The following is a 1,153,433-nucleotide window of genomic DNA, read 5'->3' on the forward strand; positions in this document are numbered from 1 at the left end:
CCATTCCTCCTGAAAACATCCCATTAGCGGGAGGGGATGCTTGGAGGAGAATCAATTTCAACTACTATCCTATGCTTCCATCCTCTCCCCTTACATGCCAACAACAGAAGAGACTTCAGAGATGGAGCATACAGGATGGGCCTAAGAAATATATGCTTGTTCAAGCATGCATGTTTTTCTTTTTACTACAGCTCACTACTAGCCTGTGACAGACAACTGAAAGCCTTTTGCCATTAAGTGTGGCATTCCTTTCAGACCAAAGGGTTCTTGACTAATGAAGGGGGGGGTGCGGCAGAAAGAAAGCAAAACACTGGATTTTATCTAGAGGAAAAAAAACTACATGAGTCTTCAAAGCTATTTAACTTTGCCCCTGCTGAACACACTGCTGGTGGCAGAGTATTAGGCTACTGGTCTCTTCTTCCTTCTTGCTTCCACAGTTGAACATGAAGCTTGAAACAATCTCTGAAACTTTTAATATTTGTTTCCACAACAGTCAGGTTGGTGGTAACACATCACAGCCTTTCCCGCTACGTGCAAATGAAATAAAAGGTAGAAAAGGCCCCACTGGGGGAGGGGGAAATTCCTTAGCAGAAGTGTTTGTGCACCAGGTCCAAGAATTTACTCCAGGAAAACTTGGGCAAAACTAGCATGCAGGGACAACACGATAGCTTTACAGATGCCAAGCTTAACCACCTGAAACTGGAAAAGAAAAATTCTTCACTCCAGGTCATAAGAGTAAATATACATCAACAGATCCTGGACCACACATATCCTAGACCAGTACTGGTAGGAGGACGTTTTCAACTTTCCAGGCCTGCACCTGAGTGGAAGAACCATAGAAAAATCTCAGCTGAAATTAAAAGAAAGCAAAAGAACATAAATCACTATTGCATCCAAGACAATTCTGTTTTGTTTCTTTCAAAATACTGCACAAATACTTTGTATCATTGTACACAGTAGCAGTATTGCTTAGAAATATTGCTGCATCTGGGAATATGAATTCCTCCACTGAAAAACAACAGTAGTTTGTACAGTGGAGTAACAACAATGGAAGAACTGAAACATACTCTGAACTTGAAGGTCTCTGCTTCGAAGAAATGAAACAAAGCTACATAGCTGTGCTTTATTTATTACTTACTGCAGAAGGAAATGCATGCCCTCATTTATCTACTTCCTCACTTCTTGAACCAGCTAGACCCCTAGTCCTTGGACAGTAGTTTCACTGATAGCAGAAATCCCTTTGGTGCCTCCTACAGCTATAGGAAAACAAGAATACTCAGTAATTATTACCTATTGTTCACATTGCAAGGTCGATTCTCTCTATCGCCTAGAAAATAGCAATTTTTTTTTTCTTCTAAATACACTGGAATTTATGTTTCACACAGTTATATCCCTCCTTCTCTCCATCAGGGAATTAGAAAGATTTTCAATTCAAGATGTCCTTCATCTAGAAAGGGATGCTATGGTTCCTTCCTGGACTGTGAGTCTGACAGCAAAACTAGACCCTCACGCCCTCCGAGAAAAAAAACAAGCGTCAAGTTATTTGATTTTAACGCAGAGGACAATCATCTTTACATGCAATGCTGATGCACGGGCCTCTCAATGTACTTGCCAATTTTCCAGCATTCTGTGGTATCCTACTCTTTCTACACATTACTCAAGTAAAATATACACCCTGCTAACTGCTCTGTCACATGCAAGCAACTCGGTAGAAAATGTTCCTTAAATATCAGTAGTTTTATCCTTCAACCCCCTCCTGTCTTTCCTCTTACGATAAGCAATTTTATTTTGTGTCAATTTAGAATATAAACATTGTGCTGAACACCTCAACAGCAGATCCAGTCCTACAAATCTATTCCATTTCAGACAGTATATGGTTACTCCAGACAATCCAAAAGGCCTTGTATCTTTTATTTTGCATTAGAAATTTCTTATATTCATCTGCATGGCTGAAATCTACCAAACTAAATCTAAAATATTGCCCCACCCTGATACAAACTTGGTTTTAGGAAACAAAGTAAGTTTTATTTTAAAGTGAAAAGAAGCATACGAATACCATAGTATAATGTGTAAAAACAGTCATTGTCAAGAAATCTGGAAAGGGAATAGGCAGCTATTGGGTTGTTGCAAAAAGAAATCAGATTCTTTGGAATATATAATAATGGCTATAAATTTAAATAGTTCTAGAACATTTTCTCATTACTCAACAATAAAAAGCCCAAATATGTCAGATATCTTGAGGTGAACACTTGTTATTTACTCTACATCTAAAGCAAATACATGGAATACTTTAAATGTTATTTCTAAAGCATCTTCAGCTTATAATCACAAAGTGTCTGCACTTTGGCAATTCTCCAGAGAAACATCTTCTATTGACTCTAAAGAAAGGAATTTAAAAGGCCACCAAAATGTTAGACTTCTCACCAAATATAAATATAACCTCATTTAATTAGGGAAACAGTTTAAGATCTGCGCCTTGGAAGCAGAGAAGCACAGTTAATAAAATGCCAGAAAAAAAAAGTAACATTATAAAACATTTAACTCAAAATCAGAATAGTTCTTTAATAATCGCAAATGAACTTTTTACAATATCGATTTTCTAACTTTCTGGGCACACTTCCTGGTAAACACTTGAGTATCCTCTGTGAGTTACAAAGAGTAAGTTTTCTGTGTTATACAGATAAAAAAACCTGGACATTCTTAACAACTTGGCATCACATCTTCTTTTAAAAAACAGATCACACAATAATTTAGACAGCATTTATAGCATTATAAAATCGGACTCCCCCTCTTTAATTACTCACAAGAGCAGTCATTTAGAATACAACAGCCTTAGGAATACAAATAATGAGGATGTAAAACTATCTGTGCAAAACTGCATTATTTTTACTGTCTAAAATTTCAGGGAAGTAACACCGCCAAAAGCAGAGAGAGGATAACAAAGACAAACAGTCATGAAAGCAATGCTACCTTAGATTTTCAAACAGGAATTACATTATGAAGTAAGTATTTGGTAAAGAAAAAAAAAAATCTGATGGCACCTTGAACAACAATGACGAGTGTCCTGGAAATTGCAGTTGAACAAGAATTGATACACGTTCATGTTAAAGTCTCTTTCAGGAGTAGCAATTGATTTGGGGGTATCAACTCTAGCATTTCTTTCCATGCAAAAATCTATCTTTCCAACATCTTTGCTTTGCGGGCTACTAATGCATTTAAGAATGAGCAGTCTTTTGAGGAGTGTGCTTTCTTCCATGCATCTGAAATCTTTAAAACAGCTGGATCATTGATTCCCTGGATTTCCCTACTCCAATCCATTTAACTGCAGGAGAGAAAAGCAAACTTTTATTGTAAGTAATACAAAGCAAGAGCGGATTGTATCTTAAGATGCGCACTTATCTTCTTAAGCACTTAAGATCTTAAGTACCACAGTCTGAATAAAAACACAGCATATACTATTTGCACATTAAGAAATTATAATGATGTCTGTTGTTCTCAAAGTAAGAACACACTGGTAACTTAGAAAAGCAGGTACAGTCTTGAAGCTGCCATAATAAATGAATTGCTTTTCCAGATAAAAAGACAGATAGAAACTGTTAAAAAAGTAAAGATTTGCATCATCTCCTAATTCCCAGCTTTGGTTGGAACCACAGGATCATCTTTATTAGGGAGCATTAGAGAAATTTATTAGTTTAGGAACTCTTACTGTCACATAAAATTAATCACGTTAATTAATAACTAGTAGTCCCACTGACTTCATAAAGTAGCAAAACTGAACTCCTTTGATAACCAATCTGAAAGACACTTAAGCAAGTTATAAAACAACCAAAAAAATCTCATTTGAACAAGAACTATAGTATAAGCCAAAGAAAGAAGCATATTAAAGCTTCTGAAAATTTTCAGTTCAACAACAAAATAGATGGATAAAAAGAAGTAAAACCATCATCACAAGTGTCACCAGGTACATCACAATTATGACAGCTACAAACTAGTTTTCAGTATTTTGCATGTTCATTAATACAAATACCAGACAGGTTTCATGGAGCAGGAATAAACCAAACCAGCAAGAAAATCTGTTTTACTTACCAGGAACACCCAACTCCATTTCTATAAAGCGAACATAATTTTGTGCATTTACAGGCAGCTCGTCAAACGCCCTTGCATTTGATATGTCCGTATCCCATCCTGGGAGTGTCTCATACTGAACCTCTACTTTATTTAAGACCTCCTGGTTGGCTGAGAAGCAAACAGAAACAAAAATGTTATGTCCCTGCATATTATATATTCTCTATTATGAAACACATAACTATAACGCTTTTTATTCTTTTCTTACACAAAGAGGTTTGCTCATAAGATAATACAGGCATTGAAGGTGTCATTTTTTTGTTAATATAAGCATAGGGGAAAAAATCCAATAATTATCAGGACTTAGACTTTAGGAATTCCAGTGCTCAGTCACATGCATTTATTTTGCTTAAACCACAATCTTTTCAGTTCAGAAAACAACTTTTTGGGGAAAATAATTCCCAAAAATGTTGATTTTTTTTCTGAACAAATACCAAGATCCAGCTCCCCCTTCATGAGGGAATTGTGAATGCAAAATTAAGCACCAGTTTGTAAGGCAGTTAAAACACATTTTAAAATGGCATAGGAGTGTACTTTTACTAAACATAGTCATAGGATGTAGTTTATACTTAACAGAATTCTGATGCCCACAGACCCTTTGCCCCAAAACTCTACAATGGATTTGTCAACCAGTGTGGAGTCCCACAGGATGTATGAACATAACTGTTCCAACTGCTTCTCAGAAGAGAAACAATAAGCACATTCCATTTTGTCCTTCGTTTGCTACAATGTTGTCCATTAACTCTGAACCCTGTGATGATTTCAAGTACTGAAAAAGATGCTAAGCATATTGTTCTAGAATTCAATCACTCCAGTAATTATCTGAACATTAGTCTTGGAATGACGCAGGAAAGCAAAAAAAAAAAAAAAAGCCTTAAGCCTGAAAATGGTCAAAATACATTGATTAAAAAAATGGGAGGTGGCACACATTCATTCTTGCCTTCCTAAAAAAGACAGGGGCCTGCCAGAGGCACTGTAATTAATATTACGTAGGCTCTCTGTCTTACATCAAGTTGCTCTTGCAAAGACATCTAGTCAGCCTAGGAGAAGGTTTTAAGTGCAAGAGGCACAGTAGAGGTGCAAATACGAAGCCATAACTAATCCCCTCCAGCATGTGCATTAGCCAACAAACTCAGACTCAGCATGCTGAACAATTTGTCCTGGTGCAGGCAGTAGTTCAACAGCAGCAATGTTGTAAGGACAGCCCTTACGAACCACACATTTTGAGTAAGACAGAAAGAAACTCTGCTCTACTGTCCTCAAAACAGTGAGGAAATGCACCATTTTTGGACTGAGGTGTTCACAGGTTAAAGGTAAATGATCCTGACTCAATACTTGTGGTAATCCAGACAGACAGACAGGCACATTAAGTATGCTGGGCTGGGGAGGCCAAGGGTAAGCACTTTCTTAACTGCCAGCAGTAACAACTGAGGTGTTGTCTGCTGTCCAGGGGATCTGTAAAACAGAACAGATATACTCAAAGTGCAAAACCACAAACTAATCTCCAGGCAGTGCAGATGGTCGCTAACCTCTCTTTCTGAAAAGGGAAAGTGACTGAACGCTTTATCTGGCACGTCCACAGGCATTTTTACTTTGAAGCCTCTCTGATGAGGTTAGAGGAAGAAAGCTGAAAGCAACTGGAATTGAATGGTCTCATTTTGATTACCATCTTCCATTAATCTATATTATCTCAATTCCTTACTTCCCCATAAGAGAGAAGAAAAAGAAGGGATATATTTCTTGATGTTTCAAATGATTCTTTAATTTTCTTCCAGCAGGTGTGATAAAAGATGTGTGGTAAATATAAGTCATAAACTTAGCTCAATGCAGTAACAGTAACAGATGTAGTCACCATCTAGATTTCTCTCAGCTCTTCACTAAGCGGATTTGTCTTTTAGGGTTTCTAGAATATTCCTTAACAGCTTAATTAGATAACAGACAGACCAAATATAATTATATAATTTGGAAAGTGATGTTACTTCCAACTCAGAAATAATAGCTTGAGTTTGGGACCTGGCACTACTGTAAGAGAAAGATCCTCCAGCAATTTCCAGAAACTGAACATGAAAACAGTCATATAGATCAAACAAAGGTGCATCTAGAATAGTGTCTCAGCTCTTTGATCTACAGCAGGAAGCCCACGGAAAAAGCACAAGGAAAAAAAAAGCAAGCAAGAAGCTTCTCCAAAATAATCTCCCAATTTCCTAAGGATCTGTGTTTTCAAAATTTCCTGAGCTAGAGGTTGTGTGTCTCTCTGCTGAGATCAACTGATGTCTGAACTTGGATAGGAGGCCTTAGCAAAACTAGACCACAGCTTTCACGTTCCTTTTTAACTGATCAGCTCAGAGCTACCAGAGAGTTCTCTCTTCCATGAACTCCTATGACTGGCCAGCTCCACAGCAAAAGACTACAACCTCAATAATACCAACTGAGGTCAGCTGTAAATTTATAAGACATTTAAAGTTCTTTTTCAAGAAGCCATTATGAAATGCCCACAGAAAGTTAAGCTAAAAAAAACCCCTGAGTGAGACTCGTATGATTCTCTGATCCAGGTGGAAAGAGGAACAATATATGAAATATGGCATGCTTTTCCTGAGATGGTGGGTACTGTGTGTGCTTCTAATTTAGAGACAGTCATTTCACAAGAAGGGTAAATCACGAACATCTCCAAGAGAGTAGGAGGGTAGGAAGGGGAGAGAGAAAGAAATAGTATGCCAGTGAGATTCCCAGACTAGATCTCTTCTAAATTAAATTCAAATGTCAGTGGCAAGTTTGAAAAAAAAAAAAAAAGGAAAAAAAAAAGAAAAAAAAAGCACACAGCATGCAGAGATGCAGACATCAGAAACAGTCTAATGGTCTGCAAATCAAAGTGGGAAGAAAGTTACCTTTTGTTTTTTGTGCCAGGGGCAGGGGTAACCTGCAGCATATGTGCTGAAAATGCTGCCAAATGTTGAGGAGTATAGCAAAAAGAGGTGTGGAACACAGAGGCAGTGTGAGAGACAGCATCTTCCAGCTTACCAGAAGTTCAGCTCAAACTCCTTCCTGACACTTTAAGGAAGACAGCATGTCAACAGCTTCTACTAAATTTCTACCAGAATTCTTAATTGTTCATAGAGTAAAGAAAAACACAGTTATAGGTAGATGAGCCACATTATGCTGCTAAGACCAAAAGGTCAGCTACCTGTTACCTGGGCACATACAAAGGGGGTGAAGTCTGTCTCCTCAGGAGGTGTATGTAACCAGATTCTGGTTCTGAGACACACAATGAATAAAAAAAAAAGTACTGGACAACATGGCCACATGCTTATGCCATCTTTAATGATGGACTGCCAGAGAAGGTCCTTCTGGCTTGAGCACAAGACAGGCCAAATAGCCTCAGGTTAGATGACAGGGTTACAGGAAAAGCATCTACTGAGTAGTTCTCAATTCAAATACACTATCTCCATTATGTTCAAAGGCCATTTAAAGCATATACAAATGTCCTTAATGTTTTGATATGGGTATCAATTGGGATTATCTGAGTCTTAAAAAGGGAAAAGCATTCCCTGGTTTAGTGCAAGATGAGTACTAATTTCCTGAATAAAAGTGCATGACATGTCTTTCAGCATGCATTCAGACTAACTGGCACTTTTGTTTGAAGATACTGAAAGGCAAATCAGAGAATTCCCACAAGCACATGGAGAAACAAAAGATTTTTTTTTTAATTCCTTATGAATTCCTCTACCAGGTATGTGCTATTTTCAAGGACTACTGGTAGATCATCACTTACTCCTTTATAAGTATTTACATCTTTGTACTTCATAAATCCTGCTGTGAGTTGTGTATCCAATTACTACCGTTGATCTCACCCGCAAAAAGTTCTCTGTTGATGATATCATGTGAAAAACTGTAACCTGTGACCAACCTCTACCCAAGTTACCAATCAGAATGAAAATGGGCATCTACACACACATTAGAAAAATAAAAAAGCCCTGTCTTTCGTACTGTCTAATGTTCTTCCTTTTTTCTGGAGTATCTCTACTACTGCAAACTGAACAAGATGCATTATCTATAAAAACACTGGTTTGTGGTAGCTGAATATTTTAACATGCAGGTACACTGATGAAGTAAAAAAGACCACTAAGATGACCACTGTCCCCCTCAGGAGCTACAGTTTCTATCATGCTAAGATGATATACTTTGGTCATGCATTAGAAGACAGACTTGCTTTCACCTAAACTAATTGTTCATTTCCTCCTTTTCCTTCTCCACCCCTTTTCCCTCTTTTCCAATTCATAGGTGTAAAGGGGTTTTGGTTGCTCTGTGAACCATTTAAGGAAGTGAATTGTTATAAAAGTAACACACAGAGAGAAAAATGTGGTTTTTCAACAACACCATGTCTCTCATGTGGTTCACAACATGCTTAAATGAGACCTGGTCTGCTAAAAATGGTGATCAATACAGTAGTGGGAACAAGATAACTGGGTTTAAGAGTATGAATCAAGCTTCTAATTTAGCTTGAAGGTGATTCGGGCTGTATAAAAGAAAAGGGATAAAGCAGTAACAACATTTCTGTTTTAGAAGCTTTGTATAGCACTTTGCATCTTTCTAGCAGACAAACGACAGTATTTGGTACAGGCGTTTTCAGGGTGCGGGTACAGGTGTGGTAACAGATGTCCCTGCCACATCTGGGAAGACACTAATGGCTAGATATTCAAGTAACACATTACTGTCCTAAGTTTTACAAGTAAAATGCATTTAAAGTATCAGATTATATTTCACCAAAATCTAAAATTGTTAAACAAGAAATCTTACCAGGAAAATGAGGTATGATTTCACCATCTAGTTTGTATGCAACGCCAACTTTGATTTCTGGAAATACATCCAAGATATCCAATTTGGTAAGTGCCAATCTACAAAGAAACATTACTCTGGTTAAACAAGTTCAACAACTCGTGAATCTTATCACACTGTAAACGACAACAACAAAAAAATCAAATATAACACTGATTTCTGCAAATTGCAATTAATCTCAGGTGGCACTAATCTACTATCTGGTCTGACTTCAAAAAAATCCCCAAAAAACAACAACCACCCAAACAAAACAATAAAACAAAAAGCCTTAAACATCCTTTTTGTTGCATCCTTAGATCTAGTACTACAAGAAAATGGTAAAAATCAAAAAACAGGTATTCTCTAGTTGAAGTGATTGGTCTATAGCTTAAAGTGTTATAATTCTAATGATAATATATAATTTATATTTTTAATGAGCATGTTGCCAATATACTTTATGACCATCCATTTGAGACTGTTTCACTTCATGCCTGTTGCTGTCTGTTCCTGTCCTCTGCCAAATATTCCTGTCCTAGAGCGAAGGCAGCAAAATAATCAAACATTGGCTCTGCAAATACCTGGCTGCATCTTATTTTAAATTAACAATCAACAAATCAATACTAACAGTCTGAATGTTACTAATCAGCATATGTACAATTTACAGTAATCTGCAGCATTTCATGATTTTATGTCAGTTTGCCAGCAAAGCTGTCAAAAATACTCACGCAGTAAATCCATTAATCATGTAGGCGTATCGGAGTGAGACGAGGTCCAGCCAGCCACATCTTCTCTTTCTACCAGTGGTAACACCGAACTCTTTACCTCTCAGTTGCAGCAATTCTCCAATTTCCTAACAAAGAGTAAGACTATCACATAAGTGTGTTGGTTTTTTTGCTTTGCAACACATCATGCAGGTGATTACTTAACAACATTTTATAATATATAGTAAATTACCTTAAGAAATTTTCACAGTGCTGTCTGTTGGGATGAAAACAGAAATACAGAACGCTCTTCCTAATTCAAGAGAATGCCTTTTACACAAACTTCTCAAATTTGTTCCTGCTCTAGCTTTCTATTCCATAGAAAGGTTTAAGAAACTTACAACCATATTTGGCAGCCCTGTAAGCTCAGTATAGAATCAGAAGATTGAGACATCCAAACACAGTCATCTACTTGCATTTAACCATTAATTCTGATTTAACATAAGAGAGACAAGACAAGTTATTTCATCCAGTCACAGGTCACATCTAGGGCTATAATACTCACATTATCTTGTTCTGTAGGAAAGGCACCAATTCCAACTCTTGTTGTATATGCTTTCACAACTCCATACACTTCCCCAACATTCTGTGGTGGCATGCCCAGACCAGTACACACACCTCCAACTGTGCAGTTTGATGAAGTCACAAAAGGATATGTGCCTATTAAAAAATAAACTCAATGGTTTTAGAAACTTATTAAAACTTGGGTTTAAAGTGTTGGGGTTTTTTTAAAGATCTAACCTGGTGATAAATAGTACTTGCATTGCACTTACCTAGGTTTTACAACACTAAAAACCAGAACACACAAGAAATGTATTTTGCAGTCAAGAACACATTCAACGAGCTCTTAGATTTGTATGTACAGTGTCCACTTCTACTGACAAAGGTAGAAATCTTACCACTTACTTCAACTGGTACAGAGGGGAAAGTTGACTACATAACAATTCTGAATGATCATACAAGTAAAAAATTGGAGTAAGACACCAGAAAACCATGCCTTGCTATCTTATATAAGATATACTCACCAAAAGAACAAGGCAAAAATTTAAGTGGAGACTTAAGAAAATAGTATTAAAAGGTTAGAGAATACAGGTTTGCCATTTTTAATATTGGGCAAAAAAATAAAATACAATCTCTACATACTGGTCAGCACACTATAAGGATAAGAAATTGCAATAAAATGCAGAATTCTGGCAAGAACAACTTTGCTTCCATAATCAAATGAAAAAAAATCATTTAAAACAGAAGACTCCTGGAAGGTAGTCTAGTTAATTAGTGGTAAAAGTTTGTTTCTAGTTAAATAGTCATCCCTCATTTAAAATGCAGCCTGGACTGCAAAGATAAGAGTTAAACATCTCAAAATCCTTAGGTTTATACCTTTTCTCTTTTTTTTTTTTTTAAACTCATGGAAAATGAAACAGAGCATGACACTCCTTAGCTGAATTGTGAACAAATACTTCAGTCTCATAATAACTGCACATAATCAAGAAACTTCTACCTCAAGCATCAGACTTTTTTTTTTGTCTTTTGATGCGAGTCAGAGATGGGTAAGAGGGGAACAACCAAGATAAAAGGAACTGAAAGCAACAGAGTTCTTTCAGCACTACAGACAACTTTAAAAAGTCAAAATCCTTCAGAGGCCGGTTCAGTGACATTTTGCAGATTAGCTTCAGGTATCTCTACCTTCTTTTGCTTAACTCAAATTGCTCAAGAGGAAAACCCAGGCTTACAGGGGATATGTAACAGCAGTCTGCAAGCATTAGTCTTTATCCTTCTTAGAACACAAAGTAGTTGAGGTTTTCTTTACTGACAGGTAAATATAGCAAGTAGAGGTCAAAAACAGAGTCAATGAGACAATTCTTACTCACTTTTACCTCCCAGCCTAATATATTTACATTGGTTTATCCTCACTCAGTGTTTAAAACAGGAGACCACATATCCCCAGACCTGCATCCCCATCCCCAGACAAATGCACACGTGACCTTCATTACGGGCTCCAGGAAAGTGTGATGGACTGCAAGGCTGGGCATTTACCAACTTCACTGACAACAGACACACATTCATAAAACTCACTTCAGGATTAAGACTTTTATGCAACCAGGTACAGAAAAAGCCTCACTCAGAATGCTTAATGATCAAACTTGGCATTGTCAAACCTTTTGACTACGGCTCGTCTACTGCAAACCCAAGTGTCCAATCTACTGATGGTGTCTACCTAAGGAGAGCAGATATTCTGTGTGTGGGTCTCATGGCACAGGCACAGAAAAAAAAAAAATCTAAGTGACCCAAGCAACTCTGTATATATCACAGACATACCTGATGAGTTTCAGATTATTTGCATCTCCTATTTATATGAAATCCAAAATCCTCACCACTTACAAAAAACAACCGTCTAGAGTTTTCTGTAAATACCTCAGTTTTGCATCAAAGATTTCCCTGTGACAAGCATATTTGAAGAATTCTTTCCTCTTTGTTTTTTTTACTTGTTAAAAAAGGATGTGTCCTTCTAATATGCAGATAATAATCAGAAAACTTGGGGCGCTTACACTTCGAGTGACTAGTCTAAGACATATCTTTTCCTCTTAAAGGAAGAGGCTTTCAAATTCAGTATGTTCGAAAATGCCCAGTGTCAGAACTCCTGTCAGCTGAAAGCAGAGTGCACATCAGCTTTATATTTGACAGTTCTCCTTACAGGCTTCAATTTCAGGCTTTAGCATCTTTCTAACAATAAAAATTATACAGTTACAAGGCTAGTGAGACTGGAAAAATGTGACAAAATGCAGGAGGTCAATCATAGAAGCTATGAGATATATATATATACATATATATACACACACACACACAGGTATAATAAATTGCCTGTTCTTACAATATAATGACAACCAAACAAAATCATGTCATAAAAAATAGGAAGCTGCTTCTGTCTAGAAGCTTCTAATTTTATTAGCAAAATCACAGTGTTTTCAGAAAAACTGCACCATTTTTAATATCAAATTGATTGGGATAACCTTTTCACTCTTGCCTCATTAGCAGTTATCGACACCTTTCCTGACATTGTGAAACAGTGGAGAACCAAGTGTTATATAAAGACTTTAAAAAAAGGCAAGCTGATTTTCCAAAAGTCAAGAAGTACTGTGCTTATACACTTTGCCTCTTAAAAGTTCTCCATGGCTATTCTCAAGTGTTTTCCATAGATGTATACAGTTGTGAGTTATTACAGACACTGAAGTAATAGGTACACTCTAAGAAAAGCCACCTGATATTTACTGTTATTCAAATAATTACTTTTGGGAGAGTCTAAAGCTTTTTGAAATATTTTAATTAACACACCCACTCATCCATCCCTTATTATTTGCTAGTCATACAGAGCACTGTTCTTCCAAAATACAAAACACTTCTGCCATAAAAGCAGCTAAGCACGGGAGAGTTTATATTTAGTGTTTTTCTTTCACAACATAAGTAAGTGTATAGCAACATGTGTCTCAGAAAGGTCATACCTACCAAAATCTATGTCCAGCAGTGCTGCATTTGCACCTTCTACTAAGATCTTCTTTGGTGGTCCATGTAAAGCCTCATACATGAAATAAACACCATCCCTTACCATTGGTTTTACTTTTTCCATGTAGCCCTGAATAATACAAAAGACTATTGTATAGTATAATTTCATTATGATAAAGACAGCTAGAGTAGAATTGCTATTGTTCCCTCATAACAATGCTCATATTCCTTCTGAAAAGGAAAAGCAAACAAAGAAATCTAAATATGACATCATATGTGAACAAGGGAAGGAAGAACATGAGACTCAGATTTACACAACGGACATGTATGCCCTTCATAGGAGGAAAAAAAGAAAAAAGGGGTGGAAAGAGGAGCAGAGAAATAAAATCCAAACTTCTGGAATACTTAAGAAATATTCAAGCATGACTATAATCACTATACTTTACTGTGTTTGGTATTTCATTTCCGAGTGTTCAGAACTCTCCCCAAAAACCAGGGAATTTCACTTCTGGTCGTCTGAAGCCAACAAATGCACACAATTGTAAATTGTAATTCGTAAGTAAAAGAAAAAAGTTACATATTGGAATTAAGGGTCAAATGCTTGAATGCCACTGAGTAGCTGGATGCAATGCAGTAATTTTCAGATTATCACTTGGTACACAGTCTTTTTCCCCATTAGAACACGTGGAAGTTCTCATTCCAACAATTTACTTCACATGAAATATAACACTTTGTCTTTCAGAACTGAATGAGGTGTATTAGCATAACACAAGTAATTTTCCTCAAGCTACAAATACATGTTGTGTTTCCACCCTAACAATGAGTTTTAGATATTCTGTAATCCTAACGTGTATTAAGTAAACTATAAAGGATTACGAAGTACTCAACTAACAGGTTTCTAGGTCTACATATTGATAAAAATACTGCGACTCAACATGTGCAACAGGCATTATTTAAGTAAGAAAAACAGAAGTGCTAAGAACTCCCATATATTCTACTCTAGAGCTGTAGAAATGAGTTTAGTGCCAACTAAGGGTACAAGAAGGATGATTTCTTCAGCCTGATTTTCTGAAAAAATTAAACGCGTAATAACTCCCTGTTCCACACATACCTCAATGTTTTAAATAGTGTGTCACATTTGGTTGAAGTTTTCTAAAGGTAAAAAAAAAATCTCATGTAGTTAAGTTTCTATAAAAATTATTAACAAAAAGGCTGAGTGTAAGGGTAAGACACTTCACAGTTTTTTCAAATAAGAACTTGGATGAGTGCAAAAAGAAGTTAACAGTAGTGAGAAATCTCTCAACTGTCCCAATTGCAGGGAAAACACCAAATCAGAAACTGTAATTAACCACAAGACTAGTTTGCTGATAATCATGCCTCATTAGTTTTGCTGCTATCAACTTACATTTTTTATGTTGCTAGACATAGGTTGTTTTTCTTTTCTTAAGGTTTGTTACTTATAATAACAATTTACTTCAGTTCTTAAGTTTCTGACACAAGGAATTAATATTCTGCTTTACAATGAAACATACTTTCCCAACTACAATCCTGGGTTTTTTAATCCCAGACAGTATGTTTGAGCCAGGGGAATTAAGTAAAAAATGGTTCTCCGTATGCAAGCTTTTTTCCTAAAATTTACAATATTTCTCTTGAAACCAAGTATTGAAATGTTGCATAAAGTGGGGTTAAAAGTGTCCTTAAGGATAGCAGACTCTTCAAAATGGATACATAACGATTTTCCATGATATGTATTCTGTTTTAACTCCTCACACAACCGCAACCATCAGTCACCAAGGGATTTACATATCAGTAGCTGCACACAGTGATCACATAACTCAAGAAACAGAAGCAGGCTTACCTTGAGCTTTTCCAATTCCCCTTCAATATCTATCTTTAAGGTAGGATATATTGCTTTGTACTGATTGGCTAACACTTTGAACCTGGAAGGCAAAAATGCTGCATTTAAGTTTTTGTTTGTTTGTTTTCTGCCTTAACCCCCCACAACCTTAGGTTTTACTGGTTACATATCTGCAATAATTTGGTAATTTAACAATTTTAAATAATAAATTATGCCAATAATTGACTATATTATTTAATAAAATTATAAAGTTATTTTTATATTTTAAAATAATTTTAATTTAAAAATAAAATTAGGAGGAACCAGATGTAATTGCTTACACAGGGTACTACCCAGAAACTGAAAACTAGGCTTACAACTGTGTATTAAAATACAGAAGTTACCTCTCAGAAAATTCATCAAAATCAGAAACAAGATCACACATCCTGAGTCCACTTCGAGCTGCCTTTGAAGAATATACTGGACCAATTCCTTTTTTGGTAGTTCCCAAACTTGCAAAAGATAATAACAGGAGTTATTCTTGATATAAAACTAAGGTTTTTCCTGAAAGGCAATACATCCTTAGCATTAAATAAAATACTGTTAATTGTGAGCATTTAACCTTGTTTTAAGCAATTAAAACAAGATAATTCCATCCAGTATGCGATCTAGTTTCAGAATATCACTGTTTATACATGCAAATATGTTAATCTTACACATGCTTCTGGTTTTAAACCAATATCTTTTCATACTTCAGTGAATTCTTAAATATTTATTTGTACAAGATTCCCAACTTTTATACTTAAAGAACCAAATGCAAAGAAAACATCCTTCAGTACTAAGAACTGAAACTAATTAAACACCTTCTAAAACATTGTCCTGAAGACCTAAAGAAGTTCTCCATAAAGCAACAGCAAAACTAGTATGGATTTCAAGTCTGTATATAAGAAACATTTCACTTAATTCTAAATACATGAGTTGGAGCCAAGAAAACAGAAAGCACTGCCAAGCATCCAAGAGTGGCAATGATACTCTAAATGCTGTATATGTTAAGGGTTTAGGAATGGATTTTCCACTGTAGTTGATTCTGAAAACCTGAATTCCTTCTCCTCCTTACCTGCCCACTCTGCCTGAAAACCCTTTTTCAGGTTAAGTCAGTGATATCATAATATATAACTTGCTTGCACTGACTTTACTGTGAGAGAAGTACAACTAGTTCAGAAAGTGTATTCTGCCAGAGTCTTGCTAGACAGCTATCAAAATGGAGCCAACCTGCACTTGTCACAGGCAGATTATCAAATATCTTCCCCATCACTCTCAATAGATTAAGGAACTTAATAAGAAGTGCAATGGCTGCAGCACTTTCAGAAATCTGCTGTATATTGCTAAGCTTGGTTTTACACTGAGTTTTAACTATTTTGGTTTGTTTTTTCTGACCAGACACACAGCCTTATTTTCTTCCATTATAAATTCTGCATACACAGAGTAGCCCATATTTCTTCCAACTGCCTTGAAGGTACCATGCCTCAGTTCAAGAGGGTCTCCATTTCAAGTAGGAGGCACAGGTCACATCTAGATTTTATGTTAAAAAGTATCAATTGATATGTGAGTGAACAGAAATACAGCTCATTATTCATTTTAGTTAGGTCCTTAGTAGTTTGTATTACATTCAACACAATAATTTTGTAAAAAATACCCGTAATTCTTCCAACTAGACTCAAAACCAAGTATTCTCAGGGAGTGATGTTTACCTCCAGCCCAAAAAACCAGACATTCTAATCAACTTTGCATCACACAGTATCATTTAACCAGACCAGGATATTGTGGATTAAATAACTAACTCTAGCCTCTACCCCGAGTCATACCCCCCACAGAGAATCTTTTTAAGGAGGAGTAGTTTCCATTTATTTTGTTTCATTAAGACATATCAATTAATAAAAACGTTAAGCTGTCAGAAGACTGTATTTACAGAAGTCATAAGAATTGTATGAGCAGAAGATACTGTATTATATTACCTTTTCTATAACCTTTCTGCAAGGAAAACTACATGAGCCTTACTTGTGAATGGTTTTGAGTTACATCTGAACAGGTAAAAGCATTCAGTTAAAATAAAAAAATAAACTTACCTCTCACAATGTTCAAAGTGTTAGACACAAAAGAATTTAAACACCAGATATGCTATGTAGTCAAATCCACATTAAGACATAACAGCAGGCTATTTCAATTCCTCACCCCCAACAAACAGGAGACAATCTTTTGATAATCCATGATAGCCTGTTCTTAGCCAGCCTGCAGTACTACTCTCTCCACTACAGTCACATAGACAGCCTTAAAATTTAGGAGGAAATAGAGAGTAGTTTTAACAAGTTTGAAAACTGTATGATTGTTGCAGAAGAGCTTCACAGAAAGAAGAAATACAGAATTTTTAAGAGTGACTTGAGTTTTTTAGCTTTGAATGCAGCTTTTTTTCCCTGGGTTTCTTTAAAGAAAAACCTAATTGGGCTTTCCCTGACAATCAATAACACTAACCAACAAAGTAGTGCCTTCTCTCAAGTAGCTCATTGACTGACAATATTTTTAATTGCAAAAATTATCATACAGCAATTTTGGCTTTCACTCCATCAATATTCAAGAATAGCTGATACAGACATACTGACTCATTAAAAAAAGTATATTCTTCCATATACATATATATGTGTGTGTGTGTTCTTCCTGTTTGCTTTTTAATTCCTAAAATAACAGGTAAGGAGACAGCTGGCACAGCAAAGTGAAGTGTGAAAATGACCCAGTGTAAAAATAACTGACAATTATCACTCAATAGCAGCCTGTGTGAAGTAAGATACACTCAAACCAGACACTCTCTTAAAGGTTATCGTTGTAGAAAATAACTTTTACAGGTAAGGATGTTGGAACTACTTTTCATTCACACAATATCTCTTTTTGCAAGTTTGTCTAAGTTCACGGGTATCTGAGAAGTTTAGAGTGCTACCATTACTTTCCAGCTGTAGACAGGTCACTGTTAATTCTGCCAGCTTTTTCCCCAACACCAAGAACTTGTGAGCTACTTAGAAAGCACAAGTTAAAAACATAGCAGATAGTTTCTGAAAGCTTCGAAAGCTTCAGAGAGTCAGCAGCAGCCTGTAGTAGACAATGTGAACACTTACTTGCACTTCTAACAATAAAGCATTGTGAGATACTAAATTAGTTATACGAGAGACCTTTCAGTTATTTGGAGATGACAGAAGTGTCCTTGAATCTTCATAACAAGAAATATATTTTTACAGAAACTAATACCTCCAGTAAACAAAACATTTGGAAGCGGGAACTCTTTTTATAAAGCAAATTAAGAATTAGGAAATTTTTCATAAGACAAAATATCAAGATAAAACTCTTTAATTAAGAATATAATCTTTCACTAGCCCCTGGAAGACAAAAGTGTAAGAAATGATCCCTGCATTTTCCACACTGAAGAGTTATATGGATAATTAATATTTTTTTAACTCAAACAATAACGGATATTCAATGCATTAAGTCATGTTTGCACAAAGTCATCCCACATTTGACAAAATAAAACTACCTACTTCTTTCCTGCTTGTTCCTGCCTCTGTTGTTCTTGGATGCCATCAGCAGCTTGGTGGAAATCAAACACTAAGAAAATAAGTAAGGTGAAAATTTGTGTGAAACAAATTACTATATCATTATTGATTTCTTTAAATCAGCTCTAGTCTATTTTTTTATCAATGTGGAAAAATAATATACACAATGAAGAGAGGCAAATAAAATGAGAAGAGTTTTTTTCTCCTCTTTTACAAGTTACATTTTTTCACAGGGAAGAGTTCTAAGGTTTTTCAGATACTTTCTTTAAAGTGTTTATTTTGTAGAATACTTGCAGACTTGCAGACTGAGCAGACACATCCCACAGAATAACTAAGCCATTTCTGCTTTGTAGTAGCCCAAAAAATTATATGGATTAAAAAAAACATGCAGTAGAAAACAATCCTGGAAACAGATTGCAGTAAAAAAAGGTCATACTGCTGAAATTTAGGTGGGAACTTAAAGTGAACATTCTCACTTATTCTAAAGACTTCTTAAACCATTTTATTTTTATGTTTTAGACAACATCAATTAAAACACATCTGGAAATAACAAAAGCTCCCACCAACATCTGTTATGATAACAGAGGTCATCTTCATAAGGCACGATTTTTTTTAATGCATTACATTGTTATTAATTACAAAGATTATGAAAAGTATCTCTTGCATCAAGTCTTTGTCTACCATAAAAGCCAAAAAAACCCCAATCAAAATCCCAAATCTTACAAAGACTCATGTCAAATACAAATATCTGTGCACAGTAGACAGACGAACAGAAGACAGCTTAGTTGTCTTAAGTGCTATCCCTCCTGAAAGTTAAAAACTAATGTACACATTACACAGGAAAGACTGAAAACTTACAAGAAACAGATTCATTTAATAAGTACTCTAGTCTCTCTGCAAGTGTGGTTTTCCTGTTTGCCTTATTAATTTGCTTTTGTGTTTATTTCCACACATTCCCGTATTGTGAAGGATTATGTTATGCCCAGCAGCTTGAACCTATCTTTGGTTGATCCTTTGTTATAAACTAATTATTCACAGATCAACAACAGCCCTTTTAGAGAAGACTTTTTTATCATGACAACAGATCTTCAGATTGCCATCAAAACTTTCCAAACAGAGGCATTCTGAAAGTTCATTTCTGTTAAGAGGCTGAATGATTATGAGTGACAGTCAGTTACTAATCCTTTTTACTCACAATTTGTTTAGTGATAAAAACTTCCCCATATTGCCATTGTAATATAATCACCACAGAAAAAAGTTTTTCTAATAATCAAGCAAGTTCCAAGTAATTCATCTACAGTGATTCTACTATCAGAAAAGATATTGGTAACTTAGATACAGTTACTAACTATTCCAAACTTATTAGTTACTGCAAAGTAAAAACATTAACTGTGAAATAACATGTTCACTCACTAAGCTACTCCAGCGTTGTTTAAGAAAACAACACAAAAAAACCCCCAAAGAAAGCAAAACCAAAAGCAAAACCTTTTTTCGGTGTTATAAGCTTTTATCTCATACAGTCCTCAACAGTTTGCATCTTCAGAAAACGACTACCAGAGCAGCAATAATGTTATAATATCCAAAGAACTAATTTAAAGGATAAACCCACATAATAAAGATGTGTTAGGAGTGGTACAGGAAGAGTCTCTGAAGCTCTGCATTAGTGGACTGGACTCTAAACACTCTTTTACTCCAGGCTCTGAACTGCAGTGCTGTCTGGAGCATAGCCTGGAATCAGTGCTCGGTTGATGAGCTCCCTGTGAGGAAGGCAGTCATTCTCTCCATCCCTACAGAGCCCTTACCATAAAATCTCTTTTCAGAAGCATGTGGCAATTTCCTTGGTAGGGAGACCACTAGTTTGAAACCTGGTCATGTGGTTTCCCAATAAAAAAAAGTTGCTGTAAGCAACACTGTATTTGCACCAAAAGGGTAAATGAATCCTTCAGTCAATTCACTTCTGAATGTTTTTTGACTGCTCTATGCTTCTAATCTTTGACTTACAAAGTGAACCTGCTTTCCTGACTAGGTGATGCTTATGGGATAGGATTAAAGAGTCACTAGAATATATAACTGGGAGGGTCCTGAGTGAGGAACAGTTTTTTCTAGGACCTTCAATAAACCAAAGCAGCCCACAGAGACTTAATCCAAAGAAAAGTGCAGAACTGTGTAAAGAGATGTTTAAAAATGGTCACACTTTTACTGCCACAGAAAGTTCAGAGAAACCAGAGATAATTAAAAAAAAAAAAAAAAAAAATCAACAGAAAACCAAACCCCAAACAGGAACTTACCAATATGAGCCCTGTCAGAAATTATTAGTCTTTTCTCCCAGCCTTCTAGCCCTTAAAAGACAAAATTAAATAGTTCAAATTATGTTTCGTATAGCGTTTTTGTCTTCTGATGTATAAAGTGTAAATGCTTTTCATGTTTAGTCTTCAGTCAATCTATTTAAAGACTGAGCAATCACATTGCAGAGTGAAAAAAAAAAGTAATTTCAGTAATTAAAACTTGGCATCAACCTATAAAGCTGAGAAAATCAGGCTTATTCTGAAGAAGAATTCAAGCTATTCTACTAATTCATCAATTCTAGCAAACAATTAGTAGCTTTTTTGATTTTGAATAATCTAGACCACTGCTTTACCTCACTTATAGTAGACTGCTGCCAAGCATAGCAATAGACATAACACAAAGTATCCAAAAACTGAGTTCTGAATCAAGAAGTGATTACCACAGCACTTGTTTACATTAACAAGGTCAAAGTGTACACTAATATTGTAAGAGATAAAACAACTATGAACAGATTAACACACTTAAAGAAGTTGTTTCACTTCTTAAATTCACTTTTTTAAGCAAAGAAAAATGTCTGAAGATAATTTGTATTTAGAATATATTCTGAAACTGTACAGAGACTTCTTTTATCTGTCTTCCCATGAAGGCCATGAAACTTCTAGCAAGACTCCTGTCAGTATGCAGCAGTTAAAGGGAGTTATGGAAAAATACATTGTATATAACCTCAACAGAGGCATCCTCCGTCTAAATTTTTTGAAGAATGCCCCACAAACTATTTTAAAGGTAGTATCTTAAAATTTTCTCACCTTTTCCTTTCTTTAAGTTTTTCTCAGCTTCTTCAAAGAGTCCTGGCAAATGAATTACAACGCCATTTCCTGAAGAAAACCATTACATTACATTAATTTCATGCATTGTTGAGGATGGGAAAAAATATTTCAAACAGCTCAAAGACACTTCATGTTTTGTGTGCAGAGTGTTTTTACTTAAGTTTTTAAACTTTCAAGATAACACAATTTTTTTTCTTAGGAATTTGTCTAGAAGACAGATTTACTCCTTTCTACAGGCATTGAATTTTTTTAATAAACTCAACTAAACTTTCAATTTAAAGGAGAATAGTAACAAAATCGTGGGACAGATAGTCTGAAATGCAACTTCCTCTTCCTCTTATCTAAAATTAACTTCCTGCTTTATACTTCACTGTAACAACTCTATTGTTTTTTAAAAGCTTAGCACATTTCTATGATCATCATAAACACTAGCATCCCCTCAAGCTGTGTTCCTTCTGCAACAGAAACGAGATATTCTGTATATAGATTTGGAGTTGGTAACAGACTAGCAAAAATAACAGAGGAAAAAGATCTGTCGAAAGCAAGCTCACCTTCCTACAGCCATCACATTGCTCAGAAAAAGACTACTGGGTCATACAATTAACTGGCATCACTGAGTGCCTAAGGAGGAGCATTCCCACATGGCAAAACTGAACCATCTTAAGATCATGGCAAGCTCAGTAGATTGAAAGCTACCAGTATAACATCTAGGTAAAAAAGGGACCTGCCCTTCAAAACTATTTGCGTATCACCTAATTTCACAAAGATAAAAGCATTCTAAGCATCAAAATACAAATTATTTTAAGACTTCTTCACTATAACCTTCATGGTGCAGTCCTAATCAATGGGAATACTTTATTATAATACTCCAATTATTTTGCCCTTGCCATTTTTGTGAACCCATAAGCTCTTTCACTGGAATCCTAAGTTGTTTTTTTTTCCCCAAAAAAAGACTTTAAACACATCCTTTTTTACTGTTTTCAAGCAATAATCTCCTTAAGAAACATAACACAGTAACACATCAAAAAAGAACAGAAGTACTATCTGCCTCAGCCCTCAAAACTAGAAACAGTTAACATCCCAAACTCCCCTTCATCAGCAGGAATCTATTTCCATGCCCATTGACTCAGTTTCTATAGAAGTACTAGGAAGGGCAAGTTGATCCCAAACTATCCCATTAGCAAGTCACAATATAACAGCTGAAAAGAGGCAATTAACCACCAAATCCCATCAAGTACAGAGTTAGGGATGACTGAGAGTATACAGTCACTACACCTGGACTGTTTGTGAATTGAATAACTTGTGACAGAGACTCTGGAGCTGCTGTTTAGCAAACTGTCAGTACTGTCAATGACCCCTTGCTCTTGGCACACGTACCAAGCTGAGAGGCAAGACTACAATCTCAAAGCAATGAGGTGGAGGAAGAAGGGACAGGAAGAGCATGGCAACAGAGTCCTGATTTGGACAAGTACACTGTGTAAGGGACAGGAGTTCTGGATATCAAAAAAGCAAGATGAAAGTGTTGTGAGGTCATAGCCTTTAGTGACCCAGAGATCCACCTTCTTAGTGAAACAGCACTCAAGCACATATACAGTTATAATGCTGTGTACACATTTTATATTTATATTCATTTTTAGAAGGAAATTGTATGAGCCATATAGCATTATTAAGGTTGGTCATACAAGCAATCCAAAGGAAAAAAAAAAAACACATGTAGGATTGGAAACAAGATTCCAAGACAAGGAGGGGGGTAAGTAGTTTTGTAGGGACAACAGACTGAACAGTCTAAATCCCCTTTCATGAAGAAAACAGATCATAGATCCTGACATCACCTAGTACTGCCACTGCCCTAAAGTTCTAATGTACTCTCCTGAGAGGACTTCTTGGTAAGAACTCTACAGTGGGGAAGTCTTTTGGAGTCAACATTCATTTCACAATTCAGTGGAAAAAAGAGGAAAGATCTATGTTTCAAAAAGTACCAGTAGGTCCTTAGCAGGCCTAAAGATTTAAACAGAGAGGAGGTAATGGGAGAATAAAATAAATAATTGGTAGAGAAAATAAGAGGGAATGGGAGAATGAAGATATCCTGGGCAGCTAGCTGTTTGTATCAATAGATAAGAACAAAGACAAACTATCTAAGACAATACAGGAAGCTTCTGTAATCCAAACTTCACAAATGAGTTAGGGCAGCATTAGGATGATAGCAGAACAGTTCAAGCCTATGAAAAACTGAAGAAAAAAAATCCTTAACCTCTATGTCCTCAAATACATTATTTTAATGTCCGAAGACTGTAACTACAGTACTCTATCTTTTAGAGATGTCCACTTACCAATGAATGCAGTGACTCTTGGATTGATGATCCCACTTGGCAGAAGGTGAAAGTCATACTCCACAGCATCCACAACAACAGTATGCCCTGCATTATTGCCTCCCTGAGTGGGAGGGAGAGAGGGGAGAAAAAAAAGTGTTAATAGTTTTTGACACTAAAGGCAAATGAACATAGTATAAAGATGGAATAAACTTGTTCCAGCTCTAATTCTACATTTTCATTTCTGTTACTGATAAAAGATCTTTCAGAGATTTCCTTTTCCCAGGAAGTCAGTCAAACTTTTCCTGTCAAACCGGACAATTTCAACATCAGTATTATCTGCCATATAGACTTTGCACGGTGTTTTGGTTCATCAAAGGTACAAAAGCTTGGAATAAGATTAAAATGTTTCTAAAAATTATTGGACAGAAGTATGAATATTCTAGAACATGCAGCCATTTCTGAAAGCCATCATCAGTTTCATTAGCTTTCTGTTACAGTTACGGAAAGTGTTGAAAGTGGAACTGCAACCTTAGCAAAGTGAAAAAAACAAATCCCCAACTAAACTCTATAAAACCATCCAGTTATTGGGAAAGGTAAGTGTAGTTGTTTGGCAACATCCAGGCTTCTTGTTCTGAATTTTGGCTTCAGTCTTTTGAGTGCTTTTGTATGAACAGTAACCAGCAAAGTTAACTGGTTCATTCTATGCCTACTGTGTGATGAGAGAGGTTCTGTAACAGTACAAGTAATTTTTACCTTAAGTGTTTTGTTTATGTAGAGAATCTAGAAGCAACTATGACTTTGTGGTTTTGTAAGTTACCAGAAACCATTTACATCAAACTAACACTTAACATTTCTAGCTCTTTTCATTACCACAGAGAAAGTATTAAGAGATTTGTTGAAGTGTGAAATATGTCTAAAATACCAAAAGCTTGTGACCAAGTCTTAAAGAGGGTCAAGAAAGGCTTATGAAACTAAAAAGATTACAAAACAATTACCAAATATCCCCAGATCTTGTTTATTGTACTTTTGAAAATAAGCTTATACTCTCTTGTGACCCTGTCATTTGTGCAAGTTAAGGTTACATACAAAATGATTCTGTCTGTCATAACCACAGGAACATCCTTTACAGGCACCTTGCACCAGAAATAAACAAACTGCTTCAAAGAGAAACGTGAAAGGAAAGACTTTTAAACTAAGCTGCCTTTCAGCACAAGACAAACTGAAGAAAAGTATTATATGATAAGAAGACAAATTATATGAAGTATTAATCCATGGAGCTATAAATCTGAAATATTCCAGAATATTGTCTCACATAAGATCTTTTCTAAGCAATGAACTCAACAGCTACTCACTACTTCTACAATGTTTACAAAGCACGAATCCAATACATAAAGCCGTATCTGACAATACAAATAGAGAATAGTTGTAGATAACAAACATTTGTGCCAGTACATAAACACACATGTCATAGGTTTTTTCCATGTAGTGAACATTACCTGGAAGCAGCTATAAAGATTTTTGGATGCAGATTTTCACTGCAAGTGATCTGACTCAAGCAGAGAATGACAAAATTTTTGATTCACAACATGTGAAACATATTGAATGCAAACAAAAACCAGGCCTTTCAAGTTTATTCTTTTAAGAAAATAATAAATGTTCCGGAATAATCCTTCTCCTCTTGCTTCTATTTTTTCTACTCAGTGGTAGCTCTAAGAGAGATTATTTCACCATCTACCACTCTACAAATATATCTTTCATTTTAAAGGATGTTAGCTAGCTACATTAGCAGGTAGATCATTTACAACTATTTCTGAAATGCAGTACTGATACTCCTCAGCTACTACAAGTTACTCCAAAACTAGATATTATTCTGAGAACTATAAGTCATATAGCAGTTTTTCTAAATAACAAGAGACACTGGTTTTCTACTCGGTGTTTGAGAATCTAAGCAAAACCTTTCCTGGCGAAGAACAGTTATGCACTAAAGTAGCATTTATAGTTAAGTACATCTGCTGAACATGGTAGTTACCTTCTTCCACATCAGATTCCTTCAAATTATTCCTTTCTGTTAGATCCACTGTTATTATCAGTCTAGTTAATATCAGTTTGACATGAACACCGAAGTACTTTAGATGAAAATTCAATAGATAGGTCTAAGTACAACACTGAACTACTGAGGGACTAGTAATTTACAAATGGGAAGACAAGTCCAAAGTCTCCCACTGCAGCATAAATAAACTGGACTAACCCATAAGCAATACTAAGATTAGTAAATTAATTTGAAATTCTCTACAAGCTGGATGGGTTAATGTTTTGCTTCTCAATCTAAAAAAAAAAAAAAATGGCTCTCTAGTGTCATGAATGTCAAATAAAGAAAAGTGGTCATTGTAGAGATTAGATCATGATCAACAATAAATTCTTAGTATCAAAGCTTGCCAAGCTACTGGTGCCATTCAGACGTGGTAACTTAAAGTTCAGCAGTCACATGTGCTTGAATAAGGTGTACAGCATGCAGCCTCTGACTGCTAATCACAAGAACACAGCTCCTGATTTTTGGTGCTGTCAAGATTTCTTCTTTGCACTGCAGAGTGATGCAAACGTGTGTTGGTTCCATGCTCACTGAAAAATACCCCACTGTTAACAGAATAAAAATGGCATTTTACCTTTTAAACCTTGAGCTACTCACACAACAGCATTCATGATTCATCTAGAAGTAAGGTAGTTGTATTTACTTCTGCATGTTTACTGTGAGCATTCTACTTTAAGAGATTTTGCTAGAGACTAATGTAGAAAATGTGTGATGAATCACCTTCTGAACACACTCTTAGGCCATACTAATACCTTAAGGTTTCCAAAAGCTTATTTTCAGAGTAGACTCAAATTTGAATCTCAGAATTTAGTTGTTTATAATATTATGATGCCAACAACAGGAAAAGATTCAATCCCAAAAGTGCTATTGATAGCAGCTGTCTGGTAGAATATTAAGTCACTCCACGCCCTTTGGATGTCACTGTCAAAATGTGCCATTTTGAAAAATATTTTTAATTTTAAATGCTACTTTAGGAGACCATTAAAATAACAGCATGTCGTGAACTCAATTTTCAAAATTCTTCTGCTGATTTACAAGTAAGCTCTACCCTAACCACAGAAGTGCAAGCATATGAATTGTAATATATTAAAATAATGGTTCACACTGCACACTTTACAGTACACTTGCAGTGAAATGTACACATGTTGTGTGCTCAGACATTGCTCAACATGGGTTTGGTAAACAATTCTAATAACAGAAATCTGAACTCAGAGTTCTACTGGTGGTCAGGTGAAGGGGAGGGTTGTTGTTAGGTTAGGAGGTTTGACTTAGTTTTGGGTTGTTTTTTCACTCCTCCAGAAACTGATGTTAATGCAGGCAACTATTGCCTCTGAGGATAACTCCAGCTGTAAACTGATGAAGTTGCTCCTGGCTTCTTTGCTTTCCATCTGGATTCCTCAGTTCTTCTCCCTCAAACTAAACCAAATGGGACCAGTTAGGTCATTCAAACTAACTTTGATTCAACTGTTTAAACATTATTAATGGAGAACTAACTGTGGAATTTATTTTCACTATTAGTTAAACAAAGTTCATGCTCAAATGATCTTCAATACCTTGCATAAAGCTTTTGCCAGAGGAAAATTAAGACATACAAGTCGTTTCTTGAGGCTGGCAATACTCTTCAGTTAACTAAATAAAAAGATCAGTTTACCACATCTCAGTAACCTTATAGGTACCAAAGCAACAGAAGTTCTCTCCCATAAATGGGAGAGAAAAAAAACGAAACACCTGTGTGCAAACACAAACAGAGAGGAAAAGTGTGCAGCAAGACCAAAAGATGCTGTAGTTCAGTCTGTAATATACTACATACATGTAGCAGTGGCTCCTTCTGCCTTTCGCCCTGCACAACAAGACTTCCTTCAGCTGAGCCAACACCTGTGCCATGGCCAAGATACTCACTCATGAGGGCAAGGCAACTCTGGATTCAGCTTCAAATAGATGGATTGCACGAAAGGATAGAGGGGAAATGATGACTTCTTATCTCTAAGAGGTATAAAAAGGCCCCAGTAGCACTCTGAACAAAGAGCTTCTTTACTAGGATGCTTTCTTCCCATTCTGCAGAATGGAAGCAGAATTCAGAATGCAGGCTGTGAAGGACATCAGGCAGCCTAGACTTTGCCAGAGGAACAGAAATAATATTGTGCAGGTATAGAAAAACCGGAAAAATTAATTAAGAAGTAAAGGTAATCAATACAATGAAACAGTATGATATAGTCAGCAATGTCTAACAGACTCAAGACTTTGCTTGCATGGTACTGCAATGCAATATTTTATTCCAAAATTATGCAAAAGAAACTTTCTGAAGGACAGCAAAGACACAAATACCTAATAAAAAACACAAGCAGAGAAGCCTTTTTGAGGAAAAAAAAACCCAACAACAAAAAATCCCACAAAAAACCTAACAAAACAGTTCAGAACAGGCCATATAGGTAGGACCAGAAGAGAGCTTTCAAGATCAAAACACAGACCCACTGAACCTGCTTCATAAATTTTTATGTTCTCTCCCTCTGCTTCCATGGTTTCCACGCTCAGATAGCTGTTATAAGAGTGGTCTAACCCCACTGACCTAACACATGAAGGAAAAAAAAAACTACCAAAACAAAGCAACCACATGCACACAAAAGACCCACTCGTGTCTTTATGTGCTTCCCAAAAAGATGCTTGTGAAAATTTTCCTTTTTCACTGCTGCATCTCACAGGATGTTACAATACCAGATACAGCATTGTAAACTCTCAGATCACCTGACAGAAAAGGAGAATCAAGATTTTGGACCTAAGTAAGACTGTCTCAAGTCTCTTAAGAACCTTTTTCTTCTCCACAAAACCTCCTGCCTCTGTCAGTTTAAACACTTATTAGGAAAAACATGTATAATTAAAAAAAAATAAATTCAGAATACTCTAAACAATAATCACTGAAATTCTGATTTCCAACCAACCAACAACTGTGCATATTATTTTCCTAAATACAGAATTACCAAAGAGAAGATAAATCGTTGTGTTCATTTCTAATCATAACCCTGTGCACATCATTCAAGTTCAGTTACACGCAGCAGAATCCCTACACACTGCAAGCTTCTCATTTCAATAGGCACAATCTAGAACATCCCAACATTTTGTTATTTTAAATCTTTTCATTCTGGAATTCATGCCAGAAGGTATTTGCTAGTTACCTAAACATTTTCTTACCACAGCATCATCCCAGAACATACCAAGGACACAAAATCAAAGAAACACAGGAGAAAAGCAGATGCTTATTGCCCCAGAGGCTTTATCACCTAATATTCAAATTGTGTGAAGTGACAGTATATTGTTGGAAAGTATTAGAAAAAAATATTAGAAAAAAAATCAGTTTTTAATATTACACCAGTGACTAGGAACTTAATGAAGTTAATGTGCATAATGCTTAACTTTTGCTTATTTAACAATGAAATATCTCTCTAGATTAGGTTATTACTAGGCTATTTAGGTAAGAATATAAACAGACTTCTCCCTTTAAGTTCTAATACAGCTCACTCAGAAGAGAGTGACTTTTTAAAAAAAAAAAAAAGCCAAACCATTTCTCTTTAGGTTTTCCTTACATTAGAAAATAGCCTCCAGACTTGAGCTCATTTCATCACAGAAAAAATTAGTATGTAGGAAAAGAACAAAGAACAGAACACAAAACCGATTCTCCATCTAGCAACAAAGCAGCAACCCAAAACAAGGACCACTAAGAACTCCTATCTAGACACTAACACAGCCACTACTTGTGAAGTCCCAAGTACACTTTGCTTCAATACAGCACCATTTATTTGTGCATCTCTATCAAGGTACAGAACTGTAGTTTAAGCACACTTTGAGGTTTTCAAAACTGGATTTTCTGCTTCAGCAACCTTCTTAGCACTAAAAAGTTAAAAGCATTGTTTGTGTGACCCTTCTCCTTTTATTCTGTTATTTTTTTCCTTGTATTTTTCAGCATAGTATTTGGAACAGTTCTCTTTCCTTTCCCAAAGGATTTTTTGGTGACCAAAGAATCTGCACTTTCAGCAGCCCACAGATGTACCAAATTACAATGTTAAATTGTGTCTCTGAATTTCTACAACTGTTCAACTGCCAGGAGTATGAACCTTTTAATAGAAAGTAATATAAATACAAGCTGTCCTTCCTTAACTTTTGACTTTACCTTGGAGTCAATACCTAGGACCACTGCTGTTGCTCAAGACTTTGAAACACACCAAAGATAGGGTAGTTGGTCTCATCGTTGGACCCAGTCTCCAGTTTTTCAAGATTCCCAATTGCAGCCTACACTGCTGCCAGCAATGCTGAAGGAAGAACTGCCACCAGGTGACACTGAACACTTGTGCTGGTAACACGGAAAACACGATCTTGCTCAAAGTGAAAGGAAAACCAAACACCTATTTTTTTCCCCACAACATTATCAGTTCAAACAATTCATGGAATTAGGAAGTTGGGCATCTTAGAAATAGCTGCTCTAATCATAGTCTTCATGCAAAAAGAAACAAACCAAAACAGAATAGGAAAAAACACCTCAGCCATGAAAGCTTCCTAGTACTATTTAAAGAGTTGCTGGTTTGGTTGGGGGGGGGGGGCTGTTTGTTTTTTAAAGCTTCTGCACATATCCAGCTGAGAAGGGTGCCAGTTGGATTGGAAAGAAAATATTTCTTTCCATTTATCTGAGGACACAGCATGAAAGTCACCATGAATAACAAGTATGAAACTATGCCATGTGTCCCAACATGACATGAACACGTTGGAGCAAGTCCGGAGTAGGGCCATGAAGATGATCGGTTTTGTGGACACAGCTTGAGAGAGCAGTGCTTGTTCAGCGTGGAGAAGAGAATGCTTTGGGGTGACCTTACTGAAGCCTCCCACTACCTGCAGAAGACCTACAAGAGAGCAGGAGAGGGACTTCTGACAAGACCACATAGCAATAGGACAAGAGGGAATGGCTTTACACTGAAAGGGGGTAGGTTTAGATTAGATATTAGGAAGAAACTCCTTACTGTGAGGGTGGTGAGGCACTGGAACAGGTTGCCCAGAGAACTGGTGGATGCCCCACCCCTGGAAGTGTCTTAAGACCAGGCTGGGGCTCTGAGCAACCTAGTCTAGTGGAAGTTGTCCCTGACAACGGCAGGGGAATTGGAACTAGATAGTCTTTAAGGTCCCTTCCAACTCAAACCATTCTATGTTTCTATGATTTCAGTATATGGGTTTAGTTTAGGGACTTCTTAGTTTGATGCTCTGATGGATGAACAACTAAAAATCCTATTAAGAGACAGTAGCTTTTTTTCTTCTTACATAATCCTGACACTATTGAATTATAGTATTATTTTAGAGTCTTTCAAGTAGAGTATTGAAAGTAAGATCAGGTGCATGAGCTTTACCCAGTCTATAGTATTTTAAGCAAAACCTGTTGTAGGATAGCCAAATACATAAGCTTTTTTAAAAGGCATTATTCCAGCTTTACTGGTACAGTATGCTTAAATGGCTTTCTCGAAAAAGCATATGATCCCTAACCAGTAGCTGGTAATCTTGAAATATCTAAGCTATTCAACATGTAGAAAAGCTAAGTATACAGGACATATGACAGAAAGGTGCACACTAAGAGACAAATCATCACACTAGTACTGTTAGAGTGACAGCAATCCTTGTAACAAAACCCCATATTTACCTGATTTTCTAGAAGCCTAATTCCATAAAACATTCCCTATGAAACACTACTTTTGAAATGTTTTACAGTGGTAAGTTGCTCAGAGATACTATTTTTTTAAGGAAAAAAAAAAAAAAGGTTTTTTCCTTCAGCTTGCTAACGAATATTAAGTAGCCTAAAAATCCTTCTCAGTGTAAGCACCACACCCAAGAATCTCCACATTCAATTTAGATAGGTTGATCAGTACTACACACAAGATACTATTCTAAAACATACCTATCCCGGCAAATGTGAACAGAATCAGTGACACATGCACAGAGGGGTTATTAGATAGCAAAGGCAGCTGCAAGTATTGCTCATCTGGGGGCTGTTTGATAAACATTCTTTGGAAACACCCTTTTTGCAATAGTTTTGAGTGCCTGAAAATACTAATTTGGAAGGGGAAAAAGTCAGCTAGCTATCTGCTGGCTGACATTGGACTAGACACAAGCTTGAAATATCAATAAATCAAACAATCCCACTAGCCAAAAACCACTATCAAAGTGCTGGAAGGCAACACTTGCCACAAACACCATGCTTGTGCACCTGACACAAATCCATGGTCCAGATGATACTACTGGTAAACTTACAGAAGACTAATAAATAATATCAAAGAGGACACATTTAAAACACACTGATTGAACAGTGTTTCTAATAGGACATCTATGGTAATTTTAAGGTCAATCATGTCAGCACTTCCCCCATCTATGCAAAATTACTTACTGCCTCTTGCCTTCTATAGCTTTTAACTATCATAACAGTCACCTAAAGTGTTTTGGATAAAGAACAGAATAGAGCTAGCAACAATATTCATGCAAATACCTGACTACAGTTTTATGATTTTTTTTTTCCTTAGAGCTCTGAACAGCGAAACAATATTTAAAAGTGTAACTCTTAGAAAGGTATATTTTGGACCCAGACTGGTAAACTCTAATCCTTAAAGTTGTTCATACACTCAAGTCTTCTCCCTTTGAACCTTCCCACAGCACAAGAGCTCTTTAGTTTGTTATATTCCGTCCATGCACAACAGCTTTCAAATCACATATAAAGCATGGAGAAGGAGCATTGATAATAATATTTAACAGCAATTTTTCTTCTGGAATTGCATTGCTGTACTAGTGAGAAGCCCCTAGGGAACATTCATGTATTGAGCTGATTCACTAGATAGTAAGAAGTAATCTTTTTTTTCCTGGAGTTATGGCAGAGTTTTGATAAGTTAATGAAGTAATTTGGCAAAACAGTAATGACTTATGCTGGTCTTCAGAAAGTTGTATTGATGGCTACTTCATCAGCCTTTTTGCAACATGACCTCTAATGACAGGATTAAAGAGAGATGCTCTTTTTAAACAAAAAGATTATTTTCTTGCTGAATTTAAATAGCACAATAAAGTTTATCAGCTAAGACTTCAAGTTTACAGTGTGTAACCAGCACTACCAAAACTGAGCTAACGGAACTGGGTGTTACAAACTCTGATTTATTCTATATACCTGCTAACTTAGAAGCTTATCTAAAGCTAAGTGAAGCCAACAATTGAGGAAACATGGAATCTCCAAAGACTCTGAAAATGATACAAAGCCCTGCTCAAGTGCTTACACAGGGACATCCTGAACCAGAACCTTTTTCCTCTGGTAAGTTTGATCAAAGAAGTTCCTTGCTCCTAGGTTTGCAGCCCATCTCACTGGTTTGCCTGAAAAGTATATAAAGGACTTGACCAATCAAGGGATAAGGATCTGCAGTTCTTCCATTTTCCTGGCACATGGGACTCTTCCAGAAAAAATGTGCATATTTAATATACCCATTTTTCACTTAATTTCAAATTCATTCTAACTTAAAACTTTGGGTTTTTTCCTTTCTCTTTTAGAAGAAAAATGCCAACAGTCTAATAGGAAACATGAATGTACCAACTCAGATTTTCAGCAAAACCAAAAAGGAAAGCAGAGTTGCTTGTTCTTAAAATGAAAGCAAAAATACAACTCCTCATTATAAGAAAGAAAAAAAAGACATCCCTTGCTTTTTAAAACCTTTGTGTAGAGCACAAAGAGCAAGAATAAATGTGTGCCACGTGTGCTAGCCCAGGAAGCGTACACTTCAGTGTGACGCACATGCATATACGTAAGTAGAACGTGTAAGTAAGAAATCACTGCACGTGAAACTAAGATGGAGGAACAACAGTGCATCTTTCTCCATTTTAGATCTATGTAAGTTGACTTATGTTTTTTATTTTCAGAGCATGTCTCCATTAGTCAAGGGCAGACTAGACGTTAGTGTAACAACTAGAATGGTTAAATTAATTTTAGACACATCAAGACAGCAGTTCAAACCCCGCTGCCTCACCTACAGCCAGCAGTACTCCTGTAACCACTAAGACTGGTTTGCATTACTGCAACTTTACCTGGCAGTGGACGTGCACAGGGAAAAAAACATCTGAGGAAAGCAGACTGGAATTACAATTAACAGCATATTGTGAATGGCTTTCTATACTGGTACTAAATACGAAAGTATTTAAAGCAGCTCTGAAATACTGACATGTGCATGTAAGAGAACCATCTACCCAAAAAGTCTATGATGACAATCACTGCCTTTTCTTATGACATGATCATGCCAAGTTGTCTATCTCAAAAATACGATGCCTCAGGGAAGAGCAAAGAAGTCTTTCAAGTTATTTCCTCTAGAATAAAAATTAGTTGTCTACTTTAAAGAGATGTTATCTCATGCAACGTTTAGGAAGAAGCCATACACTCCTTTCAACTCTCCCCATCAGATGTGTGTGTGCATAATTTTTTCTACAGTTTACTTTTATTGCTACCACATTCCAGCATTCATTTTTAGCTCAGGGCAACCACTGTTGTTTCTGAGCTAGCTGTCCAAGTGACTGCCAAGTTGGACAAGAAGCAAGTCGATGCTGCTTTGGCATCATACGGTTGTAAACATTTTCTTTTAACTCTTAGATGAAAAGTCAAAAATACTTAGAGAAAGCTGGATACTACCATTACTTACAAGAAACACACAAAAGGCTGCTTCTTGTCACAATCAGATTCTGTGAATGCTGAGCACATCTTTAAAAAGCTCATCAGTCTAGGGAAGAGACACATCTGAACCCATGTGACACACCCCAACTAGGCATAGCTTTGCAATTTCTAGGCTATTTGCTCTCATTTCAATACATAGTGTCAAAAACCTATTTTGAACTTGACTGCAAACAATCCCCCTTTCAAAAATGCATAATTAAAAAGAACTAAAAAAATCAAGGTTTTGATAACCAATTCATTCTCTCACATCCCAGATCTTGTGATTAATTTCTTTCTCCCTCCTCCAACCCCAATTAATTAACAGCTAACGAACTCTGCTCTGAATAAAATATTCCTGAGTTTCAGTACGAAAAACATCCAGCAGCTAGCCATTTTCTCGTTTAACAGATCCATTCATGTTTGCAAGACCTAAACCTAGTTCAAGGAGCCATTATATCACAGACTTTATGAAGGTGTCTGAAGCTTTGGCTAGACGTCAGAAATTTTTCAGCATGTAGTACAGGTATTGCTGAATCAGAACAAGATCAAGGGTATAGTCTGAGGCAGCATATGACAGAATAAACACATTATTTTACACATTCACCTGTGGTCTAACAAATAAAACATTAACTTTACTGAAGTCTATTAATCTCAAGAAACTCCATCCATTTTTCTGTAGTGACAGAATTAGCTCTGATGAACTGCTATTGAAAGACAATATTCATAAAGACTCTTTAGAGCTAGTTTTGACTTCGTTTTATCTCACTTGCAAAACTTTATATTGTTGTAATGCCTGCATATGTTAGGTAGGCAACAGGAGTCATTATTCAAGTCCAGAATTGACCAATTTATCCCAAAGAGATAGAAGAGATCAAGTGAGGCAGGCAGATCAGGAACAAGAAAAATGTTCAAAGCACAGATACGTCCAGCGCTACATTGCTTCAGTGCACAAACCCCCACCACTGTTTGCTACAGTCATAAGAATATTCAAGAAAGGACAACAAAACCAAAAAGTTACTTTGGGAATAGTTACAGAGAACACCTTCCAAATGTGTGAGGTAGTACAGTAGAAATAGAAAAAGTATTTGAAATCTTAATTAATAAGCTGCTACAGAGTACTGCATCTTAACCAACCAAACACGCACATTAAGCTTCTGTAGTTACAGTAAGATTGAAAGAGCAATAAGAAATCAATAGATCAAGGTGTAATTTGCTCTTCAGTGCTCTTAAGGCTGCCTTTGTTTATGGCACAAACTTTATGAACTGTAAAATCAGATTTCAACTGTTATTCTCTTTAAAATAATGCAGACTTTGTGTGATTGTTTACAATAACAAGAGATCACCTGTCAGTGATGCTCTAAAGCAGATTTGTAAAGCATATGACTCACTGATGGAGTAGGCCAAAGAACTCATTTTAGTGACCTCTCTTTCCTCACCAGAGCACATCACTGGCACACTGCCAACCACTACAAGGTCCAAAAGTGCACCCAGCACTGAAAAAAAGAAAGCTCTAGCTAACATCACATACTGAATGCCTGAGCAGCTAAGAAAAAGCACTAATAGCTATAGCTATTGATTCTGCTATTCCTAATTCTGCATGGCTTGCATAGGCTTTAGACTAAAACATTTTTTAAAATGAGAATATTTAGAAAAACAGTGGGCTTGGTGAATGGAAGATAAAAAAATTCCAGTTCAAAATAAAAAGTGGCCATATACAGATTAGTAATATGGAGGTATCAGGCAGCATTGGTGTGAGGACTTCAGTCAGCAGTTGTCAGCTGGTCATTGGTAACTGCTTAACCCCAAGGATCTGCACACTGAAGACTTCTCTAGATCGTGCACTGCAGTTGCCACATATCAAGTGATCAGCAGTGGCACTGCTAAACACACTGTTGTTGGGGCAGGAGGAAGAGGAAAAGGGAGTACAAAGACTTCACACACTGCAATTCCCACGCATTAGCAGTACAGGAGTAGGAATTGTGTGACCATACAGCAGGCAGACCACACTGAAACTAGATGAGAAGATTTGGTAAGAAGCTGCAAATCTGTTCAGAAGTAGCAACAAGATGCACAACAGAACTGAAGAAGCAGAACAATGGGATTCTTTAGCACAGGGAACATGGCATAGAAATGATGTCTGGACGCTTAGAAATCTTACCTCTGTGAATTACATTCTCTGAATAAATCAGCTCCCTCCAACAGTTAGAATAGGAAGTGAGCAAAAATTTGCCGGTGAAATGAGTGAATGAGAACAGATTCACGCAGTGCAGACATTACATATTTTGCTGTATGGCACACACTGGTAGATTGGTTGGAGGGGTGGTGTTAATGCAAGAGACACATAGCGTATTTTGGTACTGTATTTGATAAAATTATTATCTAAAATAATTTGCCTGCATTAATTTGCCACTTCCATCATTCCCACAAATGAATAAAACTTGGTAATTAATTTCCCAATTTGGTTGCATTCTGCAACGGTAGGAAGTCCCTTAAACAGAACAAGAAGCTTTTTCCTTTAACTCTCCATTACCTGGGGAACTGACAAAAATACAATGCATACTTTTCAAAACTGCCATGTTTGATGATAGCAAGGCTAGCTGCTTACTAAGAGGAAACAATGTCAACCAAAACACATAAACCCACAATTTCTCTGGCAACTATCTGTGAATCTCAAACCAGTTCTCGTTCTACTTTATTGTCTAGACTACAATTTATGTGATAGCAGGTAAATAGACTTTGTTCTTTAAGCCACTGAAAACAAGATGTAAGTTTAAGGGCAAACGTTTCACCAATGCATTTGTTTTATCAACAGCATCATTTTACCAGATACCTCCTAGAGGTAAATCAAGACCAGTTCAACTTTTACAGTAGAAGAACAAGTACGTGTTATGTGGACATGTTTGTTTAAACTGCATCTGAACCCTTGGTGCTAGCAACATTTTCACAAAACTATCACAATTGCCAGTTTTAGCAACAACATGTGGCCCCTTGGATGTATTTTAATTTTAGCTTAGCCTCTTCAAACAACTGGATTTGAAAACATAACGCTAATTCTGATAAATACAAAGCTGTCTCCTGAAAAGAAAATACCATTCTCTTGCTCTGAGCACAAGACTCCTTTCCACAAACTCTAAATCAAAGATAAAATACTTGGGAGGGTAGTGTTTAAAAGAAGTAAGTAGTCATATTGCAACTTATTTCCCGACACACTCATTCAGCTAATTGTGCCTAAGTAAGTACTTGGTTCCAAATGTCACAGCTGGCCAATCAAACAAGTCACTGGAATCATCAGCACACCTGCTACATAGGAGACAAGAAGGCACGGCCATAGATTTGAGAGTACAACTTCTTGGAATGCCTTTATAGGCATTGTAAAATTAAGCAATAAGTTGCTTCTCATTTCTGGGGCAGGACATTTTTTATGCTAGGGTTGACAAGGGTCAACCCTAGAGTGTTTCACTGCAAGTATAACCCAAGTTTCTAAGACATCTTAGACCTGCTACAACAACTTCCCTAGTCCTCCAACAGATGTACTAATAAATTTTCCACAAGAACACGCTGGAAATATTTGATGTCATCCACAGGCATTCTAGCAACTCTGGTGTGATGAACAGAAAGGACCATCGTGGAATACGTAAGAGTATAGTGTTGAAATAAGGATCAGAAGCTCCAGTTACGGAAAGCTGATATTAGCAGGGGCCAGACCAAGTGTGTTGTGACTTTTCTTCCTGGACTTGTACCACTACAAAAAGCACAAGGGTCACACTCTAATTTACCAGCAGTAACAAAAGCATCACAAATATGCTCACATACATAACAAGATTATGTAATAATATTAAATTATTTAATAATTTAATAATACATTTACTTAATAGCTCAGTACCACTGAAAGAAAATATTCCTATTTTCCCCTCTCATTCTGAGAAATTGTTCTTTGTGCTTACCCTGTCCTGGGCTCTCCTATTCACCAAGGCCCTCTAAGCCAATGAAGTTCAGTTTTATTTTCTAAAACTGCAGCAAGTAAATCCAACAGAAAATAGTTTCCTGCCACTCCGATGAGTTTAATCAACTTACAGAACTGTTCAAGTGCCAGAGTCAGGGCATGGGAGGAGACTTGGGGAGCACAGCCATCAACAGGAAAGGGAAGAAAGGAGGAAGAAAAACTCCTTACTTCATCAGAAGCAACAAGCTGTTAGAAATGGCAGATCTGGCCAGGAAATTCAAGACTGAGATAACACCATAATTTTTCCCTTTTCTTGATCCTTTACCGAGTGGATTCAAAACAACCAACAAATACTTTAAGACATGTGCACACAGAAATTCATGGTTTGCCTCTCTGTCTCTCCTCTAAAACTTCCTAGCATTAAACATACACACTCACCTGGGTGCCCTTCAAGTTTCAAGAACAAAGTCGTAAAGGACAAACTGAGTCACTATGTTCTATGACCCACAAAGCCAGGCAGTCACGCCACAGCACCAAATCAGATTATTTTAAAAAACCATGATCTAAGGGGGGAAAAAAATTTCATTTGTGAAAACATTATTTAAAAATATGTTTGTTTACTTCAAAATTAAATTCTGTGAAGTTCAAGGTATTGATTTGTCAGCTTTGCAAGGACTTGTTTTTGAAAACGCCAGTTTATGTGCAGTTCTCATTGGATAACACAAACCTTCAGCGCCTGCACTCTCCGGGGAAGGGTATGCTCTTCCAAAATATGTTTATTTAAGACCAAATTTAAATTGTGCATTCAACAAAAGCACATACATAACAATACTTACAAGAAGCCTGCACATTTTGTAGGCATTTTTTGCTACTATATCTCTTAACTTTAAGAAAACACCGTGCATGGCTTTAGCTCATTGTGCTGTACTCTACAGCACTACTGAACTAGAGATGTTAAGAAAAACATCTCCTCGGATCTGTGTTGTTTTAACGTAGGCATTTAAGAGTACTGTGCTCACAGGCTAGACTCGTCTGGTTGTTTGTGTTTTTCTCTTTTGCTGGAATAAGGCCTCTACACAGAGAAAAAAAATTATAAATAAATAAACAAAGAGCTAAACATAAGATTCCATTGACATAACAATCCTGAAAGCAAGGGCAGGCGAGTCCTCTAGCAGCTCGTTTTAGCCGAAGAGCCCGAGTTGTGGCGGACTACAGGGATCCCCCCACGTGCATCCTGCAACTGGCGCTCGGCTCCGCGCAGCTCCCGGCGCTGCGGCCCGGGAGGGTTCCCGCCGACACAGCCGGGAAGGGGATCCTGGCCCCGCGGCGATGCTGCGGGAGCAGCCGAGTGCGGCCCCATCCCGGCGCCCCCCCCCAACACGAAGGGTGGGAAGCCTGAGGGGGAGGGAGGACCCGATCCCGGGTGCGTTCCTCCTGCCAGGGGCCAGCTCTGGGCGACGAGGAGGGCGCCTTCCTCCTCCTCCTCCTCCCCCGGCGCCGGGACAAAGAAGGCGCGGGAGGGCTGCGGGGCAGCGGAGCCTTTCCCGGTGAGAGCCCCACAGCCCCCGCCGACTCCGGCCCCGCGCCTCCCCGGTCGCTGGGGGGAGAACCGTGGCGGGCACAAGCGCCCGGCGGGGCCGCCCGCCTCAAGGTGACATCCGCGGCCTCCTCCGAGCCCCCGGCCGCCTCCTCCTCCTCCTCACCTGGCACCTGCAGACGATGTCGGCGTCCTGCGCCAGTAGATCCACCACCTTGCCCTTGCCCTCGTCGCCCCACTGTGCGCCCAGCACGACGGTGACCCTGTTGCCGGGGCGGCGGGCGGCGCACTCGCCGTTGGGGATGGCGGGGCCGCCGTGCTCCGCCATGGCTCGCGCTGCCCGCTCCGGCGCCGCTCCAGGCACATGCGGCAGCGCGCGGCGGCTCCGCTCCCCCCGCCTCCGCCTCCTCCTTCCCCTCCCCGCCGGGCGGGCGGGCGGTGCCGCCGCTCCCGCGTCCAGGTGGTGCCGCCGCCTACTGGCCTGGCCTGCCCCGCTGCTCCCCGCCAGCCCGACCACTGCCCTCAGCCGGAGCTCCCCTCGCACTCCCGTAAAAAAACAGAGCCGCCGCCGCTGCCCCCGGACGCCGTTTTTCTCCTGCCACTCCCTCCGCGCCTCGCGGCCGCGACTACACTACCCAGCGTGCCGCGCGGCCTCCTCCGCGGGGAGGCCCGCAGGGAGGCGAGCGCAGTGCACGCTGGGGCGCGTAGTCCCCTTTCTGCCACCTGCGGCAGGACAGCGCCCCGGCGGCTGCCCCAGGCGGCCCCGCGGCGGCAGAGGCTGAGCCGGGCGGGAGGGAGGGGTCTGGGGCGGCCATGCCAGGGCGGCCGGGACGGGTTAGAGGCGGCGCCCAGCAGGGGTGGAAGGAGGGGGTCAGGGGCGCAGATGTTGTGCATATTCCCCAGAGGTGGCTCTCGTTACCCCTCGGGTTTCAGCTGCCGCCGGACCTGCGGCCCCTGTCGCGGGTGTCAGCCCTGCGTGTGTGTGTGCGCAGCGTGTCAGAGCATCGCCCGCCTGGTTAGTGTTGCTGGATTAATGATCACAGGAGTGTAAATTACAGTTTGGGGAGCCAGGGGGTGAATGTAAAAGGCCATTTTCTCCAGAGACACCGGAACATGGCCCCAAGCCTATTCATGAGAGCATAGCAGAGAAAAGCTTTCATCATGTGCACTTAGAAGTGGAACTGACGTCTCAGTGGCTGTTTTCATTCTTTCCTGCTTCACAGAACCAACAACCCTGGGGGAAGATTTTTTTTTCCTTGGTAAAGTAGCTATTAAAAAGACATAAAAATCTGAATGATGTAATTATTGCTAAGACAGTTATTCAAAGACCTGAGTCACTGAACAGTCACAGTCTGCAGCTGTCTGGCGGGCTGTAGTGCTTGATTTTAGTTGCTTCTTTGCTCCTTCAGATTTACTCCAACCAAGAAGTTGGCGATCTATAAAAGACGCTGGAGAAAAGTTTAACTGTGTCTTGTAAAGCTAGGGAGACATATAACAGATAATTAAAGTTGTCAGCATTTCTTAAACAATTGAAAATGTCTAAATCCTGAATGTCAGTGCAAAGAGATGCTACGACCAAGTAGTCAGTTCAGAACAAAGATGTTGAACAATTGCAAATGATGGGAGGCAATTGTGTGTATACACTTCAAAGAGCGTAGTTCCTTAAAGGTACCTTAATAGTCCATATTTTGTCTGCTTATCCTAAAAAAAAAATACATAGACATGGTTTCTGTATCACTGCACAGAGCTTGTGGGAGTCACTAAAAGCCACAAGGAGCTGCTGAAATCAGTTTCTCCAGTCTTGTTGACACAATGGCAAACTTTGTTTTACTACACTCACTTCTGAGGCCATGGGTCATCTCACCACTCCCCAAACAATGGTCAAGATTAATGTTTCAGGATATGATTTTCCAGTATAGCTGAATCATATTAACACCTCACCGTTGCCAATACAAATATTCCCTTGGATCTCAAAATAAATTTGAGCCTCTCTTAGTGTCCTAGTAATGTGGTATTAATGTAATGCCACTTTCCAAAGAGTCTCAGGCACAGGAATCCATTGTTCTGCTATTTTTTAGTGTAGAAGAGCTCTAAGATTATGTCTTGATATAGTTTCTTGATAGGAAGGAAAGCTATAAATACTTCACTTGCAGAAAACCTGTAAGTGTTAATCTTAATGAAGATCAAGTTAATCAATACTGACTGGTACTGTCAAGTTCAGAATTTTTCTTTAATATATGGCATTATGTGCGTCCATCATCCACCCTCTTTTCCTTGCAAACTAAATGGAGGCTTTCATTCTAATATTAAAAGATACTAAATACTCTTTACTGACACAACTCACTAACTGTATTTATAATATAGTTCTAAAACATGGTAACTCTTGACCAAAGTATGAACACAACTGGTGTCTAATGCCCCTTACCAAAAACAGGCATTGCACTTGTGGTTCATTCACTATAGGCAAGAAAACCATCAAGAGCATGCAGTGGTACTGTACTGGGTTTTCCCTCTAACATGCATGGACTATATTAACTTTTTTTGCTACTTGGGCAAGCTGAATCTGCTCTGTGAGAGGTCAGGTGGGTATTTAGAGGTGGCACAAAATAGCAAGAGTTTATATTCAATGAATGAAGGAATGTGAGTGCCTCTTCTGGCATTAGCAAGATGGTATATAGGATTGACTTTGTAAAACTGAACCCATGGCAGAAGCGTTCACTGATAAAGTTTAGGTTGTATTGTCTTTGGGATTCTTCAATGCTATTGACTGGGTATGAAAACTAGAGAGTTACATTTATCACAGATTCACTCTAATTTGGGTACATTCAGGCTTTTCATGTGACTGCATTTCCCGCATCCCAGTAAATTACAAAAGACTCAGGAAATTTTTATAAATGCTGAACAGAAGCAGTATGAGACATGCATTTCATTCAGATGTGTCAAAGATACATGTAGAATTGTTACATCTATATGTTTTCGATTATACTGACAAAGTATCCCACATATTCTGATTGTGCATTTAAAAATTATGTACAAAGTAGTTTAGAGGAGAATTTGGGTAAGATCTCCAGTAAATCAAAAGTAAGCATGAACAAAGAGAAAATGCTGTAACAAGCAAGAAGGCCAGCTGGACTATTGGCTGATGGGTCGTAGTGGGCTATTTCTTTCTCCTTAATAGTACTTCTTAATTGTGTTGAAGGACTACTGAATGATGTTAATACTTTTTTGATACAGTTTCTCCTACTGTAAGCAATTTCTGAGTTTCAGGGAAAGTATAGATTGAAGAAATAACTGTTGGCAGTGAAAATGTCAGGGCACGTGGTCTATGGTAGGAGTTTTCTGTTAAAATTGGTTCTGCCTGTGACAGTGATGTATTACACAGATATTTTACACTGAGGTCTTATCTGCACTAGAACAGTGGTTGCAGAAAAGTAGTCTGTGGGCCACGGTTAGCTAATCTGCATATGTCCTAGAGAACTGTGTTAAACAATAAAATTTTGAAGTTTTTCACTAATCTCATTAAAATATTCAATAAAATATCAGTTTTACTTCCTGATTATTTACAGCATCTTTAGAGCGTTTTCCTCATTTAATTTGATGTTAAGATGTAGAGTGACACAAAAAATATTAGGTATTGATAGTCAAAAGAAGTCTAAGGATCACTGTGCCAGACACGGTTGGCATCTGTAGAACTTCAAACTCTCCAGAATGCTGTCAGCTTAGCTTAGGAGGAAGAGAAATCATTATGCAGTTAGGACATACATAATTTTATTTGGACAGTATGCTAATGTAATTGAACCCTGCTTGTTGCTTGTTATTATTGTTTTTAAATTCATTTTTCCAGTTAAAATTTCCCTTAATTATTTTTGTTACCTTTTTATTATTGTTAATATTTTTTATCATTATAAAAATAAGATTAAGAACATTATAAAGTAATGGTTTTATATGTTGTCACAAATTATTTGGACACACTAGCAAGTATATTCAACCTTTTGGTTAGGTGTATCTAGAATATGAAAGAACTTCATTTATTGAAAGGGAATTTCCTGATGTATGTACTGCACAAGATAATTGCTGTCTTTACAGAGCAGAAATGAAATGGAGATTTCTGTATGTATGATACTGCAATTTAAATATATATGTTAAATAGCTTATAATATGTTAAATATTAAAATGGACAGATATGTTACAAGTTAGCTTTTATTACAGTGTTCCCCCCTGATTTTCATTGCTTTTTGTGATTTGAGCAGCAACTTATCCTTCAGGACAGGTGTAAATAAGTTCCCTGTTCCTTGATGTTACATGTTAAGTGTGTACAAAGACACCATGTTCTGTCTCTCTCTTAGTCTCTAACAGCATCAGCCACTGAAGTTTAATAGAATGGATATGTGATAGTTATTGGGTGATTTTTTTCAGGACTTTTTAGATTTATGAATTTCTCAGAATATCTCTCTCAATCAGAGAGAATGAAGCACTATGTAAGAGAAACAAACAAACAAAAAAATCCCTAATGAAGTTATAAATCCTTTTTGTTGTTTTTATTCACTAAAACAGGATGTCAAACATCACACAATATTTAACAAAGAAAGATCTTGAATTCACCTTTTTCCTAGATGTGTTTTTTGGTCAGAATAGGTCCTTTATCTAGGTCATTGCAAAAGTGTCAGCTCAAGGCAGGGGAGCACAGTAGCCCCAGTTTACACAGTCTTAATCTGTTTGAAAACAGCACCCTGAGTTCAGAACTTCTTGAAAGTGCAACTGGGGCTGTGGGTGAGAGCTACTGCATCAACAAAAATTCTATTTGGTTGTTAAATACAGATTAGAATAAAGACTTTTATCTCTGTTAACCTGTAACCCATATACCTAAGCTCTGATAAAGCCTTAATTTCTTTTGCTACTAGGTTTTGGGACATTGTAGTATGAGACTAAACTGGTGAATGGGGTGAAGTGTGACCTTAAAGGTGGGTGATCGAGATGTGTCAGCTTTCAGAATGACCCATACCACATTCTTAGAGAGCTCAGGGGCTGGGAAATGCGCCTTACCAGTTGTCTGTCGTAAAGAGACTTGTTTATATACCTGTTGAGAGAGTCATCTTGTAGGTCTCCAGACTGTCACTGATATTGTACAGTAGTTAGGTTGTCTCACATATATGTAAAAAAAACTTGAGCCAAAAGCTGAGTGAATATTTTACATGCTTTTAGGCTCAAGTTTCTTTCACATTCTTCTTTCTTTTTCCTTTTTTTCCTTTTTTTTTTTTTTAATTTGGTCCAGTGTGCTTGTAAATAATGCTATAATCATTCAATCTTAGAGGTGTAGATTATCTGTCACTGAAATGCTGAACTGTAGATCTATGCTCTGTTTAATAAAAATGTGAGTTTTTTCTCAGAGGACTCCAAAGTCCTAAATTTTCAAGATTTAATCTAAATACATTCTCAGAGGCCCTTATCTCATGTTAACTAGAGTTAAACATTTGTGGTTTGTGTGGTGTTTATTTTTTTAAATTTTAGTTCACCAAAACTAACACTGAACTGTTCATTTGCTGGGCATTAGAGAGCAAAACCACAGGTAAAGTCTAAGGTAAGCTGTGTAAATACATTGTGAGAAAACTAATTGTGTTATTTTCATTGTGTACTCATGACAGTTTGGATGCAGATGTCTCTGATAGCATCCATTGCCTGTAATGAAATGGAGCTCCAGAATTAAATATGCCATTTACAAAATTAACTCATCTTTATTGCTGAAGGTTGTGAAGGAAAACTGCCAAGTAAGAACAGTTTAACTGGGGTAGAGGTGGTTTATTGAATCAATGAATCTGAGATTTCTGATAGCCTCAGGTTTTTTATTGCAATATTACGTATTTTGTACTTATCCCTTTAACATCCAGCTACTGTTTGCTCCACAGTCCTATCTGCATCCCATACTTTCTCTGGGGACAAAAGGCCACTATTTATCATGTATAGCTGCAAAATCCCTCAGCTGTCTTACAGGAGTTTTTGTAATGACCACTGAGTGGTTTCATACCTCTTTCTGTATTTTCTAGTATGATTAAAGCTTAAAAACAGTATGGGACACTGTTAACAGATTTTAATCTTACATTAAATGAGAGGTAAGAAACCACTAAGCAGACATTGTTGCTATTAAGTAACAGTGAATGTAAGAATGTGAGAAACTTCTCTTAATTTCATGTTTTCTCTTACCAGATGTGATTGCTGAAACTTATTTCATGAACATCAAAACTAATTGTTGCCTATTTGTTTGTGTTCTCTAACTCTCTCAGTTTCCAAGCATGCTCTTGTGTTTGTAAATAGTCTCACTGAACACAGTGAGAATTGGATTATTCATAAATCAAAGGTCTTTCTACAAGTAATAAAGCATCATATAGACGTGTGTATTGATACAGGTAAAACATAAACCAACAGCACCGGGAAGAACAGTGTATCAAAGCAAAACCTACTTTCAATCAGCTTCACAAATGGGTAAGGTTTTTTTCATTGTAAATACTTTTTTTGGAAATATATAATACTAACAGAGATAATACTTAATGATCTATGTGATTAATTAAAAATCTGACCGTTTGGAATTTAGGATTTTTAGATAATGTTGGATATTGTATATCTATATACGAGTCAAATTGAGAACTCCTTTGTTTGCATATTGAATTAAAATCTATAGAAGGTAAAAAGAGGAGCTTTCTGTACTCTGGTAGAGGTCTAAAAATGAATGTGAATTCAGATGTAGCACTGAACAAAACCACAGCTCGCCATTGCCCAGGGTAAATCAGTGTTTCAAGAAAGAATTGCAGAAGGCAGCTCATGAGCAGTAGATTACAGAGAACAGACAAACTTGGGAGTCAGAGTAAAGTTGCAGCTAAAAAACCTCTGCTCAAACAAACAGGAATTAAAAATAATTGAACAGAGGGTGCCACTTGTGTGGAGGGTGAAAGAATGTTCTTGAAGTGTGCTAGATAGGACAAGAAAAAATGAGTAGTGAAGTGTAAGAGCACGTATTTTAGCACAGCAAGACCTGACAGGAACCCTGGTGGTTGTCAGTCTAGGAAGCCCTACCAGACTTATGATCACCTTATACTCAGAAGCACAAGGAAGAAGGAAAGAAAAAGTCTGATAGTTGCAAGACTACTGAAAAAAGTTCTACAGATTTTCTGAATAAATCCAGTAGTTTTTAGGTGAAAACAGTAACTTGTATTCTGCTCCTGTTATCCATGGACTCTGACAGTATTTGGCTTGCTTTATTCATTGTGGACGAAAACATTTATAATGCTAGTCAGGAGTATTTTTAATGGCATGCTTTTGCTTATGAAATATGTATACAAAGTCCTCTTTCTCTAAACATAATAGAAGTAAATAGCAGTAGCTGTATTTTTCGTGGGTTTTGAGTCCCTCTTATAACTCCTGTGAATACAAAGCATCATGTGCTTGTTCTCAAAGCCATGTAACTGTTCAGTTTATTTGTATAGTAGGCTAGTAAGCTCCTTACTTTTTTCTGTCAACCCCATGGTAACTTTCTTGCATGTCTTCTGTTTGATTAGTGTTAATATTGCCTGAGAATGTCTTCCTACATTTACCAGATATTACTGCAGAAAGGAGCACTTAATTGCCTTCTTAAATTTTGTTTTGCTGGAAGGAATGCACCAACTACAGTTACCAAACTTAAACAAAACATGATTGACAAGAAGGCCTTGATTGACAAGAAGACAGCCTTAATAGCAGCAATCTCTCTCATCCTAGAACTATAGATCAAACTTTTTTTCTTCTAATTCAGTCACAGTAGTTAAAATTACTTGTGTCTTTTTTTGAAAACTGCAGATTTAGTTTTGTAGTAATATGGATTTTTTCCAGCAAATTTGAAGACAATCTGTAGTTACAGAATCACAGAATCACAGAATAGTTAGAGTTGGAAGAGACCTCTGGAGATCATCCAGTCCAGTCGCCCTGCCAAGGCAGGGTCACCTAGAGTAGGTTACACAGGAATCCAGGTGGGTTTTGAGTGTTTCCAAAGATGGAGATTCCACAACCTCCCTGGGCAGCCTGTTCCAGTGCTTTGCCACCCTCACTGTAAAGACATTATTCCTTGTTTTGAGGTAAAATTTCTTGTGTTTTAGTTTATGGCCATTGCTTCTTGTCCTGTCACTGAGCACCACTGAAAAGAGTCTGGCAGCATCCTCTTAGCACCTGCCTTTGAGATATTTTTACGTAGCGATGAGGTTTCCTCTCAGTCTGCTCTTCTCTAGACTAAATAGGAGCAGCTCCCACAGTCTCTCCTCACAAGAGAGATGCTCCAGACCTCTAATCATCTTTGTGGCCCTCCAGTGGACCCTCTCCATTTAGTCCTTGTCTTTCTTGTACTGAGGAGCCCAGAACTGGACCCAGTACTTCAGATCTGGCCTCACTAGGGCCGAGTAGAGGGGCAGGATCACCTCCCTCAACCTGCTGGTCACACTCCTCCCGATGCACCCCAGGATACCATTGGCCCTCCTGGCTGCAAGGGCACACTGCTGGCTCATGGTCAACTTGTCATACACCAGGACTCCAAGGTTCTTCTCCATAGAGCTGCTCCCTAGTAGGTCAGCCCCCATCCTGTACTGGTACTTGAGGTTATTCCCCCCCCAGCTGCAGGACCCTGCACTTGCCTTGTTGAACCTCATGAGGTTTCTCTCTGCCCAACTCTCCAGCCTGTCACAGTCCCGCTGAATGGCAGCACAGCCTGCAGGTGTATCAGTGACTACCCCAAGTTTCATATCATCAGCAAACTGGCTGAGGGTGCAGGTCATTGATAAACAAGGGTTTCAGAGTTTATAAGACTATAAGAGTTATAAGACACTTATAAGTGTTTATCAAACTGGAGCCAGTATTGATCCCTGGGGAATGCCACTGACTACAGGCCTCTATCTGGATTCTACTCCACTGACCATGACCCTCTGAACTGTGCCACAGCTCTTTAACATTTTACTTGAGTGGTGATTAAAACACACTTGGTATTCTAACTCTGATCACTGTCTACAGCTTCTTTTTTCTGCTTTAACTGATGGATGAATTCTTGACCTCCTTGCAAGGCAGTGGATGTTTTAGTGTTGACTTCATCAGACTTAACATTTCATCCAGGATGTTTAATGTGGTTTGATTTCATGCAAACCTAATTCTACTGTATTTCTCACGTCCAAGATACAAGTCTCCCTGCCTTTCCCTCACCCGTGGACGTTGCCCACTCCAGCTGCAGCAAGATTGCAGAAGACTTGGAGGCCCTAATTTTAACACAAGAAGCACTTTGCTCTCTGTCATGTCCTTACAGACCGGGATGTGTCTCCTTTATTGGAGAAGGGAGTCTTCTCAAAAAAGGGCACAACACAGAGTCTCCATTGTGCACTCTGATACAACAGATGTACTTCCTTGCAAGCTGATCTTTTTAATCTGATAACTTTAAAGAAGCAGTCACGCTTTCTTTAAGTAGTACATATTTTTGGTCAGAGAGAAATTATAAAAGAAGCCTATGATAGATGCTTAGAGTATGTTTTAAAATGAGAAACATCAGCAAATATGGACCTCTCTTTAAATATTAAAATATTTATGCAGTGGAACAACCAAAGCCAGTATGTTAAAAACATTGTTTTAGACAGTGTATACATATCTCATACAAGCAGATTGATTTAAATTGTGTCAAATACTTTTATTCAATAGGAAGCTTTTTAATGATAATTTAAAGTCATACATAATTTAGTATTTTTCTAGAACAGATCCACTCTCCATCAGTGAAAGCAAGGTAAATTTAAATCTGAATGTGTTCTTTGGCCTTATATCTTAATTTAGCTCCTCCATTTTTTTTATTTTTATGGAAAACAATTTTGACACAAACTCAGGCTGATTATGGGAGACTTTGGCAGACAAACCTATTATTAATTTCTTTGAATTTCTGTACTTGTTTGAAATTTTTAAAATGTGTGTGGCATACAATGATTTTGATTAAACATTCCATTGGTACAGTAAACTAATATCATTTTGCTTATAAAATTCCTTATTTTATAGCATCTGCCAAATTTAATATAAAGAGATGATAACATACATTCTTTCCTACCTCACCCCCTCTTTGAGAGAGTGTGATCGTGTGGGGAAATATGAAAGCTTTAAATAATTTTAAAAAGTGCCCTTGCTAACAAACTGAATTCATAAGTAGTTTGCAGTCTGCTAAAAATGATTGAACTTCACAGCTGTGGAGGCAAGCCTTATATTTTCCCTGTGCAAGTTCTTCTACTCAGCCACCTCTGAGCAAGCAGCTGTATGATTACTCAGCTTGCCCTATTCTAAGGATGGATTGCAAGTCTTGGCATTTTGATTTGAGTAGATGAATAGGAAACTGCAGGGTGCAAACTGTAGGATGTAAACTTGCAGCGTGTCAGCTGTTTTATGATAATTGCCTCTGTGCACATCCTTACACTGCTATACTTTGTGGTAAATGTGGTGAGTCTATCTCACTGAATGTTTGTTCGTCTTGCACGTACCCTGAGATGGAAATATCAGGTATTTGTCTTCCTGACTGAAACAGCAGTATGTCAGCGATGTGCCAGTCATGAAAGCATACATGATGCATGCTGAAATAACAGCTTTGTAACATTTCCTTGACAAAAAATTCAACAGTGACTAACCTCTCCTCCCCTGCTGCAGTAGAACAATCTGTATATAGCTGCATGGCCCACAAGAATGGAGAAAGACTGAGGAAGGACTTCTGAGAGAAGTGTGATATCATCAGAGGATAAAAAATTCTTCTGCATAAATTCTTACTCTTTCCCCCTTTATTTCTGAGACAGAAGGTTCTGCTTCCCTCAGAGAATCACAGAATCTCAGAATGGGTCAGGCTGGAAGGGACCACAGGAGGCCATATGGTTCCAACCTCCCTGTTCAAGCAGGGTCATCCTAGAGCACATGGCACAGGATTGTGTCCAGAAGGTATCTCTAGTCAGGGAGACTCCACAACCTCTCTGGACAATCTGTTGCAGTGCACAGTCACCTGCACAGTAAAAAAGTTCTTCCTCATGTTCAGGTGGAACTTCCCATGCATCAGTTTCTGCCCATTGCTTCTTGTCCTATTGCTTGGCACCACTGAGCAGAGCCTGGCTCCATCCTCTTGGCACCCTCCCACCAGAGACTTACAGACACTGAGGTTCCCCCTCAGTCATCTCTTCTCAAGGCTGAACAGGCCCAGCTTCCTCAGCCTTTCCTCATAAGAGACATAATCCAGTCCCTTAATCATCTTTGTTACCCTCTGCTGGACCCACTCCAGGAGCTCCATGGCTCTCTTGTACTGGGAAGCACAGAACTGGACACAGGACTCCAGGTGCAGCCTTACGAGGGCTGAGTAGAGGGGCAGGATCACCTCCCTCAACCTGCTGGTAATGCTCTTCCTAATGCACCCCAGGATAACATTGGCCTTGTTGGCCACCAGGGCACACTGCTGGCTCAGGGACAGCTTGTTGTCCACCAGGATCCTCAGGTCCTTCTCTGCAGAGCTGCTTTCCATCAGGTCAGCACCCAGCTTGTACTGGTGCACGGGGTTATTCTTCCTCAGGTGCAGGACCCTGCACTTGCCTTTGTTGAATTTCAGAAGGTTCCTCTCTGCCCATCTTTCCAACCTGTCAGGGTCCTTCTGGAGGGCTGCACAGAACTCTGGAGTATCAGCCACTGCTACCAGCTCTGTCAGCAAATTCACAGAGGAGACACTTTGTCTCTTCATCCAAGACACTGATGAATAAGGTATACAATACTGGGCCCAGTACTGAACCTTGGGAGACAACACTAGTGACAGACCTCCAACTAGACCCTTTGCCACTGATTTTGATCCTCTGGGATCTGCCATTCAGCCAGTTCTCAATCCACCTCACTGTCCACTCATTCAGTCCACACTTCCTGAGTTTGCCCATGAGGATGTTGTGAGAGACTGTGTTTAAAGCCTTGATGAAGCTGAGGTAGACAATATCCTCTTCTTTCCCCTCATCCATTGAGGTAGTTGTTTCATTGTAGAAGGTAATAAGGTTGGTCAAGCATGATTTACCTTTAGTGAATCCATGCTGACTACTCCCGGTCACCTTCTTGTCATCCCTATGGATAGAAGTTGTGTCTAGAATGGGGTGCTCCATCACCTTTCCAGGGATGAGGTGACTGAGTCAGTTGTTGTTGCCTGTTCAAATCAAAAAGAAATAAAGAGTACAAGAGTAGCTTGCAGCACTTGCATTACCTAATTCAATATTGTTACACTATCTTATGTGTACACTATCTTGTCACAAGGGGAAATACTATCACAGTGATAAATTAGTATTTCTTTAAAAACTATCAATTTGTGTCTCTTTTTTACTTGTTAGAAGTTAATTTTGTGGCTATATGATCCTGAAAGTGCAGATGCTTCCAAACTGATCACACTGCAATTATTCCATCACAAGTATGTTGAAATGATGCCACTTAAGAAATAAATGCATGTCTCGTGAAAATTTACCAGTTGAAAGTGAAAATGTCTTATTGAAATATACTGCCTGTGTACATCTTTACTTATTTTTCTTTTACTGTGTTAGGAAAAATAAATTTGCAGGGGTTTCTTTTCTGTTAATACTGCAATAATAACACAGGTATAATGAGTGAGATGAAGCCTATTATCTATTTCATAGGGATAGAATAATTAGTAAGTTTTAGTGATTCAGTATGACAGTCAAACAGAAGTCTCTCCTCAGATTTACTCATGCACCTGCATGGCAAACTGTTGGAAAAACGTTTAAGCAAAAGCATTGTGGAAGTCATGATATGTGATAAACAGGGATGTCAATTTGATTGTTTAATTAAGACCTAAAATGTGACAACCTGTTGTACAAACTGATCTATAGAGATTGATCTCTGGACTGAATGAAGAGATTATCCCCCATGGATTAGTTGTAGGGATTAATATATACAATAAATTTTGTTAGGAATGGGTTTCTGACCTAAACAGTTGGCAGAAAGTAACTAGTCTTTGGCACAGTCTCTGTCACAAGGTATGCATTCATGCCGCAACAATTTATTTTAATTTTTTCTTTATTCTTAAGCTACCATAATTTTATATTTTTGAGGAGTTTTTTGGGGGTTTTTTAAACCTTTGTTACTATCTAAAAAAAAATATTAATAGTATTCTGAAGTCTTTTTTGTTGCCTTTACTAGATGTTAGGAAAGTGCTTTTGTTTTCTGTCTGCTGCTGTGTAAAGAATGCAGTGAAAACTGAACTTGGCTGTGAGTGTTGGGTATTCTGAAATTATTAGATTGAGTAAATATGATTTCAATGGTATGTCATTGTTTGAAAATTTATTTTATAATATCAAAGCTGATTCCAACTTAAGAATTTAAAAAAAGAAATGTAATATACTGCCTTAAGATAGCTGGACAAAAATATAATTAATAATAACCTTTATTTTACTATATTAAGAGTTCTGAGATACTCTGCAGGCTGTTTTGGAACTTGAGACAGGAACCTGTTGTTCATACCTATTTGACAAAACAAAAAGTACAATACTCATGAGCTATTTTTCCTTTTCTTTGAAGACAGGTTCAAGACAGCAGATGACAAGCTGTCATCTACACGTTTAGCTGCCCTTTCACCACAGTACTTAAACTAAAGTTGGCCTTTCTGTCAGTCCTAAAAAAATTCATTGCATGTAATTGCTCCACTTCCTTTATATAGAAGCTCATGGAGTAGAAAGCAAGATAAAAGATCACCACATTTTTTTACTGTAATGAATGGTCTTTAAATCTTAATTGACAAGTTCTAGGTATCAGCTGAATGTTCAATATATCCTCCCATTCAGGTGTGCCATTCCTAGTGTTCAGGACCAGTGTGAAATCTTATGTCAAACACCTCATCCTCATTTAGAAAAACATCTTAGATATCCACTTTTCTTCACCCCTCCCTAGACTTCTAAGTGAGAGTTGCACAGTTTCAATTTAAGTGCTGATATTTCAGGCACAATTTCAAAAAAGAAGTAAGGTATATCAGGCAGAACATCATTCAGGTTCATTTAAACTGATCCCAGTGTCTCTGCTAGCTTGTTTTGTATAAAGTTCAGGTATTTGTGCAAAGTATCACATCTTAAACAATTTCTTTCGTCTATTGCTGAAGGCTTCAGTATTTTCTGTGAATCCACAGTTAATTATACCCTTGATGAGCAGTAGAAGGGCAATGGCAGTAGTAATATGGTTCTAAATATATGTGATAAAATAATACCCAAAGTTTTAATCCTTTAAATGCTCGCTTATATTACAATCATGTTTTGACTGGGAGTTTGCATATTCTCTATAGGACATAGGATAGCAAGGAAGGGGTTGGTAGGTGAGGGAAAAACAAAAGGGATCTTGGAGTCTTCTCATACTACAGCATCCACCATGAGGTGATGTTCACAGGAGCTTTTTTCTTAAGAGCAGCAAAGGATTCTAAAGGATGAATGAGTTTCTTTTCACAAGCAACTATGGTTAATAAATACTAGAACTAATATAAGAACTCTTATACTGTTAGTTGCTCTACTTTTATCACTGCTTACGGTATTTTAGTGCAATGACTTCCTTTCCAAGAGTATGTACTATTCACCATATTTTGCAGCATGCCATGAAAACACAACAGGTCAGCAGTGACAAAAACTCAGTTTTTATTTGATTGTGATTTTATGAGAAAATAGAACAAACCAATAACCAACAGGGAAGTGAACATACCAGGAGTTATGTGTAGCAAAGGTATTTGTTACAAATTATGCTATCTGTAGGTCTCCAGTGAAGCTAATCCAAATCCATCAGAGTTAATTTTTGTCATAGGGTAGTGACAGTGACTCTGGTTTTACATTTTACAAGGGGTTCTCAACTGCAGATGTTTCCTGCAGCATATTCGCCATCTGACCCTTACCCATTTTATATAGTCTCTTAATGCCAATTATAAAAACTTCACTACTATTTTGTGACTTCACCTTCTTTTTATTAAAGAGTTTAGCCTCAGCATGTAATTAGTACTATGTATTATACTGCAAGAAATGGGTATGGCTTTTAATGGAGTAAATAGTGCTGTCTATGCAGGTTTGGTTTCCTCTCCATCGGCCACTATCTATTGTACCTTTCTATTTTATCACTAGATGGCAACATAGCAACGCTCCATATCGGAAGTTACTATAACCAGAGATGGGCTTTTTCTATCCCATTTTTCACAGCAGAGCTTAAATAATTCACCCCACCCCTTGAAATGGGAACATATGCATTCTGGCAATTTCAGTAAATTGCTTCTTAACGGTGTGAGTTCTAGTATTACTCGCTAACTGATGCTCTTTTAGACAACTGAAGTGCAGAATAATCAAGTAAAGAGAAAATAAAATTGCTTTATTTACAAAGTCTTTTTTTTCTACCAAATGAGGAAGAGAGTCCATTGATTCATCTAAATCACCTCACATATGCTTGATTGTTTTGTGGAAACACCTTTAGGCTCACATCTACAATAGCAGAATTTGCATAATTTTTGACTTTTCAAATATTTCATTTATTAAGATAAGTCTGGAAGTTAATATATCTGTTAATAGAAACGGCAGAAGTGAGTTTGGGGTGAAACAACTTGTATCCAATAATCATATGCAAGCAACACCTTACCATCCCCTCTTGAGAGCACTGAGCCCATAGACTAATTCAAATTCTAGTCAGACTGGACAGGATGATTATCACTAGAAAAGGTATGAAGACTGAAATTTCAAGCTCGATTTCTCTGGAAATATATTTTCCAGTGAAATGAGAGAAAAAGAAACAAAACCAATCAACTGAGCTACCAGCTTATTTTGCTTTTGGAACCTTAAACAGACTAAACAGTTTTGCTTCAATCCATTAAAACAGAGTAGGGCTGACGGAAACTTAAAAATCAAACAATTCAGCTCAGTATTAAGTTTTCTAGTTTTGGCCTCTGCAGTAAACGTGATGCAGGATAGAACCTAGTCCTACTCTGACAAACTTTTTTGAGTTTTGAGTTCTCTGAGAAAGCTGAGTTTCAGAGAAGACTTAAGAAGCTGGAGAGCCTCTCACTGTTTACCAAGGCAGCAACATCCAAGAACAAGATACCTTTTTCTGTGTCGTGTTCTCCCTTTCTATCCTGAGCCAAAGCTTAATCTAATTTTTGTTACTGGTATAAAGTGGTTTGCTTAATATAGCCTCATGCAGCTGTAACTGAGAATAAAATTAGATCTTGGTGTGCTAACTGGGGCCCTGACCCAGAGGAGCAGTTAATCATACACTTATGTTTTACAACAGCACGTTTGGTTATAAAATTTTGGAACTTCCTATACATATGATAGATTCAAAACTTAGACAGATATAAAAGTACCCCCAGATGCTTTGACCCAAGGGCTAAATAACAATGTAACTGCTGTGACCTAAGAAAAAATGGAATCATATTTTTAATAAATGGTACTTTTTATAAGTCATAAGCTAATAGTTTTTTTTAACTTGGAGTAGAACACAAGCTTCCTGAAAGTGAAATAACTGGAATACAATCAAGATACTGGTGTTCATCTGTCTATCCAGTGCAGGTAGGCCATCTGTAGTTCTCATTAGACACTTAAGATGTGGACGGTCTTCATTGAATATCTGGATAAACCTATTTTAGATCTACTTTTCATTGATGTAATGCTGGTTTGGGAATTAAAAATGACCAGACAGCAACAAGTTTATTTAAAGAACATTTTGACATAAGGTCATCGTGCTGTCTGTTGTTCTCACTGCATGAGCTCATGCAGCCATATGAAATCATTTTTAGGATCACAGCTTAAATTTGTAAATGCATTTCAGTGAAGCACTCCTAATTACATTAGCTGCAAATGTATCCCAAACCATCTTGATTTCTTAATGTACATCCTTGATATAAACTTTAAGAGAAGTTACTATTCACCTAATCATTGTGTCATTTTTTTAACAGAGTGGAAAAAAAGTATTTGGTAGCATGGACATCTTCTTGGATATTTTGAAACATTTAATAAAATAGGAGATACAGCAAACTTAGTGAAGTTCTTCAATTTTCCACGCTGCTTCTTTATCTATAGAGGCTGCTATCTATGACTCAGTCCCATCTGAATTTATGTTGCTGCTGATCTGCAGAGGCTGCAGCTCCTCTAGATTTTTTTCTGGCTGTTTATAATGAAGACAGACAATTTTGGGGCTTAAGAAATTTTTACTTACCCGTTCCTTGCAGATCTGTTTTGGGTATGACATGCATAAATACAGAATTATCATCTGGGCTGCTGTGGGACGATGTGAGCATTTTCTACACTTACAAAAACAACACAGCTAATGGATATTTTCAAGTATTTAGATCAAAACCTTCTCCACCAGAAATGTTTCATGGGATCACTATTCATCAGATTAAGTATATAATATTTTAAGTACTTATTATTTTTTTCTTAAGTGATAAAGTAATAGAAATTTCAGGTAGGAGATCACTGAAGCTACCTTTTTATAAATGACAGCAGCAGAATAACACTCATTTCATTGGTGTGTTAAGACTGAAAATTATTACTTTTAGATGAACAGATACCATGAAGAGAGTTAGCAAACTAGAGTTATGTATTCTTCAGATATTGTAAACTTGCATTTGTATCAGTATGATTCTAATAAGAAAATTATGGTTTTCAGGGTCAGCAGTTGTTACAGGAAGATAATTTTTTTTCTCAAATTCCATTGTACTAGAAATTTAATGGCATGATAGCTTTGATTTTTCTCAAGTGGAGGTGACTAAAATGGAATGACAACTTTTCCAGTACATCAAAGAGAGATTATTTTGCAACTTTCTTTAAGGCACACATTTTCAGATTAGAATCACAGCATCATATTGAAAATACCTGGAATTCCCAAGTAGAACACAACTGTTATTAAGGAAAGTCCTTTTGTTCATTATTCCAGCTTCAGAAAACCCCATAAAGTCTTTTCCCAAAGTAGTTGCTCCACTTTAGTTGACTGTTAAAGGAGAATTCAACAGGTGCCATTCACTCAACAGAATGTCTTTTTGGCTGCTTGAGTCACCTGGTAACTGTACAAAAGACCAATCTGAGTCCATCCCTGTGAAGTTCAGAGTTCAGTGGAGCAGTTCTGAACATTACCACAGCCATGTCCTACAAAATTGTTCATGAAACTTGAGAGATCTTACTCTATGGTTTTGAGCTGCTGTTCTATTAAAAAATCCTTCAGACAGCACAGGATCATATGGAAGAAAACTCTCAGACAAAACCAGCCAGTTCCAAAGGCCACACTAAATGCCCATTATGACAAGGCTTGCAAGATGAAGCTATCAGGCTCACTGGACACTCAGTTTTACCTACTGATGCATCTTATGTGACACAGAGGATCGATCCTAACAAGGTAGCCTGGTGATGGCTTGAGAGACAAGCTTATCCTTGCACATACAGCAGCAGCTGAGGCACTACATACAAAGGGCAAGAAGTATGGCAGAACCACCAGCCCAACCATTGCACGGTGCAGGCAGCCAGGCCGAGGGTATTGGCAAGAAAATTTTCAAAAAGGACTCAATAAATATTTCTGCTGAGAATAACCTCTAGATACCATAGAAATGCATACTGACAGTGCCATGAGAGGAGGTCAAGTACTGACGCCATTTTCTTCTTAGTCCTTTTTAAACAGAAGTCAGCTTGAAGGCTCACAAAAGACTACCTGAGTACCAGTTCCATACTGATTCAGTAAGGAGAAGCATGAGAAGGAAACCAATTAACCAATCTTCCAGTGCTCTTTGTTGAGAGAGTTTCTGCCACATGGCCACTGCAGCTTCCCTAGCCTGACTAGAGCTGACCCACAGAAGTCTTGTGTTACTACCCCTGGCATAGGCAAGAGAATTCTCTGTCCAAATGGAAAGACAGCCTGAGCCTTTGACCTTTTTTCTTGATCGACTGTGAGATGTTTAAAAATAGAAGTGCACTTTAATATACTGTAGCTATAAACAGATCTGCATGACTCAAAATCAGGTCCAGCAACGTAGCCTACACAAGATAATGATTGAGCTCAAATGCAAAACCAAAATGTACAGTAGATGGAAGCAGGGCAAGCTACCAAGGACATGCAGGGACAGAATTGGGAAAATCTAAGCTTGGCTAGAATTTAAACGAGCAAGGAATATGAAGGAATAACAAAAAGTGCTTTTGTAGGTGCATCAATAGCATAAAGAAGAAAATGGAAAAGGTGAGCCCACTGCTAGGTCAGGCTGGAGATCTACTGACTAAGGATAAAGAGAAGGCTGGAGTAGCTACTGCCTTCCTCCTTCCATCAGTCTCTATTGACAAATGCTGTTTGCAGTCTTTCCAGGTCTCCATTCACATTAGTAAATTTAGTGGGAGAGTTACTACACATAGTATCAATGGATCTAAGTAGGGACTCCTTAGATAAGCTGGACATGCACAGTTCACAGGATCAGACTGGATACCTTTATGAATGCTGAAAGATTTGACAGTTGTCATCGCAAAGCCACTCTTTGTTGTCTCTGAATAGTAGTGACAATCAGGGGAAAAAGGCAAACATCTCAGCCATCTGAAGAAGGAGAGAAGGAAGACAAGGGAGAACTATGGGCCAATTAGCCTAACCTCAGTTCTTAGGAGCATTATTGATCAAATCATCTTGGAAGGCATTTCCAGTCACAGAAAGAAGGAGAAAGTGATTGTAAACAGTCAGCACCATTTTACCAGGAACAAATCATGCTTGACAAACCTGCTCACTTTCAGCAAGAGGATGACTGACTTGGACAAGGGTGTAACACAGACGTCATTTACCTCAGCAAAGCATTTGGTATAGAGTGAATAAGTGGTGCACAAGATTGGCGGAAAACTGGTTGACCACATTTTGATCACTTCAGCTGGCAGAGGTGGTCTGATAAGTTTCACATCTCCATCAGTGGGATGAAATGCACCCTCAGCAAAGTCATGAATAATACAAAATTGGAGGCAGCGGCTGACAACCTGGAGATACCTCCTCATAACTTTGGAACTAGTCAGTGTATTTTTACCACCCCTTTCAGATTATACTAGATTAAGAGAGCCACAGCTAGTTTTCAGAAGGGAATAGGCCATAACAAGTACCAAATACAGGGCCTGGAAAATGCATATACCTCTGTGCCAGAAACACAGTCAATGAAAATAAATACACCATTACTGGATTTGAGTAGGGTTTGAGCCATGTGGTTAGGGACAGGAAGATAAAAGTTAAATGGGGCTCTACTCAACCATTAATCAAAATAATATTATTGATAATAATGATGATGGATTGTCACTATTAATTTCTGCTACATTTTCTATTTTGCTCGCTCAGTCATTGGCTTCACCAGAGATGTCCCTCCAAGAAAAGATGATCTGATAGAAACCTTCAACAGGGTTTTGGAGTATTCAAGGAAAGATATAGAAAACATCTGATTCCTGTGAAAAATTGATACTTGAAACTGTTGCGCCCAGAGTAAAAGTTGGAGCAGTATTGCCTCAGGATGCTGACTGACAGAAGGGCAGTCTTCAGTACCTGAGTCACAAAACTTCACTGCTCTGACATTCGTTCAGAGTTGGGTTAAGAGCTTCCCTCTGTCAGAACAGCCTGTTCTACAGTAGGAGTTACACTTGCTGCTCAAAACTTTCCTAAACTAGAGATTTGAGCTTATGGTGATTTGGTTTGCTCATTCACCTCTGTATAAATGTGGTCGCCTCAACCAGCGTGGAAAAAAAAAAAAATCAAGGCACTAAAGGTTGCTTTTCTTCCATGTGAAAGAGTCTTGAACTCGTTCAAAATTTCAACCATATCTGAATTTCATTAGCATTAGGAAATTTGTGCTGTTTCCTAAACTCCCTGTAGGCTGAGATGAACAGCAGACAGATCTTAATCTGAGCAGGACCAAATTATTTAGACTGTTAATGGCAGTTGCTCTGTTTGTCCTAAAATAAGTTTAATAAAGCTCCATAAGTAAATAAATGTCTGGGGTTCTCATAATTACTGTATTTTATATTCACAAGTTTATGAAAATTTTCTTAAAATATTATAAAAGCTGTGGAAATCTGGCACGAAGAATACATGAGCATTTAAAATAATTTGTTACTGATTTATTTTTCATGATTCATATTCCATCTATTTCTGTACAGTTTGTACCAAGACAGAAATCAGGGTAAAAAATCAGAAATCAACTTTGAAATTTCACCTTCAGTGGAAACAGTCTGTTCCTACTGAACATTAAGTCGGTCTTCCCTTAAGAGAGGATGGTCCCATGGGCTGTTGCATAGATGAGAGCCCTCCAGTTCCTTCTGTAGCATTTGTGCATCTTTGTTCCACCTTAGCTGCACCTATGCCAAGTGCAAGAGGCATACAGGAGCTGCAGAGCAACATCTGTGTGGGGTGCCTTAGGTTTCTCTAACTTCTCTTTTATGGCTGAAAATTGGTGCTCCTCTAATCATGACTATTTCTACACCTTTGAAAACTAAACAGACAATGACATTTTCCATAAAGACAAGAAACCAGACAGCTCTTTGAGCATATTTCTCCCATAGAAGGATAGGAAAATGTCATGGCATAAAGTAAATGTAGCACAGATTGGTAGACAATGATTTTGGTTTGTGGTGTTCTCTGAGGAGAAGATTTTCTGTGTTCCCATTAAGGGCTCAGGCAGCTTGTCATTCAGTTTTACAATGCAGAAGTCCCTGGGTTCACCACATTATACTTTTGCGGTGACAGCGCCCATGACTGATCTCTGCCCCTTTACCAAACTGCCACTGATGTTTGTGAGCATCTTGGAGTATTGCCATACCATACTTCCTCACTCTCCAAACTACTCAGATATGTGCAAACTGCTAAAACACAAACCACGTACAGCGTAACTTTCTGCTGTATTCACTCACGCTTAACATTACTTCTGACACATAGCTAATCACAGTCTTTTTGCTCAAAAGAAGGATTTTCCTGGTTTTTGCAGATAACTGCATGAAAAGATAAACTGCATCACCGAGGAAGTCAGAGCTGTAATATTGTGTTACTCCGCTATGTATTAAGTCTAGTATTTAAATGCAAATATTCAATTTTTAAGTCAAATAAATGACACTTTGGGGGTTTATTCTTCACCTTTCATAGAACATGAATTTTCTCTCTCCTGGCTAGAAGTTATGTATTCCTCTCCTTCTGCTTCACAGTGCCTCTAGTAGACAGAAATCAGGAGAGAAAGAAGACCAAGTGATTCACTACAAGTCATTCCAACACTCTGTATTTCTGTCTTGCAGCTAATGAATACTCTTAGTTGAAAATGGAGTCCCTGCCTTCTCAGATTTAAGATACAATCATATTTTCCTCAGTATTCCCTGACATGAAAGCAGCTTTTTCCCACAAAACTTTTTGGTTTAATAACTACCAGTTTGTTTCCTAGCTTTCAGCCAAAGGAGCAAAGAACACGACCCAAAGGAGTTATAGACCTGTCCACATGTTTACGGTTTTACCAGCAAAGTAAGGCATTACTGCCAGGTCCTCACATGGCTAAGGTGAACCTCAGTTTCACACACCAGTCTCTCAGGTGCCTGAATTACATATTCTGACAATCAGTAGCCAAACCTGTGGGAAGTTTTTGCAACAATATTAATTTCGTCTAACCAAAGATCACTCCCCAAAGCAGGAATTGCTTTTTCTAACTGCCTACATCAGCTATGCTGTAGTACCCGAAGGACAAGCTGTTCTGCACACAAAATGGAGCTCAGCAGCTAAGCGAAATCTTAGCTAAGAAAGAGGGGATAAACATCTAAAACTCTACAGCCAGAAATGACAGTGAAAGCCAGGATACCCCCTGGGGTGGTACATCCTCCTTCCTGCAGCACCTTCATCTCAAGGGCGCAACCACAGCGTTCTGGGAACAGCACCTTTTTTAAAGTGCTACAAAGCGGCAGTAGTAGTCTTTATAAAACTGAATCTGCTGGGAGAGAGAAGGCATCTTTTCTCCTGCTTTTACCAAATGGATTTTTGTTTTGCCGTTGCTTGAAAAGGTTATAGGTTGAGGTTGCCTTACCACCAGGTTGTAAGGCAAGGTTACTCTCGAAAGTGTCTGCAGCCTTAGGAGCGGCCACGCATTCACCAGCACCAACATGCGGATTATCCGCCCATCCACACGGTTCAAACGTTCCTGCTGCCGAGCCAGTTAAAATTCTCGTTCTTCCCTGAACTCAAACGTAAAATGGCGGTGCCGGGGGACGCTCCGCACGCGGCCACAACACGGACTGGGAACGGAGCCATCCTGCCGCTAGAACTACAAGCCTTAACCGCGCGTGTGGCATTTGCGGCACGGGCCGGGCCGGCCGGGCACAGTCCCGCGGCCGTGAGGCGGTGCCGGGGCGGGCTCGGCTGCCATGCAGGGCGGATCGCGTTGCCGCTGGGACCCTGCTGCCACCCCGAACACCTCCCAGGACGGAGACGGGACAAATGGGGGTTCCCACAACCCTGGCTGGGCTCCCGCGGCGCGGGGCGGGGCGGGCCGTGGCGGCGCCGGGCACGCCGGGACCGCATTCCCGCGCTGCGCGCCGGGAGCTGTAGGCGCCGCCGTCCCGCTCCGCGCGGGCGCTGGGGGCGGGCTGGAGCGGCTCCATCTTGCGCCCATTGGCGGGGCTGTCCGGCCGTCCCGCGGCCCCGGCGCCGCCGCCAGCGCCAGGCAGGGCGCGACCTGCCGCCCGCGCCTCTGCTTCCCTCCCTTCCTTCCCTCCTCCCCTCCCGCCGCCGGCACCGCCATCGCCACCGGGGTGGGGCCCGCGCCCGCTGCCCCCCGGCCCCCGCCGCCGGCCGCGGGCTGAGCGCGTCTCCCGGGGGCGCGGCCCGGTCCCTCCGCGGCGGCGGCTCCATGGTGCCCGCCGCCCGCCCCCGCCCCGCAGCAACAGGCAGGACGAGAAGGAAGCGGCCCCCGGGGGTCCGCACGGCCCCGCCGCCGGCCTGAGCGCCGCCGCCGCAGCGGGAGCTCCGAGCGGGCGGGGGGCGCCCGCGGGCCGCCGGCGATGGCGAACCAGCTGGTGATCCTGAACGTCTACGACATGGTGAGCCAGGGCTCGGCACGGCCCGGGGCCGACGGGACGGGCGGGGGTCCCGGCCGCATCCCGGGAGGGCGGCGGCGGGGAGAGCCCTGTCCTGTCCTATTCTGTCTTGTCCTGTCCTGCGGGGGGCAGGGGCGGCCGGGAAACTTTTCCTGCCCTTCCCCTGCCTGTCCCCGCGGGAGCGGGCTCTGTGGGCGGCGGAGCGGGAGAAATAACGAATCCGGGAAGGGGGGTCGCGGGCGGTGATTTGGGAGGTCTGTCGATTTCTACAGATCTTTCGTGACCTGCGACCAAAGTTTGCCGGGATGGGTCTTCCAGTGGCAGGTGGATCCGCTCCCTGTCGCAGGGGAAACTTCTCCTGCCCCTGCCATGAGCGTCCCCGAGCTGTGCCGCTCCCCCTGCTATTGCCCCAAAGCTCAGCAGCGGGGACGCCCTGCCTTTCTGCTCACGAAAACCATAAAAGTGTCTAATTTTCCAGCAGGATAGTAGTTGGGGATAACCACTGTCTCTGTAGGGATAAGAGCTTTTTAGTGCAGTGTCAGTAAGGTGACTTTTTTCTGGATCAGAATTTTTGGACGGTTTTGGTATGGCTGCGATTTGGTAGAAATAAAGGAGTCGTTCCAGCTTGATTTGCAGCCCTATGAGCTCACCTTCCCTCCCTCCTGGGTAATCTTTCTGTGACATCTACAGCAACTCTTGTATTGTCTTATGTTCAGCTGGAAGCTGCTCAAATGCCATGGTAACAAATGAGGTGTAAGTACCTGCATGGAACAGGAGGTGCGGATAAATAATATTAAGAAAATATTATCCCTTAATGCGTTTCAGCTGCTGGAAATTAGAACGAGTGGCATTAGTTCTCTGACCAAGTTTTGAGTCTACTGATAGAGGGACGGTAAGATCAACAACTAGCTTCAGGTGACAGTGTTTGTGTTACTTAGCTTGTTTTGGATAGGCTTTCCTACCACCATTTTAAAGTGAACCTTTGGTGTTTTGAAAGGGTGAAGGTATATAGTGTAGGGTCAGTGACTGCTGGAAGTAAGAAAATACAGCTTATTAGCTTGAGAGCAGTCATGTTCAAATGCTAAAATGTTTGATAGCAATCAATAGGCAGCTATCTGGCCTGAAATCAAATCTATTTATGATATTATAGGAACTAGCCTGATCCTCATCATCATTATTTCACCCCAGTACTTCTCATAAAAATCAACATCCCTCTCAAAGGAGTTTTTTGGGCTTTTTTTTTTTGTCCACTCCTGTGTTTGAGTTCTGTGAATATAACCTGTTACTTCGACTTTGGTTTGCCTTCTTTGTAGAGAATAAGGGGAAACTGGAGACAGGATCAGTCTGCTCAGTGTGATTTTTCTGAGGAGGCGGGGGAGAAAGAGGTCTTTGCTCACCTGGTTGAGCTCATATGTGGTGCTGATATTAGGAAGAAGTCACTGTGTGCCTTACACTAAACTTGAGGAGGGAAGGATGCTCTGTCACATGCATATATATGACTTCTCTTGATTACAGTGCAAAAATACACATTGTAGAATCTCTTTTACCATGGAAAGAGATGGTTTTACATATATTAACTATAAATATTTGTGCAGAGAAAGAAGTAGGACTTCAGTTTCGGGACTCTTACGTAAGGAGTGTCTTTAAAGTCAAGGCTTGACGCACTTCTGACTCACCAAGATGGAGACCTAGTGTTCCTGCAAAGACTTGCTTAGCTGTGCAAAGTGTCAACTGGGCCCAGTTCACAGGCAGGCTGTGAAAACTTTACAGAATGGATTGTCTCCTGTATAAATGCCTGCCTGGAATAGGGTCATGCCCTCTGTGAGAAACTCCATTCTCACTATAATGGTAGCATTGGTGGGGTGTGACTTCAGCATGCTGTTTCTTTTTTTCTTGTGATAGTCTACTCTTTCATTCACATGGTTCTCCTTCATCTCTTACTCCTCAGATTTCTTTGCTGCAACCCATATCCTGCTTTCTTTTTCCTCCAGAGTTGAATTGCTGTGATCAGTTTTACTCCAGCCAACGTAGGAAGGCTGGCAGTTGACACAAAGGGAAGGGACGTAAAAAAGCAACGGGAAAGGTGTGCTCATGAAAACTAGTGTCATACTTTTCCTTAGGATGTGTTGGGGACTGATCGTTCTCCGATTGCGATTGCTGAAGCTCTGCCTCCATTGAGAAGTTACATAGCCTCTAAAGCTATGTAACTGGAGGGAACTTATTCTCCAGAAAAGCAACCAAGTACATTTATTTGCAAATGTTTGATTGCATGTAGGGGGTGACTTTTTTTGCATTTGTCCACAGTTTTAGTATTGGTTAAAGTTGTACATCAGCACAAATTATACATAGTATAAGCTGAGGCCATAAAGGAAGGTGTTCCTATTTCCTGCTTCAGTCCTGTTTGTTGTTTTATAGCAATGTCTACATTACTTGACCATTAGAGAAACAGATTTCCTTTAAACGGGTAAGAAAAACCCAGGTTCCTGTGACGTCTGAAAGATACCGTCAGTGTACGTCCTGCCTCAAACTCTTTTTTAAAATGATGTCTCAGTCCATTTTGAACTTGTTTGAAGCAGGAATTTAAACCAAAGCCTCACGTTCATGTGCATAGCAGTCGTTACTGCATGTACACAGCCTGCTGAAATCAATGGTACTCCGTTATTTGGGGGCACTGAGAGGGGGTGGAAGAAGGGAAGTGTCTTCTCTAAAGGCTATTTTGAAGTTCTGCTTGTTCATCAAATCCTACCAACTGTGTACTTAAGACATCAGCAGGTTTGCTTATTTGCTCCTGACATTCTGTGTCACTTGGAAGTGGATTTGGGCGTTTTCTGTAGTTTAGGTTTGGGATTGTTTTTTTTTTTGTTTCTCTTTTGGAACAAGAGACCACTGTTACTCACCTGGTTGACAGAATCAGCACTACTGTAATAATTGTAAAGCCGTATGAACAGCTTTATTTTAACCTGAATACTAACTGTAGCTTCATTTCCCAAGCAGCTGCTTAGGTATGCAGGGTGTACTAGGTGACCTTGCTACTGCTGGATCTCCTTACATCACTGAGTCGGTTGGTTTTGGAGCATATACCCTTCCAATGTCCTTATCACTTGAAAAAACAAAAATCTTTGATAAAAACAAAGAGGGGAGAGAGTTGAGTGTATTGTACAAGAAAGTGGACTTTCAAGTACTGGTGTGTATTGTACAAGAAAGTGGACTTTCAAGTACTGGTGATTTTGGAGGGAGAAAAGCTTAAGGCCACATTTACATCGTGCAGTTCATACCTTTGAAAATCTTTTATGATCATTAAAAGATTAGGGTGAAGACTTTGATATATTGTGTTTTGAGAATTGGAGTACTTTATAGTTTCATTTTAACTAACTTCTGTTTTTAGGAGTCTAGGTTTTTTGTGCCCAAAGAAGTATCCTGTTTTTTCCCCTTATCAAATAAGGTGATAACAAGCTAAAGTATTAACATAAGTGAAAGCTCTGAAGAAAGTACTGTAGATACTTTTGAAGCACCGGGATTAGTGTTTTGCTTTCATTGCAGTGACGTGACTTTATTGTGCACATAGAAAAACACTTCTCTAAGATTTTCACTATGATAGTCACATTAAACCTGAAATCCTGTTTTACAAGACTGACATATTGCAAAATATTGAGGATATGGAATTGAAGCATTCTACTATGGCAAAATTCATATCAAGACCAAAGGGAATACAGTTTGTGTAATGGAAGCAAGGATATAGCATTTGGGATGAGTTTGGGATTACAAAATTTATGGCATGTTACCGAACCAGTGATTTATATAGATGTCATTTGATTTACAGTCTTTATTTTGTGAGTTATGTATAATCTTTTCAGCTGTAGCCAAATTCAGCACACTTTGTTGCATTTGTCCTGCGTTTCTTCAGTGAGATAAGGCATTGTGTTCTATGAGAAAATGTGACCAACCTTCCAATAGCTCATCCAGATTAAGTAATAATTAGATATAATTACTGTTCCTAAGGGGAAAGTAATTCTGCCTCATTGAAATTCTTTTATCTTCAATTAACCTACTCCGTTCTTACTGGAAACACAAAGCAAAGTGCCAGCTTACTTCAGGCTCTTCTTCCAAAGCTCTGCTAACTTTTGTTTCATCTGCCACCAGTGCTCAGTTTTTGTAGTCTAGCGAGCCCTATGTATTGAGGTGGCACCAGTAAGGGGGAGTGTGTACTTGAATAGCACGTGCTGAATACCTTGTTGGAGCAGCTTTCCTTCCTGTTCATCTGCTTCTGTGCAGATCCAAGAGAAGGGTTGGTGACTCACTTTTCTGTCCTCTCTCTATACTTTGTGTCAGGTTTCATGGGTTGTGGGCGGGCAGAAGCATGAATAATTTTTTTCCTCATTTTTTCTGTCTGGTAACCAACTAGACTTTATTCTTCTACTGCTTGTGGGGTATCTTGTCTAACTTTTGTTCCATTTTCAGAGAGCAGCCATAACCTTGCTTGTCATTAGCAGATCCAATAGGTACGTGATGTGTAGGTTGTTTGGAATTCAAAGGCCAAATTCAAAGTGTCCAGGAGAGGAAAAGACCTAAAGTACCAGGACTCTGTCTAGCTCAGTTCTAGATTAAGTTCATTTGGATGCACCTCATTAGGCAAACATACTTTCTTCCAGTGCTGACAAACTGTATGCTGACTGTGCCTACGGTTCTAACTATAAATATAAACCTAAGACTATTTTGGAATGGTCAGCTGGTAAACTGTGGGATAGGAATGGCTTCAGAGCTGAAACAGGTTTATGTTGCAGTAGCTTTTCTGTTTTCCAGGGGATTTTGATTTCACCTCATGACCAGAATCCATTGTTTTATGGTCACAAACCCATGAAGCTGGATGAGTAGTCTTAGCATCATGCTCCTTTCTTCTCCTCTTTGTTTTCTCTCTGTTCTATGTCTTTCTATGCAGAGTAAATCAACTCCATATATTTCTAGATGTAGCTTGTTCATACGAGACTAGCTCTTTGCTCTTTCCTGGGGAGTGGAAGGAAAGAACTGCTAAGCCCTTTAAATAGACTAAGGTGATGATTTAGTGTAGTCATCCATACCCCACTAGCTAACATAGCAATGCATTGACAAAGGCAGAGATTAAAGCAAAGGGTAAAGTTTAGTATTAAGCAAAATTTATCCACAGATCACAATGAGCTTTAAATAAATATATGGCACAAAACCTGTCTTCTGTTAATTCATGTTGACAAAATTTCTCACAAACTGGCCTGTCTATTTGTAACTATTGGCATGACATTCTCTTTTTGCCATTGAACTTTTCTTACTTTTCATGAATAGCTTGTCAATCCAAGGTTTAGTGTATCATTTTTATTGGAAGACAACAAGCTTTCAGAAATGCATGTTATACGCCATAATGTTTGCAATGGCACTGTAAATTACGCAGTAACTCCAGCTAGCACTTCCTAAAAAAATGTGACATCTGCAACCTTTTACATCTTTATCATCAGTTGTACTGTTTTAACAGTGACTTTGCATCAGAAAACACTGATTGTGTCAACAGGTTGTGCGGAGAAGATAGCTTCGTTTTTCTGTTTGCTAAACCAGTATTAATTTACCGGCGGTAACACCTCATCCCATATCTGCCTGCCAGTTGATGTTTTGAAGTCTGCTCTGCAAAAGTTCGCAGCGATGCTCTCTGAGGAAAAAAAATCCTGTTACTGGAGTAATTGACAAAATAATACTTTTCTTGTATTTTCCAGAGGTTTTTCTTTCTAGTCAACTTCAGTTTTAAGGGCACAACTGAGGCTTTTTTTTTTCCTTTTAAGGCTTTGTTTGACCTTTTAATTATGTGTCACTTGAAAATTTTTAATGGTTGGAGACTGATATTTTGAGGGTGGTGATGTAGACAAGGAAAGAGCAATTTTGAGATTTTCGTTTTCCAGAACTCTTGCATCTTTAAGGACTTGAGGGTAGTAGCTTCTGATAGACACTGGTTGCTGGTGCAGCTTTTGTAAAAAGAAAAGACAAAGCACTAAGGGAAATTTCTCTTCTTTCCTATTTTTTCCCTTTTTTAACAAATTATCACTTCCTGGACTCCTTTTGAAATGCATCTATTTTCTGTTGGCGACAATACAAGTGATATATTGGAAACAGGTGTTAGACCTATGCAAAAGACTTAAACCTGATACGGGAGACCCATGCATCAGCAGCCTGGAGAGAGCTTTGTCTCTTGTATGGTGACCACTGTTTAAGTATTCAAAGACAAGATATAATAAGGTCATTTCAGTCCATCTTACAGATCTCTGGGTATGTCTCGTGCTCGTCTGCTCATAAGCAAGTGTGATCATTGCTATAAGTGACAGTCAACGTGTGTATATTACAGCCTTACACTGTGATGTTATTTTTTAAAAAATGTGCTCCTTCAAGATTACTGTAATTGAGTCTAGAATGTGTTCCACCTAATGGAAAACTTTACAGCCTACAACTTGTTGACAAATAGAAAGTTGATCTGGATTTCTTCCGGGTACAGACTCCTTGCTTGACAGACATTGGCAGCACGAAAACACTGGCATAGACCTAATGGAATTAATTCACTGTGTACAGTTGGGGAATTTTAATGATATGTTCTGTTCTCATAAAATGAGTTGTGCAGTTTCATTTTGTGGTAGGGTTTAATGCTTTTCATGTGGGGGACAAATACATGTCAGTCTGCTATGAGAAGACAAATCTGTATTGCAAACTAACTAGAGTTGTTCTTGTTTTCTTCTTTCCTTTTAGTATTGGATGAATGAATATACTTCTTCCCTTGGAATTGGAGTTTTTCATTCAGGTATAGAGGTCTATGGCCGAGGTATGTTCAAAAAAAGCACAACTTACTCTTTGTTTCGGGAATTCTGTTATTTAAAACCATTTTTCAGGTAGTGAGGGAAGTCTGGCTCCTGAAACCCATTTATCTCGTTTTCTCATCTATTCTGCCTCTGGAAAAAATCTTGGACAGGAATAATCTGGTAGCCATCATGCATTCTTTTGTATAAAGCTATGCAGCTATGAAAAAGTGTGCAATTTATTCAGCCAGGCATAGAAATCTTTACTTTAGGTTTGAAAACACTTGTTGCAAAAACAAATGTACACTTTATGTAAGCATGGTTGAATCGTATTCTGCCAGCACTTAGTGCAAGGAGTTAATTTTTAGGTACAGAAGCGAGAGGCACCCAAGAGTGCCTGATGCTCAGGAAAAAGTCTATTCCTTATTGGTTGGTTGGTCTGCTTTAAGGAGACTGTTTCTTTAAAAGACATCTCGTTCATGCTGTTCATAAAAGATACCCTAGCGATAATACAGAAATACATTTCAATTTTGCTAAATAGGTTGTACTGTGGGACTGCAGCTTCTTGCTCTGTTCAGGCCACTTAGAATCTGCACTGCTGCCAGAAGGTGTTTCTGAGGAAGCTGTAGCACAGGCTCAGGTCTGAGGTGTTTCTGCACAGCAGTATAATGATGCTCAGAGGTGATGGTGTTGCTGAAAGTAGTCCATTTAAAGAAGAAAAATCTACTTCAGTTCTTTTTTTGGGAGGTGAGGGGAAGCAGCAAAAGGCATGGCATGCACTCCAAAGACCACACTGCTCAAAGTTATCCTAAACTATGTTTCAACTACTATAATGGTCACATTGTAACCGGGTTTGCAAGTGTTACCAGAGCAACAAATTGACAATATTATGATTATTGTAAAAACTGGTTTTTTTATTTGTTTTAATCTGAACCAGAAAGACCTGACTCTTAATAGTGCTGTGCCTGAAACCCAGTTTTTGAGCTGTGCCAAATACATGTGCCTCCCTTCCTGTTGGGATTATAACAGCTTTCTCATATAGCAGGTCATGCCCCTGCTAGAACAATGACTTGCATTTTTCAAAGTACATCAAACTTTTTATTCATTAACGTGTTGTAAAAAAGATTATCCCCAAAACTGAGTGCTAGACTTGCATGATGTGTTACGAGTTTTGAGGAAAGGAAGCGTGAAGTCATGCTTAAAGCCTTTTATTGCAGTCTGGGCACGGCATGCTGTGTTATCTGACAGACACAGATGGAAGCTACAGTATACCATGATATTGTCATGTACTGTGAGTGCTTGTGCCAGCAGACACTATGTGCAGGCTTCAGATGCGTGCACTGGTTTACTTTCTTGTTATAGTAAAAAAACTCGTGACAGTTGAACCTTTGCAAATCAAGACATTTAAGAACCTCTTATGCCACTACTTGCTGCCACACCTAGAGCTGTGTAGTGCACACTGAATAGAAGTGCCATCAGACCTTTGAGGATACTGTACTTTGAATCCCCAATTTAGACATATCAAAGTGGACCTTTAAAGACAAGCATGTATAAAGAACATTGATAGGATTTACAATTTAACTTGTAAATCCTCACTTATACAATGAAAATTATATACTTACTGTAAAGTTATTCAAATTTAAATCCATACACTGTAGGAAATTTCCTGTCAGTTTTTACTCAGGCTGACTAGTAACCTAACAAAACTATTCATTTCCAGCTCCTTTCATTTGTAATAATAAGATGTCTGGTTCCTAGCTTTAGATCCACATGAAGTTGTCTTTGGTCAGTGAGCCCTGCTGTTCTTTGCTGTCATCATATGCTGGTTTTGTTAAATCTGAACTTTCTCTTTTAGAATTTGCCTACGGTGGTCATCCATACCCTTTTTCTGGAATATTTGAAATTTCACCGGGAAATGCTTCTGAGCTAGGAGAAACATTTAAATTTAAGTAAGAAAGATACCTATTTTCTTGTTTTCTGAGAAGGCATATGAAAAAGACAATTTGTTGGATTTATTTTTGAGGATAGAGGAATTGTACAAGGATTTCTGACTTTCTGAGAAATTCATGTGTTTACTTAGAAATGAAAGATGGACAGAGGTAATGAGATAGGGAAGTGTCTACAGCAAAGAACATTTTTTTTTTAGCATACCATTAAATTTCTTAAATGCATACAAATTTTGTGGACTTATGGCTAACTTATTATTCATGCAGCATATACAATGCAGTAACTTTTTCAAGGTGGATAATAGACAAGTAAACATAATCTCTCATGATAAAGATGAAAGTGGTGCTGTAAAATCGAATAGAAAGAATTGATGTTGTTCTAGGAGCACCGAAAGATCTCACCACCCACAACAGGGTGACTTTTGAGCAGTGTATGAACAGTAATCCACCTGTATCATGGGAGCCTGATCACTTACTCTCTGTTTCTCTTCTAGAGAGGCTGTGGTTCTAGGCAGTACTGACTTTATGGAAGATGACATAGAAAAAATAGTAGAAGAGCTTGGAAAAGAATTCAAAGGAAATGCTTATCATCTAATGCACAAAAACTGCAATCACTTTTCTTCAGCTTTATCTGAGGTAAACAAACATGAAGATCTAGAAAGGACCTTCCCAGGTGGCTACAGAGTGTCATCTTCCTTTGGAATGTTTGGTCTAATTTCCAACTTCTTATCTCTGATACCTTGGGCAAATGTCACCATTTTTCAGATCGAATTTGTGCTTATGTCCAAAGTACAAGATTTTGCTGTCAAAAATGCTAAATATTGTTCTCATACATAGCTTGTATTCAAGCAGGGGTGCGTTCCTAAATGAGAGACCTAGTAAATGAACTAACAGGATTTCAAAATCATTTCAGTTGCTTCAGAGATTGCTACTGAGGATAGTATTTTGGTCAGTATTTCCCCACAGAAACATCACACTGAAAATAATTTTTAAAGTTATGAGCTACTGTTTAAGAATAACACATTCACAGAAGTTACAAAGACAGTGTTAATCTTCTGCTTGAGAGGCTTTTGTCAAGGTATTGCTCTGCCAGCATCTGTGTCCTGGTCATGTAGATACTTGAGTCATGTGAAGTATCTGACTGAGGAGTCAAATGGGCTTTTTTTTCCCTTTGCAATGTGATCAGTTTGCCAATATGATTGAATGCCTGATCATTCACACGTGTATCAGCACAAGGGAAGGGGTCAGGAGCAAGTATCCTAGGACAAAGAGGTGAATGGAAATTTGATTTTTATTGATAGTTGGCAATCTGTGCTTGCCAGAATTTATGATGTTTCACTGAAACACTCCCAAACAAGAATGGCTATTTTTTCTGTAGTGAGCTTTCACAGATTTTAATTTTTTTTTTCCCAAATAGTTAATGCACTCTTACTGTATAGCCTGTGTTTTGTGTAGACTGATCTTCCAGTGGTACTGGAAAATTTTATTGAGATGATGATTCATGTGCAGTGACAAGTAAGTAGGGTGAGACACTAACAAAGCTGCAGTTGGTGTGAAATCTGGCCTATATGGACAGGGTTTTGCTATACTCTTCAGCTGCATGGTCATATTGTCTCTGTTTTAGTGTTTGTCCTATTTAGTGTTCTATTTAGTGTTCAAATTGACTATGGAAGTGGGTCTAATTACAAGGTAAATGCTGCTCAGTCACAGCAGAGTAATGCTCCCATTCTCCAAATTTGCACTGGAGTAAGTAATACCAGAAGTGAACGTGGAGGCAGTTAACTAAAATGGCTCACTCCTTGAATAGTGACAACGGAATTATTTAATGACTGATGTGCAGTACAAATAAGTATTTAATGCTGCATTATATATTTTTGAGGAGTTGAAACCAGCTATGCAGTGTATATCCTCTCTTGTTCCAGTGAACCTAAGTGTGTGTGCTTGTTTTGTAAGATAGTGACATCTCATGAAAGTCATCAGAGGCCATCCCACTAAATAGCCTCAGCTGTATGTGTAACTCCACACAGCTACAGTATTTTTGGTCATTTTATTTCAGGGTGCTTTTTTGTAATAGTGAAGTTTCTCCTGCAATTTCTGTTTCTGAGGAATTAGCAGTGAATGGAATACATACCTTAACTAATTTCTGTCCCTTTTGTAGAAGTTATGCAAGAAGAGTGAGGTGGTTAGGCTTTCCAGGACTTCTAAGAAAAGCACAGAACCATGTGTCCAAATTTCACAGTGGAAAATAAGTCTGCTTTTACTGATGGAGAAAACTTGTCTTAGTGCAGCTAACTTGGGTGCTTCTTGAGCGGCATTTGTGATAAGTAAACTGTAAGGCTACTGCAGGTTTTGTTTTTTATTTACCACGCTGCAGTTTTGTTACTGCTGAATCCAGAAAACAAATTAATCCTTTCTTTTTCCTTCCCCCATAGATTCTCTGTGGAAAAGAGATTCCACGATGGGTGAATCGCCTTGCCTACTTCAGCTCTTGTATACCCTTTCTCCAGAGCTGCCTGCCGAAGGAGTGGCTAACTCCTGCAGCTCTCCAGTCTAGTGTTAGCCAGGAGCTACATGATGAGCTGGAGGAAGCTGAGGATGCAGCAGCATCAGCTTCCTTGGCAAGCTCAGCATCTGGGTCTAGAACTGGACGCCACACCAAATTATAAGTCCTCCTCCAAAGTAACAAATGGTTTGAAATACTTCAGTTTAATCTCTCCAGCAACTGACTTCCTGACAGAACATGAGAGCTGACTCTAGAACATTGTTTTTATATGCAAAAAAAAAAAAAAAGCTCTCAACAACCCATGTTTCAGCTCAGGATTATTTATGTAGTGAGAAGAATTGCTGGGAGAAAAGGGAAGGATTTTGTGTGAAGCCACCCTTTTCATTTTCACCTGATGTTTGGTAGACCTGGATTAACTTAACATCTTGTATAAAGCGAAACTTAAAATTATTTGTTTACAGTATTGTGTACTGCTGTTTACAAGTCCTGTAAGGACTCCTGCCACCATGGAAGAAGAAAGAATTTGAGTTTGATTTAACTGTTGGTGTAACTCAAAACAGTGGTATGATGCCCTGGATGAACTCTCCCCTTTGTTTTCAAGATTTAAGGCAGGTGAACGTTAAATTGAGAAATGCCAGAAACTGCTGAATACTATATATGTGAACAGGGTATTGTGCACTTAAAGTGGCTGATGTAAGCAGGTAGTTTCCAGGATGTAGGGAGACTGGTTCCGTCTAAGATCTGTTCCTAGAAGTATGACCTCTACATTAATGAAACTGTGGATTTTTGCACATATGAAGGGAAATTTCTATTTCATTACAATGCACATCGATCCTTCTTTTCTAACTCAGCCATGTAGTTTACATCTGATCTCCCATCTTTATTTACAGTTTACTTCAATCAGGATTTAGACGTGTGAAAATCATCTGTTAGAAGCATGAAAAATTTTTTGCTGTTTGCTTTACTTGATTTCAAACTTGTATCTACAAGTTAGTACTTGTATTCCTTTTTTGTTTGTTTCATATAGTTTGGAATCATGTAAAACAAGCCATTTGTGTTTGGGGAATGGCCTTGCTTCCTGCTGCTGATTTTGCTTCATTTGAGTTTGTAAACATTCATGTCCTTTTTATTTTTTTTTTTTAGCTATGAAGTGCTGCCCAGTTGTGCATATCTGCACAAATGATAGAGAAATCCTAATTTATTTTCCCACTGTCTCTATCTGTGGCATTAACTTTTTTTGTCAGATGTAATGAAGAAAAACCTGAAAACTGCTTATGCACCTGCGTGTTTACACAGCAGAACCCACTAATCTGCACACATAATTATATCTGAAGGTAAGAGATATTATTTTCTAAAACACAGAAGTATGTTTGCTGGTAGATTATAATTAGAGCTAAATTATAATTAGTGATCAGAATATATAATGGAATGCCTTATTCTTGTTCACTTACCAAGAGAATTAATGGTTCTTCCAATCATTAGTGTAAATTAGTGAGGTTCTATTGTGCGCAAAAGGCTACAGTAGCACAAACATGAGGGAGGTGAGCTTGTGTATTTTCTAAGAGTTGCTGCCTTAAACAAAAAACATACCATCCCTAAACTGATCAGCTCACAAAGAAGTGTGCATGACTAGAAATATAAATTATTCTTACAAGCTTTATTTTCAGTCTGTTGCTGGGTTTAGTTTTTCCACTAAGTGAAATACTGACTCTACAGTTTCTGCTGTTTAAAAGGAAAAAAAAGTCCTCTAGGGAGGCAGGAATGCTTCATGTTACAAATGCTCCTAGCCATGGGAAGTTGGTGCCATTGAACCCTACAGGAAGGTGCAATAGGCTGTATCCTAATAAGAATTCTTATGGTGGCTTACTGTGACTCGTGTTAGAAACAAGTTTCTCTGCTGGCAGCTGAGTTGAATCCTTTGTCAGACAGACTTTGTTTTCACTTATCTTCTGTGATGCCATGTAGGTACAGAGAGAGAAACGCTCAGTTCTGGGGGGGCCGGGGAATCACATGAGACTCTTTGTGGAAAGAGTGAGGTAATAGTAGGAGTCTCCTTAACTGTATTTTGGTACGTATTTTAATAATCTCTTCTACCACATGGGAAAATGCATAAGACTGATGAGTCTGCCACTGACTTCGTTCTCTGATCTCCAGAAGCTGGACATACTTACCCTCCCTGTTGAGTGCTTTTCACTTGGATCTCTGAATTTGAGTTCTCCTTTCCTTTTTTTCCCCTGTAGTGAAAATGAATATGGTGGTCTCCAGTCAACTCTCAAGCATTACAGAACTGAATCTCGCACTACACACAGCTAAGACAACAGGCTGCTGACAGGTTATTTTGTCTCTGCTGTGCAGCTGTGGTAGTAATGTGACTAAGTCTCTTGGCCAAGGCAGGTCCTTTATTTCAGCTCAGGGTTGAGGCCACTGATCTAGCAATGTACTGTAGCTTTTCCTAGGCTTTAGGAAAAATAAATAGAATGAATTTTCATTGCTACCTTTTATGTACCAAAATCAGCTTTCTAGGCTTCTGATACATCCAGAGTGCTAGGTCACAAATCTCTACACTTTCATTAACACACACAATTACAGCATGTACAATGCAAGAAAGTGACAGATCACAGCACAGTTTTTATTTAGAAGTAAAACTAAGACTATTTTTTATAAAGCAGACTGGAAAGTTTGTAACAAAAACATTCATTTTATTGGTAGCTGTACAGGCGAAAATACTGTCTCATGCTCCATAATGAGTTTTGTGTTTTGTTTCAAAACCATCCATTTGTAAATCCTGTGAGGAAACTGACACCTGAACCCTGAAGGCTGTTGGGTATTGTATGGAAGCGAGCGGTACTGGAACTCCAGTCATGTGCTGTCAGCTCAGCTTCTGCTGGATGCCTCCAAAAAGTCGCCCTGCCAGTGGTTACTCTGATTTGTTAGCAATAGAGCAAGTTACCTTTCACCAGCATTACTGCCAAGCAGGGATTACTTTAGTCTACTAATGACCACACTGTGCTAGGACTAGAACACTCCAAAATGCTGTGAGAAAGCTGGACACCTGTGGAATCTTTTCCATCAAAACGGGTAGAAAAATCACCACTTCAGGGTTCTGCTCTGTTTACTTTCTCATTCTTGTTTAGTTTCCTGTGAGATAGTACTTTTGATACTTATTACATTGTTTAACTCGGTCATTTTATTTAAATGCCATTTTCTGTTCAGCAAGCCAAAAAAATCCAATGTACTGTTAGTGTGCACCAATAACTCCAGAGTGGCTTGGTAAAAAAAGCATAGTTGCATTACTTCTAAAACTGACAATGCAATTCTGATCACTATTGATAGATGATAATTTTCACTGTTGGAAGTTGCTTACAAGCTGAATATTCACTGATGCATTTTTTGTAAACTTGTATTCAAGTTTACTGTACTACATAGTATTTGTATAAAGTTCGAAGAATTTTGACTTTTGTTACCTGTACATGGCAACAATTTGTCTAGCATCTTAAACTTAAATCCATCAGTTTATTAAAAATACTTTTATAAAAAAAAAAGACAGTTGGCTGTGTGTGTTACTCCCTTTGTACCTACCTGTTTTGGCAGTGCCACCCAGGCTAATCTTTGGTTTAGAAAGATGGTTTTGAAGGACAGTAAAACTATCCAGGGGTTTCCTATAGTTAAGCTGTAGGCTGTTATGCTGACATGAGCATCAGGTGCTGTGGTTTGGTTTGTCTGAGGCGTTATTAAGAGCCACTAGTTTCCATTAGACTAGATTCAAAATGTGTTTAGATTTGGTGTACTAACTACATCTGTTGGGGTATCCAGACACCCCACTGTCCTTGGGATACGTTGCAGGTACTATATGCCACATTCTACAGCTTTGCTTGAAAGCCCGGCTCTGTGGTCTGGATTTGCAGTGGACTGAGGAGCCACAAGGTATGTGGGGTCTGTAATGTCTGTGCCCTGCCAGTTCCTCTGAGCAGAGCAGAAGTACCCAGAGTTCAGGGAAGTACCAATGGCAACACCAGCCTCAGCCACAGCTGCCTGTGCTGTGCCTGCTCCTGTGGCAGCAGCACCACTGGTGCACAGCCCAGTGCTGACCCAGACTGGAGAAACTCCCCTGGCTTTGAATTAAAAAGCTGCCAAGCTATTTCCTGGGCAGGGCCGCTCAGCAGTTGGGTTGCAGCCTGACAGAACCTGTGGGGTGGTGGCACCTCTGTTTAAAGCTGTGGTTGCTCTGGGCAGCAGAGCTGGCTTGCTCCTTGCAGCCACACTGGCTGTGTGGTGCTGTGGAGCAGCTGCACGGAGAGCTAACTGGCACAGCCTGTTCCTCAAACTTTCCCAAGCTCTGGCACAGTGTTTGCCAACACCCAGAGGTGTTGGCATTGGAATTTGCAAAGGGCAGGTGAGTGCATGTGTTTTAACAGGAGAGAGACTTCTCTGCCCATTGAAGGCATTGATAAATGGGAGTGCTCTCCAAGCTGGTGCTGCTCCTACCTCTCTTGCCCCACAGCTGAGTGTAGTGGGTTGACCCTGGCTGGATACCAGGTACCCACTAAAGCCACTCTCTCACTCTCCCTCTGCAACTGGACAGAGGAGAGAGAAAAAAAAACAGCTAAGAATTCATGAGTTGAGATAAGAGCTGGGAGAGGTCAGTGACTGATTACCTTCATGGGCAAAACAGACTCAAAGTGGGGATAGTACTTAAATTTATTACTAAGAAGATAAGAGCCAAAGAGTGAGAAATAAAACAATCTTAAAAACACCTTCCCCCCACCCTTCGTTCCATGTTCTCCCTCCTCTCCCCAGCAGTGCAGGAGGATGAGGAATGGGGGTTGCAGTCAGTTGTTTCTGCCGCTGCTCAGAGAGACGAGTCCTTCCCCTGCTCCCTTGGGATCCCTCCCACGGAAACAGTCCTTGATGCACCTCTCCAGCGTGAGTCCATCCCTCAGGCAGTAGTTCTTCCCAAACTGCTGTCCCGTGGGTCGCTTCTCCATGGGGTGCAGTCCTTCATGAATGAGCTGTACCGACGTGGGTCCTCTACAGGGGCCACATTTATCACGCAGGAAAAACCTGCTCCAGTGTGAGCTTCCCTCTCCACGGGCTGCAGGTTTCTGGCAGAACCCTTCTCCATCTTGGGCCTCTCACAGGGTCACAGCATCCTTTGGGCATCCAGCTGCTCCAGCCAGGGCTTCTCCATGGGCTTCAGGTGGGTCTCTGCACCCTGATAGTCCTCCATGGGCTGCAGGGGCACAGCTGCTCCACCATGGGCTGCACCACGGGCTGCAGGGCCTCAGCTCCAGCACCTGGAGATCCTCCTTCCCCTCCTTCTGCACTGACCTTGGTGTCTACACTGTTGTTCACGTGTTCTCACTCCACTCTTCCCTGGCTGGAATTCTTCCCGCACCACAACCTTCTGTTCTTAAATATGCTATCACAGAGGCGTTACTATTACTCCTGATTGGCTTGGCCTTGGCCAGCGGCAGGAAGTCCATCCTGGAGCCAGCTGGCATTGGCTCCACGGGACAGGGCAAGCTTCTAGCAGCTTCTAACAGAAGCCACCCCAGTAAGCCCCCCTGCCAGCAAAACCCAGCCACAGAAACCCACTACACTGGGAAAGGGATGTGTTTTGCTGTGGTTTGCGTGCTGAGCCTGGCATCGCTGTGTGCATGGCTAATGAAGATTGGCTAGAGCATGACCTGTTGGAGAAGCTGTCCAGACACAGGTGTGTTCCCTTTTCTGACTGCTAAAAGGGACCCTAATCACTAACAAAGATGCAAGGGAGTTTGAGGAACTTGTAACCTATTGAAAGGAAACTTGGCAAGAGTTCATCAAATAAAACTAATCTGACTTCCAGATAAACTCATTTCTGGCATCCAATGGCCAAGAGTGCCTATCCACTTCTAGGAAGGTGATCAATATACAAAAATACATACTGCATTATCATAACTCTAACTGTTTGTTAATTGGTGAGTGGCTGAATTTAACTGAGCTGCTCTTGAAGAAAACAAAAATGTTTCAAATGAAAATTTTATTTTCTAAAAGTTTCTTCAGGTGTGCAGAAGTACATGACAGATTTGTCATTGGAACAGCTTCTCAACAGGCAAAGGTGTTTTTTGTGGCTAAGACACCTTAGTTTTATCACACCCCCAAAATAAATATATTCTTCCACAGTACTTCATATAGTGCAATGAAAATGGCTAGTGGACAGTTCCTGACTCGCTCTGATACCCTGTGGTTTGATCTAAATCAGATCATAAAAAAACCCTTCAAACTTGTCAATGTAACAACTTGTCAGGGAGGCCATGGCAGTTCTTTGGAAAAGCAGCTGTGCTCCGCTGGCAACTCCTATTCCTGTTGGGCTAGAGTAGGAATCCTGTATTTCTCCCATGATCTGGTCTAGTAAAGTCAGGGTGCAGCAAACTAAAAATAGGATCTGACCATAAAGGAATGCTAGATCTTGCACTAGTGTGGTTTTAGCTTGCTTTGGGGATGACAGGGCTGCATCTATCTCCATGTCTCCTTAGAAAGGGACATGGCTCACACCAGAGTGGCTCTCCATCCCTGTCCATCTCTGAGCAGCAGCCTGGGACAAGTAGTACTAAGGTAACACTGCTCCTTTTGCAGGTGGAAGATGGGTGGCCAGCAGTCCTCATAGTCTTTGCAAAGTGGTGTCTTGATGCTGGAATCCCAAAAGCAGAAAGTTTGCTGCACTTGCTGGTTACCTGGTGTGCTGCTTCTAGCCTGTGTGGTTGTGTGAAAGGAGTCTCCTGAATGAGGCAAAGGTGAAGGAGAGGGACTTCATGCATGCCCCGCAGGAGCTGTTCATGGGTTTCAACTCATGATTTCCTTTTAAGGAGCCTTTCTTAACTCTTTATCCCCTTTCACCTTTACACAGCCTGAAACAAGGCGCCCAAATACTGGAATTCAAGAAGCCAGGACTGTTGCTGAACTGTTCCTACTAGGGGCTCACCATAGCTTGAGTGGAGGGGTAGGAAGGGGTTCAAGCCATCTCAGATGAGAAAAGCCTTTCCTGCATCCATGATGCCAGCCTTGTCTTCTGCCTCAGGTGACTGGGGCAGTAGCAGGGTGGGGTTAAAATGCACCTTTTGTGGAGTTCCGGTGTGGTCCCAGCGGTGTGGTCCCGGCGTGGCTGATGGTCAATATGGGCCCTCCTTTGCAGTGAGGTAAGTGACGTGAGTCAGACACCCCCTGGCCAAACAGGGCACAGACAGGTTTTTATCAGGCTCCAGTGAAACGTGTCCAGACTCCCGCAGCAGGAAGAGGTGGGGGCAGAGGAGACCCACTGTTCCCAGTGGGTGCCTGAGTGACATGGTGAATGCGGTTTCAGCTGGCTCCCTCATGTTTCCCAGGTCTGAATGGTCAATACTGTTAGCTCAAGCAGAGCCAGGGCTTTCCTCATAGAATAAGAATAAAGCCCCATTAAACCCACCTAATGACAACACAAATCATGTTGAACAGAAAATGTCTTGTGTTCCTTACTCGGGCTTTGGAGGTTTGTGGGGTTTGTTCTGGTTTTCCCACTCCTAATTTGCCTGTGGGAAACGCTGCCTTCCCCCAGCCTTCCCAGTGCCAGCACACAATAGCTACTTGTTTTTTGCCTGGAAGGAATTGCTGAGCCTTTAAATAGCTGGAATTGAGTTTATTTTAATTTTGTACTTCGGCTCATTCATTACTCAGTTCTAGCATCCTAAAAGTGAAGATTTCCAGAAGAACTGGAATTTGCCTCCTTTTTTTCTTTACCTCAAAAAGATGCTCTGCATCTTAAATTCCCTGCACCAGCCCTATGTTAGTCTCTCTAACTAATCCTGCAGCAAAGTGTCAGCTTCCAACAAATTAATTCACATGCCATTAAGCAAACATCAACAGAGTAGTGAGGACCAGCAAGAGCTGATGGCAGTGTAGCTGGCTCAAATACAACTGTAAAGGTCAATTGTTTTTTATGTCAGAGAGACTTGGAAAGTTTAGTAAAAGCACTGAACAAGAAATGATGATAGTAAGCGTGACTGGCTGAGTGGAGGCTGCTTGGGCTGGCTCTTCCCTCCAGCACTTTGGAGCCGAGGGCAGAGGAACACCTCAGGGAGTGCCCAGCTTTTGAGGATGCTCTCATCTCTGCAATTGCTTTCTATAAGCTGCTTTGCCCTTCTAGGAGCCTTGTGGCTTCTGTGCATTTTAAAAGGTTTAAAGGAAGGACAGGCTCTCTGGCCTAAAGTGCTGCCTCTGCTCCACAACTCCCTGCACAAACGCTCCCCCAGTGAAATGCCACACCAAGACATGCACCCAGGGATGCCACACTCGCCCCATGCTTTTGGAGAGTATGGATGAGCATGGAGTGGGAACCTGCAATGCAACCTTCAGAGAGAAAGGGAGCCTCTAGCACCTCTCCAGGTTGCATTGAGCTTCAAAGATGTAATCATTAGTGCTAATATTGCTGAGATTGTCTTCAAATTAGGGGGGGGAAAAAGGCTTTTATATTGGCATGTCATTATTTATCGATAATAAACTAATACTGCATAATTAAACTAAGTACAAATGGGAATTCATTCAGAGCTAGACTATGCATCTTCCCAGTCCTGGCCTGTAACATGACCTATATGTATAGTACATCTGGAGCAATTAGCTCCTGACAGTCATCTTTTTCTCCCTCACTCTGTCCACAGACATTGAACTTCCGAAATGGTCTCTGAGGATCTGCTTTTTTTAGGGTTACTCAGGTAACCCTACTGGTCATAAACTTCCCTGACTGTGTCACGAGCAAATCTATACTACTTCCTCCATATCTTCTGGAGAGGTTTACTGAGAATGTCTTGAAGCAGAAGCAACTCCCCCCCCAGAAATGGGCTCTTGTTTAATGTCCACCAGAGGCAGCCTTTGCAGTGTATCCCTGGTAGTCTGGAAAAGCTCGCTCCCTCCTCACAGGCTCCGAGGTGATTTTCTGGCCCAATACAACAGTTGTCTTTAAGCCATGTCTGCAAACAGGAGGAAAGTGCTGCAGTAAGTTACTTTTCAGCTGATCACCTTCAAATATTTTAATATTTCAGTTTTATAGGAAAGAACCCCCACCCTAAAAGTGCACCTTTGGTGACTGCTGCCTTGACTTTGAGAAGCTGGTCTGTGAAAAACATTAGAAACTCCATATCCATTGGTAGCTGGTGAGGCCAAAGTACTCTATTAACAGTTCTTGTAGTTTTTCAACTGTGGAAGCCTGTTCTGTTGACATCATTCTTCCATGATGACCTCAGAACAAGGAAACCTTTGCCCTCCTGTCTGAGAAGCCCACATAAGCTCTCTTGGTGCTCCTTTCCCAATGGCAACAGCAACTTGCTTTTGGGACAAGAGCCACAGGACACATTGTCTGCAAGGTTGCTGCTATTGGGGTGCTGCAGGGGACACAGAGCATGCCCTGCAAAGGGAACCAGGCCAGTGCCACACAGCACTGAGCCACTCAGATGGGCAGGATGGGCTCCCAGAGACACAGCAAAGGATTTCAAGGGCTCCATCTTGGTTCCCCCCTCCCCATGGCATCACTTTACTCACTTCAGAAGCTGCCTCGACACAATTGTTCTAGTTTTAAGTGACTTTTCAGGCCAAAGGCAAAAGCTGCTTTTAAAATTAAAACATTTTTAAGTAATATACTCCATGCTGGTGCCTGCAGTGTTTGAAGAAACAAAACAACCAAAAGCTGCAGCTGAGCCTGGGTCAGACAAGTTCCCTCTCTCTGCCCAAACACACAGACAAAACTGGTAGTTATTGAAGAGTGTGACATGGGTTTGCAGCTCCTTAAGGAACACCACAGGTAAGGGAACCTTCACCTGGAAAGTAGATATTTCTGGTAGTAGTTAGGAAGAATTCCAAGAATATTTGTAAATTAGGTGTCATGCATATAAGGCTGATATTCAAAAATATACATCTTTTACAAGTTAACCTATAGGAATATTCTAGAAGCAGTGGAATAAATAGGTCAACAAAATATGTTGAGTAATGGGTAAGAGGTCCAAAAAGGAAGGGGCACATGCACGTTCAAAGCTAACCATGAGTCCTTCCATCACTGCTTGGGCCTGGGAATGATACAGAGGTGCGAGAGTGTGTGAAGACATCTACAGACCTTTCCTCCCTCTGCCCTCCTCCCCTGGTTACAGGACAAGCTGCCCTGAGAGGCAGGATGAGGTGGGATGAGGAGGAGGGGCAGCAGCCCATCTGCATTCAGGCTGCTGCTGGTGCAACAAGCTGAAGCCTTTGCACCAGGTCTTGTACACCTCATGGCAATGAGCAATGGATGTGCCCGTGCAAGTGGAGGGAAGCCCGGCCGCAGGGGCCAGGGAAGGACAATCAGGTCAGCTGTCTTCTTTACTGTACACGCTGCCAGTCGTTTCTTGGTTTCCATGGAAACCAGCTGCTGCAGAAATGATGTTATGGAAATTACTTCTGAGATTTAAAGCTCACAGATTTGCTTTGCTGTAATGAGTACAGAGGGACTTGCCCTGCACGTGGTGTAAAAGCGGTTTCAGAGGAGTTGCAGGTACCCCCGAGACAACCTGCTGGCAGCGAATGCACCTTCTGCCCCGTGTCACTGAGAGCCCATGCAGCCCCAAATCCTAGGCAGCAGAGAAGGGGAGGAGGAGGAGGAGGTGGAGAAGGAAAAAACAGAAACTTCCAGATCCCACTAGCTCCCTACTGTTGGGTACAGCTCATGCCAGCACAAGAGGCAGCACTATTGCCATCTCTGAAGGCTGAAATCTATTGTTTGCCCTGCAAAGGCCAAGCCAGCAGATGCAGCACGTGGCAAGATGTCCAAGAGGCTGCAAGGAGACTGTGCTTCAGCACCTTCAGTGGAAACAGTAAAGGCAGCAATAGTGGCTTAGAGACAAGTGCAGCCACTGTGAGGCTGCCCATCCCTCTTACCCAGATACTGAGCAGGGAACACTTTATTCAGTGTTTGCTTTCATATTTGACATGGCCACTGAATGGTCAAAAATCAGTCTTGTATGAAGACAAAGTTTGGATAGGCCAACTTATGTAAGTTGCTCTCAGAAATTACATGTATTATTGAATAAACCAAGGTCATGCCTCGCTGAGAAGCTCTGTAGCAACAAAGCGAGCCAGTCTTTGATGGAATAATTGGCAGAAAAACACGCAGAATTTAAAAAGCTTAACTCTCCCTCCATATTATTAATTACTCAATGAAGTTTCATTTGGAACGAGTCCATGAAAATATAAAGAGGCATTTAACCTAACAAGAGAAACACCACAGCCCAAGTTAGGCAGCGTGGCAGAGGCCTGGAGTTGATGCTCAGGACTGGTGGTGTGAAGACAAGCTGTGCTCTCCACCATAACAGCAACTTGCATCTCCTGTGGAAGGCAGAAGAATAGACACCCTGTGCCTGCTCAACGTAAGGCAGTGCTTGCACAGGTAATACCTTCAGTGGGAGGACAGCCTTCCTAGTGGATACTAATCAGGCAAATCACAGAAAACAGCTGGAAACAGGTGACAACAGAGTGGAATTCATTTCAAGCATGAATTTTGATGTTTCTAGGAGCTGACCCAACATTTTACAAAAATGTTGTCAATAATACAGAAATGCTGAAGGCAGTGAAATCAGACATCAAATATTTTTGTTCAAGTCCTGCAACTGACAGCTGATCATAGCACTAACCAACAAGTGTTTGTTGTTGAAAAGTCTCCATGTTCCTTGGTGCAGGGAGAGCCACATGATCCTGGTACCTTACTGTGAATATTTTTCTGCATCTCTGCTGCAAAATCCACTCAAAATGGCAATGCCAGGTTACCCATGACTCCATTTCTGGAGAGACTCCCTCAGAGAGGCTCTACAAAATCTGAGGATGTAAAATTAGAAATCCTGGGAGCAATGTGCACTCTGTTGGGGAGTGTTCCACCTTCTTATGCAGTGTTAATACTGGGGAGTATTAACACTAAGTACTGTAGCCATGTAACCGAAGACATAAAGAACTTCACAGTAAGACTAATAAGCAATCAGATGCCTCTTAATTTTGAAGCAGAACTTGATGGTCTGTAGTCCATCAAAGGAGGAACAAGCCAAGCCCCTCAGAAGACAGGTATGGTATTTTATGGAAGAAACGTGTAGCTCACAAATGCTGGTAACTGCAGCATTTGAAGATACACAGCATGAACAGGCACTACAGACTTGATTTTACATGTAAGCTTAGCCTACCAATAAAGTGTTTAAAATAGCATAAAGGTCACTCCATAGAAGAGGACAGCAAAAGAATAATGCATTATACTTTTTATATATATGAAAGAAAGTGATTAAATGTAGAGAGGGGAGCTGTGCTTGCATTCTTCGGACTCAAGCTGCTGGACAGTCAGGGCACTGTTCAGTTGCCTACACGCTGGCATTGGGTCCCTCTTGGTTTAGTACATAAGGTACTTTTCCAGCTGATTTAAATCTGTTATGGGACTAACAAAGCACATATACATGAAAGGAACCTGTTTGGCACAGACAGGATTTGCAGGCTTGAGCTCTCCGTCATGTAGCCTTTCCCAGATTTCCTTCTCAGCCTTCCTCCCAGCTCATGTCAGAAGAGGCTCAGATGTTCTTTGGAGCCTCGCCAGGGAGAGTAGAGGGTGATGTGAGGGAATCAGCTTTCCAGCCTACTACCTTTCTTCCTGGATGAGCAATTTGTGTCAAAGTGCTCCACCTCCTCTGATCACTACTCACCCACGTGGGCACATTCCCTGGCGGAACAGATCAGTCGTTTTCCTGATGAGCTTGCAAAGTGCATGGCTTCGTGATCCAGCTGGTCCAGCCATGGCTTAGCACTTATAAGCTTCTAGGAAAAGCATAGTGCCAGGCTGTTGTCTAAATGGTTAGGATCAGAACAGAGTCATGAGGTAGATCCCATAGGTCCCATAAAGGTTTGTATCAGTTTGGCCTGGCTCTCCTGCCAAGTCCAAGCTGTCTCCTCCCCCCTCCCGCTCTCCTCAAGCGAGGAAAAAAAAAAAACAACGAACCACAGGGAAGAAAAACTGAAAGAAGTTCGAACTAAACGGGATTATATCAAATATATATATATATATAACATATATTTACAGTTACATATACAATTTGAATATATTATACACAACAGGGAGCTCCCGAGGGGGGAAAAAGGGAAAAGGGAGGGGGAAAACAGGGCTAAAAAGAAACCTAAAAACAAATACCTCCCAAATACACCTGTTAATAGAGAGCTAATGAATAAATATAAAAACAAATTAAATACTTCCCTGAGCGGGACAGCAGAGCTGTGCAAGGCAGCAGCCAACTCCCCCCATGCCTCCTGGAGAGACTGGAGGTAACAGCAGGTCGGAGCAGGCAGGCTTTGGCCTGTACAAGCAAAACCATCTGCGAGAGGGACCTGTCGTCTTCAGCCACTGGAAGAGAGAAGAGAGCGAACTCTCTTATCTGCGCCTTTTTATATATTGTGTTACGGAAAGGAATGATATGGAATACTTCCTTAGATTCCTAACCCCGTTGCTAAGGAAGGCCTAAAAATCCAAGAAACCAACCCACTACAAGGTTTTAGACAGCAACCAGAGAGGCCAGGTTTTGTATCAAACCAAGGATGTAAGGAGGAAACTTGGTCAGAAGGTAAGGCGATGTTGAAAAGTCAAGGCAGTAGCCTAGACTGAAAACTAGAGGGACTCAAGGAAACTGCAGAGGAAAGCCTTGTATCTATCTGCCTTCTAAGGGCCCACTGAGTAAAGGATAGATGTGTTTTCGGAATCCCTTTTATTCTGTCTTACAATGTAGTTTAGAGAGTTGTGTTGTCAGACTTAACTGTTTTTCTAGTCTAATAAAACAGCCTTGAACAGGATGTGAAGAAAAGTGGAGAACAGCAGCGCACGGTCAGCCCAGCTCAGCACACTCATCCAGAGTCATCCCAGCAGAGACAGCAACCCTGCCAGCTTCAGGGTACCAATCTATACATCCCTCTTTGCTCTCAAAGCCTTTAGTTGCCACTGAGATAGTCAAACCCTCAGATCAGGAAATGAATGCTCATGTCTCACTCCCAGATTGTTCAGCCGGTCTTTCTTGCCTCTGTTCAGCCAAACACATGAACTTTCAAACCAATTTTCAGACTAGAATTTGCCTGACCCACAGTTGTGATTGGAGTGGAGACTCTTGAGTTTCAAAACTATGGTTCCCATAGCAGCATGGGAAGTATGGGAAAATCACACATCAGCCTTGTAAAGAGCAACTTGTGCAACTTGTTAACTGAGAATTTGACAAATATAATATTTCACACTAATAACTGAACTCTCTCCCAAATCAATATTCTCTCACAACACCAAAGCACTCTTTCAGCTCACTGATACTGTTGTGCAGCCACTGTCCTATAGAAGTGAGAATTGAGTATCCTCAGCAATGGAAGAAGAAACCAGGGCTGGCAGATACACACCCAGAACTGCTGCAGCAAGTTAAGCAAATGACACAGATGAAGTCTGTATATCCTGATGAGTGATAAAACAATACAGGCATTTTGGTTTTTTAAAACCGACTCATGCATTCAGTTTCTCTGTCTAAGGGCAATATGTATATGAGAACTTCACTTCCAGGAACAAGGAGAATTTTCCCCTGGTCAGTAACTGCTGGCAAGGAGCCTGGGGAATTTCGAATGTGGTTGTAAAATAGTTTCTGAAGCAGGAAGAGTCTTTGAAAAAGGTAGTAAAACTGAGTATTTCTGAACTATCAACTAAGCCTGGACTAAGTGTGCTATCTTCTAACCATGGAAGATCGATGACAAGATCTGTAAGACGGGCTTGGCACAGCTGGCATAGAGTGGGAATGGTACAGCAGTACCAAGAAGTCTTTGTGGTGTTTGGACACTTTCACTGACCCGCTTCTGTAACTATACATCTGATCTTTGCCTAGAGCTGCACACTTTACTAGTATTTGTATTCTTTGGGGGACCTGGAAGGGGGCAGAGAACATGGCCCAAGGGTTGCTGATGGCCTCTCCTGACCCTGGATGAATAGATATCCAGAACTCTCCCAGGGTGAAAATACCTGCATACCTTGGTGCTTTTTCCTGCAGAAGGCAAAGTCTGTGGGACAAAAGGTCTATCAGGATCCTATGGGGAGGGAGCATGGGGCATGTGTGGTCATGAAGCTGTCAGTGCAAGGATAGGTAATCTCTCCTGAGAGCTGAAATGGGGCAGAGGCAGAAAGCTATTGATCATGGAGGAGCAGGAGGAAGTTTCCTTGCTGAGAAGATTCCTTCAAACTTTCCAGGGCAGGAGCCATCAGCTCCACCTCCAGCCTCTCTAACCTTTATAAATTTCCCCATCTGTGGCTGTTGCTTGCAGCACTTTTATTAAGTTTCCCTCCAACCTGTTTTTTCACAAAAGTTATACTAACAACCTCAATAAATCTGAAGTTATCAGTAAGCTTTAAGATTTTATGAGGTTATTGTTTTGGTAAAATATCAGGGAATGTGTGTTAAATGGATTCTAGAAACTTTCCAGAAATTGAGCTGGTTTAATTATGAGAAAATTAGGTTTAACCAACACTTACATAAATTTGCAGATTCCGGACAACTTTTATCTGATGGGCCTTTACAAATTAGCTACAATCAATCCATATGCCATTCTTTGTAACTACAGACTAAAATTGTCTAGGAATGTGAAATTAAGTGAAAAAGCAGCACATTTGTGGATCATGTAAAATATTAGCACTTTTCTCAACTGCAGTCTGCACGATTTTGTTAATTACCTGTCTTAGCTCTGTATCTGAAATCACAGTCACTTTAAAGTACAGTGACAGATTCTTAGCATTGTTCTTAGCAGACACACCCCTAGTAACTAAGGAGCTGATGGTTACTGAGGTTTAAATAAAATCAAAGTGCTTTAATTCTATTCCTCTGAGTGCATAGCAGCTTTACATTTTTTGAAGAAAAACCTAATAAGTGAAATGGTGAAGGTTTGGGGACCATTCCATGATTTGACTTAAAAATAACAGTGTAATGCCTGAGGTTCTTCTTAGGGATTGGTCTTTCGCCATGACTTGTCTGAGCAAATAATTATGCCAGTTATAGATAAGATTTTGAAGAAACCTCTAATATGTTCCAAATCTGAGGCTTGCCTGTAGTCAGGTTGGGGGGAAAAAAAGCAAAAATCCAGAAGTCTGAACAGCATTAGTCTTTTAGTACTCATTACAAGCATTTGAAAAAGATGGGGGATTTAAGAAAAACTGCTGTCTCACAATGATCATATTGAGTCATGAGTTTGAAATACCCACATAGGAGGCAAAAAAATGTAAAAAGGAAACCATAAACTACAGGAATGTACTTCTTGTTCCCAAGCACAAGAATGAAGAGGGAATTGGATGGAACCAACGCTATTATTCAGAATTACACTATTGTAAGCCCAAGTTAGTGCTCTGAAGGACCATTCATCACAATAAGCACTCCTTTCCTTTTCTCACCTGAGAATTGTCCCCTCTCTGAAGCACCGGATTTTGTGACGCTTGTTGTTGAAAATTCTCGACAACACAGACTTCCCCAGGACTGGAAGAATAACTCACCAGCCACCTCTGACCAATGTTAGGCTATTTTAGCTTTAGCAGACCAGAAAACCCAATCTATCAGACATCTATTATATCCAGCTATCTAAGAATTTTAAACAGTTTATAAGTGAGGCAATTAAGCATGTGTTTAGCTTCTGCACTTGTTCCTGCAGAGGTACTGAGAAGGCGCAAGTCAGACATGCTGAGAAAATAGAACTACCAGCATGGGAAAGTGTATGGGAAAATAAAACCATTAGCATAAAGAAAGAAACCCTTCTGCACAGTTCAGTGGCCACTGAACAGATCCCCATGCTCAGGAGGTCTGAAACTCAATTTAGGGAGCCGCTAGCTGTCTCACTGGCCAGGACAATAGCAGCAGGCTGTGCACTAGGGAGACTTCTGAAGGTTTCCCAAGCAGCACCACTGGGCACATGGAGGGGGACATCAACAGTTCAGTGCAGAGGGTGCACACAAATCCTCCTGGTCTACTCAGGAACAATTCCCCCAGCAACCCAAAAAGCTCCAGTTGTCCTACTATTTTCCAAAACATCAGAACTCAGCTTCTGCACTATACATACCCTCCCTCCCACCAAATTCTGCTTGGCTGTCTTGCATCAGGTGCTCTGTAGAGTTAATGCATAGATGTGATTTTAGCCCAGCACTCAATTCTTTAGGCAGGAAACGAGGATCCTCCAAAATCAAAATATGACAGAAGGTTGTAGCCCTTGGTAGCCAGTCACCAACAGACTGACTCAACCTTCAGGCCAGGTCACAGTGAGGCATCAGGAAAAGAGTGAAAAATACTGGATCCAAAACAATAAGCAACGAGATATGAGGTATTTTTAATCTCTGTTTCTTCTCAAAAAGCAGCAGAAACCACACCAGGTACAGAAATATTTATATGCTAAACTAACACTCTCAGTGTGCAAGACATGAAGTCATTCCTGTCATGAACGAGAAAAACCTTGAATTCTTGCCAGGGAATCTGGACACCACAGCGGGACTTTAGGTGCCTGCAAATCTGGAACAACTGTTTGGAAATAATACATTGTGTTTGACTTTGAACTCTCAAATCTCAGCCTTGCAGACTGCCTGTTTCTTATGAGATCCTTCTGAAGCCATGAGCAAATTATTTTCCTTTACCCCTTGCCAAAGGTGCGCTATTTTGTGTAGGAGATCCTGCCCTAGCAGACTGAAACCAGCCTTTGTAGCACAATGAAACAACATAGCCTGACTTCTCTGAATATTTCCATGTATTTTGGACAGTGGCTGTCTCAGGACTACACTATAACTTCCAGTGCAACAAAACACCTTGCATCTGGCAGGGTACTAGCGGACAGTCTGTTGCCAGACCATGTGAGGTGGGAATAAGTCAGTGAAATCCACTTTAAACCTGATTACAAAATTAAAATCAAACCTACAAACTCTCTACCCTCCCCCACTTTCCAAAGAGAAAAAAAAAAAGAGGAAAAAAAAATTGAAAAAAACCCCTAACAAGATATAATGAGATCTACCTGATACATCATAATTTTTTCAAATTGATACAAGGCATGGCTTCTGAACATCCTCTCCAGCTGTTTGGTTTGAGTGCCTACTTTGACATGCTCTGCTCCTTGAATGTGACTCCTCTCTCCCTCTGTGCTGCTAATTATACACCTTCTTGGACAGCATGTTGCATACAAAACATTACCAAAGTGGCTCCTGGCACACCATTTCTTTCCTCTCTTACCCTTCAGTTCAGTGATATCATTGTATTATGTCACTGTCTGTGTTACAAATGAACCAGTTGTCCAGACATTAAAGCAATGAGAAGGTTTTTTCCCTTCACTGGGCTTTAGCCTAATCTTGGCAAAAATGCAAGAACTGCAGCCAGTAACACAAAAAAGTTAATTTATCTAGTGTTGGATATATAGAGAAAAGTGTAATGATAGGAGAAGCACACCTTCTGATTTCTCCTCAGAACATCCCTGCAGCCTCCAGTGACTTGTGCCAAGGGAATTCTTATGTCTGAGAGGGTGCCTGAGCATTTAATATATTTTTTCACTATGAATTTTCTAATTTTGTTGTGCTATTTAAACACCTTATTTCTAAATAAATTTCTTAGTGGTGCAACCCTCTCAAGTTTGTTATGAATTCTCAGAAACCATGTCCCAGAAGAAACAATTATCATACAAATATCTTGTTAACTCTAGTCTCCAGTTTTCCCTCGGGAGTTAATAAAGATTAAGCCTGACACATTCATATGACAGACATGGAACATGAGGTGCAGAGTTCATAATAAATCCCCTCCACACTGTTCATGATAGAAACCTCAGGACAGCTACTGTATTTTGAAAAATTAAGATGTGAAATGGAAGAGGAAGTTTAAAAGAAAAATTAGATGAACATGTTAGGAACGAAATAGGCCTAAGGAAAATAGCTCTGAGGCAAAAAGGGAGTCCCTTCCACTCCTGTTTCTATGACCCTATGGTTACTAGGTCATTATTCAAATTTGTTTCAGAAATAGTATAAATCTCCTAATGTCTTCAGTTTCAAAAGAAAAGTTCCATATCTTACAAAGTTGCAACTTAAAAAAAGGACCAAAAATGGCAGAAATAAATAGTACCATCATCTGCTTGAAGTAGATTATAGTGAAATACAAGAAAACTTAAGTGTCCATCAGTATTTGCACTAATACATTCAAGACATGCCTTACAGACAAAGTAATTTACATTATATGAAAAAAAGGGTTATCTAAGAAAAACTCTGTTCTATTTTTAGTCAGAATCATTCTTAAGTCCAATTGATACTAATAAGTCAGGAAATTTTAAATGTAGCTCTACATCTAACTGCATAACTCAATTATAACTCCCACGTTTTATATAAGTCTTCTTTTGTAATATAAATCCCTCTTCCTTTTTGAATCAAGTGCCTAAATAACATAGACAGATTAAGAGATCTGGCAGAAAAAAAATAAAGCTATTAGGAGCCTGCCCTTGTTTCCTTAGCTTTCAGAGGAATACACTGAATTAAAATCTCTTATGTGTTGCAGATGAAAAGATTATCTGTACAAGCAGTTAGGAATAAGTTAGGCAAAGTCAACCTACAGAAATGATTAGCAAAGCCAACCCAGAATAAAACTGCCATGCAGTTGAAATGTAATTTGCATTAACATTAATGCTTGGGGAAAAAAAAGTAATTTTTTTTATTCAGTTGCATGAGTGTGGTTGATGACTGCCTTGGCAACAGCAGCCTGCTCACACTCCTTGTGCCCGCCCTGTCCCCACAAGGGTGGTTACTCTGACCCAACCTAGGGTACAGTATCTCTGCAGCCATCATAATAACCATTTACCCCCACAAAACCACCACAGAAACACAGAATCATAGAGTACCTTGGGTTGGAAGGGAATTCTAAAGATCATCTAATCCACTCCCCCACAATAAGCAGGGTCATCTTCAACTAGATCAGGCTGCTCAGAGCCCCACCCAATCTGATGCTGAATGTTTCTAGGAATGGGGCATTTACCAACTCTCTGAGCAACCTAGTAAATGTATTTCTTAGGACAGGCTGTCACAGCTTTTGCATGTGCTTGCTTTTCCACAAGGCTACATAAACAGCTTATGGTATAGGAATAACTTACATGACCAAGAGGTGCTAAAGGTAGGAAATTCCACATTTGTGTGATGGCTTCCTCCTCCTTGGGAGTGTAGCCCAAAATTGTTTCAGAAGTGACAAGATACATACCTACTAGTATGTAGATTCAGACACCTCGATAAAGTTCTCTGTGTGATGAAGGAAATAAGCACTGGCGAAGTCAGTGAGCCAGGTTTCTGTCAGCTGCTTCATGTCCTGTACACCGTGGTCTCTTTCGTGCTGCTGGACTGACAAGTGTTTTGCCTGGCCCAACCTTTAAACACAGGCATGAAGGGTGACAGAACAAAGACTACAGTCAAAGACCCATCCATACCATTCCCAAGCTGTCAATTTCAGGATGGACAGGCATACCGCTAAGGATGCTACACTTTATTGATCACTGCAAATAAAAATAAGAACTGCATGAATATAGGAAAAGTTCAAACTGCTGAGAGCAAGTGGCAATCAGCACCCTATGATTGATAGAAATAAGCATGTATAGGCAGGTTTTGCCAAGGGTATCCAGCTCCAAGAGGAGAAAGAAGAATATTTTTATATATCTATTGTGTCTTTTAGGTTCAGAAATCCAAGGCGACAATTCCAAATTTGCATATACAAGATGCCCAGCTTCCAGAAACAGCACAGGTCCCTGTTAGTGGAGGAAGCCATGCAGGGCTCTTGCTCAACCACTGTCCCTGTAGGCACACTGGCAGGTACAATGCTGGGCTATGCCTTTGCTGGACCAGGTGTACCGAAGTCTTAAGCCAAGGCTGGTGCAGCCCTTGCAGCAAGTCATGTTGGCAAGGCAGCAGCCATATCCAGCAGCTCTCACATTCCCTGTGCTATCATCCTCTAAATGCAACATGCCCCCACAGCCTCATCCTGCTTTATCAACTTACAGACTAAAACCTGCATTTCAGCTAGCTAGAACTATCTATCCGCACTTTTATTTGAATCCAGGATGTGAAAAGAACATCCTGCTTCCAGAGCCTCCAGTGGACATCAGGGTAAAAGCAGCAGAAGTATGAGGCCCGCACTTCAAGACCCCTGCCCTCTTCATGTGCCAGAGGACACCACCCCCTGCCCTCTGCACACGCAGACATCTCAGGCCCCTAGGGACACAAGGGAATGATGGCTGCACGCTTCAGGCTATCCCAAAATGTCCTATCAGTGGTCCCTCTGCTCTTAAGCTAAGGAGGCTCCAGCTCCAGCATCTTCACTGACCCCAAGCACTGACAAGCAGCCCTCTGTGTACTTCTAACTCCACAAAGGGTAATAGTTATTAATTTTAGAGCGGCTTCTGAATCAGGTGAAGCAGAACTGTGAGGTGCAGCAGTAAAGCAGAGTAATGACTGAATACCAAAAAGAGAGGGAGAAAATTGAATATGTTTATTGGCAATGGATATTTTAGTGTAATTTGTGTGATTTGAATGCTTGGAAAAGGGATACATAATATACAGGGAAAGTCACACACTTCCTAGCTTATTCTTGACTATCAGTCAGAAGATGCTCTATTTGTGTTCTCTGCTCTCCAGCACCTTAATGCTAAAACCGATTTCCTCTTTCAAAGAAAAAAAACATCCTTCCAGCCTTTTCCTTCAAAATATGAACTGCTGCAGGCCAGGCCACCTCATCAGCAGTAAAAGCAGTGTCTGTTTCTCACCACTGTGGCCTTGTTAATATCAGACATACTAACACGTTCTTACGATTCTTTGTTATATTCCTCAGTGTTTGTCACTGCTTAATTTTTAAACCAACTAAGATAAAACCAGACAGTACACACTTTTCCAATGAGAGATTATGCCAATAATTTGTTTTTCACATATTACAGCAAATGTCCTGTGTTTGCAGCACTACATACATAATATACATTAGCTTTAAACAGGCCAAGCTACTCACAATTCAAGTGACTCCTACTGATCTTTTTAAAATGGATAGTAAATATATTGAATCAGTGTGTTTCGTGAATTCAGAGCACTGCCTGCAAGATCTACAAAGATGACAAAACAGTGCTAGATTGGGACTGTTGGGAAGGATTGAGACTTGTTTCTAATCTATCTGGGATTTAAAATAGCTCATGTAAATGTACAGTAGCACTTTTCAGCTACTGATACATGAAAATTGATTATGTGTGAAAGTACATTGTTTCCAAAATCCTGCAAACATGTAAGTAATGAGATAAAATTCAAATTGACATAAATTTCAGTGTGTGAAAAAGACTGTTTTATTTAGCATAGGATTAAAAAAACCCCAAATACATAATAATATTTAACAAGGTCTGAAGACATCTCATGCCTCCCAGGTCAAGACACACTATTTTTTAAATCAAAGAGCAATATTACACATCTCTCATCCTTGTGATACTTCATCGCTAAGATGGAAAAGATCTTAAATTGAACCTACCCTGTAATTCACTTCTTGGCAGGTAGAGACTTGTTTTCTTGCGGCAAAATGTATTTTTACAGTATCTTGCAGAACTGTAACTCTGTCCTAAGTCACTTGTTTCTATTTACCTCTTCACATCCTTACCGCAGATACAATTACATACCTACTAGGTAATTTCCACCATGTTCAAGTGATTTAACGCAGGTTTCACCCCTTCCGAACCCCCTGGGGCTTCGCTTGAAGTAGATGTACATGGCCTCACAGGAGGCCATTTTCCACAGCACTTCTCTTCAAACAATTCTTCCTCCACTTCCCGCTTCCCGCTGCCACCGAGGTACTTTTCTCCCAGCAGCACAAGCCATCGTCCCTTTCCAGCACTCTGAGTTGCGGAGACGGACAATCAACTCTCCCCCATCTGCCTTTGGGGGGTGTATCCCCGCATCCTTCAGGCTACCTACACCCCGTGAGGGATCCCATCACCTCCTTCTCCCACTAGGTGCTACCCACTGAGCGTGTTTACATCCCTCACCCCCTTGACTTCTCTTTTGGCTTTTAACAACGCGGCTCAGCCGGACTCCGGCAGGGCCTCTCTTCCAGCATTCATGGTACACCCGAGCACAGTCTCCCGTAGCCCCGGGTGCCCGCCGGCAGCCAAGAATCGGGAGCCAGGATCCAGACGCTGCCCACAGTCTACGCTCTCCCGCGCCCCACGGAGGCGCGCGCCTGGAGCGGGAGGGAGTGGGAAGGGAAGGGGAGGAGAGGGGCGGGATGAGCCCGGCGCTCCGCCTCCCGCCCGCGTGCCCGCGCGCGCGCGCGCCCCGCTCCGTGACCCATTTCGCCGAACAAAGGATTTTCGCTGGAATCTCTCTCGGCGCCGGGACCTAAAATGGCGCCGGCGCGGCCGCCCCCGCCCCTTCCGCGGGCGCCATAGAGACGGGGCGGGCGGAGCGGCCGCTCCTCGGCGCCGCTCTCCACGCGGGCGCGGCCCCGGCTCGCTGGTGCGGGCGGGAAGGCGCTGCCGCGTCATGGCGGGCGAGGGCGACTCTGAGCCGAGGAAGGTAATGGAGAGGGGGGGCGGAGAGGGGCGAGAAGGAGGAGGAGGAGGAGGAGAATGAGGAAGAGCTACGCGGGCACCCGTGTCTCCGCGGAAGTCCCGCGCTGGGGACATGGGAGGTTGTGGCAGAGGAGCCGCGACCCTCACACCCGCTGTTTTATCTCCGGAGGAAATAATTAGAGAACAATACACGGAAAACCGCGGCAGAACTGAGGCTCTGTAGGGCCGAGTGGGTGGGGCGAGGGGTTGTGTGTGTTTGTTTTCCCCCGGACCCCCCCGTGGGAGTTTCTCTCTGTGGGCGAAACGCCGTCGTGACACTGGAACCTCCTTAACGCCGGTGATTACGGTGGTTAGAGGCATAACAAACGATTTCCAGTTCGGCAACAGGTGAAATGCTATTTTAAAAGAGTGCATCATGCTGCACGGATGTAGCAGGGATACCTCCTTGGCCAACAACAGCAGAATATTCAGTGACTTCTTCCATGTGAGAGTACTTGAAATTGCTGCTTGGGAGATTCGACCAGCATAGACCACATCCTTTCTGCCTGGCGTGTACATAGGGATTATGTGGAAACAGCTGATAGTTTTCCATAGGGAACGTGGATAAAACTAACGATGGGGATTTCCATACTTCCTTACAAATCTAGCTGTTGTCAGATGCTTGTCATCCCTATTACCAGTTTTGTGATGACTTGTCTCAGAGATATCAGCCCTCCACGAACAGTTGATTGTAGTTCTCCATCTTTAAAATCCACTTTGACCAAGTAGAATACCTTTAAAAAAATAAACCAGTCATCTTTGATGAATTTAGATACAGTTGCACACATGGCACTTAATGCTCTAAGGATTTAAACACAACAGAACGAAGATGTATTCTTGCACTATCACTGACAAAAGAATGATAGCAGAAAGATGTGCTGATGTTACTGTGGTGCAGCCACCTTGACCCTGATTCATATCATCTTGAGGCTTCTTTTTTGTATGCAGTTTCTCACTCCTGCTTGTGGTGCCAGCCTGCATTTGCAAGGATGTTTGTCAGGTGGGAAATAGGAATTACATGCAGAAGCCAGAGTAGGCGTCTCTGAAATGAAAATCATACTTTTCAGTTCGCAGTTGACTTTGTGAATGCCACATGTAATTGCCATTTGAGTGAAATAAAAGGTCAGTTTATAGATAGGAGGCAGCATATGTAGTTGATTTTTTTTTTACCAGTAGGTTAATTAAGAAAATTACTTGTTATGTATAGAAGAATTTCTGTGCCCTGCCCCTGGCTGTACATACAGTTAGGTTAAAGTTTACTGGTTTATAAACGTTTTCATTCACTGTTCAGTACAAGGTTCTCTATTATATGCTCATTCTCTAGTAATTTCACTTTTTTTTAAAGCACATTTACCTTTTCATATACTAAAATTACATGGCATAACTAACTGTGTACTTGATTGTAACCTTATTTGTGTGTTGTGATGTAACAAAAATCCTGCATTCTTAAGGGTTTTCTCTCTTCCTTTTTTGGGGAATGTAAAGGGGGAAAATTAAGTAGTTATTTTATAATATTCAGTAAAAAGGATGGATCAACGGGTTTGTAGAAAATTATGTTGCGTAAGTTAGTAGTTCTTCCAAAACCATTCCTGATACAGCTGTGCTTGTTCACTTTTCCTCAGCTATAACTGTGCAAGCAGTAAATCCTCAACTGTATTTGGAAATACAGTCTATTTGGCTGCGAAAATAACAAGTCAGTTTTAGAATGGAGTTGGCATCATAGACTTCTACAAAAGTGATTTTTTTAAGTTTATGGTGTGTTTTTTTGTTGTGTCTTACAGTCCTTTAAACTCTTGGGATTTCTTGATGTTCAAAGTGTCCCATGTGCACGAGAATCTGTGCTCTATGGCTCCCTGGGGTCTTTAGTTGTGGGTCTTGGACATTTTTTAGCAACTAGTAAGTACTTATTCCTTCTGGTTATGTATTTATTTGCAAGAGAAAAAATTCCTATTTGCTGTTAAGTGTTATTACTAATGGGAAGTGATCCAAGGCTTTTTTTCCTCTAACTTTTTGGAGGATTTTTGTTGGTCTTTTTTAGGTAGAGTTAGAAGATCTTGTGACTTTGCAGTTGGTGGCTTTATTTCCACGATGTTAGGATACTGGTATGTAAAATGCTTCTTCAATTTTAACAGACATGTGTTGGCTGAACTGTCCTACATGATCCCCGTGTTTGTTTTCAGAAACAGTATTTCACACTGCTTTTGAAACTCCATTAAAAAACTTGCCTAGCAAAGCATCCTCTTCCTTCTCCCCAAGATATTTCTCTTTTTTAAAGGGAAACAGTTCAATGTGAGTGAATTTTTATGTTCATATATTTTTTAAAAACTTGCTATTACTTCTTGAATCCTAAGAGCTCAAGCCACCCAGTTATTTCCATTTTTCCTAATTCTTTCTTTTTTTCCTTTGCATACCCCATTCTTCTGTCCTAATTCCAAAGGCAGCATGCTGAATTTTACTAGCATTTTTATATGTGACTGCAACGTTTCAACTGGCTGAATAAGTCTGATTTGATACCGTGACTCATATAAGGCAGGGAATCATGTTTTCTTTTCATCCCCCTCCCTCTAGGTTTTACTGCAGGTACAATTTGGCTCAACAAAGGATCCGGCAAAGAATGCTTAAAGAAGGAATGAAAAACAGAATGTTATTTGAAGGCAGTTATCTTGATCCAGAAAAAAAACAAACTGGCAATGAAAGAAGCGATTCATAGGCTGCTGTGGAGGAGTTGTGGTCTAACACAGCTTTGGGAGAAGGTGATATAAAGATGTCAGTCTGCCTTGTAAACATGTGAGGTGTCTAAAGCTGCCAAATCATGGTTTTCCTGGCAAATCTGAGCAAGAAATTCATAGTGAATCTTTTAAGTCTGTACAAACCTTGCTTTGTTTCATGTATGTATGTATGTGTGTGACTGTGCACATAGTTAGGAATGACTTCCTGTGAAACATCTGGGAACTGATGTGTTCTGTTACTGAGAGGATTAAGGGCAGTGATTTGGGACTGCTTTTAACTTCCATTGTAAACAGAGTGGTTCATTTTAGCAAAGTTGTAATTACATCTCATTTAAATACAGGAAAATATTTTCATCAGCTGTTCAGTAAGTGTATCTTCAGTGCTACTGTTAACAGTGCTGTTAGTAAAACACAAGTATTTAAACAGTAGATGAAGGCTTTGCTTGTGCAAGATGGGTGAGATCAGCAGCCTTTGTAAGATTTCAGCTGCAGGATAACCAGATAACTTACATACACTGTGAAGTTGAAGGATTTCCATGTTTGTTCTGTCTGTATGAAACTAAGAATAAAATCTGAATAAAATTCAGAAGCAATCTAAATTATGTAAATAAGTAATTTTTTTACTTGAGTAAAAGTCTTGCTATTTAAGACAATCCCTACAGTTGTGGAATAATAATTTACATTATTTGTAAGTACCAGTGGTCAATAGTTTGTTCTTGTGGTTTTTTTTAAAGGCGTGTTCTGCTTAACTATTTCATTGTACATTTTATGGTTAAAAGGAATATGACTATAATTTCAAGGAAACCATCTTATTTGGAAATACAGTTTAGGTCTAATTGAATATTGTTAAAAAGATGAGTGATGACATCATGTTCCTTGCTTGCTTCTGTCTGCAGGATTGACACGCTGTATTTATTTTTTCATAAAATGATTTATAGCCTATGATGCTGTAAGAATTTTTTGGTCTAAAGGCATTCACTGAGCAAAAATAGTCCTTTCCCCCCATTCTGCACTTAATCTGAGAGAGTTTGTGATCTGTTGCTGACTCAGGTTGGTGGGGAAAGGTTTGAGACTCCAGATGTAAACAGCAGTATTGCTCTACTTATTTATTTGGAAAATATATGTGAGAGCACTAAGCAAACATGCTATTTACACTGAAAAAATTAAACTTTTACCCTCTGTGGATTGGCCTCATAGAAGAAGAAAACAAACCTGTATAAACTAATTCTTTGTTTCCCCCCTCTATTCCTCTTGTTTCTTCTGGAGGAAAAAATAAAGATACGTTTTATTGAGGACATTAATTCCAGTATTTTATATAAAAAGTGTTCAGAAGACTTCAGTTAGTGCAATGAAACACTTCCTGTCCTCACTGCAAAATCCGAACTCAGAAGTGAATTGGTAGCTAATTCAGGAAAGTGTTTCCCCTGGGTCTGTGCTGGGCAGGGGGCCAAAGGGGAGGGAGGCTCCTTCCCTTTGGAATGGGAGGTGTTGCTTCATAAAGCCCTTAGAGCAGCAGTGGGAAACTGAGCGAGCCATGAAGCAGGTCTTAGCAAGCTCCTGTTTTAATACATGGTTGAGTTCTCTCCTATCTGACATGAGAAAAGAAAGTGCAACCTAAGCAGGGGGTCTTTTGGCTGTGAGGTCATAGTTCAGCTTAGAGGAGTTTAGGCAACAAAAGCACCGGGATGAAAATTTGCTCTTTGGCAAAGAGCACTAGTAGAGAAAGAAGAGAATGGTGTTCTGTGCTGATGGGAGAGGAGGGAGCATGTGCATCATGGCATCCTTCAAAACACACAAGTACTGTGACTGATTAGGAGAAAAGAGAAGCATTATGATACTGTGTAAATCAAAAAATCTGGGGAAAACTGCAGCATTAAATCCTCTCTGGTGTTAATTGGTGTTGGTTTAAGTTACTGCATTTAAGGATATTAGCTCAATAGCAGCTTAACTACAGTATTAGCAATTCTGGCCAGTAACTGTGAAACGCTAGATGTCTTTGCACTGTGTAGATAACCAGTGTAATACTTCTGCTTCACTGTGCAGAATGTAAAATGAGCCTGCCAGATGTTGACAGAAAAATGGGGAAAGAGGCAATATGCAGAGGCAGCCTGGCCAACACGTTTGAGCTTCAGTATGTACTAAAACTTGAGGTGGAATTGAGCTAATTAAAAGTTGGGGCCTTTGCTGAATAGGAGAGGGTGGAGATATAAGGCAAGGAAGCTGTGAGCAGGACTCGGTGTGAAAGGAGGGGCCTGCAACAGCAGAGGGAAGAATGCTTATGGCTAAACACGCAGGGGAAAATGTCTCACAATAATTTCTGAAAGTGCTGGCTAGGCTGCTTCCCTGCCAGCTGTGGAAAGTGAATTGAAAGTGACTGATGGGTTACCACATTGAAAAGGTGAGGGATTGGATGAAACAAAAAAATCTCAAAGCTATTAGTTGTCATAAATTAGGATACATGGATAAGAAAATAAAAATTACAGCAACTTTATAGAAGTAATTTTAACATTTGAAAACAATTACATAACTGGTTTTTTAAAATTAGTGAGCTGTATCGCTGCTCATCCCTTAGTGCTAATTTCTGAACTCTGAGTTATTGGTGGAAATATATACTAAGCCTCTGTATTTTATTTTCAGACTTGATCTCTTAAGTGTTGCTGCTAATGACGTGATAGTTTTTGCTTTTTGGATGTTCAAAATATTCCTTAAGTTAAAACTTACCAGACAGTTACTAGAAAGGAAGAGAAATAGTGATTTTGAAGATGCTTGGTTTTCAGCCCTCTGAATGAGCCATAAGAAGGGAGAGAATGAAGTACAGCAACTTGAAACTGTAGAGCTGTTAAAATCCTGTTCCTTTTACTGACAGTTATGTCAGTCAGTCACTGCACAGTGACTGACAAGCACACTTAGTGTTTATCCCTGAAGTTAGTAAAATCCTTAAAGCAGCCTACAACACCAGCAAAATAAAGAAATGCGTTTATGGCCCCCATAGCTCCTCCACACCTTGTCTCTTCCCGTTCCTTGCAGTGGTGATACTCTTGGGAAAAGGTGTGTGCCAGCCTCCTCCGGCAGGAGCGCACACTCGGGACGCTTGCGCAAGGGCACCGTGTGTCCTCCAGGTCCTTCAGGAAGGAAAGTCCCTGTTGAGGCAACAGGGTGAAACGTGGCAATCCAAGGTTAACTGCCAACCCCACTGCCAGAGATGCACATGAGCAGATTGACTCTGCTCTTCAGTGCCTCTCACTGAAGCAAAGGTCTTGCCATCGACAGCTGCAACAGGCTCAAAACTCAGGAACTCTTTTGGAGGTGACAGCAGAGGCAATTACAGCTTGTTACATTCCAAACTCATAATTTACGTCTTTACTCAGGCAGTGATTTTGGGGAGGCATTGGCCCTCACTGCATTTTGCAGGCTTCCAGGCTATTCTGTGTGTGTCACACAGACCCAAGTCCTTGGGTGCTGCAAAGGAAAGGTCATCTCCTGTCACTGAGTCTGGCTTTTGGTAGGTTTTTTTTTTTAAGGCCTGGAGGAAGCACGTTTGTTGTTTCTGGTGTAAGCAACCCAGGTAACAATGAAGTACTGTGTGAATGCAGTTGTAATGAGCTCCCAAGCAAAAGATTTTCTCCAACTTAGTAGACTAATTCCCATACTTCTCTAATTCCTGTCCAGGCATTTAGATCAAGAGCTAAGTGGTTACCAGTGAAAGTTTTTGCTGTGTTCCATTTAAAGTTTGAAACAAATACGTTGTTCTTGCCTTGAAAAAGTGATCAAACCAAAAGCTTTACAGTATATTCAGATATCAGGAAGATGATCCTTTGATGGTTTTTTTTCCTAATTGAAGTACCAAGAATTTATTAAGTATCAGAAATGGAGCTGAGTTTTAATTAAGGGGACTCAAGGCCTTGGAATATATATCCTTCTTACACTTAAAATGAAAATATTACACTATAAGCAAGTATGGCTGCTAAACCTTCAAATGGAGGCGGGGCAGCAGGCTGATGGGGGGTAGAACTTTGGATGAGACAATTTGAGGGATACTCAGACCTTTGTTTATAGCTAACAGCACCCTGCCTAAGACTGTTCATAGGCTCCCACTTTTTCACACACTCTTTGTTTCTTCTCTGCTTAGGTTCATAGTTTGCCTGAGAGCCATCCAGCAGTGGGTCTGCCTGTTCCTGCAGGAATAGGTCATGGCATCCTTATGTCTGCTTGTTTTAAAGATTAAGAGCGGTTTGTTCTGAGCCTATTTTAATCCTTCCAGCTTCTGTCATCTATCATGAGCAAGGCTGCGTCAGAATCTTCAACTTTCCTGAACATGCCAGGAGCCCACTGGCAGTACCTAAAATGTACTGTGGGAGCGAACAATTACCACTGCAGGGATCCTTTTCTTTAGGCTGGCCACATCTCCAAAAATATCCAGCCTGTATATTGTGCTGATCTGTTTAACAGAACCGAAGGTTCCCCCTCTTCCTGCTCTGGAGAGAAGGAAACACATGCTTTGCTTGTTGTTTAAACTTGTTTATTTTGTCAAATGCTCTAAAATAGAGCAGGAGGTGCGCTCTTGGCCAATGTGAGTTTTCTCCCTGGAAAACAGATCCTCATCTCTTGCTGATGGCAAATGGCTTGTGATTAACTCTGGTGGTCACGGTGTGCATTTATCCATGACACACCTTGGCCTTCAGTCCTGCATATACATATGTGACAGGTCTTTGGAGTTCACTTATAAGCTTTACGACTCTGGCTTATATTCTGGCTTTCTGTCATCCAGGTCAAGGGTTTTTACCACCTTTACCTTTGCCAGGTGGCAAAAAACAGTGAGAAAAATCTTCTTCCACCACCTCATCACTGTGACACTGCACAGATGCTGTGGAAACAGGATGAGAGATCCACTCGGCCCATCTACCTGTTGCTCCTTGATCTGAACAAATTCACAGTCCGGGTGCCCACAATCCCCGCCAACAGAGCATTTAGGGTATGTTACTCATGTGATTAAAGGGAAGCTAACATCTCCTTCCCTGTCAGAAAACATTCAGGCTCTGGCTGAGATAGTAGGAATATTGCTGAAGATGAAAAGAAAATAACAGGTTTATTACTGGGCAGATACATTACCACAAATGGCTGTTGCAGGAATCCTTCACAGAGCAAGTACAGAGGAAGAAAGCCAGCCAACAGCCTGTTCCTCGAAATAGAGGGGATAGTACCCTGTTCAGGTCCCCCAAAGAAATCCGGAACTACCAGTGATTGTTACATGCTGGGCTTATAGTGCTTTCATCCAAGATATAAAGCTCTTGAGGGTTGCCCTGAGGCAGCACTGAGGAGGCCATGACAGAACTTGTTTGACTCGGTTTCTTAGCTCTGATAGTAGTATCCCAGTGCCATCTTCTTCAGTAACTGCCTACTAAGACTCCCAAATGAATGAAAAAAGCAAAAGCTCAGCCTTTTCTTCCTACACCTCACAAAGTCCCCTTGAACCACTAGAGGGGGTAGAAGGCTTCCTACCCCCACTAACAAGCACAATGGTACTCCCCTTCCCAAAAGCCAGTCACCATTTATTTCTACTCACCATTTTCTGTATCACCATTCATCCTTCTGCTAGGGACACCATGTCTCAGTCTGTACATCTCTTGTCACCCACACCTGCACTCTCAAGATCTTCTAAGAGATGTACATCAAGAGCATCTAAATGGGTCACAGAGTGGCCACCTACCAGATGGTCAGGAAGCCGCTCCCTCAGAGCAATGTTCTGTTCCAGCAGAGCGAAGGATGATATGACAGTGAACTGTCATAAATTTGGAGGAGTTCAGTTACTGATACATCAGCAACACTGTCCATCTACTGGTGGCCTCCAGAGGGATTCACACCAATTGGAACACTGAAGACACAGCCACCATTCAAGGAGGAGCCCATCCACTCTCTGCCTTCCTCCATCAGCCCTTCAGTTGCTTTCAGCAGTGTAATTTTCATTGGTTTGCTCTGGAACTAGAGGATACTTGTACTTGCTAGATAATACACCTTTCAAGGCAGTAAGCACCTATAAAGGCAAGATCACTCCTGAAAACTTCTCTTCATTGTCTGTACTAGGATCTGCTGAAAGAAACGGTTGGAGCATCTCGTTTCCCTTCCACGGGTGTTTCCATGAAGGAAAAAATAAAAAAGGACTGGCTGGCTAGCTGCCAGGCTGTGGAGGCACATAAATATCCCATGGCTGTGCCAACGCAGCTGCTGAAGCAGCAGCAGCAGCCCCCTCCCGTGAATGTCCAGGAGCCACTGGGGAGATGTTGATCTTCAGGAAGTGTCTCCCAGCCTCCACCACTGCCAAACAGACTGTGGAGTTTTCTCAGTGCTGAGCAGGGCTGGGCTCAGCATGCAGCCCTTCCGACTGGAACACTGGATCACAATGATTCCTTCCACCTCCTCCTTTCCTTTGGAGGAAGCAGCTCCTATCGCAGCCACATACGGGAACCAGCCAGTCATCTTGAGGGTCGGCAGCCGGTGTGGCACTTGGGGGCCCCTGCTCCACACAGGAGATACTTTTTGGAAAAAAAAGGGGCAGGCACATTCATGCAAAAGGTATGATTGAAGGAATGTCCTAGGCCTGGAATCCAAATGTGGTTTTTGATATTTAAGTGTTGTGTTCACTGATGCATAAGTACTGAAATTGTTCTTATTGCACTATTTTGGCTGCTTTCTCCGAGGTCTCCCAAAGTAAATGGGGAGAATACATGACACATTTAATTTGCACAAGTAATTTAAAACTAATGTTTCTTTTTGGTTGCTTGACTTACTGTTTATCTATTTAATAAGTTAGATTTTAAATATTGCTGTTATTATTATTGTTATAGTTATTTTTACATAGTAGCTGCTTGCATAATAGAGTGTCCACTAGATGCTGGGAAGCAGCAAGCTGAATAGCCACCCTGCTGAAAAGGATAGGACTTAGAGTGGATGCCAAGTTGAACGTGGGCCAGGGGAGTGTTCTCTCTGCAAATAAGTCAAGCTGCAGTCTGGGCTCCATCAGGAAGTACGTGGCCAACAAATCAAGGGACGTGCTTATCTGCCGGCATGTGACACTGAGAAGGCAATGTATCCAATATTGCTGTCCAGCTTTGGGCCTCTCACCTAACAAGGATGCTGAAAAACTATAGAGGCTACAGTGATGGGCTCCTGAGGTATGTCCAGGGAGCTCAACTGCCTACCCTCCGGAAAAACAGTGGAAGGAGTTGGATGTAGTCCGAGGAGGAGGCGGCTGTGAGGTGACCTAGTAACAGCCTAATATTATCTGCAGGACTTACAAAGATGGAGCCAAATGCCTCCTGATAGCTGCAGGTGACGTGGCAGGGGCAGCGGCCACAAACTCCAGCCTGGGAGCTCGAGGCCAGGCAGCAGGACAAACTGCTTTACTCCAAGGGCAGTGCACTGGGCTGCCCAGAGAGGTCATGCAGTTTCCACCCTTGCAGGTTTTCAAGCTTCATCTAGACAAAGCCATAGCTGACCTGAGCATAAGTGCCAGTCCTGCTGCAAGCAGGAGGATGGACTGCATGTCCAGAAACAAAATTTCTACAATGCTACAACCTACAGAGAGACAGAAAAAAACCCCAAAGCAGAAAGAACCCAGTTTGGTATAGAGGGCAACCTTGACTGAGACAGTAACATCCTGTTTTGCTTGTTCCCTTCGATGCAATGCTCCCAGGCTGGGCTGGAGGCCCCCAGGTGCTCCAACAGCAGCAGGGAGGATGCAGTGGAGAAGACATAGTATGCACAATGTGGGGGTGCCAGGCTTTGGGGTACATAGCTCTGCTGCTTGCAACCTGCACATGATGCTGCAGGTGGACGTGCCTCTGCTAGCTCAACTTTTCTGAACGTTGTTTCTCAGCATGATGTGAGCAAACCCCAAGTGTTATTTGTTTCAGAAAAAATTATTGCAGTAAATCCCTCCTTCTAGGCTTACTCATTTCTTCTCCCTCATCTCTTACTACTTTCTTACCACAAAGACAGAAGTTATTTTATAATACAAGGTTTATCTTACCTGCTTGCTCAACAGCCCCAAAGAGCTGAAAGTTCAGCAGAGCCCGAATATAGCTCTAGCTGTGTCTGAGTAGGTTACATGGAAACTACGAAGAGAGAATCAGACCTTTCATGCATCTCCCACCTTGTAAACAATCAGTGGTACTTTAGGCATGCATTTACACCCAGGGAGATCTTCAGTAGTATTCTGAGCCTTTTTATTTTGCAGCTGTCTTGGGCATCAGCACCACTTCAGAACTTGTGGTCTGTTAAGTGCCAGCACAGACCTCCCTAATCTAAGGCAGACAAGTATTTGTTAAAACCTGGGGGAAAACCTCCAGAGCACAGAGTGGCAGAGGAGTTAACATAGGCTAATGTGACATAAATGAAGGCCACACTCAGACCAGAGAACACATACTTGCATTTATATGCCACAGCAGTCACCAGAGGTGTCCTACTAAGCAGCCATCTGATCCTAGCAAAGGGGGAATTAACACTGAGAAAAACAAGTACCCTTTCAATCCTTGCATGCTAACCAGGCAGAAGATCCTCGCATCATTAGTGTAAGTTGGATCTGCCCTGCACTACCAAGTTGTAAAAATTTTTCGAGCATGAAAAAATTTGAGGGAAAAATTGGCTGAGTTGTCTTACCCATAGTTTTGACTTCAGTGACTTCTGGGACCAAAATTACTCTGCAGATCAAAGATTGTCAACCAAACCAGAAGAGGGAACAGAAAACTGTCTAAAGTAACACTTGTATATCAAGTCACCCGCACAAGTAATTGTAGTTCTAGGTTTTTTACACTTGCCTTTGTTTTTCTGCTTTTGATGTTGACAATGTATTAAGTATTTAGCATCTTTTTGAAGCCACAGTTGAGTTTTTTTAAGCTACAACATAGCAACCGATTCATCGCTGAATCTTCCTGCCACTCCCAGCACTGGCAGAAAGACAAACTAAGGCAAGAGTTGCATCCAGATTAATTGCTGGCCTAGTCCTGATTTCAGCCAGTTCCCTGTGAGGGCTGGCTCTGGAGAGGCCTGCTGCACTGGGGGAGATGGCTCATGCCTTGCAAAGGAGAAAAGCTGCACAAAACTAACCACTAATCTGCCACTGATAAGTATAGGTGTCCTCCTCCCCTCCACCTGCACGGGGCAGGGGGCTTTGCCTAGGATGAGAACTGTGCACGACTGAGAGGTGCTACTTTAAGTTCACCACCGTCAGTTTGTTAACACCTGACTTACAAAGCTGCTCCTGAGTTTCTGCTTTCCCCTCAGCAGCTTTTTCTGACATCCTGGAGCTTTCCTTGTCCTCCACAGCACTTTGGGCCGAACCATCTCCAGCAGTACTTGCTCCTCCCTTGGTAGTTCACAAATACAGTATATGCACACTTCTTCGCTTGGGAGAGCCCAGCCCCCGGCAGTTAAACATCTGCAGGAGTCTCAAAGTACTTCACCTCTCTCTCTAACTCAGTTTGATTTCTTGGGGTTTAGTCTGAGGTTGCCCTTTTAGAAAGCACTGGCCTAGCTTTTCAAAAGGTCATGAACAAGGAAACTTCATCACCTATTCCTAATTAAAAACATCACTCTAGTGTTGCAAGAAATTTAGAAAAATACCCAAACTAGTGGTTTACACCATAAATATTTTTTTTAAATGCAAGTGGCTTGGACTGTACATGGCATTGCCAGAACACTGGTTCATTCTGCTATCTGAAAAATTGGGCACAATGTCTAAAAATGTCTTCACTGATTAAGAGTTATCCTGCAGTAGGCACAGAAAGGAACTTGTGTACAGGCACCACTTACACTGAGCTCCTACACACGTGGCAGCACTGCCAAGTACTCCCTGTGAAGCACAGGAAGCAGTGCAGCACTGGAAGGGCCAGCTCACGACAGCAGAGCCGGGGTTTGGGGGTAGAGATCGCGTATGGCACCCCAGAACCAAAGCCTGGCCTGGGTGTCCCACAGCTAAGAGTGCATTTATAAAGTCCTTTGACCCAGGACAGAGCTCCTTGCCAAGACTGTTGCATGTCAGGGAAGCACCTCCCTGTACACAGTGCGTATCCTAGCGACTGTTACTAGCAGAGGCAGAAACATAACTGGAGTTTATGTTTTGTTGTTAAATGGGCGCTTCCTCCCAGGATACCCAGCACAGACCCGCCTTCAGTCTGCAGCCAGACGTGCGTGGCCCCCTCACGGGATGCAGGGCAGCTACAACCTGTTCTAGGATGAGAGATGTCGGCAGATTCAGCAGGCAGGGCTGCAGTGAGAGAACCACCAGCAGCAGTGCTCCTGCTGCCAGGAGCTGCACAGGCATCCTAAGCCATGCTTCTACTGCCAGAGCCAGGCCCAAGGTTCTCCAGGTTTGTACTCCATTAGGAAAAAAACCATCTCGGTTAGAAAAAAGCAAACCCAGTTTGCCCTCCAATATGAAAAACACCCAAAAACACAAACCCCAAACCCAGCTGTATGTCAGTGTCTGCGCAGCTGCTGCCAGCAGCACAGCTGCTGTAATCCAGGTACTTTTCTGCATGTAAACAAGCCCTTCTAAGCTGCAAGAAATCACTCGATATGACAGATGGCTCATCCCTCTTGTTTTGGCAACGTTTGGCTGTGCCTTCCTCACCTTTCTGTAGCCATCAGCCAAGTTTGATATTGTCCTTTTTAAATGCAAACCACAATTTTTTAAATATTTCTGATTTTTTAGGTAATGGCTTTTCTGTAAAAGCAATTTTCACATGGCAAAACAAATCCCTTTGCTATGAATAATCACAGCTATACTGATGAAGTCTCTCTGGGCAGACCCAGGCTGAACACACAGCCTCACACAAGTGCTGGTCTCCACTCTACTATGACAAACCACGAGCAGGACGTGCTTGGGACTTTTCTGTGTGCCCTCTCTGAACTACACATGCCCCAGTGGTGCATGTCCTAAAGCTTTTCTGAATTCTGTTCCTGAGAAGATGAGCAGTACAGCCAGTGCTGAAGTTACCAAAACAGCTTCTGTCATACAGGAGCATTTTTAACGGAAACAAGAAAGTCCTCTTTTGAGACACTTCATGTGTGGCAAAGACTTGAACACAAAACATCCCAGACTTTTGAATTGAAATACAAGCTTTACAACCACATAGTAAGTGTAGGCTCTTATATTTAAGACTATATCATTTTATAGAGTACCAAAATAAGCAAAGGATCAGCACTCCATACAAAGTGTTAGTTCTCATGAAGAGGGTAGAAGGGAGATGGACTTTAATTACACTAAACTTTTTTTTTTCAAGTCTAAAGAAAATTCCATTTCAGCAGAACAGATTTGGGTTTCAACTCCCCAAATTTCTAGTTCATTAAATAGCGTTTCTTTAAAGACAATTTACATTTTTTTCATTCGAAGTAAAGGGATGATTTAAAGCAATATTAACAAGGAGGTGGTGCTGTTAATGTTTAATGTCAATATGCATCTGCTATAAAGGCTAGAAGAGCAACACAACTTTATCTTTACTTCTGAAGACTACTAGAAATTGACTAACATTTGAGAGAAGTTTGCAGCACGCTACACAGACTCCAGCTCTAGGCTGCTGCCAGGGAGCCTCTGCTAGGCTGTACGCTGCCACGAGGACTCGGCCAGCACAGCCCAACGCCCCAGTGCCGGCAGTGACACGTGTTCTCACACGTGCATGCTGAGTCCCACTGACAACGGTGACATCTCTCCCCTGTCTCATGGCATTAAAACACAAGTCAGCAGCTAACATTGCCACTACAATTTTACAGAAGCGTAAAGCTGAACATAATAGCAATTAAAACAAATTGAAGCTCTCTGTTAAACTTCATGACAAGCCTCTTTCCCATCCTACTCCCTGTCCAGTCCCTTCCCTAATGTCTATTTTACAATAAAGAGGTTAAGTGGATTTACATGATGCAAGCCAACTCAAAGACTTTTGCCCTATACATATAACCATGTTAAACTGTGAAATTATACATGTGATAGATCTCTAACAGAGCGACTACCAGTTTAGATTTTAAAGAAACACAAGTATTTGAGCATGTACACAGCAATGAGTTTTAAAACTGTCCAACATCGTCACTTTCATACATTCTCTTCCTCTTTATAGCCTTAAAGGGATTTTAGACCTTGATGGTGACAATCCCAAACAAGAGTAAAATGAATTTATTTTATTGCAAACAAACGTCTAGAGTTAAACTTCTCCACCCACCTTCTTTAAAGAGAAAAGGAATCAGCAGGCTAAGGAGATACACCCATTTGAAAATTGACATGATTAAAAATTAAGATATAAAATGGGTGACTCACAGTTTCATTAGCTTACAAAATGGTGGAGTAACTACTACAAGCACACTAGGTATACAGTATTTTGTGGGGAAAGTTATACAGACACACAGCTAACTTCATATAGATCCCATTAGACAACTGGATTTACAACAAGTTTTGTTTAATAAGAAATGGGCAAAGCCAGCTTCTTTTCAGAATCAAAATGCAGAACAAATGGAAAAGAAATTATGGTGTTGTACCTTCACAAGTTTGAGCCTCCACAAATAAAGCAACCGAGTTTTACAACTTTAAGAGCTTCTACATACACTCCACCTTCACTATTTAGCCCCAGGTTTCTGCTTTGCCCCCAACATCCTGAAGAGTTCCAAGTGTTACAAAAAAGTCCTAGTTATTGCCAGAAACTTTTACCTCCCCCTCCTCCCCTCCCAACCCAAAAGCTTCATAGAGAAGATGGAGTGTAATATGGAGCTTTACATAATCTCATGGTATTTGAGGGCTACTGAGAAGCCTCTGTACGAATCTGGTTGCTAACACTGCTATCGTATTGTGACATGACTCACGACTGTTTCTTAGAAATTGGGGGATGGGGAAAAAGGAGAAAATTCTTTAATAAAAAGACACCAGGTACAAAGCAACGTTTTACTTTTGTTGTGGTAAAAAAAAAGTCACATTTTACAGATAAAATGCAGAACCCTGAAATACTGACACATTCTCTTATCGTGCACAATGCTGAGGTTCTCTTACGAATCACTTTAAAACTGCAATTAAAAATGTACAAAAAAAGAAAAGAAAAAAATCAACCCACAAAGCTTCTAAAAAAGGAACCCGCAGGCACTTCCTCTTGTGGAATGTTTAAAAAGTTAGCCTACTAAAGAAAACAGTCGACTTCTTGTGAAGGTTTTGGAGAAATATGTATCAGTTCATTTATTTGGGTATTCAATAATATCCTTGGTGATAATGCTGACTCCATGGCTTCTGACCCCAGAATTGCTGCAATAAAGAATAAATAGTTAGTTTTAATCTGCAATTGCAAAATGGTTACATTTCTTACAGAAAAAAAAAGTAATTAACAAACATCTAGTTCCTCTGGAACTTGAGAAGAATAAAATCCTCTCCAATAGCAGCAAGTTTCTGAACAACTGAAGGCAGTTATGAGCTCACCTCACAGCAGTAATGTGATGCCAAACACTACATACCATTAAGGCTGTTAAGCCACAGCTGATATTTGATATATCAAGACCATCAAGCCAGATTAAGTTTTGCACAGGAAACTATTTATAGTGATATTACCTAGCATTAGAAAATTTTAATATCCAGTTTTGATTACACATCTAATTATTTCAGTCAGCATTTTGAAATATTCAAGTTAAAAAAATCAGTAAAAAGATAAAGTTGGGACTACTTACACCCTGCTGCCACTGGTTGTAGCCCTGAGATTGGTTTTTGTAGCCACGATTATTTCCCCTTCCTCTGAAGTTCTGCAAGAGGACAACAGCTTTTAACAACATCTATATGTGTTTTTCAGAAGTGTACTAATACCAATCTTTATTACCACCAAACCACCACACACCATATTGAAGCTTTCAAATTCAAGCTGTCAGTCTGGTGTTAAAACAAAACAAAGGAAACTACACAAAACACAAAACCCTCCCTGAAAAACACTAGAATATCAAAAGCCTCCTCTCTAAGCAACTCCTTTTTAACGAGGGGCGAGAACACCAGAATTAATAAGCCAGCTCAAACTGTCGTTGCCAGTGGTCTGGAAAGCTGGCTAATCCAGTTTTGCCTCACCCTATTTTCAGCTGCTAAACTGCACCAGGACAACTAAAAATACAAGAGCTTGTCTATTTTCAGTTAGGAAAGGCTGTAGTTGCTACAAGGGTATGTTATCTGATCAGACAAAAGGATATGGGTCACACAACTGAAAATAGAAGAGCTAACCCACAGAACTTCAAATAGAAGTTATGGTACAACAAAGGGACATTGATACCAGTAGATAAAATATTTCATTTCTCCTGTTTGTCAGTATTATGCAAACTTGAACCATGTTTACTGGCTTGGGCTCCATCTGCTGGCTTTTCAGTAATCCAATTTTTTTTTCGTGAATTCCACTGATACTCCACCAGGTAAGACCTAGGCTAGCACCTTTACCAGTTGCGTTTGATACCAGACACCAAGACAAAGACTGTGCAGAGTCATTTCCATAAAGTTCTCTAAATATTTGATAAAGATACACCTTGACCCTAAAGCCGAACAACAGTGACTACTATTGTCAGGAGAGAAGGGGGACACCTGACAAACAAAAAATCTTAAACACAAGCCTTCACATACATGCCCTAGAAATCTTCGTTTTTAACAAGACAGAGGTACAGCCTTAACATGGAACCCCCACATCCACAGCAGCACTTCTTACACAGCATTCAGAGCCCTGTGCACATGCACTAAACCGGAAAAGCCTTGCAGTGTGGCAGTGGTGTACCACTACAACCTAGTGTGCAGCTGTTCACAGCCACCAAACCTTTCAACCAACCTCATCCAAAGTATTGTAGTTCACCCAGTCAATCCCCCCTCCCCACCCAAGCATCACCTGGTTGTAGTTCCCCCTGTTGGGCATTCCACCTCTGTTATAGTTTCCTCTGTTTGAGTAGCCACCTCTGCTTGGAAAGACAGGGCCGCGAGGATATGGGTAACCAATCGCACCGCTGCTGCCACCGCCACCACCGCCACCTCCACCACCTCGCTGAGGCATGTTGCCTCCCCTTCTGTTGTATCCACCACGATTGCCAGGGACTGCAGGGAGAGAGTTACTTCAGGTCTTACATATTTCCTACTTGAAAATCAACAGCGCAATCCAGGATTTTGACAATTTTCTCATTTAAGCTGGACAATTAACTCTGCACTAAAACGTTAAAACTTGCTGAAATTGAAAGCAAGATTCCCACTAAATAATAACTGCAATGCAAGTACTACACCCTTTTTTCCCTCAGTAGCAGCAACCTCCAGAATTCACAGCCTTATTTTTAGGCTCACCTCCTCCTCTGAAGTTGCCCCGCATGTTGAATCCTCCACGTCCTCTCTGACCCCTATTAAATTGATTTTTATTGCTCTTCTTGTTCTTCTTTGAGCCAGTGTTCTGTTTCTTTTCTGGCGGAAGAGCTTTCTTACTTTCTTCTTTATACTGTTCCAAAAGCTTCTGAGCTTCTTCTTTTTGCAACTCTACATAGATTATTTCATCAAAACATTCTGCTACCTCTGGCAGTGTGAAGTTCCCTATAATTGCAAAAACACTGAGTATTCAGCATCTACATTCAGCTACAATCAAAGCTGCAATTTAATCACCTTTCTCCCATTCTTCCTCCCACCCCCTGCATTCCCTCAAGCATAGGGACAAAATTACATAATTTGAGCATTTAGGAAATATAACAGTGACAAAAGAAATAAACAGGTCTTCATGGAGTTACCAGTACTGTTCCAAACCTCAAAAACATTCTGCCTGTATCTTTTTTTTACTTTTATAAGCCTCCACTCAGAATACCAGTTTCTGCCAAATATATCACTCATATAGGGCACTTTATGCCAAGACAGCTTTGTGCATCTGCATGAAGCGTATCAGCATAACTGAGTAGTGTTAAGGACTGCAGCAGAGGGAACACAATATAGTGTTATCCTACCAAGTTACAATAGTCTTCCAGTTTTGTTTAAGTACAACTGTTTAAGATAAAGTGATTTTTTTTTTAGACTTCACGTTTACTTAATCCTTTAAACAGATAGTCAGCATCCTAAAACACAGTATAGGATTATGTTCCATGCCTTTCATTTTGAGAACTGCATGCTCTGGAAGATCTTTTCCCTCCACCTCTGCCTTCTTTTGTGTTCTTTGCTTGTAGTCTTCATCTTTTGGGCAAACAACAACTGCTTTGCGCTGGAAGCCTGCAAACAGGCACATTTTTCTCCTCTGCGCAGCTGCAGACACATTTGTCTGAAAAAAATGCAGTAACTTACTACACGTAGCTGTCATTGTAAGAGTTAAGGAAGTCAACTTATGGTGTATAGACTTCACCTCTACAAGAGCTTGCAATGAAGTTTACAAATAACTGGACATAAAGATGCTGCACAATGCAAAGTTACGAACTCATATCCACGTGTTAAAACGCTATTCCTCCCACATCCCATAAATCCAGAGAAGTTCAGACAAGCATTTGTAGTAATATCTCAACTTTGTGTCCCCTGAGTAGTAAGTAAGTGAAAGTGCTATTACAATGTAACTTTAATCCCAGTTAATTACTACATTACAGCCTATAACAGATTCCTTAACCGTTTTTCACTGAAGTTTCTACCTGATCCAAAATGAAATTCCGCTTCTTACGGGCTGCAATCTCAATGAACTTCCCAAGACACTGTGGAGCTCTCTGCAACAGTGTGTTAAGTTTCCCAGTGTCTGCCATCTGACGCTTAAAACCTGCAACCTATGGAGAGATTTTCCAGAGTTAAAGTAGTTGTGATACACGTGGCTGACATTTTCTTTGCTAAATATTCTCCACTTCAATTCATGGATTGTTCAATTGAAGGCAATAGCTGCAAACTCGTAACTGAAATTCTCAAGCCTCCATAAGACACAGAGCTTTACAAACAAAGACTCTAGGTGAATCAATACAGTTCAGTTCAAGGTATACTCATCACAATACTAATTCCAGCTAAACATTCTATTCTGAAAACAGTAACACAGAGAAACAGAAATATGTTAAAGAGTCAACAACAGCTGACTGTTTTTTATATACTACCACAAAAAGCTTTAGAATTCTGCTGTGCCACATACAAATGAGCAGCTCAGCAAGGTAAAAAGACTTTTAACAGTCACTAGCTAACACGTAGCCAGTTTCTTTGATACAAAAGAATCCCACAGCAGCCAGACACCTTGGATTTACACCAAGTTTTTAATATATTAAGAAATCAAACGTCGTATTTTCACTTACCATCATTTTGTCCATAATAGTATTTGTCCCAAGAATGTTGTACTTCCCGGGATTTGCTGCTGCATGTTTGGTAACCCACGTAGTCTTGCCAGCCCCAGGCAAACCAATCATCATCACCACCTATGACGACAAGTTCTATACTTGAGATACTAGTTCAAAGATTTTCTTTAGTATGTAACTTAGCCCAGAAAGCCTAATGAATACTGAGAGGGAATGTAGGAGTGTCAGGGGGTGGTGGTGGTAGTGAACAGTCATGGGATACCAAGTATTAAAGTTCCCAAACAACATCAGAGTGTGGTGTAATAGCCTGCTTAAGTCTACCACTGCCATCCATCTATCTCAACAACTCTGAGATTATCAAGAAGAAACTTACCTCACAATCTTTCTTTTGCTCAGGTCCCTTTGGTCCTCGGACCCTATCCTCCAGGGGGACCTTCTGGATGAAGGTATACTCTTCAGGAACAGGAAAGTAAGGTTCCTCCTTCTGACCAAAGTTAAACTCAACTGCACAGTTATGGCAGAGAACATGTGGAAAGAGTGGTCGTCCATCAAGAACTTCCTTGCTTATTTTGAATGCAACACCAAGCTCTTGTCCATTCTTGGAATATGAGAGTTCCACTTCATCACCATCAAAATTCTGTTTTTCAGACAAAACATCACGTTAGATAAAAGTACCTCACTCTATGAAATTATATTAGTCACTTCACTATACTCGCTATATTCATTTAACTCCTGTAACACTGCTATATCATAAACGAACTAAAACAAATTTTCTCTTACAATGAGTTACTGCCAATGATCATCTTGTTTAAGATCTGATTTTTCTGTTAAAGGCTTTAAAGACATTTGTTTATGAATACGTAATCACGTTGGCAGCAGCCACTGTTGATAATAGCTGCTGCTTCTAGCATCTCCCTATGTTAAACAACTTGTCTTGCTCCCATGATTTTAAGTATTTGCTTTACTGCTTATCACATCAAAGAAGTCTAAAAATATTCTCTTTTGAGGAAAAACATCCTTGAATAAGTGAAAACTTACAGCAAAACATCCAATCACATCATTTTCATCAAACTTCTCACCAAAGTCTTCAGTCTCACAATTGCAAGTCTTTATTCCTTTTAGAGAATACCCATAAGAAAATTCTTCTTCACCTGAAGAAATGATTTAAACTAATTAAAAACAGGCATTCCCACCTAACCTTTTAGAAATAAATCACTTTACAGCTACTTATGTAAGCTGCCGTTCAGAATATTTTTATTAATGCCAAAACAAGCTATGACCTTAAACAGTTACACAAGCTCACTTTTCTATTCAAGAATACTCTCACTTGAGATGGAACGGCAGCCTTTCCTCACCCCAGTTTTAAGAGCCTTATGCTGCTGGTTCCAGATTCATCCTGACAATAAAGCTGAACTGCCAGATAAAGACATGAGCAAGTATTTTTAAAATCTGAAGACCTCACATTATGCACTGGTATACCTACTGTAACATAGTCAGAAAGGCTTTCTGACTGAATTTAGTCTCCAGTAGCACTTACCCCTCCCATTTTAAAGGGAGTTTAGCAGACAGTCAGCCTATGCCACAGCTGAGGAGGAAGCTGCAAGGAACAAGCTAACAGGAAGTGTCAAACATAAGCACTCAGGTGGAACTTAAGTACTTAACTAGAAAGCTGTTGCTGATGTCAGAACATACCAACTCATACACATTTCCCACAAAGATGTGTTTCAGCAACAAGTATGAGCTGTCAGTGTTATTATGACCATTTGCCATACATCTAATGAAGTTGTACTTTTTTTTTTTCCAACTATTTTCAGAAATTAGGATTTCCCCCCCAAGCCAAAAGAATGATAATGGAGTTATCCATTAATTTTTTTTCACTGGTTAAATCTTACACTATGTCCCATCCTTGAGGAAAAAAGAGAAGGGGGAGAGAGAAGGGCTGCCCCTGTTCCCTCTTATGACACCACACAAAAAGGAGAAATCTTTATCTTGTTAGGTATTTGATAATGTTCTCCACAAGCCATACTTGACCACTGGAAGAACTAGCTCTGAAATTATGAACTCCTTACAAGCCTGAATACTTAATGGCTTAATTTGAGTCATTTACAGGACATGGTGTGAGAAAGTTTATTACTAGGACCAAATAAAGACTTTTCAGAACACATAGATTACAAGCACTAAGCTTGTCCCACCTGCTTCAGAAAAAGATGATTTAAAACTTCAGCCATATTCAGCATACACAATTCAAAAGCAATCAAACATTTAATTCTTACCAAGCAACATTCCGCTTGTGTTCAGTGACCAGCCAACTCGCACTTCATGTATGTCAATATCTTTTGTATACAGGTGTTTAACAGGAATCTTTTCTGTAACCTATTTTTAAATTATTCAGCAAAAGGTAAGCGATATTTATTAGACACTAACAAGATGGAAGCACAAAAGGTAGTATTTGGAACCTTTACACATTGGTTGAATCTTTGCTAAGTAATCACCTTCTGCAAAAATAAAACATTCTGAAACCACAAGCCAACGACTAAATAGTTTTATCTCCTGACCTAGCAATGAAGACTGAAGATACCATATATCTTGATCACTTTGTCAAAGTAGTCCCCCTCAGTGGCCAAAAGCCTTAAGTCCTTTTGACACTGTATTAGTATTACAAACAAGATGTATACATATTTAAAAAAAACAAAAGAGCTGCCATAAAATTTGGATTAACAGTAAATTACTTTGCTAAGAAAATATGCAATGGATAAAAAAAAATTGCTTTATATAGACTGAGGCAAATATTACACTCATCCCTTTTCACTGTAAGCAGACTTCCTGGGCAAACTGCCAACTTCCAAACAACATAACCAGATTTAAACAAAAAAACCCCAACATACAAAAACCCCCCAACAAACCACCTAAAAGCACTGGAATCTGTAGGCAACCAGCTATTTCTTAATTGCATTTACTAACTTCACCAAATTCAAGTGAAAAATCCATCAGTATCCTACCAGCTTCTGCAATTTTTTAAGTCAGGTCAAACTGATTTGAAAGTGAACAGGGCAACAGTGACATTAATTTCACTTTAGTGGCCTCCCAAAGTTAAAGAAAAGAAATCACTCCATGCAACAGCAAGAACGGGATCACTACCCAGTTCTCATGGAAAAAGTTACATGTCAAAGCACTAGAGGAAGAGAACAGAGTAAGAGAACACAGGCACATCATGCAAAGAAGCCTTTAACATGGTTTTAAGTAAAAAAAATAAAAAAAATTCAAGCTTTGTGCTCTTGTTACTCTTCCATCCACAAGTTGGAGAAATCAATTTATTACAAGGCTGATTGCTCTTTGCTGTTCTTAGCCTTCAGGAGAACTTTTGTTCTCAAAATTTAACTACCTGCTAAATACTCACATTCAATGCATCAAGTCAGAGTTAATCATGTTGAAAGGGACCTCTGGAGGTCATCCAGCCCAAGTCTCTACCTAGAGCAGGTCAAACTCAAAGAGAAGTGGAAACAGAAAGGACTGCTGGGATAATTTATATCCCTTTTTTAAAAAGAAATCAAGCTCTCTGTACTCTTCAAAAAGTCCAAGCAAACTTCTGACTAGAGAGTATAAAAGTTCTACAAGTGTTGATGCATGAGCTCCCAAATAGAATTCTTGGTTAAAAAATGAGAGCAAACATCTCATTCAGACAAAATGAAGGGTTTTGTGGTTTTTTTGGGGGGCTTTGTTTGGGGTTTTTTTGTTGTTAAATGGAAGTTCTTATTAAAGAGGAAACAGTTTTGCAAACTGAGCCATCTTTTATCAAGAACATTTCACAGGCACATAAGACAAGGCCTTCTGAGGCCTTGTTCACATGATGTAGCTTTAACTTAGTCCAAAAAATGTGACAAGTATAAACAATATTTTATTTAAGCATGCAAAACAGTCTCCTGTAAGCATCAGTAACTCACCTTCATCTCAAAGCAGACTTTGCCTTTAGAAACTCCATAGGAAGCTCTCCCTCCAGCCCAAAGGAAAGCAAAGCTTTCCATGGTCAGAGAGGAAGCACTAAACCGGTCTCTTGAGATTTTAAAATGCAGGTCACAGTTATCTGTTAACATAAAAATCATTCTGTTTACTCTGATTACAAAATAACGTACAGGTGTCCAATTGTATGCATTAAAGGTGATGTCAGCTTTCAAAGGTGATATTCAAGACAAACTGCCAGCAAGTACTCATTGGCTTTCAGAAAAGCAACTCACAACTGAACATATGCCTAGACAGAGGCACAGGCTGAAGCTCAGCATAAAGTCTTAAAAAAACTAGCTAACAAGAGCAATTTTTCAAGGTGTTATCTTCACTTTTGTCACCCATTTCCCCTCTATTTTTTCCATCTGTTTAAAAGCCCCTGAATTTCACCTTATCTACCCACTTGAGTCTTCTTTGTTGGTTACCTATTTCTGCCAGTACAGAGCAATCTGCATCATGCTCTTGGCAGTATGTGCTGTTGTACTGTTTTTGAAGTATTCTTAATGCTCACCCTCAAAATTAAGGGCTGCTAAGAAGTAAACATGAACGTTTGAGTACTGAAAATAGTCTCTGGTTAATACAATAAACTAGCGAGTCCCATTAGATTAAGCCAATTAAAACACAAGTGTTTAATTCAAACACTCTCTGTGCTTAGCCTGAGAACCTACTTCAGACCAAAAACAAGACCTACACTATGAATTCACCTAAGAGCTTAAATGGAACCTTGGTTTTACAGGCATCTTCAGAGCTGAACACCATCAAATTGCTAATTAATCTTTTAATAGGTTTCAGAATGACAATGCCAAATGGTAAGATGGGGTGCAGCATAGAGCACTTTAATTCCCCAGAACAAGGAATCCATAGATGAAGCTCCAAACCTATTCGATAGTTACAAGAAAGAAGCTAAAGGAGCAAACAGTGAGTTCTGCTCTAGTGTAAAACCTGCACGCTGCCTGAGCACACCAAATGCAGTCTGCCCTGTATTACTGGCAACTGTCAGGCACAAGATTTTTGCATACAACCATCCCCAACTGCAACAGTGTTTTCCAAGTGTTTTCTCATTAGTACTTTTAACTTTTATTTGTTGTGTGAAAACCAGATAAAATCACACAGAAGAAACCCACCTTTGCATGTTACTTATAGAACAGGAAATGACAACAGAATTTAAAATTACAGCTTCCTTTTAAGACACGGGAAATAAAAGGTACTTAAGAGTGGCTAAACCTCTTATATGTCTGGATCACTATGGTGCAGAAAAGAGAATACCTATTCAGTCTTTAGGCTATGTTTGAATCTTATCTCTAAACAGTCTCTTAACACTTTAAATCATGAAGTTTGTCCAGTAAGAAAACTTTTCACTAGGAATTATTATTATTATAGAAATAGTAATAATTAACAGCAGCCATTTACTCAGTCATTGGGAAAATCCAAAGCTCCCACAGAGGTGGCTACTCACCAGGTTAGCAGCTAGAAACTTGAGATTTAGTTACCAAAATGTCAAGGATGGCATATTGAGCAGTTTATGTGGCTGTAAACTAATACTGCCTTCCATTTCAAAGCACTTGTTGTGGGAAAAAAACCATCTGGAACTACTAACAAATATGCTAGATAATGCCAGAAGTTAAGCTTTTCTTCCATGGCACTTTAAGAATCCAACAAGTTCAAGCACTACTTATTCCAGTTTTCTAATATTGCACTAAGTTCTTATACTTACCCTCAAGAATACAAAGGTCAACTTTGCTCTTACGGTACATCCCAGTAATAGTAATGTTTATAATCTGTCTCAAAAAACCCATTTGCAGGTACTTGTCAAAGTCTACGCTCTGCCAACGAATTCCCTCTGTCTTCCCACTTACACAAATCACCACCCAACCCCATAAACTCCCAGGCTGCATAAATGGGTCACCTTTCAGGAGGCCTTACCAGATTTTGTTCAATTTCTCAGAAGATGTGAAAGAACACTCCACTGCTCGGTACACATATAGCGCAAGTTATGCGGGAAGCTCACTTCACCAACCATACTACTGTAATCACTTACACTACTGACTCTCTAAGCTTTCTGAAGCAGCAGTGCTGGACAACTATTTTCTCAAGCTGTTTTCAGGGTGTTCTATGTTCACTCTACATTTGGCCACTCAAGCTTCCATACTGTGTAAGAGTTTTGGTTAAGATTTCTTCACAAAATTCTGTCACCATAGACTTTGTAGGAAAACAAGCTTACTGCTGCTAATATACTTGCATATCCTTCTGATCTCTGTATATTGAAAACGGGTAGAAACACAATTTCTTTTATTTTTTAGTTACCTGGTAATGAAAGTCAACAAAGGTATTCTGCCTGCATTTCAGAAAGTGTGGCATTAAGATTAAAAATATAACACCACATCTTTCCAGAGCAAAGGAAAGCATGTTTACTCACAAGTATCAAGACAAACCACTGTGTCATCAAAATGTTCATCTTCTTCTTCAACAGGTGGTTGAGGGGACTTGGCCCTGATAAAACAAAGACCAAACAAAAGATAATAAAGCTACATATATTTTCACAATGTTAAAATAGACACTCCTGTACTTTACTCCTCCTCATTCACAAAATGCTACCCAGCATCAAGTCTGTTTACCTGCTATACTTATTTTCCTCAATGTATTCAAAATATCCTCGGCCATGGTCCTCACGTGGTCTTTTCACTCCCCTCTTCTTCTCACCAGGTTTTTGTTCCATTTTACCATCTCCTGTAACAAAATGAATGATTAATTTTAATTGTTTTAAGTTTTAATATAATTAGGAATAAAATCTCTCTGAGGGCTATAAGCTTGTAAATTGCAAGAACTTACAGTCTGAGAAAAACAATAATATCCTAAAAAGAAGTTTTGCTCTTTTTTTTAAAGATAGAACCCCATATCTCGAATTTTCTCGGGAGACTCAGAACTTGTCGTGAGTCAGAAGTGATTTAGCAGACGGAAGCTGCCACTACACCACGCAGCAGCCGGTGCGGCCGTCGGTGTTAAGATCCCCACGGAAAAGCCAGAAAAATAAAATGAAAAAAAATAAAAGGACCAAAAAAAACCTGGACCCGCTGCGACGCCGCACCCCCATCCTCCTCCCCGCGGGGACAGCGGGACATTCCCGGCCGCTCGCAAGGGCACGGCGCGATCCGCACGACTGCGCCTCCTCCCGGCGGGCCGCGGGCGGGAGCCCCAGGGCAGGAATTCCTCCTCCTCCTCCCGCCTCCATTGTACCGCCGGGCCTTCCCAGCGCCATCCCGTGCGCCCAGCCCGGAAGTGACGTCACGCGCGCCGCGCGCCCCTCGGCGCACAATGCACAGCGCGCCCCAGCGGCCCCTCCGCCGCCCCTCCCCCCGCGGCCCCTCCCCCCGCCCGGCCCCCCCCGCCGGGGCCGCACGAGGCGCGGGGCCTCCAACGTCCTCCCGCGCGCGCCCCGGAAGCCGCCCCCCCCTCACACCCCCCTGCGGGCAGCCCCCGCCATGGCGGGCGGGGGATGGGATTAATGGCCCCCCCTCGTCCCCACCGCGCTCACTCACCCCCGGCGCCCTGAGCCCCAGGGCGGCCGCTGCCGCCTTCCGCTTTCTTCTGCTGCTGCTGCTGTTGCTTAGCGGGGCCCGCCGGGCCGGAGGCGGCGGCCGCAGCGGGCCCCGAGGCGCCCCCGGCGCTCTTGCCCGGGGCCTCCTTGGCGGCGGCGGCGCCGCGCGGCGGGAGGAGCGGTGGGGGCTGCTGCGGCTGCTGGGACTGCGGCGGCTGCTGGTCGCCGTGCCCGTTGGCGTCTCCGGCCACGGCCTCCTCCTCGTCGGCCAGCTCGTCCTCCCCCTCCTGGAATCCCTGGTCGTCGCCGTTCTCATCCTCCTCCTCCTCCTCTTCCTCCTCGTCGCCGCCCGCCTCCTCCTCCATGGGACCGCCCCCGGCCCCCGCTCGCTCGCCGTTCTCTTCGCCCAGCTCCATGGCGTCGCCATCAGCGGCCTCCAGCCCTTCCTCGTCGTCGTCCTCCATGGCGGAGGCCGCGGCCTGGCCAGGGCCTCCCCCCTGGCGGAGCTGCGCGGCGCCCCCGCCGCTCTCGGCCGCCTCCCCCTCCACGCTGCCGTTGCCGGGCTCGGCCGCGCCGCTGGCGGGGCCGCCCCCGCCGGCCTCCTCCTGGTCAAGCGCGGCCTGGAGCCGCTCCATGAGCTCGGCCTTGAGGCCCTTGTCGGAGAGGCGCCGCTTTTTCAGCTCCTCCTTCAGCTCCGACACCTTCAGCTTCTTCACGTTCACGGGCGAGCAGCTCATGGCGGCGGCGCTGGCGGCTCGGTCCCTGGGCGGCGCGCGGGCGGCGGCGGTCAGGGACGGGCGGGCGACTCTGGCTGTGCCTGCGGTGTATGGGTGCCCCGGCGGGCGGTGGGAGCGGGCGGGAGGCGCGGGGGGCCTGTGCGGCTGCGGCGGCTGCGGGAGCTGCGGAGCGGGACCCGCCTGGCGCCAAATCCTTTCACCGCGAGCTCGCGAGGGAGACGCGCCTCGCGGGGCCGCGCACGCACCGCCGCCGCGCGCGCGCCGCCCCGCCCCGCCCCCGCGCACGTAGGCCCTCCCGCGCTACCGTAACCACCCTGTTACCGTAAATGCCCGGCCGAGCGCAGCGGGGCCCGCCGCCCTTCTGGCGTATTCCTGCCCGGCAGCGGATTCACTGACACACAGCTCCGGCACACTGACCCCGCTCGGGGCTGGGAGCCATCCCCGCGCCAGCTCCCGCTCGCTGACATGAGGCCACGGCCCGACCGAAATGCCCCCGCGTTCGAGCCGCAGCCTCGCAGCGCTCTGCCCTGCTTCCCCTCGGTCCCCGGCGCCCCTCTCGGGCCTAGTCCCGCACGGTTTATTGCGTAAAGGCTTCGAAGAGGGGCACTGCCGCCCGAAATAGTTCCCCTGGCACAGCCCTGCTAACGCGGTTATGTAAGGGCAGGAGCGGAGCGAGCAATCCGCGTCCCCGCGGCACCGGGAGGAAGCAGGCGCAGGGCTGATCCTAAAGCAGAGCCCTGCGATAACAAAGGTTCTCGAGTGCCTCAACTGGGGCTCGGCACAGAGCCCACCCACCTACCAAACCGCTCAGCTTTCCCTCCTGTCCCCCACCCCTCTCTGCACAGTATTAACTGGGGGCTCTCCCCAGCTACCCAAGCTGTACAGCGGTTGAATTTCGGATTTTCCCAATTCGGTCAGAACTAACAAGAACGAACAGCGGAGAGAATTTTGCATGAACACGGAGGCAGAACTGATCTACGACTCAGTTTCCTTAGGGAGCAGGAATAAAAAACCAATTTTCCCTTGCAGGAAAAGGAAAGCAAGTCAAACCATCGGTATGAGGCTCAACAGAAGGGAAGGTGTGTTTGGCACGAAGTTGCCTTGTGTTGGTGCAGATGGCGTGGCCTCCTGAATTAGAACAAATTACTTTTACCTGCCCCGAGAGGAAGGGAGGAGAAACAAGGAAGTCACCCTGTTATAACTGCACAAGGAAAGGGCTCTATCAAGCACACACAGGCACACACTGCTCTGTCCCCCGTCAGGCTACGTCTATTGGGAGGAAACACGACTCAGTCAGCAAGGTTAGCTCAAGCCAGCACTACGGAACAGCTTGTTGGAACAGAGACAGGACAAGATGCAATATGTACAGATAAGAAAAAGGTTGCCAGAACCTTTCCCTTACTATAAATGCAAGTTAGTAGATTTTATCTCAGTCCAGTAGGTCAGAGTCATCTCAACAGGGAAAGAAGAAAAGGGTAAGAGTGCATCAGTGCAAGGGAGAGGTCAGCGTGTGAGGAAACTGCTCTACTATAAACCATTACCTTTGTTCATTTCTTCATGAAAGAACTCTCTTAGCTAGTCTGCTGAGGAATTCTTGATATATACTCTTCTGCCAAGGTGGCAACAAAAGTAAACAGAGATCACCTAGTTAATATTGCAAGGTTACTGACTAAAACTTACAGATAGCTCTGTATTAATTTAGATGTCATCTGCCTATTATATCTGAACCTCAGATGGAGCCCTACATTTGGACCTCGATCTGGCATAGGCCTCTTCACATGTTCAGCCATGTTTCTGGGAGAGCTTAATCGGCCTGTCTGCAAACTTTACAGACTGATAGACTGTTTTAGGCCAGCTTTGGATCCCTAAGCCTTGCCTTTAATTAGCACATCTGCACACATTCACAGCACCTGTGTATAAGAAAATGCCTAATTCAGAATCACTCCAGAGCTGCAGTCCTAACATATAATCCCATTTCTAAACAATGTCATGTCTCCCTACTTTAGTAACATGCTCATACTGCTTTATACTCCTGTTACCATGGAGAAACAAAACAGCTAACAGCTTTGAGGCACATGGAGAGATTTCTTATCCTAAAGCATTCAAGCCTGTTTATAAAGGCACAAGTATATAAAGTAAAAATCATATTCCTCCCCCTGCCCCCCAGAAATTTAGCACTACTAACGTTTTTTTTTTAAGTTACTACAGCTATCTATTTATTAAACCACTTAGAAGGCTAAACATATTATTTTTAAAGGAGATAAATTCATACCATCATAGTACAGCTAATGCTTATTATCTAACCACACACTTAATTAACTACCAAACAAGTGTAACAGAACTGTGTTTTCAGACTACAGTTAAGTTACCTGTTATTACAGAAGTGAGAAATTTCAGTTGATTTTCAGATGTCAGGTGATTCAACTGTAAGTAATAAATTGTAAATAAATAGTTGCAAATAATCATAAAGCTAATAAAATACACATATAACTGAAATAGATGTGTAACCTTAATGACTGCCTCTCAGTATAAAAAAAATTATGTTTAAGTTAAATACATATTTCTTATATAACTGTGCCTGGGAAAAAATTCTAAGATACTCCCCTGTCCTCTTTGAATCCTGTGTTTCAGGAGTCCGCCTTTTCCTTATTCATACTTTGAAGGGGATAAATGAGTTAGAGGGATATGCTCTGCTAATTGCTCTACCCTGTCTTAATTCAGATAGTAAGTAGATGCTTCAACTCTGCTTTTCATAGACCATGCAGATAAATAGATGCCAGCCATGTCAAAAATGAGTGTTTGGTAATGAGAACTCCTGAAACGAGAAAGTTCTAGAAGAAAGCAAAGCTGCTACTTGTATGATGATAGCCACATGAAAAACAAAACATCATTGCTGATAACCACAAGTACTCCTCCATTAAAATTGTCTTTTCTTTCGTCTCAAAATATATTAAAAAAATCTTCCCTTTCATTTTCATTAGAAGTGACATCTCCCCATATCTAACAGATGCAATCCTATGCACTTTTTACCATCAGATAACATTTTCTTCCTAACTGTCTTGCTTTCTAACCTAAACTGTTCTTCTCTCCAAACCAGTCTCCCCTCTCAAATGTAATTTGGGATCCTCCCTCTGGGACTTGACTCTTCAACAGATCCCTTGCTCTGGTTTCCTTCACTTCTTTAGACTTTAATTAGTTGATCTCCTCATCTTTAATGTTCTTCCCATTATGCACCCTTAGCCCTTCCAAATCTCTCTCTTCCTCCAGTTTGCCAAGAGCAGTCACAAAGGGGTAACAAAAAGAAGAGCAGGCTTTCAGGAGGGGACTGAACGGTCTCAAGAGTCCATCCCACCGGGGTTTTGAACCTTTTCATACACTGTCATTGTTGCAGGAGAACCCAGGCATTTATCTTTCCTTGTTCCATTCTCTTACAGCCTTGTCTGTCCCTTTGTGGCTCTTCTCATGCTTTACCTATGTCTAACCATCACTGAACCATGTTCTTGGTCTCTTCTGCCTGTCCTTAACCCATCTACCCTCAATTAATATTGCCTTCAGAGTTCCACATTCAACATACCATTACTTTAAAAGAGAATGTCATTCTTGCAATCCTCTGCTGCCTTTTATGATAGCAAGCAGCATGTGGAGCAAGTCTTTTTCTTTCTCCCTTTTCATCTCTCCTTGCCAAATCTTCATTAATCATTATTAGAGCCAGTCAGAAATTTTCAGACATTTTTAAAGTGCTAATTTGTCACAAGTGAGGTTGCATGACAAAGGGTCAGTTCTGATAATTTCTTAGCCCAAATAACCCTTGTATCTATATATCTCCATCGGCAGGCTCTATCTGTAGAGCATATCTTTAGGCTCTATCTGCCAGGAGGTTGGGAGTTTGTTTTGGAGAAATACCACTACCCTTGCCCTGTGCTCCTCTTTCCCTGACGAGCACTGTTGCTCACTATCAGAGTCAGGATGCTGAACTAGACTGACCTTGCCTTGTACTATCTATAATCTCTCCATGATATTTTAATATCAAAGGAGTTCAATTAATCTCAGAAATTAGGTGGTCATATCTCACAATAAGGCCTATTATTTGCAGAGGAACTAGATCAGTTAGGTCCTGAGCACGCTTTCAGACCTAAAGGTAGTTAGTGCCTGATTACAAGGAGATCTAACAGTGTTCAAGGGACTGAAATTCAGCTTTCTGGCACTGGTTTGGTTAGCCATTTCTCCTCAGTAGCATCTTTCTCTTACTACACTTTCTGCCATATACCTTTTGGGCCTCCATGTGTGCTGTCAGTCTAGAGTCAGTACACAAGTCCTTTTAAAGATCCTGATGCTATTTTGTTTTTCCTTTGCTGGATGCAGTATTTGAACAATCCCACCAAGCAAAAGTACTGTAAAGCTGCACTGGGACATCACAAATCAGCCACAACCCATGTTTGTCACTGTTTAAAGGGCAAGCACTCACTAACCCCATAGCAACAAGAATCCCTCTTTCCCCATTTTCAAGAAGTAACATTTCTTACTTAAAAAAAAAACCCAAACAACAAAAAACACCAAAACCCAAGCCCATGAGTTTCTGAGAAACAGTTTCTCAATTCAGAGCATTCTAAGACTTACAGCTTCTAAGTCTGGCCTTGGAAAAAAAGGCTGCATTCTCCAACATAAAAGCCAGGATTCATTTGGCTTTATTCAGAACCCTACAAAAGTTTACTGACTACACAAGTCTTGAGTGTTACATATGAACTAGTTAATAAGAAGATATTCAGCTCCACAAATCAGACATCTGCAGTTCCTTTAGATTTTTTTTTGTAACTTGCCACATATACACATTCACTAGAGTGGAGCTGTGAACTCTGGAAATTTAGACAGACTAAACTCCTCTGCACAGCAGTCAGTCTGTGAAAGAGGAGGTAGCATTGTAAATCAGCTTCCAAAAAATACAGTTTTCTTGTGAGAAGACAATGTGAAACAAGCATTTCAAGAGAGTATCAATTAATCTCTCTAAGGGACTATTAAAACAATCATAAGTAGGTTTTAAGTTTGACTGTCAGCTCCAGTGTACCTTTCTGCTCATATATGAAGACACATATGATCAGTATATGTAACTAAATCAAAACAATCATGGAAGACAGATGCAAAAAGTGTAGGCGACAGGACAATTCACAACAGGCAGCCAATAGACCAGCTCTTGCCTAATGCAAATTTTCTGTTCAATCTGACTTGAAAAAAAACAATGCCCACTAATGTCCAGATTACTATCTTTTTGGGTACCGCCTCTTCTGGTACTCTACACCCTCTGTAGTACACACAGTACACACCTATCATAATTTTACTCTTTAAACCTCTTCAATACAATTTTCTCCTTCCCCTCTTGAGATGTTTTTGGTCAAAGAGGAGAAGTAGCCACACACTTTTTGTTGCACCAGAGCACTGCCAGCTCTTAGGCCATTTCATCTGTCCCCCCAGTTCACAAAGAATGGCTTCTACAGATTGTGAAGGCTGTGCTAAACAAAATCCCATAAGCACCCTAGAACTTATAAGAATATTGTATGCTAACAAAAGGTACCACTGTGGTCCAATTGCATACCTTAAGTCTATGATGGGCAAAACTGAGTAAGCAAACTATTTTTCAATATTCATTAATCCATGAATTGTTCGCTTATTTGTTTTGAAGTTCTACAGCATCAAGAGACATGCAGAGAGAAGCAGTACCTCAAACTTCTCCCCAGCACTACTTTCTATATAGGAAACATGTCCAGCACATTAGGAAAAAAAAACAAGGGGAAAAAAAGCTAGGTGCCATGTAGCTTTCCCTGTTCAGGCACTGCTCTGGCAATCCTACAAGGTGGCTGTTAGAAAATCCTGAGGTCTGCTAAGCAGATTCCAAAGCACCAAAAAATAACTTGGAAAGTACAAAACTGCCTTTCCCCACAGTCTTGGTCTTTGGAAGCAGTATCCCGAAGTCCAGCTACTTTTCTGTTAAGCCCCAGAAGAAGTCAGCTCAGAGAAGAAAATGAAAACCCCTCCACACAGTGAGTGAGAGAAGGAAATGGAGCCTTTTTCTTTCTGCCCACTCACCTCCCATCACACATGCACGGGCTCAGGAAAATACACAAAAATTAACTATGCACCAGGGAACAGCAGCTCAAGCATTAGCAACACTTAAAGACTGTACATGATATCATCTTTAAATCAAGAAATATAGACAAGCAGGATAAAGAAAGATCAGAAGTTTGGTCAGTTGATTCTTTTTAGGAAACTGCATTTTATCCAATTGAGTTAACCTCATTGTAGAATGCACCCTGGAAAGAAAGTAATTTTGTCATAGACTGCTCTTTAATCCACTCTGATGGAGCAAATTTGCTCAGCCTTTCTTTTTTTTTTTTCAAACTGAGAAGAACCATCATCATTTCATATGACAGACTTACAGACAACAGAAACTCTTTTGGCAACCCAGTAGAGTAACTGCTAGCAAACAACTACAGGTAATTTCCTAGAAAAGCATCAAAAAACTCAGTCAGTCCCCTGCAAACTCTCTAAGAACAATTATTTGACAATAAGAATCAGACAAAAAGCATCATCACCTAACCTTGCTGTCCAGCATCCATAGGCTAAGGATAGTCCCGGGAGTACACCCTGGCCAGAAGGCAGGCAGCCTTTCCAGCACGTACTATAAACCACAACCAGGTATCCCATAAGGTCACGCTCCTTTAAAGGAACAGCGCCAGCAAAATCATGGGGAGGAAAAGGGTCAAAAGTTTTCTAGAACCTTTCTGCTAATCCAAGAGTTAACAAGCTCCTAAAGTATCCAACTGAAATTTTCTGATAGGAACATAAAGCAACCTATCCTTTTAAATAACATCAAGCCATCATGTTTTGTGTAGCATCCTGAATTATCTGTATTTGCAATACAGGTCTCTCAATTCTGCAGTGTTTCCTACGTCCCAGGACCCATGTGACTCTACTGAGTTCATTACAGGGTCAGGGCCTCAATGAGATTCTGGATTTTATGAATTCTTTTTCATACAAAAGAAAACAGAACTGCCTGGCAGTTTCTCTGTGAGACAAGGCATCTGCACTTGTTTCTCCTACTCTGCACACCAGCAAAGTAAGAGGTCCTCAACAGCAAAACTTAAGAAAGTTAGAAGCAAGGTGAGCACAGCATGCCAGTCTTAACAGGGAACTGTTTTAAAAATACTGTTATACTAGACAGGATAGTGTTTATTACATAAAATAAGAGCTGGTTGCTGTTTTGCAACAGTGAGCTTGTCTATCATTGAAGAACTTATAACCAAAAGTATTATTAAAAAGGACTGAAAACAGGCATGCACTTCAAGCACAAATCTAACACCTTCAAAATAGAGAAGAATCAAATTGTCCACAATATCTATAAAGTTTTTTTTAATCACCACTATGTTCCACATGGGAAAGTCTCAGATGCTTTAGTTATGGATAGCACCGTGAAATCATAATATACTTACCAAAAAAAAGGCAATTTAGAGTAAAAGAAACAAAAACAAAACCTGACAAAACACTTGAAAAATAAGCAATTACATGAGAAAATAGTGTTATAACTGTTCAGCTTTAAAGGAAATTAATGCAGAGCATTCAGATGGCAAATCTTTAAATGAATGCTTAAAACCAGTTTTTTTCCTTTATCCTCTATTTCTTCTCTGAAGCTGGTCTCATCACAAAAGCCAACATGTTTTTTTCAGTAGATAGCACGTATGCTCCCTCCAGCTTCTAGATATTAGCACTTTTATTCCTGATTTCCAAGTGACAATATAAGTGATTAATTCTGTGCAATTATTTGTGATCACAAAGTTGACAGAAAAAAGGGCTCTTACAGTCTAGATTTGTCTGTGAAATCTTGTGCTTAATATAAAACCAACTCTTATCTGCTGCAATCCACCAGGCTACTGAAGGATGTGGGGAGGATGGAAAAAAGAATTTGATGATGGCTCTCTTAAAAGCAGATCTTCCCAACCATTGGATTGCTGCTAATGGCACTGCCCCCTTCAAAACCAACCACACCTTATGCAGATGAAATGCCAGGCCTGGAGCTTTGAGTGATCTGTGAATTTATGGAGCTCATCCCCACCCCTGCCTCCTTTTTAATTCTGATATTACTGAAGATTGTCTCTACTGAGAAAAAGAGATGGGTATTTACTTCTTTCAAAGTCTCAAATCAGAGATTCTCATCTATGTTTCTCATTTCTCAAATCTATGGGGAAGCCAATAGCTTTAGGCTGATAACTTTATGCATTCATATTTTATGGCAATGAATATAGGTTGGAAAGTGATAAAAACAGAGCTCTGAAAATCAGCTTCTTGCTTCTACTACTGAATCAACGTAATCCCACAAAGACAAAACACTCTTTTATTCCTTTCTGTGTCATATTTACTGAAGAGGTCTTCAGTCTTCAGTTAATTTGGAAGACTGGACTTCTGAAAATATACTCAAAAAATTGGCTGCTAGAGGTGTTTAGGAGAACAAGAGGTTCTCAGACTTGTCAAATTTTAGATCAGAAGAATCATGTGTATCTCCATGGTTACCAGATCAGTTTGTGAGCATCCTGGCAGATTTCTGGTAGCCATTTTGGAAGGTTTCATGGATACATTGCTTAGTGAAAAGACTACTGTAGCCATGCAGGCTTGCTGGGGAGACCAAGGGAGGTTGGACCAGACGACCCCATCTGTGGTCTCTTCCAACCTTAACTGTTCTGTGATCCTGCAAAGGCTGTATATATTTGACCATCAGTTAGAAAGGAGAACATGTTGCTGCACCACCTTGTTATCTGACCTTGTTAAACTTGCTGGTGTCAGGGCTAGAGATCAACAAAGTGGTCAGTTTAGTGTCTTGTGATCTGGCAATCATGGGTCTGTCTACATGTCTGTGTAGCCTGAACTTCTGGCACGCAAATATTTCACTCTGGGAGCAGGAAAAGTGGTGGTGGTGCCACTGAAGGGAAGGCTTTGTTGTGGGTGGGAATAGAAGATTTAGACAAAGTTATTAAAAAGCAAGGCCTTGCCGGTGAGTCTTGAGGTACAGAAAGGACTCCCTTGCTTTCTAAATTCCTTCTCAGAGAAGGGTTTAGGTGTGGTTAAACCCAATCTTAGCCTTGGACTGTGTTAACGGTTTAAATTTAAAGGAATTATAGAGGTCTGATTGAACCACTTTTGTCCTGCTGGTTTTAATGATTGGCAAAAGGAAAATATTTATATAAAATGAATAATTTATTTTATATAAATGATCAGACAAAAGATCTTAATCAGAATTATTTACTACACAATATAAACACTAAAAATCTACTAGTAGAGTATAATATAGCATAAAGTAGTATAGTGCACTGTAACAAAGCAATTATTGAAGCAGTTATATTAAAGCTGGCAAAAAGAAAGAATTATTAAGTAGAGAGCTGATGTAACTCACCCATACCAACGCTTGTGGGAAGATCTTCTCTAAACCTTGAGGAGTATCCTTGGTGGGCATTCCCAACCCAAGGAAGGAATCTCCACACACACACTCCAAGAAGGGTTATGTCAGAAGAACCTGGCTGCAGGAGAGGGGACTGGACTTCTATAGTATAAAGTGATTGACTGCTAGTCACACCTTTACAGGCCAGCTGTCAGCTTATATGGATGCTAGCTGGCAGTGGAAGGTAAGGTCACCAAGAGACAACAGTAGTGCCTCAAATCATCGCAGCAACATTTTGTCTTCAGGCTTCCAGAACTTGCGGTTTAGTTAAAAACTATTCTCCTTCTTGGACTCTGTCTGGTTGAGTTAATGTGAACTGACAGTAACCATAGCTCTCTAGGTGACAAAGATGCAATGCCAATAAATACTCTTGTATAGTGAAAGTATATATAAACCAGATAAAAAAGTGTGTTCTGTTTTAATTATATACTTCAATAAACAATTAGAGGAAAATAACTATCTCACACCATGATATCACTTTTAGGTTTATTTTCATAGCCATCCTGTTCCTGAGGGTAAATCCTGGTGCCAATGACATAGAACTGAGAAGAAGTTGCCTATCTAGGATTTACAGATCCTCAATTTCAGGTGGACTATTAAACTTATATTTCCACTTTCTTAAATTCAATTAGCAGGTAAAACTTATGCATATATTAGGTATTAGTCCATTTTCACTGTCCTGCATAATCTTAGCCATAGCTCTTTCCTATGCTGCTAAGCTTTATTTGTTGGAATAATCTTACACACTGATGTGCGTATGATCGATGTGTCTAACCGGCAACTGCTCAGCAACCATACGTTAGGCAGTTGTCACTCCCCATCTTATTCTGTGCAAGTATTTAAGTGGCTATTCAGAAAATGAGAATTCGTTTCATGGAGAAAAAGCCCATTAGTACTTTGTTGCCTATTTGTATTTCCTGGGTTATTTTTCATGTTGTTTGTTGTTTCCCTGGTGTGGTTCATTGCATAGTTTCATAAATTCATAAGTGATACAGCTCTGAATGTCCATACTGAAGACAATTTAAATGGCTTTATCGAGATATTTAAGTGCCTCTTCTTGTTAAGTCTCCTTTATTTGCATCTATCTACAGTATCGATTAGAATCAGTTTAGTATGCTGCAGTTTTCCCTGCTCCTTAGGGCTCTGCATGTGATAACTGCTTGTCTTTCTGTCCCATAAGGCTAATGTCCTTATCATGTTTTCCTTTGAAAACACTCACCTATACGTTGCAGGTACCAACTAGCCATTTCACTCCAATAGTCCAAATGATGTAACATAATAAAGCTAAATCTATTTGAAAGTGGTGACCACTGCACTCTGTTGAAGGGATGCAATTTCTGTTTCAGAGCTGAAAAAGGGATTATATGTCCAAAACCACTGGTGGTTGGTTTGTTTGTCTGTTTGTTTGTTTTTATCCCTCCAGCTAGTCTAATAAATGATTAAGTTTCTTCTTCCAAGCCCTGCTTTTGCTTCCTCAGTGGGCCTCTGTGAGAATGGAGCATGACTGGAAGACAGTTCAAGAAGGCAGCCATATGAGTTGGGAGAAGGGGAGCCAGTGATGGAACAAAAGCCCCTTCTTGGAGGATTGTGCCAAAAGTCTCAGGCTGCTCCTTGGTGGCAATTCTGTGTTTCCTCAGCCCCTGTGGATCGTTCTTTCACTGCCTCTTCTGCTACACTAGCCCAGCTCACAACCTGGTAACCACAACCACAAAGAAAGAGTATTTTTTAGCTGAATCAGCTTCCTACTCAGATCCTTTCATGGCCATGCCTTGGGGCATGGCAGAGAAGGTGATACAAGAGGAGGTGATGCCTCTGCTTGCCCTGGCACAGTGCCTCTGAAAACTCGACCAATCTGAAGTATTTGTTAGTTTGCTCTTAGTTTGAGTTACTGTGTCTAAATAGTGCAGTAGACCCTTCCTATTTCTAGATTTATGCCATATCTAAATAGTTGCAGTGGCAAAATTTACAAGAGGAGGAGCAGTTTTGATAGCTTATTTTTTCAGTTCCCAAGAATGAAGAATACAGCAAAATGTCAACTCTTCCTGGTAAAATTGGCTGAACTTCAGCTTTTGACAGTGTAACAGTCTATTGTGGTATGAATATTTTACATTCATAGCCAACATGCAGTCTCTGAGAACAGATTTGATATTCATTAATACAGCTATGTATCTTCTGGCCACAGTGCATCAAAGTCCCCTATCCCTCACAAGGGAAGCAAATAGGAGCTCAATTTCTTTCTTATTCTGAAGGTAGAAAAAATATTTCTGAAATGCGTCTTAGTTCTCTTCCTTTTTTCCCCTCTTAAAATAACAAAATATATTTTTATTTCAAAGCAACTTTCATTTTACAATAGTAAGTCTATATAGGAAAGTCTACAAAACATACCTTGTATAGTATCTCTAGTTAGATCAGAGATAACTTTTTTAAAATATGGAAATCAATTTAATAACTGCAAAGTTAAAACTTATATTTCAGTAAAAAATAAAATTCGTGAACCTGGAAAAACAAGCTAGCCATGCAATTAGCCCTTTAAATAAAAAAAACACTGAGATGAATGAGAATTGAGGTGATACTTATGCTATAAAACTAGTCTTCATCCTGTGCCACTTGTGTCAATGGAGATGAATAAATTGTGAATCAAATTAAAATCAGTCCCCCAGCCCTTAACCTTATTCCCACTGAAATTCTGAAGTTAACATGAGCAGGTAGTGGGGTAAGACTTGTAAAGTAAAATTCTGAACACATTAATGGGACTTGTTATGGAATATGGTTTTCTCCCTTACTGTCCTACCGTAGATTTAAAAGGGTAGTGCTACATCAGTTCTCCAAACATTATCTTCACAAGCAGATGGTGTAGAATTTTTTTTAATAAATGAAAATTTGCATTCTGAAGAAAGCAGAATAATCAGAGATGGTTAAATTGATGGACTCTCTATAGCCAGGTTCTTTTTGGTTTTGATTATTACTAACTTAGTGAGTACAGCAACATCTCTATGCCCAAATAATCTTGACAGATGATGTAAAAGAAAGTAATTTTACTTATAAGCCAGAAGGATTTTCCTGAGTATTAAAAAGTACCGTGTCATGCCTCATGTAAAGTGGTTAAGTGCCATACATGATCATTCAGATGTATAACCTCAGTTCCTTTTCTCATCCTGTGTCATGGCTGACAGCTCTGTAAAATTTGCTTTGGGCCAACTTACCCACGCTATGGCCTTTATACCCTTAAATTTCGTGTTATAACATAACAAACAACAAAGTAGGAGCTTTTTTTTAAAGGTTAGCTTCACAATATTGGTAACATAAATGTAATTCCAGCAGTCAATCACTTTATACTATAGAAATCCAGTCCCCTCTCCTGCAGTCAGGTTCTTCTGACATAACCCTTCTTGGGGTGTGTGTGTGGAGATTCCTCCCTTGGGCTGAGGATGCCCCCTGAGGATACTCCTCGAGGTTGAGAGAAAGTGATCTCCCTACAAGCATTGGTATGGGTGAGTTACATCAACTCTCTACTTAATAATTCTTTCTTTTTGCTAGCTTTAATATAACTGCTTCAATAATTGCTTTGTTACAGTGCACTATACTACTTTATGCTATATTATACTCTACTAGTAGATTTTTAGTGTTTATATTGTGTAGTAAATAATTCTGATTAAGGTCTTTTGCCTGTTCAACTGTTTGTTAATTTGTCATAATAAATTCATTTATATAAATATTTTCCTTTTGCCAGTCATTAAAACCTGCAGGACAAAAGTGGTTCAATCAGACCTCTATAATTTCTTTAAATTTAAACCCTTAACACAGTCTGAGGCTGAGATAGGATTCAGCCTCACCTAGACTCCTCTCTCAGAAGGAGTTTAGAAAGCAAGGGGAGTCCTTTCTGTACCTTGAGACTCATCGGCAAGGCTTTGCTTTTTAATAACTTTGTCTAAGCCTTCCACTCCCCCCCATGGCACTATTCAATTACAATTGTCTAATTATCAGTCTGAAATCTTTGATTTTGTGTTTTCCTCATGTATCTCTATTTTTACACAGCTTCTAGATAACCACCTTATTAGAGGACCTTGCTTAAATATAAAACAATTATCAAATAATCTTTTGCTTTTTTAAGAATACCAAGATGAGCCTTTTGGGACATGTCAAATGTTCATCTCTTTGAGAATCCTTTCTTCTAGTGATGCCTAAAGAAGGTGCTCAGTGGAGAATCAGGCAAATGAGTATCTTCAATACTCTGTCTCTCAGCCTCCTTCAAATGGTTTGTGATTCAAGGATTTCCCAAGCTAGGGACATTTTAGAGTATTTCCATGTGTTCAGTACCACTCGGGTTTTTCTTCTTTTCTTCCTAAGTCCTTCAGCCATTTGAGAGTATGTTATTTGGGATTTTCTTTGGCATGGTATTGAAGCATGCAAAGAACTTTTTCAAAAGAAACAGAGAAGGCAAGAATGGAGTTTTCATTGATGTTGCCAACATCATTGCTTTTGTCTCTTGAAAGAGGGATTCCACTGACCTTGTCTCGGTACTCCAAAAGTCCCTCATTCCTGAATGTCAGGCTACTGGCTGATGCCTTCCAGGCTCCAGAGGAACACAGGCATCCTGGATATAGAATCCAAGGTCTTCATTTGAGGAAGCAGGCTTTCTTTACCAGTACGGGGCCCGTGAACTTGGCTCGGTGCTCAGTGGTGAGCCCCTGCTGCCTGTAGAGCATGGGGAGAAGTACTCATGGCAACCCATGTTGCTAGGCAGATGGATGATTGTGTTTTGTTCCTGCTACCGTGTTCTCAGGGATCCTGGCTTCACTTCTAGATATAATTAATGGTAATAAAGTCTGAAGGTTAAAATATATGGATCCCTAGGGCCATTTTTGTGCCTGGGTGGGATGGGGAACAGTATCCTGACACTTACATATAAAAGAGAGAGCTTTTTTCTGCTGCAGCTCTTTAGGCGTAGTCCCAGAGGCCAAGCACTGCCAGCAACTCCTTGACATTGAAGAATATTGCTGCAGTAAAAAATGCTTTTTTTTTCCTAGTAACTCATTTTTAATGTATGTTCAGTCACTTTTCCTCAAGTGTAGCTTTGTTGAAGCTGGACAGGAGGAGCAAAAGACCCAAAAGATCCATAGCTGTACATGATAGATATTTACCAGGACAGTTCCAAAGCAATCCCATGGACTGAGAAGGGTTTGAGACGTTGCTATTATAAGCAGACTTCAAACCTGATTTTTCCCCTTTCTTTCTTCTGTGTTTTACTTATGGACTTAGCCAATCACTGAGCCTTCTACCTGTAAAAGAATATCTCACCCTTCTTGCCTTCCTCTCTATTTCTCCCTCTCTTCTAATTGCATGGTCCAACTTCCTGGATGTGCTGATTGAGATGCTTGTCAAACTCTTTTCTGAATTTCTTAATATGGCAGAACACTATTCACTTTTTGATGGATTGTTTTTTTAGTACTTTAGTGACTCATATCTGCTCTCAGTGAGTGGCAGAACCAGCACAAGGTAGAAGGAGGTTGTGCAGCCAGCAATAGGGAAGGAAGAACAAGACTTGGATCTTCCCCTTTCAGCATTGGTGAATTCCATATGTGTCAGGGAATCATATGCTGACATTTTATTTAAGAAATCAGATTTTTTGCTTCTAGGTTTCTGACCTATAGAAAAAGTAAAGGAACTCCCTTGCCAATTTATGTGCTTTTTGCTATTCTGTAGGTGAGAACAGGAAAACTTATTTTTTACAAAGAACCCAAAGTTTTGGCAGATAAGGTTAATATAAACATACCAGCAGCCCAGAGGAGGTCAGTGGTAGAGCAGATAATGGTGGGCATGCCTATATGTCTGTCTCTACCCACTCTGTTAGGCTTCTCTTCATCTGGTCCAAACATAGGATAAAAGCCTACTGTTACAAAGAGAACAAGTCAGAGGAGAAGCTGTCTTCCCTCCCACACATCAAGGAATGAGGTAGCTGCTCTCAGTGTAATTTACCTAAATTCTGTAGGGAAAGATACAGCATAGGCAAGGAATAATGGAGTCTTTTTCTCATTTTTGTCTGGTTGATGTGTATCATTTGGGCGAACAGATGTTTAGATAATACTCTGTTTTGAAGAGTCTGTTTCTGAGTGACACAAATCAGCTGCTAATCCCAGAGAAAGAGTGGAATGAAGGTGCCAAATGCACTTGGGCCATTCATGTCACATTGGTTAGAAAGGGTACTGTGACATGGAAATGCCTGCTGAGTGGTACAGCTATACCCGTTTAGCTGCGGAGGAGTTACAGGTAGAGTCCTGTCACAGAATTACAGTTATACACCTGCTTTCTCTGAGAAGAGCAAATGAATATGCTTCTTTGTGCCTTCAGTTACATGGTCCCCAAGGACCCAGAGAGGGAGTCCTACAGTGAAGGTCTTCAGCAAGTGTTTGGTGCAAAGATGTGTCCAAATGCTGCAGCCCTGAAGCCATGGGGGGACACTGTTTTATAGGATGTTACTACACCTCCTTGAACTGCTTTGTCTTTTACGTCACTTCTCCCATTTTAGAGCTGGGTTTTATTGCTGAATAACATTTCTGAACATATGCATGGAAAATATGCAAAATGTGTGATAGGACCCTGATAGCTCACAGGAATGTATGTGATTAAATTAGGTTCAAAAGTAAGGGTACCTTATGTCTATCAGACTTCAGTGGATCCAGGCTTTGTATCAGTAATGCTGGATCCTTCCATATTTTCCCTGAGATATTTTCTGACATTTTTTAAATGAAAAGTTACAATTTTAAAAGGGTATGTTCTCTTCAGAGAAGCTCTGTAAAGATCTTGCATGCAGCAGCTGATATTTCAAGCTGTTGAATTAGTAGTTCTGGGTTTCCTTTTGTACTTGTCTGTGCCAAAATGTGATTAGTTGTTTCAGCCCACTCATACCCTTGGTTTGAGATATCTGTGCATTAAGTTAGAAGGGAAACAGCCATGTGGTTCAGGTCCAATATTTGATCTGCATTATAATTGTTAACACTTTTTTGCTACATAGATTTTTTCAAGACCTGTTGCCAGGAAATTTTAAAGCAGTGAGTTCTTGTTTTGAAGTGCTTTCTCATTCCATATTTTGTTCTACTCCTGAAGACAGCTGAGATATCAGAGCCCTGTGTGTCAGGAATTGGGAGAAGAAGGAGAAACAGGTGCTGACACTTGGCTGCAAGCTACTGGAAGCAAAAGGAAACTCCACGCTGGAGCACACAATGCAAAGGAAGCACTTTGATTTACAGTAATTGTCCTGAGTGGAATCTCAACAACACAGACAGGACAGCTCAAAATACTGTTAGCTGAAATTAATATGAGCTCTGAGTCACTGAAGATTCTTCACCTAACTTAACAAGTACAAACATTCAGGATTTGAGCAATACCTTTATACACTCAGAACGACACTCTCCCCAAGGAGCTATAGTAGCAGCTCATGAGGGCTGGAGTTGGCTGCTGCAACGGGACACAGATGTTGTGGTGTAAATGATGTGTCATCTCTGTAGCGTATTTCACCATTTTCCCTTTCTTCATCAGCTTTTGCCCACTGCTTTCATTACCATCTCTCTTGGAGGAAACAAAGGAATAGCGAGGAAAGCCAAGTGCAAGCCCTGGTGAAATTGCTGGGAAGATATTATAGGTGGATGCCTGAGTGGAGTTCCTGCCTTTTCATGTCACATTTGCAGTGACTCACTTCAATTCAAAGGCTACTAAACACACAATAATCTCAATAAATTTGCACAATAAGCAATATTTGTATGTATTTTAAAGCTGAAAGCTGTTTATATTCTGGGCATAGATTTATCATGAAAACCTGAATAACTAGAACAGAATTTTTTAAAGCTTTGTTTAGGGATATGTAGTAAACACTTGAATCAGTGTAGCATTTGTAGAAGAGCTGTAAGTGTGCTGTGATTAATTAGGTGATCTGGAAAATTACATAAGAAATGTAACACTGGGTACAATATTCAAGAACATGAAATTCCGCATTTGGGGTAGGAGAGGGAAGAGATAAGAAAACTCCATCCTTGCCAAAACAATGTATTTCACACTTTACTTCAGTTTCAAACATGTGATTGATCCACCACCACATGCCTACAACCAGGAAAGAAAAAAGTTTTCTGTGTGGAGGGTTGAGGGAATAAGAAATGGGACCCCTGTGAGACTGAAAGACAAGAGTCTTTCATTCTGCTGCCACTGCATCCTCTAAATTTCGCTGCCATGCTGTTCTCACAAAAATTTCTGTTACCAATTTGAGAGGAAACAAATCTGTGCTCCTCCTGTAGTCAAACATAATTTGAAATATTTAGTTACTTTAATAAACTGCTCAAGTCAGTAGATAACCTTTCTGAGAGATCAGCTTTGTTAGAGAGCATAATCAGCTGTTTTCCCAACAGAGTAAAGATGTATTCTCTTGGGTATCTATTATACCATCTTTATTCAGAGCCACATTCAATAAAAATGCAAAAAAAAAGTGGCTGAAAGGCAAATAACAAATGCTAAAATGTTTTAAAAAAGGGATGTTTTTTAAAGCAGAGAAGACCTCTCTAAGTTCAATGTGTTTTTTGAAATTTCAGGCTTCCATGAATACGGGGAACATTGTAACTGAGAGGTGGAAATGAATGTGTGAGGAGCAGTCGTCCACACGGGCTTTGCAAAAATTTAATATCTGACAAACAAGCACCTGCTGTGGTGAGGACGAGGTTTTAGTCCTAGGAATTTCATAAATGTTTCTTTTCTAGGAATATATGATTTTATCTTGCCAAAATATTAATATTTATATTTTTTTCTATTTTCACAGTTGTTTTTGAGTCAGAAGAACCAGGCATCGCAACCCTGTCTGCTAAAACACACAGCTAAATTTAAACTACACAGTTTTATTTAATATCACTAAGACAGAATATTTTAGCTGTTTCGGTGCGATGGTATTTAGAATAAAATGTTCTTTCACTTTCTAAAGCTGAGATACACGGAAATCTCTGCAATTGCTGGGAAAACTCTTTAAGAGGAATGTAGTCCTCTGAAGTGTCAGATTTAAGCGGCAGGTTTAACTTGATTCCTGCCTGGAAGGGCAGTGGGGTGCACTGGGGGTCAGACATGAGGTTTGGGCACGTTCTCCATCTCTTTAGCACAGCGGGGAGCGACGCCCTACACCCCGCTGCTGTGTGCAGGAGAGGGCCCGCCCGGGCCCGGCCAGGCCCGCGTCGCTATGGCGACAGCGCCGGCGGCTGCCATGGCGGAGAAGGAGAGCGCCGAGGGTAAGGCTGGGCCGGGGCCTGGCCGGGCCGGGCCAACCCAGGGCCTCCCGCCCGGCAGAGTGTGCAGGCGGGCAGCGCGGGGGACGGGCCGCCGCCGGGCCGTACCGAGAGAGGCCTGCCCGCCTAGGGCCTCCGGCGGCGGGATAGGCGGCGGCTGAGGGGTCAGCCCTGCCCGGGGCTGGTGCAAGGGTGGCACAGGGACACGCACTGAGCGACACAGGCACAGATACACACACACACACGCACACATAGATATAGGAGTGTGTATATTGAAGTCTTCAGCATCTTCACGAGGGGAAGCAGAGGGGCAAGCACTGGTCTCTTCATTCTCGCGACCAGTGACAGGACTCGAGGATACGGCTGAAGCTGTGCCAGGGGAGGCTGAGGTTAGGTATGAGGAAAAGGTGCTTCACCCAGAGGGTGATTGGGCACTGGAACAGGCTCCCCAGGGAAGTGGTCGCAGCACCAAGCCCGACAGAGTTCAAGAAGCATTTGGACAGTGCTCTCATTCACACGGTGAGATTCTTGGGGTGCCCTGCGCAGGGCCAGGAGTTGGACTCAATGATCCTGATGGGTCCCTCCCAACTCAGCATATTCTGTGATTCTGTGGTTCTGTGATTCTATATATGTATATATATATGTGTGTGTATGTATATATATATTTGCATATATCTGTGTGCATGTATGCACACATGTACATGTATATGAAAGCACGCACACGTGCATATTTACACACACACAGAGAAATACACCTCCTGCCCCCTGTCCCATTCAGTGTGGTCACAGCAGTGCCTCCTCCTCAGGGCAAGGAGCTGCTCCCCAACACTCCTTGCCACAGGGGATACCACCAGCTGCCCATGGCCAGTGTCATCTGTGGCCAATGCCACCCGCGGGCAGTGGCCACCGGCACTGGTAGCCTTATGGTTGTGTTGCTGCCACTCAACTGAGCGGCTGAACCCACTGCTGGAGTCACTTGGTCGTCTTCTTTTGCAGTCATTTCTGGATGCATCAGACTCTCTCTGCCAGAAAAAAAGTAATCTGTGCTGCTGATAGCACTGTGGCTTATTTTTAGAGGCAAGCATGTTCTACTTTAGGGAGTGTTGCCAGAAATTATATTTTATAGGCTAAAGGTAATTCCTTCTTCAAGGATATTCAAGTACCATTTCAAGGAAAACGTATTTTCTGCAAAGCTCACAATGTTGTGACTTCTGAAATCCATCCCTTCTGTAAGTAAACTTGGTGTGTTGCAGTAGTTTGCAAATTCTGAGCATTGTATTTGAAATAATTTAAACAATGGATTATTTCATATTATTTAGGAAACAAATAATATATTCCACAGGGAAGTCCAATATAAATAGTTGCTGTGGATAGTGCTAGATGAGTAGTTTGATTTTGGTAGAAGTATTTCTAGCTGCACTTTGACACATAGATGCCTTGCAGACATTAAAAAATAAGGCTGATGTAGCTTCATTGAAGACTGTTCTAAAAGTGGTTGTTTTTAATATTGGTTGTCCTTTTTGTTTAGTCTTGTGAAAGCATATGTTTTGCATCTTTCGAGTGTTGCAACTGAAGCTGAGGTGCAGTGCTGGCAGAGGTGAATAGAGATGTAGGATAGCAGCCTAGAAGTCTGCTGGACCGTCTGAGAAGACAGAATGTGGTGTTCTGGCAGGATAACAGTAGTATTGAGAAGTTCTAGCTCCATATGTTTTGGGCACCCATATGTGTAATACTGAGATTTTGCACCATTTTGGTAATCCACAGCCAGAAACTCTTGGAGAAGAAAGGTCATGGGTTTTTGACTGCTCAAATAATGAATTTAAATGCCTTTTTTTGTAGCTTCAAAGTGAGAATACTTTGTAAGAAGTTTAATTATTGTATTACTAAAGACAGATCTCTTGGGTTTTTTTGCACTTCATGTTTTTTTAGATCCTGTAAAACACTATTCCCGGAGGAGTATCAGATGTCATCTTCTAGAGGAAAATTGTACTGTCATCCTAAATGTCCTTAATCCGTAAACTCCATCCCTGGCCCTGCCAGTGGTTCATGGAAAGTGACATTTAGTTTCTTTTCCATAGAATGAAGAAAATAACTTGTATCACAAGGAAAAGTCACTCGTGAGAATCACAACAGTGTCTGCTGTTAGGCAAACCAGTTGTTTATTGCCCTATAAAGGTGCCTCATTATTCTAAAGACAGGTGAGGTAAGCTAAAAGTCTCATAGCAGAAGCAATCCCCTAAGAGTAAGTCACTTACACCATTTCAGACTTGCTATTAGCCTTCTTGCGGAGAGCAGTTAGGGGGTTAATTAGGATTCCCCAACTCTGGATTCACACGTTGATTATGCTTTCTTCTGACAAGTATTCCACATCTGTGCAAACTGCAGCTTTTACTTTATTATGCTTCAAACTAATAACATTAGTTGCACTGTCAAATAAGTAGTCCTTAGAGTATTCCTCTTGGTTCTTTGTAGAACTGCAGTTCCACCAGCTTTCATGGAAGGGTTTCCCTTAGGTCCTATTATCTTCCAAGTTCTGTTTTCTTCAAAGTCGAAATGCCTACTTAAATGTTTTACAGATGTACGTGATGTACACAAGGAAATATGGTGAAAGGCCAAATCCTTCTACCTATTGAACATGTTATTCACATGAGTATTACCCTCTAACTTAAGCAAATGTTGTGAATAAAATCTTGTATGTGTGTTAAGTGTTAATGGGATCATACTATCTGTAGCTATGTGTTTTATGTATGAATTTATATCCCTACATTTGTGCTTTCAACTATATTTAATGTTTTTTTCCATACTCATCATCCTAGACTATTTGCTTAATCTTTTATTTCTGTACATTTGTCCCTATCTTCCCTTCTATCATTCTGTTCCTTTCCCCTTTTCTGCTACTTAATTCAGTCTGTCTGTTCTTCCATTTACTCTCAGATACTGTCTTTGTAATTTGACACAACATGTCAGATTTTCTAAGTTTTAATACCTTTGATCTCAATACTGATGTTACCAGAACCTGAAAGCAAAATGCCAGACTGGTAGTGCCTCAGGTAGAACTAGACAGAAGACATGTTTTTTTCCATATGGGAATTAAGAAAGTACATAAAAGAGAGAATACTCAGTGTTCCTGTATCATTATGGAAATGTTATGTAATTGATTGGTATTAGAGTTTTTGGTAAGACCATATTCTTTGTGCCAGATAGTGCATATTTAAAATGCAACTAAAAAGTCATGAATTTTAATCCAAAAGGGAGTATATTAAATAATCTGAGTTCCTGTTTCATCCACTTATGCCCATATGAAACCAAATAACTAGTTCTGGATAACAGATGTCCTTCAGAAAGTTACTCTATTTGGATGTGAAGACTTATGGAGAATAACCTTCTGCAATGATGGTTTTCTCTGGTAAATGATTAGTAGTTGTTCTGGGTAGTTTGAGTTACAGATGCCACATGTAATTGGGCCTCACAAAACCTCTTCCTACCACGTATGAAGACACACAGTCAAGTGGATGTTATAAGGGGAAATGGGAAAGAGTTTTCACCCCAATTTTATTATGTAAATACAGTAACAGTGTGTTCAGTCATACCTATATGTCTGCTCTTTACCTGCCTAGGTTGGCTGCCTGGCATGCTGATGAAATCAGGATTTTAGTGGAGATAACAATTGGTAAGAGCTAGCTACATATCCCATTCAACTTTCTTGCAAAGAAGCAGAGTTGCCACTACATCACCTGCCATGCTGAATCTTCTGGAATTAACATCTAAACCTTCCCTTTCCATGTCACCTGGCTCTGCCTGCCTTTTGATATGATAGAGATACTGAAAATGTGCTTTCACTGCTTGTTCTGTTTTAATAAAGTTTCAAGTCAAAACTCAGAGAGCCTAGGAGCTGCCATGAGCACTGTAGGCAGTCGTAACCATTAATTCTGCTTGGAGCACACTTAATTAACATGAGAGTTTCAAATCTGACACAGAAAAGCACTTAAGCCTTGTAAGGCTTTGGGGAATCCTGCTGAATGGGATAACATGATGCACATGACACTTAAGCACATGAGTACATTTAAGGGTCTTGCTATATTGAGGATTTTAAAATATGTTTTTGAGAGTTTCACAAATGAGCATCAGCATTTGAAAGGTACAAAAGCTATAAATTAAACACGATAAACCTTCAGGCTAGAGGAGTCTATCAGACAGATTATCTCAATTTAAAAAGTGACAGTGTTTCATTTATGGGAAAATATACAAAATTAGTATGAGATGTTAAAAATAAGTGGCTTTCATAGTGCTCAAGCAAGCAATATTTCAGCTCTGGAAGAAAATCTGAATATATGAGATCACTTAGGAAATCAGTGTGCAGTTTTATCACAGTGGAATTTACAGATGAACACTATGAATATTTTTATATTCTCTTGTTGACATTGCTGTAGGAAATTACATGAGAATAAAAGTTTATAGCCTTTATTAGACTGTAATGCAGTTTAAGATGCACCCTGGCATCAATCTGATTTACGTTTTAATATTTATACTTATTTGAGAGTGAAACAAAAAATAAATTTTGTCCATCTCATATGGACAAACACAGGTTGTAGATCTGATCCTCTTGGCTATACTCCCCCAGCAAAAATTGATCTCAAATGAATGTAGAACAGGTAATTGCAGATTGACATGTTTCTTGTTTCCATGGTGCATAAGACGACAGAAGTTTTTCAGTTTGGCTCTACTTCTAGATGATTTATTGAATAAAAATTGGCTGGTGTGCAGGCAAAGGCTTTAAAATTTTTTGTCTTTTAAACAGTACCAACCAGAAGATACACAGGGCTGACATGGAGCTTGAGAACCCCCACAAATTAGCTTTCCAACAATAGTTAACATGTTATTAAGAATTTCCATGTCTACATACTAATTACTCTGAGATCTGAGGGGTTTGGAGGTTTTTTTGCAATTTAGGAGTACCTGTATTTTGTGTGAACAGATACTGCTTCGTTGCTATTGGCAATAAAATGTGTTGGGCTGGAGGTCGTGGAAGGGAAATGGTCTTTTGAGTAACAAGAGATCTGGCATGAACCTGTTGTCAGGCCTGGTGTTTAGCCCCTAGGTGGGAGGTGGCCATGCAGACAGCAGTGCTGGTCACACCAGTGCTCTGTCCTGGCCAAATCCTGCCATGGGGTTCAGCTGCTGCAACTGTTTCTGCCTTGAGATTATGGCTGAGGTGGGGGGCAGAAGCTGAGAATATCTCCTACACATCCTGTGAGGTGTCCTGAGAGAAGAAGGGGTGTGGCAGCAACATCCCAGCCCAGCCAGCGTGGAGGTGGGCCTTGTACTAAATGTGGCAGTGACATGGGGAAGGGAATGGGACAGTCGGTGGAGGGGGTCAGGGTGTGCAGAGGTGGCCAGAGAAGCAGAGCTCACAGGTACCTGGTGCGAGGGTAAAAGCTAGTGGCACGATGAAGGGCTAGAGTTCCCAAACCTACCTCTGACCCCCACTGCTTTTGAGGTTGGATTAGGTGCTACCTGATGGGTCTCAGAAGATATTTTTATAAATGGTCTTCAATTGTAAATGTCCATCTTTAAGAAAGTACAGACTACCAAATTTTTGAAAATGACAGCCTGCCTCAAATGATTACAGAAATGTTGTTAATTCATTGTTAAATGTATATGTCTTATATTTGTCAGTTGAAATGCTGTTCAAATTCAGAATATTGCTCTTAGGAAAACAAAAAGAAAATTGGAGGTTCATAGTCATTCACAGTATGTAAAGAAAGTGATTTAGGACTGTAAATGATACTTTCAAGACAGCTCCTTAAAAAGGAGCAGCTGCAGCAAACCCCTGTAATCCTTGCCACTTGTTTCACTCTAACAGTCTTCCTTTGCGTGGTCAACGACAGAGCAGTGCAGATAGAATTGCAACCAGTTTGGAAACTATTTTTCTAACCCATTTAACACCAAACTGAAGGCAAATTGAAGGGTTTGTGACATATTACATAATAACAGCATGTATTAAAAGTCATACTTAAAATTCTCGTTCTCCTGTTATGTTGTAGATTCAAAAGAAGAAAGTTTACAAACTGTTGTATTCTAGCAGCGGTACTGTGGTACTGCAGATAAACTTCATAATAGCTTATGTTTAAAATACATTAGTTCTCAGAGCACTAGTATCCAGTTGATTCTGGTCCCTGGCTGCAGACCACTTGAGCAGTCCATGTGCAGAGGCATATTCAATTCAGTTCAGTAGGCATATTCAGTTTACGAGATGTTTGCTGCTGCCACGTGCAATCAGGTGTCCCTTGTCAGTGACAAGTGACAGGGTGCCCTGTTGGGGCTGTCCCATGTCCTTGGCAGAGTGAGCTGCTGTTGAGGGGCCACAGCAGCATGTGCATTGATGCATTTTGGTGGAGCGTGGGGTGGTGCATAGGTGTAGTAGGCTGTGGGTGTCGGAGTTGTCCTTTGTGAATCTCCCATCTGCTTCTGGGGCCAGCACTGTGGAGAGTCCAGGCGAAATGGAGACAAATGCCTTCTGCGACCACACAGCACGGCAGCAGGGGTTGTGTTCTGCCAGTGTTACAGCCTATGTAAGCTTTTCATTTTCAGCAGCAGCTGGAGATATAGCGAGACTTGGCATCACCAGGAGAGCTACATATCCTTGCAGGGCAGTTTGCTGGTGGTGATGAAAGAGAATATAAGTATGGGCTAGACATAGCTCTTTCATTATATCTCAGGTGTGGCTGAGAAGAAAGAAAGATATAGAACAAATTGCAACAGTGTAGATGACTGTTTTTGCCAGCTCTGAGCTGCCACAGGGGTGCTGGCTGATGCCACTGCCAGAGTTGGGATTTCAGGGATGTACAAGACATCCCTGATGGAGATTTATTTAGAGTTTTTCTCTACCTTATGAAAAGGGACACTGCATTGACTTTAAAAAAGGTATCATAATTATTTTCTGCAGGCTAAAAAACATCAAGTGCTGGCATTTCTTTAACTTCTCTGAAGGAAGGATAACATCCTGATTTTCCTCAAGAGAGGTATAAGATATTTAAATGTATATTACCTGTGAATCACAGGCATACAGGAAGCAATCCAGATCTGTGCATAAATCTGACTTCTTGCTTTCTTTTCTTTGGATGACTGGAGGCACGTCTCCACATCATCTGATCAGAAGAGAAGACCTTTGTATCAAAAGGAAAGGATTTCCCCCCTCATTCTGTAAGTTAGCGTAGACCATGTTGTTTCACTGCCCTCAGTGTCAGTTGCATGTGATGGCAAATATTTGGCAACTTGTCTCTGGTCACCAGCTAGCAGAAGGAGAGCTTTGTTGTTAGAGCTGGACCTGTGCAAATGATTAGGTGAGGGATATTAGTCAGACCTTGCTGCTTTGGCTAATGAAGCTCCAGGTTTTGTGAAGTCTATCTCAGTCACCAGTGGAGTAGCTGCAAAATGATGATGTGCTTGTCTGACTGAAATTCAGGTCATAATTGAGACCAGTTAGGTTCAATTTGGATTCTTCCTGAGAGTCCTTATTGCATGCTGCTTCCAAAATAATAATCTACAACAGTTGTGAGGCCTGTGGAACTAAAGCAGCATGAGCTATGGCCAGCTACTTGGGAAGACAGGTAGGGCCAAATCCCGAGAGCTGCAGTTGGACATTTCCTGCTATGCCCCAATTATTGCTCTAAAAATGTTACAGCTACTCCTGACATAAAATGTTTGACATCTTATCAAATGATAATGTGCACTGTTGTGATCCAGGACTCAATGGCTTTCTCTGTCCTGTAATACTATTGTAACTTTCCTATCCCAGGGTCTTAAGGCCCGTCTCATCCAACACTTCCCTCCAAGAAATGCAAAAAGGAAAAATGGATTTCAGGGAAAAAAAATACATTTCAACACTTGACCAAATATGAGAGACAGAAAAGAAGAAATTGGCTCTTCTTCAAAGATTCTACAACAACAAATGCAGAAAGTGTGGGCTAACAGACTCCTGTGAATGCTGGGAAGAGAGAAACCCCCATGGTCAGCATAGATGCTGTTGTATTTTGAAAGATGCTCAGGAGGACTGGCAAGTGTTTCTGCTGGAAGTAGCAATGACTCCATATTCTTTCAAGCTCTAAAAGATTATCCCTACTTTTTATCTGAGGTTTGAGCATATGCAGGGCAAACCCCATATGCATTCCTTGTGTTTCCCGGTGTTATGTATTCTCCAGAGGGTATAGGCAATGAGATGTATGTTACTGTTCACTGCATAACCCTGCACTATTTAAAATGGGGGTGGGGTGACAGTGTGTCAAGGCACAAGGAGTAAGGTGCTTAAGAAGATCAGGTCAGGGCATTAGCTCTCACTATTGAGTGTTTCAGAGCTCAGAAAGACTTTGTACTCATGGTGATAAAAATCTGTAAGCTGCAGCTATAGGGAAAGGTGCCAGCCTGAGCTATGAAGTCACACTGCAGCATCAAGGTGCTTGTCACTGGGCACTGGCCCCCAACGGCCAAGGGACCGTGGGAGATGACAGGAGGAGCTCAGGGCTGTGACAAGGTGGAGCAGCAGCAGAGCAATAGTAAGTTGGAGCAGGAGGAGGGCTGGGTGCCAGGTATTTGCTTGCACACTTCCCTGCTACTTAAAGGTAGTAATTGTAGTAATCTTCCTGCCCAGCCATCCTGGCTGGTCAAAACGGAGAGCAGAAAACGTACTTGTGCTGTTGCCTATGTGGAAATCCAACTTGCTTTGCTATTTTCTGATGGAAGATTTTCTACCTATTACCACCAATGAAGTAGTGGATGATGACCTCCACTGGACTGTTTTCCTTACAGATGTAAAAGGAATGCTGTAGCATGGCTTACAAATTACTCACTAGAAAACGTGTCAGAATTTTAAATGGAATTAGCCAAATTACAGTTTTCTTTTTTTATTTTTTTTCCCCCTGGATGTGCTGCTAGGTCCAGAACACTTAATCAGCAGGTGTATCTAGTGTTGTAGCCAAGTCCTGGCCAAGTCTGCAGACTTTCAAGACCTTCCACTTCCCATCTCAGCAAGCTACTGATATGGGCTACTGCCTGGACTTGAGGCAGCTCAGGAATCCCTGCCAGAGTCTTACCAACCAGCCAGCTACTGCACCTCCATTTCTCCTCTTTGGTGGATGCAGACCAAATCCAAAAGTGATAAGTCATTCTGTGAAGTGAAAGTAGGAAGGACTCCTTCCATACCATCCCTCAAAAAAAAAAAAAAAAAGAAAAAGAAAAAAAAAAAAGAAAAATTGAAAAATTGATCACTCATCAAACTGCAGTGCTTCAGATTTGAGAAAATTTAAGTCTTATCTGAGTACAACCAGGCAGTATTCCTTGATCATTTCCTAGGATTACAGGCTTTTCTGCTGATGCTTATGAAGACTGATGTTTCAGTATCTATAGATATATATGCAGATATAGCATATCTCCACAGATTGTGTACCATAAAAGCATCAGAGCATATTTCGTTGAGCTTCTTCTAGGATGCATGAAGTGCTATCACTGACATGGATTGATACGCACCTGTGTTGCATCATTCAGACAAGCTGCCTACAAAGGAATGATTTTTCCCTAACAAACCATGTGATTGTAGTGTTTTGCCTCAGTATGTCCCAGAACTGTGTAGACTGAGCTTGCCCTCACCAACAAGGTCCTCAGGAACAATTTAAGCAGGAGGAAGGAAGGAATTTCTTGCCTCTGGGGTAGGGGAGAGACTAATCACACACATCACACGAAAAGATCTGGAGATTATGATGACAAAAGCATGAAGCTGAGAAAGAAGGTTCAGCAGAGCGAATGGGTGCTATCTCAGAGGGAACAGCAAAGTGAGCAGAGCTGAGGTGGTGTCGGTTGCCCTTGCCTTCGTGCATTTCTGTGTAAAAGGGATCCATGAGATAACAGGAAGGGCAGATTCGTATTCCCTACCACGTTCTCAGCATGTGCTGCTGGCTTTTTTTTTTTTTTCAGTGGCACCAGACTTGCAGTCTGTCTTTCATATCTCTTCCTCAGGAGCAAACACTCCACATGCCCAGCCCTGAAGAGCATTTAGTGGAATTTTAGGGACCTTAAGAAACACTGTATCCCATTAGCAGGATTCTTGCTGGTTCCCAATCCCACTCAGCAACTCCTAACATTTAACATTGCCTTCACTTGCAAGTTCTGCTTGGCTATAAATAGTTTCAGTAAGTTTAGAGAAAGTTTGGTTTGTGTTTTGGGTGTAGGAGGTCCTTATGCCTTTTATTTCTTTGATAAATTGCAACCTTCCATTCTGGGGACTTCCTGGAAGAATTGGGTGGAACCAGAGAGATTAATGCTTCAGTTTCAGGAGCCTGGGCACAGGGAGGCTGTCAGGGTTGTAGTATAGGAACTGATGCAGGAAAAAACGGTTTATTGGTCCCCTCCAACATATGGACAATTTTGTGTTGCAGCAAGCGTCTGTTAAGGAATTTGTGGAGGTAGCAAGGCTATTCCTTGTAATTTGCCCTTCTCCATTCCCATAGGCAAATGCCTTATCTGCAGCAAGCCCAGGCAGTGGTTGTAGTTCCACTATTGGTTCATGCTGACATACTTTGCCATCTGCATCCCCTGGCTTTGAGAAATACAGTGCAAGCTTAGGACAGAGCAAGCAAACAGCAGCTCTTAATATAGCAGCTCTTCAAGCTGTTATATCATAATGACTCGAGGCAGACAGGTATGACTTACCAGGTGAGGTTACTGAGTGATCTCTCTATACTGGTGTGGGGGCTGTCTGCCCAGCACAGACCAGGACAAATAATGGCATCTTACAGGAGCAACCAGAAGTGACAGCATTAAAATGGGCTTGATGACCTACAGGAATGTGTACCATGAGGGAAAGAAATGTTTTTCCATTGATGAAGAACTGTGTTTGATCCAGAAGGGAGGTCAGCAGTCAAGACTGCCCATGACTCCAGCACTTTTTGTGAGAGATGAATGGGACAAGAACTTTGTGAATGGTGGATAGTCCCTTTCAAATCAATGACACTTTAATATGAACTGTGTTTTGAGGTAGTGTGAACTACCTTTGGAAATAGAGGGTGGGGGAAGACATTAACTATTTATGCCTTCTTTTCCAGCTTGACATGACATCCTCCATGGTCTATTTTGTTCTGTGTTACAGCAATTAGAAGCTTGACTGCTTATCAAGGCAGCAATAGTTTCTATACTTTGTTTCTTGACAGTTGAAATAGTTTGCTAATTGCCGCATCAGTTTTGTTAGTTTTTGTTCCCATATGTATTGAGACATCTGCATCTGTGGCAGATTAGAATGCCATGGCATTTTAAATTACACCTACTGAACAGTCAAAACCTGGGATAATATTAAGGATATCTTGTTTCATTAGGTGAAGTTACTGGCAAACTGTAACTTCAGTAGTTACTGCCAACTGACCACCACAAACTAGCTATATTTTGCAAACTGGTATATTATTGCATTTTTCAACTTTGAGGTTAAAATGCACAGTTGCTATATTATATTTTATAAGTCTTTAATGAATTTGTCAACTTCTAATGGAACTAAACAAGATATTTCCATTGTGGTTGATCTGAATACTTCTTACTTTTTAATGCTCTCAAATTCTATAAAATAGTATCATTTTCACAACCAAAACTGGAATCAAGATAGTGCTTAATTTTTTATGTCACTTTATTATATATTTTGCCCATGTTACAACTGTCTTTTGTAAAGAAGATAAAAAGGAAAAATTGTATTTAATATTTTTGTGTCAGAATTTGAAGTAGCTTTTGCAATTAACTTTTCCACAGCCATCATGAAACTGACAGCCTGTGTTTTATTATCAGACATCAAATTAATTACCTGATTTTTCTGAACTCTATTTGCTGCTGGTGATTTTGTTCTCATGGTTATTCACATTAGGTGCCATGGGGCTGTGCAAAGATTGTTCTGATTGCTCCACTCTGAAAGCTCCATTCTATGTATCTATTTTTAAATATAGTCCCTTTATTTTTATTCTCTATTAGTTTCCCATGAGGCAGTTACTGTGATGGAAACACCCAGGTAACTTTTCAGCTCTCACATGTACTGCCATTAGGAAAAGAGGTATAACAGTAGGGTGAGGTTATGCTTTTAGTCCAAGGTTGCTCACATACATGATGATGATGAGTGTAGGGTTTTGGTTTTGTTGATTCACAGTGATGATGGGGTTTGCTTGCTTATCTAGATACTACATAGAATCATAGAATCATAGAATCATAGAATCATAGAATCAGCCGGGTTGGAAGGGACCTCCGAGATCATCAAGTCCAACCCTTGATCCAACACTGCCTTGGTTACTACACCATGGCACTAAGTGCCACATCCAGTCTTATCTTAAAAACCTCCAGGGACAGAGAATCCACCACCTCCTTGGGCAGCCCATCCCAGTGTTTGATTACTCTCTCCGTAAAAAATTTCTTCCTAATATCCAACCTAAGTTTCCTCTGGCACAGCTTAAGACCATGCCCTCTTCTACTGCTGGTTGCCTGGGAGAAGAGACTGACTCCTACCTGGCTACAACCTCCTTTCAGGGAATTGTAGAGAGTGATGAGGTCTCCCCTGAGCCTCTTCTCCAGGCTAAACAACCCCAGCTCCCTCAGCCTCTCCTCACAGGACTTGTGCTCGAGTCCCTTCACCAGCCTTGTTGCTCTTCTCTGGACCTGCTCCAGCACCTCAATATCCTTCCTGAACTGAGGGGCCCAGAACTGGATGCAGTACTCAAGGTGTGGCCTCACCAGCACTGAGTACAGGGGAAGAATCACTTCCCTGGAGCTGTTGGCCACACTGTTCCTGATACAGGCCAGGATGCCATTGGCCTTCTTGGCCACCTGGGCACACTGCTGGCTCATGTTCAGCTTCTTGTCAAGCCAAACTCTCAGGTCTGTACATGGTGTATGTTGTGACAAATATAAGCAATAGGGACCAATGACATGGCCAGTTCTCAACAATTCTGAAAAACATGAACAAAAAAGCTTTTGCTGTTCTTGAGATTTCTTTCATTTTTGTCTCTTTGAAAATGCATGCAAGTGACCTCTACATAAACCAGTTAAGCTTTTTTATTCTTCTACACCAACAGACTAAAATTCAGATTGCCTGAGTATTATTATATTAACATGGGATGCTTCTTATCTAGGAGAGAAAGCATTATCCCTCTCCTGCAGGCCATAGCTTACATCCCCAAACTGGAGTAGGTACTACTGTCAGTGAAGACTGGTCATTTCTTGGGAACTGATGTTTACCAAATTTCATGAAGCTACATGTTTTATCTCTTCATTCAATCTGAGTGGCTAAACTCAGGTGACACATTTCCCATTGGTGCCATCAATACTTGCATCAATTTGTTTTCTTTGTGTTCCAGTTCAGGAATAGGTTTATCCCTTCTTTGGATGACTTAAGCTGCTTTATAAGTGTCTTGTTTTTCTTCAAAATATTCTTGATTTGTCTTTCTAGAATGCAGACTCTTCAATGATCACATATCTTAAATTATTTCATTATGTATCACAAGACACAGAGAAACAACATTGCATATTCTGCAAGCTTACAGCTTAATCATATTGTTAATTTCTTTTCTGATACCCAATACATTAATATCATACATGCTATAGGAGGTACAGAATAACAAAGGAAAAATATTTGTCTTACCTCAAAATTTTTAGAGCATGTGCTGGTTCAGCACATTATACTGACTGTACATTAAACTTCCTCTGGAACTAAAAAGTTCATTAGAAAAAAGTCTAATGCATGCGTTTTCCTCTACAGAGCAGAAAGATCTTGCCAATAAGTCAGATTCAAATGGTTTTCTCCATGTTCCTTTGCCTCAGTAATTTCCTTAAAATAGAATTAGTTAAATGCTGTAAGGTTTTCTTCTCTGAGGTGCAGCAAGCTTTCTGAATTATTTTTAAGTCAGTCAAGCTCCCCACATTTAACATGAATGCAATGCAAGTGTTTGTGGCAGAAAAATTTAGGGAGTTGTATACTTTGCTTTGGATCTAGGAAAGAGAACAGTGGCATGAGAACACCTTACGCTGATACCATCACCAAGAATTCATTATGACACAATATTGGCTTTCCCTTTTTGTTCTGGAAACACAACACCTTGATAAAACTGATGAGTTTGTCTGAAAGTATTTGAGATTTCACCTGTACAGGTGGTGCTGAGTATCGTGACAGCTCTTTAATATCTTGACCTAGGTAATAGTCCAGTTAGAACTTGCTTAAAATTCTGGTTAGATCTTGTAAGAGCTAATTAATAACCTCAGAGTTTGAATTGTGAAATCTCTTACTGTTTTTTTTTTCTGCAAACATCAAAGACAAATCTCTTTTAGTTTTTAGTTCATCTCTTTTATCCTAAAAAGGGTGGCCATAGGGGCCTTACAGAAGAATGTTAGAGCAGTGTGGGGAGAGTGGTTAAAAAGAGCAGAAAGAGAAGGTTTGCTGAAGTTGAGTGCAGATTGCAGGAGGCTTTAAGACTCAGATTTTTTTGTATGGCTGACTGCATAGAAACATCCCCTTTTGTGTCCATTGTCTTCTTAAAAATGTTCCCTTTACATCATGGCACTCTTTGTATTTCACTCCCAATTCAGCTGACAGGACCAAGGTCACTGGCCACTTTTTTTTTGTTGAAATAATGGTTAGTGGAAAAGAGAAGAAGTGTTACTGTAGTATATAGTATATAGTTTTGTATACATAGTATATATAGTATATAGTTTTGTACTTTGTGCTGATAAGCCCCAGTTAGTGGATGGGAGATCTACAAAAGAGCTGTTGCTAACAACACTTTAAGTAAACTAGAACAACAACATGCAAATGACTCTAAACTACCTGCCACTGAGTTGGAGTTGCCTGGTTGTGTCTCTTATCCTTTCAGACTGACTGGTTCCACAAGTCAGCCCCATGTGAGAAAGGGTTCCTGTCAGCAGAGACCTCAGGGGTTTCCTCACACCTCCTTGTAATCATAATATAATACTATGAAGAGAGGATGGAGTAATTAGTGAGGTGTCCACATACACAGAGGAGTTTAAATATAAAATTGACTATATTCATTAAGATATGCTTAGATTAATGTTTATAAAGACTACATGTGTCAGGTGTGTGAGCAGTAACACTAAGTAATAAAATCAAGTCTGCTGGTGCTTCTACAAATCAACCCTTAATTTTACTCTTTACATAGCACGAAAGAGTTCCAGTAAATGGTTAATAGGTTCATCAGGCGGCACAGGGACTAAATGTTTTCCTGTGAGCAGCAGACAGATGCTGCTCCCCAGCATGTTAAGTGGTTGTTTAACGTTGGGCTACCTGTTCTTATGATAAGTCTTTTTTTCTGCACATAATTTCTCTTCAGTAAAAGGAAAGGTTAGCTTTTTGAACCATCAGAGCAACTGGCCCAGAAAAGCAAAGACAGCAAGCTCATACAGTTAAATGAATGGTAGAATCTAGCAAATTGCATCAACTAGAAATCCCCTTTTAAAATCCTCATTACTCAAGAGTCTGGCAGAGCCACATCCAGTTAATGGCTTCTGTTCCCTACAAAGACTTAAGTGTAGTCTTTGAGGAAGAAATGTCACAACGGAGGTAGGTGTGCTGCTTAAGGGCTGGCTGCAAGTGGGCCTCAGAGTGCTGGGCAATAGTGTGCACAAGCTGAAGAGGAGCAATTCAATCTGAAAGAACGACAAGAATTGATTTGGGAGTCCCAGATCCCTGTCATTCTTACTTAACTGACAGTGTCTAGAGCTTTATCTAGTTCACACTAAACAAACGGAAAATAGCAAAGGATAGTACAGGAAAGAAAACTGATAGTGAATACACTTTCAGTTAATGTGTCTGAGGAATAGATTTTAAGACATTTTGTCTTCTTTTTGCATAGGTGGTAGGAAGATACGTTAGAATGAGGCAACAATGACAAATATCTGAAGCATTTCAGCAGCACAGAATTGGAAATAATATATCATCCCTACAGGACTCATTTGAGGAAAGTATTTGTAGGTATTAGAATCCTTTGTAGCATGGTATGTTTCAATATTTATTTATTTAAACAATTAGAAGTAGTCCAATAATTTTATCTTTGATATGTGTATTGTTTTTCTTGTTAGTAGAATAGGTGAATGAAGTCTTTTATTCAATCAAGGTGTAGGTATTTCTGTCCTGAAAAACAGATAAAACATTGTTCCACAGGGCAACATGTAACTTTCATTGATCTACCCATGGTGGAGAGTCTCTTTGTATAGAAAAATTTCAGTACATTAAAGCATCACATCTGCTGAGTTAACTGCATATCTGATTTCTTGTGCCCTTCTTGAAGGTATAATTTTAAAACTTTATCTTTTTCTTATCCTAAAACTGGAATCCATCTTCTTCTCCCTCCCAAAGGGAGGTTTAGAGTGAATCAGAAGTCTTCAGATAACTAGCTTTGCCATCCTGAACTATTCTGAACATATTTGCCTTTCATTCCTAGAGGGAAGATGAGAGATTTAGGCAGTAGCTTATTAGGTGTTTACTCATCTCACCAAGAGTTTTTGAGAGGAATACAGTATACTATGTTTTCTTCCATGGATATGGCTCTTGAATCAACAACTTTCTCTGAGTTCTTGGAAGAAATATAGATTATCTGGTACCTAGATTAAATCATCAAGTTCATTTCATTTCAGGACCTTTGTTTGTCAGGCCTCTTGAAACAGGTAAGATTAATGTACCCTGTTTTCCTGAAAAAAGCTTGAAAAGGCTGGATGCTTACATGGTTCCAGTACTTAAAATCTTTCCCTGCCTTCCCTTGCCTAATTTTTATTTCTACAGAAGGCTTACACATCAAGACCAGAATATACAGCTATAAATTTTCCTCCAGCATTTCTCTGTTGCAAATCGTAGTATACAGCTGAAGGGCCTGATCTCAAGAACTAAACTCCAAGGCTAGATCTGAGACTCTTTGAAGTCACTGGAAAAAAACCTTAAAATTTAGTAGTTTGATAGTCTTTAGGGACTTCTCTACAAGGAATCAGGTCCACTTGGATTGAACTGTGGGGTTTTTTTAAAGAATTCAGTTTGCATTCTTACTGGCACTTAGGCACAGAAAACATAGGCATTACTGTCAAGCTGTGAAAAGAATACAGTTTGTCCTGCATCAGGGACTGGACAGGGCTCTTCCTCAGTGAGCTCCAGTCTCCAATCCATTGTACAAGCCTATGCTTCCATCAGGGCAATAAAGTCCAGGGGACGAATACAGGATATATTCATACCTCTCTTCTCTTTATGTATTCTCTGGGGAGTTCAGTGCCAAACACAGATGGAAAGCAGCAGGCAGCTGTAGCTTTATAAGGGGATGCACCTCTCTTCTACATGAAGAAGAGGTTCCTTATAGCTGGTTCAATCCACTGCTGTACTGAACTGTTTGCAGCCTGTGATGGGCTGACCTTGGCAAGCTGCCAGACACCCACCCAGCCTCTCTCTGCTTTCCTCAACAGCACAGAGGAAGAAAATATGATGAAAAAGCTCATGGGTCAAGATAAAGAGAGGGAGATCACAAAGCCAATGTCTCATTCAACTATGGTCAGTTCTGATACCCTTTGCCAGCAGAAAGATATTTCTATCATGAGGGCAAGAAATCAAATGAAAAAATTGATTGCACACTACAGCCCCAAGGATTCCCTACTATTGGGATTGTAGAAAACTAGGTATGAATTTTTTATGCCTGTAGAAAAAAGGTCCAGTGGCTTAATGTTGGTCAGAGCTGCTCAACAGACCTTAACACCACATCAGCTAAAGAAGAAAATAAATTGTCTACTAGAGGAGCGCTGTGTTTTACTTATTATGTTGAAGATACAGAAGAGAAGTATGAAAATGAGAAAACAAGTGTCCCTCATACCAGTCTAATTCTGGCTGTCACACAGATTTTCCTTGTGGCATTACTGTGGAGGCTGGGGGGCTAGCTCAAAAAATGCTGCCTCATGAGCTGGTTTGCCAGTTGGAGTTTGGGGGTGTATTTAGCCAGGAACCAAAAGTTCAGCTCCATGTGACTTTGCTTCCCATATTCTCTCACTTGGAGTCAAATATTCATAAATGGCTAACCAGTTCACTCCTTATATACCCCGGTTTTCTTGCCAAGGAGTTTTTCTTTTGAGATAGACCCTTTCCTCTCTTTACATTATTTCTTCAGAATTTATTTCCTGGTACTTTGCCCCAAAAATGCAATTTCTGGCTTATACAAGATATATCTTGCTAACTTGTGGTTCTTCTTCCCCTGTTCCTTGAGATTGAAATATGAAAAGGAAATGCAGCAAATTACTCCTTCCCCTTTGCTGAGATTGTCTTCTTTTCCAAACTGTTACAATAAATTATTTACCATGAGCCATATTCACTGTGCACGTATCTTAGCCATCTCTTTATCCCTGGTTCTCAGCTTTTCATGCATTATGACTAACTCAGTGGACATAAGAGCACTTATGTTTCCCTGGATGCAGGAACCTGGATGAAGTGACTCAGCCCTGTCTCAGGGCAAGCCTGGGCCCATGTTTGCCTTTCTCCTTCCACTGACACCATGGCATCCAGGAGGGGCTCAGGCTTGTGGTCCAGAGGGAGCTGTGGCACACTCTGGGCAGGGTCCACACCTAGGCAGCCTTCTGATCATGCAGTTCAGGTACACCATTTTCACCAGACTTGATATGGCTGCAGAGCCACAGCAAGGCCATATTACTAATACAAAATGAGAGATTCTGCATTTACAGTGGTTTTTTTTTTTCAGAATAACTTCTGCTTTCCTGTCTGCCCCTTTATCAGTTTTGGTGCTTCTGCTGTTGCAAGTCTCAAATTGGAAATAAATCAGTTGCAACAGCACAGTGAATCTTTCTTTTTCTTATATTTCTCTTTGCAGATGGCAGAGTAGCTGAAATTGAGAAAAGGATTAGAGAAGCTTTTGAGGTGTTTGACCGGGAAAGCAATAAAACTGTGGATGCCAGGTTTGTAAATATATTCACAAAGAAATATTGCAGGATCAAATATAGAGATAAATAACTCCCTAAGCCGGCATCTGCTTTACCAGAAAATGTCATTGAAATAGTCCTTTTGGCCCTGTTTGGTCAAGTATGTCTGTGGTGGGTTGACCTTGGCTGGACACCAGGTGCCCACCAAAGCCACTCCATCACTCCTCTCCTCAGTGGGACACGGGATAGAAAATATAACAAATGGCTTGTGGGTCAAGATAAGGGCAGGGATCACTCACCAATTACTGTCACAGGAAAAACAGACTCGACTTGAGGAAATCAATTTCATTTATTACCAATCAAATCAGAATAGGAATAACGAGAAGTAAAACCAAATCTTAAAAGCAGCTTTCCACCCACCTCTTTACTTCCTGGGCTTAACTTTATTCCTGATTTTCTACCTCCCCTCCGCAGTGGTGCAGGGAGACAGGGAATGGGGGTCAGTTCATCACATGTTGTAACTGCCAGTCCTTCCTTCTCAGGGGGAGGACCCCTCACGCTCTTCACCTGCTTCAGCAGTGGGGTTTCTCCCACAGGAGACAGTCCTCCATGAACTTCTTCAATGTGAGTCCTTCCCACGAAGTGCAATTCTTCATGAACTGCTCTGGCATGGGTCCCTTTCCATGGATTGCAGTCCTTTGGGAACAGGCTGCTCCAGCGTGGGTTCGTCTTCTCCACGGGGTCACAGGTCCTGCCTCCCTAAACCAGCATCTGCTTTTCCAGAAAATGTAATTGGCCCTTTTGTAATCAGTCCTTTTGGCCGTGATTGGATAAGTTTGTCTTTGCTGGTTTAATAGATATTTTTTGTATTGTTCACTGGTTGAAATTGGCTTGAGAGAGGAATGCTGAGACTGGTGGTGCAATGGGGCAAGAGGAAGCTGCAGCTAGGCAAGATGTCTGAGGCCACAATTAGTGCTAGTAAGTAAATCCCCGCTCTGATAGCTCATTTGGCACTACAGGACCTGGATCCTTATGAAACTCCTCACTTTTAGGGTATTTCAGCACATCAAGGGGTGTCCCTGCCAGTGTGTGTGTCAGAGTTACCTGCACTCAGTAGGTGTCTTCAGTGGAAATGCATCCTTCCTCTGGGGTAATGTGGGAGGTGGATGTTGCTTTGGCAGGGAGGTGGTTTTAGGAGACTTGGGAGAAACTTGCCTATAATTTATTTATGAATAATAATAATGATAACAACAACAACAGTAATATAAAAATTAACATAAAGATGATCATACTTGATTGCACTAAAAGTCTATTTAGCCCAGTACCCTCAGTTGAACTATCAGTAGTTTCCTAGGGGAAGAATGTAAGGAATTGAACAAATATGCAGTATTTCTTGTTGGTTTTGTACATCTGGTGCATTATGATTTGAGTGGCCTCTGGTTTATTTTTTTCTATCCTATGATAAATAGCAAACATTTGTTCTCTGTTAATTTTCTCGTTAATGATTTCATACCTGGCCGTCACATTTGTCCTCCATCACAGTAATTTAAGGCTGAAGGGTCCAGATGTGTTCAGTCTCTTAGGAGATGCTATTCCATAGCTCTGGCCATTCTTTTTTTGTGCTTCTTCATGTTCAGCTTTCTCCTTTTTGAAATGGAATGACCAGAACTGAGGAAGTAGAGTGCACAGGTGGGAGTCTGGAAGGAGAACTGCATGCACTATACCTTTAGCATGCACCATTATGGAAAAACATACAAAATATATGTCTGAGCAAGGGGGGTAGAAGTTCAGTGGAAGATAAAAACATGGACTGCTAGACTGATCAAGGCATAACTGGCTACAAGATACAGAGCTAAAGGATGTCAAATTTAAAAATTCCTCAATAATCTTAATTCTGATATTTTTTAAAGTTTGAATATTTGGCAATGCTACTTAAACTTCATTTTAATATAAGCATTCCTAGACATAACTATGGCATTTATTATAAAATACATAAATTACATGTTTATGTCTCACAGAGCAGGTTGCTATAAGCTGTTGTCATAAAAGCTTACTGGAGTAATTTTTCATATTTCCAATTACTACATTTAAAAGAATATCACCAGAGCTTTTAATTATAAACCAGTTATTGAGCATAAACACTACAAAGGAGTGTGAAAACTGGTGAAATTGTTGTCATTAAACGTTCTTCATGAAGCCAAATTGGAAAATATCTTTAAATGTTTCAAACATCTTTTCTACATTCTAGAGCATAGATGAGAGACATGCAAAATATTTATGTGATGGTTTTAGGAATGCATGCTTACTAGTGCCTCTAAATTTAAGAAATTGCCAGTACTTCATAGAAGTAATGATTTTTCTGCTATACTAGATAGGGGGAATTTCAGGATATATCTCTACACTCAGTATAATTGCTGTTCCCTTGTCCATAGAGCTCTTTAGGGAAGAATGATCTTACATCTCTTGGCCCATGCCCAGGGAGGTACTTGATCCCAGAAGTGGAATTGCTCCAGTGCCCCTCAGATGCCCTGCTCCTGGCTGGGCCCTGGCTGCCTGGCCCCTATGCAGAACCCCCACCACTACCATCCCCAGCCCTGGGGAGCCCCTAGCCCTCACTGCATCAGCACATACTCATTGCTTATTTGTTTGCCATTTACATCTGCAGTCTTGGCTAAATAGTTGTAAAATTTTCTACATTCCTCACTCTATTATATCATGGATATACAGCTTGATAAAATGTTACAACAATGAAATGATACAAATAGACTTTTAAAAAATGTGTTCGTTCAGACAGGAGACATCCAAAAGTCTGTTTAACATAGTAAATGCACAATTTCACGTTAATTTTTATCATAGTACAGTTACAGACAATGAACAACAGTTTATTGTCTAATTATTCCTAGGTTCATATTGCAGGGCTGTATCGCAATAATGGGATTATTAATAACTGATTATCTTGTATCAGAAGGTGGCAGCACAGCACAATTCTTAACCACTGTTGTAGATATATGAATTTTATTGCCTGAAATATCAGATACCCATGAAGAACACGGAAAATTACACTGGCTTGACAGGCTAACATTGGCATTGCATGACTCCTGATGCAAATTCAAATTAGTAAGAAATTAAGAATGAGGAATATAATATTGTTTCATGCTGCTTACAACATACTGTTGGTCAAGGACTTTTATGATTTTGCAAATCTTGCCATTGAAAGTGTTATATGTAGGGCAAATATAATGACCCAAAATTTTATTGTTTCTGTGTTATAAAACTTGTATGATCATGAATTTGATTTTAGATGTTGTTTTTGTGTTCTAGAAACTAAACAGGAGGAATCGCAGCTTTTGAACTGAGAGGAAGTGGCTGGGAGCAAAATACAGTTTCCTGTCAGGGTTCTTTAAACTCTGTATTATTACCAAATGGAACCTGACTTTTTTCACCACAGTCACTTTAGACAACATCCTCATGTTGGCAGGCATGCAGACTGCCAGATACAGCACCAGGAATGCCAGATTTTGCAGGCTCTTCTAGGGCCTGGCTTACCTTAGTCACATCACAGTTTTGCTGGCTGTGAATGAGGTGAGGCGGGAGGGTGATGGCAGCTTTACCATCTCTGGCATCTGTGAGAGTAGAAATAGTGTGGGACAGGAATGAGGCAGGATTTGTGTTGGGTGTTCCTCTAGGGGAGGCGGGGAATACTTAGAAATATCTTTTAGGTGGAAAAGGTGAGGGAGTGCAGGAGTGAGAACAACAGATGCAGTATATACATACTAGAAATAGGATGGATGGACAAGGATTATGCCTAAATGACTGACCCCCCTGACACCAAAGGCCATTTGCATCCACAGAGGCAGAGTTTCACCGAGTCATTTGAGTAGATGGTCTCATTTCATAACAACTGGATGTGTGGGATTGGGTTTTGTTTTGTAACTAGTTTTGTCCAGCCTTTTCCTCTCTTCTGTCTATTGTAGTGCTTCTCACATGTTTTCAATCAGAATGGGAACTCCTTGGGTCCTGTCTGAGGAGGTCAAAGACTTGGTGTGCCACATTCAGGGCCTTACTGTTGTAAGATTTTACAAAGGTCACTGCTCCTTGTATCTACCATTTTTATTAGGCAATCTGATTTTTCCACCTAATGGATTAGGATTAGGATTCACCACTGGTCAAGATGAAGAAACCACAGAGGTTTGGATTATGGGAACCACCAGGACTGTGAATAGATATTCAAATGTACTTAAATTTCTGTGTTGTTGAATTGGAATGTAAATCACAAGCAATAGTGATGCTTCTGTTATTCTGTTTTTAATCGTACTGTGAATCTCACTAAAGCTTTTTTACAGCTTTACAGTACTTTTGTTTCTAATCTGTGATGTTTTTCATCTTAAATTATTTTGAGGCATTGCCAGTTTGTTCAGAATTTTTTTAGAGCCTCAGAACAGCTGCACCAGGTTCAGCAGTAGATGCAAGCTATGAATATATTTGCAGCATAAACAGAGTGGGGATAAGCCACTTTGTTGTTCTGTTTGACTGTTTCAGAGCACAGTAGGGACATAGCAGGGCTGTCTCCTTCCTGACTTTTTGTAATTGTTCTTTAATGCAGTTAGAATTTGTATCTTTATAGCATTTAATGTACACATGTATTTTATTTGTTACCTTTCATCTCAGCGTGTTTCCAAGTGATTTGTTAACTATATAAATGTAGACTTTACTGAAATAAAGCTTAACAATTAGAGAACAGTAGTTGAAAATTAACTTTCACACAGTACACTGCAACACAGTGGTAAAGAATTTTTTGGGAAAGTCACAAGAACAATTGCACTCTTTCAAAGAGCTCCAGAGTATTTAATGTCTGTAAAAATAGACATTGGTTACTGAAACATCATCTTGAAATTCCACATGCATATTCTTGTGCATACTTTTGGGCTTGTACGTGCATATTCCTACATGCAAACTCTTAACTGGATTCTCCACAGACACTCTTGTATTGCAGACTTATTGACAAAGATGTTCTTTCTTTCAGAGATATTGGTTGCATTGTCAGGTCACTGGGTTGCTTCCCAAGTGAGGCAGAACTACGTGAACTGCTTGCAAAGGTAAATGGTTAGATCTTTTGTATTTTTTTCAGTCTTAAACTTGCACAAGTTTGGTCCTTCTGCCTTGCTGAGTGGGAAACTCAAGTTCTTTTCCCAGATGTTGGAAGTGTCATGGAAGTGTTTCAATCAGACAGGCAATCTCTCAGGTTGCCCTGAAGCAAACCTTTAGGTTGATGAAGTAACAATGCTGATGGGTTAAAATGAGTAGTCTTTGACTCTCTATTACCCCAGAGGATCACTGTGACACTGTGCTAAGGTGAAGGAGCATTTATAGAAAATGGACAAAAATTGGTTTTGACTGATGAAAAAGAATGTCCTAAACCTCGGTCAGATTAGGATCTCTAAACACTAACCATCTCACTCTTCAGGACATGCAGTGGACACACGGTGCATGATTAGGTAATAAAAATTAGTTCTTGAGAAGATGTTAAATTACAAAAATACACAGAGGGAAGGTGGGCCATTTTTTTTCACTGGGTTACTGCTGTCTTATAGCCAGACCTTTCTACTTTCTGTCCTTCATGAGGTGTCTCCCAGTCTTGAGATTTCTCAGTTATACGTAAGTAACCTTGATTACTTAAGCCTGTAAATCAGGCTTCAGGACATAAAACTCCACAAGACCTAGTGGTCCTCCCATTCTCTCACTGATATGCAGTGGTAAGGAAATTCAATGACATTTCTCCACAATCTTTTCCTATACTAATTTTTGTCTCCTTACCGCATGCTTGTAATAGAAAGGATGATGTGCTGGTGCATTGGCAGGGTATGGCTAATAGATGGGATGAAAAAGTGGGAAAAAGTCTCCACATTCTTTTTGTAAATGGGCTGCCTTAAGGAGTGGATGATGCTGGAGCTGAGAGGTGGGGTAAGGATTTTTCTCCTTTTCATGTGTAGCTCAGTATACTGAGAATTGATCTCTCTTACTGTTTTCTTCCTGCAGCAACAAAAATTTGGATGGTTGCAGTAGTAGTCTCTCCTCTGTAGGCTTGTCTGGTCTCCTGTAGATCAGAATTTAGTGTGACAAATCTTGTGCTAAGTCTTGTGAAAATGACACAGCTGCTTCAGATGAGGAAGTGCAAAGAACCATCAGAGGAGAAAGCTCTTTTAACATGATACTGCAATCTGTCTGCTCTGGATCTGTACTCTCAGTACCAGATAGTCCCAGCTTCCACTGACAAACAAGGCAAAGTGGAAATTATTGTGCTTAATGTAGATATTTTTAGTGTCCCACAGTAACTTTTCTTTACAGCAAATGAACAGTACAACTGACTCAAGATATAGAATTGTGAAAAGGAAGGGGATACTTTGACAACCCACTTCAATTTCAGGAGAATCAGGAGAGTTTAAGGCCTTCCAAAGAGATTGGACATTGGTTTTTTACCCATTTTGAACAGTACTGAAATTTGAGATAAGTAATACATAACAAGGTACAAAGCAATGCACCCACAAGGCAGATGATTCTTGAGATATAACACTGTAACCTGTATGCAAATGTTGATTATAAGGATATTAAAGTACAAATACTGCAAAAATAAAGAGTATATTCAAGAGTAATGGTTAACCTTAAAGAACACTGAACTGGAAATCAAATAGCAAAGAACAGTGCCTCTAAGTGAAATCTTGGCATAGGTTTAGTACTAGAAGAACACTGTCTTCTTGTAGAATCCTTCATATATTATGATAATCACAAATACCTCTTAGTTTATATAAGATACCATTATAATTGACTATGGTAATACCATTTCATCTTAATCTAGATAAAGTAAAAATTGTGTCTGTTAGCTGGTTTGTAACTAAGCTATTTCCCCAGTATTGTTGCCCATTGTAAATGGTGATTTGTTGCTCTTTCTCACTACTTGTGCCTCTCAGTCATCTGATCTTCCTATTAGCCTTATTGTAGTTAAACAAGTGTATGCTGCCATCAGATTATTCATATCTGTAAAATCATCGTTCATATAATTATCTCTACAAATTATCATTACTGTCTCCTATATTGCCTTATACTCAGTGTTATACTTAACATCATATCCTTAGGCCTACTTACAATTTTAAGATTAAATGATAAGCCTAGAGATGGTAAAAGCTAATCTAAGGATCATTTCAATGTCTGGAGTTCAGTACACTGCTCTGCCTGTTTCTTTGTGACTCAAGTCCCCCAGTGTTGTGTGGACAGAAATAGTATGGGTGTGAGAGTAGAGATACAAAACATAATGGGTGCTACAATACAATTGTTATGGGAGCTATGGATGAGCCCAAAGGAAAGAAACAGAGCAAAACTCACAGTGAACATGCAAATACTGTTATTGTGAAAAAAGGAGAAATTACAGAAAAAAGGAAAACAATAATGAGGAATGAGGTGTAGAACAGGAGTGAGCATGAGAAAGAGTAAGAGGATACATATACTTGCAAATCCCAATACTTAATAATTTAGGCAAAGTTAATATATTCAATTTATCCACTTATAAATCCATTGTTAGAAATAGGATTAATTTTAACTGTTCAGGATGTTTCTGGGCCTGTAGAGCCTCCGAAAGGGAAGCTGTTTCTTTCATCCTCAGAGGAAAGTGAGGTTGCTGATCACCTCCCAGGACTAGGTTTTGCTAGGTATTTTTTACATCTTTTCAATCAAGCAAGCAGTAATACACATGATTCTGTAATGGTAAAAGGTACCATTTGATATAGCACGAACAGCTTCATTTCCTCGCTAAAGATCCCTTCACTAGGCTCACCAAACAGAAGAGAAAATGTGTTTTTACAAGCCAATTTCCACTCTAAAGCAAGAGGTGATGGCTGTCTTCTCTTAGTGCCCAAGCCCCTTCAAAAACACTGTAGAAGAGCATTCAGCAGCAGTTGCAGCTCTCCATTTAAGCAAATGGATATATCAGGAACCACCCCAGCTCTGATCTAGCTCCCTGGAGGAAGATTCCATACTGTTTCCTGGCTCAGTTAGAAGATTTCAAATCAGTGCCTATTTGAGCTTTCCTTCGATCCGAGCTGTGTCTCGGAGAGCCTAGCAAGGTGTTGGCTGCTGCCATGTGAGACCTCAAGGCATGCATCCAGTTTCAACACAGACAGGAACAGGCTAGCTCCATTAACAGGGCTCCTTGTGAGGGAAAAACTTGAAATTTCCAGGAAAGGGATGCACCCTGATGACAGGGAGCGGTTTTTACCATGTTTCTTATCTCTTGTGGAAGTATAGGAATGCAGTGAGAATGCTGCTAGAAGTCCCTGATGTTTTGGGATTAATCTGTTAATTTGTTTGAGAGGCAAAAGGAAGATTTTCTGTGTATAGCATTTTATGGGCTGCCTTATGACTCTTTTGGACTGCCCTGACTCAGTCTGCCTGGCTCTCTGGTCCTGATGACTCTCTTTGGCTATGAAATATGTAGAGGCAACAAATTCCATCCTTGAGGTGTACTAGACTGGGGCTATGTCCAAGCTAGCCCATTAAATATGACCAGAAACATCCTTGGGTGTTGAAGTCAGCTGGCACAGAGTAGCTTGTGTCTACCCCGGTAAATCTTTTATGCAGAGTGGCTGCACAAAGTATCCTTCCGGGGAAAAGCCCTTAAGGTCCCAGCCAGGATCTGCTGAGGGGAATATTGGGAGGCACAGGCCAAAGTCATGCCAGGGAATGTACTCATGGTTTGCTGTAATGGGTGGTCACATTACACTGCTTGGGAATGTTCCAGATCCTGATAGACTTTACTGGTATGAATTCAGTCTGAACGTTTAAACCTCTGCTGAGTTATTGTGGAAGATAAGATCAGTTACACGGTGTCTGGTTACTTTGCAAGAATGGTTTTGAAGCACAAGAGGGCAATCTTGAGTTGTTGGAAGTGTCTATAATAGCGGGCCTGTGTTTTCCCTGGGATATTATTTCTTCCTCGAATTTCCTTCTGTTTGATCACAAGCATTTCACTCAGATGTTATGGTGCCCTGTGATATTAAAGACTTGATATAAATATTCAAAGTCTAACTCTGTAGTTTTAATGCAAGGACTACCCCAGTTATCTGTTTTTCTGTATCAGTTTGCTAATGAGCCATATACACGGCGATACTTAAGTTTTGTTTTTAGTTAGTAGAAGAAGAAGCAGATGAAGAAGCAACCAGATTCATTCATATGGAAAAATTTCTTCCAGTGATGACAAAAGTACTACTTGACAGAAGGTAATGGAAAGTGAATTTTATGTATCTGTACTTTATTCCATATTGACAGGGTTGATTCTGAATAAATATATCTGCAGAAATTTTATATAACTGGAAGAAGTACAGATTTTATTTGTCATTTAAGATCAGTTTACATTAGCTAGATATTGTTTCAAAATTACTTTGTCTACATAAAATTGTGTTTTACTGATGATATAAATAATACCAGTTTATAATCATGAACTGTGATAACATGTAGCTTTTGTGTTTTCAATGGGAATCAGAATTAACTTGCTATTCAACATGTTTTGTGTATCTCTAAAATGTTTCATATGCAAATTAAGGTCATAACTATTACTTTCTCTGAACATATGGGTCACAGTTACTGAGAAGCACAGTCTGTTACAGTGTATTTTAAATAAGTTGTGTAAACCAGCTTCATATTCATGTCTCAAAGTGACAGCCAGGTACAGCTGAATGTATACAACTAGCACTCTAAAAGACTGCTGATCTAAAAGTCTCAAACAAAACCACTGTTCATTATACTAAGGTGCATGGAAGTCTTTGCATGTACACAGGAACTTGTGCTATTTTGACATTTACACTAAAGCAAGATTACTTACAGCAAGATTAATTTCCTTTTAATGATGGTAGTCAAGGCTTCTGAAAAACTCTGTCTTGTCCAATACCGAGAAGTTATTTTGCACACAGAGAGCCTTTGGTAGGAGGGTGTTCTAGACATGAAATATCTGCGGCTTCACACTGATGTTCAGCCTTTCACACAGTGATGCCTTGCTGCTCTGGGCTCTCTTCTCCTCCACAACCTCTCCACAAAAACATACACACACACAAAAAAACACAAAACCCTACATGCTTTCCCCAGGCTAGTTCAGGCTTGTCAAGACCCACTTTATCTTTTGGGGCACTCTGTCCATGGTTCACTTATCCAAGGGTACATGAGATTTGGATCATAAAAAACAAGACTACTACTTAGAACATTTGATTTTTAGATAGTAAAAGACTGAGGTGGGTCTGGGCAAAGCAATCAAGCACTTAGAATCTCCCTGGATTCAGCTCCTTCTATTTAGTATTCTGGGGGGTTGGTGAGAGTCTGTTGGGATACGGAAGCTCTCCTTTGCTACACAGAGCTTCTTTTCCATCTCTGAAATCAAGCACGCATATGCATGCACGCATGTGCCCAGTTCTCCCATCTCTCTGAAATTGTTAGTGACAGACCTTTTCTTTTAAAGCTACCAGCCTCCTTTGCTCATCATCAGCTCATTAGACTGCCCAAGTCCCACAGGTGATCTGTTGCCTAGCTACCAGTGTAACTGGACAAAACTTTGTTTTCTTGGTTTGGCCATCTTCTGTGCAGTGCATTGGCTGTGTGAGTGATTCAGCTGTTACTGACTCCTGCTAACCCACTCAGCCAGCCCAGACATGCAGAAGCCATTCATCTGGCTCCTCAGCACAAGGGAAGTTAAACAGTAGTACAACAAAAGACAAAAGAGTTAAATACATGGACAGTTCCAAAAAGTCAGGCTCCAATTAAATGTTTGATAGAAAAACTTAATAAGTTGTCATAGAAAGGAAGTTTTCCTTTTCCTCATGTTTTGTTCTTTCAGAACACTGGCAAACAGTAACTTAACTTTTCTGATTCAATGGTTTCAGCTACTGGCCTATTCGAGAAGATGTTCTTCTACATGCATTTGAGGTCTGTAACTAAATATTCAAGTACCTAATTGTTTGGAAGAAGTTGCTGCTTCTTGATACAATATGGTTAAAACAACAAGTTTTATTCTTTTTCTTTAAAGGCTTTGGATGAGAATAAATGTGGATATATTACTAAAGAGGACCTGGTCAAATATTTGACTGAAGAAGGTAACATGACTTCTGTAATATCAGTATTTAAGTAAAAAGCATTACAATTATATATGGCACCTTGAGGTCCTTAGTCTGTGTGCCAAAATCTGCGGTTTTTGTCTTCAAACAATACTGTTAATGTGATGAGTGGCTGCAGACTAGGACATTTCACTGGTGAATAATGCAGGGAAAAACATTTATCTGCCTGCTTACAGACATTATAAGATAGATATGACGATGATGATTAATTCAGTCATACCTGGATATGTTATGATTCTGTGCACATCTCTGTGCTTACTAAGGATGCGACTCTTTTTCTGTCCTTCTGTAAAATTGTAGCTTAGATTTCCAGATGTTTCAGGTAGTTTCAGTGCTCATTCATTCCTCCATTATCTTGATCTTAATTCTAGAGCCGTACACAAACCAAGAGATTCAAGGGCAAGATTTAAGTTGTACATCCTGTAATCCTCAATATCCCTTGAAGAGCCTGCTTTTCTTGCATGGCTGACTCATGCATGCCTGCCTCAAGTACAAAACCTCAGATGGTAACCTAGTTCTCAGAGAGGGATGATGTGGGCCACAAGCTCCTACAAGAGAAAAATCAGAAGTCTTTCATGATGTAAATACAAGTGCAAGGATAGCCAAATGACAGATAATAATAATATACACATTAGAAAAATTCCTTCTGACAAAAATGGTTGTTTCAAAATCCCTGTGGCAGAGAGGAACAGGGTGTTCTGGAGCCTGTGAACTAGAAGATCAGAAGATCCAGATCCTTTGCCTCCTTTTCCTTAGACTGGCTCACTTGGTGTGCAGGACTTACACTGGCAAAAGTGAAGGAATCAGATCCTTAGTTTTCCTCCTTTTCTTCTCTGTGTGAGAACCAAAAGGAGATTCTTTCAAGGGAAAAGCAGTATAATTTGCCAATCCTGGAAAGAATACTTACCAAAACAAAGTGTTATTCTCTGCTGTCTTTCAGGTGAGCCCTTTACTGAGGAAGAAATGGAGGAAATGCTCTCCATTGCTCTAGATCCAGAAACAGATACTCTTCACTACAGAGACTACCTTTCAAAGTTGGTAGTAGATGAAACTAAGATCTTCCCCTTTCATGTTTGAGATGCCTTTTGGTAGCAAGAGTGAGCTTGGCACATAGTTGAAATATGTATTTTAAAGTATAACAAATCTCAGCTTGTGACTTGCTGCTTAGAATTAAAATAAAATCTGTGAAGTTATATTTCCTTGGGTTCTTTGTGTATATATATATATATATATATATATATATATATATATATGTATGTATAAAAAATATATTCACACCTGGAAAAAGAGCTCTTGACAGAAATACTGTGTAAGGTCTGGAAAAGAAATCATGGAATTTGGTTGGAAAATAACAGGACAAATAATGTTAATGGAGTCAAGAAATTACTTTACAATTGCTTTTGAAAAACTAACGGAAAATGAGACCCCTGGAAGCAGGTAACAAGTGGGTGAGTATCTTAAGATGACTAATACTAGTAAGATAAAGCTTTTATATTTAAATGTAATCCTTGTTTGTGTTTAGCTAGTCAGGCACCAGGTAGGGTACACCTTTTGAAATAATATAATAGATCAAATAAGCTGTCTATTTCTTGTGGTTTTCAAATATTTTTGTTTTGTTTACCATAAGCAATTGAACTGGACCAGTTAGTTCCATTTTATATTACTAACCTACTGACATATGCTTCCATATTTTTTCCTTCCATTTTAAACACACAGGTAAGACTCCAACCATTGCCATAGTCAAGTTTACAGACAAAGTAATCCTTGAGAACGCTTCTGTTACTATAGGCAATAAACAGTTCCCCTTTCATAACCAGTTTGAAAGTCAGTAATTTCAAGTTTTCAGAACTTAGGATCACAGGACGGGAATTTGATTTTCATAAACTGATGAAGCACTATTTTTTGAAAGATGTTACTGTAGAATAGGTGTCTCAGCTTTCCTTGCTAGCAGACCACAACAGACCTCACAGCTCTTCTCATTTCTAGTTTAATAATTTTCTTGGCTGTTACTGTACTGCTCATCCTTAACTTGAGTTCAAGTTCCTTCCCCTCGAGTTCTTGCCTTGTACATCATCTTCTAACAAGTGGCCAGCAGTCGCCCTCAATTGATGAGGTCTCAGTTTGTAGAAGATTCGGTGGTCTGGTCCTCAAGGGCACCATCTTGCACTTTGTACTCCACACCTTCCACCCCATTTGTTTTTCTGCTCTTTGTCAAGTTTGCTTTCCTCATGTACTGTGTCCTACCACCCCTCTGTCTTAACTGCATATCCCAGCTCTGTGTCATCCACAGACCCACAGCTGATGAAATCTGGGGAAGACTGACACACAGAGGCACTGAGTGCCTTACCCCTGTCATGCCCTTCTAGTGGCAGAGCTGAGAACAGAGACAGGACTCCTCCTCATGTCAGGAGGACATGCTTTACCTGTTTGTTTCCCTTGAGCTGGAAGCTCAGACAAGTTGTTTTCATGTACAGCTGCAAGGGAGCTGCTGTGCTTCACAAAGAAGAGAATGATCTAAATGTGGTGATGGAAGCAGTCTGAAACAGACCATTTTTTAATTCAGTTTTTGCTTCTCTAACCCAAGTTGTCTTTCACTGATATTTTCTTAAACAGCAGGGCAACGAAGAGTTAATGCAGGTAGACAACATTTGCCTAGTTCTAAGCTGGGTTTCCATCTGGGAAACACTGTTGCACTGGTCCAAAGACTCTGCAATGCACTCTGATTAACACATTTACTGTGTTTCACTTCATTGTCAGAAAGAATGAGAAACAAAGGCAGTCATTGGGTGTTATACTGGTTGAAGATACAAGTTTTTGAAGATTAAAGCAAGAGCAATGAAGACCCGTTAAGAAAAACATTTATTAGGCTTATTCAGGCTCTCTTAGAAAGCTGAAATTATTTTCCCTAGATGAATTCTTTTTCCATTTGATATACAGTGTGTTATACTGGATTTCTGACCCAGCTGGTGGGAGTACAAGTTTCATTCGTATTCTGCAGTCTTTGAGTCCTTGTCAGCCTCATCTGTGATGTCAAGCAGGAAGATGCTAATTTTGGGATGTCATCTCCTAGCTCCCAGTGCTCCACAGAGACCACAATTCGTTTCTAGTGGTGCTGCCCCAGAGGCCACCTCAGCTGATGCTGTGTCAAATCAGGATGTCCATCTATAACACAGTTACAATTCATAGTGCAGATAGGTTCTTAACATACATCCTTTTATGATATATATTTTTTTTAACCTACAGTCCTCAAATGCAAGGGAAGAGGGTAATCTGGCAAATGATTGTGTCTGAATTTATCATCTAACATCTCCTCCAGCCTCGTCTTCTTATATCTGTCCTCAAGAAAGATATGTGCAAACATGACAGACAAAAGCAAGTTGCAGTCTTCCCTTTGTGCATAAGCAAGCAAATTCCATTGCCTAGAGAGTTTCCAAACTGGAGGTGAAAGAATTGTCAAGAATCAATCTCAGACTCTAGGATCCTAAAAGCTGAGAGCTCCCTGCCAGCTAGGATCACACAGCAGTGATCTGACCAGCTCATGAAGGGGCTGCCCCACAGGGCACCCCAGAGGCAGCTGCGCAGTGGCCACACATGACTATCCCCTTGCCTGTGTCTTTCATGACTTGCCAGCCCATGCTGTGCCCACCCATTTCCCCATGGTGGTGGTAGGCTGCATAAGGGGACTCTTCAAAACTCCCTGGGGTGGGTTCTCTGAGTGCCCTGCATCTCTGTGCTCACTGGGGATGAGCAGGGACCCATACGCTAGGGGAAAGTAGAGGAGACTTAGGGAACCATTTTGCTGTAGCTAAAACCCCTCTTCGTTTCCATATTTGAAGGGAAAAATATGTTACTTTGTCCTCTTCTTTGAGGTGGACAAATTGAACTGCTGAGTGGTCTTGAGCTATCTCTTGCTACATGCCTCTCCTTGCTGGCTGTTTTGCCTCTTCCCTCAAGATCAGGAACAAAGATAAGGAATTGGATCACAAGGAGAAGTCTAGGGAGGAACCAGCCTAGCACCTGGATTAAATCCACACAGGGAAGTAGAGCCAAGGCTTTGAAGAAACTGGGGAAGTCAGAGGGTTTTTGACCTTGTCGAAGGAGGGAGAGGGAAGGGAACTCATTATCCAGATGTAAAAAAGAAAACAAAAGCAAAAGAAGAAATCAAAGAAGCAAACACTGGAAACCATCTACAAGTACAACTGAATCAGCAGACTGTTTACATCACTGCTGTGAGTTGTAGGCTGGACAAGACTTGTTTAAAACTTCAAGTAGGTTCAGCTGTATCAGGGCTGGTATATAGTGGATAGTGGAGACCTTCTCCTCCATCTTACTGATACGGAGGAGAAATTCATCCAGCTGCTAAACTTGTACTTGGGAGTCCCATTGCTTGTATTCCAGGTAATACATTGCTTTTTATGTTTCCTTCATCAGCTTTGAAGTTGCTTCTTCAAAACAGTTGTCTGTCTGCTAGTGACAGTCCCATATATATGCACACCTGAAGACTTCAGTATTTTACCACTGCATTGTGTACCAACATGGTATTTACAGTTCTTTTAGACTCTCCACTGACTGTGGGCACAAGCAGAAGTTGCAGGACTTCCACCACCAAAACGCTAAAGGGCCAGCATGAGACCTGGGGCTCCAAGAAAAAAGTGGGCTGTTCACCTGTGCATCTCCACTCATGTTATCACAGAGGTAAGAGCCTCTAAAATGTTCAGGCTCTTACCTCTATTCAGGGAAAAAGAATTTGCTATATTTTTTTCCTTCTTTCTGTTGTTTCAGTCTGTCTTTTCTCCTGGTTCTCTTATACGTTGTTTCATTAATCCAGTTGCATGATAGCCTGTGAGGACTGAAAATGCAGGAGAGTTTTGCTCTGCTCCACACTGCTGATGCCCGGCTGCTTGCTCTGACAGCTGCCCATATCCCATGCCTGGATCTAGACTTGTTGCCACTGAAATCAGCACTGGCAAAACACTCATCACAGGTAAGGGGGAGAAGTGGCTGGGGATGTTGGAGTTGAGCCAAGGCTGTGATAGGCATGGGAAGGTATGATTTTTTAAGTCCTGTAATACACTGTTATCATTGTGTGAAAGGAGTAGTGTAGTCTTGACAATAAGGCACGAGGTTGGCAGGTTCATTCTAGACTTTGTGAGAGGTATTGGTAAGTCACATAGTCTCTCCCTAGCTGAACTTTCCATCTAAAAAGTCAGTGTAATTATAAGGAATGGGAGACAGGGAGTATCTGTCTTGCCTACCTGGACTGTCGACTTTTTGTATTGCTAATTCTGATGTTTGCACAGTGTCTGGTACTATGATGTTCTGATCGAAATCAGTACCTACAGACCTCCCTGTCACATAATTAATAAAGGTCTCAGCCTTCAAGTCTTTTGTTCCAGACTGTACATTCAGCTCACAACTTCTAAACAGGTCAGTCTACTGCAAGTATGTTTGTTTTTCACTGAACACTGCTCTATTTCATAGAGTCTCATGGCATGATAGGTTTGACTGTAAAACTAACTACTGAAACATCTGGTCTTATTATTGGAGATTTTTTGGGCAGGTCAGTACTAGGCATGGGGACTATGGTGATTTAAAAGCTCAATAAAGATGTAGGTTGAAACAAAGCAGATTCTCCCGTTCAACCTATTTTGAATCCCTGGGGCTACTATTAGGCTTAGTGTAGTTCTGAAAGCCAAGAAAGTGTTACTCATTATGCTCAAAAGATTGATCACAGTATTTATGTCCTGAGGCTCAAATCCTGAAGTCCTTATTCAGACAGAACTCCCATTGACTTCAAAGGGAGTTCTGTCTGCAGAAGAGCTTCAGAAATAGTGATGCACTGGCTCACAAGGCACTGTAAAAACCTGTTAGTGTTTTTAATGAAGCCTCATCTGTGGAGGATCTAACAGAGATATGCAACCAGCAAGCAACTTGTGTCATTGAAATGCCCAAAACTGTAAAACTGTGGCCACAAGGAGTTAATTGTTTTCTATAGCAACGCAAACAAGAGTCAGTGAGAGTCAGCAGTCAGAACTTCTACATATTGTTCAGAGCACAAAAAGTAAAATCTAGGGATGCTACTGCATGGAAATGTAAAGTCAACTCTTCCTGCTGTTACCCTGGAAGCACTGCAGCCTTAAAAACACACACATGTTGCATCTGTGATTTCATATACTATACCTGTTCCTTTTATCCTGGACTCTGTTTCTTTTAGAAGCCTTTTAGAAGAGGCTTCCCTGCTGCAAATACCTGCCTAAATGATAGCTTGAAAGAAAACAGTTTGAAATAAGATATTTCATGTAGAGGAAAGCCTTTGAATATTTGCTGTCAACAGCAGTCTCTTTCCTGCCAAGACAACAGCTTCCCCCAGTGCAGAATGGGTCCTAAGATGGCCTTATGTTGCCAGCCATGTCTTCCCCTAGACACCACTCTAGTGATGAAAATAACCAGATTGGAGTTCTAAGGTTTTCTACAGGTGTGATTTTGGAGCTGATAATGCAAGAATTTGAAGCTCTCTGAGATCTTCCGTATTTGCAAGTGATCCGAGTTTTCTGCATTACAATAAATTTTACAGTAATGGAATGTTAAGGATGTATTATGGTCCAGATGGAAAGTAGCAAAGACTGAAATTTAGCTTCATTTTAATCCATAATAACGCAGCCAAGAAAAACTCAGTAGTGCAACTTTAAGGACAACTTCCTTGGAACACCTTTTTGCATGGTAAAGTTGTACTCAATATTGCAGAGATAAAACTAAAAAAAAAACCCTACTGTAGCCACTTTTGGTCTGCAGTCGTTGCCTTCAGAAGCAATGCCATTCTTCAGAGCTCCCCAAATACAGAGGGGCATGGAAATTCAGCTCAAATTTAATGGAAAACTGAGAATCTGTCTCTAGTTCTTTGGGTATTGTCAAGGTTGTAGAGATAGTTTGTTATGCTAAATATGATGTTCTACCATCTTTGAGATCAGTAGGGGAGAACTTTCTGTAGGAATTTGTATGACCAGGAGTGGGAAGAAGACCACTCTAAATACAGGGCCCTTGACTGATTCCAACAAAGAAAAAAGGAAAGAAAGAAGGAAAGAAGAAAAGAAGGCAAGAAAAAAGGCAAGAGGGAAGGAAAGAAGGAAAGAGGGAAAGAAAGAAAAGAAGAGCGAGAGAGAGAAAGAGAGGAAGGAAGAGAGACAGAGAAAGAGAAAGAAAGAGAGAGAAAGAAAGAGAAAAAGAAAGAGAAAGAAAGATAAAGAGAGAAAGAAAGAAAAAGAGAGAGAAAGAAAGAAAGAAAGATAGAAAAAAGAGAGCAAAAGAAAAAGAAAGAAAGAAAGAAAGAAAAAAAAATAAGAGCTCCACCAGAGCCACAGTTTGTTGACTTTCAAATGTTGTAAGACATGCCTATTTGCTTAGGATAGCTATTATTCAGTTTACAGAGGCTGGCCTGAGCCTGAGGTTCAGCTGTGTTAATGCAGTTTGAAAACAAAACATTGCTAGTCTCCTCTGGCACCTCCTCATTGGGAGGCACAATGCAGTTCTGCTCTCTTTCACCTTTTATTACAGTAGCCCTCTGAAGCTCAAATCAGGAAGAGTGTGTGCTCTAAAAAAACCCCCAACTATCTAATCTAAGAACATCTATCATGAGAAGCAGGGGACACACAGCAAAAAACCAGTTACATACTCTTTTTATAGCTATTTAATTACAGTGTTTTACAGTTTATATAAATAAGCTGTGAGTTTCCTCTGCTGTTCTTTTGCCAAGACAGGTTTCTTTTTGATGTCATGCCAGAGTACATATCCTGAAAGCATCTATAGAAATGCACTGGAAACAGAGGTAAAAGAAAGAAAGAATGTAAGCATTAGTTTTACAGGAATGTGAAAAAAGAGGTTCTTCCTCTTATTTCCTATTAGCATGTGCAGTTGGGTTTTCAGGAAGGTGTTCTCACAAAAATCTTGTGGCTCCCGTGGGTAGAACTGAGTGGCCATGAAGAAAGGCAGTACGTGGAAATGTGTCCTTTGGATTTTCTCATATAAAGGGCTGAAACTTCTTTTTCCATCTTTAAAACCATAAAGGGATGCAATGTCTTTTGGCAATATGAAATGTGCTTGTTGGTGACATCTCTGCTTTCCTCTTCAGAAATGTACCACCTCTTCAGCATAATATAGTGGATTAGTTGGAGCAGGGTATCTTTCCCCATAACTTAGTCTTTAAAACAGCTAAATGAACAGCAGAGACAGTAACAGACACTGCAAAGTTTAAAAAATAAAAAAGGTAAGAGATAAATCTCTTCATATGGATTTTTCTAATTGCCAAGGGTGTGTGTTCTATCTGGCAGAGATGATTTAGCAATACCCACCAAGAGGATGAGTTCAAGTGTCAGAAAGGAGTAATGATAACTCTTCTTTTGGATAGGTTGTCAGAATTTTAACAAGCACCATCAACTTTCTCTGTAGCATTCTTATTTCCAGAATCTGGCCACTTGGCGTTGGGGGGAAAGGACAATTTAAATATTCTGAGAATAGTCTATACCCACAGATATTAGTGCCTAATTGTGGAAGAACACAGTTTCTATGTAAGCCATGCTAGCTGGCCTTCAATAGCCAGAAACTGTTGCTCCAATGGGAGGCAATGTCAGCTGGAAACATACAGCTATAAAATGAAGAGAAAGTCTGTTCTTCTGTTTCCTCGGTTTAACACAGAAGTTGAACATCATTGCTCACTCCCTGCCTGTTCTCACTGGAGAAGCAAAGGCTTTACAGTGATACAGTCACAAGGGGAAATGCTGAACAATAAACTGCAGACATTTGGGACAAACATAGAATTACAAAAGATTACCTCCAAGTAGAGATGTTGAACCCATACGCCTTTTACATGCAATGTTCATACCAAGATAGCTAATGTCAATTGTGCTATTATATGCTTACAAAAAGGTGAGCTCAGGAAACACATTTGAATTCACAGAAAAAATACACAAATCAAGATGGAAAGTAAAGTCCCATTCAGTGACCAGGGCTTGCCAAACTCAGTTCCTACAAAATGGGAAGAACCAAAAACTGCATTCAAAGACTGAGAGACACAGTGAAACAGTGGCTGACTGGGCTAATATGACAACTTCAGGAGATAAATAACCATGGAAACCTCAGTAAAATGAATGCATCTTCAATGAAATTAAGCAGAGAGAGGAAGAAGTGGTAACTGGAGAATCCTTCAGAGGCAAAAATACATGTATTTCCTTCCCCAGAGGTGCTTGTGATACAAACAGGTTTTATTTTTAAACAATGTATGTTCTCACTGGCATTTATGAGAAACTATTTGGTGCAAAGACTTCGTAATTTCTCTTTTATAGAGTTGCCACATTTCTGCATGTATGAAGGCCTTGATTTTAAAAGCTCTTGGACAAACTCATACTCAGTTTTCGTTTAAACAAGAAATAAGAAATAATCTGCCTTCCTCACTTCTGTCAATAGCTTCAAAAATAATAAACCCCATCGAAAAGTAAGTAGCTCTGGAAGACTACAGCATGCCTTTGTAATTCATATTTAATGTGTGCTATACTGTCCCTTGTTGGAAGCCAGCTTCTGATTGGTGCTATTCAAATATGATTTTTATTTCTATACTCAGTGGACCTCATATATTCATTTCTATACTCTATATACCTCATAGACTCAGTTTGGTCTATGAGGTACACTGTTAGAAACTGCATGTAAATAATGGTGGGGAAAAGACCAGCTCTCTGCATCAGCTAATGAATATGGCTCAGGGAGTAAGAGAAGAAACAATGCATTCACTACTGCTAAAATTTAACTATGTAACTTACCTTTCGGCAATAAAAATTCATAACAAGGACAATAAAAATGGCAACAGAGGAACATTTTCCCCCTTTCTCTATTGTTGTTTGTCTAGCACTCATGTGCACTGAGCCAAGACCAGCAAGTTCACTTTCCTTTTGTTATGCTCTGAACCAGATATAAACTGTAAGGTAAAACTCTTGCACTAAACTTCTGCTCTGTTGATGAAATCTTTAAGCCTTACAATATTTGTTTAAGAACAACAGATAAAATTCTGTTTGCAGGGCATTTTTCAGGTAGTGGGTGGACTAAATAAATTTGTTCAGAAATGACTGCCTTCAGTCCCTGCTGATCAATGAGCGTTCCTCTGAACAGCAACATTTACAAACCATCACTGTTCCCCATCTGGGGAGAAAGCCTTGCTCTGTCCCTTTATTGTCCCATGTCAAAGAAATTACATTAATGACAAGCTAAGTTGCAGAAAGTCACAATTGTCTCACTTAGGATTGTAAAAATAGAATAAACTCTCCACATTCATTCCCGCGTTACTACCAATAACATCATTAATCTACTACACCAATCCATAAGGGGATGGCTTTACTGTCTATTAAGTGTCCATCTCACAGAGATGGTACAGTTTGTCATTATCCTTGCCCCTCATACTGAGGGTATTTACCTCATACCTTGGCACAGATATGCCTCTGGAGATGCCAGGGAGGGGTCTCAAAATTCCCATCTCCCAGCTCTTCATCAGAGGGGCTCACAATTTACTTGATTATATATAGTCAGCAAAATCTGTATCTTCTGTGTTCCCATCATAGACTCTATTTTCATATAAATCTGAAGTCAACTGGTTATGTCCCCATATAGGGTCACTGTATGTTGAGAAGAAATCTGTCTCTTTGAAAAGTGTGTATAACTGGGCTACAAGTACTGTGTCTGATTTGTACAATTAAGTTCTTTCTGGCCCATTGATACCTGTACAGTTAAATGCATAATTAGGCTGTTCTGAAGGGACCTGTATACAATGTAGTAGAGGAAAAGTACCTACACAATTTTAGTTGTTGTATGTCTAATCAACATCAATGTGCACAAGTGCAAATTACAGGAACCATAAAACCATAAGGTGTTTAGCTTGGAGCCCAATCTAATGTGTTGTTGTAAAGTCTGTGCCTTGGAGTTTACTGGAGGCAAACCAGGGGAACACAGTTAACCTATCCAATTTCATGGTATTGTGTAGATCTCTCACTGTTCTAGAAACTGCAACTCTTAGTATTTCCTTTGAGTTCTCTGTGCCTATTTTGATTCTTGGAACGTGTCAGACATATGCTGCTGGGGAACAAATAGTGCCAAACTGCTTTCTCATCTTCTCCTACCTGTCCTCACACCATTGCATCCAAAACCCATAATTATTTCCTACACTGAAAGTTCAGGGAGCAAGCTGAGCTGCCTTCAGCAGTACTTAGCTGGGTCAAAAGTTCATATGGAAGAGCATACTTTGATTGCCACCTTCCTCCTCCTGGAGAGAATGCCTCATTCTGCAGTGTTTTGGTGGTGTCAATCAGCATACTTTGGATGCCTGCTACTTACGGAAATCTGTAGATTGGCCATGCGCTGCTACATGCACAGATTAGAAATTGTTTCCATTTTTGCAGAACAGTCCTTCAACTACTCATTAATTTGGGCTCCATGTTCCGCTTTCTTCCATGGTCTGTATTTGCCAATCTGGTCCATGGGTCAAAGGAAGTTATTTCTTTGTTAGCAGAGTTTGTTAAGATGGATTCTTCCCCTTACTGACATCTTCAAGACCCTGAAGAGAAGTTGAGACTGAGAAGGTAGCCTGGAACCTTTCTTGGAACAGATGTGATGTCAGAGTGCACCAGCAAACAAGTCTCATTAAGATGCCTCATCCTGGCACCAACTACTTGGCAGGTATCATGAATAAGAGAATGCAGGCCTGGTTAAAATTTAAAGAACTTCTTAACCTGGTTGAAGAAGGCATGCAGAAGAATTTTAGGATTAGTCTTGTGCTTCATGAAAAAAAAGTCTTTGCGGTTGTGATGTATGCAGGCTATCCTCATTTATCAAGACAAGAACTATAAGGTTCCTGCATTTTAAGGATTGCTATTATCAGTATTCCATGTGGCTAAATCTTGAAGAGCAATCATGAATATACAGGATGTTGAGTTTAGTTAGAAAACTAAATTCATTTATGTAATCCACTAAAACCCACCTCCTTGGCCTGCTTGGTCAAAGGAATGATTGACCATTATTCAAGACTGGTTTTACAGGACCATTGCTGGTAATGCTTATGAGACATATAAAATAAATATCTATAGATAAGTATCTATAATGATTTCTTGCTTCACTTCCTAAAGTTTTGGTATCTCCTTAGTAAGTCTGAATGCAACTCTAGTGACTAATTAACACCAGTTTTGTTTCACTAGTATGCTGTAAACAAAAAGAGCAACAAGCGTCCAGGCAGGCAGGCAGCCTTTAAACAGTTCAGCTTAGGAGGAGACACGGTTATTTTTCTTTCAACACAGAAAATGGTAAACACATACCTACTCAACCTTTGCCAGACTCCTGAATGTTATCAGGACCTTCACCTGAAGAAGCATACAAGATTGTAGCCTTCATTTTATTGCTATTTACATGGCAATTAGTAATCCTAAAGTCACCACATGGCCCAGGCTGCCCATTCTTTTCCAGATGGACTTGAATTATATGTAGCAATTTTTTTCTGCCTAGTTTCTCAGAGACTCATGCAACAAAGATTCTTCAACTCATGTGGACCCCCCATTTACTAGTTAGAATCTGAGCAGCTTCCTAAAACACTTCCTTAAAAGGTTCTAACCTTCCTTTTGAAGTCTATGAAAAATTGTGTCCAGTCAAGCATGTGAAAGAACATGAAGAACTGGACAAACCTGACATATACAGGAAAAAAGGTAAGTCAATTCATCTATACTTGCTAGACAAATATATTTGCATTCCCAATAGTTCTGAGAACCACCTTCATGAGACATCAAGGTGAGATCAGGGTGACTGTCTTGACAGGAGAACCCACGCAGGTTCTCCAAATGCTGTGTGGCATCTAATAGGAGAGTTTCAACTTTAGACATTTTTGACAATACTCTTACTGGTCCCTCTGGAGCTTTCTCCATACTTTTTAGCAACAAAAATGTTTTCTCTGTGATAAATTCTCAGCTTGAAGCCAAATAAGATGAAAATTCTTTGAATGATACAACCTTACACATATTTCTCCCTAGAGAGTGATCCTTGCATCAGCTGTCATCCCTACCCTGAGGCAGAGTGCAGCTTTTTTGAGGAAAAAAAGTCGGAACCACTGAACTTCTTTTTCTGTTTTAAGCAGGCCTAACATGCTACAGGAACACTCAGTTTTTCTTAAGATCTTCCACTCAACGGTACTGGTTCATTTATTTATTTGTGTGCAAACAACCCTAAAAGAACACACCTCCCAGGTTTGCAGTGTCTCCTCCAACTAGCAAAGCATCATCCTCACACAGACTAAAGTGTAAATAACATGGCAGCAACAACACCAGCCTCCCACTGCCAACAAGAACACAGATCAATACAAAATCACCAGATCCTTTGGGATCCAAAAGGCACCCTGTCCTCAGGTTGCCTCCCCAGCCCCACTTTGTTCCCATTAGCGGACAACAACAGCTGCTCCAAGCAGTGTGGAAGGGCTCCTGTACACATTCACAAATACAGGGATTTGCCATCTCCAGGGCACAGATTCCAGCTATTTTGCACCAAAACTTTGTTTCAGTTTGCAGTCTCATTAAAGAAGTAACTGTGTGAACATACTGGCACTCAAGGCTTCTCAGTAAAATTATTAACTTATTATTGATTTAATTAATAATTAAAATTATTAACAAGTGCCCTCACCTAACAATGTTTATCCCAGAATATTAGTCCATACTTTCAGATGGGACCAGCCTCAGCTGTCACTGCAGCCCACCTCATTTTTCTAATACCTGACTGCTGCCCAAAACTCCTTGACCACAGAATGGCAGTGTCACTCATGTACAGCACCAGACACTTTCCAGGCTCTCACCCTGTCTGTACTAGGAGATTTGGACCAAATCTATTACTCTAAATTGATATTGTTGCATTACTGCAGATCAGGCATCATGTAATAGATACAGTGGTGAGGCTAGCACTGGTTAATATGCTTAATAAGGCTAATTTCATGGGTGAACATATCTTCAATATGGACAAGACTAAACAACCAAATTAAAATGTAGGTGATCATAAATACTTTAAAGCCTTATCTATGCATACAGGGACATCCTGATGGGTCTGAAGAGAGGGAAACCTCTGGGAAAGAGGCAGTGGGGAGCAGTGCCATCAGACTAAGAGTGCTAACCTTCTCTTCCAGAGCACAGTTGTTTATAAAGTATTCATCTTTCTTCAGTGCAGTTATGGTTGTGTGCTGGTTTTGCCTGGGGTAGAGTTAATTTTCTTCATAGTAGCTGGTATGGGACTATATTTTTGTTTGTGATGAAAATATTGTTGATGACAATGTTTTAGTTACTGCTGACCTGTGCTTACACAGAACCAAGGCCTTTTCTGCTTTTCACACCACCCCACCAGTGGGTGGGCTGGGGGTGCACAAGAATTTGGGAGGGGTCACAACCAGGACAGCTGACCCCAACTGACCTAAGGGGTGTCCCATACCATATCTGTCACATTCAGCATAAAAGGTGGGGGAAGGTTACCAAGGGCCCCACTGCTCAGGGACTGGCTGGGCATCAGTTAGTTGGTGGTGAGCAATTGTTTTCATTTGCATCACTTGTCTTCCCTTTTTTTTTTTCTTTTTTTCCCTTTTCATTACAAATTTGTATTATCACCATATTTTATTTTATCTCAATTATTAAACTGTTCTTATCTCAACCCATGAGTTTTCTCACTTTTACTTTTCCAATTCTCCTCCCCATGCTGCTGGGGATGGAGTGAGCAAGTGGCCTTGCAATGCTTGGTTGTCGGATGGGGTTAAACCACGGCGGGCTGTTAGGTTAAGCTGGCTTTTTCAAATGGATGCATCTTTGTGTCTGAACACTGCTGCCAGCTTAAAGCTGGCACTCTCCAGTTCAACTTGCACCTGCTCGCACGGGTGGAAGCTAAATGGGTGTAACTAATAAAAGGGGCTTTAAATTCATATAAATAACCATCCAGGTCATGCTGATTTCATCAAGGCAATTCAACTTTATTTAAAACTGGTAAAACTTCCACAAGCAGACAAGCCCTGTCTACAGATTAGACCTACTTCTGCTGGATTTGGTGACATGCAGTAATGCATTCCACACTGCCAAAGCTTTCCGGCAGGAAGAAATGCCCATCAGTTTCTGCCAGTCCACCTCTGAAGCTGTGTTTGTGTTGATAGCTTCCAAGGCATGGGATTGTTTTCTCTCTGTCATGGTGTTTAACAGAATAGTTATGGATCAGAAAAGAGCTACATCATTAAGGCAGCGGGTGGGGATATGCTGCTGAGCACAGCTGCCCCTTGCTTGTGTTGCTTCCAGGGACAGAGCACAGCTTGAGGGGACAGACAGAGACTTTCCTAGAGCTGTGAGTATGCATGCCCTGAAAGTGGGTAGCAATACTTTACCCCAGCCTGCCTGGGCCTACAGACAGGCTTCCGGAGTCAGTTCGCCACACTGACATCTGTGCTCAGAGACAAGACCGCTCATTTGTTTAAACCTGAAAGAAGTTCCTGTGCAAACCATGCTCACCTGAAGCACTGGCTTCATGGTGTCCCTCTGAGGAACAGGTATGCCTTACTCATCCCCTGCTCTCCAGAGCTGTGCTACCAGATCTGAACATCCCTTGATGGGCAAACACAGAAACTGAACTCATTTGGGTCTAGTCATGAATCCTCCTGGACTTCCCCACTTGGTTATTCATGCAGTCAGAGCAGGAGAGCATGAATAGGCTAGAGAAATACTCTTTGCAGTGGACAGGGAAGGGCAAAAAGAGCAGCTCTGTACCTTTCTAAGCCACTGATTTGCATCCATAGGAGATGCGAGGTCTAGCCATGGCTCTGCCTCCCCAGCTGCCAGTGAGCAGATGAAGAGAGGGATACAGGAACCAAACTGTGTCTCTCAAGGCAATGTGAAACTAGGGGCAGGTAACAAAGAGGTTTGAGGGAAATGGTAGGCAGATAAGCCAGTCATCAGCTCTCTGGAGTTGCTTCATAAAGAATACAATCAGTGTGGAATGATGTACAGCAAAGAATTTTTTGGAAATCTGCATGCTCCAAAGTTCACTTTTAACCCTAACTTGGTGATAAAAGAAATGTATGAAATGTTTGAAAAGGAGTTGAAAAAGGGTTACAGATGAAGCAGATGCTCACAGACCTGGGGTGCCTACTGTTATAAAAATCTCAGGAACACACTGCGGTGAGACCTCTGACGTAGTACATACGTTATCATGAATGTAATTCTTTGTTGCTTGAGCAATGAGTTGAATTAGCTCACCTCAGATGAGCTGAGGGGCAGAAAAGAAATGCCTGCTGCCTTCTATATCATGTTTTGTTGAAGGCATTTACACACTCAAGGCTATGATAAACTATTGCCTATGATGCCAGATCTGTTGTTACTCCTGCAGAAAGAAAGGATGCAGCATAAAAATGTGATGATATAAATGCTTCACTGTTTGTTTCTCAGGGCTGCCTGTTCACTTTGCTGCGTTGTCTCCACTTAGCTCCTTCCACACCATCTGCACTGCTCGCCTGTGTCCCTGGCTCCTAGGGTGAAGCAGGCACACACACTGGCTTTGTGCTTGCTATCCTTCAGCAGCCACTTCTCCTGTTTTCTAGCTTTGGCACATGCTGCCCTATGTTTCTCCTGTTAATGCTGTTATTTGCTAATACCATTAATACCATCTTCTCCCCTTTTCTATCCAAAGATGATTACTGAGAATAATTCCTTTGGAAGACAAGATTTTCCTCTGCCCCTGATGTAGTTAGGAGGTTCTTTGAAGAACATTTAAAGGAAAGCCTTTGCCCTCTATTATCTCCAGCCATGTCTTTGTGCTCAGGTAAAAGTGCTAGCAGTATTCCAGAGCCAAGCCTTGGCAGTTCAGGAGGCCCACAGGGGCAAGCAAAGTTTCTAGACAAGAAGCAGCCTGTATCTTTCCCCACTAGAGCCTGTGACTGGCTGTTGGTACTCCAATAGTTTCTTGCTCTGTTGCTGTTCCATGTAATATCTGCACTGCTAGGGCTTGGTGCTTTGGGATTCACAGGTATTCCCCCCTTTGTTCATTTTTCAGGCTTGTCTTTAGTTCTGGAGTTGCAATAAATGCTCATTGTGCCTGAGAAACAGAAAATGAGATTCTGTCAAATTTCAGTATTTGAATTTATGAACTTAACCAAAATTGGCTGCAGACTTGTCATTGCAATGAATCCTGCTGCATAAAATGCCTGCAGACTTCTTCATGCAACCCTGCTGTGTGAGCATATGTATGTGCGTGACACCGCATCCTTTAGTACTTATGAAAAACATACCAATATTGTATAAATAAGTAGACATTGATTTTTGCTAAGAACATAAAGATTTATGGAAGTAGGCAGTGCTGTGTGGCAGAAACTACGACAGCAGTTTCTAGAAAAATCTATAAAATATTTTACGTTTGAGATATAGAAAAAAATGCCATTAAAAATTAATCCAAATAGACAGGTCCCTTTGTGGAAAATAGATTGTTTCTGGTAGTGGGAAAGGGTAAGTTTTAAAGGCAACTGGTTTACAACAAATGAAACCTTTTCTCCAAATTTGAACACAAATGGCTTCCTTTTAGATTTTGGAGATTTTCAAGGAGGATCTCAGTGGAGCAAGAAGAGTACAGGCTAAACAGCTGCACAATGGCCCTGAGGCAAAAAAATATAAAGTAAGCAAATAGAGAGATGTATCCCTGTCAGGCACACAGTAAAACTGTGCTGTTGTTTCAAGGTGGAAAAATTACATTCAAAGTTGACTGATTCAAGTCTGCTGGTAACAGCAATAAGTAGAAGCTGTAATAAGGACCATGTAGAGGGTTCCCTGTCCATGATACACCATCCAGACCTAGGGATTGTAGCAGTGACTGAGAAGTACATGTATTCCAGTGTCAGTCCACTTTTACACTGACACACAAGGTAAATCTTGGGACTGATTTAGAAATTGTGCTACAGCAAACACCTCAGCAGCCAGCTCATACAGAGGAAATGCCCAGCCTTAATTCTCCATGACATCATGGTTAACAACAGTCAAGAGTAAGTAGAAAAACACAGTCCAGAAGCATAGTATATCCCAGATACTCTGGAAGGAACATAATCTACAATACCAGAAATACAAATGCAGTCCATATAGCTGATTTCCTTCTATACTGCATGTATTCATAAACTCTGCAGAATACTTGGGCTGTGGCTATGTGTGTTTCTACTCATGTGTGGGCTATACAAAAGGATAAGGGACTTAATATGCTTGATGAGCTAAAGCTTTTTGCTGAAAAGGTCCTATACTTTGGGCAAGGGGAAGAGAACAAGAACTGGAATGGTTTTAGAGAAGAAACATATCAAATGGGGGAAGTTCTGGTGATTTTGTTTGCAGCTCTTAATGATTAGCTGCTTCTATCTTTACAATTAATTCTTTGTCAGTATTACCAGGAATGCCTTCAATTTCCTCCCTGTCCCCCAACGGACTCCAGCTCATTAATATGCAGCTCTAAGCAAGTATTGAAGCTGTCGTGCATTTCAAATCTCCCCAAGGAAGCTTTTTAAAATTGTAAGTAAGACCTGATACCGAGACTTATTAGCACCAAACCTGGAAAAAAAGCTTCTGTGCAGGCAGCAATGACTCTTCAAGTTACAGTTGCTGTCACCTTTTTTTATCCTGAAATTTATTATAAATGTGAATACCTCAAAGGATTTCTTTGATGCAGCCAACATTTCCAACTCTCAGAAACTGCTGTTTGTGGATAGAACTGGGCTTGTGCCAGCATCTCAGATTTGAGTGCTGAAGCTGAACTTCTAGGTCAGATTTAATTGCACCCACACTGAGAAATACTCAGAAGGAATCCAATGAAGGCAGCAGAGGGATAGTACGCCATGTCAAATGCACTGCGGTGGGATGGAGAAACTGGAAGTTTGTATACTTGCTAAAAGGCAGGTCATAACTCTCCACAGATGTGTCAGATTTAGATCAAGATCAAAGTCCAGCCACAATGTTTTGAGACCAGCTTTCGCTCAAAGCTCTGATACTTAAGCTTGCATCCAAGGTTTGGATCTTGTCCACTTACTTATGTCTGAACAGCTCCATTTTTTCAGCTCTGTCTTGAATTAAGAAGAACAATCAGTCTAACTTCTAAACTGCTAGCATAAATGATTTGCCAGGACTAAGGTGAAGGCAGACTCCCATGACTACAGTTACAGTAACAGAAGGAACGTGTAAACTTGAAACTGAGAGGTAGCTGTGGAGCTGCCTGCCATTGGCATGTTGGTGATTCTGCTAACTAATCATCTTTCATTAGTGACACATGGAGCGTGAGGTTTTGGTAAGAGGAAACTAAACCAACTTCCACATAAGGGAGCCTAAAGAGAGGGAGAAGGCCATTCGTCAACACTTCTCAGAGAGAAAGGTGTTATTCCAGAGAAAGGGTTCTTAGCAGAGCTTTTTGGTAGAGTGATACTGTAGTATCCCAAACATTGTCCAGCACAAAATAACTAGAAAGATTTTAGCAGCAAAATACCTCAAACTGGAATTTGGAATGTTCCTCAGCTTCCGAAAGTGTTCACAACTCAATAAAGCCTTTCTTGAATGACCCAAAATATCAGTAAATACTGACACCTGTCAGGAGGGAGAGCTGATCCAACAGAGCTATTGCCAATAAAGCTGCAAAACTGCAAGCTGTGAGAGATGCTCTTCTAATGCACCTTCTTAACAGTTCCCCCAAACCTGAGACATGAGGAAATGCAGGTTTGCTACTGAAACTCTTCAGGCTCAAACGACAATTTCATCATGTCCTGAGGTCCCAATTTCCTGATTAGAGGTGTTCTTCATCCTCACCAGTCCTGACCCTACTTCTCCACTTCCAACCAAACTTAGCCATTAGCTAAGGGCTGAGAAAGCCACCCTCCTCTAGAACCTGCTCTGTGTATAGGATCCACTCCTTGCCTGGTGGGCTACTCCATCTGCTCCAGCAGCCCTTCAGCCACGCTGCTGGCAGGCACCCAGGCTGCCGCTGCCTCCCGAAGGCCTGGGTGTGAACCCATCTCCTTCGGGATGCTTGCTGCAGCCCTCACTCAGCCGGGCGGCCCTACATCTCCTAGATGGAGTTCCGCCTCGGAAAAGGCACGCTCTGACCGCCCTTCGCAGCCGTGCCGAGGGAGCCCCGGCCCGGCGGACACCGCCCTGAAGGAGGGTCCCGGTGCCGCCCCCTCCCCGCCCGCTTCCTCCCGGCCGCCGGCAGAGGGCGCGCGCCGCCTGCCAACGCCGCGGGGCCGCGCCCCGCCCCGCCCCGCCCCGCCCCGCCCGGCTGCGGGGGCTCCGGGGGCCGGCGGGCGGCAGCGGTCCGGACCGGCATCCTGCCGCCGGAGCCGGGAAGGAGCGCAGCCGCTCAGCCCGCCTCGGCTTCCGCGGGGCGGTGCCCGCCCTCCGCGCTCCCCCAGCCCGGCAGCCGGGGGCCGCAGAGCCGCCGTGCGCCCCTGCCCCGCCAGCCCGCGGTCAGCGCTGCCGCACCGGGGTCCGCCCGCTGCCCCCACCCCCGGGTCTGTGCGGAGAGCGGAGGCCGGGGTGCCGGCCGACAGAGCCCCCCGGTCCCGCCCGGACCCAGCGCGCGGGTTGGAAGGGTCAGCCCACTCCTGCCCGCAGGATTGCCCGCGGGCACGGCGCTGCGCGCGGGGCGACGGTCCCTGGCAGCACACGTGGTTAGGCAGGCATAGCTGGCAGCTTGGGAATTGAAGGTCTGCCGAAAAACAAAGGAAATCTGCCAGCTCGCCACCAGAACTGCCGAGCCCAGAGAAGGAGCAGTTCCACGCTGCAGTGCGAGCGGCCCCCCGTCAGCGCCGTGGGGCCAGGGACGCTGTACAGCTCTGCACTGCTGCGGGCTCGAACGGCGTTTCCCTGCCTTACCTTGTCATCCCTATCACGTCTGCCTACAGAACAAACCACGGGATCTCTGCATGCGGATTTATGTGAAACCTATTCACATGCAACAGCAGCTGGGGTGCACCTCCTTTTGTTTGCCCGTTTGTTCAGCTTTTTGGGGTCACCTACGTAAACGCACAAGGCACTACCGATGTAGCCTGGCTATCTTGGATGGCATCACTTTTGTCAGCTTTAGATTAAAGCTTTCCTAACCGGATCAGGAATGGCTGTTCCACTCTTAGGGTGATAACACAGTGAAGTTAAAACACAGCAGAGCATCTTACACATCTTTACTATTGTCAGAGTATCTGTGAAGACAGACAAGGACTGGGAGATTCCTTGCTCAGTGATGCTGGTTTTGTTTCCTCACAGCTGTTATGGCCCAGGTACACTAGGGATGCAGGAAGGACGCATTTATATGGAAGTAACAATAGGAGGTTGGAAAGGTGGATGCAAGTCCCCTGAGTGTTCTGCCCTCTCATCTGCATCAACCTATCCGTGTTATGACCCTATCAAGGGATCTGGCATTTAGCTCTTTATTGCCTCCATTTCTGAGAAGATGAGCAACTTCTTTTGAGAAGGAAGATTTATTAGAGATGATTTTACTATCTACAGGATTTGAAATAAAAAAGGATATGTAACTAGATACACATGACCATCAAATAGAAATCATAATTAGAAGAGAAAGATTAATAGGGACACAAGTCTGTAGAATTTCATTGTTAAGAGATCAATTTATTATGCCCTTGACTGCAAGTTAAATTAATGACATTTAAAATTACAACAAGGAAAAGAAATGCCAGTGACTGTCATAAATACAGCTTGCTTTTCTTTCCTAGTTATTTAGGGAGGATTGGGAACACTTGTGAATAAAGCCTGAATAGAGGCAACTAACCAATAACTGCGGTGAAAGCAACAAGGTTTTCCCCCCGCACCCGCCCGCCTTTGCAAGAACGGGGGGAAATCACAGATGTCAATCAAGAAATACTGCAAAATAAAATGGACCCTCCCGTCAGCCGAGGCACCGCGCAGAGCAGCGGTGAGGCTCTGGCAGTCTGCTCACAGCCGCTAGCCCTGCAGCTCCGCCGCTGACCGGGGAGCGCACGGGGCTCCGCAGCCCGGGTCTTCCCTTCCCTCCCTTGCAAAACTGTCAGGCACAAATGGGCAGGAGGATATTGGTTGCAAGGGACGCAGAGGCTCCTCCCAGAGACTGGATCCCGATATTTTCGGAGGATTTCTTTTAACTCACTTACAAACCTGGGTGAAGGGAACAAGTTGCCGATATAGTGGAGGCGGAGAGAGCGGCTCCTACTCCTTCTTTCGCCTTCCTAGTGCTACCTTAGATGCTTCGCCTCACTTGCGGATAAGAGCTTGGCTGCCTGCCGGGGGATAGTTCCTGCTCTGGATGTTGCTGTTTCTGTGAAAACAAGGGTTGTAAGGGAATGAGAAGGAAGACAATGAAGAAAAACCGACCTAGAGAAAACCCCAGACCCAAGCGTTTTCCTGAGAACTGACGGGTGTTTTGGGGCTGAGTGATTCCGTCGGAGGCGGAGGAGGGAGCAAGCCTGCCCGCTCCGCGGGGGACTTCCCAGGACCGGCTATTCCCTTCGGATGCGGAGTGGGAAACCTGTAGGAAATTCTCCCGCCTCCCTACGAAGCCACCATGAATTCAGTGGCTGGAAATAAGGAGAGGATTGCGGTCACGGCTCGGAGCAGAAAATACGGGGTAAGTTGTCGGCGGAGGGGCGGCTCGGAGCGGTGGCCGCCGCCGTGCTGGGGCTCCCGCGCCTGTCGCCCGCTGGCTGCCAGCCATCGCCCTCTGGCCCCGCGCAAGTTCCGCGGTGCGGGGCGGCAGAGGCTCCGGGCGGGGGAGGCGCGGGGATCGCCGCAGGCACGGAGCGTCCGAGCGAAACTTGGCGGCGCCGCTGGGCCTCCCTGCCTGACCCGCTGCTCCTTCTCCCGCTCCAGGTGACCGACCCCTGCTCCCCCACCAAGCCCGCCGCTCCCTTCTCCCCCGAGAGCTGGTACCGGAAGGCGTATGAGGAGTCCCGGGCGGGCAGTCGCCCGGCGCCGGAGGGAGCCGGCTCTGCCCTGGGCTCCTCCGGCACCCCGTCCCCAGGCTCCGGCACATCCTCGCCGGGCTCCTTCACCGGCTCGCCGGGACCCGCCTCGCCCGGCATCGGCACCAGCTCCCCCGGCTCGCTGGGCGGCTCGCCGGGCTTCGGCACCGGCTCGCCGGGCTCCGGCAGCGGCGGCGGCTCCTCGCCGGGCTCGGACCGCGGCGTCTGGTGCGAGCACTGCAACGCCCGCCTGGCGGAGCTGAAGAGGCAGGCGCTGAAGCTCCTCATCCCCGGGCCCGTCAGCAGCAAGGTGAGCGCGGGGCCGAGGGGAGCGGGGCATCCCTGTGCCCGGAGCAGCCTCCAGCAGCCGCTGGGGCTGTCGGCCATCTGGGCTCCCCTCTAACGGTGTCACCGCTGAGCGCTTTGGGTTTATTTGTGTTCTCCCCTTCTTGGTCTTGTTCCCTTTTCCCTTCCCTTCCTACTGCTTCGTGTGGAGCAGGGTGCCTCTGTCTCCGGAGGGCTGCCAGGCTTCCGGGGGCATCTGTGATAGTCCCTGCAGCTCGTTTCTTGCTTCCCTCTTTCATTGCACTGGTAGTGGTTCTGTGTTATTTCCTGCTTGTTTTTTTTCCTAGCTGGGGGATAAGGGAGTCATTGGCCCCTTCCCTTTCTGCTATCTTTGATCCCTACAGGATGGATTTACAAAATACCCTGAGACTCGGCAGCCAACTTAGTGGTGAGGTGTGTATGTATGGTCTGGTGCCAGTGGTCTCTACTTCCATTGAGGGAGAGACCCTCCTGTAGCTCTGGGTTCAGATGAGGCAGTGAAATGCTATGTGAGCCCAAAGGTCACCCAGGGAGGCTGTGGCAGACCATGGCATTGAACCCAGCTCTCCCAGGTGTCCTTAAAAGAAGGATAACTTGCTGATGCTTCTCTGTTATAGAGAAGTGCTGAATTTTTATTTTTTTTTTTATTCTTGAGAGGACTTGAACATACTTGAAGTTGGTGGACACTGAGCACTGGGTTTAATAATCCTGTGTCTAAAGACGATGTAAGCATTTCTGATATTTGGCACCAGGTTTTAAGAACTGGCTGATCCTGAATAGAGCTGGAAGTCTGCTTTCTGCCTCTGTTGGGGAATTTGGTACCTCCAAAGGCATACCCTGAAATTCCCAGGGGGTTTTTTGGCACTGTTTTTTGGTTTCCCTGTTCGTTACATAGAAAGATTAAGGCTAACAGCCCTAAACGAGTGACCAGCAGCCCTTGGCTGACCTCATGCTACCAAAATAGTAAGCACCGGGTTCCTCCATAGCAACCCTGTGAGTGTTGCATTGTGAATGGGTCTACAGCTGCTGGAATGTAGTACAATACAATTTTGTTTGCCCTGTTGGGTCCAGGTACTATCAAATGATAATATTTACTCTTCCACTTCAAAGAGTTTTCATTAGTGGTTATAATAAAGAGGTATCGTGGAAAAGAGCCGACTGCTGAGAAAGGATCCCTGGTGTTGCTGTTGTGTTGTACTCTCCATTATTTATTTATGTGCTTTTGAGAGGGAGTTGGTGCTCTCGTGAACAAAAGACTCAAGGACTGGTTACCTTGTCTCAAGAGCTGACTTCACTGGATTATTCATGAAAAGGGAAAGGTAGAACCACCAAAATGAATAGTAAATTTAACCATTAATACGTGGTTGATCAACTGTAAAGTGTCCCTGTACCGAAACCTTCACAAATTTCAGGCTGTGTGATTTGGCAGTGATTACCAGCTGTGAACGTGGGTGGGAAATTACTGATACCCATATGGGAGCCGCCAGAATAACAGAGATTAGGGGTGGAGGGGAGGATAAAACTAACATAAAGTCACAGTGTTTAAATAGAAATTTTGTGGTCATGCAAGGGTTTGCACGGTGTTCCCTTATTGCAGTAGTGGTTGACATAGCCTTCCTGAGATGTTACCCTTGTATTACTATTGTTATTTGTTCTGTTGTTCACTAAGTTTAGCTGATGCTGTTGTACAGGCTAGTCTTCATTTGTATGAGTAGTAAGCCTTACTTATCTATTTTAGCCACCCTAACCTATTTTTTTTTTTTATTCTTACACCTCCTTTCCAGACCTTCCAGTTCTATAGGAAGGTTGCTTTCCAACTATTGCTATTCAACCTGTGCACTTAGAGGCAAGGAAGGAGGCACAAGTAAGGTGGTCTTTGTGGGCTGTGGTGACCCTCTGCCCTATTTGCTATGCTCAGTTGTACTTGCAGGCTCAGTTCTGTTGAGATACTCCAGCCTTTTGCATGCAGTTCTTTTCTGTCCATGGGTGCTACTGGCTCTGACTGTTTGCTGAAGTATCCCTTTCTCTAATCCTTTCTGGCTTATTTGTGACTCCTCAGAACCTTCTTGCCTTGTGATTTTTTTGCCTTCAGCAGGTGCTGCCCAGCAGAGTGAAGTTTTGGCCTAGGTGGTGTGAGATACAAACATCATGGCTAGTGCCATTGATTTCTTTGGACCAGCTGCGTTGGTCTTGCAAGTTTGTTTTTGCTGGTATCATTGGGTAGCTTTTTCAGTGTCTGCTTTGGGGAAAGTAAGGCACTGGTGTGGGCTTGGCCAGTTCAACCAGGGCCTGTGAGCTGCCTTTGCAGGTGTGTGCCACAGTAACACAGTTGCCCTCTGAGGGCAAGATGTAGAGGGTCTCTCAAGAATGTGAAAATCTGTCTGTGTCTGGGGAGAACTTGAGTTTGGTTTGGGTTGAGGCAGGAGTCTACTACACTGTGTTTAGTGGAGCTGGCATTTTTTTAGGGTCCTGTGAGGTGTGCTCTTGATTGCTGCTATGGAAATAGGTTTTTTTGTGTGTGGAATGGATCCTGCCACTTAGTTAAGAGGAATAAGGAGCGGATCAGATTCCTAATTCTGGGTATTCCTTCAGAACTTGCAAAGTGTCTTACAACTCAAGACTGCAGTGCCTATGGGACACAACTAATTGGCAATATGCCTTTATTAGAACAATTAAGTGAAGCATTTAAAATGTATCTGCCATCATCTAGTCACCCAGATCTGACTTACGTGTTTTGTTTTGTTGCTGTTGAAGACAGCCTAGAAATATTATTAGCTGTATCAATACATTCTGTGGCACCTGTTCCGCATTTATACTGTATTTAGAAATACATATGATCTGGGGTATTGTGTATTGCAGAACAAGCAGAATATGAGAGTTTATTTTTTTATGTTTTAACATATATCTAGTAGCAGACATTGAAACCTACAGTAACTATCCAAATGTGAACCTACATTGATGTTTTCTATGTATGCAATCACATAAAGGTTTGTGTGTATCTGTAAACTGCAATAGTATACTTAATTGATTCATACACAGACCAGGCTTTATGCATGAAGTTATGTACTGAAGCTTTTCATTTGACTGAAAAAAAGCCACACTTAACCTAGAGCAAACTGCTTCTGACTAGCTGATTGTTAATGCTGAGGTGTTGAGCTTCCAGTTTTAAATAGAAACATTCTCTACTAATATGTCAACAGGATGAACACTTGGGTGTGTTTTTTTTTTTTTTCTGGTGAGGCACAAAGGTGAAGAATATATAATTATGGTTGTGCTAACTTATTTTAACCATTTAAAATGCCAGGTTCCCTCCCAATAGCAAAATGAAAAGTGCTAAAAGCTTATTGTTTCTTTTTCCTCCTCTTGTGACACAGATGTGACTTACTGATGTTCAGCAATTATGTGCATATAAGGGGTTATGTTTTATGAGAATTAAACCTTATTCTAGCCCCCATGTGAAGCAGGCCTATGGGAAATAACTAGCACAGGTGGTTGGTATAGTTGTACGCTGAGGGTGTATTGGAGCATATTGGTTGCTGGTGGGGTTTATGTTACATTTGCATGATGAGAAAGATTGTCTCAAAAATTACTAATACATTTTTTTTTAACTTAACGTTTTTCTTAGGCTATATTTTTCAGAAGGGCACCAGACAAAATTCTAGCATAGGAGTTTATGGCATCATATTCCCTATTTATCAGAATTTGTGTGAAATGTGTTTACCTTGAATTCAGTCCTGTGATATCACCTGTCTTCAATGAACACTAACCTCACAGGCATCTAACAATTGAGGAGTTACTATATTGATGTGTATCCAATTATATTGTGTATAAATAATCAATGGAATGCTAATAAGAATACTCTTCAGCTGATGGTTATACATTTGTTAGTACAGGATTCCAAAAACGCTGGATAGAGCATATAAACAAAGGTAATTTGAATGTGTAGATATGAATAGCTGCTTAGGTGTGTTGTGATTGTGTTTGTAAGTAAGGGTACCATTTTAAATGGTAAAGATGGATAGCACTGATGTTGTTGGGTGGCTTATATTGTGGGCTATCCCATAGCTAAAAAGTCTGTGCTTCTGAATATAAGAATTGGGTAAATTCTGAGCACAGTGTGTCTGTGACGAAGGAAGGAAAGGACTTGCACTCAGTGTAAAGTTTTGGGTTTTTTTCACCAATTTACTGACACTGTCTCATTTTTTTGCTTGCATATTGTTGAATTACCTCTTCTTTCAGGAGTGCTCAATGGTCAAAGACTTGACTAATAATTATTAATAATGAAGAAAGCCCCAAAGCTGATCTAATGAAAAATAGGTTCCTGTTAGCTTGTAGCTACTTCAAAAACATTCCCAGTAGAGACAGGACAGTAATGAACCCTTCCTCAAAGCTTAGTGAGTGGCAGAATAATGGAATTTCATTTCTGTCCAGACCTTTAATTTGTGAACAAGCACGGCCCGTCTGTATGGTGACTTAATTCATTGTGCAAAAAATCTCAGGCACCTAATCATTTCATCCCAACTCATTGTAATGCAGATAGGATTATTGCATTAGAAATGTGATTTTAAATGGCCTGAGGCAGTAATTTGTCAGCATTTGGAAGGATTAACTCCATTAAAGTTTAGGCAACAACAACCATTCTTTTGTGTTGCATCACAGGTCACAATACCAAACATTTAGCATAACTCATCTGTGAATCTTCTTACAATTGTATGCTTCCTGGCAAATTGGGAAGCCATGAGCTACTGCACTTGTGCTGGAATTACAGCTGCTTGCAGAGCTCCAGAGGAGACAAACGGATATGCCTTCACCTCTCATGAATTAATGTAAACCCTTTTCTAGGAGCAGCTGGAAGTCTTGCTGCTGCAGTCCCCAGTGTCAACATGTGAAATAGTTATATAATTTCTTTCAAGCTTGCAAATGTCTTGGAGGTCATAGTGAAGATACTGTATATTAAAGACTGCTCTTTAGAAAGCTGTCAAAACTGTTAGCTCTGCAGCTTTCTCTGTGGGATGAAAAACGCTTGCCATTACTAAGTGCCCTGGAAATTAGAAACCGGCCTATGATCACAGATTATATTTAGTGAAGTGAAACTATAGTATTTCCTGTCAGAAAAGAAAATACTTTTAGACCATAGACGCAAGTGTTGAAGGTGGAGAGGGAAGTATTGATGTTTTAACTGAAGTAAATCTCTAGGGAGCAGATTTCTTTTTTTCGCGAAGACTTGTCTGTGCATCTGAAAATATTGTGTTCAGAAATAGAGTCAGTGCTGAGTCTGTAACTGGCCTCTTCATGCCAGGCTGTTATTAAACAACAATGCGTCTTCAAGGTGCTTTATGCATGAAATCTGCACAGATCTCAAAAATACCCTTGTATCTTTAGAGAGTCTTGTATTTCCTTAGAAGTAAATGTAGCATCCGTAAATATATTGTATAATAAGCACAGGATTTTGGCATGTAGTTTTGGAAGGGGAGAAGGAAGAAAGGTAGTCCATCTGAGTTACCCAGACAGTGTTTGAAAAAGTGTCAAACATTACCAGTGTGGGCCATCGGCATGTAATGGGAGTCATGCCTGCCTCAGCAGATTATTAGAACATTGCAGTGCTGTGTATGTAGGGCTGAAAGACATAGCAGTTTTGCCACATCAGCAGCACATAGCCTTTGACATCATATAATTGGGGTGTTTCCAAGCACTGAACTTGCAGTCCGCCACCACAATAAACTTGACTGTCATGCTCTGCATAATGATGTAGTAGGAACTGTAGCATTCTGTCACATGGGGTCTGCACGTCAAAAAAGTGAGAGATGTTCTAAGTTAAATTGCTAGCTTAGATCTTAAAATGTCATGCTGTAGCTTGAGAGGAATAGATGTTATTAAAATGGAGAAACACAAGCATATGTCTTCCCCTCCTGCCACTGAATAAATAATTCCTAGCCCACAGTATATGTTGTTGAAGCTGCAATTCAAGAACTATCCCTGATTGGAGAAAATTAGATTATATGTTTACTTTGAACTAAGCAAGCTGTAGCTTGTAACAACACCCTGATAAACAAAGTAGTATCCTAGGAGCAGAGAGCTCTAGAAGTGTCTTTTACAGTGTGTCCCATTGTACCAAATTTTGGTTGCAGTGTGACACTGATGGAAGTCACAATGAAAGTATTACTCTTCTAGAAAGCACTGGTAAAGTAATAACCTCAAGCAATTTGCTGCAGTCCCACACAGAAACACTGCTTTGCTCTGGAAGCTTCAGCTTGTATGTTTGAAAGACACAGTAATGTTTCATCCAACACTTTCCCTTAACACAGAGTGATCATTGGAGCTAGGTTGTTTTAGATGATCATACCATTGCTGCACCCTTATTTGTAGGTTTATAGAACTCAAATCCCAGTGGCTTCTGTTGTTCATCTTTATTTTCAGTTGCTTTCTATGCAACCTTCCTGCATTAAACCAGGTTTAAAATGCCTCCAAACATGTACTGAGCATTCTGAAGCTGTTAAGAGCTGTGTTTGTCTCTAGTTTTGAAACCTGAAATATATAATCAGATTTGGTACAGATCAGAGTCTGTACAGTTGTAAAATTTTGTAGTATCTACAGCCTGAATATGCATTTGCTTATGCTTCTTTTTCCTCCACTCTCCTCTTACATAATTTTACAGCACAGCTTGGTAATGTTTTGCTGGGATTGTGTTTGCGGCTTCTTCAAGTAAAATCAGACCTACACGAGACACTTAATAGAGGAAAGTTGATAGGACCATTCTGAGCTTGACATGAAGGCTGTTCAAAAGATCCTGCACAAAATATCAAATATTGAAAATTCTTTCCTTTGTATAACACGAACTATTGCTTGTTACTTATAAAAATAGTGAAGTAGTGTGAAGGGGGAGGGAGAGAAGTAGTCTGGATATGAACCTTGTCAGTCTATTGACTTACATGAAATTGACCTTAGTGAGGGCATTTTGGACTTGAGTGAAATCAGTAGGATTTCATTTAGGCCACAGCTCTTGTGTATCATGTACCTCCAACCAGGGAATACTTGCATGCATTCAAAGCAGCAGACATGCTGCTCAGGCTGAACCAGGGCTAAGATAGCCTGGCTCCCTCTGGCCTTCCCATGTGCCTTTTCTTTCTCTTCTCCGCATAAAGGTCATAAGTTAGCATCACTGCAGGTCTCCTGTGGGAATACGTGGTGGTTGCTCCCTGCTTTAGTTCTTATAAAAATGATAGATAGTTCAAACACCTTCAATAGCAGTGCTTTCTAAACTCAGATCCTTTTGATCAGGATTATTACAACAGCAGATGCGAGGAGCCAGTGATTTCTGAGAAAGGTACTGATGTGAGCAGTGCAATGCATCCAACTGTAGCTTCTGCTAGGGATTACTTTTTAATTACTTTGCAAAATAGAAAGTAAAGGAAAATATGGTACCAGCTGTACAAAAGAATCAGTCTTAAGGAATTGATGTGTTCAATTTCAGCTCAGATTTATTGTTATGGTATCAGAATTCAATTTATTTTAATTGAAATAATACAGTGTAGTAAGGCTGTTAAAAGCTACTTACCATTCCAGCACTGGTGTACTTCTTAAAAATTATTTTAATCCTTAACTGTGTTTATTTTTATTGTCTGTTATGATTTAACCCCAGCCAGCAACCAAGCACAACACAGCCCCTCACTCACTCCCCCACCTGCAAGATCAGGGACGCAATTGCAAGGGTAAAAGCTAGAAAACTCATGGGCTGAAATAAAGATAGTTTAAAAGCAAGAGCTGTGCACACAAGCAAAGCAAAACAAGGAATTAATTCACTGCTTCCTGTGGACAGGCAGGTGTTCAGCCATCTCCAGGAGAGCAGGGCCCCATCATATGCAAAGGTTACTTGGGAAGACAGATGCCATTGCTCCAGACATCTCCTCCTTTCCCCCGCTTTATGGACTGAACATGATGTCATAGGGTATGGATATCCCTTTGGTCAGTTTAGGTCACCTGTCCCAGCCGTGTCTTCTCCCTGCCTGCTCACCATTGTGGCAGTATGAGAAAGGGCCTTGGCTCTCTGTAAGCCCTGCTCAGCAATGACAAAAACATCTCTGTATTATCAACCCTGTGTTCAGTGCAAATCCAAAACATAGTCCCATGGTAGTCATTGGGAAGAAAATTAATGCTACCCCAGCCAAAATCAACCCATTGTCACTAAGACCTTCTGTTCAATCAGTATTATTAAATCACATAGTATATGTTGATCTTGAATTTCTTATGTAATTTGAAACATTTTGTGTTTTCTGGGAGGAAAAAAAAGTATTTCAGTCTGATGAAACTTTCAGACTGGTTTCCTCTTCTCACCTTTCTTCTGAAACTGTATTTGGTAGCAATCTTTGGGTTAAAAGAGTTAAATTGCCAAGGAAGATTGCTCAAGTGATCTGAGGAAACTGGTGGGATATTAAACTGACCTTTGTTTACAATTCATGATGAAAACAAAAGACTTTGCTCAGAAGGAACTGGATGCTTCTGGAGTCACGTAAGTAAAGCATTTGCTGATATAAGATTTTTGCATATTTAAAGTTGTCATGCCTTCCTATTAAACAAATAAGGGCTGAGTCCGCTCGCTTTGTTGCCCTACAAGTAGGAGAACTTAACATATAGGCCCTATGGTGTCTGTTTTATTAGTGCCTAGTCAATGATCTTATTCAATGGATTTGTCCATTTGGGAAAAGTGGGTCAAATGCCTTTGAAAAATTATTTTATTCCAGTAAAAAAGTACTGCAAGCTGAATTGAATGTGGATCTGGAAAACACTTTAAATTTCTTGCTGGTGCAATGTGTTGAAGGAACTGTATACTGAAGGTAGGATGTCTTTATCTAGTGCAATATGACTTATGTAAAGCATCCATCCAGCTCTAGTGTCTGTAGGAAAATCTTAGACTGGGAATACAGTCTGTTTAAGTGTTCTGGCTTCCAAATTACCTTCAAGTGCAACTTGCTTTATATGTCCTTATTTCTTACACATGTATTTTGATCTGTGGATTTTCTATGATCTATTAATAGCAAACCTCTACTCTAACTTATATTTCCCCATGCCCCCTAAGTCATAAATACTTTGATGTGATCATTTATTTGCACCTGAATATTCACAACAGCTTCTCTATTCCATGGCCTTGCACTGGAACAAAATTCTACTCATGTGAATGTTTGGGGAAAAGTAAATGAAAGGAGACTTTGACATCCACCACAGTAAATATTTTCTTTTTCTGAAGAAAAAGTGAAATTTCGCAGTGGTTTGGGGGTTTCAACTTTGTTCAGAACTATCTGAACAGAATCTGCCTCAGCAGTGCAAATGATTTTCCCCAAGTTGTGCATGCTTCATTCCCTCCCTCCCTACCACCCTCAAAATTGACTGAAGATAAATCAAGACTCAAGATGCAACTCCTCAATTTCTGTGGACCTCTGTGACATTCTGTTGGGAATTGCCCATTCGTTTTACTGCAGGTGTACTTGAAGATATGAAAGAGATTCCTGCAGTGCTGAAGATGATGGTTGCTCTGAAGCCCTTTGTTAAAAGTGGGGCAGAACTTGGCCTTTACGTATTTCTCTTCTGGCTCCTCTGAGACTCACCTGGGCAAACTCCTGTCTTATCAAAGCTAAACTCAGACTTGGTTATGCTAAAGTTATTCAGGAAAGGGGACTTCTGCCTGCTAACTGATTGTCTGAATGATTGCATGCTACTATTTAATTTGGACAGTTTTATTTTTCTGTGCCTCTTGGCTAAATAAACCTCTGACCTGTTGAGTGCCAAATGCTGAAAGAATTGCCCATTTACTCCATCCACCTGATGGACTCCAGCAGAAAGCCTAGTGGGCAATAAGGCAATCTTGGCCTTCAGCAGGCACTGAACATTGAGAATAGAAGTCATTACTCTTCATTTCTCTATTAGTTTCACTGTTCATTTAATAGAGCCAGGCAAAGAAAACATTAATATCCTATTCAGCAGCCAAATGCACCAAAGTGGGAGTTGTGACTTGTGTGTTTTCCTCTTTTCTAATGGTATCATTAAAATTTAACAAGTCCTTTAAATCATGTTAGTATTCCCAGGGTTACTATGCTGAAATTGGTGGCAGCATTCCCACAGGAAGAGTAAACAGTGGCTGAGGCTGTGTGGCTGGCATTTGTTGCTCAGAGGGAGGTGTTGGGTCTGGACAAGCCCTGGCACCAGAAAGGAGAAATCAAGTCTTTGGCGACAGGGGGCATTTACAGTACACGGACATATTCTTTGCTATTTACCTCTCCCTTTTCACTCTCTCCTTGCTTTTCTCTCCCCATTAGCACTACAGCTGTCATTTCAGCTCATACCCCTTAGATGTCTAATGGAAATTCTTGACAATAAGCCTGCATACATGTGAACTTAGCAGGAAGGCACACAAGTGTGCTAGTCAGTGTGAGTGTCAGATTTAAGAGATTGTTAGACCAGAGATGGCTTTTACTGGAGGTCAAGAAGGCTAACAAAGTGGGAGATGCAATTAAAATGGTATTTGTTAGAAAGGAATAGCTAGCTGTCTGGGCAGACTGAACGTGGGGAAATGATGGGTAGCTGGAAGGACATTAATGATGGCTTTGTAAGCAGTTCTGCAGCATGGGTGGTAAGCCTAAATCCAGAGCTGTTCTCTTAGTATGCCTAATAAGACTTCCTTTTTTTTTCCTGTGTGTCAAGTTCATTTTTGAATAATGGATTTGACAAAAGTTCTGTGGATTTTGGTTTAGGTTTAGAGGTGAGTGAAAGATTGGTTTAGATTTAGAGGTGGGTGAGGTAAGAGAAGAAACTAGCTTTTGGAAGCATTCTCAACACCTTGAAAACAAGGCTTTGCAGGACTTTGCAGAATTGGTTTTTGTGAAGTCATTGATTCAGTGCTCTTGCAAAGAGGCTGTTTGGTGAGAACTATGAGATGGGGCAGGCAACTCATTAAAATGCTTTCTTATTTTAAATGAATATTTGGGATCTGATTCTTTTAAACTCTTGACAAGAGCTCCTATATTAAATAGTAATAATAATAATAATAAAATCTTCTCAAAATTACTTTTGCCACAGCAATCATCTTTAATTGTTAGAGGTATTTGATCACATCTTTCCTTTATAATTTTTTTTTGACTGGTGGGCAGTTGGGTATTTGGCTTCAACATCATGGTTAACAACTTCCAAAGTTGCAAGGAGCAGAGTGGGCACTTACAGCAGGTTGGCCAATACATTTTGGTGTCCTAAAAGACATAAGCAGCTGTGTGTATAGAAAAGGCCCATTACAAGGAGAAATGTGGGGCTTTGAGAGGAAGAAGACATGCTATGGAGACAGAAATGCAGTGGGGAATGAAGTGTGCCTTGGTTCATCCAGGCAGCAAAGCTACAGTGCTTTCATGGGAAAGGTGGCACACTGGGGAAGCAGGGAGAAATGGGTGATAAACCTGGGTTCTGTAAAAGCCTGAACTCAATTTAAAGTTTTGAAGAACTGATTCATATGAAGGTTGTGTTTTGTTTTGTTTTTCTTTAAAAAGGCTATCCCTGTAATTTTTCATCTCTCAATCTTTGTCTCTCTTAAAACAGAAACCAGCAAGCAGCTAGAAGTGTAGAAAGCAGTTAAACTGAAGTTGTCCTTGGTTTAAGGCACTTCAGTATTTTTCATTCTGAAATTTATATTTTTGTCCAAAGACTAAGGTACTGGTACATCCTCTGATGTAAAGGTGTAACAAAGTTTTCTTTCTTACATCTAATTAATTTGTTTCTCTTTTTACCAGTCATGAAGACATATATGTTCCATGCTGTCCATTTGAGATTTGGTATAAAATAGGGATTCAACCCACTGCACTAGCAATTTTACCTAGCACGGCAAATAAATGACATATGTTTTAGTGCATCAGCAATAGTTATGAATTCAGTCTGGCTTTTCCTTTCTCTGTTCTTGTCTCTGAAGGAAAAAAATGTTTGATTTCCAGATTAATTTGAATTCTTATAGTGTTAAGCTTACTAATTCTGTAGTATTATTATACTAGACATTTTAAGGCCACACTATTAAGTAGCGGTACTTCTTTCAAATACTTTAAAAGCCGAATAGAAAAGACTTAAGGTGTGAGAGAAAAGCTAAAGGTGGGGGGATATACATGAGGGCTGAATGCACAGGCACTGATGGCTCTAAATGAAGCACTTTACAGACTGAAGTGCTTTAAATTGCCATCCTTCTTTGTCAGTCCTAGTTACTTAGTTCTTCCTAGCCTGCTCTACCACTGTCTTGCCTGTTTAATATTCCACTTCAGTATAACAAGAGATGAAACATCCAAGATGCCTGTATCCTCCAGGAGTCAGCACTACTGATGTATTTGTGTTAGCTGTTTATAAGCAACGTGCCAAACAGAGCTATAAAGAGGAGAGGGAGCAGGGGAAGGGAAACTGTTGCGACTTCTCTTAATTTGCTGGTTTTTTTATCAACAAAGGAAATAAATTCCTTCGCTTTCCTACTCCAAATGCGCATGCTCTGGATAATACAAATTGTTTCAATAATCACGCACTGCTAAGGCCTAGATAAGGGCCTATATTTCTGTGCCTGAAATATCAAGGACCAATGTGTGCTATGTGGAAAGCTGGTGTGGAATCATGCTGCTGAGGAAGCTGTGTGTAGTAATGTGCATGGGTGACACTGATGAATGGCTCCTCTAAGCAGGCATCTGCAGCAAATCGTCAGATTGAGACTTCCCAGCATACCCTAGACCTCGACATGAATGAAATCTCTGTTGCACCATTATTTACTCACCTCCACATGAAATGAGAGGATAGGATTCATTGCTTTAGTGCAGCTTTTATATGGTTTTACTCTCTTTATGTATGCATGTGTGTATATATTTCTTTTCTCTCACTTTCTGCAGCAATGGCCGCAGAACTCCCAGTGTTTTCTCACTGAATAGACAAATAACATTTTGAAAGAGGATAAAATGGTTTTCAGGGTAAAGAATGGGTGTTTTATTTCTAGAAACCTAAAATGAACGTTCTGTGTATTCTAGTTTTTTGGCTAGACACATGTATAATTAAAGGTAGGTAAGCATGGTTTGCTTTTCGTTGTTTTATTTTGTTGTGGCTGTTCTAGTAGAGGTTGTGGTGACTGGGAAAGAAAAGGGAAAAGTCTTAGATTATTTTCCTTTTTGAAGAATCATGATTATGGTCTTCAAAAGGTAATGAGATAGTCTGCAAATCTATTTTGCATTGAAGTAGAGCCTCATCTTTTTCTTGTTACCACTGGACATTAGTGATGCATGAAAAGAATCGGACTTGCTCCTTGCCTTCCTTCAACATGTTGTTTGGCTTTTTATTTTTTCCTTCTTTGAGGTGATTTTCTAGACTAACTTGTCATTGAAACTGAAACTCTGGTTATTTAGGCTTTGATGGAAAGGTCTCTTGAGATCAGGGTAGAATTTCTGGCCAGTCTAGAAAAAAAGAACAATTTTTTGTAGTTAGTATATGCTCCCAGTACATAAAGATCCTGATGAGTTCCCCACTCTTCTTAATTCCAGCCAATATGTCAAACCTGAACTCTGAACCTGAAACTTGGGCTCTGAACTGCTGTGAGTTTATCTACAAGGATATAAAATGGTAACCTCTGATAGAACAGCAGAAAGGGAACACAAGTGTCAGGGCAGAAGGACTTATCATGCACACAAAATTTAACTACTGCATTACACTAACAACCACCTTACCTGAAGTTTGCCTTTATTGGCATTGTGAATGTATCTGACAGGGAGGTGAGGATCTATGTCTTGTCCTACCACCATGCTGTGGTGTTGATGGATGTCTGTGGCTGCCTGCTCCACCCCTGTGCTGCAGCTCTCTTAAATTGTTGCTTCATTATCAGAGCCCTTAGCTTCTTGCTATTTTAGCCTTTGCCCTCAGACTATTTCTGTGTGTCTTGCTGGCTTTTAGTAAAAATGTTTAATATTTGCAGGTGATGTGGAATGGGACTTTCCACACAGAAGTTTCCACAAGAAAAAACCTTTTTTAATCACTTGGTGGAAGAGGACAGATGGTCTTAGAGTAGAGAAGTGGTTTCTAACACGAAGATGCTCATGGAAGTCACAGGGCTTCACACAGCTGCAAATATTCACACCAGTGTGCCCATTCCTGGAGTACATGCATAGATCTCATCTCAGTAAAATATTTGCTTTTTCTATCTTTACAGCTGAGGAGAAGAGATACAGAGTAACTTGGTGAATTAATTAGTTGCGTAGAACAGAGGTCAGGGTTCTTACATGCTTGTGCTCTTGACTAGAGGGCTTTTCCCTTTCTTGCTAATGTTGACCATCCTATTCTGCAGCAGCTCTTGTATGCTGGCTCAGTGTTGGCTCTTCTGACTCTGTACAGAGAGGAAGAAGGGAGGCGCAGTTTGCATTTCAAAGCTGTCGGCCTTAGAGGGATTGGAATATGGCAGTTGAATATGTAGTAACTAATTATCCAGTTATGACAAAAAGTCTTTCGGAAAGACCTTGACTTCTGATTCTCTGATTGGTACCAGGAGCTGGCCGTTAGTTTAACAAAAAAAAAAATTGCGAATGGGTTTGGTGTGGGGTTTTTTGTGGTTTTTCAAGAATGTGTTTATTAATTCTCTTTCTTTTTCTTCCTACCTTGGACAGTTCATATCTATGAATAATTTAATTGTCCTTGGCTGTCTGCTGTTGTGAATGGCACGCTGTTAGGCATTCTGAATTCATGTAGCATTTGTTAATGTTTGTTTTGTATTCTGTCTGCTTCTCTGCCTTTCCAGAGATCAAATGGATGATGCAAAGCTTGACAACATATAAATGCTATTAAACTGGATCTGAAAGAACAGAAAAGGAGGCCTTTGTCATTTCATTAGTTAGAACATTAATTGGAATAGATTGTTCAGTGTTTTTCTTGCCAGTTGAGAAGCAAATGTTTATGTGAAAGCATTTTTCTACTTTTTGAAAAGTTTGTTTTGAGAATATGTCTTGAATTTACAAGTAACTATTTGTACTGGCTTACATATCTCAAATATGTTCCCTATGTTTTCTTGCCCTAGACATTCTTTTATACTGTATTATTCACAAGTTTTAAACTGCAGAAATTCTAGTTTTGAGGTTTTAATTCTTTTTGCATTGAGGATTGTATTGCTTTAACTGCTTTTGTCATGATGCTTGTTAAGCAAAAAAAAAGAGCAAAGATCTGTAAATTTTTTCTGTTTGCATTTTTTCTGATCCAAACATAAGCATCTTTATTAGTATTTATTAGATCTTGTCAGTAACTCTTATAAGCTTCAGGTTGAGACTTTGAGGACAGTAGGCAGAAATCACATTCCAAGCTACTTTGTTGTCTACAGTTTTGCCAGGTGAATGGGAAACCAGGTTAATGCTTTATTGCAATTATAGAAAGTGATCTCGTCCTTTTTGGAGAAAGCTTCATCTTTCAGAAAAAAACATGCTAAAAAGAAGAAATAATAACATTTTCTCTCATGGGTAATTCACTTAATGACTGCTTTCCTGCTGTCTATGTTAATAGTAACTTTTTAACATAACATTGAAATTTTTCATCATCCACAATTAAAGAGTGTTTGAATGTATGTTGCTGCTCTAACAGCCTCTGCTTTTGTAACTATTTTGCCCAAGGTCCTCAGAGTTCCTCAAAGCTCTATCTTCATATATTTCCTATGGTGCCTACCAGAGTGAGACTACATGTTGCTGGGCTTCATAAAAATATTGCATAGCCCTATAGGCAGCAGAGGGTCTTCTAAAGTGCTTCTGATGCTGGGTGCATCTAATGTAGAGGGATAACTTCCTATAAAGTTCACCCCACTGCTGCTGGACAGCTGGTAAGCAGGTATGCGATTGTTTTGCTTGTTCTTTAGAGTCCAGTCCTATAGCTCTTGTTAATGGCTGTCAGCCAAGTGGCTGTGTGCTGTGGGGCTGGGTGTCAGTGCTGCAGTGTCTCCTGAGGCAGGCGTGTTTGAAAACACCATTCTCAGTGTGGGCAGCGCTGGGTGTGCTGCCTCTTTGTCTGTGGAATGTCTTGTTAGGCTGCCTTTAATTTGAACCATCTGTGGCAACCTGCACGCTCTGTTATAATACTGTTTTTATGTCAGACCTCCAGTGGCATGCTGTGAGAGTGCTGGAGACCAGCATGGGAATTAAGGTAGAAAATCCACGGGAAACATATTGCAGTGCATGTACAATTAACTGGAAAATAATTGTGTTCATTGTGAACTGTACATCCTGCACTAGACTCCATCTTTGTTTTTATTCTGTCAACTGGAGTGACTCTAATGAAATTACAGGGTGTAAAACAAGGATGAAACGTATATGTAATTGTTCCAGTGCTTGTTAAAGGCCTCCCTTCTGTTGGGTGACGCAGTATTGGACTTTGCCCTTCCCTTTATCATTGTGTGTTGAAGGACCCTTTAAGGTAGTCTGAGGCTTGTTAGAGCACCCAAAACATGGAGTTGCTAATTGGCTACAGCCCTGTCCTTTCTTTATGTACTGCTGTTTCTCTTCCTGTAGCTAGCAAACATACTGTACGCCTATTCCCTTTAAAAAACTTCTATGCTGTTTTAACCTCTCTACCCCATTTTCTGCTCTGTTTTGATAATTTTCTTTTCCCTAACTAATGACTCACCTGGACAGGATTGCTGCTGGCTCTGTGATTATAGCAATTAACTCTAACCCTAAGGAAATGTCTTGCTGTGTTTCCTGGCAGCCAGGATCTATGGGAGCTGGTAAAACAGAATGGATCAGACTTCATTTTTCTTTCATTTTAATCTTGCTACTGATTTACAAGGAAAGCAACTTACTGTGAAGGATCTTGTCAACCTTTGGGCTGGCTAAGTTATTCAAAAATTTGTTGACTTGATTCTTTCAGAGTTGCTGTGATTTCCTCACAACTTCTAGCAACTGCAATGGCTTTGGTTGTTCTGTAAACAGGGCTTCTTAAGCCTGACTTAAAGGTATTGAGAACTGCAACTGGAAACACTGTCATAACAATTTTTTCTTCTGCATGTAAGACTTGATTTTATAGTGGTGTTTAGCCAAGCCTTAGTGTTGTCTTTCACTTGATGGTATAGAATAATGAAAATCCAGTTTCAAGTGAAGTTAGGACATTGGGAATACATTATTGTCTTTAGCAAGCTTGCTCACACATTAATAACTAAAACCAGATGTGTGAGCAAGAGTTTTGAATATTGGACAAAATGGGAGCCAGCAGTGTTTATATAGGTGTCTAAAAGCAGGCCTAACTCTGGGTACCAGGTGTTATCAAAGAACACCTCTCAATTCACATCAGAGGTAATAATGTGAACAAACCATCTGAACTGGGGCAACACGGCACAATTAAATCTTTATAGGGCTAACCTCAGCCTGCTGAATTGGTTGCACGAGGGGAAACATAGATCTGCTTACAAACAAACGTAGAGCTAATAAACCTGCAATTTGTTTTTGTACCCCCATTGCCCCTTTTAATCATTCTTTTGCCAAATGTCAGCACAGATGGAAAATCCAAACCAAGCTCACAGAGCCAATTCTATGGAATTGTAAAGGTGTGTAGTACACCAGTGCAGTTCCCCTAGGCTGGAGAGCTGCCAAGCTTGACAGCAGATGTTTTAGGGTTGAAAGAGACTTCTGAAAGTTACTTAGTCCAGCCTCCACTTCAAAGCAGGGTGGACATCAGTGTTAAATCAGCTTGTTCTGGGGCTCATGCAGTGAAATGATGAGCATCTCTAAGGCCAGAGATTGCACAACCTCTTGGGCCCCTGTTGCCCTTGCTTCTGCTGTCCTGTCCTCTCAAGTGCACGTTCTTGCCCTATCTCATGCCAGCAATTACTTATCTGATCTTTTGGTGAACTTGTTAGGGAACTAACCTGGCAAAATCAACCCCTTCCCCAAACCCCTCGTACTAGCAAAAAAGAAGCTTAATGCATTAAAAGTTACACAGTAAACCAGAACTTGTTTCACTCATGTTCTTCTTCGGTCTGGAGGTATTTGTGTTTTCTAGAGCCAAATCTACACCCAGCTGAGTGATTAAGACAGGAACTGCTTAACTGACATCAGTATATTTGTAAACACTATGATTCTACATACAGCCACAGGCAAGTGATTTTTTTTCTTTTCCCCCACAATACATGACTGTGCAATGAAAAAAATGTGCTTGTAACTAGAGGGGAACAATCCAGCCTTTTCATATACTGCAGTCTTAGTTATTACACATCTGTTAGCATTTCTCAGGGTATTTTGTTGGGTTACTTTTTTTTTTTAGGTGACATAAAGGTGATCAGAAGTGCCAATTTAAATGACAATGCTTACCCTTAGAAATCAGTGTGAAGGCAGTGAATTTTCTATGGTAATGCAAGTAGATAGACAAGTGCAGTATTGACAGAAACAGTCTAAATATAGTGTTTCATGCTCTACTTATGTGTGGCCATGGGTGACCACTTGCAGTGACAAATAGTGGATTATATATCACCTAATCGAAGAAAGTGTATAAGAAGGGAAAAAGTGCTTGAAATCCGTAAATACATCTCACAGACACATCGATGTTCCCCCATACTGAAAAGATGTGATTTAACTCTGCTGAGACAGAGGTGTTTGTGCAGGGCTCTACTGGTGTCAGTCCAATGCAGAAGGCTTCTTTTCTGCAGCTGTACAATATGAAGACCTTTACCTTGAGCTGCTAAGTGGCAAAACAGTCTGCTGCAGGTGTCTCTGCCTTTGGGAGGGAGTGTGACAACAAGTGCATGGGGCTTGTCTAGGTTCTGTGTTTCTGATCACCACAGGCAACGAGCCGTTAAACTTCTCTGGGACGTGTACCTTAGGTCTTCAGGGCTTCAGCCTTTGTGCTGTTGATTCACTTTCTCTTCATTCAGCTGTGGTGAAAAAAGAGAACTAAATGCAAATCCCCTGGCTATGACTGCAGATCATATTTTGGGATTTAATACAAATAAAGGGCTGCTTCTACCTGTTAGAAGTATTTCAACAAGTTCAAGGAGTCCTAGTAGTAAACATTGATCTATTTCACTTGCATCATCCACTACCTTTTTGTGAACATTTCTGTCCCATATACCCAGTAACTCTGCCTCAGCGTTTTTTGGAATTACAGCTATTTTGAAAAGCTTACAAACATTCTTAGTAAAAAGAAAACCATACCTTGAATGGTCAAATTTTAAAGAGGTAGTGGGACTAACCTCAGACCTGGGTGCCAGACACCAAGTGTATTTATATTTATCCTTTTGAATTCAGGTGATTCTGAGGTTGATCTGCGCTTGTCCATTTCAAGGTGCAAATCCAGAGTCTCAATTATTGCAGCTGTCTCATGGGCCAAAAGAATAACTACAGATGGCAAGGTAGAAATGAGCTCTGACAATGGCTTTCTGTCTCTGAATGGAGATGGGTATGCCTGCAGTGGTGGGAGCACTGATGTGGTAGAGGAATAAGGATTCCAGATAACCATTTTCTAGCTGGGCAAATCCTCTAGAGGCTGGTCGCCTGGGTTTGCTGGCAGAAATGACTAATGTTGTTTTGATTCCACAAGTGGCTTCACTGTGGAAGCTTGGTGAGCACTTGTGATGGGAAAAGAAAAGGCCAGGGAAGAGCGGGGGGAAAATCCACTCTGGTTTTTTTTTTTTTCATTGCAGTCAGTTTCTAACGTCTTTTGAGCTGCCTACTTGTACCAATGAGAATCATACTTCATAGGAACCTTTCCGTGTTCAGACAGTTTAATTATTCAAAATGCACGAAGACTTTTTAAAATATCTGGACAGAGTTCTAGTAGTAAATACATTAGTTCAGTTTTGAAAATGCACTCAAGTAATTCACAACTATTAATGAATTATCCTCCAGCCTTCCACCTGCCTGAGGGATATATGACTAGAGATCAAAGGCATGGAGGAGTGAAATGACTTGTCACAGCCACAGGGAGCCTGACAGTGTGATTCCCAGGACCTGTGTTTTAATGACAAAAAGCAAATGTGTCACCATGAATAGCTACTAAACTTCTATGTGGAAGCTGAAAATCTCTTACAGCAGCATAGACAAATCATATGGCCTTGAACAAGCTGTGTTATCTACAAATTATTTTTACCTTTGTTTCTTTGCCCTAGCTCCTTTGTCTCTCTACTAAGACTGTAAATTCTAATTGGGAAAAGCCTCTGTCTTTGTACAGTACATGGCATAAGGGATCTTGGTGTTTTTTTAGGTTTTTTTAGCTGTTGCCTCTAAGACCTATCAAAATACAACACATAAAAAAATAAATGTAGAAAGAGATTTTCTGTGTTATATTCTTTCACGCTTTACTTTCTTTGATGTATTTCTTTGCATTGCTACTTTAGCACTGTGGCTGTCCATAGTGCTCTAGATTGCCATAAATCTTTATATTCTACATACCTGCATACGCAATTACTTTCTCCTGTCTAGTTGCTGCTGTTACACAAATTAAATGCTCAAACAGCAGTCTCTTTCACCCTCTCTCATTTACCTTCCTCTTATTTTGAATCGCGGAAGAACCAGGTAGATTTAGTTCTGCTACTCCTGCTCCTGTTTTTCTTTTTTTTAATACACTCCATATAAATACACTGACAAATTTAAATTAGCTGCAACAGTAACTTACTGTTGAACCAGAAACTGACTCCATCTTACTGTATCCTGTAAAAAAAAAAGTGATAGTATCACAAACACATCCTCTCTCTAAAAGCTCTGTAGTTTTCAGCAGCCTGGTTGCCTGTGTAATGCTTACTGACACTCAGAATTTTGTCTTCTAATTGTAGCAGGGGAAAATACCACCTCTGTCAGAGTCAGTGGTGGGTCAGTGGAGAACAAAGGCAGCAATCAATCCAAGGCCTAATTAAAGGCAGTGGTGCCAGGAAATGATAGGGAATTCAACAGCCTGATGCTCAAACTTCCCTAATTGGACTAGTGTTCTTTATAACTGCCCTGTGCCCCACTCCATATTGCCCCAGCTATGATAGCAGTATCTCACTCTGTGTTTAGTGTTTTGCTCTGGAGTTCGAGGCAGAGATGGACAGAGGATCAATTAGCAGGGATTGTTGTAGGTTTATACTCTTTCACTTCACTGTTTTTGGTAAAAGCTTGGTTTCTCAATGATGGTTATAGACCAGTCAATACTCTATCACAATTGATAAACATAAAAAGAGATGGTGTAGCTAAGAGAGGAACACAATGAGGCTGCTACTGTTCTCATATTCTTTAAATGAGAGAGCAAATAAGGGAAATGGTACTTTTGGATCGAGAAGATGACTTTGGTTCATTAGCTATTTCATTTGAAGTGTCATGTTTTCTACTTCATGAGATTAAAAGAAACTCTCTCTGAAGAACTTCAGGTCAAAAGTAGAGCATAAAAGCCAATATTTGTGACCAAGAAACAAAAATGTTTTCTGCATCCTGTAAATATATGATAAAGTGCAGCAGTTGCTGCAGGAATCTGAGGAAAAATCTTAAAAATCATTTATGAGTTCTCCATAAGTGTAAATACAATAAATATATGTTCACATAAGCTGTGCAATATGTTCTAGTTAAATAATGTTTAGCTAAAATTCTGTCAATCCTGCAGAGCACCTTAAGTATAAAAAAGATGTCCCAATGGAATCTTCAGTAGCTTTGCAGAGAAATATGTTTTGAGCATCAGACTAGTTTGTACTGCAGAAATTCCTTCTCCCACACTTGATATTTTCCTGTCTATTGGAGGTTTCTGTACAGTAGTGAGAAATAGTTAATTCTTTCTTTCATGCTGAGAAAAAACTGCTTGGGAATGAAGCGGAATTAGTGTCTGGAAAAAATGTGAAGATCTAGCTCTTTTTTCCCCTGGACATGAATATCTACAAATAGGGACAGGGAGAAGATTGTAGGTAATAAATTGCAGCATGACAAACAGTTGATATATAGTTGATACCACCATGCAGGATTTGATTCTGAATTTTTGCAATTGTATCACTCTTGTGATTTTTTCCTCAGCGATATAATAAGATGTCATAGCACAAGCTAGTCAACTCTAAGTAATTTCGTGGGCTTCAACAGAATGTTGCCCATGTAACATCTACTAACATATTTTTGAAGGGCTGGGCTGCAGGCTAGGCTGTGGTGTTAGTGTGTTCCTGGTAGCAGGGTGGTGGGACAGAAGCCTTCCCAGTGCCAGCTCCCTGTCAGTATCGGTGAAACATGTGCCCATTCAGTTTGCTTAGTAATGTGAATGCCATGTGTAGTGGAGACAAAGATGTTTCCATGTAAAGATAACTTAAAATATTTTTGTTTTCTTTTCAAAGAAATTGCAGGAGTTATAACCACACCTGCCTAGTTACTCACCGGCTTAGTTAAGTGAGTTACCCTATGACTCTTATTCCCAGGTATTTTTCAACTGGGAGTTGGATGTCACTGAGTAAAGGTATTCACTGTGAAGTGGAAAGACCATCATAAAACAGTATTTAAAATATAGAGAAATGCAAGCTACACTATTTGTGTTAATAATGATCATCCCAGACCTGTGTAAATGTTTCAAGAAGAATTTAATTTTGTACATAGGTGAAACAGATCTGAGGGAACTAGATGGTCTCTGACACGAATGAAGCCAGGTCTCTAACCTTTTTGCCATGTCTGCCACACCTGACTGCAGGATAAGCTCTAGATGAAATTGTACTGAAGGAAGCACTGAGTAACCCTTTTCTCCGTTGTTGACCCTTTCTAAACAGTTTTAAATTATGCAAATCTTAATGCAACAGAGCAATTTTTTTTCTATACCAACAAATTTGAGCAGAGTTGTTCTCTGGTACCTAATCACAGTAATGAAACGTAATCCAGGTTTGGACTTCAAACCATTTGAAGAATTACCAATAAACACAGCTAATGAGTGGGCTTCCTGTGTATATATTAGAAACAGTGTTTCTTTGTATGTTACTTTAAAAACTTGGAAATGTCTCCGTTGCCTCTTATAAGAGGTGTGGAAAACTCTTCACAGACTTGCCTGTCTCCTAAGCTGCCCCTACTCCTGCAAATTATGTACCTTGCAGGGAAGTATTATTAATTCCAGTGTATTGGCCTGTGGCACAGTCCAAATCTGTTTATAATCTTTCAGCACTCTGATATTGCCTACACTTCTAACAAGAAGGATCACAGGCATGCAGAGGGGGAGAGATGGCCTCACATTTCAGTGTGATAAGTACATAAAAAAAAAGAACAGCAACTGCTCTCTGTTAAATATCTGCTGTTTAACTCTGTCTAGTGGCATAGGAGTTTTATAATTTTTCACAAATAAAAACCCAATTGAATAACCATATCTACACAGCCAGTTCCCAAGACATGGAATGCAGCCTTTTTTTGATCTGCGTGGTATTCTCATGGACTAAGTTCTTGTTCAGATCATGAACCTCCTCTCAAAAAAAAATAAGAAAAAAAATCAGGGGGAGGGGAAGGCAACACCAAACCATAATGAAATAATAATATTGTATCCCTGGCTGTCAAAGACTAGTACCATTACTTATCTTCTTAGATTGATGAGTTTATTACTGTGGTTTTTTGGTGCTCTGATAGGTTGTCATGTACTGGGACTTAATAGCTGCATATTATATGTGAGTGTTTCTATATTTTGTGTATTATATATGATATTTAACTACAGATTTAGCTGAGTAGCAAATTTCTTTGAGAAGAAAGACCAGCCAAAATCAGAACTCCTTCTAGTTGGCAGGTCAATAATACAGCTCTGCTTCTACCTGGCCAGATAAGTTTTCCCTGCCTCATTCTGATTTTCTGTTGTGCAGTGTGTAGTAGATGGATTTGAATCAAAGTTTGGCTGATGTACGGTATAGAATGTCTGTTTAAATTCTCCAAAACTTGGTGCAGGGAATAATGCTGACTACAGTAAAACAGGATGAGTAGTTTTTTGGATAGGCTTTAGAGGATTTGTCAACCTCAAATGGAGAGTTTCCTCTGGCTTTTGAGCTGATGGAGCACTTCAGTCACAGCTGAGTTTCTCCAATACAGTAGTTCAAAGGCATCCATACTACAATTAATCCATGTTATTACTTGCAAACCTTACATGTGAATTAAATCAGAAAGCCTTCTGATGGAGTCATGGTTTTTCATCATCGATTTGCATCTGAGTCATGCACAATATTTGATACCTGCTACTGTTCTGTGGAATTAGGAAGACTTACTTTTGCAAAGAGTCCATACTGCTTTTTGTGGTTGCAAAGTCACCAGTTGCACTTCAAAATGCACTTTGACTGTTCACATAAAAGGTTTGGGTTGTAATTGAGTTTTTTGTGGGCTAGTGGCTATTCATCCCCATTTTGACTCTGAGTGGAAGTGGGCAAGTGAAAAGTTTTCAGTAGCAGAATTTGTCAGCTGAAGTGCAGAACAGGACCAAGGCCTTTGCATGCCAGCACTTGACCTCATGCTGGACTTAGATGCTTGGAATGACATTCACAGAGGGCTATTAACTTATGCCTACCTTCTTCTGAATTCTTCTTTTTGAATTGGCATCACTGACAAAATTGGTATCTTCTTTCTTGTGTGTGTTCAGATTTCCACTGCAATGCCTCCTAACCCATAGCCATTACTGAGCTTTTAAGCTCATCTCATTACAATAATGTTTCTCCTTTCAGTTGTGTTTGCCATTAAAAATGAGTATTTGCTGACACCTACACAACATTCAAAGCTGAGGTTCACTGGTGTGAGCTATGAACACTTGCTGTCTATCAGACACAGCAGGGCATTAATTAAAGGGAAATGACAGACTCCTTAACAATGTTGTTATACTTTGAAGGCCAAGCTTAATGTTATCTGATGTCTTACATGAGATTATTGTGTTCATAATAGGGCAGGTTAGGAGAATAAAAAATACAGCTCATTGAAATTGTTTACGGAAGTTTGTACACAATGTCATGTTCTTTCTTGCTTCATTAGTACTGGTTGAGTTGTCTCCTGCTTTGTTTTACCTTTTCATGCCTCTGGGGCAGACTCCATCATATTGGCTGTTGTATTTCATTATTTGCTTCTCATGTTAAATACTATCTGTGGAAAACAGCGTCCTATTATGGTGTGCACTGTGTACACAAAAGAAAAAACTGCTCTCTGCTCTTAAATGATAGCAACAACACTTAAACTAACCAGAATGTCTGAGGGTGTTGCTCTGAGTATTTATTCTCTTGCTTGTGACATGGGAGTACTGATTAGTGATGTTACTCTAGTAGTTATTCACCCAGATAGTTTTCTGGATTATAATACTAACACTTCTAAATGCTCTGTAGCCCCAGAAATGGGGTTACCAAGCCTAGAATATGGGATCTCCCTATGTTTCTGGAGTGTGCAAGAGGACCTGTAGAAGGATTTTAAGACTGAGGCAATGAGATGGAAATGAAAGTTTTACAGACCTGCATATAACTTTTTGCACATTCCACTGCCTGACTTTCACTGCCTGAAATCCCACAAGCAAAGGACCTGTTACATAAGGGAAACTTTAGCTGTTTTATGTTTTCTGCAGAAATCTTCAGGTGAAATTTGTTGCAAAACTTTTATATTCTGTGGTTAAACTGTATTATCACTCTAACTTATCACCACAATTGTAATAGCATAAATGGATTTGATGATTAAGTTACCATGAATAATTTGACATGGTAATAAAAAAATTATTCTAAGCTGTGAACTGTAAACACAGCTGTTTATTCTGGTTTTATTGTAGAAACAAATGAGGGATAAAATGCTGTTATATTGATATAAACCTCCCCCAAGTCTCTGAACTTTCAACTGGTAAGGCATTGGAGAAAAAGAAAACGTTTCTTCAAACATATTTACTCCTTTTTCTTTTCCTCTAGGCAGCTGTTTTCATTACCACAGGGAGGTTCTACTCTGCAAGGGTTATTTACTACCTGGATCATTACAGTGCTGTAACTTTTAGGATGTTTCTACCTAGAGGCAAGAGGAGGTAACTTTGCTAAATGGCCTATAATTCTAGTTCTTGCATCTTTCACCCTACCCTATATTTAATGCTCTCCTCTGTAGACACAGGTGGGGAGAAGCTTTTGGCCTGAGAAACCAAAAGTCATGAAATGCTCTCACAGGTTGTTACTTTGCTTTCAGATTAGCTAACACTGTCAACACAATCAAACCCTTGTGTTTGTGTGATGGCAGCATTTTTCTGACGGTTGTTTTTCAGTAGTCAGTGTGTGTGGCTATAGCTCTGATCCTACAAGCAATTGAACTGGCAGAGTAATTCTGTGCCCATGTGTCTGGAAAGGTTGGTAATGGTTCCTGGATGTAGGCAAGTGGTTTTTGTGCTGTAAGTGCAATGGCCAACTTGACATGCCAGTAAGCACTTTTATCTTGCCTTCCTCCTTCCCTCCTCTGGTGCCCAGAGCTTACACAGCATGGTGTGCTTCTCCTGTAGCATTCCACAGTTTTTGCTAGTTTTGCTGGCTGTGAGCTAACTGTAATGTATCGGCTTCCCCATTAAGCACTGTGAGGCTAATCTATGTCCACATATGTGTCAATTTGATACCCTGTGTTCTGGCATCTCTCTTGTCATTTGGTACGTCAATAAGGTATCTGATGTGTGTGTTACTCCTATGATGCTGATGCACAGCCCCCTCTCCTGCTTCTCGCTTTTGTGTGGACCAGTGCATGGCATTTCAGCTGAATTCTGTAGTCTATGGTCGTAGGAGCATGACTCTTCAGTCTTTTAAAATCCGTGGTAGGATGACTGTGTGTGGAAATCCTTGAGCTGTGAATCAGAATGCTTGGTCTAGACTCAGGCACAGCTTGGTTCTTAATTCTCTGTGGGCTAGAGCAAGATGAGTGCAAAAGGGTGGAAATGGTTATTTCATATTTTGTTTAACACAGCTTGGTCCTAGGGAAAATGTGTAATGTGCAAGGCAGCAGAGAGCACAGGGTGCTCTCAACTTTAATCCGTTCTGTCATCAGTGGCATCATGTAATCACATTAGATTTTAATATTCAGACTTGCTGGATTTACTATTATTTTCTTTCAAATGCCTATAAAATCAAGCCTTTTTTTTGGCTTGAAATCAGTGCTGTTCTGAGCTTAACACCTAGTCTGCTGTTTGAGTAGGGTCTGCAGAAATTCTTAAGGCTTCAAAGTAAGTTTTGCTCGAAGGAGGATATCAGTATTTAGTCCGAGGGATATAGCTGTAAAAGAAATACTTTGTAGGAAAGGACACGGATGGGTTGCCTTTGCCCATGCTGTTTGAAAGACTATTTTGCATGCAATACTTTATCTGTGCTGAAAAGAGCATTAAGTGCTTTACCGACTTTATTGTGTGGGTAGTAGTAGAGAGGAATTAAAAAACGGATGGAAGTGAGTTTTGACTTGACTTGCTGGGAATCACTAATCAGGTGTTGAGTGAGGGACTAAATATTAACACCTTTCAGGACACTAAGCACCTATAAACTCTGTAGTAAATTCCTGTAAGGGTACTTGGCATGGAGAAAGCAGAGGCAATTTGTTAGAAGGGTAGGCATGTATTTGAAAAGAGTTGGTTGATTTGAGAGGTAAGTCCTAATTGGGTGCAATGATGAGCTAAATTTCTGATTCAAATGCAGCTGTATGTGAGTAATAATACCGAACAAATGCTGTTTTCTGAATGTTTGAAAGGAGTAGGTTATCAAATTGCATATGTATCACACTTCCAATCTAGCAAGCCCCTCAGTGGTGGGCTGATCCTAGCTTGACGGTAAGCCCCTAATGACAGACTTGCTTCTGCCTCCAGCAGGATGGTGATGAGGGCAAAAGCAAGAGGAAAACCCTTGTGGGTTGAGATAGAGTTTAGGAAGAAAAAAAAAAGGATCGCCCTGCCCCTCACCTTCACAAAGGTGAAAAACAAGTGATGTAAAAACAGTCACTTGCCACCACCAGACCACTGCTCAGCTACTTTAGGAAACCTTCTTCCCCTGGTTTTGCTGCTGAACATGATGTTATCTGCTCTGGAACATCCTTTTGGTTAGTTGGGGTCAGCTGTCCCGTGGCTGTGTCCCTTCCCAACCTCTTGTCCACTCTCAGCCTGCACACTGGGATGGCAGAGTGAGAAACAGAGAATGCCTTTGGACTGCACAGCAATAGTGGAAATGTTGGGGTGTTATCAACACTGTTGTGGTCAGCCATCTAAAACACATATAGGCTGCTGTGAAGAAAATTATCTCCACCCCAGCTAAATCCAGTACACCCTCCCAGCTGACAGGTTGAAGACTGGATTTCAGAACACAGTAACATGATGGTTTAGCCAAAGCCTATGTTGAGAAGGACTTCGACAGTCAAGATTGCTAGCGTGTCCACAGCAATGTGCTGTTAAAAACTCAAGTCTCCCTTTTTTTGAATGACTGGTTTTGTTTGTTTTTATTTAAGTTACTGAAAACAAAGAGGAAATTATACGAAATGCCTAAACAGATGTAGGAGATGGAGAGGAAAGGATGCAAAGCTTTATATGTTGTAGGAATAGTTTGTTGGGCTTTTTGTGGTTGTAATGTGGTTTTCTTTTTTTTTTTTTTTTGGTAAAGTTTTTTATTTGAGGCTGCTTGTAGGTACAGATTATGGATACCCAATTTATACAGAAAGTAAAGGTAGAAAGCATATATCCCGTCACTATTATCTCCCCTTTCAAATACTAGTTTGTGACTTACCCTTTACTTTTTCCTTCAAGTCTTGTAATTCAAGTAGCTCCCATCACATTTCTAACCCTGCTGTTGAATGACAACTGAAGAAGTTGCTACAGACGGGTATCTTGATCTGTCCACCTGCTCAGGTAGCACTGCTTGTTAAAAAAATAAGGCATGTGAACATCGATATTTGGAGGCACAGTTTTATTTTTATCGCCAAAGCTATGTGAACAAGTAGAAGTAAAAAAACAAGGCCAAATTCCATACTCAGTTAACTTACTTATTCCAAGCTGCTGAAAGCATCTATTTTGAGTGAAGTTCTAGATCCACTTTCACTCCAGTCCTAAGTTTGAAAAATATCTGAATAACAAAATTATAATTGTCATTCTTCCTCATGACAGAAAACTAGCTGCAATTACACAGAAAATACTGACTGTGCCTGTGGGCTTTTTTTGGCATGCAAAATAAACCTAAACTGTGGCCTGCCTTTAAAAACATCAAGTGCTGTTACTGGAGAGCCTATATTCTTTAGAATGAGCAAGAGGGCGTAGGAAAGGAAGAAAAGGGTCAGATTGCCTACAGCAAGTCTTGTCTTTAGGTAGTGATGGACTGGCAGGTTGTCAAAACACAGATGGATGCTTCTGTAATGTATGAACAACATGGCATCAGAATGAATGAGCAGTGTTCTGCTTTTCCAGCCTCCTTCCACTGTCGAGTTATTAGCTGCATTGCATAATTTGTGTATGTGAAACATTTTATAAAGTCAGTATGGTGCTTGTCAAACTACCTGTCATTATCCTCCTTGTAAGGCAGTTCCTCTGTCTGCTCCTGCTTTGGTCTGTTCCCTTCCCTTAGGGAGGTACAGCACAGCTGACTTGGATTTCAGTTTCAGTGGCTTCCTAAAATTGTCCCTTCTGAAAGGTATTGTTTGACTTTTAGTGGGGGTTTTGTTTGTAGACAAATCTATTGGTAAACTAAGACTTAGGCACCTTCAGACCAGGAGAGAAAGTTGGTCACATTTTCTTTACTTGAATGACTCTATTAACTTCATTGAGTTGAGTGCTGACAGGAGAGATGAATCCCTCCCTCGATTTTGTACATCCCTTTTAATTTTGTTGTTTATTTCTCTATCTTTGATTTTCTCAGTTCTCTTACAAAAGTGCTGTACATTTTTGCTTGAAATATATATATTTCATGCTTTGGGTAGTCTTACTAAGAAATCCTATTGATTTTTTTTTTTTAAGTGTTTAAACTCATGCTTACAAAGACTTGTAAGAACAAAGCAGTTCATCACTGTTACAATTTATAAGACCAGATTTTTATCTCAGGAGATTAACAAGTGGCAGTTGAGGAAAACTCCCCACATCCTTTCATGTGTCAGAATGTATATATGTGGAGTGAATGGATGGCAAAGGCTGGGAAGTTTCACTGCTGAAGAGAGAGTTAGATGCAGAAGATAAGTTTTCAGGTAATGTTTGCTGAGTGTTCTAGGATTTCACTTACAGTTGTATTGTAAAAAATAAAAGATACAGCAATACACACAAACAGAGTGTAGGAAAAACTCAAGTCCCAAACAAATGTTCACCGAATTTTCCTAATTACCTCCATCTTTCTACTCTGACAGGTTTTAGGGAGTTAAAAATGTCACAAGCAGCAGAGAATAGCCCCTGTCAGTAATGTGGGCAAGCCACCATGTGTGCCATGTATATGCAGGAGATGGTGAAGTACCCAGCTGTTCTCATTTGAGTTTGTGCTTATTTCTGTTGTGGCTATTTCTGCCTAAAGTAGGCATAGCTCCCTACAAAAAAAAAAAAAAGGTTGCAGGTGTGCTTTAGCTGAGGAGATTCTGACATTGCAGTGTGTTAAAATCACAGAAATAGTTGGGCTGTCACCAACCCTATGCCTGTAAGACAGATGTGTGCCAGCAACAGGCAAGGAGGAGGTAGGATGTGAAGGTGTGTGAGGTCAGAGGGAGGGATAGGCTATGGGAATCTTCAGGGAGGATGAAGGAACTGATGGAATAGTGATGTAGGTTGTCTGGAAATGTGAACCATAGAGCCAGGTTATGTGTGGGGGGAAAAAACATTGGATTTGGATGCAGGTTATGGGAGAGGAGACAGAGGGCATCCAGGTGCTATGTTTTCAGCTGTAGGTTCTGTGTGGTGGTCCCTGCCCAGGTTACTGTGTGCCAGACTGAGCTCTGGCTCTGTTTGCTGTAGGTAAACATAGAGAAGCACTGTTTGTTGCACAGCCTCCATGGTAATCAAGGAAAAGTGGTATTTGATCTTGTTGGGTCACTAGGTGTGCTGGGCTGTAGGAGGGTTTGTTGCTTGTGTCCCTCTAAACATGCCAGACTGTGCAGCTGGGGCTACCCGTGCTGCTGCAGAACCAGTGTTTTACTTGCCTGCTGTAGAGCAGGTTGTCAAGTTAGTTCACAAATGGGTGTGAAGTGCTATGTATTATGAACCAAACCAGAAGATTAATCTTGAGAGTAAAACCTAATTGCAATAAACATCTTAAGTGAAAACAAAGCCTGGAACTTGCTTTTCCAGACCAGCTAAAATCAGTTTATGAAAGTAACCCGTTATTCTGTTTGTAAGTGCTGCCCTTGGTCTTTCAAGAATATTTACTGGTCTACTCTAGCAGCAAGGTAATCTCTGAACTAGTATGTGACATTTCTGTGTTGGTGTGGTACAGCTTCAGATCTCTCCTATAGAGGGAATGGTTTTCTTGGCAATCTGGGATACGATTCTGTGTTGAAGCATGCAGGGAGAGACTGTTTTTGGCCAGTGATAAAATGACAATGATTACACATAATTGCTGAAAACAATTTTGAATTTTATTAATGAGATACTCCAAACAACATCTTGTAGACTATTGTCTCAGTTAACAGCCAATTCCTAAGAGTTAAGTGTTGTGTAATTTATATTTATTTCCCCTATTGATATTGAAATGACACTTGCTGTCCATAATTACCCATCCTCCAGATACAAGTTATTGCTTTTCAGTTGCTATTTCCCTTAAAAGAAGTGGAAATAAACACACAATTTAGAGTTGTATTGATTAGTTTCATCCAGGGTATAAGTAGAGTTTTTATCGTGCATCTGTTCCTCTACATTTTGGGAAGGCTAGCTGCAGGCACCAAGAATAATTCTAATAAAAATTTAAGTGCTAAGGCTATTCACAGGGCAGTGTTTTTTTTAAATGGCAGGAAATAGTGGTGGGAATCTTTCTGGTCCTAGTTCTGCAAGGATTTCTATTTTGTGCTATCATTAAGACTATTTAAAGAAAAATAAATAAAGCATGAGCAGCAAAGAAAATGAAGGGAACAATGTTAGCAGAGAGAAAAATTTTAAGTTGTCATGTCAATTTATGGTGTGGTTTGGCTCTCTGCTGGGAGGGATAAGCAAGTAGGAGTGACAGGTACAGTGAGGTGGTTGTTGGAATCTGATAATTTGTATATGAAGTAAAGTGAAGAACCTGTAACTCCCAAAAATCTGTTGAGGAATAAAAGATTTTGTTGTATGTCCTACATATAAGGAACAATTTCTTCCCAAACTTTGATGTTACTCTTAACTTTTAGGGTGAGCAGCGGGATAACTGCTGCTGATGCTTCACATGTGCCGAGATTTTGGATAGTAGGGCTCATTGGCACTCCCCACCCCTCTTTTTCTTCTCTTCTATCTTCCTTGCAGTGAAGTTATGGATGTACTGTTCTCAACGTAGCTTAGTCTTAATTAGTATGAGAAAGTTCCTTGGTGATACTGAAATAAGCTCAGCTGAGTGTATACTCCTATGAGCTAGTCCTGCTTTGGGAAGAAAGTTGGGTCTGAGGCTTCTTGAGATCCCGTTCAGTCTGAGGGGTTCTGTGATCCTATTCTGTGATTTGTGCATGTTTTACCCCCCTGTTCTAGCCATACTGAATCCAGTGTAAGGAACGGGATTTACTGCCAGGTTATATGTAATGCTTACCTTCTCTAGTAGCAAGTTTATTTTAGGTTGAAGTTGTAGTAGTCATCTGGGATCAAAACATTAGGAAAAGCAGTTCTTCTCCAACAGAACAATAGAGAAGGCTTTTATGTGCATCATTTCTTCCCATAAATATTTTCAAATATTACAGGTTTGAGGAAATATAGTCTATTGCAGGAAAACGGAAGGAAGGTGAACTATTCCACTCTTTTTTGGTTTGTTCATCAATGCTCTTTGTTTCAGGATAGAGAGGACATGGAGGTAAACTTAGTGCTTTGGGTTAACTCTCTTCCCACTTGTGACAGGTTTAATAGAAATGCATATGATTGATTTCTAGTTTGGTTTGGTCTCCCTTCCATCAGTTGCTGATATACCTGGGGAGGTATTACTGCTAGTTTCCTGCAGGTGGTGTTAAGTGTTGTAGAATGTTTTATCTGACTGCAGGGGACGAGGAAGAGGAATTTCAATTAAGCAAATTAATTTTTCTTTTATGAAATCCTAATGCTGACAGATACCTATCCAGTGCTAGAGGGACTCCATCCACTGACTTGATATTACCCTCTACAGGAAAAGAGCATGCAGGAAACTTCAGATGGATCAGTCTCAATTGCTGAGCCTTCTTCAGATCTTTGTGTATCTTGGTAACTAAAGTTGTGTATACTTCTACAAAAAACATAGAAGTCTAAAGGCTATCAGAGGGAATAGTATATGGAATAATCCAATTACTTGCTCAATCAAATTCAAAGATATTTTTTCAGAGGGTATGCTGTAATCTTCTCATTCCCTGACCTCTGTGGGAACCGATATCTTAGTTGCTGTGGAATTCACAAGATGGGTAATAAAGGCTGAGGAAAAAGAACCGAAGACGCTCTTTCTCACTTTCTTCAATGATGTACAAATGGGATGTGTCACTGTGCACTTCTGGTGAACAGCACAGTCTGGTAGACAGTTGAATTTCTTGCTTATATGATGAATTACAGGAATGTTTCCACAGATGCTACCTGATGCAATTAAGAATGGAAGGTACATGTCTCTCTCCCCTTTCTTTTCACTCTTCATTTGCTGCTGCTAGCTTTGCTTTTGTGCTGACTTGCTCAGGAGGAGCAGAAATATGGGATTCAGAAATGTGTTACTCAAAATAAAAGCATTCAGTGTAATTGTTACATCTTTGAAGCTGATGATAAAAGACTGGTTTTGACTTTTTTTACTTGTGAATGTATGAATAAATTTGTTGATGAATTTTTCATTAGAGAAGTCTCCCAGCAGTGAGTCTAACAACTCTTACCTTCTCCTTGAAACAGGACCTCAAGAGTACACCTTGAATGAAAAAAAAAAAGTCATTCTTGTAGGGGGCTGAACTGGTGGAAAGAATGGAGTGAAGCACAAAAAGCTTGTAAGAGATTAGTTAATCAAACTCTGAACTTATTAATTTAACCATAGTTTCCTTCAGGTTTTTCAGAAAGCTGAAGTAACCGTTAAAATGAAGGATTTCTTTCAACTTTGCAGGTAGCAACACTGGAAATACTTCAGTTGGTTCGGTCAGTTTTGGAGAAACAGTGCTATTAAACAGGCTTGTAATAAAACAGGCCTGCAAAGAGTAATCATTGGGTAAGAAATTATAGTCTCTTTCAAGCACAGGGAATATCTAATTAATCCCTGAAGCTATGGGTGGGCTAGAACACACCTGCTGTGATGTCTGGAAGATGACACCTTAGGTGTAAATAGGCAGGGAGCAGGGATATTAATCCTTTATTATAAAAAAAATTAAAACAAAATAAAACAAAAAATTCAGAGAAAAAAGACCCCAAACAAAATACAAACCATAGTATTTATTTTTATCCAAGTTCACTGTAGAATTTTCATTCATGTTTCTTCTGTAAGGGTCTGTCTGTATCAGTTTTTGAGGAGCGAAACAGTCCCAAATGCTAACAATCACAGCATAAATATCTGTCTATCAAGCAGGCCTTGGATTATTTTTATTATAGGCATTAAAGACTGCACATAGCAAGCATGCAGTTATTGTACTTGCAGGGGAAAATGGTAGTCTTATGCACGAGGCACCTCTCTGATGCACTTACCTTAGTGTGAAGCGTGAGTTGGACCCTTCCAATTTGGAGTAGTTTTGACTCCTAGAGATATGTATGGTTGCCTTGACCCCCCCCCTTTTTTTTTGCCCCCCCCAAGTCTCTATTAAAAGCATCCTCAGGAGGTCTGCAGGGCTTGTGCCACATAGGAGCTAACTGATGTGTAAAACATGAGTCTATGCATTTCCACAGAAAATCTTAGTTTTTCTGTTTCAAACAATAACTTTTAGTCGTACACTATAATGTCTTCTTGCCAAAGTTGAAAAGTATTGCACTATTAAAAATAGAAACATCTTATTTGCAAGATAATTTCAGCTGTGTTTATGCTTGGATGTGAACGTGAGGTGACTCAGAAATATGGAGGAATTAAGTTCCTTTTGGGAAGGTATGTACTACTTGTTCTGTGGTGCACACATTACTTTTTTCTGTGTCTCTTTGTGTAGTGTTTAAAACAGTTCCTTGGGTGTTTGGATTTGCAAATTAAGCCAGTCTCAGGGGTAGTATGAATTTGAAGTGAAGTAGGAAGGTGAATAAAGGAGTTATATTCAGGGGAATATATTCTCCTTAATCTTTGTACTGTCTCACACATACACTTCTGACAAACAAGATTTTCCCCCACGTAATCCTGATGTACTGTTTTGTTTGGGAGAAAAATTGATGACCTGCTTACAAGTATTAGTGTCCTGATATTTCTTTTAATTTTGAAATAGTTTCATGGTCTACAAAATTTAAAAGGTTGGCACTGAGTAGGAGGTACAGCATCTGAAAACAAAAATCCAGCCCTGGATAGAGGCCTCACCAACATCTACCATTTCAAGAGTGGACTGGACCCAAGAACTGAAAAAGTTGCAGCATAAGTGCTAAGACACCACCCGTGGCCTGCAGATACTGTACTGGAGCAGTGTAAAAGGGTTTAATTTCCAAAAGCTTTAGTTACACTTTTTTTTTTTTTTTTTTTTTTACTATATGGTCAATATTTTTTCCTTAGTTTATAAACTGTTGAGGATTCGTCTATGGTTTTCTTCAGTCTGCAGGTTCAGTGAAGGATTGGGATTACTATCATGAAGTAATGTGTCCCTTTCCTAAAATCTTGAATTGCAGGTTTTCAGGAGACTAAATCTGTAGAGAAATTGATAGTTTGTAGATTGCTTCTCGCTTTACTTATTGACACAGCATTACCTAGTTTTCTTGTAGCTATGAAGTTACGTGCAGAGTACGTTTTCCTCCCTTGTTCCTCTGATTTGCTGCTCCAAGGAGGATATGGGACCTTGAAAAAGGGATTTGATTACATGAGTGGAGGAGAATCTGACCTTCAGATGTTTCACCCTCCACAACTGAGGGAGGGGAGATAACAGTTTAAGCATCTCCTTGAGGGAAGAGAGATGTGCAAATCTTGCTTAGGGAGGCAAAACTCTTGTGCTCAATTACTGTTTTATTTGAACGAAGCTTGATGGTTTTGTCCCTGCTGTTTCATTCAGGAACAGTAACTGATGTGGCAGACAGAGTAATAAGAAAGAAATCCTTACAAAAGCTTTCCAGAAGCTGACATTTCATTCTGGGACTTTTTTGTCTGGTAGCAGCTGGTTTGCCAGCTTGCAATCTTGAGATCCGGGTGTCGCAGCAACTTTCTTCTTTCCAAAACCCATCCTTTTATTCTACCTCATCTCCTCTAGCAGGTGATGTGTTTCTTTATGTACAGGGGTGCTTAAGGTTGCTGCTAATGGCTGAGGAGTGAGACATTTCTGGGGTGCTAGCTGTTGTCTAGACATACATGATGCTTGGAATGAAACTTTGTGGCCTCAACTTTAAGTGGTCTTTAATCTCTGTGAGGCAATCCTCTTTGTCTCAGGTCACTATTGTTTATGTGAAAATAAGCACATGAAATATGGTTTTGCAGGCATACTCTTATGTGCCCTTCAGAGCTGTTTTGATGCCAGTTTCAATCACTTCATGATAGTTAACGTCTAAGTGTCTCTGGAGACTTGAAACCGTCGTGGTTTCAAAAGTGTAATGGAACTCTTTATGTCTGAGTATTTCTGTTCTGCCTGATAGCAGCTCTCTCAACATGTGTTTGGGCCTAGGCTGTTAATTTAGTTGTCAATACAAGGATCAGCTATTATTAAATTTACTCAAACTTATAATCAAGCTTTTATAATAAACCATGACTCAGAACTTAGGTTATTGTTTCCATTGCCTGGCAGAGTGATTTCCAAACTTCTCAGGCATCAGCTTGAAGAACAGCATCAAATCAGCAGAATAAGAGTGCTAGGAAGTGTTAGACTCTTTCTTCTTGAAATACCGCAAGACTACTACTCAAACACTTATAACTCTTCTTGAATCTGAGGCCTTTCTTTTTCCATTTACTGGATCAGTCACTTTTAGTTGAAGAAAAAATGAAATGTCTTTATTTAGAAACAGAGAAATGATGTTGCATGTTAGCCCTGGCCTTTAAGGTGCCTGTAATGCTTCTCTTGGACTGATAAGTTCCACAAAATCTGCAAGTGAGGACAGTCTTTTGTAAAATCACTGTTAAAAATATCATGAAGTATCAAGACTGTGAGTAAACCTTCTAGTGCCTTGCTTCACACTTTCCTAGCTTGATAGTGAATGACCAAGAATGATTGATCAAAAAAAATTTTTTTCAGCCAGCTGTGTGCTTCTGTAGCTGTAATTGGATATAAACCATACTTCCATAATCCAGGAATGAAATATGTGGTATAACTCAATTATATTCAGGTAGTTAAGTGGTACATCTACTCCTTCTCTGCCCTAATTTAAGTCACATATTGACTTGATGGTATTTGCTTTCTATTGACTGTTGTTATTCCCTACATGATCCTAGGTTAAGTTTTCTTCTTTCACTTCAGCATTGTTAAGGGTATCAAAGCTATATGGACCATGCTGTCTCATCTCTTCCTTTCTACAGCAAGTAATTTGGTTTGTCCTTTCAGGATTTTCTCTATTCTGTATGAATTCTTAGAAACTAGTTTGTACTTTAAGTGTTCTTGGTACATCTCATTAAACCATGCCAGCATAAATATATGCTCTGTACCTATATTAATTTATCTTCTATTTTTTTCCTATTTTACTATCCTAGTTCCTAATTTTTATTAAATATAATGTGAAGCCTAAGGTTAAAGTAATTGTCTGTGCTGTGCCATTGGGTATTTCTTCACATTCTCTATTGGTTAACAGAAGACTTTCCTACAGTAATGGATTTGTCTATTCTGCATCCTTTCACTTCTAACTATTAATCAAACATCTTTATTGTAATTTTTTTATTTCCCTTGGTAGGTGCGACTTACTATCAGCCTGTGCATTAGCCTTTCTGACTTTTGCATCTCTCTGCTTGTACTCTTTTTATTCACCCTTAACAATGCATCTTTGTTTGCGTTTTTGTACCACTCCTTCTTTGACTACTAAGATCCTGAAAGAGTTCTTGATGAAACCCTGTTATATATCTTGACTTTCATCCCCAGAAGAACATTTTGCTATTGAGTTTTTTAATGCTACTCTCCTATAGAAAAGAGCAGCTTTTCATTTTTCCCCTCTGAGTTGCTTCCTATGGGATCACAAACTCCCTCACCTCTTCCCCCCCCGTCCCTATTCATACTCATTGTTGCAGAATCACTTCAATCTAAAATGCCTTTTATGCTTAGTCTGGCAACTAGAGGCATTTGTGGCAAAGGGGGTTACAAATGTGATCACTAATTTTGATATAATTGACAAACTAGGGTGACTAGAGGCTGAAGGAAACTTGAGCCCAGAAGGGTTTATGTTACTCAAAATCAGATTAAGTATCTAGAAGGGGACAAATTCTCATGCATCAGGGGAGAAATGAACCCCTAAATGAATTGGTGTAGAAGAGATAGATGGACCATTACTATGATCAGATACAGCTATTCCTGTACTTTGCTGATAATGTGAGGGGTGACAGATTGGTGTATGGTCTGTCAGAAAGAGGGGAGAAAACAATTTCTTCTTCCACTGTCTGTCAACATATGTGTATTTTGGGGATAAGGATTAAATAATCATAATACACATCAGCATTGCTACTGGCCGTGATAGGAAATTATTTAGGTATGTGAGCTGTGTATGGGACCAGATACCAGTATCTCTAATGGTGGTGTCCATGGAGAGGAATTTCTTTCAAGGCTAGTGGAATTATTTTAAATCTACCCTTGTAAGAATTCATTTGCTTAGAAACAAAATACATACAGCTGTATCTAGAAAATACGTGTGAGGACAGGTAACTGAAGATGCAGTAATTTTCCTGTTGCAGTTGTTCTGTGTTTGCCAGCAGGATTGGCTTCATGCTTATTGTCCGCTCTATGATATTTGTGTCACAGATGCTTGTAGGCACATGGCTACTTTAGCACAGAGTTGAGCGTCCTCAGTTGTTCCCATGTCTGTGTTTGACAAGCACATGGCAAATAAGGATGGCAGCTTCAGCTATAATGTTGCTCTGAAGTTCATGATTTTATCAAACCTTTTTCTGCTGAAAAAAGTACCAACTGTCCTTCAGCTGCTTATTGGTTTGTGTTTTTGATTTTTTTTAAACTGTTTAAATCATGTCCCCAAATAACTTTTTTCTGTGTGTGTGGGAGGGGTGGGGCTTTTTGTCTTTTTTTCTTTGCTTTTTTGAAATCTGTCACTTGGTGTAAAGTACATCTCAAACTTTGAAAACTAGGAAATCACTTTCCACAGAAACACTTTTTTGGTTTTGTTTGGGGATTTCTGTTTGATTTCTTTATCAAAGAAAAATGATTTTCCCATGTTAAGCACATTGCTGCGGATGAAGGGGTGTTATGGGTGTTAAGCATGGTCTACTGTGAGGAAGACAGACCACCCATTTTCAAAACATTCCAGAGAACAAAAGATGTTCATACTGACAGATGATGTGTTCTCTCATTGTAACATCAAACTATTAAGTAAAACTGTCCCTCAAGGCAAAACATTTCATTTATTATCCTTTGAATGAGTATCGCGTTTATTAAGACGTCTAAGTGGCTGAATCCAGATTGTACTGCAGGCAAGGAAAATTGATTTATCACAGTGCTTTCTTATTGGATGTTTTATATTTAGTGTAAGTGCCTTTAGTTTTAGACTAAGGAGGATATTTTGAAATACCAAGTCCTGCTCCAGAATAAGCAATTTATTGTTTTTAAACTCTTTCACTCTAGAAGTTGTGGTGTTGCCTGATGAGACAATCTGGCAGTGGATGCTTGCAGGAGTGAGCAAGGCACATAAGCAGCATGTGCACACCTGTCTTCATTGGAGCTCTTATATTGAGTAAGGAAAAAACTTGGCATTCTTATGCAGACGCTGGATCGTCTTTTGGGGAATGAAAATAGATGTGGTCATGCTGAACTCTGCTTATATAATCTCAGTAGGGGTCATCTAGTCGACGTGGACTGTAATTTCAAGACCTGACGTTAGCTTTCATGTCTGGAACTGTTTACCCGAGTCGTCAGAAGAGATGAAGGGGGGAAAGGGTAAACTGAAGAAGGCAAAGAAAGAAATTCTGTAAGGCATGGAAGTGTTTGAGAAATTATGTGCTTGCGAGTTACTGTGAAGGTGGGAGGCAAAAATGTTCTCAGTGTTTGCATTTACATCTATACATGGGATCTTGATCTGGCAGAAGGGACTAAAGCTCAGGGGCACACAAGAGTTAGTGGTAACAGTTAAGAATCAAAAGAAAGTAAAATCCCAGCACCAGATGGTCTAACCTTGTGCAGTGCTACTCAGTCATCTTGTGGGGACACATGGTGCTGATTAAGCTTAAAACTGCAAATAATGATATAAATTAGCTGGCTAGTTGTAGACTGTTTATGATTCCTAGCTTAGCAAGATTTTGTTACCTCATCTGAAAAACATCAACTCAGACAATCACGTCTAAAGCTTTCAGGAAAGGGTTTAAGGAAAGCCAGTGGTAACATTGCTAACGATTTCTTTCCCCATTCCCAGATGCTTCCAATCTTCCCCATTTTCTCTTTCCCTTAAGAGAGGAGAGTTACTGTCACATATACTGTAGCTCTTAGCATGCTGGAACTGCTCATGGGTTTTCATTCTGTCTGTGGACTTGGTCTCTGTTCTTTACACTCTTTGAGTTTGTTTTGGGCATGGCTTTGTGACTGAACTATGCCACTGAGACTGAGTAGTAAAACCTTTTCTGACAGGGTGTGAAGCTGAGAAAGCCACAGTGATGCTTAGCCTCGTTTCCTCCGTCTGTGAAAAGCTGAAGAAAAGGTGGAATGAAGTATTACTTGTCTTGTTTCACAAGGATTGCAAGCTACCCAAGGAAGGGGTGATCTTTAGCTGAGTGTTTGAACAGTATGTAGCACACCCGCCTCCTACTTTAGCTGATTTCTCTAAACCATGGTACAACTGATGATGATAGTTTGTATCCCTTGGTTCTAGAATAGCAACAGGGATTAGCTATGAAGGGATGAGATTCAGAAATTCCGTTTTTCTGATGACTAACAGAGCCACCTCAAATATTGTTGTAAGATCTTTATAAAACTTGAACCCAAGTTGACACTATAGCTGTCCTGCATGCTATATGTTGGAATCCATTAATTCTGACTTGTATGTGCTGGGTATCTTGCTGTGTAATCCTCCTAGACACCTGAGCAAACAGAGATAAAGCCTGAATCATCTGACTGACCAGGAATATGTCCACAGCAATTGTGTGGAAATCAGGAACACACTGGTTAGAGAATGCTAGTAGGCTACAGCTTTGCTTCCCATTCAAGATGTTTCTCTGTAGCACATGTGTATTTTATCTTTCTCATTTGTACCTTTTAGGAGGGAGGGAAAGGGAGAGAGCAATAATCTGCAGAGCCTTCCAATCCAATTTATTTTTTCCTCCTCCCATTTTAAAAGTCTTGTTTCCCCACTAGATGCAGACACAGCCTTGTGGTCTAACTACAAAATAGATTGTAGTCAATTCTGCCATCTGCTGATGATCTCTTCTGGCTGCTTGCCAGCATGCTTATGATGTGTGGCTAAATCCAAATCAGTTGAGGACATTAGTAGGATTTGGCTTGTGCTATAGGAAAAACAGAGGCAAAATGTGTCCTGGCGTTTGATAAAACAATTATCTTTTGTGCTACTAGAATTATTCTTCATATTCTAAATCAGCATTCACAGGCAAGAACTATATATGTTTCTGTTACAGTTTTATTAACTATGTTGTATTAATCTCTTAATTACTACTGATTGCAAAAAGTAGAAACTAGCCAGTATTTTGAATTTGAATGTCCTTGATTGCTGCGGAATATAGGCAGTAAGAGGGGAATTTCACTTCTAAGGGAGTTGAATTTTGCCTGTGTTGGTATTGGGGCATACCACACTTGCTTCTGTTGTAGTTTGGGCACAGCTAAGATTTCAACGATGTATTATTTGTCTGCTGACGATTTGTCGAGGGGACCTTCCAGAAATAGGGGATCTCACAGTGTTTGTGGTTTCGTGGGAAAAATGAAGGAACAGAGTGGAACTGTATCCAGCTGTTGATTTTTATCTGCATTCCTGGTACTTGTCTTGCCCTGGGTCTCTAGTGATTTTTTTGAGTGTCTCAACATCAAAAGCTGCCTCTTGGGCCAATCTCTTCCTAACCATCAAACCACAAAGGCAACAAAATTGAAAGCAAACCTACCATGAGCCTGCAGCACATAACTTACAGAACATGTTGTGAAGTTACAACACTGAAACAATCTCTGAAGATACGCCTCCTTTATTTATTTTTATATTAATTTTTCCTATAAATTAAACTGTTACTGTGGCTGCAGCAGTCAGGATGTAAATGCTCTAGACAGGCTGGTCACTAGAGGAGAGGGAAGTGACTCTGATATATTGCACATCAGGCTGCATTTTAAGTGTTTTGTATCTTCCTCAAGAAGACACAGTTAGTTGTTTAGAGCAGAAATTCTAGCTGGGCCATGTTTCTGGTATAACGTTGCTTATATGATACTTCTAATGCTATATTTTAACTCATTTTTAGTGGCTGAATATGTGTAGAATATAGAGTTAGCAAAGGAATGATTTTAAAACACACTTATGCTGGCAAGGGTATGAAAACGATTTCAAATAAGCTGGAAGTATGGTGATATTTTAATAAACTGTGCCCAAAGAACATGCTTGTTGAGGAATTTATCCATGAGATCTGCTTAGAAAGTGATACCTTTTAGTCCTGAATTTCCATGTCTTGTCTGTCTTACTGCCATGTTATTCTTTAAAGTATTGCTGATATCTGCAGGTAACACCTGTCTCGGGACAGTTGTAGCTTAGAGATACTTCTCAGTGCTTTTCTTGTCTTTTTTTACACACTGCTGTTTCACAGCAGAGGCACCTGGAAACTCAACAACACACTTGTAAGATTTTCTTTCCTCTGGATTCCTCTACAAGTTGTACTGTGGCTTGGCCTTACTTTCTACTGGGCATGCCTTAGGTAAAGCTACCAAAAATAAGTGTAAAAGCAGAAAGGAGCCTATAGGAAGATCTGAGTAAGCATCAGATAATGACAAAATAATTGGATGTTTTAGCCTCCAATCCTGGAAGTACTTAAGTGTCTGCTTTATTTTATGCACCATGACTAACTGTATGAAAAGCAGTGGGACTGCAGAGACTCTAGTGCTGTGCAAGGGACAGATGTTACATAGTTTCAATCTGCAGTATGACTTTGATCTGTTACATGGCATTTAGTCTGCAAAAAGGCTCTCCACCTTCTTGCATCACATTATGCTGATACCTTTGTGTTTTAACTGAAATTCAGAAAGCACCTGGTAGTTGAGGAAGTACAAAGAGGGAGAGCATTTTTCACCCACTTTCCAAATACCTTTTGTGCTTATTGCTTTTCAGTTCTGGATACTCCCCCTCTTCCTGCTCCTTGACTGGAGAAGCAGAAAGTTACCCATTTATTAACAACATTTCACATTCTCAGTCAAAAAGACCAGCTGTAAGTTGGGGTGAGGAAGGGAGGGGAGAGAGTGAGTGGGTATGAACTGAAGAGGTTCTTGGACTCTACAGTAATTCAAGTTCTGGCTTGGATTACTGCCAGCCACTGAGAGTACTGCCAGTGCCATGGGAGGAGGAAAGGGATAGGTATAGGGATTTATTTAGCAGTTAATTCAAGTGGTTTGTAAGCTTCTGAATGGTGAGCAATCAGCCCAGTAGGGGAGCTCTTCTACTGTGTCTTGTGTTGTGTGCTTGCTATTAAGTGTTTATAACAGAATGAAAGCATGTTGTGTTAAAACACTGGGTACTTAACAAGCAGCATGCCTCTTGGCTAACCTAACAGACATCCTGTGTTTGGTTGGAGAAGTATAAGAGGTCAGCATGGCCTTTTTTAAATAACGTTCTTTAAATTCTTGTTGACCTCCATCCTCTTATGAAATAACTGAAAAGTCAAACTCAAAAATTCAGCAGCTTTTCTTAAAACTTTAAGTGGTTCACTGACAAAGACAAGAGGGCATCAGTGTCTCCTTACCATGCCTGAACGCCAACCAGTATGCATATGTTCTTACTTGAACAAGTGTCTAAATGGAATAGATGACATAGACAAAGTGATCGAGTGCACCCTCAGCAAATTTGCAGATGACACCAAACGGAGTGGTGTGGTTGACATACCTGAAGAATGGGATGCCATCCAGAGGGAGCTGAACAAGCTCAAGAAGTGGAGCCATGGGAATTTCATGTGGTTTAACAAGAGCAAGTGGAAGGTGCTGCACCTGGGTCACAGCAGCCCCTGGTATCAATAGAGGCTGAGGGATGAACAGATTGAGAGCTGCCCTGCTGAGAGGGACTTGGGGGTGCTGGTGGATGAGAGGATGGGCATGAGCCGGCAATGTGCACTGGCAGCCCAGAAAGCCAGTTGTGTCCTGGATTGCATCCAAAGCAGTGTGGGCAACAGGTCAAGGGAGGTGATTCTCGCCCTCTACTCTGCTCTTGTGAGACCCCACGTGGAGTGCTGCATCCAGCTCTGGGGTCCTCAGCACAGGAAGGATATCAGCCTGTTGGAGTGAGTCCAGAGGATGGCCAACAAGTTGATTGGAGGAATGAGGCACCTCTGTGATGAGGAAAGGCTGAGAGGATTGTGATTGTTCAGCCTGGAAAAGAGAAGGCTTAGGAGTCACCAAATTACAGCCTTCTAGTACCTGAAGAGAGCCTACAAGAAAGATAGAGAGTCTATTTACAAGGGCGTGTAGTGACAGAATAAGGGGTAATGAATTTAAACTGAAAGAGTGTAGGTTAAATTAGTAGGAAAAAATTCTTCACTGTGAGGGCAGTGAAGCACTGGAACAGGTTGCTGAGAGAAGTAGTGAATGCTCCATCCTTGAAAGTATTCAAGGCCAGGTTGGATGGGACTCCAAGCAATCTAGTCTAGTGGAAGCTGTTCCTGTCCATGACAGGGGGCTTGGAACTAGATAATCTTTAAGGTCCCTTCCAACCCAAACCATTCTATGATTGTATGACTTTTTAAAGTGGTCTTTAAATAACTAGGATTTCTACCTTTTATTTATTTCTGTTTTCAAGTTCAAACTTTTAAGTTTGCCCTATTCTCTTCTGTGTCTGTACTCTTCGTTTGTGTCAGGAGTATTAAGCTTATGATTTGTCTTATCAAAGCCAAGCTTAGAAATGCATGATCTGGGATGGCAAGAGGATGTATTAGCTGAGGGTAATAAATCTTAGCTGAAGGTGCTTTATCTAAAATTTTAGTTGTATGGTTGTGTTAAATGAATGTAAATAAAATACTTGTAAAGTAGTCTGACATAAAACATGACAGATGTCTATGGCTGTCAGGATGGGTGGTGGCAAGATGTCTTTGGGATACAGGAGACTTGCAATGTGCTCTATGAAGTATTTTTGTGTCAGAGTGAGTGCATGAGGTGCTATGTAATCATATATCCCCAAAGGTGGTTGATATATAAGTCTGGAAAGACAGTAACAGGAAGACTTCTCTAACTAGGAACTTAAAAAGTACAGCACTAGATGTGATTAAAGAGGTGAAAAATAGCATTTTTGCTGATTTATTTGTTTTGTCCAGCTACATCTTGTGAACTCCTTCCTGCTACAAGCAAGCTGTACAAAGGAAAAAACAGTGGTCGACCCATCATGAATCTCCTGTGCTCAGATGGGGAGTTTGAAAATATTTTTCTAGGCTTTCCTTCAGTTGGCTGTAGGCACAAAGCAATTCTTTAGCTCTAATACTGGTGTTTAACGACTGTGGAGAGGAAAGGGGCAGAGTTCCTGGGAAAAAGGAACTCCTCTGTTTCTGCAGAGGAGTTGACCCAGTGCAAGCTGGTCTTACTGCTGTGCAGCTGCCAGGACTTGTGTGTGTTGTGAGGGAGGAAAGAGAGGCTGGTGTCTCCTGACTCAAGATGGCAGATTTCCCTTCTGCTGTGGGATCTGGCTGGCAAGTCCTGAAAAAGTGCAAGTTCCTGCCCACAGGGGCACCCTCTGTTCTGAGACCAGAATCTCTGTTACCTGGTGCATGTAAGAATTAATCGCATTTGTCCCAAATCTTTGGAAAGCACTACTCCTGCTTCAGTGAATATTGTGTGAAATCTGCTTTGGTTTATATCAAATATATAAGGGAATGGCTTTCTCTTGCAGTCCTTTATTTTGTTCCCCATGCAGCAAATGTTGTGTTTCTACTAAATGCTAACTGCTGATAATAGACAGGTACCAAGCCTTCCACTGGTGCCTGTGCAATGTGAAGGTGTGTTCAAGGTTGCCCTACCAAAGCAACAACCATATAGTGAAATACTTACCTCCTTCCAGCTGTGTTTTTTTTTTTAAATATCTATTTTTGCCTTCAGAATGTTTCCATCCTATTGAATTGAATGTTTTATAGAATTTTAAAAGAGGAAAAAAAAAGTCTGTTTCAATACAGCTTTCCAAACAGTAGGTACCAAGCCCACTCCACCTTCTTTTATCTGTAGTATTCAAATACCTTCTGCAAGTCATTGGTACCACTCATGTCTTTGCACTCTTTAACCTCTGGAGAGGTTATTATTAAAAGTCTTTTCAGTAAACACAGCAGCAGCTGTGAAAGTATGTTTTCCTTACAGGTAAATGAATATTTACCTGCAAGAACGTCACTCCAGCATTTTGGAGCCAGAAGAGTCCTGAGTGCTAATAGCAAGACTTGTGAAATATGCAGCCAATCTCTGAAATAATTCCAGATCAAGGCTGAACATATTGAATACAACCGTGTTTGTGCTGGAGCTGGATCAAAGCTCTCTTTTCTTCTGTTTTAAATAGCTGAAGAATAAACAGGTTAGTGACCAGAGATTAACATTCATTTTAGTAATTTCAGGTCTGCTTGATTAGGAGTGGGCTTCTTTCCAGGCTTCACCTGTTTCATGTTAGGCTACCAAACTCCATGCTGTGCAGGTTCGGCAACTTAGTTTTCAGAAGCAAGAGACAGTGTTCAGCAAATAAAATTCTGTAGATTTACTGGCAGGAAAATATGCTTTAAAACAAGCCAATATACTTAAAAATTTAAAGCTTATCTTTTGCTGTACTGAAGAACTGGCTCCTTCTTTTTATTTCTTGGTTCTTTGCTGATCCAAGATATTTTACTACTTAGTGATTTACTTTCTTTAACAGCCTTTACTAGGAAACTTTCCTGACAGTGTTTTTTAGAAATAGAAATAAATGAGAAATTACTTTCAACTCATTTACTATTTACATGCTGAGGAACTTGAATAGGTGGTAATAAAAGCCTTGCATGGTCTGTATTGACTGGCATGTTATGCTGTGTGGCTTTTCCTGTATTATTCCTCCTGCTACAGAACAAATGGTAATGGCATACACTGGGGTCCAGAAAACAGTGCAAAATGTTTTCTTGTATGAGTGGAGGCTTCCACATAGGACACTGCTAGCAGAAGGTATTCCTGTGTTTTTTATCTATCTTATCTGAGGTATTTGTTCAGAGCAGTTGTGCAGTGCAGCCTCCCACTGCTGAGGCTCAGGATGAACCTGTTGGTAGAACGGATGCTTTGAAAGTTTTGTAGTGCCTATAACTCACCTATCACACACACACACACACACACAGAGAACATTCTGGGTTGGTGTGGATAATGCCGAACAGAGTCAGGATCAAAACTGGGACTAGGAGCTGGGGTAGTGTATGAAACCTGCATTGGTCCTCGAGGTAAAGCTTTGTGCATCGAGTTTCGTTTGCCTGTTAGTAAGGAATGGAAATAGGACATGTGGTAGTTCAAACTGCACACAGTGCCTCCTTTGTAAAGTTCCTTCTATGTTAAATATTGGATATTGGATTTATCTGGACTTTTTATTACCTAAATCTTTCTGGCATTGGCTGCCCTTTCAGAGTGATTGCTCTCCTAATCAAATCCCAGGACCACTATAGTATCAATTCACGTATCTGGTGGGGGGTTTTTTCTTTTCTTTTTTTTTTTTTCCCCTGTTTTTTCCCCCCTTCAGCTTTTCATTTCTTAGAGAAAAAAAAACAACTGTGTCAAGCAACAAATTAAAGCAAACCACAGTTGGGTTTGACCCTTGAAGCAAACCTGGCATGCCTTCTACCTTTGATAAACCCACATGTTCTGCAGAAGTCTAGGTTATAGATTTATTTTTTTATCAGTAAGATCTAGTGTGGTATTGGAACCTCTTGGTGCTAAATATAGATCTCAATGATCAGTTGGTTATTGATTATATAGAAAAAGATTTAGCTCCTCCTGTGTTAGGAACATTGGTATTGACTACTGAGCAGAACTATTGTTCTGATGTGATGATTTTATTTAAAAAAAAAACCAAACCAGCACAAAACCAGTCTTTATCCTTAAGTCATCCTCTGTTACTAGATACAGCACTATGGCACATCAGGAGAACTAGTTAGTATTCCAATGACTTACCTGTTGGCATTTGAAAAAGTAAACCACTCTGCAACAGTTACTGTATGCCTAGATTTCCTTTTTCTAAAGTTAATGAGATAGTTTGGCTTTCATTATTAGATATAGGAAAAAGTCATAATTGAAGTGATAAAGTGATGGGTTTTAATGGATTTTCCTTTACTGCTGTGGTTCTATATAGGTTCTGAGAAAAAAGAAGAGGAATACTATAAGTCAACTGTAAGTACCAGGTTGTAATTTGGTGGTAAATGCCAGTGATGGATCTTTTTCCTTACACATACTCTATACGTGAAAAAAATCCTGAAGATAAGCTTAACTTCCTGAAGGGAAGTGTAGGGATCTGAGAGCTGATTTACAGGGCAGCCATAAAATACTTGAGTTTGTTGGGTTTAAGTATACTCACAGTTTTTCAGAGATATCTGTGAGGTGGTGGCAATGCCTTATATGGAAAAGATCTAGCTAATTAAGAATGTGACTCATGGCAATCCACAAGATATTCATATTTGTTTAGGAGAGTTGCTGTTTGTAACGTCTCAAAGAAGAGATCACAAGAAGAAAGTAAAAAAAAATATGTCAAAGGTCAGGTTTTGTCTGAGTTGTACCTGTGAGTTTTAGGTATATTTTTTTACATCGGAGAGCACACTGAAGGCTGTATTGTTTATAGACAATACAAATACTCAGTTGTATGGAACTATCTGTTTGATAATTAGGTACAGTTTTGTTCTTGTCAGTACCTACTGTTCTCAACATAATGGCTGAGATATGAGAAACAAGATAATAAAAAGTTGATTTAATGTCAGTTATTTGAAACTACACTCTATTTTCTTCCATAAAGTTCAAGAGTTCAGAGCATTTTTGAGAAAAGTGTGATACAAGCAGGAGATGTTGTAAAGAAATGCGTTAAGAAATATTAAACCTTAAAAAAGTTGCTAAACTGGTGGTTTCAGAGTCTCTTTTGCAGTTTTCTGATGGTAGCTGGAAACATTTATCAAGATTTGATTTCTGTCATTGCTGCTTTAGTGGCTCAAAGTCCTTGAACTACTTACTGTTTGTGTTTTCTTTTCCTAAACAGGACATCCATAAATGACCATTTATTGCACGTTCCCTGGCTTGTGCTTTTCCAGGTTGCTTTGACTTCTGTTTCCAAGCTCTGAATCCCTGTTTTGTGTGTACCAGGCAAGTTTTATTTTGCCCTTTTGAGTCTTAACCTTTCATTCAGTATTAATGTGGGCAGCTTGACTGGGCCTCCAAACTGATTTTTGGAAGTAAAGTTCCATTGGAAATACATTGAGCTGATTAGAATGTGTCTGAACTCCTCTGCTTGGGATAGCAAACCTGAGAGAGTCAAAATAATTCTTGGCAGAAGAAGCCTGTAGATGTGCTCTGAGTGCATGATAGGAAAATTGCTTAAACCTCAGTAACGCATTCTACTGAATTGCTGTTATAATGGCTTTGGTAGATTTAACCTTGAAATTTTGTGTCTGAGAATGTAAGGCTAATTTGTAGGATTGAGAGAGACTTCAATGACCCCTATCTTAACTCAGCTGTCAAAAAGACAAATTAACCCCTTTCCAAAATCTTTCTTATCATTCATCACTTCTGATATGGTCTGAGAGCTCAGCTACTCACTTTCAGTTGCCCACAAAAACGCTGCTTGTGTATGATAAGGCGGCATTTGTTAAATCATTTTGGGAAATGAAAGCTTAGAGAGGTAAGCTAATTTTGGTAATCTCTTGGTTAGTTTTCTTCCCTTATTCCCAAAATTACAAGTCACCTACAATACATGGTTTACTGAAAAAGTTACAGTAGTTTTTAGCATGAATGAAATATATGTCAAATTAAGTTAAATTTACTCTTTGGATATTGCAAGCCTATACCTATTCCTTCAGAACCCAAGTCTAGTAATAGATCCAGGAGTAGAAATAACTTGTAAAGTTCCATAGCTAGTTGAATGTCCAGCATTGGTCACTGCAGGCTCTCGTAGGTTAGTTATTTGTGTCTGAAGTGGGGAAAAATAATTCCATTGTATGTAACTTTTCCTACTTCCTCTGTTTCTCCTGTATTGGGAAAGAACTGCATTCAAGAACGGTTCTTATTTTGGGGCTGAGTACTGCTTAGATTTCTCATGGAGCAGAAGTGGGTGGAGGTGGTTTGTTTTGTTGCTTTGGTATTTTTGTGGTTTTCAATTGTTGACATTTTTTAGTAGTGCAAAAATTTACATTGTCAGATTAATTTCTAACAGAGTATTAGATTTTAATTCAGATCTCCCTGTTACTATGCACCGCTTCTTAGTCTTCGTACATTTTAATAGTGTATGTGAAGGTATATTTCTGTTTCCTTGCTTCTCTGGTAAGGAGGCAAGCTGGGAGTTTTTTTGTTCTTTACTGTAGTCTTTGACTGATTCTGAGCTAACAAACAGGGAAGCTGGAAGAAGCAAAGTTGATGTGGAGAGTTTTATCACATCAAAACCAGTGTAAGAAGAAAACAAAGTCTTGGAAACTTGCATCTGAGTATATTTGCTTCTAAGCTGAGCAGTAAGAGTATGGTTTGAGCAAATTACTTGCTATGATCATGCATTGCTCTTTTGATGCATTGGAACAGAAGCTCGGAAAGACAGTTTGGAAGAAAAGTGAGGTTTACAAAGCTTAAAAAGAAAGATGTCAGGAAAAATGATTCTAAGAGCAGTTCAAAGAAAAAAGCAAAACTCAAAGAATGAAATATTACTGAATTATAATGCTGTAATTTTTAGCTTTTTCCACAGACTATATTTCAGTCTCCATGTATAAATGTTAGTGCAGCAGTCTTAATATTATTTATGCAGACAGCTTTTCAGTCACCCAAGTTGATTTCATTATCATGGGATAACATTCTCGGTTCATTCCACTCACTCCCAAATATTCCTTTTTAAAGTTCCACTTAGCCTTACAGGTAAACTTCAGTGTTTCATATCTGTTGCATGCTTCAGACTGTACTGATTTCTTTGGATCTGCTTGCAGAGATGGCTGCTTAGGAGCTGCTGTAGGTAAATCCAGAGCATTTGATGTTTCGGGCTTCTGACTTCAGCCTTCCTCTGATGTACTTACTGGGATATGGATACGCAGTTTTGAAATCAATAAGAATTCTATGTGTTGTTTAAAAAACCAGAAAGTGAGAATTCCTGCTCTTAAGTTTGAGAACATTTCAGAAAAAACCCTGAGCTGCTCTATTTTAGGGGTTGTGGTTTGTTCTGAGAGATTATTGACGCAGTAAAGATGCAAACCCACTGTGTTAAAAGATTGACAGGAGAAAATGGACAATCTACAGAACTTGTATGGGACAGAACTTCTTCCCTAGGTGTGTTATTGAAGGTCACAGGTTGTTGTTCAAGCACAGTGTCCTATCTTGTAACATGAATGAGAGAATAAATAACATCAAGAGCTGCTGAACTGGTGACTTATTTCCTTCTCCATAGTTCCAAGTAGTTGCTTTTGGGTTTGTTTTTATTTTTCATTGTTTCCCTTCTTTAATATTTGAATACATGAGCTTGTTCTGTTTACTAACTCTTGAATCTGGAAAATATCTGATGTCATGGAGGCCCCAACTTGTTGCTGACAAAAGTTTAAGAATAAAGGAGAAATATTCTGGGCTGTTATTGATGGAGACTTATCTCAGGAAATTGTTACTGGAAGAAATTTTAAAGTAGACAAAATCTTTCCACGGCTTGATGTCATGATGACAAGTACAAAAGTCACCAAGCCTTCAAGAATAAAAAGACTGACATAATGAATACCAACATCCATAATATGGCACTTTAATTTAAAAAAATATCATTAAAATGTTGGTGCTTCTCAGTGTGAGGAGGAGGGGTGGGGGGTAGCGTTTAGATTTTCTGGATGTTTGGTACATTGTCTCTAAAATAGCTCTTACCACGTTCTGGTAGTGTCATGTTGACCCCACACAAACTCCAACAAATGCCATTCTCCCCTGCAGCCACCCTGCTGCTCTCCCAGAGCTTGCTGAGATTTTGGGAAGGATAAGTAGCCATTGGTGGTTCCTTTTCTGGCAAATGACAGGGCTGAAGGGAATCATCTTCAGACAGTCTTCTCTGTCCTTTTTTCCCTGACCTGCTCTGCTGGGCAGAAAAGAATACTCTCTCCTTCTGCAAAAAGGGAAAAATGCACTTCCCAAAACCTTGATAAACAGTGGAGTTCTACTGGATCAAGTGTCTCTATCGACTTAATGTTTTTAATGTACTGTATTTTGGAGTGTTTCTTTGAGGGAAGAGTTAATGTATTTGAATAAATAAAACAGCTTTAAAAATCATAGGACAACTTTGCCAAAGAAGTGTAACAGCAGCTGGAAACACTGATGTGCTTTGCAGTTACATCAGAGACTGTTCCTGGTCAGTGGCTTGCTCTGGTTCCATAATTAGGAGGCTATTAACTGATCGGATAGTACCTTTTAAGGATTATCTGTCTCTGATGTATCTTTCATTAAAAAACCCAAACCAAAACAATCTCCAAACAAAAAAACCTCCACACCCACAAGTAATACCTTTTCTGTTTCCCAAAGAAACAACTGTGTTCTATAACTGAACCATTTTAATTTGACTGCTACTGTAAAAAATACTTTTTCTGCTTTTTTTTCTCTCCACTTCCCTAGCTGATAAGCAATGTAATGAATGTAGCCAAGACAGTTTGACCGGGTTTCCCTGAGCAGTGAGATGATTTGTTACTAAGTAGGTGGGCTAGAGAGTCAGAAAGCTACTACAGGAATGGGCAAGGACCTGAAGAATACCAAAGCAAATCTATGCTTATTAACCTCAGGTGAGAGAAAGAGAAGTCAGTTTCTGAAGGTTCCCTTTTAGGCTCTAGGTTTGGTTTTGCCTCTTACTCGCTGGAGGTGATGGTTAACCAAACCTTAAAAGGATAGAAGTCATAAGATCTAGTAGAGAAACGGTGTTTGTATGAGTGTGGACACTTTGTTCTGTCTTGCCTGGGAACTAGTGGAAGTCTCTGCATGCTCTCCTCTATTGGACCATCTCCTGTATTGCCCCATGGTTTCTTTAGTGCCTGAATAAACCTGGTGCTTTAGAGTGTCTCAAGACAATTGGGCATCAGTAGTCTGTTCAGTGATTCCAGCCCACAGAGATAATTTAAAGGAACAAGAGAAATCAAAATGACCACATTTCCCTTGGCATATAAATTCTGAACCTGAATTTCTCATCAACTCATAAGCATTGATGTGCGTACATGTAGGGTACTCCGTGTGTGTCTTTCTGTATATGTGGGTTTACAAAATTATCAAATGGATAAGAACAAGAATAATATATGTATTTGTAGTCTGAGCAGAATTATACACAAATGGAAGATCTGGGGATTTTTTTCCCCATTTGTTTGTCATTAATGGGTGTTTTCAAGAAAATACTGTGTTCTAGTGAAAACCTAAGAGTTGTTTTTTCATGTGCATTCACATAATCCACTCAAGCTATTCCCTATTCACCTCATCCAACTCTGTTCCCTCCTTCCATTTAGGAAATTCAGTGTTCTCTGAAGCCCAGATAGGGGATATCAATCATGTTCAATATTAGGTTACTTGCAGAAGAGAGTCATTACCTTTAATGTGTAATAACTGTGCCATGAAGATAATACAATAAAATCTTAGAAATGTAATTTAGAAGGGCTTCCTGCTCAAGCTAAAAAAAAAAATATGTTATAATCTCATCCTTAGGGTCACAGAAAATCTTGTTTATTTTATTCCTTCTACTTTGTTTGTGCCTTTTGGGGCTTCTTGCAGAGTAATGCATCATCTGCCTGGGATGGTTCTCAGTGTGGGTCTGCTGCATTCAGCTATTTCTATAGAAACACCCAAGGTGTTTTAGTGTAGCTGCTGTGCTAAGGGCTGTGCAGCACAGAGAGCAACTGTTGTGTTGGATTGTGATCATAATGATCGTGCTAAAAATCTCACAATTTCATGGATTACAGAGAATGGGACTACACTGTAATTTTGACATAGGTATGAATGGTGCCCAAACAGAGACACTGGAAACTTGGAAAAATAAGCAAGTTTTTTGTGGTCAAATGTGCCCCCCGGGAAACAAATGGCTGCTTTTTTGGAGTGACTTCAGCGGGAGCAAGGGCCAGGATGTGGAGCTGCTGTTACTGCTTTTGTACCTTTTACTTTGGCTTTGTTCTCCAGTACTGACACATTAGTGTGCCTGGCTGTCCCTCTGAAAAGGAGCAAAATAGTGTCAGCTTTAGAAAATAGAAGAGTAACGAGGAGATAAATAGCAAGAGAACTTCTCTATCTTGGGAAGAGCAATGTAACCTAGTTATTAAGTTATTAAACAACCAGTCTTTTGTGAGAGATTCCCAGCTCTGACTGGATTTCTTAAAACCCATTCAATGCAGTGGTTCAAAGTTTTTTTATTACTAATTTTTTTTAACCCAGCAGTGGCAATGGCAGATCCAAACTCTGGTTTTGGACTTTGTGTTTTTCCACTTCTAGAGATGATGTGGCTGGTAGATGTCCTTGACTGAGGGGGTCATTACTTTTTTTTTCCCCTCAGCATCTTGAATTAAAATTCTGACTCAGCTGCCAGAATTCTTCTCCCTTCATTTACTTTATTGGAAAATATTTACCTTGTCAAATTTTTTCAAAATGTTCATTTTAGTTTTATTTCACATTTTTTCTCTCTTTTGGGTACCTTCCCACGAGGCTATATGTTGTTCTACTTACTATAATCCAAATTTCAGCAACTAACAGTTTCTGCTAATTTGATAAATTCAGTTTTCCATGTTGGAGTTTTCAATAGGGAGAGTGCTTCCATGAACTATTCTCTCTAGAATAAAGATGATGGTCTACAGTTAGCACATGTGTCTTTGCTGTCATATATTTTGTTGTTAAACTCTTAAGGGGGTTCTTATTATTTTCTGTTGGAATATGCTTCCTCCTGCTGTTGTCTCTAGTTGTACATATCTTGGAGAGCAAAGCAGCCTTATTAGGTAAAGATGACCTTCTCTGGATTTACTCCTTTGTTCCCTTTAGGTGCATGCCTATAGGTAAGCAAGCAACCATGCAAAGTAATAAAATCAGTCCCTTTGGATCTGAAATTATAACTAAGCAGCTGATGGAGTTTACAGTACTGGTTCTCTGTATTACTAGCAGAGGTATTGATCAATATTTGGGAGGGAAATCTAAACAAGAACCAGAGTATTACAGGAAAAACTTCACTGAGGATTTTACTCCAAAAGAGTACAGATAAACAAGCTTCTTACCCACTCCTACATGAAAGTTTTAGTCAGGTTGTGCGGTACCAAGGGGCCTCAAGTTGGTCCCAATGGGAAGAAGTGGACTATTAGTAAAGCTTCTAACAGTGTTTTTTTGCCACTTCAACTCACTTAATATTTAACTCTGAAATGTGATGTTTCAGTAGGCAATATTAGGATTTATGCTTCTTTAACAGTCCTACGTCAGTACAGTTGTACAAGTTTGTAGTTTCATTGGATAATTCTTTATATAAATAGTTTGAAGGAAAACTGAATGAACTCAAATTTTCTCTCTGTGGGAGATGTCTCTTTTCCCCAAAGTTCTGAAAAAATAGCTATCAATGAAAAATAGAGGCAGCTGAATATACAGAAAACTGTATCTTCTTTCTTAATTGTATTTCTTCCCACATGTACAGCCAAACCTCAAAATGAACCTGCCTTAACTATTCTCATACACTATTGCATTGATGTTGTGTTGTCTCTGGACACTGAAATAATCCAGTAAATGTGCTCTCTGCTTAAGTGAAACTTTAATTTGAAAATCATATCCATAGCAGTTCTCAGAAATCCTATCTGAAATTACTAAGCATGATTGCTCATGCTGGAAGTGCTTTAAAGAATCAGTCCAGTCAGATACCAGAAGCTATTTCAAGTGGCTTTTCTAGCCAATCTTTGTTACACAGCATGGCTCAGAATTAAAGTCCCTGTACATCAAATACAGTCAACACACTGATTATTCTGTAGAGTAGGAATCTTGAAAAAGCACTATGGAATAAATTCTAAAAGAGAATCATGGTTGATATACCCTAGAAAAATGCGAAGTAGATTTGTCAAATTATATCTGTTGTGAATTAGTGTCTTGGCTTGAATTAATAAGAGAAAATTATCTGGAGACGATTTTCTGGATGAAACTTGTTGAGGCAATGTCATTTAATCTATTAAATATCTTTTTCCTAATACTGCACCTGTTGCTAGTCAGCACTAGTTAGATGTTTCTTATTTTTCTACCCTTAAAACTTTCTCCGAGACTCCAAGAATCAAACTTTGTTTCTCCCTGTAATAAGATAAATGTTGCATAAATAAAATAAATGCTACCTATGTATATGCTTGTGGTAGGCCATAAGATTTTGCTTAACTGGAAACTGCATCTGAGTAAGAACACTAGTCTTTGGAAAGATGTTGGCATGTGATGAGTCCTGACCCAGTACTGGCGGAATGCATGTGTGGATGGACAAATCAAGATAACTGTATTTTGCTGTAAATTAAACAGGGTTATGACTAAACCTGCATTTCCTTAAAAGTTCTAAAGAATTTTGTCTCAAATGCTTGGTTATATTTGTTGCTTTTACTTTTCATGAAACCAAGGCACCGTAGCCTTAGTTATAAATCATTTCAGTTTGTCCTGGGCTTTGTTGGTGTGCCAGTTGGAGAAGAAGATGCTGTTCAGTGTATCCTGCAGCTGTTTGGACTAGAATTGATTTGAAAGATAAAAATCTTAAAATTTGTCAACCAGCTGAAGTAGCTCATCTTTTTCAGGTTAAGTCTCTACTGAGCTGGTTACAGATCCTGGTGATTGGGTGGCTGGTACTCAGGTCCCCCGCATTCCTGTTTGCTTCTGTGTGAAGCAAAAAGCCTTCAGTGAAGCTTCAAGTTGGTTGGAGGTGGTGTGAAAAAGTTTAACCTAAGAGTAAATCATACAGTCAACTATGCAACTTTCTGCATCCTGATTTCTGGCTCATAGTATCTTTTTGTGGAAGTATTCTATAAGCTGTGAGTTCACCAAGAAGATTGAACATAATCACATATAGCAAATGAATATTAGCACTGCAATTTAGGAGTAATATCTCTCACTTCAGTACTCCTCTTTTTGAGAGTTCTGTAGTGAGAAAAACTGTTGGAATAACCTTGAATTGTAGTGGAAACTGGGGATCTTTGCTCTACTGACACCCATTTTAGCTCTGACTATAATTACAGCTAGGAAAGAAGGTAGAGGTAATCAGTTTAGATCTTAAACCATTCATAAACAGAATGAGATTAACTGTGCTTTGTTAAAGAATGCCAGTCTAGAGATTTGCCACTTTATGTGTTGTTGGAGAATTTCCCCACTTTAATTTGATTATTAGTTTTTTGTGTTTTCCGTTTTTAAAATTGAAAAACTTGTTACAAATATTATTTTTATGGCAAATAACTTTGCTTAAAGGGATATGTCTCTTGTCTTCTTCAAGTTGCTGCCTTTCACTATAAGACTGCATAGTAGTGGATAGTGTCCCTTTTCTTAAGTTTATTTTTTGTGGGATTTTCCTTGCTGTGTATAAACCCACAGAACAAAACCAAGACTCGTTTAAAACTAGATAGCCCTTGTCTTCGTGTATGTGTGTCTGTGAGGTTTTGTGGTTTTCTCTGAAATGGAAACTGGACTTAGAGTGTATGCTCTACTTCTGTAACTTGGCAGCAAGGTGTCATGCAGGAGACCCTGTGAAACTGGGAAATAATTTTTTTCTCTGAAGGGAGAGGAGAGGAGATCTAGGGCTCCAACTCTTGTGTTCTTCAAATAGCAGTCTGCTTTTGTTTTGCTTTGAGAAAATGATTCTGTGGTCTATTTACTGTGACCAGAATCTCAAGCAAGGACAGATGGAGAACTGGTAAAACCATCCATGTGGGGCTCCCAAATACAGTTTATTTGGGTTTGTGATTAAAAAAGAAAGGCATTAAAATCCTGAAATTGCACTTACTTAAAAGGATAGCTTTTACTTTAAACTCTTAATGGAACTGCAATGACTTGAGGAAAGCTAATTTATTTCCATAGTTTAACCTTGTCTCTGTACCTTATAGTTTCTTTTAATTTTGGATTTTGTTGTGATAGTTTTGCACAATGCTAGTTTAAAATCTGCACTGGGGATAATGGAAATAGAGGCATCAGGAGTGTCAGGAGATGTGGGCACAACATAACTCAGCATTTCTTTGGCTACCTTAGCTTGAGCTGGTTGCCTGATTTTTATGTTGTTAGGTATCTGTGACTAGACTTCTGTCAAATACATGTACACACACAAAGTAGTTCTGCTAAGCTAAGTTTATTATTTTTATGCAAGTCTATTTAATGTATTAGTTCATTGCCTTAAGATCACAGGAGATGTTAAACATATGGTGCATGCTTAGTAGACAGGGTAGTGTTAACAAATTCTTCTTTTGTGTTTGCTAGGTTTAAATTGACACTGGTTTCTGAGCTGTGGCTCACAGCATATTTGTTAGTGGTTAGAGGGGAGCAGTAGTGTTCTGTGGCACTGACTGTCTCCATCTGCCATTCACATTAAGAGAAAACCACACTCATGATGCCCTTGCCTAGTGTCATTCTGTGGTTCCTATAATTTCTGGACTGTCACATAATTATGGCTTGGAGAGATGTAGACTTTGTGGTAGGGACTGCGCCTTCTAGTTCCTTCTGGTAAACCATGCACTGAAAGTGGTTTGGAAGCCTTGAATTGTTGCATTTTATGTTTCTTAAAAAAAAAGTTATAAAAAAAAATCCTGTGAGTTTCATCACAAGATTTATTTGAGCCGTTAACTGCTGTGATGAAGGTGATCCCTGAAGTCTTCAGCACAAGCTTGGTAACAGATGACTTTGTCAGAGTGGTATATTGAATCTGTTACAAGCAAATGATATACGACTTGGTCAGATCATGTTTGTCTTGGATTTCTGTTCTCTTGTACTGGAAATTCTGCTGCACAACCCTTCACCTGATTATTAAATAAGGACAGATACTCCAGAAGTATGTGCCACACATCCACTACGGTTCAACAAACATTAAAGACTTAATCTTTTCTAATTTGAATCTAAATTTTCATTTAAGTGTATTGACAAAGGAGTTCTTAAATGGGAGACAGAAAAAGACTTGCCACGTAGATGCTGCTTTTCATAAACCCTGTGGTCCCTTTGAGCTGATTGATCTATTTCTTCCAAAGAACAGGACGTGGACTGGTCCTATGCTCCTTGCTCTCTGTTTCTCAGTGGTGGCTGTCTTGTATTGGGCTTGGAGTGGCACTGCTTTGGCCCTTAGTTGTGTATAAAATATGACAAAACAAGAAAGAAATACTAATTTTGTATACATCTTGGAAAAGTATTGTTTTCTTTGTCTGGCTAGTCCAGGGGAAAACAACAGGATAGTTTTTGTGAGCCAGGCAAATTGGGTTTTTTCTTTGAATTTGTAACAGAAATACTTGAACAAAACCAATTAAAGTATCTGACCTGCTTATGGATCCATTATGTTTTTTTAGTACATGATGAAGTAAAGCTTGGAGAAAACAGATGGAAAGTATCATGAGAACTGGAATGAATTAGCTTTTGGTAGAAACCAAAATGTGATTTGACCTAGTAGCCTTTCTTTTCTATTATTTTAACTCTCACTATTGCATTCAGGGAACAAAATGGGTCTTCCTGTGGGTTATTCATCACCTGTAATTTTCCATAACTGTTTCTCAAAGTCTCCTGGAGTAACTGTATTTGTTTCACATATCAAAGGAAGTGAGAACAAATCCTGTTATGGTGTTCTTTTCCATCAAGTTAGCTGAGTTTTTTCATTTTAGAATAAACTTACTGAGGGGGATGGGCAAAAAGTTAAATATCCCATCAGCAATTTTTTGCATCTTAAATATTCAAAATAAAATTACATCTTGCAAAGATGAAGTAAGAGGTACCTTAGAGAAGATGAACTATGAAAATATCCCACAAGTATTATGTGTGGGATGTTTCATGTGAGTGTTAGCATTAGCGGGCTCAGGCAAAGAACCTTGTCTGTGTAATAGTGTGTAGGCCCTCACTCTGGTCCTTAACCCGTCCATTATAGAAGGAATTCTATTGTTTCTGTAGCCAATGGAGGGCAAACTGGTCATGCACAACCCTTCTGGCTCTGGACTACCTGGAGACTGCTGATTTCCTTCCCCCCTTCCCTATACAGTCAGAAATATGAAGCGGTGTTTTTCTTTTTTTTTTTTTTTTTTTTTTAGCAAACTTTTTGTGGGACAGTGCCACTGTCAGAGCAAACTTGCTATGGGAAGTGTTTGCACAACCTCCATGGGCAAAATGTTTTCCTGGAGTCTGAGGTGCAACATCATCTGAGAAAATAAGAAGAGATCCCAGAAAATAAAATGTGTTGTCAGGGTATTTGGATAAGTGGGTTCGCTCACTTTGCCTGAGCGAGGCAGGGTGCCCATCACAGGACTTAGGAGAAAGGTTGCCCTTTTAGAGCCCTTTTGTATGAGGAGATAAAACTCTGTGGGCAAGTGAGCAACTGAATGTGTTGCTTGGTGGTTTGAAGTATTCTCCATAAGAGTATGCTGGTAGGAAACAGCCTATGCCTTACACAAACATCCAGACTGGTGGGTGGGGACACAGAAGATAGAAGCAAAACACTGTACTTCATAGGCATGCATAAAAAAAAAAAAAGAAAATATTCTGGTTATTCAAACTCTGCAGAGATATTCTCATTCCATCTGATTAGCAGTTGCACAAAGGCATTCTCTACACTAGCGGGCCAGATTTTGGCATCTGAAACTTTGTAGTTTTGGCAATGGCGTTTGCTGTGGAACCTGCTGCTCTGTAACTTGGGTTGCAAACTCTGCTTTCCTGCATTGTCCTCCAAGTGTATGTCTTGTGTGGAAAAGTGTTGGATAGGCTTTTTTGCTGGGTGCCTTACAGATGCTAATTGCAGAATCTCTCAGCAGGAAGTTGTGAAAGAAGAGGTTTTCTGCTGTGTTGCATCAGCAGACAAGTAAGGTTAGAATTTCACCATTGACTGAACTCTTTGGTCATTGGTAGCAATGTGAATTTTATCACTATCTTGGATTTGCTGTGTCCTCTTGGAAGTCCCATTCTTGAGACGATTTGGCTCTGGTCACTCTTGTACTGTTCTTGTGGTTTTGAGAGAAGTCAAAGGGCTGGAACATGTAAAGCAGATATAGAGGCATAATTTTAAAGGAACTATTGCTGCATACTGAGATGTATGCAGAATGGTGGTGGTGGGGATGAAATCACAGTTTAACTCTGGGAGTCTTGTTGGCTTTTCCCAATGATTTGACAGCTGCCTGTTGTCCAAAAACTGGGGCAAGACCGTTTGCCTCTGGAAGTCAAGGCATGTCCACAGGTGGCTGGGCTGCATTCTACATGTGGTAGAGAACAGACTCTGTGAACTCTCTCTGGGTGCTGCTTGCAAAATACCTATTTACCTCAAAGTTGATGGTAATTCACCTCTGTTTCTAAAAGTGAAAGTCTTTTGCCACTCTAGGTTTATGAGAAGAAACCTCAGAGACTGGCTTTCAGTTAAATCAAAATACCCCCCTATTTTACAGCTAATCTTTCTGTTTCAGTGTCATGTTTTTGGACCCATTTTTTCTCCCACTTGACAGACAATCAGTAGCTGCCAGATGCTAATAAAATTGTAAGGGATGGAGATGCCGAAATTGCATCCCTTTGGTACAACTAGTGTATTCCAGGGGCAGCCATAAATGCAATCTATGAGAAGCAGGGAGCTATTTCACTCTAGCACAGATGGTTTAGTGTAGCTGGAAGAGAGGGGGGGGAGAGGATAAACCCCACCTGAGGGCTGACAGGGGAACTGTGGGCATTGCAGCCCTGCATTTGAGATACAGGATAGACAACATCAGAGAGATGTGACCTGCCACAAATAATGCACCAAGGTGGGATTTACAACTCTGTATTTTTCTGCCTGGATGTATGATGCTCAATGTAAACAGAAGCTTACTGAACTGCAGAAGACAATGTGTTGCTTGGCTGTGCTGTGTGCTTAGATTTAATAGAAAAACATAAAAATTCCAACCGTCCAAAAACCACCACCACTAAGAAACTCCTCTTTTAGTCCATTTGCTGGGAATAAGAGCCAGGCGTGAAAGCTGCTTGGCACCAAGGATTGAAGGGTTTTAGTCCCTATCCAACCTGTACATTTTGAGGTTTCTTTAATGTTGTCTGTACTCTGTAAGATAATCACTATGCTAACTTTGTTAAAATAGAAACAAAACAAAAAGGAAAATTGACACAATGACTCCTTTTAACAGGATCACAAGAAGCAAGAACACTTCGTTTCTGGCTCTGAAAGCACTCTTTTTAGCCTGCTTCTCTGCTCACTCACAGAGGACAAACTAAAGAACATCTACCAGGCTCTGAGCACCCTTCCCAGGTCTAATTCCTGAAACCTGTGGAAGTATCCTTCTGAGGCAGAGCCTGATTGTTCTGCAGAAGTTGCTTCCAAAGTCAGATGCTAAGTCTCCACTGCTGCTGGCGAAACAACTTAGAAACAAATAAGCTTTTACTACTGAATGATAGAGACCAGGCTGATGGGTTTCCTTTCCTATCCCTATGTCCGTACCCCATTTCCCCAAAATATTTGCTGTTGTTATCACTACACTGAGCTGGAATTTGTGAACAATTTGGGTGGCTTTCAGCCCACTGTGATAACTATTGCTGAAGCTAAGAGGAATGACTTGAGAAGAGGTGCAATAATTGGAGAGACTGGTATTTTTCCAGTGGGAACTATTTTTCTACTTCTTTCTTTTGCCCTCTTTGATACTTTCCTCTTATTTTTGTCACCTAGAGACCTATATCTTTAAAGCCACATGAACAGCCACTAAACTCCAGTAGCAACAGCTATGTTTTATTTAAGCTGCATCCTAAGCCTGTAAATCTCATAAAACAGACATGTTATATTACCTTTGTGTACTGCTGGATGCTGCATTTCAGCTGGAGGTAACTGTGAAGAAAGCAGGGCAGTGGACCAACTTTTGGGTAAGTGAACCAACCATGTGGATTAGGTTGCCAACAAGGTGGACACGTTGGCTGGTTGAAAGAGTCTGTTTTTATTATTTAATTTTAACTTCTGTTTTTTAAGTGTCTGGGGCAGTGTATCAAGTACTAAAGTAGCAGAGCAACTGTTATGGCCAAACTCAACTAACTTGCCAAGCTAAGAGTCGGAGGGTTCATTTGTTCAGCCGTGGAAGTGTTTTGCTTCCTGATCTCCATCCTCTTGGGTTTTTCTGGTAGCTGAACTCTGCTGCTGAGGAGCTCAGGGCTGCAGGTATCCTGGTGCTCAATAGCAGAGGGAAGCTCTGAAAAGAAGCGTGGGGGATGTGTGAGACTTTGGGCTGCTGAGCTGGCAGTAAAACTTTCCCTTTGGAAAGTGATGCAGGTTGCTTCTTTCTGACTTGTAGTACCTCTTCTTTACCCTTCTCAGCACCATTTAGGTTGCCCTGGTGCAACATTTTGAAGAAACGGGGGAGATAAAAATTTTAACTTCCTACCTTTTCTGATCATGCTATCTGTCCATAAAGAGCTGAAGACGAGTGGAATCTTGATTTTTGATGTTATGTGTCACTCTTCTGCTCCTTAATGCTGTTGTTCCTCCTCTGGTGTGGCAAAGATGATAGGCTTAGGTCATATGTGTCTCAAAGTACACTGCTTGTATGCCTTCAGGTAAATATGCCATTGCATATAGATAATTTCAGTTTTAATTCCTTTTCATCAGGTGTTTAGTGGTGGTCCAATATTCAGTAGCGTACGTGTTTGTTTTCTCCCCAGTACGTAGGATTCCCATGTTATTTCCCACCTGAGCATCAGCTAGACCTTCTCTGTTTCTAAAATCAGATAAGTAGCTGTACTTTGTCCAGCTGTAGGCAGCAGTGGGTTGTAGGCTGTATAGAAAGATGCTTTTTAAATACTGTTTTTCCCTTTTCTAAATGTATTCCACTGTGAAGTGGAATTATTGAAGAACTGCATATAGTCTGAGAAATTACACCTGAACTGTAGAAATAAAATGTGTAAGAGATGTAGGGCAAACTTTAGGAGTACAGTAGGCCACATGTTGAGTATGTGTCCAATTCTGGGTCCCTCACTACAAGAAGGACATTTGAGATACTGGAACGTGTCCAGAGAAGAGAAACAGAGCTGATGAAGGGTCTGGAGCACAAGTCTTATGAGGAGTGGCTGAGGGAGCTGGGGGTGTTTAACCTGGAGAAAAGAAAGCTTGGGAGAAATCTTATCACTCTTTACAATTACCTGAAATGAGGGAGTGGTCTCTCCTAGCAAGAGATGACAAGGCGAGAGGAAATGGCCTCAAATTGTGCCAGTGGAGGTCTAGGTAGGATATTAGAAAAAATTTATTGATGGAAAAGTTTGTCAAGTATTGGAACAGGCTGCCCAGGGAAGTAGTTGAGTTACCATCCCTGAAGGTATTTAAAAGACATGTAGATGTGGCACTTGGCATGGCTTAGTGGTAGACTTGGCAGCCGTGGGTTAACAGTTGAACTCCACAAATGATCTTAAAAATCTTTTCTAACCTAAATGATTCTATGATTCTTAACTCTCCTCTAATCTGTATCAGCACTGTAGCTATCAGAAACATGTTTGGTGAGGGCAAGTAGGTGATTAGTGAATTTCAGATCAGAATTCTAGTCTTCCTTTCTTTTTTTTATAAGTGCATGCTGAAGTCTCAATGATTGTAAGGGCCTGTCCTGTGAATGATGCTAAAGCTGAAGCAGTTTCATTGTACTGAATAACCACGATAAATTGTTAATCCTCTGCTCTTGAGAACAGGAGTGAGAGAGAGATCCATTCAGGAAGATATATTGCTTTCAAGGATAAACCCAAAGAAAATCAATCCACAACCAGCAGAAAAGGCCACTTCCATGTTGGTTGGAACTGTGTATTGCAGAAGTTTTAACCGCTCTGGTCTAGAAATTGCTGTAAATTTTCAATTTTACAGTGATTTTTTTTTTTTTTTTTAATACACTGGTGCTGTTTGCTTTGCCGGTTTTGATTATTGTGAGGGTTTTTGTTCTATGGAAAGGTTTGTGTGTGGGTTTTGTTTGCGTTATTTTTCTTCTTTTATGCTCCTATGTATCTTCTATATTGTTTGGTATTGTGCTTTCACATCTCAGGGAACCATTAAATTTCATACATCAGATTTGCTGTGAGACTATTGTTCATTTCAGAATTCAGAAATTTACATCTAATTTTAACATATTTACTGTTTTTGCAGTATTTCTTTCCTTTTAGTAAATTAAATGGCTTTAATGTTAATGAACAGCAAATTAAGAAAGGACAAAGAACAGAAACACTCAGTTTCCTGGTTGTTCAGTATTAACAGAATAATCTTGAAGGCATTCTCCTTGCTTAGCTGAAAACAATTGATGACTTTTTATAGGATTTGGAATATAAGGATTTGGTTCCTGACTCTGCACAGACTCTCAGTTTAATCTCTGTTCTCTGAATGTTTCTTGACTGTAAATACACCTGCCACAGCAGTGGCAGATTCATCTTCTCATGAGAGAGACAGTATTCCTTTTCCTGTGCCTGTCATTACTTGGACCAGAGGGGCAGGAATGCCTGACTGTTTTATTTACCAATATTTTACCAAAGGGAAGTCCAACGTTGATATTCAACTTGTGGGCTAATGAAAAAAAATTACAAGGATGGAGTTTTTCTGCCATCTCAGGGGTGCTGCAATGCTGCTGTTGGTTATTTCAAACACTTTAAGGGATGTATTTTTTTGAATAGTCATCAGGTCATTTACAAACTGGGTGAATGAACCAAGCCATAAACCATACTGTTAGCTTTTGTTCTTTTGAGTAGTTGGTGGAGTTATTATTTAGTGCATAAACTGATCTAATGGGTGAGAGCTAACAGGTAGAAATCACATTTCTGTGGTACTTAAGCTAAAAGTAAGTTGCCTGTTTGTGATTTATGTTTGACAGTACTGTATGATTCTTCAGAATGCACACAGATGCTGTGTGTGATGATCTTGAGAGCCCCTTTATCTTGATGATGTTTTCCAAAGTGAAAAAATGGTCTGACAATCGTGAGGTAAGAGTTTAAACTGAAACAAACTGACACAGTCTGTAGACTTTATCTTGTGCTAGACTGATTCATTAAGTTCAAATCATACTCCTTTTAAAACTGCCTGTGGAAGAAAGAGGTGTAGTATTTCTTATATACTGTGTTGTTTTGTTAAGTTTTCTCCTGTGAAATAAAGTAATTTTTTTTTCCTTTTCCTTATATTACTTTTGACCTTTCCTCTGCAGAGGTGCCATATGGAGTCATATGGAATCCCCACACTTCTGACAGAATATAAGCAGGGCTGGTCAAAGCAAAGTCTTTGGGCTTTCGTCTCCTTGTGTTTAAGGAAACACAAACAGTGTGCTCGTGCTAGAAGAAATCAGTCCCAGGTATTTGTCCTTTAGTAGCACTAATTAAATCATATCTCCAAAGTAGCTGGACTTGTCATTCAGGGGTCTCTAAATGAGAGATCCTGACCTTAACACAGATTCCAGGTCAGAAGACTAATGCTTGCTCTGCTGAACTTTTTATGTGATGGATGAGCCTTTTCTTGGTCAATAAAGTTTCACCTTGCTGACTGTTTTGATTTTCTTTTCCATTTGCTTCAACTTCTTGCATCAATTCCATTTGCACTGACTTATTGTTTTCCCCTCACCATCTTAAGTTTCTGGTCTTATATTAACAGCTTGCTTCGTGAGATACTATAAATCTTATACTGCTTAGAGAAAATAGGGGATCTCATCAGTTCATTAGGGGAGTCTTGATAGGGAGAAAAAAATAATGTACTCCCTCCAGTCACATAAGTGCTAGTTGATCTGCCACATGGGCAGGATCTGGCTTTTGAATGGGGTATAATAGCTTCTAGTGTAGTATGGTCTCCCTCTGTTTCTTTGGTCATTTGGCAGACAAAGTGATGATCTGTATGGCAATATACAGAAGAAGGACTTGCCGTGTACCCTTGCTAGTCTGTGGGTTTGTGAGACACTTTATGGAGGTCAAAGCAGAGAACAAATTTTTTTTTCTTAATTATGAGTGCTAGTCCAGTAGACTGTTAGCTAGTCTGTACTGCATGGAACATAGTGTGGAAGGCATAAATTTGTATCTTTAGCTTTTATGTATACCTTAAAGATTTAAGTTAGGCTTTAAAGATAAAATGGATATGCCTGAAGAAGTGTGCGATGCACAAAGCCTTCAGTTTGACATATTTCTACTATTGCAGAAGCGTTTCTTCTACTGCTGAAGCATAAGAGCACCTTGGCAATGCAATCTTTCCTCCCCACTTAGCAATGACTTGCAGTGAAATACAGTGTCAAACTTGAAGTGCTCGGTGAGTGGGCTTAGCATAACTAAATTGTTAATTAAAATTCTGGAACAGAAACTGAAGATCCAAGGCTATTCAGAGTGAAACTACAAAACCTGCTTATTTCTGATTGAAATATAGCCCTCATGCACCCAGCTTCAGGATGAGTATTAGTAAAATTCATTGCAAATCTCCCTGTAGCCTGTTTCGCGTACAAAGTAATTTCTTTGATTTGGTTTTCTCTGGTGAGTGTATTGTGATTTGTGTGGTCGACGTCTGTTGGTCTAAACACCTGGTATGTCAAAAGAAGCATTCGTTCTCTATTTCATGTGCTTCTCCATCTGGGGAGAAGATGAAAACTAACAGTTTAATTTTAGAGCTGAAAGATGATTGCATGCTGCTGTGGTGAGTGTAGTAGAATTTAGGCAGAGCAAAATGTCCAAATATCCACTTTCATAATGTCTGCTCACTAGTGTTTGTGTTTTATTTAAATCAACATCCTTCATTTCTTAATGTTTCTGCACCATACCTAAAAGATAAGTTATCTGTTGAATCTTTCTTATGTGCACAGCTAAATGGGCAGGATGTTGGTTAGAAGCTCTGTTAAAAAAATTAAAATCTTGAGCAGCAGCTCTTTTAAAGTTACTTAACTTTTCAAACTATGCCTCAATCAAGAGGTCGATATTCATGAGCTGTGTAGAAGAAGTGGATGCTGAGGAAACAAATAAGTATCTGGATGGTAGTAATTTGCTCAGATATTTGACCAAAGATTCCTTATGTAAGGAGAACCTGGTAAAAGATAGGAAATTTGCTTTTCTGTTTGTTCCTTTTAAAAAGGGAAAAAAAAATGCTCCAAGGAGCAAATTTTTCCTAATTTAAACTTCTCTAATTTTAAATGAGAATACTATTTTCTCCATTTTGCAGAGAAAATGGAAAATGAGTTTATTCTCAACATGCAGTGATCTTCTAGCATTTCCCTCAAGGTAGCTGTTGTGTGCTACGTTTGCTGATAATCATTTGAAGTTTCATATACGAAGACATTCTGTGTTTTATGGAAAGGTTTTTTTAATTCACAGAAGGCTGGAAAGAAAGTAAAGTCGTTCAATGTCTATGCAGTACGTATAGAAGTGTGGAGGAGTAAAGAAAAGCTTTGGGACTCTATGAGGGGGAAAAATTGAAAGATGCAGTCCTGAAATTTGGTACTAATGGAATTAGAGTGATCAAGACCAGCCCCTGAGTGTTTTAAAGGATATAGAGCACTTTAAAGAGCTAAAGATCTGCTCTTGTTTTCTGACTGCAGTGAAAGTTGTTTTTCGTTCAAGGCAAAAAATTGGATACCTTCTTGCTCTTGGAAGATTTAGTTTCTTTTGGTTAGTATTTTACAGTAAAAAACCCTAATGTGTTTCAAATTAGGGTAATTTGAGGTTTTGGATAGCAGCTCTCCAATAAACATAATCAAGAAAAGATGTTCCATGGAGTGAGTTGTATAATATCTGGATTTGTTACTGTGTTTTTCTTCCCTGTCTTCCTCACCCAACCAATGCCAGAATAGTTTACATTTATTTTTAGCTTTATAGGGTTTCTATTTTATTTTTTCTGGTCACTTAGATATTGCAGTAGTATCTTGACTTCTGAAAAGTTTCTGGTAGCTGGAAACCCTGGGGAGCTCTGAGGGGCAGGAGAGTGTTGGGGGGGGTGGCAGTGAAGGGGGGGGGTGGTGGTTCAGCATGCACAGCTATTTGTCTGCATGGTGCCTCTGTGATCTCCAAGAGCAGAACTGAGAGGGTAGTATACCAAATATCTTCTGAACACTGCATTTTGTACTTGTATCAAGGCCCAGTGGTTCAAGTCAGGGAGTTCCACAGCTGGAAACGTGGTGCTGCGGGTCTGTGGCGTGGGTACCCAGACACCATGTTTGTTGGCCAAGCTTTATTACAGCTCAGTGACCCCATTCCCCCCATGAGATTTTTCTGCATGTAGGACTGCTGTGATACCACCTAAAATTATTATCTTGGCTGTTTCTTATACTATTTACTTCTGTTTTCAGACTTGTTTTAATATGGAATGAGCAGACCTTTGTGGAAGACAAAGGGACAAAATTTCTGTAAGTCCCTGCATGTTATGAGCCATTATGGCTGAAATATGTCCCTCCTTGTGGAAGTGCTTTACAGCCTTGTTTGGCTACATGAGGAATCACCAGGTTGCAGACTACTGATTTTACCCTAAAAAATGTTTTCTGTTTTAGACAGTGACTTAGGCAACCTGTTTCATGGATTTATCTCATGAGCCATGTACTAAAACTGTAAATGAAACGTGACACAGGAATTACTTTATGGAAATGAGACCTAAAGGCATTTTAATACATTTAATTAAGAATAGACTTAAGGCAGTGTCCCAAATCTGTCAGCAGGACGATAGTTGCTTCCCACCCAGGTAGAGTATGCACCACAGGGCTGTGCTGCACCAGTTTGCCCATTTTCTCCTGCTTTGGAGTGTGCCACAATGTATTTGACAGTAGACTTGATCATATGTGTTCTGAGCCCAGTTTGTACATACAATAGGTGATTTCTGCTGTGTCACCATAAAGGAAGCCTAAGGATTTCCTCATCTGAGGAAGTAAGGGAGAGTGACTTTCAATAGTGGTAGTTGCTGCAGTGAGTAGACATGGTGAATAAACATAATGAGCATGTATAAAGATGGGGAATCTTTAGCAATCATGTCCCAAATGGTGATTTGAACTCTGCATGGGTTTTGCCCCTTGCTTAATTTGCTATAATTGGCTTAATTTGCTAACTGCTCTGCCAGGTACCACAGCCCACACAGATCTGGATTGCTCCAAAAGTCATGAGGAAAAGTGTCAGGAGCTTCTCATCTGAACATCAGGAAACCCTTTCACCATGCAGGTGCCTGAGCACTGGCTCAGGTTGCGCAGAGAGGTTGTGGAGGTACCTTGGAGCTACTTGAAAGCTGTCTAGACCTGGTTCTGGGCAGCCTGTTCTAAATGGTCCTACTTGAGCAGGAAGGTTGTATGAGATCACCTCCAGAGATCCCTTTCAGCCTCACCTGTGATTCTATTGCTTTGATTCTCTCACTCAAGATTCTACAAGTACTCTTGGATGAGCCAGAACTGGGAACTCAGGCAAGGAGAATATAGATACGCATGGTTCTGCATTTTCTGTTTGGGGCTAATGTTGTCAAGGAGGAGTCAGAAGTATTTATTCATTGCACTGCAAATTCCTTCCTTGAAGTTAAAAACACTTCTAAATGTGATTGAGAGGAATAACTTGTGCTGTCTTCAAGACTCTGAGATGCATTTTTGTATTGTCTTTGCTGATTTTGTATATTATTAAATAGCAAGGGAGATTTTCTGTGTAGATTTTTTCAAAACATAGACAGGAGGAAACTAGCATAACAGAGTTCAGGATAGAGAGATTTTGGCGCTTATTTATGTGTAAGAGGACTGGGAGCACCTTATGCATCTGATATGTCTGATATAGCCAAGAATAAATGTGAAAGCAATTGCATACAAAGCCTGACTGGGAACAGGGGCAGGAGATTGAGTGGGAAATGAGAGGTTTACATCTGTTGTGGAGGATGGTATAGAATGTTCTAACTATGCAGGTATAACTCTCCCTAGAAATAAAATGAACTTAAAAAGTAGTAGGGTATTCAATGCTTATTTAAAAAAAAAGCCATAAAAAGGTCTGAATGTATATATGCGTGTCAGATTTCATTAGTTATATTTGCGCTGGATACCAAGTGATGGCTCTGTAATCCTTCCCTTTCCACGTCCCTTAAGTTTTACATAATAAATTAGAACATCCACATCTACAGATGTGGATGCCAGAAAAGGTCTCTGGTGGAATTTTGTGAGCATGCCAGAAAACATTTTGTGGATGGTAACATGGGAGAGTAAGTTAAATTACAATACTAAATGCAGGGTTTAGTTGAGAACACGAAAAGCATTTAAAATTAGGGGAGGGAGGGGGAGTTGAACTTCCCAGTAACTTCAGACTGCCAATCCCTTTGGTAATCAGTGGAGTCCTCAGTGGGGACTCTGTAAGTGTTAATAAAACAAAAAGATCCCAGTGTTCTAGTATCAGTTCTGGAAAACCTTACATACAGTTTGTGTAGTATTGATGATAAAATAATTTCAGACAGAAACTGTGAGCTGGAGCCACGGTTCTCATTATTAATATCAAACTGTACAAATGGTTGCAAAAATAGCTAAAATGCTTGTAATTAAAAATGTCAGTTTGATTGTGCAATGCAACTACGTTTCCATCTGCAAAATTGGAGTACGGGTAACAAAAAATCCCCTCCACTTTAAGCATACTAAGTGGAGCCACTGTGTGCTTCCAAAGTGATCTGTTGGCATGTAGGAATCAGGGCCTTACATACAGCTCCCAGTTTGCAAATGCAGTTTGTTTTTCCTATGGAACACACCTAGTATTCCTGCTAGCTTGATTAGCATTCTAGGATTTTTCTGCCTGTGTTACTCTGCTCATCGGAAAAAGTAAATACAAAGTAAGAGGGGATTATTGTAGGGCAATCTCTATCCTTTGCCCAGGTCCTGAGTAGAAGGGCTGACAATGGACGATTTGTTCCATTTTTGTGGTATATTGATCACTTAGTGATTGCTCCTTTCTGTTTTTTGTTTCTCTCTTCCCTGTGCCCCCGCCCTCCATCTCCCCCCAGAAGTAAAGCCTGTATAATTTTTGTGAAGAATTGCTCTTCTGACTGAACATGTGGAATATCTAAAGCCAGGCCTCAGGTGTAGTGGTCTAGTGGCAATGAATTTCAAGAAGTCATATAAGGTGGCAATTTCAGATTTGGAATCTGGTCTTGGATGTATTACACCAGGTCAGTTGAACTGGGTCTTTGGCTGTATTGATGCCCCATGACAATTGATCCTTTCCCATGCACAGTCAGTCATATTCAAAGGTGCATGACAAGCACCAAGTACATGATACTTCCGTGCCAAAAAGGGCACTTGTCCTTCTGATAGGTGGTGCTGCTGCCCTAAGCAGCCTTAGCATAAAACAGCCCATACATGATGGTGTCCAACAAGGCCTGGAGAAACTCGGGTTCCCTGCTCAAGTTAAGATGGGTTTCTACCGGACAAGGGGATTAAGGCCACAACATTAAGGAATGTAGAGGAGGGAATTCTCTCACCAGCTCCCAGCTCTGCAGGCTATCCTCACCTTTACTGTTGCAGCCTTTGTAGTTGGTTTGCTCCTTAGGAGCTGCCACACTTCAGTTGCATGGAGAAGGAGAGGTGATGGCAGCACTGACTTCACCTGACCCAGCACTCTTCCACGTCTGCCCTGGTGAGCTGGATTTCGGGACCACAAGTAACATGATGACATGTTTTCAGCTGCTCAGCAACTCACCTTCTGCATGAAGAATAGACAGTTGTCTTACTTGGCCATGTGTGAAGGTAGACAGTGCAGATTGTTAGGAGATGGAGGGTTTAAACCCCAGAAGGCTGCTCTGCCAAGTGGTGTGGGGTAAGGGGGTGCAACCATGCTGCTGCATGGAGAGAATGGTGCAATTGGGGAGGATCTAATAAGTGAATCCTGGTAGAACAGCTTTGGGGGTGTAGAACCTCAAGATACAACCCTATGTTTGGCAGATTTTCTTTGAGAGGTTACGTTGTTCACTGCCAGGTGTCACTTGCTCAAGTGTCCCTGTTGCTCCTCGTGGCTTATCTAAGGGTTGCAGTCACTGAGGTCCAGGATGCAGATACCGCTGTGGGAGCTGCCAGCAAAGGACAAGAACAATGCTTGATATTGCTGTACTTTGTGAACCTAGCCTAAACTCACAGTGGCACCGTTAATCACTGCTGACCTGCTCAGACTGCTTCAGCTCTCCAACTCTCACTCCATCTCCATCTCTCTGCAACTCTTCTGCTACACCACTAGAAACAGCAAGATTTGGTGCTAATTCCAGGACATTATACTCCTTAGCCCCTGCTCCATCTACTTCAGAGAAAAAAAGAGCAATCTCTGATGGGAACTGTCCAGGTCTGCCTGGATCAGAAATAGTAAAGATGTGTATGAGAGATAAATAGAGAATAATAATAAATTTAAATAAATGAGACCCAGGCTCTGGAAATGAAAGTAGGGAAAATAAGGTGATGCAATGGTAGGCGAGCTTTCTATCTCACAGCTGTTTTCTTTCGTTATATGTAGCTTTCAGCTATTCAGAGAAAAATAAATCTAAGCCAGTAAAATAACAACTCCTTTTTTTCCCCCCATTACTTACACTGTTTTCCTTGAAACATCTTTACAGGGTGATGTTGACACTATTCTTTTTGTTTGTTTGTTTAGGGATTTTTTTTTAATTTAAAATCTAAATCCAGATGTTCTCTTGTCTCTCAATAAATAACAGAATTTAGATTTATTTTTTTTCAGTCTGCATGAATTATGCAGGTAAGTAGATTTCATAATGTGTTTACTTAATCATTGGTTGCTGAAATTCTTAAAAGGTGTTTTAAGAGCCACTGGATTACTCTACTGATCGAAAATAAATTTTTTTGAGAAGGAATTTCTACATTTTCTTAAATTTAATTTGATTTCTGGATCTATAGACCTGAATCAGTAGTGGAGAACCTGGAGTTTGAGTTTAGAGGGTTACTCTGTAGATTAATTGCAGGAGGTGTCCTTGGGTAGAGGGGAGAGGGTGAGTAGCCTTACTCAGTGTATTTCAAGAGCAGTGTCATAGTGGCAATGACTGTCTCTATAACTATTAGCTTCATTCTTTCAGATGAGATTCCTGTATTCCTGTTGATTATGGTGTGACTGGGTGCACCAGGAGTCCTGTATTAGTCTGAAGTCACGATCAGTGTCTTGTGTTTTTAATTTTTACAAAGGTTGGAAATCCATTCTCCTTCCCACTGGTTAGAAAGCTTTTCATCTGACACTGTAGCTTGAGGTACATTGTATTTTGGTTTAAGGACAGCTAATGTTACCAACCCCTACTGGAAGTTTTTCTCCCTCTTCCTTTTTTTTTTTTTTGGTATGTGTGTATGTGGCTCACTTGGGGACTATTTGGAAAAAGATTTGTAATCTTAGCCTTCATCAGACCACACAAGTCAGGAGGCTGATCCCCTCTTGGGCTTGTCAGCAGTCAGCTTAATCAGGAGAGAACATGAGCTGTGGTTAGAGTGGGGGAGGTATGTTTTTAGCCCACACTTGTAGATCAGTGTCATGGGGGGCCAGCAATACTGTGCTGTTTGGCAGTGAGGGCTCATTATGTGCTGTCCCCTGTGGTCCCACAGCAAGGGCTTGAGGCTTCTGTTCACAGTGAATGGATGTGGGGAGGGGAGTGCTTGGCCTCCTCTAGCTCTGAATGCCTTCATTGAGACCTTGGTGAGAACTCTTTCCAGCTGAGCCCTGTTGCATCCTTCACCATTTGAATTGTTTGAGACCTTGTGAGGGTGTGGAGGATGGGATATAGGCTGTGGAGGCTGTGAGAACCTGAGGTTGCACAGTGTGAGTAATTTTGAATAAACCCAGTAGTTCTGAACTGAAACAACATCTACTTTTTGAGTTTGGGATACTCTTTTTTTAATAGGTGACAACAACAAGAGGTTATTTGCTGTACTCCAAAGTTCCCACAGTGTCACAAATCTGACCATAAAGACACGTATAGAAATAGAGCATTTACCAGCCTGTAGAAGTGCAGTGGTAAATGTTAGACCATGTTGCTTGCTCCTGGCTGCAAGTATTCAGAAGCAGCAGTGTTCTCAGGGGGCTGACCAAGGCCCATGGAATCACATTGTACTCTATACCAACTTCATTTGGCTTCAGGTCCATGAAGGTTTCTTCTATACCCACATCATCAGATTCCTGGCAGCCAAGTAGCCCGTCACGCTGCTGGACCCCAGCCAGTACTTTCCCTCAGAGCAGCCTTGCATCATGCAGCTGTGTCAGCTTGAGTCAGTGCTGGTGTAGTAGGTGCCTTCTGGATCACCTAGCGTGGAAGCAGCCCAAAGCAGGTTCTGCAAAAGCCATAGTGAGTGGAGTTGGAGCTCTCCTCGTGTAAAGCCACACTCAGCAGCCCAACAGCTTCCATCCTGACCATGGCTTCCTATCTTCCCCACACATCTTCCTGCACTCACCAGTCCCTCAAACCCAGACTCTGTCATCTACCCTTGGCACAAAATACCAAACCCTATGCAATCACTGCCTCAGCAGATGCAGGCAGAGTCTGCTGAATTGGAGCTGAAACATATGCTGAAGTATACACTTTAGCTTATAGTTCGTGTAGAAAGTCACACACTGACACAGTGTAATGAAATTTAGCAGGTAGGTGTGCAGCGGACTTGAGAGAAAAAGGCCGTGTCATAACACACGTTCTACCATGTGTGTTGGCATAGTTAAACAGTTCAACTACCCCAGGGCTGGAGTAAAGAGCTTTGCCTGGCAAAAAGGTGTCCTGTGCACAGCAGTTTATCCTTGTGATGCATGTGAGAGAGTTGTGACAGAGTAATTCAGTTCCCACTGAAAGTTGTCAGATTCCTGTTACTTTCATTAGTTTCTTCAGGATTTTGTTTTTTTTCTTTCCCTTTGCATACTGCAAATATTCATGCTGTGCTAACCAAACATAAGCTGATCTTGCCACTGAAGTGGAAATCTGCAAACAACTTTGCTCATGAAATTATTCCCAACTGAAAAGCTGAGGTGTGCTCCTGCCTCTTGCCCTTTATTCCAGGTGGAATAAATGTTCTTTCATGGCTGCTCTAATGCGTTTAGATTTGGCTGCACAGCAGTTGGGGGCACTCAGCACCCTCTAAGTCAGATTTTTACTTTTCTGGTGCATTTTTGTTTGTTTTCATATGTCTGTAATATTTTTCTGCAAGCATAACAATGGTATCAATATATCTAGACTATTGTACATGAGAAATATGTATAATGTAATGAGATCAGAAGTGATAGAATTTTAGAGGGAGCAGTGTACTTACATATATAAATTTCACTTCCAAAGAAAAGCCTTTCATATGTTATGTCTCAATTTAGGTGTTCCAGGGATCACAGGCAATGAGTATAAGTGATTCCATGTGCACAAAAGAAACTAAGCAAAACCATAATTAGACAATTTGATAATTAGATCATTAACAAGCTCTTAATATAACTGTGTTAATGGAAACAGCTATAAATACAAAACTATATCTGGTTACTGTTTGGTATTTTGTCAAAGCTTCAAAGCTGAGGAGCTTTGACAAGCAAACATAACTCATGCTGAGATAATGTAAAACTGTTAGAAAAAATGTCAATGGGTTGTGCTGGGATTTTCCTTAGTTCACAGTATTAATAAAAACAAACCCATGTGCTAATAAAAATCAATGAATAATGTCTTGCACACCTGAAGTGGTAAGTATGGTATCAATTAACCTGAAGCTGGGATTAGTGCACAGAGTGAGGTGGGGTGTGACAGCTGAGGGGCAGGAGAAGGGTCAAAGGGTATCTGCTGGGTTTGGGAGTTGTGCACCTGATAAGCCTGGTGAGCCTGAGGCTGGAATCCAAAAGCCTGTGCAAACCAGAAAGGAGCGTGGGCATTGTATTGCTGTCAGGAAAAAATAGGATGGTGGGGCTTTTCCCTCTCTGAGGTAAAAAGGGGGTTTCCAAGAGGCTGAGTCACTGAAATGTAGTTTGATCTTGGACACCATTGGAGTTTGCAGAATCCTGATGCAGAAGCAAGCACAGCAGCCCTTGTGTGGGTGAGTGAGAAGGAGGTGATAAATGATAACAGGCCAAATGTTACTGAGAGACAACGATTTAACAGATCGAAGTGAGACTGTGAGAGCCTGTATGGCTACACAGCAGGGGATGTTAGCTGCCTGTGGAGCAAGTGACTGTCAGCACCTGGTATGTGGCTACTATTTAAAGCAGCAGCTTGCTGCAGGCCTGGTATGTGTCAAGGAGGGTATTTCAGACAGGTGCTGTCAAACTTCAGAGTTGCTTACAGGATACACTTATGCAACTTTTTTCCATACAGAACAGCATAAAGTCTTTTAGCAAAGCAGGGTGGCATACAAATTATTAATAGGAATGTTGTGACCTTCCTTTTAGGTCAGCAATTGAGTATCTTTGCTGACTGCATTAGGAGACCTTCAAATTACTTGTATCAGAAATTAGGGGAAAAAAAAATTCTTTCATAGATCTTTGCCTTCATTTCTCCTCTTTCCCTCCTTCATCCCCTTCCAGTCTCATCATCAGCTTCAAGTAGATATTTCGTCTTCTTCCTCTACAGCCTCTAAAGGGTTGTGCACTTATCTAGGACTTCTCAATAGTCTTGACTAACCCTCCAGCTTTCTCAATGCCCATTTGCTTGATCCTGGGTGCATTCCCTAAAGAAGGCATGTAACAGCTCTGTGGGCATTGAGGTGTATGTTTACTTCAGTCGAGAAAAAAGCTTACAGAAATCCCCAGTCAATACTAGTGTGAGATGTGACTGCCACTGAGTGGTAAGAGCAGGTTTGTATGCAACTTGGAATGCTCTGCATGTACAAGGATTTGAGAATTAGTGCAGAGAGGAGACTCATTTCTGTTTCCAAATTACATGTTTGCAACAAGTTATTTATCTAATGAAAAATGGAAACATAAAGAAGAGACAAATACATTTCAGTTTTTCACGTGCCTCTGACTGTGGATGTGCATGGGAGGGATTTCATTATTGCTGGGAAGTGACTATTGTCTTTGTGATCTACTTTCCCAGTGGTTAGGAACAATATGAATTCTCCTGTTTCCTACATGGCACACAGAAAAGCTCCATCTGATTTGAAGAATTTTATTTGCTAAGATTGAGATTACTTGGGTTGCCTGGTGTTTTCACATTCAAGGACATGAAAGAAGGTCAATTTAAAGTGTGAATTTCAGATGGCCCTGACAAACTTCAGCTCTTCAGGTTTTAACTGACCATAATTAGTTCTGTACTAAGGTTTGCAACGTTCTAATTCTGGTCAATCTCTGACCTTCCCAACTCCTCTCCAGTCAAGCTGAGAACCATGGAAATCTGATATGTCAGAAAAGAAACTGGAGAAGAGAGCTTGAAAGACTGTTGCTTGAGGAGAGGATATCTAAGATGAATGAAAGGTAGCTTTGCTGCACCACGTTGGAACATTAGTGTGAAGTGGAGAAAATGTTAGAATTGTGTCCAAAAGTCAAGTGATTCAAAACAAACAGAAGAACACAGTAACCCAAAATTAAAACGAAGATTGGACATGCAAAGGCAAAGCTCTTTACCCTTTGCAAAAGCCACCAATAACCTGTATCATTCTATTGACTTTTTTTTTTTTTCCCCTCTAAAACAGTGATCTTGAATGGAATTTAAAGATACTAATGCTTCTTAGAGTGGAGAGAAAAGCATAAGAGTGAGCCTTCCAAAATGGTTTAACAAAGTAGGATACAGAAGTAAGCTGCAGTGATCAAAAGTTTCTGGTTCTACGATGCATGTCAATTGTAGACATGTTGAAGCTGAACAAATTTGACAAAAAAATGTAACATATTCAGTAGTTCTTTTGAGAATGTTAAGTTATGAAATAAAATCCACGATAATCTTTCTAATGATTGTTTACCTAAAATAAAAGATTCTCATGTTTGAAAAGCAGTTACAAGAGGTTTCAGTTTGCTACAAACCTCTTTTTAAATCAGGGGAACAGTAAGTATATAGGTGTCACAAATACTATCCTGACCTTTGCATCTGTGATGTTTAGTTACTGTACTTCAAGTATGACACTTTTTGAGAAATCACTGGTTGCTGTGTCAATAGTAGCTCTGTGCTGGCATTTGTCAAAGAACTGTAATGCTCTTCTCTCAGGAAAAGCAAGCTAAGCTTTGAAAATGTGGAGGTGTGTCAGAACAAGAATTGCTACTGTAGCCCGGTTGCTCAAAGAGGAGGTTCAAGTGATCTGTCGATTTAGTGTTTATCAAAGCTTGGAATAATGGGAAGGTTTGAAAGGATCAAAGAAAAAATAATATTATTGCAGTATTTTAATGTGACTGGCCCACATAATCATAGGTCTGTCATTCTTATCCCAGATGGGTTTGAAAGGATGGGGAACAGGGTATCAACTGTACAGAACAGTGTCTTTGTGAATGGTAATCAGCAGGATTTTATGAAAAAAGGGTATCATATTTGCCACTATGGCGAGGAGTGAGAGTAACATTTGGTTGATAAAGCAAACAGTTTGCAAGCTCACGAAAGCATCTAATCCTAACTTAGTAGCTAAGTCAAATTTATATCTGGACCCCAGCTGAGTGAAGAGGCAGCAATAGCCACCAACTTCAGTGAGGTGACTGGAAACTTGACCAAAAATGCATCTGTAGTACATCTGGGTTCCATGCATGACACAAAACTGCTTATAGCAGGGAATGATACAGGGACGTACCAGGGGGTCAAGGGGAACAGTCAGTTGAACACAAGCTCATAGTGTGCTCTGGTGGCTGAGAAAGCAAATGCAATCCTTCCACATCCTGGCAGGAAAGTAGAAAGCAAGGAAGAGAGAATAGAGCTGCTGCGTTTTCCAGCATAAGGGGTGAGGTTTCTGCAATTCTAAGTTGTATCCATTCTTTGTTCTCAAAGGGATGCTGACAAATGCTGCCCTTTCAGCAACAGCTGAGTTTGTCTGCCACATAGCTGTAGAAGAAGCTTCCCTCCAGGAGACCCTGTGCGTGCTGTGGCCAGAGATTTAATCTGGGCTGCAGGGCTCTAGACAACTGCATAGCAGAACTCATTGGCCAAGACTTGGATTTGCACTACTGAGTGTGTATTTAGATTTTCCTGCTGCTATTTCATCTCTTCTTCCCAACCCAATTAAAAATCTGGCTGCTGTCTAGCTATTGAATGCTAACACAAACACCTGTGTGCCAGATGTATATAGCTGTAAGTCCGTCAGTGCTGATCCATCATCAGAGCCATGAGCCATAAGCCAATTCATGGAGCAATTGGAAAACACTGCTTATTTTTTTCCCACCTTTTTCTATTCTTCCTCCCTATTTTTAATCCTCCTATTTTCTCAGGGTTTTCTCTCTTCTGCTTCCTGCTGCTGCAAGTTTGCTCAGACTTTCTGTCTCTTTCAGATAAGAAAACAGCCTAAACCACAGAAATACATTTTTTTGGCCACAGAGTGGCTGGTTTATACTGACAAGTGTTAAATTATAAAAGTCCAAATGTCAGTTGTACATGCCAGCTCAAGAAGAACGCCTTGAAATACTAATGTTGTGAGTGCTACCCTGGGCAGGATTAAGACTTGATTTTTGAATTCCCCCTCTTTCTGAAAAGAACTAGTCCCCCGGATGTGTTTTGGAGATACCAACTGTAGGACAGGGTGCATTTTTGAAAGCGAAGACTCAAGTCAGCAGTAGAAAGTTCAAGTTTGAGGGACAAGAATAGTAATAGTTAAAGAGGTGGGATATAATAATACTGCAGAGATTTTACTGATAAGACTGTCTTTTTACATGGGCTTGCTGGAAACAAGCTAATATAAAAAGCCTTTCTTATTCTACTATGCTTTCCTCGTGATCTCTGTTTCTCCTTTCACCGAAGTTCCCTACTTACAGCTCTTCAGTTTAGGATTGCCTCCTCTCTACTGTCCCCAGTGTGCAGTGACAGTGATTATGGGGGGATGTTCCTGCTGGGGAAAGAGAGAGTTTTAGAAGGACAAGAGGGGAAATATGTTCTTTTCTAGCAGAGGAGATAAGATAGTTTTATTTGCTCAGCTGGGAGTGATAACGGATGGCTTATGTGAAGAAGACATTTTGGGTGTGAGGGATGACTTCTGTGGCAAGGAGGGTAAAGCAGTGTGATTTTGCCCAGAGAAGATGCCAGTTGCTATATACAGAGCAATAGAGCAAGGGAGGCCAGTTTGCTGCCCCCTTGGTCTTGCTTATGTGCAACTTCGGCTTTTACTTACCGAAACACTGCTTGTGCTAGCAGAGATCCTGCCAACTTGGATAATTCAGAGGATTCAGTGTTTCAATCTCCAAGGATTACTTACCAAAGCTAACTGATTTTTATCCAAGGGTTCCTGGCTCAGTTTGATGGTACAGTACTACTAATTTACAGTCACTGTGTGTATCCTGTCATGCTTTCTTTAAGGCTTCCCTCCTACTAAAGTTTCTTAAGTTGTTCTACTCCTTGCCTGTGGAGAGGGAGAATCTGGAAAACATACTTCTTCCTGGGAAGAACTGTGATTGATGCTTTCCCCTTTTCTCCTCACCTTGTGTGATGGATTATATACCAGCAATCATTACTGCCTGGACCATCTCAGAAACAAGAGAACTCCATGAGTCTTTTGTGAGCATCTTCAAGTGGAAGCTGACCTCTGTGATTTAGTTAATATTGACTCTTTGTTTTTCTGTAAAGAGCGGTGAGTAATATTTGTGTTGAAGAACACAATTTGTTCAAAAACATCTTGAGATCCATTGTATATTTGAGTTTTCTCTGAGGTAATGGCGTAGGGTTACAATGTATAACTTGCATAAGCTGTTGTTGGCCAAATCAAATGCAGTTGTGTATGCAATTTTAGAGAGTATGTCCTTTATTAGTTTCTGCCTGCTGTATGCTTGCAAAAGAGTAGAATGTGTACGAGGTGTTTGTATACAAATCTATGATCAACTAGTATCCATGAGACATGTAAAAGTGCAAATTGTTCATCTTATTTCTTGCCTGTTTCTCTGTCCAGCAGTTGAGCTCATCCTGCTTCCGTCGTGTCTCCTTGTGAGCTTTGTGTAAATGTATGTGTGAAACAGGTGGTGCTTCATGCTGGAAGTGGTTGTTTGCTTTCTCTCCTGAGGAAGATGTGCTCTAAGCTTTGTCATCTGCTTTCTTAGCAGTGGAGTTAACACATCATGAGAACTATATAGCAAGGCACAGTTTTATGAACGGAGATGAAAGAGAGGAGGATGCTTCTGCAGTCCCTTTCATGATCATACAGTAATGCTGTTCCTCCTCCCCCATGAAATTAGGACTACATTTACTCTGGTAGAGCTGTCTGTGTAAGAAACATTTCACTGTTTCTTAACTAGTGCCTGTTTGCTGGGTACAGGAATTCCTTAGCCTACCTTGCGTCTCTAAAATGCAATATTTTGTTCCCTCTTCTGTATTTCCCATGTGGGTTTTTAGTTCAGTAACAAAGATAAGGAATTAGTTACTATCTGGTTACAGTGGAGAAGATGAGGAACTAAACATATCTGGAATTGGTGTTTACTTGACCTTGAAAACTCAAAGCTAAGGTGAAAAGCCTTCTTGCAGTATAGATCAGCGCACACTCTGTTTAGTTCACTGCTTGCCTTGTGCATTTATGCCATGGTCTGTGCTATGTCTGATCTCCTGAAGCTTTCAGACCTCTTACATGCCTTCATTTGTTTATTGTAGGAATAGGAGTTTACAGTAATGATGTTTATACTAAAGATGGGTAAACCATTACAGCAAGAAGAGAAACCATCGTGAACCTTTGCCCTGAACTCAAACCAAACTCTTTTGTGATTTTTAAAGTTCTGTTTCAGTTTTCAGTGTCACTGTACTTTGTTCCATCAGGACTAGAAATGAGTGCCAAAACATAAATGCTATTTCCAGTGTCAACCTCAGATTTCACAAGCAAATCTGTTCTTTTGCCAGGGAGTGCGGAGTTTCTTAGACCTCACAAGTTTTGGTAGTGAATATAACCTTTTTCAACTTCTGCTGCTCAGTGCAGCTAGCTCAAATTACTTATCCAGTGAGGCTTGCCTGTCGCTATTTTGTATGGGACAAGATACTGTTTATTGAACTATTAAGCATTCCCAGGGGAATGTGTGCAGATGATTGCTTGCAGCTGAAATACTAAAACAGAAAGTGTGGTGTAGCTGCATTTCCCTGCTATTCCAACAAGGATGTAGGGACTGTCCGGCTTTGGCCTCCTCCCTGCTAAATGTGTTGTAGATGTGTCGTCAGCCACTTCTGTGAAATTATAGTGGATCTGCCCAGTGCAGAATATGAAAGTAAACTCTCTAGGCTCTATCGGTTTTGTTTTGAGAACAAAATGTGACTAATGTGCTTCTGGAACCTGTGTTCCTCCAAATTTATTTGCTGTCCTGTAGGCTTTTCTGTTTCATATCCCAGACTTGGATCTAGGTAGAACTGTCTGTCTAGTAGAGTCTGTGATATATTAGTAGGGCCAATCTTCGGAGCAACCAATTCAGGTTTTGCCTGTTTCTCCTTTCTGCTCCTGAGGAGGAACAGTCTTTCATCTTCCCTTCCTCCCTCTCTCTCTCTGTTTATTGTTGTATCAGAGAATGATCTGCTGTTTGTTTTAACACTGAGATGAAGCTGAATTCACTGCTGTCCAGTACTCTGTAAAGTTGGTGCGCTACTTGAATATTTATATCATGCTGACATTTGCTTATGTTAAAGAAGGCATTATTTCCTTGGAATATTTATCATAGTATCCTGGAATTTCCATGTTGAACTGCTGCTGGATCTCAATGTTGTGTATAATTACCTGTGTCTAAGCCCAGTTGCCTTAGGAAGTTAACTTTCAAAGAACAACAGCTACCTTTGTGACACTTGCTAGCTGAAGGAAGAGCTGGCAAGGATTTTTCCCGGACTGATGTGGAGCAGCCTGGAAAGAAGACACACACCCCACTTCAGCTATATAGGTAGCTTTGTCTAGCTCATTATGGGAAAAGTAGAGAGTCATTTCCCTGCACACCTGGCATCACAGAGTGAGTGCCTATATCCAGTGTGATCTGTTGACCTAGTTATGGTCTCGGATGGAAAATATGATTTGACATCTTTTGCATCCTGTTTTTTCCCCCTGATTTCCATCAGTCCCTTTCCCAAAGGTTAAGGGGGAAGGGTTGTTACAGAATCCAGTTCCTGCCTTCCTGACACACTTTGAAGCTCTGACCCCCTTTGTGCATAGAATAGAAATGACCAGCTTGAGGCTTGATCAGATCTCAGCCTCCTGTTGTTTCCCATCAGCTTATATGACTCTCCTGGGCTTCTGGGGCTGGAACTACTCTTTTGCTGCTGTGCATAAAGAGGCACCGTGATTTATGAATCAATTAATCACTGCATGCTGAGGAGCTGTTCACGGTAGTTAAACAGTGAAAATAAAATGCTCAAGTATATTATAAAGATGGATCATAATGAATATGACCCTCTACCAATGAATTCTCTCCCTCCCTATATTATACCCCCTACCCACTTTTCCAGCACAGCCACACTTATCAAGACATGAAATTTGTCTATCTTGATGGCACAGGGTTCATCAAATTACTTAATTACTTGATAAGGGTGCTGCCTATTTGTGGGATTTTTTTTCCCCTCACACACACATGCATCCTTTCAGTCTGATTTCAGTTTGCTGCTAAAGCTATTAGAGCCACAAAGATGGAGAGAATAAAAAAGATTCTGATACTACTGATTAAACTTCTTGAGTAGTCATAAGAAAATCCACCAATAAGTCTCCAAAAATTAAGGAGGGGCAGGTGAAGTCTACCCTGCTTGGTCTGTAAAACCACAGAAATGTGGTGTGAAAATTCCAAGAAATATTTCTGTCAAATCACTGTCACCTTTTTGCTCTGTGTACCACACACATCATTGCTGTGAGTTTCTGAAACTGCCTGATACTGTAAGAAGTAGGCGAGTTTGGTGCTAAGTCTCCGTTAAGACTGCTGTTTGGCTTCAGAACTTACTGAAGCACTTTGCAGTTTGGACCAGCATTCAGATCAGGGCGGCATATTGCTCAGTGGGGAGCACCACTGGTGTTCAAATACCTACCTGTGAGATAAGGCTATGAGGCAAAAGGCTTTAAACTTGATTATGTGATTTTGCACCAAAACTATGCTTTTGGAGGAGAAAATTAGTTCTTAACAGATTATTAACTCTATACATGTTGTATTTTATAAATAAAATTATTACTTTATTATACGTTATCAGCAGATACCCAAAATAGTGGTAGAACATTTCAGTAACAGAAAGGTGATTTGTTTTCATTTGGATTTTTTTAGGGTTTTTTTGGGGTGGATGGGATTTGGCTGAAAAGTGCATTCTTGGTAAATGACTTTATCAACTATCCATCTGTTTTGAATTCTGAAAAGGATTTTGGGAGAGTGATAATACTTCTGTTTTTTCATTTTGTTTCTTTACAGCAGTCTTTGAAGTGTGACATTTTTGTTACAGAGTATTTCCTGGGTTTTCTGAGTACCAAAAGCTGGCATCGATGAGCAGATGGACTTATGAACCTTGCTACAAGTCCACTGGCTACAGTGGAGTTGCTCTTAATCTCACCTATGTAACTAAGAGTAGATTTCATTCAAGCCAGAAACTAGGTGCAGTGGTGTGAAGCAAGTTAATTCCATTTCTCTGCTATGCATTGAAACTTGCAGTGGAATTACAATATTTGCTACTTATCAGTAAAAGTAAAAGAATTTTTTTCTTTCCAACACAATCCAGTTTCTCAGATTTGTTCAGCTCTGCTGCTGGCATATGTTGACTGTATCTAATGGCCTTTGTTTGCATTCTAAGCTTATCTCATAAACTGGCTTTTGAAATACAGTAATAGTGTTTCACTGTGATGACCATGGTTAAACATTTCTCTTCTGTCCTCTCCTTACCCTTCTCTGTTTGATTTTTAGGACCTGGGTTTCTCTTCAGTGATTCATGAGAAGCTTCAAGTTCCCAATACCATTCGTAAGGCATGGAACGAGAAGGACAACAGATGTGATGTTTGTGCCACACACCTGAACCAATTGAAGCAAGAGGCCATTCAGATGGTGCTGACCTTGGAGCAAGCTGCCAACTCAGAACATTACGATGCCTCACCAGGCTCTCCCCCACCTCTCTCCAATATCCCCACGTTAGTGAGTCCCCGGCACATGGGCAGCCTGCAGCCCAGGGACTGGGCGTACATGCCTTCTCCTTATGCTACATCTAACTATACAGGCTTTGTTGCCAACAAACACAGTGGAAAACCCAACAGTTTAGGAATCGGCAACGGGGTGGAGAAAAAAAATGGCTCTCCTGGACACCAAGCTAAGGTCAGCTTTCAAATGGCCACCAGCCCCAGCAATGGTAATGTTCTCAACTCTGTGGCCATCCAGGCCCATCAGTACCTTGACGGCACTTGGTCTTTGTCAAGAACGAATGGAGTCACTCTATATCCCTACCAAGTAAGTATTTTCAAATAACAGAACATGTTTGTTTTCCTCCCATTAAAGCTTGCATGGGCATACTAACACGGCTTGCTCCTGTAGGGTAGAAGTGGAGCCATTTGAATAGGGAGCACCAGAACAAGGAGTGATATAAACTTCTGTTTCCCTAATAGGGGATTGAGTTGGAGGAGGCACAGATCAAAAGCAGAGCTAATTAAAACACCTTTTATAAATTCAACTGTTATTAAGAGCAAGCTGTTGTTTTTAGTAGCAGATAACTAATCATACATTATATGCAGTTGTTTGCTCATACAGTTACTTTCTCTCAGAATACTTGGTTGGAGCAACAGCTGGGAGCCAATCACACTTGTTTACTCGCAAGTGGAAGGTGGCACTAATGCACCAGTGACTTCTGAGTTGGAATTCAGGAAGGATCCAGAAGGTCTTTTATGTCATCATATGTGTATCTTGATCCTTTGACTACATATAGCAGGCACTAACTTCAACATGTTCTAGGTTGCCTGCATTCTTGATGCTAGTATGCTGGTGGCCTTCTGCAGGTTCATCTGATTCTTGGTGTTTTGATTTTTATCAATTCTCATGGATTCAGGATGTCCAGTAACCTTCAGATCTTAGAAATTCTGGGAGATTTTCAAGTACTTCTCAGCACGGTCTTTTCCTTCTCTTTGACCTGCTGTTTTCTGGTACACCACATCCATAAATACCTGTAGAATCCATCCATGGCACAGAAGAAGCTTTTGTACGACAGGAGGTGGGCTTTCTGATGCGCTGAACTGTAGCTGGTGGGATTTTCAGAGTGCTCAAGCACTTGCAGACTGGGACATAAGCCTGTTCTTCCCGTGTTCTCACAGCCATCTCTGTTGGCTTCCTTAGGCCTGTAAATAACTTTGAAAGTTGGTCTTTCTATTAAGTTATGAACATAGTGCAAGATAGATCCCTAAATTAATATTTAACTTTTGTTAGTATAAGTAATTGATATTACAGCCAGAAAAATGTGAAGTTATTCATAAGCATTAAGATATTGTCATGCACCAAGGCAAACTAGGTAAAACCAGAAGTTATTTTATCTACAGGTATTTTATCTGGAAAATATGTGACTTTATGGTTTTGTGATTTATACTCTAGTGAACCTAAATCACATTTGAGTAGGTCAGTATGTGGTCATATTTTTGATCTAAGAAAAAAAAATCTGATCTAAGTTTGAACTAAGAAAAAAAAACCTAAACAAAGAATGTACATTAACAAATCTGAATAACTATTGTTTGTATTAGGAAAATTAATTCAATTTTATTGCATTCACAATCTCTTACGTTGATCTGTGAAAATGTGGGTTTTGTTTACTTTTTTATAATTTTTGCATTTCTAGATGATTCATTTTGACTTAAAAGTATTCACTAAGGAGAATCTAATATTCAAAATTGTCCAGACTGATTCTATTTATTAACTGGCTCCAGTTAAATTAAGGACTCTTCCCTACCCTTCCCTTTCAATAAACATGAAATAAAAAATATTGCCTGCCCTTCAGACCCCCCCTGCCAAAAAAATCCAAAAAAACCTGACACAAAACCCAAACTAACCCCTCAGAAAACAGCAAAACAAACAAACAAAAAAAATCTGACAAACCCAAACAAACCTAGCAGTGCTGGTCTTTGATAGAAGGTGTTTATTGTTTCATTGTTTTCTTCAAGATTCTAGTTTCAAATGTTTAAATTCTCACTATATTCAAATTGTACTTTTAATTCTCCAGTTCAGAAATAATAATGATGGCTTTCATCTTTAAACACACTAAAAAGAATTTAGTGTTTGTTTATGTAGTGTCTGTATTCTGTAGCAGACCGGGAATCAGTCAAGCAAGAAGAAATGCTTTTAAATGTAATTTACTTGTAGTTTCAAATATTGGGAAGATGCAAGCTTTGCTTTTTTTCTGCTTTTGTGTGCAGAAACCAATTTTACTTGCTACACATTTTAGATTTCTGTCCCACATAATTATATTTTTGTTATGCACTTACAGTTACAAAACTCTGCTGGGGAAGAGCACTAGGAAGTTGAATCTGTTATCTCATCTTAATTAGAACCCTTCTTGATTTGAAGGTGAATTAAAAAAGTGTTGCTAGCTACTTACTTGTGAATGTCTATATATTAATTAAGTTTTCTTGCTTTCCCTTAAGAATAGTGATTAGAAAAACCTCACAGTGCATTAGCTAAGAGGAACAGAAGATAATTTCTTGGGATAAAAAGCCTTGCGCTTCACACAAAGAAGTGTAGTACGCTTCTACATCATAATCTTGTTAAATAGTTGTTCAGGGAGAAGTCAGTCTCATGGCTCTAGACTTAATGGCACCTGTGGTAGACACCTCCCATTGTAAATTAGCTTTTGTTAGACAGTTTAGATAACTTGAAAGAAATGGTTGAGTACCTTGAAAACTGACTGTGATTTCTTCCTTAAAGTATCATCAAGAAGAGAAAATGCTAGTTTGAAAGTGATGTTCTTTTGCTCAGAATTGACTCACTGCAATTTTAGGCACCAAAAGTATTCCTAAAATTGTGAGTTGTATGATGTTATTCCTTTCCTAGCATCTTCCTTCCAGACTGCCTAAAATTAGAACCTTGTTATGGGGAATTAATTACAATTTCTGTTTCAGTTCTAGTAGAAAAACAATGTAAAAAAAATAAAGAGATTATTGTGATATTCTAAGGCTCAGTTGCTACAGTAGTGTAAGACAAGTCTTAAATAACATGCCACTATTCAATTAATTTTGCAGAAAGAGCACTCGTTCCCAGGGTAAGTAAAACAAATGTGAATTTATATATTATCAGATTTAGTAATGTATTATATGTTTAAAATCAGAAAAGTAGAAGTAGCGCTGTATTTAACTGGAGATGCATGCCGGATGTAAAAGAAAATTTCTAATAATTTCATGGATGCATAATTTGAACTAGTCAATGGATTCTCCTAAGAACTTTGGAGAAGTTGCTACTAACAATTTTAGGCAAAACTGATCCTGCCTGGAGATGAGGAGATGATGTAGATGACCTCATCAATCCCCACTGTCCCTGTTTTATGTGATTCCATATTTAGTCACCCCTTGAAACACAAACAAAAATCTGGTTCTAAAGATCCGTGATGTCTCCTAGGCCTGACAAAAAGGGGGCTGAATCAAATTTCGCTGATAAGTGGTCCTTTGAAAAAAACAGGGAATCAGCTGCAGGGAAATGGAATTATTGATCCTTGAACAAAGAGGCCTGTTAAAGCCCTTCTATGAATACTGGAATTCTGAAGTGTTAACCTGGTCAGGGTAAAACTGACACCTTGCTGTTTAATACATGGAAAAAAAATACTAGCCAACATTCATTAGAATTCGATTGAGAGTCTGAAAACTGTGCTCTTTCAGTGCTTGTTGGCAGGTAGCATTTGTATACCCTGTAGATCAGACTGTGCTTTAACACTTGTAAAGGCCTCTGTTGATCTCCCTATCATTCAGAGGGATTTCAGTCCTTCCTTGCTCTGGGAAAACTAATTTAGATTGGTGAGGTTTTACCTGAGAAGGGCTGCAATTATTTGTGCAGCTGCTGATGTGAATTACAGGATACCATAGTGTTAAGTACACTTCTGTTCCTTACCAATTACTACATAACACTTCTAAAGAAAAAGAAACCTTTGGGCATGGGGTTCTAATATAGGAGCCAAAAGTCCAAATTCCTTAATGAAATGATTGCTTCTTGTAATTTTTATAGAGAATGTGATATTAAATTGAATGCATAACATTTTCATTACTTTATAATCCCAAGCTGATAAAGTAGCTAAAACAAAAACACCACATTGGAGAACAAGATTTGAGTCCTCGGGAGTTCAGACTGATTTAGGGTTTGCTTTCAAAGGGAAAGGACTTGAAAATAGTGTCTAGATTAAGCTGGTTACACTCTTTCTGGAGTCAAAGCAATCCAGTATTTTACTAAAATATTAAATTAACTGCATGGTTGTCGTGTGTTGGTGTGAGCTGTAGAACGTAAAATGGTGGGCACATTTCCTTGGTATTCTAGTTGCCCTCCTGGATCTGCATAAGAATCTTTTCATGACTTTATGTAGATAATTTCAAAAGGCAAACCAAAGGAAATTTAGCACAGCGTGTGTGGTAGATTTGAGTGACAGGAAGGTAAGAGTAAGCCTGAGAACTGGAGAAGGTCAACTGTTTCAGGAACAATTTAGGCCATAAAAGAGAACGATGGGTAACAGAAAATGTAGCAGCTGATGTGGGTGAGCACTTCCTACTCCTGACCTTGAGGATGTGAAGTTTGATTTTGGTAAGGAAAAAGGTAGCGTATGTAAGGATTTGAGTAGGGGCATTGTGAACATAACGATATTCATGGAAAAAGTGTTCCTTTCTCCCTTGCAGTTAAAAAGACTATTGACTAAAAGTTTGGAAAATGAGATCTTAAACTACTGAGAGCCTCTTGGCCTGGGGCATAATGATCTCAAGCCTATTCAGAATTATCAAAGGCTTTGTTTGTGTACAATTGATGAAAGCCTACAGAAAGTATGTGTTTTCTGTTTTCTCTTCATGTATAACGTGTGTTTAGAAGAACACTGTTCTGTGAGAAAGTACCAGCTTGTTCTGGAGCTTTACTGTGATGAATGATTTGTTTGGAGTTTACTTAGGTCATGACTGTCTCATAACACATCAGTTCATTCAGGCACAGGCTTTTGAAAAGAAACTGGTAATGATTAGAGTTGGACACAAGATGGAGAATTCAGATACAGAGCCAATGCCTGTGTGGGGGGTATTCCCATCCAGGATTTTGATTCCAAGCTTTTTTTCCAAGTCTTTGCTATCTAATTTATTTCTCTTCCATTTGCTGCTGCTTCTGTTGCTTCTTCAAGTGTTCAGCAGGATAAAGATAAAATGTTAATGATTGCTACATTGGTGCCAGGGTAGTTTAAGTGCCTTCTAAAGCATATAATGCAAGGTAGAGAAATGAAGTTACTTGCTCCATCTGCAGACTAACAGTGTCTTCTCTTAGTTATTCCATGCTTCCTAAAGCTGGACTGTTTTACCAAGGCATCTTAGAAACAAAGGATTTGTATGTTGACCTTTCTAGTACCATGTTTTTATGCAACCACACTCGATACACTGAGATACCTAATGCTGGAAGTATTTTGCCTTTGTGCAGTTAGGTTTTGGTTCAGAATTTTTTGAACGGCTCATGTTTCAATAGCAGTTCAGTTGCTGTATGTATGAGAACCACTTCTGAGTGTGGTGACTACCTGAACATAGTCAAAAACTTTTTGTTCCTGTTACTGTGAGCTAATGAATGATGATGCTGAGCAAATGTGTGCAAATTCTTGCACTGTTTTTTGTTTTTTTTTTTTGTTTTGTTTTTTTTTTTTTTTTTTATTCTGTGACCTGGACTCTTAACAACAAAGTGACTCCATAGTGAGACTATACACTGAAAGTGCAGGAATTTTATTTTCAAAGATTGTTTAACTGGACCAAGAAGCAGAATGTCAAACAAGTTCATTGGCACTGAAATTATATCCTTGCTTAATTATCTCTGTTGCCCTCTTCCCCCATGCATTAGTTGTTATCTCTGAAGTAGCTCCCCTCTGACTAAAAGCCTTTCTCAACCAAATCACTAATAATTAGATATGACCCTACCAAAGTCAGTGTATGTCATCAGCTGACATTTTGCCATGATTGTTTGATCATTCAATTTGTATATTACAGGAGTTAGCTATTTGTATTTCATTCCTCCTGTCCACCCCCTCAACTAACAGCCTGGTTGTATACTGATTTTCTAATATCATAAAGAGGGGAAACTGAAGTCTATGTGAACTGCAGGAGAGGTTTTTTTTGTTTTGTTTTGTTTTTTTTTTTTTGCATTGCATGGGTGTGATTTGATCCCTTACGGCATTTTTATGCATGGCTTAATGACCTTAGCATCATTACTTTTCCCCTTCATGATACTGGGGTGACTAAGGGAAGAAAGAGGTAAAGGGTATCCCATGGGCTGAAAAGAGCTAAATAGGCTTATCCTGTGAGTATGAAAACCCCATGACTCAATTGTGATGTGAGGAAGAAATCTGGACTATTATAGGAGTGAGTTAATCCTGTAAATTAGCAAAAGCCAGAAGATCACAATTAGTGAGGATTTGGAGTCTTGGTTTCCTTCCCTGCTCTGTAGCTTAAGGATTTTGTCCACATGTGAGACTAGTTTCTTTTCTGAAATAATAGCTGTGCTGATTGCTTGCATCATTGAACAAAAATATAAATTGAGAGGAGAAGTGATGTTTTAACAGTCAGAAAAATGATGTAGAGATGGAATGGAGCGAGGGGGAAGACAAACTGATACACTGACACAAATTTGTACTTTTGTTTCCTATGATATAAACAAGGTGGAAGAGTAACTAGAGATAAAAATAGTCAGCTCCTGCTTTCACAGATCAAGAACATAGAGAGCTAAGACAGCCAATTTAGAAGTAAGAGGAAATATGCTGTTTATGCAATGTACAGTTTTTTGGGACTTATTGCTGTAGAGATAGTACTGAGGCCAAGAGCTTAGAAAAATTCATAAAGGGATTATGTGTTTATGTGGTCAATAAAAAAGTCCCTTCTTTCTGATATTAGCATAAAAATAGTAGGAGATAAATTTCTATATAGCATAAGGCAGTTGGTACCTTATATACTACAGAGAAGGCTTCTTTAAGTACATGCAATATATAGCTAAGGACTAGAATTTCTGAAACTGCCCCTGAAGCTTTCTGGCACAGGTGTTACTGGGTTCACTGGGAGGAGGATACTCAGTACTTAGAGACTCTTTGTCCCTGTGTTCTGAAAGTGGGTGACTGGTGCTATGTTTTGGATGGAAGCCTGTGATAAATAAATTGGCAAAAAGTGCTTTTCTAACAGTTTCTACAACATTTCTGGAGTTCAACGTAAGTGGGGTATGTTTCAGAATTTTTTTTTTGTTGTTGTTGTTATTATTTCTTACTTAAGCGTTGAAAAAAAGATTCTAAAAAATCTCTTGGATTGAATCACTCATATGAGTAACATGCTGGTCTTTAATTCTGCATAAATATACAGTCCTTGTGGCTGATACTCCTCCTGTGTCTTACTACTGTTCAACATCTGTTGCAAGAAGAGAGGAAAAAGAAATGTACTAAACCAAGGGTAACTCATTCTAGCTGAGATGGGAAGGAGGGGATGACAAAAGAATTAGCAAGAAATTTTTTAGGAGTTTCTCTTTAAATTCCTAAGGGATACCACTCAAAGAACACACAAATCAGTGTACTGTCTCATTGACTAAGACATTTGTTTCTCACATTGTTTTGCATAAATGGGATATAGAACTAAGATTAGATTTAGAGATATCATCATACTTTTTTGATTTTTGTGTAATTCTGTTCTAACCTTTGATTTCTGCTTAGAAAAAATTCAAGCCTTTAAAAATGAAGAACTGTGTTACTATGCAAAAAATAAATTTATAAACTCTTTGCTTTGATACTATGTTGCACTTATAGGAAGTAAGGAATAAATTGCTAGAGACTCATCTCACTCTGAAATGTGATTCCACACAGCTATCATGTGGAACTATTGTTTTCTTTTCTCTAAAGTGCTCCTGAAATGGTGTCAGAAAGGGACCATCAACTTGTCTGTTGGGACTGCTCTCTTTAATTCAGTGGATTTGAGTTAAAGTGGTTGGTTCTTCCCTTATATTCCGGAGCATTGTGCACTTGAGAGGTGGGTGTTGTCAGATAGAATACATTTGGGGCCAGACATTCTTCTGTCTCACTCTGGGATAATTGCTTTGCAGTTGACACGGCTACACTGGTATAGTACAGATAAGAATGAGATCAATGTCAGCCCTATAAGATCTGATCATCCAGAGTGTGAGAATAGTTGTGGTGATTGGAGTAAATGTAGTGTCTTGCTTTCATAGTGGGCTTCACTCCCTTTTGGTTGGTGAAAGGGGAAGCTTTCTTTTACTATAATCTTATGGTCTGACCTGACACTGAAGAGTCTTTTGGAACTGCTCTTCTTGACAAATGAAAGCAGAAACCTGATTGTCCAGCATCTTTTGAACTTTGAACGGGCCTAGATGTGTCTTATGAAGAATAAGGAAGGATTACATCTCTACAGGGGTGAGAAAAAACCCCTCTCAGCTAAAAACATCTTTTAGATCTGAAAACTGCTCTGAGAAGAAATGAAATTGCATTTCACCTTTCACTCCCACCTAATCTCTCAAGTTGAATTCAGAACTGCTCCAAGGGTTGAAGGGAAAGGAACAGTAGTGAGCTTTCATCTTCCATGGGGTTTGTTGGTGGTCATGATGGTTAGTGTTGCTAGCAAATCTCAGCAGAAATATCTGTAGCTCTTCCTTGTATGACAACACTAGAGTCACCATCACTTATGTCGTTAAGGTGTCTGAGGACTTGGGTTCTGTACACCAGGAAAGCCTCAGGTCTCTCTGGTAGATGTGAACATCAGGTGACTAAGCTGCAACCAGTGCAAGGTTATAGTTGTATGGATGGGTGTGCAAGTGAAGTGTTTCTATTGTGACAGCTCTTTGAATCAAGCTTTACTCCAAAGTGATACTTTTAAAACTGTATATGTGTTAATTAAATATCTGGCTAAATTTATGTACAGGCATTTGGCTAATGGGAAAGACAGAAAAGAATTGAAGGTTGGAACTATGCTTGATGAAATCACTTCTGTTTCCCTAACTTCACTGTAGCTGCATGCTTGGTGTCACTGGATAATCATAAAGCACACTTGCATTGTGAATCCTGAAATTTTACACCTTTTACTACTCTATATATTACTTTCCAAGAAAGTCAAGACTATTAGTATAAGCAGAGTTTAGGCCTAGTTTTGAAAAAAAATTCTACTTTAAAGCATGTAGAGTGATACATTATTTCCTGTAAGAGAAAGAGAGTTGATAGGTAGGGTTTGTTATTGCTTTCTTTCCTGACAGGTTTTAGGCTGCTGGAGCTAGGCAGTGTTGCTGGATTTAAACAAAAATCATAAGCACAATCATCTCTGTGTTTTATTCTTGTGTATTTTCTCAGTTACTGCAGTGCAACTTAGAAGATGGAAAATTAATTCAAGCGCTATTAGAGAAATTGTACAGAACATATCAGAAGAATATATAGTAATGAGATACTATCAGTGCTTAATTGATCAGACTCTATGATCCCTTAAGATTTTGTATGAAGTTTTTTACCAGTGTGCAGGAGGTAAAAATAGATAACGTGATCCTCAGCTGTACATACAGATATATTATGGCAGTGATCAGAGACAGGACTGACAGGGAAAATGCACTCAGAAAGCTTTGTCTGCATGTGGATCAGCTTCTGCGAAAGTCATTGTGGAAAGTCTTGCAATGTTAGGTAGGTTTAACTGAGGCTTAGTGTGCAAGCTTGTGGAGATTTCTGATTTTTTTTGCTTTGAAGTAATGTAAACAAAAAATATCATCATTTGTCCTGGACAGCAAATAATATAACCAGATACTGTTCAAATGATTTAGGAGAACACCACAGTGAAGGATTTCTGGCCACCAGGCTTCCCTGATAAATTATAAGAGCATCAGAGAGTGTCCTAAAGCTTATCTATTTTACTTTACTTTTAGATGTAAGTGCTAAATGAGGGATCAAGTTGTGTTCATGTAGCTAAGTGGTTTAGAGGGAAAAATCTCATTCTCATGTTACTGACTTTTCATTATTTTCTGTCCTTAGTCAGTCATCAGAAGGGTTTTTGCCTCTGTAATCCTAAATGATGGGATATGCTATTGTCAGCTAGGATTTAGTAGTGATGCTTATGATCTCCTAACTGTTGTCTTGCAGTTGAGAACCTTTGTAAAGATCCATTTAAACATTGCCAGAGCTCAACTTCCAAGATTTATATATAAGTATTTATATAAAAGTACATGAAATGCAGACACTTGGCCTGGGTTAGATGAAGATTTCTGGAAAGAGGCTTGAGACAGGGGTTATGTATGTGTAGGTTATATAGATTATGAGATTTGTCCAAGGTAGGTGATGTGGGTTTCTCTGCTTCCTTTTCCATTCACTGCTCAATTACTGTAATCACATATTATGAATATTTGCTACTTCTCCCTGCCACCTCAATTCTTTGTCTCTGAAGCAGGGACAGTCACCAGTGGTGCAAGGGACCATTACTTCTGTATCCTCTAGACATTTTATGATTCAATGAATATGAATAATAAAGTACCTTATTCATCCTATGTTCTCCAGTAAAGGTGATTTCAAGTGTGCCAGTGGAGGATTATTATGGCTTGTTTTCCTTTTGAGTATGAGAGTGGGAGGGCACCTATTAATTATAAAAACTTAATAGAAATGCTGGAAAACAGCTGTTTGCTCCTCAGTATCCCATTCTATCTGCTGGAAAATTTGACATAATTCATGATAAAAAAAATCTTTATTGATGGTACTGCTGCTAGTATTCTTGTGCCCAATTTGAATAAACTGAGTAGAAATTTTCTCTTTATAATTTTTTGGAGAATCTGTAGTAGATGATACCACAGAAAGCCAAAGGATCTATCAGTAGCCAAACTGTACTAGAGCAAGAGAATGGTTTGTGCTTAGGTGATTAGAGAATTTGCTTCCAAGACTTTTCAAATGTTGCATGGGCATGAAGTGGAGAAAAATGAAATTACCAGGAAAGATATAATATAAATTCAGCTGAACTGTATAATATTTTGCAGACTTTAAAGTCCATTTCTGTAAAATGATCAAAAATGCTTGCAGGGAGGAAACAAATTTTATTGTGCTGCTTTTTACATGTTAAGAACTAGATGTACCGGAAAGTGGAAGGATATGCCTGAGATGGCTGCTATGCAGTTTGTAGAGTTGAGAAAATAACCTTTTTTTTCTATTACACTCAGAATAAAAGGGCCATCTTGTCATTTCATATGTCGCGGTTAGATTATTCTGTGCCTGCCTGAAAGAATCAACATCAGAGTGAATTATGAAACAGAGAAATTTTAGGGGTCCAGAACAATTTGGAAAAATGTTAGTAACAGAAGGGACTGACTAAAAATATCTTGCTGGTTGATAGTTTTTTATCTTCAAATACAGTTTGAGCTGGAATTTTTATCAGCTGCACAGAGTTCGTACACTTTGCCTTTTACAACAAGCTGCTACTGTGCTTTCTGAGAAGAAAAGAAACTTGCAAATAAGGACTTTACTTTAAAGGGATTCACTTGAAAGCATGCCCTTGGGAAAGAAAAAGACTGTAGAAGTTTCAAATTGACCTCTGAAGTTTTTAGGTTTTAGCATCTTTGAAACATATTCTTTCAAAAAGCTCCTGAGTCCAGGATATGTATTTCTTGTTGTTTATTCTGTCTTAATTTCTTCCTTAATAAATGTAGTTCCAGCAAATATTAAAATCCTGTCATTCTCCTACAATGCTCTGTTTTCAGCAAGGGAACCTTATATAATGCTTTTCTGCTGGAAAATTGAGCTTTTTTAACAATAATTTTTTTTTTCTGTTTTGTAATTATCTGTTCCTGTTGGATAAGACTGAACCCTGTGTGAATGAAACCCACTGTGTCTAGGGGACACTCTGTAGGGATGGATGTTTTGGAGTTCCAGTCCTCTGGGTTGGTTGCAGACCTAATCTGCACCTGTTATACATGGCTCCTGTTCCTGTGGCCATTGTGAGCACAGTTACTTAGAGGTGGAAAGTATTCGGAGAATTATCCCAGAATTTTTTTGTTTGATGCATAAATAATAGGGAGAATTTAATGGTTTAATGCATATATATATTAATTCCACTTCTGATTTTTTGGGGCATCCTTGGTTTGTTTCTTTATTTGTGCATGCATGTATTTATGAATATACATGCACAAATAGATCTTCCACCTAGTTTCCTCAAAGAAGGAATCCTCTGCTGCCTTTCCAAAAGAAATTGCTGGTAGAATTCGGAGTAGGTTCTGATCTGAAATCAAGTTCACTCCACTGGTGATAGAGCATCATCATGCTTTTTCCTTTTAGTGACTGCATGCCATTTTGAAAGTGAGTACACAGGGTGAGAGTGTTTCAGCCCCTCTTTAGAATACACAGTAAGCATCAGTTCTATAAATGTTTCCGGCTTAGTTCTTTATTACCCTGCATGTGGAATAGTGCTCTACATTTTTTTTGAGCTAGTTCATGCCCATCTTGTATTCCTTTTGTCCTACTGTTCAAGATGACTTAGTAAATGCCTATAAAATACCTTGTGAAGGGACCTTTTTCTTCAGTTATATGGATTAAAGCACTGTACTTCCACTGACCTGTAGACATTGATCCTTCTTTTGACATGTCCCCATGGAGCAGCATGTCAGTCCATGACGCTCTATTAAAAAATAATAGAATAAAGAGTTCCTTTCAAAAACTGATTTAAAAGTAACTTCTGAAACTTTTACATTGCAAACCCATTAAACAAGTTGGAGGGAAAAGATTCAAAACATTTCATGTGCAAATAAAAATTCTCTGAAGATAACAATGAGATATTTATTACAGTTCAGAATGGTTTAGTAGAGTTCGGGCATCATTTCAGATGATGCACTGTTTTGTTGTTGTTATACTTGGGCTTCATTAAATGCAATTAATTAAATCTATTGTAGATCTGTTTTATTCCCAAGCGTCCAGTTAATGTAATCTTACTGTTTGCTTATTAAAAATATCAACCAATTGGTCTTCCACTTATTTTAATCACTGTTCATTTTTAAACCTTGGTGAAATGCATTTTGTCTGTTTAATTTATTGAGCAAACTCCTTGGGGCAGTGACTTTTTGTGTCCTGTGTAGAAGAAACTTTATATTCTTTGTCCCTGTGTTTAACTCAAAAAAAGATAAAAGAAAAAGAAGAAAAATAAGTAAAGCAATGCCATTTGAAGTTTATTTAGGCTGACTTAAATCATCATCATGGCTAGGCTTCACGAATGAAGATTTGGGAAGGCTGACTTAAATGAGAAAGAAATAAATGTATCTATAAGACTTGAACTGCCAAACAGTAATAAAAATTAGCAAACATTGGTAGTAAAAATTGGGAAATAATAAGCCTACAAGGATACAAAAATTAAGAAAATTAGGAGCATCTTAGACAATTCACAAAGTATGAGCCTACTGGAGATTAATGTAGTACATAGACAGGCAGTAATTTATAACAAACACTGGAAGAACATTCTGTGTATGTACTGTGAATAAGTTTTGCTGTGAAAGTATGCACAAAGTGTAACTACGAGTAAAGAGTAAATAATTGACTATATTTACTGTGTGCACTGCATTCCATAGTTGAATGCATTAGGTAGTAAGATGCATAAGACTTTGCATATGACTGTCTTGTATTTGTCTTTGCCCTTTTCCTAGACAGGAAATCATACAAGATCATTAAAGCTGTATGGAGTCTACCCTTGGTTTGGTCTGAGTTCTGTTTTAGTGGAAAATAATCCCTGATGAATCAGGTTATAATATGTCCACTCAAAATTCTCATGATAGGCTATACTGACAAAATTTGAAAGAATATCATCTCTCAAGGGGAATGATTGTTAGTGCTGCAGGTTATGGATGTTCAGTTGTCTCCTCTCCTGCCTTTTCAGAAAGAGCTGTAGTGCACAGTCAGACTAAAGCCTGTGCCCCTTCCTCTCTCTAATTAATTTTCCAGAGCTGTGCAATTTTGGGAATACCCATGTCTGTAGTTTATATCTTCTAAATGGATCACTGATTTTTTTTTTAATGCCCTCCAAGAAAAGTAAAGGAGTTCTATCTCAGCATTGTCTAAAAAGATGCATCTAAAGTCACTGGTGAGAAGAAAATATTGTTCTTCATCTGACCTTATTTAGCTGGTCAATGGAGATGGGGATTGGTATTAATTACTCAGTCTGCAAGTGAATGAGCATGAAATTCCAGCTGAGAATGGACAGTTAGTATGTTTAAAGTTCTCAGTGTACAAGGGCCCTAAGAGGGAATGTGGGAATGTCATCTTTGTACTGTAAAGCTGTCACAGTGAAGACAGATTATGATGGTTCCTGCAAACCAAAATGTAAATTGCATATAATGGGGAAAGATCACTGTGTGCACTTGAATTAAATGCTAGGTCAGCTTCAGATAAGTGTTAAGTTAGATCCTGGAAAACTGTGCTCAGCTTGGGTCCCTTCAAGGCTTGCAAATCAAACAAGGCCAGCTGCAACAAATAATTTGGATGGACAACATGATAGAAGTTGTAGCAAATGGGAGGAGACAAAAACATAATTTGCTTGGAAAATAGAATTAGTCTAGGAGTATATGTAAAAAGCTGAGGCAGTTTGGTGCGGTGTATGAAAGATCCATCCCATTCAGCAGAGTACCCTAGCAAGAATGTGGCCTGGTGGTCACAGTTTGATCCTTTGTGCCACAGAAAGGGAACTACAACAGAGAGAGGCCCATTTAGTGACAATTTTCAATATGCACCAGCAGTGGTTACTTTGTTTAGTTGAGGATGTGCTCCTCCTCTTTTTTGCTTTCATTAGCTGAGAGGGCTGTAAATCTAGAGTAAACAGAAGACAGTGTAGCATAACTGAGCACCTTGTTGGCCTATGGAATTCACCCCAGGAAGTGGCCTCCAAGTCAAATTCTTATAGCTGAGTGATTTTTATGACTGTTAATAACAACTGTAGCTATGCCAATTAAGGCTATAGGGCAACCAAATGTATGACTGAAGGCATTCACCTTAAGGGCAGGAAGGAACTGTTTCTGTCCAGCTCTGCCCTCATTTGAAGGCTCTACTGGCACCTCTTGAATTCTTTTCATGTATTCCTGTGAAAAATTATGATTCCTGCTATGGTTTTAAAATTATTTTTATTATTAACATGAAAGTAAGACGTGCTCATGTATTGTGACAGGGCTTAGAAAGACCAACCTTGTTAACTTTATAGTTAACAAGTGTCCCTCCTTATGATGTGTAACTTCTACAAGGGACTATTTATGTAGGGACAGAAAAGGGGAAGGCAGCTACACAAAGCTAAAGGGCAATGCAGTTTAGCATGACTTACATTGTGAGGTGGTGGCTCAGGTTTGTGGAATTCACTGCAAAGGTGGAAGTCTTCAGCATGAAACTTGAGGCTAGATGTTGGTTCTCTGCGGGAAGAGAAGAACATGATATTGCTATGCTTTTTGACTTGAGATGTTGGTTGTTGTCAAGGTCTTGAAAAGTATTTGCATTGAAAAGCAACTTCTGAAGAGTGTTGACTTCTGAAGAATATCAACATCTGCTTGTAGGGATGAAATAAGAGGGATTCCTAGGAAATGCAAGGCTCACAGTACTGAGGCTTTTCTAGCTGGAATTCAGCCCCCTGAAAGTGCCTTTCTTGCAACACCACTCTGTTGGTATTTCTCATGTTTCCACATCTGCACGTCTTCAGTGCATTTTTGGACCAAGTAATAGCCAATCCCTTGCATTTACATTTAGCCCCACTAAGCCCATTTGAACGTACTGTGGTTGAACTTCTGAGCAGCTCTGCGTTCAAGCTTGCATAATGGCTCCTGTTCTGGCTATCCTACCCTAATCTGTGTCTTAGGACTCAGACACATGATCAGCGTGATAACTTCTTAGGAAGCTTACTAATACACAGTAACTGTGAATGCATGTTCATACTTTATAGCAAATTCAAGACAGTTTGACTTGGTTTCTTTGACTTAGCTCTAGAAAAGTTATTTTAAGATAAAACCGTGTGTTTGCTATAGGCAAAGCGTGTGCATGGGGACAGCTGTTATGACTTAGCCCAGGAACTTATTCCAGTACCTGAGCCCTCCTAACCTCACAGAATGTCAGTTAGTTAGGATTAGGAGAGAAAACTGACTCTTAGGCAGCACTACAGATGATGGTTTAACCTGAATGCAACTTGAGTGATTTTAATTTCATTGTAAGCATTTAGGCTGATAACTTCATTTTAAGAATTAAATTTCATGCAGAGGACTGAATACTTTGCAGTTCTAAATGCTTCCTGGGGAATCAAGCCCAAACAGAGGAAACAGAAAGAATGCTTTCTTTTTCAGAAATGAGGTTAATTGCTCTTTTTAAGATAAGAGATTTTACCTGAATGTGGGTAATATGTGGGAAGATGTGTTTTAGCATTGGTAAAACTGAACTGAAATGGAAGGGAACAATGCACCAACTTGATGATTAGACGCTAAGATCTGAACACAGTATTTTCTTTTTTTAAAGCTTTCTTTGCGGGCTGCAGTGAAATTTAAATGTATTTTCAGAAGAGCTGAGGGTACTTGGAGACTTTCACCTGTCTTGAGAAATGCAAATTTTACAAAGCATTCAGATGTACATCTTAAGTTTTATTCCACTAAGGATGGATTAGGATTTACAAGACTCTCCTTAGAGTCCTTTCATACACTGCATTGTTAATATTTCAGTGAGGCAGCAAAAGAGAAAACTGTGTAACAATATTATTCGTATCAGAAGTTGGCTTGTATTTAGTCAGTTTTTAAAACAGTACATCTATGGGAAGATGATTTAGGAAAACATATGGAAAAGGATATTACAGAAAAAATCTTCAAGCTTAGAATATTTGATGAATTGAGAAAGATTTCTCAGTCTCTCTCATATTTCCCAAGCTTCTATATTGCTACTTCCAAAATATGTCTGGCTTCTAAATGACTCTTCTCTGCAAGAAACTCTTTTGTATTTGTTCAAAAGTTCATGTCTCATGCTAGGTTCAAGTCCTCTGGTCTCTCCCTTTATAAAGGTACGCTACTGATAGTCTTATGATCTAACAGACAGAGAAAACAATTTGTACTGTTGTGGTATCTGCCTTCACTAATTAAACCTGTGGCAGCAGTTTATAGAAAAGCTGATATTCATAATTTCTTTCTGACGAGGAAGTCACTGGAGTGGTAATAGTTTCCAAATAGATTCGAGGCATTTTCTAGACTCCTGGGGATCAAACCCATGCACCTTTCCATGGGTAGTTTGGTAAGACACCCATCAGATATGTACTGATTTATCCCCCCAAAAGGTCTGATCTTGAGGTGATTATGTGTGTGGACTGAATTTGCACTATGCCACATTCTTATGCAGTAATCATTGCAGGAATCTCTTAGACTGTCAGATTTTTTTTCATACTGGAAATGAAGTAGTTCTCCTCATATATTCATGGTAGAATTTGACCATATGTGTTTTAAATAAAGGCTAATGATCTGGTTCGTACATTTATGTGTGGAGAAACTAATTGTATTTTTTATTCCTTACTCTCTTGCTAGCTACAGAAAGAAGTTCCTTTCTGGGTCAATAATGCCATTTAAGTTAAGCCCACATGCTGACACACTCTGGTAGCTTCTAGAGCTGTTCTTGTCAACTGACAAGGGAAAGGTCAGTGGCTCACAGATTTTTGTTTGTGATAGGGAAACATCTATAGTAAGATTTGAACTTCTTGTGATGTCTTGACATTGCTGGCAGTTAGTAACTGATCAGAGAAATGAAAGTTTGTTTTCATAACAAATGCGTTACTCCTGCACACAGTGAACCAGAGAGACTTGTGCCTCAGCTTTAAAAGTGCAGTCACTTCATGTAGCTGCTACCCCATGTGTACATGTGTACAGACAGCAGTCAGACATACTCCTCTTTTGTAGTCTGCACACACTCTTCATTGTTGCACTAGTTATTTTAGCACAATTAGCCTGGCTGCTGAGGACTCAAAAGGTAGCTGATGCAACAAGGGATTACAGTATAAATGCTGCATCTGGATGTATGAAATCAACTTGAACTGAGTTACACAAAAGAAAGGCCTTTTCTCTTGTAAAATGTTACTAATCTGATAGCAAACAAGTCATAGTAGAAAAAGATCCAATTAATTTCCAGCTGCACAGCTTTATAATGCAGCAAGACAATTAAGAGAATTAACTACTTCATAAAAACAGATTTAAAAAAATCTGAAAGCTAGAGGCAGCCTCAGCTTTCCCACAGATTGCCATGTTATTGTCATCTTCTTGACAAGAAAGGAAGCAGTTTTATTGTGTTGCTGCACAGTGTCTTTTTTCATTGTTAAAATACTTAGAGACACAAAATTGAGAACAGGACCTCTCTTTGCTAGCTGATGTTCCTCCTTTTCATTTGCAAAGTTAGTGTGGGAATATGCCAACTGGGAAACCTTACATTGCTATTCTGTCATCAGAGGCTTCGCTGGTGGAGCTTTGTGAATGAGAGATGTATGTGGGCCTAGCTGATGGTGCTTTATTGCTCTGCTCACAAGGGATGGCTCACAGCCTTGCAGAGATCTGCCTGTGGGCATTCTGCTTTTCTGAGGGACCTCTGGGGTGAGGAGAGTGAGCAGATTTGCACGCCAGGATTACTATCCAGCCTGTAGCTTCCTTGGAGAGGAATAGGAAAGGCTGGCATAATTCTAAGGGAACATCAGAGGTATTCAGAATGGTAGTTCTGACATCTATTGCAGTTTTGGAATAAGATGGAGGCCTTCCTTACCTTTCAGAAAATAGTTTGACAGTTAGGTAGTAGCCAATAGATAAAATTTGCAAGCTGTGTCACTCAGACTAAAGGACCACTGCAGACTAGAATTTTCAACTTCTCTACAAGGGTTGAGTTAACTTGAGGTTAGATATTTGCTGTTTTGAATGCTTCAGATCATGAAATTTCCCCTCCTCTAATATTTTTTCCTTCTGTTTACTTTTCTGCTTAATAAATATATAAAAACAAAATGAGGAAGCAAGACGGCGGCTTGATCGATACGATTTCAGATTCTATACTGATTCCTTTTGGTGTAGGTACAGGATGGGTCAATGAGGGGAGAGCAGTGGGTGTCATCTACCTTGACTTTACAAGGCTTTTGACACTATTTCGCATAACATCCTCATTGGTAAGCTCAGGAAACGTGGGTTAGATGAATGGAAAGTGAGGTGAATCGAGAACTGAATGGCAGAGCTCACAGGGTCATGAGTAGAATCCAGTTGGAGGTCTGTAGTAAGTGGTGTTGCCCAGGGACCAATACTGGGTCCAGTCTTATTTAACTTGTTTATCAGTGACCTGGATGAAGGATAGAATGCACCCTCAGCCAGTTTGCTGATGATAAGAAACTGGGGGAAGTGGCTGATACACCTGGAGGCTGTGCTGCCATTCAGTGGGACCTTGATAGGCAGGAGAGTTGGGCAGAGAGAAACCTGATGAGGTTCAACAAGGGCAAGTGCAGGGTCCTGCAGCTGGGGGGGGAATAACCTCAAGTACCAGTACAGGATGGGGGCTGAACCACTGGAGAGCAGCTCTGCTGAGAATGACCTCAGAGTCTTGATGGATGACAAGTTGACCATGAGCCAGCAGTGTGCCCTTGCAGCCAGGAGAGCCAATGGTATCGTGGGGTGCATCAGGAGGAGTGTGGTCAGCAGGTTGAGGGAGGTGATCTTGCCCCTCTATTTGGCCCTAGTGAGGCCACATCGGGAGTACTAGGTTCAGTTCTCCTCAGTACAAGAAAGACAAGGATCTACTGGAGAGGGTCCAATGGAGGGCCACAAAGATGATTAGGGGTCTGGAGCATCTCTCTTGTGAGGAGAGACTGTGAGAGCTGCTCCTGTTTAGTCTAGAGAAGACTGAGAGGGGATCTCATTGATGCATATAAATATCTCAAAGGCAGGTGCTAAGAGGACAGTGCCAGACCCTTTTTGGTGGTGCCCAGTGACAGGATGAGGAAAAATAGCTATAAACTAAAACATAAAGAAATTTTACCTCAAAACAAGGAAGAACTTATTTAAATTGAGGGTGGCAGAGCACTGGAACAGGCTGCCCAGGGAGGTCGTGGAGTCTTCCCCTCTGGAGACATTCAAAACCCACCTGAATATGTTCCTGTGTCCTGATGACCCTGCTTTGGTAGGGGCATTGGACTGGATGATCTCCAGAGGTCCCTTCCACCCCTAACAGTTCTGTGATTCTGTGATATTAACTACTTCTCTGGACTACTTAATTCAGAAGGGCACTGCCAAATTGAGAAAACTGAATTCATTGTAAAGCCAGATCAAAATGAGTCTGTATGTGTCATGTCTCAGTGGTGGAGATTTCTTGGGATTGAGCATCAACTAGTATTTACCAAGTTATGGTCTGTGTGGGAATTAGCTAATCAAGCGAATTGTCACAGGCTTATTAGAGCAGATTTCCTGTTTTATAACAAATTTCATTGTTGCTAATGCAATTCTTATTTGATACCGTTTCTGAGGGGAGTGTGCTCAAGACGTAACTTGCAGATTTTTTGGGCATTACTGTTTCACTGTATCGTTTTGCTTTTGCTTGTTTTGCTTTGCTTTTCATTTCAAAAGCTAGGGCAAGAAGGTGCACAGAGTGAATGAGTGAAAGTGCTCTTCCTCATGAGGAAGTTGTAGACTGTGATGAGGTGTCCCCTCAGTCTCCTCTTCTCCAGGCTGAACAGTGACTTCAGCCACTCCTCGTATGGTGTCCCCTCAAGGCCCTTCACCATCTTCGTTGCCCTCCTTTGGACATCCTCTAATAGCTTGATATCTTTCCCATATTTTGGTGCCCAAAACTGCACACAATATTCAAGGTGAGGTCACCCCAGTGCAGAGCAGAGTGGGACAATCCCCTTCCTTGGCCAACTGGTGATGCTTTGCCTGATGCCCCCCAGGACAGGTTTGGCCCTCCTGGCTGCCAGGGCACTGCTGGCTCATATTCAACTTGCCATTGACCAGGATCCACAGGTCCCTTTCCACGGCACTGCTTTCCAGCATCTCATTCTCCAGTCTGGACATACATCCAGGGTTGCCCCATCCCAGGTGCAGAATCTGGCACTTCCCCATGTTGAACTTCACACGATTGGTGGTTGCTTCTCTCTTTGCAGGGCCTCTCTGACTTCAGGGGAGTCAACAGCTCCTCCCAGTCTAGTATCCCAAGCAAATGTACTTATTATTCCTTTGAGTCCTGCATCCAAGTTGTTTATGAAGATGTTAAAGAGAACTGGCTCTAAAATGGAGCCCTGTGGAACCTCACTAGTGACAGGTCACCGACCTGATGTTACCCCATTAATTATTACCCTTTGTGTCTGACCCAAGAGCCAAGTGCTCACCCATCACATGATGTGTTTATCCAGCTGTGCTGGACACTTTGTCCAGGTGGATCCTGTGAGAGACAGTATCAAAATCTTTACTGAAATCCAAAAAGATTACATCAACTGGCTTCCTTTGATCAGCCAGGTGGGTTACCTTGTCAAAAAGGAAATTCAATTTGACAAGAAGGACTTTCCCCTCACGGAGCCACACTGGCTGTGATTGATGACTGTTGTCCTTCAGGTGTTTTTCAATAACTCCCAGTATAATCTTCTTTGTGATTTTACCAGGCAGTGAAGTGAGACTGTCAGGCTTGTAGTTACCAGGGTCACTCCTCTTATCCTTCTTGAAAATTGGGACAGTGTTTACCAGTTTCCAGTCAATCAGGACCTCTCCAGATTTCCAAGACTTATTTCAAAAGATCATTGTGAGAGGTCTCATGATGACATCATCCAGCTCTTTGAATAGTACTCTTGGATGAATCCTGTCAGACCCCATACACTTATAGGAATCCAGCTGGAAAAAAAAAATCTCTTTTGTATGGCAGAACTCTTAGAAGTAAGAATTGGAAGAAAATGTCTTACAGCAGAGAACTCCACCATTATTTGGTCGTCCAATTAGCCTCTAAGCAGTTGATCTTAAGACATTGTCATTTGTGGCAAAGTATTTCATTTAATGGGCTTTTGAGTGTAATATGGAACTAAATATATCATAGCAGTTTTGATGGAGGATATATCCATGTGTGTGAAAATTTGGATTTCATCTGTGCTGAGGAGTGCACTTGATCTGTGTAACAACAACAACAACAACAACAATTATCTGTTTTCTAGAGGGATATGGGAGGGAGCTGCAACAGTCAAAGGTCATCCTTCTTTTGGACAGCAGAAAGCTGAAGGTTGCAATTAAGCTCTACGTGCTGTCATGGTAACTAAGTTATGTTTCAATAGAAGTAGTTTATGGTAAATACATTTTGACTCTTTCTTGTTAAATACAAAGCACGATCAGCATTTTTGCCATGCCAGTGATTCTGCCTTTGAAAAACCTCACTCTAAGATACATTGTTTTGTGTTTAGACACAATCTGTGCTGTTACAGCAGCCTGTTCTGCTAGAAATATTTCAGACTTTGTGTGTAAATTTGCTTGAAGTAGGAGCAGAGTATGCCTGAAGATCATCTGTAGAGCTTCAGTATTCACAATGAATAGCAAGTTGCCTTCGCTAAGCAGCATTCAGTATGTCTACCTTCAAGGAGTCTGAACACAGCAGACTTTATGCATGGCCTTTTTCAACCTCTTGCTCGTAGAACACATTCTTTTGACAAGGAAAGGACTATCAGAATCTTATGTCTTGCTCTGGTTCACACAGTCTGTATCAGCAGTGGCAGTGATCTCTAGCTATAGAGAAGCTTAGTATTTTACTATGAGAGAAAAAGGTCATAGTCAAATGGCAAGATGTTGTGTAAGTTACAGGAACTTGCTACTGTTTCAAAATTATTTTCCCTAAAGGTGGATTTTGTCCTGAATAATTCCTTAAATGTTTCCTCTGTTGTAGTGAGTGATTTTTGAGAGATGAAGAGTATGTCCTTGGTATTCCGTGGTGTATTGAAAAATGACTGACTTAGTAAATAACCACCACTTTCAAGTTGCTCTGATTGAATGGTGTAATTGTTCCCTTTTGCCCTGTGAAGGATGCGTTAATAATTTGATAGTTGTGTGGGCAGCACAATATTCCTCTTTTCCTCTACCTCTTCATCCTTAAAATCCCACTTCAGTTTACTGGTAGTTCAGTAGACCCTCTACCGGATTTACCACAAAGTATTTGAAGCTGTATTTAACAATTATATTTGAAATTGACCATATATTATTTTTGTTTCCTTTTTTCATATGTTAACCTCTCCCAACAACATGCGAAAATGATGAAAATGAAATACAGTAAATATCAAATTATCCACTGTTCTCTTTTTAGTTTTTAGTACTGAGTACAGTGACTCCCAGCTGGTACCTTGTCCTTTGAATGCTACCAAACATAAATTTATGCTGTACTTTTTTTATTACTGCACAGAGATTGATGCAGAACTTCCATGTTAGGCAGAAGTGATGAACAATATTACCAAGGGAGCTCAGAGAAAATAGCCAAATTGTAGAAAGAGAACCTACTTCTTATTGATAAGTTCCCTTGTTGAGGGATGTGTTCTCCAGGTGAGGTAGAACTCCAGTATTTCCTTCATTAACCTCCCTTCTGAAGAGACTCAAGAAGTATTATCTCCTGCTCTGTTTGTTTTCTGATGCTGCTTTCTATAGGCAACTTACTGTAATTCCACTGACAGTTTTAGCAGCTGGGAAGCTGGTAGCTTACTGAAGACTTCAGATTTTTGTCTCATTCTACAATCCACTGCACTGTCACATCAGATAGCGAACACTTAAACACTAAAGTAAGTGGAAGAATTCTTTCAGTTTTCAAAATTAATTTGTAAATTAGATACTTGCCTCAACCTTTAAGAATTAGTAGGTAAAGCCCAGGAAAAACAGCATTGCTTAGTTCTCAGGAAAGTTTTCTATGTCAGAAGAAAGACACGTGAATGATGTATTGTAAATTGCATCTCCCAGTGCTAGTTTCATCACTCCCATAGACCAGAAACCAGGCTTCTTGAGCCAAACAGGAAGAATAAATTTATCTTGTTATGACCGAGAGTAAACTGAAGAGCCAAAAGGAGTTGGACAGAAGGTAAAAAATTAATATCTTAGAACAACCAGAATACTTGATTGTGTGTAATGGAAAACTTGGTATTAAGCTGTTAAGCTTGTGTAATAAACAGGTTTATAAGAATTTATGATTTTTTTGTGTGCTAAAGCTTTGAGACATCTATCTTTTAGTGCTTCCCTCGACTCATCTTTAAAAGGAGAGTCTTTAAGAAGAGCCTTTTTCTTGTTTAATGTAGACCTGCTGTCTAAAATAACCCAGGAAGTAATTACATCAGTATTTATTGGGCAGAAAATTCAGTGCTGCTCTGAATAAAGAGTGGATTGCCAAAGAAACCATTCAGGAGTGTTTGTGCATTTATGAAAGAGAGCTTTCTACCTTCACTTTCTTCTTCCTGTTGAGCTTCTCTCCTGAGGTTAGGAACTCTGGACTCTGAGAATTGCTTTGTAGTGAATTTGAATTTTTGAATTTAGCTTTGACATGGATATCTTTCACACATTTCTGTGCATTCAGTTCATTCATCAGTTACTAATGTTAACTAGATTTTGGGGATGTTCCTGAATGCTTCACTACCTCCAGAGCAATGGATGTTTCATATCTTTCATAAATGCTAACTTCCATTTGTACAGTAATTTCGGTTGGAAGTCCTCAGTTAGGAGCTTTAGAAACCACTAATGAGCTGGGCTGTAAAACACCCTTATGTAAATATAATTAACCTCATACTGCCTGATGGCAAGTCTTATACACAGAGAGACTCTGTAACTGGAATAGGAAGAGAATCTAGCCTGGCTGACACCTGTAGTTTAACTGCAGAGCCATCTTTTTCCTATGAATTAGGGAATTTAAATCATGATTTATCTCTAGCTCTTGCTGTATACTGTCAGCAACCAGTGAAAGAGGAAGTTAATGGATGCCTTGCATTTATGAGACAGGAGAAAAAAAATGAAACCTTGGGAGGGATATCTGTCTTGTCCCACATACACTTAGAAGGTTTTTATTGAGGCATGAAAGGTTGTGTTGTTTCATTCTTTGTCTTTTTGTTCCTTATCCAGGCACTGATGTGCTGCCAACAATTCTATGAAGGAATTTCTCCTATGTCCTATTAAGTGATCTTAAAGCTCTTGTATATGCTATGAGGGTACTCACAAAAGAGAAGGGAAAGAGAATTTAAGAATCAAGTCTTTTCCCCCTTAAAGACTGAAACAGCATCTAATAAGAGAGATGGTGACACTAAAGAGGCAGATTTACTTGAATTGTGCTTGCCAGACACACATTAGTGTGGAAAAAGAGAAAGGTAAAAAAGAAAAAGTTAGTTTGTTAATGCTCAAAGTGTAATTTTCAACTATGTTTTTGGCAGTGGGACAGGGAAAACCAAATTCTCTAATAACTTTGGAAATGTCTGTTATGTGAGTGTTTTTCCCTAAATACTTTATATATTTTGGGCGATTTACTTGAGTTTGTATAGTGATGTCAGAAGAGAAAGGGATAATTTGTTACTGTGACTGGAGGACAGAATAAATGAGATGGTAATATTACCTCCAAAGACCACTTTTCAGTTTGGTTTAACAATTTGAATGATTTCTACTCTCTCCAATCTATGAGGGAAAAGAAAGTAAATGCAAAATAACTGACTTAAAACCAGGAGTCTCTGGATATATGAATTGTCTGGATTTCTTTCTGCCCCCCTGCCTTGTGAATATGTATTGAAATCTGGGGATAAATGAGGATTTATTAGTCAAATATTGTGGGCACACATCTAGTGAGGTACTCAGCCCATGGATTGACACACTTGTACGAATTTGTGCAGTATGAACAATACTCTGAAAAATCCTGGATGCCAACATGGTTCACAGCACCATCTTTACCTTTCATCACCACTGGCTGCATGACCAAAAGGATATAAGGAAAAGATAGCAAAAAAAGAGTGACTTGAACTCGTTCAGACAAAACCTGTTGTTCTGTTAGAGGCTATGGGTGTTGCAGTATCACAAGGTGCTTCTGTGGGCTTTTACCTTTGTAGCACCAAGTGGTTGCAGACTTCCCAGATGAGGAATTAGAGAGTGTTTGTAATTCAAGAAAATATTTCAGCTTTCATTTCTCCTGGAGACATTTCACTGTTGAAAAAATCCCACAATGGCAAAAAGTAATAAAGTACTAAAACTGGAGATATTCCTACATTAGGAAATCCTGGACTGTGGCTTAAGCCAGATTTTATTTTATCTTGATTTTTCTACATCTTAGGTAAAACAAAGTATGTTCCCATTTCAGTATCCCTGTAATACACTGTTGACTATGAAGTGTTGCTGCTGAGGAAAAGAGTAAATCAAAGGAGCTCAAGGACAGACAGTATGTACATTTAGAGTTTAGTTCTGAGTGACTTCATGCTGAGAAACAGATTTTTTTTTTTGGCCAGGAAGTGTGCCAGCATCTGTAAAGAAACCAGACAGTGGTGCTGGACCTCAGGATCAAGAAGGTGTTTAACTAGTCCAACATGCTGCATTATGAGTGTCCATCCAGGGCACCTCTAGGAGGGCTCTCAGGAATGCTGCTTTTCACAGATGGTACATCAATGTCAATGTCAACAAGTAGCTTCCTGTGTTCTGCAACAAAGCAAGTGGTGTGAATGAACATGAAGGAGAGCTGCTGCTTGTCCAGCAGGCTCTGGTGGTCAGTACATGCAGATGTTTCACAGCTTGCAATTTGAGCAGCTGACCATCCCCTGTAGAACTTGGACTGTTGTGTTGGACACAACAAAGTAGCAAGAGTACTGAAAAGCCTACATTTATATAGAAACAACCCCATTCAGCATCTGCTCATAATACATGCAATTACTAAAATAAGTATTATTTGTCTCTTTTCTCTCAGACCTATGGATAGTGTGACACTTCACAAATACAGAATTTGTAAATGTGTTTGATCATTTCCAGCTTCTCCTTCAGTTCCTTTGCATTTTGCTGTAAGAAAATGTGACCTAAATAACAGGCTTTATAAGATCCTCATCCCTATTTATTAAAAAAGCATTAACATTCCATTGGCTGACTAATATTCACTTCTCTCTGAGTGCATAGGTAGGGAACAGTGTTTTATATTTATATCTTTGTAAAACAATCTCATATTTCTTTGGGAAGTGATTATTTTGGAGTGCTTGTGTATAAGAACTAGTTATTCAATAAATTCAGGAACCAAGCATCTAAACAGATTCTGAGGAAGCTAGAGAGTAATACTTTACAGGAATGTGCACAATCAGTTTGAGGCATTTTATTGCTCTGTGCTGGTCACATTAGTAGGACTTGTGGATGTGGACATGGATCACCTCAAAGTCTCTATAATCACAGAAACCATGTAGCCAACATGACATAGGCTGTTATGCCCATGTCACGTTAATTGTTTTCTGGTTGTTCCAAATACCAAGATACACTTTCCTGTTTTGCAGTTGGCTCAAATGCCTCTCAAGCTTCACCGTCTTAAAACTTCAGGGGATCTACTGACACCAATAGAAATGTACTGCACCGCCTGTGGAAATTCATATTTGGAGCTGTACCTTTATTTGGCAGAATATGGAGAGGTTATGATTGCAGTTGACATAAGTCAACTCATCAATTTCTTAACTGCTGTTCAGTTGCCATGGGAGTAGCACTTCCTAGTGACACTGTCAACAATGGTAATTAATTAATGATAATCCATTCTGATTTCAGATATATGAATCAGATGAACTAAGATGAGGTTAGGTTTATATGTATACTCTGCTCTGAAGAGTGGGCTTTTAAAATCTGTCTGTTTAGCAGTTGATGAATTTGGTTTCAGGATAATTTGAGCGGACAGGGCAGAATCTTGTACTAGTTCATTGCAAATATAAATAGCTGAGTTAACCAAAATTATGCAATATTTAAGGAATAATTGCTTAGTGAAATCAAGTGTGTTGGATGCCCCAAGTGGACATACATAGGGTAGCAGAACACTGAAGAACTGTCTGCCTGCACACTGGAAATGTGGAGGTATCCTGGCAGACAACCTGAATTCCTGCATTCTAACAGTAGTATGAGATGATTTAAGTCCAGAATTTCATCTGTAGCCTTCCGAGGGCACTGCTTATTCAGAGTAGTGAATCCTGAATCCTGTAAATTAGAAGGACTCACCATGAGATTAACATGATGGGGACACTTGCAGCAATTTTACTGGTTCCTCATGAAAATAGAGTGGCTAGTTCAGTATTCCTGCTCTTGAAGTATTACAGTCAATTGGTGTAAAAGTATGCAATTAAGGATAAACACTTGGATTATCTTCTTAGCCATCGTAGAATGGATAGCAATTCTCTATGAGAGAAACAGAGGTCATGTGACAGTTGGTCTAAAAAATGTTGCCATATCATGTCTTTTTCTGCTTCCAAATACAAATCAGTTCTTCAACTTTGCTTTTAATAACTGAAATGTTTAACAGCTGAAATAAAGCAAGTCTGAGCATAAAAAGAACTACAGGATTATTTCAAGTACTTTTCTTAACATTCCTCACAAAGATGTTCTGTTGTTATTGTGGTTTAAGTAGAGGCATGAAAACTGAAATTGAACTGGTTAGAGACTGCCTCTTACAAACTTTTTGCAGGGAGAAGGAAGTTATGCCTTGGATGATTGCTAGTGATAATTTGAAAGGGCTCTTTTAAGGCACATGTAGCAATTTTGTGACACACGTTGGTGAACAAAAACTATTTGTCATTGAAACGAGGGAAGGAAGAAAAAGAATTTTTTAGGAATTGCATGAAGTACAGTAGATGACATTACTTCATTGTAAATTTATCCAGAAGAAGTCAGGAAACTGAAATCAAAGTTTTGAGGAGGTGCTTTGGTAGAGCTGATCCAACTTTCTCTGAAGTCAAAGGATCTTTCAATTGATCTGAGGAGAGCTGGGTCAGGTCAGTTTGCACTCTGGTTCTTTTTCAAACAATGAAAAGCTGAGATGAGGCTTCCTAACAGGGGAAAAAAATGTTAAATGGGCCATCAAAAGAATGAAATCATGAGGTGTTTAAAATCTTTCAGTAAAGCCAATGAAAGTGAGTAGTAATGGTCCCAATTTTCCAGAGAGATGATAAATTGTCTAAGATCCCATGGGACTTCTTCCTATGCTGTGTATTGGGTTTGCTGAAGAAAGGTCAACAAAAATGCTTAATACGCCAATGCTGTGTTATTTTACAAAGACCTGAAGTAAAATATAAATATCTTGCACATAGCAAAGCTGTCTCTCTTGTACCATAAGGTAAAACCAGGCAAGGATTATGGTTTACTCTTTCTTTTCTGTATGAATGGAAAACCACAGACACTATTGACATTTATTGATGGGATAAATTTATCCTATTAGTTTTAATGCAGACAAGGTTAGAGCTGAGCTAAGGTACTGTAGATTAGCATGAAAGAAGCAATAAGCTTGTTCACAGGGCAGCAAAGAGATAGTGAATGAAATGCCTCTCTTACTCCATCTGCAGTCTGGAGGTACTTCTGGATTAGGAGGGGTCAGCTAGTGAGCTTTAGCTGATGACACTTCTGTTTTTTTCTGTTTTCAGATATCTCAGCTTATGACAGAGACTAGTCGAGAGGGCCTGACTGAAGCAGCATTGAACCGCTACAATGCAGATAAACCCTCCCTGTACAGCTTCCCTGCTTCCCAGAGCACGTATGTTGCCAGTGAAGTATCCACAGGCACCTCAGTGGCAGCATCATTTTTTGCCAGGTAAGAGAGATTTCTCAGACTTTCCTTCTCTGGAAACATAACTTCTTTCAAAGGAGGTGACTCTGTAGTGAAGAAGTGGGATTGACAGAGTACAGCATGCATGTCAAAAACATGGCTACAAATACGGACCTATCACAGACTTTCAGGAATTACCACAAAAATATTGTTCAGTATTTTCAACTGTATGCATTTATCTGTAAAATGGGGGTAATACTTCTACCCTCTTCTGTAAAACATCTCTTCATGCTTGATTTGGGGTAAAATGGGACTGTGCTCCCCAAATAATATTTTAGCGACATTTTTAGGGTGGTGTATCCCTAAATGAGAAGAGCCCATCCAAGTAATTTTCTGAGATAGGCAATTAATTGTAGAGCTAACTGGATGTGGGTAGTTCTATTTGGTAGCAATCTTCAGATTTCTTTGTTGAATTTTACTTCCATATTGGGAAATTATCAAGATTTCCACTTTCAGGCTGAAAAATTAAGGTTTCTGATTTCAGCTCCTGTCCCTGTCATGTCATTAAATTGACCTGAGGGTCTAAATTCAGCCTTAGAACGCCCTTTCTGTAGAATATTCAGAAAATGTTAAAAAAAATATTGAGGTAAAATTTCATTAAAAAATCTTACAGCTATCTTTATTAATTTGTTAGTAAAAATGTTTTGTTAAACTGGCATAGCAGCTAGTAAGTGAAATATCAATTATCACCAATGGAAATATTTTTTTGTGCGGAAATACACTCTTTGCAGAACATAATCTCGTTAGCCCAGTTGAATCCTTATGTAACAAAAGACGTTGAAATAATCCTTGTCTTTTAATGCTTTTTATTAATTAACAGATTGACTTGGGAAGAGTTGTGAAAGTAGTGAAATATCAAGAGAATAAGCTGTTATTATAGCACTTCCAAACCAATCCAGTGAGAGATCTTGATTTCAAAACATGGAGTGAACTTTGAGTGAATGCCTCAAGCATTTTCAGATTAGTTTTCTTCCTTTGAGAGCCAAATTATTAGTAATTCCATATGATTCTATTTTATTTTAAAGGTAAATGGAAAATTTATAAAGTTGTTGGACTCCATAAATCTGGAAAGAATATCTGCGTCTCCTAGTTTTCCTCACCAACATGAGGGCAACATATGTTCGATCAGTGTCTCACAGCAAGGGAGTCATGTAAAAGGATTAAGAGTAGAATTTTAGAAGATCCAGTTGTTTGGGGCAGCTCTGCCATTTTTTTCTTTGCAGATGTGGTGCTGCAATAGCACGTGAATGATGAGAGGGGTTTGCTGCCCTTTTCTGTTTAACTGCAGGCAATTTAAATTAAAATTGCTGAATGTACACACATGGTAATATCTAACTGGTGTGCAGATTGGGATTAGCACATATTTTAGCATGAATTGATTTATGAAGATGGCTTAACTCATTTGTTCTTCATTGTTTCACTGTTTATGCTGAGGGAATTCATTTACTTTTAGTATACTCTGCTGAAATGTAGGAAACTAATTAAATTTACTCAAAATCCCTGGTGTAAATCACATCATTTTAAGTAGAACTCTGTTAGCTTCTAGCTGATGATGTGAATTCTTGGGTATGCTTGGCCCTGCAGAGATCTCATGTTTAGGTTGTTTGTTCTTAAACTCTACTTAGCAAGACAAAACCACCTGGTTTAATTTGGGGTATTGCACAATTAGTGTAATATTACTTGTATAAGTCAGTTTTGTCCTGGACTTCAAGTTACATCATCTGCTGGCAATTTAAGCAAATTCAAGTCAGTTGTTCACTACTTGACCTTTTAACAAGAAAATCCACAATTTGTTTTCAAAATGTGAATAATTATTTTTTGTTTTGCATCTTATGTGTCTGTTTACATTTTTTTAAAGTTGGGGTAAGAAGCATAAGAACCCACATGTATGTGTATTATAAAACATAAGGTAGAAGGCAGTGGTTGTCTAGCTCACTAAGATGCTGCCCTGTTTACAATGTGAAACAGTCCTTTGTACCAGGCCTATGAATTCCAAACTTTTGCTTTTTCTGATGGTTAGTGGCACATGGAGTAGTGACTAACCAACCATGTCTGTTTTTTTTTGAGTTTGTGTCACATACAATGTTTACACAGTCAGTAAGTGAGAAATTATTACAAAGCCAGAGAAATTTGCTAACGTGAAGCTGAAGTTCAAAGTAGAAGAGTGGAACATATTCTTCTGAAATTTGAATAGTATCCCACAGTATTTCACTCTAAGTTCCCTAACAAGCAAAGCAAACCTCAGATGAGGCTCACATAAAAGTCATCCATCATGAGGAAAAAACCCAATTAACTAAAATACCCTGGTACAGAGGAAATGTCAAGGCATCCATGGGAAATTTTGGTTGTAATTACTTGAGAAACATCAGGCGTGGCATACTGGGAGCTTATAATTTTTCTGTTCTCAGGCATTACTAGTCCAACAGTGATAGTCACTTGATTGGCCTACAGCTGGCATTGAGCCATGAAGAAGCATCCTGAGGCCATAGTTTTTATAAAAAATAGGAGACTTATCAGGTATCTCAATAATTGACTGTTATATTTCATGATCTATAGCTGACAGATTTCCAAACCAGCTAAAAGGGCTGCAACTCTTGTGAATTGTCATTTGTTGGGATATTGCTGCAAGGGAACTTATGACACATCAGGATTCCTGGGGAACAGCATGTGAATGTTTTAAAGGAACAAACACTGAAAACTGTCCAAAGTGCTCAGCTGGTAGGCTTATGAATATTATATGATACAGGTATGAATAATGAATTTCTAATGATGATTCTGACACAGAAACTGAATCCAATTAGTTGTGCTTTTCATAACAAGCACCAAATTTGCCTTTCTCTTCAGGGCTATCACTCATTTTTGTCTCAGATATGCTTCAATCATGCTGATTTAGCATCAACTTGCTTCTTAGTGGTACACATTTGTGATGAGAATAATTCACGTAGTGAATGTGAAATAACGTTAAGATTCTTTACAGAAAAAGAATCATTTATAGAGCATTTTCAAATTTTTTTGCATGAATTAACTTTTGCCTCCAGTTTGGGTCTTTGTCACAAGGAGCACTGTATCTTTGGGCCATTACAGTCTAAGGTGTTCTAGCCTCTTGCCTTATGTCCTTCAAGCATGATGTAGGAGTGTGCCACCCCCAATCAGGAGATCAGTATATGCTGGTGCTAATGCTGCCAAAGAGCTGAGGGAGGGACCTTCTATTGCTTCTCTCCCTGTTAGACAAGTTAGACTCTGTGAAGCTCTAACAGGCCAAGGGACATAGCACTGAATCTTATTCCTATCTAGGCTGGTTTCTACATAAAGAAAACTTCTGGGACTCTAACTTCAGCTTTGGCCTGACTACTCTGTAAACAAACCTGCTCTTCTGAATAAAACTCTCTTGTGACTGGGCTGTAGAGTTTCAATAGTCTCTCAAAGGGTGATAGCATGATGCAGGAACTAGAAGTCAGAGCTGGACCAGAGCCTTTCAGTTGTCCTTTGCAATGCCTAAGAGTTTTTGAGATCTTGGTATTGTTCCTTGTTTGCCCCATCACAGCAATCTTGTTTTCTTGGAGAGGAGGAACTTTTATTGCATCAGGACAAGTGAGAAACATAAAGCCCATTTCACTTGGAGTGTAAAAGAAAGGTAATTTTTTGAGAAGGAGATATTTTTGAAGGTTAGTCTTGAAAGTTGTTTCCTGTTGCTAGTCAGGAAGTGTAACAGTATATTTTGAACAAAAACCTTCCTCAATCTGAAATCAGATATGGTCGTATTTGGATTAATTGAGCCTAATGGGAATATAGATAATCTTGAAAGTAGCCTGAAAAATCTGTTCTAGGGATCATTTTCCATGTCTTTATGCAGCTAAACACTGAGCAGGGCCACACAATGCTACTGTTGTAGATGTAGCAAGGCATGTTTTTCAGAGAAAATGCAGAGATTTCCAGATTTTTTAAAAACTTCTTATTTTAAGACAAAATAGGAATAGAGAAACTTAGTGTCATGTGCAGCTACTCAGCATGGGATAAGCGCTACTTACAGTTACCTGCATTCTTGGAAAAACTGTAGGTGACCCTTTCCACGCTCATTCCCCATGCCTGTGTGGTTTGGCAGCTGGAGAAGGAGGAGTTGAGGCAGTGCCTTATTGCCAAGGGGTACTGTGGATGTGTTCAAAATGCTGCTGAATGTTCCATAGATTTCCCTTTCCCTCCTGAGAATTCTTTTTGAATATTTTTTAAAATTCTCATGCATCTTACATGAGTTACAAAGCTTGCATGAGGATGGTATTTGTGGGGCCTCATTTTAAAGCTGCTGTGCTGTTTTGATGACTTAACTCTCCAGAGACTCTGGAATCTCATCTCTCCCTGTTTTTTGCATATATGTGGTAAACTTCTGTTCATCACACAACTTGTGTTGTTTGCTGGTTTTCCTTACAGGTGCTATATCATGTGACTTGTGTTGAAATTTAAAGTAAGGAGCTAGTCTGTACAATCTTTCTGTGTGTGTTTGTTTTAAAACCCTAAGGAATCCAGGAACACCAGGGCTTTAATTCGTTAAAGGCTGTGTATTGTTTTAAATCAGCCATTCCATTTTAACGTCCTGGCTTCAGTTTTTCAGAGGTCCAGGGGAAGTTCACAAAACTGAACCTTTCCTGGCATTGCAACAGAGGATTTGTCAGAACATATGCAGGAACAACAGGTAAGAAACAGAGGCAGCAGCTAGTAGAGAAAGAAGTGGGTTGGAGAGGATATCCTTGTACCACAGAGTCCAGCTTTGGCTTGGGAAGCTCCACAGGAGAAACATTTGACTTGTGTCAGTACTCTGGCTGTAGCTATTGGTGTAGCTGAAGCGTGACACCAGCAGATGTGAGAGCCAGGTCAGGAATCTGCTGTTAATATTCCTATAAGTGGTGCAGGTGCACAGCAGGCTGTGCAGGTACACCCAGGGCATTGGTGCTGCTGAGGCCTGAGAGACCTCTCAGGAAAGAGCCTGTGAACACTGTCACAGAGTGAAAGCTGCTTGTCTGTGCCTTTCTGAAGAGAGTTCTGTTAAGTTTTGACTGTTTTTGTCTCAAGAGCAAATGACTTGACTGACAGTGTTTCTTCATGCTGGAGAGTGGTGGACCCAACTGCTCTTTCAAGCCATGCACTAGTTCCCTAGTTTGGGCACTGCTTGGGAAGTTCTTGATGTTAAATAGTCATCACCTCAACATTCTTAAGAGAAAATTATTTTCTGACACTTAGGTGAAAACAATTTGGTTTCTTGCTGTCTAACCTATGCAGAATCTAACAGGATTTTCTTTCATTAGGTGAACAAACTAAATTTAAAAGTTAAATTGTGGTCACTCCTTTGGACATTTTGAAGAGCTACATATTAATAACTGTAATCCGAATTTCTACTCTTTTCCCTCATCCTCATGATATACTGAATAAGAAATACATAAAAAGAATGTTAAGATAAAAGATCCACAGACTGTCTTTCCATAGGAGCACTGGCAGAAAGTTTTAAAATGTCTGCAAATCATTTTCACAAGTATTTCTACCTTCAAAGCCGGTCTTGGTCTGACTAGTGGAGGAAATTTTAATTACAATGATCTCAGTCATCCTGAAAGACCGTGAAAGGTCTTTTTGGAGTTTGAGTACAGAACTCCAGTGGCTGACTTGTAACAACCCTAACTAACAGGCTGTTTCTACTTTCTGTTATTGGTGTTATTTCACATATATAAATTAAATGCTAATCAAAAGGGACTTGTGACTCTCCTTAAGTAAAAGGAGGCTGGCAGTTGGGGCATAAAGAATACTCTTGTTCTATGGTTCAGTGTAAACAAAATGAAAATATTGTGGTGAGAAAGACTATGAGAGTTACATGTAAGAATAGCCAGTGTGTAGTAGTGGAGGCAATGATCTGATTACGACTTAAGTGCCACATTTGGAAGAGGGAAAGCAGAGGTATTTGAATGATCTCTAATTTTGCATGGTAGCTCTATCTTGGATCCCAAGCAATTTCCAGTGATCGTTTTTTTTTCCAGAGCTGACATATTCCCCATGACACTTTTGTTTGAATCAGTTCATGTCATTTGATTACAGAAAAAAAAAGTTTAACAAGCTTCCAGACTAGGTCCGTTTCTAACACAAATTGTCTAAGGTACATATCTGAAACCATGGTGTTTGAATCTTTGCATACTTGCATATGGCCATTATCTAAACAAAAGCTGATGAAAATATACACACTCTTGGGACCTAGGTTGGAAATCTAGTTGTGATATGTTTAAGTTGGCACTGGAGTGTAAACAAAAATAATTTGAACCTTCATGCCAACTAGATCCACTATATGTTGGCTGCAGATTATTAGCTTTCATTCACAGCTTAAAATACAGATAATGGACCTTGATTTTTAAACACGTTTTTGTGAGTGATCCGTGGAGCTATAAAAAGAAATACACTAAAGCTACCCTAGATTACCATAGAATACTATACTTGCAGGGGTGTGCCATCTGCTTAGCCTCAAAACATGTTCCTAGTATCAAAGTAATCCACTTAAGGTAAACAACCCTGTACATTTGAAGTTAACAAATATAGTTTTCCAGTCTAAGCATGATTTAAAAATATAATTATTTAGAAGAAACTAAAAGAAAAATTACCATCCAGAACAATTTATTTAGCATTGAACAGAGAAATTAAAATTCCAGTCCGTGAAAGGTATGTTACTTTGATGTTTTGTCTTTATTGAAATATGCTACACCTGCTGCTGTGCACTGCACAAGGTGAGTGTTTTCTGACCTGCACTTGCCCCACATATGGTATGTTTTGTATTGATGGAAATGGCAATCACTAAATTATGTTGTTATTGAAATGGTCATCAAGATTTGCAGTTTCTTGTGTAACTGACCTTTCACAGTTTGGAGAAAACTTGCCCTTTTCCTCCCTTTGTCTTTGGAAAGTTTTGAGATATGTTGTTTCTCTGTGATGCAATGAATATCTGGTTCTGTAAAGCAAAGGACATATACCGCGAAATTTTTTCTGCTAAGAGATTATCTTAAAATGCATGTCTTGTCTCCTAAGTGAAATTCATTATATTATTTCTTTCTAATATGTGTTGCTTGGAAACTAGAATCCCAGAGTTTTTCTCATTCCTGTAGGAATCTGTGGTGTTTAGTTATAACTTTTTGTCTGAATAAATGTGTGAGTATTTTCCACCATTTTAATTTTTACTTTCTTATGTACACAAATTTTAACTTGTGTTTGGAATTAATTTTCTCTATTAATTTTTATATGATGAGTTGTATTCAATTTTTAAATTAAAAAAATTAATCTGGGAATACATTTGTATGTGTTCTTCCCTCCTTTTTTCCTGTCTGCTTATTTTCTCAAGTACAATTCATGAAAACGCATGATAACTGAGGACCTGTTTACCTTGTAAACAAACACTGACCAGCTCTCTGAGATCCTAGAGTCAATAGCTGATTGAATTACAGTGAAAAGGGGCAGTGATGCAAACACCTACTTAATCTAGTTCATGCAATGTAAAAGCTTTGTAGAAGCTCTTAAGTGTTATGTAGCCTCTATCAAGGCGGAAAGAGGTAACCAAGACACTTCCTATCTTCAGTAGTTAGCAATGGCCTTTGTCCAGTGTTTCTGAGATGTTACCTTAGCTTAAAATTTGCCCTCTCTATTTGTACCCCATTGATTGCTGCTATTACAGTTAAGAAACTTTAGACCTGTAAATAACTGTGCTGGCCCCATTCTTGCTGCGACTCTCGAGTCTTAGGTGCTGTGTACCAATAAATGCTTCACATTGCAGGATAGAGTATAGGATGATGATGATATGGAACTGAAGCTCTGATTATTTTAATGGTTTGCTAAGGAAGGAGGGAATTTTTCATGGATTTGTATTCCTAATTCTCCTAGGTGATTTCAAGCATTCAGTAGAAAAGTAGCTAGATGTATGGAAGCTGAACTCTTGCTGCTCTCCATACACTATGCTAAAATAGAGGTAACTTTTTTTCTACTTCTTGTCACATCCTGCTGATTTCAATAGATTACAAAGGGGGAGGCTAATTAAGCATAGGTTTTTCCTTTAATTTCTAACAGGTTTTCTGGAGTGCCAGAATACTTGCTATGTGAACATCCACTCCCTGCATTGGTTTAAGAAAACTTAAAAGGAACTGAGGCTATTTCCTTCCCTCAGCACTGCCTTTCCCTGAAACCTGACATATACATTGAGAAAAATTGCTAGCAGCATATGCAGTAATCCCTCAGCACCTGTTACCAAAGATTCCTGGTGTTCAATCTTGCTTTTTACTCTTAGGGCAGTGGAAATAAAAATGGTCAGCATTAATCTTCTGACTTCTAGTATAGTTGTGACTGCCAACTGTAATATAGGCAACCTCATGTTGATTTACTATTTTGCATATTTCTTGCTTCCCTTAAACCTTGACATGAGAGTTCTGATTTATAGTGTCTCTATCTTGACTTGTGGAGAGAGAAAGATGAATTGATGTAGTTGCACTGTCTAGAGCAGAAAATTATATGCACTACCAGTTGTTTTTTCCCTCTGTTTTTAAAAACATCAAACTAACCTTGACTCAAAGAGATCATAAATCCATAGTAACAAGATTTTTCCTAAACACCTGGAAGTTCAGAGTGGTAAACTTTTATTCTGATTACTGCTTTCCTGTTACAAATACTGTTACAATGCTGCCCCAGCAGTCTTGAAATTCCACCTCTGCTTTACCTTGTCTGTAACCCTCTCCATCGCCTGCTCGGTCAGTGTTTTCTTAACCTTGAGAGCAATCTGTTCAACTGCTGAATAACTGGCTTTTCCTTACAATTACCAAGGAATACAGGCCATTTTAGTATTTTCCTTGCTCATCGACTAAAAACTCCAAAAAGAAAATATGCTGAAATGTTAAAGTATTTGTTTATTGCCAAATAATTTAATATTAGGTAGATGACTGCCAGTTGGGCTTGTATACATTCATGCCTGTGATGTGCTTATAAAATTTAGGACCACAGTGCGCCCATATACATGACTAAGTGGATCATACCAAATAGAGATTTAGAATCTCTTTACTCAGCTGTAAATTGAACATGATGCCCATCTTACAGCTGTTATCCATTGGCATATTTCAGTCAAACTTTTGGTCTCTTCTGAGTTACTCAAGTTCGGGAATACATGAATGCATTGCACGCAGCAGAGGGACTCCAGAGCTTTCTATCACACATCTTGATTTGACAGTACTAGTTGCCTTTCAGGAAACAGACCTGTTAAAGGATAAACCAAGAAATGAAAGGATAAAGGATAAACCAAGAACATTCATAAATAATTACAGGAACATTGCGAATAATGGAGACAATTTTCCCCGTGAATACATTTCTTGAGATTTTGTGAGTTTGGGGTGTAGCTTTAAAGATTTTCCTATGATTGGGGAATTCTAGAGACTTTTTCCTCAAGTGTATTTTCTGTTGTTTAATAAAGAATTTTCAGCAATTTCTTCAATCTAAGCATTGTCAGGGTCTGCCCCTTCTATGCAGCTGTCTATTTTCAGGAGATGAACAAACACTTAATTTCTTTAATGTCTCTGTTCTTCTGGTCAAAATTGGGCAATGGATTCAAATCTCCTTTTAGGGTATAGTCAGAGATTCAGGTAGATTGTATATCAGTTCATTTTTTTTAATAACCAGGCCAAAAGTCTATGGTTGATAATTAATGATCTTTGGTTTTATTATTCTAACAGTCATGAGAGGAAGGAACCAAGCTAGTTACTCTATTGTGAAAATTACAGCAATAATCTCTTTGAATCTAAGAAAGAATGCTGAATAAGTGAAAACTGGAAATCTAGGCAAAGACAGAAAATGAAACATTAGCGGAAATTATAGTTGTTTCTTTTCTGAATACCTCTTTGTATGCAAATGAAGGGAAAAATCAGAGAGCCTTTCATTAGAAAGGAAAAAGTATGCAGAGATAAATTGGACAGCATTGTGTCTCCTGTTCAAGCCATCTGTAAGCAAGCCAAGTTCCTAACCTGTCCAGGATGAGCATATCAACACTGTATGAATGTTCAAAGTTGCCTATTTCTGCTTTTGTTTTTTATTATGGAGAAACAAATTAATGTGAGTCTAAGCTTTGTCATTGCAATAGCTATTCCTTTTCCATCTTATATCATGTTTGTCCTTAACTACAGCAGCATCAACCTTTTAAGACAGAACTACTTTAATGAGTTATGTTATGTCGTGGAAATATCAGACTAGTTGTGCAAGGTGAAAGACATTTGAGTTATGTCCAACAATTTATTTCTGAAATGTGCAAGACAGCACTGTTCAGAGATTCCCAAGGGCCTCATGACCTCCTGTTCAGGTCTTTTAATTAGCCTTAGACTTTCTGTTTGAAACTTTCTTATTCTAATTTATTTTGATTGTCTCCATAGGATACTACACAACAGGGTTTATGCTCCAAAACTGGCATTTCTGCCAGCCTCAACTATTATCTGTCATGAGAGAGATGCAAACCACTATAAGAAAAAAGAAAAAAAAAGAAGGATAAATTTTTTGATCTTTGAGTTATAAAGGTCTTTAAATTTTATATATTGTGTTGGCTTATTTTTGCCTTTTCCCTCTCTGCCTATTTCAAGGTCAGAAGTGGACTTGCATAATGAAAGCTGAGAAAAGTATTCCTATGATTCCACAAGTTGAAGAGAAACATTTTGTATTACAGAAGTCATGAAATAATGTTGAGAGCTGATAGGAATAAGATATGGATGTACCTTCTCCATCAATCTATGTATGAGAATGGGACTACAAGGGGGGAAAACAAAATAAAACTCTGAAAAAGAAATAGAAATATTTCACTAAGTCATGAAATTCTGGGGAAACCAGTAAAGTAATATACCATCATTTAAGGAATATTACCTTTACTACCTGTTTAAAGGTTTAGTGGAACAATCCAGGTCCCCATAAAAAATACTAGATGCTACATTGATCCAGGGCAAACAGGAAAATTTGTATGATGAGATATAATAAAAAAAAAATTAAAATATTGCCAGTGACTTTAGGATTATGGAAAACATGTGTTGGTCATACTGACTTGAAAGGTTAGTCCTGAGATGATTAGATATCTAGTTAATAAAGTACAACTGATACAATACAGTCTGTGTGTATTTCACTGAGCTATTTGGGTTAACACACTGTGAATTCTTGATTAATACAATTGCAGCAATGTGAAAAAAAATGCGAATGAATTAAATAGACTAAATTAGATGAAATTCTGTTTTGTGTTAAGTGATGCTGTTCCTCTTGGGGTTCTGTAGAGACACAGAATGCCATAGAACACTAACTGGAAAAATACTGTTAAACCTTTCAGGTGATGTTGGGAAGGTTGCTGGTAAGAGATTGCTTAGTCATTTTTACCAGCAACAGGTGTTACATCAGTGTCAAATGTAATGTCATGAGACCAATAGCAAAGAATGTAGACCACGCTTACAGAATAGGGACCAATGGACTAAGAAGGGCTTATTGGAAAAGATCTGTGTGTCATGATTAATTAGTTCCGTATGAGCTCACAGTGGGACACTTTTGCCAGGAGGGCTAATGCAGCTCTTGAATATCTGTAAGAATGAGAACATATGAAGAGAATCTGGGAAGTTACTTTATTTCTACATTGGGAATAGATATGGCCACTGCTATACTACTCTGTATAATTCTGATGTCCACAGTCAAGAAAGATGTTGAAAAAATGGGGAAGCCTCTGAGAAGAGGCACTAAGATGATTAAAAGTTTGGAAACCATGCCTTCCAACAGCTTGACTTTAGTTTATCAAACAGATTTAGAGAGAGATGCGTTGACAGTGTGCAGGGAACCTCTGCAGGGAACAGAAACGTGATACTAGAGGACTTCAGACTAGCAGACGAAAGCATGTCAGGATGTAATGGCAGGAAGTTGAATTTAGACAGACTCTGAATCGTAATGAAATGTGCATGTTTTGGAAAGGGCAGTGACCTGCTGAAATGAACAAGACTAGAAAGAGTTGTCTTTTAGAGTCTGTTTTTTAAATTAGAATTGATATTTGAAAAAAAAAGGCTGAAGTTAATCACACTTTGGGGGACTTTAAGAGATTTAACGTAGGAAAGATCCGTTGCTTTTGCTATATGGGAAGCCACATTAGAGAGTCACAATAGCCTTAACAATCTGGTAAGACATACTCATTTGTGTGTGAAGGTGCAACAACAAGGAAAACTATTTCTTCTGCTCTTTTATACAGCAATGCTGTAACAAAGCTTGAGAAAAAATTGCCATTAAAGAAAGAAGTAAATAATTATTTTTCTGAATTTATTTAGGAGTGATTAAAAATTAAGTATTCTAATTGGGGGGGGGTGTTGTAGATGAACTTCAGAGGGTTTTGCTTGCCTGTTTCTGTTAAAAACCATCATTATCTGTCATTTTCATTTTTGCCTTTTTATGCAACAAAATGCGAACACTTTTATTTTTTTCATAGTTTCTTTGGGCACACATCTGTTGTAGTGGTGCATTGTTTTCCTGTTCTTTTGAAATTCCATCCATTGCTTGTCGGTTACAAAAGGTACATCAATGTATATATCATTAGGGAAAAAGGAAAAAAAAAGAAGCCTTCCTAAAGTCATAAATGCTTTCCTTGTCCTTTGCTCTTGAGTTGAGGATGTCAGTCAGCAAAAGTGATGGATGTTTCACTCCTGACACAAGTAGATGAGTAAAAATCATGAAGAGTGGGAAAAGAACATCATAATATTTTGACAAATAAACGAAGAGTAGAATTTAGCAGCAAAAGCTGAAATAAAAACATATTGTATCTGGAGGCAAACACTTTGGGGCAAATGTCTATGCTTGAAAATTATTGAACTGATTAAACCAACGGAAAAAAAAAATCAAACAAAAAGCCCCTACCAAAAAAAATCCCAGCTGTTCCACTTGATGGCTCATAAAATCTGAATAAAATCCTTCAAGGGCTTTTTTTATAGGAAGATACTATTTTTTGTATGCATAGTTATGGTAGCATCTGGTTCCCATCTCTGGGAATTCAGAGAATCCACAGGCACCGACACGCTGTCTGCTGCAGAGAAGCTCTACAACACAGATAAGCGCTTCAGACAAGTGCGCAGTATGTAATGTAATGTAATTGTCTGCAAGCTGGAAAGATGTCGGGGTCTGCTGGAAAGAGGCAAAATCTGAGTCAGTAAATTTTGATTAACATAAGCAAAAGGAGCAGCCCTTGCATCAAATTTCCTTTGTTCACCTGTGAAGAGTGGACTGATTAGCTAACAACACCTGAGTCAATAAGATTAATCAATCAGAGAAGGTAAGCAAGGAATGCCTAAGGCAAAAGGAATCAGGGAGTTTCCACAGAAGCTGTATGCTTTACAGAGTGATCAAACAATGGGATCAGTAAACTAATTGTCCACAAATATGAGCAGGAAATATGAAGAGCCTTTTATGAATAATCACATTTACTTTATTACGAATGACAAAGGAAAGCTGAATCTGTCTCAGTTGTTTCTGGCTCATCACATTTGTCCTTCTAATGCTTTATCCTCTCTATAAACAGGATCTGTGTGTAAGCAGTAGTCACACAACTATGTGAAATTATCTTACCTCATGGTAAGAGTTTGTTACACATTGTTGACATCTGGTATCATAGAAAGCAAAATCTTCAGGATGCCTTCAATGTGGGCACAGACACAGCACTGATTTTTTGGATTTTTTGGTTTATATTGTGCTTGGCATATTGTTTTTGCTTAATGGGTAGTAGGAATGAGAAAATAGAACATATAAAGATTTTGCTTCTCTTATGGCTGGTGATTGACTGAACCTCAAGAGGAGTCTAACCAATATGACTTAGAGTACAACTCTGTGCTTGAATGAAGCTTGCCTTCATTCCAGGACACAGCTTATGTCTATTTATACACAGAAGAGGTAATAGCAGATATCCTTTGTGCCTCAGGGAACCACCCTTGTACTGTGTGAATATGCCTGACTTGTGTACTAACTGAGAGGTTAGGGTACTTCTCCAGGAAACTGGAGAACTGGGTTCTAGGCGTCCCTGAACCTGAAAAGAGTAAAAGACGACAGCTCATGCAATCTAAAAGAACGTCTTTAAATGATACGCAAAGATGGAGTAGGTGCTTTTTCTTGTCTCTGACAATAATGTCATCTGAGGATGCTTTGCTGCAGAGGGAGGAGTGTGGGATCCACAGGGCCACCGGCAGTGAGTGAGAAGGAACAAGCTCTTGCTTAGATGGGCAGGTGCTGTAGCTGCCATTCTTTTCCTCCAGCAGCCACATCTAAATGAAAAGGGAGTTGCCAGCTATTATGTGTGACTTTGTGACTACATCCAGGAAGAAATTTGGGACTGTGACTTGCTTTTCTACACAGATGCCTAATTCTGTGCTACAAAAGTGCTGTGGTCTAGGAAGGAGACATTGTTTCAGAAATGTCTGTCTTCAGTGCTTCCTATGGGTCGATTTATATGTTTGTAGCATGCGAAGCTGGGGCGATGTTAAGCCAAGCACCTCAATCTTCCTATATTCTGTGTCTAGAAATTAGGTACCTAACTGAGGCTTTAACTCTCCCATTAATAGAGTTGCTAAGAAATTGCCATGCATAAGGATGGCTTGGATCTAGGCTGAAGTTTACACCCAGATCTGAAGGGTATCTACAGGTTCAAAGTTTCAGATTTAACTTGCATTAAAGATGACAAGAACATTGTGAATATGAAACAATATATTCCTAAAGTAAAAAAATTCAAAATTTTGAAGAGGCCAGCTTTACAAGAGCAGTGAGATGGGAATAATTCAGAAGCCTAGGTCCTATTTTCTAGAACTATTGATGTGCTTATGAGTCCAGTGACGACCACTGGAATCTAGATTCTTGCACATCTAGGTTACTTGCGAAATTACACCTGTGAAGCAATTACAGCTTTTTCAGTACTTCCAGGAGGCAGATCTTACAGCTGTGTTCTGATTCAGATTTATCTCTGGTTCTACCATAAAGTACTATTCTCGAATTTTGGAAATTTTGTTTATATTTAATTCCTAACAAATAGTACACTTAAACCCCAAACACATTATACATTATGTTAGCTCCAAGGGACAATATCCTAAATGAAAACAGATCCTTTTCTTTTTCTTCATGCCAGTTCTTTGTTTAGCAGTATGGCAATTGCACATACATATTCCAGATGTTCATGGAAACAAAATTCCTCTTTAATTTACAGCAGAAACTGGTTTTATCCCTTGCTGGCTTTGTATTTGTCAAACACACAAATGTTTAAAACCTTATACTCAAATACTTACCGTAGTATTTTTCATACTTCTTAATAGCTAAGCTAATGTTTGTAAAATCACAGAATAATTAAGATTGGGGAAACACCTGGGGGGCTTTTAGTCCAATTCCCTGTTCAGAACAGGTCCAGTTACATCAGGTTGCTCAGGGCTGCGTTTCACAGAGTTTTGAATATTACTGGATAGACCTTTTACAGCTTCTAAGGGCAGATTCCAGTGGCTGGCCATGCTCATGGTGGAAAAAAAATGCTCTTTATGTATAATTTGATTTCCCCATGTTGCAGTTTGTGTCCTTTGCCTCCCCTTCTGTCCTTTTACACCTCCAAGAAGGAGTCCAGCCCTATATTCTCTAAACCCTCTCATCAGTTGTAGATAGCATGAAGAGCTCCCCTTCACCTACTCAGGATTGAGTAAATCCTGTTGTTATGGCATCTCCTCCCACATTACATGCTCCAGCCCCTGACCATGCTTGGTGTTCATCTCAGTGGACAAAAGGATCATTGTCTTATTGGAGGGAAGATCACGGAGATGAGCCTTCAGTGAGGTACTGTTCTAGAAATATAAACTGCTTATATGGGAGCTCTGGGTATTGTGCAGTTTATTTTTTTGTTGGGATTGGTCTTGGAGATCATGCTCAAAATATGAACTTTGAGATTTGGGTTTTAATTTCTGACCCCGACTGTATTTTCCATTGCTTTTACCGGAGTAATACATAGTCAGGAGAGGCTGAGCTGCTTAAATATTTGGAAAGATGTGTGATTTCAGATGTAGTAACTCCTACAGATAGTGTTTTCTTTGCTCTTCTAGTAGTGAGTATGGGCAATACTGTGGAACACCCATGGCAGATCATTCATATTTGCTTTGCAAAGTTCTTGGCTGGAAGTCAAACAGCCCTGACAGCTGAGCCTCTGTTTCACATACTCAGGAAGTATTAAATATTGATGTTTCTTGGAAAAAGCCATCATCACAGATTGAGCCAATTTGGCCACCACATGACTGTGTAGGCCGCAAAAGAATTTTTACCTGGAGAGCTTTTCTGTGCAGACTGCTGCTGTGGGCTATGGGCGATGAGGGCTTAGCCAACGCCATGGTGTCGTCAGGTGCTGCAGGGCTGGGGGCTCCCCATAAGGGTGACAGGACAGGACAGCCAGGGCCTGTCCTACCATCCAGCCAGGAGCAGCCCAGGGGCACCGGAGCAGCCCTGGGCATTGGGCTCCTCCCTGGGTACAGGCTGAGGCCAGGCAGCGATGTGGACCCGTGGGAAGGCTTGGCTCAGTGGGACCCATGGTAGGCCTGGGGTGTGGGGAGCTGGAGCCCACACCTGCAGTGGGTGTGAAGCTGGAAAGGACTGCAAAACACCAGTGCAAGCTGTGAAAGTGTTTCTTCTGTGTCAGCTGGTTCATTTGGGCCACCGCACTAGGGGAGCTAAAGTTTAACAAAGCCTAGGATTAGGATTAGAAGGTGTAAACCCAGAGCTGCATCTGTCATGGGGCTGCGAAGGGGCTGCAAAATCACGGAGCAGACTGCACAAAGATTTCTCCCCCAGTGATTTGCAGAGAAATTTGGCTGAGGATCACATTGATACAGATGATGGGAGGAACTGCTGCAAAACTTGCCATACTGTAAGCATCTACCACGTTCTCAGAGCACATCCCAATCTTGTGTTTGTAGCCCAGGAGAAACACACCAGGAAATAGACCTGTCTGAACTGCAATTTTTTTGCTGTGGTGCTCAGTTTATTCAGTACTCTTTATTTTTTACACGAGAATGAGCATATTCTCAAACCTTTTTTACTTCCTCTCTGGAGAGGGAGTAAAATATGAATACAGAAGTGACATTGATTTCCATGAACCCTTTTGCATTGGCAATGAACTAACACTGCTTTGGTTTTCTTATTGCGTCAGCTGCTACTGAAAGGGGGAATAGAGAAGAGTCAGAAAATTCAGCCCAGGCACAATTCATTTTGCATACAAGCCACAGAAAAACAGAAGCAAGTGCTAATTATGTTTTTTTGAGCTCTAATTGTTTAGTGTCTGTTTGCAAACAGCAAATTCCCTCCACACCAACGTAGTTGAACACACAAAGATGATACTGGGGCATTCATATACATACTTGTCTATAAATTGTCTTCAGGCTTTCCTCCTTAGTATGGGTATCAGAGTAGGAGTTTGTTTAGCTTGCTTGGTGAGTCTTTCTTGACTAGTTGGATCTGCTGAATTTTAGCCCACGTTTTCTGCTGTGGCAAGCACAGGAAAGAAGAGCTTTAAAAATCCTCGTGAGCAATTAGAGGATGTGGTATTTTGTGTTACCTTATATAAGTTAGATCTTGGGGATTCAAGGGCAAAAGAATGCTTGGGTCTCTGACTCCTTCCTTTGTGTTTTAATAGGCAGAGAATTATTTTTTCCCTTGGTGTTTCTGCACCGCTTTCAATACATTGACTTGAAGTTCATAGTGCTTGTAGTGATATGGCCAACAGCATTTCATTAGAGCCCAATACAGATGTCTAACAGTTTGACCTGCAGCTTCTACAGTGAAGTTCTTTGCTGTATTTTTCAGACTTCTCTACTAGTTTGAAAACACACTATTGCTCATGGAGATTCAGTTATGCACTCTGCAAAACAGAGCAGCATATTGAAATTAATAAAGATTAATTAATAAAGAATTAAAAGAAGGCAATATAATTAATGCCAATCAACATGAACCTGTGGAAAATAGCTCTTGTCAAAATGACTTGTAATCTCATCAAAAAGAAATATCAAGTAGAGTTGATTAAATGTAATTGCATTGATGTGAAATTTGGTAGTTGATGACTCTTAAGTCTACCGGGTGTGTAAAGACAGGCAATGGCTAGGAAATAAAGAAATGCTTGGAGTTGAAATAAGATCTTTACTCTGACGGTAGTTAAGCATTGCAGATTGAAGGCTGGTAAAAGCTTATTAATTATGATTTCTGTAAATGTGCATTGCAGATCTGTGGCCTGTTATATAAGAGAGCATCCATGGTGACCATGATACTCTTTTCTGGGTATATAAACCAAGAGATCTCAAAACGGGAAGGTGCTGAATTGTAGGCTGGGGAGAGTCAGAGGATGTTGAACACATCTTGCAGCAGCAGCAAGGAGGTTGTGAGTTAGAGATGGGGCCAGGAGAAAGACCTGAGCTGAGAAGCTATGCACTTTGAGGACCAGTGAAGCAGCTTATGTGCTTTTCAGTGAATAGTCTTTTTTGTTAAAATTTATGAAATTTGTAGTTTGTAAAATTGTTTCTCAAAATGTCTCTTGGTTGCATGAATTCTCAGTTTTAAAATTATGGCTCTCTCTTCCACCTACTGTCACGATGCACAGCACTTGATATTTGACCATCTGACTTTTTTATTTTTTCTTTTTGAGTTAAGTTATTTGTGTAGAAAGTTTCTGCTGAATATGAACAAGGGACATACCAGTTGCACTAAAAAATAGGAAAAATCATACAGCTAAATATTTGGTCGCTACCACTTCTTATTTACATTATATAGTACCTTCTACTACTAATGCACCATTTAAGACTGTGGAAAGACATTGGTCAAGGTATGACATGGTGTTCAAGATTCATCACCTTGAGAACAGCTACAAGAAGTTTTTTGCCTTATAGGATAAACTTGAGTGAAATTGGGCCTTGGGAGAACCATGAAGGTTCCTTTAGGACATAATTCCTTCCTTTTTATGCCCTGAATCTAAGTCAGATTTAGAAGCTTGTAATTTCCTTCTGACTGGCTTCCAATATCATGTTTTAGTATCATTTAATCATTTCAATTCTACCAACTAACACAAAGGTAAAAAATAACCATTGAAATAATCCCTTTCTTCCACCTTCTTACCTAGTTCTTGCATACCTGGTGTTGTGCAAAAGGGTCAGTTCTGATGATTTTTTTTTTAATTAAAAAAGTCTTCTCAACAGAAGCAGTGTCCTGTACTGAATCCTGTCTTTGCATCAGTGTGAAGCCAGTTAGAAGACCTGCCAAGAACAAAGCCAGCATAGTTGGTCTGTACAAATTGCAGACTTAGTGCGGCAAGAGGAATCTGAAACACAAACTGTAACATTTAAAAATACATACTGATAAGCTTGCTGTGTTGTTTTGCTCTGTGTGATTGCCTTTTACTGAAAGGTTCTGAGGAAAAGGAGTCAGCCAGGTGAGCTCTTGGCTATGCACTCAGTCTTTTGGCAAGCTCAGCACCTCAGTGCCACACCACTCAGGATGGTGGGTGCTTGTGCTTTTTTTCCCCTACTGTGAAAATAAGTGTGGCTTTTACTTGTCTGTGATATGAACAACCACATTCAAAAGTTCAGAGAGAACAAATATATTTGCCTGTCAATTTGTCAGTTTTTGAACCTAGAAATAATTCAAAGCCTTTCTTTGTTTCTGTTTTTTAACAAATCTGACAGACTGAAGCACCTCAGAAGCATCAAGCCTATCTTTAGCAAGACTTATGCTCCTCTCATGTTTCCTCATATTGTCTTCCTCTCATCCATGCTTGCATTACCCAGTTATCACATATTATTTTTGCCAGCACATGGATAGGTATTGGAGAGAGATCCAGTTCCCACTGAAACCAATATACGTCTTTAATATGAAGAATCAAGTTCTTTTCAAGGTGTTAGATAACTGTTGGGTGATAATTTATCACTTTTAAAGTAACATCAACAGATATTGTACTGCTTAGGATAAGGTAACCTTAGCTCAGGGCTTCATCTTCTTTCTGGAATAAGTCTTTCTTTACTTGTGGAGAAAGAAGGCTTTAACTCACAGAGACTTTGTAAAAGAACACTGTGTGGGGCTATAGCTGATAATTAACTGGATGCCAAACAAGATAGTTTAGTAATACAATAAGAAGAACTCAGGCTAATTAACTCCATATTCCTATTAAAATCGAATTTATTTTCTGTCTCTCTTTTTCTTTTTGGCATTTGGATTATAAATTGTACACAATGTCATGTGTACACGTGGCCACTGGACAGTCATCTGAGTGCAGCCTGCTCTGAATAAATGATACTGAACAGCATTAGGCAAGCCTTTTTCCTTTATAGAGATAATTTTTAATTTAATTTTTGTTTGAAATAAAAACAAGGAAAGAAACTAATTAAAATTATTAAGAGGTATTTCAGTTGGCATAATCTGTCAGTATAAAAGAGAGAAAATCTATCTCACCATTTGTCCTCAAAACCTTTGCATTATGATCTTGATTGACAACTGGAGGGAAGGAGTTGCCTGATCAGTAATATCAAATCAACACTTTTATTCTCAAAGTGGTTCTGAATAGTATTAGTGGAGCCTCTTTCTCAGTTAAATATATGTTAACTAATGTTTTCTTAATGCATGGTTTTCATCATGTATATTTAATACTGTTCATACAATTCTCTTAACTGTTGTTCTGCTCCTCCTAAGTGTCCCTGAACCAGTGGCTGTGGTAGCACTCACTTTCTATACTTTAGGTTACTTCCAACACTGCCTACTAGGGCTAGATGCTAATGAGCATCGTTTGCTGGTTCATTTGTGCAAGGTCATTCTTAATTTCCTTGTGGTTTTAGTGTAACCTCAGCATTGAAGAATCTCAGCACTAACATCCCTAGAGTGTTTTTTTTTGTCTGGGAGGAAAAAAATGGAATGTGTACATATTTAAATATAAATAGTACTTTGATTAGCATTTAGCTGATGTGTCATCTTGTCAACTTGCTATTTATTTATTCCTCTTTTAATTGTTGAAATATGACATTTTACCAGTTCATGGCTCTTCACTACATCTCTGGGTCCTCCCTGTATACATTTTAGTTCTACAGATAAGTATTTAGAAATGCCATGGATTTATTGCTGTCTGTCTGCCTGTGGGCTAGTGTACGGTAAATGGAGTACTATTAGCATATGATTATATAGTTCTGCCCTTTTTGTTAATGCATTAATTGTGCTCACCTATACCAGGGCTCCCTTTGGCGCTGAAAAAGTGAGTCAGAAAGGACACAGTTTTCTTTCAGCTTCAGCGTTTTAGATTGGCAATGGAAGAACAATAATCTTGTGAATTTGAAAGCAGAGTTAATTTGCTCAGGGTAATTAGAGGACAGTGAAGAAGGAACCTCATGCTGCCTCTTTTAGCAACATTTCAGAGTGGAAACAGCTAGAAGGTTCAGGGTTTACCACTATGAATGATATGCAAAGAAATTAGTTGGTGCTTGAAACCCCTGGCTAACTTGTCTGTTCATTGCACAGGATATTTATTTAGAGGTTATTTACTGGGCTGTCTTCTCCGACCATTTCAGTGCCAGCTCAGAAATCACTTATGTAACCATTTCTCAAAGAGAATAAGAAACCACTTTTGGAAATTCAGTTCCTAAACAGTATTTCAAGTAGTTGGGTGAGACTTGCTGAGTCTTCTAGTTCTGTCAGGGTCATGAAACTAATTAATAACTCTGTTGCAAGTGACATATCAACTGGAGAAAATGGCACTGAGAAGCTGCTTACAGGTTAAATATTTCTTGTCCTTAAACATCATGACAAACGTGCAGTAACATAAAGTAATCAGGCTCAGTTATCAGAACTGTGTGAGAAATAGAAATGGGATTTCTGGAGTAAAGAGAAAGGCAGCTGAAGGGTAATATTTAAACCTGTTTTTATTGCATCTGAAGAAAAAGCTGCAATTATACCTTAAAAAGCCAAAAATTTTCAATTTATTTAACAGCAGAAACTGTTTCATGCTTCTTTTCATGTCCCATGGTGGTGTGTATGTTGTGTGCATTCACTGTAGTGTTTAGTCTGGGACGTTTGATCTTTAAAGCTGAAAAGACTATGTACAAGACAGTGAAAGTCTTGTGAAGACTTTGTGAAGTCACTTTACAGAAAAATGGCTAATTCCCTTGACAAAGAAATGGACATGTTTCAGTGTATATATAATGTCTATTTGAACCCCCCCCCCCAAAAAAAAAACTGTGAAAAACATGTCATATTTGTAAGGATGAGAAGTGTCTGGAATGGAATGTCTGAAGTAGCGATTCGAGTTTTCAAAGAATAGGCATAAAATGGAAAAAGAAGTCCAACATACAGCTATTTTGTGCTGTTTTCTATCCATAGATGGTGATGGAATACTTCCACAATGTGCCACTGTTGGCACACCACCCCATTTCAACCTCTATTGAAATAATCAAAAGAAGCATTTGATTCCTTGTCAAGTGATGGTTTGGAAAGAATCTTCTCTATGTCCAGAGCGTGTCCAAAGATTAGTTTTAAATGCCTACAGAAAACACACAAATTTATGAAGGGTGAATCTATAAATAATAAAAACTGTGGTTTTTTTACTTTTAAAGATGGGAGGCAATTGCAGAATAGTGAGTTGTAAGTACAAAGTCCTGTGTTTTTTTCTCTTTGTCATGGCTGCTGTTTTAGCACTGAGCTGTGTTAGCAGAAAACTATTGGCTGGGTTTAGTTAGGTCTGCTGGTGAGCAGTATTTGAACAAGCACCAAAACCAGTGCTAGAGAAGAGGAGAAACTACAAAGCTGATGTCAAGGGAAGAATAATGCTTAAAATCTGCAGTGAGAGGTGCTGGGAGCAGTTGTCTGTCATGAAATGCCCAGTGTTGAATGGCTTATAAGCGTGATGACAAACATGGCACCATCTGCCTATGGCCAGGTGGGTCACTACGGATTAACTCTGCTAGGGAGGCTCCTTGGATAGAGGGCTAGCTACTGCTGCCTGTCATAGAAATTTCTTGGTTGTGTTGGCCATCAGGGAAGCATTTTCTCTCTGAGAGCATAGGTTGACTATGATCCAAAAGTACCCATTAAGGACAAGTATACTGTTAATTCACTAAAAGATAAATAGCAAGAAAAGAGATAAAACAGCAAAAGGTCTCTGTGTTCTTTCTGAGACCTCCTTTCCTTGTAAATCTTTTAAAGTTAGCAGCTTATCCTCCTACTCATAGGACACAGTCTGTTGCACTGTTCACATGATGATGTTAGGATCTTGCTTAGGTACCTGCTGCCATTTGTCTCTAGCTTTCTCTATAGATTGAAGTCTTTCATGCATTGGTCTCCACTGCATCATACATTCTGGATTTTCTGAGGAAAGGAACCTGCATCTGAGGAGACTGGCATTTCTTCAGTAGGTAGCTCCTCTTTTCTCTTGCTTTACTAAAGAGCCTGATGTTCTTTCTGATGGCATCTTATATTTGGTGGGTTTTTTCCTGCTTCTGGCACCTTACAGCTTCCCCTGATTTAATTCTGTAGGGTCAGATTAGTTGCTGGCTTGATCTACCTCCAGTATAAAACTGACATGCAAAAAATGACTAGTGATCTGTTCTCTGCAGGACAGCTATGGAGTAATAGTGTACTCTGTACAAAACAGAGAGTGACTTTAAAGACTGAGCAGAGGGCTCTTGATAGCTGAAGTCTGAACTCTTTTATCACTCTACTTTTGGATGCTTTAACCAGATAACCCAACTAATTTTAATATAGTTCTTTTAAAAAAATGAAATATGCTTTTGCTACCTCTCAATGACAGCTGTCAGGTTCCCAAGGCAATTCGACAGTGACAATAAATCATTCTATCAGCCTGCTGCAAGGTGGTGCCATTAGATCTGTGTTACTGGAATTGTACACGAGCTAAAGTACTTGAATTTCTATGTGAGCTCATGTTTTTAGTTTCTATTGAACAGATGAGACCAGGGCTATGTACATACTGTCTCTATGCATGTCTTATCTTGTGACTCTTAACAGTTTTGCACTGGAGTATCTGCGTTCCTAGTGTTCCCATTTTCTGCATAGCATAAGCATGTATCAGAGGTAGAGGAATAAAAGCCAATTGCTTTTATTATATTTTTTTAGTGACTCAGACTCTGCATGACTCAGGCACTACATATTTCATATACCTCAGGCTACTAAGGCATGGACTTTAATTGAAGCACTTGTTGGAGTTTGTAGTTGGGCTTTAAAATGTTGAGCATGTTACTTCAGTGATTTCTGGGCCAGGATCTTTCAATAGGAAAGGTGTTTCTTTCAGGGAGGAGCACCAAGTGAAAAAGTACGCCAAGCAATGGCTTCACAAATTGATAAATTTGATTTAAAGCACTCAGAACCAGATGAAAAACAGCAGGTAAATGGTGCAAATCAGTGAAATGACATCAAGCCATTCTGCCATTTCATGTTTGTCTAAGGCTACTTGAAGGGCTAATTTGCCTTTATAGGCCATTTTAACTAGATTGAGTATAATCTGTCCTCCCAGCATTCACAGAAATGCCAGCATGAACTCTCTAGACAGTGATTTAGGTAGGTCAAGAGAAATATAATTTGTACTTTTATCCCAGTTAGAGAAAATTTTGCTGCTGAGTAAATGGGGAATATGCAAACATTGTAGAACCATGACTTTAGTCTTTAAAAATTAGAGAAAGAAGAAAATATGGAGGCTCAATGATGAAATACATTGTAGAAAAAAATAATTTGAGGAGCTGACTCAAACTTTTGCCTTTTTCACCCATTCCCAGTTGGGACTGCATGCTGTCCTGCTGATACACAACCACACAAGAAGCTGGATATGTAGCAAAGCCCAGGCTAATACATCTGCTGGGCTTATTAACATGGGCTCTGCAGTGGCACCACAGGAGGCAGCAGGAGGGATGCAGGTGTAAAAAGATGCTGATGAATCAACAACATGACTCCTGTGGAATGAGGAAACATCTGTGAAGCTTTTCTGGAAAAAAAAAGTGAGAAAACCAATACAGTCATGGATATTTGCTGACATTATGAACTTTCACACACCGTTTTGTTTTTTCTTTGGTGTGGGTCATGGTCTGCTGCTATCACAGTGGGTGCTTAACAAGTCCTAGTAAAAGAGAACTGTGTTTGTGGAAGCTGCTGTGCAGATTTGGTAGGATGTTAGGATGGAGAAGCAGAACAACCAGTATTCTGAGACATAGCAATAGACAAAAACAAAGTGAAGATAAATATATTTTTTCTTTTTGATGTGGTGTGAATCTTTGTACTGGGGAGCTCAGCTGTTAAATGCCTTTCATTTTAATTCCAGGATGTCTACTTTTGACCACGATGGCTTCAGAACAATGTCTATAATATGCTGTAAGACACAGTGTCTGCAAAGGCCATGCTAAGAAATCGGTAATCCTCTCTGAATTGCAGTCCTACAGTGTTACTGGTTAGCACACCACTCTTGCTTTACTTTTTTTTCCTTTGTAGTATATGCTTCAGTGGATTTTGAAAAAGTGCTGCAAAAGCTCTGAAGATGGATAACGCAATTCCTTTTTCACAACACCACAAGCCTGCATTATGAATGCAAGAGGCAATGAAGTATTCCAGCAGGAAACATGTTTAGTGGATAAATGGACAAGAGGTCTGTTCAAATGTATTTCTAAGAGTTGTCCAGAAGAAGGAGGATCATAATGCCATAGTACTGAGACTGTTATTGCCATAATTACCCTACAGGTCCCTCTACTTCTGGTTGTTCACAGTGTCTATTTCACTCAGCAGCCTCATAATAGGCCACATTAGTTCTGAATAAGACTATGAGAAAGTGCCTGTACTACCACATAGATTTTATGGTACTCAGCCTTTTATGTTCATCAGAGGCAGCTTGTGTGGGCTAGGCCAGAACCTCACGGAGGGGTTACTGAAGGTTGGGTTGGCGGTTTCAAACACCAGAACCAAAACTACCAGACGCTAATTTTTGCTATTATTAGGCTATAGTAATTTTATTCACAGTTTATTTAAAACAGAACTTAAAGACTACAGTTTGATTTCCGGAGACTAAAATGAGAATGCTTGATCATTTTGTCAAATTACATGAACATGTCTATTATTAATATACATGGAACAGAGATGTAGACATAGAAAAATATACTTGCACACTAACTGAATTATTCCCTTCTGAGTTCTTTTTGGTGAGAAATTAAAGGAGATATAATGAAGTCTTGGAGTAGAAATCAAAGAAATGTCACCCTGTATGATTGGGTGTAATGGTACCAAGGGAGCCTGAAAGTATTGTCTCAATTTATCATTTCCAGGACAAGCACCTTGCATTTGAAAGCAGGAAAGCCTTCAGAAACATTCTTTCAATAGCTCCGTTTCTGCATTTATAATTCTCATAGTATGTTTGAATTCTTGGCTTTTAAAACAGCCTTTTGGTTGCATTGACTCTCTTCTGGTCAAACATACTTTTCCAGCTAGAAAAGGAAACTAAAAATTTCCTTCCCTGTTCTCCTCCACTCTCCACCAAATAAAAACCACTGACCAAAAATGTTCATTCTTCCTTAAGAGTTTTGTCTGATTGAGACCTATAGAATAAGGATCAGCATGAATGCCTCTGGATTACTGCCTACTCAGTATTTTTTATGCTAATATACCTCATAGCTCATGTCCTCCTTTTCATTGGTGATTTTCCATCCATAACATTTTTAAATTCTTCATTCATTTATTTTATACTTCATCATTTCCTATCAGCTACTAAGGTGCAAAAAGTGAGCTTTTAATCACAATCACAAGATTGGCTTTTCCCTCTGCTTCTCTCCTGCCTTCGCTTGCACTGCTCTGTATAAAAACCCACCAAAATATGAAGCTAAAATGAGTTATTTTTCTAGAACACTTTCCAGTGCTCTTGTGCACATTCTCCTCTTGCATTGCTTCTAGGAAGAGCTGGGGTATTTATTTCATTGATTAAAAAGTCCTGTAGAATTTGGTGGAGGGCTATATCCTATTCATAGCCCTCTTAAAGCAGCTCATGGGATTTATTAGGGTAATGCCTATCTGCTATAGAATTCAGTCAGCTACATAAATATTTTTTTGAACTCTCCTATGACCCATATGATGTTTAGAGTAATTTCTATGGAGTTTGTTTAATTTCTTTCAAACTTTATTGGTTTCATCCTTATTATACTTGATGGGAATTTCCCATGAGAAGAGGATAAAAAACCCAATGAAGTATGAGTTGAAAAAAATACCCTCTAGTTGTATACATTCTTTGTAGAAGAGATGTGGAACTGTGTCCTTAATTGGTAACATAATAAATTGATGTATGTGCCTGCGTTCTCTTAGGCTTATACTGTATTTGGGGAAAAAATGCGAAATTACAAATGTTTTTCAAAATATGAAAAGTTTACTAAAGGATTGAGTGAAAACTTAAAGAATAAAAAAATCCTTAATGTAACACTGAGGTGCCTGCACTATTTTTCTCTACTTTCTGGGCTTCAGATTTGCATCATGATATTAAATATACCATAGTATAGATAATATGTACTTTGTAAGATAAAACTTTATATCACAGTAAGTGAAAGGCAAGATACTGATACAGATTGTAGCACTGTATGATCAGTATCAATTACTGTTTCCTACACTTTTCAATATAAATGTAAATATAGAGAGTACCTGTTCTAAAAGCAGTGAATTTTGTTGTCTGTTGCACTTTCCTCTGAAATTCTGAAAGTACAGCAGCAGTGTCCTATCCAGTTTGAAACTATCATTAACTTTTTAAATTTAGTCAGAGCTTTGAATTGTGGATGGAAGCACAAAGGACAGATTTATCATATGGCCCACCATCCCTAAATACAAATACATTTTGTCTCCTGTACTAGTAGTTTATATTTCACCTTTGTTGTACATTCAAGTAATATATAACCAAGCTATGGCTCTGGAGCTGGAAGTGCAGTATTTTCTGTTAAAATTTTTCACATATATTTATGCATTCCAGACAGGGGTACCTGTGATGCAATAGTGCTTTTCATTGATTTAGGATATGATAATATTTTAGATACCACTAATATAAAAGCATAGTTTCTTCAGCTCTCCTTTCTTTTTAAGAGACCTAATCTAAGGGTGTTGTTACTTACCTTACATCTTGGCCACTGTGCAAAGCCATCCATTAGACTGTGCTCATGAGCTGAAGTAGAGGTTAGTATGCACATAATGACCGGTTTGAACTGTAAGCGAGCACAGCTTTCCCATATCAGGTTTAGAATTTCCAAGGCAAACCCCAGCACCAAAGACTCCTTAGAGATGTCAGGGTATTTAATGGTTTTTGATACCTTATAGGGACATATCTAGTAGAGGAAAACACATAAACTTCACCTGTCTATCTGTGCTTTCTCTTTATGTCGAGACTGCAAAAAACCCAATTCTTATACAACACATAGGTAGTGTTTTCATGTAATTTACACTCCCTTCATGTTATAAGGTTACACTTCGTGGCCAGATAATTTGGGAGGGAAATGAGGAAATTTACAGAACACTTAACATCATAAAACTTTACCAAATCTACAGGTTTAGAAAAACCTGATTAAGATTTCAGAACACAGCAGATACTGATGCAGTAAAAACGCAGAAGACAATTTTGTATACATCCTGTATGGAACAGCCAAGCACAGAAAGATCAGCAGATCAATTCACATACCTTTTCAAATGGAGAAGGTGGCTTTTGAACAAAGAGAAATGCAGTGATTTCAAGCCTGCCAGTATTTTAACATGGGTCAAATGGGTGACTAAAATGAAAATACGTCTGTATCTTTGGTCGTTGAAGTTCTTTTTGCCTCTTTTCACAGGATTTTGTTTCTGCCACCTACATCTTACCCTCAGTACTGTGGTGCCACTGAGAATGTGTGTCATATTGCACTACTTGCATTTTCAACCTCATTATTCTTGTGTAATTGGAGAAGCCAGAAATTGAATTGGAAACCTTAAGGACCTCTAAAGTGAAAAGCCAGAGATGTTCAGGTTAACACTATCAGCTTTGTATGCTTAATTAGAAGTTCAGTAGCAGATTGTCTTTTACTTTAGCAGTGTTGAAACCACTAGAAATGAAACTATGATGAAGAGGAGCATGTGGCAAACAGTCTGTGAACCATAACTAAGGCCTGTTTATCTGGGGCAACCACTGGAGAGAATGAGAAAAGAGAATTGCTATTGCTGGTGTTATACTTCATGAATGAATTTAAGTTGGTACTTCTGTGGAGCTGTTGAAATGAGCTTGTAAGGGAGAAGGAAATAGTTTTCAAGACATTATGCTTTTCAGTTACTGACATTTCCTTTTTCCTTAAATCAAAGTATTTAAAGATGGGACAGAAACAACAGAAGTCCAGTGCAGAGCCAGTGCCCAGATACATAAACTGGGATCAAGGTGAATCATGTTTCATGACTGTGGATGGGATTGAGTGATTTTCCTCACTGTGGGGATGCTCTGTCTCTTTGGAGCCCTTGTTTTAAAAACCAACTCCCCAGACCACCCAGTACCACATTTGTAGCTAGCAGCTAGTGAGCTTCACCTTACCTGTTCAGATATGTTCTTATTCCTTTAGAACAAAAACAAATCCCAAAGCCCCAAAACCAACCAAGCAAAAAACCGACAAACCCCAAACCATCCTGGATGTTAATTGTGAGAATGAAGGAGTACAGTCTGTTGGGGCTTGGCGTGATGAACCCTTCCCAAGCCTTGGTGAGCTACTCATCCCACTGTTCATGCAGAGGCTTGCAGGCAGGCTGGCTCTGTTAGCTCTGATAACCACAGCATTTGCATTTTCACCCTCAACTGCCGATTTACTCCAGTGCTTTTACATCAGATAAAGTATTTAAATAATGATAACTGACAGGTGAGGAGCAATGACTAAGAAGGCTGTAATGGCTTGTGTAGGAAGATTTTAAGATGTTTAAGGAAAGCAGATTTTAGTTAAAATCATTAACAAGTAGATCCATGGAGGGTGTACTGCCAGGTATTTTCATCATGTTTTTTTAGTGTAATTTCTGTCTATGGTAGATCTCTAGTGTATATTAGCAAGAGCAGGAAATTCCTATTTTCCTTTAGCACAGACTGTTATATATTGAAGCAATTCTGAACAACAGGAAAAGGTTTTTCAAAATAGTGATTGGCAAGAGTTGGGTATGTGATTTGGAATTAAATTCTGTTCCTAGTGCTAACATTGCTACTAGCTTAATGGGACCATTTCAATATAGAAATATATAGAGATAATAAGATGTTTCTTCTTCTGAGTACAGCAGTGCAGGTGGACGAAAGTCTTGTGGCAATGTTCTGTAAGTAGATATTGTGTAATTGTGTTAGACAATGTGATAAGCAATGCCTGATTTATTCTTATTGCTGCTTATTTTTAAAAAATTGGCCTTTCACCCAAGTAAAGTGAATTGACCTTGGAGCTTCAGAGATCTAAACTTATTATTTTTTTCCCCTTGTTTAAATCCATTAGATTTAAACAAGAAACTTACTGGATTCATGAAATCCTTCTCTGTATGCCTCTGTTCCAAGAGAAAACTTTCCCTACAAATGTAGCAAGAATATTAGCTGAAACCTGTTGACTTACAGAGAGATTTGCTTGTTCTCTTTGCTTGTACCAATGTGAAGAAGTCTGAGAAGACAACAACATAGCAAGCAGTCAAAAGTCTGTATCCAAAGATTTATCATGTCTTGCTGGTGCCTGGGTAGCAACGATGCCCGTTCCCTTTTGCAGGCACCTGTGGCTTGATGTAGCGTCTCCCCTCACGTGACTAAACGTGTTTCTATCCCAAGATCAGCCTGTACATTTCACCAATCATTTTACAATGCTGACCTGTGCCTTGTTCATACAATGGATATACATCAGGCCATGCGACAGAGAGAGGCAGCAGAGCCCTTGTGGGGAAGAGAGTGGACAGGAGTTGTCTGATGATGCTAAAACAATTTGTCTTTACTAGAGCCCACTCCCTGCCCCTGGCTGAAGGCCCTGTGAGAAAACAAGGGCAGCAGGAAATCATCTGTAGGTGGATGAAATGTCTTGACAGCTTGGTCCTTTCCTGCAGTTTGTAGGTGTGGTGTGTGCTCTTACTCTAGAGGTTGTTCCTTACTTAGGCTTTTTGAACTTTCTGGATTGGTGGCAATGGTGTGATGGTGACAGTGCTGATGATGCCAATGAGAGAAAGATCATTTTCTTCCTGAACTCTTAATACTATGAAAGGTAAATTCAACAGAAGTAATGTGAATGCATCCGATCTACTACCTGTTAACATATTGAATGTCTTGAGCGTGTTGGCAGTGCTTTTGGTATTATTGACAGCAGCTTCATTATTACCAACTGACTTGATTTTCTTTTAGAACTCCTAGAAAAATATCTAGGAGTACCTTGTGGCTTATGTCATCCTCAAACTTCCATCACAGTAGAGACAGGCTGCTGCCCAGTTCTGGGATAATGCTGAATTAGAAAGGCTAAGTTGTTACATTTTGAATCATCTGTGAGCTCATGAAGGTACAAAAACACGCTCTAGCATGATAGAGTGGGTATTTGCTTCATGCTTTATAAGCGCGTGGAGTGGATGCCAAAGATGTTAGCTTTGTTGGCACGCCTCTTCCTTTTTTTTTTTTTTAATTATTAATTTTTTTTTGTTTCTGTATAATATGCACACAGCTGGGATTACTAGCCATTTTCCTTAGTCTTAGCTGTGAAAGCAAGCTCCTTAATGAAACTTGAAATTAAATTCTTCCCTTTCCATTGGCAAGTTTTTAAATTTTTCCATTTAATTAAAAAAGATCCCACATGCGAAGAGGGTAACGTTCTCCACACAAATGTGTTCAATCTGTTTTGTTGTGGACCATATGTAGATGACTCAACATTTTTTTGAATGTAATTTCTTGTTAAAATTATGAGATTTTTATCATATGAAATACCTTAGGCAAATATTTAAGCATGTTTTAATGCATGTATGGTGTGTTTTCTGTTTCATGCCCAGTAAAACTGGATTTACAGTCATCTTATGTATTCCAGCATATACTATTTGTGCTTGTTGGTAATGTCATCTTTGGTTTTCATGCATATTAATTAACTACCTGGGAACATATGTATCACATCAATGTTCCAAGTATCTGTGCAGAGTTAAAGAATGAAGCTCAGTGCTGTCAGTCTTAGAAGACTGGAAAAGACTTCTGCATTGAATAATTTTTTTCCCCTAACGTATTTAAACAATATATAGTATCTTAACAGACGTGGGCTCATAGCAATACTTGCTGAGTGAGTTTCCGTGGCCTATGTTATGCAGGAGGTCAGACAGGATTGTAGGATGATACTTTTGACTTTAATACAAAAAAATAGCTTCTTCAGAAACTTACTCAAGTCTTTTATTTTTCAGAATTTCATAAATTAGGGTTGTATTATTGCATCCCACTGTTTTCATAAAAGCTTTAAAAAGGCAGATTCAAACACAGACTGTGCTTTGAAAGGAGTTATTTGTGTGCTTTTTATACATTTGGCAGTTGCCATGGTTAGTTAGTGTCAGCACAACACAGCTTACAATATAATGAGCTATTTTTGAGAAAATTAATTAGCTGAAGAGCATGAGTTAGTGCATATGAGCTTGTGCACATGCATGCACACAAGCATATGCCAGCACATAGCCATTTACACTGGTACATGCTCCTGACCCAAACATCCAGTTGAACTGGCCTGTTACTTCATGCATACATGTTTTGGAAGGAATAATATTGCTTACTGTATTTGGAAACTATCTTACAGTAAGAGAGAGGTATTATGTAGCTCATGAATGCTTTTACCAGCATTTGATGTAATTCTGTGTTATAGTTGATTCCCCATTACACAAGATAAGAGGGGAACTGAAACACCCTGAAAAACCCAGATAATGCAGTACTAAGGGGAGATAGCTGAGTGACCATTACTCACAGCCAACTCCTCCACAATTTGGACAGCTTTGTGCGGGAGTTACTAAGCCAGTACTGACTTCTGTGGAGCAGGTAGAAGGCCAGGGTTATTGCTCCGCCAGAGTATCCATCTGTGCTGCTCTTCATAGCAGCTAAGATTGTTTCCAAAAACTTAGAGATCTAGGAAGTATTGCCTGAGTGGCTCATGTGGAGGCATGTCAACTTGAGTCTGGCTTGTGAGCTCCAGGTGTCCTTCTGTGACTGATTCCAGCAGCAGCTGATGTATTGTGCTTCAAGGGCACTTGTGGTTGGTGTCATGAGTTTAGTGAAGCTTCAGGGCTTCTAGCTTAAGTGGGTCTGGGATGGCAGGGCAGAAAGTTCCTGTGAGAGTCTCTGTATCAGTGCTACTGTTGATCTGTGATGGTTAAATTGTCCTGAAATATTGAAAGATTGGCTGAATTTACAGAGTGGTTATTAGGCACTAGAAAGTTTGGATTTAAAAAGCCCATTTTATTACTTCAGCTAAAGGAATTAGTCTATTAATGGTGTATAAGAGTTAGGTTTTGATACTTTTTGAATTCAGCTACTGAAAGGAGGGATGTGATCTTGTGCATTAAAGCAAGCATAGTACATAAAAGATTCCACAATGGCCTTTTTGTAGCATGCCTTTATTTCCAGAGCAGCTGTGAACAGGACTTGTCTGAAAAGCAATGCATGTAAATGTTTTTGATGAAAATGTAAAACATTTTATTACTGTCTAAAATTTAGATTAGATTTTATATTTTCTATTAAGTTTTTTTTAAGAAGTAGTAACCCTTGCTATCTCTTCTGTAAATAAAGAAAAAAAAAACAACAAGAAATGAAGCCTATAAAAAGAAAAATTTGCAAAAAAACCCCTGATACTGGACACTAGCTGGAACTTTACCTCATCAGAATAGTGATTTCTTCCTTAATCTTTTATGTGGTTTAAGTTCTATACCTGGACTAGGTATTATTGATGGTGAAAGCTGTGTTTGCCTTCCATGAAGGAAAAATTTCTAGTAGAAAATCCCAACCACTTATATTTCCTTAAAATAAAATTTTGAGTTATATATTTTCCACAAACATTGTTTGTGACCAACCATGCTTACAAAAGACATTGGAAAAATAATTGGTCCTTCCAGGAAGAATTTCTCTGGCATTCCCTGACTGCAAGGAAAGCTGGTGGCATTGTAACAAATAGTGCAGGGAAGGGGTAAAGAGCCCTATTTTTAGTCTCTCTCAAGCCCTTCAGAGGCGTGTAGATGTTATGTCCTTGATACTTTAGATATTCCCAACACACACAGGCTGGGAACATGCCCTCAGTGAGTGCTGAAGATCCTAGCAGAATTGTTCCAAAGCTATAAATTGATCTGAAATGAAATTACAGATAATTTCTCCATATGCATGTTATGGATCATTCCACTGTATTGGTTAATTGTGGTCTAGCGATGTAATTGGAATTCTGGAAATATAAATTAGTGTCATCCTCAAAAAGGACCAGAGCTAAGTGATAAATTAGTGTCATCCTCAGAAAGGACCAGAGCTAAGTGACATGTTTTATTGGTTATTCCATTTAGATGTAATGTAATTTCAGATGCTTGTAAGATTATAACATTGAGGCCTAATATGATAGATTCTGTAAGTGTGTAGACTGGGTGCTTGATAAAAATTAATATTGAGGTAGGTCTTTCTTATTATTATTTTGGTCTGAGGCAGGAAAGATCCTATCAGACTGATGTCTCAATATTCTCCAAAATTCTGGTGTTACTACTTCACCAATCATTTAAACAAATCAAATAGTATTTTAAAATTTAAAAAATTAGGAGTAATATAAGGATTTAAATAAATGTTGTGGGTTTTTCTGCTCTTTCTTTTCTTACCATGGCTTGTAGTCTGTGAGCTCTCAGTGTCCACTGGAATAAACCCCCATGTAGTTAACATAAGTAACAGAATTTGTCAATACTGCTTTAGATTCCAAATCCAGTTAATGAAATGGATAATTATTTAATGAAAGATATATATAAGAAAAGTGAACAAGTAAATAATGATGTACATTCCTCCAATTAGTTTCCTTAGTACCCTTCCTATAGTACATGTGTTTGTTCTGTTGATCAAGCACAATATGAGAAGAGGAATAATTGGAAACTAGAGAAAAGGGGACCTGGGAGCACTGCAAAGGTGACTGGGAGAGCCAAGGGTGGGGAAATGAGTTCAGTATTTTCTTTGAGTGGTTTCTGTCAAACTGAGTTCTGCTTAGTGACCTGCTGTACTCCTGACAGCTCCAAGGATTCTGCTCATTCTCATCCTAAATTGGTTTCTGCAGTTACAAATCCAAGAGGAAAAGTAAAGCTACTAATTGAATGTAAAGGCTTTCTGACTTGGCTCACAGCTTACTCCAGGGCTGCTGTGTGTCTACTTGCAGGCCATAAGTAAGAATGAGCTTTGTGTTTATAACAGTGCATTTGGCTTGGTTGAGACTGCCCATTTAGGAAAAAAAAATTAAAAATTTACTGTTGTGATATATTTGAAAAATTAAATGGTATGTAACCCATCAAGGCAACACTGAGTTTTTACCATGGTAGGTTATACTACAGTCTAAACTCACTATGCATGCTTCATAGGCACACTGTCAATGGAAAAGATGCAGAACTGTTTTTGATCTTAAGAGTAGCAACTATTTTCTTCTTCTAAGATTTATGTCCTGAAGCTTTGAACAGTGCAGGTAGTGTTTCCAAAGGTAAAACAGTTGGCTTGAAAGAACAAGATAGCACTTCAGAAGTGTGAAAAAGAAAAAAAAACACAAGAAAAGACATTAGTGATGAAATCACCCTCATTTCCCACAGCCTACTATTTCCTTATGGACCTTGTGACTGTAACATGGACAGGCATGGGCCCAAGCAGTGACAAGTCTGGGTTTAAGAACTTAAAGCTCCAGATTGTAGGGGTATACAAGCGCGTCTTAAGCAATTTTTAAAAAAACTCACCACTTCCATATTTACTGCCAGCCTCTTTTTACCTCTTGTAAATCTGAAGTTGAGGGTTGTGTTTTCTTTTTGTGTCTTTACAGTCTGTGGGGTACACAATAGGGCAACAGAAAAGCGTTAGTAGTTGCAACCAAACCTTTAGCTATGATGAGAAAGGTCATGTGTCTGGGCTCTTTGCTTCCAGCAAGAGGTGCATGAACCAGGAAAAGGACATAAGAGAGAAGGAGCATATCTAAAAAATAAAATCTCCAAGGATACACTGAAAGAAATAGAGCTATTTAAGAAGAAGACTGAGAAATCATTTAATAATGGTCTAAAAAAGTAGTAGAGAATATCTCCTCCATAGTTGTGGTGAATGGGACAAATTACAGTAAGGATATTTCAGATAGGATATTTGAAAAACTTCCTGTATTGTAAGGATAATGGAGCACTTTGGTAGATGACCTAGGAAAACTGTGGAGTTGCCATCAAAGGATATCTTTAAGAGCAGAATGGGCAAGCATCTGTCAAAAGTGGTACAGTCAGCTGTGGTAGGAAAACTTGGATCTGTCAGTACATAGAAGATTATACTTTTTGAGGCAGGCTTTCCAAATACAAAACCAAATAAATAGGTTCTATCTGGCGACACTGTTATTCATGGAAAGAAGTGACCAGAATACAAAGATATAACTGAGGGAAACTTGTGCTTATTGCAGATTTAATTTGACTTTGAGTGGTTTTACACTGTGGCTGTCTACAAAGAATGATCTTGATAATGCAGATAATTGCAAGTGGAATTTTCCTCAATTTTTTGGCAAATCTTTTCATTCACTGTGAGTGGATTTTGCTGCTGAAAGGTTTTTCCATGTGCAAAGCGCATTCATGATGAAAGATTTCTGTGGGAAGGAATTTCTGCAGAGGGTTGCTCTGGTTGTCTGTTGTGGGAAAGCTCTGTGCAGAAAAGTGTTTTCTGACTGTGGATGCAATATGCATTATAACTTCAGCAGATAAATTGTTCTGGATCAGGCAGATAATGGCAGCTCCAGTGGACTGCAGGGTACTCAATGATGAATTGCATTTTGACACATTTTCAGTGCTCCTTCATGATTTCTTTTACAGTCAGTTGCCTCTATTTGCCTCTGCTGTGATTTATCATTCACATCCCAGCACTTCTTACCCTTATTCTCTTCATGTATTCTGGTTGCCTCCTTGCCTTTTGTATGTCCCCAGTGTAGTAGGCTCCGTGTCACATAGCATATCAGGTGCTATGATGTCTCCTTCTCCCTACATTTCCTCTGAATACTCCTTGATTCCTATGTTAGCATGTGCAGTCCGAGCCCCAACAGGACTGGACCAGACTGTTGAAAAACGTGTTCTCTATAGCTAGTTCTGATGTTTTGAAGTTACAGTGCTCACTAGAAAGTTCATTGGTTAGTTGTCAGTGGCCCAGGAATAGAAGTACTAACTAGGATAAAAATCAGGGATTATGTATATTCCCGTTCCTAGTGGGTGTGCTTATGAATAAATATTTGGTTGTCTAATCATGGAAACTAAATATTTTGCTTCTTGAGACGTGGGCATTCATTTGATTAAGGAGCCAATATGAAAGAAAAAATTCATTTTGAATCAGAAAATGAGAACAGATTTTTTGAAAACATGTTTTGGAAAAGTGATTACAAAGGGCAGCAGATACTTAGAGCTGCTTCTAAATTTGAAGATGTGAAGAAAACCTGCATGTGCAACTCAGAACAGAAGTGATAGCCTTGTGATTTTCTGCAAGTCTCTGGAGGATGCCATATCAGTTGTATGTTGTACTATTTAACCTACTTGTATGTGTTGTGGTTTAACCCCAGCCAGCAACCAGGCCCTATGCAGCTGCTTGCTCACTCCCCCACCAGTGGGATCAGGGAGAGAATGGCAAGGGTAAAAGCCAGAAAACTTATGGATTGAGATAAAGACAGTATAATAGGAAAAGCAAAAACTGTGTGCACAAGCAAAACAAAGCAAGGAATTAATTCACTGCTTCCCATGGGCAGGCAGGTGTTCAGCCATCTCCCAGAGAGCAGCGCCCCATCACGTATAACAGTTACTCAGGAAGACAAACACCATCACTCCAAATGTCTCCCGCTTTCTTCTTCTCCCCGCTCTGCCCCCTCTTTCATATACTGAGCATGATGTCATATGGTATGGAATATCCCTTTGGTCAGTTTGGGTCTCCTTGCTGTGTCTCCTCCCAACCTCTCATGCACTCCCAGCCTCCTCACCAGCATGGCAGTACAAAAAGCAGAAGGGGCCTTGGCTCTGTGTAAGCCCTGCTCAGTAATAACAAAAACATTTCTATATTATCAACCAGATGTTCAGCACAAAGCCAAGACATAGTGCCATACTAGCCACTCTGAAGAAAATTAACTCTACCCCAGCCAAAACCGGCACAGTACTTTAATGAAGGATATTCTTACTAAGCCAGCTGCTGAAATCCTTAATTTATGGGGAAGCTGAACTCCTACAGGCATCAGCTTAGAGTAGAGACCAAACAGACTCTCAATGTCTTTTAGAGGAGTTTATCTCTCTCTACACACTGTATAGAGGCTAGAGATACTATTTGGACAGCTAAATCAGATTCATGTGGTTCAGCATTATGTGTACACCTAATTGTTTTGTATGCGCTTCTCCTCACTGGAGGTGACATAAATGTGAATTTATGTGCAGACGTGTGGAGACAAAAGGAGGTTACTGATTCAGCAGTTGGCTGTCTAATTATTCGTTGCTGCTGTCAGAACTACCTTTCTAAAAGGAACCTAACTGTGACTTTTGCTCTTGGGCTTCTTTCTGGGATAGAGCATATTTGTGCTGCCTGAGGGGTGCCCCAAGGCCCTCCTCTAGTTATATATAATATATATATATATGTATATAAGAGCACTTTTATCCTTTTAAGCTCAGACAGTTTAGTGAATTGTGTAGGACTGGTGAATTTACTAATAGACCAACCAACATAGAAGCTAGAGTCAATATAGTCATGCAGTGTATCTTCTGTTTTAAATGAAAGGCATTCCCAAATGAAAATTATATCCATTTTAATGAAAAAGTCTCAAATAATGTTTTCCACAGACTGTAGTTATAGCTACCTCTAAACAGTGTCTCCACTGATTGCTACTACATTACTCATTGTAAGATTGCTTTCTTTTCCTACAGTCTTTTCAGAATGTAAATGAATTTAGGTTATTATAATCATTTGCCTCAGATCCTGCCAATTAAAAAAGAAGAAAGATGGAATAGAAGTATTGTTTTGCAAGTGACAATTAGATATCTTGCACTGCCTTAGGTTGCATTTCTGTTTGTTTTCCTTCCTAATTTCCTTTGAATACAGTTCCGTGTTTTTCTTTCTTTTCACCTCTTTTATCTTCTGTTGGGATTGTCAGCAGAAAATTTTCATCTTATTATTCATGGCTCATGTTCATGCTATGGAATGTCTTTCTCACCACAAAGCCCTTTGATAGGTTCCCCATGGTATTTCTGGTTGACATCTTCCTAGTCCTGGAGTTTTCGTATTCACATCCTGGTCATATTATTGAGCAGAATGTATAAAACAGCCTCTTTCACTAAAAGGTCTTCAACATCCCTACGTGTTAGTTTTTAAGTGGCTTGACTGGTGAACATGAAATGCTGCTGCCCACACCCTCATGCAATATGGAATGTTGTAGGTCTGCTATGGACTACGGTTTAGAACAATACGTCTGAGGAGCCAGACAGTGGTCACACTGTTACAGCACTGTCCTGACTTATTAGATATTGCTGTGGTCATGCCTTCCAAATCAGAGCTATGCTCATATGAAGCAAAAACCACTTCAGCTAATGAAGCAAAGGATGCATCATTGCAGTAGGCAGAGCCAAAGTGGCATCAAATGGTTAAAGGGTTTCTGCAGAACAGGGTGTGTGCTGGTACGTCATCAAGTGGCAGTGAGTTGGTGTGATGTTGCAGAACAGAAATAACTTCTAGATCAAGTTCACATTTGTTTAGTTCACTATCTTCTTTATAATGAGCAACCTGTAGCTTCTGAGGAAATGCAAGAAATTGTGTGGGGGCCAGGCATGAACACATCTTATGACTTCTAGTACAGCACTGAGTGGTTCATTTGATCTGGATTCTTGAGTAAGTAGCAATCCATTCATCATCAGTTTGACCAAGTGTTGTACAGCTTTTTCCTGGCCAACAACAGTGGCTGCACACTGTTGGTTTTTCCCTAACAGACAAGGGTAGGGGAAGAAATACCCTGCAGAAATGAAGGAAATATTGTGAGTTCAAGTCCTCAGCTAGGTTGGAATGGCATTTCATCAGCAGTCTGGATTTAGTACCAAGGTTTGACATTATAGTACCTCAACTACAGAGGACATATTAAACTGTGAACAGCATTAAACTGCCTTTCTCCTTCCTGTTTATTCAGGTTTAACCTTCTTTATTTAGTATTCTTGTTCACAGTAGATTTTTAGCAAAAAAATTGACCAAAATTTTGATACAAATGGTGATTAAAAAACTGTTAACTTCAGACAGAACAAAATCTTAATTTTGGAAAAACATATTTTTTTTCAAACAACAACAGAGCCCTTTTTCAAAAGGACTTCTACATCTTAGCCAACTGCAATAGAACAACTGCTTTTATATATTACAGTTTGCCACATCATACTTATAGACAACTCCAGTTTAATTGGATAAAAATTTTGCAGTCATGGAAGGTAGGATCAAAAAAAGCCATAGGAGATTTTTTTACAGACAGAGACTAGTACATGAAGGTAAAATGTGGCATGGATCTGAAGGTAAATCAGAGGTTAGTGTGCATAGGCATAGGATAATGTCACTGATGTTTGGACTTCATAACATAAATGGCCAGAACAGTCAGGTTTCTACTAGAGAAAGAATATTGTGCCAGCAGAAGAGAATATGTGGTTGATCTTTTGAGACACTATTTAAATAGTGATGAGAACATTAAGAATGTCATTGGAAAACTAAGTTCTTCACTGATATAGTCAAGGCTCCTCTGAGCTTTATAATGTTTCTGGCATACTCTGAAGTTGCAGCACCTGGTAAAGGATATGTTGACCTGTCAGTTAAATTCGGATCTAGTAAATTTATCTTTAGGTAGAGCTTAATCATTTCATCCTAGTCAGAGACTGTTATTTTAGTAGCTATGGACATCTGTGCACAAGATATAGCTCCCATACTCTTAGCCAAAGTTGCTCTGAAAGAGTGGAAGTTGTTTTTCTGATAAATGTTTTCCATTAACCACCAGGGCTGCTCAGCAGATGAGTATTTATGTCACCATCTCTCTTCTTGTCATGCCTTGCGATTTACCTTCTCTTGCTGTTTATGTTGCAGAGTCTCTGAGTATCATTTATGTAGGTGTGGGCTAAGGCTGTGGGAGAAGTGGGGCAGGATGCTCCTTTGCTTTCACACAAAGGCAAAGGAGAGAAGTCAGTTCACATTCTGTGCTCCCTCTTTACTTCTCCGAGGCTACAAAACATCCCAATCCTCAAGGGTGGAGAAAGGGATAAGAATTTTGTTCTTTACTCACTCTCTCAACATATACTGTAGCCACTGAGAAGGATTGATTCTGTGGGAGATAAGATGTACCCTATAAATATGTACTGTACCTGTTCCCCAGTCCTTGCCTCTATACCCATCTTTCAAGTCAGTGTGACTCAGTCATCTACTTAGCATTTAAGGACTTTTAGTGGTGTAAACCAGCAGTGAATCTGTATTGTTTTGGTGAGGCAGTGCTTCACTGAATACATAAAATCAGGTTTTCTCTTAAATACTGGCTCATTATTAAGAGCATTAGTTGCAGCAGGGCACTGCTCATATTTTTTAAAAGTCAAGGTTTTTTTTACAGCCAAAATGTACAGAAAGCGCCCATGGTGACAGAATCATTGAAATTCTAAAAATAAAGCAGGGTAGTTGTGCAACATAATTATACCGACCTTGTTCTTGGAACTGAACTATGCAGCACTGAAAATACCATACTTGGACACAAAATTGATTCCTAAATATCAGTCTGTGAATTCTCAAGTATATTGGCTTGAGCACAATATGGTGTTAATAGTATTTAAGCCAGATTTTAGGTATTTAGATGCTTAACATTCAGTAGCTTTAGATACTATTGAAACTATGTAGAAACCATTCAAAACTGGGCCCTTTTATTACTGCAAAATGAACATTGTACTAAACCTTGAAAGAGAGAGCAATAAATTAAAAAAAACCCAAACTAATAGAAGCTAACACAGTTTGAGGTGCAGGTGAAAGCCAACTCAATTCTATTTGTGGGCTTTGCTCCAGCTGGGCTAGTTGTGTGGGTGAGGGAAGCCAGATTTGGCATTGGGAAGCAATAACACTGAAGAAGACATAGGGATGAAGAGATGCAGCATGCAAGAGCTAAACTACAGTCTGTATTTCCAGGAACACTGGGATGAGGACAGAAGAGTTCCTCTTTACAGTGTCATGATGCAGAAGCATGGGCTACAATGTTGTGAGAGAGACTGAGAAACCAGGGATTTCAGAGAAAGGGATTACGAGTAATTAATGATCCTAATATAAAGGACTAAATGTGTATAGTTTGGCTAAGTGGTGACTAATGTAGCCCGAGGGATAGAACAGCCCACAAATTTTTGAGGGATGAAACTCCCCCAAAGAGAGAGAGAAGAAGAATTATTTAGCATAAAGGATGAATTGCAGCTATAAGTAAATGGAGAAAACAAGACAAAGAAAAACTTAATCTCAATATTGGGAACAATTTCTTGAATGAGAGTTCAGTTATTACCCCCTGGAATAATCATCCCAAAGAAGTGTGGGAGCCTGACTTTTCCCTGTATTAAACACTTGGCTGGAAAAATACCACACACACAACTGGAGCAAACTTAATCTTAGTGTGTGAGAATGGAGAAGGTCTAAAGGTCCACTACCCTTATGCTGTCTAAGGCAACAACATGTACATGGACCTGCTCTTCTTTCCTGATGTTTGGGAGCTTTTTCTCGGATAAATCAGTTCAAATTTCAAACTATACTGGTAGATGTACCTCTGTAGATGCAGCTGCCCTGGGCTGCCCTTGTGCCATGGGAGGCCAGGCCCTGGCTGTCTGGGGAGCAGCTGTGCGGGAGAAGACCCGGGGTCCTGCTGGGCACTGAGCCTGCAGTGTGTCCAGCAGTGAGGGACAGCATCGGTGTCCTGGGCTGTACTGGCAGGAGCAGAGCTATGGATCAAGGGAAATGATTATCCCTCTCAACTGAGCACTTGTTATACTCTGTTTAGGCACCATGTCCAGCTGGGGGGGCGTCTCCAGTGCAAGAGAGACAAACAAGTTGAAGGGAGTTAATCAGAGCCACCAAGGCCCTGGTTTGAGCAGGAGGATGTACTAGAGACCACCCATCCAACCTGAATTGTCCTATGCAGTATCAGTCTTGTCTTGCTATAGACAGTGATGCATACCAGATAACCTTTAGAAGTTTTTATAAAAACAGTTTGTTTCAGTTTATTCCACAGAAAGTATGAGATTATGTCCAAGTTTAGCAAAAAAATGAAGGACATTTTTGCTTTGAACAGAACTTGTTCTGTTGGGCTGCACTGCTACACGTTTTTTACCTGGAAAAAAAGGGAGCCTCAGAGAAATTGTAAACAGCAGCGAATCCTTGAGACAGTTCTGCCTGTCTAAGCCATAGTTGTATGTGAGGAGTGTGTCACTTCCCCCTTGTCCCTTAGTGACATATTCCTGACACTGCTTTCAGTCGCATCCCCTTCGTGCTGGTGCTGCCTGTGGCAATGCCTTTCTTTGGAGTGGACTGCAGTGTGCTTGCTGTGCCATACTGTGTGCAGTGTGGTACTACTGGGAGCTTATGTAAATGCCATCACTGGAGGTTCTTCCAGCCATAGGGAGATGGTGCAGCGTTTGTCAGTGTCTGCTGATAGGGAGGGCATGCTTTGCTTGCTCTGACATTCTGCTTCTTGTGCAAACATTAATACCTAAGCCATCTGAGTTTATAATGCTTTAACATCTGAATTTTATGCAGGTGTAAACAATTAATGAGTTTGCAAGGTAATGAAAAATCAGGCCTTAGGTCCTTAGAAGCAGGCTCCATTGTTATTTGAATAAGGAGACATGGAACAGTGATTCTAAAATCTCAGGAGAGTTTTTGCAAACATGCTTAAATCAAACTGCAGTTAGAGAAATGAAATTGAAAGCTATGTTATGGCAGTGGCTGGGAGAAAGATCAAAGAAAGGACCATGGTGGCACAGAAAAAGAGAGAGGGGACAAAGGGAATCACTCCGCATTATGCTTCTGGCTACCCCTCGATTTCATGTAACAGTTTACTGACCTCTCTTCCCCTTTCTTCTGCTTGTTATGCCACCATAACTATTTGTGGGTCAGTGTTGTAAACTGGATCACTGGTAGGCTAAAAATACATCCCTTCAGGGGTGTGCTTGCTCTCCTGACATGATAAACCATGACCAGCAGGGCAGCAGAGGTAAATGCAGTTCATCTTTGCTGTTACATGTGAGCCTTGGCCTTTGCACTGAAGTAATTGGATGTGCCCTTTCCATCAGCTGTTCCAATAGCCAAGGTTTGCATATATACAAGAGATATGCGCTACTGCTCTTTATGTTTATGTGTACTTTGCAATGTAAACTATATTTAGCTCATTGCATTACAGAGGTAAAAATTACATTCTGTGCATGTGTTAAACAGTGTTAAAGACTTAACCTGTTCAGCCTTCTGCAAGGGAATTCTTGAGTTACACGTTAAATAGAGTCCCAGCAGGTGTTTGCATCTCTCTTTGCCTCTCCCAGTTACACACATGCTGTGTGTTTTGCTCTTTCACAGCCACTCTTAAACACTGAATAACATGGAAGAGAGAAACTGAGACAGCTTCTTTCAGAAAGCTGCAGGGAGAAGTTTGTAACAGGCTATTCAAAACCTCCTACAAATGAGAAATGTTTTGCTGGAGCAGGTACTGTGTGGGGTAGGAAGTTAGCATGACATTCAGTCAAGATACCTTCTCAGATGAAATCTGTTAGGTGGTGGTAGTGTTTGCCCAGGGAATCGTGACTCTTCCATTCCTTCTGTTTTTGTAGCATCTCTGTGGATTTGGGGATCATTATGGCCTTCTGTCTTCACCTCCATGCTGTTGCACTTCTGTGAGGGAAGCTACAGCTCTAACCAGGAAAATCTGAACAAAATGTTTTATTATCAGACACAAAGTTTCTTGCATTTGATTTTCTGGCCATAATGTAGTAATGATAATGATGAAATGGCAGGCAATATAAATAATGTGATTATAGTTATTTGGATGGGGAACTGGAGGAGTTTTATTACCTTCTTTGCTTCTTTCATAAGTTTCAATATGCCCATTTAAAAAGTATAACCAAAACAATATGTTTCCTTGGTTTATACATTAGTCACTATGAAAAGTTCCTAGCAATGAGATATACAGATTTTTTTCATGAAGGGAAAGCTTAATATTACATGTGAAAAACGTGCCTAAATGGGTCTTTCTCTTTTTGAGTCAGCCTACCAAGAACTAAATGGATAAAACCCAGTAAACATTACACTAACCTTTAGTAATATTCAGTTATTGTAATTTGTATATTTATTTCTATTTTTATTAGCTGACCTAAATTTCATCCTTTCATCTTTTTTCTCCCATTTTAGCAGTCGTTTGTGGATTAAGAGGCTTTTAGTTTTGTATCAAATTGGGATAAAGAGTGGGACAAATTTCAAGCTTTCCGTGAACCAGCTGTTGTGAAATCATACAGAAGTATTTGGAACAAGGCTAGCTTAGATTTCCTGAAAATTTGCCCCATATGTGTTATGCACAGTTGCATGTTAGTGCCTAAATTGTTTCTTTTCTTGAGGTTTGCAAAGTTTCCCTGTGGCATTGCTTTTCTGGATAATAAACCTGCACAGCCTTAGGAGAAGCAAACAGTGGCTGTTTGGGGTAAAGCTCCACAAACCTATGTAGTGTCCACACAATTCCTTCTTTAAGTCTTATCAGGTTAGTGACTAAAGCTGTATGAACCATCGTCTTTTTGTTTGGCATCAGAAATGAAACCAACAAAATTCTGGTTTGAGTTAGACAGAACATTCTTTTCAATCTGATCCACACAATTTTATTTCTCTTTCCATGTATGCTAAAGTTTAAAAAAAATATGCGTGTGGTTTTAAGGCTCTGAAGTGTTTCACTGGTGTTCTTAAAATTCTAGTACATCTTTTCATCCTAAACACTGTTTATGACCAAAGCTACTAGCCAAATTCTAACCCATAAACTAGAAACTAAGAAACTGAGGACTGCATCCTACCCTCTGTTACATGTCTGTGCTCGTAGAGAGGAAAGGTAGAGGAGGTGTGTTAGCTCTCTGCACCAGCAGCTCTGGGCACTACTGTAGCACTCACAGGTTAAGCTGGGGTAGTGATTAATGAGCCAGCTGGTCCACCACAACCTTGAGGGACACTTGTAGTGCTGCAGCTAGATCGTACATAGATAGCTGATGCTTCACTCATTAGCTCTTGGACAGAAAAGTGCTTCTTTGCCTTCCTGAAAGTGTATACTCCTGCCCTGAAGAATTTAAGCCAGTGTGAGGCAAGTATCTACTTGCCACCTGTAGATACCACACACTGGCTTTCAACCTCAACTCTGAGCTTACCATTTGCAAAGATAGACCTCTTTTCCCCATAGCTTTGGAATGATTTAGATATTATGCAGGCTTAATCTCTATGGCACTTTCTTCCTCTAATTCAACCTGCAAGGATTTATATAACCAAAATTATTACAGACTAATTAAAACTAACAGTCTTCAAATGGTCTCACATACTTCTTTATACTTCCTTTGCTTATGGCAATGTGACAGACGGTGTTCAAGCATCCAAAATAACTGTGCTTGCTTCCTGTTATATAAGATGACTCCTTAAAATAGACTGCTTAGAGATTTTTTGAGCTGATGGGTTTTTTTTTTACTTCCCTCCCAGCCAGCTTCCCAATATCACAGCACCGTCCTCATATAAGCCAATGTGACTGCCCTTCTGCTTCTGCTATAATCTTATTTAGCCTTGGAAAAGAACATAAAAATAAGCTTTGTTTTTGCCATTCCATGTCTTTCTGTGACATCAGAGAGAGAAGGGGAGATGGTATGGTCACATACTTTATATTTATACTCCTTTAATTACCAAATGTCTTGCTCTTGAAGTTCTCATGATAGTGAGTTTATCTGCAGCAAAGGCAGCCAGCCTCTCGGCTTATGAGCCAGTTTTACTCACAGCCAGGTGTTCAATTCAATTGTGCTTGAAAAAATTCTGCATCTTGCTTGGTAAATAATGATTGTGTAATCATGTCTTGCACTCCTAACACACACAGTGGTAACTCCAGTTTGGCAGGCTACCCCACCAGCTAACTTTTCTAGGAGCCTCCTAGAAAAGGAGGCTCGTATTGACGAGCTCCATGCATGAGCTGGTTGTCTTGTGTTCTAACTTTAGGGCTTTTTGTAATTTCCTTCTTCAAGAGAATGAGTATTTTTTGCTTCTTTTTTTTTTTTTTTTTTTTTCAGCAGCAATACAGGGCATACTTCATGGTATTGGATCAGGTCCACAGACAGGAATTGCTTTCATAATTTGAAAAATGCTTGTTCCTGAAATTTGTCCAGCCCCTTAAAGGTCCCGTTAGTCTCAGTGAGAGTTAAAAGCGTGCAGCACACACTGTAGGAGGTGGTTGGGTCCTTGCAAAATTGAACTTGCAGAGCAAATTTATCATGCATTCAGAAACAAGTGACCCAAGATTGGCCTCCGTGAGCTTCAAAGCATGATCATATCTCTGAAAGTCATTGAAACTGCCCCTTACATTATTGATTTGAATTTAATGTGATAAGAGTGTGTCCCCTTGAAGTGTTAGATGTGTGAAATACAACCATTCAAAAAGGCCCCGCAGATACACTGTTTCTCCTGGTGCAAAATACTGTCTAATTCTGTCACATAGTCCACGGGTCTTCTTTCCAGATCTTCATTTTCAGAGGTAGGTATCTAGAAAAGAAAGTAAACCCAAAGGGGAGTATAAGCACATTCTAGCCAGGGGAACAGAATGGCAAATGAAAGTCTAACTCGGTGCAGCAGGGAGGAGCTAATCATAGAGCAAGGACTGTAACATTACTCCCAAATGGGCATCAGCCTGTTGGTGATGAGCTGAATGCATTTCATCCTCCTGCTGTGTTTTCAATATTACCTGTTTGAATGAATTGTTGTGGCAGTAATCAAATAAAGTGAAAACATGGCACATATGTAAAGTAGCAACAAGAGCACATAATAAAATGAAAGAAAAAAAGGAGTCAGTGATACTGATGACTGAAAAGGAGAGATCTGTAGCCACTTGCTTTGTCTGGCATGGACTTGTGCTGTCCCAGCTCAGGTGTGAAGCAGTGTGGTGGTGTTGGCCCAAGCTAACAAGGCCCAGAATTGGTTCGCTGTTCTGTGCTCCACAGTGCTTCTCTTCTTTGGTTTGTGCATGCAGGACTGGTGTGGGTGTTGGTCTGTACAGGGGAAAGTGAACTTTCTGTGCTGCATGTGTGTGTTCATATATACACAAAGCACACACATATATAGAATATATATATATAAAGCAACAATTTTTGTTATGAATCATATTTCTTTTTGCCAACATAATTGTATCAGTATCATCACTCTTGAGTAACTGCAATTTTATCATTAATATTCCCATATTCCTTGTGCTGCTTAGGAATAAACTGGCCAGAATAAATACTTTCACACTAAGAAGGCTATTTGCTATAACCATGCTCCTGTAATTACAGTGGGATAGCTTCTGTTTAGACAAGGGCAAAAAAATCTGTATTCATATAGCATAAGTTAAGGCTCGTCTGTCTGTATCAGCTTCACAGTGCTTCTGCACTGTGGGCACAGTGTATACCTATTGCTTTCCTGCTGAAGCACCATATCAGGGAGAAGAATAACATTCATATTTAGAAATTTACTGTTTCTTGTGGTGTAAAAAGGTTGTGTTATCAGCTACTTGAAGCTAAAATACTTTACCCCTCTCTTGTCCCCCAATATTTGTAGTCTTCCGAGTTGTAACATTCAGTCTTGAATGACTACTTGAGTGGAGCTGCTTCAGTGATGCAAGTTTATGGTGATGTTGCAAGTGTACAAAACAGAAGATATACTAAAAATAACCTCAGTTCTGAGAGTGTGAAAGGCCGTGTGGCTGTGTACAAAGCTGTACAGAGCCCCACTCTTTATTGGAGTCTAATGGGTTCTGTTAAAGCCAAAGGACTGGTTTTACACTCTGTGGCTCAGTGAGAGGGTGCAGCGTGGGTTTTTTGGTTGTGAGAAATGAAAGTGCCATGATATGCTGATATCTTCTAAAAGCCTTTTAGAGAGGACTGATTGCAACCTACCTTTGCTGGGTAGGATTGCTGGTAGGATTGTTCACAGAACAATCTGGGTGGGAGGATGAGGGGAGGACCTGCTTGAGGTTCCTCAGAGAGTACTGCACAGGTTTGTTTTAAGCCCAGAAGGCCTAAACTGATAAAGTTAGACAGCTTAAATAAGTCCCAAATGGATAAATACCCTGCAGATAGAATGAAGTTTTCATTTTGTTCTGAAGTTTCAACAGGAATATGTTTTACTCCAAAGGAATGGAGAGTTCTTTAATAAAAGGAGGCAACCCCAGACATGACAGATCAGTTGGTCAGCTTAATTTTAACTACATTACCCACTCAATAAAGTTTCCATCCTCTCTAGTTTAAATCAGATAAAAGCATTTCAAGTGAGAGCAGAGTCTCATGATGTTGGAAACTGAATGCAAAGTTTTGTTTCCTACCGGTTTATGGTTATTTAAAATATAAATATTACCAATATACTGAATGTGTCAGGATGATCAAATTTCCAGGATGGAAAATAGGGGCTTCTCTTGCTGCAAACACAGAGTGAGGGACCATTTGGACTGCTTGTGCCTTGGTGCAGGCAGCTGTAGTAGGGCAGAAGAAACAAATTAATCTCTCTGTTATCTTCTTCTCTGGAAAGTTAAGTATACTCAAATTTTTCTGTATGCAGAATGTGCTCTCTTCTTCTCCTGTCCTCTGTCTGGTATAAAAGAAATATAGTAAAAAAATACAATTTTTGTCCTATTATTGGCCACGGGGGCTGGGGGTGGCAAAGGATGAGCAAAGAGCAGCTGTTTGTTACACAGAAGAGAGATGGTAAGATCTGACTACAGGCTGTCCTACATCTTACTTCCCATGTTTATAAACTTTTTCTGTATAGCAAGTAGGAGAACAGGATGAAATCTATTGTAGAACCATATAAATGCACTTTGGCAATTGTAGGAATTTCTGAGGTAGGTGTGCAGAGAAAGAAGTACTGGAAATGGTTTCCAAGTTCAAAAGAAAACTGTCAATAATCCTAACGTGACTTTCTGGTTTCCTGACAATGGGATATTTATCATAAAGTAGGCAGATGAACCAATTTTCCAGGCCTTCTCATCAAAGAAAATACTTCATAGAGCAGTGATTGTGCTGTGATGGAGGCAAGGCAGTGACTTGATCTGTTTCAGGGAGTTGCTTTACTAAACAAGAGGTCTCTTGGAAGAATAATTCTGTTCCTGTTTTTTTTTTAAATATTCTGAGTTGTTGGTAGAGGTGATGTTTAGCCTACTGTTTACTTTGGTGATGAGGACCAGGATCTTTAGAAGAACACATTGTACCAAGATGTTTTAACATGGGAGATGTGCCTTTTGATAGGGTTGCACCAAGCAGTAGGTGCTGTGGGTCAGGAACCTATGGGTCACTGCAGAGGGAAGAACCAGAAGCCCCCCGCACAGAGAGAGCTGATTCAGCTTTCAGTAGGCCAGCTGTCCAGGAAGCAAAGCTTTAGATGCAGACAACTCTGGGAAAGCTTCAGGTATTCACTGAGCATGATTTGTCTTATGAAAAACAAGAAACAGAAAGTTTATCATGCTCCTAACCATTGACTATAGAGAATAGTGGAGAAAGACAATAGGATGACAAGAGGAGAGCTCAGTTATGGCTGAATCTGCCTACTTGGGAAATGAGCTTTCATTCTGACTGCACCAAGTGAAACATTCATACCTAGCTCTCATTAGAGCAAACAACAATATTTTGGCTGCAGATGATAAAAAATATATCACAGAAAAACCTGTATCCAAAAAGAAATAGGAGGATTATAAGAGGGAGCAATTATAAGAGGGAAAAGATTTTTCTGGGTAATATTGCTCCTTGTATTTGTAATACCTACCATGGACCCATGAGATTCAGAGACTTCAGTCCCTTTGGTGTTCTGACAAGACTCTTTCTAATTCCTCTGATATCCCTTCCCACTGCACCCCTCAGTCTCAGCTGTATTTTATCAGTATTGAACATGAGTTACTGGCACTTTTTTCAGGTGGAACAGATGTGTGAATACGGGTGCTATCAACAAACCACAAAAGAGATTGAGATCCAAGTAAAATCAAACAGCAAATACATTTTCCTCTTTTCTTTATATAAGACAGGATGTGTTTAAAAAACCATTTTTGCATAAAATTTTGAGCCACTTTAAATAACTTATTTTTCCACCTTTAGAGGTGGGATAGTAAAGGAAAATACCTGTAGAGGTATTTTTAGGAATTTACTTTCTCTAAGAAACAAAAATACATGTCAAATACTTGTTCAGTATAGCAGTATACCCAACTGTCTGAGAAGTGCCCTCGAACTGAAAATTAATTGGCTTTCACTGAAATTTGTACAGGTAATTAGCAAAAAGCTGCTGATTAAATTCTTTACATTTCTTATAAATTCTGCTTGTTGGTGCCTGTGCCACACATCCGTACAGTTCGGTTTTTTTCTAGCAATAGCTTACTACTCTGTGTGGTGTATTTAATTTCATGGGGTTTTTTTTCGTTTCACTTTACTGGAAATAGAAAAAAGAGAACAAAAGGTTTGTTTTAAAAATATCAGTAATTGCCAACACTAATAGTGTTTTCCAGTTTTATAATTTTTCATATTAATTCATTTTGCAGTATGATTGAAGTAGGTTAAATATTAAGGTCAGCTCCCAAAGGAGGTGGGGTCTGAGCCAGCAGAATGCTGAGCATTCCTGCAAGAGGCTGGGTGCATGGGACTTTCCCTGCAAATGGTAGGATTTGAGGACATTTAGTATTGAGTAGAATTACTTCCATCTGCTATCAGTAGATAGAGATAGAAGGTCTTATCACAAAACATTGAAGGGGACTTGGGTGAAATTTGTGTCAAATTTGTTTCTCAGCAAGATACATGGATTTCATTCAGAAATTAGCTGATTAGCTAATGTCCTCCCAGAAAGGCAACAATAATCAAGAAATTTTTTAATGTGTTTTGGTTAGAGCCTTGCAAAAAGAAGCAACCATTAACTTTTTCAGTATGAAATTGTAGTTTGACAGTTCTCCAATTATATTTAAATTAATATTCTCAAAATTAAAGCTTTAATTTTGGATTTCATGAATTTCTGAGACTGATGCCAAGTGAGTTTATTGAAAAATTTCAGAGAAAATACATTTTGATAGAAAAAATAAAGCATAATATTTTATTGCTTTCAGAATTGCAGCAATATTTCTTTCATAGCATCATTGGATCAACAAGGGTTGAAGTGACCTCAGAATGTTTCTAATCCAATTTCCTGCTCAAAGCAGGTTCAACTCTGAAGTCAGACACATTGTTCACACCCTTATCCATTTGGGTCTTAAACTTTCCCAAGCACAAAAAAAGCACCATGTTGTTTGGCTGCCCTCAGGATAAAAAAACCTTTCCTTTTACCCTGTCCAGACTTCTCTCATTTCAACATATGTCCTTTAGCTCTTTTTCTCCTTCCATACCCTGGTACAGAGTGTAACTCCATCATCTTGGTACCCTCCTTTTAGGTACCGGAATGGGGATGCCGAGTTAGACATCTCCAAAAGCATCATAACTATTTGTGTTAATTTGCTGGGATGATCTAGATTAAATTATCATTTCCCACTATTTGTGAAATTCTTTGTGCTTCAGCCTATTTCCATGAAGGTGGGATCATAAAATTTCTTTCTTTTGTTTTGTCTACTTTGCTTATTAGCTGTTAGGACTGGACTGATTTTAGGATGTGTGCAGTCTGTTATGAGAAGAACCTCATTCTTGGACTGTGTCGTATTATACGTAGTAATGGCTATAGTCTCCAGTAGTTGAAAACAACTTGTCTCAAAGAATTATCACTATCTCGTGGTGGTGACTTAAATAAGTACAAGACAAGACTAACAGGAACTCTTAGAGGAAATAGTTTTTACTACGACAGGAGATTGCTTGTCAGAGCTGGGCTGAAGTGCATTGAATTTCAGTGCATCTGCGTTGTCAGAATAGTTTACCATTTGTACACTGGTGTTATTTTAAATGTGCTGACCTCAAAAATATTGATGAGGCAAAATCCCCTGTAAAACATACCTGCCTTTTAACCTTTTTATGGTTCTGCCAACTGGAAAGTTAAACAATGACAAAATGGACTGTGAATCTGTGTGCTGGCTGCTTTTCCTCCTGGTGTTATGAGAGGTTTTTGCTGAATGGGACAGAGATGAAGCAAAATAGCTTTCTGCACAGTATGTGGTCAGGCTTTAGCATCCAAGGTAATAGAATAACCGTAATCATATAAGCTCCATAAAACTTGCAGCTAAAGAATTTTCTTTATGTGATTTTAAGGACTGTTATTAAATGGCCAGTGGTTTGTGGCCCTCTCATTGCAAAGCTTCTGTTAGTCATGTTTTTGAGCTATCATGAACACTCATGAAAAGAGTCAGCTAGGGACTGACTAATAGTCCTGTCCCACAGTTTGGCATTTGCTACGTTATCTCAGACATAGGGAAAATCTGCCAGCTATTCCTGGTGGAACTTTTATGAGAAGGCAGTGTAACTGTACATCTAAAGCCCTAATATTTTACAGCTAGCACTTGAAGACTGACAGATCTGCATATGTTTCTTGTTTTACACAATAACAGTACAAATATAAAACAGTGCCCATCTCCTTTCTTATTACTTAGTGGCAATGCCAGTGTCTTGCTATATAAATCTTTATTATATATAGGCAATACTTCTTAACATCCAAAGCTTGAGCTGGATGGAGCCTATTTCTGACCTTTCCTTGGAAGATACTAGAACCCTTGCCCTCAACTCTGCGAACCTGAAATTAAGGCTACTCTGGTTTGTGGTTGTCGTGCTCTTGCCTATGCAGTTTTCACACATGGACTTGAAAATGCATTGTCAAGTAACCATGGCAGTAATTGGTAAGTTCTTACATTTGAATTCATTTGAGTTATAGTAAATATAGCTGGTTTTCTTCCCCTATTAAGCTAGTGCTAAACATCTGATTTTATTTTACCCAAGTATAACGGTTCAACTTGCTTCATGTATTAAGCATGCAGTGACACATGTCCAATTGATCCTCAGAGCTTTCCAAGAACAGGATAATGTAATGAGAACTGTGATCTGTCTGACTACTGTTTTTTATAAAAGCATATTTCATAAAACCATTTTTAGAGAGAAAAATAAGGTAGGTTAGTAATAAAAAACAACCTTTACCCATTCTTAAAAAAATTGACTAATAGTTTCTCTTCTGTTTTTGAATGCTGAACATTTTTTTTAGAGTTGGTTTCTTCTACTGGTCTCCAAAATCACTCTTTTTTTCTCTAAAGGTGCAGACTGATTATGTGTGTCTGCAACCAATAACGCAGAAGGAGAGGTGAATCTGGTCATTTTTACAGTGTGTGTGGTGACCTGAGTCAGTAATGCCTGAAATTTAGAAACCATACTAAGAGGAGAAGATACTGATGTGACAAAAGAAAGGAAAGAAATCAGGAATGACCTTTCTCTAGCTAAATGTATCAAGGTATTAAGTCAAGAAGTAGTTTTCTTGATGGGTATTATTGAAGGACAAGGGTATGATCTTGTAAAAATTCCAAATGTGATGGTTCATTTGAGTGGTTACTTTTTTTGCCAACATTACCTTGATGCATGAGTGCTAATTAATGATCCCGTTGCCAAAGGCAGAAGGGCATCTGTCACTGAATCAGGATTTTCCAGGAACTTTTAGGTTAGATAAGAAGATCTTCACTGGAATACAGTGATTCCTGATGTAGAGAATCTTGTGAATCAAACAATAATGACACGAGAAGGGGTTTGTTTCATATCTTGTAATACCCTTCTCTAAAACTGGGAGTTTCACTCAAGTAACAGCTGTGTAGAATATGAGTCCTCTGTCCTACAATGTGTACGTACATAGAATTTTGAGCTTTTGATTAAACTGTTGGTCTTCAAACATATTAATTACCTTTGTTTTGGTGCAGTCTAGGACCGACTCTGTTGCTAGTGAATTTACACAAATTTCAAGTTTATGTAAGAGCGTGTCTGAGCTCTTAATTTTACTACGTTTGCCTGTGTGCAGCAAGCCTCAGTTTTTGTAAGACCTGTCCTGAATAAAGTCTGAAACCCTATTTTGACTGTTTTAGAATCAAATAAATTGAAAATAATGGGTTTCTGGACAGTTACAGTACAGTTGCTGGGGAGATCGCAGTCACTAAGGCACTGTGGCCAAAATATCCTTACTACCACCCAAGACGTGAAGGATTACAGCCTGGGACAGCTTTATTGTTGCTATGAAATTGGATGCACGCATAAAAATAAAGAGAACAATAAGGGGCAAGTGTTTACTGGGCATTAGAGAGATGTTTATTATACCTTCTACAGCATAAGCAGAAAGCTCAAATTATCTCCAGATTTTAAAGGCATTGTAAAATAATTAAACACAAATACTAAGAATCTTACTGGAAGTACAAATCTAGGAAGTGTTCCTCTGAGGGTTCTTATTTCATTCTTCACATATCTTGCTAGGCTGCAACACCACAGCCCTGGGTTTGGCCACACAGAGAATTAAAGTGGAGTAAAGTTGCCTTGATTCTTGTTTATAGCTTGTAACTTCCTGTTGCAAGGCAGGGAATGAGGACTGAGAAGTGACATGGCAAGCCAGCTGCAGGGTTTGTTGCTCTGTCTTTTTGCTTTCACTCTGGATGAGAAAAACTGTTCCATGTAGAGGTATAAGGAGAAGCTCTTGGAGGTTGTTCTTGCTCTACCATGGAGCATGCTTCCCAGATGGTAGCCCTGGTTTGCAGCAGACGGTGGAGAGGCAACCTGGCCCCTTTCAGCAGAGCGTGGCTGTTAGCCTGTTGGTTAAACAACCTGTAAAGCACCTCTCTTCTCTTTGCTTTAGAAGATGCAAAGAAAGGCACGGTGCAAAGGAAGCCATGGCTCCTCGCCAGTTCATTGCCCTCCAAAGAGAAATATGAGATTTGTATGAAACCACATTTTGTACCACATGCCTCAGATTTTAAGGCTGGGAAAGCGCTTGCCATAGTAATTCAGGTATATTAGCCATGTCAAATAAGTATGATTTAGAGCACTCTTGGCACAAGCCCATTCAGGAGGTTAAAGTGGTAGTGGCCAAGCCAAAATAAGTGAAGAAAAAAGAAAAAAAAAAAAAAAGAAGAAAGGGAGGGAAAGGAAGTGTGCAACCAGGGCCATGGCAGGTGTGGGGTTTCCCCTTTTGGTAGTAGTACTCAGGTCAACTTGGTTGTAATGTCACGTTAGTAAGCCTGCATCACCTATACAGGTGACTGGGAGAAAAAAAGAATAATTTTTTGTGATGATTTAGAGAAGGTAAATTAGATCCCTATAATCAGAAAATGTGAACATCCCATTAAGTGCCCTGTGTCTAGTTTTTATAGGCAGCATGTAGCTGACGTAATTCAGTAGTGAAAGATCATAGAGAAGGCATTGTTGAATGACCCTGTGTAACTAAAAATCAAGACTAGCTTTTCTCCCAGAAAACAAGTCTGCATAGTTGTAAATTTGCTGTATCCTATTGTTTTTTACCTTCCAGCTACATGAGGACCTATATATGATATGATATTATATCATGACTCATTTTATAGAAACATAATTACCCAAAGCAGAAAATACACTGTGAAACCATTTGCAAACCTTTGAGTTGGAAATAATCAAAACTAATTACAATCTTCCAGTATACCTTTGTTTGACATTCTGTCACTTAAATAAAATACTATGCAGACTACGTTTTACTTTGTAGCTGACAGCCAAGAGTTTCTACTTTTTCTGCAGGAAGAATTATGTCTGGGGTTTAAAAAAACCCAAACAAACGAGAACATAAGTAGGGTTTTCAATTTGAGTGTGAGGCTGGGTAATGGTATCTTCCACTTTTAGGTGGCCAACTTGAGACCATAGGATATGAGCATTTCATGCTGGGTATCTAACACTTCTGACCATAAATATCGGTGTATTTTATAACTGGTGATATAGCTGCACAAATATGCTTAAAGAGTTTGCTCAGAAGACTCCTTTCCAAACTAAACCTGCATCTATTTTCCAACCTAGCATTAAGATACAGCAGGCAAGGCAGTTTTGGATAAGTAAAGGTCATGTTTTAGTTGTTAGGGAATATCATTAACCTCCTTCAGGCTTGTCAAACCAGAACATCCTCTGGTAAGCCATTCCTTGCACAGATACAGTTCATTCCTTACTCTTTGAATGGTGTTCCCAGCCAAGAGTATTTGTGTTACAAAATAAAATGTATACCTCCAAATAAAAAAGAAAAATAGATTTTTAGTTTTAATTAAATTGTAAATATTTACATTACATTTAGCTAATCCTTGGCTGTTCAACCTCCATATCTTGAGAACCATTTTCTCTGTGGAAAATATGATATGAAAATGAGCATATTTCAGTTTCTATTTTGACACAGAAACTAATATGCTAGCTCAATGGCTCCTGTGATCTGGAATTTTGTTTCCAATGTTAATAAGTACTGAATGCCTTGTAGTGGAGTATGAATATCCAGTAAGGAATAATTATACAGAAATGCACACCCAAGGAAATCTTTTCAGATGTCAGTGATGAAGGAGCAAGTCAGTCAGTGTTACTTATGAATGATGATCTTTGCTGACACAACTGTGAATAATATTTTAAGTATTCACTTAATGTTTCACCTCCCTCTGAATCTAATGAACCTAGTGGCCTTAGTGACCTCTACTTTGACAGTGGGTCCTGAAGTTTTAACTTTGCCTTGGATGATGTGTTGCTGAAAAAATATTGTTTTTTATGAAGCTAAAGAGATGTCCCTTGAATTTTATTAGCATTAATTTAGAAATCATGAATTTTCCAACTGTTCCTTCCACGGAGTTTCCTTATACATATTATACTATAAGAAATTACCCAATGAGTTCTCTAAGCGAGGTATTTACAGAGCTTTCCGTAATGGTTTTTATTTTGTCTTAAGAGTTTCATCAACTTCATTCTTATATTTCTTATAAGTAGTATGAATAACTTAGCAGAGTTATTTCCATCAAGCCTAGAAATGCCTTTGTTCTGTGTTAAAAATTATTTAATCCATTTGTGCTCATTTGTCTCTCTACTAGACAAGTTTCCAAAGAGCATACTTTGTCCCCTTACATCTCAGAATGACCTCTAAGCTGGTTTACTTCCATTTCTTCAGTGAATCCCATGGAGGACCTTCAGCTTTCATAAAGTTCCTATCAATCATGAGTTGGTTTCCAGTGTAGGGGACTTAGCTCTACAATCAGTGTATTTGAAAATCCCAGCCTGGTCGTGAATTTTTAAGGGAAAAAATATATCAACATTTCTGCATAGGTGGGAGGCAAAAAGTATTCTTACTGCCCAAAGATATACCTTATTAGACTTCTATTTTAAAAAACAAAAAGCAGAGAATGTCCTTTCAAAGAATGATCTCGGTCTTTGCTATGGATTAGGTGGATTTTCAAAGCAGTTCCCCTTTGCTGCCAGCAATCTATTAGTTTTATTTGGATTGAACTTTAATCTGCTTTCTAATGTCCCTCCTGCAATTTCAGCTCTTGATCTTGTGATTATTTCATCTGCCAGAAGTCTTGTAAGCTTTCAAAAAGTCTCCAGATGCTTGTTTACATCCAGAAAAAATAGTCCAAAATATCTGAAGGTGTTAATCCAAAGTATATTAGCTAAACTGGATTAAACTTGCATTATTTTGGAAGGTAATTCAGTGAAATGACATTAAAGACAGTTCTGTTGTGAATGAATGTGTCCACACAGTGATCTAATACAGTTTAAATTGCGCACTTCAAAAATTTAATTTGGATCAAGTTCCTTGTGTGTCTCTGGGGACACAATCCCTACCACAGCCATGCCGCATACACAGTGGGGAAGTGGTTTATGATGCACTGGAGCCCACTGCACACCCCTGCATAGTTCATGGCTGATATCACTGGGCTCAAGTGGGAGCTGATATGTCTTTGAGTATGATCAGCTTATTGTCTGTACATAAAGCCATGCTGCCATCGTCGCCATTACCATTATGCAATAGTGTGCAGAGTCTTGAGTGGAAATCAGAGTCCTATTATACTAGATACTAAATGAGAAAAAAAAATAGTTGGCTCCTGTACAAAGAGCAGAGCCTAAACAGCTGCTGGCTGAGCTGGGCAGGCTGTGAGCTGCAGCAGCATCAGGTCTCCCAAGTCCAGCCTGGTGCTTTGCCTGAGATATCTAGTGATGCAGAGAGTCTGCATGGGAGAGCCAGGCCTCTGACTCCCTGAAAAAGTAAAATATGAGAATTTCTAACCTCCTGTACTGGATCACAGAGCCAAATCAGCATCAGCTGGTATGACCAGCTGTGTTCAGAGCAATGCTAGCCACCCAAGCTGAATTATTTTGCTCATGCAAATGTGCTCATAAGGAAGCCACACTCTATGTATTTGTGTCATGTTGCAGCCTACATCTGGTTAAAATATCCTTCTCTTCCCAGCTAAGTGCTCTGGGAATTACTTGATGCTTATTGCCTTTTTGATCCCCTTCAAAATTCAGTCAAGTCTGATAGGACTTGTAATGATTTTCTAGCCTGCCATGCATTGATTTTTCTCTCCTTGGGGAAAAACAGAAAACCCCATGAAGTTCTGGGAAATAGTTTATTGTTTTTCATATATTTTACCAATTGCAGGCCAAAAATATAATGAAAATTCAGGTTGTTCCACCTGAATGCAGTCTGAAAGGTTGTAACTGTCAAACTAGAATATAGTTCCAAGATCTTGAAAAGGCCAGGTACCTTCAACAACATTTTTTCTTTAAGAAAATGCCAGCTATGGGCTTGGTTGGGTCAAAAAGTGGTTTGTATTACATTGTCAGCTTTGTAAAAGGAACAGCAAAGTCTGGAGAAGCATTTTGTAGCAAGAGGAATAATAGCTCTGTCAGTCAATTCAGAAAACAGCTTTTAGGAAATGTATTTTTACCCAAAGTGAGTCAGTGAGACCAGATGGATGACCACAGTAAGTGGAGCCACTGCCTATATTTAAAACTGGACTAATGAGCTTGACCACAAGGGTAAATTTTTCAGTATGTTTGGCCGACATTTATGTTTTCAATTGTTGCACATAGTAGAAGATTTTCCTTGAAATAATTTTATAGTGAAACTAAGGCACACAGAAGGTCTTGACTTAACATGGATAACTTCATGGAAGTGTTAGTCATGGACAGTGTGGAAGCTGAAATCATTGAATTCTCTCAAACCATTGAAATGTTGCTAGGAACAGGAAAAATTTTTTTGACCAACATATTTTGATTATGTTTTCTTTGAAAAAAATGCAGAAGCTTAAAAGAGAGGGCTAGATTATGAGCATCAGTCTAGGGCAGAGTGAAGGGGAAGGACAAGGAGGTGGTACAGAAACTTCTGAGTTCTAATTCTGTGTCAGGTGAATTAAAATCTCCTAGTGTTTTCCTTTTATTAGAAACTAATCTGTCTGAAACTGCTTTTAACTTGCCATAGGGTAAAAAAACATATACTAGTGGTGCACGCAGTATGCATGTGACCAGCTGACATATGGTAATTTCATGCCCAGCAGTAATTTGTTCATGTGCTTGAGACACATGATACAAACACAAGTTACTTCCATACTGAAATATGTGTTTGTATATATATATACACACATATATATATATATAAAATTCAATCTTTTTCCCTAACTCCTTGGGATAAAATGATGCAATTACTTTTGTAAGTTCAGAGTTGGATAGTATATACTGATACCAGTGTAAGGGAACTAAGGCTTCTTAAAACTTAGGAGGATTTAGAATTATTGGTCTTGACTGTCACACTTCAGCAAAGTGAGGAGAGCTACTGTCAGTAGAGACTACTTTTTATACCTATCTTAAGTCCCAATTTGTCTGCTAAAGCAAACAACCTGAAATTGTTGTATCCATCTCTCCACTGAGATGGTGCTCCCATTGACCTGCTCTGTTTAAAGTGGTCATTTTACAAAAAGGAAGCCACGGGACAGCATGATTTGTTTTAACATTATCCATGGGCAGTGCAGAATGCACAAGTGTTGGACCAAAGAAGCTGCAACAAAGAGTGAATGTTGAATTATCTATCAAAATAAAACATTTTTAAAACAAAAGTACTGAATGTTTCTGTTCCAGAAAAGCTTAGTTTTTAAATCAAAGTCTATACAAACTTCAGTGTTCTTATTTAAGAATAACCTACTATTAAAAACAGTCTTCACTGTTTTCCCTGCTTAGTGGTTAATGCAGCTGGAGTTTGTATGATTGTCTCCATCTCATCGCAAACAGCAATATTTTCATTGGTTATCATTTGTTCAGTTTTTAGACTAGCTTATGTTTTAAGAGGTGATAAAAATTTCAAACAGCTAGTGCAAGGCTTCTTACACCTTAGCAAATGCAGTGAGTATTTATTACTAATTAACTTAGCAGTGGCTGCTTGCATCCAAACACTGCACAAGTATTAATCTTCTAATCAGAGACTTATGAATGAGACACAATTCTGTGTGAACCATTTGGTGACCAAACTTAATTTTAAAACAGAAATTGCCAGATTGCTCATTGATTTAATTGGAGGGTTTTGAGCCTTCTTGCAAGCTGAATTGTTTCAACAGATAAGATATTGATAGAGGCCCAATTATGATGCTATTTAATGCAGATTGTAAATTTGGAGCAACTTTGTGAACTCAATGACTTTAAACTATTAATAATGAATGAGGAATGAGAATTATAAAACTGTTGGGATTGATGAGGTCAAAATTGAGAGCCTACACAAACAGTAACCTGAAAAATACCTTTATTCATTCTTGTTGATGAGTTTGAGGATGCTTTACCTTACTCTTGTGTTTCCCGCAGAGCTGCTCAGAAATTGAACCTGTCTTCCAAAAAGAAGAAGCACAGACCTTCTGCATCATCTGTTCCTGAATCTCCTCTCTTCTCTACCTGCTTCAGCAGTATTCTTCAGACTTCCCCACCACCTGCACCACCATGTTTGTTGAGGGCAGTCAGCAAAGTGAAAGACACCCCTGGTTTGGGCAAGGTAAGCCTTGCAAATACCACTAAAACACTTGTTTTCTTTGGGAGATTTTATCCTTGTTCAAAACATTAAGAGAATTGGAAGACTGTGTCCTTTCTCAGTTGGATTTACTGTGGTTGGTTCCTGAACGCGTATACAAAGGCCTAATAACCTGAGTCACTTAGTGCAAATGAATTTCTAATGAAGTTGACTTGAACAGAGACAGAGCTAATTGTGTAACAGTAATATACTTCAAGACTCAGCTACATTAATGTACCTGCACTGAGACCACAGTGGGGAGGTAATATCCATTCTGCCAGGGTTTCAGGAGCATTTGGTCTCCATGACTGTGTTTAAACTGCATCACAGTTGCTTGCTGTCGCATGTTTTGTGTTCCTGATCCCCTTGCTTTCCAGACTGGTGTCTTGGCTGGACACACTGTAATTTGCTTCTGGCTCATGTTTCTTGGCTTTCTTCCAGTATATATACCTGAACAAAACCTATGCTGATAATGATAAATTGCTTCTTTTTCTTCCTGTCATGTTATTTTCTCCCTTTCTGCATAATCATTCCCTCTTAAAATGCTGTTTAGGTGCACACTTATGCTGAGGCGATGGAGGAGGTAGCTATTTAGTTTGCTGTTGCTTTGCAGTTTGTCAGAGTGGACCTTCCTTTTTCCCTGTCATAATTGAAGAGCGTGGCATATTACATCTGGGAATGCATGCAGACAGTTGCTGAGGACAACAGTTTGTTTTAATCAAGGTAGTTTCTTATGCAAGCATCTGTGTGCGTGACTTTTCCATATTCATTGAATACTAAGCAGTGACAATGAATTTGGTGAAAGTTTTTGTTTAGAGGAGAAATTGTAATGTATGACCTAGGAGTGCTGAGGATGGGCTCCAGAATTTTCACTGCTGATTTTGGATACCCCCTTTCTTATATTGTGCAGTTCCAGGGTTTTCTTTCAAAGAACAATGGTATTGCTTTCATGGCTGCTGTAATGCCTGTTTGAAAAGAGATTCCCTCCACATGGGGCTCCCTTTGTTTCCTCTGGCCTGGTAGGTGGGAAGAAACGCAGAAATCTATCGTGATCTTATAAAAGTTTAATAGTGATGCATACTCTGACTAGCAGGGGGAGGAGGAGTAAACTTGAACCTGTTCATTGTTGTAAGAAGTTGCTATAGAATAGATTTAAAATGGAAGCCATCCTTTCAGGAGTCTCACTTTTCTGTGCCTAAGACAGGTTACATCTGAATAAAAAGTTCATTGAGGAATAATGAAGGGTGTGTGCTTGAAAACAAACTTTTCTGGACTATCAGTCCGGAAGACCACAGAGACACAAACATAGCTCTGTCTGAATATTCCAAGCTTGATCTGAGCCATTCTTGTTCCTCTCATCCCTGGTTTCCACTGGAGAGGGCTTGGAAAATAGTTTTGCAGTATGCCCAAACAGACCCGTGATTTGCTTCTTCATCAAGATCATGTACCAGAACAGGCTCCAGGCTTTCCAGCTGTGTGAGTAAAACTGAAGTTTTGCAGCCCAGATCATGAAGGTGATATTTCTTTTCACTTTAGACTTGTCATCCTGAAGCTATCAGGCTACATGATACATAGCTAAGAGGTTTTAACATACTACTTCTTCAAAATAGTAACCCCAATAAGGTTATTTCATATAGTCAAAATAGACAAAATTAATTTTTTTCCATATTTTCTTTAGCAAAAATATGTTTAACCTGCAGTTCTTGGAAACCAGTTTCATTTTTCATCTCTTTGGTTTCTTATAGAAGTCACCCTATAATTGCAACCTGAAGCTTTTACACTTTCATCGAAGTTTCCCATCAGTTTACCTCTGTAGCACAGTTTTCATTTTAATATGTCAGAAATAGGTGCGAGGCACAATAAGTAAAAAACTACAGGATAACAATATAATTTATCTGTCAGACTGGGAGAACTTCAGATGAGGTAATGGAATTTCCAGCTTATTTGCTTTTAATTTTCATTGTTATTTATACATATTCTGTTCAGTTTGGTTGGGATGTGTTTTCATAGGAGTGTGCTAAAAAACTGTTACTTTTCTCAACATTTTGTCTCTCTTCTGTAAGGGTATAAATTTACAGAACATGGACCCATGTGTAGGTAGTGGGTTCAGGGAAACTAAATATTATTTTCAATCACTTACAGTTTTTTCTTGGTTTGTATTTAAATAGCATTTTACCAGCAATCTCAATTTGATAAAACTCTGTTTCACTTTGGATTTAAGTGGGCTGGGCAATTTCTAATATGACCGTTTGTTACTGGAAAGTCTGGTTCACCAGAACTGAAACGATAGCCTTTGCCAAGGATTCTGGATTTCTGAGACTCCAGGGGCAGCTGTGCATAGGCTGCCTGGAAGGCAGGCTCACTGCTACAGGACTGTGAGCCCTCGCACAGACTCTGTGTATCACTGGCTTGGTGTCAGCCTGAGAGCTGTCTGTGTGCCAGGGCAGGTGGGTATCTGAGACGTGAAGATAGGAAGTTGGATACTTCAAAGCTTGGTGTTTGAGGTTAAATTTCATTTCACAGTTTTCTAAAATGAACTTGCAAGATAACAGCTGCTATTTTCATTTGTACTAGAAATTTCAAAGATTCTACTTCTCATTGCAAATTAAGGACAATGATTTATTTAAAATTATAGAATTGCTCATCTGTTATATGTAGGCAGAAAATTTTTTTAGTTAAAATAGGAAGATCTGCTTGTCAGCAATATATTTAAAAGTTAATTTGCAGCTCAGTACACATATGTATGGGTACAACTAAAGAGTCTAAACTGACAAAGAGAATTAGAGATTATATATTCAGGTTGCATGCTTCACACCTTTTCTTACAAAATGCCTTGCAAATCAAAACTGTACCAACCTGGACTTTAGAAGAAGTATTATTTGAAATCTAAAGTTCAGCTTCACAGAAACAGGAAGATGATATTAATAATGAAATGGTGGGACTGCGCAATCAGCATTTTACTTTGATGTTAGATAAACCACTGAGCCTAGCAGAACATACAGCAGTGTCAAAGGGAAATAAAGTATTAGAGGATAAGATTCTTTGTTGCACTTATTTCCAGATGATGATGTTAAATAAAAGGGTGTGACCACGCTGCAAATGTATTAACAGCGGTGCTTGTCTGGGTCATAATGTATGCATGTGCTTTAGGTTTGCATTTGCTGGCAGAGGAGTATGATCTTGAGTAGTAGTGTGGTATCCCCACACCTGCTTCTTGAGAGCAGAGATTGCCCTTTGGGCTGAGTGACAGTCCTGCTCCATATACTGCCACAGCTTCCTTGTCACTTCTGCTCTCTCTGCTGTCTTTGAGTCATCATATTCTGAGTGGCAGATTGCTTTTACTGGGTTTACAGAGAGTGCTACTCTTATGGATGGTTGTACATGATGTTTCCCCAAGTCCCATAGTTTTCCTGAAGACACTCCTTAAGTCTGTTTATTCTTCCTGACAATAAGCCAAAAACAGAGAAAAAAGGCTTTCTGTGCATAAAGAACGAATTATTTCATGCCTGCATGAAATGGCCGTGTAGGGCCATTCTAGTAAGGTTTGCTCCCCAGTCTACTTCCCTCCTCCCTCCTTTGTCTAAACCAATACTTTTGATGAAAATGGGAAATGTTCTTTCTGTGAAAGATGATGTTTTGCTGATTTCCACACGAAAAAAGGCTGAAATGAAAAATTTTCTGCCAGCCTTAATAAATAGGTTGTTTTCAGGTGGCACAGAGTTTAGGATGAATGGATGTGGTTTCTGTGCTTTCTTTAATTTATTATTTTTCTGTGTAGTCTTATAAACCTCTGTCACTGAGAGGTATTTGCTATGTTTGGGCAGAGATTAGTTTACTTTTCCTTACTTATAATTTTTTTACTGTGAATTTTATTAGTTAGTACTTGTTAATCTCAAAATAAAATAACAATTCTTGGGCGTTAAAATAATCCCTTTGCAAAAGGTTTATACCAGGGAGAAGCAAGTCAGCACTGAACTTTCTTCGACTAGTCTTTTCAACCTATTAATAAAAGTGACTGTAATTTTTGATTCTATTTACTTTTTATTTTTCTGTAGCAGCAGGACTCCTGTTTGCAGACCCTAACTCTGTTTCACTAAATTACGTGTAAATTCAGATTTAAAAAAAATCCTGTTTCTGTCTATAGCACTTATGATTTCGCTGTAGGGAGGAAGACCAGACAGGCAGAGAGACAGGACAAGAAGAAACAATTAGGTATTATCGGTTATCTTGATAGTGGTGTCCTCAACCCATCAGGAGTCTAATATTAGATACCCCTTGTCAAGCTGCTGTATGTGCTGTAGAAGAGGAGATTATTAAAATCTTTGAAGGGGGAGTAATAGGTTATGCTGCAGATGCTTCTGAGAAGCCCTTTCCAAGTGTGTAAGACAGGGTAGGAAGCAGCACAGAGAGGGGTTTTTGAGAGTCTAGTGAGTGAGTGAGCGATGCGTGAGCTGGTCTTCTGGCATCAAGCGCAGGGCTGAGCATGGAGTCTGGCTGGGAGGGGCCATGAATGGGAACCAAGCCGTGACCAAATGCCAAGAGTGGCAATAAGAGGTTAGTAGAAGATTGGCAGCGTCATAGAAACTCCTGAGTCAATGCACCTTTCTCCCAAGGACTTGTGTCATGTAAAGGTTCAGTGCATGGCTGAAAAATCTAATCTCCCATTTCAGCACAATATGTGATTGAAATAAGCCCGAAATCTACTATTCAGTTTGTGTTATTCTGCAGCTTAGCTTTTCTTCACATTGGTTTGCATAAAAATCTATATGGAAGCATCAGAAAGATTTTTGTCTACCTTGAGAGTACCATACCAGCACAGGATTTCCAGAGCACTCAGTTTTGTCATTCCTTTTTGTGAATGTCACTGGGAGCTGGTACCTACTTCCCCAAGCCCAGTGAAGGTTCCACCTGTAATTGCTAGCTGGTGACTATATTGTTTGGTGAGGGAGAACACATTTGTGTGGGAAGAAGTGTGATACTTCCCATATCTTTGCAAGCAGGAGGTCCACAAAGGCAGAATACCACTGATGACTAAAGAGCAGTCTTATACCTTTGGCCTTAAAAGGCAGTGGTAGTATCATTGTTAAAATTCAAAAGGTGGCCTTATATGGTACTTTGTACATTGATCATATAATATGTTACTATCCTTTTGATTCAAGTGGCTATTCAAGATGCAATGTTTATGCAAATTTTTTCCAGATAGAGGTTATGAAGGGAATAGATAATAGAATCATTTAGGTTGGAGAAGGCCTTTGAGATCACTGAGTCCAACTATTAACCTAACATTGCCAAGTCCACCACTAAATTGTGTATTACAAACAGGACAATTCAGTTCTTTTACAAGGAAATACAACAAAAGGGAATTTTCCTTCTAACCTCACCAGGCCCTTTTAGCTAGGACTTCAATGTCTCATTCCTTCCTTGGTTTAAGGGCATTTCTTTGTCTTAAAGTAAAAATGTTTGTTCAGATTTTTCTTCTCCCTGTTGCTTTTTCTGTCCCTTGTGCTGTTTATTGTTTATATGTACCCTTGCCAAAAGTAACAGTGAAGAAAGCTCTAATGGCCAAGCAGTTCAGTTTCTGAATAGATTCACAACTGTCTTTTGACTGGGACAAAATTGTATACCAATACTTTGGGTTCACAAACTGCTAGTATTTCAGCTGTCCACTGCCTTAAAATAGTTTTTGTTGACTTTTCACTAAGTAGGGAAACAGTTGTTGCACTGGCCTTGACATGTTTTAATCCAAGCTGTAAAACAGCACAGTACATGCGTTAATAATGAGTATTATATTGACTATGACCTGTATGAATCATGATGTGAATAGTCTTTGTCAAAAGATGTTTTCAACGGCTATGGCAACTCTTTGTTTCAGTGCAGCAGGAAACAGAGACATTCTTTAAATTATGTAATTTGCAAAGTTGATTTGAAGGGAAGAAAATTGATGCACATCTTGATGAAGTCCCTAAGGTACAGGAAACCTCCTTTTCTACTACCAGAGTTTGCATTTTGAGCTGCTTATTGATGGATGTTAGGATTTTTTTTTTTTTTTTCAACATTATGGTGTGTGTTTAGGAGGCATCTATGAAAACCTGTGTTATGGTCAGCAAAAATACAAACGGAACTTGAAAACTATGTTGTTATTTTACTTCACTGCCATCCACCTTCATGGTTTTTCAGAGAGAATCGGAAGAGGTTCTCTTTCCTTTGTAAAGCAGAGATTCTCTCTCCTTCATCCTTCAGGTGTATAGGGGGAAAAGTTAACAGTTAGATGATAAATGTGATTTAAAACCCTTTATCACAGAAAACGGTTTCTGGCTGCTTTTTTTCCCCAAAGTTACCATGGCTACTGAAAGATAGTCAGATGATCCCTCAAGGCATTTAAAGGAGATATATGTGTTCGTCTTTGTTGTCAACATGATTGTTGTACAAATTAGTTAGTTCCACTTGGAATGAAATCCAGATGGCCTTTTGCCCTCCAGACAGAGTTGCTCAGAACTGAGATTTTTCTCACGAAATGTACTGTTTGGATCTGGTGGAGGATTTTGTGCTCGTTGCCTAGATTCCAGCTTGATGAGATTTTCTGGGAGGAGTTTTAATACCTCAAGCTGCTTTAAGTAAAATATGAAATTAATAGAAGCTAGAAGAATTGCTGTAAACAATAATCTCTTACCTTCGACAGTCATATTTTCTATGAACACTTAGTTTTCCTTTTGCTAAAGTAAAGTTTATTCTGGATGTGCAAGTAGCAACCCAGGCATGCCAGGACCCTGTTGGATTGTATTTTTGTTGACTGTGAAGTAAGGCGTATTTTAAAGACATCTCAATGCAGTCATGTTTCCATGATTTAGAGAATAGCCATAACTGCTGTTCCTTCTCTATGAAGTCCAGAAGCTGCTACTTCGTGGGAGTTAGGAGCACAAATCAACAAAACTACTAAAGGAAAACCTGTCCCATTGCCTAAACTTTATACCACGTAAGAGAGAATTCCCGTGTGCAGAAGCAGGGCTGCTTTTCTGCCATATAATCTAGCCAGCCCCTTTAGGAGGGGGAGATTAGGTCTTGCCCCTACCTATTAATGAACAATTTAAGGGATGTGGGTCCATTTTGACCCAGCTGTAAGCTTTAAAAGCTTAGAAAGTGGCTCCACAGTTCCTGTCCTGACAAGCTGTCTTTCCTGATAATGGGATTCCTAAAGTGAGTTGGCAAGAAGCTGACCCCAGAGAGGGGAATTCACAGCACGTGGATGCTAGTGTAGTGGCTTCCTGGAGCATTGCAGATGCAGGCAAGTAAATGAAGGTTGACACCAAGGAATAGGCTCACATCTGAAATGGGAAATTTAAAGAATACTGCTTCTTTCCGTACATCTGACTCCACAAAGCAGAACAGTTTTTCTGTATGGCATTAGGAGTACTCCACTGATGTAGGCACCATGTGAGCAAACATGATACTGAGGTATCTTTCTCTTCTGTTAATTCCTTTGCCTCTACTGATTTTCCAAAATAAAAACATCTTTCAAACTAGTAGACATCATCCTCTTCACCAGAGGGGGGAGGGCGGTGTGAAAACAGCAGCATAGAAAGTGAGATTTTCTAGCGAGTAACATACAATCCTTAATTGAAACACTTGGCTTTGGAAAAAAACATCTCTTTCCGTATGTCATAGACAAAAACTTGCATCCTAATCTGAGTACCAGCTCCTGGTAATAGCAAATATAGACAAGAGACTAGTGTTCATTAAATTCCTTTTTTGCCTCAAAGAATACCAAAAATGATGTTTTTCCCTTTAGTGGCATCTTCCCATGTGTATTCAGCATTGTACTGATGAGCTTGTGAGCACAAGAGGTGGCTAGAGATTTCCAGGTGTAATTGAACTGGACAGAAAAAATATGAAAAAGGCTGTACCTTGACTCACGTTGGTAGCACTTTTTATTTCTGTGTTCAAAGAATCAATATTTTCTCTGTTTCTTTTATAGTACATTTCACCCAGGAAAAGACCTGCAAAGTCTAGTTTTGTACTGTTTACCCTAGTCTGTTTTGATGATTTTTTCTGTAAACATTAATGATCAAAAGAAAATTAGCTTGCTCAAATCACTTCAGGCTGGTGGTACTAGGGTTTGTACGTTCCTAAGTGACTTTACTTATCTGGTACCCTCTGCATTGTCATATGATTTTATGCCTAGCAATCTGTAAGTTTTATGCTAGTTGACTTTTACTGATTCAAGTCATTTAGTGGAATGAATGACCATAATTTGTAGGCATCTAGTTAGCTATGGGCCCATACAGGTCAATTAATTTGATTATTTTCATGTTGATAGGCTAATGAAGCTGCAGAAATCTTTACTCTTGCTCACCTAGTAAGTACACTTTAAACATGTTCTCATGTTGTTGAAATAGTATGACAGTGCAGTGGCCACATATTTTAGAGTCTCTTAAACATTGTATGAAAATAACTAGATTTTTCTAGAATATAAAAACATTGGTTTTAACACTGATCTCCTCCAAGTTTTTCTGAGCTATTATATTTTTATTTACTTTGTTTTCCAGTTTAGGTTGTACTGCTGGTTGATATTTTGATAGTTCTAGTTTTAATCACTTCCATTTCCTTTTTAAATCTTTCAGGAGTATTTACTGAAATGACCCTTTCTTCCCTGCCCTCTCCCCCATACGTCTCACCCCATTAATTTTTAAATTCATGAAGAAGAGGTTAATATGAATCAGGAAAATCAAGGTGAAAGAAACTGAAAATTTCTTTCAGTTTTTCTTCAGTATTTCTCAGACAATGCTGAAGAAGGAATTTAAATGCTGGATAGTTTGCTAAACGTGGGAGCATGGTAAGATTTCTGAGATCTTAAGCAAGTACCAGGCACTGTACTTGGAGCACTCAGCTGTAGACATTATTACAGTTTTTTTCTTTAAAGCTTCCTAAAGCTTTTCTCCTCCCAGCCTTTTTCTTTTGTGTTTCACTTCTCTCAGCACGTGTCGAAGAGCAGTGGTGCAGGCGGGATGGTGACACTGCGGGAGGCTCCACTATAGCACTGCTGTAACATCATGGGCTAATGATTTGTCTGAGCCTCTTGGTTCAACCTCAAGGTTATCATGCCTTTTTTTATCCTGAAGGTCTGGGCTTTACCTCATTTCTCTGGTGCAACATCGACTTAAATAGATAACTAGCTCCACTGAGGAAGAGGCAAAGTGGACTGTATTTTAATACTGAGAAAACCATTAGAATATATCTCCTCTTATTCGGTCTCCCCCTTTTTTGCCTTTTCCTTTAGGATTCACACCCATTTTTGGAAATATCTATTTACATTTATACATTTTTTGTGCTTTTATGAGAAGCATGTATCTCCATGTTTGGAGTCATTATCTCCTTGTGCTTCTCTTCACTCTTTAGTGCCACTATTATTGCCACCTTAGGACACGATTCATGTTGATAGCTTAGGTGACCTGATCACTGTCCTTCTGATCTAGGCTGGTCATATGTATTCCTCTCATGGAGGAATGGAGACAAGTGTTACATATATTATAATGGGCTGACTTGCCTACCAGATGTTCCTTTATTTCTCGGTTGATTACAGAGGCAGCTGCCTTAGAATGAGATATCTGTGTTTTGACTGGCTCAAATAAGGTGAAAAACAGCTACCGTGAGATACAGTAACAAGGTGCTTGCAGAAAGTTCTGGGTGCATTCATCTCCTCCAGGTGGAAGTCTACATCCTCTGCTTTCCAGTCTATGAAACATAGAGGTTCACTATGCAGCACCTGGGTCTGGTTGCAGACCTGCATGCAAATGAGCAGGTTGCATAAGGCAGCCAGACCTTCATGGAAAAGGACCAAGCAGGCTTTTTCGCATTTGGTCTTGGGCAAACCAAAGGAAAGTTGAACTGATCTTTATTGAGTCAAGGACCAGAGATGTTCAGCTGTACTTCTGTTGGGATGGATCTATAAAGATGGTCATAATGTGCACACCTCTTAGATTAGAGCCTCTGTGACCTGTGAGTTGCTTCCAGTAGGACTCCTTCCCAGAAGTGTAGGCAGTGTGACTTGGGCTTTCTTTACTGGATCTGGATTCCTGATACCCAAATGCCATTTCCTTTTCCAAATGTAAGTAGACTTTTTTCTCTATATTGTTGATAACGTGATTAGCACTTAAATTATCTTTCATCAGATAGTGAGATATGAAATGTCAGATATGAAAAGTAATACTTCAATGTTCCTATTTTAATTTATGAAAGAATCTTTCTAGGTAGTAAAGGTAAAACCAAAGTTTGATGAAATCATTGACCTGTTTGATATTAAAAATCAGGAGATATTTCAATACATTTTTAAGTCTTGCGACTCTTAAAGTCTTTTGTAGCACTCAGAAGCGAGAAACAGAGTGGGTGCACCTGTGAAAGGTGGATGGAAATGTGTATGTGTAATTCTCACTTTAGTTCGTGTGTACATTTGCATCTAGAAACATATAGGTGCATATATATATATATATATATTCATCTCCCCTTCCCCCCTAGCACAGGGGAAATATATAGGAAAAAGCTATACATGGAGTTTCTGAGCAAGTTATCTGAAAAAAAAATGTAAGGGTAACAGGCTGTAGACTTGCTTTTATTTGTAAACTAGCAGTTCGTTTTTGTTTTTTTTTTTTTTTTGAGAAATCAACATTCCCTGAAGACGTTGCCATTAAACTTATAGATTTTAATCCAGAGTAATATAATTTTTCTTGTTTAGCCCAATCCTACTATGCAATGTATTATCTTTTTCCCTCCTGTGTGGTGGTTGAAAATGCTTATACAAATAGCAGCATTTTACATTAAATTCTCTAGGTACATTTGAGGCTCTGTTGCATTTCTGTAGATCACAACTGCTTTCATCCCTGTTAATTAATGCTGGATTTTTCCACAGATCTGTTCAATATACAATGTTTGTACTGAAGGGAGACATGTAGAAAAAGATGTGGTGTGTATTAAAATGCCAGGAGGAAAGCTGTACAATAACCTTTACAGCATCACATACCCCACTACAAAAAAATAGATGTTCAAAACCTTAAAAACTCTTGATCCTTTCTTCCCTGCCCCCTCTTCCCACAGAAAATATGACATATGTATTTCAAACTGTATGCTGTGAGCATAATTATCTTTGCTTTAATGTCTTGCCCCCTTCTTTCCACCTTTCAGTACTGATGGAGTTTTATCCAAATGCAAATCTTGATCTGCAATAGGAATCTCTTCTTGACTAGCTTGTCTGTAGCCCCCAAGCCCAGTTTCTGGAAGTAGTGTGGCTAGAAAAGCTACACCACCCCCAATAAAGTATCTTAAGCTAGAAAAGCTACCCACCCCTAACAAAATACCTTAAACACTGCTTTTTTGTCAACTGAGAGGAGCAGTTCTAAGGTATGTGCTGGCACGAGCTCTGACAGAGGCACTGGGGACGTTTCTCGCCTGGCCACACACAAGGAGAAGGCATGCACCCTGACTCATAACAGTGTGTGCAGATGTGATAAGCACAAGGAGGCCCAGGCTGCTTTTGGGAAATGGAATACCGACACAGAGGAGGAAACAGGATTCCCCCAGGGCCTCGTACACTGTGAGCAGTGGAAACCATGAATCTCTGCAGATGGGAGGGAGTTATTCATCATAAAGACTATTATGCCGTGCAAGGCATTGCTGAAACAGAACACCACCAAGCTATTTCCTATCTTATCAGGGTGTATTAATAATGCAGTAGTAATAATAGAAGTACAAATTAAAAATAACTGGATGGGCAGATAAGCAGAGTTCTTGAGATTAAGGATATTGGGAATTGCTTCAAACAGTTAATTGCAGAGCAGCACATAGAGGGAAATTTGCCTTTATTATTTTCTTATTCTTCATCTTATCTCTGCCAGCATTATTTCTAGGGCTTTCACATAGACACTAGTAGGCAGAATATTTCCTCAAGAATTCAGACTGTTCTTTTTTATCTCCAAAGAAATTAAGTATCTTTTGCTAATCCATCTAATTCAGTAGGGACTAATAATGCCGAATAAAAAGAGTGTTCTGATTATTAGCCTTCCTGTACATAAATCTCTTATAATTTTCTCCTTCCATTTGCATCCCACAATACAAAGGCAGACAAGACATTACAAGTGTCAAATATTCAGGCTTCAGGACAAATTGATGCAGACAATTCCCTAGAGGTTTGTAAGCTCCTTCTGATTGCAGTTGCATGAAATCTCCAGAGTCCCTGAACCTCTTAAGGTGTAATAGCTGACTTGGGCAAAGAGAAATGTGAGTATGCGGTTCTCTGACACTGGATGGCTGTGTTCCCCCCAAGTCCTTTCTTTCACTACCTATGTCTGTCAGTCACTGACCTGGCAGGGTTTTACCTGATTTGGGGGCCTCTGCAGTGTTCCTTTCCACAGAATTAAAATAAAACTTCAGAACTAGTCTTTGGTCCCCTGCTGGGTACCAAAACATGCCTTAAATACGGCATTAAACTGCTGTCACTTTGATTTCAAGTTGTATTTGCTAAGCAATTTTCAGGACACTCAAATTCTGTTCTCAATGAAACAGATACTGAAGCAATGCACAGTCATTTCACACAACTCCGTCCAAGCAACACTGGCCCACTGAGAGATAAAGCTATCAAGGGAAGACCATTTGATTGAACATCCAATACACTAATGGAGCAGAAGCTTAGCAAAGAACTGCAGCACAACTATTACTCCACTGTTTTTCTGGAAAGCAACATAATTTGTGAGACTAGCAATATTAGAGCTTGGTGTCAAAGATGGTAAATCATGTCGTCTTGCTTTTAACATGGTTTTAGTAGTCCCAAAAGCTTCTCCATGTAATACTGCTATTACTGAAGAACTTAATCTACTGTACAGAATAGTTCCTCGCAATTGGTTGCCACAGGAATATCCTACATGACTTGTCAGATTAAAAGCTTAAATATTGATTTTTTCAGTAACAGGAGAAAAAGAAAGCCCTTTGGAAGGGATGGCATGAGTCAAAACTCAGGCTGGGGTGGAAGGAGGTGGAGGGTGTCAAAGACAAAAGGGTGTATTATTTGCACACTGATCCTGAACTTCCTTTGCGTGCCATTAGAGTGGTAAGTGCTCAGCACAGTTTGATGGTTAACTTCTGAAACAGAGTGGTGAACTGCTGATTGGTGCACCAATTCATTCAGGTTGTACCTTCACTAAGGTAAATGGTGTAGATTAGAGCATCAAGGATGAACATAACAGCAGGTAAATTCACCAGCTTCATGCTGATGAAAAAGTGAAAGTGAGTAAGCTACACTGGCCAAGTGAGAAGTGGACAAACCCCATTTACTTGTGCTTACACTTGACAAAAGCACTGTGTGGAACATTTTAGTCTTGTGAACTAGATGACTGAAACACTCTGAGCATGTGAATTCATATGGGTGGTGAAACTATCAGGGTTCATAGGCATTTTTACACAATCTGCCCAAAATCTGTGTCCATGATACTCATTAATTATGATAACTACTGTCATGCTATTAAGCCTATCAATCCAAGTCCAGATTCTCTTCCTTTTGTTTCCTCCTCAGAAATTATTCACAAATGCTTTCCATCTACCTATCCATGTCTCTGACGTGCATCTTCTTGTCCCTAACTCCCACTGATGTCTCTTGTTTGTCTCAGTTTTGCTGTTGCACCTCCATTAGCTGGGATGATCTTCTCACCATTTCTGCACCCTCGAGTGCAGGCCTCTGTACTGAACCTGTGATCATTCTACCTGTCTGATCATTCCAGTCTGAGCACTGCATTTTAAATGTTTACATTTCTTCTCATTCAGGAAGGCTTTTCTTTTTTCCTCCTATGTGACTTACATATGCATCAGTAAATGGTTTGCTTTTTTAATTGCATGTAAAGGGAGACAAAGGGGTTACAGAAAATTAAAATATAAAAATTGGAAATGCTTTTTTTTCATATGTCTGGTCTCCATTCACTAAATTCTCAGGCAATATTCTCAAAACAATGGTTTATGAGACAATCCTTGTTTTAAGGTGTCTCAGGGCTGGACTCTGGAGACTTGGTCAGGGGACTAAGTGGATCTGCAAAGAGTACCACAGAGGCAGGCTATTAACATTTTCTTGCAGATTTCCCAGTTACCGTCTAGACAGAAAATATTCAAGATGGGTGCATGCCCTGCACTTATTTCCATCCCCCCCACACCCTGCCTGCCTCCCCTTGCTCTTTCGAAGAAGCTTTGTAAAATCTGAAAACACCTTTGAGGCTCTAAGAGTTTTCATAGGAAGCCTTTTTCATCTCAGTGTGTTTTTAGTTGTTTTCTGGGGTTTATTGTGTGTTACACAATGATTTATATCAATCTTTTTCTTCTATAGGGTAGTCCTAGAGCATACGAAACCATAGAGAGGATATGTTCTAGCTAGCAAGGGAGTCTAAGGTATCAGGCTCTGGACAGCAGTCAGCTTTCCTTTCTCAGCAAGTTACACTTTACCTCTCTCGGTGACCCTTCCACTTCAGTTTAACTTGTGCCCCCACTAGTCTAATTCTTTGTTTTCCCTTTATTTTTGAGATTCTTTTACTACTGTAAGATACAAGGCTATTCACCAAAATCTCTTGCCTCCTTGGAAATCTTTTAAAATTACACTACTGCATGGTATCCCCAGTATAAAATTACACTAACGCAGGTATCCCCAGAAATGCCAAGGCAGTGAAAAGAATTCAAAAAAAGTTTATTTAGAAGGCCAGAACACAAAAACCTAACAGTGCGGTTTGCGCACTGGACCTCAGGGAGCAAAAGGCAAGTTCCTGCCCCCTCAAGGCCCTTTTTATCCTCTGTTTCTCCCCCACCTTCCCAAGGCTTTGGTGTATGTCTGTTAGGGCTGTCTCTCTCTTCTCATATACCAGAGAGCAAGGCTGAGAACTTCTCTTACTCTGCAGGGAAAGAAAGCATTGAAACTGCCTTTGATAAAGAAATACCATTTAGGCAGAAAGCCTTCACAGTGAAAATTCTTCCGGAATAGTATCTATTCCTACATTACTGAAGTAGACATGTCCATTACTTAGTCCAAGATCAAATGACCTGATAAGATGGATAAAGCAAAGCTGTAGTAACATGGTCTCTCTCTCCCTTGCTCATGACACCTTAATCCTACGGCACTGCTGCCCATCCAAACCCCTTGATCATCTCCTTGCAAAAGTATTAGTGTCTTCCTCCTAACTGGCAGAGGCAAATGCACACAGCCTCACATTGCAACGTGCTTACTTGTTTTGAAGTAAAATATTCAAGCCCAAATTTGTAATGGTTGTTCAAAGTCCAGCTGATAAGAAACTCAAACTGTGAACAGTTAAAGGCTGGTAATTGATTTTGATACTTTCTCGAGACTTGACCTTTCATACTTCATAGAACTATGTTTTAGCAAATTGTGGAAATACAACAAATGACTAAGATCTGTTTCAGAAGCTGAATTGAGTATTTGTCATGTAAATGTTATCTGAAGTGAATTTCTTTGAAACTAGATATCAAAACAGATTTCTGAATGAAAGGCAAAAGGATGTAAGGCTCTGTAAGACTGACTGCTTTCTGGAACAGTATGAACCAAATTCAGCTATGACTCTCACAAGCAGAGTACAAATACTGAATTAGAGTTGTTTCCTGAACACTGCATTTCTGCTGTTGAAATTTTAAGAATGGAAATATAAATTGCACCTTGCTTTTGGCTGGCCACGCAAGCCTTGGGAGATGTTTGCAGATCTGCTGCCCTTGTGCCCGCCCAGTAACACCACACATGAGAGCAACACATGCAGTGATTGGAGTATAAGGATTATTTAGGACAGCAGTCACTGCACAGTGTGCAGAAGTCCCTCTGACAACTGCCCTTTACTGTGTGGAGATGTGCAGGAATTCTGTTCTTTCCATTCTCAGAGGGATGTTATGATGGAGAAATCGAATTTTCAAAGAGACAGTGAGAGCCTGTTTAATTTTAGTGTTTTTTATTACATCCCAAAATAGAAGCCAAATGGAGAGATACTTTCTTAAAAGGAGAGTTTTAGGACCTGATATTTTTAAAATCCAGACAGCTAGAGATTCAGAGCAGTGGAGGGAAGGCTGTTGGTGGTCTCTCAGTGAATAGACAAATAGATCAGGAAAACCAGTATGAGCTAGCAGCCTTAACTGAGAGCCCAAGATTAAACAGGCACACACCCCAAACAATTCTCTTGCCCCTTGAAATGGCCCTAGTCAAATATAGCTAAGGTATGTGAATAGGTAAACTGATCTGGATACAGCTTATGTAGTACCTGGTCTGTTTAGAGAAAAGAATTGTCAACATGGTAATTTCCTAGTTTTTAAGTCACTTCATGTAAAAAAAAAAAAAAAAACCAAAAATAAATCATGATTTATGTATGTTGGGCAGGCTGTCCCAGCAATCATACCTTCGGTTCACATCCCAGCCTGTGCATGCAGAGTCAAGCAAAACCACCTCTGTCATGTAGCTATGCCTTTTAATTTGTACAAACCAAATAGCTGCCACAGACCACATCACATCCAAGAGTACGCAGGAGCTGGTGGAAAGATGAGGAGGATTGGAGACTGGCAAGAAAAGATTTGTATTAAACGAGATTTAGTTTGCATTTTATACTATTCAGTTGAGCTTGAAAGTAAAGGCTGTTGCAGCCTCATAGTATAAAAATGCTTTTGCTTGTGCTTTTTCCCCCCCATTAAGAAGACAATTTTTCTGTGTTTTACTGATCTTAGAGATAAGACAGATAAGGAAAAAAGTGAATCTTCCTGTCAATTCAGACTGAAAAAAAAAATCCCTGTGTTACTCCTACCTCCATCTAGACATGCCTTTGTCATCATGGTTCAGATCTGGTCTCTTTGAAAAATTTTTTTTGAGCAGATGTTAAAAATGTCACAAAAGAATGAAGGAAGAAAAGTAAGAATGAACTCGAAATTCTTGGGCCTTGCCTGACTGAGAACTTGGCCTTCGCAGAAAAGTATACAATGTGGTAGATAAATCAGTATAGCAGATGAAGCTATAATTTTTATGTTGTTTTGTAAATTTCTGTATTTTGTCAGTTATACTCATCTGACCCTTATACTTGTGGTTCTGTAAGGATGTTACTTGTAATTCATGGGTTTTCTTGCCTTTGAATTACCAGTACAAGCAGATGAGAAGATACTAAAAAACCTAGGAATGTAGTGCAATTTTGTATAAATCAGATACAGAATGCAGTTCAGAGATTAAAGCAGTGTATTCTGATTATGAAGAGTTCCTTTGAAATAATTCTTCCTTTTCTTTGACCGTGTGAGTTTTTTTCATCTGTAGTTAATACAGCAGATGATGACGTGCAGAGTGAAGATAGACCAAATGAAGGAGGCTGACAAGGGCAGTATCAAAAGTGTAAATGGAGGTGCACAAGAACCAGTGTGCTGTGCTCATCTTCTTTCTTTTGTTGGTGTTTTCAGCTACACCATATCACAAATGCTCAATTTTTTGAGGGTTTGATTTTCTTTTTTTTTGGTCATAGAGAGGTTACAAGGATGCTTCTGATGTATTTACATTGATTCTGCTTTAAGCCTCTGAATATTGTTCTCACAGGACATTCATTGCTATATGCTTCTGACAGACAAAGAGAAATAATTTCCAACTGAGAAATTAGGTGCTTCTAAGGACTAACCTTTTAGAACAGTGTCTGCAGTCAGAAAGACTAATCGTCCAAGTGATAGACATGCATGGTTGACTTTCCTCTTTATGCAGCTGTGATTGAGACACGATGAGCATGCTGCTGGCCTTTGCAATAGATAATTTTGTTAGAACAATGTCCTTTGGGAAAGGCTTTTATACAGCAAGGATGACAAGTGTGGCAAATTGCTTACAAACCCTAGACCTAGAGGCTTTTCTTTCTGAAAACTGCCAGCCCACAGTACAGCAGTGCTACAAAGCTGTAATTTGATAGCTGTTTATTCTCCTGTAAAAAAATTTCACTTTCTTCCTAAACTTTTTGCTTATTTTCTCAGAACACTTGTTTTCACAGGTCCAATAGGTTTGGAAAGTCTAGAGTACACAAAAACAAAACAGGACCAAGTACAGATTGCTTGTTCTTATACCCATAACAAGAGAAGTCATCACCTCCTGATGAAGTGAAATAGGTCACTATCTTCTTTCCATTCAATTTATGATATAGAAATTTTGTCTGTGACAACTGCAGCCTCGTGTCCTATAGTTTTTTTTCCTTTTTATCTTTTCTATTTCTGTTGTTAAGCAACAGCAGTGGCCAAAAATATTCTATCCCATTGCATTTCTTACATACTTTATAGTAGCTGCACCACAAGTGTGTATTTTGAGATGTGCTGGTTTTCTCGTCTGTGTATCTTCTGATGTATTTCACGGTGACAAGGGATCTTGTTTTAATTGCTTACAGTCTCATAAGCAGAAATGGTCTCTGCAGTGAAATGAAGAGGCAGGGCATCATTACCACAATGGGTGACAGATCCGATAGGATTTACAATTTAATTTTAGATCGTTAATGACTGTGATATTTAACTTTTCCAGCCTGCCCTTTTGCTAACTGTGTCTAGTCTTCTGGACTGCAATGCCACTCTTACAGAGCCCCTGACTACAGGTTGCCTCTCATTGCCTGATGTCTTTGTTTCCAAAATATGATCCATTCATGTTGTTTTCCTTATTGTTACTTTTTCATCCTCCCACATTTGTCTCAGGGCTGTCTTCTGTATTATCTCCTTATTTTTTGAACCTGTCTTATCCTTTTGCAGCAGTCAGTGTCTTTACTCCCATCCAGCTTCTCCCAGCTGTTCTGCTGACCTTATTCTCTTATAAAAGTGGAGGAAGATACCTGAAACACAGCTGGAGACAAGATTGAGAAGATCAGGGCAGAGTTCTGTGACATCAGCTCTGCTGATGGATACTTATTTACATCTGCAAAAGATCTAGTCCCTAAAATCTTAGGAACTTGCACCTGATATATCATGTCTTATTTTCTTTATAGATAGAAGAAGTAGAACTTAGTTTAACTCTAGTTATGTGAAGAGGCATACAAAAGAACTGTAATTTGTCCACATGCCAATACTTCAATATCGAATATCTGTGTTAGCTGATACTTGAGATATTGCGTACTAGAAACAGCATTTCAACAGAATTACCAGAGACAGAAGGTTCACGTTCTCTTCCCTCCTGCTCACCTAATGTTGCTGCTCGCTGTGTGGGCCAGGATGGGGCTACCAGCTCCCCCTTACCCTCCCTTCTTGACCTTTCTCTGCTGCCTTCTAATGTGAGGATCTACTACTATTTCTCCCATAATGCTTTTTATTTCTGTTGATGCCATGAGCTTTATTGTACCTTTAGGAAGTATTTGTATGTTATGAATTATATTTCACTCCCATACTGGTTTCTCTTTTCATTAACAAGCTTTACAAAAATCTCTGCATTGGGCAGTTACTTATAATTTGATCCTTTTGTTTTCTTCACAGAGAGGATAAGGTAAATGATGGATTGCATTAATAAAAAAATGTGTATTGCTACATGTAAACTGGTCCCTTATGGTATAATATACCACTCTTCAGTCTGTATCAACAATATGTTGAACAAGGCATTCATTTAGAAAAGGAGAAAAATATCACCTAGCCTGAAAGTTCAAGTCCAAAGTGAGGGTTAGTGAAACATACAATCACTTCTTTGTCTAAACAGTGTACCAAGAAGAAAAGGACCAGAAAAGACCCATCTGGAATGTGGAAACTTTGGGACTGTAAATGAAGAACCCCATTTTCACTTTAACAAAGAGTGAGGTTAGAGGTGTGCTTGTTATTTATTAATATGTTCACCCAGAAAACAACTCAAAAGCTGAATAGTCTGATCTGGTTTATGCAGATCATGTGGGACATGACAGAATTCTCATGCTTTCCCACTGAACAAAACTGTAGTTGTTGTATCAGGATGCACACTAGTAATCCTAGAGAATAATCCAATCAAATTCTGGCCTCTCTTAGCCCACCCCTCCACCAAGAGAACTGTTGTCATGTGGAATTAAAGTACTCCTGAAATGACTTACCGTGGCTGTTACATCATGTTCCTATTTGCAGCTCTCTGGAGGTTATCAGTACAGTTAATTAGTGTCATGGATATTCTAGAAGTTAACATCTCAAATCGAAGTATATTTATAATACTGGTTTAGAAGTCAGAGTTAGAAGTGTATAGATGTTAAAAAAGAAAACCCTCACCATTCAGCCAAAAAATTAACACTGGATTTTCTGTCATTAAACTGACATTTACTGCTGTAAATAATAGTGACTGCTAAAATCTTTTGGCTTCCCCAGTGTACAAATCAACAAAACATGGATTAACTGGTTTCCTCTGATGTGGTTTACATTAATCCCATATCCTCTGATAACAGGAGAAGGCCTTTAATTAGAACATTTTGGTTTCTCTTCTGTGTGTGCTGTGGCTTCTTAGAAAACATTCTTTAGCTTTATGGAGTTCAAAGTCAAGTAATTTAAAAATCTACTACCTGAATGATACCTGGGGACATCTGTGCGGGGTTTTTGCTGGGACCCTGGGGCTGGATGCTTGTGCCTTGGATGAGAATTAGCTTGAACATTACCAGAAACAAGATAGACAGATTACTCCTTCCCTTTCCTCAAACTGGAAAGTCTGCAGATGAGTGGTACTGTGTGCCGTATTCTCAGTCCTCCATTTTCTTCATTTCACACAGGAATGATGTGAGGGATAACAGGGGCTCTAGACAATACCTGACCTTCCTTTGCACTATCTTTTGTTCTTGGTTACAAGAACTGCAGGGTTGCTCTTGTGTGCTCTCAGTGGCCCTGCCAGCAGCCGTTGCTTTTACTTGAGAGTTTTTGGAGTGGGGCACGCTCCTGCAGCATTTCCTTTGCTCATGGCATGCCTTTGACACAGTGATCCCATCTGTGTCTGTTCAGTGGGAATACAGATTTCCCAGGTATGCTGCTCTACCTTGGGAGTCCCTTACATTCTGAGTACTATGTGAATATTGAATTCAGCAGCTCAATGAGTTTGTTGTGCTGCTGTGGAGAAATACAGAAACCAAATTGCTCTATGAGGCTGACAGGCAGACAGACCGGCAGCAGTCATCTGAGTTGAATGGTTTCATTTTCATGTTTTAACAAAAACCAAGATGAAAGTTATTAAGGGCAACAGTAGAAGAAGCCAGGTTCTTTGGCAGTCTCTGCACTTTCACCTTTCCCTAGATGTCATTATGGTCTTTAAACAGCTACCAATTGACTCACTGGTAATGTCACCTTTGCTCTCTTCTGCCCCTTTTGGTCTTCACATTTATGACAAAATTATTAGGGGTTGGAGGGAAAGAGGTGGGGAGAGAAAGAAGTGGCTGAACAAGAGATGCAATAGTGAGTTACTTTATTAGAATGCAGGCAGTCTGGTGGCTGAATAGCTTAACTGAAATTTTTGTGTAACAAAGCAGAAAACTTCCTATCAACATGAATGCTTGAAATACCTCTCAGTTCTTGCTACGGATGGGGAGATATTTAGCTTAGAAGTCTTATTAGCTTCTTAGCTTCTTAGGAGATATTTAGCTTATTAGTCTTTAGAACTAACATATTCTCAATAACCTTAGAAGATAACTCTTACACAGCTTGTGTTTGGGGTTTTTTTAGGATTTTCAGTGTGTGTGATTAGCTGAACCCTTCAGAGGTTGGTGTTCCCAGAAAACCAGGTTTCCTCCTATTTAGCCATTCTATAGACTTTCCTCACTTTGTGGGACTCACCAGTTGGTCAGGGAGTACCTCAGCATGGTTGCAAGGCCAGAGACATGTCAAACAGTTTTAATGGGGTTTAAGATTTAAGGAAGGTTGTCGAGTCTTCCGTGATGAATATAAGATGGACTACAGCTGAACCTCATCTCAAGCTCCCCTAAGACCAAGGCTGCATCTCCCAGTTTTGGAGCCTGGTGATGTGTCCTTCTCACTTTCTGACATGCTGACTGATAATGCTAACTAGCTGTGCCTGGTATGTTGGGCCAAGGAGTAGGAGAGGTGCATCTGGAGCAGTACATGTTTCACAGACCAGCTTTGGGGTTCTTCCACCATGCGAGTGGATGCGCAGCTGTCCCATGAACACGACAAGCTGTTATGTGACTCGACACATGGAGTTGCATCTGCTGGAAAAGGAAAATGATGAATCTAATCAGACATCTGGTTTTGACTCCCTCAACAGACGTTTTACACCCTCAAGAAGTGTATCATACTCATGTGGGTTTTCTCTTGACTACCTAAGCATACACTTAGAGTCTTTCACCACATACACCAGTCTTCTACATCATTGTGAAATTGGCTTTACTGCAGAACAGTAATGACTTGAGCAGCTGGGAATCAGAGAAAGGAGGAAGAATGAGAAAAGGAAGTTATATCTCTGTTTTAATGAACACAGACATTTTTAAAGACTTTTCCGGGCAGAGAAATATTTATCTGATACACAGTAATTTGGCAGTGTAAACAATTATCTCAGATGAACTCATGCTAAAAAATGACTTCTCCATTTTTTACTTTTTTCTTTTTAAATTACATTTGGAACATTTTGAGAAGACTGTGTATAAATACAAAGTATTGAAACTCACAGCTTGGGAGAGAGAACATTGATTTTATCATTTGTGTAAACACATACATGCACAGACAGAAGCCAAGTCACTAAAATAGTCTGTAACAAATGGATCTGATCCAGAAAAGTCTATGTAATTAGATTAGCCTTTGGCCTGGCAAACACTTCATAAAGTTCCGTTAATACAATGTGAGAGAGCTAGTAAAATAAAGAGGAATTTATCATGGGCTGAAATGGGAAAAAAACCCTATTCTTTTATAATTTCACAGCAATGAATCCACTGGATAAATATATTTATTGGTTGGTCACAATAAGGGTTTTAGACTAGGAATGCTCAATCAACAGTCTCCGTATTTTTTGGAGCAGTATTTTAAAAATTTTTACAGCTCTCAGATTAAACAGATTTCCCTTCCATCATGCACTGAAAAATTGATCTTTAGTGGCAGTTGTTGTTGTTGTTTTTATCTTTCCCATCAGTTTGTTCATTGTTTTTTAGTTATCTTCTTTTCTAAATGAGACTAGAAAAGCAGATGACATATTAGGAACAGGTTATGGACCAGGTCCCAATGACCTCAGGAAAACAGAGTCGGAGCTATGGCATAACACGTGTGAGACAGGAGAAGCTTTGGCAGAGCACAACAAGGCTCCACCTCTTCCTATTCCTCTAAAGGGAACAGGAATTTTATCACTGGCTTCAGTGGCAGCCTAATTGGGTCTCTGAAGACTTTTGAAAAATCCTCCTTGATATTACTGTTCCCTGTGGAGTCAATAGAAAAGTATGTATCTTCTGTCAGTGCAAAAGATGGCTCCACATGGAACTTTTTTCCCCTACAAATTATATATTATAGCACTTCTTTTGTCACCATGTGGCTGAAGAAAGTGCAGCCTTGTCCATGAAATACAGCATGAGTTTGTTACGAATGCATGGTAGGTTAATGCAATGGTCTATCTCTAGACATCTGGATTCACATCCTTGCTCAGACCTTGTGTAAAAACAAGTCCATAGTCCCAGAAGACTCCTTAGCACACCTCATTCACAGTACTCCTACATTGTCTTGGCAGGTGTCCATCTCTATCTAGAAAAGGCTTAGGACTGGAATAGCAGTAGAGCTTTTCCAGGTGAGAAATGAAGAGTGGTGACAGAGAACTGCTAGAAAATTGCTCAGGCTCTGCCTATGGTGGATGAATGGAAATACCACCAATACCATGCAGCATTCTTGGTGCTTGTTTGGACATTTCCACAGTGTCATTTGTTTCTGGCAGATAGAGTTCAGCACCTTTATGCCTTCCCTGTTGTGGTGGGTTGACCTTGTCCAGTTGCAGAGGGGAGTGATAAAGTGGTTTTGGTGGGTACCTGGCATCCAGTCTAGGTTAGACCACCACATCTGTGTGACAGAATGATATTGTAAGGAAGGTGAGATCCTGCAAGTCCTGTGGCTACTTAACACTTACTCTTTCAGTAATTTAGGGAGTAATTTTGAAATTTGAGGATACATTGAGTAATGCATTACTTAAAAAAAAATATCCATAGAATTTATCAGGAAAGAGTCATATATAGCCTTATTAAGTGTTGGATTTGTCGATTGTCAGATGCCGAGGTCAGAGAGACTACCTTTTCTCCTTAAGATATTTGAGTTTCTGGCAAAGTAATAATAGTAAGGCATAGAGAATTGAATTGTACATGAATGTATAATAGCATGAAGGAATCCTATTCTTGAGGGCATTGAGCACAGGTGGAGCTGCAAGGACATCAAGTAGATCCATACAGACTCATGTACATGCCTATCCGTAATTGGCAAAGATTAGGTCAGTGGCCTATACAGTCCAGTGTCCTGCTACCTCTATCAAAACCATTGCCTGGTGATTTAAAGGATGTCTTCAACTAAGCTGTAAACTGTGAAGCAGCATGTGCTGGGAAAAGGAGAGGAAGGATTCTTTCCTAATGCTTGTGGACAATTAGGTGATGCGATGGGAGGAGGTTTGATTACTTGAAGCATTCACTTGGGACCATAACTGCCATAACAGAATAAATTCTGTTAAGATCATGCCATCATCCAGACACTAAAAAAAAAAAATAATAATAATAAAAAAAAATCCAGTTACACTGCTTATCTTAATAGCTTTATACAGTAGTGAATACTGCATATTGGAGGGAAAAGCTTGGTTCCTAGAGTTACTTACACTGCTTGAGGATTCAAAGTGACCTTTTTGTTTTAGTGTTTCTTGTGGATGGTAGAACTAGAAAAGCCAGCTTCATGTTCCTGTTCTTCACAAACATTTGCCTTAGTAAAGTCCCTGGTATTTCAACAGCAAAGTTCCCGATGTATGGAGGGTAGCTGAACCTCAACATAGGGATGATGTCATAGTTGGGGGAATTATATTACTGGCTGTATTGAGGGAGAAAATGTTCTAAGTCTTTGACCACATGTAGACTTTCTTCATCCTATTCACTGAGGGCATCAGCAGGGTTAATGTAGTCATCCACATCAAACTGTGTGAGAGATATTCAGTCCTTGGGGCAATGATGGTCTCCAACCAGTGCTTCTCTTTCTCTTCTGAGGACGATGGTGGTGGAGAAGACTTGAAGGCTAAGTCCAGCCCCTGATCCCCAGCCCCAGATATACTCCCCTTTCCAGAGAGTTTGACCATTGTTCTTAATAGTTTACTCTGTTGTGAGACCCTCACTTTACAGGGTTACTCTATGATCCTCCTTTCTTACTTTTCATTCCTTCCAGTGAAACCTTTCCAGCCTGAAAAGATTTCATTAATCTTCAAGAGGTCAATTGACTTAAAGAAGTCAAGCTACTATGATTAGCTAATCTCTCTAAAAGATCATGTGTGGATAAACTCAGTGGACCAGGATTTCAACTTGTATGTTTTGGATTGGCTGTGCACAAATACTGACAAATATTTTTTAAAAAATAAATATCTACTCATGATTTTTCTTCAGACAATTTCTGTATACTTCTCCTCTACATTTTTATTCTTGTGCAGAAACTATTTGAAAAAGGTTAATTATAAAGATTTCTACATGCTTTTCTAGGTTTATATGTGAAAAGAGTTCTTACTTTTTCTTTGGAAAAATGTAGATTCAGAATAGTATGCCATGTATGACTACAGACACTTGAAGGTTTTCTTCACAAAAATGTGTTGAATTTTAAGCTGGATTTTGGGGTGTTCTTTTTGGTGTTTTTTTTTTTTTTTAGAACTTGTTCTGTTTCATGTTAAGATAATGAATTTTTCTTTCTTTTTTTTTTTAATTGGAAATGTGGTGTGTGAGTATAGTCTTTGCCCTGACTGTACATCTCTAGAGGGAGTAATGAAGTGTAGATTAACTCTGCAAAATATATGTTACACTAGTTCAAAAAGATAATAAAATTCTGTGATTGAAAGTCTTTACAGATATCAATTTGATCAATCTTACTTTTTTATGGAGTTTTATGGAGTCTAATGTAAGGATTTAAAAAATAATTTGTTGTTGTTGTTGTTCTACTGGCACTTTCTTAACTCTTTCAGCACTCAAGTGTTTAATATGTGCCCAGTTAGTAGGTCTCGTTCTACTAAAGTAATAACTTAGTTATTTTATGTCATTTTTTGTATTAGTACCTGTATTTCAGGATAGCTGCTCTCTGTCAGGTTATGCTAGTTTTCAATATTCACCTTACTGGATTATTTAAAAACTGATGATCGAAAGCTGAACTAGCTGTTGAGCTAAAAAGGAGCTAAATTTTTTTTCAATCAGATTTTGTTGAGTTGGTTTGCTTGGTTTGTTTTTTTTTTCCCTAAAAAACAAATTTGTGGTGCCAGCACTCCATAGGTATTGGAGTATTTTTATTTCATAATTATTTTTGTTTATGTAATGCATCATATAAGCTACATTTGCAGAGTATTTTTAAAGTCAGAGAAGAAAACACTTTTTTCTTACCAGCATGGACTTTTTAAAGGAATCTAAAATTATTTCTGTATTTCTCAGAAAATTTTAGTCTTACATATGTTAAACTATCAAAGTTTCTATCCTGGCAAAATAGAAATTCTGAGTGTTGGGTCTTTAAAGATGTAATTGAAAGTTGCCAAGTTAAAATGTAATTGATTTCCCGTAACCAAAAGAGCTTCAATTTTATATGTTGCAACAAGACACAAATTTACAATTTACGTATGTGTGAGAGTCCTGTTACCCAGGGGAAAAAAAAAGGCATTTTGCAAAATATGCTGCCTGATCTGAGTTTGGAATTTTAACTTCAGGAAATAAAAGATATGTTGTAAAGGTTCAGCAAGACAGGCTTTGAGTGAATCCTTTCCTTTTGAGGGAGAGGGGACTATGTTTTAATGCCCTTTAAAAGCCAGAACTGAGTGGCTTGGTCCAGCTGTATCTGTATGATCTATAGGGGCTGAGCTCCATAATCCTAACCCTTTGCCTACGGTGTCTATGGTTTCTTGTATGATCTGAGGTTTGTTTCAGTCTTCAGAAGTAATTAAAGGTCATTAAAATATACCCAGATAAGAAGTTTTGGGTTCAAGTGTCTTTTTTGAGGCTCATGTTAATATAGCAGTCTAGATGTAATCTGTTGGTTATTGGAAGTTCCTGTGTTAGGGCTATAGAAAATATTAGTCTCCTGAGCCAGCAAATAAACCACCTCTTTCTAATGGAAATCACCGGAGAGCCATGGTAGCTGATTCATAAAGCAGATCCCATGTAACATAATCAGGCATTGGTGTACTTTGTCAACGGTAACAACTTTTCTGCCAGGTGAGCTAGTAGGAGGAACTCTGAGATACTCTTATCTGGAAGTCATGGCTGATTAATGGCATTTTCTTCCTCATGCCTTTGTCCAGCTGGTTACTTGCAATATTTCAAAATACATTTTAGAGGATGTTGCAGTCTGTGGATGTTCATGCAGTTAGAGACATAGTAAATTAGGCTTACTGTGCATGTCAGTGAGCTATACAGAAAAGATTTGAACCATAGACCACAATAGTTTGGAAAGAGTTATTGTAATCTGTCAAGTCAATAATTCACATTTTAGAAAAGCCCACAGTATAAATTTACAGTTAGGATTCATTTTATAACCTATCAGGCCATTAATCAGGGCTTTGTAAGGTCTTCTAATGCAGTTTTATATAATCTGTATGTTTATATTTTGACATGATGAATCGTAACAGCTTAATTAAAATAATATTAAGAGGTTTACTGAATCCTACAGTATCCGAGGACATCCTTAGATAGTGACTCCATTGAAAATGTGCCTTGTTCTGTCTTACTCAGAGAACAGGGTATGTCCTGAAGCACCTTCAAAGAGACCACATTTCTTGGAACATCTATAAAGATGGGTAGAAATTAATGATAGAATGAATTTCCTTTACATTACATTCATTACATTACCTTTTTTACATTTTCTTTTCATATGCAATGTTCACCTTACCAAAACTAGTATGGAATATTTACTCATGTGCATTCATATGCAGTCAGAGAAGATGTGCAGCATTTAATTGAAATACAGGAAGAGCAGTGGTATAGACAAAGTTGTATGCGAACCATGACATATTAGCATTTATTAGGTTTTATCTTATGCAATAATCTGAATCAAAATCCAGATGTAAATATACCTAAAGTTGAGATACGCCCTGTCTAAAGATCTATAGCCCAATTTTTTATTTGTATAGCAAAAATACTATGTAAGAATGAAAGATACTTTACTATTAAAGAGGTAAGCACAGAGGTGCATGGTTTGCAGCACTCACAGATGAATGTTGCTAGGAGGGCAGTCCTTAAAAAAAAAAAGAAGGACTAAGGTACAGCTATAATAATGGACAAGTGATGAAGGCAGCTTTAGATGTGCAATTAAAAACCTGCATTGTTCATTTTTCACTGTAACAGTTGTCATAATGCCTATACCTGAAGCTTCCCAACTGGTCAAATTTGTGCTCCATTCTATCTAAATGTGGTACAGTCATACCAGAGACTGTTTGGAAGGTTTTATGTACTTAAAGAGGTGAGGGAAAACCAAGTTGATCCAAGTTAGGGCTTTGGCTCCACTAGTGAAAGTCTGAATATTGTTGTGGTTGGCATGACGGATTTGGATTCTGGCCCCAACTCTGACCACACTGGCTTTCTGCACTTCTCACAATTCATACTGATGTATATGACCAGTCTGCACTCGAGCAGTCTCACTTATTTCAAGACATACCTTTCTCAGGTTTAGTGGTGTAAAACCATCCTTCACCAGACAGACAGGCGGTAGATCTGTCTCTTTCCCTACCCCACAGTGCTGATTTAGGATCACGTTTAGATTTGAAGTTTGAATATTTCACCAAGGTTCTTTCTGTGCTGCACATTAAAAATTACTCTGTAAGTGTAATTTTTTGTGGTATCTTCTTCCTTTTATCATTCTGATATATTTTACCTTGCTTATTTGTTCTGCCTATGCTTTAATCTACTGCGGGAAGATGCTTCTTAAAAAAAATACTCCTCACCCTCTGTTTTTCTCCTTCATTAATCTCTCTATTTTGTGATGAGTGATAAAACCTTGGAAGGCATCAAAGAATGTTTCTTTTCTGATACTAAGCTTGAGTAGTGACAACCATGGAGGATAAATTGTCTTAAAATGAAAGATCTGTTTGTTGCTCAAGAGAGGGCTAGTTGCTTCAATCATTTGGGAAACCTGTGCAAGGATTGCTACTTTCATAGCCGTTGTCTGGCATGCAGTTCCATCAGTGACAAATAGCAGTGTCACCATGGAAATTGTCATAGTAGGTGGAAAAGCACTGTTTAGAGAAACAGGTTAATTGGTGTAATTGCTAGGATATCTCCATAGTATCAAGAGACATGCAGGTTCTCTGCAGGAATTGTTACCCACCAAAGCCACCTAGGTGACCAAAGTGGAAATCCTCAGATTTTAGAGGAGATGAAGCAGCCAGCTCTGTCACCCACCTGTGAGAGAGAGGTGTGGGTATAAAACTGTGGCCTGCTCAACCTCATCAAGGTTCTTCACTTGTTCTTATTTATCACTCCTGCCTGCAGTAGAAAAGAGAAATCAAATGGTCAGTGTAGTTCAGTCTAGCTAGACGTGAAGCCTTCTTAAGCAGATCCTAACTGATCAAGAGCCTGGTCTTTAGCAAGTAAGCTTACATGGCTGATGCAGTCCCCATCCTGGTGCATTCCAGGTACAATGGAAGGAACCTTGCTTGAGTGTATAGAGTCCAGGATAAGATTATTCTTAGCTGTTTAAATAACATGCCTTGAAAACTGATCACACTGGACTCAGAATTTGACAACTTTGGCAGTTAAAATTAAGGGGTTTAAGCCATGTGGGACTAAAGCAAGCTTCATTAAACCTCTGTTTTCATCACCTTGCTCATATTTGTCAGTGATCATTATAACCCTTAACGATTGCTACTCTGTATATCACTGGATGAAAATTAGCTGGAACTGGAGTTGCCTTGTGCTTGTTAGACCAGTTAGCTTTCCCAAACAGTCAAAACTACTTGCTCCTTTGATACATGCTTCATCTAGATACGAGGAAGAGGTAAAGTGCTCACCATTGTCTTGGTTCGTAATGTTTGTCTGATTACCTTGCTAATCCGAGGTTTTGAAACGCAAATACAAATGCATTTTTGCATTTGTACTAAGCAGCTCAGCCTGTCTAGAGTTACAGTGAGGATTGTTTTATAGGTGCGCCTGGAAACCAAGATAAAATAATCTTGTATAACTAGTAGCTTAGGGACAAAGTACTATTATGGCAAAGTTTTACTTTAACAAAGCTCGGGTAATGGCCATTGCATTCCTACTTAATAAGTCCTTATTTTGTGTTTTGGTCATCGAAAAATATAATTATACTCAATACAAAAAACATATTTTCAGGACTCAAAAAAGTGTGTTTTTATAATTCTTGTGGACAGCAGCTGGAGGCTATCAGCCTGAACCCTTGATAAATGATTTTGACATTTTCTGCAGACACTCCTCATGAAAAAAAGCTTTTTATTTATTCTCAAATGTTGAATTCTGCATTATTGATCAGGTGCCATTCATTAAAGGCTGCTACTTGCTAGAAGAATTACACAGTCCCTAAATTACACACAGCATAATGAATTATTCTGTTGACAAACAGCAGCATTAAAGGAATCTTAAGGTTGCATGGTTAACTCCTAAGAAGTCAGGAAATGGCAGTTGAGGTGGAAGATGATGGGAATTTTGCCTGAATTAGATTGCAGGATTACAACTGAGGGCAGGTACAAAGATTACTAACAAGCACTGGATATTTGTTCTAGGGCAAGTGGTTGGTTATCCCGTCTATTCACAAATACTGCTGTTGTTTATTGCAATCTTTAACAAATCATTAGTGGTAGGGGTCACTAGGCAGATGGCACTTTGTTGACTGCTACTCATTGCTATAGAGTAGCATTCATCAAGGAAGAGTGTCACAATGTTATGCTGTATACTAAAGCTGAGGGTAAAAGAAGTTTGTGTCATGAGACAAGTTCCACTTGTCAAAGTACTATTTGCATTTAGTTCCCATCTGGGCTACTGTTTAGTTTTCTTTCTGTCTTTTTTGTTTGTCTGTCTCTCTGATTTGCTTCTGTTATTTAGCTAGTTATGTTTAGTACAAAAAAACCACAGGAAAGCATTACATCTGGTATCTTGGTTTTGTGATCAGTCAGGCCAGGAGCAGTGCTAAGCATACCATACCATCCTCCTTGCCTACATACCTGGATTTCTTCCCATGGGAGCACAGGATGCAGTGGAGTTGAGCTGTACTGTACCTGCAGTGAGATGTGTGCCCAGGAGCCAGTATTGCAGAGTAATACTCAGACATCATTTGCACCAACAGTGTAGACTTAACTAATATGTCTGGGTTTTTCCAAGTAGGTAAGAGCATCCTTGTGCCACCAGAGGCTGTGTTTGCTGATCCCCAGCTTCTAGGGACAAATTTCCTCAGACATATGACTTCCTTGAATTTGATTTCCTTCAGGGGTAAGAGTCAGGCTCTAGTGTCTTCTAGAGGCTATTGAAAATCCCGGCACAATGTTCGCTACTTGTCAGAAAACAATTGAATGTTAGGACTGGGGAAGGCATTAAAAAAACCCAAAATCTGAGCAGCACGAGCAATCAGAGCCTCGACAACAGGTTTTGGAAGAGCTCGGAGAGGCAACTTCATGTCCATATGTACCCAGGGGAGACCTTTGTGCAACACTTCTCACTCCACCTCCAAAAGGAGTGACACCATCCCACAAATGGAACTGTGAATATGCCCAAGCCAAATAATGTCCTGAATGGGCTGTAGATTTGATTTAGACTACAAGTTGACTCATTGGAGCCTGTGGCTTTCTCCTGTCTCAGTAAGATGTAAGTGTTATGTGAGCCATACAGCTATCAGCAAAGCACAGTTTGGGAAGGAGCTGGGGGATGGCAGTGCAGTTCACCACAGTGGGAGGCTCACAGGGCAGACTGTTGGATCACTGTTGGAGATGGAATATTATGGAGTTAGGTGAAGCTTCAGATGCATCTTGTATGATCTTGTGTTCTATTCTCGTTCCAGGCACAATAAATAATTCCATTTGTTTCAGGGGAATGCAGAATCAAGTCCAACAGAAAAATCTGTTGCATGGATTTCTGTTAAAGCTCAAAAAAAAAAAGCATTTTTAGTTAGAGATAATATATAGCATTACAAATGGATCTCATTAATTATGACTGGCTGCTTGGGCTCTGAAATTATTGTGCCTCCCTGTACCACTCCCAAAGATAAAAGCATGAAAGTAGTATTAAATAGGATACAACATGAAAGAAAAAGTAAATTTAATATCAATTTTATGCCCTTGTAAACATTGCAGCCCACAGTTATGGGATAAGGAAAGGGAGAACGAGAGTTCAAGTAGTCTGGTAAAGTTTAGGTAAAACATGCTTTTCCTGGATCTTTGGTGATTGATTTACTCTTAGGCTTTATTTCTGCAGTGGAAAAATGAGAATCATTGTAAGTATGTGTCTTGATTCCATCAGAAGATTTTGCAAAGCTCTGAGGGATCTTCAGGTAAAAGGTCTATATAAATATAGACTGTATCATTGCTTGGATCCAGCTTTTATCATTTCCTCCTTTTTCAAATTTCATTTGGTTTGTGGTTGTTCCTAACTAAGGTCAAATCCTCATGCTGTATACTTGCAGGTAATTAAGAAATTCTTGCTGAATTCAATGATATTATAATGTATTACATTTCTCATTAAAGTATCTAGCTCTAATCCTTGAAGTTTCTGCTGATTGTTTCATGCAACATATGGTACTGGAGGCTGCTTATACTCCACTTGTGGAGACTGGATTTCTCCTCTGAATACCTAAGCACTTGTTAGTTATCTCACCTATATTGCCTAATATAATAATTGTACCTCCTTCCATTTATATAGACTCTCTTTCCCAGTGGGACCCTTTGCTTTCTTTGGGATATTTTTTCCTCACCACGAAGTCTCAAATCTTTTCCTAGTCAGAACTATCCTTTTATTTACCGTCTGTCATTAGCAACTGCCACTCCAAAGTTTTACATCTTTTTTCACACTTATCTACATTAAACTGCAATTTTTCACTTCTGGCTTTGCTTAAATAATGTAAATGCTTCTTGTCTGATTGTATTGCTACTTGTTATTTATGGTGCTATGGCATACAATTTTATGTGCAGACTGGGGAATCTTCTTTTGTATGCAGTCACAGAGATCATCTTTATAAATAATGGAAAAGCTTACAATTGTGATTATACATCTCTTTGCAATACCTGTATATCCTTTGTTTCTCTAGCATGAAAAGACATCTATCTCAAAGACACACGTAAGGAAAATTTTGTTTTTTATTTGCATTCTTTCAATACAAATTCTTGTTTCCTTAGATAAAAAACTGATAGCCTTGTTCGTCTGGGAATTCCTCTTCTCCAGAGAACATATGATGTGAAGCCCTCAGTGCCACACTTTCTTTAATTAGCGATGAGATGACCTGCTGCTTATACTTAACAAGCTGCATCCTCTACACCTCTATCACAGCCTCACAAAAAGGGAAACTGGGGCTCTTAGAAATAATATAGCAGACATAATTATCAAGGCATGTGCTCGAGATATTGCTATACTGATACTGCTTCTGCATTCTATCAACACCAGTCCTTGTGGCAGATGAGGCAGTACAGTCATGGTTTGCTGGAAGAGCAGGTTTCTAAGAGGAAACTTTAACAGGCAAAGAGAAGTTCTCGTCAGTCTTTCTGCACAGCGGGAGGATATGAGCATGGCCTATGAGAAATAGGCAAGTGACTCAGCATTGCTGTCTACCTCCTTCCTGGGGCTCTGCTGGCAGCCTTGTGTAGGCAGCAAGAATGACAGCAGCCTTGTCATCAATCATGAGAGCATGGAAGTTCCTTTAGGGAGGCTCGTCTCCCAGGTGCCACAAATGGGTTTGATGGATTTGGCTGATCTGTCTGTAGGATCTGTAGATATCAAGCTGGGTCTAAATAGAATGGAGCAACATATGACACATTACATGCTTGGGATGCCACTACTGCACAACCTTAGTTTCTTGTGTTTAACATAAAGAATGGAAAAAGTGGCTAAGCCATGCAGTGGTCTGTGACTGGGACCATTCTGTGATTTAACCCTGGCAGGCAGTTTAGCCCCACACTGCCTCTTGCTCACTCCCTTCCACTGGGATGTGCAAGAGAAAGGGTAAAAGTGAAAACTTGTGGGTTGAGATAAAGACAGTTTACTAGAAAGAGCAAAAGCTGCATGAACAAGCAAAGCAAAATAAGGAATTCATCCATTACTTCCTGTGGGCATGCAGGTACTCAACCATCTCCAGGAGAGCAGGGCTTCATCACATATAATGGAAAGACAAGCACCATATCTCTGAATGTGTCCCTCTTTCTCCTTCTTTCCCCAGATTTTTATGCTGAACATGATGCTATATGGTGTGGAATATCCCCTTGGCCAGAGCTGTCCTGGCTGTCTCCCCTCCCCAGTTCTTGTGTACCCTCAGCCTGCTTGTTTGCAGGGTGGTACAAGAAGCAGTAAAGGCCTTGATTCTGTGTAAGCACTGCTCAGCAATAACTAAAATATCCCTGTGTCATCAACACTATTTTAATTGCAGATCCAAAACACAGCCCCATACCAGCTACTGTGAAGCTACTATGAAACCCAGTACAGACTCAAACATAAATTAAACAGGAACAGGAAATGTTCCTGTGCGCTGGCACTTAATCATCGTACTCCTGAATTGTTAACAAGGACCCTGGCATGGTGTTGGGCTACTAGACTCCCCCAAACAATTCTAGGCATGGTTTTTAAATTAGCATGGGCAAGGGACCATCTTGGCAGACCATTGGATATGGCCACACCATAGCAGAGGATGAAATTACAGGGAAGGATGCCATTTCTCCATTTTGTGCCAGGAATCAGTTCTTTCCTTGTTTAATTTACTAGATAGATATTTTATTTTTTAGACCCTTTTGAAAAATCATATTAAATAGAAAAAAAGGAAGAGGGGAAACTGTCTACTTTAAACAGTCACTGAAGTGAAGCAAAATATGTGTTTGATTTTGAAAGGTAAAGAGATGTGGCACCAAGGAAAAGATGAGATCTTGAAATTCCTAGTGGTCAACTGTACTTATACTAAGCACAGAAAAATACATTCTTATTAGAGTGGGAGAAGCAAGGCAAATCTTTGCAGTAGTGCAAAGGCTGGAGACTTAAGTAAGCATCTGCTGACTATACCAGTAGGCTCATGCTTACGTATCTGCAGATCCACTACAGGGAAGACAAAATTTGCCAGCTGATCCCATGTTGTTCATGCTGGGATTGTTGGAGGCTGTTTTGGTTTGTTGAGTTCTTATGAAAATCCTCCTCTCGGTGATGTTTAAATATATTTTCTCTCTCTCTAAAAAAAAAAAAAGTGCTGGAATTTTATCCCAGCACATGGGCTGAGTCAGGCTGTGTTGACCCCATCATAGCTGCTGCAGGTACGCTTTGTTGATCCATGTGCAGGTATGTGGAGAGTGTCAGAAGCTGGGAAAAATCCTTCTCCTGTTTGAGGGAACACACAGACTGCCCAGTTATGCAGTTCTGAAATGCAGACTTCCCTCAAAGAGGTCATAAGGAAGCAAAAGGAAAACCAAGAACCCACAGTCTGCATGGGGGGAGCCTTAGGGAAAGATTGTTTCCATGACAGCATGATCCTCATGTCTTGTCTTTTTTTTTTTTTCCGGTTTGGGTTTATTTTTTATGTGGTTTGGTTTTTTTTATTATTATTTTTTTATTTTTAATCTTTTTTAAGGGTAGAGGAAGGTTGCAGTGGTCTGTGTTAATTTAGAATCTAGTAAATGCTGAGGTAGCAACGCGACAACTGAATGGCTGGGCTGATGTATGTGCTGGTTTCAGACTGTTGGTGCTCAGCATTGTCTTTTGACTGTAACAAACCATACTGACAAAACTCACAGCTACTGCTGACATGAACAATACAGGAGGTCACTGAGCCATGCCCTGTGACCTTGAGTATATTTCACACAAGATTTTATTGAATTCATTATTAAAGTTGCATCATCCAACTGGAAAAGGGTACAATCATGATAAGTGCAAGTTTTTAGAATAACATGATTGGTGTTTGGGTACAGTACACTGCCACTACTTCCCATTATTGCTACAAGTGCAAATTACTTTAACTGCTGTACAGGATGGGGTTGATGAGCCGGTAAAGTTTTAGCAACTACACAAGATAGAAACAGAGAGACAGTCATAAAAAAAAAGAGGAAACCTGCACACTCAGGTTGCTATTGCTTTTTCAATTGTTCTCACTGCTTTTCCAAAGCATTAGTAGCAGTAACAGCCATTTCCACGAAGAGCAAGAGTGATCACACCTATGTATTTTCTAAATTTGTGCTAAAGCTGAAACCCAGGCCAGTTACCTTTGTGAAAATAGAAAGAGAGGACAATAAGACCTATTTTCACATGCTTCCTGAGCAGCTTCCTGAACTGGCATAATTTACCCGAGTTCATTTGTTGTTTTCTTTTTTTCAAATGTGACCAGATTTCCATTAAAGCAACATCTACTCATCTAATCCCGTATTTGTCGCATTCTGGGTCAGTCTGTTTAGCTTGACCTCCTAGATTTCACGTTTGCATGATCAGTTAATTGTCTCAAGATCTGTAAGAAAAATCCTTTAAAATACTTAACAGATGGTTTCCATATTCTCTGGAAACCATAGAAAGGTTTGAAGCTTTGCATCCATCATGCAAAAGCGTGAATGTGCATAAGCGTATGGGACGTTACAGCTTTTTTTGTGCTGTAGTACTTTGTGGCTGGCTACAGCAAAAATGCATGCCTGCCACCATTATTTACAACTGTAACAGTGAGAAATTACAAAACCTACTCTTCATTAACCTCCAATAAGGCTGTTCCTGCAGCCAGTGATTGCCATTACATTGATGGAGTGCTGATACAGCTCAATAGCCCTGGCTGGCCTGTCTCGACTGCGACTGCACTGCCGCTCCTGCCTCCCACCACTACCCAGCACACATCCCGCAGAAGCTGCTCAAATGATTGATGAGAAAAGCAGCTCATAAAGGCAAGCACAATGCCTGAAGCAACAGCTGTCTAGCCCTGTCCCTGCAGTAATTAGATAAATGAACCCCAAATGAAATCTTACAGGCAAGAGTAGAAGGAAGTGATAATATCCCCAGTGTTATCTCTGATTGCTTGTGTTGCCTCATTCCAGTCTCTGTTTGTAGCTATTTGTGTGTGATACAGATTTGACACAGCTTACCTCTCCCACCTTCCCTGCTCATTTTGCTGTCTGTCCTCCAGACAGACCCCTGTGGGCACAGGAGACATGGCAGTATCAGTGGCTGGACTCTGCTTTCTTTTTTTTTCCTACGGCACCAGTTCTACTTTGCAGAGTGTGCTGAACCTTTGTCCTTCTCCACAGAGTATGAACATAACAAAAGGTCTGTGACAGGTCACAAATTGAGTTCATCTGGGGAAAATCCTACAATTAGCAAATTCCTTGTTCAAGGAATAGTGGATGTGTATATAGGGATACATTAGGGAAAAAAAGGAGAAAGCAAAGGAGCATAGTTCAGGCAACTGAAGTTGTCATAGAGTTACTTAAAAGGTCTATGCTTATTTTTACAGTACAGTAGCAGAGTGATAATACAGCAATTCCCCTAAATCTTCCCTTGGTTCTTCTGAATGGTACCCATGAAGGATCCCTTCAGTGCCAATAATTGCCATTTAGAGAGAAACTTATGAAAAAAATACTGATTTTTATATATGTTCAGAAAATGTATATGTTTTTTAAAAATGGTGTATATAATTTAAATACACACACATATGTGTAAAATAAACACATAGACAAAAATACATAAAATTCTCAGTTGTGGAAACCTAGATAGTATAGCTCTGATTCCACTTTTATTTGTGGCATTGCACACCAGGAGTAATATTGTGGAATTCGATGACTGTAGAACTCATGCAAGAACAAACCATGTCTTTGAAGGCAGATGAAGTAAATGGGGGTTGGATTAAATAGTTGTCCAATGAAATCCTGTAAACTCATAAGAGAAAACACATTAAAAATGTTAAAATGCATGAGCTGAATTAAGAAATGAAGCTATATCCTAGAAAAGGCACAATAATGATGCAGAGCAAGTGACCTTTTATTTTCTCCCTCCGCTCCTAAGGTGGGTAATTCTTGTTGAGTTCAGCCAGATTTGCATGGCTGACCAAATCAGACCAAAATTAGGCCCAGGTTGCTTTTTTTACCAAGAGCCCATGTCTGAAGAGATTGCTTTTGTGTTTCTGCATAGTAACAGTCAGAGGTACATCTAAGGCTGGGCACTGCCAAGACCTGGTCACTGGAATTCAAATAAGAATTTCTGGCAGACTGAGTGGTCCCATTAATTGCAAGTGGTATCTCTTAGACGCTTCAATTACACAAGATTAGTGGGAAACTGTAACATTGGACTAAAGGAGTAATAACACATAGGAGGTACAGCAGAAAACCTGCTTTCTTCTTTTTAAGGAGAAGTTCAATTTACAGTTTATTTAAATATAAATTGCAAGCATAAAGTATTAGAATTCTTAAACTTCACTCTTCAGTTAGTTTCAAATTAACCATACTGTATTTCTGCCCTCCCCAGAGCAGCACTGTGATCTGCTGTCTGTTCCTTAAATTGAGCTGAAGCCTTTTAAGTCCATTAAGTTCCTTTGCAATCCCCACAGCTGACTGAGTTACATTTGCCTAACCTCATGCTGCCTCCCCTGTGGTGTGGATTTTCAGGGTCCAGCACAGACTCTGAGCCTCCACCCCTTAACTCCGGCTATAAATTGCAATGAAGGACTGTGAAATGGCAGACTGTGAAATGGGAGGCCTTGGTCTCCCATTGTTTCTACTGCTGTGTCTTAGTTGATTTACTCTTGTCATAACTACAGTTGGGAAGTGCCTTGCTTGAATCCTTGGGTTTAGTTTACAAGCATTATTATGTTTTATAATGGAGTGTCTACCTAATGGCTACTGCCAGTCCTTTGAGGCCAGACAAGGACTGTATGAATATATCAGTGTGCCTTGCAGTGGAGTAAACTGTGACTCTGCCCATTTTACAGATGGATAGTGTGAAGTAGAGATTGAACCACCAGCTCACAATCATGCTGCATCTGAGGCACAGCTGTTAGAAGAGGTCCTACCTCCCCAGTCTCAACCTGATTCCCAGACCAGAAGCCTACCTGTCTTGTCAGAAGTTATGTCTGGCTCAGATATTTTAAAATATGTTTTGGTCTGCCTATTTTAGTGTGCCATAATTGCATATGCAATTCTGAATCCCAATATGTATTTCTCAGGACTGAAGTTTGCCTGTTATCTTGCCTGCCTATTGGGTTTTTGTTACAGTCACAGCTCCCATGCCATATAGGCAACATACATTTTGCACAGATGGGATCTAGTTGTCTTCTCAATTAATGTGATGTAAATCAGGAGAAATTTGAAAGAATTGCACTGGTGTGAAACTGGCCTGGAATAATACTGTAAGTATCTACAAATTACCAGATGAGTTCAAATAATCTGTTGTTACTACGTGTGTTCAATGTCCATCACACTCATGTGCTTAACTTTATTTTTGCTAGAGACTGTCACACAGATTTGTGTGTGTGTGTCTGCTGCTGAATTTGGTCCAGGAAGAGAATTTTTTTTTCTTTCAGCAAAAAGAGTAACTATGTGATTCTATGACTACGTGAACCATAAGGTCTCAAAACAAAAATTCCCAATGCACAGGACATTGAAAAGTTCATGGCAATAGAAGTATTTTTCTTGAGAAATGTTTATATTTACCAGATTTGAGGAGCCAAATGGTCAGAGAATGTGTGCTGTTAGACAGCTCCTGGGACTTCAGAGTTGAGGTCTTTTTTTTATAGTGGTTCATTCAGTTTATCTGATGCTAGTAAATTTTTAGGATTTCAGTTAAATTGGTCTTTTATTCCAGGGAAAGAGGAAACAATTGGAAGCTGCTGGAAATTAGGGGGATTTGCAGTATTACTTCGGTAAGAAGCGGCAGGTATTAATCTGACTTTGTGTGAAAAGGTTTAAATCTGGACTCAAGCTAGTGATATTATACCATAACATAATGGGTATAGCTGTAGTTAAAACTGAATGCCCATATAGTTTGAGGCCAGAAAGAACTCCTAGACTGCCTGTATATGAAGGCTTGCTAAATTTTACACACTGTGTATTCTCCAAACCCCCAAAAAGCTTAACAAAGTTAGCTCTCTTTGCACATGGCGATCAAGGATTAGAAGTACATGGATTCACAGCAGCTAAAATTACACATAAACTTAAAGGGAAAGAATTTTCTTAAGCAGAGCAAGTATTTTATTTAACATAGTTGAAGAATAACATTTATGTTTTTTTCCAGCAGATCAGTCTAATGCTCTTGATATTGGTATCTGTTTAAAAATGTGGGACACAGTAGAAAAAAGCCAAAGGCACACAAAGTTGAAAACAGGAAAACAGCCCAAGACTGATACTGTCCTTTGTTTTCTTGATGCTCTAGGATTTACAGCTGTACTCCCTCCCTTTCCTGCTAACTTGAGCAGTGCCTCCCTTCTGAGCTTCCGAGAGACCTAGGGCTGAAATAAACATTCAGACCTCGCCCATTTCATGTGGAATGACCAGGGTTGTTGGCTGACACTCACATGTCAAACGTGGGTGGGTTTGATGCAAGTGATGCATGATTAAGGAGCATTAAGATAAAATTCTGTCTAGTTGCTATGAAAGTCAGTCTGCTCTAGGACAGAGCTGGCAGAGAGAGAGCGGTGATGTTTGCCCTGTAAGGTTTGGGAGCTTATGTGTCTGCAGGTGGTGAATTTGTGGGGAGAACTAAAGCCAGACTGATTGTCCTGTTTTCCTTACATCTAAATTGCTTACAAACTGGGCTAAGGATGCGGCATAACCTCATTAAATCTATGAAGATTTATTTTTGTCATTTTGTCATAACATTTTATTATGTAGCTATTTAATGAATTGTGAACTAAGATGTTTTAACAAATCTTTAACACCTTTTACATCCACTCCCTTGACAATAATTTCAAAATCTGACCATTAAAACTGGAGTCTTTTCACAACTCTTTGATGATGACACTTAGAACTGAGCACTTCATCTTTGCTTTTGAATTAAAATTGTAAAGGTAATTGTAAATTACAGATCTTTTAGGTGCTTTTATTGATCAGAGTTTTTGTAGAAACTGCAGCAGTTCTGATAGCTTAGCAGTCTAGATTACCTTTCAGCTTTCTTAATTGGGCCACTAGGGTATGGTTAATTTTCAATTTATATTGAGAGTAAGACAAGGTGATGTAATACCTCATCGTTGTACTTGAGTAACACTGACGCTAAAACACCATGATATACATCATCATTCTAAATACACAAGTAGATGGAGATGAGTTCTGGCTTTATTTACTCTGTATTTTAGGACAAATTCTGCCTCATAATTCCTGTGCGTTCACTAACTTCCACTGAGACACTAGCTAAAACAAGCAAGTATGAATTGGTTGAGTGTAATTGGAAAATTTGTTCAATATACCAGTCTGGAGCAGACAACAGACTAATGAAATTTGCTCATCTATTTGTGTGTTTGCTGACAGGTCAAAGTCATGGTACGCATTTCTTCCACACTTGCCAGAGATACATCTGAATCGAGCTCTTTCTTAAAAGTTGACCCTCGTAAGAAGCAAATCACACTCTATGACCCGCTGGCCTGCGGAGGTCAGAATGCTTTCCAGAAAAGGGGAAACCAGGTTCCACCCAAGATGTTTGCTTTTGATGCAGTTTTCCCCCAAGATGCATCACAGGTAGGCAATGTATGATCCGAATAGTTATCGAAATAGTAGTGTGCACCAGAGCCAAATTCATTTCTGCTGCAGCAGTAGTACCTTCAGGGCTGCATTTGGTATGCCATCATTATCAATAATGAAATCAGTTTATTAAATTTTAACTCTATAATTGTGTGTTTTCTTTATTCTTTACTGTAAATAATTTGTCCTAAAGTTGTACATGCAATAAATGTGCTAAATGGTGCCTCGTAGGAAAATCCTCAATATCAACAAGCATATTATAAAATCTTATTATTTGGTATATACAGAGATCTGGTCAGAGCTGCAGTTCTCTAATACAGTCCTCTATTTGTTAAGGGGTCAAGGGTTATTTTTACGGTGTTCTATTGTATAGTTTACAATAAGAAGCTGGGGATTTTAATCTACAAATGTTTATTCATGTGTATATATGCAGATTTCTTCTTTTTATTAGACTTCCTTGGTTTGATGAACTATGTTACCCAAATGTCATGAGGACAGCAGAAAAGTAAAGTAGCATTGTAAAGTATAATTACAAAACCACCCTGTAAGGCTATTTCTGTACTAATAAACTAAACAGAACTGGGACACAGGACCAACTTAAGTACTGTCATATAACTGTCATTAGGCCAGTCCCTCACCTGATTCTGGTCCCAGCAGCTAGCACCTCCCAGACTAATGCCTGGATGCAGTTCAAGGGGCTGGCCTGTGAACAGTCCCTTACTTGTCCCATTTTATTTTATATTGTAGAAATAGTTTAGAAATGGCCATGAACTAGGTGAATTTATGTGATTTATTATCAAATGGGAAGTGCTTCCCATCAAGGCCTAAACTGTGAATTCTGATTTAGTTTCATCCACTATTGATAGGCAGTTGCTGCAGAACCACTGTAAACCATTCAGCCTTCTTGAACCTTAAATACAGGAATGCCTAGGGTAAATTTCAGTGTTGTACTTCTTAAAATACTGTTACAGTCTTCAGAATGGAGTCTACTGCTGCAAAACGCTGAGAAGACTCATAGTAATGTAGTCACCCAGCTAGTACCAAAGAGGCTGTTTGTTCCCCTGATATTCTTTACCAACATGCTAGTGTAATTGAACTCAATCCATAATTTGGTAAATAATAGATCCTGTAAAAATTCCTTAGCATTGGATTGATTTTTAATCAAAACTGTATTTTAAAATCCCCTTAATAGGCAGTTCTAACAGGCCAACCACATCCCCTTACAATAAGTGCATTTTTTTAACTCCACAAAAGATGTTGATGGTTCAGTGAATGAAACTTACTTGACAGAGAACAAAAGTCCTGCTTCATGTGCTTACACAAGTCATGTCATTCCCATCAACAGCACAGGTCACACGAACGAGACAAGCAGGATTAGACTTTTTGATACTTCAGCATGCTAACATGAGCACAGATGACATTACTACCATTTTCCAGTGAAAATAGTTATTTTCCTTATTATTGTTAATGCTTTTCTTTTCTTTTTCTTTTTCTTTTTTTTTCTTTTTTTCTTTTTTAAATACCTATGACAGGCTGAAGTATGTGCTGGGACTGTGGCTGAGGTGATCCAGTCTGTGGTCAATGGGGCAGATGGCTGCGTGTTCTGCTTTGGTCATGCCAAGCTTGGTTGGTATTGTTAAATTTCCCTACTCAAGCGGCAAAATGAATATTTTAACCCAAGATTGCTAGTATATTATATCAGGGAAAAGCAACTTTCACTTGTCTGTGTATATTAATTGTATTTGAAAGTAGTACACTGTGCATGATCTGTACTACACCTTCACCTCTTGCTTACACATCTTTGAATATTGTATAAATATTGGACAATTGTTAATGAATGATCCAACAGTGATTTACAGTTTTACAAATGTGCTTGGTGTTGGAGATGGTGTGCCAAAATACCACTTTTATCAAGCTGTGTAAAGGCTGTTAGTATTCACTTAAATACTTGATGTTTGTGATGACACTATTCAAGTGTTGTGACTGGACACTCAAATAGTTTGATTTATATTCTATTCCCTAATTAAACAGTTCACTCATTACTAACCTGTTCCTGCAGTGTCTCCAACAAGGCTTATTCTAATGGTTAACTGAACGTTACCAGTGGATCAAAACTAGCACTTTGCAAACACTTCAATAGAATTTCAGGTATTCATGAAAGGAAAATAAAAAGGAGAATTGTCATCATTAACACACTATTCTTTTGAAAGAATTGGATTTCAAGAGTAATCATATGTTTTGCTCATGCCTACCTAGTTGTATTTTGAAAGTACTGTCTCTTGAATGAAGAGGGTTTTATTGTCTGCATGCAATGATCTCCATTCTTTACTGTCTCAAAGAAACAGAGTCATATGTATATAACTTAAAAGGATAATTCAGTTTTTCAGGTGGTAAAGAAGATCAAGCTGTATCAGGTCACAATTATACCAAATTATAGGCAACAAAAACTGGAGACTACTGAATGTTGCAATGCTACCAGCTCTGGTACAATGAATGTAGGAGGTCACTACACCACAAGGCCGCTCTGAACAAGGCAGGAGCAAGAGTAGGATGAGCTCTTAGGTATTTAACCCCCTTTGACTTGCCAAACACAAGATAACAAGTGAGATGGAAAAGGAAACCACCAGATAACAGTGTTTCACAAGTTCTTTGGGGAGGTATTCTAGCTAGGGCTTTGCTGGAGTACGAGTTGAGTCTCTGCAGTTGCATTGTTAACTGCACCACCACCATTCCACAAACTATTGATAGACCAGACCTTGACACAGACGTGCATTCCACATAGATTCGACGTGAGAAATGAAACAAGGTGAAGAAGCCAGGAGTACTTGCCTGAAAGGATGTACACCTTTATCATTTGGCTTATAAATTTAGGAACTTTAGAAAACTTATCTAAAAGCATTATATGTAGTGACACCTAAAGCAGTATAAGATCGTACTCTATGTCTGTTCTTAAATAACAAAGACAAGCCAAAGCTATAGCTGCAGAGTCAAATAATACCAAATGAGGGGGTGGTATAATAATACCAAATGAGATGAAATATTTTTTATTGTGGACCCACTTCTGCACCAAATGATCACATATACCTGTTGTGCTGGGGTTTTTTTCCTTTTCTGTATAAAGTTACATCTGTGTGATTCTGGGACTAAGTTTATGTCAATCCCAACCCCAGCATATGAAATGTAATATAGTGCTTTGAAGTAAAATGGTATTGAAAGAATACTACTCTTACAGTATCTAAAGTAGGGATTTTTAGAGACCATGGCACTCCTGCTCTACTCAATTCTCTCCACAATTCACCCACACTTATCAGAGGCTGCAGTGTTGCAGGGTAGGGTCCTGCAGCACCTTGCCTGGAGAATGGGACACGTCAGGGGAATGCACGAGGTAATGATTTTTGAAAGCAGCTCAAGATTTCATCTGCATTCTCCATGTACTAATTTGTCTGCCTGCCTATCTTTTCCCTTTACCGGCTGTGCTTGTTGTAGTGAAGTTGTTTTCAGGAGGTTGCGCAGGATAATCTCTCTTGGCAGAAGGCTGTGAAGGTTCTGGGAATAATGTTTTATTTTCTGCATCCCCCTATTCCTGACAGGGAAGTCATACACCATGATTGGGAAGGATGATTCCATGCAAAACCTTGGCATAATTCCTTGTGCCATCTCATGGCTCTTCAAGTTGATTAATGAACGGAAAGAGAAGACAGGAGCCCGCTTCTCAGTCCGAATTTCTGCAGTGGAAGTGTGGGGGAAAGAAGAAAATCTGAGAGACCTGTTGTCAGAAGTGGCTACAGGCAGCCTGCAAGATGGTCAGTCCCCAGGTGTCTACCTTTGTGAAGACCCCATTTGTGGCATGCAGGTGAATCCAAAGTCCGTTTTACATTGAAACAAGCAACATGACTTTTTTTTTCTTTAGCTATTGAAGTGGTTCAAATTCAAGAACTACCCAGAGCATTAAGTTTATAGACTTGAAAGTGTTTACTTTAAAACATGCAAGAACTTTATGACCTGCAGCTGCAGGGCCATCTGCTTTCCTGGCCTAAATATTTGTACCTCTGGTATAACTGATATTGAGCAGGGGCTTGTGTTTGCAATAAAATTTGAAAACATTCAGTGCAAACAAAAATTCACCTCATTCTTTAAAAAAAAAAAGTGTGATCTCTCTTTTGTAAAACAACAAGCTAAAATATTTACAGTACTGCACAAATAGCTGTAGGCCATTAATATGGCTGTTTATTTCTTTATAAATTATATTATTTATAGCATTTGCATTAGCAATGTTGCAGGAAACATTAATCACTACTTATTAATTGCTGCCAAGAAGTAAATTCCTGAGCTGGGCAAGTCAAGAATAACTTAAACTCTTCTCAGGTTCAGAGGTTTAGCAGGAATGAGTAACTGGCTCATGTATTTCTGGATAACCCTGAGAAATTCTCAGCAGCCCTATCTTTTCACCCCACTTACTTTGAGGGAAAAAAAGGTCTATTCTTTCATTTTGCTGTCTGTGAGGGCATAAATATGCTTTCTGTATGAGTAGATGAAGAGGGAGCAAACAAGTATGATAGAGCTTGAATATGTTCTTTCAACCTGAAAGGCAAAGGCTGATTCCATCGAGAACCTGCAGAGCCCTACCTATCTAAGGATGGGGAGGGGAGGGAGGACGGAACAGACCCACAGGGTCATCTACACTATATCCAGCTCCAAGCATCTAGAGATCATTATTGAATCTACACAAGTCACAAACTGTGAGATTTTAAAAAACAAGTAAAAAATTTTGTGTCTTATCTCTCTGTGGTTTAAGCTTTTTAGGCATACTTAGGTCTTATTTTTCATTGTTTTCCATTCTACCTAAGGACTACAAAGTTGCATCTTGATTTTGAATAACAGTTAGGGTTCTCTTTTTCCCTTAACTCCTGACTTTAGTGTTTTATGAAATACTTACACTATCTCAAGAGATCTCACCCTCTGGTATCCACTAATGGGTGCAGTCTAGTGAATATGAGATGAGAGACTTGAGTCTTCACAGTTCCCATTGGGGTGGTAGATGGGTCAGTTAAGATCTGAATTAGCATATGTACATTACTTGTGTTACATAACTGTGTGACATCTACCATCTCCTTAGAGCTTAATTCTTTACCAAGGTATTTAGCACAATAGCAGTAACAATAAATATCCCATTATTGTGGCTTATTTTCATATAGATACAGACAGAACAGCTATATACAAAATGAATTATTTTAGATCAGTGAAGAAGAAGTATCTCCATGAGACATCTATGTATCTCTGCAGTGTAAAATATTGAGTTAAATTGCGAGGGAAAGAAGCCTTTTTATGTGTTCTTAAAAGACATAGCGACATTCTGGAGTCATACGTCCTACACCTGAATTCTCAAAATCCTCGAATGAAGGCAGGTTATTATATTATAGCCATACAGATATGCAGAATCAGCAGTGTACATAGCAAATGAATGATCACTATATGTCATACTGTCTGTCACTGGACCTTTCCAAGTATGCACATTGTTGCTTACATTAGTGAGATCAGCCCACAGACTGACCTGCCTTCTGCTTGCCTTGTTAACTCCTTCCTGCCCCCCTCCCTCTTTCTTGAGAGTGCTTAGCCTTCAGCTGTGTCACCCCATCCCACACACAGCCTCAGCTTTATCCCTCCTCGGGCTGATTAATGGTCACAAAGAGAAGACAGAAGTACTGCCTTTAGGAGAATTTTACTTCTAGCTATGTTATATAGCAGGGGAACAAACCCCAAGAAAGGGGGTTCCTTGCTGTTTTTACACCAGACAAAACAAACTCATCCTATGGGCTGTGGGCCAGTTCTGCGTACTGCCGAAACTAGTGCTATCAGATTGCGCAGTCACGTGTCCCTTCACAGACAAACTAATCTTAGGTGACATGAAACATGCATGCATTCCTAATGTTATGGGAGGGTTAATAATATCTGCCCTCCTAAGCTGTCTGTCACTTTGGGGAGTTAAGAGCAGGCTGGTGACTGGGACTGAGGTCCAGCAAATGTGAATGTATGTACATTACCTTCCTTGTTCCATTTAATGGATTGCCCTGGCTTATTAGCAAGTGCATAAGCTTTTGGCAAGAAGGGGTAAGGAAAGGGCTTCTCTTCTGTGCTGCTCCCCGTATGCCACAAGACTAAGCACAATTTTCAGTCCTATTATTTCCCAGATTTACCTGGGACCATATATCTGTGGACTGCTCCGTTCTAACACATTCTGAAGGGTAATGTAGCCCTGCCACTACCACTCTCCACCAACTATTGAGTTTTGGATTGACATGTCTTCCACAATTTTTTTTTCCTACTTCTAGCCATCAGGGCTCCTGGAGGGCACGTTATTGCCACTGCCAATGTCAGTAGAGTCTCTTTGCTTTGGCACTTCCTCCTTTTTGGTCCCAGCAGAAAGCAGCATATCCACAGTATGTGTTGACTGGTGTAAGTTGTCTGGTGGTGTTGACTTGTGTGGGAGTTTCTAAATGATTTCTCCCTTGTGTTAACTGCAGCTTCAGAATCAGAGTGAGCTCCGTGCCCCTACGGCAGAGAAGGCTGCCTTCTTCCTGGATGCTGCCATTGCCTCACGCCGGAGCAGCCAGCGGGACTGTGATGAGGAGGATCACCGCAACTCCCACATGCTCTTCACTCTGCACATCTACCAGTATCGCATGGAGAAGAGCGGCAAAGGCGGAAGTGAGCTGTCCTCTTGCTACTTTCTCTCTCCTCCAGGCCTCTCTGGAAACTGGCTTTACATGGGCCTTTAAGCAATGTTCTTTAGTGGTGAAAATCAGCAGAGTTTTTCATTTAGCATTGGGTGGGGCCATTCATACCAGCAGACCATTCATGTGCCAGATGAAGACCCACCAAAGGCCATTGAAGGCCACTGGGAATTATTGCCATCACTTGTCAGTTTAATTGCTGTTGTGGAGATACTGACAATTCTCAGCACTGTGTGGGCCTCTCCATCCGAAAAAAAGAAGGTGCTTCTCAAATTGTCTTTTATTATTATCTTTACAGATAGTGTTGAGGTAATGGATTAAAATATTGTGGTGATGAGAATTCCTTGCCACCTTTATGTTAGCTGTTCCTCTTTAGCACCTGAATAGGGCAGTCTGTGTGGAAGTTCATGTTGACAATCCAGAAACTGGGAAGCTGATGTTGGCAATCCATAAACTATACCTTTTCTTGGAAGTACATGTTTTTTTAGTTGCTGGCCAAACTATGTGTGCACAGAAGACTCTTGTTCTTTGTAAAGGCTCCAGACTTTTCAGGTAGACTTGCTCCCTCTCTTTGTTATAGATGCTTTTACTGGCTTGTGTATTTACTTCCATCTCCCACTTGTCCATGAGGAAAAGATACTTTCGTGTCTACTTATATATTGCTATAATTTTCGAGGCTTTCATTTGGCTCACACCATTTATATTTTTTTATTATACTTGTCTTCTGTTTCAAGACTCCCAAATTGTTTATGACTACAGATATACAGAGAGTGGTTTTTTTTAGTGAGTTCCAATGAGAAAAGATTTGTACAGTATGAGGCACCCCTGCTGAAAAAGAAAACTTTAATGTTAAAATTCTTTTTTCAAATAATGTTTTTTTACAGGAAAAAAAAGTTTGTTCAAAAGACACCAGAGACATCTGCTTCTTTAAATTTGTGGGCTTAAGCAAGTCTGCAGAAACAGCATATGTGTCAGCTCCTGGCTCTGCATAGGTTATCTGTAATAAGGAATAGATTGCAAGCTATGATATGTAGTGGGTGATCACCACTACAGTATTAATATCTAATGTTTGAATGAAGAAAATTTACATTGACTGTACTTATAAGAGAGAAAAACAGAAAGTTGCTCTAAATGGAAATATGGCTTGCATGTGTTTAAGTAATAACCCCTGTGGAATTGGCAGGCAGAAATCTCAGTTAACTAAAGGTATATTAATTAACCACCCTACAGTGGAAAGGAAGACTGTGAATACTCAAACAGATTGGTTTATAGAAATAAAATGGCTGATTTTGAGGAAATAATTATTGCAATTATTTAATACTTAATGCTTTTTACTGCATACAAGTACATGTGCATGCAGTCCTTTGCTACTATTTTCAAATGCCATTAGTAAAAGGGAAAATACTATTTTCCTGTGGCTATAATTTCAAAAAAAGAAGACATGATCCTCCTGTTGGATTAGAATATTGTATGCTTTGCCCACTGCCTCTAGTTATATCTTTGTCTAGTGGCCATACCTCCTCCTGTCTTCAAGTTCCCATATCTGAGTGGCCTTACAAGCCAGGCAGGGTCAGATCTGGCTGATAATTGAATGAGGAGGGAATTCCAGCTGCTCAGAAAGGGCGCCTAGTGATTATCACTGTCTCCTGCTGTAATGAAGGACTTCTCAGAAAAAAACCATGAAGATAGTAGAGATATATAGATTCCAGTAACAGGATTAAAAAAGGATAGGAAGAAAGAAAAGAAAAGAAAAAAAACCCCAAAAAACCAAAAACCCTCAGCTTCTGAAGGATAAGAGATTAAAGGGCTGACTAACATGTGATTTTGGTAAAAAATTACTGTTAGAATAAGGTATTGGTACTGTACTTACCTCCTTGTTAGATTCATTACTAGGGATGTCTTGAAGCAGGCCTAGCACCATTGAAATAAATGACATTGTGGCAGAACTGGCACAGTCATTTTTCAGCTGTCAGCTCTGCAGTCTCTATGGCCATCGACAAAATCAAGTGTTACAATGTTTCACTTCTTTTCTCTATAGTTGTCAGGCACATTAGTGGAGAACTTGCCTAACAAATAACTTCATTTTCAAGCAAGTGGATCTACAATCTTAAAAATGTTACTTCAGCATGTAAATTAAATTAAAAGATCTAGTAATTTATCTTATTCTGCATTTCCTCAACCTGTGTAATAGGAATATATGTGGAAACAATATGACTGAGCTTTTGAAAGTTAGTGATTTTGTTCATTTTCTTTTGTTTCCCTGATATCTGGTAATCTTAGCAACAGAAATACTCATTTTGTATGATTCAGTAATGTCACCTGCAGTCATTTTCAGTAGCAACAAAATGCGTTTCTTTGTTTTCCTAACGAAATGATTGGGAGATACGCAAAAAAGGTAATTTCAGTCTTATGAGGGTAACAATCTTAGAGGACTCAAGGACTCTTAAGATTTTTAAGGACTCTTAAAGGGGAGACAAAAGTCCTCCATGAGAAGTTTAGAGGTGCAGATGCCTGACTGGTTCCCCAAGGAAGCCTAACTTTGTATGGCAAATGCAGGAGCCTGTAGTGTGTGTGGATACTACTTCCTTGTGAGAGAATACATAGAAGTCCAGTGTGTGAAGAAGGTGTTGCCAAACACCTGATGTAGCTGAAGAACTGACAGGACTTAAAAGCAGCAGAAGTCATTGTATTTTAACATTTATTGACAGAGATACTGGATACACTTTTGGAATGTTATTCTCAAATACCATAGCATAAATCACTTTCACAGAAAGAGTATTCTGTGTTCTTTTGTCTTCTCTCTTCTTTCTTTCTTTTTTCCCTCTGCTTACTTTATTTTCATATCTTCTCTTTTTCTCTTAATTCATTTTTTTCTTTTATAATAAAAATCTACTTGTAGTTTTATTGTTATTAATTTTTAACTAGCCATCAACTATAACTGAAACAGAATTATAAAATTATACATAACACATTTTAGAGAAACTCTTCCTTTTTTTAATAGAAAGCTTTGTGTCATGCAAGACACCAGGTAAATAGGACTAAGCAATGAGCCCTGCGTCTTGCAGTGCTAGCAAAATGAAATCTCTTTTTTCAGTGTAGGTTAATATGTTTTATGTTATAGTTAATAGTTATATATAGCTTTAGTAGCTGTATGTTTTCTATATTTATATACATTTTCATAGTACACTTTCTGAATCTGAAAAATTATATGGTTGTGAATCACCTTTTTGTCAATATGTAGAAGTTTTACAAATGTCTTCGTCACTTTTTTATGTAATCCTTCTACCTCTTACAGCACCAATGTGTCTGCCATGCAGCTACTGAATGCAGTGCCATCGAAAAAGGATGTTTGTGATTGATAAGGCATTTATAAAGCAATAAATACATCCATAAAATCCTTTTCTAAGGTTCCCATCATGTAGTTGCTCCCATTGCCATCTTTGCTTGTGAAAGATGTCCCTGCTCAGTGCTAATACTTCTTTTTACCAAATGTGTAACTTGAGATGCTGTGTCAAAATGCCTGTGACTTTGTTTGCATAAACTCAGATGTAAAGTATTTTCACTGTTGTTTAAGGGAGGTTTGTGCCCTTGAATACTGCTCTTACCTTTTGAGTTAAGATCCTAAAAATATAACTGCCTTTTCCTACATATTGTTTCTAAACTAACTCCTGAGAATAGGCTTTGCAAAAAACTCAGCTAGGAAATTGTCTTGTGAGAGTAGAGAGCTCGAAGCACTTCTGTAAAGTCTGCTTAGTCTTCTTTCTGGATTCATAAGGAACCACAGGTTTTTAAAGAGAGCAAATGTCTATTAATCTTGATGTTTCAATGGTAGCATCTTCTTACTCTAAAGGCAGTGTGTTGATACAGAATAAACAAAAAAAACCCCAAAAAGTTCTAGTGCCAGTCTTACAGAAACTGTTTTCAGAACAGAGGATCTACTTCACAATCACTCCAGCATGGCAAACTTTTTCTTAGCTGAAAGGATAACATAAAAGTATGTAGACTTAAAGCAAAGTTGAACATCCCACAGATACTACAGGTTGTTCTTAAGATACAGGATTCAGGATGGGAAAAATAAGAGAAGGATCCTTGCTCACTAAGCAGCAGTTCCCAGCCTGCAGTATTCCAGACAGAGGAACAGTAGTGACAGAGACAGAAACAGAGCCAACTCAGGTACAGGCTAATAAAGCTATATTTAAAAAAACACAGTCACGTTGGTGGCTCTCACAGTGTTAAACCTGGAGGAGAGGGTGAGTACTGAAAGCCTTGGCATTTTTTACACAAGTCTGGAGTAGACAGCAACGTACAGCAATAAAGACTGACAGTGAATTAACAGGACTCCTCCAGTTTGTGTCTGCTAACATGACTTAGGGAAGGTTTCTGTGTTGTTTCCTCTTCACAAGTCTTGGTGAGTTTTCTGCCTGCATGGGAAGCTGCTCTTGGAGACATCACTAACTCTTTGCTTTCTTTGTTTATGGCAGTGTCTGGAGGTCGCAGCCGTTTGCACCTTATTGACCTGGGCAGCTGCGTGAAAGTACTCAGCAAAAACCGTGAGGGAAGCTCTGGCCTCTGTCTCTCCTTGCCAGCGCTGGGCAATGTCATCCTTGCCCTTGTCAATGGAAGCAAACACATCCCATACAAGTAAGTGGTATTCCGGGTTGCACCTAATTGGAGGATGCTTGAAAGCAATTTGCCTGTCTGGGCCTGAGGTAGATTTGGGTAAGAAGGAAAACAGCCTGCTGGGGTCAATGCAGCTCTCTTGAGCTACAGCAAAACCTGCCTAAGCTTCAGTGACACCTGATCTAACCTGACATCTGTATTTAACAAACAGGTTTCATAAGAAGAAGCCTGCTGAAATAAGACTCAGGTGTCTGGAAGATCCTAAGGCTTGAAGTTCAGCACATTATGGTTTTGTTTTCTGGGACTGTTCAAAGGTTTTTTCAATGTTTGAAAGCATGTGAGAGCATTTCATGTTTCTTCCAAGGAGAGAAGCATTGCTGCTGTGATACAGAACTATAGAGAAAATTATTTTGCTGTTCATTGTGTGGAATTTACATTCCTGAAAATATATGTCACAATGAGTATGCATGTTGGTCATGAGATTCCTTCTGTGACCCAAGGTTACTTTGCATTTTTTTATATGGTTTGAATCTCAGTGTCAGCCATTCACCTGCAAAAAAGAAGTAGGCCCTATTTGTCACACTAGACAAGTGGCCTTTGCTACTGCAGGCAACTTCTGGGGAATGAGAAGAATTGCTTGCCTCATAGGTATGCTTTGTACTCATTTCTCTTCATCGTTGCTTCACCCCATTTGTCATGTGTGCAGGTCTGAGAGGAAGCTTGGATTCATTACCCAAGCCAGGTACTCACACGGCTTTCCTATTGAGAATTTCTGATTTTGTGGATGGTATTGCTTTTCTCTAGCCTAGAGCTCAAGGAATAGCAACTAGCATCGTGGGAATGGCTTACAGTAGCAACTTGTAATCAAACTGCCAATGAATGTCACCATTCATGAGGAACATGTATATGATATCGGGAGTTAGGAATGACAGGATGACATGGAAAATGAAACAAGTAATTCACAGAGCAATATTTCAGTCCACAGATTTTACCCTTTTTATAATTTTAAAGGCTACAAACATGGTTATTTTCTCATGTTCATTTAAGATTGCTTCTCTGGTTTTGTCTTCATTTTGGAAAATAAAAATGCATTGAGGTTGGTTATAATTTTATTTCTCTTCTAACATTTATTTTCAAAAATTATTTAGAAGTCTGGACTTAAAACGTGCTTTCTGGAAATATTCCCATTCCTAGAGCTCAGTAAGACTGAAATTCAGTTGAGGGCCAATGAAATTTCTTTGTATAAACATTCATTAAATGTTTTGTGAATCATACACCTAGTCATAGTGTAAAAATAGCTTGAATTTTGCACTTCACAAAGTGTAACTCAAATTATACTTATCAAAAATCTGTTTTCCTTCCTGTTGAACTTCATGGATGGAAGGGAAGGTCAACTATAGGAATAGGAAAAAGGATGTTAATGATGCTCCCTAGGCTAGAACTAAACATACAAGGAGTAGTTACCAAATACAATTGTCTTTCTGGGAATGATTGACTAGGAGAAAAGCATTACCAAACATTCTTCTACTTGCTACATGTCCAATGTTTCACACAGTCAGAGGTGCCAGCACAGTTTCTCATCCATGTCTGTACTGCTGAAGCTCTCTTCATGCCACAATCTCCTCTTGAATTCACTCCTTTAAAAACAGGTATTATAGAGTATAGAGCAGTGGTCAGTCATCTGTAAATCAGAGGCAATGTCTTGTTTCTATGGAGGACTTTTAAAATGTAATCTGAAAAAAAAATACTGACCAAATAGGATCAAATTTTGTCTTCTTGTTGAGTAGAATACAGAAAGCACTTTTCCCCATATGCTATCTATTCATGAGCCATGGAAATAGAAGTTTTGGTGGCTGGGTGAGCATAAACAGTTTTTGCTCAGTAATCTGGCAGAACAGGTGTGTGCTGCTCCTTGGTGGCAATGAGAGGAAGGGGGATGCGGGTGTGTGTGCTGCATTGTAGAAGAGTAGAAGAGTCTCAGTATCCCATAGACAGACATGACGTGTTCAGTGGCATCTCTTGTTTAGAGCAACGACTAACCTATCTAGCTGAGATAATTTCTCTTTCTCTAGGGGTGTTTGCTTTCATTGTTAAGGATAAAATAAAATTTTTGTTCACTGCCTTTGTTGAGTGGGACCAAATGAAAACAATGGAAGTGTTTTCTTACATGACAGCTCTGCACAATGTGTGTGGTCTCAGCAAATTTCCATAGACCAGTAGACAAAATGCATCTTTTCTTTATCTGAGCTAATTAACAGCCATTAAGAGTTTTATGGCAGCCTCTCAGTAGGCACTGCATTGCTTCCTGAGAGCCCGGAAACTCACAATTCATAGATTTTCTCTTACTGCAGAAATTTGGTTCTCTAAACTCTAAGAGGCTGCAGGCTCTTAAACTCCCTTCAGTGCTGTATCCAGCTCTATCTCCGCAGGTAGTACTTGTAGTTGTAGGGAAAAGCTTGTTCGGATTCATATCTGTTATAAGCAGATGCTACTGCATTGCCTTCAGTGGTCTGTGTATTTGTGCCAGGGATGAATTTGCCTCTCTGCCTGCAGTCTCTATGCATGCTGTTGTTCAGCACGTTGCTTTTCTTTTATTGTTACCCATAAAGCTAAGCCTTGGAAGACATTAAGTTGGAATCTTTCTCTCTTGGGAACACCCCCACACCACCACCCCATTTTTGGGAATAGTAACACATACTGACACCAGCTTTAGCAGGAACTTGTCTACTGAAGTTGTAAGAAAGTAATACAGAAATTCTCAGACATCAAACAATATGGTTTGATGTGGTTTGGGATCTTGTCCTGCATTCATGTTAAATTCCACATGGGTCTGAAGAATGTGCAAGAATCCCTATAATGGGCAAATACTTGCAGCTAAGGAACAAGGACCGGACCATGATTTCTGGGAGTTTGTATCTTCCATATATGTACTTATAATCTCTTTCTAATGTCTCAGTGGGTTATCTCTTTGCCAGTATTATGTCCAGTCCTATTTTGAACCTTAGTAAGCACATAATTCTGTCATGGTATGAACCAATATGTTCTTCCAGCTCAGCATGTTATTTAAAAATAGAATTTTTAATTTGACTTAAATACATTGCCATTTTATGTCACCAGTTTCTTTTGCTCTTGAGTTATGAACAAATCCTTCAGAAGACTGGGCAAGAATTATTTTCCCCATAGGAATGTCAAATATCTTCATAAAAATTGGAAAGGGGCAATTGCAAGCCCAAGGAGGAGCAAGGGAGTAAACTCCTGCCCTGACCAAGTATGATAGGGTTTAGATCTGCTACAGAAGGGTTTTGCTGAGCTACAATATTTGTTAGTGCCATTTTATGTTTTTAAGAGAATTTGAGTTTTGCATTAGCACTGCATTATCTGCCTCTGATTTCCAAGATGAATGTGTTTTAAACCCTCAAATGAACATCCATTTGCACAAACTCCAGATACTGTTTTCTATAGCTCACAATTCAAAAATTACTCGAGTTGCTAGGCAACATGGGTGGTGATAATTCATGGTAATGCTGTTTTGAAAATAGTCATTTTTATACATTTTAATGACTGTGAGAATGTAAGAAAACTCTATGGGAAAGCGAAAAGCTGTATGAATTTCTCTTTCAGAAATTGTTGCTTGTTTTATTTAATAGGCTTCTCTCTTACTGTGCTCTCCCAATGTGCTAGTGTTTCCAGAGGCATCCTATGTTTTGAATTACATGCTTCTCCAAGGAGGAAGTCTTGTCTGTAGCATAAATGGGTGTGAGTTAAAAGCATGAATTTTATACTTGGCACTTCTGCTTCTCTGTCGTACGGTTGCGGTTCCTCCCAGATCTTACATACTGGTATTGTTTTTTTAATCCTATCTGCATAAAATAAAATGATATTGAGTGATGCAAGGTTGCACAGGAGGCTTCATGGCAAAGCCATATTTTAAGATCTGATATGGTGCTTAAACCATAGGCTAATCCATTTTTTCTTTCTGCATGACCTTTGGAAAATAATTTAGTTAGGTATTTACTTATTTATTCCCATTTATAAAACTGAATTAGAAAACATTCAAGTAGGACTTTTTAAAGGGCATTCAGAGTTGGCAAAAAGCATTATGTAATTTTGAACTGTTGCTAGGACTGTGTTATCTTATTTTCCCCCCTTTTTTAGAGTTAATGACTCGCATAAATGGCCCTAATGGGATACAAAATCTGGTGTTTTTTTGGTCAAGGGTAGAATATTATTGCTTTTAAGTAAAGAGAAAAGGAAAAATGTTGGATTATAGCATTGTGGTATACTAGCCTAAAGAATGAGCTGTATATCAGATATTTTTTTTAAATTGTTAGTTAATTATTGGAATAAAAATGAAAATGAGAATTGGAAGGATTCAGTAATTCAGATTCTTAGTTAAATGGGTGTATCTGCAGTTGTTTCATCTTTGTAAAAAGCTGTGTGTGAAAATTGGGATCCTAGGCATTTTTGATTATGTGTAGTGCCTTTTCATTTGTAGCCTGAGTTATATTATTTTTCTCAAAAGAAATATTAGTGGAAACTTTTCAGGAAGAGATAAGAAAAGCTAAAACCCAGTTGACAATTCAGTTCCTGTACAATAACTAGTACTAGTACTGGAGATTTTATCCTTATTTATGAGCTTGTAGTAAGTCCTAGTTTTGTGGAATTCACACAACAATGTCTGCTTACTAGGCCTAAGAATTTAATGGCACACTTGAACTATATGGCCAGTGAGCAATCTATTTAATGGTTACTTCAGCATATAAACCCAAAATAAATTTTGCTCCTCTTCAATGAGAACGTGATACCAAGACCACAGAAAGTCCAAGAAAAAAATCTGGTGTGCCCTTTGGAATCTCCAATATTTCTGTGTTAATTTAGTATTGAATATATTAGAAGTAGATGAAGAACTGTTTTCCTGTTTTACTTGTGGGAACGTGAGAGCAAAAGAAGGGGGAAAAGAAAGAACAAAAGTGAGGACATGAGAGACAGCTGAAACAGAATCACAGGGCTGGGAAATAGGCTGAAATTAATGGAAGAACTCTGAAAGACACTGAAGTTTTGTGCAAAGGAGACAACAATCCACAGAGAAGAACTGAGAAGTAAACAAGCAAGAAGAAATGAGCCTATTTAAAAAAGAGGAATAAGCCTGAGAAACATCCCTGAATGATCCGGTTGTAGGAGAGCGGTCAATAGATATTTTGTTGAATGTGAAACAGTTCCTAATTAGCTATCAAAACCACGAGCTGCTCAAGGACAAAAAAAAATTCCGTGAAGTTGACAGCCAGGTCATATGAATAAGAGCCTTGGCTAACAGACACCGAAGCCACTGGAGCAATGCCATCTTACACCAGCTGAGGCCCTGGCCTTAGGTGCGTGCTCTTTGACACTGGGCAGAGGGTTTTGGCGATATGTAAGTGCAATGCAGTTGCCTGCAAGAGCACTGAAACACTGTCAGCATGGACATAATGAGCACTTGGAGCATCTGGCAATAACTTCCACCTTTGGGGTTTTTCTGTATTCTGACAATTTTACTAGATTGAATTTCTGACAATTTCCTCCTTTATTTCAGGGAACTATGTAAAATAGATGGAATAAGGGATGCACAGTCCGTAAATGTAGGAAAACTTCTTGTGTTTTATTAGGGTAATTTAATCTGCAACTCAGGAGCACGACAATAACAGATTTATATGCCCCAGCAATCACTGTTGTAGAGTTCATCAACAATGCACTTTATTGTAGAATAGTTTTTAGAGCTGATAGTGCAGATTTGAGCTTTATCTGCACACATCTTACAGTATTATGTTTAATCATCAAGTTAATGAGAGACAGTATAAAAAATCCTCAAGGAAAGCTTCAGTGGAGCTGCCATTCCCCAGCTTTGTTTTTTCAAATGAGTCCTGCTAGCCTGGCAGGACTATTTAATGTGATAATAATTGGAGCAGAGGTGTTTGTTTGTATGTGTAGTGGGTGTGAGTATGTTGCATGCACTGAGCCTGAACACCTGTTACACCAGGTTTACAACAGACCTCAGCTGACAGACTCCATTCTGCTCAAGTATTCAAGTGAGAAGAATCAGGCCTCACAAACTAGCTCTTTTAATGCTCTTTGAACATCTCAACAAATTACTACTTTACAGATACTGTAACAAGCAAGTAATGATGGACTGCAAAATGAAATGAGAAGGGAAGTGCTTGTGGTTTATAGTCAGACTTAATAGCAATTACTAATTGCATTTAAATAGCCATTCCTATGAGCAGCAGATAACTGCATCATGGAAGGACACTACTTTGGTCCCGGGCCAGCACAGACGTGACTGGTAATGAACAAGCAATCCAAGAGCGTGCAGTTATTCCTGAAATATAGCTTGAATGGAACCCAAATAGGTCATTGTGGTGCTTTCATTTTTCACAAATTAAGCTGTACTTAATTCATTAAAATGTCATTTTGAACCTACAGTCAGGCTATCCAGCAGTTTATTCTCACCTGTTCTACCACTGGTTCAGGCTCAATTGAACATTAATACATTTTCTCTTGTGGAAATGTGGTGATAATTCATTTCATGTATAATTGAACAATTTTTAAATAGTCATATCCTTGGAATAACTAGCTCTTGTACAAGGCAGCAAATTATCAAAAAGCATGTAATAATTTTTATTAGACTCACTTCACATTTTTGGTTATCTCCAGTTTCATGAACAGTTGCATATGGATATGATGTGTGAAATTAACTTTCATTTTCCTACTGATCCTTCTTTCCTTGCACAAAACCAGTGTGACTCAGGGCAAAAGATATCCCACTGCAACTGAAATAGCTTTTCTTTGTATAGTGCAAGTATGTAGCCCCTTGTTTGGAGTTGGGCATCTCATCACTAAGAAAAGGTTGCAGACTGCAGAGAATTTAAAAGAGAAGCAAGAGGAATTATGAATGGTCTGAGATGAGAGAGTTACTCACCTGGAAGAACACTGCAATGTTAAAAAAAAGCTTCATAGCTTGCAGGAAAAAGGAGACCTCTGAGAGGGGAGATGACAACTACTCTGTAGTACTTCAAACATGTGAATACACACAGGAGGAAGGAATTGTTTCTGATGAGAAAGGTGGCAGAATGATTTCTTATCCTTAAGTAATGAGGTGGAGGAATATAAAATTTAAAGCATGCCAATAGGGATTCCTGTTAGTCAGTGGAATAACTACTGAAGAGCTGAAGTGAGCACTTCCTTGGTAGAATGATTTAAAAGCAAAATAAATGTATAACTAACAAATATTAATGAGCAATCACATAATAAACTGCTTAAGATGAGTTAGGGACTAGGCTTATGCAATTTCAGTTCAGAGTTCTGGATCCAAATCTTTGTCAATTTTCAATAGCTGTACTTCCATTTTGATTATTTGTCTATATCCTTGATTGTAAAGTGTTTGCACATGGCTGGCAGATACACAAATAAGCAATAAAATATGTTCTAGAGTGTCTACTAGAATCAGCTCTGCTTTTAGGAGCCTGAAAACCAGCAGTTGTATGGATTATTACACTTGTATGACATCAAAGAAATCCAGAAAGTCTCAGAAATATCTTTCTCAAGATGCCGCTAGGTTGTCCAGTCCATTCCTGTGACAGATGATTTAACTCTGTTAACCACTTTTTTTTCCTTCATAATTTAGTTACACATTTTTTTGAGGTCTCTTTCTCTTTGAATTGCAAAACCAAGTTCTGCCAGTGCTTGATCCAAAACTCAATGTAAATCAATGGAAATCTTTTTATTGGGATTTGGCTTAAACCCACAGATTAGAAAACATGCTTATATCTAATTAGATGAGATAATCCTCAAATCCTTGCTAAGGGATATTTCATGTTCAGTGTTTGATGATTAACAGCTTATTTGTTGAAAGAGGCAGTATGTGGTTATGTGTTACCTACTGTTGAATTTGTTTGGGATTGCAAGGGATGTAATTGATGGAATGGGAAGACTGCAAAAGTAAAGCATCTATTGTTTGGTTGCAGATGGGTTTGTGACCATGAATTTGGAGCTCAAAAAATTTATACAGAAACTTGCCACTGAAATGGAGATTTGTGACTACTGAAGTGGCACAACCAGGACTATTGGATTTTCCTCTTCACTGTATATAAATAGTATTTGTGAGCTTAACTTAAAAATAAACAAAGCCTTTGTTTACATTTTCTGGGCAAATAGTTGAACAGTTTTTCTTCAAACTCTTTTCTTGGACTCTTTTTGGCATCACCGCCTCGATGGAGGGACAGGCCCCAGAAGCTTTTAAGAGAATTCTGTGGTTGCAAGTGGAGTATATTTCAGCCAGTTTGCTTCAAGAGTATTTGAATAGCATTACAACTGCAAGATATTTTTTTCCATACAAACTTTTATTGAAGTTCTTATTTTCATAGCATGTTTGAGAGTAAAGCAATGAAGATAATCCTCTTGTGCTCTTCAGATACCAAATTCTGCTGGATGATCAAAGTTTTCTGGCCGGTGGTTGCCTCCAGGTTTATACACAATGAACAGATGTGAAGGGGATTTTTTAAAATATGCATTGACTTTTTAGAGTTAAGCAGGCTAGTTAGAACTATCTTCTGAAATATGAAAATTACTTCTCTCTCCTGCTGCAGGATGAACTTGTTAGATTATTTTAATTTTTAAAATGTTGTTTGTTTATAAATGCCATCCAGGTGACACGCTTTCTAGCAATATCTGACAAGACTCAGTAAAATGAATGTCCGACAACAGGTTTAACTGTTTTAGCTGTATTTTCTTTCAGCTATGTTTTGTCTTATCATCCCATTAGAAAAACTGTTCTACCTGCCATATTTAAAATTATTTTCCAATGAGTTATTTTTGAGAGATGGTGGGAGTTACTAGATTGTTTCTCTCCCTACTCCTTAGTTCATGCTCTTGGTCATAAATAAAGCTTCACTCACTTTGAAAGTCAGTGACAAAGTGTACATCCATACTGTTGGAAATATCAGCCCTTCTGGTTCCTTCTGGTACAGCTGGTTCCAGATAGCAGAGAGCTGAGTAGCAGAATGATGGTGGTGGCTGTTTTGGGTAGAAACTATGGAGATACAGTCTTCAATCCCTATAAATAGAACAAAAATGTTGGGAGTGGTAATAGACATGAAGGGATTTTGGAGTTTGGAAAAGGACACATTACACTCTGCAGGAGTAGGTACTCTCACTGAAGTCCTTCTCCTGCTGGCCTTGCTGTAGGCAACTTGGACAGCCTGTAGCTTTCCCTGGTGTCCTGCCTGCGTTCAGTGGGAGTGCCAGGGGGCAGAGGTCTCACATGGCTTCCATGTTGTGTGTGCCAGTCCCTTCGGGCAGCTCAGACTGCACCAGGCACCTGCACTGCTCAGCTCTGAGACAGATGGAAAACAAAGGAGGGGAGCCACTTACAAGGTGAGCTGTTAAAAGCACATCATCCTCTCTGTGCAAGTGGGACCTGAAACTCCTTGGAGCAGTCTTTTGAGGAATGAACACAATTTTCATGTCTGCCTCCAGCTTTAAACAGATTAGCAGAATCTTTTGTACTCCTAGACTGTGTTTCCTCTCTTGCAAACAACAGTTTTCACAGGCTCTATGTGAAGTGTTTTGAAGTTACATGCCTATGCAGGAGGACAGGAATTAGATGCAGCATCCAGATCTGCTACCCAGTTGGTGTGTATGCATAACAAAAAAAATATTTTCAAAGGTTAGAAACTTCAAAAAACTTCACTTTTTCCAAGAGGGAGTGAGTATTCTTGGAGTTCTGTGTTCTCAGTCAGGTCATGCCAACATGCACCTCCTGAATTCTGATCATCTCTCTCATGCGTGGACATTTACTGGGGTGATGGAGGACAGTTCTTTGGATGTCAAAGGGAATTGAGAGTAACAGCTGTAGTTGCAATAAATTACAGGGACATATAAACTGCTGGGGAGAGGCTGATGACAGATGAAGGCTGAATAAGATTTGACTCTCAAAATACATATCTGTGAAAGAGAACAAGTTGGCACCCTACCACACTGTGCTCCAGTGAGATTTGTGAAATGCTCCTGTTTTTTCTGTTAATGTTGAGGCTACTTACTGTGGAATGTGTTTTATAGAAAAAGTGAGGGTGTGCTTTGGTAACCTTTAGGATCTTTTCATCATACAGAATACAAAATAAGCCTATTAAGCTGGTAACAGATTTTCTTTTCTCTTGTTAGGTGACTGCTGCCATTTTGGACAGCTGTGTGCTGTGCATTGGCATTATAATCAGTTTTTATCGGCTTTTATTGGTTTCGAGCTGCTCTTGGTTGAAGTCTGTCGTGACTGAAACCAGGGCACAGTCCTTTGTGGGCTCCTTTGCCCAGAATCCTTTGTGTGTGTGTGTTCATAAACATGAAGTAGGTCACACAACTAGTAAAGTTCTTTGTGTCTGTTTGCAGCTGCCATGTCTGTTCTCCTCATCTCAGTGAAGGGAGCCTCATGGTGATGAGGGTGTTGTTTGCAGGAAGACTCTGGCTGCTGTGAATCTGAATGTACATGCTCCCAGGGACTGTCACCTGTCTTCCCAGCAGGGTCAGGAATAGTCCAGGCAGGGACATATTGCTTCTGCGGCACTGTAGCAGAACTCATTTGGTCTCTGATGGTATCACAATCACATCTGTTAGGTGTACTCTAAAAATTGAAATGGATTTTTTCATACTCCCAAGAAAATTCATAGTTTCTCCGAACACACTACTATATCACACCATGCAAAAGATACTATAACCCTTAAAAAAAAAATTTAATTCGGTTGGCCAGGTTCCATCCATCAATGGTGCTTCTCTGTGAAGCAATAACTGATCCTTTTAAGGAATCTGAGCATCACGCTAATAGCTGTTCCGATACCTAATCAGAGAGCAAACTCTGCTGTTCCCAAAGGTATCCCTCTCATAGAAGAAGAGAAAAAATAAGATAACTGAAGAGAGTAACAACAAAATACCAGATCTTTTCAACAGGGAACATCTAGTTTTGGGCTATGAATAAAGCATGTCGCAGGCTGTGTATGAAATTATAGTGAGTTAATGTTCAACTCTAACAGAAGTAGCCTGGGTATGTGAGAGTTGTTTTGACTAGCAATTACACATCTATTTTATGCAATAAACAGCTATGTTATCTCTCTGTGGAAACTAACCTTAAGTTTAGAACTCAAATAACTTTCTTAATAATTTTGTGTTTGTATTCATGTAGATATAAAACCAATAACTGTAGAGCTCAAATCAGTCCAGCAGTTTAATTACCTAGGTAACCTCATCTCCTTGGATGGTAAGATTGATGGAGAGATAGACAACAGGTTAGCAAAGGCATATAGTGCCTTCAGAAAGCTTCATAAAAGAGTCTGGCGAAATAAACACCTGAAAAAAAGTACAAAGATCAGTGTTTACAGAGCCATAGTGCTGTCTACTCTCTTGTATGGTTCTGAATCGTGGGTCATCTACTGCCATCACCTGTGTCTCCTAGAACGCTTCCATCAACGCTGTCTCCGCACAATCCTAAACATCCACTTGTTCTAGAACAAGCAGCAGTCACAAGTATTGAGGCCATGTTACTGAGAACACAGCTGCGCTGGGCAGGGCATGTCTCAAGGATGAAGGGCCACTGCCTCCCTAAGATCTCGCTTATGGTGAACTTGCCACCGGCTGCGGCACAAGAGGAGCCCCAAAGAGAAGATGCAAGGACTCCCTGAAACAACATCTCAGCCTTGGCCATATTGATCAACATAACTGGTCTACTCTGGCCTCCAATCAGGAGGTCTGGAGACACACCATCTATAACGCTGCTGATGCCTTTGAGAAAGCACGCAGGATCACTCTTGAGGAGAAAAGACAACGCAGAAAGAATCGTGCTTTCCAGAATATACCTCCTCTAAGGAGTCCTTCTGCTGTGTCTTTTGCTACTGGACTTGTCTATCTCGTATTGGCCTTTTTAGCCACCAACGCACTTGCAACAAATGTAGGTAGAGCCCTTCCCAAATCTTCGTTCGTGAAGCCTGGCCATGATGCTGCTGCTTTATGATATGTATTACCAGTGTGTTGGTTCACCTTACTTCATCTCTCAGAAATATAAAATACCCAATATTTCCTACTAATATCCAATCTGTAATTCATGTTACCTAATGAATTCTGTATTCTTCTCTGTGTATTAACCATTAACTGGGTCACTAACTGGAGCTTCACATAAGTTCGTTTTTAAGACTGCATAATTTGAAAGTAAAATTCCCTTGTGCCAGAAGCCAGCTAGTAAATTTTACCAATGATTATTCTCAGAAATACAAAGGGACTTATCTAACAAGGAGTTAAGTATTCTATGATGACATTGTAAGTTATATGCTGCCCATATGATCTTTCACTGCATTTTTCAATGCATGAATGTGGGAGTAAATTATCCTTGATTAAACTCATAATATGCAGTAGAACTATATGTACAGTCCTTTTTCTTTCTGCCTCCTTTCTTATAGGGAATGAACATCTCCCAACCCTGTGGTCTGATTATGTTCATATTGAAACATTTCTGGCACTTAAATCTGAAAAATTGCATATTTATTGAGAGAAAATTCTTTTGGTAGATCTAAAAATCTGGGCAGAGCAACAGATCTTCACTTCTCTTGCTGTGCAGGTTCTGAGAAGGGGAGTCGTGAGGGGTTCTTTCTCCTTTCACCCACAATAGGAAGAAAAATTCTCTACTGCCATGTTTAGGAAAAAAAGGTCCAGCTTCTGGCATATCAAAGGCTTATTGTTTTGAGGTCAGGGCTAGATCAGTGTTAAAAACTTGCTCAGCATACTGTGTTCTGCCATTATCCAAGTTTTGAATTGTACAAGTGTAGATCAGCAATGGATATGTTTGAGTGGTTGTTTTACAGATATAATTTTCTTAAGGCATTAGTGTGAATTTTGATCATGTCTGTTTTCGACTGATTCAGAGCTGGAATCTGTAAACATAGGGCATAATATTTTTACTGTTGCCTGAATATCACAGTCTTCAGAAAAGAAACTCCATCACAGTCAGAATACAGGAAATGAGATAGCCCCTAAATGTGGCCTTGTTCTGTTTTTCAAATTTTTTTGTCGTTGCTCTCCATCTGTTTATATTAATTATTAAATATGGAATTTTTATATCTCATGATGCCCTTAATTTACACAAGCTCAACAGAATGTGGATCAGATACATTTTCCTATCTGATCCTAGCTGCATCTTTCCATCTTTAATCTTTTCACTCACTAACAAGTGGTAACATTATGAAACATAGGGTTCTTTTCCTTCTATATCTCCAATGTATCTAAGAAGTAACTTTGATTTATCATATAATTCTAGAAAATAACTATGAAGCACTTATTGTCACTGCTGCTGTATCTTTAGTTTCTCAAATACTTTCATAATCTCAAGCAGGTGAGGGAGAAGGTGGCAAGCGTAACTGCAAGCCACATTTCTGATTCGGGGAAATTCCAGGCCCAGCCCCTCATATTGAATATTCTGGAGGCTTAGCCAGCAGCAGGCACCCCAGGATGCTTGTTGGGCCACTTTGCTGCCTAACATCTCCACAGAACACAGCACACAATGCTATGATGCCATCTCTGACATGTCCCCTCTACTAGCAGTGGTCACATCCTTGGCAATCCCCCCATGGTATCATTATAGAAAACCCACAGGAAATAGTGTCTTGACTGCTGTCTCAGTGACTGTACTCGTAAACATCCTTTGATACTAAATATGATGCTCTTCTACATGGTGGAGAAGGTCTAGAGGTGTGTGAACGTTTCATCCTTTTCTGTTTTCTTTCATATTTGCCAAGTCTGAAATTGAATGATATGTTCTGCTGTGCTAATTGATTAAGTGGCATCTATCATAACATAAAGAGATCAAACAGAATTGTTTTTTCTCCCGTGTTACCATTTAGAGCTCTCGATTCTTCGCGGATCATTAGCGTATAATTTTCAGATGAGCTAGCCAGTAGGTCCCTAAATAAAAATTAGTAGAAAAGATTAGCTAGGAAAGCTAGACTGGTAATGAGCTGTTGCACTATACTAATATGATGCGTTTATAGTTCTTATTTAGCCTTAATCAGTGATAAGGGCAAGTTGTCAGCATTTGATAGCTAACTGGTATTTCTTGGAATTACATTGCAACAAAACCACTGAAATGAAAATAAAGCTTTTCTTGATATATGACAAGTTAAGGGTTAACTATAAATCCTTGGGTCAAATATACCTCTTAGCTACACTATATGCAAATCAACTGCACTGAGGGAAGGTTCATTGGTCGTCAAAACTTCTTTGGTCCCTTTTGGTTAATTATAATTTTTTTAAACTGGTACAGGACTGGCTTTGTAAACAGAACCAGGCCTTTAAGCCATATGCTATGTATTAAATACATCATGTGACATGCAAAAAACCCATAAACCTGACCTACTGAAAAATATTAACAATGCAATGACAACTTGAACTCTTATAGCAGTCCATTTCTTAATGATTTTGTTTACTCTGTGTTCATTTGGGAACTGTTGTCCTCCCACTGAATTAATTGGATGAAAAATAATAACATGGATCTGAAAAATTATAAGGCAGGAATAATCTAAACCACGGGATATGAAAGACTTGAAAGCCTGGCTAACTTGACATCTGTGAGCTGAAATTTTTGTCATTGCACAGCTATAATTAGGTGACTCTAATCACTCTCATAATTGCTAATACGGGAAACGTCCTGTCTGTCCTCAGTATCTGGTGGTGGGAAGGACTGCTATGCACAATGTTGTGCTTCCAAACTGTAAAGCCAGACAAACTGTGCAAGCAGAATTTTCTCTGACATGCATGCTCCAAGAGAATTTTAGCTATCTCTTAAGAGGCTAAAGTATACGTGATCATTCAATCTCACTGCTAGTCATCCAAATACATTTTTAATTGGCCATTTAATTGGCCATTTCCAATCAGATTTAACACAGGGACAGGCCTTTAGGTATCTGAGGTCTGTGCAAGACTCTTGAGACTGAGAGAGAGATGAGGCAGAAGCAGGCTGGGCCATGAAGGTGTGAAACCAGCTGTTACCTGTGCCACTGGTGCTGGCTTGCCAAACAGCTGAGCTGAATGTTAGCCAGCCAGCATGCAGAGGCCAAGAAGCAGAGAGGAAGGAGCTGCATCTGAAGGAGATGAGTTAGGTGGGATGTAGCGAGGGAGATTGTCATAGGAACTATGCAGAAGAGGAGACAGCCAAAGTATAGAAAATGGAGTAACACAGCACACAAAACTAGTCTTCATTACTCCCTCTATTCAAAGAACAACTTGTTAATTTTTCCAGATCCTCACCATTTGAAATGCAATTACATGAATGTATTTTCCTACTGAATGAAATTCATGCAGTCAACAAACCTCTCTCATGATTTGCTCATCAGTGTGTATGGAAGAGGAGGAGGAAGAATAGAGAAAAGAAAGAATTTTAAGTGAGTTCACTGCTAGATCATCTGAATTAAGACATCAATTTTTGCTAGTGAAATAGCTGCAAAAGTTAACATTAGGATGTTAAGAAAGTCCTGCTGCAATAATAATTCAGTATTAGCATTCAGATGTGAGAGGAACAAATCCTGAAGGCCTGAGTTAAAACTTACTTAAGAGTAAATTGAGACAACAAGTATTGCGAACTACCATCAGACCTTTGAGATGCAGTCATCATCACTCTGTATAAGAAGAAAGGAATTAAATCAGATTGCTCAAATTACTGTGGTATTACTCTGCTCTCCATTGCTGGCAAAATCCTGGCAAGAATTCTCTTGAACAGACTAATACCTGCTATAGCAGAAGGAATTCTACCTGAAAGTAGAATTGGCGGTTTCAGAGCCAACAGGAGCACCACAGACATGGTATTCGTTCTCAGACAACTGCAGGAGAAGTGTAGGGGACAGAACAAAGGTCTCTATGTAACCTTTGTCGACCTCACCAAGGCTTTCGATACTGTGAGCAGAAAAGGTCTATGGCAGATTTTGGAATGTTTAGGTTGTCCCCCTAAGTGCCTTCTCAGATGAGAACTTTGAAATATCTTCACTGTTCCCAAAACTGGGAAATCTGGAACAGCTGTCTGTGCAGTTAAATTCAACCCTCCTTTCAAAATGGGCATACATTTGGATACAACCCTCTGGATACAGCCCTCACCCTCTCTTCTATGCAGAAGTGGTACCTAATGTCTAGGTAAAAGAAACGTAATTTAATCTGTCTAGATCTAAGTAAATACCTGAATTGGTGACCCCTGAGAATTTTTTAAGCTGAGAAGACAAGGGTTCGTAAGATGCATCAGATAGTGAAGACTGAAGAGACACTAGCTAACATTGAAGTGGAAGCTATCAGACTAGAGTGAAGGCCATTGGGAAAGTTCTTCAAGGACCAATTTTGGGAGAGATTTTATTTTACTTGACGTTATTATCAGCAGCCTTGGCACACAAAGGAGGAGCATGCTAATCATAGCCACTGGTTACACAAAGCTGAGAGCCATCATCTGTAAAAAGGCATATGAGAACATCAGATGAGAGCAGCTGTGAGGGCTACAGTAATACAAAGGGCACTAATGCAAGGGAGTTCCCTGATGGACTGCTAACGATTTCTGATGCAATCTGGGAGCTCATCAGCTAGAAAGTGGATGGGGGTGTGTGCTGATTTAGGCACATTGGTTATGATCACAGGTGTCCATAACTGAACTAACGGTGACAAGGTAATGAAATCTGAGGAGGCATTAGGAATGACAGCAGAAAAATAGTAAGAGTTATGCAAGAGGCTAGCAATTCATCTCTTGGGTACAGCTCTAGTATATTCATCTCATATAGATGAAGGATGAATTCAGACAAACAAGAACAAGAAAGTCTGACAAGGGGAGCTTTTCACATGAAAGAACATGAAATTAATTTGGCTTGCATATCCAAATAAAGTTAAGGAAAAGAGAGCACGTTTCTGTATATGTGGAGGAGCATTCCCATTCCCATTGCAAGAGCAATGGAAACCAAAGAACATGGGCAGATAGGGAAGTAGCTGGCTTCCAGCATGCCACTCTGAAATGGAAGTGTGTGTGGGCAGTGCTAGGTTTTAAGGATGGGTTTTCTAAATGCTTAAGGAGGATTATATGATTCTCTGTACTGGATAGGGGCAGGAGCTAATAATTCAGTTTCTTCTGGCCCCAGGCATCACCCCTGCTTTGGTGATAGCCCAAGGGGATTAGGCTCACAGGACCAAGCAATGCATTTCTCTTTCCTCTTTCTCCCTCTGTGGTGGTTGTCTATGCTCTGTCTTTACGAGAATGATTGTCTTTGCTCTTGGCCTCTTGACAAGGGTTAATTGGATGCTGAGGGACTCTTTGCTCTGTCCCTAGGGGAACACAGCAGGCATGCGGAGGGGATGCAGGAAGGAGGCTGCAGAGTCAGACTGTAAATCTCTGTAATGTAAGAACGTAAGAATGACTGTACTGATTCAAGTCAAATGTCCTTATAATATCCTGTCTCTGTCTAAATTCAACAGCAGATGCCAAGGATGAAGTGTAAGACTGGAGCAAATACTTCATCAAAAAATATTCAAGCTTCAACTATTTTCAGCTGTGGGAATTCACTGGCTTTGTAAACAGAAGTAGGACCTTCCAGGCACATTGTAAATGATTCCAGTTTGAGGCTTTCTGAAGACTGTTGGGTTGAAGGTTGAAAGGAGCTTTTTGTGAAAGACTGGCTCAGCTTATCTTTGAAATTTTATGTTAGTGCTTCTTGAATTTTGAACAGCTAACTTTAATAGATATCTTTTTATAATTTAAAACTAAATACATACAAACATTAGTATTGGATATTGTTTTCTGTCACTCACAACTCTGTTCTGACTAACAATCTTGTGGAGAGGCAGCTGTTAACATGGAAAAACTCAAATTTATAGTTGTTTTTCTGAGCGCAATAGATACAATATTGAATGTTCTGGTTACCTCAGGTAAAACTGCAAGCTATGTAACAATTGCTAAATGGCAAATTTAAGAGTTCCTTTTCTTTTCTGCCAAAGGCTAGAAGACGATCTCTGAAGTGTTAAGAGATAAAGAGCCTATTGAAAAGCTTGTCTACTCAATGGTATTATAGTGGGCAAAATAAATATAAGAATCCATTTAAAGGGGGAGTGAAACTTCATATAACATGAAAAATGAATGTGTCTCATTAATATTTTAAATTGCTGCATGGGTGAAGAGAAATATATTTGATACAGCTCCTCTTGGTTTAAATAGCAAATATATACATTAAAATATTTATACATCAATTTTACCACTTTTACTTACAATACGTAGTACTTACCTGAGTCTGGGGTCCCTCAGGTTTTATTTAGGCTCATGTGTGTATGAAGTATGGCAGAGCATGAGAGATGTTAAAGAATCATACATTTACTTTCCTTATGCCTGTATTTATAGATGACAGAATTCCCACTGTCCTACACCAGCTGCTAGATTTGGACCTGTTCTGCCAAAACTGTCGTCATAAACCTGCCTGTGGTTCTGCAGTTTAATTTCAATGCCATGTATTTGACTTGAGAAGAGATTGGTTTAGTCTTTGTCTCATGTATCCTGTCACTAAATCTGTAAAAGCCCAGTTCAGATTCTGAAGCATATGGGAGCCTTTCTGGAGATTTCAGTGACTGCTGGGTTTGGAGCACAGTGCCAATAAAATCTCAGTTCTGGGGCTTGTTTTTGGACATCACTAAACCCAGGCACAGGTAGAGAATTTTCATCTGTGATCTTTAATTGCCGTGCAAGTCACCATCATCACTGCTGCTGCTCAGACTGTCCCATCACATCTCCAAATCAGCCAGTAGTGTGAGCAGCTCAGCCCATCTGTGGATGAAAGTTTTGTCTGTCTGACAGCCATTCATTTTTATGTCAAAGGACTTCTTGGTCTCTCTCCAGTTCCTAACAAGGTCAGCCCACCCATATTGATTACTGGCAGTACAAATATAGATGCCAAGGACTTGCAGGCCAGAGAGCATTCTGTTCATTAGATTCTGCAAACATCATTGCAGGTATCTAAGAAACTTATTTTGATCCTTTATATATTGAGTGGTAAAGTAAGTTCTTGAAGCGCAACCAGCTTTTTAGTCCCTTTTGTTTTTTAAAGAAACAGGTGTAGTGGAGAAACTCAGCTTTCTTACTCTTCTTGAAAGAGAAAGAATGTGTAAAGTTAAACAGCAAAGTCCATACTTAGCCCGTTACTTACCCACATTTTTGAAAAGACAGTCATGCATGTTGCCTAGGGTCTGTGTATATTACCTGTACATGCCAGTATAGTATTCCTTAATATAAGTCACGGGTTTTTAATTTATAGATGATTTGGAGCTGAGCAACTGAGGCCAATGTGTCCCCAGCTGTTAAATGGGGACATCACACATAAACAAATCCTCCATTTTGGAACTCGCTTCATCTGCTTAATTCCAATCCTAGGTTAGCAGATTGCTGGGCTGCTACAAAGTCCGTCTTCCTTGCCGAAGGATTGCTTCTTTTATCAGGTTTTATCGGTTTCATGCTTTGTGAAACAGACTTGGGAGTTGTATATGAAAAGGAACTTTAAAAGATATTAAACTGATTACCAGAGAGAGAAGCATGACTTGGGGCTTCCGCCTGTATATTTTGCTTTAATGCTGATAGTTTAATATTTTCACTGCTTTACTTTCGGTTTTGACAGCTTATAGTCAGGACCCACTTTCATGTAAGTGCATATTTTTTGGTCTGTTGATCTAAATGAGCAGTTCTAGGAGCATCAGCATCCCGAAAATAATGTTTGTCACAACTTACCTCTCAGTTTGACATCCAAAAGGGTATAAAAATTGGCCAAAAGTTTTCCTACTTTTTAGATTTTCTCTCATCTGTCTGATTTCTCTGGTGTGTTCAAGAGTGGAGTTTAAAGAGTTTCAGTCTGGTTTCTGTGGAAGCACAAATAAGATTTCTCTCCATCCACCGAGCCATCAATTCTCACAGTGTTTACAGAGACTTACTAACTTTGAGCTTTTTATATTATTTTCTCAAAGTTTCTTCACATTGACCAACATTCTAGAAGTTTATTGCTGGAGGTGATAAGGCAAGCTTGTGTGCAGGTACACAGGCAGTGTGAACTCTTAAACCTATTCTTTGGGAATTTATCTAGTGAGTGGCATAGAGGAATTAGAAATTTTCATATCATTACTGACAGCAAAAATCTGCTTTCTTCTTTCTTTTTTTTCCTTTCCACGCAGGAGCGTGCGTGCTTTCACTGCCCTCTGCTACAATGCTGAAGGGTATAGGAGGTTGGCATGTAAAATCTTACTTATCAAAATGTGAATTATTTCACTGAGTGACCTTCCCAGTTTCCTGGAAATGTCATCTGTTTACACTAGTAGCAGTGCCAACTGGAGTGGTTTCTAAAACTGAACAGCAGTCAATTTATTTTCAGGTACCACTCCATTTGGGATTGCAATTAGAATAACTAGAGCTGCTCTCCAGCACAGGAAACTGGGAAGGTCATGCTGCCAAATTGTTGGCATCTTGATGAAGGAGTGTAAACTACTGCTGTTGCTACTGCAGATCAAATGAGCCTAACCAGAATGAAGTAATTATGAAATCCTCCCAAAAGATCATGAATATTCATGGATCAATTACAAACATTTGAAGTTAATTTTCGTTTGAGGAAATAACCCTGGTATTCCACTCTTGGTACATATGAATCATAACACTCCTTGCAGGCAAAGGGCAAAGCTGTTTCTTGCTGCTCGGGCTCATGGGTGCCACTGTGTGCACAGCAGTGGCTGCCTCTGGCTGGGCAGAGGGTAACACATGACTCATGCCAGTCTGGTAGGTAGATGCTTATCTGCACTGAAAGGGGAGTTGAAGTTACTGCTGCCCTGCCCTCTTGGCAGGGGCTGTCACCCATGGGGGCTCTTCAGCACGTGTGAACCCCAACGATGAGACTGGCAGCAGCTCAGCTGCAGGGAGCTGAGGCCTTTTGAAAAACAAGCCCTTTGCTTGGCCTCTTGAATGCAGAGTCGAGAGCCTTGCTTTAATCTCCCCACTGCTTGGCCCCATTAAGGCAGTGGGAGCTGGGGGCATCAGTGCTGGAAGGAAAGATGTTGAGCAAGGGGAGTGGGACCTTCTCTTCATCATAATGGAGTGGTGGTGGAAATGCCCTCACTGTGTGTCTGCTCTGCTCCTGCCAATTTTAGCCACTAGAAGGGCTAGTATGAAAGTGGTTTCCATAACGTGTCCTCGGGGACATGTCAGGGAGTGTTTCCTCATGCTTTTTCTTGCCATGTGCCTTATAGGCACAGGCACTGTCCAACTACATCCCAACCCTACCCTTCCCAGCACTCCTGCTGCACTGCCAGGGAGCAGGCAGCCCAGAGGAGAGGCAAGCAAGCTCCCAAGCTGCTCCAGTTGCTATTCCATAGCAGATATACTGTTGTCTTCTCATATAAACAAACCAAACCAGACAGATAGGCTGAGGCAAACCTGTGGTTACCGTAATGCTTTCAAATAAGGGGAACAAAGGGAGGCATGGGAGAGAGGGCTTTTTCCTTCCTTTTAGGAGTGTACCTTGGTAGAAGTTAGCACATGCAGAGTTCTTAAATTATTTAAGGTCTGGATCATTATAGGTTTTAACTGTATGATTTTTTTCTCCTATAAATCGTAGTTTACCTATTGCTCACATTTTCTTAACAAGTGGCATTGACAGTTTTGGGGGATCTGGCTTTAGCTCCAAATAGAGTTGCTGAGCCTAATTATCTCCCTGGATTAATTGAGCTTTGGTTTTTCAACTAGAATTTATTAGGAGCTGGCACTCTAATGAGGCAGACCAGTAGGATCCTTTTCTTTTTTATTATCTTTGAACTTTGTTTGCATGTTTTTAATGGTTGCTTGTGAATGGCATTTGGTTCTGTGCTGGGAGTTGGAGTACAGAGGAGAGAGGGATCAATTTTTTCATTTTCAGTGTAGACTTCTCTCTGAAACCATCACTGGTCTCCAGTAGAGCTGCCCTCCCAACCACCTCCCCCCTCCCACTGCACAACTTGCTCTTGCAAGTGCTGCGCTGCATGACTTTAAACTGCATTTTGATCTCTTAGCTCTCATTTGAGTAATACATTGACCTGTAGACAAGGGTTTATGTCTTCAGTTTGGTATTGCTAAAATGCAAAATGCAAGTGAACCAAACCACATAAATTCACGAAGCTCGGGAAAAGACTGCAAGGAACTTTTTTCTCATTGAGTTATTGAGTTATTTAAATGAAGGCCAAGTGGCTTCAGCTCCATTGCTGGCACAAGGCAGAAATGAGAAGATGGAGGAGACATCTTTCTCTGTGCATCTTCAGGGCTAGTGTAGTGGTGTGCAGCTCACAGCTGGGCTAGCAGTGTCAGAAACCATGCACTCTTTGGTATGTAAAGGTAAAAGTGAAGTTGTTGTGTGATAGCAGTAGCTTTATTGTGAGAGTTCTACTATGGATAAATCTGAATTGCTGAGATGAGGTAGCAAAAGGACCTTCAAGAAGTAGGGTACTTTTACGTCATCTTTGAATAACAGGGCGCTCCTTGTCTGTTTTGTGGCCTGTTTAAGTTTCATCAGCTTTGGATCAAATTTTGTACAAAAGTTACAGCTCTTGAATGAGCCCCTTTCTTGGTGAGGGGGAGAAGAGGCCAGACTTGGGAGAAGAGGCCAACCCCCACCTGGCTACAAGCTCCTTTCAGGTGGTTTTAGAGAGCAATAAGGTCTCCCTTGAGCCTCATTTTCTCCAGGCTAAACAACCCCAGCTCCCTCAGCTGCTCCTCATAAGACTTGTGCTCCAGACCCTTCACCAACTCCATTCCTCTCTGGACATGCTCCAGCACCTCAATGTCCTTCTTGTAGTGAGGGGCCCAAAAACTGAGCTGATTTGAGTTACAACCTCACCAGTGGGACTCTGTCCTTCTCTCATTGATTTTATTTTCTCTCTTTGGCGAAAAGAAACAAAAAGATGCTATTTTGTGCATCTGCCATATGCTTATGTGTTGAACATGTCAAAACCACAAGGATTGTTCTCAATATGAAATTTCCTCTTAAAAGACAACAATTGTAGGGGGAATCCCCCTACATTAGATATGCATTTTGTGATAGTAAAATTTAAATATAAAACCCATACTTGGCTGCAGCAATATCTTTCTCCTGCTCTTGACCTCTTGACTGCTGCAGTATCACATCCCTTCCAGATGTGGTTGTGATTTTCCCAGTACATGAACCTAAGCACAGTATCCCCTCAGCATAGTCCTTTTAGCTGGCTCTCCCTTCCCCTGTGCAGTGAGCACAATGTTCTGGGTTGTACTAGTGTACTTAATACAAGATAACTAACTGCATTTGCAGTGGAAATTTCCGCTTTGCTTTATTTTCCCTTTAAGGCTAGCGAGCTTCCACCTGGAACAAGTTTATTATCTCCCCAATGCCTTCTTTCACCAGGTGAAGGATTCCCCAAGTTAAAGGTTCAACATGTTACTCATCTTTCTTCAACTGCCTTGCTTTGTTCTGCTAACACAGCCAGGCTTACATGGCTGAACCACCAAGGGCTTTATGACTCCACCTAGCCTCATTTTGCCTGTGCCTACATACATTGCTCCCATTTCCTCTCTCCCTCTATCAAAATTATTAACAGAAAGGAAAGACATAACTAAGCAAACTATACTGGGTCGTTGTGAACTCAGCTGCTACACACCTGTAACATCTGCTGTTGGGTTTGTTCCTTTTGAGCTATAAACTCTCCTCTGTAGAGATTATTCCCATGCAATAAGAGCCAAAACCAAATATAGTCTTTATGTGATTCCCTTGTCATGTAAGCATTTATTACTGTGAGTAAAGCAGTGCATCAGCTCAAAGGAGCAGACTTCACGATCAAAAATAACTGCCATAGTTACTGAGATTTTTCCTTTGACATACCTCTATAAATAATTAGATTACAAGACACCTGAGGGCATACATCATCTGATGCTGTAACAATAACACCTTGAGCAAGCTGACAACTCTCTCCTTTTGGCCAAGTGCCTAGGAAGACACTAAGGTATATGATTAATAGAGAGCACAAACACAGCCTTGCACTTCCTAAAGCTTAACTATACTATTGTATTGTCTCTCTTGTGGAATGTTATTATTCCTATTCCTAATGGTGCTGCTGTAGTTGTTGAATAGCCAAAATCCTCAGAGCAGCAAAGTGAGAGGAAAGGGAAGACAAAAAAAATGTTAAGGTGGTCTTGGGAAAGACCAAAACAAAGCATATAATACAATTGGCTAAATAATTCCACAGAAAAATCATTATTCTAACATTTCAGCTGGATATTCCTCTCCAGTATTGCCTTCTTTTTATGGAACAATTCTGTGTTTGCGTCTCCCATACAGAATGAAATGCTGGGCAATGAAAACTCCTGTGAATTTCCTGAGCGTAATATTTATTCTTACTGCTTCATTTTCTATTCATGAATTCTATTTTGCAGCCCTAAACAAAAGCAATTACCATTTGCCTCTTTTCTGTGTAGCTTACTTTGAACACATTGCTTGCACGGATTCTTGTCAAGCTGGAGGACCTGGCAGAGGAAAATCCAGGAAGGCACTGCCCATATTACACCCCCTCACCCTGGCCTACACCTCAACTGGGCACTGTGATTCATGCAGCCATGTCAAATTATGGCAGAGTTATGGGATTCCTCTGCTGTGTATCAGTGAGCAATTAGGGGGACTTCAGAGGGTAGAGGGACCTTGGAGGTCAGGCGACGACAGTGAAGGATGTTAGTGGGAGGAAGAGGGGAAGAAAGAGGAGATTGATCCTGGAAGAGTGTCTAGCAGTGGTGCTGGAGAGTGGCAAAGTCTGGTGCAGCTGATTAGACCACTGCAGGATGAAACTGAGCTCTGCCAGGCTGTTTAGGGGAGGAATTAGGGGTGAGTGTCATGATGTGGGAGTAAGAACAAGCAAGAAGATTAGATGAAGAAACCCCCGGATAGACACTGATAGAAGAGAATAGGATTGTTTGACGAGAGAAGAGCATGTCAAAAAGGGCATGAACACGTTAGAGCACAGCTTTCCTACAGCACTGCAAAGGATTGTGATACTCCTGAGTCTCACTGCTTTTCTATAGGCAGCAAATACTAGCAAAACCCCATGGTAAATTGTGAGTCATGTTCTCCTTCTTTACTGCTTGTCCAAACAAAAGGTGGCAGCCTGCGGCTGCTGCTGCCACCATCTAGTTCAGCAACTGAGGCTATTTAACATATAGGAATGTTCCAGGCTTGCTGGAGTCTCATTGAAGTGTAACCACAAATTCACATGAAATTACATAAAATACAAATAATACGAGCATTTGGATTTTGAAATCAATTGCTACAGGGGCAGGAAATGTCAAAATTAATGGGCTATACATTGTGTTGTCTGTTCAGGATTCCCCCCAAGTATCATCTTTTTCAAGGCAGATAAACGACTTGCTTTACACATGAATTGAGACTATACAGCAATGTGGTCATTGTGAATAAAACCTTCCCTGATTTGTAACAGAAACTGGAAGGCGTATGGAGACTGGGATTTGAGGACTGTGGAAGTGAAGGAAGGTCTTCTGAAGGGAACCGGTACTACGTTCAGAACTAACTCTGCCAATGTGTTCCTAAAATTTTTAGATGGGCTACTAATTGTATGTTCCTGTTTTATTTGAGTACCCAGACTGAGAACCATCTGACACATTTTATGTTCAAGAGAAGTCAAAGTTAGCTGAACGTGAAAGACTATGCAATGATCAGTATTCTGAAAGATTGGTGCTTTACACCAAACACTTGTACTTAATGCTTCAGGTATGATCAGAGGATTATGTACCTCGCCTCAGAGGCATTAATCGGATACTGCATTGATGAACTCCACAGGGAAAAGAAAAAATAATAAAGAGCCTTTGAAGAAATCAGTTGTTCGGGGTTCTGAGATGAGTATGTTTAGTCATAACAGTAGATAATGGACAAGTCTGTCCAGTGCAAGGCAAGGATTAAATGAAGGACTAAATAATTTATAGTTCAGTGAACACTGTTTTTCCTGTGCAGGGATTGAGGTAGGGGTCTAGTGTAAAAATAGTATCTAGTCATGAAATTAAGGATTTTGACTTAACAGCACTGTAAGTCCTTCAGCAGCTTTTGTAATATGAGAGGGTGGAAATAACAGAGGAGAAAAAGGAACAGAATGGAGAAGCAAGAAACCCTCAAATGGAGGGCTGTTACTCCATGGAATTAACTGAAGATTTCTACCTGGCAATCTTCTGTGCCACACCTGCAGACGTACTTCATAGAGACATCTAAGTTTAGTTGCCTGCCCACAGAGGTCCTGCTTCTGGACTTTCCTAGAGTTAAAACTTTGCATACTTTCTCTTGGAGTTTTACCTGTGTGGCATGTATGAATAATATTTAGTAGCATTTTCCTGTAGCCATGATTATCTAAGGAGCTAGGCAAGAAAAGGTGTAAGAGTAATGTATTTTATTAGACCAAGTGATGTAATAAGAAAAAAATAAGGTGACTTTTAAATACTGAAAAAACTGCAGAATTGACTTACCAATATACAGTTATTGAAGTCTGAAGTGTGGTATCCTGACCACATCTTCATTTTTCTCTGTGTATTACATCCTCATATTCATGATAGGTTATGGTGAATTTCCTAAACTATAAAAACATTAGTTGATGGGATAGAAATTTATTTAAAATGAAGACAGGTATATTAAATGGTGTCATCGTGCTGCTCTGGCATATAATTTTTATTGCTTTTGGAGCAGAATAGAAATAGACCATTGGCATTCCTGAAGTTTCGTCTGCTATAAAAACATTGTTGCATTTCACTATGCTGCTGTGGGAAATCTGGGATGTTCTACTAGCCAGCCTCTGCTTAGTACAATGAGCAACATGCACGCAGGAGCAGCAGACCTTCTGTGAGCTTCTTCGAAATTTCTGTGTCACTTAGTTTACAGAGCCAGAGGATCAACAAAGGTCTTGCTTCTCAAAGCACTTCCAGTGCAGAAGTGCAGACCTCTTTGTAAAACTTCTGCTTTCACAGGAAATTTTGCATTTGCAAATACCAGCTCATGAATCACCTAATGAAACAATTCACAGCCTTCCATTTTTTTCAGGCAGAAATGCTATGTCAGCTCTCAGAAGAACAAAGCATCTACTTTGTGTCTCACACTGTCTGTTAAGCAAATTTCAGTGAGACATCCAAAATATTTTAACAATATTTTAATTGAAGAGGATAGAGTGAGTTCAAAATTAAGCCACACGTTTTTGTGTTTTATATTCTCTTTTATTTTCTTTCATTCCTTCCAAAGTTAGTAGGTGGTATTGTGAGAGACCAGTGAACCTTGAACAGCTGAACTTGTCTTATAACAATGTCCAGAACTGACAAAAATCTGTTTCATAATTTTCTTCGCCTTTATTTTATTTTATTTTATTTTTAAGTGTACAGTAGTGACACGAGGCTAATTATTTTTTCTTGGTGCAGAGTGAAGCTGATAGTCAAGATGCTGGCTGCTGAATGAACAAACTCTGAAATTAGAAATCAGTGTTGGCTGAGCTTTTTACTGCTAGGTCTCATGCTTTAATCATTGACAAATCTGCCCTTTAGTTCCCAACTGATATATGTCAGAGGATCATTTGAATTATATAATAGGTATTTCCTCTGCATTGTCATTCTTCTTGCAAGTGTGTGTTTCAGTACAGGCAGATGGCACAGATTATTTTATATTCCTAATGCATATACTTAATGCAAACTGAGCCACACCTCAGTTTGCTGATGCTGGCTGCATGGGCTATATGTTCTCAGGAGACCAACATGTTTAGAATGTATTCTTTTGCCCTTTCCTCTGTCATCTCGTGTTTTGCTATGATAGAAGCATTGGCAAATGAAAGGCTTGTTATTGATTTCTGTGCAGATGTTAATAATTTCCGCGTTACTCTGCATTGGAGTGGCAGCAACTGATGTACAAAATTTGACATCTTAATTATTCCATGATGGAAAGGAGGGACACTAACCTGAGATACAGCAGCTTATTAACTCTGGATCTGTGGATTTAAAGCAGCCTTAGGTCACAAGTGAAATGAGTGAGGCTGTCTCAGTGTAGTCTGTATGGATATTTGTTTGCTTCTCAAAGACACCTGATGCCTTCACTGTGTCTGGAGCAGATGGAAGCAGAAATCCCAAAACGAAAAAATGTTTTACTTCCAGTATTGCTAGCCAAGCTGAAATTGTAAGTACTAGAAATCTCAGGAGATGCACGATTTATGAGCTCTCCAGAGTTATTGCTAGATGCATCAAAATATGCAACCCAAATGCTGCTGTTTATTAATCAAAAAGAGAGGTCGTAGAGTTTTGGTATTTGTCCATCAGTCCCAATCGGGTAGGCATAGGTTCAGTTCCCAGCAGTTGCAGCTTTATGAAGAGTTCCTGTGAGTTGGAAATGTCAAGTGAATGACCAAGGGCACACATGCACCACAGATGATTAGCAGATATTGAACAGTGAGCCCCAAAAGTCTGATCCGCAGCCACTGAAGGTGTTGCTGTCATTGCAACAGTGAAAGCAATTTCTTTACCAATAGATAAATATCAAACTGTCGCTGTCTTTGTTTTCAGCTGTACGTAACTATCACCCACAACTTTTAGCATAGGAGAGGCTGTCTTCAAGAGGATACCATTTCCCAAGTAACCATCCAGTTGACCTGTACATCATGTAGATAAATGTCTCTTTAAAAATTGTATATTTTGCATTTCTGACTACAGGATTAGATGACCACCACAGAATTATTTTATATGCATCATCATGCTGTTAAAATTCATATTCTCAGTCCAGTCACAGACAGCCCCACAATAAGGCATCAGCATTTCAAAAGCTATCCGATGCTGAACAATAGAGTAAGTGGCAAGAAGAGAAAATTTGATTTCCGCCTCAGTGGAAGAAAAGATCTAATATGAAAGAACAATTGTGTGAAGTCTGAAGACTTGATTGTTTTGTATTTCACCAGCAGCATCCAAAATTGACTTCAGTGATTTAACTACTATTAACCTTGAGTTATCCAGTGCCCTGGAAGGCAAGAAAAAATTTGTGTTCTCTAATCTAATCCACTACCCTCTTTGTCCTCCAGAGCTGGGCCAGGGTTTGCCTGCGCACTCTGCACTTCCAAAGGGCAGCAGTTTGATGTGTGCTGCTTTAGCTTCTTAACGGTCTCCAGTGCTGGTCTGCATCTCTGTTTTGGCAGTGGTAACAGTGCTGGTAGGACTGAGACCAGAAAAAGACAGAAGGCAGGAACTGGGACAAGAAGTTTGAATTGTAGTCCAGCGTCTTTCAGCATGTTCAGCTGCAAAAGCAGCATAGCCTAAACCTGAGGAAGGCAACTAATTAGGATTCCATTAAAAAGAGGAGAAAATATCTTACCAAGACACAAGTTGCATCATGGTGGCCGAAATGAAACCTTGCTCGCTAATGTAGCTTTAATTCATTTTATTTTACAGAGACAGCAAGCTCACCATGTTGCTTCGAGAGTCCTTGGGGAATATGAACTGCCGCACCACAATGATAGCTCACATTTCAGCTACTGCAGGGAACTATGCTGAGACACTGTCCACCATCCAGATTGCATCACGGGTCCTAAGGATGAAGAAAAAGAAAACTAAGGTAAGACAATGTATAACTCCCTTGTGATGGTGGAGGAGGGAGGAAAAAGGATCCTGAAGGTTCCTTAATAGGGTAGAGCAAAATGTAAAAAATCAGTAATCAATTCCAAAGTGTATGGGTTGTATATACCCTGTCCTAGGCAAGTGTCACAGAGCACATATCAGAGACTAGGGCGGGTAAATGCATCAGTTTCAAAGACAGAGGAGTGAGTTCAGACATATCTGCTGTAGCAGGTTTGTAAGCTGCCCTCATTTAATGATATAACTGTCAGAGAGCATTTATTTTCCATTATGCTCTTAGTGCTAATGAAATAATAAGGAACAAAACTGCTGCAGAGTTAAAGGAAATTGAGATTAATTAAGTATCAGATTCTCTATGCTTCTCAGAGAGAGCAGTAGCAAAATAAATGCAAAACAGTGTGTCCATTGGCAGCATTGGTGCCTTTTTTATTCCTACTGCTTCTAAATAAGGGTGGTGGATTTTCCAAGAAACAAGTGAGAATGGGCTGTACCTGTTTTCATGTTTTAGAGTCCCGGTTCCTTCTATGAAGCTTATGGTGTGAATTGAGCAGAACAAGTGAATGTTATGTGTTTCACTTAAATTGACTGCCCAGAGATTGACAAAAGATTTTTTTGTCAATTGACCGAAGAGAGGCAAGTGAAGAAATTTGGTCCACACATCGTCACAGCGCTGTGTCTCCAGAGACCTCTGAGTGCATGTTATCCAATCCCATACACTATAAGTAGGACCAAAGAGGGTCATATGTAATGAGTTTTCTTGATCCTCTACACACACACACACACACACACACAAAATCAGCAAAGGTTTTGCCAAATATCTGATTTCTTTGGACAGGCTCAACTAAGGGAGGGGTCCTAATTAATTTTTTTAGCACTTTTTTTTGGAAGTCTCATGATTTTGAGTGGGACTCAAAGTTGAAGTATTGGGTTCTCCATTGCGTGTTTGCTGTAGGACTGTGGATAAGCAGCTTTAAAGCTCTGTGCCTTAGTTTAGAGATCCCAGTTTAGATGTGACTGTGACCTTCTTGTGTATGCAGTTTGTGCAAGGAGCAGTTTACAATGCTGAAATATCACAGACTCTCTTTCATATTGCAGTACACATCGAGTTCTTCTGGAGGAGAAAGCTCTTGTGAGGAGGGCAGGATGCGGAGGCCAACCCAGCTGAGACCTTTCCATTCTAGAAACACTGTTGACCCAGACTTTCCTATTTTGCATTTATCAAGTGATCCTGATTATTCATCCAGCAGTGAGCAGTCATGTGATACGGTGATTTATGTTGGTCCCAATGGCACTGCCCTTTCTGATAAGGAACTGACAGATAATGAGGGTCCCCCTGACTTTGTTCCCATAGTTCCTGCTCTGCAAAAAACCAAAAATGAAGGCAGGTTGGAGGAAATTAGTGAGTCAGGGCCCAGCACATCTGAAAGAGACTGCCTGAAGTGCAACACCTTTGCAGAGCTCCAGGAGAGGCTGGATTGCATAGATGGCAGTGAAGAGACTGACAAATTTCCCTTTGAAGAGATGCCTGCTCAATTTAGCTCAGACCAGATGTCTAAGTGCTCTGTCTCAAGCCAGCTGGCAGAACTTAGCCACTTACCAGAGTCAGATAAGGAAGATACGATGCCAGAATGTCAGCATCCTGATAGAGAAGCCAAGGAAAATATAAATGCAACGCCCAGCAAAACTAAGAGAAATCACTCCCCTGTTCCTTCTGGAGCTCTTACTAATCTTTCAACTCCTTCTTCTCCCAGGAGTGTAACAGGCAGCTCTAGTAAAGAGCTTAGCTCTTGTCAATTAGCACACAGCACCAGCTTACAGAGCAGCAGAGAAGGGCTCAACACCTGTGGATTTGTGGAAGGCAAGCCTCGGCCAATGGGTTCACCCCGACTTGGCATTGCAAGCCTCTCAAAGACATCTGAGTATAAGCCACCAACTTCTCCTTCCCAGAGGTGCAAGGTCTATACACAGAAAGGAGTCCTGCCCAGCTCCACTCCCCCACCAGCTCCCCTGAGTAAGGATGCTGGGATGACATCTAGTGAATCTTTATTACAACCAGAAATTCGGACCCCACCTGTAGGCATGAGCCCTCAGATTATGAAGAAGTCGGTGTCCTCCAGCAATGGAGATTTTGAAGAGACTGTTCTCAATGAAGATCAGCAGCAAAGCATTTCTCCAGAATCCAAGAAGGAGATTCTGAGCACCACCATGGTGACCGTTCAGCAACCTTTGGAGCTGAATGGAGAGGACGAGCTGGTGTTCACTCTTGTAGAAGAGCTAACCATTAGTGGGGTCCTTGACAATGGGCGCCCAACCAGTATCATCAGTTTTAACAGTGACTGCTCAGTGCAGGCTTTGGCCTCTGGGTCTAGACCAGTCAGTATTATCAGCAGCATATCTGAAGATCTTGAATGTTACTCCAGTGCAGCTCCTGTGTCTGAAGTCAGCATCACACAGTTCCTTCCACTTCCAAAGTTGAGTCTAGATGACAAATCCCAAGATGATGGCAGCAGGCGCTCATCCATCAGCTCATGGTTGAGTGAAATGAGCACAGGGAGTGATGGTGAACAGTCGTGCCATAGCTTCATAGCCCAGGCATGCTATGGGCATGGGGAAGCTATGGCAGAACCCCCTGTCTCTGAGTTTGCAAGCACCATACAAAGTGCCAGCATGATTTGTGTAAGTGATAAACAGAAGTCAGTGGCTGACAACATGCTTATACTGTCGGAAATGGGGGAGGAAGCTTTCGGCAAAGTGCCACCCATCAAAGGCTGTAAAATATCAGCTCTAGGAAAAACTACTGTCACAATCAAAAACACCACAAGCCTTAGCAGCTGTGAAGGCTACATCCCAATGAAGACAAACATTACTGTGTACCCATGTATTGCTGTTAATCCCTTCAAAGCACAAGACACTGATGATGCTGTACCGGCAGTAACTGTAGACACAAAGGTTACTCATCCCCATGACAGGAAAGAATCTAGTGCTAAGAAGGATATCAAATTTGAAGACCCTTGGCTGAAGAGAGAAGAAGATGTTAAAAAGGACAGCTCTGAGAGCAGTGATGGGCCAAGGCCTGACACGGCTGTGGTTTCAGCCAAGCCCGAGCACAGCACAAAGCAGTCCTCAGTGGACAGGTTTAGCACCAGCAGTGGGGATGCTTCTATTTCACCAGGATCTGACAGTCTAAAAAGGATTGTGGATGGGTGTGAGGTGGCAGCATCTAGCTCTGCAACCCAAAGTCCTGTTCATTCCAGTGATGGCTTGAAGAATTTTAGCCTCCCTCGAGGCCTCCCGAAGGCAAGCAAGGTGGAGGAGTCTGACAGTCATCTCCATCCTACGGCCACTGACAGCAGTGGAGTCAGTTCTCCTGCCCTTCTCCTGTTTTCTAAGGCTAGTCTTGACAAGAAAATGGTATCTCCCAAACACTGCATCCTCACTCGTCCCAAAGGGACCCCTCCTCTGCCACCAGTGAGAAAGTCAAGCTTGGATCAGAAGAACAGAGCCAGCCCCCAGCACAGTGCAGCCAGCAGCACCACGAGCAGTCCCTCCAGCCAGCCTGTGTCCTTCCTGGCCAGCTTCCCTGAGGAGCTGAATCCCAAACAAAAGGGCCCTGGCATTGATAGCAGTGTCAACAACAGCAGCAGCAAGCTCTTCAGTGCCAAACTGGAGCAGCTTGCCAGCAGGACCAACTCCCTTGGGAGGTCCACAGGAAGCCACTACGAGTGTTTGTCACTGGAAAGAGCAGAAAGCCTGTCATCTGTGAGCTCCAAGATGAGCCCTGGCAGAGACACCACAATGCCCAGGGCTGGAAGGAGCCTCAGCCGCAGTGCCATGTCCTCACCCACCAACTCGGGCCTCTCCCAGTCAGCAGGTGCCTCCCCAAAAGCCAGCCAGTCAAAGATCTCTGCAGTCAGCAAGCTCCTGCTGGCAAGTCCCAAGGCCCGCAGCCTGTCTGCCTCTGCCACCAAAACACTCAGCTTCTCCACCAAATCTCTGCCTCAGTCCGTAGGGCAGAGCTCCAGTTTGCCCCCAAGTGGGAAGAACATGTCCTGGTCAATGCAGTCCCTCAGCAGAAGCCGGGGCTCCAGCCTTGCTTCCAAATTGCCTCTTCGGGCTGTCAATGGGCGGATTTCAGAGCTGCTCCAAGGGAGTGCCAGTGCCAGAGGCTTACAGCTGCAGGGAAGCTCAGAGGCAGATGAGCGTGGGGGCCTTCCCGGAGATGAGAAGCCAGCTGTTCACATGCTGCCTTCACCTTACAGCAAGATCACCCCTCCTCGGAAACCTCACCGCTGCAGCAGTGGCCATGGGAGCGACAATAGCAGTGTCCTGAGTGGGGAGCTGCCCCCTGCCATGGGGAAAACAGCCCTCTTCTACCACAGCGGGGGGAGCAGTGGCTATGAGAGCATGATGAGGGACAGCGAGGCGACAGGGAGTGCCTCATCAGCTCAAGACTCCATGAGCGAGAACAGTAGCTCTGCGAGCGGCAGGTGCCGAAGTCTCAAAAATCCAAAGAAACGATCAAATGCAGGTAAGCTTGTGGTGGTGTGAAAGAGGGATGCAGATCAAAGCAGGTAACTAGTAATATGGTGGGTAGGCTAGCTCTAAAGGTAAGCTAGTTAAATACCATTCTTAGCTGAGAAGAGAGGACAGGGTAAGTTTCCTAGGCTCTGCCTTGCTTCAGTTTGGAACATGCACAAATCCTTTGTGGTTTCATTGCCTTGGCAGTGGAGTCTCTCCCACACCTGTTTCACTTAGGTTTACTTCAGATGAACAAAAATTGGTTAGTAATGCCAATGGCAGCCACATTCAAGTATTTATTTATACAAATATACTTGTGATTTGATTCCCGAAAGATGCCTTTGTTAGGCCATGAAATGTAATTGTTACTCTTAAACACTTTGGACACAGACTTCCTTCTTATTATGCACATTTCACCAGCCCAAGACCAGAGTCTTGCCAAATAGCTATATCTGTTGTGAGCCCAGTTTTTTTCCTTGTGTGCTCTGGATACCCAAAGGTGCAAGATGCCCTACATCTGAAACTGCTGAATTCTTTCTTCCTGCATAGAAGATGGAACGAATTGTACCCATGTGCCTTGAAAGATGTTATCTTGTGTCTGAAATTCTTGCTTTTTAAGTTTTGACTTGAGACTCCTTTTCCCACTAATTTATTGATAAAAAATAACAGATTATATTAAGAACAATTTATAGGAACTACTGCACTGAAGGATTTGCAACTGAAACCTTTTTAGTGATCATGATACAAATCAGAAAGACTTCACCTTTGTTCAGATATAATCCTTGGTAGCTTTCACACTACATCAGGACATTTTTATTAGATGACAAGAACCTCCTGTGTAATACCAAGAGTCTGTGCAGTTGCAACTTGTACATATTCCCACCAGAACGAGTTTCATAAAGTTGCAGAACAGGGATGGGGAGCATTCATGAGCTGGTCAGCTCGCCTTTTTCCTGGACGCTGTTTTCCCAACCTGTAGTGCAAGTCCTGCCTAACCTACTTTTGAAAAAAATGCACATTGACATTGGAACTGGTGTACACAGGTATGTGGAGTATCAGTGACTAATCCTACAGTAGCTCTGGCTGTCCAAAATTTTTTTTCTTGTAGTTTTCCTAAGTCACCAGCCATTCCACTTGCTACAATACTCACCTCATTTGCAGTGAACAAACTGAGTAATGCATAACTCTCTCTTTCTTTATGCTCTTGACTATGGTGGCAGGAAGAACACATTCAACACAGATGTGAATGCTATAGATACCGCTATTAAAACAATATCCATAAATGCATGGCTGATTGTACCTGTTCAGAGTATGCATCTGAAAGTGATCACTCTACATACTGCAAACCCAGTTGAAGTGATTAAATAATCTTTCTGAAGTTAATTTTGCATCCTGTGAAAAAATATCTTTCCTATCCCTTCAGTTTAAGTGGTAATAATTTGATTTTCCTCTTTCTGAGGAGCTCTTCCTCTAAAAGCTCCTTTCAAATATAAACTTGCAAGAAAAATAGGGATGATTTGTGTGTTGTGGAAAAGGAAAACAAAGCTGTCCACAGTGATGGAATTTGTGTGTGCATGCTGACAACTGGATTGTGCCTTGTGGAGAAGTTGCCCATGTAACATAGACTTTTTCCACAGGTCATTTAGATGCAAAAATTTATCAAGTTCTGTGAAAACAGGCAGCTGTGCAGATGAAGGAACAGATTAGACACTAGAGAACAATGTCTCCCACCCCCCCACTCTTTCCCTAGGGGAGATATTTTATAAAAATACTCTGAGAAAAGCTTTAGGCAGAGCCTCTGATTTCTTTAGACTCAAGAGTTCCTCCCAAAAGTAAATCAGTAGAAGACCAGGATTTGTTTACTCTGATGCTCATAAAACTAGTTTCATTTCACTTCTCTCTGCTTTGATAGCACATTGGAGGCTGGACAAGGCTGGAGATATGAGTGGGAAAAGCATTACCTCTGTGTTGTAATGACAGACGAGCTTCAGATGTGTTTGTTGTATTTTATACCAGGGCTGTATTTTGGCTCACAACTTTGGCTTTTGATAACCCCTGTGCAGGACTGAACATTGTGTTTGTGGCCAAAAGAAGGGAGTTTTGGAGGAGAGGACTATTTGAGACTCAGGTTTCAGGTTGTTCTTGTAGCAGTCAGGAGGACACACCAGGTGAGAAGAGACTTTTCCAACCTTGAGCCTACGTGGCAGAACATTGACACTGGTTTGTCACACAGTACAGACATGCAAAGTTAGCAAGTGAAGGGGCAAGCAAGAACCTTTCCTTAGAAGGAACCATGAGGAGTCCTAGCTTTGCTACTTTTCTACTGCTGTGTAACATCTAACCTGTCTTTTTCACCAAGCACAGCTTTTTTTTTTTGTTGGCCAAGAGCTTCATCTCTTTATTCTAATTTCTGGTGTGGGTTTGTTCCTCTTTCCTTTGTCCTCAATGTTGCAGTTATCTGGACCTGAATGGGGGTGGAGGGCTTTCAGTGGAGAGCCTGTGTCCTTGGAAGTTGCCTGCCCCAGTGGACTTGGCATAGCCTAGAGCATCAACCTCCCTCAAAGTAATTTACAAAGCTTCTCTCTTAATTCAGCTTGTCATCTGATGTGGAGAGATTTTGAGTGTATCATCTGTGGAACTTTACTTTTGCATGTGATTGCCTATATCAGCAAGTAATTCCTGTATTGTTTGGAATGACCTGTATTTGTGCATAAGTACAAGGGGTTTCATAGAAACTAAAGAAAAAAAAAATTATCACCATCCCTATCTAGTAGCAAACCACTGCCCAGAAATTAATCAAGTTTCACTTTCTTTTAGCCCAGATCCAGTTTGCATTTGGTCCTGCAGCAGTGAAATCATAATTCTGTTTTGATGTGTTTGATAATAGTATAATTTTTCACATGTCAGCCGATTTATGATGGCATAAACCCAGGATTATTACTTCAATGCAGGAGAACATGAAGGAGGAGGTGAGATATAAGGGAGAATAGAGCTGTTCACAAATGTATTTTTATTGCATAATAAAGAATTGTGAAGTTTTGCAATCTTTCATCCTCTGTAATATCTCCGTTCTTATAAGCATGAATGGTCTCTCCTAAGGAAAAATTTTTAATGAAAAAGATAGCATACAAAGATTCTGAGCTCTTAAAAGACAGATATTATTTTAATACAAAATGTCAAGAGCACTGGACCTTTCCTGATTTGCGGCCACAGATCCACTGTGCTGTAATGGATATGGCACTATAGATATGCTCATTTCAGGTCAGGCAACCTTGTCCACTTTATTTATGATTATTATTAACAGAAATGCTAGCTGTCAGACACGATCAACATGAATCAGCCCAAGGCCCCTGTAAAAGGAGCTCTAAAGAGTCTTTAAGAGAATCACCAGCAGACCTCACAATTACTTTTGAAGTTCTGACACATTGGAGAGACATCATTTTTTCTTGAGATTAAGATCTTGTCTTTCAGTGCTCTTAAATGCATGATTTGTATGTGTAGGTGCTTCTGCCCTGAATGTCATACATGAAGCATCAGACCTATATTGACAGTTTTGAAGGATACAGCTAATTCATATCCTTCACTGTTAGCCTTAGGTTAAATTTTGTGCTCTACCTGAGTACCTGTACAGTTCACAGACAGCCCAGTACAAAACTGTGTATGTACAAAATTAGAAGAAAATAGAAAAAATATATTTGCCTCTTGAATTCTGGTGCCCATTGAAAAATCATGGGTTTACATCATGAAGCACATAAGCCTTTCCCCTGAAGCTAACCTATCCATTTAATCAACATTCCCATCTTTGTATCATCTAATATTGGTTCTATAACATCATGTCAACATATATTGGCCCAAAGTGAGTGTTTATGGCAGAAACAGAGCTATTTAGCCCTGATCTACAGTTGTATATTTCAAAGCTTTGTACAGCTGCTCTTTAATCCACCCTGCAGTCCAAGACCTCATTTTACAGATGGAGAAAAGAAGGTGGAGAATTTTACTGCCTTGCCCAGTGCCCTCAACCAAGGCAGAGCCAGATCCAGGGTTAAATTACAAGCACCCATGACTCCTAACCTCAACTACAACTGACTTTGCCATACATCTTCCCCTCCCATTGCTGAGCAGTGGAGAGGAGAGTTTAATTTATTTTCTTTTTATGGCAGGCCCTTCCTCCCTCTTTGCCCACAATCATATGCACAACTATGTTTTCTTTGATTTTTTTGCTCACTCCATTACCCTTTCCCTGTAAGAAACAACTGGCATCTCAGCCATATCTCTGTTTGTGACTCCAGTCTCCTGTCTCTTGGGTAGACAGGGCTGTCTTGAGCAGGGCACTGAAGTGTGGGGACATAGTTTATACCATTATCAGTATTATTTTTTATTTCCTCGGGAATTCTAATTTCAATGTCCCTGTGCTACTCCATGTAAAGGCAATAATAAGAGTACTTTTATAATACATATTCCTGTATGTGATCAGGAAATGCATTCTGGTTGAACTCCATTTTGCAAAAGCCATATTTGTCTCCTGGGGATGCAACAGATATGAGAGGGAGGCAGGCAGGCGGGGTGGCAGATTAGGACTTGCAAGATCTATGTTGTATTCTCTGGTGTGCTGCTGGTTCACTGTATCACCTTGGGCAACTTGTGTAATTTTTGTGTTCTCTGGTTACCAGCTCATAAAAGTAGGTAATGGTGGAACAAAAAAAGTGACAGCAGGGTCTTTAGATCAAAAGTGTTATCTACCTACTTTTTGCTCTTCTGATTTGATTTTTAGCATCTTTTCCTGAGCTTAGTTTTGATGTATGGGGGCATTACTTTAAGATAACTCTCAATGCAAACATGACTGGATGATTTCAGAGATGCAGCTTTGGTGTTAGCTCCATGTCTTGCCCACTGTGAGCTAACAGCAAAGCAAGAGCCCAGGCTCTAATGAGGTTTACCCAGTAAAGGCAGGTCCTGTTTGCATTCTCATGTAATGTGCATAAATGCCTTGTTTCTACCTTTTGCCACCCTCTCCTACAGATGTTATTTACAGGTTCTGGTCCCTTACAGTGTTTCAGTGCTGTCTATAATGAAACCTTCCCTGGGAACAGCAGAACAGGAGGGTCTCTGAGATGATTATCATAAATAGGCATTTTCATGAAGACACACAGATCTTTCTGAGGCTGTTTTCTTTCCTGTTCCCTTTGGGAATAGGGTTGGGTGCCTAAGAGAGTCTCCATCTTATGTACATCGAGTTAGACCTGTGGGCTGCAATCTGTCACTGCTTGCAGTACTCTGCTGAGGTGGGATGGACATGTGCTAAGGAGTGTGTCTCCTTTGATTTCTCCAGTTGAGGCTTTTTGGAGCTGAGTCTGAGCCAGGAGCTTTACTGGTGGCGGGGCTTGTGCCAACAAGGTGAAACAATCTGTGACCTGAGCAGGCTTGGGGAAGCAGGAAGTGTGCAACAATCATAACATGTCGGTGGGACCACTGCCTTTCAGTTGGCATGCACAGACCCGCTCATGGGAGCAAAGACACAGACTTTGAGAGGAAGATGTGAGAAGGAAGGAGAGAGTCTGAAGACATGAGACTTTGGGCATAAAGTCCTTCCCTGTAAAGCATTTTCAAGTTGGATCAGTCAGAGCCAGTTCATCCTTTTCCTGAATGTTAAGTATCAGTGAACACCAGAAGGGAAGAACCTAAGAGAGGCCATTGAAAATCAGGCCAAGTAGAAACACAACTGGGAAAAATTAAGGTTTTCAGATGCTGACTTCTTGAAGTTTAAACCTGTGCCCTGAGTTGGAACCTGTCTGACTATAGACAATTAAAGATTCCTGCTGCAGCATTTGATGGCATTCACAGTAAAGTTTGATGACTCCTTGAGGCTCTTTCTCAGTACTAACTTTTAACACCAAAGTAGAGCAAATCGCTACATGATTTTAAACACTTTAATAAAAAGACTGAATGTTAAGACATGACAATAATTATCTAAAATTAGAGATCTTTTCTCTCTTACTAGTGTACTCTAGCTTTCACTGGTGGGATGGTTTTAAAGACGGAGATTTAGAGGTTCCTGGAAAGCCCTGAAAATTCTATACTTGAATATATCCACGCTCTGGAAGCACTTAGCCCTGTCTATGAAAGAAGCAGAAAAAGCCAGAGGCTGAATCCACAGACTGTAAATTATGAAAGTCCGTCTCCAACCAACATTGCAAAGCATCACATTTTGAAACATGGCCAAAATGATAATGATAAAACAAAACACCAACAAAGAGAGTCTGAGCTTTTCTTGTTGAATCCAAGTGAAAAGGAATTTGGTTCATGTTTAGACTGCCTAAGGCACAGTGTGGGGAGCTGAAAATTGCCCTTTGTATCAGAAAGCTGTAGGGCATTTCCAGCATTTCTATTTTAACTTGCTTACAAGTGGTAGTAGCTAATTGATATCCTGCATTATACCTTTACTGTGACAAAGGATGTTTAGAATTATATGGGAAAATGCTGTTTGCATGTGAGTGACCACTTTATGCATATGACTTGCTGGCTGGACAACCCTGGGGGGAGCAAAGGGAGGGGAAGTGCGGGCTTCAGCTCCAATTTTTTTTTTGTTCATTAAAACAACAGCATTGATTTTCCCAGGTCAAAGCCAGGCCATTTCATGCAGCAAATCTGTGTTGAAAGGGATCAGAGTAATCATTTTTTACACGCTTGACTACTGCATGCCAGCACTGAGCTTTCAGCCACATGAACATAGGAATGATTTAATAGAGGAAGTGGCAGCAGGCTATTGTGCACGGTGAAGGCTCCATGTAACATGCATGACTGAGTCGCACACCATTAGGCTGGGTGTAAATAAAACCTGCTCCTGACACTGCCACAGAATTAGCTCACTGGAATGCCTCCACCACTGTCCTGTTGGGAGCAAATGCTCTGGCTTTAGAGCCCCTTCCCCCTCCAGCCTCTGCCTTTGCTGCCCAAGTGACTATTGGTGCAGCTATTTAGTGCAATACTGTAGTAAGAATAAGCAGCTTCTTAAATAATACCACAATGCTGACAAATATCTGTAAAACCAAAATCCAGTCTGAAGGGAGATAAATGTTTAGAGGAGACTCTGGTTGTTTTTTTGCTAGGAATTGTGGGTGATGTGAATCTTCCGTGGAGCATCTCCCAGATTACTTGTCAACCTGCCACGTTGCAGGAGGACTGCTTCCTGATCTGGTTTCAGCAGTGCTCATTCACCAGCTCTAAACTGCCCTGAAAAAATTAGGAGTTTGCTGTACATCAGCATGTTCCTTATACCAGTACAGAAGCAGCATATCTAGTATAGGTATGGATGGAATATTACAAAAAAGGGTTGCTTTACTCCTGTATACAGGCAGCGGCGATTTCTTGCCTCAGGTGTCCTTGTATTTCTTATGAATTCACAACAGTGGGATTGCATAAAAGTCAATACAGAATATGTCCTGAATTATTTTACAATGAGGTGGGCATAGAAAATTTTCTTCTGAACAGTGTATCCTGTCAGTATTTCCTATTCCATGTGCACCTATTGGGTGCAACATGGTCCTTCCTATGAAATCTGTGTAATCTGAGTTGTCGGGATGAGTGAATGCTATTTAGATTTTCTGGAAATACACACCTGGATTCTTTGATCTTTGGAGTACTAACCTCAAGATGGGGACTGGGGACTCTAAATACTTATGGTGAAGTCCCCACATCCTTCAGAGGGACCTTCCACTGGAAAACATTGGCAATGTCTTCAGTAATCAGGAGGAGACCTTGCAAACTGTGTGAAAATCTGAGGAGTGAATGTGCTGGCTATGTGCTCTGCACTAGGCAAAGTGCACTATAAAATAAATTAGGAGAATGGAGGTCAAAGGATTGGGAGGAGTTGGTTCAGTTATGGACAATTGCCCATAAGGGCAGATCTCATTAGGAAATGAGAATGAGAGACAAAGTCAGCATCATGTTTTCAACTCAAACAAAACAGGAGTCCTGTTGTCAGACAGTGAGGAGCAACAGGAGGAACAGGACAGATAATCTTTGCTGGTAAACAAACAATTTGATACTAGAATTGACATTGATGCTATTGCTATTGGTGGCACAATATTTCTTGGAAATTAAGCTACACAAGGAATGGTGGGAGCTTAGGGGTACTTCTCTGGTTAGCCAGGACTGGTTTTAGTAATTGCCTTGGACTGTCTAGTGAGAAAAAAACAAAATGCTGAAGAGCAAGTTCTGTACAGAAAGGCAGTTTTACATCCCATAACATTAAGTGCTGCGGGGAATAGCTTTGGCTGCACATCCTGCCTTTGAGCACACACTATAAACTTCTGAAACGGTGTTATATCAAGTTACAGTTTCATTTTCTGTTTGAAACAATTTGAAATTTCTAGGACAGCCATTGTTTTGAATCCCATTCAGATGTATCCTGCTTTGAAGGATATGCATCACACTGCTTTTCATTAAAATTTTGCATTTGCAGTTTTTACCTTTACCTGTTTTACAGAGAAGTTGCTCGGTGTGGAGTGTGTGCTTGGAAAGCAATCTAAGGGAAACACTTTAAAATATACAGTACTTAAGCAAAACCAGACTTTTTAAAGCTTCTGCCCTTATCAACACATACTTTTTTCAGCACACATCCTTATGCATGTTGGCAATTTTGCTGAGGTCAGTGTGTCTTCTTATCCTTACAGTTACCCTTGGTCTGTATTTCTCATACTTTAAGGTTTCTCTGAGCTCATCTTTTCTGAAGCATGTTCCTTAAGTGCCACTCTTCAGTCAGATCTGCTTTCACACCACACACCTCCACTGCTCTGCTAGTCTCTGTACCTTAAATGTAACCTGGCCAAACCTTAACCTATAGCTCAAGGTAGAGCAACAGATCTATTGCAAAAGCAAATCTTGTATCCTGCACATTTTGAGGGCTATTTCATAGCATGGTTATTCACGCTCCAGATAGGCTCAGAAGTGTGGATAAATTCAAACTAAGTGAAAAACATATCCTTCAAGACATTTAGCAAATTACATGTTGCTTTACATGCTGCATGGTCATAAATGAACATGTGGTTATTCTGCCCTTGGTTCATCTTACTGGATTTATTTAAGATTGATTTTTGGTATAAATTTCTTTTTTGAATGGAGAAATTAATCCCATTTACATGGCAGGAGGGTCAGCCAGTTTGCTGAGGGGCAGAGGTGGGGCAGAGGTGGGGCAGAGGTGGGAGGGACATACTGAGAGCTGCTCCTGTTGAGCTCCCTGTCTGTCCAGGGAGCAGTGTGATATAATTTCTACAAAGCATTTTATTCATTATACAGTCAAAATTGATGAGATTGTAGTTCCATCAAGTGCTCCCAATAAATCTGGAACTTCAAATGGGTATTTTCTATATAAAGGGAAAACTGTATTAATTTTAACAATTTAATTGTTGTGTCTGTGTGTTGTTACGGATGAACAAGCTGTCAGCTGCTTTGTGACACTCATCCTGAAGCTCTGCTTTGGCTGTATCTCCTTACTGATCCCAATTAAGGTAACATCAGAAAAAAAACAGAGGCTAAATGGAGATGTCAGTGGCAGGAGTCTCTTGTCAAAAGACACTGTTATTTTCTGTACCTGGGCTAATAAAAAGCCTATTAATTAGTGCATGTTTAGAACAAACTGGATATGGTTTTGCCTTACTGGAAAGATGAAGATCTTTCATTTAATTTCCCCTCAAAGCACTCTAAACCTCAGATAAATCATCCTGAGTCAGCATTCAAGGCTCAGATAAAAAGACATCTCTCTTTCTCTTTCCTCTCTGCATCTCACACAGTTGGAGACCTGTGTCCCAAAGGAGTCCCTGGGCAGACAGTGGGGAGTTGGGTAGCCTGTGGTGGCTCTGCCCTGTTGCATTGCCTCAGTGCACCAAGAGCCAGCAGCTGTTTTGTTGTAATAACCCATGGGCAATCCAGGCATGAGCTCTGACCAGAAAAATATAATGAGTTAATGTCTCCTGCCATACTGTAGTCCTCTCTGCCTCTCCACCAAGGGATAAACAAGTGCTGTTAAACAAGGCCTCAGATTGGAACCCTCCTTCTAGACCCCAGGCTTCTGTTTCTCATTGAGTCAAACATATATGGATGAGAATTAAATGCGAAAATATTTACCATCATCCCTGTACTTCATACCCCAGTGACATCTGTTTTGCTTTGCTCCAAGTAGGAGCATGATGCTGTTGTCATGGCAAGGTGCATTGGAGCCATCCACCTGCATTCCCAGAGAGTCTCAGACCTGGGCTTTGTCTCTGGGCAGAGATGTAGTTTTTCCAGTGGGGTGGTTTGAAAGTGCCTCATTGCACAAGCAGGTGATGTTAACAGCCACAGTGAGGAAAAGGGGAAGAAAATCAAACATCACAGAAAAAGGCACTACCTTAGTCATAATTCAGCCATGCGTGGAAAGCTGGGCAGAAGGAATTTCCAGTCTGCTCAACTGCTTCTTGGAAATGCTAGAGCTAGTCTGTAGGCATGTCAAGAGAGGAGTGTGACCACCAATGTGGAACAGAAAATAAAAAGAATTAACAGCACTCAGTGCATTAAACAGGAGGTCAGATCTGATGCTTGTAGATATTGCCGAGTCTAAAAGTTGAGAAACAGCAAAGAGATTGCTTTTACACGCAGACAAAATTTGAAAGACTGCTCCTGTGGGACACCAAAACCCTAAAAAATATTTTAAAATGTATTTAATGCCTAAATTCATTTTGCTCTTGAGTGACAGTAGGACTATACTCAGTGCCCTTCCCATCTAAGCAAGCGGAAGGTTTGTTTCCCAGGAGGGCCTGAGCCTGTTGCAGGATCTGTTCCTGCATGTAACGAAATTTAATAGTCTCACTTCCCTTCAAGTATGCAGCTGCTCCCACCATTTGGTTACCTTTCTCTAGCATTGCTGACAAGAGTCACCCTTAGCGTTACAGTTTGTTGACGTCTTCCCAAACTATATTTCTCTCATTGTTTTCAGTTTTTATCTGTGGTAATGGGTCAGGTCCTGCTTTTTCTTTTATCAAGATCTGACTCTTCTCTTGATCAGGCAGTTTAATCTAGAGATTAACTGAAATGTATTCAAGGTAAGTGAATACTGACATTGTCTTCCAGTGACTGGTACTACAGATCTAAAATAACTCCTACTTGCTAGTATTTGTAAGGCTTCATTTGTTCTGGCATGAACTTTTTTGCTGGGCTGCAGTTTGAGTAGTAAATACAACTATTATAGGTGTCACAGGATGGGCAGTCCAGATCTCAGGCTGTTTGTTATAAAACAGCCTTGTAGAGCTCCCTGACTACACAGAGCTCTCTGTCCATCAGCTTTGGCTGTGCTCTTCTTTTCTTGCATCCAATTATCTCAGATGAATTCAACTAAAAGCTCTGTAGACTACGCTTTACAGATAGCAAGATAGACCATTCTCATCTATTTTAGAGCTAACATTTACGGGTTAATTACGGGTCTTCAACTGCTGGTTTCTAGCACAGACTGCTGCACTCAGAAATCATGGGACAAGATGTGATAGTTCACAAAAGCAGCAGAGAAACAGACTACAATGAATGAAACTCGACAATGGTTTGTTACTGGCAAATTTGAAAACTAGGTAATCAATAGATATTTGGAGGTTTTTGTTTTGGGTGGGTTTTGTTTGGTGTTCTTCTTTTTTTTTTTTTTGCTTTCATTGAAGCACCAAGTTGACAGACATGTTGAAACTATTTGCATTCAAGTCTCAATAAATATAATGTGGGATATTCCTATAAACGGTTTTATCTTGTTTTTTAAATAAAATCTGCATAATTATTCTGCATCTCTTCCCTGCTAGCATCACTTTTATTCTTGCAGCCAAGAGAGTCAGTTAATAGTTTCATTCAAACTTGCTGGCTCCAGCTTTTGTTTTTGGCTTCTCCCATCCCTTCTATTCCTGCTGCCTCCTAGGGGAGACGTTGCAGGAATTGTCAGCTGCAAATTTTTTTTTTTTTTTTTTTTTGCAAACCCATCCATTGCTCTGATTGTGCTAAACCAAGCAAGGAAATGCAACCAGTTGTTTTTCTTTTTTGTGTGTCTGTTTGTGCTTTCTTCCAACGAACCTCATGTTCAGCTTTCTTACCCCTGCCGTTAGGCCAGTGACGTACATTTTCTTCCTTGCTTTACCTTAGGCCCTGACTTGGCAACTCACATGGCAGATGCCTTTTTCAGCGCTCCCATCCACTGCACTGGTATTATAAAGCAGGATGGGCGTGCACGAGCACTAGTATTGAAGCAGGCACAGTGACTAACCTACCTGCCAGCCTGTTCTTGCTTCTGTCTGGCCCATCATCAGTGCCACAGAAAGTGTGTAAATGGGAAATGTTTTGGAAGAATATTCTACTGAATGGAGACAAGGCTAATGTGAGTCTGGTGGCAACCACCAAGCTTGGATGTACTTACTACAAGCATTTTTGTCCTCTCTACTGGCTTTGCTGCTTTAGTCAGCCTACAGTGTTATTATGCAAAGAACAAGATGGTGATGTTCTGGCACTCAACTCCAGGATAGTGAAAGAGCTTGGGTATCACAGTGCTTTTCGTGCTGTGATTAAAAAAAAACCTAAACCCACACCTCTCCTGGAGGTGGTCTTTGCAGAGGCTGGCTAATGCTTGTCCTTCAACTGTAAGAGTCAGTACCAGTAAAGAGACAGGAAAACAAAGCTGTTCCAGCCTGCTGCTTTGATCCTTCATTGGCACACCTGTACACACCGAGACCTAAGCAAAGGGGAGCAGACACAGGCTCTGTAAACTTTAGGGTACTTATGCCCTCTGAATATCAAATCCTGGAGTCAGACACCAAAGAATACATGAGGATCTGACTCATGGGGAGTGGGTACAGCACATTGCAGCTACAGCTCCCATGGCTTCCCTGGGTTTTCTGTCCATTTTCTTCTGTGTGCAAAAAGGTCAAATATATATAATTTGTAGATTTCTCTGCAGATGGGGCAGAAAGGAGAGGCAGTAACTCTGCTAACATGCTATGGCACTTTCTGCATTTGCAGGTTCACAGAGACGGAGGCTTATTCCGGCTTTATCACTGGATACCACTTCCCCAGCAAGGAAGCCTGCCAACAGCCCCGGGGTCCGCTGGGTGGATGGGCCACTGCGAAGTGGGCAGAGGGGCCTGGGGGAGCCCTTTGAGATCAAAGTCTATGAGATAGATGATGTGGAGAGGCTCCAGCGACGGCGAGGTGGGGACAGCAAGGTGAGTGCAATCTGTGTGATCTCCTGGAGTGTGTAAATTGTAAGGGTCAGCTCTTGATATGGAAGATTGGAAGGAGTATCTGAAGTTGAGTATTTTAGAGTAACTATGGATACAGGCTTTATTATTATTTTAAGGCACTTTTCCTTCCTACCTCTTATCACCTGTTTAGGCAGTTCGTGATGTTGTTCTCAGACATGGTTTTGTTTGGAGAAACTTTCTGTGGTGGGTTTTCCACTGCACTTCACCCACACAGCAGATTTGTTAATAGAGAAAAAAGTGGAATAGTGTTGAGACCTTCACACAGGCCTGAAGGAGGATAGTTGTATTACTGGAATTGCTTCCAGACTGGCAAGGGTAGCACAGCCCTCACTGTGGAGTCACTTGCTGCATGTCTTGATGGTTGCCACCTCTCAGAAGTCACATGAGGCCAGGCTTCTTGTCCACAGACAGCACTGCACCCTGTGCTGTCACTGTGCTCCATATCTTTACAGAAAATATATCATCTTTATTAATGATTGTGGATTACTAGAGCTTTTCATAACACACTGCCTTTGTTTAAGGATATTTTAAATTTGATATTGCTACCAGTTTTCTATTTTAAAATATGACTACTGCATTTCTTATGTGCCAAGCACAAGGGTGTATTTAGGCTTTTAATAAAGCAAGCAATGAATTTTCTTCTCCCAAAAGCTTAGGATTTTTTAGCCAAACTCTGGTGACAAAAAGCAGAAATGTTTTACCGCAGTTAATCTAATTTCAAGATGCTGCCTGTTATTAATTATTATGGTTTATTATTAACTACCATTGCAAAGTCTCCAAAGCTCACTGATGGAAAACATCAAAACCAAACAAAAGCAATAAAAATAAAAAAGATAATGGATTTCATGCAGTGATTCATATGCTTCCAGAATAAATGGCTCATTGTCAGTATTATTGATTGGAAGATCATTTCACTGAATGGATCTGAATATTTCTTCTCCTCTTCATCTATTCCTTCCTTGCTTCTTTTTCCTGTTTGGCAGGAGGTGATATGTTTTAATGCCAAGCTGAAAATCCTGGAGCATCGCCAGCAGAGAATTGCTGAGGTCAAGGCCAAGTACGAATGGTTAATGAGAGAACTGGAGGTGACAAAACAGTACCTGATGCTGGATCCTAATAAATGGCTTAGTGAATGTAAGGGCATCCTTTTATTGCCTGGACTCATAGGTTTCCTTTGGTTTATATAATGGGGGATGGGTGGAGGAGAGCAGAAATGTGTGGTAAGAGAGTGAGATGTGAGCTACTATGTTTGTGAACTAAAATGAACCAACATATAACCTGAGAGCAAGTTTTAGGCTGATTGTATTTCTAGAACTAGTTCCTATAATTCTTGTTAAATGTTTACAGGAGAACTGAACAATCCTTTTTGCCTGAGAGCTGAATGTTGAAATGGTACAGCATTCTAGTGGTGGATATTGCCATTGGTAGATTAACATTCACGCGTTTCAGTCCACAGCTCCTGAAAATGAGATTTTTTTTTTGGCCTCAGATCACTCAAACGTATAAGCAATATTATAAATCTGCTCTTCTACCACAAAATAACACTGTGAAGCAAACTTGTCCCTTGGCACCAGTGGGCTTACATGAAAAATGAATTTGGCCCATTTTTTATAACTATATATGTAAAGTTCAGAGAGCTTAAAGATCATTCACATTCAAATGAAGAAGGGCCTCAGCACCTCAAAGGAAAAAACATAAAGAGTGCTGCGGTAGTTATACAACAGTTTTTAGTATGAGCAAGCAGACAAGTTCATATCAAAAAGTTCTAGAAAAAAAGCCACAATATGCAATTTATCTAGGATAATGGCATGTAGCTAAAGGAGGCTGGCTGGTGTGTTCTCTTACAGCATCCTAACTCTTCCTTTGACAGTTGCCTTAAGTTGACCCTAGATTGGTACATCCTTCAAAACAGCCACAGTATAGGTTTCAGGAACACTATTAAGGAAGAAAAGTAAAAAAAGACAACTTTAAAGAGAGCAAAGAATTTACTATACAGTGCTGTTCACTTAGAGTGTGATGCCTTTGCTTCTGATTCCAGGGTGGTAAATGCAGAAAGCCTCAAGGATTGCAAAGACCTCAGGGACTAGATAAGATGAGAAGTGCTGGCCCAGACAATATATCTCACACTTGGCTTCCATGGAAGCTGCTGTTGGCTGGTCTCTGGCAGCATATGGGCACCTAAGTTGGAGTTTTTGATGTGTATGCCTTCCCTTGCCATGCTTGAGTGTTCTAGTGAGAATCATATGGAACAGAGAAAGGTGGGAGGAACAAAGAGGCTAGGGATTGGTTTCTAGTTCCGAGTTCTGAATTCAACAAAGGAGTTGTTCTCCCAGGACAGAGGATCTATTTAAAGCTGCTTCTGGTCAGGAGAATGTGTGAGAAAGTCAGTACATGCTTAGCACTCAATATTTGCTTAAGGGTGATGGAGTGTGGCAAAAGCCATCTGCAGCTCTGGTGAGGATGGCAGAGCATATTGCTCAAGAAAGCATCCCATGCAGCTTAGAAGTATTTTTCACAATGGGCAAGACACTGTGCCATTTTAATAGCCATTAAGCAGAAAAGGCGACCTTTAACGACAGTGGCAAGCCAGAGGTAATAATGTTGTATATTGATGGGTCTGAAGACTTGAATGAGTTCTGACTATCCCAACAACAATCACTGTTGTTGTTTTTTTTACTTTTCCTATCTGTGTGGTTTTTTCTCCCACAGTTGATCTGGAGCAGGTATTTGAGCTGGATTCTCTGGAATACCTGGAGGCCCTGGAATGTGTGACTGAGCGTTTGGAAAACCGTGTCAACTTCTGCAAGGCCCATCTTATGATGATCACCTGTTTTGACATCACCTCTAGACGCCGATAAAGTATGAACCTCAAGAGAATTTCAATGTGCATCTCTGCCATCCTCCTTTTCCCTTCCAAGTAGCATCCCAAAGACAAAAGAATGAGGATGAAGGTTGGAGTCAAGTCTCAACTGTGTGTATGAGAGATTTGCTATACTATACAGAGGTCTAGTATTAGAAAAAACGGGACAAGCATGAAAAATGGAGATATAAGGTTGTTGATTCTCTTAGCCTAAAAGAGCACTTTGAGGAACCTTTAAGGATATGTCTGTAAATAAGAACTGCTGGCAGAAGACCCTTCTTTCCCTGCATTAGCGGAGGAAGGAGAAAAGGTGGTTGTAGGACTTCCACTGAGAGGTTCATTAAAAGAAAACCTATCCAGAAAAACTGTTTAAGTGCCTTGCAAATCTTTATTATCCAAACATTTATGTTCATACTTTATTGTGTACAGATGGTGCTAGTCAAGAAAAGAAAAAGGAAAAAAAACAAATACACTTTTGAAATGTATTTACAGCTTGTTTTTCTCTTGGTGTTTTCTCCTATTTCAGACTTGCTGTTTCTAGGTAACTTGTGTTTGTAGAGATATTTCCTAATCAGTACAACATATGAATAAATGTTAACTGTCTTTTCTTGTTACTAGAGTAAGGCCACTCAAAGAGAAATTCAACTTTCCCAGATGACACAAAAGTATTTCTAGCAGAGAGTAAGATTTGCTTATATGTCTTCTGTACTCTCTTATATGCTGGAGAATTTTCCCAGCCTGTAGGTTTTGCAATGTACGAGAGAGGAGAAGTGACATTACTGTGAAGTAAATATCTTTTCGGTTTGATCCAACTCCCCCAACTTGTTTTCTTTTTCATATTTTTTTTGCTTTGTACTGGCTGGAGTTATGAATGAGAAGGTACTTTTATCCTAACCCCTTTTTCTGGTGCTAATAACTTGCTGAAAAATTATCCTTTAGGCTAAATATTCCAACAGTTATCAGTCCAAAAATGAGTGATTATTCTGTGATTTCTTTCTTCAGGCTCTGACTGATAAAATTTACCTTCACCTCTTTATGACATATACCACTGCAAAACGTGTTTTGGCAGCTTTGGATCCCTGGCCCAGTGTGTCCATAGTCACAGACATACCTGAGAAGTGCAGGCTCTACTTAGCTTGGTATATCTGGAAATAAAGTAAATGAGTAGATATAGCACTTCAAGTATGTTGGCTATGGCATCTGCTTCACTAATCCTCCAGTATGTGAAGCCATGGCAAAATTCACATTGACGTCGAAAGGACAGGGGCCTGTGCCTCAATGCACATCCAGATGTTTTACTAGTTTGCCTCTTTATCTACAAAAAAAGTATGTGGGAATTAAAATCCTTTGTGTTTTATAAACAAATGTGCAAAATCTGCATTTTAATTACATATGAGCATGAAGAATTATTTTGTTGAATTAGGTTTCTTATTCCTCTGTATTGAAATAAGCCTATACACAGAAATTCCTCTTTCACATACACTTGTGCTACACTCCTGTTGCTTATGAGGAAATAAGATCCTCATTTAATGTATACTCAAAATGCATTTACTGCTGTACTTATGTGCAACTTTTCTTTTACCTGCAACATCATATTAATGCTATCTTACAATATCCCAAGCAGCAAGTTCCAGTGGAAAAATAATACTGATAGATTTTCTAGTGGTTAGGTAGAAAAAAAAAGCTTTTTTAAAAAATAGAAATAACATTTTTATAGTTTTATTTTTATTTAGTAATAACAAATCTTATTAATTCTATTACCGCTGTCACTGGATTTTGTAGAAGATTCTTCTTACAATCTATAAAATTACTTGGAGGGGAAAAAAGGTCCTACATGTAACTCAGTTTCTACTCTGTTCCCCACCAATTTCTTATCATGAAACTTTTATTCCAAGTAAGAATTAAAGACATATCCCCTTCTCTCTCAAAGGAAAAAACCACCACCACCACCAAAAACTCAAAACCAAACCAAACCAAACAAAAAAAAAAAACAGCTGCAGAGAGCCAAGGAAATCGCCCCTACACACAGTCTGGGACTTATGCAGGAGTGGTGATGTTTCTATAAATCGAGTGGACACATTTCAGAGGTATTGTAAAATATCGATTGCATGTAATATTCCTCCTCATCATTAACTCAATTATTCATTGACTCTAGATTTGGTACTTCTGTAGATTGGGACGCATAGAAAGCAGCATGTCTACCTAGCCATTACTTAAAACAGTAAGAGCATATGTTCGCTCTGCTTACCATGATGGACCAAAATTGATTCCTGAAACCAAACGGATTATGCCAAGGATGAATTTTGCTTACTGAAAATTATGTACTAATTAGCAGAATCATAGTACTTACAAATATTTTATTTCTGAGGACCTGATTAAAGTGACCATTAACACTCCCATTATATACTAGTATTCATATCCTAAAATCCATACTCATCTTCTCTTTCTTGACTTTCTGTCATTGCAATTCAGAATTTGCCACTATGTTTTTAAGAATTGTGATGGCTTAATGGAAAAAGAGGAATGAAAAATTTGTGGAGATTTGAACACTATAAAATGTTTTCTTCTCAAAAATAGCTTTTTACTTCAGTATTTCTATTATTATATTTCAAATATCTGCAAAAGAGGTAATTAAAAGCATCAAGACCTTATTATGCAATGGATCTTAGTCTGCAGTAGTCAGCATTTTACAGAAGACCCATACACTTCTGCAAGTCATCCAGGAAGTCCCATTATTTAAGGAATTGCCAGCATAATGCTGTTTTTATGTTGATTTTTTAAAAGGCATCATGTTGCCTAAAATACACAAGGAACAACATTAATGTAATGCTTAATCATTTGCACATTCAGAAATCAATCTTATTTCCCTGGGACAGCTTTAGTAGCAAACAGCAGTGTTAATGTAATTAGGTTTGAAGGTTAATTCTTTGTTTGCATGTGTGACAGGAGATCACAGCTCTTCATTGTCGAGTTGTGTGACAGCTGCAGAACAGCACTACTGCTCCGTATCCCCACCACTGTTCTCCAGCACGGGCAGCTGTGGGGCAGCTTGAGGCTTATTCTGGGAACTGCTCATCTTTGCATATGTGAGCCTTATTCATACAAGGGACAGAAGTTGATTTATAGCCACAAATTCAAGTGTAGCCTTAGACTGGAGACTTTGGCTGCAATCTGGATTCAGACATCCTTCTGGTCTGTGTGAGCTCTTGCAGCAGGCAGAAAGCCATGGGTCACACCCCTGCTGGCTCCAGGTGCTGGGTCACTTTGTGTCCTAGAGGATATGGGAGAGCCCTAATTCCTGGTATGTTTGTCATAGTGACACAAGTCTTTTCTCTAGGCATGCATGCCTTGTATTTGCCTCAAACTGATTCCTTGTCAATTCATTCAGATCTAAGCAATCCGAAGTATTACTTTATAGAGAGACAAGGGAGCAAACCAGTACTTGGGCTCTCCCTTCTTAGGTCTTTACTGGGCCTCTTCTCATCTCACCTGCGCTAGTAAAACTGAAGCACAGTTGTGTTGAGTCAGGAGAGTTACAGCAGTGTAACCTTCCCATAGCGAGGAAAAGGAAAATTCATCCACCTGCCTTTTTTTTTTTTTTGGTATTTACTGTGCTGTTATATTGTAGCAAAATATTCTCCTCTTACATATTTGATATCCCCTCATTTTGCATAAGGGCCACACACAGAGCTATTGCTGAACATCTGCTGACTTTGATTCAGTCTTGAGTACCCACTGCCATAAAACATAACTTCTGAAACATGCAGGTACATAAACCAGTAAGTGGTAACAAGCAATGGCATGATCCTCTGGCATGAAGCAAGCTAAGTGAGAGTTGCAGATAATGTACAGAAAAGGATGAAAGATATAGAGGCTGAAAACTGGGAGTGATGCTGGAAATAATGCTCAGCAAGTCTCATGCTTGCTCACAGGATAGGCTCAGTCCACCTTGAAGTATGGGGACTATTATCTGTGGCATGGAATTCAAATGTGATGACAGCTGAAGAATACAGATTCTTTTACAAACATTACCTTTTATAAATGTTTGTGATTTTGTTGCATCTTTCTTATGAACTAAAAATAATTGTAAAAACAAAGGGTATATACATACAGAGAAGTATATATGCAAGCAGTCTGAGACAGTCCCCACACACATTATTGTGGGGAGGTGGCATAGGTGTTCACAAATGGTAACACCACCACTCCCCCTTCCTCCTCCAAGGAGTGCCTACAAAACCTTTCTCCTTGCATTCACCGGGAAGAAGGTGACTCACGCAACACTACAGAGAAAACTTATGCTTGAAACACTTTTAAGGCCTGCTTTAAAAAGTCCTTTCTTCCCCACCTTCTTCAATCTACAAAGCCAATTGCTGCAGCTCCCATCTAGAGGCCTGTAATAGTATTCCAAATGAACTACTCTGTATTTCAGGGTGTCATGAATTTAAGGCAAGATATTTTACAATCTCAGCTGTTAAATACAATAAATTCTGCATATGTGTGAAGAATACAGCATAGTTACATCAAGTGAGAACCTGGACTCTTGGTGGTCTATGAGATCAAGCTTTCTGTCTAGTCCTAATAGCTTTAAAATTATAACTTGAAGCTTCTTCACTGCAGAAGGAAATTCCATTCTTATAAAACAGAGGCTGAATGACCCTCTGATGCCAGTTCATATGATGGGAGGGATGGTTGCACAGCATCAGGGATACACCAGCTCGCTGCAGAGATCAAAGCATTGGTGTTGTTAAACACTGATAGGAGTGGATGATGACCATATGGAGAGGCACTTTTTCTCAATTCCACGGATGGGTGGCATACCTTGCTTAATCCTGATGTCCTCATGGTCTTTGATTTGTTACTCCACAGGCTTTTGCATTGGCAACACACAGCAGTTTCTGAAGATACAAGGCTGGACATTGCTAGCTATCATAAGATTTGAAACAGGTTTCCAAATAACTATAGCAAACAAAACTGTGAATGATTTGTCAGTGCAAAGTTAATAATCTCTCTCTGTCTCTCACATTTATTGTGTGCTCATCCCAGGGTTATCAGAGTTTCCATACCTGCTCTTGGAAATAATAAACCATTTTATTATTGTCTTTATCTTTCTCCTTCTCAAGCAACCTTTCAAAAAAAAAAAAAAAAGAAAATAAGAAAAAAAGAAAAAAAAGAAAAATCTGTTTTCCCTGAAAACATAGCACTCTTTTACTAACCCGGTTGAAGTCAATATGGATTTTGCCACCAACTTCATAAATAGCAGTCTCATGCTCACTTATGCAACATTTTGAAGCTCACAAAGGGCATGACGATTCTGCAAAGAATGGAGGTACTGAAAGTGAAATAGTAGCATTCAGCCATAATATTTCAAACTACCTTCAAATGCTCCTGGACAGGAAATAAAACACAACCCAAACCATTTTACTTTGAGTGGTCCTACTTAAGTATTGAGCGAACTTTATAATAATGGTAATAAATTGGTGCTTGAGGCAGTTTCAGCTATATTACATATTCTCTATATAATATAGATATGGATGTATTCACCCTCTATATTGTATATGTATGTGTGTGAGTATTTACATGTAGCACACATACATATATGTTTTATGTATGCATAGATACTAACTTTTCTACGTTTTACTTCTTTCCCTCCCATAGCTGAAACTGCTGGTTACTAACATCCACATCATATTCTATGTATGAAGGATATAATTTATTTGTAAACTCAGGATGTTCTTGTTTTATAGAGTTGCTTGTATTTTATAATTTATTTACACATGATGGTTGGAAATGCTTATCTAAGTGCTATGCATTGCAGTGTATGTTTGCTAAATCCATTTCACTCTGTCTGTGGCTATGTTCTTTCTCATTTTAACAGTGGTATAAAATAGGGCTAAGGAGGAGAGAAACTGATAGATATAGAACTTATGCTGGTCCCACCAGTGGGCAATTCCAGAAGAGGCTGTATCAGTGGTAGATATATATATTTTATCAACTAAATTTTATGGGGAAAAAAAAGAAAGAACAGCATGAGGATAAGTTGAAAATGTGGAAAGTCACAGCCATTTTCAAGTTGGTCAACAAATGCATTGAGCCTTTTGCCATTAAAATTGTAAAGTTTATTGTTTGCTGGCTAAAAAATATCCTTTTTGTGGTATCTGAGGTGTGAAACATTGTCAAAAATATGATGTCTGGAAAAAAAAAATCAAACTATAGTGGCATTAAATGTTTACTTTTATCTTACCAATATATCTGCTTCCTCCTCCTGACTATTTCACTTTGAATGAGAAACTTTCATGACATTTCCTACCATGAAGTGGCAGATAAGAAGGTGCTTTTTACCCACAGGAGGACATGCAATTATAATAGTGAGAGTAAGCAAGATTAAACCTGAAAATAAAATGACCAAAGGGGTTCTACCAAGCAAGTACTACTGAGAAGAAAATTTGCCAGAAAACAGTCAGGAATTGCAGGGTTCAATAGCAATGACAGAAATATTACAAGCATCAGAGCACCATTAACTTCTTCCCTGCTGCTGTCCAGAAACAGTCAGAAAACATAGTCATAGGCCTGAATTAATCAGGCTTTTACATAAGCTGGTTATGCATATGTGCCTCCCCACATCAGCAGGGATTGGTCTGTCTGTGTCTGTGAGCAGCGGAAAAATCTGAGACCAAACAAATTACGTGTTCTTAGGCATTCCTCCTAATCTCTAGGAATTGTGTCAGATTTCCCTTGGCCACCATGCAGGTACGTAACACAACACAGGAGTTATAAAGAGTCTTGTGTCAAGACATGCTTCTTTCTCAGCGAGGCAATAGTGGCAGGTCCAGCTGACTCCTGAGCTGCTGCTAAGGTGTCTACAATATCTTCTTGCCTTCAGCTCACATTTTGTGTCATTCCCTGTTGATCATTAAGAGGGTGCCTCACTTAGAGGACTTAGATGTAAATATGCTCTCTCTCTATGGGCAAATATCACATGCCCACTATCACTTGGGTAAGCCCAGATAAGGACAGTGGTCTCTTCGGATTGGAAGGAAACAGCAAACCTTACTTCTCATAGGGAAGGGGGGGGGAAAGGAAATAATTTAAAATCTCTTTTAAGACACATCGTGTGCTGGCAGATGATTCCCTCATATCCCCTACTTTAGGAGGGGCATATTAGGGTGCTATGCATCTAAATGTTTGTTTAACAGTTTGGTAAGAATTTAGTATAGTCCTTCTATCTTATTCTACAGCTCAGTGGCAGAGCTAGCAGTCACAGAGGAGAGATGCAGTCATTTATGGTGACCAGCTCTTACGAACGAAAAGTATTGAGGTGGCTACAGAGGCAAAGGCTGATGGTGGGGAGGAGAGAATCTTGTCCTCCCCCCTCCACAGCAAGCCCTATGACTGCAGTACTACCTTAGCTGTTGCCCCTGGGCCAGTGAATTTGCATGTTGTGCCACTCCACAGTAGCTGTAAATGAAGATAAACAGTCATTTCTTTTGTCTGTGGGCTCTTCAGAATAGCTCTGTTTTGCTCTAAAGAGCTAAAAGGCTTATTGCCTACTTTTGAGGTAATTTATCTTCATTGCTGTTATCATGCAGCCACATCAGTAGTAAGAAACCCAAAGTGCCTTACAGTGACAAAACCAGAAAAATGGGTTAGTGCAAGTCCTAGCCTGTGTCTAAGACAGAACTGATGGTGAGGCACTCTAGATGAGCTGGAAACAAAATCAATTCACTCATGATCTGATCTTGAGCCTTACAGGCCTCACTTAAGGTTTGGGGCAAGACAGCAAGGAAAGGTTTCACTCATGGAGGGAGATCGGGGGCTCACACATATCAAAAGGCTGGTGTCCTTATGAGGCCTGCTTGAAATTGTTGGTGCCTCTTGTAAACCAATGCCCTATCCACGACCAAGTCTTGTCTTTGAAACCATAAACTTGCTGGACTAAAAATCAGGGGAGGGTTTAGCATGGAAATCTGACAGGCTTCCTTATGGGGTCTTGAATAAGCTCCCCAACTACTGGAAAACCAGGAGAAGAGGAAGTTCTCGCTAAAGGATGTTCCTCTCCCACATCCATCTGCAAAACAGGGTCCCAGGACCTCACCCTCACTTTGGCTGGTAGAAGTAGCTGCCTGGAAGCTGCTGAGGAGGGATGAGGGTAAGAAAATTCAGTTCCCAGTCGCTGAGGTGAACACAAAGTTAATGTTTAGTTCCTCTAGAAAAGGCCATCTGTGGATTTTACATTTTATGATATGTTAGCAGTCTTGACAGTTGCCAATCTGGCAGTTTTGGAGTCTGGCATCTGCTATTTAACCACTGAGCAATGCTTTGCTGGCTGTGACTACATGAATGCTCTACAATGCTCAAAGACCACTTTCATAATCTCCAAAAACAAGTAGGTAGCCTGGAGGTCCTGTCTACTCCCAAGAACAATTCTGGCAAATGCTGACCTCGGAGAAGCTTCAAGACAGCCAAAACGGGTCCCTCCCCAATGCATGCTTGTCTCGGGAGAAAACCTGCATTCATTTTCATATTCATTTATGTGTGTCTCTTCTGTGGACACTTATAGCATAGGTTTGGCACCCATGTTTTGCGTCAGATTGCAGCTCATGCCAACCAACTGGCAGCCAAACCTATTGAGCAGTGTGTGTCTGGCACATATCCATATTTCCATTTCTATCTTCTAGAGACTGAAGTGCCGCCAGACGCATCGGTACTGTGTGTGGGACTCGGGGCTTGCTGCAGAGAGAAAGTCTCACACCTCCAGCGCTGGGGGACCTTTGTCACTCACTTTAAAAGGAGCAGGGTCTGTCCCTTTCTCATTCCTGCTCATCTTCATTCTCTGAATGACAGGAAACCAGGGAGATGGGAGAAAACCTTGACATTTTCCTATATTTAGTTTTTCAATACATGAATTGCTCACTGTAGCTACAATAAGGAAGAGGTGGGGGAGCACAAAAGCCACCCCACTCACTGGGCTGTGCTCTGCAGACTACTCCATAGTGGTGCTGTTGGATGCTCTGTGCCATTTCAGCACTGCCCCTCAGAATCTGCCCCTTGGAGCTTGCTTGAAACAAGAGCTCACGGTGGTGCAAAGGAGTAGCAGTGCTCCTACCCACCTTATCTTTCAGGGCCTGTCCATGCTGAGTGGCCCAGCTCGCTCCCATCTCTGTGCTTTAGTTGGATGCCCAGGGACACAACTGTGAAAAGAGTCATGGCAGCTGCCTGATTTTATTTAAGAGTAAGCTGCCTGCTGCTAAAGCGGGTTTGATGGAAACCTCACGATACCCAACAAGCGGCACTGAGGGAGTCAAGCAAGACACAGTAACTGTAACCGCATTTTCTCCTAGATTCCAAGGATAATGGAAGGCATGGCAATTACCTAATAATGGGAAAGACAACAGCTGGCTCCTGGCTCCTTGCTAGTGACTCTTGCAGCCCTGGGGCTGGTGTAGCTCTGAGTTTCCAGAGGCTCAAAGAATATTTCTGAAGGTTATATGTGAAGCCATTAAGATGTTGTGAAATCCACAGAAAAGTTTCTGGACAGCCTCTAAGCCTTGGCATTGCAGAGTTTGCATCCACTGGACTCTTTTTTCTGCTGTCAAGGCTGAAACAATGGGAGCTCCCATTCAAGTCTGCTTGACAATCAGCATTGCAGTGGCATGAAGGGGTCTGCAGAGGAGGTCAGTCACAGGAACAAACACTATCAGCATACTAAATAAGCCTGTAGCCTAGCAAGAGGGCTTTGCACCTGAAATCTGTCATGGGGATTGCAGTTATTGTGAGGGTACCGGGGCACTGAAATGCTTCCACAGTGAAAAAATTGTTCTGAAACTGGTGTCTCCACCCAGTAAAATCATCTAGTCACCAATGACTTGTTCTATGAAAAACTTATTTATTGATCCTCTAAACAATGCCTGGCTTGCTTTTATGTCCTGTTAGTAGCTTGCTTTCCCAATTTTTCCATATATTTGCAACATATAATGGCCCAAGAGACGTTTCCCAGTTCTTTTTGGCAGATTAGTGAAGCCATCAAAGTCAAGGCATGTGAGCCTCCCTAGGAGCTCATTGCAAAGCTATCTGTAGTTTCTTATTAAGGTGCTTTTAAGGTTGAGCTGGCCCTTTTCACCACTGTACATCACACAGGCACTAGGACAGTGATGTTGCTTATACACAGCCCCCAAGACACATCCAGTACAATGTGGTTACAGACTTCTCCTCCAGCCTTAACTGAGAACAGTGCTGCTGGAGCATGGACAAGGCAGCACTATGTGACAGAGATGGAGGACTGAGAGAAGATAAAAGGAATGGCAGAACCCACTCAGGTTCATGGAGACAGGAGGCCATTCACAGATGTGTCAGCAATTTAAGAACAGAGTGATACCAGGTGAATTGCAGAGAAGATGATCATAATGATGCATCGCTTGCCCCTACAAAGGCACAGGACATACAATGTCACCACATGGCCAGAGGCCTGGGGCAGAGACACAATTTAATTTTGAGATTCATTTCGGGATTCATTTCTTTGACTCACTGAAAGTAGAAAACCCACTGAGGCTAGGGGAAAAAAAACAACAACCCAAACCCCTAGAACCTAATAGTTATGTCAAAGCTGGCTATGAAGATTTAGGATGTTACTTCTCCTCAAACAGGAACTTTAAGTAAAGGACCCTTATACTAAGCCATTTTGACCTCTTCATAAGCTCTCCCCATAAAGTGTGGAGGCTATTATACTACCTTATCTTGCTAGGATTGTAAACCTTTGAGCTCTAAATTCTATGACCCTAGAAATTCTTCCCAAGGAAATACAGAGTAGATTTATTTTTTTTTTAAGCATACAGTGAGGTAACTTTTAATTAAACCCAAAATAATCAATGTATTTCAGATGGGTAAGGAATCCTACACCTGATCACATCCTGGAAGCTTTGGTTGGCTGCAGGACCATGCTGGCTGATCAGGAGCTGGCCCACTGGCTGCGAGAAAGTTCATATGGGGCCTGAGGTATACAGCAGGGCTGGGTAAAGGCTGGCACAGGGACACTGGTGCAAAACGTGGTTTCCTCTGCCTGGGACAGTCTGCTGGCCTGAGGCAATGCGGGATTTCCATAATTTTCATCTGGCAGGCTGTGTAAGCTTTTTCATGGGAGTTGCATATGGTAGAGGGCATTCCAGCCTAATGATAACAAGATTCTCTTTTCTTGGCTGCCTTTTGTAGACCTCCTCCATGGGCTTGCCCAGGTGGCAAAGCCCTGCTCCACAAACTGGTGGTGACAGCTGAGCCTGAACCACTGCATCCTCCCTTGCAGGGCTGCGGGGAAAGGCAGGTGGTGCCAGAACATGCCTGGCTTAGCCAATATCAGAGAGCAGAAGGCACAAAATAGCTGCCATGATCCAAAGCCAGCATAGGAGATGGAGACTTGTCCTGCTTAACTGTTGCTCTCTGACACTTGCCAAGAGAGAAGCGGCAAGCTAAACATTTCCATGCCAATTCAGAAATTATTATTTTGTGTTTTGGTTTTTTTTTCATAGAGCTTTTTGCTCTCTGTTCTCTCCCTCCTCCCCCCTCAACAGGAGTTGGACACTTGATATCTTTTTCAAGGGTAAAACCTCCACAGTTTTAAGAGCAATGGCCCCTGACGAGAGAGTGCATCACTCTCTCAGAGCAGGAAATAATGTAGGCAGTGAGAAAAGTGCTGGTTTCTCTGTGGTGCAGAGCAGGGAAAAGGGAAGCTCCCGAAGGCTTGCTGCAGTGAGAGGTGAACAGCCTCAAAAAACACCCCAAGGCACATTTGTCCTATACAGAGGAAAAATGCAATACGCTCTGGAGTTGGCTTTGGCACATTGCTGCATTCCCCACATATAAAGGAAAGGTGTTGCTGAAGGCATCACATCAGGTGGGAATAAAATCTTTGCCTTTGCCTCCCTCAGCTCATCATTTGGCTCTGGTCTGAACTGGGATACCTGCCCATCTAAGTGACTGCCTGACAGGTCTTGGTCAAGAGGCAAGAGGTCCAGGTTAAAGCCCATTTGGGCCACAGGCTAGATTTGAACAAGTCTGAAGGGCTTCAGAGCTCTAAACCCATGTCAATTCTGCAGCTCTGCAAACACCAACCAAGCAAACCAGCCTTTTTCCAACTCACAAGCAGGACAAGTTCCTTCCTTGCTCCCATCACCCAATAACTATCACCATATGATTTAGCAGCAGATTTCAAAAGGCTCTTTCACACTTCAGGAGATGTTGGTCTATTTATTAGCTTCTCCTCTACCTTGGAAGGACACGTATTGCCAAGGCTTTAGATTTTAATGGTAAAACAGACAGTTTTATGGCATGGGTGTCACATTACATAGACTACAGAAAGTGCTTTGGGGCTCCAGTGAAATGAATTTGGACGATGCCCATCTGAAGGATTTTTATCCATTTTCCCATTTGCCAGACATAAACAAGGCAGTATCCTTGCCTGGTGGCTGGTGAGCTGCCTCATCCCAGACTTGAGATCATTATTCCTCTGGTCTTTGCAGAAAACACAAATTATATAACAGTCCCCACAGAAAACATGTGGTAATAGGGGGGAAAAAAAGTCTTTATATAGCCTCATTATTCTGACTTTTAAAAGTATCATTATTTACTGGTTTGTTCAACCACAGATGTTCAGAAATTAACATTCCCAATTCATTCGTATTCCTGATAGCATGTTAGAGAACATCACTCCCCAGTACTGGCATTCTAATTGCAATCCTATGTAGACTATAATCTGGGTACAAACATTAATGACATTAAAAAGAATAGAAATCCAGCCATTGCCAGTACCTCATTGAAGATATTCTCCATGGAGCTTGACATGACTTTCAAGGAGACTGAAGTACAACAAGGGCCCTTGCATCCAAACGGGGGAGCGCAAGGAGCAGAGGCAAACCCCCAGCAGTGACTGCTCTGTTTCTTGCAGTCCCCATCATCTTTGCAACTCCAGTTCCCAGACCACCAGCTGTCCCTCAGATATATGGCTACTGCTATAGGTATGGAGTGTGGAGAGCAATTGCTCCCTGCACTGGTGTGGTGCCTGAAACTCTCTCCCAAGATCACAACAGCTTTTCCATTCTTCACTGTGGGCTCCTGCAGTGTGCTGCTGCTGGTGGGAGGGCTGGCAGCCCCATGGCTTTACAATGCATCACTTTGAGTGTTCCCAGCTCAGCAAGGGACAGCTCAAGGAGGATCAGGCCAGACCTCTCCTTTACCCGTTTCATCACAGGATGCTCAGCACCACACCCAGCATCCAGTGCAATAGGAAGACAACACAAAAAATGCTTCATTAAAAGGAGCTTCATTAAAAATAAACAGGCAAGAACAGCACAGAGCAGAGCACAAGGCTTGGGGGAGGGGAAGAGTTGAGCTCTGCTAATTTTCTCATCAGACGCCCTCCTCTATTACCGTCTCACAGCTCCTGCTCTGAAAGTCAAGTGGAATTGTCAAGAGGAATCACCTGTGATTTAAAGAGCAGTTTTCCTCCAAGAGGTATGTAAAATTGCCACCTTCCTATTTGGAGCCTCTGGGGACTGGGAATCAGAGCTGCTGAATTGGAGGGGCGGAGGAAGAAAGCACCAAACTTTACTCTTGTCAGCACTCAGCTGAAACGGAGATGGGGGAGCAGGCTCCTTAGCTCCAGGTAAGGGGATCAGCAAATGCTGCCTGCCTCAGCCCAAGAGATGGAGGGGAACTTTAAGCATGGAAGAGTCTGCATGATTATTCTCTTCCTGCTGTCCTGGGGGCAAGGAAATCAGAAGAAGAGGTTGTACTCTGTCTTAATTTTGGTATCTTTGGAGTTAAAATGGACTCAGGCAGGATGCTTCAGACCTGTCTTCTTGCCATAAGCCCCATCAGAATTTGGTTAACAAGGAGCCGGAGCATCTGAGGCTGCTGAAAAGCTTGTGTGTATGTGCATTTCTGTGTGTGCCTGTCTCTATGGCTATATAGAGATATATTTAAAAGAAGGTTAATTGGTCTCCTGGGAACTATAAAAAACCTGTTAGGTTCCTCTGTGTTAACAGTGACTGTATGAAGCCTAATTACTAAGCCTGAGTTATTCTTTTTTACTTTGGAGGGGGGAAGGAATCTCTAAGGTCCTTATTAAAACCTACAAAAAGTCTAAAGAATGATGGAATTAGAATTGATTTGTCCATGTTGATCACAAGTGCAGAGTAAATAAAAACATTGAACTTTCCCCATGAAATTCTAATAAGGGTCATATAGGCCTGGCTTATACATCACTATTGTGGGGATAAACAACCACTGTGCTGAATAGTAAGAATTGAAGACCAAAGGATTTCACATGAGGTGCACTTCTTATGCTTAGGACAGGGAAAATGCACGCTTGGATGTTCTTGTAGGGAACATTTTAAAAAACAGCCATACCAAATGTATTTTCAGGTTGATTAAATTTGTAAAATCAGAAATGAAAGAGAAAAGGACTTTTTTTGGGAAAAATGTACATTGATAGGAAAAAGAAAATAGTAATCTAAAAAAGAAGAAAAAAGAAAAGGAAAAGAGGAACTTTAACATGGCTTTGGTCTGAAATGCACAAGAGCACTTGCTTTGGATTTTTTGACTGTTCTCCAGACTTTGTTGAAGCTCTGTGAATGGAAACCAAAGCTTTTCTATGTGGAGAAGGTACAGTGTAGGCACTCTCCTCCTCTCCCCTCCCCTCCTTTCCTCTTCCTCTTCCTCTTCCTCTTCCTCTTCCTCTTCCTCTTCCTCTTCCTCTTCCTCTTCCTCTTCCTCTTCCTCTTCCTCTTCCTCTTCCTCTCCTCCCTTTTCCTTTTCCTTTTCCTTTTCCTTTTCCTTTTCCTTTTCCTTTTCCTTTTCCTTTTCCTTTTCCTTTTCCTTTTCCTTTTCCTTTTCCTTTTCCTTTTTTCAACAGTGAGAAAGTATTTCCCAAGGATCCACAACGACAAGACCCAAGTGTGGACATCTAACCCTGTCTGATTTGCCCAAGGTCAGGCACAGTTTCTGGTGCAGTAGAGAAGCCAAGCCAGAACTCTATGTCTGTAACTTTAAGACCTTTCTTCTTCTCCTCGACTTATGGGAGATTTAATTCTGATTCAGGAAAAAAATCCTCATAATTGGCACAACCTCTGTGAAAAATAGAACTCTGTTCATTAGGAGCTTTGCAGTGGCCAGGGACTATTTGGAATATACTGTATGGAAAACAGCCTCTGTATTTCATAAATGTGCTACGTAAAAAAATAACAAGCCTAAGAAAAGCTCTCTTAAAAAAACTAACCTTCAGAGAATTGGGTTACAGTGAGAAGAAGAAAAAGATCTGAGTAGTGGACAAGTTTTGTTGGCATAAACCCATGCACAATAGATTTCACACACAGGTTGATAGATTCAAAGAAGTCAAAGCTCTAAAAAATTGGTTTACGGCATTGTCTTGCTTTCTACCACTGCTTCTATGCATGCAAGCTCTGTTTGCCAAGAGCCTGGAGAGTTTTTACTTCTGACATCAGGTCAGCACCCCTCAAGGGGCAGGGATACAGAGAATTATGCCATGCTCAAAGAAATAGCACAGTTTAGTGAAGTTTTTTGTTTGGTTTTTTTTATGAGACAAATATTCTCTTCGACTGTAATCAGTTATTCTTAGCAAAACTGTATAATCCCCCATGGTTTTTTTCCTGTGTCCTGGTACTGCTTTTTGTCTAAACACATACTGCTCCCTCTAAGCCCAATCTAACATTGTTTTTACTGGACTAATTTAAGGGATAGTGACAAAACAAAAGTAACTCAAAATGTATTCCTAAAACTTGAGGTGAACCCAAATTACCATTGCTTTCCAAAAGGCATTGAAAAAGCCTCCAACCTGTGGGAAGCAAGCAGCAAGACTGCCAGCATTACAGATAATGTTGCAGTCTGGCTCTTTCTGACTTTAGCATCTCTATCTTACCAAAGTAATACCATTACCTGAAAAATTTGACAGATATTATTCGCGAAAACCAAAACATGATGTCTGTGCAAAGATAAGATTACTTGATTTGAAATGAGTGCTTATCTAATGTTCCCCCCTCACTGGCACACTTGCTTGCTACTGCACTTTCAAACAATTTATATAGGTAAATCTCTATACAGTCACAGGCCAGCATTCTGTGCAGAAAATAGGCTGGAGTGGGCCCACCAGGAGACAAAATCTGCCCACAACAAGCTCCCTTGCAGCACTGTCAGCCCTGCTGGTGGTATTAGTGCATGGGACTCTCCAAGGGAAACTGCTCAATAAATGATTGAAACCAACCAGAAAACATGACTCTTGCCTTGACCAAGCTGAAAGAAGTGTAAGATTGGCATCAACAGTAATGAATATAAAGCGTGGTTTATGCCCCCACACTAGGGAGCTTTCGCAGAGCAGCCCAGAGAAGGCCAGGCAGGGCAGGCAATGCAGTGGTGCTCTTGAGCCACAAACCAACCTGGTGCTGATTTGTTTCTTTGCATTGCTCAGTGGGCTGTGGATGAATTTACAACAGCCCTGCACTCACGGCAGCCCACTTGCTGTTGTTACACTCTACAGCCGACATAGCATGTTCCTTCTCTGTTTCCTGTTTCACCAGCTGTTGGAAGTGTTTAATTCATACCTTTTATCTAAGCGTTTTCTTAGACCTTAGGGAAGACCACTGCTGGAGAGAAAATCCCAGTGTAGGTAGGCGCTTCAACTTGATGTAAGGTGGCTGTTCTCATCTGACATCAGGTAACTCTGCCTCTCCCCTAGCACCCACCTTTCCCTGCTATTGTGCTTGGAGCGTTGAGGTGTCCTTGTACCAGAAGCCCCAGGAAACAGCGCTCCAGTTCATAGGCACAGATGTGTCTGCACACATGAGAGCTTGTGGGCCGTCTCCCAGTACATGCTGCATAAACTAATGCATCATCTTACCTTATATTCTGAAGTCCTTTCCATTTGCAAATCTTAGTACTAGATATGTAATCACAACATAAGCACCATCTTTATGAAAAAAATCACATAAATTCTAATATGCATGTGCCCCTTTAAAAACAGAAAATAGCTCTTGAAGACTGAGTCCCCCTCACATTTTCTAGTTGTCCATCAGTGATGCCAGTAATTTGTCAGAAATCCCAATAAATGCAAAGGTCTGACCTTTTCCCCCAGACAATTTCCTTTTCCTAATAGCAGGAAGACCCAACCAAGCAGTGAATTTCTGTGAGGATTACTGCACTTCTTGGGTGGCTGATATGACTTGGCCTCTGGCACCAAGTCATGCTACGTACTCCAGAAATGTACTGCATTTCGTAGGTTATTGCTTGCATATTACTGCCGGGCAAGTGAACGCTCCATACACTGGAACAAATTCAAATGCCTTGAAAGGAGATATCTTCCTCAGCATTGTGCTGTGGCTGTAAATTACGCCCAGAGTGTTCATTTTCTTTTTAAATGTGTTCTCATCGTGTAATAATTAATGGTGTCAAGTTACCGGTGTGAAAAAAGCCTGACTTCACAACAACGATGAATTAATGAAGTAACAGTCATGGCTGGAGTAGCAGCAATAAATTGTTAGAGACGAGCAACACACCTGAAGCAATACTTTCCAAGTCCTTAAATTATTTAGGTTTCAATGTTCCTCATAAATATTTGGCTTTTGTTAATATTTGTTTCTGTGTTAAAAATGGAAGACAAGAGCTGCGGCAAGAAAAACTTTCTTGCTGATAGCATGGAGAAATGGGGTGCCTGTGCTTTCCAAGACATCCTTCTCTTCCCTGTGGATGACAGCTTTCATCTAGAAGTCTCTGGGCTTCACTATTTGGGGTAGTGACATTCAAACCCCACAGATTCAGAAAGGTCTAGGAGTCATACCACTGAGCTCATAGGCTCCAATCTCTCTGTTTTTAAAAGTCATATGAAATAAAAAGCCTTTGAAGGAGGCATAACGAGGAGAAAGCAGAGTAAGCAATTTCCACAGATACACTTTTGATAAAATTTTTTATTCAATCCATTTTAATATTAAATATAACATATGAAATGCAAAAAGAAGAGGGACAGAGCCCTGAAGATACATTGGGAGGGATGAAAATCTCATTTAGAACATTGGGAAACTTATTTGATGTCAAAGCACACTGAATCAGGCTTCTGGAAACCATATCTAAGGTCAAGGCAAAGGGAAAAAGTATATTCTCTGCAATTATAATGTGTCTGACATGAGATTCTTAATTGCTGGCATAAACTGATATAAAAATTGACTGCTGATATCAATGTAACTGATGAAGACTCTGTATGCATTTCCCAATACTTACTATCAATTAAATTAGGTGTTGTAAATTGATAATAAGGTATTGTCAATTAGATTGATGATAGGAGCAAAAAATCCTCTGAAAATTACAGGAATTCATCCAAACATCAACTCAATTCAAATTATACAGCAAAACTAATAAATCTTAAACTTTTTTGTACAGCAAATAGGTCTTAGGGAAAAGACACTAACACCATCAAGAAGCTTTGCAATGAAATAAAAATAATGTGATTTTCTTTCTCCTTGAATCTTTTGTTTTCCAGACTAGAGATTATTTTCACTGTATTCTCACCATAGCCTCACACTCTTCCTTTATCTCCATCAGGGTTTTCATCAGGCTGTGATCCGTGCCGTGGGTCACCTTCATAATATTATAGGCCTTGAGGAAAGAACAGAAAGGGACATGTTAGTCGTTGTGCAGACCATGCAAAGGGGTTGGACCCTGCAGCAGGGTGGTCATGTGAGTACTGGACCTCAAGTGGTTGGCAACTTGGAGCTTGAATGCACAGCATAGACAAAATAGGAGTGAAGCATCCCAAAGTGTATGATGATTTGTCCCTGACAAAGGAGGAGGCACTGACACATTATTATTAGGTGTTAAAACCCACAAATACATTGCATAGATGAATGTTTGGAATAACAGAGGAAGATACTTTTGCACTGAGGCATGAAGGCCACTTAAAGATTGGTCAAGTGTAGCACCCAAGGTTTCAATACACTATTTAAAAGATGACAGTGATGTTCAGGACGTTAGTAGCCACAAAGTCCTATAAATAGAAATGGACTAATGCTTAACCAATGGAATAAAGTGCTTTAACTCTATCAGGAGGAACTATACATAGCATCAAACAAATCAGTACGTTACTAGTTTCAGTGTAAAAAGGCATACAGAGTAATGGGTCTTTGCTGCTATTCCCAGAGATTAGTTTCTCTGTGTGTTTGTCATCTTCTATTACTGGGCCAATTTACACTTGCTCATATTGCCTGTAGTTTTGCTGATTCCCTGCCACAGATATGACTGAAATGCTCTTTGCCCAGCTCATGTTGAGATCATCACTTTTCATATGACATTTCTGCTTCTTCCTTCTATTAAATTCCTCCTGCAAGGAGGGAAATACCAGATGGAAATTGATTCAGCACTTCTGAAGATAGAACAAGGGAGCTAGGAGTGTACCGGCAAGAGAAAAGACATCACAGATTTTTCGTCATCCCAAACTGAAAAATTGCCAAAAACTGAATGCAGCCTGTGTTTCAAAGGGTTCCTTGTCCAGTCAGCTGATGAAATTCAGCTAAATCAGCTTTGCGTTGCAGATGGAATATCTTTTTGGAAACAAATTTAAGGAAGGGGCTTCATTTAAATTGGAAAGATAAAAATAAATATATTCTTTGGTGGGAGAAATGAAAGCCTATTTCTAAATTCTAGAGACTGGCAAGCATATGGCAATTCTAGCACAGTTTATTTTTGCTTCAAATTAGCTAATTCTTAAAATTCTTAAAAGAAGAGGGAGGCAGCAAAAGATTGAAAGAACAAGTTGAAATAGCAGTCAAAACAAATCAAAGTAAGGAGCTCTAAAAAGAGTCAAATATATACTGAGCTACCAGAGTGCCATACTACTAAATGATAAAGTACTCAGTTAAGCACAACAATGAAACACGTTCATCACTATCAGAAACGCATAAGAAATGTGAATGAAACCAGAAATCCTCATTTTTTCGTACTTTTACGTTAATTGAAATTCAAAGCTGGTCCTGTTTTTCAAAAATGTTTGCAAGTAAGTTATAATTATACTTCCTGGGAAAAAAAATGAAAAAAGTTGTACAAGAGCTTTTTTTTTAATAAATAATTGAAAAAGTAGTCTGAAAAGCAAGAAGAAGAGTCAGTCCTTCCAAGGATGGAGAAAGACGAATACTTGCATGGCATAGGGAATTGTCTCTGGTGCAGAGCAGAAATGCTTCAGAAGGGATCCTGTGTATGTTGCCGTACAGTAACATGGAGCTGTGGCCAGGATAATTAGGAAGGGGCAGGACAACGCTTGATCAAAGTAGCCAGGGAAATTGGCCATGGATCCTGACACACTTGGTGCACAGTGCTTGCATGCTCCGTCCCAGAAAGGTGACGGATTTTTTGTGAATGGTGTATGCAAAGAGCTGTGCACCTGGACATATCCGAGTGACAGGGTAGCTGACCTTGATCTTCAGTCCCCCTACAGGAAAGAGGTCAGGCTTACAGTGAGGGACTTGGACCCTGACACCCTGATGCCCAGCCAGAGATGTCCATAGGGATATGCCTCTATTAAAAGGCAAAAATCCTTAATATCAACCCTAATTTTCAGGTAATGCTACCCTTGCTGGCTTATCTCTTGCCTCCAGCATTTCCTTTCCGTTTCTTTTCTTTCCTCAGTATGGCAGAAAAAAACACTCAGTCTTTATCCTTTTGTTTCCTTGGAGAAAATCATTCTCATGCAATGTACTGTCTCACACGCTGCAGTACGAGTCAGAACCAGCTGCATCAAAGTTAGAACAGCAATGATTTGTGAAATCCCTAAATTCAGCTGGTATTAGACTATGCAGTTGTTTTTGCAGAGGTCAGTGCAAAACTGGGGATAATTTCAGCTCCAATGCAAGGAGTTGTTTTACTGGATAGAAGCAGGAACATGTGGGCTCTTTGACCACTCCCCTGTCCTCACAGCTAGCCAGCGGAGTCAAGGCTGAGCAGATTCATGTGGTCTGTGTGGTCTTCCTCTCAGCTAAAAGAGCAAATCTAATTATGAAAAACTACAGTAATTGCAAGACGGCAACACAGGCCACAGTGTCATCAGGCACATACTGTCTCCCTGAAGAATATAAAACTCATTAGATTAGAGGTATGGCTGTTGCTCCATGAATGCAAATGAGATGCAGTGCAGGCATTTGTGCCTGATTTGCATGGGGATGGGACAGCATGCCCATTGCCATGGCTGTGGAGAACCGTGAGCAGATGCAGGATGGCACAGCTCTGTCACAAGGAAAGCAGAAAGCAAATGGCCACATGCCAGAATGGCAGGAAATGTAGCCTAGTGTTTCACAGAGGGTATCTGAGGTTTTCCAACTTGACTGAAGGGGACAAGTTGCTAAAACAGGCATAGGAATACCAAAAACTATCACAGTTACTATCAATAACAGCTTGTTATTGCTATATATTGCTATATATTGCTATATATTGATATATTCAGCCTTTGAAGTAAACACCTAGAGAAAGGGTATTTCTTCAGTGTTGCTGTGAAATCTGGGAAGGATTTTACCCCAGTTCATGAGCTTTTTGCCTCTACAACAGGGATTACCATAAGAAAAGAAATGATATTGTGCCTATTGCAGGCACTCACAAGACAAGACAGCCATGCCCATCTGCTCATGGTGGGAGAAAAGTACTCCTCAGACCCTGCCAGCCAAGTGCAGGGTCTGCAGGGGAAACTGGATGGTCAGTGTCCTACACATGTGTATCCTCCTGCCTGCCCCCATCCCCAGCTGGCATCGCTCAGCAGATGGGCACCACAGCCCTGCGCAGGAAGGCAGACACCACCACCACAGCCCACGGGATGGAGCAGCAGCCAAGACATCGTGCTGCAGCATCCATTGTCCTGCTTTGAGGAGACACTAACCAATGAAGTCATCTTCTTGAATCCGAGCCTTCCCCTCTGCATCCTGCCTGTCACTCCTAGCCAAGTCCAGTTCAATCCAGGCCATGGGCAACCCAATAAGTTTGCTTATAGTGCTGTGAAGGTAACAAATGACACCAAACAAATAGTTATGATAATAAGTGCACCTTAGGGCAAATTTGTACACTTGTTAGGGGCTCCCATGAGCTCCAGAGATGCAGCTGCATTCTGAGCTCCTGCGGGAGTGCTGCTTCCCCATCAAGAAGATTTTATCTTGACAAGACAGGTTGTGGCAACTTTTGTTATTGGAGTTTTACAGTCATATCAGGCTCTTTAAATTACGTTTTTCAGGCTGGGCTCCAACTCTGGTCCCTTTCTGACAAAAGTTTTCCTAATCTATAATTCCATTTGTCCTCCCACCATTATATCTTTCATATATGTATGTATACAAATTTAAAAAACAATATGTTGGTTGTACAATAAACCAAGGGCTACCTTCAGGTTTTATTCTAGTGGAGTATTGCCTCTCTGCAACACTTCTGTTACCAAACTCTGGCAAATTAGATTTAGATTCTGCAGAATCTAATATACAGTTAGGGGTGGGTTTCTTTCTAATGGGCAACATAATGCTCTCCACATTATTTAAGCCTTCTTTGGGGATGCAGGGTAGAGAGCTAAACCCAAAGGGAACTAAGAGCAAGGTGATTATGACAGTAATTAATTTTTGGGTGGCACAGAGAGCAGCAGTAAGGGCTAGGCTGGAGAGCTGTGTGTTAAGATCCACTGGTCTTAAACTGTGCATCTGCAGCAGAGAGGTTGTCAATCCCCAGCAGCTCTGAGGCTGTGCCTGATTAAACAGGATTTATATGAGATGAATTTCACTCAGATTGACTCAATTCCTCTGCACCTTCCACATCCTTCTCCTTAATGTTACACTGAAATTAGTCGGACGAGGGTTCCAACAGGGTGCTGCTATTCAGTGTCAGAGTGTATTAAGAAGAGTAATGAAGCAGAGAAGGTAATCGAGTTTCTGCTCTGAGCATGTGGCATGCTCTGTTGACACATCTAATCACAAAGGGCCAAACTGTGTTCTCATCTAACTCTAGGACATTATCTAAGTTACATTAGGAATCACATCCTTTACTCACAACAAACTGGGAATTATATCTTCCTCTAATTTGTTCCAGTGTAGACAGCAAGGAAGGGAATCAGCTGCAGAGCTCATCCAAAGAAGTGTTCTGTTCTATGTTTACAAGTTACATGGAGAAACATGGTGACAAGAAGCTTTTCCTCCTCTCAGCTGTGCTCCCAGAGAGTGGCATTTCAGTCTCTCCTTGTCTCACACATGTGGGTGAAAAGGGGGAGGCTGAATAGGGAATAGGTGAAACCACAATAGGATTCATCACCTCAGTTGCAAAGCACTTACTGTGTCCTTGTGGACCACTAACAGCTTGGAGACCACAGAGGTGCACTGAGGTATGGCACAGAATGGCAAGCAGGACCTTAATCTCCCTTTGCAGAGAAAGAGGAGATCGCAGCTTGAAAAAAGATTTCTTTGTTAGGCATTGCTCAGTATTCAAAGCATCATACAGTAGCAATCTGGCCTGCAATGGGCAACTTTTTAACTAAAAAATGTATGAACATAAAAACATTCTTCCCTAAAAACATATTAATCCCCATCACAATGTCCACCTTCACTGAAAAGCAGCATTCAGATGTCTGGGAATTTACTCCATTTTAATTTAATGCAGTATCATATCAGAAATGCAGTTAGAAAAATGTTGATATATTATGGCAGTATGAATGCAAACAGAAGCTCCTCTGACTGGGGTCTCATTCCACCACTAAAAAGGAAAGTCAGAATGTTTGGAAACTAAATATTATGGCGGAAAGAGCAAAGCAGATTACTTGGCATATGACAGATATATGACATACTTCTGAATAATGCATGGAAAATAGAATTGGTTACTCTTCCATCTGCTTTATAATGATCAGAATTGGCCACAATTTAAGTATTTATACCAAGACTTAACAAGAGTGGCATCATAATAAATACTAATTTATTACTTCAACATGTGAAAATTATCAGTTATTCAGTTTGCATCATTAATCAAATGTTAAAACCAAAGAGAGATGGGGGTTGAAAAAAAAGTAAGTACAAAATACTAAGTTACCTAGAGAGTCATGATTGATATTAACTTTATAGGGGATCCGGGCAGGAGTAAAAAAGCACCTCTCCCCCATCCCCCATGCAGACACCCATTCCCTTTTTTCGAAGCGGTTGCCCTCTTTGCCACAAGACTAGCTCTTCATATAGTATAGACATTAATCACAGGGAACATAGAGCCAGATTCTGCACTTCTTTCTGACACTGGTGCCAGTCCTGGGGCCTGCTCCTGCCCAGCAGGTACAGGCAAGTATCTGGGCCAGGTGGCTTTCTGCAGCACCTGGCAAAGGCAGTGAGGAGCTGTGTCAGGCATTGGAGGTGGGCTGAGAGAGCTGAGATGGTGAACCAAATGGAGCACGTACTGTCTCCAGGCCAAACAGACCACAAGACAATCAATAACACAAGAGAAGAAGCGTAAGACCTCTTTGAGGGAAACAGGAGGCAGCACATCTTACAGAAGGGGAAAAGCACTCCAGCAGTGATTGAAAGCTTGAGATGGGAAGCAAGTAAGAGCCTACATCCTGAGGACATGTTGCACATGGAAGGGGATTATTCAATATATTTACAATGATACTAACATCAATATAACAGCAGGACAAAAAGAAGCCTGAGGTACATGGAAATTAATATAAAAGTCAGCTCAAGTCCAAGAGGGATGGCTTAAAGCTGAAGTGTAACTAACAAAGCACCAGCTGCAAAACTAGATCAAAGGTGATGAATGATATAAGAAATAGGAAGGATCAAGAAGCATGCCTGTTGATTTGAGTGTGGCTCACAATAAAATACATGCTCTAAAGACAAAGTTCTCCAACCTGAAATCACAGACCCTGATTGTGAATAAGTAGGGAAGAAACTGCAGCTCTGCACTTGTTCTTGTACTTTCAGTGCTCCCAGATTCAATTTGCCATGGAAAGAAGGAACATATGAGGTAGTGAGATAATTTCATTTCTTCAGATCTAATAGTAATTTTTCATCCAGGCACTTTTGAGCTATCAAACTGTAATTAGCAGTGACTGATACTGGAGGATATCAATGCCTGAAACGCTGAGCAGCAGTGACCCATCATCACACTCAGCTGCAGCCCGGGGAAACACCACTGATGAAAGCAGCAGTGAGGAGTATCTAAAAGCATGAGGTACAGCCAGAGCGGAAGGGGGGGGTCACATGGCATTTTCAGGGGAAGCAATGGAGGAGAGCAGAGAAAAAACAATTCACAATACTGACCTGTTTCAAGGTCTCCAGTGCCTGAGGAAACATGTCTTGACTGTACTGCAGTTTGCCCACTCGCAGCAGCTGGACAGCCCTCAGAGGATGGAAACCAGGATAGTACAGTCTATAGAGAAAAAGAAGGAAAATGTGTCACTGTCAGCTTTCACCTTCACAGTCACTGCCTCTGCTAAGAACTATTAGGGTGGGACTGTAAAGTCACCATGAATGTTAATAAGGTACAAAGAGGAAATTAGCTGCAATACTGCAAAGCATGAAATACTGAAGGGAATTAGAAAATTATTACTCTCCATCCCAGAGGAATGACTTTAACATTATCCTGTTAGAAAGCGACGGGAGTAGGATTATTGAATTCGCTACTGTTGGATAATACAATAGCATTTACTGTACTTAGTGCTGCAAACAGAGGTTCTTCACAATCTCTGGTCTCTGGAGAGGCATAATTTTAAGAGGAAGCTTCATCTGGGAACCCAGTCCTGGATCCTCCAAGATGAAGGAGTGGTACTGCAGGGAAAGCAGGTATACAACAGTGACACCACTGTTTCTGAGGCTTTGCTTGCTGCTCTCTGTTGCAGAAAGTACTGGTTCTGCACATTCAAGGAAACGTCTCAGACTTGGCTTGTCCATGTAGACAAGGTATCTGCTAGTGTGAGAATACACTCCCATTCTTGCTTGATTAATTTCAGAGAAGCAGAAGTTCTGCTAAAAAAAAAACAAACCAAACCAAAACAGAACAATGCTCTTTTTTTTCCAGGTAGTAGAAAAAAAAAGGAGATGGAGAGCAATATCATCATTAATTCCTCTCAAGATGTTCTTGAAATGTCCATGCTTTCATGGTGGCTGCTCCACATTTTCAAATTCCACTGGTCTTTGGCATATCACACCTGGATCTCACCCCAGCCCTGTGTCCTGGATGTGGAGAGCATGGCATCTTGGGCCAGCAACTTGAAGATTGCAGAAAGCCCTGGATGTAACTTGCCTGGAACTAGTCATCAGGAAACATGAGGTGAAGGGACACACTTGGAAGTTAAGTCACCTGCAAAAGACTTTATATCTTTTTTGACTAACTATCACAGAATTGTTAGGGTTGGAAGGGACCTCTGGAGGTCAACTAGTCCAAGCCCTCTGCCAAGGCAGGCTCATCTACAGCAGGTTACACAGAAATGCATGCAGGTGGGTTTTGTATGTCTCCAAAGAGGAAGAGACTCCAGAAGCTCCCTGGGCAGCCTGTTCCAGTACTCTGCCACCCTCAATGTAAGGAAGTTCTTCCTAACGTAAGGAAGTTCTTCATCATGTTGAGGTGGAACTTCTTGTATTTTATTTTATGGCTATTGCTCCTTGTCCTGTTGCTGGGCACCACCTAAAAGAGTCTGGGACCATCCTCTTGGCCTTTGAGATATTTATAAGTGTTGATGAGATCAGGCTTCTCTTCTCTAGACTAAACAGGAGCAGCTCCCACAGTCTCTCCTCAAGAGAGAGATGCTCCAGACCCCTAATCATCTTTGTGGCCCTCCATTGGACCCTCTCCAATAGATCCTTGTCTTTCTTGTACTGAGGAGAACTGGATACAGTACTCCAGATGTGGCCTCAGTAGGGCCAAGTAGAGGGGCAGGATCACCTCCCTCAACCTGCTGGTCACACTCCTCCCGATGCACCCCAGGATACCATTGGCCCTCCTGGCTGCAAGGGCACACTGCTGGCTCATAGTCAACTTGTCATACACCAGGATTCCAAAGTCCTTCTCCATAGAGCTGCTCTCCACTAGATCAGCCCCCAGTCTCTACTGGTACTTGAGGTTATTCCTGCCCCCCCCGCCCCCCCGCTGCAGGACCCTACACTTGCCCTTGTTGAATCTCATCAGGTTTCTCTCTGCCCAACTCTCCAACCTGTCACAGTTCCACTGAATGGTAGCACAGCCTGCAGGTGTATCAGTGACTACCCCGAGTTTCATAGCATCAGCAAACTGGCTGAGGGTGCATTCCATCCTTCATCCATGTTGCTGATAAACAAGTTGAATAAGACTGGACCCAGTATTGATCCCTGGGGAACACCACTGACTACAGACTATGCAAATGAAAGAATAAAAGCCTTGAGCATGACTCACCAAAGACAAACATCCTACTTGATCAAAGAGCATTTTATTTCCACAAGTACACCAGCAGTGTGCTTGAGGAGTATCTAAAATATACAAAGTGTGTCACAATTTCAGGAGGAATAGTCAATAAGCTTTCTGAAATATACTTTGTGAAGAATATTTTTTGGTTTGTTTGCACCAAGCCGATGATCATCAGAGTTCAGGGTAACTGCTAATGAATGATATCACTGCAGTCAGAAAGACACTTAAATTTGCATGAATATAATTAAATACACGCTAAAACATTCAATGATGGAAATTTGTACAATGTACAGGAATCTTCTGATAAGTCTGCATGCAAATTAATAAGTTATTTTACACTTATGAAAATGCAAACACAATTAAATACTGTTTAAATGGCAGCATATCTGGCTGGCCTTATAAATATCAAATTAAGATGTTCAAACATAATGAAAAACGTTTTCACACCCAAAACCCCCCTATTCCACTGATCCCACACAGTTTCAGTGAAGACATCAAGAAATACATGGGAAACATGCATACATGGGAAGGATGCCTGGCAGGATCTCAGCAGCAACAGCTTTTGATCTGCCAAAGCCTCTCATGAAACAGCAGAAGCCAATGAGAATAATCCATCCTGAATTGCCATAAGCACCTCCTGCTCAGACCCCTTGTGGGCTGCAGTTCAAAAAGGCTGGAGAGCCAGCAGACAAGAAAGAAGAAAAATGATAGCACTTATCTCAGCCCAAAATGACCACTCAGGAACTTCAAGGGTCTGGTCAAACAAACACTAGAAAATTATCAGTAGGTTTATTTTTAGATTTTGTTTCTGGTTATCATATCAGCATTGTGCTATCTGCTACTAGTGAAATAGGGAGAAAATGCAACTAAGAGATTTTGGTGTGAATTAGTGAAGAGTAATAGAAATTCCAGCACTTACATGGCACAAGTGGAAGTAATGAGCATATGCACAACTTTGTAAAAATCGAAAAGAAAATGTCTCTGTGATTGCACCCTTCTACCCTCACCTGTGTCTACTGTAAAGGAAGGAGTAAAAAAGGTCATTTCCTCTCCTCTGGGCCACCAAAATATCAGGTTGCCTGGGGAAGGATCATGGCCATAGGAGAAGCTGCCAGGGAGACGAAGACATCTGCATGAGAGGATAGCCCATCTTTGCAGGCCCCATTAGACCGTCCCTGCTATATCCTGATAGCCACTTCACGGTCCCTTTACACCTCTTTCATTCCACACTTTTCATCCTACCAACCATATTTTTAATCTCCCTTTCCTCACCCTTCTGAATAACCAGCCCCATCATAATACTAATGCAAACAAGGAATGTGGGTCCTGCCTTGCCTGCAGCCAAATGAGGGATGGCAGCTCATGTAGGAAAATCAGGCTGTGCTTTAGTTCAGCAACACGGTGCCTGCTAAACTTCAGACAGAGACATTAGAATTCAGAATATGCTCCTCCAGCAGACATGTTTTTTTCTATAGATCATTCAACTGCAGTCAATAAAGATCTAGGATTGTGGTATGTGCAATATCAGAAAAAACAGGCAGCAATTTAGCAATGTTAGGTACTCGGCCCAAACTACCAGCCATAAACTAGGGCAAGTGAAAACTTAAGATGAGGGCAGAGAAGGAGTAAAATGTGTGAAATGAAAAGCCCTGTGTTCATAAATATTTACAAAGCTATTTTACTGAGCTGATTTATGCTCTGATCTTATGCATGTACATAGTTACATTTTGCAAGCCTTAAAATTGACATTTGAAACAACTGTTTATTATCATATTCTGGAATAAATTTATTAAACTATTGGAACACCTTTTATGGAAGCACATCCATTGAGTTTACTAGAGAAATCCAGGCAGTTTGCAGCTCTTCTGGGAGATGTGCAAGTAGGAAAAATGCTGCTGGCTTCTTCCAGACATCCCCAGGATTCAATATTATTTGTAATACACCGGCAAGACAGAAAGAACTAAGAAATAGTGTCAGGTACTTGTGAGCCAACTTGTTATCCTCATGCATTGCTCTGAACAAAACAAAGTGGATAGATTAAGAATAAGGAAGACATTTACCAGCCAAGGAACTGTAACTAAAGACTGTCAACAAGAGACTAAGATAACTATAGAGAAATACATGCTGTAAAACATGTTACAGCTTGGGAAGAGTAGGATTTCAATCTGAAAAGGGTTTTATGAGATTTACCAAGGCCTGAGGGACAGAAAGGGAAAGAATAGTAACATCCTGAAAGCTGAAATAAAGATAGTTCTTTGGAGTGATGTTTCCTGGCCCTTGGCACTGGTCAATGCCCAGTAGATCACTTGCAAAGAGAGATTAAACAAAATACAACAACTAACAAATAAAGCTGCACTGCAAACAAGAGAACTGGAGGAGGCTGAGAAAGATCTGTACATTTTGTATCACATCCTCTGCTTATATAAGACAGCACAGCTTTGTTCCCATCTATACCCAACAGCATCCATGCTGGCCTTCTGCCCATCAACTGGTCCCCTCAATTTGGTATCATCTGCAAACCCCACAGAAGTGCCTTCTGTTGCCTCCTCCAGGTCAATGATACAGTTGTTACATAGGACAAGCCCCAGGACAGACTCCTGGGGTGCCCCACTCTTACTGGCATCCAAAGAGCATACAATCCAACAACCATGTCCTCTCACCCCAACCATCCAACCAATCTTTTACCTATCTAGCTCCCTGCTCACCTGGACTGTAGCATTCTAACTTGCATGGTAACTTCCTGCTCTTCTCAACCTTGCAAAGATTATAATGAGCAAGCTGGCCAGCCCTCTCAGTGCCTTTTCTAGAGGTAACTGTCAGGTCTGATGGATCTGTAGGGGTCACACGCTATTAGGCGATCCCTGGCTTAACCCTCATTCTGGGATCTGTCTGGGAGACTTCATAGGTGAACTGTGATGCAAGGAAGGCACTGTCTGGCTTACTATTCAAAACTGCAAATGCAAGCCATTTCCCAGTCTTCAGGTAGCTTGCACCAGTGTTTCACTGTTACAGGCATCAGCAGTTCCTTCATTTCATTCACAAAATATGAGGATACCAATTTTTACTCAGCAAAGAAATGGACCGTACTTTGTAAAACAGTAGCTGCTTCTAATACCCCATGAAAATGATTGCTCCTATTTGTAATTCAGCCTCAAGGTTTGCCTTGATTAACCCCCAGGGCAGTCACTGATAATATATTTTATATAGAAAAATATATTTTTCTTCATTCCATGTATTATCTCTGAATCTCTCCAAGCAATCCCTTGTGTTCTTACTTAAAGGACAGCGTATAAAACACAACCCTTGATGAAATTTAGCCAGTTCCTTCTATTTCTTAATACTGCAGTTCCATTAACTCCACTCAACTTATCTCTGATTACAGATTAAAAAATCAGAGCTTTTATGTTCTCTTGTAAATTAAAGCCTAGTATTAAAAAAAATAAGACTCTGCAAAATCACTGCCATTTCTGATGACTCATATTTTAAAATAAATAGACGCCTACCATTCCTTGTAAACCAGTTTGTGGGGCTAACATTTACACTGTTGTAATTAGAAGGAGGCAGGATTTATAAAACCTGAAATAAGGGTTTGAAATGGGAATGTTACAAGGTTTTTTAATATGGTGACATGTAAAAAGTGATGCTATACATAACTGTAAATTGGTTTGCAGTACCTTTTAGTGCAAGTAAATATGACAGCATAAAAGACATAGAGCAGTTTTAGCAGCCGCAGCAACAGAGAAGGGATTAAGAGGCTCCTGGGCTTCAGCAAAGGTAGTGAGCAGAATGCAAAGAGGACAGCATCAGCCTCACAACAGAAATGTACACCACAAATACAGCACCCAATAAGTTCAATCTTTTCTTCTTTCCCTGATTTGTTCTTGATTTCTGAACTGCTCAGTGTTTGAGTACATTCATTAAAGCTGTTCACTGAACTGCAGCCTAGGAATTGGTTTTATGTTGTCTAGTTATTTGCTTTTTAATTAGTCAGTGATGTGAGACTGGTCATCTAATTCACATATTACTTCTACTCCTTGGCTGGGATGATCAATGGGCTCTGAATATGGGAATTATGAGAAATATTTTTATGACAAATTTAAGGCCAAATAATTATTTGCTCTAAAACGAAACATTTGGTACCTATCAACATTTCCAGGGATTAACCAGTTATTTTATGAATAGTCAGAGAAATCACATGTCTCAGGAACATAAGACAGGTAAACTAACTGTACTCATTTAGTACAGTTTACATATCTTAATGCCAAAGGTGCTGTAGATGTTCAGTCTGATCTCCTAAACAGAATTTCACCTAGCAATTCATGCTCCAAACCCAGAAATTTGAGGCTGAAGTAGTGCTTAAGAATAAATGTTCTATTTATAGAAAAAAAATCTTAAGTAGTTTTACATGTAATTTGTTCAATATTTTTTTTAATGAGCCCAAGTCCTGTGCAAGGGTTTTGCCCGGAAAGAACAAGTTTACAGGGTTATTTTTTGAGAAACTGGGAATGTATCATTGATACTAGACTGACTGTTTTGCATGCTGTGTATTAGAAGTGTGGTTGGAACTTTTAATTTTTAAGGGCAATACACCTATATAAACCTGTGTAACATCTTTGGGGGTCCCTGTGAAAGCCTTCCTAAAAAATACTGGCTTGGCTTTCACACTACTTTTGTATTTTTTTCTTGGAATAATAATGATGTTAACCTGTTATTCTTTCTGGCTTCTCTTTCTTTCTCCCTCTCTTTCTTCTCTCTTCTTAACAACTTCCTATTTATCACAGATGACCAGGTAAGTTTAAATCAGTTCAGTACTTCACAACTTCCCTTATACCTTCTGCAGCAGCCATACCATTTTTGGAGTAGAAGACTTAATCCTTTGACTGTGGCAGACCTGATATACTCCAGCTGCCCTGAAATGTTTATTGTCCATTTTATATCCCCATCACAGTGTCTCATGGAGATGATCAAAGCAGCAGTGAACAGTTTAATGCTGGCATTCAGTCTTTCCTATTTTTTCCCAGATTTGACTTCTCTCACTTGGATTTTGGGATCAGCTCCTCTGCACTAGCAGGGAGGTTTTTTTGGAGCTAACTGCTAGTGCACATCCCTAAAGCATTATAAGAAAGCTTTGCCAGAAATGAGAAAATGTTATTAGTAGAAATTTTATGCTGCGAAGTCTCTTGCAAACTAAAGCAGAAGTTACTTTCTGCAATTACTGTGCAAAACTATTAATTACCCCCAAGAGACTTCTTCTGGTTTAACTAAATAAAGCAGAAAGTTGGCATCATTTTCTGAGCCAGGGGGGGCAATATCAGTAGAGATGTGCAGACCAAACACCTCTGATCCAAATTCATTTGGTAGTCTCCATACGCTTATAAATATACCCTGACTGTACATTTTTGCAGTCTACCTAACATACGCTCTCTCTCTCTGAATTGTTTTGTATTGGCAAAATTCTTGGTTATATCCACTATTGAGATTTTCACCAATGACCACAGTTCATGTACGAGCTTCATCATGCTAAGCTGTGCAACCATCACATAAGCAGTAAAGTGTATGGCATGACAGCCTTTGTTCTGCACAGATAAGATATGGAGGCCAAGGCAAATGAAATGGTTTGTCCAGCGTTACAAGGTTAAATCTCTAGGGAAGCCAAAAGTTAAACCTAGATCTCATTGTAACTTTAGGATGGTTGTTGGTTCATTTAGAGTCTGGTTCTTGTGTCTACGCTGTCTTGCCTACACTTCTGGCTCTAACAATCCAAACGAAAGTAAATGCAGTTTTATAGACTTAACAGGCTTGCTGTAATTTGCAAACAAAATATTGAAACGGTAACCTTAATTTAGAAATTTTTGTGCCAGACTGCCACCTTATTTTTCTGTTTCGTTTTTTTTTTTCTATTCTGTTGTCACTCAAGAAATGTCCTGTTATTTCAGTGAAATAACTGCCTTTGGAAACAGTTCAGGATTTAGATCTGTGAAATAATGGCTCAAAATATTTTTCATCACATCTGCATCTCATACTGTTCTGTTACTATTTGTTTCAGTAATTTAACTGATGTGATCAAATAAGCAATCATACTTCTTAATTGACTGAATTCTCAACAAATGTTAGCTATCCACTGCAGAAATTATTTCTCTCTGGCTCCTGATCATTCTGCCATATTCCTTATGATGATAATTTATGCCACATTAAAGTGGATATAGTTCCAGCTGTTGGCTCTGCCAAGATTTGAATGAAATGAAATGAAATGAAAAAAGTATGTAAGTATAAAACTCTTCATCTCTCTAACTCACCCACTTAAAATGTTAACTCTGTCTGTTTTAACTGTCCACTGCAATGTTCTCTCCTCTTCTGTTATTATGAGATGTTAAGGAAAGAAAGGGTTCTCAATTTGGAATGGAAGTAGGAAAAGATTTTATATATTGTCTCTGTGTCCTGGCTGAGCTTCAAAACATCTTATAGCTCTTAGGGTTTTTTTGTTATGAGTTCACCACCTTTAGAGATAAAGATGGCAGTATGGACTGTCCCTGCAGATAAGGACATACTCTCTCAGTCCTCCAGAAGAGTAAGATATTAAGATCAACAGTTTAGTTCAAAGGATTTATAAAAAGATTTTAAAAGCCATACAGAGTACATTGGAAAAATGCCAGAAAACTCAAGTGGTATAGGAAATACAGCAAAAGAACAATGGGAAAGCTAATTAAAGAGAACGTGCATGGGAAGAGAAGCAAAAAAATGAAGGAAAGTGTACACCAGAGACACTAATTTGTGACAAAGATCTTGGTGTCACCTTCTCATCCAGCAGTAAACCTATGACCAGCTGCTGATGTTATGAAAAATAGCTCACCTTCCGCATCTCATACTCTGACAATACAAAACTGCAGGTACAAGAAATGCAAGTTTAGACTTTGGTTTCCTTACAGAAAATTACAGACCTACAGGTTCTCATGATCTCAGTTCTTCAGCCACAGAATTAGAGAATGACAGGAAAATGAAAATCACTGCTGGATCCCTATGCAAGTCACATATAACTTTCCTCTAATGGATTCTCTCTGCTATGATATGAGCATTCCAATATCAAAGCCACACATATTTAATTACTACTAGTCTCAGCAAACCTTGGAGAAGCTGTGTGTGTGTGTGCTTGCACGAACTGCAGAAGGAAGGATGCAACTGGCAGTACTGACATCTTTAGTGCAAAACGTCTTCTCCCTACTCACCAGTACCTGAGATCACCTCAGAAGTCTGTTGTAATACAAAAGACTGCTAACATGCAAGTTGGACCCCTAATTTAAGCAACATTATCAAACTTCCTTGTTTCCTTTTCTATTGCATCTCCAGATAATTATACTGAGAAACGGTCAGGTGCAGTGCAACGACTCTCTCTTTTTAGAGAGATGATTACAAATACCAGTTTCAGACAGGACGCATGAAATCTGAGAGGCATGGTCATTTTTCTCATGACAGCTGTGGGACAGAGAAGAATCAAAACAGTATGGTCTTTAACTGGCATTCTGTCACTTTTGACTCCCAAAGACTGGACAGTTATTGTTTGTTTTGGTTTTATGTTTGGTTTTTTATTTTGTTTTGTGTTGTGTTTGTTGTTTGGGGCTTTTTTGGTACACATAGGTCAGTGTTTTAATAGGCATTTATATACACACTGATGGGTTCTGAAGTACCATCCAGCTTTGGGAAATGGATTTTGGTTTTAGAATGGGTATTTCTTTAAGAACATTAGCTCGGTGAATTCTGATCCTGTCTACTCAAAAGAGTTCAGTAGAAAACTACAGACAAGGATGATGAGGACAGTTAGAGGCAGTGCAATGAAAGAGTAGATAGAGAGTCCAGGGCAAGTCTGCAAAAGAAATTATTGTGGAAGGACTCGATGGATGTACAAATCACAGTCAGTGTGGAAAAGGCAAATGTCTCTCGTAACACCCAGAAGACCAAACCAACAACTGACAGATTCAGAACAAATACAGTGTTCTGTCTCACTCAGACACTGGTTGAATTATCAGCCCAGGTACAATTGAGGTCCAGTTGATTTCTGATCAAAAAACACATGAATAAGCAAGTCGTGTTCATATTTTCTTCCTCCATGACTACATCACTTGACATGTTATACTCCTCCTATGATCATAAAATGTTCCCTGTCTGCTATTTCCAGATAAGCTTCTAGTTTAGGACAGATGGACCTGTGGAAGGACTCAGGAATATCCCTCTTTTTTGGTATCTCCTCAAACCTGCCTCTTGCTTACCCAGTTTCTTATCCATCTTATAATTTTTGTGCACATGACCTACAAGAATGATGGTGACTTTGTAATGTTCCATTACATTCTTCATTGGAGCTTAGCTCTGTGTTATTTTCCTGCATTTAGATTATACTATCTTATCAAAAATACAGTCTTGCGCACTCCATTTCTAGCAAATCTATGCTGGTTTTTTACAGCACTTTCCACTCTTTTCACTTTTTTCTCCCTTCATAATTTGCCCTAAATCTTTGAGGTGATAGCCCTCTAGATCCCCCTTCTAAGATACTATGGGTCTTTTTCTTCAATTGTTTACTGCCACCTCTGATGTGAGGATGTTCTTTGAGCATAATTTTTGCTTTGGAAATTTACCATGTCCATAGCTAATAGTGAAGTTATTTGAATGCAGAAAGGAATTTACTCTGCATCCAATTAACATGATGGTCCTTTTTTCTTTGTGTAATCTTGTGCCTTTGTGGTTCCCTGAGTAACAGTTCCCTGTTTCCTGTTTGCACTTACAATCACAGTGACATTTTGTTCCCAATAGAATTTCAAGTTAATACCAATATGGGGTTACTTTAAAAAGCAAGACCAGAGATCTCTCCTTTGCCCCACAGTCTTCACACTAGGAAGAGGTTGTTTCACTGTCATTCCAACAGCAGATATTTGATACAGCTCAATCTTTACAGGCTTCTGATTTAGATGAGTAGCTGTTAAACCTAGTGATACAAATCTCACTGTCCCGTTAATGTCTGGATGGCTCATCAGCTCATTTTTGACCACACAGTGACCTTACAGGCTCATCTCTCTAACAACTTTTTATTTTTTTTTGCTCTCCCACCGTGTTGTCACCTTTTAAGATTTGTCATACCTGTGCTTGACCAGCTGCCATTTCAATTTGTCTTTCTTTTGGGATACTTACTGTCAAAAATAATAGCAACAATAACAGCTGAATTAGCATTTACAAAATTTAGTGACATTTTTGTGCATAACTTGTTACCAGCATGTCTGAACAGGAACTCCATTGCCTGATGTCAGATATCTCATTTAGACAACTAACCTTACTCATTTTCATGTCTCAGCTTTTCCATCTGTAAGATGAGAATACCGGTCTATTTATTCAGTGGAGCTGATGTGATGGCTAAATTCTATGTGTTTGTGAAGAGCTTTGAGAGTTCAATAGGAAGATTCTGTAGAAGTTCAAAATATTACCAGTAGTTCTGAAAAGAACACCAAATCCTTGGGAAGCTACACAGTTAAAACATGACGCTAAACAAAACCATCTGGATGAACTGGAGAACATGTAACTTCCATCCAGTTGCTCAGCTGGATAGAAAATTTCTCTCATGACCCAAAAGGCATGTAAATTGCTCCAGAGCTTCCTAGGAAATAAAACAATCTGGAAGAAAGGGGAGGGGGAAAATAGCTTTCTTTACAGAAAAAGAGACCAGCTATGAACTTTATGAATAGCAATCATGAGCAATAATCTCTCCCAGGCTCTAAAGTGCTGCCTGAAATGCTAGCTGAATATGAAGGAGAGATTTTTTCAGGTAATACTACGATGTCTCTTCACAGCATGGAAAACAGTGTGTAATACTTCAAATGACCAAGGCATGCGTGAATTCTCTGTTTGTAATTAAAAGTAGCATGTTCACTGAGTAAGCATTTTTCAAGGAAAGCCAGGTTTGCAGTACACCTTGATTAATGGCTACATTGTACCTTCACAGAACAGGCAGGAGGTAAAAATTTTTTAAGAGGAGATCTCAATCCACCCTTTTGTAATTATATGTTATTGTCCTGAAAGATTCTGAGGCTTTTCAAAATTATATCTAGCTACAGTTATGTGGCCCAGCCACTCAGAGCTTGTTTAGAGATATTTGAGATAGGGGTATGAAAGATACTCTCCAATAGGCACTTTGCATCAACTTTCCTCAGTATGAGGTTTTGGATTGGATTTCTAGATCAGGTCATTAGAGGTCCATGTCTTGACATGATGAGGATATATTTCTATAGGTAAAATAAGGGATGAACGATTAATTTAAGCTAAAGTTCATTGCATTCAGGGACCTAATGAATAAATCTCCTGTATAAGAACAGATACAAAGAGTTCCCAGACTGAAAATATAGGGTACAATACACAGGAACCCAGTTCCCAAATAATTAGCTGTTTTTATTTCCACTTAGTGACTACTACATAAAAATACATGATGGGTCTGTTGGAAGGATGTTTTCTTCAGTCATAAGAACTTCAGCCCTTATGAGAAGAACCACGGAAGGGTGGCCACCTCTCGAGGCCAGACCACAAGTGAAGTGGCTGAACATGACACTGAATATGAATTAGAGTCCACTAGAAAAAGAAAAAAGAAAAAAAGAAAAAAAGAAAAAAAGAAAAAAGAAAAAAGAAAAAAGAAAAAAGAAAAAAGAAAAAAGAAAAAAGAAAAAAGAAAAAAGAAAAAAGAAAAAAGAAAAAAGAAAAAAGAAAAAAGAAAAAAGAAAAAAGAAAAAAGAAAAAAAACAAACACCCACCCAACCATACAAAAAACCCTATGGAAGCCGCACAGGAAATCCTGTGGAGTTACTTGATAGAGACCTGATTATTCAAGCCCTTACAATGACACTTGCTCAGGCACCAGTGGAGACACAGGTATTTAATGTCCAACCTCCTTTGCTGAGGCCATGGGCAGACATCCCATGGTGCAGAACACTTCTGACAAGAAACCTCTGAAATAATCCAGCAAAAGTTTACCTTCCACCCCATTCACTGTGGGCATTATAGGCACAAAACAAGAGCTACAACTGCCCTATCATGCCTAAAGTGCATGAGTAAATGGTTTGTAACAGTCTAAAATTATGAAACATTAAGCAACCACATTCTCTCTCAGCTGATTGTGTGGAGGCATTTACCACATGGATTTATGGATGAGTGGGGATGGAGGAGGAGAAATGAGCAAAATAAACATATGTGGACTCTATTAAGTACTGTTTTTTCTATCAAATGTTAGTTGGGTCCCACTGAGCTATAGAAAGACTCCGTAACTCTTGGTCCACAGCTCCCAGTAGAGAATTTCTGTGCAATGAGACAAGGTGCACAGTTCTAGCTCAAATAATAGCCAGTGCATGGGGAAGAGCTCCAGCAAACTGTTGTGCCAGTGCAGCAGAGCTGTCAGGGTAATCAATTCCTGGGTCCTGCACTACTATTTTATCCTGTGTACCAGGTTATACCTCTTTGTTGGCTAAAGCACTCTGGCATAGTATTTACTATTGGTTTCCCATTACAGATACCAGCTGTGTCTGAGGCAGAACTCCAGTCTATCTCACAACTAATTATTTCAAACACTAAGAAGAAATTCTCTTTTCTCCCTCTTCGGAGGTGCTTGACTCCTGTTTTTTTTTCGTTTTGTTTTCTTCTTCTAGTTTTTGCATCTTTCTTTCATGGTTTCTCTATCCTTACCCTTAAATTTTCTTTTTTCAGTACCCTCTATCCTACCAAGTTGCTTTTCTTCCCCTCTAACCAACTCTTATGATATTTTTATTCATATTTTTAATATTTTTTTCACTCCAGGGTCCTCTCTACCTACGTATAACTAAGGCACTAGGTCCTGAGGAGGCTGATTGCTCATTTGGATGTGCAACATGCAAGATATACATCTTTGAAGCAACTGTTAGACTACTAATAGCTGTTTCAAGGTAAACTCTCTTTGCACTCTGAAAACCACATGTAAAGACATGCAATGGTGTACTATTCATAAAGGCTCAGGAAACTACCCATTGATCTGTGATATGTCCATTAATCTCTGCAGCCTAAAGGGCATCTTTCTAAATTGGTACAGGAGCCAGCCATGAGAAGAAATCTGTCAATACCCTTTTGCGAGGCACAGGAAAACCACATACTGAGTCTTTGCTATTAAATGTGAATCCATAGAACGAGGCAGGCACCAAAATCTAAAATGCCACTTACTTGCCTCAAGCAAAAATAAAATGTCATGGCTTCTTCTGATTGCAAAGTAGAACAGTTTGATCGTCAATTTGTGATTTCTCTGAAATATGGCTTAGATATCTCTTGGCTTTCACAGCATTCATTCTGAGGATGCTTGTATCACTTCCAGTTTGTTTTTCCTGCTGGACCAGATGTATCTTAATAGAGTGCTGAAAAAGGCCTCTGATAGGTGACAGCTTCTCTCCCAGAAAAATGGAGATCTTTCCTGGAATCACCTTGCATTGCAGATGCACATCATGGCACTGCAAGCTTTTGTAATAAAAAGGACTTCATGCTCTCACTCGTGTATGTATTTTTTTTCTTTCTCTGCTCACATCAAATAATGTGTCCACTTCCTCCCATTTTTAAGAAAGACCAGTTCTTAGAAAGGGCTCTGCTAATTTCTTACTGACTTTTGGTAGACTTTTTTGAGAAAAACTATGATATACCTTATCGCAGTCCTTGATATTTAGTTTACATTGTCCCTTATCAGAGGCAGCTGATGAGAGTTGTACTTTCATATTAAAAGGTATATGGCTCAGTTCTAGTCCTTACTTGGTTGGTACCATCAACTGCCATTCTTAGCCTTGAATCAACAGATCTGCTCTCATCCAGATCTGCTATGAACAGGCAACAGGGTAGTCAATGGTTAAGTTCCTGCTTTGAACAGCTTGCCCATATGTGCATTTTACCTCTCTCAGGCATCTTAAAGCTGAATGACCTCTGCTTTGGTGTTTGGTTTTGAGATCTAACATCCCTTCCCCTCAGAAAGCACCTGGATTATAGTTGTAATTTTTTTGGTATAAATTTCATTTTAAGCTAAAAGATAATAATTACATAAAAAGGAAAGTCAAAGTTATGCATTTCTAGATGCAATCTTTCTAGATTCAGTCTTTTTAACAGTGCATTTCCAGAATAGATGTGAGAATGAAGCCAACTTCTGAACACAGACTTATTTACCTACAACACAGCAGAAGGCCTGTATAGTCTACCTATGCAAATGATCATTTTTATATGTCACTCTAAAGTTCAAATAATGCTAACCATGCAAGTAAGTTTTGCAAAATACATAGCTTTTTCATTCCTGTCTTGAGACATGATACAGTAGTTTGTTTAAAATTGCAGAGTATTACCTTCTCTGTGACACTTGTTTATGAATAGCGGTGAGCCAAGAGGGAAATTCTGCTGCGCATGGATGTTCACTGACAGCGTGAACACTACCATGTAGTAAAAGTATTTCCACTGTGACATAAGTAGATTTAAAATGAATGCATGCAGATATGCAGATTACCTACAAGATGAGCCCAGACAGATGAAATATACCCATTCCACAATTTTTTCATTCCTACATGATAGAATACAGATCAGGTCATTTAATACAGTGTCATACAATAGTATACAACACACAAGATGTAACAGTTTAAGCCAGTTTCAGGTGGAGAAATACCTATATCAGAAAACAGCCATTGAACAAGGCTATCTTCCCCTCAACAGAGAAGCAATAACCGAAGAGATTACTGGGTTAGAGAGTACAGGAATGTCTTGTTTTGTCTCCACTCCAGAGCACGTACTCTCATCTCTTCTTTTTCTCTCTACCTTACAGATAGAGATTCAAAAACTCAAAATAAAGAAAATTTATACATAAAGTGTTTGGTGAAACCTCGGATCTATATTTGCCACTGTACATGAGACTACCCCAATAATCCCTCAGTTGACTTGATTTGAAATTATGACTGCAACATGAAACAGTTCTCAAGTTACAATTTCAAATTTTCAGCATTTGTAATATGGGGGCAAGCACACGTTTTCAGGAGGAGTTTGGAAATAATGACAATTGTTGGATAGACATAATTCTTCTGCATAAGACTAGAATTAGACAGCTTGTCTACCTATAGACTTTCAAGGTTAATTTGAATTCGTTAATAGTGTGAATTTTAAAGTAATCACGTCAGCCATGTTGTAGATTCTGTAATTGAAAAATAACATAGAATTATTTCATATTTAGCTTAATTCATTTCCAAAGCAAACTCAACCAGACTGCATTAAATTGAGAAAAACACAGGTATTTGAAAAGACTAATTAAAGCACTTTAAAATCTATTTGGGTTATTTACCCTTGAGGCAGAAGCATTGGTTAAACAATGGTATACTTAAAAAACCAAAGCCCTTCTTTCTTCAGAACATTGGTCCAAAACGTATGTAAAGATTAAATCCTATGATGATGATCATGTAATTGTCCTCTCCTCAGAATAAAATTTGATATTTTTTACATGACTTGCTCAAAACAAACAGGAGGTAGCTAGAAATTTGGCTAATGTGGAGAAAAAAAAAAAAGATTTATCCTTTAAGATACTAGACAAAAAGGGGCAAGGGGTAAACAAGATACAAGAATATATTTTGCATTATTAGGTTAATAAACTGGTTGTGCTACATTTTGATCCAAAATTGATGGTGCAATAACTATAAATTATGATGTATTAGTCAGAAATGGCATATTGTGTTTAATGTACTAGCAAATACTAAACTACCAACAAACACACAATCAGTTGCTATAGTAATTCTAATCTCCACCTATGCATCAAGAATTTTTACGGGATGTGATGAATTCTGTCCTTTAAAAAATGTGTACTTTCCCATAATCGTGTTTAGTGGATTTTCTGCACAATCCTCATGTGCATACTGCACAGATCACACAGTGCCTCATCAGATCCAAATATCTGATTTGAATTTTTATAGAACACTGACCTTTCCAACATATGTTTAATTTGTGTTTATATCTAATATATATATCATGATCTCAAATATTCCACTCGTCTTGTGTTTAAACAGAAGGCAGCATGAAAGCAGTTTACTAGGAAAAAAAAGGAAGCAGATCAAAAAGAATGAAAGATTTTTAAAGGAAAGTGCAATAGTTAATTATTTCAAGCCTAAAAACTGGGAGCAGTTCTCCCACGTGTATAAGGGCCAGTACAGGTCCTGTACATCAATTAAGCCCACTTAAAGCACATTTTGAAGGCTTAGACAGGATTTCTATGGTGCATAAGCCTGGGGCTGTCTGTCTGCATGTGAATTTTATTCCCTATGAATATACCTGTCAAGATAGCTGAAATCTGAACATTAAGGAGGTTGTTAGCAAATCAAAATCTAAATTTGCAGACATTGCCACCTCAATTGTATTTGTCACTCTTCCCTTTCTCACAGCAAAACAAAGTGGTTACATGTACAAAGCAAGTGCAAGAAATAGTGGCCACAGTACTATATTTTCTCAGTTAAACTGCTTTTAAGAGGAAGATGGATGGTACTCTCTGAAGAAAAAGATTGTTTCTCTCTCTTGCTCTCTTTAAAAGAAGAGCTTTTAGTGGTACTCAATAAAATTTGTTTCTATGTCAGGAAACGGAACAGAACAAATACTGCACTAAGCTCGCAAGCCTTCGATTACCTGTTTTGTTCACATAAATATATAAGACTTAAAATGCATGATTAAATTGTATTATATATGGAGTTGGAACTTAATCCCTGATGAGCAACTATGTAGGGTTTATGGTATTATATATGGAGTTGGAACTTAATCCCTGATGAGCAACTATTTAGGGTTTATGGATTCTTAGTAATTACAGGTTTCTCCATTCCTTTACATTTCTGCATCAGTCATCATTTCTAAGGAAGGTAGAATCTGGAAATCTGGAATCTCTACTTACTCCCAGAATTTACCAGAAAACAGTTTTGTTGTTTTTTATTTGACATTAAACATTTTGAAAAGTATTCAACTACTTGGATCCACATTAAATTATGAAATTAAGCAAAAACTATGGGAATAATTCTGTTTGTAATTCCTGGAGAAAAGTCAAAGATACTTTATGTGGGGAATTTGCACTGAAAGCACAGAGAATTCAGGCTTTGCATTCTATTTGAACTTGTCCCATCAGATCCTATCTGACCTATTAATGATATCAGATTTGAGAAAACTTTTTTTTTCAATTTAATTTCTAGGCATTTTTCTTTGTGTCTCCTTATGTTTGACTTCATGCCAAATTGTCAAAATTGTCACTGCCTCATTTAAATCCCTCGAGAAATAACATGTTCTGCCGTACCTGAAGAAAGCAGAATTGGTACCTTTTCTCACCATAAGAATTCTCTAGTATACATTGTTACTGGATTATTTTAGGAAACATTGCATTCTGTCTATGTATCTTTCAGCCTATGCTCTGAGGTCACTTAATGTCTTTGTGGTGTACACTGCACTGCACCTAAGCATTTGAGCACTAATTCCATATTTGGGAAAGCATTTAAAGTAAGTGCTTAAGCATCCACTTAGTTGACTTATGTGGGCTTTATACATGTGTCTAAATTCTTTTCAGAGCTTCCTACAGTTGGTTCTAAAGAGTTAACAAATAACCAGTTCTGTTACTACATTTGAACATGACTTCAGAAAACTCTTACATGACAGTAAGTGTAGGATTTATCCCAACAGTGTATTCACACTGTCAGTTCACAGGCATCTAGCCTGGATGGGAAGCCTAATCTTCCCAGGTTCCCAGTTTAGAAAGTGCACTGTCAAGGACTCCTTGAGAAGGAAACTCAGAACATCAAGCTCACTCTGCTGAATATTGGCCAGTATTAATAATTTAAGATTACCTCATGATCTCCGTTTTCTGTCACGTTGGCTCAGACTTCTAACTGTGGTAAAATTTGTGCCACATTTTGATTCTCCAAATTGAAATGAGGATACAGAAGGATTGATTTTGCTTGTCATTTAGTAATATTTGACAAATATGGAAAGCTTCAGTACAGTGCATTTATACAGGAACAACACACTTCCCAAGGGAGAAGCCATCTACACAGTAAACTCCTATAAGTATGTTGGATGTGCAAACTTCATCATGAACACATTTACTAAATGCTGTAGAAGTAAATGTCTAGACGCTAAAAGCACAATTCTCAAAAGGCCCCAGTTTCTAATTTCTTTGGAAAACAGACACAATCTACACCATAAAAAATTTAATGGTACTTTAATTATCAGTCAGTTGAATAGCATGAGATGTGTGTGCCTTCATTTTTTAATACCTTCTTCCCTTTCCAGCAAATTGTGGAAAGAAATAATGGATGCCTTGAGTATTCTTCCTTTCTGTTTCTACCAAAATTTAAAAAAAAAAAAAAAAAGAAGATTCTTTTGAACACTAGCAATAATGAATATGGATACAGAAATGCAGCTGCAGCATTCACATCAGTGGTAAGGTAATGCAAAAATTTGCCCCTTTGTTTGGGTTCTGCTACATAAACTGCTATAAAGCTCTTGGCTGTCTGACTTAAGGTTGCTTCTTTGTTTTATAAGGTCAGAGCTTTAGCATTTGAAAAATATTTTGTATTTTGCAATATTGACCACATTTCCCTCTACAGAGATGTTGCAATAATTCAGGAATAGCAAAGAATATTACATATATAGAGAAACCTTTATGAATAAAAGCATTCCAACATTTTGAAGGATTTCATTAAATGGGTGTATAGTTAATGAAAAATGTTAAGCTGGATACACTGCAGCCTAGGCTGTGTTTTATACTACACATCACATACATACAGTGGCATCTGAACAGCAGAAAAATGGACATTATAGTGACAAAGTCTCTGTAATGCTTATATCTTCTCAGAACTGAAAACCAGCTTACATTATAAAAGAGTTTCTGTTTAGCATTATGGGGAAATGCGTAAACAAGCATGTCTTCGTTTTGGCCTCAATGGCTTTTGTTCATGCTGATCTCCAGCACAGGAGAGCTTCCTAAGTATCAAAGTATGCCTGAATTATTTAATTCAATATATACTATTACATTTAGTACATAGCACTGAGGAATTAGCAAGAATGGTAAGTGTGTGACAGGGAGAAATCTTTTTGTCCATGCTCACTGAAAGGCAATGGAAGTAAAAGATATTTTCAAAGCTTTGTGCTCCTTACCATAATAATATGTTTGACTACAGGACACGTGCATTAGCGACAAATGAACATTAGTTACAAATGTAAATATCCCTCTGAGGATGAGGAAATCTTATCTTCAGTAAATCTGCATAAGGCATAGCAATGTGGACTGTATTACTACTACTACTACTACTACTACTACTACTACTACTACTACTACTATTATGTTTTCCATTTTTTAAGGGAGGAATTAAATAGTGATATGAATTATCAGAAGAACCAGTGCTACTCACTGTGATAAATCCCCATTGCTGCTTTGCTGAAAAGGTACACCACACAAGAAAACATTTGGCCTCTGAAGATACAGTACTGTCAAAACTGAAATATCAAAATGCTCTCACTTTGTTATCACATCAAGAATTAATATTATACTGAAGTCTAAATGATGCAGAACCACATATTTTCATTGGCAAATTTCATAGGAAAGATCTTGAAAGGAACACTGTATTTTCTCCATACTACTTACTCTATATTATATAGAATTATATATATTATAGAATGATAGTATTTTAAACATCCTTTTCTGATGAAAAGCAGTAATGAAAACCAGGAAAATGGCACATGTTTAACTATGGATAAAGCACCTATTAAAGCACAGTTATCCAACTTGATAATTCATAAATAAGGAACATTGATTGGAGGCAAGTAATTTTGAGTGACATCTTGCATGTTTATATATGTTTAAGCTCTCTAGTTTCTCTTGCAATTATTACCATGATGAAAGAGTACAAAATAAAAGAAATCTGCAATGATACCTTTTCTTTTTTTTGCTGACAAGTGTGAAATGTGAGCTTTTTAATATTAGAATATTATTTTTTAAAGTAAGAACCTGGAAAGCCTTGATGTTTCAGTGGCATTTTAAAATCTGACTAGAGGTTATAGGGAGGTTAATATTAGTCACCGCTTTCTTATTGTTATGCTGCTTTATTCCCACAGGTTTTCCATAAACAGCATGAATTTGCATAGGCAATACAACACTGAAGGAAGAGATTAGAACATGGATAGCTGACAAACTGTTAAGTGAAAAGTCAGAAACATTAGCTGTTGTAGCACGAATGTTTTTTAGAGGATTTGCATTGGAGAATAATATTCTTCAGGAGCACTTGCTCTATTTCCACTGTCCACGATGACTAATCACAAAAGCAGTGGTATTAAATCAGTTAGCAGAGCTGAAACCCAGCAAAATGTGTCAAATGTAGATGAGTTTAACCTTGCAGTATTCAAGGAATGGAAACTATACCCTGAGGCACATTAGAGAAATACATGGATAGTAATTATCTAAAAGGAGATAACCAATGTGGATTTAGAAAGGCAAGAGCCTCCCTAACTAATCTACTTGACCTTTATCATGAAGCTAAAGGCAAGGCTGATAATAGGCTCTGCAAATAAAAGGAGTGTGTTTATATTTTCAGGAGGTCATGTGGGCATACACAACAAATAGATGAAAGGGGTGAAAAGAAAATAGCTTTATAAAAAACCTCTGAAAACTCATAAGAAAGCATGTACTGCAAGGGAATGCATTTAACCCTCCACCAACCACTTAGGGACACACAATTGCAACACTGTGGGAGCATTTGTTGCACCATCCTCATTGTAAGTTTGCCCAGAAATGTAAATGGTAGTCAGAGACGGTAGTTCCATGGGAGCTGCTGGTCCTTTTAAATGTAAGTAAAGGGGAAGTTACATAGTATCAACAGGAAACTTAGTATAGCTAAAAAGCTGAATCGACAGATCAAGAAGCTATAATACATAAATCCCTTTCTACACTCAGCTTTTATTTTTCAAACTTTTTTTCTTTTTTTTCGAGATAGCATATGAACCTAGGGAAGGAAATGCTGAAAAGGGTAACAAGGGTAAAGCTACTTTCCAAAAAAAAAAAGGTCTTTCTTGAAACTGTTTTTCTGATTCATGAGAGTCTGCAGACGCTTTGGGTGGGGGATGCTTGGGCCATAGTGAAAGTCTACCTTCTGACAGCCACTTCCAAACCCCACAGAAATTAATGACATTTGGACAATGCTCTCACAGTTTCATTTTCCTCTAACCAGGTGAGAAGATGCTCATCTGCCATTTGGAATGCAGCAGCCATTCTAGTGAACTATTTTCCTCTTTCCTGCACTGCCTGAGCAGGGGATGTTGTTCCTCTTTACATTCTTGGAAGATGAAAAAGGTCCTCTGATACCTTGGTTGGAGAAATGACCATGTAGGGAAGGAGGACTTTTTGTGACAGAAACAATCTCTTCCTTGGAGAAAAAAGAAGTTAAGTTCTAAGCTCTTCATCCTTTTTTCATGGGAGCTACTGGAAGGAGGGCTATTATTCTGTCTCCTGCTGTAAATGGAGAGGCCAACAGTTATGACACACATTTGCATCATCTGAAGTTGCTGAGGTAATGGGGGATAAAGGAGAAGAAATTAAGGAATACATGTCCCATGCACCCACACTGCCACTGCCTTCCCCCCCTACATTTTTCAGCAAGGAACAGAGAGAGGAGTCAAAAAAAATAAAGATAAACAGAGTTAAAGAAGCAGTAAGGAGTATAAAAAGAATTTGGGAGAGGAAAGAACTTGATCCAAAACACCTCCTATCTCATCTACTGAGATAAAGAGAAAAAGAAGAACCTTAACCAAGGGAGGTTAGTTAGGAGATCCTTACTGCCTCTAACACCAAACATTCACAGATCTTTAAACCCCAGAATGGAAATGTATCACAGTCTTTCCTGGACTATTTTCTATGTTCCCCTGCTTTTTCTACTGAGCAGACAGTGGCCACTGTCATCTCTCCTCCAGAGTGCCATGAATACACTTGTACAGTTCCAGTTCCCTCTTCTTGGGTAGATAGGCTACAAAAATATACACAAGTCAGCAAACTTGCATAGCAGTGGGTGCAACCAGTGAATCAACTCTCTCAGGTCTAATACCAGGTTTTGCATGCTCAACTGGAGACTTCTTTACCATCCTGATCTCACCCAGAAGTTCATGAAGAGATTTTGAACATCTGAATTTTTACTTTAATCACTCTTGCTAATGGTACTGCTGGATCCAGTACAAATATTACATTACTTTTTTCTTTTTTTCAGAATGAATGGTTTAGATGGAGTATTTTGGGTAGCTCTAAGAAGTCAGGAGCCACTCAGAAAGTGCGAAGTACCAGGGCTGGGGACACAGAAGAGAGGTAAACTAGAACGTTAACTAGACCATACAGATCTTCTACAGATAGCATTCATTTGTTGTCACCCAGAAAAAAAATCATTTTGCAAATATTTAAAGCATTTGACCATCTAAACAGCATCTGGAAGTGTACACATTGCTTTATTTTTCCCTCCATCATTTCAGAAGAGTGCTAGAAGCAGCACAAAATATCCCGTTCTTTGCATTGAAGTGGAACATACTTGTCTGCATTTTAACTGAATTTATCAGGTCCTTGATTTTGTTTCACAGTCAATGACAACTTGAATTCTACTATAATAAATATTCATAGCATGCATATTCCAGTCATATGTGTGAATTGGTAAAGTTAAAGCTTGGTTCCCATAATTAAAGCCATTAGTAAGGATTCCAAGATGGCTTTGTGCTTGTGCAGAAATTTGCAAAAGAATTATCTCCATTTTTTAATACCAACATTTGGCTGGAAACTGCCTCAGTGCTCAGCTAGTATGGCAGCAAGCCTTTTCACTTGAGGGATAAAAACTAAGCATTGAGTTTTAAAGGTTCACAATACAGCCATATAGTAAAATATTCTAAAATAGTCTAAAAAACTCTTATTTGAAGAATTCCACTAAAAATAAATCTGAGAAAGCTGTACATATGCTCATGGTTCTTCTGAAGGCAAAGGAGGAAGTAATTTTGGGAAACAAATTTGTTGTTATTTTTTGCTTTCTCAGCTCTACTAATAATTTGTTCTGTTCAGGCCCAATATCAGTGATAGGGGCCAGTAACCTCTGGCTGAGTTGAATTATGTTGTGTGGGAGTGGCACATTCAGATGCTGAAAAATCATTACTGGGAACTACAAAATGCAAGACTGTGATATATCCTAATGTAGCAATTCCCAGAATGTGGTACCTTGAGGATTGCTTTGGGTTATGCAAGGTTCTCCCCTTGACTTAAATATCTCAGTTTTAAATGGTGGGAAAGCATCTGCAGCAGGACATCATCAGCATAGTGGAAGTGGTGATAGTATTTCTGGGAAAATACAGGAGGAAAATCCTGTGCTGCTGCTTGTCATTTGTAGCTTGCCTTCTAAGAGAAAAAGGCTGGCATCTGGAAAAGGAAACACATGCCTACAGCTGAGTTGGCAGGGGTGGGAAGGTATCCTGAAATGTGTAGGAATGTGAGGAAATAGGAAGATAGTATTTGGTGTTATGTGAGATAGGGAAATGTGAGAACAATGCCATGTGGGAAAGAGAGTAACTCCTGGAGATTTGGCAGCTGCCAAAATTGCCTTTGGAAAAAGAAGTTGATGCTCCACTGCAATCAGTAGACTGATTAGCTAAAGCTATCTAATCAGCACTAGGGTACCTTACCAAGTTTAAACTTTCAAATTTTCCTTGCTGTACTTTCTCTCAAGCTGCCCTTCATACCTGGAAGAACCTTCCTACATGCATCCATAAAACTCCTTTGTTAGGTATCAGCAAATCCCTCATTAAAACTCCTCCTTGTCACAGTTTCTGGATAATGCCTAGATTATGTGGGAACTGGAAACATGTCACTCGCCCACCAGTAGTCAGATCATCTAAGGCTGGAAAGAACTGATGTCCTGGTCATACTCTGTCCTTGTTAGCTTGCTCTTCCTTGACCTGCTGGCTTTATCTTCTGTGACAGCCAGGGAAAAGAATCCCTTTTTTACCCTGATAACAAGATTTATGGAGTCATCATCTGTTTGCCTGTTCTTCTCTAGTAAGTTTTGAATCCATTGGTCAATTTTAGTTAAATTTGGCACTGAAGTAGAAATCTCAAAGGTGTTTTAGTAATCTAAAAAACTAAGATAGCAGAAGATAAAGCTACCAATACTACATTCTCTAGGGTAAAAAAGTGTGAGCTTTGCCCTGAGACAGATACAATGCAATGCATGCAGGAGAAATGTTATAAATTCTCCACTCTGGGAAACTCTGGTTTGTGCACTATAAAATCCATTATGCCCACATTGAATTCTAGAGAATCTCTGATGTGTAATAGGCACTACATGAACACTGCAGCATAGCTATCATTCAGTCAATCAGCATAAAAAGTAAGTCAGTCAGAGAGAAAAATGTATTGGAAAACAGCTTCCTTAGTTCTGGAGGCCAGTTAACAACTCAATTTTTGAGCACTGGCATGATAGTATTTTTTCCTTTAGAGCTAACATGCCACTGCCTGGAGCTTTTTACAGCCAGAAGTTATCCCAGTGTCGATCACAGTCGACAACAAACTTTTCTGTATGCTTGTACATTTATAGATAGCACTTCCGGAAAGCAAACATTTAAATGCAAAGAAGAAAACCAGATCTCCCAAGTGACTGTTATTAGCAAGCTATCTTCAGGAGGAGAATAAACCAGACAACATTCTACAAAGTAGGTCTATTTAATTTATTTTTTTAAATGAAATAATGCAGTATTCTTATTAGATAGAGAAGGCTGGATATATCTTACATAAGTATCCCTTGACTCTGGTCACTGCTATGATTTGCACCAGCAAAAAGTTAAAGGTCAGTGATAGCCTGGACAAAAGGCTTGCAGAGGTTGGTGTTAGGGATGAAACAGGACAACGTGTGGTGACACAGAAGGCAGATCATGTACAAAATCACGGATATTTTCACACTGGAGATGGAACAATGGTGGAAGCTATTAAAAAAAAGAGGTACATAAATCAGGGCTTGCTCCTTCAGATTGTGATGAGCTATCCCCAACACTTCCACAAATAACAAATTACCAGCATCAGTCAGAGGCTGGATTTATTCTCACTAACTACACACTGACTTCATTTTTCTATTACTCCAAGTTAAATAGCATCATTACCTCTGGCCCCTCTGATCGACCAACCTATCTTTGTTTTATTGTTAAAAATATTTTCAACTAAAAAGTCTGAAGTCACTGAAAAACAAAAGTTGTAAAAGAGTAAAGAAAAAGATGGCAGTCATGCAAATATCTATCTTCACAACAATGGATACAAAATCTTGGGATGTTTTGGCCCTATACATACTCCCTGTAAAAAAAAGTTTCTGAGAAATGTTAAGTACAGAAATACTAGCTTCTTAAGGACTGTCACAATTTGTGACAAACTCCTACAACGCAGTGTGCTTTTCAAGAAGGTGAAAGTATTGTAGCTGGAGAGTTTCAAAAGTCATGATTGTAAGTTCACCTTTTATTTCCATGAACTTGCATTCAGTAGTTTTCATTACGGATGTAAAGTTAAAGGGTAATAACTAAAAAACCCTCAGCCTGGTAATAGTGGCTTTTTAATTATCCATAATTCTTTTGCTCAGCATAAGAAGGTGCATTACACAGTGAAGAGCATTCTAATGATACCTCACGAAATCTTCTCTGGTTTCTAAGTTACTGTTTTGTCTGGGTTACATGATAAAAGAATTTGTAATCTCCATCAGACTGTGAAAAGCAGGTATCTTCAACTACTGAGAATAAAGTAAAATTGCAAAATGTGGCTACACTGAAATTAAAGAGCAGATGATGCTTCACTGAACTCAGGGGGAAATAGAAACATCTGTCAACACATTGCAACAAAAACTCCTACAGTGAACAAAAGTCATACGTGCAGCTCTCTTCCAGAGGAGTTTGCTAATTTAAAAATTATGTATGTGAAAGGAGTCAGGTCTTGAATTTATGAAAGTGTACTAACCCATAAAGAATTGAGGAAAAGAAACACACTACAGGAATCACACACACAAGATTCATGCATTGGATGACACATGTATGAGTGTGTGACTGACTGCACTTCCAGGCACATAAGAGAGGAAGACCTGTCACTGCATTGCTCCTGAATAATGAATCATCTAGCAATAAATTATTCCAGCTAACTTTTCCCGGGGATCCTTATTATCAGGTGCAATAGACACAGAGAGGTCAGAAGACCAAGTTTCCTCCCAGCATGTGAGACTTGACATCTCTGAAGGTATGGGGGACACTTGCATATGACTCATCCATAAGCCATCTACAGCTGACTGACCTAGAACTAGCATAAGAGAACTAGCTAGATGAAACCCTAGCCTTAAGGAAGCCAAGAGAACTTTTCCAATAACTACAACAGTGCCAAGTATTCCACTTGATGGCTTTGAATTTTTTCCAAGACCATTAACCAAAGACTGTGTTGACTTTGATGTATAAAGGAATGCAGACTTGACAAAACCTCTCAACCTCATCCAGGCAGTGTACTAAGAATGGTTGTATATGCAATGACTTTTTCTTCCACTTAAACTTCAAGTAACACTGAAGTTGCAGGCAGGATTCAAGATTTTCCTTGTTTTTAAAATTTTTTGCCCTATTTTTACTCTGGTAATTTTTTTTGCTCTATACATTAAAAATAAAACAAAATAATTATAACATAACAAATCAAAAATTCTTAGCACAAAAAGCAGGCAGGAAAGCAAATGTTTTCACTGATACTGAGCAAATTCTAAAGCATTCATTGAGATGCAGTATCTCAGAGCACTATGCGTGTAAAATGCAGATGTTGAGCTCTGATGTCATCATTTCTAAGAGAAATATGGGCCTCAGCAGAAACAAATACACTGGCTGCTATTTATGCCTCTTTCATGTTCCCTGTACCTTCTCCCCTTCCCCAGTGGTGGTGAGAAGGGGCTTAGCTTCTGTCCATAGCAGTGCCACTGAGGTGAGAAGCAGTTGTAGGAGCACCTAAATTTATCAAACTCCTTGTGATTCATGGCTGTTCTATGCTACCATAATAAGATAGATTTGAAGCTTTTTCACCTCCACCAGGATATTAAAAACTGCTTTTTGTTATGTGGACATCTTGGTGTCTAGTAATACATTCAAATATGAGCTTAACTTCTCTCTTTATAGGCACTCTATATGTGGCCTCTTATTTTCTATAGACTTGTGGGAACTTCATACGCTTGACATCTCTGTCTTTATGCAAATTGCTAGGTAGCACCAACAAGCAAAGACAGACAACACAATCACAGAAGCCTCATTGACACTGAAATGTCTTTAATTTCTTAGAGGTTACTGCAAGACTGAGCTCTTACTGGGGCAACGTACGGCAATCTTTCAGCACATCCCTGACCCTTGCCATTCTGCTCTCCAGTCCTCTGGGTGGAAAGAAGATGCATGACACGCTATTGCTGGGAAAAATTGAAGGTTTGGTTCTGTTTTTTTTTCTGCAGCTATACAGGTTTTCCCATGATTTGTGTAGTCAAGATTCACTTAGGTTTGAAAAGGTATGACATTTATTGAGCCTTTCAAAAGCATGCTAACGATGTGTCCTCTCACCAACAGCAAACTAGCCCAACAGGATATCATATACCATACCCTGAAGAACATATAAAATGCAGTTTTAAAGTTAATTGAAGACTCCAGCACACATAATTCACGAGTAGAATTATATTTCTATTTTTAATATTATTTCTTACTCCTCTCACTCCAGGCAAATTTCTCGCAATCAGATGAAACAAGATCTTTGCTACAGGTACAGAAATCCTGCACTACACAGAAGGCAAGACAGTAGAAATCCATAGCCTTTTTTAATTTTGGGAGGCACATTGATTTGCTTGTTTTCAAAAAATAAAAAAACCCCCAAGCTTCTGAAAATCTAGCCTTTCTTCACTTATTAAGCTGATTTAGTTCAGTATAATACAATAGGATAAATGTCAATGCAGGCTGCCTGAAAATTCCATGCCAATGTTTAACTTGGTGCAAATTTTGGAACAGAAAAACTAAATTGTCACTGTCATAATGGCACACAGCTTAAAATCCTTGGAGTAGTGACTATGGTGAAGCTTTGATGTGGGGTTTATTATTTCTTCAGATTAGCAAATGGTGGAGATTAGAAAGTCACCTTCAAGGATATAAATATAATGTCTTCCTTACATACATACTCTAGTGGAATTCAACTTACAACTACATCCATTGTCTGCAGAGTTTTACAGTATGCTTCAACAGATCTGTAGGATGCTTAACATTTTTTTAATTAAATGTTACAGATTTTTTATATAATTTCCATACAACTCTACCTCATTTTTACAGATGCTAGAATTTTAAGACATGCCTGCTATGGACTTAATTTTCCACTGAACTGTAATGAGACTCCAGTGTCTTATTCTTTATGTTGTTGTAGAATCCTTAATCTTTTTTTTCAGTTCCTTAGGATAAATCCTCAATGATTCAGTGATTTTTACCCACCTCATTATTTTAGAAGAGAAGCATGTCTTTCAAACAAAAGTTCCTTCTTGATGAATTTCTGTGCACCTATTAATGTTGGGTTCCTCACATTTAGCTACCAGCACCTTACTGGAAATTCAAGCATATGTGGCCTGTGTTTATTTGGGTTAAAACAAGTAAGCATCAAACAAATCTGATAGAAGCTGCATGCTTGCACAAATCAATCTATTTTACAGGTTCCATCTGCTCTTAAGTGCTTCCCAGAGAACAAACACTGTGTCACTTTACCACATATTTCCATTGCACTATCCCAAACACACTTAAGCTGCTGACAGATTAATGCTTAGTTCACTTGTGGCATACATTCTTGGGTTCTTACACATGTTCTTATAAGGAAATGGAACTCACTAAGCACTTAATCACAAGTTGGGGTAGTGTTATGGTCTTGAATACAACACACCAACTCTGTTTGAGGAACAGGCTAAGGTATCTCTATATAAGCTGTCTCTGTCACTGGTACTGCCAAAGACTCTGGAAATCAAATTACTTTTGTCAACCTCAGTTAAACAAAAGCAAGCAGAAATTTGCCAAAGGGTAGCCCTGTGGGCTAGGGATGAGCCACCTGAGGAGTGTGCAGAAATGGTCTAAGGATTGTGCCCTTTACTGGAAGTCAACTTGTATGGCTTAAGCGTATATTGGCTTGAAGCCATTACAAAGAAATATTGATAAAATGACTGCAAAGACAGGGAATAAGAAACAGATACAAAAAACAATAGCAAAAATACCTGAAGAAACATACAACCCAACTTTCTAAATATATCACCAATTCAGTTAATTGTGAATTTACCTGGTTAGGAAGCAGTGACAGCAAGAGGAACTCATATGAGTGTATGTAAAATGTGAACATACACTATAAATATCTGCATCTGTGCTTGAGAGAAAGGTGAAGTTTCATGGAAAATCCTTTGCATCCTTACTTGATGTAAACCAAGTTCAAATAGTTCAGAGCAGTCAACAACTTCACCTGGTTTTATGCTTAAATACAGGACACAAAAAGGAAGGGGTAAATAGCACAGAAATTGTAAGTAAATTTTCTTCCATATTCAACCTGATAAATATTTGTCCAGTTCTGATTTTTGAAATAGATTTTACAGAAGAAAACTTAGTAATTCACTCCCTAAGCAGACCGATCCCCCATTATGTACATCACACCATTATCGCCAACAGTGAATCTTAGAATCATAAAAGTTGGAAAAGACCTCTAAGATCACTGAGTCAAACTGTTAACCCAGAACTACCGTGTTCATCAATAAACCACATCCACAAGTGCTACATCCACACACCTTTTGAATACTTCCACGGACAGTTATTCCATTGCTTCCCTGGGCAGCCTATTGCAATGTCTGATCACCCTTTCAGCGAAGAAATTTTTCCTAATATCCTATCTAAACCTCCCTGGCACAACTGGACATCCATTTCTCTTGTCCTGCCCTTGTTACTTGGAAGAAAAGACTGACCCTCAGTGAGGGGTTTTTGCCATTGAATTGTATGTTGCTGAGTGCCATGGTGAAACTGGAATCTACAAGCCACCTCTGATTTCCATGGAGATGTGTCCTTTTGATTTATGAGCAACTTCGTTGTTACTCTTCCCTTGCTTAGCTTAGCAGGGTCTGAGTACAACTCACTGTGGGTTTTTCTTAGTGTCACTGGATGCAGTAAATGCTCTCTACCCTGGTGTTTCACTTTCAAAAGCACAGTGAAAGTCCTCACCCCTGCAAATGGGATGGGAAAAATCCTGTCCTGCTGCAATACTTGGAGTTAGTTGTTCTTTGATGGACACAGTTGAACACATCAAAGGTTAACCACTGTATTTTCTTGTTTTCCTCAAGGTATCAGAAGACAGGAGTACCTCCCTGGCACAATGCTGGTCTCAGAGCAAGGCAGGGGGTCGAAAACACGGGGTACTTAATGAAATTAACAATTTCAGTTAAAGTCAATATACTTTTTATTTGTATCAGAGATTATGTCAATGCTCTCTTACATGGAAAAGACCTTCCCCCCACCTCTATTTTTCTCTCTACTGGCACAAGCAACCTTGCACAATTTGATAGCATCTCTTGATAAATATCCAGCATTGGTAGAGCTCATTTGCACTGCAAACTTGCCAGCAAGACAATACGCAGATGAACTGAATCCAGACAGGTAGCAACAGATAAAGCTTGAGTATGCATTCAGGACGTTATCTTACTGTAAGCATGTAAACCTGGTTTTCATCTCAAAATTCTGAGATGTTGAATTGGTAGAGGTAATATTACCCAACTTGGTTACGCATTTTGAAATCCCTTAAAAAATAAAGCGCCTTATGACAGTGCAGTACTGAGACAAATATCTAAGATAACTTATCTTTACCTATTGTCATGAGAGCAAGCAACTAACTAGTAGGACATTCCCCTGGTCATAAGTTACTTTGTGGGATTTTTTGGTAAGATTGGAGAAGTTACACTGTGTTTCATAGGACACAATGTCTATGTTTCAGAATACCTCAAATTGCAACATGCAGGAATTTCCCATTCTCCCTCAGCAAGGTCTCCAGTTGTATTTACATACACATTTTAAAAACAGCTACTTTGTGCTACTGTCTAAAGCAAAGTTTTCCACAAAATGCTTTGGTAAATCTTGCACATTCCCCATATGTTGAGAAAATTAACATGCTAAATATTTTTTCCTTTTTATGACTGTATATACTGGGTCTTTTGTTTTGCAGCAATGTAGGATCTAATTCCATTTTTTAAAGTCTGCCAAGCACACTATTGCATGAAAATATTTTCTTTTCTCTTTCTCTTTTCTAGTTCATCAACAATGATTCGAGTAGAAAGACCTGGTTCAGGATGCTTCTCCTTGTTGGTTGTCACTTTTGCCAGTTTTCAGAAGACTTCTGAAGCGCTGGCCAGCCTTGAAAGTACATTAAATCCTTGGTGTGCATCATTCAACATACCTGAATTAATATGAAATGAATTCATGATGTTGTTGCAATGAACACACTTTGATTCCAGAACTTTACCTTTCCTTCTGGCAGCCCATCAGCCATATCTTCCAAGAGCACACTGCATGGCTAGAAAAAGCTGATTTTTCCTTTAGCAAAGTTTTTTGAAACTGTGGCAGCATCCTTTTTTCTTTGCCCTCTCTCTTTTTTATTCTTTGTGAGGATGGGGAGAAGTTTTAAAAAAAGGCTTTTCCTACCTAATTTTGATATTTCTATGCTTCTTGTCGTTGTTCTTTGGTTGCCTATACCCTATACCTATACTCTTCCTTTACTGCTCGTGTGTGCCTTGAATACCTCAGTTTTCCTCCAAGATGACTTTATTTTGTTGTAAAATACATATTTTTTATTATTAATTAGTAGAATTGCACCATTTTATAAGGGTGAGTTTTTCCTCTTTGATATATTTATCTTGCTCTCACTTTTGTCAGTTTTTGTGGCCCTTTTTGTGGCAGTTTCTTTCTGTTTCTCTGAGCCTTTTTTTCTTAGCAGTGTTATAGCCTGCCTTTTGTTAGCCTTCCAGCATTTCTAATCAGTTACTGTCTTTTTTCAGCTGTCTACAAACAATCATCTGCTTTTTGTTTCTTCCTTCTTACTTTCATCTTCAAATTCACCACAGTAAAGGTGTGGTGTGTCTTGCCTGATGATGAAATGACAAACTGAACCTGAGGAAAGAAGTTCCAGTATACTCAGGAGAAGACAAGGACATCTGGGAGAGGAGAAGCACTGAATCACCTGCTTAACCATGGAACTGGTTTGTCTGAAGGCTGACAAACATCTCAGGATTAGATACCAACAGATAGTGTTTGGGATTCTGGCCTAAAGCAGATAGAATTTCTAATAGAAAACTAGAGTAGAAAGAAAGGAAGAAGCACCTTCGGTGGCAGCCAAGGGTATACATGCAGAAGGATTTTACTAGTGAACATAGGGTCACAACACAACATGAACTGTCACTCAAAATTGCATAATTCAATATTAGATGTTGTACAGATAAGTAAGGAGAAGATTAGCCATTGACTAAATTTCTGAAGGCCAGGAACTGTTGTATTTATGAGGTAGCACAACCAATGCTTATGTAGCAGTCAATATTCTCAGCATTTCCTTGAGTAGCCCCCTGTGGCATAATTCTACTGGCAATTATATGAGGCAGAGTGCTATCCTAATGTGGCTGTGTCATTTCTCATACCAAGATTCGATAATTTAGAATTAGTTTAGATAATTTAGAATTAGTTTTGATACTTCCAATGTTCTCTGTATAGAAGGACTGGATTTTATGGTTTTAGGGGGTTAAGGAAAACTTACTAACAAACCCTGACCAAGGCAAGACAAATATAGTTCATAGAGATTTGACATGTTGGATGGGAGTATGCATGAATCTGTACAACCAAGGTAACATTATGCACAAGCTCAGTAAACACAGGAACTGAAAATAAAGATATTTCTGGTTTTCAGGAACATCTGAGTAATGCATTCCTAATAAGATCTTCCATTACATTTTAGCCCTTTAATGGGTAAATTCAAGATCCGGTGAGCTTGTAGTCTACCATCACATCAGTAAATGTGTGGTCTCCAGGATTTGCTCACTGCAGTAATTTACAATTTCCTCTCATCTGCATATTCTTTCTTTCCTCTTCCTTTCCTGCCAATATCCATCTGGGAAATTTCAGCTTTACTCAGCATCACCTATTTTACTACAGAGCTTCTCTGATCTTCACTCTCTGGTTTTCCTGGTGGATGGATCATCTGACTTGGAATTTATTAATTCCTTAGCACAGTTCTTATTTGACAATACTTCAGTTTTCAGGGTCTGCATGCCCCCTTCAAAGTACCGTCTTTACATCACTCACTCTCCCTGGTCAATCTCATTGATTCACCCTTTGAACAAACTCTATATTATTCAATTTCTTTGCTCTCCTTATTTCCTGCTTCTTTCCTCTTCTCTTCCTCATGACTATGTTTTTTCTTTTCAGTAACTTTTCTGATTTTTCAGTAGAAAAAAAATACTGCTTTTTTTTCTCAGACTTTAATGTAGCTTAGACTGTTTTCTCACTTAAATACCCCAACTTTCCTTTTTCACTACTGTTCACATCCCCACCACAAGAAACTCTTAATTGATTTCCTCCTTAAAAGTACTGCCAAGTCTCCACTCTATGCCTCCTCAACTCAAACTGACAATTTATTCAAACAAAGAAATAGATATTTTCTGACTAAAATCAGACTCTTCCTAATTCTCCCCTCAGAAAATGCATTGTTCCTTACAACTTCTCTGCTTCTATTTCCTGCATGACCTCTCTTTTTTTTCTCTTTCATCAGAGATAGAATTGTAAGTTTGTCCTTCTTTTTTAATGATTCTCCTCCCCTTTGTCTCACTTTTCACCATAACTTGTCTCTAGCATAGCTTTTGCAAAGCAATGCTCAGTTATTGTCAAAGGAATGCAAAACTCCACATATGCTTCTTATGGCTCTATTCTTTAACTGCTAATTGTTCCCTTGACATCACTCCCCAATTCTATTTTAGTTCAGGTTCTAAACAAACCTTTGTTTAGAATCTGTATGTCATCAACTCCACCCTTTTCTTCTTAGCAAAATTCATACAGACACTGTGAATTCCCCAAAATTGTTCTCAAAATCATTCCAGCTGAATAACTATGCTGCAATTTTTCACAGCACACAGGTCTTTGTAATATCCATTCATGCACTGGGAGGCTAGTATACGAGAGCTTTGTATTTTCTTAATATATGTTTAACACTCGCTTCAATTTTATTCATGTGTGTCCTTTGATTAGTGTGTAATAGCAAGCAGACTAATGAAAAGAGCTCAGGTAAGGGCTGCATAAGTCAAATTGCAAGCATGCATGTATGAAAAGGAAAAAAAAGGATCCCTTTATTACAGGACAAAGACACCAACTATTACTACTTAGGTTAAAAAAATTCAAACCAACAAAAATGAAAGCCAAACTGAATCTTTCAGTTCTGGTAGGCAGATAGACTAGGACTAAAACCCTTATTTGAGATAAAGCCTGAACTCCTGAATGGTTAACATCTTAATCTGAAAGAGATCCTACAGTGAAGAAAAAGAAAATAAATCTCTACAGATAAAGTTATCATTGGAAAGAACACAGTTCTTTTAAGAAGTGTCTAAAAACACCCTGGAAATGCTATGTGAGAGATGGAGAAATAGCACTTGTAGTTGTGTCAGAGAAAAACGAAACTCTGGGAAACTCAGTAATTTAGTTCACTAACATCACTAGGAGATCACTATCTGTAAAATTCAGATTCAAATAGCTCCTGGCATAAGTGAAAGGTGAAACTAAAACTAAACCTGAAACTAGAAGCTCAAACTGAAGATAGTAAGCACCAGTATAGAAATATAGAGTGACCAGATGAACACTGACAGAAAAAATATTGCAGCGATGGAGATATTTAAGAAAATCTTAGTCTACCTAAGAAATGTGATATAAACTGAATTAACACTGATGTTGCTGAACTTCTACTCATGTGTGCTAGAGTATATTTGGCAAACTAGTGTCATCAAAATCATATCTGAAAAAGAGTTGGCATGACTGGAGAGAATAGTAAGAAATTCTACCCATACACACAATATGTGAAAAGGAGGAAAGGTAGATGATGGAGCATCTATGGGAGTGTGCGTTTGCAGAAGTCATCGAGGATTATGCAGGTCAGCATCACTTTGGGGAACAACACATAGTTGTGATGGAAAGATGCAAGAAAAACCACCAGGAAAGAACCAAAGAATCCAAGGTGGTGGTGCTATGCAGACAAACAGCAAACCAGAAAATCCATTTCTTATGTCGGAAATGGATCGATTAGGACGTAGATATCTTGGGCACCAGACCAGTCATAAAACCTTTCTTTTTCATTTTTGGAAAAGGCTGTTGGGACTGAAGGGGAAGGAAGAGGGGAAGAATGGAAGACCTAAATGGGCTGCTGAAGTGTTTTAAGGGATTCCTAAATATATTGCCCAGTGACAGACATTCTCCTGTTTATCTATAAAATAGGTACACTGAAGCCAAAAGTTGTGCAAATATTGCTAGAAACATGTCTTTTGGAAGAATTATTAACAATGAACCCAAGACAATACACTCTCTAATTTATACTGGGTTTTCCTCTTCTTTTGACATATTTTTCTCTAACCATGAGCATTTTCTAAAACCCCAGCAAAGTGAAGAAGGTAGATTTTATTCTTTCTATTCTTTGTTTCATTCTTTCTTTGAATTGCCTTCTCCACCTTCACATTTTTCTCTCCCTCTATCCCAGAGGTAAGATTTATGTTTACAACTGATGGTTTATGATTAAGACACTGAACTTTGGTCACTGAATTAGTACTGTCTGTAGGTTCAGAAATCTGCCAGCCAGGCACGAGTCCTCAGGGGACCTCCCACAACCAGGGTGCCGACTGGCGCCGAATCCTGGCTGTAACCCTTAAGCAGTAGCATCCCCCAGTGGCCCTAGTTATCACTGCAGTGATAACTTTTTAAGATAATTTTAGGCACTCTAACTTTCAATGTAAATTCAATTCAAGTGCCTCAGAACTAGCCAGGACTCAGGAGTCTGTTAAACTCAGTAAAGAACCATATATACTTGATGAAAAAAATTATTTTCAGTTACTGAGTATACCATGTGTGTATTGCAAAACACATAGTTGTAAAAGTAGGAAATTTTTTTTGTAAAATGCATTCAAAAAGGGGGCAAAATCGGATCAAAAGAAAATCAACCTCTTTGTTGGAGAGCCTTCTTGAAGAAGAGAAAATAGGTTTAGATTTTTTTCCAAGAATATTAGGTTCTACAGCTATTTTTGGCTTTTTTACAAGATCAGGACTCATGGAAGGGATACTTCAGCAACCTTCAATTTTTAATCTGCGTAATTCTAAATCAAAAATCCCTGGCTCATGTTTAATTCACTCAATGAAAATTCAAGCCTATTCTCAGAAAATACTCAACAAGAACATCCCACATCCCAGCCACTATTCTTAAACCCAGTCCTTTGCAAAACAATCCAAAACTGTGCTCACTGGGATTGCTTTCCCTGTTCCCTAGAAGAACTCAGTCGTTGAGGAAAGGTGAAGTAATTGGTACTTCAAATTGTCACTGGAAGAGAATAGGAGAAGGTAGAAGGGCAGACAAATGATGCACAGGTAATACAAATATGGGATGCTCGCACCTACCCAGCTCCCTCCCACTCCAGAAGCAGAACAGACACATCAGCACAATCCCTGTATCAGTGCTGACTCAGCAGAGAGAGGATGGAGGAGGAAGGATGTGCAAGGCTGCCAGAGGAAGAGCCAGAACAGCACTTCTTCACAACTCTTCTGTATGCGATGAAAAGAAGGAATTTTCTCTTGTTAATGTTGGAACCCTCCAGTAACTTCTAATGCTGCAGCAGTGGAGATGAAGGGTTGTTAATTAAAACCACCCATATGAAAATCAGTGGGACTTCTACATTAGCTTGAAGTTCAGCAGGGGATTATAAGCAGTGCCGAACAGAAACCAATGAACATTTGTCCTCTCTCTATCAGAATCTCACCAGACCTGATGCCACAAGAGCCCAAAGAGGTGACATGGCTTTATCCAGTAGGTAAATCCAGTAGGTCTATGGCATCAAGTAGTTACTTCTTTCCTCCTATTACTCTTGTCACAATAGCTGAGTACCTCTAGTAGAGTTTTATAACAGATGCATAATTCCATTCTCTGGCTGCAGTGTGAAGCACAGAATACTTGAGACAAGCAGGAAAAAAAACCCCCAAGCCTAATCCCCAGAACATATGTGCCTTCTCAGTAATTTAAGGGCTAAATGCTGGGGTCCTTCCTCTGAGGTAACCTTAGGGAAATCTGTCTTTCTCAGTATCTCTGAATCTGATCCTTCATGAGCAGCAGTCAGCCCAGTGTGAATGTGCTAACTGAGATATGACAAACCCATGTAACAACTCTTGCTGATATTCTGTTATTCTGTGGTTAAGGCTCATGAGGATTTTTGAAAGGAAGTTTATTTTTGCAAGCTGCTGAGTGCTGACTATGACGTGGGGCAGCTTTCACTTAGGCAAATGTCTTAACTTTTTTTAAGGCTCTTGGGCAGATAGGCCATTACTGCAACATTTACAAGTAAAGCCTGGCTTGGCTTAGTGAAAGGAGATGTAGGTTTTAACAAATAATAGACAGCTATTATTCAGCACAAAGAGAGGAGGCAGCTTTTCATCTTGGCAGACACTACCTCTCCCCTTCTTTTGGAAGTTCTAAAAACATTTCAGAGGTCCTAAACAATGCTCCTCATAGGTTATTGTCACTACCTAAAACATAGGGGCTGGTATTCAGCATGACAAATCAGTTTTATGTAGTTTAGTCATCTATCTCTGCCAGTTGCATGAAGTGGATGATTCTGAAAAAGTCAGCAACTATCATAATGAAAATATACATTATGATACAATGTGTCACACAGCATTGAAAATTAATCCTGTTGCTAAAAAAATAGAAAATGCACAATAAACACATTACCTGAAATTAAAAGTGGTTTTGACCAAATCTCCAGAGCCTTTAAAGTTGTAACAGTGATTTCCTATTTATATGGACTGTGTGAATTCTCAGGTGATTCCCTGTGGAGAGTTGTATGAATACTTTTTCCAGAGCTGAGGAAAGGAAAATAGGTAGCTATAATGGAACTACAGGAGCAGCCAAGCAGTAGATTGATTCAACAGGAGAAATTCAATGTATCCCAAAAGATTTCCTAGGATTTGCTCTCCTGCTGCTTAGGGCACAATTTGTTGTAATGAGAAACTGAGGATTTTGTTTCAGGTGTCAAAGCTTGTAGTGATGACTCGAAGGTATAAAGAAAAAGCAACAACCGAAAATCACTCTTAAATAATGCTTTTGGATGAGAATAGAACAAGGACAAGCTCTTCAAGGTGCAAAAAAGGTCAAATATCTCATGTAAATAACATTCCTTAAGAGATACTAATTGGATGCACAGATGAACCCTTTCCTTCATCTCCAAACTGCTGCATTAAACAGTTTGAAAACTACAGTACACTTCCACAAGCAAAACAAAGAAAGCTTTATTAAATTATCTGGTAAAACTGCACTCAGTCTCACTGTAATCTCTGCTCTCAGTAATGTCTGCAGAAAAAAATACTCAGTTTTCAGTTGTGAAGAACTGAGCTAACTGAGTTATAAAGAAACCCAAACCAAATGAAAAACAGTGAGGTTCGGGGTTTTTATTTAATAAGGGAACATTTAAACAGGCAGACTATTCTGTTCATCTGGAGCCTGCCACATGGTAGAAAGCTGGCAGGAAGCATGTTCTGCTGCAGTACTACATAAGCCATGTTTAAAAGGTTAAGTGGGACATGCTCGACATGAATTTCACCCTGCAGAAATGTGAAAATTTGTAGGTATTCATGTCCTCCTCTGTGAAAAGGAATAATCATTATGAACACAGTGCTACTCCACCACTGTGATGTACCACAGCCTATGCAGGTTTTATTGATAATCACTTTTTAGTGAAAGCTCTGAAACACTATGTTGTTTCTCAAGTGGAGCCCAGAGTTTTATTCAGAAACAGACTGCCACATGGAATTTCCTCAGGCAAAATGCTGAATGATGATGGCATCCCCATTTGACTAGGGAAAACATGCAAAATCTGAAATGTTCGTATTCACAGCAGACAATATTGTTCAGCACTAGCATGCTCCTCACACTTTGTTCTGAAACATTACATGGTGTATTTCACCAGAGGAGAAATGGATGCTCCAAAAAATACCTTACCAAGAATGAACATTCATGTGTGAATGACATCACATTTGGACATTTGGGACAGGCTTACACTTAGTTACAAACAATGCAACTATCTAGAACCCAAAGATTTAAGTCTTAAAAGTTTTTACAACACAGACCAAAGCAGATAGCACCTGCCCTTTCTCTACTAGATGACCAAAGTTGCATTACAGCTCCAGGTTCCAATCAATTTCAACTACCACATGATGTATGATCTCGTAGACTATCCTTCCTTAGCAACAAATGACTATCAGACTCAGAAACCCTCCCAACAGGTAGCATAGGAATAGGTACTGACTAGGAGAAAAGTAAATCCTTCACCACTTTGGCTCCTTCCCAAAATAAGGATCAGGAGCTTTTTAATTTCCAGTTGAAATTGCATTTTGCAAGACTTTTTTTTATCCTTTCTGTAAATTCTATGTATAGAGTATGCAGAAAATATACACTGTTTCAACCTGCTACCTGTCCCTCAGGTCTGACCTATCTCAGCATAAAACACTGATACCCTCATGTCAATGGAGTCTGAAACAGAAAGTCAGTTTCTGATCAGGAATGGGGGAGCATCTGAACACATAAAACAGCAAGGAGCTAATAATCAGTTATTATTATAGTTCCTGTTATCATTCTATTTCCTCACAGCCTGACTGTGAAAGCAGAATGGGAGTTCTGCCTCATTCATTAACCTAGAAAGCAATGCAAGATGTACACAAGAAATAAAAAGAGTAAGAAGAATCGAGATGAAGCAGTCTTTGTTTTTAATGAGACAGCTAGCTCTCCCCCATCTTTGGAACCAGTTGAACCAATTACATCTCTTACCTGTATGGTTCCAGAGTCCTGAGGCCATAACACAATGCTTCTTCCCAGGATTCAAGGTTAATACAGGCATCCATGGCACAGTCAAGCATTTTCAGCTGATAGATATTTGTGTCTGGTAGGTGACCCATGTTACTGCTCAAGAGATTCTGGCATCTTGCCAGAACATGCTTCCACTCTGTTATTTGCCTTAGTTAAAGAAATATATTTAATCAAACAAAAATACAAGTTCTAAATGCTGTTTAGTAAGGTGTAAGAGCTACAAAGCATTAAAATAGAAAAGCTGCCACCATTTCAGACTCTGCTACAATTCTTGAAAACACACTTGAACACAGAAGTGGTAGCTTAGGTAACTATGTTTTGCTTACATCTAGCAAAACAATTTCTAAAGAAGGTAGTATTTTAGTAAAAAATGGTAAAAGAAAGATGACAAATTGCAAAGATATTTTAATACACAATAAAATTTCAAATAACTTTTATTTAGGTGCTGAAACATTATTTACTTAAGATACTCCTCCAAATCTTACAGTCAAGGGCAAGAGCCCATGGAAATGCATCTTAAAAATGTTTCAGTGGCTAAAAAAAGAAAATTATGTTTTTATATATTAAATAATGATACATTCTTTTAAGCTGACCAAGATTTTTTTTAAATTCTCATTAAATTAGAACCTTTTCTTGAAATTAAATAATTTTCTTTCTCCTTGAAACAATTATAAAGAGCATTGTGGATTTTTTTCATGTACAGTTGCATGTTTCATGCATGAGAAAGAAAAACATCATAGTTTTATGTCTGACTAGTTGAAGACTAATGAACTAGGCAGTACAGAAGATTTTCACCTCCAATGTCACAAGAAGATTTTTTTGTGAGTTTGGAATAGAGGAAAAGTAACCTGGGGCTTGCATTCACTTTATTTGCTACAAAACACTTATTTCCATTACATTCTACACTGATTCAATTTCTGTGTGGACCAGATTCTTCTCTCTCTGGCCACACCTAAGCTGAACACTTTAAGAATTTTCAGTTTTAAAATGAGTACTGTCATCTGTGACTGCACTCATGGGAGTCCCAGAATGCAAGCTGTCTAAACACCAAAAAGACACCACACACACCAGTAAGAACAAATGAAATAAAGAAAAAATTAGACTTATAGTAAGAGAAGTAATAACATTGATTGTTATTACTTTCCATACAATCAGTTCAAGGAAGTCCGGCAGTTATCTTCACAACATTACTGAAAGTACTATTCACACTAATCCAAGGATGAGTTTAAAGTGTACAGTGTGAACCTGTGATGAAGTAATTAGTCCTTCTTGAACATGGGAATATTTACCCACTTAAATTTAAGAATGTGACCACTACGTGGTTGGGCCAGGATTTATAGCATGGTTGTTACAAGGCTAAACTAATTATTTGTGAATTGCTCTCATGCCCTTGGATTGAAAGAACCATATAAGGGAAGGAATGTGTTATTATAATTGCACCTTAACCTTTATATCTCTGGCAAACATCCATGTATTCTTTACAACCGATTAAGGGCAGACAAACAGAAGAGTGGGGGATATTATTTCCACTTGATACAATTTTTGTAGAAAGTACAAAGCACTGACATTTTTGAAAGATTACCATTTTAGCTGATGCATAGTCTGTCTGCTCTTACTTCTTGTTATTCTGCTTTGTTCACTGACTAGCATCTAATAACAGATGTGCTTTATAACAAAACCTGTTGGGACCAAATTCGTAGGTATGTAAATTACAACTTAGAAAACTCTCTGTCAGCTGCAACAGGACAAAAGAGAAGCTGCCTATCCTGTATCTGCCCAAGACTAGAGGAGGACTGCCTCAAGCAGACGCTCTCTAACTGTAGATTTACCATTACAACGCTTTATCAGTTATAATCAGTAAGCCAGATTGTGGGAGTCACAAACTTTTTCAACTGTAGAAACTGTTGGTTTAATTTGTTAAAAAAATGACATTTGCAGAAACTAATAAGTATGTGCCTCAGTCAGCCAGGAAGGTTTTCTACTCATTATTGGCAAGTGGGCAAAAGTCAAGTTCCCTCTTCAGGTACTGCACTTGCCAATGCATGTCAATTAGCACTGGTATTGTGGTGCAATGGAAGGGAAGATGACATATTTCAAATAGCCCATGACTGAGAACAGAAGCTGAACAGACAACAAGAACAGATTTTTTTCAACCAGTACTGTTACCTTATACTATGATGTATTTGATTAATTTTTAAGTATCAGTTAAATCAGTAATCTTACTTAAAGACCTTAGTAAACTTAATTAGGTACAATTTATCCTGTAATTAAATATAGGAACATTAAATAGGACCAGTATTGTGACTCCATAGTTTTGGTATAAAAAATATTGCAACTTAAGGTTGTGTACCTATAATTTAACTTTCACGTTAAAATATAGCCCCTGAAATAAAACTGAATGCCTGAAGGTCTATTTCAGTATTGTCTGTCTCAATCCAGTGATGACAGAGGAACTTTAGACAGACTAGAAACCATACAAAAATTAAAGTAAGATGAGATGAGTGTTTCTCCTTTGCTCATGAATGAATCTCTCTGGATTAGAAATAAACAAACTCGGTTGTGTAGGTTTTTTTCTTTTTTTGCACAATAAGAATTGTAATCACTTGTTTCCAGCCTGGAATAACACTATGTAAACCTGATTTCATGCTGCCAAAAAGGAGTACTGGAAGATTAAATTCTCTCTAGGCTGAGAGAAAGCCCATGTTTCTAAAATGGTAAGACATCTTGCCACAATAAGCCAAGTTCACAGTCAGAAAAATTCCACTGAATAGACCAAGATAAGAGAGAGATCAGTATACCCATAGTATTCCAGTAAAAATCTCCATCTCTCTTCTGCTCATCTTTTCTTGGTTGTTGCTTTTCACTAATTTCTTTAATTGGATTGAATATCTACATGACAGCCATTAGGCTCCAGTTCTGTTTATTAGTGCAAGATCATCTCATTCAATTTGCTTAATTATAAATTATTATTATAACTTATTATAATGATTCTATAATGTCTGCTGTGAAAATAATTTAACAACCTTTTTTCTATTTAAAAGTGGATTTATATGAAGCAGTGCAATGTTAGAAATCCAAACTTGAATGAAAATATCCCTTTACATCCTAAGTAGCTACTATCCCTTCCATGAAGCAGTTCCAGTCCAGGTAATCAGAGACTATAGTAATACAATTATGAATAGTACCCATTTTAAACATCAAATGACTTAAAAACATTAAAATAAAAAGAATGAAAATGTAAGTAAATTAATCTCAAGAGATGAATTGCATACTAAGGGGCTTTCTAGATTATTTTCACAACTGAATGACAAACTGTGGCATGTCACTGAAAGGATACCTTCTTTTGATTTTGGATATCTCACTTTATTTACAGTGTCTTTGACTTCTTTCCAGGCATGCTCTTCACCGGCCAGTTTCTCAGAATCCTGGTTAATTGAAACAAATGCATTTAATGAGAAAAACAGTAAAATGAGAATATGTAGTAATGATGAAAAACAGGGTAAAAAGATTTCACTGCTAAAAGCTATTTGTAGAGACTATATTGCTATCATTTCACCTGGCAATCATACTCACCCTGTGTTTGGAAGTAAATGAGACAATCTAAAGAAAAATGAATGTAAACTTGGAAACATTAAATTCTCAGATGAGATATTAAGTTTGCAACAAAAACTATGATCAATCAGAAAAGAGAAATAATAGCGTGTGAATTTTACTATTAAAACACATTGAGAAGATCAAATTCTTTCAAAGGCCTTCTATCTAATACTTCACAGACCCTCAGGCATACTGTATAAAAGATTTAGCAAATAATTTTGATTAACTGTGTGGTGATTATAGAGTCTTTACAAAAAGTGGAAGGCTACTTTCATCCGTTACAGTTATGAACATGAGCTTACAGGAGAAGTCAACGACTCAGAAAAAGCTGAACTTTGGTTTAATAACTCACTGCTATAGGGAACTTTCTTCCCTATTCCATTGGATTCTACAAACAGCTATATTTTCCCATTGCTTTGTCATAAAGAAAGCAAAAATGATTAATGGCTACAGCAGTAAGGAGAAAGTTTCCCTTTTCAACTCTTTAGCAGTGACTAACTGCATCTTAGGTAAACCACTCAGAACAAATTTATTAAAGCATCTACAGACACAGTTATGTATCTTAAGAGATTTCCAAAAGCATCTAGATATTTGATTTCCATTGTTATAGCACTTAAATACCTCTACAAATCTGGCCTGTAAGACACTGAAGTTCATTACCTATCTTTCCTTATGAAAGGCCCTACTACTTCCAAAAGAGTTTTTTAAAGTGCAAAGTCTTGCAGGAATATTTTAGAAATACAGTTCTAAAAAGATCAACCCTCAGCAGGGGTGGAGGCCTGCAGATGAACAGAGAAGGTGTATTAAAACCAAGCACTTTGTAACCAACAGATGCTCACTGGGCATCAGTTGCATTTTCCACTGAAAATCCTGTAATCTGTAACTACCTAGAATTGCATAATTTTCTTATCCCACTGTTCCTTTTTCAGAACAGAAAATATTTACAGTGAGAATCAGCACTTAGTTTCGGATTTAATTTGCAGTTTTGTCTTTCCATCTGCTTCATGAAACTGCAGACCTCTGTGTATTCCTGGGATGATTAAATCAAGATTAAACTGAGATAGTTCTCAGCTGCCCTACCATTCTGTAGGGTCTTACAAGGAGGGTGGTATGACCTCACTGCATTTTGAACATGTACTTCCTCTACAATCAGTTCTCTGATCAAAATAATCATCTGGAAATAATTTTGTGCAGAGATGAATTTGCCACCAGAAGCCATAAGGTGAATGTTAGGACAAACAAGCTCATACTGCAGAAATTTTGTCACTGGAGTTAATGTACCTACCCAGCCCTCTTACAGCTTTGCAAAAGATGTATGCTGAATCTCTTAGCATCCATGTAACCTCTACGAATTTCTATGAGACTACATCTACTTCTGAACATAGCCTGTTAACCTGTAGCAATCTCTCTAAAATGTCTTTGTGGATCAACTGCTGCTCACTGATTGATCAAAAAAAATAAATCTCGCCTGTAAGATGCTAATAATGATGTCTGTGAAATTTTAGGTTTAAGGAGCTACCAAAACAGAAAAATTGTCTTAAGCTATCTTTTCTCACTGGCCCAGGCATCATTCTCAGTGTTTCTCTAATATGGTGTAAGCCTAAAACCTCAGAAACATGGGAACTGAGAGAGATTTGTAAGTGAAAAAAGGAAAAAAACTACACACCAAGGCCAATAACTGATGCATCATTAGGGCTCACTTCGCACAGAGCAAGACTGATGGATGAATCAGACTGAAGTGTTCACTCACATGGGATTAATCTTCCTCTGTCTAGTGCAGCCTTTCAAAATGCTTTCCATTATCTTCTAGCATTTCTCTGACAACACAAAGCAGTGCAAGGCTGGAGTTTCCTCTAACCTTTAAACTAGTGCACAGGGTTAAGTCTATGCTGGCTTCATATCCAGGTAGAGAATACAGAGTGTCTGTTGGACCAGTAATCTCCCAGCCCTCTCTAGATTCACAGTCTTTATCCCTTTTGTAAGAGAGTTTAGGATGGAGGGAAGCTCTGGGGAGGATTTAAGTCATAGGTTTCAATGAGATGTTTCCTGTGTTCTCAAGATGAGGCATTTTGGGGATTGGCTGACATAAGAACAAGGAAAAACATGGCTAGCTGGGCACTTCACACCTCTGTTCTTCATCAGATTTCCATCCATGAAAGAAGTCCAGTCCCTTCCTAAACACTAGTTCAAGACATGGAAGCTGCTTCCAAATAGGCAGGCCAAGCAGGGGCTGCAAAACAACTAGGAGAGCCTGTCACCAGGAACAATTCTGCCTTGCAGCCTAATAAGCTCTTTCCAAGTAAGTTGTTTCTCTGCCTTGGACAGCACCTTGGAAGTCATGGCTATGTGATACGATTAAGCCAGCTAAAAATACAAAGTTGCCTTGGGGTTGGAATTATGAAAATAATTGAAGTGATAATTAGTTACACTGAACTGCTTAATTTAATTTAAGAGCATGACATTAACAACTATGGGATATACAGCTTTCCATGGAGTAACACCTATTCAAAGTATCACTTTTCAGAACATGTTCCCAGTCAAACCTCCAGGTGTGCAGACACAATAAAGGAATCACAGAATCACAGAGTATGCTGAGTTGGAAGGGACCCACAAGGATCATCAAGTCAAACCCTCAGCCCTGCACAGGACCATCCCTAAGAGTCACACCATGTACCTGGAAGACACGGGTTTTTTTCATCTCTAGAAACGAAGAACACCAGCTGAAGAAAAGGAAGAGGTTTTTGAAAAAGAAGGAAGAGTTAGTAACTTTTGCCTGATTATTTTCCTTATTTCTAACATTGACAGTAAACACAAGGGTTTGATCCTCAGAACAACAAAATATTTTTGTTTTGGTCCAAAAAATAATTAGACCAGATAATTTAGTCTCAAAAATGCATGACAACCTTATGACAGTTGAAACTGGCATGCTTTATGGTTCAGCTTTTGCACATAGAAACGTGCTGGAGAAAACCAAGACTAGAAGCGTTGAAAACTCTTGGGGAAAGCAGAAAAGACAGCTGCATCACATGCTTTTCTATGGCAAGAAGACACTGCAATACTCTTAACACAGGTACAAGCCATTCGAGGTAGAAGTGCCACTGGATCTGCTAACTGAATCCATAGTTCAGGGCACAAAGAATTCAAAAATTACTTATTTTGAACAATTATTCTGGATGGGAAAGGGTTCTAGTACCTGCTTTCCCCTTACTCCAAGCATCTGCAGAGAAAACTTGTTCATTAAAAGGTGAGTTAAGACGCAACAACAACATTTCAATTTCATCCCTCCATTCTTCCAATACTGTGGCAGGTGCTGCTACAGCTTTCTTGATAAAAGACATCTGGGGATTCATCTCTTTATACTGAAGCTTTCTGGAAATCTCTGTGGACTACACATCCCTGATTAATTAGATCTGTGCTTCTAATGCTCTAGATGAAAAAATTTCCAATTATATTCAGTTCTTCTTGTAAAACAGACCATAAGCTGAACTTCACACCTGACACTTTTCACTTTCACATCTTCTTGAATTTACAGTACATAAAACATGAAGGCCCACCTCCATAATTCCACCAGAGAAAATTCTGTCCTTGAAATCTTTTTGGCTCTTCAAGGTGGGCAAATGCCAAATATTTTGTAAAGCAAAATCTTCCTGCCATAAAGAATCATTTTTCCTCCCCCAAATTTCACTACTGAGAAAGTTTGCTCTATAAAGGATTCAATAATGAGATTAATTTTTTAAAAAAATATTTGCTTGAATAGCATAATTTCTATAGATTTTAGATCAGAACAACATTAGTTGTTGTTTTTCTTTAGAATACTTCCAGCTTTCATATCCAATGATTCTCCACAGTTTTAAATTTGTAGCTACTCATTGAAAACTTCTTTCAGGAGCCTGAGAATGGACATGATCAGCTCTGCCCAGTGCATCCTGTAAATGCTCATAAAAATAGTTTGTCATACAATATACCACTAAATATCAATATTTGCTTTAAATATTACTGTTTTGGTTCTGTTAGTGACACTTGTAAAAATGGAATTATAACCACTCATAACAAAGAATTAATGAAAGAGAGAGAAATAAGAAAACTGGAGGGTATTTGATGAGGATTGTAATCTATTTAAAGAATGATCAAATATAAAATGTTATGCCGTTCTCATTTGAAGTGATAGGAAGATTTATTACAAAAGCATCATCTCCTGAAACAAGTACAGACATCAGCCACCACAGAAATAAGCATTTGAAACAATCACCTGTTCCATTCTCTACTATTCTTTTCCCATTTTCTTTCTAAGAATTAGTTCTTTCTCTACCTCTTCTGCTATTTAAGTGTCCTGAACACATGCTATCCTTAAGGGAACTCTCCTTAAAAAGGAGTATAATCTTCAAAGTACAGATAAATGTTTCCTTTCTGCTCCTTTACACCGCTACTCCTTCCCAGACTACTCTTCTGTTTCTTATACTTCCTAAGAGTGTTCCCTGTCTATTAATTTCAGGCACCACTGCTTTTATACACTGTTTTAGCAATCACTGTTCTTTCCTATCCCAGTATTTAAAATCTGGACTGCTAAAAGATTCCCACATGGACAGCGTGTCCTCTGAGAGAAGGTATCCCTCGTACCAAAACAAGCACATGCCAACCAGTAAGCATCACTGCCCTCTCTGCCCAAATGTGCTCCCACAACCCCAGGACTGCTCATCTGTAATGCACTGCATCTCCAAAACTCTCATGAACATTGGAAAGATTGATTAAGGGCTCGTTGTTCTTTCACACTTAGGCTACAGGATAGAAAATAAAAAATGGATTTTCTGTCCTCTCTACAAAATTCATCTTTCTCCTTCTCCCAGAAGGAAAGAAACAAGAGAGAAACAAGCCAAAGATCGTCCACAGTGAGGAACCATGAAGCTGTCCTCGCCTCCCTCCACAGAAGGGAGAAGTGCTGACTGGGAACTCCAAACAGTAAGCAACCCCTATATCTCTTTTTCCCCTTTCGAGCATTCCTCCTACTAGAAATACGTCCAAAGACATCTTCACTCTGTGTCTATTTTCTGTATTCAGGTATCCAGTCCCACATTGGCAGAAATAAGCAAAGCTTCGTAGGAGGTATTGGAGTTCCAGGCTGCCCTGAGAGAAGTAAAAATAAGGACTAAAGTTTTCCCTGACCAGTATCTTCTCTTAACCACCAGTAAAAGTCAGTTTTACAAGGGTAAAAACCTTTAAACTATAGTTCAAGTTGAAATTAGCAGTCTAATATTGGGTATGATACTTTTGCAAGAAAGAAAAATCACACTAAATAATAATTTTAGTTTTTTCTGGACACAAAATCTATTACTATATAATGATAATCCTGAGAGAAAGTAGCACATAACTCTGTTCTTGTTCTCTTTTTTGTGGAAGCTCTAAAAATATCTTCAAAAAGGAAAGTTTTCTGAACTTCAATATTCTAACTCTTTAAAAGCTACAGATACCTCAAATACCTGAACATTTCATAGAAATTGCTGACCATTGCTTAATTTCTAAAAACTTAAGTGGCAACTACAGATGTTAATCTGACAAAACAATTCTGACCAACTTGACAGGTTCAAATCAAAAGAGGTTTTCTTAGGTTTTTTTCCAAGAAAGTGTCGAGGAGCTCAAACACATTTAAATAAGGGCACGACATTTTAGAGCAGTTCTCTGATACATTATGCTCTGAAAGCATAAATAACAATTTTCTATTTCTGGTTCTATCTAAAAGTTCATCAACTACTGAATGCATGTTTCTAGTAAACTCAGTAACTCATTTTCTTATACTAGGTAGCAAAAGAAAAACATTAAATGAGTAAAGACACTGCAGATCTTCTGAACTTTCACTTTCAGAAAGATGAAGAAAATGTTAGAAAATGTGATATTGAAGCTGTTATATTGCAGCTAGACTAAATTTCTGATTTGAGTGCTTCAGAGCAAAGAGGGTATAAGGGCCTGATGGGCAATCACAGGGGCACAAAGCTACAGGCACAGAAAGAGAAAGGACACTTGAGTGCTTTCCTGAAATATCTGAGGTCATTTGCTATGAAACATTTTCTGGATAAAGTTTAAACTCCAAATCAAAGACTCCTCATCTCTTATTATGAGAGCTGTGGCTTACAGAAGCCTATAGCTTCAGTTGGGGATTCACTCACCTTCACTCTTGTGAATGGACTTTGTTAAGAACCACATGTATGTGAAAACCTCAGTGCACAGAGTCCTGTCATGATTCCAGATTTACATACGATTTCTGAAGTTTTAAAAGTTCCCCTGCCTTTTTCCATGAAAAATAATGCCAGGTCCAAAAATGCCAGTTCAACTACTCTTTCCAAACCACATAAGATTGTCCTCACCAGGAGCTGAGTTGTCAGAAAAGAAGACCTTTTCTGTCATATGGCTCTGAAGAGGGTGGGTGGGACACATGGCACATTCCAAAGCTACTCTGTTTGCAGATAAAAACAACACTGTATTCCCTGTGAGGCTATTGGGAGGGGGTGAACCCAACTTTTGAACAAATTGAATTTGTACTTTCTGGTTTTGAACTCTGAAAGTAAAATAGGACACACTGCAGTTGGATGCCATATTGCATCTGTGCAGTACATTGCTCAGTATTAGGCAGGCTGCATTACCTCACATAATCGATATCATCTCTTCATAGGTTACTGATTCTGGTGTCTGGAAGTGCATAAGAATGGCACAGGCTAATAATACTCTTAATCATGTAGGTATTGGAAAATGTAACAGTTGTTCACACCATTCATGTTTAAGTGCTCTACTTAGGCATTGAAATAAAGATGAAGGTTTCCCCAGACCCCGCATACAAATAGTGCAAAAAGGCAAGCACTTTCACAGGGTATGAATAACCTTCCCTTAACATTATCCAACTTGGTTACACCATTATAATATTTACCCAGAAATTTGAAAAAGATATCAAAAACAGCTGTGGGAAATTTATTAAAATGAGATGCCTTCAATAAATAGATAATTAAGATCAGCAAGTCTATTTTAGGAAGTCATTTTAATTTAATAAAATTAAATGAGACTAAGATAAGTTTATCCCAATAACATCTCAGATTTAATTAAGACTTAAAGTATAAGGTAAGAGAAGCAACCAGACAAACAATTCTCCACCTCTTTGGCTGCAAGTCCATTATCTGTCAGGTTCACAAGTTCAGATTTACACTGTAGCTGTCTGGGGTTCTGCTGAAATAAATCATAGCTCTAGATCCCCATTTCTGATGTTGAACATGTGTTCTATCTTTGTATTTACCAGGCAATTCCAGTTACTCTGTATTATTTACCTGTCCTAATAAATGTTTATTATTCTCTCAGTCTTTTTCATCCATTAACTTTACTGGCAATGATTTTGAAATTACTTCCACTTCATTCATGAAAATGCTGGGTACACGAGAAATGGGGTTATTATGGACACACTTTGAAACTATCTGGTAAGCATTATATATAACTGATGATTATGGTGATTTAGTATTTAAGTGTGTTGTCAGAAAAATCTTTAGAGTATATTATATTTAGAGTGCATATATATAAATTCCTGTAGTAAGACAAAATACACTGAAAAAGCTCAAATATTTCATTAGTCTTGACTATCACAGCCCAATGGAACTTCTTTGAGACCAATAAGGATCAGAGATCAAGTCTTCTTATTATTAGAGCTTTTCTGATTTACATCCACTCTTTGTGATAAAAATCTCAGTAAATAACACCACAGACAGTATTTTCTCTCTCAAAAAGCAGTATAAAAGGATGCTAGGTTACTTAGGAAAAAAATGAGATAGTATCTAAAGAGATCTGTCAAAATATAAATAAACAGGGCTAAGCAGCTAAACTACATCATATCGTCTTGTTACCTGGAGCCTCTTCAAACGAAAGGCACATGTATTGAACACATTCTGAAATCATTTCAGTTAAGTGTTGGTCATCCTGGTTGCTGGCCAAAACATTTTCCATATGTATTTTCACAATTAGGTCCCTTAAATACTATTACTCTTTTTGGTGATAAAGGAGGCAAAATTACACAAGGGCTATCCTTGTGTCCCACACAGCTCAGGCTCCTGGGGATGAGTGACACTTTGCAGGCCCAGGACCTCAATGCCTGCTCCCAGTCAAGATGATGGAAATTGCATGAGCAACAGGACTGAGCTTTGTGTCTGTAACAGCACTGCCTTTATAAACCTCCCTTTTCAGGAGCTTAAAGCTGACTGCACAATTCCCATCCAAACTGCAGAGGCTACAAGCAGAAATAAAAATTGATTGGATGATGGGAAAAGCAATAAATAAAAGTTCACTATTTATCAACTCATAAAAGCCAGAGGAAGGGAGGAAAAGCAAAGGAAACTACTTACAGCTTAGCATAAATGAAACAGGGCCTTATGCCAGATCATCCAAAAATTCCTGTCACATTTGTAATTCCATTGTAATTTCCAGCATCAGTCCAAAAATAAACCCTGTGGGAAATTCACTTACCTGGGGAAGGATACTGTTCAACCTAATCCCTAGCAAACGTGAAGCTGGTATTTCGCAAACTGTCGTAGTCATTACACATTTTTTAAAGCAATCTCTAGGTCTCTCTTACCACACAAACTGTCAGTTATATGGTAAATCTGCTTTATTTCTTAATTCTGCAACCTGTGGAGACATATAGTGTCACTGAGTGCATTTAGTGGCTCAAAATAGACATGCAGGTCCAAAATCCTCAGAATATTTAGGTATTCACAATGCATAATCCAATCCACATTCATCAGTGCATTGAAATATGCACTTAAGTTTAAAAGCATGTATAAATCCCATTAAAGTTAATACTTATGCAAATAACTAAAAACTTAACACTAAGTAGAAGTGTAGTTACTTGTGTATCAAAGTTCAGTTTATGCTTCTGTGATTTGAAGAGTTTGTGCCCATTGAATTATTGGTTCAAACTGAAGAGATACTGACATTAAGTTAGACATTTATTTTTCAACACTAATATCAAAACAATTTAATATCTTAATGCATAATATATCTCATGATAAAATTGTAGTTGTAGTAATTATGTTTTTTAGCGTACACTGCAATGCAAAAAACCAGTATTTACTTCAGCATATGCTTTCTGAATGAATGAGTACAAAATACAGGAATTTGATTGTGTAGCAAAGTACATGCAACATGATTAAGATCATACACTGTTGATCAGTCTACTATAAACCTTAAAATATTTAGTGCTTCTCAAAAGTTAAAAGTGGCAATTCCTAGAGCACTGATACAAATTGATTGCCTAACTCACCAGCACGTTTCTTGAATATTCAGTGTCAATACTCAAATCCACACTCTCCAGTCTCCAAGTTTTTTAAAGTCATGAATAAAAAAGGTTGAATTAATTTTTTACAACTGCAGTTCTTCCTCTAGAATTTTGCCAACAAATTTGACTGCCTACTATACGAGTATTAGTTTAATATAATCAAAGAAGAGGTTTGTAAATAGCTTTAGAAGATATTGTACAGTGTTTTAGTAACTTCAAGAACTTCTACTTTAGAGAATTATCATTGACTATCCTCTTACTAAAACAAATTTAAACCAGTAAAGGTTCTTCCAGCGTTTAAGGGAAGCAGTTAGAAGCATTCTATAAGGCAAATGTGTGCTTGAAACAGTTTCCATACCTTTCTAGCACTCTATTGTTCTGATTCAATAATATGGACATTTTAGTCATTGCCACAAAAAATAGAAAGAGAGTGGAAAGGACATTCTCAAAAATGTCATAATGTCATGGAAGCTATTATAAGACCCTTGAATATTTCTCAGGGCCTTTATTTACTGTTTGGATAGCTATCATGCAGCTGGTTCCTATTGACTGCCAGTGTTGTGAGTATATACATGCCTCAACAATCAATGGTGATCAGCCAAGGTGATTCAAAGCAAAGGGAGGTAGCCTACATCACAAAACATATGCTGAAAGTTAGACATCTTGACTTACCTGAGAGCAACTGTTAAAGGGATCTGATGCAACAACATAATTTGGTGAGATATAATCTATATTGGATTTCTAATTTTCCAAAACAGTTCACAGTAGTAGTAATTTTTCCTCCTGATAAGTACTCTCCCATAAGTACTTCACTGACTAAAACCAGACAAACTGTTCTCCTAACATGTTTTTCCCAGTCAAATGAATGAGTGTTGCTCTGACAAGCATGTTATCTCAAACCTTTCTTCTTAAAATATCTTTTGCAGGTCAGGGTTTGGGGGAGGGGAGAAGCAGGTCACTTCATATGGATCCCTACCTTCATTAACCAACTACAATTTACTAGTAACTGAACTTCACAGTATCTTTCTCCACTATACCATATGCCTATAGATTTAAACTACTGTATTTTTGGGCAGTAGCTGGAATTAAGTCAAAAGGTTTCAAAACTCAGAAGGATTTAAGTTATACACTAGAAATACTCTGAGAATAAAAATTGTCTAGATATTGTCAAAGGAAGTGCAGGAGCTTTAGTTTATATCCAACAGTTGTCAGCACTGGCTAAGATAAAGATTCATACCATAAGCAATATGACACAGCAACATATGTTTCTTAATGACAGTGTTCAGATAAATCCTGGGCAGAACTGTGATACACTGTTTCACTACAGTCCCCAGTTCAAATCACTTTTTATGGCAAAATCAACAGCTTTCATAAAATTCCCTCAGCAATCCTGTGGAAAATAGCAGGACATCCTACAATGGGTCATCAAATTATAAAGTCCTCTGCTGTAGCTCATGTGGCTGGAATAAATACAGCCTTTTCAAGCCTGATTTTCAAGTCTTTTAGAGAAAAGAAAGTTCCTATTCATGCCTTAAAATAAAGCTCACAAATACAAAATTTGTAACTACAGCTTTATGGCACTGTTGTGATATTAATTGAATTAATAGCAAGAAACTTGTATGACACACTGCTTATCATAGCAATTTTTCGATCCAAAGCATTCAGTCTGCAGTTTTACAGTCTCAAAAGTTATAGGCTTCCTTGTTGTTCAAATGAGTTCATTCTTGCTGTAATAGGCCTCATAGGATATTAGTTGGGCCTGCCACTGGTTTAAGCACTGAAGAGCATGATTCTGTCTTTCTCAACCTATGATGCTTCCTACAAATTCAGCCAGAGCCTCAAACTTTGAATTATTACACTGTCAAAAAGAAATTAGAATGAATTCATGATACCTGATGAACTTGCCACAGGGTCCTAAATCAGTCAATCAACCTTTGAAAAAGAAAATGAAATATAAAATTTGGCTTGCAAAGAGTGTTTGAAAATTTAGAGGCAGCTGATAGGAAAGCCATCTTTCTTAATTTAATAAGCCTAGAGTGAAAGATGCATTTCCACAATGTGGCATGGGAAATGACAATGTGAGTCTTTGCAGTAAGTTTCATACTGAGATATACTAAAGAATAATTAATCCTTTTAATATAACTTTTAATATAATGGGCATTTCAGCATCTGTTTTATGGCAGGAGATATGAAATAGGGCTGCACATTACTTAACAGAGATCACAAAACAAATAGTAGCAAAAGAAAACAACCACCATCAGGTATTGCATGTGTAATATATTGCTCACTAAATAGGCATATCTTCAAAATTGTCCCTGTATGTTCCACACGTACCTGTGCACATATACATATATGCACACAATATTGCTTTTCCCACTAAAACCTATGCTTATCCAGTGTAGATACATGTCCACTTCATCACAAAAAGCAATTACAGTGAAATGGGTCACAGAATACACTGTTCTTCCAAGACAGACAGGCTAAGGAGATGGTTTAGTTCAAAGATTTAATGACAGGCAGATTACCAGGTTAAAATCTGGACTACTAGATTAAACTTCCCCCCAGATTTTTTTAACCTATCTTGGACCCATATGAAGTAAAACCATGATCATACTTCAGGGCCCTATGTGCACAAGTCTGCTTAACACAACCATTCATGATTCCTCTCCTCTCCTCTGATTGGAATTATCAGAAAACTAGGACAACAAACAGAGTAATGAAGCTAATTTTACCAAGCATTTACACCTACTGTATATGTAGTATTTCATTCTAGTGATTTCCAGGCATTGAATGGACAGTAATTGATATCAGAAAAAATATACTGTAAGAAAGTTAAGATTTATTAGCACAATTTTTTGGCTGAGGAAAATAAAAAGAAAAACTGCTCAATATCATGAAGTATATAGTATACAAATAGGATGGCACTAAGAGCACAGAATGCACTGATATGAAGGAGCATAATAGGAACTACAGTTGAAAAACTTTTATTCAGAATGAAAAAGGTTCCTCTGGACTAGTTTTGGGTGATGTCTTCAAAAGGGAATGAGTTTGGAGATAACAAAAACTTTTGCTGAAATTACTTGAAGATGGTATATTGTGAAAAATTTCAGTGAACTAATAAAATAGTGTCCTATTTCAAATTAGTCACAATTTTGCTGATAAAGAGTAGAGTCCTTTTCCATCTTGTTTTCTTCCTCTATGTTGACATGACTCAGATTGTTTGTTGACTTCACTGCTGTTATTATTTATAAAACTGGCAGTATCAGAAACAGCTACACTGCTTTAGGTTTGTAGACTGTACAGAGTAAAAAGAATACTCATCCCAAAGATGAGAAAAAAAATTGAAATGGAGCAAAATATATAGCATGCCAGCAAAGGCTGAAGTTATGGTCAACCCATATAATGTTAATGTCCTGCTTTGGACCTATAAAGGTAAATGGTAAAATTCTTTCCTTGTCAGAAAGGTATTTAGCTTACATACAGAGAATGAATGGGAGAAAGGTATTTCCACTCACTTTCTTTTCCTTGTTCTTTAAAATTCATAGCCCATTACTTAAAATACACACTTGGAAAGACAAAGATCTAAGCTTCCAATTTCTACCTGATTTGGAGAAGGAATCTAGAAAAAAGATACGTTGTGCTTTCTGTATCCTGGACTCACCTGAAACTCACCTATCACTTGAAGCACTAACAGAATTGTGGGGTCCCCTACCCCTTGGGATCTGCTCTTACACTGAGGATAAACTTCCATTCTAACTCTGATGAAGATACTATTTTGTCCAAAGTGGAAGACCTTCAACAGGAGAGATTCTTGTATCCAGAAAACAGAATACCAGTCAGTCCAGAAAACTGCAATTTAAAGTTGCAATATCTTTTTTTTTTTCCCTTTTAAATGACTGAAATCGGATCTGAATTAAAATCCACCATATTTCAAGTAAATTACTTAATTAATGAGATTTTAAAAGATCAAACATATTGCAGAGTAGAGAAAAGAGACTGAAAAAAGTGACTGATACTAGAAATTGCCTTGACAGGCTGAAACATCCAAGACCTTATAGGAACCTCAGTGAAATAGAATTCAGAGATTCAAGCTCAGATAATGCAACAACTGGTTTCAATATTAGGGAAAAAACCTGAACTGGGGTCTCCAAAATCAGTGCAGGAAAAGGTGTTTGGAAAGTGGTCTGTCTGATCTAGTCCTGTATTTTAAATTTTTTAATTACTACTGTTTCTAATTTGCTAATGCAGAGCAAGACCTTTCTTATTTCAATTAATAATTCAGAAGAGGCCAAATAGTGACTGCTATAGGAAGGACGCTATTTGAAAAAAAATCATAACAGTAATAGCTACTTCTAACAACAGTCCTAAGGAAGCTGGACATTAATAAAGGGGGAACACTGCCATCCAGGCACTTAAAAGTAGCTGCAACAGCCTAAAACAACGATGAGAGTGGACTACGTTCCCTTGGCAAAACAGTGTTTCTGCTTAAAACGTCTGCCAGAAGATTTACATTTCCTCTTAAATGGCTGGATCTGAGATTCTGAGCAGAATGAGATTCTGCTCCCCTCAGATGAGAAGAAAGCCAGACTCCCAGGAGAGTACTACACTCTAACTTCTACCTTTGCTTCAAATATGAACTTGTTGGACCAAACTGATACAGATTTCCCTATCAAGGTTCTCCTGAACAGGCAAGGAGTTTGCATACAGTTTTCAACTCATGTCTATTTATAACAACAGCTGCATCTTTTCCATGACCTTGACAACCCAAGTGAGCTCCAGTTGACTGCTGCCAAGGGGTGACCAGAGCACACTGAGGCAGTCCCAAAACAACTGAGATAGGCAAGTTGTTATGGAAAAATGATTGCACTCCATTTGTCACTGTCTTTGGAATGGACCTTTAGTGGAAAAGAATTAAAATGCTGAAAGATAGAAGGAGCCTCAGAAGTCTTGTAAGAAATGCTAAGACGCTGAAGAGGTGGTGCCTTAATGAATGAGAGATCCCAGAAATCAGAAACAGTTGCCTTGGTTTTTGCTGTCATTTTTGGCACTACAAAAATAAAATCCCTCTGTCCTTAGCTGTTTGGAAATCCATCCCAAGAGGGTAAGATCCTCTGAAAGGGAACAGAAAAGTGTTATATTGACGGTCGGATTTCAGGAACCAATCCAGGGTTTACGTCACTACCAAATGTCTTGCCAGAAGGAAGGAACTGTTAATCAGACAACCACCTATGGAAAAAATCAGTACTGTGTCCCAGTGGGCTGCTAATTACTGATGCTTGTACTTGATGCTTTTGTAGGTACTGGTTATACTAACACTGGGCTAAAAGAATAGGTTGGTGAAATATTTTTGATCTCTGGTTTGATGTCATTTTGTAGTTTGCTTCAAAGGCAATTCAAAGGCTAGTGGCAAAACAGTAAAAAAGATGAGGAATAAACATTTTTTACAATAAACTATTGCAAACTCTGTATTTTATTAGGAAATTATTAAACCATAATTTTATTAGAATAAAGTCCTGATCTTTTTTTCTTAACTTTGTAGGTTAGTACTTAGAAAGTTCCTTAGAATCATGACTAGAGATACAGATGCTCCTAGTTAATTTTTTGTTTTGATCAAGGGGTTTTATGTTCAGTTAGTTGTATAAACAGAATTATTTTCAACAATCCCATTTAATCCTTGCTTCCCAGGCCTTGTCTTTTGAATTAATTTGGAGATCTCATCTTTAATATCGTACTTGGAAAACTTAGTGAGACTGTAAATGTCTGAAAATAAATAAATATTGGGGAAACTGGGACACAAACTTCTGGAATTTGGTAATTTGGCAATTTAAAAAGGTACTTCTTAAACACATAAATTTGTGTTCCCTGTGTCCTAAATATATGATCCCTGAGGGAGGGGTGATATTTTTGTACTAAAACCAGTACAGTGATCTTGCATGAAGTCTTTACATGCTAATTCAAAACAACAGTCAATAATAATAGTCTTCATGTAACGTCTATGTAATTTAAGCATATATTCTTCAAAGGTATTGCTGACATCAAACATGGACATCAAAGGTAAAAGTGTCATATCCTAGTGTATTCTTGGCCATATTGAAGTATCTTTCAGAAAACCTGGTGACGCAAATCAATCATGGACATATGCCATAGCAACAAATTAATTCAACTTACATAGAGGTTCATTTACATTGATGAAATTCCTAAGCTACAGTTGTGTTGTTTTCTCAGCTTGTAACAGAATGTCAAAACTTCTAGAAGGATCAGGAACTTAGTCAGTGGAGTTTTTTAATAATAGAGCTGGTGGATGTATGCAATAACAGCTAAAGAATTGCGAGTGACATTTTTTGTAGAGGTAGATAGCTTGGCTGCTGTTCAGGTGACCTAATTTTGAAAGTCCTTGAGTTGGAAACTGGACTTACGATGTTCTCTACCAAACTCAGGATGCAATATAAATAAGTACTAAGCAAAGCAATAGACTGATTAAAGGAATAAAATACTTACTGGCATTTTGTTATTATTAACTTTAGTAACTATCAAACAAGCAAAACAATTATTCAGACTCAAACTCATTGTTTTTGACCTTGTAATAAATAAAAGCTTTCAAAAAACCAATATAGACTAAAATATTAAATCCTGGATCCAAAAGAGAAAGACAACTCACAACAAAGTGATTCTATAAGCACAAATGTTCCTGAAATCCTTGGCTGAAAATGTAGAACATGAACAATAGCCTGGCTCATGACTGTGGAAAAAACTGTCTTCATTTAAAATGTTTGTCATCAATATAATCCCATCTTTAATTATAATTAATGCAAGGGACTTTTATATGCTGGAATGGTAACAAGAATTCAGCTTTTACAAGGGTACACATTTGTTAATTACAGTGGAGATTGATCTTAACATGGAGTGAAGAATAATGCTTAAAGGTGTCAAAGATACAATGAGCTGAAGACATTACAGTAGCTATAACTTGAAGCACAGACAGTCAGGAAGTACTTTATGAGTGACTTTTAGAAAGACATGTTTATTTCCCTCTATTAATTACTAGGATTTTTTTTCCAACTTTGGCCAGAAGTGTTGTTTAGATTTGTAGCTATTGGCATTTAATTTGTCAGGAACTGAACTGCCAAAAGCTCCATCTCAATCTTATCTTAACCAGTTTACAGTGATGTAAGCACTTGCCAGGCTTCTTGACCAGCTGCCAGAAGACACTGGCCACCATTTTGGTTAAGTCCTCTTAGAGTTAAAATACAGCTGATATTGAGACCCAGGCACCAAAAACTATTCAGGATACCCAGTTCCAGCTAGTGCTGCTGTTTGCCTCTATATATTCTCATCCTTGTGACATCTATGCACCTGGGTTATTTCATGGCTGTGCTCACAGTTAGAGAGGAAGATAAAAAACTACTACTGTATAGCAAACCGAGATTAGCTTTGAAGTCCTTTCATCAGCAGTGACCAATGAGGAACGCTTCCTTTCATTTTGCATGCAATGCAATTGCGACTGTACAGCCACGGAACTCTCTGTTTGGTCTAGGGCTGTGTCTGCTCACACTGACTGCCAGTGTGTATCAGTTGATGCTAAACTTCAATTACGTTTGCTTCAGCAAGGGTCCTTGTGGTTGGGCTGCAGCCTGTTTCAGGATACTTGAAAATGTAGCCTTTCCCATTTTACAGTCTCAGATATTGACAATTGTGCAAGGGAACTTTGTACACTTAGGCAGCAGTTAGAGAAGATTGTTATGCTGCATGAAGTTGCTATATCTAGCTAAAAAGACAGAGTAACTATGAATTTCAGTCCTTGCTGATGTTGGAGTGAATTTTGCTTTTTTTATATAACTGTAACATGAAATATTACAGTAAATGAGAAATAAAAAATATTTCTTCATAGGTAAGTTGCATCTTAAATCATGTCAGAAGCCTGAAATATTATAAAAAGCCCTCATGTAACCTAGAATGGCAAAAGAGCACTTTGACACACTACTCTTGTTTGTGTGCATACCTAAAATGTGTGACTGTAGTATGATGTAACCACTATCTGAGTTTAATCAATTTTAGCACAAAAACCAGTGAAGAAGCAGTGACACTGACTGTAAGATATATTTGTCTACAGCAGCAGCCAGAGACAAATGCTTGAAGTGATCTGCATAAACAAATTTTAACGACAATCTGGGTGTTGGCATGCTGAAACCTACATAGTTGCAACTGCACTATGCCTATCCATGTCAGCTAGCACAGAAATCTAATCGTGATTCTTGATTTTGTATTTATATACCCTTCATGGAGCAGCATAATTTATCTCACTAAACTTCATCTGTTTAAAGTGTGGGCATTTACTTGAAGGCATGCCTTTAACCTCTTATATCCATCCCAGTTTTCATAGATTTCTACTGAAAGACAGTATGAATGATCTGCTTGTCTTTTCTTTGGGTATGGAGGGAGGCATAAAGAACACGTATAAACCTCAAAACATTCCACTTCAAGAAATTATTCTCATTTAAACAAATCCATCACATAAAGCTAAAAGACCTTAGAAAACACAGCATCTTTCTTTATTATCCTTTGGGCATCAGAATACTCAGCAGACATATAAATTACCAACTTCACCCTGAATTTGTGGAAACTGAGCAGACCAGAGCTTCACAGAACGTTCACAAAAATGACCACCAATACAGACAGACTGATCTGGTTTCCAGTCAAAAACCTGTTCAGTTCCAATTGAAATGGTAGCTTCTCACTAATTATGAAAAATAAGAGTAGGATCTTGGAAAACACAAAGGTTGCTTTTGAATAAAATGAATGCCCAAAGTCACTTACAGTCAGTAACTGACTTGAGAACAGAAACTTAATACCATCTTCCTTTTTCACACAGGCATACAACAATAAATGAACAAGCCTTTAAAAATATAGCAGGAAACATAAATTTCAATGATAATAATCTTGCAAAGTATTTTTATAAATATGAATAAAATAAGCATGCATGTAACCAAGTTCAAATAGATATAAGGTTTACATGCTCTTCATATAAATTGTAATGCATATTTCCCACAGGATTCTCAGGATTGCTTTTAAAACATTACAAAGGGTGTAGAATAAAAGCTACAATGGAAATTACCTGATTTAAAGTTCTACTGTAAATTGCTGTGTGCATCTCAGGAGCTTTCACTGGTCCCTAGTACATGCTCAGCAGCTCACAGGCACACTCAGCAAGACTGGAGTAACAAGAAGCTATGAACTCTGTAAATGTTTGTTAGTGTTTCAAAAAGTATTCTACCTTTTCTGATGAGATGACTACAACTGAAAAAATTCCCAACACCCAAGAACTTACTTGCATGCATAAAGCATTTCTGCAATTTGCATTTTTACCTTTAAGCAAGACATACAAGATGAATTGCTGTTGACTAAACCATCTTTTTTCGCAAAGCAATGTTGTAGTACGGGAATTTACTGTTAGCTGATTATATTTATTGATTCACAATGTTGAATCTGCCACTCCTGATAACCCAAAGTTGCAGATGTTGCCTATTCTGTTGAAAATGACTTTCCTTTTTAAAAATTTTCTAAGATGTCTTGGAAATTTGTCTCAGTATTAGGGGTATTTCAGCAGGGATGCTATTGAATAATTTTGTCAACTGATGACTTTTAAGCATCTAAATTCAGACATTACGTAGTTTAAAAACCCAGTATTTCACCCTTGGTACCTGCAGTGTTACTTGCCTCTCAGTTTACCAACAGCAACTGAAATCAATGGAAAAAAGTCAAAGTTTCCAAGTTAGTCATGTAGGGATTTTATAAAAACAATTTTTCATCACAGAGAAACGAAATGTCATACTGTGAGGACTGCTGCAGATAATGTCTAATCACTCTAGACTGAAGCTGAGGATAAAGATGTCTTCTTCATAGACAACAGATGAAGTTGCCATGAGGCTCCTAGACTTTCATAGACCTCTCTACATGGTACCAATGGGGCAATTACAGAATTTCAGACTGCAGTTACACAAAGCTTTCCAAACATTTTGCAATATTATTCCCAAGGAAATTTTGCAAATGAGCAAAAAAAAATCTACAGAATCTGAATACAAACTACAGTTATATTTTCAAAAAGAAAAAAAAGTATTAATTTTAACCTATGTATGAGACTATTATTTTCATTAATATATGCACATATAATTTCACTACAATATTTTTTGATGTTATATGTTGATTTTTACAATGATATGTACACTAGCTTGGGGATATTGTTTTTTAAAACATTCCACATGCTTGATGGTCTTTATACTACTTGTCTACCCTTTCACAAACCGCTAAGTGATCCTTAAAGACTCTTTAGTCTGCTTATTTTTCTTAATCATCATTGCATCTGTGAGGATGCCATTTACCCAAAACTAATCCAAGATTTCACGGCACTTGAGTGACCATCTTTAAAAGAAAGACTAAAGGAGGTCTTCACTTCACTGCCTCTGAGTAGAATTGCAGCAGTCTTTACCAGGCACAGAATGCCAACACAGACAGGAAGTAATTTAGCATTATGTCATAAGCCTGAAACTTTTCTGTGTTCTCTTTTTTGACCTGCTAACTGATGAATCAAAGCATAAGTTACAGTTTAAACTTTGGGGGTTCCTTTTTTTTTTTTCTGTATAGCAATTATTTCATGAATCATATTATGCTCCTTGGAATTACATTTTCACCTTTCTTACTATTTCTAATCAAGCAGGAACACATTTAGCTATGGCATGTGACTTATCCCAAACATGCATTTGTGAAAATAAGAACAAGTGTACATATAAGTGTACAAAAGAGATGAAGTACATAAACTGCTATGAAGCCAACCTCATTCTGCGTATTCCATTTGATCATTCATGAGGCTCTGAGCCAAAATTATTCCATCAAGCCTGTATAACTATGAAGCAACCCAGAATATAATAAAACCAGTCTAGGCTGAACCCTGGTAAAAGGTCACACTACAACTACTGACCTGCTACTCCAAGAACTGATGTAAGTGAGCATAAAAACTACAGTCACCCAAGGAGGTTCACCATTCTAAGAACTGCTGACTAAATCAGTAATTCTTGAAAATTACTGATGCAGGCGTTTGTCAGAATTATTTCAATATTATTATGAGGATAAGCACAGCCTTCCTGTATTATCAGACAATTGGCTTCAGTTAAAGTTCTAAGATTATTCTTTTGAATAGAAAACCAAAAAAAATTCTTTCAGCTTAAAGTCATGTTAAGTCTCATGTTTCAAGGTCCATGAATCTCAAAGCGATCTGAACCACATATTGGAACTGAAAGTAGCTCCTAGCTTTATGAACAATGCATATTTTAGCAAGAAATTCTTCTTATCATGTTGCCAGCATTTCCTGCTTTTCCTTCCTTCATAGTTGTCTTCCATAGCAACATAAACAGCACTGAGAGCAGAGGTCATTTTCTCCTCTAATCTGGCCATTCAATTAGTAGCCAAAGATAAGTATTACGTAAAGGAAGGGAAGGTGCTGACAGGCCTAGGAAAACTCTGTTCATTGGCAAGGAATTTTTTTACTCAACTTACCTTCTCCTGATTCTGGCAGAGAAGACAATCACATTCAAAGCAATACTGGCGCAGCAGTTGCTTTTGGCGTTCGCTGGTAGGCATCAGTGATTCAATATAGCTGATGGTGAGCTGCATGCATGACATAAAAGAACAGAGTTGGTATATTTTACAAAAAATCCATTTTCAGTGTATGTATAGCTAAGGTAACATTTTTTGGATATAACATTTTTTCCAACATAAAATACAATGTTAATAGACTATTCCCTAGAAGAAATTGCCTCCTTTTACAAAGAGTGGGGAAAAAAAAGGGCAAAAATAATTTCCACAGAAGAACACTTCTGCACATTTCAAGATCAATATTCTTTGAAATTATTAATCAACCCCAAATTATCACTATTTCAACTTTTCATTCTAATTTGGAAGATAAAGAAAAAAGAAAGGAGAACAAGAAAGGAGAACAAAGAAAGTCAGTATTTGAATTCCATGCGAATGAAATCTCATTTTCTGTCTAACTTCAAAGTTTAAATGTGTATTTACCACTGCTGTTATACAACATTCCACTATCTCCAAAAATTTTTTCTCAAGGAAGCCCCTACTTTCTTATATGTTTGTGCCTAAGGATAATTCCCCCTATGTCATACCCATATTCAGTATGTCTGTGATGTTTCCCTTGTGACCAAGGAAGCACAAAAGCATTGCAGTCTAAGTTGTTGAAACTATTGACAAGAAGATTTATTAAAATGATAAAAGAAAATTTGTGCCTACATTTGTGCCATTTTCAACTCCTCATGCTGTACAGAGTGAATTCCAATGAACTACAGAGAAGTCTGTAGTTTGTTCACTTTGACACCTGCCAGAAGGAATTTTACAGGGCTAACCATTTGTAGGGTTCTTGAAATGTTTAAAGTGCTGCACAGGCACAAACTAATGACAAGGAAAAGAGTATAACAAAAAAAACCAGTCCAGTTCAGACCAGCATGCAGTCAAACATGCTATTGAGTGATTACACTATGTGCCCAACACACTTTGAAACATTATAGAGAGGTCAGAGCTAAAAAAAATCAGGTCATTACTTCATCCTGAGCCTAGACACTTCAACTAATTGGTAGAATTTTCACATGGTTCTCAGTTAAATCATGAGAGTCCACTCAAAGAAATTACAGGAAAACCTGACCAATTTGTAGCAATGACTACGAAATCCATTATCAGAACCTGCATTTTGTGAATTAGCGAGCATTCTAATTGAATGAGCAATTAAGAAGCAACTAAAACAATGCCTGCTTTCTTTCTTGCTTGCTATTACAGTGTAATTTGATTACATACTGAAAGAGGACTGTATTAAAAGAAGTCTATTGAGATGGAAAAATTAAGTATTTAAAATTATCATAAGCAGAAAGCCTGCAGAAAAAATAAATATGGTCTCATAATTGAAGATTAATAATATACTTAATGAAAGAGACAAATAAAGTTCCATAATTAATCAAAAGTTAGAAAGTGTGAGAACTTTTAGGTTTGCATTCTATATAATGTTGTTCTGTCCCAGCTTGTGCATGTCTGAGCCAAGAGAGGATTAGTTTCACCACTACTGGCTTACAGTAGAACAGAATTATAGGCTTCCCTCTGATCTTTCTACAGTGAATGGATGGAAATTGTTCTGCCTATTTATTTTCCACTCTTTTCTCCCAACCTCGATATCTTCTGCCCCATTATCTCCAGCGTCCCTCTTATTCTTTCTCTTCTCTACCCCTCAACATGAGTATAATTTTCCTGTCTTATTCTCACCACCTGATTATCTAAACTTGTTTCCCATCCCTCAATTCTAGCTCCTTAAATAGCCATTCTTGGTACAATGGGATGACTTCATCATTGTGCCAGTCTCAGATCTGTCCTTATGCCTCATCTAACACCTTTTCCCCATATCTGATCACCTACACACTTACTCTCCCAAGTTAAAAGTCCTTGTTGCCCTACTCTGTTTTCCCAAACATCTTCAGTGATCCCAAAAACTTTCTCCTTGCTTCTTTCTACAGCTGGTTCTAATCAGCAACTTCCCTAGTGTGGCAAGAAAGATGTCTCCCTTCCTTTCCACAAAGCATTTTCCAGCCAAGCTGCAGTCCTAACCTCATCCTTCAGACATTCCAAACCCAATTTCCCTCTCCCATCACAAGCCTCCTGATCATTGTGCCTCCTTACAACTTGCAAGTGTTTTCTGTCAAAATCATTCCACACAGGCTGTTCCCTGTCTCTTATCCTCTGCATAAACATCTCTGGTTCTGACCCATGTCCTACTGGGCTTTAGGTTCAGGTGGCATCCAGAAGTAAAAGGGATTTGACCAAGTTCAGACACAGTGCAAGACAGTAGGAATCTTCTGGGAGAAATAATTCATGTGAGATTAGTCTACTCTTTGCCAAAATGTTTAAGACAATGCTTTAAACCCGATCATTACTATTGAAACCATCATTAGGCTGGGTTTAGTTCTAATGCTGCAAAACAAACACAGAGCCAATACTTTATCTATCATCAGTCTACAGGCTTCATCCCTTTCTCTTTTTATATTTTTGGCTTTTTTTTTCTTTCTTTTTTTCATTTATGTTGCAGAAACCTTGGAAGTAGAAACAAGTTTGAAACAAGTAGTTTCTTTTTCAGAGGTTATCAAACAGTTGTGGATATGAATAGTCACATAACAACCTGCTCTGGATTAGAGCATTATGACTGGGCATAAGGAGGAAGACAAGAGGCTTTTAGCATTTTAACAACTTAAGAGTTTCTCTTGCTGTCAGAGGCCTGAGTTCAAATTTCCAGTCCTACCAGCAGAAATCCATAAGTTGTAGCTCGCAGCTTAAGTGGGAAAATATAATTAGAATATCTAGAAACATGACCAACCTAACAGCGACTAAGCCTACACTAACCATTTAATTGTTTAAAAATAAGAATTTTGTATTCAAGTCTCTCTTACACTTGTTTTAATTTTGGATCACTTCATTAGAGGCAAGGCTCATTTAACTTGTACGTAGTTAGGAAATATGCACATTTATCAAAGGTTGTCTTAATGGTGTTTGCATGTGGGATGTATGCTATTAATTAAAACATTATTTCAGCTGACCAAAGCTTGACTCTTTATTGCATCGCTTATGAAGAATGCAGTAAATCTTTTGCCCCCGAGCTGAAGAATATATATTAAAAAACAATTATGAAGGCATGAGACTTATTGACTCAAGACATTTAGCACTCTCTGAGCCCTGCTTCTCACTCTGACACAGAAATTCTTTAACCATGGGTATGATGGTTAGTTTCTCACGTTCCTCATTTGCCAAATGAGGTGGACACAATTTTCCAGTACTGCCATGCTGCAGCGGACTTAATTTATGGGTTTTTTTTTTGTAACAGACTATAAGCTACAAAGTGTCTAGATAGAAAATTCTGTAGAAATTTAAAATTAATTATTTTAATGCAAACAGCAGGGAGAAAAAAGTGAATCTTGTTTTTGCAATCATAGGTCTCAGGGTCTTAGAGAGGGTTTTGTACAGAAGTCTGTTAATAACACAGAGTTATAGACTGTTATGGGTAACAGTCTGTGCTCTTTCTGCTTTGGCATAAAAGATCAAAATGCCTTCTAACTCAACAAAAAATTTGGTTTTAAAAAATGTAATGTGACAAAATGCAATGTGGCAAACATACAGCGATATAAAACTTCTCATAGAATTTCAATAACAAAAACATTATATAATTTGGTTGAAATCTATCTTGAAAATAGATTTAATTGATCATTCGAAATTATGATCTGTGTTTAGTATTAATTTAGAAAAAAAAAAGATGCTCTGCAAGGGTACAGTCAGTTATGTGATTTTCTGAAGAAAGATACAAATTTGTTGTAACTGAACTCTGAAGCTGATGAGAAGCCAAGCACCCATTTTGGAGCAGAATTGCACCTCAGCTAATCCATTCTGTCTCTCTGCAGGACTAATTGCTTTGAAGGCATACAACTTTTTATCAGAGAAGAGGAAAAACCAGCTTGTGCCTGCCTGCAAAACACCAGGTAGCCTCAGCAATTAACAAAAAGTCAATTGAAATTGTAGCACACATCTTGATGCTGTTTCAAGTGGTTACTTAAGGGTAGGGAAAGGATGAAGACCTCTTCAGAGCAGGCTACTTGTCTTTTTGACAAAACCGGCTGATAGGCTACCTTATCACTAAAGGAGCCCTCATAATCTCTAGGTGAATAATTTTTGCTTTCTTATGATCCTTCCCCATATCTTACCTTTCTTTGTGAGACTTAAATTTCATTTCTGTGAAGAGGAAAGTGCAAGAAAAGGAAAACTTTGTATGCTGTCAAATTAAAATCACCTCAAGTTATCAGAACTGTGATAGCACTACAGAGAAGTTGTGAAGGTCCCATCTCTGGAAGAGTTCAAGGCCAGGTTGGATGGAGCTCTGAGCAACCTGATCTAGTGAAAGGTGTCCTTGCCCACAGCAGGGTGGTTGGAATCAAATGATCTCTGAGGTTCCTTCTAACCCAAGCCATTCTATGATTATCTTGATGGGCAAAAATTTCTTATAATTAGTTTTGAGCTGCTGGAAGCAAGTTTCAGAATTCAGAAAGTCCTGCAGTCTTCAGAAGGGATGTATAGAAAAAAGTCCCCACAAAAATCTATCAGGTTGTTTTTTCCCTTCACATTATTAGACTCAATTATGCTCAAAAACCTGCTATAGAATAGTCTACAGAGCCTTAGTGGCCCTTATAGCCACCTTGACCCCACATCTATGCATGGAGATCAACAGCTGCTCCCAAACCTTCTTCTTCTTTCACTTCTTTTGTCCTCTCCTGTTTCATTCCCGTGATGCCACTTTCAGGGCAGAAGACATTTAAATGTAGCTGATCAAGCACCAGAATTTGGGGTACTAGCATAGACCCATACTGCCTTATATGAATTATAACAGAGTCAGAGCAAGGACAGGTAAGTTAAAAAAAGAAAGGTTACCAAGCTTGAAGGAAATTTTCTAACAGAGCCAAGTTTTCACTTTAAAAATTCTACATTCAATGACCATTTTAAATGTCATTTAAATAAGCTACATAATGACAGAAATGAAAGCCTTTATTCTGAATATCACCTAAAGCATTCACTGGCAAAAACCCATGGGAACAGTTTGTTTTTGTTTTAAATGGTAACTTTCTGCCCTCAAAAAGCATAAAACATCATTAGCATAAAAATCAAATAATATACTTAAATATAAATCTGGTTTCCAAAGCAAAATTTAAGGACCATATACTTCTTACTATTTCTGCAACACACTGACTTCTTAAAGCATAAATCTGGTTTCCAAAGCAAAATTTAAGGACCACATACTTCTTACTATTTCTGCAACACACTGACTTCTTAAAGCTTTCACCTGGGAAACCACGCAGTTACACATGAATCCCTTCTTTCAGTGCCCTCGAAAAAAAAGTAACATTCATGACTCATTATTTTGTAGCACTTCAGGACTGTCAACACTGCCTTTGCCACAGAAAAAAGGCCTAGATTGCTAGGGTATGATTTTTGGGAGTGATTAGTTTTCCAAATATACAACACCATCAAATTTAGCAGTTTCATTCTATAAGGATACAGGCAAAATTCAATTAAAGCACACAAAATGCCACATGCTTTCCTGTCAAAAACATGCAAAGCTGAAGAAATTTGCCTAGACATGAGATTAAAACTGAAATGAAACAACTTCAATCAGAATATAAAAACTTTTTGAGGTTCTCATAATTTTGCATGCTTTTTATCACTGACCTGATAAATATAATTACTGTGTATAGCTTGAGTACTCTGAAGTGTGGTTGGGGCATAAATGTTACTCCTGAAAAAATCTGCACTACACTGCAGCAACTACATCCAATGTAATAACTTCTAGTTTACAACCAAAATAATATCTAGTGGTTCCTCCCTCTTTATATGATTGTGTGATGACCACAGCAGCCCACGAGCTCAGAGCCCTTTGTTTCTGTTTTCCCTGTGACTATAGGTGTTCAACAACTCCTTAACGTGTACACTGCTGTAGTGTACTCTGACAGAAACTACTACAAATGTGCAAAAATATTTTTACTTCTCACTAGCCTAGTGAACATATCATATTGCAGTGGCTGATACTTTCAGGGCAACAGTCCAGAGGCGCTATCAAGTTTGTTCTTGTATGGATGGGAAGGCCATAGTCCTCTTCTACTAATCTGAGGTTGACTTGCTACTTAGCATCTTACTCCTAATAAATTTTGTGCTTACTTCCTTTCTATTAATTATTATATAGGGAATCTCATTCTGTCTGAGTCTATTGTAACAGGATAAGACAAATTTTCTAGTGATTATATTTAAGTTTTCTTGTTGCCCCATGGCTTGAAATAACATTCATCTTACCATCTCAAGGCACCCAATCTGATCAGAAAACCCAATCAGATTTCTCCCTAATATATTTTCTCTCCCATTAGCTCAGATTCTGATGTCTGTAATGGAAGTTAAAACTCAGCTTGTAACAGGTGATGTAGCTGAAAATAATATTGAACTGCTGACTTGTATATACCCTCAAATAATTTTATTTCCCTCCCTCTTCCCATAACAGATCTAAGTTAATACTGACTTTGCAGCTTTATTTTGTCACTTAAACCTTAAGCCATTTTTCTTCCATAGACACATCCTTATTTAAAGAGTCATGTACCTCAGACTGAGACTTTTATTTCCAGGTAAGTCAAGAGGACAGCTGCTTTAACATAGTATGTAGGTTTACATGTTCCTTAAGGCAAGTACTCCTTTTGGTACCAAACCCATAAGGAACAGTTGCAACAAAGACACTAGAACATGAGCTCTTTGGAAAATTCTGACTTTATTTTACCACCTCAATGGTGGCAAAGTGTTTTAGAAAATACAATATGCCCACATAAGGTGCAGTCATTTTAAAGCCTATATTAACACAACTGCAAAGTCACCACAGACAAACTAGTCCTAGCTGCCCTGCTTTGTAATTTACATGTATTTCCTGATTGCCTTACAAGGAACTAGTAAATTACACCATATCTGTTTCACCACCAGTTTTAATCTAGAGATTTCTGGGGGCTACAGACCACTAATACAAAGTCTAAAATTTGGGTCACAGCTTCAGAGCCATAGTACAGTCTGCACATCATACCTGCAGAGAATTCTACTTCACTTCTCACTCCAGAACCACCCAGGGCCACATCAGGGCCTCTCCACTCAATAAAAGCTGCTTCTCACAAAGAATTGCCTTATGAAATTTACTTATAAAAATATACCCAGGTACAAAATAAGATAGCTTCAGAATCTTTAATAATTAAGCTTTAATAATTAAACCAAAGGCATCCTGGAAGACATTAAAATCGACAGTATTTTTAAATAAACAACCCATCTTAGTGAACTGGGAAGCCAACAGGAAAGTTATGGTTTATGGATAAAATAGAAGAAAGGTGTCTGTAATTTGGCTTAAAGGAGAATGACAGACTAAAAGATGTCTACAGTTAATAGCTTCACAAATATATATTGCATTCTAAAAAATTTCCCTTAGCAAAAATGCAAAAACATTTCTGCTGGTTCTTAACAAGGTTTTACCTAAAAAAAATATTTTACCATTTACTTATTTTCATGGCCTACTATACGTGAGAAAAGATACATTAAAAAAAAAAAAAAGAAAAACTTCATAGGGAGGAAAAGAGATACTACTTCTAAATTAGAATATATATGCTTTTCATATTCTTGGGGTTTTAAACACAGGTGTGAACTGTATTTACATTAGGTCACGATTTTGAGATGACCAATAGCTGGGACTGTGTAGGTCATTGGTGCATCTAAAGTTACATATATACACACATCTTTGCAGGTCTTATTAAGCACATTCAATACTGCATTGCTGCAAAACACATTTATTTTGAAATTATTTCCTAGACACAAATTATTATTTTCAAATTAGTACAAATGCCATCATAAAGTTGAGAATAGCTTAGACCAAATCAGAAATCTCTTGAAAAGGATATTTTGAAGTCTTTCCTAGTGAAATGGACAAGAAAACAAACCATGTTTTGCTGCTCGCACTGTCAATGAAAGGTTTACTACAACTGCATGGTTGCAGGCAGACAAATGCTTGTTGTTGCAATGACTTAGTGAACACTGCATTCCACTCAAAAATATTCTAAGTGTTCTGTCAGGGTAAAGACATCCAAAAACAAACAAAATGAAGTGCCTAGAGGAGGAAAGGAGGAACAAGAATTTATCAAGACTGCTAGTGATTTATGAGAAGTAATGATTATGGGGCCCAGGCAGTGTGAAGAGATTATTCTATTTATCATTTCCCCCCCTGATAGCTATGTGCTAGAAAGTGGCATCAATATATCATCAAAATATTAAGCTGGTGGCCCTGCAGTCTGGAATTTATTTAGGGAGATGTCATTGTTGCAGGTGTCTGTGACGGAAGGGAGGACAAGTTAATTACCTCTTCACCAATCTGGATCTCTCGGACAGAGCGAAGTAAAAGCTGGTATCCTTCAAAAACGATCACACAGTTTGGGTCACAGCTGTGGTTCAGTAAAGACATGCTGTGAGGGGTGGTAGAGGGGGAAAGAGAGAAAAAAAAACTTAACAGAGGAGTCTCCATTGTCATTTTCCTTCAATAATTTAAAAGCGTCTAACATGATTACACATGAACCACCAGGCAATTAAGCTATGAAACAAATAAAATCCCTGGTAAATCAACTGCTATTGGTTAGGGGAGGAAAATTAATACTTAGAAGATTTATATTTATTGCTAATAGGAGCCATGCCTGGATCTCCTAATATGTTTCTGCCTTGTATGTCATCAGGCAGGAGAGAGGCAATGGCCTCCCAGCAACTCACCTAGAGGCCTGACTCAGGGGACAGGGCAAGTGGGGAACAAGGTTATCTGGACAGTTCAGAGTGAAAACTCAGCCTTTGGGCTGAATTATATTTCTGCTGCTTCTGCTCAGTCTCAGGGCATTAACCTTATCACTTACCTGACTGTCATTGGAACCACAGCTCAACAGGGCCAACAATCAACCTGTACTTCATATCAGGAGAAAATGGAGCATACTATGTCCCAAAGCCAAAGAATTTGGTGCATAGAGTTGAAAGAAGAAACATGGCCATTGCTTCTGTTTTACACATATTTTCATCCAGCCTCTATTCTTGTGGTATGTGACAGCTGAAGCAGCACTGACCATTAGGGAGCTGCTGCCACCCCCAAGAGACACACATGCTGTACAAACATGCCCCTTCCTCTTCTTGAAGGATGCTGTTAAGAACAACATGTCACTATCTACTGTGAGTCACGTGTTGCATTAGCTGAGAAACAACTGCCTTTGCCAGACCAATCTCAGTTCCATAGCAGAAGTGGGGCTGATGGTTCTTTCCCTATGGGAATGACCCATTGAAAGAATGATTCTGGCATCATCAGCCTGGAAGAATTTTTGGCTTATGCAGCTCCTGGCTGCGTTTATTTGCTCTCCTTGTCTGCCTGATTCAGCAACTCAAAATCCTAACTGTTGGCAAAATACAGGATGTTCCCAAGGGTCAGAGACCTGCACCAAACTATGTTTATTCAGTTTTTGACTCTTAAAGAAGGTATCAACAGGATCCTGACTCTTCTGTTATCCCTTCTGGCTAATAAAATATCTGTGGTTAACCTCCACAAGAATCCAGTGATGTATGCTAGGAGAGAGTATCCATGACACTTACTGTGAGATCATTGGGCATACTCCCAAAGCTGCTGGTAAGGTGATGTAAAGCAGGGCCATAGGATTTTATAGATTTTAAAATATGTTGTGATGTTGAAGCCATCAAGCCATACAACAATGTACAACCTCTCAATGAGGCTAAACAAAGCACTTTTAATTAAATTTCATCTCATGGAAACATTAGTGGGTTTGATGACAATTTCCTCTGGAAGCATATGAATTCATCAGGAAGGACATTTACCCAGGATTTGCAAAGTGCAGATTTAAGTTCAAAGTTTTCCTAGCTCAGAGTGGTTTGCTACAGCAAATCTCAAACTGCTCTGAAGTGACTTGAGAAAGAGTCTCTTGCATCCCTTGGCAATGCATTATCGTTGAACATAGACAGACACTTTATTCACAGTTAGGGGCTTTTTTCAACCAAAAGGAAACATTTCTCTAACAATAATGCTCCAAAATAATATTTCATTTTCCTCAAACGTGAAAAGTATTTGTTTGCATTCCACTATGAAATCAAATGTTTTGCACTTTCCATAACACCAATTACCATGTCCTCCTAACCAACTTTCCCTTAACCTTACCATAAGGCAGGCCTCAAGATATTAAGTTTCCTTAGTCAAATCTTGCATGTGTGACATTAGTAGGAAAAGAATCAACAGTGAGAGGCCCACTGAGGTACTGACAAAATGGTCCAACCATTCATTTACAAAAAATTTAGGTACTAAAATGTCATTTTAAATTATATATACTAATTTTCCATATTAATGATTACAGGTAACTAATTCTATGAAGATAAAACCTTAACTGGGACATACTTCTTACCTAATACAAATAAGAAATTCAAATTCATCTCCCAAGAGACTTATCTTTTCACCTTAATGGTTTGTTTGTTGTGGTAATTTACTAAAACATACTCAATATTTTCATTTTAATTGCCAATTCTGAAGGCTCTCTGCTGTAAAATATCTGTATTCTAAAGCATCACTGAACAGGTTTCCTTTAACTAGTCCCAGTTACATATTTTTGATGTCAGCATTTATTCTTACTTAGAAAAGACTACCACCTCCATAAAAATAAAATATAAAGATGTATCTTATTTAAACTGTTTTAATGCTGTAATCAGGGCTATTAATAATGTTTTCAACTAGATCATATTTTTTATTCTCCTTTAATTTATTTCCATTTCCCAGTTTCTTGTTTAGACATGTTACCTTCTGCTTTGATGGCCCTTACAGCTACCTTGAAAAAAAGGGAAAAAAAACTAACATAGGTTTTGCCTGTGAATGAAACAGTGTCCACAGTACCTGGGATACAGGCCAACACCAACATCCTGCATCTCTCCATTACTGATGGTGAAACAGTTACAGGTCACCTGTAAAAACAAAGGAAAAAATCCAGGATTACTAGAATCATTTGGAAACCCCACACTCAAGTGAAAAAAAACCTTCCAAAATAAAACGAAGGGGCAATTGGTAAATTGGATGGAAAACACTCAAGCCCAACACTGGTGCTCTTTCATTTTTGAGCAATCACGTCTGGGACACACTCTCCTGTAAAACTGCTGTCAATTAGAAACAGAAATATAAGTATCCTGCAAAAATGTGGGGTTAAATACATGCAGAGACCCTACTTTCCTGTCCAGAGAACAAAAAAAAGCCACCCTACACAGAGCCTGAGAAGCTCAGCCCAGAAACAACATAACAGATCACAGTGACTACTGATGAAAGGAGTGACTGTTTCCACGCAGGGACTCTGCTGACATCAGGTTGTTACAGCACATTTTAATGACTAGCAGCAAAACCCAAAGAATATATACGGGACAGTTTTGAAGTAAATAGCAGCTCTGGTTGTGGCAACCTGATATGGATACAAATAAATGCAAAGACTGTGCAATAACATATCTTTCACATTATGGGAATTTTGGTTTGCACGTAAAAGATCCCACAACAAAGCATGTTCAAATTGCCATTCAAGAGAAATACAACCTTTCTTTTAATCTCAAATATTCAGCTTGTAAGTGTATTCTTCCTTCATACAATCATGCAAAGATAAAGTAGTTCTACAAAAGGGAGGAGAAGCATGGAAGACACCTGCAAGTAGATATAACTCTACCCCAAACTATCAGACTGAAGTTTCTTGGTGTTCGAGACACATCAACACTTAGCAAATTATTAGAAAGTATCATTTTCATGGGCTTAAACAAAAAACAGAGTCCACTTGTGAATGTATTTTTTAAACATTTGATTTTTTGGGGAAGAGCTAGTTTGGAGGTTTTTTTAAATTTATTTTTTAGATATGTTGGTCAGTTATCAATGACATACTAATAAAATATTTTGTCTAGAAAAATACTGCATGATACTTCATATTCAACAAAAGCCTCAGGTCTCTTCTGCATAACATGAGATTATTAATATCATTAATTCTCATTAGAACAGAAAATGAGTAAGAGTATGATTTGGCAGACATGAAAATGAGATTTGAAAGTTGCAGTTTTATCCATAGAGTAATTGTCCAGAACAGTAAATGCACACCTATGTTTTAAAGAGGTATGCTGAACAATTTAATAGTATAACTTATCCTATAAATTGACAAATTATTATTTATGAGACCATTAACCATAAGGTGCAAATGAAATCCTCTTTCAAAATTTCTCATACATTTTGACAGCTACATTAATTTAAATAAATGTACATGCAGTAGGGCATGTGTTTTTTGTAAACGGTTAGACAATACTTTGATTAGTCAATTATTTATGTAACCCACTCAAATGTTCTCAATCAATTACCAAAAGCACAGATCTTAATTATTTCTTTCCTGCTGGCATTGGATATAAAGTGCCAGGCAACTTCTGAGCAAAGATTAGTCCATTTCAAGTGGCAATTATCCTGGCTCTAAAAATATTGACTTGATTTTGGTACTTATTGAAAAAATAATGCCTTCCAGGTAAAACAGAAAGAAAGCCAGCTCTTGTGACCCTTAGCTCTCTTTAACGGATTAGGAAGTAGCAGAGGTCAAACATCTCTTGGAACTAAATGAACTCCTCTTTCTTGAAAATCTCTTATTATTACCATAAAACAGTTATATTAATAATATTGAATTTTGATTACCGTAAAGTTATAGAGACTATTTCATCATTTTCTATTAAAGGTATTATGTGAAAAGTTTTAAACAAAGAAGTCACAATAGTTTTACTTCTTCCTTTTCAGAATCATGCATTAGTTTTTTATACAAGGACATATGTGAGGAAAAATGTGAGCGGAATGAATAAGATGAGATTCAGACATCAAGAGCTTCTTTCAAGAGTAGTTCACTGTGAGGCACTTTTTAACCTCTCTTAGATATTTTTACAGTATGCAGGTGCATCTCAATATCCCAGTGAGGTAGTGAAATGCCATCCAGTTTCTAATTATTTGCAGTTTCAAATACAACACTGGGAATCCAAAGTATACAGAGCCAGATCTAAAATGGTTTTTAATACATAAACACAGGCAGAAGCCTAATTGCTCTCATGAATTTTGAGCTACATGATTTTGCACACAATCTCACTACAGGTGCTCTGAGGTTTATTTAACCTCCTAAGAGACAATCTTTCCCCACTTTTAAACTGAGGTATGAAAAAACCCAACAGTGGTAGACATACAATGTGTACTACAGATAATAACCTTAGTCATGGCTTCTTTTTTGTGCTCAGCAAGTAGAGAGAGAGAAACTGAGATTACGGTGATGAGCAGAGGGAGATCTCACAATTTACAGTGTGAGAAATTCTGATTTAATACCAATCTTTCACAGACAGTTACCAGCTTGCAACAGGTATAAAATATGAAATATCCATAGTCTGTCACCCGAGGATGTGGTTGGTTTTTTGTTTTCTTTTAGATTTGTTACAAAGTCTCTAAAAATCTACTGAATCACGTCTACTTTTCTATTTACATAAACTTATAGGAGGTTTCAAATCTCAAAGTTAAAGATCAGTCCTACTAAGGGGAGTTATGCAATTTCAACACAAGAGTTGATGTTGTAGATCACACTTGCAAGAAACAAAAGGAAGAAGGTTTTTTTTTATTTATTTTTGCAGAACACCCAAAGAAAAATCAGTTTTCCTAGCTTCCCAGAATTCACAGAGGTAGCTCAAATAACAGCTAAATCTAGAGTATCTAACGTTGCTTCAGGAAAGCATGGGTAAACTGCTTGTTCATGAGGCGATTGTTTCCAGATCAAAAACAACTGGGACTGGAAGTTGACTAATTCTGTTTCTAAGGGAAAACCCAACCAACCAACCAACTAACCAAACCCCTCACAAAACAATAACAAAAAACCACCACCACCACAACAAAATACAACAACAAAAACCACCACCACCAACAAAACCAAACAAAAAAACAAACAAAACCCCAAACAAACAAACAAAACCCACAAAAAACCAGAACAAGGCAAAGCAAACAATATTTTTCTCCTGTGTCATAGATTTCTTTCAGGTTTCATGGTCACCTTGTGCCATCTTTTTTCTGTCCTAGCTGTTCAGCCTTATTCCTTATATTACAACCAGGTTCTGATTCTGTGTGATCACAGATTTTCAAATAAGAAAAATAAACAATTGTTGGTAATTGAGTGCTTCAATAAATATGTTCTTCCATCCAAAGGCATGTCCTTGTCATCTTAACTCCTGCAGAACCATTTATCGCAGTAATTTAATTTGCGTTTGTCCGTCCTGATTCCTCTAAAAACTCCTACCCACCTACAAAGCACTAAAACTTTAGTTTTACACATAGAAACAGAATAGAGTACTCACAGTTTGTTATACCCACAAATAAAGAAAATTGCCACATATTTCAGAACTTCAAAGTGCAAAGATAAATTCCTTGTCATTTCTAAAATTTCTGAAATAACACCCCTTTCAGCATGAGAATCAAGAGAGAATTCTCAGGGGAGAGTCACAAACTTTTCAAACATCTACAATGCAAAACTTAGAAGTATCCTAGAGCTCTGAGGCTTATCATCATAGCTTGATCAGTCATAGAGTTCACTAACAGTTTAAAGAATCAATTCACAGTGTTTAAGTTTGCTCCATGGCAATAAATCCTGCAAGTTTATTTAAAAGGAACTACTATTTCAAACAACAAACATTACTATATAAACTGATTGATTTAAATAAAAAGATTTATTCTTTTGAGAGGTTGAGTATATTTTAGAGAGGCATCCTGTACTCGGTAAGGTAACCCAAGTAGAAGACATAATCTTTCCTAGACTGGTAAACACACTATGAGTAAACCAATTTTTCTGACTGGTCAGTACTCTCAGGCATACCTTATCATCAAACAAAAATTATTGCAATCTGTTAAATTTGATTTCCTCTCTGAGTGACTAATGAAAACTCTGTAAATTTACCCCATAAAGAGGTCACTGTTCTCAAGATGTCTGGAACTACTGTCTGAGCAATCTCTGTCTGTGCCAGACTCACAGTCTAGTGGACAGCCATGAAGATTTATTTCAGTGTTTGGATTTGACAGAGTATGAAGGTTTGTTTGGCAACATAATGAGTTGAATTTGCTTTCAGTTCAGACCTCATTCATATTGCTTTATACTAAGGATTTGCCTTTGGGTTAAATAAAGCAGAGTTAGACTTGATAGCAGGACATTCCAGATTTGGAATTTTGGACAATAAGACAATGAAACACATCAATAACGGAGTAAGGGAAAGAAAACAAATCACTATTGGCTAACACTTGCTGCACTGATCAAATTACAAACATCAGGGCTAATAATCAATCATTTTGTCTCCAAGTGTTTCTCTAAGTTACTGCAACGCAGTAAGGCAGTTCTTATAATACATGTAAGAAACCCTCACAAGAAGGACTACCAAAGGATTATTGCACTGATAGAGTCAATATAATTTTCAGCTTTGATATACAATGACTCCAGTCATCTCAGTAAATGGTGTGTTACAGCTGGTGTATTCTAACCCACCACCAGGAAGAAAGCCATAAGTAACACTTTTTTCCCCTAATTTATGAACTCAATGTAATGTAAATTAAAGTTATATAAAAAGCCCCTTCATGGATTATTAAGTTTCTCATTCATGCCATAGCTGGCTCGGTGTGCTTGGTCATTGCCAAATATTTAACAAAAGATACTGCAACCAGTTCTCAAAAGGCCCCTTGAGAGACTCAAACATTTTTCCAGGAGGAAGAGGTGAGCAATAAATGCTATATGAGGGGTACATTAACGCAAATGACCAAGGCGTACCCCAGAGACCTTCTAGCACCACTACATCCCAGTACAGCTCTGCACTGATGGCTCTTTCCCACTTGAGGATGAACAGATACCAGGCACAGATGGTTCATAGACCTCAAATCTGCTAATGACTTCATTTGGCACATGGAGCACTAGATTAACAGTGCTAAACCATAAATGCACAGTATGCCACGGCAGTGACAGATCTGTCAAATCCCTGTTTTGAGTATATGTCACTCAACTGCTTGCGCTCACTTTTCACTCAACTGCTCGTGCTTACAGCTCGTGACACCCAGGTTTCCCGTTCAGGAAGAGCTTCTTGCTCTGAAACCTCAGCTCTGTCCATGGTGGAAAGGCATCTGCTAACCTGAACACTGTGCTGAAAGGAGCCCTGTTACAAGGCACGTTTGAAAACTACATACATGCTTACATGTACATACATGCTTACATGTTTTTACTAAATCAGGAACTTTTAATCCAATTCTACATTACATTCAACTTGGGACCTACTTACTGGCTTCCATGGGAGCCAGAGAACCAAAACTAGATGAAAGAGACATCTGAAAGAAGAAAATAACTGATGGGGAAAAAAAAAAAGATTCTTTTGTTCCAGACAGAAATCAAAACATATTAGAAGAGTTTAGGGAAAGTTTTCTTACTTAGATTTTCAAACTAAGTAAAGCAGACAAGAAGTTAACTCTTCATGATATTTGCTCAGAAGCCAAACCATGCTGCAATACCATCAAGTTTGGAGCATTTCTTTCAGTCCTTGACTGAATTTGCAATATTTAATTTTACTTCAAAAAATTCCTATTAATCTCTTGCGCCAAAACATCAATGTTTTGGCTGAATTAGAGACTACAATTACTTACAGTGAAGATGTGCATTTCAAATGGTTTTCTTAGTTCTTCCTCTTATGTCTTTGGACATCTTTCTTCATATTTAAGTATTTCAGGCTTTTTTTGCTATCCTAGCACATAAAAGTTTCTGATGAGTGTACAGAACACAGGTATCCATTGCAGATAGGTTGTCACTGCCAACAAGGCAGTAGACCAGAAATTTGGCCTGACATTAACAGATGATTTAATGCAAGTGTGCTTCAGGCATCCCTTTACAGTACTCAGCTAAGTGGTGCAATTTTGATTGGAATGGAATGAAAATAGGTCATAGCAAATTGCCTTCACTTTTCTTAACCCCACACATACTTCTCCAATCTTTCAAATAAAAGTATTTAGCTACGCAGTTAAATATATTTGATTACTTAGAATTTCAATGCCATCATTACTAGGACAAATGTCACGTTTGCTATGGTCCTATGGTCACCTTTTCTTTTTTTTTTAATATGTGTGCAACATGTAGTTATGAAGCTGAGACTTGAAAAGATGAAGCTCAAAACATGCAAACTTTTTGCACTCTTTGGGTAAAATGAAATATCTTGAAGTTTTGTAGAACTCTCATTAAAAGTTTTGTGCAACCTGTCCTAAGCTTTTGACAAGTTTCTCCTCTGACGACAGTCAGCAAGTCCCATGTTCCCCTTGATGAAATTCTAGCTTTTACCCAGCCCTGTAAATGTCATTATTATTCCTGCTTTTTGGAACAGAACTGAAATGCATCTATTTCTGGAGCAGAACTGGAGAGTGGGAGCTGCAAAGTCACTAATGGATCATATTATTGTATGCTTGAAGTATTTGGCATTATTAATTGGAGTGGAGTAGGGGCATGACATCCTTCTCTTCATCCTCATTTTCCTACTGCTAAGTCCACTGCTGTAAAATGGGGCAGAGTTATTAACTTCATTTCAACAGCCACTGCGTGCCCACCTATTGAAAACACACTGTTTGTTTACTGAATCAGATCAAACTTCATGGGAATTCAGGAGTGATTAACTGACTCTGTATTTATCTTGCCTATTTTGTTACAGATAGATGTTTATATGCTTTGTAATGGTATATTAAAAAAAATAAATGTGGACTTAATTTTTATACCAGCAACCATAGCTGAATTTCAACCTAATTTTTCATATTACATAGGCAAAAGCAAAACATTAATGAATTAGTCTTATACAACCTCAGCTAATGATACAGGCGGAAAAAAGTATTATATGTCACCTCCTTCCATTACCCAGATGATTTCCTCATACCAAACTCATAACTGCTAGGCAGTCCAAGGTAGGTGAGAAGAAATCTAACCTAAATGTTTCAGGGTTTGACGACTTCATTATCACAGATGCAATGTAATTGCTATTCATTTGGAGGTGCTTCTTGAGCTAGACCTTCAAGTATATTTACCTCTTGAAGTTCATTGAACATAAGTCTTTGGATTTGGTCTGTTGGGCTTACTGGATTTTTGCCTCTCTTTCCTTTTTCTCTTAACTCTTTAACTATTGCCCAACAACATCTTTTCTACTGGGGTGGTGGCAGGGAGGGGTTTGAGGATGAGGGGGAAGATGAAAATTTGGGGAAAACTTTTCTCATACCATCACTTTAAAATTGTTTCCATGAGGAAATTTCTGAAAGCATAAAAGCTGAGAATGTCTGAAGAGAAGAATATTTCAAAAAGGGTAGGAAAAATGAAACTTCTCTTCCAAAATGTGATGTCATGAAATGAGTACTTTTAACTCTAGAAATCTTAAAACAAATGTAAATAAAAGGCTTGGCTTTGAAACTTCTTCTGAAAATGGCAACAAAAAACGTTAAACTTGATTTAGAAATGTGGAAAGCATTTTTTTATTTAAAACAATCCACATTTTTTCTAATTTTTTTTCTATGTAGCACGTGGTTTTTGAACCAGTGCTAGTCTTACTTTGTTACCTGAGTTACAACCTAAACCAGAGATGACTGGGGAGTTTTAGAACTGAACCTAAGACTTTTTTTTTCCTTAGTATGATGAAAAGAAATACACAGAAACTCCGCATGGAAGCATACGACACTGTAAGCCTGCATGTGTCCATGATCACTGACAAGCAAGGCTAACTAAAACCTGCCTTGTTTTGTATTAGCCAGACAAAATTACAGGCTCTTGAAATGTTTGCACATTGAGGCCCAAAAGAACCCTGATATCGCTTCCAGTTCCTTCCATTTTTCTTATGTTTTTTTCCTATAAACTACTAATATTTTTCTCTTTCTGACATACAGTTTTATCAAAAGGAGAAAGTATTGTTCCTTTTATCATATCAATAAAGCAGAAAAATAATTATAAAAAGGTTTTTAGTTATTTAGATATCATTTATTTTCCATCTTATTCCTGTAATTCAAACTGGGTGACACTACTGCTTCTAAAAATCAGTGGGTCAGACATATACTTTTGTAGACTCATCACCTTTAGTGATACAACCCCTCTCTCCCCATTAAAGGCATTTGGAATTCAGCAAGGCAATAGAAAACATGCAGTATGTTCCTCTAGATAGTTGGCAGACCAAATATCTGCTGTGAGCTGGTCTTTTAAATTAAGTGCAAAAACATTGAAAGTTATATGAGCTGTTCACGAAATGCCAAAGTTACATTTAACAAATAAAATACTATCCTTTAAAGTTTTTAAGCGCTTGATTAGCATATGCCTGCACAATGCCTTTTAACTTACTCTTATAAAGTCTTCCTTCAGTGGAAAGTATATGAACAGTGCTGTCAGATACGATGACTGATGCTACTGTACCATAGCAGGTGTTCTGGATGAGGCAGGCTAGAGCTGCCCAGGATGGTGAAAAGGAGTGGCGTATCAGTTGATATTCATCAGATATATTAAGTCCAGGCAGCAATTAGAAGCTTAGCAGGACAAAATAAAACTGTGAAACAAAAAGCTCACTATGTATTCAGTTCAGAAACACTGAAATACCCAGTTGATTGCCCTAATGAAAGGTCTTTGAGGAAAAAAAGGGTAAGAGCCTATTAAAGGCATTGAAGAGATGGTTAAATCCAGACCACAGTTCTAGACCTCTTTCTGACTGGAAGGGAAAACTGATTGTACTCTAAGCATGTGTCCTGGCATGCAGGGGTGAGTAGGACCACATCAGAAAATAGCGGGATGTGATAAGGCAGAATATATAAGTCAAACTCAATATAAGTACAAAATAGAAAATTATTACATTTAACTCCTGATGTGATGGATAGAACAATTCAAAGCTAAAGCAGTAAATTTAAGGTCTGTATAACTCAAGTACTCAGTAGTCAATGAGTTCTTAGGTTTCTACAGGTTGCGTGCATTCTTAGTGTCTCTAAAAAATCAACTCCCCAAGGGTTTCTAGCCATCATTTATTTTAAATCTCTCTATTTTTGGGCTATTTCAAACATTGCTCTGATCAGAAAACAGTTGAAATAATTCAATTTTCAGAATTCCATAACACTGGACATGTTTAGTCTCAACACAGTGCATACATTTCCAGTTACAATGAGGTACAACTTTCATGCTGATGCCACTCATTTTCTCATTCCCCCAGTGCAAGTCCAACATTCCCGGACTATCTTTTTTGATGATAAACCATAGTCTGTCAATGATGTCTAACAATACCAAAGATAATTTGCTAGAATTTTTGCTGTATTTGACCATACTGGAAAGTGACAGGAGTAAAGTCAGAAGAAAAACCAATTCTGCTCTACTCCTTTGCACCACTGGGTGCATATGGCATCCAGGATCTAAACCATAGCATTGCAGAGCTGCATTTCCCATTAGTAGGCCATGGTGGGAGATTTTGCTTAAAAGTCTTTGGATGTTACAACCTGCTCCAATTAGAAATGACTGGATAGTTGGTATTGAGGTATAGGAAACTCCTTTCACATTTTGTTTGGATTCCTTTATGACTTTTGAAAGTACTAGTAGAAAATAACTGCTTTTTATGCCAAGGAAAGGAACCGTGGACATATATTGGGCATTTACATGGGAACAAGACTTGTGGAACCCACAATGTATGTACCACAGAAATTAGTAGAGGAAAGGTCACCATCCCATCCATCAGAATTCCTTAGCAGAAGGCCATTACTTCAACAAAACAGAAAACTCCCAGTATGTTGTTCTATCTACAGCTGAATAGAATGTGTTTTCCTTTGGAATACTATTTTTCTTTATTGTACCAGATTAGACATTGCCATTATACACATTTTCTGAATCGTTACTATCCACTATCACTATTTAGTAACCTGCAATACTTGAAGGCAGCATTAAGCAGCACTTCTATTTGAGTAAGAGCCACAGAGAAAGGAAAATATAGAAATTTACTCCAAAATAAGCTCACAAGTTAATATCTAACAGAGAACTCCTAGGCAAGGAACACTGAGCAATAAGTTGACAAAAGAACTGTAAAATAGATACATACACAGTAGCTTTTATTCGCACAGCTAGAACTAGAGCTTGCAGAAAAAGTCAGGAAAAAGCTGAACTCCTGTGTATGCTTCTTACTTAATGAACTCTCTTAGGGTATACAGACTGTAAATTGGTGAGAAAATGGTCAAGGAATTCCATCATTTGATCTTTCACTTGTAATGGGGAAAAAAAAGTATTTCATTTTGAAAAGTCTCTACTAGATATCTTGGAAATAAAGGAAGGTTATACAAACACTACATTGAGCTCACAGTTCAAATGCTTGTGGGTAGCTAACTAAAGTTCACAGACCTGTATGTAATTGCTGTCTACAGGAAATACTTGTGTTAGCAAAAGAATTTTCTCCTTGCTCCTTCACCTTTGCCCTTCCACAAACGCTGCAGCAAAGAAACCTCCTAAGAGCATTTCTTTAATGAACAGGGCTTTCCCCACCTCTACCAGATGAACTAAATCTAACAGTCAGGGACAGAATCTGTCAACTTCTCAGAAACATACTCTTACTAACTATTAATTGATAAAGGGTATACTTTTATACAAATAGGTGTGAAACAAAATGATCCACTCCCTGTACATTTGTCTTTGTCTAAACTCTATATGGGTTTTTATGAAGCTTGTAACATGACTAAAAGCACAAAATTTGCACTTATTGTAATGCAAATTGGCAGTGACTTTAGTGGCATCAGATGAGTTACACAAAATAACAATTAGGTAAGAAGAAAGTTCATAAATTGAACTTGAATTAAAATTTCTGTAAGCACTAAAATTGGGTGATCTAATTCCACGTGGTTAAAATTCTATACATTTCAGAGAAAACAAATCCTTGCCACTAAAGGTCTGCAAACTTTGGTTTGCTTGATTCTTAACCTAAGCTCTCCACCATGAATATCTCACTTAACATTAAATAATAAAATAAAAAGCCAGAAGATTTTTCTTAAAAAAACCCCAGACAGCTATTTAATGATGTGATATCATTAAATAGCTTGACTAGTGAAACTTGAAAGCTGAGCAAACATTTTTAAAAATAACATGCAATTTTGTTTCATTTCCCCCCTTGCTTTAGATATCTTGAAAGGCACTGAAACTTTGCATTTATGAAAAATGTCTGTGTTTTCCCAGCACTCAAATGATATACTACCATTTAAAAAGTATATCAGTTAATGTACTTTTCCATGTGAAAGTGACACTTTTGCCTATAAACAAGTATCAAAGTTTCTTTATAGGAAAAGTTGTATCATCCTCACTTATATATGCAAGACCAGGAAAGTAATTACCAGTAGTGTACCCTGGAAAGCTGATGCTTTAATTTAATTTTCTTTATCTTACAATTTTTAAGTTAATTCAATTGTTTTCATAACCTTAGTTCATGATTTCAGAAACTTTAGGAACATGACCTCTATATCTCAAAGTCCCATGAAGCTCTCTTATAATCATCACATAATCATCACATAATTAAAGAAAGTGCAAAATTGGATCAGAAATATGAATCAAAATGCACGAGGATATTCAAATCTACTGTTGCATTTCTCCTACAGTTTATGACACTGACTCCCTTCCATATAGTTTTACCTGAACATCATGGCAAAGACCTATATGTCAAAATACATTCTTCCTTGATGAATTATGACTTTTAAAATTGAATATTCTGGTTATTATTTAGAAATACATTTCCCCTTCATTTACAACTTGTCTCTAATCTGATTTGGCTGCATATGAAAACTTTTCCTTTAAATTATTATATTTTCATGAATAGAATGAGGTAAAACTACAAAGTAATTCCAAAACCCTAAGGAGTCTTTCATGATACAATAAGAATTTAAAACAAAAATTATAAAATCACGCTACATAAATTTTCATTGTTAGGTTTTTTTATGAGAGCCATATGAGAACAAACAGAATACATTCACACCTTTTTTCATCAATGTGGAAATAATACTCTTTTTTACATGTTATGACAGAAAAGAGTAATTTCTTCCAATAATTCCTATTTAAGTTACAGTTAAAATGTATTTTTTAAGTGTTTTATATACTGTGCTACTTTTGGCACATCTAAAATATAAATCAGCTGTGTGAAACTGTAAAATTGTAACCTTTAGGTCATATAACAGGAATTTAAAATATTGAGCTTTCAAATACCAAATACTTCCACTGTTTTGGGTTTTTTTTTTTCAATCCTAATGAAAATGCAAAATATTTTGAAAGTTTGAATCATGATCTAGCCTTTGTGATCCGTCTTTCCAGACTGAGTCCAGCTGTGTTCCCATGGACAGCCAGTAACATCATCTCCTTGGAGATGCTGCCCCTTTTCACTGGCAAGGCTCTTACTAGCCACGAATGAAGCACTTCTCTTAAACTTCAGTGCTTTATTTTTTTGACATTTTACACTCACCGTGATACCACTGCACCCAAGAACCTATTGAGCTATTACTACTTGATGGATCATTTAAATTTGTTGTACAGATTGTGTAAGACGTTGAAACCAAATATGTGAAAATTATCCCTTAGGATAAAATTTAGACTTCTAAATCTGTTTCACAAACTACATCACCAAGCCTCAAATTACATGTCCATGATTTTTAACAAAGAAGATAAGAAGCAGGAGAATGAAAAGTAACAAACACTGTAAAATGACTGAATTTAGTAAAGAGAAATAAAATAGAATGCAAAAGTACAGGAGATGATGTATTCGAAACCAAGTTTAAACAGATAACTTGCTTCTTAATTAGCACCTATTAACAGTTTGTGGATAGAGTAGAGTTTGGAGGAGAGAATCTTGCAAAATACCAGTTAAGGCCAACGGTGCTTAATTTCCCTCCACTAGCAGTTCAAAGGTGTTACAATACACAGGCCACAGTGGAATTTAGGTAGAGTTTTATTGTTAAAATTATTACACATCTTAATTCCCTCAGCAGTTCTAAGCAGCAGTCCAGGCACAGTACCTGCCCATAAGCATCTGCTGGTATGCTCTTAAAGGTGTCAGTGCGGCAATCAACGGCCAGCAGTGGTTTTTGCCTCTGCACATAAATTCAGCCCCATGAAGCTGAAGCTTCACCTGTCTGTGGATCTCAGATCCCTGTCTCCAAGCCAGACTCACCAACTGAAAAAATCTGCATCTTAGTAACTAAGGACACCTTTATCTGCAGGACAACTGGGGCTGCATAAATCATATGCCTTGCCTTGCAAAGGCATAAATACACTGGGGTACATTCACCGACACCTTCTCACCTGGTCAGCATCTACCCACAGATAACATACTTTCAACTGTCCTATTGCAGGAATGAAGAAATCAATGAGTAGTGACACCTTGAACAAATAATTATTCCCTCCTGCTGCTTTATGAGTAAAAAGTTTCAGATTGTCAAAAAGTTTCAGATTGACTACATACAAACAAGTCAGTCACATGAAAATGGAGAAATAAATCTCCATGTGTTGTGCTCGTTTGAGAAAGAGGCCCTACTTTAGCACTTACATAGAACTTTGTTTTCAGCTGAGTGTTCTCACTAACCTCAAAAGGGTGGCTCACACATTACTGCTGCCGTTTCCTACCTGCTTCAGTAAGCCACCCTGCAACCCAAGCCCCATGAATGGTTCATCTATTTGCTTTAGTATTGTTATTACTATAACTATTCAAGTTATAACTAGTTGTGGCTTATTCTGTCTAAAGCCCCTTCAATGGGACTACTGTAAGAAAGGCAATGTTAACTTTAAACTTATATTTTATTGAATATGCATACGATTTTCATACAAAATCTGACCATTGGGAGGATTCGTAATGCAGAAAGGTCAGCAGCAGGCCCAAGATCTGTGCATGAGATGGGAAGAAGACAATTACAACTGTGTGGGGTGACTTTTTCACATATTGCTTATTGTTAAATGTGTCACTGAGTAATACTTGACAATATTTAATGAAATGAATGCAGAAGTCTTTTACCAGAGGAAACGTTAAAGTGAGAAACAAGTGAAGCACACTCGATCCTGATAACTGAATGATGATCTCTTGGTACCACAATACCTCCCTAAGATGGGACAACAACAGCAAAGGGCAGGAAAGCTGACCAGGTTCTAGGACTGTTTTAGTACCAGCATGTGGGAAGATAGAAGCAAGGATGTTTTACTCAGAACAAAAATAATGATTGAATTTCTATATAAAAGCCATTATTTAAAAAGGCTTATTTATACAAATCTGACAAATCTATTCCAAGACATACAAAAAGACAGTTGCAAAATAAAGTTCACTAATATTTACTTATTCAGGCTTCTCTTTGCCAGATCTGTGTGCATGATATGAACATACTCTCATGCCACTTCTTGTGTTTGCCTGAAAAAAGAGATGATATTTAACAATAAGGTCTTCCACAGAAGTTTAGCCATAAAGTCACACATTTTGCAAACCAAGTATCCATAGTAACTAACGGTACAATAATTGAGATTAGGTATTATCAGTTTCAAAATTATTCAAAAGCAAAAATGCTTCGTATCTGAATCAATAAACATCTGAGCCTGTACACCCCCTTCATTTCCACAAGGAAAAATATTTAGCCTAATTATATAACTCAGCAAATAATTTTGAAGAAATCATTTACCCTCCAAAAGTAGCTTCTGTCTTTATTTTTGGAATCCCTGAAAGCAGATTATAAATCTGTCAAAACTAATTCAAAATCAGCTCAAATCTTTCTTTCTTGTTGTTGCTATTTTTGAACTCAATGAGCCAACCATGAACTACGTAGTAAAAATTCACATTCAAATACTAAAATTGTGACAGTTGTTGAGTCTGCAGACACATCAGCTGACTCAAAATACGAATTTTTTTAGTTTATTGTATCTTATTGTTATTACATTGCAACACAGGTACTAAATGTAAATCATAATCCCAAAGATAAGCTGGAAGAAGCCCTGCCCTAGTATAGTATCAATTAATGGAACAACGAATCTTGGAAAATATTGATTCTTTATTTTGCAGTCCACACAAAAATTGTCAGCCAGACCATGCTGAGAATTATTATTTTGGGAATAAACTTTTCTTCTCCCAGTATGATCTCATTATTGGAATAAAAACTATTTTTGATGCTATCTTTTTGTCTCAAATTTGGGAAGTTAAATAATGGAGCATTTCATCAGTAGTGAGAAAACAAAAAGGTAATGCTTACAGAGATCCTTTCCTCATTGCAGCTTCTCACAAAGCTTCTCACTTTGGCAATTCAGTTTTGTGACTACAGGCTAAAATCAGAGTTGAACAGGCCTGAAACACTATTATTTGCCAGTATATCTGTAGTTTTATATTTTTATTTGCTCAAGGACATCAAACAATGCATAGACATTAATTAGTTAAGTGCTATAACAGCCCTGTGAAGATTGGAAATGCAGAACTGAATCATAAATATGTTGAACGTAACACCAATGCTACAAAGCACCTCAGCAGCAGTTTGGCATACAAAGGAATTATTTTTATTCTTTGACTGTATCCAAAAGGTTTACAGTTAGAAAGAAAAAGCCCTTAATGTTATTTGAAAAATAACAGAAGCATAAAATCCACAACTGAAATAGGATTCCTGGCTTTACACTCCCCTGTGGCACATGTTGATGGTGCAGTGCTGTACACACAGCTGCAGGCACAGCGTTGGTCATGTTATGCCACTTAAGGGGCCATGTATTATTTCATGTCTTCTGTCTTGGCCGCGTGATGCTGTGAAATTAGCCAGTAGTTCCAACACACTTCTCTGGTGCATGTTCTGTCTGCATTTGCCTTTCTCCACTCATGCAAATTACTGCATGACCATGAACCGCCATTACATGGCAAGCTCATTATAGAGAAAACACAAAAGTATAAAGGAAACACAAAGAGGGGGGAAAGAAATCTCCGCAGCCCAAAATCTATTAAGCACAAGAGTGCTTTTAAAAGCTCAGCCACAAACCAGAAGGGACACTCCTGAAGAACTGGAGACAAGAGCAACCAAACAGTACAAAAAGATAAGGAGCAACTGGAGAGGGTCCAGCAGAGGGCCATAAAGAAAATTAAGGGTCTGGAGCATCAGTCTTATGAGGAAACACTGCAGGAGCTGGCCTTGTTTAATCTAGATAAGAGAAGACTGAGAGGAGATTTCATCAATTCATATAAATATCTCAGAGGTCGGTGCCAAGAGGATGGTGCCAGACTCTTTCACAGCAACAGAATGAGGAGCAAGGGCCATAAGCTAAAACACAAGAAGTTTCACCTCAACATGAGGAAGAACTTCTTTACATTGAGGGTGGCAGAGCACTGGAACAGGCTGCCCAGGGAGGTTGTGGAGTCACCCTCTCTGGAGACATTCAAAACCCACCTGGACACGATCCTGCATAATCTGCTCTGTGACCCTGTCTTGGCAGGGAGGTTGGACTAGATGGAAGTTATATGACATCCAGAGGTCCCTTCCAACCCTAAATATTCTGCAATATTCTTTGATACACAAACTAGCACGGAGAGGCTGCACAGCCTACCTCACCCCCTTGCTGCAGGGCATTTGCCATCCCTACGCGACAACCTGCCTTGGCAGGGGTGATGTTGCCTCTCAATGCCCACAGCACTGACAGTGAACGAGTGGCTGTTGTGGGAAACAGCTCACCTGGGCCCTAGCAGGCAAGGGGAACAAGTGGCAGCAGTGTGGGGCTGCCATGTCTGCACCCTCAAACATATGTGACTGTTCCAGGACAGGATGGTACCCAGTACTAAATTTATCAGGCCCCAAATTCAATAATAAAACCAGCACAGCTGTGCTTTTTGTGTGCCCTGCTAGCATTCACATTCTTCAAAGGCTTGTAACTTGGGGGCTGAAAAGCTCCGAGTCAGCTTCTGTCTCCTAGTGACCTGAGAAAGTCACCTGCCCTGTGGAGAGTGGGTTTTCCAGGAAGGACCCTCATAACAGGGCACTCACCAGGAACCCCTGAGGCTGTCATAGGCCTCCCTAGGGCAGTCAGAGCACAAAGGTGGCAGAGTTTCCTGTCAGTGCCCAGTGGGCACCAGCAAGTCCAGGCTGCCTGTCCATGCCCTGAGCCCTCAGGGAGCCCCCTGCACCAAGCCCGCACAGGGCCAGTTTACATGACTTGCTTTCTTCAGTAAACTGAGGTATGGCTAAATACTGCTATGAAAAGATTACGGTATTTAAGACATAATCACAACAGAAACATAATTATTCTCACACTCTATGACGGAGGAAGACTCCAAACAAAAAACTGCAGAATGCAGCTCTAGTAGAAAACAAATGCATAAATGGATGCCTCTAAAATAGGTGTGACAAGAAAACCACAGAGATTCTGGAAGAATTTAAATGATTTTCTTTCACTGAAAGAAGAAAACGTGACAAGATCTAAAAGGCTATCTTCCCCCTTCCCCTTTTTCCATGAGGAAATAGCCGTCAATAGTCAAACTTTTGCTGGGACACAAGAAAAACAATTCATCACTGACTGTGTATTTTCCAAAATTATACTCTTCTCTGTATATTGATAGCATGTGCAGTTTCTGACTCCTATACAAGCTATGTGTAATGAAATTTCGAAAAAAATTTTTTTTGTGTGTGTCCCACAAGCATGTGGGAAAATAATGCATGTATGTAGGAAAACATTCAATGGTATTCATTTTCTGGACAAATACTATGAACTGTTTTTCTTGGAGTCATTGAAAGTGCACAGTGAAATCTGTGCTATTTTCCACTTTAAGAGGAGCAGGTTTGGATGAATAGTAGCTCATTTCCTTCTGTTTTAACAGAAGGCCCCAGCTACAGAGTCTTAATTCAAATTTATATGGAACTTTGCTAAAAACTGTGAGAAAAATTTTGGTTCCAGATCATGCACCTATTTGCTCAAGTTTACATTGTATCTCAAAAATAATTTAAACAAATATCTGGTTCTCTGAAATATTCGTATATGCTGTTACAGGTATGCATACTGCATATAGTCTTCTGTGAATAATGCCAAAAGTACAAGGCTTTTTCAGGAAAATAAGGGCAATTTTTGTCACACAAATGATAGTCTCACTGGAAATACAAGTTTTTCCCTTCTAGGATCAGTCTGTAAGCCTCCATAACATCACCAAGTAAAAGAAAAATGCAAATTCTTCATGATTCATGCTGCTTTCAAGAACTCTTCTTCAGTCTTCATGCAAGACAGTTCAAAGAACTCTGCAGATGCCATGAATTTAGGAATGCAAAAGAATTTACATTAGCAGACCAGAAACTTCATTCTCAAACAAGTAAGATTTTAACAAAAGTACAGTGGTTTGTGTTAGATAGCACAGGGTATCTGACCATAGGTTACACAAAGACAATATCTCCTCCAGAGATTATAACCAAAAGCAGTTGTGGCTCAGACAAATCAGAGGAGAATATCCTTCACGGGAAGGAGAAAATGAGTTTGACATAGAACACTAAGCATAGTACGTAAACTAGATTCAACTGATGGTTTGTCAGTAAATGCCATGTTGCAGAATCTGATTATTTTATAGAAATGCCAGTCTCATACAATTCATGTTGTGATACAGGTGAGCACATTCAACTTATGCAATAACCCCTATGAGGTCTGTGGAGTTTTCTGAATTATTTTCCAAAAATTTCCTATTTGTAAGATTTTTTTTTTGAATGAAGTCTCATTCTAAATTGTCATGAGTCAGGCACTTGGATCTCAACCAGACACATCACTACAAAGCATATCCAACATCACAAATAAAGACATTATTCTAAAACTACAATAAATGTTTCTAATAGTGTCGCTAAACAGTCTGCATATCATATTATTGGGCTAATTTGATTTCTCAATTCAACAAATAACTGGAAGATGCCTATGCTAATGCCATGCTTGTAACAATTAGGCCCATTCAACTTCTGAGACCCAACAGGTGCTTGCAGTACTGGACCAGTTCCTTAGCTATGCATATCAGCACAGTTCAAGCAGATTTCACATGGTACTAATACAATTTATAACAGTGAAGAATCTATTCTAGAACAGTGATGAAAATGTAATATAATTAGAGAGGAATCTTTGTAATATTAAATATTCTACCTAGGCCCAATTCTTTTAGTCTCATTTCTTTTTAACAGGAACGTCTCTTAAGGTTAGAACGAATTAAACATTATCACAAGAAAACAAATGGTAAAAAGTACATTAATTGGTACTGACAGCAGTTTCACAATAGTATCCTTTTTTACCATACAGCAATACATTTGTCAAAATATGAATTCTCTGCTCTGAGAACATGAAAACATAAAATCAACCAACTCTTATATGGACTCTAAGAAATATGAGCAAATTGATCAAATAAAAATGTAGATTTATCACAGAAGTCCTTGACCTCCAAGACATCTTTTCAAACCCTTTAAGTTTCTTTATTGAAGTAGAACAATTTTCTTATGTTTATCTCAGACTGTGTGGGTGGATGAATGAAATCAAGCGTCTGTGAATCACTCACAAAGATATGATGTCTCTGTTCTCAGGCTCTAACAGCATATCTTGGTTTTTTAAACCAACATGCCTGATGAATGATACATTTTTCAACATCATTTTAAATATTCAAAAGAATGTGCATAATTATTTTCTAAAAATACACCAGATACAATCTCTGTCTAGGTTTTTAAACTGTCTAGCTGGAGCCCTACTTTGGCAGTACTCATTGTAGGATCTGAGCACTTCCCAACTATCAGTCTGTACTCTGTATTCTGGAAGCCTGTCCCAAAATCTCCCCCAACAACATGTCTGTTTACTATCCCATTCTGAAAATCTCCTTCTTCTGAGGGCAACCCTGGCTATGAAGAGCTTCACTGATACTCAAGAAAACACTGTGCCTGTGTCAACCAATAATATGTAAGACTACATTGAATAAAGGAATACTAAGTGATCATTCTGGCTCATGCCTTGCCCTTCCTTCTAAAATGTGCCAAAATTATATCTATATAGAGCAATTTAGCAGGGAATAGCAACACTTACAAGACTTCCAAGAAAATTGTACATTACTGAATATAAAGATGTCAACATCTAACACTGTTTACTTCAGTAAACACAGCCAACTCAAAGGCAACAAAGAGGGTACAAAGGCCACACTGTATTCAAGGACAGAGTGTTAAATGATCATGCCAGAGCAACCATGCTGGTTGGTGTGCTGCCATGCACCTGCACTGGAAACAAAATCTAAAACCAGCAGCAGCCTCCAGCACCATACACACATCCCTGAACAGAATTCATTTTCTGAAACATCTGAGTCAAGTGTGTGACCTTGCATTGACACTGTTAGATGAATAAGTTTTAGATAGCTTGTGAGCAACTTCAGACTTCATAGTGAAAAAAAACAAAACCACAAAGCATTTAGAAGCATGGATTTTAAGGTATGGTCAGACAATCAGGCACTGCATAGTGACTTAAATTAGCATTAAATCAGTTAGAGTTTACCTGTCATGAAAGAGAGGCGTACAGCAACTACATCTCAGCTCAAGGGTGGTAACTTCTTAAGACATGCTAACTTAATAATTTACAATCATCATCTCACAATTCTAATTTACATGACATTGCTTCAGCAAACAGATTACGCAGGTTGCAAATGACCTGCAGGGATATTATTGTATTAGTTAAAATTGTAACAATGCAAATTAGGACAGGCTCTTATCTATACACTCAGTCACAAATCATTATTCTAGTGGTGTCAAATGTAGAATACATAACACACAAATACGGCTTTCACAAACTGTGGCACATCAGTAAAAATACACCAGCTACTGCCTTCCCGGATTTTTTTTTTTTTGCAGTGGTACATAAGAAGATAAAACAAAATGTAGCAAATCCAGGAAGAGAGTGACAAAGACTGAGTGAGAAACTGTCTCACAAACAACATGGTGTTATTTGGCTGCAATGCCCACTATTTCTTACAGTAAAATAACTGAGAATTTGAGCACCAATTTTCAAACCTTTGACTTGCAGCATACTTTCTCTGTGGCTTTGGTCAAATCACTTAGCCTCTCTGTGACCCAGAGCTCTGCATTTAATAGAAATTGTTTGATCCTACTCTACAGCTCTGTATCCCAGTTTTCTTTGTATTCTCCCTGTCCTTTGAGGTTTACAACACCATTTTGTAAGAATGTGATGCAACAACAACAAAAAGCTTTGTTCTTGTTTCCTACAACTTGCCCTAATGTCACACCCTGTTTTCTGCAGTGAATAAGCCCAGAATCAAGCTACAGCCAAATCACTTGGAATGTAAAATCTGTTCATCTGTCATAAACCCAAACAAGCTACACATCAGTGTATCAAACATATCTGAACTGTTAACCAGAATTAACTGACGTCCATTAGACTGTCTCGTATGGTTGACAGACAGATGCCAATTTCTCAAACACAATTATGCAAAAATGTGCTTAGAATCATAAAATCAGCAGGGTTGGAAAAGACCTCTGAGATCATCAAGTACAACCCTTGCTCTACTACTGCCATGGTTACTAGACCATGGCACTAAGTGCCACATCCAGTCTCATCCTAAAAACCTCCAGGGATTAAGAATCCACCACTTCCCTGGGCAGCCCATTCCAATGCCTGATTACCCTCTCTGTAAAGAATTTCTTCCTAATATCCAACCTAAACTTCCTCTGGCACAGCTTAAGACCATGCCCTCTTGTCTTACTGATAGTTGCCTGGGAGAAGAGACCAACCCCCACCTGGCTACAACCTCCTTTCAGGGAGTTGTAGAGAGTGATGAGGTCTCACCTGAGTCTCCTCTTCTCCAGGCTAAACAGCCCCAGCTCCCTCAGCCTCTCCTCACAGGACTTGTGCTCGAGTCCCTTCACCAGCCTTGTTGTTCTTCTCTGGACCTGCTCCAGCACCTCAATGTCCTTCCTGAACTGAGGGGCCCAGAACTGGACACAGTACTCGAGATGTGGCCTCACCAGCGCTGAGTACAGGGGAAGAATCAATTCCCTGGACCTGCTGGCCACACTGATGTAGGCCAGGATGCCATTGGCCTTCTTGGCCACCTGGGCACACTGCTGGCTTGTGTTCAGCTTCCTGCCAATCCAACCTCCCAGGTCCCTCTCTGCCTGGCTGCTCTCCAGCCACTCTGTGCCCAGCCTGTAGCACTGCAGGGGGTTGTTGTGGCCAAAGTGGAGGACCCGGCACTTGGCCTTGTTGAACCTCATCCCACTGGAATCAGCCCAACTCTCCAGTCTGTCCAAGTCCCTCTGCAGAGCCCTCCCGCCTTCCAGTTGATCAACACTCCCTCCTAGTTTGGTGTCATCTGCAAATTTGCTAATGGTGGACTCAATTCTCTCATCTAAATCATCAATAAAGATATTAAACAGAACTGGGCCCAACACTGATCCCTGGGGGACACCACTAGTGACCAGCCACCAGCTGGATGCAGCACCGTTCACCACCACTCTCTGAGCCGAGCCCTCCAACCAGTTCCCAACACAGCACAGAGTGCCCCTGTCCAAGCCTTGGGCTTCTACATGAAAAAGATATCCTGGGGTCTTTCTTGAACTATTTTGGATAATTCTAGCTTCTATTTTTCTATTTATAAGAACCATGACATTCTGTAATGTTGCTTAACCAACTGTGATTTCCAATTATTCTAGGGAAGAAAACAGCAAGTTTTCTTAAATGTAGCTTTAAGGTAGCAGCATCTTGAGTGACAGACAAAATTACTACACTTACGCTTATTGCAAATGAAGTACTTATCAGTGAAAGATTGTTTTAACTCAATTATACTTCTATCCAAGAGGAAAAGAAAAAGTATAAATATAAAAAATTAAGTGCCTAAAGACTGGTTGTTCATGGGAAGAATGGTAGGAGAGAAAGTTCTCTCATAAGAGGCCCTGAATACTTCCTGCAATTTTACTTGCTTGAAACCAACTGAAATGAGAAATTCCCTTGCCCTTAATAACATCACAGCAATTTAATCATGAAACATTGTCATCACTGAGTGAACAGATCTAAACTTTTTTACTGTATGTGGTAATGCATGGGTAAGAAGTGATGAATATTCTTTAAAGAAATTGCTTATTAATGTGTCTCAAACATGCCCCAAGAAAACTTTCATGTATTGAGAAGTAAATTCTATCTTTAAGAATCCTTTTGTCCTTGGTCTTTAATGCCACCAGAAAAAGTTAGGAAGAGGATAGTAACATCTGCTGTCATAGGCAGATACCCAGTACTGCCATGACTAAGGTCATTCTGTCTTTAGCAGAATGGAGAGAAGTTATTCTCTCCAATAACACTCAAAACTATCATGTGTTGGCATTAGAAGGACAAACTCTATACTTGGTCTCTGCACAAGCTGAGGCTGAAAAGAGTAACCAAAAAATGTTAGTTTGTTCATCAGCACAAAACTAGGTAAAACCTATTGGTTGTCCTGTAACCTGCAGTGCAGAAAAACAACACTATTTCTCCACTGTCAGCATTAAAACAGTGGAGAAACAGATTCCCCATGTCCAGTACGTTAGTACAAGTTGTAAGACACAAGCATTGACACAGAGCTAACGACACTCAGTGGAAAAACTCTCACTGAGTTCAAAGTGTTTTGATCCAGTGTTTTTCTATACAAGCCTGGGAGTAGATGATTTGCAGAAAATGAAGAAATAGAATATGTTTCATATTATGTATTTGGTCCTTTGGCTCCCTAAAAAAAGGAATTTTGTCCCTTCCATTCCTAAGGACTTTTCCTCTAAGTTTTGTTTATAATCATTATATTTAAATAGTAACCACTTTTGTAAAAAACAGATTATAATCTGTGAAATTACTAAAGAGTTACTAAAGAGCATTTCCACTACTGCTGGTAGAACAAACAAACAAACACCAAAAACACCAAAAAATCATGAACAAAGAATTCTGGACCGAAATAATTTTCAGCAGTACTCTAGGGCAGTATTAAAATTTCCTGCTGAACTAAGCAAAATAAATATTCTGTTGTCTGCATATTCCTCATTACCATTCTTATTGCAGATCATTTTGTGCTAGTCCAGTAAGTCATTCAAAGACATTGTAGAAAAAAAAACAATAGTAAGATGATCACAACTGTTTCCAAGATAACTATGTATGTTTTCATAGGAGTGATATAAGAACCTGTAGGAATTTATAGTGCCTAATTGATTACAATCAGAAATCACCACACACAATCCCTCTGATCTCTGAGGACCAGCTGGAATGCAAGCTAAATTTCTACAGTATTAATGCAACAGGTCCATCTCTGCCATCACTTTCTACTCACTACAGTATCAACTACTGAAAACAGCATAACCATACATCATGCATTTGCTCTCCACAAAAGTTACAAGCAGACTTCCAGGTGGTGCTACCTGTTCAGCATCACAGGAAAATTTTAGTTTTAGAAATGTTCATGACTGATGAGGTTCAAAGTTACCTTTCTATTTTACAGTGTTGATTCCAAGTTTTAGACTCCTTTCAATTGACTGTACATGGCAAGATAGTCACCAAGGGAAGAAAAGAAAAATCAATCAATAGAAAAAAAGTTTACAAATTGCATACTGGAGATGAAATCCTGCTGATCTTCTGAATCATGCTGTAATACCTTCTCAGTCTTGCACCATTTACTTTCCATCTGAATTTTAATTGACTGTGTTAGGACTTCTGAGACTCATTTCTACACTAGGAATAACCCTAGCAGCTTGTGGACTGTCCTTCACCAGTCATCTCAGTTAACTGGTTGTGGCACAAAATGCTCTTGCTCTTCCTGCTCTTCCTCAGGTCACATATTTATGACCATTTCCTTCTGTGAAGAACAGGTCCTCAAAGACTAAACTGCATTTTTTTGGTGGCATGGATACATTGAGAGAAATAATGTGAGGAATAGGTGTTCAGTTGTTGCATCACCTTGACAGGAAATTGTAAGTGCTGCAGGCAGTTAAAATGAAGGATGTACTTATTACTGAATTATTATTAATTCAGTCTATCTGATAAAAGTACCTGTTCTGGAGAAACATGTCTGTATTTCATTCAACTTCATCAGAAGAATAAAGGATGTTAACTGGATGACTCACACAGGCAAATGTATATCCTGAAGCATTAAGCACTGACATTTAATTGCACAGTATTTTTCTTGGTTCATTGAAAAAGTCCCTCAGTAACTCAGAGTTTAAAGACACAGAACTTCCAGATGGCTATATACTTAATAGGGGAATCAGATCACAGGCACCAGAGAGCATAGAACCCTATGGTCTGTTCACCTCTGCAGTAACTGCCTTGTGGTGCATGGACCCTGGGCAGAAATGGAGCATCCACCCAGAACCACCACAGCAGTGGGATGAGGAAGAGAGCAGGAAGAGCAAATGCAAGAAAACCTGCAGGTTGAGACAAAGACCGTTTAACAACCATACCCTGACCCCTGCCCCCAATCAGGAGTTCGTTTTGTTGAGAAAGATGTTATACAGCATGCAACATCCCTTTGGTTGATTTGGGTCAGATGTCCCAGCTGTGTCCCCTTCTCAGCCTACTCACTCAAAGAGGGCGGAGTGTGAAAAAGAGATAGTTTTGGGGCTGTTCCAGCACTGCTCAGCAATAGCCAAAACATGGGTATGTTTCTAACACTATTTTAGTCACAATTCCAAAACACAGCGCCACAGGGGCCGCTATGAAGAAAGTTAACTCCACTTCAGCCAAAGCTAGTACAGTCCAGTACATCTGTAACTATTCTGTTTGCTGACAAACTAAGAAAAATCACTGTCCTCTATGCTCCTCAGTGTTCACTACTCTTCTCTTCCATAGTTACTTTTACTCAAACTAAAATGGATCACAGCTGTACTCTACAAACTTGACATCTCTGTTGGTCTCCCATGCCATTCCTGACTGCTTAGTAAAGCAAGGACATAACTATTGCCATAATTATTTTCCTTTCCCATATAAGATGCAGCTCACACCTACACTGCTGTAGATGATCTTCCATACCTGTGGGAGCTAATATACACTAAGGTTGCATAATTGAAACAAATGACGCTTTTTAATTTTTCTGTCTTTCCTTCTGGCAGATTGAAAACATGTCTTCAACTTTCAAAATCCAGAACAAAAATTCTTTGCAAATATATTTTTCTGTCATTGTTCTCAACCATCAAGAACCACGTGATCATTTCCTACTTTAATTGCCTCATTGACACATTTTTTCCTGAAAGCTTTCAATGATTATCAAGTCACTCTTATCTCTTAGACCTCTGTTTATTATGCTTAAGGGCCCCAAATTATTTTTCTTCAGAAATAGCAGGTGAATCTATCTGACTCTTATTCACTCAGCAAGCAAATATGACCTTCTGCTGCTTCTAAAGTCAAAGCTTTAGATTTCAGGTCCTTCATTCTGTCCGTAAAAGGCCAAAAATTTATATGATAACATTTTTCAGTTAACATTTCATGCATTAGAAAGCCCCAAAACTAACAGAAGTCCAGCCAGTGATCTGTGTCAAGCTACAGTATGCACAGCATGCTTGAAATCCAACATCTTCAGATATTTCTGTCCCATATTCAGTTGGCAAGGCATGAAGATCTGGGTTGCTCAAGGGATGTGCAGCACAGCAAGACTAACATATGAGGCATACGAGTATATTAGTTACAGTATAGAGATGGAATTGCAAGAGCAGGTTGAAGCGATTAAAAAACATTTTGCTAAAAATTCTAGCCACATGAAAAACAGAAAGTTTAAATCAATTGGTTGCAATCTATTTTATCAAAAATCTCAGACTCAGGATATACTGAGTGTATGATCATGTTAGCAGAGAGAGTTTTGGAAAAGTTTTGAAGGACATGGATAAATTCTCCTTTATTTGCACTCTTATATCCAGAGTATATATCTTTCCAAAAGATTATGTCTAATTCAGCCTTAAATTGTTGGCCTTAATGAATTGAAATGCTGTGGTCTGTGTTTTACGAAAAGAAAGACTGGATTACCAGACTAAGCATTCTGATTTTCAGAATGAGAAAAAGAAAACCTTGTTCTCTTTTCTAGCTATGACTATCACCTCAAAATTAAATCTGTAAAATTCAGTTTCAACCTTTTAGTATGTATCTTCATGCTACTGTCTAGTACAATTCTAGCCACTTCACTACAATTTCTTCTTATCAGATATCTGTGCTTTTTAATAAACAGCCTAGGAAGTCTGCCTGGGTTAAACTCCGCTATACATTCATCAAAGCTTCTTTCTTTATTTCCTTTACCTTTGCCACATAAAATGTCTCAAGTAACGAATATTAAAAATGCACATTTCACATAAGAATGCATGTTCTTTACACTTAGACAGATAGATGTAACAGAAAAGGTTGTAGGAAAAAGTAGTATCTTTCATAAGAGTGATTGATGTTAAGAGGAAATAACAGGTAAACAACTTTTGGTTTTTTTCCAATTATATCAAATGGTATAACAAAAACCTACCTCAGTCTACAAGCCTCAATTCTCTCTTTTGACATTCATGGCTCCAACACAGTTCCTAAACCCAGGATCTCTCATAGCACTGTACAGAAATCACAGTTCAGTGCTGCAGTGACAGTCTTGTATTCTCCCACTGTTAGTGACATATACAACTTACACTGTGTTGTAGAAGTAACCTGAGTCAAATTCTGCTCTTGCTTAGGACACACAGTGAGTTTTTATTCACTTTGCTATGATCTGTGCAATAGTATTACAGAGCGAAATTTCACATTTTTAATGTATTTCTGGACATTTTCAGTAATGTATTCGTCAACTTACATAATGACAGATCAAATTTACTTTCAAAAGGACTCTGCTCTTCTGAGGCATACTTTAGTTTTCTGATTTTCTAGCTCATACATAAAGACTTTAGAGACTTTATTAAGACCTCTTCAGAATCTTGATACATCATTTAAAAAGTATAAAACCATCTATAATAATCTTCTATCCAAAAGTATTTTAAAATTCTGTACACAAAACATGTCATGTGTTCATTGCTTGATGCTGTAATTTGTTAAATGAGAAGATTTTGGAGCAGCACATTAACTAATGTTGCAGAGGCACCTTTATTGAACAGAACTGTCACACTGCACATCTAACCTGGCTAGGTGGACACATTGCCCTCATGGGGAAAGCATTATCCTTATTTCTGTTCCTGCCTTCCATCTCTCCATTATTTGCAGGCTTTTAATGGGTTGCATCATAACCCCTCTCCTCTTCCTCACAAGAAATAACATGAGCCAAATTATACCTTCAAGAAGCTGTGTCCTCTCTTACTCCTCTTTACAAAATGATTCACTTAATTTACAATATATTTAATTTGTATGTCCTTTCATCTGACATACTTGGGTATTACTCTTTTTCTTGGAAATACCCACTCATGTATGGCAGTACGCCCAGATATAGTAAAAAGGATGGTCATTTAGGAAGTAATTTTCAGTACGAAGCTAGTATTTGCATTATTAATATGTAATACAGAATTTATACTCAAAGTTCCCAGTGAACTAGAATTGGTAAGCCTAGTAACACACGTATTTACAATGAGTACTTCTCATGAAGTGTACGATTTATAGAGTTCGATAGCAATTGTGGAGATGCTGTAAACAGGAAAAAGCCAGCCAAGCTAGAAGGAATGTGCTAATTAAAGGATACAAGTGAAATGCAAGTGAAAAACAGTCAGATAAGGAGAAGGGAAAATCCTGGCCCCAAACAGGAAGAAAGGAAGGAAGGAGGGAGCGTACCTCTTGCTAGATTTGCATATCATATCCCAGGGCCCAGCCGCAGCTAGCAGTAGAGGGAAACACTGATCCTTCACATCTCTATTTAGTGCAGGTCCCCAGGCAGCTTTCCTATTGAAAAAGATCTAGGAAGGAAGTTGAAAAGAAGGACGACAAAAGGAACAAAAGAGAAAGTGAGGGAGCAGAGCTCAGAGCAGAAGCTGCTCCAAGGGAAGGGTGGCTTCTCAGTAGCTCACTCCACAGATACAATCCAAGGACGTCCAAAGTCATTCCAGTCAAAATTAAGACACAGTGACTAAGAGGGCAAGCTCAGAGGCCGAGTAGTGGCATCACTGTATTCCCGGTGGGTTAAGTATTTAGGCAAGGCAAAGTTTGTATTTTGCACTAATGACAATGCCTTTCATCAGAACAACTGATAATACAGTATGGAGGGGGCAAAAGGACTACTTTTTGGCTATACAAGTCCTTCTTCAAGTGAGGTGCTCAGGTGTAACACTTAGGGGCAGCGTGTGAGGGAGGACAGTGCCCTCAGCTCCAGGGCTTCAGTGAGATGTTCCAAAAAGGACACAGATTTAAATCACAGGTATACCTGACCTTCTTTTATTCTCCTTTGTGTAACATTTTTTCTTATTCTGTAATGCAATGTCAAACACACATTTGACTCATTATTTTCTTTTGACTTTCCTTAGCAATATGAGCAATTTCCAGATAAACTTACAGATTTCTTGGTAAAACAACCACGCTGCTAACCCTAATTGCAAGTATAATCTTATTTTCAACACTTATTTTATGATTGTGAGGATGTGAAATGTGTCCTTCCCTCAAGTTGTGAATGGCACCTCAGGGAATGGCAGGGACACATGGGGGTAAGGAAGAAGGCTTTAGCAAAACTTCATGTGCTTTCCATCAGCGACAGGTTCTGGGAAGATGGCCTCTACCTATCGCAATATCCATAGATGTAAGAAGAGGTGTAGAATTTGATGGCATAATCCAAAGTCCCCCAAAGTCCACAGTGAACCTGCTGACTTAGGGGACGTCGAGTCAGGTCCTTAAATCAGATCTCATGTAGGAAGCTACAGACAAATCCATGAAGCAAAACAGACTGACACTGCAGTTAGATCTGAAACAATTCTAATGATTTCCCTGGGTTTAAGTTGCTAGTGTTCTTTGTTATTCAGTTAGCTGGCTTTTCTCAAACGCAGTCTGCCAACAGTGGAAATGAAGCATAAAGAGGAAACACTTAAAATAATTAATAATCATTATGGGTTCGGTTTAATTTAAAATGGTCTCAAACATTATCTGTGGTCTTGGAATACTTCTCTGAGGTTTACTGGAAATTTATGAACCATGGGAAAAAACATACTGATAATAGCAGGAACAGACAAAAGCAAGAGTGTTTTAAAACTGCAGAACCTTAAGGGGTTGTTGGTTTTGATTTATTTCAAAAAACTAAATCAGAGGTTTTTTCTTATTTTGTCCAAACTCTGAAGCATAAACAGAATAACAGACAGAAAAAAATATAAATAAATAATTTTTTTGGCCTCTTAGAGCTCTACAAAGATCTACATTACTGGAGGTCTTAAAAGTCAGTTCTTCAGCAAAGGGAGTAAACAAATTAAACCAACATTCTGCTATTCTCCTCTGATATCTGTATTGTTAGATGGTTCCAAATAACATAAAAGAGAAAATTTTCAACTGTTGAGGATCAGAAGGGTTTTTCAGAGTTTCAGTTTACTTAGCTTAAAGCTAAGAATATGTCCCATAAACTAATACCAAGTTCTTAGTCTATCTTTTTACATTTTTGCCATTAATCACTTCTGTTATGCCAGTGGGAAAACAAAGATACAAGCCCTAATCAGTGCTCCCAAGTGTTTGTTAATGAACTCTGAGGGGACCAAACAGCCATAACAGTTTTTCATAACTGGAAACCTTCCTTGTAAAGAGGTTCATTGTCTGCATATCACATCTTTATACAGCTTAATGATGCTTTTATCACTTCATTGCTTTTGTTACTTTTTCATGTGGGAAATGTTTTGATTAGATGGAATATACCTTCAGAGATTCTTCCTTATCTTTCACAATAGCTATTTCTGCATTTACAGCAATAATGCAATCTCCATAATCCTGAATTTGTAGAATTTTCTCATTATTTATCATAGTATCTTCACTAGCAGTTATCATCCTCTAACACACATAGTCGGCTTAGCGATTATAATGACTGTATTATTACCATTTAACAGTGAGTTGTAAAGTTTGTGGCTAAATAGAAAACTGGACCAGAATCTAAATTTCAATAACAGAGTGCATCATTGTGGCAACACTAGAAACACTCTTTAGTAAACCTTCGCTATTCATCTGGACCTGTGACTACCACAGTGTTTCTGGACCAAGATTTTGATTTAAATGTTTCCCAAGAATGCTCTAAGTAAGCAAAGAGGCAGACTTTCTCTAGCAGTTGTCTAACGTAGTCCACTTGAGGGTCTTTAAAGGTACATCTACAAAGTCATTGGATTGCAACTCACACAGGCACATCTAAGCAAGTCAAATAATTTCAGCAATAATATTCAATTCAATCCAAATATCAGCCAAAGCAGCTGAATTGTGATACTGGCCAGCTGGCTGTGTGCAGGTGAGCTTGTACAGCCTATATTGCGATGTGTGCTATGACTGTTATGCTGCTGGAATCCACCTGGGCAAGTTTACAGGTGCAGTGCACATGCCTCAGCTAACTGCTGAGACAACTTTATGTTATGCATGCACAGAGTGAGTCTAGTGCCACCTCAGATGACTGGAAGGAGCAGGTAGGACTCTCTCAAGGTAGGAGGACTCCCTGACAGAATACAGATGTGATCAGATAACACGCTTATGTTTCTCTTTCCCAAAAAGAAGTACCTGCCTAGCATATATTGTAGCTGTCAGCTGGATCTAAACACCTGTGCAGACCTGTCTGTCACATAAAAACATTCTTTTCCTTGCATACTAGTTTCCAAATGACATATTATGCTCACTCTTTGTCAGACTGGGTGTGAACGAATTACACTGCTTTGACTTTCCACCAACGCAGCCCTCTGCTAAGAATCCTGCAAACAGCCACCACGCTGAATTCAGTACTACTTGTGTCTTACATGGTGTTTTTACAAATACAGTCATTATCTGTAAATCTACTGAGAAATGACTCAGATTAGACCTAGGTCAAAATCTGAAGTGGAGTAACTGAACTCTGGTAGAGGAAATTAATTTCAGAGATCAAGCGATTCAAAATATTCCAGGCTAAACAGCTTGGTTTCTTCCTGTTTAACTGTCATTCCAAATTGTAATCACTAATCTGTTCCTCAGCATAATCTAGAAAATATATAGCATACTATGCAGTTCTTAAGCTTTCAATTTATTTTTAAACAAAAAGCAAATGTGTGTACATAAAAATCTGGTTCGATATCTTGAGATGAAATTGTGGGTCCATTTAATTCAGTGGAAGATTTGTCATTGATTTATACACTCAATAACGTCAAAAGGCACTTTTTCACATAAAAGACTAAACTTTCAGAATAAGTGTGAAGGGACTGGTTTTGAAACTAAATTCAGGTTTTCTTATTACTTTTGTTCATGTCCCTCCAAAAGAAAGGAGAAATCAATATTGGTTAATACAATGTTTATATTTCTGTCATCCTGTTTTAAATCTAAAGTGAAAGGGGTTGTTTTAACATTGCAAATGCTTCTTTCCTCCACAGAACTGTAGATCAAGGTTTGACATAGGAAAAGCATAATTCTATAGGGAAGCTGAAAATTATTTAAAGTATTTTTCCATCATCTTTGAACACATGGAGTTCATTGTATAGATTTATTACTATTAATTCATGATGTGTGCACTCACACATTTTTTTTATTTTTGTGTCCTATTCTTTATTATTGCATCTGTGCCAACTCCTCCTTTTTCTTGGGAACTATGCCTCACATCAAATCCCTGCTCAGTCAACATGTGCATCAGTCCAAGAGGTAGGGCAACAATGAGGGCAGCGGGACTGCTAGGTGGAACTAGGTGGACTGATTGCTAGGTGGAACTGGCTTTCACAATCAACGATATCTTTCTCTGATGGATAACATCCTTTGTTGAGAAGAGATGTTTCTTGGGAGTGGTCAGAGTAATGAGCCCTGGGAGAGGAGGCAGGCATGACCTTCTTTTGCCTGCACACAACATTCCCTGAATAAACCCTCAAAACTCTCCACCTGTTCTTGGGAAGAACGAAGACTGAATTGAGGCTAATCCTGAAGAGCTCATTGAAAAACAAGTGAAGTTGACAACAGTTTCTTTTCCCCTCCTGTTGGACTTAGTGCTTTCTCTAAGGTTTATTGTGCAAATGCATCCAAGTACTGAATTTATGCACTGCTTAAATAATACTAGGCAATATGATAGAAACTAGGCAACATGACCAGGGAGGATTTTTGATCACATAAAGTAGGAGTATGATTCAATAAAAAAAAAGAGGTAAAACTTACCCTTAAATATATTAAATCCAAAATTAACACACACCAAAGTTTGAGTTAAATTATGGAATGAGTCATATATAAAATAAATAGAAAACCAGGTTTGCACTTCCAGTGACAGCTGTGCACAGCTATGGTCTTACTTTTTTATTTTCATCCTCTATTTAAAAATATCTTTATTGTTATTATTATTATTATTATTAATAATAATAATAATAATAATAATAATAATAATCGATTCTATTTTAAAACTTATGAATGTATCCTCTGGAACCCCTGGGATTATATTACTGGTAACTACCACTAATATTTATAGTAAATAATGAACATAAACTTTCTTTTTCTAATGTGCACATTCACCCAGTTTGTCTGCCGGTATAAAGTGAATGCACTGCTCTACTAATTCAGTAAAAGAAGGCTGATTGATACCAGCTGGGGATCTAGCCATTCTTGTTTCTGTGAACTCAAACAGTATCTCATGGAACTGTACAGATCTCTTACACAGGTATGTAACAGAAAATGTAGAAAACTCCAAGGTGGCTGAAAATTTCCTCAGAGTACTGATACTTCCTTCCTATTCATTTCACTTGGAAGACAGAAAAAACTCTCTGATGATTTGACCTCTTCAAAAAGAAAAAAAATTCTGTACTGATATCTTTTAATCAGGTCAAAATGCAGGAGCAAACTTATTGTTATGATCCTCAGAAAACTGAAAATGTTTAATATTTCCTTACCTGAAGGCCTGAGGATAAATTCTGAAACAACCGTTCCCTGACTTACATCAGAAAATCTCCTTACCCATTTGATTTACACATCACTGTCTAGTGAAGAACTAGTACATGTTTCCTTACATTACATCTACAAATTGTATCACCATTTTTAGGATATAAATCATCCAGTGTTTCAGCAGATGATAAGTCAAGGCTCCAGGTCATCTGTATGACCACAAAGATAAGTATATAAAAACTGTCAGTATTTAAAAAACTTACATAAAATCAATTTCTTGCTAAGAAAGATTAGACATTGCATGGACATGCAGGTGTATAGAGTCCTGATGAGACAATGTCAATACTTCAGGCATGCTGCCAATTATTATTCAAACACAATCCCTGAAATGGATTTTCTTCTTGCAAAAGAACAATAGAATGTTTCCAGAAATTAAGAAAGTGCACAATGCTGTAAGGCAGCAGGAAGAAAATATTAAACTATCTTATTTTGTCCATTAAAAAAGGAGACATGTATCATAAAAACTACATTAAAAAATGGAGCAAATCACGTCATCTTCAAACATTGAGTCTTGTAGAGGTTTAGCTATGATAGGTGGATATTTTTGCCTTTTGATATGAGATTTATGAGAAATGCTGGGTTTGGCAGTCTGTTATAACATGTCACAGTGCTACTAAATGCAAGTCAGAAGTTCTGTATAATTCATCAGCATTCTTTCTTGATTGGAAACTATGCAGCCACCTGTCCATGCTGTTAATCAAAAATAGAAGACAAGGTGCTCATTCAAAAAGTACTGGACTGACAAGCATTTGGCAGAGATGAATACCAGTAAATCAAAACACAAGTACCGAACAAGAGCAATGAAACTACAGATGATTTACTGGTCAAACTACTGATGTAAAGTGTTGGGACTTACGGAAACCTTGTTTCTGCATCAGATAACCAGTAACTTGCATCAGTCTCAGGCAAATCCCTTTTTTCTGGGACACTGAGTTGTGCAGAAATCATGCAGAAAGCCAAATTGTTGGTGCATCAGTTGTTACAATACTCACATAAATTATATAAATACAAGAACTACTATAGAAAAATCTTTAGCATTTAAAGGAAATCACTGTCTAGATTAACATATAATTTGCACATTTCACAATTCTCATTAGTGAATGCAGTGCTAAGTTTCAAGGATTCACCTTCTACATTTCTCATCCTTAATTCTATCAAAAAATACAAGCAGTCTGATTTTACTAATAATGTATCCTACTTTCACCAAACATACATTTCTAATACCAAGAAGTAACAAGTCAACATTGTTCTTCTATACAGACATCTGCATGAAGATGCTGAAGGTACAATCACTTCTTTTTTTTCTTCTCAGTTCATGCTGTAGACCAGCTGGATGTAACCATTCTCCTTTTGCATTTCTTTACTTTGAAAACTCTAAACAGTGAAATGTGGATTCATTCCATACAGTGTGTTACAATACTGATGTCTGTTTAAGACTGGACATTTTTCATAGACAACAAACTGCCAAAGGTTATCATTGTGATCACTGACATTTCACATACTTATCCAGGTCCAAAGACAGGCTCTGATAGTCAGATTAGACCATTTGCTATGTTCTTTAGACATATGAAAAACACATGTATCCCCAAAAGTGTAGCTAGTTTAGCTGCAATACAATTTTTCTTCAAGTAATGTAAAACTTTAAAGAGATACAGAGTCACCACTTTCAGTACACTCAGTTACTAGCACATAAAAGAGACCTGCTTTCACTGAGCAATTTATATGCTTAAAATGTGAAGCTTTGAAAAAGTGGATTTGTTGATAGAAATCCAGTCAGTAACAGTGAGTAAAGTGAAGTATTGCAAGGCTGTTTTCTAAGGTAAACTATGCCACACGTGTGGCAGGCCAGTTTTCTATGCAGAATTTGTACAAGGAGTTGAAAAAAGTGTGAAGGAGTATCATGCTCTGGAGTTGCTCTGTTTTGAAAACCAGTAAGTTTCCAAAATCCATATACATCCTTTTAAGCCTTAAAATGATTATATACCAAGTTCACAGCCATAGTTGCTTTTTTTTTCCTGAAAGAAGAGCACAGGAAGAATAAAATTTCTGGTGGACTCCTAGCTGAAACTTCAACTATGAATCACTTATACAGTATCTGTACAGACTTCCCTTGAAAATCATTCCCTCATAGCTTGCATAACACTCTCATACTGTACTTACTTGTATATATGTAATGTATGAGCATATATCTTCAATAGATTAACTTATTAATTAAAATTTCAAGGTTCACAGTTGTTTTTCGATCTCTTGGTAAAAAAGAGACTGAAAATAATCCTATGTGAGGAAAGCAAAAAGGAAATATCAGTGAACAGGGCCTCCTGTTATTACAGAGGAGACCAGATAAGCTGGATAGCTAGGACTGCAATTTTCTACCCTGAAAAAAGCTCAACATCATCACTATGTACACTCTTCTAGTTTTCTAGGAACAATTTAATGGCCTTCATCTGGAGGTTTAGACTGGACATTAGGAAACATTTTTAACAGAGAAGGTGGTCAAACACTGAGGCTTCCTAGAGAGGTGGTTGATGCCCCAGGCCTGTCATTTCAACAATGTCCTTAACAACTTGCTTCAACTTGGTCAGTCCTTGGTCAGGCAGTTCGACTAGATGAACATTGCAGGTCCCTTTCAAATGAAATAATCTATTCTGTCCTACCTTATTCTATCACATCTCTTCTTTAACAAGTATTAAGAAAGTAGGGGATGTAGCTCAGGTTCTAGTTTTTTTTTTTAATTTATTCATGTTAAAATCTTTTGAGGGAGTCACAGCTGATGAAATTTTGCCAATATCACACCAAAAACCTTAAGCTTCACAGTATGAAACCCCGTACAGTGGAAATCCTCCTAAGATAAGTATTTACAACTAAAAAAGGTTGTTGAATGAAAGTTTTAGTGTTCTTTCTTTCGTCAGCAGTTATGCAGATCACCTTCTGCTCTACCAGAAATATTGATTTATATTAGTCACGAAAACTTCATGACTTGTGGGCATGAAAGAAAATCAATTCAGTAATGTTCTTGTTGGTTTTTTGCTAGCCAGCACATTTGCATGATGGAAGAGGGCACACAATGAAGCCCTGAGGTAAGTCTGTAGGTAAACAGATGAGAAATGTGAGAGCAAAAATGTTGGTAATGAACAGAAAGTAAATCTCTTAACAGCCCTAACACAAATATGTCTTGAATGCTGATTTTATTCTTTCATCTCAGAAGCCTATATTTAGCATTCAGTGTAAGAGTACAGCTTTAGGAACTACATTTCCACTAGGCATTTGGTACCTCTGCAGCTTATTATTCAGATGTTACACAAAGACAGATCTCCTCTTGTACTCTCCATACACAAAAATTGCCACAATGAAGCTTAGTTATTCAATTCTAACAGTGCCTTTCATTCATACATACTTCTCTGTGAGCCGGACACAGCACTGTTGTGTGACTTCATGACCAATGTAACAATGTGCTCTTTAAAATATAACCCTCAATGACCTCAAACATACCTGTGTCAGAAAAGTAAGGATACTGGATGAACTGGTACTGATGTGTCACTGGAACTGGTATAATAGCATCTGTGACATGAAAACTAAAGCATGGATGCAAGTTGAATCACATAGCTAATAGAATGAGACTAACAAAGAATGAAATACATTCATCTGTATGTGAGGTATTAACTCCTTAGACTGCTTAGCTCCTTAACTCTAAGGTAACTCCTTAGACTGCTCTGTTTCCTGAAATGCACGAGACCAGTGGAGTTAGTGGAGATATTCCTGTTTATGTTTACCATTAATTTTCAAATAGAAGTTTTTCTATTGAATTGTGGTTCACTGCTCACAAATTTAACCTACTTCTTCTTTTAAAAAAAGTATTATTACTCTGCATGATTCTATAATAGAGTGTGAAAAAAAGAAGATTATAAAAAGCCACTGAATTCACTTTCTTAGAGTGTCCCAACATTCTCTTTGCACATAAGCAAGTTTGGGCAAGTCAGTTTTCTTTTTGTATTGCACCAGGAAGGCAACACTAGATGTCACAACCTTAACTGCAGTTTTACATGCTAGGAAATTAACTACTTGGTTTGTAGTTTGCAGTTGAAAGCAGAATCTAATTCTTACTACCAGAAGACAACATAACAAAAGTACTAATATACATTAGTAGCTTTTCAAAAGATCATAATATGGTTGAAGTTTTTTTAAAACTAACTTTCAGTATTTATGAATGCATGTGAACTTCAGCCATAACAGTCTCTATTTAGTTTTAAAGGCTGTCAATTTGTCTTTAAACACAACAATCCAAAAGAGGAACCAAAATTAAAATCACAAAATGAATATCTACTTAAATTTTTCTCTCATGTAGAACCAACTCCACAAATAAACTATTTGCAGTAGTACATTCCTCTCCCGATAAAATGTTAAGATTTACAAGGAAAGAAACAGATAAAATTTTCTAGTTCTCTTCTAGAAACCCAGGAAAGAACAGTCATATTGTGTTTTCCCTGTCTTAATGAAGCTGGAGGAACTCTCCAGAGCATATGAATAAAAATATAAAAATAAAAATATAATAAAAATTGTGAATTTGGAGAAGTGTTATTCTTTCTGTTGAGGTCTGGTTTTCTCCTGTGAAGTTACTTACCATAGTGCAGATACACAACAACAAGAAATACATAACTAAATTGTAACTGATTACTGTACCAATTATTTTTTTTGATTTCACTTTAAATCACCATTTTCTACTAATTTTAGCTATTTAAAGGCTGAATTATCTCAAAATTTTATTGGAATTCAAACAATTGGTAAAAGTCCTAAAGTAGTAATGCTAATACAGGCCTTAGGGGGTGGGGAGAAAGCAACAAGAAGGAAGATTTAACAAAATATTTGGAAATTTAAAACTTAATTTTACTCTGCAGGTTCAAAGAAGGTGGGTATGTATTTTGTAGAATTCAGTAAGTGGAAAAATTTATCTGCTAACATTATTTCTCTTTCTGCCCACATAGAAACTATATATTATGTGAGAAATCACTGAAAAATATTTTATTATCTAAAAGCAAACCCACATCATGCAGCCTAAGGAAAAATTGTGATTTATTAAAAAAAAAAAAATTTTTTATAAATCAAAATGCTTTACAGAATGTTATGTTCTGATGGGGTTTTTTATATTGAAAATTTCAGTTTGTTTTTTTTCTTGTACTATCAATTCAAACAGAAGTATTTTGACATTAAAGCCTCAAAACATTTAATGCCAGTGCTGTAATATATTTTCCTGAGTCCCTTTATAATGTTACTTTTCAAGAATAATAAGTCAAATTCAGTGTAAAACCTGCAATCCTCAAGCATTGGAGAATTATGGGAGCTGTAGTTCCAGTTGACTATCACCTCATCTTCTCCTGTCACCTACAAAGTCTGTGGTTAGACTCTCACTCTTTTGCCAAACTCAGAAATATCTCTGTGCATGAGGAGACCTGGGGAGCAGGCAGCACAGGAGGAGTGACGGATGAGGGAACAACACACCTGAACACAGCACCATGGGTGCACCAGAGTGGCACGCACCAGCCACATTGACCTCAAACTCACCTGAAATGAGACTTTGCAATTCAGCAAACTGAAATGTTTTCATTTTGTTTAATTCAAACCAAAGACAGAAGGTTTCCTTTAGATTTCTGTGGCAGAATATTTCCATCTGAAGGCATTGAGAAGGAGCTGAGGTTATTGTGTTTGATGACCACAGAATACAAGAAAACAGGCTTTCCAGAGGAGTACAACTCATAGAATTCACCAGTCATGTGTTTCCTAGCATGCAGGGTCAATCCCGCAAGAACTAAGCTGCACACAGCTTATCCTTCTTCACAACTAAATTCTATGCCTATGTAATTTGATCCAGTTCTACTGCAGTTAATAAAGCGGCAGAAATTTATAGCAGCAGATAATTTGGCCCAGAAAGAACAAACTGATAATTAGCAAGAACAAGGGTTGGCACGACAATCTCAACCAGCTTCAGCCTTGGTATTAAGTACAGAATATCTCCATTTATCTCATTTGTTCTTGTCATAAACATCTTTAGAAGAGTTCTACCTAATGCATAAGAATTTATTTCCTCAAATTACTACATTGTGCATCAGAGCAATTTCAACACTTATTTCCTTTCAACAATTGAGATAATTATGTTTAAGAACTTAGAACAAGCTTACATAAAGTCACTTTACTCTATTTGTTATGTGACGGTTACTGTATTACTCATGAGTAACCAGAGCCTGTCACATTGCAAAATTTCATGAATAATGTGTCATATATTATGCATGCATGTATAGTTCAGCATTGTCAAATATAGCCAAACAATTAATAAAACAAACGAAGAATGCATAATTGAAGTGCTAAATCTGAGAACTCAAAACTGAAATGACTAGCAGAGGATTAGTCATCTGCCAGGAAAATATCCATTGCAAAGTAATCCAAATGCACTCAACCAACCCACAGTCTTTTTTAAAAATTAAGTATTGCTATTAGAAATTGATTATACTTTTTAACAGCAATAAATCCCCATGAAATTAGTTATTGCTTACCACAGCCGTATCATTAACCTTTTGAAGAAAATTTAGCAAATTGCTAGCTAATGCTAATGACCAATTTTGAAAGGGATTACTCCTTAATTAAATTATATCATATACAGTAGTAGTCATAAGATAAGATCATTTTGATGCCAACTGCATCTTAACGTGAACAGTTTATATCAGAATGAAATACATTAATCCAAAATCAGTAGCTCGTGTAATTATACGGAGCATGAGGACTACGTAGATCTGTTATTTTTGTATGACCAGGAAAAAAACCCCATCTTTGGTTTACATTAAAATGATTATACTCTCTTAAAAAAATGCCTAAACCATGGACAACTCATCGCAAGGAGCTATCTATTCTCAGACTTCTGCGGTGTGTTTGCTCAATTGTCTACCTCATGTGACCCAACTACCATGACATAAGGGAGCATGGGAAAGCCTTATTTTCAAGACAGACATTTACTATTTAGGAGCGCTTGAGTTACTGAGTTTTTACAAAGGGCCACTAAGTTATTACAAAACCAAGAACAACAAAGCAAATAATCTCTTCAAAACCTGTCCATTCTATATCACATGTTATGAACCACTGTAGCTACAGTAATAAATGCAAATCTCAGTCTGGTCAACACATGCAAGATTGCTTAAACAGATTGGTGTTGGTCTTCTCTGTGGTTGAAATGGAATAAAATGAAAAATGATTGACACAATTCCACTCTTTCTTATTCCAGAGGAGTTGCTGGATGTGCTTTGGACCCCAGATCAGGCAGAACACAGAGGAAGTACCTTTTAGGATTTCAAGTAGTGAAACTCTAGCAAAAGCGGGTCTCTTACAAGAAGCAGGGACTTACTAGCACCTCCAAAAACTAAGGACCTCCTGCCACAACAGAAGTGGAAGAGAAAAGGAGGAAGGTCGTAGACCACTGTCACACCAACTCCAGCAATCAAAGCCATTTTCTCAAGTTCAAATAAATCAAGTAGCCTCCAGCATCTTCTGTATGCTCTATATCATGCAGTTAGGTCCTGAACATGAGCACAGGATGTCTATGTTTATGTTTGTAGCAGCAGAGTCCCCAGAAATGGGGTAGAAATCAGATCTCCCAAGCAGTAAATGGGGCTGATTAGCAAAATGTAGTGATGTCCTACAACAAGTGCACCTCGCTACGGCCATTTCAGCCTGCACCATTGGCCAGTGGCTGCCACATCGCTGCCAGCACAGTAGTTTCCAGCTAGCCACTTCTTCCTTGGTAAGGCTGAAGAGCTGGTTTTACAGTAGGGGAGGAGATCACTCTCTCCTGCAGATAACCAGGTACTCCCTAAACCACAAGACCTAATATGGAGGTACAAGTGGTATTTACTCCAAACCTGATTTCAGGCTCATTTAAGATTGAACCGCAGTACAAATGACAAAGTATTTGTCATATATAAGTTTGTTAAAATAAAAAAAAAACAAATGGCACAAAAAAATCTCATGTAATCCCCTGGTTAATAAAATCTATTAAAGGGCTTACATATTCAAAGTATTACGGTTGCGACTTGAAAATCATCTTTGTTCACGTTTCCTACCTATTTTTTTGCATGGTTAAGACAAGTAAAAGCTCAAACCAGAGGGCTAACTACTCCCAAACACGTAGAAGTTTGGACCCAGATCTGAACTTTGTGGTTGGCCTTGCCTTCCTACTGGCTGAAGTCGAAGCTCCATTACCAAGCACCTCAAACTGTGATAAGGATGAGAACACGTGTGGGAAACTTTGCTTACGCACATAGAACTTCACACTTGTCATCACTCCGCTCTTCACAGTCTTGGTTGCAAAACTGAGTGAAGCCCAGTGGTGCTGCAATCCTTTCCTCCCCCTCTTCATATTCATCTTTTTCTCCCCACTTTGAAATATATTTTCATACAATGCCAACTGAAAGCCCTCAAAGCTGGAATGCTTAATGTCACTTTGACTATGCAAGGGAGGCAAACTTTTATTGGAAACATTCCTTCCCTTGCTATTAATTTTTTGCTGCTCCCACGCTGTTGTTGGCAGCTTTAGATCCATATCAGAAGGAAAGCATGTAAAATGTATGCAGTTAGGCAGTGGTCCTGTAAGGCACTTCATGTGCACAAATATCTGCAGCTGTGCACTGCTTCTGATCTGTAGGAGACTACATATGGGCACTGAGATCAGAACACATCAAATCCCTGTTATTAAATGCATGTGTCTTTAAAGCAATGAGTCTTAATTCCTGTTAAGAGAGTCCAATAACAATAAGAAAGATAAATTATATTTGCCCCCAGCAGAAGAGAAATTACGATCTCCTTCTCTCTGTTCAGGTCATACGAGCTCGGAAATGTGAGAGCATAAAAGACTAATAAGGCCTATAGCAAGATGTCTTAAAAAATCCTGAAGTACAATTAGCATTCAAATAATATTTACATTTTTTCCTCTCTATAGCCAAAGTTCTTGTATGGCTTCACACTCCTGGAAGGCAGCAAGAATTGTCAGCTAGAAGCCAAAACCAGGTGCATTCAGAATCCTACCTGATGTACATTTTTAACAGTAAAAATGAGGAGCTGAGAACAAATTACCATGCAGGTTTTTCATCTCTGAACACATTCATATTGAGTTTAGCTGTCTTACTGAAAGCAATCCTTATAAACCAAGGAGCACAGAGCACAGTACAGGAGAAGCTAAGTGATAATTAAGGAATTGCTACATGCAATTGAGACTAGCAGATGCAAATGTCCACTTTGCCTTCATGCCCTGAAATCTTATGCTGCAAATGAAGTAAAAATAAGTGGATTTATGGAAAAGCCAATGAACAGCCACGCTTTCTTGCAGTTATTATTTTTCTTTCTTATATATGCATTGAGACATAAGTCCATGCTGACTGTTGAAATACGTGCCTAAGAGGTACAGCATTTTTGCTATGAATTTAGGAAATGTAAAACAAGAGACTTGGGAAGGCTTACAGTAATAACGCATAAGAAATATGGAATTTCAGTCATGAAATTTTGCAACCAACATAAATTCTTACAGGTACATACTTCAGCAGAATTCTGGAGAGCTACTACTTGTAAAAATAATCACAAAATGAAGCAGTGATACACCTCAAAAGGTATAGACATTAGTAGAACTGTATCTTGCAGCCTTGCTCATGCAGAAATCCCTACCAATATCTGAAAAAAATTTTACTGGTACACATAGTTTAGGACATAATGTTCTTTTTCTGGACTCTGCTTACCAAGTTACTGATAAAATCAAGTCTTTATAAATGTTTGTGTTTCTGCCCTGCTTTTATTTTCAGATTCTCATTACATGTGCTCATTATATAAGGTGTTTCAGGACATCTCTTCAGCCTGAGCACTGTCCCTAGAGGAATCACTTGTGCTCGTGGGTGTTGCAACTCACAAAAGACTCACAGCTATTATCTACAAGGAATATTCAATGAAATGCATGGTAGGTTGGTGATCCCTACCCTAGCTGACCTCTGGGCTTATAGTGAATATATAGATGCAACAGGACATGCATCCTGGCACAAGTTTATATATTTGTAATTTTACTTGCAGTAGGAACAAATCTTGACTGCAAAATTTAGTAGGGAAATAAAAGATTTTAATTATTTTTAATTATTTTTAAATAATTAATTCTACATATATAATATTCAATTAAGTTAGCTTAGGCAACAGTTAGTTTGAGAAGGCTGGAGATTTTTCAGGGGTATTTCTGTTTTATTTCCCAGTGTAGCAAAATCTTAAATTACAGATACGGGTATCTGACAACACACTATGTCAAGCCAAACACTTCACACTTTCATTTATTTTTTTCTAGTAGTAGATGGTCTCTTAGTGGGTGCAAACTCAAGCTTCTACACTGGGGTATATAAGAGCTGCCCTTAGAACTTTTACCTTTGGAGTGAAGTGGGCTTGGTACCCCTTTAGTTACTTTCCTTCAGTATGAGTCTACCACTGAGATTTCCATTTTCTTGTCCATGCTGTGAAAATATGAGTCTTGGAGAGTTTGTTTCAACAACACTGCAACTTCCTAGGGAAATGGTCACAGCACCAAGCCTGTCTGAGTTCAAGAAGCGTTTGGACAATGCTCTCAGGTGCATGGTGTGACTCTTGGGGTGTCCTGTACAGGACCAGGAGTTGGACTCGATGAAACTGATGGGTTGCTTCCAATTCAGCACATTCTATGACTCTATGATTCCACAAGTTCTCCTATGAATCAGATGAGAATTTCAGTTGATAATATATCAAAATGTTTTCCTCACAAGGCAGTCTTCAACTAACTCATAGGTGGTATAATACAAGTGTTTTTCCTAAAGCTGATTTCAGGAATATTTTGTCACCTGAAGTGAGACAGAGACAGGTTTCAAATTCACATTGATCACCCCCCCTTCAAACAGCGACATTTCAATTCCTATATCCCTCTGGTGTGCAACTGATAGGCCTGGGCAATTCATCTGTGCTTTCCTGCATCACTCATCTGCTGTTACCAGCTGTTCTTACACTGAAAACCAACTCTTGTTTGCAACTGGTCATGTAAAATACAACTTAAAAAAACTTATCAGTAACAGTGAAGATGGTAATATGAAAACGTTAAATGCCAGACTGTTTTTGACTTTGGTGTTTCATGTTTGATGAACAAGCTGGAATTTCCAAGTTGAGGAAGCGGTAATTAGCGTGTTGGCTGTCTCAAATACACATCCATCCCTGTTAACAGGAAGGTCTTGCTATCTGTTCAGAGGTAGTAATAGACTATATTATTTATCCTTATAACATGTAAAGCCATATTGCAAAGATAAAATGTGCAACTTGTGACAAACCCATAAACACCAAAGTTCTCTTGGTGGGAAGTGCCCTGTTCACATCAAATGAGCCTTTATTTTTCTTAGATTCAGAAATCAGATGATGACTCACTAAGTATTGGCAAAGCTCTTTGAAGGCAGTAAGAGAGTGGTGAGTGGAACAGAGACATAGGGGATGTCTTGAAAATGCCACAATGAAAGTGGAAGCATTTTTATTTGGCTTATATAGCCAAATTTTCTAATACAAACTGTTAGCAGCTTTCTGTCAAAGAATAAAAATATGACTATATTTACAAACTCTTGCATTGTTCCCCCACCTTCTCAGAAAGCACAAATACCCCACTTTTACCTCCATGTTTAACAATCAGTGATATTTAACAATCAGTCATATTTAATACATTTTTACCTTACAGCAGTAAAAATAACCTCACTGAGGAATTACGAAGTCAACTTTAGTGGCCAAATTGAGGATTTGGTTTCAGTTCAAACAATCTTTTCTTGGGACCTGTTTGTTCACTCATTACATTTACAAAACAAAACAAAAGCCCCCAAAACCGCTTAATCTTACTGGACATTTACAGTTCTTCCCAGTTTTTACTAAGACTTTTGCTATCAGTATAGTCATAGACTGAAGGAATTGCACATTTGACAATTTTGTCTGTATAGTAAAGATCAAATTGTGCTCACATATATCTTCTAGTATGAATCTTTAGACAAGGACTAGGGAAAAGAGAAATAGAAGTTATATAAGAAAAAAAGTATGAAAAATTATAAACAAAGGATTCTCTTAATTCTGATTATTTTCTGATGTACCTTTGTGTACAAAATTCACCATCATACACTCTTTTTCCTCACTTTTGCTGAAACATATGAAAAAAAACTTGTGCCTGCCTTGTCTGAGAGAGCTGGTGCATATTAAGACAAAATCTATGGGTCATCTGAAAATGGAGTTTTATAATAGAACATATTGCTGTACAAAGTGTAGTAAAATAAGAGGAAGCAAAACTTGCTACAAGCAAATTTCATCATTTCATAATGTGGTGCATCTGTATAAAGCACCAGCTGGAACAGCTCTGCAGGCTTTATAACCTTCTGTTAGTGGTTCTCAACACGCTGAATTACCGGCAGTATACGAACACAAACAGAAATGGCCACATCAGACAGGCAAGTGAATGCGTTTCTCCCTTTTCTCCTGTCCCTAGCTAATGTCTCATCATAAAAACCTCGTCAGCTATCACCGATAATGTGCCCTTTCTCTTGTCTTCATCTCAAATGCAACCTCAAAATTACTGTAAGGAAATAACCACGGCCAGCTTGGCTGTGAGCTAAGGGCAGACAGAGAAACTGGCAAAAGCAGTAGAGCAAAGGGCTGACCCTCAAAACAGCAGTTTGCAAAACATATGTGACTGTCACAAAATAATATAAAGTAACCTTTCCAGCGCTGCTACTCTTAGATTCCCACTGAGGCTAATCAATATTGCCCTGCAGCACCAGAGAGGCATTTCCACACCTTCATGAAGGTTCCTGGTTTAAAGTAATTCAGCATAATAATACCCCAAGCTTCAAAATAGATCAGCGTGCTTCACAGAGGTGGCAAGAAAGTAAAAGCCAAGTCCAGCCAGACTCCCCAAAGCGCCCCTCCAGCAGACAACCCCATTGGCTGCCTGGGACAGAGGGCATGGCCCCATCCTGCAAAAACCCTTGAGGACAGAAGCACTTTCAGGGCCAACAAGCTAGCCCCTAGGAAATGAAGTTGACAGGGTCAGTAAATCTACTACTTCTATGAAAGAAGTCAGGTTTCCCTCCACCCAGCTTGTCTATATAGGGGAAAAGATTTTGTTTTGTAAATAAGGTTTTGTTTTACAAATAATGGCCTACGCCCATCAAGCATCCTGGGGCTCACCATAACCACCCTGGTGCTGAGGATTTCTTTTCCTCATATATACCTGGAAATTAGCCTGCAGAGTCCTGCACTCCCTCAAATTGCAGAAAACCCTCTGCAATATTACCTAGACCAAAGAGGCTTGGGTAACCAGCGTGGCTTCAGCCACAGCCCTACTCCGTTCATCCCCAACAGGCTCAGAGACTGCAGCTCAGAGCATGAAGCACACACAATAAAGAAAGAGCTCAAAGACAACTTTTTCCCTCTACACTGCTCATTAACTCTCCCTGGTGGTTCTTGGGCCGTGCAGCTCTCTGGCTCACAGCAGGAACTTCAGTCCAGTGCCTTATGACAGATACACTCCAGTGGCTAAGGCAGCCCCTCTAATGCACCAGCAGTCTCACTCACAAACTCCTTGCAGCATTTTAAAAATTAAAAAATAACCTGATTTGTCATGCATCTGATATACTTCTTCCATACAAAAGCCCATGTGCAAACATGGAAAGGGACATTTTAAATGTTCCTTTCTCTGTTATTTAATTTCTCCATACTTTGTGCTTATACTTTGTGAGGCACAGAATGATCTGTTGTTCATTTAAGAGCTTAAAATCCATACCAGTTTCTCATAACTAAAATCAACACACTGCTGTACTAAAGCGAGATCTACTGCACAAAACACAATTATCCATCAGTTGAGTATACATCAATGGGACAGCACATGATTAGACAACAGTGGGGAATCCTAATGATTCCCTGTGAGAATTGGGGCAGTGCAAACCTCTCATTTTCTGCTCCATGATGTGTAGATGAAAACTACACTGGAAAGAATACAAAATGAATGGCAGTATTTCTGTGCACATCCTAACTTTATTTTCACGGGAATGTGGAAATCTAACAAAAGAGCAAGACCACGATTATCAGATGGAAGACAAAACAACTACTGACTGTAATGTCTTACTTAAAAGCACAATGACTCGTCCACATCATAAGCCCTGATGTTTTCAAAGGACTGATATTTGCAAAGCGGCTCACAGGGAAACACAGTCAATCCCCAAGAATTTGGGGGTTCACCAACATCCATAGGCAGGTGGCAGACACACTGTGCCACAGCTCTAGGCATGCTTCACCTGATCTACATGGAGGCTTACTCTGCAGTGATGCTGCTCCTCTCACAGGGCACTGCAGTCAAATGAATACATCCCTCACAGGACCTGACATAGTGCAACTACATGCTGCAAGGATGCTGACCAATTTTTATTTGTGTTTGTTTCATTCCCTATCACCCAGGTAGGGGAGAGTTCCAACCATGCATAGGAGTTTCTTTAATCTTCTGAAGAAGAAAATAATTTTAAAATTAGCTATAAGACATGATTACACACTCTGTTCATTTCAGCCCAGGACACATTAACATCCCAAGAGAGATCTGAATGTTACTAAAGGCTGTCAAATTATCAGAAATATAATGACAAAGAGAGTGATGCTATGTTAGTGCAGCAATTGTTTGATTTGTTTGACATATTTTAAAAGGATTCTGTGGCTTTCTCTTCCATGGTCTTTCACAATCAATACTTTACATGCTGTGACCCATAGAAACTCCTCAACAGAGCTGTTCAGAATGCTTTGCAGTTTTAGGAAATTTAGTAATGCATACACCACAGTACAAATCTAGCCATTGCACAGGGAACAGTATAGTGGGAAATTAGGGAAGATCTTTGTCAAGCACATGCAATTTTAGCAAATACCTCCTATCTAGTGTGTACTATCAGTAACTGGGCTTTTTGACTGCTCTGAGTTCCTTGTGTCACACACTAAAATAAAGAACTATGCTTCCCTTGATCCACGGGCAGCCAATTTTGTGGAGAACACGCCAACATTATGAATGGCATTTTCCATAGTAGATTAACCTCATAGTTCAACTTGTCCAGTACTAAGTGACTAATGTTATCCATATGGTATTTTCAAATATTACTTATTTTGCCAGTCTCAATACAACCTAATATGGTTTACTTTCTTGGCAACAGATGTGTATTGAACAGGACTCCCAGGGAGTGAGAGTTCCCTAAAACATAGTTCAGATTTCTCTTAACTTCGTCTTCTCTCAAAACTTTCCCCTCTCACTACTCAATTGCTATGAAATTAGTAAACTCCTTTCTTTCTTTAGTTTTTTTCTACAATACAATTCAGTAGAAATTAGTATGTTTTGAAGGCTCTTTGAAGGAATTAAATAATTGATTTAGCCTGAAACTTATTTAATGCGATGCTGGGTGATGATCCACACCGAAGGAGTAACAGTAATGTACTTTTTACACTGTTCTAAACTAAAATCAGCAAGGGATTGGCAGATAACAGACTAGACCATTTCTATCTTCCTAGCATGCATGAACATCTACTGTTGTTGGAAGCTTCTGAGACCTGCAGGTCTGGCTGAAAGCCATCTTTCCCTCCAGTGCTCTGGTTCTGTGGTGAAATAGCTCAGGTAATCAGAAGAATCTGACAGCATATCTATCTTTCTAGTATTTGCACTCATGCAACTTGAGCAGTTAATGATAACAAGCAGTGCACCAAAACCAATGTGCTTTGGCAAACATCACTTAGCATGCGTCTGTTGCAAGCTTTACAGATGTAAAGTGAATAGTTCCCTTTTACTTTGAGGAAGTAATAAAGCCATTAAAATTACTAATATATTGAGATAGTAATAAGATGAAATAAAAAGGCCGCTATCCCATATTTTGGATGACCTTCTCAATCCTAAAGTGCCCATGACTATGTGATGTTTGCTCCCTGTCCCGAGTTATTCCCTGTACATTCAATTAGCTAAAATAATTTCTTTATCACAAACTATCTAAAAGACCTATTTAGAAACAACAGCAATCATTAAACAAAACACATTTGCAGGAGAGCTGAACGCATTTCTAATACTCATATGAGATTTAAAAATAGAAGAACACTTCAGAGTGCTTAAACTGCAGACAAAAACTCCATCCAATATGATGCGAAACACACAATATTTACCAAATATGAAATGTAATGTGCACAGGTTGTTCAAAAGATGCCTTAATTTGCATGAATGAACATTGCAAAAAACATAACTTATCATCACAGTTAGGCTCAGCTTTGAAAATTGCTGTTCAGTCATGAACCTCAAATAGTCAATTCACAAGGCCATCTTTCCATTTTATTCCATAATGCTGGAAAAATAGTGCGTTGTTTATAGAGCTGGAAGGCTTTGCTCTATTATAAAACACAACAGGAGAGTAATTTACTTATTATCATTATTTAGCATGTGCATGATCATAGATAAATAGCAATCCACTCAAGAATTTAAGGCCTCCCCTGAAATGTTTTTACAATCCTCTCACAACCAATAAACTCTTGAGTCAAGACTGGGTTTTCCTTTCAATAATTATTTTTCCTAAATCTATTAGCAAGATCTTATTACCTTTACACCAAATGCAACTAAAACCCCAATACCATGCACATAGGAAGGGCATATGCCTGGATACTGGGATCCTTATTCTCGGGCTGAGCCAGCAAGAGCTGTACCTTCACACTGAGTTTTACTGGCTCCACAGCAATTCAATGAAGTCCCAAAATAAAATATAAAAAATTATGTTTGGTTTATGTTTAAAAAGTTTCCCTGGCATTTAGGAGCTCATATAAACACAACACTGTGCAGTTAACACCGAGTCTCTAGACATCTAAGGTGTGCTATGCTGGGTCCTTTGGATCAAATTGTCTTGACGACAAAATATGCACCTGGAGAGATTCAAGCCCACCCATTTTATGTAACTATAGTTTACTCTATGGATGTAAAGATGAGCCTTTAAGATGCTTTCAGAAGAAGAGCACAAGGAAATATATACTGAAAATATTCAATGTCATTCAAGTTTACCAACAAAACCCCAAAATCTTTGTTAAAAAAAAAAGGGAGAGAAGAAATGAGAACTGCACAGTTTTTTGCAAGCAGCAGTTATGTAAATAAATTTAGGCACAAGAGTAGGTACCTGCTGTGTGACAGGGGATCTAATTCCCTGCCAAGTCTGAATTTTCATCAGAAGTTGCATATCTCCATTTGATGCAGAGAGCCAAAACAAGAGCTCGGACTCCACAGTTGCTTTGAAATTGAGATGAACTGCTGCCAGGACACTGAGTGATAGTGCAAACCTTGTAAAAGAATGATTCTTAATAATTCGTGTTTAATATATGATGCCTATTGATCCAGTTATTGAATGTGCTTTACAGTGAATTGAAGTATTCCTGAAAAAAAAGACAACACTGAGAAATAAACGGATCTTTTCTAGCATTCTTCTACCACTTTCACATATGTGTGTGTGTGTATATATATAAGGTATAATACTTAGATCAGTGTCTCCAGCTTTTGTCAAACAAAAGAAACGTCAAAGTAGTAATATCATATTTTTCCTATTAATAAAACAAGAGGTTGCTATCAACTTTCAGGAGAGGGAATGCCTCATCATGTTCCCCCTTCCTCTCCAAACTCACTGAACAGTAAATATTTCAAAGGGTTCAATCTTGCTCATTCACTCCGTTTTTTCCAGCTTTGCATAGCTTCTTTGAAGCAGCTGTCCTCAAAGGATCAGATACTGTTTTCTAATCCTGTTTCAACTTCTCAGCAAGACCTCTGAGTTCTATTAAAGATTAGGTAACATTTTTCTGTGCTGAGGCCTTCTAGGCATCTGAACAAAGAATGAGCCCCAAATACACTAAGCAAATGTGACATTGCTGCTGGCCATGAAACTCCTTAAAGGAGATAATTTCCATTAACAAGATAATTACAAAAAATACATTATTTAAACCAGCCCTTATCATTTCATTTGCATCAAAAAACATATGTACATAACAAACTTCTACAACAAAGTAAATAGGAAACAACTGGGATTTTAGGGATTGTGCTATACATGAAAAATGTTCAAAAAAGAGTAAAGTGTATTGTGTGATGGAAAAACAAATGTTCCTGCACATTCCTTCCTTTAAATGCTGCAAAGATTTCAAACAGCCCACTCTCAGGGAGGAAGTATGGTGACTGAATCCGACCCTAATAGTCCTGCAGGGAAGTATTTTCTCTATATATGTACTATTTTGGGCAATTTCAAGTACATGTGTACATGTGTATATGTGTGTATGTGCACAAATTTACAGGCATGGGCACATTTATGAGAGCAAGACCACAATGTTATAAACTATCACATCTCACAAGTTCAGTTTCAAGTTTCAGCTGGGCTGATAGTGTTTCTTAGTTAAATTATTCTTTAACTGTTTCTGTGAAATATTTGGTGAAATACAGGAATGAGATTTTATCTTCTGAAATTAAGTAGAATGAATTCAGGTAGCAGCTTGGGTTACTAATATCATGCATATATGGCAAATTTCTTCTCTAAACACACTCTCCCGACCCCTGCTGTAGTTAAAGGATTTTACAGGTGAACTGACAACTCAGGCTGCCGAGTTCATACCCATGCAAAGGCTCCTGCCCAGAAGCTGTCAGGATGGGGCTGTAACAGCAAGGATAAGATCCAAGGTGAAAAAAAAGACATGCTTCTGACCTTTAACTGTTCCTTTGAGATGTGATGCCATATGGAACTCACAGGTGGGGTGTGTGCTGGCACCTGGGGAGTTTTTATCCTAGCAGTAATGCAGAGGACATGCTGCCAGCTGCCCTCCCTTCATGCGGTGAGAAAAGGGCAGAGAGGGGTCTTTTCTCTCAGCCAAAGAGTTGAGAGATGAGATCAAACCCTTCAACAGCGGAACTGTACCAGAAGAAAAGGTTGTGAATGTACGCACTAACGGCATATTTCAAAGTTGAAGAGATACAAGTGAGTATCCTGCCCTTCTCCTTTGAATGCTTGTACGTGCAGTCGTTCTTTGAACGGCTTCAGCTAGGACCCTGTGATTACAGACAGGGGAGGTGTAGCAGTTTACAAAGCCATGACATGAACAAAAACCTAAGCACAGCCACTGCCAAGTGCAGCATTGATCCTGAAACACCAAGAGAGACACACATGGCACAACTGCAGCTGGCGCTCCAGGCAGCTGCTCTGTCAACTACTCAGAGTTGGAGTAATGAAGAAACCTCAAGTCCAGCTGGCTGGCCTTCAGGGAAGTGAAGAATCCGTAATTTGAGAATGTTCCTTACATTGCAAGAATTTCACTGTGATGGATTTTTTTATTTCTTTTTTTTTTTGAGCAGAATAGGGGCCTGTTTGACATTTCTGTTGTAGACACACAAAGATGAGATGTCATCTAAAGAGTTGTGTTCTACCAACACAGAAAAACAGAAATTGTCAGCAGTTCTGGTGCTGACAAGTTTCTCTTGAAGACCCATTTTGTCTGGTTTTGGAGCCTAGCTGACGAGAGCATAACTTCCTGTGTTACTAGGAACCTGTGCCAGAGGGTAGCTCCGGAACCAAGGGTGGTTTTAATTAGTGTTTTTTTTCTTTATAGCTGATTCTAGGACTGCTGAAGAGGGAAAATGTGCAATTCTTTGTATGAAAATATATCAAGCAGCTGGAAATACTCCATTTCTTTCTAGTTCTTCATTTAAGTGCCATGCAGGATATTTAATTGTGATGTTTTCTTCTTCCAGGAAAGACAACCGGATAGTGCTATTAAGAGACCAAAAATTCTCTACCACAGCCCTTGATTCCAAGGATGATCATAACCACACACTTTCTGGACCAAAGTAAGAAGCTACTTCATACTTCAGTATGAGACTGAAGAATGAGAGAGAGAAACCCAGGACCAAAGTTATAAAGTAAAAGTATATAATAGTACAAGTTCTCACAAGTATTAAAAGAGAAGGTAAAGCATATGCAATTAAAAATTTAAAGGGTTGTGATGCATTTAAACAGTGGGGAGAAAACAGAAAGTGTAACACAGACAACAAACGAGAGGCGAGATAGGAATGAGCTCCAGTGTTCTTACTCTCATGTGAATCACTTAATGTGAGTGTTGTTACTGTTATGTGAACCACACAGTGTAGAAAACCCAGATTACATGCTACAGGTACTACAGACCTAAATAAATAATTATCTGAACAGCAACCCTTGAATGTATGTGCCCAAGATGTGAACACAAGAACATATATGAACCAACTGGATCAGTGATTCAGTCACTGGAAGGAAATCCAGGACTTCTGCACACTTGGTATGGTAATATTGTCTTATTTCTTACTTTTCACTGCCTGTTTGCAAGCCACCATGGAACTGACACAATGTGAAACATCAGAAGTTTCATAGATGATGAGATGGTTTTATAGCATTTATTGTCTGGTTATGAAACACAAGGAGATCAAAGGTAGAGTTTTACAGATCAAAGGCACAAGAAAGCCCCTAATCGGGGCTTTTTTCATCAGAAAGTCACACAGTCATACAGAATTAGCATGAGTAATTAATAATCCAGGCTAGGATTAGTCAAGTAAATTATAGACATACATCCCAGAGAGTAGTTCAATCTCCCTAGATAAATAGCCTTTTCTAGATCATGAGACATCTTATTTTAAAGATGCTGCCTGGTTTAGATTTGATGAATTTCATCCAAGCTTATTTTTGAACTTCTGACTGCAAAGAGAGTCCAACCAACCTGCTTTGACATCTTAAAAATCTTAAATATCTGTCAAAATATGTCAAATTTCAGGATACGTTCCGCCTCTAAGGCAAGGTCCACTATGGTGAGCAGAAGTTTACTCTAAATATTGAGCAGTACCATCAACACATTTGACAGCTTTAGCTATCTCCCTAGAATTGGTTCCTAGCAGCAGCAGTGTCTCATGAAAGCTTATAGCTCATCCTAGTCTTTGGTAGACTTTTATGAAGCTTCTTTAAACCTAGAAAAGCTCAGTTCTGGAAACAAGCTCTATAACCGTTATGCAACAATGCCTTTGACTTTAGCTCTTGAAAAATAAGGCCTGTGACAGTCATAAATATGTGATGACCTTCTCTTAGCCTTTTTTCTCTAATAGGATTTGTGCATGGTGGCACAGCTTAGCCTTATACAGGCAGATCCATCACACCTTATGACAAACCTATCATACACACCCAATGACTTGAGATAGTAGAATTTATGATATGCATTGTGGCTAAATATTTTCCCCTCTATTTTCTCATTACTTATTCTCTTTTAGCAGAGATGAGTATTCCAGTATGTCCTCACTTCAGAAGTTTATCTCTTTTAAAACTGCAGTTGTATGCTTCCCATCATGCATAATGACCACACAGGTCTGACTGACTGAAACAGCTGAAATGCGAAACATTTGATTACATATTTAAACAACATATTTGGACCCTAAGTTTATTAAATTAATCATTCTAAACTGAAGTGAAGAGTTTTGAAGTATGCCTACAGATATAATTAACAATGCCAATAATAAGGAAACTCAACTTCAAAATGTGAAAATAAGTCCTATTCAAATTTTACAAAGTTCTTCCTCTGTCCTCTACTTCAAATGTCACATTTAGTGCAAGGGACTGTTCTTGCTACGTATGTGGTATGCCCAGCACCCGCAAATATCTCTCTCTAATCCTCTAAGAGCTCTTTGAGTGAACAAAGGGGGTTAACTTCCAACAGATATAAGAGCAGATCTTCTGTGACTTCAGCATGAATGTGCAACTGTAATTCACAGAATCACGGAATATTGTGAGCTAGAAGGGATCATGGAGTCCAACTCATAAGTGAACGGCCCCAGGGGGATCAAACCCACAACCTTGGCATTACTAGCACTGTGCTCTAACCCACTGAGCTAAACAACAGTCTTAGACCATATACCATAATTAAGATGAGGTTTCAAAAAGGAAAAATTGGAGGAAGATATGCCATTAAATACTGATCAAAGACATTGATACCATACTTCATCCTGTACGAATGAAGATTTACTGTCTGTGGAAGAGAACACCACTTTTTGACCACATGGTGTTCAAAACTCTCCCTAACTCTTTGAAGAAGCTCAAGGAGGAGCTCAGTTCTGAAATTGCTAATTCCTAATCTATCCAGCATGCTTCCTTTTCCCAGATGAAGATAAGAGAAAAGAAGACTTATTTGAAGCAAAACCAACTCATCCATTTTAAAGTGCAATATTCCAAAAGATCAAGAGATCACAAGAGATCTTAGTTGAAAGAACAACTGTTATTAAAAATAGTACAACATACTGAAAACAAAAGATTATTTCCAAACTCTAAGTTGGCAGAGAAAAACATAGCATTCCACATGCAGAGAGGTTAGACAAGTATTTCAAATAAATACGAATAAAACATCATTGAGCTTGGGTAAATACAGTGCCAGGTACCTGAAGACAGTCTGGCATTTTATAGATTATAAGCCTCCCTTTTCCAGTACTAAAGATCAGGATTTAGAAGCCTTTATCTAACATTAGTAGTGCAAATTATTGCATTATTGTGGGAGGAGGAAGGAGACATGAGGAACAAGGGAGGGACCAACAGGGAAATTCCACACTCATACTTTATTGTGAAAAAATACAACTTTGTGAAATGCAACTTTAGCTGCCAGATAATGTTAGCAGCTGGTTTTATTTGTTTAAATAAAAAGTTTTACTAAAGTTGCATCTGATCTAGAATTTAAACAGGCTAAAGATTTTCCAGTACTATGCTTTTATTCTGCTGAACGTTTTGATACACAAAAAGAGGAACTACTTGAAATATTTATTCACTATCCAGTCAAATTTTAGAAAAAGAAGATATAAAAGTGTATCTGGCAGCCTGTTTCAGTGCAGAAACACTCAAGTACTTGTCATCTGGCATCAGCAAACCAAATAATGTTGAGTCCCTTCTACTTTTTATTCCTTCAAAGGATTAAGTACAGAGATTACCGGTAACATCTTTCAAATACAGGCTCACATATTCATGAATAACAACAAGAAAATCTAAATCAGTATTTAACATGTAATTTTATGCTGCATTTTCAAGAGTAGCATGCTAGCAGCTATAATAGTACAGAGACAGGAGTCATTCTATAAGCTGATTCTGAAATTCTGCATACATATATATTTGGGGGGGTTCAGCAGTTCTATTATTTAGGTTCGGAGAAAAAGGTCAGATGGGTTTCTAGGTTATTATTTCAAAAGATAATTAAGATTGCAGACAACTTCAATCTTTTTTATAGTACTATAGACTATAAAGTTATGTTAAGAAAAATATTTCAAATATAATAGCAAGAAGCAATACAAGATCATTTTAGAATAAGGTATTAAACAAAGATAATTTAGGTTTAGTGCTATTATAGATGTGTGCTAGAACCCTTCTTTTGCTCAGCTTTGGCACCCAAAACTGATGAAGACTTGTGAGCACCCAGGCTTTGATTGGATGATGGAGTACAGTAGAAGAAAGAAGGAGCCTTGCTATGATCCTGCCTTCTCAATGCAGAGTTCAGGAGCCAGAACAACTCTCTGCAAGTCCACCACCATCTATAACCCAATTCCTAGCTGCTGTGTCCTGGAAAACTTTTGCAATGTACAAGTCACCTTGCATCCCAGTGAGGTTTCCCACTGGCTGCAAAAACATGTTCTGTGATATAGAATGTACAGTTATCTTGGTTTAGCAAAGTGGGCACAGATTCAGCTCACAATTTGTTTTTTAACCTTTTCATGTACATGAAAGATTTTCATGCACACAAAGGGGCCACAGCACTGGATATTCAGTAGCCTCAGACAATAAGCAGAACTGTCTAAATGTCCAAGAAACACAGAATTAGGGAGTTATTTTAGCCATTATTAAAGAAGCCAAATACCAGAATTATGACACTCTAAGGCAAATAACCTAATTATTCACATTCTAGCCTCCTTTATGCAAATCTTATTGAAAAAAATTATTAAGGGCTTTCAATCTTTTTTTCTAAAATTCAGAAAAGTAAATAAAGAATAAAACTGGTTCTAAGTATGCAGTTACATTTCAAGCTTTATTCATATATCCTAAGTGCAAGTATTATATATCTATGTCTGCAAATATTCTAGGAAATGTAATGTACATTTGAATTTTTAAGCTGTTATTTACTGTAAACAAATTCTGAATTCTTCACTCCAAGCACTGGTATGTGAAAACTGAACTATTCTAAACACACAGAATATTGTGAAACATTTCTTTGTCAATCATTTAATTTTGTTCTTTCTTAAGCATTTAAGACAGGTTGGAGATCTCAGCATTGTTTTTCATAGATTCTTTTTTAGCAATATCAACATTTTCATTTCAACTTTTTAATTGGTCTATTATGCTATAAACCAGAATAATTTTATTTTTACGTTTTGTAAATTAAAATACAAAATTCAGAAAGAAATGCTCTCAATAGTAGAAAAAATGAAATACACATATTCCTATAAACATTCTGATTCTGAAGAATCTGCATATCTCAGTGTAATGGATGATGACGGAAAGAAACCCATACCTGATTTTGAATGAAAACTATAGGAAGCAGGGCCAGGGCAATATAAATGCTTTCAAATCATTCATCCAATTACATCAAATCAGAGTGAGATAAATGAAAACCAGAAGCTTCGCAGATATCATTCACACAGAACATAAAAGGAATAAGTGCACTTATTCCTTTTGTGATGCGCTGTGCATGGTTGAAAAAAAGTCGATGGTCTGATTAATAAGAACTTCCATACACTTACCAAAATAATACAAACAGTATGTATTGGCTTCAAACACTTATGCAGTTGTATAAATTCAGGAAATTTGACCATAATTTGTTCCACTGTACTGCAATAATGCTTTTTATATGCATCTGCCTCTGATAGATCCTAATATGTATTGATGTAATACAAGTTTGTGAAAATTATCATGGGACAAACTGAAATGTTAGCACCTCAGCTAAACTGCTGGGCCTACCTTAAGTTTTGAATTGTCCACAGTGAAGCTGTCAAACTGTTTTAAAGCTTTTCTACAATTAGACTCCAAGTTCTTAATTTTAGTTTGAGCTGACATCAAAATTCTTGTAACAAACACTGAAATAGCTGGAATCAGAGTGGCTGCAATATAGTAATGGACTGAGTATTGAATCTGTGTTATAAAACCTGGATTCACTTCCCAGAATTACCTCAGTTCTTGGATTACCTTCAGCAAGTTTCCTCACCTTCCTGCACCTCGCTTTGTTTTTTTTCCCAGTTCCCTTGGCTGTTGCCATTGTATATTCCAGGCAGAGACCCTTTCACACAATGTATTTGGGCAGTTCTAGCACAGGGTGGCACTACTGCAAATCCAAGCCCCTAGATGCTACTGTAGAATTAATTAGAATGTAAAAATAAAAGCTTAGATGTTTTCTGAATGTCACTGTTTCCATTCTGAAGAGTTGGGTACTTTGACTACTGCTATCCAATAAATCTGTTGCAAAGACTAAATACTGTTAATCCCTTAATCAAAATATTTTTTCAATTATTAACATGAAATTTGCACAGGAAGCAATTTTAATATCTCTAAATACTTGTTTACTTACTTATGAAGTAAGTAAACTATGAACTATTATGAAAAATTAATGGTGTGAGCTGAACTGATATTAAAAAAAGTTTTGTATTCTAAATATTTGACATTTCTGTTCTCTTTAAGCTTTCTTTTTAAAAATGTCTTCATCAGCATCAGTGACATTTTTGAGGGAAAGGGGGAAAGAACTGCATTTGCTTACGTATATCTGCTCATATATTTATCCTCTCTGAATCACTTGTCTTGGCTCAATATTTTAAACCAGAAAGCAGTCCTTTCTTAAACAAGAAACATCCTCCTCAAAGTGAGAGCTGAGATCTGTGTCTCCCATCTCATTTCCTGTCTCTCTGGTTTTTAATCAAAATATATGAAGTCATTGCTTAAAATCGGTATTCAGTCACATGAATATTGTGGAACTGGGAGAATATAGATGTTTAGCAATAGAGAAGAATGTCAGAGTTTAAATCCCACTGATCTCATTCCTTATCAGAGCCATTGGATCATATTCACATGATCTTCAGGGGATCTCACATAAAGACCGTGAACCACAGGTAGCCCCCTATACCCTCCCAGCAGCATGAATTCGCTATCCTATTATATAAACATCTAAAAAAATAAATCCTTATTCTGCAAAGTGTTGAATGGTCTTACTATAATTTCAACGAAATTGTGAGCACATAGTTCCGGGCTCAGCTGAAACAGCATTAGAGTGCTCTGCATGTTTCTCACTAAATCTAAAGGACACCGAATTGCAAACATCCTCCTATACGTAAATACACACACACAGAAAGGGCAGGAAAAAGATTTCCCTCTTTTGATTAAAGGTATTTATGATATTTTGGTATTATATAAACTCCAGAACACTTTTAAATATGAGAACTCCTAATTGATACTGAGTAATTGCAACTCCGAAACTGACAACAGTTAATATTTATTTCTTGAACCAATTTAAATATTTTATCTCAATGTAGTTTTAATGTTCCCTGTTATCCTGCCTCTCTGGGGATAAGAAAGAAATATGATCCTCATGAGATAAACACACTTTTACCTGTTGTAGTAGACAACCCTGCATAAGCACTCCCAGGGAAGACTGACAGTGCTCTTTCAACCCATATTCCTTTCACAAGATGTCAAGTTGCTAGTTCTGATGGGTTGATGTTGGCTGGATGTCTGGTGCCCACCACTCTATCACTTGCCTCCTCAGCTGGACAGGGGAAAGAAAATATAATTAAAAGCTCATGGGTCAAGATAAGGACAGGGGGAGATCACTCACCAGTTACCATTATGGGCAAAACAGATGAGACATAGGGAAATTAATTTAATTTATTACCAATCACATCACACTAGGAAAATGGTGGGTTCCTCTTGGAGCCAGCTGGCACTGACTCTGTTGGACATGGGGGAAGTTTCTAGCATCTTCTCATAGAAGCCACCCCTGTAGCCCACCCAATACCACAATCTGTCCACTCAAACCAAATACACTAGTTTACATATTATATTACAAGACTTGACACAAATTTTGTTACTGCAGAAATATCAAACTGCTCTTTCCCATTGTGATGCATCAGCTTTGCAGAAGTGACAGACTGAGAATGTGGTGTTCTCATTTTTCTAAAAGAGCTGGGCTTCCCAACAAGACTGTGTACTTTCTACATTAGAGGACCTCTAGGGAATACCCTAGGGATCTAGTTCCCATAATACCCTCCGAAAGGTATGCCATTTTGCATTATAGAAGTTGCTCTCTACCAGAAAGAATGTCATAATATCATACCAAGCAAAAGAACACTTCAGTGTCTTTAGGGCAAAATGAAAGAAATTGAGTCAGTCACATTCTCATTTTCTGCAATGCTTCATGTAACTGAGAAATCTTTACAAGAAGAAAATATAGATATAAGTATTTCTTCTGCATGGAACCACCCACTCAAATTCTAAGAAAAAACCATTCCTTTCTTTAGTAACATAATATGTAAACATAAACATCACCAGCAGTACTCAATGAGTTAATTAATGTATAATACGTATATTATGAATACTATATACTATTGCATTTTCTGATTTGTTTTTCTACTTGCAATCATAATATTGCATGAGTTTAATTTTTTTTTTATTTAATGTTCCCTAAGCACCCAGCACTCTAGTTCAGGTTGTTTCCTAAAATCTCTCTCATAATCTGCAAGGCCAGACAAGGACAGTACTTTCAGATATTGAACCACCGCCATCTGAAGATTTTCCAGCTGTGACGGTTAGCTAGTTTTCCTCTCATGAACATCTCCTTCAGTTATCAGATTGCTTTTGCCACCTTTCCATTTCCTCTCAGTAAATGAAAATTACATGCATCTCTATTTTAATGAGAAAAAAAAATGGAAGTCGAAGATCTCATGTCAGAAACCCAGTGGTTCAAGTAAGACTGTTTTCCTTCCATCTTCCTACTCTTAATACTTACTTCTCTTTTTCCCTGTGTTCATTAAACTTTCCTGTCTATTGTAATATGGATCAAAGTCCACTCAGAATTACACAACTCTAATACAAAATGATCTACAAAGAACTTCATAATGTTGCTTAATTTGCCTATCTTTAGGGTAAGTTGCCTAAGATATAGAGATACCATTCACATATCAGGTTTCCTAATGACTGGAAGTCAATTCTTAGATTAGCCCATCAGAAAGAATATTCATCAAGGCTAATTTAATCAGGTGTGGCTTATGTGTCTAAACAGCCTTCAGTGAATGGAGAGAAAAACATTCACCAGCAAAGCCTAATCTGATTGTTCTGAGTCCCTCTGTGGAGGAGAAATGCCTTCGCCTCCACTGAGTATAGATAGAGCTGATGGAGATCATCCTTACTGAGCTAATATCAGCATTCACAAAGACCTCCTTCAAGTTTATCTGCTCATCTCCATTTCTCCAGACTTGACTGTCAGAGGACAAAACTGGTGCCAAAGTTCAAGGTTCTGGACGTCTTAAGAAATCCTTAAATAGTCTCCATACCTCCAGAATGTATACATTTGGCTAGTTCTATCTGAAATTGAGGATCATGTATGGAAATGTCACATTCCAGATATCAAAATCTCACTGCAGTGGAACAGCCCAGGAGATCAAAATAAAACTATAACTAAAAGCCTAGATATAAACACAGAATTTACAAAGTAAACTAAAATCTGAGCACCTGGGAAAAAAAATATATACTCATTTTTTGCTATGCAGGTGACAAGGAGAGAACTTTATGGGATATAAACAGAGGTCTGCGCTGTCGGACATTTACTTGTATGCATGCCAGTAAAAATTAAGATGTGTGTGTGTGTATTGACCACATCCACCCATGCAAGTGAGTTCAAAAATACATTTGATGACATAAAAACAGTGTCAGTACATACATAGTTATGACTTTATGGTGGATTTCTGCACTTTATAAATTTCTGAAGCAATCAAAGAGCCCAGAAAGGAAGCTGATGCTGTGATGTTGATCATATTATCATCCCGGGCATCTGCACTGTCCAGCAGGAAGAGGCAGGCCCTTGACAACAAGCAGCAGTGTCACTCCTTTCCAGCACATGGTTTTTGGGAATGTGTATGGGGAGTGTATCAAAAATACAGGCAACATGTGTATAGAGAAAAATAAAATACATATAGGAGGAATGGACACCAATATTTATGTAATAAAAGATTACTGTTTACTCTTTGTTACTTCCTTGGTCCGTGATGCTCTGATATTTGAGGGCACCACAGTCTCGTAAAGCATTGACCTTCAAAACAACTCCAGGTTGGTGAGAAGTACACAGGGGAGATAGGTGTGAGTGGGCAAGAATAAAGGAGGAGGGAGTCTGATACAGCCTGGGAGATGACACGAAGAAGTTTGGCCAACTGACCAACCTGAGACAAGAACTGAGGAGCCAGAGCATGTCTCTTTATTCAGCTCCTGAAGAAAGAACCAGGGACTCAATCAAGTAAGATTTCAAAGTTAAGGTGTGGGAGAACAGAGGGAAAGGACTAAAGATCACTACAAATCCTAAGTGAAGCACGACCTGATTTTATTAATATCTCTTTCCACAGCAATAATCATCAACTGAACTAGATTTTCCTATGGCCTGTGGAGAGGGGATTCTCTACAATATAAAATTTAGTGTCCTTATTTGAAAGTATATAACATCTAATTTCCTTATTGCAATATACCATACAACTATGTTCAGAAACACCGAAATATGAAAACATATTGGCCATAAACTGTTCTTTTCAAAACATACCACCAGGTAAAGCATGGTATTAAAGTTAATTTTAACATAATCTGAGATAGGATCAGAATAAGGATCACATTTCCCATGTTGTGTCTATTTTCAGGATTAAATTTTTCAAAATTAAAATGTTTACTTTTTCTAAATTGAAAAGCAGCATGCATGGCAAATTACATTCTAGCCAAAACTGCCCATTGATCAAACATTTCAGGGTTTTCCTGGACATATAGAGCTCTCACTGTAATGATTCAGGCAGAATATAAATTTTTACCTTGAACCAAACAGAGGACTTAATACTTACTAGTGAAGGATTACTTTCAAATTCTTCTTTTAACTCATTTCTCATTTTCAGACACATTTTCTCTGAGCTTTAAGAATGAATGTAGGCTAAAACTGGCTAGATAAATCAAGGGCATCAGACATTTTGCATCAGAGCAAATATTGATCCATAAAGAGTTATTTCTGAAGTTTATTAGAAATTGAAAACTTCCATGTGTTCTTTTTTGTAGCTCGTTCCCCTATTCGTATACAAACTGAAGTTTCATTTACGATATTTACAATTTGGTCTATATTTAATCTGGAAAAATATTCAGAAGAAGCACATAAAACTAACATGCATTTAGGAATTCGAAAGTATAAAACTGCACTTTTAAACTACAAATACCCACTTCAATACTTGCAGATAAAACAGTAGGCTATTTTATGATTTATATTTAACTTGTTCTTCAGAGAAACCAAAGTAAAAAAATTTAAAAATTTGGGAATAATAATTCCACCATAACTTTAAGGATCTGATTTTCCAAGAAAATCCACAATCAACTGAAAATGTGACCATTAATGCCCATTCCTGATTTCAAGGAGAATTAAAATCACAGCAAATTCTTACAGGATTTGTGTTCTGTGTTGTAGTTTGTGAGAATTCAGTAAAATTAATAATTTTCAGCTTAAAAAGGCATGACATTATGTAGCTGAGCTGGAAGCCATCTTCTTTGTATATTATTTAAACACATTCAAAAGGATGTAACATGGAATTTAGATTCTAGCCTGGCAACATTTCTCAGCTGCTTTATATGTAGTTTGTTGCTAATAACTAGATAGGATGCAAAACACTAAGCAAAATCAAAAGGTGGTTCTAGGATAAATACATTTCCTTGCCAAGACAGGAACAGAGAGTTTGTGCACATCTAAGACAGAGTTCAGTTTTGTTTAAGAACTGTTGCTTTGTCAATGCTTTTAAACATGAGCAGCGTCCATAATGCAGACTGTAAATTAAATTACCAGTTTAGCTTTCAAGCAGAGTCTACTGTCACAAGTCTGTTCTACCTCCCATATGTTCCAAACTTCAAAGATTTTTCAAATATCTGTTTTGGTCCCAATGACATTCTATTGAGAACAGGCACAAAAAAAAATTGTGGAAGACAAAGGTAATGAAATTACAGTACATGTCACTTTGATCCATTTTCTTCAGTGTGCCACACAAACCAGAGCCAGAAATGAACATCTGAAGATAAACATACACTGTTGAAGCACTGTTCATTTTCAGCACTTCCTGTACTGAGACTCAGCCTTGAGTGGGCTATGTAGATAAATGAACACCACGAAAAGCACAGATAGATCTGCTCGCAAGATGCTTAACACTGCCTGTGGGATAAACATTCATACAAGTCAAGACTCCACTGAGTATATATAAATTAAATATATCATTTGGAAATACAATTAAAAACACATTTCACAAACTTAGAGCTGATCTGAGTAAGTGTGGATCGAACAGAGTACAATCTCATAAAGTTACAGAACCCATTGACACTGCAGCAGTATCTGTGGACACCCAGATTTCATGCCACATACTTATCCTACCTGTTGTACAGTGAACTGAGTGAAAACATAGATGAAGGCACAGGTCGATGCTGGCTTTTGCTGAACTGGTGTGCAGTGACAGTCTACCTGGGTGAAACAACACTGGAGAGCCACTTCCTCCCTTCCTGCTTCCAGCAGGGAAGTGATACCGCCCTAAAGCAGAGGTACACTAATCCATCCAAAGAGAGGCACTTGAGTCACTAAAAGGACCTGCAAGAAAAAGAGATAGCCACTTGTCTTCCTTCAAGTTGACTGGTTAGTGAGAGGGAAGATCATTCACTCCCAACATTTGTATCCTTCATGTCAGCTTCAGCAGATCATTTTCTCTTCTTTCTCCAGCAGCATAGATTAAAAAAATTTACCAGTGATGCCTTGGTAGACATGAAAGTTGATTGAGATTGGATCACTGTGACCCCCAAATCAGTTATTCTCCAAAAGCTCAAAAGCAGAATACTTTTTCACAGTTTCAAAAAATCTGACTGATTTACTGTCCTTTCAATATGAACAGTAGAACGTACTGACAAATTGGCAGTGTTTTTTCAAACAACAAATGGAAATCTAAAAATCTCTTTCCTTATATCAAGACCAAGGGCAAACCAAAACTGCCTGAACTGTTCCTCGGACACAGATCAAATCTAATATCCCTAAAGGTTGTGTCAAGAGCCATCTCTCAAAGTTGGCTACGTTAGGTAATGACTATAAACAAGTAGGCAACAACTGTTCAATAGATATGTTCTCACTGACATCAGTAGATCTGCTTATGGGAGTAAGTGCAACTTGTTAGCATGTGAGCTAGGACAGTAGAGGGTGCATTGCCAATCTTGCTTTACAAATACACAGCAGTGAAGGAACAGGATTCACCTTGCATAAGGGAAAATCACAGTTGCTACAGAAAAAGCACATGACTTGAAGAAACCCTAACAGGCAACCTCTCCAGTTTGTTCCTAGGACAAGATGGTTATGAGGATGAAGCACCCAGGTAGACAAAGGCATATTTTTTACCTTTTCTGCTCAGCTGCATTGTCACAACACAGACTATAAGCACAGTCAATAAGGTCTGAATGAACATTGCAAAAGGAATTAGATCAGTCAGGAAACTGAAAATCAGACGGATCACACAGGAGGTCCACAGAGAGCAATACTGACTATGGTCAACATACAGCAAGAAAATTTTCACACATCTTTCAGTCTCACACCTTCATAGTGGCAAAAGACTGAGTCCTGCAGTATGCCCATCTCCTACTTTGCTGAAAATAGGTGCTCTAACACCAGAAAATCTAGAGGAAAATTGTTGTCTTGGAAGCTCCTTTCATGTCTACAGATCTTGAACACCGTTAAGTCACACCTGCAGCTTTGGAGGCATTCTTTATCCATGGAAATGTCTAACAAAATGGGACACATGCTATATATATTTTCCAGTCACCAGCAGGCAAGCACTGACTTATGCACCAGCAAGGTACATCTCTTTTCCCCATAGCTACTCATATTGGAAGCATCTACTTTAAACAATCTACTTAGTTTATTTAAGATATGATAAGGAGGCAGTTAGTGCATAGTCTCAGTGTAGAAGAGATTCTTTGCTTTTTCCTCAGACAAACTCATAACAATTCACATAAGTGGAAGCAGAAGTTAGCTAAATTCAGGATAGAAGTTTAATTGCTGCAACACCACACTGAAATGCAGAGGCTTTATCATTGCCTGATGCCTTAAAATCAAAGCTAGCTTGTGTTATAACTCAGACACACATTCATAGGCCTGACATGGTAACTATTGTTGCGGTTTGTTATCCAAATTATAGAAGTTATCACTGAAGATTTTGGCTCTACCTCTGAACATTTTATTCTGTGGTGCTAATCATTTTACCTTCATTGTGTCAGAAGAAAAGGTAAAATGAATCAGTCTGGATGTCAACTTAAGTCACCAGCCTAAACACGTAAAAAAGACTAAAAATATAGAAACTCTTCATTTTAAGAGATTTTTGCTAGGATAGTTTTAAGTCTGTTTTTACAATGGGGGTAGGTTGTTTTGTTTGGTTGGTTTTTTTAAGAGGAAAATGATGACCCACTTGTTAGAATCTAATTGTATTATTAAAAAGCAAATAATTCAAATAAAAGAATTTACTGGAGTGACAATCATTACAAGAAAGCATTTGTCTTGCCTGTTTACCACAAGCCAGGAAAAACCTGGTTTGTTTGAGAAGGACGAGTGGAAAGTAACCGTCAAAATGCTTTTAAAATGATTCCAGCTCTGTCACAGAGGCTGTGTCCTCTTAGATGGCTCAGTTCACAACATGTGAATAGAAAGCAAAGACACTTTCCTCTTCAAAAAAATTTAATATCAACTAATAAACATAAGTGAAATTGATGGAAAATATTGATAAATTAGATAAAAAATATTTACTATAAGCTCCCTATTAAAATGAAGAATGTGAAAAAATAGTTAACCTGGTCACAGATGGTAACAATCTCTCTTTTCTTTCTGCAACTATTTCTGATATAATTCTATGATAATATAGGCTGAAATTAAGGCCTATTTTTAAGTGATAGGGTATGGCCAAAATCTCTTTGAAAGTACTTGGAATACATCAAAAAGGCTTTCTAGTTTGATTAGCATCTGTAAATTCTCTTAGTTTGATTTTATATTGAGGGTAAGACTGTGGTAAAAGTAAAAGCAAGAATTGCCTAAGACCATTTGTAGAAACGAAGGAGTGTCGAGAGAGTATCCTTCAGCCTCCTCTGTCCCAGTTTTCCTCTTCCAACCAGCACCTAAAAAAATCAGTGCTTTCACATTCTCCTAATATTAATTTTTTGTCTAGAACATTTGATAAACTCTTTAGTCTTTACAACAGTTTTTCTGAAATTTACTTTCTGAAATTATTCTACTTAAACAAATAGAAACCAGCCATCTGCTCAGGACTAAAAATCATTGGATACACAGACACATGACACTGTAAGCAAAGATCTACAGAAAAAATATTGTGAGCAATCCTGCAGGCAAGGCATTTAACAAAATCACAAGGATAGAGCCATGAGGAATACGGCTGTGCTGGTTTTGGCTGGAGTAAAGTTAGTTTTCTTCAGAGTGGCTAGTATTGGGCTATGCTTTGGATTTGTGCTGAACACAGCGTTGATAATACAGAAATGTTTTTGTTATTGCTGAGTAGGGCTTACACTGAGCCAAGACCTTTTCTGCTTTTCATATTGCAGCACTGGCAAGGAAGTTGGGGGTGTATGAGAGGTTGGGAGGAGACACAGCCAGGACAGGTGACCCAAATTGACCTAAGGGATATTCCAGACCATATGATATCATGCTCAGTTTATAAAGTGGGGGGAAGAAGAAGGAAGAAAGGGAATGTTTAGAGCAATGGCATTTTTCTTCCCAAGTAACCATTTCATGTGATGGGGCCCAGCTTTTCTGGAGATGACTGAACACCTTCCTGCCCACAGGAACTTGTTTTGCTTTGCTTGTGTGCACAGCTTTTGCTTTTCCTATTAAACTGTCTTCATCTCAACCCACAAGTTTTCTCACTTTTACCCCTCCAGTTCTCTCCCTGATCCTCTTAGTGGGGGAGTGAGTGAGCAGCTGTGTGGGGCTTGGTTGCTGGCTGGGGTTAAACCATGGTAGTGGCTAAGTGAAAGCCTCAGGAACGAGCATATGAGGAGGACAAATTGCACTTCCTCCAAATACTCTCCTATATCCAAACAGTTATAGCCACAGCTTTTCTTAAGCCAATCATGCTTTCATTCATTTATTAATTCTCAAGAGAATGCTCTCAGGAATTTGTGTGATTTTTAATATGCACAATATCCTGTGGCAAGGACTTTCACTGATTAACAACAAATCACATAGAGAACTGGTTTCTTTCTTTTGCTTTGAATTTACCACTGGTAAATTTAAGGAAAAATCCTTTACCGATATTCAGTAGCTATAACATTCTTAGGAAGGATAAATACCACTAAGTTTAACTTCCTTCTCTTTCCTCAACTAGTTTTGGTTGAATTAAACCAATAGCAAAACAATCCAAATCAAACACTCATCCCAAATTTGCTTCCTGCAGGATCCTTGAAGCATCATCCCCTTGCTCGGGGTTTCCCACCTTCTCCAAAAAAAAGTATCATAAGCTCCACCAGCCACAGGGACCCGAGCAGGACTCAGACAGCTCTTTCTAGGACACTTCTGGCACCTATCAAGGCAGTGGCACCCTTCCTGTCACAATCACAATCTTTTTCTCAGAGACAAATTCAGTGAATAAGTGTTAGGAATAGCTTGCTTTGCACTAATAAAATAGCTGTACCTTAAGTACATTAAAGAGAGTTGGTCACCTTTACTCCAGTCACATGGATCAGGAAGGCAAAATCTGCTTCCACCGACAGATCCTGCTTTCTCTTTTGCCAAGTTTGAATGCTGTGCTGCTATTTATTTAACTTTGGTACTTACAATGTAAACAGATAGACAATTCTGGTTACATATGTCTTTTACTGGGTTAAAGAAAATTAGAAGCAGATGGTAGCAACACTAAGTGTACTTGTAAAAAACAAGCACTCTCTGTTCTAAGGGTCTGGTTCAGAACTATCTGACATGGAGGAAGGAGCTGTCACCAGTCTGAAGGGGCTCTGCGCCATGCTGTGCGCTCTTGGGATAGAGTTCAAAGCAGTCAGCCATGGGTGAATGGCCTGGTCCGCCCCTTAGCACATACAGGAAGCACGGTCCTGGGTGATGTGCCCTGTGCACTTGCAGTATTGAGAGGCAGGGAGAGAGGGGACACATCCATACCTGCACACCTCTGGTGTCTGAGGTGGTTGCGTCCCTCAGGAGGCAGTGTGTTGATGAGTTGTGCAAGTGCAAAGTATAGACAGGACTCTTCACCCTTCACAGAAATCAGCATCCCTGAAGGTGTGGAGCTGGATGACAATTTTGCTAGTACAGTGAGAAGAAAACACAAGAGATAGCTCCCCAACCTCTGAATGCTACTGACAAACTTCCACAGCTACATAACCCAAAGTCAACAGACTTCAGTAACGATCCTGGTAACATTTCAGCAGAAGCCTCCATGAGGTTTGTAATGATCCTACAAACAAAAGTCACTTTGGCAGCCTTCTTTCATTCTGCAGTTACACCTAACTCCTGGCTTTCTTTCAGCAAAGAAGTGAGACAGACCTTAACAAAATAAGGATGTTCACAAAGTGCTACATTTCCATCCATCAGAAAGCAAAGGCACAGATAAGGTGTGATTCCCACTAAATCAAAACCTACAATTAAAGAAACTGTTGCCTGCGCTCCATAGTCAAGTTGTGTTTACACAGTAATTTTATCCAGCTTGTCATCTTATCAGCTTTCAGAACTTCATATATTTCAGAGAATTCATTGCATAGTTACATTATGCTGTCTCCTCAATTATTTCTGTTAGATATCATTAATATGTCATATTATAAAGAATATTAGAGTTGTTTTTCCGGTTAATGACTAAGTAAAAATTCTTTATGTGACTCAACACCTTAATGTTTAAAAACATTTTGATTGCACCTAGAAACATTCCAAAAATTAACTTGAAAACAGATGTTTTAGTTGCACACTGCCTATACAAATTTTTCTAGAATTTAGAATCAATTTTAATTAGCATTTACACTTCAAATGAAATGTTCCATAATCCAATCTCATTCTCTTAAAAACCATTGAAGTTATTGAGGGAACATAAGCTACTATTTTTTTCACTTGGTCTAGGAGTGGTTTTTTTCATTTAAGTAATAGTATAGATATTTTCCATTCAAAGATGGGAAAATTGATGAAAAGTAATTAACAGCAAAAATTAAGTTTGCTATCACCCTGAAATGAAATTACTATCTCAAGATGCTAATTAGCTGACAAAGTACAAGGAAAGACTGTCTGACAAGGGCATTTAATAAAAGAAGAAAAAAATCAAGTACAATCATCCAATTTTTATGTGCTGCATGCCTCTGGCTCCCCTATTCAAGATCTCTGTTTAAGGATGGGGTGGCTGTTTCTTTCCTCGTCAGGAACAGATAAAGAAGGACCAAAGAGTAATGCCAATCTCATTTCTAAGTAAAATTCAGTCAGCTACAGGCATAACTCACAATATAAAGTAGTGATGATGCAAATCATAGTCTGGGCTTTGTTTCTTTTTCCCCTCACAGATATGACCTATACGTCAGCCTGAATTCTGGGTTTCTTCTCCATATGCCAAATTATGCAAGCCTTTGCATTTTCTTTGAGCTTCCTGACACACCTCTACAGAAAAATATGCTGCTCCCCACTCCAAAAGGCAGGTTGGCAGGAGCAGTGGTTTTCATTATTTCTATGCACGATCTAAAGCACAGCAACAAATGTGGCAGGTGGATGTTCTGTGCTCCCCCTACAAGGAAGGGAGCAAAACCAAGACACTGGTTCAACAATCTTTGGGACCTTTCTAATCCTTACAGGAACTATGGGAATCAACTGCAAGGAAAAAAAAAAAGAAAGGCAGCCAAGTCCACAGGAAGGGGTCAGAATTTTTGTGCAGAATTGATGCATTTTGTTTGAATTTGCCACAGCTGCTTTCCAGTAGATATGGCTGGTCTAGGCAAATATATGCAATTTCTTCAGTAATTAACTTAAACAAAATAGATAATGGGCATAAATGCAGGGAGAGGAAAGAAAACATTTGCTATATTTCTGGGCCACTTCTTTCCCCCTATAATCCCATATTCCTAAAACTCTGAGGGTACAAATGGAACCAGTGCAGCTGCCAAGACACAACTGAGGGGTAATGGTATCTACTGGACTTCAAAAGCAAAAGACAAGAGCAAAAACAGGCAATGCAGTCTCAAAATCTCCTACTGACAGGAGAGAAAAAGTCACATTTCCTACAGGGTCCTTCCTTGTTTATGTCTAGGAGTTTATCTGAGACTAAAGAGTACTATCTTCTCTGTCACTTTTACAATGTTTTGTATTTTTCTCTTTTCCCACTCATGGTTTCTTTTTTTCAATAAATTACGTATGTTGGTAATAGAAAACACAAGCTACACAATGTGGATTCCCAAATCCTTGAAGTTAATTAGTACTTCACTGAAGAGCCATTTAAGAAAAATGGACTTTTATTACTATGACTAATCAGAGCAATGCTGTTTACAGTAAGGGTATACTGTGGATGCCTCTACACTGCTTTTGCAATACACAAGAAAAATTGGCAGCAAATGGCATATATTGGCTTGCATCCATCCTGTTCCAGGTTGGTTATATTTACCCTGCTCTGTAGTAGGCAGGCCCCAGTGGATATGTGGAAAATATGTCACTATATCTGTGTTCAGCAGCCAGGGTTTCCTCTAAAAGGGAACAACTCGGTTTTGTGCCAAGAGGAGGCCAGAAGACAACTGACACCAGACAATCACAGAGCTGGGGCCACAGTGCAAAACAGAGGTTGAGCCAAAACAAGAGCATAAACATATCCATGAAATGCGTGTCACACACTCACATGTGTAAATCACTTTAGAAGATTTTGGAAGGACATCAATAGCTGCAAAAATAATTTGCAATCTAATCACTCTGTGGGCATTTACCACTACAGCCCACAGTACCCAGGGTCATGGTAAGGGAATTAGAGAGATATGAAGCCTTTCCATCTGCTTTCATTTTGCTTACTTCCTATGACAGCAATATTTTGTGCACACTGAGTTTTGCTGTCCTCATGTGCTCCTGGAGTCCTGTGGGTCTTTTATCCAGAGGTATAAAACCAAGAGAGTGGGAAGATGAACAGCATCACATTAGGCAAAGCTATTATTTCTTTTTTGATTGGTTTCAAATCAGCACTATTTCACTGTGTCTATTTTTAAATTAATATTTTTCCATGACAGGCTTTATTCATTGTGATTTAAATACTTCTTCGCAATATTTAAGGCATTTTATAGAACACAAATGTCTCCCTGTGTCTCTTCTCTTTGTTTAAATTCAACCAAAGAATCAGCGGAGCAGTTGACAAGGCTGCATATATCAAGTAAACCTGCAAGAACCGTGTTCTCACTGGACCACTATTTAAACTGATGTTTACTTTGGCACCGGTTGTTATGGTATGTCTCTGCTAACATAAACTACGAACTGTGATCAATAAATGGACAACAAAGTTCTTTCATAGAAGCCATCCATCTGTTACTTGCTGTTAAGGTATTGATTTGTATTCTGCACGTGTAGCCACGTTACCACAAAATATACATAATACAACGATGCAATTACTGAAACTAGGAGCTAAATATTCATTTGTCTCATATGTGGGGCAAGCAGAAATAATGGACTCATGACATTCATACACAAGCAACATTATTACTTCTATTACTTCATTTTGATGCCAAGGAAAATACAACCACATAAAACATACCTAGCAATATCTTGGGAACAACAAAAGGTTTCAAAAGTTATAGTATTGTAATAACTCCCCTTTCAGAAAACTGATTAGACAATCTTAATAGGAAGTTCAGAATTTCAACAACAACAAAAAATCCTCTGCCTCATTTAATGAGATCGTTTAATGAAGAGCATTCGATTACAGTTTCATGAAGACTTCCTCACGTCCCCTTAATTGCTCTTTCCCATTCTAATTAACCTCTTGAATGCCAATCTAGTTTTCTTTCTGGCATGTCCATTACTATGCCTTTTAAGTGTGATGTAGTTACCCACAGTAATAGCACGATGTATAGCACATCCTCCACATCATGCATGATCTCTCCAATGAACATCCTGCAAATGGCACGTTCAAGGCATGTGCACGGTCCAGCCTGGCATCTGCTGAGTTATCACACAGGTACACTTTGTGAAGGACTATATGCTTTACTCTCTGGTCTTAGCAGAGCATATTAACTGAACTCTGGAAATGGAAAGAGTAACAATTCATCATATTAATTAATATATTTTACAGATCAGTTAGTAAAAGGAAGATCCACCAAAGATTGTGCACTTTTCTCTCTCCCATAATGAACTGAAAATCCTCTCAGATAAATTCTGCAGCTTCTTGTCACTCTTGCACGACAAAAATAAGCCTTATTCCAAACTTCCTTTCAGGGACAAGATTTTGCTAATATTTCTGAGGAAGTAATTTGTTCCACAGCAGGGAGACAAAATATATTTTAAAAAGAGACCAAAGATTTTATTATATTTAGGATACAACTAGTTGAGATAGATACCAGCAAATCTAGATCACTTAGAGAATAACAAGAATAAAGCTTTGTTAATATTTGTTTTCTTCTTTGCAAGATAAACTACTACAAGCTTAAACTACTACTCTACAACGCTGTCTTTCTCTACAATGTAACACAGAAATATTGCAGCCAGACACAAAAAATTATATGCAGTATGTCTTTTCCTTTAGTTCCCACTTGAGGGAGGGCAAAGATTGCACAGACATAAGAAAATAATTCAGTAAGGGAAACTTGTCTCATAACAGACAGAGTCTAAAACATTTGCACTATAAAGAGTAAATTGCCATAAGCAATCCTGGATTAAGCTACATAAAATCAAGAAGAATTAAGACTGAAAATTCAGAGATTTCTGCACAGGCAGAGGAAAGAAGTAGTCAGGGAGATATAAACAATCTTGCTGCGTGTTTAGTTTTTCATATGCCTTCTCTGTTTCTTGTCAAGTGCTCCCATAGCAGGAAGATCTCTGTACTCATAAATACCTCCCTGACCATGACTTATCTTCTTGTCATTCAGACTTCCTTGAACTCAGAGTTAAATTTCTCTAGAAGAAAGTTTACAGGCAACTACATCTCCTTCACATTATCTACCATTTGTGCACAGGTTTTTTTTTGTAAGAGCATATTAGTAGGTTACAAAACCAAAGAAAGTAAAAAGAATAGCTGAAAAGCCCAATAGTTTCCTGAAATCTCATTAAAAACTCAATGTGTTTTAAACAGAAGCTACAAGACAGGGGGAAATCTTATCTGTAAGTCAATCAGGAACAAGCATCAGATGTCAACCCTATGTGTCTGTCAACTCTGGGAAGAACAGTTTCCTCAAATACTGCTTTTGGCCCCGCACAGTTTTACTGCCTTTAGAGTATTAATTACCATAATTAATCAAAAAACAAGTTTCCTGAAACAGCAGCCTGACTGCTTATTTTGTTATATTCTTGTTTATCCCTATGATGGACGTTTCTTATATGGGAAGCCTCAGAATAAGCCTCCATCAAATAATGTTCTTGCAACTCCTATGCTTAAATGAAGACATCAGCAATGTCTGTGTCCAGTATCCACCTCCATTATCTTCTAATAAATAAACCACTGTCAGACTACACCTCTGACAGTCACTAACTCTTCCAAGCACGGCTGTCAGTGAAAGTGGCACTGGCCCCATTGACAAGCAACACACCACAGACACAAACAGTGGGCTGGAACTCATGGTGGCTTTTTGACAGCTCCCAGGTATCTGGATGGTTGGAGGGTCAGAGCTGGGCAAAAAGCAGCCCTTAAGAGTAGCTCAGAGTCTACAGGGAACTGGGAGTACAATAAAAGCATAAAGGCAGAGCAAATGCAACCGTACAAATATAGTACCTGCTTGAACATATCTGCATCTCTTAGACTTTAACAGTTAACAAAAGAGCATGCCTCAAATAATTGCTGCTCCTAAGACTGAGAGCTTGGGAGCCCTCAGTTATGTGATAACTTTCTTCTAACTGAATTAAAATTCATCAGGATACATACCTCAAGATAGGTTAAAAAGAACCCTACTCCCTCTCCTTCCAACTTTTATTTTTTAGGTCATGATGACTGCTATAGACAAATATAACCTAATTAAAAGTCCAGAAATGCCTTCTAAGTCTCTAGGTTAGACTTTACAGAAGCAGTTTTTATTTTCTTCCCTCAAAATAGATGCTAATACTACATGAGCATTTTGTAATATGGGGAATAATGCAACAGACTTAAAAATAGACTGATTGCATAGAACCCACACAAACAAATTACAGCTGCTATCAGAAAACAAGTATGTTGTGTAGGTTTAGAAATTTTTTCATCTCATAATATCTTCAGTAAAATGTGTAGATTATGCCTTTGTTTTTGCTGTAAAATGGTTTCAGTTAAGTCCAGACAAACTACTTATGAGACAAAGTTCCTCTTTCCCATGACTCCTGTCATTTCAAACAGTTCCTGATTTGCTCCTTTAAATATCTTTCACTGTATATCATATAAAATAACTAACTTGTGTGGCATATATTTACATCTGGGTGATGAATCAAGACTTTCTCCGCTTTAAGGAGAAAGTGCTTAGGTCGGTCATAGCTTTATTGTAACAGGTTACTATTGTAACGCTGTTAATACTCTGAGATTTTTAATAATAGAGGCAACTCACACCAGAGTTTTGCTTTTTTTCTTCTGCCATCATTTAAGAATCCTATATAGAAACATGATTTATTTTTCTGATGCAGAAATACACAGGCCGACCATGATACATTGAAAAATCATCATTAGTGCTCTGATTAAGGAGTCAATGTGTCACGACTACCTTTTAAGAAACTTATTGTCTCTTGAGTGAGATACAAACTATGATCATTCTAAACACGCAAAAGAAATGGGGGGGAGTTGAGACTGTTTCTAAAGTGAAGAAGCTATCTACATAGTCATACATACACTACTGAATACAAAATCAAATATTTTCAGACACTTCAGAGAAAGCTTCTACTTCATTTTTTTTCATGCACAGTTAGGATAGAAAAATCTCAATCTTGTGCAAATTTGGATACTGAATGTGTTTAACTTCACATAAATACAGAACTTGTGTTTAAGTGTGCAGTTTTATAGCTCAGCAAGGTTGCTTTGCTCTTAGTGACAGTGAAAAAGTTACACTGTCACGGTCTTACCAAAACTTTTAGGTTTCAGTTTTAAGATAATGCTCTGCCAACTTCTAAATTATATTGGAACAATCCACAGAGGGATTTGAAGAAGGAAATAAGGAAAATCAGAACTAAACTGGGGAAGTAGCAAATAAAACCAAAAATGATCATGCCAAACCATTAAGATAATGAACTTCTGTGATCTCTTCTGTACTGCAGAGGTAGACTGGAATCAAAAAAAATTACCAAATTCTATGAAGTTGTGAGTATGATTCTTAAAATGTAGCCAAAACCCAGTCAATGGGGAAGATCAAAAATTACACGTGTATTTCCTTCTGAGGGAATTATTGGTATTATTAAAAAAAAACAAAACCCAAACATCAGAAGAAGTCTTGTGGTAACAAAGTTTCTTTCTGTACTTCATAAATTTTAAAAACTATTCATAAAACTTGAAATCTAAATAAATCAGAGCTGAGCACAAATTAATATTCCTCCATATTATATTACACAATCATGATCTTGGGTACGGGACATGTAAAGAATTAAGAAAGTTTCAGTTAAAGCTTATAAAATGTCCTTTAAGACTTTTTGTAAACCCTCCCAGTACAAACACAGATGACTTTCACCAGCTGTCCCAGTGTAAAAGAGCCACTGGAAGGCATGCAAACCTCACAGAAAGTGTGGGCATTTGGTCCCAGTATCATTCTAAGATCAGAAGGAAGTCTCACTGAAAGCCATTTCTCTCCATTTTTTAATCCAATCCTAAATCCATCACCAGAATTTATGAGGGAAACATTTACTTAATAAATGCAGACTTGCTTCTTTTCAAATACATATGGAAATGAGATTGCAAAACATATTTAGCATCCGACCATGAATAATGAGTTCAAAGTCAAACAAAAGTGCATGGCATGATTTACACTTACAAAGCCTTCAAGTTCTTCCAGATCAGCAGCATTGCAGGAAAGATCCTAATCTGTGATTTCGGAAACTAATCCAAGTTCTGAAAGTAATTCACTGGCATTTGGATACTATCTGAGTTACTTAGGTGTGAACTTCTACCAGCCCAGTGAACCCATGGTGGAAGGTCTTGCAGTGGGACACCAGTTTCCCCAGGGCACAGACGTAGCTGTGCCCTCTGCAGAAAAGGTACTATCAAACACCACCACCACCACCTTTAGTAACCTCCTGTTGTTCTTAGGTCTCTCTCAAAATCACAGGGCTTCAATGATAGACATGGCAGAGACTCAAGCAAGGATAATGATGCTTTTCTCCTCTCAAGACTCTGCTCTGTTCCCAGAAAAGGTAGTTTACATTTTGCCGAGCTCCTGCTTACAGACAGATCAGCATTCACTAGGTACATCTGCCACAACTTTGATATGACTGGGATGTATCAAACCTACACCACGCACTCCCTTAAAAGATGCTCTTAACAGACTGAGATGTTTGCTTTTAAAGCAACCTGACTGAAATTGAAGTGCTTTGCTTTGTCCCAAAGTAAATCAAAATATTTCAGCAAAAGCGAATGGGTTCCCATGTGAAAATTTGATTTTAATGGTTTTTCCCTTTTCATTGTAGATAGGCAGAAAGTTCTCGATAAAATACAAACTTCAAAATCACTGGTAGTGAAAAAGCTGTCTGGATAATCCACTCTGTTAGTCTTATTTTAAGAAACAATACTGAGAAATGGAAACTCAAGTCTAAAAATTAACAACGCATATAAGAAAACAACAAAAATACTGCACTTTTCAATAATGCAAACATGAAATAATGAATACATACAACTAAAAGGAATAGAAACTGCTACCTCAGCAACACATGTTGCATATGAGACAGAGGGCTTAGCTTAAGCTTGATTCCAAAATTCTGGTCCATCCTGGACGTACATAAGGGACAAAAGCAAGATATCAGTAGGCAACACCATTTCTCCTAGCTCACCCACAAAAAACAGAGAAGCGGGATGGCAACCTGGTTGTGATCTTCCCAAGATATACTCCAAAGACTTTTGTAGAAATTAAGGGTTTCCCTGCTCCTCTCAAGAAAAAAAATTAAAACAAATAAGCAGTGACATGGATGACATCTATTCACAACTCAGTAATTTTCAAGCCTTCAACACAGGTACCGATATTTTGTGTAAAACTTGCATTTTAGAACTTCAGATGTCCTCTGGCAGGTCCTCTTTTTCACTCATGTTTTGTCTGAAGTAAATTCTATTTAATCTTGTTGCAGAAATAACAGCAATTTTAAGCATAATGTTTATTGCTAAGTACTTTTGATAGCACTAGTTTCCAGAGGCTTTTCTTTGGGACATGACTTTTCTCTGAGGCATCTGTTGGCAGAAGGGAGAGCAAATGGCAAGCATACCTTCAGGCACTTCATGCAGGGAGCCAGCAGGCATTCTGCTACGAATCCAGCCAACTACAATAGCTCCTCAGACTAGATGCACCTTCTTCTGCCATACTTGCTTGTAATTTTGTTCCCCTGCCAACTTGTTAAAAACCATCCAAAGCTAATCAAACTTTTTTGTTTGTTTTTGGCTGCTTTCTTATCAAAACTTTACAAAACTTAAATTTCAGTCTCATGAGCCCTGCAGCTGTAAATTAATTGAATAAAATTTACAAACATTATGCACTGATAAAGCACTTCCAAGGTTTTTTCCCTATTCAATTGACTTAGCTGCTTGGCATGACAGTTTTGCTTGACATCAGTTCAGAGCCTCTGGAAACCTTCCTAATCCCAATTTCCAGGCCTTGTGCCTATTCATGGAACCATGTTAACCCAACTCCAGAAAATTAATAAATCTCCAATGGTTTTAAGCCCTTAGAAACATCCCTTGGTACGTATTCCACCTTCTTTATATTGCAGGTATCTTGTTGCACAGAGTAATTCTTACTTGAAAGACCTAAGTAGAAACCAGTCTAGTCCCCAAAGTTATTAACATTTAATAAAATATTTAATTTAAGATTATTGAGGGTTGAAGCATAATTGCATTTACTGCATCATTCTGAAGTCATCTGTTTATGTTTTAGTGCAGTATTTCCATATCAGTGTTCAAACTAAATCTTTTCAACAAAAGCACTGGATGACTTCCTGTATACCAAAGAGCAAAAAATCTATCCATATAGTAATCCATGAGAACCCTCATTCTCACAATTTCTGCTTATATTTTTGAGTAGATCACAAAGCATGACTTCTCTGAGACACATCATATTGATAGCAATCTAAAGATGATTTCTTACACTCTGTGCTGAAGTGGGAGTACAAACTATATATATATTTCATGAAATATTTGACTGCAGGGTAAAGGAGTTTTCTTATCTCTTTATCTGTTCAGTGTTTTGAAAACAACTGTTAAGCAATAATCTGTAGGGACTACAACCCTTAGGGGCTATGCTTAAAATGAAATCCAAGCAACATCGCTGAGTCATACTTACTGAAGCTCAGAAGCAAAACACACAGAAGTAAATATCCAGGCTGTAAATAAATTGTTACATATAGGCAGGAAAAAAATGGCTGTCTATGTTGACCCGTAATATATATGTATATAGGTCAATAAAGTTTTGTACAGGGATTAATTAATCCCAGTAACTTTATCTCACCCCAAGCTTCCTTTCATTTCTATGTATATGGACAATTAACTACAAATTACATGATGCTAAAATGATGCCAAAACCCAAAAATACTCTTTTAAATGGTCAAAAAGTTTTTGAAAAGTATCAGGTGCTTAAGGAAGGGAGGACCAACTGTTCCCAATACACCAGAAGAAAGCTTCATAAAACCTTCATGCATGCAACAAAGGAATGTAATTCAAAACAAATTCCATAACATAAATAAAATATTGGAATCTATCCAGCCATATAACAGATGGAGAGAATACAAAATGTTGTTCATGTTTTGGCAGACTAATAATTTTAACAGAATCAGATCATCATTTGCATCAGACCTCTAAATCTACAGATGTGATGATGGAATGAAACTCCAAGAAAACTTTGTAAATATATTTCAGAAGTCAGATCAGAACTATTGAATAACACAAAGAAACATGAAAGAGCAATGTTTTTTTAGCTCATCCTATTCATAGTTCAGTCGAGTGCTGTAACTGGCTAATATTTATTGGGCAATATTTAAGCAATAAAAAACAAAATAATTGGGGAACAAAAGAAAAAGCATTTTCAAAGGCTTGGAGTTCTTTCAGTGCCCTTTTCCCACAGCAGGAAACCAGAATTTAGGGACATTACTACCATTTTTGCTTTGAAAAGCTCCCACATGAATCAGCTCTGCCCTTAAGACTAAGTATTTGAAATGCCTTAGACTAATTTTAGGAAGGAAAAAAACATCTATATACACTTAGGGCAATTGGTACAATAACACCCTTGGTGGGAGTGACATGGGACACAAAGTGTCACTTAACAAGGGACACCAGTGTCAGAGCTTCTGTGGGGAATATTGCACCAATGTCACTCAGTTGATCCTTGGAAAAATAAAGCAAGCCTCACCAAACAAGGAGAAAAGAACAAAAAAAAAAGATAATTGAAAGACGGGCAATTTTCAAAATCCAGTATTTAAATCAATTTGATGTTCAAACCCCAACTTTTTAGCTGTTCTTTCTAGTTAGTATAAACTGCCTTCCTGACTCCTGGAAAAATATTAATCATGTGCCTAATATTTAATTTATACCATTCTAATCTTTATCTATCATGACATAGTCAAGTAGCTAAATCCACCTTAGTCAACACTTACTGTACTAAGGAAACTGAAATACAAGTTTCTTCCTCCTGATAGCATAGGGGGAAATATTAGGCAACCCCAGAAATTTTTGCCTTTATTATTATCTATTTAATATTATTGCCATTTCTAGAAGTATGCCCTTGAGGGGATACAGGTATTTTATATAAAGAGTATATATTGTAGACGCGGCACTGATAGAAGCAGATAGGGTAGCCTAGGTAATGATAAATCCTAAAACCTCCATATGAATTATATCTGAAGCACAGTGAGAAGGCACGAGGTTAAAAAAAACCTTCCTGCAAGCAGTAAAACAGGTTTTTAAAAGTTAATGGTTTTGAGCTTGTGTTTTGTTTTGAGCCAATCATTTACAAGGGTTATGCTCCATTGCATATCGTCTCGGCATCATTTGAAGAGCAATCCTTTTCATTCTCTTATCACCTAGGCACACAATCTTAATTCCTCACACCAATACTTCAATAGCAAGAAGGTAGGTAAGCTTATAAAACACCTGAATTGAAGCACAGGAACTCTGTTGTCATTCCCATGTGAGTACTGGAGAAAATACTGAGGTAGGCTATACTTTTTGTATATCATCTCCTTGCAAGTCACTTGATTTATACTCAAAAATCCTGCCAAACCAACTCTTTATGCCTAATATCACGGTCTGTATACCATGTTATATTAGCTAGTTGGCAGGTTCTGTTTCTCATTTATCAATATGCTTAGGAAATAAGGGCTGAATTTCTTTCTGTTTTTTTACTAGTGATACTGATAAGTTCTAAGAATACTGAAAGAGCTCCAAAGCAGATAAATTACATAGTTGCTTCAATACACATAAGAGTAAAAAAGAGTGCAAGTCTAAGAATTCATAAGTCTATGAGAGATGCAGAAGACCTCTGCTAAGTACAGTTAGCTTCAGGTTTTTTTAATGGACCCTATTTTTTAAATATAGTGACGGTCCTGCATAACAATCTAACATGAAACTCAGGGCAACACTAAAGCTTACAAAATACATAGATATGTGAAATAAGCAGCAGATATGTCCCTTCAAAAGTAACTGTTAGTGAAATGCAATTAAAAAAGTAGAATGGTAGAAATTATAAAGCAAATGGTTTTGCACGTTATAAGAACTCTCGGACTCTAATAATTGTATTTTTTCCATACATGGTTCTTACATAAGTTTTCTCTGGTGTTTTATCATTATTATTTATTTACAACATATGGTTGCCCCTTTGCAAATGAGTAATGATTTGAAGGATATGACCATAGGTTACAAGCTCTTCTGGAAGAGAAGATACTCCTTATTTTCTCCTAGTTTCTTTTTACTCACAACTTGTGCACAGACTGAAATAATTTAAAGAGGATGCTGCAAACAGTTGCTGAACCACGTAGGGACAATTCCAACAGCAGCCCAGATAAAATCACTTTGTCCAGGCAGGTGGTCAGAAACCACTCTTTCAGCTTGTGATATATCATTCTGACCTCAGTAAAGTGCCTTCCTGCACCATTTTCACATGACCCTGTGTCAAAGACAGATCCCAGCAGGTATGAATGTTAACTTGAAACACAGCAGTCATTTTCCTTTCTCCTTTTCCAGTTTAGCTCCCTTGTTCTGAGGACAAAATATATAATATAGTGCAAAAATGGCACATTTTAAAAATATTTCAGGACAATGACACAGTTGTAAAGCTGAGACGTCACTGTCCAAGTCTTAAATGTAATAAGCCAAATGAGTTAGAAAGACAATCACCCTCTGTTGCTCTGATGGAAGACTAAGAGAGGAACTGGTGAGCCAGAAGCAGGCAGCACGTATAGACCCAGGGATGCTGCTAGAAAATGAGCAGTGATGAGTGCATAACTCATGGGTGAGAGTCTGAAAGCTTTTCAGATGATCAGAAAGTGAGTCACTGTACTGATAAGAGTGCAAAATTTCATCTAATGATGGGTAGTTTTTCTCTAAATTATTCAGAGAGCAATGCACTGAAATTGTTATATTTAAATGAATGCCTTTGGAGGCATTTCCCACATGAAATAGAGACATAAGGCATTTAACTCACATAACTATGAAAGAGGTAAAATTACACTAAAGCTGAAGACGAGGTTAAAAAAAGGATGAAAGAAAATGTATAAGGATGGTTTAATTTTTTTATCTGTCTGAAGAAAAGAAAAATAAAAGAGAAAACAGATAAATGTACTTAGAGTAGCACTGTAAGCCCCGAGTAGTTCCAGTCATGCAACTCAATCTGCTGTGACCTTCAGTGTCACCTATGCACCTTTAGAAATTATGCTGCAGGTACCTAATACATATTTTATTCACCATCTTTTGCCCATCCAAGCATCACAAAGAGATCTGGTCTCCAAAGAGTGAAAAATAACATTCATTTCAGATTTTAAAATGACTTATCAGTGAAATAAAAACCTGGACAGTTTCAAATAAACCAGAAATGAGCTCTGTCTTTGTAATGACTAGGGAGTAGGAGGACAGACTGCCTATATCCACCCTGAAGTGTCTTCACCCATTCCGAAATATACTATTTGTGAAGATAATATGATCAACAGCATCTCATACTCAGTTAAAAATCAAGTAAGAAAGGCAACAAACTATTATATAACTGTAAATACTCCCTGAGGTTTGCATATATAAGGATCAAGGTCTTTTGCAGTTCTGCTGACAGATTATCACCCATTTAATTATTGAGGTCTGTACAAATTATGGAAAGACATGCAAATGTAATTAGGAAGGCTAGTCTTTTAATGAACTAACAAGAAGTGCTACAGGTAGTTAGACACTCTCTCATTGCTATCAGCAACACTAGAAGCATTCTCATTAAAAAGTAAGTTTGCAAAGATGATTTTTTTTCAGGTGATGAAAAATGCATGTAGAAACCTAATACAAGTTAAGTTATGATTTTCAGCTCTCTCTTTATGCCAGAAAAATAGTAAGCAGTGCTCTGCTTCATTAGCCCCTCAAATGTGAAGCTAAAGTCATGGTTTCACACCTACATACAGGAACAGTGAGAGTACTCAAGGGCCAGACAAAACTTCACGCTAAGATCTATTGGAAAAAAAAAAGGCCACATGTGACAATACCACTGCACATCTTCCAAAGTTCAGGCTGTAGTCAAACAGATGGGAATGTTACATTTCACACAGCCCAATTATGAACTGGAATATCCACAGTGTTAAACCTTGTTTGAGCAGGTTAAGTTAAATTATTGGACTGTAGAGATACCATCCCAAATCTTTGGGACTTTATGCACTCAAAATCTGCACACTCATGTTTACTTCAGTCTTTAAAAGGATGCCTTAATCCCTCTCCTGGCTTTCTGCATAGCAAAACAGTCTGGGAGAAAATTGTCTTGAGAGCAAAGGTTAAAGAGCAGCTGTGTGATAGAAACTAATCTGCTCTCATCAGACCACAGTAGCATTTAAAAGGAACCACGGAACCAAGGAGTGTGTTAAAGCCTGTATAATGACACTAGTTTTATATGACTCTTTGAAGAATAATTCTGTTTTTTTTTTTCTTTTTCTTAAAACAAAGATGTTGGAATCATCAAATTGTTCTGTAACAATGTTATTGAAGGAAACTCAAACTTGTCTCAGGACATTAATGGGTTCAAATAAACAAAGCTGACTGATACTTTCAAAACATAATTAACGTAACTGTGGAATCTCTATTGCTGAAGATATCTCACCTGGGCAAGTCCCTGAGCAACCTGATCTCCCTGGCCCTGATTTGAGAGGGGTAGGATCAGAGGCCTACTCCTCTGATCCAGAGGTCCCCTTTGATCCTGAAATACTCTATGATTCTCTGATATAGGTACAAACTCAGTGCAGCCCAACACACTCAGACAAGTTTCTCTACATAAATACACAACACAGCTTGCATTATGATAACAGATGAACTAAAAAGAATGGAATAATTTTTGTGAGGAGGTTTAATACAGTACAACCTTATGTGAATGACATTTTTACAAAGGTTCTTGAGTTTATAAATTTTAGAATGCCTTTTCCATTACATTCAGCATGAATGCTGAATACCAAGGTTGAATTTTGCAAGCAGGGGATGTTCCATTCTAAAATCAAATCCAGTTATGAGTTACAAGCAATATTGACAACTTTCGTTTTTCAGTACCATCAGTACCTGCTAATACCTGCATCCTTTCACAGAAGGATCAATTCTAATTCTGTTGCATCAAATTGAAAACAAACTGATGCACGGAAATGAAAAAAAAATATTCAGCTATCTGAATTTGAATTAATTAAAAGGGGAAAATAAACAATTACTGATTCAGTTCCATAATACTAAGAACTTGCCAGAGCTACCAGTGACCCAGAGATAAAAGCATAAATGGTCATAATAGAAGCAAATCAATAATCAGCCTCCTAGTTTCCCATCAAACTTTGGTTTTTATTTTGATGTTGTCAGTTTTATACTGTGAAGGTAGCTATGCATTTACATGATACATTATATACAATTCAGCTCAGAGTCTTTAAAAATTCATTCCACTTGCCACATACTCTGGTTTTAACTATTATTTTTAGCAGCCACCTGCTATTCCCTGTACAAGTCCTGGACCTAACAAACTACTGATGCAGGTAACCTTTTGCTACTGCTCAGATGTAAAGAATGTCTCAGTACACAAAGGCAACCGCTGCTGGACAAGCAAAGCTTTGATACCTCAAGATCTCCAACAGCAACACTCAGAACCTGCAAGATGAACATCTGAACAGGAAAAATGCATTAAATCTGAAATTTTTATTAATCTCTTGTTCCTCACTGAGTCAATGTAAAACATTACCAAGTATGTGATAAAACTACAGGATTAGAGTCATCATCACATTCTCAAACTCTCAGCCACACCACGTAGTTTTCAGCAAACAGCTTGAGCTCACACACAGTCTCCTAACAAATATGGAATAACCCTGTGACCTTCATCTGACTCAAGATGATGAGGACACTTCTATGGGTGCATAGTATTCACAGAAGAAAGGGTTACAAGTTTCTTTCAGCTATTGGCAATTTTAAATTATTTATTTTAAAATGTGTAGGGTGAAATCTTAAAATTCACATTTTAATCTGAAAGAGATACCTAGAAATTCAAAACCAATATTTCTAGTGAGTCTTCAACTTGTCTAACTCTACAGAAAAAAGGGACCATTTCTGTGATGAATGGAATTTAGGTGGAGACACAAAGCAATTCAATATTCACATACCCTCGTATTTGCTGATACGTATTTCTCCCTTCTTCATCTGTGTCCTAAGATTTTCTTCTTGCAAATGATTCACAAAAAGCAGCAACCGAACACTGTTTTTATGTCAGGCAGGATGAACCATCAAGAATCAGAAACTGAAATTCCTCTGCTTCTGCTCTCACCAACGGGTACAGTGTTATTCCCAGATATAAATAACTAACCGTGCCTTCAAGTGGGAATCAGTTCAGCAATTTAAGAACATCATCACTTAACTCCCTCCAAACTCTTGCTGATGAGTGTAATGTCTGCTAATTGTTTGGAGTCACTCAATTAGGATAATCTCAGTAGTAGAAATTAAATAGTAAATGTTTTGGGGATCTGATAATTTAATTACAACTTGTAACTCAGGCTATTGATTCGTTATTTGTACAGTTTTACTAGGTCATGAATGAACGTAAGGCCACTGTGAACCTGATGCTGTTAACATCTAGCATATTACAGAACAAAAGTTCAGTTGAACATTAGGTTTAGATGCCTTATCTCCTAGAATAACTTAGTTTAATCTTCTAATTTCTGAAATAAAAAAACATCACTTATATTATTCATTTAACAATTTACAGAGTTTTCAGTAAAATCACAACTGGAACTTAAATTTGATCCTCAGATGAAATAAAAGAGAGAAACGACAGTTCTTAAAATAGTTCATAGAAAAATTCTGAAGTATCCTTTTACTACTAATGTTATATATACCTTGCACCAACTACTTGTAGGAAATGACAGGTATTAAAAATACATTTTAAACCTACAACCGATTTTGAAATACCTTAGTTGTTAAAGGAAGTAATTGTATTTCCTAGTAAGCCATAAATTGACTATGGTTTTAAAAAGTCTGCCTTAAGTAATCACAAGTATTCAAGAAAATTGCTAAACATGAGATAATTTTCAATAAAAATCATGCATTATCATGAACTTATTAACCTACCTAAAGACAAATGTCCTAGCATTATTAATTTCAATGGCAAAATGTCTATTGAATTTAACAGCATCAAGGTTTGAGCCAGTATTTTTCTCCATCTAAAAATACTAAATATAATAGAAATTCTGAGACTCTGGAAGAACTCCGAAACAAACTTGAAAACAGTAAAAGACAGTTTTCAGTGACAAATTCAAATGAGATTACCTAGGGAAAATTAAATGGAAACAACAAAAGAGCATATCTTTTGGTTTTTTATATAATTAAAATCTCTAAATTGAAAACTGAATTTAAAATAAGAGCAGAAAAAAAGGGCAATGATTAACTATTCACTGCATGCAGGGAGCAGCCCCTTAAATAAAGCTTTCATAAACAAACTGAACTAACTTCCTACACTAAATTAAGTTATTGTTATTTGTAAATACAAAATTTAAATAAATGCAAGAAAATAAAGTAGCATCATCAAATTAAAAAGGAATTAAAAAAATTAATTTGGTAATTACTATAGCTCCACAGGAAGAAAAAAAAGAAAAAAGCAAATAAAAGTGGAAAAAAACCTAGTATAACTGTGAAGAAGTTTGAAACCACAATGTACTGAACTTCCACACTGACACACAGATCCAATTACTGTATCTGCATACTATATTATTCTCCAGTCATAGCAACAGCCACCAGCTCACATCTCTGGCAAAGTTACACAAATGTAACCTGAGCAGGAAGATTCACAGTTTGAGCTTGGGACAATGTAATTGTCCACAGAGAACCCAAAGGGTGACTATACTCGGAAGTTGTGTAAATTACACCGAAGATATGGATGAACCTAAACGAGAAGACAAGCTACCTTTCCACCAGGAACTCTTCACACTGCAGTGAGGACATGGAAAAATTGCCTACATGCCTCTAAGAAAAATGCCCAGTTTCTAACTTCTTGGTCAACTGTAAGACTCATGAAATATTCCCTTGAACTCTTTTCATTACTGAGCAGTAACTGATGTTCAGCAACTACATTAGATGCCTCTAATCAGCTGATACAATCATCATGTCTATTCTACTAATGGTGCCTCAGATCAAACCCTCACAACACCTCAGAAAGACAGGGGAAAAAAAAGGGAAGTTGTTGCCAGGGAACACAGAATTAATTCAGAGTGGCTTAAACATACAACTACCCAGCAGTACTGGCTGTCTTAGTTCTCACATAAGGAAAAAGATGAGGTTCAAACTAAAAATATCCTTTGAAAAAGGAATCATAAGAATTAATCAATAAATAAGATTTTAACATACACAGGGGAAAAATGGATTCACTTCCCCATAATAATTACAGTTATGTACACATACCCTTTGCTAGTATTCTATATAATTTAAAAAAAAATCACTTCCAAGGGGGAAATGGAAGTATTTTGAATCTCTCTTGATAAAGAGATACAGAAATGCTAGCTCAGACTCAAGCAGAAAAATCTTTTCCAGCTGTACTAAGAAGCCATTTGAGCAACCATTATCATGAGGATTCCTTTTTACTGTTCATTTCCAGGCAATGAAATCTGTGGCTAATGTGGCTGCCCCGCAACAGCTGCTAATACTCAAGAGACACTTCTGATATTCTAGTTTCCAGCACTGCATCACAATACTGAGGGAAGCACAGGTAAAAGCAGGACACTGTCAAGGAAACACACTTACCTGCACAACCCTTATAAACAGTTTAGGCACACTTTAAGGACATTTACTTTTGAGGTTAATAAAACTTGTCTTACAGGACACCACAGTCAGTAAAGCAAATGACTACCAATGACACTAGAAATGGACTGCCTTTTGTACTTTGCAATACTTTTTACAGTTTATGTCATGACATAAAGCCCTAAGATTTTAACATACCTTCAAGTTCCTTTTAATAGTCTTTATAATCAGTTCTGCGCCAGCAGGAAAGATGTAAGTTCTAAAGGGCACCTAGCGCTGGACACGTGCATTCATAAATGTGTTGTACCATATTTCACCATCCTCAGTTTCTAAAGACTCAAAAAAGATCTGGATTCAGAATCAAAAACAGTGTACCTCCATAATATTAGGAAGTCTAATAGCTGTCCCTTAAAATCCCTTTACCTAGCCAGAGCCAAAAGGAGGTTGGGAAGTACAAAGCACAGAGTCATTTATGCTGTGGGTTGTTATGAAATGGCACTTTAAAGGGAAGCTTCATTCTGCTGTGTTTGGAAACAATATTGTCAATATTATTTTTGGTTCAGTAGGATGAAAAAAATCTGAGGACAGGACTTAACCTTACAAAAGGACGTGTTTGTATTTATCCAAAACAAATGGTTCACTCTAAGGTACCTCAAAATTTTTGATAAGGTGTCAAGCTGGTCCCTTTTAGGGCCAACATCTTGCCCCATGTATACTGGTATAAGGCAAATATTTTGTGGAGAGTCAGTAACAAAGACCACAGATCTGCCCTTTACTGAACACGTCACTTCCATTGTAAACATCTATTTTCAGAGGCTTACCAGAAGTGACTAGTGTTTGCAAATATTGATATTTGGAACACAAGAGAGCAATATTCAAAAGAAGCTAGTTTGTTTTGCATTTTTTTGTTTGTAGGGAATCAATAAACTTTCAGCTGAATACCTGTGTCAAATTAGAAATATATAAATTTATATATTAGAAATATAAAAATCAAAATAGTAGTTACCAAACTCAAATATTAACATCATATAATTATATATTATTTCAATTAATTATATCAATCTCACTAACAAATCCACAAAGTAAGCCTTTTTAGCATCCCAAAGTAAAAAGAAACTGCTGTGACACTGACAGCAGTGCCACAAGGCTGTCAGTATGAAAACAGTCCATCACAGCCTGCCAGCAAGCAGACAGCAGTCTACATGATCTCTTCATGGTCAGGAGTACCCTTTGGCTGTCTGCACAAGCCAAGGGAAAACACTTTTATTTTCACCTTAGCACTCAAGGCACCACCTATGACCACAAAACCTTTCAGGTGAAGGAGCACTGAGCTCCAGCCATCTATCTCTTGCCCATGTAAGGTTAAACAGTGCAAATATTTCCCTGTTATTACAGCTCCTCCTGCTTGCTCCCCTTTTCTTTGTTTGAACCTTGTCTGTCAAGAACCTGTTATTATCAGTGGCCACTTGCCACTGCTTTCCTCAATAGATTTATGTAGCTCTAAGGAGCTGTAGGGAAAGGTATCACTGCAAGAAACCCTTTAAACTGAATGCTGCTTTCTTGAACAAATAAAGGTCCATTCTACTTCCTTCTCTAGAGCAAGGTGGGAGGTTACATTTTCTTTAAAAAACCCACTACAATCTAAACTAACACAATAAGGGTTGTTTCTGCTGATTTCAGTAGTCAGGCAAGACATAGTATGTCTTTTGGGTTTCACATCTTTGCCATGTGCAATGAAACCAGATTCTCCCAAAGATAATTACTGCCATCTGGTTCAACTTGCAGTTCTTCTACCATAATAAAATTCTGACATTAGGTTTTTCTTAAAAAAACCACACAAACAAAATGTGTAAAGTACTGGACAGCAACTACGCTGACTATTCAAATCATGTAAGTATAAATTATAATACAGTTTCTAACATGGTCCTGTAGGACTAGTCATAAATTTGTACTTCTGGGAGGGAACCGGGGTTGTAATTTTTTAAATTTTCTTTAACATTATTCTTAGAGCCTTATAATGGTCTCCATTATTGTAGCTTGATATATTGGCAGCAAAGAAGTGCCTACACAGTATGCTATAATTCTTGGAATTATAAATGCATTCCATGCTAAGCATTCGTGTTTGCACATTGAACACATAAGGAAATCTAGAGAAATTTAAGGGGGAAGTGAACCAGATTTGTTCATTCTTCTGACAAGGTTAAGGAAAGACCATGATCTTTAACTGAAATAAAAGTAGATTCACATCACAAAATGCACCCCTGCATAAAAGCTTTTCTTCAGCTGAGTTTACTGGACTGAGGCAATAACCTGAGTCAAATCACGTCTTTCACACAAGGCCAAAAGTTGCCTTAGATGTCCAGGTGGACCCACTGATCACCAGGGGAAGTGAACATGGGGCTGTCACTGGGCTCAGTTTCATGGGCTTTTTCAGAAATCCTCAAAAATCCTCCTCTCCATTTTTGTAGACCACCCTCTTCCCTCCAGTTCCATTATCATGCTCCTAATGTTCAACAACCATTTTTTCACTTACAAAGCACCAAATCTTAACTTAGAAAAAATAACACTTTATTTCAGAATAATTGCTATACTACTGCAGCATCCATCATCTAGCTCATAAACTGAGAGCTAGAGCCACTTGGTCATTAGTTAATGGGTTCAAATAATGAGAGTTAAACAAAAACCCACACCACCACAACAAATACATTAGATTAAAGCAACTTTTCATGTTTTGCGAGTTTTCTTCTCTGATTTATATTACAATTTGCAAATATAAAGAGTCTGGCTTGGGGCTAGTAAGCAAGACAAAGAGTATCTAAAAAAAAACCAAATCAAAGATTCATTCCTTTTTCCCACTACAAAATCCTAGTAGACTATAGTTTTATCTTGGTACAAAAATTCAGCCAGTGTCCCTTACTCAGACTAAAATTGTCAAGTAGCACCTGAAGTAATAGAAACTTTCACAAATATGTGAAAACTATTTAAGATGTCTGATAAAGATTCTGGAAGACCAAATATGATGACTTCTCCCCATAAAAGAGTCATGGAGTCTAACCTGAAAGTACTTTCTTAACACACATCCCATTGCTTTGTCACAAACCAACACTTCTTGTTCAAAAGAACAATGAATTATATCTAAAACTATAGTGATACTGTGTTCATATCAGTGAAATAAAGAGAACAGAAAATGTTTTGCTTAGAAGAAAAAAAAGTATTATAAAATTTTATACATAAGCCTAAATATATCTACATTGTCTCTGGATAAGAATAAAATACCAACTTTTGCTTTACTGCTAACTGAGTCTTTCCTTCTCTTTAGAAGAGTAGGAGTATAATGTTATATCTAATGAAGAGTTTTTCTCCTAAAAGCATTGCTAAGTATATTAGGAGGTTATCAAAGTAAAAACATCAGGATGGACTTTATCAGTAGGCTCTTATAGATGACCTCCATTCAGATAGGAAGTTAACAACTTGGCAAACTTTTTAGGCAGCACTGAGCTAGGGAGAGTGGCTGACATGATGAGGGACAGAGCCTCAGTCAAGACGGACTTCAATAAATTTGAGGTTTAACCAACAGAAGTGTCATGACTTTCAACAGGGAAAAACACAGAATCCTGCAAGCAGAGGGGAATGACACCATACATTGCTTGATACCTTACCAAGCAGCAGCCCTTAAAAATGTGCCTGTGATGTTAGAGTAGACACCAGGTTGCAACAGTGAGTCTTCACTGTGAACAAAACAAATTGCATGCTGAACTGCATCAGGAGGACCGTGGCAGCAGATTGAGGGAAGCTAGTGGTGAGACAGTCCTGGGAGACCTTCAGTTCAAGAGGGATACTGAGAAAGTGGAAAAGGTCCAACAAAGGTGCCTAAAACACATACCCTACGTAGAGAAGCTGAAGGAGCTGGGCCTGGTAAGTTTGGAAAAGAGAAAACCACAGAGGTATTCCCTCAGTCTGCTGCCAAGGTCCTCCTGATGCAGTTCAGCATGCAATTTGTTTTGTTCACAGTGAGGGCTCACTGGCATTGCAAACTGAACATTAAGCACAGTAGAGGGAGATTTGCAAAAGTGCTGAAAATGCAGCAGCCATGCAGCATCACCTCCTAAAATAATCACAGAATCTGCTGAGTTGGAAGGGACCACAAGGATCATCTAATCCAAATCTTAGCCCTGCACAGGACCATCCGTAAGAGTTACACCATGTGCCTGAGAGAATTGTCCAAACACTTCTTGGAATCTGTCAGGTTTGGTTCTGTGACCACTTCTCTGTCATAATCCTCATCATAATCTCTATACTTGTTTAGAATGCACTGATGAATTTGCACTGAACTCTTACATACAAAAAGAGGGCATATCATCTGGGAAATAGAGCTCACTGAACACCACTTTGTTCAATGAAATCCAAATGCTCTAATCACTAACAAAGCTTCTTTCTTGAAACGTAGCTTCTTCCTTAAATCTCTAACCAGGTAATGATCTGTGTCAGTATTCAAAATAGACACAAAGCTTGGGGAAAAGCAGAAGACCAAGTAACCTTACAACATAATGCCTTACTGAAATCCTCACTGACTTGGAGCTGGGAAGAGGCTGAGGAATGAGTAGTCACTCCTGCACTGCTGAGTCACTGGCAACCAATACCCCTCTGCTGATGCCCACTGCCCAGCTCCAAGGGTGCCCACTCCCCAACCCCAGTGGTGCCTATTGCCTAGCCTTACCCTTTCCTCCCCACAAAACTCCTCATGCATTTCTCTAGAGGCAGGAGTGACCCCTGCCTTATTAGGCTGTTTCTGATTAACAACTTGGTTTGGTTTGCAAATAAGCATAAGGTATTGTTTAAAGATGCAGCCTTCGGTACCTTGGGCATCACAGATCATGTGGACTACCCCTATGCTTTCCCCACAGAGGAAAGCTGAAGGGCTGAGGATGTCCTTGGATTCTTTCAAATAACAGGCAGACACACTTCATGTTGCTGTAACTAGGTAAAGGTGTGTCGTGGTTTGAATCTTGTTTTCCCCCAGAGGCTAAGAAAAGTGGTAGACCCCAAGGGGTGGAAACCCCTGGAAGTTTTGGAGTTCTGTCCAATGGGCGCTCCTGCAAAAATGTCAACATCCCACAAGCTCACCGGAAGAGATGAGTTGTAGTTTTGGGTTGTTGTTGCAGGAGAGGTGGCCATGTTGTAGAGCCACGAGGAAGGGGCTCTGAGCCCCTTGGGCCCTCTGGGGCCTCCCAGCCCCTGGTTGGGGCCTACGGGGACCTGGAACAGCATAAAGCTGGGCTAGGTGCCTGTAGTTATGCCGGGAGATGTTTTCTCCATGGGCACAGAGCAGCAGCCGGCACTGGCCGGAGAAACGGTGGCAGAGAGCCAGGATAGATAACACCTGAACTGAAGGAGCAGCAGAAGCAACATGCAGCACCAGAGAAAGGACTCCTGGAAGGAGAGCCGGGAAGAAGAGAGAGCCAGCAGCCCGAGAGACAGAGTTCTGGGGGTAAGACTGTACCAGCCCCCCAAAACTCCTTTGAGACCTCCGAGAAAGGAGGAGTAGATGGACTCCTATTTTAGAGGAGCCTTGGAGTATGCAGCACCAGAGAGAGAGAGGAGCTGAGAAGCTCAGAGCGTCCCGGAGCTGGACCGGGACAGCCAGAGGAATGCGGGGGGAGTTGACCTTGGCTCCCCCGCCTTGCACTGCTGCCACGGTGGCAGCCTGAGAGACAGGGCACAGAGGCCCTGCAAGGAGCTGAGTCTCCTGGAGATACCAGACCGTCACGAAGACCCCCCTGTGTCTTCATGATATGACGTGGTGATACGACCTTGTCTGGGGTTACGAAGCCCACGGAAGACCCCTCGGTTGGAGGTGATGGGGCCGAGAGAGAGGCTTGAATACCTCCCTCGTGGATGCTGGCAGAAAGCCAGCCAAAGCTGCTGCATCAATGTGAAGAAGACAGACTGCTGCCTCAGAAGATGCTACTGTTCAGAGACTGGAAGGGATCTGTCCTTCTTTCCCTCCTGGACTTTTATTTGGAGGGGAGAAGAGATCTGATCATTGTAAATACATATGTCATGGTAGAGATAGTTGTGATCGTGTGTATAAGGTGATATGGTATTTATTTGTACAGTCATTGTAATATATTCCCTTTCTCCCACTTTGAGTCTGGTGTGTTTTGTCTGGAAAAACCCATCTCACATTAGGTTGAGATGTGGGAGGGGGAATGGAGCTAGGGAATTGGATTTTGGGGCTATCTCAAACCATGACAAGGTGCTTGCTTGCAAATTCAGCAAGTGTGTTGCCATCAATAAACTGTTTTGAATAAGAAGCTTTGATGCAAATACTTTGCTCTGATCTTTAGTTAGTGAAAGGAATAAGTGTCTTACAGCAGTAAAGAGAATCTCCCTGAAGCAGATCATAGCATGGCTTACATAATACACAAATACATATCCTTTAACCACTTTCAATATTTCTTTGCTAGTTTGAACTCTTAGTACTTGATCTAACCCAAATAAATTGAGATCAAAATAACCATCTGATTTCACATGCAACACACATTATAATTTTTTTATATAATTTAAGCATAATGGTTATTTTCAAATAAATTGCTACTACCAACCTAAAATTATTAATAGAAAACATTCAAAAATTGTTTAACATTTTTGTATCTAAATACTTGAAATATTACTCAGAGTTGCTTTTTTTTTTTTTGAGACAGTGAGGTGCAATGGAAGGAAATGTTCTTTTGATGGTAGAGAAATTTCAGATTGTTAATTTTCAAATAGAATTTGACTAAATCCTACAGGTCATTTTGAAAGTTCAGTCCAAATTCACTCCCTGTGGTAACAACAAGAGTTTCTGAAAAAAAAGAACTAAAAAACATGAACAGTTGATTCACTGAGTTTAAAAGTTTTGGGAACATTACAGGTAGAAACCAATGTGAATGAAGAAAAAATAAAACCAAAGAACATAACTTTTTGCTCTTTAACCCTTGAAAATCACTGAGCCTCACAGCAATGATCCCATATGATGTCTTTTAAAAATGGTTCATTTACAGTATGAGTAGAAATGGGTCCATATAGCTAACTGAGAGTGACAAAAGGCATGGCTTCAGGGGCATCAGCTGTTTGGCATAATTCACACTACTTTAAAATACCCAGGACAGCTCTTACTAATTTCTAGGGCCCCAATGCTTCTGTTCAAACGCATCACAGAGCAAGTGTCGGCTCCTTTGGGCAACTTAAATACTCTGGGACAAAATGTTATCAGTGCAGAACAGAGGAAAATAGAGAGTCTCATCTCCACAGCACCCCAGCGAGCCCCTGTGGCTCAGGCAGGGGGCAGAAACACATTAAGGCATTAGTTTCCCAAAATATACATTTCTTGGTTCATTAAAACAGATATGGAAGATTTGTTAGGAGTGTACAGGGAGCAGGTTAGACCAAGGCTAGATTCACTTCCTAGTTGATGCAGATATCCTCATAACTCATTCTGCGGGGATAGAATTGTTTCTACCAAACAGGTAGAGAGGTGAAACACCCAAACTGTCAGCTCAGAAATAGAGAATGAAAACAGACACATTAAATAAGTCTTTCCAACAGATCAAATCCCCAGTAGCAGCTTGCAAAGAACATGATACATTTTGTTCTCATGTACAGTACTATAAAACTACTGTACACATTACTGCGGTGGTTTGCTCCACTATCTTATGATCACCACAGGAATCAAAATCTATTTGGAGAGTTGAGGCTCATGCAAACAAGCAAGACCAAGCATTACCATAAATGCCTGCAATATATAAACACAATTACAGTTTGGAAGTTAAAGAACTGAATTAAGAGTGCTATCTTGTCAGAGAAAAATGATTAAAGGTAGTGGGGATAGAAAGTGAGATTATATCTAATTAGTTCACCAAAAAAGAAGCAACTCTAAAAGAAGCAATTCCAAAGCTGATTAATTAATTAAAATTAGAAAAATATTTGCTATGTAAATGTAAACCACTATATTTAAATTAAGGGTAGCTCACTTTGACTGTAATAGTCATCTTTGGGAAAGGACCATAGATTATTAGGTACAGAAAAATACCTTTCACAGCATATGCCACAAGTTTTTCCATTTCTTTTCACCATCATACTTATCCTGTATATTTAATAATGAAGTAATAGTCTGGTTCCTCTTGGGGTTCATTTCATACAGATGCTATATTTTTGAAAGAATGAGAAAATGTCTTAGCACCTCTAAGATAGTCCTTAGAAAAATTACCATTATGAAAAAAAAATTATAAAGAGAGAAGAAAATAATCTTTCTAAAGGAAGTTTAAAAGTTGATTGCCTTCCAAAATTCAATTTTTCCTTTACCAAAAGAAACATGAGTAAGGGAGTAAGTTAAAAGGGGAACTATATCTCAGGTATGTTAAAATGTAAAGCACTATGTCAGACTACAGTATCTTGAGGTGATACTTTTACATATACACACATTTTACAGGCATCCCAGGGTACTTCAAAGAGATCAGACAAAGGAATCAGGGTCAGGTGTCATGACAGAGTCCAGAACCAGCACCTCCGAAGCTCCAAGTCACAGCTGGGTTCCCAAGCTGAAATATGCACATTTATGCATATTCAGAAATTCAGGCCAATTTACTGCTCAAGTATGACGAATTCACATCTCTGAAATCCCCAATCCTGTTTTTAATGACAGAGTGAGTTGAGGCAAGGAATAGCTCAAAATTCTCTTGGAATTATTGACTGAATTCAGTTACTTTGCAGTCTACTGGCAGATGTAGGTAATGCTTCAGAATTAAAAATAACAATTATAAATAAAACTATTCAGAAAAAAATAGTATATGAGACTTGCAGACCCTGATCCCACAAACACACCATCAAATATAACTGTTGGAAATAACGTTAGAAAAGTTTATGAGATTATTTATTTTGCTAAATATAACAGTTGGTAGAAATAATATGGAAGCTCCAGATTCTTCTTGGTGTAGCCTGATAAAGAATATCTCCATACTACCATGGAAAGACCACTCAATGCTGTTTGCCTCAAGCCAGAATAGCAGCTTCAGTGGGGTTAGAAAAATACTCATTAAGGCAGCCTTTCCATTTTCAAAATTAGAATTGTTACAATCATATCTTCCCATTTTCTCAAAAGTTTCATATTTTTTCTTAATATTTTACTAAAAATTTGCATTGACCATCAAACATGATTTCTTACTTAGAAGTATACTTTTGAACAATATGCACACCTGAGACATTATTTCAAAGACATTTTTGTAAGAGGCATCATGAGAATTGTTACACAAAAGAGAAAAACTGGTCTGTTTTAAATCCAATGAAACAACAATTTTCACCTTTTCAAAAACTTCATGAAAATCTGTTCCTTGGAGTTTTTTTAACCAGCCTAAAGAATTTATAAGAATCTTCTCAGTGACAATTAATTTATTAGAAGCTCCAACTAAACCAAAAATGAATAGCATCACACAAACATTCACTTTTTATCTTCATTTTTTTCACTGGGTTTCCTTGGTCAAACAGTGCCCTTACCAGCTTTAGGTCACTTCTGCCAGTTGTGTTTGCAATGAGCCACAGAGACCCCACCTGTGATGCTTGAACCTGTCCCAGCTCTGCAAGCTGAATGTTGGGGGATCTTTTCAAAATTATTGTTTGAAAATCAAAATTATCTTTACTTCTTTATATTCTTGATGATTAGATACTGTATAAATACACAGAAAGAATTGTGAACATTTGATTCAAAGACTCATTCAGATTCACTTTCTTATATGTAAATAGACTGGAAGGTCAGATACGTGTCCACACACATACAGAAACATCAATGCACATTTATATACATACACATATAGCCCTGGGTATGTGGCAATCATCTGCACATACACACAATGGATAGTCAATGCAAATGTGAAACTGCAAATGCACATATTGTTTCTTAATACGCATCCTTCCATCAATTATTTTAAATATAAATTAATGCTAAGTAGTTAAAATATTTGATACACACACTAACAGTCTCTAGGATTAACATCAAATTTGATGGGAGGATAATAGTCATAACAACTCTCACCAGCAGTAGCCTCTTTCTGTCAACATCCAAAGGCTAAAGAAAACTAATCTGAGCCCGAGTTTCTTTCTATATTCTACAGATAGTCATCTCTGGCATCAGCAGACCAAGTCCAGGCTTCACATTGATTTTCTTTTTTTCTAATGTATACAGTGAAATTGAAGACCTATGCATTTCTGCTAAATAAGGTTCTGCCTTAGCTAATAGCAAACTACGACAATGGTCTGCAAAAAATTGGGGAAAGAGAAGAGGTCTTTTAAAAAAATTTTCCAACAGCAGTTGTAAATTCATAACTGTCAATAAAATTGCTGAGGTTTTTATACGCACATTAACAACATGCTTCAGTGTAAAATAGGATTCTTAATTCTTTTCACAGGGCATTAAATCATATTTAAGATTTTAAAAAAATCCTCGATCAGCTACTGACAGGTCCCCTCCCTATCAAAACCACTCTGTTCCCCTGTTTTTGTATTTCAGCAAGCTAACTGCAAAAAAATCTTCTAAAAGTAAAATACAAAACAATAGGGTGCAGCTATACAATATATGTTGTTCTTAATTTACTCTGAGCGTGATTCCAGGAGCCTAATATGTTTTCTTGTAACACCAGTGAGATGTATTTCAAAAGGAAAGTAAGCCACAAGCAGATGATGGTGCAGGACAGGGTTTCAGGTTCCTTCAGCTGCATGGGAAAATGTTTTATATTTACTGCATACTTCATGAAAGACCATCCTACACTCTTTGAGAATGGAATGATTAATTTATAAAATGGTTCTCAGCGTTCTGTTAGGACTCACCCAAGAAACCAGCAATACCTGGGCCTCCAGAGAACCGTGTTACCAAAATGATTCTCAATTCCCAAATTCCACTGGGCACCAAGGGTACCCTGTTACCCCTGCTTATATTTCATCCTATCCCTCAGAAGTAACACGGAATGTATTCAACAAAATCTGGCTGTCTGAGTTTGTCTTGCTCCTTAAAAGATTAATAAAACTAAGTGACGTTGCCAACAACTTTTCCACCTGTCTTTTTCTTAAGTTCACTGACACTGCAAACTAGCTAAGATGCTAGGGCAGCACAGGAGCTGTGAGTATCAGACCTGTGATCATTGCTAAAAAAAACTGTTAGAGCCACAAAAACTCTCTCATTAGGGCAGTATATTACTTGCATTTATTTTACATTATAATGAATTATTTCTTCATAACTGTGGGACTACCTTTTGGTAGGAATTTGACTGTGACCTGCAGTCTCTTTATCAGAATGCTGTAAGAGGAAAGACCACAATAACTTTGTGACACAGCCAACTAGCATTATGTAAATTCAGTGGCCTAGTAGTGCTCTGGCCTAAAAACTTCATCTAACTTGGCATCTAGTTACAAAATAAAATCAGATAAACATCCCCAAAGAGCTCTGGCAAAGCCCCTTTGACATCTGCGTGACCACAGACTCATCAACTACCATCCACTACCAGATTAAAAACATGAACAGATCATACAGTGACACTTGAGAGTTAGACTGATGTCATGCACAGGCACAGTCCCCATACCAGGCACAGGCAGATGTTCCAGCAGCAGCAGTGCCCACTTGGAAACATCGTCCCTGACACTGCCCCAGAGGAAGGCTGGGATTCCAGCAGGAGAGTGAGGGAGCCTGGGTCAGCCTGGCCAAAGGGATTGCTGGCACTTCATCCATCTGCTGCCATGCATAGTGTTTGCCAGTCTGCTGTTCTGTGACCCCCCTCTGTTCTCAGGGCTCACATCAGCATTTGAACCCAGACCTAGGGGGTTTCTGAAATGTGACCGTGGGGCGCTCATCTTGCACCACGTCCCTCCTACCCAACACAGCATGCTGGCACAGTACATGAGAGATAAAGCAGCATGCATTTCATTTCCCAACCTTCTCCAGAGAAAATGACATCTTGAGTGACCCATCATTACTGAACAGGTTTTAATGAAATGCTAGAACTATACACAACTACACAAATAACATATGTGGCTGCAAGTGATTAATTACATTTCTGAAGAACCTAATAAGAGACTCTCATATTTAAAATATTTTATGGTAACTATTAAATTTTTTTCTCTAATTATCAGAGTAGTGATAGAGTAATGCACCCTTCACCTCAAATTTCCTTTTTTTTTCATTCCCTTTGTCTTATAGCTTTCTTTATGCTAATTGTTGGTTCTGTGTAACAACCAATCTTATTTCTCTGTTTTAATTTATAAGTATAAAATACATCAAGGATGAAATCAAACAAAAAACTTTAATTTCATCAGAAATAAATTTTTTCCTGGATATATCTGCCCTAGGAAATTCACACTGTTTATTTTCACATTTCCAAAGCAAATGAATTTTAGTACTGTGGCTCTCTCAGGGGTCCATCTTATGATGCTGAAAACGATAAGCAGAAATACACCATCTTTGAGGAGCATCTAATGTTGAGCACTGAAAATTGGTAGTAGTGTCCAAACACAGAAGAACTGACAATTCAGACCTACGTACACTACCTTCAGGAAGCTATATTCTGATACCACCCAAAATAGAAATATGATTTTTCACCATGACAACCTGTTTGACAAGTATGGATAGCCCTGTGCTTTAAATAGTACTCTACATAGAAATCAATTAAACCAGTATTTAAGAAACAGCTTTGCTTTTCTGCCCTGGACCATGAGCAACTTTGAAAACAGTTATTGACCTTCTCAGTAGCCTGGCCTAAAACCACTGGTCAGCAGAAGAATTTCAGTACCAGCTCGTAACTACTGAAGTAATATCATTCATGCTGATATCAAGTTTCATGTTGATCAAATGTAACAAAATCACATTAATCTTTCACTAATTTTAATACACTGGAAAAGACTACAAAGCACATTGCTGTTTGCTGTTACCACAGAAGAGCTGACCTGTCTGAATACTCCTTTATGGTAAATCTGAATGCTACTTTCCAATGCTAAACTATTATTAAACCTTTATTTCATACAGATGAAAACTGACCAAAGCAGGAACAGAAAAAACAAACTCTGAGGATACTAATCCCTATACTCCTAAATGCATTTGTACCTTTCCCAAATTAGAGAAAACACTCCACACTCTCTAAGCACATACGATTGATATAGATATTATAAAATGTAACCAATTTCAGGAAAAAAGTAATTATGTTAGGCATTCTTAAAATTATTTTCAATTTTACAACAGGTTTGTGGATCTCTGCTTTTAGCTGCTGACGTGGAGTCACGACACCTGGCTCAGCAGACGGTTGTGCAGGCACTGCAGAACTACAGGCACTGGTTTGGCTTGTTAATTTGCATATGAGGGTGCTGATGGCTGGAAGAGGACAGGTGGCTCAAGAACAATTAGTTTGTCTTTTACCACTCCTGTTGCTGGTCACTGCAGCCAAAGCATTTAAAATGCCATCTATTTGCTGCCATCTACAAGTATCAGGATAGAACTAGATAAGCACAGATACCTATGATAAATATGCTTGCCTTTGCAAGCCTGATGGGAGGATGAAAGTCTCATTTTTTGGGAAAATTAACATGATGAGTTTTGCTGTTCAACTCACACACGGAAATAGTGTGCTCTCAAGAATGAGGAGCGTAATGATGCTTTATTGCTTGAGAAAGGCACGTGCCCCCAGAGAATTTGTGTCATCATACACCAGGAGTAAGGCTGATGGAGCCGGCTTTAGGTTCTAATAATAGAGATGGAAAAGAGGAGATGAAAAAACACCATGATAAAAGATGCTTTTGTTACTTGTTGAGATTAATCTGAATAAAAATGTGTTCACAGTTATAATTTCTTCTACAACTGGAAAAACTGTTAGTAGGAATAGCATGATTTTACTTTCCAATGCCACTGTAATTCTTATTCCTATCAAAGGAGGCTGAAAAAATTGCCAAGTTATTTCATTAGGAAATGCAGCTAATTTACAGGCACGGTAATTTTCCCCCTACAAAATTGTATAATGAGCCTTAAACTCACTAAATAAAGGGTCTCTTCTCTGAGTGATTATGCTTAATTTACACAGGAATTAGTGGTGACCGGACCTCCTTTCAGAATAGCTTTAAAAGAGCTGCATTACAAAAACAACATCAACAGCCTTGAAAAACAGTTGATGGAGTAAAAATACTTCTCTTTGCAGCACTGCATACATATAGTTGTCTTCAAAAATATCTTTTATAGAATAAGTACATAACTTTTAACAGAATCCAGCATATCTATAATGCTGATTTTATGTTAAATGACTTGCTTAGGTATTATGCTGATAGAATGCATAGAAAAGCCTAAAGAAACAGATGGACAGAAATGTGAGGGAGCAATATTTTCATGTTCAAAAACTGCTCTCATGTATTCAATGCTAATTATTTGTCTAATAATTATTTATTATTCATTATTATTATTATTATCATCATCATCATCATTTCATTGTGGGGTTTTACAGGTTAGTCTGTCTAAAGAATGAACACTTTGGTTTATAGACACTTCCTGGTAAATGTGGCCCGATTTCCACACAGTTATGTAGTACCTAAAACCCCCCAGTATCTTCAAAATTCAGGTATTTTTAGATATTTACATAGAAACTAGACATTAGAAGTCATTCCCAATAGCAGCTTGTTTGTGGTCTCACGAAGTTAGTAGATATGCCATATAAATAGATACTGTTTGTCTCTTATCAAATTTTTTAAAAAAATTAAAATACTTATTCCTCTTACCAAGAGTAGTTGGCCCTGAGACTGTGAAAGCAGGAAAAATGCATTTGGAAGTTTTAGTTAAGAAAAAACCCTGTTCTTCCTTTGGGAATTCCTAGTAATCTTTTCACTGTACCACAGAAAGGAGATACATAATATTTCGGGTCTGGAAGGGGCCATTAAATCATGTAGCCTGTCCTCCTCTATCACAGTATTTCATAAGAAGTTTACAGATAATATAGTATCAGTGACAACTGGGAAAGCGATCAACAAAATGTAAGCCAAAATATCATGAGTCAGCAACACTGACCAAGACCCTGCTATCACAGCAGCATGATTGACTTAAAAATAGAAGTAGCAAAAATTAATCACTGAAATACAATCCTCGGGAACTTAGCACATCCACCGTTACGGGGGCACCAGTGTTTCCTCCGATCAAAATCGGGATGAAGCAGCGTTTTTGGCACATCATTACCATCTGCTGGACAGGAGGGAGAATGCAGCTCGGAAACCAGACCGAGCAAATGGACACCCAGGCAGAAAAGGGGCTGCCAAGTTTACCAGGAAATCATATACAGCCTTCTTCCCGACATCCTTGCTTCACCTTCACGCTCCACACACTCACCCTAACATGGTCTGACCTCCCTCTGAAGTTTAGAAGAAACCCAGTCCAAAGGCGTGAAATGGATCTGGTAATTAATAACTCAGCATAACTCAGCACCACGCCATGAACAGAGCCTGAGTCTGAGGTCTGCCAGTACAATGAACCAGAGTATGAGGTTTCTCTGGCAAGTGACACATGTGCTATCTAGTTCCCAGCAGCTTTGAAAGAAGGAAACCCTTAGTTCAGGTTCCTGATGCAGAGTTACAAAGGCTTTCTGGAGATGTTTGAAGCACCTCTCCTCTCTCCCACTACCTGGAAATCATTTGCACACTTTGGAATGAAATTCAACACTTAGGGTAGGTGGAGGACAGCAACGACCAAAGAATTCGAGAATGATGATGTTTTCTCTGACAGAGAAATCTCTACTTCATTGTACAGAATTCCATCTATATCCATGTGATAGAAACATCTGCTTCTGAAAGTGACTGCACTTCCATATGATGTATGCAAAAGGAGCATATTCCTCTTGAATACAAATGTAGTCAAGTACTTGTGAAAATGCTTTTTAAATCAGAACCAGTACTTACTGAACTGACAGACACCATTTAAAATATTTTAGGTAATAAGCACTATCAAATAACAAAAAATGAACTTAGTAATAATTGTAAATTTTGAGGGACAATTTACTGACAGTATTGACACTCAATAAAATTTGGACATCACAGTAGCTCATAGAAACCATTTGGCCTGGAGTGTCAGACTATTTACGAACTTTGCATGACTGCACATAGTTTTGGTAGCAACTGGACGACACTGGCCATTTCCAGGAGGAGTACAATCCCAGCATTCCTTTTCCCTATCCCAGATCCAGGTACTATGCAGGTTGAGGAGGCCACCAGAGTGGTGGCAGCTCCCAGAGGTTGGGTGAGCATTCCCATCCTATGCCACAGAGCCACAAACTGGCATTTGTTGGTTTATATGTGCTGCACACACTGAGAACTATCTTATACTTTAGAGAGACTGGGAAATACTGCTTAATCTGTTTGGATCAGCTGAGTGACTTCAAACAAGTAATTTTCACACACTCCTCATGCCCCCATACCACTCAGCCCCCTCCAGTTAGTTTTTCTCTCTCATTCACCAGCAGCCTCCCTAACACAGGAAAGGCTTATACTTGTCGCACTAGCAACCTTGTGGCTTCTTCCCTCAGCCTTCAGTAACACTGAATTTCATTCAGCAATTTCATGAGCTGAATTACTGTGCAGTTACTCAGACATGCTCAGCTGGTATACGGTAAGGTGCTGAAGCTTTGCCTAGAACAGGATATTGTTAAAACCCACAGCAACCTTCATTGTCCAAAATATTCATAAGACTAAGACACAACAACAATGCCCCAACACAACTAGCTGCTCTGCTTTTTCTGGAGATTAAAGACCACCAACAAGAAAAGGAGGAAAGGTTTATTTGCAATTAACCCCAAAGAGTTATTTTTTGCTTTGGACTCGTGGAAAAGACACAGCTCTCCAGAGTGTTCAACACACAGAACTCACCCTGAACTGAAGGAAGAAGTTCATGCATCTCTAACATTAAAGCAAGGATCCTGTCTCTTCTTTTTAGATACAATCAAGAATTGGCTTTCCAGATGAAGAAATGCTAAATATGAATAAATGCACTTAAAAACTAGGCAGAACCACCCATTTAATAATTCTCAGCTTTGACTCTCCTCACATACTAACACCCACTTTGCAACCTGCAGAATGACACACATTTCTGTGGTATTCTATCAGTACTAAGCATTGCAGAGTAACATTTCATACAAGGACAATGCTAGCATAAATTACAAAAGTGGACATGATATCTTTGTCTAAAATGGAGATGGTTTAACTCCACGAGGCAGTAAGCATGCAAAAGGCATATGCTAGCACTGGATGGGTCTATGTTAGCAGGTATTACAGACAAACAGGAACTGGTCTACAGCCAAAATTTAGTGCTGAGGATCTGTCACCCCTACTGTACATATTTCAGATTTTTGTGATTCTCTGTTTAAACTTCAGACTGGCTATGGTTCAGTGCCTTGTCCTGAAGCTCACTTGCACCTGCATGCAAGACTCCATGACCACATCCTCTAGTTTAGTCTCATAAAAAAAAGCATCAACTTCATGTACTTCATGCGCTGCTGTTCAACCAAAACCAAATAAAGGGGACTGCTTGGGTAATTCACTTCAGAGAAACACTCCTGGTCTGAATTAAAACATGAATATAGATGTACTTGTGGAGACACTCATTTTTCATGGTCCACTAAGTTTTGACAAATGACCATATATCAGTAATAGCCATGTGGAAGCTCATCACACCAATAGGATTTATATTTTTGTTGTAGCTACATAAGACAGTGACTAACATCCCCTCACCAGGACTTCAAGTATATATATGCTGAATTGTTTCCTTCCAAAAAGAGCTAAATTATTTTCAGACTGAGCTTAATCACAGCTTACCATCTCAGCAGGAGCACCTCCACTGAAACTGGCTTGTTCGCCTCTTCCTAGATCCTGTGATCTTTATCCTCAAAAAGTATGCCAAATTGCCTGTGTTAGTTACTCAAGGGCCTGAATTACTCTGCATGGGATCACAGGCATGGTCAGCATACCAGGAATACCAGCATCCCTGCTCACAACCAGATTGTGCTTCCTAGCTGAAGATCCTGCTCTTTCCCACATTTCAGGATGATCTGGATGTAGAGGAGAGCACCCACACAGCAGCAGTGCCAGGGCCCAGGCAGCCCCCTTGCTCTAAGTGGAGTATAGGCATCACTTAAGTTGCTTCTAGTTTGTAACTTGACATTTTCAGCTTCAAAGTCAAGTCAGCAAAGTGGCTGCTGTTATGAAAGCATTACAAAGCAAACAGAAAATAATAAAAGCTTTGAAAAAAAGGATAATGGGAACAGAAATTCCTCCATAACCTATTAGTATGAATTCATCTCAACAAACTATTTTGATCATCACTACAATTTAGCAGCACCTGATTGCTCAGTGACATTATCTTGGCAGTATCAACTCAGCCTGTAGGCAAGCACCCAACATCATGAAAGTCACCACAGAAGTCAGTGTTAATTTGCGACACTGTGGAAAGGGCCTGCAGACAGGAAAAATTATGAAAGTCACAAAAAGAGGGACACACTCTCATAAACCCAGATGTGGTCCCTCAGATCTTCCTCCTGAGGCACACTGACAAAACAGAGCAGTGAAACTGCAACTTGTGCTGTTCTATAAATTGTGTACACTCCTCCATCCTGGAAATTGGGAACTTTAAAACAATATCAGATTGAAAATCTTTCACTTTCAGGAAACCAGTCAATGTATTTCTGTTTGATGCAAGTTTTAACATTTAAAGAATTTAAAAATGTGTTTGTTTTAAAGGATGTGAAAGAAGTAGTAGGAAACAACCAAAACAATGTTAGTTATGTGATACATTTCAACAACTACAGTACTACAATATCTTCAATAAATTCCTTCAATTTTTATAAGTCAAACACCCAAGTAATTATCCTCTGACATGAAAGAGGGATTTCTCATTTTTAGATGGAAGAAATTAGTTTCTTGCTGTCTTGCTATCATCCCTTTTCCCAAGCTTTTAGAAAGTCTAGTGAAAGTGAGATCATACCTTTTACACTTTAAAGATAGCACCTAAATTTTTACCTTACATATTCCAACAAGGAAGTTAGCATAAAATTTTGAGAAGCTCAACAAGACATAAGTGTATCAGGGAAACTCATTGAGAACAGAAAGTCTAAGATTCATCTCTCAGACAGCCATTGTTCTTATTCTTTCCTTCACTGATGGAACTATAGTAATGAAAGAGTTATAAAATTGTGAATATGACAGTTGCATGTTAAGATGGAGTCAAACAGAGAGGAACCGATATTTTATTATTATTTTAATAAATACGTAATCTGGCTGCTTTACTTAGATAAGACATGAAATGGGATGCATTGGTTCCAATGTAATTATTTCTATTGCTTATGGTTTTTGGTGCTATATGAGAGTAAATCCCTGCCATCTAAAGCCAATAGCAGAGCTAATCTTGACTGCCTATAAAAGTGAAGTACTATACAGCTACTCAGACAAGGGGAAGAGAACCATTATTTCAACTGACGTTCAGTATTTTACATATCTTGTTACAATGCTGACAATACTCTTAGGAAGATGTAAGGGCTCTTTTCTGACTGGAGTCTGTATTGTTTCAGTATAAACAGTACAAGAGCAAATCAAGTACCAAAGGAAAACCAGCAAAGATGAACAGTGCATGAAATACTATAGTGAAACAAAAAGTGTTCATGGTTGCATCTTGCTGCCCGTGGAAATGAGGACAGACTTCCCTTTCCCATACTGCCAGAGTCAGAAAGCACGGCAGGGGAAGGTGCACAGCAGTGCCCACCCAAACCACAGTCAACAGATTAGCAGAAGGTGATCTTACTGTTAAGGCTATCTTTAATAAATAGGCTCATCCAGAACAGGAGGTAAAAAACACTGCTAGAGAGTACAAATCTTGATTCGTTTCCTTGAAGAAATAATTTATTCTCAACTGCTTCAGCATAGTAACTCCCAAGTACAAGCAAAAAAGAAAAATTATCTCTAGAAATATTGTCATAAACTACACAGTACTCACTAATCACCTTTCTAGGAACTTTCATGCATGTAAGGGATTGCCTTTGAGACCATTTGTAGCAATAACAATAAACACAGTTAAAGACACGAGAAATTTCCCACACACAAGAAAAGTTTAAAGCATTAATTTTATCTCAGTCTAAATAACCAGTCTGTGGAAAATTTGCACCTCAGGAATAAGAAATATTGTTTTGAAGAGATGCATAATATTTTTCAGACGTAATTTTGTGATACATTTTAGTTCTTTAACCAAAAAGATCAATGTTTTTTGCAGTATGATCTGCTTATATGATATACTCCATTTCTGCTGGACAGTGGAAAATATGCTAGGAAATATGTACAATCTTAGGAGAACATATTGAAAGTTATGCAAAAAGTACATTTAAAAAAAGCAAAATAAAATATGTCCGAATCAGTCAGCACCAGAACTAGTTTTTACCTCTGCTGCTCAGAGGTAACCTTTTTAGCCAAAAAACCTGCTAGTGGTTTTAATTGGGGTAGCCAAAGCAAGTTCAATGCTTCTAGCTTTTCTTAATTCCAGGCCTAACATGAGGCACTAGAGCTAGGAAATCACCTCTTGAAACCCTATCCTGCAGTGGGACTATAAGATGAGTCTGCCAGGAAAAGCTGTAAGTGCAAGACCCACCTCCCCAGCTCTGAGTGGACAGAATAATGAACACATGAATGAAAAGCATCCATTCGTCCTTCTTATTTGACTATACCAGCTCTGTAACCTGTCTTCTAAAAATTAAATTATGGAAACACAGCGATGTAACCAATTTAGCACACAGGAGATAAAATGGTGATGCAAGGTGATAATGGAGTCTCAAAGGGCAGAAGGAATTCAGAGTTGACCTCTGCAGAGAATATGTCATTCCATGTCCAGACAGTTTCAGCAGGCATATCTTATTTCTCTGTCAGCCAGTGTTTAAATGTGACTTCACATCTACTTTTGCGTGTGCATGTACCAATACGAGTTAAAAAAATCCCAGGGAAAAATGTGATAGTTGATATAGAGCAATAATCCTCTGGCAAAACATTTTACAAAAGATGACAGAAAGCAGGCAGCACAACTAAACCTTTGTAGAAAAAGCCATGGGAAAATGAGAAAACATAGTCTAAGAAAATCAGATAATTAAGGCACTGGTATAACAAACACAGTTGAATGACTAGAATTTAAAATAAACATAGACTAGATCATAAACTTACAGGTGTTGTCAATGTACAGTAAGGTTGAAAGAAAAATCTTCTGTTACTAAGGATGATGAATTTGTGTGATCAGTTATAAAGAACAATACGCATTCAAAATAAAAATGTCTCCAGGATAAAAAATAAGACCTGTAAAGAGAAGAAAGGAAAAAATGTTAAAAAATACCCAAAAACCAAACCACAAAATAAAATAAAATAAAATAAAATAAAAAAAAAGCCAAAACCAAGGTAAGAATTCTATGGAATTGAACAATAACAAAAAAAATCTTCTACAAAGTTAGAACTATGGAGAGGAAAAACACAGTCATTTTCTAAGAGGATCAAAAGCTCGAATAGCATCTGTGTCAAGTGCTGAGAGTCTATCGGTCTTACCACAAGAAAAATGTGCCATCTACACTTATTAAATTCCAAACACTGCAGTGCAAAGACATAACACCTTTCACAGTATATTAACAGTGTAACAACTGCCTCTGGAGAGGCTGGGAAGCTGAAAAAGCTAAAAATGAACAATTGAATTTTAAAGTTTACCTGAGCAGCAACTAAGTACCATACTAAGACTTTAAACTAATGAGACAAGTGATGTTTACTAGAAAAACTGGATTTATTTTATAACACCTGTGCCCCCACATGGGATGGTAAGCCCTGTCAGAGCCCTGACAGTGACCCAGGATATATCTTTTCTCTATACTCTGGAAGTATGGTCTCTTCACCTCTCTTGGGTTATCTCCAAATGTCCATTGCAACCATTCTGTGATTCTTTCCCCAGTTGAACAATAAGGAAGATAACACTGGCATATTATAGGAAGCACACTGAGTTCTATTCATTTTACTAGATAGGTAAGAACTCAAGTCAAAGACAGAATAAGCAGAAGACTCTAAGGTATCCTGTAGCAAAAAAATTTAAAGGGACACCAAGGTTTACATACTTCATTTGTGTGTGAGATTTTCATTTAGTTAAAACAACTTCCAAGATTACTAGAGCTGAAAGGAGTTGAGACTAAAAAAGAAACTCCCATTTTGTTAATTGTGTTTAAAGTAAATATTATTAGCTCAACTTCCTTGAAATGTTGCCTTGATTATTTATATTTACTCCTTCCTGCAACAGATGAATAACACTTTGAGGAGAAAAACATAAACCCATGACATCTGCAAACATTCTGAGCACTGACTAGCATCTGAAACAAATTTTACTGTATGACTAACTCCCTACTTTGTACATCGTCTTTAAAGAACAAAAGAGGAATTCAATTTTGGTTTTGCTAATTACAAAATACACTTACCGGAAATTGTTGACTATCAGGTGCTAAGTGCTACTTACCTACAAAAAGAAATCCAAAAGATTAGTTACTTAACAGCACAATAAATTGCATAGGAGAGTGGATATAATTTAGGTGGCTTGTCATTCCTATTTTGAATACCAGAGTTAGATGGAAGAATGGGGTGAACCAAGGGTTTAGAAAACAAAACAAAACAAAAATTAAAAACTGCAGCTTGAATACTGAGGATGTAAGTGTAAAGCTCAGTTTCAGTAAAAGTGCTTTATGGCTTGAACTTCACTGTCCCCAACGTGATGGGAAAACTGCTGAAATAAAAACGTGTTTGCTCTGACTCTCAGAATTGCTTCTATCACACATAAGATGAACACCTGTAACATGAGATACAAGCTTTTTATGAGGTACAGTCTCCACCATGTTCCTTTTCCAGACTAACTTCACAGGAATCATGAACCAATATTGTTTATATTACACAGAATTTCACAACTTCAATGAATTCATTAGCAAACTCCACTAAGGCCTGTACACGCTTACTGAGAGTTGGATAACATTGTTGTGTCTTATCCTCATTTTGCTTCTAAAAAACTTTTTTCCTTCTGAAAATTATAAATGTAGCATCTGTTACTATCTCTCTATCAAAGGTGACAAAACTACAAGGCTGCAAGTAATTAATAGCAGTGTCTTTAATCAAACAGTGATAGAAATGTCAGTTGGAAGGAGCCTGTGGATGTCATCTAGTCCAAATTCCTTTACTGGGAATGTATAAAATTAGATAAATTCTTTAGTTTAGTGTTCTTTAAAACAGAAATATCAACCAAGGAGTTAAATAAAGGAACAACTCACGTTGCATTGATGAAATATTATAATTAAACAGTTCTCACTATGTATTACAGTCAGACACTGCATATTTTTATAGGAGACATTCTATTATTGTTGTACTTAGAGATACAAAGGATTGGAGTTAATAAAGTTAACAGCTTGTTCATTCAAATCCCAATTTTGCAGGAAATTGTCTGAATACACTTTGGCATGCAGCATCTTTGGCACTGTTATACCAAACAGTTTCATGTTTTATTTATTTCTTAAATTACAAAATGTATATGAAGATGCCATTTTTTTTAATACATAGTCCACAGCATATCAAATTCATTTTTTTACTATATATACACAGTGTCTGAATCCTATATTCATAAACCCACCTTGCATTTATACTGGGGTTCTGGAAGTTTCCATAAAAGAGAAGAGTGACAAGTGGACAAAAAGTTCATTTACAAATAGAATCTATTACAATCCATCACGGTGATGATGTCTTTTGCTTTGAAGAATTAAAAATAGAACACAAATTTGAATGATAAAACTTGAAAAAACCAAAAGATATATTTTTTTAAGAAAAATAAATAAATAAAAATACCTGGGATTAAGACAAAACAAGCAGTGAAGCCTTAAAAAGGGCAAGATGTTTTCTCTTATAGTTTTGCCACTGCTTATGGTAAACCCTTGTTAAGTGCATTTCATCTCAGCTCAAAATCTGAAACAGGTCTCGTGAAGTTGAAATAAATCCACAAACGGCTCATATGCATATTCCTCTTTTAAGCCAAGTTTGTTAATCAATCATGCTGAAGAGTAGCGAAGAACAACAATATTTAGGTTCCTGACTATCAGCCCAAAAGTTATTTTTCATATCTAGAATTCCCCATGTGATGTAAGGAAATTCATACGCCACACTATTCACAACATTATGACATGCCATAATTATCTCCATGGATGCCAGAAACAATTTTGACCACTGTGATAGGCTGGGTACTATCCAACAGAAACAAAACCAGTATAGATTTTAAAGTATGTGGGTACAAGTGCACTATACTTTGATTGCTCTGACAAAAACTTGAAGAAAGCCAAGGGCAGTTGGGGCTGGGAAAGGATAATGCCAATTTAATCTTTAAGACTGACAGCGCTGTTTGGGATAAGGAAAGCTGTGTGAATGTTATTCAGCAAGGGAAAATCACTGTAGAAGTAATATATTGAAAATAAATATGGAACTTGAGGGTATGTTTAATGTAAAGTGTAGGAGGTGTGTCCAAGGTATGGGGGACGTGCTGGGACAGAGAAGCCCAAAGGAGCATGCGTCTAAATGGATAACCCTATTGGTTAAGAAAGTCACAGGATATCAGGGTATAAAGGGAAGTGCCAAATTCAAATAAATCTCTTTGTTCTCCATCTCAGAAGAACGTGCATCCTTCTTTATTATAAAAAGGTATAACGACATGTGGTTCCTACAGTAAAGCAAGCCAAATACTTTGCTAAAAAACGTGGTCTTTGTGCTCTTTTGAAATTATTACCATAATTTTTTCTCCCCTAGAGCTAACTTCCTAAGTGGACTTTAAAATGGTTGTAAACAGTAATTAGCATTCAGAAACCCATTTCAGCATGAGAAATAGAAATGTGCCCTGGGACAACTCTGCCTTCAACCCCGGGCAAACAGCTTCCCAAGGCCTTGCACTGTCATGGTTCCAGGAGCACAACACTATTGCCCACTCCTACATGAGTGAATCCCTAGGAAAGTCCAAGAAAGGTGCCAACAAGTGACACTGAAGGCTCTGGGTGGCACAGACTTACAGGTCTGCCATCCTGGTGACAGGGGGTGACAAGCATTGCTTGAGTCTTCAGGAATCTGGAAAAATCTGAACACATAAACCAGTTGGAGGGAAAGAAAAGCCACTAGGAAGAGCTTCTCCAATTAAAGTGAACTCTGGGAACAAATGTAATTTCCCAGGAGATCCAGCTCTTGTGTTTGCACAGGTCTGTTTCTTACATGCTGCTTATAATAATAATTTTGGCCCAAGGTGCACTGCTTTAAGGAAGAACCAAGACTCTTCAAATCTTACACATCTTCTCCAACAGAAAGCTGACTGGTAGTTCTGCATCTGCTCCCACTCAACACAAGCAATCAAGTAGACATGATTTGGCCTCACAGCCTTCCCAGACCTGCCTTTTCATAGCACTTCATGTCTTGTTCTTCTCTCTGCACACTGGACAAGTTCTGCTTCAAGCTGGCCACCAAAACAAGGCCAGGATTTGGCCTCAAAAATTTTTAAATACAAAAATTCAATTGATGCAACAGTTTCTGCCTTCATACAACGACAATAAAAAGGCACCAACAGTGCAATCTGATGTCATGCTCCTGAGGATTACTTGATGACTGGGTTGAATCCTACCATTCACATTTTCCTCTAGGAAGTAGAAATATAATACTCTTAATGATTTATAGAGAGCTGTCGAAAAGCCTTTGCCAACCTCAGGAAATCAGGAAAAGTTATGGTTTTACTGGGTTTGGAAAGAGAGGAAAACACCCCAGACACTGTAGATGTTGTTCTTGGTTTGCTTTTTGAAGCCATTAATTGATCAAATGGCTAACTCGTCATGTAAATACCTGATATAGTTGAATGAGGATAAAGATGCATGATGTGCTTTCAGTCAACAAGCTGCAATTCATTTGTCAGTTGTAAGAAATTAAGAGTGCTTACACACTTTTTGCACAGGCACAGCAAACCTGCACTGCTACAGATTTCTAAACTCACAAAGGAAGGTCTTCAGTTTCCAAGTTTTTTTACATCCATGTTATTCATATTAACAATGTCAATGTTTGCTGGGGTAAAAAAAAAAAAGGATTGTTTCTGTTTGCACGATAACCTATGTCTGCAGAAATCTCCCTATAAAGGGCAAGGTGTGTCCCTATAGCTCTCCTTCAAAATTCCTACTATCTTTTATTGTAATCTCAATAGAAATCTTCAATATTTGGGATTTGCCAAAAATCTCTTTATTAAAACTAACACTCCTTGGAGCCCAGAAGAGATCCCATGAGCTGGTTTCTCCCACCTATGCTCAGATAAAAGGATTTACTCCTCTGGACAACAAATAAAAATACTTTAATGTTAACTTCTCTTTTAGTATATACCTCTGTAAAACATATGTTATTTCTCTGATAGGACTGTATTTCTGCTTAACAAACACTCCTCCACCCGCCCTCCATATATGCTATAACTGATCTACTTGGCTATATCTAAGTTTAATATACATTAATAACTTTTATTGCCTAAAAAGTTTATTCACTTCCTAAACATAGTGTTCCATCTTTCAAAGGTATTTAAGATGCACCTAATTTCAAACATGTTACACACTATTTGAAAGCATGTTGAAGTCAAAATTTGGATCAAGTTTTTGGTGCTCAAAGAAAGCATGTTTTTACAATATTTCATTGCACTCAAAGACATTTAATTCTCTTCTGGAACTATATCTTAAACATGATTTTCCAGAAATAATAATTAAAAAATCTGGAACTAACTGGTTCCTAAAGCAGAAATTTTAATGAATTTGCATCCATTAACTGGATCCACTGTTTTGGTATGAGTCAAAACTTTATTTCTTATCAAAGAACAACAATCACATCGTTCTCTTGATCCATAAAATGTGAACAGCAACTGCTATCCAGGTATTGGTAATGGGTAAAAAAAGGCTTATATCAAACCTAACGAATTTCGGAACCAACAGTATTAAAAATAAAAAATTGTAAATTAAATGTAGATCTTGGTGTACTCTCATTATACCTTAACACCTACTATAACAATGCACTTCAGTTCTTTTCTAAAAATCCTTACATCTCTCTAAGTTATGGGGCAAAATAATAGAATTCTTACTCAAACAGATCATTAACTAAGTTTTGCTGGACCAAGGACTGTAGATTTTGAGTTTAAATTCAGAAGGGAACCTGGACAGGGAAATTCCTCCTGCAATTGATCTTTAAATAGTACCTTGATTTCTGTTACAGGTCTGATTTAATCTGGGTAGGTTCTCAGGTGTATTGCAACAATTATTTCTGAAGACACAAACTCAGTTGATTAGCTTTAGAAAATCTGCACTTCTTCCCTTAAACAAGTTCTCCACATTCATGAAAGTTACTGGTGTCAAGGTGCAGCACAGGTCAAGATGAAGCCTTGCCTTCAGCTTTTCCCAGCATGGTAATGTAACAGCTTCAGATTTCATTTTCAATACCTCTCCTTTCTCCAATCAGCAAACACTCATTCATGTTACCAGCTCAAAAATGACTTAGAAACAACCACAGTAATAGCTGTGATCATACATGCAATTATGCACTACAAGAAATTGATGAAAGTTTTGTTCTGGAAGCTGGCAAATTTGTATGTATTTATCCCATCTATGCTTTGGATAAAGTCATTATCCCAACAAATTATCTCAGAAGCTTGGTGGTCAACGAGGTTGAAAGTCTGTGCTTGTGGTAAAAGGTGACATTTGAAATGCAGCAGATATGCCATTATTTTTAGCTTTGCACATTAATAAAAACTCCCAGTGACACAAAATACAATAATGCTGACCTTTGCTAGGCAACACCTGATCTAAACCAACACAAAGGGGGCTCATATAACCCACTCTGCAGTTCCATTAATTCAGTTCCTATGGATCAATCAAAGACTTTTTGTCTAAAAACTTAGAGACACTGCAGTCACTGCCAGTGACTGACCTTGATGAAAACATCAGTTGATTATCTGTCAGACATCCCCTTTTTGACAGGTAGTTTATGGGTTTTTTTCAGCAGCATCTGGTTTTCCAAAACATTGATTATTCCATTTCTCACCAGCACTGCTATTTTCTTCTGTCTACTTTTGATATTTAAATACCGGAATAGAAACTATTCTATTGATAACTTCCTTAATACTTTCCAGCTCCAAAATCACCCTCTTAAATATCCTTTAATATTTCCATTCTTTCCTTTCATTTGGACTCCCATGTCATTCATTGCTTTTTATCTATTTGTTTATTGGTATTTCTGCATTCTGCCTAAGCCCTCTCACTGTTAGTTCTGACACATTCAACGCTAACCTACTATTTTCCAGTAAAATATCTGTTTCATTAGCACTCTAATGTTACTCTATCCCATTTATGGTCACTAAATACATAACAGTTTTTAAATTAAATACAAAACATAGAAATGCTGCAACAATGGAGAATTTCAAATCATTACTTCATAATCACAAATACTAGGACCAGTTTTCAGGTAGAATTTATTTTAGTTTAGTTTGCTTCACCAGAAAGCTATCCAAAGCAAAACTCTCAAGTGGATTAACAAGCATTACATAAATTTTCACTTTCATGATTTGGCTTAAATTTCTTGAAAAGGCACATAATTATGCCAAAAAACCCCATACAACGGAAAAAAAAACCAAACAGCCAACATTCTAAGAAAATGGTTATTTTTTTAGTCATGGAAAAATACTCTGACTGAGTTTGAAAGCATAGAGACCCAGCACACACATTGAGTACACATCACTCCATCTCCTTCACAAATGTTTCTTCCTATGAGCTTACATATTTTTATCTTGGCCTTCCTCAGCAGAAATGCTTGTAAGAAGATCATGCCCAGTCAACTGACACATCAGCAAAGTCCATGGCCTAATGTGGGCTCGCTGCACTGCAAACATGACCTTTCCACGATGTGTCAATCCTTACCACAGGCATTCAAGATGTAGGCACTGGGGAGCACCTGGGATTTGCCAAGCAAACCGCAGACACACTGTTACTCCTGTCCATGTGCTCGGAAAATAACAGGGCACGACAGGAGCAACCAAAATGCTACCATATGTACTGAAATGTCAGGCAAATTCCTCCTGAACACGTCTACCCTGAAAAACACAAATGGCACATTGAGAAAAAGGCCACTGCCACAGACTCCATGTCAAAGTCAGTTTGGTTTTGTTTCTGTTTCACATATTTTTCCAACTGCTTCTTCTGAAGGCTGCTCCAAGGGCTCACCACTTTCATGTTTAAAACCTTTTTCTAATTAACAGCCTTCTTCTATCCCTTCCCATTATATTTATTAGTGGTAATGAACAAAAGAGTAGTAAGATGCCTTTCAAAGACCACTTCTCTGAACAGTCAAACTCTCTTAGTCCTCCCTATTCCCCATAATCAATCATTTTCATAGCCCTGCTTTGTACCTGCTCCACTTCGATTTCATCCATTTTTAATAGGACTGGAGCTACATTTAAAAACTATCTCTGGCAATTCCTGAGCCAGTAAATTCTGAGTGCATTTGCCTTTTTTGTCAGTATCTCACTAGTGGTTGGTGTTGGTGTTTCATGGTATGGCTGATGATGATGATGATGATGATGATGATGATGATGATGATGACACACCAGTATATACTGGTCAGTTATTTTCAGACTGGCAGAAATCTCTAGAAGTGGGGACTCATACTCTATAAACAGTTCTTGTTATCTGTCCCCAGACACTGCAATTCAGTTTTGTTGATTTTTTTTTTTTTTTTTTAAGACAAGGTGGTCAAATACTGGATCGGGTTGCCCAGAGAAGTTGTAGATCTCACTCCTTGGAGGTATTCAAGACTTGACACAGCCCTGATGCAGCAACCTGATCTAGTCAGACCTGCTTTGAACAAGAGCTTGTACTAGATGACTCCCTGGAGGTCCCTTTCAACCTAAATTATTCTAGAGTTCTTTTATTTTAGTGACTTGAGCAGCCAGTTTCTTATGACAGATGAACCATTGTTATCATTATACATAAGGTACTTTTTACACATATTTTGCAAGATTTAAGCAGCAATTTCATTTTATCCTCATTTTTCCTAACTGTGACAATAAAGGTGTGTTTTTCACTTGCTGTAGGCTTTTTGTTTATTTCTTAAGGTCTGTTTTGGAAGTGGTTATTCACCCAAGTATATCTGGAGTCCTTCTTTACCTTTCTTTCCAAGACAGATAATTCAGGTTTTTCTACAGGTTTTGCATCTCTGACCTGTGGAATTCTAGTCTGGCCTTATATTCAGTTCTTGAGTGCATCACTGTAGCTATCTATTAACAAGACTCCTTAAAGTCAATGTTAAGTTAGAAGATAAAACAAATTACAGACCTACTTTTGTCCATTCAATCAATAGATTTAAGTAGCATTACAGAGAGGCTTTTCCCAGATATCATTTTGGCATGCCTAAGTCTAGTCCAAAAGAGCACAATCCCCTGCTGGCACAGGGAGTATTAAGTAAAGAAATCTCTTATGTATCCAGAAATAACTTTGTATATTCAGTTCAGCCATCATTCTCCAATATATATTTAACAAGTAATACAGCGTGGTTATTGTGCATGTCATCCTGTGGCTGTGAATCAGAGTCATATTCAAGGAATATAAAATCACAACTCATTTTGCATATTTACAATGCAATGTATGAACACAGGTGTTTGCCAAGCAATGATGAACGATGAGACTAAAAGCCAGACATCTGCACTGAATAACGTGAATAATTCAACTCCTGTTTGCTCTTCAGGAGCACGGTGGACCTATACCTTTAAGTTGCAAATGCTTAACTGTATCAGCTGTCAGGTGCATGTCTCCCCCCAGCAATCTGCAGGATAGAGATTTGAGTTATTTCTGCTCAATTCATCACATTTTAGCCAGTGTGGAACTCTGTAGTCCACTAACAGCATAATAACATTAACACACACACACACATCCCTTTCACTTTAACCTCTCAGGTCAAGAATCGAACCACTCCTGAAGGCAAAAGAGCCTGGTCTTGCTACGGAGTCAATAAACTCTCTGGTTTCACAAGATGTGGCCAGTTTGCCTACAAAGGTTGTTCCCTGAGCAGAGGTGAGTATCATACAGAGATACCACCAATAAAGACTACCTCAGCTTGTAATCAGTGCTGCGAGAGTTAGCACCAGCTGGTAGGAGGCTGGTATCTTCTCACATTTCTCCGAATACACTTTCAACTACTGGGAGAGCTGGCTCTCATATTATGCTTTCTGCTGTAATCCTAAACTCTCTGGACCCCTTTGGTACATTACTTGACTTCATTCTAGTCTGCTAATTTTACTTGCTCCAGCTCTTGCAAATTCTGAGAATGTACACTTCTTAATATCTGAAATAAAGCTCTTTGAAATAATTTGCCAAAATAGATGTACCTATTTCTAGCTTGAAGCAAGAGGGTAACCAGCATTTTAAAATAAAAATAAAAAAATAGCACAAGGCAGGCACTGTTTTCCTGCTAACAAATGTATCAGGCAATGTAGGAGACATGCACTTTTGAAGTGCAGGTGGGCTTTTATTCCTGGCAGCGCAGTGAGAGAGGTAGTTCCATATGTGGCGAAAACGACACCCCCCAAAAAGGGATTTGCAATGATACAGCACAGAGGAAGCCTGGAGCAAACTGGCACCATCTAGAAAGCTGGAAGAGAGCCAAACAAATTATGGCCCAGGCTCTTTGGAGTCCCGTATGAAATCAAAGGTGCTCCTCCCTTTTGTGGGAACTGCACAGGAAAAGGATGATTGTGAGAAGGGAAATGATGGGTATAGCCTTCATTGCGCATGCAAAAGGGTGTAAATTACAATCCCTTGAGCATATAGAGGCAAAGCAAGGTTCACAATGCCTTATTATATTAAGCCACATTATGAAAATTACTGTTTACATTGGTTCATTAATGTTTGTACAAGGCTGTGAACATGCAAGGTGGTAACTATCAGCACAAGCATCAGCCTGGTATCTCAACTTGGACACATTCATGAGTGTTGTAACAACAGAAAATACATTTTGATCATAACAATTATTGCCCATGGAACATGGTGTTTAGCATATTGTCTCTCTACATCATTTCTGACATTTCTGTCAGAAAGTGATATCATCAGTGTATATTGTTATACTGAGCAATTTATTCTTCTAAAAGACAAAATGTGTGCAATCATTAATAAACTAACAAATTCAACCCACTAACCTAGTACATTTGGTACTGCAAGGCTATTTAGGTTCTGTGTTGTTAAAACATCTTTAGTCAGATTTAGTACAATGCCTTATGTTGTATTGCCTGGTGAAAGGGAGGTTATTTCTCAACTTTCTAATTTTTCTTCTATTTTTTTTAAATCTTTCATAACTGTAGCAGATCTCAAATCAACATGAGGTTTTAGAATTAGTTTGGAGAACTATTGCCCGAGTTGAATACCTCAGCATCTCTGAAAGTCAGTTTTGTTTGAACACCAGCTACAGCAGTAAACACTATAAACAGAAGAAATGCCTGTCCTCATCTCTGCTGGATGAAAGAGTGAAAGCAAGGGGGACTGCAAATAAATCTCTCCCCCAACCTCTGTGCCCTTGCAGGGCAGGTCCTATCGTCCAGACAGGCTTTTGGCTGAGCAACACCTGCTCATTTCTTGGATCAAAGCAAATTCTACCAAGTCTTTCTTGGTGCCCTTTCATATACCTCTCTGCCATCCCAAAAGGTTGTCTGTGTCTCTCTGGTTCTCTCAGCAGCGGTCTGGCTGTGGACACAGTACTCACCATGTGCATTTGTTCGCTCTGCTCCAGCAGTCCCTCCTCCATAAGCTTGCCCAGTGGTGCTGAGGGAAAAGGCAGCCTGCCCTGTGCCCCAAAGGCACTTACTGAAAGTGGACACAGGGGCTGGAGCAGGCTTCCTCTCTCCTTCTTAGCTACAGCCTGTGAAAGGGCATGTGGCAGGTAGGAAACTGTTAAACTTCAAGCAGGTTAATAACAAAAAACACTTGAAGACTGGTGTTGGGACCAATCCCACTTAATACTAGCATTAATGACTGACATGAAAATATAAAAACAAACATAAATTCACTGAGACCTAAAAGACTGGGGGCCCTGCCAATAGAAGGAGGACTGGGGACTCACATAGCAAGAGCTGGATTATCTGGAGGGGTAATAGAAGCTGGATGAAATCTAATAGTGGTATACAAGGTCAGAAGCTTTGGAACTAATAATAAGACTTTCTGCTATAAACTATGAGGTTGTCAACTGGAGGGACTATGTAGGAAGTAGTACATTTGTAGAATACGGGATGTCTGCAAATCATCAGCTATGAAAAGAGTAAACTCATCAAGTGATGTATACTCAGAAGAGTAAAGCAAGACTAATTTTCATGGTAAATGACCCTTTGAGAGCTCACCCTTGGAAATACTATGTACAATGCCAGCCATGTTCCAGAAAGAGTCCTTCCAACCAGAACATCCCCAGAAATAGGCTTCAAAATTAGCAAGATAACATTCTGATGCAACAGGACTAAACAACCTCACTTTTTACTCTAGCAAGACCAGGATAGGAAGGATAGGATATTCCTGTCTGGTCACTTACCAGGCAAACTAAACAGTCAAAAAGGGACTTAAAGCTAGAATCCTAGTAACAAATCTTTTAATCCTTACATGAATCGGTAGCCAACCAGTCGAACATCCATTTATTATCATCGGACAACTTGCCTCAACTACGTACTTCACAATCATTCTCATCTTATTTCCCATCACCAGCCTCCTAGAAAATAAGATACTCAACCTCTAACTACTCTAATAGTTTATAAAAAACGTTGGTCTTGTAAACCAAAGACTGAAGGCTACCCCCTTCTTAGAGTTTTCCAAAAAATACCCAAACACCCCCCAACTTTCCAATCAACACGTACATCAAGGGGAGGGGCCCCCCCCTCCCCCCATACCCTACGGTATGTATTACTTTGCATAGCATTCTCCACCACATTAGACATAACATGCATGTAGGAAAATCTGACATAATATTATTGCAAGTCCATCCAAATATTTCATACTATCTCCCATACAATCCAAAACTTGTCATCAACAGACCTAGGCACATTCCCACACAAGGACATAACATGTCATGTTCTAGGAATAATACCGCTAACCGAACTAAAACCTAAAACCGCCAATTTTCGCATAAAATCCCCCTCAATACGAGGAACGCCACAGGACTTAGAATCCATGGTCCATGGACCACTCACCACTTAACCTTGCTTTATGTACCAACCAAGAAGTGCTGGGTTATTTATTAGTCGTACTCCTCACGAGAAACCAGCAACCCGGCGTTAGTAATGTTTATCATGTCCAGCTTCAGGTGTATTCTTTCCCTCTCCACCAATAACCCACTCTCATAACTTGCTCTTTGTCGCCTCTGGTTCCTCAGTCAGGGCCATAACTTGCTTAATTTTCCTAAACTTGCGCTCCGTTACTAATGGTTGGGGATGCTCGGCCAATTTGGACCTCGTGATCGCGGCATCTTCCCTCTTCTAAACTTTTGGTGTAAATTTTAGAAGAACATAATAAATGAAGCCGTAAATTTCTGGAGGTGCCTCCCCATTAGAGTCCCAACATCTTAGATGAGGTTTGGAAAGTTCATAGGAAGGTGAAGGTCAGGAGAAATAATGATGAAACGGGAACTGATTTACAGTAGGAAAACTACTACCTATATGCTACATATTGGCACTAGGTTGTTATCCAACACTTTCCTTTGTGTTTCTCTGCAGCAAACTTCCACAAAAATTGTTTACCTTTTTTTAGCATTTCTGAATAGCAGTGGCAAAGTTTTTCCCCTCTATGTCTTGCAAATGTGCCAATAGCTTTTTTACTTTTCATGCTAACACTATAATGGTGCATCTCTCAAACACCTGAAGGTACACCTGACAGCCTGTCTGTATCCCACAGAACCTCTTTGCAACACAGAAAAGTAGGATGTGCCCATTCTGCCTTGCTCCAGCTGCCTCCCCTCAGCTGATTGTTGTTATTTTTGTGAATTCTAAAACAGTATGGTGCACCCCTTCAAATTGGGCTGTCTGTCACAGTTCCCTAGCCTACAATGAGCCACCTGTAAGAAATACATCATTGGCACTGCCCCCTCCATCCAGATGCTGCTGCAGATCCACCCCTTTCCATTAAACAAGACCACTTGTTGCAGAGCAGCACTGACCTTGGCCTTGCACTGCAGTAACTGCTGATGGGTTATTCTCAGAGAGAAAAAGCATGCAAAATACAAATCAGGCTGTTAGAAAGACTAACCCCTGTGAAAGACAAAATCTGCAACAAGAAAAAAAAGGCTTGAAACAATTGTATAAATAAGGCAGCAGCAAGATTTTGAGGAAAGAGTTAAAGCAAGTAAAGAAAGTAGAAGATAAGAACTTTCCTCATCTCAAATTCTAAAAGCTCCAGAGACACACAGGGCTCCTTGGAGCTCTACCTGTGCCTGAAAGTGATTTCAGGAAGTTAGAAACATCTCATCAATGGTGGTAAGGAAAGTGGAAATTTATTCCATATTTTCCTTGAAAAGACACACATTACAGAAACAGCTGCTGGGAAAGGATGGCCAACAGCTCAGAGCTCCAGTTTGGATGATTAGTAGAAAGAGCAGAAAAGTAGCTAAATTGAATGGGCAGAAAATTAAGGGCTTCCCTCAGGGGGATGTGTCCACAGTCCCACGATAATCAAACAGCAAAGTAATTTCTTGAGAGAGATGTTTGCTGCTGAAAATGTTAACATATTAGGTTTGGTAAATATTGAAATAGAAAAAACAAGAACATTCTCATAAATTTGAACAATACTAAACTTGAAATGTTTCTATGCCCCTAAACCAGAATATCACAGTATGCTAATTTTGCCAAGTAGAATGACAGAAAATTCCAAAATATTCAGATCTCCTGGGGAATAGAAATTCCAGTTTCCAGTCAGTTTTCTCAGGTGTCACTGACAAAATTAGGCCTTAGACTATCACTCATACCTAAGTTTGTTTTACGTGGTCTCACAGTATTTCTGCCTTTCACCAAGAAAATTTATGAATTTATTATGTGACTAATAGCAGCCACTGACCTCTTCCATTTCACCTTACCAGGACGGCTTTATTCTACAGGCTGGATACAAATGGTCCCTTCTTAGGTGTCAACTGCTAAGCCATGAATGTAAATAAACAGACATTTGTAGACCATGACAGAAGCATGATCAGTTCTCCTGACACTATATCTATTACTTAGACTTCACTTTTCTAACATCATCAGATTCAAGCCCAGTGCTCAAAGCTGCATCTAGTCTGTAATTAAAACAAGCAAAAGTTTGATTTCTCTGGTTCTCTCTGTTAAAGCAGTAAAGGTCTTTTTCACCTATTCTAGGAGAACCACTTAAAAATTCCAAAGGCCTTAAAAACTGCAAGATAAATGAACTCCAAAAAAAAGTTCGAGAGGAACAATTTCCTCACTCTTTAAGGTTTCCATGTTAGAATCAGTCTCTCACAATGACTGTACATTAGAAAACTGAAATTGTTGCCAACATGAACGCTACACTTAGATCACAATATGAATTAATGAGCTTGCTTTTCACCTTCATCTCCCCCTTCTTCAACGCTTTCCTCCGCCTCCCAAATAAATGAGACGTGTTCCTAATAAAGTGCTTGAAAGGAAAGCTGGGAAATTTAATAATAAAAAGCTCTCTGAAATTAAGTTTCTGGCAGTGCTTTAAAAAAGAAAATGTTATTACTTGGTCCTTTGCTTTTCCCCAAAGCAAATTTCAGTCCTTTGAGGACCGCACAAATATAAAGCAGATAATTTACAAACCTTTTATTCGGCAATTTGCCTGGTCCAAATAAGCAACTATAATAGGAATTGACAACTGAGTATTTAAAGATTCTAGTATAGGAAGAGAAACTGCACATTGCAGAAGAAGAAAGTCTCTGTCTAAACTATCAAATTCTAGACTTTCAATAGGGCACAAATTGTTGAACATGTTATTTTCATAAGAAATAGAAGGGAGCATTAAGAAGTGAAAATCCATTGATAAGTGTTAGAGTTCTTATCATATAAATTTCCTGATCTCAGTGCTTTTGCATTTGCTGCACTGAAGACGGCAAAGAGGAAAACACTGAGGTTTCCTTAGACTATTCAAGTCCAGAACCACAAATGAGAAAATATTTGGTGAAGCAAACCCAGACTTTTGCCTCTGCTCATGTCTTATCAAAAAGAGTTATCAAAATACTCTTGACAATTGAAAAAACTAAAAAATGTCAATCAAATTGTGAACACTTAAACAGGAAAAAAATGCAAGGCAAATTCTCTAGTTTTGCATCAGCTACAATGTCTTAACTCTTTCTTACATCGCTCTCAAAGAACAGTGTATGAAAATTAGGCTCCAGAAAATTCTCTAGAAATTTTCCTGTTGCATTGGGTCAGGATTGTGCTATAATGCAATACAGAATTCTGTAGAATTATTTAAAGGACCTAAAGGCTAACCTACAGGGTTCTGATATTGACATACATATCATGGTTACCTTCCTTGTAAAATAAAAACGGGCCAAGAAATTGGATTTGGAATTTCAAGCTGAAAACTTGTTAGGTCTTGTGCAAGTTTAAATTTGCACAGATTAAAATTTTGAAATCTACGCAAATGACACCTTTACAGGTGTATTTATGCATTTATGTATTTATGCATTTACAGGCAGGGAGCCTGTAAAACTATTGATTTTTGACTGAGAAAAGAGGGAAAGATGCATACATGTACCAGAACCAATTGCAATTTGTATTTCGTCTATCCAACAACAGCAAAGCATTCAGATGAATCACAGGTAAAAATTCTGAGCCATTTTTCACACGCTGAGAAAATTCTATTAGAAATTGTGTTTTAAATTGGCCAGGATTTTCAACAGACTATTAGTAACTTCTAAACGGCTTCTTACAAATTTGAAGGAAGAAATGATGGATGAATAGTTATTCTTCAATCAGTGCTTTAAATAAAACTAAATGTTGAGACAATACAAGTGAAAATTTGAAACAGAAAGAGAAGTTAGGTATGCCAGAATTTAGGATTTAAATTCAAGCATCACTTCAACATTAACTATCAGATAACTAATTTGATGTAATCATTAATGCAAAACTACCTGTTTTATTCTTTTAACTTAACTGTCAATCTTCTAATCACATTCTATACACAAAGTTTAGCAATAAAATATGTGTAATTAGTGTTCCTGAAACATTCCATATAATCTTGGTCCTATCTTGATTTATCTCTCACATACAGAGTTGTGAAAAATACACATAAAAGATTTTATCTGTGGAAGTGTCTCCAAGAGTAATGCTAAGTGAAGAAATCTATGAAGGCTTACAGAAACCTCTTTTTCTCCCACAGGAAATGTCACAATCTCCTGAATAACTCCCAAGAATAAGGTTTTTTCATAGAGATTTCTGATTCAGCTGCAAATAAATTGCTATGATGTTTCTGGACAACTCCCTGTGCTCTCAGAACTAGAGGAGGCTTAGAAACAAAACCTCATCTCCATATTAAGCACGTTAAGTGTAAGATAGTTTAAAAACCTCAACTTCTCTCTCACGAGAGCAACACAGAAAGGTGTTCCTGTGTCACCACTACTGGCATATTTAAGGCTGTGGAGGGGCTGGAGGCATCCAGACCTTACTTGCTCCTACAAACGCTGCTTTCAGCAAGATCTACTAGCACAGGCTCTTGGCCATCTCCTATCTCACAAACAACATACAGCATTTTCAAAATTTTGTGTCTTTTAAACAGCCCAGAAGACACACATTTCTCTGTTCTAGCTTAACTAAAGGAGCTCCCCCTAATAAAAGGTCAGGTTATGCTTTTAAAGGGTTAAATTCTGTCACAGAATAAAATTAGGATTTCCCCTGGAAAGGTAGAGCTAAAGCTGGGGTTTTTTCCTCATGAATGGGAATTGTATATTTATACCAAGAGCAAAAAGAGCTCAGTGAAAACTGACAAAGTGTGGATAATCCTTGGATGAATTAGAAAAGCCAGAATCCATAAGCAACTCTGTGTAAGAAGTACTCCCAAGTGAAGAATCTCATCCTGAATGATACTACTTTTCAGAGGTGAAAAGGGAGCAGAGAGAGAGATTATCCCTCTACATCTTCTTCATGCCTGGTGTGGGTTTCCCCCAAAAAAAAACTCCAGACCAAACCATGTAACTTATGGATTCACTACTGAGCTGAGCCACCTGTGCTGGGAGGACAGCTTCTCTGCTCCTGAAAAGGAATCATTCATGGCTTTTAGCACCCAGGGGAAACACACAGTTTTCATACACCCTTCCAAAGAGACAGTTAACAGGGACCTTCAGCTTTACTCAGCTAAAAATGTCAGAAAATGGCCTTCTCTAGTTTTACGGTGAATTCTGAAGTAAATAACCAAGTAAAAATATATCATACAGTGGATTCCACATTTATGAAGCCTGCTCCTGGTACACTTCACAAGACTGACAAGGTAGCTTTAGCTGAGAAGAGCCAGATCTGACCTTTCATTAGCAACAAGATGCATTTCACCTGAGAAGGCATGCCACTCTGCTTTGACAACACAGAAGTCTGGGAGAAGTGGTTCTTCCTCTTATAGCATCATTTGAAAAATTGTCAACAGAAAACAAGCAAGGCAATGTACTGAGGATATGGAAACAGCCACCAGGATACAGCTTTAATGCTGCTGCCTCTGAAGCAGGAGGTAGACCACGCAGTGGGCTGTACATCCCAGTGCCAAAGAGGACAGCAGCTTCCTGGGTCTTTGTGTGTCTTAGTGCCTCTGCAAGGGGGTGGCTCTCCACAGCTCAGCAGCCTTCCAACTACTGCACCCTTCCTTTCACTGCTACTGTCTTACAGGCGTTGCCTAAAAGAAAATTCAGGGAGAAAAAAACTCCAAGGTAACCTAGTTTTGGAGGTGAGATAAGGAAAGGATTTAATTTGTGCCTAGGCATAAAGCTACAAGACGCACACGCCTCTGTTACAGATGTTCCAATCTATAATACTCTCTGTCCAATCCCAGATTTTATCCACCCTCTGGCTTTTGACCTGGTCCACCCTCGGTCCTGCCCCTTGGGAATTGGAGCTGGGGTCTTGGAGACCCTTTTCTTCATCAATCTTCATCTTCTTCAGGGTACAGGGGGCATATAGTCACCCAGTTCTTGACTGTACTCTTGCGGTTCAGGCCAGGATTAGATGTCCTCAGGCCAGACAGATGTCCTCTCTTAAAGAGAGACTAAACATTTCTACTGGAATTTTAGGGGTATTTGATATGGGAAGCATGGAATGGGGTAATAGGGTTGGGGAATGTGTGTAGTTACTATGCTAAGGGTAAGGGAATAAGTGCTGCTGCTTCTAAATCTACTTCTGCTACATGTCATGGCTAGGCTTCACGAATGAATCTTTGGGAAGGGCTCTGCCCACATTTGCTACAAGTGCGCTGGTGGCTAAAAGGGCCAATATGAGATAGACAAGTCTGGTTGCAAAAGGCACAGTAGAAGGACTCCTTGGATGGTATTGGCAAGTTCTGCTATATAACTACTTATAAAACTTATAAAAATTAGAAAAATCAAAAAAAATAGATGGACCTCAAGGCATCACAGGACTGTTTTTAAACTGCAGACCTCAAAATAATCTGGGAAGTTAAATGCTCTGAAAAGTGAGTGCAAATAACTTCCAGTTCTCAGTCAGCTGTATCACCACAGCTCCTCTGCCTTCTGCAATGGAACAGATATCACGCAGGCAGAACAACAAAGAATGTTGGGGGGTTATTTTATTTTTTCCTCCCAGAAAAAAGGACGACAGAGGTAACAGACACTACTTGGCAGTATTTTTATTCTGATTGTACACTTTTGGCTTGTGGGATTTCACTTCTGACTGAGGTCTCGCACACTTCCCCACATTGGGGACAGCACATGTGAGCTCCTCTGGCAAAGACTCTCCCCTTCGACACTCATGCCCCTCACTCATCTCAGTAGGGCCCTCCTCTCCAGCACCACTTTTCCTCCCCATCCCCACCCTGCAGCAGAAGCAATCCAGCGCAAGCCCTTCAACTGTTCTGCAATAAAAATCAGTGCTGCTCATGCCGCTGCTAAGTCACTAGGCAGCTCTACCTGGGAGCTTTTATACTACACTGATTGGAGTTTTCATTGCCTTCCTGGCTGCTCGGACACCAGCACCTCAGAGGATTATACTTCTGCTCATTCAAGCAATTATAGTGGATTTCTGAATAAGCAGAAATGTAATACCTCAGGGTGGAAGACAAGATTTTTAAATAGAAAGTTAGTTCACTTGACTTCTCTGAGATGGATGGTATAGCCATTTGTCAATTCCTGCACTGATATTTACAGGGCAAATCACCTCTCTGGGATCTTTGGGAGAGACCCGCAGCAACCACCAGAGAATGGCTGAAGTTAAACACTCCTAAAGCCACTTTCATTATTCAGACTTCAGAAATCTTTGGGCTGGCCAGTTCAAGAGGCAGACCTTAATCCAAAGTCCAGGCCCAAAGTAAAGGTGCAAAAAACTCTTGGTTCCTTGGAGTTCAGTGTTCATAACATGCTAAAACATCCTAGTTGTGGTACCAGTGTTGATGGACACATACGACTCAGAAAAATGTGATCTCTTCATTAGATACAGTCCTATAGCAACTGAAGCTTTTCTCATATGCATTTCAGTCAATATTATACCCACATATAAAGTGAGGCTACTGTTTCAGAACCGCATCAGTCTTGTACATTAACCAGCATAAATATTTCTGCCCATAGAGTTTGCTTATTATTACCCTGAATCTCCTCACAATTTTCCTATCACTCCACATGGCTATATACTTGCCTTTATAAATCTCTTGCTTCCTATCGTAGATGTAGGAACATTCTTTCCTGTAAACATACTTTCCTGTAAATAATCCTTGTAGACAAAACCAAATAAAAATTTAAAAGAAGAGGCAAAAGTAGCAGTGAAATACTTTCTGTCACTACAAATAGCTTGGGCAATGGGCTAAAGTCATTTCTCCCAGAGGATAGGAGATGGCCCTCTGATTAGACTTCAGTGGAGTAGGAAGCAGACAATTAGATGATGAGACAGCATCTCCCACTGTGGACAGACTGTTTGAAGTGTTTAAACTGTTTTTTAAACATAGTTAAATGACAAAGAGATTTGGGTTTCAGTTTTTAAAACAGTCTACTTAACTTTTAAATGCAACTGAATTTCATTCAGTCCAGTGCTTAGAAAACATTTTTCTCTTAATACACTCCATAAAACAGTGATAAGCACAATTTCCCATTATTAGTGTTGATTTATAATTATGCATCTTTATCTTAAACTCCTCCCTCCCTTCCAATGAGTAAATTTTCTTTATAATTATGTAAACATCTTCTATATTAAGGAGTATCTACACACAAACTATTTTGTTCTCAAAACATAAATAAGATAATAGCCTTGGTTTTGTGAAGATCACCACAGGTATCTTGAATCTTTTGAAGGCTGAAGCAAAAGCCATAATGTGTACCCCTCTTAAATCCTATAGAAGCTGTCAAAACTTTTATTCTTTAGCTCAGCTGACTTAACAAAAACCCCACTAAAACAAACAAGCAAACAAAACAAAACAAGACAAAAAACCCCACACATTCTTTTATTATTAATTCTCTTCTGTGCATATAACCCAAGATGGCATTCTGTCAGATAGAGACAGCTGGCAGCAAAGTTGCCCATCTCTGTTTTGCAGATATTTGTAGTTGCCAGCTATTTGGAAGACTCCCCAGTCTTGTCTCACAGCAAGTCAGTTTGTGTACCCAGCTGTCATCAAGCCACAGCCATTATGGTAAACTGCAAAAGACTCTGAAGAAGGTACAGAGTTCCAAAGAAAGACAGACAAAAAAAGAAAAAAAAAAAAGAAACTGGACTGTGTAAGCGTAAGACAAAAAGTTTAAGGTACTCAGAATGAAAATCACTGCAAGAATTCTTTCTCTACCTCTGGAATTCAGAATATAGTTTGGGATCATCTGTCCTTTCAGTGGAAGTTACCAACATGCAGCTGGGAAAGCTGACTAATCCGATCCTCCAGATCACATTAAGAGAATTTAACATGTCCTTGAGCTCTTACCTGATTCAAGACAGATGACTTTTAAATAATAACTTCTTTAGGACACTCAAAACTTCACATGACCCTGAACGAGCAAAAATAATTTTGAAGTGAGGCACTTTTGAGGGAACAGCTTCAACTGATCTTATACTCTGCTGAGCTCCTAATTACCTTTTACTGTGCTAGCACACAGTAAGGGGATGTAGAAATTAGTATAGACTTATCGATTAATCAGGCTATCTGGCAAGAGTTGGGGTGATGAAAATGTAAGTTCTGCACCCCAGAGAGCACACCCAGCAGTGAGCTCTAAGGGAGCCCCAGCCCCTCTGCCACCAAGGGAGGGACTCGGGCACACCAGTCAGCACCTGCTTTACCACCACCAAGCCAAACCACCAAAACTCCTCATAGGGACAGCAGAGAAATTTATAGTGGGACTTCAGCACCAGCTGTGTTGATGCGTGTGCACAGAAACATTCAGTAGAAACAGGTAAAGAAACACTGTACCATGGCATCATGGATTTGCATCATGGATTTAATAACCACTTTATGCATTAGTGGCAAAGCCATAAATAATTCAAGCAGGCCTTCACTAAAATGTTACTATCAAAGCAGAGGATGGAATTACACAGCCACTGAAGGGACAGGAGTCTCTAGAAATCACTGGAAACAGAATGCAGAAAGCCATGAGAACCACAGAGTGCTGACAGATAATGAAGAGAGAATTCAAAGTGAAAACAAAATTCAAATTCCTGTCCTCACACTTGGCCATGTTTTAAGCCACAGCTGCTGATGCACACTTGCAACACAGGGGAAGATTATTTTTAAACAAGAAAATTCCCAAACTACGCAACTGTTACTAGCAATTTTCACTATTTTTCAGTGTATAAATCAGAATTACATATCAGATTTGCCATTCCTTAAATCCTCCCTATGTTGATGCTCATTTTTAGAGATCATGGAGCAGGGAGGATTTCTTCTATCCAGGGAAACCTATTCCATAAATCTCCCTTTGCCCACCAGTCTCAAACAATGCTGCAAACCCACCTGGCCTTTCCCTTCTTCCCCACTTCCTCCCCTTTTCACACAAAAATGTCCGAACTGTGCCATGAGAACTAATTTTGATAATTGAACTTTTAAGCCATTTGTAGAGCTAAAGCCAGACTGTCTAGTGTGCCCCACAAAACCTTTCTGCAATCATTTCTTCTGCTCCCTCATCCAAGCTATGGATAGGATTCTAAGACAGATTGTAGGTATTTTCTTTTTATACATGAACTACTACTGATGTTTAAATGACACAACATGTTCTTTCTACCACAGGTGATGTTTTAGCTGCTCTAGTTGTTTCCTGGTCTTGTTTTTTCAGACCATAATGCCCCTGTGGTACTTCACAAGCGACTCTGCAGTTTCAGATTAATTTTGCACATGCCTCCTGCAAAGGCAGCCACAGGCAGTACACGCAGGGTGCCCAAAACAGAACTACATTGCAGCACTCCCACACAGCAAGGGAAAAAGACCAGATGCATCTCTAATTTCCAGTCTGCAACTGAAGTATTTTGTTTAATTTTGTACTATTACATCATTTTCATTACACTGTGCATTTTTAAACTTTATGGGATACTAACACCATTCTGGCTCCAGAAATCTTAAAGGATTACTAATTGCTGCTGTGATACTACCTTGCCCAGGTTGAAGAGAGCACTGTTTTTCAAGTTTTCTAATTGATCACACTCAGGAAAGATATAATCATAGTTACCAAAAGATATAAAATGACACAAAACTAGTCATTCCTCAGTCACTGACTGCTTGACATTTACAAAATTGGCCCAATTTAAAAGGAAAAAAAAATTACCTTGAGGGTATCTAAGCTCACAGAGTTATTAGCCTGAGGTTCACTGAAGAATGGTAATACATTCATTAATTCCTAACACAGCAAAATAGTCAAGGTGCAGAACGCAGTCTCAAAATCCTCTGCACCCCGTTTCAATTTAAACTGCTTATTGCTTATCAGCTGCCTAATGCCCAGCCTGCAACACACTGCCTGCCTCGAAACCCAAAGGTGGACTAGGGCAATACACAGCTTCACCTTAACCTGCCCTGGCTGTAAGCTGTGCCAGGAGCAATCCTGTTACTGGAATCTCTTGACAAATTCACAGAAAGGCTCCAGGAAACATCCTGGATTCATTTCAAGGAACAGACAGCATAAAGGAGGACTGCTCCAGTGCAGGACTTCTCAGCTGTTGTACATCTGTGTCTGCACTTTTGATGCCAGACCAAGATCTAATTTGCCTGCTTCACAAAAGGTTGTAGAGAAACAGCAGATGCAGTAACAACATGCTTAAGCAATCAAAAAAAATATTTTTTTTCACAGATTTTTGCTGAGATTTCTGGGGTTTGGCTACTGATTCATAACAGTTCACTTGGACATTTTCAAGTTATCCTCTGGATCATAAAGGTAAAAAATTTGCATCAAGCAAGAAAAATAAATAAAGTTTGTGGAACTTGTCTGTCAATGGGCAGGAGATGATCCTTAGCTCTATATTTTATTACTACTATGCAGGGATCAGCCACACACATTTCTATCATAGCTCTTGAGCACGTGTCCTGCATGGCTCACCCAAGGCACAGGTCCAGGAAACTGGGCACTAAATATCTGAGATCTCTCAATAAACACAGAATTGGCAACAATGACACTTTACTGCAGCTGACTGACACTTGTAACCCCAGAGACTGAGCGAAAATTGATGAAAATACCAGAGTGGTGAGCAGGGCACAAAGCAAATATTTTATTTGGCCAGCCTCTGTGGAAGGGCAAAACCATAAAACAACAAATGAAAAGATCTCCACTTGATGACAAGTTACTCCCTGGCCCTGAACCAGTCCAAAAGCTAGGCTAGCTTTATTGCATAGTTACAGAAAACAGATTGGCAAAAGTTTGCTTACTGTTTTGGCAAAATGCTTAAAATGGTATCAGATCATGTTTTTTTCCTGATATTCATTAATGCTCTACCTGCCTCAAAAACTGAATAAGCAAATAAGATAATGATCCTCAGAGAGAGTTCACAGAACTGAAGTGGTGGTGCCACTTCCCTCATCAAAATACAAGATTTCACCTGCTTTAATAAAACATTCCCTATGATAGTATAGTGCTTCCATGGCATTCCCAGGTATACACTAAAAACAATGTCCTAAACACTATTTATATATAGTTCCAGAGTAAGAATCAATTGTGAAAAATTAAAATTGAATAAAATAAAAAAAAAAATAAAAACTTGCAGCAAATCTGCTTGCTGCCTGTACACAGTCAGATCTGTTAGTTGAAGAGCAAACCAAACTTTTTCCTTCTATCAGCGAAGCTGAAACAGCTCTCTTAATCTGTGGATGAAGTTCTTCTGCCGCTTTTCATAACAACTTTTTAACTAAATGCTGGTTGAGTCCACTTGCTTGACTTGAGGTCACACCAGAAGAGCCATTCTGCTTGCCATGAGCTGGTTGCATGGAAATGACATGGCAGTGGGATGCCCACATACAACAGCCACCACTTCCCTTCCCTGTTGGGCATGTACCTGGCTCTGCTTGCTGAGCATGCTGCAGGAGTGACATGCTTTAACCTGGATGAGGATTTCAGCAGTCACGTGTGCCCGATTTTGTTCTGGCTAAGTCACAGATCAAATCTCTGGCAAGCACAGATATCAAAACTTTGTGTTGAAATTTTGGCTGGCCCTCAAAGAAACAAGCAGCTTAGAGTGCCACAAGTCCCTGTTTGAGACTTGATACATATTTTAAAGCAGTTCTAAGTTTCAAAAATTCTTTACAGAAACCTTTTTTTCTAAGGTATTTCAAACACCAGCTTAATAGAGAATCTAAAAAAAGCAGAAAGCTCTCTGCTGGTTTAAATAATTCTTAAAAATTACAAGATTGTATTAGGCATGTCTGCCACAAAATTAATGGATCCACAGCACTAGTTACACTCTAAATTAAAAAAATCCTAAATTACCCACAGATTTTCAGTACATTCAACAGTATGAATTCAAAAATAAACTGAGTTCAGACTAAACTTTCTATCATAGCCTTTGTTTGGGAAAAAAATTAAAAAAAAAGAAGAGCAATTGAGTAAAGAGATTGGCAGTGAAATATAACATACTGCAATTGTTCATCTTATGATCAGACATTACTTGTTAAGAATATACTCATTTAGGAGGGCAGCACTTTTTCAGCTGCCAAGAATATGTGCACACTGAATGCTTAGGTGAATTTAATGATTCATCTCTAGTCTCAGACAGTGACAATCTCCAAGAACATCTACCTTGGTCATTTCCATGCCATAAGAAAACTAATTAGAGAGGAGTCTGGCTGAACTCTAAATCCATATTTTTCTTCATTTGGATGTTCGAACAAGTTCTCAGTTATGGCTTTGCTTGTTTTCCATCAGAATTAAAATATCAATGCTAAAAGTTATAGTTTCTCTCATGCAGAAAGCCTTTTCCACACTCTGATCCAGGTGATCTGGCAGACATGTTTACCCACCTGCAATTCAGAGCTACCACATGACTTCCATTGAAATGTTAAATCAGAGCAATGCAAAATTAGCTCACTGCTATCTTTTTCTAGATGAGGACTAAGGTCCCCAAAAGAGAATGTGATCTCATTACACAAGTCCCATGTCTACAAGATTTTCTGAATGAATTATTACTGATTAAGGTGTGATTTAGCACGTAAACTGCCAGAGGCATCTGAAAAGCCCTGTTGTCAGCTGATGCATAATTTTCTTCAATATCCAAAACAAAATTAAGCTTAAGTTCAGGTGGGCAGCAAAGATGCTTTCTTCACATGAAGAAATGTTTTATTACATCTCTTCTCTCTACCATATTACTGCTTCTTAGAGTAGTTAATAACTCATTTTTCACAAAGCTGTCTATAATTTGATAGTCTAAGTATACCCAAAGGTTCCCCTCACCCTTCTCCTATCCCTTTCATTCTCGTCCCCCTACAATTCCTGAGCAATCATATTTCAAATGGAGACTATCACAACACCTTGCCCATACTCTCTTTTCAGTTGAAAATCACTGTTTTGCAATTTCTTCAGTCAGTGCTCCATCACACATTCCTGACCTGTAAGGGCGTGGGCAGCCCAAAACCACATGACACCAACAACATGCAGCTGCAAGGCTGCATGGAGCATATGCATGTGTGCGGAGAGTGATAGGAATTAATCAAATACTTTGGAAATGAATTACAGTATTCCACAAGCTGTTGTGATAATATGAGCAAACGACAGGCATATATAACTAGCTCACAGAAAAGGCACTGGATTTTCTATTAACCACTTCAGATGTTCTCCAGTGGTAGCAGAAGAGAAAACCTCTGCTAGGGAGAAAATAATGTAAGCTGCAAGTCTACCTCCAACAAACAACATCGTTACATATTCCTATACATAGCAAGCACAGCACATTTCCATGGCACGCAGGCAATGTCTCTCAATGTGCATTTTTGGGACTGTGCTAGTGCCACGACTGCAAAACTGGGGTGCTGTTCTCAGGTACTACAGAATTAAAACTGTGGCAATGTCTCATCTGAAGGAACCATGCCATTTTGTTGCCCAAACCAGGAGTTAGCATGGCATTCAAAAGAACAAGTTCAATTTCTTGTATTGATCAAAAAAAAAGATTAATTGTACATTGGGATGAGTGTACATACTGTGCATGTAAGGATAAAATACATAAAAAAACAGCTCATCAATTAATTTTCCAAATTAGATTTACAGAAATAAACTGTCTTTAGACAGTTTCAATCAGAATACATGAAAGCTGTAAAATCTTTTTGTAGCAGAAATTCAGGTTACTAAATCCTCCCAAAAAAGCCTGTCATTACTGGCTTTGTATCATAGTTGTTAGCTTTTGGCCATGGCAGACTTGAAACACAGTAGATAGCTTTGATTTCTAAAAATCCCATTGTTACAGTAACCTCTTTTTGAATGTATCAGCATATTTTAATATACAATAATTCCACCTAATTACTCAGAGAGCCCTGGCACAGATTCTGAGAGGGCAGCTGCAGCAAACTCGTATCCTCATGCCCAGAGGCGATGCAGGACACATCAAACAGAGTACACACACCTGCACATTCAACAGCTTCATCATTCAAACCATGGCACAGACACATGGAGTATGAGAACCAAAGCAGAACTGTAGAGGCCCAAGACAGCTCATTATCAAAACGATCATTTCTTTAAAAGATAGCTCTTTCCAGCAGAACAATATGGACAATGAAATGGACAACAGACTTCCAAAACTCAGAGACTCTACAGCTCTGGTAATGTATTTTCCCAAGAATTAATATCGCTCCTCTCTTAACGTACCAAAATGGCAGCTGCTACCAAATGCTTTCAGTACTGAAATTTCAAGTCAGCATTTCAGGCAATCTTTAATAATTTCTGGTGTATATAAAACATTGCATTAATGTCCCCATCTGTTTTCTTATGAGAAATAGGGTATAAAGAGTACCAGGATTAAATAGGTCCCTCAACTGAAAAAGAGCTGTGTTCTTTAAGCAGTTGTATGCATTTTGCTTAGTCTTTTAAGTCTAAACAAGTTTTTTTTCCTAGTATGAATCATCCTAAGACAAAGCATTTTGTGTGACCTAATGAGATTAATGAACAGCAAACTCCAGTAATACTTATTAAATAAGAATTATTAAAGAAAAAAACCTTTCTTGAATCAGACATCTCCTTTAGCACTAGGAATTCTAATTTTCCCTCCTTATGCAGATGTTTCTCGCCTAAATTTCCATCCTAGCATGGCAGCAGCCAGCAGGTGCTCTCCTGTCTGGAGTATGTTGCTTTGAATGCAGCCTCTAGTGAAATACACACCCTAAATCTGACACAAATAGAGTCCTGAGAATATAAGGAGTCATAAAGGAGATTTGATGGGCTTTAACTGCAGCTGAATGCTACACAAGGAGCATACTCCGCAATAACATGCACCTTGTATGGATCCTATTTGCCTCCCCATGATAAAGCAGCAACTTAAGCTGCAAAAATTACTGCCATCCATCTCACCCCATGCATTCACATGCTTGGAAAGCGTAAGAGAATATGCAGCTACGTGTTTTGCAAACAAAACATTTCTCTGAAGTTAAAAAAGAGAATAATGCATATCACAAGAAATGATCAGGCAATGCACAGGGGCCTGGCATGAGTCCAGCCCAGCAAAAACCATCAAACCTGCTTCACACTGAACTCTCCTGCCTTGCAGGCCAGAATCAGATCCACAGTACAAAGGTCCAACAACTCTGAAGTCAAAACGGAAGAATTTGTTCCTTAACTCAAGATTTGCTTTTTTACATGCTACAAAGGCAACTCCTTTTTGTTATTTTTTGTGTGGGCTGACAGTATTTGTTCTGTCCTCCCACAGGATCTCACTGATCTCACAGTGTGTTTATATGAAGTTTGATGTGTGATGACCATGTGGACATATAATACAGATTTATAAATATACACATATATATGTATATATATGTAGGTTAATAGAACTTAAATAAACTCCAGTCCCCTGAAAGCAGTGCATACCCATGAGAAAACTGTGTGTTCTGCAACACAGCACTTGTGAGTTTAAAATCTGTTTTCTTAAATTTTTCTTTTGATTTCAGGAATATTTCTTTGAAATATTTCCTTGAAATATGAGACATTTGAATCATGTATGTCACATTTCCTTTTTCTATATTTCCAATACTTGACACAGGTCTATTACATTTCAGCATACATGATACCCCTTTAAATATGATAGTTCCTTCACTCATTTGTTGTTTTATCTTTAATGTTGTCATCAAATTTTCATTTTCTGACTCTGGTTCTTTATCTACTTTGCCGCAGAGAGATCATAATCCCACATTATCAATCTCACAGTAATACTGAGGAATTTATTGTTGATGATGTAACAGGAAAGCCTAATTATTTTAATAAAGATACACTTGAATCAATTTTTGTAGGACATTAACTCAGCAGAACTCTTACAGTCCCAGCCTCTATGACTGAGGGTAACATGGCAGTGTAACCTGTTCCAGTAAATCTACAAGCAGGAACAGATTCCAAAATTTTGCCCTAATAGCCAAACACTAGAGTCTCTGCATACTGCTTTGTGAAACAGAATTGGGTCACTGAGACATCACATAAATTCAGAAGTCCAGGGACTGGCAGCTATGTTTTCATTTGTTAAGTGGGATAGAAATTTAAAGGTGGTTTTGCCTTCAACAACTGACAAAATTAAAGAAATAAAAGAACGCTTCAAACAAGACACAGTTTCCCATTCTAATGGCTTGTCTGTACATTTTTTTTCAAAATTAAAAGCATGCACAGAACACCTACTTCTATGTGTCTCCATTTATTGTTTTCTTGTATTACAGGAACAATTCCTATATACTTTTTCATCAAAAGTTTCACCAAAGTTTCTCAAACACTAACTGTATGAGGAAGCTTATTATTCCCATTTGACAAATGAGAAGACCGTGGAACTAACATCTCAAGAAAATGGACTTATTTGCCTGCCGTATGGGCACTGCCCAGAGCCCGCCAGCAGTGCACATCCACTCTTGATACTCCTGGCTCCAGCCTCTGCCTGTGCCTGGCCAGCTCAGGGACCATGGGATGGCACCCACTCTGCCTGGCTAGTACAGAGAAGGCTGGCTCGTGCAAATCCTGAGACCCCACACAGACCTATGCGTATTTTGTGGAAAAGAAAGGATTACCTGTTTCATCAACAGACAAACTGCATGAGTAAGTAGCAAAGGCCAGTCCTGCTTAATATCTTTATCAATTATCTGGATGAGGGGATCAAGGGCACCCTCAGTAAGTTTGCAGATGACACTAGGTTGGGTGGAGGGTAGGAGGGCTCTGCAGAGAGATTTGGACAGGCTGGATCAGTGGGCTGAGGCCAACGGGATGAGGTTCAACAAGGCCAAGTGCCAGGTCCTGCACTTGGGTCACAACAACACCAGGCAGCGCTACAGGCTGGGGGTGGAGTAGCTGGAGAGCAGCTCAGCGGAAGAGGACCTGGGTGTGCTGGTTGACAGCAGCTGAACATAAACCAGCAGTGTGCCCAGGTGGTAAAGAAGGCCAATGGTATCCTGGTCTGTATCAGCCATCATGTGGCCAGCAGGAACAGGGAAGTGATTGTTCCCCTGTACTTGGCACTGGTGAGGCCATTCCTGGAGTGCTGTGTCCAGTTCTGGGCCCTTCACTGCAAGAAAGACATTGAGGTGCTGGAGTGAGTCCAGAGATCAGCAGTGGAGCTGGTGAAGGGTCTAGAGAGCAAGTCATGTGAGGAGCAGCTGAGAGAGCTGGGGTTGTTCAGCCTGGAGAAAAGGAGGCTCAGGGGAGACCTTATCACTCTCTACAACGACCTGAAAGGAGGTTGTAGCCAGGTGGGTGTTGGTCTCTTCTCCTGCCCATGAAGGCAACTAGCAACAGGACAAGAGGAAATGGCCTCAAGCTACACTAGAAGAGGTTCAGGTTGGACATCAGCAAGAATTTTTTCATTGAAATAGTGGTTAAGCATTGGAACAGCCTGCCCAGGGAAGTGATGGAGCCACCATCCCTGGAAGTGTTCAAGAAATGACTTGATGTGGCACTTAGTTCTATGGTTTAGTTGATATGGTGGTGTTCAGTCAAAGGTTGGACTTGATAACCTTGGAGGTCTTTTCCGACCTTAATGATTCTATGATTCTAACAGTGGAAAGTAAGGAAATTATCCATTTCACAACTAAATACTCTTTTGGTGGAATTCCCAGAAAAGGGAGAAACCATGGGGAAACAGTGGAGAAATGTTAAGTCAAGAGTTCAAAGTGTCAGCACAAGCAAGACCTGAAGCAGTTCACAAAGCCACTTTTGAAAGGTTCAGGACCTGGGCATAGCACCAAAAAATGGAATATCAAGTAATGTAATGAAGGAGAAATTATTTACTGCTTTTTTATTCTATGGATGCAGAAACACATGAAGCAAAGAAATCTACAGAACAATAAGACTAAGTGATCTGTGAGAAGAGAGAAAAAAAAAAAACAACATGAAAACAGAATCAGACTTTAGTACCCTGACAGCTTATACATTGATATACACAGAAAAAACTTGGCAGACAGAGCTACCATGGCTTCCTCAGGATCACTGAGGGACCTGGCGAATGAGCAGGAATATAACCAGGACAGGTTGTTCCTGCCAGCAGGCATAGTGATTCAGCACCGGATGTCAATTAAAATCTTTATATTACATTTTCTATCATCATAGCAGCAGGCCAGAATTGATAGCCAACATTTAAGACTAAAAAATGTTTTAAATTATTCTGAATTAACTGAGAGGTACTGTTTATAAAAGATTTATTAAAAGCCTTTAAACAGAAAACTGAGAGAGGAAAAACAATGGAAAAGGATATATTCAACTTTAACTTGCCACTACCTCTTTTGGTTTTGGAAATATATACCATTTGAGTTGTGCTTGTATGCTGATACTACATCTCAGACATTCTGGGAGCTATTTAGTGTAAATAATTCCTAGTAGTGGTTCCCTTCAAGGATACCAGTAAGTGTCCTCAGACACTGGAGGGGCTGAGAGACTTTGAACTCCATACTCATCATCCCCGCCTCAGACCTCAAAGCTTACTGCCCAGTTCCCTTGGTGCAGGAGCACAGGAGATGACACCATGGTCCAGTGTCTGAAAAAAGAAAAGGTAGTTCCTAAAAAGTAAGACTACCTTGAAAAAGATGTCTCCCAAAGGCAGAAATACCAGCAAGATCAAGCTCAGCAAGCACAGACAAGCCTCCCAAGGCCAAAGCAACAAGGAGCCACCACTCCTGGTCCCTGTATTTGGGCAGGACTAACCCCAAGGTGGCAAAAGCAACAGGAAGAGGCATTTTCCCCCCAGGGATGACAGGGAACTTTCAAAAGCAGCTCTGGATTATTATGGGTGGGCTGTGTTTTCTTAGTCCTCAAGAAGGGTACAAACACTGGTATGATCCCTGCAAGGAGAGAGAGAAGGATGGAAGTGGAAAAGAGAAAATAATTGCCAAAAAAATATCTCCTGGCTCCTTTTCTCCACAGGTATACGTAGCAGCATTGCAGGGTACAGGAGCTATAAGCTGTCTGAACCTAGAAAATTAATATTGTTGAACATTTACATTTAATAACTGGAGGAAAGAAATGGCAGAGTGACTGCCAACACTCACTGGGTTGTTTTAAATTGCTTTTCACCAGCACTATCAGTTGAACAGACCTGTGCCAAGACACCAGGAAAAGACATTAGTATAACAGTATGTTTATACACTTCAGAGTAGTACTGGAAGGTATTACAATAGGGATTGACAACAATATGGAGAAATTCAGAAGAAAGGAAAGGAAAAAATATGTGGATGGATTCAGTAGACTGAGTGGAAATACAGAGTTCATGAGGAAACAGTTTTACAGTACACAACTGCATCAATTAGCAAGTTAGATAATATCCAAACAAAATACCCAGCATTGAGATTAACGAACATAAAAACATCCTAACGGAAAGATGGAGTTTCATCAAAACATAACATAGATTGTAAACAATTATAAAATAAGTTAATCTTTGAGAATACCAAAAAGTATCTCTACATACTGAAAGGGCCAAAAGACTTTGATGTCTTTCCAATTTATACCCTATAATTCACAGTTTTAGACTGTCATGGAGTTGTAAAGTTTTCAGGAAGCATCAGTGACAACCTTGAAAGTCACAGTAAGATGAACAGAAATGATATGGTAAAAAGAAAGGAACATTCTTCATTCTTTTTTTACCTTCATTTTCTTAACTTCAACTTCAGCTTTTCACAATGTATACTAAGAATCAGTATTTACACATCAAAAAGCACCTAAACTATCTCAAATTTCAAAGTGCTTAGATTTTAAAACCAATGGTATTTTTACACACTAGCAGTGTTCAGTTGCAAGATGCCACCTCTTTTGGGGAGTAAAATTCAGTTGGAAAAGGGTATCTATGTTTTTGTTATTCAAATGACTTCCAGTGGGACAAGAAAACAACAGGAAGAACTGTAGAAGAATCTGTTCAGAAATTGGTATAGTGACATATGAATAAAGTTTGTGGAGTTCAAGGACCTTCTCTAACCAGTCCTGAAAATAGAAGGTCAGAACCAGCCCTCCTTCAATAAAAAACCTGCAATTTCTGCAAATTCTACCTTCTTGTTATTTTCTTTATCAATAAAGGAAACAATACGAAGAAAATCATTTGGGACTTCCCATGCAGACCAGAATGAATTCAGAAGGCAAACTGAATTAAAGCTGTAAGGAAACTCCAGATCAAATCAGATGAACTATTCACAATTTCAGTTTTGCAAGACTGACACCTCTCTAGTGTTAAGTTTAAGGCTCCAGAGAGAAAACAGTATCCAGTCTTACAAAGCCATCCAACATGCTGCACTAAATGTTAAATAGAATATTTAATACAAGTGTTAAAAAGAAGCAGGAAGAAATACGAGTAGACAGTGTTGGACAATAACCAGCTTAATCCATAGTGAAATAATGTACTGCAACAAGATATTGGAAATCAGTTACAGAAGTGAAATAAATCTAGCTCATTTCTACTGACACCTCATTATAGAAGTACTTTATAGAAAAGTACTTTATTGTGTACTGACAGTGCACAATACAGTGTACAAAAAAAAGGAAATAAAGTCCCAACTGACACACAAAAAAAGGAAGCAGAAAGACACAATACCTAATTTCTTAAGCCCTTAAAATATATTTCTGACTTTTTCCAGTCTGTTCAGAATTTTATTCAGCTTTTAAACAGACCTTTAACATTCAGGTCTTTGTTAGCACATATGTCTTTTACTATGTGTCAGCACTTTTGGTATGTAAAAATCACCCTACATTATGTTTTACCATGTATTTCACAGTTCTTTCTTCCCTGCACCACAAATAGAACTGTGTTTTTGAAAACTCTCTAGACACTTGCAATCTATTTTCTGCAAAGAGTTGCTCTCAAATTAGGTAGCACTCTCTCTTGAACACGTAATAAATACGAGAATGTTAGGACATACTCAGAAGTTATTTATGCCCAATACTTTTTTTTTTTAATCTGGTAAGTAAATCATTCTTCACCTGAAAGTACATAAAGGTAATTATATTGGCTTGTGCTGAAAGCAGAAAAACAGTACATAAGATAATAAATAGCAGAAAGAGGGTATTTAAATAGGCATGCAAAGTATGCTTTTTACATTAAAGAACTTAATAAGAGAAATATGATCCCATTTTAGCAGAACCTACAGGATGGTAGGATGGCAATGGTGTGGTCTGTCCAAAGACTTAGGATCTTACGTTGACCAAACAACATAACAAAATAATAAATTTTCAACCATACAGTGAAAAAACCAGATGTCAGTCAAGAAAATATAAGAAACTGCACCTAAACAGCCACAGCAGTTCCTTAAATAAGAAAAGGAAGATGATTAAAGACTGAACAGAGAGCTATGACCAAACAATGTCCTTCTTGATTAATCTGGCATCATTTAAAATAAATTCTACTGACCACAGTACATTACTCAGTAGGGGTATTCCAGTTTTAGTACATCATAAATGACTTCTGAATTAGTATTTTAACCATGTACATTACAGCTGGACTCTGCAATCAATGGGAACAACTGGCTTGCACAATAAAAATACAATATTTTCTTCTTCTCCCTGAGCCCCAAACTGACCCTAAATACTTCTGCCTCCCCCACAAATGTCAATGAAATACAAAGATCAAAACTAATTTCATCACTGTGGTCCTGCGCCTCTGTGAAACAGCCCTTGCTGGGAGAGAGCAGACAGGTCTGTGGTCTGTGCTGCTGGGTCACAACCTCACTTTGCAAACTGAGGAGCTGGCTCAGGGTTCATGACGTTTGTCCTGACCCTGCTCCAGAAGAGCCCATGTAGCATCAGAGTATCCTGAAGAGGGTCTCCCCAGGTCCACGAGGCTGCACCAGGAGAGACAAAGCCCTGCAGAAAAGCACCCTGTGCTGTGAGCACTCCCTCATGGCACTGCTTGGACTTAGTACCATGCAAATGCTTTATTTATATGACTTTTGCCAATGACTGACACTTTGGCTAGACATGGATAAATCTGGCATCTTTTCTCCAGTGTAGCACTTATATGTCAGCCTCTCTTTCACTCTTCCTAACTGGGATTTCCTGGAAATTTTCTCTTTTTCTACCACTACTGTTTTGGTCCTGGAATGAATATTAGGAAGCAAGCACAGAATAGCATTTGATAGACAGTCTGTCAGGCCTACCTATACCACTTCTTTCCATAACCCATAGAAATTCAGGTTTATGGGAGTTCTAAACAATTATAACTACAGCAGCTTAGACGATGATGTAATGTAGAAGTAGCTGTGCTATTACAAGAATTTGAAAGATACCAAGAGAGGAAAGCAGGAGGAGGGTAGATGGAGTACTTTCATGATTTATTAGATGTTGCCACTGTAATGCCCTTTCTTTGAAAAAATAGCATGTGGTACCATTCCCTGCTGACTCTAAAGCACAGTGACTATGAGTATGGCTCACAATTATGGCAAACTTTGAAACCTTTCAGTCAAGGAACAGAGCTGCTAATGCCAAACAAAATAGCTGATTTACACATGGGAAAAGAGGCTATAATATAAGAAATACATTTTCTTTGCTCTCATTTATAACAGTAGTGGGGGAATTAACTACAGGGGATTCTTAGCATATTTACAAGACACTACAGGAGGCTTTTAGCATATTTACAAGCAACAATGGCATAATTTTACATGCAGAAGTTTAAATATTGTAAATTCTGCTCTGTCTTTAGCTTCTGTGATTTAAGGCATAAGTATCTACACCTCAAGTTGATATAGCTCCATGCTCTACTAACTCGTCATGCTCACAGAGATCTTGATATGAATTCTCTAAAAGCAGCAGGGCATTTTGGTTTGGAGTCTCTTTTATTTTATTTTATGCTTTATTTAAAAGGGTGAAAGAAAAAAAAGTTTTGCTAGTGCTTCAAAATAATATGGATTGTTATTTTTAGACTTTTTGTTTGCAACAATAAAATGTGCTGACACTAAAGATGTGTGCAGTAGCTTCAGACAGGTGAGCCCTGTAAGCTGCTGGGCCCGACCTCTTTTATAAGGCAAGAATAAGAAATCAGTGTATTTTCTATTCTGCTCTTTGGTCTTGGGAAAGGATGCCTGGACGGGGGTAGAAGGAACAGGATATATTACAGCAATGATCGGTGCCTGCTACAAACTAAGGTGAGTTCAAAAACAAAACTGGGCCTGGGACTAATGGTAATCTGTTTTATTTCCATTCTCCAGTACTGGGGGAGCCCAGGCTTACTGGACACAGTCATGCTCTGTGCTATTTGTTTTGCAGCCAAACAGAGGTGAGGCTGAGCGCTGCTCAGATGGCAAGATTAGCTAAAGCTGCCTCTCTGGTCACATTTATCTTACATTTTATTATTTGAAATACAAAACCTAGATTACATAAATACAGATTCCACCACTCCCAAACCTTCTGCTTAAGAAAAGTAAGCGTTTATGTAAAAATCATGTCCTTGATCTAAGGACAAGGCACTGTACAATGTGTGAGCACAGTGACATATAGAACTCATCCTTTAGACAGACTGAAGGACCAAGCCTGATAGTTTCCCCCATAGGAACACCACCTACAGGAGCTGTGGCTGTCAGCAGCATATGTTCCCTGACATGTCACAGGCTACAATCTTTTATAACCTTTTATAACATGTGACTGCAACCTGTGGATAAAAATCAGTTCCATTCCTCCTCTTTCAATGTATTTTAACACATTTACTTACAGCAAGACTTGCACAATCCTAAAAGGAAAGATGAAACAGAAGATAGATTCATTACCCCTGAATTTAGGAATGCAACTGAGGGACTTACTATAGAAATGTCACCCAGACCTCTCCCTGGACAGGTACTCATGAGTAATGCAGAGTCACAAGTGTAACTCAGCCCACCCACAATCAGCTACAATAAGAAAAAAACAAAGCCAGAATTACCAATTGCTTGAATTCAACAGTAATTACCACTAACTAAAACAAAATATTGTAATAGATTTTTTTGTAGACATTATTAGTTTTTACTACTTTATAATGCATTTACATTTTTAATGAAATTCTGAATATCCATACACAAAATTTGTAAAAGTGATGTTACATCTCAGATGCAGTGAGATACCACAGAAGACGAGACCTGAAGTAATTATGGTTCACCTCTGACAGAAAGTGATGAAAAAGAAAGGAGAGGTTCATGGGTTAGAAACACTGGAGTTTAACACAGACCCATTTTCTGGTCTCCTTTGAAAACCTATTTGAACAAGACACTGCTTGTGACAAAACCAAAGGGCAATGCACACCAGATCAGCCCTTTATGTGAGCTGGAAGCAGCCTGTCTGCCCATTCACAGCCCTCCAGCTGCCTCCTTCCAGCATCTTTAACAGGAAACCCAACATTTCCCTGAGGGACAGGTTTTTGCTAATTCCACCTTACGTTACTCATAACAATACTGTAAAAATGATGGGCCAAACTCTGCCATCACTTAATTCTAAATACACCCATTTCATTAAATTAAGGCAGAATCCAGATATGGTCCCATATGTTTAGATGATCTGTTTGGGTCTTTGGCTATATATAGGAAGGAGAGGTTTAGTACCTAACGTTATGGCACTTGGGTTTCCTGATTAAAATGAGGCAGGTATCTAACGTAGATACACTGATTTCACTGTGGAAGTCTCAATTAAAGAGCCTGAGCTAACTGAGATCTGAGATTACATGGCATGTGAGACTTCTGGTCCAACACATGGAGTCATGAACATTCGCACCCCTACTGAAAGTAATTGTGGTTGTAAAATGGGATTTTGCCTGTAAAAATCAAGATACTGATTTTTTTTTTGTATGCCTGATGCAATTGCTGCTGCTGTTGCATCATGGTGGGAGCTGCATTTCTTCATGCCATTATTTCCTTGTCACTGCTCTGCTTTCCTTTCTTCTTACATATAAGACTGAGTGTGTGCTGATCCACAAACCCAAGTAACTTGGAGTTCATAAAAACCGGACCCTTTGCAGAGCCTGAACTACCTTTACAAATAACTTGGATTTAGACCCTGTTGCAAAGAAACAAGACTGCCAAGTATTAAGTTAATAATTAATTAGCTGAGTTTAAAAGTAGTCACTCTTCAACTTAATAAATTATAACTGGTGAAAACTGAGCCAAAGTTCACCTCTAATAAGAGATGTATTACACTGCCATAAATGTAACTGTTCAATACAATTCAAAATGTGCCAGTTAAGTATCCCTGCGTAGATAAATTCAGTTATCTGGATTATTTACTACTGTAGTATGCATCACTTTGGTACTATCTATATTCTTGCCTTTACTGTGTATACATCTCGTATTCAATGAAAACCCATATTTATGAAATTATTAAGTGATACAGGACCACTAAGGCCCCTTAGTATAATACTTTGATAGCATATGGTCTGACATATAATTATTTTATTCTATGATTTATTTATATGCTGTAAACTAAAAATATTTAGAAAGCTGTCTTTTAGATTGTAAATAATAGACTATAAGAATCTGGCATTATTGTCATTTTATTCAGGAAACTACTATTATACACAGCTTTGTCTCAGACAAGTCATTCAACTTATATGGCTTTTCCATTTTCTATTTCTACATCTAAGGCAGTTTAGAGTCCAATGAAAAGGGATTCATTATGGTCTATTTCACTTTATTTTTTTTTTAGTGTACAAACCATCTTGACTCAACTTCCATTCTTATTGCCATTTTTATAGTGTAAAGTTTGCTGCCTACTCTATCAATCCTCACACGGATAGGTGATTTTTACTCACAATTTGTGTTGGTATTTGAAAAAGTGGCACAAGATTTACTTGGATATATATTGTATGCCAGCCTGAGCCTCAAGGGAGGATTTCCTTACCTCAAAAATTTTACAGTTTCAAGAAAACTACCTATAGAACATCACACACAACCATAGGATGCACAATGCCTCTCAGTTCATCCCTTCGGAAAACAGAGAAGCCGACAGAGGTAATGTGGTGAATTTTCAGACACAGTAGTACATTGGAAATCAGCCCAAACCAAAGCTGTCTCCTTGCAGTCTCCAGGAAGGTATTTTTCAGTATATGTTGTAGCACTGGAGACAGTGCATTTGTTTGCAAAGTGATATCAAGAATCATATTTCCAACAAGTAAAAGTTGAGATATTGATATTCTAATACATTGTAAAATGACTTCTGAAACTCTTTTTCTGAGTTTTTTTTATGACTGTTGAAAGACTGTTGAAAGCTAGCAGCAAACTTCTAGGATATAAAAAATACTTTCTTAACTTGTTGCAAATGCCTATTGATACCTTTCCACAAAGAATGCTGCCTTTTAAGATTAATTTTAAGGCATTCAAATTATATTCAAATTTCTGTAGGGGAGAGTATTGAATTCTACTAACAGTTTTCCTGTCCTGGGAGAATATGTCCAGGCTCTTCTTCGTTTTACATCAGGAAGATCGTATAAAGTAGAAAAATAGAAAACAATAGACTGAATACTGAACAGTGTAATAGCACATATGCATTATTTACAAAACAAAAGGTTTAAGTATTAAAAAAGTTGAAATCAGCTCCCATATTAAAGAAAATTATATTCGAGGTAAGATTGCATGACTCCAATACTAATCTTTTAGGACATTTTGAATTCAAATTCTATTCAGTAAGAAGCACTGCAGATTGTGGCACATTTATGAACAGTAGTCAAAAACATATTTTCAATTTTATCTTTAATACAGTTGGAATGGGTTAAAATCAACTTAAATTAAGATGGAAAAAAAGAGTAAAGGCTTGCAGAATCAAATTCTTTTGTTTCTAAAACCTTATTATCAAAATATGAAACAAAAAATTACCACTAAATGAAACATATCTTGTGAACAAGACCATCACTGCTTTACAACATTTGGACCTGTCACATTGCTTTCTGAGCAGGCACTCTCGAAACCACGTGAAATCACCAGTGGACAAGAGAGAATTAGTTTCCACACACAGAGTTTGATTCACTGTGTTTTTGCAGCATAAGAGCGTTGCTTCAGTCATTCAAAATGTTTGACCAACTCTGTCTCTTACAGAAGTCACAGAGCAGAAGGAATCTTTGACACCTCAGAGCGTGAGGCTAAACCTTTGCTTTAGTAAGCTGCTAAAAATGAAGTAACATAATATCACTGAGTGGGGACAGGGGCACTTGGTTTCTGTTATAGAGACAATGCAAAGTGCTTTCTTGACTCTTCCCGGCAGCACACCAGGAAAAAAAAGAGAAGCAAACCAAGAACCCTGAGAAGGAAATACCAAAGGTCAGGTTAGCACCTGTCCTCTCCAGCTTTGTGAGGCAGCTCAGGTGCCCTCTTCAAAGCACTCAACTCACTGCCCATTGCACTTTTCTCTCCAAATTTCACTAAATTAAGCTTTTTAAAAGAAGACCAACACAAAACAATAGTATTTAAAGAGCTAGCACTGAAGTATTTACTATCTTTTCTGTCACACTAATTATCATCCTTTGATGTGCTTTATTTAAGCAAGGAATACTTTTGTAAAGGTAGTAGAATATACAAGTCTCTATTTTCAAACACTGCTATTCCTAAATGCTTATGGTATAAAAGGCCTGACATGCAATCTATCCTGGGAAAGTGACAGACAACAATCTTTGTCATACTAAAATTTTGTTCATTATTGCATAAACTAGTAAATACCAGGTACCTCTGTTCAAAGAAAATAAATAATTAAAAAATCCATTCTAGCTTCCTAGTCCTCCAAAAGTCTTCTTGACATAACGATAATATGCCTCCACAAGAGAAAAGCTACAGATGGTTTCATGCTACAATTTGCTCACGCCTTTACCATCTACTACCAGAAAATTGTGTCATTTTCTGCCTACTCATGCAGCGTCCCAGCCTTGTGAAGATTAGACACAGAGACCAACAAAAGCTAAACCAGCACTGGTGACAATACTATATGTTATTTGCTCATTAAAAAAAAACAAATACCACAAAGCTTACACCAAATAACACATTGTTGACCATCTTCACCGGTAAGTAGAACCTCTGGAGGTACCACGGGGAAGGGATGAGCAGCAGAGTCCTGGAAGAAGTGAAGTGCAAGGGAGTAGCACCAAGGTAGCATCTTCCCTTTCTTCCTCCCCAGGGCCACAGCATAACAGCAGTGAGTTCTCTGTGTGCCTTGAAAGCAACTAGAAACGACTCGTGATGAAGTTCTTCAGCCAAACACGAGCAGGGACCCTGTCCTCATGTTGGAGCTGGGCATCCCCAGGGAGAGCTCAGGAAGAGCCATGTGGCACTAACAGCCTCAGCTCCACAGAGGTTTGCATATTACAACATTTTCTTTAACACACACAGCAACTTCAAAAGACTCTCTGTCTTAGAGAGTGAGCTTTTCATTCTGCAGTGAATAAAAATAACTTTCACTAGTGTTTCAACAAAGTAGAAACTATAAAAGAAATTGTTACTTTTGGATGCCATGATATTCTATTTATGGATATAATTGTACATTTTCTTTCCAACTCTTTTATAGCATCATTTTATAATGCATTCCAACAAGTGTGAGAATGCCCCTTATTAAATGAATTTTCAGATTTTGGGTTTTTACTGTTCAAAATGGGGAAAAATCTGCTTGTTCAAAATTAATCTTTAAAAAATAAAATATAAAAACCTGAACAATCAGTATTCCATATTTTCAAAAAATCATGATTGATGTAGTAATTTCTATTTTTTTTTATGAAGAGCTGATGAAAATCAGTAGCTTGACAAAAAGGATGCCTCTATTTCATGGACACCTGGTGTTCAAGAAAACATGAGACATCCTATGCTACGTGCATACAAGGTAATAGATCAGAAACTAAAAACACTCATATTTGTGTATGAAGTCCATATATTACTAGAGAGACATAAAGGCTATTTATATTAAGTTAACATACATGTTGCATAACAGCTAGTTACTTAGATGAAAAACATTCTGGTCTCTCTTCAGTCCATAGGATCAAAATGGTTTTCCTAATTAATAAGTAAAACCATAACAATTTTGAGGAAATTTCTGCTGTGCTAATGTGTAAATCTTTCATTTCCTAAAGACGAAAGTTTTAAGTAGTAAATAAATGTATTACTCCTAGTCATATTAATGTAATAATTGAAAATGGCTAAGATGAAAGAAGACTTGTCCTAATGTGCACATTACTCATTTGTTTGAAGCTGTAAAGCATTTCATCCTTCCCTTTTAATGCATATTGCACAACGTAAGCATTGCTCCTTCAGTGGAGGACTTTTAAATCAAACTCTTCTGGAATATTCTTCTTCTTTCTTTTCTTAAAATCCTGCTCAATTTTGGAAAACAAGCAGAATTATATGATACCAGAACATTTACAAAACTAGGGGGAAAAACCCACCAAATTAGACTCTGTAAAGAAACCTCTCTGATTGCCTACTGTCACAAGCTAACTGCAAATTCCATGTGTTTGGTTTACATCTGACAAACATTCAGTGCCCAGTGACTGTTTAACATACATGCTTTAACTCCTCAACAGTACATAGCACAACACATGCGCTGAATAAATTACACAAAATAAACCCCAGCTGTGACACTTTTACTATGTTCCTAACACTTTGCCATACATGGGGCAGGAGACAGAAGGAACAAAGAGATCTCACCAGGATGTTCTTACCGAGATATCTGAAGCCAGACCTGTCCAGATGCCTGGCAGGAAAAACAGCTCCTCGTGATGCAGTTTCACAAGCTGAAGAATCTTCCAGATCCTAAGAAAACTTAAGTATACATCTACATCTAACTTAAACAAAGCAATAGTAAGTGAAATTCTACCCACCATTACTGCACTGGAGTATGATGTTATCAGAGTTCTAATATAAAGTATACCTTGCTAAACACACACCAGGCACACGTGTACATCTAGAGAGCCACTTTTTTTTTTTTTTTTTTTTTTGGTGAGGCTTTATGACCTCTAAGAAGTACTTGTTTCTACTGCTGAAAGGCATTCAGTGTGCTCTGCCTGTGTTTATTTGACCTGAAGTGTAGCACTCCTGAGGCTGCAGCACTACTTTAAGGCCTGGAATTTACCAACCCACCCCATGCAGGATGTTTCAAATAATACTAGCTATATTTTTGGCAACTCTACAGAGACCCTTATTTTTACATAGTATTTTCACATCCCATAGAATCATCAAGGTTAGAAAAGGTACTGTCCGTCATGACTTTCTGTTATTTATGCTTTCTGCTATTTCCCCTCCTTCATTTTAGATTTTTGTCTAGCATCTCTTCTTGAACCATCGTTCATATAACTGGATATTTTAGTATGCATTTCATTTGCTTGCAGGTGGCAGGGGAGTGCGGGTCAGGAAGAGCAGCATTTTTTTTGTTAAAGACACAGATAAATCCATTTCCAGAGCATTCCCTTCCCCTCCCCTCCCCTCCCTTCCCTTCCCTTCCCCTTCCCTCTTTCTTTCTTTTTCTTTTCATAACTGCCTCCTGCCACCAGCTCATTCCATTCAATACTTCATTCAGCATATTAGCAACAAAAGATAGGAGCAAGCATCCTTTCCCTCTCAAAAAACATGGCATTCTTAACATGTGTTCTAATGGACAATTTAGAGATGCTATGTGAACAATTACTGACCTTTTTCTCATGGAACTTGTTAAAGGAAACAATCTGTGCAGAGAAACCTTTTCTGAGGTATCAAGATCATTCATGATGATGTATGTACAGTGCCATGTATTTAATTGACACTCCTACATTCTAAATTTACTGCAGAATGGCTTGTTTTTCAAAGTGTTCATTATTCATACAGAATACCTCACACTGCATCACAGAACCTGAAAATTTAGATTAATTGCCATATTAGAAATCCTGCTTAGTATGAAACAAGGGTTGTTGTCCTGGAAAAACAAAAAGTTTCCTTAGGCTTTCAGCGCACATTTTTGGTAGTAGAGCATCTACCTCAGTGTACCATGAATTTTCCTAGGCTTGTCCTGAAAATCCTATATTCTTTAGCCACCATAGGACCAACATCAGAAACAATTAAACTTGCTTTCTCAACATCATGCCACTTCACCAGAAACTCCAAAAACATCACCTGATGTCAGCAGTACAAGCTTTAATGGCACCTAAGTACACTGACAGTGGTTTTATGAGAAAGAAAAAAAGATTGTAAGTGAACACTTCTCAGCCAGACCTACCTTGTCTGACTCTGTTTCACATCAAAGCTAAAAAATGTACAAAAACCTCATCACTGTTTCAGGTAATCAAATTCTGTGGCTTGCCGGGGTGCGTGTGCACACACTGACCTCTACAATGTCACGACTTTCAGGTTACTCATTGATTTCCAGGAATCAGAAATGTGATGCAAATAAGGAATTGCTAGTCAATTAGCTCTTATCACAAGCTCACAGTCTGTGGCAACGGTATGACACGCAGTGCTGCATAACAATTGAAAACAAGCTTTTTCTAGCCAGGTAACTGTCCTCAAAGGCAAGATGTGTCCCCTTTCCCAAGAATAGATGTAGTCAGCAACATGATTAATGCCTTTGTGCATGGTACAAAACTGATTTTAACAGTTGTCAGCAATTTCAGAGGGTATGAGCAGTCCCTTCCCACTTATCCTATACATGTGATACCAATGTAATCATGATTTCAGCCTGCACACAGAAGGAAAGCTTTTCTTTTTCTCCTTATTACTCTTTAATTCCATCACTGCCAGCTAACTGTAATGAAACTATTTGGAACTTCTTTAAAATGCTGATCATTTACCATATGTTCATTTAATTTTTAAGAGACAGCTATATTGTGCAAGTTGCACTTCTTTGACTACCAATATATGTCATTAAAATGAATATTCATGTGGCACTTCCAGTGGCTTTGCTTAGTATCAAACCTACTGCAGTCATTAAAAGTCTTGTCAACATAGCCCACCAGTGCCTCTGGCACTTGTAAACGATGAACTTTAACTCTCTGTCTGCAAGTGCTAATCTAAGCATAAAACAGAAAAATAAATTACCGGCATCAATTATCAAAGTTCATCAGTTTCATCAGTAAAGTGGGATTTTTATAGTACCTCCATCATGCTTTTAGCTTTATTACAAATCACTAATAAGTCACCCCTGCCTAGTCCAAACAAATACAAAGCCACTTTAAATACATTATAATTTCTCTTTCTAGATTTCACGAAATTCCCATTATCAGCAAGCAAATATTCTTATTCATTCTAGAAATACTACTATTTATTATCTTAAATCACAGAATGGCTAGGTTTGGAAGGGACCTTAAAGATTAACTAGTTCCAACCCCCCTGCCATGGGCAGAGACATCTTCCACTAGACCAGGTTGCTCAAACCTCCATCTAATCTGGTCTTGAACACTTACACGGATGGGGCATCCACAGTTTCTCTTGGCAAACTATTCCAGTGTCTCACCACCCTGAGAGAAAAGAATTTCTTCCTAAGATCCAATCTAAACCTACCCTCTTTCTGTTTAAAGCCATTCCCCTTTGTCCTATCACTACAGGTCCTTAGAAAAAGTCCCTCTTCATCTTTCTTGTAGGCTCCCTTTATGTACTGGAAGGCCACAATGATGTCTCCTCAAGGCCTTCTCTTCTCCAGGTTGAACAATCCCAATTCTCTAAGCTTTTCCTCATAGGAGAGGTGCTCCATCTCTTTAATCACCTTGTTGGCCCTCCTCTGGACTCGCTCCAATAGGCCAATGGCCTTCCTGTGCAGGGGACCTCAGAGTTGGATGCAGCACTCCAGATGGGGTCTCATCAAAGAGGAGTAAAGGAGAGAATTCCCTCCCTTGTGCTGTTGGCCACGCCGCTTTTGATGCAGTCCAGGACACATTTAGCTTTCTGGGCTGCAAGTGCACATTGCCAGCTCATGTCCAGCCTCTCATCCACCAGCACCCCCAAGTCCTTCTCAGCAGGGCTGCTCTCAATCTCAGGCAAGGTGCTGCAGAACTTGTGGGCGAAATAAAGGCTCAGTTGCCTTCCCTTTTGTGGAAATCTCTCAGTGCAAAGGCCAAGCGAGCACCAGTTTGTGTGTGGGAAAAGTGAGAACCAATAGCTAATTAAGGGTCTCTTGGTCCAGACTGGTCTCCCCTGGATTGTCCTTGCACAATGAGGGTACAGGGTAGAACACCTTAAGATCATGTGGAATTAAAAGGCGCTGCCACTCCACACCCACCACATTTGGGGTGTCAAGGCAGCCATGGAGGGTAACACAGGAAGGGAGGGAGGGATTATGTTTTGCCTGCCTGGTGTGAGCAGCCATAGAAGGGACCTGGTTAAAGGGAGGAAAATTACTGATCAAAGGAAAATGCCTCCTGAAAAGTACAGACAAGAAAAATGCCTGCCAACCCAGGAGCTGTGAGCCTTGAAAACATCCTTGACAAGCGCAGCTGGTCGCCTTGGAGTATACGTAGGTACCTAGAAACCTGAGACATCCTCAGGTGACACTGATCGGTGAAAAAACAAGGAACAGTAACAGTATCTTACCATCTGAAAAGGTGAAAAATAGTCTGGCAAAGAAGCTCTCTTCAAGAACTTCTTGTACTTTTCCTTTTCCTAAATAGGTTGATTTTTGTTCAAGTTTTCCATAAGCTCCTGGACTCTCACCTGGGACAACCAACTGACTGCAGAACTTGTGATACAGATCATCTTTCACAGAATCATAATAGTTTGGGTTTGAAAGGACCTTTAAAAGTCATGTATTCCAACCTCCCCACACAACAACAGGGCTGTCTTCAACTAGACCAGGTTGCTCAGAGCCCCATCCAACCTGACCTTAAATGTGTCCAGGGCATCCACAGTTCTCTGGAAAACAACCTCTGCATTTGTCTAAACAATACAAAGAATATGTAATATTTGCCACATCCTTAAAAACATGGAGTTTCTCTTTTTTTTTTTTTTCCATATATGCCAGATTCCCTTCAGTCTATGTATAAGAGTTGAGCCAGGTTTTTAAAAATATGAGTTCTTTCTCAGTTTTTTGGGAATGCAGCCTTAGTGTAACACTTGTCTGAAATCCAAGGACCTTTGAAAATCTGGCCTTCATGCATGCCAGTGCCAGATATACAATGTGTTTAATATACCTCTCTGCTTAGCGTTCAGCACCTAAAAACCAGGACGTGCAGTCTTCCAAAAGGCTGGCAGTAACTGTCCAAGACAGTCATTTACCAGAATAAAAAGGGATATAACTCAAAGTAGGCAACTAGGAACTGCTCTGAATTTCCAGCAGTCTATTTTACACAATGCTGGTGTAAATGTCTTTACTTTTCATTTTGGTCATTGTATCACTGAACAACTAAACAGATGGTACATGAACAGTATGCAAAACATTTAATCATGCCAGTACAGTAATACCAGTTGTTCTGGCCTGCTGACCTTGGTGTAGTTTAGATAACATTGAAAGAAAGATGCACATCATTTTATTCTCTTTTTTCCCTCCTGAGACCTCCTTTGGTCTCACCTCTACAAAACAGAAGCTAAAGCTAAGAAGTTAGACTTATATGCTGTTAATGGAAGAATTCCACACATTTTACTTTGCCACATATAAATTTAGTACTGAAGATAGAAAATAATGCAACCTGTAAAGGTGTTGCCTTCACAGCCTTATTATCCTCCCCAGGTCTATGGCCTAATCTGTGTATGGCACATAATTCTGACCATAATTTGGCTACAGATTTGGCTACAGGCCAAAGTTACCAAACTCTCACAAAAACAACTATCTTAAAAAATATTTGAGCATTTCAAGTCAGCTGGGGAATCTTTTCAATGAGGGCAAACCACAGCACCAATCTGGATTTAGCAAAGTGGTCTCAGTAAAGACAGGAAAAAATCTTCCAGGGCCACCTGGCCATTAGAAGACTATGTTTCCCCTATATTTCAAGAAATCTCTAATACCTCTATTTGAGTTTTTTTTATAAGAATGAACCAAAGGTACTTTTAACATCCCCCTTTGCCCAGGTTCTCCGTCACTGAGCCAATAAGCCATCACTAAGTTATCTGAATTACTTTTTAAACTAATAGAGCAGCACACATTCCTGCATATGAAAACAATGAGAGCTTTTGGCAATGATCCTGTTCACTAATTATAATATCTTACACTTTTGCACTGCCTTTCATCTCCTTGGGTTCCAGAGTGCTTCACTAAACAGAAGGCTCTGTCCACAACTGTTCCCTCCCAGTCATGTCACACTTGCTCGCAGAAGGTGTGAACTCCAACCCACTTCACAGGCATTTGCCTCACACATACAAGCAAAAATGCTACTGTTGGCGCTACACTGAATTAATTCCATTAATACAGAAAGCATAGGAACAATACATTTAGGTCAAGGAATCTAGCCTGATTCAACAAAATTTCATTGAAACAGGAAAATGTTTCCATCACACAAACCTACAGTACCTTAAAAGCAATGCCAGCAGCCAAGAGATATCTCCTAAATTTCTCCTGAAAGTAGTGATGTGTTTACAGTTACACATTAAAATTCCTGCCACAGATGAAGATACTCACATTGTATAGTTTATTACAGCTAATGGGACCATGAAGGTGTTACTTCAAAACCAACTCCACATGCTGGTACTCCTTATGGTTGTGGGGTCTCCTCACTCCACAAGTTGATCACGCAAAGTGTAACACTATCACCATGCTCTCTTTGAGCAGGAAAACCATGGATAGCCTACGTCTGGGTACCACCTGTTGACAACAGCAGTAACAAGTGAGCTTAACTACATGAACTGAAGTAAGAACACTCCCAACAAAAACAACTCCAGCTGAGAAAGCCCCCACCACATAGCCATTTCTGACCAACAAAAGCTGGGAAGATGGAGCAACTCCCACGGTCAAGGTCTTGGCAGAAAAATAGTGCCTCTCCCCCTGCAATGCCCCACCACCAGAATCACAGCTGGGCTCAGCATGGGGCCATTTTCTCCCAGACTTTTTGCTATTAAATAGAAGGGCTTGTTATTTGTTTTGTGCTAACAACTGCAAAGTGCTTTTTTTTACCTCCACAAAGTACTGCCATCCCTTAGTCCCCAGGACTTGCTGTGAGTGCAGAGCTGCACAGTCCGTCAGGGAAACCTGTGATTTTGTCCTTTGTGCTGGCTGAGTTGTGAGCAGGGCTGTAATGGGAGCTCTGATGGTCGTAATTCATGACAAGCCACTCCACTGAAGTCGCTGAGTTGTTTCATCCATTTAGAATAAAAGGCAAGGAAAAATGTCAGTAGTGCTTCAGCAGCTGCTTCAGCTCCTTTTAGACATTTGGTAAGTGAATGTGTACATAATCACATGCTGAAAAGGAAAAGGCACTTTGATGGCAGGGGAGATGCAGTGATCTGTGGGAGGTGGTTCCAGCACCAGCCACAGCCACTCAGGTCACAGGTCCAGCAGCACAAGCATATGCTCCTTACACATCTCTTAGAGACACAACAGGAGTTTGAATCTCATCAGAGTTCCACTGGTTTTAACCCCAGACAAACTTCAAAGTTTTCTTGATTTACACACATATGAGATCAAAATAAGCCCCCCACCATCTTCAGCTCATTGTAAACAAAGAAACTCTTGAAAGTCTGGCCCCAAGCCTTTGGGGGGAGGCAATATATCTGAAACCTTCACAGAATTTTTTTTCCAAATAATTACCAGTTAGTTTTGTACTTCTCATTTAAAAACTTTCCCTCCAAGTAACTACAATACTAAAAGAAACATGGTAAAAAGTGTGACAAGACACAGTAAATTTAATTTCTGCAAGTGAAAAGTATGAAACAATTACAGAAAGAGGAATCACACTCTGCTGAGAGACACCTCACATCCAGTGCTCTAAGGAGCTAACTGGGAAAGAATACAATTTGCATAATGTTAAATTAGCAGCATACATTTATGCTAATCATACCCAGCTGCAAGCATCTTGCTTTATTTCATGCACTTAGTACAATGAAGTGGTATAAAAAATTAAAGATAAGCTTGTGTTGCAAAACTTAAAGGCAAATCCAAACTTACTCAAACTTGAAGCTTGTTCTTACCTTGGGGTCTTTGGAGGATTTCAGGCAGAGCAGTCCCTAGAGTCTCTCTCTCTATCTTTCCCCATATTGACCCACTACCAGCTTACCTCTGCAAAGACCTGCTGACTTACTGTTCTCAAAACATCATTTTCATCTTGCAGACTTTTCATCAGCTTTCATTAAGCTCCAGATCAAACACAAGTTGTTTTAAAATTGTTTAAAGCCTAAGTTGCCACCATCAGCCACTGAGTGCAGTTAAGCACAACAAAGCATCTAAACTGACTGGAGCTGGCAGGCCTCATTGTAATAAAAAAATCAAAATAAGGGGTTTCTAAATTAATTTCCCCAAAATGCAGGGTTACTCATCACTAGAGTTTGGGTTATAGCAAGTCTATATACTATGGAAATATAGAAATATAGTAACTGCTGACCAGAATAGATGCTTTCTGGTCAGTTGCCTCACAGGTGTTTAGGAGATACTTTTCAGTGCAGGTAAACAAACACTTTACATTAATTTTGAGTATTTTGTTGAGGTAAAAAAGATATCTCTAAATCTCCACATAAGCAAATCCAGATCATTTGCAGACTCATATACCACTCCAGACTCAGCAAGAAGAAAGCAAGTCACACATAAATAAAACCAGAAGTTGAGATTCAGGCTTTAAACTAAAAAATTATTACTTAAGTAAGGGACTCAGCAAAATCTAAGATATGATTTTAGAGTCAGGTGACAGTAACAAAAATGATAATGACTTTAAGTGAATGCTATATGGTTTTCTATGTCAAAATAAATGAAGATTTAATGCAAAATATTTGCAAGTGAGAGAAGTGAGACCTTTTTCTTATTTTGCGCACATATATATTAGTATGTAAGAAAGCTCATATCAAAAAACATGCTATTTTGGTATGGGTACTGCATGAGTATGCATTGTCTGATGATACAAATACAAAACAGATTAGAAAAATCAATACTCAATTCCTTTTCTAGATTTTTATCCACTGTAGTACACAAAAGCAATTTAGGTCCTGGCTGCACTGGATCCTTACTTCAGCATTTCTTAGATGAGTATATTTGTCATTCCTTCTGACAATGGATAACAGGTGGCAAATCAAGATTCTTTTATATTTAGTACAGTTTAAAAATTTTAGCAAAACAGATAGCTTTTTTTTGAAAATAAAATATATTTAGTTTCTGATGCTAAGAGAGGCAAGAGTCAAAAAGAGCATCAGCCTTTATTAACCGTGACCAAACCCACTTGTATCCGAGGAGTCCATGGGCTTTCTAAAACGTTGTCACCAGAAAATGAGAAAGGCTGGTATCACGATTAGCTGACTGTTCCACAATTTTGAATAACCACTGTGTGTTCAAGAACACTATGCATGAAGAGCATCATCCTCTGACAGTAATGTTGACTAGTCTGCACAATAAAGATATAGACACAAGAGAGAAACAGAGTTTTATGCTGGTCTCCCAGGTTTCTCTGCAATCCCAGGTGGAGTCTGAAAACCTTTAGCAGCAAGAACCAAGTGCAGAGTAATCTGCTGTCAGATTATTTTAATACCGAGTTTTGATGTGAAATGTTCAGCCTTCTCCCCTTGGCCATGGACAGCAAATTCATTCTGCCAGGAGCAGATCTACTTTTGGATGCAACTGTCTCTGGTTACTCTTTCCTATAATTTTCTTTTTTTTTCCCAGTAATAGGTCCAGCTTAGCATGTGAATAACAGTCTGACATTTGACACTGTAAGGAAGATTATCTGATCAGGCTTTAGGTCAACTAAGAGTATGTTTCTTTTCTATTCTAGTGTCAACTACAGCAATTGCCTACATTATATCAATATAACCAAGCATTTGCTTTTGCCTGTATTAAGGACGCTGATTTTTCATTCTTGTCCTGTGTGAATGTGTTCCTGTCCTCCTCTGCTTTCAGTATTCAATAGGTTATGTATGAAATTTAAGTATTACTGTCTGTTTTTCAGAAAATGCTGAAGTTGCAGTACAATGGAAAGAAAACGAGTCACAGCTCTAAGAGAAGGAATCCCCATCGAACAAACACACAAATTGGCTGGTACTGAAAATAAATAGTAAGTTGAAACACATGAGTAGTCATACTATAGCATCTGCCTAGTGTGTTTTCATACACTGATTCAGATGAGAACAATAACAAAAAGGAGAACTGTGCATCAGAATCAGTGAAAAGTTAAAACCAGAAGGAAGTTATACAGGATGTGGTTTATAGCCACTAATTCAGGACACAGGGAAACAAAGATGACGTTTAGTACAGCATTTAGGAGACATGCAGATATCTCTAAAACCAAGTCGTCCTGTGTCTTAAGGAACTCTGAATGCAGAATACAGTATTATTTGTTCTGGACCTTGAGCAACCTTGGCTCACATTGCTGAGGACTGACATCCAGCTCTAACTGGATGCGTTATTCCTATCCCTGTGTGTGGTTTGGGCACACACACACACTAAAACCTGAGAAAAGTTTACCTGTAGTTGGAGGAAATTTCAGGTCTGTCTTGCTACACAGTAGCACAATGGTAATGAATTTACAGGCAAGGGTCTGGCCAGTATCTCTGAACTTTAAACAAAGCACATGAAAATTACAGCCACTAGTGAAAAAGCAGATTACAAAAAAGTTTTTCTTAATGGATAGGGAACTGAATAAAAGCAATCTGAAGATGAATACAGATCTTTTAAACATAAAGTATCATAGACTGATGAGAAGATTTTTCATTAAGAATAAGACCAATGAAAGTAAGGTGACAAAAGTTATGATTTCAATAATGTTCACTCAGTGAAGCAAAAAATGAGGAATTTCAGGGACAGAAATATATGTACCCACTCCTGACACACGAGATAGTACATTAGCATAGTAGCTAATGTCCAAAACTTACGGATCACCTTCTTCTGTTCCTAAACCACAGTCACACTCCCTGTCCTCTATATTGAATTCAATGATTGTAGTTGCTGCCTCAGCACTTCTTCACTTTTTTGAAATCCCAGAATATAATGTACGCTGCTTATTGGACAAAAGACACACCTAGTTTAGAAGAATAATTCAAATTCTCTCTCCACACCCATAACAAGTAGATCATCTGCTCAAAACACAAGAACAGAGCTACAGTACCATTATTTCTGCAGTATTTGTACTTTAAAGACATCTGTGCTCTACAAACTGAATTGAGGACTCTAACATATTGCAGACAAGGCCTCCAACAGGCCTCAAATGGTAATGACTTTGACAGACTGGGAAAGATTAGCTTTTGTCTTTTTAGTATGTTATCTCATTCTCACCTGAAATAAAGTACCGAAAACAGCGAACTTCTGCAAAATTCCTTTCCTTTTCTCATGGTGAAGTCATCTGTACCTGTCAACACTCTTGAAACACTAAATAAGAATTCACCTTAGAAATTACTGAAAATCTTTTCAAAATATCCTAATCGTAATTCACATGTGCAATATTCATTATTATTAATGTAAAATACATGTATAAAGGAAGGAAGACTATATATCTTGAGACCAAGTATTGCACTGCTCCATGAAACCAAAAAGGAAGCTATTGGCATTCATACCAAGCAACTGAAGTATGAACATTTCTTTTACACCATACTGAAACTACACTAAAGCATTCTTCACTGTTCATTTAATGAGCTTTCAATAGTTGGAATTACAGAAACTGAGATCTGAAAGGACCTCCCGGACACAATGGAGTTACTCCCTTAAGCTTCGTGACTAAAACATATTCAAAGCCAATTTAAAGAAAAGATCGCTCATAAATATAAATGTGTATTTTTATTATTTTTTTAAAATACACATTAATTTCTCCATCCTACCTCAGAGGTTCTTTCCTACGTTTCTTCTGGGGAGGAAAAAGAAAGAAATGTACAACACAGAAAAGCAATATAAGGTCATGTCCATTAAAATTGTTTGTGATTACTACCACACTTAAATTCCACCTGATGAACTGATTAACTGGAAACAAACAAAAGACAGATATTTTGCTACACGACAGAAACTAGAAGAACTCTTGTAAGGGTTAAACAGTGAGGTCAAGAATGTTATGAATAGAGATACATTGCAAGTCCTGCTTCATAAATATTTGTGCATTTATGTTTATAAAACATCTGCACTGTTAGTTCTCATGAAAGCATAATGATGACTTGATTGGCGAGTTAATAATCAGCATGCATTTGCCCTTACGTGGGTCCTTAGAAAACTAAATTTTCTGTTTGCAAATCTGCAGCTGTACTGAAACCTCATTCCTTCTTAGAGCATGCATTTCTCTTTGGAGTATATAGATGGTATTATTTTGTAAACTTATTTAAGAGGTCAAATCCATTCCTCTGGAGCTGTATAAGCTTTGAAAATACCTATCACAATACAAAATTTCCACTTCAAAATATCGGAATTCCCAGGCAAAGATGTTTTGTTTAGAGTTTACTTTAAAATAACAAATAACCAAAAACAAACAAACAAACCCCAAAACCAAAACAAAACCCCTTCTGCAGCTGTTTTTGCAAAACATTATAAGAAACATAATGAAGTTCAAATAATTATAACGGGCATATGTGTTTTCTCTGTCTGTTGGACTTCAGCCTGAAAACTCCCCACTACTTTCACCGATGCAGCAGATCAGACCTGTTTAGGGGGTTCTCCACATAGAGCTCTTACCATATAACTTGTCTACGTGGTACTGAGAACGTCAATTGTCCCTCAGCCATACAACGTATAATTACTCAAGTGACAGCGAGGTTGGGAAGAAAGTTTGCCATACACTGATTATTTAAGGAAACAAAACCAGAACACCTGTGGCTAAAACCATTTGGCGACTTCTGCCTCCAGCTCTCCCTCAGCACTCAGTCCTCCTATTCCCTTCTGGGCTGTGGAAACAGGCACTTCTCAGAGTAACTAAGGATGCCCTGCTTCTGTCACTCTTGGGATACCCCACCTTTCCCACCTGCAGCCACAACAGCATACATGCTGTGATACAGACCATAAGCCCAAACCAGCAGGTCCAGATTGATTTCTTCTGAAGACATCATTATTTCATTTAAGCTGTGGGGAGAAAAGCAGAAAGGAACCTCTTGTCTCCAATCTCTCTCTTTCCCCAAAGGAAGAGGCAGATCCTCCCTTCTATATACAGGGATTAAAAACAAAAAGCCTACTCACAACCTGTGAAACAAAAAAAAAGAGACAAACTGAAGACTATCACAGATCATATTGCTTGGTACTCAGTATCAATTCTGGTGATTTAACCTCATATTCCCTAGATTACAGTTCAAATATCTGCTTAAAAATCAGGTGTGATGACGAACTCCTTTCACTTTTTATGTCTTTGCCTCATTCACATCCCACATACCAAAAGCCAGCACAACATACAGTACCCCACAGAGTAGGAAAACAATGTTATTTTCACCACTCCCCAATGCCAACGATCTTCTGAAAGAAGAGTTTTTGCATCCACTTGGCCTTCTGAGATCTTCCAGAAGGAAATCACCACAGGCTGAATATGAATTTTCAATTGACATCCAAGCAGATTCCTCTCTCACTCTTTATCTGGGATAAAATATACTTAATTTTGAATTGTAAAAGTAAATAACATAAGTAAGCACATTCTGGGAGTTAAGTATAAATGACAAAAACATATGTTACACCACTGTTCATACAAAAGAATAGATTAGATTTCTTTAAACATTCTGGATATTATCTTTCTAAGCACTGATACAATCCTTTGGCTACGAATGATGTTTCCTGTAAAACAAATACCACAAAATCATGCTACAAAACTTGTTGGACTGTATTACTCTGAGAAAAAATATGTCTTGCAATGCTACATGGGGCTGAGAAGACGTGGGTTCTGCTTTCAACCCTGTTGCTGCCTAACAGCAGCTTTTCATTGGAAAGTCTAAACTTTCTGTGCACCATTTCCACACATGCAGAACAGGAATAATGACATTTTTCTTTACAAAGGACTTTGTGATCAACAGGTGAAAACACACTAATACAAGCTTATTTTATCCAATGTGTCAAGCTTTCTCCATGCAATCTCATTTGTATTATTCATGCCTGAAGGATGCAAGAGAAAGATACTTTAGCACTACGATGCTAAAGTAGTCCTTTGCTATTCCCTGCTGCTGCTGTAATATATTTTGTGGCCAGACTTCAGTATGGCTGGTGTTAAACAAACAGGAATGGTACCTACATCTGCTCAGAGAAGGGTTGCCTAGCAACTGCAATCAAAGGGTGTTTTACCCTCACTGATCTACTGTAAATTAATAGAAATCTCTCTACAATATTCGAACACTTTATGTTTTAGTGGCTATATAAACGGTTTATTATTATTATTATTTCATAGCTAATGTGTTTCATTTCATGATCTGATTCAGTCAAAAAACAGAGCAGTTAGAAAAGGTCAAATTATGAAGCACAAAAAGATTCAGAGACTCATTCGATGTAGAAATATTCTTTGACAGCTCATTGCATTTATTTACTATACCCTTTTCTTCTGCCATTTCAGAATCTATTTCAGCTGCCCCACAGGAGCCTGAAGCCATTAGCCTGAATTATCATTCTGAATGCAAATTTCACAAGGTACACCAAATCATGAAGGTTTTGATTCCTTTAGTTACTGAGACACTTTCCCTTTAAAGAGGTTACAGGTCTGTTATTTGTTTGCATATTAACAGCAATGATTTTCAGTATGCCTGACATTACAGTGTTCATGTATCATATGTGTAATAGCTGAATACTAGAAGATGTGCTGCAGAGTGTATGTCAACACACAGGAAAGAAATTAGTATCTGAGATATTAAACAGGTTATGCAAGCAAGGGAACAAATCAATCAAACGTGGAGTAAAGAAAGCTGGTAGATCCTATTCATCATGTTTTAGCAAGTTGCATTTCAAACCATATTGAAATAGGAGCAGAATTTTCATTTAAAAAGCTTTTACTGAAGACACTGAACCAAAGAAGGTGGGACTTATTGGTGAACATTAAAGGTGTCATACTCTCCTCATGACAAAATAACTACCTTTGGTAGCAGGAATGATCAAACAGGTCGGTAGAACCCAGATGGGCCTATATACCTCCTTTCTTCCTTTACATCTGGACATATTTTTACCAGGTCTTTATCTGAGCCTGCTAATGTCCTAGTCTACAGCCAGCCTCTAAAATATCCTCCATTTAATGCAGCTGCCCTTTGTTCTCCATCTTCCACACCAGACACACTGTCCACATGTATTTCAATGGTATGCATTAATTGCTAAAAGGAAAATGGCTTTGCTATTTGCTAGACACAGGCATTTCCCCAGATAGCAGCTAGTGGAGCAGGATGTTAAACAAACATCCTGACGGAACAAAACCATGCATGAAGAAGCAACAGATATATACTTGTAGTTAAACAGCACTCTCTCATAACAGTCCAGACAGAGCTAGGAAATAACAAAATGACTAAGCTTCTGTTTGTTTTGTCCATAACTATAATAAAGGTGAGGAATTAAAAGTGCTTTGCTTAAAGAACCCTCCACACCTCTCCTCCTCCCTCATATCAGTGCCCTGTGCTCCATGCAGTCCAATATCAAAAGCAACTCTAGCAAAAACAACTTCTCAATTTTTCTGTTGTGCCTCTGATTAAAGGGGGAACCCAGGTCAGGAACTCACACAAGCCCAGCAACACAGTAGGCTGCAACACGGACTTTTGATACTTCCAGAAGCTACTGAAGGCTTGAGCCACATAGTGACTTCAATTTAGCACTGTCTGTGCTTATATCAGTTTTCATAGTCTAAAAATATGCACTATATTTGTGCAGTTACCTCAGAAGAATGCGGCATATTCTGTAAGAATAACAGCTAACAGACATCAACATGTTTAAGAACTAAAGATCCAGAAATCTGATGCAAGATTATTTAGTAATTGCACAACTCTCTTGAAAAATTACTTTAAAATCACATCTAAACTCTTTAGAGATAGGGGCTTGTTTGTTTGTTTAAAGAGGCATGTTAAATTAGTGTATTTTCGATCCAGGAAAAGTATCTGTGGGAAATGCTGACAAAACTCAGCTTGAAAATACATTTCTTCAGAGTTGACTTTTCCAGCCTGGAAAGTCCTAAGCTGAGGATTCTCTAGAATGGAAACTGCTTTATAATTTCAATCCTTCTTCCAGATACCTAATTCAGATCTACCACACCTTCATGAATGGAGAGGGAAGAAGGCTCCAAATGTGAGAGCGCCACTGACCTACAAACTGGTATGATGTTTCCTCCTCTGTTTTTCAATTTCTTTTCCAATAATTTCTACTTCTCCTTTTCAAGTTTTTATGCATTCCCCTTCCTTGTGCATCATTTAAGATTTCTCTATACTGAATTAGATCCAGCATTAATCACCACAGTATGCAAGCTCGTTCCTGTATCATTTATGAATATGTTGTGCTGCATGCATTCATACTGGACTTCACTAATTCCCCCTCTCCTTCAACTGAACTACTACACCTTCTCAGTTTTATCTTTCAATCAATAGATTATTCTCTTACTTCATGGGAATTTAATATCTTTGAGAGCCTTTAATGAAAGACTTCCCCTGCACACACTTGCAGAGACCATCAAGGAATTACACCAATTTCTGAAGCAAGACTTCTCTTTACAAATGCTGTGTTGCCTCTTCTCCACATGGCCTTTAAATTCCCATAAATTATGGGCCACATGCCTATAATTTTCACTCTTTACTACAGTTCCTATTCACTTCCTCTGAAATACTGGTCTGTGATTTACCTTGGAGCTTCTTATTTTATTATTTTTTTAACTAGCATGTCATTAGCCTCTTGAAGTCACAAGGTAACAAAGTGGTTTTAAACAGCTGGTTGTACACTAAATGGTTTGGCTACTTCTTCACATTTGTAGTACTGATGCCCTGATAATTTTGCCTATCGGATGTGCACCTTCACCTATCAACTGTTCAAATTGAAACTGATCTTTTCCATAAATGAGAATAAGTTGGAGCTAATGCCTTCTAGCATGCTGTTAAAAATCATAAAGAAAATTTTGCACAGAACAGCCCCACAGCTGCTAAATTTATCTTATTTATGTAGTTCTTTAATATAGACATATACATAAACATGAGTTGCATAAAAGCTCAGAACTGGTGGAGAGTCTTCTACTGAGATAAAACTAAGAAATTAATTATGGCAAAGACACAAGGTAGCACTAATATTTTGGAAAGACACTTTTCGTTCTTTGATCTAACATAAAAGACTATCAAAAGCACATGTTACACAAGCAGCTGAAACAGAATTCTACAAGCATTCATTCCAAAAAAAGTTAGCAAATATTTACTTGTCCCTGTAGCCAGCCCTACCAGACTCTGTCTCCTTCCCCAGGGCAGGACTGTAACCTGGAGTAAGTCCGTGAAGGACACAAGGAAGGAGTGAGCAGGCACTGAGCCTTCACTCTGTGAGCAGATGGGTAAGGACAGACATGCTGGCTTTTTCTCCACCAAAATAGTCATCCATCACAGCTGGGATGGTCAGAGAGAGATCAAAATGTGAGACTAGTGAAGGCCAAGGACAAACTACTACACATGCACACAGTAAGAGAAAACTGGACAAAGTCATACCTTGGAGGGTGCCTTGGTGACAACATGGCTTCTGAAGGCTTTTACTGGTCTAGTCACACCTAGTAGCTGTACTGACTCAGAGCTGCATTCAGAAACTAAATCTAGGCTTCCCTTTGCAAGAAATATGTTCAGAGACCTAAGGCTATTTAATGAGTACTAATTTGTTCATGAGGCTGACAGGTGAATTTCCTCTTCAATCTACATTATATTGTATGTTACTTTTGTTGGTTTCTGGGGAAAAAAATGGGGGAAAAGGCAGCTCCAATTTAAAAACAAAAAAAACCCTCATGATGAGATTGACATGAAAGAAACTTATTTCTCATCAGTAATTGCTTCCCCCTGGTTTTGACAATGTTTAAAAATGAAAGCTTTTCCTTCATGTATGACTTGACCTATCATGAATTATAGCTGCTGCTACCAATCCACTCCTCCCTGCACACAAGGCTTGCTATCTCAATTTTATACTGTAATTAAATATTTTCTGATGGCATGTAATTTATTATTCTTCACCTGCAGCTCTCCTGGTGTTTAAACATCTCCACATATTAGCAAGCAATTAAAAAACTGTTATTAAGAGTATTATTACCCTAAGAGCTTGTTTGATGTGAGTGAAACACAGGGATGAACTGCTTGACTGCAAGAAACAGGGATGTGGGTTTTTTAGTGGTTTCGTTTTGGTTTTTTTTTAATTTGTGCATTTTCTAGCACCTTGCCATCTTTGTTCACAATCAAAGATCTTAAGCAGTCTAGGACAATATAAAAAAATGAATGATGAGCCAAATTTATCACTAATCTCATTTGACCACTATAAAACTACCAAACAGTGAACCAAAGTATTAAAACAGAAGAATATGTATAATTTTTCCATTTTACTTTTTTATTAATGTTTTGCTCTTAAAAAAAAATCAAAATAAGCCACATTTTTCCACCCAAAACCAACTTCAAAGATAAGTAAGGCCTGCTGCACTAGGAGGAAAGCTGAGATCAAACAGAAGAGCAATGCCATATTTCAGATATTCAAACCTGTCTGTCTGTATAACTCTTCCAAAACTTCAAGGTTGGAGGGTTTTTTTCTTTACTCTTCTTCTCTATATTCATCTCCACTGATAATACCACAGCATCACTCAGTGCAGCACCTGAAAATCAGTGAGTTGGTACCAACTGAGAATTTGGCCAAGGAGATAAATAAAGGAATTGAATCACAGACTCAACTCAGTGTGCTTCAGAACTGGTAATCGAAATTCTCTCAACTACAATCCTAGCTTGCCACACTTAACATACTTGACAACTTTTTGACAGTAAGCGTGCCCTTTTGCATCTTGCTCCGTTACTTCTCGTGATCTTTTGCAGGAGATGTGCCACAGTTAGCACCCCACATCTCCCTCCTCTGCTCCCCCAAACAGCAGTAGAGGCAACAGGGACTGCCTGCACCTTCATCAGTGGGAAGCCAAGGATCAGACAACCCTCTAGCATTTCTCAGTCAGGAAGGGCACCAGAGCTCAGAGGACCACTCAGTGAGGTGGGAAAAACAAAGAGGGAATGAGTGAAGAGCAGACCCCAATGGGCATGGGAACAGGAAGAGTAGGCAGAAATGAGAGGAGATCCATTTTGTTTAGTGTTTCGCTTCAAATATCATTGGTGAACGAAAGCATCCACTGAAAGGAATTTGTGTACAGCCAGGATTTCTTTTTAGAGAGAAGATGCTTACAGTGCCCTCCCATGATCACCCTGTGCTGTGGAGTGCTTGCAGCCCTGGCGCAGTGGGGGCAGACAGAGAGCATCCAGTCCCCACTATCTCTTCACAAGGGACAGACCAAGCCTCAAGCAAAGTTCTAAAATGGCTTCAGGTATGCACAAGAGGACAAGCCAGCAGCTCTTCTTCCCCAAAATTATTTGCTGATGCAACACCAAACCAAGTTTAAAAATACATTAATATCTAGATTAACAATAAATTCTTTAGAGGCTCCACATGCAAAGCACCTGTAACCATCAACAAGTGTTTTGCTTTATTATAGACAATACAATTTGACTTTATGTGCACAGTGTACTAATGAAAAATAAATGGTCCACTGCATAATGATTACTGCATACTAACATAGCCATATTTGGTTGCTAAAGCTTTTGTTATCCAAAAAGTCAGAGGTCTTCCCATTTTGTTAAGCCATGCCAAAAAGGAATTACCTTGGCAAAGGTCACTAACTTGGGGTTGAAGTACATCTAGAAGCCAGGATCTGCAAACCCCTTATTTCTCACTGTTAATTTAAACCTAATCTGTTTATTTTTAAAGACTTGATTCAGGCCCTCGGATACATGCTGGACTATAAATACATTGAAAATAACAAATTTTGCAAAGGTCATTTTATAGCATTTATTTTATCAACTTCAGTTAAAATACATAAATGAAAATATGCATTTTGTGTCCAAAATGTAAATGAATGTAGCTCATGTAGTGGAATGTTTTTGAGACACTAATTAGTGTTCCTGACAAATGGTGAATTTTCAGCAATTTAAGGTACTGAAAATATTTTCATTTATTCTCTTTTTCTACTCCCTTTTTCAGACACAAAGCTATGTATATTTATGTCTATTTTTTCCCCTCAACAGAAGAAATAAATTAACAGCATCGGGAAAATGGGATTTTACAATGAGTTAGCATTTATCACACTAAACCACTAAGACGTCTTGCTCAGCTGGAACTGTGCACATTCCCAGATGGTGTATTGGATTATAATTTCACAAAACGAGTTTGCTCTCTCAACAGTTTCTCTTGCAATTTCCTCTGAAAAGTCATCTAAATACTTCCACAGTCTCTGTTCCTACTCCCTGTGGAGTCTCCCATATCTTTTCTCTATGGCCTTATTTTATTTTGCTATTATGGAACAATTATATGTAGGAATTATTCTACTGAGGTACTTTTATGGCATTCTTTTTTTTATTATTTCATGATAATATTTATATTAAGCTCTTTACAGGTTGGGTTTTTTTAAAATTTTTTTTCCAATACCTTTCACATCATTCATTTTCCTTGCACTCATTATATTTAATAACCAATCTGTGACTTGTCAGGTTTTTTCATGGTCTGTTCCGAAGGACAACGAAAAGTAAAAATTCTTCTATGTTGACACTTAGGTGATCCAAGATTTAATCAATAGTAGCAATATAATATATCTCAGGTTATTCAACACTGATAAATATACCAGCTGTGAAGAGGACGAAAGCCTTTGCTATAGGAGAACTGGACAAACCCTAGAAAGACCATTGCATTTCTGTTGTATGGTGAGATCAACTCAGTGGCCTACAGCATGCTGTCAGGTGGTGACCCTGGACTTTTTGGATACTGGTGCTGAGTGCCAGCCCCAAGCAGCAGCCTCTCCTGCTGCACAGATGGGAGATGGTGACAGACCCACTTTGCTTTCACTGTGTATATGCTGCCCACAGCCATTTGTTGTGCTGGCAGCCAGGGGATGAGGAGGAGGCAAAACCAATGAGAGGCCAGAGGTGGTTCATATTTACCCACAGTCATCAGAGAAACCTAGCACCAACTGGATTCATGAAATCTGAGTGATGGAGGCACCACGTTAACCTTTCTGAACAAAAATTTCTCCTCAGGGGCATCATCTCCAGAAGTCTCCATATGAAGCTCATGAGGCAGAGAGAAATATGCTGATGTGTACTGTTTCAGAGATGAAACAGCACATGTGCTTCTTCACCTAACCTGGGCTCACACAATCTTAATGCTTCTATGATTCTAAGGTAAGTATATCAAGAGAAAGGAACAATTTTACAGCTAAATTAGCAGGTTACATTGCTCACAGAATAATACCCCCTTACAAAAGGGTTTTACTTGGCTTTAGAGCTAGTCAGCGGCATTATATAATCCAACATTCAAGGATTTACATTATCCTCCCTTTGTTCTCAAATGAAGGCTTATTGCTGATTTATTGATTTTGTTTGTACAAATGGAAGGAAGCTCAGGGGTACTTTTGGTGGTGGGACATTACAGGTATAGTTAGGTTACCATCTCCTGCTAAATTGGAACATGGCTTGGTTTATTAAAACCTGATACTTTTTGCACATTTCAGAAGTTTAAAAATGCATTGTTTACTGTGCACATACGTTCAATATATCTCAACAGCAGATCAAGTTCACACAATTAACACAGTAGTTACAGTGTTTCAGTGACACCTTTGCTACTGCAGACCTACTAAAATAGTCCATTTTTTGTAATTTGCTTAGATGCCGAAACAAAACACAATTTCTGAGAAGCATCACTCTTGCTCCCAAGAGATAAGTAATGAAACAAATGCAGCCATGTACTCTCAAAATAATTCTGCTAAGTGAATGCAAGCAAATTTGATATCCAGCTAAGCATCTTATTTGGTTATAATCACTGTGAGGATGCCTATTGCTTCTAGCCACGTAGGGTATGTCCGAGTTGCTCAGTTAAACATCATTACTCGTTAATGACAGAAAAACTCATATACAGAAGTTTGCTTGGCCTTTACTCTCAACCTTGTGCAACACTTGAGGTGGTTTGGTATGCATGATGTATCAAAGAAAAAAAAAAAAAAAAGTAAGAATCTACAATCTTAACAAAAGTGAACCAGTAACCAACAATTATTGTTCCACTATAATTTCTGTTGTCCACAACATACCTTCCTGGACATGAAAATGAGAAAATAAGGTGGCAACATTTAAATTAATACACTATATACATATTCACAATGTGCTGCTCTTACAAAATCCTGCAAACAGCTCAGCTATTTCAGCTGTCATTGGAACAGACACACTGATCAAAGCACTTGGAAAGCAACAGTGTTTTGAAGAGGAGCTGTGCTTTCTGTTTTACCAGAGCTCTGTAAAACTATTCATGCATTTCTCCATCATTTACTCTTTTCAACATTTTACTCTCTTTACTTAATACAACAGGTTAACTTCAGAAAAAGTCTAATGGAGAAAATAATTAAAAGATGTTTAAAATTCACAAATTTGGAGTTTAGTAAAAATAAGTAAATTTATGGATCAGTAAATGGATAAATTTACTTTTTCATTAATAAGTGTAGTTCCTTGGGATTTTTGATTTTCCTCATGCATTTCATGTGTCCTAGATGACAGATTTCACTAGCAATGGTTCAACCCATGAAAGCTGCATATTGGAGCTAGTATGTATGTATACATTTATACACCTATATATACATATAAGATACATACCTATGGCTATTCACACACACACATATATGCACACATTCCTATATATATACAACTATATGTATATTTACATACATACACACAGTCTTTCAGAGACCCAGATGTACTAGAACATTGAAACAAAGCACAAGAGGAGACAGGATATATATGAATTAGTCAATCTGAAGACCAGCCACTGACTTAGCAAGGAACTTCTATTTCTTTGGCAGTTTGTGAACATATGCTCTCCTTGGATGTGAGTCATATGTGAGACTATATCATACACACATACAAAATAACACATCATTTACAAATTACAGACATTTCACATCCAAGCATTTCTGGATCACGACCCAATCCAAAACATTAATATTACAGAGGAGTTCATTGGAGAGACAATTTGACAGACTAGAAGATATCTTTCCCAAGATACTTTACCAAATTATCCTGTGTTATTTGCTAATTAGACACAGCAGTACTGCTTGTGTCCCAGACAAATTTCTTGCAAAAACAAGAAGTGAAAAGGACAAACATTCAGGCTGTGGTTATCACAGTCATCTCAAATGGCTAAAGATATAGCTTTACCCCAGCAGTTCAAGCCTGACCTTTCATTTTAGAGATGCATAGCAGTGCTGGTTTTGGCCAAGATAGAATTAATTTCCTTCATAGCAGCTGGTATGGGGCTGTGTTTTGGATTTGTGCTGAAGACAGTGTTGACGACACAGGGACATTTTAGTCACTCCTTATCAGCCCTTACATAGCATCCAGGCCTTTTCTGCTTCTCACCCCACCCCACCAGTGAGTAGGCTGGGGGTGCAAAAGAAGTGGGCAAGGGATACAGCTGACCCGAGGTATATTCCATACCATACAGCATCATGCTCAGTATATAAAGCTGGGTGAAGAAGCAGGCAGTGGGGACATTCAGCACAATGTCTTCTCAAGTCACTGATACACAGGATGGAACCCAGTTATTCTGGAGATAATTGTACTCCTGCCTGCCCATAGAAAGTGATGAATGAATTCCCTGTTTTGCTTTCTTTGTGTGCATGTCTTTTGCTTTACCTATTAAACTGTTTTTATCTCAATCCCCAAGTTTTCTCACTTTTTCAATTGTCTTCCCAATCCCACGGGTGAGGGAGTGGTAACGAGCGGCTGGCTGCATGATCTTTAGATGCTGCCCAGGGTTAAAACACAACAGCAGCAGAGCCAATTGGGAAGACATATTTTTCAAACACAAAAAAACCCCAAGAATAACAAGAATAACCAATGCTGGTTATTGGTTTTGGTTTTTGGTGCAGCCAAAGCTCTTTCAACTGCCTCAAAGTACTCCATAACCTGGAACTGGGAAATACAGATGGGGCTTCAAAGACCAGATCATACATAAAGCCCTGCTCTGCTTGACTGATGGGGACACAGCCAGTCATGTCTAACCCTACTGCTCTGTCTTTAACCATACCAGTTTCTCCAGTGATGGTCTCTACCTGAAGACCTTGCAGGAACATTAGGTTATAATGCAAGGGATGGGGGAGGTGGATCATAAACAGTAAAAGAGTTTTGATTCCTGAAAGACAGAAATTCCTGTCTAGCCTATACACTTCAGGCACAAGATGATGCTGCACAGAACACTGATCACCCCACCAGAGGTAACTTATTTTTTTTTCAGCTCACCCTGAATGGAGTAGAGTAAATAGGTACATTCAGACACAGTGCTGCAGAAGAAACCCATATCAGCATTTTGACGTTCATCAAAGTAATGAGTTAAGAGAGTTAAGAGTTCAGAGAAAGTATTTTCTGGTATTATCTTCCCTTAATCATTAATCAGAAACAACAGCTGGTCAGAAAGCTGATTCTCACACAACTTTGGCTGCACATAGATAGCAAGCACACTTTTTCTCTCACTATTTCACTTAAACAGTACTTTTTCTTTCCTCTCCAGCCCTTTCTCAACCCCCACCCACCCCTCAACACACACACACAAATTTTGTGTTCTTCTCTATACAATTCTTCCTGCTAGGAAACATTTGATTACATCTTTCTTCATGTTCAGAGTTTTCTTTAAATTCTGCTTGGATTTTTTTGGCTCTTGATTCTTGAAGTTGCCATTTCTGTGTATCATTAATTCAGAGATGCATGAACAACCTTACTTGATAGAATGTGTATTATGTTACCTCTCACTTTCCTCTGTTATCTTACATGTTGTCAAATCAGACTTCAAATTATTATTACTCTTTCTGAATGGTTAATTTTTCATTGAAAGTTACACAGATGGGCAATTATTTTAAGGCTTGAATACCTGCCAGCAATTGTAGTGGCATAAAGCTGATCTCTAAAGCCCACACAACCACTGACAACACCAAAAACAGAACACAACACTGAATGTAAACTATACCAATTTTTATGGATGGTAGAGTTAAAATGAAAATTTTCCACACTATTAAAAAAACCTTCAATCAGTGCAAGAATGTACTTCTGTATCTATAAATGTGCAAAACTGCACATTTTAAATCCACAAAGAGTAACAAGAAAGAAGCAAACCAACTTAAATAACAGTGGTTTATTTATGTATTTTAAGACAAGCACACTACTCATGTGTGGAGTAGGGTAACCATCCTTTAAGCTTCTACATATAAAAAATGAATAAAATATAAGCACCACTCTTGAAAAAGAAATGTCACCTACAGAAGTGGGAAGTGGGTCACTTTCCATGTCCTCTACGTTGATAGCAGAATGGCCAGTGACTAATAAATCCTCTTTTAACTATCTGTTACTCATCCACTGAAACTGGGACAAGAAATATCCAGCCTTTCCCAGACGCTACCAGAAAACCACCTGTGCACTGTGGCCATCTCCAGTTCCTGGCATACATTGATTCTGCAGCCTGACACTGTTACTGCTGCTATAAGGGTGCAATGTGGTCCCACCTACAGAATAGCCCAGGGCAGAACTGAGAAATCACCAAATTTACATCTACAGCCACCATGGACAAACATAACAATACACATAAAAGAATTTACCTATGTATACAAAGTCATACAGCACCCAGCCAAGTCTGGCACTGGTCTAAATCACCTGCTGCCTTTCTCTCTCCTTCTAAATGACCTCCAAAGTTTTCATCAATTTTTCAGAACCCTTGAAACAAACCACCAGAGGCCCTGAAAAATGTACATTGAGAATTATGACTTATTGTTTGCACAGGATGAAACAAAACAGTGCTTCTAAGGATAAAACAAGACAACCATCTAAATCGGGCTTTCAACAGAAAGCATTGCCACAAATTGGTCCATGCTTCAAGGTCTGCAGGGAGAAGTATTTGATTTCCTGAAGAATCATTTACAGAGAGACACAAACATTTGATTCCAAATCCATAAATAATTAAATAAGTTAATAATTAAATATACAACCCAGACTTGTCCGAAAACAAAATTTAGAAACTGTTGCAAGCACTTTTTTAATGACACTGACTTTCCTAAGCATAGTACAGACGTCTCTCAACAGTGAAAATGGAGTACGTGATGTTCCGTAAGCAGACTCAGAAAAGACTGGGTGCTGAGGCACAGATTTCTGGGGGACTGCTCATTTTACCAGGACTTTGTTGCATACTCTAGTAGTCAATACCACCAAGTGCCATCTCCATACAATATATATCAGTAGAATAAAATGGAAAGAGAGTTCAGGCAAACTGTAAGAACAAACCCTGTTATTATTTGAATCACACCAAATAAACAATTTCATGATTTTATAACAATTTTTTTTTTCACATATGATTCTCTTTTCTTTTCTCCACTTCCTTTCTACAAATTTAGAGAATGGTCATGCTTGCAGAATGTCTACAACAGAATTTTGAGGAAATCCTGACACTGATTTGAGACACATGAAATTGTGTGTTCATACATGGACACATGACCAGCCTTGGAGATCTATAAAGATCCTTCTTGGCGTAAGTGTCCTACCAACCAATCACAGTCCATGAGTAAAGAAGAAAGGAATAAGAAAGTTAAGGGAACACACCAGAACGTGTCAGTCATTTATGATTAGCAAGGCCAACCATGACAATACACTCCAGGACTAAGTTTTACACAGCAGATAGCAAAATAAGCAGCAGGTAGCATAGAGATAGGGGTCATGAGAAAAAGCAGTGTACTATGGAGGAAGTCAGGCATGGGACAAAGAACTAAGAAAGTTTCAACAGGAATTAATGTGAACTCTTCTACTGCTCTCATTCAAGTCAGTACAGGAGGGCTCTCTGAGAAGAATGAACTGGTCTTGCAACTAGATGACTGCTAATTACTACCTGGACTGAGAAAGATTCTCCACTGTTTTAATACTTGAAAGAGAACTGGTTGGCAATCCCCATATAATTAGTTTTCTAACAAGAGAAAGGTTTTCAGATGTAGGATGCCTGAGGAGGAGGGAGAGAGGACGGTTCAGCATACACATATTTTTTTGTTCATTCATTTGTTCTATTTTCTCTCTGGTGACCTCTCCTTTATTTTCCTGAGTTGTAAGGAAGAAATTATCATTAATGCCATAATGCATGTTATTATTCACTAGCATTGTTTTCCTTATGTTAATCTATCCTATCTTGTTGACTTTCATATTTCTGTCAGAGAGACTCGCTATATTTAAATATATATATATAAATTGCCATGACAGCTTTCCTTTAAAAGAAAACTGCTACTACAGCTCACAAAAAATTATCATTAAAACAATTTTCTTCTACAGTATGTCTTTGAAGGCGCCATGCTTTTGCTAAGTATTATTAGCTAAGTTAAAATAACACCTGAAGTGTTTCTTCTTAAATCTAAATATTTTATTTCACAGTAACATCTGTTGTAAAATATATTTTACTTTGTTCACTCATGAGTCTCCCCCATATTCATTCATACTATCATTGTCAGTAGATTTCCATTGATAACCCAGAATGGCAAGACACCACAGTCACTTGATTTAGTATTACAATTGAATAATTACGCAGTGCAAAAGCATTGAGAATGTCATTAATTACTAATACTTTCATACCACTAATAATCTATACATAGAATAAAAGCCAAAATTAATTTGGTGTTGAAGAAATATTAAATTTTCTCAAGTTAAATCTTACATATTATTTTATTTCCACTTTACAATAGCTTTTGGAAATATTTCAGTTTTGTAAACGTGAAATCAATGCAAAGTGCTTTCTTCCTCTCTTCCTGTTATGATGCTTCATCTTCTCTCATTCACCAGAGCCAAACCCTCTATGACTCCGCCAGCAGCTTTTCCCGTCTCACATATGTCTGTCTACCCCTACAGAAAACCCAAAACACCAGTCTCAGAGCAACTGTTCTCTCCCTCTCTCTCTCTCCGTCTCTCTCTCTCTCTCTCCAATGACCTACATAAGAGAATTATCTTCTGCTTCAATGTACAGACACCCAATGTAAGTGTGGAAGTAACTTCAGTCCTCGCTTTTTGGGATTCTCCAACACAACAGCAATATTATTTTACCACACAGTCTAAATGACTAATGGCACTCCGTTGGGAAAGTCCTCTTGGAGAACACTGGAGAGTTAGGCCTTCCTTAATCTTCGTTCGTGAAGCCTAGCCATGATAATAATATAATATTTCATAGGCATTTTTCATAAGCATCTCTGGTTTACTGGACATTTCAGTGTTTTTCAAACCTCAGAAATCTTCCAAGACTTCATTTCACAATCTCTAAAGTATATTTCAGGACTTGTTACACTACTAGCACTGAAGAAAAAATTAACAAAAAAAAAAAAAAAAAAACACAGAGGATAAGAAGAAAAAAAAAATCACAGAAAAAAAATAAAATCTTATTTAATTCAGATAAATGTCAGTACTATTACTATTGCCATGTAACCTGAGATGTCTAAAATAATCACAGGACAATGAAACCTGGAAGACAAGGGGGAAAACTGCTTGCCTACCAACATTATGCTACCCCTATTTCACCTCCCTTGATGGTAAGAAGCCTTTAGCTTACTGTCCTGAGATCTGAACAGAAATTTTTTTTCTGGTGAATCCCAGCATCAGTAAAATAAAGGAGAAAATTGTAGAACTGGGTTCTATATCTGTACTGATTGTCAGTGGTCTTAGACACAGATAGCATATACTTCTAAACTCTTCTGTCTGAGAAAGTTACTATTCCATCACTTCTTCATACACAGAGTTCAAGAGACTTTACGGTAAGATTTGGCAAGTTTTCCATATAACATGTTCTGAATTAATGGCACAACATTTTTTAAAGGAGACAAAATCCATTTCATTTTTCATCTTTCCTGACAAAAGCTGTCTTTTCTAACTTAAGTACTTCATTCAATGATCAGGAACTACATTGCCATTAGCTAAGTTTCACATAAGAGCAGATAGATCAGAGGCACAGATATCACATATCTCATAATTTACCATTACTGTCTGAAATTTCCACCAATTCATACTCTTTCTCCAGACCAGTAAACAAAAAACAAAACAAAACAAACAAAAAAAACAAACACAAAAACCCCAAACAAAACAAAAACCAACCAACCAACCAAAAAAAACCACACACAAAAAAAGAACTCATACTTACCTGTTATAATGAATGACAGTGAATGCATAAAGACACTAGAAAGCTAAGGTGCATCCGTGAAAAGAACAGCATTTCTTTTCCTTTCTAAGAACATAAACACTTCTTTCTAAATATTCTAAATATTCTTGTCTAAAAGTGGAAGTTTTTAGGCTCCATGCAATTTTTATACAAAAAATATTCCATGAAAAATGTGATCCTGTAAGCAGAAATTCTAATTTATATAGCAGAAAGCTTTAAATGCCTGTCTACATTTAAAGCCATGTACATTTAATGGCCAGTCAGGTCAATCCTGCTTTGGCTATCTCTAAGGGCAAAACAGATTCCCACTAAAAATTCTCAGGCTTGGAAAAAGCTCTGACCTGTGCATAGGGTTTAGCAAGGTCTGCTTTCTGTGAAACAGCTACAGATGGGTCAATCCTCAAGAGACTTGCTCCTGCTGTTCTCTTCTGATGAAGCAATCCTTTGCATCTCCTCTGATTTTTATCACTCAAAATACAGCTCTCATCAATAACCACAGGAAACAGACACCTAACTTTTTTCTGTGCTTGTTTTTTTTCTCCAAACACAAGGCTAGAATATGAGGATTTAATCCAGTAAGGTTTAATAGTGAAGAAGGCAACATCATGTAATCTCTCTTGGTAAAAGTTAGCAAAATACTAAGAAAAAGAGACAAGAAAATTCTTGAGGGGGTTGAAGGAGTAGGCTCTTTACAGAGAGACACTGAATGATCTTTAAAATATAACCTGAACCATGAAGACAAACAAAGCCAGTCAATAATATATATACTCCACATCACCGCCATCACCATTTACTCACACTCAAACTAAACTTCTGTATGCAGTTCTGATCCAGTCAGCCCAACATAACATTGATGTCAATGGTGCTACTCTGATTACATTTTTATTATGTAAATTAAGAGTGCAAATTTTGCCTTAAAGAAGTACTAGATATTATGTTGTTTCTGTAACACATATGGTTTGTTTGTGGTGTGTCTTTTTTTTTTTCCTTTTTTCCTCCTTAGAAATCTCCTTAACAGTCTTTCTTTCTCACAGGGTAGAATCTGGAAAGGTTTCCTTTTCACAGAGATTAAACTGTCTCCTATAAATATTGTTTCTACTACATCGACATGATCTAAGGTAATGGTTGTAATAGAAAAGACAATGAAAAATAATGGATGAGCTTTGTCTTACTGGTAATAGCCAGAGAATGCCATAAAATAAAAGAATCCCTTAAAAATGCCAGTCCACAAAAGTAGTCAATAGACATCATGATAAGCACTTGCTAATCAATAGTGATAAGTCAGTGCAATTTAGTTTACAGAAGCTTCTTCAACAACTGTTTTTGTAATACCTAACTCACTAGTATAAACATATCAGGCTCACGCAGTAAATAAGAAAGCTCTTTAGTGGATAACATGGCAAAAAATACAGTATCTAGAAAAATCCACTAGTTTTAGACGACTTGTACCTGCTCATTAAAAGCAAGGTTTCCCTAAATAGAAAAGAAGTGGTAGTAGAAAAAATGTATAAAATTGAAAATTGTGATTGGTAAATATGAAACATGAAATTCATAAACTCATGAGATTGCTATGTTGTACAAAAAAAAAATCAATTTCAAATAATCATCTGGAGTATCTGGAAAACTGGTAGTATATCCTGTGCATACTTTATTGCTCACATTTAACCATTACATGAAGTATTCAAGTTTTATTCAATGTATACTACAGCAAATACACACTTTGCCTGGACAAGGCCTCCCTGCTGCCTACCAAAGCCTTACTTTTATATAAAGGGGGAGGACATAAGGAGAATCGACACTTTTTGTCAAAAGCAACTGAACACTGCAGCACTCTGACATGCTTTCAGAGAATGCAGGAAAACATCAGCTTGTGGAGAAAGGGGACATCTGAGTAACCACAGTTTTGATTTCTCTAATAAAGAGGTAGTGAAAAAATAAGGAAAAGTTATTTACTAGACATCTGCTTCAAATAAATTTAACTGAAATGGAAACACACTCAGGTTGATCTTTTTTTCAGGCAGATTCAAATACTTTTACAACAGAAACCTTATCTGTGCATGCAGACTTCAACAATAAAAAAACTTCTTTGTTAGATATAACTTAGGCTGCTCCTTTTTTACCTTTGACAAATGTAGTTGTTCCTTATTCCTACCCATTCCCACATGGTACTGTAGAAGATGCTAGCCCCATCACTGTGGCCATGCCACCTGTTTCTTTGGGTTTTGTTCTCTCCACTCACACAACCTCTTTGACCACCAAGATGCTCTCTGGCCTATTCTTATTTCTCTCTACATTCCTGATGTTTTGTTTCCCAGTTTGTTAAGGATAACAGTGAGGTCCATTGCCTGTTTGTTACATTTTCAAGTCTGCACTTTCCTATGCATATCAAGGAGCAGCATTTCACTTTCTAAGGCTTTGCTATCACTGTGTAACATGCTGACCAGTGCTGTGTCTCACTGCACTCTCCAAATGAGGAGATGAGTCACATGTATCTACAGTTGTTCCCATCCTCCCAGGCCCACTTCAAATAATGTTCTTATTTCTTTTATTTCTTGTTTCTCATCTTTTAGGTGAATTCTAAGCTTCTAAAACAAGAAAGCTCTTTTTAAAGCCTCCTCTCTTTAAAGTATCCAATCAAACTCAAGGTCTCGGGGCCAGCTGGAGGCAGGGATTTCAGCTTTTTGTTGCTGATTTAAGATACTTAGTTCTAGCACAAAACTAGGCAAGTTTTACACCTGCATAACTTCACTATGAAAACAGAATACCTATGATTTCTCATAGTAAGTTAGGAAGTGTTTTGCTGTAATGCTCATTTTAAAAAAGTTAATTAGTTCTTTATTTTCAAAATGGGTCTTTGGGACAAACAAGGACACAGGTTGTAGACATTTCTCCAAAGTAATGGCTACAGTCAACCCTCCTGATATGCCCAAGCCTCCAGCACTGACAGAGAGGCCTGCCTGTGCAATACAGTTATGAGGGAGATAGTTCTTTGACAAGTTTATGAGCAACATTAGCATCCCTGCCTTCTGTGGGTAAGAAACACTTAACCAATTTGCCTTCCCCCCTAAAGCAACAGCACAAAATATGCACATGAAGCCCCTTCAAATAAAATAAGGCCCCTTAAAATCCACCTGCCTCTCTAGAAAAGCTGAAAGAGCAAATCACATTAGTAAGGGTATTAGTTGCCTGAAGCAAGATTACTCAACTAAACTGAGAGCCATGTGGGATGCATTGTGCATCTTAAACAACTTTGGAGACAAGCAGACATGACACAGACACAGGACCTGACAGAAACCAGCAATTGGAGGCCAGGTGGGACACTCAAGACTTTCTCAAGTAGTGATGCAAGTTTAGGCTCAACATCTGGCCCCTAAGATACTATTCAAAGTTTTCAAGTACTGCAACAAGAAGAAATTAAGAACCTGGGAAGTAAAAGAAGGCCTCTGAAAAAGGCTGTCATCCTTCACCTCCTACACAGCAGGAAGGCATTGTTAGAAAGAGATCTTAACATCGATGGGCTCCTGTACTCTGCATCTGGCTGCTCTGGTCACAGGAATTCAGGTTTGTTTGATGTTTTAATGGCTTTAACAGTGTAGCAACATGTCAGATACTAAGCCTATTGTATAATCTTAACAGAACTCCTGAACCACATAAACATGAACACTATCACAACCACAGGTTATTTTTTCTTTTATTTCATTGCTACACCATCCTAGATATCTCGTAAAATTAGATATTGAGGAACAGAGGCCATGATATGTGACGTTTCTTGGTCTCTCAATCCCTGCAAGTATGTCTATGTTGGGTGAAGTAGAGAGGGAGATAAGGGAATTCTTCAGATGTATTATAAATTATGCTAGAGTAAAAAGGCAAGGATGAAAGTAAATTCTGCCAAAACTTAAACAGATGTGTAAAGATACCATTTAAAATATTCTAGTGATAATATCTTCCATATTTTGATACTCCCCAGTTAACTGAAGAGATGACTCTTTTATGTCATAGTTGACAATTGAAGGTGCTTTGTGAACGACAATTTTGTGAAAAAAACATGAATTATATCTGAAACACAATATATTCCAAATGTAAAAAATATTCACTGGCTTTTCACTGCTGGCAATTACATTTTTTTAAGAGAATTCTAAAATCAAGTCCTATTCCTTATTACAGGAGGGAAAGTCAATCAGGAAGTGTTTATCCTACTGCTTTGTTTGGGGGAGGGATATTGCACAGTGGCGTTGACTGGCTTTTAGTCAATTCAATATAACTTTACTATGGCAACAGTTGCATCACTTCATATCATGCAGTCTCAGATAAAAAAATTAAATCAGTACCTCCTTCTTTTATTCCTGCACTTTGATCTTCTTGGAAGTGAACTTAAAAAGCTCTGCTTCCTAGATTTCTATGCCAGTGAGCCTGTGCCTATAAAATTGATTGAGCAGATTTTTCCTATTTACAATTAATCTAGTAAAAGCATTTTGCTTTGAAAGCTCCTTTGTGCTACATGGTACATCCAGTACTTAGGGGGTTAATGCATGAAATGGATCACTGGGTTGAAAATAAAAATCACTGTTAAAAAAATGTGGTACCAAGAGTATTAGGCACAACATAATATTGCAACCACTGAGAATTCTCAACAGTAAAATAAAGCCTTATACTCCCAGCATTTTCATTAGTTTTCCAGTAGTGCTGGACGCAGTGTGAATTACAATGAGCTAGAAAGCCGTGGTTGCTCTCTTTAAAGAACATTCACTGTATAGGGGGAAGTCATTTCTTCAAATCATACTGTGCTGGTTATTGGTTTGTATATGCTGGTATGCATTTTAGCACTTAGAAATTATATTTCACTCCATTACTGGATGCTGCATATAGCCTGACACACAATATGTGTTTAGCAGCTCTCAAAATTAATCTCATTGTAAGGTAAATATTTGTTTAGAAGTGGGCACAGTGATATAAATCTGCAGAATCTGCACCAAATCTTTCACTGGGAGGATGTTTTTTAAGTCTGGACAGGAGGTGCTGTGTTTTCATTAAAACAACTGCAGAAGATAACATTATGATGACTGAAAGCCAAAACAGGACAAAATCGAGGTTCATATGAGCTTCTACTACAGAATGTTGCTTTGTTGGTAGTTAGCTGTTTATCAGGAAAAAATCCAAACAAACAAAGAAACCCCAAGCAAAGCTGAAATGAACTCATTTGGGCAAGCAGAGTATGTATTTGTTGTGATTTAATCCTGCCCAGTCTAAACCAGTATTAAAATAACACTAATCATCTTGGAAAAGACAAAACAAGCTTATGCATACAGAACTACTAACTTTTCCAAAACACTACTGTATAGTTCTTTAAGAATTAAGCATACCATCTGGATTTGAAGGAAGATTAGAGTTGATTCAGGCCTCAGCTTGAACTTCTCAAATACTTATTTGGGGAATCTATAAGTATGGGTCAAAAAAAAAAAAAAGTGCTCTCTGACCATTTGACAGACCTCTATTTCCAGCTGTGTCACATTATCTAGAAGAGTAAGCAAGCTCAGACCAAGCTGCACAACCACTGGAAAACCTGATCCTCTCACTCTTAAGAAACCCAACCAGAGGACTCTGGTATGAATTCAGTTACACGCACCATATGTGGAAGTTTGTAGCAAGCAACCTTTCTCACAGCCTAACTTCATTCAAGCCTAGTCTTGGAAAGCCTGAAGAAGTGCTGAAAACTAATGGCTTACTTCCTAAACAATTACCTATATAAGGAATATGGACATTTCAACATCTTCCATACACCATGAATTTCAATGTAATTCACAGAAACATTGAGGTCTGCTTTCAGGTCCATCTCCCCCTGCTCAGATAGAGTTGCCTGTGACAGGCTACCCAGGATCATGCCCCATCAGGTTTTGAATATCTCCACAGATGGAGACTTTATAACATCTACAGGCAGTCTCTTCCAATATGTAATCACCCTAAGAGAGAAAAAGGTTTTTATCTCATTCAGATGGAATTTTGTGGGTTTTTTCATTTGTGCCCATTGCCTCTTGTAACATGAGTGGGCACTGTTGAGAAGAGTATGATTCCACCTTCTTCATTCTCTCCAATTAGGCATTTAAACACAGTGATAAGGTTGCCCCTGAGTCTTCTCATTTCCAGGCTCAACAATATCAGCTCAGTCAGCTTCTTGTCCTCTGACCGATGCTCAAATCCCTTAATTATCTTTCTCACTCTACACTGGGTCCAAACCAGTAAGTCCATATCCTCCATTGACATGGAAGCCCAGATCTGGACAAAGTACTGCAGATGTGGCCTCACTGGTGCTGCATAGGGAGGAAAGATTACCTCCCACAACCTGTTAGCAACACGACATAATGAAGATCAGGATGCTGTTGGTCTCCTTTGCCATGAGGGTGCATTGGTGCTCCATGGTCAGTTTGCTGTGCACCAGGATCTCAAGGTCCATTTCCACAGAACTGCTGTCCAGCCCATCATTCCCCAGCATATATTGGTGCTTGAGGTTGTTCATCTCCAAGGACAGGACTGTGCATTTGCTTTTGCTGAACTTCATGCAACTCCTGTTGGTCCACTCCTCCACTCTGTAAAGGTCCCTCTGAATGGCAACACAGCCATCTGACATCTCAGCCACTGCTCTCAGTTCCATATCACCTGCAGACTTGCTCTCTCCTTCAATCTTCCTTCAATCATGTACACTAAAACGAGTAGTAGAGATTTCTGTGTGAGCAGTGCCAGCCTGGCTCTGGACACGGATGCAGGGCCATGTCTGAGCTGCTCAGCTCCAGGGCAAGGCCTTCCCTGCTCAGACATAGCATTGCACCAGCTGCCCATCCAGCTTCTGGGCTCCTGGCCCTGCACAAAAACACACAGTTCACTGTGGCACAGGAGTGAACACACAGCTTCTTGACCTACAGTGTGAGACAAAGACTTCTGACATTTTATTAACTTTTTGCCTCACTGTTCATACACTCTCTAGTCAGGCATACTCTAGTTTAAGTAGAGGTACAATAGTTTTTGGATTTTTATCTACAAATTTTAACATTACATTCTACTGTTTCATTATAGACCTTCTTTTTATGTGCCACTGCCTCAATACAAGTGAGGTGGCTTTTTGTTTGCTTTTTAAGGAATTGATTAAAAAATATATTTTTTTTCTGCACTATTAAAAGACTTGTCTTTAACCAGCTATGCTAATAAGAGAAGACTCTAGATGATGCAATTAACAAGCATTAAAGCCTTTTTCCTTAACAAAAAATCTGATATTGTTCTCTCGAGGATTCTTTTTTCTTTTAATCCCCCAAATGTAAACAGCTTTACAAATTCATTAAGGTGAAATATTTACTGAAGACAAATAAATAAATTTCAACAAGTAATAATCATATTTGATGCTGTTTTCTGTTTTAGAGTACGTACATATAGATACCAAAATTTTGTTGGATTTCAGTGGCAATGGAAGGTTGGGAACGCAAGGTGTAGAACGTTTGCTATTTTCAGAGGGATAACCAAAGTCATGCAGCCCCTCTGAACAAGGGACAAGCAAGGATGGGTGAGGCAGGGAACAGATACTATGTGATCTATCATATCATATAGTATGATATTTGATATCACAGTAATATGGGTATCAGTTGTGCAGTACACAGCAACACCTCCAGACTCCAAAGCAGTCTACAACATTGCTTACAATCATTAGCAGTGAGGAATCAGGATCTCTGTCGTTGTCCCACCTGAAATTCCAATCATAATGTTCAATCCTTGCAAATCATTTTAGTCCCATTACAGGATAGCAAAGGACAAGACCACCAGTTAAATCAGTGGTGGCTTCATATCATGATATAAAAGTCATCACATCATCAATAAAGATTCACCACATAATGAAATAAAGATCTGATGCAGTTAAATCACTGGGTTTACTACACCAGATCTTTATTTCATGAGAAAGAATCATGTAAATGAAGCTATTGCTCCTACACAGACTGTCTAGACTGAACAAGGAGGAGATGACTCATCCATGATGTTTGTCACACCTCTCAGAAGCTGGAAAGCCCAAGGCATGCCCTGGTCAGCTCACAGTACAAAGCCTGGTTTCTGAGGCCTTCACTCACATGGATTCACTGACATCTCTGGTGTTATAGGCAGTCCACATCCCAGCCTTTTCCTCCATTGGGTACTCCCCAACCAAAATATTGCTGTTGAGGAAGTTCATGTAAATATAACTTTCAGAACTTTGTCTTCCTGCCAAAGTCACTGATGGGTTTAAAACACTCCTGGATAAGAAGGAAGAAGGCAGCAACATGGAGAGACTGAAAACTCTTGTCTTCCTTACAAATCTGGATAAAATCAGCCAAACAACTGCAACAAAATAAGGGCAGAGGAGGTAGCCATAGATGACAAGCTAATAAAAAAGTCTCTTTGAGAATACAGATATCCAACATACATAAGAAAGCAGTCCTGATGAACTAACAGTACACTATATTTTACTTCTGTTGCTCTCCACACCTCAGAAAAAGAATTTTAAGACCTCATCCGACAACTCTCTTCTCAGAAGTAAGGCAGTGTTTTGGTATGACTGAGCTCCATCAAACAGGCCAAGAGAGCATCACTTTTTCCTTGAAACCCCTGAAGACTGCAGGGCAGAAACACAGTAAGGTCACAAGTGTCATATTTCAAATGCATATTTAAAAGTTTGACTGTCAGGAGGGCACTGCTACACTGAATTTTTCAGGACAGGTGTTCAAACATACTGCATTCTCATAGAGAATCACAGCAGGATTTTGTAACTGTATTGGGTTTGTGTGGCCAGGTTTTGATAGCAGGGAGCCTACAAGGACAGCTTCTGTGAGAAGCTGGTAGAAGCTTCCCATGTGTCTGAGAGAACCAATGCCGGCCAGCTCCAAGACACATCTGCCATTGGCCAAGACTGAGCCAACATGCAACCGTGGCAGCAGCTCTGGGATAACAGAGTTGAGAAGGGGAGAAAAAAACCTGTGCAATTGCAGCCAGACAGAGCAGTAAGAACGTCTGAAGGGGTTCTGCAGGCAACAAGGTCAGTGAAGGAAGAGGGGGAGGTGGTGCTCCAAGCAGCAGAGTAGAGATTTCCCTGCATCCTATTGTGAAGACCATGGTGAGGCAGGCTGTCCTGCAGCATCTGGAGGTCCATGGTGGAGCATATACCCATGGAGGACCCCATGCAAGAGCAGGTAGATGCCCAAAGGAGGCTGTGACCCCTTGAAAGGGACCCACACTGGAGCACTTCATGAAGAACTGCACTTGGTGGGAAAGACTCATGTTGGAGAAGTTCATGGAGGACTGTCTCCTGTGGGAGGGATCCCACACTGGAGCAGGTGAAGAGTTGAAGGAGGAAGGGGTGACAATGTGTGACGAACTGACTGAACCTCCATTCCCCATCCCCCTGCGCCATTGCAGGGCAGGGAGCAGGTAGAGAAAATTAGGAGTGGAGTTGAGCCTGGGAAGAAGGGTGGGGGTAAGATGTTCTTAAGATTTGGTTTTATTTCTTATTACCCTTCTCTGGTAATAAACTGATTTCCACAAGTGGAGTCTGTTTTGCCAGCTAAAGTAATCAGTGAGTGATCTCTCCCTGGCTTTATCTCAACCCATGAGCCTTTTGTTATATTTTCTCTCCCTGGTCCAGGTGGGGAGGGGCATGACAGAGCAACTTGGTGGGCACTTGGTGTCCAGCCAAGGTCAACATCACAGTAATATGGGTATCAGTTCCGCAGTACACAGCAACACCTCCAGACTCCAAGGCAATCCACAACATTGCTTACAATCATTAACAATGAGGAATCAGGATCTCTGTCCCACTTGAAAGTCCAATCATAATGTTCAATCTTTGCAAATCAAACTTGAGCCCAGTCTTAAGCAGCAAAAAAACCTATGGATTGACTTTTTTGTGTGTTATCTTACCCTATGGCAGAAAAAAAGTAGTAAACTATAGATTAGTTTACTAGATGTTGCATTTAGTGAACCACTCAAAAGGTTTCTTCTGTCAATTACAAAAGATACTCATTAACTGCATCTAACATGGAAAACTTTTCATTTCCAATTAAAAAACATTGCTTAGGACTTCATGAGTTTTTCAACAAATATTAGGAATTAAAAAAATGCATATTAAGGTAATCTGTTAAGAGTACTTATGTTTTTCCAGGTGTTTAGTGTGATTGGAGTAGTATGCATTTGCATAACTTTTGAATTTTCTAGACATTAAGAGAGAAGAAAACAGAAAGCAAAGCCTGTGATTTATCAAGTGGGTTTTCAGGAAGGAAGAGTAATTTGCCTTTACAAGCCATCTGTACAGTTCACCATGTAAATAATTCTTTGTTCAAGACAACAGAATCATATTTTACTTGTGGGTTTAACATACACAGCACAGTCCCACCTCAGTTCTGTTCCACCACCAGAGGACTCATTAAGAATTACCAATTAAGACAACAGCTACACTAACAGGCAGAATAATGAAAGGACATTTACACCTTAAAAGCTTGGTTTCCTTCCTTTAATTTTCAGCTAATTTCAGCAAGGAGTGGTCAACATATTAGTATACAGTTTATGGATGTTTCTACCACAAGGTTTCTAGTGAAGACAAATTGTGATCACCTTCCTATGGCACCTCACTAAATCTCCTGAGTCTTTATTTATTTATATGGAATCCATCACTGCAAAGTCTACGAGCACAAACAGATTAAATATGCTCCCTGCATGCACTCAGGCTGCTGTCGCTGACATTGCCCAGGAAAGCAACTGCAGATTCTATTTTCCCTTTTATCTTCAAACCTGAGCACAGCAGGGAATGTGTGAACTGAGATTTCCTTCCTGAGACTAAACCACATTATTTACAGAGCGTCGATCACAGACCAACTGATGGATGCTTCAGCTGTGGAGAACACACCAAAGCTTTAAACCTTAATTTTCTTAACACCCTGATACACAGAACCCCGAAAAGCTGCTTGGAAAAGAAAATTTTAGTTAAAAACAGTTCACTGTTTGTAAACTGCAAATATATAGTTGGGTTTTTCCCGCAAATATAAACATCTGCTTTCTCCTGTAATTTCCTTGGCATAGGTGCCCTCTACCAAAGCGCTTATAATTGAGGCATTTCACTTTAATGGCCTGAGACTCAGCAGTGCAGTTTCAATGCTGCCAACCCAGCATCACTGTGATACAAACAGAGTAGCCCAGGAGATCATGAATCCATGGAGGAAAGAAGAAAAGATGACTTTCCATGGAATTCTTCTGCACAGAGTATAAATTAGCATATTGATAAAGAAGTGGGGTCACAGACTCCTATCCATCATATTTTTCTGTTACAGGGAAATTCAAAGATATGTTGTTCCAGGTATGATAAATTGTCTTCTGTGAGCATTTAGTTTTCACAGACAAACACAAAAAATCTCATCCCTTTCAATAACCTGGCAAGAAATTGCCTAATAATTAGGTAGTGCGATTTATAGTTTAATAGCCTGTGGGATTTAGGGCTTCTACCTTCTCTGAGACTGTCACACCTGTGCCCTTTTAGCATTACATAGTAGCCTAGTGTTCTCATTAGAGTCCGGAGATTAATATTAATGATACAGATTCTTACTGGAGGCACACTAGTTACATGACTTTAATTTAAATTTTATAGTGAATTAAATTTTATAGTGAGAATTTACCTTTATTACTATTATTTTTAAGAGCTTTTAGTTTCTTACTCATCTCAAATGATATCAGAAATAATTCAATCTTGATTAAAGCCAGAAGGATAGTAATCAGAATATCAGAATCGATATTAAAGCAATATTTCCAAGACTGTAATTCTTATCTCTTTGACAACAGATGAGTTAGTTTTGAATCAGGTACACAAGCCTTGAATAAGTAAATAATTTGTAAATACAGGGGTTGAGGAAGCATAGTACTTAGGATTATCAGAATTCTTAATTCAGGCAGACTTGTAAGAGGATTGTGATTACACAGTAAACATTATTTTTCCTGTTATCTGCAACAAGGAGATAAAATCTAGCTTTGCAGAATGGGTTTTCTGACTGTCTCATAAGGAAGGAATTACGATGCAATTCAAGATTTCAAATTTCAGTCACTTTTCAGGGATTCTCCAGGAACTCAATATAATACAGCAAAATTTGTTCTGCTGAGAAGAAAAGTCCACTGCAGAATGCCAGTGTGCTAACGATGTATGTACAGTAATGCTTCGATTGCTGAATCCAAATACGTGGATCAAGCACACAGAGACATTTTAATACTGCCTCTGTGGCAAAATTAAGGTGATCTTTTTCTTGAGAATTGGGTGGGTTTTTAGTCACAGGATATGCAAAAGCAGGCTTGCACAGCCCTATCAGATCTTCTACAAATAACTCCCAAAATTTCTGGTCTATTTTAGCTTAATTTGACAATGGAAGAGTGGTCTGGAAGACATCACACTTTAGCAAGTTACAGGAAAATTAGAGGCTGGGTAAAATGATAAATATAAAAATTGTCCTGCTTTTAAGGAACATCAGCACACTGACCCAGTGCTCTGGCTGGACATGCTGCCTCTTACTCAGGTGATCTGGAAGAGAACTAAAATGTAATAAATGAAGCACAGAGTAGGTTAAGATCTAATTCTCAAAAATTAAAAAAAAAAAAATTTTTTTTAAACTTTTAAGATTTTTTTGCAGACAAAAGCTGAGCTTACAGAGAACATAACAAAATTTATGGGACAGCTTAATTCTGCAGTTGTGCACTGACACTTTCAAAATACAGCAGCTCACTGTCCTATTGAAAGTTGTTCTAAGCTGAATTATTCTCAAAGCAAATACATCACAGGGTGATGTCAGCCCGGCATTTCCCAGATCCTTCATGTGCTCTACCATTTCAATAAAAAACCAAACAACTAACTCTGAAAAATGCCTAAACAGGCTCTGAGAACACTTCTTTTTCTATCTCTATAGAAAGTTCACTAAATTAGCTCCTTAACACAATTAAGGCTCCTAGATTTGGGGAAGACTTCAGTTAATTATAATTTGCATTTTTATTTATTTTTTAATAATGACCTAAACTCAATTTTTTCCTCCTGCATAGGCTTCTACACTTTGCAAAAATTAGAATATGTCAAACAGATTTAAAAGTCTAGACTAATTTTGCAGAGCTTCATTATTGGTCAAAGGTGACAGGATAAAGCAGCAGACACGGTACTTGCTCTGAATGTAGGTTATTGCACTACCAATGTAGCTATACTGGACTGTTTTGCATTATATGCCCCAGTGGAACCACAATGAAAAATTAGCTTTCTACATTACAAATTACCTTGTTCTCAGCTACAGCAGGTAATGGCATTTCAAGGTGCACTTACAGCATAGAAGAGGAGGGAGGAAAAAAAATTAGGTACTTAGCCTGTATGCCTCACAAACTCGCTCTTTCCCTGTATTCCATGATAGCTTTTGTAAATAATTCATATTTGCTCTCTTACTTTGCAAAATAGTAAAACTAAGATCTAAGAAGCAGTTTAATTTTAAAGTTTTGTTTACTACATATTTTACCGCACATCCCAGAGAGGCTCAGAGACAGCACAGCAGCTAGGGCTGGCTTCCCTTGGGAAGTGCATGAGAGTGCAAGGGGACAGCAGAGCAGCCTGATCACTGAGAGGTTTTGAAGAAGAACCTTCCAAAAAGCTACCCACAGCCACATGAGAGTCTGTGCCTTCCAGGGACAGACCCAGGTCCAAGGCTGCAGGCACCATGCTGCTTTCTGCAGTCAGCCTCTGTCCCATGGAGCAACAGCCTAAGAAAAACCTGTAGCTGTCAACAAGGGCTAAATAAGCTGAATCCCCTTAACTCTTCCCTTGTAACCAACTATTATTTGTTGCATATCACTTTTATTATGACTGCTATTAAAAGCATTTTCCTGTCTGCTTTGCTTCAGACCATTTGAGTTTGAAATCCTTTTCAAGGGAAGTGGCCAAAGAGGGAGGCACAAATCCTGGTGCGTCCCTGTCTGTGCACTCATCACACATCCTCCATCTTGCACGGCAAAGCAAGGCAAAATCTTCCCAAAACTAGTGTGCTTTTATCTCATATTCACTGCACTGAACATTCATATTCTAGCCATAATCCTTCATTACCTGCAGGCCTTTTCTTCATAAATATTTTAGATAGGATTTATACATATGTTAGTAAATACTTGTTCCTGGTTACATAAAGAATTGTAAAAATTGACTATAATCCTCACACCATCATCCATGCTTTTGTTTATTAATATTACTTCTGGCAGTTTAACATTCAGTCCTCATTTGTCTCAAAATACAGAGCAGCCTAGAAGTTTTTGTTTCTGAGACACTATAAAAGACACCGTAAAATATATATGCAAAGTTTTTCTCTGTTAGCAAAAAAAAATCCCATCCATTTCTATTTCAGGCTGAGCAGAGAATGGATTGAGAGCATTCCTGAAGAGAAAGACTTGGTGGTGTTGGTTGACAAGAAGCTCAACGTGACCTGGCAACGTGCAATCGCAGCCCAGAAAGCCAACTGTGTCCTGGGTTGCATCAAAAGAAGTGTGGCCAATAGTTTGAGGAAGGGGATTCTCCCCCTCTACTTTGCTCTCATGAGACCCCATCTAGAGTACTGCATCCAGTACTGCATCCAGCTCTGGGGCTCCCAACATGAGAATGACACAGACCTGTTGGAGAGAGCTCAGAGGCGGGCCAGAGAGATGTTGGAGAGCTGAAGCACTTCTATGAAGAGAGGCTGAGAGTTGGGGTTGTTCAGCCTGGAGAAGAGAAGGCTCCAGGGAGACTTTAGCATGTTCCAGTACCTAAAGGGGACCTATAGAAAGCTGGAGAGGGATTGTTTACAAGGTCATGTAATGACAGGACAAAGAGTAATGGCTTTACACAGAAAGAGGATTGGTTTAAATTAGGCATTAGGAAGAAATTCTTTACTGTGAGAGAGGTGAGACACTGGAACAGGTTGTCCAGAGAAGCTGCAGAGTCCCATTCCTGGCCAGTTTGGATGGAGCTTTGAGCAACCTGGTCTAGTGGAAAGGATCCCTGCCCGTAGAATTGGGATTGGAACTAGATGATCTTTAAGGTCCCTTCCAACCCAAAACATTTTATGATTTTAATTCTCCCACAGAAAAACCATTTGTCCACTTAACATAGGACAATTACTCTTTCTTCACTCTCATTTACAATTTGATTGTGATAGCTCTAAGGAAACCTGAGGGATGAAACAGAATCATAGAATCAGCCGGGTTGGAAAAGACCTCTGAGATCATCAAGTCCAACCCCTGATCCACTACCACCATGGTTACTAGACCATGGAACTAAGTGCCACATCCAGTCTCATCTTAAAAACCTCCAGGGATGGAGAATCCACCACCTCACTAGGCAGCCCATTCCAATGCCTGATTACCCTCTCTGTAAAGAATTTCTTCCTAATATCCAACCTAAACTTCCCCTGGCACAGCTTAAGACCATGCCCTCTTGTCTTACTGATAGTTGCCTGGGAGAAGAGACAAACTCCCACCTGGCTACAGCCTCCTTTCAGGTAGCTGTAGAGAGTGATGAGGTCTCCCCTGAGCCTCCTCTTTTCCAGGCTAAAAAACCCCAGCTCTCTCAGCTTCTCCTCATAGGACTTGTGTTCAAGTCCCTTCACCAGCCTTGTTGCTCTTCTCTGGACCTGCTCCAGCACCTCAATATCCTTCCTGAACTGAGGGGCCCAGAACTGGACACAGTACTCGAGGTTTGGCCTCACCAGCGCTGAGTCCAGGGGAACAATCACTTCCCTGCAGCTGTTGGCCACACTGTTCCTGATACAGGCCAGGATGCCATTGGCCTTCGTGGCCACCTGGCCAATACAATGCTTGTATTCAAGCATAAATAAAGGGTTTAGTCTTCCCATTATCAAGTGACAAGCATTTGCATAATCAGGAAGATTAATCCTAAATTCACATTTTTGTTTTGTCTAACCAACTCCCAGCTACAGTTCTTCAAACAAAAAACAACAAAAAAAACAGACACACAAAAAAAAAAAAGCCCAACACAAAACCACAAAAAAACCCCACAAGAAACCCCAATAAAACCAATATGATTTTGGTACTCTGGTAAATAAACTAGAAAGTGCATCCTCCTCTCAGGTTTGTTACACCCAAAGTCCCATAACATCCTCTCTTTAAAGATAATGGGCGGACAGTTAGCCTCGTCTCTTGCCCATTTGTCATATACCATGACTAAATTACCACATGCTAAATTTGTCTAAAATCCCTAGACACTGCTGAAGGCTTTGTCTTCTCTACCTCCACGCCCTGAAGGCACAGGGGCTGAAGGAGCACAGCTCAGTGCAGGAGTGGCACATTGAGAACACAGCTGGGAAAGAATGGTGTAGTTGTGTGGGATGGGAGCAGGGAGGTTGGGATAACAAAGACAAGGTTAGCCAGTGTTATGAGGTGAGCTTTGGCAGGACATGAATGATAAGAAATAGGAGAGAAACAGAACTGCACAAGAAGAAAACAATTACTAAAATCCCAAAGACAAAACAAAAAATTATCAGAAGTCTGAAAACAGACTGGAAAGGGAAAGAACACATAGCCCTCAATATTTTAATGTTGCATTTGCATTTTAAAAGGGAAATGGGAGAGCACAAAATATGAGACATGAAGATGTAGATCAAAAGGACAATGGAGAAGAAAAAGCACAGCAGCAGTGAGAAAAAAAACAAACCCAACAGCTTCTAATGGTCACAGGCAGACAGGTTTAGAAGTTTCCTAATTTAAAGAAAATACTGAGGCACTAAAAGCTCTTTGCTTTGCATGCTGACAGTAGTTTGGTATCAACATGGTATAAAACTACCAACTCTTCAAATATGCTGCAGTATCACACAAGTTTTCGGGACTTTATTTTGATTCATATGTGGTTTTTGAGACATATGTGTTAACAGAAGCAGGCGTGGATAAGTCTCACAAATGTTTGTGTCATGCCTGGTAGCATTAAAAATGCACAAAGAGGCAGATTCAGCAGTTTCCTTCCTGAAGCCAGAGAAAAAACCCTTTTTGTCCCATATTTCCAAAACCCTGCAGCAGCTCCATGGCCCCACAGAGCTCCAGACAGCATCCGAAGCCAGGAAATACAAGTTTCTATAAGCATGGACATAGCACCTTCACAACCAACAAGTCAATTAGAAAAGTTAGGGAAACCACCCAGGAGCTGACTTATACTAGCAGAGGAACTGGCAGTGTGGCCAACACTGTGGTATGAGCAAGTAGCAGCTGATATTTGTGCTCCAACACCTTGGACACTACACTTCTGATTAGCAGAAAATTGTCACTATTAAAAACAAAATAAATGTATTTCACCCTAAAGCCCTGATACTGGGTATATTTATGTTCAGAGTTGTAGAAAAGTAGTTCTCTGTAACTACCCTAGAATAAATATATTTTATCTTTTTTTTTCCCTTTAATTTTCCTTTCCTTCACTCTGCTTTTTCTCACAGAAAGCAGTATTTGCTTATAGAAAAATATAAATCAGACTTTTCATTCCAGGATTCTGGCAGCTGGGTAGGAATGAAGGCACTCAATGTTTGAAACAGGAAAAGAATCTGTAGCACTGGCCAAGTATAAATCAGGGAAGGGGAACACAGGGCGGGCTGCAGTTTTGCTCTGGCATTCCACACTTAGACAGCATGTTAATGTGCAGAGAATGAACTTTCTTAATGTGGCTGTGCTGATCCATCCTACCTCTGACTCTGCTGTGGATGGGACCAGGAGGTCAATACTGCACCAGGGCAGTGCAGCACTAAGAATGATTTCTGCCATACTGAGACAAAGACTTTTAGAATATCCCCTAGTCATTAAACAGACCATAAAGCAACATGGTCTACAGTTTCTGGCTTAGCGTTAGCATTTCAATAAGAAATTATGCTACATGCAAGAGCCAAACTTATAAATCAAATCTTGGTGGTATTAACAAACATAAGAAATTAAAATTTTTAAAAGCTCAGGAAATTGCAACTGCTGGAAATTCAGACTTGTGGTTACAAAGAACCACAGACCTAACTCTGACTGGAATTGAGGCTATAAGGAGACAAACAGAATGAAAGAATATTTATAGCATTGTTAAAAAAAGTCATTGTAATCTCATGTACATTCAACAAAACACTAAAACTTACTTTCTCACAGTAATTTTTTTGTTGGAAATTAAACTTAAGGTATTCAGACACTTTATATTTATCTAGTTTTTCTAATTTAGTACCTTCTGTGGCTGACTCCAAAATCCCCCATTTCCTAATTTCCAATTATCACAGAACAACTGTACTAGTACCATTTTTTGCTCTTGGTATTTATCCTTCACTTCAATGACATTCTAAAGTGATTTCTTTTTCTTTAAAGATTTTATTTTTCTTTAAATAAACAACCCACATAAATAAAGCATCTTCTCTTAAATTTAAAAATGAAGAAATACTAGGAGCTTTTTACAGGTAAGGAAGTACTCAGGTTCCTTTTTTTAATCCATCCATATCTGTAAGACTAAATCATATTAAATATTAAATGTAGCTATATTATTTAGCACTGATGTTTGTCTGAAACCATCAATTAACGTAATCTTGTTCAGCTACTCTACAGAGGATCAATCCTTCATTTCAATTTGACTTTGTAAAAGAGTAGAGTTCCGGCTTGCAACAGAATTACACAAGATGGTATCTCTTTGTCATAAATACAGTAAGGGCTGGAAACAGAACCCATAACTCACAAAGGTTGATGAATGTCTCTCGGCATCATTGAAAATGTTAAACTTTCTTCACTTCTGACTAGTATTGCCCAGCCATAACAAAGAATGGTGTTCATATGTTATATTAACATCAGTTAATATGTTATTGAAACATATAGGAATTCACAAATGCACAGCAGCTGTTGCAGCATAACACTATCTAAATGTAAACAGCAATACTGTAATAAAAGAGAAAATGAAAAAATTGCTGAAACATTTGCAATGGCAGCCTTATTTAGGATTATAGATTACAGATCAGGCTGCTCATTAGGAGTGCACAGTCTCACCATTCTGGGAGGGCTTGAGCTTCCTGAGCTTCTGAGAGCAGACTCAGCTTTTAGTACGGTGTTGAGCAAAAGTTATCCTATGATCCTGGTTTATCTTTTCTAATTTATCTAGGATAATGGTTCAACTGATTCGGATGTTTGTCTTCCCCCACTGATGGTCTCAAAAAAGTACCAAACAAAATCAATAAAAAACCTCTGAGAAAAACCTCAACTCTACCAACAACACAGCTCCACAAAAGCTTTATAAGACTTTTCAGCTCTCCCCGAAGCAGAGCAATTGTATAGTAGCCCAGAAGGAAAAACCTTTACCAAAACAAATCGACAGATGTGAATAACAAATAAAATCATCTACATAGAATGATTGGACTGAACTGATATGGATACATTTTCTTTTCCAAGCAAAGAGGGCTCTTGTCAATCAACTTAAGATGACACTCTTCCATTGTGGTGCTCATGCCCATGTCACTACACAGTAAAAGACAAAGCTTTTTAGATCACAGAATCACAGAATTGTTAGGGTTGGAAGAGACATCTGGAGATCATCTAGTCGAACCCCCCTGCCAAGACAGGGTCACCAAAAGCAGGTTACAAAGGAACCTGTCCAGGTGGGTTTTGAATGTCTTCAGAGAGGATGACTCCATTACCTCCTTGAGCAGCCAGGGAGTATGCCATGCTCAACATAAAGAAGTACTTCCTCATATTGAGGTGAAACTTCTTGTGGTTTACCTTATGGCCATTGCTCCTCATCCTGTCACTGAGCACCACCAAAAAGAGATTTTATAGAAATATTACATTCAAACCTTGCCAATTTTAGTAGGATCCATAGCATACTACAGTAGCAACCACATCTCAGTGCTGTCAAGCAGGAGTAGATGACAAAAATCTCAAATGTCATCTTTACACAGTAGTAATGTCACTTTGTTGGCAGCCTTGAACAAATAGTCAGGGACAGAGATCTTGTCACAACCCAGCAAAGAATACACAGGACTCTAACAACATACCAATATGAGGTATTAATGAATACACTCTGCCATAAAACATAAAATTTCTCATTTTGATTCATCTCTCATGTTCTTGTGCTTGCCCTAAAGAAACCAGGAGTCTCATGAGAATTTCTCACCTCCTCTAAACCCTACAGCCTAAGCCCCGATTTCCTGGTGTGAGATACAAGTCTCCATGACCAAGTTCAGAAAATTGTGCTCATCTCTCTCCATACCTCAAGAGCCACAACAGAGACACACAAGCATGTTGGCAATTTAAGATGTCAGAGGATTAATTCTCCCAAGAAAAGCAACACCCCTCTTGTCTCATCTTCGTGATTCACTGTGGTTTAAAAATTTTCAAACAGTCAAATCATTGCATATCAACTCCTCTTTCAAAACAGTAAAGTACCTCTAAAATACCAGGACACTTGAGAATTATGCCAGCCCAGCTGTTATCAATAGCATACATAGATAGCATTTCCATGGCAGAACTGGTACACCAAGTAAAAAATGTAAAAGAAATGCTACAAAATACAAAGAAATCCCCCCCATATTTGCCTGAATTTTCTAGAATTTTTTATGATATGTGAGGAAAGTAGGTACTTTCCTCTCACTTTCATCTACCAAAGCACAAGCAATAGGCAAAGTGACAGAAGAGAGAGTGGAAAAGCTCTTCTTGATATCTTATGGCACTCTGTGTCTAGCATGCATGGCCAAGCTCTTTGCCTGTTTCTAACCAAGTTTACCTCCATGCCACACTGGACAATGCTGCCATTGTCCTGACTACACAAATTTGTAGTCCAAGCATAACCACCTTTTAAAATATCCTTCAGATTACATATCCAAATTGTCACTTATACTAAAACAATATTTCAAAGACTTTAGCCTCGCATGAAGAACAGAAACCAAACTTTTTAAAAGTAATTGTATAGTTTTATAGTACCTATGCAAGATTTACATAACAACTTACAAAAACTATACAGGCCATGGTGGCATCAAGGAAAACCATGTATTTGTATCACCCTCTAGAAGGTGGCTGTCTTTGCATACCACAGCGTGATTCACTGTAGTCAGTAGTATGGCAAAGAAAAAATAGGAGTGTAACAAGGGTATCACGGAAAGCAGTAGGACTAAAAAAATATTTAAGATAAAGTTCCCTTAACATTATCAGAAAAATCCCAATAGAAACTACATTATTGATTATAACTGGAATTGGAGAACTGCTATTCTTGACAAACTTTAGAAAAAGGCTCTGAAGTGATTTACCAATGAAGCTTAAATCAGTCACATGAAAAAGTAATTATTTGATAACTACCCTGAAATAGCTAACACACAGTCAACAATATAACATTAAAAATAAGCAAAATTCATAACCAATTCAGAATACTAAATCAATTTGACAGAGGCAGTTTTCTTTTTTTTTTTAAATACTGAAAATCATTGCAATCTTTGGAGCAAATTGATAATATTTTCATCTTCTGTGTATCACAGCATTAATGTTTTAATTTATAACTGATTTTTAAATGCATGGACAAAAGCAGTATCTCAAATATAATAAATGTTTTAAAACACATTCTGCTAGTAATCCACCATTTGATCTTGATATGGCAAATAAATCAACTTACAGAAAGAGTTTCTATTTTCTCCCATCAAAGCTATATAATCTTCAAAGAAAGACATTCACTAAATTGGGGAAGGTCATCAATCTGCAAGTTTTAATAAATGTGTATCAGTCTCAGAAGCTATGAAAATTAGAAAAAAAGTCAAGAAAATTTCATAATACTGAGGAGAAATTATAGTAAAAAAATGAGTTAGTAACACATGAGTTGACCTTAGGAAATATAAGTAAGTGATCCCTTTTCCTCTTCACAGGTTATATACCAGTTTTCTTCTCTGGAAACTGCAGCAGAGATTGAATCTATAAAAGAACCTAATTAATGACACAGCAGCAATATTTTTTGCAGCTGTCACTTAAAAGGAAACTTATTGGATGTGGATACATGCCTCCAATCTAAAAAGTTAACGGGGTGATGCACACATACAGCATTGAGTTGTGCTTTGAATCACTGCAAATGTACCTGTGCATTTGTGCTTATCTGCTTTGTCCTTGGATGTAAACTGATCTATGATTTGCAAACAATACTTTCTGGGTGCACTCAATACTAGAAAAAGGAGGTAAAACATGGAAATGAAACTCTAATATGGCTACTGATGCCGCTCAGAAAGTTCAGAAAAATATTCCACTTTCAGTTGTGCTGAAAGATATTTTTCTTATTCTTTTTTCAACTACCAGAAATATCAACAGCAAAGCAGAATCTTAACTGCTTTTTCACATTTCTTCTGTCCCTGCAGTTTATTCTTCATCTAAATTCACAACTGTAGTTTGGGATATCACTGTTAATTGCTTCAGAGACATGGAATGTCAAAAAGTAGGTGGTTTTGAATTGATGCAGAAAATTAAGCATGGGAAACAGAGCAATTCCTGAAGTCCAAATTCATTAACTGACATTGTTTAAGGCAATTCTCTCTCTCCTGTTTTCTAAACTTTAAAAATTACTATGCAATACAGCAGTTACATATGGGAAATTATAATCTTAGGCTAAAATTTTCCATTTTATTTACCTATTTCATACTTTGGAATTGAGAAGGAGAAAGCTGGTAGCTTTATTCTCCTTCCTACTTTTAGCGCTCTCACACATTTCACAACTGAAACTCGTCAACAGATTTGGTGCATGGTGAATTCTGTCTGCTTTTTCAATTTTGATTTGATTGGATGTAGGAAGAGGTACAGCAGTACCTTTTCAGCTCGCATAACGTGCTTTAGTTTTCCCACTGTTAGTGACCTAGAATAGGGGAAAAAATGGAAATAGATAAAGTAAAAGTAACAGTAATATTCGCAGATAAAGTTACTACAGTGTGCAGGACCAGAGAATACAATAAGACGCTTCAGAGCACAGTAAATCACTAGTATAACAAAAGTAAAATATACTCCATGTTGATGAATGCAAAATAAGTGAGGAAAATAACTGTCCAAATTATCACATCAAGAAAGCTGGCAACACAGAGAGTAATGGCCAAGAAAAAAAAATCTGCTTATCAGCAGCTGTAGTTAAAAAACTATGAGAATGCGTAAGGAATACCATGGCAAAGCATGTGGATTAAAATATGAGGGATATTACTAAATTACTGGATTAAAGAGGAGAGCAAAGATAATCTCTTTAAGTCATATGTATGAAAAACAAATAATGACTCTTACCTTTGGAAAGAAATCATAAAAGCACATGATGTTGCAAATGGTCTAGAAACCAGCCATGAGCTGCTCATAATGTAAGAACTAAGAAATTCTCAATTGAAGAGAACACTCAAAAGAGAATAAACTCAAAATGAATAAATCAAATACTCTTCACAAATTACGTGTTTAAAACTCACTTTCACCAAAAAGTAAGTGAACAAATATTACCAGATTTCAAGGCAGGAATGGATACTCAGGTATTTGTAGTAATATCCTTATGATTTCTAATTAATTTATAGCAGACATGTTAATCTGCCTGCTTGTGAAAATAAATCTAAATTTCTGCCAACTAAAACCTCATCCATTCTTGTAACAATGTGGCTAGAGTTGATTACTTTTGGAATTTGGTGACTGCTGTACACAGTTGCCACATCTAAATTAATTGGTTTTTGCTAAGATTCAAACAGACACCCACTTCCATGCCCCCTGTAGGACCTCCAACAGCTTAGAGGTACAAGGCAAAGGAAAAGATGGCAAAAAAACCAATTTCTTACCTTTAGCAGAAGCAACAGAAAACTTTTCTTCAAACTGCCTTCATAAATCTCAGCACAGCTAGCTATTTTATCTGTTTCATGCTTTCAAAGCACAAACACTTTTTAATATGTTTATTAGAGATGGCATTACAAAGCTAAGTGATCAGAGATGAAGTTGAGAGGGCATCAGTTCATACTGGAAAAACCAGTCTGCACACCCTCACTGTGTAGTTTAGGAATAGGAGCTCATTAACAATGAAGTGCCAGAGTATGTTTATGGACAGCTACCACAGAGCAGTTAACAACACCTACTTTGTTCACATGTCTGAATTCTTACACTCTCACAGCTTGGAACAACTCAGTAAGGTCTGACGTTTGTTGTGAGTTGTTTTTTGTCTTTTCCATCTTTTTTAAGATGAAACTCAATTTGATATTTCAAATTCCAAAAAAATATGAGAAAATGAAGATAGTTTCATTACCTGACTGTACTGAATTAAACTGCAATAGAAAAGTTGAATCCAGGCTACTGCACATCATCAGCCTTCAAATGCACCAGTTTGAAATTAGTACTAAAATTATTTGTTAAGATGAGGAAAATTAACTTGGTCTGAATAAAAACAGTACAATGTAGTTCATACTGATTTAGCTCATGTCAACCTTAAACAAGTCCAGATGTGTTCAAGTCAGATTTTTCACTAGATTAACTAAAACAACTTTTAGCTAAATTGAACAACTTCTGTGCTTGTTTTTTCTTTAATAAAATGAACAGATAAGAAGTTGGCACCTTCAGCTTTGTCAGAATGATGATGATCTCAATGTAATAGTTCTGAAAGAATTCAAAAGGAAAAGAAATTCAATATTTTCTAGTGCTTATACCTGGAAAACCTGTGAACAGGCATAAAGCAGACAGAGATAAGAATGAACTAAACAGCCTTCAGTTTACTGGATCAATAATGCTTTAGTGTGTTCTCTTATTAACCAGCATACAGGTCATTCTTTCTAGCAATCCCTTTGATTTGTCTCTAGTCTGCAAATGCTGCTGCATAAAGAATACTAGATTATATTTATATTCATTGTTATTAGCTTGTATCTCTTCTCACATATTTGTATAGCTGGGTAAAGGATGGATCAAACCAGTGGATTTCTCCTATTAATTTAATCCAATACTGGAAATACCTAATTTATATAATCAACATAGTGACACTGCCCTAAGACAGATTTGACTTTGCTTTGTTTATCTTGGTAGGAAATATGGCCAAATGCTGAAAAACACAAGGTCATCCAAATTACTGCTAGTAAGAAAACAGTGTCCTATTGATTATCTTCAGAAGACCTCCTCTAATGCAATTTAGAGTACTCCTCCAGCACAACAAAATGTCATCTTTTCCCGTAATGTCTATGCCTTTTTCACCATCACATACACAGAAAAACTGAGAACACTTTGTTCTTGCCTTAGAAATAAAACTATTATAAAACCAATTGTTTAAAAACATCAAGGGCAAACTGAGAAACTAAAGTGAAGAAGAGCACATCGCATGTACAGCTTCATATTAATGAAGTCATTTTTCTTACCAGTTTAGGCAGGACAGGGGAATAAATCTACTCTTAAGAGGGCAAAAAGTTATTCAAAGCACAGATTTTCATAAAGGTTTTTCCTTTCAATAAGAAATTTACCCCAAAATTTGTGAACTCTGTCAGCTTCTCTTTTGTAGCTGCTACACAAGAAAATTTTGGATATTGTCACTTCTGTCTCACTTAAAATCACACTTCGAAAAGTGGCTACCTGAATTATATGGGCTGGCATGCAGAATGCCAGGACAGTAACTTTTTATTTCATTTTAAAAACGCTAAATTTTAATCATCATCTTAAAGTGGACTGGAGAACCAAGTCAAATCAATTTGACTTTCATATATTTTATTAAGGTTATTTAAAGAGCATCAGAAGTCATAATAAAAGACTGTTTTACAGACAATACAGATAGATATGATTCTGCACAGCAGGGGCCAAAACATAGCTGCTTAAACAATTAGGTCCAAAAATATCCTAAATATAGCGTCAAAAATGCATGCTAAAAGTCTTCAGCCATTAGACAACCTTCCTGAGTACCTATTTTTGCCCACCTTTGGCTTGACCTTAGTGAAAATATGAGCTTCTCTGACTCAAACACAGCTGAAAAACCCAGAACCTCAATGAGTTCCCAGCTCCTCTTGATACCATACCTGCTCTGAAATGAAGAGTGAACTGCTCACTGAAAGTTATGTCAAGCACCAATAGAGTTAACCAAGATTAATTCTGTATGATGAAGGTCCATGTATGTTGCTTTGCTTTGGAGAAGATGAATTCAAAAGTCAGGATGCTTTAACAAAACCTGCCAATCACAGAGCAGAACAACTGCTGAAAATCCTGTTTGAAACCCACTATTTGTAAGCATCCATCTTCATTGCTTCTAAATGCTCTCCTACCCAGTGGGGAGTTGTTGTCCTCCCCTTAAACAGGTATTGTTGAAGTTTATTTGACGGGAGAAGCTATAGACATAATGGAATGCAAATATCCAGCACCACTGCTCTCCTCACACACAGGAAGTTGTTTCTCACATATATTATCCTATTCTAGTCTGAAGGACCATTTAACAATATTGAGCAATGCAAAGACAAATACCCTGATCTACTAGGTTTCCTTTAGCCCATTTCATTCCATATATTTCATCAGCATGTATATTCCTTGCATTTTTGAGGGAAGCTCACAGTGCATAAAAACAAGACAAACATTCTCCATGTACTAAGAATCTTCTTAACCACACTAGAATTGCTTTCTTGCTTTCTGAGCTCCCTGTTAAGATGAATTCCCTGGTTTCTGGCTGAAACATAACTGATGAAGATTGCAAAAAGAAGCTCTAATAGCCACAAAAGTCACGTGTTGCTACTGCTGCCTTGTAGGTCCTCTGATTTATAAAAGCACAGACCAGCTCCTGCCTCAGTCATTGGAAGAAACTGTATTCAAACACCTGAAATAAATCATCTTTAAGTTCCAAAGGGGTCAGGTGCGTCATGGTTGTTGGGGACATGGGACTTTTGTGCTTATAATGTGCATAATACCATCTTGTGTTTTCTTGCACTATCACTATCCTAGGTACTTTCACATGGAAATGCTTCCTCATCAAGGTTTGCACTGAAACACCAAACTCCTGAGAATCTTTTGACCTTCAGAGTCCTTTGCAGGTGTCCGGTTTCTCAGACTACCTACCCTATTAGAGCCGATTTCAAAACAAGCAGAAGAAACTCCCACACACCACCTCTCATCCTGTGGGGCACTTTATGCACTGGGGGCTTACATACATTTTAAAGCAACATTTCCACTTACAGACGTAGTGGTTTCCTGATCTTTGTTACTATACGTTATTAGCCTCAAAGTATGCAATTATCAAGTGATTGCATCAGCAAACATGATGATTATAGCAAATTATTTCCATAACATTGAGAGTTTTGCCAATTTTGCAACGTATTATCCTCTTGAGTCATTTCCCACATCTTACAGGCACCACACCATATGCCTGACATACGTTCTACAAAGCAAAAAGCTCTGCAACAGGGCACTGCTAGGGGCATCTCTAGGTTATGTACCAAGTGATGAGACATTGAAGGTAATAGCAGCGTTTGGAACAGGAATTCAAGAGTCATGGCAGTTTTGGTGCTCCCTCTCACTTCCTCTCTGCAGAAAATATAGCAGTCCTTCTCTAACACTCTAGCACACAACCCAGGTAGACTCAGGTCTATTTGGGGTCCATGACTAGAAATACAAGAGACATTCATTCAGAAGTCTTGTTGTTGGATTTTTTATAATCAAAGACATGCTAGTTCAATACACAATGCTCTCAATGTAAAGAGTTAAAATCTAAATACTCTCTATGGGATAAAACCTTACTTATTCAAAGGAAGACCAGCAGTCAAGAAAAGAAAGGGTTTGCCCTTTGTGGAGGATAAAATGGAGAGTCACAAATGGTTCTGATCAAGCAATCCTGTTTCTAAGACCTAAGCAAAGATGAAGACACAGTATGTGAGGACAAACCTTGAAAGACCGATGTCCAATATGCTTATGAGAGTGCAAGAGCATAACTGAGAAAGGAAATGATGAAATACTGGGGGAGAGAAGCCAGTTAAATTTTTTGTGTTCAAGGGTTCAACTGAGTAGAAAGAATAATGATTTAAGACCTATGTCCAAGACTTGTAAATCCATCTCTGGGGAACTAGACTGGCAAGAAAAGTATTCTTTTCTTGTGCGTCCAGGGAAAAAAACACAGGTGGCAACACAGACAAGCAAACACATGGAATGACAAAAAGAGATAAAGCTTTGAATTGTAGCAGCTTAAAAGAGACAAGTGAGAGAGGCAGCAGCTCCCAGTTGCTTTTTGAACTAAGATTTATTAACACACCTACTCTCTAAATTGAGGAAGGAAAATGGGACTCAACACTTGTAACATACTTGCAAGCATTAGCAATCTTTCAATCAGCAGTTTTTCATAAGTTGTCCAAAGGTAACTTTATAATGGAAAGGCAGTGAAGAATTGCATAATTGCCAATGTAGCTTTTAAAAAGCAATAGACTTTGTCTCCAAACATTCAAAATTAATTTATTCCTTGTTTTATCAAACTTCATACAAGATCATTTTAAGAATATTATACCCTGATGGGAAAATATTGTCCTTCAAAGTATTTAAAAGTGTAGTGAATAAAACTGTATTCTAATTCATGACCTCTTTCTAGAGAAACATGGTCAAGTCACTAAGATCTTTTAGTAATGTAAACATGGACAGAGGTATCTAATATTTGTACCTGAAATCCAAAAGTTTGGTAAATCTTGGACCAGCTTTAGATACCAAACAAAGTCAAAATCATCACAGAAAATCTCTGAGAAATTATGACAAATAGAAACAGAAGAAATTCAGAAATTGAATTTCCATGCAATCTAATTGCATATATTTCAGTAATGCATAAAGTCATACCCACCTCAGTTACATAATCTGCACAGTGTGGTAGGATGGAAATAGAAGTACAGAGAAAAGAAGGAGGAGGATACAGCTTCCAAAGAAAAGGAGATTTAAAAAAAAAATTAAAAACTGTTATATTTACTGCTGCTGCTACAGTCATAAAATTTTCCAATAATGTGATGTTATTACAATCTTTCAATCTTGAAATGTATGATGTTATTTCATTCTTGACTGTGCAACAAATTTGAATCAAAAAAAACAATTTTTGAATGTTCCCAATGCTATGTTTCCTCCTATACTTTAAACATATATACTTTATATTTATACTTCACTTAAAACACAGCACCTTGTAACCCTGGCCTCAGTTTCATCATTAAATTGCATGAATTATATAATTAAAACTAATATTTTATGTAATTTGAACTCTACTTGTGAAAGAGTGACCAAATGCAAACTAAGAATTTCTACAGGTGTCACTATTGAAGTAACAAAAAAGTTAAATCCTTCTAAAAGATATATGCTATCATTTACTTCTTCCTGGAATGCAGGAGTTTAAAAATGGATTCACCTAGGGAGTTGTTCTACACATGCAGGATGTATCAAAGTGGTAAAGACTGCAAACAGAATACAAAGCTAGATATCTGCAGAAAAAGCAACTGTATGAAAAACATAAAGCTAACAGTAACTCTCCTTATCAAATGCCTGTTCCTTGTTTTTCTCTGTTTTATCCTCTTACCTTCTGATTTTGTATGTTAGACATGTTTACCTTAGTGAATAACTATGGTCATGTGTGGTCTCAGGTAAACATCAGAAATTCAAAAGCACACCCGTGGTTCAAAAGAAGTCAATGCAGGTTTCTTCACGGGAGGAAGGAAGGTAGGAGGGATGTAAAGCTTCAAGTGGTGGGTAACCTTTATGCATATACCAGTACTTCTGCCTTTGAAGAACCTGACCTGAAGACTTTCATGTACCTATATAAGGTTCAAATGTTTCAGTTTAAACATGAGACATCACAGAAATCAGTCTTTTTTCATATCCTATTGCTTCTATGCTTTTTTGTAATGAAGATGTACTTTTTTTGCAAAGTGGCAAATACAACATTCACATACTCTTCAAGGACAAAATACTGAAAATATTGTGGGAAATCAGCAAAATTCCAGCAAAGGTTATTTGTTCATTGATTTTTAAGAAAAGGATTCAAACCCAAATCCAATAGGAACAGCAAAAACGGTTTTAGTGACTCTCTGCCAAGTGATATACATGGTTTATTTAGTCTGATTATACGAAGTTTCACATTTGTTCTAGCTCCTCAAGTGTAGTCCTGCTGTTTCAATTTCCATTGGTACTAAACTGACCTCTGCTGGCATGATTTGAAGTTGTTGAAAACACCTGGATATTTAAAAAGATTTATAAGGATGGAAACAGTTTTTTAATGGTACCCAAAAGTGTGCTAATACACCTCCTTCTACAAATCTTTGTAGCATAAGGAACTCAAAAAATTAGTTTCTGAAATGACCCAAAAAGGAGAAATGAGAGTATGGGGAGGAAAAATGAAAGCAGATATATAAGATTATGTGGCCATTCACCAAGTCGGCACATGAGATAACACTTTCTCCCCAACCTTAAAACCATAACAATTCTTCATAACAAAATTATGTCACATCAAAAATATTTAACAATATATTAATATAGTCACGTGGTTTTGAAGTTAAATTATGTGAGAGTTAAGATACTTGACTTTTGGGGGAATTAGTATGCTAACAGCAAGTGCTGAAACTGATGGTTTTTCTTGGAGATTATTTTTTCTCTCTGTTAGGTTAGTTTTTCCCAGAGAATGCTCACATAAGGATGCTGTGGAGTAATAAAATTCCCTCACCTGGATACCATGACAAAATTTTCTCAGAAGTATTAAGTTGAAGGGAAAGCTGTTTTTCTGGGCTTGGCCCAAACTTCAGTATCTCATTCAAATAAAACTATTCATCAGGAGAAAGGTCATGCAAAAGTTGAAAAAGTGCTGTCATATTTTCCTACAGGTCTTGAAAGTGCTTCTTACAGGGTCTGATTGCACTTCTCCACTTCTGCCAAATTTCCTTTATTGCTATTCCCCATCTGCTAAATGGCAGCCTCTGGGATGGACAGAAAAGGGAGTCCCATTTTACTCAAGATCTCCTCTCACACACACATGTATATGTGTAAATAGGTTAGTCCACACATCCTTTTTTAAAGCTAATAAAAATAAATGGCATCTAATTCATTCTGTAAGTCCATAATGAACATCACCATTGTGATAAAACAAATATGATGTGTGTGTGCTTCATATGTGTTTTGGCACTGAAAATTCTCAGACACAGAAACTGAATCCACAAACAGCAGAACTCACAAATGTCTCCTTAGTTTTTGTTCACATCCTTCTCTGCTTCAATTATTTTGTGTCTATTACTATACTGTGATGGCCATATCCTTAGGGAAAACGCTAAGGGGTCTCTTTCCTTCTCACCTACATATCATATTCCCTTAGGAAACCAAATCAAAAATGGATGTGATATAAAAATAAGGATCACAAAAGAAGGGAAAAGGAAGTAAGTTACAGAAGAGAACAGCTAGAAAGTAATGTGGTTTTTTTCTTTTTCTTAGGACAGAATAACTAGAGAGTTATTCAGCAAAAAGAAACTGAAAACAGTGAAACAACAGCACTAGGAGATAGGGTCAAAATCCACCATACTTTTTAGAGTACCTTTTTTCTTGATCCTGTCAAAAAATAACTCAGTCATTTTACTCACACAATCAATACTTCAGTCCTTTCAAACAATTGCAGCCATAGTACGCAAAGTTATATATGCTTGGAAAGAAAATACTGAGAACAGTAAGAATGAGGGATGAAGTTTAATTTAAAAGGCAATACAAACTAACAACCTCCTAAGACATGTTTGGGAAAACTAAAAATAGAAGAAGATTTATCCCACCAGGCTCAGGATACATTATTATAGACATATGTGCACACATGTCCCCAGTAACCGATAAGCAAGCTGTTCTATAGATGTTTGACTGTGACATGCACATGTGTAGAAAATATAATTACAAAAAACTTCAAGAATATATGTGAAACATCTGGATAGCTGGGATTGATGAAGCATCATTTGTGGACATGCACATATTTTAGATAATGTAAAGCAGGTATCCACAATCCTGATAACCAACAATTGCCCAGGCATTTATAACAATCCCAGACAGAGGCTACCAAATATGATCACAACCCTGCAAATTAATTTTAAAAAGAGTATTTAGTCAGGCCTTGTACTTTTGCTGCTACCTTTAGGTTATGACATGGGTTTGGACATTCTGAAATATTGCCTGCATTTATTTAGCCTTTAAGAATAATAAGGTTGACAACAGTGAATTAATACACACAGAAGGAAACGTTATGATGAAATCATTAAGATGATCCAAAAGCCTTACCTTAAATGATGATTTTTTTTTTAATTTTTATCTTTTAATTTTAAGGTAATATGAATGTTATTAAGGCTGTGTGTTAGTGCATACACAGGAAAAACAATCTGTGTTTTTTAGTCAGGAGAGAAACATCTTAAAAAATGGGAAAAATGTTACTTCAGGTATGGAACTGAGGTTCTCCCTACGTCCATGGGATATATTTCCCCCCACAGTTAGCAGTGATTATGTGCATCCCTTCCCTCCCTTCCTACAGCATTGAAATCAAAACAAAGCTTCAAATATAACTATTTAAAGAAAAGGGGAAAAAAAACTCTAGCAATTTTTTTCTGGCTAAATAGCTATTCCCATCCACCACTTTGCAAGTTGTCCCAGACAAAATTTGTCATTTGTTCACAAAGTGTGCAGAAGTACTGAAAACATCAGAGAGGTTCAGATTTACATTCTGTTTTGAAGAAGTGACACGACACAAGAACTGCCCCTTGACTAGGCTAGGCTGGCTAAGAAAACTCTTCTAGGAATTATACAAAGAGGCAAATGCCTTTCATGCATACTCTAGGGTTTTTTTTGCAATATCATAATCCAAACTAATGAAGGATAGTGACAAAACCTATGACCTCCTTAAACTGTCTAATACAAGCTTGCTGCTGTCACTTACCAGATGTAAATTTCTTCCGACGATGTGTCAACCTCATTTCAACAAGGCAAATATATTATATTTCTAAGCATTCAAGTGGAACTGTATGTAGTGTGCTACAAGAAAATGAGTTAAGACTCTAAAGTAAACTGATGCATCTCAAGGAAAAAAAAGTCAAAGCAGTGGGTCTTCATATTGCAAAATACACTACAAAAAAAAAAAAAATCCCCCACACCAAAACTCAATTCCATACTAAACTCTTGAACAAGCAAAAAGTTAAAGACAGTGACCCAACAAGTAAAAGGTGAGTCAGCAAGAATTCTAGCTTGCATCATTGATTTTTCAATATACTAAGCAAATACATTTCTGTCTTATTTTTTTCATCTGAAATAAACAGCAAAACACCGAATGACTCAATAATACTAACAAATTAAACAGGAACATTTTAAAGACACAAAAAACATTTCAAATAATTCAACAGTAAAAAAGGTTTAATATCTTTCATCTCCTGCTTTGTCATCTTGAATCTTGTGTTAATCACCCACTAATGAAAAAAAGTTAAAGACTAAATACATACTAAATACATACTAAAAACATAGGCCCATATGAAAGAGTACGACTGGAATTACATAAGCAGAATAATTCCTTGTGACATGAAGTGCTATTTCAGCTGGTTAGTTGAGAAAGCAAGTCCTCTCACCTATTCACTCAGTTGCATCTGAGCATAAGCACCTTGCTGAAATAGATAAACCCTATTTCTCAAAAGGATAATTCGTGTTCTGAAAGCAAACACGAGCTTAGTTGCCTATATTCTGACTCAGAAGCCAGGCACTGAGCCCCAGCTAACCAGTTGTACTCAGGGCACAGCTCAGGTTCACTTCCATTCTAATGGTGCTGGTCTCAGAGCCCACTGCTTGACTAGCTGAGAGCTTTACAGGAGTACATTCAAAGCTGCCCGCAAAACACTGTACCAAAATGTTCAGTCATCTCTTCAGAAAGGTTAATTTTGCTTAAGGTATCAAGGAAATTTAAGTCAACTAAGGTTATTTTAAATAAAGGCAAAGCAAGTAGAGTACTCTCCACTACACATCTGGAAGAGCACTATTTGCAAACTGTCTATTTTACGCAGTTTTTTAATAAACAATGCTGTTTGTCTCTACCTCTGAATACATACAAAATACAATTATCATACAAAATTTATAATTGAAATTCAGTGTTTTGTTCTGTAAATGGTATTCACTTGTTCACAGCAGTGGTGAAAACCTAATTTGTGACTTGCATTTAGCCAGAAGTAGTAGACCACATGTTTGGAGGCCATTAGGAGTGTAGGAGGCCCACTGCATCTGGTTCTTTTTATGATCTGGGCTTTGATGCTTATTTATATGTGGAATTTAGCTCATTTTCAGATAAGGTAATTACCTAAATGAAGATGAATAAATAATAATTCTTCAAAAACTGTCACAATCTTCTTTACAGATTATTCGAAAGGTAGATGAATGTTTAGAAACTTGGAATACTACCACAATAAAAATATGTAAACTTTTTGCTGAGTTGATAAGAGTTGATAAAACAGCTTAGTCAACACAAATGCCCATATGTCTAGACCACTGAGTACAACCACAATTTGCAAATACAGCATGAATAATCTATCTTATTACAAACTGAGCAGACATAAAAAAATTTGACCAGAAATAACATGCCACACTCTTTAAAAGTCAACACAGGTACTCAACTGAGTAAGATATCAGGATTTGGGTTTTTTATGGATGCACAGATCTTGTTTCAAAAAGTCTTTTTCAGCTTTCTCAGAACTACAGTTTCACGTGTTGATCTGGTATGATGACTGCCACATCTCCTTTCAATACCAAAGATTAAGTCTTCAACAGACCAAATCTAATAAGAGAATCAGGTTTAGGGGGGTTCCTTTTGTTTTCTTTCTAATGGAAAAGGTTGATCTGTGAATTCGTAATGCTGCCTGTGGAAGTTTGTTTAGTTTCCACAAGCACGTCAGTCTGGTATTCATAAACTATAAGCAGAAAGGATGAAAAAGAGACATTAGTATATGCAAATTTGAGGGCAGCATTTCAAAATATTCAGTCAACTGGCACATAGAAATTGCTAACGTAGATTTTTAAATTGCATGTCATGGATAAATAACTGCTTTCTTGCAGTTCAAACAGCATATCAACAACATAACTATCACGTCAATTTTAAGAAATCTGTAGGTTTTCTTATCTTTTGCTTAATAGAAAAAGAATACTTTGGGAATGGATAAAGGAAAAGTTTTTCAGCAACTATAGATCTGAGGCCACTGAAGCTATGAGCTGCCCTCAGAGGCTCATTATTCTTCCATATCAGTCATCTGTTTTGGCTGAAATTTTCCAAGTAGACTGTCAGATTTAGGCCTTTTTTTGGGAAATAATTAGGAGGCTGGAAGGGAGGAGAAGTGAACTATTTAGGCAATAGTATCTCAAAAATTTTGGGGGTTGACAGAAATATTTTCTTCTGACCATAAAGGAAAAAAAGAATCTTGTAATTATTGTGCTGGGTTACTGTAACACTTCTACATCTTAAAGCAATGACTGAATCTGTTAAATGTGTCTAAAAATAATTAACAGGAAATCAAACTTATAAGACTTGGAAGAAATGTCAGAATAAATTATTTCAGTACCAACTTGTTAGAGCTGAACAATCTTCTAGTTTTGCTCCAAATACACATTAAACCTTTCAACTTCTATACACGATTGAAAATGTATTTGCCACTTTTGGTAACTGGATTTTCACGTGACCTTCCTTAATATACTTACCTTCTAGCGTTTGACAACATAGCAGTATGTTGATATATTAGTGCAAAAGAGCTGCTCCATTTGTTTCAGTGAATTCATACCGATCAGAATTATCGTTAACATCCAAGCAATACTGAAAATGCACAAGAGATCATGTGTTTCAGTTTACACTCCTACTACACCTCATTGCTGAAAGATGGGTGAATCCAATCACAAAGTCTAGGTACTCTATACTGGCAAAAAATGGACTGAAGGAAACTCAATCTTTTGTTAAAATCTCAAACCCTGTAGATGCAAAATATATTTCGAATTCTTCCCTACCACAATGACTTTTCCAAGAATGGAAATATATCCAAGACATATTAGCATAACTATTGATCAAAGATACAATGCAGAAACTGTAGAAAAGCAAAGTTATCTCTATTATGTTGCCAAAATTGTTTTTACCTTCTGTAAATATACTCTTAACTGTAATAAGAATGTTGTTAAGCTTTTTTTTTATCTGAGAGTTTTTAATGTCACAGACTCTTAGTGTTAACAAGAAATTAGATATATTCTTGCCAAGAGAAATCAGACAAAAATATCACCAAAGAGCCCAATAAAGCACCTGACAGACATAAACCTCAGACACTGCCATTATGAGAACACTGACAGGATTTGAATATACAGCAGCAGACCCTGAGGTCACAATACCCACTCTACCTGTAAAATTAAAAGATTTTGACCTTGACACCAAGGCAGGATAAAGTCACCAGCCCCAGACAGTTGGATTCCCTGGGCAGCAAAGATAAATTGTGAAACAATCAAGAGGCATGCCAAATAGGGGAAGGAGGAAAGGACACGAGGGATCTGAATTCATAAAGGCAGAACAAAGATGAAGCTCAAAAAAAGCACAGAGATTTAAAAAATGGCTCTCCTCACATATTTTACAAGCAAAGTTCATTTTTGCACTTTAAGATGTATTTTTTAGCTTTAAGTTTTTCCCAGCCTTCAAACAGTTTTTTTAAGGATTTGCAATAGCATTTCTAAATGCATCAAGGCGTTGCATTTTTAGAAGTCAAACCATGGTGACAGAACAGACACTACATAGCAAGTAAATTGAGTGTGTAAGTAAATTTAGTTTGGAAAAGGATGGCCTAACACAGAAATCTACTAAGCAATCCTACCACTTCCATGTGAAACCACCAAGGAACATCTGTCTTATTTTTACAACCTCTCTTATTAGAGCCACATATTTCTCCTCAGCCCTTGCCACCTTCTCAGTTTTGTCACCTCATCTAGTATCCTTTTTTGTTTCCTGCCTTTTATTTTCTAACACCCTTATCATAACCTGTAACCTGGATAGCTCTTCTTACCATTCATTTTTTGCACCCTATGCTCTGCTTTTTCTTTTCTCTCCTTAGCCTGCTTGCTATTTTGTGTTTCCCCTCTAACAGTCACCTATAACTTAGATGGTCTCTTTTTTATCTGGGAAGCAACCCTTTCAAATACTTAGTCAATACTTTTCTCTTTGGTTGGCTCTCTGTTACTGGTCTTCAGTGTGATCTCCTCCTGCTTTGCTGCCTGACCTTAAAAAAAATTCTTGCAACTAAACTCAAAATGTACTACAAATACTGTGGTTCACACAATCTGTTTGAAGACCAGCCAGGGTTGCAGCACCTCAACAAATGCGACACTTGTGATCTTCCTGTGTACTGAAATTGCTTTGCTGTGCAAAATTCCGGGTTCCATTTTATAACACAACATAGTCCTTCCTTATTTTCTTCCAAACTCTCTCCTAACACAAGAATGTGTACACAAGCCTTGTGACATGTTGAATACACAGACTCGTTTTCAACCCCCAGATGTGAGGTGGGAATGAAAAAAAAAGAAGAGGTAGGAAAAGGGATTGAGGAAGGTCAGTTAAAGTCCACTGTAGGCAGATTCAAAAAAATCCCAAAACCTGAAGAGCAAAAGGCAAGTTAAAAAACAAACAAACAAACCAACTCCCACAATTTATTTTTGCATTTATTTCCCAAATTGTAAGTAGTTCACTTCTAAGCCTGTGCTATAATATTTTATACTTGGGTTTGGCAAAATATACAAGGAAGCATCTAGTTCTGTGTCACTGAGAACTCCTTTGAATGAGAAGAAACTACAGGTATGCTGAGGTAACTGATCTGCATTCCTTCTGTGTGATGATAGTTGTGAAACAAACAGCTACCAAAAGAGGTCAAGCTCCCACTTCCTTTAAAAGTAAAGCAAAGCACAGCTCCTGATTCCTTTCTCTTTCCTACACCTGAGGAAGCTCCTCCTCTTCCTGCTTAATTAGTGAAGAAAGAGGTGTTTAAGTGGAATATAACAAGCAGGCATGTAGGAACAACTGTCAACTGAATCTGCAGTGACAGAGGAAAGAAAAGCACTGACATCACCAAACAGCCCTTCTTTACTACACACTTGTTGGTACTTGGAAGGAAATCATTAGGCTTCTTGTTTTACTGTGTTCTATCCATTTTTCTCTTCACTACATATTTTATATGCAAGGTTATGCAAACGTACCAACTTATAAATTTTTATAAGATCCTATGGTCTACTAGGGTCTATCCAGGCTTTGCAACTGCTTACATATATTTTCAACATTGACCAAAACAGAAGAGTGATGAACTGACTTAACCACACTATAGCTTCATTTCTTCTAAATTGTTATATGATGTAAACAGTGACTGAGGAATCTGCAGTAGCTTCGGTTACTATAATCCATGGAGAGTGTCTATGATTTTCAATACAAGATTATACTTGGACATAGAATAAAAGTTTTAAATGCAAAAACTCAGAACAACTAGTCAGAAAATCCTGAAAAGGGGTGAGGCAGAAGAGAAACACATTTTTTTGTTGACCTGAGAAGCTTAGAAAAATGTCTTTTAGTTGGAAAAGCACATAACACAATGTGAGGGAAGAGGTCACCCAATTCTATCCCATGAGGAACTTCTCCTTTCCTTTAGTAGATTCACCGCATACCAGGAACTCAAGCTTAATATTGGTGACTTGACAAAAAGCTAATGTTACTGTGGAGTCATGCTAACAAGTCAAAGACACTGTGCTGGAAAGGATGGATTCCTGAGTCTTTCTTATAGTCCTGGTAAATTACTCCAAACAGTCTTGATATCTCTCAGTGACCATTACTAGTTTCAAGATAATTGATAATTTTCTGAGCAATCAGGGTGCAACATTAGAATGTGAAAAAACAACTTTCTTCCATTCTTTATAGTAAAGTATGTAAATACCATTCCTAAAAAGTTACAGAATAAAAAACAAAGGTGCACCATCCCAATTTTGCTAATCATTATTTCAGTATTCCTGCATCTGAGAAATTCAGGAAGTAAAATTCATTACATCTCAGGATGACTGTAAATTAAAATAAGCCATCAGTGTCTCAGACTGCTGGTCCAGTAATTTTATGATAGATAGATAAATTAATGTCATTCTAGCAAGACAGGGGTGATGAGCAGGAGTTTCATAACAGATGACCCTTTGCTATCAGACCAATTATGAGAAATGCTGAACCAGTAGCATGACAGTAGCTAAGGTGCTCCAGGCATGTGAGACAACAAATCCCTTCTCTCTTCTCAGCTGGAGAAGTGCAGCCAAGGCTCATTAACAGTTGATAAAATGAAGATTCATCAAGTAAAAGAAATCTCACTTCCTCATAGGCAATTGTTTCTGTTAAAATAGAGTTAAATGTATTATATTGTTTGGGTGGTTCTTGGAAAATGCAAGGCAGTATCATAATGCAGACATTATTTTGTTAAGTTCTTAATGTATCATTTTGTTTTAAAATGCATGCTTCAAGCCTTAGCTTTTATGGCCACTGAAACACAGTGCCTTTTACAAATACAGCAGCATATTACACTCTACTACGAAAAATCCTAGAGGTAGAACTTATCAGAACAAGTCATTGTGGGAAAAAAGCTGATTTTATCATTATCTTTTCATTGTAAGAGGCAAAGGGTTGCATTGCCTATTTTGTGTTTGCCAGCAAATTGACATTTAATATTTTGCTAATTCTTTCTCCATCAGATAAGTTTCTTGGTAAAAAAAAAGTGATACTTTCTCATCTTTAAATGTCAAAAATTCATTTACTTTTTGGCTTGCAAACAGTGCAGATCCACAAAATCCAACCATAGAGGGTTACATAATCTCTCTAGGATTAATTATGCTTTTAATTAAATTAAAAGATTCCTCCCTACGTGACCTCTGTATCAGTCCCATATGCACATTATCTCTTCTCAAGCTTGTCTCGGAGGGCAACAGACTCCCCATTACAGAACTAGATCATTTTGCCTTTTGTTGCATTTGCCAAGAGGCTGTTTGGAATTTAATTGCTGTCCTTATTTATGAATTATAACTTCAAGAACAGTTGTTTGCATGACAAATATTCTATGAATTTGAATTTTTATTGCAATAATTATTGTAGGAGAAGAAAAGAAACACAGTAGATTTTTGGTTTGTACTCAATTTTTGAAGACAAGTACAATCTGCCTTATAATTAAATTTTACATGCCCAAAACCATCTATTGTATCTGAATACTAAATACTATACATATCTAATTTAAAACATCCAAAAACATCTCCAGATATATTTTATGTACAAACTTTTTGAGAGGTTAAATATTCCTGGGAGACATCAGCAAGCAAAATAGATTGGGGAAAGAAAAAAAAAAAAAGGAAAAAAAGCAGATATCCAGTGGATACCAAAGCAGAGACAAACTGCAGTGGCATGCAGCACTGCATACACAGTAGGTAGAAAAAAAAAAATCACAAAAAAACCCACAAAGAACCACACACACACATAAAACCCACCACAAACCAAAAAACAGAAACAAAAAACCACAAAACAAGCCACAAATATTGTTCATTAATCATCTTTTGCAGTAAAGGCTGAATAAAATAAACAAATCCACAAAACTGAATTAGGTATGGTCTGATTTAAAAGGAAAGCACACGGTGGAAGATAAAAGCTGTAAACAACATAATGGGGTCCTTACGTGAAAGCATGTTTGTAACACAATTCTAGATAACATCCCTTTCCTTTTTTCTTTCTGAGCAGTCACAGCACCAGCATTAGTTTCTTCGAAGCCTGTCACAAAACATGAGGGACTGGAAATCAAACAACTGCATGCTGATGAAACAGAAGATAGATTCCTGACAAGTAGCAATCTTTCAGATTAGCAGTGTTTCTTAAAAGAAAACAAATGGGAATAGGTCAATTCTTTCCACCACACACCACCTTTTCTTAACAGAGCCTGATTCACATTTAGTTTTGGCTTGATACATTTAGTTTTATCATAGGCAACTGAATAGGAAGGTGGGAAGTGGCATCCATCTCTTACTAAAACCTAAAAAGCACATCATATTAGCTCTCTGTAAAGGTCAGGAAGGCATTGGCTCATAATAAATTAACCACTGGGAAGTGTACTAACAGTATCAAGGACAAGGAGTGTTCCGCTGGGCTGGCCATCACCTCCCTTTTCATTTTCCAAATCCATGGAAAATCTTCAGGTCCAGCACCACCAGCAGCACCAATGTAGGCTTCCACATGCAGTGACCAAGAGTTGGACGGTGCAGCCTCATCCACAGATTGCAGTAAAGAGACATGCAATGAGACCCTTAAATTAAATATTCAAGATTAGGCAGTGCATTGGTTAAAAATTAGGTTGGTACCAGGATGGATGAAATCTCTCACCAGTTTTTAACTTATCCAGGCAATTTCTAGTGGTAGTGGGAGTGTTCAAGTAGCAGTAAGGTCAAGCAAGTTATTAAAGAAGCCTTACTGGGGTCAGAAGGACGATGTGCAGAACTACAGGCCTGTCAGCCTAACATCAGTTCCAAGCAAGGTTATGGAAGAGACCATCCTGACTGTGATCGCACGGTAGATTAGATATTAGAAAAAAAAATTTCTGTTAGGGTGGTCAGCCATTGGGATAGGTTGCCCGGGGAATTGGTACAGTCACCATCCCTGGAGGTGTTTAAGAGGCATCTGGATCCAGTACTGGGTGACATGATTTAGTTGGTTTAGGAGCTGCAGTGGTAGCGCTGGGTGGACAGTTGGACTTAATAATCTTAAAGGTCTCTTCCAATCTTTTATGATTCCATGATTATTGTGGAACACCTGGTCTGAATACCTCTTAAGATACTTCTCAGCTGAAAAGTCTGTAGAGCAATGTCTAATTAGAAAGAAAAAAAATAAAAAAGGAAGCCAAGGTAGAGACCCTGACATATGAACCCAACCCTCTGTAGACAAGCCCAACCATTCAGGTAACTGCATGTACTCTTTTGGACACTAACAAGCTCATGAGCCCCTTAAGAACAACCAACAGATATTACAAATGGAACAGACAGATGTCACAAAATGATGCTCTACAGACAAAATACCAAAAACTACAGATCTTAAGAGGATTGATTCTGAAACACAGAAGATAAAGTAAATTTCTTGTACCTAAGACTTCTTCATTTTAAAATTAATTTTAAGATGGAACGTAAAGTATTGCTTCCTGGAAAGATGATTTTTGGTAATATATTCAATATTCCTCATTTCAAATTCTTACTTAGAACTTTTAACAACCTTCTTCATCCAAGCTGTCAAAGCCCAACAGCTTCCTCTGCAATGGCTATTCCTGTCCTACCAAGTCACTCATGTTTTAATGTAATGTGCTGAACAGTTGTCTAACAGAGTGGCATTTGCCCCTTATGCCATTAATTACCTCTGCATTTTGACTGAAATATTTTGGGTTTTTTGTCTAATATGTTTATCACTTCGTCATGAAGATGCTGCCTCCATATTGAAAAACAACTTGAATGAGCACCAAAAGGCCAAACATCTCCTCCCTCCTCCCTAACTGACTTGTTCTACTCTATGGGAGAGGGTAACTAATCAGGTGTTTTCCAGGATGACAATCACTATCCTGCAATTCTTTTACTGGAAGAGCTTATCACTTAGATACAGGACAGCGATGTGTCCTAGAAGCACTGGGACTTTAGTCATTGAGTTCAATGCTCAAGGACTTCCTACTTATCCTCCTGACATTGTGAGGTATTCAGGATAGATCCTATCAATCTTTACAATGTGTGTCACACAGACAGGCAGCAAGGAAGACAAAACTTCAAGAAATGTGATTCACCCTGCTACACATTTTTAGTTGAGGTTTACTGTCAGATGAGATCTTTTCATGGACCCAGTACTCAGTGCAAACTCTGCTGTAACAGACTCTCTTATATGAACTACTTTCAAAGCTAAGAGGAAGTCAGAAAGTTCTTCTATAATTATATTTTTTCAATTCAAAGGTCATTTCAATACTGTAGTGCCACCTGTTCATGCTGTAATGAAGCTTTTTTTTACCATTGCATATCTTAAAATTAATATCATTATGGGAAAAGCAAACACATGAAAAACAGTTGAAAACTTTAAAATGCTGAGATAATTTTAAAAAATAATTGCAAAGAGCTGTTTTATAAAAAAATATAAACTAGTTTTAAATTGGATTGAAAACTCTTGATTTGAGGTTTAATTCAGAAATTCGACCTTTTCTAAACTTGAAGGACAAAATTCAGCTTCCCATTGTGCCTGAGCTGATCTCAGACTGCAGTAGTAAGGAGGTAGGGAAGGGATTCTGCATGGATTACTCCAGTAGAACTTTAAATAAATACATATATGAAAGGATGAAAGGGAGTATACTAATTTTTAGCTCAGGAAAAAGCAGAAAAAAAATCCCTCTGTGACTTCTTATGGCCATCTGGACATCTAATAGCAGTAACTGAAACCCAAAGAGAACAAGATATATCTTGGCAACCAGAGAAAGAGGCTTTCAATATGGGGCAGAGGGGGAACAACACCACACCTTCTATTATTCATCCAAATGATTTTCCGTCCCAATGGCACCTTCTGCCAATTTTCAAAAACATAGCTTGTCTTTAGACAAACCTCTGACTTCTGAAAACAATGGCATGATTTGGAAGGCAACATAAAAGCTAGGAAATTGAGAGTTAAATATCGTTTGTGTATTAACAGTAGCCAATCCTTTTCCTCCATAAGGCTTCCAGATGCCCCCTGATGGATTGTAATCACCATGCAAATGTCATTTGATTCTGATCTATTCTGATCTATTTTGGTAAACAATAAAAACAGTTTGTTGGAAGTCATTCTAACCTTATCAGAATGCACTGTACATGTACTACTACACTAGAAGATTTCTTAAAGTAAAGTCTAAAAATATTTTCAAAAAGTAGACTTCCCAGTCCAAATCTGAGGTCTTTCTCCTTTGTTATCACAAGAGCAGCCCTTCTTTACTTTGTAATATCTCAGACTATAATTAAGTTTCATATTATAGCTAAAAGAAGACCAAGTAAACACATCACTTTTTAACATAAGGGAGGCATAAAGAGAGTAGCACCAGAAAAGTAAACATATTACAGAGTTGGTTTTCCTTTTTTCTTTCTGCCTTCTTTTTTAACATCCCCAACAGAGTGAATTATCCCAATAACCTGCTCTATAAGCCTCAGCGGTTTCTCATAATTTACCTGTGAATACTTTTCTTAACCTCATCATTTACAGGTCTTCCTTCAAATCTACTTGATAAGGAAATGACAATTCAAAAACAGAAAAGGGGGAAATAAATGGCTGAAGTGTAATGCATACACTTATTCTCATGTACTTGTACAGCTACAGTTTGCCGTTCGACCAAGTTTTATTTCTAGGGTAAGTATTACTATTTTTAAAATTACTTCTGTCTGTTAAGACAGAAGAAACCTGGTCTTACTTCTAACATGCTCATGAAATTTCACCCAGAAGCAGCATTCAACCATAGCAGAGCCAAATTACTAAAGTTCTCATTACATTCTAGCTGGTGCAGAGTCATGGTTGATATATGAGTCCGTCACTCTCAGCATTGATTTGCAGAGCTCTCTGAATGTCTCTGAGCAGTACAACCCCCTTAAAGCATTTTTCCCATTTTTTCTACAATACATCATAACTCAAAATTTCAAGTCTTATTTAAATGTCTTTGTGACATTTAAAAGATTCATCAGGCAAATCACTGGTTTAGTTATGCATCTTTTTGCCTTTTAGAAAAAAAAGAAAAAAAACCAAATCATAGCAACTAAAAGAAAAATAGAGAAACAGCTGATCCAGCAATATAAATCTCTCATGACTACCTTAATGAGGAATGTTAAAGAGAAATATTACAGATATATTTTGCTGAAGTGTATAGGTTAGGCAGAGACTTTCCTGTGTTCCATTGTGGACATTGCTCATGTAAGCAGTATGGGGTTCACGGCCAATGAATCTGTCACTGAATTCTTCATATTCTCTAGCTCTCCTCTCTGAGTAGACATATACAGAGTAATTGCATCATGTGCAGGTAAAACACACACAAAAAGAATAAGCCTCCTATTTCTTTTAAGTTCCAGCACTTCTTAATAGCATATACACATAAACACAACATACTAAACCATAAAATCATTTCTCGACAAAAGCATAGCATGTAAATTCACGTAATTATCGACTTAGTAAAAGTTCCTTACTGAGAGAAACTGCCTCAGTTTAATTCTACATAAAACCAGTTAAGGAGAATATTCTTCATGGGAGGTAAGGAAACTGCCCTTTCAGCATGTTTACCAAAGTTGTATGCGCCTGCACTATATCTTCAGTAGGTAATCAAATAAAAGCATGCCTGTCAAAGGCCAGATGTATTCAGCCGACAAACTGCTCTACTCAAGAAGGAAGGTAGCTAGTGTTTTCATTTTCTTTTGCCTATATTAGGAAAAAAAATCATTAAAAAAAATTCAGAACAAACTATCAATATAAATGTTTGCCAGCACTGATTATCACAGCTGACATGTGAGGGTGCTCTAACAACAAAGGCCCTAGGCAAACATACAAATTAAACTATAGGGTCTCCACATATATTATTGTTTATAATCATTTCCATATATGACTTTGCTTACAAGACACCATTCCTTTACAATTTTTCGTTACTGACAAAGAGGAAGATGGGGAACAATTATTGCCAGCCCATGAGAAGAACTGGCCCAATGGCAAGATGGAAGTACCTTATCAAAATAACATTTACTACTAATTTTAGTATGTCTAAATCTAAATTTAATTCTTGTTATGAGTGAAAGTATCTGCAATTCAAATTCTTCCTAAAGCAAGTTTAGGATAGGACCAAAGTCTTACTTAAACAACTTTCTACTTCACCTGTCTCACCTTAAATAGCTCCATGATTTTTTTCCCTGAAATAAAGTACAATAAAGCTTAACATTTTTTTCACTTACTTCCAAAAGCTCCCTTTCTCCAGCCAAAAACTATCTCAAATCCTAGTTACTGTATGGCAAGCATCGGCTTTTTCCCCACCACTTCAAAATTGCTGATAAAATATGTTTCATTTAAAGGAATCTGATTTCATAAGAATGAATCTCAATAACCGGGGCACTATAATTCACTCAGAAGTATCAGTATGGTCAATAAGACTTTTACCAAGAGACATTTAGAAGCAGATCCTGAAATAATTTGGTTTTCATAATGTAGGATTCCTGAGAAATTATTTTAAAACCACAAAGAATGTTCTATTATATGAACCGAACGCAAATGTGTGAGATAAGTTAATTTACTGAAAGGTTACTCACAAATTAATTATGGCATAAAGCACTAGAAAACAAATACGCTAAAACCAAATACAACAGTAATTCTGAACCACCAAGACGCAGCCATGCCTGGACTTCTAATTATGATGACACCTTCAAGCCTACTTTTTTATTTATTACTTTTACAAACTTTGAGACTTCTAAATTCAGTGACTTGCTTTTCTGCCTCACACAGATGAGACTTACTTTCCCCAGGTTGGTTTTAGCTGGTTCAGACCCTAAACCATCCTTCTCTTTCTGGTTAGTTGAGTGCTAATGTTGTGGCAAAGATGCAACTATGTGGTTAAGGATGGCAAGAAAGGGAAAACAAAAGTGTTCCCTTCACGGCTATCTCAGTTTAGCACAGTACAACCACACTTCTGCTCATTTCCATCTCTGGCATAGGTAGTTGGGGTCCAGTCATGTAAAATTCACCCATTAACACCTTCTTTCTCATCAGCCTGGCCTTACTAAGATTATGATTCAAAAATTCATAGTTTAATAAGAATTCAGATACAAATATACTGTACTGCTAATTTAGGGTCAGCTACACAACCTCAACAAGACAAGGCAACAACCAGGCCAGATGCTTGCTTACACAGCACAAATGCAGTGCAGGGCAACAGTCCAATATATGGTGGGGTCCTTAAGAGTCAGCAGAATAGAAATTAAGTAGATTAAGTTAACAGTAGAATAAAAATTAGAGTAGTTTTTCCAGGACAAACATCAACAAACTTTTGGCACTGTGAATGTACAGGCACCCATGAAAAAAGTGACACCCACTACGGTGATTTGAGTACAGGTTCATCTGGAAATATAAACTGATAATTAATCCCTTGTGAGAAAAAGCTGGTTTAGTCCTCTAACAAGATAATTGAAAACTGTCAATTCCACTCTGATATTATTTCTGGATAGTGATCTAATGTTTAATTATATTCATTTGCTAGCTGACTGGCACTTTTTATATCTGCCTTCACCTGAAACCTCTTGAGATTCTTTTATTATAGTGAATGCACTAGAAATCTAATAGAAAAATGTGCTTTTCAACAGAGGTTCACTTCGTTGTTTGAGATTTAGAAATAAGATTGTGAGTGTGGACTATAATTTGCTGTCTCTGCTATATCAAAATCATTGATTGAGTTTGCTAGGAACACACAAATCAATAGAGAACCTATAGACGGTAATAGACTAGAAATATCAAAGTATACTTTTTATTCATAACAGGAAATAAGGTAATTCAGGTAGATCAAGGACTACTTTTTTTTTTTGGTAATAGAAAGAACTTTAGTGGCAGGGAGAACACATTCTTTCAATTGTTTACCAAGGACTGACTTCAATAGCCTATTTTTCTCCTAGAAATATCACTTTATGGTGTTTTTGCATGACAGGCTGCACTGCATGCTTCAGAATATCCAAGTTTGGCAACAGCATATTTTCTGAAGCACCAACAAGAAAAAGAATGAGATTATGGGAAGTTAAATAATTAGAAATAAAATAATAATATCTATGAAGAAGCTGGCATGGGTCCTTTCTGTAGGTCCTTACGGAGAATGGAATAAAAATGCTAGAAGGTAAGGAAGACTGAAGCAACAGCTGTGGGGGAAAGGGTCTTATTTTACCTCTTCCCCACTTTAATGAGAAAATGCAGATGAAAGAGGTCTCTGTCCAGATGAAAGAGGTGGTAAAGACAAGAAAGTTGTTGCAGCTTTTCGAGTGAGTTTTCAATGGTTTGGAAAATGTACAGAACCTTAAGTTTCTCCTTTTTTAACCAAAAAAAACCTCAACCACAAATATAGTTACATTTAAGAACCCAGTAAGGAATTCAAATACAGTGCAATAGTGACATCTACTTTATTTTCAAATTTCCTTTTCTTTCTTCAATTGTTTAATTCAGCTATACCACTCAATGAAACCAGAAGGTTACATTGTTTTGTACAGGTTGTTTTGCTGAGGTAACATAAAATTTAAGCTATTATTATTCTAATTGTTTTCTTACAGCAATCATATGCTGCTTCTCAATTATACCAAGTTTTCCTACGTGCCTTCTCATAAAATGCATTTACATTAACTCATACATCATTTAAATGTTACTTAGTGATGTCAATTGATAGCACACAGGAGTACTACAAGATAGGCCTTCATTTTTATGTATGACTATAAACATTTGATACAATATGTGATCTGTGGTTAAATACATATTGCCTTTCTTCATTAAAAAAAAATGAAAGAAAGATTAAAGAAATAAAGTTGAAAGTATGTAAACAGGAAATATTTAATGGAAAATACAAACATTATTCGGCAAAAGATATCTGGGGGGTGTTTATTTTTGGGTGTGCTTTTTTTGTGGTCACATTTGTACCATTTTCAGATTTCCAAGGGGAGGGGGGAATTGTTCTTACTATGACAAAAGTTCTCACTGGTAAATACTGACTTCTAGAAAAGTTAAGAAATGTCATTCTATCATTGCATTCATGCCAATTATTTCATTTTGTCTTTTGTTTCCTGTTTGCGAGTATTTGGGGAGGGAGGTACGTATACTATGTATATACACAGTATTTGGACAAAAACTCTGCCTCCTTTACAGATTTACAGGGGTCAGGATAAGACTATGAAGCTATTACCTCACACATTTTATGTAAAACTGTTCTATAGGACTTTCCTCAAAATTTAAATTAAAACATAATACCAAACCCAAAAGTTAAACAGCATTCCTGTGTGACAACATCAACTAAGCACAAGCGTTATGGTTTAGATAAGTTGTAAATCCATAACTGTAAGGACTATACTTTCAACAGCTACAATATTATAATTTGATTAGACACTTTTTTAAAAGAAATATCCTCATGTTTCATTAAAGAAATTCACAGGTTCACTTTAGGTAACTATAAATAGTAAACTGTTTACTTCCTTACTTACTAGTGTGGAAACTGGTAATATAGGGGAGGAATTGCTCTTTTGTAAAATGCCTGAGATACCTGTGTCTACACACAATGTCCAGCCAGTACTCTACTCTGCCTTGGCCAAAGGAATAGTATGACTGAGTAGTAAGGCTAATTCAGTATTTCCCATTTTCAGGCATTGAGTTTCATCTCTATAACCTACAATAAAGCAGTATACTAATACACATGTGATCAGCACAGTAAAACCTCGTCATAACTCAAAATTTGAAATACTTGGCCAAATCCCACAGCAAGTATAAACCAGCCTTTTTGTCCTCCAGCTCTTTTTTGTGACTGCTGACCACATTTTAAGCATACACAATTCTTCACACCCTACCTCCTAAAACATAATTTCTTAGAGCACTCTTTCACCAGAAAATCCGGGGCAGGGAGGAGTTCCCCTCTGTAGTTTAAGAAACAAAAAGCAGAACTCTGTAATATGTCACAAAAAAATGCACCAAACACACGTTCATAATACACGCTGAACTAGTCATGTCCTATGAGGATCTGATGAACTTAAGGCAGAATATCAGCGCTGGAGCATTTGCAATCACTGATTCAGAAGGACAAACCGAGTTGACCTGAATCTATATAATGCACCAACACTTTAAAATAAACATTAATTAGTGGAAACCATAAAAGAATAAATTTTTGACATATAAACAATTTCCAGCAGAAGGGGAACGTATTTGCTTTTGCAAATTCCCATGAGCTAGCTACAGAAAATTTCAGCCCTCCTCCCCAAGAGAACAGTGCAGATCTTATGCCCCTCTTCAATTCAATAAAAAGACATAACTGGTATGTTTGAAAGGAATTTTGGTCAGGCACAGTTTTACTACACTTATGTCATAAAATTCTTTGTTCAATCAAACTGACTTGTGAAAGAACTGAGAGGTGCAATCATTTCTTCAGGCTTGAAGCACATGAATCTTTCACTGGAGCTACTGACCCCATGCATGAATACAGCCAGAAGCTGGACCAGATGCAGAAGGCTGACGTTGCTGAGGCAAAACTGAACTAACACCAGAAAATTGTGGAAATCAATCAGAACAGTGAGGGGTTACTGCAATGCTTTTGCTTGGCAGTACTAACAAAACGTAATAAGAGTACAGAGTCTTACTCTGAGGTAGAGCAATCAAGACACAGTGCCATGGCCTCTGTGAAGACAAACTTAGTAGAAGCAGTGGCCTGGTGAAAATGATGCAGAGAATATTGTCCCTGTTAACGAGCTAGTGAAAAGGATTTGTAATAGGACAGAAAGAAACCTTTCCCCTCCATGAAGTACATATATGGTTGGTCTGTCACAACAACTCATAAGTAAGTTTAAAGAGAAATCCCAGAAAAAGCCTAAGTTTCAACCAAGTGATAAATGTGTACATCACTGTTCCAGGGAGGAACTAAACTCCATTTCTTTTCATGCAGGATCACACCTAAGGGTCTCATTAACTCGAGACACTCTCATTCAAACAGATAGACGTAAGTTGTAAGCGCTACTTTTTGCTTCTTCTATTCCTCCAAAGAAATATGTAAGAAAAGACAGTACCAGCTATGTTCATTGCCATGTTTACCCAAGACTGTCACATCAGAAACAAATTACTCTAACATAATCCAGCCAGACCACACAAAACCAGCTAAAAGCTGAAGGCAGTGCAGAAAAGAGTTGCTTGTTTAACTTTCCTATATGCTGGCAACACAATAGAATTTCTCTGTAGATCAGCCTCTAGTTACATATTGCTTTTCAGATGGTATTTGCTGTTTAAAGCTCTAAACAGGATACCATTTGTTTACTGGCAAATATCCAGCTAACACTCTACTTAACATTCTTTAACAAAAAAGCATTAATGATCAGGTGTTTTCTGTGAAAAGCCCCTGATTCCAGAGTTGACTTCTCAGTAGAAGGCAGAGCCTGCCAACTTTACCAGCAGCAAGCTTCCTTTTCTTTCTCCTTACATGGGAGGGAATGGTGGCCGCAAGGATTATTATGAAAATTGATTAAGTATCCTTGAATGAGAATGTCAAGATTTTCCTTGGGATGTGATGTGAAGATGTAGTGTATTTTTCAAAAGGTGTCTGCAATTTTTGCCTGTTAGATTTTAAAGAGAATAATTTCAAACATATATCCTTTCACTTCTAAGAAACATTTCCATTTCTATCAGATCAAAAGGCTACTTTTTAAAACTGACTGCATAAAATGACTGTACAGACATAGATTTATGATAACAGAGAGAATTTTCTCAATTTGATTATCATGAAGGACATAAAAAGATTACTTATCTCCAAATATGACCTCAGCAAAAATTTAGTCAGTAAGCCACAGAAAACCAAGGATACTGTATTTTTTGAGCTTACCCTATCTCTGTCTGACAGTCTCGAGTCTACCAAGAAATTCTGCATATTTATTTCTTTCTGTGTTGCCAAGACTTGCAAGTTTTAAATAAGTTTTTGTATAATTATTACATATCTTTTTATCAAGCAGTTTTGTGACTTCCTAATACGAAAGACTTACATTTACACAAATCCAAGATTTGCTCTCACAATAACCAGAAAATTAGTTACTTACATATTTTGAAGCGTTTTAGCTGTTTTCATTTACTGGAAGTGAACATTTGACTTCATTCCAAGTAAAACATTGTAGATAACATCTTTATCTAGTTATGCAAGTAAATAACAAGCTAGTCTTACCAGAAGATTTACAATAAAATTGTGCACAGGGAAAAATCTTTTTATTAAAATTTTAATGTCATTTTAAAATTATTGTCTAGATCAAGACTATCCACAGTATTGCTATGACTATAGACAGAAATGTTTGTTTGCAGTTCTCCACTGTAAGAAATCACCGTCTCCCTGCTCTGACCCCAAGTATACCTACCTTGATGCCCCTCAGTTTAGGAAGGATATTAATGTGCTAGATTGTGTCCAAAGAGGACAACAAGGCTGGTGAAGGGACTGGAGCACAAGCCCTATGAGGAGAGGCTGAGGGAGCTGGGATTGTTTAGCCTGGAGAAAAGGAGGCTCAGGGGAGGCCTCATCACTCTCTACAACTCCCTGAAAAGAGGTTGTAGCCAGGTGGGTATCAGTCTCTTCTCCCAGGCAACCAGCAGTAGGACAAAAGGGCACAGTCTTAAGAGGAGAGGTTTAGGTTAGACATTAGGAAGAAATTCTTTGCGGAGATATTCTGGTGGATTCACCATCCCTGGAGGTATTTAAGAAGAGACTGGATGTGGCACTTAGCGCCATGGTCTAGTTGACAAGGTGGTGGTGGGTCATAGGTTGGACTCAATGATCTCAGAGGTCTTTTCCAACCTAGTTGATTCTGTATGAGTTCTGTGTGAATTCTGTGTGAAAAAAGCTGGACACAATTGCGCTCACACACACACACAATGTCTGCTTTTCATCAATATCCACTCCTCTCACGAGTACCCAAACTGAAATCATTAAATCCTAGAGAACAGATAAGAAGGAACATATCCTGGCTACTTCTGCTACGGTACACCTGACATTTTGGTAAAGAATTGTCAAAAGAATATGAAGTTCCCAATTCTTTCTCAAGAAGCTATCACATAACTTTAGCTTCAGAGTGAGTAGCGTACAGCTTCTGACCTCTATGTCCTTTTTATAGAGAAAGGTAACAGAAGCATTGTCAAACTTGAATAAAGACGGTAGCATGAAAGGTCTTCCAAGCATTATGAAAACCCTTAACTGTAATAAGATATACTACTGTCGTAATCTGTTAGATGGAGGGAGAAAAACATTGTCTGTCATATCAGCTTTTAAAACAGAAATGCTTTTTACACACTGACTGGTTTAAATAATTCCTTTTACTATAAAACCCTTTTGCTTTCTTCAACTTTGAAATAGATGAAAATATATCAGCTCCTGTCTCTCTTTCACCACACAAATAGAATAATAAAGATTTTAGTCCTTACTCTGTAAAAATTCCTGTAAGTTTGTCACTCTGAGCCCATAAGCAATTTCTGTTACAGTAAGAGTGGTTTTGGTCAACTGAGGATGCAATTCACAAGATAACAATACAATGCAATAAATATTGTCTGTATTGAAATAAAAAGTTTGGCTCTATCCCATGCCTTACCAGGTCATACCAAACACGTAAACTCATAAAAAAACCAACATAATTAGTTTATCAAGAATCTGTTTTCCATAAGGTCATAGAATCACAGAATCATTTAGGTTGGAAAAGACCTTCATAAAGTCCAACCACAAACTCAGCACTGCCAAGTCCATCACTAAACCATGTCCCTAAGCACCACACCTACACATCTTTTAAATACCTCCAGGGATGGTGACTCCACTGCTTCCCTAGGCAGCCTCTTTGAAGGCTTGATGACCCTTTCCATGAAAAAGTTTTCCTAGTAGCCAATCTGAACCTTCCCTTGTGCAACTTGATACCTTTTCCTCTTGTCCTATCGTTTGTTACTTGGAAGAGACTGACACGCAGCTCAGGTCTCCCCTGCAACTCCTTTTCTACAGACTAAATCAGTCAAGACTGATTTGGTAAGATTTTACTTTCATCTGTATACTGTCTCTATTTTGTATTTGACAGTGACATTATTATCAGGACAAAGTGCTGAACTTTTTCTTTTAAAATACTGATTGAATATCATCTTTTGTCCATTTTTCAAAAAATTCACTACTTAAACACCTAGCAGTGAGCATTAGTATTGCTGACACTGTTTTGTCCTGTTAAATCAGAGTTGTCAGGTTATGATGATAAAAAGATACCATGGCATTAAAATAAAGCGTATATTAAAAAAACCCAAACCAAACCAAAACAGCACAACATATTTTTGTATCAAATACACTAAAAAAAGTCCACAAAAAATACCAATCATTTTATATATTTATAAAAAGATAATAATACAACAATAATTGCCAATATTTTCGCCAACTGCTCTGTACTGTCATCAAAAGACCAGTTTACAGTGTCACGCATTTATGTGATTCCCATGATAGCACAAAAGTGATATATTTGTTCACTTTTCCACATAAAAAGCAAATGCAAATAATTTCCACCTATTGACTATAAAATCCGCTGTCCCCCGCTAGCGGCCACTATATTTTGTTTCTGGTTAAAAGTATAGAGCTGAAGCTCCTAACACTATCCACTGAAATCAGCAAAGCTGTTTGAATTTATTTCAGTAAAATATTTTTCACATGGTATGGAGAGAGCATATGAGCGTACAAAAATGACCAGTGCACATTATAAGGATAAAGATTTACAGTGACTGCTACAATTTCATCGCACCATTAAATATCCATCCTGTTTAATAATGTGATCTATTTAAAAGAGTTCGAAGTATTTGAAGCACATATAATTTAATTTCACTATCTTAGGGAGTTTTAATTCTTATTCCTATGAACGTGAGCTCCAATACAAGTAGGTATATCAAAATTCTCACCTTAAGTTCATCTTCCCCCTAAATCCAGTGCCAGAGCTTAATCACTCAAGTGCTGCTCACCTTCTTCCAGCACAATAATAAAACGCAACTTTATGAATCATATACCCAAATTATTTTTAAAAAATAAAAAAATGAAAAACCCTTACACTGAAATTGAGGAGAACTATTGGCTATTTTACTTGCAGGCATTTTTTGTAACAAGACTCAGTAAGTCTCAATTCTGGTTTCCAATCAAGATTAAAAATTAAATATTATGCAACATTTAACTTTCTGTTCCACAAGACACTGATAGAAGAGGTGTAAAATGACGAAAGAAGTGAGCAGCCCAAAGTAGGTGTGCCAATATAGTCAAAGAATGGTGTTAAGGTTGTGTCTTGTAAGCAAAGCGAGGTTTGGATCAGGAATCAGTGAAACAAAGTAACCATTACAAGTCAAATCACATTGTTTTTCTCACTAACATGAAAAAAAATAACTCTTCCTGTCTTTTAAAGGGTGTTTGAAAAGACATGAGGATTTCCAGAGATAGGTTGGAAGATAGATCATCAGGTTTCTGTTTTGATAGAACAGGATTTCTAAATCATCATTTAAGAACAGCTATTTCAGGTCTAAATGAAGGTCAATGTGCAGCACAATATCCTGTAACTGACCAGCCCACACCAGATTCTTTGTGAAAAGGTGTAGTGAATGCACAGATATAGAGGGATCTTTCCACCAATATATCCATCCCAGTACCCATCAACCTCTGCCTTAGGAATTTTCTGAGCCAAAGGCTATATTCATTTTAAAAATGACAGCGACTTTTTTTCCAAATCTGCAGACCAGCAGTCACACTGGCCTAAGACATGACAAATCTGATGTTATCATCTTCCCTCAGGTCTTACCTTTTGATTTCCAACTTCTTACACATAACAGTACTACAGCAACACAGCACTAGAAACACAGGATGAAAAGGCTCCCACAGCTCCACCCAACCTACCAAAGACTGATGAAGTAGAAATATTATATCAGAGCAACCAGATGGCACTTCTGACGAGGGGAAAATACTCCAAAGTCCAAGGTAACAGCTGTCAAGGCAAACCTACCAACCCATAACTTGTCTGTAGCTACCCAGCATCTTGGATCCCATGCATATGGACCAAAAATAAAAGCCATCAAATAAAACATTTACTTGTCCTTTTATACTCCTTCTCCTCCCCTTTTTCTGTCTCCTTTTTTCCGAAACAGGGAAAGTGAGGATGGGGATTCAGCTACAAGAATGAGTTGCCCTTTAGTCTGCATCATGCCAATCCAAAATATTTTATGTAAAAGCTATTTAAAAGGTTCTATAGCATTTCAGAATCTCATAAATCTCTTTGTCTGTTTGGTATAGCAACCAAACCAGGGAAAAATCTCCAAATTCAAAACAGTAAGTGTTCTACTGCGTTTATAAAGGACTTTGTTAAAACCATTTGTCATAAGATACAAAGCTTGTTTACTGTGAAATGCTACATAAAACATAATTGTGACTGGAGCTCTGGCCTTTTTCTCATTGATCTGATATCTCCCTACCTAAAGCTAACCGAAGAATAGGAAAAGGTCACCAGCCCTCTTACTTCTGCCTTTCTTGCTCCTTTTTTGCAAGTATGTCAAGCATTTTGGGGTTTTTTTTTGCTCTCACCTTAAGAATAGTTAGTATTTTCCCAATTGAAATAGAAAAAGAAAGGGTTGAGCCAAACATAGAGGAGTTTATTTTTTTCAGGTTCAAGTTTGGAAAACACCAATCTTTTAAATAATAATGGTATTTTTAAAAAAAAAGTGTATCTTTGCATTAATATGCTTAGATCACAATATACTGACTGACCCAGTTCAACTTAACTTATATGATGTCAACAGGTTGTTAGAGACACCAGAGGCTTTGGTTTGAACTAGTCCTACCCCTTTCAAACTGTGCAGTAAAAGAACAAGAACAAATAGAGCCTCCATCAACAAAGCAGTTTCTGGAAGCCACATTCAAGCATCAGTCATGTTATTCAAAACAATCCAAATTGGCCTGCAAGAGGTTGATATAGTCCTCTTTTAACAAAGATAAACGAGCTTGAAAACTAATCTATCAAAATAGATTGTGTTTAGCCAAAAAAGAAAAAGCCACTATCAGCAACAACACGTCTTTAAAGAAAGCCAAAAAGTCTGCCAGCTCTTAAGTCATGCACAGTAACCTACTGCATCTGGATTTCCAAGGGCAATCCCAATCCTATAATTACCCAGCAGCCACAACTAGTTTTCCAAACAAAGCTGAGCCTACACAGGAATAACAATTATAATAATGTTGTGTTGAGATTATTCTTCACCATGTTTTCTAAAATTAAAACAAGAAAAATTCAGAGAAATACTGAATGCCAAAAGGGATAAAAACATGAAGAATTCAATCCTAGATCATGTCACACATGATCAACATTTCCTGTTTTCTAGCTTAGCTTCCACTGAAAGTCAGTGATACATTTTAAATTATAAGAAAGAAGAGTCCCATTAAGACTTAAACTACTTCTGTAACAACACACTTTCAAAAGGGCAGAAATAAATCCATTGCATCCATAAAATTCATGAGGGATTTTGCTGAAAATTTCTATATCGTGTCATGTCTGGACATAACTGTTAACACCGTCTTCACAAAAGCAGTAGGTTGATACCTAATCATGGCAAAAATACACTGATTACTTTTTATCTGCATGTACTGGTTTCTTGACACATGCAGGGTAGCATTTACTCAAAACGTAGAAAGCAGTTACAAATGACACTAACTTTATTTACTTTATGGATTTTCTGGTAATCCAACAACACTGCAAGAAGGGAAAACAAACACTCTAGTGAAATGTCTATTTTATTTTGCACCATATAAGAAGTCCATGCTCAAATAATTTCCTAAAAGAGCAGCAATACTGAAGCTGTTAATGAAGTTTTAAGTATCATAATGGTTCTCTTTCTCATCAGTGCATTTCAGTTGGGAAAAAAAAACAAACAAATCAACATTGATTTAAAGTCCTTGGGAACTCTTCTATAATAAACCTACCACTCAAAAAAATTACAGTATCATTATCCTAGCCTTGAATCTACATGTGTATAAGATAGAACTGGAAAACTAAAAAAATTACTTCAAAAAGCCTAATTACTTATTTCACTGTCATTGACCTAATGAAATTTCAATTCTTCATTTGCCTGGATATAGGTAAAAACTAAATATTTCTTGTTATTTAAATCCAACAATCTTTTTCAGTTTAGGTACTGCCAGTTCCTTATATTCAAGTGAGTTCCAGAAATCCCCAAAAGCACTCATTTATTAAAAGAATTTTATTCCAAGTATCTTGGTGTGATCCAAAAAGCTATTTACCTTACACAGGTAGGCTGTTGGCAACAACTGCTGAAGCTTAAAATATGAGACATCAGACAAGGATTTTGTCTTACCTTAGAAGACATAAAAGGTAATTGCTTCTTTTAACTTACCAACTACTAGAAATACATCTGAAATAATTTTTCATGGGTAAAGTCCATTAATACAAATAACTGCATAACCAAATGCTATTTACAGGGTACCTTTTATATCACATGATAGTTGTGAATGGATGATCCCTAGCTCAACATTTTTAACAGTGTATTTTCTATTCCTTATGCTTTTGCTCAAAAGCCTTCAAACTTATTTCCCAATTATTCGGTCACAGAACCACAAAGCCCTCAAAAATGAAATATGCAAGAGTTAATTTGGGCAATGTTTCGATCTCAGAATGAAGCAGCAAATGAGTACATATTCTTCTGCTGCTTTTTCTTTCTCAAAAGAAGGTATCAATGACAGCTTCCTTGGCAAAAAGGCATAAACACACAACATCACTGATTTAAACAGCTTATCAAGGACAGATGTCTCAAGAGAGCATCAAAGCAGCCTTCTGCATTTCCAAGCATGTCTTACTTTACCACAAATAAAAATATCCTCATAGCTAGGAAATCCAGTGGAATTCTCAAAGTAAAGACATTATTTGTTTTCCAGGGCATCTTTCTGTAGTTTAATTACAGGTCCCCTCACAGTTTGAAGAAAGGAGCAGAAACATTTGTCACAGCCATATGGAAGCATCAGAAAGCAAGTGTTTTCATGGGAGATACTTTTAAAGTAGTTTCCATCCTATCTTCCAAAGTACTGTAATACACCTTTAAGATGCTGAGTGCCTTAACTTATAACAAACACATCAATAATATTTTTAGAGTTATTTCAGCATGTTCTGGCATAAAATCAAGCTTCATGACAGTTAAAAAGGTGTTCTCCTAGGGATTCAGAGATCATAGGTTCATATATACTCTTCTGTATAACCTACACGTACAGAAGTCTTGCATGATCTATAAGACTCCAGTTTCATTTTCCCTAGCAAATGCATCCTACATCAAGTAAAACCCCAAGAAATCCTTAATTTTTACCTTTATTTTGCATAACAACACATGCTAGTTAGGTATGTGAAACAGTTTATTGAACAGATTATTGAAAACTTTTTAGAGCATATGACTAGAGTGTAATATTAGTAACACTATAATAATAGCAGTGCTAATTCTTCGTTCGAAGTCTAGCCATGACTAATAGCAGTGTTAATTAATTCATCCTAACCTATAGCAAAACAGTATGTGCAATACTGCTAGCATTAACCATCATTCCATAGTGTACATTGAACACTGAACATACTCACATAGTGCTGAACATAATTCAAATATAACATCTCCCAGAACACAGAAGAGTTAAGGTAAATATGTGGAGGCAGACCAAGACAGAATGACATGTGAGAGAATGCAGGCAGCTTCTGGCAACAAATCAGTGGGGGAAAAATTCCAGTTTAGTTCCCTGTTTGTTCTTAAGTAGCAATGAGTACATTCAGATCTTTTCCCAACTCCCATGAAATCAATAATGAGACTCTGAATGGTTTAATCTCAATTTACTAGAATCTCACCGCACAAGGTTCAACATGTGAATGGATACCAAGGGTCAGAATGGACACCAAGTCAAACAGCACATATATGCCTGGGCACATGATCCCAGTACAAGTTAATCTGCAATCTGGACCAGAACAGTAGATAACCATCACTATGAAAAATTATCTTTCAGCTTTAAAAATCTTTCAGGCATTCTGGATTTAAAAATCTAGTGTTTTTCTTTTTATTTAGGTCTAGTTATAAAATCATTGTTACTGAGAGAAAAGCAAAGTTGACTATTTAAACAAAGCTAGTTACAGTTCTCAAAAAGGCCAAGTGAAGGTCATTTCAAAAAGATCAAATGAAGACATTGTAGGATCCCATAGTCAGATCTTTTACTGTATCTTTTTTTTTCTGAGAACTCAGCTTTACTTGGAGCAATAAATCAAAGTCACTGTGCCTTACTATTCCAAATTCCACAATTAATCATCACATGTATTTAATCAACGTCATTTCCTTTCATGAGCTAGAACAGCCACCTGCCATCCCTCTTGAAGGGCCTCCATGCAATTTTGATTCTAAAGAGTGGTAAGAGCATTCTTATACTCAGCGCTTTTAATTTGCTCAGTGATGAGTACTTTTGTTAGTAGCACTGTAATGACAGGTGGATGAAGCAAATTTGTTGGTCTAAAAGAGTTGTTCCTTTTTCTGCCATGAAGAACTAAGACGATTAACATCTCCCCACTGAAATGGAAGAAGATGTACAACAACTACACACTGGAAAGGTGGAGAAAACTTAACAAACTGCAGCTAGACACCTTAATTCATATTACTACATGAAAATAAATCATTAAATGAGATCCAAGGAGACTCCTAATTACTAACAATACTAATTACAGAATTATTATCAGACAATTGAGAATTCCCTACTTAAAACTAGCTCAATTAACTAGCAATTGCCACAGAAAGACAGCATGTAACACACTCCTCCCTTCATGCCTTGGAAAGCTGACTGTGTGAACTCTGGAGTAAAACAGCTAAGAGAAGGCAGTAGATAAGTACAAATTACTGTTGTTACATGCTTGCTTGACCCAACAAGCTTGGTGCAACAAGCTTTATCCTATATCTGCCTATGTACCATTTCTCCCCTCCACCACAGCAATGCAAAAATGCAGTCGAGAGAAATCTCCTCAAATTTCACACTGACAATAAAACTCCAGTCAAGTGGGTATCAGCAAGACAGTGATGAAAAGCATATAGTGACATATATTCAGAACTCCCCATCTCCCCTTCGGTGTACAGGTTAATGCTAGCAAAATAACTAATAGAAAATACAATGAACTACACAAAACATTATGGAGCATCCAAAGGAAGGCAATGAATATGGTAAAGGGTCTTGAGGGGAAGCCGTACGAGGAGTGGCTGAGGTCACTTGGTCAGCCTGAAGACTGAGGGGAGACTTCATTGCAGTCACAATCTCCTAGTGAGGGGAAGAGGAGGGGAAGGCACTGATCTCTTCTCTGTGGTGACCAGTGACAGGCCTGAAGTTGTGTCAGGGGAGGTTTAGGTTGGATATTAGAAAGAGGTTCTTCACCCAGAGGGTGGTTGGGCATTGGAACAGGCTCCCCAGGGAAGTGGTCACAGTACCAAGCCTGAGAGAGTTCAAGAAGCATTTGGATGATATTCTCAGGCACACAGGGTGTGACTCTTGGGGATGGTCCTGTGCAGGGCCAAGAATTGGACTTGATGATCCTTGTGTGTCCCTTCCAACTCAGCATATTCTGTGATTCTGTGAAATGAGTAGGAACCCACCAGCCCACTCTCGTCTCGTCATCTTCATTTCTCACAGTTAGATTCATTTAAATTTCTACAAATATCTGTATTCTCATCCCAAAAATTCAAGAGATGCTCTAGCAGCAAACAGTGGTGCTTAAATGTTGTCTCAAAGTTAACTAGAAGTTCCCTTATAAGTGGGTTTGTTTTTCTCTTTCTGTGCCTTTCTCATGAGCTTCACATTTCTCTCATCTGTCTCATCTAGAAATTGAGTGATGAGAAAATTGAATTTGCAGATTTAATTTCTTGTGAATCTATTACATTTAGATGTTGTAGTAGTAAAAAGAGTTACTAGAAATCATATAATTGTGGACATTATAAATGAGACTTGTTGGTTTGTTTATATCATTGACAGGTTTGCCAGCATAACTTATATTTTTTCTGTTGTTTGCAGCACAGTTCCTTGATTTGCAGATATAGACTTTCAAAGAAATATAGTTGGCAGCAACATCTTGGAAAGCAGATGAGTATATGTTTACTCTTCTTCCAAACAGCAGGCTACTTCATGGTCAAAAAATCTCTCACTACTCTGAACACTCACAGCTCTTTCAATTCACTTTCCCAGCAGAGCTGTACCAATGGATCAGAGTTTCTTCCAGAATGTACAAGCTACTAGACTCATCTCTATTTATTTCCAGTGTTTCTCTACATTTACACAATTTGTGTGGTTATGGATATGTTATCTCTCTGGTCTTGTACCCACATACAGATTTGCTTTTATCTTTCTGACACAAGAGCATGCACGTAATTCATTATCTACTGATACCACCTGCAACAGCAAGGGCCAATGTGAGACATCAGCACTTTACCTAAATTCAGATGTTTCCAGAAAGATGTAAGTTTGCAAATAAAAACAATTAATGTTGTATAAAATCCTGCTGTTAGAGTGCTCTGCTTCCAGGTTCTTATATTCTCTAAATTTGTGCCATGACAAGATATTACAAAAAAGTTAAATAAAATACAAGAAGGATATCCTTTAATATCTTCATCAAGTCAAGAAGTTTGTTAGGGAACTGTGTAAGTCAAAGTTAGCCAGGAAAAGATATCTTTCAAAATCACAGTTAACACAATTACCCCAAATTGCTTCTATGTTTTTATACTTTATGGTTCATGCATGCTAAAGATTAAGGTACCGATCTTGCTGTGATTCTCAGCAGCCACTGTTAATTCATGTCAAGTATACTCTTTTTATAGGAGACTAAGTTTTAAAACTTATTCCTGTTTTAACTAACACATATAAGGATACTGAGACAACAAGCTGAATTCTCCTCTTGGTCATTCCTGCCATCACTCAGCTGTGGAGTCAGCCTAGTTACATCATCCAGACAATTGTACAAATTTTGGTCCTGAGCATCACTGCTGGCAAACTGACAGAATGAGGGCAAAATGGTAAAGTACTGCACTAAGTTTTACCACTGGAACTTTTGAGAATTGTGGCTTTTCAATCAAATGAATTGGAACTTACATTAAAAATTCCTAGCTGACTGTCTGGTATGTCTAGAAAGTTAGTTTAATGAAAAAAACCTGCTATGGAATCAGAAACATAATGATCTTGTATAATTAAGGCAGCAAATTATGTTGGACTCATAACTGTCATTGATTAAAATCCACTAGAAAAATTCCAAAACTATCATTATATTCCCACAAGCTGCTTTTTCAGCTCCTATATAACTTTTTATAAAACTATAGACATACTTCACTTTTTAATACCCAAACCAATAGTCACACATGCAACATTAATTATAAAATCTAAGGAAATGAAATCTCTCATTTAGAGAGATGCTCGGTTCAGATTTATGCAATTTAAATTATCATCTGGACAACGGATATTGTCTTAAGTTAAAAAAACCCAAACGCATAAAAATATAATAAAGTTGGATGTTTAAAAGCAAAATAAGTGATTCTATGCTGTTGCAGAGAAAATTGATGTTACAGACAACAAACAGTGTGTGCACCCTTCTTTACTATCTTCTCAGACTACAGGCCCAAACCAGGAGAGTAATTTTCACCCACAACAGTGAATGAATGTTGACAAAGCAGTAAGCTGGTACTTCACCATTTCTACCTTAACTAGCAGCAACACATAACTACATCCTATCTATTTACGTGATGAGTGTAGACAACTGACTTAAATGACCTTCTGAGGCATAGAAATATCCATCAACTGAGTGGGCATCCAATCCAGCTTCCTCTGAAAGTTGAATGATCCCTTGGCCTTGATGGTCACGGAAAAAGAAAGAAGATGCATTTTCTACTTGTGAGTACAGGCAAAGCACAAGGTTTGTTGACAGACTGAAGAATATTCTTGTGGAGTGGGAGATGGAAGAAAGCTTTAATAATGCAGGGTTTTTATTTTAAACTAGAAAAATACTCTCAGATTTCCAAAAGTGATTATAAAAATGTTAATAACAGCCCACAATTTCTTTAAATTCAGAAGAGAGATATGTTCAAATTCATCATTTGCAGTATCTATGACATCAGGGACACATCTGAGCAAACACATTTAAAATTTCAAAAAGCCCATAACCAGCACAGAAAGTTTCAGAGGATTTGTAAGAAGTACAATTTATTAGTGGTTATAGATACGAAAAAAATATTTACATAATCAAGAGGAAAGGGAGAGAAAAGGAATTAAATCACTAAGGCAAATTAGGTGATCTCCTAAAAGAAATACTCCTGGATCTGACTCTGCCAGTCAATCAACATCTAACTTAGCTGAAGACAGCATGGGAACTTCCAGTGTAGGCATGCAGGGAGAGGCAAGCAAGAAAGTTGTCAGTTGTAGAGTTCTTGCACCTTGCTTGAAGTATCTGCTGCCAGCCACAATTACAGAATAGCTGTAAGCACTGTCATGCCAAGAAACTATTTAAGTTAGCCTTTGTCAGCTTCAGGTTGCTATTGTACAACCACGTTGTGACAGCTGCTCACCAAAACAGTATCATAGCCTAATTGTTTCTTTCTCCACCTTATTTCTACACAAAATTAGGAGTAGTTTTAATGAAATAGAATATGCCAAAAATATTTTAACATCACAATTACAGTTGGAACAAAAAGATACATACTGAGGAATAGGGAGATGAAACACTTCTGAGGACTGAATTTCATGGAGGCAGGTATCATTTAATTGACATCCACTGAAATGCCTACATGTGACAGAAGTTGTATCACCTTCTATTGATACTTGAACTGTAACAGCTATTTAGCTCCATAGCATAGCTTAGACAGACAACGTTATCCTAATTTCCAGAGAGGCTCTGAAGCAGTTCAGACAATTGCAAGCCAACAATAACACCATAAATACATGGTTCCCCATCCTATATTCAAAGACAATGGTATTTTTCAACTGACTATCAATCTACTCCAACGCCATTCTGGAAGTAAAACGATTTTTTGCCTTTTCATCTATTAAACATGTTGAACAAGTCTCAGAGCTGATTAATAATCCTTCCACACAAAATTCTAGCTCTGTTCAAAGCCAAAACAAACAAGCAAAAAATGCTTTAAGCAACCCCACCAAAGATCATCCTAAAGACAAGGATAGAACAGTTTGCTGCCAACAGCATTACAAGCAGTTATCAGGTTTATCCTCCTCAATTAGATGCTTTTAAAATTGCTGATAATGGTTTCCATTTACTACTCAGATCTTTACTAAACATCTCCATGACCTTGTTTCATGCTGGCTTTGCCTAAAAATAGGAGATGCCTCAACCCCACATATTTTTGTACATGTACTCCAATTACTAAAACCACTAAAGCTTTTTATCATTACTGCTTCCAGTTCACTCCATAAGGGTGTCAGAAAACAGACTGATGTATATCATGTGCCAGAGACCACTGACTTCTTAAACACTGTGTTTTGTGGTTATGCTCTGAGCAGCAATAGGCAAAGTAAGGGTAATTAAGTTCCTGGCCACCTGGATCTTTTTCAGTTCTGCACTAAAACAAACAAAAAGAAAACCCAAAAAAAATAAAAACAAAACAAAGTTGCAAAATAGCCTACACTTCCCTGACATTTATTTCTCCAGAGTCTTTTCTGTCATCTTACTTCCAACTTAGCATGATAGAAAAAGGTCAAGTAAACAAGAAGTATACACACACTTTTCTCACACACGCTCTCCCCACTCAGGCCCACTCAAGGCAGTAACTTTTCTAGAAGATTATGCTTTTCAATCTGTGCTGAATTAACTTCCTTTAAAATTAGTCTTCTCACTACCCCACCCCCTTCAAGAGCAGAACTTTCTTTCCTATTGCACACAACCAAATTATTACAAATTCTACCAAACCATTCCTTGTTCTAAAACTCTTCTACCTCATTTTCTATATCCAGTACTTGTTATACCAGAGGCAGTTTGTAAAACAGATGGTGCACACTACAACTAAATGAGGGGACCCAAATGATACCATAAATTCAGTTTGAAGTATCGAAGTCTTACGATCTCACTTTCACTGCAACAAACTTTGTTAGCAAAAGTTTATATTTTAATTGTCATCACACTGCTCACACTTTAAAACCAGATAGAATGCTTGAAGCCCTGTTTCATGGTCTGGTATAATATCCTTTTGCTCTTCAAGGTAACTTTTGTGACTAAAAATTAAGATAATTGCTATGGTAAATTATCTCCCCAAATTATAATTCAATGATGACATAACATGACATCACTAAACCTGAAAAATCACATTTGACAGAAATAGCTTCCTGTAAAGATGCAACACCTTCATTTGGAGAAGTAAAGAGAGAGAGGTCTTATCAGACTGTTTATCACCCTTATTCCAGGGTACTGTTGCAATATTTCTTCCCATTTTACTGAAATGTTTACTATTTTTTCTCTAATTTCTATTTCCATCAGTGCTTCCAAAGCTGATGCACAGTGGCTGTCACTTTGTCTGCAATCCTGACTTCAAGAAAAAACACCAAGCTAACCAAATGCCACGAGAAACTTAGTGAGAATTCTAGCAGCAGTATAGATCTATTTCTGAAAAATTAAAAAGATACAACTTAAGACATAGGCTCTTACTCACAACTGTATATATTCCAGTTGTCTTTATACTTGCTTATTGTTATATTGTGGAAACAAGCAGCAGACTGTGACTGCTACACTGTGTGGTAAGGGCAGATGTGATTTGCTTCTGATTGCCTTACAGAACTCTTATGAAAAGGCAGCTATAGTATCACTTCCTATTAGCCTTAATTTTCTTATAATTACTTGTCTGCTACACAAGAAAACTAAAAATCTTATTCAAGTTCTTCTTGAGCCCTATCGGTAGCACTAGGCAAGTGAAAAGCATTACTACTGTTTCATAGACATGCTGAAATGACAGGCAGAGGTAAATGAAAAACAAGAAGATCAACTTCAGATTTTCTGCATACTCCTAGGCTTTCAAGAGTAGCAGAATTGATGGGAGACAACCCTGTGATCCAAGACCAAGGAAATGAATTATGAAATAGCACCAAGACTTTTGCTACCTTTCCTTGCTAAAACAACAGCTTCTGACTTTTTTCACCTCCTAGTACTTAAAAAAATATCACCCTTCCTCAAAAGAGCTAAGATGCAGAATGAAAGTTATGACACAGATTAGTCTGCATCACGGACTTTTCTAGTGCTATTCTCAACTCCAGGTGTTAAACAGGCTTCTGCAAGGTCGTTTAACAAATCCAAGAGAGTCATTTTGTCAGGAAGCATGGGCAGGCACCTGAATCTTTCTAATGTCTCAGTTACTGGAGCATCACCAAAAAAGTGAGTTTAAAATCCTGAAGTTCAAGTATGTAAACAATAAAATCCAATATTCAAATAAATTTTGTCTGTTTGCTGTGCTGCACAGACTAGTGCTTAGTTTTCTCCTAATACATTCAGTTTTTCCCATTTCCTTCGTGTTTCCATACTGCAGAGGCATCTTAGTTTATTCTCCTCTTGCTAGATAAGTCAGCAACTCAGAATTGACAATAAATGTTAGGAAAGTGACCACTGACATCTTCTGAGTACAAATATGAAGGTCTACAATAATGAGTTTCGTTATCTTCCTGTGGAATACACTGGAAAGAGAGTACAGAAAAATTCTCCTGAAATTATTTTGGCAGTAACTGAGCACAATATTTATGATCACTGCAAGTCAGTTCTTAACAGCAGTAGGCATGAAGCTTTCAACGGCTTAAAACCACACACATAGAGTACAGGAGAGAGAATTCACCATGTCCATATTCCCAGCAACCAAAACTCTATCAATAGAAACACTAAATCAATAGAACTTTAGGCAAAAAGACAATCACAAATCTCATGAAATAGACTTAACAATGGCAATAGTCAGAGAAAAAGGTTCTGATACAGTTTGATGAGGAGAAACATCCTCCTACAACTTTAAAATAAAACCAAGAGTCAAGAAGATTGACAAATAAGTGTATGTTGAGCACCAAGGCTTATCCATTTTTGCAAAATAGTTTCTTGGGCCACAACTTAAAAAAATATATCAGCACTGGTCTAGTCTTCAATTTACCATGAACACACAAATTTGCATGAGGCAGGGTAGCAGTGTCCATTAGCTTTGAATTACACAAAGAACAATAACAGATTAAACATGCACTTGCTTTTGTAATCTCCAAGAAAAGAACTTCATGGCCTCCTAATCAAAGGGAAACTTAACAAGTGCATCCAGAGCTAATCAGATTAGGAGATCTGGCATCAGAAAGCAACCTTCACCTGTGTGTATTTAACAATTCATAACCTGCTCATAACTTTACTCTTAACTTCATCCTAATTTTTTTTTTTTACTTTCTTGACACAAATCAGTTTTTATTTCCCTGCTAACATGGATTACTAAATTAACCAGTGAATCCTAAGAAATAGTCAGTTACTGAAAAAAGTACTGAAGAATATCTTGACCAGGCAGATGTATCTTTTATTCCAAGGTCTTCTCAGAGAATGCATGCTATCTGATGCCTACAAGATCTGAGGGATCAATGTGAAGATCAAACATACTTCATCCAATTATATCATTAAGTGAGACTTTCCTTCAACTTGCACTTAAAAAGACACCCAAATAAATTACCATAATTTAGTATTCAGACTTTACAAAGGCCAAGTGACACTGCTCAACTTCTAGTTCTCTTCTATCTATGCAAATACTTACCAAAATCTTTTAACACTAAAATTTCTTTTTAATTGGTACTAATACCTTTTTTGTTGAAAAGAAACTCTTTCAAAGCATTGAGTGGAATAAACAGTAAGTACCAAAAATTTAAAAGAACAAACAAAATATATCTAAACTTTGATAGGAGGAATAAACAAAGGATTTTAAAGAGAGGAATGTACCTCTGCAGTTTACAGAGCCTCCCTACTTCTTCTTAAGTTAAAAATAAAATCAATTACACCAAGCCTACATGGACAACTAGTCTTTTGGTTAAAATTGCTTGTGGGCACACAGAGACTAGCATACAGCATCAAACTTATATCTCTTCTTCACTTTAATGTCAACTTCACAAACCTCAAAAAAATAAGATGGAAAATAATTAGTTTGATTTATATAAAAGTTGCACATATGTTTCTAATGTATATGGATAATTTTTTTTCATGCTATCATAGACTTACAGCTCTACACTTAGACCTGTTTTTACTCTGTCTTTGATCTGTGTCAATTCTTAATTGACCTTAAAAGGAAAGAGAAGGACATCACCTGAGAAGAGGGTGGTGAGCAGCACATCCAGTACCTGCATAAAGAGGACTATTTCACTCACACATAGGTGTGTGACCTCTCCTGGGAGAGGTGTGTGACCTCTCCTGGGAACTGAATGAAAGCAGCACATCTACTTTCAAAGTAAAATCTGTTCATAAGAAAAAGTGTCAAGATTGGAAATGCAGGAACAATTAAAAATTTCAGAAAGCTAAAAATTCTCTGTCTAGTGCTTATCATCCCTTGTGCAGTTAAGATACTATCCAAAAGGTGAAATTTTGCACAATAGAAAAATTAGGGAGACTGCTATTTCAGGAGTTAAGTCACATCTCTGCTCTACGGGGTTTCCAGCATCTTTTCTCTAAAATTTTATCAACAGTTAAATCAAAACATCCTTTAGAAAACTTTTTTTTCCAAAAAAAAAATCTTTTTAAGATTATTAAACTGCTCTAGAAGTCTGCTATGTAACAGTTCATTAACTGTCACTGGATTTTATCTTACTATTATTTAATGACAGAGGTTACTATTCTTATAAATACAAGGACCTGAAATTAGATCTTTAAAATGGCTATGATTCTATCAAACATCAGAATCTCTTCTTTTTTCTCACTAATTGGAAACTTTCAAGGCATTTCAAAATGCTCAAAAAGTTAATTCTGACACAGTATGAGTAGTTGCAATTCTACGTCTACATTTGGTCTAAAAAAACATCATCTTAGGCCTGATTCCAGTCAGTAGAGTCACTCACAGTTTTACAGTCAACATGGTAAGTACAGAATTTATTTAATGTCTTAAGTAGTTCACATGGTTCTGTCTGCTATTATGAAAAGAACCATAAATGTATACAAAAACTTGAATTCTTTATCCGGCATCCATTAAATATCTCAAAGGATTTCAGGCCACCTCCTCACACATGTAAGTAAAAGCTGAAGGATAAAAGCAAGGACTGATTTTATCTCAAGGTTATGGAAACATCATTAAACCATAAAACCACGCTGTCAAAAATTTATCTTGACATTAGAAAATGTCTCAGTGGAGTTAAAGCTTTAACACGTAATTAGCTGCAGATAATTCTGTTTAATACTGAGGATCAGAATTTTAAAACAGTCACAACCTTGATAAATGGCACGATAAATAAACTGAAGTTTACAAAAAGTGATCAGATAACAAGAATGAGAAAATTCAACTCCAGCTCAAAGGACAGTTGATACAAAAGCAAATTGTCAAGTAAGAACAGGGCAACACTCAGAAAGGAAGGTACATTACCCTTCTGAAACACCTCCCCATCCAGTACAGCTTTTTTTCTTTTTTTCCCCCCACAGGTCTCATGCAAACTTCAAAACCATTGGAGTGAAATTCTTTTCCCATGGAAAGAAATGGCCAAATTTTCTTTGATTTTCAGTGGGCCGTTTCTACAAGTTTCTGCTCAGGGGGGCTCTCTGCCTATTAAGCATCATGAGCAAGTGAATAAAACTATAATTAATCTTCACAAAGACAAGAGCAGTGGCCAGCAGAGAAGGAAGACTGTTTAAAAGAGCTTCCGAGAAGCTCTTTTGACCTAAATTAGTTGGAGATTTTCCAAGAAGTATCTGGAATTTAGTCATCTCACTGCAGGACCATTTTTCTCTTTTGTCTGGCAGTCTGCTTATTTTCCTTCTTGAGGATTCAGCATCAAACAGAATAAAAAAAATGACCTTTGACTGGATCTTTTTGTGGCATGCAATGAAAGAACTGATCCAAAAAAGTTCAATGTTCAAATAAGCACCTACTGAACTTGAAAGGAATGCTGGAAGAGGTTGAGAAAACAAGATTACATCTTGAAGTCATGTATCTGTAGTATTTTTTTATTCTATGACCACACAGAGAAGTCATCACAGCTGGTCTTTTTTAGTCATACTAGAGAGGAGACCACAAAAGTCTTATCAGAGATTTTACAGTTCCAAAGTCTTAAATTTTACCTGCTGAGAATAACCATCTTTATTCAGCTTAAGAAAAAAAAAAAAAACATCCTACGAGAATGCCAGAAAATGCCTGCTGCTACCTCACTGGGATAGGGGGAAATTAAATCCATATTTTAATATAATATCACACTTCATAGCACACTCGTCTAACAAACAAATTGGAAAGCCTGTAAAATGCCACATGAAAAATTAGAGTGGCAACAAAGTCTTCCAGAAAGAATTGTACTTGACTGAACTCTAAATGAGATACTAACTTTACTCCCATGTAAAGCACATGGATATATGTAGTCAACTCCTCCTTTCTCCCAACCAACTCACTGTTCAGGTCAGATCCTTCTACCAACACAAGACAGTAAAACAGTTGGAATGGAGACTAGGTAGTACATAAAGTTTTTATCTGTGAGTCTTTTTGACTGGGTGCATTTCAGACTGTGTGGTTTTTCAGATCAAATTGCAACTTCTAATCACCAATAAAATAAAAAATATTCAGAAAAACACCACAGTTGATTATATTTTTCTTACTTCTTCTGTTCATAGAAAAAAAAAATTTAAAAAAAATTCCATAACTGTGTAAAAAGGTTTTTAAAAATGTAAAAAAATCAGATATAGTATTTTTATTTAATTTCTTTAAAAGAGTTTTTTTTCTTTTATTTGTATCAGAAGAAAAAAATGTAATAGTTTGGCTTATTTAATAAAAAACACATTAAAACAAGTACAACATGCAGAACTTAAGATAAATCTTATGGTAGAATTTATTAACCCATTAGAAATGAAAAAAATTAAATGGAGTTAAAATTGAGTATTCTCCATAAAAAGTATTTCTGTGGCATTGTTCAGATTTAGCATTTTGAATTGAAAGCAATAAAATACATACGGCAAAAGTCAACAACATTTATTTTGTAACATTACATTTTACATATCGTGAAAACTAATTTCAAATACTTTACATGTAGTCTTTGAGAATAGATCATCCACGACGCCCCTCGAGAAAGCAGTTTGTGGGATACAAAAACCTGTCACAAACACTTGTTAGCATATACTACTAAATGACAAAATGGGATGGAAGTATGTCCGCAACTACAAGATATTTCACCTTGTAGAAAAATTCCAGGCTGAAGTGTGATGTTATATGCTCTTTACTACTGTGAAAAAATTACTTTGGTTGATTGACTCAATTTTATTTGAACTTGCTTGGGTTTTTATGCACCCTTTCCTTTTTTCCCCCCAAGAGTTTTAACATGACAATTTTAAAAACGGAAAAGAAATAATATCCTCTGGCTATTGCTTTGATTTTGAAGTGTTACAATTACATAAAGTTATACTTTTGCTTAAATACCAACTGATTAAAAAAATAAATAGTTTGATTTCACTTTGTCATATATCACATTCCGGATGTATCTACTAAACTCCCACTCCAATATAAGTCAAGAACACAAGGAAAGCATAATTTATGAGTTGTCAAGCAACCTGATTTTAACACTTACCTTTGTGAAGATCTGAAAAAAGTCAATTGCAGGTGGCAATTGAGACTCATCCTGGATCTCAGTTTTCAAATACAGTTGCAACGTCTCTGCAAGGTGCCTGAGGCCATCTTTCATTTCTTCACTTAACCGTTCAATATCTTGAGGACAAAGGAAAAAAGTATACCATGTCATAAACAGAATATTTCACCAACATTTTGAAAATGTCCAATAGCAGCCATACAGCCTAGACATTTCCAGTCCCAAAATTAATCTTGACAGAGGGCAATTTTGACAGAGGACAGATATTTCTTTTTTTTTGTGACAGTTACGTGTCAACACACAGCAGTTTATCACATTGTTACTGCCAAATCATATGAATATGATGGCAAGTTAAAGTTCAAAAGCCGATAAATAAAGCAGATGTGTAAGCAGATGTAAGACACATAAAAAATCAGGCATCCAGGTTTGTAACAATAACCACATTAAAAATGTGCTTGAAACTTTATGCAGTAGTACTTATTTTATTCTATATTCTCCACAGATGTGTCAGAAATACTTCATGCTTGCAGATGAAACAGAAAAGTATTTTAGAGACAAACGGAGTTTTGTACACTGCAGCTGGTAAAAAATGAATATGGAAGAATATTAAGTAAATATAATTTTATTATAAAGCACCACTATTCATGTTTTACAGATAGAAATCCTGAAGTAGAAAGATACAGAGTGCTTTATTTTCTACTGAAGCGATTATGCATGCATCAATCCTCTGATAACATGGAAAGTGAAACCCTGCTGCTGCCCTAGTAAGTTCACCACCTGATTACCTGCTGCACATTTTCTTTCTCCTGCCAGTTAGTACAATATAAATTAGATCTAAATGGAGAATGTGAACGTGAACAGATTCAAGCACCAGTCTATAACAAAAGGCAGAGATTTATTATGCACTATGAATCAATTTTATCTCTGTATAGTAGTGAATTGTTATTTTATTATAAATATGTATCCTTAAGGGAATGGAAATAACCTTTTACCAAGAAAGGTTCTTTCATGTACTTTAGATCCAAACTTGTGTGTCTCCTGGAAGGACAATTCGAGATCTGTGTTCCCCTTTAAAGCTAACTGCTTAGTCACTTAATTAAAAAGATGATTCAATTAAAGTAGAGGTCACTTGGTTTATTCAACAGGAGTCTGGTGTGTATACTTGGGTTTCCATAGTCTATCCCATCTGCCATCCCTCTGCTTGAAGGTGTTTTGTCAGTTGTAGATTGGTTATCACAGTTTCCATTTCACACACAAGTGAGCTGCTTTAACAGTATCCTATGAACTACTACTGGCAGAGCACCAAATGCTGGCTTACTGAAATGGCAAGTACCAATGGTTAGCTACCAGCCAGGAGTCTTCCAGTGGAACCAGCTACAATTTCATTCTAGTCTGGTAATGGTATCCTTATTTGCAAACTCGTCAGTTCTGTTTAGATTTTCCCTGGAGTCACTGAGTGTCACTCTGCTTAGCTGAACGATGCAATCCTACCAGTACACTGTGTTATGGCAAATATACCCCTTTTTATGCCACATACTGAATTGGAGAAGCACCTATATCTCCTGTATATTGTTTTCATTTCAGTGTAAAGTAACACTTTCCAAGATCTGCTCCCATTCCAATGGTCAGTCACCGCTGCTGACATGTTACCTACAAGTCATATCTGGGATAACTCTGCAATGTGCTGAACAAGCAGTGACTACAGAGAAGTCTTAAGCGTAGTATATCTCTACTTGGGTTAGGGAAGGAGAGACATGCTCTCCCAGAGCTATTGTATTCAACTCCTCACAAAGGTCAAACCAGTTAGTACTAAGAATGCTGAGATATGCCCTTCCACACCTGGCACAAAGATGATTTAACCAAATTATCTGCCTTTTTATAGCTGCCCACAGCACCACCCATCTGCATCTTAACAGCGTGGACATTGCAAGCACGAATGAATGTAAATATTAGAAATCCAGACATGTATATTCTTAACAATGTACAGAAAATCTCTGGTATAGAAAAGTATATCTATGGTATACTTTGGTATACCATATATACAATCTCTGGTATATCTATGATGACTGTGTCTTCAAGAAAAGCAGGAAATTTTTAGATGACTGAAAAATCAAGTTTAAAAAATATAAAAGAAAAATCATAAACGCATACTTGCATTTCTTATATAATATTCATTTGAAACCAAATTGCTTTTTTCTTAAAATGTAATTATTCAAGACATGTGACTCACATTAAACTATCTGACACACACTGCAAAATACATTATAACAAAGAGCGGAAGTCATGGTTTGTTTTACTATTAGCAAATAAAACACCTCTAGAATGGAGAAGAGGAATTGTATAAGCAGCATGTTATAAATGGACATTGCAGCTTAGGACAGATGTGAACATAAATACCAAAACCAACTGGAACTTCTGGAGAACTGACAGAGATGGGAACAGAATGCAATTATCCACACTGGAATCTGTCCAGGACATCAGAGCTAATGATCCAGCAAAAAGTCCCATGGCATCTTTAATTGTAAATGATCAAGACGTGGTTTTCACAGCACACAAGAAGACAAGGCCAAAAGCAAAATGACATGAAATTTGTGAATCTTTTCATTTTCTAAGAAACTTTTTCCAATTGTTTAAGAACCCTGGTGTGGGAGACAAAATGCTACAAAAGACCAGTGGAAAGTTTTCTAAATAAGGCACAAGGATTTAATTATGTAACTCTGATACTGATACAAGTAGCAGAATATCTACCCATAGTAAGGCGCACAAACTCTTTTCTGCATACTGAATCTTGGTAAGTAAAAACAAAGATAATTTCTGAATTACTGTAACATATAGGGAGCCTGTAGGTAAGGAAGGAATTGTCTTAAAATAGGTAAGAGCTAGCAAAAGTAACAATGCACACAGATACTCCTCCTACTTAATCTGAGTTTCAGGGTACACAAAGAATTTGAAGGAACTATGGAGATGGGAACAGAACTTTATAAAGGGCTTAATGCCTCCATATAATTTGTTGGGGTTTCATATATTACATATTTCATCAGATAATTATTCAACAAGTGTATAAGACTTTATATGCTTCTGTTCCGTTTATATGTCTCACACACGAAAAATTAACCCCCTGTATAAACTAATGTTAAAAAGTAATAGTGTAAAGTAGATTGAGACAGTATAATGACAATAATAATTTGCAAATATTCTGGACTTCCAGGTGGGGAAGTATCAATTAGAATTCTGTCATATTTCCGATTAGTGTTGAAACACTATCTTACATTACAAAGATTCTTCCTAAGAATTTTTTTGCTTCAGAATATTATAGCCTGCATTTTTAGTTCATGTGATTCCGTTCAAAGAAATCTGTTCCCCTATATACTTAGGCCTCTAATGAAAATGCATTTTTTTTCTACAGATTCTACCACATAGGGAAATAAAGGAAATCTTTATCAACACCATCCACAAATCATACAGTAAATGGAAAAAGTGTTATGAAATAGCAGCTTTTCAAGGATATAGAGACAGTAAAAAGCGTCACAGCTACTACAAGTTGTCACAGCAACACAAAACACTTTTGGACTATTTTAACTGCAAAACCATAGAGACCATCTATTCACTCTAAAAAGGAATCCAGGAAAACAACAAAAGTAAAGAATCTGCCAAAATCTTTACCTAAGGTTATGCATAGGCCATTTGTACTGTATTCTGTTAAGTAGCAACTTCAGTTAATGTCTAGGAGTCCTGAACACTTTGTGCTGGGGAGTTAAGTAGATTACACGGAAATTGTTGTTAAAACTCCTAGAGTAAATACAGACGGAACACTCTCATCTGCCTCCTCCTAAACTAACTGGCTATGGACCTGTCATTGCTCTATCAGTTAGAGGATAATCACTCCATCCCTATCACAGGCCATATCAGGATTTCCTTTAGAATGAGAATTTTAGCAGAAATTCTAGTCATTCAACAGATTTTTGTACCATTTCTCTCCAGACAACTTATCACACTATTCCCCTTGTCTCCAGTCAACTCAAGGAAAGCTGAGATCATCTCCTGAAGGCTATTGTGAAACCTCAGTTTGTATGTAATAATCAGGTACACAAAAATCTTTGCTTACACTAGAGACAACTGCTATACAAGTGATCAATATTTAATTTTTAAAGGGAAACTCTTCCCTCCAGTTCCTCCTGGGTCACTCTGCAAGCAGACATTGGTACAGTAAAGATTTTTTTCCTTGGACTCCAGCAGTACCATGAAGCATAAAGTCCACAAGTCTTCATCATTTTAATTTCATTTGAAGCGTCTGTTCTCCATAAACCCTTGTTACACGATTTGAGAATATCCACTGCAGAAAATAATGATGTTTGAAATAAGTGAAATTTAACCCATTTTAATTTGCTGCCTTAAGTTCTTTTGCCCTTGCAGTTTGGAAGAAGGCAGCAGAATGTCAGGAGGTACAGAAGTAAAATGTAATACTCTGTATTGCATTTTTTATGTTTATGTGGGTGTTATTTCTAACTAACTATACCGGTAGATCAAGTTGGTTTATAGCCAAAGCTTTGGAAAATACTAAAAACACATAGAGGTAATCAAAATATTCATATTACTCTACAGAAAATCCCTCTAAACAGATGCAAGAATGAACCAAGGATGCATTTCTCCCTAAGTCTTTAACCTTTAAGATGCCACAAAATCTGGAAAAAATGTTTTCTATATCAACTTTAGCTCTGTTGAGAGATTGTAATGAGCATCCTTTCCTACCCAAGCAGCTGAAACTTGTGAAACCACAAAAGTAATACCTGCAAAATTTAATCTTGTTTTCCTCCATCGAAAAGTCATGCAAAAGAAAGACATATACATTTCCCTTGTAAATTTTACATTTCTTTCCTTTTTCTGGAAGTTCTTTTGAAGCTTTATGCAATAGCACATAAGTATTAAAAAAGTAAAACTCAATGTAAAAATATATACATTTTTGTATATGTATGCAAAAATATTGACACTGTATGTAGTAAGGCACACATCAGTTAAATTAAAAATGAACAGGCAAGATGTGCATTGTAAAATGAGAAAAAAATATTAAAGCAAAAAAATCAGGTGGAAGTTTTGCTTGAAGAAGGTACACATGTTTTTCCCTTGATCTTAGAAAGAAACTGTTCTTCCCCACAGAGGTTTTAGCAAGTTTTGTCTTTGATTCTGTTATTCTACAGAGCAAACCTTCAGAAGGCAAGCTGCAAGAAAATCACATGGCCATTCTGTAAAGCAGACCTTGGAAGTATTTCCTGAAATATGGCTGGCAATTACTTACTTGACTGAAGATCAGCAACAGAGTAGAGTCTCTCAGAGAGGCATACTGACTGTCTGAGCTGTAGAGAAAACCAGATAATTAACACTTACATACCATACTTTATCTTGAAAACACTCTAAAAGATTGATTATTCCATGTGATATATCCGTAAGATAATTAGGTAAGGTTAACAGCGTCAACATAAATGCAGTACTTTGCATAACTATCCTAAAAAAAATAATTTTTTTTGTTGTTATAACTTCTACTAATTTTAATTTTTTTTTAGTACTTTGACAGCTGACCTTTAGTAATTTACTTTGGTCCTTCATAGTATAATTGAAAGCAATTTATGAGGTTTACAGTTTCAGATTTCATGTGACTATAATTAATGCACAGTATTACTAGGTACATATTTGCCCTTTAAAAACCATCATGCACAAGCTCTTCCCAACAATGTATGATGTGAAATCATATTTTATCACCTCAGACCACAACAAATGCACACATTTTTATCCAGGACACAGAGCATCATGGAAGGCTTAGCAAAAAAATTAGCAAATCCCTTTTGATTTACAATCCCACACAGTCATAAGCCGCTTAACCTAACAGAAAATTTAGTCCACATAAAGTAATCAAACTGTGGGAATGTCAAACACTCAGGATTTCGAAGAGATTTTAAGAAAAAAAAAGTCATTGAGATTAAGAGAACCCAACACGGAAAGCATGGCCTTATGCCCTCTAAAGAAAGGGCTAACAGTGCTTCTGTCCTTACCATTCATTCAAATAAGGCTGAATGAGGTTCCCCATGAAGTTAATAGAAATGCACCAATAACTCCAGTAGTATTGAAGGAAAAACAAAGTCTCCCTATGCCTTCCCTACAGGTAGAAATAAGTTTGGAATGCTACCACATAGTCACAGGAAAAGAAAGTCAATAAACAGCTCCCTTGAGCTTAATTACGTCCAGTTTGGTATCTCTTGATCCTTTCAGCATTTCTGCAAATTAGTCAGCAATCTTGTAACGCACTATGCAGTCCAATTTTGTTCAGCAGTCCCAGTCACTTCAGCCTTCTAGTTCTTAATCACATTAAAAATGTAGAGTGAGAAACTATTTATCTGAATCTGCTGCACTGAATTATCTAAAAGAATGCCACTTACTAGTTTAAAAACAATCCTTCCAGCAAGTCTGACAGAGTCCGGAGGAAAATTCGGTTTGATGCTCTTAAGACATCTGCATTCCTGCTTGTGGTCCAGCCAAGCTTCTTTCTATTAGGATTTTTTAAAAAAGAAAAAAAAAGAAAAAAGTGCATGTTATTATACATAACATTGTATCCTATTTTATATATATACATATATATTTTATTTATATAGTTATTTACAGTTATATATGCACACAAACATGTTCAAAGCTGAAAGTCAGCTCCAAAGGACCACCAAGGGAACTTTCCTCAGGTACTGATGTACAGTGACCCTGGCAGCCTCCAACACAGCAACTTTGGATGCCAACTGCAGAAGACACAGTAGCACATATGCTTTGCTAGCATAGCCCAAGAATGCAGCTAAAACATGAGTGTCATGGAAACCAACAGTCTGGGTTAACCAAGCCCATCATGCCATCTCCTCCTCAAATGTAATTAACTGTGTAACTGATACTATGGACACTGGAGCTACAGCAGTGCAGGTTCAGGACACAACATTATCACCATTAGGTTACCTCTGAATTTAAAACTATCTAAGAAAAACATAAACAAAAAACTGCCCAGTCAAGTTCCTAGGCCACTTCCTTGTCAATACAAACCTTACTTAGTCTGCTTCATACTGATGTCCGACAACATTGTACCATATATAAACATTGTGTCTGACACCATTAGTACACAAAAGGAGCAACTGAAGATAGAATGAAAACTGCACAGAAATCTAGAAAAAACACCTCCATTTCAGCCCCATGTTCCTGCTACCACAAATAATTTTCTTTACCTTTATGCACCATGCTATAAATTGCATCATCAGCTTAGTTTGCATTGATGTCACCATTCCAGCTAGCTGAAACTTTTATTAGATAAAAAAAGTGGGCTCTGATTCTCATTTTAATGTGGCAAGAAGCAGTAACAGTATGTAGCTGCATACTTCACAAGACGGGAGAGAACTTGAAAGGATACTAGTCAACATACACAACACTCTAGGTACACGTTCCCTCAGCAGTTAAGACTGCAGAGACCTTTGGAGTATATTCACGCCACTAAATGCAGCTGCTTTAAATCAATGGTCAAGCTTTAAATCAATTACCAAGTTTTTACCAAGCACTTTCGATGCTGAAAAAATTGTCCCCAAGGAGCTCTGAGCTAATGAGGCATTAATGTCCAGGGCTGGAAGGACTTGTGATGATATTTTCACAGTTCAGACCAGGAGTAGTCACTGAATCCAAAACAGAAGATGGAACCAAAAATATTTTAGATGCATATACTACCTGAACCTGCAATTTTTGTTTCATGGTCCACTTTAATTAGGGTAGCACACAGAGACTAACATTTCCATAGCAGAGAAGAGACAGAATGATAAGATAGAGGAAAGCTGCTATATATTGAAATATGTCTTTTTTCCCCTCATTCATTGTTTCCTCCAGATCAGTGTAGAAGAGCAACAAGAATAAGTCATTAGCTAAAGAAACATCGTTGAAGAGACAATTTCTGATCATCTTTTTTCCTTGCCTTCCCTCTTTACATGCAGAAAATTCTGTTTATAATCTACAAAAACTCCAAGTCCATCTCATTAACATACTACATATTTACACATTTTATTTGCATATTCACAGTTTATGTTTGAAGCCACACAGCTGCTTCAAATTGTTTTAAGAGCAAATTGAAAGAACGGGGCTCAACGAAAATTTGCTACAATGACAAGAACTCAGAATAACCAAGGGCTTCTGAAGGTGTCGCTTTCTCACAGATATGCAGTAAGGGGAAAAAAAAACAAACTCAGAAAAACAGTTTCCATTAGGCAACTGCCATGGAGAAAATGATAAAATGTCTAATATAAAGAAATTAGATGTTCAGCAATTAAAAAAAAAGAAAAAAAAAGAGAAAATGGCAGACATGTGCAGGGGCACATCACACCTGTAGATGCTGACATTCTAGTTAGAAAGATTCCGTAGACAATCACACAATTTTCTTCTTAAGCTGCATATAAGAGGAGGAATTGTTTCAAGTAACTAGGTTTCAGCACGAGTAGCATTTATTCCATTTCATTCCAGAATTTTTTTCCCCGTGTGGCCTACACATAATAAATAAATTGGACTTTTTATTTCTTTCAGATACATATGAGATTTGTGATTTCATTTCCTTTACCCATAACTCTACAAGGGGAAAAAATTACACCAAGAAGGCATTAATCCAAATACAGTTAGTGTCACGTGCTGTCTGACAAATATAAGTTAAGTATTTAGTGTTGAACAGAATTATCCTTGTCTAGAAGAAACAAGGTCATGCTTGTAAATGTCCAGACATCATTCTGTGTGATATAATTACATTGGCATTTTTATCCCACTTAAACTAAAAATGTTCTATGGAATAAGCCTTTATCTGCCAAAATTTTTCCTCTACATAAATGTCGAACGGAATTTTAAACATGCTAGAGGTGACATCAAAATGATTAATAGCTTACCCAACCAATAAAGCCCTACTGAGATGAAATATGCTGTACCACATAGCATCATATGCCATGTTTCTTTGAGATGCATTCCCACATGATAAGAACAATTCAAAACATGCCTTCCATGAAACAGCACTTTAGCCAAAACTGATGCTAAAAAGGAATTAGCCTGACTCCGCTGCAGAAGGAGCTGGAATGGGGACTGCCATTCTCTTCCTCCCAACTGGTCAGGGAGAGAGGGGAAAGCTCCAAATGCATTAAGCATAATGAAATTCAACAATATTTCTTCTCACTACCACTAAAGCAATGATACAAATTACAGAATTTGAAACCATGAAGATTTGTGACCCTGGAGAGACTTAATTTAAGAGTCAGTCTCTAATAGTACTTATTGGATGGGCTTATATTAGTCCCACAGTTCTTTGTGGGAGGCTTTTCTTAATTCTGTGTATCCTGGATTTCAGTCAAGGTTTTTATATTCCAGATCCAGCATGAGTGTAAATACTGTAACGCAGAGGTACGGTCACCTGGTGTGACCCTTCTCCTCCATGCCAGAGAATGTCTTCCAATTTTGCAATAGATTTTTTTTTGCCCTATTAGAAATGAACACTAACAGAAGGAGGCAAAGAAAGGCAAAGTGAGCAGTGCAGGTCAATACACAGCCCTCCTCCTCCAGCCTTGACTACACTCAGCAACTCGGAACTAATATCCCTCCTTTTATTTCCTCCCAATGCATTGTCTCTCATTCAAGCTCAGTGCATCCCAAGCACAAATCCTCAGGCTTTACCCAGGTGAAAAGGGTCAGCACTCACACGGCTTAGGAGATAGTGCAGCACAAGCTGTTTGCTGGTGGCAGATTGAGACTGCCCACTGAACCAGCACCACACAAACTCTATTGCCTCACTGGACAAACCCAGGCACAGGATCCCCTCCTGCTGGCTCAGGGCACAAGCAAAAAGACCACTCGCATATGCCTGCAACATCTTGCATATTTTTAGCTAAGCTATTTTGCCAATGTGCATCCATTCTTTCACAGACATATGCTACCCCAGTCTCCCAACAGTGCCTAAGCCTATGAAAGATCCTAAACCAATGTTTATGAAAAAAAGGTTTCCCTTGTCCCCTATGCAGGATGAAAAAAATTGATTGCTTCCTGCAGATTAATGTACCAATGAAAAGCAGCTAATTAAGAAGAGCTCATTAAGAAAAAAATCAAGGGAGAATATTTTTCCATTGGAAGGTTTTGGTTTGTTAAAAGGAAATAATCTGTAATTTACAAAGGATTGTTCATATTTTTACAGAACGTCTTTCTTTTTATTGAGACATTTCACTTTTATTACATTATTTCAACAATGTTGGATAACATGGTTGAAATCACATTCTGAATTCTGCCTGAAATGACCCTCCCATTTGTCAGGGATTATCATCGATATCACTGGTCCCCAATCTAAGGGATGCACCATATTAATAAACATTGCCCAGGGAGATCACGGCATTATGAGGATTATGAAGAGCAGGAGACATGGTAACTCTGCATTTGAAGAGACACCCAACCACATAACACTGCTAGAAGGCAGACCACCATGAAATTAGGCATCAACAAGTGGGAAAGGGGCTACAACACAGAAATGCCAAATAAAGGCAAAAGTCAATGAAGTCTGACTGTAAAAAAAATTAAAAGTAAAAACTCTACATATACTTGATCCTGAAATTAGAATTCAGTTGAAAAAGGTCACCCTAAAGGATCTCTACTGATAAGTTCCAGTTCCTCCTTTCTAATATTTTTTAAAGTTAATTAAAGTGGTAGAAGTGAAATCAGCTTGCTTCAACTGGCCTGAAAAATAATGGTAATGGTTGCAATTTGGAAAAACTCACTTGTAATTTTCAATACTGACATTATGGAGATTTGTAAAAACTCAATATTCTGATTTCTATTTTTTTTTTCCAGGACTCCTAGCTCTGCATACATATCCCCCTAAAGGATAATTATTCTCACAGAAAGTCTCAAAAAGAGAAACATTTCAAAACTATTTCTTCTCCTTAAGGTTAGCCTGAAGAAAGGTTTTTGTACCACATGACATTTTAAAACAAATGAAGATGCTTACAAGATATTTGCAGGTTAAAAAAATGGCTCTTTTTGGTACATCCTGACATAGAAATCCCCTGCTGCATTTACTTTGAAGTTTCCTTCACAAAGTCTATGTTTATCCTAAACCTAGTTCAGCTATTGAGATTAACCTTTTAAGTCAGATTTTTACATTAATTCTGATTTCCTTTAATGTGTTAACCACAAAACTCAAAAAAACTAGCAGATTTTAAGCCTAAGTGTTTTGATTTGCAGTATTCATTTAACACACATCAAAAAATAAATCATTCTGCAACTAAGTGTAAACTGCAAATCCAACTGCATAAGTTGCATTTCAAAATTATCTGTATTTATAATACTAAAATAGTCCTGTTCTGTGAATATTCACTTTTTTAAATGCGCAAACTGCAGTTTCATTCAATACCCTGCTGTTTATTTGTTGACCAATTAGTTCAATTAGAAGTACACATATTAATGAATTGCACTAAAGCTACAGAGGCTAAGCAGGGCACAATGCATTTGGTTTAGCTTTGCTAACACCTGCTATAAAACCAGAGCTGCACAATAGTTTAGCTACCTTACCAGAATAAATAGGAACTGGAGGACAGTTCTCAAGAGAAAGAGATCTGGCTGGTCTCAGTTTTATCTGGATCTTCTGTCCTGGGTCATCAATCCCAATAAATTCACTGTTTTGACTGAAAAATAACTTTTTTTTTCTGTTATCTCAATTGCTACCTAACATCACAGGATATTATATAACATTAATTCAATATTTATTTATATTGACAGTTCAAGACATTATATAATTGAAAACACACAGCATTTTAAGTGCAGATTACTCTTAACAGTAGTAGCCTGTCTCACTGAAATCAATACCTACAGCTGTGGATGGCTTCAAGCTCACAAACCCCAGAGCTAGAAGCATAAAGCAAAGATACCCAGGGTGCCTTCAGGCTGTCCCTTTTGAATCTTTGAAGCACGTTCACATAGCTGTGTTCTCCAAGGAGGAAGCCCCATTTCCTACATTCATTGCCTCTACACCTTGCAGATTTGCTTGTGCAGGTCAGTGCCAGCACAGTCTCATTTCACATTAGAGACCTGTCAACAGAAGCTTTACCAATGACTCTCCTGGAAGATATTTGTTTTAAAAGTACCTTGAAAATACTCTGGTCTTTTATATTATTTACAGCCATGTTTTCCTTATGATCTCCCATAATAAATTTACCTGTGGCATTATTATTGATGCTACAGTAAGCACCTAATGTACGTTGCACACACATGCCATATGATGAATCAAAACGGCATATCTTCCTCCTTTTCCTTTCCATATGTTTTAATCACCAAAAGAAGGGGTTTCTGGCATGTTGAGAATACTACAGATTATACTAAGGCAGAATTGTTTATAGAAGCACATGATACGTGAAAAAATCAGCCCTGAGGAGAAAGACTTGGGGATGTTGGTTGACAAGACACTCAACATGACCCAGCAATGTGCAATTGCAGTCCAGAAAGCCAACTGTATCCTGGGCTGCATCAAAAGCAGCGTGACCAGAAGGTTGAGGGTGAGACCCCACTTGGAGTGCTGCATCCAGCTCTGGGGTCCCCAACATAAGAAGGTCAAACATCATACATTTCAACTTAATTTTTGTCTATTGTACTGATTTTAATCTTGTATTTGTAACTATAAACATATTCAAATAAAACACGGTGGTATGTTTACACACTCTGCCCAAAACTACAAATAATAAATTGCAGTGTGGAGGTATGACAACATGCAAACCGCAGGCAGACCCTGTAAATAAAGTGTTCAAATGCCTGTTTTCTTAAACCCCTCATAGCTGTTATTATTCATCTTACCTGACAAGATTTACCACAGTATTTAGCAACCTTGCACTGAGAGCATCTGTGCAGATGTTCATTCCTGTTTAGGAAAAAAAATGAAAAAATGTCATAAATACAAATGGAGTTTTGTATTTATCCTTCTTACATAACTAGCAGTTTTCAAATACTCCAATGCAAGAAATATACATGAAAAACAAAAACAGTCTAAAATGCACTGTTACACAAGAAGAAATAGTGTATAATTGTGTTGAAAGCTATATTCACAATCCCTTTATTCATGTCACTCAACACCTCTGGGGCCATGTTGGACCAACAGTAAAGTTATAAAATGTGCTTTTGTCATACAACTATAACTCTGAGGAGTTTGATTTTGTAGATAAAATTATAATTAGAGCTGTGCAATACAGTTAGCTAATCTGTTTATTATCTCAGTCTTAAGCAAGCAAATGTCACTATCTGTCTTAAACAAGACCTTGCTGTGAACCTGCAGTAGTGACATCAAATTTTATCTTTATAACACAGTCTGAAGTTGACACATCAGCAGAAATTTCTGTTCTGAGAAAATACTGCTGGTCAGTGGACAGTGAAAACAAAATAAAAATTCATGGGGGGAGGATAAAAATCCAATGAAAACCAGAAGGAGAACTATCAGGCCCGTACATCACAATCTAAAGGCTAAAAGCACCTTCTGACCATAGCACTGTTTTCTGATGGTGTCTTAATTTACAGTTATATGAGTTAAGAAAATGTCACTGAAGTTCTGCAAATTTTTAGACAGCAAGAAACCATTAAATGTGAAAGCACACACAGAGCAAGTCTTGCACCTCAAAAATACAAGTTCAAGTAAAGATATTTACTTCCAATGAGTAGAAATGAGACAGATTTTGGGGCTTCTCTCCTCTCTTATTTTCTTGTAAAAGATAGTGAACATGCGAGATTATTCTGGTAACACCGCGAAGTGTTTGTTTTGATACCTTAACATGCAAGGTTACTTACATGTATTATCATTCACTAGGCTGGAAAAACAGTATATGGGGTTTTGCCGTTGTCAAAACTGAAGGCAGAAGATTCACATTATAGACACAACAACTATCTGGAGTTTATGGACAACACAACCCTTACTATTTCCCCTCACAATTCCTCATGGCCACCCCTTGACCTTGGTGAAGCACAGTAACTCACTAGGTGTCTCTATTATCTTACGAGAAGCACATGGTTGAAAGCAGCTCAGTTACACCCAAGAAACTGTCACCATGAGCTACTCCTCAGTACTCCCTTCTCCATTCTTCTACAAGGCAAGGAGAGAAGTGTTAGTGATGCCACTGTCCCCCTCTAAAGGGAATTTTAGTAATGCAATCTTTAAATTGCTGTAGTGCTTTACATTTAGCTGCCTCAAATCTTACTATATGGATTAATTCAGCTTTCCAATTTAATTGGGAGATAACTAAGCATCTAGTACAGCCCATTTCAAACTGAAGGAACAAGTTTAAACAATCAGATGAAGGACCTTTCTCTGCAAGATCCCTGGTACATCGGTACCAGGTGTGATCTTTTCACTTGCACTCCCAACTGATGCAACTAAAAGAAGGTGTAATTCCCTGTCTCTGCTGTCATCAACAGAAAACTCCACTGCCGTTATCAGCAATCTAGAGGCCGAATACCATATACTCAGATTCCCCACTCAACTGCTTTAAAATATGACCTTTATTTCTTCTTTTAATTACACTGTTCAATTGTTCCCAAATTTTAATTTTATGGGTGACTTCGAAAAGGTATAACACTATCCAAAGGCCACATCCAAAACAGGCAGTACCAATATGCCCACAATGCCCAAATATGCCCAAACTTCAGTCTAGAACTTCTGGATAAACAATGCAGCCCACTTCAGCTGTGACATCAAAACTATCAAGAGTAGGGGCAGAACACCAGAAATACCACAGAGCATCCTCTAGCGCAAAGTAACCTCTCCTTTTCCTTAAATCCCACAAGTGGGAAAGGTATTTCAATGATATTTCAAATTTTTGCTACATTTGAATTATTAAAAATAAGAGTTTATGCACGATCTTAGAACTCTTAACAAGCATTTGGGGAGTTTAGACAGCTCCATTGGTCAAAGATTGAGAATAGCATTATGAACAGGTCCTTACAATCAAGTAACAATCTTTTGTACTGCATAAAAATACTTATTGTGTTGCACAGTGTTTTGTAGGCATTCATAGTAACTACCAGGAGAACAGTAATTTATAAATATTTCAGATGAAAGTACACATTTTGCTACTGCATTATTTACCTTCCTACCTGCAAAGCCAGCCCTGGAGACTGAAAAAACCAGCAACTGCCATAAACAGAATCTAAAATCTTGTATATGCTCAATAGGTTTTTGACTTTAAGGTGCAATGCCTAAGGATGACTCAGAGTTAGAAACAAGTGTGAAATCTTCATTTCGTCAGCTGGGGAGAACTGCTTCATTTTCAAGGTTGAGCAATGACACAACTTTAACTACCTTATGATAGAGGAATGTATATTTCTCAGTTTAGATTAGAAGCTCATATCAGAGTAATTTGGGGAAAAAACACAATTCAGTAAAATAATTACTGTAAACAAAAAAAAAAAACCAACCAAACTAAACAAAACAAATAAACGAGGAAGCAAAACAAAAAAAAGGGGGGAGGGAAATTCAGTCAAAGAGAAATGCTGTTTCATTGATTTGGATATCAGAAGCAGTTCAGGTATGAATAAATGCTTGTAAACTATGCAGAGAAATTCTTTCACACTGAGACAAGTTCTAACACATCTTTCAATTTTTCAATACCAAGCACCACTTTGTATCAAGGACATAAAAGAATCATTTATAAAAAATCCACATCTTCTTTCTAGATATTTCACATTTAACATGATACATTAAATTTTCTCTGAACCTACACCTTTCAAATTGACTTTCAAAACTGAAAGACAACATTACAAGAATTTTAAATTGTTTAGCTATCGCTTTTTCACTTTCAGAGTCTGCCAGTGAACCATTCACAACATTGCAGGCAACGTTACCAATAAAAATCTGCCTACCAATCTAGAACAGAAAAAGACAGCCAAGCAGCTAGCACTGTGGTTTGCTGTCCAGCTCCCCATATGCACAGCCACAGCCCCCGAGATGGTCACTCTGCAGTGTGCAGAGTTCCCTTCTACAAGTCTGTTCTACCTGGCTGTGCAGAGTGCCAGAGAGGTCACAAAGGAGCTTTTGGCCTCTCTCTTTCTAGATAACTCCTTTGTACTCGATATTCTACACCCAGTAGCCCCTATGAAACTTCTCTTTATCATTATATAGTATTATCTGAATGACTAAGTGCTCGCCTTACTGCAGAATGACTGAGCAAAACAATTTTGAAGGCAGACCTTTCTTTTGTCCCAAATGCTATTCATCAAAACACAGAAAAGAGAGTTTGGAGTTCAGTAAAAGAGCATATGCAATTTTAGTCCCATACACATTAAAGTACCAAAAAGTCTCAGCAGCAATGGCTAAAACACAGATTTTCAAAGCAGAGTAATTATAACGTTCTGGAGCCCGAATTTAAATGAATGAATGCCCACAACTATCGGAGAAGTCTCTCCTACAGTTTTCCCATTCTTCCATCAGAAGGCTAGATCTAATAACCTTAATATACAGCAAGTATACCTTGCTTGATATATCTCATGGTATTTTTCCAAGAGATGCCAGGACTTAATGGAATCATCGGTGTTAAGTCACCAACACATATTCAATCTTGGTTTTGTAAAACAATTAGTAGACGTCACCAAAAAGCACCAAACTCCTTCAGCAACCATGGAACTTTCAATACTTTACAGGATTATTTCCTTCATGTGCTTTGTCCCTAAGGGTTAATGATGCTGCAGTAACAAACACATGCATACACAGAAATCTAAGGATCATCATTTAATTTTTTGTCAAACTGACACTATCAGTCAGATTATCTGATAAGCTGACTCCCTCCTGGTGTCATATAATGAATGAATTATCCATTCATCTTTGTGGCTTCTTTGAATGACAAGCAGATGTAGACTGCCTGTCAGAGAGTTGAACAGTAAAGCTACTAATGAAATCATTGCTTTCCCTTCCAATCCTTCTCCCCCTTCCTGGACTAAAAAAGCTCCTTTGGATTTATAACATTTATGAATCTTGCTACATGACATTTTAAATGTAAAACAGCATGATCTAAAACACTGATTCTCAAATTCTTTATATTCAGATTCATGTATTCATACATAGAGGGTCTGTGTATTTTAGAACATTTTAAGAAGTGAGACAATGTCCCTAGTTTATTCCTGTCCTTCTCAATATTTTATTGATGTCATAAGTTTTATTAAAAGAACTTTAAAGTCACTGTTAAATACTTCCATGCATTTCTTATTACCTGTAAACTTCATCTGAAGATAGTGTCAGGTTCCTCACAAGTTATCTACTGCATCTCACCTAATGTGACTAATTTTATGGATGAGAAAGTGCACAAAATTTGATCTAATACTTTAATCTCTGGAAAAGTTTCTGCTGCAATATAAAAAGGAAAGAAAGATGCAGCAATTGAAAATAACTTATTACTTTTCCAATACGGTGTAAACAAGACTTTCCAAATCAGCACAATCCCTTATGAAACGACAAGCACAACTGAGGATCTTAGCCTGTACTTAAAAAAAAAAAAAAAAAGAAAAACAAACACACACACAAACAAAACCACAACCACCAAAAAAAAAAAAGAAATCAAAACTCACATGAATAAAGTAAGCAGGTTGTCAGTTATCCTCTAGTGTGGTGTTAGCAGTCAGGTTAGCATGGCGTTACAGTCAGGTTGAGAATCTGTACCCTCAGGAATTTGGATATTACTAAATATTTTCAGCATTACTGTCTAGAAACACCATTCATAGAATTAGCTCTCACAATGTGTACCAAGAAGGCAAAAACCAAACATGAATGTAGAGGTGGGTAGAGGAATTCCCAAGGAACTGATATGGAAAGGAGACAAAAGAAAAATCTGAGACAGGAAAAAAACTAGTAAGACAGCTCAACTTGAAGTGTCCTAGTAGGCATACCCTCCCCAGCAATATAGTTTCACCTTTTGTTTTTTAACACATTTAAAAACTTAAGAAGAAGGTGCCAAGTCTGAACCACAGAGTGAAGAGGTTGACAAGGGTTTGCCTGGACCTTCAGACCCTATCAGAGCCACACCTGCACTCTCATAACTTAAAAAATATCAGCCCTTATAAAAACATCACAAAATACTTCTGCTTGCTAGGAAGTGGACTAATATATTTTAAAATACCACAACAAAAGCCAACCAAATAAAATTAGACTACTTAATTTATAATGGAAATATGCATCTACAATTCTGTGCTGATTGCAGACACTTGACTTTCAGCCCTACTCACAAGATAAGTGTCAGATATAACAGAACATTTGATTATCAGATTGCATTCAACACACCCTTCTATGTAGTTTATTCACACTTCTGTTTCCACAGCTTGCAGGAAAAAAGGACTATCTCACACAAATACCCTAATGCATTTTTGTTGATATTATTTTTCAGCTAATAATACATGTAACAAAAGAGCAGCTCTTTCAGATGCATATCATAGTGAACTAATTTTCTGAACAAATTCTTAGACCTTTGTAATTCAGTCAAACCTGTCAAGGGCATAAAGTCTACCTGGATTTTCTCGAGTATGTGCATTTGAGACCTGTCACAAGGTGAAAGCAATCAATACTTACAATAAGCAAACAAGTCATTCATTATTTTATCTAATATGCTTCTATTTTCTAATAATAATAAAGTTGTGAACAGCAAAGAGCCATTTTACATTTGGTAGATTTCAGAGTAGAGGGGTTATGTTAAATGCAATTACAGCTTTCTTTCCTCATCTCTCTCCCAGCAGAAAAATAGTGTGGTGCAGCAACACAGTTGGCCCCCAGCTGACCCACATGGGCACCGGGCACTGTTGGGGACAAGGACGAACAGTGTTGAGGGTCGGGCGGCAAAAATCCCAGGGCACACACCTCTGCAACATCCCAAATCCAAGCCCTTGGCAAGCAACAACTCTCTGCAGCCAGATAACCATGCCCACAGCCAGGGTTCCCAGCGCCTCTGGTGCCCTGGGAGCCCACTTGGGGCAGCTTGGCAGGCTCATGGCTTCCCCCCTTCTCCTTTGCCAGGGCCCTCGACCTGCTCTGCAATTGAGCATGAGTTGGCAGAGGAGAAGTCATCTTTCATAAGCCTCAAGGCCCACAGCCTCTGAAATAAGGCTGATAGGGTTTTCTGCCCTAAGGTTATTGTGTACACTGCTCTCAGGTCCCACATTGGATCTGGGCGAATATGAGCAAACCGGATAAGAACTCTATGTTCCTAAAACTCATGAAAAAAATCTCACATATTGTCCACTTGCATGCTTCACTATGTGAAGTATATGAATTAATCTTTTTTAACCTAACAGCAGCACTGGGAAGAAATAGCTTTCTGGGACGTAGTAAGAATGACAAAAAACTAGAGTTAAAAGATAGCAACTACAGCTAATCATTAATGATCAGAGTCACTTATTTAAGCAAGAACTAAGAATTTCTTTATAAGGAAAACACACCTACTTTATTTCCAAATATAATGATCATCTATAAAAAGCTTCAGACGCAGTGCTTTCCAATAAAATTTGTTATGGAACTTACAAGAAATACTTAAAAATATGGCCCTCAGACAGGCATGAAATTTAATCTTACCTGTGAATTCTACTTCTTCAGTCAACATTTACTTCTTATCCTCATCTATGCAAGGAAATACAAGATAATCTCTTTACTGAAAACCAAAAGAAAATTTACCTCAGAAGTAATTTCTGAGTACAAGGCTCTTTAACTTGTTCGGGAGAAGCACTCAGCATCTCCCAAAACAGTGATTTTTTTTTTGTTCTAGAAGACCGACTAGCTTTGGAATAAAATACCTTTTTCATTTATATCTGTGTATATATGTACCCACACAGCACACACAGACACGACACTATCAACATGCATGATGAATAGAATAAACACCATCACAACTGAAATGAATGGTTATGTGAAAATACTGCAATTATCCCCCCAACCAAACTCACAGCTGCTCCCCACTGAGAGCACTGAAGCAGAAACACAGCAGTAGTTTGCTCCAAGAACATCAGGTAACTACTACAAATTGTCTCCAGCATCTACTTGCCCTGCAAAGCTACTTTGACACAATTTCCCTCAAATCAAGGCCATCTCCAGTGTTTGCCTGCAGTGGGCACGCCAACATGCCTCCAACAATTTCAGGCTTAAACAGATTATTTTCAGTCACCCAGTACATTCATTTCACCTTGAGATTTTAATCAAGGAAGAAAGCCAAATACTGAGGAAGACCAGATTATATTTCACAATATGAAAAGGTCATATCTGTAACTTAGAAAGCTGTAAAAAAAAAAAAAAAGCTACAGGCAATATTTTTAAATGCTCATTTCTGGAACATGTGTTTAAAATCCAGCAAAGCCAAGTATAACAAAACATCCCATCTTTCACTTTTCCCTATAAAAATGATAAATTTGTTCATTAATCTGCTGCATGTGCAAGTAGCTTTTTCTTCAACCCATAGGTCAACAGTCCACCAAAACAAAGCTGTTACTCTAAAATACCATACTGATGTAAATATTTACATCCTGCTAGTATTACCCCCTGGATTATATGGATGCATGATTTTCAGTGACGTACAAGCTCCTCTGACCCTCTCAGAGAAGAATATTTTCATGAGCTCCTTTCTTTCTTAGCTCCTTCTTTATCACATTCATATTTTTAGCATACACATTTTTTAGAGGTCCTGTAATACCTATTTACTTGCTTTTCTTTTTTCTGAATATGAAAATCTGCACCCAAAAGTCCTTTCATTCCCTATGGAACACATTCGGAAAGTGATGAACAAAAAATAAAATATTTCAGGCAACAAACTTGAACAGAATAGTAATAGAGATGAGCTCAAAATGAATTGCAGTACATTTTGCCCTGTAGATTTAGAATTGGGAAAGGATATACATCAAGTGAACTTCTCATTTTCAGCCTGCTCAGCCCTTATGGTCAGATCACACCCAGGTAAGATTCAAATGCAGGTGACTGGAACAGAATAGTCAGTTATGCTTACTTATAAGATGAAGAACCTACAAAACTAGGAAACAGGAGTAAAACACAGGAAAAATGTGTTTCTATCAAACAGCAGAAAGGGCTGAGGCCATAGAGAAACTGATTCATGAATATACTGGCACAGAACTCAGAGAAACAGCTTATTTCCCCTTTGTTCAGGTGTAATCTGATATCATGAGGTCTTGACAAGAACATTTCGGATAGCTTGCATGAACTAGATGCTCGTAAAATCCTGCTGAAGACTTTCCTATAGGAAGAATGTGAAAATGTTCTTGACATCAATAACTCTGTTTCCTGCCTCCATCCAGCACTCCACAGCAGGATGGTTTTTTGCTGTAATTGTTCCTCTTGGGAAGGTATTTCATACAAGCACAGAAATAGCAATGCTACATAGAAATTATTCAGAAAATGCAGAATATACATATAATATTTATTATTGACTCCTATAAGGTGGTTAAAACAAAATTGTTATTTTCATTACAGCTGCTTTAAACCATTAGTAATGGAAAGAAAGATCTTCAAGCAGGACTAAGCATATAATAGCTAAACATTGAAGATGTTAGAACTGACCTAAAGTCCATCTATAGTGCCCGACTGCCTGAAAGAAATCTATTAAAAAATGTAGTCACAAAACTTTTCACAGCTCAAAGCATAAAGTCCTTAATGATTCACCAGAGCCTCCATCTTGTTCTCAAAGATCTTTGTAACGTTTAATAAACCCGTTTGCACTGAAACTCCTGCAAACACACCCAAACTCAGTACTCAGCTCAGGTACTACAGGCAGAGTGCCTGCAGGAAAGCACAGGCAGGGCATGGTGCTGCCCAAAGTGGCAGTAAGCACTCAAGCATCTCAAAGAGCAAAGGGCCTCTGGCAGAGCACCACCCAAACGGCGGAAAGCAAATGAGAGTACGTGAGCTAATAAGCAGTCCCACTGCTCTGTGTGCAGTGCAGACACAAGTTGCTTTCAAGGACTCTGCCAAGTATGCCACTGGAACAGGCACGGAAACACCAAGGCTGAAGTGTGTGGCCAGATTTGTTCACCTCTTGCTTGCTTCCTCCCACATTTTGCTGGTGTCAATGCGCCTACAGAAGCAGGACAAGGTCCCAAACACATTTCTTGCTCAATATTCTAAATTTAAGAGTCACAGACATAGTGAAGCCAGCCAAGGTGCTGTGACTGCTGATCTGAAAAAGCCTCCACAGGACCAGAGCCTTCCCACTCCAAAATAAACAGCCAAGGGAAGTCATAAATCAGTTCCACATCACTAATACTTACTCTCTGTACTCTGGTGACATCTGATGGCTAAAAGCGTAATAGATGTTTCTTCAGTTTCAAAGAGCAGTTATTCAAGTTTCTCTTTTCCTTTTTTTTTTAGTAGTGAAGTAAAAAAAAAAAGTCACAAGTGCCTCTTTAGTTATAGTGACAGCTCTGTATTTTCAGAAAAAAAGGTAATTATAATTTAACAGCTGAGAGCAGTAGTTTTAGTTTGCCTCAGACTACTTACCACCCTACATATCTATTAGTAAGTAAGCAAAACCTATACACCCTTCAAGGTTCTCAAATTTGTCCACTTGCAGCAGAAAGGTCTTTTTAAAGAAATTGGCCTGATTCAGAAGTGTATTTTGTGACCCCATGTCATCACTAGCTTCAGAAGAAGCACTCCTGCTGAAGAATTAACATTTTGACCAGGAAGACATCTAACCCTAGGAGTAATCCTGAAAATTTCCATAGCACTAACTGACATGCTTGAAGAAATGCACATGCTTAGGCATGCCTGTAAATGGCAGCCCTCTCTCACAAAATGGTTCTGCTATTAGTATTGTTGCATTTCTAACTATAGTCAATGCCCTTCATAAAAGATACTTATTCAAATTAAGGAAGTGTCCAAATAACTTAATGTCTCCCCGACACTACTCGCTATTTTAGAGTGGAAGCACAGATAATACCAGCAAAAAAAAAAAATTGAATACCTTGTGGTGGAACTGTAAAAATGGAGATAAAACTTGAATTACTTTTGTTCAATCTTAATTTTTTAATAAAAATTCCCACGTATTAAGTGAAAACTTCTCCATTTCTAGCTCAGTTTATCAAGCAATGTAACAATGATGTTGCATTAACATGAGAAATAACCAAGTGTTTTTTAAAAATCTAAAGTTAATATTTTAATTAAGAAATTGATTTATTAATTAAGTCATGGGAATTTCAACATACAACATGCTTCCCTACACTTAGTTATTGGTTCTCATGTTTCTCTTACAACATTCCATAGCAAATGTTAAAAGAAGAGGAGTTGTCAAGCCATAATATCTTTCATAAGATAAGAGACTGTCATCTACTTTCCTGCTGATCTGTCCCAATCATAATACAACAGTGCACACATTTCCATTTCAGAAATTGCCATTGGTATTGAAGAAGCTTCAAAGAGGGATAGACATAGCAAGGAGGTTTAAACTAATAAGGAGAATCATAAATTTATATGGATTGGTCATGGATTTTGCACAATTATCTAGTTAAAATTGTTTTTTATGTTCCAGAAAATATTATTTTTACATCACTATAAGTCTTCAGTTAAATCTCATTTTCTCCATGGCCAAGAAACATGGGCCTTTAATCATGATATCACAGCTTTAGCAATGGGTCAAGAGTGAAATCACATTATTTGTTTCAGTTGAACAACCATGGACTGAGACTTTGCAGAGCACAGTACAAGAAAATGAGAAATATGTTATTCCTTATTTGCAAAGGAGCAAAGTGAAGGTTTATTGTGATAGGCAATTGCTGGGAGAGAGCTAGAGTTTTGTTAATGTATGTCAGTGATGATATGGCTTATAGATATCAGTAAAAGTTAAATAATCAACAGCAATGCTCTGCTTTGCAGAATAGAAGAAATGCTTGCAGTACATGTTTGAGAAACATGAGCATCTGGTAATTTCTGAAGTCAAGCATGCCTCAAATCAATGAGCTGAAAAAGCCTTTTGGGGAGAAATGATCCATCACAACCCCACTGTTTTATAAAAACTTCACTTTCATCAAGACTGCAAAATAAAACGATTTTTTCAAGCGTGTATATATTCTTATCCATATATATACAATCTCTATTGTCATTTTATTTCTATTCAGAATTTTTCATCTCATATTTGCTATTTCCTCCAGTGTCTCCCCAAAACATTAAACTCTCATTCCTCACCTTTCCTGAACGTGCACCACACTCCTGCAGTAACGTAATGAAACTCAGAAGAGGTTCCTCACCACCTTGGGCACCTGCCCCCTTTGACAGCTCTGTTGGTACACACAGGTGGTTCATTCACATTAGAAAGGCCGGTTCAGTATCAGAATTATCTACATAAACCCCACATTTAGCTTATTTTATGGTTTGAGTTCTGGATTCCAGTCAAACTTCACATCCAAATTGGTTATTTGGCCTTTATAAATGGAGGGAGAGCCAGGCGTCCTTCTACTGTGCATGCTTCACTCAAAAGCATTACAGCATGCCAACAACTTTAAGTAGCTTATGTTAAGTCCCCACTGTTGTTTCATGATGGCAATAGGTCCTTAAGCTAAAACTGATTTGAGTATTTGTTATGAAACCATCAATGTGTGTTAGCTGTAAATCAGAAGTGCAGAAGTCCTCCACAGGACAGTTGAAAGACCAGGCAACTTGCAGAGGCAAACACTCGACTTCTGGTTCCTCAGACTGTGCAGGAAATACTCGAAGTAGCTAATTTTTTAAGGTGTGACCAAATAAAGCAAAACTGAAATTGTCAATATAAATAGTAGGAGATTCAGGTGTAGTTTTGAGTTTAGGGATTTTTGTTTTGTTTCATTTTAATCAAGAGACTGGCTCCTCTGTTTGCTTAGACTGGGGTTATTCCCAACTAGTAAGTGGATCGAAGCCTCTGATTAATTTCACATAGATTATTAAAACAGTTAAAAGGACCCAAATTACACCTACAATTTTAGCTGAAAGAACTCTACATGAAAAGACTCCACTTCCCCTTCTGGTGGACTCCTCAAAACCAGAATACACCATCTAAAAAAGAGATCAGTTGGGTTCACTGAGATGGGGCAAAGGGAACACAGCTCTATCAACTACAAAAGAGTTCCACTACTAAAATATTTTTCTGAAGAATACAAGCACTTTTGCATTTATAAGTGTTAATGCAAAACAAAAATGATAAAAACATTTTAATACAGGAAGAATAAAATTAATAACAAAAAGGTGAAGAAAATCTTTAACCCACCACAATGCAGCTCCTATTACCATGGCAAAATTCAGCTTTAAAGATGGTGAGATTTCTTCACAGCTGCAAACATGAAACAAAATTCTATTCAGTCAAGGAACCACTTAGATTTCAAATCAGAAATCTAACCTCTAGATGATCCACACTGATTTGGGTTATTTATCTTAAAAGTAAATTCTATTTTGAAAATGACATATAGTGCATATTCTTCTGGTATGATGGCTTTCATATCATAGGCTGATGAACAGGGTGGTGAACAGGTTATGTTTAAAGAATCTATGTTTGTTCAGGGCTGTCAATTAGAAAAATTACCTATTTTAATTAAGCTGTGTTCTTACTTCAAAATAATTCTTATTTTCTTCTTAAAAGCAGATTGACTTTACAGTCTGCTATTACATTGGTATTTCAGCTGTCTGGAAAAACCCCACCCAGCAGGGTTGAGTCATGGCATCTCCTCTGCTGTGCACTAGTGTTACCAAAGTCAGGCCAAGTACATGCTGGTCATGTGACAATTAATGAAATGGGTTAGTTTCACATTTTGTAGAAATTTCTAATTTCTTCACAACAGAAACTGTCACAAAACCTGAAAAGCTTTCCTTTTATGTTAGATAGACAGACAGATGTATGCCAGCTGTTTCCAAACTAAGATACATTAAATTGGGAGGTTATATAGAAGACACAGACATAGAACATTTGTTGCATCAGGACCATGTGTTTGCACTTCACATAAGGCTACTTTTTCACCTAATTTAATAAAAAGTTCCCAGCATGATACGAGCCCTTTGCACTGTTGAAGATGAGCCCTTGTACAGGAGATTGAAAAGAAAAAAAAAAACAAACCACACAAAACACTCCCAAATTCTTAGGCTCTGACAACTGTATTCTTTAACAAAACAAACAAACAAAAAACCCAAAAAACCAAAACAAAACAAACAAAAGCAAACAAACAACCTACAAGTTCAGGTTTTGGACCAAAAAAAAGCGAAAGAACAAAACAAAACAGAAACTCAAACATGATAAGGTAAGGACTGATGGATCAACCAGACACATAATATTCTTAAATTATTTTTCTGCATTCCTTGTCCTAAATTATGGGTTAGGTGAACAGCAGCAGTGTCTCAACCCAAGGAGAGACAGCAGAATTCCTTAGCCTATCTGAATGGAAAGGGAAACTGCAAGGTTCATATTTGCAAAGACTTTTAAGAATCTTGGGTGGAAATCTGGATTAGAGCATATTTGGTATTAATTGTTCTTGTAAAATTCATGAACCTTGAAAATGTTTGTGAGCATTTTAAGCTAAAATATTAAGTGAGTTTCCAAGACTAATTTGTGTTGGCAGTGTTTAAGACAGAATTACAAACAGATGTTTTATGTCTGTCTGAGGAACTAAGGAATTCGGGGACAAAAGTCTCCTGAACAATTAATAATATTGCCAAAATCAATAAATGTGCAGTCATCTGCTAAAACTAAGTATATATAAACACATAACTCCAACCAAAGTATATATCCTCTGAAAATATGAAACAGATTAACATCAGTTAGATAATGCCAAAACAGTTGTTTTAAGACACTAAAAGAACATGCTACAACTCTATTTTAGAGTGATATTATTATATTCTTAATAGTGCCACCACATATTAAAAAAATACATTTGGGAAAAAAAAAACACTGAGACTTGGACTCCGTAAAATATTTGAGAATAAATTATTCTGAAAATCAGAGTCTTAGCTAAGGATAAAAACAGACTATCAATTTATTAGCATTTTTACATATCCTTAGAGGGTGCTTTTATTTCAGAGGGACATTGACTTTGAAAAAAAAAAATGAGACTTTACAAAAAAAAAAAAAGTGCAAATATTTTAGAATGCTGGCAAGTAAAAAGAAATCCTAAATTAAGTATATAGTTACATTTAATTTGTGTAGTATTAAAATAACATATTCAGTGTACCATACACTAAATGCAAACAGACAAATTGGCAGAATAAAGCATCCTACCATCCTATAATCCTTATAATGTTTAACTGGAATTCTTATAAAGACATAAACCAAAAAATCAGCTTAAGACCATTTTTGTACTGAATTTGTGTATTTTGAAAAAGGAGTTACTCAGTCTTGGATCTCTCCTACTCTTACAATTTTCTAATTCTGTGTAATTACCAAGAAATACAAAAACTCATAGCTATGACTTGAAGAAACCCATTAAGTTTCCAAATGCTTATTGGATTTAAGCTGTTCCAGCACATTTTGTAAGATGAGAAAAATTCTGTTTACAAAAGCATACTCAGAATGTACACATCAAAAACATTTACACATTAGCATTTTCTAGTGGAAAACATGTTTGTTAGACGAGTGGACAGCTGCAGGTAAAAATACTGGATAAAGGCAACTAAGTAAATGAAAGGAGGAAAACTACCTATTCTGGGAATGAGAACTGTTTTCTCCACTGCTGACTGCTGAGTCCAAAAGACAAAACCTACATAGTAGAATATCATCACCTTGCTGAGAAACACACTTCTCTTGCACCACTGAAGTCTTTGACAAAGTTTTCACTGACCCTGCTACTGCCAGATGAAGGCAGCAGTCAAAAAACAACTTACACAATTTGGTCCGTTTCTTCCAGCAAGGATTGCTCTCCTCTGACTAGTGAAAAAGTAAATTAGCATTGACATCAAAACCATAACATCTAGGTTTCAGGTCAGACCAGAGTAGATTGACTGTCCGCTAATACACCAAAAAACCCCAAAACAAAAATAAAACAAACAAAACCCAAAACAAACAAAAAAAAACCACCTAACACTTTCTGATGCAGTTAGTTGGAGCAAACGGGGCAATTATGAGCTGCAGCCCCTTGTGCTATGACCCAGCTGAAACCAGCAGTCAAACCAGCAAATCTAAAGTTTCATGCAGCTGCAGTACTCTCCAGTCAGTCACTGTGAAGCACAGCCACACATTCAGCTCTACATTTTGTAACAAAAGCATTTCAAAACATTAACTTGGGAAAAAAGTCTTTTACAAAAACTTCAGCACTAATGGAAAGCTGTTTTAGTGTTCACTATTCATAAATAAACCATCTACATAATAATAGCCAGGAATTAGTCCATCCTCCAAATTTAAGACTCTCTGATATGTTTGTCAATAACAACTAAAGCTGTAAGCATGACTGATTCAGGAACTGGGAAAACAAAGGAAAAGAGAAAAAGCAGGTATCAGTTAGACCAGCCTAAGGGGAGTTTTCTCAAGATTTTCAATTCAAATTAAAAGAGAAGTTTCATGGGAACCATTCTCATGACCCCTTATAACTCCAAGGAGAAGGCAGTATGCACTGTGGAACTATGCTTACACCATATCTCGATGTAGAAGATCACAGAATCATAAAACTAATTAGGTTGTGCGAAACCTCCAGAAGTCACCATGTTCCACCTCCTGCCCAAAGCAGGGTTGACTTCAAAGGCTGATCAGGAGGAACACACCTGTTCTGCTCAAATGTAAGCGCCTGCAATCATCAACCCTGCTGGTCTTGCTATACATCTATATATATGCATTTATTTGTACTCGTGGTGAGCAGCTACCAACATGAGCTGGTTCACCAATTCCTTCTGGTGACATCCAGGAGCCACTGACATGCAAACTGCCATCCTGGAATCCAGGAGCAAGGGTGAGTACAGAGGAACAGAGCAGATCACTCATGCGAGAGCTACTGGTAGAGGTCATTACTTAGCATCAATAAGCATAGGTCACATACATTACTAGAAAATCCAGTTCTTTCAAACTGTCTGAAGACTCTACAGAAACATTATCAAGTATACACGACACATTTTTACAGTTTCTTTCCACACAACAAAAAATTTTGCTAAAAAAACCACAGACAAAAAAAACCATGAAAAGCAAACATGAATAAAAAAATACTATCATGAAAAAAAAAGGCAGCAAAGGAAAAAGATTACTTTACATATCCACACATTTAAGAATTATATTGTTGAGGAAAAACAGATAGAAAAAGTGGTAACTAAAAGTACATCTAATGCTCATTATGAAAAAATTAATGTACCTATTTATTAAAAAAAAAAATTCAGAATCTATAAATTGCATAATTTTTTGTTACATAGCCAGGAAGCTTACTACATTTAGGATACAAATGTAACATTCTTGCAATTATCTAGCATTCTTGCATTAATGGTTATCTTTTCTGACACAATATTTGCAAGTATTGCAGCTTTCTGCCGAAATCCTCCTCCACCCCTCACTTTGCAGGGGCTGAGGGGGAATTCTTTATTTTCTCCCCTCTCACTCACAGGTTCAATTGAAGCTCTAAACAAACAGGTATCAATGAATTTCAATCACTTCATTGTTTTGAGTTCTGTGCAACTGGTTATTTTCCACAAAGCTGGCACTGGATCAGTGTCACGAATTCTTGAAAATGTTTAGGTACTGGGGCATCGGTATCAATTCTGAACTCATATTAACAGGAGGAATTTAACTTTTATTTGTTTGGAGAGCAACAAAACAGAGAATAAAATAGGAAACACAGTAAAAATGTCAAGCAGAATGCAAGGAATGAGGCAAAGCAGACAAGAAAACCAAGCAACTGTAAAAATCCAAGTTCAGAAGAGCCCACGGGCAGTGTTTTAGGGGAAGAGCCACAGCTTTGGTCACCCACCCTGGCAGCAGACCAACATTTGCAGAAAAAAGTGAACTGGCCAGACTCAGAGCGACACCATCTTCAGCCCCTTGCCTTTCCACCACTGTTTAGTCTGCAAATACCAGCAGAAGTATGCACAACAGCACAGGTGGACACATGCACCCTGCTTGCCAAGGACATACTGCCTTGGTAATTTGGAGGTACAATTTGGAGCACCCCAATTTCTCTTGAACCACTCTGCTGCCACAAAATTCTTTTGTATGCTGGAGGCTTCCATGAGCTCAAACACCAACAGTATCACCAAGACCTGCCAGTGGCACTGGTATTACACAGCAGGCAGCTTCACTAAATTTAGTGCTACTTGGGGGACTGATTTAAAGGAAGACAAAGCAACCTGTGAAGGTTTGATACTTAATGGAAGACAAACTCTAGAATAAAAACGAGCCAGAATAGTCACACAGACTCACAGATAGGTTTTTTAGGCATTTCATCTCATCTCCATTCGTATGTTACCCCATGATGTACTTTAATAAAATTTGGCAAGAAAGTCTTCCAACAAAATAACAGTTGAGCTGTGTTTGCATGCCCCACAGGAGTCACACAAAGACTGATGCTCTCACTAATGTATATAAATTACTGCCTGAAGGTTGCACAGATGCTCCACTGGGCATCTGCACAGATGATGTGGTCATTTTGAAAAGCCCTTTTCCAATCTGTTACAGAATACCTGTTTCTAGTTTTCTGACTTGGGGAATAAGCTTCACCATCAAATGGCTTACTGATAATTGCCTCATGTTCAATCTGTTACAAATAAAATGCATAGCTGCCTCACTTTGAGGAACAGTTGCACATAAAGCAGTTGGAGAACTGACAATAGCACTTAGGTAGATGATAAACTTGGCAATTTAATACATTTTAGAGTCTGCACTTCGGTTCTTCTACACGAGTCATGTGGCTTTTAATAACTGATAAATTTTCCCCTCCAGCATAGCTCCAACCATACTGCCTGCGAGCACTAATTATGGACTAATCAATGTTAGCCCATACTTCTTGCTAAATGATTTACAAAGAATAAATAATAAAAGCCTCTTGCAAATGGAAACAGATTACCTTATTATCATAGATTCTGGGTCTGCATTCAACCATTTGCTATCAATGATACCAAGAATTAATCCATAATAAAATTTCTTTGCTCTCTCTAGTCAAATAGAAGAGAGAAGTGGGTATTTACTGCTTATGCATACAGGGTTGAATGCAAGAGTTCTCAGATAACCTTAATTTAGCAGCCAGATTACTAATAATCATAAACAATATAAAGAAAATTTTAAATTTAAGATCACAGGGACAGAGAATTGTTCCACATATCACTGCTATCTCCACATTATTCATTTGTGTACAACAATTTACCATGACCCAGAAGCCAAAAATGTCCCCTATAACAGGCAAAGAGGCAATAATACAGAAGAATTGATTTCACACACTGCTACACTACACCTTGTCATTTAATTTTTCAGATGGTTCACCACTCTTACCTTAAAATTTGGGTTGGGAAAAAAAGAAGTGTCTTCGAACAACCCCGGTAGATATAAATGTGATTTTTACTGCTTCCTACACCTCTCATTTCAAAGTGTATTTGTTACCATTTCTGGAAATACCATTTAAGTAGCACTGGGTATCAGAAAGCTGTCTGGAAGGTGCCATGAAACAAGATGTCCCACAGCCCATGGCAAGTGAGCACAAAGGAGACTGACGTGAAGGGGCACCACAGAGGTCACAGCTCAGACCTATGAGCACCTCCATAAAAAGGGGATGGGCACACGGAAAGAAAAGAGAAAGGGAGGGGAGCGGCACCATCCTGGTGCAGCAAAATACTGCCAACCCTTCTGTGGCCACTCAATGAACAAACAGAAACTGGCCTCAGGTAGAAGCACTGACCTTCACTCCTGTGGTTTTGAAAGGGTATTTGGCTTTTTATTGTGCACACAATTCCAACATCTTTCCCATCTGTCCATGTGCTCACATACACCTGTGTTTGCAGGCAAGGTCCTTCTCACGGGTAGGGTTCAGCAGTGCTGCTCTCAGGTGGGAGAACAATAGTTCAGCTGCCTTAACTATGAAACAGGTTGCCCTGACAGTCTATTTTTATTCTGCAGAGGTTTTGTTTCACTTTAATAATCTTTGATTTTTTTTTTTAATGTACAGTTTTCTTCAAATGTATGTATATATTTGGATTTCACAGAAGCTGGTGATGAGTCAACAACTGCAGGTGAAAAAACCCAAATTTCTGTCAGAAGAAGAAATGTTGATAATTTGACTATTTTGTAGAGGATAGGAATAATTTGCAACTAAATTGAGCTTTGAATGCAACTAAATTAAGTACTCTGCTGCTATATAAGAACTGTATCAGAATAATTACATCCTATTCCAAAAAAAAAGAGAAAATTATTATTTGAACATATACCCGGATCTGACTAAAGTTACTTTGTTTCATGGAATATTTTTTAATATTTAATATTTTAACATATGCACATACCAGAATCTCTCAAATATTTACCATCCAACCATGCTTGGCCAGAAATACTTTATACATGTAAAAGCTATAAAAACAATTTAAAAGGCAATCTGTTGAAGCTTCCATTGGAAATGGCACACAACTTCCAGTTTTCCTGCCTATTTCCCAATCTAAACATGAGACAGACAATATGGGTTAGAAACATAAACATTGAATAAGACACATTATCATCACACTTGTAAATTTAGATTAAACAAGTTCAACAGGAGTTATACTGTACAGAATAAAAACTTTGTATTATACTCTATTTTTGCCCTAAGGATTATTAACACAGTAATGTTCTCATCATGATAGTATTATAATTTGTAAACATTAATTGCAGGCATAAATAGCTAAGGCAAATACCCCCAAAATAAACTGGCAATTATTTTTTAATCATTTAAAAAAATTACAAGAGATATTAGTTCAAGGGATATGCCTATTAATTATAACCTGAATATTTTTCCTTGCTTACCAAAAATGAGTAAGTCATAGGATAATTTTTGTTTAAAAATAAACACACACACAGACATGAATATACATGGTCTATTCTTTTTTCTCCTTCATCCTTTTTCTAGGGGTCACGTGGCAACAGCCCAGCTAACCAATTAAAATAAAGATTCAAAATGACATTTGGCAAACTCATAATTTGCATTTTTTATAAAACAGTGATAATATCAAGAACAAACACTGAGTATGAACTAAACCCTGGAAAGCAAAAGTAAAGTCTCTGATAATCGATACCTAACTAGTGTTTTGGGGGAATTACCTGTGAACTGAAAATCACCTTGAAGCTTATAAACGTCTTGTAAGATTGTTTGTACTATCAAACCTATCTAATAAGGGCAAAGTGCATGGTGACCACTGTCAAACTAATTGTCCAATCAAGAATCAGTGAGTAAAAGGCATTAGCTCTGCTATGCTCCATTGCATACAGTTACATCTTTGATAACTGCCCCGTGGGAGTTTATGGATCTTACATGACCCCTGTCGAAACTCAATTGACTTCTTCCCTGCAAATTCTATTAGAATTGGTCCCTGCATCACTGCCCGCAATAATCAAGAGTGGAGAGACTGATTTATGTATAGGCATTTTGTTTTAGCCTAACTCAATAAGCTATAAAATAGATGAGGTTTTGAGATGGCTGTTTAAAAAGAAAAAAAAAAAAAAGAGGTTCTAAATCTCTAGTTTAAAAACTGGAAAATGAGAAAAAAAGTTTTGTGTAAATATTGCTCTTTCAGAAAGTACCATTCTCCAGTCAAAAAAAAAATCATAAACAACCAATATAGCATGCAAATGTAACTGTTCTGAAGTTTACCCACAGCAAAAAGCATTACTTTCACTGAATTTAAAAGTTCCTAATAGGAGCAAAAGTGATTATTTCATTGAGAAAGCATACGCTATTTATTAGCAACTTTAAATATCTGGGTTAACTCTTTTTCAGAGACTTGGAAACTTCAAGGAAAGAGCCCATTATCCTTTCCTCAGCTATAAATATTAAGCACCGTTCAACTCTTCGGCTTAGCTCACATTTTTAAGATGTTGGAACTGACCAACAACCTAAAATCTTCATATCTCATAACATAGAACAAAAAAGTGCTTTGGTACAACAAAAGCACTAATTGAACTTCAGGTATTTCTTTTTCATGATTATCATTTTACTCCTAAATTTCTACAATTTAAATCCTCCTACAAAAAAGGATCCGAGTAGCTTTATGTATAGAAATTACTCTCATAATTATGAAAGTTTTATTAAAATCTGTTGAAAATAATTATCAAATGACAAGAAGTACACACATAGAGAAAAAAGCAGATAAATTTAATTAGCCAAATGTCATCCTGTAATACATAGGACAATGAAAGCAAGAAACACATCAGCTATGAGTTATTTCATAGAAACAAGAGAACTATTGAACATAACCATACTAAAAGTTCAGGAGGTTATAATGAAGATTGTAAAAGTCAGGATGGGACCATTCTCAGGAATGCTTATGCATATGGAAAACAGAAGGGCAATATAACACAAAGCACAGGAAATAAGCAGACTACATCAAAACCAAAAACATTTAACCATCGCTAGTTTAAATGAATTTTGAAAACAATTTGAAGCCATGCAAAGATAGTAAGATTTCAGAGAGTAAGATACTTTAAACACTTGAACTAGATACCAACTTAGAACCTCTGGAAGAGTTAAGCAAAGGGAACACTTTGAAAAGTACCAACCACATGAATGATGTACCTACAATGCATAGGTTAGAAAACTTGCAAATACAACAGAACTGACATCACTATCATAACAGCAGGACCCTCTGCTGGTTTGTTTTAAATTGATAAGCCCTTCCATTAAATGCATTAGCTACACTCTAATTTTAATCAGAGAATAATCAATCTCCCTGAGATTATAGAAAAATCCACCATTCATTAACCATGTGATTACCTTTACCACCATCACCCTGACCACAAAAAGTCAAGATGCATCCCACAACCAGGCTTGTTTCACTGTAGCTTTATGAATCCAAAACTTACCTGTCTAAATCCTACAGTAAAGGTAGAGAAAACTTGCATATTTGCATATCTTCTAATTGTTTTAAGTATCATCAATAGATCATTCTTAAAAAAAATACCTGCAACAGTTATCTACCATACTTTAAAATCAAACAAACAAAAAATACAACTTTGATTCTCATTTTAAATCTGCCTCAGAGAGCATATTTATTAATTGCACTTATAAAATACACTGCTACCAAGCCTCTGTCACACAAAATGTTTAATATCTACACAAAACTTACTACCTCAATCAAAATAAAAAATAAAATACATCTCCTAAAATAAGCTAAAACCATATAGCAGAAAAAGTACACAGTAGTGCTGTCTGCATACGACCAGCACTACAATCTTTAAAAGAGTATACAAATATTTCAGACTATGTATGAATCTTGGAATTTTATCCATTTATTTGGAAGAGCTTACACAATGATGGCAGCAGTTGGGGGATGCCTAGAAAGAGTCCGTCAAACTTACTCATTTATAGTCTATTTTGTATTTTACATACTCTAAAGACTGATTAAAAGTTTAAATCTGCTTTTGATGGAAAAATGCTGCTTCAGTGAAAGAATTCTAGATATTTCACATCAATTAAAGTCAATCATTATGTTCTCACAAAGACAGTTTTCCTTAATTGAAGAAATTACAGGAATATTCAAACTGAATAAATTTATGCACAGGATTAATATACTTAACTTAAAACAGAATTATCTTTTTTTCCTACTATTATAAGTATACCCTTGAAAATGTCTCCATTTCTAGTCATAGAAGGCTTTTCATCAGAAACCACAAACAGTTTGAAATCTGTTTTCTAATGAAGTGCTACATTTGAAATATCAGTTGCACAACAAAAGAAATTCTAATATTTGGATAACAAAGTTACTCTGGAAAACTAAAGCCATCCTTTCTAAAACAGAAAATATTTGTGGGACTCCAAACCCCGCCAGCCATCACTCACTGCTATAAGGGCCACAGATATGCAACCCAGCAACTACCACCTCAGAAGCTACATCACTGCATGAGCACATGACACATGATTTGGCATCTGAGGGATGAAAACCCTGCTATTTAACAATTAGAAGTGAACTTCCCAACAGCACCAAAAGGTTAATTGCAACTTTAAAAGAAATGTTATTCTTGGCATAGTCACACTTTTGGTCACAACGCTATTAGAATTCTGAGCTTTATTCCACTAAAACTACTTCACTCTGTCTTTTGTCCCTTTTGGAACCAAACCAATTCAGTTCTCAAGCTCAAAATGCACACCTTAGGCATAGATCTAAAGTTCATATCTACCAGTTTGTCTTATCTTCAGTTTCCAGAACATTCTGAGTTTTGAGCAAACCTGAAAATGCACACATATATTTGTATGCATTTAAAAGTTATTGATTTTGCTCAGAAGCAAACTTCTAACATAAATACCTAATTCAAATTTAATAATTCAAACAAAGTTTGAAACCTAATCTTTATTTTCAACTGTTTGTTACATAAACCCAATATCAAATAATAATTGGAAACCATAATCCAGTAATTTATTGCAATTCTGCACCAGCAGAAGCACCCGAACACCCCGTTAAGTGCTGTACTGCAGGCACCCAGTGAGCAGTGTAGCCTCATCGCTGACCCCTTACCAAAACAATACCCTGCTTATTTCTCATGAGGAAACCCACTTACTCATAACAGGAATACAAGAAAGAGTGAGCTTGCTCCTCACATGGTTTTGAAATCAAAATTGTCTCCTCTAGTGGGATAGTTCCCATAGTTCAGATCAGCATAAACACTGCATGTGATAGACTATGAATACAGATGACTTGCAGCTATAAACATGTCTAGGAAGGCTCCCTGTAATCTTTGAATAAATTTGCACATATTGTCATTGATTTGGTTTGTTCTATAGAAGAGGACAACCATAGCATCATCTTGGATAATAATTCTACTATGTTTAAAATAAGACATGCACGAATTACCACAAAAATTTATATAAAAATTACCATAAAAATTCATAACTGACTCTTGGAAAATGGGATCCATGTAACACTGGATACAGTTAAGGAAGTTGTAAAATAAGCACAAATTAACAAACAGACACAGGACAATTTGCATATGATGCAGCTTAGATCCAACATCTAACTGAAGTAAACTCCAAGAAACAAAGCACGGTTTGCTCTAGGTTGGTTTTTAACATTAGCAACACAAAGTTTCTGAATAAAAGGGGAGAGCTTGGGGCTTTTAACCACACTGCACCTGATAGGAACAAGCAGTAGAATGAGCAGAACACAGCCATCAGTCTCATCCTGCCTTTGGGCCACCAGCTGCTGCCAGGCTGCAAAGTCACAGCCATGATGTTTATCCTAGTTCTGTAGCTCCAGTTATTTACCACCCAATCAACAAAACAGTTCTCCTTAGACCTCCCTGCTACCATTTCCTTTGTGTCATTTCTGCAATCACCTACAGCAATGCATATTTTTCCCAGTTTTACTCTTGAAGGCCAGCTGAAACTTCCTATTTCAGGATACTACAGCTGGGCTGCTGAGGAGAATGGGTTGGTATGCACAGTCTACCTTAACTTCATCAACTGCTCTACTTCCCAAACATTTCTGGATGCAGTTACAGGCAACTGGAAATTGGTGCAGTGCGCCAAGACAGATGCAATGTTCACACTGTTCTTCTGAAAGACAAGCAGCAGAATTAGCCTTCCCCTGTCAGGCACCCAATCCTGAAATAACTCAGCACAGTGGAATGGCACATGGCTGAAGAATAAGCTGCAGTCCTGCAACTTCCAACCGAGATATTAGTGGAGTGTGGAAGGGAGGGAGGTTTGTGCCTCTCTAAGGCACCCCTTTAAAGGATGGATGAAAGAGAAGGACGCATAGTACAGCAGGGGGTCAGTAATGCATTCTGCCTTTTTGGGTCTCTTTTGTGTTTTGTTTCAGTTTTTTAAACAGCACGTGATCTGGGGTGCCACTAGGTAGCATGTTGGGGGGGACATTATGACACCTCCACATGGGGTAAGATTCCATTGCTTACTAAAATTGATCCACTCTCTTGATAATCAGAAAACAAGCTCAACTACCCTCTACAGAGGCAATAACAGCATTACCCATCACATGATTCCCCCCTGAGCTTTTAGTTCTTGAGCTCACCCTTCTGCGGATTACTGCCCCACAAAAAAGCATTACCTTAAGATGCCAAGCACATTCTCTTTTAAAACTATATTTCATTTTGCTCACAAACATGATTGTTCTTGCATTTTAACCTAGTTTCCACTACACATACAAAATGTAACTAATTACAGTTGAGCAATACTCTCCCCCTTACAACTTACTGCTTAGCAACACACCTCCCTCACCAGAATTGTTACCAGGTTTTTTTGTAATTTTGTTACCACAGGACAGCTGAAGAATACATGATGTCAAGTCATCTCATTTCACTGCGCAAACTACTCTGAGGACAAATAGTTCTGAATTGCAAAACCAAAGCTAAATAAAAGCTCTGTCCTTCTCTATGGCATACTAACAATTTATTATTTTCTTTTAATCGGATATGTATAACAACCATGAAGAAAAAACACCTTTTAGCTAGAAATGACACTGAATTGACTCTGGCAGAAGTTAAGACAGAACTCCTGTAACATTCAACTCCCTTAAAATCCCTACTCATATAAGGTATCTGTCGGCAGAAAGAAAAACAGCTGGCAAAGTCTTTTTTTATCAAATAAATCTTACCTCACACAAGTGTGTCACATGATCACCTAACTGCTCCACTATACTCTGTATGCTTTAAATTAATTCTGAGCCAGTAAAATCATTTCACAGAAAATTCTATGATCGCAGGAGTGATCACATAAAGACGAATAATGTAAAACATGCTCAGTTATTGACAGCAGCCACAGCCGACATATATGGATTTTGTGCACAGCCTGTTACAACTGAACAAGGAAGACTACAATACCACCTCATATTTTCTTAATAAAATCCACAATTCTGTTTTTTTGAAGTCTCAGGTCCCTCGTTATTCATTCCATATAGCAACAGCATATGTAAATTTTATATCCCATATCATATATTCAAAATGGAGGGAGTTTTTTTAAGTAGAATCAGCATAGCTTTTTCAGAGCCTGACTCAACCTTCATAATATCAGTTTTTCATAGTCATTTTGTTTCTCATTAGCAAATTCATTTCTTAGCTGGCAGAATAATCATCAAATGCATCAAGCATCAATAGCCAGAACAAGCAAGTAATTATGTCTTAGATAAGTACAGAGTTTTAGATTATAGCCAGTATCTACAGAAGGAGCTTTAAACACTTCAGCTCTGTAAGAGGTTGGTTCCTGATTTAAAACCTCAAAAACTGAGTATCTTCTAGTCACAGAGTGACCCATATTCATTGTTCACATTCTGCTAGACAATTCCCAATAAAACAGATCAATCATTTGAAGATAACTTTGCATTTCAACACTGAATGTGCCTTCTTATCTGCCAGAAAGATAATCATATTAGTATCCTCCTGGACAAAATGTTCAGCACACAGCTGGATAAACACATCATGTGGTGAGTGAGCAATTGGCTCACGGGTTGAGCGCAGAGGGTAACAGTGAATGGGGGAACATCAGACTGGTGACCTGTCACTAGTGGGGTTCCACAGGGCTCCATCTTAGGCCCTGTGCTCTTCAACATCCTCATAAATGATCTGGATGCAGGACTGGAGGGGATACTAAGCAAGTTTGCAGATGACACAAAACTGGGAGGAGCTGCTGAATCCCTCGAAGGCAGGGAGGCCCTGCAGGGAGACTTCAACAAATCAGAGAACTGGGCAATCACCAACCATATGAAGTTCAAGAAGGGAAAGTGTCAGATTCTGCGCCTGGGATGGGGCAACCAGATGTACATGCAGAATGGGGAATGAGATGCTGGAAAGCAGTGCCATGGAATGGGACCTGGGTGTCCTGGTTGATGGCAAGCTGAATATGAGTCAGCAGTGCCCTGGCAGCCAGGAGGGCCAGTGTGTCTGAATACAAGGAACTAACCCCAGCTTACACAATCAGGATGATTGGACTCCCTCCTCATCCTTCTGTTTTGAAATTTCTGCTTCTTTCCCAGTTGGGTTGTGTTTTTTTGAGTAATCCTGCAGAGTTAATCTCCAGAAAAACGTCATCCATCCAGTGTCATAGGATGGGATCAAACATGAGGAAGGAGCAAAGGTATTTAAACATAACTGCATCAACAATAACAAAGACAAGTTTATCAAAATCTTCACTTGCTATTAGAAAAGAAAAAAAAGGGGAGGCATATCTGAAGATATAAATCATCTCTTCTATTACTGAAAACTTCTCAGCATTAGGCTATTTAATACACCAACACTCAGAGAAACAGTCTAAATAATGTCTTTTGGTACCAAGAGGGATTCACATTTTGTATCAAAAACGTTATACAGAATAGTTCACAAAAGCAGGGGGGAAAAAAAACCCCAAAACACCACTAAAGAAAAAAAGACAAAACAAGTACACATTTCTTGTACATACACTGTATATAAATCAGGCTTTAAAATTCAATCTTGATTTTCTAAACAAAATTCAAATTCACAGTCTGTTTTAACCAGACGTAACTTTAGCAAATTAATTATTTAAAAATCCTACAGTCCTGAAAAATGCTGCAGGTTTACTCTTTTAGGTCTTCTGCAAATAATAGAGGAAGAATTCAAGAGGGAAAGGAAAAACATTAAAGGGGTTAAATAAAAAAGCAACTCCAAAATATGTGGAGATCTAAAGCATTCATTTTTCTTGTGCTAGGCCTGTGAAATGCACATTTCACTAGTGCTGAACAGATGTTCTGAGTTCTCATGTACTCTTGAATTTTCTAACTCACCACAGTGTTTTACAGAAATGAAATGGCAACGGTAAGCACTCACTTCCTGAAACTTGTGTTCAAATACTGATTAGGTTACAAATGAAATGAAACAGCTCAATCCCACAAGACGACCCATCTCCTGCACCTTATGTCTAATGTCTATTCACTTCAATTGGAGTGGGTACACCTAAACACCTCCTAAGGTCAAACTTTGTTCACTGAGAAAAGAGAGCTACAAACCTAATGCTCACTGAGAAATCTGCTTGCAACTGCAAAAACATCAGCCTAATTTAAAATTTCAGATTAGCTGAAGCACATGGAAGGCACCAATCAAAATCAGTACTGAAGAGCACCAGCTCCTATTCTCTTGGAAAGAGATACACAAGTGTACTCCAACTGCCTAGAAAACAAAACCAAACTATCACAAAGCCAGAGTTAATTTAATTTTGGTGGGTTTCACTCGGCTTTTCTTGCTGCTGGCTGTTTTGCAAGTGGATAGACAGACTAAACAGACTTTCTCCTTTTTTTTAACTTATCTACACAAATAGATAAATTCAACATCTGTCGAGAAAGATGAAGTTGTCTAAGTGTAAGTTTCTACAGCCTAGCTAAACACAGTTTCTGTGTGTGGCACTGGTCTTTTCAATGAGCATCTTTTCAGTGAAACTGAGCATGCAATTAAAAAACCTGAGGTCACTACTAAGTCTCTTTAGATACATTAGCTTTTCTAAGGTTTAGAATTTAAAGGAGCTTATGGAGAATGTAAGCCAAATGCAACTAACAATTGTTGCTTAGGTAAAAAGAAAAGCAAACCGAACAGTGGTTTTGTCTGATACAGGGAAGTAATTTTTTCCTGGATAATTCCTGTGTTAGGCTAATTCTAGAAACAAACTGAAGTTATTGTAAGTTATGTTTTCTCCAGACATATTTTTAAGTCTCCACACTAAAAAAACCAAAACAAAACAAAAAAATCTAACACAACACAAAAAAAAATGAAAAAAAAAAAGAAAAAAAAAAGAAAAAAAAAAAGAAAAAAAAAGAAAAAAAAAAGAAAAAAAAAAAGAAAAAAAAAAGAAAAAAAAAAAGAAAAAAAAAAAGAAAAAAAAAAACTACACACACACCACCAAACACCACCACCACTCCCAATCAAAAATACATCCACACACCAATTAGGCATTTTCCTGCTTACATAAGCAATTATGTATTTTAGTAAGGCTTTTTTTTTATTTTAAGCATAATTTCTCATTATAAAAAAAAAATTCCATTATTTGTGGTTTTCTTACTTTACTCAAGCTTTTGCTGACTACATTCTCACATTAAAACCACACAAACAACCTCAACCAAAAAAAACAGACAGAAAACAACCTCTCTTCACATGTAAAACATTAAGTGTTGGAAAATAATCATACCAAAAAGCCAGTCGTAAAATAAAAGCATGCCTCCTCCTATTCTCACACCACATGAATCAGCAGACACTACCATATTTTCTGTGGTGAAATTTCCTTTTTCCTTTCATAAATCTAATATCGTTTCAGATGAATGTATTGTAAAGCAGTACAAAAAAGAATGTTTTTAATCATGCCTCTCACAATCATGTTCATTCACTTCTTCAAACCACATTGATCCTCTTGGATGTTCAATCCCTGGGCTGCTACTACCTGTGCTCAAAACATCATCCTGGAAAATTTCTTCATCTTTTTGGAAAGCAACTTTCTTTACATGACAAACCAGGACACATCAACCCTCCCTATGGAAACATTCTGGCCCTGGAGTGCCCCAAAAAAGAAAGCCGCAGGTAGTCTTGGTCACTGGTGAAGCCCTGACAGTTGCTGCAGAATTCAAGCAGTGAAAGGAAACCACAGTTCCTGAAGATAGTTATGTCCAGGATCCGTTTGTAGCATGTAATCCAGAAATAACGTGGAGCACCAGGTCTCCACACAGAGCATGCAGCAATACCTACCTTAGCACCACCTACATCCCACTCTCTGGGTGTTTAAAGCAAAGCACAAGAGCAGCAGCTGCACTGACATCCCCCAACCCCGCAGCATAATTAAGAGGCTCACAGTCTTTCAGCCTGAGGAGGAGGGACATTTGCTTTCAAATAAGTCTACTGCTGAAACAGGCTGAGGAATTAGACTGCATCACTGGAAAACATCACTCTTCATGGACAGTTCTGTAGGAACTGCAATCACATCAACATACAATGTTTATGCTTATGGTACACATTTGAAAGTCAACTTTCTGTCGACTAGGCTTTGTCAACCCACACTTATGCAAAATATGAAAAAAAAAACCTAATAAAAAGCAAGAAAAAATTGTCCGAATGGTTTTAATTTTTTCCAGTAACTGCTATGACATTTTTAAAATGGAATAAAATATAATTTTTATATGAAGAGTTCCTCCAAAAGCCTGATATTGAAGCCAACACTGTAAAACTCATTAAGTAACAGATCTATTTGATGGTCTACCACCACCATATTACCTTGCAGTACAGAGTGCCAGCAGTAACTACTACTCTAATATAACTTGTTTCCTCAAATGCAAACCATATTTATGTGTTAAATATATCCTCAGTAACTTTAAAAAAAAATCAAGAAGAAGGAATTAATGCATTTTTAAAATAAGTTTAATCTAAAATTGGTTGGGAAATAGCTTTGCAGAAATAAGAACTAGATTAAAGACTGTTAAAACATAAACTTACCTTGTAGCTGAAATAAATAAATTAAGAGAACATAATTCTTCCATTTAAAATTCGTCTAGAAATTCTTATTGCATAAGCAGTACATATATGCATAAAAAGAAAACACACCTGAACACAAAAAAACGCGCTTTTGGAAATTACAAATTCTAGGAGCCATACAAGCTTAAAAAAAATAAAACCTTTTCCTGTCTTTATTAGAAATTCTGATAGAAGATAATTGCAGGAACGAGTCTACAGAGATTTTTTTGTTCCTTACTGTGAACTCACATCCCCAACAGCAGTAAACAAGATGTACACATGTCAAGGACAGACTTTATTTCATAGGTACAAACCTGGGAAAAATTGGAGGTCATTCATTTTCACCAATCAGAATGCATACTACAGACAAGATAAAACACCTGCTCTGTTAAAAGCTACTAAAAATTTGTGGCAAAATTGGAGGCATTTCAAAGCTGAGAAAAGTTTTGCTTGAAGAATGGGGCAGGATGGCAGAGGAAGAGAAAATTTCTGTTCTGGAGTCCTGGGGGAAAGCACAGCCTGGAATGACATTCTTAAACCTACAACCACCGATTAAACATTGTCTTAAGGCAAAAATTCTACACAATGAGCTTATGCATGCACTGCAGTTTGTAGCTAAGTTATTATCTGCAATAAACTGATAAACTATTCATTAACTTCCAAGCATAAGAGACAACTGGCAAGCTATTTCATGCCTCAAAGAATTTACAGCAAAAGGGAGAGAGGTAAACACACAGCGCAGGTGACTTTGTATCTGGAAAATAAAATGAACATTTAAAAATACCGTTACCTTCCAACTATAAAATAGATCAACACTGACATGTCCCAACAAATGCAGATTTTAAAACCAATACTGAATTTTTATGTGCTATAAGCAGAAAAGCAATTCAATTAATAACAAACAGCTATTAGGACTTTTTAATGGAAATTAATTTTATTATTAAGGCCTATAAGAAAAAGCACCAAATACGTGCTTTGCAAGCAGCCCTAACTACAAGGGTCATAAAATAGTATGTGTACTGACAGTTACAGCCTGTAAGACTCCATGGGGGAAGGTTAAAAAGAAGATATGAAAATTAAAAATTAATAAGTCTACAGTACAGTTGTTGTGAACAGACGTATTCCTAAAGTCACAACTACCAAGGCAATCTCTAAAGCAAGATCTTTGGCTCCATAATCTTTTCTGAAGCACTTGGGAGGTTCTGTGAATTATTTCATCTGCCTCAAAGTAGATTAGGGGAAGGAACACTGTAGAAGTGACCGGAGCCCAACATCAGCTCCCCCCAGCAGAAAGCCAAACATACTCTATTCTGTGCACACCAAACACTGACATTGCTGAGAGCTACCTGTTCAAAGACAAAATATGTCCTTTAATAATTCAACTCCTCCTGAGACTCAGAAACAAGATAAGAGGCTAAAAACAACTTTGAAGCAGGATATTCAGAATTGCAGGTAACATCCATGTTCACTGGTATGGACTGTGATACTTGTGCGCTCTTCTACCACCAGGCAGCATATCCAGCCTTGTACCAGGATGCAAACAGCCACAGGCTTTCCAGCCATGTGTTTAGCACTGGTGCTTTCATCTCACTGCTCTCCTGACCAAATACAAAGACAAAACTTGCTACTGTCCAGCTCAAAATCCAGTACCCTCCACACTAGTTTGCTTACAAGATGCCTACAGACCTTTTCAATTAAAAAAATCCTGTCCACTTAAAACATTTCTACCCTCTCCTTAAGATGTTTTCCAACTTCAGGAAATTCAAAACTTGTACAGAAAATACGAATGTCTTCCCAGTTCTGTATTTTCCTCTTCAATCTTTTAAATGTTCTCACAAATCACACAGAGGGCCACAGTCTTGTAACTTTCCAGGGAAAACTAGGACTGCAGGTCTCACCTTTCCAAATCTCCCTGAGATTTTTATACATACAGGCAAAAATCAGAAAGCATATTTCATAACTCTTCATACCATACATACATTGTTAATTTCAGCTTCCATCTGCTAAATTCTTTAATTGGCAATTGATTTATATCACAGTATCTTCCACAGAAGACCAGTACTTTAAAAAAACTGTCATGTTCTTCCTTTATGATCAGTTTTTCCCAGAAAGATTTAATATCCCTTCTTCTAAGAGCAGCTCTCCAGGTTACGTCTCCTGAGTCCATCTCAGGTAAACAATTTTTCACACTGACATTTTCTTTAGTCTGTTGTAATTCACATTCCACTGGCCCCTTTTCTGCTCCTTGTATGGTATCAGTTAAGCTGCTTTTTTTCACACGTACACTTTTTTCTTGGCCCAAGGACAAGCAAGTCTCACAGCTTTTGAAAAAGTTTTGCATGGCAGAATTAGGATGTATTTTAGGAAATTTAAACAGCCATGTTAATTCTAAGTATACGTATAAACCTGTTGGTGTTTAACTTTTTCCTAGCAGTACTATTAAATTTATAGTAGATATGCTTTCTGCTGCCAATAATCACTTTTAAGATGTTCCATTGAGTTAAGGTCAAATATTGCCCTTAAGGTGATATAAAAACACATAATTAAAATATTTTCTATTTTACATGCTATCAACAACTGCTAAATATATGAGTGAATGCAATAAACTTCAAATTTCTCTCAAGTAGGTAATCAAGGAAAGACCTTATTAAATTTAACAGACAATCCTCCAATTATGTATCTGAACTACATCTGTTGTGCTTCTCATACATGCATTAAAATATACACATCACCTGAGAATATCTTCAGTTTTATACATGAGCAAGACAAATTAAAAAGTGGTGATCACTACCATTTTTTGATTGGATTGGTCCCTTGCCCCAAGTTGTGTTCAAAGACTGTCCATGAAGGCTTCATCTGGTGGCAGAAAGGCAGAAAAATGACAACTGGTCCTTACAAGTGAGAAACCTTACAATAGCCTCTTCAGATAAAAACATAAGTGACAAGTATTATTGCAAAGTAAATTTCTAGAAATGCACTGAATACCACCAGAAGGGCAAATGTTTCCTGAAATACTGAATAAAACAAGTACCATCAAAATAAAATCTTGACAAATCCAATAACTTCCTAGTCAATGAAAAATTAGTTGAATATCTAATTCAGCACACACATACCACATTCCACACATTTATTTATTATCCTAAATTCCACAAGGGGCATTAATTCAGCACAAGTGAATCCAGCCTGTGTCATATTTTATATACATGCAACAGGATTCTCATGTCAGTCCACTTTTCAGTAGAAAAGTGAATCCAGTAAAACAACCCTGCACCAAAATTTTCATGAAGTCTTTAGAGGGGTCTAATTGTTTTGCATACAATGCTCAGCAAGTCTGCACTCCTTATGAAGTTTCAGTAAAAACCTAATTTAAGTAGTTTTGACTCATCAGAACACAGAATAAAGCACTAACCACATAAAACAGTCAGTGTAATTTAATCAAAGTGACTGTCAAAGCAGCAAAGGCTATTAAATGGCAGCAAAACCCATATATAAGCAACATACAGACTGACCACAAGTCTAGTAAAATACTAGGTATCCATTAGAAGTGGAAAGATTAACTTGTTTCAGCAACTGAGTTGCTAACTAAGAGCCTTTTTAATTTTCCCACTGTTATTTATGCCTGATCTGTCAGTCTTCTTAGTGCTCATCAGCACAATTCACCTACTGTCTTAGCCACAGAAAAGGACATTTTTAGAGTAAGAAATACTATAATCTGCTTATTTTGTGGAATAAACCCAAAACTTAAAAAAGCCCAAAAAAACATAATACTGCAAAAGGTTTTATCAAAGATAAAATACATTTCGTTGCTTTATCTGTTTTACACCTGATATCATACATATCTTGTGTGGATTACTGCATAGCCTCTTTTTCCTGGGGCAAAGACTTCAGATAAATCAATCATCACATGTTGAGTTTCATATAGTATTTCAAGAAATTGTTTCCATGGCTATTCCATCTGTTGTACAGTCATTTTAACTACTAAGATTGTTTTAATATGACAAGAGGATAAAATTCATAAATAGCTGAGTAGCCAGTCTCATTTGCTAAAACAACACAGACATTTATGAACCTAAATCTCTGAAGTGGTTTTCTGTCCCACTACAATTTTTCTTCTTAATCTTTCAGTCTGTTTTTACTTTTTGAGAAATCTGGACTAAGATACTTTCAACAGCTGGAGGACTTAAGAGTCAATGCACCACAGAAATCAAAACCAACTACACAAAGGACAGACTCACATCAACTTTCACTCAATGCTTAAAACAACTGTATCCAGAGTTTGATCAAAAAAACTCAATCTTTTTTTTCAGAGGAAATTAAACTGTATGCACTAGTCTGGCACAAGCTTTTTCATTCCATACAATATTCAATAAAGATATCTAACACAATGATCTGCAAAGTGGTACTTGAATTTATTTCTCACAGACAAGGTACCTAGAAATGGAGGAGGTAAAATTTAAGAGATATACTTTTATACACAGCAAGTCTTCCTTGGTACACCACTTATCTCAGAAGGAGTTGCAAGCTCTGTTTCTGTGATGGAAAATAGCAGCCAGGTCACAGTAAGAAGAGGTGTTATAGTTTATCTTGCCAGGGAAAAGTAGTACTTAAAACAAAGAAATAGCAACAACAAAAACACCCAAAGACAATAGTCCAGTTTGAACCTTTATATTACAGTGAGTTGCTTTTAAGCTTTTCTTGACAAATAAATAAAAATCAGCTTCTGCCCAGAGAAGCCCAAAATACACTGAACAAAGATTTTACATACATAGGAAACAGACATCGTTTATTTTGTCCTCAACATTTCCTGAGACAAGTCTCTCCTCTTTGGGGACAATGCTTCACCAAACATCTTGTCTCAGCTTCTCTCTCCCAATTCTACCTTCCCACTACCAAGAATGCCATCACCACAGAAGTTGTCTTTTCAGGTCATTAGTGCACACTCCTAGTAGTTGAATGATCCATTTGAATTAAATTGTATGAATGAGCCATATTTGTGTGAATTGTAAGATAGAGTTTATAGCTGATAAGACTGTTTTCACTCCCTCTTGTTTCTTGATGATGATCTTTTATTCATTTTCTGCATTTCTACATCACAACCACTCCTAATCTCAGCCTCACAAGTAGTCCTTCTCAACACACTTGCTGGCTTTTTTCCTTTGAATGCTTAAACCTGATTACATAGGCAGCACACAAACTCTACATGAATGCCTGGGGGAAGCCCTCCCCAAGTGAAGCCAGAAGTTGTGTCTCCTACCTACTGACTCCAGGATCAGGTACTCAGAACCCAAGAAGATAATTTAAAAGAATATTCAGTCTTCAATTTCACTTAGGCTTGAGCAACCAAGCTAATAGCATAACAAGCCCTAAGGTGAAGGCAGCTAGTAGCTAAGATGATAAACAGGAAAGCTAAATATTGCATGAATAGGGGATTATAGCTTGAGTCAGCATAGGAATTACTGGTGTTCAACCAATCGTGCCACTTGGTGCCAACCCTACAATCATCAGGACACCTCTGGGAACGATACAAAACTTTAACTTGGCCTCTAAAGAAAATCTCCCATGCAGCCACAGAGGTGCTGTGAGAATTGTGACTGCAGGAATTAAGTGTAGGTCTCAAAATAAGTAAAATCAATGTCAAATATTAAGTCAGAAAAGTCAAGACATTCCTTCTGTAACCAAGAACTCAATCAAAGAGAAAACATTTTCTTTGTAGTAAGAAACACAAATCCCTTCCAACTCAGGATATTCTATGATTCTATGACAAATGTCTGCAGTGAAGCAAATGCTAGGAAATACTTCTGAGGAAGTAAAATATGGTCGAAACACAGCTTGGTAAAGGAATGAAGGCAGGGCCTGATGGCCCAGGAGTAGGTTGGACAAGGCAAAAAAATATCATCCTCCACACTAACAAGCCAGTCAATCCTGCACATCTGAAAGCCCTGCTTCTCCTAAAGACACCCATAAGACCTCAGCAATCTCCCTAACTGTCCTTTTAAGAGTTCATTTTTAGCTAGAGCAGATTAAAGGCCAGCTACTACCAGAAGGCACAGCCCTGATCATGCGACCTTGACCCACCCCTTCAATGGCACTTCAGCTCCTTTCTTCCCCCAGCAATAAGTTGATTCAAGTGCATTAAGATTTTTATATTTTGATGAAGTATGTTTTCTGCCAGTTTATCTCTCTGCATCAGTATATCATGGGTCATATAAGAAGTAAAGTGCCGAAGGAGAAGCAGAAGGTGCATGTAGGAAGGAGAGTAAGGACTTGGGACAGCAGTAAGACTACCTGCCCTTTCAGCAGCTCCTAGCTGACACATTGGGTAAGTTGTCATGCAGATCTACTTCCAAACATGAAGAGGTGTGGCAGAGAGACATGCAGAAAATTCTACTGGCCTCCCCCATATAATTTTGGATAATTCAAAACAGCTGTTGCAACTGGTTCTGAAGAAGACTAGATTCTTCAAGGGAAGACAGCACCATTCTATACACGATACGGTCAAAAGCACAGTGGCTTTTGAGTATAGCCACAATGGAAGCAATCACTAACAGTTAATGAATTCCAATGCTGATGGACAAGACATCATTAACACTTTCTAAACAATTTCAACAATAAATGCAGTGTAAAACTGAACAACTTACACATAATTAAAAACTCTCTATGGGAGATATCTGAAACTAATTGTGTCACTACATTAGCTAGAATTTACCCTTATTTTAATAACTCATGTTTTCCCTTGTAGTGCTAATTATAATTTTGTACTTGTAGAATTACAATTTACCCTAAGAAAATGCATACTAAAGACAGTCCAATTCCCAAACTTGTTTTCATGGTTTCATCAATAACCACAGGCAAAGAATATTTATGCAGAGTATATTAATATTTTTAAACATTAATATTATAAACTGCACTATGCAGAACAGAAATATAATATCAGGTGTGTACTGCAGATACACAGTAAAGCCTAAATTGAGTAGAATCTTCAAGATCACTACAACTTAAATTGTCAGTCACAGTTTGACAGGACAACATTTTTGACATAATACCTTTCAAATTACAGAGCAGTATGAGCATGGAAATTGTAAACACAAAATCACAACAAGGTAATAGCTTTAGGGCTCTTTAAAGCATGGCTAAACTTAAATTTTCATTTTCCATGAATGACAGGCATGGCAATAAAAACTCTTAACCTGGGAGAATTTACTCTTAACAGTGCCACTCCCTTTTCTGTTTTTCCTATTATTAACAGGAGCAGAGTCAGGTTGGCAGCTGAAAAAAATGAACAACAGTCTCAAGACCACAAGACAGCGGAGCAAGGGAAGAAAGAGATAGGCAGTGACCCAGACCTTACCTGAAGCAAAACCAGAGCATTCAAAGCAGTAAGGAGGCACTGAGCAAAGACCGAAATACTGTGCAATGGAAAGAAGGGTTTATAGCAAACAGAATCTCAATTACACTCCCAAAACAAGTCTCCAAGACAACCAAACTGTTGGTCGAAAACACCTACCAAGGGATATTCCTAACAGCAACACGGGAAAATCCTGACCACTCTAAAGGGTGCTGTGAGGGAGATAAACCAAACCAATGGGCAGATTAAGACAACTTATTATTAATGCTATCCTGAATTCCAGAGCTCCCTTTTCCCTGCCTTCAACCTGATTCTGAACAGAAGGAAAGGGAGATGGAGTGTGTAAGCGGAATTTCTGCTACAGGCCTTCTCTAAATGAGATACTGCAGGAAAGCAGAGTCTATGGTCTATTTTCTTCACTCTTGCAGATTTTCCTGGTAGCATGGGACAGCAGCCTGAAAACCACTTCTATGGCTCGCGCTGGCATGAGGGTAGAAAAAAGCATTTCTGTCCTGCTTTTTGTAAAGTACTTCAACACTGTGGTGGTAAGATGACATGGCAGAGTGAAAGTCTCTTCTCAGGAAAATGCTACCTTTTTTTAGGCTATTAGTCATTCAGCTACAGATAGAAACGTTTCTGTTGGTGGTGATGTGCGATTTCTGAGGTCTTGAGAAACATTCTCACAAATTTACATAGAACCTGAAATTATGATACTTTGTATAGCACGTCTCACATACAATTTTGTTTCACATCCTTTGCTCCTATTTCACACTAAATCACTTATATTAAGAGACAGTGCTGCAATTGCACTCCTACCTGTCAGAATGCTGCATCAAGTTACAGCATGTAACTCCCAGGATTATCCTACCTTGGAAGCACAAAACATACCTGCTCCTAACACTCATCCTGTTTCCACACTGCAGTGGAACACTAATAAGATATTTTTTTTATATTCCTGTACTTCATGGAAGGTTATACAGCTTGAAAACTACTGAAAATCTGTCTAGGACTTTGACTCTCGCTGAAGGAACATGAAACATGCTGTACTTCTCATATCTTAAAAATGTTATTGACTTACTGACATGGCACCAAGTCATGCTTTAATTCATTTGTGTGGCAAGTTTTATGTGGCAAGAATTATTTTTTTATATATGCTTGAGGAATTTTTAAAACCTTGCTATTCCATTGTATAAACAATCATGAAACTACAATACTCTAGAGGGGAAAAAAACCCTTTCTATACAAGCAAACTACAAACCATGGATTTTGTTCTCTATCTCAAAAAAATATAATAATTATCTTCATTTGATGAGAATTGATGGAAAGTTAAAAAAAATCAAAGCATGTATCATCAAATACTAGTTTTCCATATTTTAGAATTCCAGTAGAACAAAATACAAAATACAAGTTTACTAGGAGCACCTAGAGCAACAAAACAGGATATTTTCAAGAAACTAGCATAGGTTTAAAGCTATTTCTGTATTAAGCAGCAACAGAAGCATTTTTCAGATATAAATCAGGAGATCTGGAGATTTTATAACCTCATGCATTACTAGAAGTCTCATAGAGGCTAATCTTCAATTGACAAAAAGAAAGAACATCCCTTAGCTTGCACCTAATAACCCAGCAAAACTGGAAGCAGCAGAACTCCGGTGCTCTGATACGAGAGAGCATTTTAGGTTTACTGGTGAGTGACAGCACCTTCATGGAGAAACTCCCATTGTTACAGAGCCAAAATAAGGAGCTCCTCTCCTCTCTCGACCTCCCTATTGCAGTGTGAAAGGGATACACTTGAAGACTAGTTGTCCTCAGGCAGAACTGCACTACTCCAAGCCAGGGTCACAGTGGTACAAAGGATCACACAATCACAACCATCCTCCTTGACACATGCTCTTTCTGTCTCAAACTGTGCTTCTCTCTACTTAAAAAATTCCATACCATGGTTATAACTTAACAGTATTTTTGTACCTTCAGGATGCCATTAACTTAGGCACTCCATACTGTAACAGTGGTACGTCAACTTTTATGATAATGATAATAACAAGTGTAACATTATTATTAATTACTACTTAAAACAATAATGATAAATTAACTAGTAGCTAATTTAAGAGTGTGTCAATGCTGAAGACACAATCCTGAATGTAAAGGTGTTTCCATTTAGCTATTTTTAAGTCAGATGAAATCAATTGCTGGCCTGTGTTTAGCACTTTGTAATCACCCAACTATTTGGTAAATTCTTGGTTATATTTCCCATACTGCAATAATGTCTAGCTTACCACCACTCCCAGTTTAAATGGTTTTCCTCTTTCTAAATATGTTTAGAAAACTTGTAGTCATTCAAAAACACATTCCTACTTCCTCTTAATCTGTTACCAGAGTCTGAACCTCTGACCTTACCCAAATAAGAAACACGCCTTTTATTTTGTAGTCTATACATAATGTTGTTCATTACCTATTCTCAAATATTCACTTTTCTTAAGTGTTTCTTTCCTTTAAAGATATAAGTGGTATAGCATTTTGAAATATACTGGCGTGACTTCTTTTTCCTACTTTCTCTGAGACTCAGATTCTAGAAAGTTTATTGGTTTGCTCCTAAGTATCAACCAGGACTTAAATTTTCTTGCAGTGGATTCCTGTAACTACAACCCATCACAAAAATGTTCTGTGAAAAGCAAGGCATAATTGACTTTCACCTCATTTTGACTCACATCTATAACAGACTGGATATATTTTCAATTCAAAATCTGAAAGTCAGACCAAGCAGTACCATCACTACCTTGTAGAAAACTCATGTACCTTGCAGAAAACTCAATCAGTGGGGATTAATGGCCAACAGAACATTGAGTATGCAGAAGAAGAGAACTGCCAGGCACTAAGATGCTACTTCTGCATTCACTTATCAGACAAAGCACATCTTTACAGGCCATGTAAAGATATAACAAGATGAGCAAACTGAACAACACCACAGGTAAAGCAAACAGCCTGATAAATCAGCATATGCAAGCAAACTTTGCAATGTTAAACTGTCCACCATTAAAAGTCAATACTGATTTAGGACTATTTTGTTACATCAAGAAGTAACTTGTTATATCCAGATTTTAATGGAACTTCTAATCTGATCAACTATACAAAAGCAAATTCTAATACACTATAAAATTTTTTTAAAAAGTGAAAATAAAAATAGTACCAATTAAAGGCAGAAAAAGGGATAAGTCTTTCCTTTAAGTCTTTCCTTTGCCTAGAAAGTTGAGAATATCACTATTTCCTGATTTATTCTGGAATCTTCCATAATCTCATGTAACATTAACAGAAGAGCTCTAAACATATAATTAACTCCAGTGTTTGCAGTTAATTTGCTTTTTTAAGGAAATGAAAAAAAAATTCAGTCATCACACTCAGCTGACTATGCAAACTGCAAGCCTGGTTTTCTGACCCAGGGAAGACAATAGAGACTATAATCAAGAATGAAATCATTAGTCACCTGGATTAATAAAATCTACAAACACAGAGCAAGCACAGCTCCCGCAAAAGGACAGCCTACTTTTCTAACTTGCCCAAATTCTATGAAAGTGTCAACTCACAAACAAATAAAAGGAGCCCACTGAACATAATGTAATTGTGAAAAGGCTTAATTAAGCTAAATTATCAAGGACTGGAAGAAAGGTCATTTTATAGCCTGAGAGCTGGGTAAAGGATAGAGAAGAAAAACTAAGGTACCATAGTTGCTTTCCAGAACAGAGAAGGGTGATGGAAGCCTCTGGGGATCACTAGCAGTTAGATTTATTCACCACTTTTATCAATTTGCAACAGAATGGAAAGTACAGCCAAATCCCCTAAATTTGTAAACAGAACAGCTTGCTTTACCCTTCAGTACCACTACATAAACCTGTACTGAGCTGTATTGCCACTGACCCCACATTAAAGAAGTACTGAAGCATGGAGAAAGCTGTACGGAAAATTTTTAGTTAATAGGAGAGGAAGAATCTTTTCTGTTGCTTTCCCCAGTAAATTGCTGGGAAAAGATGCTGGCCATTCAAATCTTGTCAAACTTCCACAAAGCAAAAACAGCATGTTTCCAGAAAGGCACTAACCCTAACACTACAGATACCCTTGCAAAAAGTGTACCATCATGCAACACAACGTTAGGTGTTCTCTCAAGGCACTGCTTCCATAGAAATACACACTGTCAACAGATACTCTTCTTCTTTATCAAAATTTGTATTTCAGAGCACATCTTTACTATGTATCCTACTTCAGGATAGTATTTGTTTAATTGCTAAAGGAATATAATTCAAACAGCTATGCTATCATATTAAATCAGCTATAGTAACGTATTTTAGCCCAGCCTTGTATAGAAAACAACATGAACCTCTTCATTGGAAAATATATTTTCTATTTATATACATTTGAAGAAGAAATCACAGAAGGGGAGAAAGTTACAAAAATCTACCATCTGATCTGCATATAACATAAATCTAATAACACCGACCAAAACTTTTAATTTCACTATGAAAACAGTTCCAATAAGGTAAGGAAGGGTTGTTAGTTTTTCTACCATTAGATGCATTAACTATATATATATACACATATATATAAACATTTCAGTATTTTAAATCCATAGTAACATTCACTTTAACTGAGGTATGACTAAGCAGAACTTCTGCACTATCTGAGCTTTTCTCTCTGAAACAGAGCAGCAAACTGCCCCCAACAGCCATCCTTACCCTGCACTGATACCTCAGACCCTTGCTGTAAGACTCGGCCAAAGTCACAAAGTCAGCACTGTAATAAGCCTATGACCCCAAATCCTGGTGAGACCTTGCTGCCTCTCAGCAAGCTGTCCAGAAAGAAAATATTCTGCACACCATTACCTATCTTCTGCCTCAGCCAACACTTGTCACACAGTCAAAAGCTGCATCAAACAACATTCACGACTACATGCTGACAGACAAAAGCAAGTTTAGAATTACACTTCACAGTGTAAAGCCTCAAACATTAATTGCATATATAAGATTGTTAACATGCTAAATCAATGTAAAGAACGAGACCTTCTTTTTTATTTGCATTCCTGTACTGCCACCTAAAGATCAGACTGAAAAACAGGAACAGAAGTGGACAATATGACTTTTATCAGTAGTCCTGAAAATGAGCAGTAATGATTTTTCTGATACCTTGTTTTGAACGAAGATTCAACCAGATCAAAACCAGATTGATGAAAAAGTTCAATTCCACATTCCAGTTTAGCAATACTTCACCGTTTTTCTAATTTCCATCCATTACAAAAAAAAAAAAATTGAGATCTGTGTATGGATCATGTATGGATTTATGTATCACTCACTAATTTAATGAAGACCATTCAACAGAAAGCCACTGCCTTTAAGAAAGTCTCTTTGGACAGTCTTATCTATAAACTCTGTCTAGCCACAGTATATTTTAAAAAAGGAAGACAACTGGTGGAAAAATATTTTTAACTTCCTTATTTAACTTTTTTAATTTAATTATATCACCATTTAGGAAAAAAAAGAATAGATAACCTTTCACGATATAACAAGTTGGTAACACTACTATTTCTCCCAACAAAACATGTCCTGGTTATGCATCTACATCCAAACACTTCAGATTCGTTTTTATTCCACCTGTTGCTGCACTCAACCCATCTTCCAAACTCTGCAGCCTCTCACAACTTCAAATTGAAAAGATACAGACAGTCGCCACCCTGAAGGACTCTGATGTCACCAGTCAAACTTCATAAATATATTAGCTAAAACTCTGGTTTTGACTTCGGTGTTTGCTTGGGGTTTGTTTGAGTATGATGAGGCGAATTGCAAGCGTGACCTGGAATACATCGTTAAACTTTTCTCTGAGAAAACGAGGACACATTATCTTAAACCAGAAGCTAAGGTGTCCTGAGAAAAAAAAGGACACAGAGCAAATCACAGCGATTGTTTCAACAAACAAAACTTAAAATATTTTAAAAATAAAATAAACCAGAAATAAAACAAACAAACAAAAAGCTAGCAGTACTGGATTTTCTCCTCTTTTCTTCATTTCTTGGCAATTATATATGGGTTTGGATTACCTACCAATATGTTTCAGGTCTTAATACACAGATCTACAAACAACTCGTGACAATCTGGCTTGCTGGGAAATTGCTAAAGGTTAGAAAACAGGTTTGCTCGTTTGTTTCTAAACAAACACAGAGAGGTTACGTGAGTTTGTCAGTGTCCACCCGTAAGGACGTGGGGGAAGACAGAAGACGTTTATTTAACGCGTGTCTCAAAACCACGTGCTCCTTAAACGGGATAAATCTGCGCGGTCGACAGGAAGCTCAATGCCTATTTCGTGAAGGCTGGCGCCTCGTCACCTCTGCGAAAGCCCAGCGCAGAGTTCCGTTTTCCCCCCGCCGGGCTCAGGAACACCTAAGGGAAAACTGGAGCCTCCAGATACCGCCATCCCAACGGGAAAACGCCGCGGCGCAGCGGCACCGCACCGAGCCGCGCCGGCACTGCCGGCTCCGACCAGCCCGGGAAACTCCCACCAAATTCCGGGCGTCCGGGAAGAAGCGAATGCGCAAAAAAGCCTTTTAAAAAAAAAAGCCCCGACTTAAAGGAGCGGCAGGAAGCAGCAAGTCGCGCCCCTCAGCCCCGGCGGCACCTGGCCGCCGAGACCCGGCACAGCCTCCTCCTCCTCCCCAGGAGAGAGACCCCCATCCCGCACGGCATAGCCGGCTCCTCTCCGGGTAATATACCCCCACCCCACGCCGCACTGCCCAGCCCGGCACTGCCCCGCCCCGGCGGAAGGGGCGGCGCTGCCCGGGCGGGGCGGGGGAAGGGCGGCCGTGCCGTCCCGCGGGTACCTGCGCAGGCAGCGTTCGCATAGGCTGCCCAGCTGCTCCTTAGTGAGGACGTAGGCGAAGGGCTCGGCGCGGTAGAGCAGCTCGCCGGGCCGCACCCGCCGGCGGGAGCGGAGGCCGCTACCCTTGCCCGGGCTTGGGAACCGCTCCAGCACCGCCGACTCCATCCTTCCGCGCGCGCCGCCACGGGGAGAGGGGAGCGCGGGCGGCCCCGCCCGCCGGCACGTGACGCGGTGCTGCCACCGCCATCTTAAGTCAGGGCCAAGGCCGGGTGGGGCTGCAGAGGTTGAGCTGAGGAGGTTATTTGTGCTCCTGTGCCGTGGCACAGGACGGGACAGGACAGCACAGCTGCACTGAAAGGCCGTGGGGCAGAGGGCAGCCCTTTGACCGAAGAGGGGGTTAATAATACATTTAACAGAATCCCAGAATGGGTAAGGTTAGAAGGGACAACAGTGGGTCATCTGGTCCAACCTCCCTGCTCAAGCAGGGTCAGCCTAGACCACATTGCACAGGTTTGTGTACAGACAGTTCTTGAATATCTCCAGTGAGGGAGACTCCACAGCCTCTCTGGACAATCTGTTACAGTGCTCAGTCACCTGCACAGTAAAGAAGTTCTTCCTCATGTTCAGGTGGAACTTCCTGTGCATCAGTTTCTGCCTATTGGCTCTCGTCCTATTGCTTGGCCCCACTGGGAAGAGCCTGGCTCCATCCTCTTGGCACTCTCCCTTCAGATATTTATACACATTAGTGAGGTCCCCTCTTACTCATTTCTTCTCAAGGCTGAACAAGCTCAGCTCTCTTAGCCTTTCCTCATAAGAGAATTTCAATTAACACATCACCCTGTGATACCAAGTGCAGTGGCTGTCAGTGCTTCCATGGCCAACTACAAACAGTATTCTGGAGTTTCTTCAGTTGCTGTAGGACTTTGTGGGTTGGTTGGTTTGTTTTAGGGAATGAGGGGCAGTCATGAAATGTATAATTGTAAATCTTGTTAAGCACAATGCAGGGAGCCCTTGTGACACAGACATCTCACAGCTGCTGCAGGTCAGCCTCAGAAGGAACCTGTAGTGATAGGAAGTCCCAGCAGCCACATTAGCCTTGTCCAGTACCACTCCTGATTCATTCCTGTACCCACCCAGCTTCAATGCTGACATGGAAGTGCAAAAAACCACGAATGAGGACACTTGGAGGTTGCATCCCTGCAGCTTTGTATGTAATGGAGGGAACTTCTCCAGGTCCTACTCAGCCCCAGCCCAGGCCCATGTCCTCCAAGGGGCTGCAGGCAATCAGAGAGCTCCTCAAGCCAGGCAGCTGATGCGTGTTAATGCAACGACTCTTCTTCATTCTTCAATGTACTGCAAAGGGAAAATCATACTATTTTTGTATTGACACACAAGGATTTCTCAGTGAGTTTTCTTCACTGATGCAACATTGAAACCAGCATAAAAGAGTCAGATCTGAGGCAGGGGCTTCATCATGTGCATACCCATTTGTTGCAAATTATACACCTTTCAGTTCATTATCTTGATCAAAATATTAAACAGTTTGGTTCACAAAGGAAGAGATATGAAAATGATTCTGTCAAAAAACACCCCAAAACAGGACATTTTATTTATGAACTAGCATCTGGATGTATTTCTGGATCTCATTGTGATCTGAATACAAAGAAGTATGGCTGGGCCAGAAACTGCTGGGTACCTAATCTCTGGCAGTGTTTGTCACTGACAATGCACCCCATACACCAAATTACTTCTTGGCAGAGCCATCAGTTACAGGGACCAGATAAACGACAAACACTTGCTGGGAAAAGAAAAACACTTGCTGGATTAACTAAGACAACTAATCTGAAATGTTGATGCTTAAGGCCCATGAGATGATAAATTCTTTCTCTGTGGGTCTACATAGCTTTTGTTCATTTATGAGATTACACACTATGATGCAAATTGACTTAGTCTGGTTTTCCTCATTATGCCTATAGAGGGAGGTAGGGCTTGTGTTTTGGAAAAGGCAGTTGAGTCATCCTGTCAAGGCACAACGAGAAGACGACCTAACAGTTCTGCAAAACAGGTGTGCATTGCTAAAACACACTCAAGTTGTGTTCTCAGTAATGATTATTTCAGTTTGCAATTGTTTCCCTCCAAGTTGCAACAAAGTAATCAGGAATGACAGTATAAATATCCAAAACACTGCTATTGGGAAGAATCAAGTCACAAGATTTTCACAGAAAAATTTATTTTAACATTCACTTAAATGCTGCAATGATGTAATTCATTACCAAAAGAACTGACAGCAATCTGGCTGTTAGTGAAATCATTATGCACATTACTATGTTTATCTTTAGCCGTCCTAGCAAATTTTTTAAAAGTGTTCAATTACAGTGGTGGTGTGAGATTCTCAAGAATTATCCTTGACAGTTACTAAAATATTAGATGTATTTGGCTTGTATGCTTTACTCCTTCACCTATGTGATCCTCTGCATTTCCCTGTCTATGCTGTTTTATCGAGTTTCTAAGCAGACGTTGCCCAAAAACTGTGACAAAAACAAACCCAGTAATAGCAGAAGGTAACATCTATACCCATTAGTGCATAAATTTAAGAAATGAATACTCAATATGCAAAAAGCATGAACTTAAAGTCCTACCTGTGAACTGCAAAAGGTGCACTCAGGGAAGAGCTAATATGAATATACATTACCAGAAGTAATTTTCATTATTTTCTCAGTTTTCCATGTCAGGTTTTCTCACTCACATGTCTCATAACACAACAAGTTCTCACAAAGTACAGAAACATATCTGAGGGAATGACAGTCTACTGTCTCTCTCACACACAAACAAAATGAAAACCACAACCTTGAAGAGCCCAGCTACTCTAGCAAAACCAAAGTATGAATGTGGAATGCCCAATTTGGATGTTTTTGGAAATATCAATGAGAATTTTCTGAGAAGCATAATGATACTCAGGCTATAAGTGGTTATTTAGCCCCTGACTATATGTAGTTGAAGTTATTCCCTGTTATCAGTATGGTGGCTTTATATGACTGAGTCATACACTGGACCTAAACAGGTCAGACTTCTCAACAGCTATTTGAAGTGCATGACACATTCTGGACAGAAGCAGCTCTCAAGGCATGTAATGAGGGCACTTTTGTGGGAAATACCACTTAATTGTGGCTGATGCTGCTGAATTAGTCATACTTCCTTGCAGCCAGGAAACACTGTAGTGGAAGTTTAGCTCTTCTATCTCAAGACAGCATGTTTTACAACATGAATTTAGAGAAACAATTGCAATAATGAAATAATTCACATTCTGCTCTTTAGTCATAAATGTGCAATAGCCATTCCAAACAACACAGAATGGGAATTTTTCTGGGAGCAAAATATGGCTCAAAACACAAAATGTTAAATTTTGGATTGTACAAAATCTGTGTTACTAATGGCCTAGAATAGCTATCAAGTGACTTAGAATAGATATCAATTAATGAGTTGAAATCTTGTAAGCACAGAGAAATCTTTTATGAGCACGTGTCTCTTGAAGAGGTCTCTTCACTTTCAGTGTTGGTGTGCTAATAAAAAATTGATTCTAGAATGTAAAATTAAAAATCACTGCAGAAGCATTTTAAGCACAAAGTCATAATAAATTTCACTCACAGCAACAGATTTTATCTGCTGATTTTTTTTTTTACTAGGAACTTTACAAAACCATTCCACTGTTATTTGTGTCTTCCCTGCCTCAATTTCCTTCAAACGACAGAAGCACGCTTACACAGTTCTTAGCTGTTTCGCCTATTTGGGGTCTTATCAATAGAATCAACTACATCAAGGGTTGAAGACTTATTTACATTATGAGTAATTGACTGTTTCATTTGGTGTTTCTTAACTACTCCTAATTTCCCTTGGGCTTCATATGTTTGCTGCATGTTGCGTTCTATCAGCTGGGGACAGCCAGCGTTCCTAATTTTAGCAGTGACGTTAAAACAGCCCACACAGGGAAAGACGCAGTAGCTGTTGAGAAAGGATACAACGTGAGTGAATAAACATCTCCCACTGACTTCTTGTTCTTTCTGGAAAAGTTGCTTGTTATTTCCATTTTCTCAGTGTTTACAAAAGAAAGATACAGGTTTGCTAATTAAAGGCTTGCAAAGCTCGGGTTGGAATTTTCAATATGCAGCCCCACAGATTGCATTCAGCCTGACAAAACAATTAATTCAACATGTTTCTCAGGAAGCCTCAGGTTCTTCCTGTCGCACTTGAATGTCTTAAACTACACCACACAATCTGTCTCTCGAGTTTTATGTTGGTATTTCTATCAACATTATCATTACTACCTGCAAGGCTGAGCTCTAATTATTAAAATGTTCAATGCTGAACAGGTCTAGTAGCCAGTATATACACATTCCACCTTAACAACCCCTTACAACCACATCTACTATGTTAATTACTACAAGGTCACAAACCCTTCCTCTGGATCAAAAGTGAACTGACTATAGAATTCAACTTGACCGATCTTCTAATTCCAAATTTCTTATCGGCAAAATTTCTTATTAACTGGACACCATAAGGACTAAGTTTACTTCTGTTTCTATTTGTGTTTGTTATGATTTTAATATAGTTAATAGTAAAAAAACTAGGCAATTGCCATCACAGTTGTGTAATTTTCTTCCACAGGCAGATGGATGGTACAAATGATGAGCACCATTGGAAAAGACTTAGCATCTTTAAAGTTATCATCAACATAGAAACTATGATACATGGATGCTTTAATATGGGATGCCAAAAGCCATTTTTGGCAGCTCCTCTATGAGACAGTATTGGAAGAGCAGGTGCAACACTTAAAAAAAAGTGTTTTACCGAGTAGCTGTGTCATGTGTGGTTCACGTTTCAGAGGTTTGTGTATTATATTGGTCTTGGGAGAAAAGGGAAAATAAAAAAAGCAACCACAACCCCGCAGTTTGGAAATAATTGAAAGGACTAGGTATACTGTGGACCTTCCCTGAAGTGAGTATGAATGTTGTAATCTCCATCTCATCCAAGATCACAGATTTGAAGACAGAAAAACATAGGAAAAAATAAATTTGCCCAAAAGTTTTCAGCTAATCAGTGTAATTTAAAAAATCTATTACTTTATATCTTAAATAGATATATCTTAAACATATCTTAAATATCTTATTTTAAGACATTCAGAACAACTGAATTGTGCAACATTTTCAAATGTCAGTGCCTATTTCAAAATACTATTTCTGATTTACTGTATCTGGCACAGTAACTCACAAATTAATGCACTTTCAGAAATGGGAAACTTTTCTCTCCCACCATGATAGAAAATGGTTCCTTTAAACCTTAGCATGAAGATCATCTCTTCTGAGAAAGTCTATCATGTTAAATTTTGAGTGAAATTGCAGTTTTCTCTTTGAAAAGCATTTTTGAGGGTTATTGAACTGTATATGTTAACCTGAATTTATATACTGTTTTCCTAGTTTCAAGTTCTGCCCTTGTATTTATGTGAATCAAAAGTAACTGAAGAGATGGCTGCCTCGATTGTCCATAAACATACAGAGGAATATGGCAAAGAGAGTTATGCAAAGGAAAGGAATACAAGTGGTAGAGGGTTGGTTAAAAATCATAAAAAGAATGTATGACAAACCTTTATATACAGTTTAAAACTTGAAAGTGAAGTGAAAGTTTACAGTCAACATTATCCTACAAAAGCTGTAATCCTGCAACAGTAGAAAGTAGAGTGGATAGCATCAATTAATCAAATCCATAGACCTAATTAATTTTCACTACCCATGTATTTATTCATGTACAACAGTAATTTTCACTTTTTCCATCTCTTCCATGAATACCAAAACCATTTGTATAATGACAGTTCTCCACTTCTGTTGGGAGAATAAAGCTTGTGTGAACAATTTTTTCTGCATTTCTGTAGGCCTAGCCTTGGCATGGCTGGGTGCAGACAGTAAAAACTGCTGCGTAGTTAACACGGCTTCAGCCTCTGAAGCTGGAACAAAGGAGGATCAGTGCCAAGGTTAAGGAGGAGTCTTGAAAGGTAAACGTGTGCCCTCAGCTCATATGGACACCTGTTATAGTCCAACTAGCACTGGACAACAGAGTATGTTTCTTTTATGTATCCAATACTGTAGAAGAGGTGATCACATGTAGGGGTGTAGTAACAGTATATAACGAGTATCCTTTTGTAATAAAGCGGACATTTTGTCGATCATATTGGTCTGTGAGCAATCTGTTCCAAGCCCCTCCACCGACACACTTCACATTTGTGTTCAGGGCTAAACATTGCTTACACTTAGCCTTAATGGCAGATTTCTGGTGACCATTAAATCTCCTCATTTTAAGTCCACAGTTATGCAATATTCCCTCCACTTACAGACTCCTGCTGTTACAGTGGGAGTCTCTGCACTGGCTCAGTAAATGCTGCTTTCCAACAGCATCAAAATAAAACAATTTTTTTTCAGTTCATGTTTGAAATGTTATCAGCACACAGTTAAAGATGTTTATTTAGACAGTGGTGGTCTTACATTTATGCATTGAATACTTCTAGTATGTTGGTATGACATCTTTCTGCAACAACAGCAAGATATTTTGATTCAAAGTGTGTGTGGGTGATCAGTATAGAGCACAGAACCAGTACAGCCTCTCAGCCTTATTGGACAACAGAACAGTTACATGGTAAGAGAGGAAGAGAAATTAGGAACAGGTTGTGTTATGGAGTACTATGGCTAAAAAGAGAATTTTAAGAGCATGTGGGTTTGAAGTAAATTTTTTGTACATGTATTACACATTAAACAAAAACATGGGCAACGGTTTCAAATAAAATGATTTTATTTTCATTTTTCCAAATTCTTTATACAGCACTGAATATTCTGGTGACCTTTGGACCTAAAATAATCCTCATACACATATAGCTCTTTGTGTATTGAAAACCAGTACAGACTGTCCTGTGTTATTTTCAAAAGAAAGAACTGTAACAACTTTTTCCCACAGATATTACAATCTTTACTTAAAGCAACTCCCAGTTACTGTTTTATCATGCAGTCATTACCTTGTCTTATAGTAACACACCACTAATTATTTATTAATATATTGTTGACTTGAGACTGCAAGGTTTTTAGATAACGAGACAATATAGCAGACTCAGTGGTTGTAAAGACCTATGTATTTTGGTAATCTGTCCAAAGGCATTCAAATTACTAAGAACTAAAATGCCAACCAGACAAATAATCATTATTTGGTCTGTTAACTTTTTCAAATGTTGTAAATATACAGCAGTGTAACAAAAAGTTCCATTTAAGTCGTACATCCAAAAGCAGCAAGTGACTAGTAAGTTCCCAGAAAAGTTGCAAAGTTTGTCCATTCCAGATAGGATTGTGCTCAAATAACTGTGAATCCATTACTTTCATCCTCTATAGAAGGGCTCTTGTTACTTGCTGAATTTATTTTCCTGTTTGGACAGGAAATCATCTAGCTAACTGTGATTTTATTTAAACCGTTTCTCATCAAAGTAATCTTTCAGAAGCTAAGGTGATCTTCCAAAAGCTTTAGTTTTATAAGTTTATGGTCCTTACAGTTTCCAAGACTTCATCATAGAACCAGGTTTCAGTAAACATACTAGAATTTTGTAAAGCCTCAAAAAGACGCCTGTAGTCTTCTGGATACAAGTCACGCATTGCAGCATTTTCTGGAATTTCTAGCGCTTTCAGTAATTTGCCACCATTGTCCAAGCTCCATGAACTGAAACAAACAAACAAAGTCTTAATGGAGCATTCCTTTCTGTGAAAAATTAAAAAGCAAGAAACATTATCTGAAGGTCCATTTCACTCTTTCACAACTTCTAGAAGTTAACCTCTTCCTACAACATAAGTTATTTTCAATTCATACTGCAAACACGAAGAAACATCTGCTAATAAGACACATAAATACCAAATAAAGCCCCCAGCAGACACAGACAATACCAAACCACATAAGTCTCTTCATTACAGGGTGGGTGGCCTCCTCATTACAGAATAGGTGCCTGCCCTCCCTCCCTCATCCACCTGAAATGCGTAAGTCAGTAACAGGCATTACAGCATAAAAAGGGGTTATTCTTCAGTGCCTGGGAAATTAAAGCCAAGGTAATCCTCAAGAAGATGACTCAGTATAGCATGAATTAGTGACTTACACCTCCCAGGTATTTTCTTCTATATATAAACAGATGTATCCACTCTCTCTCCATCTACATCATTGCTATGTACGAAAGCTAGACCTTTATAAATGTGCACATACATTAAACTATTTCCCAGACAGGAAAAGGGTGTATAAATACACAGAAGATTCACATTAGAAGCCTTCAACTTCCTGGCTGAAGGACTGAGTTGAAATGAGGGACACCACTGAGCTTTAAGAGAGAAATCCATTAAGGCTCTTTGCACTTTCTTTGCTAAGAGAGTTACTGGAATTTAGTAGCTTTTTCTTCTTTCCTCTTTCTGGAAATTAACTTTCATAAGCTATTATCAGCAAGTGAGAAGTACATTCATTATTTTCATCAGCAAGTAGAAGTCAATGCTTTCCAGACTGTAAACACCTTCCATTTTTGGGAAATGGAAATCTACTGATCATAAAACAAACATAAATAGCTCCAATGTAATACCAAAAAAAATAATTATAGTTTCATAATTAGTAAATAAATCTAAAGCCTAATTTTTGAATTAGATAACAGCCATTCCACCTTCAATAACCTTCAGGTGTTTTCATTAGCATGACTGATGTCTGTTATAAACTGAAACTTTTTCAGCTTTTAATTTCTATTAAAAAGACTTTCTGCAAAAGTCTTGGCGGTTTTATTATTATGTCTGTCAAGTAAGTGAAAGCTTCTTGCAGATACACGACCTCACCTCCACTGGAGGTACAGAGAATTACTGCACATATACATCCCAAATCTTTGTTTGTGAAGCCTAGCCATGATGATGACATTCTAAATACTTGTCGACCTTTCTGTCAAACCTCAAGTTTTTATTATCTGTAAATACGGGCCAGGAACAGTCCCCAAAATACTGTATTGTGGGCTGCACAAATGAAATCTTCTATTCTACATGTAGATAATTAATTTTTAAAAAGCACAGTATTTCATCTGCAAATAAATACCTCTTTGAGAACATATGTTAATATTTTCCTATATTTCTGTGAAAAAAGTATAAAAAACTGTAATTCTTTCTTACTTACTTTAGTCTAGCACTAAGTCTAGACGTAGGTTTAGCAAGACACTGTTTCACCATAAAAATAAAGGTAGTTGCATTTGTGGGCTTCAAGCCTCCTGTAAACAGATTTTGCTGGGGAGTCAGTCGTACCAAACATAAATGGTCATTTGGCAGCCACTGCAAGAAAAACAAAATAAATCACTGAAAAGATGATAGACAGTGTCTGTCTTTAGCTAAGAGTTTCATTTTCACCACCACTAACATTTCTTATTAGAAGTCTTAACTTGATGATTTCACTGGAAGATAAGGCTTTACCTCTGCCGTGCCCCAAACAGGAAAGGAAACAGAAAACAAAAGAAACGTACTATCACTTAGGTTTGTTTTTACATTTTAAGAACTGAACTTTCTTAGTTGAAATAGACAATACAGGCTTGATGTGAGCTTTCAAGCTATTATATGGCCTATAGTGTTTCTATACTATGCAAGGCATCAGATCACTTCAACTACCTGCCTTCTGTATATAAAGATGGAATTGAGTGTAACACTAAGACAATATTACAACTCGAAAATTTTATGAAATTGGGATGGAGTCTTTAACTGAAATAAATGTACTTCTGTATTAGCAGCAATGGATATATTGTCCAATAGATCTCACATTTGTACTTCTCCTAAAGCTATCACAATACATCTTGCATAATCCACCTGATATGCCTCTCTACACAGTTTTTCAGCAACACAGCTAAGCACGTAAGGCACACCCAGTCATTTACATTCACTTATATCTTAAAGAAACATTGCAAACAACACTCAAACCATAGCAGTTTTCTGGGGAGGGTAAAACTAAATATTAAGTAAACATGCTTTTATATTATCAGAATTAAATAGGGATATTCTTCTTTTACACAAAGGAACATCATTACTTCTTTAAAAGAGAAAAGTAAACAAGTTTACACAAGGTATTTTTGCACTTCTCAAATTTAAGCAATTAGCTATCACATGAAATCTATAATGGAGATATGAGTTACCATTTTAATCAAAACCAGCAGGATACTGATTGTGTTACTAACTGTGGTAACATTTGTTTTGTTTAAGCAAGTAGATATTTCCCTGTCAGTAACTTTTTCTGAAAAATACCTCTTAACATTCCTTTATGCTATTCATTCACCATATTTTTTCCATCATATACACTAAGGATAATAGTTTATTTCAGTTTCTAAGTGCATAGCAATTCTTCACTCACTTTTTGATGAATCTACATGCTACTTGTAAATTTTAATTAGAACACTTCTTAAAAAATACATTTATAAATGTTGCTATAAAGTTATTTTAACCTTTAATAAAAAGTGGTTTAACTACATCTTTAAAAGAAGAAAAGTGTACACTACAATCTTACCTTACATTTTGGTATTGCCAAGCTCCCATTTTTCAAATCAGTTGCAAATGATGACCAAGGCTCCTATGGGAGGAAGCAAATATATTACAGAATTAAAGCATTTTGTTATAATAGAATAGACTATTTCAGTTGGCAGGGACCTACAACAATTGTCTAGTCCAACTGCCTGAGCAATTCAGGGCTGACAAAGTCAAAGCATGTTGTTAAGGGCACTGTCCAAATATCTCTCGGGGCATCGACCACCTCTCTAGGAAGCCTGTTCCAGTATTTGACCACCCTCTTGGTAAAGAAATGCTTCCTACTGTCCAGTCTAAACCTCCCCTGGCACAGCTTTGAACCATTCCAATGTGTCCTATCACTGGATACTAGGGAAAAGAGCTCAGTATCTCCCTTTAGCCTCCCTCTCCTCAGGAAATTGTAGAGAGTAATGAGGTCACCCCTCCTCAGCTTCCTTTGCTCCAAAAAAGCCAAGCCCAAAGGCCTCAGCTGCTCCTCATGTAACACTCCTTCCAGCCCTTTCACTGGCTTTGTTGCCATCCTCTGGATGCATTCAGGGATCTTCACAACCTTCTTAAGTTGTGGGACCTAGAACTGCCCAAATATTCAAGGTAAGGCTGCACCAACTCTAAATTCAGTGGAACAATTACTGACCAGCAGATGATGCCATGTTTGATGCACCCCAGGATGCAGTTTGCCCTACTGGCTGCCAGGGAACACACTGATGACTCATACTGAACTGCTGCCAACCAGCACCCTCAAGTTCCTTTCTGCAGGGCTGCTCTCCAGCCACCTCTCTCCCAATTACTACTTGTACTCAGTGTTACTCTATGCTAGGTGCAGAATCCAGCATTTTTACTTGTTTCATTTCATCCTGTTAATCATTGCCCAATGCTTCGATCTGCTTAGACCCCTCTGCAAGGCATCTTGTCCCTCAAGAGAGCAAACAGCACCTCCCAGTGTGGTGTCATCAGGAAATCTGCTAATGGTTCATTCAACTCCTGCATCCAGATTGTTGGCAAATATATTGAACAATATATTGGCTCTCAAATTGAACCAGTGGTCAGCCAGGTGTAGCCCCATTCAGTGCATCCCTCTGAGCTCTGCCCTTCAGCCAGTTCATCACCCAGCACACCATGAACTCTCTCACTGTACAGCTGGACAGCTTCTCCAGAAAGATGCTGTGAGGGGCAGTGTCAAAAGCCTCACTGAAATCCAGAAAAAGGACACCCACCACCTCTTCATCCACTGGGCAGGTGACCTTATCATAGAAGGGTGTCAGATGAGTTAAACAGGACTTTCCTTTGTGAACCCATGTTGACTGTGCCTGATGTTTGCATTATTTTTCAAATGCCTATCAATTGTACCCAGTAGAATCTTCTCCAAAATTTTTCCAGGTACTGAGGTTAGATTGACAGGTCTGTAGTTCACTGGCTCTTCCCTCACACTCTTTTTATAGACTGGAATAACACTGGCCAGCTGCCAGTCAGCAGGAACCTCCCCAGACTCCCAAGACCTTTGGTAGCTAACTGAGAGAGGTCCTGCCATAGTTTCCACTTGCTCCTCAGTAGTCTGGATTGAATCCCATCAGGCCCCATGGACTTGTGAACATTCAGCTGATACAGTTGGTCCCTTACAATTTCAGTGTCTGCAAATGGAAAGTCACTGTTCCCACACCCGTGGTCCTCCAGCTCAGGAGACCAGGCAGTCCAAGGTGTATCAGTATTACTAAAGACTGAGGCAAAAAACACATTAAATGCCTCCACTTCATCCCTGTTAGTCAGATGACCATCTTCAAAAAGTATCATTCTTCAACTCCTTAATATATACCCCATGATATAAGGTATTTGGAAGACAGTAGATAATGAAACAATTTTTGACTAGAAAAACACTTAAAACTATGAAGGTAGGTTCCTAGAAAAACAGAGGACAAAGAAAGGTAAATCTGAAAAGCATAAACTAAGTGAAAGTTGATGGCCATGTGTTCATGTGGAGGTGGGGGAAAAACATAAACAATTTTTAAAACTAAATCATATTATGTTTGACAAGGTAAGATAAGTACTGACTAGCAGGAGAAGCAGGTATGCTTGGAACATGAAAACACCAGGACTCAAAAAAAAAATTTCTACTGAATACAGCTTAGGAAGTCCAAAGTATATTGGATGGCAAAATTCAGAGGACAGTGGCTTGCAATAAGAATACTGACATCATAGTGAATCACGATGCTGCTTTATGGAGAGTTTTACACAAAACATGAGCGTTTCAGCTTTTTACATCAATACTTTCTACAAAAGTTTTCAACAGTTCTCCAACTAATTTAAACATTAAATTAGCTTCCAATTAGTTTAGGATAGTAAACCACTATAAACTCTTTTCTAAAATCATGTCCATGGCATTAGGCCACATCAGCTGGTACAAAACACTTACCTTGTGCAGTAGTTCAATTTCATATCCTATTTGTGCAAGTACAGTAAGTGCTTGATAAGCCCATGCTTCCCCAGGCTTTGCTCTTAATACCTAAAAAATGGCAGAGAAAGAGTTTTTTGTTGCAAAAACTAAGACTGTTTCTTTATCTAAGCAAAATCCTCATTCAAATAAATATAAATACAAGTAGTAAGAAACTCAATTAAGTCAAAGAAATTCCATTAAGTCTAAAATTCCAAAGTAGAGTTCCATTAGGCCTCAAATACATACTTTGTGATATTTTAGTACATCTTATCAGAAGACGCGACTAGAAGACATTATAACAGGCTAAGTATTTCTTCACAGCAGTTATTTGGATAACTGAACTGTGTATTAATCTCCAGCACATATTTTCTGGTCCCTTTTAAGGCAGAGAAGTTTCACACAGAAGAGAAGCAGGGATCATATTACATATAAAAACTGTAACTTTGTCAGAGTTATCAGCTTGCACTGACAAAGTAAATATTCCCAAGAAGACATGCAAGCAGAGTAAAACATCAGGTGACCTCACTGAACATTAAGCAACTTGCTCAGTCATCATCCTGATCAATATTACAGATCAAACAACTCTCAGGACAAGAAATAAAGAGAAGCTTGTGATTATTCTCAAACAGGGCCAGGAAACAAGTAGATTGTAGCAAGGAGATTTAACTTGTCGTAATAGATTTACACAGCCTTGTCATATAATAAGAAACCAAACCAAAACAACCAACAAAAAGGAACCAACAATGCCCACTAAAAGAAGGTTCCAATAGCTTTTACTACACAACTCTCATTTAACAGTGTTCATAATAAAGCCATAAAACTTAATTTAAAAAAAAAAAAACTAACACAGCGACTGCATAAAAAGAATGAGCTGCCCTGTATTTACTCAAAAATCTGACCATTAAAAACATGCCATGCAAGTTGGTATTTCAGTGGTGTCCAACTTGTCATTTCACAGAATATACTTAAGACTTTTAATTTTTTTTCAGTGAGGTGTTAAGACACAGCACAGGTTGTGTAAGCAGACCTCTAAGGCTTACAAGTAACTAAAGGTTTATGGCTCTGTATGAACCTCCCAGTTTCTCAGAAAAAAAGGTATCCTTGAAGTATAAGTACAGTTCTAGAGCTTCCAGACAGCGTAAATTAGGAACATTAGAAAACCCAGAAAGCAGCTCTGTGCCTTAGTGTACAGAATATTAATAAAAAGGTGTGTAAATCATTACATTTTGGCTCAGTTCTTTTCAGTACTGCATACAAAAGCAACTGAACAGGACAAGTGCATCTCACTGATTATGGTATTTAGTAACTTGGAATCCTCTACCCGAATCCTTTTCCCTTGCATTTTGAATTCAGTCTTCGTTGACTGTTACATGCAACTAGTAAACAATTTTGTTGCAAAAGCATGTTACAGAATTTAAGCACCTCACAATTTACAATGGAAAGCAGCTAGTCTGCTGCTGCATATTCTTCTCGAGGACCAGTCTTCACATTTGTAAGATTTGTGGTTATATGACAAGAGAATGTTTCTTGATAGTGCTATCACTGCATAAAGAGAACAAGTGGGAAACAGACAAGACTTAAAAATTCTGGTAGAAAAAAATTCACTAGCAAAAACATTAAGCATACAATATAAATGGGTTTGTGTTCTGTGAAGCACTACATCTTCATTACCTGTAAAATACCTCGCACATACCATGTATTCTTTTTCACTTATAAAGAGGTTGAGTTCTACTCTTCCGTATCTGTATATGGAATTGCATTCATATAGGCCGAAAAGAAGCCTCCAAAGTCTGTTTCTTTCCAATGTGTGTGGCATGATTCCAAAAATTCTCAGAGGTACATCTGTTTCAATAACATGTAAAGGTATTTTTAAAATTTTGCAATACATATTAGACAATCTCATTAATTCTAATGTCTAAACTACAAATAATTAAGAGAAGAAAGTCTGTGAGCTCATGTTGTTCAAGAATGAATACAATTCAAGCCTTAGTCAAAGTTAAGCCCAATTTAGTTTGTGTTAGACTAAACCTTTAACAGACAAGAAAATACTTGATATCCCATATTGACACATGGGGTATTTTTTGAAGCTATCATGAGTCTAAGTAAAGCTGAAATGTAGAAAATAGTATCCATTAATTGAGCACATATATTAAACAGAACATATACCTCAAGCAAATCCCAAAGAGTTTGCCAAACTGCCTATGCACCCTTCAAATGTATTTGTAACATGTGTGATCATATACATATACCTGCCCTCCAAGGAACTGCTGCTACACCCATGGTTTCAAAAAGCTTCTCAGAGCACACGGCAGGTGGTTTCAGTGTTCCAGTCACCAAAGGATCCAGTCTGCAGAAGTCACCATAAATGACCTTTAATTGTCCATCCAGGCTATTCTCTAGGGACTGAATAAAATCAGCTTCAGTTGAAGAAATCTGGATATAGTAACTGGTCTCATGAAACATCCCACCCAAACAAAAAATATGTTCAAGCATTACTTAAAATTGTTACCCAGTCAACAAGAGTCAAATCTCAGAGCTGCTTCTTACAGCTGATAAAAAGAATTGCCTCCTTCATTGTGCTGGGCATTTTGACATTTTTTGTGCTGTGCAACTTGAGTGCCATTAAAACAATTCTTAAATTACTATGATGTTCTGCAATGGTTTTCCTTAAAAAAAATCCTAAACTATACTTAACTAAACAAACAACTTCATTTAATGATTTACAAGTAGAATTCTTTATATATGCAGAGAGAATGCCTTTTATACACATTTTAAGTCAGAGGGTGAGTTGTTGGTTCCAAACCAGCACTATAACACCATCCTTCTAGTACAGCTTCTGCAGCTCAGTGTCTGACCCCCTTCGAATCCATGAAAAGCCCAGGTGAGTAGGAGAGGACAACACATGTGTCTTAATATGTAAGTGTCAATTACAAGAAAACACATTAAATAACACTGTGAGATAAGCAGGAATAACTAAGAGTATTTTTACAGATTTCTTAAAGCTACATATGGACCTCTTGTTTAAACGTACACAAATACAATGACTCTGATTAATATTACTTTCAAATTTATGCATGAAACTATTCATAGAAAGACTATGTATGAACTTGAATTCCTGCATACACAAAACATCAAATCAACTAATTAAAAAATATTCTACATATGCAATGTATAATACCAAACAATACTTACTGTTATTAGCCATTATGTCAGATGTTGCAAGTAACAATTACTGTCTAATTCCTTTTTGATCCAACAGCTATTACAAATTGTAAGTTAATTCTTATTTTCTCTTTAATTAGGTTTTAGAAATATGCAACTGAATCAAAAGTGTACCTGTAAGTTTGGAAGATAAGCTAAGTTACTTTCCAGAGCTACCACTCTAATACCTGCATTGAGCAGAGTTTGAGTCAAGATTCCAGGACCTGAAGTGGGAAAATAAGAAAAAAAAAATTACAAATTTTAAAAGTGCATTTCTATTTCTAAGTAATGTCCTTTAGTGATTTTCTCAACACAAGGCTTGGGACATTTCACCTTCGATACGGGAGAGTTTGTATTTGTTTAAACATACTTCAAAACAAGAGTTAGTAAAACCATTTACAGGCAGCCTGCCCGAGATTGCTCATTGAATTACACTAAGCACGGCATTACAATGACATACTTAGGAACACTGGAGATAACGTTTCAAATACTTCTACTTTTTCCTCTGCCAACTGAAATATACTTTGAAATCGTACCCACATTATCTCTACAGATAAAATAACACTCTGCAGAAATAAAGAAACAACCACAGACATTAAGTAACTGCAAAGGGCTACCTGTCTTGGGTGTGCTTTTACTGACAAAGTCCACTTACAAAACCACAACATTACCTGAGAGACACTTACATCTCTGCTTACTCTATAGCACAGTTTGAACAGCAGTGACCCGCCGGGGCGGCGGGCTGGGACAACCCCCTGTTCGGATCCTGTCCCGGGCAGCGCCCTAACGCAAGGAAGCCGCCACCCCCGCCCGAAATCACGGGAGAAGCCAGGCCCCGTGTCCTCCCCTGAGCACCACCATCCCTTCGGAGGGCTGGTACCGCCGGCGGCGAGGGCGGCAGCCCGCCCTGACCCCGCAAGGTCACCGTGGCGCCGAGCAGCGCCGCACCCCGGCGGAGCCCCCCGCCGGGAGCACGGCCGGAGCCCCGGAATAGCTCACCGGGCGCGAACTCGAGCAGGAGGGGCTGGGGGCCGGCCCCTCGCTGCAGGCATTGCTGCACGGTGCGCGCCAGCCGCGGGCAGGCGATGTAGCGGCGCACCGGCACGCCGCCACGATGCTCCCGCTGCACCACCTGCGCCTCCTCCGTCGCCGCCTCCGCTACCCGCAGGCCCCGGCACTGCCGCCCCGCCACCCAGCACGGCGACAGCCCGCACAGCAGCGGCCGCAGCGCCAATGCCAGGAAGCGGCCGCAGCCCGCGGCGCCCGGCGGGGCCTGTCCCGCCAGCATCGCCCGCCGCCCGCGCCGCGCCGCCAGCACCGGGTGCGCGATCGCCGCGGCAACCGGAGCGTCACTTCCTCCGCTGCCCGGCCTCGCCAGCGCGCTTCCGCCCCGCCGGCGAGAGCTCTCCTCCCTCCTTCCCTCCCTCCCTGTTTATGGTGCCCGCCCCGCACCGCCGCCAGCCTGCGGCAGCGCGGCGACACCAGCTCCCGCGCCTCCACGCCATGCCGGGCGGCGGGTCCCGGCCGCCCGAGCCGCCGCGGAGCTGAGGTGAGCTGACAGCGGCTCGTCCGCAGGAGGGGAAGGGGAGATGCTTCCCTCGGTGCCGCGCGCTGCCGCCGCCTCCTGCTCGTCCCGGCGCCGCCGGGAGCTCCAGGGTCGGGCCAGGGCCGCCGGGCGGGCGGCGGGAAGGTGCCGGTCCCGGTGCCAGTCCCGGTGGGGCTGAGCGCCCTGCCCGCCCGAGCCGGCATGGGCGGGCGCCGGCGCTGCGGCTCCTTCCCCCGGCGCGGTGTCCCTGGAGCAGAGCAGGCGGAGGGCTGAGGCGGGTGGCGGTGGCTCGGGAGGGGGAGGCTGGGGCCGGCCAGAAACGCTGTGCCGGTCGCCCCGTGCAGCGATATGTGCGCTCGGTGTGCGGGTGAAGTCCCAGGAGCTACGTATTTAGTTTGAGGTTTGCCAGGGTGTTTCACGAGAGACTTTGATCTCCGCGTCTTCAGCTAAATAGTCACTTCGGGACTCGGGTGTTTGTATCGCCCTGCCGCCCTCAGCAGGTGCAGGATCCTGCTCCGGCGGAGCTCCGGTATCAGTCCCTGTTGGTTCGTTTCTGCTCGATGCCTTGTTGCAATCGCGCTTTAGGTCAAACCAGTAATTCGATAGCAGGGACGTTGTCCTTTCAGCAATGTCTCTAATGCCCTAACGAGAAATAACTTTTAAGAACATCTTCAAAACGTTATCAAGTTCTCCAAAACTGGAGTTCGTCCTTCAGGGATACCTGTGCTAAAACCTGTCAGTGGCAGGTGACCGGCCACAGTGCGATGGTGAAAGGGAGAGAGAATCCTCCCAAACGTGTTTTCCTACTCCCTGTCTAATTTGTGCAGAAGGCAAGATAGACCTAGCAATCACACTGTATACTGGTCTTCAAATTAGTGGTTCAAAAGTAGACTTTATGTTTGAATTTGTGAAAATTGCCTTATTTCTTATATCTCATTGCTCTGGTTGTGAAGTGAGAGATTAACACATGCTTACTTACCAAACAAAGTCATTTTGTTTGACATATCTCTCTTAAACAGAAACTGGGACAGAAAATTGTGGCTTTGTTTTTCTCTTTTTGGCGGATCTGCATGTGGCATGAAGAGGGGTTGGGCTGAATTTAGAAAAGATTGTAAATGCCTTGTCAAATGCACGAGTTCTTCATAACTGAAATTTACGTACTCTGCTTTTTTACACTGAGTGCTGTAATAGTTTTCCCTGTGCCTTAGGGGAAATGGACAGAGTGTTCAGCTGGATGATGGGATAGACCTCAATCCATTTTTAAACTGGACTTCATGTTTTTAATAGCTTTTTCCCTCTCTTACTAATTAGTCTGATAATTCAGTAATCTGTAGGACTTTTAGAACATCAAGCATAATTTGATTTTCTTAGAGTAAGTGTTTAGTCATGTCCTAATTCAGCATTCCTTATCAGAGTTTATGACAGCTATGGCCACAAAAAAATTAGGTATAGTTTTAAGCTTAATTAATTAATTTTGGAAATTTTTTGATGCCAGTCAGAGCACTCAGGAGTGCTTTGAATGGAGTATTCAGACTAATTGAGATTATTCAGAGGAGTGTTTTGGAGGAAGCAAAGGCAAAATGCCCTAACAATTCTTCATACACTAGAAATGACACACTTTTCCTCATATTTTTATTTACTTTAGCTTAGCAATTGCCTGGATTGAACCACGGATCTCTATAGGCTAAACTTATGTTTTGGATTTTTTTCCACCTACTAGAACTGCCAGATATATACTGAATCTTGCATGCGTAAAGGACTACCTCTTTATGACCTGGTCATTATCTTTGAAAAACTATTGAAACCCTAGGAAAATGGTAAGTTATGTACATTTTTTGTTTAGAAAATACAATGCAGAAAGTTGTTGAATACGTTAAAGTGTATCACAAGGACATTTGAACAGTTATTTTTATGTTAATGGCTGATTGTGCCACATATTTTCTAGTTTAATCCAGCTATCTGCACATGAAAATATTTGAATTTACAGTCTTACCTCATAGAGCCTTATGTCTTTGTAATTTACATTCATTGTTGGGTGTGCTGAAATTATTGTTTCCTCCTAATTATTGTTTCCTGAAATAAATCAGAGGTAATCAAAAGGGCTACCTGTTTGTTTGGATTCCAGTCTATGCTTGCACCAAAAGAGCTCCTTAGTTGTATGGGTCAGAAAGATAGTAAGGAGATATTTTTCTTTTCAGTGGTTCTAAATGCTTCTTGCATTTACTTTTATTTGGCTCAATTTAAATCTTATTTTTCAAGTTAATATTAAAGCACTAGTCTTTTAGTATTATTTTGCTATGTATTTACCACTTAGCCATAGCAAATATTTACAAATAGTAAAAAGAGTGGTAGGAGATTTCTTCAAAAGTGCTGTAAACACTGCACACTCAGGAAAATAGTCTCTATAAATAATTATTTTTTAAAAATCAATCAGAGAGTATATTCACTTTTTTGCGATATTTTCTTGTCATCACTGTCCTCCACTCCAAACCCATACATACACAAAGGAAATCTCCCAAGAACTGAAGTAGCATTTAATCCTACGCCTCAATCCTGCACCTGGTTTGAGATCGAGTGAATTTGCAACCTGTGGGTTATATTGGACATCTTCCTTTGAAGTGAAAGTCAGTGTTTATAATGAGGTCGGCAATTTTGTATTTAGAGCCATTATGGACTATAAACCTTAACTTATTGCTTTCCTACATGTCATCTGTTGACAACTAAAAATGGCTTGACGCTTGGATGGGGACAGGGGCCAGGGAGTGGGGGGAGGCTTTTTGCTGTTTGGCCAAGCTATTAGTAGTAAGGGAAATAAGCATCCAAGGTTCCTTGGAAGCCTGCCTCTCCATGTGACAGTGCAGCTTCCAGCCTAACGCTGAAAACCTGATTAATAGGGAGTTACTGTCCATTACAAGTCAGTTAGATCAATTGTGCAGATCACTGGAGAGTGAGGGCCTGGGTGCCAATTAAGTGAAACAATCAAGTTACTTCTCCTTTGAGATAATTTCTGAGCACTAGGTGTATGGACATGTATGTTAATGTAAGGTTATTTGAAAAAAAAGTTAAACCACTCCTCCTTTGCTATTTTTCGCATGTAATAACATGCTGTTTAGTAGGAAAGCATTTTCATACCAGGTGCAGATTGACTTTGCAGCCTTACGAACACTGCAGCAAAGTTCAGAGCTGACAAAAGAGCCATTCAGCACAAAAATAAACATTTTTAAATGAGCAGATGCCTTGAATTCTGTCCCTACCAATGCTAAAAACACTGTCCATGTTTTATTCCCCTTATAATGAACACTAAGCAGCAATATTTTTGACATTTTCAGCAGAGAGGCAAAGGGTTCTGTAGTGTGAAGATGGTTGCATAAGCTGTGTATTGTAAGGCATTTTGGCAGGGGTACAAACTTTCTCACTCTGTGCTTTATCTGTTCTGTGTATACAGAGAAATTCAGTCCCTAGGGCTATCAATCTGGCATCTTTCATCAGCACTAAATTTACTGCAAATGCTTTTTGTGTGCAAGCAGAAAAAAAGTCCCATTAAACCTTTGCAGACAGGAGTGAAAACATTCAAATAGGTGCTTTTTCTGTTTCTTTCTCCCAGAATTCCTCTTCATTTAATTCTGATGAGCATATTCTGCTGACTCAAATTCACTCAGCACGTTTTTGTCATAAGTCTTTATTCTGAAGGTTTTTGCAGTGTTACCTTGCTCAAGAGCTTGACATGCTAAGGATTTTCATAGTATTTTTTACTTATTAATCTACTTGCGGTATAACTGTGGTGTCTTTGAAAATGTCTGGCTAACTGATAAGGAAGGGGTAGAGGTTTTAGTGATGTTAGTGTCAAATATTTCTGTAGACAAATTTTAGCGTGCTGTGTGCTTGCTTTTCAGGAACAGAGTTGCTTAGGAGTGTGAAGTTTTTTGTACTGTTGTTCCAATACACTGTTCCACCTCTCCCAACTGAATTGCTAATGTGTGGCCTTAAAATGTGAGCTTTAACACTGCTTTTCTCTGTCTGTGTGATTAATTTAATTTTCTTGTTGTATGTTGTTTGGAACATTAATATTACACTGCAGAGCAAATTCGGATTAGTTCAAAATAACTTTGTTTTTAAAAAAGAAAAGAACCCAGACTTAATTTTAGTATTTGTTTTATCTTTGTTATATGAGCATGTTAGGAAGATTTTTAGGTTTACTTGGTGAATATGGTATTGAAATCACATGGACATTCATAATATCCATTGGAAGTGCTTTCCTAATGGTTTAAATTTGGAATTTTGTGTGCTTTTAGGCTGAAAGGGAGGGTATGATGGTCTTTATCACGTTAGACCAACATTTCAGCTGGACCTACATCACAGTCCAGGTGCTGTTCATTCTGTTGTTACAGTGTTACAGTTGACTAATGGCAAAATAAACAAACTGGGGTGCATCTGTCCTGAACTTACAAGTTTGTAAATTGTTTGGTAATAGTTTGGCACCTTCCTTGGCTCAGATTCATGTGTTTATAAAATAAAGCAACATGCACAGTGCAGAGCTTACACATTTGGTCCCAGGGGAATTTTATGACAGTTGGCGTATAAAATTACCCTTTATCCAATATTGTTTTGGTAGCTGATTAGTTTCTTAGCTGGATTTCTCTTTTACTCATGGAAGACTGTTAAAGTCTACTATTTTAACACTGAAATATGACATCATTAACACAAAGAGAAATAATGATCACTCAATGTCTCTATAGGCTGTAAAACTCCTGTCATGATGTCACTGAAACTATCTTACTTTGGGTTTCAATTGAAAATAATTTTTACCGTCTTACAGTACTAATGCTAGGTTTTGTTAATGTTTGTGGTATTTGGGATTTTGTAATGAAAAGTTTTTTAAGGGAAACTACTTAAAGTGGCCTTGATAATAGGAGTTTTCTGAAAAACTGATCTAAAACAAATTAGATCTCTGTTTACAGGCTCAGGTATTGCAAGCATACATTCAAATTCTGAAAGAGAAACTGATAACCATCTGCTTTAGAAAACCTCTCCACGATCTATTAATCAAAAGTATGTGTAAATTGTGAGAGACAGCTCATATAGCCCAGCATTTATTTACACAATTAGAGCTGAAATGAATTTACCTTAATAACTTCCTGTTGGAAAGCAGAGAGCTGAAACAGCACTTCAGGCTAAATTCACCACTGGGTTTAAGTTGTTTCAGCTTCATTAACTTCAATCAAGTTACACCAGTGATTAATTTTTTGGGGGGTTGTGATTTGCTTAACATAGGTCTCTTCCGGTTTATATGTGGTTGAGTTCTCGCTCATCCATTCAAGGGCAAAAAAAAACCAAAACTCGGTGTGACTGACTTCATGGAGGAGGTTCAGAGCAAAGAAGGGATTTGATCTCGGTCGTTCGTATCTGACACTGAATAATGTAGAAATTAGACCATCCTTCCCTTCAGAAATATAAAACAGACTGATGCAAGATTTTGGAAGAGCTCCTGGATATTCTGATTTTCTAATGGTGACAATTATTGAAGCTCCAGCAATTAGCTCTGTTCTTAACCTTCTGGCTGGACCTGCAGACTTGATAACAAAGGGTCTGCAGGTATGTAATACTTATGGACAGGAATAATTTATAATATTTAATATCTTTTATGGATAGCTTTCCATTTTATTTGTGATTGCTTCTGGCCTTGATGTGATTTAGGACCTCACTGAATATTTTGACAATGCTAGTTTTCTTTGTATTGATGGGGGCTATAAAACTTACTCATCCCTCATCAATACATAAAAGTTACGGAATTCAATGTCATTATGAAATTCAGCTGTCTGAAAGTCTTTAACACTTATTTCTTCAGTGGGACAGCTTTTAGTTAACTGCCTCATTCTTCTTGCATCTCCATTTCAAGGGACTCTGTTCTGTCATCTCTGCCTTTTCATATATGTTTAAAGTTTTTTCACTAGATCATGAGAGATTTTATATCATTGTATGTTTTTTAGCAACCTCTTACGAGGTGGTAGGATCTGTCAGCTTTCTCAGGTCCTTGTAAAGATTTGGATAAAAGTGAGTTGAGCTGATTAATTCTCACAAATATAGTCTGTGTGGATTTGCAGGACTTTTTAATTTTTTTTTCCTGTAAGAAAAATGGTACCTATCCTAGAAAACATGCATAAATTTGTCTTGTAGGAAGTCTTTAATTTTTGTTATGCTTTGTAATCAAACTTGTGCACATGTTCTGTAGCGTGACAAAAATCTGGGCATTCTTCAATTAGAAGGAAAATACAGAAATCAAAAAAAGGCAAATTGCTACTTCTCATAAGACTTAAAAGGAGATTCATGCATCCCAAGGCAAGACCAGTTACTCATAGGTTATTCCTGACCAATGTTTACCTAAACTGTTTATAAAATAGCTGTGGGGATGAGAGTTCTCCATTCTCCTAAAGTAGTCTATTCTACTGCTTTTCTACCCCTGCCCAAGATACATTCTAGTGTTTTGTTGCAGACAAAACCAAAAAATGAACACATTGAATGGTGAGGTCACCTTTTGTTCTTATAACATTCAATGAAGTTTGTTCTAGTGAAGCTTGAAACCCAAAACTTCTCAGGCACTTGGGGGACTGATCACTGTGTGTTTTGAATGCTGACAAAGAGTTTGTTTGTGTGAAATGTTTGGTAGAACTCTGTCATATGTTCTACTAAAAGCTGCTATTTCTTCCCAGACAAACCTCTTGTATTTGGCTGCTGACTGAAACATGTTTTTATAGTAATGTTAAATGTGGAATAGTAGATTATGCCTGGCAGTATATGTTTATCATTGTTTATTAAAACTGTGAATAAGCAGTATGACTAGGAAGCTTAGAAGTTGAAAATAGCATGTGGAACTTCCTCTCTAAACCTCACTATTCCTGCTGTTTATAGATATGAAGATCATCATGCTTTTAAATACCACTGACACTTGAGAAATGCTGGAAAGTGCCAAACCACCAAACAGTTCATGCTCCGATATTTTTGTGAATTCAGTGAAATTAGATAAACCATTCCTGTGTCTGGATACTTCTTGGAGGACAGCAGACTTAACACATATGAAGAAATAGACCTCCTAACCTGTGTATCTGACAGAGAAGCAGAAAATATGTATAAAGATATTTTATTTTTTTTTTACCTCTAGTACATTTTTTTCAAAGCCAAACATAGGGCAAACTGAACAGTTAGGAGGATTTAATGAGATTCTCTCATAGCGAGGCTATCCAGTAATGAGATTGTATGTAAGACTATCTTGTGAAACAATAAACTACTAATGAGTCCATGCTGTAAGACAGCACAAGAACATATTCTTTTTTTTTTCTGCAGAGATGTCAGGTTGGATAATGGAAGCATACAAATATTTTTGTTTCCCTTTCTTTAGCAACAGCAGCATTCTAACTATTGTATTGCACATAAAACACAATGCAGAGCAGAATTCTGCTAGCTGGAAGTGGTCTGGCTTTGTGAGATGATTAGAGCTAGATGAAATACCTACCACCTTTGTCTGCTGTCTCTCCTTCTGCAGCAAATTCTGTGATGCTCAAGTACATCTTCAGCGACTAGTACTTTTCTTGGTTGTGGTGAGGCAAGGGCATTCTGGTGATAATATTCTAGGTTTCTTTAGGTATATCTTGGTTTCCACATCAGACAAAGAAGCACACAGTTACAGAGAAATTGCACATGCATTTCTCTAAAGAACACGTGGGCTTTTTGTTTATTAGCTCCCGTAACAGCATAGTAGGAATTGTCCTTTTTCCTTGCAAGCTAATGAACTTGTAATGCTATGTTGTATGTAGTTTTTACATAGTGTCATGTAGCTGCTGTGTCGTTTAGAGTTTCCTCTCCATTGCTGAATCTTCATTTTGGTAGTAAATATAATTAGTCATAAAATACAGTCAATCTTCTTCCCTCTATGTGGACATTAATGGGCAGTAAAAGAATTTGTAGTACACGTTTTGATTGTGTATGGCCATGATAGTTTTTACATTGGTTTGTATTAATTTGTAGAAGATTATTTATCAATATCAAAGGGGATACTAACATTTAAATATGCTCTTGTAATATAGCTTCACACCAGCTATCAGAAAGATCAACAAATTTTATTGTTTTAAGATTTATTTGTTTTAAGAAATATGTGGCATAGATTTAGTCATTCTTTAAATTTTAGTAATTTTAGTACTTCCACAGTTTTACTTTTTTTTTTAATGGTAGAAGCAACAGCTCTGTAAACATAATGATTTTTAAAAATACTTGTTTCGTTTTCACAGAACCGGTTTGGGGTTTTTTTTCTCTAGGACTTAAAAAGCTGCTTATATTGAAATAAAAAAGGGGGGAAAAATAACCTAACCAGTGCAACAATAAAGAAAATTGAAATCCTAGGTACTATTTTTTACCTGTCCTTGAACCTGAGACTTGCTTGCTTTCTTTTTTAAAAGGATGGGGATTCCACAACATCTCTAGACAGCCTGTTTGGTTGTTTATGTAGCAACCTTTTCTAGACTGAATAGTTTTTGCCACGTGTAGTGCTGTCCCTTCCTCTCTAAAACTCTTACCTTGCTGTGATCCAGGTTCTCTTCTTTGTGTACAGCTTGTTCCGTGTATATTGTGCACAAAACAAAAATACATGATTGTAATTCATTAGTGTCTAGTAGGACACAATGAATTCTCTTGTGCCATGTAACACTTACTGTATTATATCTCAGGAGAAAAAAAACACTTGGACTCTTGGTCAGTTTTTAGTCTGGTATCTCTTTATGAGATGCTTTTCATCAGAACAAAACAACTGGTTAATCCCTATTTCACATAGGTGTGCTTCATTTATTCCAAAAGGTACAGGATATTCTGTTTGTCTTAATGAATTTCATGTTACTCCTTCTGGAGCACTTATTGCTACAATTAATTTTGAATTAAATCCTCAAAAATGCTTATGACTGCTTCTGACTGCAGATTTGATACAGCTATTGTGTTTTATCATTACAGTTAATTAAAAGATTGCATAGAAGCAACACTGGGAACCAATCTGGAACGCCTGTTCATTTTGAATAGCACAGTGTAGGTGATATAATGAGGAAAACTGACTTTCAAAGAATTAAAAGTCTTAAGTGCCTTTAATTAACATAGAATAATTAAGTGGCATGAGAATGAGAGAGAGAAAATAGTGGTTTTGGCAGAGGAGCTATATGAAGGCAGTCAAATGGGATAAAAAAACAATTTGACGTAAACATTTTGAATGTTAGAAGACACAATGTTGTGATCTTGGTCTGTTCTCCAACATACTTCTGAGATCAGTAAATGAAATACTCTGCTGTGTGCTCAGTAAACATTCACAAAACCCACCAGCTTTACAGGAAAGAAGAGCTGTATTAGTACGAAAGTTTAGGGGTGGTGGTGTTTTTGCTTGTGGTTTTGTTTTGTTCTGTTTTTAATGCTCTCTTCAAGTTTCATCTGTGCCAGGTCAGGAATGATCCCAGTTCTTACTAATTTTTATTTTTTTTTTTTTAATTCAAAACACAATCCAAACAGCTGTATTTAAGGTTATATTTCCATAGTAAGGATAGATGGAAAAAAGGCTTTATACACACGCAAAAGGGAGTAACTAAGAAAGTTGTTGGAATTCCATTAAGTTGTATGAATTACATGAAAGAGAGCACTGATGACCTTGGGCTTTTTAAAATAGAAATTGACATAAAATAGAAGCGAGGGTCATGATATTTATCTAATGTACATATTGTTTGTCCTAAAGCAAACAAACATCAAACTAATTCCTTCAATACACACTTTGTCTTTTAGCAGCTTGGCAAATGTTTTCCATTTTATTTTTCATTTATGCTATAATCAACATGATTACATGTGCCAATTATACGAATCTGTGTGGCAATTGGAACTGAAGCACTTTCATTCACTGGCACCTTTTAACAGAGGTCAGCACGGTTTTAATCAGTGTTAGCTTTTGTTTCAGTTTTGGACAACCAATGAAAGGAGGAAAGATGGGTCTAGGAAGAAACAAACATTTTTTTTATTAGCATGTTGGTTTGTGTGTACGATTCATTTCAATAGCAAATCAGTAAATACAGGAACTGCATGTTAATCATCTGTTAAATATAGTTCAAATAGTGATGGATTTTAATTCCATTTTTGTTTATAAATAAATGTTCTGTGTTTTTAGACAGAGCTAAAGTTTGTTCTCAGAGGATTTAGCTTCGCTTTGATACCTGCCTGGTGCCTTGGTGAACTAGAAAGGAACTGGAAATAGAAGCATTGAAAACCAGGCAGGAAAAAAGTTTCATCTGGGAGGTGGAAAAATGCTTTTAAAAGATCAAGGCCAAGACTGTTCTAAATTGTTTAAACAAGCTCTTTTTGGATTTTCATTCTCTAAGGAGTCCTAAAGGTTGTAGAAAGGAATAGATTTTCAGAACTACTTTTATTTGCAGAAATACTGAGTTTCAAGCAATAAACCAAGAAATTTTGTGCTCTCCAACCTCTCAGCTAGTGAGGGACTATCATTTTAGCCAGATGTTCAAAGGAAATGAGTTAACATTTTCTATCAAAATGTTAGCTTCCTCTATAGAAAATGTCACTTGTCAAAAGCATCTTTTCTCATTTTGCACAATCTAATAGGAAACACCTTGTTCAACTGCATTCATATTTCTGTTTCCCTGTGCTGGCTGTTGTACAGATAAACTGTTGTCTACAGATAGAAGCAAGACAGTGGTGATAGGACATCCTGATTTTTAGTTATTGCTGTTAAAACTAATTCCTTGTTGGCTTTGGGCAACTTACTTCAGCCTTTTGTTTAATGCATCATTTAATCTATGAGCTGGCGAGGACAGCAGTAGTTATTATTTCATATGGTAGTAAGAGTAAGAAGTGAACCTTTCAAGTTTGACATCGTGTTTGGGATTTATTTTTAATGCTTTAGAACAGTTATCATTAAATCAATATAACTGAAGTGTGGGTGTCTGTAAAAATATCTTCTAGTTCTGATTCTTTCTGATCCGATTGAAGTTCTGTCCTCCTCTTAACCTTTCATTTGGTGTTTAACTATCTTTGAGAGAAAATGGCTTGGTTAAGGAGCATCCTCCTAACAAACATGCATTCGCCGGATACGTATCTTCTCTAGAGTTCCCTTCTTTGTCTTTCTGGTGTTCAAGGAAAACCAATTATATGGCTGCCAAAGGAAAATACAACTTGCATCTCTAATATACAATTCATTATTCTAGACTAGGATAGAATATTTCCTTTGGAAGGGACCTACAGTGATCACCAGTCCAACTGCCTGAGCGATTCAGGGCTGACCAAAAGTTAAAGGCTGTTGTAAAGGACATTGTCCAAATGCCTCTTAAACAGGCTTGGGACATTGACTACCTCTTTAGGAAGCCTGTTCCAGCGTTTGACCACACTCTCAGTAAAGAAATGCTTCCTAATGTCCAGTCTAAACCTGCTCTCATGCACCTTATATGTTATAGGATAGACAGTATTTTTGGTTAGACTGGTATGTCTGGAAACAGTTAGCAAGTTCTTCAGGTTGGAAGCAGAGATGAAGTTGTCCTGGGTGGTGCTGGCTTTTGCTTTTGTGTTGTCCAGCTGGTGATGGCTTTTTGCCCTCTACATGCTTCCCTGGAACTCCCCACTCTCTGTGTATTCTAGACTGTACTTTGTATAATTGTCTGTGGAGATGTCTCTTGTAGACGGAGATAAGAAGCTGAATAGCCCCCCTGTAATCCAGGAGGAAACAGCAGCCTGCTGAGCCACTTGGATCCTCACAAGTCTATGGGACCAGATGGAATCCATCCCAGGGTGATGAGAGAGCTGGCAGAAGAGCTTGCCAAGCTGCTCTCCATCATCTGCCAACAGTTCTGGCTCACTGGGGAGGTCCCAGATGATTGGAAGTTGGCGAATGTCACACCAATCCACAAAAAGGGCCAGAAGGAGGACCCAGGAAACTACAGGCCTGTAAGCCTGACCTCAGTGCCTGGCAACATTATGGAGCAGATAAGTCTAAGTGCAGTCACACAGCACCTACAGGACGGACAGGGGATCAGACCCTGCCAGCACAGGTTTAGGAAGGGCAGGTCCTGTGTGACCAACCTGATCTCCTTTTATGACCAGGTGACCTGCCTGCTGGATGAGGGGAAGGCTGTGGATGTGTCTACCTGGCTTCAGCAAAGCCTTTGACACCGTCTCCCATAGCATACTCCTGGAAAAGCTGGCAGCCCAGGGCTTGGACAGGGGCACCCTGTGCTGGGTTAGGAACCGGCTGAAGGGCCGGGCCCAGAGAGTGGTGGTGAACGGGGCTGCATCCAGCTGGTGGCCGGTCACTAGTGGTGTCCCCCAGGGATCAGTGTTGGGCCTAGTTCTGTTTAATATCTTTATTGATGATTTAGATGAGGGGATTGAGTCCACCATCAACAAATTTGCAGATGACACTAAGTTGGGGGGTAGTGTCAATCAGCTGGAAGGCAGGAGGGCTCTGCAGAGGGACCTGGACAGACTGGAGAGTTGGGCTGATTCCAGCAGGATGAGGTTCAACAAGGCCAAGTGCCTGGTCCTGCACTTTGGTCACAGCAACCCCCTGCAGCACTACAGGCTGGGGACAGAGTGGCTGAAGAGCAGCCAGGCGGAGAGAGACTTGGGGATTCTAATCAACAGGAAGCTGAACATGAGCCAGCAGTGTGCCCAGGTGGCCAAGAAGGCCAGTGACATCTGGGGTGAATCAGGAACAGTGTGGCCAACAGGTCCAGGGAATTGATTCTTCCCCTAGACTTAGCACTGGTGAGGCCATACCTTGAGTGTCCAGTTCTGGGCCCCTCAGTTCAGGAAGGACATTGAGGTGCTGGAGCTGGTTCAGAGAAGAGCAACAAGGCTGGTGAAGGGACTCGAGCGCAAGTCCTATGAGGAGAGGCTGAGGGAGCTGGGGTTGTTTAGCCTGGAGAAAAGGAGGCTCAGGGGAGACCTCATCACTCTCTACAACTCCCTGAAAGGAGGTTGTAGCCAGGTGGGGGTTGGTCTCTTCTCCCAGACAACTAGCAGTAAGACAAGAGGGCATGGTCTTAAGCTGTGCCAAGGGAGATTTAACTTAGATGTTAGGAAGAAATTCTTTACAGAGAGGGTAATCAGGCATTGGAATGGGCTGCCCAGGGAAGTGGTGGATTCTCTGTCCCTGGAGGTTTTTAAGATGAGACTGGATGTGGCACTTAGTGCCATGGTCTAGTAACCACAGTGGTGTTGGATCAAGGGTTGTACTTGATGATCTCAGAGTTCCTTTCCAACCCAACTGATTCTATGATTCTATGATTCTATGATGTTATTGGAGACAGTGTCAAAAGCCCTACCAAGGTCAAGGTAAACAGCATCCATTATTCTCCCCCCTCTGTTGAGCAAGCCACTTTTCTGTAGAAGCCTATCAAGTTGGTTAAGCATCACTTACCCATCATAAATCCATGCTGACTACTCTTGATGTCCTTCGTGTATTTGAAAATGATTTCTGGGATAACTTGCTGTGTCACCTTCAAAGGACTGAGGTGAAGTAGAGCAGCGTGTAGCTCTCTGAATCCTCCTTCTTGTCCCTCTCTAAGATAGGAGTGATGTTTCTTTTTTTTTTTCCTCTCAGTCCTTTTAGCAACTATTAAGATGGTAGATAAATAATTTGGGGAAAATCTTTTTAGTAATCTTTATCAGGGACATGTTTCTATGTATGAAGGAAAACCTACTTATTCTTTAGGACTTTTTTTCAATTTTTCTACAATTTAAATTCTTCTAGCAAGTAAAATGAAACGTTATCTTGCGTATTTAGCAAGTGTGTATTTTATTTGCTTCAGTTGTGTATACCAGGTCATAAGAGTTAAGAAAGACTGGTGAAGACAGGTATCCTGAAATGTTTTTTCATGTAAAGGAAAGCATAGGAAGCTGCTGTAGGAGGCTTATCTAAGCTCTTCTATAATACAGAAGCGCTTGCTGATTGCTGGCTTCACTATTTAAAACAAGTGAGATAAATCTAGTGAGATGTACATAATGGAACTGTGTTTCATGTATGCAATTGCTGAGTTGAAGCAGCAGTATTGCCGTGCTTCTAAAGGCTAAAGATAGGAACTGATACAATAACAGTCCTATACAAGTAACATGTAGCTCTTCTGCTAAGTTACCCTTTTTTGTTCATGAATGTGTCTAGTTGCAGCATTGATTATAGTTGCATGTTCACAAAAAGGGAAAATTGACTCCTGCTGAGAGTAGGTGGGGGATTAGGTTTTTTATTATCAAACCATCTGCTTCTGTGTATACTGAAGACATGTTGAATGTTTTCTTGAAAATAGTGTGACAATTTGAGTCAATAAACAGGTTCTACTTGCATTTAATTCTTGAAACAGAGTTAATCTGTCTTCAAGTTTGATCCGATAACCATCACTGGCAGAATTAAATGTTGTTCTACTTTTATTCCTCCCTAGTTTATTTTTATTTCAGGCAACCTGTGATCTTATGTGACAAGAATGCTTTTGTTTTAGCCATGGATTTAAAATGGGGTGGGAAGGGGCAATAGGGTGGCTTCTGTTTATCTTTTTGTTTTTCTCATTACCTCAGCTGTAACACTGTGAGCATTGCTGTAAATATCAGCTGTACTATTGAATAGGTAACTGGAACCAATTATAATTGGGTAAAAATATGATTTTATAGGGTTTTTTTGTATGCAATACAAAAATATTTATATCCTTTGCTTTAAGATTTTAAATGACTCAGTGCATTACTGTATGAAAGAAATTCCCCACACTTTTAAACTGTATCACTTGACTAATGTGATTCTTTATTGGTTGTCATTGGCTGAGGTTGTTTGTCTATTATATATATTATAAATGCTTCTTGTGGTTCTATATTTTAGGTTTAAAAATATCTGGAGAGAGATTAAGGGGTTCAACAAGTAACGCTCTAATGGATGACAGCGAATTTCCACCAAATGATCTGCAAATAGACTCAAAGGACAGTCTTACTGCTAACTGTAGGGTAGAAAGTTTGGCATCTCATTTGTTTCCTTCAGCTGACGAAAATGAAAATCAACTTGACAGTGATGGAAATGAAGTTCTGACCAGTAGCAGCATTGCTATGGGACGACAGGATAGAGGTGAACAGGATAACATCAATAATAATGAGAATATGGACAGTGGAGACTGTACCCCAAGCTGTACGGAAAGTGAGACTGAGAGGAGATCTGTAAACGTCCATATGGACCCTCAGCTGGAGGAAAAGCCTATTACAGAAAAACAGCCAGGTGGAAAAAGAAGTCCAAGAAGCAAAAGAAGCCCCAGTAAAAAGTCCAAAGGTACTTTATTTAAAAAGTTCTTGTTCTGTTTACTTAAAAAATAACACTGTAGTTTAAATCTGTGAGCTAATAAGAAAATTATATTTTAGTTGTCATACTACTTTTTTTTATCATTTCACTAAAGGTTTGGTTTTACTTTTTTTCCCAGAAGTGCTAATAGTCCTTAGTCAGCTTCAGATGTAGATGTTTTCACCTTCTGTGTTTAAACAGTGGCTATGTAGAAAGTTTAACACATCAAGTAAACAGGAGCAGAGGGAGGTACACGGTTTCAATATGGAAATTGGGCTGACTTCCAAATCAAAATAGACAGAAATTCAAGTAATATGGTTTTATTCATTTGAACATTGTGATCAAGTGCAAGATTTTTGTGTCTTGATCCAGTGTCAAGATTTGAAATTTTGTTATGAGTACCAAATAGTTTGATCTTGGCCTGCTGTTGTCAAAATTGACTTACATTTTTCAAAGCTTAACAGATAGTCCTAGGATGTGTGTTTTGGGTAATGAACTGTTAAAAAATATGTTCCCACCAATTTTTGATGTTACTTTTTTGTTAGAGATTTTGGATATGAATTGGATAAGGAAACTGTGATGTTTATTATATGTCCTTAGGTGAGATTCTTCTTCCCTTTTTGAAGGAGTAGGATTTCTTGTAACAGAATGTGTTATTATATTAGGTTTTTGCCATCCATCCTAAAGCTTATGTGTCATAGTGCTGTAAATATGTTGATTAAAATCAGCATGTTTCATGCATAGGTTTCTTTGAAAGCTACTTGGAAAAACTGATTCGTGCCTGCTTTTTTTCCCCCCATGCATTTAAAATAGATTACAATTTTCCTTATAAATGACAAGTCTTTTGTAACCTAATCTGAAAACTGATTATGATTTTAACAGATGATAAAATAGGTAAAGATGGGAAAAGAAGGAAGCCTTGCATTCCATATCTTGTACATATAGACAAAATCTAGAAAAGAAAAATTATATTTTCTTGTGGAGATAAGAGCATTTTGAAATCTGTCATAACAGGGAGAATAATTTCTCAATACCTTTCTGCACCATTTAATAAGTATTTATTTAATCTGTAGATTTAAGTTTTAATAATAGCATAAAATATTTAAAATGAGATTAGCAGAAGTAATTGAGAATCAATCATCTGTATGATGAGAATAACAAAAATCAAGTTGATGAAAAGTTATACATGCGTGTGGACAGAGGTATCTGATGCACAGTGAGAGGAAGAAAAGGAAAAAACCTCACCTAAACACTGAAAGTTGAACTTTGCTTGTAATCTCTCTCCATTAGTTTGTATTCTTGTTGATAAATACAATGAACTGATGCAGAAATACCACAAAATGAGCTGTCCACAGTAGAATGAAGTTTTAAGACAAAAAACAGATTTCTGAAATAATAGAAAATTCCATGGAAAAATCCAGCAATGTAAAATACCACACAAGAGAACATCCTGCCTGCAAAATTATTTAGAGTTTTGTTGAATTGTTATGAATAAACTCTTACTACTTTATTAATAAAGGACCTTGATTGTTGTAGAGGAAGATCAAAATATAAAATTACTTTGTATCTCCCATTGTTTATGGTCTAATATACATTTAGCTTTTTAGATACTCTCCTGTGATGGTTCTTCTGTTTTCACACAATGCAGTGACTGTGTCATGATTTCTTAATGTTGCAAATGTCTTTATTTTAGTGACAGTCTTCCATTTCATTTCCAATACCAGCTTTTTTAAAGGATTCCTGAGCATCCCTCTATGTAAAAGAACCAAACTAGCTTTGGTTCTAGTACTAGTTTTGGTACTAGTTGGTACGTGTCTTTGTACTAACTCAGACTTAAAGGAGAGAATAATCAAACTAGAGGGGAAGATCCCTGAGTGAGTGACAGCAGAGCACCAGACATGCAAGCTGGAATCTCAAACTAAGTTATTGCATTGCATGTATTATGGTTCAGTATTTCCTCTGACAGTGGCCAATAGGGGATGTGTAGGTGAGAGTATAAGGACAAGGCAGAGATGTAGTGATCCGTTCACATGTTCTGCTTGACATCTGCAATCTACAATTATTCATTCAGGACTTTACCAAGTGGGAATGGATAGAATGTAATACCTTAGAGTGAATTTGTCACCTGACTCACAATTGGTTTCTTGCATCCATTTTGGTGTCCTAGAGTAAGTAGTTCAAAGATTTACCTTTATTTATAGTTTGGAGAAGCACCTCCTTTTAGCTCTCTTGATTCTGCAATAGAATTATTAGAGTAAATTGACAAGTCTGTAGCTTCTACATCCCATTTTTTCTCACATTCTTTTGTATCCTAATTATAGTTTTGAATATATACTATGATTATCTACGTTTAAGGAGGACTGGTGATCAAAGAACTGATGTAAATTTAAATTGACTAATTTAAATTTGGTGATTATTCATACTGTGATTCCTTGTAACGAACCGTACTAACTTAAGTGCGGTAGAGATAGTGATTCATGAAGTGTCATCTGCTTCAATGTATTTTTGTAAATGTGGACTTGAAATTATCCCTGTTCTCTGAAAATAAGGTCATCTTTTTTAAAAACATCAGCCCTGGCTTAACTAGTAACTTAATATTGTAAAACCAGTGTGTAATTCCTTAACGTACTATAGCATGGTAAGTTGCACTGAATCTTTTTTCCCCAAGTTAAATTCTGCAACATACACTTTTCCTATAAATTATTCAATTTATTTCTTGAACCAGCTTGAAGGTGGAGGAAGGAAGGAAGTGGTGTGGTTGGGATGGATTTGGTGTTGAAGCAAATGAAATATATGAATATAAGTTAGTCAAATTATATGAAAATTCAAGCAATGATATTTTGTTCAGGGTTCTGTGCCACACTAAACAAAATTTGGGGGTTGCTCAATTAAAGCTATATTTTTAACACCAACACTTTTGTCTTAAAATCTCTTTTCTTAAAAATGAATGGGTTTTAAATACTGGTTGGTGGGTTTTTTTTTTAAATAGTTCTTGAATGAATCAGTCTGAACCAGCTTTCTGATATTGAGTACCAAAGAATGTTTAAAAAAAGAGATTGCCAAATGTTTTCTGTACTAGAAACTTCTGTTACTGGTGACTTGAGTTAATGCTTCTGAATGTGAAAATTAAAATTCAATTGAAAAACAGAGGACAATATCCATAATTGTATTTTGACAGGAAATGCCTCGTACTTGTACCTCTGACTGATTGTCAGGCAGGTGGCAAGCACACCTTAATTTCATATACTTGCAGTACTGATAAATAAAAAAAATCTGAGGCATATTGAAGTATGTGTTTGTCATTTTTATTCACAAAATTTGACCTTTTTGCAAACGTGGGGCTGCTTCTGTGAATTCTTGGGGAAATTGTAAGAAAATTTGCTTCTCCTGATGTCTTAGGAAACATTGGCACACTCAACTGGGCATAGAAGATGTCAGTTGAAACATCTGTGAGCCTGGCAGAGCAAAACTTGAACCCAGCTCTCTGTCTCATGCCTAGTGAATGCTCTGGCACTGGTACCTTCAGTGTATTTTCACATATATTTTCATAACAGTTTTGCTTCCATTCTACTATGGAGTAAATATCAATGCTTTATAAAGTGAGAAAGTTAATCCTCCCTTATTAAAAAATCAGAAATATATGTAAGACACCAGTCTTTAGTTAAAAAAAAAAAAATTAATCTGCTTTAGTTTGCATGATTCCAGAAAAAAGTAGCATTGTTTTCAAGAAGAGGGAGAAAAAGTAAATAGGGATCTTAGCCCATCACACCTTTATGGTGAAATAGCATTATTAAGTGTTACAATAAAAGTTCTTTGTTATAGTGCTACTAAGGCACAAATGTTGTCTTGTATTAAAAATCGTACAAGGTAGAATTAACTTGAATGACTGTAAGGTCTTGTTTTCAGCATCAGGGAAGTAATTTGAGGGAAAAATTTGATTCCAAGTGAGTGACAGCTCAACTATAGATACAGTTTATAAACTATGTGTTAGCAACAGTATCGTGATAACATTATAATTAAGGTTTTTCATTACCGTTGCTATTGAGCATGTTTCAGTCAATGTTCATGTTTTGATATGACAGGTGATTATTAACTGCTTAATGAAGTGCAGTTTGAAGTGACATTTGGTTTCTTTATTTGTTTTTCTGAGATGTTTTGAGTTTCCCCGAACATGTTTTTCTGGTTTCATGATCATGTGTTGAACAGGAGGCTATATTTTTAAAGACAGCCCTAATTCCATCTCCAGAAGTATTTCCTGGCTTGTATCTTGCATCTACTTTTGTCTCTTTTGCTTCTGGCCCACAGGAAGCCCAAATAAATACCGGAAAATCAGAGATGTGCATTAATATTGAAAAAGCAACATTAAGTTACACCCATATTTTTTCTGGCAGGAAGCCCTGTGAAAATAGCCACCCACAGAGATTATAAGTACTCCTGACCTGGGTAGTTTACTTAGTAAAGAGTTTAAAATAACCAAAAGTAAAACAGTGGAACCTTCAGTGGACAAGCTAATGCCTTTCTACTGCCCTAAATCTTAAACTTGAATCATCACTATAGGGTCTCAGTTGCAATAAACACAGGGGGGTCTGAAACTCAGTACCCAAGCTGTAGACACAAAGTGTGGTGGTTACTTGAAACAGTGCCCCCACCTGTCCTGCTTTTAAATGATAACATGATTTTCAGAAAATGGATATAACTGGAGAACAATAACATACTCATCATAACTTGAGTTTATAAAAGCTTATTGTGCACATTTCTGTGGCAAACTTCTCTAAATTGTTTTTTAAAATTATGGGATTTTTTTAAAAGTGCAGTTCCATGTAAGTGTGTCAAATTCAATATTGTTTACTGGGGGAAAAAAGTGTTCTTTCATTGGTGGAATCAGCTATAGTTTTCTGGTTACTCATAGACTGTGTGTTATAGGAACCTTATAGGTGTTCCCTGATCTTCGTGAGAAACCGATCCAGTCAGTATGTGGGTAGTTGATTTCTCCCACTACTACTGTCACTACTAATACTCTACACTTCTTCCTTAATCTCATTTAACATTTTCTCATAACTATCTTATTAATGATCAGAACTACACTGCAAATATTACATTTCTAACAATAAAATATGGGATTTGCACCCAGGAAATTTTTCCTGTAATATTTTTATACTGTTTTACTTTAAATTATCCTTCATATATCCTCCACTTGCTTGTTTGACTTTTTTGACTTCTATAAAATTGAAGACAGGCAAGAGTGAACTGCCAGGGAATGTACCACTGAGAGCCGAGTTTTCTGTCTAGCAAGAAGTTCTGGAATCTAAATTCAGTTTAGATGTCATTGTTAGCAACATAGATCAGCACTACTGGCTCCTTCCCTGGACTCTCAAACAAACTGTCCAGCTGTCTAGGGGGGGTCTTCCTTTTCACTCAGCTGGACAGTCCCCCTGGATATCTCTTCCCCCCCACTAGAATTCCCCACTATCGTCATTTACTTCTTTCTATCCTTTAAGATCTTGTCACTGTGTTATCATCAGAACAGGAACTGGTCGAATTTTCCTTTCTTCCATGCATCTGCCCATCCTCAGGACACCTCCTTATACAAGGTCCTTGGTACGAGTAAAGAGACAAACTGAGAACCTCATTCACACTGTCCTCACCTATCTGCCTTTTGCCCTTTTTGAGCAAAACTCTGCTGTAAACAACTCTACTTTCTGTCTCTGCTGTACTACGATTGAGTCTTAATGTAGAAATTTGACCACTTGGATCTGAGTATTGATTTTTTAGCTAAAAGTGCGACACCAGTCACAACACAGTATCTTTTTACATCATCCTGGTCTCTTATTAATAACTCTGTGGAACACTTCAAGTGTTTTGGTTTGGCTTTTTTCTCCCTTAAGTTAAAGCAGGGTCCCAGTTAGAAGTGTACAAAAATATCTGATGTATGTTACTGTACTCTTTCAGGTAGGTGAGCTGACAGTGAGACAGACCTGTCACAATTAATTTTGACAAGGACAGTATTTTGTTTACTTACAGGGATGTTATTTAAGACACTAGGTTTTTATTATTGGCTTTTATATTGAAATTTCCTGAAAAAAAACCTAACTTGTATTTTTTTGAATCCTAACCCAAGTACTTGTCCTTTTTAAAGGAGTTTCTACAGCAGGAACTGCAGCAATCAAGGAGGAAAATACTCCTATTACAGATACAGATTCTGTGCAGGCTGAAGGGGCTGTTGAAGCAAAGGAAAACTTTCACCCAAAGGAACAAAACCAAATGTTGCAGTCTCTTTTCTCTTTGCTCCGTGAAGAGGTTGAGCAGATGGATTCAAAGATACTGCCCCTGTGTCTACATCAGGTACTTCCTGTGATTATGGGTTGCTGCACCAAATTTTGGTTTTATTTGAGACTTTATTCGTAAGGAAAAAAGGCAATAAATGCAACAGATACCATGGACTGGATATTTTGATGTATAACAGATGGTCAAGGCAAATATCTCCTCTAAGGTCTTGTAATATTTGTTAAATTATAAATTGCCTTGTAAGTATATTCTGCAGTTAAAGGAAACTTAAGGACGGGTTTTCTAATTCCCTAAATGATGAAATTCTAGTTTGGCAGGAATTTAGGAAAATCACTCTTCAGTATAAATTAAATATGATTTGTAAGATGCTGGTATAGGTACAAGAGAGCAAATATGTAAATAACATTTTAAACCTGGAGTTGTTTTTACTGTTGCAGACTTCTTTCATGCATGAATGCTAGGATTCCAAGTGTATAACTTTATATAAGCACAGTTGCCAAACTTTCAAGATCAAAGGAAAAACAGTGTGGTTTGAAAAGCAATCTTTTTATTAACTGGCCAGTGTGTAGAGTTTTTTTCTGGAGGTTATGATGCAGAAGAATTATGTGGATAGGACTTAATGCAGTATTAATTTATAGCATAGTTGTGTCAGACTAAGAGTGGACTGGAAGAGTTTTCGTTTGGCTGTGATGTCTAATATGGGCAATATGTAGATATTACACATGCCTGATTTGATTTAGTTGGATTATCTTTATTTTGGAAAATTGGATGATTTTGATATTTTAAATTTCTAAACTGCAATGACACTCCTCCATTCTTATTCTCTTTGATACAAATAAGTGATTATATTTGAGAAAGAGGTTTCTCTTCAGTTGTTGCATGTTATAGATAATTTACATTTGACACAGAATTTTAAATTATTTTTTTCTAATCTGTGCTTCAGCAAAGGTATTTGATACTGTCCCTTAACTTATGTGAAACTTAGCTTTCGGGTTAACAATTTGTACTTTTAGACACGTTGAATTTGGGGGTCATTCATGAGTTAGTACAAAGGACATTTTTGGAAAACAACACAGGGCAAAAACTTCAAAACACTTTACAGACACCAAGGAGTGTCATCGAATGTGATGGAGGTGAAATCTTATTTGTTGGTTTTAGATGACTAAGCCACACCCTAAGGGTAACAACATTTTGAAAGTCATACAGGAACTGTGACAGAATCTGCATTTCCAGATTCAAACATGTACTCAAACACCATCTTTTTTTTTTTCCTAAGAAATACCAAGCATTTTGAATGGACTGTTTGAAAGAAAGCTAGCAGAACTTATAAGGATCATAACATGTTTTTTAATTGTGGGGAGGGCAGAGGGGGAAAGGATTTTAAATTTAGCATTCACGTAAAGTGAATCTATTAAGAATTTTTTTTCCTTTTCTAGTGAATTGACCTGTCATCTTCAGTCTGTTTTTTTTTTTTAGATTGTTAATACAACCTGCCAGTAACTTTTTTTATACCAAGTCTAGCAAATACTCTATCACATTCTGGTTTTTTTCTGTATGATAAAATTCAATGTAAAATCAAGAGCTGTGTTGGATGTTCTGGAGTATTAACAATCTGCGGTGTTAGTGGGAAGCCTGTATTGAGTATTTAAAGGCTGCGGGATATTAGGGACTAAGGTTTAACTTTTAATCAAAATAGGATGTGTTTTTTTTTTCCTGTCTTGAATGGGATTAATTTGATTTGTTTAGCATTTGTTACAGAATCTGATTTATATATAAAACACAGAAAAAGAGCTTTGACAGTTCCAGAAATCCTTAGAAGACTACTGTGGAATGCAGACAAAATGTACAAATAAAGAATCTTAGAAATCACTTACCTATTCTCGTTGGAAGGTACCAGGCTCAGAATGGTCTAGTGGTTAGTAATAAGGCTGAGAGGCAGGAAAATACAATTTGTAACCTAGATTCCTCTATCAAGTTACTGTATTTTTTGAGCAATCACCTTTAGACTTTTACAAAAGTGCCTACTTGTTAAGCTCTTCGTATTATGATTATCTAAATTGACGTCCCAAAGAATTTGAGACTGAATTTTTGTGTGCTCCCACAGAAGTCATTGGAGTATCATCTCATTGGTGCCTCAACCAGAACGTTCTGGTCTCAGGGTGCCTGCAATTTCTGGACACATTTTGCTAGCATGGCCCTTTTGCTAGCATGGCAAATAGGAAGATTGCCAATATTCACTGTCCCGGAAGACTGATTAGTTGCTTATAAAGATCACTGATAGTGTAGAGTTATGTAGAATAAAATATTTTTACTTCTGAAGTTTATATTTTTTGTATTTCATTGCATGCACAAACAAAGCTGTCAGTATTCCTCAGCTTCCTGTGAAAGCCTGCACAGTTTTTTAGCAAGCACAAATAAGTTGTTGTTGCAATTCTCAAAAATTATTTGTCTAGAGGGAGGAATTGGAAGAAAAAAGTTTCAGTTACTACGTTAGCTTTTCCATACAGTGTTACATCTTTTCCTTTCCAGGAATCAGTTCTAACTTTTCTATGATACTCCCCACCAGTGTCAAAGTGAAATTCTGATTAAAAATATATTAATTTTCTGACTGCTTGTGGATACTTGCTTTCTCTGAGCTGGTTGCATGAACTTAGTGACATGAGGTAGAGGATCTTCAAGTTTTTTTTCACACAGTAGAACAGCTTCAGGAAATGAAGTGGCACAAGGCTGCTGCAGTGGTATTGCCTGGCTCCTGTGGATAGGCTAGGAGTAATACAGAAAAAAGTTCAGAATTTGAGTGCTTTTATATTTATCTCATTAATTTCAAATATTCCTATTTTACACAGAATTTGAAATATTTGTTGTAATTATCTATTGAAAAAGGATATAAACAGGAAACTCATTGTTATGTTTCTGATGCGGTGATAGGCAATATTTTTAGTGTCTTTTATCCAAAGACTGTTCTTTTCTCATCGATCAGGAAACCTCCATTTTTCCATTTTATCACATTTCAATGTAATGCTCAGGAGTGCACAGCAATGATCTTAATTTGGTCAAAGATAAGGAAATGACAGAATATAAACTCTTGAACTCGTATCACTAAACACAGTACTTTTGTGCTATGTCATTTTAAAGCTTTTTAGTATGATAACTAAAAACGTTTCTGAAATAATTTTTCTTGTTGTAGCAACATAAAACTCACTAACATTGGAGCAAACCCATTTATGTGAGAGGACTTAATATTTCGTTGTTTTTTGATACTCTTTTAAAACATTTTTCCTAGAATAAGAATACATGTATTTTGTCTGAGCATTCAAATGTTACCTAAACTAAATATGAACCTGCAAACCAGATATTTAAAACTATGATAAAAAAATTCACATAACATCCTTAGCACTCTCATGAAAATTATAGATTCCTAATTTATTTTTTTTATCTTTGCAGATAGCCGAGACCTATTTTCAAGAGGAGGAATGTATCCTTTTACTTGTAGAAATTGTTATACAATACTAAAATAATGTGGCATGATAACGCATAAAAGACAAATGCTTTACTGTTGACTCACATGTTTGGTAAAAGTTTTAATAGTTAAACCTCTGATAATTACTCTGATGTATTTCAGTAATTTTGGGAGAGAATAATCATATTAACCATTAAAGTTAAATTACAGTTTTATAAAAAGTGGACTGGGATTTCCTCTTTGCTTTTAAGGGAAAATGATCAGGCTATAAAAAGAAGAAGCAAGAGTGGTAAGCCCTTAAGGTATATGTGATTCATTAAGACCCATCATAAATTACAGAATTTGTGCATACAGATTATTTCTTTATTATGCAATTTGTTACATACAAAATATGACAAATAGGCAATTGTAATGGCTAAATAACAAGGCAAATTATCTTAGCCTGTAGTACAAAACCAGAGAACTAACTGTTGCAGTATTATAAAAGCAATATTTAAATACAGTGTCCATCACTGTCTTAGAAGACTACACTTTTGTCTTGGTCATCCTAATTCTAAAGCATCCATCAGAAAATCCAAAATGCACTGCTCGAGATAAAGGCATGGAAAAATTCTGTTGTAAATTATGGCAATGCAGAGGGAAATACAGTAAATTTAAAATTTAAAAAGCATGATAGAAAGACAGTTCCTCTTTCATCAAAGTTGCTTTAATTGAAGGACACTGTATTTAAAGCTGATAAAAAAAAATATTTTTTAATGCAATGTACACTTGATGTGTGGAATTCAACACCACTATGTAATACATATTTATGAAGGATATCTCCTCTGTACTTGCAGCCATCAGTTTCCTGAGGTTAATAAAGAACTCACTTGATCATGTTGCACTGTATTAATTATCCATGACAGACATTTTAATTCATCCAGCATGGAACTTCATATTAACAATAATTCAGGGTTTGTTACTGTGATCCTCTAAGGCTGTCTCTCTGATCTGATATTCTGTTTCTAATAACAGATTTCTTGAAGGCAGAGACTATTCTTTCCATTAATATTGTTGTTCATAAGCCATGCTATTTATATGTTGCATGAGGCTAACAAGAATAACAAGTACTGGTTGTGTTTTTGTAATAATTACTCCACTATTTTAATTAGCATGAATAATGGAAAGTGGGTTTTTTGTGTGACTAAGAACATCATTCACTGTACCTCTATCCTCATTGTATTGTAGAATTTCATTTCGAATAGCTGGTAAAACAGCTTTAAAGAGCACAACTAACAACTTAGGCTTGGCGGAGCTAGAATTATCCTGAGTATTATAAAATATGTGACTATCAGTATACCTTTGTGAATATATTGATAACCCTAAGGGAGGGGAAAGACTTCTTCATATAGAAGAAAAGTAAGCAGAATCTTCAGGAAGACAAAAGGTAAACTCAGCAGTGCAACAGTGTTGTATACAATGGTTGAAAAGGGGGCGGTTATTTTTCGGAAATTTAAGCTGGAGAAATTTTTTTTAATATTGTCTCCAGCTGGTCAGTAGAGAGGAGCTATATTTTCAGTTAGACATGGTTATTGGCATATAATTGTATTTCTTGAGATATACTTGCTGGTATTTGTGTAATTGTTTTGCTTTTCATTTCCCAGAGATTTCATTTTTTTGTAAGAGTTATCAGCATAATAACATTTAATTTGTTTCTTTCTAGAAAAATCATTTGTTGGTCTTAGGGCATGTGGGAAGAGGTAGCTGCTGAAAAGAATAGGATTTGCATTTTTGGAACTTTTCTCAACTTATTTTACTTCTTACCTGCTGTTTTCATGTCTGCTGCTTTTTTCTTTCTTGCACAGATATCTAGATGCTAGCCATTATTCATTTTGATTCACTTATTTCAAATATCGAGTGCATAATGACTTCCCTTTCAAATATGATGCTAAATTTAAATAAATCATAACACATCCACAGATGTGTCCATTTTTCTTTAACCTTCCATTCAGATGAGAAGGCAATGAAGTTCATTCAGCTTGAACGGCTGTATCATGAGCGGCTGCTTGCAAATCTTTCTTCCATACAGGAGCAGTGGGGTGAGTACCAGCTAAACTAATATGGTAGAAGAAAGAGTTAATTTAGTTTGTACTTCTAAACAAGAGAGTATACACGTTGCCAGATTAAAAAAGTTACATAGCAAAAGCAGTATTTCTATCAGAATTTCTTTGAGCTTGTTACAAGAAAAATATTCCTGCTTTGGATTTGTTTGCACATATTTTATGGTAAAGGTGCAAATAGTTTGTAATTCTTTATTTTATTAATTAAAACTTTGATCCACAGTTGTTTTGAGCTTATTTTTGGGTTAGGGTTGGTGAGTCTGATATGATGAAAATAAAGTGTGTTGTGAAAGAATAGGATGCCATTTTGCGTATTCTGTTACAAGATTGTAGAGCATACACAGAAAAGTCGTCAATATTTCTCAATTAATTAGTTTCCACTATATGTTTTATGTTAAGCAAATACTACTTTTATAATATTTTGAGTAACAATTCTTTTGATTTCATTTAGAAAGAAAATGGAAAACAGCAGTTCCTAGTCCCGTTACAACACCGAAGAATTCAGCGAAAGAACTGAGTGGCCAGGAGCTGGAAAAACTTACTAGAGTTTGCTCTTTACATCTACAGTAAGTATTAGAACATATTATTACTTTCCAAGTACTACTGTTAGTGCAACTGTTGTCTCCTTGCTGGTATAGGTGTTTTAAAATAGTCAGTGTCAAAATAAAAGTTGTGTCGCACTGACTTGAATTTAGTTATAAAGTCGTGGTTCTTTTTGATATGTAACTAAAATATTTTTGTTGCCATCAATTGTTTTAATATGGTTTGAGGAATCTATGGGGACTAGATCTTAAAGGTTTTCAGCGAATCACTAGTTTTCCAGAAATGGAGTTTTGAGTTTTAGTAGTTCAACCAAGGTAAAAAAATCTGAATAGTGTTAATTTAGGAAGAGAGGCTGTAGAACTGATGATGGGTGTTCGTGATGATGGGTGTTCTTGTCTAATACCTACTGTTCTAATCACTGTTTTAAAATGCAATTGCCTAGCATCTCTGCCTTCAGTACCCTTATTAACCCAGTGCTTTTCCCTTGATTTTATTCTCAATTTTCCCACATTTTAGGACAATTCCTTAATGCTATAAGTACTTCTTGTTATCTTCTATGTTAATTTCATATAGGTTGCATTAACATTATGAAGCAGCGATTCTGTACAGTATTCTGAAAAGTTATGAAATCTTAGTTCATACCTGCTTTGCCTGATGCATCAGCCTCCTGAATTAGCATATCACAGTATAACAAGTTTGTGGCAGTGACTAGGGTGCATTTCTGGATAGTAACATGGGATTATACCTGTCAGGAAGGAGAAGATCTATTATGTCATGGGTGAATGCCCTACCACCTAGACATTGATTTTAAGGGACAAATGGAAAAAATTATGCAAGCTGCCACTGAAAAATGATCAGCCAATGACCATAAGGAAACTAACCACATTCAAAGGCTGTGAAAAGACCTGCCAGTGACAAGAGAGATGCTCTCAATCAGATGGGGAGAGAAAACGTTTTCAAGTACATTTGCACTGACTTAGTCAATCTGGATATAACAAAAGCCAAAATGCTCCTGTTTTTCATAGAGAGTATGATTTGGCTATCACATTTTTTATTCTGGGTGATGATAGTGAAGTTTGAAAACACCCAGGCTGATTGCCAGAACCCAGGCAGGGATGTAATGTTGTTTATTTGTAGTTTGAATGGCTTTGGGCCGGGAGCCCCTTGGAAGCGCACTCCTGAGCTTCCGCAGGAAGAGGAGGCAGGTCGAGCACCGTGTTGCATGTTTACACCCACAGTGAGAGATTGCACTCAGAGTGCCTGCAGGCTTCCTCAGCCTACATTTCCTTACATGTGACTTTGCAAACCCACAGAAAGATTTAAGATTCAAGTCTGTTGCGATTTATAAGCTGCAATGAGCAGCACCTCCCTATAGTCACCTGGTTGTCACCTTGTTGAGAATAACTCTGCTTTCTCCTTCATTTCAGTTATGAAATATCATTCTCTGTTCTGAGAAACTCTGCAATTTGATAAAAATTAAGACTTGTGTTCATTTGCCATGATTAGTATTCTGTATTTAATATTATTACTCTTTGAAACTCTCTAGGCAAAAGCCTGATTGGTTTTGTTGTTTCATATGGGGGTTTTTTCGTAAGCTTTAAACTCAATTTATTTTTTAATTAAAATTACACTTTAATATTGAATGAATAACATGCAGGTCTTGGAAAATGTGAACATTTTGCTTTTGTAATTGAAAGTAATTTTTCTGATAGTCAACATTTACAGCTACATACTGGACATGTTTATTCTTTAAAGATAGTTTTGAGTGTCCCTTATTTGAAGTTTAAATGGTAAAATTTAAAAGTCAACGTACCTTTTAAAAGTTTTTGTTAGAGTATGAACATCAGTACTTTTCCCTTGTATCTCTCTTTTTTTTTTCCAGTAGATTTCATTACTGTATGAAAGACTGCAAGACAGACTGTGTGTGATAGATTACAGTGTGCATGAATCTCCACACAGTTTGCCAAGTCCACACTGACTGTTAGCAGTGCTGATCCACCTCTGAATCTGAGTGGAATCAGTGGGAGCTGCTGTACCTTACAGTACCCAGAAATTGTGTCCCAGTCTGTGGAAAGGGAAATATGTTTTGTGGGGATTTTTTTCCATTCTTCAATCTCTGCTATAGTGATCAGTATTTTTAATAGTATATTAAATATACTATTAAATATACTATCTGTATAAATAGATATCAAGTCCTGACATGATTTTTAAAGTTGGTAGAGTTCCTTCTGAGCATAAACTTTTACAGGGATTTACATTTCCTGATACGTTGTGGTAAATTTTTTTCTGACGCCTTCTCGATTAGGTGGAGCAATGTTAGGGTGAGTTGGTCTTCTGATGATATTCAAACAAGTACAGATTATGCTAGCATGCTAACACTGTCTCAGTGTAAGAAAAATTCTGTGCTAATTTTAGAGCAGAGTAAAAAGTTTATAAGATTTCAATTACATTTATTATTAAGAAAGTTGCTACTAGGTTAATTTATTCTTTTTTCTTTATTCCTGCAGGCCACAGTCATCCAAAAATAAGGTAAGCAGCTGTTTAATTGAATTCTGCTTTGTCAAAGATTGGTAATAAATATATTTCAAAAAATTACTTGATAAAATCTTTCCAGTTTTGAAGCTGTTTAAAGTTTGAATGTCTCAAAAAGTCACAACATTCCTGTTTAATTCCAAAAATTACAGGAAATACTATCATATTTTACAGTTATTAGCTGCAGAAAATACATGGGAAAGCAGTTGTTTGCCTCAGTTAATGGAATCCAAAAATCTAAAGGAAAGAGAAGCTGCTGCTTTTAAATCAGGTATGTGTGTATGCATTTACATGTGCATACATTTTTTTGAAATGTTACACTATAATGATAAATTCCTATAAATGCAGTGAAACTATTTCATTTGAATCTACAGCATTTATTGGATTTCCACAAATGGATTAAGCTGGGGTTTTTTTCATGACTGCACAATGGATGCACTATGCAATTTTAATTAGTTATTGATATTCAGAATTGTAAAGTAATTCTAACCTCCATCAAAAAAGTCTTAAATGTGCATGCATTTATAGCAACTTACATAAACTACAAAATTGTATAAAACTAGAGATAAGATACATAATTTGTGTGTGTAAAATACAAGGTAAACAGTCTGATAATAAATATTCTGAGGTGTGGCAATTCAATATAGTAAACAGTATTAGTAACTATTTTAAGTTACATGCAATGTACAGATTTTGAGATGCATTTTTCTGAAACAGCACAGATAATTTCCAATTATCAATAAGAATATGTATAATACATTGTAGAGGTAGCTATATTACATTGTAAAGATTGTTGCACTGTACTATGGTAGCATCTTTGAAGTAAAATAAATCTTCTTTAGTAATCTAAAGCAAAAATTACTGCATTAACTTGCTGAAGACATTTGGGAACTTAGTTTGAGGCTCTGTAGGCAGTTGATCCTAAGAATTCACAATTCCTGTATCGTGGGGATACAGTGACCGAGAAACAGCTTTATATTAGTCAGCCAGTCAGGGTTCCCAGGACAGTCACTGAATTAGTTTTCTGCCCTTCTGAGCAAAGGTTGTGAATGGTCTGTTCTACTACGTTTTCCTTTCTGACAGATTTTCACTCTGAGTCTTCCAGCAGAGAGAACTGGGCCCTTACAGCTATATGTGTGTATATTAAAAGATGAGGTTTGATACATCCTGTACCCATGAATTTCTTCCGTTTCTGACTGAAAGCCTTAATAGCCTTAGTGTAAACTAAAGATAAATTAATGTGTTTCATGAAAACTTTTCTAATGAAATACTGAATTTAATAGAATTTAATAAACCCCTTAACATAAGTTTGCAGTGTGTACATATAGACCTGTTTCCAAGGTGGGGAGGAATCCCTTATACCCTGTTTTCTTTCAGGTTCTATGGGATTTGTTATCAGTTGGCAAGAATTGCAGAGATGGAGAAGTGTGAATTCTCTATTGGTAGATTACTGTAGATCAGTACTCTGCTAGATTGTCTTGGATTAACAGGATAAAGTGGTGGCTGTGGGTTTCTGGGATGAACAAAGCAAGTGTTTATTTTAAAGCAACTCAGTTAGGGGAAAAAGCATTTCTTAAATTACCATAAGTTTTTTTGTTGCTAAAAAATTTTCAGTAGACACTTTGTTGTATTTCTATCAGTCAACTAAAAATTACTGCCACGGGTGGGTATGTCTTCATTTAACTTAGTAAGCAAAGGCATCTTTTCTAATTAAGTGTTTGAGTATTTGTCTTAACTTGCCTTTAGTTTGTAGTGGGAAGGGGTTGTCTGAAGTAGGTGTAAAAAAAATACTGAACACTGCTGAAAACTTGATGTGGAATGTAACAATGATAATTGCATCTCAGTTCCTGTACATCTGTGGTTAGATAACAGTGCTAGGATCATTTATTACTTTCTTAGGAGCAGAGCCCTGAGCTCAAGGGGCCACCTTTCACAGTAAAGAGTTTGATTTAATTTCCAATTCCATTTAATCTTTGTTACGGTTGGGGCTGCCAACAAAGATGCCTGTTGTAATGGGATGTATCCACTAGGAAAAATTGACAGATGGTAACAAAATCTTGTACCAATAATCCAGGCTGTGTTTGAACTCATGACCTATATGTGAAGGGCTCAGTATCCCGTTACAAATCCCTTGAGCTGTCAACTCATCTGTGTCTTAATTTTCAAAAAGACCCTGTGTCACACCTATTTCTTCTTTCAGTGCTTTACAGAAGTTAGGTTCCTTGTACCCTTTCTATCTGTTAACATCATTCTGATATTTTTTCCATGTTTTGGTTTGCTTGGATATTCTCTTTTTCAATTTCCAAGCCTGTCTTTTCTGTACTACCTTGTATTTCATTATCCATTTAAAGGGGGATAGTTTGGAATTTAATAAAATTGTTCAATACAATGAATTAATGCAAACATTTGTTTTAATGAATGTGACCCTATTTCATGTGACAAATTCAGGAAATTCCTCAGATTTTAAGTGAGGTTTTAACAAGGGAGGAAGGATAAAATTTGCGTAGAGATCTTGAGTTGTTCTTGTAAGAACTCATACAGTTAATAAGTGCATTGTTTGATATTTTCCTTAATCTGATCATAAAACCTTTCTGCTCTTTGCTATGAACAAAAAATGCAAACAAGTGTTTTCTAGAGGTATTAATTTGTTCTTTGAGGTTATTACTATTACTGTAACAGTAGTCCTATTATAACATAGTCGTAACTTAGTTTTTATTCAAGTATGGAATAAAAGGCAGTTTCTGTCATAGCTAGCTTACTTTTTTATTCTAATTCTTAACATCCCTTTCTCTCTTCATAAGCCTAGAACGGAGTTTGGCTTTGAGCTTCTTGTAATGGCTAATATCTAGTGATTTTACTGACAACTTGGGCTAACCATCTACTCCTTCATCAGCAGATCATGTCAGTAGTAGATGAATTCACAAGCTATGCAAAATTCCTCATGTTTCTCTCTGAAATTTTAGATAAGAAAAAAATAATTTTCATATGTATTGTAAATGTGAATACAGAAATAAGCTGAAACAAATTGCATTTTTAATATGTAAACTAACTTATGTATCCAAAAAGCAGCATTTTTTATGCTATCCTTTATGGGACATTAAATAATGGATATTTCATTTAGCATTAACCAAAGGAGCTAGTGACCTGCAAATGTAATATTTATTAAATTAGCATTATTTCAGCTTCTTTAAAGGAAATTCAGATATCTCCCTCTGCAACAGATACACCAGAATCAAAATAGTTTTCTGTAATTAAGTGCATTTGTCTGAATTCCAGACCTTCATGAGAAGCACTCACATAAAATATCCTTTCGAAGAAAAGGGGCTGTTCAGAAAGATATTTACATACATATAGGGAGTAACTCTTGTCAGAAGGGCAGTGAGTCATGTGCTTTGCCTGCAAGAATGTTTGCAGATACTTTTTTTTTTCTTCTGAGTCAGGAGTCAGAGACTACTAATAAATGTTATTCTGACTGGTGCATAAAATACCTACCCTTTATGGGAGTGCATTTTGAAGCATTAGGTTACAATGTTATCAAATCACAGTATACTCTTTCCCCCCTGGGCTGATGCTTTGAATCATTTAAAAACTCTGAAACTGTTTTTCCTATTGCACTTAGGTACTGAAACTTGTCCTGGCATTGGACCAAAGAAAGAAGATAAACAGCTGAGCACTGTTTCCCCAGATGAAAACAAAACTGAGAGACAGATAGAGGCAGGAAGTCTTTGGGTAGCTGCAGGAAAGGACCACATGGAGGAGCAGCACTGCAGTGCTGAATCAACATTAGAGCCACACACCCAGTCCACAGGGACAGTGGGCAGGCCTTCTTCGGGCTGTTTATCATCTGGGGATGCCGGTAAAGATAACAATTTGCAGCTGAGAGAAAGACAGCTCTCAAAGGATGCAGAAAAAACAGAAGGGACTGGGGAGCCTGGAGTGAAACTCCCTCTTGAGCCAATGGTAGATGCTTCAGTTTTAACAGATGGTGACTATATGCCTACTGATTTGGTTCCTTCTGATAAAGATGTGCAAGCTGATAGAAATCTGCTCAGATCAAAACATGCTGCTGACTCTTCAGAAATTGCTAGTGCCCAACTTGAAAATAATGATTTAAAGCAGCAACAGATACAGCCTGATGACGATGATGAAAAGTCTTCACGGGACAGAACTGCATCAGATGTATGCTCTGGGTGCCATAAAGTGTCTGAGCATGAGAGTACTGCCCATTCACAGGTGTGCAAGGAAATACAGAGAGCAGCAGGACAGGAGGAGAAGGTAAATAATGAAGAACAAGAAGATTTATTTCTCAGATTTTTAAATGGTAACATAATAGACACTGAGGAATCAATCTTAGAAAACCAAGAGGACTCAGACACTGTTCCAGATACTTCACCTGAACGGGCATCTTATAACTCACTGGAAGCTTTATCACTAGATGACAGCTTTTCTTCTCTTGATGAACTTGCAAGAAGGATAGAGATTGCTGAGGTAAAGATTATGAATTCTATAAAATCTTTCATGTTTGTCTCAAAATATTTTAGATATTTCCAACTTCAAAATGTGTTAAATATTCCTTAATATATCACTTTCAAATCTGAAATCTATACATATTTAATTGTTCTGAGTTATTCAGAGAAAAAAGTTTGGTTTTGCCTGTTTGTCTCCTTCTTGAGCAGCACCACACAGTGTTTCTAAAAATTAGATTGATTTTTACATATGAGTATGAACAGCTGGTGTTTTTTAACTTTTTTATTCTGACAGAGACTGTTAGGAGGTGTTCTCATAATTCCTGTTAAATCAAGTTTCATGTCAGAGATGTACATAATGCCTATGATGTAATGTGATTCATTTCTATTCAAAAAACAAAATTCTCTTTTTTATGCCTGTTCTGTAGAGGTGAGAACTACATATGTATAAATTCTTTATATGACTGTATGGGCTTCTAATTTTGCCAAGTTTAGATAGCTTTGTTGTTCAACCAAAGCTAAGAAAGCTTCTGATCCTGAACCCACCTTTCTGAAGCACTGCTGATAGGCCACGACAAGAGTGAGTGCTTCATAAGCTAGGTTGCTCTTCTGAAAATAGAGAAGATTAATTGCTTTGGGACTTTTTTGGAAAGTGCATGACGACATCTTTGCTTTATTTCTTTTCTGATTTTGCATCCATGGGACCTTAAGAGCAATTTAAAAATAGTCACAATAGGATTAATTTACGATTTATCTATGTAAAATAGAACAGTACACCTCTGTTAAAATGCTGAACTTTCAGTGAGCTCAAAAGAAATCTAATGCTGAGGGATGATGTTTAAATTACTCTTCTGTTATACATGTATATGGGCTTAGCAAAAGGCTTATTAATTGTCTCTGTGACTAGTGATGATGCTTTACTGGGAATCTAGTTTCATTTCTAGTTTGCTCCTCTGATGCTGGGACTGCCAGTACTCTGATGGCAGAGTTGAGTCTCTGCAGAGGAAAAAGTACCTTGAGTTTTTCCACAGTACTTTTTCTGGCCATATAAGGCTTAATGTTGGCTGCACTGGTGGGAGTCCATTTGAATCATTCTTAAGGCCTGAGTTGTGTGTGAGGCAATGGGTTTAAACTGGAAAAGAGAAGAAGGATTAACTTCAATAACAGTTAAAGTTTGTAATATGCAGCACCTGGGGTTGTTCTGCAATACATGAAATTTTTAGATGCAGCAGGGTGAGTTAAGGACAGCACACCAGCTTGTACTGTTTCATTATACTCTTATATTTTGTTTTTCCAATTAATCTTACCACCCATCACTAGCCTTGGGGTTTCATTTCAGAAGTGGTGAGCACCTACAGCTTTCCTGGGAGACACATTAAAAGAGTTTGCCACCCCTGAGAAAGCAGCATTGTTAACTTGTGTTCACTGATTTTGTTTTAGTGCTAAAATAAGATCACACTGATGTTTTGACAAGCAGACTGATCTTTGTAACCAGCTGTAAGACTTCTTCCTTTCTTGTCCTTTTGAAGCCATTGAAATTGCATTGTTCAGACTATGGCAACCTAAGAAGATAACAGTGTTTTCATACAGTAGCTGTTAATGAAATATTTAGAAAATGCATTGGTAGCCTCATGAATGAAATGAGTCACATGAAATGTACCAATGTGGCAGTAAAAAAGAAAAAAAAATCAATTTGACTGTGATAAAACTTGTCATGGAGTGAATATTTACAAACCTGCCACAAACAAGTTAGAATGGAAGGCAGAAGTAAAGATAATTTTGAAACAACCTAGATACAAAAATGATATGGTAGAACAAAATTTCATTAATGTTCTTCAATGGACGTGTAATACTAATTTATTGATAATGGGAAAGGTAAATACTTGTGCATGTATTTACAGTTAGAAAGTCTTGTTTGACCTCATATTGAGATCCAAGAATCATCTCCTCTAGTTTTCTAATTTAGATACTTTGTCGCTTGCTTTTAGTCTGTCATTTACAATAACTCATTCCAAGAGTGAAAATCCACCAAATTCTGACTCTGACTTTAAATAATTGCAAAAGTCAAATAGTACTTTGCATATTGTACAGTCCCTTATACTGCGTATTTCATCACTGATACAAACCATGTACAACAATGTGCAAATGATGGAAAATCACTGTCATTTTATAGAAACAAGATTCATACAGCTAACAAGGAGCTTTGAAGCACAGTCAGCAGTTGGCAGCAACAGATATCAGAAGTGTATAGCCTCTTCTTAGATATCTTTGCTGTCATTTCTATGAGCATGAAATGACACAGCAACAGTGAAACAAATTGTGACCTTAATAATGTAAGTTTCATTTTGCTGTATAAAGTAAAAATTTATAACACAAACTTTTTATGTGAGTGACAATTAGGGAAATGAGTAAAATCCTACTGCTTTTTCTGATTAGAAAATTATAATTTGAAATTTATTTTCATAAAGCAAAGATAAAGAAATTGTCAACCACAACATACAGCTTTTGGTTGGCACTGTTTATACACCAAGAAATGAAGTCTCCACCTGTCTGTACTAGGTTTGGAGAAAATGTTTCGGATTCCCTGTTCTCTTTTATACCTTGGGTCCTGTAGTTTTGAGTTTGCAAGAACTACACTTCTGCTTGAAATGCTTACATGGTATCTGAGCTATTTGTTGCTGTGTAAAGGAGCCCTGGTACTTTCATGGCAAGTGTATCAGCCGAAAGAATAGTTAAAATCTGTTACTGTGGTATGAATACTGAATCTGCTAAGTTAGCTCCTTTTCAACTCAAATTATTCATGTATTAAATTTATTTTGTTAGCAAAAGGGTTTGTCTGCTGGTTTTATTGTAACCCAGGATAGTCTTGGGTTTTGTCAGTTTGTCATACGGTTGTGGATTACTGCTTTAAAAAATCTGCTTTTGCTAGTAATGAAACTGTAGTCCTTTGCCAAGTAACTGAAAAAGGAATACAGTCCACAGGAGAATACACAAACAAAACAGCTTCTTGAGTAGTTCTCTGCATTCAGACCAAAATACTTTATACAGTGAACTTTTTTTTCTAGTTCCCAGTTTGCAGTGCTTCCCTTTTGGGGTTTTTATTTGTATCTATATGGTACAAATAATTCTAATAGTGAGGTGCAATCTGTTTTCTCCAAGAGCTTGAAGCACAAGGCCTTACTAGTTTTGTCCAGTATGTTTATAAATATATAAATGTATACATCATATTTTTGGAAAATATGTACAGTGTAAGAAGCTTTTTAATATTTTATTAGCAAATGCTGTTTTAAACAGAGAAGAGACAGGTAGTTTAAAGAAAGCTTATTTTTTCTAATTTTGCAACCTGGTTATTAAACTTTGTCCAAAAAGTGTAAAACTTTTCATTGAAGCAGAATTACTTTCTGTTAATGGTGGAAAAAGCAAAAAGCTAAAATATTTAAAAGAGTTTCAATAAACCAACAGTCATTGCTGCTTTCCTTTTTACTGTTGGTCAAAATGCCACCACACACCCATATGCCATTTTCAGTTTCTGTACAGTAATTATAAAAGTCAGAAGATTTTGTGAAGGCCAGCAGAGCTGAGAGAGTAAGCTCAGTTACACAGATGCTCCAAGACCATCTTTTGTTAATTATCTAGCTTAGAATTAAGAACATATCTTATGTTTCAATAGGTCCTTTATGCAGTTCTTTCATGTAAGAGATGTTTTCAGTGCAGTCTTGTGCAAGCCTACAAGTTCAAGTCAAGAAGAAGCTTGATTTGTGGTCAACTGTATTAACCACAGTTCCCTTGTTAACTTCAATTTACATAATATACTCTGTCTTTTTAAATTCCTCCTGCCTCCTAAAGACTGGGATTTAAAACTTCGTCTTGTGTGGCAGCTAAGTCCCTCTCCTTGGATGTTTAATTAATGGGAGATGGATCTAATATAATCACTTTGTATATTGCAGAACAAAACAAAAAAAACCTTAATTACATGACTCATGAAATTCAAAGGCAGATGAAGTATATTTATGGCATGAAGCTGAGTCAGAGGAGGTTTAGGTTAGATATGAGGAAAAAGTGCTTCACCCAGAGGGTGGTTGGGCACTGGAACAGGCTCCCCAGGGAAGTGGCCACAGCACCAACCCTGACAGAGTACAAGAAGCGTTTGGACAATGTTCTCAGTCACATGGTGAGACTCTTGGGGATGGTCCTGTGCAAGGCCAAGAGCTGGAATTTGATGATCCTTGTGGGTACCTTCCAACTCAGAATATTCTATGATTGTATTCTAGGTATGAAGTACATATCATGTAAAGGGGCCATTTTTCAAAATACAGCCTATGGTTTTTGCTGGGGTAGGAGAGTAACACTAACCATGCTCTGTTTATTGCAAAATCAAAAGCATTTGCTCCCCTTTTCTGAGCAAAAGAAAATGTTCAGAATAGAGGAACCTGTGCTGTGTCAATTAGTTCTTTATACATTTAAAGTAAATCCTGAAACATAGCCATGTAGGCTGACAGGAAAAGTAAATGAACCTCATTGTAGCAAGACTTTCCTCCACAAGCCTTTTATGTAACTATAATCACTGAAACACATTTCCACATAATCCTGTCAAGGATAGTCCTCTGGTTTTAAGCTTGGAGAAGACCGAGCTTGTGACACAGTAATTCAGACACTACCATGAGCCAACAGACGAAATGAAGTGCCTTAGTTTGAAATGACAACTAGACCGCCACGTCTAGTCTTAGGGCAGACTGGTATGAATGCCCTGCTGTCCCTGGGTGACATTCCCACCTAGTGCAGTCCGAGCCACTTGGGAACAAGCGTGCCAGGCGACAGCTAGCCTGCTGTGTGGGTGGTGTGGGAGGAGCCATTGATCCTCTTTATGAAAGTAATGATGTAAGCAGAAGCTTAAAATAATCTACTCTTCTAAAGGACATCATTTCATCTCCACCCTCCCAAATAAATAAGTCAAATTAAAGCACTCTTACATGATCCCCCTTCATTGTCACAACAAGGAAGTTTGAGTGTTGCTTTTCCTGCTGGCCTCTTAAATTTTTGTAGTGGTTCTGCAAGGCTAATTTGACATTACCAGTTGAAACCTCAGCTCAGTGTGCTTGTCTGTTGTGATGAGACTCTTGCAGATCATTATTTTTGGTTCATTTGTGCCAAATACTGGTCCTCTGTATGTTGGCTGACTTTATTTCCGCCACCTCCACACTTTCACTAAATATTCATTAAATAATCCATTCAAGCTCTTGAGAAGATAATCAAAAAGGAAAGTGGGTATCAAAAGTGGTAGTGTGGCAGAGATCAATTTTATCCTCTCAGTTGGAATTTTGGGAGAAATTATTAGACATGTAGGCATACACCCACGGTATCCAGCTCTGTAAGTTGTGCAGGGTAACCTCATTTGTTGGTTTGAGGGCTACAAAGTACTGCCAGACTACAGACTTTAATGTGTAATTGCCGAATTTATCAGTTAAAATGTTTCAAATGCCAAAGTTGGTGCCTGTTGGATTGTGCTCTGCCTCTTGCTGTGTTCAGTCCACCATCTCCCTTACTTCAGCAGGCATCAATGCATTATATAAGCTCATAGCATGAAGCATGTTTAAGGGCATAAGTTATGAAGTCACTTTTTTTTCAGTTTTTCTACAGCTCTTGGAATTGCAATGCAAACAAGTTTTTATGGGTGCTCTTCTAACTTAATTCTGTTACAGGTAGAGTTAAGCAGTCAGTTTTCTGCAACTACGGTGTTACTTGGAAAGCTGGGGTTTTTTGAGTATTTGTGAAAATTATAGGCGTTTGGGGTCATCTCCTTATAGAGGAGTTGCAAACTCAGTTGTAAATGTGATGTTTCATCTGTGGCACAAATGAATACATATTACTTTTCAATTTAACAAATGTTATTGCTGATCTACAGAATGAGTTTTAAAAAGCCCTACTAAGTTCTAGGACGAAATTATTAAGGTTTTTTTTAAGTTAAAGATGCTCACAAGATAAAAAAAGAGCATGTCTAAACATGCTTCTTATTTTAATTTCTTTTTATTTCTAGCCCAGCGGAAACTACTTGCTTAGGAAAGCATTTGTCTCCTGATACTTCACCTACTTTCATTTCTCTGATAACTAGGAAGTTACAGACTGCTCATTCATGCTAGTATGGCTTAGCATATACTCTTGCAACTAGTCCAAATGCTATAGCAAACAAAAGAGAAGTTATGGTTTATTGACTTGTTGACTGTATTGCTGTTAGTGCAAGCTGTTTGGATGACCAGCCTGTAGAGGAGGATTTTTGAACTGCTGCTGTATCCAGAGAGCTTATTACAATGTGGAGCTGGAATCTATCCAGAGCACTGAAGCTTTCTTTTTCCCTGTTGTTCTCTCTATTTGGTTTTGTAGCTCCACTGTAGCTGCTTGTCCACTCTGGGGAACCAATTGCAGTGCTGGAAAATTAATCTTGCAATAAGTATTTGATGGTCTCTGCAGGATTATATCTTTGGAGAGGCAGCAGCAGTGTGTCATTGACTTCTTATTGCCCTCTGATGATAGTGTTTTTGACACAAATCTGCCTCATCACTGCCCCAACCCATGTGAGCTTACAAAGGAACTGTTGCAGTGAACACAAAGGATGATCCAAATAGTAAATGTGTGTATATTTAACTTTGGTAACACTTAAGGGCAAACAGTGTCAGTGAACAGTGGAATGATACTGCAGCTGTCCTGTGTGTTAAGGAATTGATGTTTTCAAGAAGGAGGTTTCACAAGTGCTGCAATTTTTAAGAAAAGTAGAGTGGAAAACATTTATTAACCGTTTAGCTCATTTCTTCCCTAAGTCCTTGTTAAATAGAGCTCATGCTTCAGTTTCTCACATCTGTTGTGCCACTCACTGACTTTCCTGATAGATTGCTCCAGCGGAAGGATTGGTGTCTATACTAAAGAAGAGAGATGACAGAGACGGTAAAACGATTTCTCAAGTCCAGCAAAGACAAACAAAGAGAAGAGTGCGATTCCAAGAAATGGAAGACACATTGGATCAAGGTAATTTAAAGCTGTTAATTCATGGGTTGCACTCTTGAGGTGCAAATGATGCCGATCTTTTTGTTCACAAGAGCAAAGCAGGCATTCATTGAACATACTGTCTTGGTTTTTTTCAACTTAATTAATAAGTAAAGGTGATTGATCAAAGATTATTAATCTCTACCAGGTTTGGGTAACAAGACTACAGAAGGATACAATAAGCACACTTCCATTTTAAAGCTTGTCTGAGAATGAAGTCCCAATTTTTTTCATCTGACTGAATAATTTGCAAGTGGCAGCTAATGGAAGTTCTTTCATTAATGTTTATTGCTTAGAGGGTGGGAGGTGTAGGCTTTCTCCATAAATCCGTTTACCCTGTGGGTAAAGAGGGATGCAGAAGAAACAATGTGTTGTCCTTCTTCCACCAGTAGCTTTCCAACCCTTTCTAGTAGACCAGGATTTTAACCTTGCTTTATAATTTAATATCCATACATATTTGCTAGCCATCATTAAATTTGGCTTTACACCCTACCACCTTTTTGATGGGCTGAATAGCCTCATGAGAAATACAGTATGTTATTTTGTTCTGCTTTTCTTGGAGTTTAAGCTCTCTATTATTCAAACTAAAGAGATATTAAGAAAAATACTTTTGGTTGCTAATGATAGTACTTTCTATATCTACCGTGTATGCCAGCCACTAAATGGTATTAATTAGTGCTTAATAGTGCATTAAGCATGTCTAAAACATTCACAACCTAAAAGAGAGCGTATCCCATCTTTTCCTTGAAATTATTTTTAAAGTATTTATGTTTTAAATAAAATTTCAATTAGAGTTTCTTCTATGATTTTTTCCCCAAGGATTTAGTGATTCAAAAGGAAAGTTGTTTTATACTACTATTGCTATTATTTCAAATCTGATTTCAAACACGCACAAAAAAGCACATGAATCTTTCTTCTTTTTTTCTTCTTTTGCACTGTTTCTTCTCCCTGATGTAGAGTGGAGTTCAGAAATTTTCGTAGAGCCACATCAATCTAACAGAAGATGCAGATGTTTTTACATGCAGAGTACCAAAGTAATCTGACCCCAAAGTAAAATTATGAGGTTGTGAGGATGTAGCAGCATCTCTGCAACCTCTGGTATTGCTCTTACTCTGTAATAAACAATCATGGAAAGAGGTAGCAGAGAATAACTGAAATGTAAAATAACCCTTCACATTACCCTGAAGGTTTTGTCTCTATCCTTACAGCCAAAATGTGAGAGGAAACACAAGCAGTTCATGGTAGCACAGTCAGTGTCATTACAAATTAAGCAAGAGTGTTTCTATTTGTTTTAGTTTCAAAGCTTTCATTTCATTTCAACTATTTCCATGAAGGAAGGCTTTGGCTGTGTGGCATTCTCATAGGTGAGTGCATTTTGCTTCTGTGTGGAATGAGTCCACAAGGGATACGAGCAAGGACAGGTACACAGACTGCAGAAACGAAGCTGTATAATTAGGTTTCTGAAAAGGCTGAGAAACATACAATTACTGCTCTGTATTTTGAGCATTATTAAGTGTGTTTACCTCCTGACCCATTCGTGGTAAAAACTTTTCTCAGATTTTCTCGCATGTGTTTGTATTGCTTTGTATGTCATCCTTTTTCACCTTTTCTGCTCTTATTTACAGATGAAGTATCTGGTGGCTCCTGTATTTTGCTGATCCTGCTGTGCATAGCAACTGTTTTCCTTAGCATTGGAGGAACTGCGTTGTACTGTACCTTTGGTGACATGGAATCCCCTGTGTGTACTGATTTTGCTGCCAACATGGATTTCTATTATACACAGATATTGCAGCGTATGGAAGAACTTAAACACTGGATACCCTTCTCATAGTTGAAATGAGCAGGGACAGCACATCAAGAGCTCACCAATGGTTACTGGAGAGGGTAGAAAAAAATTGTGATTTCAAGTTCTCTAACACTTGCCACCTGCAGGTGATGTGTATTTGTTGATATACTTTCACTTTTACTTAGAAATCAAGAAAATTTTAGTTTAGCAATCAGGTGGCAAAATGTTCACATCTGTTCACAATTGTAGCAGTGTGGTATGGGAGCATACCTTCATCCTTTTGAGAGTAGGCAAGTCACTTTTCATCAACTTGAGCAAGTGAAGAAGAAAGAAGAAAATTAACTATCTTCTATATTCTCTCCCATTGCCACACATTGTGTAAGCAATCTCTGGAAGCTTAGCAAAAGGACAGCTTTAATTTTCAGCTGTTTGTGCAAAGGTGTTGCCTCCAGCTATCATGCAATAAGTCTGTGTTTTATGGAAACGTTATTTTTTTTCTAAGTCTTACTGTTTTTCTCCATATTTTTTCTCCTGGTGAGCCATGTAATTATTTGGTGGAGTGAGAAGACTGCAGCAACATTCACGGAGCCCTCATTTGGTGATTACCAGGCTGACCCTGTATCTATAGCTTACAGTGAATATCATGAGTGGGATAAATCTGCTGGCAGATTTCACTAAATTTCCTGGACCTCTACTCTCAGTATCGTATGGGTTGATTTAGAAATGGAGGGTTAAAAAAGAAATCATTAGTTTCACTAAACACAGAAACAAAAGTAGAATGTTTAGTAAATTATTCATATTAAATAGTCAAGTGTCTTTGACCAATTTTAAAGCACCTGGTAGAAGGTGTGGGGCTAACTGGCTTTTCTGTCCAGCCGTGTCACTGACTTTGAGTAATCACTTTGTGCCTCAATTTCTCCTCCATAAATGGGGAATAATGATCCTTGCCTTTGTCTATGAATATTTATTGCAATTAGGGCTCATGTCTGATTCATCCCAAATGAGTGCACAGAATCACAGAACTGTGGGGCTGCAGCCTCTCTCAATGAATGAATGTTATGTAAAGTGCGACTGATCCAACAGAAAAGATTCAGAGGCTCACCACAGATGTGGTGAGTATGTTAGTGGTCTAGGGCACTTGTTCCAGCAGATAAAGCACATTTGCATCCATTTGCCCTGCAGTTCTGAGACCTGTACTGTAAAATCTGATCTTTTTCTATTAGCTATACAAACGAATTTAGATCAATACAAAGAGTCATTTTAAATGGGTATTTCTATTGCTTGGTGCTCAGCCCTCCCTGCGTGGTGGTATGTGAAAGAAACACTGACAGGACAGTGAAGGTGAGAATTAGATACACAGGCCTTTGGCCTACACTGGTCAAAATGTGGCAACTCTCCTTGCACAGAGCATAATGGTCTAGCCCTGCTGAAGTGTGAAACAATTCCTTTACACCTCAGGAAACAGCATTTTTGAGGGATCCGCTTCACTCCACTCCGTGATTTCATGCTTACTAACATTGTATGCTGCAGTGTGTTCAGGTTTAGGATATTGTTTTGTAAAATGCTATGAAGTGAAATCTTCAAAATGCTACTCAGAATTATAACATTAAATGATCATGCTTTCTGGCATTCGCGAGTAAATTGTCCCTCTAGTGAGCTTGATTGTTCCTAACGCACTGTTACACTTAACGGGTTTTTAAAGTGAAATTTAAAATCATGTTTTTTCTAGAATAAACTGCATGTATGATTTCTCTTTTTGTTTTCACTGTGAAGGCTTAGTTTATTTATACCCTACGGAGCCTCGCGTGCAGCTTTATATTAAGCTAGCAAATTTAAAATGCCCAAAGTAATGAAAACTTTTGCTTTCAGAATGAAACTTGAGAACAGTAGTTTGATATATTTTTTTGTTTGTTGTCCTCAGAGTATTATAATGCTGGACTATCTCAAGGAGAAAGGGAAAGACACTTTTGTATTTTAAAGTGTTACTGGCTGGTTCAGTTTATTATTTGAATTCTGGGTTTGTTTGTTTATTTATTTAGTTCATCTTTTAAAGAGAATCTTAATTTTCTTTTTTCGTAATTTACCTACAGAGTAATTAAAATGCATGCATTCAGTTAAAATATGTATTTATAGTGATTATGTAATTAGAATGTATTTTGGGTTCTGTAACTTTGCGTTGAGTGTTTCAGGATATTAAGTTTATTCCTAAGGAGACAACTGTTGATTTCAGGTTAAAAAAGTCTTTTAAACTTTTTGTGCATTTCATCACCAAAAAGATCAAGAAGTATATATATATCTATTTATTCAAAAATTTATCAGACATGGAGGCCAAGGATCCTCTACTTCTAGGTTCATTTAATTAAAACTATTTTAAAATAATTATTTTATTTAAAACTCTAAAGCTATTTAAAGTCAAAGCAATTTTTAATAAGCATTTCAGTTTCAAATCAGTAGTCCAAATCCTGGTATGTTCGCTTTGTGCTGTATTCCTTGCACAGTCACTAATATCAGCAGAACTGCCTCCGAGAAGATCATGAGGAGGTTGGGCACCACTTTACCAACATGTGCCCCTTGAAAAATGAGTGACCAGGTGTTCTGTGTAACTTAGCTACCTTATACTTGTTACTTGGAGAACCTCTCCAACCTTCCCAACCTATGCCAAGGTACCACACCTGCAAAGTCTCTCAGGATTTGGAGGAGCAGAAATGGCACACACACATAGGCTGTCCAGCTCCTTATCTGAGCTGCTCACTTCTCAGTTGCAACCAAGTATCCAGTTTCTGTTGGCATTCCTTTATAAAAAGCTGATGATATAAATTGTTGGTTCGTGTGACAATTCTGTTGGAGCAAATAGATTGCATGGTTTATAGTACATTATCAAACTTGTAGTTACCAACACAACAAAATTTGCTTTGCATTGGAACTCCAAAGAGTGTGTGGGTAGGCCTGATATTGGCCTTCCTATATACTCTGTCCTTTAGACTACTGGTGACATTGCTTCCACCTGGGTGACCTCAGGGCTTAGGATCTTACAGTCAAGTAAATCCAAGTGAAAAGGAATAGTGGATTTGAGCAGTTATTCCTCTTTTCTGAGTATTTTGAGCTAAAATAATAGCAAGCAACAGCTGAGATTGTTTAAGGAAGAAGAAAACAGAGGAAAAAGACTTCTCCTTCACGCGTACTTGGTGCATTTAAAAGCCATTCAGAGAATGGTTCTGTACTTGACAGTAGTTAAAAGTAATTTCTTAAAATATGACTGGATTTTAGGCTGCTAGTACCTTCAGAGAAGTTGTGGCCACTTAATCACCTGCAGAACTCTACTAGAAACCCCCACCTTCCTGTTTATTCTTTGACCATAATTATTTTGAAGAGATTCTTGTGATAAAGAAAAAACAATAAGAGTTTTGATGTAGATTCAGCACATGCTACCAAAAAAGAGCTTTTTGACAAGAGAAGTAAGGCACTCACCCCAAATAACCTAGACTACACCCAAAAAAAAGCACTGTGATGTAGCATAGCCACACTATACTACAGGCTTGTTTTCAAGATAGTGTAAGAAAGCAGAGATTCCATAGCCCAGATATGCCAGCAGAAGTCTGTGATCTAGACACAGCCTGTGTTTTAAATTTTTTTCATTATCTTTGCTTTCATACTTGGAAAATGCATAGCCCTGGTGACAAGCAGTAAGAAGTAGTATAAGGAAAAGGGAAACTTTTGTTTAGGGTTTTTGGTAGTAAAGGGCAAGTTTGAACTATCACATAAGCAGAGTACATTGGAAGTCCAGATTCTTGTGTGACTGGGTACTGTTCCACTTAATAACTTAAAGGGATGTTACCCTCCTAAAGGAATGTTTGCTTGCTTTGTACTGTAATGTAAAACCAAGAACATCTGAAAGGAATCAAAACTATTTGTAACAAATTTAATTTAAGCTTCCTTTAGCAAAAGGAGTAAGTAATTGTCTTTGAAATCATCACCCAAGCTTGTAATTTAAATACTGTAGCAAAAAAAATAAAAACTGTCCCAAAGAAAATACATTAACCTTTTTTTGGATACTGTGATTACTAAATGTCTAGAAAGACTGAGAAGATTTTCTGTGAAATTGAAGTAAATGAGCAGTACCTCCAGTAAGAATTTAATGGTCAAGCCTAAAACAGAATGGAAAATGAGGATAAAACATGTAAGGTTTGGTCTGGGTTTTGGTGTAGTTTTCCTGGGTTGGTTGATTTGTCTTTGTTTCAATAGTTAAATGAAAACCTAGCGTCCTCACAGAGCCTTGTTCCTCTAGACAGGTGGGTTTCAAGTACTAAAATGTTGCCTTACTGCATCGTCATAAAAACAAATGGACAGGTGGTAAGTTTCAGAATTCCTAGTAATTAGGGGGTGACCTGGATAGTGGTCACAGGACGTTCTGCCCTCTGAGCTCAATTAAATAAATAAAAACCCAAACGGTTGCAATGCAACCCAACCCAGAAGCCTATGATTTGAACAGGAGCATGCCAGTGTTACATTCTGCAACACTCCTCCACCCGCTTTTATTCCTTCGGTCTCCCTCCCCCTTTACCATTTCTTTCCCAGTATGAAATAGCATGTGTTTAATCATTCACAGGACCATAAGGTAACTGAGTTAGGAAGGGACCTCAGAAAGTCTCTAGTCCAACCTTCTACGCAAGGCAGGGTCAACTGAGATCAAACCAAGTTGCTCAGGGCTTTATCCAGTCGGGTCTTGAAACCCTCCAAGGATGGAGATTGTACAACCTCCCTGGGCATATTCTTCTGCTTGGCTGTCCTCAGAGTGAAAAAGTTGTTCTTTATACCCTGTCTAATCTCTCTTTCAATATGTTGTCTCTCATTCTCCTGATACACACTGCTGTGAGAAAGCTTCTTAGTAACATCTTCATAAAAGCAATCCCTTCTCCAGGCTATACACTGTGTTTTCTAACACTGTCCCTCTGATCCTTCTCACTTTCTTGTCTACAGATTCTTCTTTCCTAACAGGGATCCAGTGTTTTTCTATTAGAATAGGGATCCTCTATGCTTCTCCCTTTCCTCTTCCACCTTACACTCTCAAATTCAATATTAAGTTTTAGAAATCAGAAATGAGGCCACAGGCAAAACTCAAATAGCAAGTACAACTACTATTCATTAAAAACTATTGATGACTGTCACTGGTTCATTAGTGTATAGCAGGGATTTCAGAATTTCTGCTGATTCTTGTACTACTCTTAAATAGCTGGTATTTAAAGGATCACATGCTGACATCCATGTGCCTCAATGAAATCATCTAAATATTTTTCTCTAAAACAGCTACCCAAGGAAGCCTAAAATATTTAATTATAAAGTCCTTTTTAAAAAATGAATTTTTTAGACTTTGAGTTTTTTTAAGACTCCTTTATATTATTTGTGATTTGTATTACTTTGAATTAAATCTCATGGTAATTCTTGTTTGTCATAACATGACCCCAGGGTTTACTGCATTCAGTAATGTCCAAAAATTGTGGTTATCTCTTGAAGAAAATGATGATGGGGAGTAGATGCATGCTCTGACAGCTATTACAGAATTGATACCAGTGAATTTCAGCAAAAATTGTGCACTTGGGTTCAGCTTGAACTTTTAATATGCCAAATATTCTAAAATAAAAAATGTAGAGACAGCACTGAAGCACATCCAACATTTCTAAGGCATGTTCAATACTAGACCAAAGTCCTCCATTAATCTAAAATTGTTAAGCTGCTCTGTCTTGAAAACAAGTTTGAATTCATCTTCACATGACAACAGATCCATCAGCTTTCTCCCTCTGCTTTTTGCCAAGGAACTGTCTGGCAAAGTGTCATCTTTTAGCCAAGTTGGGCCCCTGATGTAGGACTCATTTGTTAGGCTGTTGGGAAGTTTCCAGTAGCACTTCTGTCAAGTGACAGTTAATGACTGTGTCCCATTTCATTGCCTGGCAGTGAAAATGAGTTTAAGCCCCACCATTGTGCTTTCATAGACTGATCAAATTTAAAGCTGTTACCAAAAACAACTTTGAGAGTGAGAGCTGTATGTTTTTCAGAAAGTGCCATGTGCCAAGTACTGTGATGAGAAAACTTGACTGGTTTTCCCAGTTTTGCTTAAACATGTCCAGATTCCACAACTGCTGTTTGCAATGCATGGAAGCTCATGCAGTGGTTCCAGTAGTGCACTCCTTAAGCTGGGCAGAAGTCATTCTGTTCTCCTGAGCTGGCAGCCTTGCACGAGAAGTGCTGGATCAGAAGTGGTGAAAGCATATATGCACTAGAAGTTGAGCAGCATGAGGATATTGTTACTTCCATGTAAACCTTTCATCTAAAAATGTACTTTCTTTTAAAAAAACCCTTTCATCTAGGAACCATTCATCAGGGTTTTTTCATATCTTTTTCTTAGAGAAAGACAGCATTAAGCCAATTCCTCTGTTTCTTCCCCAGAAATAGGAATTAATGGTTTTTATGCCAGAGAAAGTATACATCTTGCCACGTGATGCTGAGAATCCTCATGCTTGTACAGCTTTTCTGCCAGAATTTCTAATGAAATTGGTAGATAGTCTCTGAGGCTATGAGAGTAGCAAGAATATTTTCACACTACTTTTCCCGAGCTAGCTGAATTCAGTGCACTACAGAAAGGACTTGCAGCAAAAAAAGGGAGCAGAACGTTTGAATCACTAAGGATCTGTACAGTCAATTTCAATCTACCATCAGAGAAACTGGCAGGCTTGGTTCAAAAAGAGCCACCATAAATAATAGAAAAGGTTATATTTGAAAAGAGTTAAAAAGAAAAAAAATTATACTGAGGTTTCTCACTGACTTTTCGAAGATTGAGACTTTTATGTAGAAGTTAGTAAGTTAAATAAGGGGGAACAACTTCTCAAGGTTGTACAAAGGTAAATACCAAATATCTTATGGCTAAAAGGGCTGCAGAAATTATATAATAACAACCTTAGATCAAATATGGTAATTTTTTTTGGTAAAGGTTAAAAAATATTTCTGATAGTGAAACCCACCATCAGTGATGGGGTTTTTTCATGCGATTTTACAGAAATGGAAAAAAATGCAAAATTGTTTAATGACATCAGGGAAGAAAAAGGACTAAGGGTTAAAATACTGCTGAATTCTTTGTAGGACTCCTTAGGAGGAATTAAAGTGGTTTGTACAAGGAAGAAGCAGAGTAGGACCAGAGCTTATAAATCCTATCTTCTGATCTTTTGTCTGTTACCAGTTCCCTCTAGGACAACACAAATTAGGGAAGATAAATGAGTACCTTTTGGTCATGGTATTTTTTAAGACTTTAAGATATTTTTATATTCTCATAAATTTTGTGGTGATCTTAAGGAATCAATTTTATTCAAGGGTTGAATTTCCTCTCTAGTATGCAGCACTAAGTCTAAATGCCATTTTAGCATATTTTTAGTACTTGATATCATCATAGCAATGGTAGCTGGTTGCTATTTATGTGTATTAAAGCAAATGGTATCAACAGACCACATGGGAACACAAAGTATAATGGCAACTCCTATTATCAGAAAATGAGGCTCAAGCTGTCTGTAGTCACTTCATGTTTCACAATCTTACCCTTACTACTCATGCTCTGTTAAGTATCAGGAAAGTAACAATGCTCAGCAGAATGAGCCCTGCTGAGAATCCTAATCAGGCCACAATCTTGCAACTCTGCTGGGCTTCACACAATACCTATCCCTGTGCCAAGAGTGAGGAAACAAAGCAACATGGAAAGAAATCACAGTCACCCGACCCTGCCTCCCAGAAGAAATAAAGTTCTTGTGAGGCACAGGAATGTTTTGACCATGAACTGGATGTTGTCATCACTGTCTGCAAATGTGAAAGATGAAAATAATTTCAAATGTTCTTGGTGTCCCTCAAAATGCCTTTAATAACCCTTTTTTCATTTCAATTTTTGTATTGCTGAAAGCTTTCTCTTAGTTGAAGGCAAAGAAGAAAATTACACAGTGTTTTGGGTTGGGGTTTTTTTGGCATGTACTCTCTCTTATATTTTTCTATAAATACAGCATTACTTTTCTGAGTCAATTCACTGGGCAATAGCCCATGGTTTACCTGCAAAGGCAAAATAGATGGCCATTAGCAGTAAATGACTCATGTATTATAAAACAGCTCCATTAAAAGGAACCATCCCCACTGTCTCATGCAGTAGGATGATGAAACTATTTTCAGGGAATTAGCTGAATTTTGCAATGGAGAGCAAGCCTTGCACAGCCCACCCACACTGCCAGCTCAGTCTGGCAGTTTGTTCGTCTTTGTACTGGGACTTTTCACAGCTACCATTGTCCCAGTAGAGAGCAGCCAGGGAGGCAAGTATTCTTCCCTTTGCTCCTTTGACCACAGAGATGACCAGCAGCTGCAGATCTCTCAAAGCCAAATGGAACAGTAAAGTCATCTGTAAAGACATCTGGAGTTTCAGTCATGAAACTCCAAAACTGCAGATCAAATGTTCTTCTTCAGGATCTGAGCCTGAAATTGGTTTGCCTACAGTTCAGCATAGAAGAGACTGTACACTGTGTCCTGTGGTCCTTTCAGGAGTATTTCAAAGCACTATCCCAAGCGCTCCCAAAAATGTTATGAGAATCTAAACCTGCTGATCTTCCACAAGTAGAAATATGTAGTATGAGGACTGAAGGCTTTAGGATCCCTGAACAGGAACATCATGGCAACCCTGAAAATACTTGCAGAAAGTTCTGAATGGAAAGAGTGCTGCTGAGACTGCCTCAGGATTTCAATATCACTCAAATAGGATCAAGAAGGACAGACTTCAAATAGTTTCTTAAGGAAAAAATGCTACATTCTGTGGCACTTACCATCACAGAGCACTTGGCATCACAATCATGAATTCAAATATGGTTTAACAGCTTACACTAGGACACAGACAGGGCAAGTTTAAAACTACTTTTTTCGGTCTCTGCTCTGAACTGCAGAAGATCACTTTCTTTCCAGGTCTGCCCTTATATTCTTTTCTATTTTATTTTCCTCAAATCTTTATTTCTGCCCCTGAACAACATCCCTTTTAACTAATTGATTCAGTGTTTTCTTGATATGGCCAGAGAAGAAAAAGGCTGTGGCTGAGAAAGGCTGAAGTAGGCTTGAAGTAATTGGGAGAGAGAGTTGATTAAGTGATAAGAACACAAAACTGGAATTTGGGAGGGTTTCATTTAACTGTTAGCTCTCCCACAAATTTTCTATATGGTCCTAAGCACATCACATAATTCTCCTGTATTTCAGTACCCTGTCCATGTAACGGGGACAATTCTCCTTTAATGCTCCCTGTGGCTTATGTAGCAATATGCATTCTAATGATCCTTATAGTGAGTGGAGTCATGGTAATTTCAGAAGTAAAACACTTTAAGCAGTATCAGGAGCTTGCTGATGAATATGATAGCTGCTCGAGAGTGGCTGTAGGACAGAAGTATTGAAAAATAGAGAGATACATTTTAGTATTCCTGCCAGGTTTTGTGCTGTGCCATCAGGTGAAGAAATTGCAACAGGTTTTAATTTTTTAATTTTTTGGGGGGATGGCTTTAGCATCTCACATATACTGTGAGATTTTACAGCTATTTTTAAGCTAGGTGTAAAACTGGTTTTGCATCCTAGCATTGTCCTATGGGAGTGAGGGGTAAAGCCAGTTACTTGATGGACTTCAGACTCTGGTATCTGTGGAGCATAGACTTGTTGGTCCTTCTCACTTTATGCTATTAATGGTCTTAATATTATCAGTGGTCTCTGGGATGTGTGGAGGGGGGGTGTGTGGACAGAAACAGACTGGAAAATAATGATCAAGCTGTTTTTTAAAGTGTTCATAATAAAAGCTTTAAGAGAGAATCTGAAAGTCTGTCCCCCAAACTATTCGCATTTATAGCAATTAAGCTTTTTGCTACTTTGTGACTCACTGGAGTGTCAGGATTAGTTGGGATTTAGTGATTTAGATAAATTTAGTGATTTAGATTCTCAAGTTCACTGAGAAATTGCTCATCACAAGCTATTTGCTGGAAATCTTGAAAATAATGTGGGGAGGCTCACATAAAGGAAGAAATGAGCCAAATTAAGTTACACCTTCTGGTACAAACACAACCTAGAAATTCCCTAGTGCAGCCACCTCCAGAAACATCCTTCTGTCATAGGTATTAGCTATGGAAACTGCCCTTGACTGCAGAGAAATTTGTGTATCTTGCCTGCTGGTTCTGTGGGTTTTTTCCCTTTTAGAAGAGACATCCTTGTAGGTTTTTGTGCAGAAGGTAGAGGTTATAGCTTTTGCCCAGTTTCTTCCAAATATGTACCCAGGTGGTGGCAGAGAAGAGTGATGTTATCATAATCTCTTACAGAAATAGAAAAAGATAATGATCACCGCAGGTAGCACTCATTTTTTGGTGCTATTGGTACATTTCTGTGGACACATTTTTCAAATCCATGCATATCCTATTCTTTTCAGTTGATTCTGGGAGTACTAAATAGAGAGAAGCCACTATTTAATGCTATCTATCCCCGTGTCACACAGGAAAACCAGAAATGGACATTAGATGAATAATCTTATCAGCACCTATTAAAATTCATTGTTAGCCTTTGTGGGCTGGGGTACTTATCTCAGCACATCTCACCGAGGTGCGGCTTTTCAGCAGTTATGATTTCCGAGGTACACATGAGTAAATGGTAAAAACATCTTTAGGAGGGGGAGGGAAAGGCAGGTCATGTAATTAGATGAAAATAGGTCACATGACTGGGATTTTCCTGGTGATTAAATACTCATTGCTGCCAATTTATTCAAACTGGGGAGGGAGAGAGGAGCAAGGGATGTAACTATTGTCCTTTCTTCAGGCTATTTCTTGTTTCTCATTGTCTCTCAACCTCAAATATCTCATTCTACAAAAAAAATTCACAGACTCCTGCTGCTGCTTCTGTTACTGTGAGAAGCACTGTTTTTTTAATTACTGATAGACTATGCTGGAAATGTCACCAGAGCTGCATACGGTCATTACAGTAAGTTACTTGCTTCCTTTTGAGTTTTTCTCCTTTGGAAGAAGAATTTTATTTAGGTGTACTGCAAATTTCCAGTGTAACTACCTTTGAATTTCAAAATCACTTCAAACCAGCCCATGGCCCATGCATGATATCTGTATTTGGCTCAAATTGCACTAGTTTAATGTGAATTGTAGAGCAGCCTTCTCTTAAATTATGCAAAATTGTTGGCACAGATCAAGTCTTCTATCTTTGTAAGGCAATTTCCCAATGTTTACAAGAAAGCCTTCAAACACTGTAGTTAAATTAGTGCTAATCCATCACTTCAAATGAATAGTTTCTTAAACAGAACCTGATGTGGAGGAGGCATTTCAACTAAGACCTGAATCCTCTCATTGAGTAAGGAAGGCAAAAGGAATACTGAATAGCTTCCCAGTGACTACACGAAGAGGAATCCTAGAAACAACAGGATATGTTAATGTAATTAAAGACAACATCATAATACATAAGTACCAAAAGCCCAAATCACAAAGTCCAAGCAGTCTTATTTCTGGGATATGAGGCATTGACTTTACAGTCTGAATAAACTGTGCTCTTCAGAGAAGCAGCAACAGAGCTGCATTACTTTAAAATATGTAGCTCCATCAAAATCAGAACACTCTATTAGGCTATTTTCTTCCAGAACAAAATCATAGCAAAATGGAAAAAGGCTTTTTGATAGTCTTGCAACATCATTTCTAGCTAGAACAAAGCCAGAACTGTATACTCTCACAAGTGTTCTTGCACAGATATTCTTGTACAGAGTTGTCATTGATCTTTGAATCTTGGAGGTATGTATTTTATTACTATTGTAATTAGCATTTAAAACACAGTATGTGTCATACTACTTGGCAATGCACAGGTCCTGGTATCATGAGGGTTCTGTATATGCTTTACTTCTAGTATGTGTCTGTATCTCCCCAAACTAGGGCCACTGAGTACACAGACAGACCTCCTTCCATCCCCTAGATATGCTGTACTTGCCTACAGGGAATAGCACTGTAAAGGCAGCCTGGCTCCCCAGACACTGCACTTCTGCCCCATACTTTGACAGGACATGCCTGGGGTGTAAGGGTGCTTAATTTCCCTCCCACTCTTTCTGCGAACCCCATAGAGGAATTTGATTTCAAGTACATTTGACACATACCTAAAATTACTAAAATGCTTTGAGACATTCTTGACTTTAAAAAAATAAAAACTGTTAAAAAAAATGAAAAAGATCTTACTGTTATGATTTGACACCAATAGGATTTAATTTCAAGCTACCTATCTCATATTTTTTCAATAAAAGACATACTGAAAGAATCCCATAACTGTCTGCTACCACTTTCCTGTTGTTTCTATATCTTACTATCCTGGTGTAAATTTTATCTCTTTGCTTCTTCTAACACTGCACTTCATAAACTGGAAAGCAGCATGACTTTTTCCTTTTCATGACACTGCCTAATTCCTTTTCATGACACTACATCCTGATATTACCAGTTTTTTCCTTCCTGGTTAACAAGAGAGTCTGGAAATATATTTTAATGGCAGATTTTATTTTCCTGCAATTCATCTTTTTCATGCTGTCTGGGTAATTTAATTTGTTGTTGACCTAGTTCCAGTTATGAAAAATTAGACTATTCATTATCACAGAAGCTTCATCTTTTGGCCCTTAAAATAATTAGACTTTTAAAAAATATATGTTATAGATTATTAATAAATGTTACAATATTTTTCTTATTGAGGTTCTTGTTTCATGTGAAAACATTTTCTTTGTACACAGCCTTGATAATTCTTCTTTTTTAATTGTAAGGTGTAATTACCACCAGGAAGGGTGACACTCAAATTTAGTCATGAACTAGTATTTGATCAGCATAGCACATGATGTGGCTGTCGCAGACACCGTGGCTTCATTGCATGAATGTTTCCCTCCAGCGATATTGAGGCAGAAGCAGCCGCTGTAATTAGAGGTTGGAAACCCATGTTGTGTAATTGGTTCTGCTACACTGCACAGAATGAGTGACCCTTTTAAAAAGTGGAAGAAGACAGAAAAGCAGGTTAAAAAGCAGGTTATCCGAGTGATTCTTGCTAGCTCCCTGCTGGTCCTGCCATCCCCTGTAGGTGACTGATTCTCACTTGCTTGCTTACTCTCACTTTGGCAATCCTGGGAGGAGCAATCAGTTCTCTCAAAGGTTTTTTGGCAATTTTTTCTGACTTCTGACAGGTTTTGGGGAGGAGCTGAATCTGACTGACCTTGGAGAAAAGGTTGCAGCTGTGAGGGTGATGACCGACTTTTTTTCATTCCACCTAGAATGGGAATTTGTCCTAGTTCCATCAGTGAATGACTCATTTCCTGGGCAGCTTAAGTCAACATAAACCTCTGGTGTAGGTAAGGAAAATGCAATTGTTGCTAATTATAATTTCCAGTGGACCTAAGGTAAGTTCTTTTTTTTGACTACAGTTTAGATTTGGATGCAGGTCCAAGGTTTTGCTGCTTGGCCAGAAACTTGATGGAATCTTGGACAAATTCCCAAAGTGCCTCCAGGCACTCCAGGTTTCTAGGGTGGCAGGTTCCACAGAGCAACATTCCTGGAGCTGCTCCGTGATTGATGCTGAAGTCTGTAATAATATGGTCACTATAAATGTTTCTGCTGTTTTCCATTCTAAGCATGGATTTAGAAACACCCCATGGAGACCTTTGTGCCATCCATACCTACCAGACTCCTTTGCCATTCTGTTTCTGTCTGCCATAGGGAATTATATGAGTGAGGGAGAGATGCAGCTACATTTAATAGTGAAGCTAGCTCAGCTTGGGAGAAAGCAAAAGGGCCCAGGGGAATGGGAGGGAATAAAACTGAAAACATTACAGCCACAGCTTTTGGATTTGAATGAGGGAGAAACTCCTCATGGGCCTTAGTTGTAAGGGTCATTTAGGGATATCCTCTATGCAGTCCAGAATCCTTACCTGCTGCTAAGCCATTATAGAATATGTTAGTTGAGATTTCAGGCATTTTATAGAATCAGTTTTTTCTAGGAGACTGATAATCAGAGCTAAGGGCCTCCTCTGTTGTGTTTTCAAGCCTTTGTGTTTTATTCCAGATCCAACAGTGGTTTTGTAGTCTCAGCTAATGGGTCTGTATTCTTACTAGAGTGCATTTTTAACATAAAAACTTCTGTCCCTTGTGGCTATGGAGAAAGAAATATTTTAAGAAGATTGAAGCCTCAGAAACTGAAAGTAAAATATAAAAACCTCATCTTCACTAGATTGTTTACAACTATTCATTGTACTCAAATATTTCAGGGTCAGTAATATTGTCCATTACAGTGTACACAGATACTAGTTGTTTATATACATAAAACAGTGTTAAATCAGTCTCTTAGCCAGCAAAACAGATATTGCAAAGATTAAGACGTTATTAGGATATTTTGCAACCAACCCTAACCCCAAAGTCTTTGTGGGAGTTCCTCCACTTGGAGGATCTGAGGAAGATAAATGCCATGCACAAAGGATGACTTCTTAGTTATTTGCAAGCAAGAAATTGTGCTTCCAATTTATGAAAGATATTGTGCAGAATCAAAATGAGTTCTTGGTAATATGTTGCCACATCAAACTGAGGAGATGTCCTCTCCCTTCTTGTCCATCAGTAAAATGCAGGTAAGTGTAAGGTCACAGATCCATGTTTTTTCTGCACATTTGGCACTTTAAGATGCGTCAGAGGCAATGCAAAGAGGAAGTAAGTTAGAAGACATGTGGAGGCTGGAGGCAGAGGGAGTGAGCTCTGGGCACAGCTCGAGGGTTTCTAGGAACTGGAGGAAGACAGAGGGAAAAGCTAGAGACAATCTTGTTCAAGGAAGAGGCCAGATGTAACAGTGCTCCTCTAGTGTTTAGTCTAGTTTTGTGTACATCCCCAGTCTTAGTTTTGGCAGAAATTATTTTCACTTTCCTTCCTTCGCTCTTCTCCACTGTTCCTTCAAGAGAGAGAAAATGGAGTGTGTGTGGGCTGATGATTTGAGAGAAGAGAGTATTGAGAACTCCTATGAAAAGAAAATTACACATAGTCTCTGAGAATGCTAAGCAGAAACCTCAAATCCAAACAAGCACCCAGATTTTTATTTCAAAACAAACGTTGACCTTTGTGCAGCAAGCACTTTCTAGGCTGCTGCTTGAAAAAACTTTTACACACCTTGTCGTTCTTCAGATTTTTCCTATTCCCTCCCTGCTTACATCTAAAGAAATAGCATCCACTCTGCAGTCCTGACCCTGGGGACGGGGAGCCATCCCCAGCCGGACGGAGCGGCACGTGCCGGGGGACAGACCCGTGTGACCCGCCCAGGCCCCCGCGGGCCGTACCACCTGCTGGTCCCGAGGGTTCGGCACCTGCCTCAGGCTGAACCTGATGGAATCACACAATAGCCTCAGCTGGAAGGGACCCACAAGGATCATCAAGTCCAACTCTTGGCCCTGCACAGGACCATCCCCAGAGTCACACCGTGTGCCTGAGAGTATTGTGCAAACACTTCTTGAACTCTGTCAGGCTTGTTGCTGTGACCACTTCCCTGGAGAGCCTGTTCCAGTGCCCAACCACCCTCTGGGTGAAGAACCTTTTTCTAATATCCAACCTAAACCTCCCCTGGTGCAATTTCAGGCCAATCCCTCAGGTCCTGTCACTGGTCACCACAGAGAAGAGATTCCTCTTCCCCTCACAAGGAAGTTGTAGACAGCCATGAGGTCTCCCCTCAGTCTCCTCTTCTCCAGGCTGAACAAACCAAGTGACTTCTTCTGCTCCCCATACAGCTTCCCCTCAAGGCCCTTCAACATCTTTGTAGCCCTCCTTTGGATGTTCTTTAATAGCTTTATATCTTTAATAGGTTTATATCTTTCTTATATTATGGCACCAAAACCACAGTTCTCGAGCAGTCATTGCCTGTTTTCAGGTGACTTCCATACTTAGATCCTAATTAGTTATTTTTAAGTTAAAATGTCCTAGTTTCAGTTTCAGCCTTCACTTGCTGCATCTTATTATTTATTCGTCTAAAGGAGATTATTAATTCTTCAAAAAAGTAAAATTCCAGTGTGTTGTGAAAAAAAATTTATAGATTAAGAAACGCAACCAGAGTTCTTAATATTTACTATGGATATGAAATCATTCTAGCACCAATGAGAAAGTGTTCATTAGAAATAACCTTTCTTTGCTGCAGCAGGTATTGCTGTTAGGTACATAATGAAATATAAGGGCACTCTGCCTCCAGGCCCATTAAGTAGCTTTTGGTGGTGCTACATCAGCACTTGCTTTGTTTTAGTGATGTGTTGTTTTTTAACAAGGCCCTGGCATGCTGCCATTAACTTGGTTTTATGCCTCTTTGCTGCTTTCATAGCCACATGCCAGATGGTTTCAGCATTATATTCTTCCTCTGATATGAAATCTGATCACGGTTCTCCAAATTACCTTCATTCCACATGCTATATATTTTGTTATATATCACAGTGCATTCAGCTTAAACCAAACCTAGAAAATTTTGCACATCGTAGGCAGCATGTAGCACTGGTCAATGTCTTTGGAAGCCTCAATTACCACTGGATTTCCAGGACAGGGTAGAGCAACTGCTTTGAAAAAGTCAAACATTTTAGTGCATGATCAAATGGTGAACTAGCCTGGGAGGTGGGGAGACAATGCAGCTGTTTCTACTACCAGTCTTTAGGTGCTTCTCCTTCTGCTGAGATCTTTTGTAAAAACTAGCAAACAAAACTCCTGTTGATGAGTCTGTGATGAGCCTGATGTGGTGAGCAGGGAAATATTGCTGCTCAGTAATGTCAAATGCAGAGCTCCAGTTCTTTATTCTCTTTCTCATTTAGGCAAATTAACTTCCTCTACAGCACTCATCCTTGGCAGATGGGGTAACACTTCTCGTTCTACTCTAATTAACTTCATACGCGCTCCTAAATGTGTACCTGGATTTAAGAACTCTGGAAATGAATTCTCAGTGAGGCAGGGCAGTGTGAGGACAGGAACTACGAGGGAACTACTTCTCTTATGCATCCAGAAAAGAGTTGGGTTGTAAAAATTGTTAGTGGCACGTACCTAGGAGACAGGGATTTTTTTTTTTTTTGTGAAACAGCAATCGTGAAAAAAGATGAATATATATATAGCAGAAGCTAATTTGTGATTGTGGCTGAAGGAAGCAATAAAATGCAGTCCCATGAACATAGCAGAAATGATAACAAGACAGAGAACAGCAGCAGCGGTAAACAATAATGTTGGTGTCCACAGCTTGTCTAGACAAGAGGTTACAACCGACACAAGAGGTCCCACATTCCTCTGCTATTTATTTATCATTGCATACAAAAATGTCTCTTTCATTCCTCATTCCAGGAGGAAATAATGAAACTGGCAGGCTGAGAACACACATGTCTCAGGCTGCATGTTCCATGAGAATTATTTTTGTCTATTTTAGATTTAAAAAAAAAAATTTAAAAATTGAACTATTTTAAACATTTTCCAAAGTTTATAAATGGGATGTTATTGTAGTAGAACCCAAATCCTGACACTTAAATGAATTGCACAATCTCCTCTTTAGGCTTACAGTGGACATGTTTTAGAGTTCATATCTCATGTAGGAAATTGAGCAGTCTGAATTTAAAGAAAAAGTTAGTGATTGACCCATTTGCTTATTCCATAAGATATCGGGTAAAACTGATCCATATGCCAGCCTTATTTCTGACAGTTGTTTTGCACTTGTGATGTCAAAAGCCCTCTACTACACTCCCTTCTGTGTTTTAGAAAATATTTGTGTTACCTGCAGTAGGAACTTATACAAGCCTGCTGCTTTTTGTTTTTCAAGTGTTCTGGAAACAGTTTCGTTTCAATATGTCTCCAACACCATTAAAACTGAATTTGTTCTTTTTTACTTTTCTAGAAACTTCTGAAAAGAAGAACTTAGCTTTGTGCAGCAGAATTGATGTGAACTATTACCATACAGGTACAAAGATCGTTTGCCAGTTTATTTGTTTCGAAAGTGTTTGCGTTTGAATTTAGCTAGTCAATCAATAGGTATATGATAGCTGGTAGTAATCTTTGGGCACAGAAAGCCAACACAACTCACTAGAGGGAGCCCAGACACAGTTTCTGAGCTGAGCAAGGAACTACTACAACTCACCTTGTTAACTTGCCGTGTGTTTTGATGGTAAATCTCTCCAGCTGATTAACTTACAGTTCCTGTGTGGGCAACTACATAGCCTGCATTATACAAAGTCCACTGAGCTTTCAAGTGCAGATAATTTGCAAATCAATACTGAACTGGGCAGGGAGGTCTCAAACTTTAATTTGTTTTTTAGCACTGGTAGATATTACCACAATACTTTTTCCCAGACAATAAAATGGGTCAGAGGAGGTTAGTTTCACCTTCTGTCTGCCTCTTCTCTCCTAGTGCGTTCTTTCCCCTTCATTAGGTCCTCAGATCCATGTACTGACACCCTTCTGCTGCACAAAAGGGTGCTGCTCCTACAAACTGCCGTATCTCCCTCAGACTCTCTACTCTCCTCTATAACACACCTCATTCAGAGCCCAACCTTTCACCTCTGCCCCCAACCTAATCCACTCACCAACCTGCAACACGTCAGATTTCACTAATACCCTGTGCTTTATCTTTTGCTTTCCCCTTATCTTTCCTTGCTCCACCATCATGAGCTGCAAGTGTAGGTTCAGGCACCACTTGTGTTGCTGCTGGAGGTATTCTGAGGGGAGTGGTTGAATGCATGATGTACAGCAGCGAGGTTCTGTTGACTCGCCATAATTGCTGTTGTGAAAGTGTTTACCTAATGTTTCAGAAGTGATTAAGGAGTAAAGACCTTCATCAATGCACTTGCCTTGTGGTTAGGCATTATCTGCCATCAGGCAGTTCTCCCCACCTCACCAAGCTGGTGCTCAGGTGGAGGTATTTGTTCTTGTTCAGACACAAGTCAGTACGAGGCAGACTTGGGATGTGCTGCTGCCACCATGTAGCTCTTCTTTTCTTTAGAAAACACTTGTAAGAAAGTTTGTCTGCCACACCTTCGAGAGCCTTTTTGCTGGGGAACACTGAAATACTAATAAGAGTTAGAAAAATCATCCAAAACACTTAGGACAGTCTTCAGCACCTGCTAAAGGGCAGGTGCTACAGGAGGAGGTCAGAAAAGATCAGATTGGGGCCTTTTATGCTTATCACCCTGCACATGTTCAGCGATACAGTGAATGTGGTTAATAAGGCCAATTCATTATTTCATGTGAGTTGAGCAAGCTTCAATAGGTGACAAATAAGACATTATTACTCAAGTAAAGCATTAAATAACTGATTATCACTCCAGGTTAGACACCTTGATGATATCCCAGAAATTCAGAAAAGTGGGAGGTAATTGTCTCTGTGTTGTTAAGTGAGACTCTGTTCTCAGTGAGTCACAAACTGAAGCAGGTCTCTACATAGGCCTTGCAAAGACTTACCTGGTGTGTTGGAAATGTCTCAAGAACATGACAAAATGTGCTGCAATGCAGATATTACCCATGTTGTAGGACCATTTTGTTCTTTAGTATTTCTCAAATTTCAGTTACTGACCCTGCATGCTGCTGAGCAGGCCAGTTCTACTAAATGAGGGGAATTTGCTGTCTCTGCATTACGTTCTGTGTTTTTGTTCTTTCCATCCTCACAGTAAATGCTACATGGTCTGGCTGCTCAACTCAGGATTAAACTCAGTCGTGAGGCAAGGCAGCGGTCTGAAAGTTAAACTTTTGCTTTCTACAGAATGAACAAAAGGATGTAGTTGGTCATTCTTGTGGCAATTCTCAGAAAACCTCCGTGATGAGATGTATTTGTGAGCAGAAGATTTCAAAAAATGGGCCCCATTCCAACATTACAGACAATAAAGATCTGTTTGGACCTTTGCTATGAGGAAGACGGAAGACATCTTGCCTTTGTCCACGTTACAGGCAGATCTAAGTTCAATTGAAGCTGTCCTGTGAGAAGCTCAGTTAGGGGCTGTTGAATAGCTGCATGAGAGACACAGAAGTAGCAGCTTTGAAGTGTGGCTCCTCACCCTAATTTCAGCATAGGAATATCTCTGCAGGGTGTGGTGGCTGAGAGCACAGGACATTTGGGATTCTGCTCTCACCCCCAAAACTCTGCAGCAACTCTCCTGCACAAAACATCCACACAGAGCAAAGGCAGCCGCACTAAACTAAATTCTCTTCTCCCGCTTTCTTTCACAGGAACAGGAACGAGGGAAGAAAAGCTCTACCACTGCACCATTTCTTCTCCCCTTATCAGTGATTCCCTTCCCTTCAACCTCTGACAGTTCGTGAGGGTGTAGCATTGTGGTGGTGCAACATCAGCCCCCTTACCCCTCTCTCTGCTACTTTACAATCTCAGGAACACTTATTAGGCCTCAGCCTTGATTAATGCTTCCTGCACAGTTGGCTCCCCTTGAGTTTATCAGAAACACTGTCTGCTCCCAGGAACTTCTATTGCCTATCGAGCTCCTGTTTTCTAACAAATAGCCTTGAAAACCTTTTTTGTCTGAATAACAGCCAAAGTGGAACAATATTATTATTAGACTTTTCAAGGAAAATTCCTGTAACTTCCAACCTGGATTGTGGCCAGGATGGAAATTAACTGATGACCAGAGTCAATCATCTTGCGATCCTATAAACAGTGCCCTAACTGAGATCCTTTGAGCTCTTCTGGGCTGCAGTGGGCTGCACTAGCATCTCCCTCTGAGTGGGACATCTCTAAAGCTTGACAACTCTCAAGTTTGTGACACTCAGAGGACCACTGCTGACATGCCCTGGGCTGATACTCCCCATTCCTTAAAGCTCAGCCCTTTTAGCTGTTGAAAGATGCAAAGGTATCCAATGTGAATACTTCACTGAAATCAAGGGAAATTTTTCACAGGTATATCTTTGTATATTATTCTTTGTGTCTGTGTGTGTGCCTGTGTGAAGTGATTTAAATATATTATGAATGTTCCCATCTTAGATTCATAGTTAAATTAGATTCATAATTAAGTTATTGTTGTGCTTATAGCAAATCCTATCGAATAATTTTGTTAAATGTTAAATTAGTCAATTATTAGATTGTGCTAAATTCCTTAGTCATAAATCATTGATCAAGTCTGAGGCTAAGTTTGGCAAGGAGATTCCCTCTGCACCTCATGACTCAACATGAGGGTCTTCCTTACCCTTTGGCACCCTTACCAATATCCATCCCCAGTCTCCATGTAAATCATGCTAGATTTGGTTCTAATCTGATTTTCCTTTGTGTGCTTTATCTATGTGATCGGCGGTAGAATGAACCTTACTATTGAACTTTATCATGCTTTTGCAAATTTATATGAAACTTTCTTTTCCTGATACCTTTGCCAGTGATTCTGCAAATGACCCAGACCACTTGTTCATGACAAACATTAGTGAGAGAGGGTGGCTTCAGGAGAAGTTACGATTGCACAAAGGTTTTAAAACTGCTATAAGATTAGACAAAATAAATATGTGCTCTGCTTGCAGAATGAGAGAGAAATATTTGCACTCAGCTGCTACAGCTTCTGGGATGAAGATCAGAGTTTTGTGAAGGACCGTCCTTCCTAGCCCTTAACATAAAGGAAACAAGTGCAGTGGATAGCTGGCCTCACACCAGAGCTGTTCAAGATAGTACTGGGAAAAAACAAGTCTTTAGAGGTCAAAAGATGGAATATATTACCATTTCAAAGACAGCTACAAGGCTTTTGAGAACAGTAACACCTGTATAGTTCAGCTGTGATTTATAAATGTGACAAAAATAAGTGGTTGTGATCTTGCCAATGTGTAAAGCAGATAATCTGACAGTCCTTCTTTGTCTGCGAACAGACAGTATATAACCTGAGGGAAGAAAAGTACTTGTGGATATGCTGCATGAACACTGACAGACCGTTCGCCTGCACTTTACAGAGGCACCTGGGTATGGCGTCGGGCCTTGACTGACTTCCAAGAAGTTCTGTAGGCAACAAAAGCCAATAGAGTACAGAGAATAATATTGAGGAACTGAACGTTTTTGCCTGCAAGCAGTTTTACCTAATTAGAGCTTACAGACATTCTTCCTTTATAATGACCTTGCTTAAGTAAGATAAAAGGAATATTTCAAGGACTGATAGACTCTGTTGTTATATTCACAACATACTTGAGGGAGAGGTAGCTAGACAATTTTACAATTCAGTCTAGTACTGAAGATTGCAGACACTAAAGAACGGGTGATCTATCCAGCCATCCGCTTACTCTTGCTGCAGCATATGGCTTCCTCACAGTTAACGTTCTGGTGCCTTGTCCCAAAATCCCATGGGCAGTTTCAGACAACCTGTCCATCGGCACCCATCAGCTGGTCTTGTTCTCCTGTCAGCTCCTCCCTTGCTGGGAGGAATGGGTTGTACTGCTCACTCTATCAGCCACTGTCAGTTTGCTCAGGTGGGCACTTGTCCTTCATCCCTAAAAGTAACATCCTCAGATATTTGCAAAGTGTTATCATGCCTCTGTAGCTATTTTCAGTTTAATAATATATACCTTGAACATTGGATTTTTCCTGGAAGGTGTATCCACTCCTATTCCCAGATAATTCATTATTTCCTGGATGATTTTCATGAAATTGTCGTCAATTTGCCAGTCTGTTCATTGTAGCAAAGTGGCCGAACTGGAACACAATGTTTCAAAATACACTTTAAAATGGAAATAGGTTTTTATATCCTTCTATGCAATCTGATGCTCTACATTGCTAATGTCTCCCACATTTTTCATCCCCTGGGGAAAACATTTATCCTTTTTTCTTTTAGCATAGTGTATTCCAGGTTTTAACTTCTCCAGTATAGATTAGTTTGCATTTTCTGAATATTTTCACTTTTAATTTCTTACTTGTCTTTAAATTATTTCTCTGCAACTATGGCAGAAAATTTCAAGTCTTTAATTATTGTTATCAGAATGACTTCTGAGCTGAGAGGTAGGGCAGAGCCCTGCAGTACACAGCAAGAGAACTCTGGCATTTAACTCTATGTCTTCATTTACTGTGCGGCCACTTTTATTATGGAGCATTCTAATGTAATGTTGGTTGTTACTCAGTGTCATCAGAGAAAATGTGTTCTTCCTCTGCACTTTCTTTTTGTCTCTCTAAACTGACAAAACCGTACATTTATCAGTCCTTTCATACCTGCATTTCAAGTTTAGTGTGAGAAGTGACAACTGCAGTTAAGTGTTGAAAGAAGAGCCTGAACTAGGCAATCAAAAGCTTTGTACTTCTATGGGTTAATGGTGTACTTCCTTTTCTTTATTCAAGAAATTGTATGAAGTTGTGAATGAATGGAAATGTGTATAGAGCTTATTAAAAAATAAAAAGACGGGATCAGCAAGTGCCATAGGCTGCCATCTGTTGTTTTATATCTCTCAATTTAGAAATAAACAAAACAGGTGGAAATGACTTTGTTCATTTGTTGTTATTATTATTATTAAATGGCTGAATATATATTCAGTTGAATAGATATATGTATACGGCATACATATTCCACATGTGTATGTATACGTACCGATTAAGATGGTGCTGCACTTAATTCACAACAACTCAATGCAACACTATGGGCTTGGGGCAGAGTGGCTGGAAAGCTGCCCAGTGGAAAAGGACCTGGGAGTGTTGGTCAATAGTGGCTGAACATGAGCCAGCAGTATGCCCAGGCAGCCAAGAAGGCCAAAGGCATCCTGGGTTGTATCAGGAATGGTGTGGCCAGCAGGACTAGGGAAGTGTACTCAGCACTGGTGAGGCCCTACCTTGAGTACTGTGTCCAGTTCTGGGCCCCTCACTACAAGAAGGACATGGAGGTGCTGGAGCATGTCCAGAAGGGCAACGGAGTTGGTGAAGGGTCTGGATGCAAGTGTAATGAGGAGCTGCTGAGGGAGCTGGGATTGTTTATCCTGGAGAACAGGAGGCTCAGGGGGAACCATATTGCTCTCTACAACTACTGAAAGGAGGTTGTAGCCAGGTGGGGATCAACCTTTTCTCCCAGGTACCAAGAGACAGAATGAAGTGGCCTCAAGTTGTGCCAGAGGAGGGTTAGATTGGATATTAGAAAGAATTTCTTTGTGGAAAGAGTGGTCAAGCATTGGAATAGGCTGCCCAGGGAAGTGGTGGAGTCACCATCCATGGAGACATTTAAAAAGTGTGTAGATGTGGTGGTCAGGGACATGGTTTACTGGTGGACTTGGCAGTGTTAGATTCACATTTGGACTCGGTGACCTTAAGGATCTTTTCCAACCTAAATGGTTCTATGATTCAAGGTTGTTTTGTTTTTCAAAAAGATCAGATGATATTTTAATTTTAAAATGAAATTAAAATAAAAGAAATAAAGCATTACTAAACTGCCATATGTGACAAGCAACTGTCTGTTGGGTTGTCTGCAGTCTTTCAAGCTTTCTGAGCATTTCAAGCTCCTCCTTTTTGTCCCAGTCTAAATGGTTTGGTTTATTGCCAGTTCTAAGTATAGGCTGGCTTTTTGGAGCCTATTGTCTCTAGATTATAAAGTAATATTCTGCATAAATTAAGAATAAGATACATCATGGCACTAAAAACTGTGGGCTTTGTTCCAGAAACTTTTGTTCTCACGGTCTTACAGTACTGAGTAACTGTAGCAGGTACATAGATGCCTGCCTTTTTTTTTTTGTAAATCCCTTATATACTCACCCACATAACTCTTCATACCCTGCAGCGAATTATCTGTGCATCATTAATCAACCTTATTTCCCAACACCTCTGCTTACTCTTACTCTCTGTTTTTCTTGAGTTCCGTACTAACTTTTGCAAAGGTTCCAGCCAACTATCTTATTTCATCCTTTGAGGTACAAGACAATTACCACGTTGTGTTTAAAAAGATTGCCTTCATGCAACATTGTGTAATTGACATCGTATTGCACTCTTTCTGCTACCTTATTATTATTATTTTAATGAAAAAGTAATAATGAAACATCTGCATTTCCACTCTAATTAACAAAAAGTATCCTAAACTTATGAGTATAAAAAACTTTACCACAAAGATTGGTGTCCAAGAAAAATATGAAATACATGAAAGAAATATAGATATGAAGGATTTTATCTAAACAACTGCTGCATGAAATGAAGGGGCATATAGGTGTTCTTATAAATGCTTACACAGATTCCTTAGATCCTGTTAGAGGCTCTAGGTGGAACAGGAGAAGCTAGCAAAGGGAGGCATGACCCTTTTTATTTAAGGAATTTGAAAAGATACGGTGAATTCATGCACGGATGTGGGGGTGTGTGCACATGTTCACTTGTATGCTTTTCTATGCCAAAAAAAATTGGCAGAGACCTCTAGTAATTGAAGCTATATTAGACTGAGTCAGTCTAGCTAAAGCAGGCTTTAAAGAAATGAAATCTGGAAGTATCTGTATGCAGATACACATGGAAAAAACTAAAAGACCTTCAAATCTGAAAAAGAAGAGTTTAAAAGAAACAGCAGTATCTTCTTTTTTTTTTTTTTGTGAGCTTCTAAAGCTGATTCAGGTTGGAACTTTCTTTGCAGAAGTGCACTTGGCAGCAGATTTGACACTTCTTGTCTTCCTAATGGATGAGGAAAAACTGTAAATCATCCCACTGCTTTCCCACAGAATAATTTTTGCAATCCTGCATTGGTGACGCTAACTAGGAAGACAGGTTAACCTTTGCCTTTAGTCAAGACTGCTCTAAGCCTCCCATTTAAAATCAGAGCCTTGACATCGCCTTGATGTTTGCTATTTTGAAATCTACTTGTTATTTACACAGTCAGGAATGTAAACTGTCTTAAGAGACTTTGATTTTTGTTCTTTTTTAACCCAGAGAGCTGGAGGAAAACTGGAGATGTCTGCATACAGAATTCTTCAACTTGCCAAAGAGGGAGCTCTCTCTCTCAAAAAAAAAAAGAGTTGGAGCTACCATAATGATCTTTTATGTAAGCCAAAAAAAGAAAAAAACAACCAAAAAACTGAAACCAAATCAAATAACAACACCCAACAACAACAAAAAACCAAAACCAAACAAACCCCAAGTTTGCCTCTCTAGTTGTTTCTCAGGTACCCTTCTGCAATTCTTAAAGCCTGATTTCTTGCTTGTGCAAGCTGCAATTTACAAGAGTTATCTTGTTCCCGCAATGTGTTTTAAAGAACAGAGATGACACTGAAAGAGTAGGTGAAATTTTGAGAGTTGTGAATTGATAAACAGGGTAGGTCTGCCCAAGCTGGTGAAATGTTTCAGTCATCAAGAGGAGACAGGGCGCTCAGCACTGCATACAAGCCTGTGCTTGCCAAGCCACTGGCCTATCAATACAATGAAGGTCTTATCAAATACATGTGGCCCGAGGAAGCTTGTGCAGTCCTGATTCTTTACAAATGGTTGAGTCAGAATTATACGTTTATAAATCGCCTTGTTTTCTGGGAGTGACAGGAGATAATATGGAAGAGGGAGAGTAGGCAAGAGAGGCAAGCATCTGGAGCAAATGGATGCAGAAAGCAGTCTGAGGATCCCAGCCAGACCTACAAGCTATGTCAAAATCCCTCAGTAAATTTGCAGACTTCTTCCAGCCTCCTGTCGCTGAATAATTTTAAATACTAACGCAAAGTCTGAAGAAAAAATATTTTTGTTAACTTCAAATTTGGGGAAAAATATATATCGTTTATTGTTGCAATGTTTTACAAAAGAGAAAGGAGAATGGAAGACCAAAGTCAGTGGCCTCAAAGAAAACAGACCTTACTTCAACAATTGGTGGCAGAAGAAAAAAACTGAGAATAAGAAGAAAGCAGCTCAGAGGAGTTCAACACTCTTATGAGCACAGATGGAAATTATCCCTGAATGTAGGAAGGAGTGGAAGGTAGAAGAGATCAGCTTGACTAATGAGATGTTCAGTGACCTCAAAGACAAGAAACTGGTTTTGCAGGGTTGATCTGTAAATCAGATCAACAAAATTATCTGAATTAAAAAGGAACACAAAACCCGTCTTTGTCCTTCCCTCCCCCACTCTTTGTTTTTTGTTAGACTGATTTGTTTCACTGCCACAGCTGATGGTGTAGGCCTACAAACAACTGCATCAGCACTACTCAAGGAGTTGATACTGATGCTTAGAGGAGAGGATATACTGCCTTGGAGATGAGACGTTTAGCATGTATTCAGAAAAGTCATTACTCTTCAGGCAGATCTGAGATGGGAAAAGACTAGTTAGGTAGCAGTAATTTGAAAAAGCCTCCAAGGTGGAACAGATCTTGAGATTCAAGTGCAGCAACAATGACAGTCACAAAAAGGAAAAAAAAAAAGGCTAATATTTGAGGCATGTAGAAACAGTGGTAAACTCCATCCCATCAACTAACCTCAATCAATTTAGCACTGACAATGTGAATGTGGGGTCTAGTAGTGGACACTACGTCACCAGAAAAATGTAAAACAGTTGGAGAAAGTTCAGAAGAGAACAGGAAAAATGTATGTATGAAGTGGCCTGTATGGAAAAATCAAAAAACTCTTTTTAGTACAGGGAAGACTGAGGAGATGCATGGCAGTTTCCAGCTGTGCAGCATCTTTGTACATACTCCTCCGAGACTAAATCTTTTGCCAAGATGTCCTCAAGAAACAGGATAAATAGTATGGGGCTAAAACTACAGGTCTTAAGATCTAGCTTATTGTCTCTAGCCATATGTATAAGAAATGCAGGTGGAGACTGCCTGAGGAACAGTGTGAAAGCGTCTGCCACTGGAGGTTTTAAAACAGGTTTGACAGGCCTCTTTTGAGAAGAGTTTAGATACGGTAGATGCTACCTGGGAAAAAGGGCCAGAGAGCAGGATTCACAAGGCTGTTCCCACGTGACTTGCTGCAAGCCTCTGGAATCAAGGTGAGTAGCCTGGCCATGGAAAGCACAGAAAACACAGCCATACCTCACCACTCAGTGCAGTCTTGGATGCTCCATACCAAAGTGTCTCTGCAGGGCCACTGCTTCTCCCCACCACAGTAGAAACTTCACATTTTTTGTTGTTCTGCTTTTGTTGTTGAGCAAACCATAAATATTTGCTGCAATTTTGGGGAAAAAAGTGTGTTTCATTTTACTTCTAGGTAATTAAAGTTTTCTATTTTATTAATTGCAGACCTGTGCTGAAAAGCCTATAGTAGTAGCTCATGGCAATGAGCCATGCTCATCGCGAGAGAATATGTCTGCTGTGGGACCAATGATGGTGATCCAAAGGAGGGCCACCAAGTTGATCAGGGGGATGGAGCACCTCTCCTCTGAGGTGAAAGGCTGAGAGAATTTAGATTGTTCAGCCTGTAAAAGAGAAGGGTTCGGGGTGACCTAATTATGGTCTTCCAGTACTTGAAGGGAACTTAAAGGAAAGATGGGGCAAGACTATTTACAAGAGCATGTAGTGACAGGACAAGGGCAAATGGGTTCAAATTGAAACATGGCAGGCTTAGATTAGATTTTAGGAAAAAATTCTTTACTGTGAGGGTGGTGAGACACTGGAACAGGTTGCCCAGAGAAGCTGTGGTTGCCCCATCCCTGAAGGTGTTCAAGGCCAAATTGGATGGGGCTCTGAGCAACCTGGTCTAGTTGAAAGTGCCCCTGCCCACGGCAGAAGGCTTGGAACTAGATGATCCTCTAGGTCCCTTCCAACCTGAACCATTCTCTGATTCCCTGGTGGCTTCTCCCAACAAATGTTGTTGCGTACACCGCCGGGCTCCAAGCCCTCTCGGCCGTACCCTGACACGCTTCTATTCGCTTATGGTATGTCACCGCCCCCGACAGGCAGCACCCCCACCTCTGCCCCAGCTGCCGCAACGCGACCAAAGGTGGCTTCTCCCCCGGCCGGGGCCGAGAGCGCGGGCGGGGCGGGGCGGTGCTGAGCCCGCGGGGGCGGTGCTGTGAGTGCCGTGATCGCTGTGATCGCGGACATCCCGGCGCTCCCCGTAGTGCGGCGGCTGCTCTCGCCATGGCGGCCGGCAGCGGCACGAAGGCGGCCGAGCGGCTCTACGACATGGTGGTGTTCGGCGCCTCGGGCTTCACCGGACAGTTCGTGGTGGAGGAGGTGGCGCGGGCGGCGGCGGCGGCGGCCGCCGGCGAGGGTCAGCTGTGCCGCGGCCCCCTGCGCTGGGCCGTGGCCGGGCGGAGCCGCGAGAAGCTGCGGGCGGTGCTGGAGCGGGCGGCCGAACGACTGGGTACGGGCCGCGGCCGGGCCGGGGGCGCAGCGCCGGGGCAGGGGGGCAGCGGGTCGGGCCCGGAGCCGCCCGCGGGCGGGTGTGCGGGGAAGGGCTGCGGGGCGAGCCCCGGAGGTGGGGCTCGCCCCGGGGAGGGCGGTGAGGGTGACCGCGGTCTCCGGTGCGCAGGGAAGGCGACGCTCGGGGCAGAGGTCGACGTGCTGCTGTGCGATGTGGGCGACGCGGTCTCGCTGGCCGCCATGGCGAAGCAGACCCGGGTGGTGCTGAACTGCGTGGGCCCGGTGAGTGCGGGGTGCGGGCGGGGCCGCGCCGGGGCTCGGGCGGCCGCGTTCCCCGCCCCTCCTCGGGTCTACGCGGCTCCTTGAACCCGAACCCGAAGGACAGCCGCCTACTGCAGTGGCCGCAGGGTGTGCCACTGCAATGGCTGGTGGTGCGATGCGCGGGCAGATCTCCTCAGATACAGCGGGGTTCGGTTTAGGTCTTCCATAGGAAGCATAAGAAACTGATGGTGAAGTTGGCCCAACGTTTCAGGTTGGGCCAGAGTGTTTCGAGTGGCACTAGGGTTAAAAGTAGAGCAGGAAGAGGGGCCCACAGGCTTGCTGCTGTAAGCTCTTGGCTCTTTTAAAACTTCCAGCGGCAGTATTTCCAGTACATTCAGAGGGCATCAAAGTATGGGAGGTGGAAGTTGGGTCATGCCAATGTCTTTGAAATTAAGAGTGTTTAAGCAGAGAATATGCTGATAATAAAGCGCAAAAAACATAGAGTGAGACTAGCAGCAGTATTCAATTGGTCTTGGTGATCTGATTTTATGAGAGATCAGGTGTAGTAGCCTGTGCAGCAAACTCCATTATCAGTGGTGGAGTTTGTTATGCTGTTCCTTCTCCCCACACCCCCAAGAAATAAAAGTGCTATTACATTTTAACCCCACTTAGCAAAATCAGTAGCCACCAAATTTACTTTTATTGTAGAGGTGTACATTAGATAAAGCATGTTGGGTAAGTTCTGGTGTGTGGGTTTTCTTTTGTTACGTGTGGTGTTTTTTCCTTCTATAGTACAGATTCTTTGGAGAGCCTGTGGTAGAAGCTTGTGTTGAAAATGGTGCAAGCTGCATTGACATCAGTGGAGAGCCCCAGGTATGTGACAGTAAAAATCACTACCTTACATAAAGGATCTACGAAAGGAGTGTTTATTCAGTGTGCTTCATGTTTCTGCCAATGTTTCTGAACATGAACACAAATTCTGCCTCCTCATCTACAATTACTGTAAAAGATGCAGTAAGTCTTTTAAGGTACACTAATGTGTGTTGGTTGTATAGTTTCCTTGCTTGTAAGAATAGAGCCTTTTAGGTTCTCTCTGGAAATCCCAAGTTCTGAATTCTGTTTCAAGCCTCAGTTGTGATTCTGCATAGGAATTCTATACATTTCTTTGCACTGCTGTGAAACTTTGATACTTGACCAGGACTTATATATATATATATATATCTGTCGTAAAGGTGCATGTAGGTGGTTTGAAGCATGTAGGTTGCTATAATGTGACAGTAAAGCACTGATGGCTAATATTGCATATGGCCAAGAATGGATTTCTGCTTAAAATACTTGTTCTGACTGTGTTTTAGTTCCTGGAGGGAATGTACCTGAAATACAACGAAAAAGCTGCGGAAAAGGGGGTATATGTCGTTGGAAGCTGTGGCTTTGACTCCATACCAGCTGATATGGGAGTACTGTACACCAGAGACAAGTTGAAAGGTGACTTGAATAAATACGTCCTTATGGTGAAAAGGAAATGCAGATTATGCTTTCATCTGGTTTCCTAAAGCAGCAGTGCTTCTGTGGAAACTCTTTCAGTGACTCTTTTTGCCTGCCTTTATCAGGTGACCACTTTCAACCAAATGTGGTAGAGAGAAATTTCAAAGTAAGTCCTATTCCCATATTGGAGAAGATTGGTAGAGTAGGGATTCAAGGTCATGTTGCTCACTGAGAGGACAGACCCTTCAGCTATGAGCTGTTCAGCCAGCATATGGACTTCTCTAGGCAAGCCTCAGCACACTGCCACTTGTGCAGAGGATCTTGTAGGGAAAAGACAGTGCGGGGGGGGGACAGCTGTGGGAAAGGGTCCACAGACTGGTAGGTAATCAGGTTTCCTAAGTTTTCTTTTTCAGCTGCAGTGTCTTAGAAGCTGTCACGTAAGTAGCAAGACAGTGCCATGCAGTGCCTTTTGCTTTAATAGCAGCTGAAAGAGGACAAATATATTTGAGAAAAGATACGAAAGGATTTAATTCTCTGTAAATAATACTTGATCCTGGTTTCAAATGAGGATACTCTGTTCCTCAGGTCTGACTTTCAGTTGGGAGGGCCGATAGGAGTATCCAAATGTTTTGCTTTTATGGACTATGAAAAAGACTGTTAAATGGGTTTGGTTTATATTGAAGTGTATTGTGAACTTACAGTTGAAGAAGCCTCAAGTGGGATCTGACTGGAGGGAGAAGCAAGGCATGAAAATGAGTATCTAGTTGCTCATGAGGTTGTAATTTCGTGTTTGAAACCTGTTTTGAATAAAGCTGTCTTTTATATTTTCTTATTTTGACTTTATGGTATTACCACCTGTTTATCCGGTTGCTTGTTATATGGAAATTTACCCATACAAGTAGTTTTACAGTCTCATAAGGAACTGAGCAAAGCAAAACAAAGCAGAATTTGGAGGCACTGTTTTGTGCTGCTGCTCATCACAACTAAGCATTCTTTGCAAAACACAAGCTATGCTAAAATGAATGTTTTAGGATATTTTGTTTTGTTTTAGGCTACTTGTTTTTTGGGGGAGGTTATGGGTTGTTTTATTTTGGTGGGGGGTTTTTTGTAGTTCAGGTGTACCAAATTTTTAGTCCATCTTTGCTTTCACAGCCAACATCATCCTTTATTTTGAAACTTGGAGGAAAACGAAATGTGGCTCTTAATATTCCTTCCTTTTTTTACCCCAATGAATTTTTTACATTATCTCATTAACTAGGTAAGACAAATGAAAAAAATTTAATGAGTGCAGGTAGTATTAGTGACCGTTATTGAGGTACTTTACACAAGAAATTTAATACTTGCTTACTCAAATAGCTGTGCATCCTATGTTATTTGGCTTCGAGATAAAGATATAACTCTGCCTTTTCAGCTGATAGTGTCAGTGGCCTGCTATTTGAGTCTACCAGAGCGTAGTGTGGTCTTGCAAACTAATGGCTGAATGTGCCAAGTAATATTTTCTCCTCTCTTTTGACAGGTACCTTAACTGCTGTTGAAAGTTTCCTGTCGGTAAAATCTGGGCCTGAGGTTAGTTGGTTTCTGCCTTCTTGGAACTCAGAGGTTTTTGTGATAGCATCAGACTAGCCCATCAGAATAACTGTTGCTACATTAATACAGTCCAAAGAGCAAGCTGGCAGTTATTTGAGTCAAAGAACTTTATTCTTTAGGTGCTAATGAAAGTTTCCCAAGCAAACACCATTTTGTAAGGTCTGTTTTCAGAGGGTGTCTACCTAGAGTTTGTTGTGGTAAGCTGTGCCAAGAATTATTTTGGTTTTGCAGAGTTGTGGGAAGGATTCTTACACAAGTAAAACTATAACAAGATTCATAGTGTGTTGCCAGTAATCCTAGTGTTTGTCTTTGGGTTTTTTGTTTGTTGGGGGGCAAGTTGTTTCAATATACTTAATGCATGTAATCATGATACAGGTAGGTAGTAATTGTAATAATGTGAAATATATGTAATAGTCCTAATGTCATTGTTAAAACAATGCAATGATGATCCAAGCCAGTCTTGGTACCCAGCAACCAAACATGCTATTTCTGGCTTAATCACCCATCTTATTAGATAGGGCCTAAGTCACAGTCTGTTCTTACAAATATCTGGAGGAGTGGAGGAAGCCCTTGGAATGGGAGAATAATATCCCTCTATTAATGAACAGGGAATAGTAGTGAATGAGTATGTATAAATCTGTATGTTGGGTAGAAAGATGGTTTACCTATGTGTGGTGTAACTTCTAAGTGTTGGTAAGAAGAGATATCAATAATGGGAATTAACTACAGTGGGGTGGTTAGAAGTGATACAGATACGTATTAAGTATGTGGGGCCTGAGCATGTTGTGGGTCATATGGAATGAGGGATGGAGGTTGCATTGGGTGTGGCTGAGTTCATTTCCCCATAGAAGCCATCACTGTGCTGTGCTTCCTGTGGTAGCTGCAGAGGTGTTGATAACACACCAGTGTTTTGGCTACTGCTGAGCACTGCTCCCACAGCGCTAAGGCTGTCTCTGCAACGTTCTCCCCCTCATCCAGCAGTCTGGGGTGGGCAAGATCCTGGGAGGGGGCATAGTCAGGACAGCTGACTAAAGGGGTATTCCATGTCATGCAAGTTCGTTCAGCAATAAAAGCTAAAGGTGGGAGGCGTTTGTTACTACAACACCTGTGTTGCGGAGCAAGCACTCTGCATACTGAAGCTCTGCCTCCTGGGAAGTGGCTGGACATCACCTGCTGATGGAAAGTAGAGAAGTCTTTTGTTTTCCTTTGCTTCCATATACAGCTTTTGCTTTATTAAGTTGCCTTTGTCTTCACACACAAGGGATTTTTCTGTCTTATTTTCTCCTCTCCCTATCCTAGCTAGGAAGAGAGTGATAAAGTCTCTTGGTGAGCACCTGGCATCCAACCAAGGTCATCCCACTCCACTATAATGCATGTAATCATAACACATATATTGTATTTTATTGTATTGGCCTTTTAGCCATCAGCACACTTGTAACAAACATAGATAGAGCCCTCCCCAAATCTTCGTTTGCGAAGCCCAGCCATGAGTGTGATAACACATATATGTAATAATTGTAATATGTGTAATAGTTCTAGTATCATTGTTAAAATAATACATGAAACCTTTAAATACTGAACTGTTTACTGTTTTGGGTGTGTCGCCAGGGTGTTTGTGTACACGATGGGACCTGGAAGTCAGCTGTCTATGGCCTTGCGGATGAAGACAACCTGAGGAAACTTCGAAAAAAGATAGGATATGCCCCTGTTCCAATAGTTGGTGCAAAGCTTAAAAAAAGGTATAAGTGTAAGATGTGAAACATGCTGTCTTCTAACAGTATTTATGATACAGATTGCTAACATAGTATTAAATACTGAAAGGATGCATTTAGGACTTCAATATAATATGAACACATAGATGCTCATCTAGTAGAATTGAAGATAAGTTCAGCTTTACTGATTTGTTCATATCTTAATGAAGAGAGAACATGTCTCAGCATCTACTAGGTTTCAAAGTTCACTTGTTCGAAGACTTTTAGTGACGTGGCAAACTTTTGATTTCAGAAGTGATTAGTAGAATGGGGGGGAAAAAAAGGAGAAGACTATTATATTGATTATCAAATTCATCCTTGCTACAGTGCGTGGAATTTTGAGTGAGCCAGGGATAAATTTGGCATTGTTTGCATTCACTGAAAAGAGATAATGTCATAAAAATGCTTGAGAGAAAGCTGATAATGGTAAGGCCAGTATGATCAGTTTCTTTCAGTTTGCACAAACATTGGAACATTTTTAATGACTTTATTTTTTTTCCATTTGCAGAGGATTTTTGTTTTACAATCAGGAATTCAAAGAGTACTCTATTCCATTCATGGGATCTGATGGTTCTGTTGTGAAACGGACTCAGCGTTATTTGCACACAGAGTTGCAGGAAACACCTGTAAGTTACTGTTATTTGTGTGCTATGTCTTCTGGGTGCACTGGCCTGTTCCATGCTGCTTTATACTGTGGCTGATGAGCCTGCCTTTGGCTGCCAGCATGATACTTATGAGAGTGTCTTGTAGGGTTGCCCTGCTCTCTGATTTCTGGATATGTATTTGTAGGGAATGGAAACCATGAGTCACAGTCACATTTGAAAGGTTGCATTAAATGGATTAATTTCTGTTTCTGTGCCGAGGCTTTTCTTGTTGTACCAGTAGAGCTTCTAAAAGGATCATAATTTTAGTCTGTGTAGCTGTAGCTAGGTCAGCATATAGTGTAGTAAATTCTCTGGTAAAGAATTCATATGCTGCTCATTTATATCTTAAGACTTTAATGCTTGGGTCTCCAGTGTGCAGAGTAAAGGCAGTGTGAAGTGATGGTGGTGGAAAAGATGTTTAATGTTTGTGTTTCATGGTTTCTTGAGAGAACACCAGCACCAATAGTCTGTATAACTGCTATGCAGAATCATACACATCAGTTAAGAGAGTGAGATAGTGCTTTAAAAATATCCTTGGAAGCTACTAATGAGAAAGGCTTGCCATTGCTATTTCAGTTTCTCTTACAGAAAAGGATAAAGAGAAGGAAAGGAGGATCTAGGAAAGAAGGCTGAAATCAGATACCAAAAACATATCTTTCTTATTTACCATGCCTGCTCCCTCACCACTCTGTAGTTATATTATCTTCTCAGAATGAATGACAAAGTGAAGCATTCTTCAAAGAGTTGCTTAGAACTAAGACACTTGTTTAAGGCCCTATTTAAACTGCTATCTGTTCTATGAAACAACTGCATCTTAATTTGAGGTAGATTAGTTTTTTTAAAATGGACATTTGATGCATTTTAATGCAAGAAATTTACTGTAAATCTTATCAATGAAAATACGTTTTTGCTTCAGGTCCAGTATGGTGCTTATGTGAATGTAGGTGGTCTTGGCTCTGTTATCAAGCTGATGTTTGCTGGCATGTTATTTCTTCTCCTGGTGAAGTTTAACTTCGGAAGAAAACTTCTGACAAAAGTAAGTTTTCAAAACACAAAATAACTCAGTGTTTGGAGATTTATTTTTTTTCTCTCTAGTTTACTGTTGGTCTTTTTTTGTCTTTTTTTTTTCCCCCTCCCCTCTCATCATGTAGTACCCAGAATTTTTCTCTGCTGGACGTTTCACAAAGGAAGGACCAACCCAGAAACAGGTAACTGACTGTTTTCCATCACAGTTGTTCAATACATTTGTTATGGTAATAGTGGAATAGTAAATTAGAATCAACTGCTTACTCTCAGAGAAATAATTTCTAAATGAATCCAAGAATATTCTGAGTTGGAAGGAACCCACTAGGATCATCAAAGTCCAACACAGGCCCTGCACAGGACAGCCCCAAGAGTCACACCATGTGCCTGAGAGCATTGTCCAAACGCTTCTTGAACTCTGTCAGGCTTGGTGCTGTGACCACGTCCCTGGGGAACCTGTTCCAGTGCTCAACCACCCTCTAGGTGAAGAATCTTTTTCCAGCCTAAACCTCCCTTGATACAACTTCAGGCCATTTCCTCGGGTCCTGGTCACCACAGAGAAGAGATCAGTGTCTGCCCCTCTGCTTCCCCGCATGAGAAGGCTGAAGACTGCAATGAGGTGTCCCCTCAGTCTTTTCTTCTCCAGGCTGAACAGACCAAGTGACTTCATCTGCTCCTCATACGGCTTCCCCTCTAGGCCCAAATGCACATTTTGTGTGCCTGTTCAGATAGTTATAGAATATTTACATAATCATGCCTTCTGTTATTAGACATCAGAGTATGTGTAACTCCTATGAGGAATAAATGGATAATATTGGTGGGCCTGATGTATTTACATGGGTGGCTCAGAGCACTCTATCAAAGGTGATGACTAAGGGAGACCGATTAGCAAAAACCTAGGACTGAAAGCACTGAGAGAATAAACAGACTTCAGAAAAAGAACAGTTCCAACAAAGTGGAAGCAATTAAAAATTGAGATGAGATTATACCTTTTAAGCAATAACTCAAAATAAGTGCTCTTACGTTTAAATGGATTATAGTATTTGGCAGAATTCTACATATAGAATTTGGATACTTATATTTACTACTTGTGTTTGCCTGATATCGGTGAGTTACTGTTTTGGTGACCATGCTTGTCTTGTTCACTACAGATGGATGGAACCTCTTTTACAATGACTTTTTTTGGTGAGGGTTACAGTGAGGGGCAAGATCCCCAGAGTGGCAAACCAAATGTGAAGATCTGCACTGAAGTGAAAGGACCAGGTATGTATGTTAGTAGCAGCTGACTGCTTTTGCCTGCTCCAAAATAGGTTTATGATTCCACTGCTGTCTCTTTCACCCTTGAGAAGGACTTGCAACATGAACAAAGTCACAGGCTTTACAGTGTATTTACCTTGGATACTAGAATTCATTGACTTGGTTTTTGAAATGGCCAGTTCATTTGAATTCTTGTCATTATCTTTCCTCTGACTTTCCCTGTTCCAATTCTCATGTTTGCTGAGTGGAGCCATTGAAGGGAGAGGGCTTTAAGGATAGTTTTCAGTTGTTATAGCCTGGACTTACTACTTGTGTTTTTTCCAGTTCCCTGAGAGTGAACCTAACCTGGTCTAGTGTGGTATAATTTCTAGCTATAGCATACTTCTGTTCAGGTCATTCCTTGAGGGGAGACGACACCCTACGTGGTTTGGAGAGAGCAAGAATCTACGTTCAGAAAGGAGTTAATCTACCATAGCTTCTTTAAATAACTAGAGATGTAGCTGAATTCAAGCTACACAACAAAGGTCTGAATTTAGGCACAGAATGGAGTAAGTTCTTGCTGTATTGGAGAGCCCTCTCTCACCATGGTGTAGACACTCAACAATTGTGGTGTGGTTATAGGCCTATATGTGAAGCAGTATTTGTCTGGATTAGATCTTAAGGACTTCACCAGCTACTTGGGCTGATTACTAGGTAAAAAACGCTGTTCTTAGATGGGGAAGGCCATTTCATTGCCAAAGAGATTATTCTTCTGAATGCCGTAGAGAAGAACAAACTTACATTCTACACTTCAACACACTGTATGTCATTTGGGGGTTTTGTTTTGTTTGTCAGAGCCTGGATATGTTGCTACACCTATTGCAATGGTTCAGGCAGCTGTATCTCTTCTGGAAGATGCACCTTCTCTGCCTAAACGGTAAGTACTTTCCCATTCTGAGTAGCTTGCTCTTCCTTAGAGCTACTATGTGCAAATGTTTCTGTTTGAAAATATGCATATCAACCCTGTGGATTTCTGTGTTACCTCACCCAACTGGCTGTGCAAGGGAGATGCTTCACCACAGGCTGATTTAAAGCCACTTGGTCTTTCCCAGTCTTTCAGTTTGAAAGGATGTAGTCATAGGCTTTTAGTCAGGCTTTTGCATCAGTGTCTATATATTCAGTTAATGGAATGGTTTCTGTTGGGTTTGCTGGATGCAGCAATGAATCTATAATTATAACCACCTTGCCAAATTTCTTATCCACTCTGTTCTGGGACAAAGTGGCTTTTTTCTTTCTTAATCATGGAAGCACATCTTTAACTTCACAAAAAGGTGTCCCTCGATCACTGTGCCACTAATGTTTTTCTCTTTTCACTAACAGGGGTGGTGTATATTCTCCGGGAGCTGCCTTCTCCAAAACAAAACTGATTGATCGCCTCAACAGACGTGGTGTTGAGTTCTCTGTTATTAGCAAGCCTGAAGTCTGAAGACAAAACATAACTATGAATTAACACCTTTAATGGGTCTAACTCAAATAAAACTCATTTGGCTGCAAAAGCCTAATCGTAAAGTAGTTTCACTGTGCAATTGTTTGCAGCAGAAACAGAAGAAAACTTGAGTTAAATGTATAATACTATTTGCTATAGTGAGAAAATCCCTAAAGGGTGGGTATTAAGTTTTAATTCACAGACATATTAAATTGGTAACTTCTTGGGTACTAGTTCTGGAATTTTAATGTTGTTCATCTAAGTTTTTCAGGTTCCTACTTAATGGACCAGCTATAGTGTCTGCTTCACAAGTAACCATAGCCACCTCACTTCACCCGTTCTGCAACTATGTAAAGCAGGCAGGCCTGGGATAACAAGTGCCTTAGCAGATGAAACCACTAGTTTCTCCTTGTGTTTGGCATGTCTTTAATACCATTTTCAATTAATCTTTATTTAATAACTGTTCTTAGTGCAGATCTGTGTGTTAGGGTTTCTATAGTTAGGTAAGTAGTAATAAACTGTATTACTTTTGCACATTGTAACGATGGAGGCTTGTTCTGTTGATCATTTTGGAAGCTGTTTGACCTGATGCAATCCAGGTTCTAGGTGCACTGGCCTATTTCATACTACTTGATACTGTAACTGATGAGTCTGCTTTTTGCTGCTAGCATAATTATGACAGTGTCATGTCGGGTTATCTTGCTCTCTGGGTATGGATTGGTAGGAAATGGAAGCCTTGAGTTACAGAAGTATTGAAAGGTAGCCTTCTTGATTTTTGGGAGTGATAAATACATTAAATTATTTTTCTCTGCAGAGGTGCTTTTTTTTTCTATCTTGTAAAAACTCTGAAAATTAGTCTGAGATATATAAAAGTTTCTGTCTCAGCTGCATCACATTCACCATTTTTATTATCAGGCAAACCACATAAAAACTGATGCTTTATAGAATCATAGCTGTATTGAAGATTGCCTTATGGATGTAGTTCACCATATAATGGTGGTTTAGGTGCTGCTTCTTAAGCTTTTATGCCTTCACTGCACTGTCTTCAATAACCTAAAGTTAAAAAATGCCTGTTAATACTTTATTCCTTACCAAACAGACAAACTTCACACTGATGAAACTGAAGATGGTGAAAAGCTGCTTTTCCTTTCAGATCACTACCACTTTGAAAGTTAGAAACATACAATGTACTCTCTACTAGAGATGACAGTTCATTCATTTAAGGGGCAGAGATCAGAGCAGTCAGTGTATGCAATTCACAGGCTCCCTTTCTGGTATTTCCATTCAGGACTAGCAATGTGCCACCACCCACGGACAGTGGGCAGTTTGACAACACAAGGTGTGTATGCAACTGGCACTGATCATCACATTGCAGTGCCTTCTGCACGACTCCACACCCACACAGAGTGACCCACTCTGTGTCTGACAGGGTAAAACACAATTATGTCCCTGGAGTTTAAAGTTTTGGTCGTGACAACAAAAAGAGTATTTTTCAAATTAATTTCCTGAAGAAACAAGAACATGGCATCTTCTTGTCTGCAGTGCTATCTCCTATCCCAGTACTTTTTGCAACTTCTACACTGCTCTTCCAAAAGGCACACAACATGTTATTCCACAGAGCAGCATTTCCAGTTGCTGTGTCCAGCACAGCAACTCAGCAAAGCAATGGCCACAGCTTATTTCTTCACTAATTAATCAGCTGTGCACAGCATGAAATGAAGTGACTGCTGTAAAAATACCTACACATCTTCATGTAGAAGTGTTCAGGCCTTCTCAAATTGGCTCAGAAATGTTTTACAGTATTGAAAGGGTTTAAAAGGAGGAGGAAGAAGCTAGTTCAAGGGTATGGGTGATATTTCATAACAAGAGAAAGGTCACAACGATTTTGTTCAGGTAGGCAAATGCAAAAAGATTAAGTCAGGTTTTATTGCCTTGCATGGTATCAGTTTGATGGCAGTGAATAGAAATGCAGCTTAACACAAACAACTGATAACTAAAATTACTGCAAAACGTCATCACTGAATTTGACAGACACTTGGCTGATATTGCTTAGTTGTCATTCGCGTAACTGTACTAAGAATCTGAGGCATGCATATGTGGCTTCTAGAAATGCATGTCAAACTACGCAGAGCTACTGAGCACTTAAATACTAAGATGGTTAAGCTACAAATTGCATCTTTTAAGTAGCTAACTGTGGATTGAAAAGTCCAAGTTTAATTTACTTTGTTCTATGCAATAAAAATGAGTGTATTTCTCAAAGCTATGGGACAAACTGATGTTAACTGAGAACTAAACTTCCCTCTTCAAGACTGTTCCAAACTTACTGTTTCCAGTATGTTTTTGGTTTGGTTTGGTTGATAGCAGCTTTTTAAAATACAAACCTTAGCCACAAGAGGAGTCTCCAGTAAATTCAGCTCTGATGCTCCTGGAGAATTCTTTTGTGAGATAGAGCGATGTGTCTTTGATTTCAGTGGGCTGGATACCACAAAAGAAGTAGAAGCTCTGCACGGTGTCTGCCAGCTTTCATCCTGTGCCGCAGAACAGGAAGGAACAGGACGAACCACCAAATCCAGCAATCTGTTAGGACACACAACTTAAGCTATGAATGTAAATAAATAAATGAAAAAAATGCTATGTTCATCTGAGATTATACAGAACAAAAACATTCAATGATCAACAAATGCAGGTGAAGCCTCACTGCTGGGGTGATGTATCAGGGTCACAAACAAGTGACAGACACTTTTGGGGTGTCAAAGTCTATACACCCAACAGCTTGATGGTAGTCAAGGTTTTAGCCTCAGCTATCTTAAACTCTGTAAGCACATTTGCCATAGTGTAAATACATGTATTTGCATAAGTAAGATTGTCATACCAAAACAGTTTCTCTAAATATTACTTCCGATTGATTCATAAATGTTATATATTGTATGTGCAAAAGAAGTGAAGCAAAGCTTTATTCACATGTACCTTCCCACCAAAACCCTAACATAATTCAAATTTCTCTTTCATTTTCTCTTCCCCCAAAAATGTAGCTCAACACTAAACATTGTGAAAAGGCTGCTTACCTGTAATATTGTGAGATACTTGTTTTCTGCTCATTTCCCAACCATACTTCTCTAAATTTGGACAATACTTTACTGATGAAAGCTGCTCGTGTGTGCACATTTCCTGCATTAGCCTGTCGTGTTACTGCTGATAATGCCTTTGGCCTTGGGACTGTAAAGCAAGAGGGAAAAAATACCAGCCTTGTGTAATCCAGGTGATGGCTGGTTGTCAGTAATTCCCCCCTCTAAAAGTTACCTTCTCTTAAGACTGATGAAGGCACACGGTAAGGCTTGGTTCTCTCTACAGCCAGTTTCCTTTGAACTGTAGGAAGAATTTTACTATATTGGTCTAGTAGAGAATTTCTGGCAACTGCTCTCTCTCTCAAGCGAGGATCACGATCATTCTGATAAATGAAATGAGTAAAGCAAGAAGTTATTTACAAGAAGTTTATTGCATGGAAATATCTCTGCTTTTCCTAATTAGGGCCTAAATTTGCTCTACAGATACAGTAAAATATGTCCACTGCACAGAACTGCAGCAATTTCTATCCAGCTGCACACCAGTTTCAACCAATAGTTGAAAAGTGCAAGGAAGACTGAAATAACAGCAGAACCTGCAACTCCCAGTTAAAACTACTCTGGCACTCTATAGAGCTTTATTCTCATATACTTCGTATCACCTGCAATTTTCAAATGGTTTACAGAACAGCAGGTTTCGCCTGGTTTTTCTGAAATACTAATGTCCAAGACAACTGAAGACACAGGGCAACTGCAAATTATGTTAGACAAAATTATGGGAAAATTAAAACAAGTTAGAAAAAGCTGCTTACACAAACCTTCTGGTTGGAACACAGTTTTCACTTGCAGGACCTAAATATTCCAAGACCACCTTATAAGTTTGATTTTTCAGGAAAACTATGGTTCCAGAAAACAGCAAATGTATCAGAGATCCCCAACGGAAGTTCACATAACACAAAATTTCATCTTAATATTTTCAGAAAGATGAGTAAGACTTTACATCAAAAAAATAACATGAAAGTTGTGGAATCACAAAGCTTGCACTTTAGTTAGAGAAAATAATAAAAAAAAACACCCCAAACCACTAACCAAAACCCACTGTGTATATTTTACCTGTGGAGCATCTAGACTGCTCTCAGTTCGAAAAATAAAATTGTGTACAAGACACAATATACAACATACATTTCATTCCACAGAAATGAGTGACACAAACATCTTCCATAGTCTAAGCCATACATAGCAAAGGGATCTCAGGAACTGAAGGAACAGATGGGCTGGTAAGAAAAGATACATATTTATTCCTCAGATGCAAACAAACTATTTCAAGTGAAGTCAACCATGGTCTGTAACATTTAATCCACAACTTCACAAAGCAGCTTTGCAGTAGTTTAGGTTCGGTTTAGCTTTTCAGTAGTTCAGCTTTTAGGTTTAGCTGTAACTTGATGTGTAGGAATTTACTCATAGTCTTTCAAAGAATGATACAAGAAATAAAGCAGGCTTTATACTGAGGGCTATCAAAACTGGTTAGTCACACGAAGAGAAACTCGTGCACACTCGACAGGACTTCTACCCTTACCATAAGATTAACCTTCATTGACTGATTCAGCTGTAGTGCAGGGATATAGTTGGCACGCTGCAGATGGTGGACTAGAAGGAATTCATGATTCTGAACACCAGCATTGGTCTGTAAAAACTTCTCCAGACACTCCTGTGAGAAATAACACATTACAAAAACCTATTAGGATTCTGCCTCTTCTCTCGGCAAACAGACCATTCAGACTTTTTTTGTCTTCTCCAAACTTACTTTTTCAGTGTCTGTGAACAGCAGCTTCAGTAAATCCTCCATTAGCCCCATCTCCTGACAGATTTCATACATGTGCTTTAACAGCTCTTCTACATTTAATTTAGTGGTATGTTGCTGCAACAGACCCCAAGCCTCCACCATGCACCTGCAGTTAATTTTTGGGAGATGGAAAGGAATGGGAACAGCATAACCAAAAAGATGACCCAAAGTCATTGTATTCATTCAAAGATTAAAGGAAATGTAGAGGATCACAATTTGTATTATCTGCTCTCACCCTTTCCCAGGATCTGAATGCCAAAACGGTGGGACAGATTTCCTTACCTATTGGACAACAGCACAGTGAGGAAAAGCCGCACTTCGCTACTGCTTGACATGGATGGCTTCATCATCTGGATGTACCTGAGGGCTCGCCTGTGCTCTCCTTGGCACATGAGGGACTGAATAATTCTCCTATGTTGCCACGGCACAGTTTTGATTGTAGCTGGGTGGAAGAGCAGGGCCAGTGAATCCTGCACAAGTCAGAGATCACGTTTATCAGACTATATACATGCACACATGCCACACATACAGTCCACACTTCCTTAAGCAAGGCTGCAGGTGGGTTAAACACACTTAGATGTCTAATGAAATATTTGATCCAGGACATGTCAATTAAAATTCCAGTATTTGCAGAGAAAAAATTCAGTTAGCCATACGGAACAAAGCAAATGTTTTAAAAGGAGGAATTCAGACTTTTCTAAGTTAACAAATCTTTGTGCACAAACATTCCCTTTTACAAATATATTACTAAATAAGAAGTTACTCTACAAACAAATTGATTCTATTGACATGGTGACAGGCAAAGAACAACCTCCAGCATCAGAAGAAAAGGAATTAGGTTGAAAAGTCACGTCTACAGTCTTCCACCTCAAATCTTGCTGATACCCTCATAGGTTTCACATTTAAAGTACCCAAAACATCTTAGAGAAAATGCTTAACTGCTCTGCTGAAAACCTCCAACAATAGATAGTTTTGAAAATTCAAATATCAAGTGTTATTAAAGTTGACTATTCCTTTGTTTTAAGTAATTTCCTGTCAAAGCAGTTAAAGTAAAATTTCAAATCATAGCTTACTGCTCCACAGTGCAGTGTTACAAAAATGCTTCTAATGTTTCAGTATCTCCTAATATCTAAGCACCAATTTTTTAAAAATAGTTTTATCAAGTACAGCTCTGCACTGCAATGTGTATCTAAGTAAACTGTTACATACTTACTTCGTAATCACTGTGGTCTAGAAGCCAAAACCCTTGAATAAGCTTAACGAGACCCCAAGGGATAGCAAAGGTATTTAGAAAAGAGTCAATTACACTTTCTGTTTTATCCGGAGAGGTATGCATGATATCCAACAGGAAGTAAATTGTCTGAGAGTGAGTACTTAACTAAGGCAAATAAATTGGTAAGACCAAAAATTTATCACATTACATTTAGCAAAACAATGAAATGAGAATATAAAAATGGTAGGAAGCAGAACATGCTAACATATTAGTCTTGCTATTTTAAGCTATTATAACCTGAAAATAGTCAGGTCCTAATCACACATTGCATTCTGAATAAACAGCCAGAAAGAAACACTCCTGGATTTCTGTAAGGCAATCAAAAAAGCCAAATTTGAGCATTTAAATCCTGCTGTTATAAACTCAGGTTCCTGCTTTAGTCAGTGGAGCTAGCAGTCGAACGTCCAATAATTAATTATTAATTATTTTGTATACTCTGGAAATGAGGAAAAATAACTATGTAAATTGTGGTGCCCTTAAAATACAACTTAGCACTGAATAATTGAAACTAGATTTAAAATGGTATATGGATCCTGCATTTGAAGTGTCATTTTCCCCTTCTGACATCGGTTGTTAGGGACATATTCTAATTAAAGACAGTGTGGGAGTATAACAGTATTTAAACTCCTTGCTCTCTAGGCTCCCCTTTTGGTTTACCTGACAAACAACAAAAGCAGGTCTGCATGTTCCAGCAGCTTAAAAATTAGGTTTCTGCCCAATGACTGTTCCCTTCTCCCTCTTTATTATTCTGAGTGCCTACAACTTTCAACACAACAAAAGCAAGCACAGTTAGCTGGGATAGAAAATGGATGATTTTGGCAAAATCACGTACTGGAAAACCACTGTTAGAAATACTTTGGCTCTGAAGCAGCACGTTTTAGTGCACCATTCTAACACACAGTCATTTGCTACAGATATGGGTACTTAAAATTTAAAAACTGGTAAATTTTGAGAAAAACTAAGGGAGGTTTTTAACTTGAATCTTTCTTAGAGAACCTGTTTTCTCATATCAGAAAAGACTTTGCAATAAAACATTAAAAAAAAACCAACCAAGAAATCAGAAAAGATCCAAACTAGAAAGAAATAAAGCAATGCTTCTGTCTAGGACTTAATTCTGTACTAAATATGTTCACTCACATTCTGTTTGAAGCATAAATTTAAAAACATTGTTAAACATATAAATGACAAACACATAAGAACAGTTATGTGCCTGTTCTGAAGGCTCAATGACAAAAACTAGAAAGGATACAATTGCATGTTTGTCACTTTCTTCAACGCTTTCCAGCAAATAGAGATCCAGCAGTGCCTGAAATGAAAGATTAAAAGGTTTTCTATTGCTCCTGTCTTTCAAAATCGTTGGCTTTGGGGGACTGCTGCTGGTGGTGGTGCTTTCAGTGAACAGAGCACTCACATGTAAACTAGCAGGTGGGTATTTCCCAGTTCCTCCTTCATCTCTCTGCCACAACTTCTCCACTTGGTCTCCTAACTGGGAAACCATTCCATCAATCATCAAGCAGTCAGAATCCCATTTTCCTCTGCAACAAAAAGGAGCAAGGAGTTGAACAGAATAAACCACTAAGTCCAGCCTCTCAGTGTAACAGATTTCCACCAGTCAAAATAAAAAACCCCCTTCCTATGAATCAAAGAAAGGAACACACGTACACAGGCATGATTATGGCTTGAAATGCACATGGCAGATATTTCTGTGTTGGAGGAAAGATGGTCTTTAGGTCACAAGAATTAGTAAAGGAGCCTAAAGTAGAAACCCAAGAGAAAAGTTGCAATGACAGTTTATAGCTTTTCTTTGCTGTTGTATTACGTGTAAAACCAAGGAAGCACAGGCAAAGGGTTTTAAGTAGAAAAAACCCCACTCTCCTACAGTCTAAGAGAGGAAGTTTTTCTAGAGCTTTCCTGCAAGTCTTACCTTGATAAACGCTCAAGTTTCTGTCGGTGATCAGTATAGTAGCTCTGAATCAAAGGATAATTGTAGAAAGGTCTAGACAAATGCACATGGTCATCTACAGGTAATAAAGTGAAAGCAAGTTAAAGTAAGACCATTTCTTTAAGTTTTTCTCAACTAAAACTCCTCATTATAAGACAGAAGATCAGACAAGCATCAATAAGCTTTCAACTCTCTAAGAAGTCGATCCTGTTTCTGCCTTTGCAAGGAGATAACTAAGACACAAGATTTGACTACTACCACTTGTCCGAAGATCCATTTCAAGTTTACAGCTAATGTGGTAGAGTATGTAGTGTAAGCTCAAGTTCACTATTAAACAAGCAACTATCAAAGGGAATGGTTTTTTGAATGTGACATGTGAACATTCATAAGACAATTAAGGCTGATAATAGAATTTATAGTCTATTTAAATTAAGGGCATTTCAAAGTGTATTTTCATCTCAAGCACAAATAAAAGGTTCAGAAAATACAGGTAATGCTTCTACTGTAAAAACAAGTGTTCCAGTATTACAGTATAGGCTTACCTAGATCCTCAGGAGGGAGACTGGATCGACAGAACCAGATGACCACTTGTGCATACAAAGTAATGAGGCTAGTTACCAGTTGCTTATTTGTGAAGTCTGTAAAACCAGAAAAAAAGGAATGAGATGACAAAGCTTGAACTATTAGATACAGTAACAAAGAAGACATCTGTTTTTCATGTAGCAGAGATTTTTACTATAGCAAAGGGATGGTTGTCTTTTCCCCTCAAGATGCCAACAACAATTTCTAATAACAGAAGCTACAGAAATTCACGCAACTTACAAATTACTCACTTCAGCTTCCTTTATATTTTCTAGCCATTTGCACACAGCTATAAATTGCTAGCTAAGACTTAAGAATATTTTTCAGCATTACCACACCCCGTTGCTTACACAGCTTATTGCTGAATCAATGTAGCCTCCTCTACCCACTCACATCAACTCCACAACCAGCCGTTCCCCTGAACTCAAAGCACTTTAAATCATAGTCCCAACTTCTCAGATTCAAGCCCCTCCTCCCACCTCAATCCAACTCCCTCCCAGCCATCCAAAACAACAAAAGCTCATGTCTCAGTTACAACCCAAGCATCCTTCCAGATCTTCATCAAACAGACCGAAGATTTAGCAGTGCTATCACCAACCTTTCTCAGTAAGCTCTCGTGCTTCTGTTAGAAAACAGTTTAAGACCGTGCTAAGGCTGCTCAAGAGCAACTGGTAGTGCTGAAGGGACTGTAATGTCTGGGGGTCAATGAAGTTGCAGGAGCCGTCAAACAGCGGAACACCTTTTCAGGAATAAATATAAAATCATTAGTCTACAGAGCAATCGTAGAGTTCCAAAGGACACTTAAAGAACTGGGTGCAGTGTCATATACTGGCAGATCACTGAATAAGATCCTTTAGGAAGAGTTATTTTAGGTTTCAAAACTGACAACAGGAGTACTCACATATTTGGTCCAGTTCATCTTTTGTACAGATTACTTTGTTCCATGTCCACTCAAGAACAAACCGTAAATTAACAGCAGAACTTGGCTGCTCTTTAAAAAGAGAAAGCAAAAAAGAAATAAATACACAATGTCAAACTAAAACATACACAACATAAAAATAATGTCAAGAGCATTACCTTCACAAGTCCAGTGTTTGATGCATCCAGTCAGAAGTTCTAAAGAACCTGTCTGGACAGCAGCTGACAATACTGCTTCCAACTGCTCCTCCTAAACAGAACAGACCAAATTCAATGAGAACCTCACATACTTCTGATACCTTTTGAACCATCCACAGAAGCGTTTATTTCCAACTGGATACTCATTCAGACAGCACAAAGTCAACTAGTGCACATGCAACTAATTCCACATTCTTCTTCTTCATTCTAGCCCTGGCTGGACTGCCTGTTGCTCTGAGGAACACAGCAAAATTTTCCTCTGACATTTCAATTTACTAATTGGCTAATTCTAATCTGCATTTGCGTGCCTCTGTGTTTTAGCCTCCATTCATTGAGTTCCAAAAACTATTTTCAGGAACTTCTTGTGCTAATATCCCTCATGCACTTGGTGCACACGTTTGCCATCAGGAACACGTGAAGGGGACAGAACTAACACAACTGTGTCTGCATGGAAACAGTGAAGCTCAGGTCAAGCAGCTTCCAGGACTAGCACAACATGAAGCAGCTTTGACACCCAAAACACTAAGTTGTAATTTGTTAAAGTGCCAGAAGAGAAGTGAAACCTTTCAATTCTAAGGGGCTGTTCAAATACTGCAGTATAACATCATGGTAATCCTTGAGAAGGACAATGCACAGGTGTGCACACATCTGAGGAATCAGGTAGCAGCTTATTTCAAGTGGTGTTCAGACACTTCTTTCAGGTGAAATGATCCTGCACTACATTTTACTTTTTTCTTTTTATTTTCCTCTGTTTGTTGTTTTGGTTTTCTTAAATTCAACAACATGTTTGCTTTCTAGAAAAACTGTTACATTCAAGGAGATTTCTACACATTAGAAAACATTTTTTTCTGAAAATGGGTTTGAAACAAGGAAACACACCAAATACTACTTACAGTGGCAAACAAACCTCCAAACCAAGCTTCTTGACCCTTATTCTGAAATTTCTCTTTCTACCATTTAAAAGCAATCCACACTTGAAAGCATAACAAGTCTCCAACAATACAGTCACAATTCAGCAAAGTTCATCACAAAATTTTTTGCTTTCCCAAGTTATTTCCAAACCAGAATTAATACCAGAACATCTAACGGGAACATAAGAGTCCTCATCAGGCTCGCAAAATAAGTGTTCTATGGGCTGGGTCAGCTTTCAAAGAGGGTTGTTCCCAGTCAGACTCAGTGGTTTGGATCTAACAATACTTTTGCTAACTAAAGTCAACAATGCCTTTCAATGCAACTGGCAAAACACATAAAAATCAAATGATCATGTCTTGTAGCCTAGACCATCCCATCAAAAAAGATGGATGTATTTTCCCCTGGATTCCCCAACGTACACTCACCTGACTCAAACTGGATGGCTGGACATCAACCAGTCTTGGAGACAGCGAGCCACCTACGAGACATCTTCTGTAGCTGTCATGAATGGCTTCACTTGTTAGCGGGCCAGATTTCTTCAAAGACTTCAAGGTCTGAAACATCAGTCAAAAACCACTGATTAAGACAGTATTAATACTCAATCACTAAGGTTCTGTCTTAAAAACAGCAGCCAAACTAACAGTTCCAGTTTATAAAAAATATCCTGTAGAGGAAGATATGAAAATATCAGCCATTGCAATGCTGAAGGAAGGATTTTCTAGCTTCTCTGTCACTACACAGGCCCTGCTTTTTCCCTGACCACTGAGAAATTATATTCTGTAGAAAATAAACCTAACACACAACTTTAAATTACACTTTGGAAGATCCCTTCTATGCTTGTTTGTGTAGAAGCTGATTCATGTTGGAATATTTAGTGAGCTGGAACTTAATTTGAAAGGATTTGTCACAAGTTGTGCAGTGGCTCAGAAGCTATAATTTGGTTGATGTGGGGAGAAAAAAATATTAATTTCTTCTTCAACAGTTAAATAATTTTTCCTTTTTTCCATTCTGTCTTCCTTTCTCAAGTTAATCAGGGATCAAAACCTAACTCCAGACTGTGCAGATAGTTCGATTGATGGGCAATGAAGTAACTGCTTTCCCCAACTTCCACAACACTTTTGTTCTTGCTCCAACGGCAATGTGACATTCCTTTCTAGGCATTCAATCCCTACTTGTGCTTCCCTGAATCAGTACTATTTGCATAAAACTGGCAGGACATAACTGCAGTTGTGCATGTGGACAGACAGGATGAACATGGAGTGATCTCCAACCCTCAAGGCAGTACAAACTTACAAAAGGTTCATTTCATTCTCAATATAGATACAGTAAAAAAGTCACCTCTTTCTGGAAGCTGGTGCAAGTCATGTGAACGACTCCTGAGTTCAGCAAGCATGTAACATCTGCAGAAACAATGAGTGTTCAACAGCCTTCAGTACTCCCACAGTATGACCTGTTTCTGTTCTTTAAATAGCGAGATCTGGAAAGACATACCCTGAGTGCCTCTTTTCTTCATCAGATCACTTTAAAACTTCCTTAAAAAAATCATTTCTGTCCATAGAAACTTTATCTGTAGAGCTACCGAGGTGCTGTGCTTTGTACCTCAATCCAAAATCATTTCATCTTATGACCATCAGCCCTTCACAGGCTACGTTACAAAAGCACCAAAACCCACAACTCAGCAGACTGTCAGATATGTTTCACAATACTGAAGACCTTGTTAGCGCAAGGTCACCAGGTTTGTGAGGGTTTGGGGTTTTCGTTTGTTTTGCTTTTGGCATGACAAATGAGGAACAAGAAAGATAACCACTAAGTGGCATTTGACCTCAACTGAAGCTTGTCACTAGTCAAAGCAGTGAAATACCTACCAAAGTTATAGGTGCTTGGATTAAAAAACTGCTCAGGTGGTGGATAAGAAGGAGGAACTCCCCGACTTAAACTCCGCTCATGTACCAGAATATCCAAAATGAGGTTTGGAGAAGTCATGCTTATTACAGCATCCAGTGACCACAATGCAAAATAGGGGCAATCATGAAGGAATTCTTCTGGCCTTAAAGAAAACAAGTGCATCAGCTAAACACCAACTTTCAAAGGACTTACTTGTGGGGATATTGAAAGCAGTCTAACAAAAACCTACCTCAGTGAGTCTGGCATTTGAACATGATACCAGCGATTGATGTCAAATACGCCCAAATAAGTAGATGGTTTTCCCTGACCATATGTATTCACTTGCCAACTGAAGATTGATACACTGGTGTCAGGAGAGATTACTGTCAAAAACAAGCCATTGTTTCTTATTGTAGAAAATACAAAATACTTGTTTTTAAAACATCACTTTCTATTTTGGTTTAATTCTGTTATTTCACTTGTGAAACCCGACACTTCACTAAGAATGATAAAAATAATTTACAGAATATCGAACATCTCAGTGATAGTTTTCAGTCATACTATCTCTTTTGCTTGTTCAAATTGTATTTGTTCTAAGCCAAATCAACTACATAACTGTTAATTAATTAAGTTTTGCATGCTAGATTAAGAGTTTAGGGGGAAAATAGGCTAGGAGTACATACATAGCTACTTTTAAAAAGCATACATTTATTTATCTTACGCAGTTGTATCACTCAGCTAGCATGAATAATTTCCATATTTGACTCAATTACAAGTTTAAAGGATAACTCCTCTCCATCATATTCAGAATGAAATAACGGCATTATCACACTAACTAACTAACTAACTAAATAATTATTATAATTAAAAACACAAACAGGAAATTGGAATAAAGATTTTGACATAAAACATTCATAGTCTTCTATTTTGCTTCTCTCAATAAGTGGAATGCTCTGTCTTCCCTGGGGAGAATGCCCTCTCTAGACACAAAACAAAGTATGTGAATATCATTTACCCTAATAGAGTAAGGAACAAAAGCAGACAGTATATTTGGCAAAATGTTTCTCTGTTCTCTGTTGAATTCACAGTTACTATTTAGGGATCCTCACAGACTTTGCTGTGTCTCATTAAGAACTTCTGTGCCATTTCCATTTTGTTAGCTGCTGAAACTGCCTTTGAATGTAACAATTACTTTCACAATTCAGAAGACAGCTTCACTGCTAGCCTCAACACACATCCAACACAAGCTCATGTGTCCCCCGAACCTAATTTGAGCAGGTTCTCAACAAAATAGAAACCACCACTCACAGGTATTTCGCCATGCCTTTCGATTTGATAAAAACGAGAGAGAAAAGGATTTTCTTTTTGTTGTTATGTTGGGGGCTTGGGTTTTTTTTAGGGGTGTGGGGTAGATAATATTCAGCAAGCTGTCATCCAGGACTGCTTGGTCCTTTTTACCAGGCAGATTTACAGACACTCGTCCCCAAGCCTGTAGTGTTGCAAGGGGTTCTTGAACCTCAGAAAATTGGCCTTGGCCCATCAATCCAGCCTGTCCAGATCCCTCTGCAGAGCCTTCCTACCCTCCAGCAGATCAACACTCCTGTCCAAGGTGGTCCCAAACACCTTGAGGGTGCACTCAATCCCCTCGTCAAAATCACTGATAAAGATATTCCATAGGACTGGCCTCAGTACTGAGCCCTGGGAAACACCACTAGTAATCGGTTGCCAACTGGATGCAGCCATAGGCTTGAATGGGGAAAAAAACCTCAGGTAACATTCCTGAGCAGTAGAGAGAATGATCTTACTGTTCAAAGATGACAGCTGGCTGAATAAACTGACTGACCAGCATTATACAGATGACCCCACTATACATTCCTCTAGCATGTCAGCAAGAGTAAAATAAAACCTATTTTTCCCTTAAAGAATGATATTCAGAGGAATAAAAAAGTCCCACATAACTTAAGCATCCAATTTCTTTTAAATAAGCCCAACAAGCTTGGCTAGACAGCGGGTACAGAACAGCATTCATTGCTTAGATTCCCAAACCATGCAGTTTAGAATAATGAAACATGGACATCAGAACAAACCTTCATTAACGCTGTCCTCTCTGTCAACATGGTTGCGAAATTTTTCTATGGTCTGAAAGCTGAGGAATTTAGTATTGATGATCTGCCCTCTCAAGGGAAAAATTCCACCAGTAAGATCTAAACTGTACAGTTTAACACAGTATTTAAAATCCTGGGGGAAGAAAATTGAAGAAGAGAGAAAAGGTCATTTTGAGATAAAAACATACGTTATACCTAAATATGAAATAATGCAAATATCTAATATAATATGCAAATTGTACTGTATATTTCCTATGAATAGAAACTACATCTGACATGCAAGAAAATTGTCAAATCATAATGGGCAAGTTTGGCTGTAAAGAAAAAAAAAGAAAATATTTTGCACATTTTCCAAATTTAGCATTTCCCTAATATTAGTCAGATCTAAACATGTTCTGCAGAATTCTTTGCAACTTCAAGTGTCTTTACAAACCTGAATATATACCTACAAAGAGATATCTGAAATAATGCAACACGTGGATGCAATGGTCTTTGATCTGTGTCTTGATTATAGAACCTGACATTACAACAGCTAAAGCTCAGTCAAGAGATATTATTCATAGACACACCACTGGAGTGAACATGCATCTCTCTCTAATAACTGAGAACCTTTTACAGATTTAACAATCTTCTTTCAAACTTCATAAACTCTTACCAGCACCTCCTCTAATCTTGTAGGAGACTAATGGGTGAAATATCCCTCAATTCCTTATAAAGAGGATATGGAGTGCACATGGACAATGTGTTTAGGATCACAAATTACTACAGAGTAAGCAACCTCTTTGAGATACACAGAAATGGACATAGAGAAAGGATTGTCTCGAACCTCTGATATCACCATTTTCTAAGAAAACATTAACTGAAATACTATCTTTCCAAATACAACATTCATTCAAATTGTCTACCATACAACATGTGAATACTGTACTTCTGAGGGTTGAAAGTCCAGCATTAACTACACCGCAGCTTTCTCAGGTTACAAACACAATAACAATATTTAATCACTTTGTGTGCTTTTTTTTGAAAAATGAGGAAGGAACTTTCCTATACATAAGGAGAAAGGGACAAAATTTAAACTCATTCAAAAAATTCAAAATGCGCAGTCCCTACAGAGTACAACAGTTGAAGAATCACCTCAGTTTTATTCCATACCTAATGAGAAAATGCAAGACAAGGTATCAAAGTAGGAGGAAAGACTTGCTCTGAATTAAGATTACTTTCCCACCAAAAAGATCTTAGAAAAGTTTCAAGCACACTTCTGAACAGAATTAAACATTGTACAGGTGCCTCTCATAGATGTTGGGCATCTGAGACCTCACCTATCTTTTAAATACATCATCTCTGGAACAAGTTCTAAAAGTTTACGGAGACTCTTTGACCAAATCATATCACTATTAATTGAATTTACATATTTTGCTGGCTTTAAGAGTAGACTTCAGGGGCAACCCAACCAAAAAGTAAAACAGTCATATTTACAGCTGCTGAGTTTCAGGATCAACGCTTAAGAGACACTTGTAGCTATGTGTTATTTGAAGTTCAGTTTGGTTACACAAAGCTATTTGAAGTCCTGTCTTCTCTTCCTACATGCCATTCATGTGACATTTAAATTAAAAATAATTTCATTGTGAGAGCTGTTTCCTCTTCAGGAATTGAATGTAGTTTGCAGATGAATCTAGTTGGAATACACAGCTCTGTAGCATAAAATTGTATGACTTGTTTTTGAAAAGTACAGACAAAAGCCATGTCCAAGAAAACTCACCAAAAGACTTTTTCTTTTCTTCAGTTCCTCTCTGAAGTTTCATTGTAAATATTAGCCTGACCAACTCAACTGATACTCAGAGAAAATTGATCTTTTCATGTCTCACACACAGGCATGTCTTACCTCATACATGACTTGTCCAGATGCCAGGCATTTTCTGTCACCAAATGCTAACTGCAACAGATGTAAACTCAGAGCATTCCCTTCACTGAAAAGGGTATAAATTAGGAAATTTGATTACAAAGTTGCTTTACAGTCCTCATTATCATTTTAATACGTTTAGGCTGAAACTTACTCAAGAACATGCTCTTGCTGAAAAGAAAAATGCCACTTCCCAAAACATGATAGTTGGTCACATTTAGCCATTAAAACATAAAGAAGAAAATTTTGACACTAACAGCTTCCATACCATTGGAAAGCTCTAATACGTTGTATGGACCTAAAATTCTTGGAAATAGTTCTTAACAGTAAAGTGTTCTCCATCAGAACTGTTTTGAAGTCAAACTTAAGACTGCCACTCTTTGAATAGCTGGGGCTGATTAAATAGCTTGCTGAGGCTGAGAGAGAGAGAGGTATCCTTCTCCCCTTCCCACCAAAGTTTATTCCCTCTCTTGCATGCACTGCACCCTTCCACACTGACTTGATTCCTTGGCCCAGCAGGAAACCACTGATTTGTCTGCTCAACACTGTTTGTTTTCTGCCAGGGAAGCCAAACAGGCTCACAAAGGCTCCAAAGACTGCTGAAGCCCTCACAAGGCAACCAGCAATACTGTCACCTCCCTCCCTTGGGGACAGTTGTATGTGAACAAGTATTAAAAAAAAAATACTAAAATCAGTGGCTTATGGTAATTTTTATTCACCTTTGTTGTGTAGACTGAACAGCCCACAAGTAGCAACAATTGCAAAGATCACTCTCAGGCTCTTGAAAAGTAAGAGCAGAGACAGGAATCCTTCCTCCTGCAAGCCTAGTGTAGTGCCTACAGGTTTGAAAAAAGAAAAAAATTGATTCATGTGCATACTTGCCTTGGAATGGGTTAATCCCCTATTTCCATCAAGACTGAAATGAGGATGTGTTATCAAGTACAGATTACTTACTGATTTTTTCATGTTTCACTTGTTTAATCCTGGATACTTTGAAGAATATTATCACAAAAATCACATCATTCACATACTGAAGCCTTTCAGTGTATGCCCTAATTGCAGTAACTCATTCTGAAAAATACATTCTAAAACCTGTTTCAACAAACTATATGCATTACCAGATTTCACTGAATACTACTGGATAGAACAAACTGACTTACAAAAATCACATCCCTACTGTCTGACATAACTGAAAGCAGCATGCTTTCCACAATTCCTCAATCCACAGACACAATAAGGAGAGCAATCTTAGTCCACTGCAGAGAAGGTGCTCTACTCCACCCATGTAAAACCTAATATTTATTTCAAAAGAGGATTTCTGAACATTCCAAGGTTATACTCAACATTTCAGTCACAGAAAAAGATCTCTTGAAGTTAACATACTTTCTGAAGCAAAAAATTGAGACCACTGCACCTCCAACCATGGCCAAGTGGAAAGCAGTACTTACGCCCTCTTCAAAGTTCTCATACTTCCCAGCGACAGGTAGCCATCAGAAAAACCCACAACGAGCTGATTGCTTCTGCTTATGTAGCTCAGGGTTGACACTGCTATTCCTGAAGGACTTCGTAATTGAAAACAGAGATGCCTCCCTTCTCTGGTCACAGCTTCTCTTCTTTGTGGAACTTCAGCAGGAATTCTAGTGACAACTTCTAGATCTACATACATAAAAGCAGGCAATAAATGAGTATGTTATGCCATTTCAGTTGCATTTTAGACTTGTGACAATATGTATAAACTAATTCTACCATCCCAGGCAAAATACCCATTTCTGCAAAACCTTTTTTGCTGTATCTATTCAAAGAACAGAAGAAGTCTGCCATTGGACAGGTACTCTCACTTCTATTTCAAAGCTGGGTACAAGTGTAACTTTTGTAGACAAATTCTTCTTGGACTCTATAAATCAGGAGTATGGGCCTCAGATGAAACTACCTGAAGGGACATCAACACCTGAAGCCACTCCTGAAATAGCCAAAACAGTCTGTGCAATCTGAATACACAACTTACAGGGTTCAGTCAATGCAAGACTTTTTCATAAGTCAGATTTATTTCAAAGCCTAAAGTTTGCCCCAAGTCCATTAATGGAAAAGGGAGAACACTCCCAAGAAATATGGTACTTCTTACATAACCTTCTTTCAGGCAGGTGCACTGACTCAAATGGTGAAATTCCTATATCCCACTGGCAAGTATCACAGTGACAAAGTGATCTGGGTGGGAAGAGGTATTTACAACACCAGGAGGAGTATTAAGGCACTCCTATTTTTGATCAGGTCAGGACCATAGGATGTCAAACTGCCATCTGCAATCTGTAGGCAGAAATGGCAGTAATGTCAGCAGTGAGCCTGCACTCTGGTATCTTCAGAGTGGGACGCAAGCTGGTTTTTTACAAGACACAAATTTTCCTACTACTAAATTCAAGTTTAAAAACTGCAGGCTTACCTGATGCTTCTACTTCATTCTGACTGCAAGATAAATCATCTAAACAAAGGTCAACCAGAAGTACACGACCAACATCTGTAGCCACTGCTGCCACTCCAAAAAGCCATCGCAGACTCTGGTGTAGGTGCCGAGTGCTCACACTGGCTCCTCCATCATTGCTTATGGGTTCTATTGCAGTTACCTACAGGAAAACTACAAGTTAATATTGGAGCTGTTTGACAAGGTAAACAGCAATCATTCAGAAGTGAAGCAGTATTTAGCATATTAGAAACAAGAAAGTAAATACAGAATCATAAGACTTAAAAGAAAAGCATTCCTTCCAATGATATCAAGAAAAAGGAAATTTATAAAAAGAAAACTCTGTACAAAAATCTCTTACTGCCTTCTATTTACTACATTTCCTACAGTTATTTAGCTGAACCAATTTCCACTTACATGGTACATTCTGTCTTTATAGCTCACCAATTTCCATTTCCTACTTAGAAATAAGTCTAAGAAAGCACACAAAATCGGTTACATGCAAAAAGCTTTATCATATCTAAGTGATTTAAGTAAGACAGACACAGCTAAATCCACTTCTCCCACTGCTTACAGACCATCAGCACTGTGATACAGTCCAGGCCTTCTTTGCCAAACAAGTAGTGGGATAAATCAGGGCTGCAAGTCAAACGAGGCAGTGGCCAAAGGGCACAATGGACACACCATTTCCATGGGAATCAAACATTCTTAGAAAGGGCTGAAGGGAGACCCTGGCTTAGCAGAAATTACACATCCTCACTTAGACTGAAAATACCCAACAGACAAAGACAAATTTTAAACACACACCAGCAACTGTTGTGGATGTCCATGAATCTGTAAAAGCCAACCTCAACCAGCCTGAGGCACAAGTGCTCTCTGCTCCCTGACATGCCAAGCAGTCTGCACACTCTTCCAGGAAAAGGTGAAGACAGACCTTTCAGCACCTGCAGCACACCCCAGGACAACACTGGCTGTTCTAGCAGAGACACGAGCACATGAAGGCTCCTGCACTAAAGCTGAACAGAACAACATGGGCTGTTGTTCAGCCTCTTACAAAACACCACACCATGAAAACAGGCAGCTTTACCTCAACAACAAACGTTTATTGGAAAAGAAGTGAGCATCACAAGGCAGCCCATCTCTTTATGCAGATTCTTTTACCCCCAGAAGTGGGGAAAAATATCCACATCCCTCAGCCCCCTAAAGTTTTCTTCGCTCCTATATCAAGCATGGAAATCAAGAAAATTTGGGAAAATACCATTCGACAGTTCTGAAATATGCAGCCATTATAAACCCCCCCACAAAAAAAAGTCCAGAAAACATGGTGCTCATTGAAGCCTTAGAAGAATAATGACAAAAATGCAGAAAGGGATGTTGAGAAAAAGGCTCTCTTGACTCTGTGCTCTGAAGTGACAATACAGAAAATGTAAGTCCCACAAAGAGACACTCCAGAGCTTTTCCCAAAACAGGATGGTGTAGAAGTTAACAACCCAAAAGCTTCCTTTCCCCAAAAAAGTACATACCCTGCCTGGAAGAACAACTGCTTTAACCACTCGGGAGATTCCAAGGTCGTACAGACACAGAACACTTCCCTCGGCTTCTTCCAACCCAACCAGGAGTCCAGTTCTCTTCTGCCATGAAAACTCCTTTACCACGCGAACGGTGGGAGGCTGCTCATTGACTCCGCTGAAACGATACGCAGAGAGCCGCTCTCCTGTCACAGAGCTCACCACCTCCAGCTGAGGACCACACGCCAGCCACGCCAGCCCACTTCTGCCTGTAAGAGAGAAGAAAGCTGACCAAACAAATCCCAGCCAGAAGGTGGAAACAACGGAAAAGGCACTGTCCAAGAGAGCAAGACCAACTTACCTACTTCTGGACAATTAGTTAAAATCACCCTTTGCAATCCTCAGGCAGTACCTCTTACAATTAACAGCCTCAGTATTTTGCATTTGTACTTGTCATTCCTGTGCTCAACAACATTGACTGTCTGGGATGAAGATGACAATATAGTGACCTCCAGTCTTTATGCCCTATTGGGCTTGGGTTTGCTACAAAACACCATCAAGTGCATACAGGAACACAAGTTGTAAAGCATACTTCAAATATAACCCATCCAAACCAATTCATTTCCAATTTCTTTATTTTACCTCACACATGACTACTCTGGGAAGGGATTTGGACATCAACAGGAAATTATCTTGAAGTGGGCACTGCATGCAGAAATCTAAACTTCTGCAAGTGCTGATCACAGAAAGAATTTAACATGTGTTGCTTCGCTGAAGAACTTCAAGCTCAAAGGAAGGATTAACTCCAGTACTGCACTTAGTCAGGTAGGTAAGATTCTACCTGGTCTTAACAGAAGCTCAGACACCCAGAGAGACATCCAGCTCGACTTTCAGGTTGCCTAGAAAGTCAACTATCTAATCTGCTTAGCTGCTTTCAGCAACTCTCACTGGGTCCTCATCTGCATCCTATTAAATACTTTGGAAATATGTGGGCAGTGCTTAACAGAGCTGTCCTCTCCCTCTGTCCTTTTACTCAGACTAGAGAAGAAAAAGCAGACTGTTCTGCCTCTGTAACATTGTAGAAGAACTATTTCTGCATGGGATGTTATGACGGAGATAGAGCTTGAGCTGGTACAAAGAAATGCGGCCCAAAACGACACTACTGCTTTTTTCAAAACTGGCTTCTATTCTGTTCAAAACTGAGGAGGACTCATTGACTCAGGATGGTCACGGTATATATCACTTTAATAGCACAAGATTGGTGCAGGCTTTTGCAATTTCAATGCTTAACTCTATTAATGGTTTAATATTAACATTTCTAGTTGTTAAAATATCCTGTTTGTTCTATCAGAACCTGATGCATTTTAACAGAACCAGCCTGATGCTATGACCCTGTGCTTCAGGCAGTAACAACTTTAAACCAAGACCAAATCTAAAGGAAAATGCTCACCTCCAGAAAACTTCCCACACAGTCCAGAATCTAGGGTGGTCTCAGCTTCCTTAAGTGCCTCAACAGTCACCTCTGGAAACTGCAGCAGACTGCTCGTTACCTGAGCTGTTAGGTCTCGCATTCTTCACTGAAAATGAAGAAAAAAAGGCAAAAATAGTCTCATGTGAGCCATAAATATTTTTGAGAGTGACCCAAGTTTCATCAGTATGCAGTGAAAAATCTCGTATACATCACCTGTAGTTCTTTTTGCTTAAAAAAATTGAACTCGGGACAGTTTTTCTTCTCACAGCTGAGTAAAGGGAGAATCCTTTGTTTTTCTGATGTCTATGAGATCACCAACAAAAAGTGACACAGAGGTATGGACAATATCAATAACAGGGAAGAAAACAACACACCAAGTTCAAGTCTACTCACATAAGTTAGCAAGATGTGATTTCAGAAAAATTATGTATTAAAAACCTTCTCAGTAAGAGGTATAATTTTCCATTTGTCCTCTCCCTTGATTTAATAGTTTAATATTTGTTGTCAATTGTCTTCTAGTAAATATCACACATCATTCATGTCTTATTTACATTTTGTACTGTTGGTATTTTCAAGCAAAACAGATTTTCATAAGTCATCAATTGCACGTACTTTTCCATACACTCAGGAAGTAAACATAACATAGCACTTTCAAACACTGGGGTTTTTCTGTACTGAGATCCTCATGTTCCTTATTCCTTCCCTTCCTTCCTATTGCCTTTCCTTATCATATCTTTGCAGCATTTGACAAAAATTTCTAGGCTTTGAGGAGGCATGCACCAGGACCAGAAGCAATTGTTAAACCTGAAAGACTGACCCTGAACTTTCTATTGGCAGAAGCTCCAGACTTGGAGTCACGCTTTATTAAGGAACACTTAAAACACAGGGAGCACTTTCGTTTAAGCCAGCAACTCTGCTTGCTTCATGCAAAGACCCCGAGACCCCCACAAATCGCACTGGATTCCTGTGAGGCTGTGCCCTCCCCATTACACCCATCCCTCGTCCTGCAATCACCACTCTGCACACAGAGAGCACGTCCCGCCTCCTCCATTTGGACGGTTCACAAAGAGCAGATGGGAGGGGAGGGGTGTAGGCCCCTTCAGCGAAGGTGTGCACTGAAAGCCTTATTAATCAAATGATCAGACCCCTTAACTCCCAGAGCAGCAAATCGCACACTCCTTGGCTCTTACACACCACGGCCTCCTGCCGAAGTGCTTCTCCCTGGCTAAACAACCACCACGTGGTTGCCATGCACGCTCATGGTGCCCGCTCAGCCTCGCTGCTTTCACAAACTGTGTATATATATTACCTGCATAAGGGTACGTGCAATATGAGAGCATAGGCTACATTATGGTGTTCAGATCACAGGAGGGCCCCAGTGCCAGCAGTTGGTGGGAATTGCTGAAAATTATGCAGAAGCAGCAGTTAACAGAACTTACATAACGATGAGTGGAAGGTTGGGAGCTCGGTAACAAGTCAAACCAGCCCAACACAGTTTGTTCAGAAGCATGTTGCACAGCTTACATAACCAGGGTTAACAATTTCATATGTAACACTTCTCTGAGGAATATGTATATCCTTGGTTAATAGATACGTGTATCATCTTGAGCCAGGCATGCACATCAGGCAGAGTTATCCCCTCGCATGCCCACCTGCATAATAAGGTAACGTCTACTTCTTAACACTACATGGGTTTTAAAGAGTTTTATTCCTGAATTTTGATGACGGGACCACAGGTCATCGTGTGAGTCAGTAACCAAAGTCAGGTCATGGGGGACAGAGGCCCGTCTGTGTCTGCAGTGTCAGCAAGTGGGTGGGGCAGTGAGGGTCTCAGTGCCAGGAGCTGGGCTGGAGACCACAGGGATGTGGCACATGTATCCAAGGGAAGGGAAGGGTGGTTGTATTTTCCCCTAGCCATATCACAGAATCACAGGGTCAACTAGGCTTGAAAAGACCTCTGAAGTCTTACATTGAGTCCATGTAAACTGCTTGCAGACTTCAGGGTGGGCTAGCCAGTGAGTAGGAGGAAAAACCTGGAAAAACCAGTCTCTGGGAAGATTGTTTCAGGCAGAGGGCAAGGATGCAGCCCAGGGTGGGGGCACAGACAATTGCTGGGCTTGAAGCTGTGCTGAGCTTCTGGGTCTCTGTAAATGCAGATGTGTGTGGGAACCGATAGGCAAGGGAGGGGGATTTTGGTGAATTGCCACAGTGCTGGATGGGAGGTGCCAAAGGCACAGCCCTGTCTCTAAGAACCTATGTAGCCAGACTCATTGGTGTCATGCACGTGCATGGTGCATGCTCAGCCTCGCTACTGGCCAAACTTGCCAAGAGAAGAAAGTAGCAGCCACATCCATGGGACCTGGACAGAAACACCCCCAAGGTATGGAGCGCATCTTGGCAGGCTCCTGTGACCAGGAAGGAAGATGCCCTGGGTTAGCAGATTTGTAACATCCCATCACTACTTGGGCAGGCACTGACATCAGATGTTAACCTTCACAATAGTAAATTCATTAACTTTAAAAAAACCCACCAAAAACCAAGCTGTTCTGTACCAGCTTAAAGGTTGAGAATTAAAAGTACAAATAAAGATCCAGGACATGATTTTTTTTATTCACTCTATCCAAGACCTGTCTTAAATAGGAGTAACTCGGATTCAAATAGGGTTATGCATTTCCATGTTGATAATGCGAGCGAGATGGGAAGGAGTGAGTTTTCACTGTTGTTTTTACCACAGGGACGCACAGTGGATGATGTCAAAGGAAAACAGCAACATGTTCACAAATTGTATCCTTAAATTATTTCTGCGGGCACAGAGCTGGGGAGGCTGGTTAGGGAAAACAAAGTGCTCTTTCTTGAGGGAAGTAACACAGGAGTAATTCACAAGCAGCCATCAGTCACCAGGGTGGTACTGTTGTAGACAGAAGGCACTACTGCACAGGAGTGAAGCTTTCTGCTTACAGCAGTGCTAGAATCCACTGGACTACAAGCACAGAAGGATGGTGATGGAGCAGGAGCACCCAGCAGCTACAAAAACTGTACTAAGACTAAAAAAAAAAAGACTTCTAGTGCATAAAGAGGTATGGCACAATAAAGCTTCTGTCCTGTATAAAGCTGTAAGAAGAAAGCATCGATTTTCTTTACTGAGATGGTGGAAAGACTCTCATGAATACCCTGTGCAAGAGTGAAGTTTGGAAGCATAAAGAATATTAAAGATCAGTGTTTGAACAGTTGTTTTAAAACGGGTTACTAAAACCTGACATTTTTGGTTCTAATGTTAGGGATCAATTAATTACAGCCTTGACAAATTATTTTAGGGTTTATCTGTAAATCTAGCTGTAATACACCAACTTCTAATTCAACACTATTTTATAGGATCCACAGTGGCTTTACTCTAAGTTGCTCCATATACTCAGTTTCCATTTTCCCCAATTTGAAATTAACTGCGTCTTTTATAGTACAATCTGGAAAATTCTTGGAAATAAATGATGCTTTGTGCTACTCCCACGTGGTACTGCTTGGTCTTTTCCTGATGTCAGGTGACTTTGAAGAGCTCTTTACACACAACAGGCGCTGGGTCGCTGCTTGCACCATAACCAATCATCAAATAGCTCTTCTCTGGGCTGGTCTGACTGTACACCAGCAGAGCAGCATTATAACCTGACCAAGTGTTCTCCAGCACTCCATGCCCAAAACCACAAAAGGCCCCTCTCTAAAAAAAAACAAAACAAACCACCAAGTGCATCCTCTTCATAGATGTGCAAGCACTGCTGTCCAGTAGGAGTGTCCCCACTAAGAGTTTAAATTAGGAATCAAGATTTGCAAACATGCTTGAAAGTAGCACTGAGTTGCAGGATGTCATAAATGTAGATAACATCTAGGTAACACTTCAAACCAGTAAACAGGTAAACACCAGACATTTGCATTACACTTACATGAATGTTAATAAGGAGATATTAAAAAACAGTCTACAACAGTATATTAGCTAAAACTGACTTTAGTTGGTTCTTTGAGTAAAATGTTACCTGGCTTGTGTGACTGTTGGATCCTGCTGAGATGAGCATGCCATTCTTGTCCTTTAGGAAAGATACCATACTCAGAAGCCCCAAAAGGTCAGATCAAAAGTAAAGATTTTCCTGTGCCCTGGATTCCTGGATGCTTGTGCTGTTCATTTTTACAGAAATCACACACCTACTTCCTGCATCCTTTTGTTATTAAAATCCCAATTAGAGTATCAAAATACAAGCCATCAGTCATTCATTAATAATTCATGTTTTCGCCTGGATTTAAACCAAGTTCTGCAGAATGCACAACACATCAATGACTGCTGTGGGATAAGCCAGCTCTTGAACCATGACAGACAAGGAGTAACTGACCTGAATGAATGGACACATCATTCAGCAAATAACCACAACTTGCATCTTTGCCTCTGCCTCACACATACTGGACATCCACACAGCCCAGTGCATCGGAAAATGCATTTTATTTTAGGACAGCTTTAATTCAAAAGGAACCACAGTACATTTATCTCCAAGCATATCAAACAGACTCATTATCTTGACTACTTTGATGAAAAAAGCATTCCTAGAATGGTAACCCAGAAGTTTTGCACAGAAGACAAATGTACAAACAAAAGAAACAAATGCTACCCTATTATCTAAAATTCTGTCATTTTAGAATTTTCAGATTGGTCTAAACTAATCAGTTACAAGCATTGCTTAACTATTCAAGAGAACCTATGGAATGGTTTCTGCCTGTAGCTTCTCTTTTCCCACCAGAAATCAACAACTATTAGCTATTTATGGTTCGTTACATGGGAAGTAATCACATGGGAAGTGATGAAATTGCAGCAAATAAAAAAAATATTGTGCTAACAACCCTGAGAGTAGTCTTCCATGAGAGGAAGTTCTGATAGGAGATTACATTAGTTATCTGTGCCCTTATCTGCACACTGGGCATGTACAAATATTAAGGCTAATAAGCAAAGTCAATGTGAATCAATTAGCACTTTAGCACCAAGTACCTATCAAAAGTAAAATAGATTCACTTTAACTCTCCTTTGTGTTATAACCTGGAAAGAATACTTTCATCAGCCTTAACTTCTGAACATTTAAAGAAAAAAGGTCTTAGGAATATTTGTGTTAACTCTCTGAGGTAATGCAGGGAACCATTTCCACTGAAACATTTCTTCTCTTGATAAAATACCTTCTAACAACAGCCCTTAATCTTTTTCATTCTCCCTTCAGTAATATCTCCTACTGTGTGTTTCCTGGAAATAAAATCTGCCATTACACCTAATTTTATTCTTTCTGAGAGGTGGGATTCTGCTATCCCAAGGCCGTCAATGTTCCATTGGAATTTTCTCGTCTTTTCTTTTCTCGTCAAAGGAACAGATGCACAATTTGGCTTCAGCTTTTAGCCATCTGACATTAGATCAAAGGAGATGCATCAAAACACTCTTGAGGAATTCTAGCATTTTCTTAACGAAGAAAAATACACACCCTTCAAGCAATTACTTGCCTATAGAAAACAATGCTCTATTTCATCATGGTCAGTCTTCGCGAGTGAAGATTTGGGAAAGGTCATTACCCTTCGAGCCTGCGCAGTGGATTTTTTAGGTGAGACACAGTGTGTGCTGAACTGAGCCCACCCTTTAATCCTGAGGTTCATCTGCCGGGGCCGAGCGAGCTCGGACGGTGGCAGCGAGGTCCTCAGGATGTAGGTTTGTTTAGAGTGACCTTCTCTTAGATGGATGGCCTTACAGGGCTGACGAGCTCCATCTGCCCAGGGGAGTCCCCTGACCGGGAATCAAACCCGGGCCGTGGCGTTGAGAGTGTCGCATCCTAACCACTAGACCACCAGGGGTATCCCCTATTTATAAATATGCTCTATTTAGTGATGAGCTGTATTGAGTAGCTCCCATGAAAGTCTCAGTTTGCAAGAAAACTGCCGCTCTATGCCCCTACAGCCTTCTGCATGCATCCACAACAGTGCATCACCTCTTCCTTTCACAGGCCCCTCACACCCTTCTCTGGCACTACGCATATTATCTTCCTCTCAGATACACATGCAAACATCTGCAAATCATCTCTTCCACTCACCCTATACATACTTGTAGCAAGCCTACACAAAAAGCACCCACATAAAATCTGTTTTCTCCACTTCATTAGAAACCCATCTTTGAGTTGCCATCTTCACACTGTTAGCTAGCTTTTCCCTTTCTCAGGCTCATAATAGAAATTCAGTGTCTGTTTTTGCTTCCATTTCCTCCTATGTCCTTCAAATTTCTGAACTCTCATTCCTTGTTACACATTATGCTCACACTCCTTTTTAAACTGCTCCTTGGGGAAAGTGGTGAGCACTGGAGAACAACGCATCGAATCCAAATCACCAAAAAAAAAAAAAAAAAAGGGATAAAAAGGAGTAAAACATTTTAACATATAATTAACATTCCTTCAAACTAAAAAATTACTAGAAAATTACAAACCTTTAGGGAGTTATTAAACCTAATGCCAATTGTCTTTTTATTGTTATTGCTTGCTTTCTTCCTAAGTACAGCCAAATGAGAATTTAGCTGATGCAAAGAAAGAGGCTAAACATTATTTAGCTAATATTATGTTTTCATCTCTTCTAATTGATTTTCATACAAAAAATATACATATATGTAAGTATATGACAAAAACATGTTAAAACCCTATTAAGTAATCTTCACTAGGATTATATCAGAAAATTCCATTTAACAGCAACTGGAGTATTTTATAAATACTCTTGTGTACTACGCAAAACATAATCTGATTTGCAATCTATATTCTCTTTCAGTTTTGAAAGTTTGACTTTTCACCTTATTTTCTGAGCTATTTGCTGCATTTCTGTACAATGTAGATTAAAAAAAAATATTGCTAGAACTTCCCTCTCTTCTCCTCTGACCATATTTATACTGTCATTCAAGTACAGAATACTCAGAGAAAATAATTACTAACCTGAGTAAAAGGTCTCATCCAAACTGCCACTTTCACACTTGAAACATCTGACATTTTTTAAAGTTTTCATTCAGTCATGAATATTCCTCCAAGGAGAAAAATACTCAAGTGCATGCAGGTCATTCTCTAGAATGACCTGTTCTGATAGAAAAATCATGGTCCCAGAACAATCTTCTTTTACAAGTTTAGTCTATTATTAATACATTCATTCACTATGTACAAGCTATTAGTTAATAAATAAATTATGTCTTAGAGTAACTGTAGTAGTTTTTACTAATTGAAAAGTTTAATATCAGGTTCCACCATTCTGTAGTCTTCAAAGTTGCATCCATATATAAATTAACATACAGAAAAATAATCCATTGTCTAAAAGACTGCACATCAAAATAGTACTTCCATGTCTGCTTTTAAAAGAATAGGTTTGTGACTTTATTTATACAAATTGAAGCTTTATAGGGACATTTACTCCTTAACCAAAGACTGTTAATGAAATAATTATTCAAAAATATGGTTTGTAACTAAGATTTCTGTACATTTTTGTACCTTTTTCAGACTATTATATTAGCTTTTCCATCAAGTTTTCAGTGCTGTGATATGCAGGCCTCAAATACTGCAAAATATGTTTACAGACAGTAAGTATTTCAATTATAGTAGCATTCATATTAACATTATGAAAATAATTTTGGCTCAAATTTCAAAGTATGTGGGTAGTATCTCTTCAAATTTGATATGCTATTGTAAGCATCACACCATCTATACAGTTAATTTTTTGCTGACAACAAACTGTAAGAAATCGCAAAACATCTGAGGTGAGATCTAGTTTTATGAACTAAAGAGCAGCTCTCCCAAAGTTTAAGACAAATACAAAAAAATATTGCACAGCTTAAAACACAATTGTTTACATTCTGACTTCAGTACAGTACAACTTAACTGTGAACATAAGGAATTACCAGTTTGTATTGCGAGTCCAATTATTTGTACCTGAAGGTCAAACATAATTTCTAAAATTTAAACTAGTATGTTTAAAATGTTTACTTGTTATAGGAATTCTAAACAAACCTTTCAAAAGCTTTTGGAATTACTTTTGAGGGTCTGTAACTCCCACAAACCAACATTAAAAGTTCTGAGCAATACAGGTCATTCAACCCAATATTCCCTCAAAAAGCTATCAGACAGTAAGCACATTGTGAAGTATACATTTTTATTTAACATTCCTAAAATAAGCTGTATTTACATATTATATAAATGTATGAAGTCTTAATATAAAATAGAAAACTGCATTGACTGAGGAAATCACACTCCATATGGAGTTACTTACTGAAGACCATTTTTTATGAAATTTTACAATAATTTATATAAATTATCTCTTCCAAATTAGATGATTTTTCTTCTTTTTACTAATTCACACAATTTTGATGACTTTACAAACAGTGGTGTACATTATAAACTTTAAAAAAACAGTTACAGCATCTTCCGGCGCAAAACTGGCTTTGGAAAATTAGACAGTCTTTTTTTGTTCTTTCTTAGAGTCTTCCCTGCTGCATCTGTGGTTTCTTTCTGTTTGCTTTTTGTTCCATCTACTGGACTTGCAAAAGGAGAGATGAATTTTACTTCCACAGGTGGAGGTGACCAAGAACATTCTTTTGTGGTTCTGAAAAGAAAGGTAAGTATCAAATCAATGTTTTAAGACCAACAGTATTTAGTAGAGGAAAAAAAAAATACCATGGAATTACAAAATTAATGCTGAAGAAATATTCATTGGTTTCTTTGTAGACAGAATTAAAAGGTACCTAAGTAAGTTTCATTTTGCTTTAATTCCTTACCAGACTGTCCCAAGCATTCTTGGTCACTATTCATAAGAGCTTTTAGAGCTCCCTGTCCCAGCTGCTAAGAGGCAAATTGTCCTCAAACAGTTTTCCAGAAAGAATCAGGAAACATGTCCAGAAACAAAAAGTTCCATTCACTTATTGTCTGGCTCCTTCCTGCCTTGTATGGGGAACTAAAGACCGTAAGAGTGTGGTTTCATAAGGTGAATTAAGACAATTAATTAAGAGTGAATTAAGAGCATGACATTATTGCAATGATTAGTATCCATGGGCCCTTTCCTATCCCCTCCCTCTTCCATTTCCATCAGAAAACCAAACCCTTAAATGGGGAAAAAGGTGCCTATTAAACCAGCAAGCTGGACAGGCTCATAAAGTCAGAGGAGAACTGCACGAACAAGCGAGGAAGAAGTAGTTAGGTGCTTGACAGCTGAATCACTGTGACAATAAAGAAATGCAAATAATTATTTAAAAATAATTTCATACTTGCTTGTTTTCTTAATTTTTGATTTTGTAGTTCTAGCTCTCTTCAGTTTTTGCTTTCCCCCAGATTCTATGGATTTGGTATCCTCCTCCTCTTTAGTTGGAAGCTCCTATGTTAAGGCAACAAAAATGTTACTCAGGAACAAGTTCGTACACTTCTACAGAACAAAAATGAATGTTTATTTTATTAAGAAGTCATTATAATGTTATTTCCAAAAGTATTAGTTACCCTCTGCAAAAACAAACCTTCCGCCTCAAATTATTTTACCATCCTAAAAGTTCAAATTCTGAAATTAACAGATAACATACCAAGCAAGTTTAAAGAAAGCCACTGTGCCTTCAAAAGTTTTTATCAATTCCTGACTTACATTGATTCAAAACTGATTTTTGTAGCTAGTTTTCATGAAGAAAAAAAAATAAATTGTTTAGCCAATTCAATTAAAGCTCTCTTTTTAGATAAGTTTCCAAGGAATAAGGCAAAACATTGCAAAGTATGATCTCAAAAAGTGGTACAGAGCAAAAATCAAGAACATCGGACAACTAGAGCTTTTACTTACTGGTTCTTTCACGATTCGGGAAATGCTAGATACATCTTTTCTTCTTGACCTCAAAAGAGGGGGTGAAAAGACAAACTGAGAAGACAAATCCGGGTCTAAATCCTTAAACTGCACAGGGTGGTCTGCTTTTCCAGCTAAAATGACAATGCATTGTCAGCATGCACATACGTTATACATGAAGGACAGTAATGTTAAATTACAGCTGATAAAAAAGAGCACAATAGCTTCCTGAAACAAAAGATCCAATCAAGTTTATAAACTCTCCATGCAAAGGTATTTTTCTCCCAGTAACTGCCCTTTGGGATCCATTCTTTTACAGCAAATTGTGAAACAAAACTAAGCCAGTGTAGTGATTTTAAGTGCACTTATATAATCAAAGACATTATGCTCAAAAGGCACCAACAGCCCTTACACATCTCAAAAAAATTTATCATATACTCTAATTAAGATATTCCTATGCACACTAATTTTGCTGACAAAGTATACGCCCATGAAAAACAATCACATAATTTAACAGCTGTACAGTTTATTCCAAGATGCAATTTGAACTTCAAAACTGAACAGAATTTGGAAGCATGGCTCCTTTATTTCTCTGCTGGGGGGAAGGGATGGCACAGCAATCACATATTCACAGATAACCCCTCATTTTCAAAACTGACAAAAACAAAAATTCAGCTTAAATTTCATTTCAGTGCTTAGATCAGCCTCATAACCTCTTAGTTCCACTAGAACTAACCAGGTAGTCATGTAGAGTTCAGTCAAAAAAAAAATGCCTCTAGCCAAATTTTTTTTTTTTGCATGCTTACATTCCTTACAATTCTTAAAACCATCCTCACTATTTGTATTCTGTGGTTTAAAGAAGAGGAATGTGTCCTATTTTGTGTACAAACATAGCACACCTACCTTCAAATTTCTTTGTCAGCTTTGTGAGAGGAGGAGAGAAATGAAAAGACTCATTTTCCTCAACAGTCAGTTTCTGATGCGCGGCAGTTTTGCGGGATCTGGTTCTTGTAACACGATCTGTTAGAGCTCTCAATGTTTGATCATGTCCTGATGGGTTTATGTCTTCAAGCAGCAAAGGACTGCCATCAGGTCCCTGCGGGAGGGCCTCCTCCGACCTCGATCGCCTCTTTCTGCCCCGACGCCCTGTCCTTACTGTAGTCCTGGGTGTGGTTGGCTCCTCACTTGGCTGTGCAGGTGTTTGCTCGTGAGTATCCGTTTTTTCTGGTTTCTCATGTGCCACTCTTCTAGCTCTTTTCCTAGGAGTACCAAGGACTTCTACTTTCCCACCTGAATTTATGTCTTCCTGAGTAGAGGTAGACTCTGTGTCTGCCATAAGATTTTGTGCCCCCTTCCTAGCACTTCTTCTAGGAGTGGCAGGAAGTTTAAATTCTGTTTGAGGAAGCGATGATTTAGACAGATCAAGATCAGAACTTTCTGAAACTTCTGAAGAACTCATCTTTCTTCTTCTGCCTCTTTTAGCTGGCACAGGTAAACGGAGTTGGTCACTAGGCTGCACCTCTTGATCCTGAACAGTATTTTCAGTAAACTGTGAATTAAAGCTTTTCGGTTTTCTTGCACTTCTACTGGGACTGACTGCTGGTTTTATCTTACGATCAGTGTCAGTCTCACCAGTTTTTGGATCTCCAGCTGAAGCTTTTCCTCCTCTAATCCTTTTGGAAGTAGAAGAGGTAATAATGCTACCTTCAGCAAGAGACATTTCCTCATTAGCCTCTTCTGAGAGTTCAGATGCAGTTTCCTTTGCTCTTCTTAATCTTCTTCTTGGAGTAACAGCTATGGACTGCATAGTGTCAGATGAGGTTTGTCCATCAGAATGGCTGCTTTCTGTTTTTTCTAAATGAGTCAGTTTAGGTTTCCTACCTCTCCTAGGAGTAACAGGTACTGCAGGTATTTGCTCCTCTTGAAGATTTTCCTCTGTTTGAAGACTGGAAGTCTCAGATGCTTCTTTTGTTCGCCTGGTACTCCTCCGAGGAGACAGTCCAAATGGAACTGGTGTGCCTGTCTTCAGTAGTTGCTGAGGGTCTGCTGACAGAATACTTAGATTTCTACTCAGTTGTCCCCTTGTGCGTGTTCTTGGAGCAATGGCATACTCTACTTGATGTCTGCTGGTTTCCTCTTCCACTCTTTCTGGCACAGGTGTTAAGAAAGCTTTTGCCTTCTGGAATCTAGTTACCTTTTTACCTATAGTTTCATGAATAGATTGTTCTACAACTTCAGATGTAAATTCTTTACTTCTTGTGTCTTTGATAACATCCAGTAAGTTCTCAGCAATAGCAACCTTAATGGGTTCAGGCACATATGGGAATGACTCTGCAGTATTTTGAGATTCCTGATCACCAGTTACAGTGGACACTGAGTTTGTAACATGTTCTTGGCTTTCAGTATTTCCTAAATTGGTCACAGGTTTTTCCTCCATTGTTGTGCCTTCTGGTTTACAAGCATCTACTAATGTAGGATCTCCCATCTCTGCTTCACCTTCTTCTCCTTCCAAAACTAAGCTAAAACTACTCTGAGACAGAAAAAGGTCTCCATCTCCCTCAGCTGCATCACATTCACTATCTTTATTATCAGGCAAATCACATGCAAACTGTTGCTCTATATTTTCATAGCTATAATGAAGACTGCCCGATGGATCTAGTTCACTATATGGTGATGTTTCAGGTGGTGGTTCTGAAGTATCTTCAATAACCTGAAGTTAAAAAATGTCTGTTAATACTTTATTCCTTATCAGACAGACTAACTTCACACTGAGCTAGATGAAACTGAAGACAGTGAAAAGCTGCTTTTTCTTTCAGATCACCACTGAATGTAAAGTTAGAAACATACAATGTACTCTCTACTAGAGATGACAGTTCATTCATTTAAGGGGCAGAGATCAGAGCAGTCAGTGTATGCAATTCACAGGCTCCCTTTCTGGTATTTCCATTCAGGACTAGCAATGTGCCACCGCCCACGGACAGTGGGCAGTTTTACAACACAAGGTGTGTATGCAACTGGCACTGATCATCACATTGCAGTGCCTTCTGCACGACTCCACACCCACAAGAGTGATCCACTCTGTGTCTGACAGGGTGAAACACAATTATGTCCCTGGAGTTCAAAGTTTTGGTCATGATAGGTGTTACTGCAACAGTTAGTCAGACTGGCCAGGTATCACATGCAGAAAGTCAACACTGCACTTGAAGGAGTCACTTGGATTGCACGAGATAACACATTCTAAATACCTCCATCTCATGAAGAAATATCTTGACACCAAAATGAGCTCATTACTGGGAATTCTGTTTGTGTTAAGAAGGAACAAATAGTAAAGGACCTAAGCAGCTAAATCATTCTCAAAGTGAGTTTGGTTCCCACATAATTTTGTCATTTGGTAATCAGCTCCCCATATCAAGAAGCTTTCTTATTGTTTTTAATATTAAAACTATTTCTTTTTAAGTCAAACAAAAAATGCTTGAATTTCAGTAAACCAAATGAATGCAGGGTTATTTTGAAAAACAGTTCAGGCATTTATTTTGTACTAATATAGCCCTCAAAGGCCTACGTCTTGACAGGTTCTATTCTATGTTACAGGAACAGAAAACGCACAAGTGAAAAAAAGTACATGTAATGAGGTTTTAACTCATGTCAAGCAGCTAAAGAAACTGAGACATTTTTGTGTGCCTTCTAATTGCCAGTAAAACAGATCTGTCCTCAATTTGAAAACTCTTTTCTATTTTGTAGAAAATGGGAAATTAATTTACTTACATGAATTTCCTCAGTTTTAGGAAGACTATTAGAAACAGGGACTTTTTCAACTTCAGCTGCTTCAGGGTTACATTCTTCAGGTAAATCCACACACTTCCCCTCAAGGCGATTTTCTGAATGTGTACTGACCACATCCTCACTGTCAAGGATACTTATCACAGCTGGAAGAGATTTATGTCATTTTAACTTAACTGTTATATAAATGACACAAGTTTAATCAACAGGAAATAACAGAGGGAGCAGGAGCCAACAAAACAGTTCTCCATCCTGTCACATATATTGGGCTTTCTCCAAAAACTACAAGCCAAAACTATTGAGCTGATTTGGGCTGGGATAGAGTTAATTTTCTTCATAGTAGCTGGTATTGCTGTGTTCTGGATTTGAGCTTAAGACAGTGTTGATGACACAGGGATGTTTTTAGTTACTGCTGAGCAGCGCTCACACAGAGCCAAGGCTGCTTCTACTTCTCACCCCACCCCATCGGTAAGTGGGCTGTGGGTGCAAAACAAGTTTGCGGTGGGGGGGGATACAGTCAGGACAGGACAGCTGACCCCAACTGACCTAAGGGATATCCCATACCACATGGCATCATGCTCAGCATAAAAGGCAGGGGAAAGAGGAAGGAAGCAGGTAGTATTTGGAGTTATGGCACTTGTCTTCCCATTACACACAGCGGAGCCCTGCTTTCCTGTAGATGGCTGAACACCTGACTGAAGAGAGGAACTGGCGAATTAATTCCTTGTTTTGCCTTGCTTGCATGCAAGACTTCTGCTTTCCCTATTAAACTGTCTTTATCTCAATCCACAAGTTTTCTCACCTTTAGCTTTTCAATTCTCTCCCCCATTCCACTCCAAGGTAAATGAGTGAGCAGCTGTTTGGGCCTTAGTTAACAACTGTGTTTAAATCACAACAACTATATACCTGTTAGAGGATGCAGCCCCACAGTAAGAAAGAGGAAGGAGAAAATCAGCTGTCAAGTCCACAGGCAAAAAAAGAGAGGAAAAGGTGGCTGGAAAGGCATGCTGGTAGACAGTTTCTTCAGTCTGAGTACTGAGGATGCATCAACTTTTAAAAAAGTAACTCAGCAGATCCCATGGCACACAAATTAGTAGTGGTGTACAACATTAAAATAAATACTGATCTCTCCTTATAATACTTTCAGTTCTACCAGCATTCTCAGCATCTTGATCAAGAGAAGGATGATTCACTATGCATCTTCTACAAGGGCTTTCTTTAGGGAGGGTATTGTCTCTATAGTTTAATGAAAGTTGACAGTAATGTGCTACTGTACTACTTCAATCTGAGACACCTGTAGTGGTATCACAAACTACACATTTTACTTCAAGAGTTCTGCTACCTTAACTCACAGAACACCTCCAACATACTGTACATACATTCACTGTCTGTCTCCAGGAACTCAGAGAGCTGTGGATTTGCTGCAACTGGTATGGCTTTTTCTTCTGATGAAGAGGTCATTTCAGACTCCTGGTAGTTTGTTTCACTTCATGAACAGAAAGAAAGGAATTCATCATAACTCTTGAAAACAAACCTTGAAGAGCTTTACAAGTTACTTTCTCACTGTAAAATCTTCAAGTTTCAAGCCAGAAAAAACTCAAGAAAAATTAGAAATTCCTTTACCAACATATTTACATTCAATTTGTGACTCGTTTTACGGAACGAATCAAGTACTTCCCATTCTTCCCAGCTACCTAACACTAGATAATAATATAACAACAGAGTTGTGTTAAAGAATAATATAGTACTTCTGTAGAAAGAGGGCAACTACCATAACAGAGGTTCAGAACAAACCGAACAGAAGTCTGCACCAGTGTAAGTTACCATTTGAAATTAAAGGTTATTTCATTGCCAACCTTCTGTCTTTATCACTAAGCACCTCCAGCTTTTAAAGTACCTGGTGAGAAAACTGCTTCCCTTTCCAAAAACAAATAAATGCTAATTGAGCACACACAGAAAACAGAAATTAAGTGTATAAAATATTGCCAGAAAGCACTCAAACTCCAAAATAAACTCACTGAAGTTACAGGAATCTCAGGATTAATTTTTAACTACATAATTTTCAGACAAAAGCAGGGCTTATGTTCACAGTATCCACTTAGTAAGCCTCAACCAGCAATAAGGTTTATATAGTCTGTTGAATGAAGTCTTTATCGTCATCCTTTAGTCTGCAACAATTTGAGAAACGAGGCTCAAACTGACAGCTAGTCAATGTGCATTAAATTCATGCCAGATTACTTTTGCTCACAGACAGAATGGAATAGACAGGCCCCTATATATAAGAACACAGAAAAGAACCAATCCCAGGTCAAAATCACAGTTTTCAAACACAGAAAAGCCAGCAGTTATATTTTGTGTGAACCCAAAGACGTATCTATTTCATAAGCTCACCCTTCATTTGTAGCCCCAAAAGTAGTGGCCTCAGCAGCTTTAAACATCAATTTATCATCCTCGGGAAGTGTAAGACATTCAGTATTTGATTCTTCCACAAATCCTACAAAAACGAACAGATGGATTACTTCCTTGTTGTACTTAACATAATTTTTAATTTTAAAATGCTCATATGATTTTAAAGTGATCCTTTATGCATTTCATCTAGGATAGTGATTTAACAAAATAATGCAGAAGGTCTGAATTCTTCTTTCCAGTACAACAAGAAGCCTGATGCATAATTTCAGTCCTGAAAACAAAACGACCACTGCTAATTCTGTTTACAAATTAAACTTGCCATGTTACTAATACATAAAAACTTCAGAAAATATCTCTCCTTCTTAAAATTGGGTAGAAAGTTTTTTTTTCCCTTTGGTTATTTCTCTCATTCCAGCACTTCTTCTTTCTTTCCTTACTCCATTTCTCCTCTTTACAAGAATGCAAAGACAAAGTTTCTTTATAAGATTATTGTTTAGTGATTAGTACCTTACTAGTTTTAATGAAAAGCATCTTTGATTTCTTGTCCAAATCCAAGACTGTTAAAATAGGACAGCCAAATGTTTTGACCTATCTTACTAAAAATTTCAGATCTGGTGAATGCTTTTTACCAATGTACACAGAGTCTGTATTTGAGCATTCCTGTTATTGAATAAGAAAAGGAGCTGAGGAACTTCAACAGCAACAATCACTCCTCAGGATCTTCCAGAACCACCTCAGACTTATGACTGAATCAGCACGCATATGACGCACTGATACTGGAGTACCCACTCACTGTTATGAGCCATTTCAAGACCTCAGGCACAGAACTCCTGACACTTGCCTACATGTCCCAGGAAAACTTTTTTATAAAGGGTTCAGCAGACTCAGCTGTTTACCAAATACTGACTGTAGCTGTTTGCATATCTTCTCCCTGTTCCTGAACTACTTTCATTCCCAGCTCTTCATCACTGCGCACCAGCTAGTGAGCTACGTCTCTTCTAATCTGCCAGCTGACCTGCTAATATGAGCACATCCTCTGCAGCTGGACTGGCATCAATGAGTTGAATTGAGCTGAATTATCAAAGATCAACTGAAATAGGTTTGGAAAAGGTCGTATAAGCTCTTGAGCCAGCAAAATGATCAACCACAGCTGTAATGAGTAGCAGATACACAAGCAGACTCACTTCCAGAAGAAAACTATTCAACTGAGCACTAATAAGATGATTAAAAGAAAAAAAAAAATAGTCAAAGCATGCCATACACTAAACTTGCTGTAAAAAAACCTGCTGACTACAGAAGTACCCCTAAAAGATAACCAGAAGCCCAAGCTTTCAACTTGTCTCCTTCTCAAAACTCCCACAAATCACTGCTGCCTTTCAGCTGTAACTACACACAAAAAATGCCAGTCAAGGAAAGTATACATTCATAATGTCCAGAATACCTAAAAAATTACTGAAAACATAATGGTAATTTTTAAAACCTAGGACAAGGAAATGCCTAGGACACTTGTGAACATTCATCATTAACTGCTGCACTCATCAGCATCTTAATCTTCTAAAGACATTTGAAAAATTCAGAAATTTAGATTATCATAGGATGAAACACACCATCTTCTTTTCTTGGTTCCGAAGGATCTGGTTGATCCATCTGGAAAGGTTTATCTTCAGTCATTTCACTGTCTCCTTCCTTCTCCAATTCTTGAACATCAGCAGTTTCTTCAGTGGAGGAATTAGCTGGTTTAGCAGCTATAAAGATGACATCATCTTCAAAATCACCAGGTGATTTTGCATCATGATACTCCAAAGTAGTTTGGTCTGATCTGACAGAGAAGTCACTATTTTCTTTGCTGACATCCATTTTTTCCAAATTACCTCCAGATATGTTTTCTGAAGACTCCTGCAATTCAGCATGACTGTCCCCAGCATTGCTCAGAGTAAACAGAGTTGTTTTACCTCTACTTTCAGACCAAGCATCCTCTACCGTGTCATCATGATGCTCAGATGAAGCTCCAAATAGTGCTTTATCATCTTCTGTTACCTAAAAAAAAGTTCAGATCAGTAACATGAGCATGCTTTCTGTCAAAGCAAAAAAAAAAAAACGCCGAAATATATACTGATATTTTTAAGTTACACATGTCCCCTTAAAAGGCAATACAAAATTAATTCTCACTCTAGCACTATCCTAAATTTAAAGCTGAGTGTAAAAATTTCGACTGCTTATTGAGTTTCCACAACATTAAAGAATTAAGATAAAGTCAGTCTTATAAGTGCTTACTTATAATGTCATCTCAAGGCTGTTCATTGGGTTCAGCAGTGTGTTTTCAACAAGACAGCTTTGCCTAATAAAATCATTACTCAAGACTTGTCTCTGTTATGCTTTCCTTCCCAACACATACGCACTACTAAAATATGCTAGTGTTCACTATGCCTGTAGCACAGAACAAGTAAATTAATCTGGCTACAGTGCCACTATTAGTAAGAACTTCATACAGGAGAGAGCACTTCTTGTTATAGTTCAGTAGCTCTTTAAAACAGACAATAAAAGACAATCAACCAGATTGAGACAATTTGTTAGAACATGGACAGAAAGCTCATACATGTACATCTTAGAACATGCCCCCTTTTCTGCCCCTGATTTTGGTACATTATGTTGGCAACGGCATGACCGGCTGAACCATGGAATCCAGCTACAGAACAACTATAGGAGCAGAAGGGGCCACTGTCAGATGGACCAACTTCAGTAGAAAACCACATGGATGTTATCTGTGGTGCAAGGCAAGAAGCAAACATGAGAACTTTAGGGCTAGAAAACAGACAACACTACAGCTCTCTTCATAGGGGGTCTCTTTTACCATAATTGAAGTAAATCCAGCCTTGTAAAATGACAGGCAGGAAGTCAATGCAGCTTATGACTTTTGTTGCTTGCCAACATGTTTGATTCACAAAATTTAACAAACCCAAACAAATGGCTCAATCTATATTCCTTACCTTCCTGCCACACCACCATTTGAAAAGGTACAGCTGGAAGCTGAATTAGCAGTTTGAACAAGCACAGGTCCTAACAACCCCCGAGTAAAAAACACCAAGGTCCCTGACATTTATTATGAATAACAATAATAAACCTGCAGGCACGTGAACAGAAGGTCTAACATAACAACCTTTTTTTGACCAAATTCTGCCATTATAATTCGCAATCCAAATTCTCAGTATAAAGAGTACTGGCAAACTTTAAAGCAAATCACAGCATTTAACTGCAAAAATCACTAACTGCAGCCCAGCTTACCCCAACAGTCCATTTTGCATTAGAATTCTCTTCCCTGAAAGTTATTCTAGGTTCCTTTGCTCGTAGTGGAGGAGTAACTGATCGTCCTGGAGATGCAGAGGGAGTTGCTAGGGGTGTAGTGCGAAGGCTGGACCTGAGAATAGACTGAGGAGTAAACCCAGGAAACCCAGAAGAAGATGTGGCCAAAACTTTAGCTCTCTAGGAAAAGAAATAAAAACATTTAATTTGAAAACAGTTAAATCTTCAAAACACAAAACTGCAGCTGTCAAAAGTATGAGCTTAAATTACAAACTGGGTTTATAGCAGCAGAGGGGAGAAAGTTTTGCCTCTGCAACTGTTTTTTCCAAAGGTACAAAAATTTTAAAGATAAAACCTCATGTTTCTTATGTTTCTTTTGGTTCGTTTTTTTTAATGCCAACAAAAAAAAAAAGATATTTTTCAAATTAATTTCTGGAAGAAAAAAGAATATGGCACCTAGCTGTCTGCAATGTTATATTCTATCCCAGTAAATTTGCAATTTCTACACTGCTTTTCCAAAAGGCACACAACTTCAACTGTTATTCTACATGGCAGCATTTCCAGTTGCTGTGTCCAACATGGCAACTCTGCAAAGCAACAGCCACATCTTATTTCTTCACTAATTAATCAGTTGTGCATGATATGAAGTGACACTCCTGTAAAAGCACCTACACATCTTCATGTAGAAATGTTCAGGTTTCTTAGCTCAGAAATATTTCACAGTATTGAAAGGGTTTAAAAAGCAGGAGGAAGAAGCTCGTTCAATGGTATGGGTGACATTTCACAACAAGAAAAAGATTATAATTCAGACATTAATTGTCCCAGGGAATAAACACAATATTTCTCAAAGCTATGGGACAAGGTGACTGCTGCAATTAACTGAGAATTAAACTTCCCTCTTCAAGACTGTTTCCAACTTACTGCTTCCAGAAAGACTGTATACAATAACCCCATGCATACTGAAAATATCTTGCAATTTTAATCCAGCAGTGTTCCTGTTAAATACTTTGATGGCCTAATTTTAAACAAAGCTCACAAGCTTTCCTTTTGGTTGGTTGCTACCAGTTTTTTAAAATACAAACCTTTACCACAAGAGGAGTCTCCAGTAAATTCAGCTCTGATGCTCTTGGAAAATTCTTTTGAGAGATGGAGTGATGTGTACTTGATTGCAGTGGGCTGGATGCCACAAAAGAAGTAGAAGTTCTGCACGGTGTCTGCCAGCTTTCACCCTGTGCCGCAGAACAGGAAGGAACAGGACGAACCACCAAATCCAGCAATCTGTTAAGACACACAACTTAAGCTATGAACATAAATGAAAAAGTCATGCTGTGTTCATCTGAGATGATACAGAACAAAAACATTTGATGAACAACAAATACAGTTGCAGCCTCACTTCTGGGGTGACGCATTAGGCCCACAAACAAATGACAGATACTTTAGGGTGTTTTTTAATTATTTCTTTACATTTCATACCTAATTTCCTAAATCTCTGCCTCTGATATACAATTCGTGCAACAATTTTAAGTTGCACAAATGCTCTAATTCTCAGTTCAGGAGCAAACTCATCTACATTTCAGTGCAGGGACACTTCACATTTTCCACTTAATTGTGTCCCTAAGTTGACCTTTTCTTTAAGAGATATAAAGCTAAATGCAATAGAACCTTTGGTAAACACAAAAAGTACACACACACACACACACACACACACACATATAAAAAACACCTTTTTGAAACATACAGTCTCTAGATCTTCTATACCTGGAACATTTTTGAGAAAACTTTGTAACAGGTGTCCCAAGAAATGCATCAGGCAACTCTGTACCAGGGAGAGGATGTGTAATGACTGCTGGTTCTGTAGCTCTAGGACTAGAAGGAAAAGGAAAATGTAACTGACTTTCATTCCCTCAAAGTCCAGACATACCATGATTCCAGTTTATTTGACCATATCAGTTGTAGGACAATCACCTGACAACTACGAGCCTCTTTTCTGCTCTTCATAATTCTGCTTATTTTTAAGTAAAAAAGGCAGAAACTGGGCAGGAAATGGTAAAAGATTACTATGTGATCACACAAACAAGTCTATCAACGTATGTACACCAACTGCTTGATAGTGATAACAGTTTGAGCTTCAGCTATCTTAAACACTGTAAACACATTTACCATAATGTAAATACATATATTTGTATAGATAAGACTATCATAGCAGAAAAGCTATTATTTATGATTGATTCTTAAATATGTGGTATATGCAAAAATGCAAACCAAAGCTTTATTCACATGTACCTTTCCACCAAAACACTAACATAACACTAACAGAATTCTTGCTCCTTCTCTCCCCCTCCCTCCCTGTCCAAACATGTAGCTCAAGACTAAACTTTGTGAAAAGTCTGCTTACCTATCATATTGTGAAATGTTTGGTTTTTGTTCATTTCCTAACCATACTTCTCCAATTTTGGACAGTACTTTACTGATGAAAGTTGCTCGTGTGTGCACATTTCCTGCATTAGCCTGTCGTGTTACTGTTGATAATGGCTTTGGCCTTGACACTGTAAAGCAAGAGAAAAAATGTCAGCCTTGTGTAATCAAAGTGATGGCTGGTTGTCCATAATATTTCCTCCCTCTAAAAATTACCTTCTCTTAAGACCGATGAAGGCAAACGGTAAGGCTTAGCTCTCTCTACAGCCAGCTTCCTTTGAACTCTAGGAAGGATCTTGCCATATTGGTCTAACAGAGAATTTCTGGCAACTGCTCTTTCTTTCAAGCGAGGATCACGATCATTCTGACAAACAAAATGCATAAATCAAGAAGTTAACTATTTACAAGAAGTTTATTGCATGGAAATATCTCTGCTCTTCCTAACTATGGCCTAAATGCGCTCTACAGATACAGTAAAATATGTCCACTGCACAGAATTGCAGCAAGTTTTCTATCCAGTGGCACAGACCATTTTCATCTGGTAGTTCTAGCAAAGCCCAACGAACTCTAATTAAAAAAACAAAAAAACAAACAAAAACAAACAAACAAAAAACAAAAAAGACCACCAAAACCAAACAAATAAAACCCCAACAAAACAAAGCAAACAAACAAACAAAAAACCACCAAAAAAACCAACAAACCCCAAACCCCACCAACCAAAACCCCACCATTCATATTTCACCTGTGGAGCATCCACATTGCTCTCAGCTACAAAAACAAGACAGGACATACAACATACACTACAATCCACAGAAACAAGTGACATGAACAACTTCTGCAGTCTAAACAATACACAACATAGGGATCTGAGGAACTGAAGGAACAGATGGGCTGGTAAGAAAAGATACATATTTATTCCTCAGATGCAAACAAACTATTTCAAGTGAAGTCAACCATGGTCTGTAACATTTAATCCACAACTTCACAAAGCAGCTTTCCAGTAGTTTAGGTTCGGTTTAGCTTTTCAGTAGTTCAGCTTTTAGGTTTAGCTGTAACTTGATGTGTAGGAATTTACTCATAGTCTTTCAAAGAATGATACAAGAAATAAAGCAGGCTTTATACTGAGGACTATCAAAACTGGTTAGTCACACGAAGAGAAACTCGTGCACACTCGACAGGACTTCTACCCTTACCATAAGATTAACCTTCATTGACTGATTCAGCTGTAGTGCAGGGATATAGTTGGCACGCTGCAGATGGTGGACTAGAAGGAATTCATGATTCTGAACACCAGCATTGGTCTGTAAAAACTTCTCCAGACACTCCTGTGAGAAATAACACATTACAAAAACCTATTAGGATTCTGCCTCTTCTCTCGGCAAACAGACCATTCAGACATTTTTGTCTTCACCAAACTTACTTTTTCAGTGTCTGTGAACGGCAGCTTCAGTAAATCCTCCATTAGCCCCATCTCCTGACAGATTTCATACATGTGCTTTAACAGCTCTTCTACATTTAATTTAGTGGTATGTTGCTGCAACAGACCCCAAGCCTCCACCATGCACCTGCAGTTAATTTTTGGGAGATGGAAAGGAATGGGAACAGCATAACCAAAAAGATGCCCCAAAGTCATTGTATTCATTCAAAGATTAAAGGAAATGTAGAGGATCACGATTTGTATTATCTGCTCTCACCCTTTCCCAGGATCTGAATGCCAAAACGGTGGGACAGATTTCCTTACCTATTGGACAACAGCACAGTGAGGAAAAGCCGCACTTCGCTACTGCTTGACATGGATGGCTTCATCATCTGGATGTACCTGAGGGCTCGCCTGTGCTCTCCTTGGCACATGAGGGACTGAATAATTCTCCTGTGTTGCCACGGCACAGTTTTGATTGTAGCTGGGTGGAAGAGCAGGGCCAGTGAATCCTGCACAAGTCAGAGATCACGTTTATCAGACTATATACATGCACACATGCCACACATACAGTCCACACTTCCTTAAGCAAGGCTGCAGGTGGGTTAAACACACTTAGATGTCTAATGAAATATTTGGTCCAGGACATGTCAATTAAAATTCTTCAGTATTTGCAGAGAAAAAATTCAGTTAGCCATACGGAACAAAGCAAATGTTAAAAAAAGGAGGAATTCAGACTTCTCTAAGTTAACAAATCTTTGTGCACAAACATTCCTTTTTACAAATATATCACTAAATAAGAAGTTACTCTACAAACAAATTGATTCTATTGACATGGTGACAGGCAAAGAACAACCTCCAGCATCAGGAAGAAAAGGAATTAGGTTGAAAAGTCACTTCTGCAATCTTCCATCTCAAATCCTGCTGCTATCATCATAGGTATCATACTTAAAGTACCCAAAACACTGTTTTTGAGAAAGTGCTCAACTGGTCTGCTGAAAACCCCCTATGACGGCTAGCTTTGAAAATTCAAATATCAAGCATTATTAAAGTTGACTACTCCTTTGTTTTAAGTAATTTCCTGTCAAAGCAGTTAAAGTGAAATTTCAAATCATAACTTACTGCTTCACATGTCAGACCAGTGTTACAAAAATGCTTCTAATGTTTCAGTATCTCTTAATATCTAAGTACCAATTTTTCAAAAATAATTTTATAAATTACAGCTCTACACTGCAATGTGTATCTAAGTAAACTGTTACATACTTACTTCATAATCATTGTGATCTAGAAGCCAAAACCCTTGAATTAGCTTAACAAGACCCCAAGGGATAGCAAAGGCAGTTGGAAAGGAGTCGATGGAAGTTTCCGTTCTATTTGGAAAGGAATGCATGATATCCAACAGCAAGTAAATTGTCTGAGAGTGAGTACCCTAATTAAGGCAAATAAACTGGTAAGACCAAAAATTTATCACATTACATTTAGTAAAACAATGAGAATATAAAAATCGTGGGAAGCAAAAAGTACTAACATGTTAGTCTTGCCATTTTATGCTACTGTAACCTGTTATATAGAGATAATCAAGTCCAAACTACAAAATCTTGTTCTGAATGATCAGCCAGAAAGAAACACTCTTGGATTTCTGTAGGGCAGTCAAAAAGGTGATCATTAGATATTTAAATATTTAAATACTGCTGTTATAGTCTCAGGTCCCTGCTTCAATCAGTGGAGCTACCGATTGGACACTTGACTGTCAAATGCCTAATTATTAAAGCAAATTCTACAGCTGTTCTGTTTTCTTCATTTCCAGTGTAAATTATGGTGCCCTTACAATACACCTTAGTACTCACTGAGTGATTGAAACTGGATTTAAAATGGTATGTGGATCCCTCGCTTAGAAGTGTCATTTTCCCTTTCTGACATCAGTTGTTAGGGTCATAAGACAGCTCTCTAGGCTCCCCTCTCAGGTCTCCATGATCTAGCAGCTTAAAAATTAGGTTTCTGCCCAATGACTGTTCCCTTCTCCCTCTTTATTATTCTGAGTGCCTGCAACTTTCAACACAACAAAAGCAAGCACAGTTAGCTGGGCTAGAAAATGGATGATTTTGGCAAAATCACGTACTGGAAAACCACTGTTAGAAATCCTTTGGCTCTGAAGTAGCACGTTTTAGTGCACCATTCTAACACACAGTCATTTGCTACAGATATGGGTACTTAAAATTTAAAAACTGGTAAATTTTGAGAAAAACTAAGGGAGGTTTTTAACTTGAATCTTTCTTAGAGAACCTGTTTTCTCATATCAGAAAAGACTTTGCAATAAAACATTTAAAAAAAAAAAAACAACCAAGAAATCAGAAAAGATCCAAACTAGAAAGAAATAAACCAATGCTTCTGTCTAGGACTTAATTCTATACTAAATATGTTCACTCACATTCTGTTTGAAGCATAAATTTAAAAATATTATTAAACACATAAATGACAAACACATAAGAACAGTTATGTGCCTGTTCTGAAGGCTCAATGACAAAAACTAGAAAGGATACAATTGCATGTTTGTCGCTTTCTTCAACGCTTTCCAGCAAATAGAGATCCAGCAGTGCCTGAAATGAAAGATTAAAAGGTTTTCTATTGCTCCTGTCTTTCAAAATCGTTGGCTTTGGGGGACTGCTGCTGGTGGTGGTGCTTTCAGTGAACAGAGCACTCACATGTAAACTAGCAGGTGGGTATTTCCCAGTTCCTCCTTCATCTCTCTGCCACAACTTCTCCACTTGGTCTCCTAACTGGGAAACCATTCCATCAATCATCAAGCAGTCAGAATCCCATTTTCCTCTGCAACAAAAAGGAGCAAGGAGTTGGAGAGAATAAACCACTAACTCCAGCCTCTCAGTGTAACAGATTTCCACCAGTCAAAACAAAAAACCCCCTTCCTATGAATCAAAGAAAGGAACACACGCACACAGGCATGCTTATGGCTTGAAATGCACATGGCACATATTTCTGTGTTGGAGGAAAGATGTTCTTTAGGTCACAAGAATTAGTAAAGGAGTCTAAAGTTGAGAAAGTTGCAAGAGAAAAGTTGCAATGAGCGTTTATAGGTTTTCTTTGCTGTCGTATTATGTGTAAAACCAAGGAAGCACAGGCAAAGGGTTTTAAGTGGAAAAAGACTCCACCCTCCTACAGTCTAAGAGAGGAAGCTTTTCTAGAGCTTTCCTGCAAGTCTTACCTTGATAAACGCTCAAGTTTCTGTCGGTGACCAGTATAGTAGCTCTGAATCAAAGGATAATTGTAGAAAGGTCTAGACAAATGCATATGATCATCTACAGGCAATAATATAAAAGCAGGTTAAAGTGGTATTTCAACTAAGACTTCTGACAAAAAAGACAGAAAATTATACAAGCATCAAGAAGCCTCTGCCATCAAAAATCATCAAGAAGAAATGAAACCCTCCAACACTAGCTTTTAAGTGTTAGTGAGCCAGGCATTACTTTATTCTGGCAAGAGATATGTAGCAAATCATTCCAGCTACATATATCCCTTTCAAGACTTTCATGTACTTATATGTTTTAGGAAAAGAAGAAATTAACATTCATTGGTTCTAAGTTACAATACTAATTAACGCAGAGAATTGTGTATCTTTTATTGGTTATTGATCTCTTGCCCTTAATGCTAATTTAGTCTGCATTCTATGTTCCTCTTATCATTCTTCCTCAGACAGAGAGTTTCCAACTCTCAGACTGTAATGTCTTTGTTAATCTCATCTGTATCTTCTGGTTACTCCAAGATCTCACATGTCCAATCTTCAACTCCCTCAGGTTTTATTTATTGAATCTTATCAGAACCCGAGAAACTCAAAGCTTCGGTTGTTAAAAGTTGATACTGACAAGAGTCTGTGAAAAGAAACCTAGTCACTCACTGCCATTAATTCAAAAAATTTATTAAAGTCGTATCATTTCTAACACCTCCAACTCTCAAATAATGCAATGCTGTTTCTGCCCTTGCTAAAAGAGAACTAAGACAAAAGGTCTGAATACTTCTTCCTGTCTCAAGATCCACTTCAAGTTTACTGCTGATGCAGCATTCAGAGCATGAAGTGAAAAGCTCAAGTTCACTATTAGATAAATGACTATCAAAGGGAACGGTTTTTTGAACGTATCATGCTAGCATTTGTAAGGTAGTAGGCAATGAAGGTTGGCAATAGAATTTATAATCTATTTAAATTAAGAGCATTTCCAACGTATATGCTCACCTTGAGCAATAAACAAAAGGTTCAAAACATGCAGCTAGTGCTTCTGCTGTAAAAAAAGTATTCTGGTATTACAGTTTAGGCTTACCTAAACCCTCAGGAAGGAGACTGGATCGACAGAACCAGATGACCACTTGTGCATACAAAGAAATGAGGCTAGTTACCAGCTGCTTATTTGTCAAGTCTGTAAAACCTGAAAAAAAGGCATGAGATGATTTTTGTATTGCAATTCTTCTCATTTTTACAAAAGTCCCTTTATCAGGCCAAACAAAAAGTATAAAGAAACACAGTGGAAATCTCTATTTGCATTTGTCCCTCTGGATTACTCTCCTATTTGAAGGAAAACCTCACCATCGCACCAAAACAAAAAACAAACTCTACAAAGAACCAGATTCACTAAAGATTAAAGTCAAAAAAATAAAGCCTGAACTATTAGATACAGTAACAAAGAAGACATCTGTTTTTCATGTAGCAGAGATTTTTACAATAGCAAAGGGATGGTTGTCTTTTCCCCTCAAGATGCCAACAACAATTTCTAATAACAGAAGCTACAGAAATTCACGCAACTTACAAATTACTCACTTCAGCTTCCTTTATATTTTCTAGCCATTTGAACACAGCTATAAATTGCTAGCTAAGAGTCAAGAATATTTTTCAGCATTACCACACCCCGTTGCTTACACAGCTTATTGCTGAATCAACGTAGCCTCCTCTACACACTCACATCAACTCCACAACCAGTCGTTCCCCTGAACTCAAAGCACCTTAAATCACAGTCCCAACTTCTCAGATTCAAGCCCCTCCTCCCACCTCAATCCAACTCCCTCCCAACCATCACCAACCTTTCTCAGTAAGCTCTCGTGCTTCTGTTAGAAAACAGTTTAAGACCGTGCTAAGGCTGCTCAAGAGCAACTGGCAGTGCTGAAGGGACTGTAATGTCTGGGGGTCAATGAAGTTGCAGGAGCCGTCAAACAGCGGAACACCTTTTCAGGAATAAATATAAAATCATTAGTCTACAGAGCAATCGTAGAGTTCCAAAGGACACTTAAAGAACTGGGTGCAGTGTCATATACTGGCAGATCAAGATCCTTTAGGAAGAATTATTTTAGGTTTCAAAAATGACAACAGGAGTACTCACATATTTGGTCCAGTTCATCTTTTGTACAGATTACTTTGTTCCATGTCCACTCAAGAACAAACCGTAAATTAACAGCAGAACTTGGCTGCTCTTTAAAAAGAGAAAGCAAAAAAGAAATAAATACACAATGTCAAACTAAAACATACACAATAAAAATAATGTCAAGAGCATTACCTTCACAAGTCCAGTGTTTGATGCATCCAGTCAGAAGTTCTAAAGAACCTGTCTGGACAGCAGCTGACAATACTGCTTCCAACTGCTCCTCCTAAACAGAACAGACCAAATTAAATGAGAACCTCACATACCTGACACCTTTTGAACCATCCACAGAAGTGTTTATTTCCAACTGGATACTCATTCAGACAGCACAAAGTCAACTAGTGCACATGCAACTAAGTCCACATTCTTCTTCTTCATTCTAGCCCTGGTTGGACTGCCTGTTGCTCTGAGGAACACAGCAAAATCTTCCTCTGACATTTCAACTTACTGCAGGCTAATTCTAATCTGCATTTGCGTGCCTCTGTGTTTTAGCCTCCATTCATTGAGTTCCAATAACTATTTTCAGGAACATCTTGTGCTAATATCTCTCATGCACTTGGTGCACACGTTTGCCATCAGGAACACGTGAAGGGGACAGAACTAATACAACTGTGTCTGCATGGAAACAGTGAAGCTCAGGTCAAGCAGCTTCCAGGACTATCCCAACATGAAGCAGCTTTGACACCCAAAACACTAAGTTGTAATTTGTTAAAGTGCCAGAAGAGAAGTGAAACCTTTCAATTCTAAGGGGTTGTTCAAATACTGCAGTGTAACATCATGGCAATCCTTGAGGACAATGCACAGGCGTGCACACACATGGGAAATAAGGTAGCAGCTTATTTCAGGTGGTGTTCAGACACTTCTTTCAGGTGAAATGATCCTGCATTACATTTTACTTTTTTTTCCCCTTCTATTTTTTAAAATAAATTCAAAAGTATGTTTGCCTTCTAGGTAAAATCATTACATTTAAAGAAATTTCTTCACTTCAGAAAACACATGATACTTTCACTTTTTCTGGAAACAGGTTTCAGACAAAGAAACACACTAGTACTACTTACAGTGGCAAACAAAACTCCAAACCAAGCTTCTTGACCCTAATTCTGAAATTTCTCTTTCTGGCATTTAAAAGCAATCCCCACTCGAATGCTTAACAAGTCTCCAAACAATACAGTCACAATTCAGCAAAGGTCATCATAAATTTTTTTGCTTTCCCAAGTTATTTCCAAACCAGAGTTCACACCAGAACATCTAATCAGAGCCTAAGAGCCTTCATCAGGTTTGCAAAATAAGTGTTCTATGGGCTGGGTCAGCTTGCCAAGAAATTTATTTTAGCTACCACACTGTGCTGAAGTGCTATTTGCCGTAACACATTTCCACCGAGTGGTGAAGAATCCCACAGACAGGAAGACAAGGGCAGGGGGAAGACTGCTCTCCTCCTCCTACTGCTCACTGCTATGAGTATGATGAGTAGCTGACCATTTAGCTTTGACCCAGTCTCAGGAAAGACAGGTTATTCATTACAAAGGCTCCTTCTCTCATGAAACTCTTCAGATGAGAGAAAAAGGTTATTGTACTGCAAATGGAAAACCATGGTATGTGACAGAGGGGCGTGGAGTCACTATGATTGGACATAAAGGTGACGAAGGTGTTGCAGCAACAAGAGGGCAGTCTGAGAGAGGAAATCGGTCTACCGTAGCTCAAGGCCAAGGCTACAGAGGTGAAGATTAGTTTTGAGATGGTACGAAAAACCTACTGATGAAGGGAAAATGAGGGGAAGTGGTGATGAAATTGTCAGAGCCGACAACAGTAATTGGTTAGCACAGCCCACTTTCTTGGAAGCAAATGATCATGCCTAGTGCAGCAAGCTGATGTTCGCAATAGCATGGCCTGAGGGAGACACCCCATCGCCAGCTACTGCACTGAACCCAGTGCCCTGAGACACTGACGGGAATGAAGGCTGTTCCAAGGGAAAGATGCCTTCCAATGCACGTGACCAGTACTGACTGCACGCTTCCTTATGCACACCTGGGGCACCACATTAAGAGATGGGTCCCTAAAGACAGACCTCTTAGGGCTGTTCCCAGTTGAACTCAGTAGTTCGGATCTAACAATACTTTTACTTTTGCTAAGTAGAGTCAACACCTGCCTTTCAGTGCAACTTGCAAAACACATAAAAATCAGATGATCATGTAGCCTCTACAGTCCTGTCAGAAAAGATGGACATACTTTCTCCTGGATTCCCCAGTATACACTCACCTGACTCAAACTGGATGGCTGGACATCAACCAGTCTTGGAGACAGCAAGCCAGCTACAAGACACCTAGTGTAGCTGTCATGAATGGCTTCACTTATTAAAGGACCAGATTTCTTCAAGAACTTCAAGGTCTGAAACATCAATCAAAAACACAAGTTATGACAGCATTCAATCACTAAGGTTCTGGATAATCACTAACAGAAATAATATTAACTTTTACTTAAATTGTCAGAAAGATGCATCAGTAGTAGGCTCTAGGTTAGCAATTTGAGTAAGCATTGCTATGCAGAGTCTGAAAGACAGCAGCCAAACTAATAGTTTCAGTTTATAAAAAAACATCCTGTAGAATACCAGTCCTTGCAATGCTGAAGGAAGGATATTCTAGTTTCTCTGTCAATACACATGCCTTGCTTCTCCCTGAACACTGACACAAATTATATTCTACGGAAGCTAAAACTAACATGTCAAATCACTCTTTGAAAGACTCTTTCTGTGCTTGTTTGTGTGGAAGCTGATTTAGAAGGAAATATTTAGTGAGCTGAAACTTAATTCAAAAGGACTGGTCACAAGCTGTGCAGTGACTCAGAAGTTATAATTTGGCCAAGTTGGGGAGAAAAAACATTAATTGCTTCTTCAACAGTTAAAAAATTTTTCCTTTTTTCCATTCTGTCCTCCTTTCTCAAGGTAATCAGGGATCAAAACCTAACTCCAGACTGTGCAGATAGTTTGACTGATGGGTAATCAAGAAGTAACTGCTTTCCCCAACTTCCACAACACTTTTGTTCTTGCTCCAACAGTAACATTGCATTCCTTTCTAGGCATTCAATCTCTGCTCATGCTTCCCTGAAACAGTACTATTTGCATAAAACTGGCAGGATATGATTGCAGTTATGCATGTGAACAGACAAGATGAGCATAAAATGGCCTCTGGCCCACAAAGCAGTGCAGGAGAAAACCTGGAGAAGGTACGTCTCCTGACATTCTCAGTATAGATACAGTAAAAAAGTCACCTCTTTCTGAAAGCCGGTGCAAGTCATGTGAATGACTCCTGAGTTCAGCAAGCACGTAACATCTGCAGAAAAAAAGAAATGCTTGACAACCTTCAATACTCTCATCACTTACAAACTTCCTTAAAAAATTATTTGTCTGTAGAAATTTTATCTGTAGAGCTACCGAGGTGCTGTGCTTTGTACCTCAATCCAAAGTCATTTCATCTTATGACCATCAGCCCTTCACAGGCTACGTTACAAAAGCACCAAAACCCACAACTCAGCAGACTGTCAGATATGTTTCACAATACTGAAGACCTTGTTAGCACAAGGTAACCAGGTTTGTGAGGGTTTGGGGTTTTCGTTTGTTTTGCTTTGGGCATGACAAATGAGGAACAAGAAAGACAACCACTAAGTAGCATTTGACCTCAACTGAAGCTTGTCACTATTCAAAGCAGTGAAATACCTACCAAAGTTATAGGTGCTTGGATTAAAAAACTGCTCAGGTGGTGGATAAGAAGGAGGAACTCCCCGACTTAAACTCCGCTCATGTACCAGAATATCCAAAATGAGGTTTGGAGAAGTCATGCTTATTACAGCATCCAGTGACCACAATGCAAAATAGGGGCAATCATGAAGGAATTCTTCTGGCCTTAAAGAAAACAAGTGCATCAGCTAAACACCAACTTTCAAAGGACTTACTTGTGGGGATATTGAAAGCAGTCTAATAAAAACCTACCTCAGTGAGTCTGGCATTTGAGCATGATACCAGCGATTGATGTCAAATACGCCCAAATAAGTAGATGGTTTTCCCTGACCATATGTATTCACTTGCCAACTGAAGATTGATACACTGGTGTCAGGAGAGATTACTGTCAAAAACAAGCCATTGTTTCTTATTGTAGAAAATACAAAATACTTGTTGTTTTTAAAACACCACTTTCTATTTTAGCTTAATTCTGTTATTTCACTCATGAAACACAATACTTCACTAAGAATGATAAAAATAATTTACAGAATATTGAACATCTCAGTGATACGTTTCAGTCATATTGTCTCTCTTTCTTGTTCAAATAGTGTCAATTCTAAGCCAAACCAAATACACAATTATTAGCTAATTACAGTTTTTCATCTGTATCATCAATAAAGATATTAAACAGAACTCGCTCTAATACTAAGCTGTGGGGAACACCACTAGTTACCAGCTGCCAACTGGATGCAGCCATAGGTTTGATCAGGAAAAAAAGAAAAACAGGTAACATTTCTAAGCAACAGAAAGAACAATCTTACTGTTCAAAGACAACAACTGGCTGACAAAGAACAAACTGCCTGACCAGCATTACACAGATGACCCAACCACACATCCTTCTAGCATGTCAGCAAACATAAAGTAAAACCTATTTTTTTCCCTTAAAGAATGATGTTCAGAGGAATAAAGAAGTCCCACATAACTTAAGCAAACAACTCTTCTTTTTAAATACGCCCTAAAAGCTTGGCTTGAAGACTGTGGGTACAGAACAGCATTCATCGCTTAGATTCCCAAACCATGAAGTTTACAACAACCAAACATGGACATCAGAACAAACCTTCATTAACGCTGTCCTCTCTGTCAACATGGTTGCGAAATTTTTCTATGGTCTGACAGCTGAGTAATTTAGTATTGCTGGTCTGCCCTCTCAAGGGAAAAATCCCACCAGTGAGATCTAAACTGTACCTTTCATCACAGTACTCCAAACCCTGGGAGGGGAGAAAAAAAATCATTAGATCCACTATGAAAGAATGTAGATATCTAATATAATATGCATATTATACACTATTTATTTCCCATGAGTTTACTTCTGATGGAAATAAAAATTACATTTGACATGCGAGAGAATTAAGTGTCAAACTGTAACAGGTAAGTTTGGCTGTTTGAATATTTTTAAAAATCAGCATTTCCTTAGCCAAACTTTGCTCTGAAGTATGCACAGTCCATCTCATTTTATCCAGGAATTTTGGAAATAACAGACACATGCAGGGTAGATAAGAAAAAACAAAACCATCTCTTTGAAAAAGTAACATGAAGCCTAAGCAAAGAATCTCATCTTTATTATAGAATGACTAATCACTAAAATCAATTTTAACAAAAGATGCTGTCCTGAACAAGAAGTCCACCATTCCAAAAGACAGTTCCACAAGATAAAGCACTATTATTTCATAAACCTGTTCAGGCATTCATTTTAATGGCTAGAAATTTCAGCTTTCATTCATATGTGAAGAGCCAGTCCCACACGAAGTTGGTGCGGAGGGGAAGGAGAAAATAACATCAAACAATTCTTGCCAAAGACAAGTTTTTAAGCAAAACCACATTTTTTAAAATTTTCCACGCTGGGGCAAGCAAATCTAAGTTAAGAAACTCCATTGCATGGAAGATATTAAGTAATGATGTTCTCGACCAGTTAAATAAGACAGTTTTCAAATGGGGTGCACTGGTCAGACTCTGAGGTGAATGGAAAGACTGTACACAAGCACTGTGTAGGACAAAGGTAAAGAGGTGCTCCATGACCATGAGTTGGTGCACGAGATACAGCAGCTGCTGAGATGGTGTAAAAAAGGTCTTTGAAAGCCTAATTTAAACACATCTTTCAGTTATTACTTGAGCAAACTTAAACAAGCCTTGAAGGCAATAGACACACAAGTTTGACACATGCTTATAAAAACACAGTGTCATGTATTCCAGAAGTTCCACTTGTGATTTTTTAATGTACTCAAAGTCAAAGCTGCATGGTTTCATAGCCTCAAGCCTGATTCCTGGTATCAGTAAAGCAGTGACGTAGCAGACAGGTGTTTCAAGCTCCTGTGACCTCTATTCAGTCAACAAGGAGCAACAGTAGATTGATTTCTCCTTGTTTACTCAAGCCCACCCTGGTAAATGGGAACAACTCTTAAATTTTATACCACTGAAGGCAGACAAGGAACTTGATTCCATCATGCAAGCAGACAGTCATGTCATACTGACCAATCTGTGACCACAAGGAAGTATTCTGAGACTAAGTATTCACTGCAGAGCACAGATCCTGTCCTGATGTGTCTTTTGGGGAGGGGTTAGTAGTTGTTCGAGGGGGGTATATTGTCAGTATTTGTTATCAGGTCTCAGCATGAAGCTACAAGTATAAGTGGCACATCTGGAAGCCAGCTGAAGAACCTGTCTTTTCTCCTCAGAGGGTCCAGATGTTCAGCTCTCTCTTCAACAGCCTTCTAAGAATGGTTCCTGTTGCAATCTTCCATCACAGGGAAGCAGAAACAGCAGGGGAGTAAAAGATCACAAATTCAGGGAATGGTGCCTGACACTGCTTATAAGCCTGTCAATGTACTACTGGTTGCATAGTCTGTAGGATTCAAAGTCTTACATTAACTACACGAGTTTTCCAGTTCACAAACACAATAACATTTTTTAAACGCTTTGTGTGTTTGGTTTTTTTTTTAAAGAGTGTCAACTGGAATTTCTAGCAGATCCATTTTTAAAGGCTGATGAAATATTTCAACCGTCTGAGGTAAAAGCTGACATTTTTCACATTTTGTTCAGAGAAAAAAGACAACCAAGACAAAACCCTGCCAAATAGTTAAAGGTCCCACTTTTTTACACTAAAGTGTTCAGACAGGAGAAAGTAGTCATGAGAAAAAGAGACAATTTCTTTTCTTTACAATGCAGCACACAGTAGAAGTTATTGTGTTTGTCACTGCTAAGACTGTAGCTGAAAATAACTTTTAAAAGAGGTTAAAACAAAGCAGAAACTAGAAGTGAATCTTGAAAAAGATTAAAGATACTTTCTCCTATCAACTTGTCAAAGAGTTTAGAGCACTACAAGAGAAGCAGCAGTGAACTGCAATGAAAGTCCTTTTAAAATAAAAATAAAAAAAACACCACAAAAAACAAATCAGGGTGCTCTGCTCCTCTAGAGCACTGTATATTTTTGTCATTAAAAAAATGCACATAGAGATGACATCCATATTTAGAACATGTTGAACCACTTGAAGATATTTCTACTTTGTCACCATGATAGATGAAGAATTTTAAAGAAACAGCACCTCCAAACACCTAACCTTTATCGGTTCAAAAGCAACACTTACAAATAAGGAAGGAACTTTCCTATACATAAGAAGAAAGGAACAAAATTTAAACTCATTCAAAAATTCAAAATGTTTCGTCCCTATAAAAACAAGAGTACCACAGTCCAACAATCACCTCAATTTCATTCCATACCTAATGAGAGTACACAAGATAAAGTACAAAATAGGAGGAAAGACTTGCTCTGAGTTAAGATTACTTAAAGATTACTCCCACCAAAAAGATCTTGGAAAAGTTTCAAGCACACTTCTGAACAAAATTAAACATTGTACAGGTGCCTCTCATAGATGTTGGACATCTGAGACCTCACCTATCTTTTAAATACATCATCTCTGTAACCAGTCCTAAAAATGTTGTCCTAGTTAGGACAGCTGAGATCAGTTCATCATGGTGGGTGTAACCCAAAACTGTATTCTATAGCCTTCCATGTCATTTCCCAGAAACTAGACTATTGTTGTCAATAGACTATTCGCACCCTCTGCCCATAGAGCATGGTGGGTGTAACCCAAAACTGTATTCTATAGCATTCCATGTCATTTCCCAGAAACTAGACTATTGTTGTCAATAGACTATTCGCACCCTCTACCCATAGAGCCTGACTCCTCAGGCTATAAACTAGGTGTTAAGAGGCCTGTGAGATAGAAGGATGTTTCTGTCCTCACACCCTTTGTGAACTCCCCGCCCTGAGGGGAGTACCAAGCATTCCTGCCTGAACTGGAGGATATATAATCTTGGAGTTTTGGAACATTTTTTCAACCCACTCGTGGGATCCAGAGGACGGCTGCATCTCATCGCTCTCAACCAGACTTAGACCACCACTGGACTGCGATCACCAGTTCTGGCCAGACTGCAGCAGCTCTCCCACCAGCAGGTTCTTCCCCTCTCCCTTTACTTTGGACTCAAACGGGGCCCAAGGAACACCACTTTGTTCAGGCCCCAGGGTACTGGGTTATACATTTGGGTTTTTGTGGGTTGAGACCAATTGTTTGTTTGTATTATTGTACTTACTGTATTATTTTAATAAATTGTTATTCTGACTTATAATCTCTCCTTTGAGTTGGGTTCATTCCCCCTGCTGGTTAACTTTTAAACCAGCACAAATGTACGGAGACTCTTTGACCAAGTCATACCACTGTTCACTGAATTTACATATTTTGCTGGCTTTAAGAGTAGACTGCATAGGTGACCCCACAAAAAGGTTGAAGAGAGTTATCTTTACAGTTGCTAAGTTTCAGGATCAATGCTTAAGAGACACTGTAGGTACATGTTATTTGAAGTCCAGCTGACAGAGCTCAAAACAAGACTATAGAATAGAGAACAGAAAAGAACAGACATACATGACCCTATTTTAAGAAAGGGAGACAGAGAGAAGTTTCTTCATTTTTATAGTTTGGTTACACAAAGCTATTCAAAGCCCCGTCTTCTCTTCCTACAAGCCATTCATATGACGTTTAAATTAAGAGTAATTTCATTTGTAAGAGCTGTTTCCTCTTCAGGAATTGACTGCATACAGGCTCTTTGCAGATGAGTCTAGTTGAAATACATGACACTGCAACATAAAATTTATGGCTTCACTAAGGGCAGATTGTGTCTGACCAATCTGGTGGCCTTCTATGATGAAGTGACTGCAACAGTCAACAACAGAAGACACCGATGTTATCTATTTAGACTTCTGTAAGGCCTTTGACACAATCAAGACATCATCATCTCTAAACTGAAGAGACATGGATGTGAAGGGTGGACTATTCAGTGGATAAGGAGTTGGTTGGATGGACACAGCCAGAGTTATGGTCAATGGCTCTATCTCCAGGTGTAGGCCAACGCTGAGTGATGTCCCTCAGGGCTCTGTCCTAGGACCGGTGCTCTCCAGTATCTTCATCAATGACAAAAACAATGAGATCAAGTGCACCCTAAGAAAGTTTGCAGATGACACAAACCTGAGCAGTGCAGTTGACAGAATAGTTGAGAAGAGCAGGATGCTATTCAGAGGGACCTGGACAAGCTTAAGAAGTGGGTCCAGGCAAATGTAGTGTAAGTCAGCAAGAACAAGAGCAAGGTGTTGCACCTCGGGGCAATCCCAGACACAAGCAGACTGCGAGAAGAACTCATTGAGGGCAGCCCTGCCAAGAAGTACCTAGGGGTTTTGGTGGACAAGAAGCTGGACATGAGCCAGCAATGTGCGCTTGCAGCCCAGAAGTCCAACATCATCCTGTCAGATCTCAGTGCAGCCTTTCTGCCCTTAAAGGGAGCCTATGAAAAAGAGGGAGACTGACATTTTACAAGAAGAGATAGTGATAGGACAGGGGGGAAGGGGTTTTCAACTAAAAGAGGAGATTTAAACCAGATGTTAGAAAGAAATTCTTTACGGGAAGGGTGGTGAGGACCTGGAACAGGCTGCCCAGAGATGTTGTAGATGTCCAGTCCCTGGAAGTGTTCAAGGATGGGGCTGTAAGTGACCTGATCTAGCGGGTGGCATCCATAACCATGGTGGAGGAGTGGAATTAGATATCTTTAAGGTCTTGCAACCAAAAAAATTCTATGATTCCACAGCTCTAGGAATTGTTCTGAAAAGTATGAAGTAAGGTCATGCCTGAGAAGATTCACCAAAAGACTTTCGTTTCTTTAGTCCTCTCTGATCTTTCATGGTAAATATTAGCCTGACCAACTTAACTGATGCTCAGGGAAAATTACTATTTTCATCTTCTCACACACAGGAATGTCTTACCTCATACAAGACTTGTCCAGATGCCAGACGTTTCCTGTCACCAAATGCTAACTGCAACAGATGTAAACTCACAACATCACCTTCACTGAAAAAGGTATAAATTAAGAAATTTGATTACAAAGCTGCTTTATAGTCCTCATTATCATTTTATTAGATCTAGGCTGAAATTTACTCAATAGCATGCTCTTGCTGAAAAGAAAAACACTACTTCCCAAGACTTGATAATTGGTCACATTTAACCGCTAAAAATTGAGGAAATTTTGACATTAAACAGTTTCAGGAGCAAATGCTAACTATACCCTTGGCAAGCTTTAATATGTTGTATGGACAAAAAAAATTGCTGGTAATAACTCTTAACAGTAAAGTGTTCTCCATCAAAAGTGCTCTGAAGTCAAATTTAAGAAGACTGCCACTCTCTGAACAGCTGGGCAGATTAAGTAGCTTGCTGATGATGTTTACTGCTCTGCATCTGCAGCCTAAACCATTTTACATGGAATTTAATGTCATGGTGGGAATATCAAACAAATCCTGAAGAAGTCATCAAGAAACAAGGGAAATCATTTAAGACTGAAAGCACAAATATATAATCACTGTTGCTTTGCCTTCTTTCACAAAGTAGGAATGACTAGATCCCTCTTTAGGAGTGTAAAATCCCAAAGAAAACTGCACTGTAAGCTTAACACCTTTCACACCTGAATCTCCTGCACAGCTAAATAAACCAAACATATACGCAGATATCAAGTGTATGTAAACAAATATTTTAAAAAAAAAGTGGCTTAAGGCAATTTTTTATTCACCTTTGTTGTGTAGACTGAACAGCCCACAAGTAGCAACAGTTGCGAGGATCATTCTCAGGCTCTTGAAAAGTAACGGCATAGATAGGAATTCTTCCTCCTTCAAGCTGAGAGTAGTGCCTAGAGTATAAAAAAAAAAAAAAGAAAAAAAGATAAAGAAGAAAGGTGAGCTAGCTGGCCCTGTTCGTAGAAGGATAGAAGCATCTGAGAAAAAAGTACCTTACATGTTCACCCTCAAAGTACAGAAGGTCATACTTCCATCTTGAACAACTGACAAGCGACTACTTCTTAAATATTTTTCTTCCCGAACTCTGAATTGTACCTTCACAATTTCTTCTAGCCATCTAATTATGCCTCCACTGTCCATTTATGCATTCAGTAATTTCTGGTGAGTCACTGTATATTTGCTTAAGTAAATCCCTATCTGAATTGGGTCCAATATTTCAACTAGAAGATTTAAAATAATCTCTTAATTTTTCTACTGCTTATAAATTCAGTTCTCCCTTATTCTGATCTCCAAGTCTTCCAAACAAACTTTCATTCACATGCATCCTTTTCTTGGAATGTGTCAATGACCTACTTCCATCAAGGCTGAAATGTAGGAAAGAACATGTTTTCAGGCACAGATCAGCTACTGAATCATCATGTTTCGCTAGCTCCATCATGCGCACTTTAAAGAATATTATCACGAAAATCACATTATTCACATACTGAAGCCTTTCAGTGTATGCCGTAATTGCAGTAACTCATTCTGAAAAACACTTTATAAAACCTGTTTCATCGAAATACACACTACCTGCTTTTAACTAAATACTACTGGTTTGAACAGACTTGAAAAAAATCAGCTCTATCACATCCCTACTGCATGACTTCCTGAAGCAAAACATTGAGACCACTGCATCTCCAACCATGGCCAAGTGGAAAGCAGTACTTACTCCCTCTTCAATGTTTTCATGTTCCATAATGACAGGTAACCATCGGAAAAACCCACAACGAGCTGATTGCTTCTGCTTATGTAGCTCAGGGTTGACACTGCTATTCCTGAAGGACTTCGTAATTGAAAACAGAGATGCCTCCCTTCTCTGGTCACAGTTTCTCTTCTTTGTGGAACTTCAGCAGGAATTCTAGTGACAACTTCTAGGTCTACATACATAAAAGCAGGCAATAAATGAGCGTGTTATGCCATTTCAGTTGCATTTTAGACTCACGTCACAACATGTATAAACTAATTCTACCATCCCAGGCAAAATACCCATTTCTGTAAAACCTTTTTTGCTGTTTCTGTATCTATTCAAAGAACAGAAGAAGTCTGCCATTGGACAGGTACTCTCAATCCTATTTCAGAGCTAGGTACAAGTGTAACTTTTGTAGACAAATTCTTCTTGGACTCTATAAATCAGGAGTATGGGCCTCAGATGAATCTACCTGAAGGGTCATCAACACCTGAAGCCACTCTTGAAATAGCCAAAAAAAAAAGTCTGTGCAATCTGAATACATAACTTACAGGGTTCATTCATCCAAATGTAGGATTTTTGATAAGTTGGGTTTATCTTAAAATGCAAGCCTAAAGTTTGCCCCAAGTCCATTAATGGAAAAGGGAGAACACTCCCAAGAAATACGGTACTTCTTACATAACCTTCTTTCAGGCAGGTGCACTGACTCAAATGGTGAAATTCCTATATCCCACTGGCAAGTATCACAGTGACAAAGGGATCTGGGTAGGAAGAGGCATTTACAACACCAGGAGGAGTATTAAGGTACTCCTATTTTTGATCAGGTCAGGACCATAGGATGTCAAACTGCCATCTGCAATCTGTAGGCAGAAATGGCAGTAATGTCAGCAGTGAGCCTGCACTCTGGTATCTTCAGAGTGGGACGCAAGCTGGTTTTTTACAAGACACAAATTTTCTTACTTCTAAATTCAAGTTTAAAAACTGCAGGCTTACCTGATGCTTCTACTTCATTCTGACTGCAAGATAAATCATCCAAACAAAGATCAACCAGAAGTACATGACCAACATCTGTAGCCACTGCTGCCACTCCAAAAAGCCATCGCAGACTCTGGTGTAGGTGCCGAGTGCTCACACTGGCTCCTCCATCATTGCTTATGGGTTCTATTGCAGTTACCTACAGGAAAACTACAAGTTAATATCGGAGCTGTTTGACAAGGTAAACAGCAATCACTCAGAAGTGAAGCAGTATTTAGCACATCAGAAACAAGAAAGTAAATACAGGATCACAAGACTTAAAAGCAAAGCATTCCTTCCAATGATATCAAGAAAAAGGAAATTTATAAAAAGAAAACCTTCTCCCCTTACATGGTGCATTGTGTCTTTATAGCTCACCAATTTCCATTTCCTACTTAGAAATAAGTCTAAGAAAGCACACAAAATTGGTTACATGCAAAAAGCTTTATCATATCTAAGTGATTTAAGTTTAAGTAAGACAGACACAGCTAAATCCACTTCTCCCACTGCTCACAGACCGTCAGCACTGTGATACAGTCCAGGCCTTCTTTGCCAAACAAGTAGTGGGATAAATCAGGGCTGCAAGTCAAACGAGGCAGTGGTCAAAGGGCACAATGGACACACCATTTCCATGAGAATCAAACATTCTTAGAAAGGGCTGAAGGGAGACCCTGGCTTAGCAGAAATTACACTTATCCTCACTTAGACTGAAAATACCCAACAGACAAAGACAAATTTTAAACACACACCAGCAACTGTTGCGGATGTCCATGAATCTGTAAAAGCCAACCTCAACCAGCCTGAGGCACAAGTGCTCTCTGCTCTCTGACATGCCAAGCAGTCTGCACACTCTTCCAGGAAAAGGTGAAGACAGACCTTTCAGCACCTGCAGCACACTCCAGGACAACACTGGCTGTTCTAGCAGAGACACGAGCACATGAAGGCTCCTGCACTAAAGCTGAACAACAGAAGAACATGGGCTGTTGTTCAGCCTCTTACAAAACATCACACCATGAAAACAGGCAGCTTTACCTCAACAACAAACATTTACTGGAAAAGAAGTGAGCATCACAAGGCAGAACATCTTTTTATGCAGATTCTTTTACCCCCAGAAGTGGGGAAAAGTATCCACATCCCTCAGCTCCCTAAAGTTTTCTTCTCTCCTATGTCAAGCACATGCTATGACTGCACTGCCTGGCAATCTACTACAGAATTCACCTTTCATCTTGGGACAAGCACTCCAACCTTAGAGGTATCTATACCCATTTAGGTAACTCTGTTTTCTTTCAGAATTCCTATGATTCAAATAAAATTTCCAATCCCCTCTGCTGCTCAAAGGACTAGCAAAAGTATTTTGGTTATTTGAATTCTTGCTCCTCCAAGTCTTGATGACTGTCACGAGGAAAGCAGGAACTGCAATACACATCTTGCTGCAGAATTAGCCAAAGTTCAAGCATTGCTGCTTCTAACTTCTTTTTTCTTTTAAGATTTTTTTTGTTGTACAACTGGCTCCAAATGAATCTTTTCTACTTTTGCATAGTCTTCCAAAAATATGTCCTGGTTACTTCAATTTTCCATGTACAAACTCCTGAAATGACATTTTTCCACTGCGCTGTCCATTGCTTTTTCCTATTCTCCTAGAGTACTGCCAGCTCATTCTGGGAATGAACAAAGAAAACTTTTCTCAGCTCGCTGTATTTGAACGCTGCCCTTCTGCCTCATACAAACCAGGAAAATTTGGGAAAATACCATTTGACAGTTCTGACACATCGCTATAAACCAATTTAATGTAATTTGTGTTTCTAACTCAGATTTGCTGTTACTAGAATCCAATTCAAATCAGACTCATCAAAGTTTTCAGTTTTCTGCTGCATTCACATGTATATCCAGAGGGCAATAAGAGATGCTCACATACACATAAAAATATGCTAAAATTCATTTTAAGGTCCTGAGTTTGACTTTTTTAATCGATTACTTTATTCCAAATGACTAAACATCCACTATTACACCAGAAGGCAGTCATGCAGTCACTATAAACAACCTGCATTAATAAAAAATTACTTGATACCTTGGGCAAAGTTACCCCAAGGTAGTGTTAACCTGCACAATTTAATTGTCCACAGAGCTTATACCCACACAGAAAACAGTCCCAAAAACATGGTGCTCATTAAAGCCTTAAAACAGTAATGACAAAACTTCAGAAAGTGATGTTAAGAAAAGATCTGAATTTTACTTTTAAAAATAATCAATCTGAAAATCAGAGAAACATTCAGACAGATCAACCCCCCAAATTACACATTACATAATACGTAAATATGAGTTGCAGAAAGAATTCAAAACATAAAGAAAGCAGCCAAATACAGCTTTTACCTACTTGTTTTTGCTTACCCTTACTCCCGCTCACAGACTGAAAGTTAACATTTCAACTAGCAATACATGTGTCCTCTCTATTGTAACTTAACTAACGCAATAACAGAGAGGTAGAAAGCAAAACGAAAGCAACAGATCATACTTGTAGTCAAGAGCTTTCAGGGCATATGAGCAAAACCTTCAGGTCAGCTTTGACTTTATTCCAAATTTTATACCCTTCATCACGCAACAGCCAACACTCCCTACAGGGCTTCACCATTTTTGCTATATCAAAACTCTTCATAGACATGGACTCAATATGCAACATGGTCCTTACTTCTTAACCTTTCCTTCTCCTATTCCCAGTTTACTTGGACAGAAGTAAAACCTAGCACACCAACATCACTTATCACCACACAATTTACTTATGGATTACATGCTTATGCCAGCACACAGCCTGCCTCTGCATCTCAAACTCTAACACGTACCGAGCTGAGAGTGGTACTGAGTACCAACACAGTAGAGCACTCACCCAACTCTTATCTTCAGAACTTACCACAACACAAATGCTTACTACTAGTAATCACACTTCCACCTGTACCCTAGCAAGTCAAACCAAACAATGTTTGGTTTGCTAAGCAATAAATAAGCTAAGCAATAAATATTTATTTGTTGCAGATTCTAAGATGACAAAAACACAATGAATCTTGATGTTCTGATAACTGACACTTCTTTCCACTTAAGATAATGCAACTTGGGGTCATTACATCATTTGAGTTTACAGGTTAGAGAAGGTAAAAATTAGTAACATTACACCAGTGTATCCCATCTACACAAACACTAGACTCAATAAGATTTAAGGACTGCAGATTGAAAGTAATCTACCAACAATCTGACAGATAACTCATTAAAAGCTCTTTTTTCCAATCCTAAGTCAACAGAAAAATCTGTCCTCTTCCCTAGTCACCTGCTTTCTAGTCCAAGATTCATGGGAATGTGTCATTTACAGCACAACGATGTAAGTCTGAGATACTTTAAAGACAGTATTTCTGACACAAATTAGCCATTTAAAAAAAGATATATCACAGACACTTTAAAGAGTGGAGTTTTCTTCTTTTTTGCTTTGACAAAAAAAAAAAGTTTTCAATGCCCTTTTCGTAGAAGTGGAGAATCAAGTCACTATGTGCTCTACAATATGTTTTACTATGAGTAAACTCAAAAGACAATGGTACTGCTAAGCCCAAGATTTTACTTCAATGTATATGCTCTCTTGACTGGGTGCTCTGAAGTGACAATACAGAAAACGTAAGTCCCACAAAGAGACACTCCAGAGCTTTTCCCAAAACAGGATGGTGTAGAAGTTAACAACCCAAAAGCTTCCTTTCCCCAAAAAAGTACATACCCTGCCTGGAAGAACAACTGCTTTAACCACTCGGGAGATTCCAAGGTCGTACAGACACAGAACACTTCCCTCGGCTTCTTCCAACCCAACCAGGAGTCCAGTTCTCTTCTGCCATGAAAACTCCTTTACCACGCGAACGGTGGGAGGCTGCTCATTGACTCCGCTGAAACGATACGCAGAGAGCCGCTCTCCTGTCACAGAGCTCACCACCTCCAGCTGAGGACCACACGCCAGCCACGCCAGCCCACTTCTGCCTGTAAGAGAGAAGAAAGCTGACCAAACAAATCCCAGCCAGAAGGCAGAAACAACGGAAAAGGCACTGTCAAAGAGAGCAAGACCCACTTACCTACTTCTGGACAATTAGTTAAAATCACCCTTTGCAATCCTCAGGCAGTACCTCTTACAATTAACAGCCTCAGTATTTTGTATTTGTACTTGTCATTCCTGTGCTCAACAACATTGACTGTCTGGGATAAAGATGACAATATAGTGACCTCCAGTCTTTATGCCCTATTGGGCTTGGGTTTGCTACAAAACACCATCAAATGCATACAGGAACACAAGTTGTAAAGCATACTTCAAATATAACCCATCCAAACCAATTCATTTCCAATTTCTTTATTTTACCTCACACAGGACTACTCTGGGAAGGGATTTGGACATCAACAGGAAATTATCTTGAAGTGGGCACTGCATGCAGAAATCTAAACTTCTGCAAGTGCTGATCACAGAAAGAATTTAACACGTGTTGCTTTGTTGAAGAACTTCAAGCTCAAAGGAAGGATTAACTCCAGTACTGCACTTAGTCAGGTAGGTAAGATTCTACCTGGTCTTAACAGAAGCTCAGACACCCAGAGAGACATCCAGCTTGACTTTCAGGTTGCCTAGAAAGTCAACTACCTAATCTGCTTAGCTGCTTTCAGCAACTCTCACTGGGTCCTCATCTGCATCCTATTAAATACTTTGGAAATATGTGGGCAGCGCTTAACAGAACTGTCCTCTCCCTCTGTCCTTTTACTCAGACTAGAGAAGAAAAAGCAGACTGTTCTGCCTCTGTAACATTGTAGAAGAACTATTTCTGCATGGGATGTTATGACGGAGATAGAGCTTGAGCAGGTACAAAGAAATGCGGCCCAAAACGACCCTACTGCTTTTTTCAAAACTGCCTTCTATTCCGTTCAAAACTGGGGAGGACTCATTGACTCAGGATGGTCATGTTATATATCACTTTAATAGCACAAGATTGGTGCAGGCTTTTGCAGTTTCAGTGCTTAACTCTATTAATGGTTTAATATTAGCATTTCTAGTTGTTAAAATATCTTATTTGTTCTATCAGAACCTGATGCATTTTAACAGAACCAGTCTGATGCTATGACCCTGTGCTTCAGGCAGTAAGAACTTTAAACCAAGACCAACTCTAAAGGAAAATGCTCACCTCCAGAAAACTTCCCACACAGTCCAGAATCTAGGGTGATCTCATCTTCCCCAAGCGCCTCAACAGTCACCTCTGGAAACTGCAGCAGACTGCTCGTTACCTGAGCTGTTAGGTCTCGCATTCTTCACTGAAAATGAAGAAAAAAAAAAAAAAGGTAAAATGAGTCACATGTGAGACATAAATATTTTTGAGAATGACCCAAGTTTCATCAGTATGCAGTGAAAAATCTCCTACACATCACCTGTAGCTCTCTTGTTAAAAAAAAGGGAACTTATGGCTGTTTTTCTTCTCACAGCAGAGCAATAGGAGAAAATTTGTTTTTTTGATGCCTATGAGATCACCAACAAAAGGTGACACAGAGGTATGGACAATATCAATAACAGGGAAGAAAATAACACACCAAGTTCAAGTCTACTCACACAGTTTAGCAAGATATGATTTCAGAAAAATTATGTATTAAAAAACTTCTCAGTAAGACGTATAACTTTCCTTTTGTCCTCTCCCTTGATTTAATAGTTTAATATTTGTTGTCAATTGTCTTGTAGTAGATATCACACATCGTTTATGTCCTTGTTCACTTGCTGCATGTTTATTTTGGACATCCAGGAATACAAAGTTCTTGACTGTCTTCATTCTCAAATTCTTCCAGAAAATGTACTGCTGATATTTTCAAGCAATACCGACTTCCACAGCTCATGAATTAGAGAGCACTTTTCCATACATTCAGGAGATAAATATTAACATAGCACTTCAAAACACTGGGGTTTTTCTGTACTGAAGTCCTCCTTTTCCTTATTCATGTCCCTTCCTTCCAACTGCCTTTCTTTACCACATGTCTGCAGTACTTGACAAAAATTTCTAGGTCTCTCACAGTTTCACACCTCTGTAGGTGCCCCATAAGAGTTCATGTTTCAGAATGTAATGACAGATTTTTTGGTGGAAAAACTGAAGAGCGGAACTGATTTACAGCATTAAATAGGTGGCTAGATATGAGATATTCCATACACACTAAAGTAATTGTGTTTTACAAGTTGTCTGGCTTATGGTAAAGGCCTCTGGAAGAGATTCAATTCTCTTGTTCAAACAGCACTGCTTTCTTCATACCATCTCAAGATACTACACATAGGTCACCGTGCCTGGGTTGTGCTCCTGTATCTGCTGCCGGCATGACAACAACGAGCACAAGAAGGGTAACTCAGGGGCCTGCACTAAGCACAGGTCAACATTTTAAGAAAAATGATGGCAAAGCCACTATTGCAGGATGCTGCTGCAGCCAGGCCTGACCACTCTGCCAGCATTCACTGCTAGCACAGAGCAAGTTCCAAATGGGACAACTTATTTGCAGTAGTTTTGCTGCGTTTCCTGTTTGATACTTGCCATCAGTTCCAAGTGACAACTTCTGCACTGCATCCAGGGGCTCCAGAGAGTAAAGAGTCCCACAATTTCACCAGCATTCTGACTTTAACTGGAAGGATTTAATGGATATGTTTGAGGAGTAACCCATAACACCAAATACTAGGGCAGGTACATCTGGTTGGTGAATAGCATCTCTGAAAGGTTTCTCTGTGTGTCCATTGCCTTTGAGGCTGTCACTGGGCACCACTGGAATGTTCCTGCTTCCATCTGCTTTACACCCTCCCTTCAGGCATTTAAATGCATTGATGAGATCCCCTCTGAGCCTTCTCCTCTCCAGGATGAACAGTTCCAGCCTCTCCTCAGAGAAGAGATGCTCCAATGCCCTCTAACCACTTCTGTGGCCCTTTGCCACACTCTTTCCACTACTTTCATCTCTCTATTACACTGGGGAGCCCACACCTGGACACAGCATTCCAGCTGTGGCCTCACCAGTGCTGGACTAGAGGAATTTCACCTCCCTCCACCTCCTGGCAATGCTCCTCCTCACACAGCCCAGCAGACCATCAGCCTTCTTTACTGCAGGGACAGCCAAGCGCTGGTTCACCACCAGTGAGTGTGCACCAGGACTCCCAGGGCCTTTTCTGCCAAGCTCTTTCCAGTTGGGCAGCCCCCAGCACATATTGGAGCCTGGGGTTGTTCCTCCCCTGGTGCAGGACTTTGCACTTCCCCTTGTTCAACTGCAGGAGGTTCCTGTCAGCCCATTTCTCCAGCCTGACAGAGTCCCTCTGGGTGCCAGCATGACCCACTGGTCTATCACCACTCTTCCTAGTTTTTTATTATCAGTCAACTTACAAAGTGTACACTCTGCCCCATTGTCCAGATCACCAATGAAAGCACTGAACAATCACCCTTAATCTGCCCAGAGTTGCCTATTTTAAAATTCAATTGGTCAATCCTGCTTTAAGGGAGAACACTGACTCTGACAACAAATATTAAGGAGTGTCAGAAAAGAGTCCAAAATTTCAAAATTACTGTAATGAATAAAAAAATTTATTTTTTTTTGTAAATAAGCATGGAGATGCCTGTGTGGTAAGTATTTTACGATTATTAATACAATATATCACAGTAATAGCAATTTTAAGAAAAGAGTGAACAAATATATTCTAGTAGGGCAGGTAGCAGCATGCAAGGGAACTTCTCAGCTGCGTGCTACCCATGAGTCATCCTGAGGGACCCTGCCTGGGCCACTGCTACTTGCCAAGAGCATAGAACCTTGTGTGGCCAAACTGGAAACCAAATTTAAAGACACTCTATTAGGGAGATTGGAGTTTAAAGCAAACCACTCACCATTCCAAACTTCCCACTATCTCAGAGAGAATTCTTCTCTGATGGAAAGCTCATACTTTGACACACTGTAGTCCTGTCCTCAGTCCAAATCAAACATGCTTATCAGTCCAAGCACATCAGTAAGAACCATCAAATAAGTAACACTCCAACATCTGGACCATTCCTGTAACAAATGAATGGTTGCTCTCAAGTTCAGGCTGGTGCAGGTTTCCTCCAGTAAGCCAATGGTCATTTTAAACAATTCCTTTTTTCTAGAAATCTGGCGTGGCGATATGGAACAAGGATGATAAACTTCATAATAAATTATGAACAATATATAATGATCTGTCTATTAAGATGCTTTGCTTGAATCACTCTGCTAAGTTAAATCATGGATTATTGGGAAATCAAAACAGAGGGAAAATAGTTATAGCTAGGTTAAAGGCATGAAGCCTCTTCTTTAAAAGATATACCCAAAGAAACTGCATTTCTGCTCTCTTTGAAAACAATTACTACAGTCACATTCCTATTTCTGTTAGAAATCAGATTAGGATGAAATGCCACAGGCTTACTCCATTCTTCAGGAACAAACCAAAATCCAACCTCCCAGCAGTATCCTACAGCAAAGTGGTCAGTGTGCAAAATGACCGTTCTTTTTCACCCTAGGTACTTATGACTTCCAAACATCATGAACTATTTCCAAAGAAAGGAGTGTGATAGATTTTTGGATTAAAAAGCTCCAGGGAAAAAAGAAAAAGAGAAATTGCATGTTCAAGCACAATCACAGCCAAGTCAGAGTTCTAAAATGTCACTTTTGACTGATGGTAGTACATGAAAATCAGTTTGAAAGGCCAACAATGTTATGGGCTTACTGAAGAAAAAGCTAAAAATATGGTCAGTCAGAGCTGAAGACATGATTTCACAGGACATGATGACCTCGCTGACACCCAAAGAGAGGCCTTGCTGCCATCTCTCATCTCTCTATCTGCTCCTTTGTTTTACTACTGTATTATGGAAGACATTTCCAGCATATCACACTGCTATTCCATCACACGGCTCACGCTCTCAGTACAAATTCCAAAATCACAACAGAGAAAGACCTGCCAGAATCACCGGAGGTCATCTGTTCTAACCTCCCTGCTCAAGCAGGGTCACCTAGAGCGGGCTGCCCAGCAGCATTTCCAGATAGATCTGGAATGTCTAATTCTCAAATAAGATTTTACAACCAGCAATCTGACAAGCTCAACTGCAGAAACATTTGCATTCCATGCAACAGGCCCAGGTGTTTGGTGACTCTCTCTTACCAATTTGAGGATTCTGTTCTCTCACCCACACAAGTAAAACAATGTCACACCACCAAAGTCATCACTATTTCTCTAAAACTGTATCCAACGCCTTACTAGCCAGAAGACAGAATTAACAGAAGCCTGATCATGCTAATTTCACTGACTTGAAAAAGCCAACCCAGGCATATCGAGGCAGGAAAGAGAGCTGAGGCAGCATGTGAATGAGGAGCTGTCCTCCGCAGCACAGGATACAGAGCTGTGCCCAAACGCGTGGGACAGCTGCCAGCCAAGGCTGACACCGTAACCCAGACCGACGCGCCCTGCAAAGGCACCTGAACGGCCACGTTTGGCCCTACACCCTACACGGAGTGCAGCAGTCCCGACACAATCAAGGCCCTAAATCTCTCCTAACTTCCCCTAACGTGATCAGGAAGCAATTGTTAAACCTGAAAGACTGACCCCCACCTTTCTATCGGCAGAAGTTCCAGACCTGGAGTCACGCTTTATTAGGGAAGACACTGAGCACTTTCGTTTAAGCCAGCAACTTTGCTGCGCGACGCTGTGCTTCATGCAAAGGGACCCCCACAAATCGCACTGGATTCCTGTGAAGCTGTGCCCTCCCCATTACACCCATCCCTCATCCCGCAGTCGCAGCTCCGCGCACAGAAGAGCATTTCCCGCCTCCTCATGGAATACAAGTCTGATGGGGGGGGGGGGAGGGAAGGTGGAATTAAAAGAAAAGAAAAACCCTCCAAGAACGTGACCGAAGGAGCGAGAGCAGAGGGCGTGCGCAGCTGGTCGGGCAAGAGGCAAAGCTCCCAGCGGCAGCCGCCGCATCCCCCACGCCCCCCAGCCCGGCGGAGGCTCCCGGCCGCGGAGCCTCCCTCCCATGTGCGCTGCCCAGGCCGCGCTGCCCAGGCCTCCCTCGCCGCCGGGAGCCGGCACACGTGCGGCGGCCACGGCGCCGCAGCCCGGGGGTCACTTACATAAGGGACGGGAGGCCGGGCCCGCCCGAGGCCCCCGTGGGCCCGCGCTGCGCCAGGGCCGGTGCCGGCCTGGGCCGCTCGGGAGCGCCCGGTACCGGCTGGGGCAGGGGAAAAGGAAGAAAGGGACGAACGAAGGCGGGCGGGCGGGGGTCGCCGCCGCCTCCTCCTGCCCTAGCCGCTTCCCCAGCGCAGCCCAGCCCAGCGCAGCCCAGCCCATCCCGCTCTCCCGGTACGTGCCGGCGTTGGCGGCGGCATCTCCCCGCTCCCGCAGCGCCGACAACGGCCCGGCCCGGCCCGGCCCCACGCGGCCCCCGCGCGCCCCCACACCCACCTCGGTCGCTCACCCGCCGCGCGGGGGGCGGGACGGGCTGGGGGGGGGGGGTCGAAGATCTCGCGAGACCTGGCGCGAGCCTCCGCGGGAATTTTCAAATACGCGGGACACGGCCCCGAGCGGTGGCGGCGGCCGCCTCCTGACTACTAATCCCGGTGTGCCGCGCGCCAGCTGCTTCCGCTTTCGCCCCGCCTCTTCCTGGGCTCATTTCTCGCGGGGCACGCCGGGAGCTGTAGTTCCTGGGCCGGCAGAACCACGAGCCCTGCGGAGCCCCTTCCCGGCCCACGGCCCCTCATCTCGTGGGGAAGGGTCTGCTCCGCTGCCCCGCCATCGGGGAAACTGTCGCCCCTGCCTATCTGTGTCCCTCTCATTGCAGAGCCGCTCACTTTATTCTCCCCATTCCGCCCTCCGCCTCCCCCAGTCTATGTGGATTTCATAGAATCACAGAATCAGAGGATGGTTTGGTTTGGAAGAGACCTTAAAATCGTCCAGTTCCAACTGCTGTCAGGGGACAGGAACAGCTTCCACTACACCGGGTTGCTCAATGCCCCTTCCAACCTGACCTTGAAAGCTTCCAGGGATGAGGCATCCACAACTTCTCTGGGCAACCTGTGCCAGTGCCTCACTACCTACCACAGCAGAGAACTTCCTCCTAATAGCTAATCTAAATCTATTAGTTTGGATTCATTCCCTCTTGTCCTGTCACTACATGCAAAAACCCCCTCTCTGTCTTTCTTGTAGGCTCCATTCAGGTACTGGAAGGCTGCAATTAGGTCACCCATTTAAAGGGATTTAAAAGGGGTAGGCTATTAATCACAGTTTTCCTCTTACTTTTAATGACAAAGTATATATAAAAACCCAACACAGTTAACATAAAATTAAGGTTATACTGTTAGTCACTGAAAGGAGAAAAAGTAAGTATTAAGTCAAAAGTGTAAGTCTAATGCTATTCCTTTCAGTTTGTATATTGTAAACTGTTCAAAACACTCTTTGACACTAAAAAAAATTTAAACACTTTCAGGTATTAATAAACAAATTGGTCTAGTGGAAGGTACTCATGCCTATGGCGGGGGGTTGGAACTAGATGATCTTTAAGGTCCCTTCCAACCCAAACCATTTTATGATTCTGTGAAATCTGCAATGCTTCTTAGAAGTGGCATCATCATCAAAGGAGTGACAAAGGCATTCGATTTCTCCCAGCATACATTATCTCTAAATTACAGCTGTGCCTCTTAATGTTGTCTGACATTTTTATATTATTATGCAAATGTTTATTGTGACTTGGTGGCTGCTGTTGCCATTTTATATCTATTAATTTGTAGCATATAAGAGCATGGACAAGGAACCCACTACACCAGGCAATTGCTCCTGGCCTAAGGGGGAGGTTGTGCACACAGTCACGAGATGTCAGTGAGACAGCAATACCTGCACAGAAGGAGACCTAACCCTGGTCACCAGCTGATGGGTGATGTCAGAGCTGACTCTGTTACACATGAGGGGCTGTGCATGAGACGGACAGATCTGGGTTGGACTACAGGAGGTCTTGAAAGTGAGGACAAGCATCTCTCATCTGATGTGACAGGGAGCTAAGGGAGAAATGCAAATATAGGTATGGCAGCACAGGAGGACCAGCTAGACCCATATCCTTTGCCAAGATACTTGAAGTGATTATGTGCAGGACAGGGCTGCATTTATTAAGGGCAGGACAAATGCTTTGGCAGTAAGCACAATTCAAAGTGGCAATTCGGTGTGGATGAGAGCCTTAGCTCCATGGATGGAGACAGAAAGGCTTTGTATCAGGAATTATTTATAGAACAATCCTTGGAAGGCTCAGGCTTGACCTGAATAAGGACACAGGAAGAGGTTTGGACCAAAGATGTCCCCCAAATTGTAGGCATACGTGATCACTGGCCTAAAGAGCAGCTGAGGAGCAGCAGGATGAAGTGGGCTGGTTTAGCCGAGCTTGAACTGACAGCAAGGCAGGACTTGTGACCCCGTGGGGGACCCACAATAGAGAAACCTGTACTTGAAGGACTGCACCCCATGGAAAGACACCTATGCTGGAGCAGTTCGTGAAGAACTGCAGCCCCTGGAAAGGATTCACATTGTTCATGGAGGACTGTCTCCTGTGGGAGGGACTCCACTCTGGAGCAGGGGAACAGTGTGAGGAGTACTGCCCTTGAGGAAAAAGGAACAGCAGAGACCATGTGTGATGAACTGGCCGCAACCCCCTTCCCATCCCTCTATGCTGCAGGGACGGGAGGAGGTAGAGAAGTTCAGCAGTGAAGTTGAACACAGGAAGAAGAGAGGGATGGAGATAAGGTGTTTTAAGATTAACTTTTATTTCTCATTATCCTACTCCAATGTAATTTTAAATAAATTAAATTCCTTTTCCCCAAATCAAGTCTGTTTTGCCCATGACAGGAATTGGTGAGTGATCTCTCCTTGTCCTTATCTCGACCCATGGGGTTTTCATTATATTTTTTCTCCCTTGTTCAGCTGAGGAAAGGAGTGATGGAGCCCTTGGTAGTTTGTAAACAATAGAGATGTTAATAGCTGCATTTATTGAAATGATAAAGAGCCAGAGAAGGGTGGGCAATTAAAGAGGTGAAATGAGAGTGAGGCAATTAAGAAGATGAGAGAAAGTGGAACCAAGAGCAAGCAAAGGAACAGGAGGACAAAACCAAAGAAGAGAGCTCTGTGCCTGTGGCACCAGCAAAGACTTAGAGAGAGATTAAGTGGAAGTGGATGTGAGTACAAAGTCCAAACACTGGAAGAAAGCAATGACTTCCTGTGCAAATAGAGAAGGAAGCAGGAAGGAAGATGCAGTGAAGAGTGAAGATGCTGCAGCTGAAATTATACACAAAGTGTATGCAAATTAAGGGTGCTCAGCTGAGCCGGAAAAATCAGGCTGCTTGGTGTACAAGATGTCATCAGGTTTCATGCAGTTAAGTTTGTTGAAAACTTGAGAGACAAGCTATATTAGGAAGCTAATGCTCTTACTTAGCTAAGTTAGTGATTGCCAAATCTAATTCTAAAGGCTGGAGACACAGCTACAGCAGCACAGCAGCTCTGAAATGGGGTCCCCAAGATTCTTGTACCAACTCAGCTGGTCACTGCCTGCTGCTGTACAGCTACGGGTGCCTGGACACTGGATGCTGATGCATCCCATGGGAGGTAGCCAGCCCTGGCAATACCCCTCCCTGTAGGACTGGGATGCAGGGAAGGTCTCCAGCACCGCTGCCTTCCCCGCTGAGGCAGACCCTCTCCTCTGGGAAAGGTGGGAGGAGAACCCAAAAGCAATTCTTGAATTACAGGGGGCTGGGGGTGGGGTTCAGGCTCCTTGGTGGTGCCCAGGGTAGCACAGCCTTTCTTCCAAGTCAATAAGTCGATATCTAATTAGGGGTGAGACTCACTAGCACAGTCTGCTGCTTTGTGCTGCCCTGGCACTGCGGTGCAGCTGTTGCTCCTGTGTATCCAGCTGGCATCCACTTTTGCCTCTGTGTTGTTTTAGAGTATCTGTGATTCTGACTCAGAAATTTAAAATGGAAAGTGTTGCATGTTTGATAATATTTTTTTCAAATCATTATGAAGAGCATACAGTAGCATCCTCTACAAGCACTTCTTAGTTGGTACTCATGGTCTGACATTTTCGGTAAGCTGTACCAAAAGCAAGCAAATCATCAGATGAAGAAACCTCTGTGTTAAAATGAAGTTCATACTGTCAGCATGTATCAGGGATGTAAAGGTGAAACAAAGAAAATGCTGCAGTGGCGTAATGATTATTTTCAAGCACAGGATTGTTTATAGAGACAGGATGCTCAGTGATGTGATTATACTTATCCAAATATGTAATTACAAGGGCACAATTTTAAAAACAAGAATTAAATACTGCCTTTCAATATTTACATAGGAGGAATCTATTTGAACAATGTATGTGGTGTCTTTAAAGCCAAATATTAAAAAAAGCCTCAGACGTAGCAGACAGGAGTTTGCACTCTTTGAGAAGTTTTATTGTGAATTGTTTCAGCTGAGAATTTTGTGGGTTTTAAAACTCTACTCTTAATTTAATTTTCCGGATTCAGAATGCCTGGTTATGAGATACTAGCAATTAGTTCTATACGGTTTTCACTCTTAAGTAGTTTATAAATATTCTCAGACTTTAATTCTACTATATATTTCATTGGGAATAATTTTTTTTCCTTTAAAATTGATTAATTGATTTATTTTCCTTTTAAATTTTTCCTTTAAAATTGTAGAGCATTAATAATATTATACATTAAATGCATTAATTAGTGCTTTTCAATATCAAACCCAAAGTATTTAGAAACTTAATGAACCAAAAATAATATAACGGGATCTCTTCTATTCTCCACTTGAGCGGCAATAATTTAATATAAAGAGAGGCACTCCAGAATTCCCCAGAGAAAGAGAAAATAAAATGGTGTTTGAAACTGCAGTTGCTGAAGTCATGCAGCCATAAGAAAAAAGAGGGAGAGAAGTGTCCACACATTTCAGTTTAAACAGAAAAAGAGAGACTTTAGGAGACCTTGAAAACTGCATTCTTGAGCAGCTCACTGTATTATCTCATCTTTGTTTCATCTGTAGAAAATGTTACAGCTTGATTGTCAGAGCTACTCCCAGCTGCATTACAGCTTATATATTACTAAGTTTGGGATTTTTTTTATTTCTGGGGGGGCGTTTTCCTCTGGATTTTTTGTTTTGTTTTGTTGTTGTTGTTGTTGTTGTTGTTTTTGTGGGTTTTTTCATTGTGGTAATCTGAAGCCTAGACATCTTCCTCCTGCAGGTTGAAAACATGATTTTTCTTCCCTTAAATCGAGCTGGGACAGGAAGGTGCTTTCTGGGTCTGAGCCTCTGTCACCCCTCTGCTGTGTGTAGCAATGGGGGAAGTACTGTGGCTAGCAGGTCTGATATGAGCTGTGACACTAAGAAGACCTATCCTTGCTTGAACGCTTACATGTTTTCCTAACTGAGCAGCAGAGAGAAGACAAAGACTGTAAGGTCTGGCTTCAGGAAGGTGGGAACCTCTGTGTAATATTTGTAGCTTGACTAATGCCATCCAGGCTTTTAATTTTGTAACTTATGGATACCATGTAATTTATTAAAATCTGCAAAAAGCAGTCACTTAGAAGGGAGGAAATGAGGGATTTCAAATATTTTACCTTGCCCACATAAGCAGGTTTTCTTTCCTTAAATCGATGCATTTCTTCACAGTGCAAACACTTTCGTGTTAACCCAAAATTAATATGGTTCTGTCAATAGCAAGGCTGAGAAGGAATGCGGATATACCTTCATGGGAGGCGATTGCTTCTAGGAACAAATTGGTCATTATGACAGGATTTATCTCATCCAACTTCAACTGTATGAAACGAGTATCTAGTAAGTGTACCCAACAGACTGTTTTTCTTCTGCTGTGCTGACTGATTCATAAGTCAGATTTCCCTCACTTACAGCCCTGCAGTGCACTGGACCTTACCTTGTCCCACCTACAGCACCACTGCCAATAAATCAAAGTCCTATTGTCTCCCTTTGTAGCTGGAGGAAAGCATACACACTTTAGGAGTGTTTGCCCTGTTGCAAGAGAGACAACTGAGTAGGTCAGACCCTTTGAGGTGCGGGGTTCTCCTTCTAACATTAGAGGGAACCCAGAGAAATTGCAAGAAAGATTGATTCACTTTTAGATAGCTACCTATGGCTGGGAGGAATCACTCTGTTCATCCAGAGTTGGGAAGCAGCTGCTGGTACGCCTTGTTTAGTGTATAGCCAATTAAATTCCCTTAAAATTAGCTTCTCCCATATGTTGTGCTGGTTAGACTGCTCTAAAGCCTTCCAATTATCCATACTGAGCATGAAATGAAAGGCAAAATAACTCACCAGATGCAGGAGCCTCTAATTATATAACACAGTTCTTTATAGGGAAGTCCATGGCCTGCATTTATTTGCCCTTCCTTTTATGTTTATTTTTAGGTTTGTACGGGTAAAGGTAGGTGGTAGCTTCAATGTGTCTAAAATAACCCACATATCAAAGCAAACCAAGGGTAAATGAAGCTGATGTGGATATGCCTGACACCAGTCAATTCAGAACAGGAAGTTTCTTTCTTCTCAGTTGTTTTGTTAGCTGACCACACAAGAAATTCCTGAGTTCACCAGTAGTGTTTCGCTTGCCCAGCCTTTTTGATAACTGATATTCCTCTCAACAAAGAAGAACTTTCACATTCTGGTAGTAGCACTTGTCCTGCATTGCACATCTTGAGAAAACTGGGGTTTACACTAAATGGTGTAAACAACCAATACCCCTTTACACAGGAAAGGAATAGAATTTCCTGCATAGCCCTTGTGCAGTGTGGCTGAATTAATTGTACTGTTCAAGCACAATGGTTTTTATGCCTATGGTTTTGCTGATAAATCCCAATGATTAGTAGTCCAAAATCAAGTCTTTCCCATGAAATTAAAAGGAGAATTTATTCAGACCTGAGGTTGCATTTCTGGCCTCTCTTACACCTCTGACAAATCCCTGTCAGTCTTCATATTGAAGCAATGGAATAATGAGCTTGCACATTTAGAAACTAAGAAATTAATCCTAAAGAATGAAGTCTTAAAATCTAACGTGGAAATACAGTTTCCCCATGTTTTCCAGTGCAGAGGGATTTTTGAACTCAGTTGATGCAGTGCAATAGCAAGAGACAGTGCAATGAACTGAGAAGTGGGTTGCTATGCTGAGGTGCTGCAAACTAGCCTGCAGATGCTTTCTGAGGTCTAAAATAAAAACACTTCATTTCCATTGGCACCAAAATCACTCTGCTGACTACAGTTCATTATCACTGAGCAAATACTGCATATGTAAGGTGGCTTATATCATGTTCAAATTTGGAGTACCATAATTCAATGCAAACTGAGCTGGGAAGGGATCAATTTGAGATTGTTGGTATTAGGCATTTTCTTGGGTGATTATAGTCTCCATGTGTGACCTTAGGGCAAAGAACCAAAAGATGTTATCTGGAGGCAATCAAATCCAAACATATGTAGCAAAACCCCAGATGCTGGAAAATGCAATCTAAGGAAAAAAAATTCAGACTGGCTTCTTTTCATGAGGAAAGTGGTCATATATGTTGGAATTATTATCAAGGACAGATTTTTGAAAAGCACACAGTACCCAGCTGTTTCCTTATAAGCATAGAAAGCAAATTATAGAAGTTGCTCATGACCTTGTGCAGGGGAGCTCAGGATATCTGTGTTTCCTCAAACCATCTGCAACAGACTGACTCTTGAAAATATTTAAGAGAAAGAGTAATTTCCCTGTGCAGGTAAGGTTTAATGTCAGTGTGCCCAGCTGTGTGAGAAGCACTGCTGAGTGTGAGTGACTAATACATTTGCCATCACAGCAACTTCAACGTGTAATTTTTTGTGTAGGCTGTCTGGATAGCTCATCCCTGCAGCCTTTTATTCTGCCAGATGCCGATCACCTTCTGAGAGGTGCTAAGACATCTCATTTGTCAATGAGGCGCCTTGTGATCACAGCCTTGTTGGGTTTGACCTACGGTACTGAAAAATTAAGCTGATCTATCCTCTGTGTAGAGATGTAGATGACATCTAAATCTACATGATGTAGAGACAGCTAACACAAAGCCAGTGCCCTTGAAAGAGCCACTGCGACCTTCGGTGTGAGCAATTTAGAGGAGACAGCACTCTGCTGAATCTGCTCATTAACTGCTGGAACAAAGAATCACTGTGAATAAATAGTCTTTTTAGCTTCTCCTACTTCCCCATTTCAAAGCTAGAAAGTATTTTTCTGGAAGTGACATGTGGAAATTAACTGAGCAGCACCAGCTTGAGGTTCTCTGTGGCAGGCTCAGGCATGGGGCAATGCCCAGCCAGGCTCCCAGGGAGCCTGGGGAGAGTAGCCCACATGCTTCGCCCTCCTGCCTGACTGCCCCTGCCTGCATGCCTGAGTTGGCTTGTGTTGGGATCATGTCCCTGGCACACCTGGGGCAGCTCCTAGTGCTGGTACTACCTGACCTACAACAGACTTTGCTTCTTCTCCTGGGGCCCCAAGGTGCTTTCTAGGGAGGTGTCTTCTTTCTGCCAGAGAGACCCAGTTTGTATGTAGCACCAGCGCCGTTGAAACACATCACCTGAGGCAAGGATCACCAGGATTGTCCCCTCATCACCATTAGAAACTACATGATCAGCCTCTACCATATTAATTAAACAATACCATGCAGCTTTCAGGAAATAAAGGGATGGTGATGTCCTATAATAAGCATTTAAGATGGGTATGTTTGCCAGCTTTTGTTGCTTGCTGATTTTAAGAATATATTTCTTTTAAGTGGGGGAGGTATATTTACTATTTTTTCCCTTCCACTAGCAAATATTTCTGCTGTAGATTGTGTGGCTTTCAACATCAGCCAGTGGGAAAATCATGGGGTTCCCTGAAAAATTGCTGACAAAGAAGCAATGCATTTTCTTGATGCTGAGCCTCAAACAGTGGATAAATCTAGGAATTCTTTCAATAGCTCAATAAGGACGCAGAGCAAGGTGCTGCCTCCCTGCCAACAGTGCTTCCCACAGAGCCAGCTCCTCCTCCTGAATGCCATCATTGCATGCTGCAGCACCAAGGCTGGCACACCGGTTCCACAACTACATTGTGTCTGACTTCTTACTGTGAAGGCTTATTTTCATCCAGAATTCCATAGAATTTGGAAAAGGACCAAAAATTTAAAAGCTGCCAGGGATCTCTGGAGGAAAGAAGCCAGTCCATGTGTCCTGTCAGAGACATCATTAGTTGTGTGATCCAAAACTGGTTGTGAGCAAGTTGTGTGATTTCGCTTACTCTCATTTGTATTGCAGCATCTCAGTGAGAGGACTCTGGATGAGGAATCTCACTGACACCAAGTTTTGCCTGGTTTTGCTATGTGACTTGTCCTGCAGTCCTAGAGGAGATTTCAGATTTCTTTGCAGTCTCACTGTGGCCCCTGGCTCTGCTGCTGCTGGCAAAAAGGCTTATGAGCTTTTTTTTTTCTTCCAGATGTACCTAACAAAAAAATCTAAGTTCAACAAGTTTGATCTAGGTGCACTGGCTGAGGTCAGAGTGCCATTTCATTACCCTTCTATATATGATTGCATTCATCCTGCCACACAAAGTGCTTTCACCTTGACAAACTGGAAGGAAAACAGCTACAATAAGAAATGCCTTGCCAAAATTCAAGCAACAGATCAAATATTGACCCAGAAATGTTAGCCAACTATCCCAGTTCCTGCCATCCAAGTAGACCTGCTCCAAACTGGGTAGCAGGTGGATCTGTGTACTTATTCATACCAGTGGCTTCCACCTCTTAAGAAATATGCTTGAAAACTTACAATGCAAAGTTAAATAGACTTTGGAGGAATTGCTGGCCTCTGGCTGAGCAGCACTTCAGCCAAAGAACAGCTCCAGGAGCAGCTGCTCATGCTGGATGATGAACAACTTCCTTGAATTTTGCATACTGAAGGGCCAAATGGCACCATTGACTTCTAGCCCACATTTGCCCCTGATTGCATCAGATCATTTTACCCAAAAATAATTGCTGTGACTTGGCCCTGGCTTTGGAGAATAAAGATACGCAGATTTTTCAAGCTGTAAGAAGCTAATTCAGTGTCCTAATCCCTCTCTGTGTGAGAACAAATCAATGGATTTTAGCTAGTCCACATGCAGATCATGACTTCTGACTGAATGACAAATTACGCTGCTACAGTATGCATGCTAGCTGAGCGCCTCTCACTTCAGCTGGAATTAAACTGTGGGAGTGGGGATCCTCCTCCCCAGCCCACTGCCCTTCTGAATGAGTGCAGTTTGTTCCAAAGTATCACAAATTATTTTAGCTCCTGGCATATGTAATAGATTTTAGCTGCTCTGCACATTTCACTTTATTAATCACAAGCAGCTCCCTATGAAGCAGATAAGGTCTAGGATTTGCTTTTGACCATGTTGCCCATTAGATCTGCCAGAAAAAAATGTACTGCTGTAACTGAAGAAACATAACCCTGGAGATTGATACATTGGATCCCTGAGCATGGACCTAGAATTATGTACATAATAGTTCTGTTGCAGTTAACCTGCTGGATTTTAAGAAGGGGATTCAAAACCTTGATACTAGTCAATCTCTTATAAGACTTTTTTGCAGTGAGCTGATCCAAGTTATTTCGCCTTAGCCTGAAGCTTTTTTGGACAGTACCAGAACACAGTGCAGTGTACCAGTGAGACAGACAGAGGGACAAAGTTGAGGTCCTCAGAATGAAAAGGAGAGAAACAAGGAACTGAACTGTGAAGGTTACATACAATATTAAAACCCCACAGCCAACTGAGAGAAATCAAGGGTGATGCTGATGAGAGTAAGTGAGCAGCTTGGCTACAAAAAAAAAATAAATAAAAAAAATAATAAAATTCAGAACTCAGGGATTACCTGTACTGAGAGGGTGATTTTTTCTTTCTGTGATACATAGTAATAGGGATTGGGTTTGCCCAGCAAAGGTTTAGCTGCCCTGCAGAGCTAGTGCTATATGGGTTGCTAGTCGCTGTAGTACCCAAGCTACCTTGAGAGAGCTTCCCCTGGGAAAACTGTTCTTGTGGTCATGACACTGAGCAATCATAAGAAAAGGCTGAGTGCACCACCAAAACAGTGTGTTTCCATCTGCTTTGTCAGCTCAGGTAAGGAAATGTGGTATTACTGAACCAGACATAGCTTGCAAGTGTGTGCTAGCAGCAGAGAGCAGAGAGGGAAAGCAGCCACATGCCGGGGAGCCCTGCTGCACTGTTTAATTGTCACAAGGCAGGCACTTTCTCATGGCTCAATGTGGAACAAATAAAGTTTTATCAAGAAAGTGACTTGCTCTCCAGAGGGAGAAGGAGTGCCTCTGCTGATACAGCAGCAAAGGACTTGTAGGAAATCTGAGACAGTGCCCCACCAGGTGACAGAGGGTGATCATTTCCGCTGCTGTTGCCTTTCTTCCTATGTTAGTCAAGGGGGTAAGTCTAGTTTCAGGGTTATTATGTCTTCATGTGTTCAGATTACTCTTTTTTCTTATTTGGGTGCCAACCATAGAAAACAAGTTTGATTCATTGCACAGCTTCTACCATTTTGGGGAGTTATTTTCCTTTTGTCTGTTATAAAATTCTGTATGGGGTCAGCATCAACACAGCAAACAGTACACTTGCCAGAGGCAACAGCTGTTATACTTGTGCTTGAAGAGGAAGAACGAAAATCTTTTTGTGATGACTGCCAGCAACTTATTCATGTTTTTTGGATAAGAGTGAAACAACAGCTGGTACAGACACGTGTTCCTCTCCCTCCCCATCTTGCATTATTAGCAACTGTTAGTGCAAGTCAAAATAATAGTCATTTGGTGGCAATAAGTAATTTTATCTGAAAATAGTTAATTCCCTACATGTGTGAACACATTCTGAAATGAAAAGATACAAATTATTCACAATAGTTTTATTGAAGTGAAGGGGATTTTAGGCTGTTTGGACTAAAACTTGCACAGCATCTGATGTTTACGGCTGTAGCAATAAAATTATCATGGTATTTTCATCAAATCTTTTGAATGAGAGGTTAGAAACTTTCAGTGCTCTGTCTGAGAAACCACTAATGTGACAAAACTCTGCATTAAGCAATTGCAGCGTTGCACTTGGTAGGAAGTGAGCCTGTTGACATCTCCTCAGATCGAAAGACAAAAACATCATCAAAACACACTTTGGTGTGATTGAGAAATCCTTCCAGTGAAGAATTAAGTATTGCGTAAAATACAATAAACCAAAAGGTTTCAGATCCAGCATCAAGTGCAGGTGACATGCAGCACTTGGCCCAACTCAGGCAATGTACTATGGATGAGCTGCTCCTCCAGCCACCTGTGTTCTTCACTCCTTGCTTCTCAGAGAGGAGCAGGCCCCAGACACCTTTGCTTTCACTATTTCCACATGATAATGTATCATTGCTTCTGTTACCTTCCTCAGCTCAAGGAAGTGTTGGAATAAATCTGTGTCCTATCTTGGGTGCATACTTTTTTTTTTTTCCAGGAGGAGTCTGCTTTACTCTTTGAGCTCTTCTGGATATGTTTCTTAGTCCTTCCTGCCACGTCCCATGATAGTAGCTGAGCAGCATGTATTCATACTGAAGGACAGTCTCATACAGCAGAATGGGGAGATCATAACATCCATCTCAGGAGAGTGAGCATGCACCTGCCTCTAGCAGCGACTTCCCCACGACAGCTCTGGCTATGAGGGGTGCTAACAAGCTTCTTCTTGCAAGGATCAGCTGCTAAAGCTGAGCAGTTGTCCAGGCTGGATAAAGCCTCTGTAGGAGGTCCTTCCAGTTGGCACAGAGATCCCTTAAGCAGGTGTCATGGGTAGTCACTGTGGTGCATTAATCAACCACAGGACTACGATGAGTCCCCAGCGTAATATAGACATAAAACAAGGTAAATACAGTTGTCAGATGTGTCAGATCAGGCATTTGCAGTAGGCTTTGGTGCTATCACATAAAGGCAGAGGTTGAGGCCTTGCCTGCAATCCTGTGACTAAGCCTGGTCACTTGTGTTCAGAGAAGATTAGGTCAGATGAAAGCATATGAACATTTGGGGCATTTTTTGGCATAGAATGTGCTAAATGGTGCCAAGAAGAAGTCACTGCATCTTTTGGCGGGGTTGCTAGTAAGGAGAGTATGCTGGGAGCCTCTCCAGCTCCACCACTGCCCTGTGACTTCAAGCCAGCTCCACCTCTGCGTCATTCTGCCTCCAGCATGGCCATGAATCATGCCTCCTTGGCTGTTCCTCCTCTCAGAGTTTAAGCACAGCAGAAACACCCAAATAAAAGTGTACTGGTTGGAAGAATGGTGTCAAAAGCATCACACACTCACTGACATCCTGGGCAATGCCCAAGCAGACCCACTGCTGCAGTTAAGATCTATTTCTCTCTCTAGCTCTCTGATTTCCCAGGGCACCTGGCAAAATCAAACCCATTCTTGTGATTTTCTCAACTTCCAGTTCACTCAGTTCCCAGTCACTGCTCCATGTCCTCTGAGCAGCAGCAGCAATGCAGTGTCAGTAGAACTCAAATGAGATGTACTCACAGCTAGAAAAACTGAGAAGATATAGTACTATGGCACCAGCTGATCTGCAAAGACGGGGCTTGACCAGAAGCTGTGGATCAGTTTCACTGAATATTGGTTGCAAATTAATGATAACAATTAGTTGGATATAACCAGATGATGTCTGGATTAGAAGAACATCCAGACATCATGCAAACAACATTTCACAAATGGTACATTTGAGGTAGCATCAGAGCCCACCTCATTTTATAAAGGAAGCCCATTAGTAAACTTTTTCATGGTAGCTTTTCTAACCAGGACCCATTCATGTAGTCTGGAATATGTCAGAGGTAGACTAGGTCTAAACAGAACCCTGGTCAATCAACAGAGAGTCCCAGGAGACTCACATCCCAGCATCAACTGCTAGCCTGTGAAAAAATACCTCAGTCAGAAATGAAGGAAAGCAGCAATATTGTTTATGAAAAGAAGCTTACCTGAATTGCCAGAGTTAACAAACACTGGGTAGGAACAGTGCTGAAAATCACTGGCTGCAGGCCACTAGAACATCTGAACAGAGAAAACACATGTGGAACCAAAGCCTTGCTGAAGTCAGGGATAATTTCACCATTTGACGTTCTGCAAAGTGCTGGTTGCCAAGCTCGAGTTCAGCCCAATGTTATTATGCAGCTCTATGGTGCTCATCTCAGTTTTGTTGATGAACTTTATCTACAGATATGCTGTTGATGACTTTATCTACAGATATGCTTGTAACCCCTTGGGCTCAGTCTCTGGCTTGCTGACTGTGAAGCCAAAATTGTATCACATGTAAGAGGACTGCCTGGCATAGCTCAGTTAGCACCCCCAGAAACATTTCTCAGTGTGCAAAGCTGCCAGGATGCATGAGGGTAAAGTTTCACCCTATTGTGTAGAAGACAGGATTAGTACATTCAGTGCTGAAATATACATTTTCCTATTTACTACCAGAGTGCCAGATATACATTACCAGCAGAGGGAAGAGAGGATTTAGATCAGGGGACTCCATTGATGCAAATGCACTTTAATTCCAGGTTTTTATGACAAGAGTGATGTTTGCTGGTATTTTAAAATTGCCTGTAGACCTGCCAGAGCCAGATTCCCACATCTTTAGAAATCCACTACAAACATAATTTTATTGGTTTTCTCTACTTAAATGTCTTCCAAGTTTGGAACTGGTGAAAGGACAGAGTTTCTGTTCCTGCAGAGATCTGAAACACAGATTTTCTGGTCAAATGGCAGAGATACTATTTTGGCAGAGGCAGATTTTCAAATCATCTGCAAACTGCTCTCTTGCCAGGGAGATGAGAGTCAGTTCAGGAGTTTCCATCACAGAAAACAAATTCTTTCAGGACTGCACTGGGTGAGGAGGGCTTTGCTGTGGTGTAATATCCCAAGGTGTGACAGCCCCCTACTATGAGGCTGAGGATGAAAAAGATGAGGATGAGGATGCAGAAGAGGACTCTCCCAGGGTTGCCAGAAAGCTGAGTTCCCCTTCACAGTTGTGATATCCAGTGCCCTATGGGCATGGGGAGCTCATGACCAGCTCCTGAGGTCTGGTGGGAACAGAATGGGGGCACTACAGGCTCATGGAGCTGCTCTCCCTCTTACCACTTGGTCAGGCAGGGCAAACCAACCCCACCCAAACTTGGTTCAGGCCCAGGCAAGGCTGCTGTGAACTCATTGAAATGTACCCCTTGGCAGTCTCCTCATCTTTTACCACACAGCATAAAAATGCAACATATCTCCATACAAGGAAAGGCCTTTCCTCCTGGCGGCAACACTGCCAGATGGGGACAAGTTCAGCCTGAACAGACATAGCGTATTTGGTGTAGTAGGGAAGTGTGGCTGTGACAGTATTATGTGTAATCTCACATGGCAAACTTGGGAAAGGTAGGCAAGTAGACTGGAAAGCAACCTGACAAGTGCCTGTGATACCAGAGCTGATATGAGAAGTGTTCAAACAGGATAACTCAGGTTCTGGGAATGACACTGCTGGACCCCAAAAGTGGTGAGTAACTTGATGGAGTTTGTCAGTCAATCAGTGACACAGTCAAGAACACAAAACAGATATTCTTGAGACTAAGCCATTGGAGCACTCTGCCTAGTTAGGGAGAGTTCCTCAGTATTTGTGGTTTCAGGACACACCACGGTTTGATATTTCTGCAGAAACATTCAGGGCTTCTGTACAAGCATAAGAGACTGTATTCCAGGAGAGTAATGGGAGCAGGAGTGCAGCTCCCAGATGAGTGCTTGTCCTGAAGACAGTCACTCAAGGGCCAAAATGGGGGGAGGGGGGAGCAGGTGGATGTTGCCCTTTGTGTAAATATACTATGTAAAATATGTACTTTAAAGCAACAACTACAAATGCCCTACATTGTCTGGAGCTGGTTTCTATTGTCTTGAGTGACCTATCATCTGAAGCATGGACTAAAGCCAGGCGAAGGCTGAAGTGTGTGTGGCACACTACGATGTGAATGAGGGCTGGCAAGTGCCATTGTTCTCCTCTTTGCCTCCCAGTGAACAGCATTTAATTCTGGGTTTGGTTGTCAGAAGAGATTAGATGTCTAAATTCTGGTATCCATAAGTGGTCTATCTGATCACTTAGGTGCAGAAAGCACGTTCTACAGAATAAACTGTCAGATGCATGATTAAGCCATTTGTGTATTACCACAGCAGTATTGTGCACGTTTGTACAAAGTCAGCTTTTGAAAAAAACACTCAAACAACACAAAATTAATTAAATTAACAAGAGTCCTGGGCATAAAGGATGCATTTTCCCAGCAGACTGCCTGCAGGGATGAAGGCTGGGTAATCAGCTTTGCGTAAGAGAGGTCTTTCTAGCAGAGCAGCGACACTCAGAGCTGTTCTGAGCAAGACTCTCTCTCCAGGCGAACAGGACCCAAACATAAATGCTCCTCAGAGATACATGAAAACTAAAATGTGAATGGTGGGAGGAAACCAAACAGAAAAACAGTGTTGCAAAAGGGAGAGAAAAGGAATGATCTATTATTTTAAATGCTTACCAGCAGAGGACACATTTGTTTGGTTTTGACAGACGAAAGGACATTGCAAAGAAAGTCAGAGAAGTGCTGCTTTACAAAACAATTTACAGTCATCTCTGAAATCATATGCGTACATAGCCTCCAGAGGCTTGAGCAGACAGATATGAAAACGTCTGCTGCTTTTTTTCTCCCACAGACAAGGGGAATATCTTTTTCCTTATAGAAGTAAGGGGTAATGAAAGAAATTTCTCAGGAGCATTGTGGTCCCAGGTGTGCTGCATTCCTGTGCACAGTGGGACAGGCTGGTGTCCTTGCAGGGAGGGCAGCTGCCACCAGCCCCATAAGGGAACTTGATGTGGGGAGAACCTATGTCTCCTCTCCATCATGATTAACCACAGTCAGTGCCTGTAGGGGGTTTAAAGCACATGTGTGTGCTGTCCAAAAATGCCACAGAAATGGGCAGTAGGAAGTTGTGCTCCTTTCCTGCCTGCAACCCTTTTCCGTGTTACATGTCTAAGACCCATGATAGAGAGGGTGGAGTTGTTCCTGCAAGGCATTCACCACCTCAAGGTACCCTGTGCTCAGCCAGTGTAGGGGTGCCAGGCTGTGGGCCCCCCTAGACTGCAGGCAGACTATCTCCCACCTTGGGTCAGCACCAGTTCTCCCACCCTGATCCCCGACTCCTTGCAGTGGATATCTGGGACTTACAATGGCAATAATGTTCCATCTGTTCCACATATTAAGCAAGCCAAAATAAATGCAGAGGATAGTCCTGTTTTGATGTGAGAAGCAGTTAGGAAGGACAGAAAAGTTTGCACAAGTTTTGTTCTGGTCCGAAGAGCAAGACAGAGCTTGGTCCCTGCTCTCCCCCTGGCTTAGAAATAGATGGAGGAGAGAGCAGCTAGGAACACTGGCACTCATGGACTACTTGCTCTCTCATAATTTGCAAGGCTTTGGAGGTAAAAATTGCAAGGAGGAACCATCAAGGCAGGGAGCTCTGGGGAGCACGGCTGCTGCTCGCACCTAATGTCCGTTCCCTAGGGAAGAGGCCATTCCCTCCAAACGGGTATCTTTGTTACCTTCAGCCTTGCTTTAAATAAGGAAACCAGAGGAAAATATAGTTATGGTGCTAATGTGGAACTCTGATCCCATGCAACAACAGTTCTGCTTGCATCTTATTTTGTCCCTCCATTCCCTTTGCCTACACAGGGCAAAGGGTCCAGTTCTCCGGTGGGCTGTAGAGGGACTGTGCAATGGCTCTCACTCTCAGCTGGCTACTCTGCTCTGTGGAGATGAAGACAATTAATAACATGAGCAAAGAAGGGAAGGTTTGCCCAGTAGGAGCAAGCCAGTGTGAGCAGGCTTGGTAAGCAATATTGCAGAGACTTGTTTCTGCAAACAGTAGTTATAGGCTAGCACAGCTCTGTGTTTTACATAAATTTTATTGTGTTTTGGAGGAAATTGCATACAATCAATCAGGTTACTCCAGCAGCAGGTAGTATGTTTCATGTGTGCAGTCTGCTCATTTTTATTTTCAGCTGCTCAGCATAATTCTTAGCAGGATTTTATGCTCTGAAGGATAACTAAAATCATCCATGAGGACATCTCTGCCTAAAGGGGGTTAATGACATTTTTTTTAATATTCCTTACTGTATTCTGAAATTAAGAAGAGACATTTTGCTTTTGTGAAAATTCAGTAATATCTCTGCATAATTTCCTAATAAGCGTATCTGAAAATGTTTTCCGTAGACAAAATGTACTGCCAGTGTCAGAGAACATTTTCTTTAACACAGAACTTCTTATTTGTTGTCATTTTTGTCATACACCAGCATCTCAAGTCACCATCTCAGGTCACTCAGCACAACAACTGAGTGTTTTTGAGTGGAAAAATTTTTATTCTGAAAAGAGATCTGGATTTGCAAGAGAAAAAAAAATCCTAATGGAGCTACAATTGCTATAATGAAGTACATTTAAAAAACAAACCCTGGTGGCTGAAGATTAATCATCTGACAGTGAGGAGAGTATTGCTTAAGGAAGGAACACAGACATTGTGCTTGTGAGTGCCAGCTTCCATCTCTGTGTACTTAACATCACCTCTCTGCCATGGCATACTGCTCCCAGCCTGGTGCCAGCACAAGTACTCTCTTGTAACATTATGTTTCTGGGAGCTAAGCTGGCTTTTTGATGAAAAATAATGGGCTGAGTAATTTTTCGGGCAAATGAGATCCCTACTCTGGTTTAAAGTGTGACAACATGTAGGGCACTGCCGGCAGAGCGAGGGCACGTGTACTGCAGCACGGAGGCAGGAAGAAGCAGTTGCAGAAGTGCTATAAACCGGAGCGGCTGCTGAAGACTTTCTCCAAAGTAATGGGTTTACATTCTACTTTTCTTCATCAGTATTTAGACAGTGTTTTTTCTGTGATGTCAGTGTAGTTATATATTCGTTTTCCATAGGTAGAACTCCACCGACAAGCAAATACATTGTTTGGGAAGTCCCTGTGCCCACAACTATCTGCAATTTACCCCGGAGTTAAACACAAGAATTTCCATTCCAAATCACCTTCTTTTCTGTTGCAACCTCAGATTATCATTTGTAAAATTGTAGTCAGACCTAACATTAAAACCAGGAATTGAAAAAAAAATTCCTACAAAAACCAAAAAAAGAGTCCATAATTCAATCATTAAAAAACAAAAGGAATCAAGGCTTTCCTTGATTTTGGATAGTCCGTAAATGTCTTGAGATAGTACCTGAAAGAAAATAAGCAAGAGAGTGAACCTGCATACATACAGGGAAACTGCACAGTTTTAATCCACCTGAGCTGAGGAAACTTAAAACTCTTCCAAAGTGACTTGCTTTGTTATTTTGGTGCGTTACTCTGCAAGAGAGCGTTCCAAGACTATTTACACCAGTTTATTTAACTAAGTGAAAGCTGATAATACTGCTAAGGTTCTAACAGACCTAAAGTAGAAACTTCAGGAATTCAGAGCAAGGGACCATATCTACTCCAAAGGACTGCAGAGGTTGCAAGAGAACCCTTAGGAAAGGCTCGCATTTACGAGGCTCAGTAAAAAGAGGCTTTAACACGGCAGAAGCAGTGATGCAACTCATGTTGGATTAAATGACTGTCTGGCCCATATGACAGGGGCTCCACCCAGTCACAAATAGGCCAATACACTTCTTGTACATGGTATTAAATTTCAGTTTTATCCTGAATCCTGACTCTGCTTCCTCTCTGACATTTTGCAAACTGCACTCTAAGTGTAAACAGCAGCGTACAGCAAGGAACACTTTGATACCTGTGATGGTGATAAGCCCGTGGCCCAATACAGCAAAGAGTGAAAAAGGCAAAGGCAAAGGCTGGAAGGGACCAGGTTGCTATGGCAAAACCAAACCATTCCACAATTTCTCCAAAGTAGTTGGCTCCAGAAACATAGGTGAACAGTCCCCCTGTATTAACAGACAAAATATTTAATTCTTTTAGTCATCTCCTGCACATGGAAAATTATTTCCCATAAAGTCAGCAGCAAAACACATTCCCTTTCTTATTCAAGGTCTATAACAGCAACCCAAACCCGCTTCCCTGAAGCCAGTGGAACCATGCCAAAGGGGGATTTTGTACTGGACTCTTGTATAAACACAAGAATCAAAGAATTCAAAGGTAATTCTGACCCAGAGGCTTCCAGCATTTTCACAATCATTTATTTTCATTTAGCAAATAACTTAAGAAAGCCCATTATTAGCTTTAAATTAAAATTATTAACATTAGTCAATTCTTTTCATACCCTAAATATATTTTGCAAATTCACTGCCATTGGAGATCTCAGTTTTTCACAACATTTACAAGAGACAGGTAAGTGTTGGAGGTGAGAAACTCCAGGGGAGAGATATTACCATCTATAACAAGGCAGCAGAAGGAGTCAACACCAAAACGAAGAAAGTCTTGGGTCCCCATCCATATTGCTCTACATTTCTTAGGAAAGGCAATTCAGCACCTTGCATCCTTGGTGTTATTTTTTCCCCCTAAAATTTACACTTCGAATCTCCTTTTTGCAGTGTAAGAAGTCTGCTACTTCTTCTTGGGTATGGAAAAGACCTATTTACATCTTTACAGCTGCCTTTTACAAAGCTAAAATCCTCTTCCTATTTCCCACTTCAATCTTCTTTAAATTACCCAGCCCATTTCCAAAAACCTGTCCTCACAGTTCACATTTTCCAGATAGTCTTGCTGCTTCTCTTGGACTGTCTGCAGCCAGCTCATGCTGGTCCCTGCAGCTTAGAGGGACACCTGAACCGAGTACCTGTGTGATACCAGCACTTCTGACACTACTGTCGCTTTCCAGTGAATTCAGTCAGAAAACATTATCCTTCTGCCCTACTTTCTTCAAGGATGTAGGGGACAAGAATATACCTTGAGGAATCTTGTAAGTGACTTCTCCAGGTTTCCTCAGCTGGCGCAGCAGGAGATCACTGTGAATGTTGATTCCCATTCCCAGCAGAAATAAGAGGAGGCCTAAGGAACCAACAAGAAATGGATTAGAAAGACAGCTCTGTCTAGTCATTCCTACTCAAGCACAAACGTGGGGTTTAACTTTGCAGCAGGCAGATAGGGGTCCCAACATGATGTGGGTGGATTCTTTCTCAAGTCAAAAGATGTGCTGCTACCAAGAAGGCTGGTGAACAGGAGAAGCATAGATGACTGGTGACACCAGAGCACTTACAGCTAATATGAGAAAAAGCTGAACTTCCCAGGTGGCCATTGTCACTATTTATTGAACATTCAAGGGGAGACACAAAGTACCCAGCTGACGCTGACTGATGACAGCCAGACAGGGCTGTGGACATAGCTGTAGAGTAACCACTGAGCTAGGTAGACAAGTACCTAGACTCTCATTTTACTGCTGGGGAAGAGGAACAGAGACACAAACTTATCCAGCACATCCCTGAATCCAGGAAGGGAACCTACATCTCAGCACCACTCAGTCTGCTGCCAGTGAGGCTGCTTGGACAGAGTAAGGCATGCACAGAGAGCAGGTACTCCCTGAAGGATGCTGACAGTTTCTGGCCAGAGTGATCCTTTAATCATATTCCATTTAACTGAAAAACTAGAGGCATTTGGTTGAGAAACTCTGCAGATGACCTGCCCTACATTTTGTGCTACATTAGACACTGAGAAAACCACCTCTGACAATGACTGGAAAGTGAGGAAAGTAATAGAGGTGGTGTGTGTGCTATGAAGTATAGGAAAAAGGCTAAATGCTGATAAAACCTCAACACTTCCAGTAGCAACAATCTGTAGATGAGAATATACTGTTTGTTTTCTATTTAATATTTCAAGTATTACTGATGCTTATTTTCTTCCCCCCCCCATTAAATATATATTTTATTTATCATAAAAATTAAGTGATGTGGCATTTTCTTTATTGGGTATGGGAGCTCTCACTAAACAATGTCCAGAATTTTTAATACATGATGCTGTCTGAAAAGACTGAATTTGCATCCACAGTCTGAAACAGGGTACAGGAAGTACCTTGGTTAGTTTGTATTTACCATATCCAAAATATTTTCTCAGACCTCTACATTAATCTTCATTTCTATGTTTACATTTAAAAAACACTGCTCTGTGCAGCACCAAATCTGTAATGCCATCTAGCTACTCTTGTTCAGTTATTCTCTGAAGGATTTTACAAGGGGAAATTCAGCTAGGCTATTAAGTTACAAAATATAAAGGAATTGTATTAGCGTACAACCAGACTGTGCGTGATCTCTAATCTTCCCCTGTGCCTCACACAAGAAAAAAGAGCCCTTTGTCCTTAAAGCCTCATTCATGCTGGGGTTTTGCCCTTCTTTTATCTCTCAGTCAGAATAACTGCATCAAGTGCAAAGCTCCCTGGCAGGGAAGAGAAAGTCACAGCTTGCACTCACGCACAATCACTGCTGGGTGGACACTTCTGGCTGAACAAGGGTACATCCCTGTGCACCTGGGGCCTGAGATTGCATCTCCACAGCCCATAGCAGCAGAAGGCTCTGGAGTGGTGTCAGTAAAAGAAGGCTTGTGATTTGAGACTAATGCACAACATCGTACATCTTCTAAAGTGGCTGGCTAGCAGCAAAAAAAAGTCACATTTATTTGTTTTATCTGGGCCAGCAGGCAGGTCTTAGGCTGATTTCCATCACAACAGATTTGACTCACATGTTCAGTGAAGATTAGAACATAATTCAAAATGCTTACAAATTGCTTGGAGATTAGATCTTTGTAATCCTGCAGCTGTAATTACCTGATGTAAATCTGATGTCGGTGCACCAGTCGTTTGGATATTCAGCACAGTAAATCAGGTAGTACCCCTGGAGGAAGCCATTATAGATACAGAATAACATGCCAAAGAAAAGCAATTGCAGTGGGAAAGGTCTGCCTCTAGTGAAGAAAGGGTAAATAAATGTCCTAAGGTAGATAAGAAAACAAAGTCAGCATATTGCTCATGATAACATTGTATTTGCAATTTCTCTGTAATAGGGAAAAAAACTTGAACAAAACACAAAACAGAAAAGAGGTTAATAAAGATCAAAAAATGAAAACAACTGCAAAAATATAAGATCGGCGATTAATTGGAACATGAAATGCTACAGATACCCATCTTTTTCCTGTCCTTCAGGACTACATACAAACTGGGAAGTTAGAAAGCTCATCCATATTCACTGAAGCTTTGAGAATGTTTCTGTACCTTCCTCCTCCCTTGTTGATGAAAATGAGGAATTTGCGCCCACTAACAGCATTTTCATTTTAAGATCTTGATGTAAAGCTCTGGTGGGCCAGGTGAAGGATGCTGTGGAGGCTCATGGGCACAATGATGTTCAAACATCATCAATGTTTGTGAGGGGCAGTACCAACTGCAATATTGATTCTCTAAATGGGCATTACTATGCCACAAGCATCGTGGAGGAGCTTTGTTATGGAGAAAATATTTCTGATCCATCTACAGGGACCAATCCCTGAAGGCTTTAGCACATGGTGGCAGATGGAGTTGAAGACAGTGTTGAGACCCCTCTGGCACTCTCATCCCCTGCAGTGTATAGTCTAAGATGTAATCCCCTTTCTCAGCCTCTCCCACTCCATTCAGAGACTTCCACTCATCTCCAGCACACAGCAGCCTTGTCCTGCTCTGCTCAGACACTTTGACGCAGAGGCAAAGCAACATTTTTGGCTGCTTGGGGAGCTGTTTTTCCTCCAGTCCCCATCTCCCCTCCATGCTTTCAAGTGCTTCTTTAAAATAAGAAAAGCTAAATCCCTAAGTTTAATATGCTGAACACAAAGATTCCCATGCAACTTCAGCACCTAGGTCTTCCTTAGACAAAAACTATGCTAACATTAGCATTAACATGTGTGTGAGCAAATAATTGGTACTTGTAGAGTTTTAACTTTCATATATGTTTGTTTCAGGCGGGATTATCCCTCTTGACACTTTGAACAATTCATATAATCCTTGGAAGAGTGAAACAGAGAAGTTATATTCAGTAGGTATTTTCTTAACTGGCCAATTAAGTTCTGTAAGTGGTAAAATCTACACTCCTAATTTCTTTCTTTTGCCTTCTTGGGCTTTGGATTGTGCTCATCATATTAGTATATAAGCATTGTTGATAAGTAATTCACATCCCATGTTGCCAACATCAACTTAAGCAAGCTGAGGCATAAAATGTCATAACATTGTAAATCTAGATTAAGTCATACTAAGCATATCTGAAAGGGAGTAAGCAGAGTACAAGTAGCAACATGTTTCATTCATTATTTTCCAAAGCAAGGTAAAATAGATTTCCAGCAATTAAGGCAGCTGTGATGCAGAAGTGATAAATATTTCTAAATACCATAAAACCTAAGTCGTAAAATATTTCTCAGATAGTGATATCACATTTGTCATATTTATTACAGTATAGAGAGGAATGCTCTTTGGAACTGTGTTACTAATAATCATTGGTTTTGCCCCTTTAGAATGTGATGCTGTAGTTATGAGTAGGCAAAGCCAGATTTAGCAAAATTGGACTGAAAACTTATGAGAAAAAGTGTGAAACTTGCAAAGAGAGGCTTGGAAAAAGCAGACTGTATGGAAGAGGGAATAATGCCAAACCACACAAAATGAGTTTAGGAGGGGAATTTATGTAGCAGATTTGAGAGGGACTGGCATTGCTTTATCTTTTGTCAAAACATTACATTTAAGTAACATTTAAGTTACATTTAAGTTACGTGTAAGAGTCTCTGAATTTTTACAGCTGATGCAAACAGAAGTTTTTGTCAGCTCCCAGCAAAGCTGATTGTTTCCATGATGCTTCCTGATGCTACTATTGCAGGCCAAAGACCTACCTAATATGGATGTGGTGGACACAGGACAGAAAGAACCTACGTGCAAGGTATAAGTACAATGGCAGGGTAGCCAGGAGGCACCAGCTCTTTTCTGTTGTTGTTGGGGAATTGAAATCCTGGCATCACTGTAATCCTGCCTCATAGCAGTTTGGACAATCCAAGTCAGGATTTCATCCAAGAATCTTTGTTGTGGAACAAGTTCTCCAGGGAAATCTCTGTGGGTCTGTAAATCCAGAGACCAGATTCAGTTCCCTGTAACAGAACAATGCCCTAAGTAGTTATTTTAATACAGCTTGTTGGGTGGTACTACATGGCTACTTGAGGGTACAAAAACTGTTCCTTCTGGGGTTGAAAAAGCAACAGAGATAAAACAGGGACATTTAATAGGTTTAAACGTTCCATGGAAGAGTCTGCATCTCTGCTGGAATTATTTTGCAGTGTGAAAATGTAATGGGGACTGAAGGCCACCATTTTAAAATAACGTAACAAATCTGGCCTTTTGGATTTAGTCCAATGACAAATTCAACCTTTTTCTTTCAGTGCAGTATTGATGACTAATTCATTATTCCTTTATCATCTTTATTGGCCAAAGGCACTGCATCTGACTAAACCATTGCCAACAGCTTCTTTTTAAATGAGTGAACACTGAATTATTCATTTTCTTCTCCATCATTTTTTTTCTAGAACAACAGGTTTTACAGAGAAAATAATCTGACATTGCATGAAATTTCTTGCTCAAGTCCTGCTTCTGGAAAATTCCAGAGACTCTCACTTAAACCAAGGGAAACTATAGGTTTGCTCTTCTTTCCACAGAAGGTGAAAATTTTCTCACAAGTGTTATCACACTCCATTAAGAGTGGGCTCTCAGTCCTCCAACAGCTTGTCATTTGGAGATGCTTATGCTCCTGCTGTGTCTTCTCCTCTACAGGGCCTAGATACAATAGGTCAGACAGCAGCAGCTCATGTTTTCTAGTCAGGAAACTTGTGGTGTTTTACACCTGGGGCAACTGGGTCAAGGGCTCAGATCTGGTGCTAAGAATGAGGGGCACCTGGCTGCCTGTAAGCCTGGGGGTCACCAGTCTCCTGCTGTGTCTGTCCAGCTAGCCCTCTGCCAAGAGGGCCTCTTCGGGGTCTAACTGGGATGAACAAGGGGCTAGGAATTGGAAAGGTTGCAATGGCAGGCAGGGGTGATGTGGTGCCCTTCCCCTCTAAGACAAGTGCTGGCCATAAACCAACTGTGTCCTTCCCATGCTGGGGCACTATCTGAATGCCCTGGCTCATCCCCTGTAACCCTGGCCAGCCTCCAGAAGAGAGTTGCAAACTTCTCCTGACCAGGAATGCTCTGAATCCCTGCAGGGATTTTTCAGCTCTCCTTGGACAGTGCGGAGCAGGGTCTGCCCTGAATCCCTGGTGAGGATGAACCAACATACTGAATGGTGCCTGAGAAGCATTTCTACATGGCCTGAGCTCCACACGCTCTGGTTCCTCGCTTGTCCCACCCAGACGCACAAAAGCCGAGGAGGGTTGGTGGCCCAAGTGAGGGCAGGCAGCCGAGCCCCAGCCAAGCTGATGCCTTCAGGGCCCTCACAGCTCACCTGCAGTGGAGTCACTGACTCCATGGCGCTGAAAAACATGCCACCGAGGGGTGTGTATGGGAGCAATTGCTGCAGGGATCATGCAGGTAGATAAGACACCCTGTTACACTGAGGGCACAGGTTGCAGTCCCTTTTCTCACTCACTAAAAACTCTTTGCTGAGGTGTTGTCTGCAGTTCTCACCACTTTATTGGTGCATTCTCAACTGAAGACCTCTCTAAGTCAGAGTTGTCTAGACCCTTTACTGCAACTCCTTGCTAAGGGGGTGCTTTCATTTTCTTATTTGTACAATTATCTGTACCTCAGGTGATAAGCAAAACACTATGATTTGTGTTACACAAACTTACCATCAGATCTGAAAAGAAAGGACTTGTCTTCTATCAAACAGTGGAGTTAATTTGATCTATTTTGTGCACAGGTTTAAAAGGTCAGTGTTCAAACCTGGGGAGATTACACCAACCTCAAACCAGTTCTATTTGCAACAGTTATCATCATAGGAGTCTTTGCCATAGATTGTCCCTGGAATCACAGTACCAGAGAGCTGTGGACACCCTCAGCATACCTGACCACTTGGACAAAGGCTCAAGTTGTTCTCAAACATGATGGACTTTTACCTAGAGTATCTGTGATGCCTGGCACAAAGACTCTAATTATTCTGGAGAGTTATAGATATCAAATGACATGTCCCAAAGGCATCTGTTGCTGAAAGTCTGCACATACTTTCTCTTTTTGAGCCCAATCCTGGAGGTTATTTGTGAATTGCACTCTGAGGTAATTTTTAACTTTTACTATTTTTGAGTTGCATTGCACTGGTTCTTATGGAATAGTTATAGGAGTAGACTGTGAAGTCTATTCTCCATGTATAGTAAATGCCAGAACAAAATCTGGCACCTAAGTTTCCTGTGGTCAATTAAAAATTTTCAGTTATCCCAGACTGGGTTTAAACAAATGTACTTGTTCAATTGTCATTTCCAAGCAGCAGGCAATCTTGTATCCATTCAAAGGGAAAGTAAAACAAAATACTGTAAAATACTTTCAAAAGTAAAATGAACCATTTTAACCCTCCTTCATCATGATGTCTACAGATGCCCCAGCATCACATACCAGGTAAAACCTCCTCACTTGTTGTATTCCTCTCCTCAAACATCCTACCCTGAGATGCTTTGCCTTTTTGTTCCCCACTTACTTTTATGGGTTCTGCCATAGTCTGAGAAGGTAAACAAGCCAGGAATATTTAGAGAGAGAGGAAGTAGTTTATTAGTAGCCATTTGTACTGTGCAGGGTGGACCATGTCCCTTTTTTTAAGGTCTGCACTGTGAGACATACTCCGGCACAGCCTCAGGAACAAAATCTGAGCTACAACCCAGGTGACAAGCACAGCAGCAATGATGGCAAGCAGGAATGCTGGACTGTCCATTAAGCCTCTGGCAATATCTCCTGCAGGTGCAGGACAGACGGCAGATCTCGAATGCTGTAATGCAATTGTATCTCTTCTTCTGGTGTAAGGAAGGCTGTAAGTTCAGGAGCTGAGCTCTTTTTTTGGAGCTGATGTCTAGCTACAGCTGCCTGCGGAGCTCACTCATGCAGAGAGCGTGCAGTGGCTGTGTGTGCCAGCGGGTGACCACCAGCTGCAGGGCACATCTTTCTGGCCCAGGCAGGGAGCCACTCTGGGCCCCATTCCTGTACCATTGGGACAATGTGAAAACATCAGCTAACTGTAATCATTTGTCTTCCTGGTCTCCAGCCTGATTTGTAAACTCATTTTAAATCACATTGAACAGTGACATTGATGGGAGTAAGAGAATTCCCTTTTTATTTTAATCATGCTGATTTTTGTATCTAGTGATGACTAACAAAGGTTGCAATGAGCTCTCCTTCCCAAGCCATGTACAAAACATCCTACTTCCAGGTTCCTCTAAAGAAAGACAGACATATTACTGAAAAGCTTGCATTTCAGCTGTATAAAACAATAGTGAACCTGTCATGTCAGGATCATATCCGAGTATTCTGCCTAAAAAAATTGACTCAATCTACAGTCCCTGCAGCCCCTCTGAGATGTTTGTGGTTCACTTGTGAAATTCATCCAACCTGAAGTCTGTTGGTAGGGACAGTCTTTCTTTGTGGTCTCAGTAGCAGGTTCAGAGCTAGATAAAGACTTGTGTCAGGAACAGATTCCTTTTTATTGGGCAAGACATACAGGCACACATCTGGTCAAGGGATGGGAGAAGGATTGAGGAAACCCTGAGCCAGCTGGTACCGTGCTTGGGTTTGAGGAGTTCTTGAGAAGAAGAACAATGGAGAGGAGGAAGACTGGGCAGCACTGATTTAATGCAAAGATAGAAGAAATGCAGTGGGATTCAGTAGCACAATGAGAAGAGGCACAGAAGAGATTGCCATACTGAACTTGTACTGGACATTAATAAGAACAGACTTACTCAAGATAAAAAATAACACACAATACTAGAAAGTAATTTATTTAGGAGAGCTGAATAGCTGTGACCAAGAGTTTTCATGACACTGAAATGAAGTTAGTTTGAATGCAATGAAAAGAAATTTCTGCTAAAGTAATACAGGAATAACATCAAATTAAAGAGCTTGTAGGACTGAGAGAAGGAGGAGAATAACTGCAGGTTACAGACAAAGGCAGGTCCTTTATTAAAAAGAAGAAAAAGTCTAAAGGTTTGAAATCAATATTAATATTTGTATTTCAAGGGATAAATTGTGTTCCACTTAAGGGAGGCAGAAGGTAGCAGCTGCCCTGGACAACTGACCACCATCTACTACACTTTGCTTTGAATGATCTGATATGGGCTTCTGTCAAGGGAATGCTGACTATGAAGGATTTCTGCTCTAATCCAGTGTGATGTCTTCAGGGTTTCCTAATGTCTCATGACTCATCTAACATTTTACACAACTGAACATTTTAAAGATTATAGAGTAAAATCCCTAGAATAGATTAGCAAGTGCTTAACACCAGATTTATGGGTGAAGCTCCAGAGTGGTATGTGCTACGCCAGAAAGGCTGACACCATGAACAACAACACCTGCAAAACAAAGGGAATCAGCAACTGTGCTTGACTTGGGGCCACACTGTAAATACAGACTTCAGGTTGAAATCATGGCAAAGGGTCAGAAAAGCTCAGTTGCTTACCACTACATTTGAATAAAGTGGGATCAGAGGAAAAAAGACACAAATATTTTCAAAAGCATGTGTATCTGAGGGGAAAGGCTAAAAATAAAATGCTACATCTATTTTACTATCAATCATAGCTGAAAAAAAACCATGATGCATTTGACTTGGAATAAATTTAAGGAATCTGAACTAAGTAATGCTCAGTTCCAACACTATAAACATCTGAACTCAGTCAATTCTCTCTATCTAGTACTAGTCAGTAATGCCTCATTGATTGCTATAAATTTTAAGCATGCTATGCAGTTAACAAAGTCAGAAGGATAGGGATACAGCTTAGTCCTCGTCATGTTGCATACAGATATTATTAGCTGTACTATATTTAATAAAATATAAGTACTTGAAAAAAAGGAAGAAAAAGGAAAGGTATAGAACCTAAAAATGGATATTTGGTTTTACTTAGTAAAGAAGAATTGTGTAGGCTTAATTCCAAGGCATAAATTTTTGTTCTTCTAAATTCACTACAGCAGCAGACGGGTTTCAAAAGTGTTTTGCAAGTTTGTTTATAAATTGCTTTGCTAGTCCTCTTGATTTTCTTCCATTATTTCTGAAAATGTCACTAGAAAATCTGGTATCTCCCAGTGGTTACCAGCGTCCAGTTAGAACCAGCAAAGGAGAATTCTTCCTTGTCACTGGGAAAAAGTTATTGAGTCCTGAAGAGCATTGATCTTTTCTACTGGTTTTGCAGGTATAGAAATAAAACCCTATATTTCAATTATTATGCATTTTCTAAAGGGACACCAAGGACAGAATTGTTTGGTTTGGTGCATTAACAAGCTGACTCAGCAAGTCACAATCCATCAGCAAGTTACACTCAATATACATTTATACTGGTATATTTGTTTCTCAAATGCTTCCATTTTGGTGTATAAACACCAAAAAGGTTATATATACCCTTAATTAAAAATATTGTTTTCTTTTTGTTTGCTATTTGCTAGCCCCCTTTTTCCCCCTTTTTGTTTGTAATGTGCAAAGGAAATCAGAATGAGAAGTGAACTAAACAATGGGAAAAATTGATTGAATGCCCATAACCGAAAGCAACTGAAGCAAGAGCCAGATGAACCAGATGTTAACATCTTTCTCACCATCACTGGGCTTATTCTTTGGAAAAATGGGGATTTGTTTTTCAAATGCTTTTCTCTCATAGCCAAATAAGGTAAGGTGAAGCTAATAGAGCAAAGGAAATATGTATCTTGTGCAGATTCTTGTCAAAATAAGCACCATCCCATACAAACTCACAACTTCTCCTCAGGCACTGCACAGCCAAGATACTGGAGTCCAGAAGGTACAGCGTGATGGACTTTCTGTCTAAAAAGCCAAACACTTCTACTTGGAACAACTCTTTGTCTCAGAATCCTAATATCTACAACAGCAGGAGACAGGACTCATTTCTTTACTTGACTTAAGTAATCCTATCTTCTTAAAGTAGGTTTGCTGAGCGAAGGAATTGACATAAATTAGATGTATTGTAGGAGAGGGATAGTAGGAGCAGAAGTTGTTCTTGACCTTAGTAAGATTTTTTACACTCTCACGTGTCAATATTACAAGTAACTTGGGATTTCCTGGTTTAGAAGATGTTAGGTGGCTGCAAAACTCTTGAAAAATTATATCAAGGGATACTTAAAAATTGTTTAATATCAAAATAGAATATCTTGTGAGAGATGTTCTACAAAAGACTTTTCTTGTACTACTCAGGGTTTTTTTTTTCATTAATATTATTCCTCTGGGGGAAAAAAAAATATGTGCAATGTTTGTGGCTGACACAACTCTGGGAGATGCTGAGCACACCAAGAGTGAAGGCTGGAGTTTTCACTGATCTTGAAATACTGGTTCGATAGTTTTAAAACAATAGATTGATTCAATAAAGACAATGGCAAGATACTATAATTAGCTAAGACCAAATCTAAAAGACAAGCTGGAAAACAGGCTGCATATAGGGAGAGTGCTGGTAGCTGGCAAACTAAGCATGAGCCAATGATGTCAGGCTGTTGTGAAAAAGGCAAATATTAAAATGTAATGTGGAAATGGAAATGTTGTTGGAGACACTAAAGTAATCTTTCTCCTTTGGATGGTGTTACTAGGAACTTAAATTATACTATGTCCAGCTGAACTCTTCATGATATAAAAGACAAAGACGAAGTGGAAGCAGCCCAGAGAAAAACAATCTTGGTCTAGGAAATAGGACAAGTAGAAAGACTGAAGGACTCAGGGCTTTTTAAAATAGCTAAGACAAAACCAGTGGAAGATATTATAACAATCTGCAACTGTACAAAAAGTTGCTGCAAAGAAGAAAGTAGTAAAATGTTCTCCTTATCTACTGGGAACACAATAATAAGCAATAGGCCTAAACAGCTGTATAGAAAATGCAGCTTAGACATTAGGGAGAGACAGAGAAGCACTGGAACATATTAGGAATCTCAATCAGGCCAGACAAACATCCGTCAGGAATGAGAAGCAAATCTGAGGACTCTATGTGTCCAGGAACCACCTGGGAATGGGAACTTGGAGCTATCTTGCTGTGAGAGGAGCTCTGATGAACTCGGCGCCAGGCCAGCTGTCACAGTTGAAACACTAATTAAACTTGTTCCAGATTTATATTTGTATGAGGACTAGAGGACAAGACAAGGTTCAACATGACTAGAGGGATTATGGTGATGACAAATGTGCAGATCTAGCAGTGCTTCATGATTACCTCTGCTATTTGACATTATCTAAAGGGCAGCAGTACTTAAATATTAGGAGAATTTTTTGTTGTTTTATCTAAGCAATAGTGTGTCAAAGGCTTAGCCAGCCAAAGCATATATTTCAGCAAGGTATCTTACTCTTTTCTTCTTCAGAAATAACCACTTCATATTTATGAAAGCAGATCACTTTGCTCCTGTTGCTAAACTGTGGGTGTCTGCCAAAAGCGTGAAGCACGTGCCAGAGTAACTTAACCAGACACTATGTTATGCACTTTGAAAAGCTCCCTGCTCTACTGGAGCAGAGTGTGCGAAGAGGCTGAGAGCATGAGTAGAACACAAGAACACATCTACATGAGAAGTGGTACAAAATCCAAGGACGTGCAAGTCTGTGCTCTTATAGCTGCACGTAGCTGATTAAGTGTCGTTATTTTCCAGAAATTGTCTGCATGGGCATGAGAAATTACCATTTGGTAAGCTACCCCTCTTCAAAGTTAAAGCTTGGTCAGACTGTATCCAACCAACATACACTAGACTCTAGAGTTGCAACTAGATTTGTAAGACACATTACTAGTAGTTTTTAAAATACTCTTAACTGACTTTTCCCACTCTAGTAGTTCCTTCTTTTCCTCTTTTATGCCTGAATTCCTGCTCTGCCTGCATTTTGCTTTTCCATTCTTCCTGACATTGTTCCTTCTTTGTCGTTCCTTCTTCAGATTCTCACCTCTTTATGGCTCTCAATGTGCTCACAAAACTGAGAAATCTGAGGCTGTAAACTGAAGCAGTTTCTCTTTAGCTCCATTTTATAGATGCTCTCATCCAAACCAGTTTGAAGTCCTGCCTCTGTTGAGAGTGCTTTTTTCACCATGCAGCAGAATACTGATAAAGGGATTCTTGATCATTTCACCACAGTCCACAGAGTTCATAAGTGCCTCATTGGGTCATCTTCTTCCTTATTTGTTATGATACAATGAAATTTGTTCCGAAGCTATGAAACTGAAAGATTCAGTAATAAACCTCTGCAGCAGTTTAGTCCTGTTTTGTTTTGGGAAAGTCTTCTTCATAATTAAAATGACCAAAACCACTGAATACTTTTTTCTTTCTCTTTTTTTTTATACTGTAAGGAAGTTAAAGCTGAAAACTGTAATTTCTAAATCCTTAGGGTCACATTTTGAAGAACTTTGGTTGAAATATCTTACATTTGGAAGATTAGTATTCCAAATTTCTTCTGAACCTGAATGGCCTCATGGTACTCATGTCGGTACATATACACAGAGAAGAACAAAATTTGAAATGAGCAAGTCAGGTCCTGAGTTTGCACTTACTAAGTCCTCTGATCATTCTAATGTATCCTCTCTTTTTTTTTCTAAGGAAAAACACTACCAAGGGCTGACTCTGAGTCACAATCATCTTTTTTTCCTCACAAAATACATCCAAAGATTTCCTAACACTGAAAGTTGCTAAGTGAATCACTCAACACAGTGGACAGTGTCAGTATTAAAATGTTACTTGATACCTGGAAACTGGCCTCTCACATTGCCTCCTTTTCCCTTCCATTTCTTCTCACTCGTGCCCCACTACTGCCCTAGCTGTTTTAACAGCTCTCCTACTTGTCCCTTCCTTGCTATTCTCTTCCCACCTTCTAGCCCTCACTGTAAGCCTCACAGTACTTTTTGTTTCACAGCATTCAAGACAAGTTGTATTTTCCCAATCCATGCTGGCAGGACTCCAGCTAGGAGACCACTTTTTCTCTGTTGCATAAAAGTCTTGCTCTGCCCCACAGTGCCATGGTCCCACAGCCTGGACCATACTTAGCTGGTTTGCAGGCTCACACACTGTGGTTCTACTTACAGCCTCAGATGAACCAGAAGAACAGACTCTAAAAATGTTATCTTTATGTTTGAACAGACACAAATGCATTTCTGAAACAACTCCACCACGTTTAAATTGCTTTCCCTGGGAACAGCCAGAGAAACGTTTCTCTTCAGTAATCTTAACCTGGGCCAGGTTTGAAAACGTGAATGCTTTAATAATTGTCTTTTTTTAAAAAAGTTTCTAAAGAGAAGGAAACAGACGTAAAAAATTCAGTAGCATAATGTACAACTTTTCTTCCTCTCTGTCATTGTTCTCAGGAGCGACAAAAGCTTTGTAGAGGCACATGCACCCTGATAAGGTGACATTTTCCAAAGACATTTCTGGGAAGCAGTCTCCCAGCATGGTAAATGTTGGATTAAGCTGGTCAACTCTAGCACTGTTATAAGCTAATTGGTATCTTATATATGGCAAAAGTTGACTTTGGGTGTTGCTACTCTATTGCATGTTTATAGAGAGTAATTAGGAAGGAGTAGGTCAAACCCAACTTAGTTCAAATGGGACCTTTTTGCACTGTTATTGCAGGCCATATTTTGACTCACTTTCTGCTCATTCTTAGGTATTAACATGGTAGCAACTGGTGTTTCAAAGGTTCACATCTGGGCTCTTTATTTATTAATAATTAATATTAATATATTTATATTTAATATATAATCATATATGACAAATAATTAAATAATAAATAATAATTATTAATGCATTAAATATTAATATAGCTGGCTCTTAAATAAATTTGGATCTGTAGAAAAAGATGTTATTTTTTCTTCTTGTCCATTGACTTTTTCCATTTCCTGCACTGAATATTTTAACCCAGTTTTAGTTGGTTGGTTGGTTGGTTGGTTTGTTGTTTTTTTTACAAAATAATTTCATTGCTATTGTTGTATCTATGAGACGCTGCAAAAATAATTAGAATGTCAGCTCTGTGGCCAGCAAAAAGTAACACAGCTCTAACATTCAAATGGGTGTAGATGTACATAAATTTAATTATTTGACGAAATTCAGTAGGGACCACCCTACTGATCAATTCACCTGCCACATATAAATCAATTTCTAGTGAGAGAAGGACACTCCAAGGTGTGTAATTTAAGAATAGTCTCTTAATTTATAGCTTGAAAGCCTTTCTTTATCATAATTCTTCTTGAACAAAATTACTTTAGTTTTGAAGGAGATAACAAGAATACAACCTTTACCAAGGAAAATAGATGTAGTGTCTGGGATGGACACTGATTTATAATCATGATACTAAGACGTTATTTCATAGGGGTTTTTTCTTAACTGAGCTCCACAAAACTGGGAAATTACCTAATTGTATAAGCTTTTGAGTACATAAAGGAGCTGATTAAAATGTTTCCTTTTGTCAAAAAATATTTATTGTCTTAGTAAAAAAGTGTTACCTCCCCCCATAGTGGCTACCTCTCTTATGATAAGAAATCAAAAAAACAGACTTGTGGATCTTGAAAGAGCAAAGTCCATTAACAAATTTCCCACTGCACATATAGAATGAACCTTACACTTTTCTCTTGCTTTTCCCTTCCTACTTAAAAGAGCAGCCCCAATAAGGGACTTCTACAGACATCCCATGATTAAAACAAGTAATTTCCTTCTTTGGTTAAAAACATCATTATTTTCAAGTAAAAACATTTACTGAAACTTCTGTATATAATTTAGCTTTTTTTCTCTCTCTGTCTTAGCATTACCCTTTATAACCCTACTTTTCCAATATCAACAGCAGGAATCTGATAATGCAAATACAGATTTTTACATCCTTGTCAGTCTTATCGAAACTCAATGGAGTTTGGAGCTCAGAATGTATCTTCAAAAAAAAGATTTAAACTCGTAGGATATCAAGTGTTTTAACTTCCTCAGTGGGCTCAAACCTTACTTAGGTGAGATCAGAGGACCCTACCTGAGCCTCAGTGACAGCCTTGTGGTTGGGACTGGAGTCTCTGCCCTGGGTCTGCAGTTTGAACAGCTCCCTGCAAGCTGAGACTGAGCACCCACCAAGTCCTTTTGTATTTAACAGGGACAGTGAAGTTTCAGAGCAAACATGAATTCTCCTTGAGTGCATTTAATGACTCTGCTCCAAGTCGCAGAGATGAAACTAAGAAAAAACTTCTGTGACCTGTTCTATGTGTATGGTGCTTCCCTTTACTCCTGGAGGACAGAACAGACTTTCCGTATATGGACCTCAGGCCAATGATCTGACTGCAAAAAAACAAATGTCTCCGGAATGGTAAACTGTAATATCCTGGAGAACACAAGCATACAGAACCTTCTTGAACAACTGGATTAGGGAATTACAGCCTTACTTGTACAGTAGGAGTAGTGGATATGATGGAGAAAGGAGAGCGGGAGCATGGCACGCGGTAATGTCTACCTGGGAAAAAAAAATCTGGAGCACAAATACAAAAACCATAAAGGATTGTAAAGCTGCCCAGTAATGACAAAACAGCACAGACAAACTGGAGTCAGACAGCAATATACTGTTAATAGGCTTGTTGTCTTGAAAAGAAATGAAGAAACACAAAAGTCATAAGTTTAGTTATCTCTTAGTTTCATCTCTGCATAAAATCTTCCAGACCAAGAGACAAAAGGAAAAATCACATGAGTACAATTTGGGCTGGGCAAAACTGATAGGTTTCTGTAATGTTATCCCACTTTCCGATGGGAAATGAATGTATAGATAGAATTATTTATACTAATAGTTAGGAAAGCAGTCAGCTAGTATTCTATTTTGAGAGTAGAATTTGGAAGATATTTCATAATGCTAGAGAAAACTGCAAAGAAACAAACTCCATAAAACACTGGGTACATGAGCATCTTACAAGTCTGAGGCAAAGAGTATAAAGACATATTTTTATTGACTATTAGTACGTTAATTTGAGGAACCTGAATAAAAATAACAATGAATCTAATATTTTCACTTAAGAGAAGAAATCATATATTAGCATTACTGATACACACTGGGATAAATCATAAACACACTCATTGATGGGGAACAAGGAATGCCCCAAAGACGCAGAGCAAATGGCCAGCTGCTGTTAAGGATATCACTGCCAGATCTAGAATTACTGCCAAGTTCAAACAGCAGGAGAGAGGATGCGAACGTATTACTGAGTAGCTGGTGAAGGCCAAAAGGAATCTGGTTAGGGTTTACTCCAAAGCATCAAGGTGAAGGAAAAGAGAACAAGATTTGTTACCTGTTAAATACCTGCATGTTGTATACTGGAAGATTAATGATAAAGGTTTCATGAAGCCCACAATGAAAATGTCTTTAGTTATTGACACTTGATGATGGCGACATTCTAAGACAAAAGGATAAAATAACTATTTCTATGGGTAAAAAAAATAATCTCTGGATTGGATCTGGCGGTTATTATATAGGCTGATAATATTCACTAGCATATTCTTATAACAGAGTACCACTTAGAAATATATAGTTACACTTCAAACTTAATCTAATTTCCATTTATTCACTTAATGTTTTAAAAAAAACATAACTAAAACTCTGTATGAACTAATACAGAATACCTCTAAAAATTATGAGCAAATTAATTTATACATGACTTACTCATTTGGAGCCTCCATCCATCTGCATCTGTCTGGAGGCTTGAGCTGCTTTTCTTACTGATCATAAGTAGGCACACCCACATGAAAAAAGGACCAGCATGCCCAGGTAAACATGTCACCTGCCTGACCAACAAGGCAGTACAGGCAGGCTTAAAAAGGGACTTCATGTGTTGCATTGTACAGAGCAAAGGAAGAGGGAGAGTCTGTCTTTCTCCCCCCAACTTAGTTTCAGAGAGAGGGTAACTGGCCAAAAGAAGTGCTAAAAACTGTTTCAACATTTTAAAAGTGCTGTTTTCAAATGCTGCTCATTTTCCATTCTCTTGCCATGAAAGCCTGCTTTCCCTGATCATTTTAGAAAGACGACAATTTGTAGAAAACCCACTACAGGCGCACTAAACAGATCACCTTCAGTCAAAGGAGTTTGGGGATCCAGCGGCGTCTCAAAGAGCAGCCTACTTAACATCTTTCAGATTCACCTCAGTGCACTTCAGAAATGAAAACAGCAGTTTGGTTTGTTTATATACTAACACAGTAAAGAATTATGGCTTTGATTGAAAACAAAGTTGCAAGAGAAGAAAATAAATAAATAAATGTGATTCTAGGTAGATTTTGAAACTGAAATGCCTCTTTTAATTGCTAGTGCCTCAGCTATCATGGGCAGCACGGTAGGGGTAAATCCAGCACCCTGTCTTTTACACCAGTATCTTCAGGATTAACTTTGTAAATCAGTGAAACAAGGCCTTTCCTGCTGCCACTGCACATAGTGATGTCTCCTCTGCTCCCTCACCACTGTCTTGCTCACCACATGAAGGAATGTAGCATTAAGGTTTAAATGGAATTGGATTCCAAAGGCTTCTTCTCATCACCTTATGTTTTGTTTCCCACCTTTGGTTTTTGAAGCTGGACTGCAAAACGGAAATGCAGCAAAGGGGCTTCTCCCCACCACCTGAGGGCTTCAGCTGCTATCTTCTTAGCACAACCCCTCTCGCAGGAAAGGCTGTATCACAAACTACATTCCAAAGCAAAATACTTTGTAAGTCATTTATCATGAGAAGTATTCCTGTATGCACATTTTATGCCACTCATCCTTTTAAGCTCATGGACAGCTTTCCACTGAGATTGCATATACAGATGGCAGACTTGGCATTTGTTGCTTTTCTCCCTTTCTTTTTCCTTTTCTCTGCCCTCCCACCCCATCACTTTGGGAGGTCCTACCATCACAGACTCTACCTTCTCAGAGCAAAGAAGCTGTGAGATTAACTAGAACAGATATGATAAATTCAGATTTATATTTTTTTCAGATTTTGTCTAATTCAGATTTTAAGGACGTTATCTTTAGCACTAGAAAGCGTTTGAATTTGATTAAATTCACACCATGCTGTGGCAATAAAGTGCACATTGAGACACAAAGAACTGGCTAGCTAAGGATAGCAGCCAAACAAGTAGGGGGTGGGATTGGAGATTTCTCCCTTCCATCTCCTCCCCTCAGCAGCAGCAACAGCAGCGGCAGCGGCAGCAGCAGCAGCAGTAGCAGCAGCAGCAGCCGCCACCTGCTTTCAGTCCTTCATGAAAGCCACAAAGAGAGAGGCTGCTGCCTAGTGGTGATAGAGAAAGGCAGAAACGTACTGCTGTTACAGTTCATCGCAGGACACTGGGCAAGGCAGGATGGAGGCAAGGTCTCCTGGCTTCATCCACCTCCCTCTTGCATCCTCTTGGGCAGCAAATCTTTGTGTGAGCAGCACTTAGTGAGGGCTGGCCCTTTGTCCAGCAGTCAGTACTCAGATGACCCTCTCCTTTCTCTGTCAGCAGTGGGCTGGGGGGGGGCACAGCACCTGCCAGACCTGGCTCATGGGGCTCCTTTGGGCAAGAAGAGAGGTCCTCTAAAGTCCTTGTCAGTGAGGAGCCATCAGCATTAACCCAGGGATTTTCCAGAAGAGGGTTAGAATGATCATCACAACACTCCAGCATACTCCTCTACAACCTGACAATGAATACAAAATTACCACTGATTAAGCTGGCATATGGCACAAATTCTAGACAACCTGTGTGAGACAGAATTATTGAGCAGTATGCCCAGATAGAAAAGTTACTTTAAAATCAAAGAAATACAGTGACACAAACAGAAACAACTCCTAAGGAGCGATAGATTGTAACCTTGGTTACAGTCCTGGTTACACCAGCTCCAGAGCGTCGTAAGCAGCTTGGAAACACAGGGCATCCTACCATGACTCCAACTTGAAAAGCACTCTCCCAGTCTGTAAACATGGGAATAAGCATAGGGGAACAGGAAATTAATGTTGTCTTTAGACATGCTACTACAACTCCAGTTCTGTATTATACACCACATCGATATCTTAATTTTAAAATGGTTATAGAAACAGAGGAGAGCTAAAAATGACACAGAAATTATCTGAGGACTGAGGGGGGGGAGAATATCTTGCATTGTAGGCCTTCTGCTGTGGTTCAGTGTCATTATGAATCTAGTTTACGATACCTCGGATCAAATAAAAAATGTTGTAGCTACTTGACACCACGTCCAAAAGCAGGACAAATCAATTTTGCTGGTTTAAACCTGTTCCTAAATTTATGAAAAGGTAATTTTATCCTGACCAACTTCGTGTTGGATGAAGTATCATGTGTCTGCACTACTCTAACTCTGTGTCAGATCAGGTAATGTCTGTTCCCCTGTAACTGGCATAAATCCACCACAAACCCACAAATTCAGTATAAACACCATAGCACATCCAGTAACTAATGCATGAGAAATATGATCATGTTCTCCTACATTATGTGGATCAAACTGGTGCTGATAAAGGACCTGACGGCTCTGTAACAAGTAAATTGGAACATGATCCAGTTACTGTATAAGTGATATCACGGTAAGAAAATACTGAAGGATACTAAGGAGTGCTTTAAATTAGCACAGGGTGAGAAAGGGCAGGCACCACTGAGAGAAAATCAAGGCTAGTCACATTTAAGCAAGACATTTTAAACACGTTTAAATAAGAGTAAAAGAGTTCAGAAGATAACACTACCAAAGAAAACAGTGAAAACTGATGGATTTTTTTATCTTCTGGGATCTTCAGGTCAAGACTTGGAGTTACTCTGAAATATGTGCTTTAGTCAAACAGAAGCTACCAGCAACAACAACATAACAAAGGAAGGCAGAATAGCTGGGTACAGTGATCCTTGAAAAATTTGTTTCTCCATTATGGACTGTATTGTCCTTCTGAGCATATCTCTACTAAAAACTACCCTTCCTCTTGCATGTTTGGTACAGCAGATGAGACAAAATTAGGAACTATAAAAGCTTCCCTACAGAGAGAAACAAGTCACAAAATTATGCAAAAATATACAAGGAAACTTTTCTATATTTCATACAAACATAAGGGAATGCTTAAATACAGATGTCAGATGATCAGTAGTTAAAGTAGGAGTGGGTTAATAAAATATGTTTATAATTAAAAATTTATTCATTCAAAAATTCAGAGTCAGAAAATGCAAAATGTTACATCCATTGAGTAAATGTAATTTTATTATCAATTGATTGAATGTTTTACTCATTATCCTTGCAGTCAAATTTCATCACAAAAGTATTTTAAACTGTTATTAGGTTATTTGTAGTAAAGATAATAAATTGAAAAGGAAAATCTAGATAAAGCCTGTCTGTTATATCAAACTACTGAACTTCTTTTCAAACACTGTATGACAAAGAACCATCCTAATCCACTGTGACCAGTGCCCTCTGGCAATATGGTTAGCACAGCAAACATCATTTTATAAGGCAAACAGCCATTATACATAAATGCACTGCACATATACACACACACCCACACCCCCCTTTCTTTCTACCCGTTTTTCAACATTGCAATAAGATTGCTTGCCCACCAGTGTTGTCACCAGGATGTGGTGGCACTCAGTACAGAATAGGGAAGCCTAAGAGCCCATGTGGACTAACAGCCCTAACAGCTGCAAGTAGACTTAGACTGGAGCTGATGCTGGATGGCAAAACCTGTGAATTCCTGATGGTCAGGGATGTCTCCACCATTGTCATCTTCTTCCTCCAAGGGCTGAGTAGCTCATGTTTTTTTAGTTAAAGGTTGAGTCTAGATTACAGTTATTGTGTCACATGCTGATTACTAAGAATTTAACCCAATTTGCAGAGGGTCCAAGTAACTAAAATGTCTAGGTAAATAAAAAAATTCTAGAAAATAAGAAAGCTACCCACTAATTGCTGAAAAATTCTGTGTAAAAATAAACTATCCTACCTGCTAGAAATTGTAGATAACAATCTTATGCTGATTGTTAAAGATTTTATTTTGTAATAAAGCTCTAATTATAATCATAACCATGTGGAAATTGGTCATTCTACCAAGGATCCCTCAAAGAACCTGTCTGTTCCCATAATGTCAGGTGAAACCCAGAAAAATTCCTAATTTGTGATTTTGCTGCTCTTTTACATAACAATAGAGTACTAATATTCAAAACCACATTTCACATATTACTTGATTTAGTAGAATCTTAGAATGGCTTGTGTGAGAAGGGGCTGCACACTATAAGAAAAATATTGGAGTAACATGCAGTATTAGAAAGAAAATTTTTATACAGACTTCGTTGAAGTGAGGACTTTTACAAGAGAAAAAGTATACTCCAGCGACAGATGAGAAGACCTTTAAATTATTTGAGAAAGAGAATGTATGAAAACCCAGTACTTCTGCCTAAGTCCAGCAGCAATGTTGGAAAAGAAGTCACAGGCTCAATAGATATATGCATACCGGTAGGGTAACATTTCTTTTGATTGTCTAGTGGTGTTCATTGATAGCTGTGTTTCTCAAACTATCAGAAATTCTTGATAATAACAGAATACATTAAATCAAATTTTGTATAATTACACATAATCAATACATCTAGCTTTCTGGAAGTCAAATGTGTTATAGATGGGTCCTCCAGCTGATTCCTTCAGCAAAGACAATGATAGTGATAATAAATATATCTCTAACATAGTGTTATGGCACTGTAAACCATTCTTTGTTTTATATTTATCTACAACAGCCTAGAGTTTCTATCCCTAAACTATTGGTAGAGACATTGCAACTGGATTTTCAATATATTGATTTTGGTTGAGTTGCAAATAATAATTTCTGATTAAATATTATAATAATGTTTTCTATTTCTATGAAGTAAACTAAAAAAAAAATAAAGAAAGAATTATGATAAAAAATGGCAAATGAAGCCAGAAAAAGATTTGCCTCAGAAGTTACGTAGCTCTTTACTATGTAATGCCATAAGGTTCACATGCACTTGCCCTTTATTAATAAAACCATTTTTTTTCCATAAACAGATAACCAAAAATCAAATTCCTCATGAAAGAACTCCACAGAAAATCGAAGTGGAGCAGAAGATATATTCTGGTGATATACTCCAGAACCAAGTCTCACTGGCTGCAGAACCAGATGGCAATTATAGAGCTATGTCTCTTAAAAGTTATGAGCAACAGTGGATCAAAACTCTACTTTTTCTTTGAGCTCCTGATTAGTAAACACAGAATGAAATAGAGTTACAGCATTCGTTGACTCTGAGATGACAAGGTTTCTAAAAAGAAAAGAAATCAGAAGAAAAAAAGATAAATTCACTTCACTTACTTCATTTTGGTAGTGAAGTAAGAATGACGAATTGAGCATAAAGAACCAACTTTCCTGCTGTGGCACAGAAAGCCCGCAGTATCTCTGTCTCCCCTGCCCTGACGGCTCAGCCGTGCGCTCCCCTGCTCCCCGCGCTTCTGAGGGTTTGCCCTTGGCCATCCTCGAGCGTGTTCCCACGGCTGGATTTGGCGCCCGGCGCTGCTCCTGGCGCTGCACATGCGACGCTTCTGCTGCCCGAAATAAGCACTTCGCATGTGCCTTTACATAATATTTCGATTAGTTTCGTCCAAACCTTTGCTCCAGCTTAGTGAAACCTCTTTTTTTCTTTATTCTTTTTTTTTTTTTTTAAGAGAACAATCGAAACCAAACACCATCCATCCTCTCCCCTGCTTTAAGCACCCGAGCACCTCCTGTTCCTTCCCCCGGCTGCCGACCCGGGGCAGAGATGCCCACCCGGCCGGCCCCTACACTTGGAGCGGAGTCCAGGGACGCGGACCAGCGATCGCCAGTCGGACAGAGGAGGCAGCGATGCTGCAGAGCCAGGACCTGCCCCTACCCCACTGCCCGTCCGGCTCCGGCTGCGCGCGTTCCCGCAGCTTCCCTTGGTTTATCGCTTCCCGCGGGGAGGCCGCAGCGGAGCCGTGCCCGGCGGCGGTACCTGTAGAAGTAATGCCAGCAGAAGAGGCAGCAGAGGAGGCGGCAGCCGAGCGGCTCGAGGCGGGGCGGGCTGCGCAGCGCCAGCAGCAGCGCGGGCACCAGAAAGGAGGGAAGCTCCTGCAGGAACCAGGCGCAGCGCGCAGGCAGCCGGCCCCGCGGCCGGCACAGCCGCTCCTCGTGCTTTCCGTAGCGGGACGGCACCCGCAGGTACAGCGAGAGCTGCAGCAGCGCCAGGGCGCCCAGCAGCGAGCTCAGGGCCAGCACCAGCCCGGGGAAGCACTGCATGCTCGGGGGCGGGCGGGGGCAAACAGCCCTCGGCCAGCGCCAGCCCCGGCCTTATTAGAGCCGCGGCCGTCACCCCGCCCCGCCGCGCTGCCTCCCATCGCCCAGGCTCGTCAGAGAGCGCAGCCCCTCTGGCCGGCGCGGCGAGGCGCCCCGGCCCGCCCGGAGGGGAGCTGCCCCCCTCCATTCATCCATCCATCCATCCATCCATCCATCCTTTCCATCCGTCCGGTCCGGAGGGGAGCTGCCCCCCTCCATCCATCCATCCATCCCATCCGTCTGGTCGGGAGGGGAGCTGTCCCCCTCCATCCATCCATCCATCCCATCCGTCTGGTCGGGAGGGGAGCTGTCCCCCTCCATCCATCCATCCATCCTTTCCATCCGTCCGGTCCGGAGGGGAGCTGCCCCCCTCTGTCCATCCATCTATCCATCCATCCATCCATCCATCCATCCATCCATCCATCCATCCATCCATCCCATTCGTCTGGTCCGGAGGGGAGCTGTCCCCCTCCATCCATCCATCCCACCCGTTTCTCCCAGAGGGTAGATGCTCCCCTCCATTCATCTCACCCGTCTCTCCCAGAGGTAAGCTGTTCCCCTCCATCTCTTTTCCCGTTTCGCCCGGAGAAGAGCTGTCCCCTGTCGCCCCTTCCTTCCTTCCTCCCGTCCCCCACGACCGACGGGGCCCTCGCCGGCCTCTCCCTTCGCCGGCCCGGTCCGGCCCGGGAGTGGCGGCGGTGGAGGGAGGAGGGAGGGTCGGATGCGGCACGGTCGGCACTGGGCAGGGGTAAACCGGCAGCAGGGCGGAGGTGTGCGGGGGTGACTCCCCCGGGCGGCAATCGCTCCTGGCGAGGCGGGAGCGAGTGGCGGAGATTTCATCCCGCTGCCCCGGTGTGTCACCCTGCCCCGCGACTTGCCTGGCGATCTGTGCTGCAAGGGCTGGGCAGCCGCCTAGTACCAGGGAGTGCCGCTCCACTGAGGTCACGTAGAGAGTAAAGGAGACGTGCCAAAGGTCAGGTGAAAATAAACAAATGTAGATATGCCAGTGGTAGAATTAGAGAAACCCAGTGAGCGCAAAACCTACAAGTCTGACAAGTCCAGCTCACGTTTAGCAAAACCAGAGCATGCTTAAACTCTTTAAGTGCCCCAAGTTTTAGAGGATGGTCCTAATGTAAGTGTTAGCTTTGGGGTATGCTCAGAAACCCTTTGGTTTCAGCCACAGTAGTTGTGACAACAGTTTGCCTAAAACTACAGGTCAGGAATTAGGCTTTTCCTTGCCTGTTTCCCCACGGATCTTCATTCGGTAAGGATTATCAGGGTGCTGAATTACTGCAGAAGGGCTAACAGGACATTAAACTTTTGTATTGTTACTGGCCTCAGCATATCACCCCAAAGCCATAAATTACAGTTGCATCCGTTCATTTTGCAGCTTCATTGAAAAAGCAGTTGGATGCAACTCTGCAAAGGACTGGACACTGCACAACATGCTCTTCTGGAGCATAGGTGGTAATTGATTTTTATCCAAGGTCTGAGTGGTGAATGCACTGATTTAGGATGTGGGAGACTTGGGTTCAATTGCCTCTTCTGTTTACAGGGATTCTCTTCCTGCAGAGGGAGACCAAACCACCAGCTGTAGTCTATCCTGTAGTCCAGGAGGCACTTGTTCTGTTATGTTGGCTATTCCATAGGGCAGCTACTTAGAGGAGCAGAGCTCTTTCAGTCAGAGACAATTTCTCCCTTATCCTTGTAGAGTGCTGTAGTCACTTAGGTCATGTTTGTTGTAGTAAGTAAAACAGGTCAAGATTTTTTTGGCCTCAGAGATATGTGACATACTATGACTGTCAGCCACATGCCAAAGCACTCTTCCCCCACAGAAGATGTATGTCGGCTTGCATGCCATCTCCCACCTGTGAAGGAAAGAGGGCTGGACCAGAACTGTGCCAGGTATACCAGCCATAAAATATATAGATGATCACAGGCTAGTGGCATTGGCACCTGTGCTCAAGCAGTAGTTCCTGGCTGTGCGCCACCAGTGGAGGAAGGTGCCTATAAGGCAGATTTTAGAAATCTACAACTGTATCTGAATTAGGAAGAAGTGCAGTACAAAACAAATGTCTCTGTACCAAAACAGATGAATATGAGAACCTGTCAACCATAATATGCATGTTTCATAGGGATTACTTCAAGCTTTCTCTGATCCCATGAGTTGAAGACATTAGCAACAGGGGCATTTATGGAGTGCATCTTCTGGCATAGTTTCATCTGAAGGAGAACCACTGATGAACTCAGACTGTTTCACAAAGCATATCAAAGCTCAGTAGTTAGTTGGGAATGACTGTGGGAATGACTTCAAAAGAATGGTTTGGATTCAAATTAAAACCCTGAAGGAGGCACAGCATAAGAACCAGAGAGGGGTGTGATCTCAAACACAGCACTGGTAGCTTCAGGCTCATTATTCTGGTTGGTTGGATTCAAGCTGAAGGGGTCTAGTTCTACATGTTTATAGGGATGGAGTGGAAATGCTTCTAATGGTGAAAAAATGAGCTGGTCACAAAGAACCCATTTCCAGTCCATGGAGTAAAGGAGGCACTTTTAAGGTGAAATTGATCTCATCCAAAGAGGTAATAAAACAGATCAATGAATCATAATGTAGAAGAGTTTGATTCTCTCCGTTGGCTCTAAAAGACGTCTAGACAAATGTGTCAGAAGAACTGAATCCCTCTCTTGCTCTGTAAATTAGAGTTCTGAGGAAATTTCTGTGGACAGGCACTCCTCTAAGTTAAGACCCCCAGCGTTTACGTTCACTGTTAGAAACAAACACTGCATAATTATTCATCATGTTCAACCACGGCACAAATCTTCCCCCGAGAATTCCTTCTTCTTGCCTAAGCACCACACCAGGGATTGTGATGAGAAGGGTGAAAGCTGTGCTATAAAAGCATTCTTTGTATTAATCACTGGGTTTTGAGAAGGTGGCAAGGTGCAGCATTGAAAGTGTGGTTCGTATGGGATCACCAAAACCTTTATTTTAAACCAAGCTTTATTTTTTCCATGGGAACGTATATGGATATTAGTTTCATCAGCCCAAAGAAGCACTAGGTAGTAATGAATCTTGTCCTGAGATTATTTCAGGCCAGCAATGATCAAGCTACAAGACACAGACCATTTAATTCAGACTTTTCCCCCTCCAATAAATTACAAATATTCTGAAGGCTTTTTATGTCTCAACAGTGAATAATTTAGTGGGAGTGTTTGTTAAAAAAAAAATATTTCAACAACAAAGCATTTGCAGGCCTGCTGAATTTGAAGGGAGAGGGAAAAAATGTACAGGCTAAGCCTGTTTGCACATCTGATTACACTTCAGAACTCTTGGTTTATTTTATTTTTAAGAGAAAAATCCAACTCTTCTGAAGAACTGAATTGTACAAAATGTAGGAGAGGTACAAAATGACATACGTCATAAGTATAAATTTATAAATAGGAATCATCTGGAGGAAAACTGTGGGTCATTTATAAATCTAGAGGTCTATGAAGACTTCTCAGAAGAAAATTATAGATGGAAATCAAGGTGGTTTTTTACTACTGTGGGTCTCTTCCCTGAGTTCAGGAAGCAGTCAAGAATCAGCAGGGCCCACTGCAGAATCCCAGAATAGCTGGAGTGTAGTGTTCTCCAAGCTCAGCCTGTGGCCTTTGGATATGCCTGTGCCTCTTTGGATCCCATGGTGTGTGTCTCCACTCCATGAGTGAGCAGCTACATGGTACTTAGTTGCTGGCTGGGGTTAAACCACAGTGCAGTTGCACATGTATAATCTTTAGGAAGGGCTTAGGATTAAGTTTTGAATGAGAACACTCAATAAAATGAGCAGTTGCATAAGGTAGTTCCTTAGATCTCCCGGAAGTTATATCTGCACTGCTGCAATTTTGAACAAATCTCTTTCCAGTGCTGACAGGAATGTAGCTAGACTGAAGTTAGGAAACACTGGGAATCAGCAATTTACTGTTTGTTTTGTATTATATGTATCCTGTGCTGAATAAGGAACTCTCCATTTTCTAATGGTTCATTTGCCATTGTGCTATTCTCATAAAATTTTTAATTCTGCAAGAGCGCAGAGTTAATAATCCAATATAATAATAATCCAATATTTTCTTCTCAGTCAGAAGTAGTCTTTTACTACTTATCAGGAATTGTTGTCCACTAACATTAGAAGCTGCATGACTGTCACTTTGCATCACATGTTAGATCCAACAGGTGAAATTTAAAACATTTTTTAAGAGAAAATTATTTTCATTTTCCTTCAGTCAAAGATGGTACATACGAAGAGCAGGAACAGAACAACATATGGTTAATAACACTATCTTTGTAAGGGTCTCTTCTCTGAGTTGTGAAAGCAACTGTAGAAAAGCAATTAAAACAGCAGAAATGGGCATTAACTTGACTTGTGAAATTTAATAAGCTGCTGCCATTTGTACTCCTGACACTGACGGAAGTGTGAGAATAGGATTTGAGGAAGACAGAACAGATTACTTCAGGGTGTGTGAAGAAGGAGGAATAAATCACTTACAGGATTAACTTTAACCTAGCGCACATGGTTTTGCAACAAGTTATTTTTAATAGTGTGTTCACATCATTACTGGGATGAATATAAAAATATAAAACCTATGACAAAAAAAAGCCCACAAACAATAGGTAGAGGCTGAATATTTTAAAGCTGGCTTTCCTTTTACTTCAGATTTTCTTGAACAGTATCTATATAAATCAGACACAAGAACAGAATCTGACCCTCAGTTATCTCCTTTAATTAATCTTCTTTTATCTGGTGACACTCCTTCTGTGTTGTCTGATTTTCACATTCTGATTTGTGAGAACACAGTTCTTTCAGCAAAGAAGGACAATACCTTTACACTCACATTGCCCCCCCTTTTACAATTTGTTAGCACTAAAATATCCTAGCCACTCAGTATTTAAAGAAGATGAGGAAACACACTCAGGTTAACTGTCTAAGCTCATTGAAGCTGAGCCAGAGAATCACAGAGTGAAAAGCAGGGGGAGCTTGAGGAGCACAAGAGAATCTTCCTCATCTGGTGTCTAGTGTAAAGCACTGAGCCCACACAGCACAAAACTGCAGTTTCTGTGCTCACCAGAAGCTGAGACATTGTCCTTGCAGGCAATTTCTCTGGGGAAATTAGCTATAAACTCTAAGATATTTCTCCTATTATATCTCTAAGATATTGTAAACTACATATTTTCAAAGGTTTCTTTCTTAGCTTGTCCCAGATAGGAAGGCCACCTCCTGACAAATTTCATTAATTGCATGCTCCAAAGCTTGGGGGTGCTAGAGCAGCTCAAAGAAAATGTCACTATTTTTTTTTAATATGGTTTAGTTATTTTCTTTTCAGAAACAGTTGAATTGTTGGCTGACCTTTTCCAAAAACTTTGAGCAGGCACCAAGCTTGGAAAATGGCAGGTTAGAGCTGGCAAAGTTATAAACAATGTAAGATGGGTCCTTACTACGGGAAATGCATCCTCAATGATTTTTGGTGTTTTTCTCCTTATGTACCATGTATGGAAAAAAATGAGGTAGAGCAGCCCCTATGCTGCCATGTTTCCCTGTCTGAATCCCAGCGGCAGGGGTTGCCACTGTACCACTGTTGTTGCCGGCCCAGCCTGTGATTGGATGGCATGGGTAGTCCAAGGCAGCGGTGCATGCACCCTGAGAAAGCTCTGGCTATGCTGGACTGTAGGGCAGATGCCTTCCCTGGAGGTCCTCAGCCCTTTCCAGTTAAAATCAGGGACCTGCCTGGAGCTGTGCCACAGCTTCCAGCTGATGCAACTGGGTTTCTCCTCCATGGAAATGAGAAGTCCAGGAAGGGGACAGAACCTGGAAGGAATAGGTCTGTTGTCCATATATAGGGTTGGCTGGGTAGTAACTTCTGAGTATCCAGGTCACAGGATCACAGAATCACAGAATCAACCAGGAAAAGACCTCTGAGATCATTGAGTTCAACCCATGACCTAACACCACCCTGTCAACTAGACCATGGCACTAAGTGCCACATCCAGTCTCTTCTTAAATGCCTCCAGGGTCAGTGACTCCATCACCTCCCTGGGCAGCCCATCACTCCCAATGCCTGATCACTCTCTCTGTAAAGAATTCTTTCTAATGTGTAACCTAAATCTCCGTTGGCACAGCTTACAACTGTGCCCTCTTGTCCTACTGCCGGTTGCCTGGGAGAAGAGACCAACTCCCACCTGCCTACAACCTCCTTTCAGGGAGTTGTAGAGAGTGATGAGGTCTCCCCTGAGCCTCCTCTTCTCCAGGCTAAACAACCCCAGCTCCCTCAGTCTCTCCTCACAGGACTTGTGCTCGAGTACCTTCACCAGCCTCATTTCCCCTCTTTGGACCTCTCCAGCACCTCAATGTCCTTCCTGAACTGAGGGGCCCAGAACTCAACACAGTACTCAAGGTACGGCCTAACTTGTGCCAAGTATGGGGACAGAATCACTGAGCTGGTCCTGCTGGCCACACTAGTCCCAGTATGCCAGGATGCCATTGGCCTTCTTGGCCACCTGGGCACACTGCTGGCTCCTGTTCAGTTTCCTGTTGATTAGAACCCCCAGGTCCCTCTCTGCCTGGCTGCTCTTCAGCCACTCTGTGTCCAGCCTGTAATGCTGCAGGGGGTTGTTGTGGCCAAAGTGCAGCACCCGGCACTTAGTCTTGTTAAACATCATACCCTTGGAATCAGACCAATTATCCAGCCTGTCCAGGTCCCTCTGCAGAGCCCTCCTACCCTCCAACAGATTGACACTCCCCCCCAACTTGGTGTCATCTGCAAATTTGCTATTGATAGACTCGATCCCCTCATCCAGATCATCAATAAAGATATTAAACAGAACTGGGCCCAACACTGATCCCTGGGGGACACCACTAGTGACCAGCCACCAGCTGGATGCAGCACCATTCACCACCACTCTCTGGGCCCGGCCCTCCAGCCAGTTCCTGACCCAGCACAGAGTGCCCCTGTCCAAGCCGTGGGCTGCCAGCTTTTTCAGGAGTATGTGTGGGAGACGGTGTCAAAGGCTTTGCTGAAGTCCAGATAGACCACATTCACAGTCTTCCCCTCATCCACCAGGCAGGTCACCTGGAGATCAGGATGGTCAGACAGGACCTACCCCTCCTAAACCAGTGCTGGTTGGGTCTGATCCCTTGTCTGTCCTGTAGGTGCTGTGTGATTGCACTTAGGATGATCTAGTCCATAACCTTGCTAGTCACTGAGGTCGGGCTGATGGGCCTGTAGTTTCCCAGGTCCTCCTTCATTGTGAGGGTTACTGAGCACTGGCACAAGTTGCCCAGAAAGGTGGTGAAGATACCTATCCTTGTAGATAGATATTCAAAAGCTGTCTGGACTTGATCCTGCGCTGCCTGCTGTAGGTGATATTGCTGGAGCCGAACCAGATGACCTCCACAGGTCCCTTCCAACCTCAGTTGTTCTGTGATTCTGTTAAATTCTCTGTCAGCTTCTTTTAAACTGAGGTAGAGAAGTTACTGAGTGAACTGTTTACCATTTGAATGTTGGTAACACATTTCTTTCAGTAACTGGATGCATTCGTGCTTTCAGTGCATTTTCATTTTAACACAGATTTTGTGGTTATCGTCACAGTATATAATCACATTCATATTTAAGATTGATAGTCCTTAGTGCTATTTTGTTTTCCATTTCCAATTGTTTACTCTACCAGAATTACAAGACTTGAATGAAGTTAACATCTTCATGTAATTTCTTGGTCCTCATATTTAGGGCTTTACAACAAAACTCGACGCAGAAGTTGCAATAATGCTAAGGTGATAATGCTGTATCACTGATACAAGTTGTTTAGCTTGGACAAGTGCATAAGCCTCATCCAGACCAGGAGTGAAATGACCATTTGTGAAGCAGCTGAGAATACTGGCATGTGAACTGCAATCTCAAAGTATATCTTGGAGTATGACCTGTCCCAGTGAGAGGAATGGAACAGGTCATATTTTTCAGAGATGATACTCCAGGCAATCTGCAGATTCATGGACCTATCTTGCATGTAAGCTGTTTACGGGGAACAGACCCTTGTAAACAGTAACTGCCAAAGCATGCATTATAATCCCAACTGAGAGTTTTTGGTTGAGGCCAGAATTGTTCCAAGGATCATTCTAGTAATTTAACAGTTGCCCTCCAGTGCCATTCATGGCATCATCCAAGTAAGCAAAGGAGACGCGGCCAAAGTTTGGTAGAATGTATTTATTTTTAATGAAAGACTAGATTCCTCTCAATCTGTCTGAAGCCATTAGCAGCTTCTAAAACAAATTTCATAATCACAAATCAACATATTTTTGTTTGTTATGTTTTCAAAGAGGCAGGACAATTGACAATTTCATAAATCAAATCAACAGAATGCAAACAGTGAAAGAGAAATTTTTCCTTGAATGATATATCTGAGCAAGAAGAGTAATTACGGGTGTCTACCATCCCACTCTCAATTTCTGCAGAGCCGCTGAGGCCTCATCTGTTAAACTGACTTTTGGAACCTGGATATCCTCCCTCCTATCTGGCAGGATAACTCCTTGTTGATTTTTGGCCTCTTATCATCTTGTGGAAGTTTGGTTTTCAGAAGATGTGTAAGATCAGCACTTCATTTATTTCTCTAAAGCAAATGTAAACGACTGTCTCAAATAAATGTTCCTTCACCCTGTGAGACCTGATGGCATGCCTTGTAAGATGAGGACCTTTGTTTCCTGACCTCGTATGAAACAGAGCACAGTTCTGTTTTCACCTTCTCAACTATTTCAACTTTCCTCTTAGTTACTTTGGGTACTTTTAAATCCGTATGGTATTTACAAGTGATGGTGCCAGATACAAGGGGAATTCTGTTCCTGAATTTTGCCCTTAACATTACTATGAAGAATGCTTCCAAAGTGCTGAAATGAGTATAAAATTACTCTAGGACTGAAAAAAGATCATACATCAATATTTTAAGATTACTTGCTTTTGAAGATTGAGAGGTAACTCTATGCATGTGAAGGTACCTTCATAGAGGTAAAATACTTGGTGCTAACTGACTCTCTAGCCTATCACAAAAATGTGTTAACAAAAACCAGTATCTGGAACTAAAAAACATACAATGTCAATTAAAAAATCACAATTTTTAAACCTGCAGATGACTATCATAGAATAAACTTTCAAAGAGAAGTAGTCAATTCTTTATGGCTTAATGCTTTCCAAGTAAGATTGGCTGCATTTCCAGGGGTTGTAGCTTCAGGTGACTATAATTACCAAGTGCAATACATGAGTAGCCAGGTAAAATGGTTTCTTTTAGGTACTCAGATAAGATGAATGAGGTTCTTTCTGGACCTGAAGTGAGTGTATCTGTGAGAAGCAAGATGAAACCATTACCAGATCTATTAAATCCATCTCTCTTCTGGTTATGAGCATGAGATTATGAAGCTGTACTGCCCATACCAGAAATATTGTTCACTTCTTTCGCCATTCAAGAAATTAGGAAAGAGCCTAGAAACACAGAGCTCTCCAGAACAGTGTGACATGGTAACAATACCCAGCCACTTCCACCTGTCACATGGAGTGTGGATGAGTTTCTTCAGCAGAAGCCAGAGAAAGTTAATAGAGGCACAAAACCACCAACACCACCACCAACACACAGGCTTACCAGCCCAGCCTCTTAGAGTTCAGCTTTTCATATATTGCATTGAATGGTTCAATTAGGTTTGCAGGAACAGTAAAAATAATACAGTACTAGACTAATTAAGAAAGTTTATATGATCCAGTAACCAGGTAGACTGTTGCACGCTTATGTTTATATACCTACTTGTAAACTATTGAAAGTGTTTAGTTTAAATAGGGAATTGGTGACAGTAAAGATCCTGTGATATAGAAGCAGGAAAATCGGTCTCCTTTCACTGTTTATGCTAGAAGCTGATATCCTTGATTATATCTCTAATTGTTTCTTAGTGTATTTTGTTATCCTCACAGTTTGTATTAATTTTTGGCTCAGTTACTACTTGGCATGATCTAGTAAGAGAACACCACATGCTGCTGTGTTGTAACTTCTGAAAGCCTGGCTGCAGAATCACTATTTGCCAATTTCTACTAACTTTCACTTCTGTCAATATAACAGGCAGTGGATAGACCCTTATGATAGTATAATGCAGAATGAGAATCAGTTGTGTCTGGCAGTTACACTAAGAATCAGGGTAACACACCATCTGGATAATGAAAGACATCCAGCATTTAGATTTCTGTCATTACACCTGAAGATCTGCAGTACAGTGTCTGAAATGCCAGCAGGAACCGGAGGGGAGATGCAGGGAAGGTCGGTCATGGATTGAGCAGAGGGCAGTGGCTGCTAAATCTGCATGTAAATGTGAGGAAGGACAGGTGTGTGATGTGGGGCAGAGCATCTCTGTACTGAACACTTGATTAAATATATTTGTGGATTCAAGCAGGAATACTTGAAGTACCTCAAGTATGAAATGCTCAGTGAAGAGTTACCAGGTGACAAGATGTAGCAAAAAGGACTGCTCTCTGAGTTGTAAGCTAACACCAAATGCTATGGCTTTTTTTTTTAATGTACACATCTGTGGTTTTCATATTTTAATCAGTATAGCCTCTCTCTACCATGTACTTATTCTCTGTTTGCTACATGCCTCCTCCCCACCCCTGCAGTTCACTGAGATTACTTGAAAAGACTCCTCTTGACTTCAGACAGGTTGGATGTGGCCTTTTCTTAGATTTCAAGAGATCATTCTACTAGTAATTGGTTACCATTTTGTGTCAGATTTCATCAGTACCATTCAAGGGGGGACCCTGGGGATCTGTATTTTCTCATATTGTTTCTTCATAATTTGTTGCTGTCTTGAGTATATGCCTAAGGAGAAAATAGAAGTTTAGCAAGAGAAAGAATGGTTCAGTATTTTACTCGGCACTTGGGAGATCTACGTTCACTTCTCAGATCTGCCAGAAATGCCCCACGTAGTTTTGAGCAAGTTATTCAGTTACTTTTTCCCTCAGTGCCTGGCTTGTGAAATAGCAATTATGGCACTCCACTTAGTCATGATTCCCTGCCTTGTGAGAAGGCTAATGTGTTCAGGACTATCACTTTCTTGAACACTACAGTACTACGAGCTCCTTGCTTAAAATCGACAGCAAGGAACTGAAATGAAGGACACCTGCATCACCAACCCTTCAAGACTTTGTTGTTAGGAACAGTGCTTTGTGGCTAAACCTGTACATGTGCCTTGGTGCACAAAGCAAGCTGTACCTGTGACGGAGCATTTCTGACTCACAGTCTGTGAGGGTGACACATTCCTGGCATGACCTCAAGCAACATGGGCCACAGTTTTATGACAGCTATTGAAACATAATTATTCTATTTTACTCCCAGCAGCATTCTTTTAGGAATAGTTTATCATTTTTCTTATTTCTGTTATAAGCATCTTTGGTTGTTCTGATATTTCCCTTTTGTGTGCTTGCAAGCCTGGTACGCAAGTAGGGATAATGGAGGGTCCATAATACTCTTTATCTCTGTTTTGACAGGCTGCCCTGACTATTGTACAGGAAGTAGAAATCTCTGTGTTCAGTACTTCAAGTGTTTGATTGCTTCCTTTCTGGAGCTGCTGAGTGTGCCTACCTAAAGGATTGGCTGTAGCTAAGGGATGTGTCAAGCTTACGTGAGCTGTTTAGGTTGCTATTTTGTTCACTAAGCTCCTGTTGTGTCTCATGAGGGTGTCCAGTGACACCATCCACCCTGCTGTCCATTTGGGAACTACAAATTGCCCCAGCTCTCACAGAGGTTCTTCTACCCAATACTGGTATTCTGTGCTCCCAGCAACCATGCTGCAGAGCCCTGTGTAAGGTTCACTGCCTAATTTCTTTCACTAGTCACTGAGACTTGTAGCAAAGGTGGGGCGAGTGGAAAGGAACAGGAGTGAGTAAACATGTGAACCAAAAATGGCATTTCTGGAGTAGTAGCTCTAAAGTCATATCGACCTTGTAAGCAGATTTTCACTTATGTAAAACAGGGTTGCCAACAGCCAGCTCCTGAGGCTTGGGTCATGCTTGAGCAGAACAGAGTGCTCCTTCCTGCCAAAACTCCTCTTGGGTCACAGTGGTGCAATTTGTGGCTTTCCTCCATCATCTCCCTATCAGCTATGCTCTCCCTTCACAGTGAGCTTATAAACCTGCTCCAAAGCCAACACAGCTCAACAGCACACTGAGACTTGGCATGGGCTGGGGGAAGAAAAGGATATATAACCTCTTTTTGCAGGTATTCTGACATTTTCTCTGAGTCGTACCTCCTCCATGGCTGGAGACAGGGACTTGCTGGTTGGGAGTACTGGAATCTACCTTGTTTCAGAAAGGTGGCATTTACCATTCCCCTGAAGATCCACATACATTTGTTCAAGTTAGAAGTATTGTTATTATTAGCTAGAGCTAAAATGAAAATTTATGGCTCTTATTAAGAGAATATAAGATCAACATAATTTTGGCAGAATTAGAGGACAACTCTAGCTGAAGTGCTGACCTACATACAGAACAAACTGAGAACATTTTCACTTGGCATCAGCAACAGGAGAGAAACAACTTTGCCTACATTAAGCCATATGCCAAGTACCATAACTTAAGAAGTTCTACATATTGGCAAGCATACAGAACTCATACACTTTTAAAACTAGCAAATGTCTACTTTCAGCTTTATAGAAATTCTAGAAATGTCTAATTGTGATAACAAGTGGAATATGAATTCAAATGGGCTAACATTAAATTTCTAAAACTAGAATGAGCACTTAAACTAGTACATAGCTAGGAACAACTTAAAATGAATTTTAGTCACTCTTAGAAAAACATTCTGAATTCATTTATTATGTATAAAAGTAGCATGTATTTTTACACATACTCAGGCAATTCAGCATATGAGAAATTTTAAATATGTGTTCCTACATAAATTCCATCAGCCCCATTGAATTTATCTAATTGTTTGCTGTTATCAAGTGAGTGGCTGAGGTGACGTGTGGACTTGTATTGGTTCAGTACGAAGCCATGCATTTTCCTTGCTGTAAGACAGACCTGCATACAGAAATATTTACTTTTCTTGGACAGGCAGAGTCTGGTTGTGCTGTCACCAGTCAGCTGTCTGATCACCTATGTCAGCTGTAGTTTAGTTATTACACGTAGCTAATAGATAGCTTCTGATTGTATTAAGAACTGAATGAGAACTTATCTGCATACAAGATAGAATATGAACTGGAACCAGCTCATTACTCTGGAATTAAAAGACTATGATAGGAAGCCTATGGGGAAAAAAATCTGATTTAACCATCACATTCAAATTGAGCACTAAAAAAGACAAACATTTTCCTCTGAAACTAACCGAGCTGCCTCAAAGACAATCTGCACAATTAGGATCTGAAGAGCCACAGTAACTGAACCTTTGATGGCTGAGTTGATGGAACCAGTTTCTCAAGTAGCAGTTTGCTTTGGGTGTTGACCTGCTGACCACTGAGGAGGGATGGAGGCACCCACACTCCTGTCACACACCATATGTGTTTTGGAAACTCCATGAGAAGGGTGAAAAAGATCTTAATTAATTTTCAGATGTGGGATGGAGGCTATTCACCCATTTGATGGAGATCAAGTGTATTCAGCCTGCTGGGAGGGACTAGTGTCCAAACCCAGACAAGTGTTTCACTATATTTCAGTGGTGACTGGCACCAGGTTAAATCACTGCCATGGAGGGATTTTTTATAATTTACAAACAATTTTTGAGATTTTTTCTTTTACGAGGGAAAGGACATTAATTTTCCTTTCATCTCATCCTCAGAAGGCTGGCATCTTTCTCAGAATTATTTTTTGAAGGATTTTACCATAAATTACCATATTTTAACTAAAATACTTTGTTTTTCTTAAAACTGGAGGGAAAGGTATTCTTTTTCCCATACGAGCAATGTCCCCAAAAGTGCTGAACATTTCACCTATTCTTTTAATCAGACTTAGGCAGATACCAAACAAGAAAAAATAGCAAGGAAGAAAATAGGCAAGTGTTAGCAACACTAAGCAGAGGCATTATAATTGTCAGTGCTTGTAATGGCTTCTGGAATAGTAGAAACAAGCTGGATCTATTTATCCCCTTTTCTACTCTACTTATTTTATTTTACTTAGACAAATTAATTTTCTATATCTATATTATAATATGATAATTTGAACGGAGAAGATATACTGCTGAAATGTTAGAGACAACTACAAAGGAGCATAGTAGTGACTGAGGATTTCTTTCCCCATAGGAAAACAAAGTTTTTTATTGATATTGTCCCTTTTCTTTTTTCAAGTTTAATGCATATTTTTTCTCAAAATAATTGGAAATAATTTTGCTGCTTCGTTAAGAGTTGAAAGCAAAATATATAAAAATGTCATGCTGATGTACATACATTGTTCTGCCATAGCCTGGGCTGAATGTCCCACTTTTCTCTGAACATGATTAGCATATGCCAAAAAGCTCATGGATGGCCTTATGCAGGATCAGACTGTATAACAACCTTGAGGAGTCTTGCCATGGAGAGATGTCTCCCCATCAGCTTCTTCCCAGCAATAACAAAATGTTAAAATATATCAAGAGTGGTAAACCAAATGTGGGAGAACAGCCATTTCTGAAATGCCCCCGGTGTTGTGGAAAAAACAGGCAACTGCATTAGATCTGTACCAAAAAATAAGGATAATATAATCTATTCATCATCATCATAACATCTCCAGTAGAACTCATCTGAAAAAGGAGTGTTACATTAGGACACACAACAATGGTACAAGAAGTTTGCCAGGAGATTTAACTGGAAAAATGCCTTTCCATTTTCAGGCACTGCCCGCAATGGCAAGAGCAAAAAGAAATTAAATTCAAAAAACTGAAAAAAAAAAAAGGGGGGGGGGGGAAACATTTTATCTGGCAGTTCTGCTAGCAGTTGGCTAACATTTTTATGCCATGTAGCTATGTGGTTTCTCTGTTCTGGTAACCCCTGCCTGAGCATAGCCTATATAGAAATGCTTGTTGATCTCATGAGTCATTCCCAGGAGATGGCAAACATGACTAAAAGACTGGAATACAAGACACATGCTACAGTATGAGAACCAAAAGACCTGGAGGGTGATTGAAAAGCTGTCAAGAGATTAACTGTGCAGTGACTGTGCAAGGAAAAGGACATGAAGGAAAGATGCAGAACATGATCACAGTACCCTTTTGCTTCTGTTCCCTTCCAAAGCTGCTGCTTGAGAGCGAGGAGTCCATTGCAATCCCACAGAGAGCTGAAAGAAGAGGCAGTTTTCTCACTGGTCCCAAGCTCAACACAAGAAGACCACTAATAGTCCCTCTGGCATATAACTACCATTATCCATTACACACATAATAGTTTGCTTGGCACAGGGTTGACATTGTCTTGCTATTTATGAAATCAATAAAAGCTTTTTTGTTTATTGAACATATGTTCTTGGTTAAAAGGTTTATTGAAGCACACTTGTCCTTCCTAAAACATGTGGATGTCTTTTGGGACAAACAGGCAAATTTTCACTGTCACAGAAGGTCATGTTCAACAAGAAATACCATAGCATATTAACAACACATGTACAGCAGCTTCAACATTGATAATATGCCATAATAGCTATTAAAGTTCATTAAAAGGGTTGTAGGCTTTTTGTGAATTGGTGCATGAAGAGGTACTGTGTCACATTTAATGTCCCTGTACCCTGCTTTTGAAGATATAAATGTCTCCACACACTTGCCCAATAGATGGAGGTACTGACCACTCACCTCTCCTTCTCTACTCTGCTACGAAGAGCTTTCTGCTATTCTGCCACCCAACGAGTAGGCATTTGCCTTTAGAAATGTCCAAACCAAAATATGCATTGGTAACACAAGGCAGAAATTTCTCACATGTTTCAAACCATGCCCTGACATGTTTCCATTTTTCTTTCCCTCTTCCAGAATTCATGGTTATTATTATATATTGGTCTGTAGCTCAGAAGATATTTTTCTCAGATTTCCACTTACTGAGAAGCCTACCACCATGAGAGCAGATAAAATCAAAATAACAGTAGTAGTAACAGACCGTGTAATGTCTACAATATGGGACTGTGGAAAGTGGGGGAGATGCAATACTTATGCAACCAAATGAGTTTTGAAACATCTTGCTATCAGAGACTACTCCAGTACTTTGTAAACCATATAGCTTAAAGCTTCAGGGAGAGAAATATGGAAACGTGTTTTCAGGTTCTGTTCAATATTTCAACAGAAGAGAAGCAAATAAAGAGAAAAACTTAGTCAATATAGGTCAATTATGCTTTTAAGAGAGGATGCATTCATTTAGAACATAAAAAACCCTAAAGCTGCTTAAATCTAAAAGGCATAAGCTAATATGTCATTCAAAATTTTTAAAATACTCTATTTTACCTAGTTTTTGTTTTATTGAAAAAGAAAAACCATGAAACTAATCAATTATTAGTATATGTCTACCAGAGGCTGGCTGCTGTATGACATGTCCTGTTCTCTTTCTTTCACTTTTAACACATTTCTGTACTTAAACTCCATCTTATTATCTCCCTCTGATTCTGCACCTTTCCTTTTACTTACCCTTAATCTAGCAGTGAAGGATGATAAGAAGACATTTCATATAGATGTGCTTGTTTGTTTGCTTGGACAACAGAGATAACATTCTCAGCTATGTTTTTTAAACAGCGTTCCCAACCCAGAATTGTGTAAAAAAGCAGCATACAGGTTGGTATTGAAAACTAATTCTACATTACCAAAACCAAGTTTTAAAAGCACAGCAACCTATTCTATAGCAAGTTATTGTAGTGAATAACTTCAGTAAGTGTGGGCTGTTTGACTTTATGTTATAAGCTTTTGAAGCTAAAAAAGTACACTAAACATATTAGCGATAAATATATTACCATGGATTTATTAATTTTATAATGTGGATCAGATGGCCAATTATCATTTCATCTTTCTCTATGCAAAACTTAGTAAGAACAAATTGTAGTGGACCTAAGCAGTTGCTTAGCATTTATTTGTTAGCACAATTACATTCAAAGGCTTGTCTTCATTTCCTAAAGGCCAAGTTATATATATGTGTTCATATATATATATGAACATATGAACATATATACATATATATATATATATATGTGTTCAGCCACAGCGTCACTGAATTTCCATTTCTGTCAGTAGTACAGAGTCAATGGAAACTTCACTATATTCTTGTATTTTTCTGTGTGGAAGAAAGAAAAGCAGATTTGGCAGTAAAGGAATGTTGCAGCAGAAAGATTTACAAGATAAGAGCTGGATACAAACCAAGACTGTCATTGTACCAAAAAAGTAATCTAAATGGGTTTTATTTTAAATTTAAAATGTGTTTTAAATTTAACTGCAGTTTCAGGCAAGAATGTCTTTGCTTTATGTAACAGTGGCTAGTAGTAGTGAGTTTTACTTTGGAGAATTCAACTTGAATTTACTTTGTGTTTGTGAAGACTTTTTCCTTACCTTAGCACTCTCAGTATGGACAGAAGAGGGTTTCTTTTTGAAAAGCATCAAAGAAATTGTCATTTCTTGACAGACTGGCATCTAGCAGCGACTATTACCAGCCAAATATTAAGCAAACTTCTCCACCGTACAGAAATTTAATTTTTCTAGTTGCAGCAATTTCTGTGACATGTATGGCAGGATGCTGAAGTAAGGTTTCAGATTTCCTAGTTATAGCAGATGTTAAACATACGATGGCTTCATATCTTTAGGGGTTTTTTTCTGAAATTACAGAGCTTTTAAAAGTATTTCCTTCTGGATTCTTAGGAAAATCTGAGAAAGTCTGACCTGAGTCCAGCAGGGATACCTGTTTGGGAGAAGGCATCTGTGTACTTCAGCTTTGTATTCCTGGAGCAGTGACTCATGAAATACATGTACCTACAACATGCTGGCTCTGGTGAAAACCCTGCTGACTCCCTCCCTGTAAGCTTCTCAGTGGATGCCCAGACCTGAGGTTCCGTGGGTTGATGCATTGACCACAGCCCCTCATGCTGACCAATGGACACTGGGTACTTATGGATCTGGGAAACCCTGTCAGCTGAGTTCTCCTAGACCCATGTAGATTTGTCCTCCTTTCATGAGAATATTTTTAAGTTGATATTCCTTCCCATGTCAGAAGCAAACAGGTTAACCTTCCAAAAATAAATTGCCTCTTTCCAGTCGTCGCTATTAAAGAAGTTGGAAAGAGTGTAGGAAAGCAACATGCCATAGTCTCAACGGATGAGAAGTGGGTACCAAACCACTTGAGGTGCCTTGGAAAATCCCAGACACTTATGAAATCAAGCAACTCTCAACTGTCATCACACGCTCCAGTAAAGGCTGTACGTTTCTCATTTGCAGGCTCCAGACTGTCTCTTGTTTTAGCATGGGAACAGAGCTGCTTCAGGGAACAACAGCACGTTCCTGGTGCATTACAATGTAAAACTCTTGCTGGTCTGAAAGTGCCTATGGCCTGAAATATGGGGACAACAGATCCCAGTGAAGATAGGTTCATACTCTGGCTGTCAAAATGTTTCTCAGGGACTGGGCTTCCTGTTCAAGCTTTTGCTATATTCCCTGTTTTGCATTTTGCCACTCATTTTTTCCATTCTTCTGCTCCTAGCTATTTTTCATTAATATCTCTGGTCAGCAGGAACCTACCCTGCTTCAACTTTACAAGAATTTTGACAATTGAAATTCACCCCATCATGTGTGTCAAAGAAAATCCCAACGATTCTTCATCTATTACTAACTGTGAATTGCTGAGACATCTGACACAAATTATGGATTCAGCTGGCAAGAACAGGAATTTGCTCAATGAAAATTAGTTCCTCACAGAGTCTTTTTCATCCATGTAATATTTATAAATGTAAGTTTGAAGATTGGTAAGAACTCTTTGTTATCACTTATTATCAACAAAAGCTTGATTTCCTCCACTGTTTTCAAAACAGATGGAAAATTAATTTCCCTGAATTCTCATTTTTAATGGGATTGTATCAATTCTGATACAAAATTGCAAAATAGTAATACTTGAATGACTTAGAATGGAAGATTACAGTCTAACTCTATCAGTTTATTTTCACTCTTCCCATTTCCCTTTCATTGTTATATTACATTTTTTTCATGTTAGAAATGCTGCTACTGGGTGGTTTCTATGTCTACGAGATTCAAAATGCAAGAATTTGTCTTGGAATTGAATTTTTTTTTCACCAGCTCAGAATGTGATCACAGCTGAATCATCCCAGTAATTGGTCTTGTATCTGGTCTTGTATCAGGTTCCAAAGAACTGCAGTTCATCTCCATCTGCAGAGAGATCTATCTTCACTATCTTCATCCCAGGCTGTCTGAACCTGTATTAGTACCCATCTGCCACACTGAGGAACTTTTATTGGGGGCCCATATGACTCTAGGTAGATGGAGTGCAATTACAGATCATCACTGATTTCAGCTCTAGGGTGCCTTCTGCCAACATTTCCTTAGGATGCAAAACCCCATATTTCAAGCTCTTCCAGGTACTGAAACTAGAGTCACAGGTCACTCAGTGTTCTTCCTGACTAGTCTCACTTCTTGAAGCTCCACCTATGCATGGGAACTCACACTTCATTATTTATTTCCTCCAGGATAGCAGAGTAAAAAAGAATGCAAGGCCAGTTTAATATCTTAGGAAATTATACACAGAAATATGTCTCCACAGCAGTTCTCATCCCTGTCTGTGAGTCTGAGACAGCAGACACAGCAAGAGCTGTGATGGAGACCTTGCTGTACTGCAAATCCCCATTTACATGCCCTCTGGATATGCTCAAGCTCACTGAAAAGTAAACACAGTTCTGCAATGCCTGCTTATAACCTCAGGGTCCGACTGTGTTCCACATCTCTTTTTTACTGGCATCTCAGTGTCCCAGTAGTTTGCCCTGGGTTTCCACAGAAGAGTGTGCATCTTGTTCAAACACTGTGCTTTGTGACAGCAAACAACCCTTAACAATACCTTGTAAAGTCTTATGAAAGCAGTACTGTCAGATGCACCTTGTTAGCTGTCCAAAAAACTGTAGCCTTAGGAAGAGACTTGATCCAGCTGCCATAAATATTAATGTAAATGCAGTAAAGGCTGCCACAGTGTACAGCCAGGGTTGCTGAGAGGCCACCTATGCCCAGAGGTGGAGAAATATCAGCATCAACATTTCATAGGTCTGTGCCTTCTCTTCAAGTCAGGATATCATTGTGGTTAGAGGAAACCATGAAGTACAGGAAGGGTGGAACGCAGATCCATAAGCATAGGTGTCTACTGCCATTTTACATGCAGTTTGTATGTCTCTCCCTCTCTCGTGTGCCTGTCTACCCTATTTGTCTTTAATCCATCTGCACCAAACTCCACCCCTCATGCCATCCCTCGTGCTTTCATAGCATGAGTTCTCCATCAGTGATAATGTCCTCCTTGTGCACCAGACCAGGTGTTCATCAATACTCTCCCTGCCTGTGTGGGATAAAATCTTTCCACATCATGGCTTGTATGCCGGGGTCATCATGCAAATGACAGAGGTTGTGGCTGGAAGAAAGCATGGTATTTGTTGACACTACTTGCATTTCTCTTTTTCCAACCCACCTCAGTGGTTCTGAGTGCCTACCTTGATGTATGTGGTTATTCTCAAGCCTCTTTCAGAAAACAGTTGCATTAAGCACAGACTTAAGAGCTATACATTTTCTTGTTGCTGAAATCATAAGGTTTAAAATTCATTTGCTCAAGCAAATTCTTGTACCAAAATGTCAGTTTTATGTTTTAGCCAAAAGCTGGTGCCATGTCTTACCTCAATCTCCAAGACAATTTTCCAACATGTTATTTAGGAGTGAAGGAATTGCTACATAGATGAAGGTTCAGAGTCCTTTGGCCCTGAACAGCATCTGCTTCTGGGTGCATCAAAGAAACCCTGAAACTGGCACTCCTACCACCCACACAGGGCTTCTTTTGGCAAGTGAGATGTGAGAAGTCTGATTTTAAAGGCAAGGCCTAAGGATGCTGCTAACTTCTCCTGTGATTAATGCTAATGAAAGTGTTTTTCAGATGTGTCCACTCGGTGTCTAACTTGTGTATGAGTTGTGAGTTTTTGGTCTGAGTGAAACCGTCTTGGCAGAGGGTTACAGTTCCGAGCTTGGGAGCAGGGAATCAGGGATGCTTTTGCCCTCACCATGCCCTGAGGAGGATATACTCAGTTGCTTTTTTGGATGAATCTGAAGATGGGATGGGGGTGATATTTGTTTCTGGATTTTGCCTTGTTTTCCTTACCTGATCAATGTATTGTGGTGCATATCTCTATACCCAAAGTCTGGTAATTGGAAATTATACAGGTCAAAGAGAATGAGAGCTGCTGTGTGTGTTGGAACCATGATGATGCTGGGGATTAGTGACTATCAACCATTTTAGTTTCAGCAGTTTTTCTGAGGCTTGGTAGTTGATTCCCTTTCAGTCTCTGCAAAAAGTGTTTTGTGAAAAAAGAATGGGTCTCTTCATAGTGCATATTCCAAGAGCTGATGGATTTATGTTTTGTGCCAGAGGTGCACTTGGGTAGACACAGTTACACTGACTGGTTTACTGTGTAGGGAAGGGAAATTTTCCTTAGTTGTGGTGTAGAGCTTCCAGCTCTGGCTTCATTTTATTTCTGTTCAGGAAGTTATTCCAGGTTCTTTTATTGGTGTTTTGAGTTCCTCTTTTGATCAACATAATCTTTTCTTTAATTAATGTTTATCCTTCCATAAGGATAATCTGTTCTTTGGGCAAACTATTTAATGACTTTTTATTCTGGGGGAGTGATTTGAAACGCTCTTAACTAGATGCTACATGGAAAACATTTGGAACTGCATTCTCTCTGCTCAGTAATTTAGCCTTGGTTGAGGTTTGGTAACATTTCCCCCCCCCTCCCTGAAAGACAGTGTAACTCACAGCATTTAATGCCATGCTCTTTGTGGCCCACTTGACAGGTTTTATTACAATGGTAGATAATTTATTTTCCATCTTTATTGTCTCTAACAGAGATGTAGATAAAGAGTTTGAACTGGTAGTTCATGGCTCATGTTTTATTTCAAATATTTTCCTCCCATGACTTTCTATGACTCACCCTATATAAAACATGTAAGTTTGGTACTGTTGCAATTTCTCCTAAAGAGATGTGTTTCTTGTGAGGGATAGTTTCTTCTCCATTTAAGCAGTACTGGGAATTAGAAAATGAATATTAATTTTCAGTAAGCAGCACATGGAAGTTCTGGGATCCACAGAACTAACAAAATCAGCCTTTTGATGTAACCTTAGGTACTACTAAGAGTACAAAATAGCAAAGAACAGTCATATAGGAGGTGTGGTATGACAAAATTTGGAGTAAGTGGTCTGGGCTTGGCTCTGAGTTCCCAAATTTCTGCACCAGCTCCCTTCTGCTTTGCTCTGGGTTGAAGTGTGGGACACAGAGGGCAAGTGGCAGTGTCAAAGCCTGAGCAGATCAGCTCTTCTTTGACCTATATTGTGCAGAATATGTGTCCAGTGGTGATTATTCAGATCCCATCAAGACCCTCAGAGAACCTCAGCTTTGGACCTGAATGGGTTGGACAGGAGCTGACTCTCTCCAAACTGCCCCTTGACTGAAGCAGCTTTGCTCCTGGGATGGCACCCAGTTCTAGTGGTTTGCCACTTGAGTTTCACAAGACCTGTTAGTTTCTTTTTTCAGGCCCTATGAAAGAGACTTTGGGAAAAGCTTTGCCACTTAGTTATCACCAGGCTTTTACCCTGAGGCTTACAGAGAGATAGACAAACCTCTAGGGAATGGGGCAGTGCAGAGTTCTGTCCCATCTCTGGCTGTCATCTTTAGGCAAAGAATTTGACAAATAGACTGAAAACTGTGTGGTTTGGCTGTGAACCCTCATCATTCCTCCTTTGTTCTCAGTTGGGTTTTCTCTCGGAGCATTTAGCATTCAACTTTTGCCTAAAACATATGTGGTTCTTCCACCAGTTTGATTTCTGTTGATGGTAGATGTCTTTTTACTGTGAGAACTAGGGGTTCTTGGTCTGTATTCCAGGTGCTTTTGGAGTAAAGGCTGCATTTGTCTCCTGTGTTCAGTTATTGTATAATGCCTAGGAAATGAGACAGGGCTTGGCCCTCACTGAGTCTCTTTTCAACTGAGTCTTTGTTAGGAATGTTGTGAAATTTCTGGCCTTTCCACTTTGCTTGTTCTCTGCATCTGAGTGAGCAAATGTATCTGAAGCAGGTATCTGAAAAACTTGGAATCAGATGCAAATGAGAGTTTTCACTCCAAAAGATGCAAAGCAAGACCTAAAAATTATTCAGATTATTTAGAAGTTTCCAAGATAAATTTTAGCCTGACCCTGAAGATCTGGTGGAAGTAACTTCAGAATCATGCAACCTCTGCAGACCCACAGAGGGCAAACAAAGTGGCCTAAAGATGATACAATCAAAAATGTAGGGAATAATTTTAAAAAGTGTAGAATGGAGATGGGAAATTATCAACTGACAAAAGGAAATTTTCATTGAAAAAATCTTGATGGAAAAAAATGAACAAACTGTATATGGAAGACAAAGATGATGCATATTGGCTAAGATAGGTTTGTCAAGTATAAATAATGTTAAACTGGTTTGTTTTCCTTCTGCAATAGGGATAACATATGCCCTTTCCTTTGTGGAAAGGGCAAAAGCAAGAGTTTCCACATTCCTTTATTCTAGCCAGGCCTTCCCTAGCACTATTTCATATTAAAATTTAGGGAATCATGGTTTAGATGACTGGTTTTTAGTTTTTTCAAATGTAGAACCATGAGGAACCTCACAATACTCCATAGTAAATTTTAATTACTGAGAATATGCCTATTTCTCCCTGCTACATTTCAGAAACCCCTTAAAGGTAGCACATATCAAAGCCTAAAGACAATAGTTTCAAAATCACTGGTTTCCACAAAACTACCACAGGGACAGGGCAAAACTGGTTGTACCTATGACTACAAAGTAGCCCCCAGTCCACTATGAAATGTAAAACCTACAGAGATGTGGTTTCTCTGGAATCTCACCTAGAGTTGCTGTGCCACTAGGTAATGAGCCAAAAGTACACAAGCCTCTGGAGTCATAAATCATTACTTGGAATGCTAGGAAGCATTCTCCAGAAATTATCTGAGAGGATTAATAAGCTAATTGAAGAAGTTGAACTCTGTTCAACACTGTTGTCGAACATATCAACACTGTTGTTCTGCTGGCAATAAAGCAAATACTGTTCTTGTAAAAGCAAGACTATAGACTGCAATACATAAGAAATGACCATTCTGTTCTGCTCAGTGCTTGGTAACTGATGGAGAAAGTCAAGAGAAGAGCAGCACAAATGACTAGGGATCTAGAAAATAAAACTTATGAAGGAAGATTGAAGGAACTGGGTTCTCAGACTGAAGGAAAAGAAGACTAAAAAAGTCAGGAAGATCTTTTATGTCCTTAAATACATGTAAGGTTGCTTTACAAAGGAAATTAATAAATTATTTCCCATATTTACAATGAAAAATAATAGGGTTAAGTTACTGCAAGGGCTATTCAAAATAAACGTTAAGGAAATCATTACAATATTAAGGGTTGCAAAGTGTACCCTTTAGGTTCCCCAAGGCTGCAGATCTTTGAAACACAAGTCTGTCAGGAAAGGCTCAAGTACACGTGATTCAGCCATAGGCCAATGGACTGACTGGTCTCAGAAGTCTCTTTACAGCCTTTATTTCTAGGAGCCTGTGAAGTTGCTCAGCTTAAGCTAAGATAATATCTGATAGTGGATTTCAGCCAACCCATGTGGCCAGCTATCTTCAGTTAAAGAGATAGGATAATTTACAATAAGCAATTCTTTATAATACTGATTTATAGTACTATTTCACTTGAAAATTACATGGATGAGACTATTTATAAATCCAGATTGTAACTGCTATTTGTTTTGCACCTGGGTTATATTTTATTTTTGTCTTAAACTTTTTGTGACTTTGTCCATTTTTACTGTTACAGATCTGCTTGTAAATCATTATGTGCCTTGAAAATGTTGACTGGACTCAAACGGGAATAGTACATCTGAGTAGCTTTTTTAGTCAACAGATTTTGTTGCCTCACTTTTCACACACTTCTGACTGTTTATGTACACACTGAAGAGCACAGACTCCACCACTGATTCCTGAGGGATTCCATGGAAGTCCCTTCTCGATTGAGAAAATTTTGTTTTCTATTATCCAATCAGATACCAATATATAAATTATCTGGCAGCTTAACTCTTTTGAAGAGCTTCAAAGGAATCCAAAAGACACATTGTGACTTTTCTCTACACAGTATGGGACTTTTTCTAACATATCACATTTATCTCTGTAACTATTGGTCTTAGCCTGTGCCATGTCCCTGAGTGGAAGTCAGGATTGCTGATCTGTTTCCTGGATTAAAAATTAGTGTCACATCTATCATCATGCATTCCTGTGGCACCACAGCTGAGGTATTATGTCTAGATGGATTATATATCCAAGTAGTAATTTCATGACTCAATATCTGAGTTCTAGCTATATTCAGAACCCTAGTCTGAATACTTTCTGACCCTGCCAACCAGCCTTTATTCATACTGGGACCTCTGAAGTCTCATTTACTCATTCTCTAGTTTTAGGAAATTTCTCTGCCATAAAGGCTAAAGTCCAACACAGTGGACGCTAAAGCTTTTCTGCAGCCTTATTGCCATGGCCTGGTTGCCTGTCTTCCTTGCTCATTTTAGTCCTCAATATCATATTAGTCCCACAGACGTTTGGCTGGTTTCCATTAGGGGAAAATACACCATGCTCGATCTGACAGCTCGAGGGAGGCAAGTGTGCCACAGCTCCATGCCTCAGGTCAAACCAGTAGTGAGATTGAAAATGTATACCCAGTAGGTATAGGCACACAAAGCACCTCAAGTCACTGAAATCCTTGCCTTTTCCTTCCTTTTTTTCCTCCTCTAAACATCTTATCATAAGTCATGAGCAATTCCAAACAGCTCTTCCAATAACATGTCCTACAGCCCCAGACAGTGACTCCCACAGTTCAAAAGGAGATCTGGAGAGCTGCTTCTGATGAAACCTTGTGATGGGTTTCAAGTCTGGACACTGGGGCTGAAGTCCTCTAGGTACAGCCCTGAGAGGAACCTGGAACCATGGCTCCTTCATTCTTTGGGGATCCTTGATTTGCCCTTGTGCCTCTGTGCTCTTCCGGCTTCTGGAGATGGACCTCTGGGAGGTTGATGGTCCCTGTGATGGGTCTGAGAGAAGCTGGGCAGGGCGTTATATGCCCCCCCACACCCTCTGTCCTCTATGGGTGTGCAAATGAGCTTTCCTTGCATAATCTAATAATTTTCTGCTTCCGATATATTTTAAAATATTTAATATTAGCTTTTGCCTCTGGTCACTTGCTCTCAAAAATCTTTTATCTTGTCCAACTTATGTATGTTTTCACATTTAATTTGACAGACATCGCCTTTATTCCTTGCTTGAAATAACCTATTTTTTTTCTTGTAAACTTTTGTTAGCTTCTGCTGCTTAACTACACTGACTTCTTTGGCTTATCGGGGTATTTCAGAGTTTTTATTAATTAGAGAGACATATTTATTCTCAATTTTAAAATGGTGCCCTTAAGAAACCTCTGGGATGCCAATAAGCATATTATCCTCAATTTCTTTTAAATTTCTTATCAAACAGTCTCTTCATTTTTTCATAAATCTCTTTTAAAAGTAATAATTAAGTCCATATTGTGGGGTTTGTGTGTGTCTTTGTCTCTTTTGTTCCTGCCAGAAGGCTGGATTTAATACATTATGAGCCTTTGTATGGAGTTCTACGTAAACAGTTACCCACTGAACCACATGCACTGCTGTGCCTTTGCTGCAGGTCCTCTAAGGTCATGGCTACAGCACGACTTTAATCACTTTAATTAGTTTGTGACAACTCTGAAGAGGATGGTCTCCCTTTTTCTCCCTACTGCTGCTCCTTTCCCCTGGATCAGGAAACAGAACTCCATAAAACTATGTAACACTTAACAGTTCCATTTGAAGCCCACTGCCTTTCACTTTGGGAACAGCATGTTAAGCAGGGAGTCGAACCATCTAAAGCTCCAGTTCAGCTCCCTTTCAGGTTTGGCTGGGGCTGAAAGTGCTGCCATGAGCAAAACTTTAAAAACAAGACTTAGGCTCAGCTCTCATCCAGGTTTCTGGTCCCAGCTTACTGCAAACCCATTGGACAACATGTCCTTTCATCCATCACTTGCCATGCTTAAGCAAGAGGGCCTACAACTGGCTTCTAAAAAAGCCAGTATAAAAGTAGAGGCGGTTTATCAGGAAGAGGTTCAGCACCTGTTGGAGGAGCAGCCTTTCGCACTCTTCCACAGTTTCAAAGGAAAGGCTTTGGCCTCTGCAGCTGGTAATTTTATTGCAAAGACAAGGAGATTGAAAACAGCACACTTCTTACCAACTTTGGCAAAAGCAGCTGAAAACAACTTCAAAGAAGGACGCTCCCCATCCAGGCTCAGAGAGCAAAACATCCCTTTGTAGGGAGTTAAACCAGACCAATGAAACGGGGGAGAGACATTTTCTTTGATCATTTGTTGCTCAGACAAACTCCTGGGTAACAGTTTCTAGGTTAATTAAATGTTACTTTGTACTGACAACAGCTGAGTTTGTGTTCAGGCCTAAGGATTTTTTTGCATGGCTGAAAGCTTGAACTGCTTCATAGTCATGGTATAAACCACAAGCCTTCCAGCTACGTAACACACAAACATAATAGCAAACAGCAAGGTATGAGATTTGCCTTCTTAGCTTGAGTACTGGTTTTAGGGAATGAGCTTCCCATGTCAAGAACTGGTTATCATCTTCTCAAAACCCATTTCTTTTCTTCAGGGAAAGAAGCATGCATTCAGTTTTCATAAACTTTCCTTTTTTTTTTTTTTCAACTACTCAATGATCAGACTGGCTCAGTCAACTTGCTTTCTCTACAAGAAGGAAGAAATTCCTTTTATGATTAAGATTATGTATGGAGGGCTCTGGTTGCTCTGCTACTTTCCTGTTGCTTTCCCATGTCTGTATGTCAAGTCCTGCAAAGCTTAATGATAGTACAAAAATCCTTCTGTCATGGGAAAAGTGTTGTTTCTATGCAGCACTACTTAGTCCATGTGAAATAGTTCCTGTCATAGCACAACAATTAAGACAGAAGTTCAGCTGTTTCTTGGGCAGCCCTCCTCTACCTGTACTTTATTCTGTGCAGTTGTTCCAAAGATTTCAAAAGGTCTCAACCACTGGAATGAGCCGAGCCTAAAAATACCCTGTGGTGCTATGTATGTCAGGCCCCTGGTGACAAGCCTGACTTTGAATGCTACCTCTTGAAAACTGTTTCTTTCTATAGACAAAAGCTAGAGACACTACAGGTAGCATTAGATACTGTAATGCAAATACTAATTAATGTTGGGCAGCATCTCCAGAACAGACCCAATGCAGCCAGATATGTGGAGGTTTAACTGACAAATGGATGTTGGGGTTCTAATTTCTGATATATGCATGTGGCAAAGCACATGCTAAGTGACCTAGCATATGTGGGGTACTCCTGTTCACAGATTTGCCAACTACACATGTCCAAAAATCAAAAATTAGGCTCTTTCTTTGTTTAAAGGGGCTAGTTTTAAAATAACTGCATTTAAAAAAAATGAAAAACCCATGACCTTTTGCTTGTTTGAACCCTTTAATAAAAACCAAATGACAATTCCCAGCTTCTTTTTAGCTCCTGACAGCTAGAATCTGAATTACTACTTTTAATCAATTCTGCGATTGTCCTGTGTCCCCTGGGCTGTGGGAGTCAGGGCTCTAAGAGACCCTCTGGTAGCATGACAATTGCAATAAAATGCCTCAGTTCCACAGAGCACACCCTTGGCAGCCCAAGGGAGATCTGCTTGTGAATTTCCTTCTAAATAGCTGTTGGATTAAATTCTCTTCTGCTTCAGTTATTTACATTCAGAAAATTGTGTGCTTCTCCAGGGATGGGCTCAGGCCTCTCACACCAGCACAGGCAGCCCTGCTTTCAGTCTGACCAGCAAGGGCCACAGGAAAGCCTTACCAAGGTTTGTTCCCACTACAACACAAGATTTCTGCTGTTCTTGCATTTGGGAAGGTACAAACAGCTGACACTGTGGTTTCACACAGGACCTTTTCCAATGGAGCCACTCTCTTTTAAGGTATCTGAGTGCTTTGCAACCCTTTTGAGCTGGTATTTCCAGAGAGACAAACTGCAAGTCAACTTTTAATTCAGTGGGGGGGGAGTGAAAGCCTCCTGATGGTGTGACCACCATGTGTGTTTCTACACAGACACACTGAGCTCAGGATGTCTATTTCAGTGGACGTGAAGTGCTGGTAATTTTTACCATAAAGACCATAAAGGTAAAATGTAGGCTGTGTGAGCATGTGGCCAACCTTAATAACTCACACTCAGTTACACAGCACCCCACCTCTATGAGATCTCTATCAGGGCTGTTTTATTCCAAGGTAATAATTTTAAGTATCTGTCACAGGACCAGGACCCTTGGGCAGAGACAGTACAAATGCAGCTCTCCAAAGCACAGAACCAGGCTGGAGGAGGCATATCTCAGAAGGCCAGTGAAGCTCCAGTCTGTGTTCCCAGAAGTATTCTTGCTTTTTATCCAAAGACTAGAGTACAATGTGTAAGCAGACCTGCTCTTTGCCCCGAGAGCACTCCCTCATCCCTTGGCTATGGGTTCTTTCTTGCTGATTTTCTCTGATGTGGTTTTGAATATCCTCCAGCTGAAAGCTTAAAAGGTACGTGTCTCATTTCCTGAGCATGTGTTCAAGCTGCTAATTTAGAATTTAAGTATTACCACCAATGCCTTTTTTTTGCTTTTAAAGGATGCAATGAACACGTTTGGTTCTGCAAGGCAAGATGCCTTGCACTAGCCCTCAAAAGAGGACCCAGGTTTGGATGACTGAGGTCTGGAGGAGGGGACTAGCTCCAGACCTTTCCCAATGTGTCTCCTGGTGGCAAACTGCAGAGGCTCCCTAACCCACAGTATCCTCTTTAAAGGGTGTCAGACTTTCCCTGTCTGCTGTATCAAAAGTATGAGCTTCAGGTTCTGGCTTCTATGGCAGGAGCCCTGACTGATGCAGCCTTGCAGTCCCTTAACATACTCAGGAATTCAGAGACAGTGGGGCAGGCAAAGCATGATGGACCATGAATCCACTTTCAGCCCCTCAGATTCACAGACCAGCACTCTGATGGCTTTCCCTCAACATCCAACTTGGATAGAGGTTTGGCTTTGAATTTGGAGTTATTACCTCTTGCTGCTAGGGAGTGACAACAGAGCATTTAAAAGGAAATTAAGAGTGGTTTAGAGCCTTTGAAATCATTCAGTTGAAATTTAATAGAAATTATGTTTCTGGTATCAGATTCTCCACTATTAAAATACCACCAGAAAAATATACATTTACTGAAATTACACATTTTAATAGACTGCTATTGCATAGCAAGAGTCTGATTAGTTTCTTTTCAATAAGTCATCTAAGACTTTTCCACTCACTGAAGATGCTAATCTGACTTGGCAGTCTCAAAACAGAAAGCATGTTTTTAATGCAAAGCAGTCTTGCATAAGGCTTTACTTTCAGGACACTGTTTTTATAGGAAAAAAAAATTGCCATTGCTAAGAAAACCTTGTGTATTGTCACACTAAATAACAATCTGCTTGCTGAAGGAATACTAAGTACTCTGTTCCAATATGTAGGACGAAATAATATTTTTACTTCAGCATGAAAAAATTCTCAATCCCTTCATGTTTCAAGGTAAGACAATCATCTTGCCTGTTGCAGATAGAAAGAACTTTTTCTGAACTGACATTAGAAGAATATTTTCTCATTTCAGGACAAATATAAAAATGACGTTCCTCCTGAGGTTGAGTATTTGATGAAGGCAAAAGACGAAGATATAACAGATATACATTTATCTTGTCACAGACAAAGTGTGCTTTAATATCTCAGTATGATATCACATCCAAATAGCATTTCAGATTCCCTGAGCAATGTAACAAGCCAGCCAAGTCGCCAAAAAATTCTAGGGGAATCACCATACAGGTCAGCATGGGAGTGGGATTATGCTCTGAAGATGGTAAAATCTATGTTTATTAAAAATTCCGGGGCAACTCTTTGCTGCAGGACCTCTCCTGCCTTTTTAACTTTTATGAAGCTGATGCCTGCACAAGTAACATTGCTCCATGATCACCTGGACTGATAAAGCCTGGTTTCATGTGGATTCACCTCCCTACTTGAGCCATTCTGCAGATTTTCTAGAGGGTTCCCATCTCCTCCTTTCTCTTCTCCTGTACTGCAGACGTACAGCCCTGCTTTGCATTTTGTGCTCGGCTTTCCCCCACTGCCATCTCCAGGCAATGCCTTTGGCACCCCAAGTCACTGTGGCAGCTGGCAAGAGCTTCAGCCCTTTGCAGAAGCTGGATGAGTATAAAGTTGCTAGTCTGGTGGGAGAAGCAGCATCAGTGGTTGTACCGAGCCAGGCACGCTCAGATCCAGAATCTTCAACCCTGCTTTTCCATCAGTGACACCCTCCCTCATATCAGGGAACGAGGCAGATACTGATATCATACCTTCCTTCAGCACTAGCCAGAGCCTGTGTGAATTTGTCTGTGAGGGACACTGTGCTTTGTTCACAGGATTCTTTGTCCTTAGAAATATTTCACAACTATGAAAGGAGAAAAATTGCTCATACCATGAGTTCTGTCTGCAAATTCTCTCCCTCTTCTTGGCAGTGGAATTTATTAGTGGTGCTTTGGCACCATCATGCTCTCCTAGGATGAAAAGATCAGTTGTTTTAGTTGTTTCTAATTAATACACAATTTTAAATAAGTTTTCCACATAAATTAGACTTTTACACTCTTCAGTAGTGCCAGATGGACAGAGCCATCTGTCAGAGATTAACACTCACTGAAGGACCACTAGTATTAAAAAAAAAATAATAATGTAGCATCCCAGAAAATTTTTGCTTTGTACATTGGTTGAACAAACAATTGCATGTGAAGATGCTCGTTTTCAAAGATCAGCATTTACGACTGCTTGTATAACACTATTGAATTTGAAACAAGAGATTGTTGGATGATTAACCCATTTTTACAGCTTGGAGACATTTCTGAGACATCCTCTGATCTAGGATGATCCTGCAAAAAAATTGGAGAGCTAGAGATGGCATGGCCATCGTACAGCCATGGACAAGTCACAAACAAATCGTGGACTTCTGTGAGAAAGAGTGAAGCCCTGAATAAAGTGTCTTTCCCTTTGAATTGAGAAGAAAAACCTGTATAAAAGTTAGCAAAAACTTTGTTTAGATGATGAGCATTGCCATTACCCTTACAGGTTCCCTCCTGGAGATCTCGTTTGTATTGTCCCTCCTTGCTGTCCCACCACCAGCCAAAGCTTTGCCCCAAGGGAGAACAAGTTGAAGCCTTGCACCTCTCCCCCTTTGCACGAAGGGCTGAAGGAGAGGCTCTTTGGCCATAGCAGCCCACTCTTGGGCCACACTCTTCACGCCACTGCAGTCACTTCCTGCCTCGGGGACTGTTTTCCCTGTCCCTTTCCAGCCATAGCCCATTTTGCCACCCTGACAGTGGTGCCTGGATGCTCGCAGAAGCTGTCCACCCGGCAAGGAAGCAGCCAAGAGCATGCTGGTGCTGCAGCCAGGAGTAGGAACTTTATCCTCTGTAATAGGGGAAGGCAAAAGGTAAACCCACACGTCTCCAAAAGCTCAGCCTCCCTTTGCAGTGTTAGCAGACCAAGGTCAGAGCTTCCTGGCAGGAACTTGTTAAAGCAGGTTTGGCTTGTTAGGCGCTGAGATCTGCGTAGTCTCTGCATGATGTTATACTTTATGGCCATGGGAGATGAGACTTACTGAACCACGTTGTCCTTTCCCTTCCTCTGTTTCTGTTACCTAAATCTATCAATGTCAATAATTACAGTGTCTTTTTTTTTTCTGTTTCCACTAAAGGGCAAAGCTGTGATTGGACAGCTAACAGAACTGCCATCAAAACACTGAGATTTCAGGGTACTAAAAAAATGAAAGCTATCTAGATTTATCTAAAAAGACCATTTAGATAAATTAAATGTTTTCAAACTGGTTGTATCTTATGACACAATACCTACTCCATAGGTATTTCCACCACGGGCAGAAGCTATATCAGAACTGGCTGAGATTACCTGAGAATTTGGGGCGGTGACCAAGGTCACACAAAACTGATCAAGGGTAAATGGAGTGATGAGCTTAATAAAGGGGGGGCAGAGGAGCAAAACAGCTGCAGACCAGCTGGCTGAACCTCAGTGCCCAGAAAAACACTGTAAGAACAAACCAGGCTACTTGCAAACACATGACAGGTACCAAGCAGACGAGTGATGGCAAATGCAGATTAATGAGGAACTAATATTTCAAGCTTTTTAAGGTTCCTTCTGTGAGACAATAGCAGTGGAAACCATCATTCTACACAAGCAACTGATGTGCTTTGACTACAGTAAAGCTTTGACATTTTCTCACATGGTGTGCTTCTAATGGGAGGTGACTTGAGCCAACACAACACCATCATAAGGGCAGTTCAGAATTGGTTAGAAAACTTGTTTCTAAGAGTCATTGTCAGGAAATTTCTGGTCAAACTGGAAGGATGCATTAATCACTGAAGCCAGCCTGTGGTACTACACTGTATCTTCATTAATGGATACTGAGTTCCCAAAGTACAATTATTAAATTTGCAGATGGTGGCTAGGGTAGAAGGGCTTCCAATACACAGGAGATAGCCTAGGAATTCAAAATGATCTAACCAAACTGGAGAAACAGAAGGCAGTTTGATAAGGACAAGAAAAAGTGCAAATCTGGCATGGGTTACTGGATGAGCAAACATTTGACAAGGCAACACCTGGCTACAACAGTTGTTCTGTTGAATTTAGGTGTTAGCATGTGTCACAGTGACTTGCTGCTGCAGTCAGTGAGCATCACCCTGGGTCACAGCATGCAGTGGTAAGATGTGTGAAAACAAGAAGTTACACTCCTCCATGTTTGGCACCAGTCAAGTCTCAGCACAAATGAGTCATTTGGGATGCTACAGTTTGAGGAAGTGTTGTCCAGCAGCCTGGAAGAAAGCAGTAAAAAAACTAGCCATGGTGTAGAAAAGGACGGAGATAATTCGGGTTGTTCCTGCCAGGGAAGAGAAAAATGAGAGGAGACGCAATAAGGTTTTCACAATCAAACCCAGCAGCTACAAAACAGAAGGGCGAGTTTAACAAGTCTACTGGGATAGGAAAACAAACGGGATAAATTGCAGAGAAGAGAACCTAACACAAGTGCCCCCCAGGTCCCTGGCAGGACCACGCCAGGGGACAGGGGGTCACCTTGGAGAAACATCTGCCACAGGCAATTTAAGTTTGTGCATCTTGAATGAGAGATGGGGTGACAGACCTCCCAAGCGTCACATGATGTAACACCACTATCTCTCCAAATGCCTGCAGGCAAGGAAAGACCCTGATAGATGTGGTGGAGGTCATTAATGTCTTTCTGCTACCAAAAGGAAGTAAAGTATCATAGTTTCTGCTATAAAGATGAGGAAACTTCAAGCACAGATCCTGCTTGGACAAAAGTTTGGCATTTGGTCAAGCATGGAGCTGGGCAAGAAGGCCAGTGCGCTCTCATCCAGAACATACAACCCTATCACCAGGATCTGGTGGAGCAATTGCCCAGCTGCAATGACTTTAGATAAAATTATCAGGGCTCATTTTTGTGTCAATGTTATGTTGCTCAGGGAAATACTTATGAAAAACATTGTGTTTCATTTACAGAATAGTTTAGAAAAAGTTTAATCCCTTTCATGAGGTGTATACATAAAAGAAGCCTGAAGATTTCACTGCATTTCACTTATCTGGAAAATTGATGTATTCCTCTTACTCTCCAAGGGGGTCTTTTTCCCCCCTGTACATTTCTTTCCAGAGTTATACATTGCAGAAAATGAGGTATTTGCCTATTATGCCAAAAGGAAGAGGGCAGTTAAAATCAGACTTAATTCTGATTTGTAGATGGGAGGGCTTAAGCTCTGACTTCCCCTAAAAAAATCTCAGGAGGGCAGAAACTGAGAGCTATTCCTAAAATATCCTTACAAAACATTTTGAAACCTTGTGATGAAAAATACCCCATGGCAGTGACTGTACAAGTACCTAACTGTGCTGTATCAGTGAGACTGCAGCCAGCGGATTTAAGCGATGCAACTATCCCACATCACTTGACACAGTGCCCAGGTGTGATCTTTCCCAAAGGTCAAGAGGGACATTAAAAAACTAGGGGTAGCCCAGAGGGTCTGGGGGGGGGGGTAAACAGCCCAAAATGGTTATAGGGTTGGAGACCTCGGCACGTGAAGAAAGGCTGAAGGGATTGGATTCATTCAGCCTAGTGAAGTGAGGGCTGAGGGGGATTTCATTCCTGCCTTTCACATGTAGAGATGGTGAAGGCACTCATGAGGAGTCGCTGTGATGGACAGTTAAGTAGTTTCAGGCCAAATGTTGTCTCCAGATATAAGAACTTCTCCACTGTGAGACTGACTAAAGGCTGGGATGGGCAACCTGGAGGTATAGGGAAATTTCCCTAGATGGAACACACTGGGCTTTGTTTGGCAATGCCCTAGATCACCTAACCTAAGGCTCTGCTTCCAACATGCACAGGTACAACTGCTCTCTCTGGCCATGGTCAAGTTGGGCTTTTCCTCAGTTGTTGTTTCTCTCAGTACAGGAAGATGCTGGAGACTCCAAGAGACACTGTCTCTTACCTCTGTTTTACCTTTTCTCCTATGGAGATACAGCTCGGCACTAGCAATAGCTGGCAGCAAAAGGGCATCTTCAGCATCCTGTCAGCTACACCCATGCAAAGCAACTATATACACAATACAGACACAGTAGCTACACTGTCCATTTTAGCAGGCATCTTCCTGTTCCTGGAGGCAGAGCTTCACCAGTGCTAGGTCTGCAGTGGCATGTCCTCAGGAAGGACTAAGGATGGCACATGAGGAGGTGCCAAGGCCTCGATGTTCCCTGGTGATAAAAGCAACTCAGTAACGGAAAGTGAAGAATACAAATTCCAAGATTTCTTCCCTGGCCCAACTCTGTTCCAGCTAGGGAGATCAGGGGAGGGGCAGAAAAAAGTAGACATTGTCTCTTTTCTATTTTTGTCTTTTCCAGCCTGACTTTTTAGACCCTCACCTTCTGACTTCATTCTGGAATGCTGCTTAAGTATGAAATAAACTGGATCTGGCCTGAGATTTCTCTCTCAGATAAAAGAAACTCTAGTCATGGAAAAGCTCATATGTCAAGGAAATAGAACCTCCTTTTTTAACAAACAAAACCATCTTGTAAAATTAACTGAAAGATCAGATAAACAAAACTTCTGCTTGGGGTTAGAAAGCATGGACATTTGTCTCCAGGTACAATTTGAGTGCATCTTCATCTCTGTTTTTGTTCCACTGCACAAGCTGCTAGTACCATCCTCCCACAGCCTCTCCCTAGGTTACAAAAGCTGAGACCTGGCTCCCTCACCACTTTCTTGAGTGGTTCCAAATCTCCTTAACAAGTTTGATATGTCTCCCATCGACTTCAGTGAGAGCTCGATCAGACACAGATATTTTTTCAAGCTTTGAAAAAAAAAGTATCTGTGCAGAGGTAGGATGCTCTAAGGTACATGGCCCAGTGGGTGCCTCCCCCTCCTCATGGGTGGGAACCCTCCACTTGCCAGGCCAAACCAAAGCACATGGACCAAGGTCTTGGAGTGCAAGGTTGGGAGATGTCACAGAGGATGCTCATATCCCTCCTGCCATCCCCAGCTCAGGTAGGGCAACGGCTCTAGCTACCTTCTTGAGCCCACACTGCTGAAACCCATCAGACCATCGCCATCACCCTTTACA

The 1,153,433-nt window shown here is 39.1% G+C and overlaps 14 protein-coding genes across 31 annotated transcripts; 6 read left to right on the forward strand and 8 right to left on the reverse strand.

Moving 5' to 3' along the window:
- Positions 1–2,536: 2,536 nt before the first annotated feature.
- On the reverse strand, positions 2,537–40,720 carry ADSS2 (adenylosuccinate synthase 2). Its single transcript, XM_051783346.1, has 13 exons — positions 40,488–40,720; positions 24,073–24,175; positions 21,722–21,790; positions 20,918–20,968; positions 18,615–18,681; positions 15,438–15,545; positions 15,055–15,136; positions 13,200–13,326; positions 10,204–10,358; positions 9,663–9,787; positions 8,920–9,017; positions 4,087–4,236; positions 2,537–3,322 (listed from the first exon to the last, which is right to left on the reverse strand). The coding sequence occupies exons 1-13, from the start codon at positions 40,647–40,649 to the stop codon at positions 3,270–3,272; spliced, it is 1,350 nt and encodes a 449-aa protein (XP_051639306.1). The 5' UTR covers positions 40,650–40,720; the 3' UTR covers positions 2,537–3,269.
- A 20,559-nt stretch (positions 40,721–61,279) lies between these two features.
- Positions 61,280–64,298, reverse strand: LOC127469249 (uncharacterized). The gene is made up of 2 exons (XM_051783357.1): positions 63,372–64,298; positions 61,280–61,671 (listed from the first exon to the last, which is right to left on the reverse strand). The coding sequence occupies exon 1, from the start codon at positions 64,193–64,195 to the stop codon at positions 63,476–63,478; it is 720 nt and encodes a 239-aa protein (XP_051639317.1). The 5' UTR covers positions 64,196–64,298; the 3' UTR covers positions 61,280–61,671; positions 63,372–63,475.
- Positions 64,205–79,171, forward strand: DESI2 (desumoylating isopeptidase 2). 3 transcript variants are annotated; one of them, XM_051783360.1, is made up of 5 exons: positions 64,205–64,383; positions 71,134–71,206; positions 73,036–73,129; positions 73,621–73,762; positions 75,559–79,171. In XM_051783360.1, exons 1-5 carry the CDS (start codon positions 64,345–64,347, stop codon positions 75,790–75,792), a joined length of 582 nt encoding a protein of 193 aa, XP_051639320.1. In that variant the 5' UTR covers positions 64,205–64,344; the 3' UTR covers positions 75,793–79,171. The 3 variants fall into 3 exon arrangements, with proteins under 3 accessions (XP_051639320.1, XP_051639321.1, XP_051639322.1); XM_051783361.1 differs by lacking the exon at positions 64,205–64,383 and adding an exon at positions 65,084–65,157; XM_051783362.1 differs by lacking the exon at positions 64,205–64,383 and adding an exon at positions 65,114–65,133.
- Positions 79,172–98,973: 19,802 nt separating this feature from the next.
- LOC127469255 (cytochrome c oxidase assembly protein COX20, mitochondrial) lies at positions 98,974–102,579 on the forward strand. The gene is made up of 4 exons (XM_051783368.1): positions 98,974–99,216; positions 101,033–101,147; positions 101,290–101,353; positions 101,820–102,579. The coding sequence occupies exons 1-4, from the start codon at positions 99,184–99,186 to the stop codon at positions 101,959–101,961; spliced, it is 354 nt and encodes a 117-aa protein (XP_051639328.1). The 5' UTR covers positions 98,974–99,183; the 3' UTR covers positions 101,962–102,579.
- Positions 102,580–114,133: 11,554 nt separating this feature from the next.
- Positions 114,134–127,735, reverse strand: HNRNPU (heterogeneous nuclear ribonucleoprotein U). Its single transcript, XM_051783316.1, has 14 exons — positions 126,772–127,735; positions 125,851–125,962; positions 125,652–125,725; positions 123,178–123,317; positions 121,510–121,609; positions 120,275–120,387; positions 119,610–119,873; positions 119,237–119,356; positions 118,601–118,729; positions 118,074–118,242; positions 117,294–117,533; positions 116,851–117,053; positions 115,670–115,741; positions 114,134–115,253 (listed from the first exon to the last, which is right to left on the reverse strand). Exons 1-14 carry the CDS (start codon positions 127,505–127,507, stop codon positions 115,200–115,202), a joined length of 2,526 nt encoding a protein of 841 aa, XP_051639276.1. The 5' UTR covers positions 127,508–127,735; the 3' UTR covers positions 114,134–115,199.
- An 18,177-nt stretch (positions 127,736–145,912) lies between these two features.
- Positions 145,913–177,502, forward strand: EFCAB2 (EF-hand calcium binding domain 2). Of its 2 annotated transcripts, XM_051783365.1 has the most exons (7): positions 146,147–146,242; positions 165,112–165,196; positions 170,184–170,256; positions 174,335–174,426; positions 176,077–176,119; positions 176,220–176,286; positions 177,248–177,502. In XM_051783365.1, the coding sequence occupies exons 1-7, from the start codon at positions 146,194–146,196 to the stop codon at positions 177,382–177,384; spliced, it is 546 nt and encodes a 181-aa protein (XP_051639325.1). In that variant the 5' UTR covers positions 146,147–146,193; the 3' UTR covers positions 177,385–177,502. The 2 variants fall into 2 exon arrangements, with proteins under 2 accessions (XP_051639323.1, XP_051639325.1); XM_051783363.1 differs by lacking the exon at positions 165,112–165,196 and having other exon boundaries at positions 145,913–146,242.
- A 20,925-nt stretch (positions 177,503–198,427) lies between these two features.
- Positions 198,428–484,216, forward strand: KIF26B (kinesin family member 26B). Of its 2 annotated transcripts, XM_051783303.1 has the most exons (15): positions 198,428–198,957; positions 199,200–199,601; positions 286,174–286,707; positions 315,999–316,165; positions 378,380–378,563; positions 420,301–420,507; positions 422,043–422,136; positions 424,101–424,363; positions 427,032–427,215; positions 431,723–431,882; positions 461,356–461,518; positions 462,634–466,066; positions 479,074–479,276; positions 480,299–480,449; positions 482,025–484,216. In XM_051783303.1, exons 1-15 carry the CDS (start codon positions 198,895–198,897, stop codon positions 482,171–482,173), a joined length of 6,357 nt encoding a protein of 2,118 aa, XP_051639263.1. In that variant the 5' UTR covers positions 198,428–198,894; the 3' UTR covers positions 482,174–484,216. The 2 variants fall into 2 exon arrangements, with proteins under 2 accessions (XP_051639263.1, XP_051639266.1); XM_051783306.1 differs by lacking the exons at positions 198,428–198,957; positions 199,200–199,601 and adding an exon at positions 208,088–208,121.
- On the forward strand, positions 292,365–960,587 carry CNST (consortin, connexin sorting protein). Of its 5 annotated transcripts, XM_051783327.1 has the most exons (13): positions 916,085–916,250; positions 917,968–918,064; positions 921,519–921,839; positions 931,129–931,566; positions 937,712–937,917; positions 941,305–941,335; positions 943,312–943,398; positions 943,871–943,985; positions 946,470–946,491; positions 946,669–946,765; positions 950,114–950,982; positions 957,842–957,977; positions 959,621–960,587. In XM_051783327.1, the coding sequence occupies exons 4-13, from the start codon at positions 931,179–931,181 to the stop codon at positions 959,824–959,826; spliced, it is 2,157 nt and encodes a 718-aa protein (XP_051639287.1). In that variant the 5' UTR covers positions 916,085–916,250; positions 917,968–918,064; positions 921,519–921,839; positions 931,129–931,178; the 3' UTR covers positions 959,827–960,587. The 5 variants fall into 5 exon arrangements, with proteins under 5 accessions (XP_051639290.1, XP_051639287.1, XP_051639286.1 ...); XM_051783326.1 differs by lacking the exon at positions 921,519–921,839; XM_051783330.1 differs by lacking the exons at positions 916,085–916,250; positions 917,968–918,064; positions 921,519–921,839 and adding an exon at positions 292,365–292,374.
- On the reverse strand, positions 500,118–899,781 carry SMYD3 (SET and MYND domain containing 3). 3 transcript variants are annotated; one of them, XM_051783348.1, is made up of 12 exons: positions 898,479–899,781; positions 853,583–853,646; positions 847,150–847,257; positions 846,015–846,072; positions 840,704–840,840; positions 584,239–584,306; positions 581,680–581,782; positions 573,225–573,335; positions 552,123–552,210; positions 548,747–548,921; positions 507,468–507,576; positions 500,118–500,820 (listed from the first exon to the last, which is right to left on the reverse strand). In XM_051783348.1, the coding sequence occupies exons 1-12, from the start codon at positions 898,640–898,642 to the stop codon at positions 500,719–500,721; spliced, it is 1,287 nt and encodes a 428-aa protein (XP_051639308.1). In that variant the 5' UTR covers positions 898,643–899,781; the 3' UTR covers positions 500,118–500,718. The 3 variants fall into 3 exon arrangements, with proteins under 3 accessions (XP_051639308.1, XP_051639309.1, XP_051639310.1); XM_051783349.1 differs by lacking the exon at positions 898,479–899,781 and adding an exon at positions 863,012–863,046; XM_051783350.1 differs by lacking the exons at positions 840,704–840,840; positions 846,015–846,072; positions 847,150–847,257; positions 853,583–853,646; positions 898,479–899,781 and adding an exon at positions 707,355–707,864.
- Positions 905,289–916,004, reverse strand: TFB2M (transcription factor B2, mitochondrial). The gene is made up of 8 exons (XM_051783352.1): positions 915,701–916,004; positions 914,837–914,925; positions 913,750–913,903; positions 913,194–913,342; positions 911,480–911,569; positions 909,056–909,118; positions 907,688–907,839; positions 905,289–906,220 (listed from the first exon to the last, which is right to left on the reverse strand). Exons 1-8 carry the CDS (start codon positions 915,987–915,989, stop codon positions 906,034–906,036), a joined length of 1,173 nt encoding a protein of 390 aa, XP_051639312.1. The 5' UTR covers positions 915,990–916,004; the 3' UTR covers positions 905,289–906,033.
- A 28,111-nt stretch (positions 960,588–988,698) lies between the features above and the next one.
- On the forward strand, positions 988,699–999,012 carry SCCPDH (saccharopine dehydrogenase (putative)). Its single transcript, XM_051783356.1, has 12 exons — positions 988,699–988,998; positions 989,167–989,279; positions 990,051–990,131; positions 990,614–990,743; positions 992,260–992,309; positions 993,939–994,069; positions 994,590–994,707; positions 995,642–995,761; positions 995,877–995,933; positions 996,900–997,011; positions 997,840–997,921; positions 998,365–999,012. The coding sequence occupies exons 1-12, from the start codon at positions 988,773–988,775 to the stop codon at positions 998,468–998,470; spliced, it is 1,326 nt and encodes a 441-aa protein (XP_051639316.1). The 5' UTR covers positions 988,699–988,772; the 3' UTR covers positions 998,471–999,012.
- Positions 999,013–999,404: 392 nt separating this feature from the next.
- On the reverse strand, positions 999,405–1,068,942 carry LOC127469229 (protein ELYS-like). Of its 4 annotated transcripts, XM_051783308.1 has the most exons (28): positions 1,021,833–1,021,953; positions 1,020,737–1,020,826; positions 1,020,503–1,020,629; positions 1,019,068–1,019,321; positions 1,017,527–1,017,707; positions 1,016,538–1,016,745; positions 1,015,809–1,015,925; positions 1,015,072–1,015,156; positions 1,013,172–1,013,322; positions 1,011,335–1,011,467; positions 1,011,066–1,011,247; positions 1,010,539–1,010,600; positions 1,009,620–1,009,754; positions 1,008,250–1,008,340; positions 1,008,074–1,008,163; positions 1,007,771–1,007,911; positions 1,007,133–1,007,228; positions 1,006,573–1,006,666; positions 1,006,060–1,006,183; positions 1,005,898–1,005,954; positions 1,004,589–1,004,735; positions 1,003,658–1,003,845; positions 1,003,337–1,003,481; positions 1,003,109–1,003,240; positions 1,001,771–1,001,918; positions 1,001,536–1,001,686; positions 1,000,852–1,001,047; positions 999,405–999,523 (listed from the first exon to the last, which is right to left on the reverse strand). In XM_051783308.1, the coding sequence occupies exons 3-28, from the start codon at positions 1,020,621–1,020,623 to the stop codon at positions 999,494–999,496; spliced, it is 3,459 nt and encodes a 1,152-aa protein (XP_051639268.1). In that variant the 5' UTR covers positions 1,020,624–1,020,629; positions 1,020,737–1,020,826; positions 1,021,833–1,021,953; the 3' UTR covers positions 999,405–999,493. The 4 variants fall into 4 exon arrangements, with proteins under 4 accessions (XP_051639268.1, XP_051639269.1, XP_051639270.1 ...); XM_051783309.1 differs by lacking the exons at positions 1,020,737–1,020,826; positions 1,021,833–1,021,953 and adding an exon at positions 1,068,502–1,068,942; XM_051783310.1 differs by lacking the exon at positions 1,020,737–1,020,826 and having other exon boundaries at positions 1,009,626–1,009,754; positions 1,021,833–1,021,970.
- On the reverse strand, positions 1,024,985–1,072,554 carry LOC127469227 (protein ELYS-like). 5 transcript variants are annotated; one of them, XM_051783300.1, is made up of 36 exons: positions 1,072,410–1,072,554; positions 1,067,125–1,067,251; positions 1,065,690–1,065,943; positions 1,061,918–1,062,098; positions 1,060,907–1,061,114; positions 1,059,975–1,060,091; positions 1,059,178–1,059,262; positions 1,053,931–1,054,081; positions 1,053,084–1,053,216; positions 1,052,815–1,052,996; positions 1,052,366–1,052,427; positions 1,051,352–1,051,486; positions 1,049,237–1,049,327; positions 1,049,063–1,049,152; positions 1,048,767–1,048,907; positions 1,048,013–1,048,117; positions 1,046,905–1,046,998; positions 1,046,387–1,046,510; positions 1,046,225–1,046,281; positions 1,044,952–1,045,098; positions 1,044,009–1,044,196; positions 1,043,688–1,043,832; positions 1,043,461–1,043,592; positions 1,042,484–1,042,631; positions 1,042,248–1,042,398; positions 1,041,611–1,041,718; positions 1,040,935–1,041,130; positions 1,039,835–1,040,032; positions 1,038,160–1,038,589; positions 1,036,535–1,036,637; positions 1,035,523–1,035,629; positions 1,034,129–1,034,289; positions 1,031,267–1,033,073; positions 1,030,364–1,030,497; positions 1,029,810–1,029,916; positions 1,024,985–1,029,151 (listed from the first exon to the last, which is right to left on the reverse strand). In XM_051783300.1, the coding sequence occupies exons 2-36, from the start codon at positions 1,067,243–1,067,245 to the stop codon at positions 1,028,962–1,028,964; spliced, it is 6,783 nt and encodes a 2,260-aa protein (XP_051639260.1). In that variant the 5' UTR covers positions 1,067,246–1,067,251; positions 1,072,410–1,072,554; the 3' UTR covers positions 1,024,985–1,028,961. The 5 variants fall into 5 exon arrangements, with proteins under 5 accessions (XP_051639260.1, XP_051639261.1, XP_051639262.1 ...); XM_051783301.1 differs by having other exon boundaries at positions 1,051,358–1,051,486; positions 1,072,316–1,072,550; XM_051783302.1 differs by having other exon boundaries at positions 1,048,013–1,048,108; positions 1,072,316–1,072,550.
- Positions 1,072,555–1,089,973: 17,419 nt separating this feature from the next.
- SRD5A2 (steroid 5 alpha-reductase 2) lies at positions 1,089,974–1,116,469 on the reverse strand. Its single transcript, XM_051783355.1, is given in 6 exon segments — positions 1,089,974–1,091,277; positions 1,091,827–1,091,977; positions 1,092,939–1,093,040; positions 1,094,806–1,094,969; positions 1,116,088–1,116,424; positions 1,116,427–1,116,469. Coding segments are annotated over 6 exon segments (864 nt in total). The 3' UTR covers positions 1,089,974–1,091,210.
- Between the last annotated feature and the right edge of the window lie 36,964 nt (positions 1,116,470–1,153,433).

Source organism: Manacus candei, unplaced genomic scaffold (genome assembly GCF_025592945.1).
Source record: "Manacus candei isolate 608988 ecotype Guabito, Panama unplaced genomic scaffold, ASM2559294v1 h1tg000017l, whole genome shotgun sequence".
NCBI classification, from domain to species: Eukaryota; Metazoa; Chordata; class Aves; order Passeriformes; family Pipridae; genus Manacus; species Manacus candei.

Coding starts and splice junctions, on each gene's coding strand:
- CNST (XM_051783330.1), top strand. CDS start 931,179: ATGGATGACAGCGAATTTCCACCAAATGATCTGCAAATAGACTCAAAG. Junction 946,492..946,668: donor CACAGTCATCCAAAAATAAG/GTAAGCAGCTGT, acceptor CATATTTTACAG/TTATTAGCTGCAGAAAATAC. Junction 957,978..959,620: donor GGAAGACACATTGGATCAAG/GTAATTTAAAGC, acceptor TCTTATTTACAG/ATGAAGTATCTGGTGGCTCC.
- ADSS2 (XM_051783346.1), bottom strand. CDS start 40,649: ATGGCGGAGCACGGCGGCCCCGCCATCCCCAACGGCGAGTGCGCCGCC. Junction 21,791..24,072: donor AAGAGTCACTGCATTCATTG/GTAAGTGGACAT, acceptor GGTTTTCTTCAG/GAAATGGCGTTGTAATTCAT. Junction 18,682..20,917: donor TTCTGACAGGGCTCATATTG/GTAAGTTCCTGT, acceptor TTATTTTCTTAG/TGTTTGATTTCCACCAAGCT.
- LOC127469255 (XM_051783368.1), top strand. CDS start 99,184: ATGGCGGGCGAGGGCGACTCTGAGCCGAGGAAG. Junction 101,148..101,289: donor TGGACATTTTTTAGCAACTA/GTAAGTACTTAT, acceptor GGTCTTTTTTAG/GTAGAGTTAGAAGATCTTGT. Junction 101,354..101,819: donor TCCACGATGTTAGGATACTG/GTATGTAAAATG, acceptor CCCTCCCTCTAG/GTTTTACTGCAGGTACAATT.
- SMYD3 (XM_051783348.1), bottom strand. CDS start 898,642: ATGGAGTCGGCGGTGCTGGAGCGGTTCCCAAGCCCGGGCAAGGGTAGC. Junction 552,211..573,224: donor TCTGCCAGAATCAGGAGAAG/GTAAGTTGAGTA, acceptor TCAATTAACCAG/GATTCTGAGAAACTGGCCGG. Junction 500,821..507,467: donor CACTGGAGACCTTGAAACAG/GTCAGTATTGTG, acceptor TCTTTCCTCAAG/GCCTATAATATTATGAAGGT.
- HNRNPU (XM_051783316.1), bottom strand. CDS start 127,507: ATGAGCTGCTCGCCCGTGAACGTGAAGAAGCTGAAGGTGTCGGAGCTG. Junction 123,318..125,651: donor AGTGGTTTGTCTTGATACTT/GTGAGTAAACAT, acceptor TTATGTTAACAG/ATAACTGTGACCTGCATTTT. Junction 118,243..118,600: donor GGAATTTCATTTTGGATCAG/GTAGAAACTTCA, acceptor CATTTTTTTCAG/ACAAATGTGTCTGCAGCTGC.
- DESI2 (XM_051783360.1), top strand. CDS start 64,345: ATGGCGAACCAGCTGGTGATCCTGAACGTCTACGACATG. Junction 71,207..73,035: donor TATAGAGGTCTATGGCCGAG/GTATGTTCAAAA, acceptor TTTCTCTTTTAG/AATTTGCCTACGGTGGTCAT. Junction 73,763..75,558: donor TTTCTTCAGCTTTATCTGAG/GTAAACAAACAT, acceptor CTTCCCCCATAG/ATTCTCTGTGGAAAAGAGAT.
- SCCPDH (XM_051783356.1), top strand. CDS start 988,773: ATGGCGGCCGGCAGCGGCACGAAGGCGGCCGAGCGGCTCTACGACATG. Junction 994,070..994,589: donor GGTGCAAAGCTTAAAAAAAG/GTATAAGTGTAA, acceptor TTCCATTTGCAG/AGGATTTTTGTTTTACAATC. Junction 994,708..995,641: donor CAGAGTTGCAGGAAACACCT/GTAAGTTACTGT, acceptor TTTTTGCTTCAG/GTCCAGTATGGTGCTTATGT.
- TFB2M (XM_051783352.1), bottom strand. CDS start 915,989: ATGCTGGCGGGACAGGCCCCGCCGGGCGCCGCGGGCTGCGGCCGCTTC. Junction 913,343..913,749: donor AGCAGTTCCTTGGAGGGCAG/GTATATGTATAT, acceptor TTATTGAAACAG/ATGTACCTCTGAGAATTTTT. Junction 909,119..911,479: donor AAATTGAACTACTGCACAAG/GTAAGTGTTTTG, acceptor TTCCTCCCATAG/GAGCCTTGGTCATCATTTGC.
- LOC127469227 (XM_051783300.1), bottom strand. CDS start 1,067,245: ATGCGAGACCTAACAGCTCAGGTAACGAGCAGTCTGCTGCAGTTTCCA. Junction 1,043,593..1,043,687: donor CGTTCACAGACACTGAAAAA/GTAAGTTTGGTG, acceptor TATTTCTCACAG/GAGTGTCTGGAGAAGTTTTT. Junction 1,030,498..1,031,266: donor GCTGACAAAGAAATTTGAAG/GTAGGTGTGCTA, acceptor TTGTCATTTTAG/CTGGAAAAGCAGACCACCCT.
- LOC127469229 (XM_051783309.1), bottom strand. CDS start 1,020,623: ATGCGAGACCTAACAGCTCAGGTAACGAGCAGTCTGCTGCAGTTTCCA. Junction 1,007,912..1,008,073: donor AGATGAACTGGACCAAATAT/GTGAGTACTCCT, acceptor ATTCCTGAAAAG/GTGTTCCGCTGTTTGACGGC. Junction 1,004,736..1,005,897: donor AAAGTGACAAACATGCAATT/GTATCCTTTCTA, acceptor ACTCACTCTCAG/ACAATTTACTTCCTGTTGGA.
- KIF26B (XM_051783303.1), top strand. CDS start 198,895: ATGAATTCAGTGGCTGGAAATAAGGAGAGGATTGCGGTCACGGCTCGG. Junction 316,166..378,379: donor GCAGCATCATTTTTTGCCAG/GTAAGAGAGATT, acceptor TGTTTCCCGCAG/AGCTGCTCAGAAATTGAACC. Junction 422,137..424,100: donor CTTTGGTCATGCCAAGCTTG/GTTGGTATTGTT, acceptor TATTCCTGACAG/GGAAGTCATACACCATGATT.
- EFCAB2 (XM_051783363.1), top strand. CDS start 146,082: ATGAGGTTTGGGCACGTTCTCCATCTCTTTAGCACAGCGGGGAGCGAC. Junction 146,243..170,183: donor GGAGAAGGAGAGCGCCGAGG/GTAAGGCTGGGC, acceptor TCTTTCTTTCAG/AGATATTGGTTGCATTGTCA. Junction 174,427..176,076: donor AAAGTACTACTTGACAGAAG/GTAATGGAAAGT, acceptor CAATGGTTTCAG/CTACTGGCCTATTCGAGAAG.
- LOC127469249 (XM_051783357.1), bottom strand. CDS start 64,195: ATGGAGCCGCCGCCGCGGAGGGACCGGGCCGCGCCCCCGGGAGACGCG.